Raw genomic sequence first — 1,153,433 nt, 5'->3', positions numbered from 1 at the left:
GCGGACTGCCATAGCTCCCATCATTCTGCTAAGGGGATTATGCCCCTTTGTGGATGTTCCCTTTCTGCAGAGCAGCAACAGCATCTTCTTCTAAATGGGGGTGCTTAATCCTGGTCTATTGCATGCCACATGGGCTGGTTCGAATCTGTTCATGGTGCTCCCATTGATACGCCCATTTTGCACCCCTTTCTTCCAGTGTCCTGCTCCCCAGGCTTTCTCTTCCTCTTCAGGCCTCTTCCCAGATGGTGTGATGGGTTGGCTTCTCTCTGGCCAACATGGCTAGCAAACACAAAAGTGGGGCAGTAGGTAGCCGGGCACTCAGCCTGGTTAAGGCTCCTGCCCTCTTAGGTTTGCTTCGCTGGTAGGCACAAACTATTCCTTGCAGAAACTGAGAAGAGTACGACTTATTGATGTACATATATCGCAGGCTTTGAGGTCCTGTCCAAAAGGAAGGCTTAGGTTTTACAATCGATGAGAGCTACCTCCCCTAACCCATACAGGGAGCGCTTTTTAAAGACTAAAGTAAGGTTGCAGATGACTTCAAGAGCTTGATGATGAGAACGTGACTTTTAAGGTAGTTGGCTGATGATCCAGGGCCGGCTTTAGGGTGGTGCGACACGTGCAGCCGCACCTGGCGCTGACTTGGGTGGGGGGCACTGTGTTTAAAAATAACCTTAGGTTTAAAAGCAGGTGAACTTCCTTGTACGTCCAGCAGTTTTCAGGCAGCAATAAAAATGTCAAAATAACTCTGGTGATTAATGTTCCTAATGGTGAGAGATCAGAATTTTTTCTAGTGGCAGTTTTGACTCATCATAAAGTAGCACAGAGGGTTAATGTGTCTGCTGCAAAGAACATGTACCATACACATCACAGAACTAAGTGTGAGTGAACTATGAGTAGCACTATAAAAAAAATGTATGTTAGAGAGAGGCTACGGAGAGAAGAGGTGCACAGTTGGAGAGTAATAGTGAGGGAGTTCATGGACAAGGGGGTCATTGGGTACCAAAAATAGGTTGTTGTGCTGGATGCCGCCATCTCTAAAGCCGGCCCTGTGAACATCAAATGACTCTGGAATGCTTACTGCTCTGGATAGGTCAGGGCCACGGCTGCTGCGCATACTGCAGATCTTCTGGGAGACCTCTGGATTGTATATGAATCCATGCAAATCCACGCTGTGGGTACTGGGGGGTCGAACAAGGGTGGGAGCATGGGCCTCATCCCTTCAATTGGGGATGGGGGCTGAAGTATTTTGGGGTCTTTTTGTCCAACAGTGTCCAGGGAACACAATTTGGTCCCGGTGTGGGGCCGAACCCGGGACGACCTTAAGGTGTTGTCCCATATGCCCTTAACCATATACGGTAGGTCGGCCCTCTTCAAGATAGTGGCGCTTCCCTGTCTCCTCTATCAATTACAGAATCATCCATACCAGATTTCACACCGATGGTTCAGGCAGGTGAACTCAGCGCTGGGAGGGTTCTTATAGGAGGGGGGCGCGGTGAGGGTGGTCCTAGGCACCTGTTTCTTATCTACCTACACCGGGGGTCTCGCTACTTCGGACGTCCTCTCCTATTATCAAGCCGCACACCTGCTGGTCCTCAATGAGTGGTGGTACGGGGACAGGGGCGACCCAGCCCACGCAGTTGAACGACAGCTTATGGGCAACAAATCTCTGCAAACGCTATTATACTCCGCACCGCTCCGGAGACTTCTGACCCCGGTCACACGAGTGGTGTTCCACATCTGGAGGCAGGTTCAGGGCAGGATGGGGTGGTGGAATGTCTTGACCCGCGAGACTCCTCTCTGGGGTAACCGGTGTTTGCCTCAGTTGGCAGCATTGCAGGGCTTCCAGGGATGGGACTCCATAGGAATCTCGGCTCTAGGGGACGTTATGACAGATCTGACACTTAAATCGTTTCAGGATCTGCAGGACGAATATGGGATGCCACGATCCCAGTTCTTCAGATACCTGCAGTTCTGGTCATTCACTGTTCCACGAATCTGCAGAGGCTTAAGACTGCATGGGAGGCGGACGTGGGTGAACTGGAGGAGGAGGACTGGGCAGAGGCTTTAGCGAGCCCGGGGGGGCGGCAATAGCCACGCACCTGCGGTTGGTACAAGTCAAATACCTACACAGAGTGTATTTCACTAGAGTGCGTTTGTGGAGGGCAGGAATGATCGCATCTCCCGGGTGTCTCCGCCGTCGGCGGGAGGAGGGGGCGCTCTTGCACACAGTCTGGAGTTGGCTTTCACTACATCGCTTCTGGAGGGGGGTGTTCTCCTGTTTGTCAGAGGTATTGGGTTGGGAGCTTCCCTGTACACCGCGCCTGGCCCTGCTACATGTTATGGAGGGAGTGGGGGCACTAGATATAAGCGTCACCTCATGTTATTAGGTCTCACGTTGGCAAAGAGGGATATTGCCAGGGCCTGGAAGGCGCCCCTGGCTTCGTCACTGGCTGCATGGAGAAATGGGAAGGATTTTTGTATGGGGCTCAAACAGCCAGTTTTCATTGCCAGGGGGTGCCCATGCAAACATTATAGGATTTGGAAAAGGTGGGCAGATTACTGGGGACTAGATCCGCCTCCGGAGGGAGATGTCCGCTTGCCGGACTGACGGGTATGTGGACTCCAGGATTTGCTGGGTGGCTGATGGGTATGTTGTTTTGCTCCAGATGTATTGTACTTTTCCTTTGTGACATGGGTGCAATCGGGGGGGGGGAGTTGGGGGGTATGTTTGAATGCGGTTTAATCACCCTTATAAAAGTCAACGTCATTCTTATTGTATAATTGATGTGTGCAGAAGCCTCTGGATTGCAGAGCTGTGCAGCTTATGTGAACTGTGACAAATAAAATTTGTTTAAAAAAAATGGCTCTGGAATGGCTTCTAAAGTAATCCTGTTTGACCTGGGTTAAGCTGCCTTTTTTAAACAGTCACCTACTGCAGGATTTCATTCCAGATCCTAAAATTAAGGGAAACAGATAAGAAACATGTTCCTAGCTCATGTGCCCACCACAGAGAATGGACCCTATTGTTTGATAGAGTATTTGTGTTCACCAGTGTTTAGTGGCAGTGGAAGGAGCACAGGTTCCACAGATGGCTTAGAGTCATGTTAACTTCTTGCTCTTTACTTTCCTTTACAGTTTCTGGGCACCAAAAAGGAAAGGCTAAAGGTGGGTCAAAGAGTTAACCCTGTGATGTCACCAGGTGTCAAAGGGCATGTGATGTCAGTTCCTTCAGCCCCTGCATTGTGGTGAATCACATGCCCAAGATCCAATGTGGTGGGACAAGCCTGATAGAGAGTGCCACCCCTCACCACTGATCAATGGAAGCCACCAGAAAGCACCTACCCACAGACATGGGTGCACCGCGTCAAGGTGCCTACCACAATGAGTCATGCCAGTAGGAAGCTGCTCCGTTCCTCAGCGACACTTTTCCTGACTCAGACAGCAAAGGGACGTGCTTCGAGAGCTCGAAACAACCACTCACAATGAGAACCACCAAACTCGGTGACCTGGCGAGCATCAGAGGGCCTTGAGCACCCAAGCACCGTGGCATGCATGGTGCAAACCAGTGCCAAGACTATGAAAAGAAAGGGGGCAAACTTTCTTCGCAAATCTCTAACAATACTTTTGTGTTACATTCTCCTGACCACTTCACTCATATCCCCATGGAAGTTACCACATGTGCATAATTAGGTGTCACTTACAACCACATAATACACAAAAAGTTTCTTTCAGCTTTGCATCGCGAGCCAAAATACGTAACTTAGACAATCTGCTTCTTTATGCCCAGTTTAAAGATTTTTCAGCAAAAGGTGCGACTTACCCTGCATTTAGTCCTGGCATACTCCAGAATTTCAAGTTGTAAGTCACAACTAGACATGGAAGAGGATTTTCTGTGAGTCAGGGTAATGTGTTTGCTAATTTGTCACAAGTGCGCGATTTGTGGCTCTTTAGAGGCGAAGTTCAGACTTACGCATGTAAAACATTTTGCTACTAGGATGCTATGTGTTTAATTTTGGTAAAGTTTAGTTGATTGATCATTTAATTGATGTTCTTTATTCAAGAGGGATCTTTGGCAGTGACATTTTGTGGGCTCCCACGTCTTCCACAAAATGGCTTTATTTAGGTGCCCCTGGAATTGAAAAAAAATAAAATACAAAAAATAAAATGTGTAATCATGTCCCCTTGTGCGAGTGATGATGTACAGAATGTTTGATTAACTTCACAGTGAACATTTGGCATGAAAATAGGTGAATTAATTGTCCCCTATTTTGAGAATAGCGCAGAATTTGTTCCTCCTTTTTCCATCGTTGTGTTTTTTGAACCTGGATTGAATACACCATCAAATTCCCATACCTTGGGTCTGATAAAATAAATCAGTCTTCTTCCAGATGTCTGTGAATATTTGAGTTTTTCAATATGAAATACCAAACCCAGTGTCCTGCTGAGTGCATTGAGTGCCAGAGCACCCTGACATGCACTTTGCAAACCAATGCCAACCCTGAAAACGCAGATGGCAGACTCCTTCACAAACCATCTGACATTTTCCTGCCCACGTCTCTCACACCCCCATGGAAACAGTATGTAGGCAGTTGATATTGTGGGATCAATGTAAGTGCAGATCAATATAAAATCTCACTATTTTGATAGAACACCAAGCGAAATGTTCTATCCGAATGGTGATCCTCACACCAAAGGTTCCTTACGTCGTCAATTATCGTTTTAAAATTATTCCAGGCCCGGCGGCTGAAAAGCTACTTAAAATCTCTTGGAGGCAGTTGTAGCAATGCTAGCCAATGGGATCTTACCCAAGCAAAGCCACGTCATTATTTACATTTTTGTATCCCTAAGGATTCTGAAAAATATTAAAACAGAAATCTATGCGTCAAAGGTTAAAAACACGCCGAGTAGTAAGACCACCCTATGGCGCTATGCAGAACGGTCGACATGTTTCAGCCAAAGGGGCGTTGCCCCGGCTTTCTTCAGGACCTTGAGACATGGAATAGCTACTACAGATATACGTGGTATATTAAGTAAGAAAATATCAGTAAATGTACTTAAAGAAGGTACATATCTACCAGGAACCTTGAACGCTTAGTTAGCCCACTGGAGGGAGAGAAGCATATCTTCTTCCTAATATAAAGACAAAGGGTCTTATTATTTACAACAACACTAGTTAGCACACATATAACCGCATGAATACACAAATAACCGTATAGACAGTCACACCTGCATGAATAATTTGCATTCTGCATATTAGAAAAGCATATTAGCTGAATCACCTAGAGGCATTTCTTCATAGTGATACTCACCCAGCTTTGTGTGGGTGAAGACCTCACCTCACCCGGCGACCGCTCGGGAGTATGAGGCCCCGCTCTATAGTGTAGAAAAAAGGACACAGTCAGCACACAACTGTAAAGTGCCCAACCTAATTACTCTACACTTATAACCCAACAAACGTGTGACAGACACCCACCCGTTAGACCAAGAGCCAATCTACACATGGACTCACAAGGGCCATTTCGAGATCTCACATACTGCGACATTCCTCATGTCACAGGACACAGTATAGACACATAAGTGTGCCTCTAAACATATTCTCATTAGATTGTTGGTGGAAAAAACGTAATCCAACCCACAGCGTAAAGACGGGGATAAACGCCCAGAGATAGCTCTATAGACCACCCAGAGGCAAAAAATCCTTTGAGTGCCTGGGGACTTGAAACAACTTAGTTCCAATTAGGAAATAAAGTTATTAAGGGTTAAGAGCCTACTAGTCCTCTCTCCTCAGCAAGAATTGAATGATCTCTTCCCCTCAACAGGAACTGACTGATGTGAAGAAAAACATATAGAAAGGACCTCCGGTAGCTCACCTGTCCGTCGGTGCCCCGGATTTGAAACCAAGCGGAAGTGAAAGGTGAACGTGATGCCGCCCTTCATCTCTTTATAATCGCCGGTGATTGAATAATAGGTCATACGAGGTGTGTAGAAGGAGAAATTGCGGAAGTACGCGCGGATAGCCACTGTTCCCTCGCGCATGCGCAATAGTCAGGAACCGCGAGGTTCACCACACATCGGTATTAGAGAAGAGAAAGATCCCCTCTAAAAGCTCTTATCATTAATAGCTCAAACGGGTACACAGAAACCTGTCTGTGATCGTCCAAACAGACAGTGGAGCACACTTTGTCAAACACTGTATTCTTCGTCGGTCCAGTGTTCGCCTTCGGCTCCCTATGCATGCTCCGAGGGGAGACACTATTCTCTCAGGCATGCGCGCGGAGACTATCACCAAGCAAAACCGAGCTCGGCAGGGTGACATAGGGTCATTCTTGATGTGGAAAAGCCCAGATAAAAAAATAAATAAATAAATAAATAAAAAAAGGAAGGTGCTTCCTAACTGTTCTCTAGATGATTATATTCAATGGCACATCCTTTCTAGAATCACTCCACATCAAAATGCTGAAATGAAGGAAAACAGTGGCCATGCCCCAGATTCAGAATTGTTAACTAGAAAAGAATATACACCTACAATGGGTCACTGTATGACGGAGCCTCACTAAACCCCATATAGAATCAAATGTAATTATACTGTAGTTGGCATGGAGTTCCCCCACTTGTTAATGGAAAGTGAAAAAAGGTTTTATTATCATTAAGTGTCAGAAAGGGGGTAGGTTGGACGAGGTGGGCAGGTGGGCAACATGCACAATGAGGTTGGGTGAGCTAAAGGTGCAAACTAAGGTGCGTTTGCATCCAAACATAATAGACCCGCAACCGGAAGTTGCTCAAATACTAAAAAACAAAGTGTGGAGGGTCAAGGGGAATATTTAACGACCTGTCTGCTCAATCCCCTACTTATAAGATACTAAACACACAATAGAGCAGACCAGGTCTATAGATGGTGTGTGACTATACCAGTAACTGTGATACAGTTGGATGCACGTGTGAACAAATGCTGTTGATAAATGCGATTCAAAACATAATGTTGTTGAAAACATAAGCTAGGACAATTTCCATCAGCCCACCCTTATGGTGGAGTTTACGTCATGTGGAAATTGTTGATCATTCCATACCGCGTCCGACCATATAGTGCCGGTGCGGGAATGGATATCAGTGATCTAGCCATGATGTTCATCCTAGACTAGTGTAAATACAGTGCAGTGCTCAAATAATAATAACAATTAAAATTGACTACCCAGATTGTGAAAAATATTAAAACAGAAATCTATGTGTCAAAGGTTAAAAACACGCCGAGTAGTAAGACCACCCTATGGCGCTATGCAGAACGGTCGGCATGTTTCAGCCAAAGGCGCGTTGCCCCGGCTTTCTTCAGGACCTTGAGACATGGAATAGCTACTGCAGATATACGTGGTATATTAAGTAAGAACATATCAGTAAATGTACTTAAAGAAGGTACATATCTATCAGGAACCTTGAACGCTTAGTTAGCCCACTGGAGGGAGAGAAGCATATCTTCTTCCTAATATAAAGACAAAGGGTCTTATTATTTACAACAACACTAGTTAGCACACATATAACCGCATGAATACAGAAATAACCGTATAGACAGTCACACCTGCATGAATAATTTGCATTCTGCATATTAGAAAAGCATATTAGCTGAATCACCTAGAGGCATTTCCTCATAGTGATACTCACCCAGCTTTGTGTGGGTGAAGACCTCACCTCACCCGGCGACCGCTCGGGAGTATGAGGCCCCGCTCTATAGTGTAGAAAAAAGCTGGGTGAGTATCACTATGAGGAAATGCCTCTAGGTGATTCAGCTAATATGCTTTTCTAATATGCAGAATGCAAATTATTCATGCGGTTATGTGTGTGCTAACTAGTGTTGTTGTAAATAATAAGACCCTTTGTCTTTATATTAGGAAGAAGATATGCTTCTGTCCCTCCAGTGGGCTAACTAAGCGTTCAAGGTTCCTGGTAGATATGTACCTTCTTTAAGTACATTTACTGATATTTTCTTACTTAATATACCACGTATATCTGCAGTAGCTATTCCATGTCTCAAGGTCCTGAAGAAAGCCGGGGCAACGCCCCTTTGGCTGAAACATGTCGACCGTTCTGCATAGCGCCATAGGGTGGTCTTACTACTCGGCGTGTTTTTAACCTTTGACACATTGATTTCTGTTTTAATATTTTTCAGAATCTGGGTAGTCAATTTTAATTGTTATTATTATTTGAGCACTGCACTGTATTTACACTAGTCTAGGATGAACATCATGGCTAGATCACTGATATCCATTCCCGCACCGGCACTATATGGTCGGACGCGGTATGGAATGATCAACAATTTCCACATGACGTAAACTCCACCATAAGGGTGGGCTGATGGAAATTGTCCTTGCTTATGTTTTCAACAACATTATGTTTTGAATCGCATTTATCAACAGCATTTGTTCACACGTGCATCCAACTGTATCACAGTTACTGGTATTGTCACACACCATCTATAGACCTGGTCTGCTCTATTGTGTGTTTAGTATCTTGTAAGTAGGGGATTGAGCAGACAGGTCGTTAAATATTCCCCTTGACCCTCCACACTTTGTTTTTTACTATATAGCGATGACTTCTTCTTGATCCTCATAGGCCATGTCATCAGCATATTTTGTTAGAGACCCAATGAATGATGAGTCTCCAAAATTCCAAGGCTAGAGGAAGTGACATCACACACCTTTGATCCGTATTTCCCGCACAAAGACCTCCTATTCGCTGCTGGGCATCGAATGGAAGGGCAAGGAAGGGAAACTTCAGCAAGTAATAAGGGCTCTTAGACTCCCGATAACTTGCTGTCCTTGACACTTGACGGGCACCGTGAGGCATGGTTGGTCCACCATCTCTAATGGGAATATCTGATGACTATGAGAAAATAGACCAGCAGTCCATGAAAGACAAAGCGCAAGTTTCTAAACAAGCATTGTATGTGAAGTTGAATAATTCTTCGCTGCGGTGCGAGAGCACTTGCAAACAGGGCAGAAATGTTATTTCACTACAAGCACGCTGGTTGTCATGGTCTCTTGTGTAATCCTAGTTGCTTCCTCTAGATATCGTTATCAAAACATGATGTTGGGTCATATCCTTTTTCTGGTTTTTAGCAAAAAATTGTAGACTTTAAGAAGAAAACAGATCAAACATCAAAGCCGAAAACGAGGATTAAAAGTTTGTGTTTCGCAGGTTAATGTATAAACACGCCACGGATAGGGCTAACCTCATAAAAACACAGGAACAATTAATACTGCATCCAAATATAGGATTTATAGGTACCAAGAGTGTCACTCATTTGGAGTGATCCTCACATCTTGGTGCACAGACTTACTTTTGGGCACTCTCAATGGCCCATTCACTTTAACAGAGTTTCACATGTGGGAATTACCAGTTCCTCAAAGAAATGTTTTACTCTTGTAGAAAGGTTTTCACATCTATGGACTCAATTAAATCTTAAGAACTCAGGGGTTGCCACTTACCAATCTACTGCTGATGTATCTTCTGTGTACATTCCAAGCACTGATAATTGATTTATAAACATATTAAAGACACTGTGACTGCTACAATTATTATTATCATTATAGCCTGCTGCAGATGGCTGTAATGCTGTTAACACATTCCACCCACTGAGAACAGAATATTCTATATTGAAAAGGGAGAAACAGAAAGACAACCATTAGAATTTTAAAGCAACCCCGAGCAACTCCTTTGTCTTTAATTGAGGTTCAACATTCCAATGTTTTAATTAAGCATTATAGCCCGCTTCCTAGGGCGAATACAGTTGTTAAATGCTCTCTTCCCAAATGTTGAGGGCCTATAATGGGAGAAAGGACATTTTATATCAGGTGTGGTCCAAACCAAAAGACCTTAGAACATTCCACCCACTGAGTTCTGAATGTTTTAAATTAAACTTGGAGAAATAGAAGAGAAACAATGGAATGGTATATCAAAACATTTTTACCAACACATATTCCCCAGTTAGGGTTCATAAGGTTATATGTCATGAAATGTTTGTGGGTAAAAGTAAAAGATACTGAGTTGTATAGCTTGGAACAATGGAAAAATTGCATTGTTTTCATAATATTTTAAATATGCCCAGCCGAACTTATAATTGTAAGAAAAAAGACCGTGCCGGGGGAGTACTGCAGAATATGGAATTGATATGTACAGAGAATGGCATTACTGTTATGTTGTGAATATGTAATACACCTTTAACTTTGCACATTCCACATTCTATGGAACATTGTGTACTGTGTTCCATTTATGACATATATGTGCTGCCTTGATTCAGTTGACGCTGACTGACTACTTGTTAGGTTGTGCACCTGCTCGCTTATGGAATAAACCTATTTCAACCTACATTGAAGTGTTCATCTTCAATTCTACAAGTGGCGACGATCGGGATCTACGTTTCCAGTTTTCTACAATTTGATAAAAAAAAAAAAATTGTACTCTGTGGATCTGCGAGCAGAGACGACGTTAAGGAGTGTCTGGAGGCGCTTTTAAAAAGAAAAAACTATCAAGGACTTGTTGGGCGGTGAGCACGTTCCGTTTCGTATTGGGCATCTATATATTTTTTTTAAGTGAACTTATTCCTTTTAGCAATCGCGCATTGCAATTTAGAGCCCTTTACCGTTACCGTTTGAATGATGCCAATGGGAGCCCTTACGTGTGACTGCTTCTAATGCTGTTCTTCAGAAGCTCTGAGCGCGCTCAAGTTCTCTGCCTTCTGTGTAGCGTCTCTGGTTATCGCCTACGTCAAACTTTCAATGTGAACGTGTGCGTCATACGCGGCAGCCATTTTGGATTGGGCTAGCCTACTCGTTGTCGGAAAGCTATTCGACCGACACGAGTGAATTCAGCTGATTCAGTCACACATAAAGGTGACTGATTAAAAGCGTTTTAAGGTATTTACCCTTAAATATACTACACTTTGGCATATTCTTTGTTTTTATTGAACCTGGATTTATTTTTCACTGGTGGTGAAGAAAGGACAGTGAAGGAAGGACTTTATTCAATTCTTTTGTTTTTCAAGGAAATAATTGTTCACTGAACAATTCCACCTTAATCATTACATCTTTATTTAATATTATTTCAAAATGAGTCAACAAACTTTTTCTTTAAGCAATCCGCAAGACTTTTGGTCCAAAGGTTCTACGCCAGACTTGAAATGGTTGGAATGGAAGGACTATTTTTTGAATTACATCGAGACTGTAGACTCTGATGGTAAAATGTCTGCTGAACAAAAGAAACGCATTCTTTTGCACTCTTTGGGTCCACAAGGTCTTAAATGTTATAATCAAATGAACACACCTATTGTTGGGGGTGGGGACAGTAATGTGTTTACTATTGCTTTGTCCAATTTAGACAAGTATTTTGCCCCCAAGGTTTGTATTGGTATTACGCGGTACAAATTCTGTCAGAGGAAGCAATCTAAAAACGAAAGTGTTGATGACTATGTTGGTGAATTGAAAAAGATGGGTAATGATTGTGCGTTTGGTGTGTTACTAGATAATTTGATTCGCGATCAAGTTGTCATGCATGCAAACAATCCTGCAATTCAGGAACGTTTATGAATGAATGGCGACGCTCCTCTTGATGACATCTTAGCTCTAGTTCGTAAAGCTGAAACTTCTAGCAGGTGTGCAAGTGCCTTGAAATCCGATAGCACTGGCAAAGATGTTGTTGCTAAAGTTAGTTCAAATTCTAAAAAGAATGGCAATTTCAAACAAAAGAATGAGACATGGGCAAAACCTAAAATGAGTGGTGAGACTCCTAAATGTTACAGGTGTGGGAGTTCTGAGCATTTAGCTTTTGCTAAGTCGTGTCCGGCCAAGAAGAGTAAATGTGGTGCTTGTGGTCTGTATGGCCATTATACAAAAGCATGTAGAAGGAGGTCTAGGACTGTCAAATGTATTCAAGAGGATATGGATTCTGATAATAACTCTTCCAGTGGTGATGATCAAGCCTCTGAATGTGCAGTGGTCCTAAAAAAGAAACTTCTTCTCAACATTCGGGATGGATGTTTATTGGTTGAGAATAAGCCTGAATGTTGGATGCACATTGGTGGTGTGCGTGTGAAAGTTTACGCGGACTCCGGTTTGCCTTACACTATTGTCAATGAGGACGTTTGGCGCACCATTTTTGTCGACAGAATTGGTTCAAAATTGTCTTCTCCTGATATTGACCCTGAGGGTTACAATGGTGGGAAGATTGATATTATTGGTTTTCGTTGGCTGAAATTCGAGTTTAAGAATCGCAAATCTTTTGGCAAGTTGTAGATTTCTAAAAAAGGACTATCAGTATTGGGATGGAAAGATCAAGGTGATTTACATATAATCCTCGATCCTAATTCTGTTGAAAAGGTTCTGGTATGGATGAAGGGACCAAGACCGGTGGAGAACTGCTAAGGAAATGTCCTTCTGTTTTTCAGAAGAAAATTGGCAAATTAAAGGATTTTGAGCATAAGATAATCTTAAAGGACTGCGCAGTTCCCAAAATTCATAAAGTCAGAAGTGCCCCTATTGCTTTAAGACAAGACGTTGATAGTGAGCTCGATAGATTGGTCTCCTCTGATATAATTGAGCCAATTGAGGCATCTGCTTGGGTTTCTCCCTTGGTTGTGGTGAAACGTGCAAACGGAAAATTTAGACTGTGTGGATTTGCGCCATTTTAATGATAATATAGTGGTGGATCAATTTCCCTTGCCAAAAATAAATGAGATGCTAGATTTGCTTGATGGTGCTAAGTGGTTCACCACAATTGACTTATCTGCCGCATACCCCCAGATTCCTTTGTTTAAAGACAGTAAGCAATACACAGCTTTTATAACTCCGCAAGGTTGTTTTCAATTCAAAAGAATGCCTTTCGGCTTGGCATCAGCTGCTGCTGTTTTTCAGAGCTTAAGCACAGGTTGTTCTCCTCTGTTAAAAACACCAAGTTTTTCCAGGATGATATTCTCATTTTTGGGAAACACAGGGAGGAGCATGATAAAACTCTAGAAAAAGTGTTGGGCATTTTGGAGGAAAAGGGTCTGACAATTGAGTTTTCAAAGTGTACATTTGCCAGTGATCATGTTACCTACTTAGGTCATGTTATTGACTGTGATGGGATCAGACCTAAGCCTAACCTCATTGACGCTATCAAGTGCGCTCCCTCTCCTAAAGGAAAGGATGATGTTAGATCTTTCATTGGTTTAGCTGAATTTTGTTCAAAATACATTCCTAATTTTGCAACCAAAACGTATAATATTAGACAACTTTTGAGAAACAAAACTAAGTTTGTATGGTCTGTGGAGTGTGAACAAGATTTTGAGGACATAAAAAGCTGCATCACTAATATTGCTTCGTTAAAGAGTTTTAATCCTGAAGCAGAAACCATTATCACTACTGATGCTAACATCAAGGGATTAGGTTCAGTTTTGTCTCAAGGTGGTGTGAATGGAAAAGAACAAATTGTGGCTTATGCGTCTAGGTCGTTATCGCCTACTGAGGAAAAGTATTCGACCATCGAAAAAGAAACCTTAGCATGTGTGTGGGCGGTGAATCATTTCAGGGCTTTTGTGTGGGGTACAAAATTTATTTTACGTTGTGATCACAAGCCGTTACTCAGAGTTTTAACCACTGAAGGAACCATAAATACTTCTGCAAGAGTGGCCAGACTCGCCATCAAGTTGCAAGATTTTTGTTATAAGATGGAATATGTACCTGGGAAAGAGAATTGCATAGCTGATTTTTTTGTCTAGAATGCCCAAACAGCTTTAAGAATGTGAAGTTGATTTGTGGAATTCTTTTCAAGTTGCGTATGTGCAAGACCTGGAAGGTACTGGTATTATGAAAGAGAAGTAGGACGAAGAATATCTTAATGATAATGAATTAGCATCAGTGAAATCACATCTAGCTGGGTCCTGGCCGAGGAAAGTGGATAGCAAACATCCTTTGAAGTCTTTTTGGGAGGTCAGATTTGATTTAAGTGCCAGGGAAGGTAATATCTGGTTTGGTGAAAGGGTCATTCCTCCTAAAACGTTGCATTTATCTATCATGGCTTTATGCCATCAAGGACATTTTGGCATTGTCTGCTCCAAACGCACTGTTAAAACTTCATTTTGGTGGCCTGGGATGGATGCAGATATAGATAAATTTGTGAGGAAATGTAAATCGTGTCAAGCTGCTGATAAATCCTTGGTGACGTGTAAACCCCCTATGGGCACTATGGTGGAACCTAATTCACCGTGGGAGCACACAGCTATTGACATTATGGGTCCCATTGGTAATGACCAGAAGTATATTTTGGTGTTGATGGACTTATTTTCAAGATGGCCTTTTGTAAAGATTGTAAATAGAGCAGATACTGACACTGTTTTACAATTTTTGGATAATTCGTTCACTTTGGAAGGCATTCCTTCTGTTTTATTAAGTGACAATGGCGTTCAATTTATGTCCAGTAAGGCAAAAGAGTATTTTGATAGATTAGGTATCAAACACAAAACTACTGCTTTGTACAACCCAAACAGCAACGGCATGGTTGAGCGCTTTAACCGAGTCATCAAAAACACTATTCAGATGTCTGCTAGCAACAAAGATTGGGAAACTCAGGTGTTAAAAATGGTTTGGTCCTACAGAACATCTATTTGTGAAGCCACGGGTTATCCTCCTTTTGTTCTTATGCGTGGTAGAAATCCACTAACAAAATTTACTCCTGGGTGGTTGTTCAAATCTAATGTAGTCAACTGGTCTGAAAGTTTTGTAAAAGAAAAAAGTCAGGCCTCACATCTCAAAAGTAAAGTTTGGTATGATTCAAAACATAATGTTAAAGATGTTGATATTGTTGTTGGACAGTGGGTAAGAGTTAAGAAACCTAACAAATCTCCTAAGGAGGAAAGTCGTTTTTATGAGCCTATGCAAGTTGTGGAAATTATGAATAATTCTGTTCGCCTTACTGATGGACGGATGTGGAATCTTAAAAGGATAGCTAAGTGTTCTGATCCTTTGTATTCTCTTAACAAATCTTCGGATTTGTTTGATTCTACTTCCTCGACTTCTTTTAACAAATCTACTAATTTGTTTGATTTGGAGGACTTGATGTGCTCAAGTTCTTCTGAGTCATCTAATGTGGATGTCACCAATGAAGATGTTGTTAGCTCTAATTTAACTGTTCCAAGTGTGTCTGGGTTAGCTAATCAAGATGTTTTGACTAGTTTGACGGTTCCCAGTGTTCTAGGTTCAAGTGGTGCCAGTCAGGAAGTACCCAATACCAACAGGAATTCTAGGCGTGAAAAAAGGCCTCCAGTTTGGTTGGCTGATTATATTTCTGAAAGTTTTCCACTGTAAAGAAGGATTTATATATATTTTCATTCATTTTTTTGTTTGTTTGTTTTTTGTTTTAGGAAAGGGGGTGATGCTTGTTATAAAGTATTTCATTGTTTTTTTTTTATTGTGTTCCGAAGGGGATGTGTTATGTTGTGAATATGTAATACACCTTTAACTTTGCACATTCCACATTCTATGGAAATTTGTGTACTGTGTTCCATTTATGACATATATGTGCTGCCTTGATTCAGTTGACGCTGACTGACTACTTGTCAGGTTGTGTACCTGCTCGCTTATGGAATAAACCTATTTCAACCTACATTGAAGTGTTCATCTTCAATTCTACAATTACCTACTCATATACAGAGGCTACAAATTTCTTCTTTGAACAAATACAATTTTTAGAACAGGGGACTCTACTCTAAGCACTTATTTCTCTTCTTATATGTCTGTACAGAGAACCCATTCCCTCCACACACTCTGGGGTTTTCTGTTCAGCCAGGTGTTGCGTAACCTGAGTCATCAGAATTGGAATTGCTGTCTTGTGAGGACCCTTAAAGAGGCCCTGAATCTAAGTCTTGAAATAAAATACACCAGTAATCTCTCACCCAAAGTTACTAATACTGCAGGAACTGGTAATATTGTGAAACTACTTCACCACTATGAGTTGTCGCCTATGAAACATGCCTTTTGACTTGGCCCCAAAAAATCTAAAATGAGAATATAATAGGAATTTTCAGGGACAATTCATATGCAGTTAGTACACTTAGAAAGGACTTTCCCCACCTTGCAATTTTAGTAAATGGGATTTAGGCATTTCAGGCAAAACTTAAAAAGGTGTGTAAAAATGTGTACAAGATAAATCCTGCCGGACTACTCCCGTACACATAAATGCTTTTATGAATTGACAGCAAAAGTGTTCAGTTTCCCATACATTAGTTACCATGTATGACATAAGAGAAGGGCCTCATTGTGAGCCCTTCCCCTTGCGTTCTCCTACCTGTTACACACCTCTGTGTTGTGAAAGAGTGTTACTGTACTCATTTTCCAAAAGTATGGATTATTTCATATGTGGGCTGAGGTATTGTAATGTGATGTTGAATTGTTCTGTGGTTGCTGTTTTGCAATCTCTATTGACTGTGTTGTGGTGTGCCCTGTTTTGTTTTAATTGTTTGTGTTTTAATTGTGTTGCCGTGCTGTTTTGTGTATATTATTGTGCTATGTTCTGTTGTTTACTTTAGGTACTTCAACAAATATTGCTACATTTCTAGCCAAAAGCAGCACATACCATTAGAGTTCTCATGATAAACAATCATTTATCATTAATGTAGTGAAGTAGCACTGCTACAGCTCTTCAACTATTTAAGACACCAGCCAGTGCACAACTGTGGCAAGGACTGTGGTCCAGATTACAAAACATTTTTGACTGTCGCTCTTATATGTCCTTGGTGGCAAGTAAGGAGGTGCTTGGTGCAACCACCTTTTACTACCATGTTATGGAAACAGCATTTTAGTGGGGGTAATGTGTGACAAGAATATTTGTGCCTGTTTGCGTGTGGCATGTTACTGTGTGATGTATTCTGGTGTGAATTTGCACTGCATTATTGCAATGTTTTGTTTCACTGCAGTTGTTCTTTTGTGTTCTGTTGGGCTGTGCCCTGTTAGTTTTAAATTGTGATGTTATGTTGCTTTTTGTTTGTAATTGGTCTTACATTCTTTTGTTGCCATTATATATGTCAACAAAATGCTGCTACATTCCCAAGAGCCGCACTTGCATTTTAAGTTACCACGACAAACAATCATTTAACACTGTATAAGGTGAAAAAAAAGAATTGATCCGGCTCTTTAACTATTTAATACACCAGTCACCCCAAAACCATGGCAGAGATCTGTCTTCAATTAGCACTTTCAGTGCTCACTTTATGTGAATAGGCCCCAAATCTCTGTTGTAAAATACACTCCATTCCTACATGTTCCTATTGATAATACCACAAGTCCTACAGCATTTTGTTGTAAAACAAACACACTCATTATCTGCACTTTCCCAAGTACTTTTTTATATGTAGAACAGGTCTCTGTTTTAAGTGCACTGCAATGTCTTACACATTCTTCTATAAGTAGTAACATTTTCTAATGTAAAACAGCTCTATGTACTCTTTCCTATACATTTTTTTACATTATTTGAAACTTTCAATGGTAAAAAAGTAATGCCCTTTACTGGATCACACGCAGTTTATAGGCAGCAGTTTATTCACAGTTACTTCACACTTACATAAACCCATAGGTTTATCTTTATCCATCAAAATGAAAACACTTCTTAGAAGTTCCTCAATTCTTCTGTAACAGTTCTTAGAAAAATTGCACATGTGCAAAAAAAATGTGAAGAAACAGGATTTGCCTCACTTTGCAGGGTGCTTGACACATCATAACAAGAAACCAAAATAGTAATATCGTATTATCTGCATCCTGCAGATCAGCACGTTAATTCCATGTTAAACCCTCCGACACGTATGCTCAGATAAGAAGTCTGATGTCCCCATGTTAAAGGGTATCTTATTATTACACCATTACAATCAACTGCCTTGTGAGATAGCATTGACCCAAGGTGCCAGCACATATGGCAGAAGAAAAACAGGTATAGGGTTTAAATGCTTGGATCACTGGACAGTGCTGTTTAATAACCCTCATGTGTTGCACACGAGCCTCACCTCAGCCATCCCATCTATTAGATTGGGAGGGGTACTCACTAGTGGAATTTGCTTCACCATGCTGTCCATATGCATTATTTTCCATACAGGGTTCTACTCTGTGGAAGAGCATCCAAATGTAGGTAAACCTGAAGTAAGCCTTCCTAAAGTATCAAGGTATGAAGACCTTTTTCCTCAGATTATGGTTAAGACCTCAACACTGTAAATGACTCGTGTTTAGGCTTAGCCGCTATGCAGATCACAGGATAAGACTTCACTGTGATACAGAACTCAGGCTGAGACCTCCTCTCTCTAGATGACTCAGGAGCAACCTTATCAGACTACAGAACTCCGGTTAAGATTTCAACACTCTAGATGACTCAAGTTTAGACTTCATCTGGATACAGAACTCAGGTTAAAGCTTCAACACTCTAGATGACTCAGATTTAGACTTCATTGGTATACAGAACTCAGGTTAAGACTTCAATAATCTAGATGACTCAAGTTTAGACTTCATCTGGAAACAGAACTCAGGTTAAGACTTCAACACTCTAGATGACTCAGATTTAGACTGCATCTGGATACAGAACTCAGGTTAAGACTTCAACACTCTAGATGACTCAGGTTTAGACTTCATCTGGAAACAGAACTCAGGTTAAGACTTCAACACTCTAGATGGTTCAGGTTTAGATTTCATTGGTATACAGAACTCAGGTTAAGACTTCAAAACTTTAGTTGACTCAGGTTTAGACTTCATCTGGATACATAACTCAGGTTAGGACTTCAACACTCTAGATGACTCTGGTTTAGACTTAAACAATCTAGATGACTCAGGTTTAGAATTCATCTGGAAACAGAACTCAGGTTAAGACTTCAAAACTTTAGTTGACTCAGGTTTAGACTTCATCTGGAAACAGAACTCAGTCTAAGACTTCAACACTCTAGATGACTCAAGTTTAGACTGCATCTGAAAACAGAACTCAGGTTAAGACTTCAACACTCTAGATGACTCAAGTTGAGACTTCATCTGGATACAGAACTCAGGCTAAGACTTCAACACCCTAGATGACTCAATTTTAGACTTCATATGGAAACAGAACTCAGGTTAAGACTTCAACACTCTAGATGACTCAGGTTAGGCTCCATCTAGAAACAGAAGTCAGGTTAAGACTTCAAAACTCTAGTTTAATCAGGTTTATAGTTCTTCTGGATACAGAACTCAGGTTAAGAGTTCAACACTCTAGATGAGTTAGGTTTAGGCTTCAGCTGGATACAGAACATAGTTAAGACTTCAACACTTTAGATTACTCAGGTTTAGGTTTTACCATTATCTGGATAACAGGTTATAGACTCACTGTTACAAATAAACCCAGGTTTACATTTCACCACTATACAGAACTCAGGTTGAGCTACGATTGCTACGGGAACCTCAGTTTAAGGTCTCAGTAGTATACACAACTCATATTAAAGCTATAGCAGCATACATAACTCATGTTAAGACTTCATTGTTACACAGAACTCAGGTTGAGGCTTTACTGCTATAGATAGTGCAGGTCTAGACCTCACGACCATACCAAACTCAAATTAAAACATCATCAATGTAAACCACTCTGCACAACACTTCACCAATGTACAGAACTTAGACTAAGACTTTAGTACACTATAGCAAATTGAAGCCTAAATCTCACCACTATACACAATAGGGATCTCAAGTTCAGACTTCACTGCTACACCTAACTCACTGCTGCACAGAACTCAGATTAAGACTTTACCTCTATAGCTAATTCAAGCCTAGTTCTCACCACTATACAGAACTAAAGTTAAGATGTCATCAGTATTCACAACTCAGGTTAGAACTTTTAAGTTAAGACTTCATCACAATATGGAACTCAAGTGAGTACTTTACCACAATACAGAACTCAAGTTAAGACTTCACCACTATAAAGCACTCCAGTTAGCATTGCACCCTGTTACAGAACTCAGATTAAAACGTTACCACTATGCAAACCTCAGGTTAGGATTTGACCACCATACAGAGCACACGTTAAGACTTCACTATTATACAAAGTTCAGGTTAATACTTCACCACTGTGGAGAACTCAGATTAAGACTTCACCACAAAGTATAGCTCAAGTTAAGACTTCACCAATATACATAGCTTGGGTTGAGACATCGCCACTTAACAGAACTTAGGTTAAGAAGTTGCCACTATAGATAATTCAGATCTAGCCCTTACTACTAAACTGAAATCAAGTTAGGAGTTTATCAGTATATTAAACTCAGTTTAACACCTCACTACTACACAAAACTTAGAATAAGACTTCACCACAATGTAGAACTACGGTTAAGAATTCTACCAATACACATAAACCACGTTAAGACTTAATCGCTACATGGAACTGAGGTTACGACTGCAACAATATATATAACTCAGGTGAATACTTCAACACAACACATATCTCAAGCTAAGACTTAAATACTATACGTAATTCAGGTTCAGACCTCACCACTATACAGACCTCTGGTTAAAACTTTACCATTGTACACACTTTGACCGACACTATCACTTGAACCATAATCTCTTCCATTGTGGTGTCAGACTTCTAGGGCTTTCCAAGGGTTTTCCATTGTATCTTTGTCCGCTCTTGTAAGTTGTACTATTCTGAGGCATGCTTTGGCTTCCTCTTGTACCACCACTGCAACCATAATTCCTGTGCACCGAAAGAGCTCTGAGGTGACTTCCAGCGGCCTGCCAAACCTTACCAAACAATAAATTCCATGAAATGGAAGAAATATGGCTAGTGGAATCTTAAGACTTCATATTTAGTTGGCAAAGGAGTGGGGTTGCGTGCCATAAGGCATTGTTGGAGCGGGACTGAAAAAAGGCCTACGAGGCAGTGAAGACAGTATGACCTAACTCAAGATTCAAGCTAACCCCAGTGGGGTAGCAATAGTCCCCGCAGCACCTGCGGTGCGGGGGCCCCAAGTTCCAGGAGGCTCCTCTGGCACTGTACAAGGGCGTCAGGCTCCTGGACTAAGAGCTCCTGGTGGATCCGGAGCATGGGGGCCCCGTCCATGTACTTTACAAGGGGGTCCCCACAAGTTTTGTTACGCCACTGGCTAAACTATTTCAATTACCTACACCAAACATATATGACACTGAGTAAACTGGCCTGAATCGACTCGGCCAGGCCTGTGGCGTGCGTAAGATGCGGGCTCATTGCAGGGGACTTTCTGCACTGGATCTGGGTATGCCCCGCCGCGTCAAGCTACCCTTCGTATGTCACCCTAAGCGGTACAATTATGTGTCACATTCGCTGTCACTCTACTGGGGTCACTCGATTACTAGGGACCTAACATGATCTTTTTCGTTAAATGAGAACTCCAACCAGTTCCACTTGTTCCTTCTAGGTTGACCTACTGGCTCCCCTCCAGATTCATTCCAATTCTACCAGACCCCCATGTGAGTATTACCTACTCACTCAAGTCATTTGTGATGACTATTACCTACACCTCTCTGATACCTCTTTCCCTTCCCTTCCAGGCCCTCCCCCATCCCTTGTCTTGATAAAGACCCGCCGCGACCACCAATTGGGGCGCAATAGGGTTGAAACGTCGACGCTCATAATTGGTCAAGATACCTCCAGGAACTTGCACAGTAACCATCTGTTTCATTGGAGAACTAATTCTGAACACTGGCCTCTGAAACAAAGATAACGCCCATCCCCCTCCCCGTCTCCATTGTATAAATTTGTATTTACGTGTCACTAAATGTAATGCACTAGTCACTTTTTTCACTACAGTCACTCATCACATGTTTTAGCATTTATTGAAACCTAAAACGGAATGAAATAATTCCTGTGTATTGTGATTATGTGTTTTTTATTATATAAAGACTTTGTGAATTTCAGTTGTTTTAAGAGAGGTCTACTCTTTTGTGTTATGAGCTGATACAGCCTTCTTTCAAAGCAATTTGTGCTGCCACCCAACAGAACCACTTTTGTTGTTAATCGCGTCAAGCTACCCAGCATATGAAACAGACGAGGCGAGATGATAAGGTGGATGAAGGCCAGGAGAAGTGGGGTGGGATGATTAATAGAATTAAGGAACACCCTGATGACCGTGTGCCCAGTGCCGGCACAGATGAGAGTGGGGACACCAAATAGTGACCTGCATAGACCAGGCACGAAGGAACAGAAAAAGGTAAGGACATGTGAGACCTCCTGTCAATGTATAACCGCTATGCCGCATAATTATGTGTACTACCAACATAGCTGCAAGCTCAATTTTTTTGATGACTACACTTTGTCAAAATTAAATACAAATATATTTTTTTAAGAAATGAGAGGGGTTTCCATTACCCCAACTCATAATTAGGACTATAGTAGGTCACGTGGTCCTGCTCCACTTTAGCCACATATGTCTACTTTTGCTCAAGGCTACTGGAATGATGTGATTTTGTTGCTTTGGCATTTTCTGCATAATTGTGTTTTTACCACATTTACCACAAAAGCAACCATCCGCTGAACATTTTGTAGAGTTCACCAAAAGAATTGGTACAACAATGACTAAAATAGGTGCCTCAACACGCTGCTTGTTGAGAGTCCCCTCCATTCACAACCTATGCAGTTTTTGATCCTTGTATGAATGCAAAGAAAACCTCTAGATCCAGGAAAGACGATTAATGCACCACAATCTGACATCATTGCATTCTGGGATTTGTAGTTTCTACAATGGGGAAAACAAGAGTACAAGTCTCAGGATGCAAAGACAACGCTTGGATTGGATAATCTAGTCACTCATGAACCTAAGTGACCTGGCAGGGCTGTGAGTCATCTAATAACCCGAAATAAAACTGCCAAGTGTGTCTGGATTCCCTAACAGGAAACCACAAGAAACTGAAGCAGAAGGCAGGAGGAAAGGTGTGTGCTGTGACCATAATACTTCAAAGCTGGAAGCCAACACGTGAACTACGTATGGAGATGAAGCAGAGATGATCAGTGGCCCTGGGTGTTTCAGCATAATGTGGCCCATTGCACCAACACTTTCTCTCTTGTTTGGTAGCTGAGTGGCGCAATGCACTTACTGCAGGAGGCTGTGATTGAGTGCATGGTCACTGGTTCGAATTGAGGTAGTTCCCCTAATCGATGATGACAATATATATATTACCGGTGTCACAGAACTCTTCTGGTGGTGACCAGCTATGTACAAGTGCACTATGCTGTAACCCTGAGTTGCACAAACAACAGGAGGAAGGAGGGTGTCCTTTTGTAGCAAAGAAAGGGGACATTGAGGTGTGCAGAAGTGGGAGATATGTCCTCATGTACATCAGTGGCGCCCAGGCTGACACTGCATGGTTACAGATTGATATTTGCTAGTGACACCCCCAGCAGGTGGTGCCTAGGTGACCAAGATGGCATCCCATGCATTTACTGAATGTACATCAAACATAGTGTGTTGCTCACTCCCTCACCACAGACACTGCTTGCTGTCCTGAACTTTTCACTTACATACCATTGGTTTCAGGAGTGTTTGTCTAAGGAAGCAAACCAAGACTACAGCATCCAGAATGCAACAGGGTGCCATGATGAAAAGCCGTGCCTGTAACGACATGGAGTAAGGTAGTCACCATAGGCAATATGGGGGAGGCCTGGTTGTAGCGTCCAGCTACAATAATCACAGACACTTGTGGTTCTTTTACTGGGAGCTTTATTCTATACCTCTTGCTCATACCCTGTCCCTACTCTAACTGCCCTTTCCTGTCCTGTCCCCTCCTCTTCCCCTCTGCCCATCTAACTCCGCCCACCCCAGCTACTGGACTGCTAACTTCGTTACATCTCCCCCTTTCTTAATAAAGCAACAAATGAAGAAAAATTAGAGATTAGTCCATCTCTGCAATTAGTCTCTTGGGAGGCCGCACGTGACGGCGGGGTCTCGCTGGTGTGGACACAACAACTTCAGATGAGGGTTCCTCTACAGGTGAAGGTCCGGTGTCAGGTACGACAGTCTCAGGGCTGTCCCTGCTTTCAAGTGTGGGGACCACAGGTGTACTTTCATGGATTTCAGGAGAGCACTTCTTGAAATGAGAAGCGTTGCGGGTGACTCTTTGTGTCTCTGATTCTGCTGTCACCATGGTGCCCTTCTGTTGGGTAATTGTTAGTGGCTCATCTTTGAAACGACAATCAGTCTTTTGGCGTTGTTCCTGCTTGACAACAACTCTGTCACCTTCTTTCAGGGAGGGGGACCGGGCCCTTCGCTTGCGGTCCGCATACTCCTTCATCTTGTCCTTGCGGTGTCGATCCGTTATGGCCATGTCTCGGTGTTGTTGATCCGACAAGGGTTTTCTCAAGGCTCCGTCCCATGTGGGGATCCGATTTCTCATTGTCCTCCCAAGCATGAGAGTTGCAGGGCATTGGCCCGTTGTAGAGTGGGGTGTGGTCCGGTAGGCACTAAGGACCTCGTTCAATGCTGACTGAAGATCTTTCCTTTCAGCTGTGGCTTGTTGGAATGTTCTCTTGATGGTGGACATGAATCTTTCCACGGTGCCGTTGGCCTGAGGCCAGAGTGGCGTGACTTTGCGATGTTGAAAGTCCATGTGTTTCGCGAAGTCGCTGAACTCATGACCGTTGAATGGGGGCCCATTGTCCGTCTTGATGACCCTGGGGACGCCCCAAGTCGCGAAGACTTCTTCAAGTACCTTGAGGGTGCAGGTGGCATTGGTTGATGATATGAACTGGGCCACTGGGAATCTGAAGTATTCATCCAGGATGACAACGACATACTTCCCAGATTGCAGGGGGCCATAAAAGTCCATGGCAACTTCTTGCCATACCCCATCAGGCAACGGGGTCATCTGTAGAGGAGCAGGTGGATTACTGTGGCTGGTCAGTTGACATGGGTGGCAGTCTTTCAATGTGTCCTCGACCATCTGGTCGAGAGCTGGGAACTAGACACGTTCTCTCAGTGCTCTTTTGGTGGAGACGACTCCTCGATGACCTTCGTGGGCCAAATCGATCACTCCTTGTCTCAGTGTCGCTGGTATAACTAGTCTGTGATCTCTGAGGAGGAGGTCGTCACTGGTTACAGAGAGTTCGTCGGAGACATGCCCGAAGGCTTGTAGTTCTTTCTTGACAGCAGGGATTTCCTCTTCCTCCTGTGGGTGGTATCTCCATCTGTTGGTTCGGGTGCGCTTTATCACTTCTTGTAGGATGCTGTCTTGGTTGGTCGCTTCCCGAATGGCATGCATGGGGATGGCTGGTGGACGAGCATGATTAGTCACGAAGTGAATGTATTCCTCCGCAATGGAAGGTGCAGTCTCTGATGAGTCTCGGGGGTGGCGAGACATATAATCAGCTGGATTCTCATCCTTCCCCGGTTTGTGAATAATCAAGAACGTGTACTCTTGCAGCCGCAAGCCCCATCTCTCGATCCTGGGGGGCATCTTGCACTTGGGATTCCCATAGATCGTGACAAGTGCCTGATGGTCGGTTATGAGCGTGAAGTGTTTCCCGAATATGAAGATGTGGAAGTGTTCGCACGCCCACACAACAGCCAGGCTCTCCTTCTCCGGTTGGGAATATCGTTTCTCAGGGTCCGTTAGGCTCCGACTGGCATAAGCGATGATTCTCCTTTGATCCGACTCGTGGTCATATTGGGCCAGGATGGCCCCCAAGCCCACGGGGCTTGCGTCCACGGTGATTTCCGTTTTCCTCATGGGATTGAAATAGGAGAGGCACTTGGCTGATTCCACGGCGTGTTTAATGTCTTTGAAGGCACGCTCACACTCTGGAGTCCATACAAATTGTGCGCCAGCTTTCGTGAGGAGCCGCAGAGGGTGACTTACGGTGGCGTAGTCACGAATGTAGCGGGCGCAGTAGCTTGCCATCCCAAGAAAGGAACGCAGGTCGTTGACATCAGCCTGGCTCTTGGTGTTGTTGAGCGTGGCGATTTTGTCCGGGTCTGGTTTCATGCCACTCGCTGAGAAGATGTGCCCAAAAAATTTCAGGGTCGACTGATGAAATTCACATTTGTCCTTGTTGAGGGTCAACCCAGCGTCCATCAGAGCGAGGCAGACAAATCAAGGGCGGTGTCATGCTCTTGCGTGTCCGAACCGTAGACCAGGATATCATCGCTGTAATTAAGGGCGTTAGGTATGTGGTGGATGACAAGACGTATGGCCTCCTGGAAGATCTCGGCGGCCGATGAGACGCCAAAACTGAGACGTTTGTAGCGGAAGAGGCCAAGATGGGTGGCAAACGTCGTGATGGGGCGAGAGCTGGCGTCTAGCTTGAGCTGGTGGTAGCCCTTGTTCAGGTCCAGTTTGGAGAACACAGTTGCCCCATTGAGGGCCGTGATCATGTCGCTCAGGAGTGGGCCTGGGTGTCTCTCCCTCTCGATAGCTGTATTCGGCAGACGCATGTCCACGCAGAGACGGACTTTGTTTTGGGATCCTTTCTTGGGGACGATGACCACCGGGGACACCCATGGAGTGGGGCCCGCAGTGCGCTCAATGATGTCGGCGTCCAGAAGTTCCTGCAGTTCACATTCAACTGCGGATTGCAAGTGAAATGGCACTCTTCGCGGGTGTTGAGCCACTGGTTTGATTTGCTCGTTGATATGCAGGTGAATTTGGCGACCCTTCAGCTTCCCCAGACCTCGGAAGAGGGAAGGAAATTTTCCAGCGCAGTCTGAAATGTCATGGACGTTGAAGAGGATGTGCACCAACTGAAGACGTTCAGCCGTGGGGAGGCTCAGCAGACAGTCAGCCTCAGGTCCTTTAATTACATGAATAACTGCTGGGATGGAGAGCTTGCCATGCGTGAGGGTGGTGTCAAACTTGCCCAAGCATTGGAGAGGTTTCTTCGCCATCCAGGTGTAGACTCGGACGGGCGCGAAATGCAAACGTGGTTTGGGGTCCATACGGTCATGTTCGGCAACTGATATGTAGTTGAGCGATGCTCCACTGTCCATCATGAACTTGGCGGCATGGTTGCCCACTTTGATGTTGAGGCGCGGATAACGTTTGAACTGATCATGGTCAGCAAAGTTAACATATTCAGTGGTGTAGGATGAATGCCTGGATGAGGACGATCTTGAGTCTCTTGATGGAGAACGACGGTCCCAGCGGGAGCGCCGAGAGTCGTGACTGGAGTGTGAGGACGTGGGAGATCTAGGAGGCTCTACTTGAACTGCTCTGATGTGATGGCGCTTGGCCTCCGATCGTGAGGGCCGCTGCGACCCATCCTGTCTGTCACCGTCATTGCGTTTTTCTTTGTGGTAGTCCCCACACATGGCCTCAAAGTGGTTGGACCGTCCACATTTTCTGCACCGTTGGCCCATGGCGGGGCAGGAGTCGATGTGAGGGTAGTCGTATCCACACCTGAAACATCGCCTCGTGCGTTCAGGTCGTCGATCTCTCCTTTCGGATACTTTCCTCCTGTAGTCCGGGCGTCGCCTGGGCGAGTACTTGGAGCGCCGTGATCTGTCTCGCGGGTGACGTCTTCCGCTGTCACGCCGATCCTGTCGCCCTTGCCGTCGTTCAATGACACGGTTGGCGTGTTCACGGCTGGTACTGGGTCCGGTTTCAATTTCTGCCGCGTTTTCTTCAGCCTGGTCATATAGTCGGGAGTTCTCTTCGATTTCTGCTAGTTCCTGTGGTTTTCTCAGTAACCGCCGTCTCAGCGATTCCGAGTGACACCCAGTGATTATCTGAGATTTGATGGCGGCATCCGGTGAGAAGTTTGTAAAGTCACAATGTTGGGACTGTCGTCGCAGTCGATGTATGAAGGAGCTCAGTGGTTCTTCCTTTCCTTGGCGCTGCTGGTGAAATTTGTGTCTCTCATAGTCGACGTTTCTCTTGTGCAGAAAACGGTTATTTAAAACGTCTCTTACTTTGGCATAGGTGTCGCCATCTGTGGCTGGGATCTCTCGTACGATCTTGCTTAGCTCGCGCCCTCCTAGATTGCGAAGGGCTATTATCTTGTCTTTGTCTGGTTCTATTTTGGACCCTTCAATGTAGTCCTCAAAGTCCTCTAGCCATTCTTGCCATTTCAGGCCCATGCTGCTTCCTGTTGTGATTGACAGTGGTTCCGGGGCTCGCAGGTGTGTGCCTCCCTTGACTTCTGTTTGCGCGGGAGGGTTCGACATCCTGGCGGTGGGTCTTAGGGCCGGTGTCTGCTTCTGGCGTCAGTGACTGGCGCGCGTTTTCAGAGGGTCGTCCCCTCACAACTATCAATGCTTGTTTGTTTCTTGCCAATATTTGTCCTTGCCGGCACCAATGCTTGTTACTTTTCCTGTTAACAATGTCGGTTTACTTTGTCCTTGCCAAGGCTTGTTCACTTTCTGACTGTTGCCTGACTCCAAAATGGCCGCCTATGAATCACACAGGGTATGTCCTTGAAATGTGCCTGACTCAAAGATGGCCGCCGTCACTGCAGTCATACACGAGGCTTTCTCCAGATTCATGCACTGCTATCTCACTCTGGACTCACCGGCCGGCGTCCTCGGGGGCAGCGCGCATCAGGGCCCACTTTCCTTCGACCACCACTGCTACCAGGTGAGGTTGGGGTGGGCTCCCGCCTTATTTTCTACGTTCCTGCTCTTCTTCTCCGCTGGCATGCCAAGCCTCACGCATCGGGCGTGAGGTTTACCGACCTCCGGGGCTCCGTTTTCAGCGCCTTCAGCAGCGCTCGTCACCGGGCTCCTAGGGACAGCGTCCACGGCGTCGGGGGGTCCTGGGCTCACTTTGAGGTGCTGGACAGGGTCGGAGTGGGCTCCCGACTCCTGTATGTTCGGGGTGTCAAGTTGCACGCATCCAGCGTGACGCGCGTTTTCAGCGCAAAAGTTTTCTCTTTCTTGAGCGTTTCAGCGCTCGATCCAGCGGCTCCCTCTGGGCTCCCACAGACACTAGGGGGGAGCAGGGTCATCCGCTGCCGACCTTTTCTCCGGCGGTGGCACCACCAGGCATCAGACTCTTTTCTCGATGCTGCAGGGGACAGGGCGCTCCGACTGGGTTCTGCAGGCACTGATTATGCCTGTCCCGCCCTCGTCGCCAGTTGTAGCGTCCAGCTACAATAATCACAGACACTTGTGGTTCTTTTACTGGGAGCTTTATTCTATACCTCTTGCTCATACCCTGTCCCTACTCTAACTGCCCTTTCCTGTCCTGTCCCCTCCTCTTCCCCTCTGCCCATCTAACTCCCCCCACCCCAGCTACTGGACTGCTAACTTCGTTACATCGGTGAGCTGGGAGGGCAGTAGAATCATCCCATCCCCAGAGGCTGACTTTCAGTATGGAGGCACGAGAGCAGTGACATGTGTTGAAGCCAGAGATGCTAAATCGGTGAAATATTCCTTTTAGTACTTCCCTTTCTTAATTATGTCTAGTGGTCGAAGTGGGCGGGATCTGAGGGGCACGATACGCCCACGCTTTTTTAATTTTAGTAAAACCGTTCCCCTACTGTTTTGTGAAAGGACCACCGTCCCGTTACGGTTAATTTCGAGAGATTAAATACTTCAGCTGAAGTGTAAGGCAGGGAGTCTCCTGTGCTGTGAAACCAAAGGCGGGCAGACAGCTAAATAAGCCTTCCTGCCAGGGTGCCTGCTGCCTGAAGGAAATGCAAATGTGTGCAACTGGTTCATCTGCAAATATAAAGGGCGCTTGGAAGCCGGTACTGGCTGTAATTGATGGAATCACTTGAAGCTTCCTGATGAGACAGATGTATTCGTCTTGAGAGTATTATAAGGTACTTAAAAGCTGAGCTGTGAAGTGTACGCGTTAAAAGAACAGTTATAAAAAAATGCACTTTGTACAGTTTGGGTTAAGCTAGAGGGTTATAGTTAAGGACCAGGGTTTAAGGAGTTGGGGTTAAGGGTATTGGGTTAATGGGTGGGGTTAAAGGTTAACCTCTATGATTACAATTGCTTAGTGTCATTTTTGGAAATATGTTTGAGTGTGCTGATGATTATTACAGTTCATTTTAGTCTATACGTTCAAAATGAAAAATAGAATTTTATTTTTATTTTAATTTCAAATTTGCTTTTCATAGTTGTGGTACTGTACATAAAAAAATAAGAAAAACATTTACAACAATGAAATTAAGTTTCATTTTGAGTTTTAAAGTTAATGTAAAGTTAAGAAGTTATGGTTTAAAAGGTTAGATGAGACTGGTCCATTAGGGGGGAACAGTCTGACCGGAAGGTCCATGGACATCAGGATGATATGACATAGAGCAAAGGAAGGATTAAAGGGGCCATTTGGTTTGATAGCGAAAGGGTGTGTATGTTCCTAATGGAGGGGGCTTTCAGTAAGTCATTTGTGTGAAAAATACGTGCAGCGGTCTCAGTTTTTCTTAGGAGCCCTCCGTTTGTGATGGCGAATAACAAGGTTACCTATTTGTGAGTCCATCTCATGGCTTTTTCATATTCCTCCCTACAATTACTGTTTCTTTCTTTCTTTTTTCTATAGTTTTCAGCCAAAGGTATCAGAGCGCTTTACATGAGCACCAGTTGCGTTAACTAAGGAAACATTCATTTTTGTTAGGCACGAGGAGATTACGTGATTTGCCCAGAATCACAGGATGTTGAGAGTCATTGCAGAGACTGATTGCCCAGATTTGAGATTGACCGCCCTAACCTTTAGGCTACATCTTCTCCCCATTTATGAAGGATTTTATTAATCTCTCTCAGGGCCAGATGTAGGTCGGTCGGTAACGGACGAAAATCGGTATTTACGGCCGTTACCGAGCGGTAAATTTACCGATTCTGTAAAATACAGAATCGGTATTTTTACCGATTCGGTAAATCCCAGATGTAGGTGGGACTCTTCTGAGTCCCAAAGGCCCTACAAATTCGGTATTTTACCACACACTCCAATTGGGTGTTAAAATACCGAATTCAGGTGTGCATGCACACCTAGCCATGTGACAGACAGACATGCCCTTAGGGCAGGTCTGTGTGCCACATGGCGCACATGCCTATTTTTGGGGTGCCAGAGGATGTCAAAGTGACACCCCCTGCACCCTTGCAAAATTCGGTATTTACTGATTCGGTAATTACCGAATCAGTATTTCCCATTGACTCCTATGGGCTTCACACCCCATAGGAATCAATAGGGAATACCGATTCGGTATTTACCGAATCGGTAAATACCGAATTCTAACGATTCGGTATTTCAACATCTGGAAATACCTGCATCTCCCCCCTTCATGTTTACCGACTCTTAAATACCGAATCGGTAAAATTCGGTATTTAGGAGTCGGTAAATATGAATTACCTACATCTGGCCCTCAATTCCTCCCTTTGCCAGTGTTTTCCTATCTTTTGTGTCCTCTTTCTTTGTCTCTTTTCTGACTTTCTTTCTCCTGCTCAGGACGAAAATTTTGCACATTGTGCTACCAGGGATTTCTTTCAAGTGTGTACTATTACTACAGAGTGAAAGATGAGGAGAACCAGTTTGCATAACCTTTTGAGGTGGCAATGCATGGCCAACTTCAATTTGACTATGACTCATGTTGTGTGCTGCATGGTAATAGAGGTAGAGTTTTGAGTGAACTGTTGAAGAAAGTTGAAGTGTGAGTACAGCTTGACTTGTATGTACTGTTGAGGTGACAATACTTAGCCAACCATGTGGCTTGTAGCTGGGTTGTGACCATGAAGGTGTTAAGGATTGTGATTGGTGTCTATTGTTGATGAAGTGGCAAGTTCTGGTATACTGTGGTGTGGATATGCAGTTGAGTCAGCAACACTTAGACACCGTGGGCACAGAACTAACTCAAGACAAAATGCTAAACTCACTACCATTTACTCATTTTGGCATTCACAGAAGGCACATACTCATTTTGGTATTCAGAGAAGGCACTTACTTATTGATGAGTAAGTGCCTTCTGTGCATACCAAAATGGTAGTAAGTTTAGGATTTTGTCTTAAGTTAGTTCTGTGAATCGGGCCCCGTGTCTTACAGCCATATTCTGAGTGTGATATTTGCAGCACTTTTCAATAGCTAAAAGAAATGATTGCCATCCAATCCGATTGATCAGAAAAATATTTGGGTGATCTATTCTCAAGAACATTTCCAGGACAAAATGTAATTACTGCGCAAGAGTTGGTTACTAGATCAGTTTATATACAGCAAAGCATAGTCAATGATTAGAAGCGAAGATGTATATGGGAAGCTGTTAGAGGCTTACGTATGTCCTTAGCAGATTCATACTGGAAATGCTACTGAAGTTGTCTTCTTTTTATATGTAAACAACATTAAAATTGTTTTAAAATGACCAGTCCAGAACAGAAAACAGCAGCATTTCAATGGTTAATCAGATAATGCACTCTCCTCGAAGTAAACCTGAATGTTCACCTATCAAAGTTTTTCTGTGTTTGTGCTGTCAGTCTGCATGCCTTGCACTTGAGGGTAGAAACAGAGAAAGGGCATTTTGACTGCTTAGTTTGCCCCCCTCTGTAAATGATATCATTGCCAGATGCGAGCAGTTGAAGAGCACGGATTCACTCTGCCTCCGATGCTGCACTAGTGCGGTGTTTCTCGATGGTATACACGAACGGGGCATTACCAAGTTTAAATCTACATACTGACGCCCCGGCCACAGCCAGTCCTTGGTACACAAGGTGAATGCTTAATCTTCCTACCTGTGGGCCGTACAGCATCTACACAGCATGATTCGAAGTTTAAACATCTCCTGATGTATCTTACCCTGTCTCCTATCAATCTGACGACGAGCAACAATTAATTTGGTCGCCTGCCCCCATCCCGTCCTGATGAAGACCCCGCAGCAAGGGTACAACTAAATCCTGCGAAATTTAGAGGGTCGAAACGTCGACAACTGTCTCTTGTTCTTCAGCTTCACCCCATGATTGATACACATTGTTGTTTTTGTGAAGTATGAAATTAATTAAGTGATGCACTGAACCTATGGTCTTATTTGGTTTATATCTAAATTGACATACATGTGCGGTTACGCCATTTGGTTGTATTTTACAGTCACTATTCCCTATTCACACCATCCTCACCTTATCACCTCCCTTTCCCTCCGGGGCACTGTACAGTTTATAATTGTTCATTCAATGATATGATATTGAATACGCACTTACATTGTGAATAAATACAGTGTAAGCTTATCTTTCATTTATTGTTTCTTCAATTGTTCTCATGTTTATGAATTGATTGTCTGTCTCTCTCAGTACTATTACTACCCAGGTCCCAGTGACTATGGTTGGGGGAACCCCTTTTGTTATACGCTTGATCCAAGGTAGGCTCAGTCATCCAAGATGTTGGCAAATTGTGCAATAGTAACATCTACAATGGAAGCAGCCGAAATGTAGTAAAGTACCATATATAAAAACAAATTGTGTTATTATTTGAGAGCTACTTGCTTTGCACTGATGGTCCAGGTCATGCCTTTTGCTGAAGACTACTTTTTCTCTACTATATAGTCGAATTAACTTTGTTCTAGCAAAGAGCCCCTGAGGAACTCTCAAGTGTAGGGATTCCCAAGCCGACCATGGGATTCCAACGTCATCTGCAGTGTCTTACCTCACCGTTTGCACTGTATAGTATCTTCTGAATTATGTGGGGGTGGACTTTCAGTGCACTGAATAATAAAGTACTAACCCTTTATTCGAGTGACACACAAATGTGAAAATTATATCCACTGAAATGTATTACAGGGACTTTGACTCAGGGATATTCACTGTGGATATCAAGAAAACCTACATGGATTTTACTATTTAGGGTAGTCGATGAAACCCAGACCTCATCAACAATAGTGTATTTTCAAATGACATTGCCCCAGACAATCGAGAAACTCACATGCAAAGGTCAGGAAAAGGATCTTAAGAACCTTAAGAAAAGTAGATCTAGGAGACTTTTCATTTACCATTTGTATTCCTGCAAACTTTCAATGGGGTAAGGAAGGCATTTTGTGGTTGTTCATAATCCACTACTATACAGATACCTTCCAGGTCCTTACAAGATCAAGGAAGCGCTAAATCAGCCGAACCACATAAGCAACAACTCCTAATATCAGGGAGAACCACACCCACTAGAAACCCAACAACGATGCCTCTTCCTCCAACAAAGACATAATGGCGTGATCAATGCAAACCTCTGTGATTGATTCCTCCTCAAATCTCAACAGACACAACCAAACACCTGACTATCTGACCAAACCACATAACTCAGTACCCGGTTAAAAAAAAAACAAGTGCAAAGTCAAACAATTTCAATAATGTGTATTATCTATGTAAAAAATTGGACATACTGCGTCATCACCAACGCCAAGCAGAACAAAACTAAGACACACCAACCTATCTCACCTGCCAACACCTAATCAACTTTCAACCTTTCTTTTTTCTCTTTAGCCTTTCTTAGCTTACATCCTAGCTCACCAAACAACCCTGCATGGAAATAACATGCTTTAGCCAGGGAATATCCCCTCCTGTCTCAGACACGGCTTCTGGAATGCTCCTGGCCGCTAATACTTAATTCAATAACAACTACTTCTCTGACCCGGGAACGAAAGAGCTTGGAAATTAAAAAGACTTCAACCAAGACTGCCGCTGCTGAGGACCACTATCTTCAACAGTTTGCCATTTTTAAATGTTCTTTTAACACCACTGGACAGAAATCAAACTGCTGTCCTCTTACAGGTGTCATTTTTAGGTCTTGCCTGGTTCTAGCAGTGCGTATGCGCTGCACTCGCCGTGCGAGGGCCTTTTGCAATCAATATAGTTTTGGAAGGGACTTTAAGCCCCGCCCTTGTTTTCAATTGGCACACATCATCATTTAAGTTAAACACTGGCGCGTGATTGAAAACCGGGCTTTTTGGTTACCGCCTGGACAGGCCGACGCTATCTTGGTTTGGTGTGAGGTGGCAGAGTTCGGTTTATGGCATACGCTGGCTCGTGATTGGCCCTTGAGCGCGCATACCCACTTTCACTTTTAGAGTGCAGCCGGGCAATGTGGCCGTTTGTATGTGTCTCGCATTAAATGCACACCCGCTTTATGGGGGTCACGCTATAACTTTTAGCTTGGCACTGCAAATGTGTCCCTCCCTCAGCCCCTCCGCAGGCCGTGTGTGCAGACAAAGGACAGCTTGCTTCAGGGTGCTGCTGAGCTGCGTTCGCTAGTTGCAGCATTTACATCATTCACACGAGATGGTGTCATGTGACTGCGACAATATACATTGTGTCAATATTTGCCGGTAGTGGAGACAGGGAGTAGTCACTCGTGAGGCGGGGCCGACGGCGCAAAAGAGTGGCAGTTATGCTTCTTTAGTTTGCATGCGTGCGTGCTGTGCACTGCTCACATTGCTGCCTGTGCCACCCGTTAATTGGTGCCTCATCATGCTGCAGCGACTGGACCCACCAAAGAGCCGTCGCACAGTCTTCATCACAGAGAGACTGCACAGACAATCTTCATTACAAAGAGATTGCCAGAGACTCATCATGGCCGTGGCTCACTCAGGTCTGTATTACTTTTTGAAAATAGAGGCATACAATCATTCAGTTGCCGGCGGCTTGAGTTCAATGCTGGCTGCTTAGGTTCCAACTGTGCTTGCATGCACACGTTCGACATAGCGCTTCCTGACACTACCGGAGCTAAAGAGCTTGATAGGTTTCAGTTTTCGATGCCCCGCCCACTACATATATTACGCTTATGAGTTAGCAGAATGTGTCTAACTAAGGATATATTCGCTTATGCATTTACGTTTATATTCCTTTCTTAGTTATTCCTTTATGCGTGTAACATTATTTCAGTTTCCTTAGCTTAGCTTGTGTGCCACCATTTTGGAGCGCTTCTCTCTGCGTGCGAGTCGCACTTGCTCACCCCCTCCCGTAGCAATAGGAATATTCCACATGTCAGCAGTTTTGTTTCTTGGCTTACTGTGACCGAAACTAATAGCAAAACCCCTTATCAAACTGTTCTCATGTACTGGAGATGCTGAGGCTCGGCTCTGTGGCCTTGGGGGTAGATAAGAAATGTTGCTACTGCAGGTGTGGATGCCTCTTGTGTGAGACCATTGTTCGCCCTCTCTGGGGTCCAGTATTTTTCCAGTATGAGCGTGTTTTATTCTGCTGCACCATGTTATAATGTATTGCTGTGATGAGATGGGTCAGTCCTCTCGGCGCACTCTTAGGGGTGAGGTCGGACGGGGCCCTCTCATATGGGAGTTTGTGGCCTAATAAAATTGCTTTGTTTATTCTTCTCCACTGTCCGGCTGACTTATTATTGGGTAATAGGTGAGTGCGGTAAGTCACTCGGGTGGATTTGAGCCACGCTTATCAAGCAAGACAGAAGTGCCTCCCTTTAAAAGCACTTGTAGCGCTGACTGTGCACTGCTGTGGAAGAGTGCACTTCACTGATGGCAAATTTTGTAATGCCGCCTGCTACAGCTGTTGATTGAGTTCAATCATGGCAGTGGGTCGCGGGCGGGTAACTTAGCTGTGATGGCTATGTTCATGTGGGCTGGAGCCTAAACAGCCGTCTCCGGTCAATGGTCATATTTCAGTGTTTCATCTCTGTTATTCTCTTTGACACGGCGCAAATTCTACGGCAGTGCGGCGTAATTTGACGCATGCACAAATCGGACGGCCCCTGCTGGTCCGACGCACACGCCCACCGTAACGCATGGAAGAGGTTAAAGTAACGGAAGTTGTTTATTTTAAATGACATCGCTATACCACGTCTGAAGTAGGAGTTTAAGAATTTGATTCTTTCCTTGTGTTTGGATGTAATTTTCTCTTCAACCCGTGAACTGCAAAACAGTTAATTGTTCTCTTCATTTACATTAGCTTTTTCACGACAGTATCTGCACTATGAACACGCTGAATTCTTATTCCTCCAACCCTACCTGCCTGTCCAAGAAGACCCTAATATGAGTTGGGAAGAGTGGAGGGTATATTTTGTAACTAATATTTCCACCCTTGAGGAGGAAGATTTAATACAAGAGAGGAGGAAAAATAAGTTATTGCAATGCCTTGATCCTGGAGGCAGGGGCATGGCTTCAAGGGGGATGTTTCTGCATTATCTGTACAGTTGCTGAGACTCTCTCCACCAGGTCCGGCAGCATCACGTGACATAGGGCCACGTAACAACAATTAACTCAGTATGTTCGTTTGCCAGCAAGAAGTGATGAGACTAAAGTTAGCTTCTAAGGGCCATATGTATCAATGTTGGGTTTTGCGATTCTCAAATAGCAAATTTTTGAGAATCGCTGTTTGAGAATCGCAAAACGAGATGTATGTAGGATTTGCAAAAAAAATAGCAAATCCTACCTATTCCTTAATTGCAAAACGCAAAATGTGATTCACCATTAAGGAACCCCTCCCCATTCATACCTATGGGCCAAGAGGCCCATAGGAATGAATGGGAAGACATTCTCAATTTGCGATTAGCAATTAGAGAATCGCAAATTGAGAATGCAATTTCTAGGGTGCAAGGGTGTCAAAAGGACACCCTCTTGCACCCCTGAAATAAGCATGGGTGCACATGTGGCGCACATACATGCCCTAAGGGCATGTATGGGCTCCACATTGCACTTTGAAAAATGCAAAAAAGTGCATTTTTCAAAGAAATCGCAGTTACCACCAACTTGAAGTTGGTGGTAATTAGCGATTCCTTAAGGTCAAATTGCACTTTTTTGATGCTTCTTACATAGCATTTAGGGAATCACAATTTGAGATTCCTTAAATGCAAATGCAAAATAGGGAATCGCAAATTTTGTGATTCCTTATTTTGCAAGGCAGTTTTGCTTTAATGCATACCACTAAGCCAAATTGCGTTTGCTGAAATTCTGCGAATGTCAGCGTTTGCGATCGCAATTTTGCTTGATACATATGGCCCTAAGTTCTTAGGCCACGAGGGCAGTTAAGTTTCTATGCCGCACCCGTCGCGTGCCGGGCCTCATCAGATACAGTCATTAGGAGACCCGAGAGGACGCACACAGTCATGCTGCAGAGGCAGGGATGTTTTCAAAAGATCTGACTGCCTAGCTATCGATGCTGTGCTGCAAAACTCGTCTGCTCAGGTCTGTGAGATCACTGACATGATGCCAATTTATATCAAGAACACTAGTAAACATATAATTTAATTTTAGCAGCCTGAGCCTGCAAGTAGGGATGCAGGAGATGATTGGGTTGTGGACAGGGAGGTGGAAAACATGTTTTTAGAAAATCCCCAGTGTGATTGGTACAAGGTGTGTGGTGTTAGAAATCTGGACTCGGAATCTAGTTTCAGTTTTCCATTTGCGGTAATTTATATACCTTGGCAGCGGGCTCATGCAAGCCATGTGTATCACCTCGACTCATTTACTTTTGTACACACTATTTTTGTTCAATTTGAAGTTTTGCTTTAAACTGGGCAACATCCAATCAAAATGCGCACATGCATTATTACTTACGATTTGTCCCTAGAATTATGATAACTGAATTGGGAATATGTGAGAGGGAGGCCAGAGGACTTTGCTTAGAGTTTCTTGTTGCTCAAATGTTTGTCATTTCAGATATTAATTTGTTTCCCGCATCTTCATTGCTTGAATTTTTGCTTGTGAGAAATTGTCACTCATAGTCGTTGAATGTCACTCAAAATAACACTGAAATTCTGAAAATGTCACACCTAGGCAATCTGAAACCTTGGCAGCTATGCTGCCCATACAGGCCTGGATGAGTGATCAAGCATGAACCCAGGCCCGGCGGGCTCACGACTAAGTCACCAGCCCCCTTCGGAGCACCTTTACTCTAGACCACTCTCCGTGCTTCGCCTTCCAGTCTGGCCGACTTCAACAAGCTGTGCGATACCACTGCTCGGGCGGCGAGTTGTTTGCTCAGACGTGCAGTCCTGCCGTACCTATACGGGGCAGCTCCACATCCCGACTGTGGTCCCCACCCTGTGTTCCGGCACCTCCCGGCAGGGCTCTCCGGGTCTGGATTCCCAGTCGGACCAGCCTCTGAAGACCTCACCACATGCCCAGCCAGGGTCAACGGACGCGTTCTTCGGCCAGCTGGTCGTCCGGGCCCCTGGGTGCTGTTGCCTGCTGCCTGCTGCCAAGGCTAATCTTGGCTGAACCTATTTCCGGGTGGGGGTCAGCTGCAGGCACCGCTCCCTTGAGTAGGGCAGGTCAGTGCTGATGTGCTGGCCCGGTGGCGGGTGCAGAGAGACGAGAAAAACATCCTACCCTGCCACCATCTTGCGCCCCCCCCATTTATTTTAAAGTCAGTATATTTTGCCTTGAAATGCTTGAAACAGAACTAGGCTTGAGCAAAAAGTCTCAGTAGGAGCACTTAAAGAAATGTGAACTCCGTCCTGGAGAGAGATGTTGTGCTATTCTACCATGTGGACCGAATGTTTGGTTTCTATAGTGTATTACATGATGGATTATATCCTGGATTGGGCAGTCAGTCCGACTTGAAATCTGATTACCATCAGTGAGGAAATGCATGAGCAGTTCTGGGGTGGAAAATTTACTCCTACACTTTCCAGCGTGTCATTTCAGACTCCCCATATGCGGTAAAAGCACGGTATTCCCTGTAATGCATACCTATCCACTAAGGAGTAACAAAATTTAGGGGTTAAGGCAAAAGAAAGCCTGCACCACCATTAAACATCACACGATGTATATTTATATAGAAGGTGCTGGTACCCAGGAACGCAATCCCTATACGATCCAAAGGGGGGAACAAGGAAGCCCTAGTTCCCTTAACAAAATTCTCCGGATATGGTCTGCACCCTTCAGTGATCTAGTACATATGTTGCATCTTACAAGTAAAGATCTTATTGGATATACACAGTTTCAGTATTGTCAGTTTTCCCAAGAAACAGTAACCGGAGGCTTCCTCAATTCTATTCAATTCTTTATTCAATTTTCCTAATTAAAATGCAGATAGCCAACGCGTTTCGTCCATTACCGGACTTCTTCAGGGCTATAAAGAATATATAAAAAATAAACATACATAAAACACTATTTACAAATATATACAAACATAATTTACATTTTATGTATTTACAGGAGAAAAAAACAGATTTAGCAAATTCACATATCTATGCTTACATAGTTTTTAACAGTTTTACTTCTATTCAGAATACTTGGGAAAACATACACATAACACAGTCTTAACAATGTGTCTCTGAGACAGACATAAGTTAAAAATCACAATTTTAAGTTATAAAATACAATAGGATTTATACATAGTCATATGTTAAACGCAATCTTCTGATTTATTGAAAATAACATCTGTTGATTTATACCTGATTAAGTTTCATAAACGTCATGGTAATAGTTTCTTCCATGTCGAAAAACTGTTATTCAATCTGTAGGAGCAACAATCCCCATTATTATATGTACTGGAATCCAAATGGATACAAACACCTCCATATCAACCATTACAATTATAAAAAAGCAAGTTTGTGGTACTCCAGCAATTAGTTACAGGACCATATTCGTGTAAGTTCTAATACTACATCTCCTATCAAGTCACACAGCATTTGGATATGAGAATACCTCATAGCGCAAAACATTAACATCTATACTCAACTTAACAAAGCTATACCCAAAGAACAAGTTTTACAGATACTCTAAGATTTTCACGCTCAAGTTCCTTATTTGCTGATCAATATCATCAGCGGATGCGTGATCAGCATAGAATGATGTTTTAATCTTATCATATTTTACCATGTAGGCAACATTTTTTCCTTCTATTTGATGTTATTTGTAAGCCACACATTGGCACAACATTCCACAAACAACCTAATCCCCTCTATGAAAGCCATAATTCACTGTTTATTATGACTAAACACCACAGTGTACTTACAATTTTAAGCTTTTTTGTAGGTGAGCTTCTTAAGAAAAACACAATAGATTCACCTTTAGTGTTTTCCGGCAAAGTGTCAAACACATTAATCGTTGTTTGACAATCTTTTTTCAATCTAGCAATGTGTGATTATGATAGACTTGATTACTTGTCTAAATAGCACGTCTCAAGTTCTGTGATGCTTCGCATAAGAGGATCTCTTGAGGAATAGTAAAAAAATTATTGTTTGAGGGCTCAACATTAGAATAATTGCTCTAAGATGTACATTGTTGATAGCTCGTTCCAAAGAGAGATTTACTTTGAGCTGTCAAAAATGGGATAGATATGTTCTTTCAAAAAAAATTTTGCCGCCGTTTACTGCACTATTTGTTTTGTATTGCCTATCTAAAGATGGCGATGAAATTAGAAATTAGAGAGGATGTCAGTTGCTTAGTACCGGTTGGGTTATGGACATGTAGGAGGATGGACGATCCTTTTTTTAACTATTTGCGCTATCAGATTATACTTGGTTATTTATAACGATAATCTTTTTTGATCGGAAATATTTGACACGTATATACCATTTTTTTGGTGAATGGCGTAAATCTCATTAACTGGTCTGCCTTGATGATAGAATAGACTGTCTGATAAAATTCATGTGATTTTTTTGACTCCAAGCATCAGTTTGATACCTTTAATCAGCAATAACAGTTAGTTTTTGCCATTTCAAAATGGCGCCGTAATTAGTAATGCGCAAAGACGTCATCTTATCGCGACCTGCGGTGTTTTGATCGGCGTGAATTTTGACTAATTATCTTCTCATTGGTCTACTAATTGATTGTGCCAAATGTATAAAAACTCGGACTCTGCTGAGCCGGGTAAACCAGATGACCACATGGTGACTTGGGCGCTAACATACTGCGGTAAGTAAGGGGCATGCATGGAGCTAGATTAGTACTGTGGGGGCTGTCTTGCAATTGTAATTTAAGAACGATTCAATACTACGTTTTAGTTTGCTAACCGACTGGTTGGATACTAAAGGTATTAGTGATATTACATTTGCGGGGCGCCACGGAACGTTACTGACCTCTTTCAAGATGGCCGCCAGCAATGCTCTTAATCTGCTGTGAGCCTAATACTGATTAGTGCTTATTATATCCTTATATATTTGGTTGAACATGAGCTTAAATTACATGTAGTACTGGTAAACAATAAACGCGCATATAGAAAAAATCACCCTTTCCTGATACAGGTATTTTTAAATCACGTTTTCTCATGCTACGGTAATTTAAGAACGATTAAATATTACATGTTTCAGTTTGCTAACTGACTGGTTGGATACTAAAGGTATTAGTGATATTACATCTGCGGGGTGCCACGGAACGTTACTGACTTCTCTCAAGATGGCCACGAGCAATGCTCTTAATCTGTTGTGAGCCGAACACTGATTAGTGCTTACGATATCCTTATATATTCGGTCTAACGTGAGCTGAAATGACATGTGGTACTGGTAAACAATAAACGCGCATATAGAAAAATCGCCCTTTCCTGAAATGGGTATTTCTTAAATCAAATTTTTTCATGCAGGATCCTGCTGAAATTGTTTCTGTGTTGGTCGAAATGGAAAGTTATGTGCCCTACTGCTTACAAGCTCTACTTGGCAGTTTAAAGAGGTCATTCATTTTAAATGACGATTTGAGACGTCTTGAAAGTCATATACTTGACTTTTTTGCAAGCTTTGCTTCATAGTTTAAAATGTTAGTCTTGTGTCTGGATACATCTTAACCTGACAAACCTCTTTATAAAATGGACTTGGTCTTTAAAATGACTTAATTAGGTGCCTAAACTTATGTTATGGGTTTTACTTTTGTTTAGATTTTACACTTTGCCGGAAAACACTAAAGATGAATCTATCGTGTTTTTCTTAAGAAGCTCACCTACAAAAAATCTTAAAATTTTAAGTACATTGTGGTGTTTAAGTCATAATAAACAGTGAATTATGGCTTTCATAGAGGGGATTAGGTTGTTTGTGGAATGATGTGCCAATGTGTGGCTTACAAATAACATCAAATAGAAGAAAAAAATGTTGCCTACATGGTAAAACATGATAAGATTAAAACATCATTCTATGCTGATCACGCATCCGCTGATGATATTGATCAGCAGATAAGGAATTGGGCGTGACAATCTTAGAGTATCTATAAAACTTGTTCTTTGGGTATAGCTTCGTTAAGTTGAGTATAGATGTTAATGTTTTGCGCTATGAGGTATTCTCATATCCAAATGCTGTGTGACTTGATAGGAGATGTAGTATTAGAACTTACACGAATATGGTCTTGTAACTAATTGCTGGAATACCACAAACTTGCTTTTTTATAATTGTAATGGTTGATATGGAGGTGTTTGTATCCATTTGGATTCCAGTACATATAATAATGGGGATTGTTGCTCCTACAGATTGAATAACAGTTTTTTGACATGGAAGAAACTATTACCATGACGTTTATGAAACTTAATCAGGTATAAATCAACAGATGTTATTTTCAATAAATCAGAAGATTGCGTTTAACATATGACTATGTATAAATCTTATTGTATTTTATAACTTAAAATTGTGATTTTTAACTTATGTCTGTCTGAGATACACATTGTTAAGACTGTGTTATGTGTATGTTTTCCCAAGTATTCTGAATAGAAGTAAAACTATTAAAAACTATGTAAGAATAGATATGTGAATTTGCTAAATCTGGTTTTTTCTCCTGTAAATACATAAAATGTAAATTATGTTTGTATATATTTGTAAATAGTGTTTTATGTATGTTTATTTTTTATATATTCTTTATAGCCCTGAAGAAGTCGGGTAACGGACGAAACGCGTTGGCTATCTGCATTTTAATTAAGAAAATTGAATAAAAAATTGAATAGAATTGAGGAAGCCTCCGGTTACTGTTTCTTGGGAAAACTGACAATACTGAAACTGTGTAAATCCAATAAGATTTTTACTTGTGAGATGCAACATATGTACTAGATCACTGAAGGGTGCAGACCATCTCCTGTGAATTCCTATCCACTAAGCCTCAAATGGAAAGGACTAGATCAACATAACACCACTGCCTCTCTCCTGTGTCCCGCTTAACCTGTTTACCGCGGTGGACATTCCACCGCAGTGCGAGCATTCGACATAGTGGGCAGGGCTGCGTCGGCTGTTGGCCGACGCGAGCACGCAACGGGTTAATACTCCAACCCTGCTAGGAGGATTATTTTGCCATGCATCCCTTTCATGGTACATCAAAACTTCAGTGCATGGCACTGGCACAACTTCCTTCCTGTGCCTTGATTTTTATTTTTTTCCTAGTTGGACATACCAAGAAAGAGGTCCCACGCTTTGCCTACAGTGAGCCTCTACGCATAAACTGGTTGCTCAGGGGTGAGTTAGTCTGGTTTATGTTTGTTCACTTGCCTTGAAATATCATACGCTGTGTCCACTGTTAAAGCAAAACTGTATCTGTTCCCTTCGATGATAGTTACTTTAATGACAAGGCTCGATGAATCCTACTTCAATTTTGAACGTGTGTGGGCTGAATTTTTCCCTACCAGGGCAGATGAAAAAATATTTTTTCATCCTTATAGGCTTTTTTTCTTTACATTCTGTTTGGACAGTGAAAAATGTCCTACAAATGGCTTTTGACTTTCCTTAAAATAATTTAACTGCAATATCGACTTCATCATCTGCCTTGCTCATTAGAGCCTCTGCATAGTTGCATGCTGAAAATACAGATATAAATATGAAACAACACAGGGTTGTCTTTTTGCTATACTTTCTCTGTGGTGGACAAAAATAACATTGCTTTACATTTGCCTAGGAGTGTCGGAGAGTATTGGTTAAAGCACAATTTGTCAAGCAGAACGTAAGAAAATGTCCCGGTCGTACATTTTTGTGTCTTATAGTTGTTTATGCCAACCTTTACTTGTCAATTGCACCAATAGTAAACTACCACAGTCATTTTAAGTGTGGATTACGAGCTCAGTGATGCCTTTTATATTTGCATTTCAAGTACCCCAAAAAGTTGCTTGTATGGACAACTCTTTTCTGTATTTCTGCACAGAAATACACCCGCAGAAATTCTTAGCAATACAGTATTAGCTGTGCACTCGAGTCGCAACTCTGATTACCTGATTTAGGAAAGCCTTTTGTATACTGTAAAAAAGCAAGATTTTAGTGTATATTTGTAATATGTTGTAGTTGTATGTAGTTAGAATTGTTTTGTTAGCTCTGTAGTAGTTTAAAGCATAGCGTTAGTAGGAAAATAGCAGTGTTTCAGATTTGGGAGGTGAATGAATGGAAGAATAGTATGTTAATTTCATATAGTTAGGATTACAATAGCATGAGGCAGACGAAAGGTGCAAGGGGAGAGCAAATACATGCACATATCACAAATATACACTAACTAATGCAAAGCTAAAATACAATACCATTAGCAAAGCAAATGGCTTTAACTTAATCAAAGGCGAGATCTATTGCATTTTCAATGCTTGTTATAAATTACCATCTCTTTATCTGCTTATTTGTACAGCAAAGCTCACACATCAACGATCACAATAGTCAAAATCAGATGAGGACTCTTGTTAGATTATTTTGCAACTATGTAGTTATTAATCTTTTATTTGAATTTTATAATGCCCTAGTATCCTGTCGCTTTTTAAAAAATTGAGTGGTTTTATTGTTCGCAAATAGTGATGGTTTTAATTAACTTTATACAATAAAGATTACTTACTTACCCTCCTGTCTCTCTGTTTGAATGATACTCTTCTAACACTTTGCTTGCCTTCCTGCCTCTGACTTTACTCTGATTTTTCAAATGCCTGCCATCTTGATCTCATGAAAATACTTCAGCAAGTTACCCATACCCCACCTTACAAATCACAAACACTCATTCTAAATACCCATTTCTGCAACATCCAAAACATTTCTCACCTATCTGCTCATCATGCTTCCATAAATCACAATGTCTCATTCCGTTCTACCCTTTCTATTGCTCTATATTCTCACCCATTTTGTCCACTTCTATTAACTCATTCTAATAATTATTATATCTAACACTAATACAGTAATACTTGCTTCTTGACAATGGAGGAAATTCTTCAGTTTCTTTAAACACAAGACTAACCCAAGTACCAAAAAATCTACAACAACAATTAATAAACACTACATTAACAACTAATTTTAGGTTACCCACCATAAAGCGCTTCAGTGCCTCATCATGGAAAAGTATCGCAACACAAATGCACCTATAATTACAATATTGGTGTACTGAAAGCATCATCTACTGTGGTTGCAATCTGTCAACTGGAAGGTTGGTTCTTGGCAACTCTGATGCCATCTCCAGGAAATGTTTACTGCTTTCTTGGTTTTTAGGGCTGTGAGTAGGAGGTGCCTCTGAGGTCATTTTCAGTCGAGGTTTGGTAGTCCTTTGATCATGCATTAAGGGTTGGTTTTCACACTTTGTTCAGAGGACTTGTTAATGTCCTGTTCTGTCAGTTGGTGGGTGTGAAGGTTCATTATTTTTACAGCCACCAGACAGTGGTTTTGTTACACGTCTCCAATAAAGAGGCAACTAATAACTCAAAAAGAGGTATTCGTATTTAATGATTATAGCTGTCAGACAAGATTCTATCCAGTAAGCAGTAAAGTAAATAAAACATATGTAGCTCTTTCTAAGTTCATTGTTTGTAGAAACAAAATATATCCATTGAAATATTATATAAAAAAAGCATTGTGCAATAATATTAGCAGAAACACTGGCAAAAAGTGAGAAAAAACATAGTACAGGTGGTGCAGTAACAAAGGATTATGTGTTAAAAACATATATAAATATCTATAACCTGTGTGTGTGTGTTTAAAAGCGGCACCATTAAGATATTCACAAAAAGGCTGTTTCATCTTTTAACTAGAACCATTAAAAACTTTTGCCATGGAACAATGTTTTTTCTTAGAACTTCCTAATTTTTGTAGTTTTTTCTAGCAGTTTCCTTGAAGATCAACTACAATTAATAGTTTATCAATAGATAGTTAGGCCAACTTTGACCCCCTAATGTGGCATTTGTTATTAATGCTTTTACCAGTCTAATCTGTCATTCCCTTTGATGAAAATTAACCCAAAGCTCAGGGCTGGTCACCGGCTCTCCTCCCATCAGATCATGGTGGCCTGCAGTAGCACCCATGACTTACACTGCACTTCTCTAAGTTCATATCTGGTGGTTCATAAGCTTAGAGTAAGAAGGATCCCTATCAGCTGGCAGGAACTAGAGTTGTGCAGAGGGCCTTATCGCACCCTTATCACAGAGCCGATATCCGAGCCACGCAACATGGCAGATCAGCGCGGGCTGATCTAGGCTCAGCTGCCTCTAAATCAATATAGTAATCTGCTTATCATTTCTGTGGTTTTTTTGCTGGGTGCCGTTGTCGTGTTTGCAGGGAACAAGAATTTGCTAGGGTGGCAAAGACCATACACATGTTACTTATAATGTGAACAGAATTACATAATCTGACTGGAGTGATGGAGATATTGTTTGGTACAGAAGGAGTTCCCTTGGTTAGAACTATAGAAGTATATATTTTTATTATTTGGTTAATTAAAACCTTTACAAAAATGTAGGTCATATGCATAACAAATAATGTTAAATAATCATATAGAAAGATAAAAAGCAAGGCACTAATAATATGGATAAAAAATATGTTTAGATTTCTATGTTTTTTCTTTCCAATAGCCATACTGGTGTTATTGTTCAACTAAGGTGCGGGGACCTGCTTAAAGCCATCCAAATGCTTAGTCTGAGCCAATTCATAGTGAATGTCGCTTTGCTTTATGGGCATAAGTTGTATTTCCATGAGGGTGGAGCTGTCCCGAAGGAACCTCACATCAGGGGAATCATATTGATCAGTAATCACGACACATTTGTACGGTATCCTGTAGGTCCATCCTCGCCCCGGCCAGGCTTGGCCATTGGGTATTTCTCCCCGGGGATTGGAGTCAATGGAACCTGGTTTCTGAAAGCCTAAATACATGATTGGTTCCCTTCTTTACACTCTCCAGGTACCTGGCATTTACTCCTGCAGGCACATAGAGGGCGTGCGCAATGAGGAGAGGAAGAGAAAGGAAAATAGAGTGGTTGGAAAGAGAAGGCAGCGAAAGATCAGAGAGACAGGGGGAAGAGTGAGAGGTTGGAGGGAGAGATACTGAAGTTTGTTGAATGGAAAGAAAGAGAGAGAGAGAGAGAGAGAGAAAGAGAGAGAGAGAGAGAAGGGTGAAGTGTGGAAGAGGTGGGAAAGCCAGGAACTCGAATAGAAACAATGTTATTCTCTCATTACACATTTAGTGCTATGCTGGGTTGGTTTGAACATTGTTGCTAGTGTTTGTTTTAGTTTCCAGTCTGCCCTTTTTCCACTCTTCTCACCACAATGAATGAATGAATGAATGGGTTTGTAGAGTGCACGGCTACTCAGAGAGTGTCCCTGTGCTGAGAGCAAAATGATACGCAGCCCAAGCGCAGAAGCCCTAATCACTAGAGGAGGAGAGCCAAGTTTTCAGTTGCCTTCTGAAGGCGACCTCAAGAGGAAACCTCAGAAAATCACATGGAAGCTTATTCCATGCTTCGTTTGCAAGGAACAAAATGCTTTGCCACCCTCCCTCAAGCGCCTAATGCGGGGGACAGACAGCAGCGAAGCAGATGCAGAGTGTAGCCCTCTAGAGAGGCAGTAGGACACAAATCTCCTCACAAGGTAGCCTGTGCTGGCTTGAAACACGGCCCTATGAACCAAGATTAGGGATTTAAATGAGATCCGCTTCCTGACTGGCAACCAGTGTAAGGATTTAAGAACAGGAGAGATCAAAGTATGATTGGGCAAGCACATAATGAATATAGCAGCAGCATTTTGAACCACCTGGAGGTGACCTAACAAGGCTTCCGACATTCCGAGATAAATACAGTAGTGTAATCCAGGCAAGATTTAATCAGAGCATGGATCACCGTCCTCCTGCAATATAGAAGCAGGAAGTAAAGACATTTTCTAAGGGTGTGGAGCATCACGGAGCATTGACCCACTACCGTAGAGATCTGAGGTTGCATGGAACTGATGATTGTTCAGCTTGACCCCCAGATTTTTAACCACCACGGATGAAGCGGGGGTTTGGCAAAGCAGAGGGTGAGATGTCTACCCACCAATTCGATGCGTGGGAAATGAAGAATCTCCAGTTGGGTGTCTGCTGCGTACAAGATAATTTTACAGTCAAATGACTCTACTACTGAGGCCAAAGGTGACATGAACATATTAAAAAGGGTGGCAGTGAAGAGCCTTGGGGGACACCTTGATTGACTGCTTTACCTTCAGAGGTGAAAGGAGCTATCCAGAACAACTGACCTTTGGATTCCAAGAAGGACTTGAGCCCACCATACACCATGCTGTGCGACCGCATCCAATTTTGCATGACGATGTAAGAGAATGGTGTGGGGGACAGAGTCGAAAGCAGCAGATCGATTAAGTTGTAAAAGTGATGCATATTTGCCCTGATCTATCGACCATTTAATGTGGTCAGAAATATCCGATACCTCAATCTCCGTACTATGACAGGGATGGAAACCAGACTGACTCCGATGCAATAGCTTGCTCTGCTCCAAATAATTAGAAAGCTGATCTTTAACCAGTTTTTCCACCATTTTGGTAAAGGCCTTCAGCGGAGAAATAGTTCTATAGTTGCTGAAGATGTTAGGATCAAGAAGCAGTTTTGTGAGAAGAGGAATCAGTGGAACACGGCAAAGCAGAGCTGAGCTACTACAACCAAGCATAAAAGAGAAATAAAGAGATGGAAATGCTCAATCTATTTCTTAACTACTTCCAACTGCTCTGGGTTGTATTCCATGCTATTGATTTTTTACCTTGTCCATGCTTTGAGAGCATGCACTGAGCATCCCACTGTCGTGCTCCCGCTGTGTTTTCCCCTCAATTTTGTGATCTCGATTCACAAACCTTATGAGAGGTGCCTCGTGTTTTTATTTTTGATCAATTTGTCTCCCTCCAATATAGTGTTGGACTTTGCTGGGGAGAGCTTCACCCCAATGTTTTCCTCATCAAAACAGAGGGTTGCCACATCCCCTTTTACGAGACTTTGGGGAAACTGTAGTGTACTGGCAGAGGAGTTCAGGTTTACAGGCTTTTTTACTCCACTCAAGGTGCCAGCTAGCCACTGAGTTAAAAATAAATTTCAGTGGATGGGAGTGGGATATCCCATTCACCTGCCATGGTGACATTTTGAACTTCACTCCTTCATGCGTCCTCCATGGAGAAAGCTCCTGCTGCACTGTAGCTGGCTCAGTGGACCACTGAAGGCCATCTAGGGCAAATACAGTTTTGACCAGTGAGTCCTGTAAATGTTCCCTTTCACCTTCATTACTTTGGGGATAGACCTGGAGGGCAGTCCACTTGAAACTGATGCAAAGGCAATGTTGTAATATGTAACTTATTTTTGTATAGATGTTTTACAGTTTATAGGCGTAGGCTTGGACAGTGTAGAAGTCAAACAGAAATATTGTTGACAATGTACATACCATACAGCAGGCGTTGGATCCACCTCTTTCCTAAAAAAACAGTATCCCAAAACTAAAGAGGTTTGCGAAGCATCCCTCGTCAGCAGCAAAGATGTCCATGGATGGAAATGCATAGAAATTTGCTATAAATGATTTCATTTTTAACTAGATCTCTACATTTTATCCCATGTGGATGTACCTAAAATCAGGCATGATTTGCACTCTTACTACACTGAAAATCAATGATGTACAGACATTTAAGAGCAAAACAGGACTCCATCACTGATTTTGACCTGGGGCTCATGAGCCTGTGCTCTGAATCAGATACTTGATTGTGGGAATTTGAAACAAAATGAGGCATCTGAAGTAATCATAGTTTTTTTGCACAACAACACCCATTTAGTACTACTGATACGGAAGATAAAGAACTAAGTAATCGCTTCCTACCACAGCAAATTGGTAAGACTAGAAGAAACTGTTAATTCAATGATTGGGTGAGTTAAACCCTCAACTGGATTACAGCGTGTAAGAGAGGTAAAAAGTGTACATTGGGTATACCACATTGTCTTAGCATGACACTGTGAGATATAAATCTGAAATCTTTCTTAAAAATTGAAAGATGGACCTTCTTTGGACCTCTCTTATATTGACAACACTCATAAAACTGCAATACACTAACACGTCTAAAGTGATACAATACCTTTCCATAGAACTTAGACCTCTTTACAAGTGGCCAGGCTTAGGCTTTCCACATTGAATTTTCAGCTTCTGCAAAGAAGGTCCAATTTCACATAGGAAATATGAAGGGAAAACGTGGGGATCGACACGGAATCACCAATTACAGCATTTCATTCCCCAAAAACTTGTATTCCCCATGAAATTCTTATTAATGGTAAATCCTGGATAGAGAAATAACGGGCCACTTATAATCAAGGCCTTAGGTTTTAACAAATAATAATAAGATAATGCAAATGTTCACTTTCAGAAGATGTTACCTTCACAAAATTCTCAATGTTTCTCGGTGCTATGTGGCGAGTCACTGGCCTTCCTCACCCAGCACAAAAATTGTACATAACAAAGGTCATTCAGGCTTCCAGGATGAGTAAGATGATCAGGTGTACCAAAGCGACTGATGAACGTTGATAAAGTCAACTTGCAGGAGTACTGCAAATTGCTCTATCTTACTGTAAGTGTGATCCTAAGCAGAATCAAAATGAAATACAGCCAGAAAGGCACCAAGGTGGCAATCATAAAATGATACAGTTTTATTAAATGATTTACCTTTAGAAGGACTTATTTTGTCTCTAGACAGGTCATCAGGAGGTTCACAAGGGAAACATCCGTTACAACGCGGATGTTTCCCTGCGGTGCTGTTACGACGCGTCCGTAACAACGCAAGTCGTTACCACGACTTGCGCTGGAGGGCGCTAGAAGATTAAAAATAGTAAATTTACTATTCCAACACCTTCCCTAGTGTCCACGGGGACTGGTGTTAGAATAGTAAATTATACTATTCGACATCCGCGCCCCCAACGCAAGTCGTGGTAACGACTTGCGTTGTAAGGGACGCGTTGTAACAGCACGCGTTGTGACGGTATGCGTTGTACCGTCATACATCCGGTTCACAAGGGTGAGAAACCTATATTCTATGGTTGGGTTTAAAATAGATCCCGCTCAGGATTGATTTTGTTTTAGGCATGGTTCACAGTACCCCAGTATTGATGGATATTAAAACTACATCCTTCACTTGTGCAATGATTGTACTGTAATGTAAGCATTTAATAAACAAACAAAAAAACCTACACCCTGCATGGTGTCTATTGGAAATTGACCTCTATTGCTTAAGATGCATAGGGTATGTATAGGACCCCCTAGCGCCTATCATTTATGCGTTTAAGGAAACCAACAAATCGATATCAAACTCAGGATGGGTAGAGTTATTGTAATAATTTTTTTACCCAGGTGCAAAAACTTTGCTTAATTTGAGCAGGTGTTTGCCAGAGCTCAGACCTGGGCTCATTTTAGAGCATCATAATTTAACACATGCACTTGTGTTCATGATTGCAATTTGTGTGTTCATTGTGTATTTATTAAACATAAAGTTTGATAGAAGGTTTTTGCATCTTTTTCTTTCTTTTATCTAAAATAAATGTTTCCACTACATTATCTTTAGTAACAGTTATCTTTGTATTTCCCAATGCATTTGGAAGTATCTGAAAGAAACATTTCTTCAGAAGAATTTTGTTTTAGACTTTACCAAAGTACTGGATGTCCATTCTCGCAAGGTAGCCTTAGGCCTTTTCTTGAGTGGGGCGGGTGCAGTTTGCCATTGATTACGAATTGACCAAACAGCTGTATATTTTCCATGAACGTCAGGCCACTACTGGAATGTATTTTTAACTTTGAGAAACAGATACACTTCATTTCTGGAATCACTCTGCTTCAGGCTAATCTGAGCCAAAATGAGCATTCCAGTGCTGGAATGATTAGATGGTCCAGATTTCAATATGACGTTGCTTTCTCATCGAATAAATTAAAGCATTTAGGATCAGCCATGGCAGGCAAGTAACCTAGCCAATCATTCTTTTTTTAAATTTAATTCTGGTGCTTGTAGTTGATGTTCTATTGTAAAGGCTGGACTACCAAGAAATAGAACACAAAGTTAAACAGAATTGGCTACTCACACTGTCATAGGCCTGTCTTGCAGCAACTCACTGTCAATCTATCTTCATGTAATAATGTTTATATAAAACAAGTGAAAAAATATTATTTATGTACTGTTATTTCTGTACTGCTATCCAAATCTATTTGGGGATGAAAGAACAGCTGTACACAGCAATCAGAGGTGACATGATAAATAAATGCAACATTGGTGCTTGCAGTGGGCAACGCCAGCAGTGGGAAGAAGGACTAAGAACATTAAATTAAGAAATGCTTGCTACTTTAAATATTCTATTTATGCTGTAGAGGTAAGAACCACACTCTCAGACAGTGACACCTCTTTACGTCCTCAAACTCAAGGTTAAACAGCCTTAAACTTACTGCGGGTGGTTCTCCTGGTCTTCCTGCTCATATATAAAGTCATATAGGGTACAATAGGGATATATATATATATATTTTTTTTGTTGCGGTTTTATATAGCGCGAAAGCGCCCCGAAGGTATCACAGCGCTTTACATGAGCATCAGTTGCATTACAGACGGACACATTCATTTGTCTTTTTTAAACATGGGGAGATTAAGTGATTTGCCCAGAATCACAGGATGCTTGAGCCTCCTGCCAGACTTGAACCTGGTTCTCCTGCTTCAAAGTCGGCCGCTCTAGCCGTTAAGACACCTCCTCTCCATACCAGTAAGAATGCTATCTATTACTTTAACACAGTGTCATCTTAAGAAATCTGAAGGCCTCAGGCAAGAAATATTTTGAAAGACCCTTGTTAGGAACAACTTTGAATATTATTACAAATGTTTTGCTAACTCAAGTCTTATGTTGCCTGACAATATTGATTTATATGTTAAAGGTTAAGATACAAAAATAAAACAAGTTAGCCAGAGAGAAAGTTCACTTTCCCAGGGGGTCCCTAGTCAAGTAGGGGCCCTGGGAAATTGCCCACTGTGTCCTTTCTTTAAAACATCTCTGCTTTAAAAAAAACAGCCAATGGCTGGACAGGCTATTTAAATCAGAAAAGTAAAAATGTTAGACTGGTTTTTGCATTGCATTAAATGCCCACAAGGATCAACATTGGGATGCTTCACATGCCAGCCTCGAAAGTTCTGGGAATGACCTGTACAGATAAAATACGAATGAGAACCCCTAACAGGTCTCAAATTTCAGAAAGACTATTAGATTGGCAATGTTTCTTTCACCCCACTTACACACAATGGTTCTGATTCACAAACCACATTTGTAGGATATAAAATCGTACTACAGAACGCAAATCACAAACCCATGGCCGAAGACCCCCGCCTCTCATGCCTTTTATGAGCACAGATCCCCCCATGCCCCACACTCACACAGGTATAAACGTGGGAGGTACCCAAGCAGTGGTAGACAATTGGTGGATATCTACTATTAAATGGGAGGTGTTTTAGAAAATTTAAGGAGGGGCATATGGAGGGACATGCTAAAAGAGTATTATATATGAGTTAATATATATATATATATATATATATATATATATATATATATATATATATATATATATATATATATATATATATATATATATATATATATATATATATATATATATATATATATATATATATATATATATATATATATATATATATATATATATATATATATATATATATATATATCCACTTTCAGGTAGCACACAATTTAAGAGAAGCCGCAGAAGCTGGAGTAAAGTTCATTTATTGATTTCTCACACCATGCCAGCAGTCCCGAACATCAGGTAACAGCATTTCAAACATGTGGGCCAAACGCGTTTCTCAGGATTAAGACTCCCTTCGTCAGTGGCGCATGCAGGAATGAGAACTGGGTCTGGGTCTGAAGTCAGAGCCAGATACACACGGAAGAAGCGAGCACAAGCTGCAATTCAGGACTGCAACGAGTGCACAAGTTCTTTTCACACCGGCAAAGCGGGGCAGTCACGCAGCAGAGTGTGAAGCATTCACCCACTGGGGTTTTTATTTTGCTGAACTTTGGAAAGGAAACTGCGTGCCCACTGGGGAAATATCACTTAAAACTACACGCACCAGAAGGCTGTGGGAGAGCCGCGCCCATCTGGGCAGGTGGGTGTTTAAAAAACTGTGATGCAATCAGCGCTAGTTCTCATTCCTGCATGCGCCACTGACGAAGGGAGTCTTAATCCTGAAACGCGTTTGGCCCACATGTTTGAAATGCTGTTACCTGATGTTCGGGACTGCTGGCATGGTGTGAGAAATCAATAAATGAACTTTACTCCAGCTTCTGCGGCTTCTCTTAAATTGTGTGCTACCTGAAAGTGGAATTATATATATATATATATATATGTGTGTGTGTGTGTGTGTGTGTGTGTGTGTGTGTGCGTGTGGGCATGTGTGGGCATGTGTGAATTGCAATCAACGGTCTTGCTCTTTTAGCAGTTTCACTGAAAATAGCAAAGGTTTATGTGGAGTCATACATGGGGAAGGTAGTAAGATTTTAACTAAAGTTTTTTTAAAAAGCATTAGAAATTCACAGAAAAAGCACACCAGCACAGATTTTAGATGTCATCAGTGATGTCATTTGTAAAGTAATATCAAATTCTGATACATTTGCCGCCAACTCCTTTAGCTCTACGCAGCAAGTGGGGAGGGGTTGTCCACAGGTCATGCTCCCAACCTGTCGGTTCAATACTTTTTTCCTTTTTGCAGTTAATGAATTTTGTAAGTTACCACCCTGTGATGGATCACTCACTAAATAGATTGAAGGCTGTGTCGTCACCCCAATCATCTGAGTGCCAGTTACTGAGTTTCACAAACAAGACTCCTTCTATAGAATTAGCCGGGGTCCACTACTTCAAGGACTACTACCAGTTCCAGGCTACTGGAGTCTGCCCTTCTTCATGTCACTGGGACACATAGGTGCAGTCAGATCACACAGGGGCAGGTCCATGTTTTGACCCAACCACTTAAAGCTACAATTTACAACCATGAGTGAACCCATGTAGATATGTGGACTCTGTTCAAAGAGATTGCATGCACATTGCAAAGGTATTGTCGGGTGAAGCATGTGTGGTCCACTCGATTCCCACAGTCGTCACTCATGGATGATGTCTACGATACACAACATCTGATTAATGAATGGTTATTGACTGCCCTTGTCAACTGCTATCTATTTAATGCTTTGCAATTGCAGGAAAGGTCGCAAGACATTGATACATATCTTTGTAAATTGCAATTAAAGGGGTAAGGCCCTTTTTTCACCCCCTTTGCCTTGAAACTCACAAGAATTCAGGATGTGTGTAATTATGTTTCCAGGATGTCCTGTCGCTAGATGTAATAACAGTGGAGCTCCAAAGGGGAAACTTATGTAGTGCATTGAGTTCAACTCGCAAGACACAATCTTTGTTTCTATACTAGGGTTTAAGGTTCATGCTCAGTTGCTGAAAAAAGTTGTAATAAGAACTTTGCTGTTGTTGTGACTCAACAACTGAGCATGATATATTGTTGACTACACACCAGTGCAGGAACAAATGTGTCAAACCAAGGTCTTCCTTCCTTGGCAGTTGATAAACTATTGGTTAACTACTGTTTGCCCAACAAACAAAAAAAATGCCTATAGGGGCATATACCATTCTGGAATCCTTCAGAATTTCTGTAGGTTAGTCAACACCCACCAATTTTTTTTAACATAAAGGGAAATACTTTAACTAATAACCCTTCAGCGTTGGACTCGCCTCAAAAATATTAAAACATGGCCATGATGATCGCTACCTTTGAGATGCAATTTTAATGAACATATGTTGGCGGTTGAGGCATAGAGGTGATAAAAAACAAGGACATTCTGTTTAACTTTATTTGTGAACGTCGCCATCAATTGAAACAGGCACAAATCATTGCATCTTCTTACATGGATGCAAATATTGCACACATAAGCCTTCACAACAGCCAAGGCATTTTCTTCTTTTATTGTTCCTTCACCCCCCACCCTCCCCAAAAACATTTTTCATCCTCTTTGTTCAATCTCTCCTAGATCACTGCTGGTGCTGATTTCTCTATCGTCTGTGTCTGCTATATTGTCAATTGTAGCCACTAAAGATCTGCTTTTGATTCTCAGCTTGTGTGGCAGGGCGGAAAAGCTCTTATTCTTTGGACAATCTTCAGGAGGGCATGGCGGTGAATCACAGGGCAAGAGCGGAGAAGTTGGCTTCACTTGGTCTTCCACAGGCTCATTCAAAAGGCCTTTCAGGTTTTTGTACTTATCCACATCGGCCACGATGGGCTTTGGGATGGAAACCCTGGTTTCATGCAGGGTAGGACAGCAATAGGGATTACTTTGAAGAAAATTAAAACTCAGCGGGTGGACGGTTTGAAAAGCTGACTGGTGCTCCTTTTGCTGTTGAACACCTTTGTTGTATTGGATGTTCACACTGGTTGGCTTTCTTCGGTCCACGTTAATATCATCGTATGTAAAGGCCAGTGCCATGGACGGACTGCTAACAATGGAGGACTCGGCTAAGGTGGGTCTGGGAGCAAAGCATGAGTTTGTGTAGAAGTCCATCTCAGGTGAGACTGGATCCACACTTGATGGAGAATGGGCCATGGTGCTCGATTTGTGTCTGCTATAGTAAAGCTCCAGAGCACTCCGGAAAGCATGGGCCTGCTGGCGGTAAGTGGCGGACGGAATCAGGCCACAGCGAAACTTCAAGGTCAACAGCTCCACCTTGAGATAGGCGTTCTCCTCGTTGAGCGCCATCATCTTGCTCTCCAGCGCAAAGTCATTAATTCGCCGCTTCTCCCGTGACCTCTTGGCAGCTTCGTTATTCTTGCGCCTCTTCTCCCAGTACGTGTCGTCTTTCTTTTCATCTGGCATAAATTCGCGCTTACGCCGCAGGCTGCTGCCCATCTTCCCCCGGACAACGCTGCCTTTCCCTAGTGGGATGTCAGTGTGGTTCTCATCTTCCAACATCCCCACGAAACCTTCCATTGAATTCCAATTTTCCCTCTTCAAAGAGGATTTAAACAGTTAAATTTAAGTCAGGATCTTTAGCTCTGCCTGTTGTCCTTCGTGCATGTTCAATGTGATACTGCCTTTACATACATCTTTAGAGGTTGCACCAGTATAGTGGTTTTTTAAGCTGAGGTTGAGGAAAGTATTTCATGAAAAAGAAAAAGGAAATTTCCATAGGTTTCGCAAAGCTAACTACCTTTGCGGTACCTCTAATAATACTTATAAACTCGATCACCCACGATTAATGCTGCATTGTGGAAGAGGGTACAGCTCCTTCTCTGCTTATTTTTTATTCTTCTTCTTTTGACTCTTACTTTCTTTTCTATTTTTTGAATTCTTTTCTTTCTATTTATATTTCTCTTGTCAGTCCATAGTCCATATCATTCACTTCAAGTTTTTTGGCATTTCTTTTGTGCTTTATTTCCTTGATTTAATTCCTTTCATTTCATCTTTGCTTATCCTCCGCCTTTTGTTCTTTTCTGATTCAGCTTAATTTTGGCTTTATTTAATCTTTTTTCCACAATTAATCTGTTTGTCTATTTTTTTCTGTGCCTTTTTTGCATGAGCCTCTTTCCTTTGTTTAGTTAATTTTCATGGATGCTTTTTCTTTCTTCTTTATTCCTTTGTACAAATCTGTATTTGCTGCCTGAAGAATTTATCTAAGAAAGAGATATATAATAAATTGTTATTTCCAGTTGTTCATCAATGTTAGTGGTTCTAGAGTACGAGGAAGTCAAACATTTTATTATTGTGACATTTCAAATTGCCTCTGCTTAAATTGTGCCACTGATTACATATGTTGGATACCCACAGCAATTTTGGGAAATCAGGACTTATTTTTCATCAGCCTTTGTCACAGAGCAAAAGGAGGAAAGGAATAAAGAAGAAGAAAGAGAAAAAGAAAAATGTGACAGCTGAAAGCTAGGAGGAAAAATAACCCGTAAGAGTGAGATAAAGAGGCAGCAAGTGTGGGGGTGGAAGAAAGAGGCATGAGGTGGAATCAAGACCAGGCAGCCTCAGTATTCATTAGATACAGAGACAGGAAGTGTGGGGTGGTGGATGAAAGAGGCTTGAGGTGGAATCAAGACTAGACAGCTTTGGTGTTCATGAGATAGAGACAGAAAGAGTAGGGGTGGAAGAAAGAGGTAAGGGGTGGAATCAAGACCAGACAGCCTTGGTATTCATGAGATAAAGGGATAGGAAGTGTAGTGTAGTGGAAGAAAGAGGTACAGGTGGAATCAAGACCAGGCAACGTGGTATTCATGAGATAAAGAGACAGAAAATGTAGGGCGGTGGAAGAAAGAGGCAAAAAGTGTAATCACGAGAAGGCAGCCTTGGTGTTCATGAGATAAAGAGAGAGGAAATGTATGCTGGTGGATAAAAAGAGGCATGAGGTGCAATCAAAACTAGGCAGTCTTTGTGTTCATGAGACAAAGAGACAGGAAGTGTAGTGGTGGAAGAAAGAGGCATGAGGTGGAATCAAAACTAGGCAGCCTCTGTGATCATGAGATAAAGAGACAGGAAGTGTAGGGGTGGAAGAAAGAGGCATGAGGTAGAATCAAATTTAGAAACCCTTATTGTCGTCAACCTCAGCACCTGATAGCATCAGAGGTGGGCGCATCATGAAAACAATGGTCTTGCACTTCAAATTCAAATTCAAAAACTTTATTCGATCATTGATTAATGATCATAAAAGTACATACATACATAAGTGATAAAACATGAGGATATAGCAAATTTTAAGTTAATCACATATCAAAAATGGTGCTTTTCCTCAAACAAATCGATTTTAAAATAAATACAGCAGTAAAAAAACAGATGTCCTGTGGTCTTGCACTTATTTACTTAACAAATTAAGCTTTGTAAAACTGCTTCAAACTGCATCAATCCCGGCTACATCGATTGAATGAATTATGTGATCTAGGCAATTACCTTATTTCACTGAGCCTCGTTTCCCTTGATTGGCACATTTGAGAGCACCTTGAAATACATCAGGTCATGGTGTGTGCTGTACACATCTCTTTTGTATGTGTTTTAAGACACTATATTAGACACTGCAATGTTGTCCCATCTATAATAACAACCTGGACCACACGTAGAGGTCAAATTGCAACTGACTTGCCTGTTGGTTCACTAATGGCATTTGCATCTGGGCAGTGTGGGAGGGGCATCCATGCTTGTAAGTTCATACAAACTATCACTTCTTAGAAATGCCACTGAATGAAGTGATACAATCTACTGCTCTAAAATGAAACGTTTCTGCATGTTAAAAAAATATACTTTTTGGAATTTTGAAGAGTCTTCATCATATTTTTACATGACGTTTGTTGCAAAAGTTACACATCGAGTATCTTGATGTCTCGCCCCGTGTTATGGCTCTTAGATCCAAGCCAACCCCCTGGTACCACCCTCGCTCAGCTCCTGCTATTGATGGTCTGTCATGACCACCTCTAATATTAAGTCCTGTCTCTGGAACATAAATGATCATTCACTGAGTCTATATCTGCAAGTTACTTTAGCAATGCTAGATTGGTACAGTGGGAATCTTTACTAACATAAACGCGGATATGACATTATGTGTAATTTTCACCCGACACACTGGGAACTCATCTTCTTTTAGCACTAATCCTTTTTTGTGACTCTGGAGTAGCGTGTCGAAAAGCACTTCGACGCCTCGTCATGAGTAGTAAGCGCTATATAAATACAATTACAATTACAATATAGCATAAACAAACAGCCCGACCCAACATTTTAAGAAAAGATGGCTGATCCTGCCCCAGCCCTGCTATTCTTGCACCAGTAGAGTTTGCCCTGCTTACAAACTGGGAACCAAGAAAAGAGGGTTAAGTATATAGACGCAGATTCACAAAAAGAAAATTCTGAGTTCAGGAAGTAGCACTACAGGAGTATTCTTTTACATACTCCTACACACTTTCGTGAATCACCATCTGAAACGACCAACTCTCTATTAGTAAAACTGCAAAGAGTACTTTCTATTTGTACTAATTGCACATGAATATACCCAGAATGCCCCATTTTTTCCAATTTTAGAATATTAGAAAATCCACACCGGTATCTAAGAGTGCGTAAAATAGCACCACATGGTGTACTATTTTACGTACTCCAAATCGACTTTGTGATTGGGCTCCATACAGTTTAGAGCACTAGCATTTCACTGCTAGAGATAATTTTATACCAAGTTAGGTACATCTCAAATTTGACCTAAAGCCACACACAGCTGAACTTTAATCCTTGATTATGGGTGATTTAAAGACTTTTTTAATGGCCTAGGTAACAGAATTATCCTTCAGGTAGCCACCATCTGAAGGCCCAGTGCTACCTAAACAGCAAAGCTTTTACAGCAAAAAAAGATCACTACAGACCTGAGTTGACTGTATAAAGGTAAAAAGTTAAAAAACAACTACCACAGAAACCACAGGCTGATCAGAAATGTACCCCCGAGCTGTTAGAAAAAGAAGAATTGAAACCCAGAGATGAGAGATAACCCGAAGCTGCCCAGGGACGTGGATGCATGCTAGCTTGCACCCATTCTCTCTGCATACAGATGAAAAACAGATAAAAACAATCGCCCACCTTGTTACTATGGTTGAGTTTTTAAAGCAGAGGTTCTGCCCTCCTCCCGGCTCAGCAGAGTATCCTGACCTACCCAGGCCATGAGTATTTTAGGCAACTGGACACTCTCAAATTAGATATTTTTTAAAGATCTGTGAAAAGGGTCAGACACAACTATAGCCAGACTGCTGCACTGCAGTCCAGTTATTGGAATCAGCAATGTAAGGGAGCTGTCTACGGCACATAAAATCTATTTACAACTGGAATTAGCAGGCAGCAAAATATCACTGCATTTAGAGAGTAGGTGCACTCCAAGAAAAAACAGTTGCTGGATTGATACACTGGTAGCGTAATGAACCCACTGAGTAGATCTTACATTACATTAGATTATATAATATTATATAATGTGATATGATTTATATTATATATTATTTTTGTATTATATTGTATTGTATTATGTTATATTAACTAGTTGTATATTATATTATATTATATTGTATTATATCATATTATATTACATTATATTATTTTATATTATGTTATATTATATTATATTATATTATATTATATTATATTATATTATATTATATTATATTATATTATATTTAGGGCTCCTGGTTTTATGGTATTTTTTTTAACATTTCCATCTGTATTTATCCATATTTATTTTTTGCCCATTTTATCTGTATTTATCCATATCGATTTTATGTTTTGTTTATAAATGATATTGTAAAACTACATTTCCATATTTATTTAACTGATAGGGACATGTTCATTCTTTGATGTCTGTTGTGATTTAGCTATTTAAACTGCCAAATACTATGTAACAATACGTCCACTAAATATTAGCAATATAACACAAAGGTATGTTGACATATGCCATTAATTAAAGAAATGTCATCCTTTTTTTAATATCACATGCTGTCCATCTGCTCAGCTGTTGGGCTACAATTCATGAAAGACAGCACGGAGAGTCACTTAGAAGAAGCACAATATTCTGTATTTATCCACTTTTAAAAATAAATGCAGACAGAAAACACATTATTTTCTGTTAATATTTATCTGTACAAATCCGTAAAAACGTAAAACAGGGAGCCTTCATTATATTATAATATATCATATTTTATATAATATTATATTGTATTATATCATATTATATTATATTACCTTATATTGTGTGCACAGTGTGTTTTTTTTAGAACCAGGCATATCAGTTCCAGAAAATATACCAACATTCTAAAAGACATCAACACACTCATAAAGTAGGATATTCAAACTCGTGATGTGTGAAATTGTAATACTGGCAGCATAACTGGACTAAATTTATCATTCTACAATTTGATAATTTCATACTATTTTCTACGGCACCTCTTACGAAATCTATTTTGGGGGTGAAATCCACGAATAGGTTTTCAGTTTAGAGACAGTTCAGCAAAGTGTTTATATAAATAATCAACAAAAAATACCGTAAAAATATTTTTGTTGACTTCTCAGCCACATTTAATCCAATTTTTCAAGGTTTTCCTTAAATTCCCTAAAGTGTACCAAAACGAAATGCCTAATTTTGGCCCAGATTCATTGCTGCTAAGAAACCGTCAATTTACAGAAACCAGACAGATTAACATTTGTATTTATTTATACTACTTTTTGTTTCTCTTGAAAACATAATCATTTCAGGATTCAGAGCTTTAGATACACCAAATTTAGTACGAACATTTAGAACCTGGTCAAGAATACAGGCAACAAATAAACCATCTTTATTGCATTTTCATCAGCATTGAGCAGATGTTGGAGTAGCAGAATTTTTAAGAGACCACGTAGGTAGGTCACAAATCCGGCCCCTTCCAGGACAGCATCAAAATAAGACCAATCAAGCGTATCAAAGGCCTTCTCCAAGTCAATCAGGAGCAGGGCTGCTGGGTGTTGGAAAGCTTTTGATTGAGAGAGGGCTACCTTGCGGGTGCTTCAAGCCGGTCTATAGCTCTATTGAACTGGGTGAATCAGGTAGGGGATTGTCAGTTGCAGGCAATAGGCCAAAATCTTAGCGAACACTTTGTTCTCCATATTAATGAGGAGATCAGTTGATAGGAGGTAGAGCGTTCAGGGGATCACAACAAAGGCGGCTCTGTCTAGCCCTGTAAGAAAGGCTCCAACCTCAGCCGCTTCCTTATAGAAAGCCAACAGGTGTGGTAACAGGAGGGTGTGAAATTTCTGCTAATACTCGACCGGAAAACAATCAGGGCCCGGGATTTTACAAGGGGACAAATTTGATAAATCTGCCTCAATGCTTTCAGCTGTGAGTGGCTGGTCTACGTTCCTAGCAAGGGACCTGGGGATTGAGGGTAATGGAATCTCCTTCATAATGGGGCAGGCAACCTTGCAGGGTGGCCTCGGACTACACTCGCACAATGCCCAGTAGTAATTCGCAAATACTCTCACAATCTCTGAGGTGTGGGTCCTCGTTCATCCCTCAGCGTCACCAATCCAAGGGACCACCGTGGAAGCAAATCTTCTGGTGACCAGTCAGTAGGGCAGCTGCCTGGATTTATCTCTATGTTCATAAACTTGCTGAGTTGACACTCTCCAACACTGGTGCACCTCCTCCAGTAAGAGCTGTCATACCTGGGCTCTCGCCAACATCATCCATCAGTAGAGCTCTGTGGAGGGATCCTACATCATCCGGCACTCCAGGTACAGGATTTGGGCCTCTGGGACCTTAGTCCACTCAAGTTTCTTTTACTCCCTACCATGGATGTCTCCCTTTACTAGGCCTCGGAGTGTAGGTTTACTAGCCACCCATGAAGTGCTGGCAGATTTCACTGTCCCCTTATTAATCTCGAAGTAGGAATGGATTTCCGACTCTATGTAATCCGTGCTGTCCTGTTCCAGAGATACCACACGTTAAGATGCCACATTGGCCAAAGAATAGATACAGGAAGGCCAAATCGGGAGTTCAGTGGCGCGATCACCGACAACCACAGGACGTCTGTGGCCGGGAGCCCAAGAAGATCAATACGTGACCTAGAATCCTGGGCCACCGAAGTGTGAGTATAGGCAGACTCAAGTGGGATCCATGTCTGGCATGCATCACAGAGTGGCAGTGGGTCAGCCCGGGCCCTGAGCTAGCAGGACCAGGTCTGAAGCCTCTGGCCCGGAGGGCCTGTGGAGTCCATCACAGGATTCTGGACCACATTCAAATCCCATCCAAGGGCAGTGGTGCCTTGAATGAATGAATGAATTCGGTACTTGTATAGCGCTAACTGTGACCCTACGGGTATCCTGGCGCTTCTGCCTTGCAGAAGCATCAAGAGTAGTAATGGGAGTGCCTTAAGTGTGGTGGTGAGCACCTGTTGCGGGATGTATACCGATAGGAAAGTGTAGGGCGTGGCTTCCAAGGTACCTCCACCCCAATGTATCGCCCCAAGGAAACCCTGTGTACACTGGTCACAGTCAGGGGGAAGTTTCTATTCAATAAGAAGGCCACCCCGCGAGATTCCTGGGTGAACCCTGAGTGGTAGACTCTATTCTATCCATGCCAATGTAGGAAGGGGCAGTGTTCGCCCTGAAGGAGAGTCTTCTGCAAAAGGAGAACCATTGGCTGGAAACGTATAGAATAGCAGAAGACGGCAGACTGTTTTATATGGTTCATGTTCCATGACATTACTTTAGCAACCTTGGAGGTGGAGAGTAGGTGGTGCAGGTGGGTCGCATGATGGGTATGGTGTGGGACAGGAAAGTGTTGCCCCAGCCGACAATATGCTGGACTTCGGTATAAGGGGATGGCTAGAATGGATGTGTGTGTGGTGACTATGAACAAAAAGCAGTGCATACCAACAAGTGCTAATAAACTTAACTCCCTTACTCCTCCCCTCCCCATACTTCTACATTTGAAGCATCTGTCACTCTAGAACCTGTCATAACAATGGCTGCACCCAATGCCCCAAACTAAAGTGTAAGAGAAGACCTCCTCAGTAACAGGACTGCATATCAAACAGCCACATTACCAGGGGCGTTGTGTGAATGTGGGCGAAAGGGGCGGTGCCACACAGACGAGGAGGAGAAGAATGAAACACACAAGCAGCCCAGTGAAAGGACTAGAAGGGACAGGATGTGGCCTTACGGCTAGAGCGGTCGACCCGGAAGCTGGTTCGAGTCTCGGCAGCCAGACTCAACATCCTGTGATTCTGGGCAAATCACTTAATCTCCCCGTGCCTAACAAAAAATGTATTTGTCCTCATGTAACAAAACTGGTGCTCATGTAAAGCGCTCTGATACCCGATCTCTCGGGTCTAGTTCGTGCCTTCTAAAACTCCCCCCACCCCTACAAAAAAAGGACTGGCTGCTCCATCAGGTTCCAGATGCGTGTGTAATTTTTTTGGTACATGGCATGCAACTGCGCCTGTGCCGAGCGAGATTCTTATTCGCCCCTGAGACGCAAGTGAGCATGCTGGCATCAATGAAGAGGTGTGGCTCTTGTTAGTGCCAGAGGTTTGATTGGCACTCGGACGATTTGCTTGTTGCCCTGGGCGTGGCCCAATTGGTGCCATTGGTTTCATTAGTTGGAGGCAGGACAGACAAGCACAGTCAAGGCAGTAGAGGGTGGTGCCGGCTAGAAGGAAAGTCATGGGCTCCACCATCCTTTTTCTTTCGGCTAACTGTTGTTTGGGCTTTGCGAGGGGCTGGGGAGTAGACCAGGATGGAGTTTGACTCACCGGCTCCTCCCCAGCCATTCTTATCATCTAATCAGCAGAAAGGAGGAAGCCAGAAGGAAGAATTTGTCTTCTCTTCTTGCCTCACACGTGAAGTGCACTTAGAGAGTCGCTCTCTCGTGTAGTGAGTGCTCTGGTCCTGGCTGCAAGGCCTACTGCTGTATGCTAGCTCTTCACATGAAGCTAGTAATGCCAGCAGCATGCCAGCAGGCACTGCAGGCTGTCTCTCAGCAGTGCTTGTGCAATGCCACTGCATACCTTCCTACCAGCCTCTTCACCCTCCTTCACGCAGAGTAGTGTTTAGAGATGGGAGTACTTCTTTATTTATGTTTTTGTGGTAGCAACTGTCGCCATCCCTTAAAATCAGGTTTAGAACGATAACTGCCCAGATTCAAAATCGATAAGGTAATTACGCCCTACCACTTTATAATTTCACCAGCCGCCACTGCACATTACCCTGTAATGTTCACACTTAGACCCCCCCACCCAACCAGCCGAAACAAGTGAATACCAGTCCCCCACAACTCCATAGAAAGAAAGAGGAGCATGTAAGTAAGATTAAGAATATAATTCTCTTTAACCTCATTGGAGGAGTGTCTGCATTTTTGGACCGACCACGTATAGTCAGGTAGATCAGGATGCGCGAGTTCTGGAATGGAAGATTCTGTCTTACCCTGAGTTCTTGAAAAATGGTGTCTCCATCCCGGTGGTTGAGTAGCCAGGCAATCAGTGGGCAGGCTGGAGCCCCCAGCAAAGACCTGTGGCCGCGCTCCACCATGAACAATGGTGACACTTTATCAGCTGGGATCCAGGACCTTATCCAGTTTTCCAGGAAGGATTCTGCCCCGGAAGCCTCCATGTCCTCAATCCCATGAACCAAAGCCTGTTTCTGCATGATCGGTGTCCTCTGTGCGCTCTTTCAGTGCCGCTGTGGTTGAGACCAGCTTAGAGACCTGTTTCTTAAGGATGGTCACGTCGTCCTCTACAGAGGCTACCCGGTTCTCCGTCACCCGATGAGGAACAGTTTGGAGGTCTTGCAGCCGGAGCGAAATTTCAATCCAAATCTCGCCCACTTTAGTCTTGCCTGTTTCCCCCAAGTTTTACATTGCTTGCCGAATATTAGCTAAGTCAGATTGCACTGAGGCCGGTGGTTGCACAGCGGGTCTGTCAACGCTCCCTACATTATTCACAGCCGGTGTAGTATAATGATCCATCTTGGTTCGAGCAGGGGCTGGCGGAGGGGGTCGGTGTCTCCCCATGGTGGCTGGCACCCAAGTCGACACCCTACGTTCAGAGAGTGAGGAAGGCCCATGGCCCGCTTGCCCAAAAAGGCAGGACAAGCAACCAGAGCAAGGACACCCAGCAGATGTGTCGCTCCCGACGTCTGATAGGCACTTTCACCTGGTACAGTGTGGTGGCAGAAGGATGAGAGAAAGGAACTCACAGGGAGTTCCCAAGTCCAAGGGCTCTCCCAGTAGGTGTCTGTCATTGGGCCTGCAGGAGTCACACCACTATTTAGTTGGATGCCTGAGCGCACGAGCAGCCGACGCAGCTGTGCCCGACAGCAGGGACGCTGCTAGCTGTAGCGTGACCACAATCTGATTAACTAGCAAAGCTTTTGCTCGATTTTAACTTTGTCCTCTGGAATTGTATTTGCACTTTTTTAATACAAATTACTCACCATTGTAGTTTACTCCCCTGCCCCGGTCTGACACGGCTCTCCAGGCATGGCCCATAAGCCCCCAGCTCGCTCTTGGCATGCGTTTGGCCCCAGATTCCGTGAGTGAAGATGGGCCCGGGCCTGCTTGATCCGAGGGTAGCACAATCAGCTGGGGCCAAGTCACCCAACCGGGGAGTTTCCTGTATCCCACGGCCAGGAGCACCAGTCCTCAATGCAAGTTGTACAGGTCGGCGTGGGGGAAAAGAAACAACAAGGCCCAGCTGAAGGACTGTCAAGAAGGCCCTCCACAAGTGTCCCTGCCGGGACCGGGGGAAGGAGCGCCTCACTCCAACACAGGTCACCAGGCATGACTCGTACTCCCCAGGCCACTGCACTTCTGCGTCTGGGTTCCAAGTCCAAAGCCATCCCACACATGTACCTGCCTGCCGCCTTTCTTCTGCCCCCAACCGGGAGCCCCAGCCCTCACCTCTCTCCTTGTATAGCGGGGTCCACCACACACGGTGTGGCAGAAATCACCACCACAGCCTGTACCCAGGCGCCCGAACAAGCCCCAGCCTGGGTGTGTGTGCTCGGGATCACCGAATTCCAGTCTTTGCCGCTCACTTGGTCCCCGTGGCCGCCCCAGCCACTGCAGATCCACAGCAGACCGCTACTTCCAAATTGGAACACTCCTGGAGGGAGGGGCCCGCAAACAGGCCTAGGTATACAGCACCGGCACACAGTCCACCTGCTGCCTCCGCATCCTCAGCACACACGGCCCGCCATATTGGAAAGCAGTCCGGAAGCCCACTTCCCCGCTGCACTTTGCACTGCACCTGCAGTAGCTGCACGTCTGGTTGTCCCAGGAGGTGGCAGTATCCTGGGTGGGGGTCACACCATGGCTAATTGAGACAGATGGTGGCGGATTAACGAGGTGGTCGGGAGCTGTTCTAAATTGCGTCCGCCATCTTGGCCACGTTAGCCATGACCCCAAAACAAAGGTATTTTAAAGTAAGAATAATGTCATGAGAGACATCATGCCAATCGGTATTGGGGAATTTGTTTTTTTATAAAGTATTTTTGATGCAAGGTAGATTTTCATAAAATGGACAGCCACTTTATTTTTCCTTTTTAAGTTGGTAACATTTTCATTGTAAGTGGATTTTTAAGTGTACTAAACAAAATGTGTTTTTTCTTTCTGTTATTTTTTTTTGCATTTTATAATGCTAACTTTTGTTGGTCGTTCGAAATCAAATAACAAACTTTAAATATTTTTCAATATCCAGTCTCACAAACATTTGATCTTTCTAGGCTCCTTGTGCTTTCATAGTACTTTTTGTTGGGGTGTACACCATTTCACCACTTTCTTTGTAGTTAGTCGACCCTTGTAAGTAACAGCAAGTAAGTAGTAAATTATTTCTACGGTAGTAGAAAATAAAAAAACATTCAAATCAAATTTGAAGCTGTTCTGGAAATTAGATGTAGGTCGGTCGGTAACGGCCGAAAATCGGTATTTTCGGCCGTTACTGACCGGTATTTCAGAAATGGTATGTAGGGCCCTTAATTTTACAGAATCGGTAAATTTACCGATCGGTAAATTTACCGATTCTGTAAAATACCGAATCGGTATTTTTACCGATTCGGTAAATTTGAGATGTAGGTGGGACTCTTCTGAGTCCCACAAGTCTTACAAAATCGGTATTTTACCATCAAATCCAATTTGATGGTAAAATACCGATTCCGGTGTGCATGCACATGTGTGCATGCACACCTCTGCCATATGACAGGCAGACCTGCCCTTGGGGCATGTATGCCTGCCACATGGCACCCAAGCCTGTTTTGGGGGTGCCAGAGGGTGTCAAAGTGACACCCCCTGCACCCTTGCTAAAATCGGTATTTACCGATTCTGTAAAATACCGAATCGGTATTTTTACCGATTCGGTAAATTTGAGATGTAGGTGGGACTCTTCTGAGTCCCACAAGTCTTACAAAATCGGTATTTTACCATCAAATCCAATTTGATGGTAAAATACCGATTCCGGTGTGCATGCACATGTGTGCATGCACACCTCTGCCATATGACAGGCAGACCTGCCCTTGGGGCATGTATGCCTGCCACATGGCACCCAAGCCTGTTTTGGGGGTGCCAGAGGGTGTCAAAGTGACACCCCCTGCACCCTTGCTAAAATCGGTATTTACCGATTCTGTAATTACAGAATCGGTATTGCCCATTGATTCCTATGGGCTTCACAGCCCATAGGAATCAATAGGAAATACCGATTCGGTATTTCCAGATTCGATAAATACCGAATCTTAAAGATTCGGTATTTACACATCTGGAAATACCTACATCTCCCCCCTTCATATTTACCACTTCTTAAATACCAAATCGGTAAAATTCGGTATTTAAGAAGTGGTAAATAAGAATTACCTACATCGGGCCCTAGGTGAATGCACTCTAAAAACCATTAGATTTATCAAAGTCGCAGTGGGTTTTGAAAGGTGTGAGAAGGACACAAAATGGAATTCAACAACTCGAGTGTAGTGCGAAATTTCTCTGGTAAAAAACACTTTTTTAAACGAATTTCATTGCTTTTCAAATGCTGAGATAAACCCTAATACTTAAATGAAAAATGATAGTACTTTTTCATTGAAGACTCCGTAAACCCTAATACGTTGAAATGCACCCACACATAGGGTTATAGTCTATTACTAAACAATTGTGCACCAGAATTCATTAGCAGAAGTTGATACACTTTGAAACTCACAAAGTAAACCCTATGTGCCCGATTCACAGAATGAATTTAAGACTAAATCCTAAACTTACTACTATTTGGTATTCACAGAATGCACTTACTACTTTCCGGATTCACAGATTAAACTTACTACTTTCGGGATTCACAGAATGAACTTACTACTTTCGGTATTCACAGAATAGATTTAAGACTACTAACTTTACGTCCGCAGGCGGAGCTTCCGGCTTGGGGGCAGAGCTTGCGGCCCGGAGGTGGAGCTTCCGGCCCAGAGGCGGAGCTTCTGGCCCTGAGGTAAAGATTTCAGCCATGGCTAAATCCCCACATCCGAGCCGGAAGCTCCGCCTCCTAGCCGCAAGCTCCGTCTCCTGGACGCAAGCTCCGCCCCAAGTCAGAAGCTCCGCCTCTGGGCCGGAAACTCCGCCTCCGGGCCGGAATTTCCGGCCCGAGTGCGGACGTAAAGTTAGTAGTCTTAAATCTATTCTGTGAATACCGAAAGTAGTAAGTTCATTCTGTGAATCCCGAAAGTAGTAAGTGCATTCTGTGAATACCAAATAGTAGTAAGTTTAGGATTTAGTCTTAAGTTTATTCTGTGAATCGGGCCCTATCTGTTTAGCTCAACTAGCCAGGGGAGTTTTAATCCTTTACCTGTAGCGAATTCCTAGTCAGTGGAGAGATTCTGAGTTTCTGAACCTTAAATGTATCCTATCCCTGACACAAATTTCCCATATCCATGACACACATATCTCTATCTCATTACATGACTGGGTAACAATTCGGATTTTGGCATTCAATTGGCCATTTTCTACATCTCATTGCTATTTGGTTCACTAAAAAAACTTGCAGCTAATAATTGCTCAGTAAAGAGGAGAAGCCTTTGCCTTTTCCAGGTAGAAACTGTCCCTATTTTGATATTTCAAATTCTAGGTATATTGCAGAGTTTTTTATTTTCTGGGTTGGATTAAGTGACTGGCAGATACTTCGAGGCAGGATTTCCCCATAGAAGTTCTTGGTAAACTTGCATAATATCACACCGCTGTGCTCTTAGACACGTGGGAGGATGAGAAACTTCTCTCAGTGTGCGTCCCTGTGTCTCTAGCAAACCACAAGCCAGAAGAAGCAGCAGCAGAGGAGATCAGAGGTGATAAAAAAAAAATACTCTCTCTCACGTCCCTTACACACTACTAAGGACTCCATCGACTCGATTCCTAAGGACATTTATGAGTTTGTGGAACGGTACTCCTCTGGTGCTAATGCGCCGGCTCATGAATGGTTTTGTGAAAAGGTCCTATCGTTTGGAATATAGATAACAACGAAAAGGGCTTTTCATGTTTGACAAAAATGTGTGTATAAAAAGGGAAAATATAAAAGCCAAAACATTAATTAGGGTTGGGTTAAAGATCCGGGACCAAGTCACAAAGATATTTATGAGTAATTGTAGTGGTACCACCTGAGTACTATTTTACACACTCATAAAAAGCCTTTATAAGCAGAAACCTCAACTTTTTTTAAAATAAAAAATTCTAAGGATGCCTGTGTTTTGAAATCCAGCTCTTGGTCCTTTAGCTGTTTCACTCCAGACGAATGAGATTTGAGTGACATTGGAGCAGAATCCCTGGTACGTGAGTCTATTAAATGAGTGGATTCAAGGAAAATATCTAAGAGTAAATGTTCCAAGATGTTAGTCTCAGGCGCTCAGTTTGTGAGGATGTACTTAAAGATGATGGACCATGCTAAATGAGTGTGACCACATCTAGAGTAGCCTCTGTTTCTGTGAATGAGACCATACTCTTGATGTAAAACTCACCCATTGAGTGACATTGTGCTTGAAAAACACAAAACTTATATCCATTGAGACTGTGAGTAAACAAATCAGATTCACACCCAAGACCTTGCCCATAATGGTGCCTGGCTTGTGCCCAGTGAGAGAAAACTGTAGCCCAAGGTGTGAGGCCCCCAGCAAATGAGTGAGACTTTACATCAAGGTGTGGGACTTTAATTAACTTAGTGTAACTATAGTCCAGAAATTGAAACATTTGATTAGCGAGGCTGTTGTTCATAAAGTGAGATACACACCCAGCGTATTAGACTACTGCAATGCACAAGATTCACACTCATTAGAGGTGTTGTGTTGTAAGGTGTGATACTCATGCAAAATGAGTGATATTTCACAATGGTCGCACCAGGTGGGCGGGAGAGTACTTTCAAATGCCTGGATGCCCACTACACAGGTGACCCATCCTGTTCTAACAAAGGGTGCCTCCTTACTACTGCAGTAAAGGTTCTTGATACGAATGTTATTCCACTTAATTTCTATCAATATTGCTCCCATGCAGCCACTTCAGTTGTTATTATAGAAGGTGCCTCATTGTAAACATTATTAAATTGATGGGGCATCTTTGATCTCAGACTTTGAACATATTAACTAATTTTGGCTTTCTCTTTCCAAACAAATATTTTCCCTTTTTACAAACTTAGCATAATATTCCAGGACTAGCCAAATAACTGCCATTGGTGAACCAAATGGCAGATGTCTTCGTACGCCATCCATTTTGTTATAAGGACCACATAAGTGAGATTTCTCCCGTAATTGCCTCTGATTTTCTTTTGACTGCAGACTATGATTTACAAACGGGACCTGCAGCCAGAAGGGAAGAAAGGTCACTTGGAGGGATTGATAGGGCCAGCTAATGTCAGCCCCATCACACAGGAGACAAAGTTAAAAGTGAAATGTAGGTGGCTATTAGCTAGTCAGGTAGAGCTCTATAGTGGCACGTGGGGAAGAAGACATATAATAGTGATCAATATATACATTCAGCCAGGAGCCATGACAGATTATGAAGAGCAACTGGGATTGCTAGAGGAAGACCTGGAGCTCATCTGTACAACAAAAGCATCACAGCTTAAAATATCCCTATGAGATTTTAATCACAAACTGGACCCTTGCCTAGCGACAAACTGTTTAAAGACCTATTAACCATGGCACAGATGCTCCCAGAAACCTTTGTTAGAGTAGGTAGTTCTACACGAGAGAAATCTCTAGCAAAGTTTCCTGGATCCATAGGGCTATTCTGTGCCGATGGACGGGCTGACACCGACCGCCCCGCAATAAAGACCTTTGGCATAGGGAATCAGAATTGTCCAATTAATTATGCCTTTATAAATGCTTGGCATTTTAAGTAAGTAGAAGGATTTGAGGTATTGCAGACTGAAGGCAGTGACCACTGGCCCCTACAACTATTAATTAGGATAGAACAAGAGTCCGAAAGAGAAAGAGTGATCCCTTTATAGATATAATACCTTCGACGCATAACCAGCCGTATAACCGAGGACAATCTGAAATTGGTCAATGACCTAATGATTTATTATAAGTCGTTTGGTAATCTGGAGAAAAGAGAGAAAGTCCTAACATGATACGACCAGGTAATTGAGCATGTGGTAATTTGTTTAAGGACATATAAAATCAGGGCCCGCACCCAGGACAAGAGAGAAAACAAATTGTTGGTTCAATAATGAGTATAGGAGCCTAAAATTGAGGGCACGAAAATGGGAAAGACAGCTTAGAAAAAGATAGGATAAGGAAACAATGGAGAGTGTCTGTGTGGCAAAACTTGTGAATAGAAATAAGTTGAAGGGAACGAAAATAGAATATATGTCCAAAAATTGGCAAAAAATGTTAGAAGTGATAAGCACAAATGATATAAGATTATTCTGGCGATAGGTAAGAGAGGGAAACGTACAAGGGGAAATGCGGTGTTTAGTGGGAGAAGATGATTGGGTTAACCATTTGAGTAACTTGTATAATAGTAAGAAGATGGATAAGACCTTGAAAATAAGGTCCATGATGTGGAAGAATTAAAGCTGTACTTCTCTTTTCAAAATATAAAAGAAGCCATACGATCTTTAAAACTAACTAAAGCCGCAGAGCCAGATAACCTACCAGCAATTATATTAAAAAATAACACTGACTGCTGGGGAAGCTTTTTAAATGTGACCTTCCAAAATATTTTAATTGTTAGACCAATATATAAAAAGGAGGACATCACACAGCCCCTGAATTATCGCCTTATGTTATGTTATGTTATGTTATCCAGTTTTTTAAAGCGCAAACAGCTGCCCCAGCAACGGGGCGTCCCGGCGCTAACCCAACCAGTACCTGAGGGGTGAAGGAGGATAACCAACAGAGGACTAGATAAGGGAAAAGAGATGCGTTTTTAATTCTTTCCGAAAGGCAGTTAAGTTGGTTAGGGTGCGGATGTGTAGAGGCAGGGAGTTCCACAGTCTTGCCCCCAAGACCTTGAAGGAACGTCCACCCATTCTACACAGCTTGGAACGGGGGACTGTCACAAGGTGTTGTCCTAAAGAGCGTAGAGTACGCTGAGGGGTGTAGGGAACAAGGAGCGGGCGTAGTAGTTCAGGGCAGTCCGAGTTAAGAATTTTGAATGCCGTGGTGAGGGTTTTAAAATGGATGCGGGATTCAATTGGCAGCCAGTGCAGATTGCGGATGGTAGCTCTGGCCGAGCACCTGCGTGGGAGGCCAACCACTGCTCTGGCGGCCGAGTTCTGAATACGCTGCATCCGTGCTAATTCTGCTTTATTTGCCCCTAAGAATAGCACATTGGCATAGTCCAGCCGGGCGAGAATCATGGACTGGATGATGAGTTGGCGGGTTCTAGAGTCGAAGAAACCGAGTATCGGGCTGAGACTTCTCATTAGGCCCACACACGTAGCTGCCACTTTCTTTGTGTGGGACTGGAAGTTAAGAGAGGAGTCGAGCCAAACACCTAGGTTCTTCACCACGTCTTTCGGCACGGGGGTGGGACCAAGCAAAGAGGGCCACCAATGGTCGCTCCAATGGCTAGGGTTTTTGCCAAGGAGAAGCACCTCCGTTTTCCCGGCGTTCAGCTGCAAACAGTTGTTAGTCATCCACTGTGCAACTGCCGCTAGCCCATCCTTGAAGTTAGTGGCCGAGGTGGAAGGGCCTTCAGAGAGTGTGATGACCAGCTGTGTGTCGTCGGCATACGATACAAGCGTAAGGTCCCACTCTTTTGCCACTGCTGCAAGAGGCTGGACGTATAGGTTGAAAAGTGATGGGCTGAGCGCCGATCCTTGGGGGACTCCCTGTTCGATGGAATGGGGTTGGGAGATGTAAGGTGGGGCTGAAACTTGAAAGGACCTGTCTTTGAGGAAGGACCGGAACCACTCAAGGGCGAGTTCGTTGATCCCTATGGCCTCAAGTCGAGTCAGCAATATGCTGTGTGAGACCGTGTCAAAGGCCGCGCTGAGATCCAACAGGATCAGCGCGGCACTTTGACCAGCGTCCAGGGCGTCCCGAATGTGTTCCGTGGTGGTCAGCAGGGCCGACTCGGTGCTATGTCCTGGCCTGAAGCCATTTTGGGAAGGATCAAGGACGTGGTTGGACAGCATATGATGGGATAGCACTTTATTGACATGAGCTTCGGCCAGTTTAGACGTCCAGGGGAGCAGCGAGATGGGTCTGTAGTTTTCAGGTTTTGTGGGGTCTAATGTGGGCTTTTTAATAATAGGAGAGACCCAGGCGGATTTCCAGCGGGTGGGAACCACAGCTGAGGAAAAAGAGAGATTGAGTAAGCTAGAAAGCGAGGGAAGAAAAAATTCCAATGAGTCCAGGAATTTGGATGGTCTCATGGGGTCTGTGGGGGAGCCAGACTTAACCTGTCTGCACAGTTTTGCAAGGTCGTCGGGGGATATGTCAGGTATTCTTGACAATTTCGACGTGTCCACTGCAGAGTTGGAAGTGTTAATGGGCACTGGCTCATCTTGAGGAAAAGAAGTATATATTTTCCTCACTTTCTCAATGAAGAATGTGGCAAGGTCTTCGCACTGTTTCGAGGAAGTGATATAAGAGCCAGTGTTGGAGACTTTTTGGAGGCTTTGCACCAATTTAAAGATCGTTTTGGTGGGGTTGGTGCTTTGTTTAATTTCCTTTGCGTAAAAGGAGGCTCGGGTGGTACGTATCGTTTTGTGATATATACGCAATTTTGACAGGTAGAGGGCTTTGTCGCTATCTAGGTAGTTTTTCCTCCATTCTCGTTCGGTTTTCTTGCAGTCCTTCCGTAAGGTTTTAAGCGTGTCGTTGTACCATGGGTTGGAGGGGGAGCTGCGGGTTTTAGTCCATTTTGCAGGAATAACGGCGTCCAGCCCTGTCACAATCCAGTCATGAAAAGCAGCGTAGGCTGTGTTAATATCTCTGTTATTGTCGGGGAGATGGAATTCTCCTAGGTTTTGAATGAGATTTTCTGAGGACAGTTTGTGCCATGGTCGTTTGTGGCAGGGGTTAGCCGCAGCTTTAGCGTGCGTTTTTTTTGCCGTGATAGTAAGTTTGATGAGGGAGTGGTCGGTCCAACCCATGGGTTCAGGGGGCTCAGCACTGGCTTCCAAGATGTTGGTAAAAATAGGGTCTAATAAGTGCCCGGCAATATGAGTGGGGGAGTGGACCAGGGAGTTTAGCTGCAGGGCCGTAAGGTCGGCCAGCAAGTTTTTAATGGTGGGTTCATTGACGGAGTCCAAGTGGAGATTAAGATCACCCAGTATGGTGAAGTTGGGAGAGGAGACTGCCAGAGTGTGGGATAGTTCGAGGAGTTCATCAATAAATCTGGCAGAGGGGCCTGGTGGCCGATAGATGTAAAGACCAGAGAGGGTGAATTGAGGGCAAATGGAGATCTTGAAGCGAGCACATTCGCAACCCCAGATGTCTTCTTTCGTGAAGGAGCAGTTATACGTGGTTCGGTATATAACGGCTATTCCCCCACCCCTAGAGTCTCTATTAAATAGTTTTACGGAGAAACCATTGGGCAGCGTAAGGTTCAAAATGCTAGTCTGGTCGTCATGAAGCCAGGTTTCGCATATGAACAGAATGTCGGGGTTTTCATCCGTAATGAGAGTATGGACTTCCGCATGATGCTTTGCGAGAGATCTAACATTCAGTTGAAGAATCCGAAGGGGAGAAAGCTTAGGTGTAGTCGCTATGCAGCTAGCTAGGCACGGCTTAGGAGTGGTAAATTTACAGGACTCACAGAGAAGTGCTGTTTGCCCGAGACATCCTCCCGGCTTGTCGCATCTGGTGTTGGTATTTAGTGCGAGGAGATGTTCTCTGTCATAGCAGACTCTAAGATGTGAATTTGGTGCAGGGGGTCTGGCGAGAGGCGATGTCCTGGCGATGACGGGCGCAGACGGGCTTGCCTTAGGCGCGCCTTCGGCGCGCAAACGGCGCTCCCGCTGCGCTCGTCCGCTGCGCTTCCTCCAGATGCACATTTAACCCGGAAAGAAAGGGGGCGTGGCCTCTAGGGGGCGTGGTCAGCGCGCACGCCGGCTCTGATGGCGGCCGCTTTTGAATAGAGGAGAAAGCGCGCCAGCTAGTGATCAGCTGTGCGCTGCGAGCAGAATATCAGGCGAGATGCCCTCTGCGTTTAAAAACACAGTAAGTGACACCACGCAGTGAAATAAAATTTTAAAATGCTTTGCTGAAGTAAACAAGTACCGCCAGCTCCCGGCTTCCGCCTCAGGACTGGGAAAGGATTTGACTGACAGCTGCTAGGATCGAGGGTTAAGTAGTCAGAGGAGGGGGCGTGGCCTCTAGGGGGCGTGGTCAGCGCGCACGCCGGCTCTGATGGCGGCCGCTTTTGAATAGAGGAGAAAGCGCGCCAGCTAGTGATCAGCTGTGCGCTGCGAGCAGAATATCAGGCGAGATGCCCTCTGCTGGATGTGGGTGAGAAAGTATTCTCTAAGATATTGTTAGGCGCATTGAAGACCTGGGTAGAACAGTGCAATTTGATACCGATAGAGCAAGGTGGGTTCAAAGAAGGTCATTCAACAATATACCATTGCCTTAGTTTATGGCCAATGGCAAAAAAGACAATTGAGTCTGTTTTGCTGTTTTGTCAATTTCCGAGCAGCCTTCGATTTAGTAGATCACATTCTACTGTGGAATATCCTGGTGAAGCTTGGAATCAATAAAACAGTACTCTCAGTAATTCAGGGAATGCATTCACTGAATTGGGCCAAGGTAATTTTGGATACCCTTGGAACACTATCCAAGAAAATTCAGATAAAGAATGGTTTGCGCCAAGGTTGTGTCTTCGCCCCACAGTTATTCTCTATGTCCCTTTCCGACCTACCAAACATATTAAGTAAAGCTGGTGGGTTAAGCGCTAAGATGGGGTGGGGCTCATAAATCATGTCTGCTATACGTTGACTATCTAGTGATAACAGACATAACAGAGCTGAGTTTGCAAAAAAACTGGACATTGTTTACGATTATTGTTTAAAGAAATACATCACTATCAATTTAGAAAAGTCAAAAATAATGATGCTGAGGAAAAGAAAGAGTTATTTTTACTGGCAACTGGGAGAGGTCAGAGTCGTAGTGGTGGACAAATACAAATACTTGGGTATGTGTTTCGATAGCAAGTTAATTGGGAGGGACCACATACAGTCATTAAAAGCAAAGGCTCTTTCCTAAGTTTGGGCCCTTAAACAATTTAAGCAGAAGTATGGAGGTCCTTCCCTGCGGCCAATTCGATCAGCTTGCAATGCAATGGTCTGCCCACAATTGTTATATGGAGTAGAGGTTCTATTTTGAGTTGGCAAATTGGATTGGGATTTAAAGGAGATTAAACGTGTGAAACAGCTCCTTGCTCTCCCTCCATCAACTATGATACAGGCAGTGAGAGTAGAATGTCAACTTACAGCCTGGAATTTCCAGGGAATGCAAGCCACATTGAACTTCTGGCAGAGACTGAACAGAGAAGGGATGCCCTAAAATATCAAACCTTTGTAAAAGAGAAATAGAGGAAAGTGAACTTAACTGGACATCCCAAGTTAGACATAAGTTGTGTGCTAAACTTTCTTTAGAACCAGATCAATGGAAATCAGGGCAGCAGATTCCCAAACAGGTGCTACGTGCTATTATCAACATTAATGCGAAAAAAAGAACAAGGGAGACCCTACTCACACGGAACCAGGGTAATGTGTTTATCCAGAACAACAAGGGGTTCCTGTGGCATATCACTTCATAAATATTCAATAATTGGGGACTGATTGGTATTAAGTCCCCAATTATTGGATATTTATGAAGTGATATGCCACAGGAACCCCTTGTTGTTCTGGATAAAAAAATTATCAACATTAAGGCTGGAGAAGAAGATTTATGTTACCTGGGGAGAAAATCGTCCACCCAGTTCTTGTAAACAGGTGGACTAATTATCATATGTTCGTATATATCGAGACCATGTCTAATCCTAAGGTTAGCAATGCGGTATTGAAATTTAGAGTTAGACTGAACCCATCTAATGCAGATAGTAAGATACAAACTGCAATGACTAGTAAACAGGGTCTGTGTACATGTGTGTTACGTGTAAAATGCAGTGGCCCACATATTTCGCTGGACTGTTTGTGGTTTCTAGAAGAACGGAAGGAATTTTTAAAACCTCTTTTTATTGCCTATAAAATTGATAACAGGGATCAAAATCTCAGCTTGTTGATAAATTTGAGATATTTAAATGTGGCCTGTGCAATAGGAAGATTTTAAACTGCAATATAGGAATTGTTGAATGAATTGGTATTAGAATCTGAAATGGGTTATGGGGCAGAAATTCATTCTTATCCACCCCTTGAGGACATTTTGGAGCTCTGGAAGTCCGTATGCATGCAGAAATATATATTTAATGTATATGTGACCCTTTCCCTATTTGGTTATGAATTAGGAGCTATTTTATACAGTGGCACTGCTCCTACCGTATGTTTTAATAGGATTTTATTGTCTTTCATACAGTTTTTATGGTTGCACTTTTTGTATATTTTGAATTTTTAAAGGTAAGCTTTATTGTGGCATTGTTATGGTTATATTTGCCGAATAAAAATATATTAAGCGGATGACACATGGATGTAGCGTGGATTTAGTGTAGGCTTTAAGGGGCCTGTGTATGTCAGTGTGCATAATTACATTTCTATCACTCAGGGGTTGAAATGTATTTGGAACATAGAAGGTTAAGACCCCCACTGAAATGACAACGGAGTGGCTCATGCCAATAATGGCTGCCACAGACTTTATGCTGCAATATCCTAGTGTATGTCAAGTGTAAACCACCCATCAAAAGCTCACTGCCCCTTTGCTGTCTTCAGTGGAGCTTCCAATCTATAGCCGGTTGAAGACATGAAAGTGAGTTATAGGCCGAAGTCTCAAGGGAGGCCCTCTGACGAAGGTGAGGGCCTTTAAGTACCATTGCAGTCCAGATGCAGAAAGGCTATGATGGTATACTCAGAATAAGACCATAAAAATGGATAATATGCTGACCAAACACACCTCTAATTGGAAGTCTCTACTGTTCCACCCATGAGCACCGCAAACACCACCTTCACCTCGTGCAGTCCAGGATATCCGGCACCTACGGTAAGCTCTACCCCACCGATACTGAATTTATGTTTTTGGCCAAGGACAACAAGCAAGAAATGGTACAAACCAAGCTTAATAATTTGAGCCTTTACAACTTGAAGTGCAACTTTCAATGAATACCAAGTTACTTGTATTCATCAACTTCACCCACAATGTGAACAATGTCAAGAAAACAAAGTTAGCCTACTTTTGTTACTAAAGAAAGTGAAACTGTTGCTCCCGGAAAGCAATTACGGAATTGCAGTTCAACCCCTCGTATTCTCACATCTGGATGGTGGCAAAACCTTCTCCATGGCCTTCCAGACCCCCCTCTTAAAGGCATCCTACATTCTGAGACACATTCCATCTGTGGCCGGAATAAATATTACTACATAACTCATTCTGATAGAACTCCAATGGCTTCTCTTGCCGACCAGCAACGTCATCAAAACGAACTGCATCAAATATAAAGCACTCCACCTATCTGGCTGGCAGGCTCCCCATCACCAGTGGCTGTAGTCACAAATGCAACCAGGTCACTATCCGACTGCAGCAAAGAAGAGTAAAAAAGAAGGAACAAGGCAAAAGGCCTTCTTCAACTATACACCAAGGATCTGGAATACAGTTGCTGTTTCCATCAGGACCACCCCAACACTGCCCCAATTTTTAAAAGAGCTTTTTTTTTAAAAAGAAATACTATATCATGATACAGTAATAGCCCAACTCTGCTCCCACAACTTATCTGCCTCTTCAATCATTTGATGACTGTGATCTTGTCTTTCACCCTGTACAGACATCCAGTGTCTTTGGCTGGGCTTGCGCAATACAAATACCACATATACACATACATACACACAATTATCTGTGCTTGAAAAAGTAAAACCTTTCATCAATGAGTGACTCTGCACTCTAAGAAGTGAGGCTTGTACCCAGAGAGTGAGACTGTGATTCAAGGCACAAGGCCTGCACCCAGTTACTAACATTGCAAGTGTTCTCAGCTCTCATCTTTCTGGGCTTGGCCACCATTCCTCCTACAACGGCTCCTGCACTATTTCTTCTGTGGTCCCCTGTGACCTGGCTCGTCTCCATTTTCTTCTTCTGGCTAATGAAGCATATGCCTCTGTCAGACAACTGTTTCCGAAGACAGGAATTTTGGGCACTGTTATAGAAGAAAATTAATGATAACACCTACTAATTATTAATAGTGCCGCTCAAACTATGCAATCGTGGGTCTGCGGCGTTTTTCGCATAATCATAGATTTGCTACATTTGCACATAGACTGTCATCTGCTGCATAATCTGCCTATTTCAACAACAACAAAAAAGGTTTCTAGCTAAAATGGCTCAAAAGTTACAAAAAAAGCAGAGCATGTTGCCACACAGTAGAAGGCCCTTTGCAAAGGTTGACTGTTCATCTTTCTGTTGCTTACTGCTATGTCTGGGTGGTATACTTGTACTAATTAGGTGGAACCAATGCCCAAAGAAGTGTACAAACAGTAAAATATTGAAGTAATACTATCAGAAAATGTTCGGAATTATGTCACAAAATGGGCCTTATCTTGCCACATAATTTACTGAACTCTGCCTCATAATTTTGCCTCCTCTGCCACATAATTCGGTTGTATGACTAAACAACTATCTACTAAATCACGAGTGCCTGAACCACGAAGGCTAAACAACGACCTGTGCCAAACCACTAATTATTTATCCACGACTTACTGAACCACAAACTCCACGTTTAACCACTACACCAAATGCACTGAAAATAATGCATCATTCATAATGTCAGCATCCTCGATAGAGTTCCCAGAGGCGCGCGATGCCAAGCTGCTGCAGCCTTGCCAGGTGAAAGCAAGAAGTTTCTTTAATCACCAAAACAATGTGTGTAGGCAAACTCCGCAGCCTCTCGTGCAGGTAAACTTAGAGAAGAAGAGCACGCTGCAAGCGCCGAATAGCTAACCACTTGTTCTTCCAGTTGTCAGTAATATTGAAGCACATTAAAGCAGATTATTTAATTTAAAAAATAAAAATGCAGTCACAAGTCCCTACCTTAAAGTTTTATTTTTGTAAAGTAAATGTTTGCATAGAGCTAATACATTGGCTACGGAGTGAAACTGGTCAACACGCGCTTTTACGAACCACACCAAACACTTCAAGAACGAAAAATAACCTGTGTCCTGTGATCGGTAATACTCCCTGTGAAAGTTTGCCTTAGGAGTTTATTTAATGCATTAAAGATCAAGAAGCAGATAAGGATGTGGGATGCAAAGCTTTCCTGAAATCGGTTTCTTCTTAAAAATCCGTAGAAACTAAATTAAAAAGTATGGTCGGTAAATCTGCTTAGGGTAATGGGAGAGAAAAGCAGCACCATCCGAAAAATTCTGCTTACGCAGCTTAACCTTGTGTGTTATTGAGACATCTACTGCGACGTAACTTCTTGTAAAAATATTTTAAAAGGAACGCAATACTGATTTTGTTTAAAGCGATCACTGAAATTATGTTTTAATGCAGCTGTTAGATTTTTATTTACCTTCATTTTTTATTCAGATCGGTGCCCCTCATCTGTCCATAGTCCCTCACTCACATTTATTTTATTTCTTTATACGAACACAAACCCTTAAAACGAACTAACTAACATGTCCCCCGAAACCCCTAGAAACGAAACCCTCTTACCTGTGACTGTTTTGAAGCTCCTCTGAACAATGACTTGCACGTGGTTCAGGCTAAGTCGTTGTTTGTGCAAGTCGTTGTTCAGCTTTCGGGACTCCGGAACTCGTCGTTCCAGAGTCGTTGTTGAGGATGTTTCCCACATAATTCTAATGGCCCAGTGGCCCTGACTATTATCATTATTATTATATTTATCATTTTTATTATTGCTGTTATTAGTATTATTATTAGTAGTAGTAGTTGTAGTAGTATTAGTAGCAGTCATGTTCTTATTGTTTTGTTGTTATATTATTTGTATTATTATTGTTATTATTGTTGGATTGCTGTTGTTAGTATTGTAACTGCTATTGCTAAATTTTTAATAATTATTAAGAAGAATAACATCAATAATAGTAGTATTATTGCTGTTCTTATTGTTTTGTTGTTATTATTAGTATTGTTATTGATATTATTGTTATGTTCTTGCTGTCAGTATTATATCTGCTATTGCTGATATTATCATTGTTGTTACTATTATTATTATCAGTAGTAGTAGTAGTAGCTGTATTAGTGGTAGTAGTAGTATTGTTCTATTTGTTTTGTTGTGGCTGTTGTTATTATGTGTAGTGTTATTGTTATTATTGTTGTATTGTTGCTGTTAGTATTGTAACTGTGAAATGCTGATATTATTATCATATTTTTTGCTATTAGTAGGATTGTTGTTCTTATTGTTTTGTTGTTGTTATTATTTGTATTATTATTGTTATTATTATTGCATTGTTACTTTTAGTGTTGTAACCCCTGTTGTTGATATCATTATTATTAGTAGTAGAAGTATTGTTGTTTACAAATGTGTTTTGTTCTGGTTGTTGTTATTATTTGTAGTATTATTTTCATTATTGTTTCTGCTAGTATTGTAACCGCTATTGCTGATATTATTATTATCCTTACTATGATTGTTATAATTATTATAATTATTAGTAGTAGTAGTAAGCTGTTGTTATAGTATTATTATTAGTATTATTGTAGTTCTTATTGTTTTGTTGTTAGTATTATTGTAGTTCTTATTGTTTTGTTGTTAGTATTATTTGTAATAATATTGCTGTTATTGTTGTGCTGTTTCTGTTAGTATCATACCTGTTTTTGCTGATATTATTATTATCATTACTATTATTGTTAATATTATTGTTACTGGGCATGTTTGCTGCTACCATAATGGGCAGCGGAATCAAAATATATTTTAACATAATATTTTGTACAGTTCTCACATACCTTTGGGCATACAGACTTACAAAGTAACCAATAAAAACACAGGTTAGGAGGCAGAAACTTTCAACATAATAAGAGGAAGGGGAAGGTGTAACATGGGTTTAGAAGCCAGTGATAGGAGGGCTCTGACTAATTCAAATAAATACAAAATAGGCAAAAAAATTAGGTCTGGGAGAACCGCATAATTGTGTCTTGCACAATTTCATGTAATTCCATGAAAAATTCACGAAAAGTTTTTGTTGCACAATTTGATTAGATAGTATCTCATGACCCTATTTTTTTACCCAAAAGTCCACCTCATGTAGAAAAAGTCTTGGGAGATGCGGTAGGAGATTCGTTCAAGTGGAATATGTCTCTCATTGAGAATTTTTTTGTGTGCACCAATCTCCCACTAGTACCTTGTGGGACTTTTTAAAGAAAAGGTGCCCATTCGGGTAAAAACAATTATGCAGCATCACATAATGAAAATTTAGCAGAAATTTCAGGAATTCCACATGATGCAAATTTCAGGACTTGCACTAATGTCTCTGGGAAAAAAAAATCCATTCTCAAAGGCCTAATTTTTTTAACATTTCTGAAAGACAGCAAGTTTGGTAGAGTTCTTAGAGTTCATCAGCAGAGGGTTACAGGTACAGAGGGCAACAGTGGTGAAGGACATATTCAAGGCAGCTGCTGTTTTGCTTTTTAGCGTTTGAATAGGTGTCTCTACTTCTTAGGCATTGGTGTTGCCAGGATTTGTTAAGAGTTTGGAGAGGGAAAGTGGGTTCCCCTTTATGAAGGTCCATGTATGTTAGACAGTCCATTTTAAATTTAATTCTGGCCTTAACTGGGGGCCAGTTAACGTCTTTCAGAACTAGCGACGTGTCATCGAATTTCCATCTGTCAGAAAACCAAAATTTCTATTCTCTTCCTCATGTGTTTAGAAAGAATTAACCAGTTGCATTTTCACTACTATTAAAATGTAAAAGACTAAGGTAAATATAGGTCCAATCAGTTTTTATTAAAGCAGCATTATTAGAGCAAAATCTTTTTTTTATTATTTTAACCAAGATTTTATATTTGTAAAAAACCTGTAACACCAATGACTTATAAGTGGTATATGTTCTATATATTTTTTTACTGGATTCAAAAATGTTTTTTCCTGGTGAAAAAAATCTTTATGCAAATTCTTTGCTCTGTTTCCTACCTTGCGTGCATCGAAGACATAGTAAAAAATATGCTGCATTTATTGCACGAGTGCAAACTCGTGCAATGAATGAAGCATCTTTGTTATGGGATTGTTATGTGATTGTCCCCTATTTCCAACTGGAGTCTTATTTTTATTTTTAATGGAGACTGGAGAAATGGGAAGGTTTGCAGGAGATACTGCATCAACAGGCTGTCTCACTCACTGAAAGTGTAACTGTAACAGGACCCGGAGGCTAGTGCGTTATGTAGGACAGGGATATATATATGTGCCAAAATGGGAGGGTTACATAAGTGTGGATGGAGAATTATATAAGATGGGGTTAGGAAACACACACAAACACCCTCACATATTTATAGATATGTAAGGGAGTGGGTGGTTAGGCAGTGAAGAGGAAAAGAGAGTTTTAAATAAGTATGGGCGGCAAATCCGTTACGTCCGCGGATTTTTCGGATTTTTGGTGAATACGCAATCCGTGTATTTTACGTATTTTCCAAAAAATCCGAAAAAATCCGCGGATGTAACGGGTTCAAAAGTTGAACCCCCACCCACTCATGTAATGGCGCCAGCAAGCTGCCAGTGCCGTTGTAAAATAGTTACAAAGTTAGCTTGCACAGGAACCACTAGATAAAACGAAGCAGGTGCTGCTTTATTTTATCTAAGTGCTTCCTGTGCAAGCTAACTTTGTAACTATTTTACAACGGCGCTGGCAGCTTGCTGGCGCCATTGTAAACACACACATGGTCGCTGGAACTAGTTGAAGCTCAAATGCAGTGACTCATTCATCAGCCCAGAAACAATCGAGAGCGTCGTCGAGGCTGGGCAATGTGCCTTCTTAATTACCAAATCTTAATGCTGGATAGAGGCCTTTGCATCCTTGACTTTCACGAGCACAATCCCTGTGCTGTTCCTGTGACCAGGAGTCTCTGTATCTTCATCTGCGGCTCTGATCGGCCTCTGACCTTTTATACACACAAGAGGCATGTGCAGCACAATCCCTGTGCTGTTCCTGTGACCAGGAGTCTCTGTATCTTCATCTGCTGCTCTGATCGGCATCTGACCTTTTATACACACAAGAGGCATGTGCACTCGCATGGAAGCCCCGTCCGTTTGGCCATGAGTAGGCACATTGTGTTCGCACGGGTTTCTGCACGTTCCCGAGCGTTTTGTACAATAAAACCCTCGCGAACTTGCAGAAACCCGTGCGAACACGCAAAAAAAAAATACGCTAGGATCCGCGGATTTTGCGTATTGTCGCAATCCGCAAATACGCAAATCCGCAGATCCGCGGATTGCCAATACGCAAAATCCGCCCATGCTTAGTTTTAAATTATTTCCTGAAAGTCAGGAGTGGGAGGCCATTCTCAGAAGAATTGGGGTTGAGTTGTGGAGCTGTTCCAGAGCTTAAGGGCAAAGGAGAAGAAAGATTCTCTTTCTTGTTTCTAATTTCCATGCTCTCTGGGGCTCTCATTTCAGGCCCTTCATGTCTACACTTTTCTTACAATTTTGAGTATGTTTACTACTTTTTGGTATTCGCAAACTGCACTTTTGTTGTAAGTCCCAACCGCCATAATTTTCTATGGGGTGGTGTTGCAGTACCAGTGGTTGTCCAATGCGTAGGGGTGGACTTACTACAAAAGTGTAAGTTACTATAAAAGTGAAAATTACTACAAGAGTACAGTTTGTGAATCCCTAAAAGTGGTAAACTTACTTAAATGTGTAAACTTACTCAAAAGTGTAAATCTACTTAGAAGCGTAAATTTACTCAAAAGTGTAAGTTCACTTTGTGAGCAGGCCCTTTGTGTGGATGCTCAGTAGACAAATTAATCCACAGCATGTTCCTCTGTTTGACGCCTGCCCATTGGTTCTGATGGATCCATTCAATATTTCCGTCTTCTATGATCGATAACATGAGTAACATTATCACAGGGCATTGATCACAGCACTAGTGTTTTGTGTTCAAAATAGTAACGAGGATGCATTTCACACGCAAATATAATGCTAAAAGGCAGATTTGCATTGTGTGTATTTTCATGGAATTTCATGTTATTTCTCTGAAATTTTACGTAATTACAGAAAACACCAGGGGCCCGATGTAGGACACCAAATACCGGTCGGTAACGGCTGATTTCGGCCGTTAGCGACCGGTATTTGGTTTTTGACATGTAGGGGGCCCAAATATCAAAGAATCTGGAAATTTACCGATTCTGTAAATTTACAGATTCGGTAAAATACCGAATCGGTAAATTTACCTATTCAGTAAATGTAGATGTAGGTGGCACTTAAAATAGTGCCACAGGCCCTTAACGATTCGGTATTTACCATGAAATACTATTTCATGGTAAATAACGAATTCCTGTGTACATGCCATGTGGCACACATACATGCCCTAGGGCATGTATGTGTGTCACATGGCACACAAGCCAGTATCAGGGGTGCAACAGGGTGTCAAAGTGACACCCTGTCCCCCTTGTCAATTCGGTAATTTTACCGAATCGGTATTTACCGATTCGGTAATTTACATTGATTCCTATGGGCCTCAAGGCCCATAGGAATCAATGGCAATTACCGAATCGGTAAATACCGAATCCTACAGATTCGGTATTTTTTACCGATTTTTTACCTACATTGGATTTACCGAATCATAAATACCGAATCGGTAAAATTCGGTATTTATGAATCGGTAAATCCAATTTACCTACATCTAGCCCCAAATGATGCGAATTTCAGAAACCCCTGCCTTTGACTAAAACCAACAAACCTCTTGGTTAGTGATGTGTGCTCTACAAATACGCCTGTTATGTTACACCGAATAATGTCCGGCCATATACTGTGCCCGCATACCCGATTGTGTGATTGACATATTTATTACACTGGGAACACAAATGGCCTATGGTCACTGACATTAACTCCTATCTTTAGCAGAATAATATACCATTGCCTCTTCTGTTTGCAGAAGGCCAGCTGCAAATACTCTTAGGCGGTCTTCTCCATTGGTCACCCAAACACTAAAGGAACCCCCTCTTTTGGAGATAGTCCAACACAAATATCTTTATTGTTTGATTATTTAAAATCTTACAATATACAATTACCATAATAAATACTTTTAGTATCTAAAACCAATAAAAAAAACACTTTCTTCATAAAATTCATTAAAGATCATTAAGATACTTCATTTAAGACTTAGTCTCCTAATTTCGGAGATGAGTTGTGCATTACTCCATGGCACCTTCTGTGCTGCATAACCTTATTCACTTGGTCACCCATGGAAAACGCTTTGGGCCTCTTACTCGCACTTCCACACAGCTGCGGTTCACAGTGTGCCGGGCTGCTCAAGGTGCATAAGGGATTTCCTGTCACTGCTATGAATGCATGACGACAATGGCCTTTAGAGCAGTGCAGCTAAAAGTTTTAGGGCTAGATTTGTCACTATCTGGGGGTCCCCCCAGAGCAGCAGGGCTCAGATTTCTAACCCACTGGAGCAAGGACGTAGCTCAATGCACAAACCCAGTTGGACTGCGACCCACACACGACTCACTAAACGATGTCATGCGGGTGGTGTTTTCTGGTCATAATTAGACATTCTGGATGAGTTCAGGGACACAGTGGAACTTCAAACCCTCTTCTGTAAAAGAATTACACACTCAAAATAGCACTAAGAAGCATGGGGAAAAAATGTTTAAAAAAAATATTTTCAAATAACCGAGTCTAGTGCATAAATTATGTACGGTTACTACATAGAACGCGGAAATAAATGCAGCCGAACATGACATGAGAACATGGTTCGCAACTACCTATAATCCTATCACCCTATTGCTACTTCTAAGCGCTATGTTAAAATTTTGCAGAAGCAGAAAACACAAACCCTTTAAATTGAGTTTCTGACCATGGATAGCTCTGCGTAGCTTTTTTTCAGTAAGAAATGGCTGTTTAGCTATTCTCTATCACAGCCCTTGCCCGGGGATAATAAGCAGTAACGGGCTGAGGGCCACTTCTCTGTGACACTCTCAGAACAGAGGAGCAAACTGCTGCCCTCTCCCCCCCCCCTCGCTGAGGCTGGTTTCCAGCACACCGGAGTGACCTCCGGCCTGATATACCTGTTTTTATATCCCCTAAATGCCGATTTTTAATTTATGTTTATAAGTTTGGTAAAACCAAGGTCCCAACAAGACAATATAAGCAGGGTCGGATTGGTAAGGCGGGCACTCGGGCAATGGCCGAGGGGCCGGTGTCCGAGTTCCAGCTGTGGGCTGCTTTTTTGGGCAACCTGGGGGGCCGATTTGGGCTGTACGTGTTGTTCAGATGCCGCCAACGGCCCAGTGGATGCCTGAATGGCCTTTCTGGAGGCAGGTGGGCGTCCATTCCCTCCCTTTTATCAACGGGCAGAGGTGTCACTCCCTTTCCCTCGCTGGGCCAGCCCATTAATGTATGGGGGAACATCGTTTACAACGAAACTTTTACCCCACACTACCATTACAACGCAGGAATTACAACGAAAGTCGTTACAGCTGTTGGATAGAAAATAGTTTAATTTTCTATCCAACACCTTCCCTAGTATCCACGGGGACTGGAGTTGGAATTGAAAATTAAACTATTCCACTATCCAGCGCCCCTCAACGCAAGTCGTTGTAACGACTTGCGTTGTAATCCCCGCATTGTAGAGGCATGCGTGGTAAAAGCATGCGTTGAAAAGACATACATCCAATGTATGCATATTGAGCGGGGCCAGGGGGCCTGAGCAGAAGTGGCCTCACTTGTTTTCAAGTTTGTTTCACCAGTGTCAACTAATTTGTGCTGTTTTTTTTATGTAAGTAAACTTAAGAAAACTTGCCTCTGAAAGAGACCCTCCCCCCTCCTTCCCTCCTTTTTATAAAACTTCGCCGAAGCAGTGTTTTGCGGAAAGGCAATATACAAATGTGGGCCACTTTTTTTAGCGTGCCCGGGCTGATTTTTAATCCCAATCCAACCCTGAATATAAGTATTGCGGCAAACGCGTCATCTCAATTCACATCTAGGCATTTTAGCCACCACTATTATGTGTCCACATTACCATAGCAGTGACCGTAACATAAACAAAACAAATATGTCACATAGATTGGAGTCGACATGATGCTAACACCTCTGTGTGTGTCTAAACTTCACACTTTGTAATAGAAAGAGAGAAAAGAGTCTGCAGGATAAAAACAGAAGAGATTTAAGGGAACCGTGCCACAATCTTCACAAGAGTTGTGCAGACGCTGGCGTGCTGCTGATCACCTTTGCACGGTGTCTGCAGGCTTTCATTATCAATCAATCAATCAATCAGGGAACTGTGAAGCGTGCTACTCACCCGTGAGGGTCTCAAGGCGCTGTAAATCTACGCAAACCTTTGCGTCACTTTGTGCCATGCAAGTGTCCGGGCAACATATTTGTGAAGAATCCCTGCACATGTGGTGTGGACGGCCATCTCTGATTGGCACCCGTTACTATCAGGGCCGGACTGGGAACTAAAACCAGCCCTGGCAAAGTGCTCGGCCGGCCCGGTGGGGGGGGTTGTGGGTGCCGCCGAGCTCTTTGCCAGGGCCGGTTTTCGGCCGATTTTGTTACAGGGCCGATTTTGCAGCTATGCTCCACAAACGGCCCTGTAACAAAAACGGCCCCCAGGGGCCGCAAACCGGCCCGCATCCGTGCGGCGCACCGGGGGATTGCCCGGTGTCCGCTACAGCCAGTCCGGCCCTGGTTACTATGGTACTAGCTCCCGCCGCATCCTGTCCAGGCTGCTGGGGGCATGTTGTGTCTGCCACTGCACACACCCACCGGGCTCCCTACATAGTATAGAACCTCAAGGACTGCCTGGTACCCATATTTACTCTAGCGCTATCTCAACCCTTACTGCATCAAGCAGTATTAGTTATTTTTCTGAACAGCATTCAGCCATTCATAAAAGTTCTGTTTACAATATTGTTTTTATGTTATGCACCACTTGTATGCACTCTGCGTTCTAACTCTTTTTTTGTGGATGCCACTTAAAAATGTCCCAAACCTTTAGATCAGGTACCCCTCCCCCCTCCCTTACAGTAAGAACTAACTGGGCACACCCCCAGGCCCCCTGCTGGGGGACTCCTGCAGTTTCGTGGGATGGTGCAGGGAGGCCTGGTGCAGACAGGTGGCAAGGGACACAGGGACATGGGTGAGTTTGCAGGCGGGTCGGTGCCTCTGAAAGGCTGGCAGGGCTGGGGCGGAGACAGTCCACACTGCAGATGCACTGGCATAGCTGAAACGTGCCAATATCCCCGATAAACTCAAGGTTTTTGGGCACAGGGTGAAAAAGGGTCGCCTGACTTACTTACTCCGTGCCAACACCTATTTCCCTTGCTAATCTACGAATCCAAAACCTTTCTACTCCCAGAATCCCTCAAAATGTAGAGTACAGACTTAAAGGAGACAACGCGTGAATGACATCACAACATAGCTCAAAATCCAATCTGACATCATCAAAGAAAGGACATTTCTAGAATGTCGACCCACAGTACTCTGTTTTTTATCTACACTGAATGATCTCTTTATGTGCACGGATGTGATTCAACTGGCAGCAAAAAACTCTAAATATTGGATCAATTAATGAAATACATTGTTCATTCATTTCTTCAACAGTCATTCATTCAACCCTCCATCCACCATTGGTCCCTGTGTCAACTCATTCATTCATGCACGCATCAATCTAGTCATCGTTGTACGAAGGCATTCATTCATTCTTGCATCCAGTCCATTAGGTCAGAAGTCAGACTTGCCTCTGGGTAGCAGGAATGTAGCGCCCCCTCCTCAGCGGCTCCTTCCCTCGGGCAGTGGCGCTGTGCCAGGAGCGGTGCCCGCGCTGCCACCCGCCCGCCCGCCGGCTGAGAGAGTGTGCCTCGCGCGCACGTCTCCTGGCAGATAAGTGTGCCAGTGGGTCAGGGCAGCCAGGCTGCCTTGCGTAAGCGCAGCGCGCCCTCTGACAGCGCCGGTGAGTAAGGGCGAGCGGGTGACACGGGGCGGTGGCGGCTGCACAGGGCGGAGGGTGGCTCTCTGGGGGTGGGGGGCACGGGAACCTCAGCCCCCGCGGTGCACTTCGGAGTCACTTTCATGAAGATTTCTAGGCATGATGAGAGGAGAGCTAAACACCTCTCTCTCTCTCTCTCTCTCTCCCCCTCTCTCTCTCTCTCCCTCCCTTTCTCTCTCTCTCTCTCTTTCTCCCGCTCTATTTACCTATTTCTCCCCATTCTAACTTCTATCTCTCACAAGTCCTCCTTTCACCCCCACTTCCTCCCACTTTCCCTGTCGCTGTCTCCTGGAGTCTTGGGTTCTACAGTTCTGCTACACACTCTCTCTCTAGCGCTTCGAAGGTCCCGTCTCCCAATGACCGCAAGTACTAAGCCTTTCTCCCAACCCCGTCACTCGGACTGGGCAGTAGCAGTAAAAGAAAGCCAGAGCTAGGGCGCAAGGATTCTTTCCACCGCAGGGCCCCGGTGCTACCGCTCCTGCTGCACTGTCATAGCTAAGGTATCTCCGTTTGTCGCTCTGTTGTGGGTTTTCTGTCTTTCGCTCTCTGCAATTCTCTCTCACAAGAACACCCACACACTCTCCTGTCTCTTAAGGCAATTGCTGACCTGCTATCTGCGGCTCTTATCTATGGTAATGCTTTGTTTTTATACTCACACACACAAATGCACACACATATATATGTATGTATGTATATATATATATATATATATATTAAACGCAGAAACCTGACCGCCAAAGGTAGCGGTTACACCAGGCGTAGACCTCCACTCCGGTACCAGGTGTTTAGTCGAGTAACAAACACCAATAGCCACATCACGAATTCCGGTGCCAGCAATCCATATTTATTTTCGTTAAAGTGCAAGAGCGAGTATATATATATATATGTGTGTGTGTGTGTGTGTGTGTGTGTGTGTATATATATATATATATTTTTTTATTTTTTTTTCCCCTGAAGAAACAAAGGTTAGAGGGATGTTATAGTTAGGTGAAAATGTCAATTAAAAACACAATTTTAAACCAAAAATAAACCACTTAAATTCACCTGTTATCGTTAATTTGAATAGCTACACGTTGCAGGCTTGCTGTGCATGTCATTAATGATGTCACTTCAGAGTTCATCAATGTTATTGATGAAGCAAAGCTTCGCATTTGCGACTTGCCGAATTCATGAACCTCGCTCATGTGTAATCCAGTAATAATTTGTACGTCTTACTAACGTTTATATTTCATGTTTAAACGAAGTCCATGAAGCTTGCCTATGTGTATTTCTAATACTATTAATTTGAGTCAATAAAATGGCCGCTGCTTTGAAATAAGTGTCTGCGCATGCGTCAGTTACACTCACGTGTCCTGATGTGTTTGCAGGTTTGGAGGGAAATAGTTGCGCATGCGTAATACATAGCTTTGCCAGTAACGTGGTACTGCTCGTGCCACTGCTCTTGTGCCCGTATACATGTAGCTAACATTTAGACTGCATAAGTGTATTTTTTGTGATAAGTTGAAAGTACAAACCCAATGATGTGTCTTCATATCGTTATTTCTATGTATTAATTTGTTTTCGCTTACTTTTCATGTATTCTCCATTCGGAGGGGTGCTGGGCTGGGGAGTCCATCTTGGAGGGTACTTGTGCGCAGACTCGGCAGGAGCCATCATGGCATTGAATTGCTGCCAAAGAAGGTTGATACCAGAAGCCACCCTGGGAAGCAGTACCTTCGCCCCGCAGCATCACGATATTGTTCTATTATGTTGCAAAAATGTATTCTTTCCCTGTATTCTGCGCAATTTTCTCATGGGAACCCCAATCTCACTAGGCGGTACCCAGAGATGCAAATTAGGCATCCAAATAGTGTGTTTTGATTGGTGTGTTACCCAAATCCTACCTTAGGACCAATCCAAATTGAGGGATTCTGACACTTTGCAACATTGAGGGGTGGTACACTGCCCCAAAACAGTATATCTACCCTGGGTTCACCTAGGGAAATTGTCCGACTTGTCTGGTTTAGCTGACCTGTCACTGACCCAACGCACTCAATAGGTGACTGAAGATACAGAGAGCTGCGGAGCACTCTGTCCGAAATTGACCATAGACTAAGGTTTTACTGAACCTTAAAGTGCTGGCGGAGCACTTTGCTGGGAGTTCGCTGACCCAATCGGGGTCTTGATCTAGAACTGCAGAGAGGGTGGAGCGCAGGCGTTGCTTCCGAACTGCGGGTGCTGTCCTGTCCTGAGGGTTTCCTGTCCTGATTCCTAATCTGAGGGTTTCCTGTCCTGTCCTGGGTGTCCATTCTGCACCTGCTGTCCATTGAGGGGTATCCTTCCTTGAGGGTTTCCTGTCCTTAATTGACCCTTGGCCAGGGTTTGGTTTCCACACCAGTCTAGGTAAATATAGCTCTAAATTCTTTAAACTTGCACCTTTCTATTTTTCTGTCTTTTGCTTTAATAAAGACACACCTTTGCATATGTTGATTTTTCCATGCTTTTGCCGCAACTATTGAAAACGTAAAGTCATTTGCATTTATTCTCTTAACGTGTTCCCATGTTACCCTTCCTGTTAGAAATCATATTTTGCATTGCAGTTTGTCATTTTCTGATATGGTCTAGAACCTCCTTACTTAAACTGTCTAAAGAACTTTTGCCCTAAATGCATAGCATATTTCCGTTGCATCTCTTATTAGCATTTCAATGATTACCCCGACTTTATTTCTCTATAGTTATGTACTTTTCATTATCTTGGTTATTGATTGTCTTATTCTTGTAAATGTAATGCTTACTGAGAACGAACTTTAGATAAAGAGTTTAAAACTTCCAGTTGTCCGTGGTCATTTTACAAAAGTATTGAATGTAATTTTGAGTTGTATTTTGCTGCCTTTCCTTTTACAGCTAGCTCCCTGATCCATTGTGGTCATAGGTACCCGTGTCGGTGGATGGTAAGTCGGGTACGCTGAGGAATAACAGTAGGAAATTCACACAAATTGGTAGAAGCCCGTGAAGTCACCCGGTCAATGTATATGGTGAATTGAAATATATGGGCCCGAAGCCGGAAGCGGCGAAATTATTGGTTGGGTGACCTCGCGCGCTCTATCAGTTTTTCTGGCTAGCAGAGGATGGTTAGGGACTAGTGAAAGGATAGGTAGGATTAGTTAGACTAGTTAAGTCGGTAGCTGCTAGTATATTGATGCTGCTATAAGAGTGGCCGTTCCGAGGGACCTGATCATTCTCTTGAGAATACGCTGCTTTGAAATTTATGAATTGTTTTACCATTGTTATTCTTGTTCTTATATTGTCATATGTATTAATCCATGCATTTGTGAACCGTCTCGTTTTATGTTGTCCGAACTCCCCGGGGAATTGAATGGCAAAGTGGTGAATAGAATCCATTTGCCCTGAGGTCGCAGGCTCGAGGAAAGTTAGGTGCAGGTTAAGTGGACCGGGAAGCACTAACTAGGGTTTTTCTTGAATACGTGTGTGAATAAATGTCAGTAACGAGGTTCATTGGCAAAATTCCCATAGTGGCGTAACCTAGTAAGGGTCACATCGGAAGAGTAGCAGGTTCATCGGAGCTTGGGTGAAAGCAGAGGGGTCCGCTGGGAAACCTTAGACTCAGATATATCCCAGAGAAGTGGATGAGTTTAGGGGAATAACAGGTTCACTGATGCTAGAGTGAAGGGTAGGCGGAAGAGATCTACCCGCAGCGCGTGAAAAGTAAATGGAAGTAGTTTACTTGCAGTAAAACAAATCTGTCCTGTCTAGACACTTGAGCACTGTGGCGAATGTGTATTCGTTGTTAAATAACCAAGCACTGAGCACTTTAGAAAGAAAGAAAGTTTCCGTTACCTTGTGAAGGGAGGGAGTCAGCCGCGAAGCGTCTCTGACGTCCCTCCGTGCCGCGCTGGGATTGGTAGACGCAGCAGGCGGGTAGCGGGGCGGGAATTGTGAAGGAGGGGTGAGCGCCGAAGCGTGAGAACTGTCTCGCGAAGGGGCCGCGCACCCATTGGTCGAAACTATTTGAACGCGTGCACCCCATTGGTTGCACGGAATTGCAAGGCGCATTCTGATTGAAGGTAACTTTGTAATCAAAGTTAAGCGTAGAAATCGTATGTGGCACTCGTATAGTCCAGAGACTAGACCCGATCCAAGAAACCAAGGGTTTGAAAGGGATCAGTGGAAAGCCAATAGATACGATATTATGTACGGAACTAAGAGAAAAATGTCCCTCGTAAATAAGATAAAGAATTACTTCAAAACGGACAAACCGATTAAATCCAGAGAGGGAGTTATTGTCCCACCACCGAATACTCCCGCCTCGTTCATGATGTTTGACCGAGGGTATAATACCTGTGTGTGGTTGGAGAATTGGGTAAAGTACACAAAAGATGACGGAATATTGGCTTTTCCGTTAGACGGTACTTTCAATGGTAGGATTTTATTTAATTTGAGAACCCGAATGAATGAATTGCATCCCAGACCAAGACTAACGCAGTATGAGGCATTAGAGGAATGGGAGATTGAGGCTTTCGAAAGAGAGAAACCCCGAATGGACAAAGGTCTGACCAAGTGGTACCCCAGGCTGAAACAAGAGACCAGGGATAAAAGGATGAAACAGTGGAGACAGAGTATGATTGTTGAAGGTCTGTTTCCCATGATGCCAGCATGTACCCCTTCTGTGGGAGAGAAAAAGACAGAAAAGAGTAAGCATTGGGGAGGTCTTGGGGAGTCAGACGATGAGTTGTTAGATGACATCTTTACGAGAAGTCCGCCCCCTTATAATGAGGAAGCCCGACCTTCCAGTGCAGGAGAGAATCCCCAGCGTCCATCTATTAAGGAAGAGGACAGATCACTAAGTAGACGGGGAGGTGGTCAGGTACTGCCCTATTTTGAGAAGCCCGAACCCGCGGAAATAAGGGATATATATCCTAGAGTGCCCGCGAGCCAGGAGGAAAAATATTCCCGTGAAAAGTTCTTTTTCCCCAGACCTCTTTATGAGAACGAAGAAAAACCATCAAGTTCAGGAATGCCCTTTTTACAGCCTCCATATGAGGAAGAGCGTAGGTCATTTGGCACCGGAACTTTGTTCCCAAAACCAAATTATGGTGGGGGACCAAGTGAAACGCATCCTACTGCCCCGAGCTTTACCCCTCACCTGACCCCACAGATAATACCTGACCGGACATTAGGAAGAGTACTAGATGAAAGGGAGCAAGAGGCCCTAGCTAGACAGAGAACAGAAATAATTCAGAAAATCTCCCAGTTAAATAACAGTCCTGAGGCTTTGACTATTCCGGTAACAATCGGACCAGTGGTTCCGCTGTATGGGAATAATCAGGGAAGTCCAAACCCTCCAGTTATGAACCCAATCATGGCACCGCCGAGGCAGGAACCCCTACTGATAGACGATCAGTCCAGTGAGTGCGAGTCTGAAGTTGTGTTCTTGGACCTGCCAAGCAAACAGAACGGAAAGGGAGTGCAGAAGAGGCAAAATCCTTTTAATGCGAAAGAAATTAAATTAGAATCAACGTCAGGTACTAGGAGTGTCTCTCTGGTAACTCCGGAAGAAATTGAAAACTGGAGTCGTGAATTAGAAAAGCAGACTCCGCAAACGAAACCTTTGGACCTCTACAAACTGAGGGTAGAAATAGAGGAATTAATGGCAGGAAATGTGGGATTAGACAGATTAAATACCTACTCTGAAGAAGAGTTGCTGTTTATGTGTAAAAGCCTTACCAGAAGTACAAGAGTGCTCCATGAAAAGCTGACAGACACTGCAGCTAGTATGGGGATAGATATTTCCAGATCCAAGCCCTTGCAGAAACCATACCGAGCTGAATTCTCAGACAAGGATATAGAGAACTTGAATGTGTCAGGGAAAAAGTTGCAGATTAAAGAGTTGCTAGCAATTTTGCAAAAATGGGGAGACGTGGAGAAATGGAAAAGCAGGTGGGCTCGAAAGAAAGATGAGGCTCGATCCAGACAAGCGACCCCTGAGTTCGCTTTGAGAGAGGTAGACAAGCCCGAACAGTTATACCCCATGCGTGAAGTACCAGGTGGGAGGTATGTGCACGTTCCATGGTCCAGACAGGATATTGTGTCCTTTACTAACGATTTCCCGAAACTGCGCGAGAAGCCAGTCGACTGGTACCGGCAGGTGGAAAGGTTCGTAAAGGTCCAAAAATGCCTGTGGAAAGACCTAGATGGGTTTTTCGACATTGTGGTCCCGGTAGATCTATGGACCGAGTGTAAAATAGCGATTGCCTGGCCTAGTGAGGAGTACCCGAGGGACTCTAACACAGGGGAACCGTCGATTGAAGTGATGAAAAAATATGAACAAGTAATTCTGCATTTGAAAAATAAGGTGCCCGCAAAGGAAACAGATTGGACCAGGATAGATAGAACAATGCAGGAAAGAGACGAGACAGTACACTCCTATTATGAAAGGCTGTTGCAGGTGTTTAAAACATACAGTGGTATAGATAACATCGAGATGAAGGATATGACACATTTTATTTACAGGTTTGTAAATGGTTTAAGACCCGAAATTTGTCAGTGGATAAAAGATAACAAAATCTGTTGGCATACAAAAAAGATAGATGAAGTCCTGCGGTACGCAAAGTACTGCGAGGACGAGATGGCAGAAAAGAAAAAGGCTCTCAAGGAAAAGGTTATGTGGGCTCAAGTGAAGCTCGCAGAACAGCAGGAAAAACAGTTGAGTAACATGGTCAAAAACACTCAGAACCAAGGTCCTGGGGGTGGGGGAGGAGGCAAGCCCCGGCCCAAAATGAGCAGGGAAGAGGCTATGAAGAAATTTCCCTGCCATCAGTGCGGAGAAATTGGACACTGGCGAAACGAGTGTCCTTATCTGCCAGATGATAACCCCAAAACACCTGATTTAACTCCACAGACGCAGAAAGAAAGACCAAGAAAGACTCAACCACAGGTAAAAACGATCAAGGTGCCCCGAGCACCAAAACAAGTGTACAAGGGAAAATCCACAGAGGGTGATGAGGTAGAAGTTTGGGAAAGCAATGAGAACAGAAATGCAGCAACTTCGCAGTATTTGTTAAACGATACCTTCCTTTGTGATGACCAGTACTGAAAGGGCCTGAGAGGGGAGGACGAGGAGTGCGTACTTGGCGCCTCCTTGCCGGTAGACCAGTCCGGACCATACATTGAAGGAAAGGTTGACGGAAATGATGTCACCTTTCTGTTGGACACTGGCGCTACCCGTTCTACTGTAAGAACAGTGGACGTTCCAAACCTACCCCTCTCGGGAGAAGCCATCCAAGTAGTGGGTGTATCTAATCAATTGATTAGTACTCCTGTTACCGAGCCCATGGAGATCTCAATTGGAAACTTTAAGGAAATGCATAGATTTGTCGTTTGTGACACCAGTCCGGTGAACTTACTGGGACGTGATTTGCTGTGCAAAATGAACTGTACCATCTTTTGCACACCAAAGGGTGTTGAAATTCAGACCCCAGATGAAGACCGCATTTAGAAATTAATGTTAATCAGACCTGACTCAGAAATTAAACGAATGACTATGCAGGATTTGCCCCAAGAACTTCAAGAAGCAGTGAAGCCAGAGGTATGGGACTTCACTGGGAAAGATGTGGGGTTAATGAAAAATGTGGGCCCCATACAAATAGCAATAAAGGACAATGCAGTATACCCCAATACTAAGCCCTACAGAATGAATGCAGAAGTGAGAGCTGGTGTTACCCTGGAAATACAGAAATTGCTAGAAGGAAACATCATACAGGAAGTAATGAGTAGCCCATGTAACTCACCGATTATGGGCATCAAGAAGCCTAGTGGCAAGTACAGAGTAGTGCAGGACCTACGAAAAGTCAACAAGATAGTGGTCCCCTGTTGCCCTATTGTCCCGAACCCAGCAGTGATTCTGTATCGGATTCCTTGGGATGCTGAGTGGTTCACTGTGATAGACCTGTGTCATGCATTCTTTTCCATTCCCTTGCATCCAGATAGCAAATTTCTCTTCTCATTTGCCTTCAATGGTCACGTGTATGTCTGGAACAGGGTCCCTCAAGGGTACACAGAGAGCCTCTCTATCTTTAATCAGATCTTGAAAAAATGTTTGGAAACTTTGGTCCTACCTGGAAACTCTGTCCTAGTGCAGTACATTGACGACCTCTTGGTGGCGTCTAAAAGTCATAGGGATTGTGTGATTGACACCATTGCCCTACTGAATCACCTGAGTGAGAAGGGACATAAAGTGGCCCCTGAAAAATTACAGTTCTGTGCAAAATCAGTGAAGTATCTGGGGCACCAGATAGAGAAAGGCGTTAGGAAAGTAACGTCAGAAAGAGTAAGAATAATTCAAAAGATGCAGTTACCCCGTACTCAGAAAGAGATCAGAATGTTCCTGGGAGTGATAGGATACTGCAGGCAATGGATTATGGGATTTGCAGTCCTAGCTAGGCCCTTGATAAAAATGACCAAGAGAGGAACACCGGATATTGTACAATGGGATGATGAAAGCTTAACAGCCTTCACAAAATTGCGAGATTGTCTGTGTACAGCACCTGCGTTGGGAATGCCAGACTATACCAAGGAATTTGCCCTGTTCTGCGACACTCGCGATAACTGTGCATTGTCAGTCCTGACACAAGACCATGGCATGACCAGAAGGCCTGTGGCATATTTCTCTGCCACCCTGGATCCAGTGGCTGCTGGATTACCAGGATGTCTGAAAGCAGTAGCTGCTACTTGCACAAGCTTAGAGCAGAGTGAGTCCATTGTCATGGGACATCCTGTAACTGTGTATGTCCCACATGGAGTGGTAATTTTGCTGACCAGAACGAAAACTCAGTATCTCACTCCTAGTCGGCTGACTAAATACTAGAGGATTCTGGTGGGTGCTGCAAATGTAAACATTGTCAGGTGCAGTATTCTGAACCCCGCCACTTTGCTCCCTGACCCAATGGATATGGAAGATGGGGAGGAGGATGAGCATAACTGCATTGATTTAACAGAATTTAGCACAAAACCACGCCCAGACATTAGAGAAACACCTTTGCCTGTACATGACAAGGAATTATTTGTGGATGGCTTATGCCTAAGACATGAACAAGGAGGCCTGAGTGCTGCTTATGCGGTAGTCTCCTTAACAAAAATTGAAGAAGCAGGTTATCTATGTGAAGTAAAGTCTGCACAAGTAGCCGAATTGATTGCTATGATAAAAGCTTGCAAAATTGGGAAAAACCTACGCATAACAGTGTATACTGACAGTCAGTACTGTTATGGAGTTGTGCATGACTTTGGCCAGTTGTGGCTACAGAAGGAGTTTCTGACTTCATCAGGTACCCCTATTCGAAATGGGAAAGTTGTTCAAGACCTTTTAGAGGCAATCCAGTTGCCAAAGGAACTGGCAGTGGTAAAATGTGTCGCTCATTAGAAGGGCATTGACACTGTATCACTGGGAAATGATTTTGCTGATCGAGTGGCCCAATGGTGCGCCAGAGATCGGTATATCATAAATCCAAAACGGGGAGGGCCCGGAACCAGCTGCCAACTTCAAGTGTTTGAAGAAGTGCCTACATGGGATGAAGTGAGAGAGTGGCAGCAGGCGGCACCTTGGCAAGAGAGAGAGAAATGGAAGGAGGACGGGTGTAGACCAAGACGTGTGGATGGTGTCATCTTGGGCCCAACTGGTATGCCTGTGTTACCCAGACATTTACTTGGCACAATGGCGAGATTGATACATGAAGGATCACACATTGGTAGGGACGCCATGATTCTAGTGTTCCAACAGACTTGGTACAGTAAAAAGTTCAGGAAAGTAGCAGAGTCCCTCTGCCAGAGGTGCCTGTCATGTCAAAAGATGAACCCAGGCAAGAGAACAATGGTGGAACTGGGGAAAATAGGGAGGTCAGGTGGTCCCTTTGTGAGGATACAGGTCGATTTCATCACCATGCCACGTTGTGAAGGGAAGCGATATGTCCTTGTCATGGTCTGCCTATTTTCAAAGTGGGTGGAAGCTTTCCCTACTCCCCAAAATGACGCACTGACAGTAGCTAAGTGTTTACTGAAAGAACTGATACCTAGGTTCGGGGTTCCAGTCACTATTGAATCAGATAGAGGCCGACATTTTCAGAATGAAGTAATCGACAAACTCTGTAAGGCCTTTGGAATCACACAAAAACTCCACTGTGCATATCGTCCAGAGGCTTCTGGAATAGTGGAACAAGTAAACGGAACTATCAAAAACAGATTAGCAAAACTGTGTGATGCATCTGGTATGACCTGGGTGAAGGCCCTGCCTCTGGTCCTGATGGGACTCCGAAGTATTCCAGACCGGAAGACAGGCCTAAGCCCCCATGAAATTCTGATGGGAAGAGTGATGAGACAAGCATGGGTACCAGGAAGCAAACTGTTGAGTATTACTGATGATTTGGTGCTTGAATACTGCAGGAGATTAGGTGACCAAGTGCGTTCTATCTCTCGCCAGATCGGAGAAGACGCCATCCTCAATCCAACGACTCCTCTCCACAAACTGGTCCCGGGGGACTGGGTCAAGATAAAGAAGCATACTCGGAAGAGCTGCCTGGAGCCCAGGTGGGGAGAGAAGCGTCAGGTGATCCTGGTAACAACCACAGCAGTAAAGTGTGCAGGGGTTCCACATTGGGTCCACGCCAGTCACACCCAGAAGGTATTACCAGACGAAGAGCCTGAAGAAGAAGGGCATCCAGCAGAGGACTCTGCAGGAGCCAGACCAGAAGTAGCTGACGACGTACAGCCCAGTACCAGTCAAGCTGCAGGAACAGCAGACGTTGGCCCAGGAATAGTTGATAATGAACTACCAAGAGTCCAGCCTGCTGAAGGGGTCCAAGAAGCTGAGCCAGAAGTAGCTGAAGACGAGCTGCCGAGCATCTGGCCAGAAGAGTGGATACAATTAATTGATCTCACTGAAGATCCGATCAGAACAAGTGAGCGACTTCGGGAAGGTAGAGTGTGGACTAGGGAGGAAAGGCAAGGCACAGGCGAAGAACCTCAGGATCTTGAGATTCACATCAAAACTGAGGAAGGAGAAGGTCAGACAGGGACAGAACAAGTGATTGATACTTCTCCACTGACTCCTGATGTCGAGAAGGGACAGACTAGACATAGCGTAATAGTTCGAGCAGAAGAAAACCAAGAGATCGAAGTGCTTGAACAGGATCAGATAGAATTAGAAGAACGTGTTCAGGAAACAGAAACAGAGACATTTGAAAAGCAAACACAAAACTGTCCTGAACAAGGCCAGATTAGTGACCAGGCAGAAGAAATAGATGCGAGCCCTGGAATTAGTCAGATAGAAGAGGAAGAAACTGAAACAGAATTGCCACAAGTTAATGAAAACAAAAGGGCAAGAGAAGGAAACGAAGTCCAAGTGCCAACTAAAAGACTTAAGAAAAGAAAGCACATTGAGCCTGGATTTGTCAAGAAATTGAGACTGAGGATAAAAACAGTGGAAGAAAAACGTGCTGAAGAAAGGAGAAGTGCTTGCATAGCTGAACAACAAGAAAACACCTCCAAAAGAAGGAGTGATCGAATAAGAAGACAAAACAAAAAGTACAAGTCTCCTGAATGGACGCTCGTTTTGGAAGAATTTGAAGATCTTGATATAACTGACGAAAGCGACGGGGAACCAGTCCCTGAGTACTCTGCCGAAGAAGAAGACGAGCCACCGTGAATTTGCACAAAGTAAGCTACTTGTGTAAAGACACAAAGAGGGGTCGAGAAACTTCTTCTGAGCCGAAATGTCTGATTCAAGCGTGAATGGTAGACCTAGTCGCAGTGGTTGCAAAACATGCTGCAAGGTATGTGTATGTAGTGTAGTTATACTGATATTAGTTTGGATAGGACTAACAGTTTTCATTCCCTTTGCGGTGAGCAAAAATACTAATATGTACCCTACTGAAATTGTAAATACTGACAGTGAGGAGCTGACAACACAGAGTGTAGCAAGACATGAGAGAGCACTCAGACAAACAAAACGAGACTTAGAAGCATCAGATGAGGGCGGACTACATTATCATGAAGTTAAGAATAAGACACATTTGAATGTTTTCGCCAACTTGTTAATACACTATGTAGAGACTATGGAAATTGAAGATTGCTATGTCTGCATGAAGCTACCTACCTCTGTAGCTGAAGGCGTGACATACCATCACCTGCCCCTGACATATGGAATCTCCTGTAGCATTTTAGCAAGCTTATTTTACAAAAGAGGACCGTTACAGTACTATTACTCTAACAATGACGTGATCTTTTCTGAACTTCCTATACGAGGGAACTTGAATCCTGTACATACCAAAAGTGACGTTACTCGCTATATGGGCGAATACTTTCTGACTATAGGTAATATCGACATAGGTGACGCACACAGAGATAACTTGACCTGTTCTTTGCGTGAGCAGGAAAAGATGTTCCTGAACATGGCAGAGAAAAGGAGAATAAAAATACAAAGAAAGGCAGATGACGAGAAACAGAAAAGGCCAAAATGGGCGGAAAACATGGAGGGCACCTCAAATGGTGGAGCGGGTCCTGCTCTGTTGCTGGATTTTGAAAAGAAAGGCAAGCTATGTCTTCACCGCGAGAAGACTAGCTATTATAATAACATTTCCATTGGTTCCAGTGAATGCGAACATAATTACAAGGTAATTGGAGGATGGGGTTTCAAAAATGGGTCAGAGCCTGTGTTTCCTGGAATTTATTATATTTGTGGGGACAAGGCTTATTTCAAATTGCCGGATCACTGGTATGGAAGCTGCTACTTTGGCATTGTCTTCCCGAAAATATACCATGTGAATGAAGTCGCTGGAAGCAGTGAAAATACTAATGGCTTAGTGCGTAGTAAAAGAGAAAGTGTAGGTGAAATAATGGGTAGTATTTTCAGTGCACTGATACCTGGAGTGGGAGTGGTTCTGAACACTCACAGAATTTGCAAATTGTCCACTATAGTGGATGTGCTGTCTACTGACACAGCTCATGGATTTCTCCTGGTCAATACTGAAATGGTTGCGATCAGATCAATGGTTTTGCAGAACAGACTTGCTCTTGACACCTTATTAGCAAAAGAGGGCGGAGTCTGCCGGATGTTGAAGTCGCAACATTGTTGCACTTATATTCCGGACAAAAGTGTGCAGCTCAAAAGATATGTGAAAAACATTACTAATTTGGAAAGGGAACTCAAACCACTCGAGGTTGATAGTGCCTGGAAGAGACTGGTAGATGGTCTCTCAAATGTAGGTCATTGGCTTGCTAGCTTAGGTAAAAGCTTATTGTTCAAAGTACTGATGCCAATTGGAATTATAGGTCTTATCCTATTCTTCATTTTTGTCTGTTGCAAATGCCGTAAACACACCAGAAAGCATCAAGTGAATGCCAGAGGAGTGAAACGAAGTGTGGATGAGCTTGAATTGGAGGAAATAAATAATAAGATCTACAAAAGGGTGAAGAATTCTCACCCTATAAAAGATGAGAAAGAGAAATTGAATCGCTTGTTGGAAGAGATAGAGTTGTATAAGGTGTGAAGAAGTTGGCATCTGGTTCCATTTATTTTGTGATGATAGTAAATATCATCAAAGAGGGGATTGATGAAGCAAAGCTTCGCATTTGCGACTTGCCGAATTCATGAACCTCGCTCATGTGTAATCCAGTAATAATTTGTACGTCTTACTAACGTTTATATTTCATGTTTAAACGAAGTCCATGAAGCTTGCCTCTGTGTATTTCTAATACTATTAATTTGAGTCAATAAAATGGCCGCTGCTTTGAAATAAGTGTCTGCGCATGCGTCAGTTACACTCACGTGTCCTGATGTGTTTGCAGGTTTGGAGGGAAATAGTTGCGCATGCGTAATACATAGCTTTGCCAGTAACGTGGTACTGCTCGTGCCACTGCTCTTGTGCCCGTATACATGTAGCTAACATTTAGACTGCATAAGTGTATTTTTTGTGATAAGTTGAAAGTACAAACCCAATGATGTGTCTTCATATCGTTATTTCTATGTATTAATTTGTTTTCACTTACTTTTCATGTATTCTCCATTCGGAGGGGTGCTGGGCTGGGGAGTCCATCTTGGAGGGTACTTGTGCGCAGACTCGGCAGGAGCCATCATGGCATTGAATTGCTGCCAAAGAAGGTTGATACCAGAAGCCACCCTGGGAAGCAGTACCTTCGCCCCGCAGCATCACGATATTGTTCTATTATGTTGCAAAAATGTATTCTTTCCCTGTATTCTGCGCAATTTTCTCATGGGAACCCCAATCTCACTAGGCGGTACCCAGAGATGCAAATTAGGCATCCAAATAGTGTGTTTTGATTGGTGTGTTACCCAAATCCTACCTTAGGACCAATCCAAATTGAGGGATTCTGACACTTTGCAACATTGAGGGGTGGTACACTGCCCCAAAACAGTATATCTACCCTGGGTTCACCTAGGGAAATTGTCCGACTTGTCTTGTTTAGCTGACCTGTCACTGACCCAACGCACTCAATAGGTGACTGAAGATACAGAGAGCTGCGGAGCACTCTGTCCGAAATTGACCATAGACTAAGGTTTTACTGAACCTTAAAGTGCTGGCGGAGCACTTTGCTGGGAGTTCGCTGACCCAATTGGGGTCTTGATCTAGAACTGCAGAGAGGGTGGAGCGCAGGCGTTGCTTCCGAACTGCGGGTGCTGTCCTGTCCTGAGGGTTTCCTGTCCTGATTCCTAATCTGAGGGTTTCCTGTCCTGTCCTGGGTGTCCATTCTGCACCTGCTGTCCATTGAGGGGTATCCTTCCTTGAGGGTTTCCTGTCCTTAACTGACCCTTGGCCAGGGTTTGGTTTCCACACCAGTCTAGGTAAATATAGCTCTAAATTCTTTAAACTTGCACCTTTCTATTTTTCTGTCTTTTGCTTTAATAAAGACACACCTTTGCATATGTTGATTTTTCCATGCTTTTGCCGCAACTATTGAAAACGTAAAGTCATTTGCATTTATTCTCTTAACGTGTTCCCATGTTACCCTTCCTGTTAGAAATCATATTTTGCATTGCAGTTTGTCATTTTCTGATATGGTCTAGAACCTCCTTACTTAAACTGTCTAAAGAACTTTTGCCCTAAATGCATAGCATATTTCCGTTGCATCTCTTATTAGCATTTCAATGATTACCCCGACTTTATTTCTCTATAGTTATGTACTTTTCATTGTCTTGGTTATTGATTGTCTTATTCTTGTAAATTTAATGCTTACTGAGAACGAACTTTAGATAAAGAGTTTAAAACTTCCAGTTGTCCGTGGTCATTTTACAAAAGTATTGAATGTCATTTTGAGTTGTATTTTGCTGCCTTTCCTTTTACAGCTAGCTCCCTGATCCATTGTGGTCATAGGTACCCGTGTCGGTGGATGGTAAGTCGGGTACGCTGAGGAATAACAGTAGGAAATTCACACAAATTGGTAGAAGCCCGTGAAGTCACCCGGTCAATGTATATGGTGAATTGAAATATATGGGCCCGAAGCAGCGAAATTATTGGTTGGGTGACCTCGCGCGCTCTATCAGTTTCAATGATATCATAGGACATGTCATGAGTGATGTAATACGTGAGATCATAAGCAGTGCTGCATGGCAAGTGCATAAGTCACCCTTATGCCAGGGGCCCCAGAGGGGCCGAATTAAAAAAAAAGATTCTGGTGCCGCGAGTCCTACGGTGAACTCACAGGACCCAGTGAGGCCTCTCGCGAGTTCCTGTGTGATCCTGCTGGAATACTGCTGTACTGTGATAAAGAAAAATGAATGAGGGATGGGTGTACATGAGACATTGCACAACCAGGGGCGAAGGGGGGTTTGGACAGCAATGGGAAGCTGGCTGCCTGTGGAGGATTGGCCAAACCCACCGCCCGCGCAGCCGAAGGCATCTATCCCAATCACCACTAAAGTGAGCGAAACGGGGAACATCCTTTACAACGCAACTTTTACCACGCACTACCATTACGACGCAACTTTTACAACGCAAGTTATTACAACGCATTGCGCTGGGGGGCGCTCTAGGATAGGGAATAGTTTAATTTACTATCCAACACCTTCCCTACTATCCACGGGGACTGGAGTTGGAATAGTAAATTAAACTATTCACTATCCAGCGCCCCCCAACGCAAGTCGTTGTAACGACTTCCGTTGTAAAACCTGCGTTGTAAAGGAATGCGTGGTAAAAGCATGCGTTGAAACGTCATACATCCGAGCGAAACATATGAAAAAGTGTTTACTGCCTCACACATTGAATATTACAATTATCTAATATGTGCAAACAGTTCTAATGGTCACTGCTCCAAGACCTCTTCATAGTGATTTTATTTTGCTAAACATTTTTAACACTTCCTGTCCTGGTATGGGCAAATATATTTTATTAAATAAATAAACATGACAAATGTTATAGCATAAACCACATATGGAGATGCCCAGAATGAAATATGAAAATTATTGTTACTGTTGAGGGAAGAGAGACACATCTCCCCTCCCCACACTCAACAATTGTAATAAATAGCATATTATACCTTACAGATCTGCCTATTTACTATATAGAAATGTGGTTGAAGGTAGAATTGTGATTCATAGGAAAATGATATTTCTGTTGCTAATAACTTTAATGCATTTGCACGGATCTCCACTAAACTTACCTAAAAATGGCTACTTTTTGCACAAGGAATGTTTCAGGGTGATCCGTCATGCGGGGGCCGAGAAAAAGGGAGGGGTTCCAAAATGCATTTTCCACATTAATTTCTCCATAGGTACTTTTGACACAGCTACAGCCCAAACCGCTGAACGGGTTTACACCTAATTTGGCAGAAAGCGAAATCCTGGTCCAGAAAGAGTCCTTTTGGTGTTTTGGTGGAAATCCGTTCAGTAGTTTTGGAGACATTATGGTTAAACAATTTGTATATATCACACCGTAGAGGATCTACGGAGCTGAAAGATCTCCTGCTGAAATCTGATTGGCTGACATCACATCAACCAGGAAATGGTGGCACTCATCTTTGGACTTGGGACTCAGTCCCGAGTCCTAAAAAAACAAACAAAGAAGACATGGGGACAGGGTAGAGATATCCTGACAACCTCAGCTTGAAGGTGGGGTCCGAAAGGGACCCTGCCAGGCAATTTTGTACTTTTTTACATTTTTCAGCAAATCTGCGGCAAAATTCAAGCTCCGTGCTTATTTCATTAAAACGATCTGAGGTGGCTCAGTGGACGGGCGAAGGGGGGGTGACACATTATTTTTTGGGGGAGAATTGTGCATGCCTCCTCTCCCTGAGCCTCTGAGGCTGAGGTAAAAAACACAAGGCAGGGATGTATGAGACCCCCTTCCCGGAGCCTAATTACGCTACATCTACATCTACCGCTTAAAACGCTCATCCTCCTTTTTACTTCCGGGTTTAGTGCTGGATGGACGCCGGGTTTCTTTTCCATTCATTTACTTTTATAGCAATAGTGGCATGCCATGCTTTACTTTTAAACATTTTAAGCTAAAGCACGGTGTGCCACATTTGTTACAATAGTAAATAAACAGAAAAATATACAGATGCTCATAACCTTTTTTTCTATTTATTGACTTTGGTAGCAATGGCGGCATGCTGCACTTAGCTTTGAGCATCTAACGCTAAAGTGCGGCATGCCACCATTTCTACAAAAGTCAATAAATAAAAAAACAAAGGCAGGCGGATGCCACAATTCTTTTCCATTTGCAAAGCCAATAATAGCTCTACATTTATCTAATGCGAGACCTATTGCATTGCAAATGCTTGTTGAATTTGGCTATGGGGAATGGGTTCCCTGGAGCCTAATGAGGCTCAGGGGCCCCTGGCCCCCTCTCCTTTTGAATTAAATTTGGTCCTGGCAGATGGGGTTCCAGGGGCTTTTCAAAGCTAAGGGATGAGGGTGGTGTGGCCCGCCCCCTTTTTGTTGAATTTGGTCCCCGGGATGGGCCACCTGGGCCTAATGAGGCTTGGGGAGGGAGGCTATACAACCTTCCTCCTCTTATTAATAGTATTCATCCCGGAGGATGGGGTCCCCAAGGCCTATTGAGATTTGAGGAGGGGGCTGCACACGCCCCTCCCCTTAATATATATGCTTTGGACCCAGGTGATGGGGTCCCCAGGGCCCGAAGGCCAACCCTACGCCATGCATGCCAAAGGCTGCGTACGGTGTGGGGGTGGCAGCCCTACAACACATGCCCTAAGGTAACTATGACTAGTGCCCTTGCCATGCACTGCTAATTTCCCCACACATTACCTCACTCATGACATCTTCTATGACATCATTGATAATATTATTGTTGGAATTAAATTATCGATGAGAAAAATGTGTATGCAGTGGCACGAGTTAATGTTTCCATAGTGCACGAGTTATAGTTACTTGAGATAACTATAACTATAACAGGTGAATTTCTGTGGTTTTTAGATTTACATTTTTTAATTGTTACTGAACATTTCACGTAACTATTACATTACATTAACCTTTGTTTTTTCAGTGACTATAAATATATATGTATATATACCCCTCGTGGCGGTCCACAGGAAAAGCATTTTTTGTGTTGCTAATAACTTTGGCCCCGTTTGAAGAATCTCCACAAAGCTTTCAAAAAAGATGCTATGTTTTGACTAGTTTGTGCATGGAAAATATCGGGGTGATCCGTCAAGCGGGGGATGAGATAAAGGGGTCCCAAAAAGAAAAATCCCAATGCATTTTCCATAGACTTCTTTAAGACAGGCTACAGCAAAAACTGCTGAACGGCATTACACCAAATTTGGCAGGACGCTAGAGCTTGGCCCACAGATTGTGATTTGGTGTAAATCCACTCAATAGTTTTTGAGAAATTGAGGGTGAAAAATAATTGGATACTTTGGCAGTTGGGCCAGAGAGTCTTCCGGGAGCGCCAATTTAAAAATAGAGCATTCTGATTGGCCCAGGGAGCTTTAACCCCTTCGCTGCTAGGTTTTTCTCCCCCTGTGCTAAGCCTTTTTTTTGGCTATTTAGGATACTTTGCGTTAGGCCCCTGTAACTTTTTGTCCATGCCAAATTTGCATCCTCTTTTTCCAACATCTTGAGGATTCTAAAGGTACCCAGTTTTTTTATTTCATAAAATTTGGAAAAAAGTGCTGCAGAAGAAAGCTGGGTAACATAACCTGGTGAGAGCCACCCAAGTCACCCCATTCTGGCTTCACCTGGGTGTCTAGTTTGCAAACATTTAAAGGTTTACTAGGTTTTCCTAGGTGCCGGCTGTGCTAGAACCCAAAATCCAGAGCTAACCACATTGCAATAAAAAGGTCAGTCCCTAGTGGGCTTTCTGCTGCCCTGGGGGGAGGCAGATAAGGAGCTAATGCCTACAAATGTCTCCGGGGGGAGGGAGACTGTGGCATTTTTGGGGGGTACCTCCACCCCTGAACTTAGAACAAAATAATCATTGGTGCCCAGTGTACTTTCTGCCCCCCGGGGGGAGTAGAGAAGGGGCTATTGCCCCTATCTGCCTCCTGGGGGGAGCAGACAGACTGTGGTATTTTTGGGGGGGCATTGGCATGCACATTCTGAGCAGCCCCTACCCCTGAACTTAAAAAATAAATAATCCCTGGTGCCTAGTGGACTTTCTGCCCCCCATGAGGGGCTATTGCCCCTATCTGCCTCCCAGTGGGCATAAGGACAGTAGCAATTTTTTGGGGGTGGGGCATTGACATGCCCATTCTGGACAGCCACTACCCCTCTGTATAAAAAAAAATCCCTGGTGCCTAGTGTGCTTTCTGCCCGCCCCCACCTCCGGGGGCAGATCAGGGGCTATTGCCCCCATCTGCTTCCTGGGGGAGGAGAAATTCTTTTGAATTTTCAGGGCAGAAAGGTAGGGGCATTGGCATGCCCATTCTGGGCAGACCTCACCCCTTGCCTATACAAACATAATCCCTGGTGTCTAGTGTGCTTTCTGCCCCCCTGGGGCAGATTGGGGGCTCCTGCCCCCATATGCCCCCGGGGGGCAGAAAGAATGGCTATGCCAGAATTTATTGGGGGCAGCAAAGGCCCTTGCCCAAGGAGCCGCACCTCCCTCCCTGGTGGCTAGTGGGTGGATCCCTGCTTGGGGATCACCCTCCTGGCGCAATCCCAAAGCAGTGATGCACTAGGCAAGGACCCCACTAGAAAGGGGAGATTTTTCCCTTTCCAACGATACCTCTCCCATGTGTTTCGGTGCATGGGGCTGAGATAGCCCTAGAAGCACCAAACAGTGAAACTGACAGTAAGTTTAGGTTTCAGTCTAATTTTTAATGTAACGTGTAATGACGTCAGAACGATTGTCTTTACATTGAAAATTGAACAAAGGCCTCAGCGGGTTGGTGAAGCGCCCCCCCCCACCCTCCCTGCCCCCCCCAAAAAAGGAAATCCCTCTGCTGTTTGCAGCAGAGGGATTTAGTGCGCCTGTTCACATGACGGAATGGTTCCGTCATGAGCACAAGAGCACTGGTGCTCATGACAGAACCATTCCGTCATGACCACCCACGGGGTTATTTTCCTTTGTAAAAAAACATATAGATATATGGGGGCAGGGTAGGGATATAGGGATACCATGACCCCATAGGTCCCAGGGGGACCGCCCTTGGGGCCTAAAAAGAAATAAAATGGCAAACAATGCCGCTATCCAGTGAGCCTCTCGTAGGATAGAAAATAAAAATGGCAACTGGGTTGCATTTAAATCCCTAATGCCTGGGGTAGTTTACCCCTGGTGCCGATTTCATATGGGTGATGGGGGGGGGGCTGCACGGAATCCCTCCAAAAGCCTCCAAAGGGCCAGTGGAGCCAACCCCGGGGCCGAAAACTGTTTATAAGTGGAGAGGGAATGCGCAGTCCCCAAGCCACCAGGGGCCCCCACCCCTGCGGCCCACATTACTTTTATGGGGAGGGGGACAATGTGACCCTTCAAGAGCCCCAACCCCTGGGGAACCCTACCCATGGGCCAAAATATAAGAAAATGGAGAGGTGGGCTGCGCGGCCCGTCTCCCCAAGCCTCAGATAGCCCCAGGGAGCCAACCCCCAAGGCCGACTCCTTCAAGGGAGAGGGGCCACGTGCTTCCCCTCCCGGGCCATTTTTAGCCCTGGGGACCCCATCCCCAGACCAGTTCACAGGCTTTGTCCCGGAGAGCCCACCCCAAGGACATAGCGGTTTCCCTGCCCGCAGCGGCGTGGGCAAGGAAACCTGGGTTTTCTCTTGCTTGGGGGAAGAGTTTATAAATCACCTGCCAGGTGGAAGAATTTTAATTCTCCTGACAAGCGAGAGCAAACTTGTACCCACACCAAGATGAAAAGGAGAAAAAAGTGGGTGTTCTATTGACACACTGTAAGAAGGCCTTCACCCACTAATAGTGGCATGCTTCATCATAGAGCTGCTACAACATCCGTGTGCAGACCAACGCCTGGGATGGAGAAAGGGGAGGGGGAAGGCAACGCAAACAAATTTGTTGAGATCCACACAGTAAAAAACACAGAGACAAACAATCAAAATGAAGTCATAGAACTATCTCAGGAATACTCTCAACAGTCCACAATCATGGACTCCCTGGATAGGATTAAAAATGGATTCAGAAATGGAGATGAAAGCGGGCGGGAGCTTAAAATATACTCCTTCCCGCTTGGAGTGGGCTTTAGATCAGTTTCCCTGCATGCAGTAAAAAAAAACATTGTGCCAAGAGGAGTTGGTGAATCTGGTATTTTGGGACTGGACACTCGCAGGTACATAAAACCCACTTGGGGAATACAGTTTTGAACTTTGCACGAATATCTAACAGCACCAACAATGGGTTTTTTTACGGACTACTACACCCAACAAGCATTGAGGCAAGAAGTCCCACTGGGGCGGGTCGTAATGATATTTAGTCCACACAGCTGCTGATGTTTTTGTGAATAGCCAGTGAACATGCATTTGGCATTCTTTATGTGAGAGAGATGTTACGCTGTGCCTGCTGCCTGAAATAAATGATGGAGATACTTACCAACTGTGTCGGCGTTTCCTCAAGGGCAACCTTTTTGTTTTGGATATATATATATATATATATATATATATATATATATATATATATATATATATATATATATATATATATATATATATATATATCTCTCTGCTCTGTATCAGTTTTTGGGACTTAGGTTTGTTCACCTATTTATTTGTGAGTGCTTTTAACCCCTTCCGCGCTCATGACAAGCTGAGCATGGGCGGAGGTGTTCACACCTCCCCCCATGCCAGGAAGAGCCATCTGTGGCAGGGGAGCTTCAAAGCCTTGCCCCCTTTGTAAAACTACCCCCAGCCTCTCCTGCTATTAGGATCAGGCCCCCTTCCTGTCTCCCCTCCTTTTCGGCAGGAAAAATTTGCCAGCCCAGAAGGTGTGCTCACCTCTGCCAACCCCACTGCTCCGGTCAGGGTGGCAAGGTGAAGCCCACACTTCAGTGCCCGCCATCTTGCAGATGGCAGGCACTCCCCAATCAGGATTAGGGATTTTGCCCACTCCCCCACGTGGGGTGAGCACACCAAGTGTGTAGTCACCCTAAGATCAGTAGACCACTGGCTACTGACCCCAAGACCCCTAAATCAACCCCTACATACAGTATTTAGGGGGCATCCCTGAACCAGAAAGACAGATTCCTGCAACCTATGAAGAAGAAGAATGACAGAAGATGCCCAGCAGAGGAGACTGCAGAGAAGAACTGACTTGGCCCCAGCCCTACCGGCCCATCTGCAGTATCCAGAGATCCTGCACCAAAATTCGCATGTCCTGCAGCCAGCGACCTCCAGAACCCTGGGAAGACTGACTGCCTTCAAGAAAGACCGGATCTCCTGTGAACAGCAGCTCTGTTCAAAAGAAACTCCCAATACAGACTCTGAGCCTGATGAGGACAAAGAAACCCGATGCCTGGAACCAAAACTGTACCCGTCGCCGACGGTTCGAGTAGCCCACTGGTTCCAACGAGGTCCACCAGTGCTCCAGAGTCTGAGTCCACCGTGGGTTGACCCCTCCAGGACCCCCGGGCATCGTCTGCAGCCTCTGCAAGGAGACCCCCCAAAATCCAAGTGGCCAAGTAAGGTGAAATCCGACCTCAAAAGACACCCCTGCATCTAGCTGCCCTGTGCCCTGGAGAAGAGAACCCAAGGTGCACCTATGTCCCCGCACCCTCCAAGTTACCTGCCCAGCTGTTGGTTCCTCCTGGAAGTCTTCGTTGACCGAGCCTGCAGCCAAAATGTAAAACCGGCAACTCCTATTGAAAACAACAGGGCACTGACCTGTAAACCAATAATTCAAATTCCTTCCATAGGATTGCATTTAATGTGTGACATCATTTGCTGATTGAGTGTGTACAACAAATGCTTAACACTACCCTCTGATAAAGCCTTGCTGCTCGCCCACACTACCACAAATAAAGAGTAAGGTGCTATCTACTTTTACCCCTGCCTACCTTTGGGGTTCCACTGGACTCTGTGCACACTATACCTCACTTTGGTATAGTATATCCAGAGCCAACTTCCTACACTAAAGACTTCATGGGACTCCTAGTTATGGTGCCACGATTACTACAAAAACCCTCAATGGCTCTTTTTTCAGAGTTTGGGAAGGGCTTCTAGAGGAATATAGTATTTTGCTTGAAGCTCTTATTGCTCCTGGTTCTGGTTTTCTGTTGCTGGAGAGTGTTGTGGTCTTAGGGAAGGTTCACTGGTCTGGTGCCACACCTGACCTTAAACAAACACCACCCAAGTAACAGTGGAACCCAACACAACTAGCTCATTATTGGTGTCAAGCAGGTGTGCAGTTTTTCTCCTGAAGAGATAGTGCAGGGATTTGTTTTACACGGTCAATGTCTACATTGCCACCTCTTCGGTTGGTTGCTTCAGGTTGGTTTGAGATGCGAGAAAAATTACACCCACAGCTAGGGGATGTATAGCTGAAGTCACGTGGATGGAACTGTGCCTTGGCAATGCACAATGAAAGCACCAGTTTACTCCTGAGGCTGTAGCATCAATGGATGAAGGACACTTTGAGTAGCAGCACACACAGTTACTACTTCATGTACCTTCTTGGTGGGGCTGCGCAGAGGAAGCAGCACTGTGGTCAAGACGTGAACTCTACCATTACAGGCCTAAAACCATCACATACTAAATACGGAGGAGCATCTTCAGGAGGTTGACGAAGTACCGTGTCTGCTAAACCACAGGTTTGCCTATTTAGAGTTGGGAAAACCATCATCTATCTGCCTGAAGGGCCTCAACGGGCTTTGTTAGTGGACATCTTTGTCCGACAGACCAAATGACATTGATCAAAGTATATCATACAGTCTGCTCAGTTTAGGGTGGGTGTTGTAATTTCTTACCTGGTGGTTCCGAACAAGAAAGCAAATAAATGACCACTGTGTCAGGTCGAAGTCATTTATTTTTTGTTTTTCAAAAAACAAGCTCCCACTTTTGGGTTTTCAAAAACAAAAAACTTTGCATTGTTGGCACATTGACCGTGGTGTCCACGCAGCACAGCATCAGTGCCTTCAGAGAAGCTGCCCTGGACGGTGCCACGTCTGAAGGCCCAGAGATGTCCTATCTCTAAACAGGACAGGGCGGAGTCTGCCAAGCCAGCAGAATACATTCCTCCACTGCCCTGGTGGAATGAATTACAGTCCCTCTGAAGGGAAACATGAGCTCCAGAGTGCAGAGAGGCCAGCACAGACTGCTCTGCCCACCCCAACCTAGGATTTCTCAACCTAAGACCAGCCGCGGCATGCGCAGGTAAGAGCAGTTGGGCCAGGATGTGGGGAGATTCGACAGACGACCACACGGGAAAATTAAATGAATAACTAATTTTCCTTCATCGTTGTGTATCGAAATCGCCCCTCATCTCCCCACTCCGTCCCACCACCCTTACCTGTACGGGCCGCGGCTGCCTTAGACAGAGCCTGTGGACCCGGAGGGCTCACACATGGTCACAGGAAGTTTGTCAATGATGAGACGGCCACCTGCATCATGTTTACAGGGCACTCTCTGTTGTAATGTTCCACTTCGCCTTAAAACCAGGTTGTCTCAAAGTACCACATTCTTCACATGGATCTCAGCGGTGAACTTATAATATACTTTAAGGTCCTACTATGGAACCTGTGAAAATGCTTATTTCATGGCGTGTCCTACAGAGCCACGAAACTCAAAGGAATGAGTTAGCGGGTGGTGAGCGGGGCAGGAAAAGAATACAACTGCCAACATGTCATAGCGGCCTCTGTAAAGACAGGGACAGAGTGGCATAGAGGAGGGAACAAAAAAAAACATAATCTAAGCCAGGCTAATTTGTAAAAAAAAATTGAATTAATATCTTAGCCCATAGTTTTGCTCCGAAGAGTAGGCTGGCGTTATTAAACATTGCCAGATACTAAGGCTGCATAGTCTTGACTCCATCTCAAGTCTTTTTAATCCACCACCAGACAATCCCAGCTCACTCTTGCATGTTCCCGCTTTCTCCATATGCCATGGTTATTCTGTCCTTCTCTTCCTCACTCTTTCTTTCCCCCTTGTGTTTATTTCTTCTCTTGCTCAAAGTCTGATCAGGAAAAACAAGTGCTGGTCCCCACAAATGAGTGTGCCTGGGCCCGAGTGGTGGAATGGGACAGTCAGCTGGACTGTTTATGTTGCCCTCACATATCCCCTGGAGGATGTCATGCTTCATCATAGGGCAGTGCTCCTCATTGGGCCGGCGCTGCAATGCCCAATGGGTTCCCTGAAGGGTTGATTTGGTGGAGATCTTTTACGAGGCTTCTGTAAGATGAGTGCAAGTGAGGTGGCTTGTGACGTGGGGTGTGATTTACTATCACATATGTCCTGGTTGCCGGTTTATTTGCAGCAGTTTTTTTTATGTACAAGTTGACTGTCAGGCTCTGTTTTTCAAACTCCGCCCCATTTCTTCTGCCACACCTTGACCCCTAATTTATGGATTCCCAGGGTCAATTTTTTTTCCAATTCCAGCACTATCTGGTAAAAAAAAAACAGGTAAAAATTAGATCTGTAGGGCCTCTCAGATACCTTTCCCACGGCACCACTGCACCTGCTGCACAATGTAAATGTAGTCTGTGATCAGTGCTCCTGGTCAGTTTTTAGAAAAGTCTGTTTACTGAACTGTTGCAACAATAAAGTCCCTGCAGGTGCTGCCATACACCAGAGTACCACACAGCCGCAAAAGACACCAGAATGCAAAAAATGCGCACTAAATTGCCTTACTGCTTTGGGGAAAGAGGAAGGCCAAATGGCAAAATATAATTTTGACTGGTGCTCTGAAAATCCTTGTACCGCAGAGGTATACTTAGCAGAAAAACATGCTGCTGTTTCAAAAATTAGAATGAGAGGCTGAAACATAGGCTACAAATTGTGCAGCAGGTGTAGTGGCACTGGAGCCCAGATGTACAGGAGGCCCACTGAACCTTGGTTATTGCTGTATTTTACTACCCAACCAACCATCAGAAGGCCCATTTTCCTTGCTTGCACATGTTCAGGACGTACTCCTGCTGCGTCACTGTTGCGTGGGGTGCCGGTAGGGGTGCAGTTATGGGCAACAAGCGGGCTCGGGTTAAAGAGGGTTTTATTGATGCAAGCAAGTGATCAGTACAGTTTGCTCTCCTGTGATGGGGTCGCCGCGGGGACCTGCTTCTACTGCGTCTCCGGTGGCGGGCCTTCTCCTTCTTGCGGAATCCTTCGGGACTCTGAGGGGCCGGTTCTTCTTCCTCGGAGTCCGTCGCGGCGGGACGTGTGGCTCCCCCGAAAAGGCAAAGAGAAACAAGGGGGCCGTGAGATCTCCGTTCAAATGTAACTTTCACAAGGGAAGGGAGTGAGAGGAGTCACCGGTGCTCTACAAGTGTGTCCTAAAGTGGGGGTAGGGTAAAGTGCACAGGGAAAAGGGAACCGGGATGTTAGGCTTCCCGTGGTTTTGTACCTAGAGTACCTCTACCATCCACCCAGCCCCGCAATCGGTCACGCACCTGGGTTAGCCACGCACCTCCCCTGGGTGAGTGGCTGGGCGGCTCGCGGGAACGGTGGCCTCCTGGCTTCTCTCTCTTGGCAGGTGCCGACTCTGCTCCCTGCAGGTGCCTCTTCTCCTCTTCTCCCCCGGCCTCGGATGTTCCTCGCCGCTCTCTTTCACCTCCGGTATTCTCAGCTCCTTCCTCCGATGTTCTTCTCCTCTCGATCTCTTCTCCTCTCGACTCCGTCTTCTCCTGAACCTCCGCACTCCAAACGCTCTTCTCTTCCGACCTCTGGGTGTACAAACACACCTGGGTTTCCGGGCCAACTCCTTTTGACGGAAACGCGTAGTATGCCGGGTCCTCCCACTCCGCCTCCTTCCACGAATTAAAGGGCCATTCCTCCTCCTCCGAGGTATCGGTAACACCCGCCTCAATGTCCTGTGGGGAGGGAAGAGAGAGAGGGGGGTGTGGTAAACGAGCATTGTGGTGTACCGCCACAGACTCCTGATCGCCCTGATGCATTATGGGACTTGTAGGCGGTGGGGACGAGCCACCCTCAGGCGATCTCCTGTACACCCCGTTACAGTCACTGATAGCTATTACTGTGTTGCTCCGATGGGAACCAGGCTGCAATACAGTAGGTCCTTCCAGAGAGAATGTGTGAAATACAATAGTTTGAATAATATTTAAAATAAAAAGGGAAAGAAGTGTTTTCGCAGGCGTAAAATTCTAAAATGCTGTGTCTGAGATTGACGTGCTAGTGGAGATGTTGAAATTAATTTCTATGTGCTTATCGACTTAAATGGTTATTTTTCTCCCTAATGCAACTTATACCATTACCTGTATGGAAAAAATATATCAGAAAAATATAATTAACTGATGCTAAGTTTCTCAGTGGTAGCCTTTCCTAGATCAAATTATTCTCTCATGGCATGTTCAAAATGGGCGAGCCCACTGGGCTTAACTAATAAATAAAATGGAAAGCATCTTGATAACTGCACTAGCGTCCGGCTGACAGACTATCAGCTTCCGGCAATTCTTATTTAATATGCAAATGCATTAATGAAGTAACACCAGAATATATTCCAGCAAAATTCAAAAAGTATTGTCCTCCCGAGATCTTAGAACAGTTAATCTTGGGCTTTTAATGACCTAAGAATCTCTGACCATTGAAAGGCGAATATGGAACCGGGGCAATCAACCTTAGCAATGCTCCTTTTTAGGTCTCGCCCTGGAATGAGCATCCAAAGGATGCTTCCAGGGACGGAGACGTATAGTCAGCTGTCTCGAGGGAAGGACGGACGAGAAGGTGTACGAGCTTTGCTTGGATTTCTCTGCCTGCACGCGCACCGCCATTCACGCATGCGCACATACACAGCCACACCGCCACTCACGCATGCGCACATACACATCCATACACAGGCACACACACCCCCGTCGCACCTACACGCATACACAGAAACCCCTCCACACACACCAGCCCCTCTCCTCCCGGCTCCACTCACCGGTGTCTGTCAGGCGCTCCCCGGGTCTCCAGGCTCCTTCCCTTCCTCCGCAGCTGCAGGCTCTCCCCACATCACGCGGGACTCTCTCTCCACATGGGAGCCCCGCCTCCTCAGTGCGCCCGCTTCGCCCCGCGGGTCTTCACCCGGTCCCCCATCTCGGGACCGGGACTTTAAGGGAAACAGTATCCAGGGCTCCTTCCTGGTCACGGGAGCCCCGGGGCCGCAATGCTCACGCCACTTCCTGCTGCCGGCTCCTCGTCCTAGTTGCACGTCAGGTCCCGGGCCAGCAGCCAATCAGAGCGCGGCCCGGGAAAGACGTCACAGAGGTGTCCTGCAGTACCGCCCCCGGCCTGCCTGTAACGAGGATGTTTTGCGGTATGTATTTATTTAATGCTAAATAAATGCTAAATAAATTAATATTGCCCTGTGTAACGCAATTGGTGCTAATGTAAAGCACTCACCCTGCCAGAGTCATCAGTGGATGGTCAGTTGGACTGACTTCAAGATGCTGCTGTGCCCGCCAGGGGTCCTACAAATTCCGAAGAGCCCCCTTCGAGTACATAAATAAAAGTCTTCAGTATTAAGATTCATCCTGCACCCATACATTAGGCGAAAGCTTGGAGTTGGAATGAATAGTCTTGGCACAATAATCGCTTTAAATCTTTTTATTTAATTATTGATTTGCAGACCGGCTGACGTTGCTTGAAGGAAGCTGCTTCCTTAATTGCGATACAATCATTCATTTATATTAAAAGCCACGTTTAGTAACGTTTCATGTTTTTCATCCCTTCAGCCCTGGTGAGCTCAGTTTCTCCTTCCTGTGGTCGCCTGTGCAAGAGAAAGACACATCCCTGGCCATTTCTTGTCAAGCACAGTGTTTTGTGTGCGCAGGGGCGAGCTGTTACTTCGAGTAATATTGTTTTCAGGAAAAATCAAAAATGAACATCTTGTTCTCCTGCCTAAAATGCGGTCATTGTTTAGAAAGACATGCGTCAGGCCGATGGGGCTCTGTGTTGCTTCAAACTAAAGGTACCGACACCCTGCTTTGAATTCAAATATCACAACAGAGCAGAGACAAAACAAGACGTGTCACTGGTTAGTGCCTGTTTGGGTCTGTCTCAGTTCTTCCCGGCCTGTTCTGTTCTGTATTCGCTTATCATCGATTTACAGTCCATTTGTAAAGTCCAGTCTGCAGTGGGCGCCTATATAGACGGCCCCCTTTTTTTTTCATTGCTGCGTTGCAGTTTGCTTACTTTTTGTGTGACACAGCTGCAGACTGAAAAATTTGAACCTTCCACAACCCAAGCCTGAAAGATCAACAGCAGTAGCCAGTAGAACAAAATATTTTGTTCAAAATCTTGACGTCAATAACAAGACTTTTAAAATGTAGTATAATACACATAATAGAAAAAATTAAATACATGCTCCCATGAGTATTGCTGGTAGCTGACATGTAATGTGTTTAGATAGTTTAGGGAATCTGTCTTTTAATATTTTAGTAGTGGCCACTTAGGAGCTAGTGATTTCCTCTGTTACATTTTGTAATGCACGCCTTAATTCGATTTCTGGGACATTTTGGGGGACGGGGCGGGTGATTGTGTTCCCTTCGGTCAATAACAGCATCATTTTTCATTGTGCGTTAAAGAAGTATGTATTTTGCAGTGGGAAAAAAACTGAACATGTATTCAGCATTTCGGAAAAAAGTGACCTACCTTGTATTGGGTTTATATGTCCCTTTTTATAAAAACAAAACGTAACTACTGCAAAAAAAAATAGCCAATGCCATTTACAATACTAAAAGCTCAAACTTTGCCTAATGCGAGACCTATTGCATTGCAAATGCTTGTTGATTATAAGCGTTACAGGTAGTAGCCAATGGGACTTCAGAACTTACATGAGAGAGTGTGTATGTTTTTCTTGTGTGGGCATGTGAAAATCCAAGGTGAAATCCAAAAGACACTTCATATTACCCGACTGGAATCACTTGTACCCAAATATTTAATACAGAATAAATGTTTTAGAGGGTTAGGGGTGTAACACCACAAACATCCCCCTTGAGCTACGCCCCTTAGCCTAAGCCACGACCATGAAGAGCACCCACTCAGGAGTCCCCCCCAAAGACCCCTGCCCGCCGCACATCTACCACAGAGCCACCGATGCCGCCATAGCACCCAAACTATTCGGCACCATCAATGCCTCCTTCGCATCTGACAACTGGAAGTGGCAAAGGTCAAGCCCCTCCTCAATAAACGATTGACTGACCGGACGGACCTGAAAAACTTCCGGCCCATCTCTCTCCTTCCTTTCGCAGCCAAAGTCACCAAAAGATTTGTCAACGCCCAGCTGACAGCCTTCATGTAAGAGTACGCCATCCTCGACTCTTTCCAGTCCGGATTCTGCAGCAACCACAGCACAGAGTGCTCTCCTTGCTGCCCCCGACGACATCCATGTGCTACTCGACCAGGGCCATACAGAGGCCCTCATACTGCTAGACCTCTCCGTAGCCTTCAATACCGTCCCCCACCGCACTCTTGCAGCCAGACTCCATGACGCCGGCATACGAGGTACCGCCCTCGACTGGAACCACTCCTTTCTCACCGGCAGAACCCAAAGGATTAGGCTCCCATCCTTCCTCTCCGAACCTACAGATATCAACTGCGGAGTTCCCCAAGGATCATCGCTCAGCCCCATTATCTTCAACATCTACGTGGCGCCCCTCGCCGCATTCATCAGACAGCATGGGCTCAGCATAGTATCCTACGCCGGCGAAGACACCCAGCTCATCCTCTCCCTCACGTAGAACACGGAAGACACAAAAATCAGCTTCCAGGAAGGAATGATTGATGTCACAGCCTGGATGACCAACAGATGCCTAAAGCTCAACTCGGAGAAGACAGAGGTCCTCGTCCTTGGATCCTCCTCCTCGGCTTGGGACAACACCTGGTGGCTCTCCGCCCTCGGAAACCCAACCACCCCCACGGACCACGCCTGGAACTTCAGCATCATCCTAGACTACTCCCTCACCATGACCCACTGTCGCCTCCACCTGCTTCAACTCCCTCTGCATCCTCTGCAAGACCTTCAAGTGGATTGCCCCTCTAAGCCAGAAAGACCGTCACCCACACACTCATAACCAGCAGACTGGACTACGGTAACACCCTCTACGCTGGAATCAATAAATCCTTCCTACACAAACTCCAGATCATCCAGAACACCGCAGCCCGACTCGTCCTCGGAACCGCACAACATGAGCACATGACCCAGCACCTGCGAGACCTCCACTGGCTCCCCGTCGAGAAGAGAGTAACCTCCAAGCTACTCACCCACACCTACAAATCCCTCCACAACATCAGACCCAAATACCTCAACGAAAGAGTCTCTTCCCACGTACCCGGAAGAAACCTCTGCTCCGCCGACCTCGCCCTGGCTGAGACATAGCGCATCCGCAGAACCAGAGCAGGCGGAAGAGTCTACTTCTACTTCACGGCAAAGGCCTGGAACGAGCTCCCAGTCAACATCCCCCATTCTGAACACCTTCAGGAAGAAACTCAAGACCTGGTTCTTCGGCTGATCCAGAGCTGCACCCACCCCCTCAACACCCACAGCGCCTTGAGACCCTCACGGGTGAGTGAGCGCTCTAAAAAAAACCTGATTGATTGATTGAAGGTGCTAGAAGCTAGAATGTCCTTCCACAGAAGGAAAAATGTACAAGATGCGTTGTTGACCTTTATAAAAGGAGGTACAAGCTTTCTTGTTAAAACTGTTTGTTTACTTGGTTCACCAGGCAGCTGGCTGGCTGGTATTACTGCTTTTAGTGATATACTTATGTACAGGTCCAACACTAGCGACAATCTGGGTTGTGGTCTGAGATTTATGAATATTTAAATAAAAGGGAAAATACATATAATAGTGGTGCTGCTAATAGCCGTCTCGAGTAATGAGTTGTCTTGACACGAGGTCATTTCAGGTATGTTTCACTATATTCCTCTAGGTGACGCTCCTGCTCCTTGCCTCAACATGTCTCACGCGGGTAAAGCGTTCTTGAAGGTTTCTTCTCAATGAGCTCAGCACTGCGTATTAGTCATTCTTGCATGCGGGTATTTGTAGCGCCTTATACACAACTGATCTGACATTCATCCATCAGGATGCACAGTTTTTATGAAGGGGGTGGGAGGGTGAACGAGGAGAGAACAGATGGCAAGGGCGAAAGGGCACATCTTAGGTTTGCACTTATCACTTTGCGAGTTGGAGCTAACCCCCACTATAAAAGGAGCAAACTTCAATCTGTTGCCTGGCGGTATTATCACCCCTTTAATTCAAAGTAAGAGCACACATCTGGCTTTAATGTCAACACCCATCATTATAAAGCAGCGAATGAAACTACACGTACCGACATGCAAATGGCCTCCTGAAAATTCAATTTATTTGAATTTATTCATAGAAAAAGCATTGTTCCCCTCACCCAGATTTAGCATATGTGAGTAAATGTTTCCTGCGTGCACACTCGCCTTTTGTGATTTGTGAAAGTAAATCAAGTCATTTGCATGTGCAAGTTACATTTATTCACAAATAGCTTTGTGATTTGGCCCAACGTTTATGAAACAGACACTCTCCCTGCATGCTCACCAGAACAAGGGGCTGCTGGCTCTTTCCTAAGGAGCTTAGAGGTGACACCTGTTTTATAAACTTATTAATGGAGCCTGCAGATAATGGGTTTGGGGGTGGGATGTTTAATCCCACGTCTCAGTGTATGCTGCCTTGGCGGGCAACATCACTGCCACTGTGTTCACTGAAGATCAGATGGACGTCAGTTTACAAATCTTACCCATTTTTTGATTCTAAATCGACGCATTTGTACCTCACCGCTGGTACGTCACCTTTTCCCATATTATAAGTGATGCACTGGCGGCGCAAAGGGCTTGTAAATAAGCCCCTGAGAGTTTTGCAACCTATGAGTTCTGTGCGGTCGTCATCAGCATCGAGCATCGCTGAGAGCTGCTGGGTATCGAGTCGCCGGTTGCTAGGATACAGTCTTAATACAGGATGCAGTCCTACGAAAACTTACCTAATCGAACTGATCCCCCTTAAGGCTGCAAGCAGCACGGATAAGATGTGACCTAGGGGCCCGATGTAGGTCGGTCGGTAACGGCCGAAAATCGTTATTTTCGGCCGTTACCGATCGGAATAGAGACAACGGGATGTAGGAGGGCGAAATCCGGCAAAATTGGCGATTTTACCGATTCGGAAATTCACCGAGTCGGTAGAATCCCGATTCGGAAAAAAGTAGGAATCGGAAAATTCTCCGATTCGGTAGAATACCTAATCGGAGAATTTTCCGATTCCCACTTTTTTCCGAATCGGGATTCTACCGACTCGGTGAATTTCCGAATCGGTAAAATCGCCGATTCGGTATTGATACCGAATCGGTGATAATCCGATTCGATGCGAAAAGCTGAAGAATGAGATGTAGGTAAGCACTGAAATACCGAATTTGCTTCAAATTCGGTATTTCTGAGTCGGAAATTACCATGGATTGGAATCAGGTGGTAACCAGGTGCAACCTATCAAAAAGGACCCAAAATGCAGTTCTACTTGCAACATGGCAGCTTTCTATGTCATAGCAAGACGGCTACGGCTACAGCAGGAAGGAGAGAGGGAATGGCTGAGACAGGAGCAGGTGTATAGACAGCGTATCACCCTGTGCATGCTGACAGATCCAGAGATCCTACAGAGGTACAGGCTGGAGGCAGAGACCATCAGAGACCTCATTAGGGACCTCCAACCCCTGTTGCAGCACCCCACCCCAAGGGCACACGCAATCCCTGTGCAGGTGCAGGTGCTATGCTGCCTACACCTGCTGGCGTCTGGCAGCTATCAAAGTGTAGTTGCTGTGGCAGGAGGGGTGACCCAGAGCAGCCTGTCAAGGTTCTTCCACAAGTTCCTTGATGCCATGATTCAGAGGATGGACCACTACATTTCCTTCCCTTCCACCCATGCAGAACTGGCACAGACAAAAGCTGAATTCTATCAGATGGCAAGATTCCCCCACGTCATTGGCTGCATAGATGGCACACACATTCCGATTTGCCCCCCTGCTGACACGGAATACGTATACCGCAATCGGAAGTCATGGCACACCATAAATGTGCAGGTGATATGCAATGCTAAGTGTGTCATCACTGACCTGGTTGCAAAGTTTCCGGGGAGTACCCACGACTCCTATATCTTCCAGAGTAGCGGAATTTATGCACGGCTGATGGCAGGGGATTTTGGTGAAGGATACCTCCTAGGTAAGACACAGTGTCAGACCCCCATAACCAAAATTGCAGTGTGAAGTACATGTATGCATGTGAGTAATGTTACCCCTTTTCCTTGTAGGCGACAGTGCATATGCCCTACGCTCGTTCATTCTCACCCCCTACCTCTACCCCTCAACACCCAGCCAAAGGAGGTACAACCGTGCCCACAAAAGCACGAGGAATGTAGTGGAAAGGACCTTTGGCATCTGGAAGAGCAGGTTCAGATGTCTGCACAAGAGCGGAGGTGCAAGGCAATATACCCCCATCACCTGCTGCAAGATTATTGCTGTCTGTGCAATGTTGCACAACCTTGCAGTCAGGAAAGGCACTGAGGTTGAGTTATCCGACTACGAGGACCCTGATGATGACAATGCTGTGCCACTACCACAACCTGCTGGACTCCCTGCACCAACTGACGGCAGATACAGGCGTCAGGAGATAACAGACAACTATTTCTGAGTGAGTACAGATGCACAAACAGGTCAATGTATGTTTTAAGAAATGAAATTTAATAATGTTGCATCAACGTTACTGCACTGATGTGCAACAAAAGAAAAGGTAAAGAAGAAGTGGTGAACTGTCCATTGTCCGGGTTGCCTCACCCTCACTGCCAGTCTTATTTTTTGCTGCGCTTAGCAGCCCCACTAGGATGAGCCTCACCCCCTTATGTATGCCCAGCAGCCTCAGCTGAGCGCCTGCTGCTCCGGCGCGGCTCTGACACTGTGCTGGCCGGGCTGCTGCGGCTGCTGCTGTCCCCAGCCTCGCCCAGGACGGGATTCACAACAGTGTTGGAGATCAGTAGTGTCTCCATGGCGGTGGTAATACGGCCCATGCCCCTAGTGACCTCTGACATGTTCTGTGTGAGGCTGGCCTCCATGTTTGCCCCACGTTGGCATAGCTGGGCGGTCGCAGCTGCAAGGCGGTTGAGTGACCTGTTCTGTATACGTGCATCCCTGCGACGACATTGCTCATGGTCATCCATCCTGTTGCAGAGCTGGGTGATGGCAGTGGTCATTCGGCCAATAGATGTTGCAATCTCCTTGTTGCTGTCTACAAAAGTCTTGAAGCCCTGTGCCATTTCCCCCATCTGCAGGTTGTGCAGGTGCAACTGGCGATGGCAGGCCAGGATGGATTTTGCCTGCATTCGCTGAATCTTCACCATACTGCTCTCCAGCCCTGCAAAGACGCTGCCTCCCTGTGCTTGTATTGGACTGCTGGTTGCACGTGGCCTCCGTGGAATCCTGCTGCCCTGCTGTGTGTGCTGGGGTGACGCTGGTGTCACTGGGTCTTGTGCAGGAGCCTGACCCGCCGCTCCCTCCATGATGATTAATGGAGCTACAATTCTCCTCCTGGCAGGGGATGTTGCAGGTGCAGGGTGGCTGTGTGGTGGTGTGATCTCCGGGGAGAATTGCAATGTGGGCGACTGAGACAGTGACAGTCGGGGGGAGTGTGGATGTGTGAGGGAATGTCCAGAATCCTCCTCATTGCCCAGGGCACTGGTGTTGTCCTCCTCCTGTGCTGCTACACTGGTGCTTGCCACCGCCACCGCACTGGCTGTTGGTGCTGGAGCTGGTGCTGGAGCTGGTGCTGCTCCCCCGCCTGATGGTGCCCCTAGGTATAAAGAAGCATTTGTAAACTGAGTGCTAATGTGTTCCAGTCACTACTATTAAAGCATTGCACATCTCATTACAAAAACGTCGGTGCAGTATTACAGTTATTTTTCTTAAGCTTCTGCAGTGGCATTATTGGGTACTTTTGCTGACTACATTTAGCAAGATGCATTGCTCATGTCTGTTGCTAGCAGTACTGGCCTGGGGTTTGGCTGTGCATTGGGTCTATAGGGGAGGTGTCTGGTATGGTGTGTCAAGTTGCGCATGCTTCTTACCTGTAGCTGTAGCTCGGGATGAGCTATCCAGGTCCCCAATTCCCACGACACTCGCCCTCTCAATAGTGGTCGCCACTAGTTCCTCCAGCTGAGTGAGGGGTGGCGCCCGGTTTGTGCCTCCTCCAGTAAGTCCAGCCTGCTTGTGCAGGTCAGCCAGTTTTCGCTTTGTCACGCCACGGATATCGTAAAACCTCTTCTTGAGGTCGTCTAGGCTCCTGTGGGTGACACCAACAGCGTTGACTTTTTCCCCGATGTCTATCCAGAGCTTTCTCTTGGTGCTCTCCGGAACAGTGAGGGACAGCTTTCCATAAAGCTGCCTGTGCACCCTCACCACCTCCTCCACCAAGGTTTGCAGCTCCATGGTGCTAAATTTTGTCTTCCTCTTGCGCTCTGCCTTCTGGCTCTCAGTGCTGGTTTCCATGTCTCACAGGGATCCTGCTAACACTGCTGCTCACTGTGTTTGCTCAGCTCAGGCAGCTTTCCAGAAAGTTCTGATGAGTTGCACCTGCCTGGGTTACCACTCCCTGTGGGGGAGGGTGCTTCCAGCTCATTGGCTGATGTCTTCAGTGTCAGTTAACCTGCTCGACGAATCGGCATTCTCCGATTCGGTATTTTCCGATTCGGAATATACCGGATTTGTTCGGTAAATACCGAATCGGTATGTATTATGCGTTCCTATTGGCCTTTCGGCCCATGGGGCGTATTTCTATTTCCGATTCGGCGTTTACCGAATCGGTAGGATCCGCATTTTTATTTACCGATTCGGACTTGTCCGATCCGGCCTATACCGATTCGGTACTTAGCGAATCGGTACGTATCGACTCACGATACCGATTGCTACCGATTCGGTATTTTTCCGAATAATTTTTTCTACATATCATTTTCCGATTTTGAAATACCGATTCGGTACGGATCGGTATTTTAAAATCGGTAAATGCGTTTTACCTACATCGGGGCCCTAGAGTTTAAAATGGGCGCCATGGATATCGGAAATGAGCAGGCCCGGACTGGCAACGCCGGGCACCGGGCAATCCCCCGGTAGGCTGCCAGGGGTGGGGGCCGGTTTTTTGGCCGGGGGCCGGTTTTGTTGCTGGGTGGGGCCGGTTTTTTGACACTCTGTACAGTGGTCACTTACTACTGTACTCTGCTGTGTGCCTGCGCGCATCTTACTCTCTCCTCGCTCCCTGTGGAAAAATGCACAATTTAATTATTCTAATGCATTGTTGAGCAGCAGTGCCATTTCAGGGGGTAGGTCACGTGCGCGGGTGGCGTGCAGATATCTCCACCGCGGCGTCTGCGCGGCCTGCTCTTAGTTTGAGTTCACAAACTTTAGGGGGGTGGGGCGGGGGCGGCTGTTGAAGGTGACGCATGCGCATTGGCGCTCGCGCAGGACCATGACGACGAGAGGCCCTCTCTCACCACCCCATAATTTAATAATTTCTACATTCTAGCCCCCTCCCCGCACCCCCTCCCCTCCGACCCGCCTGTGCCAGTGTCCCTGCTGCCGAATGTCTGCCAGTGCCGCCCGCCGCCAGGTGAGTATTGTTTCCATGTTTTCCAATTGCCATCTCTCCTATGTTTGTGTACTCCTCCCGTGCACTGGACTTACACTCGACTGTGAAGGAGGCAGAGCAGCCACTAGGGCCTGGGCAAGGGATCATGAGGAAGAGCTTGCGCAGGCTGCAAGCTGAAGTTTAACCCAACCCTGGATGGTGGCAAACTGAGCACGACCGAACCCGCATAATCCCACATAAGTGTGCGCAAATAGGAAGGTATGCCAGTGTGAATGAGGGTGCGGGCCAATGTAGGAAAATGCCAGCATGCCCGAAAGCCTCCGTGTGTGTGCGTGTGTGAGAGAGGGATTGTCTGCACGGGTGCAAATGTGTGAACGTTAGTGTTCATGAATGGTACTACAATTCATGAACAGCAACGTTCACACATTGCGGGTACTGAGTGCGAATGTATGTGTAAAAATATCTGCTTGTGACTGCTACAGCCTGTGAGTGGAAGTGTGAGCAAATGGGGAATGTGTGGGTGAATGGAGGTGCGATTGAAGGGAAGTGTGCTCACAGTGAAGGGTAGTCATGTATAAGACAGCTATCGAGTGGGAATGTGAGTGCGTCGTGTGAACAAATGCAGGCGTGCAAAAGTGATATATAGCGGAAAGCCAGCTCTTTGAAAGGTCTAGACTATCACCTGACCAGCGTCACCGAAGTCGGGTCCATTCTTCTTATTCCTAGCCCCAGGATGCTGATTGTCTGCTTTCCTAACCATTGGAGAAGCTGTATGCTGTTCCGACCGAGTTTGGATCAGGACCGTTCTATGGTTTGAGCGAGATTCTGTCGCTCTAATTAGCATCTCAGGATTTCATACGACCCATCCCAAATCCTGACGTGGGTGTAAAGTGATTCTTTGTAGTGATTTGTAATTATCACTGACACAGACAAACTACACGCGCTACACACACGCCTGCACACACATGTTGTCGGATTTTGCTCCACAGGTTGTTTGGCATCAGTGTCTGAGATGTTTGCTTCACATGATTAATAAAGGAGATGGATGTGTCAGTGCCAGGTCAGGTCACCACCCTGGTGACGTCCTCAGGGGCAATGGGCGTGGCTTTGGTGATGGACAGGGCCCCTGAATGTGAATAAACTCCACAAAGCTGATCCTCGTGTTGTTTTATTTAAGTTTGTATAGCGCTTGATTACTCGAGGGTACCTGGCGCTAGCTCCTCGCCTCGGCATTTCCCAGGTATCTACGGGGCTGCCTTGATGAATTGTTAGAAGCCACCCTTCAATGTAGAAGAAAAGCAAAGAGATGGTGTGATTTAAAACAAAAAAAAAACTAGACTTGAGACACATCAGTAAAGTTTATACAGGAGAAGACGTGCTGGATGCATTGTCAGCCCCGCCTTTCTCTGTCACCGGACTGGTTTAGTATGTTTTCACTATCCCTTGGGATTTTTAGCCGATCTATGCTGCCCCTTCCATTTTTCACGTTTATTCAATAGTATGCCCATAAGGAAGAGGGCTGTTAGGAATTAACATTGGCAAGTGTGCTTCATTCTGGTTCGTGCATTTTCAGTTGAACCCTTAGCGTCAAAATCCGTACTTTCCTGATGCTCCCTAAGTGGGATAAGGAGGAGCTGGGCCCTCCCATCATTGCTTGGCTTACTTGCTGTGACCACGCCCCCTTCCCACTTCCTGGTTCCTGTTCGAGTTGCTTTGCTGCCGTCTAGAGCTCTGCTGGGCTCTGTCTTCTAGTCGCCTGATACCTGATTCTCCTGACCCTCTGCTACTCGCTTTTCTGCCCTGTGAGTGTGCGTGTGGTGTCTGGTTGTGAAAGCGGTATTCTTTGCCGCTTCGTTTTCAGTGAACGCGACGCCCTGCTATTCCTCACGCATTTTGCGGGCGTAATCGGTTCACTCTCTGCTTTATACTGGTTTTGCTACCACTGTTACCTCTTTGGTTTTCCCCTTTGCTTTAGTGGTTTTTCCTCTTGAGAGTGAGCGCTCCGCCCTATCCTCCTAGGGGCCGGGTGTCTCACCTCCTGAGTGGGTGCTGCTCCGCTGTATTCGCCCCCTGTGCAGCCGGTCGGTGCCCCTCACTCCTTTTCTGTTTTGTGTGTGTTTTGTCTGGTGTTTTGGTGTTACTGCTCCGCTGGCCTGGTCCTCTTTAGTCAGCCGGCCAGTTCACCTCACCTACCCTTACCATTTGCTTTGCGTCAGAGGTATGTTGAGTCCTTCGTGAGTCCTGTTTGGACCCCTTCCTGATTGCCTGGACTCATCGTTGACGCCGGCCCGATCTACACTTGGGGTAAGATCCATGAGTGATCACACTTGTCAATGTTTTATGGTGTTTCATGTAAGCATAGGGATTGTGTTTATTCCTAACTTGATCTTTGTTTCCTAGCCTGGACCACCCCCCCCGGAGACGCCTTTTCTACTATTCTGTTACCCCACGTATGAGGAGAGTGGTGGACACTCCTTGGGTAAATTCCCTCATACTTTTAGGATACAACAGATAGGAGTGTGGTCTACCTTGTTGGCGCATTCCTGCTGCTGTGTCTTGGAGGTGTGGGGATTTGTCTTCGCTCCCGTGGAAGTTGGCCCTTCTCCTAACAAGGGCCATGGGGAGGAGGGTCTCTCTTGTGGTCGATTGTATCCCTACCCACTGCTTACTTCCCTTATTCCCATTATTTTTACAGCTCTCACTTAGTTCCAACGTGTTTCGTAGTTGGCCAGCCATCCATCGTCATTCTGTCTACTGTGATTTCCAGAGTCATACCGAGCGACGTCCTAGGCAGATTCGGTCTCCTAGTCCTTATCTCCACTTATTAAGGTAACTTTTCATCTCCTTTAGTCAGTCGCGTTAGCAGCTTTTAATATGGGCTCGCCATGCACTCCGCCCCCTTATCGTTACTCTACTTAGAAGTAGTTGTGTGTCCTGGATACCGACCTACCGGTGTTACTTCAATCTTCTGCTTATTTAGAAGGACTTCAAGTATGTATCCAGCAGTGCAATAGTCCCTCCTATGGTTCCATATTGGTATCTACTGTGACTGGACTCAAAGTAAGTTATTGGGACGATATGTTTGCTTCTAACCATCTTGGCACTCATATCTTTCTAAAGCAGTCTCTATGGCTTCCTTCTGTGTGCATGGAATTGGTTTGATATATCACTTTGGGTCTCATTTCTACTCGATTCTATTCACAGGTACCTTGGTGACTTACTCTATTGGAAGAATTAGTGATATAAATCTCACTTTCACCATCTTGCATTCTTCTATGTCCAATTAGGTGAAGACACTGGAACCTCTTATCCTTTCTATTCAAGGTTAGATTTTGGTATTTATCTCCAGGGGAGAAATGTATACATTGTTATATCCTCCTAGTCTTTCTTTTGCAGCTTGAACTCGGAGCTCCTGACCTAAGAAGTGCCTATTTGCCTCTTAGCCCACTTTGCTAATTTTTTATTTTCTCCTCCCCGTCCTAGTGCTCCTTTGCCTGATTATTTATTCACCAATGCCCCGCGGAAGGTGACGGCTATTATTTAGCCTAGCACAGAAATGCGCGTCGGCACCGTGCAAGACAGAAACCATAGAGTGGTACATGCCAGACAATATCAACTGGATGTATTCTTACCAACTTACCACCCTACTTGATTGTCCTGATTTGGTTTTTGTCTCAGTTTTATTATCTTGTACTCAATTGGTTACATTGGATATGTGAGTATGTGGAATGCATGAGTTGGTTTGACTGTTGGACTTATATGTATATGTTCTGTTTTTAATTGAGCTCTATGTCTATGGGGCGGGGGATTATGATGTTTATGCATCTGATTATTCTGTGTTATATGATCATCACACATGATTTATGACTTTTTTCCTTTGGTTCCTTTGGCTCCGTATGTAATTTTGAAAAGTAAAAAAGAATGAAAAATATTAATTAGTTTAATAATAAATATTCTATGTATATCTTGTAATCACTATCAGATTTTTCAAGTAAATTGTCATGTGTATTTTTGTGTATTCACTTTTGTCAGAACCTTATCCATTGCTTGTGTGCCCCCTTGGATTTATTTGCTTCCCTTATTATGAGTTAGAGACATAGTTTCGTCCACACCTATCCTTTTGGCAATAGACACCTTCCTTCCTTCCTCTGAGGGTTGGCTCTTGCTTGTGAGAAAGTGACCTGTAAGAACGCAGACGTAGTGCCTGCGCTTAGGCATCAGGGAAGCAGTAGGAATCAGGGGACGGGAGAACGGGGTCCTTGCACAGGAACGGACATAAGGGGGCTCATTAAGTGCTCTAACAGGTAGGATGCCCTGCTTGCCCAGGTGCATACCTCAGGAAGGCAGTATCAGTTGCAGCTGAAAGGGGCCCCTTGTCGAGGCACGTGCGTATGAAGGGCTGCAAGATTCAAAAGGTCCCTGATACTCAGGTTTGAGCACCAGAATACATGGGTGGTGGTGGTTAACGTATGGATTGGACTCTTGCCCTTCTGCAGCATCAGAATGCCTTTCTTGCCTAGGCTGATGTCCCTTTGTGGTGCGTGTTTTCCGGCGCTCAGCACGTGTCCCTTTTCGGTGCAATCTCTCAGCGCGTAGCTCCTGAGGCTGCTGCAGGCAGAGGGTCATTGCCCAGGTACACTCAGGTATGGACACCATGGAGACCTACAGCCGTTAAAGGGAATGGAGAGTTCTTGCACAGGTATGGGCAGCAGCAGCGCTGCAGCAGAATGGGGCACACAACCGTATACTGGCCGTCTATGACATACTGTGTTGCCCCCCATTCTCACGTACACCACCAGGTTGGTGCTTTCTCTGACTGCCCTCAAAAGAGACCATCCCAGTAAATGTACTACCCTCAGTGTACGCTTGCCCTGCCGGGGCTGCAGCTGACCCTGCACGGGCGGATCCGCGCTCGCAGCGCCTGCCTCCTGTGGCTGTCTAGCCGGTCTGAGGCACACTTGGCATGCACATCGCGGACGCTCGAGCTGTGAAAGGGCTGTAAGGAGGAGTCCTGCGGGCAGTGCCGTGCGCTGCAAGGAGGGTCTCGGTGCCGCTCTTAGGTCGCTCGCTCTCGGTAAATAGAACAGGGTGATTGTGAGTGTTTGCGTGTGTATGTGGCTCCTGTGTGTTGCCACATGCGTGAGTGAAAGTGCTTGTGCTAATTTCTAAACCTGTGTAAATGTGAAAGTTTTTTGTTGTTTTTGAAGTTCCAAAACATTTATTGTATTTCCAAATTATACATCATAGAATTATCATTAGGCAGTCATTAACCCCTTGGCCGCGGTGCTAATTTCGCTGTGAGGGTGGGGGGGTGAGCGCGGCGCTGCCATGCTCGTGACGGAACCACGCCGTCATGAGTCACAGACGGCCTGTGCTCATGACGGCGTGGTTCCGCCACGGCCCCGCCCGCTCAATAATTCACCCACACAGGCGGGGAATTAATGCAGCGTGGGAGGAGCGGCAGCCGCTTGACGGAACCACGCCGTCATGAGCACACGCCGCCCTTGGCTCATGACGGCCTGGTTCCGTCATGAGCAGGCAAGGGGTTAAATTTCCAAGTAGCATCAATCAGTTCCTTCTGGGTAATAAATGAGTACAGTACAATAAAGCATAAAAGAATACCCCCCTGCCTAGCCCCATACACTTGCGCAGCCTTGATAAAATAAAACAAGGAGAAAGGAGAAACCTGGGATTGCGTCACAACTCAAGTCTGAGGCCCGGGGAATATGACTTCTAGTGCTAATGAATCAGTACGCCCATTCAGAATGCAACAGGGTAAACTTTACCCCCACGTGTATAGATACGTCTCCTCCCCAGTCCCCACCTAATCTGGATCCCTCACCACTCCACCTCTATCAACCTTCAGGAGTAAATGTGAATGTTTTAGATTATGACGGTCTTTGGTCCATGGATGTGTGTGAACGTGTATGTGTGCAGTGCAGGTGTGTGTGCGTGAGGTTGTTATAGTATGTGAGAGTGTGTGTGTGAATGCCACCATCAGTGTGCGCATGGTTGTTTTCAAGGAGTGTACGTGGTGAATAAGTGTAAACGCGGGAGAGTGTGCCGCTGTCATGTAAGAGTAGTGAAGTGTGAGAGACGAGTGCCGCAGTGCCCGTGGGACACCTTCCCACCTGTCACCGCTGCTCTGTGTCTCCTTCACTCACCATACGCCTCTATGGCTCGCTACTAGCAGCAGCCACCTGCTGCTTGCCCATCTGGCCTGGCAGTGGTAGGTGAGCCTCGCCCGAGGCAGCTGGTCCCTTGATTGGGTACAGGTTACTCCGGCTGCTCCGGACTCAGGCCACTCCAGAGGAGTTGGGGCGCAGAGGCAAAGTAGTCCAAATGCGGGGGCACATGCAGGAAACTCAGCCGGGACCAGCATGGACAAGCTCGCCCCCTCACACGTCTGGGCGTCTCGATCTCGCTCTCCCGTTCCCTTGGGGGCAGGTGTTGACTTCAAAGGTATCTGAGCGGCTGCCTTGCCCTGCCCTGCCCTGCACTGCACTGGTGTCTCCCACTCTATCGGCTGCCCCTGGCGATTCAGCTGCAACGCCCGCTTGGCTACTGTACCATGCCAACTGCTATGCACATCACATCATCATGTCCACAGGGTGTTGTTACTTGGGTGAAAGGGGCCTACCAAGGGTGTCCATGGCTCCATACAGGATGATGCATGCATTCCATATTGTTGATCTTTAGGGGATAAATTCTTGCATATAGCGTTTACTGCTCCATGCGGGGCAGTAAGTGCTTCCCATAATGCACTGGTGCTTTCCCTGAGCATTCTGTGTCTCCTCTGGAATGCTGAGCCCTGTGGGGCAGTAAGTGTTTCCCACAGTGCACTGGTGCTTTCCCTGAGCATTCTGTGTCTCCTCTGGGATGCTGAGCCCTGTGGGGCAGTAAGTGTTTCCCACAGTGCGCTGGTGCTTCCCCTCAGCATTCTGTGTCTCCTCTGGGATGCTGAGCCGTGTGGGGCAGTAAGTGCTTCCCAGAGTGCACTGCCCCTGAGCATTCTGAGTCTCCTCTACCAGCAAGTTAAAGCCGAAATAGTTCGCTTCAATGTTAAAGGGGAGGAAAGAAGTAATACCTTTCCAGGAAAGGTATCTTTGTCATGATGAAACCAATTGCTATTGGTCACGTCTCCAAGTAGACGGCCGGTATCTCGAAAGTGCACCCGAAAAGAACCCAAAACGTGTCCAACCTGCGTTTAAAAGGTCGAAGAGCTCAAATCCTAAACATGTCTCCGAGTGCCACTTGCCACACACGCTATACAAATAAATGCACTGAGCTTGGCTGCCTGAGGAGTTATTTCTTAATAAGCGCAATAGAAAGCAACTGTTTATTTGTACATGGCCCTAGTTTCTGTACTTAAATACATCTTAAATGAGGCAGTTTAAGTAGTTGCCTCTTTATTAAAGATCAAATTAGCCTTAAGTTACATAACATAACCGTTACCCCATAACTGGGTCTCGATGAGCAAATAAAACCTTTAATTACAGGGCATTTCCTAAGGGGCGCGTGTACTCTGTATAGCACTCCGCTCTCTCCTGAATGAGGAAATGTAAATGTATTTACATAATAAAGCCAATGCTTATTTCATCGAATAATATGCCACATAATTTGAGATTCCATGCAGCATAAATAATTCAAACTCTCCTAGTAATTTTCGAGACGCTTCAGATAGCAACTCATTTCACTTGCTGTGCGCTCAGTAGCTAGTTACATTTTTTTTATTGTTCCTATACCTAGAATAACCACACAGAAGCAAGAGCGACTTGAATAAAATGCAATATTCAAATTGTTTGAGACTACTCGTGCTGCACAGGAGTGGGTGGAGGGACCGCATCGCGCACTTCCGTACAATGCATCTTTTTATGCAGTTGTACATGTTGAAGCAGTGCATTGATTGATTCAACAAGATAATCTGTGATCTGCCCCGAAACAGTGGCTTCTATTTCCGCACTGTTGTTTATCTCATCAGTACTGCTACCTCGCTCAGGCCGGCAGTTACATATGTAATCAAACAAATATGCGAAATCTATAGCAATTTTACACTGACTCACTCCATTTTGCCTGCCACTATAAAATGATATAAAGAGACCATCATGCTGCAGTAAGGAGAGCCTGAGGCCAGAGCACATTCATCATTTAAGAGACATTGATTGGTACAGGTACCGTACAGTAGCAGAAAACACGCAGCCTCGTAGAAATAACACCGGCCTTACGCGTTGTATTTTCTACCTAACTTTTCAAAACGTTCCCATTACAGTTTGCATTGCATTGCCTGCTCAACAATCTCGTTGCTATCTCTGAATAATTGTAATACTGATCTGTTGAGAATGAGTCCAGATTTACCGTACCACACTAAATGCCCACCACTGCGACCCCCCCCACCCACAAGATCACTCAATTGTACTGATAAAGCAGGAGCTAATTGTATGTTATGGTTACAAGGCCGGTGTCATGTCTAAAACCCTGTGACGCCATTAAAGCCAGGAAATGCTGGAGAGGAGGGTAAGGAAAGGGGTGAATAATGGAAATTTGGGGGGAGAAAGTAAGGGGAGATAACAAGAAAGACATTCTGTTCACTCATAAGCTTGATAAAGGATCCATTTTTCCCTTTAGGAGGAGGTCCATGTACACCATTGCACAGTAACCCAGGTCTGTGAGGTGCAGCACTCGTAGATATTTCAGGCAAGAGTTCTCAAAATGCATTTGTGAAAAAATTCACGCAGGGGCCCCACAGCTTCTCAAACTGTTGCGGCTTGAGGTTTACTGTAGCTGAGATCTTCTCCATGATCAAGATGTGGAACAGCTTGTGAAACCATTCAATATCTTCCGGCATGTCGCCCATACCCCAATGACTGTTCACTGTTTGCATGTGAATTACAGATGCGCACGTTGTAGGCGTTGAAACCGCTGGGCGGAAAAGGAGAAGCTACAGAAAAAGTCCCGGCGCCATTAGCACATGTAAAATATTTTTTAGATACATATTGTTCATACTGACTGCTGAGACATGGTTAGATAAGTCCCTGTCGGCCTCAGATTCCTCCAAATTAAAATCCGGTTTCATCTGCTTTATAACACCAAAAAGGCAATTTTTGTTGGCTCTTAGGGCTCAGTGCACTTTACCACCACTAACCAATGCTAAAGTGCTTGCGCTCTTTCCTTTCAAACATGGTCAAATTGGCTTACACCGAATTGGCAATTTTAATTTACTTGTAAGTCCCTAGAAATGTAGTTCTACATGTACCCAGGGACTGTACATTAAATGCTGCTAGTGGGCCTGCAACACTTATAGTGCCACCCATTTAAGTAGGCTATTTAAAGATGTGTCATGTCAAGGTCAGGGTCTTTGTGGTAATTGTTCATGCTTTCTGGCCAGAGTGCCATTTGAGACATTTCCATGCCTTCTGTCAGCCTGGGTGCTTATGTGTGACATTTCCATGCTTTCTGGCCTGGGTGCTTAATTATGTGCGCTATTTCCCTAGTTTCTGGCCTCAGTGACCTGGAGCTGGAGGCTCATGTGTGACATTTTCAAGCTTACGGCCTGGGTGCTTATGAGTGACGTTTGCCTGCTTACTGGCCTGGAGGTGTGACTAGGCCTGCGTTAGTGCCTAGGTGCTTATGTGCGACATTTCCACAGTTTCTGGCCTCAGTCAGTGGCCTGTGTGCTTAATTTGTACCAACATGAGTGGCAATTGACTATGTTTTAAAAGTTAATACGATCTAATATGTAATGAAAAATGTGTTGAGAAATGCTTTGTTTTGGCCTTTCTGTCACTCAAATTTTCTTGGGGGTGACCAGTTCAACGCCCCAAACTCCCCCTAGTAGTGGTTGCTCACTGCACTACACACCATGTGGGGGGGCTGGTCTCACTTTTACTTTGTGCTCACTGATTCACTACTTGTGTCTATTTTTGGTGCTCCCTGAAAGAATGTCTATGGGTACATTTGACTGGGTGGGTAACCTGGTGCTCTTTAAGGTCATCATCTACTATTTACTGAACTTTGAAGGTTGATACAATTGAATATGCAATGAAAACTGTGCTGTAAAATTCACCATTTTGGTCTGTCGTTTTCCAAAGTTTTCTGGGGGGGAGAACCCCCCAAACCCCCCCTAGTAGTGTTTGAGCTCGCTCGCTGCGCTCGCTCGCTACGCGCCGGACGGGGGCTGGTCTGCTAAAATTTGCCAGGGCTGCTTTCTGTTCCCAGTCCGGCCCTGGAAATGAGCCAGTGTGATACGTTTTGTAACTCAGGACAACCTCTCGGCAATGAATGATCCCGGACATTTCAAGATAGTGACAGAACTGTTCTATACCATGGCCAGGGCCACTGTGTGTATATTATATATATATCTCTATTCTGTAGGGTTAATTAAAACCTATACAATGGGATACAAAAATTCCATATTATAAAAATAGACAGATCTTAGATGGTATAAAGACAAGTTAAAAATAAATACATAAAATACAAAATTGCTTTTCATGTGCCTTCAGATCCTAGCAGTGGTATAATTAGGAGGGCTGAGTGGAATTCGCGGAGTTCTGCTAAGCGGAACTCTGCAAAGTGCAAAAAACCTCTGCCGCGCTACGCGGAGCTCCGCAAGAGGCGGAGTGCGTTGGGTAAATGCTGTTCGCAGTGATTTTCAGTGCCAGGTGCCTATCTGCACACTGCAATTATCACGAATGCACCATGCACAGCATAAGTGGGAGCTGCTTCCTTTCTGCCCCTCAATGCGAGCGGACAGTTTCTTAACGTGATTGGTTGCGAGCACACGCGACCACTCGCAATGAGAAATCTGACCACCTGCGTTGAGAAATCATGCCGGAAAGTTACATTTCCACGCTCGCCAACTTGATGTTGACAATCTGGAACATGGAAAAATCTCTGCTCCGCTACACGGAGCGGAGTTTTTTGGGAACTCTGCGAGCTCCGCGTTTATCGGAGTGCGGAAATCTGCGACTTAATAATTGCATCTAACAGCTGTAAGAAGGAGCGGGAGCTTAGGTGTAGCACCCAGTTGTTCATTGGACTGGGTTTATTGGGAGCCACCTCGGGGCCTAAACCTTTTGTATGCAAGGTGGATACATTTTGTCAGTCAGATGTTTAGGGCATGTTTTCTGGGTTAAGCGCTGCTATAATGTTCTGCCAGCAAACTCAGATTCCCAGGCTGTTCCACTCAGTCCTGAGACTTAATTTACGCAAGTCCAGCCGCGCTGGACAAATGCGTAGAACATACTCCAGGATTAATGAGATTTACCACATCCCCTGCCTTTGGTTTCTTCTGTTAAACGATGCCAGTGGGCTAGATGTTTTAAAAAAAAAAAGCCTTTCACTGTGCCTGGAAGCCATGAATCTTAGCTTCAAGTGATTGGAATATGTACCGACAAGATATGGGGGTAGAGAGGCCGGCTGTTACGAGCTAATAACTGCCCATACATGTTTGTATTTGACTAGGATAGCTTTGTCTGCGTGGAAGAACCAGAGATGGATACGTTTCTTGATACCTAATTTAAAAACCGATTGACTTAAGTTTAGGCCCCATCCAGTGGCGTAGCACGTAGAGCGCAGGGGGGGAGGGAGGGGGGGGGGGGCGTTCCGCCCCAGGGGCCTGAGTTTTGAGGGTGGCAGCCTCTCCCTGCCACTCTTTAATCGGCCGCTGAGGGGCGGCAAATGTAAAAAAATCCCACCCGCACCCCCACTCTTGGATTCGGCCACAGCGGGGCGGCAAACACGGGGACCGTCACGCGCGGCCAATGTGCTTGCTACGTCATTGGCCCCACATGTTCATTTGCGGACAATAGCTGCATGTAACTGTTTAAGAACAGGCGGTGTGACCCAGCTGGCCCACTCGAGCTGAAATCAGCCCATAACTGGCCCTCCAGAGAGCCCGCTATGGCCAACCTCAGCTTGTGGCAACCAGGGCCCCTGGAATTGTGCGGCAGGGGAGCACTAATTATGCGGCTGGGTTGACATATATGCAGCAAGAAAAAGCTAACTATGCAGCATCATGCAGACAGATTTTTTAATACTTTTGCTTCATTATTTTGTCATTTGTACACATGGTAATACTGTCTGGACAAAGATTTCACCTCATTAGTACCAGTTTAACATCCAAATGCAGGAAAAAGCAACCGACCTGACCAATTAAGCCTTGCAAAGGGCCTTCTACATACAATAAACAAACAGAATGTGAAACATCTTAGAGGCTTTTAAAGTGCAAATTTGAGTGTTTTAACTTTCTTGACATGCATGCAGATCAATCCAAGGTGCCAGCTGAATGGCCAAATGATACTTTTAAAAGTACTTAAGATGTAGACAATAAATAGAAGAGTTACATATTGTTTTATTTGAAATTACAAAACACATTTGAAGTTGACCCTTTTAATAAAGGTTGTATGTCAGAATAGTGTAGTCAGAAATATCATAAGACATAAGTGTTGTGTCTTAAACATAAGTTGTAGAAATATCATTCCGCTGCATGTAGGTTTTACATCATTTACTTCAATTCAGCAACATGAACTCCTAACGTGGGCCACGGTGTTATTCCTCGTTTTCTAGGTTAGGCCCTGGCAGCCATGCCATTTAGTGGCTATATTTAAAAGACAAGTGCTGTTAGTCCTTTGGAAATTCACTTTAAAAGAAGATTCCAGCATTCCATTAGCATTGGGTAAGGGCTTTTATTATAAACTCTGTTAGGGTGTTGGTATAGTTATGGGATAAGCCCAGAGAAAATCTTTTATATCCATTTCTGTGGTTGGTGAAATTAGCCAAACATATGGAAAAGGCTTGCCTATTAAAGTAAATTAGCTAAAAGATGTACTTAGTCTAATATTCATCTTACGATAATGGTCATTAAACATTAAAATAGATAGATATTTGTAGCCAATTCTAAGAAGGAGAATATGTTTCTTATGTTCCATAGCAACAGTGAGGTGTAAGCCAGCAATCAGTATGTCAGGACAAGCTTTGCTCTGATATTCAGAAGGCCTTAACAAAGCATATTTGTCAGGTATTTAGAAATGCAATTATTTAAGGACTTAAGTGGGCAGTGAGTGAGGGAAAGTGCCCCTTTTTGCATGGTTACCCACACTTTTTGCCTGGCATGTGATGCCCTTTGACTGAGTGTGCCCTGGGTCCCTGCCAATCATGTTCCCAGCACCTGTGTTCTTTCCCAATTCTGTACTTTGGTTTCCACAATTGGCACACCACTGGCCCACAGGTAAGTCACTTGTAAAAGGTAACACTGGTAGCAAGGACCTTGTGACCAGAGAGGGTCTCTAAAGGCTGCACCCTGTATTATGCCACCTTCAGAGGACCCTCGCCAAGCACATACCCACTGCCATTGCAGACTGTGTGTTTTGGTGCAGACAAAACCTAAAAGTCGACATGGCACACATTCCTGTGTGCCATGTCCATGAACACTGCCTGTGGCATAGGTAAGTCACCCCTCTAGCAGGCCTCATAGTTCTAATGCAGGGTGCACTATACCACAGGTTAGAGAATTGCTGCATGAGCAATATGCCCCTACAGTGTATAAGTCCATTCTTAGAATGTCTAAGTCTATGTGTAAGTGCAGTGAAGCCATATTGAGTACATGGGCTGGAAGTTTGTCATTATGAACTCCATAGCTCCATGATGGCTTTACTAAAACCAAGTAGTTTGGTACCAAACGTCTCAGCACAATAAGCCAACGCTGATGCCAGTGTTGGATTTATTGTAAAATGCACTCAGAGGGCTTATTAGAGATGCCCCCTGAAAAACAACCACCTTCCTAGTGTCCGGCTGACTGGTCTGCACCAGCCTGCCACACACAGACATGTTTCTGACCCCATGAGATGGGAGACTTGTGCTCTCTGGTCAGAAACAAAGCTTGCTCTGGGTGGTAGTGCTTCACATCTACCCCAAAGCAGGAAGAGCATTCAGGGAGGTGAGCCTCAAAGACTTTCTGCCCTTTGTTATGCTAGTCAGTGCCTCTCTAGCTAGTGGGGATGCCCGCACCCGGACCAAGCCCCACTTTTGGCGTCAAGGTCATGGGAAAATTAGTAGTCAGAAGAGGTGTGTCCCCTTTCAGCCAGGACCACCTCTGAGGTGTCCTGAGCTGAAATGACCCCCTCCTTAGAAAATCCTCCATGCTGTATAGAATAATTTTAGCCAATAGGATCAAGGGATGCCCCCTTCCAAAAGGGAGGGGACATACAAAGGGTGTATCGACCCTAAAGGCAAGTATCCCATTGGCTACTACCTGGCAGTGCTTGTAACGCTTGTAATCAAAAAAGAGCATTTGAGGGAAAGATAGGCAAAAAAGGGCGACTTCTACTCAACTATACCTTATACAAAAAAGCCCTTGTTGCACATTACACATCATGTCAATATTTTATGGGACCCACAGTTTCTATTCTAGTGGGGAAGAGTCGAATGTCTACTTATGGACCTACCCTCTCATATGTGTATATAAACACAAAAGTCAGGCCCTATGCTCAAGAGGTGTGTCTCACATGTGTTGAGAAATAAGTACAAAAAATGTGATCAGGAAGTCTCTCACGTAAGCAACCACAATGGAGCAGTTGGCAGGTTCTCTCCAACTTGCTTACCCTCTCATCATCGGCACCTTCCTATAAGGGAACAAAATAAGTCTTGACCCTGTGCCTCATGGGAACAGTCCAGCCAGAACTGCCAAGCCAGGTCCTCCCTGGACCAAAAACAAGCATCCTAGGACCGGTTTCAGGGTTTCACCCCTCATCAACCTTAATACCTTGAATCCAGTGGCACAGTGAGCCCGGGACCCATGTCTGGGCATACTCAGCACACTTACAGCAAGAAAGCAAAAGACACACACTTGATGGACGGACAGCAGAACAAATGAAAACACTCACCCCAGTTAAGATATCTGGGTTAAATCCATCATTCTTTTGCTCGATATGCCACCCTAAGTTTAGACCTGGCCATATGCTAATCAGTCTTGACCCTGTGCGTCATGGGAACAGTCCAGCCCGAAATGCCAAGCCAGCCACCGGAGTCAAGATATCCTGGCTGATGAGGGGTGAAACCCTGAAACAGGTCCTAGGTTACTTGTTTCCAGTACAGGGAGGACCTGGCCTGGCAGTTTGGGCTGGACTGTTCCAATGAGGCACAGGGCTAAGACTGATTTGCACATAGTTGGGTTCAAACTGTAATGGCATGGGGAGTAAACAAACTATGGATTTAGGCCCAGATCTCTGTACTGGGGTGAATGAATGATATTGTTCCGTATTCTGTCCATCAATTATTTTTTTTGCATTTGTCACACCGAGTTGGACGGGTATGCCCAGACATGGGTCCTGTGCTCTCCATGCCACTGGAGTCAAGCTATCCTGGCTGATGAGGGGTGAAACCCCAAAACCGGTCTTAGGATGCTTGTTTCCAGTCCAGGGAGGACCTGGCCTGGCAGTTCAGGCTGGGCTGTTCCCATGAGGAGCAGGGTCATGACTGATTTGCATATGGCTGGGTTCAAATTGGAATGGAATGGGGAGCAAAAAGACGATCTGTTTACACCCAGATTTCTGTCCTGGGGTGAATGTAAGACATTGTTCGGTATTCTGTCCATCAATTGTTCTTTTTGCTTTAACCCTGGAGCCTGTGCCTAAAACTGCGAGTATTTACCTGCAAACTGCACCTCTTATGGGTGCCCCCAGTCTTCATTTACTATTATTGGGACCAGAAGCCTCTGCACTCGGCTGCCCCAGTGTCGCGGGTAGTGTAGTACCAACCTTGATCTGACCCATCCCCACTGTTGGTCCAACCCCCGGAGACTGGATCTGTAAGTCAAGTACTTACCTGTAAATGCATATAACTGTTTTCCTCCCACAGGATTGCATTGCATTACTGCCTATTGCCCTAAATGTCTATCTCTTCCATTTGCTAAGTTTGCCACTGTTTGATTGACATTATCAAAGTATTTTTAATAATCCTGTAAAGTGCTTCTATTTCTTTACAACACAATACCTACTGAATTTGAAAAGTATTGCTATTCTTGAAACTGTTACTTACCTGCAACTGAGTTCTTCTCGGTTCTAAAATAAAATAACAAAGTAATAACTTTTTACACAAAACAATTTGCCTTGGATTCAGTCTTTGAGTGTGTGTGATCATTTCTTGTCTAAGAGTGTACACAAAAAAGCTTAACACAACCCTCTGATAAGCCTGACTGCTCAACCACACTTTCACAAAAGAGAGTATGGTATTATGTACTTTAACCTCTGCAAAGCCTCAGGGGATCCACTGGACTCTGTGCACACTATACACTACTTTGCTGTAGTATATACAGAGACAGCTTTCTACAGTGAGTAAGGCAGATTTCAATTTCTGCCTGACTGCACAATTTGCTAATCCATATTTAGGACTATATACTACAGGGACAATTTTGATTAAATGTATTTTGGTAATTTTATATGAAAGTATTTGTTATGTCCTTATAAAGGTGGGGTGATTCTAGAGTATCCACTGAAAAATTGTGTTGATAATTCTTTTAGAATATTGTACACACACGACAGCTTAATACATTAATTAAATATGTCAAATACCATTTTGATGTTTTATACAGAATAGATGCTATTTTAGTTTATATAACAATCACTATGTGTTTTTGTTAAATATTTGTATTTGTCGATGTCTTTAGAATGTTGCTATGGAATGTCTTTTTTTTTTTTTTTTTTTTTTTTTTTCCCAAAACCTTTATTGCACTTTGCACATTACACAGCGGAATGCCTACAACCCTGCGGGCCGGCCGCCATTGTAAGATCGTTACTCACAGCATACAGCAGCAGAATGCGTATTTAAGCAAAGATCATAATAGTGTTTATCGAAACATGCTGCGTAAGAAAAGTGCAGTACTAGCAAATAAAACATTCGGAAAATGCGGTTTTGATGATGTTTTTCGCTTTTTCTGTTTAAAACAACAAACTAGTAACATTAACCTGTTAGGAATGACAGTACGGTCTGCTACAAAACAATACAGTGCAAGCTATGAGCGTCGTTTCGGAGGACAGTAAGTCGAACCACATTTCCTAGTGCTTAAATTCGTCCATCATTCAATACATTATCCCTCACTGCCTGACCCAACATGGCATACCCCGCTGGAAACCCACCCACGCCTCCAGCCCTCCACTTCCTCTATTCTCAATCCTCATCACTTCCGTCGTCGGAATCGTCCTGGTCGTCCTCGGGCAAGGGCTCACAAATATCCCCCCTAAATACATTCCATTTTAACCAAATCTTGTTCCATTTCCCCGGGCAGGCTCGGCTGGAATATATTGCCCTCTCGGTTAACATTACTTTGTCCATGGTCCGGCACCACTGGGACCTAGTCGGCAGGTCTGCTGCCCCCCATCGCTGTGCTATGTCGCGTTTCGCCACCATGATCCCTGCTGTGAACCAGAGTTGTTCATACCTGGACAGGTCAGTAGGTTCCCATATATTCAGTAAGCACCTCCGCGGGTCAGGCAGTAGGGATTGATCCAGTGTTTGTGAGAGTGTGCGGTGTATTTGTCTCCAGTACTCCTGGATTTTGGGACAGTCCCATATGGTGTGGAAGAATGTGCCCTCCTCTCCGCATCCGCGCAAACAGTAAGGATGGGGCGCACGCTGTATGCGGTGCAGCACCGTCCTTGTGTAGTAAACCCTGTGGAGGATCTTAAATTGTATTAGTCTCATGCGTGCAGAGATGCCCACTACCCTAGGTGATCCAAGTGCCGCGTTCCAGTCGTGTTCATCTATATCGTGAATGTCCCCCTCCCATTTCTCCTTCAGGTGGAGTGTCGGATCTGGGGTATTATTAAGCAATTTACGATATGTGAGGGACGTCGCTTTCTCTAGCATGTAGTCAGTAAGGAGGCGGTCTTCCAGAGGAGAAGACTCCGGTAGAGGTGTGCCGGGTGGCAGGACTGTGAGCAGTGCATGGCGGATTTGGATGTATCTGTAAAGTTCCCTGTCACTGAAATCGTACAGCTCTTTTAGTCGGGCAAAGGGAAGTACCTCCTCCCTCTCCCACAGATCCCCTACCGTGGAGACGCCAATCGTGTCCCATTGTGCGAACCCCTTGGTGTTTCTGAGATTGCCCAGTGCTCGAGAGTCCCACAGCGGGGTCATCTTGGTTATCTTCCCCTTCCAACCCAGGGCCGCCGTTGCCGTGTGCCATATTTGAACTGTTAGTTTCGTGGGGCCTAGTAGCGTCCGCATCTTGCGGCTATCATACAATGGACCTAACAAACTATTTATGCCCAGTTGTGTCCTATCCGAATGAAATGCTGGGTCAGTATGTGGCGCGTGGATCCACTGATTAATTGGCTTGAGGTGTGCCGCCCAGTAGTACAATTTCAGATTCGGTAGTGCGAGACCCCCGCTATACCAGTCTCTGTGTAGCTTGGATTGTGCCACTCGTGCCGGGAGGTTACCCCATAGAAGGTTGGAGACCAGAGCCGCCACTTTCTGGAAGAACTTAGGTGGCACAGGATATGGTGAGTTCTCAAGGACATATAAAAACCGCGGTAATGCCATCATCTTGTAAAGTGCCGCCCTGCCCAAGAGCGTCAACGGTAGGCCCGACCAAAATTCTACATCTCGTTTAAGCCGGACCAGGTGTGGATTCAGGTTCTTATCCATGAATTCTGCCGGGTCCCTAGTGGCATGTATTCCTAGGTATTTAAAGGACGTACCCGCCAGCTTCAGTGGGCACGCACTGTCGAGATTCGGGGCTGGACCTTGCAGAACGTACACTTCAGACTTGGCCCAGTTCAGTGTATAGCCTGAGACACTACCGTGTGTGTCGCAGATGCGCAACAATGCTGGTATGCCTTCATCGGGGTCGGTTAGGTATACTAACATGTCATCGGCGTATAATGACAGCCGATCTTCCTAACCCCCAGGCCATGTTATGCCTTTAACTAGGGGTGAAGCTCGTATGAGGGTTGCAAGGGGTTCCAGAGAGATGGCAAACAGCAAGGGCGACAGAGGGCACCCCTGCCGCGTGCCCCTGCCCAACGGGAATGCATGCGAAATATGGCCATTAGCTACCACGTGTGCCATTGGGTCCGTGTACAGCAGCTTGACCCATGCAAGAAAACGAGGGCCAAAGCCCATATGCGTCAGCGTCTCAAACAAGTATTCCCACTCCACCAGGTCGAATGCCATTTTGGCGTCAAGCGTTAGAATCACCGCTGGCGAGTTAATGGCGTCTGTCCTGGCCAGTACCCCATGTAGTCGTCGCAGGTTCAACGCCGTGTTTCTGTGCGGCATAAACCCGGACTGATCCGGATGTATGATCGATGACAGATGGGGCAGAATCCTTTGTGCTAGGAGCTTAGCCAGGATTTTCACTTCCGCGTTTAGTAGGGAAATGGGTCGATAGGAGGAACATTCCTCCGGCGGCTTACCCGGCTTGGGAATTGTTACAATAGTCGCCACTCGTTGGTCCAGCGGAAGGGAGCCCTTTTCGAGACTGTCTCTGAACATCCCCAACAAATGTACACTGAGGGTCTCCGGCATCGCCTGGTACCATTCTATGGGTATTCCATTCGGTCCCATCGTCTTGCCTGGGTTCAGTGCCCTAATGGCCAGTTGGATTTCCTCCACAGTGATATCTGCCTCTAAGTCACTTGATGCCTCTGGTGACAGTGTTTGGACCTCAATCGGAGCCAAGAGAGCTCTTGCGGTTTCAGATGTGACTATCTGTTCCGGGGCGTACACTTGTTGGAAATGGGCCGCCAGTATCTCCGTGATGCGCCTAGGATCCGAATGTGGCACCCCATGCATGTCTGTGAGCCGTTGTATCCCCTTGTAGTTGGTCTCACGCTTATCCAGCCATGCTAGCATTTTCCCTGCTTTGTCCCCCACATCATAAATTCTATTTTGAGTATCTGTTATGTATCCTTTAACGACCACGCGTAGATGATCGTTATATAACTGCTGTTGGAGAGTGAGTGCGTGTAGGGTGGAGGGAGAGGGGTGTAGTTCATGAGCCGTGGTCCGTTCCCTCAGTGCCACCTCTAAAGCGGTCAGTGCCTGGGATTGCTGCCTCTTGTACCCGGTTATAGTGCTAATTGCTTGCCCTCTCAGGACCGTCTTATAGGCTTCCCAGATCGTCGCTGAGGAGCGTACTGAGTGTACATTTTCAAGAAAGTAATGTTTCGTGGCACGTTTAAGGGCCTTGCGGACCTGTGGAACTTTAAAGTAGGATGCATGAATGGGGTAGATGCGTTTGCGTGCTCTCGTGTGCATGGTGAGGTTCAGTGTGAGGGGTGAATGGTCTGAAACACCCCGAGGGTGCATCACTAGGTTGTCTACGTGGTGAAGGCCACTACCCATCGACAGAAAGTAGTCGATGCGGGATAGGCTTCCATGCACTGCGGAGAGAAAGGTGTATTGATTTGCGCCCGGGTGCAAGTGTCTCCAGATGTCAGTCATTCCCATGGCCGTTGCAAACCGCCGCAGGTACGTGTCCCCCCCTGCCAGGGTCGGTGTGGGGTGCTTATCTAGTTGCGTGTCCATGACTGCGTTGAAGTCTCCCCCCAGGATAACCTCACCCTCCGGGAGAGTCAGAAGGAAGTCCCCTAGTCTCGGGAGGTGTACTGAGTGCAATGCCGGTGGAATATATACTGACACAAGATTGAAAAGTGACCCCTCCCATTGCCCATGCACAGCCGCGAAGCAGCCTTGGTCATCTGTTTGGGACGATAGAGGCATGAATCGTGAGTTCTTTTTTATTAGAATGCCGGACCCCCTGGAACCGGACGTGAAGTCAGAATGAGCCCACATTTTGTAACCCCGTCTATCCAGAGCTTTTGTAGCCCCCCCTACCAGGTGAGTTTCCTGCAGCAAAGCCACGGTAGGCCGTAGTCGCTTAATAGCAGCCAATACTAACCCCCGCTTAACCTTGTCCCCCAAACCCCGTACATTCCAGGACAACAAGGACAGAGTTGGGCATTGTGTATCGGTGGATTCCGTTCCCCCTAATGGTGCTATGTTGTTAGCCATTGGGAACCATGAGGTATGAGATGGAGCACTCAGGAGGTACCAGTGGTCCAGTAGCTGCGCCACCGCACAGTGAAGAGCCTAAAGACGTCTCGGGGGCCCCTGTCTGCGTGGACTGAGTCCCATAACAGTGGAAACATCGTTCATACCTATACGGGTACAGTCTCAGCAGGAATAGTACAAAGCAATTCCTCCCCCCCGTTCTCGTGCCTAACTGGGTCAAGCGGACCGACACGTCCCCTGAGTGGTATGGTGTAGTACTTGGCCGTACATATGCGTTCCTAACAAACAATTTCGTAACCGTTAAAAAACAACCCGTCCCCCTTAAGAATAACATAACTGTAACTCTTTCCCCCCTCCCTGCTCCCCTGCTCCCCGGACAAACCCCCGCCCGGGACCCCAACTTCGCAGAGTGCTTTAGTCCCTCCCCAACCATCTTACTTTCTCGTGGGGTCGATGAGTTCCTTACAGGCACCAGCTGTGCCCACCCTACTCAGCTGCTTCGGTACCCAGGTCCATTACATTTCCGCTTGTCTTGTTCCGCTACAGGGAGTCATTAAACCGGGGCCTGCTGCCCCGAGTCGAAGAGGTTCTGCGACGCCTCAAAATCAGTTCCATCCGTGCCGTCTCGGCGCGGCGAGGGAGCCATCTGTGCATTCCGCTGGTTGCCGCTCCGGTGTTCGGGCTGTTCCCTGCTTGTGCGACGTTGTCGTCCAGTCCGTCGCCAACCGTCGAGCCAGTCCCGGGCCACTTCCGGATTGTCGAAAAACCAAGTCTTACCCTCGGCGACCACCCTCAGTTTGGCCGGGAATAACATGGAGTATGGAAGGTCCCTGTCCCTCAGCGTTTTCTTAACCTCCGTGAACGATTTGCGATGTCTGGCCACCTCCGCCGTGTAGTCTGGGAAGAAGGCCAAGGTAGCGTTTTGTATCTTGACAGGGGGGAGACTCTCGCAGCCTGCAGGATGGCGTCCCTGTCCCTGAAATTGAAGAGTCTCGCCAGCACAGGCCTTGGAGCAGCACCAGTTTTGGGCAGTCCGCCTGGGACCCTGTGTGCCCTCTCCACAGAGAAGAAGTGGGAGAGCCCCTTTGGCTGTAGTTTGGTCTTGATGAGATCCTCAACGTAGAGGTCCATGGCTCCCTTACCCTCCGTCTCTGGAAGGCCAAGGATTCGCACATTATTTCTTCGCGAGCGTCCTTCTTGGTCGTCCAGCTTGTCCTGCAGCAGCCTGGTGACCTTCTCCATCCGTTCCATGGCCGTTTGCAGCTCCGATGTATCCTCCACCAGGGACTTCGTCACCACCTCGACCTGGGACACTCTTTCTGACATTTTTTGAAAGTCCGCTCGCAGCAGTGTGACTTCAGTCGAGATAGATCCAACCGTGGTTTTGACATCCGACAGCGTTCTCATGATGTCCTCCAACGTTACCTTTGCGGTTTCTTCCACCTCCTGAGATGTCCCGGCGGAGGTCCGTCCGCCGGGTTGAGATCTGGCATGTTGGCTGTAGGCAAACTTGTCTAGCTTGGCCTGCGTTGAGCCACTCCTGTTCGTTTTCCCCGTCATGTCGGGAGGTCCTCAAGACGTGGTCTCGAACCTCCCGTGCCTGGACGACGGAGGAAGCTGCGTCCGGGGTTGGGTGCCACGGAGCAAAGTGTGGTCGCGCGGATGGAGGAGCCCCTCCGTTCGAGTCTCACTGCGAGCAGCCCCTTCGTCGCTCCGTTGCAGCTTGATGACAATGTATTTCGGGTTGCCGCCGGATGCCTGTGTACTTTTGCGCCACTACACTCCCTCCGTCTCCGGAGCGTGCAATGTCCGGCCGAACACCAAGATGCCTGCTGGCGTGACCCCCCGGCTCTAGTGTGTCGCTACGTGTTACTTACTGGACGCTTGTTGCCTGACTGTTCAAGGACTCAGCGGGGTGCCAGTAGTACCAATTCCTAGTCCCGGGCGCTACAGTGGCCTTATAATGCACGTGGCAAGAGCACCGTTGCACTTTTCATTGTTCATATAACATTAAAGTTTTTAAATTGTGTTTTCCTTTTTATTGTTGTGTATGTAGCTTTGCGGTTTAGGTCTGTTGTACTGGTTGGGAGGATCTGCAGACCCCCTTCGCTCCTGTCATTAGTGTCCTGTTTGCGGAGAAAAGTCGTGGCTCTCCAGGTCGCCTTCTGGCTCTCCGGCTCTGCCGATACACCCGACTCCGCAGCTCTGAGCAGTGCTGATCTGCCGTTCCAGCTTGCCCCCCTGAGTATGCGCTGGATAGTCCCCCAGGGGCACTCGCCGTTTCCCTCCGCAGGTTGGACCCCTGTCCTCGGTGTCCGACAATCTCAGGGGGGGGCCGGCGACTTCACTGTCCGGTTCCGAGTATTTTATTTCTCAGCCGCTCTGCGTCGCCCCAAGGTGTCCGTTGCAGTCCTCTGAGGCGCTTCCTCTCGCCCGCCTCCGAGAGGCTACACCCCCTCCTTTCAAACGGGGCACTCACCGGCAGGCTCAGTGTCCGCTGCTTCCCAGGGCCGCAGCGCCTGGTTCCGACCGTCCGGATGATGTCTGGCGTCTGGTGCGGGTGGGTCGGAGGCGCCGGCTGGGCACCGGGGGTCGTCCCCAACAGTATGCCGGCCTGGTCTCACTTCCGCCGGGGCCGGAGGCTTACTTTAGTCCGGTGCCGCCTTCCCCAGCGCAGGCCCAACCGCGTCGGACGATGCCGGTGTAGATTGCAGCCGCCGTTCGTCCCCAAAAGCGGATCAGGATCTACCGCTTCGGACCCAGTCCCCGTCGCAGCCGCTTCAGGTGGGTTGTTGACCGGATTTGTGTGTCGGATCGATGTTAGGCCACAGTGCCCTCAGGAGCTCCTACGTTATGCTGCCGCCATGCTTGGCTGCTAGCCACGCCCCCCCCTATGGAATGTCTTTTAATGCAAAAACGAGTTTTTAATTGTGATATGATTAGAATATATTTGATGCAGCACTAAAAGCTATTTATTTTTTCTATAAAATTGAGAGTTATGCTTTTGATATTGATCAGTCACTGCTAATCATGGAACAACGTTTTTAGGGGGACCTTTGATATCTGAGTAGTAGTTTTGTAAGGTAAGGGGAGTTTACCTTGGCTGGTTTAGATACCCTAACCTGTTGAGGGTGTGCTCTTTTATGTTTTCACTGGGATGTTGGGAAGTGTGCAGCATAGATTGATAGAGGTCATACAGTAAGGCGATTACATCATAATTACACCAGCGTGATGAAGGTCCCTCTCGAGTGACATTGCAGTCGAAACGTGCCAATGCCTGGTGAGTACAGTTGATAACTCACCAGACTGCTGTATTGTCACCAACTTTTCAGAATGTTTCACAGCCCACTGTCTAACTCGAATCAGTGCTCTATTTCTAAAGTACATGAACATTTGATACATGGTCCTGTATACATAGAAAAAGACCAGTGGGTGATAACAAACAGAAACATGTACATATCTTATATTGAACCCTAATGGAAGCAACAACTACCAATATGCATTGACCCCACAAAATATTGTTCACAATAAAATGTCTTTTTTTTTTAAACAAAGCATTACTATACAATGCATGTGACCTTCATTACAATAGTTTGTTTAAATCAATATTATGTGTACCAAAGCAATCTTAATACCAGACTCTCAAAGGATTAAAGCAATTCTTTAAAACTGTATTCCTCCCTCAGAATTGCACTGAGTCTTCCTTCGATTTCCAATGACCGTACAAGGTTGACCCAGGCTCCTAAGCTGCTTACTACTTAATGCTGTGATTCTAGGTGAATTGACACTTTAGGAAGTTGCCAGGGCTCCAGAAACTGTTTCCCTTCCTGTCTCTGCCATTTTGACCCCTGGGTTCAGGAACAAAAATGGTAGTACCAGTTTTATCATATGGCCAGGGATAGCAGCTACTACCCCAGGCTACCCCTAATTCATGCCCATGCAGATTTGTATCTCACAATCCATCGGTTTCACAATCAATCTATTTCACTAAACACTGAAGAAGGGCACTTACTAAAACACGTGTTAACTCTTCCCAAACATCACAAAGTGAAAGTCATATTTCTTCCAATGATGTGTACCTAATTAGACTATCATATGAGAATTTATCAGCAGCAAATCTAATTTTTGTGCATTTTTTCCATAATGTATTCTCTTGTGTACACAATCCAAACACCCATCTCACTAGTAAATATGTTCTATTTTTCACCTGGGATACTATGTATAAGAGGAATATTAATATTTGGTCTTGCATCTGTGCACTATACAAAACCACAAAAATGATCAGGTAGCCAACACAACTGTATACCAATATTTCCTACAGATCATAAATACAAGTATCAAGCTCAGAGGAGTGAGGCGTTTACTGTACCCTACAATGGTGAGGCTTGTTTGTAAACACGACGTCTCGCTCCGGACACGGTAAATGATCAAACCCACGGCTGGCGCATTAGTGCTGTATTCCACATCGCCTCTTCACAACCACATGGAGGTGGCATCAGATATTTGCTCTTGTGGTACAAGGTGTGAAAATGGTAGGACAGGAAATAGTACTTCTTGTTGTGTAAAACTAAGATTGGGGCGTGGCGTACATGCACCAGCCGAAGAATTGTGCCCCAGAAAACCCTACTCACCTTGAAATTCTTCTCTTGTGGTTACTGTGCAAGGCCATTTCCTTTGTGACTGTGTTGGCAGGTGTTCCATTGCACACAGTCCTGTCTGGTCCCCAGTGGGGAAGGGAGGCCACCAGAAGCCTCCATTGTCGATGACTCGTGGGGCGAGTCATTTAGATGTTGGTGGAGCTGAATCTTGAATCTTCAGTCTATGTTGCACGTCTCCCCACCAAACTTGAGGTTCCACCCCCACTCTATTTTAGAGCAGGGTTTCCAACAGAGAAGCTTCAAATGGCTTAAAGGTGGCAAATCCAATGGCCGTCTGCCACCTGACTGTCAGGTGACAGCGACTAGATTTCCCTCCCAGAAAACCCATTCCTTAAATTTACCTTTCCTGCTCCACCACTCACTAAATAGGTTACTCTGGGCCAGTTTAATAGTAAATTTAAATGTCTGTTTAATGCTCTAAATGGTTTTACTAAGGGGTGGCTTGATGGTATTGTGTGTTTCACTTAATCATGGCATGAATTGTGGCTGTCTTAGAATTGCTCATCTGTTCCCATAATCAAGTCCAGGTTCTCACAACAAAATCTGCCTGCTTGATGGATATGGCCTTGTGCTCCTCAAAGCATTTTTTAAATCTCAATTGGCTTATTTATTGCATGACTTTACTGCAATTTTTTCTAGAATTTCCCTGGGGCTAATAAAAACTAAAATGTGAGGAGTGGAATCATTGTATGAATCTGAACCAAGGAAAATTACTCTGGGCCGCATTCCAGTCCATCATTTTTTTGCCCACTGCACCACTACAGACAGGGATAAACCATCTACAAATCAGCCTTGATGATGCCCCAATACGTACTGTCCATCCCAAACTGTTGAGCCACATCCCTTATGAACAGGAACATGAGCAACCCCAGACCGTTTCGGCTTTGTCTGTGAATGTACTAAGACTGTAACCACCTACACCTCATTGATGGTGTAGGCTGCCATGACGGCACAAGTTGGAGGTCAACATGGATGAAGGGAGACCTCACAATAATTTGATAGGGGGGACTCCTTTAGCCGAGAGAGGCTTTATGGTGCATTTGAAGACTTGTGATGTCACTATCCTTGTGCCCAACTGACCTGCCTATTCCATATGTAAACAATGTACACGTTTGCACACACTTGCAATGTGGTCAGGAGGGTAAACAACCCTTACCACGAAACCGTGACCCCGCATGTTGTTACAACGCGGTCTCTACAACGACCCCGTTGTGACAATGCATATCATTACCCCGCAAGTCGTTACAACGACTTGTGGAGAGGGGAGAAGGTGTTGACTTAAAATCCAACACCTTCCCTACTTTCCGCACAGATTGGAGTTGGAATAGTAAATTATACTATTCCAACATCCAGCGCCCCCCTCTGCAAGTCTTTGTTATGACTTGCGGGGTAATGGTATGCGTTGTTACAACGCGGTCTTTGTAACAACTGCGTTGTAACAACATGCGGGGTCACGAGCAGCGGGAAAAAGTGGCATATTCGGTCAGGAGACATGTTTTTAGCCCCCACTCATCACCCCCTCCCCTTGAGAATGGGTGGGGAAGGCATTATCTTTAGAGCTCTTACTTGAATGGATAACTGCACAACCTTGACCATTTCACCTCCTAGAATGGTAGAATTGGACCCTGTTGTGGTTTCATGCTGGTTACAAAGTAAAGCAGGAAACAAATACATTGAAAAACAGACAATTGATTACCTTTTATAGGGGCATTGAAGACTAACATTTTTAAATCAGATGTTTTCATAAAAGAAAGTTGTCACTATGAAATGTTTCTAGTTCCAACCCCTTCTTTATATTTGTAAAACATTCAGGAGGTTCACAAAATATAAAATTCTTTATCACATTGGTATTCTTGAATATATTTATTTTTTGTTTTTGTAAAGCAGTTATGCAGCGAGGAGGCCTATTCAGCCTGCTGATAAAAAATGCTATGATCAAAAACCCTAGGCCAGATGTACAAAGAGTTTGTACTGTAACAAACTGGTTCAGAATTTGTGACCGTAAAAATACTAATGTACTTATCCCATTTTGGGAGTCAGTAAACTTTTACCAACTCCTAAAATGAGATCAAAACCCTATACCGATTCGGTTTGTGGAACAGGCGTATAGTGGGTATCCAGGGCCGCCTTAACACCATTATAGGCCCCCGGTCAAAGCAGTGCACTGGGCCCTGCCTACACAACCACTCACAAGAATACATTTTTTAATTATCGATGAAATAAATGTATATTTACAGTATGAAATTAGCAAGGAGCCCCTATGCTCGGGGGCGTCCGGGCAACTGCCGGGCATGCCCATGCGTTAAGACGGCACTGTGGGTTCCCATCTTAATACCAAATTAGTGAGTTAGGTCTCTCAATGTTTTACAACATAAAAAAGTTACTGACTCCCAAGTTGGGGTAATAAACTCCTCTTTTGTGAATATTAAAAAAAAGTTTGTTGGAGAGCAGGCCATAGTCCGGGGGCTAGCAAAAAAATGGTCAGGGGTTCTGCCCACTTAACCCTCCCATACCTGAGCAGCAGACATCCTAAGATGGGAAAATAGCAACAAAGGGTACCGAAGGGATTGATCCAAATTTAATTTTCAAACAAGAAACAATTAATTATCTTGTGAAACAGAAACTAAACATGAAAGAATTACATATAAAATTCATCAACACACATATGAGCGAACATCAAGGGAAGCACAATAACCGACAGTCTATCTACAAAATATCACATATACATATATACAAATATACATCACATTTATAATATCACGTATCTATGTACCCCAAACACAAAATATATATAAAAAATATATATATATATATCCTAATTCGGATCAGTGCCTCCACTTCATTTGTAATGAGAGCACAATACAATGGTAGTCCCAAGAGTAAAGCACCTGGGGGTTACAGAATCAACCCGGTCTATATTTGCATAGGTGCCAATCTGAAAAAAATCAAACAAATTATTTCATCAAAACAAGGGACTCCAATTGAAGCAAAAGGTGTCGACGCAGTCGCGGTCGCGTTTCAGCCAGATGATATAGGCTTCATCAGGACAATGGGTACTCTGGTAACAACAAACAATTATGTACATATATTACATCATCTTACTTGCCAAGTAGGAATACATATACTCAAATCATATCACAGCTGCATTAATAACATTATCTCCCCCATGCGTGGGAATGCACGGTCTACTGATATATCTACCGAATAAGTGAAAAAAACAAGTAAAAGGCCAAAGAAAGGCAATAGTCCGGGGGGCCACAGGCAACTCTCAAGCACACTGTAAAAAACATGTAAACTTGTTTTTTTAAGCTAAGCATTGTTTCCTTTAAGCAAAAAAATTGCCTGCGTTAAAAAATCAATGTAATTAATGCGGCCACAGAGTTTTTCGAACCCAACATTTAGTGCATAGATGAGTTTGTAAAATTCTATAATGAAACTATACAAATTGCCACCAGTTTTTTGTGACCAATATTTAGTACACATGGCCCCAAGTTTTTAATGTTTCCCAAACAGATGCCCTTGAAATTGTATGTCATCCTTGATATTAACATGTTAAGTCCACAATGATAACATTAAGAGTGCATGGGTTATTTAAACAAACGCCGTTTTCCTTCATTAAGGTTTTCTGCATCGCTATAGATATAGATCTGTGCTCATTATTTTCTAATATTCCCATTATTAAATGTTTATAAATGTGTGAATGGTTCTCTATGTGCAGGTTTCTGGATTTCACTCTACTTCCACTGCTTTAAACTCGCAGACAAGAAAAAGATCTACATATCTGTGATTTCATGACTGTATTAATTGAAAACACCTATTTAACATGCATCTATCCGCCACTGCATGCATCACATCTCAATTTGACTGTGAAATAGGCTCTTCCCCTTTAAAAGCGAGGGATACGTTAAGGCAATTAAATGACTTCCTGTAATGTGGTTGTTGACTCACTATGACAGTATGCTAACCATAATCCCTTTATGACTCCTTCCGGTGTGAGTAGTCTCCCCCACAGGGCCTGTTTGTTCGTGAAGGACGTTTCATTTGCATGGTTACTCATGACTGGGTGTGAGTGTTTGTTTGGTTCAGATGCTCCGTCCATCACCACCCCCTTTTGTACCGTGGTTACTCATAACAGCAGGGCCGGCTTTAGCGCATGTGGCGCCTGGTGTGACAATCTTTTTCGGCACCCCCTCCCCCCCATGACCTCTTCCTCAGATTCCCTCACTACCACCCAGCAAAAGTGCCCCTCATCTCTCCATAGCCCCTCTCTCACATACATTTAATTTGTTTTAAAGCACTGGTAAAGACTGGCTTTACTAATCCACTCTGCTATCCACATAAAATACAGATCTGTTCTTTGCAGCAGGCATATTAACCGTCTGCGCTACTTTATGGCGAGTCAAACTGCCAGTAGGCAAAACTCCAAAATCTCTTACGCAGGAACATTATGCACAAGAGTCATCTTGAGGTTTTTAATGCTGCCTGAAAGCTGGACGCATCTCCATTGCTAAGTACTACATTGCATTGTATAGTGTGGGTAGTGACAATAAAGTTTACTCTCGTGGTATTCGCGTGAGCCAGTACTGCTGAGGTGTTTCCTGCGTGGTTTTTGAACAAGAAAATGTGGTGGTGTTCAATCAATCAGGGTTTTATAAAGCTCGCTACTCACCCGTGAGGGTCTCAAGGCGCTTGGGGGGGGGGGAGGGGGAGGTGCAGCTCCAGTTCAGTCGAAGGGCCAGGTCTTCAGGCTCTTCCTGAAGGTGTGCAGAGTGGGGGAGCGTCTGATGTTGACTGGGTGCTCGTTCCAGGCCTTTGCTGTTTCTGTACAGCATAGAGCTGTTCCTGCTAATTTGGTTCTGATTAATCTGAACTGATGGTGTTTTATTCCAGTGAAGGAAGCTTTGATATTTACTAGTCATGCCTAGAAGGGGCAGTGTATCTGCTCATGGCTCTACTTGTCCTCTGGTCAGGGATGGGAGATGCCCTTTTGCTTATGTTGATCCCTGTTACTCTTGCTGGTAGGGTTGGTTTCATTTGGATAGCATTGAGTTTCCTCATTCGTTGCTGAGTTGGCACCCTGAAGTAATTTAACACCTTGCGTGCGGCGCCGATTTCCCCCCGGTGCTGGACATTCCATAACTGGGTGTGGTCGTGACGGAACCATTCCGTCATCCGCACAGCTCAACCGTGAGGCATTCCGTCACAAGCATCGAAGGGGTTAATACCTGCACATAGTGCTTTTTAAAACTCCACAATAATGGGGGTGGATTGGTGTGCCACACAAGAAAAAACGATGAACGAGACATGCGGGCGGCCTAAGAAATATCGTACGGTCTGGGGGAAATGGCTGGGGGGTATGGTTTAGTCCTGAAGGGAATGTCCTAATCTATGTTGTTTCAGATTTATTAATGTCTGTACACTGGGTTGCACAAAACGTTGCCTGTACTCCTGGACTTTCTTGGTGTCGTGATGATTGGCTGGTGTCCTTTGTCAAACCATTAAAAATCAATAAAAATTTAGTTATAAAAAAACAAAAAAAAAACCTCCACAATAGACAAGTGAATACATAGTTGTTGTGCATGCTTTCCCTTGTCACGCTCTCTCACTTTCTCATGTTGTCCTCAAAGAAGGAGCTGTCTTATGTTTGACTGTCCTATTGTCCTTCACTGTATCTCCATTCTCTAAGGGAGGGGAGAGTATGGTGTCCACTACGTGCACGCTACATTTGGTTTCCTTGTACATTGGTGGCTGGCTACTAAACCAGTGGTTAGTTTATTACACAAAGAAGGCTGATTTGGATGACACAGTCTTTCCGGTTTTGGCTTTATTTTCCATTACTTCTCATTTCTGTGCCTCAATGAAGACTACTTTTTATTCATCTGGTGACCCGAGCCCTCTTCGGGTACTTTACCTTTTGTTCACCTACATGCTAGGGGAAACATCCTTTACCATGCAACTTTTACCACGCAGTGCCTTTATAACGCAGGTTTTACAACGAAAACCATTACAACGCATTGCACTAGGGTGCGCTCTAGGATAGGGAATAGTTTTAATTTACTATCCAACACCTTCCCTACTATCCGCGGGGACTGGAGCTGGAATAGTAAATTAAACTATTCACTATCCAGCACCCCCCAAAGCAATGCGTTGTAATGGCTTGCGTTGTAAAACTTGCGTTGTAACAGCATGCGTGGTAAAAGCATGCGTTGTAACAACGTACATCCACATGCTAGCATGATTCCACAGCAAGGTGCTCTCTCCTTTTCCATAGTATTATATTGCTAATCCCCTTATACCTCATGCCTCTCAACCCTTATACTCCTCTATGTCTAGGACGCTTTTATTGGACTTCATTGAGAATAAACTATCTATTTCTAGAGAATAATCAATGACATTCAAGGTCATCAACCAAGGAAGGCATTTGATGCCTGCTCTCGATGAGTTGCATTTGACAGCTGGTGGTTGCACAATATTTGTCTTGCATGACCTCTGAGAGGTGTGTTGGGACAGTAGGTCACCTGCAGGTTTTGTCACACCTACAGCTCAGAGCACTTTGAGACCAGGTGTTACTGTTGCATTTCCTGAAGATCTTTATAATCCCCTTTTAGCATTTATGTTCCCCCCCTTGTTTGGAGAATCCCAGCCTTTGTATGTTCTCCCTACCTGCATGTTCATAGCTGTTGGATCCCACAAACCCTGGTGATCTAGGTGCAAACATTGCAAATTTTGAAGTTTGCTTAATGGCTATTAACTTTTGTATGCCTAACACATTAACATGTTAACACTTTAAATTGCATCAGCAAAGAAACAAAAATGATTCTGCCTTTCCATAAAACTCCTTCTTGGACCCTATACTTATGTTCAGCTGCAATGACCCAACCCAGGGCTTGATGTATCAAAGGGTTTTATCATTCTGTGTCTAAGTGGAGATTCATTGATACATAAGGGCTTCAGTCCCCAACATGAAGAAATTGGGTGTCATAATTTATATCAATCACACTATTCTCCACTGTGTTTAATTTAAAAACAAAAATAAGAACAAGGGTTCAAAGTTTTTCCTTGGTGCATGCCACCGCCATCGCCAATTGCCGCTGTTTCTGGACACTTTGGGGCAGATTTACAATAACTGGTGCATCCCTGTATATTAGCAGGGATGCGGCAGTTATTGTGCGTGACTCAAAAAAAACCTTGCCCCCACCATGGATGCGTCGAATTGTAAATACGGCGCACCATGGCGCAAGGATAAACAGATGCGTGATGCATCTGTCGGCGCAAGGGTGACGCAGTGCTGGAGTTATGTCACAAGCACAACGGAACTCCAGCACTGCTCAGGGGTGCCCTATACCTAATATGCTGCGTAACTCCTTACGCCTGCTTCAAGCAGGCCTAAGGATTTGACGCAGCGTGGATTTAAAAGTGACTCAGTGAAATCTTGTAGATTTCACTGCGTCACTTTTACGGGGCTTCCTTGCGACGGAACGCCCACCCTGCATACATTATACCTGATGCAGGTATAATGTAGCACAGGGCTGATCCTTCTCCTTCCACGCTGCCAAGACCTGGAACACCCTCCCCACCCACCTGCGGCAGACCCAGGACCCCCTCACGGGTAAGTAACGCGCTTTACAAGTTCTGTGATTAATTGATTGATTGATTACAACGTGACGCATCTAACTAGATACGTCACGTTGTAAATATGTCGCATAGTGATGCATTGTTTACGCCGCCGCTTCGTCACAAAAGTGACGCAACGGCGGCGTAAAAGTGACGCAAGGGGCTTGTAAATCTGCCCCTAGACTTCCTAGTCTTGCCTCCCTCTCTCTTTTGCTCTAAGTCAAAGTCTCTTGATAAAAAATAAGCCCAGGATGCAACCTTCGGTGTTGGTGTCCGCCACCTGCAACGACCCACACAAATTAAGCATTCGTCTTTCCAAATGAATTATTTGCATAAAATAATCTATTTCAAATGCTAGAGACTGAATTCTTGCTGTTGCTATTTCTGTTTTTATTATTTATTTGATTAAACATGGGTCAGTGCAGTGACTTACGTCTGGGGCCTGCATCGCCTCACTTCGTAAAGCACGACGGATAAAGAATGCCGCATCAAGAGACCTGCGGAAGCTTAGGCAGAAAGACCATCACTCTCCAGTATTGGCCTTTTTAAATTGTCTACTATTCAAGAATACACGAAGCACAAACAAAGCCTTTTGTTAATTCTATAAGTCAACTTACTCTAAACGGTGTTAGTCGTTCTTGAAAAGTTTCTCTACGATTGATCCAAACAGTTTACGCCATTACCATTGGCTCTTCTTTCAATCCCATAACTCAGGCCACCAGGAGCAGGAGGCAGGGGCATTTTGGTTGAGATGGTCAACCTGTGAAATTCTCTCCTAGAATCAATCCACTGTGTGTCAGGCCATCCTGGTCAAGAAAATTGGTCTACTCATATGTACACAATCAATGCTACAGTTCTTCCCAGACCTATTCATTTATGGTTCCAAGATGCCTCCATGAGATTGTTACACCTAAAAGTCCATATACCAGAGTAGAGCTTTCATTTTGATGTAGTGATTTTTATTTACTTCAATCTAAAATTAATCATCTTACTCCAACTCATGCCCATCCTTGAACTGCTCTTTAAAAAAAGAATAAAGGTATGATCCCTCCATTTTTTTAAAGAATCTTGGGACACCTTAAAAGCATAGAAAGTCATCAGACTACTCAGACAAAGCTTGAGATGCGGTCCATTGTCCAATATTTTTGTCAAGTCACTTTGCCTTCATGTTACTGATGTGGGCAATGAAAGGCCTGGAGTTGGCGTTTCCTGCAATAGTGGTGCTATGTAATGAGAATTCCTCAAGAACACCATGTAAGAAAAAAATAGCATAACAATAGTCTGCAATTCGCATCAGCAAAAAAGTATGCATTAGTTCAAACAGAATGTTGTTTCCCATTTAAATCAAGTTATAAACTTGGATGAGCCTCCCGGTAGAGGAGGGGTGGATCTATGGTAGATTTTGGGATATCCTCAATAGATCAATTTGTAAAGAAGGAATCTAAATGGAATTCATGTATGTAGGGATTGGTTATTTAAAAAATCTGGCCAAAATTCAGCCCTCTTGAGCTATATTCGATAGCTCTAACGCAAGCTGTACAGGCTGCCTCATATCGGCATTAATGAAATACCAACACAATCTCTTTAGCACTATAAATGAGTGTCAACACCACAAACAAATGCAAAAGCTAATGGTTAAATATTCACAATATGTCTCCTTGGTCCATGTGCAAACATGCTCCAAACAAACGTTGAACAGTTTCTGGCTATTTTACAGGGCTTGATCCTTTACCTAGGCTCAATATTATAGATACATATTAGGAAAATTTATGTTTTGGTAACAAGGCCACATGCATATTTTTTTGCCCATTCAATGTGAAGAAACTCAATCTGAGCTCTTAAATGGACTCATGTCTGCAGTCGATCCTGGGAGATTGCTGTTTGTAAAAGCGTTACTTCCTGGGTAACCAACATTTGGGTGAAAATGACTCGCGGGGCCAGAGTTGTGGTATCTTGTGTTGGTTACGGGATACCACAGCATGGTTTCTGGGAAAGCATTAGCTGCCAGCGAAGAGACATCGTGCCAGGTTATCCCTGGGTTCCTCGTCAGCCCATGGCCTGTATTGGTCGTTACGCTGCTGAAGGCACTGGTTTTTGATATTGGTAATGGAGTGATCTTTGTTAGATCTGAGAGGAGTTCATTCCCAGTACCTCTGATTGAGGAAACAGAGAAATCATGGCCATCAGCCACCTTTGTATCTCCACTTTTTGCTTTTTTGATCTTTAGTTTGTAGGGCAGCCTTTTTGAGAGCAGCAGCTCTGCATCTGATAAATTCAGCGGAGACTCTGTTAGACCATTTCTTTCATCCTTGCAAAGAGATTTGTTCACGATGAAGTTCTGAAGGGGCATAAAAACACCCTTCATTGGGTCATTGTTAGGTCTGATGAGGTTCTTGGGCTCAGCATTCAAGCAGTGGGCCATCAGTTCTTTGTTTGGAGACATATGGCTCAGGTAGGGATTTTGAAGAAGATTACAGGTTCTTGCGAATGATAATTCCCAGGCTGGTGTTAGACCATTGGACACCAGGTTTGGCCACATACTGTAGCCCCAGATGTTAGGCAGAACAGGGGTTATTGTGTGACAGGAATGTGCTGTAAAGGGCTGCTGGTCCTTCATCAGCATCTCACACTGTAATTTGGCTATCCTAAGCTCATCCTTCAAGCGTGCATTCTCCTCCATGATGGCCATCTGCTTCCCTTCCATTGCCTGGTCATTCATTCTTTTTTTTTCCCTGGACCGCTTGGCTGCATCATTATTCTTTTTTCTTTTGTCCCAGTAGCTGGAGTCTTTTTTGTCATCTGGGGTGAATGATTTTTTTCTTCGGGTGATGCTCAAGATCTTTTTTCGAGCAGCTCTGATACCCTTGGGGTTGCCAGCAACTAGTGTAGAATGTAGGTAGTAAGTGAGTGGCTTATGAGACAAGTCATCGTGAGTGCTTTCAGCCATTGAGGTGGGTGAGGGGTATTTCAGCCCATGATTGGCACTGGAAGTCAACATTATTCTGTTGAATACAAGCTACAATAAAAGAACAAGAAAACATGTTTAGGATGCTCAGTTAATGTCATTCTAATGAACTATACATTCTAAAGAACTACACATTCTAGAGCCCTACACATTCTAAAGAACTACACATTCTAAGGAGCTACACATTCTAATGAACAACACATTGTAAGGATCTGCACATTCTAAAGAACTATACATGTTAAAGAACAACACATTCTAATGACCTACATATTCCAAAGAACTACAGAGTCTAAATACCTATTTATTCTAAAGAACTACACATTCCAAAGAACTACACATTCTAAAGACCTGAGTATAGAGCAGAACAAAGAGCACAGTTTGTGAAATGAATGTGCGACCACTAAAGAAAGCTTAAACTTCGACAAGAGGTAAATGTTGAATCATGATGAATGAACAGGTAAGTAGTTAACATATCAGGGATCATGTGACAACTCAGTGTATTACTCATGCAGCATCAGGTGATGCTCAGCTCGCGATACAGTTCCTACTGGATTGATGTGTCCAGAGCAGAAGGCCATTACTATGAACTTCGATGGTGGTCTAAGCAGCAAAGCAAAGCACTGAATATTACTGAGGACATTTCTACCACCATTAAATGTACAAAAAGTAAAGCCAAGTATTTAAGATTTTTATTCACCTAAGTAAAGATACACCCAAAGGTCTCTTCTTAGTACTTACGTATGTATGTATATCTGTATGTATGTGGTATTTACATTGTTCAAACCTAGCTAAAAAGCAGTACATTGGTGAAAAGTGTCAAACGCTGAGATAAATCAGTGAGGAGCTGTTAGTTGCTAGAGCCAGAGTGGACAATTACTGCGTCATGATGTAGTGCTTTTTAACGTGGTATGTCAGCATCGCTTACCGAAATCCTGAAGACCATGGACGGAGCTGTTCTGATGGACTGGCCATGAGTATGCCGGGAGCAACCAGAGATGATGAGCTTGTGGTCCAGATCTGCGGAAATGGTGGTTGTTTTTGTCGTCGAAGATGACCAACAAAAGGAAGAAGGAGGAGGTCTACCAGGGTGAGGATGCAGTGGTCAAGTTTCTTCAGGCTCTTGGCCAGGTATGCAGCTGAGTAGACACTGTCCTGAAGGCTATCACTGTTGAATCTGGGAGACTGGGTGGTGCCACCATACAGATGTAATAGTAGGAGCACTTGGACAGCAGTTATGAAATCACTTTCTGAGAGGAACAATACCACTCTCTTCAGTGGAGAGCTGGTACCAGGCTTTATTGGCTCTCGTGGGGGGGTGTTGCTTGAGTGGGTGGGTGGTGTCCATGGTAGGTTTTTAGTGATTTGGCAGTGGGTGAAAGTTAAGGTTGAAATCTAGGCAGGTTTATGTTGCTAAACCAGTTTTAGACTAGTTGTGTTTTGTTGTTCTTGGCAAATAGTAGAAATTCTGTTTTCGATGTGGCTCATCTTGGTTCATCTTCAGGGTGGTGATAGACCTCGCACCTATGGTGCTTTGCAGGTGGTGTTTGAGTTGTTGGATTCTGAAGAGGAGAAGCTGTCAGGTGTGGTTGTGTAGTTCAGCATATTAGTTAATTGTAATGCGTTTATCAAAAAGCTGAGACCCAAGAGCTCCATGTGGAGTTGGAAAAGGAGCCATGACAGAATTCTGGGGTGCTTCGGAGGGAGCTTCTGGCACTAGGGGGTGCCCTTCTGAACTAACTGGTATTGACTGATAGGTAGGAGAAAGCCGGTGAAAGATGCTGCCAATAAATCCTATTCATCACTTGTGGTGTGGACAAGGATGGGATGGTCAAAGGTGTTGAGGGCGATTAAGAGGTCCAGCAACATCTGGTTGTATGACTCATGTTTATCTGTGGTCAGAAGGGCATGTCTTTGATTGTAAGGTGTCTGGCTGTCTCTATGCTGCAGTGTGATCTGAATCTGCATTGATAAACTTGCAGGACATGACCAGTGATGATGAAATATCAGTGTTATGCATAGACTGATTGTTGGGTGGTATTTCCCAAAGAGAATAGGTAACTGAAGGGCCAGTAGTTTGTAAGGTCACCAATGTCTAGTGTTTATTTCCTCAGACTGAGGGCCTGATGTAAAGTTTGACAGACGGGTTAGTCCTTCACAATGTGACACATATCTTGTCCACCTTGTTACAAGTGCCATTGCTGATTATACACTTGTTAGAAGGCAGGCAGGGTATCTGTCATGTTTGTGACAGTGTAATCCATCTGCCAAGCTCTAAATAAGGCAGAAGAATGTAATACTGGTGGAAGCATAATTTTCCCTTGAAGGCAGTATAGCTTCAGATGTAGGAAATCCCTAAAATTACATAAAGTATGTCCCATACTGTGGCATGCTAAATGTGTTAGGCTTGAACTTAAGTCTCTTGGGGTCTTCATGCACCTTCAGTTTACTCTTTGTCCATTGAGCGTACATAATTCCTTGGCTAAGACTGTGAGTCACAATATTGCATGTCAGAAGGCAGGCTTAAAGTCCCCATTCAAGAAGATGCATTTTCCTTTTCAACCTAACGTAGGAGATAGCAAAAGCCAAAAATATGCTATGGGGCTGTAGCTTAGCAAGACAGGTATGGGTCACAAGTGTCCCCTGTTTCAAACACTTCCCTTCTCCTGGTCAAACCAGGCACAGGTAAGTAGGGTCAAGTTGAGTGCTTTTATTAGCTAATTCATCTGTGAATTAGGGGTGCAGTTACAAATGCGCTTGTGTTACTTAGTATGCCCTATACTGCATGTACAGTGTCACCCGCTGCCACTGAAAGTACGCTATGTGGATTGATCTGGGTTTCCAATTCTGCATTATTTTTTGACTTGTGTTTGCCTCAAGAATATGCAAGTCAAAACATTATTGTGAATCGGCCCTTTTGTATTTACTTAAGAATGCCATTGCAGCAATCACATTTATGCATTAGGTACTCCTAATAAACTCTAGAGTGTCTATATTTGAACAATCATTTTTATGACAGACATATAGCCCGAAGCATATACATCCCATCTCATCAGTCAAAAATGTACACTTATGCATATTTCAAATGAAAACGATGAAGACAAACCAGAACCTGTTTAAGAACAGCTAAAAATATTACTACATATGATTTGGTAATTTGCTCTTCTAACACAACCAGATGTTTGCGGCATCCTGGGTGATGTTAACAAGACTCTCATCGCAACATTAACTAACCTTCTTAAATACCTCCTGCATGCCTGTCACACTACCAATCAGTAGTGTGACCTGTGAAGACTTGGTCAGCATTTCAGCAACCCCAGATGACTTTTCTCTACTCCATATTGAAGAAGGGTTAAACCTAGAAACACATGTCTAGAGATAACAGCACCACATGCACTAACTTTGGTGAAAAACTACTGCAACTTTAAAGTAAGCGTACTGCATTTACAGGATGCAATGAGGTGAACTGTGCTGGGATGAGAGGCAGTGTGCTCCCTCCCCCTTTTAACTTTCTTAAATACACTGGTGTTCTCATTGTAATGGTACTAGACTTGATGCAGTGTCACCCACTCCAACTATTAGGGCCTGATTTAGATCTTGGCGGATCTGGTCTCATCGTCACTTTTCCGACGGTTTCCCCACTTTTCTACTAGATGATCCACCCACTCTATTTAGATGTTGGCGGTTCGATCATCGAGAGTCCGTCGGAGTGCCGTTGTCTCTGCCAGAATGTTCCTCCCACGTCAACAGCATCATAGGCAAAAGCGGCCGTCAGAGGGAGTCCAGTTAATTTTACCGCCGGGCTAATTACGATGTGCCTTTCCATCAAGAAAACTGTGGCGAGTAAACCTCCAAACCTGAGTTGGTGAAATTGAGGGAAATGAGGTAGAAACTTACCTTTTTTCTATTTTTCACTTCCGTTTCCAACTTGAACCCGATTGTCTAAGTCCTACCTTTGCTGCTGCTACATGACCACAAAGCAAATCAACTCCATCGTCAACGTAGGCTTCTTTTTTACTTTTTTCCCTATGAATTGTCTGTTTACATTTACTCTGGCGCATTTTCACATTGGTCTTGCATGCAATTTTATTCTTATGTGTAATGTATAAGTGTTTATTTTGAAACGAATTAAGGTACAATTAACACACCAGTATTGACTCTTAACAAAATTCCACTTGTACAAATAAAAATAAGTCTAAATTAGTGAGAAAATTCTATCATGTAATTTTGTACAATTACCAAATAAAATATAAGAAAAAAAGGTGAAAAGGTAGAAAGGGTAGTAGAGGAGTGGCTTTTGGAGGTAGAGGGAGCTGGAGTGGGTAATGTGCTTGTGTCTGAATGTTTGACAGTTGCATGTGGGTCTAGTACATGTTATGTACATTTGGATGTGTTTTTTAGGCCGGTGTTTGATAATGTGGTGAGTGTGTGTGTTCGCTTTTGGTTGGTGTTAGTTTGTTTGTAGGTGTGCTTTTGTGTACGTGTGTTGTTTTGATGACTGTGTTTTTGTGGTGGGTGTTGTGCTTGTGGGTGTAATTTCAATAGTGTGTGAATGATGTTTGTGTATGTTTCTTTGTGTGTTTGTGTTTATGTGTGTGTGTGTTATTGTGCTGCTTGTGTCTCTTGGAGTGGGTGCCTGCATAGAAGGAAATGTGCTTGGGATTGGGGTTGGATTTAGGATTTGGGTTCAGGAAAAGCCTTAGTTGGGGCACAAGGTTGGGCTGGTTGGGAGGCCCGGGTGTGTGAGGAGGCTGCTATGGTATATGTTCAAAAAAGAGCACAGCACATTACCAACAGCTATTTTAAATGTAAACACTACATGTATGTTTAGTGACACATTAAAAAGTGTTATTTACTGGTCTCCACTCCACAGGGAATTCCTATTAGGCCTTCAGGATGTGGGATCTGCAATACCTTCTCCTCCTAGGGATGTAGTGGTAAGGGGGGCTTGGAGAACCACCACCAGTCGTCTGGGACTCCAGGTGATGCTTGAAGGTATGCAGGTGACAACAATTGGCACTAACACATCAGGTGTGTGATGCTAAAGTCACAGGAATAGTACAATGTTGAATGTGCCTTGCAATGGACTCACTCCATCAAGAATCTGCCGCTAGCACACTGCCAGCACAACTGTGAAATCTAAATAGTCTCGGCGCAAACCCACCACCCTGACCGCAACAAGTACTGTTTGCTAGCAGAGGAGTCTGCTACGTCTGAGGAGATGAGCCGCTTACGTGACCGAAAACTGTCTGTTCACGTGATCAGTCGATCTGCGAGCCCACATCTAAATACGGTGGGCAGGAATCCGTAGCTCGACGGAGTACTCGTAACCACCGCCAAGAAGAGACAATGGGAGTCCCGCCGAGATCTTAATCAGGCCCTGAGTATTTGTGATGTATTTGGATGGCAAAGCATGATTGGAAGTAGTGATGATATAGACATCACCACTGTAGTGCTCTATAGCGGTTTCAAGGGGTCTTGGTTTTGCGCAACATAAACATTACACAATAAATAATGAAAGACACAAGCAAACAGTCAGTTCCAGTTGGTATGGGAAATCTGCAGGCTCACAAAGTTACCATTGCTATGTTGTTATATTATATTCATTTTTAAAACACAAACATACTCCAAAGCGTGTTGGTGATATTAGAAGACATAAGGTTGAAAAGCCATGTTTTTAGGGAAGAGGTGAAGCAAGGAGATAAGCAGTTCAATTATGGACTCTACAAATACGGACTCTCTCCGTTTCAATCAAGGTCTTTCAAAGGAATTTTAAATAACTGGATTGATGGGGTTACCAAAATATTTTTCTAAGTGTCCAAAAAAATAAAAACATCAAATATCTGTATCATTCAAACTGAGTGTTTCTGTAAACGTATTCAAAGGTGAATATTCAAAACAGATTTTTAAAAAAAAATCTTTTTGGAGATTTCCTAATTGTTGTTGTTAAAATATGTAGTTATTCCTTATAATTATGGAGATTTGAGACGATTGGTATTCTTTGGGAAACTTCATTCAAATTTCTAAGCTCCCAATAAATACAGTTAAGCAAATCATGTTGTTAGTGATTGTCCGACCTAACAGTGATTTTTTGCTGCTGGAATGACCAGAGATAGACTATTCAGCAGCCTATCAGCTGTGATCAAATTGGGCATGGTCACCAAAAGTAGCACAATGCATCCTGGGAATTTTTGTTAGCGAATGTTTGGCAGATTTAAGGGTACAAGCGGGGAGATACAAGGTGAATTTCTTGGTTAGGAAAGCTTGTATTTCAGTATGGATGGCTCTGTAAACAATTGCCATGGCATTAAAATAATCCTATATGGAATTGGGAGTCAGTGAAAAGATATCAACAGGGGCTTCTCTAGCTGTATTTGTAACCAATTAGGCGTCCATGTACTGAAATCGTTGAAATAGTATTATTGGGGCTTCCAGGTAGATTGCATTGGCGTAGTCCAAGCTGGATTTTACTAGGGTGTTTATAGCTGTGATGTGTAGGCCTGGCTGAGTAATCAGTATGATCTTTCTAGGATTCTAAGCTTGTGAAAGCTGGTCTGGGCCACGCTGGCGACTTGTGGTTCTAGTGAGCGTGCATGGTCCAAAAGGACCACAAGTCACAGATCACTTTGTCAAGGGCAGAACAAGGACCTATAATTTTGGACCACCATGCTGGCTGTGGTTTGTGGAACCAGAATAATTTCCACTTTGGATTGACAGACATCCACCAGTGAACTGTGGATAGTAAGAACCCTGATGAGAGTAGAGACTTTGGCCTCGCTGCTGTTTCCCCAAAAGAAAGGCAGGGTAAAGATGATCTGTGTATTATTGGCATACAAGTAAAAAATAGCCCTTGCAGATGGAGTGGCGTGAGAGGTAACGGTTAAAAAGTTTACTCAGGAATCCTTTCTTTTTACCTATCCTATGGAAAACATCCATAAATTCACCACATGCTCGCCTTCTTCCCAGTGTTGCTGATTTCATTGATGAAAGTTTCTTTCTATTAGTATTTCTTAGTTCTCTTCCTTTCTCAGTCATTTAACACTCTCACTAACCCCTTTCTCATTTAATGAGAACAATTTACTTATATTGATCTGTAAATCGTGTGGCCATCTTTGAATATCAAATTTAATTCTACTGCTATTGTTAGGAACTACTGCTATTTTTAAAAAAAATTTATTACTGAACCTTAGAAAATACTTTTAAAAAAATGTAGTCAAAATTGTTGTTGCCAGGCAATGCTGTTTCTTCATGAGTACAATTTATAAATCTTTCCATCTCTTTAAAATATGGGCAATGATTGCCAGACATTGAGAATAATGCCATACTTAGGGGCCATCTTTGTGAAGGGACTCCAGCAATTTCTAAGGGCGTTTGCAGAGACGTTCAGCTGGAGGTGCTTGTAGGTGCAAACAATGTAATATGGACTAATGTTGGCGACTGTGACACGATTCTGATACCCAGATATGTTTTCAGGTGGTAGAAGATTAAAACATTTTCCCCACCTACTAAATCACGACCAAAATAACATCATAGCCCTGGAAACCTAACAGGTGATACAAAACACCTTTTCAATTTTAAAATACATTTCAAACCACACTCTCATGGAGATAATACTAATTTAGTTTTTAGTTACAAATTCTATGTAGTTGTTTTTTGCATTTATCTTTTAGGTTACTTCAAAGTATAGAGTATCTGTAATTGAATAGAAAGCATAGAGATAACACGCTCGTGAAATGGGTGAGACTGGTCAGTCAAGATCAGCCAGAAATTCTATGTTAAAGTCCATTTAAATTTCCCCAGTACAACTATTTAATATGGATGCTCAAATTATTGAACTCTTTAAAAGTTGTTGGGGATTTCTAGATCAAAAGGTGTATTCAAGAAAACCAATGTACAAAAATGTGTCAAAAAACAAGGAAAATCTGTGGTAAATATGAAAGGAAACAGAGGTGGGATCAAAACAACAAGTGGTATAGAATTATATGCTGGTAAAATGTCCCTGTGAGTTGGAGGTCTGCCCACAGACCAAGTATTTTGAACAACGGAAGGGGTGAGTCACTTTAGCCTTACTAACCTGTTAAAATAATTTGTCATCAACCTGGGTAATAGTCATTCAATTTCAGCATCAAGAGGAATTTAAGCTTGTGACGAGCTGTAGGTTCATAATTAGCATTTGGAGGATAGATACCTGTACTCCACATTCATATATATTTTTAATAAGGTAAAATATATGTTTATTTGGAAAGCATGGCCTTGATGTGGAAAAGTATGTTGTATGGTGTCCAAAAAGTATTTACTATTAGAAACAAAAGCCATAATGAAATGTTATAAATGTTTCCAAATGTCATGAAAGGGTCTCAGGTAGACATTAAAGAAGGCAACATGGACAGGGCGCTAGGATCGATACGTAGATCCCTCCCCTTCTGGCGCTTGCTGCCTATCCCCCACTGGGCCGAGTGGCGATCACTAAACTGCTTGTGCTGCCCCGCTTATTATACTTCTTTGTTGCACTCCCGCTCATACTTCCCTAACTTCTTCAGAGAAGTGCATGGTCTCCTGCTGGAATTAATATGGGGAGTGGGCCGACGAAGGGTGGCTCTTGCCACTCTGCAGCAACCTCTCCTTGAGGGAGGTCTTGGTGTGCCTAATTATGAAATGTACTACGAGGTTCCCTACACCGGTCCCCACGTGGAAGTTATGGCCCTAAATGTTAGAAGACGCATACCGTCACAAACTACTTCACAGAGAACGGGTACAGTGCGGCCTCGATCCTAGTCGAATGGGACGTGCTCAAAGCATTCATTAGAGGCATAGCGATCAGTGCCACAGTGGGTGCAAGGCAGGAAGTACATAAAAGCCCAAAAGTGGTGAAAAATAAAATGAATGTGTTAGAAAAGGGAGCAGCGAGTGACCCTTCGAAAAAGCTTCCCTGCAAGAGGTGCGCATTCAGCATGCTGAGTTGCTAGAGGCCCTCAGGGTTATCGACCACAGGTCGTACACACAGATAAAGCACACAGACACAGATAAATGACACGCCTAGCTAAGATACTGAGGGATGACCCACCGGCTACTGTAATCTGCGATATCACCACGCCGGTACATACCCAACAGGGCATAAACAAAGCCTTCTACACATACTATGCCACGCTACACAGTAAGCCACCCCAAATCAACAACACACTCATAGACACATTTCTAATGGACCTGCCCTACCCCAGCTCAATACAGACGCAAAAGAAAACCTGGCAGGCCCTATCACAAGAGCCGAAATAATAGCTGCTATCAGGGGGCTTCCATGCAACAAAGCGCAGGGGCTGGATGGTCTACCGGTTGAATTTTTTTATACATATTCTGAGACCTTAGTTCCCCAGTTGGAGGAACTGTACAACAAATCACTAGAGTTGGATCATCTTCCCCATACTACCATGCAAGCATTAGTAGTTTTGCTTCCCAAGCCAGGGAGGGATATGACAGACTTGATGGGCTATCGCCCACTGTCACTTTTGGCAACAAAATATAAAATACTAAGTAAAATACTACCAAGTAGGCTCCTTTTTTATTTAAACATGCTAATACACATGGAACAATGTGGATTCATACCAGCATGCAGCACGTCTTTAAAGATCAGAAGACTGCATCATATAATGGCAGCTACCCCCGAACATTATGCAAATGCTGGATGCGTGTCACTAGATCTGAGACAGGCATTCAATACCTTCACATAGGAATACATGTTTAAGGCCATAGAGAAGTTTGGCTTGCCTCCTGAGTACCTCCAATGGATATGTCTACTATACGAGGTCTCTACTGCGCGTGTCCATACTGATGGACACATATCGCAAGAGTATCCAGTATACAGGGGTACGAGGCAGGGGTGCCCCTTGTCCGCACTGTTATTTGTGCTCACTCTGGAGCCACTGGTGCTTAGATTGCGCCAGGAGGCAAGCCAACTTGGGATTCAGCTGGGCAGCTCAACATATCTGATATCAGTCTATGCGGATGACATCATTCTCTATGTACAGGATCTAACGGGAGAGCTGGATCCAATCCCTAGAATTTTCTCCCGGTTCGATTGCATATCGGGCCTAGCTATTAACAAGGCAAAATCGAATGCCTTCTTTTTCCGAGACAGTGCCTGCCCAGATGAGATTGGCTTTGGGCCGTACACCCTACCGGTGGCACGACATACGTTCAAGTATCTAGGCATACAGATATACAGGTCTCACACAGACATGCTTGATGGCAATCTTACTAGAGCCATCAGGGCGATTCAATCTAAGGTTGCCTTCTGGACTTTCCTGCCTCTGTTGGCAATGGGCAGTGTGGCAATGTAAAAAATGGTGGTACTCCCCCGCCTTTTATATTACTTTACCAATCTGCCAATAATAGTTCCTCCTTGTTGGAAATGGGGGTTGCCCAAGTCTCAAAGGGGGTAGCATGGCATCAAGCGGGCAGGCCAAACTTCGAGGACATGTGAAGCACTCACGCAGTACCCTCAGTCAACACACCAGGCACACCACAAAAGAGGCAGGACACCAGTTTGAGTTGGAAAAAGATACGTCGTTTAGTAGGGTTTCCAACCTGCAAGGCAAAAGAATGCAAAACAGTAGTGTCACACAGGACGCCAAATGGCGCCAGAGCCAAGTGAATAAAGGGGGGAATTATTTACATAGGAAGTAGTCCATGCTGAAAGAGAAAAATTGTGATTAAATAACAGTAGACCTGGGGCCAATCTGGCGGGGCCAACTCAGGCTCTCATCCTTAGGGGGTTGTAATTGCAAAATTCTACGTTAGCATAGAAATACATCATGCACATTAGCACCAACCCACCCCTGTTAGGGAAAAACAACAACAGAGCATTACAGCACATACTAGTCAGGAGCACCTGTAAGAAATCAGTACGGCAGGCTCATTAACCAGGGCATAAACAGGGGGCCTGGAATAACTCATCAGGCCAACCCATTGACCAACATTATGCAGAACATACCTCACCCAGCATTAATATCAGATAGGGGCCCTCCTCCTAGATCAGGAACACCTGTCAGGACTCAACTAGGCTCCCTTTACCATCACTAAGGGGTATCAACATCAGGGTGTACACAGCAGTCAACCCTCCTTACTCCGGGACTCCCTTAGACATTTCCTTCCTCAGGGTTCCTTAATAACTGGGGACCTCAGGGCAACCCGTACAGCAGGGACCTATATTTGCACTAAGGGAGAATAAAACTCTCTACCCCAAAATATGCGATAAGGACAACCGGCTTGCTCCTGAGTTGTCTAGAAGGACAGTTAGGTACAGGCGATGTAGGGCAGTTCAATACTTCTCATGCCCAAGTTGCAGGTGCCCTCTGCCAGACGGGCCGCCTGATAAAGTAACACAGTCCCCGGGGCGGGCACCGGCAATGTACCCCGTTGCCCTCTTTATCCCCCACACAGTTAAATGTAGGCCCCACTCACCGGGCTCAATAGGTTCTGCGGGGCGTCCTTTGGGGTCTCCTCTGCAGGGGGGGGACCAGGCACCGACAATGTGCCTCGAGGCCCCCCTTTCCGCGGCCTCACCCGGGGCCTAGGGGTTCCAAAACGGCCTCTGGACGGCCACACTCGCCTCACCCGGGCCTCCTAATCTCACAGGGGCCTGGAGCTTCAACACGGTGTCTGGGCACCCGTGGGGGAAGCCTGCCTGGCTTTCCTCCCGCGTTACAAGGCTCCTGCAGCCGGCTTCGTTGGAGGGGGCGGGGCTGGCACCGACAATGTGCCCCGGCCCCTCACTTAGGACCGCAGACCGGCGGGGTGGCCTCCCGCTCCGGTCGCTCCAATTCGGGGCTCCCCATTGACCACGGGGGCCCCGCACCAACACTTCACCTGGGTCCCCTTCCCTCACGGGGACCCAGGGCTTTGCGACGCTCTTCTCTCGCTGGCGGGCCGGCACCGACAGCGTGCCCCGGCCCCGCCTTCTCCACCGGCCCCTTGCGTGGGGCACAGACCGGCGGGGTGGCCTCCCGCTCCGGTCGCTTCTCTCGGGGCTCCCTCCTTGACACGGGGGCCCCGCAACGGAGCTTCACCCGGGTCCCCCTCCTACCTCACGGGGACCCGGGGCTTCGATTCCCCTTCTCCTGGCCTTCCCGGCCAATAGCCAATCCCTGCGCGGCCTTCAGGGGTCACGGCCGCGCAGGCCAATCAGTGCGTGGCGGGGGCGGGCCGATGACGCGGTCAGGCCCCCGTCACGTGACGAGGTAGACGGCGGCTTCAGGGCCTAGCGCGGCCCTCACTCCACTTCGGCGGCCCTCTCCTGGCACCGGGGGCCGCCGCAACGAGGCCCACAGCAGTGGGGGGGTCCCACACACGCCGGGCCGCGGCGGTGATTCCCAGCGGCGATAAGGGGTAGGCTCCCTTGTAATTAATTAATTATATAGCGGACAGCGCGCTGGAACGAGGGTAGGCTCCTCAGCGCTATTCCTCCTCACAGTTTCCTCATCGCCTGCACAGCGCGATTCTCCTCAGCAGATGGCGCTATTTACAGCGCACTGCTCCTCACACAGCTGGCAAAGGGGGCCACAGCTTCCTTGGGGGCACCAACCTCCCCAAAACAGCGCTTCCACAGCACAGCGTCCAGCAGGTACACCTCACAGGGGCTCAATCCTCCCCAGGCGGCTCCACCTGGCCCAGCACTTCCAAGGGGGGCCACAGCTCCTCCAGAGGGGGTAGACAGTCCCACTGCAGTTCCTCAGGGGCAACTCCTCACCTCCTGGGGGGAATCCAATTAGCTCCTTCCCTTCCCAGTGCTCTTTCAGCACGGCGCTGGCATGGTTCAAGATCCCAACTGTGACAGGGACCTAGTCAGGGGCCCTCCCTTGTCAGGGGCCCATGGGGACAGCAGAGGGGGGGGTTCTAGGGGTGCAGGGCCCAGCTCACAGGCCCATGTGGCGGTAGCACCTCACAGCAGGTCCCCTCTCTTTCTTGTCCCTGCGCTGACTGACTCTCTGGTGACACTTCTCCCTATTTATACCCTCCTCCCAGGCAGTGCCAGGACCTTCTAGAATGTTAGCACATCTAGCCTAAACTGGTTCTAGGGGAGGGGGTGAGCACCCTGGGTGCCAGGCTTTCCCTCCAAAAGCTAGGGGTAGCTGGGTAATATTATCTAGACCGCTGACCTATGTCAGTCCAGTGGCAAAACCCATGGCCATGGCATCCATTTTAAAAGCAATACATTTCAGTCAGGTGCAGTTTTAAAATGGGGGATTTTACAAGTGCTCACATTATGTCAGGTAATTACATTTTTCAAAAGGGGTCTCACACCACTCATGGCCTATACAGGTTTAATCCCATGGGGGAGACATTCAAGTTAGGGGGTCAAAATCGAAACATTTTGGGGGGAAAAGGCCAAGTCCAACACGACTCCCCCCCAGCCAAAAGCCAGGGTAGACATATCAATGCCTTGATGGGCTTCCCTGCTTGGGGCGGAAAAAGGTGGACACAGGCCTGCAACTACAGGAGCACCTGCAGTCTCTCCTCCACTCTGGAACCCAATGGTTCTCTTTCGCAACCCTCCCTTCACCAACAAAACCACCCCACTGGTGTTCCCTAGTGGGATGTTTCTCCTTCCTAGAGTGGGAGGCTCTAGCCTCAGGCTTGTAATTCTCTTGGACCACTCTTCTCTCTCCAAATTGCCACTGGTCCACCCACCTGGGGTCTACACCCTCAGACTGACCAGCCCTTAGGGGCGAGGCTCTCCTCCCCCTACTTCTCCTCCTAGGGTTCCTCCATCTCCTACGCTGGGGGACACCCTCACACAACTCTCTCCCCAACCTGGAGCCGAAACCCACAGGCTGAACCGGTGACAGGGGCGAGTCCTCCCTCTCCCTGCACCCCCTCCCAGAGTTCCGCACCCTCCTAACTGGAGTAGTACCCCTGGGAGTCACTTCCGGGGGGACTCTGGTTACAGAGGTCCCTCCCACCAGAGCAGGCAAACCCTGTCCCTGGCCACCCAACCCAGGATCTGCGCCCTGTGGCTGAGCTGGTGACAGAGAAGAGACCTTCCTCCCTCTGCACCCCCTCCCAGAGTTCCGCACCCTCCCACTGGGAGTAGTACCCCTGGGAGTCAAATTGGTAGGGACCTGAATTACAGGTACCCCACCCTCCAGGTCAGGCAACCCCTTAACCTGGAACCCCAGTCCAGGATCTAAACCCTGTGACTGGTCAGACCCCCGAACCACTAGAGCTCCAATTATTGATGCTCCGGGTCCTCCTGACATGAGGGGATCCCTTCCTCTGGATGACACATCGGGACAGCCTAGACTCCCAACCTGGGGTTCTCTTAAAGAACACTCCAGGCCCGGTGACCACAGCTGGGGCATCTCGGGACACCTCCCCGTCTCACTCCCTTCAGGATCACTCCCCTCAGCCTTCCCAGACACTCTGGCACTTACCCAGAGGTCTGCCTCCCGTGCAAGTTCCCTGGGGTCTGAGAACCCGCACCGCAACAGATGGTGACGCAGTCTTGGGAAACAACTCCTCAGCATGTGCTCCCGGATAACGGCATGGCACAGCCCTTCCCAATCCTCCACTGCTCTCCTCACCACCCAATCCTCCAGTACAGTCCAACACTCCTCCTCGAACTCTCCCCAGGACTGATGGAACAGCTTTCCCCTGCCCCTAAACACTAACCCGTCCTCCTCTTCCGGGGAATCAGGCACAGTCTCTTGGGCTTCGGGAGTGGGACTCCTTGCACTGGACCTACACTCGCTGCCACCACTGGATCCCACCCTCTTCGGTGAATCCAGACTCCTAAAACCACTCTCAGGGGACAACCTACCCACCTGAGCTGATCTCTCCCTGGCGAAGGCCCTCTCCGCCTCCGCCATCCTCTCCAGCGCTAGGACTTTTTCAGTCTCTAGTCGCTGCTCTTCTACCCTCAGCTGCGCTAAGCCCTCGGCATGCCTGAGCTTTGCCAGCGCCAGCTGATGCTCCCTTACTTCTCTCCTATCTACCCACTCTTCTGGGGACAGGGAAAGGGATGGGGCAGTGCCCCCGGGACTGGACCCAGTGCGAGACTCCCTATCTTCGGTGTCCTCCACAGCTACTGGCGTCTCTGCCCTGCTAAACTCTTCCTCCTCCTCATCGGAGCAATTACCTCCCAGGGTTCTGGATGGGGAGCCCTCTCTCTGGTCTCTAACCCACTGACCCTTCAAAACTTCGGGGGGGTAGTCAGACAAGTCCCCATTAATCTCTAAGGGCTCTCCCCTCTTGAGGGCCTCATAGAGAAACAAATTCCTCCTAATGTTCCCTACTGGGGGTATCCCTCTCTCCAGGAGGAAGTCTATCACCTCCTGTTCGGTGTACTCCATCAGTTCCACTTCCTGGTAAATCAACCCCATCGTGGCGAGATACACCCGGGACACACCCACAGTGGAACAAGGGGACAGTTCAGAACACTCTTCAGGAGGAAGCAATTTAGCAAACAATCTTCCAAACAATAATCCCCACCACAAGGCTCTACTTGTGGTGTAACCTGTGGCCGCTGTGGTACTGCGCAAACACAAGTCCTATCCCACCGCTCTGCCACCAAATGTTGGAAATGGGGGTTGCCCAAGTCTCAAAGGGGGTAGCATGGCATCAAGCGGGCAGGCCAAACTTCGAGGACATGTGAAGCACTCACGCAGTACCCTCAGTCAACACACCAGGCACACCACAAAAGAGGCAGGACACCAGTTTGAGTTGGAAAAAGATACGTCGTTTAGTAGGGTTTCCAACCTGCAAGGCAAAAGAATGCAAAACAGTAGTGTCACACAGGACGCCAAATGGCGCCAGAGCCAAGTGAATAAAGGGGGGAATTATTTACATAGGAAGTAGTCCATGCTGAAAGAGAAAAATTGTGATTAAATAACAGTAGACCTGGGGCCAATCTGGCGGGGCCAACTCAGGCTCTCATCCTTAGGGGGTTGTAATTGCAAAATTCTACGTTAGCATAGAAATACATCATGCACATTAGCACCAACCCACCCCTGTTAGGGAAAAACAACAACAGAGCATTACAGCACATACTAGTCAGGAGCACCTGTAAGAAATCAGTACGGCAGGCTCATTAACCAGGGCATAAACAGGGGGCCTGGAATAACTCATCAGGCCAACCCATTGACCAACATTATGCAGAACATACCTCACCCAGCATTAATATCAGATAGGGGCCCTCCTCCTAGATCAGGAACACCTGTCAGGACTCAACTAGGCTCCCTTTACCATCACTAAGGGGTATCAACATCAGGGTGTACACAGCAGTCAACCCTCCTTACTCCGGGACTCCCTTAGACATTTCCTTCCTCAGGGTTCCTTAATAACTGGGGACCTCAGGGCAACCCGTACAGCAGGGACCTATATTTGCACTAAGGGAGAATAAAACTCTCTACCCCAAAATATGCGATAAATACAACCGGCTTGCTCCTGAGTTGTCTAGAAGGACAGTTAGGTACAGGCGATGTAGGGCAGTTCAATACTTCTCATGCCCAAGTTGCAGGTGCCCTCTGCCAGACGGGCCGCCTGATAAAGTAACACAGTCCCCGGGGCGGGCACCGGCAATGTACCCCGTTGCCCTCTTTATCCCCCACACAGTTAAATGTAGGCCCCACTCACCGGGCTCAATAGGTTCTGCGGGGCGTCCTTTGGGGTCTCCTCTGCAGGGGGGGGACCAGGCACCGACAATGTGCCTCGAGGCCCCCCTTTCCGCGGCCTCACCCGGGGCCTAGGGGTTCCAAAACGGCCTCTGGACGGCCACACTCGCCTCACCCGGGCCTCCTAATCTCACAGGGGCCTGGGGCTTCAACACGGTGTCTGGGCACCCGTGGGGGAAGCCTGCCTGGCTTTCCTCCCGCGTTACAAGGCTCCTGCAGCCGGCTTCGTTGGAGGGGGCGGGGCTGGCACCGACAATGTGCCCCGGCCCCTCACTTAGGACCGCAGACCGGCGGGGTGGCCTCCCGCTCCGGTCGCTCCAATTCGGGGCTCCCCATTGACCACGGGGGCCCCGCACCAACACTTCACCTGGGTCCCCTTCCCTCACGGGGACCCAGGGCTTTGCGACGCTCTTCTCTCGCTGGCGGGCCGGCACCGACAGCGTGCCCCGACCCCGCCTTCTCCACCGGCCCCTCGCGTGGGGCACAGACCGGAGGGGTGGCCTCCCGCTCCGGTCGCTTCTCTCGGGGCTCCCTCCTTGACACGGGGGCCCCGCAACGGAGCTTCACCCGGGTCCCCCTCCTACCTCACGGGGACCCGGGGCTTCGATTCCCCTTCTCCTGGCCTTCCCGGCCAATAGCCAATCCCTGCGCGGCCTTCAGGGGTCACGGCCGCGCAGGCCAATCAGTGCGTGGCGGGGGCGGGCCGATGACGCGGTCAGGCCCCCGTCACGTGACGAGGTAGACGGCGGCTTCAGAGCCTAGCGCAGCCCTCACTCCACTTCGGCGGCCCTCTCCTGGCACCGGGGGCCGCCGCAACGAGGCTCACAGCAATACATTTCAGTCAGGTGCAGTTTTAAAATGGGGGATTTTACAAGTGCTCACATTATGTCAGGTAATTACATTTTTCAAAAGGGGTCTCACACCACTCATGGCCTATACAGGTTTAATCCCATGGGGGAGACATTCAAGTTAGGGGGTCAAAAGCGAAAAATGTTGGGGGGAAAAGGCCAAGTCCAACACTCCTTCTATCTTTCACATTCTGGAAACCATACTCCTGGACCTAATTTGGGGGGGGGGGGCTGGGCGATGTCAGGTGAGCCTTAAAAAATTGCAGCTAGAGACAAACAGAGGGGAACTGGGTGCGCTGGATTTCTGAGCGTACTATTATGTGAGCCAACTACAATGGCTGTCCTACTCGACTGCGGGCCGCAATTTGCAAGAGCTAGGATACACCATGCAAAATATCAGCCAAGGGGACCCTGCACACATATTACTACCAAAGAGCAAAATCACCCCAAATGCACCGCCTTTACTGCGAACAGCGCTGTTGTGCTGGAAAAAACCCTGCAGTACACGTCCCGCTGCCTTCCATATGCTGATAACATCCTGCTGTTGGGGATCCCAATACCCAGTGGAAGGCTCACGATATGCAGGATTCGGGCCTGGTCTAACGAAGGAGTTGACACAGTTGGAGCACTATTCAGTAATGGGAATCCTACTGGACCATGAGAATTTTGTACGGGAAACTGGGGTGCCAAATCATTTATACATGCTGCACGCTGTGATATCACAAAATGTGAGGAAACACTGAGCCCCTCAGAGAGATGAACCCCCGTCACACAAATGAGTTCGATCACTATACTACATGGGAGAGGGACGACATCTCATCAAATGGCTACACGTCGGATCCCAGGCGCATGCCTCGGTGCCCCTCACCGACCTACGAGCCAAATGGGCTGGGAACGTAGGACGGGAGCTGTCCGACAAGGAGTGGGCTGGTTTCTTAGAACATCCACAAAAAGTGACCCGCAATGCAAAATTTAAATGTATGCAATGCATGGTTCTCCATAGGGCCTAGCTTACACCATGCGCCTACAGATGTTCCCAAACACACAGCATTACTGTACTCGATGCAAGTCGGAAGATGCAAACGTAATCCACATGTTATGGTCGTGTCCATGCTTCAGAGGGTTCTGGGAAGAGGTCCGACATGGCATAGAGGCAGCCACACAACTTCACATTGGGGACTCTGTTGCGGAGTGCCTGCTAGGTCTCCGCAAACGCACAGCCCCCCAGAAAGTCCAAATCCGATTCCTAGATCTCGCTCTCATTATAGCCAAATGGTCCATAACCATGAGGTGGAAGTCAGTAAAACCCCCTGCAACCTACACTTGGCACAGTGAAGTAGTGTGCTGGGGCGGAGCTGAAAGCACAGCTATAAGACGGGAGGAGGCTCGGGCTGCGAAAAAAACAGATATCCATGGAGTGGGATGTTATGCTAGAAGCCTTCAAAGCCATAGACCCCGATCCCCTACCTAGCACCCGGAATGCACAGTAGAAAACACTGACTAGCCGTAGCGCCAAGAGATGCAGTCTAAAGTACGAATAGTGGAGATTCACGATCACTAGTGTTAAGACCATTGTACAAGATAGCCTACAATGCAACACCATATCTGAACATGGATAAGTTGGGCCAGAATGCAGGGGGGAGGAAGGCGGTTGTTACTAGTTAATAATAACAATTTAAATATCGAAGTTTGTGCAACTACAGAGATGTATTGCGTATATGAATGACAAAACGATAACTGTATCAATTCAACTACTGGATATGGAGTGCATGCAACCGACTACTGTAAAATACCAGATCGAAAGAGATGTAACTTTTATGTGTTCTCAATGGATGCACTGGTTATAAAAGAAAACCAATAAAGTATGTTTTAAAAAACTAAATTTACTACGAGGTGGCACAGTTGCAATGGCCGGTTCGATGGCTGAGCAAGCCAGCCAGCCCGAGGAGTTTGCCATCTGCACGATCCTTGGTGGTATGAGTATTTACACAAGCCTGACCGATCCCGCTGACCACTAACAATGGGAGGCACGTCAGATGATGGTGGCTCGGCTGTGCTGCCAGCGATTTGTGCATGACAAGTCTCCCGTATTCTGTACTCTCAGTCAATAGCGATATACCACCATCCTGGGCTCCATGGAGTGATGCGCAGCAATGACCTAGAACCATGGAGGGAGGCAGGGATTGACCAGTTAGGGGATCTCTTCCATGATGGCACCTTTATGCTTTTCCAAGACATCGTGGACACATATGGCATAGGGCGAAGATGGTTCTGATCCTCCCTAGACTTGCCTCGGCCTCTGCAGCCCGGAAGAACTTACACTGGCTCCCTATACATTCCAGGATCACTTTTAAAATTCTTTTTCTATCTCATGGAGCTCTCTACGGTACTGGCCCAGAGGGGATTAGGTCACTCGTTCATCCTTACTCCCCTAGTAGATCCCTTCGTTCCTCCAATAAAAATATTCTTGAGGTCCCCAGGTTTGTAAGAGCGAAATGGGGAGGCAGAGCGTTTTCCTCTGTGGTACCCAGATTGTGGAACTCTCTACCCCCTGAGCTCTTAGGGCAACCTTTGTTTGCTCTGTTCCGTAAGGCCCTAAAAACTTGGCTCTTTTCTGAAGCGTACCAGTAAAGCCGACGCTGGCGGATTAGGTGTTGGATGACCTGTTTTGGCGCCTTGATGCCCTTGGGCTAAGTTGCGCGATAAAAGACTCTATTCATTCATTCATTCATTCCTGACATATCACCTCATACAATGCATAGAGCGCCCCACCTGGAGTGTTGGGAAGGCAGAACCAACTCAATCACCAGGGCTATACGTTCTCCTTACACATGCCGGCATGCGTCGAGCTATCTCCCTACTATACATGACATTGAAAATTCCAGCACACCAAGGGCACAGAGGGAACCTGACTCCCACAACAAGGCTTTGGTCTGAGTGCTCCAGCACGTGAAGGTGGTGTCTCGAATCTGGCGTCTTTTCTCCTGACTTCCCTAGGGGCAGGACAATTGAAGACGGATTCTACCATATGGTCTGGGAGTGCCCAGTGTGGCTGTCGGCCTGGAGTGAAGTCACGGCTATTACCACGTAACTTGCAGCTCAGACATACCCACCCTCACACCCACTCCTGAGTCCTGCCTCCTGGGTCTCTGACCCAAAGCTAAAGAGGACAAATACCTGCACAGATTTCTGGACCTAGCGCTTGTACTATTTAAGTGGCAAATTGTGATATCATGGAAGGCGGTCGCTGCTCCAGGCATACAGAGCTGGCTATCCACATTATTGAATGGGACACCCACAGAAGCAGATGCACTCCAGGTCCAGAAGTGACAAGATGGGAGGGGGGTGTTGGGAGACCTACATTACCAACAATGAGGCTAAGAACGACACCATCCACCCTGATACACACTCTGTACCCAGCTGTGGTGGACACACCTCCGCGATCTGGCGGACGACATATCCAAAGGTGGCTCAAAGGCATGTTGGTAGGGTGACCAGATTCTCAAAACAAAAAACCGGGACAGTTCATAGACATAGAAGTAGGACTACAGTTTTCATTAACCTTAATAAAAGTGGGAACATTTGACAGCTGTCATACACATAGAAAAAGGACTACAATGACAGTCGCCTACACAGACACAGATGAAGAATTACAGACGACAAATCAGATGTGTCACACACAGACAGCAATGGATTTTTAAGCTAACAGCATGTGCATTATAGAATGTTGGTGTTTTGCTATAAAAATGATAAGAATGGGCTTCAAACTAGTAACTTGCAAAAATGGCAAAAAAACTTGCCCCATGCCAGAAGTTGAGAAGTGGAAGGGGAAGAATGAAGAGAAAGGGAGACAAAAGGCACTAAGATGCTGGAAGTGCTGAGCAGGTAGGCCTGTCTGTGTCTCTGAGATGATGGAAGGGATGAGAGAAGGCCTATCTGTGCCTCGGAGATGAGGGAGGGCTGAAAGAAGGGCTGTCTGTGCCTCTGAGATGAGGGTGGGGACGGGGATGATGGCATTTCTCAGGTACAAGGCTAACTCTAAAATAGATGCAGTGTGTTACTGGTGATATCTGCTCTGTGCACACTGCTGTCGTACATAAGTGTCTCCTGTTGAGCAGTTTTAAAAATACCTCAAGGCACTGTGTATGCATCCATTTTTTGCTGTGATAAAACCCATGACATCATAGTGCTCAAAAGCATTCCCCGAGTGCATTTTGGGGAGTGCCTTTCTTCAGGGTGCAGTTACTGTCCAATTACAAGCCAGCCTTTCTGGTTTTCTAGTAGAACCTTCCAGCACCCACCTTCCTCCCAGGTAAGTGGTCTGAGTAATGCGGAGAAGGGTACTACAGCACGGACGTGTTGTAAGTCACAGCAAGCAGAGATTGCCTCTGACCCTGTGTATCTCACCCATCATGTACCATGAGACAACTGCACCCGCAGACGTCTCATTGCTTCTACATCACACAGGGCCTTCACATGCAGTAGAAATACTACCCGAGCAGGCTTAGAGGCTGCAGTAACTTGACCACATTACCACTCGAGCACAACACCCAGCGATTTCCCCTACACTCCTGTTAACCACTCATGCACACTGTGCCCTCCCAGCACTCCCAAACAGGGCAGCGCGCTGAAGTCCCATACAGCGCTCTACAAAGACCAGGTGACATGACAGAAGTACCCAGGCATTAAGTGGGATGAAAAATCTGGGGGGGGGGGATCTCTCAAAGGGATGTAGCCGATGTAATTAAGGGTGTGGCTTAAAACACATAAGCTAAAAAGACTACGCTTACCAAAGTGTCTTGCCTGAAAAATGTGCTGCTTGTCACTGTAGTCAGATAAATAATACAACATGTAACATTACACCTACAACAAGCCAGGACGAATATATGATGTTACAACGCATACATTTACAATGCATGCCTTTACAACACAGTTTTTACATCGCAACATCCTTTACAACGCATTATTTTACATTGCATGCAATTACATCGCATTTTCAGAAACTACCTTTACATCGCATTTCATTACATTGCATTATACCTTTACAATGCACACCATTACATCACATTTAAGGTAAGTGTTGGATAGTATAGGGGTAATAATTACTATTCTAACTCCAGTGAGTGCAACAGTAGGGTAAGTGTTGGATAGTGTAAGGATACTATGCATTGTAATGGTATGCATTGTAATGACTTGCGATGTAATGCCTGCATTGTAGTGACATGCGTTGTAGTGACATGCAATGTAATGGCTGCGTTGTAATGACATGCTATGTAAAGGATGTTGCGATGGGTAAACACCCTAAATATCGATTCCAAAATATAGACTGCCCAAAATATCGAATCAAAAATATAGACTGCCCAGAATATCGAATTATCAAAATATAGTCAGTCAGAATATCGAATTTGGGGTATGAAATATCAAATTCCATAATATCTAATTTAAAATATCTATTCCCATAATATCGAATTTAAAATATCTATTCCCATAATATCGAATTTTTTTGTGTTATGTATTGTAGTATATGTATTAAAATTATGTATTAATTTTGTAATGTATGTTTATTTTTTTTTAAGTTATGAATGTTATGTAATTTAATTTTTGCGTAATTTAATTCCGTAGCGGGTTGTGGGTTTATAGGGGAATAGGGTGGGAAGTAATTTAATTATAGTAAATTAAATATCACATTTTATTTATATGTATTGATAAATAATTATTAATTGGCAAGTAATTTTTATTAATTGGTAATTATATTTTTTAATTTGTAAATAATTGGTATTAATTAGTACATCATTTTTATGCATTGATTAATTGATAATTATGTTAATTGTATTATTTACTTGGAGCGGGTTGTGGGTTTATACGGGAATAGGGTGGGAAGTAATTTAATTGTAATAAAGTTAATATTTATTTTTATTTATATGTATTGATAATTAATTGCTTGATAATTAATTATTAATTGGTAATAAATGTTTATTAATTGGTAATTAGGGGCTCATTAGGATCGCGGTTTTCCCGCATCCTCCGGGCCGGCGGAAGCCACCGCCAGCCCGGAGGATGCGGCAAAACCGCCGGGGAGGCACAAAAGACCCACCGCCAAATTAGGATGGCGGTGGGTCTCAAAATCGGTCCGCAGCTTTTCCGCCGCGGTCGCCTTCCGACCGCGGCGGAAAAGCTCTAACATGGCTGGCGGTGTCTATCAGACACCGCCAGCCATATTAGGATGGCGGAAAACTGATGCCTTTCCGCGGCGGCTTCTCCGCCGTGGAAAGTCATACGGAGATTTCTTTGGGGGCCCGTTGCGGGCCCCCAGGGTGACAGGGGGTGGGGGGTGCACATGGGGGATACCTATGGTACCCCCCTGCATTTGCGTGCACGGAGCGGCAGGCACCGCGCGGTGCCTGCCGCTTTGTGCATGCAAATGCGAAGCATGCATATTTAACCTTGCTGCGGGTGCTGCTTCAAGCAGCATCCGCCGCAATGTTAAATATTGAGGATGTGACCGCCAGGCTGGCGGTCACATCCTAATTGCACTGGAGGGACCGGCGCTGCCCCTGCGAACGGTCCCTCCTCCTCTAGGGTGGCGGACGGACGCAAGTCAGTCCGCCATCCTAATGAGCCCCTAAATTTGTATTAATTGGTAAATAATTTGTATTAATTGATTAATTGATAATTATGTTAATTGTATTATTTATTTGGAGCGAGTTGTGGGTTTATAAGGTGGGAAGTAATTTAATTGTTATAAAGTAAATATTTATTTGTATTTATATGTATTGATAATTAATTATTAATTGATAATTTTTATTATTTTGTAATTACGTTTTTAATCGGTAATTATTTTTTATTAATTGGTAATTATTTGTAATTAATTTTTTAGTGGTATTGATAATTAATGTAATTTAATTTTAATATGAAATCATTACTTTTCCTACTGTTGCACTCTCTGGAGTGGGAATAGTCATTTTTACCCCTATGCTCTCCAACGCTTTTCCTACTGTTGCACTCTTTGGTGTGGGAGTAGTAATTTTTACCCTATCGCTATCCAACGCTTTCCCTACTGTTGCACTCTCTGAAGTCGGAATAGTAATTTTTACCCGCCCGCTATCCAATGCTTTCCCTACTGTTGCACTCTCTGGAGTGGGAATACTAATTTTTACCCCACCCCCGCTATCCAACGCTTTACCTACTGTTGCACTCTCTGGAGTGGGAATAGTAATTCTGACCCCTACGCTATCCAACGCTTTCCCTACTATTGCACACTCTGGAGTGGGAATAGTAATTTTTACCCCTACGCTATCCAACTCTTTCCCTACTGTTGCACTCTTTGGAGTGGGGATAGTAATTTTTACCCTTACGCTATCCAACGCTTTCCCTACTGTTGCACTCACTGGAGTGGGAATAGTAACTTTTACCCTCTCACTATCCAACAAATTCTCTACTTTTTTTTACATTACATTTATTGTTTTGACATTTTCAGATTTTTTAAATTTTTTAAGTATTTTTTATTTAATTGTTTTTAATATTTAATTAATTTTATATTATTTTTAATACATTTACAAAATTCGATATTTTAGTTAAAACTATATTTTTAACAATCTATATTTTGGATTCGATATTTTGGTACTTACCTGTTTGTAGATAGGGATTCGATATTCTGTACTTAGATATTTTCGGTTCGATATTTTGGACATTCTATATTATGTCCCTCGATATTAAGTCACTGATCTGTTGCGATGTAATGACTGCTATGTAAAGGTAGTGCGATGTAATGACTGCGTTGTAAAGGTTGTTTCCCACCAGGACTATTAGCATTTTCAGTTGTTGTTAGTTGCATAAGATAAATAGGCAACAACTTTGACTTACTTGTACATAACATTGAAAATGCTTCAGTTCTGGAATGATGAGACTTTGAAAGAATTATAACGGGTCACTTTGAAGGCAGTGAAGGGTGGAAGGCAGTGAAGGGTGGTATTGCTGCAGCAGTAAGATTTTTTTTCATTCTGAGGGCAAAAATGGAGAGCCCAAAAGAGACCCGTCTCAGCACCTGTGCGGAATAAGCAGACAAATGTTCTGTTTTTTAAATAGTGTCTCGGTGCGAGGCGCTACTAAAAAAAGGGGACATTTCTCTGTTTAACCCGGGCACTGCACAAAAACCGTGACTTTTCTCTGTTTAACCCGGACACTGCACAAAAACCGTGACTTTTCTCTGTTCAACCCGGACACTGCACAAAAACCGGGAGATTTCTCTGCTTAACCCGGGAACTGTACAAAAACCGGGAGATTTCTCTGTTTAACCCGGGTACTGCACAAAAACCAGGACTTTTCTCTGTTTAACCCGGTCACTGCAAAAAACGGGGACATTTCTCTGTTTAACCCGGGCACTGCACAAAAACTGGGACATTTCTCTGTATAACCCGGGCACTGCACAAAAACCGGGACTGTAACTTGAAGCAAAGTGTCGGGACTAAGATTAATTCAGGCATTCCACCCATCACATTTTTCTTTTCCTCACTTACCATTAGTGTGTTCAAACTAATAATTACGAGGAGTTACTAGGAGATGACAGGTGGCAAGCAATAAACGTGCTGCGTAATCCAGGGACACATTTAAAGGTATTTTTAGTTTCAGCATTGGAAAATACTACACCTTCTATTAACTATTACATTTATCAGGATTTTAGTACATACTAAAAATGTTTGTGATTTTTTTTGCACTTTAAATTAGCGCTATTAACACCTGAAAGGGTGACTAAGCTCTTTAAATGGAAAAAGTGCCATTACATACATAAGAACTGATGGTTCATTACTTTACATTGTACTGATGGCTGGTTGTGGGTCTTTGGCAACTAATGTTTACTTTCAGTGAAAGTTTTTGAAAAATCACTGTAAGTTACATTTCACCTGAAACATATCCAGTGAAGAGAATCTTTCTGTAAATATGCTAGAGTGGGCAGTAATCCTGACCACACAGTGAATACTAAGGGCCTGATTACGAGTTTGGCGGACGGGTTACTCCATCACAAACTTGACGGATATCCTATCCGCCATATTACGAGTTTTATTATATCCAATGGAATTTAACGCCTTAACCGCGGTGACAATTCTGCCGCAGTGCGGGGCATTCTGTTGAGTGGGCTGGGCCGCATCAGCTAACAGACGTGCGCGGCACTATCGAGGTAGTGTATGCGCCGGCGGTTGGCCGAAGGGCACACTTAAAGGGATAATGGAACTCATAATACGGTGGATGGGATATCCATCACGTTTGTGATCGAGTAACTCGTCCACCAAACTCGTAATCAGGCCCTAAGTGATTTACCTACTTAAGCCACAAAAACTACCACCTTCAAAATAAAAATCTTAACAGACTGAATTCACAAAATGTTGTGCGCAAAAGTTTCACCTAGACGCACAAAAAGTATCAATTTCAAGCATAAAGTGCAGAGCCTTATTTATTCATATTATTAGCAGTAGCAATAGTTGTAGTAATAACTTTTTTTTCAACTCTTCAACCTGCACTTCTGCAATTTTCTAAGCACTTTAACAGTATTAGTTTAATGATACTCAATTTATGGAACTTTCGAACGCCGAAGAATGGAGGGCTGAATCAGTGGCCTTATTTCATCGATGAACCTCATTGATCTGGCCTGGAATCGTGAGGTGTAGACTTTGAGGCCTGAAGATGAAACTTCGAGCTGTGAAAATGGAAATAGGATTTACAACACATTTTAGGGTGAGCGATGTCCGCTCCCAGGAACAGGGACCTAGAGCCTACTGAGAAAACCGCGGCCACCCAGAAACCTTTCATTTGTCGGTATTCACAAGCATGGCAAATTTTTGTTTCATCGAATTGTTCAGATTTACATAAGGCACCCAAAATTTCTGAGTAAGTGTGCAAAATAGAAATACAGTTCCCACAATACCCTTCTATTAATTATATCGGGATATAGTGGAAGACATTCCTTCGCCTGAAAAACAGATTGTTAAAGTGGAGAAATATAAAAAATGCTAATTCTCAAAATATTCCCTCTTGCATATTGTGCTTCCTGTATCCAATATGCCACAGCATTTTAAATTTTTAAGTGCGCATGGAAATACATGATGTGTAAATTCAGTAGCACCTTCTGTGATGACTGTAAATTTTCACATACGCAGAAATATAAGCAAATGTTGTGTACGATTCTCCAAGAAATGTTAATATATACACCCACAACGGACAGGATATCACAAGATTTCACACAGGTATTGTAGTCCTCCTAGAAAGCAGCAATAAGTATCACTTTTCAGAAGCACTTAAGGAACACATTTTGAATTCCATTTTACATCAAAGTGAATCCACTTCCGAATGTGTGCAGTTGTGTGTGTGAAATATTGCTTTGCATTTGAACTATTTTTTTAGGAGGCAACTCCTTACTCCGCGCCCCTATACATTTTGCGTATTTTCTGACCATTTCCACCTTAGGTACAGATTCAGTGCCTTTGACAGGAGTAAATGACCAGCCATTTCTCTGCTGGCAACGGATCGTGGAAAACTTTGCGAATACGCACACCTTGAGGGAACGTAAACTTTCCAGGGTGACTCTGCCCCTGAGCGGCCATTTCACACCTATGAGAGCAGATTTAATCTCACATATCATATCATCATACTCAGGACATACTACGTGTGATCAAATTTGTTTCCCATTGCAAATTCACGTTTTAGAATTTTCAAAAGTGAATTTGCACTTGTAGATCAAACCATCTGTCTGTAAGTTGAAGTTAGACATGCAAATACAGTAGTGAATCGGGCCCTTTCCTCATGTCATTGGCTTGTTCTTTTATGCATATTTTACAAACCTGGCCCTACATGTTTTTAGCTAGCCTTTTACATTAAAGTGCCACAGCTTCAAAGCTCTGAAAGTAAACTCCATCACTATTACCTATTCGGTGCAACTCGTCACAGCCAACCAGCATTCCAGTGTTGCACAAATATGAATTCAGGATGCAAACAAATATCTACATTACATGCATTAACCCACTGAGCTATCTTACCACCAGTACGAAGGCTGCCTCTTATCCTGTCCTATCATTGTAGCCCACTGGGCTTTAAGACCAGTTTTAAATCTTTAAATGCCAGAAGCACAGGTTTCAAGCAGGCACACAAAACAATTATTTTAAAAAGAAAAAACATTTTCCATCTCAAAACAGTTATTTTTTTTCTATTTACCTGAGTCGACAAGACCTGCTGCTGTCCTACTTTGGAGAAGTTTCAGAAAGTATTTGCTGAATGTGTTTTTGGTTTTTTCTGCTGCTGGAGATTAAAATACCCAGCAGCTCGAAGGAGGGCTCGAAGGAAGGAGGCAACAAATGGAAGGCAGCCTGGCCGGCTGTGGCTGAAGCTGTGGCTTCACAGGAGAAGCTCATTTCTGTCACTGAAAATAGGATGACAAGAGACATCCACAGCCAAGGCTGCCGGGGGCAGCTGGCTTCTCTTGCAAGTCTAAAGGGCCCTTACTCCAAGTAGTAAAAGGGAGACCTCGAGCCTCACTCCAACAGGGCCTTATTGTAGGTGGTAATACCGCACCTGCAAAAACCGATGCCGCTGGGGGAGAATTTATAGGGTACTAAATTACCGCCCCCCAGTCGAGTTCCTCACTCAAAATAGGGGAACTTGAACGTACAGGTTTTTGGCGTGTAATTCCAGATTTGTAAATCGCGACATCACCCCTAAGGGTATCCAGGCGCTGAGGGCCATCGTGGAGATTAAGGGCCGATGTCGGCCGTTACCGACCAGTATTTAGTGATTGAGATGTAGGGGGCCTATATTTTACAGAATCGGTAAATTTACCGAATCGGTAATTCTATATGTAGGTGGCACTGGAAACAGTGCCACAGGCCCCTAAGAATTCGTTATTTACCATGTAATACTATTCCATGGTAAATAACGAATTCCTGTGTACATGCACATCTGTGCATGTACACCTGTGCCATGTGACACACAAACATGCCCTGAGGGCATGTATGTGTGTCACATGGCACACAAGCCTGAATCAGGGGCGCAACAGGGTGTCAAAGTGACACCCTGTCCCCCTTGTAAATTCGGTAATTTTACCGAATCGGTATTCACCGATCCGGTAATTGACATTGGTTCCTATGGGCCTCAATGCCCATAGGAACCAATGGCAATTACCGAATCGGTAATTACCGAATGTTACAGATTCGGTAAAAAAAACGGTAAAAATACCTACATAGCATTTACCGATTTGTAAATACCGAATCGGTAAAATTCTGTATTTACGAATCGGTAAATGCCATTTACCTACATCGGGCCCTAAGTGCGCTATTGCGCATAGTCACATGATGCTGAGCTGCCGCCTGAGATTGAACCGTGAGCCCCGCGCTCCAGAATCAGCCACTCTGGCCGCTGCGCCACACCTCTCACCTACATACTGTTTGTAATGAGAGCCTTTATCTCATTGTAGGAAATGGGGCCTTTACCAGACATAGGTCAATGGCAAAGCCTAAAGGTTGCCTTCTGCAGCACAGTTAAGGGGCCCTCGGCCACCTATATTCCTAACGCCCCATGTCTCGTGCCTCACATACCTTCTCCTCTTCACGACTCACGCATCACCTCTTCCCTAGGCCGTCAGAAGTGGGAAGCCAGTGGGGACAGAGTTCCTCAGGCCTGCTCTTTTTCAGAGCCCCTCGCTTGTGCTGCAGAATCAGTTTTATGTATTTTGAAGCAAGCCTGCACTTTACTCATGGCTGCTAACAAGGCTTCAATTAATTGAGGGTTCAAGATGCCGATATGTGGGCCCGGATTGACGGTTTTGTCCCAGGCATGTAAACTCTTATGACTTGTCTGCCTCCTTATAGGATGTAGGCCTTTATCCTACAATTTACAGTGTATAAACTTTCAAAGATGTGAATTGAAGATTACCCTAAGATCTCAACAGCAGGCACACCAACCACCAGCTCTAGCTCACCATTATTGGAATGTATGACCTGCTGGGTACCACCCAAGGGAGGAGCCAGAAAACTAAAATATCCTCCACTTTGAACCATATCACACTCCAGGATAGAGTAAAACAGGTAAGAACAGAGTGTGGCCTATTCACAAACTTACATCACTTGCACCTGCGAGGAATTCACAAATTGAATCCTTGCTACAAGTGTTTTACAAGACATGGTTAAAATTGGAAGTTTGTGATAGGCCACAAACAGTACATTTGCGGGCACTCACATTTCACTATCCAGACTAGAAAGGGTTGTATGTTTACTCCAGCCATGGGCTGGCAGAAAGCCCTTTCCATGATGGGATGAGGAATGGATCAGCCCCATATTTAGTGGGGTATGCAGAAAAGGGGTTCTACATGTGGAAAACCAGTCTGCCAAGTAAACGCCATACAAAGGAAATGGCCTCACAATTAGAAAAGTACATGGTTGCTTCCATACAGATTTCGATTGGACTTTGTGACAGCACAAAATAGTAAAGTTAATCCCGGACATAGATTTAAATATCCAAGTATAACTCTATGTACTACAAACTGCATTTTATAGTACATAAAGTAGTACTAAATTAGTACTATTTACTTACTATAAAACACAGTTCACAAACCTTTAGGTGAAAACTTTGCCTTTTCTATGTACAGATCCTGACATACGTAAGTGTACTGCTTAGTAGTAAATGTTAGAGGGACCAGGTGAGTGGCGGCAAAAAGGTGTATACTTACTACTAACTGAGAGGGGTTTCAGGAGATGTAGGAAGGGCTTTAGAAAGCCTAAGGAGCTGTCTGGGGAGAGCCGACACCCACCCACAAAAGAGTAAGACCATTGCTATTCACTAACTGCGCTTCTGAAGTTACTACAGACAAAAAGAACCCAAAACAGCAGTAAATGTACTCAAGCTCAAACCTGCAGTAAGTCCAGCACAACACACGGACAACCACCACTGGTACTGCAATACTAACCCCGTAGGGAATCATGTATTTATTTTGGGTTTGTAAAAATATGTATAACTATTATTTAATTTAAAGAAAAGATATGTGAATAAAAAATAAGTAATATTTTATGTTTTAATACTTAATAAAACTTTAATTTAAAAATAAGTGTCATTTAATGTAAAACATATTGCCATAATGTATTAATACTATTAATTAAAATCAATGTTATGCATACATTTTTGTCGCTTTTAATGTATAATAAATTAATATAATAGTTTTATTTTAGGATTTTTTTAATAAACGTTTACAATTTTTTTTTTATTTAATTCAATTTATTTAACTTTTTGCAGGCGGGGCTCATTTCCCCACTGTGCTGGGGGGAGGGGCGCGCACAGCGCCCCGGGGCTCATGACGAGCTCAGCTCGTCATGAGCCATGGTGCTCGTGTGCTCATGACGAGCTGAGCTCGTCATGACCACACCCGTTTGTGTAGAACGTTCGCACAGCAGGGGAATTAGCCCAGCGTGCGAGCGTTCCAACGGTCATGACGAGCTCAGCTCGTCATGAGCACACGAGCACCGTGGCTCATGACGAGAGCGTTCAAGGGGTTAAATTAATTAAATATTTAATTAAAAATTATGATGAAAGTGTTACAGCATTTTTTATTTTGTTCTTCATTTAAAATAAGTATTTAACATTAATTTACAATAATATTTAGCTTTTCTTTACTATTTTCCTGAATTAAGTAAATCTTTTAAATGTTCCCAATACTTTACCATGGGGATATCTCTGCCCCAATGGTGACATGTGAAAATTCACTATAAGTAACTTTACACTCATACATTTGGCTCCACCCTCCCTTCAGGGGGGTAGAGATATTCAAGTCTACACTTTGGAGTAAAATGACATTTTGAAATGGAATATAGTCAAAAGTGGTAAATTTACTGCAACGTGTAATAGTACATTTACACATGTAGATTTATTCACTGTTGTGAATAAAGTCCAACCTTAACAGATTCAATTGGCATCAACCCAGATGTACAAAGCCATTTAGCAGTCACAAACCCTACACTTGTCTAAATTACAGGTTTACGACCGCTAAACTGCTTTTTGGAATGTACCAAACCCATTTTGTGCTAGGTTACAGAATTGCAAAATGGGTTTAGAAGACCAAAGCAAACCAATTTTTAGAAGGGGGTATGTTTATGTTGTCCCTTCCAAACATCGATTTGTTATGGTATGTGTAAATGTTTGGAAACCAAATGGAACATTTAATTTGTACTCACTCTCAACAGGGGCTGGTAAGCCATTCTCAAAAGAGAACCAGGAGACCACAGTCTACTCTCCAATGAACTTTCATTTGAGGAAATTAGGCTGCATAAAAAAATAATTTTTAAACAATCACAGACATGGTAATCCACTGGCCCCGCAGGCCACCATTCCGGCGATGGCCACCAATCATAGTGAGACACAATTTGAGACCTACCTCATGAAAATTGTTGAGGTCCATCAGATTGTAACCACTGTGATTCACAATAAAATAGTCTGATATTTTTTTTACAAATTAATAAACTTGTTTATGTTTCCCTATATTTTACCATACAGAGATCGCCGCCCTGGTGGCAGAGGATTTAGCCTACATGTGAACGCAACTAGAAGTAACATTACACTCGTAAATTTTGTGTTAGACGTCTCCGTCGTTTACCTTTGTGAATAGGGCCAAATGAGTTTGAAGCCTCTGCACATAGTTTTCAAGAAGGAGGTCCACGTTTACTAAAGGGTCGCAAGAATGTTTTTGTGAAACAACATGATGCAAAAAATGGCACCAATAAATTGCCATTTTAAAGGTTACCATGCACCGCGCTATATTGCGTTGAGTAGCATAAGCTCCCTCGCAAACTTTAGCAAATGCGGACCTGAATGCCTGAAAAGAAAAATTGAGTGGTTGTATGTATGAGTTTAAATTATAGTGCTGTGGTAGGTCATAGGTTTTTACAGAAGGTGGATACTTTTTAATAAAATAACTAGAAAGTAATGAAATGGTACTTCTGTTTTGAATGAAAGCTAAGCAAGGAACCTCTGGTAGAAGCAAAAAAGGTAAGCCAGATATTAAATTGTAAACCACTGTCTGTGAGAAGTAATGCTCCTAGCTTATGATGGAGTCTTACCTTTAAGAGGGTTCCGTTTGGAAATGATTGAAGCGTTTCATAAAACCGAAGTGCAATAAAAGCACTTTAGGCCTCGCAAGAGTAGGGAAAGCGCTATATAAATACCAATAAAATAACGTAACATGAGAAGCGAATAGAACAAGAAAAGCAGAAGAGCACAGGCGGGCAGGGACTTAAGGAAAAACAAGAAAAAGAAGGCAGGTGGAAGGGGAGAATGTGGAGAAGAAAAGCAAGGGTCTAACTTTTAGATAGTAATAAAAGTGCTAAAGACATAAGCCACCGCCGACCATAACACAATTAAGGTTGAAAAAGACAATTACAAATTACTGCCATAAGATGAGCTTTCTGTTTCTCCTATATGTAACTTTTGGTTCACGTGTGAATCACACACATTTCTGCTTAGAAACGCAAACTTTGGGTGAAAATGTGTGAGTCGCATGTGATACTTTTGACACCTTGGATGTTGTAACCATATGGTTCACGCCAGTTGTGATGAAATGTGTGAGGTCTATCTTCCCAGAAATCTTTGGTAGCTTCGCATTTGCTGGTGTTTTCAGCATAGATAGCTGTTTTTGTGTGTTCATCTCGGTTTGGTGGTTGGCCGTCTAACAGTTACAGAAGTAAAACATCTTTGCACAACTAACAGGCGTGTAGCTGAAATGACTGCCAATTCACTGCTCTCGCCACCCCTAAGTGACGCCACCATGGCTTTGGGTGACCTTACTTGGATCACGCCCCAAACTTTGATGATCTTTCAATTTCTGGTTTTCATTGGTTATAAGTGTGTGATTAATGGTCCATGTTTCTCATAAACCAGTATCATCTGAACCGTGTAATATGTATGCAGCTGTGCAGAGTACAATATGCCATTTATTACCCTTGCTTAGGGTTGGAATCATGATGCCCCTTCTCTCCCTCAACAATGATAATAAATTCCTTTACTATTTATTAACAGGCATGTTTCATACATATTAGTTAAAAAAAAAGGTATTTCACTAAAACCAGGACGTAAGTGGGGACATTTGTGGAAGATGTTAAAATCACATGAAGAAGCTTCTGGACTATTCGAAGATTTTTTCCCTCTATTAAGTAATTGTTGTTCAATTTAATCTGTGAGACACTTAAAAGAGATGTTCTCAAGTCATTTTTACACACTGTTTAAATGAACATGTGTCTGTGTTTATCAAAACAGTTGCCCTGAATAACATGTATTATTTTGCCACAGTTGTTTTCACTGCTATGAAACAAAATATAAAACAAATTCTTAAGTTGGCCACTGTCAATGTGAGCAAAGCTGTTTCTTCAGCCAAAACGCGTCGTCAGTCTATTTGCTGTATGAATTTTCAGATATATTTTTTGAGATAACACTTATCACCATTGTGGTGTGCCAGTGTCTGTTTGGAGGTTTTCACAGACCTTTTGAAGGATAATGTGTGGTGAAGGAATTTCCACCAGTGGATACGTCTCAGGACTTGCTTACCCTTTAAAAGCCAGAGCCCCTATTTAAGATAAATGTGCATTCCTGGCATACAATCTTAGGAAGGCATGTACATATGTATTAATATTTCAAATGGGCAAACAAGTGCTAGGCGTACAACTTGTGAGCGCAGCAAACAATAAAACAAAAAAATTAGCAAATAACAAGATTGCCGCTATAATACAGGTGGAGGCACAAAATCATGTTCAGAAATCCATTTTTAGGGATTCAGATGCAGTGTGGACTCACTGACTGAGGTCTAAAGGCTTGTGAAGTAATTTGCTCTTAAGGCCCCTACTAAGGGCAGCTGTTTTGATTTGTGCTTGAGCGAGTGACAGCATTTACATAGCACCCACCACCCGTGGTAGGTCTCGGCACTAAATGCGGATAAAGTATTTATCGTGTCATAATATTTATCAGATTCTCCTGGTAGGACCAGGTTTAACTGCAGTGTTTCACACCATGTTCAACCAGTGAGAAAACAGAGGTGTTAAGATAAGCTACGATGACCAAACCCATGTAAGTTACTCGCAGGCTTTGGGCGCGCGTGCAGGGGTGTGGAAACCGCCACCGCCTGCCTGGTGTCGGCTAGCTCCCATGGACAGAAATAGATATAGACACGACAGAGAAAGAAAAAATTAGAAAGGATATTGAGGTACAGTAATTTCCCCTTGAACAGGGTCCCTTTCAAAGTGAAGTGGGTGGTGCTTGATGACAGAGTGTGTGCAAAGATGGAGGCAAGAGTCAGGGGTCTTATGTGAGGAACTTTGAAACAGAAGGTTTTTTTCTGCTTCTAAAGCCTTGTCAGGACCTTGACCTCTTTAAAACATATTATATAATTCTTTTTAAAGACCCTCTACCCTAGTTGTAGGTCAGAGCAAGAGTTTCTAACAACGGAAGGGGCGTTTAACTACCAACATAGCCCATGGCAGAGGGACTACCTTTGAGCAGAGAGGGCTCGAAACTGAATAGACACAGACAACTAACATTAAAATGCTAGGACTGAAGACTTATACCAACCAATATTGGCCTTCTGTCAAGGCATTGTCTTCAATAAAGCGCCTAACTTGTCAGAATCTAAATGTATTGATAATGTACTGTTTTTACTAAAGACTTTTAAGTTAGTGAATAGCTGCAAACCGCATCAAGAGCAAGCCGGGGCAAAATTTGCATTAGGCCAGCGTAATTCTTGTAATTTTTTTGAAAGTATACTTTTATTGCAGAATTACGGACAAAACATCGGGAAAAATCAACCATCAGCACCACCTCCATACAAGGTACCACACGTTCCCTGGGTTGTACACAGCCCATCAGCCCACATCCCGGAGGCCGGGCGGCGTAAGTTCAATGTCCAACAAGGTCTCCTAGTATGTTACAGAGGGGTTTCTGGTCAACAACATAATCATGCTTCTGCATTTTGTGTCCCCTCAACAACCACTTCCCCCTCCCCCTAGAAATCCCCTGGAGGGGTCGTGCCTACCGTGCAAGCAACACTTGGGCCCACTGGGTCTACAGAGCAGGGTCCCGCTGGTACATCAGCATGACGACTCACCCGGTTCCTACTCGTCGCTACCTGCGTTCCAGCCCTAACAGGGTAGTCTACGAACTCCTCTATTCCCCCCCTCCCCCCAGCGTAATTCTTGTAATTTTCGTAATTTCACATTACTCTTAATACGCAAATGTACGCTATTATCCTGCATCATGTAACTAAGTGTCGTTCACAGTAAAACATTAGAGAATGCATGGGAACAACAGAAATGACAGAATGCAAGCGACTGTGTATGCGGTGTTTTTCTTTTTTTGTTCTTTTTAGCGCAAATGCATACTTGCGTCCAAAGTGGATACAAGGACACATTTCACACTGAAATAGAGCACAGAATACCAGTTTTGGATGTCATGTAATTTCACTTAATGTTTCCGGAATTTCGTGTAATTACACCTGCAGTTTACAAAGTCTAGGTCCAGAATAATCCCTATCTCTCTATGTCAAAAAGGGTCACAGACACTGGAACGTGTGGGCCAAATACTTATCTATCTCTCAAATAAGGCATATCTGCAGCTAAACTCTAGCAAGGAGGACTTTCATATCTGTCTCCTGCTGCTAGAGAATGTCTATTAGTTATCCCACTCCTACTAGGCATGTACCGCACTGCCCCCTAGTGGCGTCTGCAGGAGCATGCACAAGTCCTCATTCACCATTTGTATATGTATCTATACTAATATAATAAAGAGAGAGCCCAGACCTTTGAGGCGGGTAATCTCGGGAACCACAGCACCAATCACAACACCCAAAACAGCTTTGGAAAGGGCAGTTGCAGCAGAAGGACATAGGCTATGCAGACGCCCACCATATACATTTAAAAGGTAAAAGAACCGTGCCAGCAAAGTAGTCCCTTGTGGACGTGTCTGCGTTGTGCTGTGAGCGTGTGCTGGGGGCGTGACAAACGCTGGGGGCGTGTGGTACGTTCCGCCCTTCATGCCATGACTCATATTGTGTGCTAATCCCACTCTGCTCCCTTTAAATACACCTGCGCCCCATAATCATAACCCACCCTTACTCCTTAAAATACCCCAACACCCTTAAACACTAACCCATCTTAACCCTATAAATATACCCTGTACCCCAAAACCCAAACCTAGCCTTGAACCCTAAAATACCCCTGTACCCCAAAACCCAAACCTAGCCCTGAACCCTAAAAATACCCCTGTACCCCAAAACCCAAACCTAGCCCTGACCCCAAAAAAATACCCCTGTACCCCAAACCTATCCCTGAACCCTTAAAATACCCCTGTACCCCAAAACTCAAACCTAGCCCTCAACCATTAAAATACCCCTGTGCCCCAAAACTCAAACCTACCCCTGAACCGTAAAAATACCCCTATACCCCAAAACCCAAACCTAGCCCTGAACCCTAAAAATACCCCTGTACCCCGAAACCCATACCTATCCCTCAACCCTAAAACTACCCCTGTATCCCATAACCCAAAACTATATCTGAACCCTTAAAATACCCAAACACCCCAAAACAGATACCTCAGTACCCCAAAACATATACCCCTATACCCATACTTACCTTATCCAAACATTAAAAAAAACATGCTTTTACCATTCATGCATTTACAACGAATTTCGTTGTAAATGTATGCGTGGTAAAAGCATATAAAATGTAATGCCATGCGTTATAATGGCATTGCGGAGTCATGGTAATTTGGTAATGAATGTATGCGGAGTGATGGTATGCGTAAAGAAAGTTGCGGAATAATGGGTGTTTAGCCTCCCCCGGTAAGTACATTGGTGGCACGGCGGCCCACATCTCCAGCAACATACTCATATTTTTTTCACCACCCATTTGAAAAATGCACAGGTCTCTCTCATTGATGGCAAGCACCGACATACACTTTTAGACACACCTCCCGCCACAAGTTCTAGAATTGTGAACTTTAGAGCTGGGGAGCTACGTTCGAATCTCGGCATCAGCTCAACATCCTGTGATTCCAGGCAAATCGCTTTGTCTCCCCGTGCCTACCACAAATGAATGTGTTCTTCTGTAATGTAAATTGTGCTCATGCCATGTTGTCGAGTTCGCGCTATATAATATTGCAAGGAAAAATAAAGTAGGGAAACTCGAGTTCACACACTACTGAACGCGCACTCTTAAGTGCATCAGCAGTGCACTGTGAATCGGAGCGTTTCACAGGCCTGTCACAGATAAGAAATGCTATCTAAACGAAGTCCTACAAAACAATATACTACTGACCGGCAGCAATTAATACCCGGACAACGTCGAGACGGGCTGCTAGTATATATATATATATCTATCTATATATATATATATATATAACAGGCATACAGAAAACACAACACTGCAGACACCCAGTGTCACTATTTAAGATCAGCCCCTGAGAGCCTATATCACAAAGGCTGATTGGTGTGCAAAATTTCCATAATTTGCCCTTGTGTAATTACGCAACATTTCTGAAACAGACAACATAACGTGTATTTGTAAAGCGCAAGTTCACCCAGAGGGGAATCTTTGCACTGAATAACAGATGTTTGTTGTTACCAAGCTCAATGGTACTCATCTTATCGATCTCAGAAGGATCAAAGGTTGAGTTGGCCTGCAAGGATTGGAAACTGACAAGGAGGTCAAAAACAGGTCCCTGTAGTGGGTGCATTAGTCCACTAAACTTACAGACCCGGCTTTGTGCCAGATTGTTCCTGCTTCTAAAGCTTTGTCATGACACCCTACATTGACCTCTGTAGCCCACAATATATTAATATAACAAAGGCAACCCACAATAAAACATAATAACAAACTGCTGAGGGCTAAATCAGTTGTTAAAGGCCTTCTATCCTAGTTGTAGGGCCGAGCCCCAGTTTCTAACCATGGGAGGGGCCTTTAACAGCCAATAAAGACCAAGATGGATGGACTATGATGCTCTCAGAAAATGTCACCCACTTAGGGTAGTATGTTTAAATTGAACAGAAACAGAGAAACTAAAATTGAAACGAGAGGATGAAAAGCCTATACCAGCCAATATCAGCCCTCTGCCCCTCCACTGTCCTCAACGTTACTCCTTGGTCCTGTGAGAGCGAGTTAAGAAAAACATGTCAATCCATGCGGATGGTTATTAGCTGCAAAAACGAAATAACAAGTTAGCTCTTTTACTAATTTCACTGAGACCACCAATACAGTGCATCTGAATGTAAAAACAATGCTATATTAGACCACGTTGCATAAAACCAGCTCAGAATGGCATGCAAAACATGACACATACATGTAGAAGTTTTACTACACACACCAGGATCAACTTTGATCTCCGAGCAAGAGAGAAAAAAGTCAGAAAATGGAGAAGGTAGGAGGAAGAGAAAGAGAAGAAAGCAATGAAAAGGGCAAAGCAGGGATGAAAAATGGTCTGCAAGAGTTAGATAAAAAGAGAATTTGTGTAGGGTAGTGGAAGGAAGAGGTGGAATCAAGCCTTGGCAGCCTTGGTATTCTGTAACCTGTGGATTAATCAGCAGCGGCAGTGGGCTCCTGGCAAAGACCTTGAGGCCGTGCAGTTATTTGTTTTTACAAATTAAGCTTTGAGTAATGCAAACTGTGATGCCCTACACAGGAAGAAGCCCTTAAATCGTGGTTGCCCAAAACTTCTGTATATCCTGTCTAATGAATGCAAGAAAATGCCTCCACCTGCAGTTTTCGTAGTCCAGGAACAGAATAATCTCTCTCACTCCTTACCAGAAAGGATCAAAGACACTGGACAATATAGGCAACATACTGATTTATTCCAGATGATTCTTTCTCTCATGTAAGGCACATCTGCAGCTAAGCTCTGACTAAGAACCCCTGAAGATCCCCGCAGACAGGTTCATCCTCCCTTTCTGATTCCAAATCTAGAACCATTTTCAAAGTGTTGTGATTGAAGTCTTTTTGAGCCATATTCGCACACTGGTTAACTGCTCAACAGAACTGGTGAACTTCTTTCACTTAGCACACATTTCTGTACAACTAACATCTCTACTTCGGTATCTTAGGAACCAAGGTTAAGGGATCACCCCCCCACCGTCCCCAAAGTGAGTTTTCTCCCCAACCACGTAAATGTTTCTCTACTACTTTGTTCCCTTACCTATTTTGTTGTAAATTGCTGAGTCATGCAAAGTCATGGAAGGCCAAGAATAGGCCAAATGACAGCAACCTCCTTCTCAACAGCAAGCGTTTCATACCATCTTGTATCCTGCTAAAGCATGGAATGGCCTGCCACTACACATAAGAGCATCCTGCTCACTTCTTGAATTCCACAAGAAGCCAAAGACCTGGCTTATCGAGTAGTCCCACCGAGCCTTAGGTGTGCCTAGACTCACAGCTGCTCAGTTTCAGGATACCCTCTCGGGTGATAGTGTGCCTTACAAATCTGCATAACATAACATAACATAACATGACATCACATACTATATATACTACTTATCCATGATTTAAAGGCTACAAACATGGCCAGTCTGAGTGCATGCTTGTTTGCCTCTGGCTGCTGTGCCTTGTAGTTCCTTATTTGCTTCCAGTCCATCCTAAGCCAAGATTTAGGAATGTCGTTTTCTTGTGATCAAGGCGTTGTTTTTGCACATATTTTCTTGTGACTTAAGGCACATATTGTTCTAACCACACGCTAATCCAAAAGCAACATGATGGAGTCTGGACATCTCAAGCTGCCATATATTTTTGCTGTTTGTGTAAATTTGCTTAGATTTCACTTAATTCTGCAAATTATGCGCATTTCGTACACCCCTAATTATATCCTCTATTTATAATCAAATTGCACTGCAAATCCCATGTAAATTTGTTCAGAAATTCTAATAAGGGCGTGATAAAGCATGATAAAATGTGCTTCCTTATGCATCACAAAATTTCCACTATCATCAAGATTCGTAAGCGCGAATGCATAAACACCAATACCAAACGCTATTCTGAGGACAATGTGCCACCACTCATACCTTCTGTAGGACAAGTTACTTACCTTTCGTAATGCTTTATCTGGTAGAGATATGATCTAGTCACAGATTCATCCCAGGCGTCAGACTGGATCCAGAAGATTTTTCTTCAAGCAATACCTCTGCGCACCAGTAGGTGGTGTCGGTCAGCTCCGTGTGACATTGTCAGCATTGTCTGCTCCGTTGTGATATCCTCGTCACATATATAGGCACCAGCTTGGCGCCCGGATGTCAAATTACTTTCCATGGCGTTCCACACAAGAAGAGCGGAGCCATGAAGTGACTGACATTGGTTTGTTTCTGAACAACTAGGGGACTGAAAGGGATCAGCCCTGACCCTAGAAACCTGTACGCAGTGCCATGAGGATGGGTGGGTTGGTATGGAATCTACGGACGCGTCTCTCCCATCTGATACTGCTTGGGAGAGGATTGCCCGGGCCTCCTCCGGGACCTGTAGCAACACTTGCGCAACCGTTTCACAAAGGGAGTGGGAGTAACGGACCAATAGGCATGCGATGTTCACCAACCACAATGCAAGAATGGCGGAAGCAAAATAAATTCTTATTCCAACTCTCCACCTCTTGGACTCCCTGTTCGGGAGTGCGGAAGGGAACGCACAATGGTAGGTAGAGGCTTGGACCACCAAGCTCTCAGGAGTAGGGTGGTTGGTAAGGACGCATGCAGGGTGGTGGTGACAGGCAGTCCTGGACCAGGTACCCAGAAGGACATCTGTTAAAGCCTCATTGAAGCTCAGCAAGGGTTCCATGGAGGAGACACCAGCCTGCAGGACCTCTGTCAAGATATTGGTCTTGACTGCCGCAGAAGGAACCTTAGCTGCCCTTCGCACCACCATAGCGTTTGATTCTCCCTCCTCTGTGGCCACGGTAGAGGGAGAGAGCAGGCCAGAATCTGGAGAGGTATCCAGTCGCTGGCCTCACACAATTCCTCCTACCAATCCATGTCCTGATAAGGCTGGTTTTGTACTGGGTCCAACGACCCCTCCTGTCGGGAATGAGAATGGGGCTGGTGCCACTGGGGGTGCCGGATGCAACGGGAGTCTCCGAGTAGTGCTGCTGAAGGCCGTAGGTGGCATGACCGGTGTCGGGCTGGATTAATCGTCAGATCCTTGGGGAGTCATCAGTGCAGGGGCAGGAGCCTCTGGTACGGAACCTAATGGAGCCCCCTCTGAGCCTCCGGGGCCCGAAGGCGAGCCAATAGGGTCAAGTCACCCAAATATGAGGAATATAGCATCATAAAATTCTTTGAGCTGGGTGGGGGTCACCCCGGCTTTCAGGAAGTGTGGAGCCATACCAGGCGCAGGTTCAGAGGAATGAGGCCTAGAACCCAGAGATTCCTCCATCGCGTCGGCCAATGGATGGGGAGAACTTCTTTTGTTTTTTCTGCTTTTTACCTGACCAACTCAACGACTTTGAGTGGGAGGACAAAGACTAAGGATTCCCGGAGTGGTGCCCGGACCTTCCTCTCGACCAGGACTGTTGCTTCATTCAGAGTGTAATTGGTCAGAAAGGAACAACATACATGTTGTGATTGACTGATGCATGCCCTCAGCAGCCGCTAAACATTGCAAGGAAAGGTTGAAAAGCAATTATGAATAATCTCTAAAGTCACATCACTATGACGCGCAAGGTTTTGCAATATGTGTATTGTCAACTTCAAGGTAAAATGACATTTGCAATGAACATTTGAGTTTTGTGAACCAGTACTTCATCTTCGCACAGTCAGCCGATGCCCTTTACAAATGCCAGCCCTAAGTATTACTTTTGGTTTTACTAATTTTGGGAGGTGGGTATTTGAATATCTTATCAGTTGTTTATTACCGACGTATAAATTGTAAAGTTTACAATGCCCAGCCATTAGGGTCAAAGGTGGTGCACTGCCCCTTCCTGGCATGCCATTGTGAAAATAAAAATGTCCACAACCTCCCTGATTTTATTAAAATGGTGCCACACAAAGTATCTGAAATTACTAAATGATCAAAAATCTATCCGTCTTCTATGCCCTCAATGAGCTGCCTCATAAAAACAACCACAGTTTTGAAAGCTTTCAACAGCTACCCGTTAAAGAGGAAGTATTTTGGAAAGTCCCCGAAGAGCTTGAAAAGTGTGAATCATAAGAGGAGCAAAAAAAAGAGGTGTATGTGGGGGCTCAAGGATGCACTTGGGCTGCTCTACTTTGTACACATACACTTATGGACTGAAAACAATACATCTATAATCATTTCGGCAGATGCTTGAACAGGGTATAGGGTTGTTTTTACCCCGGACTATTTCAACAGTAATCAATTGAGAACAGTGTCTGAGAATAGTTTTTTTTTTGGTTGTTTATTTGCACTAAGCATTACTCTACTTCATCGTTTTGCTCATGCAATTTATTTACAGTTTACATGGTAGTGATTACAGATGGAATTCGCAATGTTAAGTATTTTATCGTGGTAAGAAAATAAGTTGAGGAACTGAAATAAAAGGGTTTCCTTTCTCTGAAATTTTGGTACTAAGTTAAATGTAGCTGAAATCATGAAAAAATATGAATGCTTGCAGGCTGGCTATGAATAGTGGGAACAGAGAATGTATGGTTCATCAAGCAAGTCAAAGGAGTATCCCCTTTTCACTTATTAGGAATTTATTGGGATATCACACACTATAATAAGGCAGACCGGATATCAGATATATTTGTGATGGAGTACCTGTCGTCCAAACTCTAAATCTGGCCCTAATTATGTACAACTAGATCCAAACGTCTTCACAGTTTTTATGGAATGAAATCTCAATCTATCCAATTTTTTCAAATTGAAATTAGGGCGTAGTTTAAACATTGGCACTAATGTTTCCTGAATATAACTAAATCTTGATTTAAATGTTTGTTTAAAAATTTGAACTGCATAAGAAAATATTCACCAATCAGTACTCTGACTAAATCATTTGTGTAGTCCCATAGAAATGTAAGGCTGCATTGTGCATCATACTCAATTATAAGCAGTGTGTTATGCGCAAGATGAGCCAAACTGGATATTGTTTATTAAATATAGATGAAAACTGCGCTTACTTTTGGATTTAACCAAGCATTTCCTTTTTAAAAAGCTTTCCCAGACATAACAGCTGCCTGAGTCTTGTAATATGAAAAAATCATCTTCGTCAAATATCTATTATTGGTTCCTGATGACTTTACCTTAATTTATTTATGAGTTACAATGATCTAACCTGTGGCAATAACAATTGAAATAAAATAACATGTATGTAAAGACTTAACATTTGTAAGCATTATTACAAAAATATCCACTGGATCATTTTTCAATATTACACTTATTTAGGTTTCACCAAAGGCTGACCATCATCATGTCATGTTAGTGATCCTTTTTTTGGATCTCCAAATTCTCTTCCAATTGGAACGACAGTATATATTTCTTCAGAGTTTTCTGCCTTTAAATAATCTCATGGTCAATCTTGTGTCCTCAATCTGGTCTTCTCTATTAAGTGTGCACTGAATAAATAGTCAGCGAATTGACACAACAGGAGTATTTCAATGCTTTCTACTGTTAACTAATCGATTCTGCAGACTCCTTTACCCTAGAAGATCGACAACATTTGGTACAGTAATGATGACGAACAGGCTATAGAAAAAACAAATGCAAGAAATGTAATAGAAGTACATCAGAGCAGGCCAGTGATGATGTGAAATTCATCACGTAAATTCGAAAGCAGTAACTTGAACAGATACGTCTTTGCGTATTTCCCCAAAGGCTAGAAGGTGTCATTAAGTATAATGTTTTCAACAATCTGGTTCCACACTCTGGGGACTATGAAGGAGAATGCATGGCTTAAGGTATTGCTTTTTTGTCTTCGGCATTTCTGGTAGGAAGCCATGACAAGAGTGTTAAAAAAGGACATGGCTGAAAAGATGTCCCACCCTATAATTAGATGTACTTATATGTACTTCAATCATGTGCAATATTAATTAAACAATTGATATCAGAACTGGGGGCATACTACAGAAAATCTGCACGACTGTCAATACCAGAGAAAAATCATGTTGCATTATTACCATTTTAGTCATTCTGAATAGTACAAATGAATGGTGTCTTATTCTATACTATAGAAAGACATTGGCAGCTGGGAAACAATGTGAGTCAATTATGGAATTCCTTGTGCGGCATATTTAAAAGATAGTTAAGTTAAAAGACTTGCTCATAAATTAACATACCCGAGTCAGAGACTTTGACAAACAAACCACAATGATCTAGCAACCATTTCTATTTTTAAAAAAATGGGCGTCTTGTTTTTGTATTGTTTTTGCTACTTGGGTAACGAAAGGAGGCAATACAGAGTGTGCCGGAAGCATGTTTCATATTTGAAAAGTGGAAAATAATATTCTCTCTACATCTTGTTTTGTATAATCAGCAAAACAAATGTGAAATTAGGTTGTGCCATGGTTTTCCCCAACATTTACTCAATTACATATTACATGGACATTGAAATTGACTTTGACTCTATATTCTTTGGGTCAATGTAAAGTTTGTGTAGAGATGTTTCTGTGTTCAATATGCTCCACACTTTTAACTTTAAGGGCTACTGTACTTGACAAGACACTAACTTACAAGTTTAATATGTTAAGAAAGTTAACTGGGTTGAGAGCTGGCGGACAGCTGTAAGCTCAACCTGCATGTGTTGGATGCAAAGCCTACCAGAGTCTACTCAGCCCTTCATATTTCTGCGGTTGATATAATGAGTACCATTTTTCTGGCAAAAAATAGCAATATTACTGTAGAATGTAGTCATCTGTCCCACTTAGTACGACCTTTGAGTTCTGGGGGGAGATTTACAAGCCCCTTGCGCCACTTTTGCTTTATTTTTAACATGGGAAAAGGGACGCAAAAGTGGCGCAAGGGGCTTGTAAATCTGCCCCTGGGTTTTTATGAAGAATGTAAAAAACTGACTGGAGTGTTTATGGCACAAACAATAAAAGGTAGACATTTGGATATGAAACATTGAACAGGAGCCTTTCTGCTTGCCTCTCCAATAAACATTTGCTTTTGTATCTTTTATAAAGAAAAAACAGTAGTACTTAGCAGAAATCAATCACTATGTTTCTGTATCATTCAAGTACTCAATGAGATCAGCTTACAAACACCCCGAGTAATTTTCGTTAGACTTACGCTCGCTCACATTTCTTGTTTTTAGCTATATTACCTTTCGGTGACACTTCATGCTAATCTCTGTTCAGTACATACCTTTAACGCAATCTTCTTGGAATGTTTCTGATGGCTAATGGTGTTGCAAGCTCACTTCCCTAAGACAATGCTGAACATATTACAGAAGAAACCACGAAATTAAAATTAAAATTAAATTTGAAAATTAAAGCGCAAACCATAGTACTTTTTAAAATCCTTGCTAAGTTGACCGACATCCATATTTCAGTTAGTATGGTGGCATGCTGGTTAATAGTCTGTGAGTGGTTGTTTCAGTTAGCTTTAACTTTTAATGGGAATAACCACACTTCCTTCCATGAATGCACTGGAAATTCCTGTGTTCCCCTCTGATACATTAATTCCATCCAACTATTTGTGGCCATAATGTAATGCTCTTCAGACAACAAAATATAATTTTCTGCACTTTTGGGGTACATTTCTCAGGCACCATAGTCTTTTTACTAAGCATAGGCTAGTTACTGAAAGAATATATCGAAGTTGCACTTGTATATTGATTCATGGTTACATTTCCATTTTTGTGTTGACTCACACTCTCTTGATAACTCTCTAAAAGATACCCACGCGTCTCTTCACCATCTATGGACTTTAGTGGAAGTGACATCACACACCTATTGGCCTTCTCTGACATCATACAGATTCCTTCTTGGCCCGCCTTTATCTGTCAAATTCCCCCTACTGGATAGAGTTGGTGAATGATTAGGAGTGGAAAAGTGAGCCTTGCTTACTTTCTGTTTCAGCCACTGCTTTCACAACTGCTGAAGCCAGTGCTAACAAGGGCAGTGCAAGTTGTACCCATACACAAGCTAGGGATAGACGTTTCTATCCCTGGGTACTTCTATTGGACGTCCTTTCATGTGACTTGTCCCTAGTTGGACCAGACAGGGTTCTACCTTTTCCTATTCGCTGGTGACGGCATCAGTCTATCTTTGATGTACAAAACGGGAAGCGTAGAAGAGTATATGAAGACTGGTCGTCTTCCAAGGTCGCAATCATAACCAATAAGCAATTGGACTCACAATCTTGTATCCTCAGGTTTTCAGATGTATCATTTACATTTTTACATCATTTCAATTCCTCTCATTCTCTACTGACTACGTATCATTAGTTTGTAAAAAAAGGACTTTTGCCACCAGAGTTTATGTGGCATGCTTCATCGTAGAATCACAATCCATGGGATGAACATGCGTATTAACGGCTCTACATGCATTGAGTGATGTTGCTGCCTAGTTCTCTGAAGAGGAGTGGAAGCTTTTATATCTCTGGCAGGAGCAAATGTACAGGATTAAGATGAAGGGGATCCAAGAGGCCGTCAACCCCCTGGGTGAAGTGTCTCCTTACATAATGTTTGAATAACTATTGGTTGCTGATCCCTACTCGAGAATCATAAAAAATGATTCTATGATGTGTAAGGTCAGTTGTACCAAGGTACCGGGTCGCTTTGAGAGAGTCTGTCAGAGAGAAAGTGACACTGGGTCTTACTCTCATTTTATTGACATAGGAAGGATGAGAGGTTGGCAAGCGCCTGGATATCCTATCGGATGATTAGCTGCGCTTTATAAATCCTGATTGATTGAAATCAGAGGTGATGATATCTCCAGATGTGAGGGAGCTCTTTTGATGTAAGGGACCTTATATGAACGGAGGTTAAAATTACCTTTTGATTTGAGTAGATTAGGCTACATCTTGCCCTATCTACTGTGGGTAAGACCACTTCTCCTTCAAGGTGAAGGATCCCAAATGATGTAGGGTGGCACAGGTCAGTAACCTGATGGGAATAATTATTTTTTTACGTTATACTTTCAGTAGATATCGTGGTTGTACCCCTGGAATGCACAGAATATTTACAGATAGTTTCTTCTTGACCCATTGCTATCCTTGTTGTTGGTATTTATATTGTTTAGGGACGATAGCAGTGTTAGGTCGGTAAATATTCCCTTAGACCCCTTTGTTACTTTTTCTTCTAAGATACTACACATGCCTGCAATACTGAATCAGCCTTCACAAAGTCATATCTAAATTCAAGATACTTGTGGACAGATCCAAGACGAAGGCCCTGATTCAGATCTTTGTGGACGAGTTACTGTGTCACAACGGTATACTCCATCTGCCAAAATATCAATCCCAAAGGACATCATTGGATTTATATTTGAGCGGACCAGATATCCATCACCGTTGTAATGGAGTAACCCATCTGCTGAGATCTAAGTCAGACCCTAAGTAATGTAATCTGGTGCTAATGTAAAGCGCTCTAATGCCCGTGGGCCACGTTTGCCTATATAAAAAACGCAACAACAAGAAATGAGGGTTTCTCGTGAAGCGCGTGCTCTACCCACTTCTTTGGAACGACCAGTTTATGACAACACTCATAACCTCTCTGATATCGCCCTCATAGGACACACCATCGCCATTCTCTATAGTAACCAATCATTTAAGCCAAAGAAGAGATTTGAGAACCAGTGAGTGATTTTTTATACTCCTCACACTTTCCTCAAACTACACCATTCCAGCTTGCAGCATCAGCTTTGCAGAAGCAATTTGCTAGCACATGGTAGAACCTCCCGTACCCCACCAACACTTATCATATCGGATGAACACACCCCAACTATAGAGGCAAGCCCAAGGCAATGCAACAAATGCAAAGTCAATAGAGCAAACTGGCATTCCTAGTGGCAGTAACATGCGATCCAAATAACGATAACAGTGTACAAGTTGTTTATAGCATTATAACAAACTACAAGATTCCATTTCTTTAATTTTCATACCACTATGTCCTACCTCTAAAACTCTGATGTTGTGTTAGCTCAAGCGACAACCATAGGACAACCTGGTACAATATCACAGTATCCTGAACAGAATCCAGTTTTTGTGTCCTGACACACCTTACTCTTCCAGCATCTTACCCTGTCTCTCCCAGAAGTTGTCTTATGTAAATATAAAAGATATAAATGTTGAATGAATTTACTACATGTTCACAATTGAGGCGTTTGAAGGTCTAATCTGAATTCTCTCTCTTAAATCTAAAGCATGTAAGGCCACAAATAATCAATGCCTCGGTCAGGGTTTAGAAGGAACTGAAAATCCTTTAATGTCTGGAGGAAATTCTAAACTTAGAGTAAAGCCCGCTGGCAGAATTTCCTTGCCCATAAGGATGGTATTGTGGAGGGATTTGGGTAGGCGGGGACTACTCTGCATTTAGAGTTCCTTTGAGAAACTGGAGAATTCTCAGTTCCTTTTAAATGAAGCAATTCATGGATATGAATCTACTAAATGCCAAGACAAACCCTCTTAAAATTAGGAAACTCATTCACATTTGCATCACATTATAGTAGTACCCTCACCAGGGCAGGATTCCTCTATAGCTGTCAACCAAGACAATCCAAGGTTTCTGCATAAATGTCATTCCCACAACCAATGAAAGAAGCAGAGACGATGGGACCAATCATGGTTGAGCTCAGATGAAGACAGAACTTGGATGAAGGGAAGCGAAAGTGAAAGTAACATTCACTTTGGTTTGTATGAAATCATCTTGCCAGAATGGAAAGTCATCACATCCTTCGTGAGCATGAGGACCTTTTCAGAATTGCAATAGAATCAATCATGGGAGCTCTGTAAATCGACTCTGGTTGTGGTTCTGTTGCTATGAAGGAGAAAAGCTTAGACCTCTGCCCCTTTGGCCGCGTGCGCAGGGTCTTTTTCTGTTTTAACCGCAATGCTGTAGTAGTAGGTCCTGATTCGGTTTTCAACATCCTCAAATCCCGGGCGATTTTCAACCCTACAAGAGATAAAAAATAAAGAGAGAAGGAAAAGTAAGGAAGCCATGTTCAAGCCTTTCACGAGAAAGCATTGGAAAAGAAAACGGAGGATAGGGAAGAATAAAACTATATGTGAAACTAAGACTTTGCTTGCTAATTTGGGCGATGTTGGGAAACATGATCGTTTAAAATGATTGGCAAAGTTTCCCAATTCACCTAAGACAAAGTTTTACCCAAACACCTCGTCCTGGGACCAGGATTTAGTTTGCAAGTTGAACGAAGCCTAAGGTTGGAGGGAATTGTTTTCATCACTTCTATGCGGGATAGTCCTTGGCCCAGATTAGCAGTGGTCAAGCACGATAGCCACCACCCAGCAGCCATTACCTGCTTGCATTGGATAATTTGTGAAAAAATATGTGCCAGGGCACTCGTCAGTAGGCAGTTTGGTTTGCACCAGCCCATTCCTCCTATTAGCGCTGCCTGTAACAGAACCAACTACTAACCCATGAAACCCTACAAGTGGGGAGAAGATGTGGTGTAATGGCCACAGCTGCCAAATTTGGAGTTGGGGAACCAGATTCCAGTCTGAGCATAGGCTCAACATCCTGTGATTCTGGGCAAATCCTTTAATCTCCCCCTACCTACCAAAAATGAATGTGTCCTTAACAGGTGCTCATGAAAATAGCGCCAATACCCAAAGGTCAGGTTTGCGCCATATGCGCCTGTGTTGATGAATATGTGCCACTGCCGAGCACTGGAAACCACCAGCTCAAATTAAGCACTGCCTCCTCCTCCATCTTACTTAGATTCCTCACCCATGAGGCCTCTATGAGGAATGTAAGAGAGAGAAGGACTTGGAATACTGCAATTACCAGTAATTAATCAAAGCATTCCATTCCACCCCTTACTGTCACTTTGCACTTCTAGCAAGTATGGCCATGTGACTTTCGGCAGCAGAGAACGGGATGTGCACAGCGCCAGTAGCCAGGAGAGCACAAACGGTGCAATGCAGTGCAATGACCACTCTTCCAGGAAGCAGAAAAGTTCTTGCTGTCCTTCAGAGTGCCCTGTTCACTCCTACCAGTTAAGTTTCGCACTTTACATGAATGGTTTGTTGTTATAGAAAATGTTAAAGGCCACCATAATTGGCGGCAGAAGAACGAGATTTGCAATAGGTCGGTTTAATGATATACACTTGCAACCTCACTTAGGGCCTGATTACGATCTTGGCGGATGGAATACTCCATCACACGTGTGATGGATATCCAGTCCGGCATATTAAAAGATCCATAGCTATACCTTAGTTCTTTTTCTCATCTTTCCTCTCTTTTTCTTTTCTTTTCTTTCTCTCTTCTTGTTTTTCTTTTCTTTTTTCTCTCTATTTCTTCCCTTTTTTATACCTTATCTTTAAAACTTTTATTCTAACTTTCACCTGTTTTAAAATGTACCCTTACCCTTCTTGTTCATCCCTTAACCATGAGATGATCTCCTTTCTCTTCTCATTATTATTTTTGAATCAGATTGCTTTTTACTATAATATTTATCGATATTATACTCCATATTATTCCATTGTTTCGTCTTATGCTCCATTGTAACTCTGGTACTTTTATTACTACATCAATAAAAATGATTTAACAAAAAAAAAAAAAGTTCCATAGGAGATAATCTAATTGTAATTTGGCGGGCGGTATTTCCGTCACGTTTGGATTGGAGTAACCCATCCACCGAGATCTCAATCAGGTCCTTAATTTTCAGAGAAGGTGAGCTGTTTGGTTAGAGTTTGAGGGCAAAAATGGTCAGTGAAAAAAATACATATTCAAATACTCTGTTCCTCACTTGGTGTACACATGTATAACCAAGCCATTTCATCAAATTATGGAAAAATACAAATATGTAGTGACACAAACATTTATGAATAAAAGCGAGCGAAAGCGAAGACAATGAACAGGGGCACAGTGCTGTATAGCATTTTAGAACCATAGTGTAATTTTCCCGATTCATGCCCTTATATAGGTATAAATCACCTTGTCCTTATATAGGTATAGAAATCATAACCATATTTAGACATAGCCCATGCAGTTCAAATACAGGCATGGATACTTCCACTAGTTCCGAAAAGCCACAACAATTTCTTGGAAAACTTCAGCAGTCAGGGACATCCCCTTGCTTGAATATTGATTTGTCCAAGAACTCATGGAGTTTTCAAATAACTGCGAGTCTTTGATGACGTTATTATGTCCAACTTTACTCAAAACTCGGCACCTTCAAGGTATAAATATGCCCACACTTGCCCCAGCAAACACACGGTGGTTTGGAGCAGTTCGACTATCTACTTGCCCGACGCAGCTCGCTACAGCAAGTGCCGAAGGAAGCCGACCCTCCAGCTGACGCACTGAGAGAGACGCTGTCTTTTCTCTTGCCGAGAAATCCAGCTCCAGTGTTTCCAAGCTCCCCTTGCGGCGTGTTGGGAAATCGAGTCTCGAGACAGAGATACCAGACCTCCTTCATTCTAAACCAAGGTACGGAGCTGATTAGACCCTAAGAGAAATCTTGGATAGATTCTTGGCAAAAGAATACTAAACCTATGCTACAACATACTTACTTCTTCCCTCGTACTAGACTTAGGTTAGGTACATTGGGGTAGGCGTATTTTAGAAGCACCAGTCGAGTACTTTTAGTATTTATTATTCATGTATGTGCTTTTACAGTTTTATTTTATAATACTCTTCTTGATGTACGAATTATACTTTGCAGCCAGTATTACGATTGTAGCAGTTAATTTCTTCTGCATGAGAAAGAAGACTGTTCAATAAATACTTTTATTGAAAACGCCCGTCTCACTATTTCTCTGCACCTCTGGTGAAACGAAGCATGCACGATTGACTGAGTAAAATATCTATCTATTGCTTCCACGACTCTGAAGATACGTTTTATCTTGGGGAAACAAAGTTGTCATGTTTATGCGATTGTCAGAAACTAACCCCTTCTTGTTTATTCAAGAAAGTTTCTAGTGACCTCTGAGCTAGCTGGCACTCACAATTAAGTTTAATATATTCGATAGAGACCTAGTCGACCTAAGTCGTACGTCAATTCTATAGGATATATTATTCCAATGCGCAGAGCCTATTGGGAATATAGGAACTACACTACAACAGATTACTAGCAAAGATTATTTACAATGAAAGGTGATTTACAGTGAGCTTTGTTCACTCAAGTGCACCAGTAGGTTCTGCGGTTAGCACAGGTGTTTCGCTTTACTCTGTGCACTATGACTAACTTTGAAACAGAACCAGGGAAGGGATGTCAGTCGATCAATCATTCAGTGATCTAAGAGAGATGTCAGGGCATATTGTGCAAGTGCATTGTAAGCCTGGGCAATGCTTTCTGCCTGGTCCTTGCACTCCTCGTGTACATCTGTTCCAGAGGACAGGCCACGGATGCTTGTCAGACACCGACAAGTGTACACAGTACGCATGGCTGCAAACTGTGAAGTTTGTGTTCCCTCATTTCCGTGGAGGTAGTGCCCCCTTAAATTAAGGGAGTACCTTTGCTTATAAACCTGTGACCTTGGGATACCCTTATAGAGTGCCACCCAGGAGATGGTGCATGGACAGCGTGCACCAAGGGTGCCACTTTTAGAGCATGCACTGAGTGTATTAGGGGTGTACAGGAAGCCTCACTTTAGAGTGTATTCCCAACCTGCCAGTCTCTATGGGGTACTAGTGCACTCCGTGGTTCAGCGCTCAGACGGGGAAAGGGAGCCTGTGCATGTTCCCCACCAGGCTGTCCATTAAGGCCTGGTGGGGAACATGCAAAGTGCGCATGAATGTTTGGCCGGGCCAAGACGGCCGCTCAAACATTCATGCACCTTTGAGTGTGCTCATCATTCCTCCCCTGGTCCCTGCTCTGGCCAGCCTCGCACCTAGAAATCTATACTACTATTATAAAGGAAGAACTTTGAGGCTTTGAGGCAGGTAAACTCGGGAACCACAGCGCCAATCCACACACCCGATACATCGTTGGAATCATCAGGGTGTGCAGATGGACATAGGCTATATAAATTTTAAAAATACGTTATATTTAAAAAATTTACATTTTAAAAAAAGTAGTCTCCTCGAAGTAGCGCCGGCTGCGACCTGCGTGCTGACGTCGTCCAGGAGCGCGAGGAGGAGCGGCGTCCAGGAACGCGAGGAGGAGTGGCGGACATGGCGCGGGGGAGGAGCACTGACGAGCGGCACACAGGCGGTGAGCAGCAGCAGACCGGCGGAGCGGCGAGGAGCACTGAACTGAGGAGCGGCGGCGGACATGGCGCGGGGGAGGAGCACTGACAAGCGGCACACAGGCGGTGAGCAGCAGCGGACCGGCGGAGTGGCGAGGAGCACCAAACTGAGGAGCGGCGGCTGAGGTAAGGCTCCGGGGGACAATGTCGGGGCAGGTGGGGGTCGGGGCACGCGGGGGACGGGGAGTTACAACAAAAAGGCTCCGGGGGACAATGTCGGGGCAGGCGGGGGTCGAGACAGGCGGGGGACCCTCTGGCATAATTGTGCTCAAGCTCCCGACTCCCGCCGGCCGCTCCATACTCTGTGAACTCCTACTCTTATCCCTGCAACCTCTGCTCATCCTCGCCTCCCTGCAAACAGAGCGCCAGAGCCCCACTTACCCAGAAAGCTCCCCAGTGCCTCAGGCGCTGCTGCTGGCCACCACTGCAACATTGGGCCTCTGGCATAATTGTGTGAGGTAAGCCTCCGGAGGACAATGTCAGGGCAGGCGGGGGTTGGGGCAGCCGGGGGACGGGGTGGACGGGGGCCCGGGCTGCTCGCCAATGTCGGGGCAGGCGGGGGTCGGGGAAGCCTGATTGCTCCCGGACAAGGTCGGGACGGGCTGCTAGTGGAAAAATAAAATGATAATAATGTTTTGCTATTATCATTTTATCTTTCCTCTGAACTGCGCTTAAAGCAGTGGGGCGACGCTCCTCCGCCTTAGGTGAGAAGCCTCACCTGGATATGGAGGGTGCTTGGGCCGACTCTGCCTGCCCAATATGGATACTGTACTTCGATGTGTAAGGCGATTGTTATATGTAAAATAAACAAAAAATATTTTCAAAAGAAAAAAAAGCAAATTAGAGGCATGTTTTTACATCTGTTACAGACTCTCGTGTATTTTACCCACCGAACAGCTCACCTTTGAAGAGCACAGTATAAAGTGTATCCCAGTGAAAGCCCACATCTTTACCACAGAGATTAGCACTCTGGGTTACCATAGCAACCCCTTGGCAGCTCTACAGTCTTTACATGTGTTGGCATGACAAGGATGCCCTATTTATCTGCTCAGCCCCCAGAGAGACGTGGAGCTGGAGGAAACCACATTTGGCATCTCCATCTGTATGTGCATGCCACACTCCTGCGGCAGGAAGTGCGCATGCCAGGCAGAAAAGCAATACTGTAGTAGAACAGGAGACGTGAGATCAAGCCCAAAACAGAAATATTTGCTTGTTAAGTAGAAAAATGTAAATGTGTAAAATGTTAAAGCACTTATAAAACACTAAAGTGCAATTGGTGAAAACATTAAACGGGAAGGGTTGGGCCAACTGTAAAGCCAATGACTCGGGAATCAAATGGATTGTGAATTATTTCTACACTATGATACTTTCTGCTTAGGATCTGCAGTACAGATTAGTGGCCTAATTTACTAACATTTTCTGACCTGTTTGCATCACAAAAGTGAAGCAAACCAGCTGGAAATGTTTATTTTTCCTTTATGCTCAAGTGGGAAACATGTTTCGTGCTGGAGAGTTGCCCAACAGTAACAGAAAGCAGGTTCTGCACTTTGCATTACTTTGCTTCAAGGGGGCGTTCCATTGGTGGTTGTTCTGCTCGATTTTCCCGGCCCTCTTTTGAGGAAAGGTGATTGAAGGTGACTTCAGTCTCTTATCATTCCAGTGCAAGGGTTAGAGTAGTGAATAGAGCCTATTTACAAGGCACTTTGATATAATTCTGTATTCTCCTCCTTAGATTAGGGCTTATACACATAGGCTAGGGGATAGATTCGTTAGAATTAGGGATAATCCGTCCTTCAGTTAGGGTATTATTATACTTTCCATGGAGTTATGCTGAATTCGGGCCTGGTAGGCCTCAAACGGGAGAGACTCCATCTTTCTTTCTGCTCCGGCAGCTTGGGATGCTTCTAGGTCAAGTGTAATGTTTTAGTTATGAGGTGTTGTTCGCTTGGAGAGAACCGGTTCAGGCCGGCCCTTGTCGAAGGATTGTATTTTTCTTCATGCCGAAGACACAACATCAGGCCGGCCGGCTGGGAACGTGTCCTTGGTACGGGGAGGTACAAGAATTTGGTGGGCGGCAGGTTACTGGCCGGAATTTTCCATGAAGAAACACGCTTCTATATTAGTGAAAGCCCGAGACAGTTGTGGAGTTAGTCCGTAGGCGGCATCTAGCCGTTAGCAGCAAAGCTATTACTTATTCCAGGGAAGACAGGCGCCATTCCAAAGGCGGAGAAGAATCGGGAAACAGATACTCTCTTAGTAGAACAGCTAGGGAAGAGAGAGTAGCCGATGAGAGGAAGGTTCCAGTGACTTGGAGAAGGGTGAAGGGAACAGCGCATAGCGGTGCAGCCGTGTACCCGTGATTGCGGAGGTGTGACTTCAAGACGAGCCAAGGCACAGACGAGAAGGGAACCTAGATGACTGCTGAGTGCAGACTTCATATTAACCCCTTCAGTGCTAATGACAAGGGTAACTCGTCATGGAGTTTCCATTGATTTCAATGGAAAGTCAATGGGAAGAGGGGGATGTACCTTAGCAGCCAAGTGGTTAATAAGGTGATGTCGACCCTTTCTTATTAGAGTGCACAACCTAATCTTTCACTTCTCTTTGCAGGTTATGTGTTGTAGTGTGGTGTTATATGATTGTTTATTGTAATGAGAAATAAAGTACCCCAGTTCTTAGTGAACCGACATGTGCTGCGTGTTCTTGTATGAGAGGGTAACCTATTCTTCTAGTCAGATGCTGCTATGTGAACAGATGCTAACCCTGATCAGGTAAGTGGTAACTGAATAAGGGAGAGAGGAGCCCCTTGAATTAGAGAATAAGTTGTACATTATCCAAATTGGCAACCGTTGTGTGATCGGTAATACTGTAGTTCTATACCCCTGATGAATAGTGAGACTGATCCCTTTATGTAATGGTAATCATAGGATAAACTGCCGCTGGGTGAAGAGGTCTGGGTTCATATGGGACCGCGAGGCCGCCGATTCTGATACTGCCGTCTGGGTAGAGAGGTCTGGGTTCGTATGGGACCGCGAGGCCGCCGATTCTGATACTGCCGTCTGGGTAGAGAGGTCTGGGTTCGTATGGGACCGCGAGGCCGCCGATTCTGATACTGCCGTCTGGGTAGAGATGTCTGGGTTCGTATGGGACCGCGAGGCCGCCGATTCTGATACTGCCGTCTGGGTAGAGAGGTCTGGGTTCGTATGGGACCGCGAGGCCGCCGACTCTGATACTGCCGTCTGGGTAGAGAGGTCTGGGTTCGTATGGGACCGCGAGGCCGCCGATTCTGATACTGCCGTCTGGGTAGAGAGGTCTGGGTTCGTATGGGACCGCGAGGCCGCCGATTCTGATACTGCCGTCTGGGTTCGTATGGGACCGCGAGGCCGCCGACTCTGATATTGCCGTCTGGGTAGAGAGGTCTGGGTTCGTATGGGACCGCGAGGCCGCCGATTCTGATACTGCCATCTGGGTAGAGAGGTCTGGGTTCGTATGGGACCGCGAGGCCGCCGATTCTGATACTGCCGTCTGGGTAGAGAGGTCTGGGTTCGTATGGGACCGCGAGGCCGCCGATTCTGATACTGCCGTCTGGGTAGAGAGGTCTGGGTTCGTATGGGACCGCGAGGCCGCCGATTCTGATACTGCCGTCTGGGTAGAGAGGTCTGGGTTCGTATGGGACCGCGAGGCCGCCGACTCTGATACTGCCGTCTGGGTAGAGAGGTCTGGGTTCGTATGGGACCGCGAGGCCGCCGATTCTGATACTGCCGTCTGGGTAGAGAGGTCTGGGTTCGTATGGGACCGCGAGGCCGCCGATTCTGATACTGCCGTCTGGGTAGAGAGGTCTGGGTTCGTATGGGACCGCGAGGCCGCCGATTGCTGATATTGTAGGAGGTACATGGTATGCATCTTAGGAATTCCCTGTCCTTAGGTGGTAGATGTATGTTGTTACCTGTTGTAAATAGGTCCTAGGGAGGGGGAGATGGTAACGTTCTGGCTGAGTTAGTAATGCTCTGATGAGCTGGTCCTATCTAATCTGAGAAACCAGGCAGAACATTTGGCGTCACGAACCGTTTACGAAACCTGTGTGCGTTGTGGTTGTTTTTGAGTTTGTACTCGGCACGTACGTGGTTTCATTTGTATATTATTTGTATATAATTGTGTGTATAGTTTTTGTTTTGTCAGGATGTTTTTGAGAAAGTCGAAATCTGTTTTTAAGTTGCCTGTTGATATTCCAGGCTGGGATTCAACGCCTTATGAGGCCTTGGCCCGCGAGTGGGCTGATTCTACTGGTTTGAGTGAAAATTGGAATTCTTGTCTGGAGCTGGCGGAGCCGGCTGATGTGATTTCCTGTTTGCAGAAGGCGCCAGAAGCGAAGGGTGAGGAGCTTCCTATTTCAGGGCGCAGAGGTTGGATTGTTTTGTCTGCGTACAGGCTTGTACATGAGAGGTTGTTGAAATTGCAGAAGGAGCATGTGGAAATGGAACGGAAGTTTGTTGAAATTCAAAATGCTCATACTTTGTTGCGGTGTCAAAATAAATTGCTTGCCGACAAACTTGAAACATATCAGACTATCGCTGAAAGGGCGGCTGTTCGGATTGCACGATATAAATACAAGAATCGTCGTGGTCGCGTTTCTAAACGGAAAGTGCGTCTGGTCGTGGCGAAAGCCGGACTGGATTGGAATCCTGATGAATGGGATGGTAATATCTGGAATTCGAGTGATTCTCGTTCCTCGGATGAGGAGTCTAACAATCGCGAGTCTTCTCGCTCCGGACAGGCTTTTAAATCTGCTTCTTGTGCTACAGATGTTGAGTCCCGCGACTACGATCGCTCTTTGCATTGTGTTGATACTTCTCATACAGATTGTTCCTCTAAGTTTACTGATCGGGCTCCTTGTGATGCTTTTCCCGCGGTCTCTGTACATCCTGTTTTTCGTAGGAAGTTGCAGCAGGCTCCCGGTAATCCGAACGGTATTCCTTTGGACTCTTTGGAGGATTTTACTCAACAGGAAATTAGTGATATTTTGCAGCGGTTTCGACAGCGAGCAGGTGAGACCTTGCTTACGTGGATGGTGCGCCTTTATGAACTGGGCGCTGCTGGCATTATGTTGGATGCTGGCGATTCTTTGAAATTTTGTTCCTTGAGTTCGGATTCTACTGTTCAAGATCATTTTCGTAATTTTAATGGTGCTGGTCAAATCAGTTTGCTTCAGTTGGCGACTGAGGGTTGTAATCAAAAGTACCCTACTGAATCTGACTGGCCTGTGAATGACAAGCCGTGGTATACATTGCGCGATGCTGCACAACGTCTCAAAGAGGAGGTGATGAAAACTGCGATTTTTCTGAGTACTGCTGACAGATTGCTTGATGGTTTGTTGACGTCTTCTGTGCGGAATCGCATTATTCGTTCTTCCCCGGTTGCTTATAAGCAAGTCATGATGACTTTATTGATCAATCAGACTGGTAACGCGTTGTCTATGGTACTGGAATCTGTACGCCAGCTTGGTGAGTTGGGTGATTGGTTTAAACCTGAACGACAGTCCCGGTCTGACACTCGTACTCCTGGAGACAATAAGCTTACTAGACGTGACATGTTTCTTGCACTTTTGGCTGACGGTGTGAGGAAGGAGGATATTGATGGTGAAACTACTACTCGTTTGTGGGGCTTGTTTCGCAAACGCGGTTTAGACCGAAAGGAGGGTGCCCGGCGTGTGCGGACGAATGAGTGCGATCGTGATTATTCTGATGACAGCGGTGATGACAACCGTCGTGTGCGTTCTGATCGTCGTGATGATCGACGATATGTACGTGATGCGTACCCTCGACGTGGAAGAGAGAGAGAGCGAGAGGGGGTAAGAGAAAGGGGGAGAGATGATTATGTTAACAGCAGACGTAGAGATGAAAGGGATCAGTCCCCTGAGTTGAGGAGGAGGGAGGATCGACACAGATTTTCCGATCGAAATTCGCAGTACAATACAGAGGACAGGAATCCATTTCGTAATGGAGATGGATATGAACATGATATATTGATACCTGAGAAACGTGAGAACATTTATCCTGATTTGTCCTGGTTGACAGAACGCAGTAAAAATGACTAGGAAGTAGGTCAAGCTCCCGTACACAGATGGGCTCACCGAGATAATAGACCCTATGTAGATATTGAAATTTTTTGGGAGATATCGTAATATCCAAAGGGCCCGAGCATTGGTAGATACAGGAGCGGAGGCCACTCTTATTCATGGAAAATCAAAGAAATTTAAAGGCCAATTTTTTACAATTACTGGTTTAGGTGGAAAGGAAACTCCCGCAGTACAAACTACACTTGAGATGAGAATAGGCAGAATTCCTAGAAAAGAATATTCTGTATTAGTCGTGCCACTCTTAGAGTACATAATTGGAATTGACATTTTGAAAGGAATGACTTTGCATTTGGACGATGGATGTTATCAATTTGGAACTAAACATTATATATCATTCAGACCTGTACGGGTTGGTCGTTTAAGAATGGCCCCCATAAAGATTCCCCAGGCGACAAAAGTGGTTTGTCAGAAGCAGTATCGTATCCCAGGTGGTCATGAAGAAATTAGTACCACTATTCAGGATTTGGTGGATGCAGGAGTTATAACTCCGGTTACTTCTGCTTGGAATAATCCCGTTTGGCCCGTGCGTAAGAGTGATAATTCTTGGCGCATGACTGTTGATTATCGAGAACTGAATAGGTATACACCCCCTTTGACTGTTGCAGTACCGGATATCATTACTTTAATTGAAAGAATCCAAAAGCATCCAGGTACATGGTATGCGTCCATTGATATTGCTAATGCTTTCTTTTCAATCCCGATTGCCCCTGAATGCCAGGAACAATTCAGTTTTACATGGAACGGACGTCAAATGACGTTTAGAAGTCTTCCCCAGGGCTATGTGCATAGTCCTACGATATGTCACCGGCTGGTGGCAGAGCATTTGGCTGAGGTACCTGTACATTCGAGAATTCAGATATGTCATTATATTGATGATGTTCTGATTCAAGGTGAAACACAAGATGAAGTTCAGACCCAATTAGATAAAATCCTTGAGTGTCTGCGTGAGAAAGGTTGGGAAATCAACCCGGATAAGTTACAAGGTCCATCCCAGACTGTAAAATTTTTGGGCATTAATTGGCATGAAGGTCACCGAGAAGTGATCCCACAGGTAAAACAGAAGATTCTTGAGTTTGCAGTTCCGAGGAGTAGGAAAGAAGCCCAAAGCTTCATTGGCTTGTTTGGTTTTTGGCGCCAGCATATTCCACATTTGAGTCAAATATTGGCCCCTTTGTATCGTGTCACTCGTAAAAAGAATGCGTTTGAATGGGGTAAACCACAGCAAGATGCGTTTAGTTTGGCAAAAGAAGCGATTCAGTATGCCTTGGATTTATGGCCTGTGTGCGATGGTGATGTGGATTTGAATGTGTCTGTACAAGGCCTTTATGCAAATTGGAGTTTGTGGCAGAAACAAGGAAAAAGTAAAGTACCGTTAGGTTTTTGGACCAAAAAGTTACCTGATGCTGGTGAGCGTTATACACCTTTTGAGAAACAGTTGCTTGCATGTTACTGGGCTCTGGTGGATACCGAGCAATTAACTTTGGGACATGATGTGGTCCTGCGACCTGAAATTCCTATCATGCAGTGGGTTTTGAGTTCGCCGAAAACTCACCGAATTGGACACGCTCAGGAGGCGAGTGTGATTAAGTGGAAATGGTACATACAAGACAGGGCACGTGTGGGACCAAAAGGAGTTGCATCCTTGCATGAGCAGGTGGCGCGGGCGCCATCGGTTGAGACGGAGAGTGAATGTTCCGTACCTTTAGTACAGGAATCCCCTGTTAAGTGGGGTAAACCATTTGATGATCTGTCCGCAGAGGACAGAAACCATGTTTGGTTTACGGATGGTTCGGCAAGGTTCATAGGTACAAAACAACATTGGAAGGCAGTGTCCTATAATCCGATCACACAAAAATTGCTGAGTACAACTGGTGAGGGAAAGAGCAGCCAATTCGCTGAGCTTTATGCTGTCTATCAAGTTCTGAAACAAGAGTTACCTGGCACATGTCATATTTTTACTGATTCCTGGTCTACTGCCAATGGATTGGCAGTTTGGTTACCGACTTGGCATTCCCATAACTGGGAATTGCATACAAAAGAACTGTGGGGAAAAGAATTATGGCAAGAGATTTGGGAAATGCTCCCGCAAAGTACTGTTACAATCTTTCATGTGGATGCTCATACCCCGATAGACTCCCTTGACAAATTCTTTCATAATATTGCAGATGAAAAATCTAAAATTGCTGAGGCACTGGTGGACATGCAGGATTCTGATATGGAAGGATTGGCGAAATGGGCCCACCAGAAAGCAGGACATTATGGAGAGAAAGCCACTAGCAGGTGGGCCGCTGATCGAGGAATTTATATTCCTTTAGATTTAATCAAAGACATTATTTTGCATTGTCCCATTTGTCAGCATGCTAGACAGCGGAAAGTGCCTCAAATTGTTAAAGGTCATTAACATCGCGGAAAATTGCCCGCTCAAATTTGGCAAATTGATTATATTGGTCCACTCCCTATGAGTAAAAATTGTCAATACATTTGCACCATTGTTGATACATACAGTGGCCTGTTAGTGGCCTTCCCCTGTAAACAAGCTACCCAAGTGAATACCATTAAAACATTGGAATTGATTATGCTTTATTATGGTGCCCCATTCCAAATTCAATCTGATAATGCATCCCATTTTCGTGGAAGATTGGTGCAGGACTTTTGTGTGGAAAATAATATTGAATGGGTGTTTCATATACCATATTATCCGCAGGCCTCGGGCCTGATTGAAAGATTGAACGGTTTGCTGAAAAATCAACTGCGTAAATTGACCGATGACAGATATAAGAATTGGAGGGATTATTTGTTCCAGGCACTGTTAATTTTGAATAATCGTCCCTTTCTAAATGCTGAATCTCCATTGATGCGTTTGTTTCCTCCGAATGTTGATGCAAAGCCCAATTCTATTGGTGACACTGTGATGTACTGGGAAATTACCCCCGGAGCACTGGCTCCATGCAGAGCGACCCCGGGGTCGGCAGGTTTAGACCTGCATGCCATGAATGATGCTATTATAAAAAGTAAAGATCGAGTCATCATTGAAACCGGTGTTGGTGTCTGTATACCCACTGGAAATTTTGGATTAATCGCCCCTAGATCGGGGTTGGCTGTGAAAGGTGTTCAAGTACTCGGAGGAGTCATTGACAGTGACTATCAGGGAGAGATTAAGGTGCTCCTGCTGAATAGCAGTGAGGTTGATTTACCGATACATAAAACTGACCGAATTGCTCAATTGTTGATAATGCCTGTTTTCAGTGGTGAGATCACGAAAGGCACTGCCCCAACGTTGCTAACTGTACGAGGACAAAAAGGATTTGGTTCCACGGATAATCCTGGAGCTAGAGTTTGGGTGCAATCGCCTAAGAATCCCCCTGAACAAGCTGAGATTATTGCAACCGGTCATGATAATACTGTTCTAGTCATGAGACCAGGGAAAGATAGCTGGGAAGCTGTCCCGGCTGACAAATGTTATCTACGAGAATAAATAATGCCTGTATTTGATTTTCTTTCAGATCATTCTCTGGACTGTTGCTGCAGGATGTGTCGGCGTTGGACTCCTTTTGGACTGCTACGACGAGAGAGGAGGGAACCCATCGACCCGGGCTGATCTGAGAACCCGAGTACCGCGTTCCTTTGCTGCGTGGGATTCGTCATCGAACTTTTGGACTACTTTGGCCAAGCGAGTGACTAATGCCCCTCATTTTTGTTTAACACCGATGCGTTCGGTGACTGACATTCTAGCGACTTGTTTAGTTGCTGTCCCTGCTTCATTAGAGACTTTGGCCCATATTTTTAATATATCGAATGCCCGTCCTAACGTCCTTTTGGGAGATTTTGCTACACATGAATACTGCCCTTTATGTACTGAGTTGTCCAATCCGACACCCCTGATCCAGTCCCAGATAATCACTTATAATATCACGCAGGGTGATTTATGTTTTTTCCTTACTTGCGATCCCAATGCTATTTCTGAGTGTGTGCGTTTAAAATTGAAAGGTACTACTTCATTCACAGCTCATGAAAGGACTTTGTGCTTCCGAAGATCACCGAAATTATGTACTTCTGTTCAAAATAATATGACTTGTAAGAGTTTAGTGGTTACCCCCAGTCATTATCGTACAATGCTGCTACCCTCCGGTTGGCTCTTCTCTTGTGGTAATACATCCTGGCCATATATTCCCGCGAACATTTCCGGAGGCCCTTGTGCCATTACCAGACTGAGTTTGTTGATGTTCTCATCGCATCCTAATGCCAATTCCCGTGTGATCCGAGATACTGTAATGCTACAGGAGGACTGTGATTCATCTATGCATTTATATTCCAAATCTGAATACCTTAGTTTAGCTATCTCAATTGTTGGTGTTCCTGCCTTGGCGGTCTATAATGCCAAGTCTATTGGGAAAATGGCCTGTTGGATGGTAAAATCCATTAATCATACTTCTACAATCCTGTCTGACATACTATTAGACGCCCAGGGTGAACGTAGAGCTATCTTGCAGAACCGGGCGGCTATTGATTATCTTTTGCTTAACCCCTTCCACGCTCATGACGAGCTGGGCTCGTCATGAAGTAGCCTGCTGCTACACTGATGACGAGCCCAGCTCGTCATGAAGGTATGAGGATCCCGGAATCCCAGCACAGCAGGGGAATTCCCATAGCATTCAAGTGGTTAAACATGGACATGATTGTTCTGACTTTGAGGGTCTTTGTTGTTTTAACCTGTCTGACCATACGAAATCCATTCAGGCTCATATTGACAAACTTCATGACTTGACGGAAGAGGTTAGAAAACACATTGACCAGGGCTGGTTTGATTGGCTCTTTAATTGGTTACCTGATTTACATATGTGGCGTCAAATATTAGGGGGTATTTTGATTACTATTAGCATTCTGATTGCTATCTGTTGCTTCATTCAGTGTATTCCTTCTCTACTTCAATACTGCAAACCTGGTACTAGACATAGATCAGTTAGTTTTGTTTCATATTACTCGTCCACAGATGTTAGTTCTGTTTGATGAATGTACAATCGAATGAAGTCAAGGGTGAAATGTTCTGCTCGATTTTCCCGGCCCTCTTTTGAGGAAAGGTGATTGAAGGTGACTTCAGTCTCTTATCATTCCAGTGCAAGGGTTAGAGTAGTGAATAGAGCCTATTTACAAGGCACTTTGATATAATTCTGTATTCTCCTCCTTAGATTAGGGCTTATACACATAGGCTAGGGGATAGATTCGTTAGTATTAGGGATAATCCGTCCTTCAGTTAGGGTATTATTATACTTTCCATGGAGTTATGCTGAATTCGGGCCTGGTAGGCCTCAAACGGGAGAGACTCCATCTTTCTTTCTGCTCCGGCAGCTTGGGATGCTTCTAGGTCAAGTGTAATGTTTTAGTTATGAGGTGTTGTTCGCTTGGAGAGAACCGGTTCAGGCCGGCCCTTGTCGAAGGATTGTATTTTTCTTCATGCCGAAGACACAACATCAGGCCGGCCGGCTTGGAACGTGTCCTTGGTACGGGGAGGTACAAGAATTTGGTGGGCGGCAGGTTACTGGCCGGAATTTTCCATGAAGAAACACGCTTCTATATTAGTGAAAGCCCGAGACAGTTGTGGAGTTAGTCCGTAGGCGGCATCTAGCCGTTAGCAGCAAAGCTATTACTTATTCCAGGGAAGATAGGCGCCATTCCAAAGGCGGAGAAGAATCGGGAAACAGATACTCTCTTAGTAGAACAGCTAGGGAAGAGAGAGTAGCCGATGAGAGGAAGGTTCCAGTGACTTGGAGAAGGGTGAAGGGAACAGCGCATAGCGGTGCAGCCGTGTACCCGTGATTGCGGAGGTGTGACTTCAAGACGAGCCAAGGCACAGACGAGAAGGGAACCTAGATGACTGCTGAGTGCAGACTTTATATTAATAAGGTGATGTCGACCCTTTCTTATTAGAGTGCACAACCTAATCTTTCACTTCTCTTTGCAGGTTATGTGTTGTAGTGTGGTGTTATATGATTGTTTATTGTAATGAGAAATAAAGTACCCCAGTTCTTAGTGAACCGACATGTGCTGCGTGTTCTTGTATGAGAGGGTAACCTATTCTTCTAGTCAGATGCTGCTATGTGAACAGATGCTAACCCTGATCAGGTAAGTGGTAACTGAATAAGGGAGAGAGGAGCCCCTTGAATTAGAGAATAAGTTGTACATTATCCAAATTGGCAACCGTTGTGTGATCGGTAATACTGTAGTTCTATACCCCTGATGAATAGTGAGACTGATCCCTTTATGTAATGGTAATCATAGGATAAACTGCCGCTGGGTAGAGAGGTCTGGGTTCATATGGGACCGCGAGGCCGCCGATTCTGATACTGCCGTCTGGGTAGAGAGGTCTGGGTTCGTATGGGACCGCGAGGCCGCCGATTCTGATACTGCCGTCTGGGTAGAGAGGTCTGGGTTCGTATGGGACCGCGAGGCCGCCGATTCTGATACTGCCGTCTGGGTAGAGAGGTCTGGGTTCGTATGGGACCGCGAGGCCGCCGATTCTGATACTGCCGTCTGGGTAGAGAGGTCTGGGTTCGTATGGGACCGCGAGGCCGCCGACTCTGATACTGCCGTCTGGGTAGAGAGGTCTGGGTTCGTATGGGACCGCGAGGCCGCCGATTCTGATACTGCCGTCTGGGTAGAGAGGTCTGGGTTCGTATGGGACCGCGAGGCCGCCGATTCTGATACTGCCGTCTGGGTAGAGAGGTCTGGGTTCGTATGGGACCGCGAGGCCGCCGACTCTGATACTGCCGTCTGGGTAGAGAGGTCTGGGTTCGTATGGGACCGCGAGGCCGCCGACTCTGATACTGCCGTCTGGGTAGAGAGGTCTGGGTTCATATGGGACCGCGAGGCCGCCGATTCTGATACTGCCGTCTGGGTAGAGAGGTCTGGGTTCGTATGGGACCGCGAGGCCGCCGATTCTGATACTGCCGTCTGGGTAGAGAGGTCTGGGTTCGTATGGGACCGCGAGGCCGCCGATTCTGATACTGCCGTCTGGGTAGAGAGGTCTGGGTTCGTATGGGACCGCGAGGCCGCCGACTCTGATACTGCCGTCTGGGTAGAGAGGTCTGGGTTCGTATGGGACCGCGAGGCCGCCGATTCTGATACCGCCGTCTGGGTAGAGAGGTCTGGGTTCGTATGGGACCGCGAGGCCGCCGATTCTGATACTGCCGTCTGGGTAGAGAGGTCTGGGTTCGTATGGGACCGCGAGGCCGCCGATTGCTGATATTGTAGGAGGTACATGGTATGCATCTTAGGAATTCCCTGTCCTTAGGTGGTAGATGTATGTTGTTACCTGTTGTAAATAGGTCCTAGGGAGGGGGAGATGGTAACGTTCTGGCTGAGTTAGTAATGCTCTGATGAGCTGGTCCTATCTAATCTGAGAAACCAGGCAGAACAGTGGTACATGGGTGTTTACACGCAACCACCCAAGTGATGCAAACCCCTATCTTCTAACAATAGTAGAGAGGGTTTTGCATAAAAAAATAATGCTTTTTTGAGGCAGGTGTTCAAAGGAGAAATGCTTTTACTTCTCCAAACTTTTCATATTTTGCATGTGTGCTGAACTGTACAGCACACATCCAAAGTGGACGCAGTTGTAACATTTGTCTAGGCATAGAATAGTACAAAACCTATGCTAGACATCACACACAGACCCTTGCACTATGGTGCAAAAGTGTGTACATGCCACTAGGCAATCTGATTACAAGCCAGCACTAGGGAAGGAGGACAGTGCCAGATCTTAGTGGATACAGTGCTGTCCTGCTTTCTCCCACTCACGCGATGAAGTGCAGCAGCTCTGAGTGCGGCACAGCGTTGTATGACATATTTGTAAATCTGGCCGCAAGTGTGTGAGGCAGGTGGTTCTTCGGCAGCAGACACATGGATTGCAGAGCACAGTATTAAATAGTGCAATATCTAAATATCATCTTACTATTAGCCAGAGTTCCACCAGTTTAACTTTGGCTAAACTGTGTAGGTAAAAACCCCAGGGTTTACAATTTGCGCCTAAGTTAGAATCCCAATTCAGGCCAGTAATGTACAATGTAAATAGTAAATTGATACTTGTATAGCGCACCACTCACCCGCAAAGGTCTCAAGGTGCGTGTACGAATACCGCTGTGGAACCCATCCTGGCTTTCCCTGTGAGGTGTCCGCTCCTGGGCACCCCCAAGGTGGAGGCCAGGCATCCTTAGCGTTGTGGGGGCCGTTGTGGAGATTAAGCAAGCTATGGCCCAGAGTTGCAGAGTGGGACTCCATGATTGGAATAGGCACCGAGGTGAGAATTATCAGGTCTGTGTAATTTTTGAGCTCAAGACCCGCCGAGGCGGGGAATTGAACCCTGGTCCCGGGCTAGACCTCTGCATCAGGGTCTGCCACTCTAACCATTGAGCCACACTTCTCCACTCTGCCGCTCTAACCATTGAGGCACATTACTCCACTCTGCCGCTCTAAGCATTGAGCCACACTTCTCCACTATGTAACTATCAATGCTGCACCAGGTGCAATGGGACCGGGGCCCAAAGGCCAGAGGGGCCTGTGAAACCATCTGCTGTGCTATATTTTTCTATTCAACTAGCAGGTCAGGCGGTCCATTTTCTTTATTCGTACAACTGCCTATAGTACATTTGCTGCATCATTGATTCAGTGAATGAGCAGTTGGAGTCAAATTCCAGACCAATGACAAATTTGCAATGCACACAGAGCAGACCTTTCGGACGTTGGCTGTGGATTAATTATTCAGAGTGAAGGTAATCAGACAATTGATTGGGTCGCCAAAGCATAATGTGACCTCTCTCTTTGGTTGCTTGCCTTTAAGGGTTCGCATTTTTTACAGGTAGTTTGTGGTGTTTTTTTTTCCAGGGCAATGAGTTTCAGTTTGAGGTTCTTACTTAACTGTACTGCATTTTTTGAAAGTCTAAGTAAGGAGATGCAATAGTAGAATCAGGTTCACTTCCATGACGCTGTGCAGATTTCTTCCCTCAGTCCTGACCATGCCTCTAAATGTATCACTGAGGTACAGTACACCCCCACATACTTCGCCCACAACCTCAGCATCATATTCGACTCCTCACTCACCATGAACCGCCAGATCAATGTTGTATCCTCCACATGCTTCAACACCCTCCACATGCTCCGCAAGACCTTCAAATAGATACCCCCCGACTCCAGGAAGACCCTATCCCACACACTCCTCACCAGCAGGCTGGACTACAGAAATACGCTCTACGCCAGAATCAACAAACCACTCCTTTGCAAACTCCAGACTGTCCAGAATGCCACAGCCAGACTCGTCCTCAGCATCCCACAACATGACCACATCACCCAGCACCTCCGCGACCTCCTCTGGCTCCCAGTCAAAAACAGAGTAACCTTCAAACTACTCACACACGCCTACAAAGCCCTCCATAACACCGGACCCCAATACCTCAACTGAAGAATCTCCTTCCTCGCCCCCAAAAGAAACCTCCGCTCTGCCGACCTAGCCCTTGCTGAGGTCCCCGCATCCACAGAGCCAGAGCAGGGGACGGATCCTTATCCTACATTGTGGCCAAGACCTGGAACGAACTCCCCTTCAACATCAGACGAAGCCCTACACTCAGGGCCAGACTGGGAACCAAAAACCGGCAATGGCAAAGTGCTCGGCCATCCCCTCGGGGGGTTGGGGGTGCAGCTGAGGTGTATGCCAGGACCGGTTTCGGCTGATTTCGCTACAGCGGCCAAAATTGCAGCTATGCTGCAAAAACGGCCCTGTGACAAAATCGGCCCCCAGGGGCCCTAAACTGGCCCCCAACCGTGGCGGCCCACCGGGGAAATGGGTGCCTGCTACGGCCAGTCCGGCCCTGCCTACACTGCAAATCTTCAGAAAGGACCTAGAAACCTGGCTTTTCGGATGACCTCAGAGCTGCCTGAACCCCCCCCACCCCCAGCGCCTTGAGACCTTCACGGGTGAGTAGTGCGTTCTATAAATCCCCGATTGATTGATTGATTGATTGATTATGAGCATCAGGAAAACAAATCTTCACCCTTGTCATTGGTTGCCCACCCACTTACTTCTTCCAGTCTTAACCCCTTCCATGCTCATGACGAGCTCAGCTCGTCATGGCATATACCTCTCAGATGCTCATGACGAGCTGAGCTCGTCATGACCACACCCGTTTTTATTGCTGTCCAGCACAGCAGGGGAAACTATCTAGCAGCGATGAGGTTAAGCTTGTACCCAAAAGCTCCTAAGGAAGATAACTCCTCTCTTGTCTGGCAGGCTATAGACGAGAAGTTACAGCAACTTGCCGTCATCTCCATCTGCAAACAAGGCCAAAGATTCTCGTTCCTCCACTGTCCATTACTTTGCTACTCACAAAGATCTACCTTTCTACCAAATTTGGTGTAAACCGGTTCAGCAGTTTGGGCTGTAGCTGTGTCTAACGTTACTATGGAAAAAAGAATGTGTTAGAAGCGCTTTGGGAAACCCCTCTTTTTCTTGGCCCTCACTTGATGGATCCCCCCCCCCCCAAAAAAAATTATATATATATATATATATATATATATATATATATATAGGTTATGCGAACAAGACCTCTTGTAGGTCGAAACGCATCATGGCGGAGGTGCAGGGCATTTGATAAAATCATGTGCACTGAACGTTGGGTCAGTTTTCGTCTTTCTCCAAGAATTGGGTGATGTGTGCCGAAGTCCTAGGTGTGTGTATATATATATATGTGTATATATATATTTATATATATATATATTTATATATCTTGCTAGATGGGTGTTCTTATCATGGTGCAGGGCTTAGACAAGTGATGGCGAAAGGATGAGTGATGGATAGAGCGCGCTTAGATTCCATTCATTGACTGCCATGGGTTACTACCACTCCCTGCAATGCCTCTATGGTGTAAGAAACAGAAGCTCTGTCCACGTGCACGGGGGAACTCTCGGTGGACAGTACAGGCTCCTTACTTGTATGTCCAGCAGTCTAGCATCAGTTTGTACATCTCATCTGGGCAGCTGGCCGGGCAGTCCAATCTTTTGTTCTGGTCGATGAACGCCATTACCTCCGGGCCTTTCAGTTTCTGCCAGAACAAAAAAAAAACAGCAGTCATCTGGAGCCCATACCACATACACAGCTCAGAAGTTATTCGGTGTAATCGCTGGCTTTCTATCAGTTTGGTGAATTTAGTAGAATGTAAAACTGCTATTTTCCAAGGGTTTGGGAATAGAGCTGAATTCAGCATGACCAAGCCAACGCTTACATTATGTGAGGTAAAGCAGCGGTATTAGGTTGCCACCTAGTGGTAGTATGTAAGTACTGCAAGAGGAGTGAAATAATTGTTTCTGTCAAATAAGTTAGGAGCTCTCCATCCGGCAAAATTGTATTTAGCTTGGAGCCCTGAAATTCCTTGGTCTTTCCCTGAGGGGACAATCCAGCACTCTAGAAAGCAGGTTTCCGCCTGAGAGAGTGCTAACATTCAAGAAATGCAAAAGCTAGTAAAGAAGAGAGGTTTGCAGACCTGCAACTGGTTTTTATTTTGGCTTACAAGAAGACCAAAGTGTAGGATGAACTAAGATGTAAGACAAGATCTGATGCTGATGACAAGGAAAATACTAATAATTATCTATATTATTATTGTTTGCTAAACTTCTTTCCCGGTTGTCTTCCTGGTTGTTTGCAGCTGACAATTGAATGCCTGCCCACCATTCCTCAGTTCAGTTTTGTACACCATCTATCATTGTATTTCATGGGAAAAGAGGTCAAATTCGCGGGCACAACGCTGCACGAATTAAAGTGTTGTAAAAACTGACGTAAAATGTTGGTGGCCTGGAGATGTCAGGAACCAGGTGAGAAGCTGTTGGAAGGTAAATAGTGCAGCTGTGCCCCTGGCCTCACTACCCAATTCTTCGGACACGTGTATAGGGCCTTGTGTTCTTAAAGCAAGATATATCATTTCTTTTTGAGAAGATGTTCCCATAACATCTATACTGCTCACTCCTTTCAGCCAATCACATTGTTACTGATTACATGAAAATCAGGCAATCTATCCAATGTTTACTTCTGCCTAAAGTTTGTGTTAACTTTCTCATTTTCCACGAGTCACAGAATCTCAAGGAATATGCGTCATAAATCTACGTCATTCTTTGATTTTTAGGCGTACTACTACTCGGCTAAACTTACTCCTGATGATGGACAGTATGCAGGCATAAGTATTGCGGAAAAGTGTATTTGCATGTTTTTACTCTTCTCCCTTTTTCTTCAAATAGAAAGCATTGTCTCATGTGGAGAAACGCCCTTTTTGCACCCCTGAGAATATGAGGTGTTTAGGGTATGATCCGCCCTGCTTACATTCTCACCCCACAATTTCTTCGATAAAGGTAAGGTTTACTTCGATGATGGATAAAGGCATGAAGAGGGGATGTAAATCCTCAGGATGTGACAGCTTGGTGGGTGTTCACCACACTCTGGCAGCCACTAGTGCTCTTCCCCAAAGCAACATAAACAGTGCTGAGCCTGGGCAACAAGATACAAGTGCCCAATGCACATACAGACCACTGCTCAGCCTCTTGCTTCAAACACCTCCATCCTTTCCTCTCATTGGACACAGAAAACATGAAAAACTCCTACTGAGCTGAAGTTGTTTCAGGGTCCCTTGAAGCAGGCTACTATCACCACGTTGCAGGCAGAGAACGTCAATCGTTTAAGCCCTGGCCTAAAAGATCCGGGCATTCACCCGTGTGACCCGACAGCCCTTTGTCGGATGTGTTGCTGTATCAACAAGGAACCAAACTTGCCATTCCATCAGAGGAACCGCCATGACAGCAGTTCTTGTGGAGACACAGAGATCACCACTATGTCCAATAGAGAGTCCTTTCAGCAGGTGTGGAAGGGTGAGGAAAGAAAGTAAGCAAGGAAATGGTCTGATTGACGTGAAAGTCTGAAATGACTTCCATTGGAAATGTAACTTTTTCTCCCAGGATGTAAGAGTCATTTTTTTTCAGTCCGGTACAGGAGACGGACAGATTAAAAAAAAAACATGAGTCATTCTGCTCTAAATAGGCCATCGTAGTAGGCTTTCCAACTACAGGGACAATGTGACACTTCCATTGAAAAGATCACTGTATTCCCGACTCATAATAGATCTGACACACAGGGTGTGATGGACACCTAACGCTTGATAGGGCTCTAAAATCTTATCTTCAGTGGCATAGATGTTGATTGGTCATTCTCTGATTTGTATGTTAACACTGCAGAATAGTTACCTTTCTCAGGGACTACCATCCTGGTGTATTTTGGCAGTCTTTGGAGAGTTACTAAATATAGGAAATTCTTTACAAGATCTCCATAGTTTGGATTCATTTTGAAATAGGTGACCTGGCCTTTTTGATATTTGTGTTAAAGCACTAGACTAGTGAGATTGCTGTAAAAATCATTAAAGAGTCTTATTAGGAATATGTTGCGTCCTTCAATTCAAACCTCTCTATTTTGCCAGAGGATTTCAAGAAGTCATGGGCACTGCTTTGTGCAGACCCTACAATACACACTTGTTACACTCACCTTGTATGGCTTCCCTCCATATGTGAAAGCCTCCCACATTGTAACGCCGTAACTCCACACGTCACTCTTGCTGGAGAATTTATGGAAGTTGATACATTCAGGGGCGTACCATTTGAGAGGCCATTTTCCTCCTGTCCGAGCCTGAAGTGGAACAGAAAAAGAGACTGTGTGAAAGCGAGTAGACTACACTCTTGAGAGTCTGGCTACTGAATTATTGACACTAAGGTCCTGATTCACAAAGGTAAACGTACACTTTTGTGTATATTTACTATTTTCTGGGTATTCACAGACTGCAAGTTTAATTTTACTAATAGTAATTTTACAACTGAGGAGCGTCTACAGTCGGGGAGGAAAGGTCTGCACATAAAACCATAGGACAGGCCTAACTTTTTGTGTGTGGACTCTCCACAGCCGTAAAATTCCTGTTTTGCAGATATAATTCCCCCATGGCACAGGCTCAGATTTAGCACTATACAAATCAATAATATTGCTAATAAAATGAATAAAGATGTATTGAATTATAAGCTGAGAAGCTAGTTATATGTTTTACTTTGCTGTTGAGTAGTGATGCTCATTACAGTAGAACTCATTCACAACTCAGTTGCACAAATGCATATATCTTCTGTCATTCCTAAAATCGTTAGTGTATTTCATTGACCATGATGCGGGCTCCCATGGCTTTAAGTCAAAAGAATGAACAGCCACTAGTGAGACCTCAGATTAGTAGGCGACCAGCCCTGGAGGATTTGATGCAACCATTACAGTGGACAATACCATGACTAAAGCTTGCTATCATGAGAAAAACAGCTGGAACCAATCTCTTTTTTGGGTCATTATCTCCAACCATCCTGCCCAGGGTTCAGGATGTATCCAGATCAAGGTTAATCAAACCTGTGGATAGGAAACTTAGAGGGGGTCCAACTAAAGCTCAGATCGGGTCAACTAGAAGTCTGGTTGCGAGGAGGGAACTAGGACCCTGCAGTCAGGATACAGGACATTCACTTCCTGCCGAAGGAAATTGAACAGTAAGTGTGAGAAGAGCAGGAACACTCCAACAATGGCTTGAGAAGGAACAGCTAGGACGGATTTAATCTGCCCCAGTAGTAAAGGAACATGTTAACACAGATTGCTATTTGATAATTGATAAATCGGAACCATATCAGCGTCTCGGAGATCTGTGGCTCTCCACTCAGTGTACAACACCGGAGATGCCGGGTCAATCTATGAGAAGTTGTAGGAAATGGGGATGGTGGTTGTCTGGAGAGTGAGCCCTGGCCAAGCAGCATCCACAATCCTTGTCAGGGTGAGGCACAAGCCAACCCTAAATTAACCTGTCCTCAACGCTCTGGTAGCTTGGCACAGGGCAGTCAGGCTTAAATTAGAGGCAATATGTAAAGCATTTGTGCAACACTTCAAACAGTAATAAAATGAAAATGCTACACAAAAAAGGATCCCATATAGGATTAGAAAAATGTTGGTGACAATAGCACCAAAAAGCACAAACTGCCATCTGGTCGTGCTGGACCGTGTCAAAGTCACAAATTTGGGCCAACCTCTTGCTATCTACCCACGAGCATGTCCCATGATGTAATGCGTTTTGATCTAATTACTTGATATTCAATATAAATAATATTGAAATTAATTCATTAAGGTGTCTTGTAATTCATGATATCGGGTACAAAGTAATACATGACTTGAATAATTCCTGTTGGGACCAACTGTGTCATTGGCAGAGATGGCAGGGGCAATGGGTAGCGCAAGTTGAAATGGGCTCCTGATGAGGTCCCTAGCACGTATATGATTTTACAAACTAAGCACTGCCTGAGGGTCACCACTTGGAGGTCAAGAATTCACTTCAGCTGGGTCCAGGTGCTGGTGCAGGACTTTGGGGAGCCTTTTGTGTCCCTGAGTCTCCGATCAGGAGGCCAGAATGGATCACTGAAAGAATATCGACTACCAAAATATCGACTACCCAAAATATCGAGGAAAAAATATCTACAGCAAAAATATCGAGTTTGTATGTACAAACAGGTAAGTACAAAAATATCGAGTACAAAATATCGTTTACAAAAATATAGTTGTAAAAAATATCGTATTTACTAAAAACAGTGTTAAATTAAATTAATATTAATAATTAATTACTAAAATATACTTAAAATTACTTAAATTAACTTATAATAATTAAATAATTAATGAAAGTTAAATAAATATTTTTTTATTTCATATTTATTAAACATATATATATAGTAATAAAATATATGAAAATAATACCCAAAAACTGAAAACTGACCCTGAACCCTAAAAATACCCCTTTACCCAAAAACTGAAAACTGACCCTGAACCCTAAAACTACCCCTTTACCCCAAAACTGACCCTGAACCCTAAAAATACCCCTTTACCCAAAAACTGAAAACTGACCCTGAACCCTAAAAATACCCCTTTACCCAAAAACCCAAAACTGACCCTGAACCCTAAAAATACCCCTTTACCCAAAAACCCAAAACTGACCCTGAACCCTAAAAATCAAAATGATATTACTTCACTTACCTTAAAAACGATATTACTTCACTTACCTTAAAAACGATATTTTGGCTGTCGATATTCTGTCCAGTCGATATTTTCTCCAAACGATATTTTGGAGTCGATATTATGTCCAAATGATATTTTGGAGTCGATATTATGTCTGTGTACCGGCCAGAATACCAGCCCTTGGAGTCACTCTGGTAGCCCTAAGTTCAAGATGAAGTTGCAGGTCCAGTTCTCATCTCTAAGGCAAGAGGACAGCAGGCAGTGGGTCAGCATAGTAGGGAAGCAGTCCTTCCAAGAAGCAGTCCTTTCAGCAGCATAGCAGTACTTATTTCTGGCAGAGTATTCATAGGTCCAGAAGTGTACTGAAGAGTTGGTGTTTGAGACTCTATTTTTATACCATGGTGTTTTCCTTCAGGAAAGTGGTAGAAGCTTCTAGACAGTGGCTTTTAATTGTATGGAATTTCCTGACTCCCCTGCTTTGCCTCCAAGCTGGCTGCATTGACAATGTGGAGGTGTTAGGTCCTTTGTGGAGGCAGAACACTCCCTATTCAGTTGCACATGTGGCTGTGCTCAGATCCACCCCCTCATCCTGCCAGCAGATTGCCCATCTAGGCGCACCTAATCCCTCTATCGTGTGATTGTCTGGGAGAATTCCACAAAGCTTAACTGTCAGTTACACCCAGTCATGTGACCCAAGACAGGCAACAGGCACAAAAGGGCTAAGGGCAAAAAAAGACAACCATCTATAAGTGGCATTTTCATAATTGCTGCCAAAAACCCGACTTTACCATTAAATAGGGTTTTCATTACAAGTCTAAAGATACCAAACATGGCATAACTACATGCGCCCAAATGCAAATTACAGCTTATTGAATGCAATAAGGAATCCCCAATGTTATCCTTTGGGAGGGATAGGCCTCTCAGTGGTATAAATACAAATGTAGGAGTTTTCCCTTACCAGGACATGTAAAACTTAAAAGTACATGCCCAACCTATTTATTACACAGCACACTGCCCTATGGGCTCTCTAGGGCCTAACTTACGGGTTGCTTATATGTTATAAAAGCGGAGTTTATGGTTTGCAAGGGGGTTTTAATGCCAAGTTGACATGGCTTTTTAAACTGAATTCAGGCAGGAGTGGCACACCTGGGGCATGTTTTATGGTGCTACTTAAGTGGGTGGCACAATAAGTGCTGCAGTCCCACTGGTAGCATTTAATATACAGACCCTGGGTATAAGGTTTACCGCTCCACAAGGGACTTATAAGTAAATTAAATATGCGATTTGGGTATAAATCAATTTCAACCATGTTTTAGGGGAGTGAGTTCAAGCACTATAAAACTGGTTTGCAGAGTCGCAAGGTCAACAGAAATAAGTTCAGAAAAATGGAGGAGGAGAGGCAAAAACTTTGGGGGTAGACCACCCCAAGGCTGACAGGTCTAACAGAAGTAATAAAAAACTCATTGTTTAAAACGGTGGTAGAGGGTCCCGACAAGATGTTTTTTTTACAACTCTTCTTCATAATATACTGGCATCCGTAAAGTTTTTTGCTTGCAGCGAGCACCAATATTATATGTAGGTTAGTGGCTAAATCCACATTTGCTAAAGCTTAGATTCGCAACACAAAGAGACACAAAAGAGACTTCCAATTTACTAACCATTTTAAAGGCCCACATATCCAGTGCAAGACTGCACTGCTCCATGTGGGCGCCCAAGCAAACGTTGGTAAATATGGGACTAATTTTGATCATTTTGCTAAAAAACTTATACCTCAGATAGATAATTAATTCCTGAAGCACTGGCATAACGTTGGTGTGTGCTTATGTTTGCAAATATGCTATTATAATTTATTTTATAAAGCAATTATTTAGTATTCATGCAAGAATTACTGAACATAGCCACTAAACAATACTAGATAAGATTAAAGACATTTTGGATTGTGGATAAGATTTTGTAAGTGTGATACAAGAAGAGTAGTGAATTTGAAAAAGAAAAAACTAAACACACCAGTACATTTATATTATTTTAGCTTTTTGATATCAGAGGCAGTATTGTAGCATAGAGACCCAAACTGCCTATCAAGTGGCAGCCTAACACAGGTCATTTTTAATGAATGTGTTTAGGTAGATATGTTAGGGTTTGGCGTAGTGCTTACAAAACGCTATCTTATTATCTAAGAATAGTTAAATTAATAACGCAGTAAAATTTACGGCACACTGCATTGCAAAATACTAATATATGCCTCAAATTCTTCTATTTCGGGTTTCATTTTCAAGTGTAGGCCTTAGATCCGCCACTAAGGCCCTGATTACGAGTAAAGGTGATATTTATCACACATGACAAATAACGATACCACGGGGTACGTTATTTATCAAGTTCAATAAATACCACCTGTTATGAATTGTTGAGGAATAACATACAGATTATGGGGTTTAACGCACCAAAAGCAGCATGATAAGGCAAATACAGTATGATTTCCCCCATTACATTTTGGCAGGCTTGACCTCCTGAAATTTAACGAAGGTTGAATTATTTAACATTCGATATGTATCTGTTGCGTTAAATATCGAACAACTCATAATTCAAACCCGTACGTAAACAGGGGTTTACCCACTGTTCGGAATGAACTGCTCAACTCATAATCAGGGCGTTCTTATTGTTCTCTGAAATAAAAACACATTTTTTATGCAGGTTTTCGGATACAGAAAAAAGTTGTCTTTGGATCTCATTTTTAATCTGATGCTGCCCTCTTGTGGCACTCAGTTATTCTTGTCGGTGCAGAAACCAGTAAGCCTATACATTTGAAATTAGGATCTTATACGTGGGTTTTTTAGTATATTTTAGTCGGCTGCATCATCAAAGTAATGAAAACCGAGCACGTAGTCGTAAGATTTAGTTTCCAACACAAATCATGATTTGCTTTGGATATTTGCCTAATGTAACGCAAAGTAGCGCTATTCGCAATTTTGCATCAACGAGGGGATACCATAGTTGATACGGTTTTGATGCAAATCTCTATCTATAAACATTTGTAGAGAGGGTTTTCTGCCCAAAAATGATGGGCCTCATTTATGAGGTTTTGCCATAGGACAGCACCGCAGGCCTTCCTGCTGCGCTGCCCTATAGCAAAAGAAAAGGGCAGGAATGCGCCGTATCTATGAGATAGAATGCAGCACACATAGAAAAAGGAAAAATGAGGAGAATAAAGATATTTCTCCTCGCTGTGCCTCCCTAGTTTTTGACGCTGCCTCATATTTACGATTTCTCGTAAATCTGGGGCGTGTCAAAATGCCATGGATGTTGCTGGGAACGCCCTCAGCAACACCCATTGCACGCCCCTTCAACTCAGCAAACCGCGTTAAAGGGGACAATATTTACGAGGCCGCGTTAAGCCAAAAAAAGTGGCTTAGTGCTGCCTCGTAAATATGGAGCAGGCTCCTGCGCCAAGGCAACTCATAAATGAGGCCCTATGTTTCCTTGAAGAAGCCATACCAGTGGAGCAACTTTTAAAAGTCTCCACATGTTTCCAAGTTTGCATGCACTATACAACAAACATTTAAAGTAGGAAAAGTATTAAAGCATTATTATCCTATACCAGAACAATACCTGTGCTTGGCAGTACGAACACACTCTTGCACCAGGGGTGTAACACAGGCCCCCACAGCCCACGCGGTGCGGGGGGGGCCCTAGCTCCAAGGGGCCCCCTCGGCACTGTACTCTGGCCGGGAGAGCTCCTGATTGAGCCCGGAGTGGGCCCCCCTAAGTACCATGCATGGAGGCCCCCTCACTTTTCGTTACGCCTGTGTCTTGCACAATGGTGCAAGGGTGTGTGTGTGTTGGTACATGGCAGCCCCAAAGTGCACTAGAGCAAGGAGACAAAAACAGCACCATATCTTTGTAGATATGGGGCTGTTCAGTTCTCTCTCGTTCATGCAGTGCTGCACAGCAACTTAGGCATCTGCACTGCATTGTTTGAAAAATTAGTAAATCAATGCATAACTATTTGAAGAGCCACATTATTAGTTCACACTATTTTCAGTGTGCTTTTATGATAAATGGCTGCACACAAAAGGTGACGGATGAAATGTGGAAGTCGCTTGCAGTTGCATTTCAAACCATTGTTTCTTTGCCTACCATAATACCTCCTATTAGACCCAGCCAGATGCCAGTCAGCCAAGTGCCTGCTCTACTAGCAACAGTTCAGTTCGAACTGCCAGGTCAGGTTCTTTCTGAACCTGACCACAAGAATCTCAAGTAGGCCTTGGCAGAGCTCGTGGAGTTCTTCTACATGGAATTCTGCGGAATGGCCCAAAAAGCGAGATTCTGTGGAATTCCACGAGCAGATGGAGCTGCTCAGCACACCCTTTCGAGCTACGTTTTTAGGTCTCGCCTCTCAATGTGCATGCGCATTGAGCAGAGCGAGACTATAGCGACTTAAACAGACTTTACCCAACTGGGCGATTTGGTGCTGTGCCCGTGCGCTTTTAGGTCAATGCGCAAGCGCATTGACCTAAAATGCGCGTGCACATCATCAAATCGCCATCTGTTCCCTCAGCCGCACTCCTCCCACACCTTTGAAGTGAAGCTTAGCTTCACTTCAAAGGCCCCTGCTGCTTCACACCCTCATCGCCGCTCTCCCCGCTCCGCCCCCTCCCCTGCCCGCCGTGTCACATTTCTCCTCCCCCTCCCCTTCACTGCCTTCTGTCGTAGTTTGGTCTCCTATATTTTCTTGTTGATTTACTAAAAATAATTAAGTGTAAGCCTATTTGCTTTTCAGTAAAGGTTGTGCACCTTTTATCCATCTTACTATCGCATCGTTTATGCATTGTCTTGTGAATGCTAGTTTCATACCGTTTTAAGTTTGCTTTTGTGTAAGACTTGTCATAAAATTATGTTTTGGAACCACTGCTGGCTGCAACGTCGGTACTCCGTGTCGCATTTCTCTTCCCCCCTCCCCTTCTCTGCCTTCTGTCGTAGTTTGGTCTCCTTTATTTTCTTGTTGATTTACTAAAAATAATTAAGTGTAAGCCTATTTGCTTTTCAGTAAAGGTTGTGCACCTTTTATCCATCTTACTATCGCATCGTTTATACATTGTCTTGTGAGTGCTAGTTTCATACCGTTTTAAGTTTGCTTTTGTGTAAGACTTGTCTTAAAATTATGTTTTGCAACCACTGCTGGCCGCAACGTCGGTACTACCCCAAATAAAACAGCTTGACAGTTCACTTCGCTTTGTTTTGCTTGCGTTTAGCTGCTCCCTTGCTGAAAAATGTTCATTTTATGCGTAAAAAAGCTGTTTTTAGGCTGCACTATTCTAAACTTTCACTCCATAAAAGCATGGTTATACAAGAGTGACCAGACTCTACCAATGTATTAAACACAATTTATGTATATTAGACGCCATGTCTCGCATAAAATAATAGAATTTCGCCCTATTTTTTGCTTTCTTGCGAGTGTGTTACTGAAGCACTGTCCACCCGATTCACGCAACCACGTGCGCACCAAAATGCTACTTGGTGCACAGAGGGCGCGGTTCTCGTTTCCCTTTCATAGAGTGCCCTTTCACGCTCCTAAAACGGCATAGTGTATTACATGGGAGTATAACTACTGCCAGAGCAGGGATTTGGGTGCTGTAGGACAGGATGCTTTAAAAAACAGATGCACGCATATGAAACTGTGATTCTGGGCAAGTCACTTCCTACCCATGCACCCTTATCTTGCAAAAGCAGCACCGTTCAACAGACCCGAGTCAGACAGGTTATTCCCGAGTTTCAAAGCAAACAATGGCTTTTTTATGCTCTCTCCCGCCTAAAATTAACTGTTTTAATAGGAGTCAGTGGGGAAATATATACCCCTATTTTTATCGGCGCAACTCTTACATCATCTGGAAGGTTCCAGATGGCTGCATGTTTTGCTTCTACAGCTCCTTCACCCTCACACACCCCCTCACCCTCACACCATCTCACCCTCACTCACCCTCACACCATCTCACCCTCACTCACCCTCACACCCTCTCACACCCTCACCCCATCACCCTCACACCTCCTCACCCTCACACCTCCTCACCCTCATCCCCCTCACCCTCACACACCCTCACCCACCCTCACTCATCCTCACCCCCTCATCCTCACACACCCTCACACCCCCTCACAACCCTCTCACCCTCACTCAGCCTCACACCCTCACCCTCACACACGCTCACCCTCACACACCCTCACACCCCCTCACCCCCCTCACCCTCGCACCCTCTCACCATCACCCCCCTCACCCTCACACACCGTTACCCTCATCCCCTCACCCTCACACACCCTCAGTCACCCTCACACCCCCTAACCCTCACCCCCTCACACACCCTCACCCTCACACACCCTCACACACCCTCACCCTCACCCCCCCTCACTCACCCTCACACCCTCACACACCCACTCACCCTCACCCTCACACCCCCTCACCCTCACACCCCCTCACCCTCACACCACTCAGTGCTACAACACATATTGTGTTACAATAGGTGTCACATTTGTAAAAGATAAAACTATTGGCATTGTAAATAACAAAGCTATTAATTTCGCTATTTTCAAAACAAGCACATAAATAAAAAATGTGTCCTTTACAATACCAACAGCTCAAACTTTCCTAATGCGAGACCTATTGCATTGCTGTGCTTCTCTCCCCTGCTACACTCTCCTGCTCTCTGGAGATGTGGCCTAACGACCAGAGCTGCCATCTAAGTCACGTAAATACAAAACATGTTGCATTCCAAATGCTATAGGTGTCACACTCGCAAAAATTATAACTATTGGCGTTGTAAATGACAAAGCTATCAATTTAGCTATTTTAAAAACCAACAAATAAATAAAATATTTGTCATTTACAAGACCAATAGCTCCAACTTTTCTAATGTGAGACCTATTGCATTTGCAATGCTTGTTGCCGCTTGGCAACGCAACGTGTGTTATCACGCTCGAAATCACGCGCAAACAGCACTCAAGGAGAAAATTTGCTCGAGGATGAATGCAGTCACTGGTGCTCGCTGTTGTCACACAAAACAGGCGCCGGATGGCGCATGCACAGCCTAAAGCCATGCTAGCAGCCGGCAAGTCTTGCTGGTGCTCGGAAAATCCCGCTGACTCTCGCAGGTGGCCTTCAAATCTCGCTGGCCATCGCGAGTGCTTGCAAAAACCAGGCTCGAGTGCACCAACCAAAAATACATTCCGCTACGAGGCGAAAATCAGAATATATTGGGAACTCCACGTTTCCTGCAGAGTTCCTGAATTCAGCAAATTACGCGAGCGGAGTGGAATTTCATACCCAGGCCTAATCCCAAGACCGATTTCATTTTAATTGGGACTCATCAGGTGCAGCTCGGTTCCAGTGGCACAGTGAGCACAAGACACACTTCTGGGCATACCCATGGCAACTTGGGGTGTTATATTAAACATACAAAAGATTATGGAAGAAATGCTCACTGTGCAAACTGTGCAAGTTGAATCAAGCGGGACCTGACAGAAGAGGCCCAAATAGGCCATAAAGGGCAATAGGGGTTTGCATATTAAGAAATTGATAAGGATTACATATAGTCAGATGCTGGTTACTAGAAGGCAGGAATTATTTAAGGTAGTAACCTGAGTTATACACCTATATCCTAGTTTATCTGTTGTATTCAGATCAGAAAGTGTCAAGATTTATAGATCAGCAATGCCAGTGTGAAAGTCCTGTGTAGTTTAAACATCACATACATGAACTACAGACTTAATATTTCACAGTACTGCTGTTTTGATAAATCTGGATTTATCCGATAGGGCAGTCAATCGCTTCTCCAGCACACCAATCCCTTTCTCCCTGGTCATAAACACATACCACATGATCTTCTGCAAGACATGGCAAGTTTGGCATAATCATTACTAGTCATTGTGTAGCCAAGATTGACCCTCACCAAGTAGTAGCTGTCATCTGCCCCCAGGGCCTTTGAAAGTCCAAAATCACTGATCTTGGCATAGTGTTGGTTGACCAGAAGGACATTCCTGGCTGCAAGGTCTCTGTGCACAAAGTTCTTTTCTTCTAGGTATTTCATCCCCATGGCTACCTGGTGCATGAGCTCAACCACGTTGCAGATGGGTATCTGGTCTCTGCGTAGACGAAGAGAGAGCAGAGAAGAAGAGAAGACAAAAGTAGGAGAAAGAGGAAGATTTAAATCAACAATGGCACAGCCACTGTCCACTTGATCATATGTATTTGAAATATATGGAAAACTATTCCATTCTGGAAAGATGGCTCAGTGAGTTTACCGCTCACTGCTGACACACGTGAGAGGACAGCAGGGCAGCAAAAACCACACAGCACTCATTCTTCTGATGTTTGATAAACTGAGTACCACTAACATGATTATTAGCACCACCTGTTATTCACCCCCCCTAGTAATAGCAACAGAATCCAGGTGCTAAGGGCGATATGTATCAAGCCTTTTGTGATTCGCAAAGGCCGATATTCGCAGAATTTCGGCCTTTGCGAATCGCAAACGGCCTTTTTGCATGTTTTGGGATGTATGAAACATTCCCAAAATAAGGAATTGCAAACTTGTGCGATTCCTTATTTTGCCATAGCATTTAGGGAATCGCAATTTTGCGATTCCTTAAATGCTATGTATGTAGCATTTTTGGCTAGCGAATTTAGGTTAAGAATTCGCAAATTACCACCAACTTGTAGTTGATGGTAACTTGCGAATTCTTCCAAAAATGCACAATTTGGCATTTTTAAAAGTGGCATGTGATGCACACACATGCCCAAAGGGCATGTATGTGCGCCATATGCACACACATGTAGATTTCAGGGGTGCAGCAGGGTGTCTTTGAGACTCCCCTGCACCCTTGAAATAATTCTCAAATTGCGATTAGCAAATTGCGAAATCGCAATTTGAGAATTATTTTGCAATCATTCCTATGGGCCTCCTGGCCCATAGGAATGCATTGGAAAATATTCCTTAATTGCGAATTCACAAAATGCGAATTCGCAAATAAGGAAGACTAAGGAATCGCTAAAAAATAGCGATTTTTTTCATACATACCATTTTGCAATTCCTAAATAGCGATTCCTTAAAAATCGCTATTTAGGAAATGCAAAATACTTTCTTGATACATATCGCCCTAAGTGCTTTAGATTAAAATACGTATTATTGTTTCTATCACACATCTTCTCATAGTGGGATGTCCAGAGTAGGCCTAGAATAGCCATATTTTTGTCACACTTTGACAATCCCCACTGGATATATAAATTAGGATCACTTAGATAGATCAATTACAAGTGTTGTACAATTTGGATTTGATTACCTGTGTACAAATATAAATGTATTTTGCCTTGAAGTCCTGAAAATGTAAAACATTATCAGCCTTGCTGGATCTATGTTGGGCACCACAGATGGATTGCCCACTGCCTGGGAAAAGTTCCCCATGGTATTTGACGACATACTGATATTTTGGTTGAGAGATATTTTAACACCACATTACCATTGAAGAAGCCCTCACTCTTAAATGAACTAAAAGTGTATTGGTTTTAACCCACAATTTCTTCATCAGCGAAATCTCCAACGGTCACTTTTGTGGACCCCTCATCCCTCATTCCTGATCTCAAGGGAGCTGCACAGCCTGATAACTCCCACTATCACTTTTTAAATAGATTGAAGCACCTAGCCAGTTGAAGTCAGCTACTCATCATCTGGTTTCTGGACTTCGGCAACACCATCCTGGTGGGAGTACCTCGGTCTTATCCTGCTCTCTCAAAGTCTTTCTTCACTTTGAAGCAAGACTGACTTCTTCCTCAATGAATAATGGTCACATCTCCTCTACACTCAAGGACTACACTGGATTCCCACCAAAGCAAAATCATATTCCAGAGCCGCAGTCCTGCCTGTAAAGGGATTCATCTAACAAATGCAAAAAGTACAATTGATGGACAGAATGCTGAACAACGTCAAACATTTACCCCAGTACAGAGATCTGGGTCTAAATCCATCGTTTTTTTGCTCCCCATGCCATTTCAGTTCAGACCCAGCCATATGCAAATCAGTCTTGACCCTGTGCCTCATGGGAACAGTCCAGCCCGAACTGCCAGGCCAGGTCCTCCCTTTACTGGAAACAAGCATCCTGGGACCGGGTCTAAACTGAGGTGGCATGGTGAGCAAAATAACAATGGATTTAATCCAGATCTATTGACTGAGGGATAATGTTTGATTTGCTCTGCATTCCATCCATCATATGTGTTTTTTTTGCATTCATCTAACAAAGCCAACATTTCTCACCACCTTCGAAACACCTCAGACAAATAAAATCGCTTTGGAAGTATGTGTCCCATTGCAAGCAGCTAGATTTAAAACCTCGAAGTGATGAACCAACCATGTACATGAGACATTATGTGTATTTGTAAAGCTTACTATCATCTGCGAGGGTATCCGGGCTCTGAGCAGTTATGTGTACCTAGCCCTGACTAGGGAACTTTGGTTCATTGAATAGCCAGGACATCAGCATCTTGTGGAATTCCAGAAGAGAGGAGAAGGCTCTGACGTAGAGAGGAAGGTCATTCCACCCTCATTCCACATGTGCTACAACAAATAGTAAACAACTATCATGTGCAGTTTGTTATCCCTCCACAGCTTCCTGTCTTGCAGGAAGTCATTGAAACCCCATTTATTTTCTGGCAGCACCTCAACTGTTACAAATGTTATAATGTAAATGTTACCTAATATTTACTCTACCTTCTCTTGTTTTTAGCATTTTCTTTGCATATTATCGATCACCACAAAGCACCCTAACGCCTCCTTGGTGCTGTAGTTCTATAGAAATCTGTTAAATACATAAATAAATTAATCTCACCTCTTCGCGGGCAAGAATTTGTTGAGGGGGCCGCCAGCTGCCATCTCCATCACCAGCATGAGAGACTCCGCCTCGCAGACGCCAATCATTCTCACAATGTACGGGTTGTCCAGCTGGTGCATGATCTTGGCCTCTTTCATCATCTCGTCCTTCACTCCCTTCTCGTTCTCACTCTTCAGAACCTTGATGGCCACATCAATTTGCTTCCTGTGAGATGGGACCAAATGAAGGATTGCATATGAAGTATTTACATTGTTCTATCGACTGTATAAAAATCAAATGTATGTACACTTTTATACTAATCAGAAGATCCAAGGAACTGTAGTTTGTACGAATTCTAGTGTTGATGAGTTTGACTTCAAACGGAAAACATTGCAGGCCTCATACACTCTAATCATAAAACTAACTGGACAGAGCATTCGTCCAACACCCCAAAAGGCTGAGGGTGTTCCATTCCTTTGCATGTCTCAGCAAGGGATTTACTCCAGCTCTTGGTGGGAGCAAATCTCAGACTATTTTTTGGTTGTAAAAAGTTGGTTTGTGAAGGGCTTCTCTAGGAAGGTGGAGTATTATTATATGATGATGCTGGTTAGGCTTCACTATGTAATACTCTCACAATACCCCAAAGATGGTCCTTGGATTCACTATAATAAATCCCTAGCTCAGTCCTGGTAGTGTGGCAAAGAACAGTCAGGCTTAACTAGAGGAATGTGTGTTAAGCATTTCAAAGTACCAACATGGATGATAAGTAATTGACATGACTCGAAGAATTCCAACACTAATAAAGAAGATTTTTGTCTTAATTTAGACACCGAAATGAATGAGATCAGATACATATACCAGAGTTATGGATTATAGAAGAGAACATAGATCACAGCAATTCACTACTGCAGAACTATTGCATTGGGGTCAATAGGAAAAAGTGGTAGTGACAATTGGCCACTTGCAGGTCGAGTTTCATGGAACCCAAGGAGGGTAAAGGTGATGCGGGTCCTAGACGAAGCCACGACAGTAAATTAGATTTTACTTGGCTCGAGAAGCATGGATGCGGAGTTGTCCTGGCGGTCCTTGCTGCTGAACTGGGTGAGTCTCAGGAGAGCTGGTTTTACCACTTACACAGTGCTGGTGGGGAACAGGTTGAAGAAAGTCGACATTGGATGACGGTTTTGCTGAGTTCCCTCGAGGTGCAGCGTCGAGTAAATAAAGGGGGTGGTAGCTTGACTGGGGACCAACAAGTTCACACCTCGTAGCACGGGGTCAAATTCCTGTCTTGGAAGGGCAGTTGGCAGCCAGAGCACAGGAAAGGCTGGGGTAAGCAGGTGTGCAACATCTAAGGTAGCCACCTGGGTGCATGTTATACCGTCCTCGACACGAGATTCATATCAGGGGTGATTAGGGACGTTGTTTGATACCAAGCATGAGATACTTAGGCAGTACCATAATGGAGCTGTCAACCTCTGGTTTGCTCGGGTGCTAGTCCATGTTATCCTATGGACCATCTATCACTTATAGCGTCCTTAAATGGTAAAGGCCACTATATGGACATATAAGCTTGCACTTACTTGTTCATATATTTAATTTAATACACCCTGCCTCCTGGGCTCAGGAGGCCTTCCTTAGGGGTGACTGGCATATATTAAAAATAGTGCATTGACTTTGCCACACATGGTGAGTACAAAGTTGAGTTCAAGCACTTTTCACTGCTCTTGCAGTCCGCAATGGCAGGCCTGCTGTCAGTAGTTTACTTGGGTCACTCAGGGTGGCACAAACAGTGCTTGAGGCCCTGGTGACTCCTTTCACACCCATACCCTGGGTACCACTGGCACCATATACTAGGGACTTATAAGTGGATTAAAGTCCTTCCTTATTTGGGGTTACCAATTCACACATTTTAGTTTTAGGTAGAGAGCACTGGCACTGGTCCCTGGTTAGCAGGCTTCAGTGCACTGTCAAGAGTCGAAAACCAGCATCTAGTAGTCCCCGTTCAGGGGAGAGCAGAACCAAAAAAAATTACATCTGGGCTACAACTGAGATAGTTAGGGTTGTTTGTCCCGGGTGACTTGTGGTCTGTCCTACCGCGGCTCAGCAAAACAAGCTGCCAGAGCCTTTCTGGGAGGTGGTGTCCGGGCTGAGACTCAGGCTGCAAACAAACAACAGAAACAATAACTTTCTGAACTGCCTTGTCCATGTCTTAGGAAAAAGAGAAGTATTTTACTGTCACAGCAAAACAAAATACTAAAGAAAGAAACATGACTCTGCAAGCAGCTACAATTCTTAGTAATCTGTAGCTCAGTTTGTTCAGATCTTGATCAAAAGAGTTCCCTCTGGAAATCCCTAATTTCCTAAATTTACACTCCAAACTTTTTGAGTTCAAGATGCAGTCTCTCAGTTTTTGATTTCAGACCTCGTGTTACCTGTTTGCTGATAACAGGAGTTACAGCAATGTTGGATTCATTGGCCTACTCAAAATTAAGGCCTCAGACTACAGTAATATTGTCTATGCAACGCTGACAACTGCCTTAATAAGAAAGGTTCATATATTTTATTTTTGCCAAACTTATTTCTCCTACTCTCATTTATCCTCACTGTTAGCAAGTTAGAATATGCATCCTTTATGGATGGTAAACAGGATGAGGATAATACAAAATAAAAATAATCTACAAGAATTCTGAGCAATACATGTGGTTTCCTTAATTATATACTTACTTTGGGACGGTCGAATTTAATTCTTCACCAAAAGTTATTGATCTCAGCTCCCTAAATTTTAACCATGAAACAACTCCTACTGAGCTTCTGAACCTGAGCTTTCTCACTGCACAAAGTGTTGAGAGGTTCTGTGTACTGTCCAAGTCATGCAATAATGACCCCTCAATTGCTACTTACTTTTTCATCCTGTAAACCCCTTTCTTGACACTGCCAAAGTTGCCGGCCCCGAGCTCCACCTCATCGATCATCAAGTATTCCCTCTTCAGGAAGAGCTTTCGATCCTTCAGCTCATCAGGATCACTGTATGGGCTTTCATAGACCGTGGTATCCATGGGCAAAATGCGGGTTTTTGCACCTCCTGGCGGATGAAAGCATGGAAGCATTGAAAGTGGAAAGACAAGGTTTGACAAGAGCAGGTTTTTTACTACCTAAAGCATGAACACCAGTTAAAAATGTTTGTTAACTGCAATTCTAGAAACCTTAATAACAGTTGTGGAACAGTCAGTGTATTTTTGTGTAGAATTATTGAGGATTCGAGATTCAGACACCATGGTGAGTGACTGAAGAAATAAAAGAAATGCTTATTTGGAGATTTATGGAAGAACAGACTTGAGGGATCTAAGATCAATCAAAATGTCCCAAAATTAGATTTCAAAGAGTTGCTAATGAGATTAAAGGTTTCCAACATCATCTTCCAATCTCATTAGAGTGTTTTCTAAGAGATTGTTTAAATATCTTATGAACTGTTAATATCTATGTCTTTGCAACAATCCTCGCCAAAGTGTCCACTTGGAATCTACCACGTCCTTTCTCTTATAATACTATTAGTGCCGTACCTTGTCCTTTTTTCCTCTTGTTCAAGAGAATTCTAAACACATTGGAATACCTCATCCTCAATATTATTTAATGCCGCCCCACTTCGCTCCCGGCACAACCTGACAATTCAACCACCCACACTGCATAAAGTCCTGTGTTCAAAATCTCTTAATCTGAATAAATACTCAAACTCATAAATATTTTCAAAAAAGGGGCTAGAGAAATATATCTTTGTCACCAATTCTCAGCTGAGATCCTCTGCATGGGCCTGTATCCATGGATCACTTTATTTTTCAGAGTATTGAAATATTATCCTAAATCTGCCTGTATTTTTCTACTTTTATTTTCTTCTAACATATATTGTTCTTGAATTACAGAATACCTCCATTATTTATTATTATTGTTATCCCACTAGTATAGCTCCATTACCCCTGGGTAATATATATCCAGTCTGAATGTGTGCGTACATAACCTACAAATCTCTAAACTAGCATTAAACTACCTTTTGACTGTTCAGGTTGTTGGAAAATCTATTGTCCCTCTGTACCACCTTTTTTCGCCAAAAGAATCTCAGGCTCATGCTATAGACAACTGCTCTATGAAACTTCATAAATGAATGACTAGCCTTCAAAAACATAAATAGAGCAAAAGTCTTACCTGGAAGGGAATTTGTTTTAGCAGCTGCACCTGTAATAAGAACCAGCCAGAGTTATCTGATTATAGATATAGATGACTCCTTTAGTTTTAAGATGTGGTCTAGTTTTTGTAATCTTGGAATCACCCACAAGAAATGTGCTCTCTCTCATCCGCCCAAGTTTGATATATTGAACAATATTAAAAAGGTTAATAGTAACAACTGATGTTTACTGCTCTTTCAGATGGCAACACCGTGGCATTTAATGCATTACTTATTTGAATATGCTGGAAAATGTCCTACTCATGGTTCTATGTGCGATATTTTCTAATATTTAGATAAGAAAAAAGATTTAGCTGTGAAAATGTACCAGATTGTGAATGCAGATAGTCTTGCTAAGGTATTTAATAAAGTGTCATCTAGTCAAGTAAACAAAAAGAGGAATTGCTTCGTTTTCTAATAATAAAAGAGATTTTTCACAGAACCCTGCAGCACTTTGACGACGAACCAAGTCTTGACAATGAAGTTAGTTCCGGGTTTCACATATTTTAACACCAGGTCCCAGATTATCACATATTAGGCGACAGTATTTAAAATGGAAGAAATGTGACTGCAAGAACACTTGGTTTTGGGGTCATGGACTCAATACTGACTTTAAAGTTGATGTGTGGTCATTAACCAGAATTAGGTACAAGTTGTGGCATTGATAGCTTACCTTTGAAGGTAGGTTCTGGTGTGTAACCATCTACACCAGCTCCAAGCCGCTATATGGAAGACATAAACAGAGCACAGTATGTTTGCTGAACACTAAAATATACAAAACATGTTAACCCCTCCACATTCAACTTCAAAAGATGGATTAGAAGTCTACCACTAATAATCCAAGGGCTGTAAGCTTGACATAGCAGGGGCTGATACATCCAGTTAGGTTTGCAACTTTGTTCCCTTTCATCAGAATTTTGTGTGGGTCTGGGCTTTCATTTGACAACCCAATTTATTCTTGGAGTTTTAATTCTATTGTGCCATTTAATAAATTCCATTATAACACCCTGACAGCAAAGCACTTAAAACATGATGCCCTGCTGACCTGGAGTGATGTGTAAAACCTACATCAAGAGGATTGCTGTGCTGGATCTCTGAAATGTAACCCAGCCATTCACCTTTCGGCACTTTGTCCCAAAAACACCTTCACATATGATCACTGGGTAGTCTGGTCAAAAACCCTTTCTAAATGTCGGTGAAACTTAGTACAAAAACTGATTCCTTACCCAGGGTCATTTCCCTTTTCCACTTTCCTCTTTCAATTTCTCTGCCTACACCCACCTGTTGTGTCCATCTAATATGGATTCAGACTCCTATTTTTGTTCATTTTCAGGTACACAATCCTCTCTTAACCAGTCCCTGCTGCTCTGTTAGTCGCCGATTTGAATATCCTGACCATGGAATTTGACCCATGGTGCAAAGTTATGTTGAAGAGGTACCGCTAGAACTTCTAAGATGTCTTCTGCTGCAGGTCATCATGATACATACAGGTCTGGACTCCTCGAGCAGCAAGGTCATCTTCACAAATATCTCCTGTACCTTGCAATCGTGTACTATATGTGAAATTAGATCCAAAATCAATACCAGTGTTCTGTCCTGCGCTACTCAGTCTAAAATCTGTATTGCTGCCCTGCTCAGTGGAGAATTCAGATTAAATTACTTTGCCATCTATGAATAGAGTTACCCCTGCGTTGTTCCAATCTTGATCTACAGCTAAACATAAATTAAAATTCTATCCCGACTACTACTAAGAATTCTTTGGACTCTACCTTTCCTCCGGACTATGACTTAAGCCCTGAGTGCAACGTTAAATGCAAAGATCAATTCCTTCAGTAGCTTTTCATGCGCAATCTCTGGAAGATGGCTATAAGAGAGCTGAAACCTCTTCTGTTGGCTGTGATGGACAAAGTACATTTTCCGAATGATAACGCAAAGCTGTACCATCAATGCATGGATAAGTCAGCTTCAAAGAATTTTTATCATTAGATGTTTTTATCGGTACTCACATTCCTTGGCAGCGACGGTGGAGCGGGTGCCCCAGCACCTAAAGACAAGAAAAGTACATGATATCAGATCATGTGCATACCCTCAGATCATATTTTCTATCAAAACTGTTGTACCTAGAACTCTATTTCCAACATGCTTTATGGGGAATTTCTCCAAATGGGCCATTAAGCATCACTTGCGATGTTCCATGGGGCATCTCTCGAGATGTGCTACGGGCTGTCTCTTGAGATGTGAGTCTGAGCATCTGAGATGCCTCATGGGGTGTCTAATAAGCTGCATCATGGGCCATCATGTGAGCTGTTCCCAGGTGTGTCTCTCAAAGAGTGCTATGTGGCATCTCTTGCAATGCGCTATCAAGCATTTTTCAAGATGTCCCATAGAGAATCTCAAAAGATGTGCCATTGGGGCATATTTAAGGGATGTGCTGTGCTGAGGGGGAAATGTGCCATACAGCATCTTTCAACATGTGCCATGGATCACCGCTCCTTAAAGACAGCAAAAGTCCTTCATGGGGCCATTAGGTATGAACTAAAATAATACGTTCAATGATTGTATTGAATCCAATCTAGTGCCCAACATATGTACATATGACTTTCAGGAGACCTGAAATGTATAGAGTTTATATACAATATCAGAAATAATGAAACCAGCAGATACAAGGGGTGGCTGCGTACAAAGGGTCTACGGTAAACAACATGGATGCTCTGTAAAATAGAGAGATCACATGGGGCAAGTGAGTGAAACAATAAAACAGCCCGGTAAAGTGATCGACAACCAAGGCGGTAGCACACGGATAAAGACATTGGTAGGTACAGACTGCTTACAAAAAGAATGGCCATGTTTGAGCTCTCACAATACGTCCTGAGTTTATTAATTAAGCCTGGCTCTGATTAGTCATTTGATGTATTAGCCTATTTGACCGTTCTTGTGTATATCGCCTTGGTTATTGATCAATTTATTGATTTATTGTTTCACTCCCTTGCACCGTCTAATAACTCTTAAAGTAGACTTCATTGGATTGAGTGGGACAACATGTCAGTAAATGTGGCCTTCTGTGCCACCAAGCACTGTGGCGCTTCAGCCCACACAGCTACTCACCGAAGGGAAGATTGGGGTTCGGGCAGCTCTCCTTGAGACTGTAGATCACCCCATCTGGTTTCATTTTCAGGTACTCAACAAGCTTTGAAAGAGAGAGACAGTCAAGCAAGAGGCATAACATTTACAGAAGACATGCACAGATGTGGCAACTATCTTTCACAAATAAACATTGCTGGCTCGGGTTCCTAGCCATTTCTCATCAACCTCTGTTTGTCAAGGGCTATTATTAATGTCACCTAATGATCAAATTCTGTGTTTCCCACCCAAATTAAAAATGTAACACTCCACAAGCATCAGATGCCTTACTTTCAGAACTGGGTCCTATAACATTCAATAGGTAACACAGCACGGTTCACAATTAACAAAGTAAATATATACCCTAGGACTTTCCAAACATATATTCAAATTACATTGGATAATTTGTTGTTTTTATGGTAACAGCATTGTAAAGCCTCAGATCTCAATTGGTTGGCAGAACCAAGGTAGTCTGCCCACTTATCCCTTCTAGGAACTTACCTGCCATAGGGTGTCAAACTTAGTCCCTTCCGGGATGGCGTACCTTCCAGACTTATCGTGGTCAATGAGGTAATGGTAGGCAGTTTTCCCATAGATGATGGCGAGTGAATATGAGTTGTTTTTACCTCTTTGTCTCAGTCTAGGGAAAATAGTGAGCGAAAACAATCACTAATTTAGTTATTTATTTGATACATTTTCTAGAATAACTATATTTTGCCTTTTAGACACTTTTGAGCACTCTTCGATTATGTAAAAATTCATAGAGAAATGGATGGTGCTAATTAAAATTTTGAGTCACAGAAAGAAAAATGTACACGGTGGGTTTAGCAAGGCAGTGAGTAAAATGTGTATAAAGATGCGCTCGGAGCTCTATTTGGAATCTCGATGAGGATCTGTCAAAGACAGAAAAGCTACAACAACACTACAAACTATAGAGTCGATTAGGATGGCGGACGGACAAAGTCCGTCTGCCATCCTGTCTGGGGCAGGTTCCATCCGCCACAAGGGCGGAGGACGGTGCCCCCAATTAGGATGTACCCGCCACAGTGGCGGGTGCATCCCGCATTTTTAACATTGCGGTGGACGGTGCTTAAAGCACCGCCCGCCGCAATGCTAAAAAGGCATGCTGTGCGTTTCAAAGCACAACATGACAGGCACCGCCCGGTGCCTGCTATGTTGTACTTGGAAATGCAGGGGGGTACCATAGGTACCCCCCCTGTGCACCCCCCACCCCCCTTCACCCTGGGGGCCCGCAACGGCCCCCAAAGAAAAGACCGTATGCCTTTCCCATACCCCACAGCCCATCCTAATGTGGTAAATTAAATTTACTTATTACCTCATTTCTGAATTTCTATGCTTAATAAATCATAATTTCTTGTCAATGCAAAGCGAGGAGTCCGTGGTGCTCAAATGAAGGAGGAGGAGACCAATAACTCGAGTTAAGGGGAGCCCTTCCAGCGCCAAGCGGGCACAGGAGCAATCTCCCAAGTCCCTCTCTTGAAGTGGGTGTTTTATTTTCAACAGCAGGACATTTACACAGTCTTGGTCATGAGGCAAAATAGAGGAACAAACATGTCATGGCAGATAGAGGAACAAAAATCAGCAAGAGGGGCAGATTGTGAAGAAATGGGGGCGTGTCTTAGGCTTCGTGAGGGGACTTGCGATGTGAAATAGTCTGACAGTTGGAAGGGGGAGGCTTCCTCACTTGGGGTTTGTGCTCGTGCTTCATGTCAAAAAGAGGAACTATCTTGTGTAAAACAGAGACCATCTGCTCTCTGGCTTGCAGTAACTATTTCTTAAAACAGGAACTATCTGCTGGTTCTGGGAATTGGCTGAAACACAGGAAGGGGTGGTCAATGAACTAAGATGCCAGGTGCAGGGTGTCTTACAGTTAAGAACAGGAACTATCTGCTGCTGGTTCCCAGAATTGGCAGAACCACAGAAATGTGTGTGTTCACAGTGTACAACCTTGTGCTTCCTCTATTAGTTGGGGGTGGTCACAGGGCAGTTGGTGTGACAGGCTGAGTTACCAACAATGGACAGGATGTGGCTGAGTCTCTGGCACAACTGGGGGAAGGCACACAGGCAGGCTTCTTGGAATTGGCTCGACCACAAGGAGCAGAGGGTTGTGCAAGATTCAATGGGGATGTGAAGGACAGTTTTCAGACAAGTTTGCTGAGAGCATGTCACACACAAAATGGGTGTTTGTCTGAGAAAAATGGCTGTCACGCAGAAACAGGGAAATGGTGGGGCACAATTGTCAATTTTATTTCCACATTCCCTCCTTGCCCCAGAGTGTACCTACATTATATCTCAATTTGCATGAGATCATTTATACATTCTTGTAACATGATTCTTTCCCTTTCTCTCTGCTGGACAAGTGGTTTAGGAATGCATTTTTCAGCGCATAGACCGCACAGGGCAGGACCACATTGGATGCAAAGGCAGCATCCAGTTATTATCAGGAATATTATACCTGCTGCTGACAGCAGTTGCCATCCCCAGGACGATATTATCTTCCAGAACCAGTCAGACCACGTCCAAGTGCCAGGTTCTTGATGTAAACTTACGGCTATCTTGTGTAATTTTGTTATGGCCGTGTATACAGATGGGGAATTATCAGGAATAAATATACAGCAGCTAGAGCCTATAATTTTACAGGCTCCGCCTCTGTCAGCCAAGATGATGTCAAGGACAAGGCGATTTTGGAGAGTAACCAATCGTATGGCAGACTGCTCCTGGGTTAAGCTCCCAAGGGCAGACGCCGTCTGGTTTACAACAGCCTCTAAGGTCCTTGTCAACCTGCGTATAAGCTTGCTGTTCTGTACAGGGCCAACAAAGAAGAAGAACCCTTTGTTAAAATCTGTATACTGTTCCCCTGAGGTTTCCGTTTGGTCAACCAAGGAGGTATCGATCGTTCTTTTATGTCTGACATGGGGCACTAGGAGGTCTCGGTGGTAAGTGGATGGGGCCACAAAGACAGGGGGTAACAGGAATGCTATATAGCAGGTTCCCCCCCCAGTTCAAGGGCAGCTGCACATAGGCCGTTTGGCCACAGATGAAATAAGTATGGCGAGATGCTAGGAATGAGGACTTTCCTCTGTCTTCAAAACTTATAGTGGTATGACAGTCACTGTGTCCTAATGGAACAGAGCCATTTTTCTGGATGCACAGGTGTCCTTTTACTGGTGAGACCGAGATGGAAGGGGGACCAGCATTCTTTTTAGGTTTGGTATTTAACATCTTGTAGGACATGGTCATGTTCCCTTGCTTGTATTCTTCACTTTCTAGGACTGTACCTGTCGCCTGAGGATCTCCCTCCTTATTAGGGTAACAGGCAGTATTGAGTACCTTGTTTAAATCCCCCCAAGGCCATCCATTCTTGCATGAATTATTTCCGTCAGGGCAGGAGGTGGGGGTAGTATCGTCAGCTGTTATTAGGGCGAACCAGGCTTCACAAGTTCCATTATAAGAGAATGGGAAAGGAAAAAGAGGCATCCCTCCCTTTTTCTGATGAGGTGGGATGCGGCCACATATCCAACAATTGGTGCTATTACTGACCTGCTGAGTGTGGTGTAGCATCTGTATGAAGGTATTGTTTCGCAAGGCTAGTCTATGGGCTTGTTCATGAGGGGGTAGGTCGTGATAGGTGTGTTCCTGAGTGCTGTTGGGTGTATGAGAGGTGTGTTGTGTTGGAGGAAAAACAGTGTGGAGAATCCAACCAAGACACGTCATAACTGCCACAAGGAAAAATATTACTGTCAAACATATAATAGGACCATTATGTCTTTTTCTAGAGTTAATTTTTTCTTTCTCCCATATAGTCAAGGTGTTAAAATCCATTCCCATGCTCCAACCGCTTCACCACTGGACCGACGCCCAATGGACTTAATTAGCCAGAGTCCGAATGGCAGACCTTAACTTTGATTTGTAATCATGTTGTGGGGTTAGTTCCAAAGGCAATAAAGATTGTTCAGTCACAATGTCAGTGGGATTAGCAGGGCCATCAGCAACAGTGTCTTTTTGTCCAAATATTTTCCGGCAGTGGCTTGCGTGGAGCCAGCCCTTCCTGCCCTCGACCTTCACTGCTGTCCGTGTTGTTAGTAGTACGAGTCTTGGCTTCTTCCACCTGGGCTGGAGGGGGCTGGTCCGGTCGAAGTTCCTCACGAGGACCCAGTCCCCGGGTCGGATGGCGTGTTCTTCCGGGTTGGTTTTGTCAGGGAAGGTGGCAGCAACCTGAGAACGACAAGATTGGAGTGCAGACATCAAGGAAGCCAGGTAGTCAGTCAGCATAGTACTGTCAACATCAGTTATTCTTTTAGGCCTTGGCGTACCCCACATATTTGGTGGTCTGCCAAAGACCACTTCATATGGAGATAAGCCAGTTCTGGAATGGGCTACCATACGCATGTAAAAGAGGGCAACCGGTAAGGCTACCATCCAGTCCACGCCTTTGTCAGTGCATATCTTGGCCAATTTTGTCTTCAAAGTTTGGTTGTGTCTTTCTACTAGACCTGCTGCCTGAGGATGTCTTACACAGTGAAACTTCCAAGTGTACCCTAACAGAAGAGACACTTGCTTCATGAGTTCAGAGGAAAAAGGTTGGCCGTTATCTGAGTAGATGACACGGGGCAACCCATACCTCGGGAAAAACTCTCTAACTAATTGTTTAGCAGTTGTCGTTGCAGTGTAATCTGGGACGGGATAGGCTTCTGTCCATCTGGTCAGAGCACACACTACAACTAGTACATACTTATGACCTCTACATCTCTCCATCTGGATATAGTCCATCTGGAGAACTTCAAATGGATGGTCAGGGGGTTGGAATCCTCCCTGTTCCACCTTTGTGCCTTTTCCTGGGTTGAACTGATTACAAATCATGCACGTTTTAACTTTTTGTTTGGCTGCAGTTCTCAAATGTTTGTTGTGCCATATATTCTGTATGCTGTCTAACATTGCTTTTTCTCCCAGATGCGCTGGTCCATGTATGGTGTTTACCATAACCTGTACCATGGCATCCGGTAGAAACCATACTGCTCTTTCAGGTGTCATCCAGCCTTGATCTGTAAGGACCCCTCCTTTTTCCTTCCATTCTAGCAGTTCCTGTGGTGTGGCGTGACTTTGGACATCCTGGATGTCAGAAAAGGGGTCTCGTATTGTATATTGGCGGTGTGGTATACTTAATTCTGTGTTTGCTGCTAACTTGGCTGCACTGTCTGCAGAATCATTTCCTTTTGATATTTCATCTGTTCCTTTTGTGTGCGCTTTACATTTTAGCACTGCGATTTTCTCTGGTAACTGACTGGCCTCTAAGAGGGCAGTGATGAGTGTAGCATGCTGTATTCTGGACCCATGTGATGTGAGAAATCCTCTCTCTTTCAGTGTAACCTTGTGAGGTGTTATTTCCATACATCCTACTGTGGTGGAATCAGTGGCCCACAGGGTGTGTGGCAAATCTTTCAAACGCTCATCTAATTCTCTACTTGTGTAGTGGCCCTTGAAATCTCGCAGAAATAGTCTGACATCTGTAGGTGAGCAAACAATGAGAGCTCCTAATTCTTTCAATGTTTTTATACCAAGCAAGTTTTCTGGACATGATTTTGTCAATATAAGATCTGTAGTTGTCGTGAGGGGACCAACCTGCAAGGACAGTGGCTTTGACGTGACGTTTGTCACAGGTTGTCCCGAGAAACCCAGAGAAATACTTTTTTGAACCCGAGAGAGGAGCCTCTGGGACCTCTTGATGGCTTATTGTTGTTTTACTGGCCCCAGTGTCTAGTAGAAATTTCCTATCCTTCCCAAGAAGTCGGACCTCTATAAATGGACCTGTCTGATCTACTGGAATGGGGATTAGGGGCAGTTTGTCATCTTCTCTCTCTGGGCAACATCATGAGAAATCTGGGTAATATTCAGTGTAGGCGCTGTCTATAATATTCATTTGGGCCATTTGTGTTGTCAGTGGAACTGAAGGTGTTGAACTGTCTAGGGAACCATTCTGTTTTGGCTGATATGGGCGTGGCTGGGTCTTACCAGTAGCCAAATTGTGCTTTAAGACAGGGCAATCTTTAACGAAGTGTCCCATCTTTTTGCAATAATTACAAGTGCTTTTTATTTTTGTCTGGCTACTTGGTGTCTGTTGACGCTGGGGTGCAGTTTGGGCTACTAATGCTTTCATCTTTGTGTCTTTCATGCGTTTCTTATCATTTTCTTCTTCATCCCTAATGCGATTCTGGTGATATTGTAGCATTTGTAACACCTGTGGAGGTGTATGTGCTTGCCAGGTACTTTCTACTTTTAGTACTCTGTCCTTAATGGCTGGCAAGGCGTTATCTACTAATTTGGAAACAAACAGATGCGGGTAAGCTTCACTTGTCGGCGTAAGGCCGCTATTTACCGCAAAACACTTTTCAAGTCTGGTGTAATAATCTCCTATGTCTTCACCATGTTTCTGTTTGCAGGAGGAAATGGCATCCCAGTCCTCCTTTTTCACTGTTAGTAACTGTGGTAGCACCTTTAAAATAGTGCCAGGAAGTGCTTTTAGTCTGTCTCCTATACCTTGACCTGCTACTCTAGTATTTTCGTCATTCTGAAGTTCAGTCCATCTAATGTGTTCACCTGCTACTTCCCAATCTTTTTTCTCTTAGTTTGTCATATATACCTGATGGCAACAATAATTTCAGAATTGCTGTGATATCAGAAAGAGTATATGTTCCCATCATTAATACATCTCCTAATTCCTTAAAGAATCCAGCAGGATCCTTTGAGTGGGAGGGAACCATCTCTTTCATCCTTAGTAACTCAAGTTTTGTCAAGGGTACATAAATGAAGACGCGTTGTAGCGCTCCATTTGTGTCAGCTCTGGGGTGGACCTCTCTCATGGGGAACTGGCGTGTTTGAGGGAGTCTATTAGTTGATCCACACGTATTATTGAAAGATCTATATCCAGTAACTTTCTGGTATTTCTGTCTAAAATCTATAAATGTATTGAGAAAAACTGAACTATTGTGGAGGAACATGTTATCAGCGCAGTCAGACAGAAAATCTTCGAGTCTTGGATCATGTTTAAAATGAGTGTCATTGAGTGTGATGAGATGTTGTACCATGTAGAGACTTGCTAATCTTTGATGTGAGCGTGGTAATGCTAGAAAAAGCTGGGCTATGAGATCATTGTCATATATCTTATATTGAGAGAAGGCAGAGGGTGTTGAATTACTGGAACCTCATATGGAGGTGGAGTATCTAAGAGGAAATTGGTGAAAGTATCCTCTGATAGTGGGGCTGTAGGCTGTGCTGATGCAATGTTAAGGTTTTCAGGTGCAGATGGCAATACAGGATAAAAACCAGTAGAAATGGCTGATTGTTCCCTTTTATTCCTTTCACTAACTACTTCTTTCCCTATTTCTTGTAACTGTTCTTTCTTGGCCTGCTCTGACATTCTCTTACCCTTTTCAACTTTATGCAATTCCTTCTGTTGCCTCCTATGGGCTTCTTTTCTCCATAACTCTACTGAGTCACTCTGTGACTGGCGGACTCTCTTTTTCTTCCATAACTGTTCCTCTAATTTTATAATACATTCCATGTCAAAAGTACCATTTTCAGGCCATCTATATCTGTGTTCTAGGTCTTTGGTATAATCCACCCATAAATCACAATAAATAAGTGCACCGACACCATGTTTTGCATACATGAAGTGTCCTGGAGTATCCCGAGGAGGAAGGGGAATTTCCTTCTCAAGAATACTCCTTTTGGTTGCCATCTTACGTATTTTCGAGAAAATAGGCATGATGGCAAGACTTTCAAAGATTTTAGAAGTGAGAAATACACAAACAGAACAAATATCTTTACCGTACCCACGAAAGAGGTGAGTCCGTCTTTTATACTAGTTTAGTAGTCCTCACAAAATAAGTGAGAAACCCACAAAAACATGTATCTTTACCGTGCCCACAAGGTAGTGAGTCCGTCTTTTATACTAGTTTTAGTAGTCCTCACCAAAGATAGGTGAGAAACCAACAAAACGCGTATCTTTACCGCCCCCACAAAAGCTGTGGGTTCGTCTTTATACTTTTCAGCAGTACTCACCGAAAAATAACTGGAAGGCCTCTTGAAGATTTTGGAAAAAACGCGGCGCGCAGTTTCAAGGTGGGATTTGTAGAACCTCGGACTCGTCTGCTTCGCAGGTTGGGCTTTGGTTCAGGACGTTCCGCTATTTCCTCACCGCCTCATGTGGATGCTGGGCCGCAGTCGGTCCCCCTCTTCGCCTCCAGGGAGTTAGCGGGAATTCCCCGCGTTGTGCACTTTTGAAGTCCGTCAACGGTCAGGAGGGGACAGTACCGGGTCCAATATCGCCGGCGCGTGGGGGAAAGGGAATGTCCCTGTTCCGGGCGCCAATTAATGTGGTAAATTAAATTTACTTATTACCTCATTTCTGAATTTCTATGCTTAATAAATCATAATTTCTTGTCAATGCAAAGCGAGGAGTCCGTGGTGCTCAAATGAAGGAGGAGGAGACCAATAACTCGAGTTAAGGGGAGTGCTTCCAGTGCCAAGCGGGCACAGGAGCAATCTCTCAAGTCCCTCTCTTGAAGTGGGTGTTTTATTTTCAACAGCAGGACATTTATACAGTCTTGGTCATGAGGCAAAATAGAGGAACAAACATGTCATGGCAGATAGAGGAACAAAAATCAGCAAGAGGGGCAGATTGTGAAGAAATGGGGGTGTGTCTTAGGCTTCGTGAGGGGACTTGCGATGTGAAATAGTCTGACAGTTGGAAGGGGGAGGCTTCCTCACTTGGGGTTTGTGCTCGTGCTTCATGTCAAAAAGAGGAACTATCTTGTGTAAAACAGAGACCATCTGCTCTCTGGCTTGCAGTAACTATTTCTTAAAACAGGAACTATCTGCTGGTTCTGGGAATTGGCTGAAACACAGGAAGGGGTGGTCAATGAACTAAGATGCCAGGTGAAGGGTGTCTTACAGTTAAGAACAGGAACTATCTGCTGCTGGTTCCCAGAATTGGCAGAACCACAGAAATGTGTGTGTTCACAGTGTACAACCTTGTGCTTCCTCTATTAGTTGGGGGTGGTCACAGGGCAGTTGGTGTGACAGGCTGAGTTACCAACAATGGACAGGATGTGGCTGAGTCTCTGGCACAACTGGGGGAAGGCACACAGGCAGGCTTCTTGGAATTGGCTCGACCACAAGGAGCAGAGGGTTGTGCAAGATTCAATGGGGATGTGAAGGACAGTTTTCAGACAAGTTTGCTGAGAGCATGTCACACACAAAATGGGTGTTTGTCTGAGAAAAATGGCTGTCAGGCAGAAACAGGGAAATGATGGGGCACAATTGTCAATTTTATTTCCACACTAATATGGCTGGCGGTGTCTGATAGACACCGCCACCATATGAGAGCTTTTCCACCACGGTCGCAAGCCGACCGCGGCGGAAAAGAGGCGGACGGTGTTTCTGACCGCTGCGGTCCCCCCTGCCATTGTAATATGGCAGGGGGGTGGGAATTGAGATCGGACGGGCATGGATGGCGGACCGATGGCCACCGCCTGCATGGCGGTGGCAATCCGTCCGCCATTCTATTCGGCCCCTAAGTAGGTCATTACAATGTCAGGCAGAATCACTACCGCCCCAACATCACATTGGTCATGGGACCGACCGACACGCGGTCGGCAGTCGGCGGTCCCGACCACCTACTTAGGATGTGATCGAACACTGTTCGGTCGCATTCCTACATTTAACTATGGCAGCATGCATTCCGGCCGTAGGGCTGGCTCCTTTAGTGAAATGGGAGGTGCAGTCATCCCTGCACCCCGTGGCAGGCACCTCAAGGTACCTACCACAGGGTGCCAGGATCAACAGGGGGGCATCCTGGGTCCACGGAGGCCGTGCACCCAAGCGGGCCCTGCTGGGGGCCCCCAAAAACGCTTTCTGACATGGTTTCCATGATGGACTGACCGGCATGGAAACCTTGTCAGAAACCATATTCGCGATCTCAAGGGCGAAAAAGCCCACCCTTGAGATTACAGGCTGGCTTCCAACTGGCAGATGGGCTTACCGAGCCAGCCGGAATGACAGGCCAGTTTCCTTTCCGACTGCCTCCATCGTTATTTGGCGGTCGGAAAGGAAACTGAACAGCCCATTACGATGCGGCTGTAAAGGCTTCGACCGCAGGTCGGAGCCTTTACAAGCCGCATCGTAATCAGCTCCTAAGTCGGCAAGTAGCTGAAGTCAAAGCAAACGCTATGGGACTATGAAGAAATATGAAATTGAGTATTTGATAACCAAATAAAACTATTGAAATGTGATTACTGCTTTAGTGGATTTTTCAGTTTTTTACATGCAGGATGTTCCGATACTTATATGAAAAACTAATTTGGGTCATCACAATGACAGTGTCACTAAAACACATGTAGCCAATGTGGTAAATAGTAGTTGTTATCTAGGCACAATGTTTTATTCAGTCGAGCAAAATCAATAGTTTTAACACAAAATGGTAAGAACAGCTACAAGCTTTCATGACATAGATATTCACAACAAATTAAGTTTATAGACAGGTAGTGTAGATGAACAGAAAAAGCAACAGCAGTGATGAACCAAATTGATAAATGATTAGCAATAGGTGATGACACTATTCGTATAATTTAGTGAAGAGCAATGCAGAACTGCAATTCAAAATTCTAATGGTGGTTCGACTCTGTACGGTGATCCTGCAGAGCCTTCCTCAGGACAAAAGGGCAGCCTCTTCTAGACCATCATGTCACCATAATTCAATCTTACACCAAGAATCAAAAGAATGCTGTCAAGAATTTGAAAGCTTTACAGTTAATGAATGACTTAACAGATCTACAGATGTTGAGCAGGAACTAGAAATAAGAATTGGGTAAACGTTTGACACGTCATCAAATCACCAACACCATTCACATGGGTTGCTGCTTTGTGCAAGCAATTGCTGGTAGGAAAGAGATTAAATTAATTTGTGCAAATGCCCAAGCTTTTTTGGGGTCTGGATGGGCTGTTTGTGAACAGCTTATAGGCCTATAGTATATGTCTTCTTTCCGGAATCTGACTTTTTGATTATAGGCCAACTTAAACCTCATTATTCCTCCAGTACCATTCAGATCCCTGACTAGACAGCTTCTGTGAAGGTTACGAAAGTCATTGACATTCATGACAGCAAAACAATTATTACATTCTCACAACTCACAAGAATTTGCCATCTGGTTGTGCTCCTGAATAAAGTCTCCTCTCTGCCTCCTCTCGAGATATTGCTCCATGGAACCATGGCATCCTCTCATGGGCAGTGGTGGCAATAAGCTTCTCCACCTGAGGTGCTTGGCTTATGATCGCCTGCTCTAAGGCATCACCCTACAATCACAAATAAAAAAATAGTAGAACTGGTCAATTTGGACCACAAGTCACTGGAAAAAGTTCCAATGAGTAATAGCTAAGCAATATGTTAGTGTACGAAAGTCATCCTTTTTGCACTGATCACCTCCTTTGTTTGACTGATGCTGGTGGTTACTGACTTTGAAAGTGCCCTGGGCTCTGCTAACCAGGCCAAGGGCCAATGCTGTGTCTTCTAAAACTATATTGAAATTAGTATCATTCTAACTGGCCAAGACAACCTACCTGTAAGTCACTAGGATATGGTAGGGCATGTAGGTTTGGAGGCCCCAGAGGATGTAATGCACTTAAGTGTGCACTGCTGTTGTGTCTAGTGTCATTTTAAGGCCAGGCGTGCCTTGCTGGCTGGTTTTAAAATAAAACCATGTCCAAATTCGACTTTGGAATTAAAAATACTGCCAAAGTCCAAAACTACCTTTGTATAACTTACACGTCCCCCCTGAGGTCTGCCGTAGGTGCTGTAAGGGTAGGGTGCATTGATATGAAATGTGGGGACACTATTAAAGATATTTTATATGCCCTGTACAGAAAAACAGCCAAAGTCGTTTTTCTCTATTGTAGTGCTGCTAGCCCCATAGGATAACATGGTGAAGGCTTTATCAAACTAATAAAGTCCAGCTTTTGATTGGAGCTAGGTAGACATATCATTCAAAGTATCAAAGTAACAGTTACAATAAATCCAACCACTTTCCACTGTCAGATTTATTACAGCTATTACATGAAAGTAGTTTTAGAACGTACTATTTTGAAGGTCCCTAAGGGAGCCCTGTAGCAGCCTCTTCTGATTGGTCAGCCTTTTGACAGCCTGAGTCAAGCTTCTCCCTGAGTAAGTGTGAAGAAGCCTGGGGTTGCAACAATACAGCCATTTGGTGGGAGGAGATTTGCTTTCTGGAGAAGCTAGGGAAAGGAAGGAAGCTGGGCAGATAAGCTGGACTTCAAAGGTAGGAGGCTGTGCAGAAAACAGATGTGGCAGGATCCAGGCCCCCCTACTTACTTGAACTTGAACTATAGCCAGATGGGAGCCCCCCTAATTAGATTAGGAGAGTGGTTAGAAGGGGAGAGTAGTCAGATGTTAGCCACACCTCTGGGTTGGGTTACACAGAAACAGACACCAAGGATAGATTTCTCCATTTTGATTTTTGGAAAAACAGGGCATTCTGGGTCAATAATATGCCACACATCACAGCAAGTGGTCAGAGCAAAGGGAGGTTAGTTTGCTCCATTTGGTTGGGGTGTGCCCCTCTTGCCAGCCAGAATGGAGGATAAAAATGGAAGAGCTGCAGGAACTCCTCAGAACAATGCCTGGAACAACAGAAGAAGAAGGACCGTCCTGCAGGACTCTTGGAAGGCACCACAGAAGGCTTGCACTCAGAAGGACGCACTTGCTGCACTCACAAGTCTCCACAAAAAAGGACTGTGCCTTCTCAAAGGAAAAGGAATGGACTCCCTGATCAGCAAGGTACAACAGAGGTGGAAGAAGTCACCTGCAAAGCCAAAGAGAGGATCAGCCCAGCTGACCAGTTGCAACTGGATTTTTCATGACTGAGCGTGTGCATTGTGGGACATTGAGTTCGAGCCACCAAGTGGCAATCTTGAGTCTCTGAGCCCTTGGTTGGAGCTACTGAACCCTTATTTTCATCAAAGGAATTAAAAAACAATCAGCTCTCAAACTTTGGACAATTCTGCAAAGTTTTGCAGAAAAGCTCCAAGAGGAGACCGGCTCGATGTCGAGAGTCAAGCCGCCGTCTTTGAATCACAAATCGGCCTAACCGTGCTGGTTTGCCCCACTGTCGGCTCCAGAGCTCCTCGCCATTGACGGCGAGGACAAAGACTTCCAGGGGCTCACCGTGGCATTGCACTGTAGCAGGCAACCATCGTCGATTCGAACTTTGGATCTGATAAGCCTAAGGACCAGCCAAAGAGCCCATCGACAAGAGAAAAGCTTCAAGAAAAAGACTAAGTCCGAAGGTAAACTTTTAACAGGGACCTAGCCCTCATTCTACCTGATCCACGCTCCATTACGGTCGGCCTAAAACTTTGACTTTGTCCTGGTTCAGAACAACCAGGTAGCCGCTTTCAGCTTTTTGGTGCTAGAATGCACAATTTTTTATTTAGATTTTAAAAATTAATGTCTCCGGTTTCCTACATTGGATTTTTGTTGCTTTGGTGATATGACATACTTTACAGATATTTGTCTCCTAAGATAAGCCAACTGCCCCTTTGCCAAGCTACCAAAGGTTCAGCAAGGATTCATTTATTGAGACTTGACTGGACCTATTTGTGACTGTGGTATTATTACTAGCTGAAGGTGAACACCCCCAACTACTAATAATCCACTTTCCTGCAGTTAGGTACTCATTTTATTTACATAAGTCATGTACTTCCAATTGGAGTCAGAATAGTTAAAGAACAATTGGAGCTGTTATGTTTCATGTTATCAACTTTTCAGAGAATGGCATTTACTACAGCGGCCACTTGGCTCCTAACTTCATATTAAAATAACAATACATCCAGCCGCCTAAATCAGGCAGCTAGAAAGCCAGGAGTTGGAGGTAAACCGGCCCTTATTTACAAACACTTGCGTGGGCGCTCGAGCAATGTAATGCAATTGAACAATGCACACAATGTACTGCAATATGGTAAGTAAATATCGTTTGCATAATTAATTTTTGGGGGGAGCGTTATATAGTGCGAACTCGACCCGAAGGTTACGGAGCCCTTTACATGAGCACCAGTTGCGCTACAGACGGAAACATAAATTTTGTTAAACACTGAAGAGATTAAGGGCTAGATGTAGGGATCCAAATACCGGTCGGTAACGGCCGAAAATACCGATTTTCGGCCGTTACCGACCAAAAAGTTTGGATACTGAGATGTAGGGGATGTCAAAATACAGATTCGGTAATTTTACCAAATCAGTAATTTTACCGATTCGGTAAAATTACCAAATCTGTATTTTGACATGTAGGTAGCACTTTAAACAGTGCTACAGGGCTTTAAGGATTCGTTATTTACCACCAACTATTAGTTGGTGGTAAATAACGAATTCCTATGTAAATGCAAATATGTGCATTTACACCTGTGCCTCAAGGCCCTTAGGAATGAATGGCAATTACCGAATCGGTAAATACCGATTCGGTAATTACCGATTCGGTAATTACCGAATCTTACCGATTGGGTAAAAAATACCGAAAATTTACCTACATCAGATTTACCGATTCTAAAATACTGAATCAGTAAAATTCGGTATTTTAGAATCGGTAAAAATGATTTACCTACATCTAGCCCTAAGTGAATTCCCCAGAATCAAAGGATGTTGAGTGTCCCCGCCGAGGCTCGAAACCGGTTCCCCAGTTTCGAGGCCGCCCACTCTAGCCATTAGGCCACATCCTCTCCCCACATCATGCCAACTGAGCCCCCTCTCAAAATAGTTGTAAATGGGGGCTATAGAGTTCAATTGTGCAAATGTCAAGTGGTAGAGAATTGTGAAAGCGCTTGCTGTTTCTCTTTGGCTCATGATTTTTCATAATTCAACTCAATGTCTTATTTTTTTTCAGTATATCTATCATTTGGTACCTGGCAACGTTGATAGCATTTTGAAATATTCCTTCGGATTAATGCTGCAGTGCACAACTTAAGATTGAAATGGCAATGTGCTATGTCCGAATGTAGACCAGTTAAGTAAAATTTGAATGTCTGTTGACAAACGCACACAGAATCAACTCATTCACTGAGATGCTAAGAGTGGGCAGGGAATCAAATTCATTGCAATTTATGTATTTGTTTATTTTTGTAAAGTGAATGCAATCGAGGTAAGGCATTTTTTGTGGTAAAAAAGTGGAGGGAGGACCAAAAACTAAATATTAGAGAGAATAACCAAAAAATATGGATTTTTATAGCTTTCTGGAAAAGATGATGGTCAAAATGTGATGGTTCTGGATTCGAAGAGCATTTGAAAGGGTAAGACCAAGGACTAGAAAGGTTATAGCCACATAATTTGTCCTCTTGTGTACCTTCAGACACAGAGATCTCATACCATGACATGATGCGTCAGAATAATGGAGAAAAAGACAAGAGTTGGATCAATAATAGCTCAGTTGTAGGAAGCAAAGCACTTAGGGGCAGATCTACAAGCACCTTGTGACACTTTTGTGCCGCTGCATCACTTTTGTGATGCAGTGGTGGCGTTAAAAATGCGGCCAATTTACCACGTGACGCACTTAGGGAGATGCGCCATGATGTAAAGCCCTTTGTCCCATTATAACTGCATCAGGTATAATTCATGCAGGGTGGGTGTTCCCACGCAGGAAAGCCTCATGAATGTGACACAGTGAAATCTACAAGATTGAACTGCGTCAATTCTAGGACGCCACTGTGTCAAAACCTTACGCCTGCGTAAGGAGTGACGCAGTGTAGTGGGAATAGGCCTCATAATGCATTGCTGGAGTTGCGTCGTGCTTGCGACACGACTCCAGCACTGCATAACTTTTGCCCCAACAGATGCGTCAGAATTTCTGATGCATCTGTCAATCCTTGCGACATGGTGCACCGGTTTGTAAATACGGCGCATCCATGGCGACGCAAGGGATTCTCAGGGTGGCACTAGGAATGGGACGCATCTCTACAGATGCGTCACTTTCTTGTAAGTCTGCCCCTTGGACTTGGATGGGCTGCTTTTTGGGTAAAGTGTGAGGTGTGCTGGAGAGATACTGGCATACCTGAAGAACCCACAGGCACCTCAGACCCACATATTTATCAACCTTTGCAGCTTGGCAATCGGAGATCCTGGGAGACCGAGCTCTACAAAATTGTTCTAAACTAGATCAGAAATACATCAGTTCCCTCAATGTCCAAGGCGTCTTTTTCGAAGGGAATGAAAGAAAGGATCTTTCTTAGTAGACACAACTGCAGGAAATGAGAAAAGCACATACCAAGACAGAAAGGCATAAAAAACAAGGTTTTAAAGAGAATTCCAAGGTTTTTGACCTTGGAAACTAAGTAGGAAGCATGAGTGAAATATAGAAAAAGAGACTATTGGACTAAGGTGGGCTTTAATGGCCAATGATGACGTTGACAACCTGATGGAGCACCCAGGGTGGAGTTCTCTGGGTTTGTCTGCTGTCAGGGGCTCATCTCACATCAGGTGGCATCAGAGCTGACTGCCCTGTAGCCTTGTCTATTCATATATTGCCTTGGCGAGGCCTTCTCTGGATCTTGGTTTCTCTCAGACGATGGCATCAGGTGGTTTTCCTACTTGCCAGAGGTGTTAGTTACCCTGGTAGGCATCTGGATCCCCATTCTCAAAGGATGACAACCTAAGCTGGAGCATTGGTTGTACCCTGTTGATGTGCAGGCTGACTTACTGGATTTCCTTTTCACAAAAGAGAAATTGAGATTTTTGACGGCATCTCAGCTCCCTGTCCTCCTGCAATGCCAGGAGTCAGAGTACTAGCCGAAAACATACTGAGTTGAGATGAGAACTGTAAGAGTAGTTGGAAACTTCTCCCTTGGAAAGTGAGTGACTTGTTGGGATAAACAGGGACACTGGTAAGTGGCAGGCGCTTAAACACATAAATTCCACAACTCCCATCAGACATGAATGACACTCACACCTGCATAGTGATTTTAGCACAGTAGCTTGGAATTATACTGTTCTGTCTCCACTCAAGCGATGCACAATTAAGAATTTGTCAAAAATGCGAAAATAAATACAAACTCCTTTGGATATGTTTAATATCAGATCAGCTAAAGAAAACCAGGAATAAAAACAGTCTAAAAAGCTATAAGGTAGTAGAATTATATATTTTTTCTGGATATTGTTTCCAGAGTTTACGCCACCCACCAAGACTAATTTGGTTCTGGAAATATACTGATAATTCTTTGAAAGCCAGACAGGAAGAGTAAAGAGACAAACATACCTCTAGTTTCCAGGTTTGTCGGACATAATCCCGTATCATGTTCTCCCGTAGGCTATCGAAAATTCCAAGTTGGATCTCTACTCCACATGGTCGATTGCACGGTTTGCGTAGGATGCAGCACAATCCATCAGGGTCCTTGGAGTAGTACTCACACACCTCAGCTGGTCCACAGTGGGGCTTTGCTCCTGCGATTGCATAGGTGCCATTCAACTGACGCTCAATGGTATAGTGATAAAAGCGCAGATCATAGACCACCGAGAGGACATAACCACCTAAGTTCCGCAGACACTGTCTCAACAAGAACAGGCCGTCCATCATGCCGGCCAGCTTGAGGTATTCTTCTGCCTCCCTCCGGGAAATGCTGCCATAATAAAATGGCAAGTGAGTAGCTGCATCAGGCATATTCCAACTTGGGTTATTTCTTTGAGGCACTCATAAAATCTATATAAATACACCTGAAATATCAATACAAAATATTAGGATTCTATAGTATCAAAGTCAGTTTTTTTCTTTGCACTTGTAAAATTATGTTAGCAAGGTCTACCTTAATGTTGGAAATTTCCTGATAAATCTATATCCCTGGAGGTCAACAGGGCGGGGAAGTTTCAGTGACATGTCAGATGAGTTTTGTGTTTCTTGTATGCACTGGCTGATTGCTGTGAGGGACGGCTTTGCTACTCTTTCCAGTACTGGAGGGAAAATCTCCTTAGAGTGATCAGTAAAGTTTCCTTATGATATGGATCCACCTCATAGACCTTTGTATCAAACTTGCAGTCGGTGGGTAGGGTAGAATATACCCAGACAGCACTGGGGCCCTTCAATCAATCAATCGGGGCTTTGTGAGGTGCACTACTCACCCGTGAGAGTCTCAAGGCGCTGAGGGGGGTGGGGGAATATCGGGCAGCTCCAAGTCATCCGAAAAGTGAGGTCTTTAGGCTCTTCCGGAATGCTTGCAGTGTTGGGGTATTACCTTACATGCTGGGATGACATTTTTGTGGGTGATTTTTAGGGCACAAGATTTACTTCAGGGGATACTTTGACAACAATATTCTAGTACCAAACTTCATTGGCCCTTAGTCACCATGGTGATACCAGAGATAGATGACAGACTGGTACCAGAAGTGGAGAAGAACAAGCTCAAGATGAAGGTCCTGTTCCATTTGAAATGCAGATGGAGAAGAGGATTTGGTTAAGGTTTCTTACGGTGTAATGAGATGACGATGTGGTGGGGACCAGGCAAGAATGAATGTGGAAGAAGTAGGGAATCTCCAGTTCAATCCCTTTGCAAGCCACAGAGGGTAAAGAACAGAAATGAGTGAGGTGATGCTAGTTACAACATACCTCCAACCCTACACGTGCCACAAAAATCAGGATAGACAACGGAGTAACGGACTGGAATCTGGACATATTCTTATCCTTTTTTGTGGAAATCATCTGACATTTTGAAGGGAGTGGTAATCCTTCTTTTAGAGGATGCCCAGCCAGTGGAGAGTCATCTGGTGGAATTACCACCGCCGTAGAGACAGCGTAGCAGAGATAATACAGCGGTGGCGTCCGCAATCAGTGGAGAATCCTCACACAGAGGTGCTACAGATCCCTTCACAAATCAGAGGATTTACTATTACCAGTCTACCCTAAATTTGGCAGGTCTGTGACTTTGTAAATAGTAGGGGCAAGACAAACGTTTATTACGCTGGCGTAATCTTGCGTAATTCCCACCATTTAACATAATACATGTGTAAAATTTCAGAAACTTTGCCATAATGCCACTTTGTGTAATTTCATCTTTGTTCGATTAAAAATTCTTTCCACAGAGCATGGAAACAAAACAAATAATCTGAACACAAGCCGCAGTTGTATGGAGTACTTTAATTTTTTGCGCAGTATATTCTTGTGATATGCCAGATTGGCATTTGTTATAATCTCAGATAATTTTTCTGACATTTCATGTAATTATACAGGGGGAAATTACATAAATTTTGGACATCCCTAAAAATTGCCTGACTCAGGGCTTAATTTGTGCTGGTGGTTGCAGGTGCTGTAAACGGGCACTCATTTTTGAGGACTAGGACTTATTTTTCATCACCATTACACTTTGACCCGGAGCAAGAGAAAAAGATGGAAAGAGGAGAAATAAGATGGAAAGGAAAAATAGGAAAAAACTGTGACAAAGCAAGAAAGCAGAAAAAAAGAATTTAAAGAATGAGATCAGGAGATAAGAAGTGCAGTAAGGTGAAGGTAACTGGCATGAGGTAACATCAAGACTATGCGGCCTTAGTAAAAATTAAGAATATGACCGTGTATTCACTACAATAGCGTTTAGAGTGCATTAACCCAGCGGCAGTTCCTCTGCTAAGGCAGAGGAGCTTCGCCCCACTGCTCTCAGAGCAGTGGAAAAACAGGAAAATTAAATTATAATAACAATCATTTTATTTTTCGTATGGGCTACTGGGCCAGGTTCGGGCAGGGCTGGGGTCACATGGAGGAGGAGTGGTTGGAAACCATAAGTGCGCATGACAGTTTGGCCGGCCGTCTTACCCTGGGCGGCACGAGTTTTGGGGGTGGCAGCCTACCCCTCCCACTCTTACCTGCAACTGCGTAGGGCGGCAAACGCAGGAATCGTTCGCCAGCACACCCCCCCTCTCATGGCTGCCGCGGAGCGGCAAAGGCTGGGACCGCCATGGGCGGCAAAAGACTTAGCTACACCACTGTGTTGCACAGTCGGGTGGAGAACAGTCCCAAGGCTCCCAGGCACAGTCTGAGCAGCCAAACAGACCACTTAGACCAATCACGATGCTGCTGTCGTACTGGGGACAGTAGCGTCGTGATTGGCTTAGGGAAGCCTGTGTGATGCCAGGAAGAGAAGAGGACGGAGGAGAAGCTGCAGCCGTAATCAGGTGAGTGATCTTTCTTTTTATCCCGCCCCACTGATTCAACCCCCACCCCTGTATTACTGATACTGGGGAAACTGGTAATTCTGCATTGCAACATTAATAAGGGATTACAAGTAATTCTTTGAAGACTCCAAACAAATGCGTCCTAATATCTAGTAATCAGTGTTACCACATGGATTTCCATTTTTCCTGGGACAAATTCTGAGTTGACTTGATTACTAAACCAATGGAGTTAGTGTGGAACTCTATGAAATGCCAGTATTCTCTTCAATAAACAGGATTACAATTTTAGATATTTTATAGAAGTGGTTTGGTCTCAAAAGCTTGTTTCTGCACCCTCAGTCGTCTCATTTTAAGAAGGTATCACATTCTTTAACCTACACTGATTCTGTTACTCACTGTGCCTCGTTAGATAATATATGATTTTATACAAATTTAAGGAAATTAAGGAATTTAACACCACATGTCAAAGTCGTACTGGCCTTTAGGGCAATTAGGCAGTGCCAGAAGGGTAGGTATAACATGTAAGTGTCTGAGTCGAAAGTTTGGCTTTTTGGGTTCCTGTTTTGTGGTCTGGTGGGCTGGTTTTTACTGCTCATTCCCTAATATTACTACAAACATTGCCCACAGCAAGCACAAATGCATGCAGACTCCCATACCTTGCAAAACGCCTATACGGCGTATCTTCTAAACTGCCCCTGTTTGCAAATGTAGACCACTTTTTTTAGCTATGCGATTTGCTAATGGCGCCACTTTTAATTTGGTGTCCAGGCCTATATCTCTTAAAGCATCAAAAACCCACTGTTTGGGGAAAGGCATGAACGTCTATGAAAAGGAGATTCCAGCGCTTGTGTGAGCACTTAGCGCTATAAAATACAAGTCTGATGAGCTTTATGTATGCTGTTGGTAATTTTGGGCTAGATATGCGTACAACTGGTCACAAAATACTGGGCACAATTGTGACCAGTATTTTTGTAACCAGTGTGGTAAATTTAAAGCAACCTATGAACTAATTGGTCGTTTTGTGAATTACTGATCCGTAGTGGGTCACAGTGCTACCCACCTCATGAATATTAATGAGGTAGATCTCAATTTGTGACCCACTAAGATTCGCTGCATCACAGGGATGGTGACCTGCTAGGGTCAGCAGACCACCATGTCTGCGGTTGCTTTAAATAAAGAATCATTTTTCTAAAATGCAGCCTGTTTTCCTTAAGGGAAAACGAGCTAAATGTTTTTAAAAATAAAAAATGAAATGCTTGATTTCCTAAAAAATATTTTTTTAAACATTTGTAAAGGGGACGACGATCCAAGGGCACTTTTTCCCATTTGCGAATGAGTTACCACCAACTTTGAGTTTGTGGTAAAGTATGAATGTTTCACAACTGCATTTCCGTTTCAAAACATTAGTACATACCACTATGATTTAGTATTTGGACTGGACACCCTAAACATGCCCCAAATACCGAATCGTTATTAGGTCGCAAACCCATATTGCAATTCGGTAAAGTGTTACTCAATCACAAGTTGGGGTTGATACATTAGAAAAAGCCTTTTTGCATTCGCAAACGACCCTGCAAAAAGGCTTTGTGCATCTAGGGCCAGATGTACGATGCAATTTACCAGACCGGTAAAATGCATTTTTCTATGTTCAACTCCTATTTTACGAGTCGGTAACATATTACTGACTCGCAAAATAGGGTTTGCGAGTCGCTATTTGGAAGGGGAGTGCCAAGGGCTACAATTCCTAATAGGGAGTCGTAGGGGGATGTACGATTATTTTGTGACCGGAATGCGGTCGCAAAACAATTTGCAGTTTGCCACCTAGGCCCCTTCCCCATTGTGAATGGTAGCAAAAACGTTTTTTAAGAGCAGGCAGTGGTCCCACGGACCACTACCAACCCTTAAAAAATGAAACAGAAATGTTTTCTTTTTCTATTTTAAATGCATCCCATTTGCATTCATGGAAAAGGGCTGCATTTAAGAAAAAAAGTTGCTTTATTTAGAAGCAAACAGACATGGTGGTCTGCTGTCCCCCGCAGGCCACCATCCCTGTGTTATTGCCCATTCAGAAGGGGTGGCAAATTGCGACCTGCCTCGTGAATATTGAGGAGGCAGGTCAATTGGGACCCCATTGAGAACTGCTACTGTGCCTGAGACACATCAGTACATTTCGTTTTGCGAGTCTCTAATTTTGAGTCGCAAAAAATCACAATTAGAAACTCGCAAAATCAAATGGTTGTCCATATGGCCCCTAGTCCAGTGGCGTCACTAGGGGGGTGCGGGGGGTGCGGACCGCACCGGGTGACACCCTCACATGGGGGTGACACCATCTGGTTGCGCCCCCCCCCCCCCCCCCAGCAGGCCTCTGTACATAGCACCCCCTGCACCGCACCCGAAGGCCTCGGAGAGACTCGATCCGCTTTAAAAACAAAAGCGAACAGAGATATTTTCTCACCTATTCGAATTAAAATGTTCTCATTAGTTAAAGTTTGAAAAGTGTAGTAATGAGGGCCCCCCCCGCCATTTATATGGAAAAAGACACGGCGCTAAAGAGGGGGGGGGCGGGGAGGGGGGGTATTAAGCGCTTGGAAATTAGCTTTTACTGTAGCTGTTTCATATCGTAAAAAAATTCTCTTTGGTGCCTTGTACACAGATTTCTTTTTGCATCTTGAAAAGCTTTAAAAGAGAAACCACATGAAAGCGGCAGAGAGCCCCCCCCGTTTAATGTGCGAGAGAGAGGGAGCTAGAGGGAGTAAGAAGACAGAGAGAGAGAGAGAGTTAGAGTGAGAAAGACAGAGAGAGAGGGAGCTAGAGTGAGAAAGACAGAGAGAGAGGGAACTAGAGGGAGTAAGACAGAGAGAGGGAGACAGAGGTAGCTAGAGGAAGTAAGACAGAGAGAGAGGGAGCTAGACAGAGAGAGGGAGCTAGAGGGAGTACGATAGAGAGAGAGGGAGCTAGAGGGAGCAAGACAGAGAGAGAGGGAGCAAGACAGAGAGAGAGGGAGCTAGAGGGAATAAGAGAGAGGGAGCTAGAGGGAGCAAGACAGAGAGAGAGGGAGACAGAGGGAGCTAGAGGGAGTAAGACAGAGAGAGAGAGGGAGCTAGACAGAGACAGAGGGAGCTAGAGGGAGTAAGACAGAGAGAGAGGGAGCTCGAGGGAGCTAGACAGAGAGAGGGAGCTAGAGGGAGTAAGACAGAGAGAGAGGGAGCTAGAGGGAGCTAGACAGAGAGAGGGAGCTAGAGGGAGTAAGACAGAGAGAGAGAGGGAGCTAGACAGAGACAGAGGGAGCTAGAGGGAGTAAGACAGAGAGAGAGGGAGCTCGAGGGAGCTAGACAGAGAGAGGGAGCTAGAGGGAGTAAGACAGAGAGAGAGGGAGTCAGAGGGAGCTAGAGGGAGCAAGACAGAGAGAGAGAGGGATCTAGACAGAGAGAGCGAGCTAGAGGGAGCAAGACAGAAAGAGAGGGAGCAAGACAGAAAGAGAGGGAGCTAGAGGGAATAAGAGAGAGAGGGAGCTAGAGGGAGGAAGACAGAGAGAGGAGCTAGAGGGAGTACAACAGAGAGAGAGGGAGCTAGAGGGAGCTAGACAGAGAGAGGGAGCTAGAGGGAGTAAGACAGAGAGAGAGGGAGCTAGAGGGAGCTAGACAGAGAGAGGGAGCTAGAGGGAGTAAGACAGAGAGAGAGAGGGAGTCAGAGGGAGCTAGAGGGAGCAAGACAGAGAGAGAGGGAGCTAGACAGAGAGAGCGAGCTAGAGGGAGTAAGATAGAGAGAGAGGGAGCTAAAGGGAGTAAGACAGAGAGAGAGAGGGAGAAAGAGGGAGTAAGAGAGAGAGAGGGAGCTAGAGGGAGGAAGACAGAGAGAGGAGCTAGAGGGAGTACGACAGAGAGAGAGGGAGCTAGAGGGAGTAAGACAGAGAGAGAGGGAGCTAGAGGGAGTAAGACCGAGAGAGAGGGAGACAGAGGGAGCTAGAGGGAGCAAGAGAGAGGGAGCTAGAGGGAGCTAGATAGAGAGAGGGAGCTAGAGGGAGTAAGACAGAGAGAGAGGGAGCTAGAGAGAGTAAGACAGCGAGAGAGGGAGCTAGACAGAGAGAGGGAGCTAGAGGGAGTAAGATAGAGAGAGAGGGAGCTACAGGGAGCTAGAGCGAGCAAGACAGAGAGAGAGGGAGCTAGAGGGAGTAACAGAGAGAGAGGGAGCTAGAGGGAGCAAGACAGAGAGAGGGAGCTAGAGGGACCAAGCCGGAGAGAGAGGGACCTAGAGGGAGCTAGAGGGAGTAAGACAGAGAGAGAGGGAGCTCGGCGGAGCAAGACAGATAGAGAGGGAGCTAGAGGGAGCAAGACAGAGAGGGAGCTAGAGGGAGCTATAGAGAGTAAGACAGAGAGAGAAGGAGCTATAGGGAGTAAGACAGAGAGAAGGAGCTAGAGGGAGTAAGACAGAGAGGGAGACAGAGGGAGTAAGACAGGGAGAGAGGGAGCTAGACAGAGAGAGGGAGCTAGAGGGATTAAGATAGAGAGAGAGGGAGCAAGACAGAGGGAGAGGGAGCTAGAGGGAGTAAGAGAGAGAGAGGGAGCTAGACGGAGCTAGACAGAGAGATGGAGCTAGAGGGAGTAAGACAGAGAGAGAGGGAGCTAGAGGGAGTAAGACAGAGAGAGGGAGACAGAGGGAGCTAGAGGGAGCAAGACAGAGAGAGAGGGAGCTAGACAGAGAGAGGGAGTAAGACAGAGAGAGAGTGAGCTAGAGGGCTCTTGACAGAGAGAGGGAGCTAGAGGGAGTAAGAGAGAGAGGGAGCTAGAGGGAGCAAGACAGAGGGAGAGGGAACTAGAGGGAGTAAGACAGAGAGAGAGAGAGCTAGAGGGAGCAAGACAGCGAGAGAGGGGGCTAGAGGGAGTAAGAGAGAGAGGGAGCTAGAGGGAGTAAGAGAGAGGGGGCTAGAGGGAGTAAGACAGAGAGAGCGGAAGCTAGAGGGAGTAAGACAGAGAGAGGGAGCTAGAGGGAGCAAGACACAGAGAGAGAGAGGGAGCTAGAGGGAGTAAGAGAGAGAGAGGGAGCTAGAGGGAGTAAGACAGAGAGAGGGAGCTAGAGGGAGTAAGAGAGAGAGAGGGAGCTAGAGGGAGTAAGAGAGAGAGCGGGAGCTAGAGGGAGTAAGAGATAGAGAGTGGGAGCTAGAGAGAGTAAGACAGAGAGAGGGAGCTAGAGGGAGTAAGACACAGAGAGAGGGAGCAAGAGGGAGTAAGACAGAGAGAGAGGGAGCTAGAAGGAGTAAGAGAGGGAGAGAGGGAGCTAGAGGGAGCAAGACAGAGAGAGGGAGCTAGAGGGAGTAAGACAGAGAGAGAGGGAGCTAGAGGGAGTAAGACAGAGAGAGAGGGAGACAGAGGGAGCTAGAGGGAGCAAGACAGAGAGAGAGGGAGCTAGACAGAGAGAGCGAGCTAGAGGGAGTAAGACAGTACCTAGCACCGTACATTTCCGACAGAGGTGGTCCATGCGGTAAGTCGTGAGGGGTGACACCATGAGTTACCCGCACCGGGTGACACCAACCCCAGTGACGCCACTGCCCTAGTCCTTTAACCTTTTCGACGCTGATGACGGAACCGCTCCGTCATCAGCCGCGGTGGCGCTGTGCTGATGACGGAGCGGTTCCGTCATGGCCAGCCCGACGTGCCTGCGCGGCGCTGATTTCGCGCCTGCGCGGCGCGTTCTATTGAGCGGGCGGGGCCATGACGGTACCACTCCGTCATCAGCACAGCTCACCCGAGGCTGGTGACGGAGCGGTTCCGTCACCAGCGTGTGAGCGCCGCGCGCCCCCCCCCCGCCCCCTTAGCGCTGCGGCGGAATAGCCGCCGCAGCGAAGGTGCTAAGTGTAGGGAGGCGGTACCTTGCTGCATGACACGCTTTACAAAATGAAAAGTAAAAAATAAACAGGTGCGAAGGGTGCACTGTTACAGGCCACTGCACATACCTTAGTGTCTGCCAGTATTTCTGCCTTGAAAGCACAGGATGGGGAGAAGAAGTGAAAAAAATAGATTTATAGATCTTGGCTCGTCACCCCCTGCAGTATTTGAAACATTAGTAAACGCTGGAAACGGTTCTGCTTTATGCAAAACCATATAAAGGAAACCAATAATTTACCATAGAAAGGCCTGCTGAGGGCGGTGTAGTTGTGTTGTTTATCGACAGGAAACTGAGGCCGGAAGTGTACAGAGGTAGCAGGTACTGGAGGAAGGCACATGCTTACAAGGCTGGATGTAACAAATATGCAGATGTTGCAAAAACCTGCTGTCTTTCCAGGGCGTAAAACTAAGAACCTTCAATATATTGCGAACATTGGGTAAAAAAATCAACCCTTGAACAAAGCCTTTTTTTGAGCAGGGCCTGCAATATCAACCACTGCAGATTTCTTCTCATTAATGTAAATGGGGCAATGAATATCGCACCCCAGACGTTTGGCAGAATCTGCTGAAATTAACAGGCAAGAAAAATACGAGTAATTGCTGATCAATGTGGGATCTGGCGTTGCAGGCACAGAGTTTGGGATGCCCTGCTTCACTTCTAAGTAAAAACTTGGACTAGGAGGCATACTAGTGAACCTGGTTAAAAAACAACAGCTGGTCTGGTAAATACCTCCAGTCGACTCTGTGTACTCGTACAACACACATAGACCAGTTTCAGGCGGGGGACTCCCGATTCCTAGGCCAAAATTAGCCTCTGGTTGAATAGAAGTCAATGGGGAAAATGCTTTCTCCCGGTTATTTGTTATTTTATTTTTTTAAATCTTTCACTTTCCTCTTCTAAATTGTTGACATGTCTGAACACAAGACTCTGCCATACAGAAGCTTTGGCGTCTGTTTTATGGAATACAGTGAATGCAGAATTTTACAACACAGTGCCATGACTTGTAAACAAGAGTGTTTCTAGCACTGGGTCGGATCGTGCCTCAAGATGCATCCATTTAAAAGCATGCTCATAACTTTAATGGTATGGTTCATTTTTTCACATTGCGGTCTATATTCCTCCCTGTATGCATGGCTTTAAGTGGGATGAAAAAACTAGGGGGGGGTCTCTCGATTAATTTAAGGCTGTGGCCTAAAAAACAACTAAGTTTAAAATCTGTGCTTAGCAGAGTGTGCCACCTGACTGGTATTTTGCATCTTGCTACTTTGATTATCTGATAAAATCCTGCCTGATTCATATTAATGAATCATAATTCTGTGAATCCGAATAAAAGTCAATTTACACTGCGATGGATCTGCAGAAAACAGAGAATACTTTGCAAAGTAAATGCTAGGCAAAATCGGCAACTATATTGCAAACCAGGTCTTTGCACGTCCTCCCTGAGGGGCTGATTCACAGAACTAATCTGAGATAAAATCCTAAACTTACTACTTTTGGTATTCACAGAAGGCATTTAGTAGTAGTAAAGTTACGACTCCTAACTTTAGTACTACTATACTGAGACAAAATTCTATCTTTACGACTTTCAGTATTCACAAAAAGCATTTAGCAGTAGTAAAGTTAGGAGTCCTAACTTTACTACTACTAAATGCCTTCTGTGAATACCAAAAGTAGTAAGTTTAGGATTTTATCTCAGATTAGTTCTGTGAATCAGCCCCTGAGTGTCTGACGACATTTCATTCTTCTCAATTCTCTGCACTGTCTCACTTTATCAAAGCACATTGAATTAATGAAGAGAGAATACTATGCAGCAGTGTGGAGTGAAAAACATAGAGGCATTTCCGACCTGAGCTAGTGATGACAGCAGGCACTCCTTTCTCAAGGGTAACTTTTAGGCCTGGGTGAAATTGTATATACACTGGCATCATTGGTGTAAATTTGGTAGTTTCATGTAATGACATTTCTGCAAAATTGCATATATTATGCCATTACGCCACAGTCAATAATTTTGGGGAGAAATGTTATCTCAAAATATAGAGTTCGGGTAATTTTTTAATAAGAGCGGCATTTCAGGTTGATTTTTTACCTGAGGGTGCTGTTCAGATAATTTATGATTGCGTAACTACAAATATGAATGAGAACGGCACTCTCTTGAACTCAAGTGGCAGTTCCTCTAATGACAGCGATCATCAAACATTTTAGGTAGATTTTTACCTGAGCAGACTGTTTAGGTACGTTTTGAGAGCAAAACTACACATCCAAACACGGGCCGTAGTGTTTGGAATGCGAGTAACCGGAAATCAACTCAAAATTTAATTTCCAAGATGAATTTTCAGCCATACGGACTGCTCGGGTAATTTCTTGAGTGTCAGATTCATTTCGCGTAATAATGCACATTTTGTGTAATTTTGCGGTAATTTCACATCATTATGCTATAGCAAATTGTGGGTTTTACACTCCCAGTAAGTTGTTCCATATTCACTGTTCCTGAACTGAGAAGCTGTGTTCATTTTTAGGTCTCGCCTGAGCCAGCGCATGCGCTGCTCTGGCGAGACATTTAGTGAGTGGGATTTAAAAAACCGACCACAGCTTTTTGGGTGGCCTAGAGCGTGCGGTTACGCGCACAGTAACGCACATTCCTCACATCGCTCGTGCCATCTGGCTTTCCTCTCGCTTCAATACTCCGCCCCCACCCCCACCAAAGAGCGCATTTCACGACCGCGCGTCTTGCTTGCTTTGATGAGAAATTCCAAGCATACTCAGGTAGGTTGCCCAACTTTCTCCAGGGCAGTACTTTATTTAAGGTTTGCCTCAGAAGCCTGTATTGATTTTTAAAGAAAAGTCTTTTGTTACATTAAGACACTGCAGGATCTTTCTCCTGTACTTATAGCATTCAAAGCAGCTGATCAGATGGGGGTAAATATGTTAACCCAATACTGGATATGGGAAAGCTTTTGTGGGAATGGCTGTGGAGCACTTTTCAACTGCTCACTGGCTGTAAGGTTCGTGGCTACATTGTGGTCTTCGATTAGGTAGAGACGCTCAAGTCCGTTTTTTGTTGTTTGTTTAACATCCTTTTGGGGCCATGATGTACAATCAGCTGCTGCCCTTTCCATCATTATTGCAAATGTGCTTATTGAAAGCAACAATCTTCACCAGGGCCAACATGAGTCCCTTGTTGCACTTTTGTCTTCAAATCCCAACACCCAGTATGCTGTGTGTGTGAGACAGCAGCTGCTGGGATCTGAACGTACACTTTGCCAATAATAAGCCTCCCCACACCACATATAGGCAGAGCATAGTGAATAAGGGGCTACTTATGCACCCTGTAAAATCACTATAATTAACAAACATCGGCAAAGTCAACAGGTTTCGCCTACTGAGGGCATGTGGCTTTGCATTTTTTTTCTTTTTGAGCCACGCAGTACAACAGAAAGATTATCAAGCAGTATGGCGGAAAGTAAAAAACAAAAAAAGCCCTATGACGCAGTAGGCTCTGGCTGCATCAGAGCCTTTCTTTTTTTTCGGGCTAAAAAAACATTGACAAACTCGTTAGATCTTATGATACCAATTACCTTCGCCAATGCTTGTATAACTTTGTATGAGGAGACAGTGCTTAATTTGAGCCAGCGGCTTCCTGTGCTAGGCACCGGCACTTACTTGTCAGCATCAGCTCTCGTTACAGTCCGCCACATGTGGCACTGCCAGAGATGTGCACAAGCGTGTTTATTAAGTCAAATGACATTGACAATTAATAATACCAGCCTCTCCCACTATTAGAGCTGTGTGTGGTCTGAGCTTCCCCCTCACCACAAAATATCTGAGGCTCAAGGGTTGTGACACCAAAAATAACATCTCTCCCTCAGCACAAGAGGTGATCAGCTGACCTGCAGAACTCGCTGTTTCGAAACAGCCAGGACATTTACCTTATTTTTTCTGCATTTTCTGAAACTCCGGGCTGCAACTCCATCTACGTCTGGGTGAGTGGCCGAGCGCGGGAGGTTTGTGGCTCTTTCTGCCCCCCTGAGCATCTAAACTTACTTCCAGGGAGTGAACTTTTATGGTGTTGTGCGGTGTACACAAGGCACATTCTTTCTTTAATTTGTTTGTGCTGTGAAATCCGTGCAGCCTCCATGTTACAGTAGTGTCTGTGTTTTGCATCTTTTGACATAACTTTCTCGCATATTACCTTTTAGCACTCCATTCTAACAACCATTTTTGCTGCTTACTCCCACAGTCCGCCGCACCTCAAACTCATACATTGCACAAAACTCCATATTGTATTAAAAGTAGCGTGCCGCTCGTCAGCCGCAATTACTCAGGTTCACCACAGCATCACTCAGCACCACCACAGCATCAGTCAGCACCAACACAACAACACTTAACACCACCACAACATCACTCAGGGCCACCACAGCATCACTCACATCCACCACAGCATCACTCAGCACCACCACAACATCACTCAGTACCACCACAACATCACCATGCACTACCACAGCATCACTCAGCGCCACCACAGCATCACTGAGCACCACCACATTATCACTCAGCACCACTACAACATCACTCAGGAACACCACAGCATCACTCAGTACCACCACAACATCACTATGCGCTACCACAGCATCACTCAGCGCCACCACAGCATCACTCAGCACCACCACAACATCACTCAGGAACACCACAGTATCACTCAGTACCACCACAGCATCACTATGCGCAACCACAGCATCACTCAGCGCAACCACAGCATCACTCAGCACCACAACAGCATCACTCAGGAACACATCAGCATCACTCAGTACCACCAAAGCATCACTATGCGCTACCACAGCATCACTCAGCGCCACCACAGGATCACTCAGCACCACAACAACATTACTCAGCGCCACCACAGCATCACTTAGCACCACCACAGCATCACTCAGCACCACCACAGCATCACTCAGGGGCATCACAACATCAATCAGCGCCACAACAACATCACTCAGCGCAACTACAGCATCACTCAGCGCTACCACAGCATTGCTCTACGCCACCACAGCAACACTCAGCACCCCCACAGCATCACTCAGCACCACCACAGCATCACTCAGCGACACCACATTATCACTCAAGGTCAACACTGCATCATTCAACAACACCACAGGATCACTCAGCACCACCACAGCATCACTCAGCACCACCACAGCATCACTCAGCACCACCACAGCATCACTCAGGGACACAACAATATCACTCAGTGCCATCGCAGCATCAATCAGCAGCACCACAGCGTCACTCAGCACCACCACAGCATCACTCGGGCCAGCACAGCATCGCTCAGCACCACCACAGCATCAGTCTGCACCACCACATCATTACTCAGCACCACCACAACATCCCTCAGGGCCACCACAGCATCACTCACCTTCACCACAACAACACTCAGCACCACCACAGTATCACTCAGGAACACCACAACATCACTCAGTACCACCACAGCATCACTCTAACGCGCAACAGCATCAATCAGCATCAACACAGCATCAGTCAGCACCACCACAGCATCACTCAGGGACACCACAGCATCACTCAGGGCCAGCACAGAAACACTCAATGCCACCACAGCATCAGTCAGCACCACCACAGCGTCACTCAACACCACCACACACTCAGTGCTTCTTACACTTTTTAATTACAACTTCTCACCATGCTGCACAGCAGCCACACTTCTCTACTGCACAGCTTAGAAACACTGGCAAAATAAATAGCTCAACCTAAACACTTATAAGGCTCCCAATGCATAGCCAATAGGTCTCGCCTTTGTGACATTAGAAGTGTTTAGTTATCTAACACAATATCCTTGATTAAACAACATCAAGTGTTGCATGGCTAAACACTTATAAGGTCCCAAAAGCGAGACTTATTGGCTATGCCAATGCTTGTTACCATTGCAACATGTTTTGAAGATATGAAATCTAACTTGGCAGGACTTGCAGAGGGACCGAATAGGGGTGCAAAGTGAAGCTTCATAACAAAGTATTTCTGAACGTTTCTACCAATGCTTTTGTGAATGAAGTAGAGTGCTCTGAAGATCGCTTAGTGGTCAAATCCAAGGTATTACCTCCAACCAGTGCTTAATTTGTAAAAAACATAAGTGCCAGGGCTCTCGTCAGGAGGCCACTGCAACTTGCACCATGCATTGCCCCTGCCATGCTGCCAATAATAGTAACAACACAAGTACTAAACATCACACTTATTTAAGTGTGACAATTCAGACTATTCTAGGCCCCCAAAGCTATAGGAATGGCTTAAGTGGCAGGTAATAATAATTTTTAATGTATATTGAAATAATAATTGACAGTTGCTGTGGTCATCTCTAAATTAGCCAGGCAGTGCCACCTTGTGGCAGTCTGTCACAAGCGCCGGTGTTGACATTACCGGAAATCACTGGCTCAAAGTAAGCACTGCCTCCAACTACTGCAGTGGGTGCCCGCATTGGATTACAGTAAGATGGCACATTCTGTACTTATCAAGTGCAGTAGTACAGACAAGTCTAATATTTGTGATGGTTTTTAGTGCCAACAATCTCTTTTCTGTCGATTGAAGGGGAGCAGACCTCAAACAATAGAACCCGTAACATTTTATTTTACAGAGAAAAGGCATTGATATGCATGGAAACATTAGGTCTTTTACAGTAAAGTATTATTTACACATGTATTTGCTTCTTCTTTATATGACCATAACACGTTCCAATATTGCATTATACTAACAATTTACAATATCTACCCAAAACCTCGAATGTGATTGAGTCACATTTCCTCAATGCAACGCCGGCTCGTTACTCAGGCTTTTTTCACACTACGCTATTAGTAGCCCAGCTTTTACAATATACTAAGTTAGTAGCCCAGCTGTCAAGAGTGCTCGATTTGTAGGCAAATACGTTTTGCTCAGAAGCCCTTGGCCAGACTGGAACAGAAACCGTCCCTGGCACACTGCTCAGCCCCCCCCCCCCTCCGGGTTGAGGGAGAGTGCAGCCGGGCAGTTTGCGAGGGCCGGTTTTGGCCGATTTTGTTACAGGGGGCCGATATTGCCTACCCCAGGCAACAAAAACGGCCCCCCAGGGGCCCAAAACTGCCCCCCACCCTATTGGCCCACCGGGGAAGTGCCTGGTGCCCGCTATGGCCAGTCCGGCCCTGCCCCTATTGTATGTCGGCCGGCCAACTACCAAGGCTTTATTGTCTTGATTCCACCTCAAGCCTCTTTAATCCACCACCAGTCACACCCTGCCCCTTTATCTAATTTTTCCAGGTTTGTACTTTTTTTTATTTGTCATGTTTTTCCACCTTTTGCCTGATCATTCTTTCCCTTTTGCGTGTTTTTCACTCTTGCTCTGGGTCTGATGAGGAAACATCAGTGCAGGTCCCCAAAGGCAAGTGCTGGTGGGCCCCACCTGAAACCACTGGCTCAATTTAAGCACTGGCTACCAAGCCACCTTACCCTCTTGCACTTTAGAGTTCATTTCTCATTATTAACACCAAGAAGCAGTTTTTCAATACAAGGACCATAAAATACACCTACACCCCCACATTTACTCTCTCTCGCTCTCTCACCGCACGGACTAGAGGAAGTGGCATTATGCACTCCTTGAACACCGATGACGTCACCGGGTTAACCCATTGTACCAGTACGCCTCTAAAAAGCCACGCATTTGCTGCTGTGAGGTGCAAAGTGTGGAAACAACAAGTAATAAACAGTGCTTTGCTAGGGTGACCAGATTTCCCGGATTTGCCCGGACAGTCCCTTTTTTCAAGGACTGTCCTCACGTCACAACACCTTAAAAAAAAAGCATTTGCAATGCAATAGGTCTCACATTTGCGAGAGTTTAAGCTATTGGCATTGTAAATGACATTGCCTTTTATTTATGTTTTAAATAACAACAACTAAATAAAAGGCATTGTCATTTACAATGTCAATAGCTTAAATTCAGGAAAATTCGAAACCCTTTTGCATTGCAAATGCTTGTAATAGTGCCCGATGCCACGCTTTACTTTAACCGCATGCGTGCGGCGCATTTTCCCGCTGTGCGCTGACTTTTTAAAAAACCCGCGGTTCATGACGACATTTTCCCGCTGTGCGCTGACTTTTTAAAAAACCCGCGGTTCATGACGAGCTCAGCTCGTCATGAGCGTACGAGAGGTGTACCTCATGACGAGCTGAGCTCGTCATCAGCGTCGAAGGGGTTAATGGTGGCCACACCCCTTTTTTTAGACGCAGCTCATCTAAAGAAAGGTGCACGGCTGGCATTAAAGTGAAAAAGTGGTATGGGGTGCATTTACAAAAAAAGCATTAGTTTGTTAAGTTCGCAAACAAATGCTTTTTTTGGTAAAAGCGCCCACTGCTGCACTTTCACTTTAGTGGCAGCCACGCCCCTTTATTTAGACGTGGCTTGTGTAAAGAAAGGTGTGCAACTGCCAATAAAGTGAAAGCGCAGGGTGGGGCGCTTTTACAAAAAAAAAAGCATGTGTTTGTCAAGTTGACAAACAAATGTGCACGGCCGCCAATAAAAATGAAAGCGCGGTATGGGGTGCTTTTACAGAAAAGAACATTTGTTTGTGAAGTTGGCCCAATAAAAGTGTAAAAGATGGCGCCGTGCTGAAACCGTAGTGCGTCTCCCGGAGGCAAAGCGGGCACCCTTGCAGGAAAGCACTTTGTGCCTGCAATAAGGGAAAATCATTAAAGAAAATAGTGCTCACAGACTGTAGATAAAACAAACCGTGTAACAACACAGGTAAAAAGGGTTGTACGACGGTACAACACATGTAATTCCATGCATTGCCTTTGCCATGCATTTTTTTTTACCGCAAATAGGCATTTACAAGGCATGCCAATATTATGCATTTTTCAAATTTAAAAACAATGTATTTGAGAGGGGGACCCCCCAACTTACCTTAAATGTGTGGTATTGGCATGCGTTATAAATGCATATTCGCTGTAAAAATATGCGTTAAAAGAAATGCATGGTAAAGGCACAACGAGGTATAAACCTTGCTGTAAAGGCTGTTTCCCGTAAAAAGCCCAGTCCTTATGGGAGGTTACATATGCGGACAAGGCGGTACTAAGGAGGGACTACTAAGCCTATTTATGAACCAAAAGCAACCATTTAGAAATGACAGTAACAGGAGCCAATTGAAAAGATGGGCCGAAAATGGGCGCAGCTTCAAGTCCATAACTGATTTTAACGTGCCTCGAAGAGGAGCGCATGCGATGGCCAGGCTTGACCTAAAATATACATGTGCCGGGTTTGAGAGAGGGTGGGGTGAGCATTCACATTTACCACTGTGCTGAAAAGGCTTAGTTTACATCAGCCCTCTTCTAACACCTGGGACAAAGTTTACTTGATCAAAGTCTCCTGCAATGCTGCCTGGCCTCAGACATGCAGCACAGCAGGATGTAATGAGGGGTGAATCGCTCTCTATGGAGGTCATCACCCAAGCTGGAATTACAAACCACCTGCCCTTAGAGCAAAGCTTCAGTAGAGCCTTTTTTCTCTCTCTATATATATATATATGTGTATATATATCTATATAAATATATATCCAAGAAAGAAGTGACTCAAACAGATAGATTCACCAAAGAACAAAAATATATTTCCACTACAAATATATGTTGACAGTGGTCAGAGTAGTCACATTGTTTAGTCCTATTTCTATGTCAATGGCCATCCCGTTTTTTTGTACTGAAAATCTGGTACCCTGTGCATTGCCCTCCATTCCACCATCAGCCCAAGTGGCACTGCCTCTGATACCCTACAGGAGAGATGTGCCACAACTCTTCCCCTTCCCTGCGGCTGCTTCTGCCGCTCACTGGTGGCTCCTCCATGTTCACCATTCCCCATCCTGCCTCTTGCCGCTCCGTAGTCCTCTCAGGCTTCACCGTGCCGCAGTCACCATCCTTCCGGCAACAGTAGTCACTAAGGCACACGAGAGAGAGAGCGGTTGGGCCCTTAGCGTGCTGGTATGCGGAATGATGTCAGGGGCTTGATTTTCTTTTCCATGTGGTTTTTAGAAAGGAGGTGAACCATCTGTAGACATTCCTAACCCACTTCTTCTTGGGAACTGAAGTTATAGTTTTCTCGAAAACAGGCAATCCAAACAACCCAAAGGTCATCACACAGTAATCTCAAATTCAGAACCAAAATTTGGGGCAATGAACAGAAATCCACTATGAAGATCAGAAAGGGTTAGGTGCATGTGGGCAGTCTCACAGGTTCCAAAGCACTCATGTCTGGCATTTTCTGGGCTTACAGTAACCAGCCAGTCACAGGCGACCACAAGCAGCCTGACCTCCAACACAAGAACATTAGTTCACACCACATCCTTGGCGCCTGAGGCATTAGTACATGCTGGAGCTCCTGGCCCTGCAGGTCCCAGATGGGACCACAAGACATGGCATGCATTAGCCGTCTTGAGATTCCAAAACATGCCTCAGGCACAATGTCCAGGTGCATGGACTCGCTTCTGCAGCTGAGGATCTGTGAACTGCCAGCTTCAGACCACCAACGTCCAGCATTCTAGCTCTCCTCTACTTCTAAAAAGAAGCAAGGAAATCAGAGGGGGGTGAAGGAACTGAGGGCGTGGTGTGTAAATGTACAGCTTGACATACAAACGTAGTTGTATTTTAATTGGGAATTGTATGGCACGTGGCTTGTCAACAGCACAGCAAAGTGGGTGTGAGTGTGTGAGTGTGTGTGTGTGTGTGTGTGTCAGGGCCGGACTGGGAACCAAAACCGGCCGTGGCAAAGTGCCTGGCTGGCCCCCCTCCCCTTCCGGGAGGTTGGAGGTGCCGCCGAGCTGTTTGCCGGGGCCGGTTTTCGGACGATTTTATTACAGGGCCGATTTTGCAGCTATGCTGCAAAAACGGCCCTGTAACAAAAACGGTCCCCAGGGGCCCAAAACCGCCCCCCCACCCTTGCGGCGCACCGGGGGATTGCCCGGTGCCCGCAACGGCCAGTCCGCGCCTGGTGCGTGTATGCCTTTGTGTGAGGCAAAAGCTTGCATCCGCTGCTGCATGTGCTGGTCTTTGGTGTCTGTGCGTGTATGTGTCTGTGTGCTTTAAAGAGTGAAGGAGAGCGTCAACACTGCTGTATGTGTTTGTGTGCGTGCAATTGTGGTCTCCGTGGGACTACGGGGTGGGGGACATGGGTGAAGTGTTTCCAGATACAGCACTCTTAAAGATGTGAGGTTACATCTCTCTTCTAAAAGTAATACAGAGCAACTTCTGGCTGGTGGCCTAGACCCAGCTGGAAACATTCATTACAATGCATGCCATTGCAACGCATGTCTCTACAACGCATGCCATTACAGCACATACCATTACAACGCATGCCATTACAGCACAAGCACATACCATTACAACGCATGCCATTATAAGGTAAGTAATAGAGATTTTTTTTGTTTTGGGGTGGATATGGGTTTTGGGGTAGAGGGGAATAGTAATTTTTACCCCTACACTATCCAAGACTTTCCATACTGTTGCATTTTTACACTATCCAACACTTACCCTACTATTGCACTCACTGGAGTGGGAATAGTAATTTTTACCCCTACACTATCCAACACTTACACTACTGTTGACCTAACAGTATTATGCGTTGTAATGGTGTGCGTTGTAATGGTATGCGTTGTAATAGAATGTGTTGTAATGGTAGTTTTTAAAAATGCGTTGCAATGCATGCGTTGTAAAATCATGCGAAGTCATGGTAGTAGAATGTAAAACCGCGTTGTAAAAGCATGCGTTGTAATTGTTTGCGTTGTAACGTCATATATTCAACCCAGCACAGCCACATATCAACAACATGAAATTGAATATCCATCAAGTGTCACCCAGAACTGCATGACACCTTCAGCCAGTCTTGGCTTTTTATCACAGAGCACTTGCTTATCTGGGCATCAAAAGCTGTTAATAGAATATGCAATGTAGAACTATCTGCAAGAAACTGCAGATGGCAAAAAAAGCTTGGACTAGTCTGTTGGGCAAGCGACACAGTCACGTTGATCTGACTCTCGCCTAAGCGTAGGACGGTTCTAATTATTTTAACCTTTGTCGACACTGGCTTGCTGGGGCACAGGGACTCAATGTGCACTCAACTGATGAGGCCCAAAGATGGTCTGGGCTGGTGTGTTCCTATTGGAGCAGGAACAAGATTGGCCTGCAAAGGTTTGGTACCTTACAACAAATGCACAGACAAGCTCGAAAACAGTGGTATGGAAGGCACCCAGAGTTCAGATTAATTCAGGCATTCCCATCCGGGAAACATCCTTTACAACGCAACTTTTACCACGCAGTGCTTTTACATCGCAACTTTTGCAACGCAAACCATTACCACGCATTGCGCTGGGGGGCGCTCTAGGATAGGGAATAGATGTAATTTACTATCCAACACCTTCCCTACTATCCACGGGGACTGGAGTTGGAATAGTAAATTAAACTATTCACTATCCAGCGCCCCAAAGCGCTATGCGTTGTAATGGTATGCGTTGTAAAAACTGCGATGTAAAAGCATGTGTGGTAAAAGCATGCGTTGTAATGTCATACATCCTTCCCATCCATCAGGTTTTGGCCACCCTGGTCGCCAACTGCGTGCCTGTACATGCATGCTTGTGTGAATAGAAGCTGCAGTGAGAGCACAGCCTTTGTGACTTCCTGCGTCTAAGACATAACACCGTTTTATTGTGTCTCTCCTCACATGTGGCTAGTCAGAAGTAATAACAGAAGTTTCAATTCGCTTTTAGAAAGTTAAAAGGTGCCATGACTGTGATAGGAACAATCTTCTCATTAAGGGCAAAGTTTCCAAAAGGGAAAGAAAAAACAAGTAACAACTATTCTCCAAGGAGTAACTTAAAAACCAGCCTGAAGCTACAAAAGAAAGTTATCTGATCTGATCAATGGAAATATGAAACTCACCTGCCCATGAAACAGCCATTTCCCTGACGGCAGCACTTCACTTCCTGCCTCTGCTCTTTGATGTCTGTGTGGTTTGTAGGGTGTTTGCTGACCGCAAGCAACTTTTCCATGGTGGTGAGATAACAAGGGCTGAGAGAGGAGGCTGGGTGGAGGAGGTAGCTGGAAACAGATGACCTCAGCACCACCCACTACTATTATCAAATATTTTTTGCACTCCAAGTCATATTTTTAAGCTACTGGAAAGTGATCTGAGATCTGAATCAATGAAAAAAGCTGTTACTTTTGCAATGATCAGACACGATTCACTCACTTTATAAAACATGTTTTTTTTATTTTAATTAGTTGAGACATTCGATCTTGCCCTTGCTTCTGGTGGATTTGGCATCTCTTGCAGACAATTGCAAGTTTACTCAACAGAAGGCTTCTGAGTTGCGGGCGAGAGGAGGTTGAGTTAAAAGACCTCCCTTACGGTCTAACTTTCCATAGGGTGAAAGCAGATTTCCACCTTTCCATCCTAACACATGTGTGTGTTGACCGAGTCATGTGTTACCCCTTGTGCGTGCTCTGAGTTTCGGTCTTGCGGGCACCGCCCAACGCACGTCAGCAATGGCGGTGATGGTTCTTTTAGGAATCTCAAAGGAAGACTGTGGTAAAACACATCTTCCTATACTCTCCCACTGACCCATGTGATTGTCTGTCACCATCTCCATGGTGATGTGCTTGTGGCTCCTATGTCATGGTCTGTTCGTAAACTAGCTTCTGGACTTTTATGTGGATCAAATTAACAGTGAGCCGAAACCAGGGGACTGCAATATTTGAGGCAAGGGCTGACTATTGCACGAATAACCGTACAAATAATAATATTACACAGAAAAGGAAGCAAGACCATACTCAAAAGCTCTATATGAAAAAACAAAACAAGCAGAAGTAAGTTTAGCATTTTGGGATGAGTGGTTTAGCTTGTCCTCATAAATAAACCTGAAATATTGAGCTGAGGACCTAGGGCTAGGGAGCATGTCCAAAAAGTATATCCACTTCTCATGGGGCTACAAGGTGGCAGGGTCCCCAATAATCATGACCTCTGTCTTATCAGAGATGATATGCAGAGACAGGACTAATAATTTGAGGGACCATCTTGATATTCCGACACAAACAGCTGTAATGGGACAGCACTCCACTTGGTCTACTGAGATTAAGTTCTATGATTAAATTGTAATGTTTTATGGCTATATTTTTGTAATAAGGATATTGAATGAAGCAAAATCCGTTGCATGTGCTACATGGATGTTCTGTACCTTTGATGGTTATGTAACCGAATAAAGGATCTTTGATTGACTTGCACAACCTGCACCATGGCCTTGCATGTGTATGACAACCAAACCCCTGACCTGTGTATCTGACATACAGATCTCCACATGGCTATCTGTGCACATACAGCACAATCAAACTCCTGCCCTGTGGATACCAGCCTCAGTGACATCCCCACTCCCTAGTGCCATCAGGCGTGTGGCGAAGAACTGACAGCATGACCGGTTAGACATAAACTAGAGAGCCAGACCCCTAGCAGACACACACACACAATGCTGCACATCTAACCCACACCCTTGCACACGAGGTTCCTCAACAACAACATATTTGTACGGACCAGAACTTTGACCGGTACAGATGGTGCACTTAAGGCAGAACTGAGTACTTATTAGGGCATTTTCAGCAGGATCAACCCTTGCACGGTGAACACGAGCTGCAGCCCCCAACTGCCCTGTTCAGTGCACATGCGTCACTTGATCACACATTCTACAGGACCAAACTTTGATGTCTGGAAAAACTGTTGCCCTGGTCTGTGCATATAGGGCAGATTCAAACCCTTGCTATATCATCAGGAGAAGCCGATTAAACTGCCTGTCCTGTGCACTCATCGCAGGACCAACAACCTGACGTTACACTTGGCACACGCATTGCACAAGCAGGCTCAATTTCCACGGTCAGTGGTATTTTGAGGGGGATGCTCATCTGGGGGGCAGTCCTGATTTGTGCTGCCTCTTACTAACCTTCAAGGCCTTTGGCCCAAGTCCACTGAGGATTATAGAGTCAGAAAATTAAATCACCCCACGTCCTTTCTCTCCTCTAACTGAACCTCCTATTTCACCCAGTATATTCTCCAAAATATCTTTCAACTTTCCTTTTTGGTGTACTCCTCAATGCCCGCTAAATGGACAAGAACCATCAGAACATCTAAGAAGTGATAAAAGACTCATCACTCAACCAATGTTTGTTAGAGAAACCAGCACCTAAGACGCTGCACCTACTTTTTGTCGGTGAGTCGTGTGGCTTAGTGGACTAACGCATCCACTTCAAGGGCCTGTGTTTGACCTCATGGTCACAAGTTCAATTCCCGGCCTCTCTGAGGTTGATAGAATGAGTACTATTGAGTTGGGTAACAACAAACATCTGTTATTCAGTGCCAATATGCCCCTTTTGGGGTAAACGTTCTTCACAAATACACATGTTATGTTATGGGTCTTTTCTGCCAGGTTTAAAATAGTTTCACCTACTCGCTCCACATCAGGGCAAGTACTGCGCACTACCGCCTGTAAAGATCGCCAACCTCTATTGCAAGAACAGAAGGCCAGCAGCTCCCACTGAAACATTATCCTTTAGGTTAGAAAATAAATCCATGTGAAAGTGCATTGCACACTCTTCTGCTAAACTAAGACAAAAATAATTCAAAAATGCATTTCACTTTTCTAAACACGTTGTTGACATGTTTCACTATTGGGAAAACATATGTGTTTGTATAAAACCCTCACCTCAGTGCTTCAACTGACTAATAATGCCTTGAAAATTAGCACAAATATTTTTTTTATATTTCTTTTTTCTGTAGCCTGTGATTTATCAATATATTTCTTGTTTGCAGTGCACACTAGGAAAAATACTAAATAATGAAAGTTTGTAGTATAAATGATTTAGGATCTCAGTAGAATTCTGTGTATTTTAGCTCCGAAACTATGTCCTCTCAAGATGAGCACATCATTTTTCATGTAATACAAACAGAAACGAGTAATATTTCCTGGCATACCCTGTCAACAACTTACAGGTGGTATCTGAAGTAGATTTGTCTGTGTTGTGTTGCCATATTAATCATGCAGTTATTTTGTAACTTCAGAAATGTAAATTGAAATGTAAATTGATACTTGTATAGCGCACTACTCACCCGTAAGGCTCTCAAGGCGCTTGTACGAATACCGCTGTGGAACCCATTGTGGCTTTCCCTGTGAGGTGTCCTCTCCTGGGCACCCCCAAGGTGGAGGCCAGGCATCCTTAGCGTTGTGGGGGCCGTTGTGGAGATTAAGCAAGCTATTGCCCAGAGTTGCAGAGTGGGACTCCATGATTGGAATAGGTACCGTGCCGAGACATATCAGGTCCGTGGAATTTTTTAGCTCAAGACCCACCGAGGCAGGGAATTGAACCCTGGTCCCAGGCTAGACCTCTGCATCAGGGTCTGCCGCTCTAACCATTGAGCCATATTGTGTCACATGTTGTGTTGGCGTCCGAGTTAAAGTCACATGACATCCCTTCCTGGGAAGCTTCAGGGTCAGAGGTTATTTGATGTCACTTTCTACGCTGCCATGAAGGTCAAAGGGTGTGTGTTTTCAGCTCTGCTGCCCATGGCATTTTGGTGAATTGACATCCATGCAATTTCCTTGACAAATAAATTCAACATTAACTTATTCTATTTGTGCTCCCTCAATTATGTTCTAATACAGATGAGAGATGGTGGTAACTTACTTGTTCTTCATCCTTGTCCCTTGTACACTGTTACCACATTGACCGATAACTGGGAAGGAAAAGTTGCTTACCTGTAATCCTAGTTCTCGTCCAAGGGAATTCTCATCAAAATCATAAGCAGTAAATAGTCCTGTCCACAAGAGAACTCTGAAAAATGTTATATATGTTAAATATATATCATACCACGCCTACTTCCAGGATCTAAAGAAGGCACGGCACACTCCGGAATCTTTTGAAGGTTCTTTTTAATGGTGACAATATGCGCGGTGCTGGCAGTCCATGAAACGCAGTGGCATACGCGTTTCAGCCTTCATTGGCCTTCGTCAGTGCTGGTTCCACGGGCTAGGCGCTGCAACAGGGGTCAGACTGAATACAGCTGCTAATAGTTCAGTCCCTAGTTGAATGTCATTACGCCCCTCCTCCTAATAAAGGTGCACCGCCTTCACGCTCTCAGTCCCACGAGCAGGTGCATGCTGGTAGTTGCAGTCCGGCTGGGCGACTGTACAGTGACAGAACCGCTCCAAACATCAAAGATGTCCCCAATTAGTGGGCGCGGGCCACACCAGCTCTAGTGCCCGGGGGAATGAATTAAAAAATTCTTCGCTGATACCTTAATCAGGCAAGCCGTGTTGCCTCCTCTCTACCCATTGCAGAAAATACACCCGAAATGGCGATATAACTGCTGTGGGGTTAAAGAAATATATATATACATACTCTAATTGACAAAGGCGGGTGCCGAAACGCGTCTTGAGAGAGTTTGAATAAAAATATTTGAATTGTCCCCCGTGAGTGCTGAGTGCTTTGTGCACAGGAGCTGAGTCTTGGACTGGCGAGGTACCGTCTCCCGCCGTAACAGCACCCGGTCGCGAGTGAAGGGGAGCAGACGGGTAGTGAGCTTGATATATATATATATATATCGAACCCCAGTTTAAACTTTCCATAAAAAGAAGGCGCTGACTCCGTGAATATTTCTTAATGCAAGATTGCTTTATTCCAAATGCAACAGCTCAGACGCGTGTCGGCGGATTCCACCGCCTTGCTATATATGTGGGTGTGTGTGTTAATTCTATGTTAGCTGCATTCTGCAGCACACATTGAAGTAGCAAATCGTCATTATTTAATGACTGTTTATGTGCAGTATGGGACACCTTCCTGCACATAAACAATCATTCATGGTATTTTGCTCTTTCTATGTGTGCTGCAGAATCAAGCATACATAGAAAAAGCAACAACAAGGAGAAATAAAAGTATTTCTCCTCGTTTCACCATTCTAATGCCTGCTCTTGCCTGGCGTTAGTTTTTGGCGCTTCCTCAAATTTACACCTCCTTGTATATCTGGGGCAGGATAAAAAAGCAATGGGTGTTGCGGTGAAACGCCCAGAGCAACACCCATGCACGCCACTTTCACGCAAATATCTGCGTGAAAGGGTAATATATTTACAAAGCGCCGTTAAGCCACAGAAAGTGGCTTGACGCCACGTTGTAAATATGGTGCAGGGCATGGCGCCACCAGTGAGCCCCAAAAAGTTACGTTCCTTTGGCGCTATGGGCTTGTGCATATGTACATATGCCCCCTCCCAAGTTCATGCTGAGCACACTTGCAGCCGAACTCCTCACAGATCAGGGAAATCTGGATGTATGACGTTACAACACATGCTTTTACCACGCATGCCTTTACAACACAGGTTTTACAACGCAAGTCGTTACAACGACTTGCGTTGGGGGGCGCTGGATAGTGAATAGTTTAATTTACTATTCCAACTCCAGTCCCCGTGGATAGTAGGGAAGGTGTTGGATAGTAAATTAAACTATTCCCTATCCTAGAGCGCCTCCCAGCTCAATGCTTTGTAATAACTTGCGTTGTAAAAGTTGCGTCGTAATGGTAGTGCGTTGTAAAAGTTGCGTTGTAAAGGATGTTCCCAGGGAGACCTAAGACACACAAAGGCTGTCAATTCAAAAGTTCCCAAAAGATAACGGGATATCTACGAAGAATTCTCCGACGTTGTCATGCCCAGTATGTATGGAAAATATGTTGTCTATGAATGTTCTGTGAAAATGCCAATTATTTATCTGTCTATTTGCGTAAGTAAATGCATAATAACAATTTACATAACACACAATATCAACTGAATTTTTGGCACTTTATAATTGTTGAGTAGTACCCAATGGAAGCCATTTCCTCATCCACAGAATAGGAAAATATTGAGATTTGAACTAAAGTCTGCAAGTCTTCATACTTATGCCTTAAATTTTACAGTTGCTTGAAGCAGCTGCATTGCTCCTTCAGTGTGCTTTTATCCAGGTTGGAACGAGTGACGTGCTGTAACAAGATGCTATTTTCCGGACAAACAGAAGCCCACTGAGTTATCTAGTGTAAACCACAAATCAGTCTGAGCTGCCCTTCATATGCTATGGCCTGAGGCAGGTTCATTAAATGTAAATGTGCTGGATTTGTAAAGCGCACGGCTGCCCGTAAGCGTCCCGCCCTTGCTTAGGGAACCCGTCCTGGTATTCCCCTGTGAGAAACCCCAGCAGGGTGTCCACAAGGTGAAAGCCAGGCATCCCGCCGCGAGGGGCCGTAGCAGAGATTAAGCAAGCTATTGCCCAGAGTCGCAGAGTGTGACCCCGTGAGTTGAGTAGGCACCTGAGCGAGAATTGTCAAGTCCGTGGAATTTTTTGAGCCCGAGACCCGCCGAGGCGGGGAATCAAACCCTGGTCCACGGTCGATCTCAGCTTCCGGGTCTGCCGCCTCTAACCACTGAGCCACGCTTCTCCTTCCTCATGACACGCTTCTCCTTCCTAATGACTATTTCATAACTTTTTAACCTCATGGCTGCAGGAGCGATTCCCCTGCAGTGCTGGGCCGTAATAAAAACGGGTGTGGTCATGACGAGCTCAGCTCGTCATGAGCACCTGAGAGGTATATGCCATGACGAGCTGAGCTCGTCATGAGCACCGAAGGGGTTAAACACTTGACCAGAGATAGCACATAGATTGTTCAAGCAAGTGCAAGATTCAGCATCAGTATTTTACTACCATTATACCACAAAGCTACCTGGATGCACATAGATCTCCGCTGCAGGTGCCTTAACCCCAGTGCTTTAAGTGGGCGGGTCCTGACGGAAATCAGCACCAGCAAATCAGACAGACTCCTATAGGGGTGCCTTTTTCTGTCCTCCATGACTTCCCGCAGAAGGACTAGATTCACTGACAGGACAAGAGCCACCAGGAGGACTGGGGGTGGGCTAGAAGAACCAGGACCTCGCGGCCCTGGAGGTCAAGCATAGCCAGAGGAACAAGAGGATCGAGATACGAAGGACTAGACCCAGCAAGACCAGGGCCAGGAGGGTCATATTCAGGAAGATCAAAAGGACCAGGCCTGGAGGTCCAAGAACAAGGTACCAGGGGATAATGGACGAGGACAACCTGGATTAGAGGGTCCTAGAACTAGGAAAATCAGGTGGACCAGGAAGAGGACCGGGTCAGGAAGAAATAGGAGAACCAGGACCTGGATGACCAAGAGAAGGTCTCGGGCCATGTGAACCGGCACCAAGAGAACCCAGAAGAGCAGGAATGGAACCAGGCCTATAAGGGCAAAGAACATGACCAGGGTCAGGAAGACCCAGGCTGCTGACTGCAAGTTGTTATGTCTCCTGCATAAGACTTGTAAACATTGTTTCCTGTACAGTGATAAACAAACAAAGTCATTAAGTACTTTTAACGACAATAATTTGATGATGGATGCGAATGACTTATTTCCCTCTATACCCTTGCTCAAAAAACTAGAAATGTGTACTATTATGAAGGTCAGCACCAGATCCGGAAATGCTGCCGTGGAAGAGGTTACTTGCAGTACAATAGGGCAACAAAGGCCACATCCCAACCACAAACTATGGAAAAAAAACAGAAGGAAAAAAACTCAACCGGAATACACGTTTAGGGGTATCATTTTCCCACAAAACGACTTTTGTGAAATAGTTCAGTTACACTAAAAAAAATTGTAGCACACGTCTCCCACTGGCAAAAGTAGGTGAAGATGGATAACTTGGCAAACTTTGCAGACTTGCTGAAGTGAGCAGTTTGCCAACTTCAAAGGCAGCATTTTAAATTTGGGATAGTTTTAATTATCGTCTACTATAAATATGCAAGTTTGTGTTGCATGGATGTCAACGTGGTCTTTCTGAGACCCAGCAACCTTATTCATTGATGTATTCATTGGTTTTGCAATGGTTTAGCCTGTGATTTGGAAAAGCAGAGACTTTGCAGCCACAAAATTAACGGTCACATTCTATCAAACGAACAAGTTGCTTACCTTTGGTAACGCCTTATCTGGTAGAGCCTCTATCTATCTGCAGATTCCTTACCTGAGAATTATCTCTAGGCACAAAACTAGATCCAAAACGTTTTCATGAGCAGTACTCCCACATGCGGGTTGTTGGCGTCGTTCGAATCCGCGTGGCAGAATCTGCGTCGGAAGTGATGTGCGTGGTGCCTATATAGGTGCATCCCCAGGGCGCTGACATCAGGGTCTTCTTTTATGACTTTCCACACTAAGAGCGGTGAGCCGTGAATAACACTGACCACTGGTGTATAAAAAAAGAGCCCTGAAAGGGGAAAGCCCTGTCCATAAGTCTTTTCACACAGCATGAAAGATGGGTGGCTCGGTAGGGCATCAGTGGCTAGATAGAGTCTCTACCAGTTAAGAGAGAAGCCCACCTTGCAGCCTGCTAGATATCCAGGACCGGATCTCTGCGTTCTAATGCAGTGTTGTACCCTTAGCTTTAGTGGAATGAGCAAGCAAACCCTCAGGGCATTGCTTCTTGGCCAATGCGTAGTAGATCCTAATGCAGAGCACGATCCATTGGGAGGTGGTCCGTTTCTACAGCACCTTTCCATTCTTCGCTCTCATATACCCCATGAAGATTTGGTCGGCTACCTGGAGCTCTCTCGTGTGGTCAAGGCAGAACAACAAGGCTCTTTTGGGTCCAGTCAGTGAAGTCGCTCCTCTTCCTTAGAGGGATGTGGCAGGGTGTACAAAGTAGGCCTAGTGATGGGTTGGCCTACAGGGAAAAACTTTTGGCAGAAACGATGCTCCAATTGGAAGAACCAGCTTGTCTGGGTAGATGTTCAGGTAAGGAGGTTTGGATGACAAAGTTTGAGGCTCCCTGACCCTCCGGGAAGATGAGGAAGGCCATCTTGATGGTAATGATCATGAGAGGGCAATTGTGCAATGGCTTAAAAGGAGTTCACATCAGAAACGTCAAGACCAGATTAAGGTCCCACTGAGGCATGATGAAGAGCGAAGGTGGAAACATGGTGCAAACCTTTCAAGAACCTATGTATAAGAGGGGATTTGAAGAGGGATGTCTGATCAGGCAACCGCAGAAAGCCCGAGGTGGCAGAAAGATAACTACTTAGGGTGCCCAGAGCAGAGCCCTACTGGGCATGAGAAATGATCTATAGAAGGACCTAAGAGAGGGGAGCAGAAAGAGGGTCAACCTGTTTCTCTGCACACCATGCCACAAACTTGCAACAATGGCATAAGCAGACTTGAACAACTAAGCTCTCATAGGTAGGATGTTGCGTCGGGGACTGGGGGCACCTTGGTGTGGGACGAAGGGCTTGGACAATTGTCCTGTTTACAGGAGCCTCTGTGCTGGGCTTGGACCAAGTCCCAAGCAGGATGTCCATGAGGGCTTCATTAAATGTGAGTAGCGGTTCTGAGGGGGTCACTCCCGGCTGAAGCGCCTCTTTCATGGTGTTACTCTTGACTGCCGGTGAGGGCAGGCTAAGGTCCAGGACCTCAGCGGCCCTTCTCATCACCATAGCAAATGGTGCTTTCTCCTCTATACCCACGTAGGGGGAGAAAGCATGCCAGTATCTGTGGAAGTGTGCAGTCCACTGGCCTCTGCCAAGTCCTTTCACCAGTCTATGGTGCGATCTATGGGCTTGGATTCTTCAAGGTTCAGCGACCCCTCCCAATCCTCCCCAAGTCCTAGTCCCTAGAAATAGGGCTCCGGCTCTAGCCTGGATGGCACGGCTCCAGTTGGTTCCGGAGTCGAACAATGTCCCTCCGGCTCCGTGTCAGAGTCAGGAATAGACTGGGGATGGCACAGCCATAGGGCGCTGGTGCTGCCAGGAGCGCGGCATCTGGACCTACGCCGGGGAAGGTAGAAAGGTTACAACTGGTGCCTATCCGGATCCATCTGTGGACCCAAGAGACCCGACTGGCACCAGGGCAGTACCACTGCCACGCCTTCAAGCCCTGCAGGCTCGGGAGTGGCCCCTACTGGTACTCCGCCTGCAGGTCTGCCCCTGGCACCTGTCAGGCCCCCAAACATTAGGTACATGGCCTCATAAAACTCTCAAAGTTGGGTGGGGGTTTGCCCTGGATTCTTAGGACAGGTGCAGACCGGCCCAGGCGTAGGCTCAACCGCAGAGCCAGGCCTCGAATGAGAACACCCCCTCATCTCGTCTGAAGACAGCAACGGACAGGGTGAAGTCGAAGACCTCTTGGACTTCTTTTTGTTGTGGGACTTGGCCAAACACCCTGATGACTTCGAGTGCGACGAGATCTTAGGCTCTGTTGCCAATCCCAGGACTTTCCTCTCGACCGGGATCGAGACCGACGTGGAGTTGCACATCAAGCAATAAGGACCTTGAGGGACCACTTCCTCAAGGCTTTGGGGTGCATGGTGGGGCAATCGGCACAGGTCTTCGTGTTGTCGTCGCACTGCAGGCACCAGAGGCAAACAAGGTGCAAGTTCATCACCGATGTCTGACGATGACAGGCGCCGCTCGGCTTGAAGCCGGCCTTCCTAGTGGACATACCCGCCACACCAGGAGATCACTCCAAAAAGACCAACAAAAGTTGAAAAAAGGTCAGTCAAAAGCGTACCGGGTGTAGCTCTCGCAAGATCTGCATTGACTGACGCAGAAAGTAAAGAACTGATGTCAGCATGATGGTGGGGGGGGGGCAACTATATAGGTCCAACACCCATCATTTCCAGCGTGGATGGCGCCATTTGGAGCTGAACTATGCCACCTACTGGCATGCTGGGGTACTGCTCATGAAAAAGTTTCCAGATCCAGTCTGACGCCTGGAAATTTCTATGCTAAAGAATCAGCTGCTAGAAGTCTCTATCAGATGAATATTGTAAGTTGAAATGTGTTTCCAACTTGCAGGGATGCACTTTGCAACTCACTGAAAATCAGAAACAGGAAAAGGAGGAGCGTGTAAGGAGCCTTCATCCTTCTTCCAATATGAAATACATTGTGACAATGGCCTCAATTGTGGTCATAAACCATTGGTTGCAAATCGACACCCAAAAGTGAGTTGTATCCATTTACAAAGTGGAAGCGGTTGGTGAGGGATGCCGTTCACAAAATGGCTATTTATTTTTTTGATTACAGTCCTTTTAAGGATCATTTAATACATCAGAGTCTCAGATCTGTGGTTTCTATTGATAGCATTGGGTCTCAGATATCGCCCTGTGCCTCGAACATATTGTTAGTAAATTACTTTTAGAACACAGATTATAATAAAATCCAGTAGTGGCTGCTACCGGATGGGCGTGATGGGCGGGAGGACGGTTAAGAAAAAAAATAACTTACCGCCGCCGCCTCTCCTCCATCATCATCCTCTTCAGCTTCCTTCTTCCTGGCTCCAGTCCCGGCCCATAGCAGGAAGCACACGAGCACACAGGCTCCCCTGAGCCAATCACAATGCTGAATTGCAGCATTGTTTTTGGTCTGAGCTCTGTAGTTGGGCACTCAGCCGGGGTCTTGGAACCTGTCCATGTTCCCCACCAGGTGAGCATTACCACCTGGTGGGGAACATGGAAAGTGCCCAGGACTGTTTGACCGGCCCAAGAGGGCCGGCTAAACCATCATGCGCACTCAGGGAGTGCAAACCACTCCTCCCCTGCTCCAGCCAGCCACGTTCCGCCCCACATTGAACAAGGCCACTGACTGCATGCAACAGGAAAAATAAAATTATAATAACAATACTTTATTGTCATTTTATTTTTCCTTTTATGCAGAGGGGCGATCCGTCGCCTTAGTGGAGGAGCCACCACTGATAAAATCTCCTTGCTCACTTCACAGAAAGTGATATTTCCCTAAACTGTCCTATGAGCATAGTTTGGGGTATTGACAAACTGAACTCTTCTTGGTGAATCGAATGATTATCAGAAATAAACACTTTATTCTGATATTTAGTACTGATTTTTATAAGTTTCTCCGTTTTATCTGTAAATAGTTTTTGCTAAAGAACAGTCCTTATTGATGAATGTTCATTGTAGAGTTTATGTGTTAATAAAAATATTATGTTTTTAAATGCTTTGTTTTGAATAAAGTATTTGGTGCTGAAAGAAGCAGTCATGTGCTTTGTGAAATTCTTTCTAAAAATAAATTATTACATTTCTTGGTTATGAATTGCGGAGAGAATCTTTATACTGTAGCATCCAAAAAGTAAATTAGAATGATCAGAATACAGCTGTGGATTAAGACACATTACTTAAGGAATGAGGGCAAAAGTATTAATTGTGGCTTTCAGTTATGTCTTGTGGACTCTAAAATTGTAGCAATGTGGTAATTGTGGTTTCCTTGCAGACACTTTGATTATGATCTTTTCCGGCCTAGCAGTGGTCACTTCACTGATTTCTAAGTCATCAAGTTTGCCAGATTCTCCAACCACTGACCCCATTGCAAGTAGGTCAACAACTACCTCTAAGGCCCTGATTATGAGTTGGGTGGTTAATTCCAACCCATGCGGAAGCCCTTGTTTAAGCACGGGTTGGAATTACAAGCTGTTAGGTATTTAACGCATTATTATGGGATTCGTTAAATAACTAAACAATTGTTAAATTTCGGCAGGTCAAACCTGCTGAAATTTAACAGGAGAAAACCATGCGTTATTTATTGTATGATGTGGATTTTGGTGCATTAAACACCAAAATCCTCATGCTGTTTCCCAACAACTGGTAATAGGTGGAATGTATCGCACTAGATAAATAACGTACCCAGTGGTATCTTTGTTATCATGTATCAATACCATCTATTCTCGTAATAAGGACCTTAGAGAGATCTTCCTGACACCAAAGTGAAAACGGCCTTAGTCCTAGTGGAAAAGATATTCCTTTAATTGTTTCCAAAGAGGTTACCAAGCCCTGTAACCAATATTCATCCTCTATATAAAAACTAGCAAAGAATTGATCCACTTCTACTTCTTGAGTAGGGCTAAATATTTGTTGACCCTCTTAAACTGCTGAATATACATGAGCAGCAAGCAGGACATCTGGTAAACCAGGGCATTCCATGCATATGTACGAGGGGTGGAAAAAGGGGGGCAACGTCAGCTCGGGTCCTCCCTCCAACCTGTGCTTTCACAATGACTCCACAGACCCACCACCGATTGTCAAGCCTTGTTTCTCGTCCAATCACTCCTTGGTGGACTCTACAGGAATGAGCGTTATTTGTAAAAGTATTAAAATACAATACAATCCTATTTATAAATTGCACTGCTACCTCCAAGAGGGTGTCCCATTGCTAGCGGAAAAAACACTCAGAGAAGGGGCTGACAGTTGCCTTATCAAAAATCAAAGAGATACATTTTTAAGGGCATGAATTCCTTGATGTGTGATTTGCCACATTTGCTTGTCTATTTTGGTTTGATTCTTTGCTGGAGGCACCCACACCTGACTGTGATTTTGAGATCCTGGCTCCCTTACTCTGGATGGCATCCCCATCAGTCCTGGGTCCTTCCTCAGTAGTATTCACCATGACTGCATGAGCTTCGATTGCTCTTTCACACTCCTGAACTGACAAATGTATGACGATACAACGCAAACATTTACAACGCATGCCTTTACAAGGCAGTTTTTACATCGCAACATCCACTACAACGCATGTTTTTACATCACATGCCATCACAACGCATTTTTAGAAACTACATTTACAACGCATTCCATTACATCGCATTATACCATTACAACGCATACCATTACATTGCATTAGGGTAAGTGTTGGATAGTGTAGGGGTTAAAAACTTACTATTTCCACTCCAGTGAGTGCAACAGTAGGTTAAGTGTTGGATAGTGTAAGGGTAAAAACGATGCATTGTAATGGTATGCGTTGCAATGGTATGCGTTGTAGTGACATGCGTTGTAATAACATGCGTTGTAATGACATGCGATGTAATGGCTGCGTTATAATGGCATGCGATGTAAAGGATGTTGAGATGTAATGACTGCGTTGTAAAGGTAGTGCGATGTAAAGACCACGTTGTAAAGGTTGTTTCCCCTACAGACACTACACTTTACGCTACATAAACACCCAACTAGGCTTGCATACATATTTTATGTATGTGTAATCCATACATCATGTCTATTTGAGATGTTACTACTACAACCACAAACGTAAAAAACTCCCAGGGCCTCAACTTCCGGCACACTTACTTCACTGTAATCTCCTGGAGGTCTGTCGTGCTTAAAGCAGCCCTTCCAGCTGCGTGGCAGACCCAGGCTGGGCAAATAAACACTGGCTCCCCCAAGCCCGTAACGAGAATAGTTCACATCCCTCAAAGTCACTGAGTTTGTTTTACAAAAGTAAATCCTAGTTAATTGTGATTGCATTGGCAAGACAAATAACGAGCTGACCCGCACCGCAGAGGTTCCAGTCGCGACATGACCCCCCTAAACCAGAAGTAAAGCAGGAGTAAGTCAGGAGCAAAACAGAAACACGTCTGGAGTAAGTAACACCTACTTATCGGGCCCTGGTGACCTGGCGTGATTAGTGCTCGACGCACGCGTGATGAATGTGCCGCGCGCACCGACCCGACTGCCAGGCCGCAGGCTCGCGACTGGGTTGTTATTTTAGCCTGCAGCGATTGGCTGCGGATTTGGCACGAGCCGGCGCAGTGTGTTTTTCTAATGAGCGCGGCAGCCATCTTGTGTGGCGCACAGAGCAGGCCCCTGGTCCAAGGTAAAGAAGGCCTGTCTGCCTCCCAGACGGCGTGTCATGGCCTGGCCGTCCAGGCTGCGAGGCCGCGCCGTTACTTACCTGCGCTCCCCTCCAAAAATGTGCCAATTCAGAGCAGAGCGTGTACAGTAGCAGGTGATTTATGGGTGATGGGGAGGGCCCTGCACAATTTCCATGGATTGTCTGGTACAGGAGAAAACCCGGAGTGGGCAGCGCTCCTCCACGGAGGGTTGGGGGACCTGGGTCGTGCCAGAGCCAAATTCAAGACACATTCTCACCAGCCCTTGAATCCTGATACCGTCCTGACTGATGGTCACCGAAGGGTGACGTCTGTGGCGATCAAGGAGGGGTGGGGGGGGGGGGGGGGGGGTACAGGGTCTGGCCTGCATGTGCATGGCCTGCACGCCCCCCTGGAAGACTCATTTTTATGATCTTCGGAGAATTGGATAAGATATATATTTTTTTTAATACAAATAAAGGAATGGTCTGGCCTTACAAGCACCGGAACTGACGTCCTTTTCAGGCAGATGTGCACATGGCATGTAGTCAGGAAAAATGTTGTCACTGACAGTTCCAGACAGCCAATAGATAAAGGGAACTACATGATGTTGGAGAGACGTTGTTAACAACACTTAAACCGACCCATGGAAAATAGGGGCTGACCGAAACCTGTATGTAAGTATACGACTACGCATTTTTATTATGAATATCTTGGAAAACACGAGTCATAGAGACCTTGAACTTTTAACCGGTGCTAGTCCCTTAGCGGTACAAAAGGGGGTGGTGAAAAAGGGGGTGGTGTCCCTTAGCAGCATCCCTTTTGCTGTTGACTGTCTATGGGTAAGCCAAAGAGTGAAATTAACCGACCTTTAAAAGGGTTTGCAAGACCCGTTTAATTTCTGTCCCAAAAAGCTGCCTTAACAACACCTGGAGTAGGTGGTGGCAGGGGCAGTGCTCAGGGTACCAAAAAGCAAACCAGGGGTATCAAATGCTACCCTTGAGGCATAGGTTGCATTCATCTATATCTAAGGAAGCCCGTAAGTAAACATTTTGGCTGGCAATTCCCTACAAATGAAACCGGATGGTCGTCGCTCACGCTAGATTTCCACTGCTGAAGACAACATCTGTTTTGAGTGAGTCGTAGGTTTTATACATAGCTTTTCTGCATCTAAAATTATTTCATTCAAACCATTTTGGGAAATCTCTCTCGGATTTGCTTGTTCCTAAGTTGAGTTGAGTTGAGTTACTCATTGGAGGCAGGGCCAGACTGGCCATAGCGGGCACCGGGCGTTTCCCCGGTAGGTAGCTAGGGTGGGGGCCTGATTTGGGCCCCTGGGGGCCGTTTTTGTTACCAGGGGTCGGCAATATTGGCCCCCGGTAACAAAATCGGCTGAAACCGGCCCTCGCAAACTGCTTGGCTGCACGCCCCCTCACCCCGGGGGGGCAGCTGAGCAGTTTGCCAGGGCCGGTTTCTGTTCCCAGTCCGGCCCTGATTGGAGGCGTAACGTAAGTCGCGACAGCAGGTCCGGACTGGGATCCCAAAGCAACCCAGGCAAATTTTGTCAGAACAGCCCTCGTGTGGTGCATAGTGAGCGAGTCTGATCACTACAAGGGGGTGGGGGGGTTCTCCCTCCAAGAAAATTAGAAAAAATTGTGCAGTCTACAACCCCTTTTGTCATTATACATTCAAATGTATCAGCCTTTAATGCATATTAGTGATAACCTTACAGTGCACCAGTTCCTCTCATAGCAGTGTAGGGTGTCGGAGCACTTTACATCACACACACATACAGAGACAATGAATCATACGCGTGTAAATGAGTGAATAGGAAAAAAATGCTACATGTGACAAAAAAGAATACAAGGTGTAGAATTCACGTCACCCATACTGGTAGGCATGTTTTTAAGAGGGCTTGGCCTGGAGAAGCACACACTTTGGAGTCAAAACGTGCCACAGTGGTTGGTTTTTGGATTTTCTAATAGGAATGCATTGTTACCTAAACAAACCCATTTTAGCAACAATAGAATATTTAAACACTAGGGAAAACATAACTATCGAACCTGTGCCATGCAGTTTGCATTAAGCTCTTTGGTGGCAGTTCAAAGCTCTCTGTGCTATATTAGGATTGTAACTTACAAACTGCTATTACCAAAAGAATCTCTGTGACAAAAGCAGTAACCCGCTGAGCAATGCACGTAAAATACTGTTCTGTGATCTGCATCATACAGTTTCTTGCAGCAGGCATATTAACCCTCTGCGCTACCTTAGATGAGTCAAAACTGCCAACAGACAAAACTCTGATCTTTCACCATCAGGAAGATAACTCAACAGAGATATCTAGACAGTTTTATTGTTGCCTGAAAACTGCTGGATACACAAGGAACTCAGCAGCCAGAGTGAGAAGTGAATGATTATGCTGTCTAGAGCTGCTTATTTTGTTACTGGGAGCCGATATTGCAGCACTGCTGCAAAACCAGCTCCCAGTGACAAAACCAGCCCCCCACACCTCCAGGCTTCCTGGGAAATGCCTAATGCGGCCGGGGGAGATGGCCTTTCAGATGCTCACGCCCTCTTCAAGGGGGGCCCTATTCAGCCCAAGTCCAAAGAGTATCTGTGAGATATGGCCGACCCAGGGGCCCCTCATTACATTCTACATGGGGTCCCATCACTTCGCGTTACACCCGTGCCTCTTAGCGAATACGTCCACCTCTACGTTGCTTCTCAAGTTGTTTTTTGGCGCTATATACCTTCCTATATATACCTTCCTATATACCTTCCAATGATACACACATGTACATACATCTACGAAAGATTTGACTCCCCTTCACAGTGGACCATCCTCTCAATGTGGCGGACAGTCTTTTCTTTGTAGGTGCCTAAGCGGAATATTTATTCTAAAATATTATGTATATTTAAAAAGGATGCAAATTTTGTTTTCACAGTTTTATCCGTGCACTAAATAGGGAACAGGTGAAACCAGAGTTTCGGTACCAGAATTTAAATGTGAAAAGGAGGAAACAACATATCGACTCAGTTTCTTTATTAGAAGGGATATAGAAATGGCGCGAACTCAACCTGTGTTGCTTTTCTTCACTTCAAGAAAACTTTTAAAAAATCAAATATATCTCACTGGCTGCCACATTCTGTATGAATAAGTCAAAAATCGTACCTTTGCAAGGGCCGGCTTTTCTCCAAGGCGAGTGTGGATAGGAGATAAAGTCTCCCGCGTCACTTATGTGTGATGAAGAGATCTTTCAATAGACGAAGGAATCTCGCTTAATGTCTCCAGCAGAAATGAAAATAAAATGTGTCTTTTTATCTTCTTAAGGGCTGCAGGTGTAACCCGGCTTCGTCGAGTGAGGTTCAGTTCCCTGCGCTGAGGGTTTCTCAGAACATTGCGACCTATTTCCTTACTGCATGGGATGTGGGGGGGGAGGAGGCGACCTTGCATGTCTTGGGGAGGCGGGGGCGGAGCGAGACGTTTGAGATACACGTCTGTCAGTCACCATGTGAAAAGAGCGAACGTTCAATTAGGCAAGGAAAGGCATTAAACGAGTGGCCTTCAACGCCGTACCCCCAACAGAGCCCGTGGATCACAGGATGTTACTGAAGTGGAGGGTTTAGGCCCGAGCGAAGGTTTCATTACGCCGGCGTAATTGGTGGAAATTTAGCTTGGTGTGAACTTGCTATGTGAAAAGCCAGAAATGATGCTATTATGCTTTTTCACATAATTGCGTGCTGTTTGAGGCAAAAATGTAATGCATACACGCGAGATCACCGCAAACGAGCAGAACTTGAGCAGCTACTGTTCGAGTCGCTTGTGAATTTTGCGCAATTTTTTTTAAAGTGGGGAATGCGTCCTCATGTCCAAAATGGGTGCGAGGACCATTTCCAGCTACAATATAGTGTTATGTGCTGGCTTTCCATTTCTCATAATTATGTGCAATTTAGTGTCAGACCCCGATTTCGCGTAATTGCGCAAATAAATATTTCGCGCATGTTTGTCATTCCTCTATGCAATTAGGAATATCTTTGAGCCAATAAAGTCAGCAAACTCTTTTTGTCCGAAAGCAATAAACACGGAAAACAACTGCAGAGAAGACAAAGTGGGTTACCTCACTTTGGGGACATTTGAAGCTTTGCAGACAAAGGCACTACCAGCTTCGGGAATCACTTTAATTGCTTTTAAGAGTATGGTAAACGCACTAGTGAAACAGGTATCTGAAGCAATGGACTGTGCAGACTTCGAGTTAGAGAAGCGTTCAGATTATGTTATTGGTTTCTAATTAGCTTTGACAAAGAGCATTACATTTACGTAGCGCTCCCAAAGGCCATTAGGCACAAGATAATTTGACTCTGGTTAGTTTTGGTACCCATTGGTGTATTCAGAAGAAATTCATCAACTATTGGTAATAACATCACCAACAGGACATTTCTTCTGCCCACTACCCATCCTGGGGTATAAGCCATCTATCAGGACTGCCCGGCCATTTCCGTCTTCGGCTATTCTTTCAACTGACCCCGGGTGTAACCCATCTCCTTGCAGTCAGCCTCGAGGCCTCAGCACCAGGTGTTTTTTGGCCTTCCTCTTTTCCTTTTCACTATAGGACTGAATGAATGCAGCACCTTTTTTACTCTTATCCGAATCTAGAAGACAAGCGTTTTCTGCTGCATTCTGTATATTTGCCATTTGCCAGCATTTAAGATTGCAATCTGTTTTAATTTATGCTGTGAGACTGCACAGGCTCCCTGTCACATTGTAAAATTTATCGTATTACCTGTAATACATTGTCTGGATCCTTTGCTTTTTAGGTTTTGTAACACTCGATTTTAGAATTGCATGAATCTTGATGTAATAAAAATAAATGATTAATGGGCGTCAATGATAATTAGATCTGCAGCACCTAAAACATTTAGATTCTGTTTTAATTTGTGTAGAATTACAATGCTGTGCGGTTCCATTACACTATCACCATATAAAACTAAGGCTGCTTATAGAAACTTTCCAGAATCATCTCCAGAATATGAGATGGATGAGGACTCACTAGCAAACCTCCAACAGGTCTGTCTTGCTCACTTTTTGAGAACGGGACCTATTTTTCATTATCAGACTTTGACCCAGGGCAAGACAAAGACAGGTCGAAAATTGTGAAAATGAGAAAGACAAATATTTTTATTTTTTTTATTTTAAAAGTTTTATATAGCGCTGTCTAGACCCGGAGGTATCAGAGCGCTTTACATGAGCATCAGATCATAGTTACAAGTTACATCGTTACAAAGGTTACACAGTTCTGAGAGCAAGGCAGCATAGTTACTTGTAAGGTCGAGAAAAACAATAAGCACAAATACGTAAGGGGAAAAGAAGGCAAGGTGAGAGATTCAGGGGGGGGTTAGAGTAGGGGAAGTAGACAGATAAAGAAGGTAGGAAAGAGGAGGGGAGGGGAGCATGGGGAGAAGAGGGGAAGGGTGACGGGGACACAAACCGGTAGACGAGTCAAGGCAACGTCCAAAGTCCAGTAAGCTGTGATCCCAAGGGAAGTGGTATCCCTTCCCTATCTCTATTGCGAGAGGCTCCCTTTACGCAGTGGACTCTCTCAGAGAGGTCTCTGAGACTCCAAGGCCTACATACTGGATCCTTCCCCAAAAAGGGGAGAGGGAGTGCTTTGGCAAGGGGTGCCATACCATACCTCAAGTGTGAGTGGCTCCCTTGGCGCAGTGGACTCACTCAGCGGGTTCGCTGAGACTCCAGAGTATAAATATTGGATCTTTCCCCAACAAGGGGAGAAGGAGTGCTTAGTCAAAGGGCACAAAGGACAGGGGGTAGGCAGAGTAGCAGGCAAGGGGAGAGATTCAGGGGAGAGAGGATAGGGGCTAGGGAAGAGACAATAAGGAGAGACGAAAAGAAGTCTGCCTAAAGACCGACTGGGTAGGTGACGACCAAGGAGGGAATCCAAGGCCCATCTCCCCTATAGCTAAACCAAGTAGCTCCATCGGGCATCAGACAAAATAGTTCAGTCTCAAAACATTGAGAGAGGAGGGAGGGAGAGACATAAATAGAGTGAGGATGTGGTAGGAGACGATAGGAGAGACGACAGGAAGTGCAACAATGTGGTTCAACAATATACTAGAAGAAGATCAACAAGTAAACATTAAATCAAACAATCAGCAATACAATTAGGGGAGGAGTGAAAGGCGAGAGAAAGTAGCGGGGGTAGGGGAGGAGAGGGAGTGAGGATAAGGGAAGAGACAACCATAGAGACGAAAGGAAGTCTGTCTAAGGTTCACAGAAAAACAGGGTGGGGACAAAGGGCAAGGGCATGTGAGGGCAGAGGACAGAAGCTGGAAAGAGTAGGAGCGGAGAAGGGGGAAAGGTTGCATAAGGTGCATAAAGTTTGAACAGACAGAGGCACGTATCTCCTGCCTGGGGGCTGTATTGTCTTGTTGGAGAATGCGGGCAGTGAGACTCTGTTCATCTCCGATGAGTGAAAAAGCTGGCGTAAGCGAGTCCTTTGTTTCTAAGTTTGTGTCTTTATTGGTGGCCATTTTGGGGTCAGACGGCCCCTTCTCAGTAGTGCGAGCTGGGGCTTTACAACAGTTGCTGGTTTCCTGATATTGACATCCCTCTAGCCCAACATGGAGGTCATCTCCCTGTCAGCAATGCGCTCCTGCTATTTGACAGTCTCTGACAGGGAGAGCAACAAGTTTGCTGGGATTATTTCAGGAGGGTGGCCATTTTGGAGACAGGCGTCTCCAGTGCGGTGGTGCGCCATGGTGCTCAGCCACTACCGTCTCCTGCTCAGCCGTGTTTGGGTCGCTTCTCCAATTCAGCCCCCATCAGGGGTCGGTCCATCCCCCGCCACGTTTCGTCGCTCCTCCGCCGGTATCCGTGTGGAGGTCTCCGCCCCCGAAGCAGACCGTGCCTCTCCCGGCACCCCGCTCGCTCTCGTATTACTAGAACTGGCGTTCTGTAGTGTAGACACAAGACAATTACACGGGGAATCGAGCCCCAAGCATCAGGGTTTCTTGCTGTGTTGTGGCTCAAGATGCGGGTGGTCGCGCTAAGGAGCGCACATTCATTGCATTGGGATCCTGTGCCCTGGCTATCTGAGCAATGCTGGCACTGGGCATTGGCACTGATTTGTACTGGCACTGGTACTGGGCCTCACTGGCACTGGTCTCCAATGTTGATCACTGTGGGGCCTGGGTTACAGTCACCGAACATGGCCGAGCATGGTGGTGTGCATTACAATGTCCCAATTCCGCCATCTTAAGGTCAGGCGGCATGGGCTGGTCGTGTTCGCTCAGGCAGGCTGCAGGCAGCGTTATAGCAGACCGCATATGAGAGTCCAGTTGAGAATGGGCTCAGAGAGTGGTAAACTCGCTGCAATGGAGTGCAGAGGGCAAAATCGGAACAAGTAAGGCAACGCTTCTCAGCCGCCACGCCATTTTGGGGTCAGGCGCCTCAAGATCGCAATTGGGACACCCCTCTCGTCGCGCAAAAGTCCGGGAATCTAAGGTAGGCGCCGCTTCTCCTTGGATTGCAATGCGCTCACCTCGCTGGCTTCATGGGGTGTATCCGGATCAGTAGGGAGGGTTGTGGACCGTCTTGAAGTGGATCGGAGTCTGTGGACATAAAATGGCGGTCGGCATCGTGTCTCCCGGTCCAGCAAACAGACAGCGGGCGACCCGTTCCCTCAGGTGAAAAGTGGCGCCGAGCGGCTCATTAGCTGCACCGAGTCTTGCGGTAACCGAATTCACCAGTTTGGCATGATTTCGCGTTCTGCCCCACACTATTTTCAGAAGTGCCTTCGCCCTGCAGCTAGAGCTAGGGTAATGCAAGCACAAAAGTGACAGAACAGCGACAATGTTGACTCTGAACATTTGTTCAATCAATGTTTTTCTAGAACTGCCATTCCTTGCGTCTCGATCTTCTACCCTCAGTCATTAAGGGGTCAGTGGAACTCTTCTTCCTGGTTCCGCAGTGCAGGTTCAGTTCGGCCTAGCCCAGCTGACATCCCTGGTCTCACTTGGCCCACTTATCCCACTTGGCCCAGCTTCTTACCTGCGCTCCTCGGGTCAGCCCACGACCCGTAACCTGCCCGCGCCTAATCTGTGCAACCACGTTGTGAGTGCGGCGACATTGGTCGGACGCGGTGGCCATTATGCCCCTGGAAGACCTGTGCGAAGCAAAGCAGCCAGGGGCAGCCAAAGCAGGCAGACAAATAAAGGAAAGCAGTATTGCTGGACCTGACCCTCTCAGCTGGGTCACCCCCAAGCCTTCATACCTCCTATTTTGCTGAATGTGTTTTTGTTGGTTTTAGGACACCGCGCACTTTACCACTGCTAACCAGTGGAAAAGTGCTTGAACGCTCTCCTTTAACCCCTCCTATGCGCCCGCGATTTTGCGGAAGTGCGGCACTTCCGCAAAACGGGCGGGGCCACGTCGGCCATTGGCCGACGGCAGCACCAGCGAGGTAGTGTTGCCGCATGGAAGGGGTTAAACACGGTAAAAATGTCTTATTCCCAATTGGCACATTTAATTTACTTACAAGTACCTACTAAAGTGGTACTACATGTACCCAGGGCTTGTCAATTTTAATTAAATGTTTTTAAAATAAATTCTACTAGTGGGCATGCAACACTGATTGTGACACCCACTTAAGTAGTTTTTTAAACGTCCCAGGCCTTCCATTGCAGTTTTAAACTGCCATTTCGGCCTGGCAAAATAAACCTTTTGCTGTGTCTAAACCTTCTTTTTAATACATATAAGTCCCCCCTAGGGTAGGCCCTAAACATCCCATCGGGCGGGGTGCGTTGTATTAAAAAAGTTGGCCATGTATTTTCAGGTTTTACATGTCCTGGTAGTAAAAAAACTCTCAAATTCATTTTTCGCAAATACAAGGCCTACCTCTCCCATAGGATGACATTGGGTTAACTCATTACGTTTAATAAGTGATAGCTTATGATAGGGAGCAAGTAGGAATATCATGTTTGCTGCATGAGAAATTGTCATTCAAAACCCTCTTTAGTGGGTAAGTCGGATTTTAAGTCACAATTCTGAAAATGGCACTTTTAGGAAGTTGGCATTTTCTTGCCCTAACCATTTGGTGTCTGCAGACTGTTAAAGGGTCACATGAGTAGTTGTAGTTGGCAGTTGGTCTTTGTGTGTTCCTCCCAGACAGCCACAGAATAGAGGGTGTGGGGGTTGGCAAGATGGGCCATCCAGACTTGCTGAGGGCTGTAAAGCTGTCATCTGTCACACTTGCACTTCAGAGGCACTACCTCAGCACACACACAAAGGACTTCACACTAGCCCATTGTGTCTGCAGTCAGACTAAGACTATGGCTGAGAGACATGAAATTCCAGACACCTCTAACAGGAGAAAACCCCAGAAGTGTCTTCCACTTCAAAGTGGGCACAAGGTATAAATGGATACTACAGAAGAAGGACTGCCCTGCTGCCAGAGGACTACCCTTCTGCTAAGACCTGCCCTGCTGTCCGAGAAGGAAGACTGGACCCACACCCTTCATTCCAGGCTGAAGTGTCTCCGAGGGTTTGCTGACTGTCCTCCTGTTCTGAGCTACAGGGACACAACAAGCTCCAGATGCCTCTCGGCAACAGCCTAGATGACCTGCTGTACTGTAACTGCAATTGTATCTGCCTGAACCCTGCTGGAGAAAATTCCTGATCCCCAAAGGTGCCCCTCTGGTCCTGAATCCTGGCATCAGTTGAGCTCCACCTAAAAGAATAGCAAAATCCTTTATTTTCGGGCCCTTTGCCAATGGGCTCGTCCACGTTATGATCTTGCAGCCTGCGCTGAAAGTGAAGCTGAGATGAACCCGACTCTTTGTGCTACAGCCACCGCTAGTAATGAACTGCAGCGCTAGAGCTGCACTTTGGGTTACAGCGTTATCAGCCCACTATGACCATAAACGCAAACCTCCAGCAACAACCATCAACAACACTCTCCCTGCTCCTCACTGCCTCCTCCGCCACAACCAGAACTCTTCGTGTTGAACTTTAGAAGGTAATTTGTTTAGCAGGACTGATCTGGTCTCAGTATCCAGCCCGCATGCTTCATCACATTCAGCCTGAACTTGTGACTTTCGCGCAGTCTCACACAGCCCGATAACCCCAACACAAGCTCTGTGCTTTTAGGCACTGTGCTTACCTTAAATCTTTGAAATTGCATATCTCCAGTCCTATTGATTGGAGTTTTGTTGATTCGGTATGAAATAGTTTATTAAAAGTTACTCTATTTTTCTTAATTAGTGTGGAATTTTTCCTGTGTTTTTACTTTATTAGTGTTAGGTGCTGCATACATATTTACACATTGCCGCTAATTTAAGTCTGACTGCTTTTGTGCCTAGCTCCCAGAGGGTTAATGAGAGGTTAATTTAATTACTTTTGTGGTTCACCCATTCAAGGATTGTGGTGGTTGCTTGAGTAGGGTTTTAACCAACAGCCCAATTTCTCACAAGTGGTGAATAAAAAAAACAGGATCAAAGTGTCTTATTAAAAGTGTGCCAAAGAGACAGGGAGAGTAGAATGTTTTTTTTAGAAATTAAGAGCTAAGAGAAATGAGGCTTTGATCATTCAATTGTTGGTCACACAGGAGCCTGCCTATGATAGAGGTGTGTAGTTTGGCTGTTGAGTCTGCAGTTTGCATACTTTACAAGCTCACTGGCTGCCCTAAAGAGGTGAGACTTAGAATCAAACTTGATTCTATTGGCTGCCCACAGTTTAGAGTTTGTAATGTTTCTTGAGTGGGGCTGCCCACTGGCAGGTGACGGATGATTACGAATATGAAACTTATGCGCCCACAGGGCCGGACTGGGAACAGAATTCGGCCCTGGCAAACTGCTCAGCCTGCCCCCCCTGGGGTGAGGGGGAGTGCAGTTGAGCAGTTTGCGAGGGCCTGTTTCGGCCGATTTTGTTACAGGGGGCCGATATTGCCGACCCCAGGTAACAAAAACGGATCCCCAGGGGCCAAAAAACGGCCCCCACCCCAGCAGTCTACCGGGGAAATGCCCGGTGCCCGCTATGGCCAGTCCTGTGCGCCCACCTTGCAAACACAAATACTGCAAGCACTACACGTGACTATCCTCCCCGCTAGACCCTTTCCACTTAGCAACAGTTTCACTCTCTCTGTGTGCTTGGGTGCATCACAGTAATTGTTACAGAGAATCATGAGATTTTTCATATGAATGGTAGGTGGCTGCATGGTATTTTTTTAGAACTGCCGTTGCATTTAAAACACAGAAACAAGCATAGAAAACGTACTGGGTCCACGATTGATGTCGGACAGCTGGAGGTCGCCCTGAGTGAGTCACAGGGGTCACTAAAATAAAGACTGCTAGACTGGTGGCTCTGTTGATCCCTTCCAGGTAAATGACACTCTTTGACCTACCAACCAGCTGTAATGAACCAGCTCCTTATGGAAAGAGATAGGGTATGCTGCAGCACCATTCATTATGATAACTTTAGTAGCATTTAGTAGATGACAGTGTATCAGCTCTTCAGGTTCTTAGCAACTACTGGGCTTCTTAGAAAGTGAAGATTTGGTTTCAAGGTACACAAAAATGGGCCCCCTTAAGCAGACTGAAAAATATCTCTGCAGTACACCATCAGTACCAAAACTAGGTCGAAGCGTGTCAGATCCATGCCAGATTTTACAGATCTCTACAGACGATAAAAGTACATACAATAAATCTACATTTCCACAACCAATGGTAATCCAGAATATCTGGCATGGTTGGCGTTCTCCTTATCTTACACTGGACAACCCTGCACTCTGTTCTACATGTATCATTATATCATGGTTCTATGTCAGAACATAAATATCCTGACCTAAATATCATTTCCAAAAATATTGTTCCTACGGTGAAGATTTTCTAATATTAATTCTACTGGGGCAATGTTTTTGGAGCTATCTGTGACACAATACTTTTTTCAGGCGGTAGTCAAGCCACCATTTTCTAGCACTATACCTTCTATGTGAGAGTAATATGTTGCAGTAAATTGGGCCTTGCTTTTAATGTTGTCAGCAGGTTTTTGATATCAAGGCAGGTTGACACAGTGGACCTACCTGTAGGTCATTTAAAGCTCTTGGTCGCTGTTTGCATTGAGACAAGGATGTAGGAAGAGGAAGCTCCCGGCATTACAGTTGTGCAAGGCCAACCGAAAGTACCAAAAGCCTTCCCAGCTTATGGGTCCATGCAAGACAATGAGCATCAACAACCAGTTGGCCAGTGGAGGCTGGCATCTTTGGGGAGGGAGGGCTGGGGCACACGCGAGCAAAATATTATATTAAAAAAAAAAACTTACCTCACTCCAGACTTCTTTTTTGCAGGAACCGAACCCAGATGCTGGAACTCCCTTGCCCAGTCCTGGTGCTGCTCATGTGCAGCATGTGAGCAGCGTCCTGATTGGAGGGTGCAGCCTCTCTCGGCGCTCCACACGCACTGGAGGCCAGCACTGACTCTCAACCCAGCTCTCTTAAGACAGCTGGGTTGATAGGTTTCAAGTGCGCATGTGTGGCTGGCCGTCACAAGACAGCCGGCCAAAAAGATATGCGCACTTTAAATAGTTCATTAGACAACCCACCCTTCTCCCTGCTGCTGTCAGCCAGCAGCGTCCCCACCCCCTTCTGACGCTCGGCTCCGGGCAGTGGATGAAAAATAAAATGGTAATGAACTAGCATGTTATTTTTAAAGTCCAGGGCTTTGAGGTGGGGGGGATTTGAAGTGGGGTGACGCTCCTCCGCTCCAATGGAGGAGCCGCCCCTGCAGTTGGCCAATGTTGGCCAAGACTGATCCTACAGTATCGGTTCACGCAAGAAGGTGCAAGGCCAACAGGAGACTTCCCAGCACCGAACTGAGGTGACCCTGCACTAGCTTCCCGACCCTGGACATCCCTCACATTGGGGGGGGAGGGTGGCAAAAGTGCAATTACATACACCAACTTCTTGGTTTCTCCACACTGATGCAAAAAAAAGCAAGGCCAAGTGAGTTATTATTTGCCTATTGCACTTTCTAAAGAGTACTGTTTTTGACTTTTGTATCTACGTTAGCTTTATATTTTTGACTTGTTCTATTTGATTTTTTAAGAGCTGTGTTAAATGTGATGTATTTGTGCTTTTTAGGGTGGTTTCCTAACCTAAATAAAGTAATTTGAATGAATGAGTCTTTAATAATGATTTAAACAAGATATGCTTACGCCGCAGCTGACTTCTTCCACATGGTCTGGTCCTGCCCCCGGTTGGAGCAGTTCTAGGGGTCTATTGAGGCAGAACTTACGGAGGTACTGGGTTGGGGGTGTTCCCCATGATCCACGTCACTCACTGCTGGGGATCACAGGCGGGCTGGATGGGTCCAGAAACGAAAAGATATTTTTTACTACAGCTATGATCGTAGCCAAATGGGACATAGCGGTGACCTGGAAAAGTCCAGTTGCACCTGATATGGCGAGGTGGCGTAGAGGGGAGGACTGGTGCGCGACCCAGGAGAAAGCCCTATACATGGCCAAGGGTTGCAGTAAAAAATATCGTAAAGTGTGGGGGAAATGGTTGGGTAATGTTGAAGGTTTCGAGTAGCCTGACGCCATATCCTATCGGTGTTTGTCTTTTGGGGTCGCGCCTGGGGGATGCATTGACTACAGGATTGTGCTTGCCTTATTGAATTCCGTGTACCTGCTGATTTATTTCATGTGTTCAAAATCAATAAAATTTGAATATAAAAAAAATAATGATTTAAACCTGTGATCACACATATGTAATTAGTTACACTCGTGAGTTGTTCTGGAAACCTGTGATTAGCAGTGCTTTTCACCAGTGGCGGCTCCTCGAGGGAGTGTTGCGGGGCGGTGGGGCAGGAGAGGGGCAGGGTGGGGGGTAGTAAACTCTGGCATACGGCAGAAGGGAGTTAAGTAAAGAAATAAATAAATAAAACGAATTACATTGCGCGTGCTGCATCGCCATTTGGCATTTGGCATTTGGCATTTGGAATTTGTATTCAAATAATTCCTTTTGCTCCAGTATTTTGGACTTGCAAAATAGCTTTCGAAATCTAGCCCAATGTAATTTTCAGACCGTCATATAAATGCCAGTTGATACAAAACGACCCTTTATTCTGCTCCCAGAAACTGTCTAAATACTAACTCGGTTTGCCTCTTCAACTAAATAGAAACAAAAAGGCTACTTTTATTTATATTACTTTTAGTCTAAAACTTAACGGCCCATTTTTAGCCCAGTTGCTTTAAAATGAATTAAACAAATTGTGCAGGTCTTTTCACTTACAAGAGAGAATAGAATGATATCCCAGCGACTTGTGAAGTATTGTGTCCAGATTCATTCAGTCAGTTCATCATAAAAAGATGCACAGTGGCTTATTTTGTAGTGCAATGGATGTAATGCGTTTTTTGGTAGGATTTGCAGATTCCTGTAGAACTGATATTAACGAGGCAAGCGTCTGTTTGTGAATCCTAACAATGAGCATGAGGATGGAGGCCTACGAGGGACAACAGAGCTTCATTCCTGGGTTCAAAATCGCAAATTGCTATTTTTATTTATGGCAATCACAATCCTTTAAAAGAACAGGGGATGCAAAAAAAAAACCAATCAAATTGGCATGATGTGCAAGAGATGGCAGGAGAATGTATCAGCCACTTGGCAGTGCCCCACCAATATGTCACAGCCCTCATATACAAAGTGAAAGTCTCTTCCTCATAGACAGCTTCTGCTTCATGCACTGGTCGCATCCTCTTTCTGGTGTGTGGTATTCGATCTATAGTCTGCGGTGGAAAACGTAGGTGCAACCCCTCGGTCGTTAAGAGACGGATGCCTTTTTTGCGAAATGTGGAAAACCAACAGAGGGCGCCCGTGGACCGCACTGTCAGATGTACAGCACTCTTCAGCAACAGAATAAAGGACATCAAAGGTTCTAAGACGGTTTAAAGTTCCTGGCATAGATCACAAAGATTTATGTGGCTCCCCTGGAGGTTTAGGACAGCATTAAAGTGGTATCATTTAACACAGACCGAGGGAGGAGGTGATAGTGGGGTTCACTGCAGGGATGCACTGTGGGTGCTGGAGTGATGACTCCTGGCTGACACTCATCTCCAAAGACTTTCCTGGAACTCCAGGGAGGACATTTTGCTAACGTTTATTCCAGGGATTCTAAAGATTTTCATTCGTTGTGTTCCCATTCTCCTTTCCTCGCAGTGGCGTAACCCATAAAACGCTTTCCCAATAATACTAATTTAATAATGTCTTAACATTCAATGAGTGTGCTTTTCTTTGAGTCAAATCCTCACTTTCCATTGAGGTCATGAACCAGGGATCAGTGGTGTAGCCTGTGTGTCACGGGCCCTAGCGCAAGGGAGGAAATGGCCCCTGGTCGCCGTCTGAACTGTGAAATACTGCAATAATTTGCGTTCATTGACGCCCTTGGGCCTCTATACCCTGGTGCCACTACACCTGTTGCACCGATGGAAGTTACACACCTGCCTCAGAGCCCAGAGGCCCTGAGCATACCGAGGGCATCCTTTAGAGTCTGACTTGTAGCCTGATAGCCCGCCTCACCTCTATCCTGCTCGCGAGGGAGCATCGCGATAGATGAGTGTCGGGAAGGGCCATGGGCGTTGGGTAGCGGGGGCGTCATGCTTTGTCCCACAAGCCATTATTGTTTCTAAACAATGACCTTAACACACAGGGAGTTCTTATTTGGCAGTCTTGGGTGAGCACGTTCCATTGGACGCCACCATAAGCAGGATGGACATAGCAGGAGAGTGTTTCTCCAACCTCTAAATGAGACGAGAGTTTGGGAATTCAGGTAAAAACAATTGTTTATGGTTGCTCTCCACACCCACCAAACTCTGAATGGCTCACTAAGTCTCTGATCAGCATGAAATGAACCCTGAGGAACTTGCTACAGGGCTTTACAATAGCAAAGTTTCAGACAGAATCACAATGATGAGTTTTGCAATAGTTGTTCACGTTAGGGATTTGCATCTGACAAAGGCAAACTGGATTTCCCCAAGGAAAAGTGGCTGGAATGTGTGACTAACGTGCTGAATTCGGTGTGATTTGCTTGGTAATTCCCATGCCAGGGCCCACAACTCACAATGATGCAGACAGTAATACCACTTGTAGAAATTCCAGCATACGTCGTTGTCAGAAAGTGATGTAGTACCACATTGGCAACTTTGAGGCCCTCATCATGAGGGTCTTTCTCTTAGCTGATACATTCATTCCAGAAGTCCATAGCTTGTGACGCTCATACCTTAATCACATAGCCTTGGTATTATCGATTTACTATTCTAAATTTCACATCTACATCCCTTGAAGATTGTGCATCTTCAAAATACATATTTATGGAAAGGAAATATGTTTAGTAAATATATACTTAGTTATAAATGCTTAAATTAATGATATTCTGGTTGTTGATATTCTGGTTACAATATTCAGATAGCACAATATTTACAACTCGAAATTTGCGGTGCACCGCGTCGAAGAGATCCAATACTGAATTCTATGATTTGTACTGTGAAAGTCAAACGAGCATTCATTGGATGAACTATTTTTAGATGATTTATTTATATGTATTTAGAGCCTGATTTAGATCTTGGTGGATGGGTTACTCTGTCACAAAGGTGACGGATATCGCGTCCGCCGAAATATAAATCCCATAGGATATTATGGGATTCATATATCGGCGGACGGGATATTTGTCACCATTGAGGTAAAGGAATCTGTCCGCCGAAATCTAAATCAGAGTGTTAGTTATTTGTTATGGTGGTGGCTAGTCCAAAGATCGGTGGAGCATCAGAGCAACACCCCTTATGTAAGTCACGAAAGTTGGATTTGCACTTGACAAATAAATTAGTCCAGTGAGGATTTTAATATGAGTATTTGTATTTGTATATGGCATTTATAAAGCGCGAACTGTCGCTCCGAAAGGAGCATCCTGGCGCTGATGCGGTGTACAAAAGAAATATTAAAACCTAGATAGCAACCATTACAAAACTGTCTGACAGACTGTAAATCCAAGTTTTCAGTTGTTTCCTAAAGGCATTCTCCTGAGTCAGAAGTCTGAGATTTTTGGGCATGGCATTCCACGCCTTGGAGGCCAGTACAGTAAGTGTCTTACCTCCCTTGGTTTTATAATTACATTTTGGGATGTTAATTAGGTAGCCGCCTGCCGACCTCAGGCATCTTGAAGGGTTATAGCTCACGAAACGTTTCGCAAGATACTTTGGACCTATCTTGTTTAAAGCTCTGAAAGAGGTCAGCAAGATTTTAAAGAAGATTCTCTTGTGGAGCGGCAACCAGTGCAAGATCTTAAGTGCACTGGTAGCCGAAGTTCTTCTAGGTAGTTTGAGCACCAATCTTGCAGCTGCATGTTGGGCACTTTGAAGTTTTTTCAGCGTAGATTTTTTGACCCCAGCCAACAGGCCATTGCAGTAATCCAAGCGTGATAATATCAGAGCTACTGCCACTGTTTTTCTGGAATCAGTTGGTAGGAACTCAAAACACTTTTTTAGGGATTTAATAATGCTGAAACAGCTTCCTGCAGTGTTCCTGACATGCTGGTCAAAGGAAAGGGCGGAGTCAAACAGGACCCCTAGGTTTCTTGCGGTTTCCACTGATTGTGGTGGAAGTAAGTAGTAAATAAACTAAAGAAGGAAGGGAGTAGGTAGAGATTGTTTTAAACCAGTGCTCTAATGAATTATGACTTTTCATAAACCTACTATGCTGTACATTTGTTGGTATTCACAACTTTGTCTACGCACCTTCCAAATTTTGAAAAGGTGAAAAATCTACTCCTGACAATGGCTGGCGTAAATCTGTTTCGAGGGACGGGGAAGTGGGCACATCCAAAACTGATAAAATGGACCAAAAAGTGTATTTGCAGTACTTCCTCATCACTTGCCAGATATTGGACTACACGTCAATATAATTGCTCATGCGGAAAAGAAATTCACAAACTGTTTTCAGGGGAACATTTTACAACCTCCAGAACAGTTTGTGAATTCGTTATAGTCGTAAATCTTCACCCATTCAGAGTCGTAGACCTGTGTTTGGAGGTTTATAACTTTTCAATAAGAATTGCAACCATCCCTTGCACTACTAAGTGCCTAAAACAAGCTTCCCAACTCTAGTTCAACCCTAGTAACCAACCACAAAAGCAGGAACCTATGCTTAGAGTACATACTACTGGTTGGTTGTACCTCTGGGCACCTGACCACACCATCTCTGCCTCATTTCAGGTTGGACCTCAAGACCTGGCTTTTTGACTGAACCGCAGACCCCCCTCCCAGCACCTTGAGACCCTAATGGGTGAGTAGTCACTCTTTGCAAGAACCCTGATTGATTGATTGACCATATTTTTCTTAGCCTGCTTTATGACCTGATGCCTGGTTGCTGAAAGCCAAGGCTGCTTACGTCTGTTTCCCCTGTACCTCTTTCTACCACATCCCTGTGCTTCCTGCCTCTTTATATCCCTCTTACTGGTTCTTTTTCATCCCTGCTTTTCTAGATGTCACTGTTTTCTTATCGTTCTCTTTCACCTTTTTTCTCCCTTTTCTAACTTTCTCTCTCTTGGTCGAAATGAAAAATAAGTTCAGGTCCCAAAAGAAGAGTTCAATTGCTCATCACTGGGAAGCACCTGCTCCAATTAAAAACACACTTTTATCTAGAGCACTGTCAACATCCTGCGAACCATGATGTGTTAACTGGATTACCTCAAGTGTATTTTGAATGGTTATATGAAGCCAACTCTCAATACACCTTTGTAACTATCCCGCAACTTTCCATATAGCACCTCGAAGCTGACTCAAGATGACATCTACGTTTTACAAAAAAGCAAAAATTGCTCTGTTAATTTGCTTGTACGATTTAGTGACATCAGATGATGTGTGAATTAATCAAATATGCTTTTGTACTCTAATCTTATATGAATGATGATCATACAATAAAAAAATTAGAAAAATAAATAAATAGCCATTTATAAACAAGAACAATGGCTGTCGAAGGGAAGCCAGCCTCTCTTTCTACGTGGCAGAACCAAACACATTAATAGTGGGGTTTGTATTCAAGGACCTGCGTTCTTGACATAGCCCTCGATGAAGAGGAAAGAAGGAGAATACGGTATGCAGTATAACCATAAGCACTTTGAAGCTCCCCCGGAATGCCTCAGTGCTATAAAAATAAGCAGTTAATATCTAATGGATAAAAGTAATTCATGAAATAAAATGATATAGCTGCTCCCAGAGGCCAACAACATTTTAGAAATGTGCAACAAAGTATACAATACAGGGGGAGCGCCCTGAGTATCGAAACAAGAGAATTGATGGGACAGAACATCAATGACAAAATAATACATTTTTTAAACCTCAGTTTAGATTTTATATACCTAATGAACAAGGTACTTACCTTCGGTAACGCTTTTTTCTGGTGGATACAGTATCTGCCTGTGGATTCCTCAACTTATGAGTTACCCCAATGTGCAGCATTCCACCAAAACTTTTCTCCTTAGCTCTCCCAAGTAGACGAAGACATCCCAATGGAATGGCTCCATACGTGACTCCGCCTGATGTCATCTGAGCCATAAGAAGACCTCGTCGGCGTGCTGACGTCAGCTCCACCCATTTTTTCCGTGCCTTCGAAGCAAACGGGTGAACTGATAACATTTTCACAAGCATACATAGTATGCAAAGCACAACCAAATCTGGAAATTCTTAATCATAGATATTTCTTAGTGCCAAGTATCACATTATTCCAACAATAAATCTCATAAGATATACATAGATAATTTTGGGGTATTAGCAGACAGGCAACGGGGAGTCAGGTGGGCCAGTGAGGAATCCACAGGCAGTTACTGTATCCTCCAGAAAAAGCATTACCAAAGGTTAGTAGCTTGTGCTTCTGATGGATAAATCTCACTTGGGATTCCTCACCTTATGAACTGAATCCCCAAGCAGTTCCACTCCTGGCGGAGGGTGTCTGCCTGCGTATACCAAAAAATCCAGCAGCACAGAACGTGCAAAATGACCGTCCCTCCTCACGTCTGAATCCAAGCAATAGTGCTTCGCAAACGTGTGGAGGGAGGCCCAAGTTGCTGCCTTGCAGATGTGTCCCACAGGGACACCTCTAGCTAAAGCAGGTCAAGACGACTTAGCTCTGGTAGAACGAGCTCGAAAACCTTCAGGAGGCTCTTTCTTGGCCAAGGCGTAGCAGATCTTGATACAGAGGATGATCCACCTGGACAGCGTTCTTTTGTGGACAGCCTTGTCCTTCATCTTGCCCACCTATCCAATGTAGGGTTGGTCGTCCAACCTGAAGTACTTAGTCCTGTATAGGTAGAAGCTGACCGCCCTCTTAGGGTCCCGGCCGTGAAGTCTCTCCTCCTCCTTAGAAGGGTAAGGGGGGATAGAAAGTGGGCAGCATTATGAATTGTCCTAGGTGGAAAGGAGTGACCACCTTATGCAGGAAAGCAGCTCTGGTCCTAAGAACCATCTATGGAATGATGTGAATGGAGGTTTGTAGCTAAGAGCCTGCAACGCCCTCACCCTCCTAGCGGAAGTGATTGCAACCAAAAATATAATTTAAAACACCAGAAACCTTAAGGGACAATTATACAATTATTCAAAGGGTGAACCCAACAAGAAAGCGAGAAATACATTCAAATCCCACTGAGGCATGACAAAAGAAGTGGGAGGAAACCTATTTGTAAAACCCTTAATGAATCTCATAACTATGGGAGATTTAATCAACAAGGGTTGATCTGGTAAACAGAGAAAAGCCGACATGGCCAACAAATGGCCCTTGACAGTAGCTACTGCACAACCCTGTTGTGCCAGGGAAAGAGAGAAACTCAGAATATTAGACAAATGGGCCTGCAAAGGATCAATCGATCTCTCTCCACACCATTTAACAAGCTTGGCCCACCTACCAGAATAGACAGATTTGGTGGTGTGTCTCCTGGCCGATAATATAACAGTCACCACATCTGGCGGGAGAGAGAAAGAGCTCAGGTTGCCCCGTTCAATCTCCAGGCATGAAGGTGCAGGCTCTGGAGGTGGGGGTGCAGAACCTGCCCCTGCGACTGCGAGAGGAGGTCTGCTCTGAGAGGAAGACGGAGAGGCGGGTGTGTTGAGAGGTAAAGGATGTCTGTGTACCACACCCTACTCAGCCAATCCGGAGCAATCAATATGACTTGGGACCGGTCTTGGCAAATCTTCCTGAGAACCCGAGGAATCAAGGGTATGGGGGAATATGCGCAAAGAAGCTGTGAGCCCCAATCTAACTGAAATGCGTCCCCCAATGATCACCGCATCTGATACTGGGTACTGCAGAACGACAGGCAGTTCGTGTTCTTGTGAGTGGCAAACAGGTCCAACTGAGGAAATCCCCACATCCTGAAAATGTGATGGACCACCTCTGGATGGAGACGCCACTCGTGATCAGCTGAATACTGCCAACTGAGACTGTAGGCACGCACATTCAGTTCTCCGGCCAGATGATTCGCAATCTTGCAAATGTGATGGTCCTGAGCTGAAGAACAGAATCGCAGAGCCTCTCCGCAAAGAAGATACAACCCTACTCCTCCCTGTTTGTTGACGTACCACATCACGGTAGGGTTATCTGTCAGGACCTGAAACGTCTGACCACAACGGGAGGAAAGAAAGGCCTTGAGAGCCAAATGTGTTGCCCGCAATTCCAGAAGATTGATGTGAAACAATCTTTCCTCTGGAGTCCAAAGGCCTTTGACCTACAGATCCCCCAGATGAGCTGCCCCCTAGAGTGGAGGCATCCGTCATCACTGTGGCCACCGGAGAAGGAGGTTGAAATGGCTTCCCTTTGAACAGGGTGCCTGGAACACTCCACCACAACAGCTCCCCTGCAGTGTCTCTGGAGATTCTGACCACCTCTTTAAGATCTCCCTTGTGTTGAAACCACTGCCTGCGAAGGCACCAATGGAGGGCTCACATACGCCAGCGTGCCTTAGTTACCAACAGTATGCAGGAAGCGAACAGACCGAGCAGGCGCAAGACCTTCAGGGCTGGAACAGCCGCTCCATTCTGAAGAAGTGGAATCATAGCCTTGATGCCTTGAATCCTCTGTAGAGGCAGGTAGGCACGACTTTCAGTAGTGTCCAGTACTGCCCCTATGAACAGGTTGCGCTGAGAGGGCACCAGTTGATATTTGGGTAAATTTATCGAAAATCCCAAGTTGAACAACAGTTGCATTGTCACTTGGAAATGATGCAGCACCATCTCTGGCGACATTGCTTTGAGCAACTAGTCATTCAGATAGGGGAAAACAGGAACCCCCAATTTTCTGAGATGTGCTGCCACCACCACCATCACCTTTGTGAAGACTCGAGGTGAGGAAGTTTCACCACACGGAAGGACCACAAACTGGTAGTTTTGAGACCCCACCGCAAAACGAAGACACTTCGGATGAGACTTCAGGATGGGAATGTGAAAATACGCATCCTGTAAATCAATCAACACCAATTTTGGAAAAGGGGGGTGGTGATGGACAGAGTTTCTGAATGATGCAGAATACTCTTACCAAGTCAAGAGATCATCCACACTATGTGTGGGAGGGTATGCTCAGACGTGAGTCCCTTGCTCATTGCACCATCAGGATTCAAGCAAGCCGGGCCGAAGAAGGCTGTGATGCCAGAAACCGGTCCCCGGAAGCTTGTTTCCTTCCCAGTATAAGAATTGGCTTGGTAGTTTGGTTTGCCCTGTTCCCATCATGCACTGGGACAGGAACAGACTAATTTGCATATAGCCAGGTTCTGAGCTGGGATGGTGCATTGAGCTAAAAAACGGTGATGGATTAAAACCATGATCTCTTGACTTGGTAAGAGTATTCTGCATCATTCAGAAACTCTGTCCATCACCACCCCCTTTTCCAAAATCGGTTTTATCCACACTATGTGTGGGAGGGTATGCTCAGACGCGAGTCCCTTGCTCATTGCACCATCAGGATTCAAGCAAGCCGGGCCGAAGAAGGCTGTGATGCCAGAAACCGGTCCCCGGAAGCTTGTTTCCTTCCCAGTATAAGAATTGGCTTGGTAGTTTGCCCTGTTCCCATCATGCCCTGGGACAGGAACAGACTAATTTGCATATAGCCAGGTTCTGAGCTGGGATGGTGCATTGAGCTAAAAAACGGTGATGGATTAAAACCATGATCTCTTGACTTGGTAAGAGTATTCTGCATCATTCAGAAACTCTGTCCATCACCAACCCCCTTTTCCAAAATCGGTTTTATCCACACTATGTGTGGGAGGGTATGCTCAGACGTGAGTCCCTTGCTCATTGCACCATCAGGATTCAAGCAAGACGGGCCAAAGAAGGCTGTGATGCCAGAAACCGGTCCCCGGAAGCTTGTTTCCTTCCCAGTATAAGAATTGGCTTGGTAGTTTGGTTTGCCCTGTTCCCATCATGCACTGGGACAGGAACAGACAAATTTGCATATAGCCAGGTTCTGAGCTGGGATGGTGCATTGAGCTAAAAAACGGTGATGGATTAAAACCATGACCTCTTGACTTGGTAAGAGTATTCTGCATCATTCAGAAACTCTGTCCATCACCACCCCCCTTTTCCAAAATCGGTTTTATCCACACTATGTGTGGGAGGGTATGCTCAGACGTGAGTCCCTTGCTCATTGCACCATCAGGATTCAAGCAAGCCAGGCCGAAGAAGGCTGTGATGCCAGAAACCGGTCCCCGGAAGCTTGTTTCCTTCCCAGTATAAGAATTGGCTTGGTAGTTTGGTCTGCCCTGTTCCCATCATGCACTGGGACAGGAACAGACTAATTTGCATATAGCCAGGTTCTGAGCTGGGATGGTGCATTGAGCTAAAAAACGGTGATGGATTAAAACCATGATCTCTTGACTTGGTAAGAATATTCTGCATCATTCAGAAACTCTGTCCATCACCACCCCCCTTTTCCAAAATCAATCAATCAACACCATCCAGTCTTCCTTCTGCAGCACAAGAAGAACCTGAGCCAGGGTCAACATCTTGAATTTTTCTTGTTTAAGGTAAAAATTAAAACCCTGAAGCCTAGGATCGGCCTCAAGCGACCGTCATTTGTGGGAATCAGGAAGTACCGGGAGTAATATCCCTGACCGCTTTCCCACTCCAGAACCACCTCGATCGCACCTTTTTGCAGTAATGCCAGAACTTCCTGCTGGAGAAGCAGAAGGTGCTCTTCCGAGCACAAACCCTGATGGGGATCTCCCAGAAGAGTAGGCCGTATACATTCTCTGTGATATTCAACACCCATAGATTTGGAGTAACAGACCTCCAATGTTGCAGGAAATGGGACACCAGTCCTTCCATGGGACCAACATGCACTAGGATGGCCTATCTATAGCTGCTTCCCTGCCGCACCACTTGGATGGGCTGAAGAGGAGGAGGAGGAGACTTGTTACAGTGCTGCATCCAGCAGATGACCTCTTCCCTTTCCCCTGTAATATCTGTACAGGGGATTTGCCTGCTGTTGCAACTGCTGTCTTGCACAAAAGGATAAGGTCCTGCTGTAACCACGAAACTTGCGATACCTAAAGTCCCTGGACTGAGACTGCAGACCCAAAGATCTTGCTGTGGCTCTACTGTCTTCAAAGCACTGTAGCACTGAGTCCGCTTTGGCCCCAACTAGGCGAGATACTTAGAAAGGAAGGTCTAACAGGGTAGATTGGACATCAGGAGAGAACCCTGAACCCCGTAACCAAGTGTGCCTCCTGGTCGCCGCAGACGATCCCAGCACCCTGGCAATTGAATCAGTAGTGTCCAGACCAGACTGAATGACCTGGCGGGCCACAGCGTGGGCGTTAGTTAGAACTGCCGAAAAATTACATTGAACTTCCTCTTGTAGTTTTGGGAGCACCTCCCTGGCCGAATCCATAAGAACATGGATGTAGCACCCCAAAAAACATGTAGCATTTGTAGATTTGAGAGCCATATTGCCTGACGAGAATACCTTCTTCGCAGATTGCTCCATAAGCTTTGACTCCCTAACTACAGGTGTAGATAGGAATGAACCTGCAGACTGCTTCGAGGAGCATGAAGCCTGGACAACCAAACTTTCCGGAGACGCTTGAGTTGACAGGAAAGCAAGATCCCCTGGAGCCACCTTATACCTCCTTGCCACAGACCTGGGCACCAGCGTGCAGTCACCGGCTTCTGCCATACATCAAGGATAGGCTCAGTCAAAGACTCAATGAAAGAGAGTAAAGGCTCTGAGATAGAAGAAGGGGAAAGAAGGACCTCTCAAAATGTTAGATTTTAATTCTGCTGTGAAAAGAGGCAGGTCCAGCAGATCCGCTGCCTTCCTGATCATAGTGTGATAAGAAGTTACCTCCTGCGTTGGGACACCTTTCGGAAATGAAAGCTCCCATTCAGGAGAGGTATCCAGGCCACTAGCCTCCTACAGACTTTCGAAATCTTGATCAGGATCCACAATCCCCCCTTCCTGAGCCTCATCATGATGTTCTTGGTATTCGTCCTCTTCCATTAATCTCTGTGCCTCTCTTCTAGGTCTCATCCTTGGAACAGGCGTCGGAGGCACCAGGCACTGTGCCAGTGACTTAGGGATCAGTGTCGAAGGGAGGTCTACCGGAACAGTAGTCGATGCCAGTTGAGGTGGGGTCGGCACCGGTTCAGAACCAGATGTCACCTGGGAAGATCCATCCAGAGATTGTACCGGTCAGGTCAGTGTCAGGAGAGGCCAACTCCCTGGAGCCATCTGCATACAAGGCACAAGACGTGCCTCAGGGAAATGTGGAGGCAAATCTCCCAGGGAGTATGCCAGCTGACCCATGGGGCCAACAGGCACACCAATGAGGTTTGCCACTCTGGCGAACAAGCTGAACATCACATTCAAGAAATGCAACAGATCCATACCTGGAGTCGGAAAAGCAGGATACACCAGGTTCGGGACTGTAGGCTCTGAAGCCACTCAAGGAGGCAGTACATTCGACTCCGGCTGCAGCTTTGGAGACCCTGGAGCCAGAGGTGGAGTAGTCAGCTTCAGCAACAGAGGTGGCGTAGCTTCTCTTGGAGCTGGTGGAGTCGCCACTCGTGGAGTCAGAGACTGGGCAGAAGTCACCTCAGGAGAAGGAGATGGAAAGACTTCATCCTTCTGATGACGGCTAGGAACCGGAGACACCAATTTTGGTGTTACATCTTTCGACGAATGATGCTGAGAAACATGGCGCCGCGTCTTCTCATGTTTCTTCAACAACCTCGAAGTATGCAGAGTCGGTGACTTGAAGCGGGACCTCGATCTTCTTCAACCCCTTTTTTGTTTCTTGGCTTTGGCCTTTAACAATGTGGCCTCCCTCTCCGTCAGTGCTTTGGTGTTCATGCACCTGCATGACGAACACTCTTCGATGTCGTGGTCCGACAAGAGACACCACAAGCAGTCGTCTTGGGGGTCAATAATGGACATCTGGCCCCCACATTCCCTGCATGGCTTGAAACCAGATTTCCTCTGAGTAGCCATAGTTGCTGCTACAAAGAGACAAAGACTTGCAACAAAGAAACTCCCAGAAATGGAGAGCCCTGGGAAAAACAGTTATGCGTCAACGGCACGGAAAAAAGGGAACTGACGTCAGCACGCCGACGAGGTCCTCTTTTCTGACGTCGATATTCTTGCACCAGGATGTTTTGGGGGTCGATATTCAGTAGCACAACCAATACAGGGTAGGTGTAAACATAAGTGCTGTTCAGAGACGTATCCGGCATACTTGTTTATAGTTAGCAAATGTAACATTAATACACATTACCATCACCCATAGGGACACAGTCAGAACAACGCAGGTAGAACCACGTGTGTTCCGACAACACAAGTGCTACTAAGCTTGCCTTAACCACTCATATGCCTCAACCAGGCACAGCAGTGCATGGTCTAGCTGCTGCTGGTTGGAAGCAGGAAGGATCTGGAGAAGATGCAGTGAGGTAAGTGGGTCTGGGGCTGGGCTGGGTTTTGGGGGTTAGTTTCTAAGGGTTGGGATAGTTTTCAGGGCTGGAGGTCGGAGTAGTTTTCAGGGCAAGGGGGGTTGGGGTACTTTTCAGGACTCTGGGTTTGGGGTAGATATTAGGGATTAGGGGAGGGTGGGGTAGTTTATTGGGTCTCTAGTTTTTTTAATTAGGGGTTTGGGTTTTAGGTCTCAGGGCAGTGCAAGGGGTTGGGGTAGTTTAGGGACAGCGCAGGGGTGGGGGTGTCAGGGTAGTTTATGTTTAGGGGCAGGGTTTTAGGCCTCAGGACAGGGGGAGGGGAGGGAAGGGGAATGGGTAGTTGGGGAGTATTTAGGGCATAGGGGAGTGCGGGGTACTTTTTAGGGCTCAGCGGGGTTGGCTGTTTTTTAAATGAGGGGTTTAGGCCTCAGGGCAGTGGAAGGGGTTGGGGTAGTTTTAGGGACAGCACGGAGTGGGGGAATTGGAGTAGTGTATGTTATGGGGCAGGGTTTTCAGCCTCGGGCAGGGGGAAGAGAATGGATAGTTTTCAGGGAAGGTTTTGGGCCTCAGGGTGGGGGAGAGCAGGTCGAGTGTTTGTAATTTAGAGCTTAGGGAGGGGAGGAGGAGTCGTGGCGACCTTAGCATGCATAACCCCTTACCATCCATGTCTTCACCAGCGTGGTAAAGGAAAGCATGGTTACGACTTATTCGTGGTTCGGGCAGCGTGGTAGAGGCACATGTGGTTTGGCCATACATGCCTCTATCATACAACCTCACCCATAATATGCTTGCCTGTGCTATAGGAGAAGCTGCAGACATTTGAGCTGAGGATGCAGCTGAAATGTCACCGTAAATGCCTTGTAAATCTGGCACCCCGGGTATTTACAATGGTCTTTATTTTCAATCCTGCATCACCTGATGGGGTGAATAGAGGACAACACACATGTTAGAATGATCCATGCTGGCTGGTACATTCCCCCTATAAAATGGCAGCTGTTTCACTGTGAGGAATTAAGACAGGTCTATATTGGGCTGCACGGCTCACCGCACAAGGACGTAAAGCTACGTTCCATGGCAGCTTACGAGTGGTCTTTATTGGTCGTTACAGAGTTCAAACAAGCAGTGACAGCTCCATTCTGTGTCACTTTCCTATATGTACAACCACGACCAATTGGCATTGCCAATGCTCGTTTATAGTAGTTTTTAATACCTGTCAAGATCGAGGTTCTCTTCCACATTTCTGCTGCAGTTTACCTAGCGACCACTAGGTGGTACAGAAATGCAGTAAACAGGTGGTGTTTAAACTTGGCTTAGTTTTTTTAGATGCAATGCAGTTCAGAGCAAGACGAATGAAACTTTTTACAATGGTAAAACCAAGAGCTGCTGTGAGCAGGTCAAATACAGAAAGGGAGCAAAGCAACCGATAAGAGCAAGGCAAATTATATTGACAGAGAAGCCATCGAATCTTGAGCAAGGCTTGGTTCCGTGGAATATTCATACAATGCTGTGGAGTTGTCTGTGTCAAGATTGCAAAACAAGATGCAGTTGTAGTAAGTGGGCAAGGTGCTGAATGTGATGTGTGTTTGCTGAGCCAGGGCACAACCTGGAGGTATATGGGGCAAAAACCGGGCCTTATACACCTGCCTACAACGGGGGTACCCACTATGGGCTAAGACACCTACCTGCACATGTATATTTACAAATAAGACATCTAAATGTAATTCCTTTACATAGCCTGTGGATACCCTTAAATATGCAATGGATCGGCAATTCTGGAGCTTTGTTGGACATTCCTGGCTGACACCAGGGCCACTGGAATTATACGATTGTGCATCCGCGGCTATTTTTGCATAATTATAGATGTGCCACATGTGCCACATAATCCATTATTTGCTGCATAATTTGAAGATTTTAACAAGAACAAACTTTGCTTTTAGGTCAAACGGTTCAAAGGTTACTAAAAATACAGCCGCCAGTGTTGCCACACAGGGGAAGGCCATTCGCAAAGCTGGACTGGACATCTTACTGTTGCTTATTGCTATATTGGGGTGTTTAACCGGTACTAATGAGGTGCAATCAATACCCACATACTGTTACCAAGTTTAAAAATTAGAAAATAATGGAGTACTATTAGAAAATGTGCATCAATATGCAGCATAATTTTCCTTTCCTGCTGCATAATTTGGCCCTCTCTTGCCGCATAATTCCAATGGCCCTGACCATAGCACAAACTGTTACAGTATTTAATATTGCACAACCTGTTACAGTATTTAATATTGCACCACCTCTCATTTCTGTTATCCTGGTCAGTTTTCTAATGCCTGACTGAGATGGAAAGCTAACTAAAATTCCCCTGGAGTAAATGTTGGAAATCCAAACCACTCTTCAAGAAAGCAGAGTGTATACCTGCGATCCCTAATGTACATTAGCAGAGCCTTGTGTATAAATAGTCCAGCCTCCCGGTCTATTTCAGTATCCATCTACAGTATCCGATCATATGCATGTGCAATATAAAACCATGTGCATCAACTACTTACATATTTTACCAGCCATCCATCAAAATTCCTTGACTAGAGTTTCAGTCACTCACGAATACCCAAGTGCCTAGGTCATGGCGCTAGCTGAGGTGCGTGCACGCCCATCTGTGGTTATCTATACCATGGGCCCATATGATATGCATTTACTCCTTTTAAACTCACTAGCTAATCTCTCAGACTGCTTCATGTAATGAGGCGTGGAGGAGTTAATGATAGAATGAGCACTTTCCAGTGCTTAAGTATTCAATGCATTAGTTTCATGTTTGGCGTTAAGTATGCTGCCTATAACAAAGGCTAATGAAGGCAATGTGGACTGTGGCACTTAGTGCACTTGCTGGGTCTGTGACTGGATGATTAAGAATGATGTAGGAGGGTTATTCTTTAGAAAAGAGTGTAAGACTAGTGATATATTATTCATAAGGCCTGTGCTGTTTTATGACATTTAAATGCACTTTCCTGGCCCTGGTAACATGTCCTGTAATTTAACGCCCTCTTCCAGGCCTTGTCCCCTCCAGTATAAAGATTTTTTTGCAGGTAGTTCATTGTGTGTTTTTAATATATGTCATCACAGTCTATATGGAAAACGTTTGCACTGTAAAACGAAACAGGGTAAAAATATCAGGTACTCAAAAACACATTTATACCTTTAAATGCATCAGCACAATTTGAAGTGTGTGATATTGTCTAGTGTAGAGCATAAAACCTGGCGCAGTTATTTTATGCACATTACAGCGTGAAACCAGGCTTGTCATATCTACCCGTATGTTCTAAATGCCACCGTTATAGTTTCTAGGTTTTCGGTTAAATGATAGTTGTAGTCCTTCTCACAATTTCTTCTCAGCTATCTTGCAAACCTAACTGTAACATGCTAGTTATTGAGATATAGTGGTGCAGAATTGCAATGCAACATACATTTAATTATGGTAAGAGGCCAGGGTGGGAATGGACATGCAAAGACACTGTTTTTAGAGTCTAAGAATGACATGGGTAGGCAGTGTGCAATGGATTTTACCCATGAGTCTTCATTTCAAAGTGTCCAAGGATGGTATGGGCATGGAACTGGAGTTTTCCATTACCAAGTGGAAATTAAACTTGAATCGCCAGCACTACATTTAAACATCCACCAATCCTTGCATCTGTTCGGCTTCTATTTTTAAGTCATTTATTTCTGACATGTGCCAGACTGAAAGGCTAGTATAGTGTGTAGCTGACTCTGTCCCACACCACTGGCCTTTCAGGGGAAAATCCAACATGAACCCAACTCTCATCTATTTTATCTCCCCTCCATATTTCCTCACATGCCTGTGACTTCCCGACCTGCCTGTGTCCATAGGGCGAGAAAGAAAAAGACACACAATAATGGACGGAATGCGGCACAAATTAAACATTCACCCCCAGTCAAGGGATCTGGATTAAATCCATTGTTCTTTTGCCCTGCTCCTCATGGGAACAGTCTGGCCCGAGCTGCCAAGCCAGGTCCTCCCTGGTCCGCAGGGTGCCTGCATTCAGGGTCGGACTGGCCTATAGGGCAATCAGGCAGTGTCCAATGGGCTGGTCTTACAGATCAGTGTGTGGCCCAGTTGTTCAGCAGTTGCCTTCCCATCTACCAATTTCTTGGGAAAAAATGATGACGTCTCCTAACAATAGGCTACTTACCATCATGTTACATAATGCATCTCCTGACCTATCAGCCATGCAGGGGCGTAGTATGTGCCTAATTTGTGGCTGTGCTGGGTACCAGCAGTCATTTCCTGACACCGGGACTTGTTTTTCTTCAGACCTTGACCGAGACCCAGCGAGAGAAATGCAGGAAGGGGAACAAAAGGCAAAAAAAAGAAAGATAGCAAATCATTGGCAAACAGGGAACACACAGATGAAAAAGAACCTACATAAGTGGAATAGAGGGACAGGAAGTGCCGGTGCTGGTTGAAAGATGATGAGCTGGACTGAAGACTAGACTGTCTTAGTATTCGGCAACCCTGGTAGGCGCTCTCCAAAGAAAAACTTTGATACCCCCCACATATTTTTTTGTGTGACAAATTAAGTCCGGGTATGAGGGCTACATTGCAGTCCTATTATGAATGTCTTTCCCAATGCTTAATTTGAGCTGGTGGCTTCCAGTGCCTGGCACCGGCACTTAGTTGTCAACACCGGCACTTATCACAGCTGCCACATGGTGGCGCTCTTTGTGTAATTTAAAGATGAGCAGAACAACATTTGATAATTATAATAATTTGCATTTAAAACAACCAATATCTGCTGCCAAGTCATTCCTATTGCTTTGGGGGCCTTGAACAGTCTGAATTGTCACACTTGTAGCAATTGAATGGCTAGTAGTTGTGTAAGTACTGTCATTGGCAGCGCTGCCCGTGGCAATGGGTGGTGAAAGCTGTGTGGCCTCCTGAGGAAGATCCTGGCACTTATGTTTTTTACAAATGAAGCACTGGTTTTCTTTGTCAAACAGAAAGACAAGTGGTATTATGGCCCATGGCCCTCCGCTACGCCGCTGCTGTCCCATAAGACGCGACGCGTGCCGAATCGCCAGTAAGTGGCGTCAGGATTACAACTGCTGATCCACGCGGCACGTGTCAGACATTGCTGGCCCACTGAGACTAGCTCAACTGCAGCCTTCCAGCAAACTGAAGAAATAATAGGCCGAGGGGAATATGAATAATGAACATTTAGGAGATTTACATCTCCTACACTCTGGCTGAACCCCAGGAAACATATTTGTCATAACTAGCTCTGATATGATTAATTTCTCAAATTGTTAGCAGTGATGTTGCATGGCCAAGTCTTGAGACTGTGGTCTATCTCTGGCTCCTCCAGCAGGTGACGCGAGGTTCATTATCTCTTCATCCAGTTTAATTTATGCGCTATTCGGTACCCACAATGCACCTAAGTCATGTGCTCCCTGAAGCCCTGCTGTTTCAACCCTGAAATGTATTTAAAACTCAAAACTTCTTCCAAGCACAGGACATACCAGCCCATCCACTGTGATACTTTGAACTCCAGTTGAGGGATAGGTCTTGGCTCGGATAATATTTAATTCCCTCTACATACTTGGGTCAAAGGGGTCAAAGTAAGCAAACAGTACAAATTTCCTTTAAACTGCTGATGTTGGCATAGTTAAATAGTTAATTTTGCCATCTACACACCTGGAAGAGATATATAGATATATACAGATATATATGTGTGTTTTTTTTAAATCTACATATACTTGGGATTTGCAATATTTTTGTAGGTTAATAGAAACATTTTAATATTCAGATAATAAGTTTAAGTACATGATTGATGTATGCAGGGTTGTTCGTGTTTTATGTACCTCTTGCCTAAAAGTTATCACTTAATATGTAAAGTCCTCTGATGCCTTTGGGTCTAGCTAGCGCTATATAAAACTCAAAATAATAATAATAATAATATACCTCATAAGGGGAGCGCCGCCAAAAAAGCTGAAGAAATGGGAGCCAATCAGCAACAGTAAAATAGGGGTTACAGCCAATCAGCGGCGCTTCACATAGCATCTTCAGAAACATTAAGAGGATAGTTTGTAAAGGTGAGGGCGCTGCTCATAGAACTGAAACAAGCCGAACATCACCAAGTCAACTCTCCATCAAGGCAAGAGCAGCATGCTGGCTGGGACCTTGTTATCCGACCTCTAAAGAAGAAAAAACTTTTCTCACATGTTCAAGTTTTCTACACAAAACTTGACCTTTGGAGACTGCCCCTGTTGTTCATTTCCTTCCTGTGCTCGAGCCAGGAAAGGAAGTAGTTACATTTGACTTTATACAGTTTCTCAAGAAGGTTTCATTGTATTTGCAGTTTTTCCGCCCCATGCTTCGCGCTGCTGGATCCTTCGAGGCGGCCACCACCTTTTGCCAGAGAAATTTTCTTTCTTCTAATATACTTAACCCAAACAATATAAAAAATGTTTTATATGCCCTGCACGGAACTATATCCGTTCCAAAGCTTCCAATAGGAGCCTTGCACTCGAGCAGCACTACCAATACGTAAGCGAGACATGTCACACATCTGGCAACCTCTAGGGGTGTACTAAAGCTCTGATTGTAATTGTAATTGCATTTATATAGGGCTAACTACCCCTGATGAGGCGTTGAAGCGCTTTTGCGGCGAGTAACACGCTACTCCGGAATCCATAAAGGATTAGTGGTGAATTAGTATAGTGAAATATGAAGGTCAATTGAGTGGTGGATAGGTTAGTCACTTACACTGATCATCCCCTGTTGCATCACTTAGGGTAAGGTGCTGCATTCCGCCCCCTCTCCCTTCAGTCTAGACCAGAAGGCAGTTCCTGATTACCAAATAGGCAAAGGAGGCACCGGCCTATGAGCCCCAATGCTTTTAGGGGCCCGTGACAACGGTTCAAAATACAACCTAAAGTACATAAACCAGAGATATCAGATTCACATAAAAGTTTGGCTCTTAAAAGCTCATCTTTTGCCAGCTGGCAGTTTGTAAAAATATCTGCTGCGTTGGGTAACAGGAGATAATTTGCGAGGGGGCTCCCGAAATTTCGACGGTGTAGGGGCCTCCACAGGGTTTAATTCAGCACTGCCGGAAGGAAGCTACCTAGGGAGTGGAGTAAAGAAAGCAAGGCTAACCAGGGTAATATTATACCCTGCAGAAGGCCTTAAAGCTTTCTTTAAAGCCCGCCGACACATATTTTGATGTATGGATAGCATACCATAAAAATGCTGTCTAGGATGTGGAGGATGGAGGGGAGTTTATGAAAGAAAGGTAACCACATTGCCTTGGCAACCAGCAACGCTTCCTGTCGGGTGTGATAGGATGACATCATCGCAATGTGCCAGTGACGCGCCTGGCCTCGTTAGGGATCTGCTCCAAATCCACCTGTCTGGCGCTGGCAGTAATGCGGGAATACGCGGACCATCAGCTCAGGTGAGCAAAAGTAACAGGTGTACTCAAATAAGCATAAAAAAATGAAAAAGTGAAGGGTAGAATTCTTGAATTTATTTCAGCTGTAGGTAATTATTAGGGCCGTATTCCAGTTCGTCCTTTTTTGTAATACTAATGCCCGATTAACACTTTGGTGGATTGGTTACAAATGTGACAGATATCCCAGGGTTTTAAGTGGGCCGGGTCGCGCCGGTGCAGAGCACCGTCAGTTTTTAAAAAGGCGCCTCGAAAAGGGTCTCTATCGGGCTCTGTGTTATGCCCTGGCGGTCTGTTTGTTTTTTGGACTGCAGTGGGAGCAGGCACATCAATGTGTGCATTCTTGTTTTGCTCACTTCTCACTAGTGGAGAAGTTACGGCATGATGTCATGCCAGGTGAACATTGTAGGGGAAGGGAAATCCTTTAAAAAGAGTCATTTTCCCTTTGGATTTCCCTTCTCTTTTTGCAACGCAGGAGCAGCAACATTGTCGAGGTGTCAGCCATTGAGGTGGGGGCATGGGGAGAGGTCCTCATATCCCCTCCATGCTCTACAGGTTTGGTGCAGACAGGGAATGTGAAATGTTGCAGCTAGCGACCTTGAGCGATTAAACTTTTACATTTGCAAATAACTTTGTTCAAAATCCATTGCAGAGAAATACATGTTCTGAATCAAGTCCATTCTACTCTTGAACAAAAGTGGGCATTAAGTGATGGAATCAGGTGCAAATCGCCAATCGATTGTAGCACATTCTCTGCTGTCAGAAGTATATAGCATTTGCAGTTTTGAATGGTCTGTCATTCGCAGAGCTACTCTCATTCAGACATCAGGCAGGCCTGAAACGAGGGAGTCATTGTTGGACCTGTGATTGTCCATTACCCCTGACCGCATGGACAGTGAGCTGCTGTTCGTGAAAAGTGTGTGGGGGGGGTGAACTGTGATTAAATTATAGTACAGCGATCACTGTTCAATCTTGGTTTGGCGATTTATGCAATTGTTAAAGGCATGAAATTATTTCACCACATTAATAGTGATAAGCTATGGAGCAAAGAATGATTGTGCACATTGCCGCTTAGCCCTACTGGTTTTGTTGCATGCTCCCAGTTTCAGTAGTAGTTCACAAATTAAATTATTATAATACGACTGAGTGCAATTTTTTTTTCAATGTGCATTTGCAAGAGGTTTGTCAACCCCTTGTAGAGCACCCTCGGTTTTCTATCCCACTTAAAGCCCTGAGATATCCCGTCCACTTTATTACATGTGCATTATATCCAACTACATTTGTAATACGGCGGACAAGATAGCCTTCACCTGTCCACCAAACTCTGAATCTGGCCCTCTGCCATTCTAGACCAGTGATTCTCAAAGTACTGCCCAGGGGCCGCATGTGGCCCTTCTGACCTTGACATGCGGCCCCCTGGTTAAGAGGACAACAGCAACGCTGGGCTGCTGTTTACTCGATTCAGAACTGATATTATAGCAATACACAACAGAAAGGTGACCAGTCAACCTTTAAAAAGAGCCTTCCACTGCATAGCAACACGTTTCACTGCATTTTAGTAACTGTTGAACCTTTTGAGCTAGAAGCAAACTTTTTTTAATTAAAAGTCTGCATATTATGCAGCAGATGATGGGTGATGTTAAAAAAAAATCCATAATCACGTAGGAATTGCCACAACCACACAATCCCATAATTTATGTGGCCTTGATTATATTTTCTTAAATCAAACTCAAGACAAGGTTTTGTACAGTGCACCTTCTGAAGTCATGTATTTCGAGGTTCCCTTACAAATGATAATGAAGAAAAAGGAGACAAAGTAAAATTAAACAATTGCCTAAGATCACACAATTTAGTAAAGTGGGGGAGCAAGGATTGATCACAGGTTTTCGGGTTTCATAATGTGAAATTCAGCTTTTGGATGTAAATGCTTCACTTCTCCTATGCCCGCCTTAACCCCCCCCCCCCCCCCTTGCACCTCCAACTGCCACCCTGCTGGCATCAATGCGGCCCTCGTTCACACCACAGACCAAACTGGAAAATGTTCGTGAGTATCCATGTTCTAGACAGAGACCAGCCACATGAAAATCAGACTAGGCCTTGCTCCAAGAAGAGAAGTGCAACGCCAAATCCCTCCAAGCGGGAACATAAGCACCACAGACCGTTTTTTGGCATTTTTGGGCTCATCAGTGCTGCGCATCAGGAATCCTGTGGCACAGCAAGCATGAGACCCACATCGGGACACACCCTTTGAACTTAGGACATCTCAATTAGAAAAGAAACAAATTGATGGGTGGGATTCTTGAATTATTCACATTCACCAGTAAATACATAGTTTGCATTCTAATCCATCACTATTTTGCCTACTATGCCAACCACAACAGAAACCAGCCACTTACAAATCAGATTTGTCCTACTCTGAGAGGAAGAGTTCAACCAGGCAAGGCTCTGCCCATAAAGGAACGGAAGCAAATCCTGCTGCTTTCGGCTTCTTTTGATCTCATCAGTGAAGTGCATCTTGACCAAAACAACCCAGTTACCACAGGACTCATAGCTAGACATACTAGTCACCTGGCATTCAACTTGAATATCTCATAAACTCAGTAGGTGTTCAAAGCACAGTCTTAAATCTCCTTTACTGTCCTTGCCAAAGTGTCCCAATCTCTTTGTGTGGTCAGCATTGAAGTTTAGCAGACGCAAACTCTTCTAGGATTTGGGAGTGGATGGAAAACCTCCTACAGCAGTATCCCAAAGTGGATGCCTCAGCAAAACTAGATCCCCAGGGGGTTGGTGGGAGGACGGAAGCAATTAAGACTGCACTGGAACAGAAAAGGAGGAGGATGATGGCAATAAAGTCAGATGGACTTTTCAAAGAAGCCAGCTCAGGGCATTCCAGGCTTTCACAGAAGACTTGATTGAAAAGGGAGTTTGGAAATTATGTTTTATTACCACACAGGGCTGATTAACAAAAGCTTGCATGAGTGTAGGAAATAGTGCTACAGTAGTAATCTTTTACGTACTCGTACATGCCTTTGTAAATTGGCAATGAAATGTAAAACTCCTTCATTAATAAAAGTGTAACTGGGGAGCAGTTGTTTCTAGTTGTTCTGACCACATATGAATATTTGCTTTTTGTACCCATTTCAGACGTTTAGGGCCAACTCACACAGGCTTGTAAGAGTATGTAAAAGAATACTGCAGGAGTGCCACTTTATGAACTCTAAAATACATTTGTAAACAGGTCCCAATTCCAAACTTTTCCACTTCAAACTAGCAAACAAACCATTTGAGGTTTGGCAGGACATTCCTCTGAACAACAGATGCCACCCCTTCACTTTGTTTCGGAGACTCCACAAAGGTATGACTATTTTGGGGTTTACGGCTACCTACAGCCGATTGATGCAACAGTGCTCCACAAAACTCACATGTATGACCAGGGTGGGTGGTCAGCTCCACTCTCACCCGGAAGAGACCAAAACTAAACATGAAGCAGCCAGACCTCTGTATAGAAACCCAAGTAAAGATATAACAAAAATAATAAAGAAGTGTTTGGTCTGTAGGCAGTTGGATAAGACGGACCCTACAGGTGAGATTACCTCTACCTATCCTTTAATGAAATTGTAACACCTAGGCCCCGATTACAAGTTTGGGGGTCTGACTGCCGGACCGACATTGCAGCTGTTGGAAGAATGTAGCCAAGGGGGCTTCCCGACGGCCGTGTAATGAGAACACCGCTGGCCTAGCGGTGTTGAGTTGGCAGTGCGGTGCTGGCGGCATGCTTTGGCTCCTGGAAAGAGTCTGAAGCCTATGCCACGGCCATGGCAGCGCCATTTGCACATTGGTGCACTGTGTACCATGCACCATGTCATGCATGGCACACCAGTGCACGCACAACAGTGCAAGCAGAGAGGGGCAGAACAGGTGCCCCATGCATATCTCCCAGGGACAAATAAATACACCCTGAGGCTTCCCTGCATTTCAGCCTACTTTTTCATGGCAGGGTCCCCACCATGAAAAGGTTGGTCCCCACCATGAAAAGGTTGCCAGAAAAGCAGGTCGGAATAGGCATGGTGGTGCCGACATTGGCACTGCCTCCATTCCCTGACGCTTTCCCCACCGCCGCCCCGTTGGGATCCAGAATCCTGGCGGTGGTGTTTGTCTAGTATCGGGCTTATGGTGATCCGACCGCCTAACTCATATTCGGGCAGTCGTACCGATGAGGAAGCGGCGTTTGAGCCGCCACCGCAGGTACAGCTGTTTTGCGACTGCTGTAATCATGATCAGCCCCTTAGTGAGATTTTGCATTGTTAATCCATGCCATTATCAGATATTGTCTTTATTCTGTGTTATTTTATTTTGCAAAGATGTACCATGCCTTAATGAAACATTTATTTTTGTTATGTTTTAAAGGTCATGGACAGTACAACATGTTTCAAAATATTGTATACTTAAAGTCAATTGAGGGCCTGTGTTTCATATATCACTTCCAAGTTTTCTAAGGCTGGAAGACGGGCAGTTTTGCTCCCTTAAACCTTTCCCCAAGTCCGACCCTCCTCTATTTAAGCCTCATCCAAGATATTTTCTGTGACTAGCTATGTCTTATTCTAAGTGCTTTAAAAGTGCAAGTGCTGCCTTGTACTGAGTACCTGCACTTCTTTAATTTAAAAGGGTGACTACCTGCACTTGTCAGCACTGCTTCAAAACATTCATTGGGAAAGCACCAGCACTTCTCATGAGCAAACAAGTACTCTGTATAGTGAGTACCAGCACTTCTGTGTTTCCATTTAAGGTACTGCTTATTACTGGGTTGAGTTTGACTTTTTCCTCAATTCCAAGAAGTATGAGAAACATACTAGAGAAAGAAAACTTTGTAGATAGGTTTCGTTGTTCCCATATTTGAACTCACACCAAGCCTAGCACTCATACAGGGTCTTGTTCTATTCACAAATTTGTAACAGGAAAGGGAGGACTAAGCAATAAATGTCACTATTACCTTCTGTTTATCCTGTCTGCGAGCATACATTTTACATACAAGTGATGACTGATACATGTGGAGTGTAGCTGCCAAGTTGTTGGCTGCAAAAAGGGAACACTGGGGCAGTAGTGTGGATAGGATACTATTGGCCCATGAGCAAGTTAGGAAAAAATCCCCTGTGACTGCTGCTGCTGGGCCTCAGTGCCGATGCACCTGCTGCACCTTTGGTAGCTGTAGAGTCTTCCCCAACTTAGGAGCATGCAAATTAATACGCCACACACGGAGCTCTGGGACAGATGTTTTTATTCCTCAGCTTAAGATCACACACTGTCCTCTTGTTATGTCATAACCGTTAAGAACCACACCTTGACACCTCCCTGCAAGTTACGTAATTCCTCTGTTAAGTCCACCCAGAACTACAAGGGTCCTAACGCACAGTCTCATAACACTATAACTCCCCCTTTGTTAAATAAAAAGTAAAAACAACAGTGACATCATAGCCCTTCAATAAGTCGCACTAGTCGGCCACTTCGAGTTGTCTGAGGTAGTTGATTCTGATTGGGCACTGATGGCTCAGGTTCTGATGCTTGATCTGGACTATTAGGTGGGGTCGCCTCATTCATGATTGCAGGAGCTGGCGAACGTTCATGTAGGTGCTTAAAGTGTGATGAGTCCTGTGTTATGGACTTTCTGGGACAATGTGCCCTCACATGTGTCCTTTGCACTTCACAACCCTCAGAGGTTCCACTGCAAACAGAATGACTGTTTCCGCTTTTCGTTTCTGCTTGACCAGGACCCAGTCACCTTCATCAAAGACTCTTTCCTGAGCTTGTCGATGCTGATTGGCATATGTTTTCATTTTTGCACTTTCGAGAAGTGTCTGTAACATAAACCTTATCAGCATTCATGGATCGGTCAGCTGTCCACTGTGGCAGTTTGGTTCCGATAGCTCTCCCAAATAGCAAGGTGGTAGGACTCTCACCAGTTGTGGAGTGACGAGTGGTATGATAAGCATGGTGGGCTTGACACAGGGCCTGGTTTAACTTGATTCCCTCCATCGATGCTCGTTGAACTACCCATTTGAGGGTACCCATGAATCATTCTACAACACCATTGGCTTGTGGCCACAGAGGTGTACTCTTCTGCTGCTTGAAATTAAGCCTGGCAAGGAACTCTTTGAGCTCTTTGCTAATGAACGGAGGACCATTGTCAGATTTGAAAATAGCGAGGATACCGCACACTGCAAAGATGCCATCCAGCCTCTCGATGACCATGTCATGGGTTGTTGATAGCTCCTCAACTAAAGGAAAGCATGAATACTCATCAGTGACTATCATGAGATGACGTCCATATCCTGAGGGCCAAAAGAAATCAACTGCAACTCATTCCCAGGCATGTGCCGGAAGGTCAGACATGTCATAGTATATTGCGTCACTTTGGGGGAAAGGCAGCTGCATAGATGGCACTCTTTTACTTCACTCTAAACTGGCTCGTCTAGGCACGGGAACCACATTCGGTCTTTTTGTGCTCTTTTAGTGGCTACAATGCCGCGATGTGCTTGATGGGCTAGTTCAATTACTTGCTGTCTTTGGCTCTCAAGTATGACGATTCTCGAGCCTCTCAATACAACACCTTCCCTTTTAAACGGACAGTTCATCCTGTACAGGTTTGCATATTTGGAATTCAACATCTTTAGCAAAAGGTCAAGTACTCTTCTTCCATGACTGAGTTGGAATAATGTCTTTGAGGATAAGCATGTTGTTGTCAGCATTAGTTTTAGAAGACAAGGGTCCTAAGTATATCGTGATAAAGAATGTCAATAAGATATAGGCCATAATAGGAAACTATATTCATCCACTGTCCAGCCGGACAGGGTATTTATTTTAACCAAAGTCAAAAACGGATATGCGAATAATACAAGGCACAGTCCTGTACCTTACTCTAGAAGGACGAACAACACATGAAAAAGTTTTGCACAGGCAAAGAAGAGCAATACTGGGCACTTATACATCAATGTTAGATTAAAGCTCTCCAGTTTAGTACTAACAAACAACAAGGTTCAACACAATGGCTACGTTGCGGAAGTACTAGGTAAAGTCGACGTTTCGATCCCTTAAAGCTCTAATTATATGGGATCATCATCAGGACAACATTTAGAAAACATTTGCCTGTTAATAATTAAAATATGACCGCCTGTTGTAAAGGAAGAAAGGGAGAAAGGAAAACAAGGGAAGGACATAGCCAAAGGCTAGATTAGAAATTATCCTTTCAAAAGATCAAAAAAGATCAAAAAAGTCCAAACACTATGTACAGGTTACATTATTCGGAATCGGTTTCCCGTGTAGTAATTGGTGTGTTAAAAATTGTGCAGATGCGGGGGGTTGCCATACTCGGGTGCAACAGTGCAAGGTGTTCACTATTAATCCTAATCATGCACCATTCCACTCTTGTGTTCAAGTGTAAACATTTGACGACTTATAGGCATTGAAAGACGGCGTCCATGTGGTCTTAGATAGGATCCATCAACTTGCATAGGTGTACATTCATACCGTGTTAAGGGGTGGGGAGTTTTGGGTGACACTTACTTAGTTGTAAGTGGTTCAAGTATTCTCCACTAATCTTAATGGGAGCGAGAGTGTAGGCATTGAAGGACGGCGTCCATGTGGTCTTAGATAACATTCATCAACTTGCATACGTGTACATTCATACCGTGTTAAGGGGTGGGGAGTTTTGGGTGACACTTACTTAGTTGTAAGTGGTTCAAGTGTGCTCCACTAATCTTAATGGGAGCGAGAGTGTGGACCAAGCGAAAGGTTGCCAGCAGGGTGCAGTGGTTAGCGCTCGGCTGCAGTGTCTAAAAGGGATAAATTAATCATTAATCGTGCCGGGGGATATTATGGTGCCTGGCTGCGGTAAATTATTAATGTTTACCTGCAAGTGGGCAGTCTGCGTTAGATTGCCGATTCGAAATTGAAGCTGCATCTATAAAGTGGGGTTGGACATGGATTAGAGATACAGTCCCAATTGCCACTGGTATTTGCAGTGAGTGTATATGCCATTATTTGCAAGGACCGCTTACCGGGGTGACGAGTGTGTCAATTGTCCGATTGGATTCTGGTGCTCATATGGAACTGGAAGGGTGTCCACGTTCCATGTCGGTTGCGGTAACAAGTGGTTCCTGTTACTGCAGGCTGGGAAAGAAAGGAGAGCCAGTGAGAGGGAAACCCCATGGTTGGCCGACTAGAGTTACCGTCTACACGGTGCCGCATGGAATGGCTCTTACCTATGGGAGTCAGGTTGCTCCGTCATAATAGGGGGGTCGGGTGGGCCGGAGGATCGGTGTCCTGTCCGTCCGTTGCGATAGTAGCAATATGGGCAGGCGTTGCGGTCGTGTTACTTGAGACCGCGTTTTCGGGGAAATAAAAAACGGACCATGTCAGAGTAATTCTGAGCTACAGTGGTGGCCATTTTGGAATGGGGCATGTCAATGAAGGACATTATAGACATGGTAGACAGAAGTGGTTGCCGTTTTGGATTGGGGCGACTAGTTGGGTGTGATGGTGTCCGGTGTGAGTGAAGTGCCTAAAGGTAGCATGCGTGCTCAGTGTAGGTGCAATCTGTGACAATAATTGTGCCGAATACACAAATTAAAATTGATTCTAAATAAATATGAAACATGATATATAAAACATTTCGTGAAAACTTTAGACCTTTGCCATGTCAATTACCAGTTAGGGAGCTTGGTCACTAGTTTAGCCCCAGGTCAAAATTTTTCATTATTCAGTTCAACGTGAACAATGTCCCGGCAAGGACACGAGTCTTTAGAGTATATTTACTGGATCCGGATGGAATCCGGATGTTGAATCATAGTAGGGTGGTCCAGTCTTCTGCGCGATACAGACCATTCTTTATTGTATCGAATTGGATCATTGTCTTTAGCTCCTCGCGGTTTAGTATTTGGGCAATGTCTCCTCCTCTGGTTGGTAGTTTGATTACTTTTAGGATTGTCCATTTTATATCATTTTCGTTGTGACCTGCTTCCTCAAAATGATCCACCAAAGGGGCATTGGCTGTCTTTTCGTTTCTGCTTGACCAGGACCCAGTCACCTTCATCAAAGACTCTTTCCTGAGCTTGTCGACGCTGATTGGCATATGTTTTCATTTTTGCACTTTCGAGAAGTGTCTGTAACATAAACCTTATCAGCATTCATGGATCGGTCAGCTGTCCACTGTGGCAGTTTGGTTCCGATAGCTCTCCCAAATAGCAAGGTGGTAGGACTCTCACCAGTTGTGGAGTGAGGAGTGGTATGTTAAGCATGGTGGGCTTGACACAGGGCCTGGTTTAACTTGATTCCCTCCATCGATGCTCGTTGAACTACCCATTTGAGGGTACCCATGAATCATTCTACAACACCATTGGCTTGTGGCCACAGAGGTGTACTCTTCTGCTGCTTGAAATTAAGCCTGGCAAGGAACTCTTTGAGCTCTTTGCTAATGAACGGAGGACCATTGTCAGATTTGAAAATACCGAGGATACCGCACACTGCAAAGATGCCATCCAGCCTCTCGATGACCATGTCATGGGTTGTTGATAGCTCCTCAACTAAAGGAAAGCATGAATACTCATCAGTGACTATCATGAGATGACGTCCATATCCTGAGGGCCAAAAGAAATCAACTGCAACTCATTCCCAGGCATGTGCCGGAAGGTCAGACATGTCATAGTATGTTGCGTCACTTTGGGGGAAAGGCAGCTGCATAGATGGCACTCTTTTACTTCACTCTAAACTGGCTCATCTAGGCACGGGAACCACATTCGGTCTTTTTGTGCTCTTTTAGTGGCTACAATGCCGCGATGTGCTTGATGGGCTAGTTCAATTACTTGCTGTCTTTGGCTCTCAAGTATGACGATTCTCGAGCCTCTCAATACAACACCTTCCCTTTTAAACGGACAGTTCATCCTGTACAGGTTTGCATTTTTGGAATTCAACATCTTTAGCAAAAGGTCAAGTACTCTTCTTCCATGACTGAGTTGGAATAATGTCTTTGAGGATAAGCATGTTGTTGTCAGCATTAGTTTTAGAAGACAAGGGTCCTAAGTATATCGTGATAAAGAATGTCAATAAGATATAGGCCATAATAGGAAACTATATTCATCCACTGTCCAGCCGGACAGGGTATTTATTTTAACCAAAGTCAAAAACGGATATGCGAATAATACAAGGCACAGTCCTGTACCTTACTCTAGAAGGACGAACAACACATGCCGGCGAGTGTGAGTCGCCCGTGTATATGCGGAAGTGCTTCCCCTGTGCTCGAGTGTGGATGGACCGTTGACGTTTGTTCGGCCGCCCGTTTTTTGAACGAGTGTAATTGCCTCGACCCTGGTCTCTATTTTGATTATTGTTCCTCACTGAAGCCGGCATTACTGCGTGTGAGACTTCAACTTGGCACATTAAGTACCCTTGTCCTGATGAAGCCCTAAAGACCCCTGTGGCTGAAACGCGACCGCGACAGCGTCGACACCTTTGTGACTAGGAGTCCCTGTTTAGTTTATTTTTGTTTGTATATTCAGGCGCCTTATACAAAAGAGAGCTTTGAGAGAAATTACATCTCAGGCGCATTAGGGATCTCCAGTATAGAGTTATATCACTCGAAATTAGGAGTGTATATATCGTGTGATAGGTTATATATTCCTATCTTTGGGTACATTTTTGTAATTTTTTGTATATATATGTAATGTATAGATTGTATTTGTGATTTGTATATAATGCATTATAATGTGTGTATATAGTGAAGTTGCTTCTTTAAATTTATTAGTTTTGCGCAATCCTTTTTCCTGTACTTGTTTATACGCCCTCTGAATTTTTGTAAGTAAATTGTTATATATTTAGTTATATAGAACAGGATAATTTATTTCTCATGTTCTAAAATTATAAATTGAATTTATCCCTCAATACCAGTTTGTTCTATTTTCTCATCTCTTGATGCTCTTTGTCCAGGTATGGGAGGGTAATGTGGGCATAACCCCTGTTATTGTTCCGTTGTCAGCATTAGTAGCACCAATAATCTGTTCAACGGACAGGGCTGCTGGCGCACTGGGCCTCACAATGAAGTTGATGTACTCCTCCGCCGTTTTCAATGTCACACCGTGACGATGTAGCGGCACCAGTGAAAAGTAATCAGCAGTGTTCGGAGCATTACCTGGCTTGTGTACATTTGCATAGTTGTATTCTTGCAGTCGCAACCCTCACCCTCATTATGAGTGGTTCTCCTGGCCTTCAAGTTTCCAAAAATAGTGTGCAACGCTTGGTGGTCTGTAACAATAGTGAAATGTTTTTTATATAGAAACACATGAAAATGTTTGCAGCCCCACACAACAGCCAGACTCTCCTTCGGCTGAGAATAGGCACATTCTGTGTCAGATAGGCTCTTGTTTAACACTCAAATACAACAATAAGCCACTGAAAGATGACTGGTTCACTGTTGCTAAGCGCCTTCCATTGCGCAGAAACGTGTTTTTAGTAACTTTTTATCCGTTTGAGATAAGAGCGATATATATATATATATATTTTTTTGTAATTACTGGGTCTTTAACTTGAACTAGCATAGTAACATCGGAGTGAAAAGGCATGGAAGTGTTAATATCAGATGTGGGGTTACCACCCTGTCACTATCGTTTCACTTGTAATATGTGAAAGTGTAGCAAAGCAGGTTTTACAAAGATGTAATGTCTAGTTACTCTGACTTAGTAAGTAAGAGCTGTCTCGTAGGCCCCTATTGGCTAACTCTTTTTGAATAACTTTGCTGAATTCAATAAATGTACTATTCCCTTGAGAATTGGTTCATTTGATTTAAGGGCAGCTTCTGTTCAACATTGTAAAAATGTTAAGTTTCAGACACATCCCGGGCCACCTTCCTCAAACCAACAAAAATCAGGCCAATATCTTTTCATGTTTTCCGATTCAAGAAGGATAAGGACTGGGGTGGGCGGAATTTGCGTAGTCGCTCTAAGCAAAGCTCCACGAAACGGTCAAAAATCTCCGCGAGCACGCAAAAGTTCAGCGAACACGCCCGTTTGCAATGCTGTTTTCCTTTTCGTAAACGCTGTTTGCGTGCTCGGGGGGAAATATCTTGTGAACACGCATTTTGAAAGCGCGAATAAGCAAAATATTCAGCGAAGCCGTGGATCGCGGAATTTTTGGCAATTCAGCGTTCACCGCAGAATGCAAAATTACCCAAATTCCGCAAGCGGAACGGAATTTACCGCCCAGGCCTAATCAGGACCTGGTCGTTCTTGAATAACATATATTGTTTGAAAATCATATGAATTCTTTTTTGATAAAGCAATTTTGCTCAATTTTCCTAAATAACTTTTAGGAGTAATTCAGGCAGCAGCAAAATTAGTTTGAACTGTTATATATATATTTTTTTGTATTTGGTGTTGGAAGTTTGATATTTCAAAGTTAGACGGACACGGATTTTTGCCAACCTTCCCAATTATTTAACCGGCCTTGACTCAAAAAGACTCAGTAAAGCACTGGCCAAACCAAACACAGTGCTGATGACTTGAAGGCGATGCTAATGGCTCCTAGCAACCAAACCCATTCGGCGCGCGCCTTCGGGGTGCAGTCCCCTTTAACGCCGGCCACCTTCTGCCGCGGTGACGTCACGGGGCCTTTTTTTCTGTAACCTGCTAAATTCCTGCGAGTTTAGAGGCAGCGCTTGCCCGTGCTGTCTGTCTGTCTGGCAGATCTCGGTTATTGCTTCCCGCTTCCTGAGAGCCTTCTTGGGAGGGGGCAGGGAGGGTGAAGGGAGAGAGAGAGAGGGGAGAAAGGGAGAGGAGAGAGACTCTGGCAAATGAAAGCTGAACTTCTCTCCTCACACACGAGTTCACCCACAGGAGGCTGGGAGCGCTGCAGGAGCCGGGACGAGCTGCACACCGATGCCAGAGCCGGGGGCTGCTGCAGGGGGGAGAGGCGAGCGGGGCTGCACCAGGTAACAGCTGTCACTTTCAACCCAGTCGCTTGATTTTTCATTTTTTGTGTATTTCTAGTTTTGCTGTGCCTCACACTCTGCTGCTTTTGCAGAAGGCTTCATTGCATGAGACAATGTCCAGTTGGGTGTTTAGAACTAGTTTGAACGTCTGTGTTTTTTTTTTTTTACTTTCCAGTGGCAACTATTTAACTTTTTGTTTAACAGCATTTGAAAACACTGCGATTTAGACATTTTTGTAAGTTGCCCTACTTTTTTAAGAAGAAACAATGGAACTTAGAGGTGATGTGAGTGAGATGTCCAAGATCACACACTTCATCGAGTAGGGAAGCCGAAAGCAGAATCAACACATTTTGATTCTACAATAAGAACCTGTTCCGCGGGTCTCCGTTCCCTTTGCAAGCCACCGGGAGCCCCATATAAATGTAGCACTGTAGTGGAAGGAAAATTCTTCATTTTTGTTTAACTTCTGGGGTGTGGGAGGAGGGGTGGCAGGAGAAACCAGATACCTTTTGAGGAAACGTGTGGCATTCTTAGAGAGCAGGTTCACTTTTTCATAAAAGGGTAGCGTGTTTGATTAGGGCACTCTGCCCACTTTCACACTTTTTTAAAACTTTTACATTATTGCTACTTGTACAATTCTGAGATCGTTTTTCTGTCTCTAAGTACTTTACATATATGTACCTCTGACAATGCACGTCTTATGAATGGTTTACCACTGCCAGCCACATCCAGGGCTTGGGAGCAGCCTGCCCCCCTCCCTGCCGCCTAGTGTGGAAAAATCCCAGTTAACCAATTACAAGTGATTTCTAGTGGATTGAAGTGTGCCACAGTGGCATTTTTTTGTCCATGGACGCTAGACTGCATATATTCGGAGGAAAAAAAAGCACTAAAAAGAATGATGAAAACAGATGACATTAGACACCCGGAACCAGTTCCAACCTGCAACTGGAATTTTGTTCGATTGCGGTCCAGTAGATGTCTGAAATCAATGTAACAAGCAAATGCAATGTATCAATTAAAAAAAACATTTGTAACCGGTGCACTGGGATTTCTTCAAGGAACCTTGTCATAGAATATAATATACCGTTTTATTGACATTATGTAACATGAGGTGCCAAAGTGGCACGCACCCCTTATGAACACAACTGCCCCGCGTCAGTATTGGCTCAGAGTTGTTTGTAGAGACAGACGTGTGTGAGGCTGTTGACTTATTGTGTTATTTTCAGGGTTTCAGGGTTATTTTCAGGGCCCTTTCTTGGAAAGCTTCCCCACTTGTGGTGTATGGACACTCAAAGGGGGTCTTTCTGCTGCACGTTTCAGTGGACGCATGCTCGACCTGGCGTGTCGTGTCATGTTGCGTCAGCTCTGTAGCCCTTACGTAGCCTGAGGTCGCTTCGAAGCGCTGAGGGCCATGGCAGCCGGGATTGTAAACGGAGGCGGTGCGGCTGGCGGTGGGGTTTGCGGGGTCCATGCCCGCCCGCAGGGTAAGGACTGTAGGACCAGGCTGGCTATTAAATCCCAAGGGGGCGGGCAGGCGAGGCATGCTCTTGGAATGCCCCACCTGGTTTCCGTGCTGCAAAGGAGGATGGAGGGGAGCGGGGGTGGGTGGGGGGCATGCTGATAGAAGAGACCAGGGGAGAAGGGATAATGTGAGCTGGAGTTTTGTTGGGGTGACCATCACCTTATAGATCCTTATGGACGCTGTTTTATGCCTGATCTTTTCGTGTGATGCCCGATGCATTCTGGGAGTTGTAGTGCTATTTTGCTTCAACTGAGCTAATTAGACTAACACACCTGAAACCACGCTTTTTTAGGTGAAACCTACAGGCCTGTGGACAATGTTCCCTGTGACCTGGAGGGAGATGGTCACCCAACGTTTCCTGGGTGCCTACAATGTGCTGGTCCTGCTTTGAAATCCTTGCAGTGGGGGTGATAGAGTTAAGGGGTCTTGGATCTAAGGAGGAAACTTGAGAAAAGATAGAGAACAAGCATATGCAATGCAATCGTTCTCGCCTTTGGGACCTTGTATGTATTTAGCTATGCAGAACATCAGCCTGGGTACTGAAACTTCTACTGTTCTTTAACATGGAGGGAAAGTAAGCACCAAACTGCTTGACACGCCAGGTATGAGAACACATGGAGAGAAATATTGCCTTATAACAGGAAATGGTATAGCCCAAAGCTCTGTTTTTGATATCAAATCAGGTATTCAGTGGTCATATCACTGAAAATACAAGATTTTAAAAACATATTATTGTCTACGGGTACTCGTGGAAGATAATTTCTATGGACTGAAATCTAAAGAATGCTAAAGTGATTCTGGTATTTTACTGACCTCTGCTGGTCGTTTTCTATCAAGAAATTAAATAAAGCCAGTTGCCAGAAAAATTAAAAAAGAAGTCCCTAAGCAGAAAGCAATTCTGGTATTTTACTGACCTCTACTGGTCGTTTTCTATCAAGACAGTTACATAGAGGCAGTGGAACAGAAAAAAAGTCCCTAAGCGGAAGCAGACAGGTCCTAGGGCTGATCGCTAGAGCCCACAAAGTACATACTCATATAAGTATATACTAAAGTATATACAAGAGGTCTCGAATGCTCGACCTAAAAAGGAGGGTAAGGGAGGCATTAATCTAAGGGATCTGGCCTGTCCCTCATAAAGAACTTTACCCGGTAGTCAGTGGGGGCTAATCGCGTAAAAGAAACCAGGAGAAAATGTACTTAGCAGAGTGTAGTCTGTGTTCAGCTACAGCAGCTCTGACTATGTAGTACTGACTTCCAGCATAAATAGGTGAAACTCCCTTGCTTGTTCTGTAGGTTCTTTTTACTGGACCTTCTCTGATCAATCTCCATTTTTGTTTGTTAAACGCACAGAGGATACAGCTGCCACTTTGGCTAGGTCAGTGCCTTAGAGCCACGCTGTTTTGTTTTTATGAATACATTTGCCACCCTATTTTACTTTTTTCATCTGCGGTACATGAAGGTGGTCCACAGAGCAGGTACTTTGGAGCATTTAAAGATTGGAAAGCAGGTCAACTTATGGCTGGTGCGGTATGCCCAGCATCACAGCCATCTCTGCTGCAGCTGACCAACAAATAAAACCGGTGACTGCTAGGGGGACATTATTTCCCAAAGTGGCAGATACTTCCATGGTGGAGGCCACTGCAGTGTAAACTTTGATTGCGTGTCCGCAATGCCATGGCGGTACGGCAAACCTGCTCTCGAAGACAGATACCAAATGGTGTTCTCCAAGCACTTGGAGTTTTCTCCCAGCGTGTGGGTGACATTTCTGGACACTTTCTGTTCAGCACACATTAGTTGAGAGGGCGCCCCAAACAGAAAAGACGCTGGTAGGCATCTTATTGGAGATCCACCCTACCAAGAGCGGCTAGTACTAAGGGTGTATCTCTGGCACCATATATGCTGGTGTCGATTCTGGCAGAAGGAGTTTCCCTGATATCCGAGCAAGTAGCAGCTTGTCAGTCAGTAACACCAGTTCCCAATGTGGTCCATGAACCTGGATCAAGGGAGTGGGTATCCTCAAATTTTGGCAGATGCCCTGTTACAGTGCACATCTAATTGAGGACCTTAATGTCTAAACTCAGATATTTTTGGATTACTTGTTCAATTTCCTAATGGCCACATTTGACACTTGCAGTTTCCTTATTAACAAAGAACACTATAATAAAACAGAGGTTGTGCTAAGTTTTTTCAAGATTTTTTTTGTTGGATCCACCATAGATTGTCTAAGTCTTTGTGGCAGGAAGGTAAGGTTCCTGGGTTACGGAGCGTTGCGAGATCCTACATCGGCTCTGAGGGGCTGCGATGCGGAGTCCTGTGTTATAGACAAGGATGCCCTTTTCATGTCAACAAGGGAACCCAATAAGTACCTTTGGACCATGGGTAATCGATTTTTAAAGACAACAAAGGTCCTTAGGAAAAAGGAGGAGATAAACAAAGACAATGATTTTACAGACCACAATCGGTACTATAATCAAGCTTCCAGACCCAGCCGGGTAAGGAAATGTTTAATTTAGAAATAAAAAGGAGTTTGGTTGACCAAGAGGTGGTCAGGTATAAACTTTTTAGATAGGGCACAGTCCTGTACCTATCCGGTTGAACAGTATTGCGGAAAATTCAATTGTATGCCATTCTGTAAATACTGTATGTCGAAACTTGTTTGCATTGATCACTAACTTACAAGCGGCATTTGGCTCCAAACTTCTTGCCTGAAAAACTTTTCTCACTCTTGTTTTGCTTCCACTGCACTCTCTCCCTTGAAGGATAGGTACAGGACTGTGCCCTATCTAAAAAGTTTATACCTGACCAACTCTTGGTCAACCAAACTCCTTTTTATTTCTAAATTAAACATTTCCTTACCCGGCTGGGTCTGGAAGCTTGATTATAGTACCGATTGTGGTCTGTAAAATCATTGTCTTTGTTTATCTCCTCCTTTTTCCTATAGACAAGGATGCCGTCAATGAGGGGCTTGTGAAGCTAAGTCCTGCGTCACAGATGCGATGTGCACCAGCGTTTCTGAAGAAGCTAGGTGGCATTTTCAGAACTGTGACTTAAAATCTGACTTTACCATTAAAGAGGACTTTTAATTGCAATTCCTTAGAGACCACACTCACCATTCCTACCTCCTTCCAATTGAAAATTAGCAATTATTATGTGTAGTAAGTTAACCCAATGTTATCCCATGGGAGAGGCAGGCCTTGCAGTAGCGAAAAATTAGTTTGAGTTTTTCACTACCAGGACATGTAAAAGCTGAAAGTTCATGTCCAACTTCTTAAATACATTGCACCCTGCCCTTTGGGCTGTTTAGAGCCTACCCCAGGGGTGACTGATTTGTATTAAAAAGGAAGGTTTGGACATGGCAAATGGTTTATTTTGCCAGGTCAAAATGGCAATTTAAAACGGCACACACAGGCTGCAATAGCAGGCCTGAGACATGTTTAAAGCGCTACCCAAGTGGGTGGCACAATGAGTGCTGCAGTCCCACTAGTAGCATTTCGTTTACAGGCCATGGGTACCTGTAGTACCACTTTACAAGAGACTTACAAGTAAATTAAATGTGCCAATTGGATGTAAGTCAATTTCACCATGTTTAAAGGAGCGAACACAAGCACTTTAGCACTGGTTAACAGCGACAAAGTGGGCAGAGTCCTAAAAGCCAAGAAAAACAGGTTCAGAAACCAGGAGGGTGATGGCAACAAGTTTGAGGGTGACCCTGCAGGAAGGGCCATGTCCAACAGACCTTCATAAGACTCTTGTACATGCTCTGTATTTAATTCACTTGTTGGTCATGATGTAAAATGTGGTGTTTGCGACATCTAAAGGCATGGAGGTTGCAGAGACATTTAAATGGACTTAGTAGTTTATTTTAATGGGACGGTCATGAATGAGGGATAGTGTGGAGGATGTTATCTCTTCCTCTATGAGCTTCCCCTCTGCGGTGGCCCTATCTTCGCTATCTAATAAAAGATATAGCACTCCATACCTCACTTCTGCTGTTTCTAAGTGCTATAATTAACACACGATACTATTACAGAATTTACTGATTTTGTAAGGATGCAAGGCTGTGTTCGGCTTTGTTGGGATTTGAAGTTTTAACCTGCAGATCACTGCAGGTTTCAGTGGTGGGCAATCAGCTCACTGAGCCATGATGCAAGAAAAACTGCACACGCATCTTAGATGGCCAACATACAGGCCCAAGAATGAACTCCTGTGTCTGGTTTTCATCCAGCCCCTGTGGACCACGGACTAGCCTTTCTGTGCAAAGAAGTCCTGTGTTTAATGAAAGGAGAACTTAACTCTACCTGCATCGCTTGAGTGGAAACCAAAAAAGCCCTCTGTCAAGACTTGGTCCTGCACGAGGTGTGAAAAGTGGTAAACACCCTTTACAACGCAACTGTTACAACAAAACATTTACAACGACTTGTGCGGGGGGCGCTCTAGGATAGGGAATAGTTTCCAACACCTTCCCTTCTATCCACGGGGATTGTAGTTGGAATAGTAAATTAAACTATTCACTATCCAGCGCCCCCCAACGCAAGTCGTTGTAAAAGTTGCGTTGTAAAACTTGCGTCGTAAAGGCATGCGTTGTAATAGCATGCGTTGTAATGTCATACATCCGTGAAAAGTCAGCACAGCTTCCCAGTGAAGCTGGAATGTGGGGCCAGGATGTGGACAAAGGCACATGGTGCCCACAATGTGGCCAGGAGGAGGTATGCTGCTAAGAAAGGGCGCTTGCGTAAAGTGCTTTCTACACAAATGTAAACGCTTTTCAAACACATTGTGTCCTTTCTGTAAGATATAAAGGAGTCCTATACCAAATGTGAATGGTTAATCCAGACCTACAAGGGCAGGCGGCACCAATTGCTAAATGAAAGACATCTTGGATTCTTTTTTCAACAGAGACAAGGAAAATCTTATGCCTACTAAAACACATTATATGTAAAATAACAGCTCTATGTACGGAGGTGTTTATGTGGAATTATAACTTTCACCTAATCACCGCACAAATGTACAAGAGCAAAAACAGTGCAAACTAATTGTGTATCAGTGACACTAATCATGTTATAATGATTTGTACCTTGAGGTGTTTCCAGCAGACTCATAACTCACTGAGCTATACTTTTCAGGATAGGGACTTGTGTTCAGCAACGTAGTAGTTTGTGGCCAGCAGGTTATACAAGGCTACAAAAACTGCTGTAAAAACTGCATTCTAGTATTAGGAAAAAGCAAATACATTGCAGGGAACATACAGAACTCTTCAACAAGCACACAAACCCTCTAAAATGAGTCTGTCTTGCTGGGATGCAAATTCCTGCCTTCCACACCGCTAATTCTTAGGGGCGCAACATTTTAATAGGGATGCAAAAGTTTAAAAGAAAAGTGGAAGGATACTTGCCCTGCCCTAAGCGCTGGCAACACCCGCTACACCGCTGCACTTCTGTTCTCAATTTCAGAGTGCCTCATCAGACATACTATTAAATATGTCTTATAAGTTCTCCATAAATTACTGACAAACTTATATTCCAATTAAATCCACCACTCTGAGCCATTTTTTGTATTTTTTTTCTCTAGAGTGAACCCAGTGGCGGGCAGCACAGTTAAGCGAGGTGAGTCGGTGGTGTGGGGCGTAGCGGGGTGTGAGTGGGGGGAAGTGGGCAGACGACAGAATAGGTATAATTATATAAATAAATAAATAATACTTATTCCGTCTGTCTGCTGGCTTCCCTCATCCGGCCAAGCCCCGCCCCACCGCGCTTACCTTTACCAGCCGCGGCTGAGCGAACGCCCTTTCCCCCAGAACCGTCTTTTGGAAGGGTGTGCTACTCGCTCACGTGGCCCTCTGGCTAACAGAGCATCAACACCTGCACTTACACTTGAAAAGCTTGGCTACCTCTGTCTGTCACTTTAGCTCTCTCCCCTCTCAGCAGGGGCGTAGCTTGGTCAGTAAGATTGGGGGGGGGGGGGCTTCATATTGTCCAACAATCATGCTGGTTAAAATACATTATATGAGAAGCTGGGCAGGAGGGGGTCTCAAGGAGCAGTAGGAAGGGAGAGGAGTGCTGTCTGTGAGGGGTACTTAAAACCCAATATTTGGTAAAATAACTATTTTTGAGACCATTAAAACAGACTAGTGTGTGTGTGTGTGTTTGTCTGCATGTGTATGTAAAAACCCCAAGTTAAATCCGACAAACACCCCACCATACGCAATTATTTACTACAGAATACATTTATTAGGGGGTGTAAACCTCCCCCCCAAGCTACACCCTGGCAATGAGGCCGCTTTCTTCTCCTTTTCCTGTCACACTTTCTCTCTGTCTTGTTAGCAATCTTTCTCACATTTCCTGTTGCCTCTCTCTCTCTCTCTCTTTCACTTTATCTCTCTCTCTCTTTCACGTTATCTCTCTCTCTCTTTCACTTTATCTCTCTCTCTCTCTCTCTCTTTCACTTTATCTCTTTCTCGTTTCCTCTTCTCGTACTTGGCTATCCGTTCTGTGCCTCTCTTCCTCTTATTCCCTACCCCAATCTCCCTCTCTTTTGTCCTTCATCTCCCCCCCCCCCCACCACGTACCCATGCCTTCTGCCTCTCCCCTCTCCTTCCATCGCTGTCTGGCTCCTCCTTTTCTCCAATTGTTGATATAAGCCGAAGATAATCCCCATCACATTTCTTCTTCCCAGTTTTAAGTAAGCCCCTCGACAAAAAAGAAGTTTATTTTGTAAGTAGAAAGAAAACACCTTTCATGCCAACACTGCTCCTGTTCCCCTGGTTCCCCCGAGGCCTGTAATTACAGAGCCTCCCACCGCTGGGGGATAATTGGTGCTGCAGAATGAAGCCTTGAATGTGACCAAGTATGTAAACAAGCTCCCAGCTGTCTGAGGATCTTGTCGGGGCGCTAAGTGCCTGGAAAGTGCAGTTGGCCTGTGGCCTGCGCCTCGCGATCAGACTGCTAGGCCCTGGCAGTGCTTAATATGTGCAGGTGGCGGGCACTTATATCGGGCACCAGGACTTACTTTTCACCATCAGACTATCTCAGAGCAAGAGCGAGAGAGGCAGAAACCAAAAGGGAGGAAAACACTAGTAAGGCTAAAAGCAGGGATGAAATCGAATATATTTGAGTGAGCTAAAGAGACTGAAAGCGTAGGGTGGCAGTCTAGAATTGTGTTTCCAAAGCTGTGAGTCGGCCATCAGCTGAGCTTTGGTGGGTGGTGAAAATCCGAGCAATAATGAAGAGGTCTTTACATTCTGTTTTTGTCTTGTCACATTTGCTGCGCTTCAAAGACAGAGGTCAAATGTCAGGTTATGTCTTCTGACAAATTGCTGCATATTTTCTTGACATGGGGATTGGTGTGTACAAACCCCTCTCACTTTGCAGTCAGAGAAAGAAAAGTAAAGCGAATTATGTGACAGCCGTGCTGGGGTATAGGAAGTGTGAGAGGAAAGGCTGTAGGATCTTATTTTTGCAACACACAACAAAGTGTAAATAACTGTAAAAGTAATGCACACTTTCAGCAGTTAGGAAAGCCAGAATGAAGCACTTTTTTTTGGGAATGCTGAAGTGTGAAGGAAACCGGCGGCCCAATTCATTTAAGGTACTTCTGTGTAGTGAAGTTACGAGTGCAGAGTATCCGCACTAGTGGTGGAGTCTCTGCACTGCAGTTCTCGGTGCGGATATACTGCCCCCAAATGGAGAGACTCGGCACTCATCACTTTACTACACATAAGCACCTTTGTGAATCGGACACAAAGGGGCAGATGTATCAAGATTCAATTTTGTGATTTCTAAATAGCGATTTTTAAAGAATCGCTATTTAGAAATCGCAAAATGGAATGTATGTAGAAAATCGCTATTTTTTGCGATTTCTTATTCTTCCTTATTTGTGAATTCGCATTTTGCGAATTCGCAATTAAGGAATAATTTCCCATGCATTCCTATGGGCCAGGAGGCCCAAAGGAATGATTGTGAAATAATTCTCAATTTGCGATTCTCAATTTGCTAATCGCAAATTGAGAATAATTTCAAGGGTGCAGGGGTGTCTCAAAGACACCCTGCTGCACCCCTGAAATCTACATGTGTGTGCATATGGCGCACATACATGACCTATGGGCATGTATGTGCGTCACATGCCACCCTCACAAATGCCAAATAGGGCATTTTTTAAAGAAATCGCAAATTACCACCAACTACAAGTTGGTGGTAATTTGCGATTTCTTAACCTAAATTCGCAATTCCAAAATGCTACATACATAGCATTTAAGGAATCGCAAAATTGCGATTCCTTAAATGCTTAAGCAAAATAAGGAATCTCATTTTTTTGTGATTCCTTATTTTGCGATTTTTTTGTTACATGTCAAAACATGCAAAAAGACCGTTTGCGATTCGCAAACGCCAGAATTCTGCGAATTCCGGCCTTTGCGAATCGCAAACGGCTTGATACATCTGCCCCAAAGATTTTAATAGGATCGAACTAATCAAGGCAGTTTACTTGGTGGTGCCCAAATGATAAATATCCACTGAACCCCGATTTCCACACATTATTATTTGTGTGCAATATAGTAGGTATGTGCAAATTTTGTGGCCTTTTAAATGGAAAATGTGCTGGCTGTAAATGACACTGTGCTTCCGCACGAAAATTGGTTTGTGGATCTAAAACCTTTGGGAAGCACCGGTCTAAAAGAAAGAAGCATGAGGTGGGGTCAAGACTACCCAGCTGTGTTTTCTTTCGTATGCTGCACTTCATTGGCCTGGCGCTCACTGTTACATAGTATATTGGGAAAAAGAGTACTAGCACTGGGCAGAGGTGCTGCTTATATCTCTGTGCTGCAGTTGTGTCACAATATCTTATCAACTAATCATGAACCACACGTTTATTATGAAAAAATAAATATTTTTTTATTATATTTTGCTTTTATCAAAAAAATATTATAGCGATAGTTAATTTTCTTAAATTTTTCTTGTATCACATGATTGACAATTGATAATCATAACAATATATTAAAAAAATACAGGCAAATATCAATTTATAGAACTAGTTTCCTTCTATTCCAAAGTGAATTTATCATCTATAAGAATATGGCCACTAAAAAGAGCCGATCTTGATCACCTGCCTATTAAGTACGAACCAGAAGTGAAACAATTTCCACAATAATGCAGAAAAGGAAAAAACAGTATAAATACAAATTAGAGAAAAAAAGGGGGCTAAAACACTGGTTTCGGACATCAATTATCACCTCACTGTTATATAGGCCACTGAGGCCTAGAGGCGTGAACAGCAGGGCATAAGTGTTAGAAAACACAGGGACACTCAGACAAAGACATAGGGCAGAGAGATGGGCACTGAAGCAGCCAGGCGCTTGCTTACCTTTCTGGCAGGGCGGTGAGGCCTAGGCCTGAGATGCACAAGCTGTGGCATAGGAAGGCATGGGCATTGGGCAGGAATACACTGGCACCAGGGCAGGGAGGAACTGGCACAGGAACAGGGAAATGCTGGCACTGCGACAGGAGACACTGGCACTGTGTCAGGAGACGCTGGCACTGTAACAGGGAGGTGCTGGCACCGGGACAAAGAGACGCTGGCACTGGGACAGTGAGGCACTAGCACTGGATGATTGAAACGCACACTGGAACCAGGAGGCACAGGAAAGGAATAGGGAAATACAGATATTAACACCAACAATCACTTATACTATGTAAAAAAAACACCAACACATACACAGTGTCAGAAACATATGAACAGTAATGGGTTCAAATTCCTCAGGGTTGGGAGCAGATGGATTTAACTTATAAAAATGAATGCACAGGTGCGGACACTGGGGCAGGGAGGAACTTCCTTTTCTCTAGCAACAAGCCCTTTTTTGAGGGCATTTATTGCAATCTGCTGCCCTCTTGTTGCAATCAGCGGTGGTGCAGTGAGGCAGATTCCCACACTAGCCTTAATCTAAGACTGGCCATGGCAGGTAGGTACCAACCGCGGGATATAGAGAGATGTACACAGACTATGAAGTCGGAAGATTTAGCCCGACAGGAGCACGGCGGACACTGGGCTATAGGACCCGAGAGATCTAAGCATTAATGCGAAGACTCAGAACTCAGCATACAAATATGACATTGGAGAGCCCTCATGGGGATGCCGGTGCACAGTTATCATATTAACCTCATAGATCACTAGGCAACAATAGGAATTTGTCTGGTGCAAAAGTAGTTGGGACTACACATTACATCTGCAGGTCTGGTTATCACCCAGCCAGAACGGTGGATTATCTGGTGATCAAAAAAGGGGGTGGCAAAATGGCTGGAAGATCATAGCAGAGAGAGGGAGTGAGTGGTGATGAGTGGAACTAGGTGACATTTTCCAGCTAGGCATATATTATAATTAAGGCTCCTTGTTTTCAGTTTTTAGATTTTTACAGATAAATACAGACAGAAAACCATTTGTCTGTTTTTATTATTAAATGTGGATAAACACGGAAACTGGGTGCTTTTTGCGTGATTCTAGATACACTTTGCCATGACTGACATGCCACTAACTGTGTGGATTGATAGGTAAGGGGGTTAAAAAAGAAAGGAATGTTAGTAAAGAGGCTTAAACAGCAGTAAATCTGCCCAAGGCTGATACTGAAATGTGGATTTTTTCATATATATGTGCATTGATTTATCTTCTACGGGTGTTCATAATACTGACACCTGGCAGGCATTCAAGCATGACTGCACATTTATTGGTTAAATAAATGCGGAAATATACCAGTTTTAGCCATAACCCATAATAAATATGGATAAACCCATAGTAAATATGGATAAATACAGATAAAGTTGACAAAAATACATCTGGATAAATGCAGATGGAAATGTCCAAAAAATAAATACCATAAAACCGGGAGCCCTAAATATAATGCAAGCTTTACAGTAGTTGTGTTCAACACATGCAGCTTCGCCAACAATACTATTTTTCACAAAACCAGCATTGACACTGAAAAAATGCTTTCGCCCAATGCCAGACCGATATGCCTTGCTAAGGCTTGTTTTGTGTCTGCTGGAACCAAAGGGAGGAGGGTGTAAGCTCCAGCCAAGGTTGCTTGGATCTTTCCTGGCCGCACAGGCCTTGCATCTGGTAGACTGCACTTGGAGCTGTCTGCACCGACCTTCCCACGCGACACCACAGCAATTTACTGACACAAAAGAACAGGTTGTGGCTGTCTGATCACAGCACAGCTGTGTCTGGAGCAGGTGCACATTTTAGATCAATAGCCTTCCTTGCAAAGCTTGTTTTTCTTTTTCGAGTGCACTGCTCTTTCCTGTACCAGAAGGCCTTTTCCACAAAGATTTTCATGCTTCATATGTAAAATACACTTATTTTACCACAATCAAAAGACTTGGCACTGGTGCACTTGTTGAAACGATTAGGACTACATTGAAGCAATCCGTGCATATTAAATTCACTGGTTTGCTCAAGACACCTCCATGATGCTTTGTCAGCCTCTATACTAGCTCCAAGGGAAATCTTTTGAAAATATGGCCTAAGGAAGCTGGATTAAAACTTAGACTCTCAACGTGATTTTTTTAATTGCAAAGTTTTTCTTGCCCCAATTTACTCACTATCCTACCACATTGTCACCCCACCCGCACAAACCAAAGGTTACATTGGTAGAACTTGCTAACCCTTCAGCATATTCACAGAAATAGTCTTCTCCATGCTTGTCGCTAGCAATGTTCATCCCTTTTGGATGAACATTGCTGAACATACCTATGGAATCAACATTGCTGAGCATAGCTATCGGATGAACATTGTTGAACATCCCTATTGGATGAACATTGCTGAACATCCCTGTCGGATGAGCATTGCTGAACATCCCTATCGGATGAGCATTGCTGAACATCCCTATCGGATGAGCATTGCTGAACATCCCTATCGGATGAGCATTGCTGAACATCCCTATCGGATGAGCATTGCTGAACATCCCTATCGGATGAGCATTGCTGAACATCCCTATCGGATGAGCATTGCTGAACATCCCTATCGGATGAGCATTGCTGAACAACCCTATCGGATGAGCATTGCTGAACAACCCTATCGGATGAGCATTGCTGAACATCCCTATCGGAAGAACATTGCTGAACATCCCTATCGAATTAACATGATCATATCGTAAATGTAGTGCACTTGAAGCAATTTCTCAGCCACAGGATATCATGAACGTAAGGGGCCGGACATATTCATGCTTGGAAACAGTGCAGGTAGATGGGTCTGCCGATGGTGAAACAAACTTCAGTTGCTGGTTTCTTGGGTGCAGCCTTCTAAATTCGACGAACTTTGTGGCCAAAGAGTTTTACTTTTTGCTGGCTTCTGGTGCAAATCTGAGATCCTCTGGGCATCTCCTGTTTTGCTTGAAGGCGGGTGTTTGTGAGTTAGGCCCCATACGCTCCCACATTCCCATTTCTACAACAGCCATGCTCCAATCTTTGTGTAGAACTAGAAGTCTATCTTCTGCTGCCTCCAGGAGAATGGACAGGACTGAGACTAAGAGAGAGGGAAATAGTCAAACTCGGTGGAGAACCAACAGGGATGTTAGCTGTATGGCAAACTGCCTTAAAATACTGTCTGTGTTCCCCCTGCCTTCTTTTGCATAAGAACTAAGTATCACAGATCAGTTGACTGGGGGTGAGTGCTTGTATTGTCAACGCTCCGTCCACCATTTCCTTTGGTTTTTCTTTGTTCGCCATAAGTTGGCAGGGTATGCTCAGACGTGAGTCCCTTGCTCACTTTGCCACTGGATTCAAGCAAGCCGGGCTGAAGACGGCTGAAATGCCAGAAACCGGTCCTCGGAAGCTTGAGTCCGGTCCATGGAAGGCATGTCTTGGCAGTTCGGGCTGGACTGTTCCCATGAGGCACAGGGTCAGACTGATTTGCATATGGCCATGTCTGAACTGGGGTGGCTGAGTGGGCTAAAGAACGGTGATGGATTAAGCCCAGATCAGTTGACTGGGGGTGAGTGCTTGTATTGTCAACGCTCCGTCCATCATTTCCTTTGGTTTTTCTAAGTATCACAGGGGGCACATATCTAAGCCAAATCTCTCAAATCCGAGCAGTAGAAATAATCTTCCTCTCAAAGACCAGCTGTCCCACTTTGAGTCCAGAATTGTGATTCGAGCTGATTCCCTCCTGTTCAGACGCATGGACATCCCTGCCCCTCATGATACTTACTGCCTGGCTCTCTGCCCAGATCAACATTATGGACATTCCCCAGAACAATTTCCTAAAAAGAGGACCCGCCTCTGGAACAACCACCTCAATGTCGTGTACTTCTGGGACAGACTCAAAACCACTGGCTTCTGAACCCAATATATTGCCCCCTCTCATGCCTTCGACATCTACTATCAATTCAATTTATAAACTTTATTCGGTTCTTAAAAAGACACCATAAAAGCACAAATACAACGTTCACAAATTAAAACAATGTTTTTAAAAAATATTTAGTCTAAAAGATATAAATGTTTAAGATTTTATATACTTAATGGGAGGAACAGGATAATTTTAGTGAATTTAAATGTTCAATGCAATTTTTTAAGGGACAATGTCTCTGGTGGTCCTCAGTCTTGTTGCGATCCGAATGAAATTTATCGTGCAGAATAAAGTATAAGCGTCCTCTGCTTCCATTAGGAATCTCAACGCCCGTTTCGCTTGCTTAAATCTTTGCTCCTTCAAAATACCCACCAGGAACTTACGTCTTGGTATCGCGTAGAGTGGGCACAGTAGGACAAAATGAAGGGTATCCTGCGGAGATCTATGATCGCAGCCGCAGGTGCCCTTCTCCTCCACTGTGCGAGTAAATCCAGATGGTACTGCAAGGATGTGATGTAGCATATTGATTCTAAATCGGGTTATGAGGTAGCGATCCTGCGCATTGTGCATGACCCTTAGATAAGGTTCCATACCTTGCTTCGGGGTAAGGTTGTTGTAAGCGAGGTTGGTAGCTTTGAGCCTCTCTTTTTCTGCCCTTGTCGATTTCAGCTGTGCGAGCAAAAGTTTTTTGATCGAGGTTTTGCACTCCGGAGTTAAAGAGTCGGGGGCAAAAAAATATTCAGAGCAACCGATCTCTGTTAGCGAATCTTTAACAAATTTCAGCCAGGGGATTGCATAGCCCTTGTCTCTTTTGAGGCAATCCTCGATAATTTGTCTAGTTAGGGCCGCCTCTGGGTTGGTCCATACCTTCACCCAAGCCAGAAGGGGTTTAATTTTAATTTTATCCTCCAGGAAGAGTTCTCCCAGCTCTTCGTGTATAATGTGGGCCGCGACACTCTGTGGGACTTTTAGTATTCTTCGTAGGAATTTATTTTCTTCCGTCTGGAGTGGCTGGATTTTTTTCCCCAAAAAGCCCCACACTTCCGCTCCATAGCTTACTTTTGCACAGCAAATGGATCTGTATAAGGTCATGATTTGTTCCGGGGACCATTTCCCTAGTCTCTTCCCGAACCCCATAATTGCTCCTACTGCGGCCGCCAGTTTGGTCGAGTGTTTCTCAATCAGGGGTTTAAACGATAAGTCGTGGTCGAATAATACCCCCAGATATGTGAAGGACTTGACCTGGTCTATTTTGTGTGTCCCGATGTTATAAGAAAAAGATCCTTTTGTAGGTTTCCCTGATGTCATGATAAAGGACTTTTCCAGGTTTGTTGCCAGGTCCAGTTTGTCCATAAATTTAACGAACCCATCGATTAATCTTTGTAGACCCAGAGGTGTTCTCGAGAGCAAAACCGCGTCATCGGCATAAAGTAGTACAGGTACTGCTCGATGACCGATTTGGGGTGAGTCAACTTTAAGTTTAAGAAGGTCCTGTTCCAATGCGTTGATATAAATGGAGAAAAGAAATGGGGCGAGGATACACCCCTGTCTTACTCCGCTATTGCAACTAAAGGAATCGGTCTTTTTTCCTTCCTGACTGTATCTCACGCATGCTGAGGTGTTACGGTGTAAATTTTGTAAGGTATCAACTAGTGAGTGGTCCACGCCTAGATCCATTAGCATGGCCCAGAGTTTTTTCCTGTTTACGCGGTCGAAAGCCGCGGAGAGGTCCATGAACCCCATATGTATCGACCCCCTCCCGGCGATGGTATATTTTGCGATCAGGAGATATAGATTTAGGCATTGGTCGGTGGTGGATCTGCCTTTCCTGAAGCCGTATTGGGTTTCAGATAGGATTTGGTGCTCCTCTGCCCAATCTTGCAATCTTGATAGGATGACCCGACCCAAGACCTTTGCTGTCACATCAATGAGTGAGATGGGTCGATAGCATTGGGGGTCGTCCCGGTTGCCTTTTTTGTAAATAGGGACTATGGTCGCCGTTGACCAGGACTGGGGGAGGCCTACCTCCGCTGCCTCATTTAACACCCTCGTAAGTAACGGGGCCCATAGCTCTGGTTTGCTTAGGAATAAGTCTGGTGGTATTCCGTCCGGGCCCGGCGCCTTGTTTTTACTTAGTCCGGTTATTCCCAATTCAACCTCCTTTAAGGTGAAATTTGGTTTAGTTGGCTGATGGACCTTCAGAAACTCCTCTTGGGGTGTATGATTTGAATGGTTGTACAGGCTGTGGAAGTGTTTCTGCCATTGCTCCGGTAAGATGGTATTCAAAATTTTTGGGGCACTTTGGTCCTGAAAACATGGGGCATTGATCACTTTCCAAAAGGCAGTAGCGTCCTTTCTCTCTGCGGCGTCCCTTAAATCTACCCAGGCCTGGTTTTGTATACTCTGTTTTCGTGCCTTCACGGCTTTTTTGTATTCGGCTCTGTTCCTTATCACCTTTATTTTGTCCCTTGGTAGGGCATGTAGGCTGTCCTTAAGGTTTTTCAGCGCCTTTGTGCATTTAGAGTCGAACCAGCGGGGATTTGAAGAGATGTTATTATTCCCTCCCTTGGTTCGAAGGGAATTATTTACTACCTGCGCGATTTCTTCAAATGCTTTCACCACCGCACCTCCAATTACGCAGGGGTCGAGACATTTGTCGATCGGTACTGAGGCGTCACATAGCAGTTTTTTATAGAAACAGTTCCCATCAATTTTGGCCCATTTGATTCTTCTACCCTGGTCTACCACTCTTTCCAATGCGACCTTTCCCTTAGCCGCTGTGAAGAGGAATCCTTCCATTTTGATGATCACCGGATTGTGATCGCTGAAGCTACTAGCCTCTATGAGGTGTGTGCTGATAAATCTTTTTAGATAGACAGAGACTAGTACAAAGTCAATGTAAGAATAGCAGCCTCTGCCTTTGAATGTCGGGGTAAGTTCTCCTCTCTCATTTAAGGTGGCAAGATCCATGGTGTGGGCGAGATTGTTCCTTTTCATTAATCTCTCAAGGTCCCAGCCCTCTGATGAATGGGTGAAGTGTGGGCCTTTCATGATTGTACAATTTGACCAGACATTATTGGCAGGTAACAGATTTTCACAGAGGTGACAATTAAAATCTCCCATTAAAATTAAATTCATGGGTTCTGGTGTCTTGGATAAAAAGTTTAGGCAAGTCTCAAGTTCTTTTATAGCTGCTCCCTTCTCCGTTATGGCCGGTGTGTTATACCAATTCATTAACAAGAAGGTTAGGCTTGACGAAGTAAACCTTAGTACCTGAAGGTTACGTGTGACCCATTTGGTATTGGACCAGGTACCCTCAATGTCTAGATGGACATAAATCGCAAGCCCCCCGCTCGCTCTTCCTGAGGTAGCTTTTTTTGCGGGTACGAAAAAGCTTTTATAGCCCTCCATGCTATATTCGTGCGGTTCAGTAGCCCAGGTCTCTTGGAGGCACAAGATGTGGAATTTCCTTATGTAGCTGAACCAGTCCTGAGATATGAACTTTGTCGCAAGCCCTGCGATATTCCAGGTAGCTATAAGTAGGTTATCATATGTTGTTGCCTTGAGTATCCCTCTACCTTCGCCTTTCGGTGGTCTTAGTTGTTTATCCTTAATGGGTGCGACGGCCCTGCTTAGTTGCAGGCCGGGGGTGTTGACGATTTTGTTCTCGTAGTATGTCCCCTCCCCTGTGCCCCGGGTACTGGTTGGTGGTATACTCCTGCCTTCTGTGATGTTCGCAGGGTCCATGAGATCAGATTGACTGTGGGTTGCTCCCTCTTTATCCCCTAATGATGTGAGGTTTGGCTCGTTCCTGCTTTGATTTGCTGTTGGGAAGCAAGTCATTCTCTGTCAGTCCACCCCTTCGAGAGTACTAAACCTGTTCCAATGGTTGTACTGCATCAAAGAGGAATCATAAGTAGGAAATACTGGGAATACAGGATTTGGCCTTTGCCATTGGGGGGGGCCATATTGGAAGCCCGGATGAGATGTTCTGTTCTGAATGAAATTCTGCCTGGGCCTTTGGGATGCCAGGGGATAAAAATACGATAAGTGGACCGGGTGGATTTGTGAGCGGGTATAGCTCGGGGGGACATTGCAGATGAAGTTGACTGCTGTCATGTCTCTGAAGTTCACCGTAATGATGTCTCCAGCGATGGTCTTGGTGCCTTTGCCAATCCACTCGCCCCTTCTCACTGAGAGGATTTCCCCATAGATGTTTGGGGGTAAGGGCCTGTGAGTTTGCAGCCACTGAGCGCATTTGTTTTTTAGTTCAATTTGTGATTCTCTTTGGCCCTCCTTTAATGGGGGCACTCCAGTTAGGACAACCACAAATGGTAGTGCCTCAGGTGGGAGATTAATTGTCCGAAAGCGTGTGGCTGTTTTCTTTTCGTTGTTGGTTTCCACAGTAGGAGTGGGGAGGGTCTTGGGGTCTGCCTTCGGGGTTTGGGCCTTGTTTTCTTCAAGTGTTAATGAGGAGCTAGGTAAACGTTTACTGTTACCGCTTAATGATTGATTTTTATTTTTATTTTTACCTGCTTGTGGGGTGGAGGCGGCCTTCTGAAATTCCTTGGCTCCTTTCTGCGTGACGCTGGTGTTGTTAGCATTGTTGTTTTTGGGGGCACCATTTTGCACTAGTGGGGCCTTATCATTCGGTAAATTTGTTGTAGCGGGGGCCTTGGGGTTTGTCACGTCTCGTTCCTGCACGGGATGAGGTTTCAAGTTTATCCCCTTGTTATTGACCAATGATGTTAATCTGTCTATTTTTGCTATAAGGGGCTTTAACAGTACCGTGATGGAATGCTCTAGGTCAGATTTCAAATCCACCACCATGTTGGTTATCCAGCATGGAATTCCTGGTGTAGGTGGGGTAATGGGTGTGACCAGATTATGGTTGCTGGACTTTACATGACCTTTTTTCCTCCCTTGTTTACGGCCATCCCTGTGCAACATTTTATCCTCCGTGTGTGCGTCTGAGTCCTTTGTGGTTATTTGGTTGCTTAATTGTGCGCCAGGACTGTCCCTGCTGGTTTCAGCGACGGCCTGGGCACAGGGGAGGTCGGCGAAAGATGGTGGAGTTATAGGCCGGCTGATGTAGGTCTCCTCTACCGAGTTCTCAGTTTCTTCTGACAAGTTGAGGAGTAGTTCCTGAGTATCTTGGATAATGGTTACAGGTGGTAAAGATAATCTCCTCTCGGTGTTAGCTATGGCGTCGGAAACCGCCCCTATAGTCTGTTTAAGCATTTTATCAATGGCAGTTAAGGTCGGAAGGGATGGTGGTTGATCCGATTTAGCTTTTGTGCTCGATCTTAGAGTGGGCATCCTGGTCTTCTTTGCGGTTTTCCTCATTGCAGGGGGTGCTGTGTTAGATGGTAGTAGCCGGTTGTGAGATTTTTGGGGGGGCACTTTTTAGGGGACTGGCCCAGCCCGGCCTCTTCTGGCCCCTGAGGGCCACAGAGGGCCCGCCCTTTGCCCGGGCTTCGCTCGGCGTCCCGCTCGCGTCCCGCTGAGCGGTAGATTGTTCCAAATAAGATGGTATTGCAAGCAGGGGGCGTGTCTTCCTGGGGGCGCGCCCGTGCACACCTGTGCAGCGCAGGGACTCCTGGTCTTACGAGTCCCTGCGGCGCGCTCCCTCGCAGTTTCCTCGGTGCTCCCTCCTCCTGACAGGCTCTTCAGTGCGACTACCCCCCCAGCCTCGACCCCACGCCACTCACCGCGCAGCAGCGCCCGCGAAGCGGGTGCTGCAAGTTGTTTTAGCGGGAGGGCGGTCAATCCCACCTGGGACACGGGGAGGCCGGGTGAAAGCAGAAGCGAGGCTCTGTGTTCAAACGGGCAGCAGCGGTCAGATCAGTTCCACGGCAACGGTCCGGTCAGGTCAGTTTGAGGAATCTACTATACCACCCTCCCCCAATCTGCCTCCTGAACTCGAGTTTCCCCTCTTCTGACCAATCACACGAGGCTGCAATGCATCTTTCTATGTTTTAATTTCTTACTATGTTCCCATTCTGAGGGGCATGGCCTCTCAGCTCAAACTGGATGGTACACTTCCAGACATGGCCAAAGCTTACATACACATGGTTAATCCATGATGGTGGCACAGTGAGCAAAAATGGCAGACTGGAATGGAGCCCAGAGTAATTAGCAGTGGTATAAAACCATTCAAACAACCATCCATCACATTTTATTTTTTGCTACGACGTTCTACGTGCGACAGGGATGCCCAGTTATGGGTCTGTAGTTCACTGTACTGTAGGACCCATGTTGTACTTTGCGGAATGATGTGGGAAAATAGTTGACACACATTTTTTGAGTGGTTTGTGTTCTTCTGTAAGGGGTGGCATGCCATAGCAGTTTGGGCTAGACTGTCCATTAGGGCTAGGCTACAACTGTTATCCACATGTTTGGGTTTTTTCTGTGGTGGCACAGTGATCGACAAAATGATGAACTGGCTTGGGCCCAGAGTAATCACCAGCATCTGGTCATTGATTCAGGAATTCTACCCACCACTGACTCGTTTTTCTCTGTGTTGTGTATGACAGGGCACAGAAGTTAAATAAGACATCACAGTGCTTACTTCGGTGAGAGCTCATTTTATGGAAACTTAACTCCCTGTCCTATCACAAACATTTTGTGATTAACAGTCACCATGTGCCTGGAAATGCCCAACACACAAGCTGTGTTTGCCCATCAAGCAGGGAATAGCTGAGTGAATGTGTATGGAGTAGGAATTAAGGTTGGGAGAAGGCGCTCTTTATGCATTTCTCGAAGAAGCTAACAGTCTGTTTCACCCACAAATACAGTGCAAATCCCTGCCACTCTGTATCCTCACACCGGCAGAGCTGGCGCACTACTTTGAGGACAGTATGTTTCCATGACACAGGCAATGATGGCCCTCATGGTTTGTCTGTGGTTTTATAAAAAAAAAAAAGATGAACTATTTACTGCAATAAAGATGGATGGTCCACTAAGTTTGCCATGCTGGGGACATGAGGTCAGTCGGGTCTGCTGGTGGGAGAGGACTTCGTCAGTGAGTTTGAAGCGTGAGCTTGTTTGGGCTGCTGAGGAGTAGGAAAGTCTTTAGCAGGGGCAGCTCCTCAACTAGGGCGGACGAGCGTCGCCCCACTGCTTGCTCGCAGTACGAAAAGCAGAAATATAGAATGGTAATACAGAAGGGTTTGGTTGCGGGCGGGCGGGTGGCGAGGCTGCTCTGTGAGCAGGACTCGGCACCCTCTGGGGCCGCCCAAACCAGTCATGCACACTCTGCCCTTTCTGCATGCAGGCTGCAATGCAGCCTACATGGAGAAAAGATTTAACAACAAGGGGTGGTGATGGACAGAGTTTCTGAATTAAGCAGAATACTCTCACCCAGTCAAGAGATCAGGGCTAGATCCAACACCGTTTTTTAGCTCACTGCACCATCCTAGTTCAGAACCTGGCTATATGCAAATTAGTCTGTTCCTGTCCCAGTGCATGATGGGAACAGGGCAAACCAAACTACCAAGCCAATTCTTACACTGGGAAGGAAACAAGCTTCCGGGGACCGGTTTCTGGCATTTCAGCCGTCGTCGGCCCGGCTTGCTTGAATCCTGATGGTGCAATGAGCAAGGGACTCACATCTGAGTATACCCTTCCACGCTTAGGGTGGACAAAATATTTAACAACAAGGGGTGGTGATGGACAGAGTTTCTGAATTAAGCAGAATACTCTCACCCAGTCAAGAGATCAGGGCTAGATCCAACACCGTTTTTTAGCTCACTGCACCATCCCAGTTCAGACATGAGTCCCTTGCTCACTGCTCCATCAGGATTCAAGCAAGCCGGGCCGACGACGGCTGAAATGCCAGAAACCGGTCAACGGAAGCTTGTCTCCTTTCTGGTGAAGAATTGGCTTGGTAGTTTGGTCTGCCCTGTTCCCATGATGCACTGGGCCAGGGACAGACTAATTTGCATATAGCCAGGTTCTGAGCTGGGATGGGGCAGTGAGCTAAATAACGGTGATGGATCAAGCCCTGATCTTTGGACTGGGTAAGAGTGGTCTGCTTAATTCAGACACTCTGTTCATCACCACCCCCTTTTCTGAATCGTACATGGAGAAAAGGGCCTCCCCGTAAGTCCCTGGCTGGGCGGCGTCCCCACCAATCACAATGCTGCCATTGGCTTTTGGGAAGGAAAGGAGGCTGCCTGCTTCCTGTTCCTGGCAGGAGAACAGAAGCAGGCGTGTGCAGGACTGGCGCCGAGAAAACGCGGGACCAGGCCGCCGGACACAGATACATTTTTTTATTTATTTGTAAATTAACAACTCCCCGCCGACCCCTCACCCTCGACTAATGCCGGCAGCAACTGGTCTTTAGACCATACCCCAGGGTCATGTGCTTAATTCAGGCAATTTTTTTCACAAAATTGAAATTACAGCTTTTTGCAGTCTCAGAAATTTGACACCAAAATTCATTTAAAAATATGCCCACAAGTCAATATTTGCAGGTCACTTCATCGGTCCCAGGAGGATCCACATGCTGGTTGCCTGGCCTACACAAAGGGCAAATATATATTGTGTCTTGTTCAATAATGCTAGTTTGATAAATTAATAGATTCTTGAATTCATAAGAACTTCAGTAGTACCCTGAACCTTATTAATTAACAATCTGCTCATTTGATACATCTTTAAATCTACAAATCTCGTCACTTTGTAACAACATATAGCAAAACATTAAGCCTCATATTGTGTTGCTGCTAAGGGCTTCTCTCATCTTAGCCCTCTATTCTGGAGCTTGGAGCCCTCTTTCCTCGATGTTACTTTACTATCACAATTATTTGGCGACAATCTGAAAACATATCTTTTGAAACTGGTGTATCAATTCTGGTTGTGTGAACCCCGTTTGCTTACTTCCCGTTGGAAAGCCAGCACTTCACTTTGAAAGGAGGCTTCCTTATATTTGACACTGTACTAAAATGTGATGATAATCCCACAACAGCACCTTAGTGGGGTTCAGGAGAAAACCTTTTTGTCCAAGAAGAAGTAGGGATAATTGCAAGGCTATTTTCCAGTACTGGCACCAAGGCAGAGCAGGCATTCAGCTTTCGCTCCTAATACCTTAGTACTCGCAGTAGCGGTCGGCAGTAGGTGTTTCTGTAGGGCGGTGCCGTGGGCAGGGGGAGGGGCAGGGTGGGAGTAGTAATGTATGGATTACGGAGTTTTACAGGTAAGTAAACATTTAAATAAATAAAACGAATTTCGTTGCGTGTACTGCATCACCAAATGTGATGCAGTGCGCGCAACGAAATTCGTTGCGCGCACATGTTGTCTCTGATCTATATGTACATATCATAGTGTAGACACATAGCATGCATTTTGGGTAATTTGGGTACTGGGGGTGAAGTCTCTCCACATTGAAAAGGCTGGTAATGTTGCTGCTCAGAGATCAAGGTTACAGCTTGATACTCTTTGTGTGAATAGCACTTGTTACAATGCAAACATTTACAACGCATGCCTTTACAACACAGTTTTTACATTGCAACTTCCTTTACAACGCATGATTTTACATCGCATGCCATCACAACGCATTTTTAGAAACTACATTTACAACGCATTCCATTACATCGCAATATACCAATACAACGCATACCATTACACCGGATACCATTACATTGCATTTGAGGTGTTGGATAGTGTCGGGGTAAAAATTACTATTCCCACTCCAGTGAGTGCAACAGTGGGGTAAGTGTTGTTTAGTGTAGGGGTAAAAATTATGCGTTGTAATGGTATGCATTATAATGGTATGCGTTGTAGTGACATGCATTGTAATGACATACATTGACATGCGATGTAATGGATTCTATGCTGTTTGGAGGTTCGTTGTTTCTGGTTTGCCTTCGAGGAGAGAACAGAAAGCGTTTGAATTAAAATGGTATGCGTTGTAATGACATGCATTGTAATGACATACATTGACATGCGATGTAATGGCTGCGTTGTAATGGCATGCAATGTAATGGATGTTGCGTTGTAATGACTGTGCTGTAAATGTAGTACAATGTAGACTGCGATGTAAAGGTTGTTTCCCTGTTTGAGTATCTTGGGAGGAAATGTAAGCACTAGTCATGTGAGCGTTAAACAGAATCCACAGAGTCCGCCTCACCTAACATTGTAGTTAATGGCCCAGTCATTATGTGGGGGGTCAAAATCATTAGCAGTCCATGAAACGTTGTAGTCTTCAAACATTCCGCTTTGCACTGAAAGCCAGTTCTGTTCAGAGTGGCCCTGGCAGCACTACAGAGGCTCCCGCAATGAGCCATCCGAGGGTCCTGGATTTCAAAAGGGTTATTCTAAAATAATCAAACGTGAATCCGAGAGCTGCAGTCTTGGCGGGAGCACAGTATTCAACTCAGCTCACCATTGTCCCTGACTGTCAAATCACATTCACTGGACAGATGTCTCTTACATAAAATGGAATCATTTATTGATCTGTTCAGTCCTGCAGGGTCATATGAAGGTCGTTTTTTAGTTAGACCTTGTTATATCAGACCAACTAAAACATACCAAGAAACCCCAAAAAAAATAAAGCAAGTGTGCAGTTAAAGTCCAGTAATGTGGTATTTTTATTCACCTACCAAAAGGCAGAATCTCAGACATATGAGTATCTAAATAGTTCACTTTTGAAGCGTTCCCCAAAATGGAGTTAATACGTTTCGGAAAAGGTTCAGGGGCTTTTAAAAGTTTGCAGCTCTGCGGTCCCAATATTCAACTACTGTATTTCTGCCAATGAAAGATGCATTGGGTGAGGCGTGGTTGAATGTAGGTACCTTGTATATAAGGAAGGGTACCTTTTTAAAGGTTATCTAGGGCCTTCTGAAGGTTACACAGGGCCCGATGTAGGTAATTCCGATTTACCGACTCTTAAATACCGAATCATACCGATTCGGTATTTAAGAGTCGGTAAATCGGAAGCAGGCAGATGTAGGTAATAAATTACCGATTCGGTATTTACCGAATCGGTAAATACCGAATCGCTATTTCCCATTGATTCCTATGGGCCTTGAAGCCCATAGGAATTAATGGGAAATACCGATTCGGTATTTACCGATTCGGTAAATACCGAATCCTGCAAGGGTGAATGGGGTGTCACTTTGACACCCTGTAGCACCCCAATTCCAGGCTTGTGTGTCATGTGGCACACATACATGCCCTAAGGGCATGTCTGTGTGTCAATGGCACAGGTGTACATGCACAGATGTGCATGTACACCTGAATTCGGTATCTTACCACCCAATTGTATTGGGTGATAAAATACCGAATTCTGAAGGCCTGTAGCACTGTAAACAGTGCTACCTACATCTGGGATTTACCGAATTGGTTAAAATTACCGATTCGGTATTTTACAGAATCGGTACATTTACCGATTTGGTAAATTTACCGATACTGTAAAATAATGGCTCCTACATCTCAATCACCAAATACCGGTCGGTAACGGCCGAATTCGTCCGTTACCGACCGGTATTTGGTGACCTACATCGGGCCCACAGTGTCTTAAACCCGATTCTCCATAACACGGGAGACCATGAAGAGGTTTGACGCCTGATGTGCCATGCTCCATCTCCATAGTTCTAAGGCCATCTTAGTGATGTTGGAAGTCTGACCCAGAGATAACCACTGAATATGTAAACGAGTTCCACTTAGATTCGTTGTAAATGGTCCGCTTCCCACAAGGTGTACAACACCCTCCTTTAGAAAGAGGGATACGTTTTGACTCTGAACTTTGGAAATTTCAGGAAACCAATCGAGTAGAGTTGACAACACTTTGAAATGGAATACTTGGACTACTTAAGTATCGTCTTACACTGGTCAACCTGAGAATCGCATTACCAGACTGCAAAGGCTACCAAACAAGGTAGCCAAACTGTGACTAAATCTTTGTAAACGTGATCCCAGTAGAGGCCAAAATGAACAACCAGTTCTTCTGCACTGCAGTGTCCATAAAGCTTACTGGGACATGGGCCCACCAAAATTAGTTTGTCCGCGTAACCTATCCAGAAACTTCTGATAATCATAGTTTATAATGCAGTAGTGTTATTGGCGAATGAGCGCAAGGCCTTTTGCTTAAGACCCTAAGTTTAGGCAGAGAGGCGGTGGTGAGGAGACAGCTGCAAGAAAGCTAAGTAATATGCATTACACAATGCATCAAAATGCAGTAGCATTGATTAAAAGGATTAAAGCTGTGGAGAAGGGGAAAGGAGATAAAAAATAAAAAGACGCAGGCAACTGTTCCTCATTTCAGCCATGTGTCGGGTGGCAGGAGTAAAATCTCAAAACTCGAGCGTTTCTGGCCCAGGCACTAGCATCAGAAGGTAATAGGAAGCAGATGGGGGAAGATGTGACCAGAGAGGAACAATTCGAGGGTTCTGCTGGAGTCATCCGAAAGAGGCAAGGGTTTGAAGGCAGACTTCTTTGTATCAGTTTGTTTCAGAGGCGATCAGAGCTGCTTTGATAGCTATCTCTAGATGGGCTTTGCTCCTGGGTACTAATAGTGGCGGCTGCCTCTGAACGGGGGAGGTGAGGCAAGGGGTATGGGTGGTGGATGAAAAATACATAAATAAACGTACCTTCGCTGCCGCACACCTCCCCTCCGTCTCCTGGCAGCACCGGAGGCACCCAAGCTTCCGGATTCTCCCAGCCAATCACGACGCTGCCTGAGCTGCCAATCACGACGCTGCCTGAGCTGCGTCGTGATTGGTCTGAGCAGCCTGTTGGGCTCCTCAGGCAGTGCCTGGGGAAGCTGGGCATGTTCCACCTGGGGCTGTGCAACACAGCCCAATGTAGAACATGCCAAGTGCGCATGATGGTTTGGCCGGCCCTAGAGAGCCGTCCTGCACATGTATGGACGTAGTGCATACCACTCCTGCCCCCTCTGCGGCGATCCAGCCGCTCCGACCTGGCTGGAGCAAAGAAAAAGAAAATTATAATAACTTTTTGTTTGCTCAAGGAGCAGTGGGGCGATGCTCCTCCGCTTTAGCAAGGAGCCGCCACTGGGTCCTAACATCTTTGCACATGGTGAACTTCTTTTGCCTGTGGCGAGGCATTCTTGTGTGCACGAGTATGCACAAGTGGGGGTAATATTCCCTGGCCACTGGCAGACTTTATCGCCTTACTGTACTTTTCCAGGTAACTTATGAAACCACCACTTGAAAAATGGTTAGTAATGAAAAGTGCAGAATGCTGCTATAGCATGATGGTCTGAAATAACTCTCAGATTATTGGAATTAAAGATCTCAAACAGTGTGCCATGTTCCTGGTTCCACGAGTATTGATTGCTTATGGGAAGGAAGGATGGATTTTTTCTTCTATTTAGTACTTATTTTTTGTATTAAATTGTTCTACACTTTTCATCTATTTATAACTTTTCAATACCTTGTCCAATACTGAATATCAGTTTCTTAATTTGTCCCTTGATAAAAATAGGCCTCTGGGCTTGCTCAGTGCCCCTTTGAGCAGAGCCCTGTGCCTCTGGTGTAGGAGGCCTCGGTGTTGTAGGTCTGCTTTGTACTGCTTGAAATATTGGCCCTCTGAGGGGTCTCATAGAAGCCTCTCACTTCTCATGGGGTGGGGGGGGTCCACCACGATTCCTTTTTGGGTCACAATAGGCCTTGCTGAGACACTCGCCCGATTGTGGGTGCCCTCTTAAAGCAGCCCCTGCTTCTGATCACAGACCGCATTTGTGCCTTCCAGTTGCTGTAATCTGTCCAGGTGGCCCTAGGATGCTTAATTCCGGTCCAGGAAAGACATGCCTTGGCAGTTCGGGCTGGACTGTTCCCATGAGGCACAGGGTCAAGACTGATTTGCATATGGCCATGTCTGAACTGGGGTGGCTTGGTGAGCAAAATAACGATGGATTAAACCCAGATCTGTGACTGGGGGTGAATGTTTTGCCATTGTGCAACATTCCGTCCATCATCTTGTGTGTTTTGCAGGTGGCCCACATAGCCAGAGCGGCCAAATTTGGAACTTCGGGTTCGAGTCTCGGCGTCGGCTCAACATCCTGTGATTCTGGGCAAATCACTCAATCCCCTGTACCTACCAAAAATGCATGTGTTCTTCTGTAATGTAACTGGTGCTCATGTGAAGTGCTCCAATACCTTCGGGTCGAGTTCGCGCTGTATAAAACTGAAAACAAAAATATTCTCATCTGATTGTGTAACCTTGACACAACCCTCTTTCAAGGTCGTGCTTCATAAATTAATTCATCAGTGCATGCTGTTGCGAGTTACAGATGTATGTGCCGCAGCAGTTCACTTTAAGGGCTTGAAAAAGGCGTGTTTAATTCCCAAGATGCAATGATTAGTGAATTAAGGATGTGGCCTAACAGCTAGGGCGGTCAACTTCAAATTTGGGGAACCGGGTTTGAGTCTCGGCAACGACGCTCAACATCCTGTGATTCTGGGCATATCATTTAATACCCCCATGCCTAACTCTAAAAAAATAATGAATGTGTCCTTATGTAACGCAACTGGTGCTCATGTAAAGCGCTCTGATACTTCAGGTCAAGTTTGCGCTCTATAAAACTCCGGATGAAAATGAATTAAACAAGCCCCCACCCCCCAAGCCCCAGTCACTCAACATAGTGTCTTGTTTGCAGCCTTGTAGGTGTCAGAAGTGATAGCCGCATTTGCCTGCGCTTCTCCTCGCGAGCTGCTAAAAATACATGGAGACTTGGACATGTGTGTGATCATGACACAAGCCAAGTATGCACGGATATTGAGTAACATTTAATGCCTCTTAGAATCAGAGGGAGAACTAACTGAACGACGAATCTTTCAAAGTATGTAAAACAAACTGGTAATAATATCATAAAATGCCAAGAATAACTCTGAGGTCGCAAGCAGAACTGTGGCAGGCGCGCAAACCCACTGATTTCTCTTCCAGGATAAGAACTTGTAACATGCAGGGACATGGACTCTGCAGGTTTTCGCATAATGCTATGCAGAAGACATATAAACATTTCAACTTAAGTACAGAAGGGTGCATTACAAAAAACACACATGCGTGGACATATATGCATATACCAAATCCAAATCCAAATCCAAAAATTCTTTATTTCGGCCTATTTAGACCATAAAAGATACAATAAAAAGACATCAACATAAAAACATCCGCGTACAGTAAAAAGACACTATATGCATTTCATAAAAATCCATTTCCTGAGAGAATCTGGATGAGGGTAGGAGTTAACATTACAATTCATATCAATGTTCAGTCTTTTAGTAGTTTTCTCCTTATCTGCCACATAGCCATTATAAACTTGGCAACTGCAAAGACTATGCGGGGCAAGGTACTTGTTTTCAATATTCTGTATGAATGTAAATAGTCCCTTATGCCCAAGTTCCTACATACTGGCGCTAGCCAGTATTTCCTTGGTCTATGGTAAGCTGGGCAAAAAAACAAAGCGTGAATCTCCTCCTCATCGTGGATGCTGCACCCTGGACATATTCTGTCGTCCCTCATTGTCCATTTACAAGTAAAGCTTTTGAGGGGCAGGGTGCCTAACCTCCATTGGATGAACAATTTTCTTGCTAAAATGGGAAAAATAATGTCCATAAAACCTTCGAAATGATAAGAATTTTTGGAGTCCAAGAACTGTTCAGTTAAAATGCCGTTATTGGGTGCACACACCAGGGAAGCTAGACTTTTCTCCTTGTATACTTCGACCAGTCTTTTGCGAGGGACCCTTTGACAGCCTTGTTCGGGGAAACTCCCACAGCTCAGGAAGTCCCAGGCGGTACAGTTCTCTCTTTATAAAGGCCAACCACGGGATACTATCACACTGGTTCAGATTCATTACATGGATAGGTCTTGCCTATAGTGTGCAAGCTCGCCGGTGGTCCATAGCCTGTGCCAGAATCTTAACGGTTTTAGTTTCAAGTCCTCGCCTATCGAGGGGAGAGCCACGTCTAGCCTTAAAGGGAGCAGGGGTGTGCCACGGGGGAGGGCCAGGAGACGTCTGAGGAAGTTGTTTTCTACTCTGACTAGTTCTGTCCCAGCTTTATACCCCCATAACTCACTACCATAGGAAGCAGCCGCTTTTGCTTGGGTTTTATACATCTCTACTGCCGGGCTGATGGGTTTGAAGGTGGAGGTGTTTACGACCTTCAAAATCGCCCCCGACAGTTGGGACAACTTTAACCGGGATCTTGCTATCTGGGGGTCCCAGGATAAGTTCTCATGTAAGGTTACCCCCGGGTACTGGAACGTTTTTACCCTTTCCAGTCTTGCAGAACCCAGTGTTGGATTAGGTCTGGTTTTGGGGGGAGGGGTTGAATATCATGAATTTGGTCTTCTCTGTATTGATCTCTAGACCATGCTGTCTACAGAAAAGACCAAACCCATCTAATATCCATTGGATCCCCATCAGGGATTTGGAGAGCAGGAGGGTATCGTCGGCAAACATGATAGCCGGTACCCTCCTGCCTGCCAACAAGGGAGCGTCATTGTCCGTAACATTGTCGAGATGGAATATGACACTGTTAACGAAAAGGCAAAACAGGGTTGGCGCCAAAACGCAACCCTGTCTTACCCCTCTTGAAACCGGGAACCTGGATGACAACGCTCCATCCCACCCACACCTAACCTGAGCAAAGTTGTTGTCGTGGAGCCTAATTATAGCATGTAGTAGATGGGTAGGAAAACCCAGCTCCCTTAGGACCTCCCAAAGTTTCTTACGGGGAACCAAATCAAAGGCGGACCTCAGGTCCACGAACACCATGTACAACCTCTCCCTCTCTATCCTCACAGTTTTTCAGTAGAGGAGAACGAGACGGAAAATCTGATCCATGGTTGACGTGTTTTTCCTGAAGCCCGCCTGGAGGGGACTCAGGATCTCGTTTTCCTCCATCCAATCTAGAAGGTGGTCCAGAAGAAGGCAACAGAATAATTTTTGGGGGACATCTATAAGGCTGACCGGCCTGTAGTTGGCTGGGAGCAGAGGAGAGCCATTTTTAAAGATAGGTACTATTTCTGCCCCCAGCCAAGTACAGGGGATCTCCATACCTCCCGCAATGGCATTAAAAAGAATAAGGAGGTACGGGCCCCAAATCTCTGGATGATATCTAAAAAGGTCACCAGGCAGCCAGTCTAGTCCCGGTGCCTTCCCCAACGCCAGTCTCTCTATTGCACTAACTACCTCACCCAGAGTGAATTCTAGTCCAACTACATGATCTGGTGGGACAACAGTGGCCACGTCATTAGCAAATTCAGGGGTGTCTTGGTACAATTTGCTAAAATGGGCTTCCCAAACGGAAGCTGCTATGTTTGGCTCCACTGCAGTTTTTCGTTCTCCTGAACCAGTATTAACCAGGGACCAAAACTTTCTAGAGTCCCTCGCTTCTAGTGCCAGGGAGAGATCCTGCCACCTATTCCAGTCCCAATCGGATTTTGCTTGTGCCATGGCTTCCCTGTATTTTCGCCTGATCTCAGCTACCTTACCCTTATTAGTATCTGCTTTTATTGTGGCTATTAATTCTGTCTTTATCATTTTACAAGAGGAATTGTACCAGGTTGAGGCTCGAGTCTTTTTCTTCCTTGGCACTACAACCGGGTAGAAAACCTCTCCTAGGGTCCCCACTAAATCTACATGGATTTGGGCAAGTTTCTCGTTAAAATCTGGGGGTCTAGGCTGGTTGATTAAACCGTCCATTTCATTTAGCTTGGGAAGTGCTAGTTCATAAATCTTGCTTATACTCTCCTTTGAGTTTACCAGATTCCCCCATCTTACCCTACGTCTGTTAGAACTAAGAACCAGATTCCCTGGGTCTTTGCTGGGATCAATGGACAATGACCCAGCAGCAGGTGAAGGGTGCACCATATCTAGTAAAAGTGCGTTGTGATCACTGTCTGTTCTTTCGATGACCCTGAAATCCTGTACCTTGGACCACAGACCTGTGTCTACAAAGATGTAGTCCAGGCGCGATTCATGGTCCTTCCTATTAAAGGTGCACGATGAGGGGGTGTCAGAAGGAGTACGCCCATTACAAGCCCTTAGCGCAAAATTTAGTGTTAGCGACATAATTTGCACCGCAAGGGGAGACCAACATTTGGGATGGGGGGATTGGCACGGCGGGACCCCCAATAATCGTCTTCATCAGTTAGGGCACCCTCCTTTAAACCTTCCAAGGGTTCAAAGTGACAATTAAAATCTCCACCCATGAGTTTAGCCCCCTTGAGGCGAAGGTGTTCATGGGAGACCTTGGTACTAAGAAGATCTCTCGCATCTACCAGTCGATGGTGACCCACTGCTCTTCCACCCTGCTCCCTTTGAAAGTGGCCTGGGAGGCTGACGTTGGTCCTCTAGATGAGGATGACTGGAGGGAGGCACTAGAGTCCCCGCGCGGAACTGCGATAGCGATGCGGCTTCGCCTAATTCAATTCAAATATCCCCATCGATCTTATTATACCCGGGAGCGACTCTGGAGAGCAGGACTGATTAGCTCCTCGGAATGTCTGCGGTGCGGAGCGGCTGTGGGTACGCTGATACATACTGTGTGGTCGTGCCCCCGACTGATTGGATTCTGGAGGGGCGTGTGGAATTGCTTGTCTGAGGTTTTGGGTTGGGATCTCCCACGCACTCACCGTTTGGGTTTACTCCACGTCCTCGAAGGGGTTGGTGGAAATGTATATAAGCGCCACCTATTGCTGCTGGGACTGGTGGTGGCCAAGAGAGACCTGGCCAGAGAATGGAAGGGAGTCCGAGCCCCCCCCCTGAGTGCATGGAAGGCTGCCTTGGATTATTATATGGGACTGGAGCGGCCTGTTTTTGAAGCGAGAGGCTGCCCCCGTAAACATTTTAAAATCTGGAAGAGGTGGGCGGAATATAGGGGGTTGCCGCTTGATGCCCCTGCAGCAAATGAGGAGGAGTTATAGACAGAGGTTCTGGAGGGCCTCATTACTGTGTCACACCTCACGAATGTTAACAACGGTATTTTCTTTTGACACGTGCATGGGGTTAGGGAGGGATAAGGGGTGGGTAGTGGGGTAGTGGGTATTTGGGGATGTTGGGTGGGGTGGGGGTGCAGGGAAGGGTAGCCTATTTTGCTTTATTCTCAGTTTCCTTGGCGTCACAATGGCGAACGTACAATATGTTATACTGTTTGGTGGCACTCTCCTGATTGTGGGGAACCACAGCTATTGCTTTGCCTCCCTTCTTTACATAATAAAAAATTTTGTTGTGAAAAAAAAAAAATCTCCACCCATCACTATCCTACAATCAATGGGGAGTTGACCCAGGAATGACGAAAGGTCGTCGAGTGTGAGAGATTCCATGGACGCACTAACTGGGCGAGAATAGACATTAATAATTGCCAAATTGAAGGCATTGGGCCATTTAAGCAAAACACATTGTATGTCTTGAGAGAAAGTAGGTACGATCTCTGCATTACACCCAATGTGACTGGCTACCCAGACCGCCAAACCACCCGAAGGCCTCCCTTTACCACTCCACTTAGCTTTAATTTCAAAAATTGCGTAACCTGCTCTGCACAGGGGTTCCCTGGCCCAGGTCTCCTGGAACAGACAGATATCGCTGCTGCCTACTAAGGAGTCCCAGACATTTGTAACTAGTTTATTGGCAATACCCGCCACATTCCAGGAGAGGACCCTCAAGGTCCCGGCTGGAATCTTTGATCCCAACCCCCTGGTTACCTTGGGTGCGATGTCCATCGATGCAACTTCAGGCCCTTGCAAGGTTGTTTCCAGGGTGGATGGGACTACGGGTGCTTGATTGGGGTCAGGTGGGCTCGGAAGTAGGTTATTTGTTTGGCCCCGTGGGCTGTTAGAGATTAAGCTCTTGCGAGGAGATGCATCAGAGTCTCGAACAGAGGTGTCGGTTACGCCTCTCCCTATCCCCTGACCTACAGATTCACCAGTGATGCTTTGGGTGTGCCTGGAAGATGCACCCTTCTGGAGTCAATCCACCTGGTCGAGGCAACTGAATCTGTTGGAATGTACATAGTTGCCATGAACAGGGATATCATTCCGGGTGGGCCTGTATCTTGACCCATCAACAGCAAAACCCACCCTTGTCCAGCCATCGTCCCTCCTCATAGTCGGGTCTCGTGTATTGGGGTAAAAGTACGACAGAGGGACCAATTCAATGGATGTGTTTCCAGATCTCCCATGCCAGTTACAAATGTACGTAGCAACCTGTGGGCTCTTAAAGCTTAAAATTATACAATCCCCTACACTTTTCTTGACAGTGTACCCAACCCATGGGACCCTTCTAACCATAAGTACTTCTCCTCTTAGGTTGGGTGGTAGGGGCCTTTGGACGTTTAACCAGCTAATAACTTTGTTGCGTAGGGAATCGTAAGATTCCACCACATTGCTGGAAAGCTCCGGTACCCCCCATCAAAATCACAGTATAGGCCGCCGCTTGGGGGGGCAGGTTAACTGCCTTTCGCCTGTTGAAGGAGCTAGCTGACCAGTTAGGGCAACTAGCTGTTTCGTTAGATGGTTTTTCCTGTCCAGATGAACTGGCCGAAGCAGGTGGCTTTGACCTCCTGGCAGTTGGTACCGGTGGCAGTCGCCTTGGGAGGGGGACAGGGGCAGGTTGTGGAGGAGGGACTGTGATGGTATTCTCCCGGGGAGGGGCTATTGATAGGGTAGGAGCCGCAGTAACTATAGCAGTAGGGGTGGAAAGAATCCCAGCACTAGCCCCGTTAGCTCCATGTATACTTACTAGTGGCCCTAGCTGGTCACAACCGCTACCACTTGACCTTTCTAAAGCTAGAAGTCTAGCCTCAATAGAATCTAGTTTGCGGGAGAGAGGATCCAAAAGACTATCAGTAAGTGAGCAGATAATATGCTCTGAGTTGTTAGAAGGACCCCCTCCAAAAATAAATGGGCCGGTATGCATGGGTATGGGGTTGGAGGTGAGTAGTGGAGGACTCGCCATATCCATGACATTCCCTATAGTGGAGGTTCCGAGGGCATCCGTACTATCTTTCATAGTGTTAGTTGTGCGGTAAAATTTAGCCCTTTTAGCCCCTATGGACTTCCCAGATCTTTTCCTTTTCGGGGCAACAACTTCTCTATCACCCATATGTTCTGTTTCAGTCAAACTGTCCCCTAGAGCCCAAGATAAAACTAACTCTGCAGTAGGGAAGGATGCCACCTCGTCAATAATATGTACTGGGTCTCTATCCCTGTGTGAGTTTAAAGGTGTCCTTAGCTGTTGTAGGACAGACTATGGTTTGATCAATGCTGTCCATAAGTGATAAATGCGTGGCGTCAAGCAATAGTGATGATCTAACATTGGATGATGACCCTGGAGAAGCCAGGTGCGAGCTTTCTATCCCTTCAGCAATTTGCTTTTCTGACACTGTGAGCCCCTTATTTACCACTGTGTTTTCCCTAGCCAAAAAATTGTCCAAAGTACCTGAGACCATGGAAGCAGCCTTGCTTCTTGTTTCTCTCGTAGCCATTGTGTTAAGTCCAGGCCTCTAGGTAGCCAAGCAGGCGGGTGCAAGGAACCTTAGAAGCAAATTGTTAGGGGGGTGGCCCGGTCCGGTCTCTGCCGTTCTCTAACGGCCCGCCCTTTGCCCGGGCTTCGCCCCGTGCTCCGTCCCGCGCGCGTCCCACGATCCGCGGGGGTGGGCGTGTTTATATAGCAAGAGGGTGCAGGGGCGGGAAGAGACACCAGCTGCGCTGAGTTGTGAAAGCGCTTGGAATGCTGGATCTCGCAGTCCCGGCCCCTGATGCTGCTGTTGTTGGTTTCCCCCTCTGCAATTCCCGGCTGCCTGGATTAGCCTCCTGATGCCCAGTATCCTCGTTGTAGAATCCGAGTTTGTGGCAGTAATTCCCAGCAAAGGTAACAGGAAAGTGACAGCAAAGAAAACGGCTGCGAGCGGCACCTAGAAAACGGCTGCGAGCGGCGCATATACCATTTCCATGGGTTTTAACACACAGCCTTTTACCGCCGGCTTGCAGTTTAGTAGCAATATTTGCACGTGTTCTGCACAGCGCAGGAAGAGGGCTGGCTCATTGCCCAGTTTTGTGTAAAGTAAGACTACCTCCAGGGGCCTAACCTAGGCTGCTGCAGCACAGGTGACCCCCACCCCTGGGGAGCTGGGTAGTAAGTGGGCGCAAGGTCTTTGGCTATCTGTTTGCAGGGCCCTCCCACTCTTTGTTAGCCATGGGGATGTTTCCCTTGCTGCTGCAGTTTCCCAAATGGCTAGCTAAGCCTGCCTTGGGACTGACAGAGGGACTCTTCATGTCTGAGGACTAGTTTTGGGTTGGCTGGGGCTCAGCCTGGCATCTCCTGAGGGGTTAGGACTGTCAGATGATGGTCTGTGTGAGGACTGGCTTCAGTAATTGAGGGGCCATCTTTGATGGCAAGCTAAGGGCCCTCCTAGCATGCGGCACAAAGATCCTGTAGCGGGGCCCAGCCTACCCCAATGGGCCTTATCCTCATGCGTGGTTTCTGCTGCCGTGTATACCGGTTCAGTCTGAGGAGAACCTTGTCCTGCAGCAGCCATGGTGCACCTGTACTATGTCCCTCAGGAAGGCCTGTACTGCTCCTGGCAGGGCTGTGTCTCTTCTAGGTGTGTGAAGAAAGCTTGTACATGCACTGTTGTCTGTACTATTCGCCAACAAAGGGCATCGACACCTCGTATGGGGTAGTAAGCGCTATATAAATGCAATTACAAAACTATGTACACTGTTGGGCACAGTTTACATTCATTGTTTACAGAGCAGAAGTGAAGGCATGTCTGCTATTGTCCTGATCACAAGTTGCCTGGTACTGGGGTACCCAGTACCGAGGGCCTCAGTACCCCTTGTGCATTGGAGAGAAGGTTGTAGACCATTTTTTTGTGTGGAAGAGTGGTGAGGTGCGTGTCCTACAGCAAAGCACGCGTTTGGGCAGAAGGTCTATCCAGAGCTCAAACTGCTGATCTGATGGGGGCCACATCTTGAACCAGAAGTCTGTATTCACACATTAGCAAACTGGAGGATACCCGTAATTGTAAGGCCTAAAGTATGCAAACTGGGCTTAACTTTCCAAAAGTGATTCAACCCTAGCTGATTGTCAAAAGACAAAGCTGAGTCTTAGACCACCAATGCCTCTCCGGTAGAGTTGGATGAGGAACATTGCATTGAACGAGATGCGTCCTCCGTCTCTACCTGAGGTACTGTGAGTCCTTCTGTGGGTGATTTCATGTAGTGCGACAGGCAGTAAGAAGCCCTGAAGGCGAGATTTGTTTCAGAGCTGGACCATGGCCACAATTTATTTTCGGAACCCAACTATGCATTTTCTGGACCTACCATTAAGGAATGGTATAGTAGTCCATTAAAACTTTTGTTATATTTTGATAAACAGTTGCCTGGTATTGGCAGGAGGGCACTGGATAGGCTGATGAAGAAGCCACATGCAGTAACTACTGTTCTCCACTTCCTTGCTTATTTGGTTTTCCTCTTCAGAGGGGTAGAAAGCATGGTAGGATTACTCCTGCCTTTTGAGTTTAGATTTAATCTGCAGTATGGTACTTACTCTGTGACTGAAGTGAAGTGTAGATCAGCCATTTAATTGCATTTAGAGCGCCTAAGGAACCATTGGCGTTTACCAATAAGAGCCTGATTAATAATAGTTATTATAATTGAGGGTTCTCTGATTCCTAGTTGGAGTGCTACATAGGGAGGATAATAGTGTGGCGGGAGGGATTCCTTCTCATAGATTCACTTCTGAATTGAGTACTTTGATTGGACCTGATTTAGAGTTAATCTGCGGTGGAAAATCTCAGACCTCTTAAATCCAATTAGGTTTGTTTTTCTCAATTTCAGACAGATGGATTTGCTTATTCCTGACATTTTTCAGAATGTAGGTATAATTATGCATCACAGTCGCTGGGGTGGGATTCTCTGCCGGTGAGGATACATGAACTGTTAAACCCTCTGATACAAATGTTGAACTTTAGGCATGTTTGCCAAAGAAGAGAATTTGATTTACATGAAATCAGTTTTCAATGAAAGCTAATTTACTAATCCTAATAAACAGACTAAGGGTGCATTCTTGCTTTATTGCAAGTTTGGGATCTGCGGTTTGGCGGTGATGGAGATCTGAGTAAGGCACTTTTTAAACCTGACTAAAGCATTTCCAACCCATAAGAGGTTTGACAGAGTAAGCAACAGTCCTGCTCTGAGATGCTGACTGGGAGGGCAGGAGACTGCACCCCAAAAGGTACAAGACCGAAATCTACTCCATGTTTGCAGCTCTGAAAAACTGAGCACTGGATGCCTCACAACTTGTGAATATTATAGTAACTTCTGTTGCCTTTCTCTTTAGTGGTGCTGTGACTTCACCTGAGCATGCTTCTTGCATCGACATGTGAAAGCTGATATCTTTGGCTACTGACAATACCTGCCCTTTGCTAAAACTTCACTATTGGACCTGTCATATGGTAGCGCAAGTTTATCTTCCCAGAGTTACTCATTCAGCTACTCTCTATGGTCTTTAGAATGCTTCCAGTTAGAGGGAGTTGACATCCATACAAAATTCATCCTATAAGATTTGCATGGGAAGGAGGAATTCTTATAAGAATCTTCTACAATATTTGTATAAACATTCCCGATGGGACTAAAGTCTCAAATAATTGGACTCTGCAAGCTTTAGAGGCTTCCCACTAAATATGTAAATAATTATATTTTCATTTATATGATGCAACTCTCCGAACATCTTGCCTGGATCGTTCCCTCCAGGACCTAAGTTGGATAACACCCCTCCACCTGACCTAGGATCCCCACTGAGCCAACAGCAACTGTCCTTTAAGTTGAAAACAGTTTTTTCAAATTCTTTTTTTAGGGTTTTATAGTAATTATGACATCATCTGGGATCATTGCCGGTTTCCATGCCTGGGCAAATATGAAGCACCTATTTAAAAGCATCGGTTACAAGGAAATTGCCTCTTCCTTGTTCATTTATGTCTAAATCTACATTTGAAAACATCGTATTTTTCTATTCTATAAGTATAGCCTGCCAAGGCACCTGGCAGCACTGACAGAGAGAAGGAATTTGTTGTAATAACTGCTTTCACAGCTGAGATGGAAACATCTGCTGCAGGCATCCAGTAAGGGAAAATAAAAATCATCCTGAAGTTCTACTGGAATTTATAGGACATGAATTAATTTGAATTCCTGGCTAAATTACAAGTGCTTTATACCAGGGTATATGATACTACTATGTCCTCTAAAAGACTGCAAATTGACGGTGTTTTCAGCAAGGGGGGGATTCAATACAGAGACCAGGTGCTATTATTTGTTTTTTTGCTCCATATCTTCAATGCACCTGTCTAAAGGGGCGGATTCGATTTGCGTGTGGGAAATAGGCAATTAAATAATTGTAGAAATCTTTAGAGTTTTTATTTTGGAAGGTCCTTGCAAGTCACTCTAAAAGTTGCATTGTTCAGTTTATTGTTGGGAACATAAGTCAATGATGAATATATGTATGACAAACACCATATGATCAATACTATCCAATGATTGATGACCTTATATAGTTATATAGTTAAACTCTTGAGATACTATACCTTCTTTTATTTTTTTTACTTATGATAATTGATCTGTATTTATATTTGCTTTGTGTCTGTTAAAATTATCAGAGTCTACTTTTAGTAAAAAGGCATTTTAATACCATATAGATCATAAGGGAAATGTAGGCATGAAGGGACACACCTGCATGTTATGTGCAATAACGCACACAACAGCAAGGAACTCTTCAACATCGTGAAAGAGCTCTCCACCCCCAACGCCGGAAACAACGACATCACCCCTTCGCAAGACCTCTGCAACTCCCTCGCCTCCTACTTCCACAACAAGATCGCGGACATACACTACAGCTTCAGCACTCAACCGACGCACGCCACGACCGAACCACCGCCCCCCCACCACCACCCTCCGCGCCTGGACCCCGATCAGCACCGAAGACACCATCCGCACGATGAACTCCATCCACTCAGGGTCCCCGACAGACCCCTGCCCTCACCACGTCTTCAACAAGGCCGACGCTGTCATCGCACCCCACCTGCGGGACATCATCAACACCTCCTTCGACACCGCTACCTTCCCGGAGAGCTGGAAGCATGCCGAACTCAGCGCTCTACTCAAGAAACCATCAGCCGACCCCACCGACCACAAGAACTACCGCCCCATCTCGCTGCTCCCGTTCCCGGCTAAAGTCATCGAGAAGACCGTCAACAAGCAACTGGCCGCCTTCCTCGAGACGAACGGCTCCCTCGACCTCTCGCAGTCTGGCTTCTGGGCCAACCACAGCACCGAGACCGCCTTGATCGCAGCTACAGATGACATCCGAGCCCTGCTTGACAACGGAGAAACAGCGGCCCTCATCCTCCTGGACCTCTCCGCGGCCTTCGACACTGTCTGCCACCATACCCTAGTACAGCTCCTCAGCAACGTCAGAATCCAGGAGAAGGCACTGGAGTGGATCACCTCCTTCCTCACCGGAAGGACACAGAGAGTCCGCCTCCCTCCGTTCAGATCGGAAGCCACCGAAGTCATCTGCGGCGTCCCTCAAGGCTCCTCGCTCAGTCCAACACTCTTCAACGTCTACATGAGCCCCCTCACAGCCATCGCACGCCAGCACAACCTGAACATCATCTCCTACGCCGACGACACCCAGCTGATCCTCTCCCTCACTAACGACCCCGCCACCGCCAGAGCCAACCTGCACGAAGGGATGACAGACGTAGCCAAATGGATGTCGAACAGTCGCCTGAAACTGAACTCGGACAAGACGGAAGTCCTCATCCTGGGATCCTCACCCTCCGCCTGGGACGACTCCTGGTGGCCCCCCGCCCTGGGCAGCGCACCCAAACCAACTGACCACGCACGCAACCTGGGCTTCATCCTGGACTCCTCCCTCTCCATGACCAGACAAGTCAACGCCGTCTCCTCGTCGTGCTTCAACATCCTGCGCATGCTACGCAAGATCTTCCGATGGATCCCCACCGAGACCAGGAAGACGGTCACCCAGGCCCTCGTCACCAGCCGTCTGGACTACGGCAACTCCCTCTACGCCGGAACCACCGCCAAACTCCAGAAAAGACTCCAGCGGATCCAGAACACCTCAGCACGACTCATCCTGGACATCCCCCGCCGCAGCCACATCTCCGGACACCTGAGAGACCTGCAGTGGCTCCCGGTCAACAAGAGAATCACCTTCCGGCTCCTCACCCACGCACACAAAGCCCTACACAACCAAGGACCAGGATACCTCAACAGCCTCCTCAACTTCTACGCTCCCAAACGCCAGCTTCGATCGACCAGCCACGCCCTCGCCGCCGTCCCCCGCCTCCGAAGATCCACCACAGGAGGAAGGTCCTTCTCCTACCTGGCCGCCAAGACTTGGAACTCCCTTCCGACCCACCTCCGCCTGACCCAGGACCACCTCGCCTTCAGGAAGCAGCTCAAGACCTGGCTGTTCGAGCAGTAGCGGACCCCCTCCCCCCCAGCGCCTTGAGACCCTCCGGGTGAGTAGTGCGCTATACAAATGCTCTGATTGATTGATTGATTGATGTGTAGCATTACTTTCTAGTCTACCAACACAACATTTCTTGGAAATGAATTCTTAAGATAGAAAACACAATTGCATATACCAAAAAAAGTAAATGCTGGTCCTACTGGCTGAAGAGTCAAGTGTTTAGACTTTTACTTAATCTGTAGTGTGATTCACAACAGCATCAGCACCGGGGCATTCAACATGTTCACAGCTTGTATCCCGAAGACTCTGCAACCTGATATTGTTTATCTAAATTCATGGGTGCCGAGTTTGACATGCGTTGAAGATCTTAGTGTTCACACTGTTGCTGATGGCCATACTTGTGATGGCACGGGAACACTGGTCTGTGGGATTACGGATCATTTTCACCAAGGTATTCTATATGATGCTTTACAGGTTCAATTGTGGCCCTAATTTTAGGTGGAGGGACTGAAAAAGTATAGTCTTTTTTAAGAGTTTAAGATGGTACGCACAACTACTTGATTTTGCACTGTTTAGGGAATTTAACCTCAGTTTTCCTTCCAGGATGATGTCCAGATTACTTTAAGTAGATTCAAGATAGTCAACCACAGATGTCAGCAGGAAGGATTCAGCCTGTAACACTTCCTTTTTTTTTTTTGTTGGTTGCGACTCTAAAGAAAATATTTTGCGAGCATCCATTATCTAATCAAACTCCAGCAGTTCATATCATCACTTGGATCCTTATTCTTGTCGTCTGGATTAACAAATATTGTACAAAGATTGTAGTCAAAGGTTTCCTATAGATGTTAAATAGAACTGACAAAAGATTGAACCTTGGGGCAACTCTGTCTTGACACTTTGGAGCCTCATTGAAAAGTGAGGTGAGCAGTTTGCTAATTATCTATCAGCACTGAAAAGGAGTCATCCATTGTTTCGCCTAATGCCTGAATTATGTATATTAAGAGGTGCTTTAGCAGGAATGGATGGTAAGCCGTGTTAAATTTAACCCTAGGCAAAGCACTACGCTCGCGTAGTTTGCGAAGTTTGCGCAACTTTGCACTACGCGAACTGCACGTAGCACAGTGCAAACACGCGTAGCATAGTGCAGCGGTCATTTTTTGTTTGCTCTCGGTCCTCAATGTCAAGTTGGCGACCGCTAGCAAGCAAAATGACATCCTGGCGAGACTTTTTCCTCGTTCGCGATCAGCAACATCAAGTTGCCGATCGCGAGCGTGGAAAATAAACCTCCCGGCGAGATTCTGAACGCGGGGAGGTCAGGTTTCTCATTGTGAGTGGTCACGTATGCTCGCGACCGCTCGCAATGAGAAACTACCAGTCAGCGTTGAGAAAGCTGCCGCTCTAGTAAAAATCTACTCGGGCAGCAGAAAACTACAGCTCGCACTGTGCAAGATGCCGTTTTCAATGATTGCACAGTGCCGGATGCTTGTCCGCACTGGGCAATCATTGAAAACAGCATCTTGCACAGTGCAAACAGGGTACTAGGCAGTTCGCGTAGTGCTACGCGTAGCTTGCGAAGTGCACTTCGCGTAGCGCTACTTCACTAACTACTCCCAGAGTTAAATTGTACTGACCGACGAAGCTGAATCACCTCCTTTATCATGGAATCGCACACAGATAGTGCTAATTCTAAACCTATCTGAAATTGCTCCAGAATGTGGTGATTCCTGTCAAAGCCCTGAAAGAGGGTTGTTGACAAGCATTCAAGGACTTTAAGGGAAAAGTGGTGAGATTCGGGCCAATGAAGTCCTAACTCTTCATGGTGTAAAGCAGTGTTTTCATCACAGGTCTAATCACAGCTCATTCCTGTACCATGGGCAAGATTCTAGATGAAGAGGAACAGTGCGTAAATTTGCACAAATCAGGTGTGACTCCAGGAGGACCCAATTCTTTCACATAATTTGGGGAACTGGGTAGTGGGACATAGTCACAGGTTAATTCATTAGCTTCATTTAATACTGTACAGACTAATTTGGAATCTTTTTTCCTTTTGACTTCTTGATTTTTATATTTCCACATACTGTGCAGGCCATGTATCGTAGTCTTTCACATAGATATATCCAACTGTGATATAGTAACATGCATATAATTTAGATTAGGCTAATTTACATAGTCATGAATTGTCTTGAAAATCTGGTGTAGTTCCGCCTATCTCAAATTCCCTCTGGTTGCTCCTGTACCTGGTGAGCAAGGTTCCTTCCAATTGGAGATTGAATGGTAGTAGGCTTCACTATGCACCGTATTCAATGATTTTGATGGATTCGTTTAAATTGGATGTAATATTTGTCAAATTTTTCACTGAGAACTTTTTCTCACCTCCAGTCCAGATGGCATAGCCTTGTCACAGGATTTGATATTTTTGGAGAACTAGTTCATACAAAATTGGGGTGCAATAAAGAGTTGGTGATGAACAACGGGGACATCACTGCACGGAAGAATGGAGTGTTACTGAGGTTATGAGAACAGATGCAGTCATGCATGCAAATCCTTACTAGTTTTAGGGGTGGTTTGTTTCATAGAGTGGAGATAACCATAGAAGTTTATCTGTGCTTCAAAATAGAATTACATGTCAGATGATGTTTTTAGGAGGACCGGTTTTATCCACCAAAGTAGCAAACATGGCGTCATGAAGTGAGTCACCCTGAACGGCACACGGCATTCATTTACTTAGATCTTCAAAATTCTTCTGTTCAAGAAGGGACCTACAGGAGTTTTAACTGGGCCAGTTCTAAAGAGTAGCCAGTATGGACAGGAGTAAATGCACTTGTGTTGCAAAAGGCCAAACTTCCATCTTTCTACAGACCTTCATTTGGCGAGTCCTGCTCTCCTTTTAACCCTGTATGATTAAAAGAAACCACATGTGAACAGATTTTTCCTTACAGTAATCTATTCCAGTCTAAATGAATAAAAACTTTAAACTGGCCACAAAACACATTTACAAGGACCCATGACACTACGTGAACATGTTAAGATTTGCACAAAGCGAGGAAATTTGTAGAGGCCAATACATGTCTTCATTTCGTATCTGAGATCTTTAGCAAGTCCTGTTTTTGTCTTTTTTTTTTAACTCGGTTATGCTATGGGAATGTTGTTCCTATGCACACGTTTGTTTAAATACTGACAAAAGTGGTACAGTTTATGAATCACACTGGTATTCGTTTTTCACTGTATGGTAGTTTTATTTCAATTTCTTCAGTGGAAGGTGTTTGTTCGCCCTCCCCGGGTATCCGTACCCGAAGGACGACGAGACACAATCAGAACTAAATTCTATGCCGTGTGGGGCATCGAATATAAAATATCACTTCTCAGATTTTAACAGAGGGATCGAAAAAAAGATACGAAGTCTATGACCACTCCACAGAACGCAATTCAGGTCTGAAATATCACCGAATTAAAGAAACTATAAAGACAAGTTATTATCCCTGAAGAAGTCGCTGGATTATTCCCTGTTACGCGACGAAACACATGTTGGCTGGGACCCTCAGGAATCACGTGAGGGCGAACAAACACCTTCCACTGAAGAAATTGGAAAAAAACTACCATGCAATGAAAAACGAATACCAGTTTGATTCATAAACTGTACCACTTATGTCTGTATTCATACAAACATGTGCATAGGAATAACATTTACTGTATCAGTCGCCATTTGACCACAACTTTTGGGGACTTGGTGGTTATCCCTACCTGATTGCACCATATTAAATAGGAGCCAGAACTAAATATTAAACAACAATATCTTGGGGCGCCATATTCCTATCACTCACCACCACTCCAGTTATGCTAAGCATTCTAGGACTTGTAAGATTGCACTTAGAATGGAAACCTTATGTTGCTATTCCATAATGTAAAGTGTCATTGACACTAGTCGAGAAGCACAAGGTTATGGATCGGGCCCAACTGGCTATTGCACAACTAGTTATATTACACTCTCAAGTTCCCCAGGTCAGTGTGTGAGCCTTGTTCAGTCCTGTCCAGTTTTTTTTTCACTCTGGGACTTTTCTGTGTATCCCATTTCAACACTGGGTCTACTTGTCCAGAATTTAAAAAAAAAATCTGGACTAGACTAGCGACTCACACTCGAACCAAGGAATCTCTTGGGAAATACCTAGCACAAATTGATTTGGTGTTATTTTTAGGACCATCATGTTACAGAGATATTTTTATCCCACCTTTCACAAACACCAGAGAAGTAAAAAAACAAAGTGAGCTAATCAAAATTCCTGTAGCGGAAGTGACATCATGAACACTTTGAGTCTCAGTTACTTCATATGTTTGAAACTCCTTGTCAAGTGCATTGCTCCCAATAAGTCCCCTAGTTTTAGTAAAGAGTTAGAAAAATGGTAGGAACCGAAATGTTAGATTGAAAACAACTCTTTATGGGTCCTGCTTGCTTTCTGTTACTGCCCCCTTGAGCCTTGAGACCAGGCGCACAGCCCTCAAGCTCTAGGGTGACCAGAATTTTAAAGCCAAAAACTGGGACATTTCACAAAAATAGAAGAAGGACTACAATTTTACTTCAAGCGATGAGAGCGCTCCTCAGCAGAGAATTACAGAACAGGCAGCAAGAACATACATAAAATGCAATTTTTAAACCCAGTAGCTTGCCTGTTAATTAAATTGCTTTCTTGAAACAACTGCTAACTATCCCTGCTTTATAAAACATAAAAAACACCTCCCACTGTTTTCAGTCGACCCTCTCCAAAAACGGGGACATGAGCTAAATTTCTTGAAATTTGCTGGGACAGCTGGTTAATAACAGGGACCGTCCTGGCAAAATGGGGACGCCTGGTCACCCTATCAAGCTCCCTAAGCGTAAATATCTCATCCGGGCTAGATTCTCTCTAAGGATTCTGGGACTTGGAGTTCTAGTTTTATAATCTCACTGTCAGGATTAGGAGTCCCGGAATGCACATGAAACAACCTGCTCCTGAATAGACCTAGAGAACAGAGTGCATGGGGACCAGAAACCGTGCCAATAAAATCAAAGGCTGTGTAGTTTCCGAGCAATATTGTCCTGTAGTCCATCTTTTCTGCTTGTCACTGCTCAAAGCAAGATTGGCTTTTGCCTCATGCTCTCTCCTACTGCTCTGTGAACCACGGTTGGATGGAGTTCGCTCTTTATAAAACAACAAATAAATACATAGCAAGGAAATTGGGGCAGATATCTCACTTGCAACTTCCGGTTGGCGTCCAGGGTTCGTTCCATATGCGGGAAGGGTATGCCCAGACGTGGGTCCCGTGCTCACTATGCCACTGGAGTCAAGCTATCCTGGCTGAAGACGGCTGATAGCCAGAAACCGGTCCTTGGATGCTTGATTCCGGTCCAGGAAAGACATGGCTTGGCAGTTCGGTCTGGACTGTTCCCATGAGGCACAGGGTCAAGACTGATTTGCATATGGCCATGTCTGAACTGGGGTGGCTTGGTGAACAAAATAACGAAGGATTAAACCCAGATCTGTGACTGGGGGTGAATGTTTTGCCATTGTGCAACATTCTGTCCTTCATTTTGTGTGTTTCGTTCCATAGCTGCCTGATGCTGTGGGCTTCCTTTGTCAATTCTAAATTTGCTTTTTTACCAAACTTCACTTGGCATTTAGAATGTGAGCCATGGCTCACTGTGTGAAATGCGAAACGACAATCCCAGAATGCAATGGGGGTATTGGCTAAAAACCAGGACTTCCTCGAAGGCGCCACATCTGCCATGACAGGACTGCACGTGGCAGCTGTTCGGCTCACGTGCGCCAAGGAAGACAGATTTAGGGAGAAATATGTCAGTTCTGCCCTAACAGATTCCGAGCGGAATGTGGCTGAACTGGAACGTTTCCGCGAGGGCCAGATATAAGTGGCTGCATTTTAAATTCCTGTTCTGACCACATGAGCGGTGGTTGCTAGATATATTTTATCAGCCTGCCTGCCGCGTAGCAGATGTCAAATTGAGAATGCTTCATTTTTCCATCTGATATACGAGTCCTGCTAACAGACAACGTGGGTCACGTGTCACCCCGGCGCACTTAGGGATACAGGAGCGAGCTTGTACATAAATCCCCGTTAGTATGTCCTGGGGACGGGGGGAGGAGGGGCGGGGGTCTGTGACGTGAGGAGGCTCTATTTAAAGAGCCCTTTGCAATACTTCATGCATTCAAAGGCCTAAGCTTGCTTAGGAAGCACGTACGTTTGGCAGCCAATCAGGTTGTGAGGAATGATAACGTCTGAAAACAAAAGGCTTCATTGGTGGCCATGTTTCTTTATGGATTTACCTCAGTCAGGTGGCCTGTCTTGGGACTTTTTAAGCATCTTCATTGAACATAAACCTCCGTGTACAGATTATGACCAGCAGAATCGTCTCTAAATTAGGCCTGTAGCTGTTACAGCTAATACAGCTGGAAAGCTCTGCATTAAAATTGACTTTTTGGCCCCCTTTTTTGGGTGGGACAAAGCGATGGTTTGTGACGAATTTGAAATAAATTGAAATACCAGCATTTGTAGAGCGCACAGCTACCCCCGGAGAGGTGTCACGGCGCTGGGGGCCGTCGGGAAGATTAAGCGAGCTATTGCCCAGAGTCACATTGTGCCTGGCGCCAGGGATCGAACCATAAACCCAGTGTTACGGAGTCAGGCACCCTGGCCGCTGCGCCACACCTCTTCCACCTAATGAGTTTTCAATTCATAGCGCCATGATAGTCTAGTCGACAGTTCCGAAATAGTATTCGTCCTCCCTCTTTATTCTTTAACCAATTACATGTTCATCACCTTTTTCTTTAAAAAAAAAAGATAAATGTATTGATTGATTTTAGGAACAAGATAACATTACGGTTCAGTTACTTGTCCCCCTACCCCCTTAAACAAGGGTAGAGATGTGAGTCACACCATATACATATGAATAAAAGTCCATACATAACATTTGGATTACTTAGGCCGCACAGTTGGTATCTTCACATCATATTACTGCAGATCAACATCAGACACATCTGGAAAGTATTAGTCATCTGTTCCTTTTACATCTTTTCTCGGTTCAGCGCTCCCCATTTTCTGTTGTAGTCGGACTTCTACTAAGTCCCATTCCACCTTTCATCACTGTTCCACTCCGCTGTAAATCGACCTACGACGTACCCCGCATTCCGCCCGTACCCACTTTGCAAATTCCCATAACCGTTGCTTCTGTGTGGGCAATCTTTTGGTCATCCATCTCCGGGCTAGACAATTCTTTGCCACTGTGAGCCCTAATTCCAACACCCTTTCCACATATTTAATGTGTTTATTATGGATGACTAGTCCCAGCAAACACATCTGCATTGTTGGCTGTAGTTGTTGGTTGGTTAGTATCCCTTGGGTCTGAATACTCTCTACTCAAAAAGCTCTCACACCAGGACATTTCCACAACATGTGAATATAGGTTCCCTCTGTTATTCTGCATTTGGGGAATTTTTCTGACTTAGATGGATCTAGTCTATGTATTACTTGTGGAGTGACGTAATCCCTATGCACACATTTATAATGTCTACGTTTCAGGCGTGCATTACATTTCCTGCAGTTGCCTAATATATATATATATATATATATATATATATATATATATATATATATATATATATATATATATATATATATATATATATCCAGTCCCCTTCCCTTAACTCCATGCCGATATCCCCTTCCCAGTCTGTCTTTAATGTAGTTATACAGACAGCTGTGCACGGGATCAGCGATGAGTAAACTTATCGCCTTTCTTTAGCTTTAAACCCATTACCTTTCCCTCACACAGGTAGCAGTATTGTACCCTGCCCCCCACCCTCTGGTCCTCCTTGGGTTTGCATGCCGTGGTACAGAGCCAGCCAGTCAGCGTGGCCCTGGCTGCACTACCTGGCTCTGTGCCCAGAGGTCCACTTACTGCCTGTGTGTGGAAGGCAGCCAGGCCACCTGTTCATGGTGCAGGAATCAAAATAAGTGTTTTTAGTCAAAAGGTCCCCTTCGGGTGAGGTGGCATGAAGTAATGGTACCCCCAAACACACACCCCCACCACGCCACGTATCTGTGGGTTATAACAGGGCAGAGGTCATAAAAGAAATTAATTGTAGGGACTAATTAGCATATATGACATGTTGTAAAGACACATTACACCACCATAGTAGCCCAAATGTAAAAGGCATTGACCTACCTCACAAGAAAGCTGAGACTGTATGCATAATAATAAATATATCAAGGCAATACCCTTTCAGACTTATAGTGCCGATTACATTATTAAATAAAGGAAGCAGGGAACTCTGGGTAGTTCCTAGGTTTATGTGGAGAGCAGCTCCTTTATTTGGAGCACCCTACAGCACCACCGACACTCTTGAGTCTGCTCACCTCAAATGTCTGTTTCTCTAGCAGAGATTTTAAGCATCAGATTAGCACCATGTCTTTTCCGCTGAGCTAGAGAGTGACCATTTAGCTTTGCCAGTGCTTATTTGTAAGGCGTTAACCACTTGATGTTTCTTTCCTACAATTGCACCAGGGAACAGGGACCAGGGAACAGGTAGTAAAGAAACCTCCTGTTGGTCCAGCTAAACCGATTAAGAGGAAGGAAGCTGCCATGGTATGAACACACCCTAAGGCCGCATAAGAAGCTTGTGATGCAATACACTGAAAGGTAAATGTGAGCCATTATAGTGGCGGGCGACGAGGTGACAGCACAAACACATCTAAAGCCTTCCTTGGCCTCCGACTAAGTGGACGGAGCCTTATTTAACATGGAATCTTCCACATGGGATTAGAAGACTGATACTTCTTTTGAGAACCAGCCTGCTGCCTTTAAGAGAAGTTCCTGGTATATGGGGAAATATACCAAGAGAGGAGAGAATTTGTGAATTTATGTTATCTACGAATTCAGGATCTCAACCATGTGCTATTTGTGTGCCCGGAACTACAAAGGGCCAGGCGTATGTCTTTAACCGTTGCGTGCTCATGACGGAACGGTACCGTCACGAGCCTCGGGTGGGCTGTGCTGGTGACGGAACGGTTCCGTCACGGCCCGCTCGCCGCGCCTGCGTGGCGCAAATTCTGCGCCTGCGCTGACGTTCTAAAGAGCGGGCGGGGCCGTGACGGAACCGTTCTGTCACAAGCACAGCCCACCCGAGGGCCGTGACGGAGCGGTTCCATCATTAGTACGGGAGCGCCATGCGGCCCCGCCTCCCCCTTAGCGCTGCGGCGGAATAGCCGCCGCAGCTAAGGGGTTAAGACCATCATTTATTACATTTAACATTCATTCTGCACAGGAGGCCTGCACATTTATCTTGTCCTCACCAAATGAAATGGTTTGTCACAGGATATTTCAATGTTTTAAAACATTTCTGGCCATTTATTAGGACATTTTAAAAGTTTAGTTTGTATGCTGTATCATCTAATGGTTGACATCGAATTATTTTTCATTGTATAATAAGAATGTCTCTCCTCCTGTGCTCCTTTTAATCTATTAGTGTACTCTTTTAAAAAATGCATTTTAAAGTATGTCTTTTTTATAGTACTGGTGTATTTTTGTGGACCTCCAGTGGAGTTCCATAACAAATAAAATTATTATTGTATTGTATTGTATTATTGGACAGAGCCCCCACTCATACAATAGTTGGGAGACCCAATAACCTAGTCCTCCACTGTCTTGTGCAACGAGCTTTACTAACTGGTCTACAACTGGTTAGTTTGCCGGAAGCTGCCCATTCTGTAATGAAACATTTTCTTAAGACCTCAATTGCATGGGTAAAGCCACTGTTCACTATTACATCCTGTTATACTGACCAGTGTGAGCGCCACTCGAAGTGGTTCATATCAGGCAAACTAGTAGATTTCCACCAGTGCTCTTTGAGCTTGGAGTATTCCATCTGTCAATCAGACTAGATCAAGCCAAAATTAGATTGATGCAAAATAATCCCCTCCCCACTAAACTCTCTGCAAGTTGTGATAAGTGCAGTGATTTGTCAGTGTTCTTGAAATACTTTCCCTTACGTTCTGCCCTTATTTTCTTGTCCTGGCAGGAGGGTCACGTCCACGGATCACTTGATTCAGATTAGCAGATGCTGAAGCCATTAGATCTGTGATATTGCGTTACACGGAGCGACCGACCCGGCATTCCTGGGTGAAGGCCACAAGTGCCCAGACTGGCCGAGGATGGCTACGGGGTGGCTGCGCACTCCACTCGCGAAATGAGGCACCACGAGTCGGGCAAGAAATATGTTGGGACGAAAAAGTCAGGCTTGGTACAAGACTGCTTGCCTTGAGCCTGCGGTCCTTCACCATGGAAACTGTGCGGGGTCTCCTTCTGGCAGGGGTCTTTGCCCTGGCTGCAGCGGGCAGGTTCCGGAACCGCTCTAGTCCGCCGCACAAGTCGCAAGGTAAGGAATGCCCCTTTGCTGCCATTTGTTTCAATCTATTGGGGGTAAGAATTGTGTGCAAGTGACAGTATTCATGACAACTTCTTGTGAAGACCATTATGGTGGAAAGTGCAAGTGGTAGTGCATGTTACTGAAATAAGAGTGCTGGGAAGCTAAGAAACAGTTTCAGAAGTTTATAACTCAGCAAAAGCAGTAGGGTAAGAGTACAGGGCAGTCATGCTCACTTTGTGGTACTTGCTTCTGTTTTGCTTACCATTGACTTGTTATTGTTTCGTTTTTTGGTTTAGCCTTGTCTACCACAGTATTTGCAAACTCTTAGTGCTGCAACTATGAGGGGCTACTGTTTAACATAAGAGGACTACATTCTCCGATCATGGAAAAGTTAAAGGCAAACTTTACCAAGCTGGAACCCTACCTAGACTTTGCGGTCACAACAGATGTCAGCAATAGGTGTTTACCTCACGGAGTCACCATCTCGATTGTTTCAAAGTGCAATGAAAAAACTGACAGCATAGAATGATGGTGAAAACAAAAAGGGAAATGCGGCGCACGTCTAGAATAGTTTTATTGGTTTTTGGTCTATCCATTTTAAATCCAAGCCAGTCTGGATGTATGTGGAATTGTGATTTTCCCCCCAGACTATTGAATGAAATTCTACTTTGAGAAAATAATGTTGTTTACTGGTATCACAAAAGAACTTTTTTTAATTTGAAATTACATGATCATAAATTTCACAAAATTTGCGTAGTGCGAACTTTTAGAACTACATGATTTTCGTCTGCCTAGTGGTACGGTGGAAACATATCTTTGTAAATTAGGAGTTCACCAGAGCACACTGTGATGCATTTCCAGTACTGTCCCCCCCCCCCCCCCCAAAAAAACCTTACATCCTCATAGAATGAAGAAAACTGTAATTCATTGGTCACACACTTTTCACCAATAGACAATACTTTTCTCCCTAAGTAATTTGGGTCAGGCTTACAAAAATAAAGGAATGCATCGTATTTTACCTACTTACAATGGATATACAAATTGTAAAGCCATGCAAGCCAAAACATTTGAATGAATTTTGTCAGCATTTCTTGAAAGATATCCACACCAAAGTGTAATCCTTTGAAAATATAACTTTCTTAGAATAACTTTATGAAATTTAGAGTGCATACATCCCATGACCTAATAATTTTGAAAGCTGTTCTAAGTAGGAAGGGTGCAGGTGCCTTTCATAATTTATATGTGTTACTTTATAATTTCAAACAACTGCATATTTAACATTTAAAAAATTGTGAGAATCTTCATTGACACCTATTAAAAAGCAAATTTCGCTAGGTCAGGAGTTTAGTGGCAGTGACAGCCTGTGCAGTCTATCTTACCTTATCTTACCTGAACCTTCTAGCCCACCTTCCACCAATCATCCGTCTGCCAAACATTCTTCAAACCACTCTGGCAGCAATCATGTTTGCATTTCCATATGCCTATAGCTTCTCAAAGTGGTGAAAAGACAAATGAATGTCCTATAAAAGACTTAAATATAGAAAGTAACCAGATGACTTAATTTTATTGGTGTATCCCATTTCCAGTTCAGCGTCGTTTTCCAACAAACTGGTGAATTTTGGGACTTGTTTTGGTTTCCTTCAATTAAGTCAGTTGGACTAACAACTGATACAATATTTTGTAGAAGGAAATATCTGGACTTTAAAAGTAGTGTTTTGGTAACATCAATATTGTGTTATCCTATTATTAAAAATGTAAAGAACTTGCAATTATGAAAGAGTTTGTGAAGTTCCGAAAACCTCGGAACGGCTTATCTCACCAGTGCAGCATGCAATGCCGGCCATGAAGCCAGGAACCTGAGATTAGCAGACTGAGCAGTGTGGCTGCTGGTTATATGATTTCTTGACCATCCTATTGGGCACTGAGTTGTGTAAGGTGGGACTAGCACCTGAGGTAATAGCATTGTCTCTGCTGCCAGAGGATGCGCTCACGGCTAGGCTGACTGTGAACAGGGTTATGAGGGGATGACTCCGAGTAGCTGGAAACACGTCTTTCCATAGCTTTTTAAGCAACAGGAGGAGATTCTGGGATATGTAGTGCTTGTTTACGTTAGTTACTCTAAATGCATAAAAGTATGAGATGGAAGCAGGGCAATCACCCACAAGGAGGCCCTTTGATTTCAACCTATTTGAAGATCTGCATGGCGGTGACGTCCTAGCAATAGCAAAGGTGAGTATGGTGTTCAGCACTCGTCGGGCACCTGGTGCTCTGTCTGTGGTGGAAAAGTGTCCTCCCAAGCATCTCTTATGCAGCTGTTTACAGGAGTCATGGGCCTAAGTCAAAGGCGGTGGTGTAAGGCTTCAGACTATGTAATATAACACAATTACCTCAGTTAAAATGACAATAGAATGGCCAGAGCTGTTATATTGCGTAGAAAAGAACAAGAGTTAAATAACACATTATACATATATCCGGTGGAAGGCGTTAGCCGAAACGCGTCGGCTATGTCTGTTTGTTAAAATGATATATGTAACTTTAAAAAACAAAAAGAACTGTGTTTTAATCTTATCCTGGTGTGCTGCTGTGAGTACTATTCGGATCGTGTGATGGGAAAAGTGATATATATATATATATATATATGTATATATGGGTGTGTGTGTATATTCATGTATATGTGTATATATATATATATGTGTATATGCATATATTGTAGTACAGATAACAAATACAGGCTTTAAGTAGCACAGATGGAAAAAAGGAACAAGAAAATCACACAAGAAGCTAAAGATGTACCATTGTACATACACACAATCAATACTGTGCGTGATCATGTGTTCAATATTCACACTATGTTGCTTGTAATTATTTTTAAGGCACCTAGGAATGCAATCCTCCCACCACAAGCAGTACTTCCTAACATGCTTCATGCAATCACTAGCTGTAAATATTGCAGTATGTAGGGAATGGAAACAAGAACCAGGAAAGGCAGCAACAAGTGTCTCTCTCTGTTCCCAGTTAAAAGTTGATTGGCTGAGAAAGTTTGCATTTGGGGTTGTCTGTACTTTGATGCTTGGATATCTTGTCACCTAAAAGAACTAGCACATTGGGTCAGCTGCTAAACATTCTGAAGGGGGTGTAGGCAGGCAGGGGATTGAGGTTGTGTGGGAGGTACATCTTGGTGCTGACTGGTACAAAGATGGATGCGACTTTGTGGGCTAGGGTAACCCATGCCATAAAGAGCACGCATGAGGATGTCACATGACTTCTTCGAACCTTTGGGTCCAGATAAAACACAGACTGGCTGAGTAAAGGGCTTCTGCATGGCAAGTTGGAATTATGGCTCTGGGACAATTTTCAGGCACCCCTATAAGTAATTAGACATCATTGTAAAGTAAAATCAAAAGCTATTAGCTAAACGTTGACCTAAAAATGCAGGGGTGCAGCAAATGCACAGCTATGTGGGGGTGTCTTGGTCTTCCTAACTGAAATTTGGGGGGGAGGGGGCTCCTACCAAGTTTCGCACAGAGGGGCATCATTTGTTTTACCCCTCCAAGGGTCGGTTCTAGGTATTGGCTAGGTCATACGTCCTATTCTGTACCACCTGCAGGAGACACTAGATTACCTTAAGTTGTGAAGGCTGCCCCTGTGCCTGAGCACAAGGATTTTTTTTTTGGGGGGGGGAGGGGGGATTCACCCAGAGATTCAAACTTTGTTGCATTTAGTCCTTGTGCCTAAAGCTTCATCCTGGTGTGGGTTATAACAGGGCTGCTTAACAGTGCCTGCTCCCTCTGAAGCCCACTCAACAATGCAGGGCTTGTCCTTGCACACGAGGTGGTGGGGCCTGGGGGGGCCTGGTGGTGGGGCCTGTTGTGTGGGGCCTGTTGTGTGTGCCCCCGACCCCTGTGGCTCCCCCATGGCAGTCAAGTTTTTTGTTTTTGAAGCCACGAGCTGTTCGGAGCTGGAAATTCATTCTGGCATGTGGGCTGCTGCCATGTGGAAGGAAACAGTTCAAAAAAAGCTCAGCCACCGCCATGTCCAGATGCTCGCCGTATCAGGACCAGATCAAAGCCTCTGCGGGGACCGCCTGGTTGTGGGTCAGGCGGCTGCGGCCGGGCCTTCAGCGGGGCTCGGGGGCTTGAAAGGAGGGCTGGCAGCTCACGGGATGCGAGGCGTCCAGGGGTTTCCTGCTGGCCCAGGCACTGCCTGGACGTGTGCTGTTGCTTTCAAAGAAATCCTTCTTTCGTGGTTTTATGCAACTGTACGGGTGATCAGCGTTAGAAAAAAATAATAATAAGTGGAGGTGGCCAAAGTTTTCCATTGTGGTCGAATACCAAGGCAGCCTTGTCTTGATTTTATATAATGTGCGCTATATAAATGCAATTACAATACAATACTTCCACCACACTACACTTCCTGTCTCTTTAACTCACTCTTGTATCCGGTGCTTGATTTGAGCCGGTGGGGCCTGCCAGTACTTTTTTTAGGGACTGCCGCTTGTTTTCCCTCAAGTGATTTTGATCCAGAGCAAGAGAGAGAAAAACACAAACACTGAAGAGAAAGACGAAAAAAACAGTGACAAAGAGATACAGCAGGACTGGAAAAAAGTGGGATTAAGAGGCAGGGAGGGCCTGGTTGGGTTGGGGATGAGAGAGTCAAGAGTGAAACCAAGACTGCACAGGCTTGTGTGTGGCACACCGATGACACCTGCCTCGGGCTTCTGAGCAAAACATTTGGCACTTATTCTTTTAAAAATATATGAATTGGTGCTTCATCTCTGCTTTCTACCTTTGTTGCTGTTTTCTTATTTTTATTTCCTCTTTTTCATCTTTGCCGGCAAATTAAGCCCAGTTCTACACACACAAGCTAGGCACTGCTTGTGACGTACTTCTTTGCACGCATCACTCACGCGGCCATTGTTTCTGCGTCACTTCATGCTTCAGTGCAGTAGCGGCGTTAACATTAGCCGCCGCAATCCCTACGGTGTGGGGGGGCCCAAGCTCCAGGGGGGGCCCTCTGGCACTGTGCACAGGTTGCGCGCCTATGGCCTGAGAGCTCCCTACTGGGTCCGAGCGTGGGGGGCTCATCCGTGTACTTTGCAGGGGGTCCCCCCTCAAGTTTTGATACTCTACTGCAGCTCCGTGTGTGCCGCTATACAGTGGGCAGACTGATTTGCATATGGCCATGTCTGAACTGGGGTGGCGGAGTGAGCTAAAGAATGGTGATGGATTAAACCCAGATCAGTTGACTGGGGGTGAGTGTTTGATTTGCTCAAACGCTCCGTCCATCAACCACTTTTGTATCGCTATACAGTGGTAGGGCACCTTACACACGACACCCAATGCTTCAACAACAGGACTCAACATAACCCATGTCATGGGTACTCGCAAACATTTGCCATGCAACCACAAAGTACGATCTGTGGCGTGGCCGTGGGCCGCACTGATGCCAGCAGGGTGGCGGTAGGGAGCCTGTGTGGGTCAGGATAAGTGTAAGGAGGTCTAAAAATTTTTTAAATAAACGGGCAAGCATTTATTTGCAGGTTTATACATACTTGCCTGTTTGTTTAACATTTTTTCTGAATATTAGTTCTCAGCAACTAAACAGCAGATATTGCTGCTGTTCACCAGGGGGGCACATGTAAAGGTCAAGAGGGCCGCAAGTGGCCCCTGGGCCGTACTTTGAGTATCATTGACCCATGTGAACAAACCATGTGCAACCAAAGGGGTAGAAGTGTCATACATGGCCATCCGCAAAGCTCTTCAGAGCCTTGACAGTGATACAAAGCGCTGTATCAATTCCACAGTGTAATTTGGTTAACCAACTAACCCCTGGTTGTGACGGACACTTCTTCAGTACTGAACTTCTCAACTCCAAATGAATATGCTACTTACCAGTATGCATCTGTTCTTGGCATGTAGGGCTGCTGACATTCATATCTATTGCAAAAAACACCGTTGATGGACAGAATGTAGAACAATGTCATACATTCATCCCAGTACAAGGATCTGGGCTAAATCCATCGTTTTTTTTGCACTCCACACCACCATGGGTTAGACACTGGCTATATGCAAATCAGCTCTGACCCTGTGCCTCATGGGAACAGTCCAGTGCGAACTACCAAGCCATGTCTTTCCCAGACCGGAATCAAGCATCCAAGGACCGGTTTCAGACTATCAGCCTTCATCAGCCTGGATAACTTGACTCCAGTGGTGTGGAGAGCCTGGGACTCACGTCTGAGCATACCCAGCCCACTCGGGGTGAAAATTGCAAAAAACACCGTTGATGGACAGAATGTAGAACAATGTCATACATTCATCCCAGTACAAGGATCTGGGCCTAAATCCATCGTTTTTTTGCACTCCACACCACCATGGGTTAGACACTGGCTATATGCAAATCAGCTCTGACCCTGTGCCTCATGGGAACAGTCCAGTCCGAACTACCAAGCCATGTCTTTCCCAGACCGGAATCAAGCATCTAAGGACCGGTTTCAAACTATCAGCCTTCATCAGCCTGGATAGCTTGACTCCAGTGGTGTGGAGAGCCTGGGACTCACGCACCGTTGATGGACAGAATGTAGAATAATGTCATACATTCATCCCAGTACAAGGATCTGGGCCTAAATCCATCGTTTTTTTTGCACTCCACACCACCATGGGTTAGACACTGGCTATATGCAAATCAGCTCTGACCCTGTGCCTCATGGGAACAGTCCAGTCCGAACTACCAAGCCATGTCTTTCCCAGACCGGAATCAAGTATCCAAGGACCGGTTTCAGACTATCAGCCTTCATCAGCCTGGATAGCTTGACTCCAGTGGTGTGGAGAGCCTGGGACTCACGTCTGAGCATACCCAGCCCACTCGGGGTGAAAATTGCAAAAAACACCGTTGATGGACAGAATGTAGAACAATGTCATACATTCATCCCAGTACAAGGATCTGGGCCTAAATCCATCGTTATTTTTGCACTCCACACCACCATGGGTTAGACACTGGCTATATGCAAATCAGCTCTGACCCTGTGCCTCATGGGAACAGTCCAGTCCGAACTACCAAGCCATGTCTTTCCCAGACCGGAATCAAGCATCCAAGGACCGGTTTCAGACTATCAGCCTTCATCAGCCTGGATAGCTTGACTCCAGTGGTGTGGAGAGCCTGGGACTCACGTCTGAGCATACCCAGCCCACTTGGGGTGAAAATTTCAAAAAACACAGTTGATGGACAGAATGTAGAACAATGTCATACATTCATCCCAGTACAAGGATCTGGGCCTAAATCCATCATTTTTTTTGCACTCCACACCACCATGGGTTAGACACTGGCTATATGCACATCAGCTCTGACCCTGTGCCTCATGGGAACAGTCCAGTCCGAACTACCAAGCCATGTCTTTCCCAGACCGGAATCAAGCATCCAAGGACCGGTTTCAGACTATCAGCCTTCATCAGCCTGGATAGCTTGACTCCAGTGGTGTGGAGAGCCTGGGACTCACGTCTGAGCATACCCAGCCCACTCGGGGTGAAAATTGCAAAAAACACCGTTGATGGACAGAATGTAGAACAATGTCATACATTCATCCCAGTACAAGGATCTGGGCCTAAATCCATCGGTTTTTTTGCACTCCACACCACCATGGGTTAGACACTGGCTATATGCAAATCAGCTCTGACCCTGTGCCTCATGGGAACAGTCCAGTCCGAACTACCAAGCCATGTCTTTCCCAGACCGTAATCAAGCATCCAAGGACCGGTTTCAGACTATCAGCCTTCATCAGCCTGGATAGCTTGACTCCAGTGGTGTGGAGAGCCTGGGACTCACGTCTGAGCATACCCAGCCCACTCGGGGTGAAAATTGCAAAAAACACCGTTGATGGACAGAATGTAGAACAAGAGCCTGGGTGTGAGGTGCAGCCGTTGATGCGGTACCACGGAGAGTTCTAGAAACGTGGTGTACCATGGCTGGCGTGCCCACGTTGGAGCCATCAGGATGAGTGTCCTTGAGTGTTGTTTTAGCTTTCTTGCCACCAGCGGTATGAGAGGTGCTGGGGGAAAAGCGTACGCAAATCTGCCTGACCAGTTCATCCATATTGCATTGCCTTGCGACTGTGGGTGAGGGAACCTGGCGGCAAAGCTTTGGCATTTTGCGTTTTCCCTCGTGGCGAACAGGTCTATCTCTGGATGACCCCACTGCTGGAAGTACGGGTGGAGTACTGATGGATGTATCTCCCACTCGTGCATTTGGTGGCTGTACCTGCTGAGCAGATCCGCCATCTGATTGTCTGTGCCCGGGAGGTGTTCCGCCATGAGGAAGATGTTCCTCTGAATGGCCCACTTCCACATGCTCTGAGCCAGATGAGACAACTGTGGAGAGTGTGTACCTCCCTGCTTCTAGATGTAGTACATGGCCGTCATGTTGTCCGTCCGGATCAACACGACCTTGTTGCATAGATGTACTTTGAATGCCTTCAGTGCCATGAAGATTGCCATCAGTTCTAGGTAGTTGATGTGCATCTTCCTTTGCTGCATTGTCCATAGTCCCTGCACCGTGTAGTGGAGTACATGAGCTCCCCATCCCTGGAGAGATGCGTCCGTTGTCAGGGTAATCTGTGGCACAGGCTCTTGGAACGGTCGGCCCTTGCAAAGGTTGTGTGGATTCCACCAATGCAGAGAGTTGTATGCCGACCGGTGACCAACACTAGGTCTTTCAACTGCCCCTGAGCCTGAGTCCACTGATGCGCCAAGCATTCTTGGAGCGGACGCATATGTAACCTCGCGTGCGGGACTATGAAAATGCAGGAGGCCATCATGCCTATCAACTGCATGAACACTCTCGCAGGAAGCGAGTGTTGCGGTCTGAACTGTTGGATTAGCGACTGGATGTTGTTGATCCTCGCTGAAGTTGGCTGAGCCGCGGCCGCCAGGGTATCTATCGTCGCGCCCAGATACTGCCGCACATGGGCCGGCTGAAGGTGCGACTTTGGATAGTTCAGTGAGAAGCCCAGACCGTGAAGAAGGTGAATGGTGTGGGACATGTCGGCGGCGCATTGCTGGGCCGACTTTGCCTGAACCAGCCAGTCGTCCAGATAAGGGTAGACATGTACGTTCTGTCTCCTGAGGTGCGCCGACACTGTCGCCAGACATTTGGTGAACACTCTGGGGGCTGTGGTCACTCCGAAAGGAAGGACCTTGAATTGATAATGCCGATTCTGAATGGTGAATCTGAGGTATTTTTTGTGTGATGGATGGAGTGGAATGTGGAAGTAAGCATCCTTGAGGTCCAAGGTTGCGAGGAAGTCCCCCTGAGTGAGTAACGGAAGAACTTGCTGCAGCGTTAGCATGTGGAAGTGTTCTGAGAGAATGTACTGGTTCAGGGGCCTGAGGTCCAGAATAGGCCTGAGGGACCCGTCCTTCTTCGGGATTAAGAAGTACAGGGAGTACACCCCTGTGCATTCTTCCTCCACTGGCACTAGCTCTATAGCGCCTTTTTGCAGCATGACAAGAACCTCCTGCTGCAATAAGTGCAAATGCTCTGTGGACATAGGACGGTGTTTTGGTGGTATGTTGTGTGGAGTGGATGTGAGCTCCAAACAATAACCGAACTGGATAAGTTTCCTGACCCACCTGTCTGTGGTGATGGATTTCCAGACTGGCAGGAACTACTGGAGTCTCCCCCCGACAGGCGTGGAATGGTCGGGGGGCAGTGACAGGGCGTCACTGTTTGTTGGAGGCGGTGGAACGGGAGTTGTTGTTGCCCCTGCCTCTGCCCTTGGCGTTGTTGCCCCGATAACCTCCTCTACTCTGCTTGGGGTAAGAGGATTGCGCCCCACCTTTATTGAATTGTGTTTGCTGGGACATCTGGCCTCAGGAAACACCCCTATTGCCTGAGCGACGAAAAGTGCTCCCCCTAAACTGTTGGGACTGGAGAGCTCCCATGGACTTCGCAGTCTCGGTATCCTTCTTTATTTTTTCCACGGTGGTATCCACCTCAGGACCAAATAATCTGTCAGGGTTCACCGGCTGGTTGAGAATGGTAGTTTGAATCTCAGGCTTAAACCCGGAGATTCTGAGCCATGTCTGACGTCTCAACATCACACTGGTGTTAATTGCCCTGGCTGCAGTGTCCGCGACGTCTAGTGCACACTTAATTGAAGCGTTGGAGATGAGCTTCCCTTCCTGGATAAGCATCTCCGCTGCCTTCTTATATTGGTCTGGGAGATGTTGCAACAGGGTCTCTAGTGTGTCGTAGTGTGCCCTGTCGTACCGAGCCAAGAGTGCCTGCATGTTAGAGATACGCCAGATATTGGCCGCCTGAGCTGCTACTCTCTTTCCCGATGCCTCCAGCACTTTGGATTCTTTGTCCGGGGGAGGAGCTTCACCCGTGGTCTGCGAATTCGCCCTTTTGCGGGCATTAGAAATGACCAGGGAGTCCAATGGCAACTGGCCCTTGATGTATGTTGGATCACCAGGTGCCGGTCTGTATTTTTTTTCAATTCTAGGGTTGACCACCCTTGATCGTGTGTGTTCCTTGAAGATGTCCGCAGCATGTTTCAGGACCCCCTTTAGCATTGGGAGAGTTTTCACAGTCTTTTCAGCAGTTGAAAAAGTGTCAAAGAGGAAGTCCCCCTCTACAGGGTCAGAATGCAGTTCAAGGTCGTGGTTCTTTGCCGCCCTCTCGATCAAGGCATTGAATGCCGCAGAATCCTCAGTGGGAGAGGTCTTGACGTTGTATACCTGAGGGTCAAGGGCGGGTTGCTGATCCCCTTGGTCTCCTGCCTCCACCCATGAGTCCTGTTGTTCATCAGGATCTGTGTGGGCCGGAAAGTTGTATTCCTCGTCCTGATCCCCAGCATCCTCGGCATCTGAATAAGTTGGTGAGGGTGTGGCAACTCTTTGAGTCCGAGGAGCCATAGGTTCGACCAAGACCGGTGAATCCGAAGCAGCCCTTTTGCGCTTCAGAGGAATGGTGTATGACTCCAAAGGCGTTGTCGCAGTAATTTTCCGTTTGTAAAGCGTAAGCTTCCCGGTGTCGGCATCGATGAAACGCTCCGACTGATCCTCTACCAATGGTGGTCGATGCTTCAAGCCCCCAGCCGGGTGAGTAGGCTTCGACCCCGCAGCACCTTGCAAGTCCGCTTCGGGCACCGACCGTGGTGCGAAGGCCTTTGGTGCCACCTTCGGCGGCAACGTGAAGAGGATTGGCGTCGATGACTGTGAGGTGGGGACCGACTGCTTCAGTGCAGAAGGTGTCTTGGGGTCTTCCGCTGAAGCCTTGTCCCTGATACGTTTCAGGGAGTCCGAGACCTGCTTCGTGAAGGAAGCGGACGGCTTCGTCGACACGACAGACGATCTTGGTCCACCAACGTGTGAAGACTCGAGCGTCGATGACTTTGGCTGTTCCAGCCGAGGCTTCATTGTGTCGGCGGCCTGGGTAACCGTTTTTGGGGCCCCAGTCTTCGGCTCGACGCCCTTACTGGTCTTCGGCTCGACACCCTTCTTGGACTTCGGCTCGATGCCTTTGCCTGGCTCCGGCTCGACGCCCTTCTTGGACTTCGGCTCGACGCCCTTGCTTGACTCTGGCTCGACGCCCTTCTTGGACTTCTGCTCGACGCCCTTGGTCAACTTTAGCTGGACGCTCTTGCCCGACTTCGCCGGGTCGACAGCTTTCATCGGCCCGGGTTGTCCCGACACCTCGGAAGACGAGGGTGTCGACAGGGGAGCAGACGTCTTCGGTTTCGATGGCGTTTCAGCTACTTTCGGTAGTGTGGACACCGAAGGTTTCACTTTCGGTTTCAGTTTTGACAATGGCGGCTCCGCCGAAGTGTCCGTAGCCGGGCCTGGATGCGGGGCCGTGGATCCTGGGAGAAGGTCTTGGGTAAGGCCTATTGGCGATCCCTCGACCTGAGCCTTTGTAAGTGTTCGAACGGGGCATAGCTCTTCCTCTGAGCTATCTTCCATGGCCCCATAGGCCTCATTGTCGTCTCCTACCTCGTCGACGACTTCTTCTATGTCTAGGTCTTCGACATCCACTTGATAGTCGTAGTCGATTTCTTCCGCTGGAGGTGAAATCTGCAGCTGAACTTCGTGTTCGTCTGCTTCCTCGCTGTCGAAGATGTCCGCCGGTGCCGGGGCCGACTGCCGGGCCTCCATGCGCGCCACGCGCCGAAGCCGAATCGTCTTCTTCGAACGAAACCGTGAACAAGCCATACAGTTGGCTTCTTCGTGGTCCGGCGACAGGCACTTGTTGCACACCGGGTGGACGTCGATGTGTGGGTACTTCGACCCGCACACGGGACACTTCTTGAACGGGCTCCGTTCCATGTCGCGTTGTCGAGGGTCTTGCTGCGTCGACTGGGCCTCGATCACCGAAGAGTCACGCGACTTCCTGGATGTCCAACTCGGGAAGCGAGTCTGAACAGAACCGGGCACCGAACGCAAACAATACCGACGGTACGAAGAAGGCCTTCTGGCCTTGAAAAAGTTTATTGTCGATTCCAAACTGAAGAGAACGAAAGTACATCCGAACCCAATGGCGGAAAAAAACAATCTGGGGATGGAGTCGATGCCCATGCGCACTGTAGTCCAGGGGAGGAGCCACCTATCTCGTGATACTTCGAAGACTCTTCCAGGACAACAATGTGCAATCATCCGGACCCAACACTAGGCGGCGATCTATGCTATAGATATGAATTCAGCAGCCCACATGCCTCGAACTTACTGATTTCATATGTTTTACTGGAAGCAAAGAAAGACTACAGCACCCAGAATGCATCAGGCTATCACACAAAAATCCAGGGTGGGAAACATTGTCTGTAATGACCTAGAGGGAAGAGGTCCCACTAGGCGCAATATAATACAATACTATTGAGTGCAATGTACAGATCTCCTTACTGTTATTAGTAGTACATTAGCAATTCTAGACTCTAATTTTCCCTGGAATCACTAAACGTAGGAATATTGGGGGTGACTTAACTTACTGTATTTGTACAGTTTGGCCAGGATGTCGGGATGTGTTGTGGCCACCCTCTGCAGTTGGTTTTCCAGGCAGGCGTGCCTAGAAAGGTATAGCGCTATGATAGAATGTTCCGCCCATGAAACACATTTCATCAGAGTGTTTCTAAGGTGAACTTGGTGTATTGTGAGGGGCGGGTAGAACTTTTTGACTGGTCAGCACTTAGACTAATATAGGACCATGGTCTCCTGCATGGTTCACGTGATGAACAAACAAACACTGGCTAATCCAATCAAATGTAAGCGCTGGCACCTGAACTATCGTTTGCTTCAAATAACTTCCACCACTAAGCATATAATAAACTCATCCTCAAACAATGGCCATATAAAAACAATTATTGCACAGAACAAAGTAACTGATTGGAACCCTGAATTGAAGCCACAGCATGAAAATGCCTCCTGCATGTGTGTTTGTTTTTTTATTGAGGAACATGGCAGCTTACCAGTTGCCGAGTTTCACTTTTGCTACTTCCAAGATGAAAATATTATTTGACAGTCATCCGAGTGGAAAATAAACAGAATTAAGAGTTCGCAGAAACGAGGGCGGGAAAGTGTTCTCATTTTAATAGGTTGCAAATGTCTTGTGTTATGAAATCCTCCAGTTTGGACTCGACTGAATATGTCCTAGATAGATTCTGCCATTCCTTTGCAAGAGGTCTGGAAGTCGGACCTTTAGTGCAACACTCCCTAATTCACCCTGCGTTTGGCTTGGGAAGGGACTGGAACAGCTGTGGGGCGTCCGCTCAAATATTGCATGGCTAGGACACAACTAAGAGGACGGGAGGCTCCACACACACCAGCAAGCAAGGATAGTTAGTTATAAATATTTTCTTACTTCACAACCTGATGATGGAGGAAGATGCTCTTCTGTGGAAGCAAGACATGTGCCTAGAAGCCCTTCACCACTAGGCTGGTAATGCGTGAACTGGGCCACCATACAAGTGCACACGCAAGCAGTCCAGCTTGCTCCCAGTCGTAGGTTCTTACTGTATGGTAATTGCATTTATATAGCGCTTTCTATCTCTGAAAAGGCATCGAAAGCACAGTAGTGGTTGAGTAGAACGCGTACGCTTAGTGGTAGTGCTTGGTTGGAAGTGTGTTCATTCTACCGTGGCCAATGTCTGAAGTTTTTTCAAGTTGTACTTGACTGAACTGAAAGGCACTCTTATCCTGAAGGGTTACTGCAGCTCTGAGCCTAGCTGAGGTATCAGTCGCCGGCATATTTCTTTAATTGTTATGCCTGGGTGAAGAGATCTATTATATGTGCTTCTCTAACTTTCTAGAACTACACCCAATTTTTAGAACAATACATTTTTGGGTCTCACCTAGCTTTAATGGACATAAGGTGGGACTATTTAAAAAAAAATGTTTTTAACATTTATTATAAAAAGTCTGATTACATATACCAGGACTTTTGCATCCCACCAAAAATTGGCTTGTGACGCACAAAGGGGTCACTTTTATATTGAGTCCTTAAACAAAACAGAGTAGATGAGATAAATATAGACTAGAATCAGTGCTTTATTGAGAGTGTCCAGCCGGACAACCAATTTAATAATAAAAGGGGTCACGGCCAATAGTTTGGAAAAAGCTACATAGTGTCCTCCCAGGAGCCACAGAGGAGGGTCCCATGCACTGGAGCAGTAGGTATGTGACCCACAGTCATGCCTGGTCATCGGAGCCTGGGTAAATGCTATGCAGAGTTCCCTCTGAGTGGAAGATGAGTGACCTAGAGGCATGCACTGGACCCCGGACACCAGGCATGCATGGGACTCACACTCTTATGGAATGCTTAAGAGCGTCAGAGAAGGACCTCAGTCCGTGCCGCAGTCCATCCAGGAGTATGAAGTGGAGAGCCCAAAAGATCGATGCAGGCATGACCGTGGAGAAGCCTATACCATGTCCTGGTTACAATAAGCCAGGGTATATGATCGATGGGGCCAGTGAAACAGAAAGATGAGAAAATGGGGGAGCAGCGGGCCCTGCTCGGAGGACCAGTACCTTCAAACGAGAAGAAAAGAGGGAGGAATGAAAAAAGTGGAAAAAAGCTGAGAGCAGGGAAGGCAGGCCAAGTGTGGAGTAAGAGTGGGCTGGCTCAGGGGGGTATCTGAGAAAGAGATGAGTGGGGGTGTAAAGGAAGGGCAGAGGAGGAAGCATAGGATAATATGCGACGAGAGAGAAGCGACAAAGTAGCCCAAGAGCAGGCTCCGCTCAGAGTGCACTGAAAAAGAGATGGCGGAGAAGCAAGGGGGGGAGCGTAGGGTATGAGGGAAGAAAGGAGGCTAAAGTGGGAAAAAGGCAGGGCCCAGGAAAGAAAGCTAAAAACAAGAGAAAAGTATGGAACTGGTAATGTAAAAAAAAAATATTAGAAAAAGGTGGGGGAAAGAGACGGGAGGGGTAGGCTAGGCACTCAAGCGAAACCAGAGTTCAACACAGACTCATAACTAACCATAGATTGGTCTTATTCAAACGGCACTTGGTGCTGCACAGTTACGGCAAAGTGAACCCCTGCACAAGCATTAGGTACAAGCATAGTCTTTGTAGTGAGTTATGGTTTATGAGTGCTTCCAACACGAAGTCTGCAGGGCCAGACTGGGAACCCAAAGCAGCCCTGTCAGTTTTCTCGGACCAACCCCTAGTGAAGCACTGCCTGTCCCCCGAGGCTGGAAACGCTTGCTTGCTGCTTTTGTTATTGGGGGCCAATATTGCAGCACTGCTGCAAACCCCCCCAGTAACAAAACTGGCCCCCACAGCTGCAAAACGGGACCCCACCCTTCCAGCCTCCCGGGGAATCGCCAGATGCCCGCTACAGCCAGTCCGGCCCTGGTAGTATGTCCCTCACGTCATCTTCAAGGAACTTGTGGGTCTCCGTGCTCCAATCAGTTTGACGCTTTGCATCTGGTGAAGCGATATAAGTTAGAGTGAGCGGTAGTGGTGCATACGTGGCAACCATCCTGTATGGGGCTAAGCTGTAGTCCTTTTCGTGATCATCATCCAAATGATATCCATTTCATATTTTTCTTGTGAAAGATAAGTCTTTGTTTATTGATCAGTATGACTGTATTATTCCCCAGTTATAAGCCAGGTATTTACTTCCTTCCTGAATTTCAGTTGATCAGAGGTTTAATTTTTTTGCCGGAAGAGAGTTTTGTAATATTGCACGTCAATATTGCAAGTCGTATATACAACTAGGCTCCACTGACGCGCTTCTTGTAGGAGGGGTAATCCGCCAACGTGCTAGTCTGAAACAGAGTGTTTCCAATTTAGCTTTGATGAAGAGTGGCCTTTGCATTGGAAGACTGTAAACAATGCCCCCTTTCCTTGATTTAATCATACAGAGAACCTTGAAAATAGTGTCTTGCTATATGGAAAGAGTGAAAAGATTGTAATACCAACGTTATACATTCAAACGGAGGAAGTAGGAACTACCTTTTGGTAATCTGTACTATTTCCAGAGAATTAGGAGCAGAGCCCGTTGATGAAGACCACTTCTCTTGTCTTATAAGACATGATGAGTGTGGTAATCAAGTGTAGTTGTTGTGGCTAGCCTTGGTGGGGGAACAATGTCTTGCTGTGTGTGTACAGTGTTGAAATCTCCTGTTGTGACATGAATCGCTAGAGGAATCCGGGATATAGTTCAGTCCATGATTACTCAACAATTTCTAAATTCATTTGATGTTGATAGTGAGGTCTCTCGTTCCTTTGGCCAGGTGGCTATAAGAGTTGGCCGTTACTCAATTCTTCACAGGATTCACAAGTTAGAATCTGTTTTGGAAGAGTTTCAAGTGATTGCTCAGTATCAATTTATTGACAACACCGAGACCATGAAGTAGTCTTAACAGGTGTAACCCATTTGGGTTTTGCACTTTTCCAGTGACTTGTGAGTCGTCAGTATAGTTGTAGCAACTTAAGTTGATGGGCTCGGTGAGGTCTGGTATTGGGTAAGTTGGTTACTCAACAGACGCAGTGAGCTGGTACTGTAGTACTCCGGAGTGTGTGGCAAAGGGAGCCAAAGTGAAAGGTGGAAATGAGATGGGGATGTACCAGTGTCAAAGGCGGCGAGACATCCCTTTTAAATCCTTCATGTGGCCCCAAGTTCCACGAGTAACATCGATAGACTTTGGGGGTGGTGTACGAAGACAGCAGATTGATATAGTTGTGGTGGTGTAGCTATGCTATTTCAGTCTACTGTTGTGCCGGTGAGCGTAAATAGCGCAGTTCGGTGCCTCTACGTGGTCAGAATCCATTTTGGTGGTCAGAGCATACATGCCAACAGAGCCGATTCAAGAGGGAGACTCACGAATTTTAAGGCCAAAAAGGCTTTATTCGAGCTGTCTCCAGCCTAAAATTGCCTTGGTTTTAGTTTTAGTCAGTGGGGAAAATAAATTTCCTTGATTTTCTTTTCACTGCCCCACTCTTTCCTGTTTCGAAATGATGGCTTGAAAGTCAGAGAGGAGATTGTCCCAGCCTAGGAGGTCAAGCTTCTTTTCCCAAGTAGTTAGGGTCTAGTGAGAAGCTCACAACGGATGCTAAACCCAGAATGCACCTTGGTGCCGGCTAAAAAGCCAGAACTGGCTGAAGTTATTACTCTCACATGAAATGAGGCGGTTTAGCAGATATGACCAGGATACATTTTAAACGCATGAGTGGAGTGCATAAAATAGCTAATTATAAAAATAACCTCTGCGAAAGAGAGCGTGAATAACTGACTTGCTCAAGCAGTTCACGCTCAATCTGTGCACACATTTCATAAGCCCTTATTTTTAGATTCCGTCCCTGCTGGAGGAAGCACCAATTGTAGGGTGCCTAATTTAGAATTTCCAGCCTGTAGGAGCCGCGCGGCAGGCCGGGGTCAGTGCCGGAAATGCTCGTAGGCAGAGGTCGGGTTTCCTGTTTCCGAGGAGGAGAACGGACCGGCGACGGCGCGGCTCCCGCTGCTGAATGGCGGCCATTAACCACCTTTCCTAACAAGGGTGCGATTATGGCTGTGTGCTTGGGGTTCGCCCAGGGAACCGCGGGTGGTGCCAGGGCGTGTGTTCGGAGCTTTCCTGGGGAAGGATAGCTGCCAAGTGGGCCCTGATCATGTGTGACAGCGTCATTCATCCAAAAGCGCTTTGCATGCTGGGAATTCTTGAGCCAATATTAATAATGAAAGCGAAAGTAAAACTTATAGAATGCAGGTGAATAGTGGCAAAATCAGCAGGTTTAGCTCAAGGTGATTACGATGAGCGTAAATGCAATTTCTTTAGCAACATTTCACGAAATGTACTTGCCACTTGCCAGTGTCATGCAAGATGCTGGAGGGAGAAATCTGAAAAGGACATGACTGCTGTGACATTTTCTGCTGAAACCAGTCACCCACATGTGAAAAATTCACAACATTCCTCTAACATGGATTGCAGAAGATTTAGCCCATGTTTGCAAACACTGCATTAGGGACTAAATGTGAGACAAGACTTGGGGCTGTAGGCAGCTTCAGAATGGCAGTCCTTGCCTTCGCTCTCTCTGTTCGCGGTTTCTGGCGCATGTATGCACAAGCCTTAACATAGTTCTCTGTATTGAAACCTGCCCAAGCTGCGTGTATAGTTTACATATGTTACCATGGCGTTTCAATTACTATTGGTGTTTAAGGCAAATTGAGTCAATTTTCAACAACCAAGAAGTCCTCTTCAATGGAGCTAAAAACCAGAACACTAATTTCTCCAGAATGCAAGATGGTGTGCGAGTTTCCTCAGTCGAGCTTCTTGCGTAGTACGGTACGGTGTGATGATGGGCGGTGATGAAGCAGGTGACCGGTTGAGTTGCAGGAGAGCTGCACCCCAATGCTTCCTCCTTGATGGGGCAAGTGAGGGCCCAGCACCAGCAAAAGGAGAGGGCCAGTTTGTCATCATACCCTGAAGGCAAGGGACTCCAAGAGACAAGCTCCGACTCTCGTATGTCGGTGTTGCTCTTTTGACCAGTTTGCCAATCAAACTTCCCCTGGAGAATGGTCTGTAGCAGTGGGTCTGTAGTGATCCTAGCTAATATGGAAACCGTATTGTATATTTATCAATATTCATATGCGTATGAGGCCTATTCCATACTCGTCTTTTTGACCGCTAGCTATGCATGTGCCAACGCCAATTGGGGTAAAAGGGCTTCACCCCTATCCTCCCCATGCCCGTCGTGCGTCTTTACCTGGGCTTCCTGTGCGCACAGTATTCTTCAGCCGATGTGTGCTGGACTGCCCTGAACATGGGGCTTCAGCAGAGGTGATGTGACAATTTTCAGAGTATGGGTGCTGACCAGTGACATCCACTCTCAAAAATCATTGGGGTTTTCAAAAATGCCCATGTTGCTAAAGAAACCAGTGTAGCATATGAGTGTAGGCCTTCCAGCGACAGTTTTGCAAACATGGGTTGGCAGTGAACTTGGAGACATTTCCCAAAATATAAGGCTAGAAGGTGCTCTGGTCGTCTGGCAATTTTCAGTGAGTACATTCTCCATCGAAATGGCTCTTTTGGGTGCTGGTAAATCACAAACGCTACTACTGGAGGGCCTCCTTGGAGTCTTGTATACATCCATTGATCTTAATTTCGGATAGTGAACTTGTGAATTAATTCAGTGCTTTACACCATACATCAGTGACCGACATAGGCCTCTAAACCTCAGAAAACATTTACATGGCACTCTCCTACACGAGGCATTCCATTAGAAGCACAAATGAAATACAGCTTTAACCAGGCTATATTAATCTGAACTATCAAGCCACAACTGAGATAATGCCTACTGAGAAGAATCATGTGGCTAGACAGCATATCCGAAAAAACAAATAAGTACAGGAAAAAACCCTTTGCAGAGAGAGCTTTCAAATAGTCAGCTCCTAGGCTTCTCTCTAGCCTGACGTGGTAGCTCTGAATGCCAGGGTTGGTCTATAGACATGTAGCGGGTCCCTACCATGAGTGGAGGAGCTTAATTTAATTTTGTATGCGACACCTACCCTTGAGCTTGTTGTATTGTTTATTTATTTTTGAGAAATGGCAGTTTGTTTTGTGAACAAATTTTGCCGGGATGATGCGCTTTCACCATGTGTCCTTCGCTTATCACAACCCTCAGAGGATTGACACCAAAAGGAGTGTCTATTATTTGCTTTTGTTTCTGCTTGACCAGGACCCAGTCACCTTCATCGAAGACTGTTTCCTGACCACATCAACGCTGATTGGCATGTTTTATGTGTCACTTTCGAGAAGTTTCTGTGACATGAACCGTATCACCATTCAAGAATCGTCTACTGTCCAATGTGACAGTTTGGTTCTTATGACTCTCCCAAATAGCATGGTGGCAGGACTCTCACCAGTTGTGGAGTGAGGAATTGACCAATAAATGCAGAGGGCTTGACTCAGATCCTGGTTTAACTCGATTCCTCTCTCGATGCACTTGAATTACCCTTTTGAGGGTACCCATGAATCTTTCCACAACACCACTGGCTTGGGGCCAGAGAGGTGTACTCTTTTGATGCTTGACATTTAGTCTGATTAGAAACTCCTTGAATTCTTTGCGATTGAATGGCGGACTATTGTCAGATTTGAGAATGGCAGGGACACCCCACGCTGCAAAGATATCCTGCCATTCGATTACCTTGTCATAGGTTGTTGATGATAACTCCCCTACTAAAGGAAAGCATGAATACTCATCATTGATTACCATTAGATGATGTCCGTTTCCTAAGGGCTCAAAGAAATCAACTGCAACTCTGTTTGTTAGTATGCTGTCATGCTCCCAGTTGTCCTCTTCTGTCAACTTTGACTCTGACCACCGTGAGCTCATTTGGCAGTATTTAAACATTGACAAACTTCCTTCCATTTTTGCCAAAATCTCCTCTCAATCCACTAGCCTAGTTCCCTTCCTGAGGTCGCCCCAGGTATGTAGCCCTGCTTGTCTAAGGGGGTGCTCAATATATTCCATAAACATTCAGGCGTCCATGGTGAGTCCCATATTGCCGCTAGGGAGGTATAGTAGTGAATGTAATGACATACCTACCCCAAAAACGTGAAGGCATCTGAAGCATATGATACAAGATCTAGGGCTGGTAGATATTTGGAGAACGATGGTTGGTGTGCAGAAAACCTTTACCTTTATAGTAAAAAGTATGGCATCACGCTCATATTAATTACTTCCTCATAGATAGACAATCTTGCCATATGTCTAAGTCAGTGACCACTATTCCAGCAACATTATCAGAGCACTCAGAAGTTTTCCAGCAGTTTTGGGCAGTTCTAGATGGACCCAAGATAAAACTCTAATCCAGAATGAAGGTTTTATTGAACGTCTTAAAGAGAAGACCAAATAATTTTTTTGATATAATAAATTCACGGCCGGCAGTGGTATTGTCTGGGAAACATTCAAAGCTTTTATAAGAGGGGTAATTATGAAATTTTCACATGAGCGCATAAAAGAGAAATCGACTGTAGAAGAAAACTTGTTGAAAGAAATCGATGAGAAAAAGGAGGAGATAGAAAAACTCTCAGCTGTAATCCCACTTATGGTTTTTGGCTTGAGAACAGAGTTAAAAGATCTACAAGGCCAGTTAGCAATGGAGTTGGAAAAAAAGTTTAAGGAATGATGGTAAGCCAGCAAGCTGCAACACTCAGAGTGTGGTGAAAAAAGCGGGGGCTGCTGGCTTGGAAGACCAAACCTGACCAGTCCAGAAACCATATTAATTTATTGAGAGACCCAGAGAATGAGCGACTGACCCAGACAGATCAGGAAAACAAGCAGTTATATTAAGGCACATTTCTCATATTTATGCACAGCTTTTACGCCAAATCCACTTCATATTAGAAAATGGATGTCAGATAAGAACTTACCAGCTGTGGGGAACCAAGAATTTACAGGTTTGGAAAGAGAAATTACAGAGGAGGCATTAAGGGAATATGCGGGAAGACTCAAAAAGGACAAGGCTGCACCCTCAGATGGGATCACTAGAGAATTGTATAAGATTCTGTTACTTTTGCTGGTTCCCACCTGAAAAAAGTTCTTTAAGCAAATATCATTAGAAAGGAGAGATATCCCTCTTCTCCTGGTGCCACGCCACAATTGTTCTGATCCTGAAAAACAAGAAAGATCCGGCTAAACCCAATTCTTACAGACTCACATTACTCGTGAATAGCGACTAAAAATCTTTATGGGAATTTTAGCAGCTCAATGAGGTGACACATCTTTTAATCGGAGTCATAGATATGACAGAGACCTAGGAGAGCCCATTAAATATAGCAACTTTAGATGCTATTAAGGCCTTTGACTGGGTGAATTGGATATACTATGGAAGGCTGTAAATATTTAAAGACTTGGTAGAAACGTTATCAACGCAATCCACATTTTGTACTGATCCCTCACTGCCAGAATTTGAGTAAATGGGGAAGTATTAGTTTTCTTTCTATCACTAGAGGGACTAGGCAGGGTTGCCTTCTATCACTGCTGTTGTTCCACCGCTAAATTGTCCCCTTTGTCCAAATGATTAGACTAGACAAAACTATCCAGCCCTTTGTTCAGCAACTCCACTCCAACTTGGGCCATAAAGATTGTGCTACATGTGGACAACATTCTGTTGTATATTTCTAATCCAGCACACTTGATTCCTAGACTCCAATCGCACTTCGAAGCATTTGGGAGCTTCTCAGACTATCTGATAAATAAAAGGAAAATAGAAGTCATGACATAGCCTAATAAGGAATATTCACACGGGAGTCAGGAGGTTAAGGCGCAGATTAGATACCTTGGGGGTTCTGTACTGCAAAGCCTGGATTAGCTACCTAATCTTAACTTGGATACAGCTTGTGGAGAAATAGGACCCTTTTGAGGAAATGGGAGAACCTCCCTTCAAGCATCTACGAAAGAACCAATTTGATTAAGATGATGGTTCTCCCAAAGCGGTCTCATTTTTTTCTTCAATGCAATACCCCTGACATTTCTTAAGCACCTCATCAAAATGATTCAGGCAAGGATGATGTTGGAAATTGCCCTTTTTTCAGGGTTATCCCCAAACTTTTTGCTTCCTCCTCCTATTTTTTCCTGACTTGTTTGTATTGGTTTTAGGACTCTGGCCACTTTACCACTGCCAATGAGTGCTAAAGTGCATATGTTCTCTGTGTAAATTGTGTTATGGATTGGTGTTTTCATGATTGGGTATTTGATTTACTTGTTAGTCCCTAGTAAAGTGCACTGAGTGTGCCAGGGCCTGTAAACCAAATGCTACTAGTGGGCCTGCAGCACTGATTGTGCCAACCACGTGAGTAGCCCTAAAAAGGTAAACTCAAACCTGCCATTGCAGAGTCCACGCACAGTTTGTAACTGCCATGTCGACTTGGCCAGTGCACACACTTGTCAGTCCCTAACCTTCCCTTTTCGACATGTTAGTCACCCCTAAGGTAGGCCCAAGGTACCCCTGTGGGCAGGGTGCAGTGTACGTGAAAGGTAGGATATGCCCTGGTGTGTGTGGCATGTCCTGATAGTGAATTACAGTCCATTTAGTTTTTTCTCTATTGCAAGGCTAACTGTTCCCCATAGGACAGAATGGGAAGTTTGTTTATAACATCTTATAAACATAACTGGCCCTGGGAACAAGGTAGGAAAATAAAGTTTAGTATGCCTGAACTCAGAATCTAAAGATACATCTTTTAGTGAAGGTGATTTTTACATTCTGTGTTTGAAACCACCTCTTTGAGAAAGTAGGTATTTTCTTGCTCAGTCATCCTGTGTGCATCTGCTGGAATGTGGACTGCCTGCCTGGGTTTTGGATGACAGAAGGCTAGGGAGCAGGAGTGGCTCCAGATAGTTTAGGTAGGGTCAGGAAAGGGCTGAATAGACCAGGGCTGCAGTGGGGGAAGGGGGAGAAGATTTCCATGCACCTCAAAGGGCCTGGTCTGCCTCTGACAATGCTGTCTCCACCTCCTGCCATAACATCACACCAGAGAAGGCAGAACTGGTTCTGGCTGGGCACAGACACTCTCTGTCTATGAGATCAAAGGATTTTGGGATATAAATATTGGGGCTCAGACCCCTGAACATTAGAACTATTTTAGATTAAGAAGACTGCCAAGAAGAAGAGCTGGAGAAGCTGTGAGGAGGACCTACCACTTTGCTGTGTTGGCCTGCAGTGGCTGCTTTTGTCTTGGGCAGTGAAAGGACTGGACTGAACTTACTGCAATCTGCTTTTTGAGTTTCGCCAAGGGCTTGAGGTAGAGCTTGCCCCCTTTTCACGAAGTCTCAGGAACAACAAAGACTTCAAGCTCTTCTGCCCGCAGCACTGGGGACTGTGTGTTTTGTGCTGCAAGAAAGGAAAAGCAACTCGAGGACGTCTACGACGCTGCTGCCGTATCCTAAAGGCACCGCTGCGACGCGACCCTGGTCTCACTGACGATGCCTGCTGACGCCGCCACTGAGCCGCTGCTCGCACCATGACCTGTGGGCACTGTACTCCGCACCGCCTTGCTTCACGACAATGCCTTGGCACCGCAGAGGGCACCGCTGCGACGCGACCCTGGCCTCACCGACGACACCTGCTATTGCCGCCACCGAGCCACTGCTCGCACCTCGACCTGTGGGCACCGCACTCCGCACCGCCTCGCTTGGCATCCCAGAAGACGCCGCTCCACGCCGAAATAGACGCCGCTGCTTGCACTGTGGTTCGAGGACACTGCTCATAAATTTACACGACGCACCGCCCTCATCCCACACTGCAGCCTTGGCCTACAGATGCCGGTGCCAATGATTCCAGTCCGTCAACCGACAACAGCGCTTCAGCAACGACAACGCTGCTGCTTGCACCATGACCTGCCAGCACCGTGATGAGCACCGCCTTCATCTCGCACCGCGACCCTGGTCTCATCGACGCCATCTGACGCCCCCACTGAGCCGCTGCTCGCACCGCGACCTGAGGGCTCCGCACGCCGCACCGCTGCACTTCGCACCGCAGCACACAATGCCTGCTGACGTCAGTGCTCCTGACTCCAACAGAGAGGAGATCGACCTGCAACGCGTGTGACTTCAAGGGCCCCGACCACTCCTGCACCGACCTCCAGAACCGACGCCTGCGGACGCCGTGTTTTCAGAAGCTCAACGAGAGATCGTCGACGCCCTGCATTTCTAAAAGGTACTGTTTGCGGGTCTTCCCGACCCCGTAGCTGGCCCGTGACGCTGCGGTCAGCCAGAACTGTTTGGATTTGTTTGCTCACGCCGCCGTGATAGCCCCGGACGAAGCTATCGACATCAAAGAACTGTTTTTAAAGCGTATTTTGATAACTATGGATTTTTAAGTACCGTATTGTGGATTTTTATCGTTTTTGGTCTTGTCTCAAATATATAAAAACATTGGCTAATTTTCTAAACTGGTGTGGTGTCCTTTTGTAGTGCTTATACTGTATGACTGTTGGTTATGTGAAAATGCTTTAAACACTGCCTCTAAGATAAGCCTGACTGCTCGTGCCAAGCTACCAGGGGGTTGAGCAGGGGTTATTTTAGGAGTGTAACTCCCTTACCTTGACTAGAGTGGTGGTTTCTGCCCGGCTTTGGCACATGCCCTAGCCTGCCAAAAATCACATTTCTAACAGGTGAGCAGCTTTATAAGGCTCCAAAAGGTGTCTGGCTTTCTTGGAAGAAGCAAGAAGAGGGAGGCCTGCACTCCCAGATTTCCAGATATACTACTACGCTTTTCAATTTAAGAATTGTAGAATGTTTGCTGTAAAGCCAAATATGGACAAGTCGATACAGCCATGCTGGGGGAGTATGGACGAGAAAAATTCTTATACAAATTTGGAGTTCCAAAGTAAAAAAAAAAAACTGAGACTACATGTCCTGTTAGCAGCTCTAAGGCTCTGGTGTTTTAGGAGGAAGACCTTTGACAATAAAGTAGTCACTGCGGTAGGAGTCGTATGACAGTATCTGTTCCATGTTGGGTCTCTCTGGATGTCACAACGTTTTGTGTTTCATAGCTCTGGGTCTGCCCCATTTGTCGCAAACATGGCAGAAATGTTGGTTTGTTTTATTTTCTTAATTCTCTGAAACCATTCATAAAATCAGGCATGATTTAATGCAAAAATTATATATTGTCACCAGGTGTTATAACGATTCTAATTAATGTCCCAGCCCTACAAAGCCTGCCCTCATTTCTGATTCCATTTAACTGTTGCCTTATGCAAAGTGTATTATTGTGCAGTAGGGACTTTGTACTTTGAAGTTCATATGGCTTTTTCCTTCCACAGACGCTGTTTTGGGGTTGATTAGACACACTGTTGGACTTAGTAACAACCACCCTAATCCCCATGATTGTACCTCCCAAGGGTAGCTTCCTTCCTCTCTGTCCACTTCCTGAGCCCCGCATTCTGTGTGCTTCGAACTATATCTTACCTGACCATTCTATAGACAGAAGGTATTGAATTGTCTATACTCTCACATCTCTCCTGAGTAAGCTCAGCTACATGCTTTTTTTTATGACACCGTTTCGGCGCGTATATTTTGAAAGAAGGGGACCCCTATATAATATAGTTCTACTTGCTATACATAGGGAAAGAACAAGACATTTGGAAGAGGTCTATAGCCAAGTAGCAGAAATTCTTTTTTTGATTTCAATATCTGAATGTTTAGATATATTAACAAGTATCGTCCAACTGTAGTGAAACACTTCAAAAAGATAGTTTATTTGATATTAGATTTTATTAATGATATATGTTTTACATATGATGAATGTTTATATATCTTTTTTTTGATTTTGTGTATATTATTCTTTTTTTTGGCAGATTAGTGGTTTATAAAGAACAATACAGTGTATAAAGTGACTATTATTATACATAAAAACTTGTGTATTTACATATTCATCTAAATTCACAAAAGGTTTAAAAAAACATATGAACACATTAGATAGAAGACATGATCAGTGAATTTAAAAACTCAACAAATGAGTAGAAGGCAATACGGTAGATAACACTACGCGCGTTTCGGCTCTTGGGCCTTCTTCAGGTGACCGTCTATTGCTCTATAGGGTATGGAAAGAAAACATACATCACTTTTCTTATATAACAAATTTATATACAGTAGGACATGAAAAGCAGAACATGTGTTATTTGACTTATTTCGCTAATTTATATACAGTAGTTCTAACCTATATGAAGTGAATATGTATATACAGTGAGACAACCCTGTGAACAATTCAAGCAGCACATATATATATATATAACAGTGAAAATAGATATTATGTCTATTATATGATGAGACATCTCATGGATTTAAGACAAAGCAGAGAAAAATGATATTAGAGGGGCATTGAGTAGCTGTGTCCCTACCTAGACTACCAAAATATGGAGTCTGGGTATAACTCATCCTATAGATGGTTATTGGCTTCTCATATTATTCCTAGGCTAATTGGTGGGGTGATCGATAGAGCCACTAATAATGTGTAAAAATCATTAGGCTGAATATAGTAGAATGAAGTGTACTTACAGCAGGACAAATTGATTGACCCAGACTGGATGTATGGCAGCAGTGAGTTCTGACAGCTGCAGAGTAGAGGGGTTGCTTAGGTATAAAGATTTCCGGATATCTGAGAGTGAAAAATATATATGTGTCATATTTAAATACCACTCAAAGGTCGGGCCATTATGAAACTGGAAGGATTGAGACGACCACTGCCTAGATATTAGCGATTAGAGTGGGACAGTTTGATGAGTAGTTATACATGGCTCTTTATAGATGGAGGAGCCTCCAAGCAGTTTATATAACATTAATGAGAGTCCATTATGATATTTAAATACGATTGAATTATCTCTCAAAAGGATCTAAAGAAATGATGAAAAAGAGCGGGGGTTGTTTATCGATCTGGAGTGTATATTAATTTTATTTTATTTTATACCTCTGACCTTCTAAATGGATACAGTGACCACATATATGTACACAAATTATGTGTACCTGGATGCTTGCACCTTCTTTTCTCGTAAGCGTAGTTGGCAAAGACGCTTGGCAGAGGTTCTGTATCGTCTTTAGTTGTCTGTGGATGAACTTAAAATGGGTAGGAAAGCAATAATCAATAAAACTAACTAGTTACTTGATGTGAAAAAACACATAAATAATCTATACTAAGTTGGTTACCTTAGATATGATGTTCTGTTATATTGCAGGCATAGAATGCAGGCCGATGTTTTATAGGTGTTTGGCAGCGGAACTGTGAATAAGAAATTATTTGCAAGAAGCGTTCAATAAAGGTCTAATTACCACGCTATTGTCTGTTGTTTATATATTAGAAAACGGTGTTTAAATAGTCTCTGCATATCTACATGAAAATGAAAATTACTTAACTGGACTAGAAATGTGAGCGGATGACAAATTACCTTTTAATTGAGGATCTTTCGTTTTCCTGGAGTTCGAGTCAGGTGAAAGTATGCAGATTGCGAGAAAACGTAACTGTAATGGGAAAATAGAATAGAGTGGATGAAGTCGAGTAAGTTATCGTGAAAAACCCATTTACGTGATTTTATTTATTCTATTAGGAAACTGGACTAAATGAATGGTAAGTATCTAGTCTAGTAGAACAGGGAGAGTCCGGGCTTCGCTACGTAAACAAACATGATATGCGCCGTTGGTAGTATACGCGGTTACTATATATTTTTCCGAATTGAGCGGTCTGAGTCTGATTCGGGTTAGGGCTTCAATACTTAAGCAAGCATGGTTTTCGCCATCGGTATTATTAGCGGTAATCTTATCTATTGCCCGAATTAAGCGGACAGAGTCAGCTCTGTTAAATTGTAAGAGACAAATACAGCCTGTAAAAAAGCGTCTTACAAGATAGGCTGCTGGAGTTTATGACCGCAAACTAAGACTCCGTAGTTAGCACTTTTACCTGATGGTTGTCAGTTAGTGGCGAGGAACTCCCGGTATTCATGCACGAAGATACATCGGCTATCTAAAGGCGGGGCAGTCGGGTTCAAAGGACCTGCAGTTTAAAGCGCCGCTTTTATATAGAGATCAGGTGTGTGTGTATGACGATGTAGCGAAGTGAAAAGGGATAACAGACTCAGAAAGTTGTTTAATGGAGATAGAAGGAAGACCCTATAAGTAACCGTTTATACTTGAAGAGGATTTCTGTTCCGAATATTAAATACGGCCAGGTATTTAGTATGTTTTAACGGTATGTTTCTGTTGTACAATTATAGAATTGCCTGGTCCCAGGGAATTTCTAAATTTAACCCGTCATGCACAGTGTTGAATATAAAAATGTAATAGACCTCCCGTTTTTGCCTTATTTTGTTGCAGCAGAGCCCTGCTGTGGGGGAGATTTTTTCTAGTATGTACCAGCGCATATCGTCTGGTGAATGTTGGTTTTCCAAATAATGGCATACCAGAGGTGCAGTTGTTTTTTGAGTGCGTATTGCCGATCTGTGTTCAGTGAGCCTTGTGTGTAGAGATCGAGAAGTCTCTCCCACGTATGCTTTGTCGCAGGGGCACAGTAGTATATATACAACATTTTTACTTTTGCAGTTTGTAATGTATTTATTTTCGATCGTTATACCTTTGTGGCTAAACGATCTGTTCTCTATGGCCATAGGACATGATTTGCATGTGCCACATCTGAAGTTACCATGTACTGGCTGTAAGTCTGTTATGTTGCGTTGTATAGGTTGTTTCTTTTGTGGCATGCGGGATCTTACTATTAGGTCCTTGAGGTTTTTGTTTTTGCGATAGGCAAACATAGGTTTTGGTACAGTCTCTTTGGTTTGCTGGTTGATGTTTAATAAGTGCCACTGGGAACATATGATCTGTCTGATTTTGTCATTAAGGACAGAGTGTCTTGTGACAAATACTAGATTCTGATCTTTTGTTTTTGCATTTCCAGAGAGTAGATGTTGTCTGTCGTAAAAGCGAGCTCGCTTACACGCATGTCTGATGATTCTATGTGGATATCCTCGATTTTCAAATTTGATTTTCATTTCTTCTGCTCTGCGATCATAATCCGCAAGTCTGGTACAGTTGCGACGTAATCGCAAAAACTGACCAAAAGGAATAGCATTTCTTTGGGTTAGAGGGTGGAAACTGGTATGATGTAAGATAGTATTGCGTGCAGTTGGTTTTGTATACAGATCCACGTATAATTGTTTCTCATCATGTTTGATCATGATGTCCAAAAATTCAATCTCCACATTGCTGTAATGAGAGGTGAAATGAAGGTTCTCGTCACAAAGGTTAAGCCACTGTATAAACCCTGCCAGTACTTGTAGGTCATCGTTCCATAGAAATATGATGTCATCTATGTATCGTGACCATAATGACACTGTTTCAAAGAATGGGGCCTCTTCTTTAAAGACGAATTGCTGTTCGAAGAAAGCCACATAGATGTTCGCTATAGTGGGAGCACAGGAAGCTCCCATGCTGACTCCTTTTGTTTGTTTATAGAGAGTGCCTTGAAATTCAAAAATGTTTTCTTTAAGAACAATAGTCAGGCAGTCTATGATGAATTTGCTGTTACATTCGACTTGGTAGGCTTCAATGAACCAGGCAGTTGCACAGAGGGCCCCTTCGTATGGAATGTTAGAGTATAAACTCTCCACATCTAGTGTGACTAGCCATTGTGTGTCCGCATTGTATGGAGTATCTTCCAGGAGATTGATAATTTGGCTGGTGTCTTTTATGTATCCCGGTATTAGATGTATGTAGGGGCACAAAATAGCGTCCAGATATTTTGAGATGGGTTCAGTGACTGAGCCAATAGTATTTACAATTGGTCTTAGCGGGGGATTCGAGGCATTTTTGTGCACTTTTGGGGTGCCGTAGATGCAAGCCAGTTTGGGAATTTCCACATTCAGGTATTCATACTCTTTGCGGCAAATGATATCATCATTGTATGCTTGGGTGGTAAGGCGTTCGATTTTGTTTTTGATGTTGTTGGTTGTATTTCTTGAAATTTTGGAGTAGAATCTTGTGTCGTTTAACATGGTCTAAATTTTTGCAATATAATTATCTGTATCTAGAATGGCTATTCCACCGCCTTTATCACAGCATTTTACAGTGACAGTGGTGTTGTTTTTTATGGAATTGATTGCTTGGTATTCATCATACGTGACATTAAATGGTGTCCTGGGTACATATTTGGTCGCTTGTAGGAATTTTGTATATACTACTTTTTCAAATATGCCTACCTCGGGAGGCACTTGGTCCAGCGCTGGCGTGAATACTGATTTGGGAGCTAATCCTGTTTTGTTGTTTTCATAGGTATTAGTTTGATTGCTTTGAAAGAGGAACTTCAGTCTCACTTTACGGAAAAAAAGTCATTAGATCAATGAACAGTTCAAATTTATTTATGCCCGCATGGGAAACAAAAGACAGTCCTTTTGATAGTAGAGACATGGTAGACTCGTTTAGTGTCATCTTACTTAGATTGAAAATTGGGACGGTCTCTAAGGTCTCCAATATTTGGCATTCCTTGTCTCCAGATATTGGTTGGAGTTGTTTTGAGGTCCCTGGTATTGTTGGGGATATTGGGCTTGTGGTTGATATTGTATGGGTTGTTGAAACATGGGTTGTTGATGTTGTTGAATGGGTGGTTGGAACATTGTTTGTTGGTACTGTTGTTGATTGTATCCTTGATATCTGGGTCTCCAGTTGTTCCTGTAGTTGTTGCGCCTCCCTAAAAAAGGACGTCTATTTTGTCTGGGTATGAAGCCCTGTCCTCTAACATCAGAGGAAAAAGAAGCATCTTCACTGCCAGAGTTGGACGAGTTTGAAAATGTGGTAACTTTTCTATTGTAAGTTGAATCGGGTTGGTTAGAGAAAGTATCACTATTTTCACCTATTTGTGCATAAAAACCATCAGCAAGATATGGGTATGTTCGTTCTTTGCTGAAAAATCGTATATCTTTTTGTAGCTTATCTGCTTTACGTTTGATCAGATAATCACTATATGAACATAATTCTTTATCGATATCATCAAGAGCTTTTTTAGCATCTGCCAGAGAGGGTAAGGATTTAATTTTTGATTCTAGCTCTTCTATCTCTTTAAGTAATTCTAGTATGAGCTGTTTTGCTGTCTCTACAATCAGCATCATATGATCTCTTGAGCAGCGATTCGCGATCTGAGACCATTTTTCTAGAAACTCTTTAATGTGGGTGAATAGTCCCGGTATATTTTTTACTTGGAGTCCTTGTGGAATTACGCCTGCTTTTAAATAATGTAGCATGTATTCACCATGGAGTTCTATGCGTTTAGTTTTTTTCTTGAGGGCTAGAAGTTTGGTTAATTCAGAATTTCCCTCTCTATCATTTGTTGTTCTGTTGTCAAATGAGGCTGACGAACCTACCATGGACATAAAGTCAGCATCACTGAATCCAAATGTTTTAAGAGAAGCCATGGTTTCAGTCGTGATTAATAAGCAAGAGAGTGACTACAATGATGGTTTATCTAGATAGGTATAACTGTTCTACATATAAGTGCTGTCAGGGTTGTCTGTGCTGTATTCAAGAGGTGAAACTATAAATAAACAAGTACTAAGAATTTAGACATACAACAGATAAATAAATACATATATATATATATATACACACTTGATATGATAGACACGCTAGCACATCCCCTCATAGAACAGGCTATGAGTTTTGCAAATATTTTGAAAGAAGGGGACCCCTATATAATATAGTTCTACTTGCTATACATAGGGAAAGAACAAGACATTTGGAAGAGGTCTATAGCCAAGTAGCAGAAATTCTTTTTTTGATTTCAATATCTGAATGTTTAGATATATTAACAAGTATCGTCCAACTGGAGTGAAACACTTCAAAAAGATAGTTTATTTGATATTAGATTTTATTAATGATATATGTTTTACATATGATGAATGTTTATATATCTTTTTTTTGATTTTTTGTATATTATTCTTTTTTTTGGCAGATTAGTGGTTTATAAAGAACAATACAGTGTATAAAGTGACTATTATTATACATAAAAACTCGTGTATTTACATATTCATCTAAATTCACAAAAGGTTTAAAAAAACATATGAACACATTAGATAGAAGACATGATCAGTGAATTTAAAAACTCAACAAATGAGTAGAAGGCAATACGGTAGATAACACTACGCGCATTTCGGCTCTTGGGCCTTCTTCAGGTGACCGTCTATTGCTCTATAGGGTATGGAAAGAAAACATACATCACTTTTCTTATATAACACATTTATATACAGTAGGACATGAAAAGCAGAACATGTGTTATTTGACTTATTTCGCTAATTTATATACAGTAGTTCTAACCTATATGAAGTGAATATGTATATACAGTGAGACAACCCTGTGAACAATTCAAGCAGCACACATATATATATATATATAACAGTGAAAATAGATATTATGTCTATTATATGATGAGACATCTCATGGATTTAAGACAAAGCAGAGAAAAATGATATTAGAGGGGCATTGAGTAGCTGTGTCCCTACCTAGACTACCAAAATATGGAGTCTGGGTATAACTCATCCTATAGATGGTTATTGGCTTCTCATATTATTCCTAGGCTAATTGGTGGGGTGATCGATAGAGCCACTAATAATGTGTAAAAATCATTAGGCTGAATATAGTAGAATGAAGTGTACTTACAGCAGGACAAATTGATTGACCCAGACTGGATGTATGGCAGCAGTGAGTTCTGACAGCTGCAGAGTAGAGGGGTTGCTTAGGTATAAAGATTTCCGGATATCTGAGAGTGAAAAATATATATGTGTCATATTTAAATACCACTCAAAGGTCGGGCCATTATGAAACTGGAAGGATTGAGACGACCACTGCCTAGATATTAGCGATTAGAGTGGGACAGTTTGATGAGTAGTTATACATGGCTCTTTATAGATGGAGGAGCCTCCAAGCAGTTTATATAACATTAATGAGAGTCCATTATGATATTTAAATACGATTGATATATATATATATATATATATGTGCTGCTTGAATTGTTCACAGGGTTGTCTCACTGTATATACATATTCACTTCATATAGGTTAGAACTACTGTATATAAATTAGCAAAATAAGTCAAATAACACATGTTCTGCTTTTCATGTCCTACTGTATATAAATTTGTTATATAAGAAAAGTGATGTATGTTTTCTTTCCATACCCTATAGAGCAATAGACGGTCACCTGAAGAAGGCCCAAGAGCCGAAACGCGCGTAGTGTTATCTACCGTATTGCCTTCTACTCATTTGTTGAGTTTTTAAATTCACTGATCATGTCTTCTATCTAATGTGTTCATATGTTTTTTTAAACCTTTTGTGAATTTAGATGAATATGTAAATACACGAGTTTTTATGTATAATAATAGTCACTTTATACACTGTATTGTTCTTTATAAACCACTAATCTGCCAAAAAAAAGAATAATATACACAAAATCAAAAAAAAAGATATATAAACATTCATCATATGTAAAACATATATCATTAATAAAATCTAATATCAAATAAACTATCTTTTTGAAGTGTTTCACTACAGTTGGACGATACTTGTTAATATATCTAAACATTCAGATATTGAAATCAAAAAAAGAATTTCTGCTACTTGGCTATAGACCTCTTCCAAATGTACCGTTTCGGCGCGTATCAAGACACCAAACACTTCAGACATAGGCCAGTCTGCACTCATTCTTCTGTCCAACAATTAATTCGAATTGAATGCTTAAGCAAACTTTCTCTCACGCATATTCTCTTCAAATTCATGCAAAGGCTTAGCAACAAACTTTAGTAAAAGGATAATTCTGGTCCTCAAGCATTACATTAAAAAAAACTCCCTGTATAGGCCACACGCCAAACATGCAGTTTTGCAACTATTGCACTCACAGATTAGCATGCTGCCCCTCTACAAATGTGCTCAGGCAACTTGATAAGAGTATGAAGCACTGTATAAATACAAGTAGAACACAATACAACATACTGAAAAACTAAAGCATCACAAGGCCATAATAATGGCAATACAGAGCTATGCAAATCTTTATTGGGATAACATATATCTTGCTTCCATAAAGGTACAGACTATACTTATAGCTTGATTCAAAGATGTGTTTTAAATTCTGACCCATGTCCAAATGGATGTTTGCCCATGGATTGGAATTCTGAGTTATGCATCAGTTACCGCACTCCGCAATTTTCTCCGAGCAGGTTTCACAAGAAAAACCCTGATGAAATCTATCAGCATAACATGCTAAGACATAATTGCAAATTTTCAGTAATTAGTGTGGTGAACACTGATTTCATAAATTAGGCTTCATTTTGAGGTGTGGAGCTCAGAAGAAGTTCATTATATTCCCAATAAATACCCCACACCAAGGTAGCGGTAATTACAGTGTGCATTAATTATCTCCAACTTCTACATCACTTGGAAGCGTAACCTTGGTCCTCAAACCCATTTTTGGGCTTCTTTCACTTTTATGATGCAAATATCCATATGGGTACATAGCTTACAATATATAAGTCTCAGTTTGCTTTCACCAAGCCCGCCTGGTTTGCTTTTATTTCTACCTGCAGATCTTCAGGTCGAATTTTCAGTACTTAGCTAGGCAGCCTCAGCCTTTCACCCTTTGAAGGACAATAAATGTATATCTTAGCAGAGGATAATAAGGCCTTTAATGTATTCCTCCAGTAACTGTTTGTCAGAGTGGTAAGCAGTCAATATTATATCTTTAAAATACTGTAAATTTGCATGATCAATAAGTGCTTTGTTGCTTGTACTATTTATAGCTATCCTAGAAATAAATATCTATGAATATCTTGCATTTGTAAGTTCCTCTTGGACTCTCTGACCTTCTTTCGATGGGTGAGTAGACGTAACCTTTTGAAGCACCCGTAATTATAAGCCACAGGCTCTGCCTTGGAGACACAAATCATAGGTTGATGGGATTTCTTCCTGGAGGTCAATACTTGGCAGAAGTCATGTTATGCCTAACCTAAAATAACTAACAAATAAGGACACACAGGACCCATGAAGAAACCTATTAATGCCTTGGTGCTGTTTCTCCAAAGACGGCCCACAACTCCACGGGGATGCAGACCTTTCCAAAAGAAATGAACGTAGCCCACTGTTCCGACCAGGAGCATAACCGCTCCACTGGGGCCAGCACCGCGCGTCTGGCCAGGATGAGCGTCCGCGTCTGAGCCAAGTGACACATCGAATCCACAGACCGTGACCCTGATTTGCAAGTTTGCTTCCTGGTTAGACACTCTGGAACCCATTTTAAAAATGGACTTCAGAGCTTGGGAAATAAAAAAGAGACGCATTTCAATTCTGTGAATACAAGACTGGTACTCATGTGCCACCCGTTGGCCAGGTCGGCGTTTGGAGTACTTCCAATTTTTTGAGGCAGGATGGATCAGGGAAAGAAGGTTCCTTTTTAATTGTTTGGGAAAAATATTTTGTTTCTCACATTTCATGGTACGCATTGAGGTCACTTAGAGCTGGTTAGGTCTAGCACTTGCTATCATTAAGTAGGTTTTTCTAACCCTTCAGACTCTTCTATAGCACTTATGATATACCTAACCTGCCCCATGATGTTTCATAAGCAATAGCATCTTTAGATTATACTTCTTTCAGTGGTTCGACTTTTATGCCCCTTATCAAGCAAAGCCTTTTAACAGGTTTTCAGAAGTGTCTATTAAAATTTTTGAATTTGTACTCATCAGGGGTGGTGTTACCTCCTTTTACATTATCTCAGCCAAATGACTGTTGATGCCCTCTTTGCCATTCAGGTTTGATGAAATGATGTCATAGATAATAGCTTTCTCATCAAATATGTTTTCACTGCGTTGCTTTTATTTGCTAACTTTAGTGCTCTGGTTTTGTTGTCATGGTGTGCTATCCTTGTGCCCACTAGATGAGTCAACCTGATCAGAAGGGTTTGTTACAGTAAAGGCCAGGACTGAGAACAGGGGTTCCTGCCCATGTGGCATGAGAGTGAATCCCTAGTCATAGGCAGGTGAGTTACCTCCCCCCAGTGAAGAAGCCAAACAAGACAGGATATTCAACTTGAGAAGTTTTGTTTCCTCATGTCCCGTATTAGGTAAATTGAATCACTTTTGTGAAAAGTGTGGTCAAAATTGTGGGGAAAGATGACTTTTCCATTTGAGACATTACTCTTGTGGGAAGGTGAGTACTGATGAAAGGTGGTATTTGAATTCAGCAACAGTTGCCAAGTCTTCTCTCAAAACAAATTAGTGTAGAAATCTCATAAGAATCTATGGACATGCCCTCTGGGCTTTTGAAAAGTTGTGTCAGCTTTGCAGAAGAAGACCATTAATTTGACCCTGGGAAGGTGCCGACACATTAGCATAAGGGCTCCATCTGCAATGCTTATCTGCTTTGCATTTCAGAAGCAAGGTTACCCATGCTTGTGAACAAATATGTAGTCTGGAGAAAAATGCACTGTATTGAAGTGTAGAACAGGGAATTTAATGTAATATTGCTCTGATTGTCTCTCACCTTGCTGCTTATTCAATAAAATACGTAAACTGCCTTCTTGGCCAAGGGGACTGAATTCCCCATCCGAACATTCGTACTACTACCCCTACACACCCTTAAAAAAAAGAATAATAATCCCTTCTTAAAATATATTTCTACCCCATATACCATTAGCTATTGCATTGCTACTTCTGTCCCTGCCCGTCAGCCACCACCTGCTCTGCAAAATTGTCACTCTGCCCAATGCTATTTCTCGTCTGCTTCGGGTCTTAAGACCCTAACTCATTCTTTGCATATCCGAAATGAATTATGGACATGTTCACTGTCCGTAGAAAGGTGGACTCATGTTCGTTATGGGGGGATTATCCGTCATACATAGGTTCTAATACAGGTAGTCACTTTCTATGGTTAGATAGTTGTCTCAAAGTATCCAGACCTCTGCGGGATATAACTATGAAATGTCCACTTTTCCTGTTATCCATTGGATTTGCGTATATATGGCCTGGAATTGATATTCCGCTTCTTGACTGCCTCAAATAGAAAATACTTGTTTGTGTACATATTGTTTCGTAATTCTCATGCAAATATTTTCTCTTTGTATATATTTATCCATCATAGGTATCGGGAACATTATCTATATTTCTCCTACTGACCCCATGTGTTAGTATGTGAAGCACGAGTCTCTGGCTTTGTTTGCTCTATTTTAAAAAACTTGTAATCGGTGAGTCTTGGCCTTTTGACTTCTGTGTCCCCCATTTAATAATTACTGAAATCCATAGATCCTCACTGAATCCTTATTTGAAACAGGAGACCCCCACTGAGTCATTACTCATTCCAATGATGGGGACCCCGGCGTAAGCAATTTTGATGATTTGAACATCAAAACAATACCCATATATACTGAAGCAAACATTCATCAAGGAAATACACACATGATGAAATATTGCATTTGAATAAAAATAACAAAATGAATAAGAAAGAAATTTGAATGGAAGGGTGGGGCTTTTCTACGTTCAACTGCAGCTCCTCATCTTCCATGCTATATTGTGTTTGATGCATGTGCACTGCTCCCAAAAATCAATTTGAGGACACCAACTTAATTTTTAGCCTCCAACTTCAAAATTCCTTCAAATTTACAGAACCTTTTAAAATGTTGTTTTACATTTAGCTTCTTTCTTTATATACATTTAATTAATCTGTTAATTTTATTACGTTTCCTAAACTGTCAGGTGCCAGCAGCGTAGGTGTCGCAGACCTCCATTGGTTCTCGGAACTCAGGTTAAGATCTGTTGCTATATATAAACAAATTTCTTTAAAAACAAGGTTGGAGTCATCTTCAATTTCTTAACCACAAGTGCCGACTCTGGGGGACCAAGTACTTCTGACATCCCACAGACTGCCAGTTTAAACGATCCCAAAGGAGAAAAAGCTGCGTTAAAGCCCGATGAGATAATACCTTCCCAATCCAATATCCACGCTTTCCATGCTTATTCTGTTCTCACGCTAGATCAAGTTACTAATCTAATTAGGCAAATTAAGTCAGGTTCACCATTGGAGCCCTGCCTGCCCAGAGTTCTCCAACTGGGATCAAGTATAGTTCCTTGCCACCTTTTAGGAATTTTTAATCTCATGCTTCGATCAGGTTACTTCCCCAAAAACTGGAAAGTTGCGCCAATTCTCCCTCGTTTAAAAAAGGCTAACTTGGGCACGGACAGCCCTAACAACTATAGGCCAGTATCTCGACTCCCCTTTCCGGCCAAACTGATAGAGAAAGCCATGAACACAGAACTCTCTCTCTACACCCAGGAAGACGATCTAATGAATTCCTCTCAGTTTGGCTTTAGAGCTCAACATAGTACGGAGACTGCTCTGATTACAGCCTCAGAGTAAGTCAGAGCAACCTTAGACCTAGGGGAGAATGCTGCCTTGATTCTACTTGATTTGTCGGCAGTGTTCGACACAGTAAACCATCAACTGTTTATCAACCGGCTGCTACAGATAGGAGTAGGAGGTACTGCACTTAGCCTCCTCAGCTCTTTCCTTCAGATAGAACGCTGTTCGTGGAATGTAACAGACACAGATCCACTCCTTTCATCCTTCCCTGTGGGATTCCACAAGGGTCTTCATTGAGCCCCACTCTTTTTAATCTGTACGTTACACCTCTAGCCCTTTTAATCAAAAGGCTTGGCTTTTCGGTTATCTCCTACGCTGACGACACCCAGATCGTGGTGTCAGTCACGAAAAACATCAATAACACGGCTAGCTGTTTCCATGACTGCATGTTGCAGATCGGGAAATAGATGTCCACCAACTGTTTGAAACTGAACTCCGACAAAACGGGGGTGCTACTGTTTGGCAATAGTCCATTATTTTGGGGCCCCAGTTGGTGGCCTCAGGAAATGGGTCAAATACCCACTCCGATGTTAAAGGTGAAAAACCTGGGCATTCAGTTTGATTGAAAACTTTAGTCTGTGCTAATGTTATTACCTCATCCTGTTTTTTTCATCTTCAAATGACTCAGGAAGATCTTCCCTTGCATCCCTTTGAACCTGCGGAAAGCAGTGATTATCACCCAGTCTTTCCAAAATTGACTATTGCAATGAGCTCTTCCTGACGGCCCACAAGAAAGCTTTAGACAAACTTTAATTGGTCCAGAACGCGGCAGCCAGGCTGTTGTTAGAGATCCCAAAACATCAGTCGGTATCCAAGTTTCTTCCATCACTTCACTGGCTCCCAGTTAAGAAAAGGGTTCTGTTCAAATCCTTATGCTTAGCCGTTAAAGCTCTCCACTCCAAGGTCCAGCCTCCATTAGGCAACTCTTCCATCGTTTTAACCTGACCAGAAACTTAAGATCGGCCTTCCATGCAAAACTGGCCGTCCCCAAGTTTAGGAGGACCACCTGGGGAGGAAAGAGTTTTGCAGGCACCACTGCTAAACTCTGGAACACCATGCCACTTACCCTAAAAACCTCAGGTAATCTGTTATCTTTTTGCAAAGCAATAAAAACCTGGCTTTTCAATAATTAGATCAAACCCATCCCCCTTTACTCGGCATCTGCCACTATCCAGGGCCGTTGCCCAGTTTTCTCCCCTCATGGAGCTTCAGCGCCTTGACACCTGCGGGTAGTAGCGTACTTTAGAAATCTTATTTTAATTTCATTTCATTTCATTTTCAAATAAATGAAAAAGCCTGTAGCATTGTAACTTACTCTTCATAAAAAGAAATTGAATTGTTGTCCAGTGCACCACTTGCAAGTTCACACAAGACAACTTCTGAAACCCTTGTCTTTAAATCTAAAGAAGTCCTCGGTAGTCACAGAGTCAGTTTCTCTACCGAACAAGTTAAAGACATCAAAATCATTTTCAAGTACAACATCCTTATATTCATCACCGCGTGCTTACTACTTTGGATTCAGCTTTGTCGCTGATGAGTAAGACTTCAGCATTGATAATGCCGCCTCATTTTGTAATTGTTTGATGCTATAACTGCTTTCACCATCCATTTATTTCTCTGTCAGAACTATTATGGTGATCTGCGGGTAATACCCAGGCACCAGTTTACTGGTCCGAGCTCAACGAAGAAAATCTAGTTGAAAAGAAGATTTTTCTGAGGCTTACAAAATACAGAGATATTGGGTATAGAGTAAAAATATAATAGAAGTGAGTTCATGCCCTGGAAGTTGGGAAGGAAACACAGCACCCTCCCATCCTCTTCCTACGGATTCTGGGTACCAAAATAATTTCAGTAGTACCAGAGCAGAGAGATTTCAAAGGACTGTAGCAGTAAAAAAAGGGTTCTATCAAAGAAGGACCTTTAGGTGAAAATTGCAACTTCAAATACAGATGTTGTCGAACAGATCACAGTGTTGATCGTAAACCACTGAAGGGACTTCAGATAGTGATAAATATGAGAACCTCTGTTTAGACCAATATCTATTCGGGCAGCCAACCTTTGAATCGCCGGAAGAGGGAATAAGAGATGATCTGGGAGGCTTAAGTATAGACTATTGCTCTAGCCCAGTCATGAATGAACCAATGATTGGACCAATATTTTATGGCAGATGGAAGGCAAGAAAAACAATTATACCCTTAATTTTGGACAGTAAATCCCGGTTAGATTACTACCCAACCTCTTCAAAGAAAGAGTCTTTCGGGAATCCTGATTGTTGATTGTTGATGATAAAACCTTTTCTCTTTTCACTTGATTGCCCATTTAAAGCCAATCCAGAACTCAGCTCCCCTATAAAGTCAGTCCATTAGGATGGGGCGAGCGGCCGTATCTAAAGATGCACTGAGGTCCACGAGGAACAAGCTTGTCTGCCTACTTCAACTCAAAAGTGCCTAAAGAGGGAGAACAAGGGCCAGATAGATACCAGGTTTTTACATTAGTCACAAAGCTAGTTTGCATTGAATGACTACCTAGGAACTTTTCCACACAATGACCATCAATAGAACTCGTTTACATATGGATTGCTTTTTCTGAAAATCTAACCTGCAATAAACAAAACTTTAAACCTTAAAAATTGCAAATAATTAAACTCACAAACGTTTCAGGATGGAAGGATGAGTACCCTGAAAAAACGGGAAATGACCACCCATCTGGAATCACATTTGCTTGAAGTAATAATAACTTGTCATTTTTATAGTGCTTCGTGCCCCACGTCTGCCGTTTCAAAGTGCTGTAAACATGAAGCCTTGGAAAGGGTGGGAGGCTGGGTCTGCCTTTTCGGGATTCTACCTCGTCACCCTCCAATCACTGAAGATGGGAGCAGAGAGCATTAACTCACTGAGCCATCTCGCCAGCTGCATATGTACGCTGCCTCCTTTTATTGTGTTAGGCAGCCTTGCGCTGTTTCCTAGAGATTCTTTTTCTTGGAAGGGCACCGAGTCTCGACGTCCCTTTCCATGCAAGCCCGCATTCATTATCTTTCGGTTTTTGCCTCTTTTTTCAGTCCCCCCCCCCCCTCTCCCTCTCTCGACAGGCCACGTAATCCATCTGTGGAACATGCCCCCCTCCCCGGTGTAAGGAACATGACATCTCGGCTCCACTAGCAGGACGGGTCAGGTGGGGGGCGTATGACGGGTGGGGGGAGGGGGGTAGGTGTGCTGATGGAGTGATCCAATCAGCTGTTCACCAAATGTCAGAGCTGTGAAATGGCCCCAACTCTCCCAACAGCCAAGCAGATGGTATCCATCAAACCAGGCCTGCCTCTCCACACGAAGAATGCATGGCAGTGTCGCTTGTGTAGGGGCCACGCCCCCTACATCCACCACAAGCACCGCTTGAGCACACACAGACCCTAACCCCAGCTTGTACGAATTAGAAAACACAGTGATTGGAACAACATGAGCTCACCCCTCTGGCAAACTGGGCTGAAGGCTACTTTTAATACTGGGAAGGTTTTTTTTCCAGCATTTTGCAGAAACTCGAACACTGCTCCAAAGAGAGCCTTGGCTGCCCCTTCCCCTGCCAGGGTTACAATGAGGGGGTCTCCACGGCTGTTCATCATTCCTGGGACACAGAGCAGGGGTGGAAGTACCAGTCAGAACTGGAGATTCTGGGCATGGTAGTTCTGGCACCCTTGCTCATTGCAGCTTGTAATCTGGGCCCAAGGGTGTGTGCTTGAGGCTAGTTCTCAGAAACTAGAATGAGTTGGAGAGGGGAGAGGGAACATGTAGATAGGACATTAAAAAAAACAAAAAAACGTAACAGCTACCAATGAGTTGAGGCACAGTGAAATACAACGAATTTTGCTGAGAATCACATGAGTTTTGGTCAAGTGCCAGATTGGAACCAAGGACTCCAGGTTGAGAGGTAAGCGACTTGCTCTCTTAATCATGTCTCATGCTCTCCAGTACTACCCTTGGCCCTCAAAGCAGACTTGAGAAAGTTGTCATTCGGTGATAAGGAAGCGTCCATTACTGTTCATGCTTTACCTGGTGGTCTGTCACCTGGACGCTTAATTTCTCCATGCTTGCAAAATGGCATGCAATAAAAAGGGCTGCAGGATCATGGCATGGGGGAAAGGAGCAAAACTAGTCATCTACTAACCGTAGGGGGACACTGACGCTAGGCTGGCCTAGTATATTAGTGACACTTGAGGTACTCTGTTGGGAAGAGGTCTTCTGGTCTTCTGATGCTCCAGCAAATTATGTCAATACTTTCTTGACCACTTTGTCCTTACAGAGGAGTTCCTGTCCAGCCTGAAGCACTATGAGATCACATTCCCCATCCAAGTGGACAAGAATGGAGATTTCCTGAGTTACAACGTGAAGCACGATCCCAGCAGGTCGCGGTCCCGTCGCAGTCCCGGATCCTCCCATGAGGTGGCCCAGCGCCATGTCTTCTATAAACTCTCGGCGCACCAGACGCGCTTCCTTCTCAACCTGACTTTGCACTCCAGCCTACTCGCTGAGCACTTCACTGTGGAGTACTGGAAAAAAGGTGGACTGGACTGGAAGCATGACCTCTATGAGGACTGCCACTATGTGGGCCACTTGCAGGACCTCCAGCTGAACACCAAGGTAGCCATCAGCAACTGCAATGGACTGGTAAGTGCATGGCCGCATTCTCTGTTTGCTTCCAAACTCTTGCATAAATTTTACTTTGACCATTTAATCTCCCACCCGAAAACAAGTCTAGCTGGATAATCGGTATTGTATTGTAGCTAGATCTGTGTAATGCTTTTATCCTTTACGTGGCATCGAAGCTCATCTGTGGATGGGTAGTGTGCTCTTTCGTAGTAGAGCTTGGATAAAAGAGACTAGGTCTGTCATACTGTCGTGAAGAAAGATCAGAGATATGCTTATGCCATGTGTTTCTTCGTGTGCCTTGTCGTGAAACAAAATTGTGAGAGAGAAGATGCTTATGACAACACTAGTGCAGGGACGGAGAGAGAAATGTTTGAATGCAGTGTTGTCTGTGTGGAAACAGTTTTGGTACATAAGGTTTATGGCAGAAACTGCTCATATGGTTACAAAGATAGAAATGCAGCTAGGGACCATTATACCGCACAACCTGTGAGTCCCACTAAATAAACATACTAGTTGCTCACCTCTATATGTTGACTACCAAAGATTAGAACAATTGATATCATATCAGAGAGGTAACAATCAAAGTGTTTAATAAGTCAATCAATCAAATTCATAAAGTTGTTCCAAACAGTTTCTTTTGAACCAGTTCTTTGCTCATCATTTCTGCATACACAAACAGCTAAAAGAGCAGCCAACGCGTTTCGCTCACAATCAAGCTTCATCAGGGCATAAATATTATTATAGTAAAATTCCAAGACAAATCCTCCAGAACTAAGGTGCATTGGTAGCTAAATTATCACAAAAAAGCGAAGCAGCAACCATCCAGATGTGATGCTAGTAATGCGCAAAGGCCGTATTATACAAAATACACAATGGTCACAACACACTGTATAGTTAGTGCGGATAATGAGTTCAGTATTCAGAGTTCTCAGGCAAAAGAGTCCAATGCCTGTACAGCAAAGAGCTGTACAAGTTCATTCACAAATCTGTCAAAATGAATTCATTATCTGCATTTGTGGTTAGTTGAGAGTTTAATAAACACTTAACCGTGAGTCGAAGGCAGATTTTCCTTGAGGTGAAGTTTGTGATATGTGGGGCTACCCAGGTGCTGTGATAATGGATTCTGTGTTTAGGAGGGCTATCCTAGTGCATTGATGCCGAACCCAGGTGATGCAGGGGATAGTACATTTAGGAGGGTGATAGGTGGACCCAGGAGAAGCAGCATATAGCAATGTAGAAGAATTGATGGGCTACCCAGAGGGTTCCAGTAACGTAATTTGCACCAGACACTTCGGTACAAGGTCTCTGATGAAAAAAGAAAGATATATATATATCTATATATCTATATCTATATATATATATCTATCTCTATATATATATATATATATATATATATATACACACACACACACACACACTCCGTTGCTTTTTCTCATTTCTCTCGCACATGGAACACAGATTTGGTGCAGGTAATCTGTTTATTTGTGTACAGCCTATATATAGCATCTCCTGCTCGAAACACAATTATGTCAACCTCACAGGGCTGGTGCTCGACAGCAAGAGCAGGACGCGCTTAAAATGCATAGAAAACCTCTGATGCCGTATATCAAAGAAAGAGCTGGCACTCCAGAATGTCAGTTAACGCACTGACCTTACGGTCTTTGTCAAAGCCACAGTGTGGCTTTGACAAAGGTTGTGGCTTTGACAGAGACCGCAATGTCGAAACGCGTCAGCCGACAGATTAAATTACTGGCAGGATCATTCAGCTCACATGAAAAATTTCTGTTGTCAAGGTTCAGATTCAACATTTTTCATCATCTTTTAATCAGACCCAAGTCGGACATTTTTAGCAACTGTGCAGCTCCCTGTGGCTGCGACGGGAAGTCTCCACAGGATATGCTGCATTTTATGTTTTTATGTAGGTTTTATGAATACCCCCGCCGTCGTTATCTTGTCGCCTTACTAAGAAAACTTGGTTTTAATCAAATCAGACCAGCTCTTATTTACCTACAACTTCTGCATCAGGACAGTGTTCTCCAAATAATATCGTTTTTAAAACTAGCCGTCAGAATGAGAACCTGTCTGGATCAATGACACCATAAATTCTGTCTGTCTAAATGGCTAAACTACTGGACCTTTTCAATTATGTCTTTTGCACTTTGTTCAGCACTCTTTGCACTTTATAACCATCCTGTCTGTATATCGAAATTGGGACAAAGGAAACATGTATTGTATAATGATTTTAATATATGGCAATAATGTGTGTAATGTTTTTAAACTGTTGTGTATATGTGCACTTTTATGGTTTGAAATATACCCGAAATAAAGTCTCTTTTGATTATTTTTTTTGGATTAAATTACTGCGGTAACTGACATTCTGTAAGTGACGGATCTTTCTTTGATCTATGGCATCAGAGGTTTTCTCTCATATATATATATATATATATATATATATATATATATATATAGAGAGAGAGAGATATTCCCCCAATCCCGCTTCCAACAAAAACGGGCTGACACACGCACCAGTGCTTTCCAGGTAAGCTTTATTTTCACCATCTGGTCACATCCTGCTTTGATAAAATATCGCCATCGCTGTGACACCGGGCAGACGCGTTTCGGCTTCTTTGCCTTCGTCAATGCCAGCTATATGTGACAGAGAACGCTGTTGGGGGTCTAAAAAAAGTCTCATACTCACTCGCATTGGAGGATGCTTGCGGCCATAGAAAGAGGACTGCAGGTTCAAGTTCGTACTCTCACTGCTAGTTGTTTTTGTTGTCCCCTCCAACTCGCAACATTCCAAATCAGCAGGATGCGGTCCAAGTCATGCCGTGTGTGGGGAAAACACAGTCCAAATCCGTGGTCATAGGTCAGTGACTATGCTCCAAGCATACGATAATGCCCTGACTTCGTCAGCTGACGTGTTTCGCCATTACGGCTTGAACAAGCCGTAATGGCGAAACGCCTCGGCAGAAGGCTGTCTGTTGTACAATACACAGAATCCAGCATCTTGGAGTGTCCAGAGTTTTTTCTTCCAAAGGAGAGAAAGAGTGGTTGGTAAATTAAGGAACTCCGTATTATGCTCTGGACCGCCGCCCGCACTATCGAATAGGTCCTATTGGGTTTGTCAATGCTTGTTCTAATTTCAAACTATACCCCTTGATTAGTACCTAAACAATAAATCACGCACACTTTCTTGTTTGGTCACATAGCAGAATATACTGCTTGATTGTCAGCTGCGAGGTGTGGTGCTCGGTCTTCTCCATAGTGACAGTGACATGCACTGATGGTGCCACCTTTTCTGGATGGTGTGAGTTTTCATGCTGAAACAGGTTTCATCGCCAGCCGTTAGATCACAGATTAAGAAATAGAAGTTCCATGGCACTTTACATCTTTTGGCTTAAGTTTGTATTGAATAGCCCTGGTGTTCTATTCATCGCTCTTTGCTAACTGCTTGCAACGTAAGGTCAGACCCTTTAAACAGAGGTTTCCCTCAGCATTAGGTGGATCGTCTCGCCCTGTCAGACACACTGCCTTTCTGTTACAGTAACTGGAATGTCGCCAAGAGCAACTTAACTGCACATTTTAAGGAAACCTGTCGGCCACCCCTCCTCTTAACCTCTCTTCCCCATTCACTCGGCTCAGTTAGGCCTTGTGTTTAGAATGTCTGTATCCAGCTAAACATGCTATTGTAGCAAATGGGACATTTTAGAGATCATACTGATCTGCATTAAATTACACAGAAGGTAAATATTTGTGGAAGAAGTATCGTGGGATTTAAGGATTTACCGATCACACGTTCCAGTGTGGTTTACGGTAAAAATGCAAATGGGTGAAGTGAGGCATACACTGCCAATGCCATTTTGTATTTCCAAACTATTGCACAAGAGAACGGATGCTGCTGGTTAAAGACTGGATTGTTGGGTTTCCGGGACCTAGCAGCAAAATCACATCAGTCACTCCGGTCCGCCGGAGGATAGCTGTTGGTATTGGCCTCCAAGTTTCTTACAGCCAGAGGTTCTACAGACTTGTCTATAAAACTTGTCGCAATTTGTGGGCTGTATTTTTTGCAGCCACCATGAACTTTTCAAACTGACCAGCTATCGGCAGCAAAACATTGATATATGTCATACCGATTTGGTGTTTGGAAGGGATACCAACAACATGCCCTTTCCAAATACCAAATTGGTAAGGTAGTTGCAATCTCATTATAGGAGTCGGTAAAAGTTTACCAACTCCTAAAATGGAATTAGTACATTAAAAAAAGCATTTTCACAGTCGCAAACTCCGAATCGGAGTATTTGCGACTGTAAAATTGTCCTGTACACCTGGGTGATAGTTGTTTAATTTATCTCCTACAAAGATTTCCAGATATGCAGAAGATTCTTTTTTACTAAGTAAAATATTGAAAATATCTAGATCCAGCTGTAAACCATTAAAATTGTCTCCTCTGTCCGGAATAATGTTTAAGACATTAGACTGTCCTAAATAAGGCCTCCTAATCCCCAAAGATTTTGCAATGCAGAGTCAAAGTAGCTGAAAACGAAAACTCGTTCTCCCACACTGCTGTGGGAAGGGACAGCTGTTGTTTGTTATTTAGTTTTAGGAATTCCATAAGCACAAAATGAGCTGAGTTCTTGCTAGTGACCGGTTTCAAATTCTGCAATAAAAACCAATTCTTCCGAGTCCACTAACTGCTTTGCAAAACAACTGCACAGTAAAACTATTTTTATTCTCAAGAGAACAATAAATCAAATGTCCTCTGGGTTAGTTGCCAGAACGCTCATGTAAATATCTTGCATACAATTTCAAAAGATGAAAGTAGAAATGCATGGAGTGTGGAACCGAATAGGGGCGTGAAAATGATAATGACAGCCTGAGATCACATCCTGAGGCTAAGGATACAATAAACCAAGCATATGGTAACAACAGCACCTCCAAACTTTGTTCGGAGTTTATTTGCACAATTTAATCCGTCCTGAGAAAAAAATGATTGTAATGCAGTGTTATCTCCAAATGATTTAGATCACACGCGTTACATTTCCTAATCGCCAAAGGGAGTCTATGGCCAATCCATGAAAGCCTCCCCCATTGCCTTACTGTGTCATAGGCCTAAAGTCAGAGTATTGCTTCCGCATCCCTCAAGCAACCGGTATATGCATCTAGTCCTGCCTCTGCACCAGGTTTTTGTGTATCTTTATTATACATGGTGCTTTCTGGCGTGAGGAGGGGGCAAACTGATGCTTAGCTCTTGACTTTTTTTACAGCCAACAATACTTCTTGTTCAGAATATTGGAAGTAATTCAAAGGGGTATGAGAGGCAATATATATACAAGGTAAAGCATAAAGTATGTACATAAAGCAAAAGAATGAGGAAATCCACGTTGTTGTTTGTGATCTTAAGTTGTATTTATTCCAGATGCACTCGATTTTCATAAAAAGACAGCCAACCCGCTTCGCCCAAACATGGGCTTCTTCAGGGCAAAGCAAATCGTCGTCAGAACGCCAAGAGGTAAGGTTCTCGTCCAATTTCTGATTAAGTACGTGTCTGGAGAAAAGATATAAGAGGAATGGACCTCTCAGAAATGAAGCAGAGGTAGTCCAATTATATGGATCGCACAGGCGACGGAACGACGCTGGACACTGCCCGAACACAGAGCTACATTACCGAAATACCTGCACCTACTTTGGATCAGCTTATCAGAGGCAGATACTGTGCGCTCCATAATATTGGACTACCTCTGCTTCATTTCTGAGAGGTCCATTCCTCTTATATCGTTTGTCCTGACACAGTCTTAATTAGAAATTGGATGAGAACCTTACCTCCTGGCATTCTGACTACGATTTGCTTTGCACTGAAGAAGCCCATGTATGGGCGAAATGCGTTGGCTGTCTTCTTATGAAAACCGAGTGCATCTTGAATAAATACAACTTAAGATCACAAACAACAGAGTGGATTTCTTAATTCTTTTGCTTAATGTACATAGTTTATGTTTTACCTTGTATATATATATTGCCTCTCATACCCCTTTGAATTAGTGTTGAACTTTGTGGTCATATGGCAGCTGACTATCTGAGGTGGGCAATATCCTATTACTACTGTGACTAGTCCTGGCAGTGCAATCCTCTGCAACCCAGCTGCTTTTTTCGAATATTAAGAATATTGGAAGTACCCAATAACTTATTGCTACTTTTTCCTCCTTCATAGCAGAAAGATCTTGCGAGGTCATCTCTCCTTGTAGCCACATTAAAGCTGCCGAGGGACAGGAGTGGCCGGTAGGGAACGGTGGCGGGGGCAGGGCAGGAAGGGGGAGGTTTAGGGAAAAAAAGACTTACCTTGTCGTCGCTGGTAGCAAGTCGCCGCCTCTCCTCCAGTGCAGGAACAGGAAGCACCCAGGCTCCCTGACTCCCCTAGCCAATCACAGACCTGCCTTACAACAGCATTGTGATTGGTCTGAACGCTGTGGTTCGGCGCTCAGACGGGGAGGAGAAGACTGTGCATGTTCTCCACCCAGGCTGTACAATACAGTCGGTGGAGAACATGCAAAGTGTATCAAAAACAAGAGGGGGAGGTAGAGCTAATCGTTGGATTTATGCTCCACTGGGTATTCAAATAAACAAGAGAAATCCAACATTAAGTGGGAAAAGGAGAGTGATCAATGGATATTGAAGCACTCAGTGTTTGTGAAAATACCCCTCACACACCAAAAGGCCCCTTGGTGTCATGCTTCATCATCGGGGTCTTCGCACCCCTCTATCGGGATGCGGCGTGCTGCGACCGACGACTACGAGGGAGCACTTACAAAGTTGGCTATGTGTGGTGTACAGTGTGTGGGTTGTGTTACAAGTGAGTAGGGAGTGTTGTGAAAAGTTTTAAAAGGTACCTGGCACTAGAGCGGAAAAGAAAAAAGTTTTATTCTGTGCTCTGGCTGGTACCGTTAAAAAGAAAGTGCAGGGCGAGGTCAATCTGTTGTATTAATGAACAGGACCTCTGATGTGCTTATGTGTCGACATGTTTCGGAGACAGGCTCCTTCTTCAGGACAGGGGCACAAACTCCCTTCCCTACTCACGTCTTTTGCTACGTAAAACTGTGTATTTACAGAAAAGTGAATTTTACTTTAAATAGGCTAAGTGTGCCTACAGCGGTCTGCTACAAGCACAATGACTTGTGAAGCTTGGTTGTGGGCTTCATGAGCAAGATAGGAACGTCGGGGTGTTGCTTCAATGGCAATATAGTAAGGACGCTCAGATCGCCGCCTTACCCCGTCCGCTGCTCCGCGGAGCAGCGGACGGGGTAAGGCGGCGATCTGAGCGTCCTTACTATATTGCCATTGAAGCAACACCCCGACGTTCCTATCTTGCTCATGAAGCCCACAACCAAGCTTCACAAGTCATTGTGCTTGTAGCAGACCGCTGTAGGCACACTTAGCCTATTTAAAGTAAAATTCACTTTTCTGTAAATACACAGTTTTACGTAGCAAAAGACGTGAGTAGGGAAGGGAGTTTGTGCCCCTGTCCTGAAGAAGGAGCCTGTCTCCGAAACATGTCGACACATAAGCACATCAGAGGTCCTGTTCATTAATACAACAGATTGACCTCGCCCTGCACTTTCTTTTTAACGGTACCAGCCAGAGCACAGAATAAAACTTTTTTCTTTTCCGCTCTAGTGCCAGGTACCTTTTAAAACTTTTCACAACACTCCCTACTCACTTGTAACACAACCCACACACTGTACACCACACATAGCCAACTTTGTAAGTGCTCCCTCGTAGTCGTCGGTCGCAGCACGCCGCATCCCGATAGAGGGGTGCGAAGACCCCGATGATGAAGCATGACACCAAGGGGCCTTTTGGTGTGTGAGGGGTATTTTCACAAACACTGAGTGCTTCAATATCCATTGATCACTCTCCTTTTCCCACTTAATGTTGGATTTCTCTTGTTTATTTGAACATGCAAAGTGCGCATGACGGGCTGGCTGGCCCAAGATGGCCGGTCAAAATGTCTTGTGCTCTCAAGGTGCAGCAGCAACCACTCCTCCCTCTCCCAGGCTGTGACAAGCCCCGCCCGCTCTGCCCCCTCAGGGGCGTAACGAAAGTTGAGGGGGCCCCCTGCAAGGTACACGGAGGGCCCCCTCTCCAGATTGAATCCAGAGCTCTTAGTCCTGAATACTGTGCTGAGGGGGCCCCCTGCAGCCCGGGGCCCCCCACAATGCGGGGGCTGCGGGAGCCTGTGGTACGCCCCTGTGCCCTGGCTGACTCCTTACAGAAGAAGAAAATGATAGCGTAACATTATTAACGTTGCATTAGAATTTCTTTCTTTTTCTTTTTACACTTAGTGGGGCAACGCTCCTTTCCTTAGCGGAAGAGACGCCCCTGCTGAGGTTATTTAGGTGCATGAGAAAATGGAAACATGTTCTTCTCTAGCACATTACTGTGCAACTCTGAAAAGCATTGCAAAGCAAAAATTCTTATTAACAGCACATTTTTGTGGCATTAAGAAATATAGTATAAATGTACAAATCATTTATTAGTGAAAATAGACCCTTCCTTGGGTCGGATTTCACTGGCTTGCAGACAAACGTGTGTCTGCAGCAGGTCGCCCCAGATGTTGCCATGTGCTGAAGAGATAGAATATTGGCAGGCACCATACTTCCTGTGGTGTGGAGGGGAGTACTCGAAGATGAGCAGCTTTAACTCCTGGAGAGACCCAGGCAGGACCAGGAAGAAAGATAACACGGCGCCTGAGGTGAAGAGGTGCAAGATGCACCATCAAAGCAACACAGCAAATTAAAAGATGAGGCTTATAACGAAGAAAGGGGATAAATCAAAGATATGGGGGTAACTACAATGTAAGCTTGAGAAGTTGTCTTTTTAAATAGGTTTCAATTATTCATAAAGCTGAAGTATGAGATCTTTTTTTAAATACTTATGGTCGGCTCAGCATTAAAACCTGTTTGAGGATATTCTTTGGTTTTATGTAGAACCATGCAACAAGTAAATACTTGCAGAGCTTTAAATTCTATAGCAGTTCACCTTTAAAATAGTTAGTTAACCTAGAGATTGAATTATGCTTACACTACTTAATTTCTAACAGATTTATCCATTACCTGTAATACTTTCTGACCATTATTTTTGATGAGTACTTTAGTCTATTATGTTTATCCAGCACATTTATTTAGGAGCATGACCTGGCCTGAAGTAGCTCAGACAGAGTCTTAATCTACCTTTGCCTTAAATACCCTGACCTTTCTATTCAGCATCCATTGCCTGACTTGGCCATGTGATCCCCTTTTATAACACCTTCATATCTCAATGGTATTAAAATGTCAGAGAGTTCGACAAAGCTATTCAGTCAAAATTAAATACTAAAATTAGGCCTTAATCACAGTATTCATGTGCATTTATAGTGATGCATTGGTGGGGAAACTATGATGGCGAAGTACCAACCTGTAAAGCAATAGATGCTGGTGAACCATTCACTGTCTAGTGTGGTTATTATAGCACTGCCTCTGTAGATATAGTTGAGGTCTACAAATGTTTTGGTCCATACAGTGTTACTTGTGATCCTTGGGCCTTCTTCAGGACAAAGCTATTCACAAAGCTACAGAACCTGAAAAGATAATGACAGCTTGGTAGCCCTGTGAGCTAGTGTACATTTAGCCACAAGTACTAGATTCCACTTTATAGAGGCCCAGATACAAGAGGGTCAAATCCCACCTAATTGTCTGGGTAGAGCCATCTGGGTTTAAGCACATACATGACGTGTTCAGTGCACGAGCTGCTGAATCTGTGGCAGAAAGAAACAGCTCTTTTTTTTGTAGCCTCTGCCAATTACGGCAGCAGAGCAGCCCACATGGCTGGCATGTTTCCAAACTGCAGAGTTCTCTTTTGGCAGACTGCCTCCGTTTGATGCAGCTTTTAATGACTAATTCTCCATGTCAGATCACAGGCCCAGATGGTGTCGAACCGCAGGCTCTTGGCTCCTGTGCTACCCTTCATTTATGTGAAAGGAGAGGCCAGGTGGCTGTAACCAGATCATTTGACTGGTGTTTTCCTCCTTACTGTCTTTCACCTCGCAAAAACAGGACTCTTTGGTTGGAGTATGGATAAAGATTGCAGCTGATATATTGAAACTGTCGTGGTGTAAAATTGAAGAAGGAGGTTGGTGCAGCACCAAATAGTACAACACTTGGGGCCATATGTATCAAGCCTTTTGCGAATCGCAAACTGCCTTTTTGCATGTTTTGGTATGTATGAAATATTCGCAAAATAAGGAATAGCAAAGATTTGCGATTCCTTATTTTGCCATAGCATTTAAGGAATCGCAATTTTGCGATTCCTTAAATGCTATGTATGTAGCATTTTTGGGTTGCGAGTTATGGTTAAGAATTCGCAAATTACCACCAAGTTTTAGTTGATGGTAACTTGCGAATTCTTCAAAAAATTCACAATTTGGCATTTTTGAAGGTGGCATGTGATGCACACACATAGGGCATGTATGTGCGCCATATGCACTCACATGTACATTTCAAGGGTGCAGCAGGGTGTCTTTGAGACACTCCTGCACCCTTGAAATAATTCTCAAATTGCGATTAGCAAATTGCGAATTCGCAATTTGAGAATTATTTCGCAATCATTCCTATGGGCCTCCTAACCCATAGGAATGCATTGGAAATTATTCCTTAATTGCGAATTCGCAAATAAGGAAGATTAAGGAATCGCTAAAAAATAGCGAATTTCTTCATACATACCATTTTGCGATTCCTAAATAGCGATTCCTTAAAAATCGCTATTTAATAATCGTAAAAGGGTTTGTTGATACATATGGCCCTAGGTTCTGTAGCATTTTTTCTACAAATTCCCCTATAGTCATCATTCAAAAAGTATCCCAGTTTTAGTTCCCTTTCACCCCTACTACGTTTATCTGTTCATTGCACAACAACATTCACTGCATTGAAGATATATTTTTTATTGCAGACGTTGCCAGTAAAGAAGATGTGTATATAGAGCTTTCACCTGCTTCTTTGCCTTTTGCATTGTAGAACTATCTACAATGGCAAATGTATGCAAATTTCGATTCGTTAAATTCCGGGATAGGTTAAAACCAGTGCTTAATTTGAGCCAGTGATTTCCAGTGCTCAGCACCAGCGCTTTTCATGAGCACCAGTTAAGGACATATTCATTTTAGGTAGGCACGGGGAGAATAAGTGATGTGCCCAAAATCACAGAATGTTGAGCCGAGACTTGTACCTGGTTCCCCAGCTCCGAGGTCGGCAGTTTTGGCCATTATGCCACATCCTCTCCCTACTTTCATAGTTAGTAGTCGGGTCTGTTTTAGGCGGCGCTAACAGGAGAAATAAGCTTGTGCAAGCTGCCTCCTGACGAGAGCCCCAGCACTTAATTTTGTACAAACGAACCGCTAGTTAAAACTATCTGCGACTGAGCACAAGGTAGGTGAAATCATGCACCAGGGCAAACAGTTGTCATTTTAACCTGACTTCGTGACAGGAACCACAAGAGGTGCAGTGGCTATGAGGACATAATAAGGCACTGTGTGGTGTGGGTATGAAGTAAGTTATTGTTGAGGGGTTCACACACCAGTTGAATTCGAGATAGGACAAAAACATTTCTGTAGCCCTAAACCGGCTGTGGCATATTGCAACACTGGTGATGACGCGTTGTAGGATAATGAGTAGCGCAATGTGTTTTCTGCAGGTGGTTCCAGGCGCTTGTCTGGTGGCAGGATGATCAGATAGACGGTGTGCAGCCATGTTTTATCCAAATGATATTTGGATCAGGGTATGGAGCACTAGAGGTCCCAGTGTTATGATTTTGGATAAGAAACGACTGTAGCAAAACAGCCTGCATGTATGCCATGCTGTCTTATGATGCGTTGCGTAATTTTTCTCAGAAAAGTGGTATAACAAAAAATATGACTGTTCCACTAGTATGTCACCCCCCACCTGGAAATGGGTTTAAATGATTCCTTGTTGTGTTTGTATTAAATGCTTTTAACTATTGAAAGAGTTAGTGCACTCTAGCAGGTTCAATGTTTAGGGTGCTATTCAACAAACTGCAATCTTCCCACTGGTTGAAAAGGTCACAGTTCAACAGAATAAATGGGGGGAAATGGTGGAAGGGATAGAAGAAGTAGGCGTAGGTGGGCCTATAAAGGATGTATGATTTGTCAGTGTTTGTCAGCCCCCATTTGTAGGGCCTACAGCATCAGCCGTGGTGGACATGGTCATTTCCGTCTGGGGTCCGCCCTACTATGGCTCTGCAAACTGGGTGAAGTACACCTATACTCCACTTAACTTTCAGGGTAGTTAGAGCAAGTAGTGCAAGGCGTCTTTGGGAGGTAGTCTGTGGGAAAGAAACTTGGAACTCGGGCAGTGTAAGCAAAGAATAGGCCCAATAAGCAAATGTCTAGCTACAGTGCTTTTCGTGGTACTCTAATCACACCCTAGACTCAACACTAAACATAAAGAATATATATAGAATATGCGGCACTACGTGGAAGGTAGTTTGGGGTGGGGGTTACTACACAGACAAAGCGAAGCACTAAATTCTGCAGCAGAATGGAGGAAGACACTTTGATTAGGTGGGTCTGGCACTTGTGCCTGGAAGTCCTTCTGGGAGTGTGTCACCTTTTCCACTACTTTTTAAAACATTTTTTTACGGTAACCTTCCTTTACCACAAATCTTTCACAATGCACGAGCCTTTGAAAAGCATTCCTTTTCAGGGCATGCCTTTCCAAGACAGAAGGTAAATATCTAGTAATAATGTAAGGGATGTTTTTTAGGGTTCATTGGTGGGTTGAGGTAAACAGAGGTAACAGTTTTGTAGGGTTTAAAGGTGGGGAGAAGTAAAGAAGGGTAATGTTTTTTTAGGATTCAGGGATGTGCAGAAGTAAAGAGAGATACAGGGGTTTAGGGTTCAGGGTTGAGTAGAGGTCAAAAGTAAAAAAAAAAAAGAAAAACACATATAGGTGTATATACCAACATAACAAAATGTACATAATATAATACATAAAGGCTTTCGTTGTCACCTCTGAAATTCTCCGGGTGCAGCGAAGGCACAGACCCATCCGGGGCCCTCTGGTCTTTGTCTGTGGCGATCAGTGAAGTGTTCTCCCAGCCGGGCCGCAGGTTCATGTTGGCTTATCTTGGGTATGAAGGGAGCTGGGGGGGGGGGTCGCCCTCTGATTCTCCTGGGCTGCTCCTCTCTTTGGGCTCAGCAGCTGGGCTTCTCTTCCTTAGGACGATAGCTCTTGTGGGACAAGTCGCTCCTTCTCTCTGAGCAGGAAGGTGGTAGGCATGCTTGCAGGCTCCCAGGTCTTAGGCAGATCCAAAGTTCTCCAGTACAATGCGTAGACCTGAGGTGATGTCCCCTGAAGTATGGGAAACTGTTTAACAGCAATATCAGCCATGCATCACACCAGGTTTCCAAGTGATCTGTGCAGTTCCCCTGTCCCTGGTCAATTAAAAAGCTTTAACTGGAAACAAAATGGGGAAGTTTGGGTACTACTTTTATACATGGTTTCCAGAAAGGGGATGTTGATCCACCGTCTAAAGTCCTGCAACTGGTTTGGCCCAGTTCTTTCATATTTCAGTTTCCAGCTGCAGTGCAGACGCTGTCTTTGTGCAAGGTGATAGCTCTCCCAGGAGGTACTCATGAGTTTGACTCCAACTAGGAGTATCCATTACATGACAATATTAATTGTGAAGCTTTGCACCCACCCGTCATCAGAGTTCCAGGATGGCCAATCAAAGTAAAAACAAAAGGGCCAGGTCCTCTATAGATATTTATGCCCCTCTAACAAGGGAATCTGCGGACTCACCACCCATTCCCACAAAGTCACTTAAATGGCAGTGTTCAGGGAGGACTAATCCAGAATCCCTTGCTAAGAAAGTTACCATATAATTTCTAAAGACAGGCCTGTCTCTATTCTCCCACACTTCAGAGTCAAGGGCTAAACCATTCCTATTGCAAACTGGAGGCAATCCAAAATGGATCCCACTGGCTTTAGCTTTCACACACTCACAAACAACCTGGGGTTCTGCCACCATTCACCCTAGATGCATAGACACTTGACATGCATACAGGGATGTGAGTGCACGGTCTGGCATAACATGTAACCAATACTTTACACAAGCATGCCTATTGGCATCACACTCTCACTTTGCACTGGCATAAAGGCCTGTCCGATACCAGGGATTCAAAAAGGTATTCTACCACCACCGTTCACAGTAAATGTCTCATTTGACACCAACAGTAGTCTAGAGTTCAAGAGAGAGTACAGATTTGGCACCCATCATGACCTAAGAGCCACAGCATGGGTCTAGTAGTAAAGTTTGGGAGTTGCCTCCATGCACATGAAGGTTTCATTGTGTCCCGGGCCAAAAGAAAATCAGGAGACATGGGGCGGGGGATCACCTTTGTTTACCAAGCAGGGGGCATTTCTGTCCCAACAGTGTGTCCTAATTGGAATTGTAGTGGATTGTCTAACGAAGTGAGGCAGAATGACTCCCACCCAATCTACATCAGTGATGAAAAAATACACTCTATGGGATTGTGGGAGTACAAGAGGTAATTAACCATGTGCCATAAAACATTGTGAGTTCTCATCTGCAGAGCTATATTTGGTTGTGTTTATTTTTATTTTAGTAATCCCTGTTCGCGTAATGCATCCTGAAGAAGGACTTTAGAATTTTATTTCAGTTGAAACATTGTTGAGGTTTTTAATCCAATATTCCCTGACCATATTTGGCCCTGGCCGAAAGCGGCTGTAAATATTACAGTGGCTCACACAGACATACAGTCTACAGTTACCACAGTCCCAACTTTCCTACATATTCACAGATTTTCTATGTTACCGCTTTTACTTATAAATGTTTGCCCACCCATATTCAAGGTGAAATTTCAGCTGGTATTCTTTATCAAGACAGTATCTGTCACATTATCTGAAAGAACAAAAGTTACTTACCTGTAAACTGTGGTTCTCCAGTATTGGTGTCTTTCATAGATTCACATGCTTGAATATTCCCCGTCGTCGGAGTGGGAGTCCCACGGTACATAAAATAGTAGTAAGAAATCACATATTTAAAAAATATATATCCTAGTAATAATAATAATAATAATAATATAGAATGCTTGAAAGTACCATAGAACATTATTAACACATAAGGAAGCATTGAGGGAGAATCACTTTACTGGCATATCCATGTCGTTATGATAGTCCAAATTCCAGCCAATCAGGCTGCAGCACCCTCTAGAACCTTCTCCTCAGAAGCTCAAGCCCTCAGATTTTCGTAGCACCAAAGTGACCAAGAGTGCATGAGGAGAAGAGAGCCTCTGAGGGGAGGAAGGGTGGGTCGCATGTGAATCTATGAAAGACACCAATACTGGAGAACCACAGTTTACAGGTAAGTAACTTTTGTTCTTCTCCAGTATTGGGGTGTCTTTCATAGATTCTCATGCTTGAATAGAATAGCAAGCAGTCACCAATATATCCATAAAAGGTCACAACTGTAATGCATGAACATATCGCATATTTAAACAAACACTATTAATGGTACCCTGATGCGAAAATGCAAAACCTTTTATGGCAGGAGGAGGGAAGCAACAGAGGCTCACCTTACTTGAAAAACATTCCGAAGCACCGCTTGACCCACAGCAGTGTCTGCGCTGTCAATTACCTCCAGACAGTAGTGCCTCGTGAAACATACGTCTGCTGGGCTACGTCGCCACTCTGCAGATATGATGGAGAGGCACTCCAGCGAATAGGGCAGTGGAGTATGAAACTGCCCCTGTCGAATGTGCCCTCACCGGAGTAGGTAAGGGCTTGCCAATCTATGTATGACAAAAAGATAGCTGATGTCAAACCATGGGGCCATGGTTTGTATGGTCACTGGATGCACTAAACGCATCCGCTCATACACAAGGACGGTGGTCTGGCTTGCGAAGGCAGCTGTCCGTTGTATGTATAATTTAATACAGCGTTAGAATCTAAAGAATGTAGAGTGCGCTCAGCTGAAGACTGAGGGTTGGAAATAAAGTTTCATAGGATGACTGGTTCATAAAGGTGAAAGTCAGATAGAACCTGTGGCATAAATAGTGGATTGGTGCACAGCACCAGAGAGTCATATGGAAGTTGAAGGTAAATATGTTTGATGGTAAAAGCTTGAATAGGACTCACACGTCGAAAAGACGTGAGAGCGAGTAGGAAGGAAACTTTTCATGTTCGAACTGTCGAATCCGTGAAATAGATTGGTTCAAAGAAGCTTTGAGAAGCTGGGCCAATTCGACGTTGAGGAGCCAGCAGGCGGGGAACGCCCGATGGGCGGGCACATCCTGTAGAGGCCCTAAAGAACTGAGAAAAAATGGCTGACTTTGCCATAAGGAGAAAAAACAGGTAGGATTTGCTCTCGTGTAGCGTGCACGGAATTGATGCAGACAGAGTTGCACCAGATACCAAAGCGTTTACATTTAGTTTATATGTCTAAGTAGTGGAGGGGCTCTTGCGTTCGCGAGAATCCTCCCTTCAGTCTGAGGCAATGCACAAGTGAGCAAATTCAGAGTGCTCAGGTTGAAGCCGTAAGCTTGAGGCCTGAGGAATGTGGATGGTGAGTCCGTCCGTACTGCACTGTCTGAAAGTGCAGCAGAGGGCGAAGCATGATAGGTTCGCAGCAAGGTAGTAGGAGGAGACCCGTGCACCACGGTCGGCGAGGCCGTCTGAGCACAATGAGTGGGATGTGACATGGTAAGCACCTCATTTTCCGCTGGAGACGAGGCACAAACAGAATCGGCGGAAAAAAGAATGCAAATACTGTTGACGAGTTCTTCGAATGCAGTTCCGCACGATCTTTTGTGGGGAAGGCAGATTGCATAGTATAGGCATTTGCGGTTGAGAGGCTTTGCAAACAGATCCAGGCCTGGTTGGCCCCTCCAGGCATAAGATGTGGTCCAGGGTCTGTTAGTGGAGATCCCAGCCGTGGTTGTCCTAGGCGGATCCGCTGAGGGAGTCCGTCAAGATGTTCGAGATCCTTGGAACATGTATTGCAGAAATATCAACATGATGGTGAATGGCTTATTCGCAAATGTGTTGTGCTTGTTTGGGCGACCGTGATCGCGTACCTCCTTGCTTGTTGAGATAGTGTATAGTGATAGTATTGTCTGTACACGCTAACACGGATTCCTCTCGCACTAGGAAGCGGAAGGCTTTCAGAGCCAGGAAAACTGGATAACAGCTCCAAGCGGTTAGTGTGTGACGTGCGTTGGAGGCGTCCATCTACCTTTGATGGAAAAAACCTTGAAGGTCGCTCCCTAACCTTCCAGAGAGGCATCGTTGGTAAGGGTGAGCGGTGGAGCGTCCGAGGAGGGAGCGGCCTGCTGCTACACTGGGAGCGTGGGCCAACCAGCCCAGCGGTGTCTTCATTCGAAACGCAAATAATATGTCGTCGTTGAATGAGCCTGATAGCTGTCGCCACTGCTTGGCTAACTCCTTTATCATTTTTCTCATGAGTAATCTGCAGTTGGGAACCAACTGGATGCAGATGGAGGCCATGGCCAGGAATGACTTTGAGGATCTACTGAAACGGAAATACGTAGAAGAACCACCAAGTGGGAGATGCAGGCCTGTTGTTCGTGTGAGACAAACAACTTTACTAGGTTTTTATTGATTGATGCTCCGAGAAATGTTCATATCGGAGCTAGGACTAGTTGGGACTTGTCATGATTTATTGAAAACTAAGTTTTGAAACAGTGACTGACAAGTCTGAGTGTGCTGGACTGCTTGTTGATAAGAGCGAGCCCTTATTATACAGTTGTCTAAGTAATGATAAATTTGTAGGCCTTGCAGACGTAGACAGGCTGCCACTGGTGTCAGGATCCACATAAAACACGTGGAGCGGACTGAAGTCCAAAAGATAGGACCTTGAATTGAAAAAGTTTTGTACCTATTGTAAAGTGAAGGCACTTCCTGTGCTTTGGAAGGATTAGCACATGAAAAAAGACATCCTGGAGGTCGAGTGTAATTATAAAGTTGTTCTGGCAGTAGAACTTTAGGACCTTCTTGAGGTACAACATTTGAAAAGTTTGCAGAAGATCTAAAATCAGGTGCTACTTTCCTGACCTGCTTGTTGATGAGGAACTGAGAGTAAACCCTAACTCTGTTGTTGGAGATTCGGAACCACTCCGACGGTCCCTGTGTGTATCAATATAGACATTTGTGCAAACGACTCATGTAGATGAGGAGGTAGAGGTCCCCTTTGAAGGTGTAGTAAGAGGGAATTTGCCAAATTCTAGAGCGTGCCCTTTCGACACAACTATTAGAACCCCCAACAGACAAATGGCACCGTTGACCAAATGGAATAAAAGATAGGAATTCCACCGTCAGCCCTTTTTTGGGACGGATACGGGTGGGTTCTAAGGCAAGTCGTTGTTTCCTGGAAGAATTGCCTCCTGTATACGATTTAGAGTCGAATAATGCAGTTGGTTCTGATTGTAGGAGTGATACTAGGTGGAACTCCTTGGAAAAGAGGATGTGGAGCTGCAACCTCTGGCACCACGAAAGGGCTGCTTCCTGTACTGGACGTAAACGAAAGAGCGGGCAGTGTCTGCAGTGTCTGCTCAACATGTTGGCCAAGAGGGATTACCCATAAAAGGTACGTTCATTATTTCAGTCTGAACCTCCGGGCAAAAACCCGAGCGTCTGGCCAACCTTGTCTTTGCAATACTGCCGCTGCTGCGAGCTGTCTAAAAACTTGGAGACGCAATGTGCACCGCACGGTCTATTGTTTCTGATGCACTTAATTCATTCTTCTGCAGAATCCTTGAAGCGTCAGCCGAGGAGGATTCGGGAATAAGGGCTACCTGCGCCAACATGCCAGACTACCTCTGGCAGTGGTACGTGCTCAAAATGGCTAAAGAGTTGCCTGCTGAAACTGTGGTTGCAGCCATTGCGGAGAACTTTTTCCCTCAATAATACGAGGTCGGGAGAAAAACGTCAAAAGAGAGACAAGATAAGCAGGTGGATTGTCTGGCGTTTTAACTTTGTGTTCGAGGCGTGAAAGAACCGCCAGCGCAGATCTTGGGCTCAGGGAGAGTCAAAGACCTCTTGTCAAATAAAAGGTATCAGGAACTGAACGAACTTGTGTCCGTAGTTAATTGTAAAATCAAAGAGAAAAAACGGTCTGCTTCTTTCCTCGTGACGAGGGGAAGATGAAAGCGAGTCGCCGTTCTCTCCATGAGGAGGTTTGATCCTCCAATATCCACCGGAGGGTAATGTAATGGAGATTTAGGTGTAAGAGAGGGTATAATTTCGCCATGGAACAGGACATGGAAGCCTTGTCATCAGAAAAACATAATTCTGGTCTTGAGGAAACCGAGGCTGAGAGTCTGGCTAAGTTTTAGCTAGTCCAAGAAATGATGGCGTTGAGGAAGGAGCCATCACGCCATCACATGGATGTAGCGGAAAAGCAGTTTACGACTAATAAATAGGCTACAAGAGCACTGAATATAGCCAACTGTCAACTGGGTTAACGGCCGATGAATCCAACCGTTGACTGGGTCAACCGTCGATGAGGCCACCCGTAAATGAGGCCATCTGCATCAACATAGCTAACTGTCGACAACGCCAACTGTCGACGAAGCTTTCCGTCGTCGACAAAGTCCATTGTTAGTTAAAGTTGTTAGTCCAAGTAATTGTTGAAGTTTAACGTCTAAGGAGTTGACCGTCGACGAGGGTACCGTCGACGAGCCCACCATTGACGCAGCTCTGTCGTCAATGAAGCTAATCGTTGACGAGGCCAATGATCGACGAAAGTTACCATCGACGAGCCCACTGTCAACGAGCCATCCGTCGACGAGCCATCCTTCGACGAGCCATCCGTCGACGAGCCAGCCGTTGACGAGGCCGTCGACTAGGCTTATACTGTCCTGCTCACTGTCGTCGACAGAGCCACCGTCGACGAGGCAGTCTACGAGGCCACCGTCGACGAGGCCGTCTATGAGGCCACCGTCGACGAAGCCGTCTACGAGGCCGACAACGAGGCCGTCGACGAGGCCGCCTACAAGGTCCACCGTCGACGAGGCCGTCTATGATGCCACCGTCGACAAGGCCGTCTACGAGGCAGTCTACGAGGCCGTCGACGAGGCCGTCTACGACAACTAAAAAGTTGAAGAAGGCCTTTAGACTCGTCGACACACTCAAAGTCGTCTTTGACAAAGTGACGACAACAACGGAGTCTTTCATCGTCGACGGGCATGTCGACGAGCCCTTCGACGGACTGGCACCTTTCAAAGTGTAAAGGTGGCAGTAAGAGTCTGAAACGCCAGAGACCAGGTCCCGTAGGCGTGGTGGCCGGCAGACTCCGTGGGGGAACAATATCCAGAGGATCCTACTTCATCCTTGGAGGCCAAGGAGAAGGAATCTCAGTTCCACACCCACGCCTAGAGAGGACTTAGCATGTCCAGAACAAAAACTCCACATCAGAGACAGGGGTATCTGAAAGTCTACAACCTCTGTAGCCACAGAAGGAGACGGGCTTCTCCGTTCTCAAAGGTTCTTTGAAAAAAAGGGTTCCACAGAACCCGCGGCGACTCACCTCAAGTGCAGAAAGAAAAAACAGGACGATCGTGAGGGTCCTTGAAAAAAGGCGAAGCCTTCCACAGGTGAAGCAGTGTTGAAAAATAAAGACTTCTGTGAAGAAAAGTAAAAATACTTGCAGAAAGTAGAAATTTTGAAGAAAAAACTGAGCAGAGCTCAGGGAGACTCCCTTCACACGACGTGCGGTAGAAAATCTGAGGGCTTGAGCTTCTGAGGAGAAGGTTCTAGAGGGTGATGCAGCCTGATTGGCTGGAATTTGGACTAACATAACGACATGGATATGCCAGTAAAGTGATTCTCCCTCAATGCTTCCTTATGTGTTAATAATGTTCTATGGTACTTTCAAGCATTCTATTTTATTATTATTATTATTATTATTATTATTATTACTAGGATATATATTTTTATATATGTGATTTCTTACAACTATTTTATGTAGCGTGGGACTCCCACTCCGACGACGGGGAATATTCAAGCATGTGAATCTATGAAAGACACCCCAATACTGGAGAAGTGTAGTCTCCCCCTTTTCAATACATAAATCACAACTTATTTATCTAAAGTTTTCAGCCTAATATCTTATAAATAATTGCTCAGAACCATCTCTCACACTTGTCTTGCAGCACGGGATTATCATCGCCGATGGGGACGAGTATTTCATTGAGCCACTGGGTCTTATTCCCAACGACACCCATCTTAGCGAGGAGGGCAGCCCGCACATCGTGTACAAGCGTTCATCTCTACAGCATCAGCAATGGGATGCAGCTTGTGGCCTGATAGGTAATGGTCGTTAGTGACCTTTTAATAGATATTTAAAGTGATCTGATGATGATAATTGGGTGTTGCCATGTCAGTTGTATACTACAGTTTTGAGGTGAGTAATATTGTTCAGGTGTGTATGTGTGTGTGTGTGTGTATATGTGTATTTATATGTAAATGTGTGTGTATGTATATATATATATATATATATATATATATCTCCAACAAAGCTCAACACCTCCACACGGCGAGAGTTCCACGGCACCTCAGAGGAAAGAGCCCACGGGTAATTTAACCAAAAGAGTGTTTATTTAGTACACCATTTGTGCAAGCTTGGACAGTCAACACGTTTCGGCTCCTGCCTTCAACTGGAACAATATATATATATATTTTCATACAAGCTTTTCCAGCAAAAACTAAGTTGCACTCACGTCAAAATCGGGGGAAAAAGACAGAAGGCAGAAATTGCTGGAACCGGCATTCTTGCCGAACGCGTTTCGGATCTCCATATCCTTGATCACAGGCTGCCAGCTAAGCAAGTGCAACTCACAACCAAAACACCATATTGTTTTGCTTCCTCCTTTTATTGACCCCACATGAGTAAGTATCAGGTTGCATTATGGGACATGTGGTTTCAGTCTCAAAATGTAATGCCCTCGTGGGTATCACACTTCCAAAACATTATTAAAAATAGTTCCATTGCCCCCAGTGAGGCTACAGCTCTTGTCAAAAACAGGCAGCCTGTTATCACGGATATGGAAATCCGAAACGCATTAGGCAAGAATGCCGGGTCCGGCAATTTCTGCCTTATGTCTTTTTCCCTGATTTTGACGTGAGTGCGACTTCGTTTTTGCTGGACAAGCTTGTATGAATGTGTGTGTGTGTGTATGTGTATATATATATATATATATATATATATATATATATATATATATATATAATTTCAGTGTACATGGATTTTGCAGTAAAAACAGTAAATCCTTAGTTATCTACCTTCTCCTTATAGTGGTAGTCGATATTATGGTTTCAATATTTTGTCCGGATAATATTGAAGACTCAATGGTGTCATACAACGCGGCCAGTTCAAATGATGCCCCTTTCTGAGCGCAACTAATCCACCCCTTGGGTAAACCATCCATTTCCCTTCATTCTATCAAAGTCAGCCATTTTGACCATTGCTGCAATAGGCATCTGAATGTGTATTATTCCAGGCTTGAATGAAGTTCGGCAACATCATGCTTTGTCAGATTTTGGGAGCTGAGTAGTAAAACCCATACTACCCTGGATCTAATTCAGTTAAAGTATCACTTGTAAGCTATTCCTAGAACACCGGACTAATGAAGCTGTCTTATCTCCAATCATGCGCTTTGCTCTCGCCTAAATTCAAGGGACACAAGAGATAATCTTGCTCAAATTCAAGCGATTTGATTGCTCAAATTACAGAGATTGGGTTTGCACTGAAGTGCATTAATAACCCCCTAGAAATGGGTATAAATACATAAGTAGTTAATTTAATGTACACTGTACCAGCGGGTATGTACTTCAACGCAAACCCTAATCAACCGATGGTCAGCATCTCTTGGCCACTGTTTCCTACTATAAAGGAACAGAAGGCTCATTGGGCCTGCTTGCGATTCCATTTGAATGTTCATTTTTTCAATGCGGTGCAGATTCCAGCTCTGACCAAAACTGGGAGATAATAGAAAATGTCAGCTCTGTTATTGTCAGGTAACTGTGTTTTAAACATGATTAATAGCCTCAAGTGATGCCTTCAGGAAGTCAGATGTAGTGAATTGGTCCCCTTATTGCAAAAGAAGTGCTGCCAAATAAAGAGGAATGAAAACTGGGAGGAGGCAGGTAGGACATACAGAAGAATTGAAGTAATCTGCCATTACGCAAATTGTGATTACGTATTGTAAGTACATTGGGGATAATCCAGAGAATTGGTTTAAGATCAGCAGCAGTAGCGTGCTACCCGCCGAAAAAGCGATTCGACGCCTCGTCAGGGGTTGTAAGCGCTATATAAATGCAATTACAATACAATACAATTATCAAGGTGCTCAAAGCAAGCCCGCTTCATGTGGTCAAAATGTGATCTGCTGACGATTAACCGGGCTGCTGAATTTTAGCCAGCTGTGTGGACAGTCAGGCAAATCTTAAACCACATCGTAGTGGTATACCTGAACCGTATATGGGTGCCTTAAGATGGAGTAAGAGAAAAGCAGGTCAGAGGGTAGATAAAAAGGATGGTCCTACCACAAACATCCCTTAGTGCAAAGAAAATGTATTGATGAGGAGAAAATAGCTAGTTACTTGTTGTAACTGGATAGCATATCAATATCATGACATGCAAGATTCGTAATTAATCTTTGACAAAAAGAGCCAAATGTTAAAGTTTTGTTTAAAGATGCTCAGACACAACTGTCTTTTACTCATCCAATTCCTAACCTCATTGATAATATAAGGGATCATATACCGTTTGTTTATTGAGTAACCTAGAATCCTCTATTTCCTCCTTACTGTGATCAGAATGTACATGTAACCCTTGTTCCGAGTGCCTCGGACAAGGATTTGATGCAGATATAAAGGCGATTAGCAAAAGTAGTACTTCTATTTATTGTATTCTGAGTTTGATTGGGGATACTTGGGTAGCATGACACCCCGGGTGTCTAAGATTGTCCCACCCGGGTTTCTCCATCAGAAGATTCTTAGAAGTGTCTTTCCTTCTGTTACTGCCGCATGAAGCTGAAGCAACTACACCTCTAGTCCTCTCTAGATGGGACTTTGCAAGCCCTTTTATCTGTCACTGCCTGCCTTCCTGATACCAGAAGCTCAGCATTTATGAAATGGAGCAGTTATGACTGCCTGCCAAGTAAAGCTCTAAAAAAATAAATAATAATATTGCAACACCAACTGCAACAAAAGTCTATAAATTGTAGGCCAAAAAAATGTGTATTTATTTTTGTAGCAATGGTGGCATGCTGCGCTTTAGATGAATATGTTTAAAAGTAAAGTGTGCCATAATGCGATTGCTACAATAGTTAATTGTGGATGCGTTAACAAATGATGTGTGCACTGATGGCTGGTGGTGTGTGTGCCTGTAGAAATTGTGCACTGATGGCTGGTGGTGTGTGTGCCTGGTGGAAGTGTTCACTGCCGGCTGGTGGTGTTGTGCCTGGTGGAAGCGTGCACTGACGGCTGGTGGTGTGTGTGCCTGGTGGAAGTGTGCACTGACGGCTGGTGGTGTGTGTGCCTGGTGAAAGCGTGCACGGACTTTTGGTGGTGTGTAACTGATGGAAGCGTGCACTGACGTGTGGTGGTGTTTGTGCCCGGTGAAAGCGTGCACTGACGGCTGGTAGTATTTGTGCCCGGTGAAAGCGTGCACTGACAACTGGTGGTGTGTATGTCTGGTGAAAGCGTGCAGTGACGGATAGTGGTGTTTGCCTGGTGAAAGTGTGCACTGACGGCTGGACGAGTGTGCCTGCTGAAAACGTGCACTGCCTACAGCACCACTCAACCCCCAACGCCTACATCACCCCATAACCCCCACCGCGTACAGCACCGCTCAACTCCCAACGCCTGCAGCACCGCTCAACCCCCACCGCGTACAGCACCACTCGAACCCGCAACGCCTACATCACCACTCAACCCGCAACGCCTACATCACCACTTAACCCGCAAAGCCCACAGCACCACTCAACCGGCAACCCCAACATCACCACTCAACCGGCAACGCCTACAACATCACTCAACCGGCAACGCCTACAACATCACTCAACCGGCAACGCCTACGTCACCACTCAATCCCCACCGCCTACATCACCACTCAATCCCCTCCGCCTACAGCACCTCTCAATCCCCTCCAGCTACAGCACCACTCAACCCGCACCGCCTACAGCACCACTCAACCCGCAACGCCTACAGCACCACTCAAACCGCAATGCCTACAGCACCACGCAACCCGCAACGCCTACAGCACCACTCAATCCCACCACGTACAGCACCACTCAACCCGCAACGCCTACAGCACCCCTCAACCGGCAACGCCTACAGCACCACTCAATCCAACCACGTACAGCACCACTCAACCCGCAACGCCTACATCACCACTCAACCCGCAACGCCTACATCACCACTCAACCTGCAACGTCTACATCACCACTCAACCTGCAACGCCTACATCACCACTCAATCCCCACCGCCTACAGCACCACTCAACCCGCAATGCCTACAGCACCATTCAACCCGCTACGCCTACAGCACCACTCAACCCGCTACGCCTACAGCACCACTCAACCCGCAACGCCTACAGCACCACTCAACCCGCAACGCCTACAGCACCACTCAACCCGCAACACCTACAGCACCACTCAACCCGCAACGACTACAGAACCACTCAATCCACAACGCCTACAGAACCACTCAACCCGCAATGCCTACAGCACCACTCAACCCGCAACACCTACAGCACCACTCAACCCGCAACGCCTACAGCACCACTCAACCCGCAACGCCTACAGCACCACTCAACCCGCAAAGCCTACAGCACCACTCAACCCGCAAAGCCTACAGCACCACTCAACCCGCAAAGCCTACAGCACCACTCAACCCGCAAAGCCTACAGCACCACTCAACCCGCAACGCCTACATCACCACTCAACCCGCAACGCCTACAGCACCACTAAACCCGCAACATCTACAGCACCACTCAACCCGCAACGCCTACAGCACCACTCAACCCGCAACGCCTACAGCACCACTCAACCCGCAACGCCTACATCACCATTCAACCGGCAACGCCTACATCACCATTCAACCGGCAACGCCTACATCACCACTCAACCGGCAACGCCTACAGCACCACTCAACCGACAACGCCTACAGCACCACACAACCGGCAACGCCTACAGCACCACTCAACCAGCAACATCTACAGCACCACTCAATCAGCAAAGTCTACAGCACCACTCTATCCCCACCGCCTACATCACCACTCAACCGGCAACGCCTGGCAGCACCACTCAACCGTCAACGCCTACATCACCACTCAACTTGGAACGCCTACAGCACCACTCAATCCCACCGCCTACAGCACCAACTCAACCAACAACGCCTACAGCACCACTCAATCCCCACCGCGTTCAGCACCACTCAACCCGCAACGCCTACAGTACCACTCAACCCGCTACACCTACAGCACTACTTAAGTTGACATCTCACCTTTGTCTTCGAATGCACAGCAAATGAGACAAGATAAAAACTAAAATACACCTTTATTTCGCATTAATTTTCTGAATGAACAGAACACCTGTTCTTTGTCAACCAGACCTCTTCCACCGGCAGGCCCTAAAAACAGTACTCCTTGATAAAATCTGACTCGCCATAGCAGCGGATTAATAGATTTCTTCGCGGGTGTTACAGCAGGGTCAACTATTTGGCAAGCTTCTTTCACAAAACTAAGTAGGCCGTACCAGCATTTCGAGGCGAGCACATTCACTTTTAACACTACGTGTCGGGATTTAAAATTACTAAACAAAGGGATGCTGGCTAAAAATTCAAGATTGGGTGACAGAAATCCAATAAAGGAGAATTCTTGCTACCTATGAAAGAGTACATTTAAGTTGACTTTAAAGAACATGATCTCGATACCCTGCCTGCCATCACAGCATGGCAATTTAGCAGGAGAGGACTTGTCATCACCTTACAATATACAGTGCTGGAAGAACCAATCAATCAAAGGCAGACCCCTAGATGGGATGATGCCTTGCATCTCGTGCGGATTTAGGGGTTGGAATCTGTTATTGCTTCAGCCAAATTGCAGAACCATGGGTGCGACGTCAAGAACTGCCGATGGAGTGTGATATAGTGGATGGTAACACCAGCCTATACTCAAAGACCTTTGTGAGCGGTTTGCAGGGAGTGCAGACTTTGAGCACTGTGGTGTGGTGCTAATACAGATCCACCGAAAATAAACGCTGAACTAGTGTGCATAGTTCGGTTAGGGAAGTAAGATACGACAGCAGGTTCAGTGTGCAGTCTCTCAAAGTGCTTCTGATAGGTCCATAGTTGTGGAGACCAGGAGCTTCAGTGCTTACACACTGTCCGGGTTGCTAACGAGTATTCTGTAGCAGAGGCTGTGTGTGCTACTAGCAGATACTAGATGGAAGATATTAAGATACAGATGGACCACCAGTGTTTGGCTTAGAGCTTGCCCTACGGTCTCCAAACTGGTGGGGTTGAGGGTTGTTCACAGGGAGAACACATTCCCCATTCAGAAAAAAATAAAATAAACCATTCCCAGTATACACCAGAAAAGATACAACTTACTCAACATGGAACAGTTCAAATAATTAAATTTAAAATCTACATTCAAAACAGGAGTCTACATTTTCAGACTTACTCATTTCTTTTGAGAAGAGAGTGGGCACAATAAGAAATACGATACAAGGGGCCTAGCGTAAGTAGGAGAGCTGCTGTATTGATAAGACAAATAGGCACCTCAAGATTACAATACATGCCGCTCCCCTGGACCTTTCCTGGACTAGCGACCTGTGAGATATTCGAACCCCTGCAGCAGACAATAGACGCTACAGGCTGTATTTTTCCAAAACCTGGAGTAACATGCTTCGCACGTAGTTTGTACATTTACCTTCCTTGCTGCAGAGTAAAGGGCACCAGACTTCCTCTCAGTAGAAAACCTTGACCAAAACGTGCAGGAAGAGTATGAGACGCGCACTCCTGTCAGGCACTGCTGATAACGCGAATCACTGAAAGCGATCGCTTTCGCGATCACTATAGTAAAAAAAAAAAACGCCTGTGAGTGGTGCGCGCGCCACTGCAGGCATATGTGTTCAATTATCGCACCTGTGTCGGTATGATAATTGAAGACATATGGGCTTTGGTGTGCGTAACAGACACCAATGGGCCATGGGTAGAGCTACGCGACCGCCCATGGCCTATTGCGTGTTCTGTTTTAAAAATACACGCACACAAAGCCCAATGAAAATGGACCTAGGAAATAACACGCATGAGCTGTGTGGAATTTCCAGGTCCATTTTTAAAACCCCGAGAAAATGACTCTGGCTGCGCGAACACTGCTGCGCAGTGTACGCTAGGCCGAGACCTAAAAATGGACATTTACAATGCCAATACCTCCAACTTTTACAAATGTGAGACCCATTTCATTTCAAATGCTTGTTTTTTTAATGTATTACATTGAAATATGCCCTGTTCAGACCATCGCTGGATGCGGTTATGTATAGTGTGACTGCAGCGGAGACCTTTGAGAATGTGACACGATGATCGGTATTCACAAAACTACAACTTTAGAGAACAGCGGGCCCTAATGGGAAGCAGCAGGACCACAAGAAATCAGAGGGATGGGCTTACAAAATATTTATGGACCTCACGGTTCTAAGCACCAAGGCTGGTGGACTTTCCATACTCACCACAAACTTCTCTGCATTCTGCTCCACATGTTTGTAGGTGGGTATGGAGATGGGCACCGCTTGCTTCTCAGAGTAGTCATAGAACGACTGCCCTGAGGAATCGTCACTGGCCTCGTGGGGTGGAACGGATAACACTGTTAGAACGAGCTTCTTCTCGCCGGCACGGATCAGGTCTACCACTTGCTTATGAGTCGCGCCTTCCACGTTCACGCCGTTTCTGTAACAGAAAAATACATGGTCTGCTTCACTGAATGCATCATCAAAATAAAGTATTTCCAAAACAAGCAGTTTCAAATATATAAATGCCTCAGACTCTTCCTAATTATAAGAATTGATTCCCCAGAAAAGTATACAAGGCCATGTTAGTTGCACACCACAACGCACAACTGCAAACAATCTATACAGTGCTTTTTCCAGCCAATCCGGGGCGGGCCTCAGAACCGCATGCTATTTACTGTAAAGTAAAAATTAGGGCGTCAGCCACGGCACAAGGACGGATTGACAAGAACAGAATGGCAGAGAAGGACAGAGACCGAAGTCTGCAATTTTCCTCACTGCAGACATATTTTGTATGTTCTTGAACACTGTTTAATAAGTGTGTTGCATTTCAAAAGAGGTGGGTATTTCAGGCCAGTTGGTTCAGTCAATTCAATACTTGAGAGCCCTTCAAAAGTCCAACGTGTCGCGCTCCCTGCCCCACACATTGTCGAGGAGAAAAACCAATTCATAGTTTGATCGACATGAGCAATTATTATTTTAAGGCAGATTTAGGATAGGTCTGCAAAGCTGCTGTATCCTTATGTAACTGCACTGTAGACCTATACCCCAAAAGCTTAAAGTTTACTGCATGCAATTACGAAGTACATTTTGCTAGTAATGACATGTCTCACTGTGCAATTGGGCACTAGTTTAAATGGAGGTGGGATCAGTCAAGTGAACAGTGTCAGTAGTCTATGTCAGTAGGCTGGGCCTGATTAAGTAACATCAAAGACAGGCCAGAAAAGCAGGTTTACTTTTATCCTGAAAAGAGACAGATTATCCTTTTTCTTAACTGTGCAGTTGGAGGAATAATTTCTAAGCGAATCGAGGAGTTGTTCATGATCACACCATGGAACAAAGCACTTCACTCTTCTGAACCACCACCACCACTTGTGGTAACTTGTCTCCATGAGGCTCTTAGACCCTCTGGGCTTCTCAGTGACAGGCTCATATGGCAAGATGTCAGGAACCAGGTCAATAAATTCAGCAATACTGTTTGGATAGCTCACAATAATATATTCATCAACTAGAAAACTCACAGTTGCATGAACCATGTTGGTGTCATCCACAGTAGTAACATGTAGGAGCAGACAGCATTTTGTAACTGAGCTGCGAGTGAAAGCGAGAGGGAAAGGCAAAGGACCAACAAAGTACTGCCATTCAAAATCAAATATGAATACTTTCGCACATAGCCTGGGCATTTTTAGGTCTGGTTTGGCAGCAGGGGTGTAGCAGACCTTGTGTTCAACAGAAAATCAGTATTCAGAGACAGAGAGAGGCGCAGACCCCACCCAAATGTTTATTAACTACAGCATTCGATTGGGCAGACGTGTGTGCTTCAGCCGGAGGGAAAAAGAGTTCTTGCCTTACACTTATGCCTTGTTGGAAATCTTATGCTCATTCCAGGAGACATAACAGGGGAGTGGCTTCATATCACCCACGACATTGTTTGGGGCCAGGAACAACATGCTTTCATGCCCATTTTGTCCACTATGACGCAGGGGTTAAGCATACTTGTCCAAACACTGTCTGCTAGTTTACAGTGACGCAATATGGATCTGTTAAAGACTATATATAGCCCTAGCTTAAGCAAGCTTTTGGTATCCATATATATGGTTGCTTTACTATTAGGGCGAGCATTCATAGGAAATGCTGTGAGCTCAGTTTGCATTACTCACAGCAGGTTCAGTATAAAAACATGTTTGCAATATTTAACAATGTTATGTTATATAAGCTCTTAGAAGGCTCACCGATTATATGCCAATATACGCATAACCATGAAAGCAATTGTGGAGATTGTTTGTTCCAAAATAAAAAGTGTGCAAAAAAACTTGGAAAGAATAAAAAAGAATCTCTAAGCTATTGTTCAACTCCCAGCAAAGGATTCTCTGTAGTATCATTTAGTAACATGTGTTTGATGCATGGCAAAATGTTTTTTTTTTAAAGCAAGAAACAATGATAAATAAGAGCAAAACCTTTAGTGAGCAAAATTAAAATTAATTAGGGGTCCAATTCCTTACAGAAGTCACAAAGGCTACAGTGTGCGTCTTTGCATTGGCGCAGATTTTACATTTTCAGAAAATCACAGAAGTCCACAGATGTAGGCCTAAAAATCGTACTGCTAGCAAACGTTTGTGAATTCCATTTTCAGACTAAAATCTGCTGAGCAATTACAGATTCATTTATCCTACAATGGACACATGGAATTCTTTAAAGTAAAAGTACATTTGTGAAGCATCTAGTCTCTTGGACAAGTAGATATTTAATTTAAAAAAGCAAGCATTGGCATCACTAAAAGGTCTCACCTTTAGGACATTATACGTGTTTAGCCATGCAACAGTTGATGTTGCACCACGGATATTGTGCTGCATAATTAAATACTTATAAAGTTCCCAAAGGCGAGACCTATTGGCTATCCCAATGCTCGTTGTATACTTGAGTTGCTGGCTAAAACAAGCAATTTCTGTGAGTCGGACATGTGCAATGAGTGGTAAGAAGTGGCAGCTGGGGGCAGGATATGTAATGGCACCTTGGCAATTTAATGGGAATGTTTATTAGCCGCAGGGAAGTCCAGCAGCCCCTTAGAATGGTATCACAAAGCTCTCAGACAAAAAGTGCAGCTCAGTGCTCCTGGGTAAACATAGTACGTTTTTGACGCAGCTGGTGGATAAAGACAGAGGGCACGAGATGGTGAACGCACATTGTGTTCTAGACATGCTGTCTGGTTTGCCCTTTTATTGTGCCCTCTTCCATTCTTTCTATCCCCTAGAAAGTTACAGGATGGATTGCACACATACAAACCGATTATGTCTGCTATTGATGTACATTGCAAGATAGTTCATATATATCCAATTATATAGCTTTGTGCAGTATGAAGTCACTACGGAGGGCGAAGGTACGCAGCTGCATTACATGAACAACACAAAACTTAATAGGTAAGCGGAGCCCGATCGGATGCAAGGAGTGGACCTTTAGTATTGATTCCTCTGCCACGGTCATCACAAAGCTTAAGCTGTTCTCCAGAATCCCAACTATCAATCTCCATGGGTTACGGAACTAGAGGTAGTTGGGTTCTGTTCTCAGGTGGAGGTTCAAGCAGTTCTGTGGTCTAGCTCAGTACGCCCATCGTTCTGCATCCATGTTCCCGTCATCCAAACATTCATTGTTTGACGAGGATCAAGATGGGGGTATATAGGCTCCTAGCGGGGACGTAGTAAGTGTTAGTTTTAAAGCATGCTTGGGGAAGGGGGTAGGTATAGGGGGTAAATGGGGTCCCACCATGTAGAAGTCCTTAATGTCAAGTTATATATACTAACCGATGCTGAATTTGTCAAGTTAAAATATGTTTCTTCTATTTGAATTTATGTATTTATGTCCGATTTAAAATTCGACAGTGGTGGTTTCACCAACCAGATTTTTCACCAAGGTTTCATTTCATCAAGTGCTTTAGGCCTTCCAAAGGTATGAAAATAAATTGCCAGTACTAGATAAGTTCCCACGTGCCTGAGATCTCTGCAGTTGATGCATTAACCTACTACACTATCATCGCAGCAAGGAGGAAGTGTCAGTTTATTCAACAAGGTAGGGGGGTATGAAAGTGAAAGTGAGGATGGATTGTGAATCCTGCAGCAAGGCCGGTGCTCTCCCTGGGAGTTAGGCAGACACCGGATCCCGTGACTCGGTTTCTCTTCAACTCCCTACTTCATCCCCAGGCTGCACCAGGTATACGTAGGCCACGCCAGGCTCATGACCACCTAGAATGCCCTATTAACCCGTTTCATGCGCCCGTGATTTTGCGGAAGTGCGGCACTTCCGCAAAACGGGCGGGGCCGCGTCGGCCATTGGCCGACGGCAGCACTGGGCAGGTAGTGCTGCCGTCGGCCAATGGCCGACGGCAGCATGGAAGGGGTCAATTAAAAACTGCAATCATCTTTTCACACTTGTGACGTTACTGACAAGCAGCAGCTGCTACCTGGAGACCAGGCCGCAGCCCCTCCTCAGCTCTGTGCTGTGTCTGAACAGCTATTCTATAGCCACCCCAAGTATTGAACTGGTGTTTGTACTTTGGTGCATTTAACTGTTCTAAAAAGGACATATCAGTATTGGCAATCTCCCTTTGTTGTTGTTTTTTTTTGTTGTGTCTGAACAGGAAGCAGCGGTGGGCGCAGGCCCTCCATAGGTCACCCGGTGCAGTGTCCACAGGGGACCAGCAGGAGCAAGACTATCTAAAGATGCGGAGAAAAGGATTCACTGAAATAAGCAGCAGAGGCACACGCTTTGGTGTCAAATCATCGAAGCTGCTTGAAACTACTGCCTTTCTGGACGCGTGTCAAATGGTAAAACACGAAGTGTAGATGGAAAGATAAAATCCTGATACAATAGTTGAAATCAGTAATTCGAAAATCACAACAGGTCGCATTCCCAAATCCCGGAAAACTGTAATCTTCAGTAGTGAGAGCAATAACGCCGAAGTAAAAATCGCAAACTCAAAATGCGAATAAAGAAATTAAAACACAAGTGCTGAAACAAGCGCAGCCGCGAGAGTTAATTGTTGTGAGAGAAAGGGGGAGCAGGAGGTGAGCCTGTGAGTGGTGCGCTCTTGGGAGAGTCTTCACTTTTTAAGCACTGCACTCATGCTTGTGGCGCACCCCTGCTCTCTCCCGCAAGGTGGATGTCGCCTCAAGCACAGTGCAACAGCTAAAGGCTGCGTAGGCGAGACCTAAAAAAGCACCCTTGCGCCCAAATTGGTAACAGCAGGAGGCTAATTGCGCCATTTGTCAGATGCCTACATCTAAGCTGTTACTATGAAGAGTTAAAACAAGGAAGCATCACTAATTTATTTATTGTAAAAAGCAGATTATAAAGTCTATAGACCTGTAGGGGTGGATTGCTATTGTACTGTGGTAAAACCTGAACACCGGTATGCTGTATCACAACCTCACAGATTGTCTGAGCTCCCAGGGACTTTGCTAATAGTAGCTCTCTGAAACCTTGGTGATAGAAAATGTACACAGTTAAAATCTGTTAATCTCACTTAGGAGAGAGCGCTTATATTTAGAAAACTGTATGTAAATTGTTGTCTTGTGGGAAAGTATGTTTAATACTAGAGGACTGAATTGGTTATGGTGGCAAGTCAATGAATAAAGGCTCAAATCCGGATTGGTTCACTGGTAAAACCTTATGTCAAATGACACTTGGCCTATCTGTTTATTATAAAAAGTTTCAGAGACAATATGGCTCTGTTAAAGCCTGTAGATAGATTTCTTGTCAGAAAAATAAAATCTAACAAATTACTACAGCAGGCAAAGGTGTTATTGGTTACCCGCCCTTCTACCAGAGGGCAGAACATGGGCATTGTGAGAATCCTTGTTAGTTCTTTAGGAGGATTGCATGGTTTGGCCTTTGCAATTCTAGACTTATTAGTAATTTTACGACAGTTGCCTAGATAGAAATCTTTACCTCAATACAGTAAGCGTGTGTTGGTTATTCTGTCAAGTTAAAGGCTATTGGCCTGGCTGGTTCACAGGAAAATGCCATGTACAGTCCCACAGGAAGATCAGATTATGACAGGTTAGGACAAGGAAGAACAACTTTTTTTTTTAGAAAAACATGTGTTACAGTGACTAGGCCTTTAAGGGCAGATTCCTAATACACTGTGTTAAAGTCGGTTAGCAAGTATTTTAGTTAGGGATTACTTTAGTAACCAAAATGTGTGTGTTACTTAAGCCCCATATGACAAAGCAGATGGTAAAAGACTTCCACCGAGATAATCCTGATTAGATCTTTTAGGAGGGGTTGTATATATTTTTTGTCAATTGTCTTTTTTCACATTAATAATTTCTTGATGGTTTTTGTTTTGCGGGAAGTGTTCGGTTTAATATAATAGGTCTGATTTTTTTCATGGTAACAAGCCAATGGTAAAGGCGATGTTACAGACTGGCTCTCTGGAAAACTTGACGCCGGCTGCCATAGACCACCTGTTTATTATGAAAAACGACGAAAAACTAAGTAGGCATGGCTTACTTCATGTGAGAAGCATATGCTAAAGCCAACAGGCCAAAAAGGGTAGATTATTATTACACCATGTCAAAGCCCGTAGACAGATATTATGTTACATGGAATCACACATTACCATAGTAAGGAGGACGTTTAATGTTGGGTAGACTGACAAACCAGGGAGCAGAATACTAGCATTGTCACATTCCTTGGTAAACCCCATTATGAGGGATTGAAAACTGTTGGCCAAATATACATTTTTGTAACCACATGCCTTTTGACCACATTGTAGGAATGGTTTTGCTCAATACAGTAGACCCGAGTTGTATTTGGTGACAAGTCAGTGATAAAGTATTCAGTTCCGATTGGTGTTCTGTGACAATCACACAGATTACCATGGAAGCACAGTTTTTGGTGATGGTCACCCTCTCTGACAAACCCTCATAGAAAAAGATTTCCACTGTGAGAACCCTCGTTAGACCTGCTAAGGATTGGCTGTATATGGTTTGTCACCTGCAATTTTGCATATATTTGTAATTGTACTAAAGTATGTCTGGTAGCTGCCTTGTAGCATCCACCCAATTATTGGTTTGTTCTTCTCTGTAGAACATAACTTTGTGTTAATTATTTGTTTTTAAAAAAGTAATTGGATAGTGGTAGTGTAATAAATCACCAAAACCACCTTAGTTGTGAAAGTGGTTTGTTCATTCATTCATTGTTGATCCAATTGGCACACCCAAACTTTTTTCGTTAAAAAAAACAACAAAAAAAACAATTGCAAGTGGGCACCCTGCACCAGTCCAGACCAATGTTCCCTCTAATTATTTTCCTCTGTGTGCGGCAGAGTAGGGTCTGTGTGCGCTGCAGCCAAGGCTATGTGCGCCAAGAACCTGACCGTGTGTGTAGACTAGGGCTTTGAGAGGGATGAAAATACTCTGAGATCTTTCAAAGGGGAGTAACCGATGCAATTAAGGGTGTGGCTTAAAGGCAATTACACTAAAATTATGTACATCGCATAGTGTGCCACCCTACTGATATTTTGCTGCTTCTGTCATTGCATCCAGATATATAATACAAGTAACATTACACCTACAAGAAGCCAAGACTATTGGCTTTGTCAATGGTTGTTTTTTGCATCAAGTTGTATATAATATTGAAAATGCTTCCGCTCTTGTGGTTGGGGTTGTGGCTAATGCTCGAGCTATCGATTTAGGAGATGGGTTTTTAGTCTCGGGTCAGCCTAACATCCTGGGATTCTGTCCATTAATTTCCCATGCATACAAAAAAATATATAATAATAAAGCATGTACATTTATTTATTTTATTTAATGCGGTTTTATATAGCGCAAACTTTACCCGAAGGTGTCAGAGCACTTTACATAAGAACCAGTTGCAAAACATAAGGACTTAGGATTACATGCATTCAATAAAAGATACAAACAGAAAGAACAATTGCAAATGTACAAGTAGTAAAGTCACTCAAGGAAGAGATACAAATGGATATACTCTAAGAGTCACATAAGAATGGAAGAGACTACAAAGGTTTACTGCATATACTAGTGATTAGAGTTATCTCTATATACACATAGTAGATTTTCTCAGGTCAATAGCGTTCAATGCGTACCAACACGTATTTGTGTGTAAATAGAATCATTGAAAATGCTGCTCATCACCTCAGACTTAGTTTAAAAAAAATCAGTATCCACTTAAAATCTGAGTTTTACTCACTGAAATAGATCTATATAAATGTATTTGATGGAAACTGTGCGATACTCGGTGGGAATATATAAAATCCTACTCAGACACCAGGCAACAGCTAAGTGACAGAAACTCACGATAATATGACAGCGGAAATCTCAATACGATAAACTTGCAACATGCTTTTACTAGGCTTTGTGCTTTGGCTAATTTTGCTAAGCCTGCTTTTCATGCTTGCTTTAATAGTGTCTGTGAAAGTAGTGCAAAATCCTCGGTGTGGAATAGGTTCAAAAGACCCCCCCAAAAAAATGGACACTGGCAAAGTCGCTGTCAAGTATATTCTTAAAGAATCATGCGTAAATACAAGTGTATACTAATGCAGAAACGGAACGAAGGTCAACAGGATACTAGATCAACCTCTTGGCGAACCAAGGAGTGTAATAAGAAAATTGTGTTAAAAAAACGTTCCAACTGTTTATAAGATACACCAAACATTGAAAGCATCTATTCAGAAGTTATTTTTCTGAACATTTACAATATCCCTCGTTACAGTGTTGGGTCAGTACCCCAAGAAACCCCTCCTTCGCCTAAATGCCGTTCTTGCTTTTCTAATGCTGCCATGGATGACAACATCTGCATTAAGGATTCCAAATGGAGACGGTCCTTTGTTTCACGCTGTACGAAAAGGAATGGAACACTTAACTGCTGGGAGCATACTTTATACCGGACAAGCCATTTACAGCGTTATATTCAGGAGAAATGGTACAGGTCGCTGCTCGAGTCAACTTCTCACTCGCTTCGTGACTTATTCTAGACCACGTCTCGCCTTTCTCCAAGCACAGAAGGGCCCCACCCAAGCAAAGCGTCCTAAATCTCCTCTGAAATAATTAAGGAACGCGCATGGGGAAAGGTATAGCATAAACGAGCTGCATGATTCGGTTTCAAGAAGTAGGCATATGTAGGGTAAAAATAAGAAAGAAGCAGCAGCAGATGTAGGGGTGGGTGTGCCTTTGTTGGTGAGAGTTGAGGATGCATGGGAAGGGTCTGGAGCTGGTAGTAGAATGGAGCATTGTCTGAATGATCCTTACCAAGCCTCCCGAAGGGCAGCCGGTTCCTCTGTCCCAGCATCAGGATGAATCTGGGATTGTCCCTCTTAAACCTCTTCCACTGACCGGTGGAGAGGAGGATCTTGGACACCTCTGCATAGACGCTGCAGTTCTCATCCCGCACTACAAATGTATACATGGTTCAAGCTTCAGTTCCCTCGGCCCGCGGCCACCGCTCCAGGATCAGAGGGGAGAGCTCTGCAGCAGCCTCACAACGGAAGCAGTAGAGGCGTGCGGATCCCGAGCCACAGCCATCAGCATGGGCCCTACGCTGGCACACCGGCTGCTATTCTCTGGTGGGGCACAGCGTGGCAGCTGCACCCGCTCTGTCATACCAAGCCCAAAAGCACGAAGTGTGCTTTACAGGTTGTGCCTTCAGAGGCGCTTCATTTCTTTTCTAAATAGAGCGCAGCAGGGTGCTGATTGTGGGCCATTGTGAAAATATTCCTGTTAATTGCAGCGCATGATGGGCGCTGTGATTAACAGGAATCCTTTCACAATGGCCCACAATCAGCACCCTGCTGCGCTCTATTTAGAAAAAAAATGAAGGGCCTCTGAAAGCACAACGTGTAAAGCACACGTTGTGCTTTTGGACTTGCTACATGTCTTTTTTCAATGGCGAGAGGCTGCGGGATGATTGTGGGCATTTGTGAAAGTATTGCTGTTAATTGCAGCGCCCATCATGCGCTGCAATTAACAGGAACACTTTCACAAAGGCCTCGGGCAACCAGTAAGATGCCGTTTTTCACCGCTCGCGCTTTAAAAGCGGGCGGCAGCGAGAACGTGTGCGCGCTGCACTGGAGGCACTGCGCGCTCCGTGCCTTAAAGGTGCGCGGGAGCGCAGCCACGCAGGTTAGAGGGAACACTGGTCCAGACAACCCTTCTGGTGATTTAAGAGGTCTTAGAAAACCTTAGACAGCTCTACAACTCTCTAAGTGGTAGCTGTGGAGAGCAGCCTTCAGACTTGATCCAGGAGTGTAATGCAGCTTGTTTTACCAGAATGCAATCTTAATGTATAGATTAAGTGAAAAAGAACCACACCTAGTATTTTTAAAAATATGTATTTATTATATAATACTTTCTAACACATAAAAATATCTCCTACCCGGAGATATACACAATACACACAATACTTCAGCAAAGAAACACAGTAAATAGCACAGAATACACATTGGCCCCAAGGAGGGGGATCAAACCATATACTGAGAAAGTGGTACAGGAGCCACGACTTGGGTCAAGACGGGTTCAAGAAGACGTAGAAGTGCTGGGACACAAAGGAACCACCCAAGGTGAGTAGATAGAGACCCCACAGAGGGTAGTGTGGGGTGCAGTGGGGAAAACACGACTGTGTGCTCCGTTCAACTGTATGTGCAAGTCGCGGTTGGATTCTTAAAGTTTAAGGACTCTATCCAGTGGACCCTGAAGAAACCCTGTGGAAGACAGAAGGTTGGAGAGCAACCCCACCCATGGATACCTTAGTATCTATGTTACCTACACCAGGGAAGCCAGGTGCATACGTGTGAAGCAGTGTCCGAGACTGCCGTCAAACCCCAATGGAGGACTTCAGGAAAGTGCTGCTGCTGGAAGAGGAGAAATAGTCAGGTGGAATCCGAAGATGGATTCTTGATGAGAGGTACTTGCAAGCAGAGGGGACAGAGTCCATGTCACTCAGAAGTGACCAGGAGACTTGGAAGACGAATGCCCTCCGATGTCAGGTGTTGCATGATAGCTGAAGATGACCATGACTCTGCAGCTGCGTAGTCCGGGCGATATTTAGGAGGGCCAGGAGCTGTGCATGACCTGTCCCATGAAGGATGTCGAGTGCTGAGGGGTCGGTGTCCGGCGGGAGCACCAACAAGCCTTGGCAAAGGCAAGTCACTCAGGAATCAAAGAAGGAGCAACATTTGGACCAGCAAGATCCAGGGGACTCACCAAAGATAGGGGAGTCAGGGTAGGCCCAGAGCAAACTGGGGAGACCCAAAGAAACAAAGGTGACCCTCAAATGGACCCACAGGGCGAAGGGACTGGAGTCGCGAGAGGACCTCAAGCAGGTCACCAAAAGATGCAGGCCACGATGCGGTGTGGCTGAAGATTCTGGTCACTGAAGGTGCTCGAGATTGGGGTTACTTGGAGTTCGAATATCTTCTTGGAAAGAAGCCAACAAGCCTTTGTACCTGCAAGTTGGATGCAGTGCATAGTGGTTCGGTTATTGCAACCCCCACAAGGGTTACTGGTCTCCTACTTGGTGAGAGGGCAGGCCTCAGGAGCTGTGGAAAACCACTACCTGTGTTGCAGAACCCACAGAGTCCGGAGAAGCTCAGGATCTGCAGACCGGTGGATTTTGTTGTGGTGCCTGTACATGCAGGGGTGCGACTCATTCACTCCAAGGGAGATTTCTTCAAGTGTCTTGTATGCCTCACAGGCCTTGGAAGGTTCCTATATGATGCACAGGCACAGACGATGCAGCAGACTGGAAGGGAGACGAAATCAGGCCCAAACGAAGTCCAGTGAAGTCCAGAGTGCCAAGATGGTAGAAGTACAGTGGTGTCTGATCTGAATCTTATCCCACGACGAATCTAGGGACCTAGACCCAGGGAAGCCCTTGAGTCCCCTAGGGAAAGGGTTTGGGAAGATTCAGGGGCCCCTCCCAGGGGAGGTCTGGACAAGGGGAGGTTACTCCCATGTCCTTTGTCCAGTCTCACTCCAGAACGGAAGCCAACAGCTCCCAGGACTGCTTTGAACTAGACTATGCACAGGGACACCAAATGTGCCCCTCATGCAGACTGAGTGGCGCTGGCAAGCGTACTCACCCCATCCCAATACATTAAATGCTGTCTGGGAGGTAGCCACACCTCCCTGTGACAGGATGCCTACTGTTCTGCCTTACCATGCTCAAGCTTGACTCAGCAGAAGGGCAGAATCCTGTCTCTGGGTGACAGCAACCATTTTGTGCTGTCCAGATCAAGAAGGCTGGTACCGGGAACACTGAGAGCCTAACGGAGGACTCTTCCAGTGCTTGGAATCATACCTCCCACACCGTTTATGGTGTAGGGTATGATCCCAACATGTTTGATACCAAACATGATAGGATTCGTTGCAGCCAGTTTCAAGCTGGTAATCTCTTAATTACGAGGTGCCCCTCTATAAAGTATATGGCTGCTTCACTGACAACCCGGAATAATAGACTGTAAGCTGCAGGGGTCTCCTGCTCATGCAGGGGCGCCCTCTCACTCAGAACCAAGCACCCTGCCTTTTAGATTGCAAAGCACTGCTTAGGGGTGACTTGTAGATTTTAAGTGCAGTGACCCTAAATATAAGAAACCTATTTCTTTAGTAAGTTGTGCTAGCACCAGTTTACAGAGGCTTCACTGGCAGGCCTGTAGTTCCATTTTGAATGGTCTCTCATGGGTGGCAGAATAGGTGCTTCAGCCAATGGGAGACCTCTGGGGTACCTATGTCCTGGGTACCTTAATACCATATACTAGGGACTTTTAAGTGTACCCCAGTATCCAATTAGGGATGCACCTAAGTACTAAACAACAATTTAGGGAGAAAGCAGATTGACAGGGATCCTGCTAATCGGCACCCCAGTCTGACTAGTCAAAACACAGCTTAGAATCAGGCAAAAAGTGGGGGGTAACCATAGAAGCAGATCCTACTTTCCTACGCCAACTTGCTATGGTGAGTCAGTCAGTTTTTTGTACCAGAGCAGGCTATATTTAGGGCCTACTAGCCTTGTCTGTAGAGCTCGAAATGGCAAAGAACAGGGGTTCTGGTCATTCAGAAAGTGAATGAGCACTAAAGATGCTTTAATCTTTTATTTTTCACCTTGTCCCATTTGTTGTGCATACAAAGAGATGTCAAATATCAGCTAATATCTTCTTACTAATTGCTGCTTACTTTATTCTGGAGGTTGGTGTTTACATTTCTTTCTCTGACTGAAAAGTTAATGGATTTTGTAAAGACAACTGTCTGACAATCATATTGGGCACACAAAAGCATCTAAATGAACTGTACAAATACTTCCAAAATATAGTTCAGTAGTTAGGAAAGCACTTTATCTGCAATTCTGAAGTGAGATGCAAGCACAGATTTTAAGAGAATCAAAACAAAGCTGAATACTTTACTTAGTGGTGAGCAAATTATATTTACTGAAACCAGATTTCCATACATTGGGGTCAATTAGGATGGCGGACGGATCGCTACCGCCATGCAGGCGGTGGCGATCCGTCCGCCATCCCTGCCCATCCACCACCTTTCTTCCCCCCGCCATATTACGATGGCGGGGGGGACCGCGGCGGAGGGGAAGACCGTCCGCCGCTTTTCCGCCGCGGTCGCCTTGCGACCGCGGCGGAAAAGCTTTAATATGGTGGCGGTGTCTATCAAACATCAGTTTTGTCAGCCTAAGACGTCCGACCCAGCTGACATGCTCACTTAAAAGAGCACCTACCACTTCTCCTCCCCCATCCCATGGCTCGGCCCACCCCTCCCTGCACATGCTGGCTCAACCATCAGCTCAAAAAAGATAAAATATTGTTTTATTTTTCAGCTACTGGCTCTGAGCCAGTGTGGCGACTCTTATCTGCCATTAAGGGGCCACTGTTGCTTCTGGGGCTATTTTAGAGACTGGCGGACAGATATTATATTGCAACAGCAATAGACTACCCTGGTTGCCAAACTCAAGGTTCATCCAAACTATTTTGAGTCAGGCGGAAAACAAATTTTCAGCTAAATGAGTAAACTGTATTCTGTCCCTGTAAAACTCAGACAGCCCAACAGAGTAAGTGACGTCAGAAGTAAACAATCGGAAGGTCCACCCTCTTTAGAACCAGATGACTTTAACTGTCCGTCACCGCCAAAAATATTCAGACAGTGAGAAACAGTAAAAAATATATATATATATATATATATTTATGATAATAAAATAATAACAATAATACAACGATAAAACTAATAAAACTATAAAACCATAAAATAATAAAACAACAATAAACCAATAACAATAAAACAATAACAATAAAATAATAAATATAATAGTAATAAATATAATAGTAATGAAATAATAATAGTAATAATAATAGTAATAATAATAGTAAAAATAATAATAGTTATAATAAAATGATAAAATAAGATCAAATATGATAAAATAAAAATAATAGTAAAAATAATAGTAATAAAAATAATAATAAAAATATTCAGACAGTGAGAAACAGTAAAACAATATATATAAGAAAAATAATAAAGTAATAAAACACTAATACAATAACAATAAAACAACAGTAAAACAATCAAACAATAAAGCAATCAAACAATAAAACAATAACAATAAAACAATCAATAGTAAAAAATAATAATAATACAGTGAGAAACAGTAAAAAAAATATATTTATATATATATATATGTTTTGTCAGCCTAAGACGTCCGACCCAGCTGACATGCTCACTTAAAAGAGCACCTACCACTCCTCCTCCCACATCCCATGGCTCGGCCCACCCCTCCCTGCACATGCTGGCTCAACCAGCAGCTGAAAAAAGATAAAATATTGTTTTATTTTTCTGGTACTGGCTCTGAGCCAGTGGGGCGACTCTTATCCGCCATTAAGGGGCCACTGCTGCTTCTGAGGCCATTTTAGAGACTGGTGGACAGATATTCCATTGCAACAGCAATAGACTACCCTGGTTGCCAAACTCAAGGTCCATCCAAACTATTTTGAGTCAGGCGGAACACAAATTTTCAGCTAAATGAGTACACTGTATTCTGTCCCTGTAAAACTCAGACAGCCCAACAGAGTAAGTGACGTCAGAAGTAAACAATCGGAAGGTCCACCCTCTTTAGAGCCAGATGACTTTAACTGTGCGTCACCGCCAAGAATATTCAGACCGTGAGAAACAGTAAAAAAAAAAAATATATATATATATATATATATAAGAAAATAAAATAATAACAATAATACAATGACAAAACTAATAAAACCATAAAATAATAAAACAACAATAAACCAATAACAATAAAACAAAACAATGAAATAATAAATATAATAGTAATAAATATAATAGTAATGAAATAATAATAGTAAAAATAATAGTAATAATAGTAAAAATAATAATACTTATAATAAAATGATCAAATATGATAAAATAAAATAATAGTAATAATAGTAAAAATAATAGTAATAAAAATAATAATAAAAATATTCAGACAGTGAGAATCAGTAAAAAATATATATATAAGAAAAAGAATAAAGTAATAAAACAATAAAACAATAACACTAAAACAATAACACTAAAACAATAACACTAAAACAATAACAGTAAAACAATCCAACAATAAAGCAATCAAACAATAAAAGCAATAACAAAACAATGACAATAAAACAATGACAATAAAACAATAACAATAAAACAATAACAATATAATAGTAGTAATAACAATACTAGTAATAGCAATACTAATAATAGTAAAAATAATAATAGTAAAAATAATAAGTTATAATTAAGGCTCCCTGTTTTCCGTTTTTGCGGATTTTTACAGATAAATACAGACAGAAAACGATGTGAACAAAAAAAAAAAAACATCAATACATTTTTTTTTTTTAAATACAAAAAAAAGTAAAACCCAGACACCACAATCATTCTTAGAAGAGCTAACTGGTGTAGCTTTGAATAGAGCGTTTGTACAAAATCAGCCCATTTCTTAAATGCAGAACGGCAAAAAAATCAAAATTATTAGTGAAACTATAATTAATACACATACAATACAAGCCGGAAAGCATGTTAAAATGTAATCAAATGAAGAAAAGAAAAAAGAATTCCCGAGGATGGCACATGGCATCCAACAAGGCAGCTAGGCCCTGGGGGGGGGAGGGGTGATTACGGAAATAAAAAGATTCTGAATGTAAGCATAAGGTGCAGGCTTTAGATGTGGATGAGAGACAGTGTTTCCACCCAGAACGCGAAAGGCAGCAGGCACTTATGCGGATAAGTTCCTTGCTGAAGCGTGATGCGACTCCAGCCTGAAAAGCAGCATGCACTTTCTGTGCACTTATAATGGTTGCATATAGACTCCAAGTCAGGCAATTTGGGCAGACACTTAATAAAGGAGTTCTGATTGTGGCAGTGTGTTTGCGCCACCTCAGAATAGGAACAGACACTCAATCCACATATGTGTATTGTGGGAGCATGATGTCACTGGAGTCTGACAACCAGGAAGTACTTCTTACAGAAGTGAATATTATAGAGTTATTGTGTCATTACAACATGACAACATGAAAAAACGACAATATGGGCAGAACTTGTGGAATTTCACTTAGCGGAATTCTGCAATGGATGAAAAAAATGCAAGTCGTGCTGCTCACGCTGCGATGTAGCGCCAGTATCGCATTCAGTGCTGAAACATCTGCGGGAATGTCCACACATGGTGCGCAAAAGCACGCAGCCACTCGGGTTTGATTTTGCTGCTGTTCGAGCCCTCTTACTGCGACTGATCGGGTTATAAAATCAAGCTGGACGGCTTCCTAGCGATTGGAAAACACACTGGGGATGCCAAGCCTTCCTTGTGTTTTCCAGCTCACTTGCTAGAGCCTCATGTTGTTCCGTTTGTCATCGCATTGCTCAAATTGTGAATTGTGGAAGCATGACTTCACTGCTTCCAGGCATTGTCTACAGAAGTGTGTATTCCAGAGACATGACGTCACTGCTGCGAGCCATGGTCTGCAGATGTGTGTTTGTGGAAGCCTGACGTCACTGCTGCCAGGCATGGTCTACATATGTGTATCTGTGGAAGAGTGACGTCACTGCTGCCAGGCATGGTCTGCAGATGTGTGTTTGTGGAAGCCTGACGTCACTGCTGCCAGGCATGGTCTGCTGATGTGTGTTTGTGGAAGCCTGACATCACTGCTGCCAAGCATGGTCTGCAGATGTGTGTTTGTGGAAGCCTGACGTCACTGCTGCCAGGCATGGTCTACAGATGTGTATCTGGGGAAGACTGATGTCACTGCTGCCAGGCATGGTCTGCAGATGTGTGTTTGTGGAAGCCTGACATCACTGCTGCCAGGCATGGTCTGCAGATGTGTGTTTGTGGAAGCCTGACATCACTGCTGCCAGGCATGGTCTGCAGATGTGTGTTTCTGGAAGCCTGACGTCACTGCTGCCAGGCATGGTCTGCAGATGTGTGTTTGTGGAAGCCTGACTTCGCTGCTGCCAGGCATGGTCTGCAGATGTGTGTTTGTGGAAGCCTGATGTCACTGCTGCCAGGCATGGTCTGCAGATGTGTGTTTGTGGAAGCCTGATGTCACTGCTGCCAGGCATGGTCTGCAGATGTGTGTTTGTGGAAGCATTGTGTCGCTCTTAAAGCCAGAAAAGTACTGTCAGTTGATACCAGTGTGTTTGTTGTGATAGAAGCGTGAGGCTGCAGTGGCTTGTAAAGCAGCAAGATGTTCACAAGCGTGGTGTATTCCACCCGCACTGTGTCTCCCGAACATGGGCCGCAGCAGGTAGTTCATACAGAAATGATAGTGTGGGTCATTCATGCTCTAAAGCAGCAAGCAGGCCGCACTGATGTGCAGAAATGCAGGAGACAGTGCACAAGATACACAAGAGATGTTCACTGTGGTGGTGGTGCGCTTGTAAGCACAGGCTTCAATTCTAAAGAGTGAGTCACCTAATGCAGTTTCACAATAGCTGGCATCATCACACAATTACACAAATGAATGGCAATCCTTTTCTTACCATCTAGAGGGCGAGAGGTCTTCCCCCCCCCCTTTGACCTACAATGTACACACCTAGCTGCAGCACGCCCTTTAACCCTCGAGCAATCTCAAGCTCCTTGAAGCCATGCCTACGGCACTGGGGACTCTCACATCGCAAGCCTAGACAGCGTGTGACAGCGCCTTGACTTTCACATGTCACATGCCGTGTCTGTTTAAGAACCAGTTGAGCTGAAGGATGGCAGCGGGGGGATGCCAGGGGGTCTCCGCACTGCCTGTGTCAGCTCTTTACACAGTTGGTGATTTGTAGGCTTGAGGGGGGCACATGTTGGGTTCCCACAGAGGCAACACGGAAGACGTCTTGCTATGCTTGCACCTCACTCGAATAAAACCAGAAAGAGACACAGAACGCAAACGCACAAAGTCAATACACAGCAACACCATAATCTAAAACTAGAGGTAGAACGTTGATTCCTCTGTCCCATTGAGCTGACAACAGACGGGGTGGGGGGAGGTAGAGTGATGCACGCGATGGGGAAAGCAGAGACACAGAGAAGAGGCGCTGACAGGGAGAGCTGCGCCGTGAAATGGATAAAAAAAAAAGAAGCTCAACAGTGGTGCGCGCGCGCCACTGCCAGCATATGTCTTCAATTATCGCGGCTGTCAAGCCTCGATAATTGAAGACATATGGCCTCTGGTGCGCGTAACAGACACCAATAGGCCATAGGCGGACCTACGTGACTGCCTATGGCCTATTGCGTGTTCTGTTAAAAAACAGCACGCACGCAAAGGCCAATGAAAATGGACCTTGGAAATAACACGCACGAGCTGCGAGGAATTTCCATGTCCATTTTCAAAACGCCGGGAAAAGGACTCTCGCTGCGCGACACTGCATGCGCAGTGTACGCTAGGCCCGAGCCCTAAAAAAACTTTCTGACATATCTAGTTCTAGTTAACTTTAATCGTCTGTGCTGCCTGTTGCTAGCAGATCTGCTGATTGGCATACTGGGGCAACTTATATGTTTATAGAAAAGCACTATAAAAACACATTGGTATTTACTAGATGAACCAGTTCCCACCATCTTTACCTCGTCATTTCAATCTTCAATGTACTGCGTGTGATGTGTATTTAGTCGATTATGGTTCAAGCACTATTACTTGAGCCACCAATGGCAGTGGTCGGTGATGGTGTCCAGAGTTCGCTCGCAGTGAGTTTACTGTTGGAATGATGGCGGTTGTGTCGGTCCACCCAGTTAAGTCAGCAGAGGCAACAGGGTTAACCTTGTGTGAGAGACCTTCCTTATTGAGCTCCAATGGGGTTCCCCAGGTCTTTGGGGGAAATAAAATATAAAACATGGAAAATGCAATGCCCACACAGTAATTTCCATCAACTACAAGGGTGGTTGTGTTACCGCAGAGGAATGTCAGGGCGATGTTGAGCATCATCATTCTCCAGGCTCAAGGGACTCAAGGACCCATGTAATGCTTAGGGGTGGTTGAGCGCCACTGAAAAGGTATTCCATGCAACAGGGGGATTGTGAGAATGCCTTTGTTTAAGTCCCATCCTCGTCTCCCTTTCCCCATTCCCACAATTAAACTTCTGTTTTGTAATTTAACCCTGTTCAGAAAGGTTTAACAGGAGGATTGGGCCTCGAAGCACCGCTCAATGAAATATGGAGGAAGAACATATTCACATTTTGTGTGATTCTAGGATTGACTATTTATTAGATCGTAGTTTATTTTATGAGCCCACTTCATGGCGGCCAATTTCTTGAAATCCCACCCGAAAACACAGTGCCATTGCTTTCAGTGAGAGGAAAAGCTGCTGTGGAGATGCTTGCGGTGGCGGGAGTGGATGCAATGAGGGGGAGCAGGCCTATTGCAAGAGTTACAAGGGGCTGCGCTGTCATCGGGATGTAAGGCCTAGACCCCAAATTAGAAGGTGAAAGTAGATAGCAAGTAGAGCAAAGAGACAGGATGTAGGGCAGAGATTAACTGCACATCAAAGAGCAAAAACTGGTCAAAGTGAAGAAGGCTAAGCAGAAAAATCATTAGAGCCTTCGTTTGGGATTCACCTCCATGCAACACATGTAAAAACACTGGGTGAAGAGATTGCATAGTAAGATCATATTTGGCATGAAAGTTGACTTTCCGCCAGAACCCTTTGCGAGACTTCCTGAAGATCCATTTAGTGTCCCCTTGATAGATTTTTATTTGCAGCTAATATGATGCTCTAAGATACCACACCCAAGGTCCCAAAGTCTTGAACGTATCAAACTTGATTGCCTCTAGCATGAAGTAAAGTTTCCTAATCTGTTTAACTTATTTTGCAGATGAAAAACCCTGGAAGGGAAGGCACTGGTGGCTCAGAAACCCTAAACCCCCGCCACTGAAACCAACCATCAACCAGACACAGAGAGGGCAGCTGCCCCTGAAGAGGTCTGTCAGCACGGAACGCTATGTGGAGACCCTGGTGGTAGCCGACAAGCAGATGGTGGGCTACCATGGCCGCCGGGATATCGAGCAGTACATCCTTGCCATCATGAACATTGTAAGTTTTATAACCAAATCATGGCCGCCCTGGTAGATGCAAAGGTGACCTAGCTCACAATAAATCAGGGGACGTCCTCACAATGTGAGGCCTCCAAGTACATGAACACGTATTATTGATCTATTAATAAAATCAGTATCATGTTGAGATACTTGAATGCAAAATTCCTTTTGCACAGCTTCTCTTCTGCTAAGACCTGCATATAAGTATATTTATTCATTTATTTTGTAAATTGTACAGAAATGCCTAAGCACTTATTTACTACGGCAATTTATTTAAACCTATTTATTATGGCAAATAAATGGTACTAACAGTTTGATAAGAGTCGAAGGGCCTGATTTTGAGTTTGACGGACCACCTTACTCCGTCACAAACGTGATGGGTATCCCGTCCGCCGTATTACAAGTCCATCATATCCTATGACACTTGCAATGCGGTGGACGGGATATCCTTCACATTTGTGACAGAATAACCCATCCGCCAAACTCTAAATCTTGCCCAAAGTCAGTCACTGTGGTCGTTATGGTCATACATTTGTTATTCGGATGGAGTTCGTTTTTAAGGAGCTACAGAAAGTAGAGGAACTTTGGAAGAATAAACAAAGTAAGAAAAGGGCTTCCAGTGTTGAGTTGGAAGCAGAGTAAACGGCTTGAAATTAGAAGGGGCACAGGCAGCTGGAACTCTGGCAAACAGGTTTTTGGACGGGGAACAAAGTGGACGAAAGGAATATTTTGGCCGGTCCTTAATTTCTGCCAGCTGCAGTCCCTGGGCACCACCACTCATCTCTGGCGACCAGGCCTAATTTTCCATCATGTGACTTGGACCTAGAAGAAGAGAGAGAAAGGCAGAAAAGGGAGAAAGAAGGAAGAAGAGACAGATAGGAAAAACGTGACAAACAGAGAAAGCAGGGATTGACGAGAAGCTGCAGGAGTGAGATAAAGAGACATGAAGTGTAGGGTGGTGGAGAAAGAAGGCGTGAGATGGATAAAGACTGGGATGTGAGGGGCTCCTAAGAATAACTTTGGAGCCCGCACTTATTTATTTTATTTTTTTACAAATTAAGCTCTGCATAAAGGTGCACAAGGCCAGTAAGATAAAGTGATAGACCATTGATACTTTACACAGCTGGACACAGGAAGCGAAAATAAATATATTATGGAAAAGGGAGACAGAAGTGAAATGGTGTGATGCCATAGGGTAAAAGAAAGTGAGATTGTGAAGCGAATGGATTGAAAGTTGAAGGTAAGTTGTAGCAAATGGACCTATGTGCTAACAAGAATTCCCATTCACAGTGAATCACAATGTGACCTACTTCATGAATAATTCTGTGGTTGGTCACAAATTGCTGCTTACTCTGACTTGATGCAATCACAGGGATGGTAGGCTGCTGGGGTCAGCAGACAAACATGTCTGTGGTTGCAATGAAAAAGGTTTTTATTTTCTGATTTTGGTTTTCAAATGGAGCCCATTTTTCCGTAAAGCAAGCAGGTCTGTGTTTAAAAAACAAAACTGAAAGTTCGCTTTCAGAATGCTTACCACTCTAATTCAGAAGTAAGTACATGTTCAATGTTTTGCGACCGCATTTTGGTCGGAAAACATTGATAAATATGAAGAATTGCTTTTTGGAAGGAATGCCTACAACATGCCCATTTCAAATGCTGATTCCTTACAAAGTCGAACCCCCATTGTAGGAATCGGAAATCATTTACCAGCGCCTGAAATAAGGGTTGTACATCTGGCCAAACATTTTTACTGTCGCAAATTTGTCTTTGCAACCGTAAAAGCGTTTTGTACATCAGGCATTGTGTTTTATAACTCTCAATATTGTTCTGTCCTTCCACCCATCCCAACATGTATCTCTTTCTAACAGACGTCTTTACTTGTACTATTGATACATCCTCCCTTTCTCCACACTATTCAGCCTTTTTCAGTTCTATGATTAACAAACTTTGATTGTCCTTCCCCTCATTCTCTCCTTCGCTCTTTCCTTCTCCGATCTTCATGTTGTTTAACTTTCTTCTCTTTCCTTTCCCTTCTCAAATTATGAACTTTCTTTCAATGGGACAAATCCTCTACTTGCCTCACTGCGCCCTCGCTGTTTTTCGTCAGCTTGTCTTGAATTCTGCTCACCATCTTCTTTAGCATTACTCCTTCCTTTGGGGTATTTCTCAGCTACTTCCTACATGCCATCATTCTTCCTGTCTTGAACAAGCCTTCTATTGTACCTTATTCTCTGGCCAACTTTTGTCTTATCTCGCTTTCTACCATACTCTTCAAACTACTGAAGCATGTAGTCTCCAAAACTTCTCTTTACATCTTTACTCAAACTCACCTGTGTTCCCCACTCAATCTGATTTTCGGCCCACACACTCACCGGATGCTTCCTTTTTTTTGTCGACTGATTGCTTGTGTTCTTTTTACCTGGAACTCAAAGATTCTTCTTATGTTATTCATCTTTCCCTCACTGCCGTATCTGATATTCATTCTTTTTATTCTCCGCTTCACTCTGTTTTCACTTGAAACTTGGGGCTCCATGCTTTTTTCTTCTCTTTATGTGGCCATACCCACTCCATCATGGGCTGATGCAGCCTCATATTAATTTCCTCTCTGATATTGTGTTCTTTAAGGCTCCTTCTATGCACACTTATCTTCCCAGTCTACCTTGCTGCCAGCTGGTCCTAAAAGGTCTTCCTTTGACCTTTCCATCCATTTATATGTGAAGTATTCATAGAGGTCTGCTTCCTTCTCTTCCTAGGTACATTGTTCGGTTTCTAACCATTTATCTACTGGTCAATCTTCGATTATCTTGTACTTTCTGCAACTCAGCCCAAATCCAACCGAGTTTCTGTTCTTTTCCGCAGCATCACTTTATACCTGCCTTGCAGGCACGGCCCGTGCCGGGCGTTATACTGGGGCGGTGACGTCAGGCAGGGGAGGGTCACGCTGCATCACATTTGGCGATGCAGCGTGGGCAACTAAATTTGTTTTATTTATTTTCATCGGTACTTACCTCTAATGGTCCATATCCTGCATTTTACAACCCCCCACCCTGCCCCTCCTCTGCCTGACGTCACCGCCCCAGTACACTGCCCGGCACGGGCCGTGCCTGCTGCCTTGTCCTACTTCGCCCCTCTAAATTATTGATGATCTTCTATAGCTCACACAAGTAGCTTTCGACGTCTGGACGACATACCATTTATACCTTTCCAGGCAAATGGAACCCTTGTTCTTATCGTCGTCTTCTCTCTCCTTGACTATTGATCTGAGTTCTTCCTACATCTCGCTGCCTATTTTCCCTGGTCTTTCTTCAACTCCTCTACCTGTTTTCACTTTAGCCTCCAAAAGTACTGCTCTGCTCTCTTCTTCTTTCCCTCTGTTCTCTGGCTCCCATTTCATTCCTGTCTCCTTGATTGTTTTCTCTGCATCCTTTTAAATGCGTTCACGGTCTCCTTCTATTTGCATCTCCTCTCTGGAAATTCTGTTATTATTGGCATTTTAAATGACAATGCCTTTTATTTATCTGTTTTAAAAACAACACAAATAAAAGGCATTGTTATTTACAAAGCCAAGAGCTCAAACTCTCGTAAATGCGAGGCCTATTGCATTGCAAATGCTTGTTTTCTGTTACTAAAAGTGGTCGCGTATTGACGTGTAAGCGCAAACAAAACACGTAACTTAAAAAACAAGCAAAACAAATGCACATAAATCATGCTTTCCAAAAATACACATCTCTGCTACACAACATTTAATGACCTCCCTTTTAACTCTATTCGGATCTCTGTGGCTGTTTATCCAGGTGCGCCCCCTTGCCTTTCAACACCCCGGCCACACACCACTGCATCCCCTCCGTGGTTATTGAAGATTCTTCCCTCTGTCACGGGGTAGTTATCGATAGTGCAGCAGGTGCAGTGGCACCAGAACTCTGGAGACTTCAAGGCCCACTGCCCACCAGTTATGACTGTTTCACTCCTCAACTAGCAGACGAAGGGAGGGTCGATTTACCTTTCTTGCACCTGGGCCGATGGCTCCCATGTAACTCCACCGCCCTCTGTCGTTTCCACCTAAGCGGTGCCTGCATAAGCATAAACAAACATACATATGTTTAAGGCCTGCTTCGATAATGGTTATTTATGTACTAGTGTTACGTTATCTCCGGTCCACATGGCTCCGTTAACAAAGAGCTGGGGCATTGTCTCGCGGCCTCCAGGCTGAGTAACAGGGATTTCTTAAGACCCGAGCTCTGCACATCTTTCCACTCGGCCTGTGAACTTCAACAGCTGCTCGCGAATTGCAGCTTGGCCTGGCTATTTTTAGGACGCTATTTCTGACATTGTTTGAAGTTCGCACTTTCTTCATTATCTTATTGAACATGGCTCTGGCCGCTTCCTGGTGACCCCAAAGCATCCCGCGCACAGGGTGTGCAGCTTGAGGGGCCGGCGCCTCGTTTCTGGCTGTTGCGGAACAGGCTTAGCCGCAGCGCCTGACATGGTGATGAGGTAGCCGCCCTGGAGCTGCTCTGTTCCCTCATTCCACAAACATGTGTGTCCTCTGCATTGTGCGATTACGGTTCTCCCAACACTGTACCTGTGGGCACGAGGCATTCCAGGAATGCGGGCACCCTGTTGCACCACACTCCGCCGCTCACCCAGTTCTAACGTGCCCCTGCTGTGTGTTGTTGTGAGGTGTGTACAAAACACTGATAGCAAAAAGGCTTCAGATACACAACAAAGACCATTTACTGTAAGCACCATTTTTGATTGATATTCAAAATCTTCAGTATCAACATTCCCTAGGTGCCTTCATGTTCGGTCATGTGACTTCTAAAAGGAAACAAAATGTACACTGGGACACACATTTTATGGATGAAACACTCACACCCTTCACAGAGACAAATAGAAACAAGCCAGCGAGTGGTGTGCGCGAGCAGCTCACCTCTCTTTCCTTTTTCATTTAGTTGCTTCCCCGTGAAATGGTTCCAAAAAAGAAGAAGCCCGCGAGTTGTGCTCGTGCGCATCAGCAAGACGTGGTTTCAATTTTCGCGCCCGTGTCTGGGCACGATAATTGAAACCACACGGCAGCGGTGCGGGTAACCGACACCAATAGGCCATGGGCAGAGCAATGCGCCCGCCTATGGCCAATTGTGTGCTGTTTTTGATAAAAAGACGCACGCAAAGGCCAATAGCGGGGGCCAAAAGGAAAAGCACGCGCGATTCCTAGGTCCGTTTTGAAACCCCCTACAAGAGGTCTCTCACTGCGCGAGCAAAGCTGCACACTGCAATGCTAGGCGCGAGACCTAACTAGAAGCAATTAGAGTGCATAAACAGGTCAATTTAATCAGCATTTCGAATGAAAAGTAAAAAGAGCAGAAAGGTAGAACTTAAAGAAAACACATTGCTTTCCTTCCCCTGGAAACCAGAAATGGAAATGTAACACAGTTCCTAGAGAGCTGTCTTATCTGTGACCCAGTGTTTGTTCGTGGGGCCTAGTGCAGTGGCTGTACACGACTTTGATAAGGGAACTTTCGTTTTAACTGGAATCCCCTAAATACCCCCATTCAGAGTACCCCCCTTGCTCAGCAAATCGCACTTGCCTGGTACGAGTTTGTCTGGCCGCTGGCCATTCCAGTATATTTAGAAATGGAGGTCATCCATTGTCCGTTTTGCAGGCTTAGGTGTGTGGGAGAAAAGGCACTGCAACAGAGAAGACAGCAATAGAGGCCTTTCCTAGCACCTCTAAAGGCCTTTCCCTACCTGCTGGGCATATCCATATGGAAGAGGCATGCTTACATAAGCACGACTTTTCACCCCTAAGGGTATCCAGGCACTGAGGCCATCAGGGAGATTAAGGGCCATATGTAGGTAAGACGTGTTTTGCGATTCTCAAATTGTGATTTTTCGGGAATCGCATTTAGAGAATCGCAAAACGATATGTAGGTAGGATTAGCAGAATATTTTGCGAATCCCACCTATTCCTTATTTGCCAATCGCAAATTGAGATTCGCAAATAAGGAATACCTTCCCATTCATTCCTATGGGCTAGAAGGCCCATAGGAATGAATGGGAAGACATTCTCAATTTGCGATTCTGAATTAGAGAATCGCAAATTGAGAATGCAATTTCAAGGTTGCAAGGGTGTCAATAGGACACCCTTTTGCACCCCTGAAATAAACATGTGTGCACATGTGGCGCACATACATGCGCTAAGGGCATGTATGTGCGCCACATGGCACTTTGAAAAATGCAAAAAAGCGCATTTTTCAAAGAAATCGCAAATTACCACCAACCTGAAGTTGGTGGTAATTTGCGATTCCTTAAACCAAAATTGCACAACTTGGGTTCTTCCTACATTGCATTTAAGGAATCGCAATTTGGGATTCCTTAAATGCATTCGCAAAATAAGGAACTCGCAAATTTTGCGATTCCTTATTTTTCGTGTGGGTTTTTGTGTGCTACATAGCACACTGCCCAAATTACATATGGCCCTAAGTGAGCTGAGGCCCAGAGTCACATGGTGCTGAGCTGATCTGACGCTGGTGATCGAACCATGAGCCCTGCCCTCCGGAGTCAGCCGATCTGGCCGCTGCGCCACACCTAACTTTAAAATGCAAATGCTCCTTCTGGGACTCTGTTACGGAAGCAGTGAGTCACATGGAGGGCAGCAGGGTGATGGAAAGGATTACTTTTTCACGTTTAATGCACCCATATCTATGACTTCAATTCGTTTTTACGCACACTCTTCCAATCTAATTTTTTTAACCATTGTTAACCGCATGCGTGCGGCATGATTTCCGCTCCTGTGCTGAGATTTTTCATATCGCACTTTACATGACGAGCTGGGCTCGTCATGAGCGTGCGAGGAGGCTACCTCATGACGAGCCCAGCTCGTCATGAGCGTCGAAGGGGTTAAGCAGTGTCCCAGTTATTTTTTTCATACGCAACCGAACCATGGTTTTTGTACCCGTTATGGCACACTCGTGATCCAAGGATGGAACAAAAGTTGGAAAGCCTTGAATTAAAAGTCCACCTATTAAAAAACATCAAACAATAAAAAGGTTCATACACTAGCCAATGGTATAGTGTGCTCTAGTGATACTCAAATTATGGCCCGGGGGCTGCATGCGGCCCTCCTAACCTCTACATGTGTCCCCCTGGGCAACAGCAGCATTAGGCTGTTGTTTACTTGACTCAACACTAATGTTAAAAAGTTTTTAACTATACCGTCAAGCATTTATTAAAGTTAAAGTGAAAAGATCTTGCAACAAACCTGTGGAAATATGATAGACTTTTTAAAATTCAAGAAGGGGTATTTCATTAACATGCGTAACCATTTCTCCTAAGTATATAAGATTATATCAGTGCATAAAGAATTATTTTAAAAGTGATAGTTTTCAAAGATGAATTTAGAAAGATTCATTCTTCCACTCACCCTGGCAACAATGCCAGTAGTGAACTAAGATGAAAATCAGTTGTTACATGCACCCTCTGGGCGGCCTGTGTTCCTCATATACGTGAACAACATTATAGTTTATTAAATCAAACACAGGAGAAGGTTTTGTACAGCACACATCCTGAAGTCATGTATTTCACGGTCCTCTTAAACGTAATAATGAAGAAAAAGAAGGGAAAGTGAAATTAAACAGTTGCATAAGATCACACAATTTGGTAAAGTGGGGTAGCCGGGATTAATCCCAGGCTTTCTGGTGTCACATTGTGGAGTCCAGCCACTATATATATATATATTTAGCTTCCTCTATACCCACCATACCACCAACACCCCCTCCCCTCTATGCCGAGTGCGCTGTCCCCACCCGACCGCTATCCTGCTGGCATCAATTCGGCCCTCTGTCACTTAACAGCGCAAACGTTTTAGCCCCTGGGAAAATGCTTGTGAGTACCCATGCTCTAGCATATCCATTTACTCAGGAAGGAAAGTTTTGCTCGCACAGAACCCAACCACATCACCCCCAGCACACAGCCATTAACTTCAATAACAGAAACAACCATAGTGCCAATATCGGCCCAACCCCAGACCTTTCTTCAAGCACACACCACTCCACTAATAACCGACACAACACAAGTTTGATGGAGAAAGTTGTTGCAGTTTTATTAGCATATACATTATGCCACCATGTTGGGTTATCTTATGGGTCGATCCAGAGCAGGCCGCCTCTCGCGACCCGCCCACCTGATGAGCCATAACCCCCCGCAGTGTTAACTGCGGGGGCGTTGTCAGTTTTGGGGGAAGGTCTAACCCCTCCCCTCGGCGGACCTCTATTCCGCCCCTTGCTCAAAAACAGCAACGGGCAGCACCCGCTCGGGGTCAGGGCAGGGCAGGGCGAGGATCACGCGAGCAGCGGCCAGGGACAAAGAGGGCGCTTGACCCTCGCCCCCTGGGCTATATAGCCCTACAACCCCTCCCCCCATGACCGGAAGTGACATCACAGGGGGACCACTGGTCCCCCCCAACCACTAGACTGCTCAGGGTCTGTGCCATCCTATGGCACTAAGGGTGGCCGCCCTCGTAGGTGGCCACCTTTGGTGTCCCGGGGCAGCCAATCAGAAACATGAGATATCTAACGTAAGTGCGCATATCAGACCAATACTTTCAAACCGTTCCGCATCCTTTAATAACCACGGAAATCAGCTCACCTCCACAAAGCTAGATGGGACCACAACATTAGCCTAACACAAATAGGCCCTCCAATGACTCCTAGCAGGAGAACACCCCAGGAAGGCATGTCTCCAGTCAACGCACATTAGCAAAAATCAGACATGCGACAGAGGCAAATTCCCACTACTCCCCTTCCAATCGATTTGCTAATACCAGTAATGTTCGGGTAAATGCCCAAGAAAAGGGTACGAGTACAAACAAGCATTCATAAAACCAATATAAATCCTGATGGCTGATTGTTAATATGCGAACATTGGAATCAGCAACTAATGTGGCCCAACAACATGAAAGTAGCATTCTCTGCCCACCCCAGTCCATTTACAACTCAATGAGTGCTAACACCATATAGAGAAGGCTTGCACGAGGCAATACAACCTCACGTGCAGGAGACCAACCAGCCTGCACAACCCAAGAATCACTATCCTCAAATAGTTATCAGGAAGTCTCTCAAGGCGATAAAGACCAAGACCGAAAACAAAAGTCTAGCCTGCCCACTCCAGATCCCCCCCCTGCCACCCTTTGTTAAACTTCCCATTTCTAAAATTCTAAAAGTGGATTCATTAGACCTGGGCAAGGCTATTACGAGCACCTATTAAGTTCCTAAACATGGTCTTGGTATTCACAACCTGTTCGATGAAATATGACTTCTTGACAACACAGTCACTATACTAGACTAAATACTCCTCCTGTACTACAGAATATTCCACTGAAGCAGAGAATCCTAGAGAGGTATTAAAATAGTCGTATTACACTTAGCAGGATTAACTCTGCTAAGTTTTAGTATTATTTAACACCCTGAATAAATGTCAAGTGGGAAACACTGTCCAAGTCTTCACCATGCACCTCCAGCCTAAACCCAGCCTCTTCAGGAGGTTAAAGGATATGTGGTGGAGTTTAATATAGCTTGGCGTAGTTTGCGAAGTAGCGCTACGCGAAGCTACGCAAAGTGCACTTCGCACTACGCGAGATACGCATAGCACTACGCGAACTGCGTAGTACCCTGTTCGCACTGTGCATAATGCCGTTTTGAATGATTGCACAGTGCGGACAAGCATTCGGCACTGTGCAATCATTCAAAACGGCATCTTGCACAGTGTAAGCTGTAGTATTTTGCCGCTCGAGTAGATTTTTACTCGAGCGGCTGCTTTCTCAACGCAGACTGGTAGTTTCTCATAGCGAGCGGTCGCGATAGGGAACCTGACCTCCCCGCGTTGAGAATCTTGCCGGGAGGTTTATTTTCCACACTCGCGATCAGCAACTTAATGTTGCTGATCGTGAACGAGGAAAAAGTCTTGCCGGGATGTCATTTTGCTTGCTCGCGGTTGCCGACTTGACGTTGAGGACCGCGAGCAAGCAAAAATGACCGCTGCACTACGCTATGCTAGTTTGCACTGTGCTACGAGCAGTGCACTTAGTGCAAAGTAGCGCAAACTTTGCAAACTACACGAGCGTAGCGTAGTGCTTTACCCAAGATTAGTTTAATATTGTTTCTACATCAGTGCCAGTAAGGGTAGGATATGTCATGTACCCAGAGAAGCTGCTAGCGGGACACCCTCATCAAGTTAACCAATGTCTTTGACAGATCTGCACGCATCAAAAAGAAGTAACCAAAACCATTGATCAAAGCTCCTTATAGATACAACTCTGAGCTCTCCAAAATGAAAATGACAGACCACAGTCTGGGACAGTACAGAGTTCTTCAATACTGACATCAACAAGGAATGGCGCAGCATATACACCCACACCAGAGGATACAATTAATCTGCAAGGAGAGCAAAATCACTGAACGACTCTCACTTTGCTTAAAAAGTCAATCAATTGAATGGAATAAGCAACTTTTGTCCCTGATGGACTGGAATCCTGGAGACACTCCGCTTGCACAATTTTCACTTTGCAAGAATCCACTGTCATGCATGACTAGAAATCCTCAGCTCCAAATCTTACTGCTGCATATGTATGTAAACTGTACAGCACAAACCTATTGCAAAGCAAGGGATGCTGCGCACAATGAGATTTGGGCTGTTTAGTGCTGAAGAAGAGGGAGATGTTGTAGTGCAAGAGAGGATGCAGCTACACACAAAATGAGAAACAAACAAGAGTGGATGAGTGCTAGGAGAGGTACAAAGGGAGGGTCTGGCAGCTTAGGAAGGGGCAGAGGTGTGGGAGGCAAGCTGTTTAAATATATATAGAGGTGTATTATAGAAGGAGGCCTGTGGATATGGACTGAAATGACATAGCATTAGAATGCCTGGAATCTCTGCATTGACTTCCTGATTTCCATTCTATGGATGCTCCACTGGAGGTCCTGTTTGTTGCCAGCTAGGGCGGGTTACCAGAACATTATAATAATTAAGCTTTAACTGCTACCTAGGGCACCACCATTATCAGGCTTAAATTGCAAGGTGCTAGGGATGTTATGGATATTGCAAACCATATCTGGTCCAGCACCTTCTGTGCAGTACATGCCCAATGTCAAGTATCAAGTAACTGTTCACAAAGTTTGAATACTAAATCCGTTTTCAAGTGGGCATGCAGTGGTTCCATCCTTCTAAAAAAGCAAAGCACTGCGGACACCAATTAGTGACCCATTTCAGTTATTTCCTACTACACAAACTTTCTAGGAATTCAGATAACCGAACACTGTCTTGAATATATGGTAGCGTAACCTAATCGCTAACCACCATTCAGGATTTGGCCTACAGAGAAGACTGGACTCTGCATAAGCAGATATCAGGGAGAATTACTCATGCACCTCATGCACCTAGTTTAAGCTTGAAATCTCTTTACTCTGTGACACCCTTGACCAAGACATAATACTTGAATGACTAAGAAGGTTTGTGTGAGGTTCAGGTACTCCATGATTCCTTCAAAGCTGTAGTCCGTTTATTAAAATTGGCCATTTGAACTCTCCAGCAAATGTCATGTGCAATGCCCCACACATTCTTCTTTAACCTATGCTGCATAATATTGACCACCATACCAAGCGAGGAGGCGTGGTAGTACACATAAAGATCTCAATAATTCTTAATTCTTTGCACCGCAAAAAAACCTCGATCATGGTGCTTAATCTATAGGCAATGAATGGACAATATAAAGATCATAAAAATCAATCATGAAATGTCAGAAAAGCGTACATTGGTAAAAACTGCTGAAGATAAATGATGGCATACTCTGATCTGGCTTGTAAGATAAAAGAAGATATCTTGACTAGCAGTCTGCATTGCGCCAACCAAAAGTCAAGTGTTTAAAGTAGAGATAAAGCCCTCAGGGTATAGGGCCCCTGGCTCTAGAAGGTTCTCAGTCCATACTTGGGTGTCCAGGCAAATCACCCATTCGTTAGGAAACACTACAAAAGTATCTGTTCAAACAAGCCAAAAACACTAGGCTTGAACTATGGAACTCAGCAGCTGAGGTAAGTATCCTGGTTGGACCCTGCTGGACACATCGTGGTGGCTTTCCTTTCTTTACGAATGACCAGCCTGGGGCCCAATCTTATAATTATTAGTAGGATACATGGAATTTTTTGTTAGGGTTGGAGCCCTTTGAGGTCTCCGCACAAACCAGACATTTTAGCAGGCTAACGCGCCTACAATCACTTCATTTTTTGATATGATGCGATTAAAGCTGCATCTTACTATACATCTTCCATTTCAGGGTGGTTTGATTTTTAACACCACCTTCCTAAATAAATAAAAGCATTAATTTGATCACTAATCACCCCAAGATTCAGGTAAATAAAGTTTGCACAATTTGGCTTGACCAGGACTACCAAATAAAGCACAGCCTGTTTCAACTGTTAACCAAATTTTGACTTGACCAGGACTACCTAATCAAGCACAGCCTGTTTCAACTGTTAACCAAAATTCACACCTTCTACACCCTGGATATTCACAGATCGCTCCTTCTCCCATGAGCAACACCTCTCTGTTACTTAAGGCACACCCTCTACGGTTGTATGGCATTACAACGCGGGCTTTTACCCCGCATGCCATTACAACGCGGGGATTACAACGAAAGTCGTTACAACGACTTTCGCTGGAGGGCGCTGGATAGTGGAATAGTTTCATTTTCTATTCCAACTCCAGTAGGGAAGGTGTTGGGTAGAAATTTAAACTGTTCCCTATCCAACAGCGCCCTCCAGCGAAAGTCGTTGTAACGACTTTTCAACAGCGCCCTCCAGCGAAAGTCGTTGTAACGACTTTTGTTGTAATCCCTGCGTTGTAATGGCAGTGCGGGGTAATCCCCGCATTGTCATGGCTGTTCACCCCCTCTACTTAACATAACTTTCACACTATTTACACACTTGATGCACATTGTAAGTATTACAAATAGCCTTGCATAAGCCAAAATACAATATGTTTGGATCTGTCTAAAACAAATAAAAGAAATATTAGGAACACTGTCATATTAATGATATTCATTGGGATATGTTTGTTTTTACAAGTACAAAATGTTTAGTATTCATGTCTCAATAGAGATTGAGTCACTTGAGTTTGTCATAAGACATAATGTCCTTGCCCTAGTTTTCCTGGAACCTGGGTAGTGATGAATAACATCTTTCTATTTTTTAATCAAACAAATGTACTTATTTCCTTGGTGTTCAAACTCAAAATGCTGTTGTTTTTTTGTACTGCTGACTTCATCAAACATATGACAAGCCTTGAGTCTGGTTTTCGATTTACTTCATCACAATCTTTGAGGCGTCACAGAAGGAATAACAAGCAGAAATATAATATAGTTTGATATCTTTGAGCAGTACTCCATTCCTTTGACTTGTCTTTGACCTTCATAGCTGCCACATGAGACATTCCAACTCACTTGCTCAAAATCACTAGTCCTGATGATGACTCTGATACTTATCATTGGGCTGAAACATCAACACATTCAAATAGGCTAGAGAAAGATTATTTCTGAGATAGCGGACTGGTTGTCCTGGTTGAGCTCCTACTGTTAAATTAATCCTTGTATACAAACATTTCTTTTACATGTATGAGTGTCATCAATGAGCACTACATGTTCAGTAATTGTTTTGAAATGTATAATTAAATGATTTATCATATATCTTCAAACAGTTCATGGGCTTGCTGTTGTGAATGCGTCTGTAAATGACAATTTAATTGCTTACACTTAATGAATAGGTTCTGTATTATGGATCATGTTAAATCAACTCTGACTATTTTCAAGCAAATATGTTGATTGCCATCACAATATTTTGGAAAGACATTTAATAGTCATCTAAAGTTCAATGTGTGAGTTGCTTTGTGAAACCTTTAGGAGCCACTGATTCACATAGGTATATTGGGTAGCCACTCTTTGAAATATTCTCCATTAATACCTAGGTATGTTTTACATACACTATTCCCCTCTATCCAAGCTGTTCAGAATTATGGAGTGATGCCTTTACTAAACCTTGCAGGGTTTCCCCTGGACAGTTCTATCTCTTGATATCAAGGTGCACAAACTAAAATAAGGGATTACATCTGCTATCAGTTTCCCAAGGGCAAATATTCAAGTTTTTCCTCTGTTCAACCCGTTGTCCCCAATCAAACTCCCCCGGGTAGAACCGCACATTGGATCAAAACTAGCCCTGGCATCTAAAAGTAAGTATTGGTTTTAGAAATCTGAATGAGGTTCTTCATTATTCTTTGTAGTACTTTTGTGGGTTCAGCAACCCCGTAGGTTCTCATCACAGGACCAGATAAAGACATCTTATAGCAAAGTCCCATGCACCGAACCACCCCCTTTTCGTCGATATATTGAATTAGAGATGGGTAACAGTGAGTAATGGGGATGTTTTTCACCCAGAGGTTCTGAGTGATGTGATATATAGATAATGACAGTGGAGCTTGAGTTATCTGTGATGTCACTCAGAACCCTGAGGTGAAAAACATCCCATTATTTATTCTTATTTGTGTTTAATTTTATCATCTGCATGGCCCACCCATATCATCTGCCTATTCTTCCAACTGCTGCGCAATGGGCAGATGAGTACTTGAGGAGCTGATATAACATGGGGTCTACTTTATGTCCAAAATCTTACTTTTTTTAAACCTGCCACCACCCAATGTGCCTTCCATCTCTTCCTCGTCCTCCTAGCAGAAAGCCAGTGCCACACTCACAAGTTGTCAGCAAACCTTGTCCGGTAAGCCACGAATTTCTTTTTGACGTATCAACAGTAGGAGACACCTTTTCTCAACTATTACTACATCATTGCAGTAAATACTAGATTTAGAATCTAGAATTTTTGAGAGAGGCTTCTAGTTGAAGCCATACGTTATGTTATGTTAGTTCGACTTGTATAGCGCAACAGCTGCCTCAGCGAAGAGGCGTCCTGGTGCTTACTACAGGCAGTCAGCAAGAAAATGAGCCTAAACCCAAGGGAAGAGATGAGTTTTTATTGCCTTCATAAAAATCAAGTAGTTATCCAGACTGCAAATGTGGAGGGGGAGAGAATTCCAAAGCTTAGCCGCTAGATAGCGGAAAGATCGTCCTCCCGCACGTAGACGTTTTACCCGTGGAACCAGAGCCAAGCATGACCCCATAGAGCGCAGATGGCGCAAGGGTATGTAAGGTACCAACACGTCAGCAAAATGCAAGGGGATGAGAACTTTCAGGTTTTGAAGGCCATGGAAAGAGCTTTAAATTCTATGCGCTTGGCCACCGGCAGCCAGTGTAATCGTCGGATTACCCCCTAAATGGGGCGTCTTATCTGGTGACCCAAAAGGGCTCTGGCAGCAGCATTTTGGATCCTTTGTAGGCGCATGACCTCAGCTTTATTCACACCTAAAAAAAGTAAATTAGCATAGTCAAGCCTTGACAGTATGGCCGTCTGAACAATCAGTTGTCTGGTGGACTGGCTAAAATAGCCCAAAAGGGGTTTCAGTCCCCGAAAGAGGCGGCAACACGTGCCTGCAATTTTCTTAGTGTAGTCCTGAAAACTGAGGGTTGAATCCATCCATTCCCCTAGGTTTTTCACCATCAACTTAGGGGTGGGTGCGCTCCCTAGGGTATTAGGCCACCAGTTCTCACTCCAAAGCTTGATGTTTACATAACATTAGTAGGAAATATTAACTTGCTTTTTGTGTACTGCTTTTTATATAATGTGAGCTTGTCCATGCAAGGTTCAAGAAATTGGCTGTGCCAACTTATTCTTATGTACATTTGTCTTGTGTGGAGAGTTATAAATATAGTGTGAATCCAGCCCTCCTGGACCTAAGTACGATACCCATGGTATACTAGTTATATCCCACAGTTTAACTCTGTAGATAAAAGGTGCTACCAGTGTCAACATTATTGGTACTTAAGGGGTGATTTAGAGCTTTGCATACATTGTACTACATGAAAGTCCAGTCCACCAAACTGTCGGTACACCCTCCTTATTTAGAAGGTCATCCATTTTTTTGCTTTTCAATAACAAACCCTGCTTTTGGTAATTTGTTTTTGAAAAACAAAACGTCTGTAATGGTTGGATAGACGGACGTCAAAACAAGTGGCGGTTCCTGCCAAGAAACCGAGATCACCACTGGCCAAGCTGTGATCTCTAAATCTGGTGGGCAGTAGTCCATCGGGTTGGTGATGGACGCTGTACCATCCACCAAACTCTAGATCTGGCGCCCTTAGTTTATTGTCTTCAAAGGTTACAGTCAACTCAACCATCAATCTTGCCACAAATGACAGGCTTGTGGGGGCTCTTTAATTATGTGCTTAGTGGAATTGATTTAGGATTCATTTTTAAGACTGGTCTTTTTTTGTTTCCTGGAGGTCAGGTTGCCAAACTTTTCCAGGACTCGAGTCTCGGGAATATTGTCAACATCTTAGTCACCCGCCTGATTCTGCTGACGGAAGATCAGGTAAGAAAGTATTCAAAATGAGCTGGGATTTAATTGCTTTAGCATGATAGTGTGATAAACCACTGCATGTCTTCTGATCAACTGAGCACTGAGGTCATGAATATCTCCACATCTTTTGCTGATTGGCATCTTATGATGCATAACTTGCTTCTGACTCATGTCTGTCTGCTGTCAATGTTCAGTACTGTGTCTCCTCACAAATTTTCTGGCCAAGTGACCAAAATAGATTAGTGTTGCTCCCCCGCCCAACCCGCTCCACCAACTTTAAACAATTAGATGAACAAAGATTCATGGTCTGAGCAACTGAACTATGAAATACTTTTCCATTCAGGTTTGGCGTGGCCACAATACAAATTAATAACACGTGAGATCTGCTATTACCAATGTCTAAAGGCATTTAATAAAGCATACAAAAAACTCCTGTGTGCATAATCATTTTCTATTGTTTTTTTATCCACGCATAAACATGTTAATCACAGCTGTTAGGAAAAGTTTCCGCAAACATTTTTTAGCCTTCATATCTTATTGTTTTAAATCAGACATCATGAACGTTTATGTTCCTTGTCCTACCAATCAGGGCCGGACTGGCCATAGCGGGCACAGGGCATTCCACGCATAAACATGTTAATCACAGCTGTTAGGAAAAGTTTCCGCAAACTTTTTTTTAGCCTTCATATCTTATTGTTTTAAATCAGACATCGTGAACGTTTATGTTCCTTGTCCTACCAATCAGGGCCGGACTGGCCATAGCGGGCACAGGGCATTCCCCTGCTGGGCCGGAGGGGTGGGGGCTGGTTTTGTGCTAGTGGGGGCCGCTTTTCTTACCGGGGGCCGGTGCTGCAAATCGGCCCCCTATAAGAAAAGCAGGAGCGGTGCTTTTTGCTAGCCGCCGCCCCCTTTTCCCCCTACTCCCCCACTCCCAGGGCCGGAGGAGCAGCAACCTGCCTTGGCTGGTTGCTGTTCCCAGTCTGGCCCTGCTACCAATAAACATATTTCACCCAAGGTAAAAGTATGATTCTGCATCAACGGCAGATGACTTCAATGGGCACGGCATCCCTATATGTCAGAGCCAATATCAAGAACCCCCTCCCCCCATGGCAAAACTGCTACATCTGTGAGTGCAAAAACACTCCCTCACAGACCTCAGAGTAGGCACATTCTATCATTCCCTAATTGTAGAATTTACTAAAACATATGACTCTGCTTGTCACCCGTATGTATCCGGCGGTAAGAGTACTAATTTAAGTTACCATGGGACGTTCAATAGGAAAAGGTAAATAATCCGGACATGAAGCCAGAAATCCCTTGAACCCAGAGGTTGTTCTGCAGGTTTGAGTGATGGATGATGTATAAAGGCTTAGATCAGGAGGCAGAATGAGCAACTCTCCAGCTTGAGAGTTTTTACTTAGTAGAAAAGATAATCAATTACGGCTTCATCGGGGAGTTGGGTGATTTAGTTGAAGATGTTGCTTTAGGAGTGTCACAGTTGTTTCTTTTTTGAGCGGGTTTACTGTGGTTTTGGCAGCATTTCTAGGTTTCTCTTGACAGCACAGCTTCCTGAAGGATGTATAGTTTCCAATTCTTTGAAATATAGAGAGAATGGTCTTTGGCTCCATCCAGAGGAGTATTACTCCCTCGTCTCATGCTCTTGGCTGTTTGTTGCATCATTCCTTCTTCTAGAAAGTACTATCATTGATATGCATGAGAGACTATTTACACCTCAAATGTATACTCTGTCATCAAATTGTCATTTTTAAGACCTAATTTATATCTTGGCAATATGTATACTCATTGCAGCGGCGACAGAGTATGCTTACCGCCAAAATAAAGGTCCTCCAGCCAAATTTAAAAGTGGGCAAACCATAGGTTTAATCACAGTAGGGACTACTCTGCCTCCACCAGGATTAAACCCCTCCAACAGCCCTGTGGAGTAAGGTCTAATTCTACCCACTGAATTTAGATGTACAAAGTTAGAGGTCAGTTTTCACCGCCCGTCACAGCCAGGAAAATACTGCCAACCCCCAATACACAAGGCCAAAAGACATCCGCAGCAGGGATTGGTGACCTACGGTGGATTGGACACAGGGTATCTCCTGCTGCACACAGCAGAAGGCCAGATAGAAAGGGTTAGCTTACGATGGTGGGTTGGTTTGCAGGGAATGGCCACAGTTCACACCCTGGTGCCAACCCCAGCAGAAGGAGTTACCCACCTGCAGTGGGGTGGTGTGCAGAGATGGTCAGCTAACTCAGGCTCTGTTGCAGTGTGCAGTGGGAAATGACCCCCTGTGGCATGTTGGGTGCAGGACCTGATTACAACATTGAGACAACTTTCGACACACAAAAACATTGTGCAACCGTCAAAATCTTCAGATCTGAACCAGACGGAAATCCTTGGGTAGCTTTATATCTATATGTATCCATTGCCCACTTCTGTGTAATAAAAACATGTAGGAGCAGATGATGTAAGAACTTATTGTCTGTGAATGACATGCTACAAAACTATTTTAACCGCTTCCGTGCGGCGCGAATTCCCCGCCCATGCTGACTCCGCCTTGCGCGGGCGGAGTCATGACGGAACGGTTCCGTCATGAGCACAGCTCAACCGACGCTCATGACGGAACCGTTCCGTCATGAGCATGGAAGGGGTTAACATACAATTGTATATTTCTGGGTATCCCGAAAAAACATATGCCTGTTGTATTTAGCTCCATGGAAGTAATTACTACATAACACTTTAAGATGGAGCTCCTGAAAGAGTCTTGCAATTGTATGGTAATGAAATGTATGAAGAATGTTAATCTAGGCTGATAAATATGAGTGTTGTACATAGAATGTAAACACTAGTAGACTTGTCAAATTCCCACATGCTCAGACTATGATGAAAGCCATATTTAGTTTAATATTGGTTTCAGGGCTTGAGCCGAAATGCTGTGCTGTGATAACTGTCTTTGTTTTTTCAGCCCACTTTGGAGATTAGCCACCATGCTGGGAAGTCTCTGGACAGCTTCTGCAAGTGGCAGAAATCCATTGTTAATCGGAACGGGAATGGAAACGCCATCCCGGAGAATGGGATTGCCAACCACGACACAGCAGTACTCATTACCAGGTGGGGTTAATAGGGCACCACAGAATGGATGAATGTACAAGTACCATGTTTTAATTATATGGGGTAAACAAACAGCTTGCACACATGCTGGTGCATGCTGGTGTTTGATCTACATTGTTTATTACATCTCCCAAATATGGCTTCAGGGACATTGTTTTGGAAGAACTCCATTGTCCTTCCTAACCCATTAGCAGATTTTAGGAAGGTAGGATCCTTCTAGCATGGTTACTCCCACTTTTTGCTGGTGTCAGTATGTTTTTCTACTAGTCTGACTGGGACCCTGCTAATCAGGACCCCAGCTACTGTGCTTCCTCCCTAACTTTGACTATGGTAAATACTTCTGCACATCCACAATTGGCTACTGGTGTACCCTTGTAAGTCCCTAGTATATGGTACTAAGGTACCCAGGGCATAGGTACACCAGGAGTCTCCCATGGGCTGCAGCATATATTGTGCCACCCATGAGAGACCACTCACACTGTGACTACAGTCCTGCCATTGCAACCTGTGTGAGTATGTGCTTTCACTTCTCACTGCAGATATAAGTTTCCATATATGTGAAGTCTCTACACTTAAAACCTATAAGTCACCCTATGGCAGGCTTTTCAGTCCTGAAGACAGGGTGCTTGGTTACAAGTGTGATGGTGCCCCTGCATGAACAGGACACCCCTACAAACCCCAGAGTCGATTCTCCAGGCTTTGTAAGTGCGGTCAGCCATTTTAATACATATAGTTGACATCAGTTATTACGAGATGTCTAACTATATAGTGGCTGCACCGAACCCAGTCATGTTTGGTATCAAACATGTTGTAATCCTACCCCCAACACTGATTCCAGTGTTGGAAGTATGAACCCACGAACTGGAGGGCTCTCTTGGGGTACACTCCTGTACTCCCGGTAACAGCCTTTCAGGGTCTGACAGCAAGCTAGTGCTGCTGTAGATTACAGACACGACTCTGCTTTCCTGATGCTGAGCCAAGCTCGAGCAGGAGAAGGCAGATCAATAGGTTTCCTGTTGCAGGGAGGTGTGACCACCTCCCAGACAGGACTTAGTGTATTGAGCTGGGGTGGGGGTGCTTGCCAACTCCACCACACTGCTTTGGTGCCCTCCTTGCCTACTCCAGTAGGAACTAGTTCTGGGAGCCCTTTGCTCCCGCTCTGGTGCGACACTGGACAAAGGATATGGGAGCATCATCCCTCTGCCCAGCCCATCCTCTGGGAGGGACCCCTGAGTCATTCCAACCCTTTCCCTAGGGTACTTAAGGGCTTACCTGTGGGTGGGTCTTCAGATTCATCGTGGGACAAGACTCAAGCCTGAAACCATGTCACTCTCTGACCGTCTGGACATTTGGACTTCGCTGGACGTCGCCTGGCACTGAGACTGCACCAAGGAAGACTCCTGTTGCTCCTGGTCTCACTGTTCTGCAAGTCTTCTTCATCGTCTGTGTCTGTGCTTCTTCCAGGATCTTCACCAGAACTGTGGGCATCAAGGACACCTGAAGCAATCTCCCTTGGAGTGAAGGAGTCACTCCCCTACATCTGCAGGCAGCGCGACAAAGATGCTTGGTCTGCTGCTCCTGATGTCCCACGGACTTTGAAATGCTCAGCAACACAGGTGGTGGTTCTGCAGCTCCTTCAAGGCCTGACCTGTCCTCTCTATAATTTTGAGACAAGTATCCCTCGTCAGTACCACTGGGACAAAACTCTTGTGCACTGCGTCGACTTGCCATTGCCAAGTCTTGTTGGCACTGCACGCCAGAGATCTTCAGGCTATAAGAAGCTCTAGCCTCCAGCATCTCTTCCTGCCAAGTACAGCATCTTCGCAGCATCCTCTGCACCGTGGACCTTCCTTTTTGGTGAGCTACTTGAGGTCATCTTACAACTCGTGTGCCTTCAGCCTGTGGGTCCTCTTGAGGGTTTTCCCCTGCTTTCAGTGAGCTCCCCTGCTTGCTTGGGGCATGCTCTGACTCTCCTGCTTGTGGTGAGTCCCTTGGACCTTGCTTGTCCCAATTATGTGCCTTCTTCACCTTCCATCCCTGTTGCAGCTGCTAAGGTTTGTTGGTGCTGCCACCGGACACCGACCCTTTGGTTCTTGACTTCTAGTGTGAGACAGCTTGTGCATGGCTTCTGGTCTTCCTCAGCGCAAATTGGTCCTCAGAGCTGCATCGCCAAGGTCCCCGTTATCATTTCTGAACCGTCCATCATCCGTGGGCATTGCTCTTCCGTGCCTCCTGGACACCTCTGAGTGGCATACACACTGTCCACTCTGCTTACAGGTTATTCACATCAAGAATCTCCCCTGGATTCCACCGGACTGTTGCACTGTCTTCTCCTGCGGAATCTTTCCTGAAGTCCTCCGTTGTGGTCTACGGCAGTTTCCAACGTCACTTTGCACCTGTGCATCCGGCTTCCCTGATGGAGGGGTCCTGGTTCCTGGGGTATCCATGGATGTGGTAAACTTTCTGGCTTGCACAGAATTTCTTTAGGGTCAACTTGCAAGGGTCCTTCTTCTACAAAACTGCAACCACGACTTCCCCGTTGACTTGTATTGGACATGCGGCTGTATTTCCACTCTGCACACGGCCTCCGTGGGGTTCCTTGGTACTTAGCTTAGGAATTTCCTGTTCCTCTGAGTTTCCTGGTCCAAGTCTCGACTTCGCCCGCAGTTCACACTCCACTTTCTTAATATATGGTTTGGTCTCCCCCTGTAGACCACTGTATTTTGTGCTTACTTACCTTTGGCAATGGAAGTATTAATGTGTATTTGTGTTTATATCTCCGGGTAGGAGCTATACCAATGTGCTAGGGAGTGTTGTGTAATAAATAGACCTATTTTTATATATCCACTGTGTGGTTCATTTTCGTTTAACCTAGACTAAATGATTAGACCTGGTAAAACAAGCTGCTGAACACTCCTTCAAGATAAGCCGCAAGGCTGCTCGCCACAGCTACCACTTAGAGGGCTTTCTATGGTTGTCTAAGGCCACTGAAATCACCATAAGGATTGCCTGGATTAGTGCAAGGTGCTTCACTTAAATCGCCTGGTACGGTGAGGAGCATGGCAGGCCTCCTCTGCATCACCGCTAAATGCCAGAAGCTGGGACAGGACTCTAGTGCGACCCATCTCCACTGTACCGGTCTACCTGCCCTTCTCAAGCTAGTGCCCAAACATATTTGTTGGGCATGGATGAGGAGTGAAGCTGGTGATTACAAAAATGCACAGCCGTACCACATGCTTGAGTCTATACATTGTGAAGCAGCAATGAACATTTGAGGCTATACCCGAGAAGGTGTCACTGGACCTGCACAGTGGGATGCTGCTATGTTACCAATACTGCAATGTACCCAAAGCGGCTATGCTAGTGCATTTGGGACAGTCCATGTGGCTCTTGGGTGGCGATAGGCATACAAAGGTACTTGAGCACTTGAGGCCATTGCAGGCAGGGTGTGTTACATGCCATGAAATGCAGGTATTAGGAGATTATTATCATATAGTGCTGTGCCCGGCAATTCAGCAATTGTGGATTACTGGGCTCATATTACAAAAGGAGTGCACCCTCCTTGTGTGTGCCAGGTGCAGACTGACGATTGTGTTCCCTATCCCAATGAGTGCTACAAACACGTGCTTGACTTTGGGGGCAGTGCACTGGTGCAGTTGGACTGGCTGTTTGAAGCTTTTCACTGTTCAGGCAGGATCCCAGCCTGCTTTTGCAAGGGGAGCAGAGATCACCCTGTCGGTGGAAACAGGAAATAACCACAGTTGTCCGTAGGGAGATGTCTGGGTGTCCATAGGAACCCATGTGTTTCTCTTTATAAGGGGCACCCTCACGGGGGACACTGAGGGTGCATCGTCTCAATGTAGGGCATAGTCAGAGCCTCTCCTGTTAGCCTCTTTGCCTCTGAGGCGGTGTCCATAATACATCGGGTGCAAAGTGTTTTCTCAGCTGAGTAGGGGCACAACCCCATGCAAATGACAGACTGCTCGGTAGAGCTAGTGCGGGTGTACTTGTAGTGTCAGTGCAATCTGTATTACAGAAGGGGTCGCCAAAGCGTTTTCAGCCTTTTCAGCGATACCGAAGACCCCAATGATGCAAAAAAGCGGGTGCACACACCTGTTGTGCCTTTTGATATGACTCTGGCTCACAAACTTAATAGAATTCAGATTACCGAACCCTTAAAGCTTCAGAGGTTGACCTGGCTATACCGGGGTACAATAATGAGATCCTAACAGAAGTTATCAGTTAGAGTTTATCTCAGTAAGACATTTCTGTGGAGTCACTAAAGAATTGTAGTAGACAGCCAAGCTTTTCAAAAAGTCCTCACCTTAAAGACCCTAACTTTATTAATCTGGGTTTATTTACAGAATGGCAGTACCGCATGGATGGCGTCCCTATGCTGAACATTGTGCTTGCTACACCCTGTGGTTTGGCAAGGCCCTTTCTATTGTCGTGTTTTCAGATGGGCTGGAGCAGCCAAGGAAGCCTCCCCTGGGTGCTTCATTAGTGTTCTGACCTCCTTGCACATTCCTGTGGTTATTGCTGCCAGCGACCATCTTGGTGCATGGTACACTGTGTTCTTTCAATCCTGAACTGAGGGTGACATATAGGCTCAGTGTTTATTACACTCACAACATGGACTGGGACTTCAACTAACCAGTTTATTTTTGCTTAGCTGTCGACTGGGCCCATGGAATGAGAGTGAGTTCTGCCAGCCTTTTTTTCAGCCAACCGCGGTAATCATTCTGGGATGTCTATGCACATACTTATGATGAGAGATGTGAAAAGGCTTGTCCTCTCTTGGTTAATGAAAAACCTGGAGTGGCCGAAGGTCGCCCTCTTGATATGGAAATAGCAGACAGCTATTTTTTTTTTATGTTTCTCAATTAAAAACAAAAAGCAACATTATATGCTAGCAATATTCCTTAATTTGAACAGGTTCTTGCAAGGGCTCAACCCCAGAATTCAATTTACAGCACCTAACTTAATTAGGGTGCTTGCTTTCATGGTTGCATTGGCTATATATTTGTACTTGACAATGGGTGCTACACTGACTGGGAAGGGGTGAGTCCGAGTGGGATCATGGCCAAGATGCTGGATTGGCGGCTTCTCGCCATCACCTCGCTCTTGGTGGACCGAGGAGGAACATCGTTGTTTATAACTCATAGCTGTACATACCCTTCCCCAACATGTGACCCAACCACTCACTGTACAGGATGGAAGGGACCATGGGATTCATCGATCAACCGGCCAAATGATCTGGAACATGCCGGGCTACTTCTCGTATGTCTTCACAAAGTTCCTGTATCCCAAGTTGGGCCCTTGTGGCCCTGTTAATGGTTACATTTAACCTCTACAGGTGGCGCCTTTAAGCTTACTATAGGATGAATGCCGTCTGGATGCCAGTCAGGCCGTCAAACACCATTCCGGTTGGGCGACGAAGGGGGGACGGACCGACATCATTCTATTGATGTAATGTAGAATCAATAAAGATCCACTTGGGAAAAAAAATAAGTAGTAAATAGATTGTTGCTGCTGAACAGTATAGGAAAGCGCCCCTTTTTGCATAGCTGCCCCCCACTTTTTGCCTAATGTTGATATATTTTGACTGAGTGTGCCCTGGGTTCCGGCCAACCAGATACTCAGGGCCTATGTTCTTTCCCTAAACTGTACTGTTGCAAAACCCGATTGGCAACTCTCTGGCCACATGTAAGTCCCTTGTAAAAGGTATCATAGGTACCAAGGGCACTGTGACCAGGGCAAGCCTCTAAGGACTGCAGCACTTATGGTGCCACCCACAGATGCCTTGTACTCTAACACACACGCAGCCATTGCAGGCTGCGTGTTTTGGTGCAGAACAAAGTGAAGAGTCGACATGGCACACATCCCTGTGTGCCATTCCTACAACCGACTGCCCTGGCATAGGTAAGTCACCCCTCCAGCTGGGTGCACTATACTAGTGGTGAGGGTACAGGTGCATGAGCCCTATACCCCTACAGTGTCTAAGTCAATTCTTAGACATTGTAAGTGCAGTCCTGCCATTGAGAGTATATGGTGCTGGGAGTCATTACGAACTCCACAGCACCATGATGGCTTTACTGAAAAATGGGAAGTTTGGTATCAAACTTCTCAGCACATTAAACCCATGTGGGATTTAATGAAAAATGCGCTCAGAGGGCATCTTAGAGATGCCCCCTGAAAAGCGACCTAACTCTAGTGTCCTGGCTGAGTGGCTGGCCACCAGCTGCCACCACCATACATGTTTCTGGACCCCTGGGTCGAGAGCCTGCCACTTTTGGGGTCCTGAAACAAAGCACATCCTGAGACGAGGTGCCAAGCCTCCTCCCCCAGTATGGGAAGGGTCCACGAAGGAGAAGCTTCAAAGGCTTGCTGCCTTTGTTAGCTACCTCAGCCATTTACTTCTCCCAGCCACTGACCTCCATCGGATCTGAACCCCACTTTGGGCGGGAGAATCGATGGACAACCAAGTTAGGAGGTGAAGTGTGCCTTCCTTTGCCAACCCCACCCCTCAGGTGGGGGAGGCGAGGTGAAGCACTACTCTCAGACCCCGCCATCTTGCAGAAGGGGGGACCCAGCCAACCAGAGTGAGGCTTATGCCCCCCTCCTACTGGTAGGTGGCATAATAGGGGTGTACCCACCCCAAGGAAGGGACCCATTGGTCCCGACCTGTACCTACCTGTAACACCCCTAAATTTAGTATTTAGGGGAAACCCTGAATCTTGCCTCCTCAGACAAGAAGAAACAAGAAGAAGAAGGGCCGAAGAGCCGTGCTGAAGAAGAAGAGGATGACCCCAACTGACTTGGCCCCAGCCCCAATGGCCTGTCCCCACCTCAATCTTCTTTAGTGAAATCCTGGTATGTGGTTTCACCCAGCAGCCCCCAAGAACCAGGAGTACCTGCCCTGCCTTCCCAAACCAGACTTTATCTCCTGTGAGCACCGGATTTTCTCACCCACAGACGGATGTATGACATTACAATGCATGCTTTTACATCGCATGCCTTTACAACGCGGTTTTTACAATGCAAACCTTTACAACGCATAGCGCTTTGGGGTGCTGTATAGTGAATAGTTTAATTTACTATTTCAACTCCAGTCCCCGTGGACACTAGGGAAGGTTTTGGATAGTAAATTAAACGTATTCCCTATCCTAGAGCGCACCCCAGCGTAATGCGTTGTAATGGTTTGCGTTGTAAAAGTTGCGTCGTAAAGGCACTGCGTGGTAAAAGTTGCGTTGTAAAGGATGTTTCCCCCCACAGACTCTGGCAAAAATGTGAGTCTGCACCCGATGCCCATGGCCCAAGTTCGAGTGGCCCAACCCCACGAGGAGGTCTCCCCGGTGATCCTGACCTGGGATCTGGTGATCCCTGACCTGCCTCAAGTCTCCAATCGACACCCGCAGCCCTTTTCTGGAGGACCAACCCGACCGCGACCAGAGCAGGTAAGAGAAACCCGACGCCAAAAGAAATCCTGCACCAACGTCCCACGGACTGTGGTGGCCCAACCGATGGTGTCCCAGCATCCCAACTGACCTCTCCAACCAGCTGTCACCTCCAGAAGATCTTCGTCCCAGAGCCTGCAGTATTTGTTGCAACTGGAGAATCCCCTTTGAAACCATCAGGGCACCTGATGCCAAAACAGCACCCTGCTGCCCCTGTGCGTGCACCTTGTATGCTAAATAGGATCCCCCTGAGCCTAACACCTGGAGCTTTGCTCCCACAACCCTGTGGCTAGTTCATAAGCTGCCACCAACCAGAGGCCCTCTAGCCCCCATTGGATAACATTGGGCCTCCGCACTCTGAATCCGGCCGCCCTAGTGCCGCTGAGGGTGCTTTGAGAGTTCATCCCTGACCCTGGGGGAACCATGGTTCTAACCCCAGAATACCAACTCTTACTGATAAACCGATAACACTGTTTTCTTCCATAGGGCTGCATTTCTGTGAAAAATCTTCTAAGTGTGGAGTTGGTTTGTATGAAAGCCTAAAGAAACTGCAAATGTACCAATCCTGATTTACTTGCCTTTTGTCTAGGAAATGTCCCAGTGTGATATCTAGGCATATCACACTGAGTAGAAAAAAAGTAACTTAAAAAGTAATGTACACAGTAATCTGAAAAGTAATTTTAACAGTTGACTTACCTGTAAACCAACCAAGTGCATTCAAACTGTATTTCACATCATAAATATTACAAAGTATTATCATACTTACCTGTACCAGGCCTGGCTTGGGTCTAGAAAATAACATGCAATTAAATAATATTTCTGGACAAACAAATTGGTCTCAGTTCGGTCTCTAAGTGTGTGGCATCATTTCTTGTCTGAGTGTGCAACATAAATAAATGCTTAACACTACCCTCTGATAAAGCCTTACTGCTCGCCCACACTACCACAAATAGAGAGTAAGGTGCTATCTAAATTTACCTCTGTCTACCTTTGGGGTTCCACTTGACTTTGTTCACACTATACCTTACTTTGGTATAGTATATACAGAGCCAGCTTCTTACAAACAGTAAACTGATTGTGAGTTATGTGCACACTTTTATTTGAATAATGACATTCTAACCAGTGCAAGGAGGCAGAGATACAGAAGAAGTCTAATAGTCCCTTGCACACATCCACTAGATTGCCTAACGTTAGCTTATTTAACCATGGTGGATCTGACAAGCGCTATACTCAGTGCCTCTATCGCTGACCCATTCAGGGCTGTAGAGCCTTTTGATATGCATTGACATGTAGACTTATTATTTATTGACATTTAGAACCACAACGAACAAAAATAATCAGGTCATCTGGCTGGAACTGAGTAAGTAAATTGTACAACCAAGTCTCAGGTGTATGTGAGACGAGTCGTACACTGGTCCGGACCTGTGACCAGGTGGCCTAAACGTTTCCTGACAGTGGTCGGAAGACCACTACGGCCTACACTATTCAAATGTCAAAGGTTCTTATATAGCGCCTTATCACCGAAAGGTCTCAAGGCGCTTGCTTTGGGAACCCGTCCTGTTTTTTTCCCTGTGAGATAACCCCTACTGGGCATCCCCAAGGTGAAAGCCAGGCATCCCGCCGCGGAGGGGCCGTAGTGGAGATTAAGCAAGCTATTGCCCAGAGTTGCAGAGTGTGAACCCGTGATTCGAGTAGGCACCGAAGTGAGAATTATCGAGTCCGTGGACATTTGGGCTCAAGACCCTGCCGCGTCGGGAATTGAACCCTGGTCCCAGGTCTGACCTCTGCTTCAGGGTCTGCCTCCTCTAACCAGTGAGCCACACTTCTCCATTCGGGCAGGGTGTTGCGTGCAATTTTGACCTCTTCCCTTCAATCATATGACAAGGCAATCAGGACTTGATTACCCTGAGTTAGGGATAGTTCCGTGGAGAAAGGAGCCCAGTCCTGATGAATGCCCTGGACCAGTAAGGGCCAATAGTTATGGGGTGGAAACATGTTGCAGGTTACTTAGGAGCTGCAGTTTCCCTAGGACACTGATTTTAGCCATGTGGTAGGGAGGGACTAATAACCTTTCTAGTTGTTTCCCCTTCTCCTACACAGGGGCCTACTGTGTGTAACCTCAGAACTACAGTGAGGAGGGGGTGGGGCGACGGCGATGCAAGTCACTTTGGAAAGTGAGCACCCTCATCCTTTTTAGGAAAGAATCCCCACCCAAACTGAGTTCTTTGACTAGGATATCAATTCTCAGCAATAGACGTCCGAGTACCGCTTGTAAAGAGGATCAAGGAATGCTGTGATATATAGCTACTGAGGGACGGTGTATCTCCATCGCCGCAAAGCTTTTTCTTGTCCTCCCCTTTTTGAATGGTGATATTAAAGGACTTTTTAATCAGCCATAATTCTGAAGTACAGGTACAAAAAATAAGCAATTTCACATCACGAATCACAGAATCAAGATTTTTTAAATTATGATGTGCAGTTTGGATCCTGAAATATCTGCCACTATCGTGGATTTTCCCTCATCATAAGTTTAGCGTAGGTGGTGGGGTCAGGGGTCATGTAAAGTGTTAGCCATGCCACAGAAATAGAACACCCACAATGTTGTAAGTTTTGGGGAATCTGCACACCTCTTGCCTTCCCCCTACATTTTGAAGACCACTTTATTCAATCTGTCTGGTTGTGAAGAGATCCGTTTTAAAGAGGACCCTTAAACTGATGGGTTTTAGCTATATCAAAGTGTGTGTTTAGTGAAAATAAAAAATGTTGGGAAGAATACAGCTCCTGGAAGCCCTGTGTGCAGGACCCATCTTAAATGTGACCGTCTCCTTTTTTTTCTTTCAGATATGACATTTGCATCTACAAGAACAAGCCATGCGGAACCTTAGGTAGGACTGGTCTGCACCGAAGGGTGGATGAAAGGGTCCACGAAACTAAAAAATGTAAACTGCATTTGCTTGCTATTTTCAAATCCTCCATCCATCTCAGACTGTCATCACCATCAATTTAAAGACTAGTTTGCTGGTCCCTACGTAACAAAGGGATTGGTCAAAATGCAACAAAATAAAAAATATATATATTAAACAAGGTTTATTCAAATGTAATTCTTTGGTCAGAAGATGAGGAGGGTGCAACACAGTTTCGAGGCTCCAGGATTCCCTGGTCAATGTGGAACACGCCAGCCCAGTCATGGTATCCTTTTTTAGTTATTGGACGCATAGTTCCGCTTTTATACTTGGATATGTAAGACTACAAGGCCCAGAATACTAAGAGTAAAAAAAAAGGATAAAGTCTGGACTGGAGCAGCTAAACACGCGTGGACCTGGGAAGGCCAGTGAGCCGAACTTTAGTCCAGTTTTATGTGCAAGTGATACAAAGACTGAACAGAGATGTTTTTTGTTCCCAGCTGACCAAATGATTCCATCCTACTTAGAAATAAACCAGTGCATCTCATAAGAATGAATGTGATGGATTACCATTAGTTATCAGGTTTGGTGCACAGCCAGTCACATGCTGTTTTTTTCTGGTTTAAATGCCAGCTTGTTCAGCCATGAGCGTGGCTTCCAGCCAGTCCAGGTTTTTCAGCAAACTGCAGCGTGCATGCTGGGACTTGTAGGCCCTTGCTTAGAAGTGAACTGCAAGGGCGTGACCCAGCACACTTAGCTTGGGGCTGTTGGACTGCCTGAAGCTGCCCTCATGAGAAGAGGCCACTTGGCTGATCTGCTTTAGAGGCCACTCTGCCTCTGATCCCCTTTGCACCCCATCAGCGCCTTCCTAATCTGACCCTCTGGCCGTCCTAAACACAGGGCATGGCTCGCGGCTCCCTCTGGCCCCGGTGTCACCTGCTCCTGCCAGCCAGGGGAGTCAGCCGCAGTCCCTTCTCTCCCCCGGGCAGCATGGAGCCCAGCCGGCAGCACGGAGCCCAGGCTCCCGGCAGCACGGAGCCCAGCCTCCCGGCTGTCCTCGGCTGCCCCCGGGTCCCGTGCTCGGGCTGCAGGCGTGCCCAGATAAGACCTTCCCTGGGACAGGGTGGAGGAACCGCTCATTATCTGATTAAATCTTTGCTGTTCACTCTCCAGGGACACGTCTCACGTAGCCCCTGTCACGGCCAGGGCCCATGAGGCCTTGCACTGCTCTGGGAAAGGCCACGGCGGCTGAGTGACCCCAGGCCATCCTCAAAGCGACATAGAGAGGGAGAGAGACATGTTTTCTTTCTTTAGATTACAGGACTTTGCAATGTTAATTTCTGTTGTAATGATATTTATATATTTTGGATTTGTAGCTTCACTGTTACCATTATTTATGCACGTTTGGAGGATCCAGACCACCTGGCGCTATCTCTTTTATAAACGCTTCACTCAGTCACCCTCTCCTCTGTGAAAATCTCCCGGATGTCCTTTTTTCCACTAAGCACCAAAATGCTCCTTGGAGTGAATGTTGCGTTATACAAAAACTCATTCATTCGTTCATTTAAAGAGCGTTACCAGCCCTCGTATGAAAAGCTGATTACGGGAAATAATCTATTTGCTGATTTATTTATTCGATTCTTTATTTAGTGCTAGTAGTTGCTGATGCCACTTTTGAGCGCTAGAAATAGAAACGGTAACCTATGAGGGACAGTCTATCAATGTTGACCTTCTAGCGACGCCCAACTTTGCATGATTGTATGTGTGCCAATAATGACGAAGGGGGAAGGAACTACATGTCACAGAATGTGTGTGCTGGTGGCCCGTGGGCTCGGACTAGCCAAAGGTGCCCCCCTGACCCCTCCCCAGACTGCCTCACAATACCACTCGGGACGTATGGCAATGTAGGGAGCAGAGAAGGGCTTCGCCCAACGTCACATGGATGGTAAAATGGAAAAGCAACAGCCATGAAAAACTATTTCCAAATATATATTAAGCGGCCCAGTGTTTGTCGTAGGAGCCTGTGGCCGATCTTTGTTTGCTAAATACCGAGCCTACCCAGTTCTGAATCCACCTCATACCTCTTTCTTCCACCTCCATAAACCTGCAGAGATCTATATCTCCATCCTGTATGTTCTTCTTCGTCTGTTTGCCTTCCTCTCCTTGTGAATGTTTTCATATCTTCCTTCCCCACTTCCCCCTTCCCCCTTCCCCCTTCCGTGCCTTCCTACCTATTGGGTCTAAATCTGATGAGGAAAATAAGTCCCAGTCGCCAAAAATGAATGCTGGTGACCACCACCTACAACCACCGGCACAAATTAAGCCCAGTGTGGGTCCTTTCCTCACTAACCCCGGTTCCAATTGTACGTTTCCCTCCTCAGGTCTGGCGCCTTTGGGAGGGATGTGCGAGAGGGAGAGGAGCTGTAGCATCAACGAGGACATTGGCCTCGCCACCGCCTTCACCATCGCTCACGAGATTGGACACACGTAAGTGACTCTTCGTTTCTCGCTGCAGTATGTGGGTAGGGGCACAGCTGGCACGTGAGCCTGTGTCATTGAGAAACCTTCAGCCAGTCCTGGGTTTCTAGCCAACAGCACTCCGCGTGCTGGAAGTTTGACTCCATGCTTACAATGATAACAGAACACATCAGCCCCATAATGCAACATGCTATTGACTCCAAAGCCAGAATAGGCCAAGTATTCCAAAGGACACCAGGACACTTGTCATCTGTCGAGGTGGCACATGGTTGGTAAACTTCTATAGTTTACGGGCAGACGTTTATAATTTAATAGTTTAAACCACAGATTATAGAGTTGGAGTTCTTGGGTGGAAGCCAGTGTTCATCCTACTTACACTATTTAAACTTGATCTGCAAGCTGGGCTTAAATAATCTTTAGACTTAAAGGAGTTACGCTGTGTCCAACAGCTCTGACGTGCATCTCGGCCCCTGGTAAAACGCATTGGGTTAAACTGGAATCACCTGAATTGTGTGGCAATTAGAGGTTTGAGGAACTTGGTGGTTTGTCTTCTGTGAGCGGTTGCATGCCTCAAAATTGACAACACAAATGTCATGGGTTAGGGGAAGCAGACAGGCAGTGGAATAAATACCCCTTCGCTGATTGTGTGAATTTCTGATGTTATTACACAGTCTAACTCATTGGGTGTGATTCCCACTTCATGCATCCTAGTTCCACTCATTGTAAACTGCACTTCTTGGAGCAAATCCTCACTCATTTTGTGTGACTCTCACACTTAGGTGAACAGTCCTATTCGTAGGGGTTTGTGTCTCATGCCTAGCTGCATGTTTCACTGTGTCTTTCACTGTCTGCTAGTCGCATACCCTTGAGCACTGTCTCCTTTGCTGGCTGTGACTTTCACTTATTGGAAACCCCTTACATACTTGGTTAAAATCTGTATCAGAAGGCAAGGGCTGGTTAGTGCAAGCACCAAACTGTGGTGCACATTTTTCTCTCTCACAGGGAAGGGGTGTCACTTCTGGTCTGGACACAGCTAAGCTCATTGATTTGCAATATTACTTCTTGAATCGCAGTTTCACACATTGGAGGCGAGTCCTGGTCTTGGGCCCACTCATTTGAAGTGAGTCATGCACAGTCTCACTTAATTTGTGTGAATCACACTCCTTGGACTCCAGTCTCCCCCACTGAGTGTGATGCTCATTCTTTGGAGCATGATCTTCCTTTTGGGCATTCCCTGTGGTCCATTGACTTTAACAGGGTCTATAAAAATAAACTGCAAATTTCATTCCTGTTAGCTCTTGGCCTTGGGATCTCTGTTAAGGCCTAAGGTCCTGGGCAGTTTTTGCTTGACTTTACTTTAAAGAGCAGCCCAGAGGTTCAGGGCTGAATCAAAAATGACACTTCTTTTTCAAGAAAATAATATAAAACAAAAACAAGTGGGAGTTGTTGGTGAGAAAGTGTGCCTAACCCAAGGAACTGTGCTGAAAAGTTACTAAGAAAAACACCAGTGTTTCTGTATTGTGACATTTTGATGGCTAATGGGAGCAGCTCAGCATAGAGGGATTTGTTTGTATTACAGTATTGGTTTAGGTGCCAGAACCTGGGCTACATCACCCACAGCCTACCAGAGACTTGTGATATTTGGCTAAAATGGGGCTCACATATACAGGATGAGCCAACATTTCCCATTTCAGGTCCCAAGGTATAGATCTTGCTCCAAACTGAGAATCAGAATGCAGCAGTGCACGTGCCGTTGACATGAGATTTGGACTGTGCATGTTTGGTCCATAAACCCCAGATTCATGACAGACTTTCAAGATATTTACACAAAATACAGAATGATCGAAATCATCCATATAGTCGTTAGTTATCCTAACATCCTGGTAATTCCGGAGTGCTGGCATGGGTCTGGCACTCCGCGATCACCGTTGGATGTCCTTGGCCTATTCAATCTAGCGGACTTATGAAGCTAGCCCTTCCTGTTCTCAGCCTTATTAATAACATTTTACTGCTAGTGTGCCCAGCACACTCGGAGGGCTAGCCTACACCGCCTACTCAGTTGCAATGGCCGTGGAGACCAGCATAAGCAGACGGCATCTTTACGCACTCTGATCTATTTCAGCTTCGGCATGAACCATGATGGCGTTGGAAACAACTGCGGCTCCCGAGGGCAAGAGACGGCCAAGCTCATGGCGGCACACATCACCATGAAAACAAACCCATTCGTCTGGTCCACCTGCAGCCGGGATTACATCACCAGCTTCCTGGAGTACGTACGATGATCAATTTTGTATGGTTCATTTGTTACACAAATCTCTACTCCTAACGACGAAATGAGAAAGACTGATCACAAACTATTGCTTATACTGGAAGTAGAAGTTGAGCTAACTTTGTGATGTCCTTCCTCTTTTTGAACTTCTATTTGTGTTTTATCTATAGTGATTGGTATGACTAATTATGAATCTGTACTTACAAATTCGGTATTGATATTGAACAAAGTGCTGTTTGTTCTACACCGTATAAAAAAATTCAGAGTCCTCGTTAAATATTCGAAAATACACTAATTCTGGGATTTAATTACAAATAATTGAGTAAACATCAGTTGTGAACACGATAAGAAAGGACAGACTATTAAAAGATAAACATTATGTTCTCACCTTTTTAAGATGTTAGCATGCCTAGTGTTTATAGAGGTTGCTGGGTTCCCTGTAAAGTTTGAAGAATTCAATTCATGGAGGAAGGTCAGGCTTGGACCCTGGTCTAGTGTTGGTAAGTCTGACTTTGCATCAAAACTGATTGAGTAGTGAGCAAAATAAACAATGCTCAGTCTGCTGGTCTACCTGAATAGTGTTGGACGAAGTTCTCTGGTACGCGGAAGCGTTTCGTGGCATTAATCAGCAAAATGTTGCTGGTATGTTTCTGCCTACTTTCTTCTGTCACAGATGAAAAACAAGGCAGGAGGCGACAAATGAACTGCCCATAAACTGTACAGCTCCTGGGTGGTTTGGTCTTATCTTGCCATGGATGCTGTTCGGCTTGTTCACCCTGGACTAGGTTTTTTGCCCAGAGAAAAGCACACTAAATACACGAAACACCTGACATCGGCTGGTTTCACTTGTTCACCTGTGGATTGGATTTGGATGTTGCTTAAAACGCAATTTCACTCTGCAATTTCTCCAATTTGAATTGCACAGCTGTTTGTAATGGCAGGCAGACAAGGTCACAGTAAGTCCTCTGAGGGTTGGTGGGACACATACCATAAGGACATGAATAAACAAGCATTTACCAATATACCCGCAGAACTAATAAGCCACTAAGCTAGTTCAGCCAGTTCTGCTAAATTAAATCAGAAACCCTTGTGGTTTAGCAGTTCCAAAGTTCAAAAGTACCATGTCCTCAGAGTACCTTAGAAGGGGAATTCAAGCCTTAGGCTGATAGGAACTTGGATATGTTTTGCTATTTGAGCAGACTCCCTGGAAACTCTAGTTACTAAGCCGAGCACTTGGCGAGTGTCCGAGCCGTTGTCATTCCACCACCAACCAGAGAGATGTGATCTCCTCAGCTTGGACACATTCTTCCATAGAGCTGTCTCCGGCAGATCGCCTTTGTGTTGTAGCCCAGGCTGAGGTTAAACACTTTCCTCTTTGAAGAGGATGAACATTAAGGCCAATGTAGTACAGCACAAACTGCATGAAACTAAATGATGTATACCAAACAACCAACAAAAATGTAAATAATATTTAATTGGAATACAGCACTAGCTTGTTTGCAAATCATTGTACTGTTCCGCGTAATCTAAAAATCATGTGGAATAAGCCACAAAACAAATGCAAAAAAAACAATCATTTCTGAGCTGGCTCTTGTCATCAGAGGAGTAATTTGAGTCCTTTTGGGCGCGAGCCATTGTAGAAATTGAAACAGATTTCCTAACATTCGAATCTTCGAAAACACAAACTGGGAAATGATTTAGAGACAATATCATTGTAGTAGGTGCCCTTATAAATATCTGTAATCAAATGTTACAAGGAAACATCTTTCTGATAGTTCGTTCTGTGCAACAGTATAAACCGTGCCTAATTTGAGCCGGTGGTTCCCAGTGCTCTCGGCACTGGCGCTTAGTTCTCAACACCAGCTCTTATGACAATCTGCCACGTGGTGGCGCTGTTTGTCTAATTTTAAGACAAGCACAACAACAGCTGTTTAATCTTTTAATTTACATTAAAATGAATAATAGCTGCCACCCAGGCCATTCTTATACCTTTGGGTGGCCTGGAATTGTCTGAATGGTCAGACTTGTTGGAGTGTGGTCGTTAGTAGTTGTGTTGGTACTGTCATTGGCAGCGCTAGTGGGGGCAATGGGTGGTTCAGACTGCAGTGACCTCTTGAGAAGGGCACTGGCACTTACCTTTTTTTACAAATTAAGCTCTGTTTATAAACAACATCTCTACGCTGGCATACTCATAGCAGACTTGTGGAGAGGGTTTCAGTAGTTGCATCTACCATGAGCAAAGTGGAGGTGGCATAGTTGTAGTGTAATGGTAGTGCAAGGGATATTACACACACTTTGACCGCCAGCGACAGCAGAGGCTTGACACCTAGCCCAGCCACAGTTTCCTGTTTACTGCCGATGGGATAAGAGAATGGCAAACCTTGAATACAGAAAGTATACAGGACTCAAAGCCTGGTTACTTTCTGTTTTTGGTGCTACCTTGATGACCCTTTGGACCATGGTTAGCAAAGTCAGTACCAGTGGGACCAAAGAGCAAGGTAACCAAAGGGCCTAATGCTCCCAATGACCTTTATAACGGCGGCTGGCTTAGCATGAGGAGTCAAGCTCGCCCACGGTTACTAAAAACTGGTTCCTCTATGTCATTGGTAAGTTGAGCGTGGCTCTGGTTATGTTAATTGACTGTTTTTGACTTCTCCAAGTATACTCTAGAGATTCGCATGAATAGAGCTCTTTGATTCGTAGTGATTGCTTAGTATATTCGGGTCACTTTTTTAGCCACGCAGAGTAGATGATCTTCTTGGGAGGGCAATAGACATACCTCATCCTAAACTTTTACACATTGAGTTTGTTCCATGTGCAGTGACTCTGGGGAGCTTTCAGGGACCGGTACCTTAGATCTGTCCTGATACTAGAGACACCACAGCTATTGCTTTCTCTACCCAGCGGTGACACCATTGTTTCTTTGCAGTCCAGCGTAGATATTCCAGTTTAGGAAGTTGTGTTCTTTGGATAAATCTGTAACACGTCGATACGTGGTAAAAAGATGGATTCTGGAACTCGCCAATCATCACCTCCCAGACAAGGCTAATGACAGAATGCGTGACATAGGGTGTAAACATACCCTATGGATTGGGGAAGCTGGGGTTGTTCCACCTCTAGTCTGGTCGGCAGTGGGTGACTGGCGTCTTTGTCATTGGACAGCTGCTGTGAGGACCAGAAGTAGAGCAAGGATTGTAATTGGGTAATACAGGAAAGCCAACTTGGGGTGGCCTAGGATGTCCCAACAGACCCAAAGTATGATTTAAGCAGCACAACACACCTCTGCCCTAAACACACTGTCACACCAGGGAAAACTATCCTCCAAATTGGCCTCGAGCTTCTGCCTCACCTAATAACAACTTGGCCACTGGAGTCAATAGAAACACTGTGTAAGTGGCAGTAGAAGTTCAGGAATGCCCTTGAGCAACCCCTAAGCTGTGACAAACACTCCCACCACTACCAATTCTGCCTATTCGCAGGTTGACACAGAGCTGACAAGATGCCTCGTTGAATTAAGTGGTCCCTTTTGAAAGCTGCCTGACCGTAGGTCACAAGTCCGAATCCCAGCACGGCGACCTCTGCCTTTCATTCTAATGATGACAATAAAAAGACTACTATCAAATTGGGGAATAGCACTTGTGCTATTAACATCAAAACTCTGGTAGTGTGTCCCATAAAAAAAATAATGCATTATCCCTAATGCAGGAATCGGCAGCAGTGGAAAAGCTGCACCAGTGTGATTAGTGCAACTGCCTTCTCAAACATTAATGCTCCTAATAGTCACAAAACAGTTGTCAGCTCTGAAGTGGTTGAATAGCTTAATGCACAGACCCTTTAGGGGCGCATTAAGAGTGTCATTTAAATTGCAATGGGTGACGACTTGAGTTATCAGCTCCATTCGAAGTATAATGTTACATTCACTCACGGATCTGTTGTATTTTATCTGGAGAGTCTCTGGGTGAAATAATGATGAAAAATGAGGAATAACCTAGGCAGAATCACCATCTCCCCCGGTAATTCTTAATTTCTTAGGGGACTCTCATGGTCCCAGACATCAGAACGGGTAACTTTGACCCTGCGGAGTTACCAGTGAGCCCTCCGGGGGGCAGGGGAGGGGTGTAGGGGGGGGGCAGGATTACAGAATGCTACTCTGTGTCATTCTGGTTGAGGCCCTTAGCGCTTTCAGAGTAGTAGAGAGTAACTGTACTTAAGCCTGGGCTATAGATAGCTCCAAAGTGGAAGAATTACTAGAAGGCTCTCTACATTCAACATTTCAAATGCATGGTTGATCTGAATATTTCTGGCAGTGGCACTATCCAATTTAATATGCTTCAGACTGTTCTTTACTTAAACATGAGTGTAGAGTTTCCCTTGAAGTATGTCCCCCCCATGAGAAGCTTACTCTTCTTTAACAATTGTTAACGTACTTACATCTGCTTATAGATCCTCCTACATTTGAATATTCCTCATCCCATGCCAAGGAGTTTAGAAATAATCATAGCAATATTGTTTAGTCCTCCATTGATGTCTATCCAAGAGCTTAGTGATGTTACTGGAGCTGCAAAGTTGCTACCCATGGCTGCTATGGTATATTGCTCAAGGTAACACAATATCAAATGCATCGACATCTAGGAACATAGGCTGCTCTAGAGAGACTGCAGGTGAATTTTATTTATTTTATTTATTTGATGAGTTTTATATAGCGCTGGCTAACCCAGAGGTATCAGAGCGCTTTACATGAGGTTCTACAATGTTACAAAGTTACATCAGTTATAAATAAGGTATCAGCTTCAGAATAAGATTGAAGGTAGTAGTAATTGCAGATGGCGTACTCAAACCTCCATGTGGCAGCTTTGCAAATTTCTCTAATATGACAGACAATCCAACTGGCTATTCATTGTCTCTTAAGAGAATCACATTTATTGGAAAAGCCGATGTTTTTGTATTGTTTTGTCCTGGGATTTACAATGATTCGACAAGCCAATGATTTGTTTCGTCAATGTACAAACCTACCAATCACCAACTTATTTTTCTACTTCCTCTGGTAGTCAGATGTTCACTCTACTAGTTCACTATTTTCCCACCTTACCTCTCATCTCTACAGCTACCCAAATTGACCCCACTGTTTGAATCCACTGTCCATCCACCATATCAATTCTTCTCCTTCACGCCTCCATCAGCGACAACTGCATTTCATTTTAGCAATTACCACAATATATTTACCTTTTTGTTCTCTTCCATGTCCAGCTCAGGTCTTGGAATGTGCCTCAACAACGCACCCCCGAAGATGGACTTCACCTACCCAACAGTGGCTCCGGGACAGGCATATGATGCAGACGAGCAGTGCCGCTTCCAGTACGGAGTTAAATCTCGCCAGTGTAAATACGGGGTAGAGAGCCTTCCTGCTTTGTTTGAGCACTGAGACATTCGGGTGGGGTTAGTGATAACACTGGGGCGCCCTCATGGTTATGTGTCTTTGCCGATTTCCCACCTATCCCGGGCTATCTAGAGAAAGAAAATATGTTACTTATCTGTAACTACGGTTATCCAGTATTGGTATCTTTCATAGATTCATGCAAAAAGAACAATTGATGGACAGAATGCAGAACAATGTCATACATTCACCCCAGTACAGAGATCTGGGCCTAAATCCATTGTTGTTTTGCTCACCATGCCTTTCCAGTTTGGACCCAGCCATATGCAAATCAGTCTTGACCCTGCACCCAATTGGAACAGTCCAGCCCGAACTGCCAGGCCAAGTCCTCCCTGGACTGGAAACAAGCATCCTAGGACCAGTTTTGGGCTTTCAGCCCTCATCAGCCAGGATGGCTTGACTCCAGTTGCATGGAGAGCACGGCACCCACGTCTAGGCATACCCGTCCCACTCGGCGATGGGAAATGATTCAGGCATGAGAATCTATGAAAGATACCAATACTGGATCACAAGTTGTTTACTTATGTGTAGATCGCCTTTCTGGTGTAGACCAGTGGAGTAAATCAGACCAGAGCTGTCCGTCCTGTGGCATCTTTGAGGGTTACATATTTACAGATATAAAAATCATAGGTTGCTTGGATATCTGTCGTATTTCCAGGCAAAGGTATTAACAGTAGCAGAGTAACGGTAGTGGTACCTGTAGCAATTTGAGATGTAAGAGTCCTAATGATGATTCATAGACAGTCTAAAGTCATAGGAAAGTCATTGTTATAGTTACAGTTGGGCTTGCATTTTTAATAGTGGTAGTATTTGAAGAATAAGGACCAGTCGAAAGGTATATGTCTCTCTTTGGTTGAGACAGGACTGTGTAGTTTATGTACAGCGGGCAGAATCACAAGGTATGTAGGTTTGCGAGAAGGTAAAGTCGGATGAGCACCAGTCTGGGAGTCTAGTGTGTGGCATAGCAGAATTACCAGTCCTGCAAACATATTGTTCGGGGAAAAAAGCACCATTTTAAGCTTACCCTTGGCAGCTATAATGGATCTACAGACTGTACTTCATACTCTCCACTAATGGCGCATCCTCTTAAAACAAATAGGCACTTATCAAAACTGAGGATGTCCTACGACAGAAAAATGTGTTTTAAAAAAGTTGGAGGGACAGTTGATTAGTTAAAAATCTGAAGTTAATAAAACGATTCTGAAATAAAAAAAACAGATGAAATGCAATAAATCACAAATCCATCATTTCCAACAAACTTCAGTCAGCCCACCCAGCCCTTCAATATCCCCTTGGGATCTGGCAAGTCAAGAGATTCACAAGAATCTGTATTTTCGATAACCGTTCAGTGTTAAACCCTGACTGTTCCTCCTGGTGAGAGAGATAAGAACAATATCTTATAAGATCTTCTCATCTTAACCCCTTCCATGCTGATGACGGCCGGGAGCAACACAGTGCTCGTGTGCTGATGACGGCTCCCAGCCGTCATGACCGCACCCGCGATCGGAATGTGCCGCACAGGCGCAGAATCGCGCCCGCGCCCAAGGGGTTAAAGGCAGAACTGAATGATTACCACTGTCTGGAACCATTTTGTTACTGGGCTAGAATGTTATTCTGGGTCACCTGTTCATCATGTGGGCCATCTGTCGAAGAAATCCCCCCGTCAATCTAAACCTCATGAGAGAGGGACTATTGACCCAGTATCCTGTAGTATATTCAACTGTAGTGACTCTCGGACTTCTAGTCCAAGTCCCTTTCCTGTAATAATAACTTGTATTTTATTATAGTGCTTCGTGCCACCATGTTGCCACTTTTAAGTACTGTAAACAAGAGTTCTTAATTAAAGCCAGTTGTATGGTACTCAGTCTGCCAACCTTAAAGGAATGGTAGGTTGAATTGAACTTGCCAGAATTCGAAGTAGTCGCCTGCAGATCACAGGTAGATGTCACTGGAAAATATTAAATGCACTGAGTCATGTGTCGCCAATCGTGATGACCCTCACAACCCACTCTCCTACCCGGTTTCTGCATAATATACTTGTAAAAAGAGAGCAAATGAGCCGATCTGACGGAAGCCTGAGCAGGCATATTAAGAGGCAGCTTTGCGGCGATGACCGGATTCTGCAAGCTTTCCCAAATTGTATGGCTTTTCTGTGCAAAATGTTTTGATTTTCTCTCCTGCAAGGAGTACATTCCCTTCATGTACATGAACTGTAAGTAGAAGAGGTACGATGGTGAGTGATTTTTTTTTGGCAATGCAAACAAATCGAATATATCTTAGCGTAGGTCATATTTGGGACCTCTTTGGAGACAAGAAAACTTAAATTAATGAATTGTGGCATGTTGTGGCATGTTGTTGTTACATAATCCAGTTGTTGTTATACGTAAATATTAACCATTACTTAATCATTAGACATTATATTGTTTGTCAAGGTCTACACACAGATAAAGATCCTCCAATGACAACCAGCTCTCAAAAAAGTTCCTAATTTAAACCTTGAGTCCCATACTATAGATAAGCCTAGACTTCAGAGCGTAAGGTAGATTTTTGGTCAATATATTACTATTTAATTAACATGGTGCTTTATGCCTACGTTTATCTTGTAGAGAACTGCTCTCAGTTTTAGCAGATCTGGTACTACAATCCAGAGTAGAACCGCGGACAGACAGAAGGGAACATAGGCGTGTGTTGGGAAAAGCCCAAAATTAGCAGAATTCTTGTCCAACAAAAGCAACCTTTTTAACTCTGGTGTCAAAAACGAAGGAATCTTAGACAATCGCTTTCAGGTCTTGCAAATATCCACCAGGTCTTCCTTCATTACAACACTTGTGTTTCTTTGCTTATGTCTAGGAAGTTTGCAACGAGTTGTGGTGCTTGAGCAAAAGTAACCGCTGTATCACGAACAGCATCCCGGCCGCAGAGGGGACTATCTGCCAGACCAATTCAATTGAGAAAGGGGTAAGGACCAAGCCACACCGAAATAAGTCTGTGTGCCAGGTTTGAATTGCATGGGCAAAAGAGCTATAAGCCTCAAACAAGTCGACCAGCCCTGTTTCCACCCTTGATTTTGATGCCTATTAAAGAGGTCGCAGTTCAGCCAAGATACATTTTTCTAGTCAGGATTTTTTTTTAAAGTAGACCAAGGAGGATGAAACATTTTTAAAAATCAAAGCATATGGTACATATTCTTGCCTCTTGGCGTCATGCAATATATGGGACTTAGAGTCCACTTGTAGTAAGTTACACTTCCGTAATGAAGACTAACTCATTCATAGTCTAAAACTTTCTTTTTTGTTACGGTCTGCATTTCGCAGGTGAGCTCCTTAATTTAATGTATATTTTACGTACTAAATTTATGGGTTTATGGGTGCACCCCAAATATTTTTAGCAAATAGATGTACTTGATCTTTTCCACCAAGGAAAATTAGCCAACTATTCTGGTCTAAGACAAGGGCCTCCTCGCTATTATATTGGTTCTAATCTTAAAATAGTTACTTGTTCATTAAAAAATACTCTCAGCAAAAAATGAACAAGTAATTTCTACTTCTTTGTTTGATCTCTGTGTGAATAGCACCCGTATCATTACACCTGTGGAAACACTCACCAGCAAATCAATTTAGCAAAATGATTTACCACCTCTTCAGCATGTCGGGGATTTTTCTTTCCACCAAACTCTAAATCAAGTCCTTTGGTCTTGTCATTAAGAGTAGGCTTCGGGTGAAATTATTTCTTTCAGCCTGATTTTGACTTACAAAGAAAGCTGTCTTTACAGATCCCTAGTGCTTGTGAAATGTAATTGTAGTTGCATTTATATAGCGCTTACTACCCCTGATGAGGCATCAAATTGCTTTTTCCACGAGTAGCATGCTACTCCGGAACCCCAAGTGAATTAGTATAGGGTGATATGACATTTATTTGAACGAAGGACATGTGAGTTTGTTATTTGGATTGAAAAGGGATAGTGGAGGGATAGAAGAGGGATGGGATTGCATTTATTTAGCACTTGCTACCGCTGATGAGGTGTCGAATTGCTTTTAGGCGGGTAGCCCGCTACTTCGGAACCCAAACAGGATTAGTGGAAAATTAGTATACAGAATTATGAAATGTGTTTGAGTGGTGGACATGTGAGTCTGTTAGTTGGATTGAAAAGGATAGTGGTGGAATAGAAGTGGGAAGGGTCTTAACGTTTGTTCATTGCCTGCACTAAAAGGCAGAGAAGAGTCATAGCCAGCACTCCCCTTCTACACTCCTCTCCCCAGAAGATGTTTAGTTTTCTTGCTCTTTGAAGGTGTGTGTTTCCTCAGTGGTGCTACAAGAGGGAGTGCGTCCCATTTGGTACACGGCCGGAGGGAGTGGATGGAGCCTGGGGCCAGTGGTCTCCGTGGGGAGAGTGCAGCAGGACGTGCGGCGGCGGAGTGTCTTCGTCCATACGGCACTGCGACAGCCCAAGGTGGGTGCTCACTCTGAACTTTTTCCATCCATGGTTCAATGAGGTTTACACTTTAACTGACCGACAAGTGTACACTGAGCTCAGTAAAACTAGGAATTGTGTTAAGAAGAACGACTGCTTATTTTTCCACTGAACCGTAGATATACACCAAAGCACTCCATGAAGTGTGAACTATTTCCAGCATGCTATTACTGCCAGGCTTCAGATACTTTGTTAGTTTTGTTAACTAGCTAATTGTGCATTTGTAACCACATAATGAAGTTGAGGCTTTTTTAGCTATTCTTTTTCTCACAAAACAATTGTAAAATTCAAGTCCAATCTACTAGTTCGAAAGAAGGCTCCAGGATTTATTGTATATTCATTGACACCTTCTGTTCAGCTGTATCTTAACACTCTAGTCACAGTGTGATCTAAGTAGATTCTATAATTGCAGTATCATGACAGTATAATCTGATTTGGCACTAGAATATCAATTTAGTTTATGATTTGATCAGGTTCTAGAATATCAGCCCAATCTCAGTACGATTGGTCTTGGATCTAAAAAAAAACTCAGTCCAGTATCGTAAAATTTGTCTTGTTATAAAACAGTATATATTTTGGCCCAGATTTGCTAAACTTTCACGCAACGCAGCAAAGAAACTTGCTGCAGTGTGTTACTTGAAAGGGAGAGCATAGAAATGCATCATATTTACTAATATGTGGCACACTTCTGTTCTCTCCTTGCGATGGCGCACTTGTGGCAGCCTAGCGCCAATGCAGGCACCCTTGTGTCATGGCACAAGGGAGCTTCCCTTGTGGTCAGCATAGTTTTTGTGCAGGAAGGAAAACCTGCCCGTCTTACGTTGGTTTTGGGGTAAAATCACTTCTAGGCAACACAAATTCGGGTTTACGTGGCTTAGTAAATCCAGAAATGCTTTTTGAGATTTGCTGCGCCATAACAGCAGCGCATTCATGACGGCAAATCTTAGTAAATCCGGGCCTTTGTATGAATATGATCTGCGCTGATTGCTGAATATAAGTATAATCTATGTGGTTTGATCCAGTTCTTTTTTTTAGAGTTTTATATAGCGCGAACTAGACCCGAACCGAATCGGGTATCAGAGCGCTTTACATAGCACCAGTTACGTTACATGAGGACACGCATTCATTTTAGGCACAGGGAGATTAAGTGATTTGCCCAGAATCACAGGAGGTTTTGGCGTCGTTACCGAGACTCGAACATAGTTCCCCAGATCCGAGGTCGAGCGCCCTAGCCGTTAGGCGATCTCCTCTCCCCAGTTCTATAATATCGTTACATATTCTGAACCATCAGAGGTGACTTGATGACTTCAGTGTATTCTCTGTATCAATTGAGCTGATAAAGAAAGGTCAGTGCAATTTCTATTATGATCAAACCAATTTATGTATCATCATTATAAACTGTATGATAAAAGCTGCTTCTAAATTTCAGTATAGTCTCTGTATGGTCATAGAACTCTTGAACCCCAGTACAGCCTATTTTCTCTGCCAAACATCTTACAGCTCTCTGGTTGGTTGTCAAAATTCAGAGAAGCTCTGTGCTCACCTCCTAATCTGCTTCACTGTACCCCATACCCCACAGACTGATTTCAATTCATGTGGAGCTGGTTTTAGACGCTCTGTGAAGTTAGTTTTCAGTTTTTAGGTGGTTTTAGAACTGAAGCATTATAGAGTCTACAGAAGGGACCAATATGAGGTGGCTAGGAAAAGGCTGAAGTCATTGTCTGCGATGAAGTTTATGACTGATGATGAAAGCACAAAGGCACTTACGAACTATCTTATGGATATAACCTTTCATCCGAGAAATCAATTTTTCAATTTCTTCTTTATCCATAGGCCAACCATTGGTGGAAAATACTGCCTGGGGGAGAGGAAGCACTACAGGTCCTGTAACACTGACGTACGTATACTCTGCCAAATTTGTAACAATTCTCTTTCGGGCGCTTTCGCGAAGACGCTGCTTAGCATCGACTTCTACCCCTGTAATAATCGTATGAGGGCATTTGTTTGGATTTTAACACAAAGTTCCTGTTTCACTTTTCTCAGTGAGTGCTCTTTAACCTAGTGATCTAGACATACCATAAAGTTGATGCCTGAACCAAAACCTCTGGTGTTTTTATAAGCCTTACCAAGCAGCATGTTCTTTACTACGTGATCATTGGATAAGGTGTGCCTCAGAGTACTAGCATTCTGTCAATCGAGATTCTGTGTTGATGTCTCTCTCCGAAGGAACTTCCTGGATTCAGGTCCTTCACAAGAAGCCAGAGTAGGGACTGTCATTGGGTCATTATGTCCCATGCCCCACCATTCTAGGGCCCTGTGGTCCTCTGGTAAAGTTAATTTGTAGATTTGTATTCGTAAGCACGCCTGCCTTCTTCATTATTAATAATGATCTGCCATACAAGGCATATCACTATATGGTGCCAGACGCAATGTTTTCTCTTTATTAATACATGAAATAGGTACCTCCAAAAAATGAAAGAATCATCCAGAGTCCTGTGTTGCTTTAGCCCCAAACCTTGCAATCACTTCTGTCAATCATGCTCTGGTTGCTTCAATGATGACCTGTCAGCATAAAGTGCATTTGTTTTATTCCGATGGTGTAATGAATAAACCTGAACAGCCTCGATGGTTTTGTAAGGACTGCTCCAAAAGCCCGCATATTCCAAACAACTCATCCGTCTGAATGAGCAGGACTGTGGGAGAGTGAGGAAGGAGAAACTTCAAGTACTGCAGGATAAACAGCTGCAAAGGGAATGAGACTAACATAACTCTTATGATGCTATAACCAGGAATTCAATGGGATTGATCATTACCAGAATCATAATATGTCACAGTAAATTTAGCAAAAAACACAGTTGATGGACAGAATGTAGAACAATGTCATACATTCATCCCAGTACAAGGATCTGGGCCTAAATCCATCATTGTTTTGCACTCCACAACACCCTGGGTTAGACACTGGCTATATGCAAATCAGCTCTGACCCTGTGCCTCATGGGAACAGTCCAGTCCGAACTACAAAGCCATGTCTTTCCCAGACCGGAATCAAGCATCCAAGGACCGCTTTCTGGCTATCAGCCTTCATCAGCCTGGATAGCTTGACTCCAGTGTTGTGGAGAGCCTGGGACTCACGTCTGAGCATATCCAGCCCACTCGGGGTGAAAATTGCAAAAAACACAGTTGATGGACAGAATGTACAACAATGTCATACATTCATCCCAGTACAATTATCTGGGCCTAAATCCATCGTTTTTTGCACTCCACAACACCCTGGGTTAGACACTGGCTATATGCAAATCAGCTCTGACCCTGTGCCTCATGGGAACAGTCCAGTCCGAACTACCAAGCCATGTCTTTCCCAGACCGGAATCAAGCATCCAAGGACCGCTTTCTGGCTATCAGCCTTCATCAGCCTGGATAGCTTGACTCCAGTGTTGTGGAGAGCCTGGGACTCACGTCTGAGCATATCCAGCCCACTCGGGGTGAAAATTGCAAAAAACACAGTTGATGGACAGAATGTAGAACAATGTCATACATTCATCCCAGTACAAGGATCTGGGCCTAAATCCATCATTGTTTTGCACTCCACACCACCCTGGGTTAGACACTGGCTATATGCAAATCAGCTCTGACCCTGTGCCTCATGGGAACAGTCCAGTCCGAACTACAAAGCCATGTCTTTCCCAGACCGGAATCAAGCATCCAAGGACCGCTTTCTGGCTATCAGCCTTCATCAGCCTGGATAGCTTGACTCCAGTGTTGTGGAGAGCCTGGGACTCACGTCTGAGCATATCCAGCCCACTCGGGGTGAAAATTGCAAAAAACACAGTTGATGGACAGAATGTAGAACAATGTCATACAATCATCCCAGTACAAGGATCTGGGCCTAAATCCATCATTTTTTTTGCACTCCACAACACCCTGGGTTAGACACTGGCTATATGCAAATCAGCTCTGACCCTGTGCCTCATGGGAACAGTCCAGTCCGAACTACCAAGCCATGTCTTTCCCAGACCGGAATCAAGCATCCAAGGACCGCTTTCTGGCTATCAGCCTTCATCAGCCTGGATAGCTTGACTCCAGTGTTGTGGAGAGCATGGGACTCACATCTGAGCATACCCAGCCCACTCGGGGTGGAAATTGCAAAAAACACAGTTGATGGACAGAATGTAGAACAGTAAATGTAGGCCATATTTGTATGAGTGTATCATACCAACCCCTCTCAGATAACATGTTGCATACCATAGGGTTCTGCCTTGCACTGCTACATTTTGATTTAATGTCCCCGGTATGATCTCCTTTTACAGTCCAATGCTAACTACCAAGCATATTTTCCTTGGGTAACCAGCTGAAAAAAAGTGGATAGCAATAGGAAACAACAACACTTAATAGGTAACTAGATGGAAATAAACTGGCTTGGGCTCAGCTGCATGGCAGCCCGTAAATAAAGATGTGCAAAAGAGAGAAGCAAATTGAGGTACATAAATGTGGCATTACAGAAGACCTCATTGTTTAATGTTTTATGTTTTGAATGCCGATAATACAACTAACAAGAACATTTATTGAAATATGAAATAGGAGTTGAGACCTGTACAGCAGATGCATCCGCTGGATTAGAAATCAACACTGGACCTCAAAGTTTTGAGTGCTGCTGATGCCTCCTATTCATTTTCTTTAAGTGGCCTAAGAGAGCCTCAAGAGTGAGTGTGTGAGTGTGTGAGTGTGTGAGTGAGTGAGTGTGTGAGTGAGTGTGTGTGTGTGTGCATGCGTGATAATGATGCCTTCAGAAATCCCATCTGATAGTAAGTGTATTAAAGGCGGGTATATACCTTCATTACAGATACCCAAGAGGAATGTGTCAAAGTCTTTAAACGCCTTGATGCCACCAAAAGTCCTATTGTGTGCTAAATACATCCTATAGAAGAGAAACCGCATCTGAGAAAGGGAAATTGATCTAAGCAAACCTACAAGAGACATAAAGGCTTCTAAAGTAGCAACAGGCTGTGTTTAATCCGGATTAGTGTAAATAGGTTCGAGGCATGTGGGCTGCTGAATTCATATCTATAGCATAGATCGCCGCCTAGTGTTGGGTCCGGATTATTGCACATTGTTGTCCTGGAAGAGTCTTCGAAGTATCACGAGATAGGTGGCTCCTCCCCTGGACTACAGTGCGCATGGGCATCGACTCCATCCCCAGATTGTTTTTTTTCCGCCATTGGGTTCGGATGTATATTCGTTATCTCCAGTTCGGAATCGATCTAGACTTTTCTTAAGGCCTGAAGGCCTTTTCCTATACCGTTGGTATTGTTTTGCGCTCGGTGCCCAGCTCTGCTCCGGCTCAGTTCCGGAGTCGGACATCCCGAGGAGTCGCGTGGCTCTTCGGTGCTCCAGGCCCAGTCAACGCAACAAGACTTTCGACGACACATCATGGAACGGAGCCCGTTCAAGAAATGTCCCGTGTGTGGATCGAAGTATCCCCACATCGACGTCCACCCGGTGTGCAACAAGTGCCTGTCGCCAGACCACGATGAAGCCAACTGTATGGCTTGTTCCCGGTTTCGATCGAAGAAGACGATTCGACTTCGGCGCGTGGTGCGCCAGGAGGCCCAGCAGTCGGCCCCGGCACCGGTGGACATCTTCGAGAGAGAAGAAGCAGACGAACAGGAAGTTCATATGCAGATTTCACCTCCAGCGGAGGAGATTGACTACGACTACGACGCGGACGTCGAAGCGCTCGATGCAGAAGAAGTCGTCGACGAGGTAGGAGACGACAATAAGGCCTATGGGGCCATGGAAGATAGCTCAGGCGAAGGGCTTTGCCCCGTTCGAGCAATCACTAAGGCTCAGGTCGCGGGATCGCCACACGGCCTTACCCAAGACCTTACACCCAGATCCACGGCCTCGCCTACGGGCCCGGCTACGGACACTTCTGCGGAACCGCCGTTGGTCAAAACGAAACCGAAACTGAAACCTTCGGTGTCGACGAAAACGAAAGTGATGGAGACGCCGTCGAAACAGAAGACGTCTGTCCCGCAGGCCGCCTCCTCGTCTTCCGATATGTCGAGGCAGCCAAAGCAGAAGAAGGCTGTCGACCCGGTGAAGTCGACCAAAGGCGTCGAGCCAAAGTCGGTCAAGGGCGTCGATCCAAAATCGATCAAGGGTGTCGAGCCGAAGACTGGGGCCCCAAACCCGGGAGTCAAGGCCGCCGACCCGAAGTCGTTGGCGCCGAAGGCCGTCGACGCGGACGGAGGACACATAGCACCGAAGAAAGCTGCTCCTGTACCTCGGCCGGAAAAGACCAAGACATCGACGCTCAAGTCTTCCCACGCTGGTGGACCGAGGACGTCTGTCGGGTCGACGAAACCGTCCGCTTCCTTTACGAAGCAGGTGTCGGACTCACTGCAACGCATCAAGAACAAGGCTTCCGCGGTCGATCCGAAGGATGCCTTTAGCCCGAAGCAGGCTGCCAAAGCGCCAAAGTCTTCAACGCCACTCCTGTTTACGTTGCCGCCGAAGGTGGCACCGAAAGCCTTCGCACCAAGGTCGGTTGCCAACGCGCCCGTGCAAGGGTCTGCAGGGTCGAAGCCTTCTCAGCAGCTTGGGAGCTTGAAGCATCGACAACCCTTGATGGAGGAGCAGTCGGAACACTTTATCGATGCCGACATCGGTAAACTTACCCTCTACAAGAGAAAGATCACGGCGTCACAGCCTTTGGAGTCCTACACTATTCCTTTGAAGCGCACGAAGCCTTCTACGGATTCCCCCGTTCTGGTTGAGCCACTTGCTCCACGGACTCCAAGAGTTGCTACACCCTCACCCACTTATTCAGATGTGGAGGCTGGGGAAGGTGATGACGAGGAGTATAACTTTCCTGCCAACACTGATCCTGAGGATCACCAGGACTCTTGGGCAGATGCAGGGGACCCAGGGGATCCGCAAACTGCCCCGGACACTCAGGTGTACAATGTCAAACCCTCTCCTACTGAGGATTCTGCGGCATTTAATGCTCTAATTGAGAGGGCGGCTAAAAACCACAACGTCCAGCTGCACGCTGACCCTATTGACGTGGACTTCCTTTTTGATACCTTTTCCACGGCAGAAAAGACTGTCAAAACTCTCCCAATGTTGAAAGGCATTCTGAAACATGCTGCAGACATCTTTAAAGAACCCACACGTGCCAGGGTGATCAACCCTAGAATTGAAAAAAAATATAAGCCTGCACCTGGTGACCCTACCTACATCAAGGGCCAGTTGCCATTGGACTCTCTGGTCGTTTCTAATGCCCGGAAGAGGGCGAATTCGCAAACCACTGGTGATGCTCCTCCCCCTGACAAGAAATCTAAAGTGCTGGAGGCATCAGGGAAGAGGGTGGCGGCTCAAGCAGCCAATATCTGGCGTATCTCAAACACTCAGGCACTCTTGGCCAGATATGACAGGGCGCACTATGACACACTAGAGACCCTGTTACAACATCTGCCAGATCAGTATAAAGAGGCGGCGGAGATGCTCATTCAGGAAGGGAAGCTCATCTCCAACGCTTCTATTAAATGTGCACTGGACGTGGCGGACACCGCGGCCAGGGCCATTAACACCAGTGTGATGTTGAGACGTCAGGCATGGCTCAGAATCTCTGGTTTCAAGCCGGAGATACAAACCACCATCTTCAATCAGCCGGTGAACCCTGATCGGTTATTTGGTCCTGAGGTGGATACCACACTGGAAAAAATAAAAAAGGATACCGAGACTGCAAAGTCCATGGGAGCTCTCCAGTCCCAACAGTTTAGGGGCAGTACTTTTCGTCGCTCAGGCAATAGAGGTGTTTCCAGAGGCCAGATGTCCCAGCAAACGCAATACACTAAAGGTGGGGCGCAGTCCTCTTACACCAAGCAGAGTAGAGGCGGCTATCGGGGCAACAGTGCCAAGGGCAGAGGCCGTGGCAATAACAACTCCCGTTCCTCTGCCACCAACAAACAGTAACGCCCTGCCACTGCCCCCCGACCATACCACCACTGTTGGGGGGAGACTCCAGCAGTTCCTGCCCGTCTGGAAATCCATCACCACAGACAGGTGGGTCAGGAAACGTATCCAGTTCGGTTATTGTCTGGAGTTAACATCCACTCCACCCAACATCCCACCAAACCACCGTCCTATGTCCACAGAGCATTTGCACTTATTGCAGCAGGAGGTACTTGTCATGCTGCAAAAAGGGGCAATCGAGCTCGTGCCGATGGAGGAAGAAGGCACAGGAGTGTATTCCCTGTACTTCTTAATCCCGAAGAAGGACGGGTCCTTCAGACCCATACTGGACCTCAGACCCCTAAACCAGTATATTCTCTCAGGACACTTTCACATGCTGACGCTGCAGCAAGTTCTTCCGTTGCTCAACCAGGGAGACTTCCTCGCAACCTTGGATCTCAAGGATGCATATTTTCACATTCCACTACATCCATCACACCGAAAACACCTCAGATTCACCATTCAGGGTCGGCATTATCAGTTCAAGGTCCTACCTTTCGGAGTGACCACGGCGCCCAGGGTGTTCACAAAATGCCTGGCGACAGTGGCTGCGCACCTCAGGAGGCAGAACGTTCACGTTTACCCTTATCCGGACGACTGGCTTGTCTAAGAAAAGTCGGCCCAGCTGTGCGCCGCCAACATGTCCCACACCATTCACCTTCTTCACAGTCTGGGATTCTCACTAAATTATCCCAAATCACACCTTCAGCCAGCCCACGTGCGGCAGTATCTGGGCGCGACAATAGATACTCTGGCAGCCACGGCTCAGCCGAATTCTGTGAGGATCGACAGCATTCAGTCGCTCATCCGGAAGTTCAGACCGCAACACTCGCTTCCAGCAAGAGTGTTCATGCAGTTGATAGGCATGATGGCCTCCTGCATCTTCATAGTCCCGCACGCGAGGCTACATATGCATCCGCTTCAAGAGTGCTTGGCACGTCCGTGGAATCAGGCTCACGGACAGTTAAAAAACCTAGTGTTGGTGACCGGTCGGGCATACAACTCTCTGCATTGGTGGAATCCACACAACCTTTGCAAGGGCCGACCGTTCCAGGAGCCTGTGCCACAGATTATCCTGACAACGGACGCATCTCTCCAGGGTTGGGGAGCTCATGTACTCCACTACACGGTGCAGGGACTATGGACAACGCAGCAAAAGAAGATGCACATCAACTACCTAGAACTGTTGGCAATCTTCATGGCGCTGAAGGCATTCAAAGTACATCTGTGCATCTGTACATCCTCCTCGGGGACCTCAACTTCCACCTGGAGAACAACAAGGACCGCAACACCACCGCCCTGCTGGAAAACCTCGCCAACCTCGGACTCAAGCAACTGGTCAACACCCCCACCCACTACGCCGGCCACACGCTTGATCCCGTCTTCTCTTCCAGCAAGTACATCACCTTCAGCCACGCCACCGGACTCCACTGGACCGACCACAGCTGCGTCCACTTCAGCTTCAAAAGATCCACGACTCACCACCACCCGCAACAGGTACCTCACAGGAATTGGAGCAAGATCACCGCAGACCAGCTCACCACCTCCCTCAGCCAGAGCCCACCCGCCAACACAACGGACCCCAACGAAGCAGCCCGCAACTTCACACAGTGGCTGACCGCCTGCGCCGACGACCTCGCGCCACTAAAGAACCCTCCCAGCAGACCCAGAAGCAAGAAGGCATCCTGGTTCATCGACGACCTCAAGGACTCCAAGAAGACCCGCCGCACCTTCGAGAAAGCCTGGCTCCTCGACCGGACCACCGACAACATGACCTCCCTCAAACACGCTACCCGCAAGCACCACCAGCTCATCCGCACCACCAAGAAGAAATCCCTGAAGGAACGACTGGACAACAACGCCCACAACAGCAAAGAGCTCTTCACTATCGTCAAGGAGTTCTCTAACCCCAGCACCGGCACCAACGACATCACTCCGTCACAAGACCTCTGCGACTCCCTCGCCTCGTTCTTCCACCGCAAGATCGCCAACATCCACAACAGCTTCGGCGCCCCACCTACGCACCCAACCGTCGAACCAACGCCCCCCACCGCCACCCTTCGCACCTGGACCACGGTGACCACCGAAGACACAGCCCGCACGATGAACACCATCCACTCCGGATCACCGACCGACCCCTGCCCACACCACGTCTTCAACAAGGCCGACTCCACCATCGCACCCCAACCCCGGAACATCATCAACGCCTCCTTCAACACCGCCACCTTCCCGGAGAGCTGGAAGCACGCCGAGATCAGCGCCCTCCTGAAGAAACCTACAGCGGACCCCACCGATCTCAAAAACTTCCGCCCCATCTCGCTCCTCCCTTTTCCTGCTAAAGTCATCGAGAAGATCGTCAACAGACAGCTGACCGCCTTCCTCGAGACGAACGGATCCCTCGACCCCTTACAGTCCGGCTTCAGAGCCAACCACAGCACCGAGACCGCCCTCATCGCAGCCACCGACGACATCCGGACCCTGCTCGACAAGGGGGAAACAGTGGCCCTCATCCTCCTGGACCTCTCCGCTGCGTTCGACACAGTCTGCCACCGCACCCTAGTCCAGCGCCTCAGCAACATCGGTATCCAAGAGAAGGCACTGGAGTGGATCATCTCGTTCCTCGCCGGAAGAACACAAAGAGTCCGCCTCCCCCCGTTTCGCTCCGAGGCCACCGAAGTCATCTGCGGCATCCCGCAAGGATCTTCACTCAGCCCCACCCTCTTCAACATCTACATGAAACCTCTCGCAGCCATCGCATGCCAGCACAACCTCAACATCATCTCTTACGCCGGTGACACCCAGCTGATCCTCTCCCTCACCAGAGACCCCAACACCGCCAGAACCTGCCTACACGAAGGGATGAAAGACGTTGCCGAGTGGATGAAGGACAGCCGCCTGAAACTGAACTCGGACAAGACGGAAGTCCTCATCCTGGGATCTTCGCCCTCCGCCTGGGACGACTCCTGGTGGCCCCCAGCCCTGGGCACCGCACCCAAGCCAACCGACCACGCACGCAACCTGGGCTTCATCCTGGACCCCTCCCTCTCGATGACCAGACAAGTCAACGCCGTCTCCTCATCGTGCTTCAACACCCTGCGTATGCTTCGCAAGATCTTCCGCTGGATCCCGACCGAGACCAGGAAGACTGTCACCCAGGCACTCGTCACCAGCCGACTGGACTACGGAAACGCCCTCTACGCCGGAACCACAGCCAAGCTACAGAAAAGACTCCAGCGCATCCAGAACGCCTCCGCCCGACTCATCCTGGATGTCCCCCGACGCAGCCACATCTCCAGCCACCTGAGGAACCTGCACTGGCTCCCCGTCGACAAGAGGATCACGTTCCGGCTCCTCACCCACGCACACAAGTCTCTCCACGACCTGGGCCCCAAGTACCTCAACGACCGCCTGACCTTCTACACGCCCACCCGCCAGCTACGGTCCACCAGCCTCGCCCTCGCAGCCGTACCACGCATCCGAAGAGCCACCGCCGGAGGAAGATCCTTCTCTTACCTGGCTGCCAAGACTTGGAACTCCCTCCCCATCCACCTTCGGCTGACCCAGGACCATCTCGCCTTCAGGAAACAACTCAAGACCTGGCTGTTCGAGCAGTAGCATACCCCTCCCCCCAAGCGCCTTGAGACCCTCCCGGGTGAGTAGTGCGCTATACAAATGGCATGATTGATTGATTGCCACAAAGTCGTGTTGATAGGGACGGACAACATGACAGCCATGTACTACATTCAGAAGCAGGGAGGCACACACTCTCCACAGTTGTCTCATCTGGCTCAGAGCATGTGGAAGTGGGCCATTCAAAGGAACATCTTCCTCATGGCGGAACACCTCCCGGGCAAGGACAATCAGATGGCGGATCTGCTCAGCAGGTACAGCCACCAGATGCACGAGTGGGAGATACATCCATTAGTACTCCACCCGTACTTCCAGCAGTGGGGTCATCCAGAGATAGACCTGTTTGCCACAAGGGAAAACGCAAAATGGCAACACTTTGCCGCCAGGTTCCCTCACCCACAGTCGCAGGGCAATGCGATATGGATGAACTGGTCAGGCAGATTTGCGTACGCTGTTCCCCCCAGCGCCTCTCATACCGCTGGTGGCACGAAAGCTAAAGCAACACTCGATGACACTCATCCTGGTTGCTCCAACGTGGGCACGCCAACCATGGTACACCACGTTTCTAGAACTCTCCGTGGTACCGCATCAAAGGCTGCACCTCTCGCCCAGACTTTTGACGCAGAGCCATGGCGACATTCAGCACCCAGACCCGCAGCAGCTCAACCTGGCGATCTGGCTCCTGAAGTCTTAGAATTTGGCTACCTTAACTTGGCTCCCGACTGCATGGATATCATACAGGAGGCACGAAAGCCCACCACCAGAGCTTGCTATGCAGCAAAGTGGAAGCGGTTTGTCATTTCCTGTACAGACCACAACATCAACCCGCTAGATGCATCCACTCACAACATCATCTGTTATTTGTTACATCTTTACAAATGCAAGCTGGCATATGCTTCCATTCGGATACACTTATCCGCCATAGCAGCTTATCTCCAAAACAGGCAGCATCTCTCCGTTTTCAGAGTGCCTGCCATTAAAGCCTTCCTAGAAGGACTGAAACGGGTCATCCCTCCCAGGACCCCGCCAGCCCCTGTATGGAACCTTAATGTGGTCCTCACCAGGCTGATGGGCCCACCTTTTGAGCCTCTGCATTCATGCGAGGTTCCGTTTTTAACATGGAAAGTGGCTTTTCTAATAGCCATTACGTCTCTGCGACGTGTTAGTGAGCTCCAGGCGCTCACTGTGCAAGAGCTATTCATACAAATTCACTCGAACAGGGTGGTGCTGCGCACTAACCCTAAATTTCTTCCTAAGGTGGTTTCACAGTTCCATGTCAATCAGACCATTGAACTGCCCGCGTTCTTTCAAAACCCAGAGACAGTGGCCGAAAGAATGCTCCACACTCTTGACGTTAAACGAGCTTTGATGTACTACATCGATAGGACCAAGGATTTTAGAAACACACAACAACTCTTTGTTGCCTTTTCGGCCCAGCACAAAGGCAACCCCATTTCCAAAGCAGGTGTAGCCAGGTGGGTCGTTAAGTGTATTTAAATTTGCTATCACAAGGCTAAGCGCACTTTAACGGTCCCCCCCAGAGCCCACTCCACCCGCAAGTTGGGGGCCTCCATGGCTTTCCTTGGTAATATCCCTTTGGAAGACATTTGTAGAGCAGCCACATGGTCTACACCACACACATTTACTAAACACTACTGTGTAGATGTGCACTCCAAGCAGCAAGCAGCTGTTGGGCAGGCTGTTCTTAAGACACTTTTTCAAACGTCTGCAGCTGGCACAGGCGGCCGCCGTTAATAGAGGGACTGCTATATATTCTATGCTATAGATATGAATTCAGCAGCCCACATGCCTCAAACTGAATATGCTACTTACCAGTATGCATCTGTTCTTGGCATGTAGGGCTGCTGACATTCATATCGCCCGCCCTCCTCCCCGGCGCCTGTAGCGGCTGCAGAATTCACACTTACTCTTAGCATGGTCATCGCTCACACTGTTACACTCCATCTTCGCCACAATGGCTAAAAACAATCTGGGGATGGAGTCGATGCCCATGCGCACTGTAGTCCAGGGGAGGAGCCACCTATCTCGTGATACTTTGAAGACTCTTCCAGGACAACAATGTGCAATCATCCGGACCCAACACTAGGCGGCAATCTATGCTATAGATATGAATGTCAGCAGCCCTACATGCCAAGAACAGATGCATACTGGTAAGTAGCATATTCATTACATGACACAGTTATTGGTTAAATGGCATATGATCGGTTTTATTTGTGAGTGGAGACATACTTTGTTTTGTTGGCATTGTGTGACCCTGATTAAATCACTTTAGCTTGGTGGAAGTGCTCAAAAGCAAGATACACGCCCCCGCCAAGCCCTTTCAAAAGCAGATAAGTGACTAGACTTCCCTTGCGATATGTTTTATAAGAGTTAAGCTAAGGCCCCTCTTGTCTCTTTTTCTCCTAGGACTGCCCACCCAGCTCCCAAGACTTCAGGGAGCTTCAGTGCGCCGAGTTTGATAATGTTCCTTTTCGGGGGAAATATTACACCTGGAAGACTTATCGTGGTGGTAAGTTAACTGTATAGATAGAGGATGGTAAGATAACAGATAAACTCTTGTCGGCTGATTAGCAAGGTATGTCTGCAGCCTTGAGAGTCCACTCCGCCATTTATTTTGGCAAATGTGGTATTGTAGAAATCCAAGGAAAACACCAGTCAGAAATGGTTTTCACTAGTGTGTGTGTGAAGTAATTGACTTCAACATTGTCCTGCTAGATAAAGAGACCGTCAAATCTCATGGGCTTTCTCCTGCGTTTGGGAGAGATAGTAGAGCCTAAAAAGTCAACTAAGAAATGCAGTTGTGTGTCAGTAAAATTACGATAGTTGTATATTTTTACAGGAGTAACTTATGTAGGAGCGTGCTCATGCACGTTTAACTTGCTTGCTTTGCACTATGGAGTGATTCCTTCTTTTTCCCCTGTGAAGGCAGTTGCTTCTGCCTTTACCTCCTTTCAACAGCCGCCATTTTCCGTGTTTCACCACAGTGGAATCTACCTACCTCCGAAATGTTTGCAGTTATACACAAAGGCACTTTAGCTCACAAAACACGCGTTCTTTGAGCAGAGAAGATGTGACTATCTTTTCCCTAATAAAGGGGCCATCCAGTGGATGATGTCACGATAGATCTCAAAACTCTATTGGATGTCATCAAACGAAGCAACATTCTAGAATGCCTGTTGTTGATGGTTGATGGAGATGCTGGACCGGGCAAGGAGACATTTTTAGGTTTTGCCTAGCAAAATGCGTACGAAGTACGCATGCGCTAGCAAAATCCTTATGTTTCTCTGTGGGGTCGGGTATCCGCCCCCTCCTCGCCCCCTCCTCCCATTGGCTAGCTCCATAAATGGAGGCTAGCCATTGGGAGCCGGATCTGTCCGGCAAGGCCGGACGCGATTCGGGGGCGTTCCCGAGAATTTTTCTCTTTTGGCCACGTCATGCAGCGGTGGGCGGGGCTTTTTTTTGGGCTCGTCGAGGTTTGTTTGGGCCATTTGGCGGCCGACCGCCGGCCGAGGAAGTCCAGGTGAGTGGTTCCTTTCCTTTCCTGTCCCCCCTCCCGCTGTCGGTTCCTTTCCCGCCCCCCCCTCCCGCTGGCCGTTCCTTTCCCGCCCCTCCCGCTAGCCGTTCCTTCCCCCCCCCCTCCCGCTGGCCGTTCCTTTCCCAACCCCCCCTCCCGCTTCCGTGTCTTTCCCGCCCCCCCCCTCCCCGCTTTCACAAGTTTGATATGGCCCTGTCTTTCTGTACTTCGGGAGCATAGGAATGACCGCTCAAAGGACCTTACTGTGGAATAAGCGTCGCGTTCAGGTATGTCTGAAACAGAAGTATGCAACACTTAGATATGCAAATCTAACCTGTGGGTGGGTGCTGGTGTGGACGCATCAACAGCCCTTGATTATGCTGAAAATGTTCAAATTGTTTCAAGTTAACTAGCAAAGCATGGAAGAGAAAACCCGTAGACTAGGAAAAGAGTGCTCTGAACATCACAAGAACTTGAAATTCATTTACAGACGGGCAGAAAGTAGGGAAACCTTCAGCATTTAAGCATCTGAGGAAAGCTTGCAGAACCCTGCATGGATACAAATTAATAAAGACGTGGAACCGATATAATGATGATCAATATATCAATATATATATTGAGCGCACACCGTCACCCAACAGGGCATCCTGGCCCTTTGGGAAAAATGGTGAAAGAGGGACAGGCCTTTTCTTTGTCATGCAAACATTAGACGGCGTATTAGGTATATGTAATGTGCAAATATTATCACATACATAATAATGAAAGTATAGCCGGTTTTTGAGAGTGAGAGTGAACTACAGGGCCCACGAGACACTGAGGGCATAGCTGATTTCTGAGACTGAGAGGGTCAACGAGACACTTAAAGGGTAGCTGGTTTCTGAAAGTGAGAGAGAAATTCAGGGCCAGCTAGACACCGAAGAGCTCGCTGGTTTCTGAGAGTGAGAGTGAGAGTGAACTGCAGGGCAAACGAGACACTTTGGGGAGAGCTAGTTTCTGAGAGTGAGCGTGAACTGTTACTTCGGGGGGTGATTGAAGATGAGGCATTACGATAGAGCTATTGAGAACTGTGGAGCCAGCCAGGCTTGAGTCTCGGCACCGGCTCTACAGCCCGTGATTCTGGGCACATCATTTAATTTCCCCGTTACCTTTAAAACAAACACTGGCCTTGTGTAGGCACATGCACAGAGCGCTCTAATACCGCGGAGTTCGCGCTATATAAAACTGAAAAAATACAAATAAATGGAGAACTGAGAGGAGGGTTTTCTGGCTCCCGTGAGTGTGTACAAGTAGCACCTCAGGGGCGGGAAGGGGTCGAGAGCCAGCTGAGAGGGCCTGGGGTGGGGGTGCAGAAGGAAGGGGGAGTGAAGTTTGACAAGCTGCGGCTCCAGCTGAGATGCATACACTTCAGGGAGGGGGGCAGCAGGCGGGGAGGGGCCCCACAAACGCCCACCCCCACCCCCAGCACCACTGCAATCCGCGATCCCTCACACTGGGGAGCAGCCCTGCTCTGGGTAATGTGAGACACAGGGAAACCAATCATGAGGCGAGGGACCGCGTGTGATCTTCGGCATCCCGTCACTCACTCTTCCCTTTCACCACACTCTCCTTCTCTCACTGACTCTCTCTCTTCTGCTCATACTCTCATCCCGTCACTCACTCTTCCCTTTCACCACACTCTCCTTCTCTCACTGCCTCTCTCTCTTCTGCTCATACTCTCATCCCGTCACTCACTCTTCCCTTTCACCACACTCTCCTTCTCTCACTGACTCTCTCTCTTCTGCTCATACTCTCATCCCGTCACTCACTCTTCCCTTTCACCACACTCTCCTTCTCTCACTGCCTCTCTCTCTTCTGCTCATACTCTCATCCCGTCACTCACTCTTCCCTTTCACCACACTCTCCTTCTCTCACTGACTCTCTCTCTTCTGCTCATACTCTCATCCCGTCACTCACTCTTCCCTTTCACCACACTCTCCTTCTCTCACTGCCTCTCTCTCTTCTGCTCATACTCTCATCCCGTCACTCACTCTTCCCTTTCACCACACTCTCCTTCTCTCACTGCCTCTCTCTCTTCTGCTCATACTCTCATCCCGTCACTCACTCTTCCCTTTCACCACACTCTCCTTCTCTCACTGACTCTCTCTCTTCTGCTCATACTCTCATCCCGTCACTCACTCTTCCCTTTCACCACACTCTCCTTCTCTCACTGACTCTCTCTCTTCTGCTCATACTCTCATCCCGTCACTCACTCTTCCCTTTCACCACACTCTCCTTCTCTCACTGCCTCTCTCTCTTCTGCTCATACTCTCATCCCGTCACTCACTCTTCCCTTTCACCACACTCTCACCTTGTTTTACATGACAAGTTTAAACAGTATGCAGCATTCGGCAAAAAGGTCTGTTTTATTAAACCTGCCAATGCTCTGTTGACCTCACTGTCTATGCTACTTCCCTTGATAACTCATCCGGGCTTCCGAGCAGTGTCCCAGTAATCATTTAATAATACTTAATAGACTAACTATGGGGTACACTTGTGAGGCATGGCAACCATGAAGCACGCAGATGAACAAGATCGAGTGAGAAAGAGATTGTGAAAATGTTGGCATTATTATAGTAAAACATATATAAAAAGGCAGTTTAAGCAGATAAATGTATCTATCGATCTCTCTCCCTGCATATCCCCCCCCCCCAGCACGTCAGGCAGGGGGTTCGGCGCACAGCAGCACACAGCTTAAGCCCCGCAACCAACCCCCCTCCTTTTTTTTTCTCTCTTCAGCCTTGTGGCTCTAACTAACGCAATTCTGCAAGGGGCCACACTTCGGGTGGATCTGCAGATCACCGAAGTGGCAGAAAATCAATATAAGCAGCCTGTCCCCTCCCTGCCCTTTCCCAGCCTGTCCTCTCCCAGCCTGTCCACTTCCAGCCTGCCCTTTCCCAGCTTGTCCTCTCCCAGCCTTTCCACTTCCAGCCTGTCCACTTCCAGCCTGCCCTCTCCCAACCTGCCCTCTCCCAACCTGCCTTCTCCCAACCTGCCCTCTCCCAACCTGCCCTCTCCCAGACTGTCCCCTCCCTGCCCTCTCCCAGCCTGTCCCCTCCCTGCCCTCTCCCAGCCTGCCCTCTCCCAGCCTGTCCCCTCCCTGCCCTCTCCTAGCCTGTCCTCTCCCTGCCTGTTGTTGTGTCCCGGCGGCAGCAGGCAGCAGCGTGCACTGCGTCCCCGAAGTAACAGCCCTAAAGCAAGCAAGCAAGAAGTACGCCCCCCTCCCACCAATCCCTGTTAGGTAGTGGAAACTGTCCAAACTGGGGTGCAGACAGCCCCTCTCACCTTTCGGCCTGGTACCACTGCACCAGCCGCACTACTTCCCTACTGACCGTTCTCCACTTCAGCCCCGTCTAAATTACAATTCATGCTTGTGACCCTTTTGCCTGCTTGTGCTTGTTTTCATGACCATGTTGCCTGCTTGTGCCTCTGTGTGCCCCTGTTGCCTGCTTGTGCCTCCGTGTGCCCCTGTTGCCTGCTTGTGCCTCCGTTTTCGTGCCCCTGTTGCCTGCTTGTGCCTCCGTGTGCCCCTGTTGCCTGCTTGTGCCTCCGTGTGCCCCTGTTGCCTGCTTGTGCCTCCGTGTGCCCCTGTTGCCTGCTTGTGCCTCCGTGTGCCCCTGTTGCCTGCTTGTGCTGTGTGGATGTGTGTGGAAGGCTCTGTGTGGGTGTGTGGAGGGCTCTGTGTGGCTGTGTGTGTGGGGAGCTTTGTGTGGCTGTGTGTGTGGGGGGCTTTGTGTGGCTGTGTGTGTGGGGGGCTCTGTGTGGGTGTGTGTGTGTGGGGGGGCTCTGTGGGTGTCATTTGCGAGAGATAAAGCTAGTGGCATTGTAAATGACAATGCCATTTATTTATGTTAAAAAAAACATAAATAAAAATAATGTCAAGAGCAATGCCAATAGCTCTAACTTTAACAAAGGCAAAACCATTGCATTGTAAATGCTTGTTTCTCTTTACATTGGATGGAGCCTTTAACTCGTTGCCACGGTGCGGGTGATTTATAACTGGGTGTGGTTCGGACGGCTTCCGGACGTCCTCCGCACACGCCCGCCGTGACGTCGGCTGGCCGGCGGCCGGCCGACGCACACAAAGGGTTAATAGAGGTTGAGAAGTGGGAGATCTGTTGTAAGTAAATTGAATCAGATCCTGGGAGCTGGGTCTGGTGACTTAGCCGAATAATGCTTCCACAGTAGGGGCCTGTGTTCGACCTCATGGTCACAGGTTCAAATCCTGGTGGGTCAGTTCAGCCTTTCATCCTTCTGAGGTCGATTAAATGAGTACCATTGAGTTGGGTAACAATAAACATCTGTTATTTAGTGCCAAGATACCCTTCTGGGTGAACGTTCGCTTTACAAATACACGTTATGTTATGAGATGTGTGAGCAAAACCTAGCTCGAGCATACTACCAAAGGTTGTGTTTGGTGGTGAGGTGGTCACAGGTGTAAGGGAATGTAACAGATGCCAGGGCGAATATAGTTTAGCTCCGGTATGAAACCTAAAATCATGCTTGGAAGGCAGTGAAATTATATAGCAGATGTGATCATGTCTTTAGAAATTCGACAGATTTTTTTCCCAACAATTATTTCTGTGTATTAGTAAATTTTACACATGAAATGTGGCTCAATCTATCAAAGTCTCACATTTCTGGGCTGTTGTTGGTGAACTTAAACTCAGCCTTTTGGTTTGTTGCTGTTCTGGTTCGCCTCTCGGGGTTGGGTATCTCCCGCAGGTCCTGGGTGTGTGCGGTTCTTGGGAAAGGCGCTGATCTCAGTTAATGTTCAGCAGATCGCCTCTTGGAATGCGACTATTGTTTTGTTTGGGTTTGGGTGAATTCTATTTTGGCGGAGGGCGAAGCACAGGGTGGATCAGGATTGGTTCATGAAAGCAGTGCATGCTGGGGGAAGCAGAACAGCTGCAGTAAACAGACACTTTTAATCATTGCATATACATAATTGGAGGCCAGTGAGCGGTCAGCATGTCCTCAAAGCAAGGTAGGGCTGCTGCTTTCGAGCAACACCACTAGTGACGCCAGGCAGAATAGGGCGGTTTTCCTTTTTGAGATATGGAGCGCTCCAAAGGCAAAATGTATTTTTGCACGGAGCACCGAAAAGCTAGCAGCCTTGCTGGAGAAGTGGTTGGTAGTATTCACCCATACCCACGACAACATTTTACAAGTGTACATCTGTGTGAAGCACCTTCAAAGTAGTGTTCATCAAGTTTATTTTGTAGTTTGCCGAGACCTAACAAACAATATTAAACGGAAGATGTGAGAAAACACGTGGGAGCGGTGAGCACTTTTCTGCATAGTCTGAGCCGTGGTTCGAGACCTTGAGATGGCAAACTGTAACAGAAGACCACTGTATATTACTTCTTGTCCACAGATTCAAGGGAGACACAACATACAAATAAACTATAAAAACCAGCTCAAGTTTCAGGACTTGAACAGTTCGACTTATCCCAGTGTGGTGAGGAGGCCTACCGTAAAAGGTTTTAAAGTATGCTGGTGCAGTCCACCAGCATCCCCCACATGAATGCCGAAACGTGCTTTGCTTCACTTCTGCTGAGGAGGTTGCTTTTTTTTTTTTTTATCAAACTACCTCTTTGTGGGATTTGTATTGTGTTTTTAGTTCTGTGTTAACAGTGCAGCTGTCAAACATACCTGATGCTTACAATATACCTAGAGTGGGCTTTGGGCCCGTCCCTTTCAACCACTGGATTTCTTCCTCCAGGCTATTTTAGCTATTGGCTTAAGACTTTGTCAGGGATGTCATGACTCAGTCCAGTGCAGCAGTCATCTCTCAATGTTGTTGACTGCATCCTTCCACCTTCACTCTAGTGTTTGCACTGAACCGCATGAGGGACTACTTTACAATATAGCCCTCTGTTCTCTGTCTGCCTCCCATGTGTCTCTCTGTGGCGTTGCTTTTTAGTGCAATAAACCTAAACCTATTGCTTTAGCCAGTGCTTCTTTTAAGACAATATCAGGCCTGATTCAGAAGCGGTCCGGAACACGTATGGAGTGCAAAAACAAAACTGTAAACATAAAATGCCAGTCTTGATTGATGGAATGAAGATTGGCAGACTCTGCTATAATAGGTTATGAGGAGAAATCCAAGGATTTGTAGTGGACACCTAAAAAAGTAATTTAAAAAATGCACTAATCCGCTTGGAGCAAAACTCCAATGTTTAATAAAAGTTCTAAGTGAATCAAGTTCAATGCCAAGAGCCTGGTGTTTAGTCAGAGTGTTAATTTCTTCCCCCTTTCTTAAAACAACATTTGACCCTTGTTATGTTCTATTTTGAGTTTTTTTGCCTTCTCCACTGCGATGAGTCGTGTTATCTTCACCTCAATTACCTGTTATGGGCATTCCAAGTGGAAGAGTTTCGGAAATTCCTTGCTGGCCGGGTTTCAAAGGTCAAAATACTGCAAGGGCCAATATTTGAGCAGGCTGGAGTGGTGTCTTGTTCCATTTGTGTCTGAGACTGTTTTGGCCTTAGGTAAAAGTAGGAAAGAGCCTCCAACCTCCTAAATACAGGCATCCGGGGATAAGGATCTCACTGCCTGTGGCTTTTCATTGGTTAGCACTTCCTACCCCCAAGAGGTTGACGTTGTACAAAATCAAATTGTCCCATCACGGTTGCCATCGGCCAAAGCCAACATGGTCAGTGACTGGCTGCCGCCCCCTCCTTATGACCACACCAACCCACGGACACATGAACATGAAACATGGTTATCTTTGGAAGGCGGGGGGTCGCAAGACCCCCCGGCCGTATTTATTAAGATATAAAACAATAAATTTTAATTGCACGATAATCCGTTTATACAAAAAATCAGCAGGACATTAGATACATGATTGTCAACAGGTGTGAGAGACTATCCTTAACAAAAACTCTAATACAGATTGTTTCCTAACCGAATCTAACATCCTCATCTGAAATTTTGTATACTAACATTTCTGGCCATATGGCAAGGTCGCTAACCGGTGTCAGGTCCTACTAGCTGCGCCTCACCACAAGATGTGCGCATGCGCAGCCGGGCCCGGTAATTAACCGGTCCACGCCGTGAACTCCATTTACCCACGAAAGGAGGGCCCTTACTCTGCGCCATCTGTCGACGTCATAAGTATACGTGCGCGGGGTGGCTACCAGCCTAAGGAAAGCGTGACTCCTCCAACCCGCGCCCCTTTGAAGCACCAGTTACCATGCCCCTGAAGTTCTAGGAGGGGCCGATGGCCCCTCCCCCTGGACGGGAACCTCCATAGGATGATGCCCGCCCCCTCAGACCTTAAAATAGCTGCTCACCGGTCATGACCTTACCACATGCCCCATCCTAATAAATACGACGACCTCTGGGAAAAAATTCTAAAGGACAACTACACTGACTAAGTAAACCATCACGCATAACACTGTAAAGCTACAAAAGGGAAAAAAGGCCTAAATACCATTGCAACCCAACAACATATTACAATACCATTAACTAAACTGGGAAAAAAGGCCTAAAAGAAAGCATCACAAGCAAAGTACACAAAACAAACAGTTTTCTACGCATGGAAAAAATTGTCTAACTAACATCATAGCAAATTACAGACTGAATCAGACTAATAATGCCTACAACACCGCATTGTTCCAGGGATGGTGGGTGGGAAAACAAGAAGCCCCGAGCGCGGGGCACCACCGGTGTGGGGGAGCGTCCAGGCAACAAGGGGTCCCCTGGGTGCTCCCTGCTTCTTTATCCTCGAGGGGCCCGGGGGGGGCGGCACGCCCCCCCCTCCCAGCCCCTCCTGCAGCCCGCCCCCCTGACCCGGATGTCGCTTAATGCCATCCGGGTCAGGGAGAGCGCCAACCAATCGGTGGTAGGGCGCGCCCCAGAGGACACGCCCCACCACCGAGAGGTACCGAAGGAGAGGAGCGGTCGCCGCACCGCCATGCGGGCGGGGGGGCCAAGAGCCCCCCCTTTTCACATGGTCAGTGACTGGCTGGCGCCCCCTCCTTATGACCACACCAACCCACGGACACATGAACATGAAACATGGTTATCTTTGAAAGGCGGTATTTATTAAGATATAAAACAATAAATTACATAAATAACATTTCTGGCCATATGGCAAGGTCGCTAACCGGTGTCAGGTCCTACTAGCTGCGCCTCACCACAAGATGTGCGCATGCGCAGCCGGGCCCGGTAATTACCCGGTCCACGGCGTGAACTCCATTTACCCACTAAAGGAGGGCCCTTACTCTGCACCATCTGTCGACGTCATAAGTATACGCGCGCGGGGTGGCTACCAGCCTAAGGAAAGCGTGACTCCTCCAACCCGCACCCCTTTGAAGCACCAGTTACCTTGCCCCTGAAGTTCTAGGAGGGGCCAATGGCCCCTCCCCATGGGCGGGAACCTCCATAGGATGATGCCTGCCCCCTCAGACCTTAAAATAGCTGCTCACCGGTCATGACCTTACCGCCAGAGGCCAGCATTGTTAACCGACGATCTGGCCTCCCCCTTCCTAGCCTAAACCAGGACAGATTTACTTAGCAAATCCCTCTAGCCAGGCCCAGAGATTATTAGACCACAGGACGTTCCCTGCCTCAGTCAAGTGTACTCCGTCCCCCAGGTAAAACTGCTTGCCCCAGATACATCCGTGTGGAATCGTCTGCAACCGGGGGGCTCGGAATAGTTTGTCCAACTGTGTGTTGATCCTCTTTACCGAGTGATTCAACGCCCTGACCGAGTCCCCCCCTCGCCACTGCCACCGAGGGATAAGTTGCGACCATACTACTGTGCAGCCCGGGCAAATCCTAGCCACCCACCCTGCAGTGGAGATGATCTCCTCAATAAGGATGCGCCTCCCTAGTTTGGCCAAATCATTCTCCCCCAGGTGTATCACCACTGACGGGGGGGCGGGCTGCTGAGCTAAGAGTCCCTGGAAGAAGCTCCTAAACTGGCTGAGGCACAGACCCCCTCTTCCGAAAAATGAGATATGAAACCCCTTTTGCGCCGCCCTGTTCCTACGGTCTCCTGAAAGAAAAACATGTTCAGCACGCCTCACATAAGAGTGGCCCACAATCCAAGTCACCAATTTCTTGCGCGCTTCGTGCCGCTTGTGCTGCGATGGTGTAGATCGTTGACGCCGGCGGCGAGTTCCTCCCCTGCGTCACAGGTTTGAGAAACTGCAAAAAACAGAAACATACCAGGCGTGAGCACCATCCTGTCACGACATGTCAATTCGTACATATCGTTTGTAACATTCAGACGACCATCTCCCTATTCTCTTCACATTCTCCACTGGGAGACCCCTTGCCACTGCTTCAGTTGCTGCTCCAATCCTAAAGGAGTGCGTGCCAAATTCCTTGGGATCAAAACCTGCCTGTCTGACCGTCAGTTCTAAGACTCTCCTAAATTGGTACTTGGTCAATGGCGTACCATCGGCGTGACACAACAGTGCACCCCCCGCCGTGCCCTCACGCTGCTTGTGGAAGACTTCCACATGAGAAACCGGGCCGCAAGGATTGGCCCGGGCCCGGTGGAGCACTATGGTGTGACCCCGAGATTCCTGGTCAGTCTTGGATCTCTGAATTGTCACCCACATAGTATCCTCTCTAATCTTTACACAGGCCCCCTGTAGGCCGCCCAGCTTATCTTCCTTTGACGCTGCAACCAACTCACCGATTCTCAGAGCCCCATAGAAAGCCAGGGAAAATGCAGCCTTGAACAGAAGTATCTCCCACTCTGAGCTACAGACACTGCGAAGCGCCACCAATAAGGCTGTCAGCCGCGCTAGCCCAATGGGCCTTCTCCTATCTGCAGAGTGACCTTGTAAACGGCGCCAACCCCTCAAAGCCTTGCGCACCATAAAGGTGTTAGTGGGATCTCGCATTCCCTTAGCCTGCGCAAAGAAGGAGACCGCCGCCCTATGCCTGCTCGCAGCCGCCACTGAGCGCCCTTCCCTGTGCATCACTTCTAAGTAGGCCGCAAAGCTTTCCTCCTGTGCCCACCTAACCTCCCATTCCAGCCCCAAGAAAGCACGGTAAGACAAAAACGCCCCTTCGTAAGCTGCCTTGGTCCTGGGGGCTAAGCTAGCAACCACGAGGTCCTGTAATCTGGGGCACCAATCTGCCAAAGTACTGCCGGGAAGTGCGCCGGCGAGGGGTCTGCTGCAGGAAGATGTTCCCTGAAAACCTGCATTTTAAAGCGAGAAAGGGAGTCAGCTGCATTGTTGTGGATGCCTGGGACATGTTTGGCACTGAACACCACATTCCATTTTAAGCACTGTAACACAATCTCCTTTATCAGGCGCAGTATGAACGGACAGCGTGCCCCCTGTTGATTTATACATTCCACAACTGTCATGTTATCAGACCAGAACACCACTGATTGATTACATAGGTGTTCCGACCAGACCTTCAAAGCCACCCATATTGGGAAGAGTTCCAGGAAGCCAATATTGGTGGTCAGACCCCATGCTCTCCATTCCTCCGGCCACCGCTGGGCGACCCACTTGGTCCCCAGGATGGCGCCGAAGCCCACACTACCAGCAGCGTCTGTCCATAAACCCAACTCTGCTGATGTGGCGGGAGGACCGGACCACACTACCCTGCCATTAAAATCCTCCAGGAATGCCATCCAGATATGCATATCCTGGCGAACCTCAGATGACAACCTCGTGCGGTGATGTTTCTCCCGTAGTCCCTTCATAGCTTGGGCAATGGAGCGTGAGAATGGGCGTGCCATTGGGATGACCCGCAGAGCAAAGTTCAGCTGCCCCACCACTTCCTGCAGCTGTTGCAAGGAAACCTTGTCTTTGCGTAGGCATTGACGAAGAGCTGCTCTAAACCTAGACACTTTGTCCCTGGGCAACCTGAAACATCCCTCCACTGAGTCAATTTCGATACCAAGGAATTCCAGGCAGGTGGACGGGCCGACCGTCTTACCTGGCGCCAGCGGAACCCCAAAAGCCCGCATGAGCACTGGAAAGCTACAAAAGGGAAAAAAGGCCTAAATACCATTGCAACCCAACAACATATTACAATACCATTAACTAAACGGGGAAAAAAGGCCTAAAAGAAAGCATCACAAGCAAAGTACACAAAACAAACAGTTTTCTACGCATGGAAAAAATTGTCTAACTAACATCATAGCTAATTACAGACTGAATCAGACTAATAATGCCTACAACACCGCATTGTTCCAGGGATGGTGGGCGGGAAAACAAGAAGCCCCGAGCGCGGGGCACCACCGGTGTGGGGGAGCGTCCAGGCAACAAGGGGTCCCTTGGGCGCTCCCCGCTTCTTTATCCTCGAGGGGCCCGTGGGGGGGCGGCACGCCCCCCCCTCCCAGCCCCTCCTGCAGCCCGCCCCCCTGACCCGGATGTCGCTTAATGCCATCCGGGTCAGGGAGGGCGCCAACCAATCAGTGGTAGGGCACGCCCCAGAGGACACGCCCCACCACCGAGAGGTACCGAAGGAGAGGAGCAGTCGCCGCACCGCCATGCGGGCGGGGGGGCCAAGAGCCCCCCCTTTTCAAATGTTCAGTTTCGGAATGCAAAGGAATGGTTTCTCAACTAATCACCCTCACTAGAATCCAATTAAAGCGATGCTTCGGTATGAATTCTTGGTGTCTACTTTACGAACTTTGTTATGCACTGGCTTACCTGAGAGGCAGAGAGTTCCACAAGGTTGGCTCTGCTACAGCCGGAACAAGGACTTCCAATAAAGTATTTGGTTTCCTTGTGTCCTTCTACTCTTTGATTCAGGACTTCGTTTTTCCCTACGCATCCACTGGTCCAAAATTTTCTAATGGAAGAAGAAATGCCAGTGACGTCATGATGCCTTGAGGAGTCATCATGAGGCCAGTAAGATTATGGAGACCTTTCTGTCACCCTTCTGGTTGTTTGCTCTTTCAGCTTACTCTGGAAAGAATGATATCAGAGAGCAAGGAGCCATACTTCTGCGTGGGACAAGGCAAAATATTACCCACATCCGCCTACTTCCATTCAGTCCCTTATCTTGCAAAATGGCACAGACTTCGAGCTGATTTTTTGAATAGCTTTCCTACCCACACATTAGGATGTGAGAAGCCATTGTTTGGAATGCATACACTGCACTACTAACTAACATTTCTGCTTCCCCACATCAACCGAGCACTGTCCTCTGGGTGTCCTTCAGTAAACTGATTTGTGAAGCTGTCTTTAGGAGTTAGAAAGAACAATGGTATATAGACAAGCACTGCTACCCTATTTTCACTTGGCTAGAAATGTGTATAAGAGGAGTGTACCACGAAATAATGTAAAGTTCATGGAACCCAAGCATGTGAATTACATTTAAATGATGTGTTCCTCCATCCAAAGTGCTGGTCGCCGCATCAGTACTGTATTCGGATGTTAAAAAAATCTCATAAATCAAATATGCCATTGCTTAGTCCTGATCAACATTTAATTGTATGTCAGTGGAGGTCTGCAAATGTATATTTGGAGGCAGAGCGTTTTCCTATCTGGCCCCTGTATACAGGAATAATTTACCTCTTCATCTACGTGTCAACATGGATCATAATAATTTCAGAAAAATGATTACGATGTTTTTGTTTCAATGGTGCTCATGTTTTTGGCCTAAGACTGTACTAGCGCTGAGATACCCCTCCCAGGGTGATTCACACGCTTTATCAAATTAAATTAAAAATAATTTATAGTTGCCGAAGCCAAGTAAATGAGATAATTTGAAAGAAAGTGTGTGACATTTTTGCTCCTAGTTTGCTACTGTAGAGTTCATTAGGACTCCACATTTGAAACCACTGGGCAAGAATTCACATAACCTGAGGTCTGCACCTGGATTGACCACCAGAATCTCGGTTCATGCCTGGTTCATTTTTACTGTGTCTTAACTGATTCAATCCTTCAATCAGTTTTTAGACCCCAACACCCAGGTCCCCAACTAAACAGAGGAGAACCTTGGAGTCATCTGAATATGAGAGGAGCTCAGCTCCGCCTACTGTAGGTAAAGGCCTTATGCATGTTGGTAGATCGTTCTTTTGATGCCAAAGAAATGGGTTAGTGAACTCCAAGTAGGTAAACATGCAGATGTCCTTCTGGTCTTAGGGTCGAGAGAGGGAGGCCATGTTTCCAGAGGTCTATACTTACCCTACTAACTGCCAGTAGAGGACAGGACAAAGTTAAAATGTCTCAGGTTACTCCACAGATGCATTTCAGAATACTCATCTCAGGGGAAATTTATACATACGCCACCTTAAGATATTTATGGTCAGCCTTTTCAAGAGCCCAATGTGTTGCACAGACAACTGTCTCCGAAGCGGTCTCCTTTTGTTAGCGCCTGCCTTGGTTCATGAATGCACACCTGTGGCTACAGGTACACCATTGTCTTTCGAACCAAGGAGAGCAAATATACAACGAGACAATGCGTCAATTGGCTCTTCCCCTATAAATATCTTGCTCATTATGTATTCTTTAATTTGGACAGGCACAGTCCTAAGAACACCTCAGGCTTCCAGGCACAATTAGTTTAAATTGCAGCAATTTTCATCTCTAAAAGAACAATTGCGTCTCTGATCCAGTCCACAGAGCCACAGTATGAACCACCGACTACATCAATTCTTTCAGGTTCTTGGACGCCTACAAAGGAAAACAGTCATGTCATTGCTGCGCCTGCCAGCTTTCAGGGCACAATCTTGGCTGATGAGGTTTAAAATAAGAATCTCGGTCTTAGAAACGTAGACTTGTTTGTTTTTAAAGGAAAAGGGCGATGAGATCTTGATGCCACAAATCAATTGCATCTCCAGCAACTTCACCCCTACATTCGTGTGTCTGGGAGCCGAATCCCAAACCTCCAAAGTACTGCCCGATACAGGCTGTGCTCGAGCCCCTTGCCTGGCACGTACTGCCCGACACATAGTGCGCTCCAGCCCCATGCCTGGCATACCTTCATCGCTGCCGAAGCCAGGCTGCTATCGCAAGAGCTGCCTGCTGAGGAAAGAGACTGGAAAGAATGGAGGGGTGCCAGCCTCTTCTGCACTTCATGCATTGGGCCCTCCACCCTGGCTGCCCTATTGCATTCTGTTCACTCGTATGGGCGATAAGATGTAAAGCTTATCCTTAGCTTTCCTCACCCTCTTGACTTTCTGTCCTTCCTCTCTCATCTGGATTTGTCTCCCTTGACACTCTCTTCTACCTCTCTTCCCCTAGAACCCTAGTTTCCCTCCTGCCTTCCTCTCGAATCTTTCTTCCTTTATCTTTCCACCATGTATACTCTCCTCAGTCCCTCCTACTGTTCCTTCAGGCCGTTCTTTTCGGGTCCTTGCTTTCTCAATCCTAATTTATGTCCCTCCGCCTAACTTTCCTGATTTGTTTCCATTGTCACTGACATCTCTCCCTCCACGCTGTCCAGTCTGCTTTGCTGCCTCCTTTTCACATATCCTGCCTCTTTCCCCTTCTTCTGCTCCTGTGCCTTCTGCCGCCCTCCATTTCTCTTTCCGCAACTTAGCTCTCCCTTTCTCTAGCCCACCCGGGTTTCAGACCCTCTCTCTCTTGTTCAGTTTTTAAGACCTGTCTTGAGTCCCTCTTTCCACTCTTTGGCCCTCACTTCAGCTTGTATCTTACCACTTTCTCTTCCACTTCTTTCCTCCTTTCCACTCTGTCCCGGTCGTTCTGCCGTTTGACTCTTTTCTCATAATTTCTATTCCATGTTTTAACTTCCCTGTGTGCAATCCCAATCACATTTTTGTGTCTTGCTTCTCTTCTCTGCCCGCTGCCTTATCCCTTCTTTCTTCCTATCTTTCATGTATCTCCTTTTTCCTTTCTGTTGCATCTCTCCTCCTTTCCACTCTTTATTCCTTTGTTCCCCTTTCTTCCATATTTCTCCTCCGTCTCTTCTTGCTTTGCTTTCGTCACTCTGTCCTACATTTGTTTCTTTACTCTCTTCTACTTTGTCTCCTTTATCTCCCCCATTCTCTTTCCACTCCTCTCTATATTTCTTCCAAATATTACTCATTCCATATTCCCTAGAGCTCCTCTCTTCCCTCCTTTCTTTTCACTAATACCTATTTTTCCTCAGGTCTCTGTTTCCCCTTAAGGCATCTCCAGCTGACCGCTTTACCCCAAAGCCTTTCATTTTTTTAGCCACGTCCTGGATGATTTTCCATTCCATCCCATGACAGCTGCTTCTGCCCTCTTCCCCCTTCACAACAGCATTCTCATAACAAGTGTTAGGGAGGCACCAGTCTCTTATTCATCACCTGCCTGTGCTTTAAAGTGTATAAAGAAACAACTTAAACATGCAATTCCCTCACTGGGTGATGTGGTCATAAGAATATGGGTCAATGTTACCCAAGGTGGCATTCAGTGGGAAAAGGACATGAACCCCATTACACAGCACTTTACACACAGCCCTCGGCACTACAAATCTATACAAAGCGACTTCTGTGTCGCTTTGTATAGATTTGTATTCTAGATTGTTATTCTATCCTAGGAGGATGCCTCATTGAACACAGGGACAACTTTAAGAATTAGAAACACGGGATCTTGGGGAAAATAGCCCAATCAGCTTACGACCCTCAATACTTTGAGCTCACAACCTCTCTATTAAAGGTTATTTAAGGCAAGGTGTTTGTGGATGAGCGTACACCCGGTCATTCAGTAAAAATCATATGCGAGCGAGTACCGGCAAAGGGGGGGAAAGACTCACGACTGTGTCTACAGTGTGGTCATTGTAAGCTTCAGCTTGACGTCATCTTGAATTGTACCGACTGCGCTTACGGATGATGAGCAAACAACTTCAGCCATGTGAAGATGATGAAACCAGGAGAGCGGATGTGGCATAACAACCAGAGCTGCTGACTTTGTAACTGGGGAACCGGGTCAACATCCTGTTGACCATCCTGTGATTCTGGGCAAATCATTTAATCTTCCCGTGCCTACAAAAAAGTGTAATGTGTCCTTCTGTAATATAACTGGTGCTCATGTAAAGCGCTCCAATACCTTCGGTCGAGTACGCGATATATAAAACTGAAGAAAAAAAAAATCTATCCAGTCAATGACAGGATGATACACTGACTGTGCACCAACATCTTGTCATTAACTTGAAAAGCCTCGAACAGGTCCATAATAGTCTCAGAATAAAAAATTACTGTTCCAGGTAAGTAACGTTTTCCTTCACTTGTTGCCTGGATAAGTTCCATCCCCTGATGCCTCCATCTGTAGAAGGCCGCCTCATCATTGAGACAAGAGTGAGTCTAAAGGAGCTAGGAGTAGAAGAGATGATTTACACATGAATATTTCTACTCCATGGGTTCCTGGGGGTGTAGGGAGGCAGTTCTGGGAGCACAGAGGAAGTGTTTATCACAGGAAGCATAAGGGGACGAATTAGACCAGGAACAAAAAATTAAGGAACACATAAGTAAGGTTCTTCTATCCTCACAGGTGGAGTGAAATCCTGCTCGCTCAACTGCCTGGCTGAAGGATTTAACTTTTACACCGAGAGGGCAGCTGCCGTGATCGACGGAACTCAATGCCGGCAGGATTCGCACGATATCTGCGTCAACGGGGAATGCAAGGTATTATTTCTCTCATACGTCATCCTCAAGCAAAGTATAAAGCTGATGGTGGTCACCAGCTCTACCTTCTGTTACTTATGATATCTTCTAAAGAGGTGGATAGAGTCAAGTTAACTCCTAAATACTATGATGGCGAATTGGCTTCTCCATCCTGTAGCAACACCCTGTGGTTTGGCCATCTGTAGGGTGGCCTCTGTGCATCCTATGGCTGTTTTTATGTTTCAGTGAGACTAATTCCTTAAAAAAAAATCTTAGTAAAGATACTGCTGTAGGGGGTTCCAATGCTCAGAATTAAGGTAGGTTTTATGTACTTGCACAGAGCTAACAAAATGACATGGTTACCTGTTTCTGTACTATAGAGGTATGGGTCTCGCACAAATGGAGCAGTACCTTTGAGCGTCCCTGTAGCTCAGTAGGTAGTACTTTATTTACTATCTCTGTACCCCATCTATTTATTTATGCATTTTTATACTGTGCATACTTTACCCAGAGGTGTCAAAGCGCTTTACAATAGAGCAAAGTAAATTACATAAGGAAAGAGAGTGGCATGGTGGTAGGTATTACTACTTATATGTACAAGAGTTACTCATGGTGAGAGTTACAGATTAATGAGTTACAAATTCAGTCAAGATTACATATAAGGTGGACCGATTTGGTTGCACAAATACGTAATGCATATATACAAAATTGAGACTGAGGGTTGTAGTAGCTCTCATTAGTGTCATGACCTGGGATGAGGGGGCGTGTGCCTGGTGGGGAGCTTGGTGAGGAGAGTTTTTGATGGAAGTGTCTTTGGAAGAGAAGAGTTTTAAGATCTGCTAGCTATGAGGCTTCAGAATACTTGCTTGCTTACCAAGGTCAGGAATAAACTTGCAAGTGTCACACTCCCCTGAGAAGGGTGGTACACCATTGAACAGGCTGACCCACAGAGCACTGACACAGGCAGCCAAATGAGACTTTGTTTTAATAAAAAATATATATTACCATCCATCTTCTGCAACACATATATGGGCCATATGTATGAACACATTTTCCCATAGACCCAGAATGGGTAAAACCCTTTGATACATCTGGCCCATAGGCTCTTTTTGACCCTTGTGCAAAAATCAAGAGCAAAAATCCCCATGCGTTCTATTCCTGGTTTTGCACAGTAGTTGGGGGCGTGGATATACAAATAGAATTTGTTTGTATTTTGCACGAATGTCTGACAAAATATCGAAATCAAAAATATCGAAATACAAAAATATCGGAACAAAAATATCGAAGTCAAAAATATAGGAATCCTATCCCTAACAAGGTAAGTACAAAAATATCGAAAAAATAATATCGTAGTACAAAAATATCGAAATTAAAAATATTTTTTTTTTAAATGTATTAATAATAATGTAAAAATAATTATAAAATACATATAATGTTACAAATATTAAATAAAAATATTAAAACATAATTAAAAAATTAAAACTAATACATATACATTTAAAATAAATTAAAAACTTAATAATTTAATGTAATTTTATATTTTTTAATTTCATTTAATTGATTTAATTTAAATTTATTTTATTTTTACCCTGTACGACTGTACCCCAAAACCCCAAAACTGACCCTGAACCCTAAAAATACCCCTTTACCCAAAAACCCAAAACTGACCCTGAACCCTAAAAATACCCCTTCACCCATGAACTGAAAACTGACCCTGAACCTTAAAAATACCCCTTTACCCAAAAACTGAAAACTGACCCTGAACCCTAAATATACCCCTTTACCCATGAACTGAAAACTGACTCATAACCCTAAAAATACCCCTTTACCCAAAAACTGAAAACTGACCCTGAACCCTAAAAATACCCCTTTACCCAAAAACTGAAAACTGACCCTAAACCCTAAAAATACACCTTTACCCAAAAACTGAAAACTGACCCTGAACCCTAAAAATACCCCTTTACCCATGAACTGAAAACTGACCCAGAACCCTAAAAATACCCCTTTACCCAAAAACTGAAAACTGACCCTGAACCCTAAAAATACCCCTTTACCCAAAAACTGAAAACTGACCCTGAACCCTAAAAATACCCCTTTACCCATGAACTGAAAACTGACCCTGAACCCTAAAAATACCCCTTTACCCAAAAACTGAAAACTGACCCTGAACCCTAAAAATACCCCTTTACCCAAAAACTGAAAACTGACCCTGAACCCTAAAAATACCCCTTTACCCATGAACTGAAAACTGACCCTGAACCCTAAAAATACCCCTGTACCCATGAACTGAAAACTGACCCTGAACCCTAAAAATACCCCTGTACCCAAAATTAATTAATATTATTTAATTACCAATTAATTATTAATTAACAATAACAATAAAGTAAATATATTAGCACATTTGCTGTAATTAATTTAATTTAATAATTAATATTATTTTGCACAATTAATTAATTAAGAATAACAATAAATTATATATAAAAAAATTACTATAATTAATGTAATTAAATAATTAATAATAATTAATTACCAACTAATTAATAATTATAAATATGTAAAAAATTATAATATTTAATTAACTAATGAATAGAAATTAATTACCAATTAATTATTAATTAAAATATGTACAAACATATATCAATTAATTAATTATTATTAAATTACTTCCCACCCTATTCCCCTATAAACCCATAACCCGCTACAGAACATATTTATCTATTAATAAATTAATTAAAAATAATTAAAAATTAATTCTCAATTAATTAATTAATAATTCCTACTAAATAATAATTAATTTAACATAATTAAATTACTTCCCACCCTATTCCCCTATAAACCCACAACCCGCTACAGTAGTAAAAGACAATATTTAATAAAATAACATTAAAAATAAATAATAAAACATAATAAATACAATATAATATACACTAAATTTATTTAAAAATTGATATTAGTAACATCAAAGTTATTAATTTCGATATTATTAACATCGATATTTACAACTTCGATATTACTGATATCATGCCAATATCGATATTTAGACTGTCGATATTACTTACCTTCGATATTTTTGTATATCGATATTTAAACTTCGATATTTTTGCATATCGATATTTAAAAATCGATATTTTGTCTGTGTACCATTTTGCACTAATTATTTCTGTATTTATTTTTATTTTGTGATCTCCATTAAGCTCTGGTGAGTGTAATTTGCACCCAGCTCTAAACTGGGAGAAAGCAAAACAGACGCCTGTTTCTGTAACTCTTCCCAACTCTAAATGAGGCCATAATGTTAATTAATACAGTGAGTTTTATACGTTTATCTCTCAGGTATACTTTGGAAATATTTTGGAAGGTTGGCTATTTTTTTTACCACAATTAAAGACCAAACTAAATACAGTAGAAAACAAACAACCAGACCTAATTTATTGCAAAGCACGTGAGTGAGAGACTATACAAGTAGCAGAAATAAATAACCTGCTCGGCCTGCTTTTAGGCGCTAGATCAAATTCTATGTAGCCCTCAATGGGACTTTAGCAGTTTAGCCTGGTGCGGTCACTGGACTGCACAAGAGTACTTTAGAAGCAGAGTACTCGGTGCTGCAATACTGCAGGTAATATTATGACGACGTCCAGAAAGTTGGCCTTGAAAAGGGCTCTGCACAGCAGAGATGAGAAGAGAGGGCAAATCGTGCCAAGGGCACCTGGCTTTGGTCCCAGTACTGGTGCCTATTTTGCATCTTGCCACCCGTGCCCTGCAAGAGACCTCGATCCTGTTTTGACATAGACGATGACATGGCAGCATATCTAAACTGATGTTTGTGTTGAGATGCTGGAGCTTAGCTGGACACCGCATTAGGCCTTCAACCAGAAGTGCACCAGTGAAGTCTCTTTGGCCGCACATCTATGTGCACCAGTGAAGTCTCTTTGGCCGCAGTCGGATGTGCACCACTGAGGCCCCGTTGGGCCTTCAAACCAATGTGCACCAGTGAGGTCGCTCTTGGACTTCAGACCGATGTGCGCCAGGAAAGTCACTGAGGGCCTCCAGACCCATGTGCACCAGTGAGGTATAAACACATTTTCCCATAGACACAGAATGGGTAAAACCCTTTGATACATCTGTCCAATAGGCTCTTTTTGACCCTTGTCAACAAAAACAACAAAAAAAGAAATTTTTTTTGTGTTGTCCCTTAGACAGATGTGCACTACAGAGACCCCATTGTGCCTTCAGACCGATGTGCACCAGTAGGTCTCTCTGGGCCTTCAGACAGTTGTGCACCGGGAGGTCCCACTGGACTGATGATAAAAAATAAACGTACCTTCTTCGCCGCCGCCAGCGCATGTCTCTCCTCTGTCTTCCCTCTATGCCCAGGCTCCTGGACTCTCCCATCAATCACGATGCTGCAGGAGCAGCGTCGTGATTGGTCTGAGCGGCCTGTTTGGCTGCTCAGGCAGTACCTAGGTTGCTGGGCATGTTCTTCACTGGGCTGTGCAACACAGCCCAGTCGAGAACATGCCAATTGTGCATGACTGTTTGGCCGGCCCCGGAGGGTCAGCTAAGCCGTCACGTGTACACTTTAGGGAGGGAGTGCAAACCACTCCTGCTCCCTCTGACGGCAGCAAGACCAGCCCCGCCTGACCTGGCTGGAGTCCCGCAAAGAAAAGTAAAATGATAATAACTTCTTATAAGTATAATTTTATTTTATTTTGTACTGCTCAATGAGCAGTGGGGCGGCTCTCTTCCGCCTTAGCGAGCACTCATTTTGGGCACTCACCTTATGCTCCATTGGTGCACTCACCTTGTTCTGCATTAGTGCACTCACCTTATGCCCCATTGGTGCACTCACCTTGTGCCAGCTACAGACATTTATTCATAACAGTTGGTTTGAGCACACCCAGGCATGGCCAGTGTGGCGGTCTGTGAGAAAATGGTTATCTGTAGTTGTGTTAATATGTGTGCACTCTCGCTTTGTGCACAAGTGCCTGTCTGTTGAGTGCAGTATATAGAAGCTAAACCTATTGGGTTTGTCTGTGCTTCTTTCCATTAATCTCCCCTTGGAAGAAGCAAAGGATAGGATGTGGTGTAGCAGCCAGAGCTGTCAAATTTGGAATTGAGGAACTAGGTTCAAGTCTCAGTGTGGGCTCACCATCCTGTGAATCCGGGCAAATCACTTACCCCCAGATGCATCAAAGTTATGTTTTGCGAGTCCTTAATAGCAAATTTTAAGGATTCGCTATTAAAGACTCGCAAAACGGGATGCATGTAAGAATCGCAATGTTATTTGCGATTCGCTAATTGCTAATCGCAAATAAGGAGTCATTCCTTATTTGCGATTAGCAATTAGCGAATCGCAAATGTGCCGCAATTTCAAGGGTGCCCCCTGAAATGGTAATGTTCACTGGTGTTGCGCACACACATGTCCCAAGGACGTGTGTGTAATATACAACTTAGAAAAATGCACTAAAGTGCATATTTCTAAGTTTTTGCTATTTACCACGTAGTTTGGATTCGCGGTAAATAGCGACCCCAGATTGCGAATTCGCAATCTTGGAATGGTTCATGCATTGCATTTAAAGAATCTCAAATTGCGATTCCTTAAATGGAATTGCAATTTAAGAACTCGCAATTATTTAGGAAATTCTTAACTTGCGAGTGCATGAACCCTTGATGCATCTCAAATGCCATTTTTGCCGGCGCAAACGGCCGAATTTTGCGAATCGCACCGTTTGCGCTCATAAAAACGCTTGATGCATCTACCTTTTAGTCTCCTCGTGCCTAAAAATAAATGTGTCCTTGTGTAATGCAACTGCTGCTCATGTAAAGCGTTCTGATACTTTCGGGTAGAGTTTGTGCTTTATTAAAAAATGTAAACAATAAAAAAAAAAGTTTATGCAGATCATCGTTGTTTTAATAAAAAACGGCTCGAGTCTGGTTCCACTCTGGACAGATCGTCCAGACCCTTCCATGCCTCCCCCTCCTGGAGGAAGGAGTAATCCAACATGTGTCTGATGCCTCTTCTCACAGCTATCAAGCAGGCTCCAGGGCACGCCGAGCACCAGATAAACTCGGGCGTGTATTAAACTCATGCAGATAGGCAGATTCCACCTCTCAGCAGCTTTGAATTACAGCTCGCAGGCCCCACTCCCTGACACTAACTAGCTTGGCTCGAGGACACATCCTGCAATGAAACTCAACCCCCTGCAGGAGGGGGAGGCCGGGGGGGGGGGGTCATTTCTTTATTCCAGACTTTTTCAGATCCCCGCACATTTATTCAGCGATTTTAAATCCGCCTGTCCTCTTTAATAATGGCGAGGCAGCTAATACCGCTAGATGGCGCCTGAAACTATAGCTGTGTTGTGTCTTCTGCTTCCCTGCGGGATGTATTTTGTAAATGTTAGCGGGGTCTGGTCCAAGGGAGGCCCCTGTGAAGATAATGACACAGGCCTCAGAAAATTCTGCCATGCCTCCAGGTGGGATTGGGGTGAGGGCAGAGTGGCTGCAAGGCTTGTCTCTCTTTCCACTGAATTTGCTGCTGATTAATTCTGCTTGTCACCCGGTGCCAGCCTACCCTGTGACACTTGTGACTGGCCGTTGCGGGCACCGGGCAACCCCCCGGTGCGCCGCAAGTGTGGGGGCCGTTTTTGTTACAGGGCCGTTTATGCAGCATGGCTGCAAAATCGGCCCTGTAACAAAATTGGCTGAAAACCGCCACCGGCAAAGAGCTCGGTCGCACCCCAACCTTCCCCGGCCGAGCACTTTGCCGGGGCCGGTTTTGGTTCCCAGTCCGGCCCTGCTTGCCACTGGAAGGTGGGAATGGCTCGATCACGTGGAATGTCAGGCAATAGATACATTGATGACTTTACATTTGTACGATTAAATCTAAAGGTGAAAATCGGAACCGCCAACTTATTTTCTTATTATTTGTGCTTAACCTTGAACTTTTGCTTAATGTGAGCCGGTGGTGTCCAGTCCCCGGCACCAGAACTTAATCATCAACACCGGCGCTATTCATGAGAAGGGTGGGGCCGGTTTTGGACCGTTGGCGGATGGTGTTGCAGCAGTGCTGCTATATTGGCCCCCTGTAACAAAAGTGCAGTGTTTCTCACGAGCAAACTCCCCCGCCGATCCCAAGTAATTGTCAGGGCTGGTTTGCATTCCCAGTCCGGCACTGCTTATGTCAAGACTCAAACCTGGTTCCCGGCTCTGAAGTCTGCAGCTCTGCCCATTACGCCACACCCTCTCCCCACTTTCATGGTTAATAGTTGGTTCTGTTGCTAAGAGGAGAAATGGGCTGGTGCAAGCTGCCTCCTGACAAGAGCTCTGGCAGTTATTTTTTTTTACAAATTAACCACTGCCCTGAACAGAACACTTACGGGCGTCATTGTGTGTGTCAGAAGTGATATCTGTGCTGCATATAAACAGATGTCCCATTCCGCCACGCTCTTGGTTCTTCTGGCGAACCACAAGGTTTGTGAACAAAGTCTTAGTTGGCTCCACCCTGGGGAACCTTTAATTGAACAATGTGCTATACATTAGGGGTGGGTGTAACTGGCATAATTCTCTCTAGCGTAATTACTCTTAACTACCGTAAAATTATTCGTAATTATGTGAAAAGCATAATCCAGCTATTGTCTTAGTACAAAATGCACTCTCACGTCCAAAATGGGCCAGAGGATGAGTTTTGCGCTGGGAAAACACCATTTAGCGTTACAGGACAAGAACATCAGTCGCCAGCAGCCTCTCTTAGTTCGCTGTTCCTGTGCTCCTGAGTTAGGATTTTTGTCCCATATTACTCTTAGTTACTCAAGCTGACATAATCGCGAAATTTCACATCACAAGAGTAATGCATAATTACTAAAATTACTGTGAATACTCAGGCTTGATTAAAATGTTACCCAGCCCCACTACACATATGCCTTCAGCATAGTAATATGTTTGGAGTAGGCCAGAGTGAAATTTCAAACACACAGGCATAATATGTGTACTTTCAGACACTCACTATACACATTTTTACACAAAATTCTGTGAAATTATGCCATAAGGCAGCATAGCATAATTGGAAATTGTTCTGTTAGTAATAATAAAAAGAATAAAACCAGTATGTGTAAAGCGCAAACAATTACCCCTAAGGGTGTCAAGGCACTTGGGGCTGTCATTCGGGAAGATTAAGCGAGCTATTGCCCAGAGTCACATGATGCTGGGCTGATCTGCCGCTGGGGCCGGGTATCGAACCGTGAGCCCCCTTGTTCCGGAGTCAGCCGCCCTGGCCGCTACACCTCTTATTATGGACTTACCAGAACAATGTGAGTAGTCAAAAGTCTCTTGTTCATGATACTTGTTTTTTGCGGCAACAGTGTTTTTTGGGCAGTGCACTTTTTTTTTTGAGGATTTAATGCGTCCTCTCATCCAAAAGTGACAGAAGGACACATTTCAGGATCAAATATAGCGCAAAATGCCAACTAGGTATTTTGCATAAGTTTGAATGATTTCCTTGAAAGTTTATGGTATTACGCAAAAGGAAATTATACGAATTTCGCATTCTCATAGTCTAGGGTGAAGGCAGTCCAAGAGGGGGCAAGATTTGATGCACGTGGTGTTTGATGAAAGTTTGAGTTACTGTCTTTTTTGCATTTATTACCTTTGAAAATACAAGCACATGAGCCGAAGCATGTTTAAAAGTGTTTGGATTCTTTGAAGATCAGTGTCTTCTGGGACCCAGTCTGCAATTCACTGAATCACTGTGGCTGTCTAATTTAAATTCCCCACCCTTTTCTCCGTGGCTGGCAGCCTTGCAGGTATGCTTTTTCACGACCCAGTTTCCTCCAGTATTTATTTTGAAAACCCAAGAGTTGCTCTATTCAGAAATGTTCTCTGCACACTGATGCTTCTTCGCGGCTAAGGCCGTACCTCTGTTTCTCATCTCACCACAGGCCACTGAAAGGTGCTGCGATGCCATACTAATGGCAGGCTGCACCCAGCTATACATATCTGCACCGCCAAGAAGGACAAAGTTACCTTTATTGTTGCTATGTTATGCTAATTCAGGTTTTCTTCTATTTCACACTAATGGTTACCCTGCCACCTAGTGGATAAATTTAGCACAGCTCTTTTAGAAAATAAGACATCCTTTACCTCAAGCATATTGCCGTAATACCATTAGCATTATTTTTAGGTCTCGCCTAGCAAATGCAGCGCGTGAGCTACTTCACCTTGGCAAGCTTATTGTTGTCGGTTTGGTGCGCGAAGGGAGACAAACCATGTGTGCGCACGGACAGGCGATGTACACGCACATGGCGTCTCCTCTCTGCCTCACACGCTCCCACCACGCACTCACACACTCCCACCGCTCGCTTGTTTCAACTTGTTGAAGGCAATTACATTAGAGCTGCGGTGGTTTAGGGACCGTCAATAAATCCCAGCTCCTGAGTGGGTGAGCGCTGCAGGCGGATCTGTCGGTTTCCAGTAGTAAAAATGATCCGGGGGCCTGGGAAGCAACAATTGCTTTTGTACCTTGAAACTGATGTTGTACCAATGGATGCTGTTGCTGTACCGGTATTTGGGGAAATGTTGAGCATATGTGCGGTGCGATCAGCAAAAGTATGGGGCGAATCAGTAATCTCAGGCTTTCGTTTGTTGCCAAATAGAAGGAGAGCCAACGAGGACAATTACAGGGAGATTTTAACGAGAAATTCCTGCACAGTGGAAATGCAATGCTGTATTATCGCAGTGCCCAGCAATGGCTTGCACCATGCACAACTGCCGAGTGTCAGGGCGCCCACGAGGAATACATTTTTAATAAAGTACTGCTTTAAATTACTTGCCTCCAAAGAGTGAATTTAGCATAATATACGCACAACGCATACAATACAAGCTACTGTCCTACATTTGAAAATGTATGTGCACTTTAAGTACATTTTTAATAATAGAAACAGAGCGAAAAAATGTGTTTCTCGAGGCATAGCCTGGCAGTGAACTCAAAAGCAGTATTTTTCTAGGGCTCAGTGAGTAGAGGTAAACAAAGGGAAGCGGACCACCAGGCCTGCATACCTAAAGGGATGGATAAGTCATCTGTGCTGAAGGATACTGAGTTATAAAAGCTGTGTTTTGTGGCTTAAGAAGTGCCCGACATCTGGGAAAGACAGTACATGGAAGCGCCATGTTGCACCAAAGGAGACAAACAAAATGGTTGCAGAGAAAACAAGCATTTGCAATGCAATAGATCTCGCATTAACACGAGTTTGAGCTATTGACATTGCAAATGACAATGCCTTTTATTTTTGTTTTCGTTATTTAAACAAAAATAAAAGGCATTGTCATTTACAATGCCAATAGTTTAAACTCGCATAAATGCGAGACCTATTGCATTGCAAATGCTTGTTTATTATGCTTGTCACTTTAAATATGTTATTTAGGTTTCTATATCTTGGCTCCCTAATCTCAACAAATAGAAACTAGAAAGTGAAAATAAGTAAAAGACACATGGGAGGAGGGTGCACACCTTTGTGCTGGGAAACATCCTTTACAACGCAACTTTTACCACGCAGTGCCTTTACGACGCACCTTTTACAACGCAAACCATTACAACGCATTGCGCTGGGAGGCGCTCTAGGATAGGGAATAGGTTTAATGTACTATCCAACACCTTCCCTACTAACCACGGGGACTGGAGTTGGAATAGTAAATTAAACAATTCACTATCCAGCGCCCCAAAGCACTATGCGTTGTAAAGGCATGCATTGTAAAAACCGCGTTGTAAAGGCATGCGATGTAAGAGCATGCGTTGTAATGTCATACATCCCTTTGTGCCTGCAGACACAGGGGTTTATTCACAAAGACATTTTAAAGTATGTATAGTGTTACTCCTGTTGAGCTCTTTTACACAATATTACATATCTCTGTGAATTGGCCACAAAACATAGAAAATAGCAATAAATTGGAATGTTTAGGGAGTATTCATGTACAGAGTACAAATAGAAAAGACTGTGCCCCATCTGAACGTATCCTTAAAGGCAGTTCGACGTTTCAAGGCAGATTCACAAAGGGATACAAGTGAAAGAGTACTTCTGTAGTACTAAGTCCTGTACTCATGAATAGGCCCGACTACCTGTGTACCTAAGCGAGGTATACAATTATTTCATAAAACGCTTGAATAAACATTTTTTTACTCTTGTCATTATGAGACAGGACATTGAAGGACATTTTGAATATTTCTGTAAAATCTTGCCACCATCTTATTAACCGTCCTTAGTTTGCACATTCTATCGACACATACATCATTTTCTGTGAGACCAATAATGATTTGCCAATCGCACCTCACCATGAGCTGCATTTGAAGTCCTGAGAATAAAACACAATGCCTCATTCAATAAAAATATAGTAATTTATGAGTTGGTGATTCATGCCTGTTTTTTGTTAAGTTACTTCCTATTTTGGATTCCAAAACCGCACAAAGGAGGTGCAACAAAAACACTGATTTTTTTAGTTTTTTTGCAGTGCCAATAGAGTGCAGTTGAAGTGCAAATCCACCTTTTTATATTCTTTTCTCCAAACATTAACACACATTTATACTGTGGAGAAATCCCTCCCCTGCAATGTGTTAAGAAAATGTTGACACTTATCCCTGCGTCTTTTGCAGGTGTGTAAATTGAGTGTACAAAAAAGTCTATAAAGATATGACTTTGTGAATCTGCGCTGCATTCCTAATAACCACAACCCAACCCGCCACCTCCCTGGTAACAGGCATGTTCCCAACCCTAACCCTAAACCTATTACAGTACTTATTGGAGCACATGCCCAACTCCAGATATTCCATAAGTTCCATAGGTGAACATATATGCCCCCAGTCCCTCGTTCTTCAAATCAAGATCTGAATTCTGCACTTTAGAATGACTCTATTTTGCACAATTCACTGAAACATATGCGTGCAAACGTACTGTAATCCAGGGGCATTATTATTGACACTGGCAGAACCACGATGCAACTGCGATTTGTTTTCTTAGAATTATTTGCGTTTTGTGATACTTTACTGCAAAATGACTGAAGTATTCTATTCATCTTATTTGTTTTATCTTTTTTGAAACTCGCTTATGTGACCAAAGGATGCAGGTCACTGGAGGATCATGGGTAAAGAAAAAGAGAGCATGCAGACAGTCTGAAAGTCATTCTTGAGCAAACGCTTGGTAGAAAAGGTGGTCCCTCAGTTGTTTGCAAAAGACCTAAAGCTGGTATCATAGCAAAGGTTTGGTGGAACAGTGACTCAGAGGTAGGAGCCTTGGTGCAGAAACCTGCCCGAAGACCATTTCAGTTCTGACTGGGACTGGTAAAGGTGATCTGGAATGAAAGGTAGGGCAGGACTGTTCGGCTCATGCTTAGTGTACAAGGCTGACCGTTTAGAACTTGATCCTTCGTTTCCTTGGCAGCCAGTGGAGTGATTTTATGGGTAGTGTCGCGATTGGAAGCTTTCAAGCTAAAAATTTGTCGAGCAGCAAAGATCTGTGCTCTTTGTTGGTTACTAATGATTAAGGCTCCAAGTTTTTTGTTTTTACGGATATTTACAGATAAATACAGGCAGCAAACAATATGTTTTCTGTCTGCATTTATTTTTAAAAGTGGATAAACACAGAAAATTGTGCTCTTTTTAAGTGACTCTCCGTGCTGTCTGATGAATTATAGGCCAGCAGCTGAGCATATGGACAGCATAGGAAATAAAAAAAACAGGATGAAATGTATTTAAATAACGGCATATGTCAACATATATTTATGGTATAATGCTAGTATTTACCAGTGAATGTACTGTTTTGTAATATTTGACAGCTTAAATAGCAAAAACATAACAGACATCAAAGTATGAGTGTATCAGTTAAATAAATATGGAAATGTACAGTTTTTCAACTTTATTTATACGCAAAACACAAAATAAATATGGATAAATACAGATAAAATAGCCAAAATATAAATATGGATAAATAAAGACGGAAATGTTAAAAAAATAAATACCATAAAACCAGGAGCCCTTCTCATGATTGTAGATTAGAGATCCCTTAAACTCCCGTTCATGGCCTTCTCCATAATAAGGGCGAGTCGGTCTGGAGTTTCTTTCGATAAACAAGCAATGCAACTTTCTTTATTTCAATACCGTTCCCCTTTAAGTCGCATACACCTGTCTTTGGCTTGTTTGGTGATCACGTCTGCTTTGTTTTATTGTTTGACTTGCACAGTTATAAGCCTTTTTACATGAGCTTCCTCCAGGTTGGCTATTCGGTACAGCATGATTGCGCTCTGTAATGTTATACTTGGTAATTTAGTAACACCATCATCAGTCTGTCATCTGTTAATAATGAATCCTCAAAGCTAAGCAAAGTCTTAGTCCTCTGCAAGCTTTGTAATGTTTCCCAGTGCTTGGAACAGTACATATGCCTATCACATGTGTTTTTTATAGGTTACATGACCTAAAGAAACCGCTTTGGGGGATTTTTTTTCAGCAGCATACGATATTCACGACAGGCTTTCCCCTTGAGAGAGGAAGCAATGTGAGGGATGCTGTGAGGTGCTGACTGGACATGGATTCTCTGGCTGGTTAGGTATTCTCGGTTATTAAAACCAGGAAGGCATTTCTTTTAGTGAAAACCAACAGCATTTCAGAAAACTCGTAAGTGTTGTGGCCGAAGCACAGAGCTCTACTCCGCGCTGCTATCTGCCACGTTTTGTGGCATTTGGAATCGCAAATGAACTATACACTTCTTCTGAATCGTGGGTCTGAATATGTGATGATGTCCATCTTGGACAGTGCAAAAGTGATGTGTAATTGCTTGAATCCATCTGAACAACACGATTTACATCTCTGGTGCAAATGTTGCCAAACGCTGGGTGCTTAATGTGGACGGAATCAATATGTTTTAAGCCCCTCTGTGCAATTGCAGGTAATGACCAACCATTTGCTTATCAGCTTTGCCGCTACCTCTTAGGGTATATATGAGTCAGCAGACACTGCTCGGCCATGTCCTCTCCGACCGGGGGCGCAAGGAACTCCAATCATGCTGCTCATTGTGCCTGTTGGTTGGATGGAGGTGGCTAATACTTTGAATTCCTTTAGTATTCAGCTTTACTCAAAGCCCCAGAAGAGGCTGTTGTGATGAACGCTCGGTCGGACCACTCTGATACTGCCCCTGATGGAGAACCAAGATTCGGCCTCTTTAAAGCTAAGCTGCTGACCTTGTGAGCTCTCCTTCAGTATACAGTGAGTGCTTCTATGTCTGGTGCTTAGCTTCATCAATGACCAACAATTCCTTCCAAAACACCATCCTGCTTGGAAAGATACCTGTGCACTGTTTCATCTATTCCGTATACTGGTCAAGGACATAAGCTGCTGATCCTCCAAGGAGGTACCTCCAGAGTGTGTCGATTACATGTTAGCCACTGTGCCACTAACACTGGTACAAAAGCCTTGTTTTTGTTTTCTTTCAGAAAGTGATTAGTGACGAGGCACAATGAAAGCAGGATATAGTTCCATAAGACAGAGGCCACCTCTAGAAAGGTTCCTTGCCTATGGCAGCAAGGCATGAAGAGCGGCTTTTGCCCACTGCAACTTTAAGAGCATCTGGGGGTAATAAAGAACTAAATTGAGATTGCTAGAGTAAGCCCTGTCCACTCATAAGGGAATAACTGGCATCTGTGCACACTATACCTTGTTTTGGTATAGTATATCTAGAGCCAGCTTCCTACAGTCCCTCTGAGACTCCTACCCAATGCTTGAGTAAAGGAGGTTCCCAGGCAAAAGGGGATGGTAGGAGAGAGAGCGGACAGTTGTTCACTGTAACACTAGACAAGGGTTGGTTACCTAAGGAAACAGACATACACTGATTACTTCAGATACTGTATAGGATGACAATTTCATATACACACACAAAGATTCTTGTCACTAACCTTAATATTACCTGAACTTTCTTGGCTGCCTGCACTTTGTTGCAACACATATTTGTTCTTTCCAGTAACTCTGTTTTAAAACAAAAATACATTTGATTGAACAAAATGAAAGAATGAACCAAGTGTTGCCATTACACATTAACAACTTTCCCCTCTTGCCAACTTTTGCCTTTTTTCATGAAAGTCTGATTTATAAGACCAACAAAAATATAGTTCAGTAACTTGTGAGGCATTGAAAAATAAACATACAGGACCTCAAACTCATCCCAGGTTGCAGTCAATTTCAAACAAATAGTGGCATGCTTTAAAATAATCTCCAAAGCAAAGGATATGCTCCGGAATTGTTTCCATCTGAATCTGATTGAAGTCTTTAAACTTGGACCTTTGTGAACCCTTCAAACAAGCAGCAGAAAACTCATGAATCCAAAGGGGACCTTTGCGAACTCCATATTAATTAAGCAAAATGAAAAGGTTTAATCCAAAGGAAAAAATAAACCCTGTTCTGTTCAAAATATCTTACTTTGGCCTTTTCAAACTCTTCAAATCAAGCAGCTGAAATTAATCACTCAATCTTGGAAAATGGATTGTTTGGGTAGCGTTGTGTTCTTGCTCCCCAACAGCCTTTATACGTAACACGTCACTACGCTGGCAAAGACTAGACCACAGTTCCAAAAAGAACTTTAATATGTTACTTGAAAGTGCAGTAGTAGAGAGCTACAATTTCTTTTCATTCCAATTTGACTACTTCTCCGAAGGTAACCCTGATCTGATGTTTAAGAATTTGTTTCTTGCTGGAAAGTTTCATTAACAAAATTATCTTATCTAAAATGTTAATGTTAAGTGGTATTGTATAGCGCATAAACACCATTGGTCTCTTAGCCCTTATGAGAGAATTACAAACCCATACCCGCAGTTACTTATCACCAGACAACTCTTAGTAAAAGTTATCAAAACATAATTTCTTTAAAGGACCAATACAGAATCTTCATTTGAGACAAGTGTTCCCTATAGATTAAAAATTAACATCCCATTAAACACACACTAAGATCACCTTTACAATGTAAAGGAAGATCCTATTACACATGAATGAGTTTGGTCTGGGAAAGATCGACTCAGTGTTTGAATCCCTCACCCAAAGTTTATGCTGAGAAATGTCAAGAAATAAACTCTTACCCCGCCACATAATGTTGATAAATCAGACCGGACCATCTCCCATAACATCACGGATTCCTGATTCTCTCTAGCTTACTTTGACATTACCCTAACTTCTCCCTCGTCTAAAAGCAAAAAACTTTACTCCTGGAATTTCCTAGACCTGAAACACAAAATTGGGAAGCAGGCGTTCTCCATAAGGCTTTGGACTTTGGAACTCTCTGCTCCTTTCGATCACGAAAGCACTCGCTATCTATACAATGAAATATGCATTAAAAAATGTTCTCACAAAGAAGTACTTTCACCAGGATGTGATCAATGAAGCTGACAAACATTTTGCTATTTACAAACCTGATAATGCTGTGACCTTGCCTGTGTTTTCTTACTAATTTCTCCCCATTCATCTTTCATCACCAAGCACGTGGGCTGTGATCACATTTTGGGCTCAGACGCCAAGGAGGACAAATGTCGCGTGTGTGGGGGCGACGGAAACACGTGCGAGACCATCGAAGGCATCTTCAACCAGTCATTGCCCGAGGGAGGTAAGAGATGAGTTGGCGTTCATCCCACATTGGCAACAGCCTATGAGCATCGCAAATAGTAGCAGGCGAAGGGAACGCTATTGCGGGCGCAGTTGGGAAACTTTGCTTCAGCGAAGGTAGGCTAGGTTTAACCCCCAGCGAACCTCACCACTAGGCTGTTTTCCTGCCACAGGATAACCCGCCCATGAATATCTGTGCAGAGTTGCACAACCTTGAAACTCTGCACACCCTTTATCACTACCTAACAGGGAAGCTAATTGACAATGCATCTCTTCTTGTACTTGTGTGTTATTGTCCATGCGGCTATGTCCCACTGGAAAACCTGAGAAGTGTTCTTTTGAAATGGTTAAATTAATCTTATCCCATTGGTAGTTTTGGAGCATACATTCTATTCCATCGTTTTTATAACATTTGAATCATTACAAAGATCAACCATAAGCAAATCACTCACGAACCTGTTCTCAATTAATGCTGACTTAAAGAACGCCAAGGAGATTTTGGACTTGTTAGCCTCATCCGAGATTTGAGCATGAGTCCGGAGTATGCAATTGAAAGCTACATCTAGCCATACCTGGTCCATGAAGAGGGACTCGCTCAGGAAGACAGAAGTGATGAATGGAAATGCTTGAACGATCTCAACCGCTGGCAAGTCGGCTTCACATCTGGAGTTGATTCTGGGGACATGACCTGAACATTCGGACTTCGAAACCGGTCCCAGGATGCTTGTTTCCGGTCCAGGGAAGACATGGCTTGGCAGTTTGGGCTGGACCGTTCCCATGAGGCACAGCGTCAAGACTGATTTGCATATAGCTGTGTCTGAACTGGTGTGGAGCCAAGAATGCTAAGTCTGCCGTTGAACTTGTCCATAATGGCACAGTGAGCAAAAAACAACTTAATGGGGATACTCCTTCGGGAGTTTATTCTAGCGCTTTATAAACCCGCAAATAAATAAATAAATAAATGGAATTCGGTCGGAGCAGTTACTGTTGGTTAATAATGATTGCAGCATTTCCATCCAGCACATTCTGTCTTTCCATAAGTACTCCTTTTAAATGCTGTATGACCAGAAAGTGCCTTGTTTAGGAAAGTTGAACAGCTCAACAACCCCAGGGTTTGGATGATGCATCTTTCAGTTGAAAGTTCAATGTGGTTTATATCTACTGCACAGTGACTATTTGGTGACTTTTGTGATACCTTGGTGCTCCACAGAACCGAATGTGGTGGGGTGGAACCTGCTCTTTCTGCTTTCTGGAGTGTCCTACAGAACAGAAATATTCAACAAGAATGAATAAAAGTTTAACATTAGAAGGATCCTGTTTTCACCCCTCTCTTAATTTGCTTCTAATTTTTGTATTCTAGGCCACGAGGAGGTTGTCTGGATTCCCAAGGGGTCTGTCCACATCGACATTCGAGAGCTCAACATGTCCCTCAACTACCTGGGTGAGTTACTTCACCCTTTTAGGGGTGACTGAAGGGGGAGGGAGGCTGAAGGAACCGCAGAACAGAGGTGTTTTTAGTTTAACGTTGAAACGAGTATTGTAAAATGTATGGCATTTGTGAAAACCTTTTCCAGTTGCCCTGTTGAATGGCCATTACTTTTGGGGATGGCAAACCTTCAGAATAACGTGTTAAACTGAAATGAACTGAATGGGCATTTAAAGTTATTCAAAGGTACAATTAAAGTTTCGTAAACCAACACTGAAAAATCAGAATGATATTTTTTCTTCAGTTGCAAATCTTCAGATTGGGTTTTAGTGCTGTCACAAATAATCTGTAGATAAAAAAATATATATATTTTATCCATTTTTTTTTTTTTTTTATTGTGTAGGCCAGGGCTCTGACTCTGGTGAATGTATAGTAAGAGGAGCTGAACAATATGGTCTTGCGCTTAAATCATATTATATCACCCCTTTGTGATCGTGAAAGATAATAGATAATATGACACCAGGACAGCATAAAATTGCACTATGTAAAACTTACACTTCCATGCCACATATTTTCATTTGAGGTACAGGGAGCCCGGACTAGATCTCGCGTCTCTGGTTTCGAAGGGAAAGAATATAGGCACTAGACAGGGGCATGGCGGTGCATTATGGAAGACTAATTGAAGTGGATAAATACTGCAGGGTATAAAGGGACCAGGAAGCCAATTACATGATCGCTGAGCACTTGTTCAATGGACCCCCGACTCGCAAAAGTAATTTAATGGCTCAGTGAATATTTACAACTTTAATCCATTTGAAGCTAATCCCTACACTCTCCACCAACTTCAGAGGTTGGGGATTAATTTAGATAATTATTGTAAGTAGTGCCCTTGTGGACAGGATCATAAACTTTATTAGAACAGTCTCTGACCTACTATCAGAAAGCCTTTCATTGGTTAGCACAGTCCTGGGCAGTGGCTGCAATGCCTTTTGCTTTGGATGTTTGTGATTAAAGCCCAAAAGGTGCTGTTTTCAAGAATTTTGATAGATGGCCAAAGAAAGATAATTTAACGTTTAGGTGCTCCCACTCCACTAGCAGCAAGACAACATTTAAGGTTGCTTGTTGCAATGTGGTGCCATCCTGTGTTTATATGTGATTATAGCCTTATGGCCTGCCAGATGGGGGCTATAACAGCCATGAAAGGCCTGTTCCAGCGTTAAAGGCCCGAGCCGAAAATGTGCTGTCAATCATGTGCCTGTAGTGGCATTACTGAGGCAATGGCATTATATGAATTGGATTTCTATTGGCTTTGTTGACTAATACATCTACTTCATGAATTTGTGTTTGACTCAGTAGCTACAGATTTGAATCCCAGTGGGTCCACTCAGCAATTCATCATTCTGAGGTCGATTAAAAGTAGTACAATTGAGAAACATTAAACATCTGAAATCTTTCAATAGTGCCACTTCCTTGGGATGAACGTATAGCAATCAAGATTTGCTATTTCACTGTTCAAATCTACTTTGTTTGCTGCACATTTCTTGCTCTCGACACTGTGGTTGTTCCCCATATAGGTGCACAGTTTCTACATATTTAATCCAAGGCGATGTGAGTGAAGTAGCACGGGAAAGTGGTTTGGGGGGCAGGTACAATTGTGTTAAAGAATATGGAGGACAAAAGTGTCCCTTCCCTCAAGGAAAACACCTTTCCCATTAAAAATAAAGAAATCACTCGAAGCTTGTATGTGAGACTCCCTTTTTAGGTACCTTATAATTATGTGCATACAAAGATTTTGTTCATGTATGTAATTGTATGCAAGGTACAATTGTGTAAAAAGACATTGGTAAGAGTTCAATTGCTCCCCATGGATAAAACCTTTCCCATAATCCCCATTCATTTGGGGTTGTTTAGTGCCCCCTATCGGTTTGGAAAGGGATCTTCGTCTGGAAATGATCTGAGATATAGCCATGAACATGGCAGTGTGGGAAGGGCTGGGAATGGGTTTTGTGAATACTCACAATTACTTTTTTTGGGAATTCCAAACTTTAAGGACATTTATGCTCCAGAAGGCCCGGTTCCTGCCAAATGCTTTATTTACACACAAAAATCACTATGTAAGTACAAGTGTATAACCACCTTGTGTGAATGTCAAAAGTTATTTAAACGTTTAAAGGGCTAATTGTTTATCTTTGTGAACTGACTACGTATTCGTTCATAGGTGTTCAAATTTGCAAAAACACACACAGTCTGAACACGATTGTGTTAATTGCCTCTGTGGTTTTTTTTTGCAACTGGTAAAAGGAGGTTATAAACTGTTGTGGATTTTTATTTGGGTCGCTGACAGTGCTTAATTTGCGATGGTGCTTGCAGGTGGTGAGCTCCAGCACGTATTTTTGGGAGTGAGACTTTTTTTTCATCTTCAGATTTTTCAAGCAGACTTTCATTCAAAAGGGAAGAACAGAAAGAAATTGCAACAGTGATAAAGGGAGAAAGCGGGGATGAAAAATAACCTGCAAGAGTGAGATGGACACAGGAAGTAATACGCAGTGGAAGGAGAAGGCATAAGGTGAAATGAAGACAAGGCAGCTGTGGTCTCCAGCAACTTCGGCATTGCAATAGCAGACTGCTAGATAGACTTTGGGCCTGATTTAGATCTTTGTGGATAGGTTACTCCGGATATCCCGTCCGCCGAAATATAAATCACATAGGATATAATAGAATTTATATTTCGGCGGGCAAGATATCCTTCGTCGTTGTGACAGAGTAACCCATCTGCCAAAACCTAAATCAGACCCTTTGTCTCCGGTGGCTTAATAAAAATAAGCCAATTCTCAGCACCATGGGGTTGAGGCTGTGTTTCTCCAGTGTGTTGGTCTGTCATTCTGATCAGGGTAAAAACCCTGGTCCCAGTGTTAATAAGTCGGGCTTTAACCGCACCAGGGCCCGCTAGTCAGGTCGGGCTCTGCGTGAAGTACAGGATTTTAGTTTACATTTTAAGAAGCTTCCTTATTTTCGTAGGCCATGCCTCTTAGAGAGGATTCATAGTTACTCTTCTCTGGCCACGCCCCTTGTAAAGACTTCCAACCTTTTTCATCCCACTTAAAGCCCTATTGATAATTATTTTGGAGAGGGTGTAAAAAAGCGCAAGGATGCTCCTCCGGGAGTGGCAGTCGGGCTTTAGAAATGCAATACTCAAACTCCAAAAGCTCCTTTAGAAAGGGTGGAGACCATCAAGCTTGTTTCAGGAATCTGAAGTATTGATGTGGAACCACCCATTTCCACAGTTCACACTGTTAGACCACAATAAGGGACCCTATCTCAAGCATGCTGTCGCACTGGTATTGTCTTTGATGCTTAAACCAGATGGCTTCTGGCTGATGCAGGAACTGCTTTGATGTAGTATTTGCACAGTTGTGTGCATTGTTAGCCCACTTGCTTTAGTAGCCAAAAAGACTGTTTTGCAAGCTCTCATTAGAAGATGTTCAGAGATCAACATTGCAACAAAAAACCACAGATTATCCCCTTCGAATTTCAAATATCTACTTGAAAATCAAGAAATACATAAATGCAAAAAACTGTTACGGCTGCTGCTGCCTAGACGCAACAGTGGGGCGGATGGGGCGAAGGGGCGGGTGGGGGTAAATCGGATGAAAAAAAAAATCACTTACCTACCTACCAGCTGGCCGGTCGCCACCGCCTCTCCTGTGTCCCGTCCTCTTCCTGGCTTCTTGTTAGAAATAGGAAGCACCAGGGCTCCCATGCTCCCCGCAGTCAATCACAACACTGCAATGCAGCGTTGTGATTGGTCTGAGCGTATTTACATGGTGCTCAGCCTGGGGCTGGAGGGGTGGGCATGTTCTCCATGTAGGCTGTAATGCAGACTGCATGGGGAACAGGGAAGTGGACATGACTGTTTTGGGTGGCCCGAGAGGGCGACAAAACAGTCATTGTGCACAGGAGTGTTCTATCACTCCTCCCCTGCTCTGACGCCCCTCCCCGTCCCCTTGTGCATGCAGCCGCAGCAGGAGGACAAATTAAAATGATAATATCATTATATTATTATCATTTTATTTTTTCCTTTCTTTTGCTGCTTCCTGGTAGTGGGGCAACGCTCTTCCGCCTTAGCTGAGGAGCCGCCACTGGAGAAAAAGCAAAGGAACTATTAGCAAAACAAAGATAAGACATACATCTTGATTTTTTTTTTGGGCAAGGAAGGCTGTGATCTTTGTGTATATATCTAATAAGCTTGTGTATGTGTTTGTGTGTATGTGTGTGTGTGTTTTGGATGTGTGTGTGAGAGGCATATGTGCATATGGGTGTGTCTGTGTGTGCAGCTGTGTTCTTGGTGTAACAAGCAGGCCCTTATGTCTCTGATGAAGATCCCTCAGTATGGTTTGTATGAGTTGAGTTGAACACGAGGCTGTCCACCTCAACTTAAATGACATATTTGTTGCCTTTTCAGCTCTGAAAGGCGAAAATGGGGAGGAGTATTTCATAAATGGCAAGCTCTCCATTGACCCCCCACGGCGGTTTGATGTGGCTGGGACTACCTTCCATTATCGTAGATCCCCGGATGAACCTGAAACCCTGGAGGCCCTTGGTCCAACAAATATGACTCTGGTCGTCATGGTAATGACCATACCCAAAAATATGTGTATTTTGCAATTATGATGTAGCATATGTATGTTTTTGCTATTTATACAGCACCCACCTAGATGGGCAGCAAAGGAGCACTATACATTAATGGGAGGATCAAAAAACACAATACAAGATTTTTTACATTTACTGGGAATTTACATCTTGAAATGGAGTGAAATTCAACATGCAACTGAGTGCAGTTTTTGCGATGCGCACAACAACTTGGCATGGACTAATTTAGGGCCTGATTGAGATCACAGTGGACGGATTACTCCGTCACAGCGGTGATGGATAACCCATCCGTCGAAATATAAATCCCATAAGATATAATCTGATTTATATTTCGGTGGACGGGCTATCTATCTCCTTTGTAACAGAGTAACACGTCCACCGAGATCTAAATCGGGGCCTAAATTTTCACTTTTAGGAGAAGCTCGCAAGGGCTATAGGTAATTATTTTCAGGCCTGTGTTGGGAAAATATAGATGACCCCATTAAAATTGATAGACACAGACACTGAACTTAGTGCCTAATACTCATGCTAAACAATGATAGTTCAAGGCTATGTGGCTAGTCCATACAGGATAATCAAATGTATTTAGATGTGCTGTGCTAACAATGTTTTCTTTTTCTACCAAGGTGCTCATGAGGGAAGAGCTGCAGGGAATACGATACAAGTTTAATGCACCTATCACTCGGAAAACTCTGAGTGGATACTCTTGGCACTACGGACCCTGGACAAAGTGTTCTGCGATATGCGCCGGGGGTAACTATACCTAACATCTGTTACTTGTGTGTGTGTGTTTGTATTTATATAGCGCCTTCTACCCTGAGGTCTCGTAGCGCTGTATTCATACTGCTGTGGAACCCTTCCTGGCTTTCCTGTGAAATGTCCACTCCTGGGCACCCCCAAGGTGAAGCCAAGCATCCAAGCGCTGCTGGGGCCGTTGTGGAGATTAAGCAAGCTATTGCCCAGAGTCACAGAGTGGGACCCATGAATAGACTAGGCACAGAGGCGAGAATGATCTGGTCTGGGGAAATTGTGTCCAAGAGCTGCCGAAGCGGGAATTGAACCCTGGTCCCAGGCCAGACTTCTGCATCAGGGTTTGCCGCTCTAACCATTGAGCCACGCTTCTCCACTACTTAGCATAGCGGTTCAGTGCTTAGGAGTTTGACAGATCTCAAAAGACTTGAGTCCTATGAAAATAGTATATCATGATTTATTTCAGTACCTCTCCCTCCCCGATTAAAGTTAAATCACAAAAAAGACTAATTTATACATTCCCTTTTACTTACAGAAATTTGGCAGCTGTAAGGGGTATAGCTATCTTGAAGATAACTTGATATCTTTAACAAAAAACTGAACTTATGTGAAGTGAGACTGATTACAACAGATGGGATGGGATGTGTGGGAAGTGAATGCTATAACTAGCATAATTTCCTCTTGGGGAGTGCAGCTACATTTTTACCAGGAATAACTGTGGGAAGGTGACAATATCTCTAAGTGTGAACCCTCACCTTTGTCAACCTCAGTGCGGGTGAAATTTCCCACCCAAGATCTTTTGATGCATGTGTGTGTATATTATGGAATGACATGTGCTACAAGATAATTCAGCTTAAACACACTTAGATTATTTAAATGTTTGTTTATCAAGAAGTGTCAATGGGCAGGCAATGCAGCTAATTAACTTTTCCCACAACTGAGCAGATTTCTATGATGGAATTACCTGTTCACAAAAAAAGAAAAACCCAAGATTTACCCCTATGCTTTCTCATCATGGTAGAGTGTAGAACGTGTAATGTCGGTGTAAGTCAGGAACTTTATTGGACAATTTAAGAAATATTTGTGGGTTTTTAATTGGTTTTTGTAAAATCAAGATATATCACCTAATTGTGGATCAATACTCCCTGGCCCGTCTGACTGTCTGGCTGACGTATTGTATTGGAATGACCAACCCATTATCAAGCACCATGTTTTTAGAGTTTAAGGTATCTGGCCGAGCTCATTAAAATCACTGGCTTTTTTGCATGAAAAGCTTGGAGGGCACCAGCGTATATTGTGACTTCATATTGAAGGGGTATTTGCAGTATATAGGGAGGGTTACTTCTGATTAGCATTGTAAGGTGGCTAATTATGCTGGAGAAAGCATTGTTAGCAAACTATTTGCAAATTGGGCTTGACAGATTGAATTTTGCTAATTGAGATAACGTCTGATGCTGAGGCCTTACATTGCCTGGGCCACAAGTCGACAACCGGTATCTCCTGTATTGTGCGGCACTGAGAAACCTATTTTGTTCTTTTGTGCCTGGTTTGTGATTCCACAAGGCATACAATTAGTAAAGTGGCCATATCGTTTCGATCAGAGCAAAGCTTTGGTGTTTGCAGCTACGCCCAGCTAAAGAAGTGGAATTGTGCTTGCTAAGATACCTTCTATATACTAGTAGTAGCAGAAGGCTGATTTACTTTTTGGTTAACTTAACTAGATGGAGGAAGTGGATTTAGAGTGGATTATGCCAAAATTCCATAGTTGTAATTTTTACATATATCAATTTATGTAAATGAAATAATGTAAAGTAATGGTTTCATGGATTCGTATCCACTTTGAATGTTATTTACCAATTATGTTTGAATCCTAGGTCAAACAATAGCTTGCTATACTGAAAAAAAGAAATCTTTCTCAACTGAAAATCACAAATTGTTACGTTACAAAGAAGAATTCTTCCCTACTGAACATGTGCTTTCATATGTGCAGCGATTTTGATTTTTGCTGTGCATTTCTGTATGCAAGTCCCAGTTATGTTCCTGTAACTCTCAAACAACTGTATAAGCAGTACAACATTTAGAATTTATCAATATACTTCGAGGTAACTTGTGGATAATATTACATTTTAACTAGGAAAAATATTTTTGTAGACATTGATAATTTTGGGAGGTTTGTTTGTATACTTCGACCACATCTGTGATTGAAAACAGTACATTTGAAGTTTATAGCCAAGGACTCTTGTTTTAAAACATTGTAATCATCCAAGAAGACACCTTTAATGATAATAGTGTAATGTCGACTCTTCTGCTTAATGTTCACGTCATGTTATGTGACATGATAGGAAGAGGCTTTTTTGGAAAGGTATAATACTTTGTTACTATGTAAGGAACTATCAATATCCAAGCCATCTGCCAATGTTTTGTTGACCGCATGAGTCTCAAACACTGGGAGAGATCTGTTAGGGAGGAAATGTTTGTACTCACTGGTACACATTGAGCTATTTTATTGAGATACACACCGTACGTTGTGTGTTACCCATAGACTTACATATTTCGTGCATTAACTGGTTATGCTATCTTGATGGTCTGGAAAAATGGAACTGTTGGCTTGCTTTGCCTCCTTCCATGTCATCAACAGGCTGGCTGATTTGGGTGGTTGCCGGTCGTGGTGGGATGGTAGTGGACATAAAGTCTAGTTTCAGCAAGCAGCCGTGTGAGAGTGTCTGAAAGAGCTTGGGTGAGGGGTCCTACCATAGTGTGGCATTAGGTGTTTGGGGCATCTCAGAAATCCCCTTTGCTATCGTGTATCAATGGTATTGTTGAGGGATATCTTGAGGATTCAGCAGACCGAGGGAACATAAGTAGGAGACCAATGGGAATTGTGGAAAAGTAAATTTTGCCATGTTCTGTGTCCCTACGAGTCCTCCATCATATGTTATCTGTGCATGATTAATATGCATATGTATTCCCTATGTTCGATTAATGACGCAATTACAGCTGTGTCCACCTCTAGTATGTCAGTTTCCAGTTCTCGTGAATACTACGAATATCAGGCCTATGTAAAGCTACGTTGCCACGTTTCTCAGTGTGCACGTTATTCCATTGTAAAGTCCCCGTTTCTAGGCCTCAAAAGGGCCTGGACACCAGATTCAGCGCCTGTCTCCTGAGCCTCGCTGAGGAGCGATACAGCCCCCACCTGTATCCTCGACCCTTCACTTACTTCCTGCCTTGCAGTGCCCGGTTCAGCCTGGCTCTGCCTACGAGTCTGCCAAGAGTATGTTATGATTCTAGTTATCAGTCCAGTCCTCCTTCTCTGCATTCCTAAGCTACTGAACCGCATCAATAGTTTCCGTCATTGTCTAGCCTTTACGTCTCCATGTTGGAGAAATACTGCATTTAATGGTCATTTAATATTCTTCATCACGCACTACATGTAGAATAATGCATGCACCATTCTTAGAGTCTGTTAGCCTTTACCCCGATAACTTTTGGATTCTATCAACATGTTCTCTAAACATCAGATACTAGATACTGCTTAGGTACATGTCGCCCTGACTCTCCAGACTTCAGTCTCTGCTCCTAGCACAGAGTTCGAAGCCCCCAGCTTCTCCTAGTAACACGTCATTGCCAGTTTGCGCGCACCATTAGGTCAGAGGTCCCGGCTCCTTAGGTAGCCCCCTCCATGTTTCCGCCCCATTCATGACATATTCTGTTACGTTTGCATCACATGTCTATGTATACGCCTCTGTTACACCTACTTTCACCCTTATCTTTCGCGACTGCTATTGACCACACCCACTGCTCCGCCTATCGTATGTATTGTAATGCAACTGTTTTAGTATATATGATCGTGCACTGTTATTAAGTGTTACGCCGATCCCGATTCTGCCCCCGGCAGCGCTGCCATCCTGTTCCCGTGCAGGTCGTCCTGTTCCTGTCCTTTATGCTGTAATAAACCTGCAAAACTCCTACTACCTCGAATCTTGACTCTTATTTATTGAGCTATCTGTTATTCATTTATACATTCAAAAATAGAGGTATTATTTATTTATTTACCACATAATGGCGCCCGAACAGGGACTTGCCCTTTCCCCACGCGTCGGTGAAGCCACGCCGACCCCCTGACCCTCTGCAGTCGTGACGGAACTCTTCTGCGCACCGGCAGATATTTCTGCTTCAAGTATCCCTCAGGCCCACGGAGGAGACGGAGGAGGCGGTCCAGCATCCAGACGAGACGGTGGAGGAACGCGGCGAGTCCCGACCAGAGCCCAAGCCGAGAGTCCAAGGTCCGAGGTATCCGGAGGCCCACCCGTAACAGAAGTCCGAAGTTCGTCCGTCCGGCGTCGAAGCAGTCCAGTCCAGTCCGAGGCCTTCCGTTCTTGCTGCCCGGTGAGTACCGTTGCTGGGGTAGTATCTAGACAGGGTCGATCTAATTGACTCTAGTCCGTGGGTTGGTGGTACACAGACCCACAAACGAAGTGTCCACTTCGGTGGATGCGGGTCCTGACGTGTCTCTGTATGAGACCGGTAAGTTTCGTACTGTTTCAGCAGTGCATCTAGTTCCTGTTCTAGTCAGTTCTGTTCCCGAGAAAATTCATGTATTCTGTTTCCCGTATTCCAGGTAGTATTCTGTTCGAACTGTTATTCTGAATGTTATTCATGTATTTTAATGTCGTGGTATGAGTGTGAAGTAATTATCGTGTTTATTGTGTATTGTGTTGTGTCCAGGTTATAGTTCAGTCATGCCGCTCTTTTCAAAACTGCGTCAGTTAAAAACCAGAAAAGGTCTGCTAGAAGCAGCAGTTCCTGTCCCGCCTAGGGACAGTCCAGGTCATTTTATGTATCAAAAGCATGGCATAAGTGCCATACTATATCTAGATTTATGGGTAGAGTATACCAAACAGTTAGAAGAAAAGTATAGATGGCCCGTATCGGGTACATGGGATGCCGAGTGCATCATGAGAGTAGAAGAAGCATTATGGAAAAAGAAAGCCAGACAGTCACAGAAAGATGCCATTGAGTTATGGCGCAAAGAATCTCATAAAAGAACCGAAAAAGAAATCAGAAAGTCAGAATTAAGTAGAGAATCCTTAGAACGAGCCCAAGAAAGGGAATTAATCGAGATAGGTGAACGAGTCAAAACCGAACAGTCAGACAGACAGAGGCATGCCCTTATTAAGGGTATGTATCCTCTTCTTGCCGAGGGCTTGCCAAAAGCGACCCCGGAGGCATCCAGAAATTTCCCGCCACCATTAGTTCCGACCAAGCTACGTCACAAACCGACCGCAGCTGATATTTTCATCTCGTCCTATTTGGACGACACAGTCCCAGAATATGCAAATCCCGCTCCGCCAGTCCCTGTAAATCAGGCACTTCCCGCTCCTCCAGACACCGGAGTACCTGTTACGGTACCCCCGGTCCAGCCCGCCATACAAGTCCAGCCTACATTTCCATTTCCCACTCTGCCAGGACGAAGAGCATCAGTAGACGACTCTAGTTTAGGGGCCGCAGGGGGAGGTCCTCCTCAAACCCCGCCGCCACACAAGCGTTTAACGTTAGCCGAATTACATGCACAAGCGTCACAGCGTACGCCCAGGTATCAGTCTGTTGCAGAAATAAGAAAAGCCCTTACCGAATGTGGCTATGATCCAGTCCCAGGCGAGGATAGTATGGTTTTATATTCATTACGTGTGAGAAAGGTGACCGAGTATCTAGTCACCCTACCAGATATGAAAGAGGATCTAGACAGAATATATCGTTTCATCCGTACAGGGAATGATCCAGAAAGTATTAGTGACGTCATGTGCCAAAGAAAAGTTGAAGTCCAGCTCATGATATTAAAGTTTCTGATTAATTGTCTAATAAGGGAACAAGATTATCTGACCAAAGATCGAGCCGAAATGAAAGTCCTGACAAGGTGGAGTGATAATATAGCCGAGGGTAAGCATAAGACCATCAGTAGTATAGAGAGTATGTACAAGAAGATCCGTAAAGAAATAATAAGGGTACACGAACAACGTAAAGAAGCACAAGTAAGCGAGAAAGAAAATGACTCTTCTACAGAAGAGGTAGAGGACGAGAATCCCGACAGAATAGCGTATGTAGGAAAATCTAGATTTCCAGATCGCCATTTGCGCCTAGAACACAAGTCAATTTTTCATCATCCAGCACCAGAACAAGGTTCTCTGGAACAAGTATTTCAAGTTACCGATCATATTCTGAAATCACGAATCGGTTACAGTGAGTTAAGTACCATGCATGAACAAGAACTAGTCCGATCAGCAGTCCGATGGATTACTGATTCTACCACTTTTCCAGACGAAATAGTGGCACAAATGTTTCTGAAATTGCCCCCAGCCGAGCAACGACTGGCGGGTATGTATATGATCCAGCACCTCATTACACTGTATGAGGGTCAACATTCTGATCCAGGTCCGTTACACGATGTCCTGAACGAGTTACTCCAGTACAAATGGAAAGGTTTAGGTACCGATTTAATTAGTGTCATTCTAGAACAGCGCCACAAATACAGAACGTTTCTGAACCCGCATTTTGTTCATGTCTCACCCCCAGAAAGTAAACCCTTTTACATAGACAGACAGAATCCGTTACGAGAAGTACATCCAGTTAAGACAGACGGTGGTGAAATGCAACGAGTGTTTGTTTACACCCCTATCACAAAGATGGAACTCTTAGAGATGAAAAAGTTAATTCCCTGTCATGATAAAGATCCAGCAGGGTTCCACCGAGAATTAAAAGACATGCTCCGTATGGGAGAATACACGTATCCAGATATCATTAAAATGTTAAAAGTCCTGTTGCCCGCAGGGGTATATGAGAAACTCAAGGAAAAAGAATGGGAGGTGGGAGAGAAAAAGATCGATTGGGCAGTTCTAGAAGCCGAAGACAAGGCACGAGTACCAGGTACCGGTCTGGGAGATAAATGTAAAGAATTACCTGAATTATTAATACAAGTTTTGCCTAGGTTATTGACAACTAGAAAAGAAGACTGGGATGCAATCTCAGCATGTAAACAGAAACAAGACGAAGATATTAGTGATTATTATTCCAGATTTGAGAAATGTTTTACCATAAACAGTGGCCTCAAGACAAGTAGCGAGTCATACCCTCATCTTTTTGTTACTAAACTAGTCGAGAATTCAAGTCCACAAGTTAAGAATCGAGTTTTGAAAGTCGAAAGTACCTGGCAAGCTAATACCCCGTCCCAAATGCTCCAGATGCTTCAATATCACCAGAATAGAATCAGAGAAGAGCAAGATCACGAGAGAAAACGTATGAAAGACACGAAAATGAAAGTACTAGTTGCACAATCTGTTCCTCAAGACAGTCAGAAGAGGGGTCCGAATCAAGCCAGTCATCCTGCAGCTCCCGTTAAAGGGAACTGCAATTATTGTAAACAGCCAGGTCATTTTATAAACGAGTGTGCAGTTCTGAAACACAACATAGCTACCGGTAAGACTAAAGAAAGACCACGTCCGCCGAGACAAGAACAAGTTACACAGACTCCTCAGTCACAGAATGCACCACAGACAGTTACAGCACCGCAGCCTATCGCTGCAACACAGCATGTTACACAGCAGATGTACCAGTATGCACAGTCTGAGTATCCAGAGTATCAGCCATATTCATGAAACAGCCTAGAGAGGGAGGTAGGCTTGCCTCTCATCGAGATACCTGTAGATCAAGAAGGTCCCTATGTTCATAGTCAAGTACTAGGGAAAGATAGAAAGTTTTTGATTGATACAGGGGCAAGTAGGACCACTATAAGTCACGCCGAAGTTCCAGGGGCTCCGCTCTCAGGCTCAAGAAATGTTTCCCTTGGATTTTCAGGAAAACCTATTGTAAATGAAATATCAAAGCCAGTTACTCTAGAAGTAGGTCCATTGTCCCGCACTACTGATCTGTTACTTACTAAGTCATGTCCAGAAAATCTATTAGGCATTAAAACACTGAAAGAATTAGGTGCAGTTATATGCTGTTCCCCAGAGGGAATACGATTGTTCCTACGTGACTTCAAGGGTCACTATGTATTACGAGATTTTGATCCCCGATTGTCTAATGTTCCGCAGCATCTATGGGCGCAAGGTCCAACTGATGTTGGCTTTATGCAAATCACACCCCATCGTGTGACTCTCAAGCCAGGTGTAGTCCTGCCACGAATCAGGCAGTACAGATTGCCACCTGAGGCTGTAGCAGCCTTATCCAAAATTATTGACGAGCTCATGGCTCAAGGAGTAGTTGTAGAAACTGACTCCAATGTATGCAATTCTCCGATCATTCCTGTTATGAAACGTACTGATCCAAATGCACCTCCAGTATATCGTTTAGTGATTGATCTCCGAGAACTTAACAAATGTATTATTCCCCAGTATCCGGTTGTCCCAGATATCTCTTCCCTATTGACAGCCATTGATTCCGAAGCCTCATTTTTTTCAGTCATAGACCTCAAGAACGCATTTTTCAGTGTCCCCATTCATCCAGACAGCCAGTTTCTTTTCGGATTTTGTTTAAATGGAAGGAGCTATATGTTCACACGCGCTCCTCAAGGTTTCACAGAAAGTCCTAGTATTTACAGTCAAGCACTCAAGAGACAACTAGACAACATTCACATGCCAACTGACACTGCCCTGCTCCAGTATGTCGATGATCTCCTGATCACAGCCCGTTCTGAACGTGCTTGCGAGCGAGCATCACTTACAGTCTTGTATTTCCTAGCCGAGATGGGACACAAGGTGTCCCCTTCGAAGCTTCAATTCTGTGTCCAGCAAGTGGTCTACTTGGGACACTTACTGTCCAAGAGGGGTAGGCAGTTGACACCAGACCGTATCCAGTTAATAGCGAGTCTTCCTCAGCCCAGGACCCAGAAGGAGGTACGTGCTTTTATCGGCCTTACTTCTTATTGCAGACAATGGATTCCTCAGTATGCATTTCTGGCCAAGCCACTGATACAGTTAACGACACAGGAGGCAGCCGTATCGACTGTCCTCCCTTGGACATCTGAACATACACTCAGTTTCAATGAGTTAAAGAAAGCCCTATGTCAAGCTCCAGTTCTAGCAACACCAAACTACAGTAAGCCTTTTACACTTTTCGTCACAGAACGCGAAGGTACAGCATTATCTGTTCTCACACAAGATCAAGCAGGACAATACAAGCCCTGTGCTTATTTTTCGAGCACATTAGATCCTGTAGCCCAGGCTCTGCCTGCGTGCCTCAAGTCAGTTGCAGCCACAGCACTAGCTATCAGACAAAGTGATTCCATAGTATTAGGACATTCCTTGACAGTACAAGTCCCACACTCCGTGGAAGTTCTTTTAAACCGAACACAAACTCAGCACTTGACAATTGCACGTTTAACAGGTTATGAATTGACACTGTTCCAGCCACACATAGAAATCAGACGCTGCAATGTTTTAAATCCTGCTACATTGTTACCATCAGTTACTTCGAATTCTGCCACACACGACTGTGTGGAAGTAGTCAACATCATGACAAAGCCAAGACAAGATCTGACAGATATTCCATTACCAGATCCAGACCTGACACTTTATGTGGATGGTTCATGTATGAGAACAAGTACAGGAGAACTAGTCGCCGCGTATGCAGTGACTACCGACACCGACGTTATAGAGACACACCGTATTGATACCCTGTCTGCTCAAGCAGCAGAGCTAGTTGCTCTGACACGAGCCTGCATTCACGCCAAGAACCTGAAAGTTAATGTTTACACAGATTCACGTTACGCATTTGGAGTTGTACACGACTTTGGAGTGCTCTGGCAAGAGAGAGGTTTCATGACTTCTCATGGAACCAAGATTCAGCATGGTCTCCTTATTCAGGCTCTGTTAGATGCCATACACTTACCGACATCCATTGCTATCATGAAGTGCAAAGCACATACGAAAGTTACTGACATTATTTCCCAGGGTAATGATCTAGCAGATCGCACAGCCAAGCTTACAGCACAGACACCAGACATTCCAGTTAATAAGACACCGACATACACTCCAGATCCGACTACATGTATGACAGTTAAGGACCCTACTCAAGATGTCATAGATATCCAGTTACATGCTACTCCCGATGAAATCAAGAAATGGTCCGAACAAGGAGGGGTACAGACAGATCAAGGATGGTTAACGAAGGGTAGAGCCACATGGTTTCTCCCCGACTCTATGGTTCAAGTCATTATTAATACCGCACATAGTCCAGCACATTTAGGAGAAAAAGCTATGTTAGGCAGTATCCAGAACATTTGGTTCAACAAGCATTTACGAGCTGCAGCCAAGCAGAAAGTCCGTACCTGTATGATATGTTGCCAGTTTAATCCAGGTAAAAGTGTCCCGGTGGAACAAGGTGGATTCCAGCCCCCTGACCACCCTTTTGAAGTCCTCCAGATGGATTACATTCAGATGGAGCGATGTCGAGGTTTCAAGTATGTCCTTGTAGTTGTATGCGCTTTGTCCAGGTGGACGGAGGCATATCCAGTTCCAGATTACACAGCCGCGACCACTGCCAAGCAGTTGGTTCGTGAGTTCTTCCCCCGCTACGGACTCCCTAGAGTCGTATATTCTGACAACGGCCAGCCATTCTCATCTGAACTCATGAAGCATGTTTCCCTTTTGTTAGGGTACCAGTGGAAGTTCCATTGTGTACGCCATCCTGAAGCAGCCGGTCTCGTAGAAAGACATAATCAGACCCTGAAAATCCGAATTGCAAAAGTTTGTCAAGAGAAAGGTGTGGACTGGCTCATAGCTCTGCCGGTCGCCCTGTTCTATATGCGCATGGTCGCACATTCCAGATCAGGTCTGTCCCCGTATGAGGTCGTTTTCGGCCGCCCCCCTAACATGTGGGGTACTCCTAGACCCCGAAGTATTACCGATGTTTCAAGTAATATGCTGACAGATTACCTAGCTTCCTTGATGTCTGCCCTCAACTCTTGTCGTTCACAGGTTGCCGCCGCATTTCCAGACAATACCGAGGTGGCACCGCATGAAATCGTTCCCGGATCCATGGTCCTAGTGCGAAATTTCGATCGCTCAAGTCCACTGGAGCCTCGCTGGAAGGAGCCCCGACAGGTCCTCCTGGCCACCCGTACAGCCGTGAAGTTGGAGGGACGCAAAGGCTGGGTGCATCTTTCGCATATCAAAAGGTTTCATGGATTGAAACCAGTTTCAAAGAACATTTCCCAGGATTCAAAGGACTGCCAAAGTACTATTCTTAAGGACTGTCCCGCAAAAGACAATGATACTGCACCCTCCCTGTTAGAGAAAACTCCGCAACAGGAGTATAAACTCAAGTTAAGGTCTAGTAAAATAAGTCAGCCAGTTTGATTGTCTAAGTCCTCCCCTAGGTGAAACGGTTAGACCGGTTTCTGACATGTATAAAATAGACCCCCATAGTGAGAGAGTTAGTCAAAACTCAATCCGATGTATCGTTTTTCTAAGTTTCATATTATTTCTCAGTGTTATGATTTCCTGCACCAGTTATGCGTTTTATCTGTATTTTCCAGTTTCTCATGTAAATAAGTCCTCTAATGCTACAGTAGAGCACACGTTTAGTGATCTGCCTCCTCATGAACTCTCTTACCGCCTCGCTATGCGTAACAATTCTTTCATCCGCATGTTACATTATTCACACCAGACCAGCAATGCCACTAATTGTTGGGTGTGTGGTCGACTCCCCCCTTTTCAGACACCGAAGGGAGTTCTGCCACTCTTTCCTTATCCATTTTCACATAATGGTTCGTGTGGAGCATGGTCCACGTTAACGTCATCCTCAACAGATATGTCTTTTCTTAACAGTACATGTTTTCCAGACAAGCAAGGTCTTCCCCACAGAACAGGGTTAGATCTAGAAAACGAAGTTTACAATTTAGGTAATTATTCTTCGAATTTTATGGTCCTGAATGTTCAGTCTGATTCCACTCCAGACTTACCTGCTATTTCAGTACTACCAGTCAAAGGCGAATTATGTGTTAGAAATAATGGTTCCGTACATGTAGGCCATAGTGATTGTACTACTATTGTCAAATATAGTGACAGTGGGAAATCTATTTTCAAAGCTTCACGTCATTCTTATTTTATTTGTGGTCAGACCGCATATGTTCGTCTGCCCCTCAATTGGGAGGGAACCTGTTACATTGCCTTCCTACTGCCACCAGTTTTCCTAGCCCCATCTGATTATCATAGAAACACACATCTAGTACACATTAGACATAGAAGGGAGATCGAGTCCCCAATTGTCGATTATACTGAAACTGCTCTAGAACAGTATACAGATTTCAATAGAGGTTTCTTCTTCTTTATAGGACCTATCCAGAATAGTAAGCTAATCCGTAGGTTAACCAGAACCCCTGAAGCAGTAGTCAATGAGACTGCCTCTGCTCTAGGTAACTTAACCGAAGAGCAATCTGCTATGAGATTTGTCGTTTTACAGAATCGTCTCGTCCTTGACGTCATATTGGCCGATAGGGGCGGGGCCTGTAGAGTCATCGGATCTAGTTGCTGCATTTTCATTCCAAATAACGCACCGTCTGTTTATTCAGCTATAACCAGACTCCATAAAATTGCCCATCTGTTACACCAAGATCCAGGCACCTGGACATGGTCCGGTTGGTTCTGGAATATAATTTCCGCTTGGGGATGGAAAGTCTTGTCCTTTCTAGGTATTGCAGTAGCGATCATATTCAGCTGCTGCCTCTGTATACAATGTGGCCCTGCGATTTGCGGCATTTGTGCTACCTCTTGTATTCCTAGTCCCAAGCCCCGTTCTAAATCCCGTTCCAAGAAAATTCGAGACGAACAATTGATGCTGTATGAAATGATAGATGGTATCATGAATATTGATGTTTCCTGAAGGAAACGTAGTGACAAGGAGGGAATGTGGAAAAGTAAATTTTGCCATGTTCTGTGTCCCTACGAGTCCTCCATCATATGTTATCTGTGCATGATTAATATGCATATGTATTCCCTATGTTCGATTAATGACGCAATTACAGCTGTGTCCACCTCTAGTATGTCAGTTTCCAGTTCTCGTGAATACTACGAATATCAGGCCTATGTAAAGCTACGTTGCCACGTTTCTCAGTGTGCACGTTATTCCATTGTAAAGTCCCCGTTTCTAGGCCTCAAAAGGGCCTGGACACCAGATTCAGCGCCTGTCTCCTGAGCCTCGCTGAGGAGCGATACAGCCCCCACCTGTATCCTCGACCCTTCACTTACTTCCTGCCTTGCAGTGCCCGGTTCAGCCTGGCTCTGCCTACGAGTCTGCCAAGAGTATGTTATGATTCTAGTTATCAGTCCAGTCCTCCTTCTCTGCATTCCTAAGCTACTGAACCGCATCAATAGTTTCCGTCATTGTCTAGCCTTTACGTCTCCATGTTGGAGAAATACTGCATTTAATGGTCATTTAATATTCTTCATCACGCACTACATGTAGAATAATGCATGCACCATTCTTAGAGTCTGTTAGCCTTTACCCCGATAACTTTTGGATTCTATCAACATGTTCTCTAAACATCAGATACTAGATACTGCTTAGGTACATGTCGCCCTGACTCTCCAGACTTCAGTCTCTGCTCCTAGCACAGAGTTCGAAGCCCCCAGCTTCTCCTAGTAACACGTCATTGCCAGTTTGCGCGCACCATTAGGTCAGAGGTCCCGGCTCCTTAGGTAGCCCCCTCCATGTTTCCGCCCCATTCATGACATATTCTGTTACGTTTGCATCACATGTCTATGTATACGCCTCTGTTACACCTACTTTCACCCTTATCTTTCGCGACTGCTATTGACCACACCCACTGCTCCGCCTATCGTATGTATTGTAATGCAACTGTTTTAGTATATATGATCGTGCACTGTTATTAAGTGTTACGCCGATCCCGATTCTGCCCCCGGCAGCGCTGCCATCCTGTTCCCGTGCAGGTCGTCCTGTTCCTGTCCTTTATGCTGTAATAAACCTGCAAAACTCCTACTACCTCGAATCTTGACTCTTATTTATTGAGCTATCTGTTATTCATTTATACATTCAAAAATAGAGGTATTATTTATTTATTTACCACAGAATCCCCAACATTACCCCTATACCTGGAGAGTTATGTGTACTGAATTGAGGATAATCCTCATGGATTACCATTGACTGGTGGCTCCTTCCCTAGCTCTCAGCCTTGCGGGATAAGCCTCCCCCGTTAGACTCTAAATATGGGCTCCCTGATCCCTGTAGTGGTAATTGTAACTGGCTGAGATATCCAGAGAGGACTGTCCTAGTTGGGATACTCTGAGGCTTCAGGGCTCTGTAGATTCAACTCACATATGCAGTCATTCACCCCGAAGTATATGACAAAATTGTGACTTACTTTGTCTCGGCACTCCCTAGGTACATTCATACCACAGTCTACAAAAAAGCAAATTTCCCTCAATGCAGCAGTGTAATAAGTGCCAGTAAATAAATGGAGGTTGCATTAGCTGGCAATATTGAGACAGGCAAGTCGACCCATTATAATGTCAGCACAGTCAAAAGATTTTACCCTTGCTTTTCTGATGTCTGAGAACTAGAAAATGCAATTTCACGTGTTGGAATTCCTTTGAAAATTCTTATATGTCACACTCCTGAGTGAGGTCTCCTTTGCAACACTTTTCAAAAATGCTAGTTTTCCCTAATTACAATTTTTGATTTACAAATAGCAAACATGGAAGTAAGTATACCCAAATAGGTCAGAAGTCAGTTTAGCTGCTTTCTCTCTACCTCATTCTCTAAGCCTTCCAAATCTTCTGAGTATTTTAAATACATCCCGCAATTCATTTATGATAGGATGACATATAAAGTTTAAGTCCTTCATTAGGCAACAATCAAAACACAATGCGCTGATGTGAACAGTGCTAAACCATTTTTACATTTTATGGCACACTTCATTTGTTGTCACTCAACAAATATTACACAAACAGTAGACACAGGGACACGGCCTTCACTTTCACCCTTTCAATCTGAATCATTAAAAAGTGTTTTGAAACCTACACTGGACCAAATGTAAGGGATACCTGCAATTCTACTGGTTTTGCTGTAGTGAATGAGCACCATCAAAATTAGAACCCTTAGCCCTAAATATTAAAATGATTAAAGTATATGGAAACTGTGGAAATGTTCTTAACTATCTCCTGCCGGTAGGTGTTTCTGAAATAAGCCATATACAATATTTAAGCTTTTTGGTTATTTTGGTTTTACAATCATATGTGTTGGCCCCGGAGGCCATCCCACCTTAGGAAGACCCCAGAGCCATTTTGGGATCTCTTCTCAACGGGATACCCGTCACCTCTTCTAGTGCTTGAAGCACTCTATTCCAATAGCTGGTGATGACTGAGCAGTCCCAGATTGTATGAAACCAGGTGCCTCATGATCCATTGTACCCAAGACCTCTTACACCTCTGGGCTCGCAGCCCTCCCTATATTCCAAAGCCTGTCTGGCGTATTATAGACCCGGTGGCAATATTCAAATTGGATGTGCCGCATTCTAGCTGGGATCACCAATAGTCTAACCACCTTTTTTGCCTCAACCCAGTACTCTTCATTTAATTCTCCGACATCAGGGTCCACATTTCATACGGTGCAACACCGAATAGAGGCAGGACCAGACGACCGAGTCAAAGGTTTTCTCAAAATCGAGTTGAGTTATATACATGGATTCGGAGTCTTCAAGTACTCACGCCAATTCTGCAGCCGTCGTATACAGTGCCTGGTCACCCTGGCTAGCATGAAACTGTTCGGGTCTCTGGATGTGAGAGAAGGTATCACACGTTTGTCAGTCAAGTGGCCAACACCTTATCCTCTATATTAATCAAGGAAATCGGCCTATCGGAGGTGCATTTGTAGGCGTTTTGTTCGGTTTGGGAAGAACAACTAGGGTAGCTCCGTTAATATCTGTCGAGAGTGACCCCATAGCTCCACTAATATCCATCGAGAGTGACCCTGTATAGAGGGCCTCCCAATCCAATCAAGCATCAATGAGGCCGTTGCTCACTACACCACTAGATTCAAGCTAGCCTGGCTGATGAAGGATGATGCCCTGAAACCGGTCCCAGGATGCTTGTTTCCGGTCCAGGGAAGACCTGGCTTGGCAGTTCGGGCTGGACTGTTCCCACAAGGAACAGGGTCAAGACTGATTTGCATATGGCTGGGCCCAAACTGGGGTGGTGTGGTGAGCAAAAGAATGATGGATTTAACCCAGATCCTTGTGACTAGGGGTTAATGTTTGCATTGCCCAGCATTCCGTCCATCAATTGTTTCTTTTGAATATGTCGCACCAGCATATTGCCTAAAGAATTCCATGGGGTAGCCATTAGGACTGGATGACTACCCGTTGGCATACCCTGCAGGACCTATTGCAGCGGTATCCTGATTTTTAAAAATAAAAAAGAATTGTGAATCAGACGCAGGAAAACTCACAACATGAGAACATTCTAACTATTAGCCAATTAACAAAACCCCAGGTGAGTGCTAATAAAAACTTTAATTTTAGCAATTTTCCCTACTTTTTTTCTCGTGGAAAACTGTAACCCACACTTTTTAGAATAATGTTTTGCATGGAATCTCGCACTCTACCTGCAGATAAGTGAAGATAACTGTGTAGAAGGTATTGTAAATCTTTGTGTATGCCTACAAACTTATAAAATACTAGATGTTTACGAAATTTGTGTTAACCACTCCAATGACTTTCTTTCCCCTGTAAAGACTGGGGATTTGGACGTGATTTACTGAAGGCAATAACAGGTTGAAAACGTTTAAGGGATCTTGCTCTAGATTTTTACCTGCTTCTGTAGGCATCAAATGAAAGTCACATAGTCAAGAAGAAACACTAGCTTTGTGCTTAAAAAAGCTTGTTTTAGCTTAAACTGTTGGAAAGTAGCAATGAATTCTTGTCTTTTTGCCATTTCTGCCTCCGTTGAAAACAATTGCATTAACGAAATGTGCCTCTTTTTCATTTGGCTTCCTCTAGGCCTTCAGGAGCAGCCTGTGGTGTGCAAGAAACTAGCAGATGGTTCTATTGTCCTTAACCATTACTGCAACGCAGACACAAAGTTATCGGACAAGCAGCGGTCATGTAATACAGAGCCCTGCCCTCCAGAGTACGTATAGAGCAGAACACTTAAATCAGGCTAGACCAGTGCTTAATTTAAGACTGTGGTTTCCAGTGCTCAGCACCAGCACTTAATTGTCAGCACCAGGGCCTGTGACAGTCTTCCACAAGGTGGCACTGTCTGGCTAATTTAGAGATGACCACAACAACAGTTAATTATTAACTCAATATGCATTGTAAATGAATTTTACTTGCCACCCAAGCTATTCTTATAGCTTTGGGGGCCTGAAATAGTCTGAATTGTTACGCTTGTAGGAGTGTGAATGTTAGTACTTGTGTTGTTACTATCATTGGCGGCACTGAAAGGGGCAATGTGTAGTGCAAGCTGCAGTGGCTTCCTCACGAGAGCCCTGGCACTTATTTCTTTGCAACTTAAGCACTGGGCTAGACATTTCATTTTTTCATCCAAAAGGGTAAGTGGCAAACCCAGAAGAAGGAATGGTTAGTTGAACATATAACTTAAATTAAGGAAATCCTGTACCTAATGGGTTAAAAAGTGTACCATGACTTTAACATATCAGTCAGCAGTGCTATCACCGTTTTTGCAGAGTAAATATTTGTAGATCGTATGCAAACCAGAATATTCCGGGCAGTGGTTCAACATTTTTGTAATGTAATGCCAAATACCTCTGTAGTAATGCATATTTTCCATAGCTAAAAGTACGTACTTGCAATCTAATCATTCTGTAAACTCGTTGTCTTTCCATTTTCTAATTGTTTTCCTTCTTGTTATCCCAGTGGAACAAAAGTCATTTTAGGTAATTGTATCAAAATCCCTTTATCTTAGATATGTAAAAGGGCCAAAAGGTGTCAAACCCCAAACAGGCATCCTCTATCACAATAACAATCTGGAATGTCTACTGCTGAAACAAATGAGACTTTTTTCCTCCACACAGGATGGCCACTTTAACCCCTTCCATGCGGCCGCGATTCCCCTGCTGTGCTGTACACAAACGAACAGGGCGGGGCCGTGACGAACCCCAGCCGTCACCAGCACACGAGCACCGTAGTGCATGACGGCTGGGGTTCGTCATCAGCATGGAAGGGGTTAAAATCCAGTGAATTCTATGTTTTTTAATGAGGACTTCCATTGTAAGGTATTTTCAAATACAGTCCACTAGTTGGACCAGCTTCTCAGCACAGTCAATACATTCGAGGATAGTCAAGATCCCTCTAGCTAATACAACTGGGGGGGGGGGGGGGGGGGGGGCAGGGCTAAACTTATAGAACATCCTAAAAGAGAGATATGTGTGCATGTGCTTATTCAGGCTAGTTGGCTTAATTCACAATGAGTTAATCAGTCCTCTTCTTAAATGGAATTAATCTCTTTTAGAGTCCAGGGATCATGTGTTTTCAGTATAAAAATGAACTGTAACACCATCAATGCTTATTTTTTGGCCTTCCATAGATCCGAGTGAACTGGTGTTACCTCATCAGAGATGCAGTATTACAACATCACATGACAGAAAAAGTAACATTATTCACAAAGTTTATTCTCCCTTGTGCAGTTCTCCATTTGTACTGGCGGTGGGCACTGCCATTTATCTTGGGGGACCAGGGCTTACCTTCCATCATCAGACTTTGACCCAGAGCAAGTGAGAGTAAGGGAAAAAGAAGAAGGCAGACAAAGATGATAAAACAGGAACAAAGGGAGAAAGCATGTAGAAAAGCAGTCTGTAAGAGTGAAATAGGAAACCGGGTAAGGTGAGTAAAGATTTTAGGTGGAATCATGACGAGGCTCCCTCAGTATTCCCAACCATAACTTTCGCCAGCACTGGGGCGGACCCTGAGAAAAAAAAGGCCACTTATAAAAAAATAAAATAGATAAGAACTGCCTTTGCACAAAAGCCAAAATCTTGCAGTGATATTATTACTACTATATGGTTTTACCTTTAGATATTGTCCTGGGCTCTTGATGAACAACAGGACAATGACCTGAAAGATTGAGCGTAGACCTGCAAGTGTCCAGGTCGTTGCCCTGCTCATGAAGCTTCCAGTAAATGCTGGAGCAATGTTAGAATTGCTTGCACCTATGCAAACTCATTAACCTATAACGTTTTTAATACTGCATGGACAACTGCCTCTTATTGTGGTCTGTCATGCCGATTAACCTGCAGCTATTTTCTATGTCCATGTTGTACCTATCTAACTGATCAGGCCTTCTAGCTTTCAATGAGAACCAGCATTGTTTTCATAATTGGCACTCAGTGCTATAACTTAGACTGCAGATAGCTCAGCGAGAATTCAACAAAAAATCGCATATATGATGCACAAGGCCATACATCACAATATTCCAAGTTATCTAGCTCGGAAACTGGTGCTTTCTTGTGGTAACAGATCCTCCAGGTGCACCAGTAATCTTCTACTGAAACCACAATGATTTGCCAAGAAGAAAACATACAACTGGACCTTCTCAGGGATGGCTCTCAGGATTTGGAATTCTCTGCCCCCAAAAACCAGACAGAATCCTTCTACTGCATCTTTCAAAAAAGAAGTGAAATCTATTCTCTTGGCTAAATTTACATGATCTATGTATATAACTTGTAATAGGATTGCCAGTTTGTATTGGATGCTAATTTGTTTTAGACACACCTATATTTTTCTATGCTTGTTATTGTACCTTACAGCTGCCCTGCAAAGCGCTCTGATACCTGCAAGGGTCTTGTTTGCGCTATACAAAACCTTCAAAATAAAATTAAATAAAAAATATGTATCATAGATTCAAAGTCTTTTCGCACCATTCTCATGAGAAGAATATGCACCTTCTTACTCCCACTCTTTAAGCTTCTGTTTCTGCCATGTGAAACTTCCTTCTGTGGCTTTCGCGAAGAAAATGTATAAATGTAAGGCAATTGGGAGAGGAGCTAGCATTATATGCTAAATCACTTTGGAGAGGTGACGCAGTGTCTCCCTGTGTTACCATATGACTATTTTGTTTATTTTCGCATGCTAAGCATTATCTAGACTTCACGTAGGCTTGGATCTACTATTTTCGACAACCATTCCATTTAGTAGCAACCTATTTTTGGTGGGAATTACCTAATAACATTACTACTGTGTGTTATTTCTGCATCCTCAGTTCCACAACAAAAGGATGCTGGAAACCCTTTTAGAGATTCTGGAAGGTGATCTTTATTACCAGCCAACCCAGAGTGCTATTCTTAGCTGGGTTACAAGAAACTTTTATCCTCTCCCCCGCATAAGAACTAACAGATCTTTTTACACCTCCTCTATTACTGGTGTTCTTGACAACCTCTCACATGCCATATTGATGCCTTAAGCAACCTCTTACGAAAAATTCATACCAAAACTTGAGGTTTTCTTATATTTAAAATTAGTGCAATGCTCACATATGTTCTCTGTTTAAGCAAACATTTTGTAGCACAAATGCTTCCAAAAGCTAACTATTACCTCTACCCTTCCGACTGTTCTGTAGGTGGTCTATAGGGAACTGGTCAGAGTGCAGCCGTAGCTGCAGCAATGGGGTCCAGACGCGTACCGTGTTCTGCCAGCGCAAGATCTCCACCACCGAGGTGGCAGTTTTGGATGATATCGCCTGCGTCAAGCCGCGGCCAAAAATGGTGGAGACCTGCAACAACCAGACGTGCCCGCCTGAGTGGGCTGCTTTGGATTGGTCAGAGGTAAGTCAGCATTTTTCTCATGGCAGCATGTAGGAAGATGGATGAATGGTACCTGGGGAAAAGTTTAGTCCTTCAATCAGAGCAGCTTTCATCTCTCTACGGTTTGATACATCTCCAGATTACATGCTGAATAAAGAGATTTATGGTGTACCTTGTACCCCCACGTTCATATTCTTTGTGCTCCATTAAATGTTCTACTATTCTGTACATAGTACTCTGTGTTGTCTAACTGCTCGGCTGGCCTTGTAGGCAAAATCCATGAAATAAAATGACCCCAAATAAAATGAATGAAAACACTAACATAATAATTTTGGTTTCACTGTCATAGCTGAGGAAGGAAAGCCATACATAGGGTTCGCAGGTAAAAAGTTGAAAGAAAGTCCAGCACATAATGCTGACACTTCTGAGCGGATGCATGTGTTGTTTAAATGTTTGGGTCTGGTGGCACAGATTAAATCCTCTCCTATCTGTAATTAATCATACAAGACCCTGTGCACGGGTGGAGCAGGCAAGATACAGTTGTGTGCTTGGTGTATAGTTTTTTGACAATCACAATACTTTGTAAGAGATACTTGGGTATACATACATATATGAATAATGTTGGTGAGGGCCGAGAGTATTGAGAACTTGCATTAAAATGAAGCGACAGGTTTGTGAACCTGGGGTGCACCATCTATTGATTCATAACAGCAGCAGTAAAGGCTAGAATGATGTACACTTTTGTAAGTGCCTAGAAACCCTTGGATTTAGACATACTGTATGATTACAGGAAGGCCTCCTTCCAACATGCCAGAGATGTCCACTCTAGAAAAAGCAGGTCTTTAGGGTACCCACTCACTTTAGAAACATAACATCATGAAAATCTGGGTCATGTGACTTTTTGCATATTTATCAAATGCTCCAATCGTGCTTTCCATGGCCCTACATAAGTATCATTTGGGAGTTAGCTGTGCAAGGATGGATTTCAGTGCGTGAGCAAACTGTGGTGTCACTCTTATCCACCGAATAGAGCAACAGGGCATTTGCAGGAAGACCCGTCACTATTTATAAACCATTTTCACTGTTTCATAAATTTGCCAACGCTACATTATGTGTTTGTCACTCTTTTACAATATCTTTAATCAAGCTTTTGTGGTGTCTGGGTGAAGGGGACATGGTGATATGACGCTTAATCGCATCAGTGATGTAGCATACACTCTTGCAGAGCGATGGTTGTGAGTTTTATCTCCAGTAACTCCTTGTAAGTACTCGGTGACACAAAGTGAGCTTAGCAACGTGGCCTCCACAGCCAAGATGTGAGGCGAGGTTTGTTGAGGAGTTGAAGGTTATTTTTAGTGTTCTTGTTGAGTCTGAAACTCTGAATGCATCCACAGTTAGGTAGTCTCAGAATGTGTCCCATTGGGGAAACCTTTTTTTAGCTGTGTACTGACCCCCTCTGCAGAGTTATCATAAGTGTCAGGGGCAAATGCGTTTTTGGGAATTTTAGGTCTCCACATGATCATAATCTATGTCATGCAACTTCCTCTGTGTGTTTGGCTTGGTTTGGGGTGTAAGCAATCATTAGTTTGTAAAAGAAGAAATGGGTCCTAAAGTTTTGTTTAGAAGCCGCAGGCCAACGCTATCGAAGTTCGCTTTGCAAAGGCTATGTAGTCTTGATTCCACCTCATGCTTCTTTCTTCTACCACCTGACACTCCCTGCCTCTTTTGCTCACTCCTGTAGGTCCTTTTCATCCCTGCTTTCTCTCTTAGTCACTGTTTTTCTGTCTTTCTGTAGGGTGTTCTTTCCCCTTTTTGTGCCTTTCTTTCTCATGCCCTTGATCAAAACCTTTCAAATATAAGTGAGTGTCAGTCCCCTAAAATGAGTGCCGGTGGACCCCACTGGAGACCACCGGCTCTAATTAAGCACAGAGTTCAAGGTTGCTGGTATTCCCTGCGCTTTTTGTAGACTTTTCAGATGAGTGGCTGTAGTAGTAGTAGTAAAATCTTTATTCGGGATTCATTTTCCATGAATTACCATAAAAGGATTTTTACATTTCATTGAAAAACATTTTAAAAAGAAAGTGTTTTCTAATCATTACAGTTTATCATAAAATTACTTAAGTAGGACAATTTAGCTATTGTAGTTCTGGAAATTGACCCTTGACTTAAAAATACATTTTAGGAAGGTGCTGACGACTTTACAAGTATATTCTGAGCTTAAAAATTGTAACCTCAACATTGCAGGACGACATTTACGAAGTCCAAAACTTTTCAACAATGGGGTTAAAAAAAGTCTTCGGTGGACAGAATAATATTTACAAAACAAAACCGTATGTATTGTTGATTGTTCAGATATTCCATCACAAGGACAGGGGATTAAACTCTCATCCCAACTGTTTCTAATTGGGAATGCTACTATCCTGTGGAAAATGTTCAATCTGAATCTCGTTAGTAAGAATCGTTCGAACTGCGAGACAACATAGGTTAAGTATGGTTCCATTTCAATGGTCGTCATAACTGCCAAGGAGTGCTGTACTGATGGTTTTTTGATCTCCTCAGTAATACGTAGTTCTTCAAAGTGGCTCAGCGCCTTTGCCTTGAGCTCTTTCTTGGGAATTCCGGCTATAGTTTCAGGATTGTAGTAAAAGTCGGCCATTCCTAGATCAATGAGGAGCTTTTTAACGTATGTTATCCAGTCTATATTTTCTACGTGGTCAAGTTTCATACAGTCTGCAACAATAGCTTTAGTTAAAGAATTCTTTGTTGAGACCCATATTCTACGCCATAGGAGTACAGGTTCAATTTTGGCCAGGTCCTCAATATGTGGTAGTCCCAGTTCTGTGTGAGAGACAAAAGTAGATACTCTTTTGGGCACTGACAGTAAGAATCTTATGAAGGTGTTCTCTGCAACCTGCAGGGGTTTAGTGTGTTTGTGGCCCCATAAGCCCGCCCCATAAAGTGCAATTGAGTGGCACTTGGCTCTGTAGATTTGAAGAAGTCCAACCGGAGGTTTCTTCCCTAGTTTCTGGGCAAATTTCATGAGGGCGGCGATAGAGCGCAGGAGTTGGTGTTTACGCGCTTCTATGGCCGCTCTCCAGTTGATCTTCCTATCTATCATAATTCCCAAATAGGGATATTGGGAAGTAGTTTCTAGTTTTACGTTGTTTAAGAAAATGGATTTTTCGTTTTTCTTAACGCGCCCTGCTGTCATAACAAAAGTTTTCTTAATGTTTATGAGGAGATCTAAATCACTCATAAATTTCGCATAGCTGTTCAAAGATTTTTGTAGCTCGCGAGGTGTACGTGCTATGATTACCGCGTCATCTGCATATAAGAGCGCAGGCACCAGTCGATCTTTGACACGGGGCAGGTCCTGGCCCCCCCGTAACATCTCTACCTCAAGGCCGTTGGTATAGAGGGAGAAAAGAAAGGGGGCCAGGACGCATCCTTGCCTGACGCCGCGCTCTACTGAAAAGGAATCTGTCAGTTCGCCCCGAACTCCATATCGAACTCTCGCAGAAGCGTTGGAGTAGAGCTCTCTGAGAAAGGTCACAAGGGCCTCGTCGATTCCCATTTTTGCCAAGACTGACCAGAGTTTTGCATGGCTGACGCAATCAAAGGCAGCAGAGAGGTCCACATATACCATGTAGAACCTCTCGCGCTTTGCTAGAACATACTTTCCCATCAATAAGGCCAGGTTAAGGGCTTGTTCTGTTGTTCCGTGGCCCTCTCGGAAGCCATACTGGATATCCGAGAGGGACCCGGTCTCGTCCACCCACTCCTGCAGACGCTGGAGAACCACTCTGCCCAGTACCTTCCCCAGTGAGTCCAGGAGGGAGATTGGACGGTAACATGTTGTTTCCTCTCTGTTTCCCTTCTTAAAAATTGGGACCAAGATTGATTGGGTCCAGGATATGGGCAATCCACAAGCCATTGCTGCATCAAACACCCTTTTTATTATTGGTGCCAAAAGATCTAATCTGAATTTAAAAAAATCAACTGGAACCCCGTCCGGGCCTGGGGCTTTTCTACTCTTACTGGCGTTTAGAGCATTTATTACTTCAGATAGATCGACTGTCACTGGAATTGGGAAGGGGTTATCCACATTTGCATTATCGTTTTTCCCACCATCGTCTGCTACTGGTGGTTTGCGGAAAATCCTGGAAAAATGGTTTATCCAAGATTGTTCCTCAATAGCTACATCGAGGGTTGGATGGTCTGTTGAGTCCATCAGGAAAGGTGCTTTAACTACTTTCCAGAATAGGTCACTGTTTTTATTTAGCGAGCTTTCATGGAGCTGATCCCATAACGCCTTTTTCAGCTCTTCTTTTCTCATTTTACAGGCCAATTTGTAAACTATTCTCAAGTTCCTAACCCTCTCTTTATCTCTTTTTGGTTGTGATAATGCTCTTTTTAATTTTTTATGGGCTGCCGAACAATCATGGTTAAACCATCTGTTTCTTTTTTCTGTAATCCCTTTCTGTTTTACAGTAAGGTGTTCGTTTGCTTTACCCAGGATTATATTAAAATGGGATAGGACTTCGTCATTGGGTACCTCCATGTATAAGCACTTCATAATGTCTGTTTGTGCTGCCTTTACAACCTTACTTGTCAGGAGAGTTGGGTCAATCTTCCCCCACCCTAGAGTATAGCCATTTGTTCTTGTAAGCTGGATATTATTCTGGGAGAGGGTAGACATTAAGATTTGGGCTGATAGCTGAGGTTGATCCAAAATTAGATCAAAGATTAAGGCTGAGTGGTCACTTAATGTGTTGGTTTTTACTCCGAAATTCACGATCTTATTTTCAAGGGTCGCTGTAGTGAGAATGTAGTCAATTGTAGTTGCACTACCCCTACCAAGATATGTAGGGTCGAGCTTCCCAAGTAGAGGGTTTATTTTGTTCAATATTGTTAGATCCAAACTGGACATGGACTCATTTAAAAAATCTCCCACCGCTGAGTGAGAGAAGTGGATTGTTTGCTCCTCCGATCCATGTCCCAAACCACAGATGTTACTATTGTGTTTTTCGCATGGGTGGAGGTTAAAATCGCCTCCCCAAATAATACTCAATGGTTCTACCCCTGGCATAAGTTTCATATCACTACTTAACTTCTTGCGTAGGACCCCCAGTGTTTTTAGTCTATCATTTCCCGCCAAATTGTCATAAAGATTGACAAAAAGAATGGTCCTATTTGTTTTAAATGTCAGTCTCAGGATCTGATAGTGGGTCTCTAAGCTAATTGGGGTAACAACCAAACCAACTATTGTGTTCGATATATAAGTTGTCAACCCACCTTTAGGTCTCCCATGGATTCCTGCAATCCCTGGTGAAAAATATGTTTTATATCCTATCAGGTGCATTTCTTTTGTGAGCCAGGTCTCCTGTAAGGCTAAAATTTGAGGATCATTACCAAACTCTACGATGCTTCCAGACAGGATTTTTTCACGAAGGCCAGCACAGTTCCAGAACATAATTTGAATTTTTTCTCCTCTCGTGGATCTATTTATCCTGTTTGCAGTCCTATCTGTAGTATTTTGCGCACATCCCAGTACCTCCCCGTTGTGCACCTCACTGGATAGAATAGGTGGGACAGTATTGTTATTTCCTCTGATTGAGTTGACCCTAACTCTCTCTGGTGGTTGATTAATTTTTGCCAACTGGGTTTGATCATCTATGGTATGGGTTCGACCTAAATTTTCTGGGAGAATATCGGCACGTAGGGTGTCTTCTTTTAACCTAGGGCAGACTTTGGGTTTACTATTAAGTCAATACAGTCCATCTAGATCACTAAATGCCGAAAAGTGGTTAAGAGTTGGGATATTGAACTCTAGAAATGGTGATTGATGATTGTTATTCAAATTACCCCAGTATGACTGAGGGTGAAATTGTTGTGATGGTAGATTAAAAAAGTGATTCTTGGTAGGTTGGTGACGTACTTCTCTCAACTCCGGACAGTATCTTCTCGTTTGACATTGTCTGGGGTTGTTTAACAATTCTCGTGGGTAGAAGTAATTAACATAGTGTGTGGAGATAATGTCTCCACCCCTGGGCTCATACCAATCTCCTAATGTTCTGACCACCCTATGGTCCTTGAAGTTAATAATTATAACATCTCCCTTTTTATCTTTTGGCCTTGAGCCCACCCACACCGCTCGCCTTACTGACAGGATTTCTCCGTTTATGTGTGCGGGAAGGGGTCTATTCTGCCTCAACCAGTAAATGGTTTTGTTTTTTAGGGGCTGTAGATGTACATCATCCTGTGATCTGCTGTGAATTAATGTTTTGCGGCACATGGATAAAATTGTGGGTCTTGCTCATTTCTGTTTGAGTCCTGCCATATTTTGTTAGAAATTACAACACGTTTACGTTTTCTGCATTGTCGTTATTGTGATTAAGGTAAATTGTTTTGTGGCAAAATCGTTTGTTAGTGTTTTTTTCTGGGAAGCATATTGTGGGTACTTGTAGATTGGAGGTTGAGTTTCTTGAACAAGCTTTTTGAGCATTTTAGATTTTGCAAGTGTCCATGTTTATCGGTGCTTATGGGATGCAGGTACATTTTGGGGCAGTATTCTAATGGCTTAATTGCAGTGTTTGCTCTAGAGAGTGGACTTGGCCTTGCAACTGTGATGGTTAATATGGTACTTTCGGACAGATGTAGAATTTGGCAGACAGGGCACTACATCACAAATGTGACTGAATACTCTATCCTCCCAACTAATCGTTTACCCTCCCTATTTAAGGTCAGGAAGACCACCAGCTGTCTGTCAACTGCGCCTCTGTTTACTCTGTTGACAAAGCTTCCTGCAACCGCCCATTGGAGTAAGACCATTGCACTACCCACCCTATTCAAGGTGGATGGAGTGACGTCCTTTCCTTTTACAGAGAAAATGAAATAACTCCCTGTGCATGGGGGTCCTTATTTATTTACATATCAGTAACAAGGTCACACTTTGGGAGTTTGTTTTTGAAAAATAATACTTTGGTAAAGTGTTCTCTTTCTCTTTGCTGGATGTGTGTTTGCAAAAAGAAATTTTGCTACAGTGCTCAACATGTCACATTTACTTACCTTCACTATTTAGCTTTGTCCAACCTGCCATCTATTGTTTTCTTCTTGTCAACAGTGCACTCCAAGTTGTGGGCCTGGCTTTCGGCACCGTATCGTCTTATGCAAAAGTGGCGACCACCTCGCGACTCTGCCGACATCTCAGTGCCCAGAAAATGCAAAGCCACTAACCAGCATGAGGTGTAACCTTCGACGATGCCCGCCTGCACGATGGATCACCGGAGAATGGGGCGAGGTAAATTCAATAAAATCTACTAGTGGTCGGTAGGGTACTATATCCGGAGCCTAAAACACGCTTGAAAACTAAACCCCCCATCTCCCATAACATATCACGCAATCTTTTTATCCATATATTCGAGCCCTTCCAAACACTCAGTTTGATGTGGTTGTAATTATGTTAATTTTTAGAAGGAGGTTGTTGTGGGGGAAGTGTGTGAACTTTTTCCACTTGCACAGTGTTGGTGGTTAAACGTTCGCTTGACTATTACACTTTCGAGCTGTAGGTTGTTAAAATGTCATCTAAATCTTGTACGAAAAACACACTGTTTAGTGAACAGACATAGGAATTGGTGACAAGACTGTCCATGAAGAACAACATCCACCAATAATTGGTTCTCCAGGATAATATTAGAATTAGATGGGGTGTTTCTTGGTGTTCTGCACGGAGAATGCTTGTTAGTTAGTACACATATTATTCTTGTTAATTAAATTGGATTTTACGAAAAAAAGCCATTCTCTGTCTATGAAAATAAATAGTTGCTATTGGATGTCTTAGGTGACTTCTTATTTTGTGTGGCAAATAAAAAAAGAGAAATATGCATTTTCTGATATAGTTCGGCGTTGTGACAAATTAAATTAGCTCATGTATAATAAGGGGTTCTGAACTATGGTGAATGACTATTAAAAGCATAAAGCAATACATTGTACGGGGATGAATTCTCCATAAGTGGATTGAGCAAACTGACCGGTAGATCAAATACTAGGGGACCAGATGTTCCCAATCTGTTTGCAGACATAAGCACTTCGATTGAGAGTTTGAAGCTGCAAAAAGGTGGCAACTGGGCTTTTGACTGGATACTGATTCGAAAGGGATGTACTTTGGGCATCCCTTCAAAACCAGAATCTGTACTAATTCCTGACGCACACCATTGAACAGTTACCGACTCCCAAGCTGGGGTGGTAACTCATTCGCAAAAGGAAAGTGGTCTCTTTTGACCAGCTGGTCCCTTGTAAATTGGGGTGAAAGTTTCTGCAGGAGCAAGCAGTGGTCCAGGGGACTGCTGCCAACTCTCACTGAACTTTTAAAAAAGAAAATGTATTACAAAAAAGCAACGCATTTCTCTTTATGTAAATTGGGTTGTTTTAAAAAAAGGTTTCTTTTTTAAAAATCAATCGCAGAGATGGTGGTTTGCCTACCATTTAAGGCCACCAACCCTGTGATTGTTACTAATCATAACGATTCGGTTTTTGGAACTTACTGTGTGCATATTAATCGGATAGGTCAAACTTGATCCTCTGTACTTTGAAATTTTACAAACTGACCAATTAGTACATGGTTCGGTTTGCAAAGTTAGATACTGGTCGCAAAGAAATTAGTCTTAAATTGCACTCATTGCTTGTGGCCAGTAACTTCCTATATCCGGCCCTAAATGTCTTACAATTCACGAGAATGATTCTCACAAGCAAGGGGGTGTTGCCATCCCTGATGGGGAAAATAATTCCAGACAGAGCTGTCACCACTTTCTCAGTACAACTCCTCTTTGCCAACCTCCATACTGGCACATTCTGACTTACTGGCAATTCCAGTAGTTTAGGTGTAAAGTGTACAATCTTCTGGTTATCCACCTCTCTATTTCGCCTGCCTTAAATGGCAAGAAACCATGATAATGCCCTGCCTATCCCATGATAAATTCATTCGCCCAATCAGAGAGGACCAATATGTCTCAAGTTAACTTGTGAAGGAACTGGATGTGAGAGTAAAGTGTTGAATTGAATATCCACAGCGTGAAGATGGTTCGCATATCCGGATAGCCTAGTGGCAGTCAAGTCCCTTAGTACAGTGAACAAACAGGACAGAAATTCTCTGACAGTATACGATTTCTGGTAGACCAAGAAGACTCACTGAGGTAGCGGTTAGCTATGCCCCTTTATGTTAAATTTGATGTGAAGATGTGCCTTGGAATTCGGCATGTTGCTTCCGTAGCACCATGCAGAAAATTTGGAATCACTAAGGAATTGTAGTGGGTAAACAAAGTCACACACACATTGGAAAAATGTATACAAAAAAAGAAAATGGTAATACCATATTCCATTCCATTAGCCCCACATCTGAAAAGTCTACATAGATATATTGGGCCTGATATACAAACTGCAGTTGTACTACAGTAAAACAACCCATGTGCTACATAATGCAGGTTACAAACCTGTGGTGGAAGGTCTCTTCTTATTTTATCTTTTCAGTGCTGTTGACTCTTCAACACACTTGGGTAAACTCTTTTCTGGTTAATGTGGGAGAGACAAGGGTGAGTGGGTGGAAAATGGTGTACACTTACTAAAAAAAAAAATATATATATATATATATATATACACATACATGTGTGTGATAAACATTTAATTATTACATTTTTTACAATAAGCTTCATTTTAAATAAAATTCAACCTTTTAAAAGTGATAAAATGTTAAGTTAATTCCATATATAACTTTTACCCAAGATTGCAAAATATTAAATAGAAAAACAATGTTTGCTGTACTTTTAGATTCAGATTCAAAATCTTTATTCGGATACAAGAATATATCCATAAAAGTAGTCAAATAACGACATATTGCAATAAGAATGATCCAATAACAGAGGGAAGATAAATAAATAAAAAACAGCTTTAAAAAAAAAAGTTTCCAGTTAGAACAGGTCTTCCAATAATACAATGCACATTATAAAGGTACAGATGCAAGAAAAAAATTCATTAAGAAGTTTGTTTATCAAAGTAAATTTACAATAAAAAAGCAAAAGTAAAAGTAAACAGGCTTCAAGGAGGTGTACTTTTAATTATTGTTTAAAAATTAAGATTTATAAATTACATTAATATATTTAAATTATGTTCTTATTTTATACACAAATAATTTTAAGAGTTAAAGCGCTGTAAAATTGTATTTCATTATTTCCAGGTTAATATATATTTTAAATTAATTCACATTGACATTTTACATAAAAATATATGTATTTATGTTTTTAAAAAAATTAAACTTAATTAAATGTTCCTATACTTTCCCATACGGATTTGTATTTATATAAATACAATCATAGGAGGCTTCCCCATTCATTTCAGGTGGTAGATAAAGTTCGTCGAAAATGGCAAAAAGCAAAAAAACGGAGTTACACCTCAGTGTTGTAGTGTAAATGTACATTTATATATATCAATTGAACCAAATATGTTAAAGTTAAACTCTAATGCCATTTTTTTCATAATTAGAGTAATAAAGCATGTTGCTAATCATGCTCTTTGGCCGCCTCCCATAATGACTTCTGAGGAAGTGACATCACACAACAATTGGCCGCCTCCCATAAAGACTTCTGAGGAAGTGACATCACACAACCAGTGACTGGCCAGTTTATTGAACACTCACGGCTGCAGAATGTTACTAAACCAGCTTATTCTGTCTCTTCAATTTACTTGGCCTTTCCATTCTCATACTCTCACACAATGCAAAAAACACACACAAACACACACAGAGAACCCCTAATTTCGCAGCTTTTATTTGTCAAGAAAAGAACTTCAGAGAATAATACAAAGAAAATTCTTTGAGAGTCTCGTGCAAGCAGCAGAGGAGTCTTACAACCTAACTTTAGAATACCTATTAGAACATTGGAATGTTGGGAGCTCCATTGCAGACAATGGAGTGCTCCCTGCTTCTACGGGCCGGTAAAGGCCCGCAGAGCAACATTCCAATGTTCTACAAAGGCTTCTCGAAGTTCGAGGGGATTTATATCCCCTCGAGCTTCGAGAACCCTTTGTTTAATTTGTTAGACCATTCTGCCCTCTAGTGGCAGAATGTTATAATAGCCTTATAGCCCTTCGTAGCAGGGCTATACCGGCTATTAAAGTCCCGCTGTTTCGTTAAAGTCCCTCGGCTTCGGCTCGGGCCTTTAACGATTCAGCGGGCCTTTAATAGCCGGTATAGCCCGCTATGGCGGGCTATAAGGCTATATTAAATAAACTGATGGCATTTTTTACTTTCAATCTTTTCTGCTGAACTAATTACCGCTGCACTTCCTGACATCTTCTGATGTCAATTCCTATTGAGAGACCGGAAGTTAGCCTAAAATAATGGATATGTGAGATCGTATATCCTTATATAGTCCGCTGCTGAGTAATAAATATTCCGAGCCGCAGACAAGAACCTCTAACAAGGATGATTGCCTTTAGGAGACTTCACAGCACAAGTCAGAACAGCTGTAAGGCTATTAGAATATTCCATCCACTGGTGGTAGAATGTGATAAATTACTCAGGAAGAAACAAAGTCCGACATTGGAATGTTGGAGCAGGAGGCCGATATCAGCCATTACAGGCCCTGAGATACTTCATCCGCTTCAATGGAGCTCTCAACATTCCAATGTTCTAATAGATTTATTAAAGATTGGGAAAGTAAGCTCAAATGAAAACATTAGTACCAAGGGACAAATTATTCAATTTCAGCCTCTCACTCGTCTATTCCACAACCACTCTTTGGCTTGATCCTTTACCAGTCTTTTTTCCCCATTATCCCAGAAGAGGTGTTTCCAAAAGTTACTGGACTTTCTGAGTAATCAAGGTGCTGGAAGTGTCCCTTCCAATGTCGGATCACATAATTATTCTAACACCACTAATTATGACTCCATATGCAACTTCACCCTCTTCTTAAACATCACCCCTAGTTGGCCTTCATGTGATTTTCTTGATTTGCCTTTTAATAATCCACAGTGTTCTGCCCAGTGTGGCTTTGGACAACAGATGCGCTCCGTCCAGTGCTTGGCGCATACAGGCCAACCCTCCGTCGAATGCGTGGACGCCGTCAAGCCAGCAGCCATGCAACAGTGCGAAAGCAAGTGTGAACCAGGACCCACGGAAAACCCAGAAGGTACAAGGCGTAAAGGTTGCCCCCGGGGAAAGGGGTTTAAACTGAATAAAGGGGATCCCTCCTCATATAGTGAAACTAAATCAAATTAATACTATCTACCAAAGCTGCTGCAGCATAGCCAGCAGACACAAAGTCGATGTTTGCATCTTGTTTGTTTTGGCTGATAATGTTGAAGGTAAACAACTGCGAGACAGTAAATGACTAGAAGTAAATTGAATACTACGTGAGCTTCATCATGCTGGTGTGTGTGGTTTGTTTGGATCTGTCTGGTGAGCTGTTGGTGTGATCTTGTTTTAAAGGATTATTTATAGGAAGTACAGGAGGTAACCCATAAACCACGTTGGGGAGGGTGCGTTATGTAAACAAGAACAGGTCCCAACAGGTATTATTTAAAAGACTGTTTCAATAGGGGTATGCTACAGGCATTACTAAGAACAGAACACAAGGAGTCAGAGGAATTGAAAAAAGGGTGGTATTATTCACCAAGGACAAGGGGTAATGCATTTACAGTTTAAGACAGCACTGTAAAGATTAGATCTTGTGACAACCCAGTGGCACTTGGTGCAAGGTGCTATATACAGTTTGAAGTGAAATGAGAAGTGCAAGTGCTTTTAAAAACAGCATAAGTGGCGCATACATGAAATTATGTACATCATTTAAAGCTTCAATTACAGAACAAGTTACAATCACTTGGACAATAGTTTTCGCATAAAAGCTTTAAGTGTGATATGCGTCGTATGGTTCAAGCTGTGTGGTCGACGGCGTTTCGATCCCCTTGATTTAGGATCGTCATGTAATCATGTACAGCACAGAAGGCAGGCGCTCATCTGGCGTGGCTGGTCGGCAGTGAATGCGGGAACAGACCAGGTCATGATTTCTGACGCTGCCCTACCTTGCGAGCAGCACTAGGACGGAACGCGATCAGTAAATTGACGCTATCAACAACCGTGTGTGCCGCCAGCCGCGCCTCCATTACAGGCACCTTCACTGTACCTATCGACAACCCCGTCCTGATGACGATCCTAAATCAAGGGGATCGAAACGCCGTCGACCACACAGCTTGAACCATACGACGCATATCACACTTAAAGCTTTTATGCGAAAACTATTGTCCAAGTGATTGTAACTTGTTCTGTAATTGAAGCTTTAAATGATGTACATAATTTCATGTATGCGCCACTTATGTTGTTTTTAAAAGCACTTGCACTTCTTATTTCACTTCAAACTGTATATAGCACCTTGCACCAAGTGCCACTGGGTTGTCACAAGATCTAATCTTTACAGTGCTGTCTTAAACTGTAAATGCATTACCCCTTGTCCTTGGTGAATAATACCACCCTTTTTTCAATTCCTCTGACTCCTTGTGTTCTGTTCTTAGTAATGCCTGTAGCATACCCCTATTGAAACAGTCTTTTAAATAATACCTGTTGGGACCTGTTCTTGTTTACACTTGTTTTAAAGGAAGCATGTGTGTATGCTTGTGAGCTGGAGGTATGTGTGCCTGTCTGTCAGGAGTCCCAGCTCATCCTCATCATCTGGCTCCTTCGACCCATTTTAGTATGGAATAATGAATAAAAATCCAGATGAAGTAAACAAAAGTGGAGTTTAAATTTATTCCATGAACAGGACCCACGACCGCCAGACACAGCAGCAGAGCAAACAATGAATCAAAGTTCCATACCTCCAGGACACTTATACAACTACATTCTAAATATGACATATACAGATTTAAAGATACAATACTTACATTTTAAGTTTAACCCACATTACACCCAGTTATCCCCATTGGAAATATGCACCAAACAGAGTAGGAAGGGAAAAGGAGAGGGCACATTTTACTTCACTTTAGTGCTGCCTTGTAAGACGCTAATATAATGTTTTTTCCTTTTTCAGAATGCAAGGATGTGAATAAGGTGGCATACTGCCCCCTGGTGCTAAAGTTCAAGTTCTGCAGCCGGCCTTACTTTCGACAGATGTGCTGTAAGACATGCCAAGGACATTGACAAAGAAGGAAATGCCCCAGCCATCATCTTGTGAGCGAGACAACTGAGAATGAAATCATCCAAGACATTTTTTGACACGAGAATCAGAAAGGCAGCCCTGGGGATTGGAGGTAGTGAATGAAACCTGTTAAACCTGGATCTTTCAGACATGGCTCCACTCAGACATTGGCTAGGAAATCCGGACTGGAATTACTTTTGCTGCCCTGATCCCACAACCCCTAGCCTCCAGAACTTTTCAGGAGCAACTGTGTATCTGGCTTGCTTTTGTACACTGGACCCTCTTCTGTTAGAGTGCATCTAATTTTAATATGGATGTTTTTCATCCACCAAAATTCCTGAAGCTATAACAACATAATCTGTCTCAGGCCAGCCACAGCTGGCGTTAATAGCTTGGCATTTGTCACAAGTAGTGTATACCTAATATTCGCCACCACCTATCCTTAGCTAGCACTGTGGCATGAGAAGGGCTGATGGGCAGCGGTGGGAGACATTAGCTTTGACTGCGCAAACACAGCCATTCTGTCGTTGCCCCATCTCGAGCTACCTGGCAGCCCTGCAGGGACACCAGGCAGAATCCATATCCGGTGGAAAGTTCCAGGATACCATGCCCACCGCCTTGCAATCATGGGTGTGTGGGAATAATATTGGAGATTCCTTGCGGTCACATGGTACTATGGCCATCCTTAGTGTTACTTTCCTTGGTGTGGAGGGCAGAGTCCCAGCACAGGGAACCCCAAGAGAGTTTGTGAGCTTCAGCAGTGCTTAGTTTGTAACAAAATACCTGCCAGGGCCCTTGTCAGGAGTCCACCTCAGCTTGCACCACCGTTTGCCACTGCCAGCGCTGAAAATAATTGTAGCTACACAACTACTAACCATGCCAATGCCACAAGTATGACAATTCAGACTATTTTAGGCCCCCAACGTTATAAGAATGGCTTGTGGGGCAGGTATTAGTTGTTTTTAATGTTTACTGAATTAGTAAACAACTGTTGTTCAGCTCATCTCTATATTACACAAACAGCGCCACCATGTGGCAGCAGCCATAAGTGCTGGTGTTGACAATTAAGTGCCGGTGCTGGTTCAAATTAAGCACCGAGCTTCAGGGAGGGAAAGGTGTCACGTCAGAATCCGTGAGCCCTACCACCACCCCATCTTTTTTTCTCTCTTTGGACCATGTAAAAATCGGGCAGTAAGCATTACCCCTACATACTCCAAGGGAATGGTTGGTAGGCAGTTGGTGGGCTTAGAGCATTTCTGGTGCTGGTTTACTTGCCTCTGCCGTCCGCCACCCGCTGGTGGCACCTTGCAGGCCGGCGCTCACTGCCGCCTTACACCAAGAGTTACACAGTGGCCTCACTGACCTTGACATGAGGATACAAGCACTTTTAAGAAGTCTGGATAAAGATTTCTTTTAAGATGGATTAGTCGCCCTATTAGAACTTGCACATGGTGTGCATGATGGTAAGCTCGATCTGTTCTTTTGATAGTTTTTAGTTTTCCAATTTGCTCAGTTTTGCAAAAGTTGAATTTTGCAAACCGATTGCCTAAAAGCCCACCACACAGCCACGGCATATAATCCAGCAGTGGGAGGGGCGTCCTCACTTTGGTGGACCACTGTTTAAACTATGCCGGACTACAAGGTAGATGGGGTACAGTGGTGTGGTATAATGTGACGTGTAATCTTTACAACAGGGTATGTAATGTGTAACACAATGGCAGTCCCTCTGCAGCGAACCTTAACCTGTTCCTAGAAATTAAAGGAACACTAATTCAATGTAATGCATATCTTCTTTATTTACTTGGCCATACTTGACTAAACTCAGTTTCGAACTTGGCCAAGTCAATCCTGGAATGAAAGTCAGTGGATTTCCCATTGTTGTCATTTGAGATTAGATCTGTAATAGGGCTTTGGTCCCTGCGTGCTCTTGTATTTTGTAAAGTTAAGGTCAGGTTGCATAACTAAGCTGGGCGGTATCACTAAACCGTTCAGTTCCAAATGATCCATCAACACGCGATGGACCAGTAATAAGATGTGTCCAGACATTAGGACAGTGCATGCTAATTCCAGCTGTTTCCATAGATGGTCCACATAGCAGGGTTCATTTGCAGCATTTCCAACATGCCCCTACTTATGAAAGGCAGGTAGGCTTGGGAAATGGTGTGGAATATAGCGAAATTGCTAGCTGGAGTCTCTAAAGAACTGGTCTGGCCTAGAAGGAATTCAGGAGAAATGCAATGTTTTGAATCTCACATGCAATATTTCCAATTTCACATTAATTGCAAAAGCTACATTAAGGTTACGTCTGTAACTGACCTAAAGCAAAGCTGAGAAGGGCATGGGTGATCTTTAAGCTAGAATTAACCGAACTTAGGGGCCCATTAGGATCGCGGACGGACTCAAGGAGGAGGGAACGTCCACATGGGCTGCGGCGTTCCCTCCGAGCAGATTAGGATGTGACCGCCAGGGTGGCGGTCACATCCTCTATCTTTAACATTGCGGCGGGTGCAGCTTCAAGCTGCACCCGCCGCAAGGTTAAAAATGCATGCATCGCATTTGCATGCACAAAGCGGCAGGCACCGCGCAGTGCCTGCTGCTTTGTGTACGCAAATGCAGGGGGGTACCATAGGTACCCCCCATGTGCACCCCCCACCCCCTCTTCACCCAGGGGGCCCGCAACTGGCCCCCGAAGTGAAAGTCCGTATGCCTTTCCACGGCGGAAATGCTGCCGTGGAAAGGCATAGGACCACCAACATCATAATATGCCTGGCGGTGTCTGATAGACACCGCCAGACATGACCCCCCCAGCCATCCTAATCTGGCGGGGCGTCTTTGAAGGCTCCGCTGCGATTTTTCCGCATCCTCCGATTTTTTTCGCAGGATGCGGAAAAAACACAATCCTAATCGGCCCCATATTGCTGTATTTGAAGAACCAGACCTCCAGTTCCCATGCAGTCTGTAACTGTCTACCCAAGAATCTCCATCTTGTTCAGATGTCATGGACTGGGGCTTAGGTCTTACAAGACCAGGTGATAGGTCTAATATTTGGTGATGTTGTAGACGGCTACAATGGGTGAACGCCTGGGTTGAAAGTGAGACGACGGGTGTAAAACTTAAAAGAAAGTTGGCTGTGTTGAGAAAGTGATGTGAAGCAACAGAATAGGCATCTCTGGGTTTGATGAAGGGTTAATGTAATAGTTTATGGATTTCAGTCTGGCACATTTTTCCAAATACATCTAGTTAAAAAAAGAAAAAACGAGACACTTGTATGGGACTGCTTAGCAAAATAGATCACCCCTAGACTCTATCTGATACAGGAGTAAGTGAACTGACACATTTTGGGACTTTCCTTTGGGAGGGCAGGTGTTTAGGCTGCCAGAGCATTTAGCTAGGGTATACAATACTTGAGGTATGAAGCATCACCTGCATTTGAGCTGCCATATATTCAAGATATGTTGTGTAGATTTTGGTTTCATGAAGGGAGAGGAGCAACAAGGAGCCTAGTGTTTCATTAGATCTCATAAATATTATGGGGCTTCCCTGTGATTGCAGGTGTGCTGTTTTCCATATTGGTACCTAACAGTACCTCAAACAAATATCTGAACTTAAACTGTGGGCATAGTATGGAATATTTATACAAAAACACTGTATTACTGACACAACAGGACACATGCTTGTAGTCATTGTCAATGAATGGAACAATGGTGCTGTTCAATTTTCCGCAACTAAACATCTGGCACGACTTGGAAAATGAGTTGCTTCTACTGTGGATTTCAGATGTACTATTGCCTCAAATGGTGCTAAATCAATTTTTAAAATGTCTGTATGAACATAATTTTATTTAACCTTTTGTAGAATATGTCTTGTATCGCACAGTTTTACACTCGTAAATCCCTGTTAAAACCATTGTTGTTGTCTGTTCTGGTTAATTATTATCAAGCAAATCTGATGAATAGGTTGATCTTTCTGATGCACAGCAATTGATGACCAGCATTTAGCTATGGTCAGGATAAACATGGTCTGCTGTTGGGTAAACAACTATGTTTTTTCTTGATGATGCTTAACCCATTGATTCATCGAAATGTGGCTCAAATTTGATCACATCTCTTAGGTTAATAATTCAGCAGTCTATATTTTGCTGTACATATTTGAAGAGTATACTGTCAGATTGAACATTAAAATCCCAATGCGTGCCCCTTTTAGCAGTTTTCTGTCAAGGTCCATGCATTGTCCAAGAACATAAGCCTCAGTATGGGCATAAAATTGAAGCTAAAGAAGGCATTTCTGGTCTCAGGACAGCATCTCAGTTAGACGGTCTGACTGCTAGAGGGAGTTTAATCCAGAGTAGCGGGGTTAGACTGCAGCACAGGTGATTGGGGGAGTCGCACATACGAAAAGGCAAGGTGGTAACCAGAGCCCACCACTTTTGACAAAGAAATCTAATTCTCCTGCTGAACACTTTACCTATGGGTTGACAATGTACTCCTGCACCCTTTTATGTAATATAGAATTAATTATATTGATCCATTACACTGCATAAACCGCTCTCTGTACAGTACCTCCCAGAACCCATGCACACATTCTGTGTAATGATTTACCTTCTCTGGCTCTTTTCTTTGACCTGTTATGTACTCTACAAGTGTTCCGTTTCTTTGAGGTTTAACGTATAGATTAGGGTATGGCCAACCAATTCTACAGGTTTGCATTGGATGCACAAGCTCAGATGCCGACTGCACGAATGCTTGTGCTTTCACTGCATGGTTTGGGCTACAGCTGCAAACAGGCTGCTTCGTATCTGATGCAGATGGCATTATAAATGCTTTGTCATGGCTTTGTTCAAGATTGCACTACATGCAGGTTACACCTGCTAGCAAATTACTTGGGGAATTTGAGCCAAGACTGTGATTAATGTTGACATTCATAATTTGCATTTTTTGGTGCAATAGAGTGGATGGGCTGAGAGGATGGATTTCACAGTAGTAATGTACCCTGCATTTAATCCACGAGCACTGCTCTTGGTTGTTTGAGTGTGTACTTTGTATTTAAATTTGTAAGATGCATTCCTAGTATACCGTACATTGCTTGCACCCTTCTTCTGGCATTTTCAGAACCTCTGGGCCATTTTATCATCCTTTAGTGTATGGGAGACATTTTCCACATAACAAAGAGGGACTGATACTAACAGCAGGCATCCATCCCTGCTGTTGACCCAGCCACAGGCTAATAATAATGCAGGAACCAGGGTATTCTCTTAGCCTGCATATCAGTGCTGTCTGCTGCTGTACAACTAAAGTTTCTAGTTTTTCACTTCATTGGATCTCAGGAAATTTACAAAAACTGAAATGTTGTCCAAGTCCTGCATCTTCATAATTTTGTGAGTAAAAGTGTCCAGTCCTGTTGATAAGCAAAACCTCCCTGGATGTCCCCTACCCTGCTAGCCGCAGAACGGTTTGTTGAACTAAGTTATTAGGCACCTGTTTGCAGTCAACCATGGCATCGCTACCTATATGGCTCAGTTCACTTGTATTGTCTTAGGGCTGTTTATTTCATGTGAGCAAACAGATAGTCCTCTAAGTGTCCTGAAAAACACTCCAAGAGCAATTTCTTGGATTTCTTGTATGTAAGAGATCAGAGGCCTCCAAATCAGGAAGTTTTCCAAGAGAATCTGCACTCCTGCTTGGTCCAGAAATTTCTGATCGTGATGTTTCATTCCACAGAAGAGCTTAAAATCTCTTCATTTCTGTGAAACTCTCGGTTAGGATGAGCACCTCAAATTGTAGACCTGGTACACCCCCCTGGACAAGGCATCCTGACATATGAAATGTCTTTTTGAAGATTTGATTTCTTTTTTCTGAAATCATAATCAATTAAACACTTTAAATGTGGGTTCAGCTTCCAAAACTGAAACCATCTCTTGGCAACATTACTTGAGCATCAGGAATCGCAGAATGTTTCCCTCCAACTCTAAAGGGAAATGAATAACTTATTATAAATTATTGTAGACTTTGAGAAATAACCTGTTTTCTGAGTACACATGTTAAGATATTTGTGAAAATTGACCTGAAAGGAAGAAATCGAAATGTAATGAACTGAAGGAAATATGAACTCTGAATGTAATTTCTGGGAGAAGCGTCCACAATTACTGATGATGCAATGTTTTCTCAAAGTCTGTAAACAAATCCACATGTTGCTTGACAATTATAGGCCTTTTCTCTGGATTTTTGGTATTTACTTGCAGTTAGTTATCGTTTGTCACTAAAATTCGCTGTGATTTGCAGAGTATGAATTTGAATCATGGCATGGCCAACTTTCCAACCTTTAACATCAATCAAGAGTATCTTTACATTGGGTAGGAGTAACGGCTGTTTTTACATTGCTTCAGAGAAGCAGACATGTGGCAAGATGCACTATATAAAGGATCAGGCCAGTATTATTAATTATATTATCTAGAGGGTTATCTCATTCCCCTCTGGTGTCCCATTACCTCAGTGACATATGCACTCTAATTGGCTACCAGTTTTCTACCTTTCCCCAATCAACTCCTGTGGTAGCTAGGAAGAGCACTTGAAGCTTACCTCAGAAGGTGATAGAGGGGTTGGACCTCAGAAATAGGATGGTACTAGTGATACCCCACAAAAACCGAGGAAAATAAAAGATCAGGCGTTCGCTTATCAATTGCATCCCCTGATATTAAACTAACAATGGTTCCTCATCTATAGTGAACAAGTCAAAACTGAGCAAAATCCTGCAGTTGAATGCATGCCTTTACACTTTTATTTGACTTGGTGATTTGATCAAGTCACTCAATTGTAGGACTCCTTGAATTCTCATTTCTGTCATCTGTTCAGCTACACTTAACAGGCTTTTGGTGAACATGTTTAACACTTTCATTGTCCTGTAGCCACACGTGCATATAAAGGTTTCACACCAATCGCGTCCTGAAGAAGATATAAATGTATGAGCTCTGATTAAGGAAAGTGGCTAATCATTCCCTCCTTTGTTTGCCTGCAAAATAGAAAAACAGCACGAAAGTATGCAAGTGCGTTTGTCAGAGAGGTTTTCCTAACTTTTCTGTCCTCCAAATAACAAGACATATGCCCTCCCTATTCTGCTTTTTGATTACCTCTACCTTCACTTCTTCCTTGCCACCTCTCCCATCTGGGCCACTGCGTTCCTTCATCTCTCCCTTCCATTGTGCAACTAACTTTTGCTGTAAACTATGAAAATTATACTTCTATGTCCCTGTAGGCATTAGTTGTTTTTAAGTTTAAATTCTCATTGAAGTATTTTTGAGAAATTGTCGATGTTTGTAGTGTGTTTGTGTTTAAACTGTATTTTGCCTACAAACTCAATGATTTGTTACTACGTTCCTATATAAATTTCCTCAACTTAACGATTTTTCCCTATTATTGGAGTTTATGAGGTTTAATAACCGTCACAAGAACATTAATTTTATTTTTCTTCAGGTTTATAGAAATCAATTTCTTTACTACAGACATTGGGTATTTCTTGAAATCAATTGAAAGTATCCATTCTCACCCCCTACAAGTGGAATGATCTTAGCAAATTATTATAATTTGAATACTTATTGTTGACTACTTCCTTTGAAAGGCCTACATTTGTATACAGGTGGGAACATCATTGAAGCATAATGCTACCAAGAGAGGTTTCAACCTATTTTTAATATGTGAATACCATCTTCTACCTTGTTGTCACACCTCATTTGAATGACTCTTTTTGTAACTTAGTCAGAATGTCAGGTATAAAGAAAGACAAAATCTGGGTTTCTGTCCCAGCGAGATAACCTTCTGGGTAAAGTAAAAATCTGTTTTGCACATTTGAATTTGACATCCAGAGCAGAAAGTTCCTACTTTCACTGCAATAATTACGTTATGAAATTCTGTGGGTAATTACCTCAAATACAATACCCTTGATAGCAAAGACAAAATGAGCTTTTGGCAAAGCAAACACAAGGTTTGGTGTCATTATTAATTTTGAATTTTGAATTGTGAAACAGAATGTAAATGTTGCAGCTTTACCTCCAATAGAATGGTCTTCAACAGCACAATGTAAAAATGTACAATGTGCTCTGGCCCTGGTACTATAGAACTCATTAGCTGCTGCTAGCAGACAGCAATAGCTGTCTATAGCCAGAGGCTCAATAGACAAAAGGTGAATCAATGACTGACAACTCAACGATATGTGAAATATTTAGATATAAAAGACTGGCTCAAATTGAAATTCCACCATTAGAACCGGCTCATTTAGATTCAGGCCTCGCCATAGGTCAGAGATAAAATGGTAATAACTCCTATTTTTGTTTCTCATGGCCTTCTCTACACATGAAATTTGATCATTGTTCTTAGTTATTTGTAAGGACCTTTACTACCACCAGGCCATTCTTCATTTACACATTATATTTAATTGTTCAAGATGCAAAACTGGAGATTTCTAAATTATTTAAATGTACACAATGTTGCTAATTGTTATTAATTTATAATATAGTCTTACTCATGGTACAGCAAACTGGGTTCCAAGATTTCAGCGGTGTGTATGTACTGAAGGGCAAGGACAATCAAAGCTTGCCGTCTAGTCTGCGGTGGGGGTTAAATCCTCCTGTCCATGAAAGGTGTCTGGTTACTATATCTGTATTACTTCTCCATACTTGGATTTCTCTTGGATGATTATGTTGTTTCTTTCCTGTGAGAATGTTGTGAATTGAAGCAGGAGAAATGCACTGCTGTGATATCCTGGTTCTGCAATAATAAGACACCTTCTGGCACTTAACCCTGTGTGTGTGTGAGCGTATCAAAGAAGTTTCTTACAACAGGCAAGGCCATATTAGTTACAAAAAGGAACACAATAAATGTTTTGGAGATAGCTGGCACTGACGTTTTGATGCAGAGTAGAGTCTGTGCTACAAGGATTTGGACTGGTGGCCATGAGTTATATAGTTACAAAAAAGACGACCTTCCCAGTCGTTCAAACAAGGGGTGCGAGTTCACCCATCCATTAGCCTCCAAGTCACGCTATGTACTGTGTGACACCTTCAAGAAGGTAATGCTTTTTAACGTTTCATAGAGAGAGAAAGTTGCACAGTTGTCTAAAATAGTTGTATCAAATGTGGACAGAATAATACTTTCACTCAATTTGCTAGCGGGCACCCCACTATCACTACTACTACAGCTTTTTAACCAGCAATGTTTCTTTTCATAATGGACTAGAGTTGCATCGTTCTAATGCAAGGACCAAAAATAAGGTATTTCAGTACGCATACTACTGTTGGTCGACAACCTCTGATTAGCTCAGGATGCCACAAATAACCTGTGGCTATTTAAAAGTTATGAGATTATGGACTATTGTCCTGGCCTTCCACAAGTTGTGGATGCTGTAGATTGCTCAACATTTTCGTGGCATACTTAGAAGAACATGGAGAATTGTGGATCTGTTCTGATGCTACAAAAGGGCACCAGGTAGAAGCAGCAAAACGTATATTGTGCTGGAATCCAAAAATGAGATGGCGGAATAACATAGACAATATTCTCATCATTGTCATCTTTGCATGACTATGTCGGCCTAACAACATCAGCACACTATTCTTAGGAGAAGCACATGTTGGGATGTCTAGAGTGCAGTGTTGCTTTTCTTTTGTGGGACTGAGGTGGAATTACACTTATAAATCAAAAACAAGGGGAACTGCGAATAAGAACAAAAAAAGACACCTTGATGGTTTAGAAGCCCTCTCCTTGCCCCAGAGCGTTTGAGTTGATATCTATTTCAGTGCAGGTGGAAGGACCTGCAGAAGACCATTGGAAAGGTGAAAGGTAGAAACTACAAGCAGTCTCCTGCTACAATTCTCCCAAAAAAGGGCTTGCAAAACAAGACGTCGCTTATTAATATGGCTTGGGGCCTTAGAACCACTGCTGCAACTGTATGCAACACTTCTGGTTATTATTCTTGCCTGTATGCTGTAGAACCTCCTTGAGTGCAGCAAAAACTGCGATAGACATTAATGGTGCTATTTAAATTGGTGCAGCTGTGTGTCTGGAGCAGATCTAATGCGGAAGGACCCAGTGCTAACTTTCCGCTTACATTCTGTAATGAAGTTCCAGACTCCTAGCTATTGTGTGGACTGCCATACATGATGTATACAGCCCAAGCCGTGTACTTCTCACAACATTTGTAATGTATGAAGGAATGTTAAAACTTAAATATGATTTATTTTGTCCTGTTTTCAACCATTTTGTGTATTTGTGTCTGTGTTACAAAAGTACTCTTTAAATAAATACTTTGGTAAACATACAACAGAGTTACACTAATAACTACTGGCAAATTGTGGTGTGGCAGTTGCTTCAAAACCAACGCTAACACTGGGCTGTCCCTTCATTATTTAAGTGTTTGATTTTTGTTGTCAGAAAAGCGGCCATCTATGGCAGAATATATAGTTATACAAAAAGTCCTCTAATTCAAAATTTGCAAATTTCGTATCTTCGTAGTACCGGTCAATATGGTTGGTGGGAAGAGGAAGGAGGGGTATGAACACAAACTTATAATTTCTGATCTAATTTTTTTTTTGTCTCATTGTATTGAGTTTTCTTTTTTTCTAGAACTCTTGTAATATATACAGAAAATTGGCAGTGCTGAGTAAGGAATTAGGGATGCAGTTGTTTAATCTTTGTATTTGTTCCTATAGGAAGTGTGGAAGGTTCATTCTTAACTTGGGGTGTCCAGCATTCCTCATGCCTTAGTGCAAGGTGTTTGAGTCCATGGCCTCACAGTGGCCTTATTAGGATCTTTCACTTTAATTGTGCATCTACTGAAAAACTGCTCTCTCTGTGTCAAGCTTAAACAATTGGAAATTGAGGCCATGTTTGTAGCTGTTTAATAGTTTTTATTTCCCTTTCCACAGCCAGCAGTATTTTGAAATGGTTCCCATGAGGGGTATCTCACGGTACATTAATATATTTCCCCCAAATGTATAATGTTTTTTTCTACACTAGGCTGTGTGAACCTTCCACAACTTGTCAATATCAAGAAGAAACGAGTGGAAGTGTGCTAAGTAAAAACCTTACATCATTCACAAACTGGAATTTATGGGAAAATTGTATTTCAAATGAGAAATGTATTTAAAGGAAAAGATACTTTTTGAAGTTTCTCATGATCTCAGAAAGTAATTAAGAAATAGCAGAGAATGAGTTGATCGCCGATGTTATCCTGCAGTGAACCAGGAAGTGTTCATTTCAAAGAATCAATGGGTGTGGATATTGACTTGCTGTGTTGACTGACAAAACTTATGCTAAGTGACATCATGGTTGCATTTAAAAACTAAAACCACAGAAAAGGGTTTCTTATGACAAGCAAAAAAAAAGAGTATAAAATATTCATATTTTAATCAGCAAATGTCGCTGATCAGATACAATTATTAAATAATCAATATGAGGAGTGAGAACAAACTATTTTTATTTCTTGGACACATGCCTCACTTTTCATTGCAAATAAAAAAAATTCAGTCTAAACAATCATTTGAAAGAAAGCACTCAATTACTTCCATCAACAAGGCACTATTGATATAGGCCCCAAATAAATCCAGCATTGAAACTTGTATCCTTTTTAATGAATGTCCTTCATTCGAAATGCGGTTCCATCAATACCTACACTTCCTAGTGTTGATCTTGTTAGTCAGAAGCTTCACAAGCATTACAGTATCCAGATCAAAAGGGATTAATCACAAGTCCACAATGTAAATTAATCTTCTTTATTACATCCCCAAAATTCCTTCAAGAACGCAAAAATCAGCCCAGCCACTGTGTTTCGTCCTACACAAGGACTTCCTCGGGCTCATTTATTCTCAAATTGTGAGGAGTAAACAACACCATTGTTCGTATTTTTAATTTTCCATTCCATCCATATATAAATATGTGGATAAGTAGTCTCTTTGTTTCCAAAGAGGATCAATCTTTGTCAACAAATTGCTCAGAAGGTCATCAGCAAATCATATTACATTATTATATCATCGATGACCGGAGTGAGAACAAACTATACTTCACATGCCTTACGTTTCATTGGAAATACACATTTTCAATATATCGCTTGTGCATATACATCCTCATTCGCTAGAGCACTCCAACTGCCTTTTTCCTCTCTCAAAAATCCATTATTTTGTAATGCAAATCTTCTAGTAATTTGTATTGTCTCTAATGTATCAACTGTTACATTATGCTTGTGTTGCTTAACATTACTGCCTAATTTTACAGGTCAAGTGCATTACAGTTAGGTCGAGTAGATTATTCAAGTCACTAGACCTGCAGGTCCAGCAAAATTATGATTTTTGAAGGCCTGCCCCTTCTTGCGAAGAGAGCGCACCCTAAGAGGTGCATCCTGGACTCTCTTCACCTTGAGATAGCAGTTCTGAATGCATTTGGCAATCCACCTCTCTGTACCAGCCTTAGAGATATGCTGTCTTTTGTGAGGTTTAGAAAAAGATATAAAGTGCTGGTTTCACTTATGGAATGATTTGGTCCAATCAAAGTAGTACACAAGGAACCTCTAAATATCTAGCGTATGTAGTTCTCTTTCTGCCAAAGAGTCTGGCGGTGGAAAGAAGTCTGGAAGTTCTATGGTGTGGTTTAGATGGAAGGGTGACACTACCTTATGGAAGAACTTAGGGTTGGTTCTAAGAAAAACCCTATCCCCAAGGACCTGTATGGAAGGCTCCTGCATGGTTAGTGCCTGCCTCACTGATGCACCTTAGCAAGGTGGTGGCCACATGGAAGGCCACCTTCAAGGAAAGGAACTGCAGAGGGCATGAATCATAGGTCTGGTAAGAATTATGTTGAGGTTTCAGACTGGTTTAGGCGATGCTCTGGGCAGTATGACCATTTTCAGTCCCTCTATGAATGTTTTAACCACTGGTATCCTGAGCAAAGATGTGTGTTGTCTGTTCTGCATGTAAGCAGTAACTTATGTTAAGCGGAGACAAGCAGGTGTGTAGCCCAGGCACGCGTTTTGCAGGTGCAAAATGTAGGCGACAATATCCTGCACTGTAGGGTTTAAAGGATCAAAATTGAAGGAAATGCAGTCATGGACTAAACCTTTTCTACTTCATAGCGGGCATGTGTTGTGGGCCGCCGGGCCTTCTTCCGGACGGACATGCATTATTGGGAAAGGTACCTGAATTCTAAAACTTCAGGTGCTGGTTCACCACATTGAACTGCCCAGGATCCGGATGCTTGACCTGGCCTTGTCTCTGTGTGAGAAGGTCTGGCTTGAGGTGAAGCCTTTAATGGGAGTCGAGTGATAGCTCAAGTAGAGTAGAAAAATAAGGCTCTCTGGCCATGTTGGAGCCACCAAAATGAGAGTTGGCGCTGCTTGCTTGACCTCACCTGACCAAAGATGAAAGCAGTGGGAGAGGTGGAAAAGTGCAGTCAAATACCCTGACCAGTTCATCCATAGTGTATTGCCGATGGAGTGCGGGTGTCTGGCAGCAACATTTTGCATTTTCTGGGGTAGCGAATAGGTTCCCCGCCATTAAAACCATCTGCGAAATGTTCCGACTCATGGACTTGATGCATCCTATTGAGCAGGTCCACAAAGTTGTTGCCTGCCCCGGACATATGCTCCACTAGAAGAAGAATCTTGTAGCGTGATGTCCAGTGCCAGATGCTCTGTGCTGAGTGAGAAACATGAGGGGCTGTGTGCAGCCCTATTTCTATATATAATATGTGGCTGTCGTATTGAATGTTCTGATTAGGACCACATTACCGAGAATGAGTTGCAGAAAGGGTTTGAGGGCTAGCTGAATAGCTAGTAGTTCCAAGTAATTGCTCTGGTGGTCTTGGTGCTGAAAAAGACATTGTCCTTGGACTGTGTACTATGAGATGCATGCCCCAACCCATGAGAGGCATCCGTGGTAATGGTCACATGTGGAACTGGGTCTGCGAAAGGTCTGCCTTGCAGTAGGTTGGTGGATGACCACCACTGCAGAGAGCTGTGCACCTTGGCCTAAATCAGATCTTAACATTGACTCATTCTTTGTGGGCAGGGGACTGTTAGACACTTTTTAAGTAACCCTGGCTGTAGTGGGCGAAGTGGGGCTATGTGGAGCGCCACGGAGTTGAAATCAAACTTCATGAAATTCTGTGTAGCTCCGCTACGCCACCCGCCTCCACCCCCCATTCCCTATTACTTTAAACATTTACAATAGTTAATAAAAAATTAAATACACTTACCTTAAGAGCGCCATCCCTGAGCTGCCCTCCTCGTCTGTTTCCTCCGCGTCTGATACAGATTAAGGTAACTGCGCATGCGCGCGCCCGCACATGTGCATGTCTCACAAAGAAATGTGCATGCGCGGTCATGAGCACATGCGCAGTTTCCTTAATCTGTATGGACGCGGAGGAAACAGACGAGGAGAGCAGCCCAGGGACTGCGCGCTTAAGGTAAGTGTATTTAATTTTTTATTAACTACTGTAAATGATTAAAGTAATAGGGGGTGGAGGCGGGTGGCGGGCCAATTCCGCTCCGCTGCGGAGTGTGCTGAGTTGTGCCTACTCTGCATTCTCTGCGGAGTAGGCACAACTCCGCACACTCCGCAGGCGGAGCAGAGTTCTCCGCCCACCCTTATTTTGAAGAAGGCGATGTGCAACCTTGGATGATTGGAATGCAAGATGCCCTCATTCCCAAAAGGCGCACAACTGTGCAAATTGAAATCTGACGGTTGTACTAAAACAGAGGCAACAGGTCAGCCCTGTTGCACAATTCTCTCGGACCTCCTCCCTGATGATACAGCTGAGTAACAGGAGGTGATTCAGCGGGCAGCCACAAACAACAAAGTGGGCATGCTCGTAACACAGTAGGAAGATGGTTTCCTCATGGAGATGTTCTCCAAATCAGAGCAATTGGTCCATTTCCTGCTTATGCTGAATGGGATACTGAAGTATGGCCCTGAGAACTTCAGAGAGCCTGTCAAAGCCAGAGTAGTCACCCCTAGGGTGGCATAGAAATTGAAACCCTGTATTAGGGGACAGGTCCACCAGACTCCCTAGTGGTCCACCCTGCCACCATGTGAGCCTCCGCCCAAGCCACTGGCAATGCTCCTCCTCCAGACAAGGAGAGTAAAAAGATAGACGCTGCTGTCAAGAGGGTGGTGGTTGGAGCAGCTGCCCATTGGCACATAGATAATTTGGTAGACTCCTATCAAGATACGAAATGGGAGAATGTAAGGAGGTGGAGGGCCTCAACAAACACCTCTCGGATCAGTTCGAGAAAAGAGGTGAAGAGATTGTATCAAGATGGCAAAATGATCTCTAGCATATAACATCCATTGGGCGTTGGACACCGCCGATACAGTCTCTGGGGAGTCAACACCAGTGTCCAATTACGACGCCTGTCTCCGTATTTCTGGGTTTAATCTGAGGTGTAGCAGGATTTCATCAACCTCTTGTTTGAGGGGATCACCTTTTACAGAGGACAAGTTGATGAGATGCTTGAAAAGATCGAAAAAGATATGGAGGCAACCTATTCTCTACCACAGGCTTCTCAACCACTGCAACAAATCAGAACACTTTCAAATGACAACCCTGCAGGAGGTCATCCCTCCACTTGGCAAGGTGATGGTTTCATGATGGCAACTATATACCCATCTGTCCCGCCTACCGGAAGTACCTTCACTTTGTTTTTAGTGGAGATCAATACCAATTCAAATAACTTTGGCACCACAACCCCAAGGGTATTCATGAAGTGTGTGACAGTGGTTGTGGCACACCTTCACAGGAAGGGAAGCCACGTCTTTCCCTACTTCAATGATTGGCTGATCAAGGGCAGCAGCAGTTTGCAAAGTTTCACACACACGCAGGTTGCAGTGTCTTTGCTTCACGAACTGGGCTATAAGGCACCGGGTCTTGCAACCCTTCAGATAAAGCCCTTCCTAAATGCGGTCACAGGCAAATCATACCAACCAGTAAAAGGTTTCAGCTTTTCAATACCTGTTGCAGTACTTAATTTGAGCCGGTGGTTTCCAGTGCTCAGCATCTGCACTTAATTGTCAACACTGCAGTTAGGACTGTCTGCCACATGGTGGCGCTACTCATGTAATTTAAGAGATAAGCAGAACAACGGTTGTTTATTAATACAATATACATTAAAAAAAATAGCTAATACCTGCCTCCCCAGCAATTCCTTTAGCTTTGGGGACCTGAAATAAGCCGAACTTAGTAGACGTTAGTAGTTATTTTGGCAGTGATCACAGGGTCGATGGGTGGTGGAAGCTGCAGTGACCTCTATACAAGGGCTTGGCACTTATTTGACAAATTAAGCACTGCACAACCCTCAACTGAGCGATCCGCCATTTTCTATGTGGTGGCTATTTTCGCCTGCATATTTTGTGGTGCTGGCAGTCAAGAACAGGAAAGTCGGCATTATCTCACACTGAATGGGATTTATTGTTTACGAGAGTTCCCTGGTAATGTGCTGCTAAACCTAACGAGGAAGATGCGCTCAAGGCACACCCATCTCTGTTCATAGTCTCCGTGAGCTACAAATGTGACTTTTCCGGGTGACGAAAAGGGAACTGCAGATTGTGACACTTGGTACGGTTTGTGCCTGCTGGGAGAGGGTGTGGTGGGAAGTGTGCAAATACTTGCTCGCAGTTTATAAGGGCTGGACGTTTTCTGCAGATTGAGAGGCACTGTTGCAGGAAATAAGTTTAACACAAACGAGCTATTAAGGGTAGTTTTACTAGTCTAGTCAAATACAGTATTATGTATGCAAGACACCAGAGCATAGCCAGGGCTACCTGAATTATGCTGCAGAGAAGAACAGCATTGTGTGGCTTGTATGACTAAATTATGTGGCAAATGGAGAGGCAATTTTCGTGGCAAATAAAAACCATACCATGCAAACTTTACTTCACGTACTGTGGCATTATTTTCGGCTATTCTAATATTTTTAACACACATAAAATCAAAAGTAAACCAGTGGCCTGAGGTGCTAACATTCCATTAGCAAACAGTGATCGCAAATTGTGCACTGACTTTTTGCGAATGCAAATTGATTTTGAGGCAGGCTTATATACCATCAGGTCAGTTGCCAATAATTAGCATTCATTGCATTTCCTGCCTAATTAAGATTAATTTGGTAGGTCGCAGTTTGCAACCCCCTGTGATTGGCTGCATGATGTTCTGAAAAGGACAGCAGACCACCATCCCTGTGTTTCCATTCCCAAACGGGAAGCTTTTCTTTTTAAGGCATCCAGAGTTCCTTAAAAGAACAGGAGCAGCTTTTAAAAAATAAAAGTTACTTCTCTGGTAATTCTGTACTGGCTGAACGTCGTCAATTTGTGTCTGGGTTTACACGAACTGTGTGTTTATTACATAAAAATTACCGTTATCATTACTTAATTGCTTCACCGAGATAACTTTTTTGCAGAGATTACCACTATATGGAACTATATTATCCTTTACCGCCGGTGCTATGAGAATCTGGTCAATATCAGCCTCAAGATAATACATTCAGCAGATCACATATGTCCAAGCATTTAGCAGGTAAACAAATTCTATGGGAGGGTTACAGTGTGTGGGTAAGGGGTAACACTTTAATATGAAGGAGTAAAATACAATCATCCCAAAAACATACTTTTTAAAAAACTTTTTTACTGGGATGGTGCTTCTTGCAGTCCATATCTCTACACATTTTCCGACTGGTTTAGCAGATTTTGCTGGTGTGGTGGTATGTCCCCATTTTTTAACAGGCACCATTTACTACTGGTGGGATAATTCAAGTACAGCTAACAGTATTTCTTACCACTCTCCTATAATGTTGTTCTAGAGTCTAGACTTTATCTGCTGTGTTTATGTTTCCTTCATTATCAACAGGTTTCGGCCTGTCTGTTTCTCTACAGCGCCCGATGCCCGTTGGAGGCTGTGGTACACCATGAAACTATACACATAAAGAAAGAGAAGAAACAAAGAAACAAAGGAAGGACTCGTAGGTTGTTGCTCCTATTACCAGACACTGGCTGTCTTTGCGACAGCCTCTCCGGTGGTTGACGGCTCTGGCTATCCTGTCAGCATCTTCTGCTGTAACCAGAACGGAAAGGTGTGCTCTTCTTCAGGACTTCCTCTTCTCATGAAGTGCAGTCTTTTCAGCTGAGCTTTCGCTCTAGCATCCACGCCAGAGGGGGGAGGGAAGCTAGTGGCGAGCCTCCCCGCTCGCTGAGCCTCTTGTCCACAATGAGGAAGTCAGATGTATTACTGGCTTTTGCAAGAGGAACTTGCAGATGATGTTTGCAGTGGCAGTTGCCAGACACCAAGCAAGGCGGTAATGCCTGAGCCCGGGTGCCTTGAAGTCACTCAAGAGGAGCTAGGATCTGAGATGATCTCCTTTTAAGGCGGCTCACGAGGGGGGCGTAGGGCCTCCACGACTCAGGGACTCGACACCTGATCTGAAGACCACTCCAAGCCAACCAGCCGAACAAGATCCACTCGGGGACCATGGTAAGGTTGCTGCTGCTTTCTGTCCTTTGTAGCTCCACCTCACACTTGAATGACTAAATGAATGAATGAATTAGGGTATTTTCTATAGTGCACAGCTACTCGTAAGAGTGTCCCGGCGCTTTTAGGCCTGCCAAGGAGGATCAGACAGAGGTTCACCTGCTCCTGTTCACCACTAAAGTCTAAATAAAAATGTTTTCAGATCCTTTTTGAATTTGACATCCTCAGGTGTTAGTCTCAGATATTCGGGTAGTTTGTTCCAGCAGCTTGCTGCTTCTTGGGCCAGAATGGCTTGAGATCTAGCCATTCAAAGGCAATCCTCTGAGCATCTCGACCACATGCCCATTGTAATTTGTGTAAGCAAGGACTAATAGGGGGGGCTACAGGGCTACAGAGCTGCAGAGCTTGCTTGTCCATATCTGACGTACTGTTCTTCAGTTTTGTCCGCATTGCTCTTCACACCAATGAGAAGGCCCCGAAGCGCGTTGTGGTGGATATGATCCTCCTGCGGTTGTGCTTCTTGGGATTGTAGTGTGACAATCAACAAAGCCCCGCCCTCCCTTTGTTGCTAAGAGGCCTCTATCGATTTCTGTCATACCTGGGAGGATCTGATGCGCGTGGTAATGTGAGCTCTTCCTGGAAAAAAGGCCCTTTTCTTAAAGGAAGTCCACATCTAGGTGTAACCTTCCTTACAAACCACCAAGCTTGTCAACCCGCTGCTCTTGCCCCATTCCCACCTCTCATCTCCCTCCTTTGAACTACACCTCACTCTCTCAGAGAGGGTGCTTCGTAGCTAGGTTTCCACTGTATAAATCTCAATAGGTACATAGGATCTCTTTATGTAATTGCCTGCTAAAAAGTAGTGACACTGCTGAAACAGGGCGGTTTTACCAAACCATTACCAGGCATTTTCACATTTTGGGCCAAGTATGGGAAATTACAAGCAGGCACCCAGAATTCCTGAGGCTTTTACCCCATGCTTTCCAGATGCTTTCCCGCGGTCTCAGGCGCAGAATTCTTGGGGTGAGGAAACACAACATTTATGATCATTTGGATACAATGGTAAATTTGTTTGTGCCATGACATCACATTGACTTTATGCCTGAACGGTTTGTAAACTTCTAAATATCTGGCTTTTTGAAAGTCACCAGTAAATGTGATGTTTACCATTAATTGTTGTTTGAGAAGAATAGTGTAGGTGCGATTTTGAAGGCTTTGCAATTCACTCCTTACCTGAAATGAATTTTATTGAATATAAATGGATCTAACCTTCCAAGTGTAGTTGTTTGGACACCCTGATGTATTTTGAACTTTTTGCCTTTTTACACCCTGGTGACTTCTCACTTCACTGTGCTTTTTGCAAAATGCTGACAATTAAAATTTGCCTTATATTCGTGTTCAGGATTTTCATTAGAAGTGGGCGAGCCAACAAATAAACAGGGGGATCCAAGCCAGAGCCAAGCCAATCAATCAATCAATCAATCATGAAATTTGTATAGCGCGCTACTCACCCGGAGGGTCTCAAGGCGCTTGGGGGAGGGGGGGTCCGCTACTGCTCGAACAGCTACTGCTCGAACAGCTACTGCTCGAACAGCCAGCCAATGGTCGACTGTGGCTCTCAAAGAGCCTATGCACCTGCCGAGCTTTGAAAATATTTGGCCTGTAAACCAGGGATATTGTAAGGATTTCGGGGGTCCTGGGCCAAAAGTAATTTGGTGGCCCCTGTTTGTAACAGCTTTGAATTTATGATCCAATTTCAGCTCTTTCATGCCCTCTCTGGTCAGGTCACTGACAGTGCCACCAGACACTGGTACAAATTCTAACTATGTTCACATCTAATAACTAAGGACAGTGACATGTGCTTTCAATATTATTATTCATCAGCAGCTCACTAATGTTACAAATAATCTTTTTGACCCTGCCCATTTTCATTATGTGAGGTCATCTTTTTATCTAAAAGAAACTTTGGTTATGGATGTTGCATGGTGCTGAAAAACCTAAACATTTCTCTGCAAAATGTCTCTTATAGGCTCCCATATATCATCCACATTGCAAATAAACTAAAGGCAAACGGTATTTAAAACAATCTTTTAAAGAATTATTCAAGGTCAACAGGGCAAGACTCTCCAGAACCGATATGGATCTCTCAGGAGGCCCCCCGAAAGGCTGAGGCCCGGGGCAGAGCCCACTTTACCCATACCTTAAAACGCATCTGATGTGAACCATGCAACCACCACCATGTTAGAATATGATACGGTGTCTTCGAAATTCAAGCCAGCATCGGTAAAGCCAATAGGTATTGCCTATGTGAGATTTATTGGCTTGGCTAAAGTTTTTTTTAGCTATGTTCCAAATGGCTGAAAGTAATGTAAACAAAAGCTGTATGACACAGCCAGCGTTGTCCGCGTTATGGCGTTTGTAATTTTTTTAGTTATGCTGCACTGAAGGTAGTGCTGCTGTATAACTAAAAAAACATTAACAAAGCCAATTGATCTCGCATAGGCGAGACCGATTGGCTTGGCCAAATGCTTGATATGGAATGCCCCATGGTAAATTATAAGTATTTATATAGTGTTTACAGTGGCTGAAGTGCTAATGTTAGAGAATGGAGAATGCCCTTGCCAAGGTATAGTGTGTCCAGATTCAGAAGCATTTTAGGACCATACAAAAACTGTGAAAATGTGCCATATAAATGAGCTGAATGTAACGTAAACTGTAGGTAGGCAGAAAAGTCCAATAGGTTACAGCTTTTATTACAGTGATGCCTTAGACTATGTGTTACTTTGGGTGAAATGTTTACAAACAAATCAAAAAAGCACTCCTGACTGCTTGCTTGGTAGTAAACTATGTGGTACAGAGAAGGGGATATACCCAAAGTAGTCACTGGGACCTGGGTTGCAAATGGTACAATAATAAATGGTCCCAGCGTGGAACCATTGAGAGACGAAAAGAAACTTGCAACTTAAGAAAAGGAGTTAGAAGAAAATAATTGAGACTCAGTGTTAACCAATCACATAGAATCAATAGACAATATATGATTCACAATTTATTCAGTAACAAAGTGGTTCAATAATTTACAAATGACCAAAAAGCAACAGTGCCCCGGGGAGGGAAGGGGATAGTGCAAGGAAATGTGTGGGTTTAGGGGATAAATAGTGAAATAATACTGGTCAGTGGGACCCAATTTTAAACAATAATCACAATGCGTGTTGGCTTATAAATTCAGCCACACTGAGGACATGAATGTTATACAACATTGAGACATAAGCCTCCAAAAATAACCATTTGAGTTAATACAGCAATATGGTTTGTTCGTAGGCAATGAGAAAGATCGTCGACGTTTCGACCCCTGTAATTGTAGGTAGCAGTGTGACATTAGGCTGGGGTCTTCAACAGGACAAACAAGGAAGGGGCAGGGAACCGTGATTAAAAAGTCATCACGGTTCTACGATTTCATGGTGGACATGGGCCAAAGGCTCCAAGCGAGACGGCGATGTAAAAACTGTTTTTAATCTAGTAGAATAATCTGAGGATACCATCAATTGAATAACGCCGCCAGGGACTGGTCGGCACAAACCAAAACAGAGTGCATCCCAACGGGATGCAATCTCTTAGAAAAGAACAGGGTTGCCGCCTGTGAAGGTCGGGACTCGCGTTCAGAGCCCCGGAAAATGCCGCACCGAAGTCGGTCACATCGGATCGGAGATGTGACCGACTTCATTGCGTTTGGATGCACTCTGTTTTGGTTTGTGCCGACCAGTCCCTGGTCTTTGTAGCTCCACCTCGCTCTTGAATGAATGAATGAATTAGGGTATTTTCTATAGCACACAGCTACTCGTCACAGTGTCCCCGCCCTTTTAGGCCTGCCAAGGAGGATCAGACAGAGGTTCACCTGCTCCTGTTCACCACTAAAGTCTAAATAGAAATGTTTTCAGTTCTTTTTTTAATTTGACTTCCTCAGGTGTAATTCTCAGATATCCAGGTAGCTTGTTCCAGAAGCTTACTGCTACTTGGGCTGGAATGGCTTGAGATGAAATTCTATCCATTCAAAGACATTGCTCTGAGCATCTTGACCACATGCCCATTGTAATTTGTGTAAGCAAGGACTAATGGGGGGCTAAAGAGCTGCAGAGCTTGCTTGCTCGTATCTGACATACTGTGCTTCAGTTTTGTCCGCATTGCTCTTCACACCAACGAGGAGGCCTCGAAGCGCGTTGTGGTGGATATGATCCTCCTGGGGTTGTGCTTCTTGGGATTGTAGTGTGACCTCTGTATAAAGTGTTTTGGTGTCTTCCTCCAATTCTAGTTTGGATTGAGACAAAGAGCAGCAGGAGTCAGGGCTCCTTACACTTATACAAACTATTGTTGTGTATGTTGAAGAGTGTGGCCAGCGAGGACAAGTTTTAGTACCATGCATGATGAGCAATGGGGGGGGGGGGCTTAGCCTAATGTACAAAGCCGCTAGTGAGTGTGGGTTGGAGCAACGAGGTGAGTGCGATGGAATCCCTTACCATTGCCGAGTACGGATTAAAGAGTGCTGTCAATGTGGGAAGCAATCAATCACAAAGAACTTTGTTCGGCCTAATTAAAGACCATATAAGCACAAAATAAATACAAATGTGGGAAGCATTTTGACATCATATGTGACGACCATAAAGGTGTCGCTGACATTTTGTGCCTGTGTTTCCTGATTGAGTGGGCCCACAAAAGCTTCTTTTTTGTGTTGAAAGCAAGTGAGCCTGGCCAAAGCCATATTTTAGCGCACTAAAGAGTTTTTTATGATCACTGCGTTATGTTTCTGTCAACAAAGTTTTGAACTTCAGTTTTCAGACAGGTGAAACTCCTCCAGGGCAGTCTATATAACGAGGAACACTTTGTGAACCCATTCCTGGATTTTCTTGAAACCGCACAAGAGTTTAATAGACGGGGGGAGGAGCCAAGCTCGCGTCCGAGATGGCCGCGTTTTAGCTCGGCTCCGTTCGCCTGCCTGTTTTTATCATCTATCCTGCCGTTATCCTGCCCCGGGAAGCCCTCTTTGCTGTGCTATAGTGCTAAGACGCCTTGCAGGCACTCACCTTTTGCTCCGGTGGTCCTGGGTGCCGTGGATCCTGTGCTGCGCTCCTGCTCGCTTCGGGGCCTCCGGGGCGGGCTGGCCTGGACCTTCTCGGCGGCGCCCGGACGGGACGGAGCACGATGATCGGCCCTTGATGGCGCAGCGGACGTGGTCGTGGAGGCCGTTGTGCGTGTAGGCCGGCTGTGCTTGCTGGCCGGCTCCGGTGGGACGGAGGCCTTGGGCGGAGGCGCTGCTTTCCATTGACGGGGCTACTCGTATATCCGGCTTGCTCCCCCTTTGTTATCCGGTCCGGCCATTTTGATTTCCTCCGCCCGGACTCGTAGAGCGGGACCGGCGGCACTGGGGAGCCGGTGAGTCCCCATCTTCTGGTGGCCCCCCTTCCTGCACTGGGGTGCCCTGCCGCCGGTCGGCTGGTCTTCATTTGCCTCGCTGCTGCCCTGACGGAGGTCGACGGCCGCCGTGGCCTCGCCGGGCTTCCAAGATGGCGGCCGACCCTGAATGTCTCGGCCGGGCCTGGACGAGCGCTGGAGGCCCGCCGCATGGCCCGGGTGCCGGATACTGTAAAGGTTTTCCTACACTTAAGGATATCCTGGACGCCCTGCACTCCTGGCGAGCTTCTGTGGCTGCACCCGTCTTCATCCTGGAGGTGGATCCTCTCTTCGGGCCGTTCGGGCCCCCAAAACCGGGTGTGGCTTCACCGTTGCAGGGTGCGGCTGGAACTATCCTAGGAAAAGTGGCCCCGGCGACAGCTGCGTCTGTGGGTGTGCGGTGTTCCGTTGCCCTTCATCGTCCTGTGCTGTCTCCTTTGCCGCTGGTCCGGGGGCCGGATTCCGTCTGGCCTGGACTCGATGACTTTTCCTGCCTCCTTTCGCCTCGACAGACCGGCCATGGTTCCTGTGCCAACCCAGCTGGGTCGGCCTCTCTAGAACTGTCTCTGAAACTGTGCCTGCATTGTGTGCGATGTTCCATGACTTTCCTGGATCTTCCGTGTTTTACTCCACGTGTCTTATCTGGACTGCCGTCTGATCTCCCTGTTCTGTGCCTTCGGTTTTTCGCGGTCTGGTTCTTAGTGGTTCGGACCGCTACAACTTTGGACAAACAAGGACAGGGCTGATACAAATTTGCCTCTGTGTGCGGTAGTCTTGTACTGGTTGGATGATCGGCATGTAACGGTATGCTTATATGTGACTTTATGGTACTCCTGGAGTGTATCCTGTTACTTTTTGACTTCCCGAGGGCTCTGCCCTTTGTCTCAGGCGGGTGGGTGGGTGCAGATAATACTGTGGCCCTCCCCCGTGTGTGTTCTTTTCCCTTTTTCCCTCCCCCTCCCCTCCCCCGTTTTTGTCTTTCGTTTCCGTCTTTTCTTTGTTCTTCTATATTTCGGGTTCTAATTAGGGCGACAGGCACGCTGCTGGGGGGTAGGCCATAGCCTTCTGCAGGGGTGCAGGGTGGGCTTGAGGGGTGGGTGGGGGGGTCTGTCACTTTGGGGGGTCTTTTCCCCCCCCTTTTTTTTCTCTCCCCTTTTTTTGTTCTATGGCTCTTGAGTATTCGCTTTTTCGGGACCCTGTCTCGTCATGTGTCCCCCTGGGGTGTTTCTGATGCATTGCCCTTCCGGTCGTATTGTGATTATGGTGCGCTATGTGCTCTGTCATCGACCTTTAATGTATGCCGTGTACCGGTTTCTGTTTTCCTGCTTTGTCGCCGGGGGGCGCGTGGTTGGGTAGGAGTCCCTTCTTTTTCTCTTTTTCTTCCTTCCCCTCCCTCTTTCATGGGGGGCTTCCTTCCTTTTGTTGGGGTGCGTATCGTACTGTCTTTTATGATGGGGTCTTTTTGCTTATGTTTGTTTAAGTTGGGTTGTTGCTGTGGTGGGTGGGCGCTGGACGGCGAACGCTATTGCCTCTTCTTGTGGTACTCCGATTGTGCTTGTATTTATTGATATGTTTACTTCGTGTTGGCTTTATCCTGTATTCTATGATCGCCGGATCGCGGCTCACCACGGCCCCTCCCTTGTTGTTTGACTCACTGCCCATCATGATCCTGTACTCCCCGTTCCCGTAAAAGAAAATCAACCTTCCAATATCCTGTCCCTGCTGATTGCTCTATGGCTTTTGGTTTATATCCTGTGTTTTTGCTGTCATATCCTGTGGACAACCTCGTATTGCAAATTTTGCTTCTACTATGTGGTGGCCAGCCCGTTGGGTTGTAGGCCCGTATTTGTGAGCACTCTTTGTACAATAAAGGTTTAAAAAAAAAAAAAAAAAAAAAAGAGTCTAATAGACATTGAAAAGCTCTGACATCCTTTGAAAGTCTCATTTGAACCCCCTGCAATGTTTTAAAACACTAATCTTGAAAGGTGATACAAACAGTCCAGCTTCAATGGATTTGCTAATAGATTACTATAGAAACAGCTCCATTGGTTCTGAGGGTTAAATGTCAGGATTTCAATTGACCACCCCATCAGTGTCAATTTATCAATGTAATATTTCTAGCACCACATGTTATCATAGCAAACAGCACCATAACGTACCATATAGTGCGATAGCATAAAATAAGAAATAATTCGAAATGGAGCATAGCATAACAAGTACTCCACTGATGGTAAATGAGCAAGTCTCCCCAGATAGCCTGCTATTGCAGAATGGATTTCCATCATAAAGCACACTCCAGTAATGCCTCTCTTCCTGTGTGAGCTTATGTTTAAATAAAGCCCCGCCCTCTCTTTGTTGCTAAGAGGCCTCTATCAATTTCTTTCATACCTGGGAGGATGTGATGCGCGGGGTAATGTGAGCTCTTTCTGGAAAGAAGGCCCCTTTCTTAAAGGAAGTCCACATCCAGGTGTAACCCTCCTCATGAACGACCCGGCTTGTCACCCGGTTGCTCCTGCCCCAATCCCACCTCTCATATCCCTCCTTTGAACTACACCTCACTCTCTCAGAGAGGGTGCTTCGTAGCTAGGTTTCCACTGTATAAATCTCAATAGGTACATAGGGTCTCTTTATGTAATGCCTGCTAAAAACTGGTGACACTGCCGAAACAGGGCGGTTTTACCAAACCATTACCAGGTATTTACACATTTTGGGCCAAGTATGGGAAATTACAAGCAGGCACCCAGAATTTCTGAGACTTTTACCCAATGCTTTCCAGATGCTTTCCCGCGGTCTCAGGCGCAGAATTCTTAGGGTGAGGAAACACAACATTTATGATAATTTGGATACAATGGTAAATTTGTTTGTGCCATGACATCACATTGACTTTATGCCTGAACGGTTTGTAAACTTCTAAATATCTGGCTTTTTGAAAGTCACCAGTAAATGTGATGTTTACCATTAATTGTTGTTTGAGAAGAATAGTGTAGGTGCGATTTTGAAGGCTTTGCAATTCACTCCTTACCTGAAATGAATTTTATTGAATATAAATGGATCTAGTCTTGCAAGTGTAGTTGTATGGACACCCTGATGTATTCTGAATTTTTTGCCCTTTTACACCCTGGTGATTTCTCACTTTACTGTGCTATTTGCAAAATGCGGACAATTAAAATTTGCCTTATATTCTTGTTCAGGATTTTCATTAGAAGTGGGCGAGCCAACAAATTAACAGGGGGATCCAAGCCAGAGCCAAGCCACCTGCCGACCCTTGAAAATATTTGGGCTGTAAACCAGGGATATTGTAAGGATTTCGGGGGACCTGGGCCAAAAGTAATTTGGGGGGCCCTGTTTGTAACAGCTTTGAATTTATGATCCAATTTCAGCTCTTTCATGCCCTCTCTGGTCAGGTCACTGACAGTGCCACCAGACACTGGTACAGATTCTACCTATGTTCACATCTAATAACTAAGGACAGTGACATGTGCTTTCAATATTATTATTCATCAGCAGCTCACTAATGTTACAAATAATCTTTGTGGCCCTGCCCATTTTCGTTATGTGAGGTCATCTTTTGATCTAAAAGAAACTTTGGTTATGGATGTTGCATGGTGCTGAAAAACCTAAACATTTCTCTGCAAAATGTCGCTTATAGGCTCCCATATATCACCCACATTACAAATAAACTAAAGGCAAACGGTATTTAAAACAATCTTTTTAAGAATTATTCAAGGTCAACAGGGCAAGACTCTCCAGAACCGACATGGCTCTCTCAGGGGGCCCCCTGTAAGGCTGAGGCCCGGGGCAGAGCCCACTTTACCCATACCTTAAAACGCATCTGATGTGAACCATGCAACCACCACCATGTTAGAATATGATAAGGTGTTCAAGCCAGCATTGGTAAATCCAATAGGTATTGCCTATGTGAGATTTATTGGCTTGGCTAAAGTTTTTTTTAGCTATGTTCCAAATGGCTGAAAGTAATGTAAAAAAAAGCTGTATGACACAGCCAGCGTTGTCCGCGTTATGGCGTTTGTAATTTTTTTAGTTATGCTGCACTGAAGGTAGTGCTGCTGTATAACTAAAAAAACATTAACAAAGCCAATTGATCTCGCATAAGCGAGACCGATTGGCTTGGCCACATGCTTGGTATGGAATGCCCCATGGTAAATTATAAGTATTTATATAGTGTTTACAGTGGCTGAAGTGCTAATGTTAGAGAATGGAGAATGCCCTTGCCAAGGTATAGTGTGTCCAGATTCAGAAGCATGTTAGTGAAAATGTGCAATATAAATGAGCTGAAAGTAACGTAAACTGTAGGTAGGCAGAAAAGTCCAATAGGTTACAGCTTTTATTACAGTGATGCTTTACACTATGGTGTCGATTCCGATCCGGTAAAATGCGCTCCGAATGGTCGTACGGAGAGTTTTTTCCCCGTACGAATCGTATCCGTAGACGTCCCGTACGTACGATGAAGTACGATCCGTACTAGGTGCCGAACTCCGTACGAGTCGTACAGGACTCCGTACGACTCAAATCTCCGTACGAATCTCACTCGGAACCCGCTGTACGCGACATCGCGGCACGTTTTTACGACCCAGCAAGTACGATTCGTGTCGGGTACGCGCCGTACGACCCTTTTCCTACGGGAGCCGAAAACAGTCGTAGACGCAGAGTTCGCGCCGAAACAGGTACGGAACGCCCCCCCCGGGTACGGCACGTACCCCCCATGATCGCAGGGGTACGCGGCGTACCCCTGTGGTCATGCGGGGTACGTGCCGTACACCCAGCGTACATGGGGTACGCACCGTACCCCATGTACAGTGGGTGTACGGCACGCACCCCATGTACGCCGGGTGTACGGCACGTACCCCGCATGACCACAGGGGTACGCCGCGTACCCCTGCAATCATGGGGGGTACGCGCCATACAGTGTGTAGGTGATCGTGCGCTTTTCCGTACGAATCGACGTGTACCGTACGAATCGCGTACGGGTCGGCCGATCGGGATCGGAATCGTCCGGTCGTACGGCGTCTGTACGAGTCGTACGGAAACGGCTCCGGATACGATTCGTACGGACGGGGATTTTACCGGATCGGAATCGACCCCTGTGTGTTACTTTGGGTGAAATGCTTACAAACAAACCAAAAAAGCACTCCTGACTGCTTGCTTGGTAGTAAACTATAGCAACAATCGGTGTTCAGTGGGTTTCCTAGAGCTTTCGGTCACTGTGCCGCTGCACCTGCTGCACCATTTAAATCGTGGCCCTAGTGCCTGCAATGTAAATGCGCTTGTGACTGCTTGTTTAGTCGTAAAATATAGCAACAATCTATGATCAGTGGGTTCCTAGAGCTTTTAGCCCATGTGCCACTCCACTTGCTGCAACATTCAAATAATGACCATAGTGCCTGCAAGGTAACTGCGCTTGTGACTGCCTGTTTAGTCATAAAATATAGAAATAATCGCTGTGCTTGTTTAGTAGTAAAATGTCACAATAATCAGTGTTCAATGAGTTTCCTAAACCTTTTGGCCCCTTTGCCACTGTACCTGCTGCACCATTGAAATCATGGCCCTTGTAGCTGCAAGGACAAATGAGGAAATCGTTCATATCCAGTAATGCATGTTTTTTTTAAAAAAAGGCACAGTTGTACATAATCATTGTGTTAGTAAACATAAACACAAAAGCTTTCATAAAAAGTGCCTTTAAAGTGATCCAACTCTCCAAAACGAGTTGCCAAAGAAGTCGTTAAAAAAGCATATGCTTTGCACATCAAAGGGAAAAGCAAGCATTTTTAAATTGTCTTACAATGTGGCTGGCTCTTACCTGTGAAAAGATCTTATCCTGTGCTTGACAGTGAATGGGCAATAAACAGTGTAAATTGCCCAAGATCACCATATGTTAGGTTGATGCTGAGACTGAAATGCGGTTTTGTGCTTTGTTGCTAAAAAGGCAGTTTCACAAATTAATTGGACTCACCAAAGAGGAGGAATTTTGCAAAAAACGTGCAAATGTTTTTTGCAGGTGAAGATCGAGATTTATCAGATGGCTATGTTTAAAATAAAATGTAATAAAAGTGCTCAAGCAGGCTGAAGAAAGTACGCTGCATTGCTCTTTCATATAAATGCTCTCACTTTGAAGTAATTGGAAAGCAAAATACCCAGGCTCCCACAAAAACACAGCTTGGCATTTGACCTTGGTCTTTCAATGCCCAGGAAATGCAACAAGATAAGAACAAGATTTAAAGGCCTATTGAATACAGGAAAGTTCATAGAAGAATACTGTAAACACAGCTTTCGCATGGTGAGATACAAATTCAAGCTGCACATCCTAAAAGCAAATAAAGCGAGCAAATCGAAAGCCAGAAAATGTAAGTTACAAACTACAAAGCCAATAGCAAGCCACAGGTGGAATGCATTTGCCAGGTGAGCTTTCTGAAAGTCCCCAAGATGTCTTTCACATACTAGACATAGGCGGCAACCTAAAAAGTGTATTTCTTTGTATGTAGAAGTGTTTCACCCTAGAAAATGAGATCATATCTCAGTATTCAGAGTATTTATATAAAATAATTAAAGCCTGCACTGATAAACATTACTGCTCCCCACCCACCCTGATGACAATGTGATTCGCGAACTAAGAGCCAAATCATTTGTCACTTGTACCCTATATATGTCCTGGATTCTTATTATACTCATTGTAACATTATAGGCTATTATATCAAACACAAGAGATGTTTTTGTACAGAGCACATTCAGTACACATGTATTTGAAGGTGCTGCCATATGTTATAATGAATACAAGAAATGTTCGGCGAAATAAAGTATTTGCCTAGAATCACATAATTTGGTCAAACAGGGAAGTCAGGATTGATCCCACATTTACTGGTTCACACTGTGCAATTCAGGTATTATATGGGAATCTCTTCATTAAGAGTTAATGCTTTTATCTTCATTTTTGGGTGTGAGATTATAACATGGGTGTCTGGTAGAACCCACATTTTATTTTTGGTAGTTTTACATGGAACGAACCTTGCCCAGGGATATGAGAATGCTGGACTACAGACGGACAGACATATAATTTTTTACGGCACATGGATATTTGCCAGGATGGGAGCTGTGGCCACTGGTCCACATCGCCTCCCTTGTAAGCTCAGTTAGTTTTTGGGTCGTAGTTCCAAGAGGACTTCGAGTTGAGCCAAAGCCAGGCTTCCAACAAGAACCTGGCTGGAGCTATCAATAGCTCACTCACATTTAACTTTCATACTGTCACACTTGTGTCAGTTTTACTGCACTTTATTATACTCCATTTTTCACTTACTGTGAGGATTCTGAGTCAATTAACTCTATCCCGTAAGGATTGCAAAAAAACAATAAACCTAATCTATACAGTGGGTACCTAAGGGGTGGCTGGCTTTAGATGGGTAAATTGCTTTTTAAAATAACCTGAAACCGAGCACATCCACCCTTAGTGAAAAGTACAGAGTGGAAGCATTAACACCACACACTCGTGAGAAATGTGACTAAGAGAGTGGGCAACAAGTGTTGACGTCACACAGGAAGTGCTGGTTAGAAAGGATGATCTCGACCACAACGGACTTGTTAGCATATTAGAAAGACATTTTCAGCTCTCAGAGCCCTCATAATTAATATGTTAATAAAAAGTATCGTAAAAGTCGCACAGTGGTCTGGACCAGCACACGTTGACAGAGCCACCGGGTGAAGAAAGAACTGTGATGCAATCACAGATGTTTGAAAGGTTGTACAAGTGTCAATAATAAAAAATACATGATACAGCGAAGGTGACTGAGGGATGACCAGTTATCGTTAAGTTAAAATGGTCAATTGTTATATAACATGCCTACATTAGTAAAATAGTTCAGTAATACAAGTTTAATAGCTTGAGCAGTGATAGAGAAAGCTGTGAGAGGAACAGTGATCTCTCCATTACTTGGATGTAGGTTATTTGATGTCCCTTTTCGAATGGCGGTTGGATGGAGGTATGAATATCATGTTAAGTGACACTTTTAAAAAAAGTGAAAAAACTGTCATTTACTACGGAGAGCCGACCCAGCCGAACAGGTTCTGAGAGGGTTGTGACCACCAATACCGGTCCATACCACTGCCGGGCATCTCTATGGGGGCATTCGCTACAAAACGATAGCTTATGCTTGGAGAGGGAATCCCCCCTCCCACATGTATGGCACCTTAGCGCGTGCAAAACATTTTAAAACCATATACTCACTATTAGTGTAGTATTCACCTTCACAGTTTTTTGGTCCTGAGGAAAGCCAGTTTAATAAAAGGCCTGGCTGAAACATGTAGACCTACCACTGGATGCAGGAGTTCATACTCACCACTCCACCTACATCCACAGCCTTGTTTTTAACGCTATCAGGGGCCCGGATATTAAAGACAGCCCCCGTGGGCACTGGGACCACTGGATAGCTTTTAACTTGTTCACATATCACTCCACCATCACTGCACTCTCAGCAATATACCAGCTCCGCTGTAATACAGGCGTTGAAGCACACCCGGGACACACTCAGTGTCATTGGGTGGGCCCGATGATGAAGCATGCCACCAACTAGGTTGGTGGGTGAGGGCTTCATGAAGGAACACACTCTGTCCCCCGATACATACAATTTTGAGTCATATATTAATTCTTAAAAGACCAGTCTATTTTTGATTACATATAATCTTCTTGGGGATACAGACTGGCTATCCAGTCCTCTCTCTCTCCCATTTACTTTAAGGTGTTAGTCACATGGTTGTAATGAAAAAAAGTGAAATGCATTTAAAACACTGTCAAGGCCGATAGGGCGTCATGTGATCAAGTCCCCTGTGAGGGACGAAACGCATCATGGCGGCTGCACCTCTTTGAGAGTTTGAATAAACTGCAGTTGCCGAACCACGGTGGTCCGCACTCTTTCATATCGCCGTGGGAAGATTGGCCAAGTGAGAAGGAGTCTATTTGGATATATATATATATATATATATATATATATATATATATATATATACATATATATATATATATATATATATATATATATATACACACACATATATATATATATATATATATACATATATATATATATATATATATATATATATATATCAATTCAAAAAGGAGAGCCCAACATGGAAGAGCCACACAGCAGGTATTGTAGCTTGGTTTCTTTAATGGAGGTTTGCTGTATACAGGAAAACAAATCTCGCTGCATTCAAATAAAGTATCCGTTCCATCCGACGCGTTTCATGCTTGGAGCAGAATTTCTTCAGGGACTCGGGATTTTGCGTGCTGCCGATGGCATTCTATTTTAAGCACCTGTTAAAGTTTATAGGTTCGCCTCAGTGGGCGTCGCCACACCCGTGGCATCTTGGTCCTTGTAGTGCTCATTATTTCCCCAGTGGGCCAGGTGCTATCTGCAGTTCGTTTTGGCAAAGTATTACCCAGGTGGGTTGCGGCCAGAGTCACTTCACTGTATCAGCATCTCATAACCTCCAAATTCGCTCCTGCTCCCAACGCGGTTCTGCAGACTTACGTCGCCGCGGGTCCGTGTTTAAACAGCAGAGCTCTTCCGCGACCTAGGCACGGCCGCTAACATCAATTCAAAAAGGAGAGCCCAACATGGAAGAGCCACACAGCAGGTATTGTAGCTTGGTTTCTTTAATGGAGGTTTGCTGTATACAGGAAAACAAATCTCGCTGCATTCAAATAAAGTATCCGTTCCATCCGACGCGTTTCATGCTTGGAGCAGCATTTCTTCAGGGACTCGGGATTTTGCGTGCTGCCGATGGCATTCTATTTTGAGCACCTGTTAAAGTTTATAGGTTCGCCTCAGTGGGCGTCGCCACACCCGTGGCATCTTGGTCCTTGTAGTGCTCATTATTTCCCCAGTGGGCCAGGTGCCATCTGCAGTTCGTTTTGGCAAAGTATTACCCAGGTGGGTTGCGGCCAGAGTCACTTCACTGTATCAGCATCCCGCGCTTCGTTTTGTTTTTTTTGATTGGCAGGGTCCGCGCATCTTGCACGGATTTTGCCGATTTTTAAACAAAATAATAGGCCTGGGGGTCAGGGTGTTTCTACCCTGCCCCCTTTTCGCGTTTTGCATTTTTTTTATATGTAGAACTGAGGCACAAGAAGGCTGCTAACACTTCCGGATTTAGAGTGTTGACAGTCCGGGGGGGACAAATCACGGGGGCATGATGTAAAAAGTGTGGTGGGGCCCAATCCCCCCCACACTGCCCCGGGGACCGCCACTCCCCGGCGCTTTAACTTAATGTATGCGTGGGGGGCACATGCCCCCCGCAGCCCTGTGGACCACCATCCCCGGGGCTTGATAGGATAATTTTTGGGGGGCCTCTAAGGCCTCCCGAGCCCCGGGGACCGCCACCCCCGGGGCTCTATGTAATTAACATTGCTGGGGGCACAATGCCCCCCGCAGCCCCGGGGACCGCTACCCCCCGGGGCTTTATTTTGTATTAAATTAAAAAAAACCTGTGTGGGGGGGCTTGAACCCCCCCACACACCCCAGGGACCGCCACCTCCCCGGGGCTCTATATATGTAAATTGGGGGGTCCGTGACGGACCCCCTAGCCCCGGGGACCACCACCACCCGGGGCTTTGAAGAAGGTGGGAGGGGGGCCGCGCGGCCCCCTCCTGGAGCCCTCGAGGGCCCTGGTGACCGCCAACCCTCAGGGCCGGCTCCTACAGTGTCCCGGGGTGCCCACCCCGGGACACTGTAGTTTGCTATGGCAGGGTGGGAGCCTGGCAGCTCCCACTCTGCCATAGAAAACTGCTTTGCTATTTGGAAGAGAGAGCAGGGAAACCTAGCTCACCAGGAACCTCCAGGGAGCTGCGTTGCGGAGAGGTGTTCTGAGGCCACGCTCCTTTTTACACCTCTCTGCAACGCAGCTCTGTGGCGCTTACTGGAGGTAGCTGGTGGGCTAGATGCACCCCAGGGACCCTCAGTATTCAAGGGGAGTTAATCCCCCAACTTAAAACGCGCCACAGAGCGCATTTGACAGCGGTGAAGGGAGGGGGCAGGGCCTGAGTTCACATGTGTGCAAACACACCCTGTGGCGCGGTTTACGTTGGGGAATTAATTCCTTGTCAATCCTGAGAGTCCCTGGGGGCCAACTAGCCCACCAGGTACCTCCAGTAAGTGCCACGGAACTGCGTTGCAGAGTGTTGTAAAAAGGGGCGTGGCCTTTGAACACCTCTCTGCAACGCAGCATCCTGGTGCATACTGGAGGTACCTGGTGGGCTAGTGGGCCCCCAGGGACCCACAGGATTGAGGAGGAATTAATTCTCTAACTTAAAACACGCCACAGGGCGTGTTTGCAGACATATCACCTCAGGCCACGCCCCCTTGCTTTACCACTGTGCAAACACGCCCTGTGACACGTTTTAAGATAGGGAATCAATTCACTTTCAATACTGAAGATCCCTGAAGGCCAAATAGCCCAACAGGTATCTCCAGTATGCCCCAGGGAGTTGCATTGCAGACAGGTGTTCAGAGGCCACGCTCCTTTTTACACCTCTCTGCAACGCAGCTCTGTGGCGCTTACTGGAGGTACCTAGTGGGCTAGTTTGACTCTAGGGACCCTTAGGATTGAAGGGGACTTAATCTCTCAACTTAGAACGGTGACAGGGCGTGTTTACACAGAGGTGAAGGGTGGGGACGGGGCCTGACATGTGCAAACACGCCCTGTGGCGCATTTTAAGTTGGGGAAAAAATTCCACTTCAAACCTGAGGGACCATGGGGGCCAAGTAGCCCATCAGGTGCTTCCAGGAAGTGCCACTGCACTGCGTTACAGAGAGGTGGTGCAGGCCGTGCCCCTTTTTACATCTCTCTGCGACGCAGCTCTGTGGCGCTTACTGGATGTACTACGAATTCCGATTTACTCACCTGGGATCAGGAGAGACCTCAGTGCTGCATCTTTGAGCCCAGTCCTGATCCTGAAAAGTAATTCTAACCATACTTACAAGTAACTTGAATTTCCTTCCATAGGCTAACATTGACTGGTTTCACTTAGAAATTCTTTTAAGTGTGGAGTTTTGGAACTTTAAAATATTCACCTAAAATCATCTGAACAACCAATTCCGATTTACTCACCTGTTATCAGGAAAGAACCCAGTTCTGAATCTTTTACCACAGAACTGACCCTGAAAAGTAATTCTAACCGTACTTACCAGTAACTTGTATTTTCTTCCATAGGAATCCATTGTCTGGTTTTCACTAGAAAAGTTTCTGTCTATTTTCACAAACTAAAAATATTCCTTAAAAATCGCTTGTATGACTTAAACACATTCTTTCAACTGTTTACAGGACATGCATCCGTGCTTTATCCAGGATCCACCACTGAGTAAGAAAAAGTAACGATAACACTACTTACCTGCTTAGTGAATTTCTTCCTATAGGATAACATTGGTGACTCTATGTGAAAAAAGTTGTCAACTTTTAAAATACAATAATATTCCTTAAAAATCACTACTGTAACCAAAACGCTTTTACTCAACTGTTTACAGGCGATGTCCCAGAACTGAATCTAGGATCCAGCTTTGTGGTTAGAAAAGTAATCCATAAAGTAATTAATTGCATTTAACTAGAAATTCACATTGAGCTTAATGTTACATTGTGTTTGAAATTGTGTTGGCCATTGCAACAACTATAACTACTGTACTTAAAAGTCTATTGCCTATTTGCAAAGTATTTAAACTAAAGTAATTCATTCTGAGAAAGTATATTTTGTAATGTAATGTATAATGTAATTATAGTGTAATTTAAAAAATAAAATATCTAAAAATAAATAGTTTAAAAAAATGTAGTAAATCAGTATCAAGAAAATAAATATAACAATTTATACATTTAAAAATTGTCATTTACAAAACCTTTGAAATTCACTGACAAAAAACATAGGTTTCAGACATGTTACAGTTAGGAATTAGCATTTAAAAAACCTTTGAAATTCAGTGAAAAAACCTTAGGTTTCAGACATGTTATAGTTAGGAATTAGCATTTAAAAAACCTTAGAAATTCACTGTAAAAACCATAGGTTTCAGGGGTGTTATAGTTAGCTGGACATTTCACATGTACAAAACCATTGAAATTCCTCCGTTATAGTTAGTTGTACTAACTATAACTTGCGTGTCCGCAATCCACTGCTGATGTCACATATTACATCATTCATGACATGGTCAGTGACATCACTGATGACATCACTGATGACATCATCCACATGACAATCAGATACACCTCATCATACACTAGTATAAACTTTCATCACTCACTGTAAAATAGAGTACCACATTTGAATCCATTGACACACCAATACAAGTTTCTAAAAACCCACTCAGTGATTCCTAGATCTGCACACACATCTAGTCACTCACCTACAGATTCACTCATACGTGCTGTCAATGATCAATAGAACACTATCAAATATACTTGTACACCTATATCGACATTACACACCAGCACACATCCTATTCACTTATGCAGTCATCCTTCTCACTTATGCAAACAATGGATCATACTTACATTTACTCTTCTACACACTTATACAAACACCACTTCATGTATTCATATAGATAGTAACTCATACTTAGTGTATTATAAAATCACTATTACAAGTATATAGTTATCCATACAGTCACTCATACAATCACTGACTCTTATGTATACTTATTTATATACAACTGTCACATAAACTGCAAATTATTTTTCTAGTTTGTTGGACATATACCATTGAGAGATATATTTGCTCATCAACACACCCATAAAGATATTCACTCACCCAAACAACTGTTATAACATGTAGTCTTAACGTCTAATACCTACTAAATCAACTATTCACACATCTTTGGGCAGTCACACCCCCCCCCCCCACCGAACCACACACACATTCACTCTCCCATACAAATACTCAGTTAACTAATCAATAACTAATATAGACTTTTACATAGCTAGTACCCAACTGGTGCAACTGTTTACAACTGACAAAGTGATACAGATATTCACACAGTTTAGTCACTATCCAATATATTTATCGAGACACTATAAATTAGTCAAGTAAACAGTCAATCACACTGCTACTACATTCTTCATCCAGATATTTATACATCCACTCATCTTCAATGCAGATTGCTATATATATAATACATATTTAAATGAGGAACCAAACCACATTCACTGGATGATGTCATCAGTGATGGCATCAGTGATGTCATTTGAGATGTCGTCAGTGATGTCACTGACCATGTCATGAATGATGTAATATGTGACATCATCAGTAGTGGATTGCGGGCGCGCAATTTATAGTTAGTACAACTAACTATAGCGGAGGAATTTCAATGGTTTTGTACGAGTGAAATGGCCAGCTAACTATAACACCTCTGAAACCTATGTTTTTTTCAGTGAAATTCTAAGGTTTTTTAAATGCTAATTCCTAACTATAACATGTCTGAAACCTAAGGTTTTTTTCAGTGAATATATATATATATATATATATATATATATATATATATGAAACAAAACACCTCATTAAATTACATGAGATGAAATCGGCACTCCTTTGGTTCTTCACTTCAGTTTTCTTTTCTTTCGAGTGACACAATCATCTACGCGGTTCGGCTGCCAGACGCAGCCTTGTTCACGACGATGAGCACCAGATACTTTTTTTATTTAAATACAATCTACATTTTCACAAACATGGAAAAGGGACAACTTCTGTTGTTTTCACACATTGCTGTATATCCATGGGCACCATCTTGGAACATGTTTATAATTACTCACATTGAGCTTTCTTATAAATAAAATAACTTTACAATAATCTGATTAAAAATATTAAGCAAAAATGTTCAATCCAATTTATAAGTTGAGTTTGTTAACTATAATTAGGCAAGTGCCTATCATTCCCTGGCTGCCAATTTCTACTAAAATATTCCTAAAGGAGAAACCTCTCAGCAGTTTATTAGTTTGCAAAACATGCTAAAGTGTTAAAATTATTCTAAAGTGCTAAGTGCTTAAAAAGCGCTTAAAATCTCTTAAAGTGCAAATCTACCCCTTGATTCTATCCATTCATGACCTAAGTACTGGTGTTGATCTTCTTCTATTCGGGGCCTATGCTAATAACTCATCATTATGGTCCATCAACTTTTTCAGCCCCTCAAAACAATTAATATTTGTTTATGCTTTCCTATTTGCCCAGGACCTGACAATAAATAGGTAAAATATTTTTTTCATGTGACTAAATTGTTTTCCTTAATAAATATTATGGGCAACTTTTGTGTTTGTGCTGTCCTTTTTCCTATACAAGTTTTTCTGCTCCGTGATGGATGCGCTTAACAAGATGCATGTATCATTAGAGGCAGGTAAACAATTCTTCATCCACGTTAAAAACATTCGGTTCTTTGCTATCTAACTCGAGGATGAAGTATGTTTCTAGTTTTCTTAACTCCCTCTCTCTGTCTCCACCTCTCCTTCTCCTGGGCACTTGCGCTATCCAGCTATATCTCATCGATGTCGGGTTGCTATGGTGTTCCTTCTCAAAATGTCTAGCTACTGGGTAGCTACGGTCTTTATGAATTATAGCTCTCCTATGTTGTAAAATCCTTTTATGCTCTGTTAAGGTGGTACTCCCAACATACACCTTACTACACAGACATATCAAAATATACACAACATAGCTTGTTTTGCATGTTAAAAATCCTCTTACATTCACAGCTTTATTAAAAACTGTTTTAAAAGCTGTAATAGTTTCCCCATGCTGACAAGCCTTGCACTTCAAACATTTTCTAAAACTTTCTTTCTGTTGAAGCCAAATATGTTGTTGTGTATCACCAAGGCAATCACTTCTCACTACATAATCCCTCAGTGACTTGGATTTTCTATATGTAATATGGTACGTAGATGTGATGTTAAGAAGAGTAAATCTACATTTACCAATATACTAGCAGGATACCTTGTTCTCTAGATGGTCACATGCGAGGTGCGCACTGAAGATGTTAAAGTACAGGTGGAGATCATTGCAGGTACCCAACAGGGAACCATGATATTAAAAGCCTCACCTTTCCAGGACTCACATTCGTCATGTCCCAAGGCTGAACCAGGAGTAATGTCAAGGGGTATTTGCATCTGCTGCTTGCACCCCAAGACATCTTTGCCAAAGTGGCTGGATGCTTGCATTGTCTATTCTCCAATACTCATTACAAGGGTATTTATTTTGCACGAGACACACTAGACCAGGACCTCATGTCAGAATAATGTAAGATGTCCAAGGAACTCTGCCAACGCAGATTCAAATACATTAGCAAAATGCAACTCCTCGAGATCATGGCAAAGTTCTGAAGATCGGCCGTCTTTCAATTATAGTCAATTGAATTCAATTCAGTCAACTTAATTTCGGCTCAATGATCCATACAAGTGTACAGTGCAAAACAAAATATATGCTTCAAAACATTATCAATTCAAATCTCAGCTCATGACAACATGTTAAACAGTCATACAACATCAGTTGTCAGAAAAGCTACCACAGTGCTCAGACAAAATCCAGAGGAAAAAACCTTGAATAAAATCCTTAGGAGTGGGCTCGTAAGGAGACCAGCATGTCACTCCGGTTTTCTGAGTTAAATATCAAATATATAGAAAACAATCAATAAATGGATAAAAACACAACAATCAATGTGTAAGAATCCATTAAATATCCACCTAAAATTCATAAAACATCACATGAAAACAGTAGCCCTCTGCTTAATGGCGCGTTCAATATATATGGCAGCAGAAAAGCAGATCTTGATTGTGGGCAAGACTAACAGGAAGATAAAAGCAGCTCTGCAATAACGAATAGTGGCCTCCCTGAGGATGGGTAGCAACATCATCCATAACCTGAGTCTAGTCAATCAGATTTTATGATGCCTATTTCCCACCCATACTAAATATGGCGCAGGACTAACAATCGGACAAATCCTCATATAGGTCTGGACCGTTGGTTTATCTACAGCATTCCGCTCCAAGCATCCCTCTAAGAACGCATTCTTCAGAGTCCCATTAGAGCTGGCTAGTGCATTGTTAGGAGAGGTAAACAAGTCCTCCCGTCCCATATTATGACAAGTATTCCGAATATACTTAAGCCAGGGGATACTCAAACAGTGGTTGAGTTTTACGCAGTCCACAAGCACAGCCCTATTAAAGGAAGTTGGGCTTTTGGTCCAGATTCTGAACCACAAAAGGAGGGGTTGAATTTTGATGAGATCGCTTATGTAGCCAATCCCTGCCTCAGAGTGGAAGATGAAGGAGCTAGTGCTTTGGGGGACAGCTAACAATCTCTTAATAAAGCCATACTCAATTTTTTCAAGGCCCTCCTGAATGCCCAACATCCCTGCCCCGTACGAGGCAATAGCACAGTATTTGGCTTTGTAGACCGTCCCTTTATGGGTTTCTGACCAAGTTTGTGGACCAAATTGAGAACGACCTTCACTGATTTTGAGAAAGCAACAGCTCTACTGGTCTTCAAGGGTCGCCATTAGAGACATGTATCAAAGGGAATGCCACAATAGGAGAAAGTATGAACAGAGACAACTTTCTTGCAGGTCACTACAAAACAAAAGAAACATTATCCTTCTTCCTTCCCCTAAAAATCATCATGTAAATATTGTTTAGGTTTACCATAAGATCTAGAGTGGCCATAAACTCACAGAAACAGTCCAGCAGTCGTTGTAAGCCATTTGCAGTCTTGGCAATTAGGAGAGTGTTGTCTGCATAAATTAATGCGGGAATACTACGGACACCTACACGAGGACAATCTGCTCTGAGGTTTACTATCCTAAAAGCTGTTCCTATAAATGGAAAAGAGAAAAGAGAAAAGGAGCCAAGACACAGCCCTGGCGTACGCCCCTTGCCAGGTGGAAAGCTGGTGTAGTCCCCCATGCGCCATATCTTACACTAGCAGTAACATCACTACGCACATCTCTAAGGAAATTAACAATATAAAGATCAACCCCCATATAAGTCAAGATACTCCAAAATTCTGACCTATTGACAGAGTCGAAGGCAGAACTCAAATCCATAACAGCCAGATGCAGCTTGCCACACTTGGCCACAATATATTTGGCAATTAACAAATATAGATTTAAGGACTGCTCGACTGTACCTAGGTCAGAACGTAAACCGAATTGGAGATCCTAAGAGAATGTTGCGCTCCTCGGCCCGAAGCTGCAAATGTTCCAACAGAATTCATCCCATAATTTTTACAGTGGAATTAATCAGTGAGATGGCGCGATAACAGTGGGGGTAATTTTTTAAACCCTTTTTTGAAAATAGGAACAATAGTCGCATGGGACAAGTTCTTGGGGGGTCAGAAACTAAGATGGCATTGAGAACATTTGCCAGTAAAGGGGCCCACAGTGGGTTGTTAGTTTTAAACATATCAGCGGGAAGCCCGTCTGGAACAGGAGCACACCCAACCGGACAACTAGCCGCAGTCTGCAAAATTTCGTCCAGTTCAATAACTGGGCCACAGAAGACTTAGCGGGACGCTGGGACACAGTTGGAATGCCAGTCGGTGGCTGGAGAGAAACAAAGCGATGTGTTCAGGGATATATGGGTTCCCTAAGGAAGGGTCAGCATAGAGCTTGGTAAAATGGGCGACCCAGATGTCAGAGGGAATAACAGTGCCAATACCAGGATCTTTTTTGGCAAACAAAAACTGCAGTTTATTGTCGCCCAAAAAACCTTGAAGTCCCTAAGTTCACTTGCCTGAACCAGTGATGAAAAAGCTACTAGTTGGTCATTTTTAGAGGAGTGAGGTGCAAACTGAGGAACTCCCAAGGGGCATTTATGTAAAACCCAGTTTTGCTTTAAAAACACAATATTTATAAAGTTAGTAAAGACAGTGATATAGCTCAAGGGAAAGGAATAAAACAGTGCAAGGAGTTTTTTTTATATTACAGTTCCTGTGTGACTTCCCTTGGTTTACCTGAAAAAGGAGAAGCCTGCTAAAGGCAGAAGTCTGCTTTCAGCTGTATTCTGGAGGTCATGGAGCTAAGTTAAACGTTTATCAAGCACAGAGAAAATAAGCATTGGTATAGCCAATAGGCTTAGCTTTAATGTACAAACAGTTACAAACGTTATTTGTTCAAGCATTTATTTACAGCTGTTATCGCTTACAAGTCAGACTTATTGGCTTTGGCAAAGCTTGTCTGGTGAAACCAAAGAAGGAACAACAATTAAGGAGAAACCGTGGGATACAAATAATGGGAAAATACATACAGGTAAAAAATACCAGGAAGTGAGCATAAATGTAAAGTCAATAGGAAAGCCACAGATGGAACAGAACAGATGGGGAAGATAGACAAGAGTCTTGACTAAAACATGTGAAAAAGGCTGCTGCCGAATAAAAACAAAACAAAAAGAGTTGATTTCCATACACAATGCATGTATGAGACAAAGAATGTAATGTGTGATGATTCACTGTAATTCTGAGATGTAAAATATCTCGTCAATCATAGCAGTGGAAGCACGCCATACGAGGCAGAATGATACACCAAACTCCCATGAGCATGAGGTGAAAGGGATATACTCCTCTGGACAGAACCTACTTACCTATATTTTAAAGAATTGTTAACAGTATGTATTGCAGACAGCTGTGGGTGCTAGAGGCTGGAAGACAGCCGAGATGGAGCTTAGAGCTAAAGGGCAAATGAGTACAGAAAAAAACCAACATGCACCAAATGAGAGCAGGCGGGATAGGGCCAGAATGCACCTAGGCTGACCTAGAGCTCAAAGTAACAGGTATAGTTCAATAATGTATTTATTCATTTGAGAGTTTTATATATTGCTAGCCAGACCCGAAGGTATAAGAGCGGTTTAAAACAGTAAATGTTCACATCAAAGATTGCAAGTCTTGGGTGAGTGTCTCTTCTCTTGACACTCTCTCACTCGTTATGCCCAAATCTAATGTCCTATAGCACTCTCTCACTCGTTGCTTGCAAGTTTCACTTTTTGGAGTACAAACTCACCTGACTGGTGGAAGTCCCACTTCTTACTGTACAGTCTCTCTCATCGGGTGTGGGATTCTCAACACGGTTTGTGAGACTAGTTAAAAGTCTAGCGTCTTGGAGCACATTCTCACTCACTGAGTGCGAGTGCCACTACACTTCCACACTAGTTGAGTCTGACTTTCACTTCTTGGTGCACAGCCTCACTCATTTGGTGCGAATCCCACACCTTGAAAATAGTCCAACTCTTTGGGGATGAGTCTCATTACCTGAAAAAATCTCATTGAGCAGTCTCAATGATCCCTTTGGATTTCACAATCTTCCATCACATCTTTGCTCCTGAACTCCTCAAATTGAGTCCTTGTGGACTCTTGGCCTTGAGATCGCTTCTGAGGACTTGCGCTGTGCCCATGAGTTTAACTTTGGCAGGGTTTCTGCTGAGAGTACACAGGTATCCTCGCTTTTTCTCTGCCTTACAGTTAAGAACTCATGAGAACAGGCAAGGTGCAAGAAGGTGAAAGGGCAGCATCTGCCGCAGGGTGCAATTTGGAAGGGAACAGATATGGAGGAACATGGTGGGGGGGGGGGGGGGCAGGAACACAGATAAGACCAGCCCTAGCTTCAGTATCAGGAATGGGAAGGTAATGTCTGGGGAGAAGCGGGTGTGCTGGTAGAGGACAGATGAGGAGAGGCAGAAGGATTAAGGTACATAAAGTTAATGATCTCTGATGAATGATACTGTGTGGTCTCTGCAGCAATACAAGTTTTTTTGAGGAGTGGGTTTAATCACACTACTGCCACCAATGTACTAAAGCCACTTTGTGGGGGTCCCAGGGCAATCAGAATTACTGGGCCTCAAGTGTATCAATGGAGCAGCATTATCTCTGTTGTCGCAGCACCTTCATACTGCAGGCCTTCAAACTGGATACCAAGTACACCACGCCATACGATGTAGACTGGGGAAATACCTAGGAAATATGTCATATTATCCGAAAAGTATCATAGGTATCGCGTCAGAGTAATGAACTGAAAAAAGCCATGTGTCACTTGTAATAGGTATTGCAAGTTAACCATGTCAAATAGCTGTCCAGCTTCCAGAAAGTAGTTTGCAAGAGGACGTAGCTCTACCTCTGCAAAGCTACCGCGTACCATAAATAGTGAACATTGGCAATTATAAAATCTGTTCGATTTGAAGAAATATGATGAGTATTCATTCCCGCCAGTCTGCCTCTATAGCCTTTCATTAGTATTTTAGAATCAGTGTTTAATAAAGTAATTGGGCGATATTGCCCGCATTTCTCTAGAATCTTAAAAGGCTTGAGAAAGATTATTATTTTTACTGTTATCAAATGAAAAAGAATCCCACAATGTTGCCTAATTACCTCAAAAACCCTTTTTAGATGAGGGAGAAATACCACCAAAGAGATTTCGTAGAATTTGTGTGGTAGCCTGTCCTCGCCTGGAGTTTTTATGCGAGGGAGAGATGCTATGGCTATGTGAATATCAATTTCAAATGGCTAGTGTAAGAAACTGGATTAATATTTGGGTTGGGTGACTGCCCACTTTAGTGAATACTCACTACCCTTGATAGGGTGAATGCTCCAAGACACTAAATTAATCTGACCTCAACTGCCTTTATTGTTATGGAACAAAGCAGACAGGCCAAACTTAGGGGGTCATTAGGATGGCGGGCGGATTTTGCCCGCCCGCTATCCTCACGGGGATTGGGACCGCCCGCCATAAGGGCGGGGGTCCCGTGGGGGGTATTAGGATGTGCCCACCACAATGCTAAAAATGCACTTATGCATTTGCATAAACAAAGTGGTAGGCACCGCCCGGTGCCTGATGCTTTGTTTATGCAAATTCAGGGGGTTACCACAGGTACCCCCCGTGTGCACCCCCCACCTCTCCTTCACTTTGGGGGCCCGCAGGGGGCCCCCAAAGTGAAGACTGCATGCCTTCATCTGTTTTGGCATCTGTTTTGGCCCATGTTAATATGTCTGGCGGTGTCTAATAGACACCGCCACCATATTAAACCTTTTCCGCCCCAGCCGCAAGGCGACCGGGGCGGAAAAGCGGCGGACGGTCTTTCCGTCCGCCGCGGTCCCCCCGCAATAGTAATATGGCCGGGGTAAATGGGTGGCAGGAGGGTATGGATGTCTGGCGGATCGCCACCGCCCGCATGGCGGTGGCGATCCGCCAGACATCCTAATGGGCCCCTTAGTGTTATATGTCAAGTATTTAAACTGTACTCTGGTTTTCTACATAGGACAGCCAGGCCCGCCACATTGAACATAGCTTTTAGGGCCTTGTCGCTGTAGAGATATGGTAACATTACGTTTTTACATGTTCCACATTTAAATACCATGCACTCTACCTTGTCTGCTACAAGGCATATATAAGGGTGACTCACTAATGTTTAAAAGGGAGGGGGTATTTCAACCAGTCACATTGCAGGCTTTGCACCACAGCAGTGAGGCATGTCACATTGCACGTTTTACACTGCAGCAGTTAGGCTACACAGGGCAGTCCTGTAGCCATTTTTGCACTGCCACTGAAGTGAATGGCAAAATAGGTGCTGCAGTCCACAAGTTGCATTTAACTTCCAGGCTGTGTGTGCACTTTCTACCCCATATAACAGGGACATACAGGCAAGTTAAATGTACCAATTAGGAATCATCAATGTAACCATATTTGAAGGGGAGTACTGGCACCTTACTCCTGATTAGCAGGAATAAAGTATACAGAGTTCTAAACTCAGCAATAAAATAGGATTCAGCAAAAGGCGAAAAATTGGTAGTGACAATGCAGAAGAAAACAAGTTACTTACCTGTAACTTTGGTTCCCCAGTATTGGTAACTTTCATAGATTCCCATGCTTTTGTATCATTCCCCGTCGTCGGAATGGGAGTCTCGGTAACAAAATAACATAGCAGTAGGTATAAAAGAGAAAGAAAAAGACCTAGGCCTCATTCCCTTTTGGAGCATATCCGCCTCTTTTTGTAAAAGAGACCAAACTTAGGCATCAGCCAATCAGAAGAGCCTCACCCCATAGAACCCTCCTGAAGGAACCTCAGAGCCTCAGATTTTCGTAGCCGTTGTGTAGCAGTCACCATATCTGCTGAAGGCTGAGCTTTCCTCGGGGAGGTGGATGGGCTCATGGGAATCTATGAAAGTTACCAATACTGGGGAACCAAAGTTACAAGAAAGGAACTTGTTTTCTTGCCCCAGTATTGGAACTTTCATAGATTCCCATGCTTTTGTATCAGAGTAGCAAGCAGTTAGCAATAAGAAACACATTTTGTGGCATAAATATACATTGAAATAGCCATCAATACATGAAGATACAAAATGTGCAGAATAAAGGAAGGTGGGATAGAAAGGAAAGCTCACCAATTAGTGGAAGAGGTTCCTCAGGACCGCCTGGCCCACGGTCGTGTCCTCCTGTTGCAAGGATTCTAAGCAGTAATGTTTTGTAAAGGTGTGCACGCTGCTCCAAGTCGCAGCTCTGCAAATGTCTTTGATGTGCACTCCCGCGAAGAGAGCTGTTGAACAAGCCATTGATCTTGTGGAATGCGCTCTAACTCTGCTGGTCAGTGGCTTATCGGCTGCAGTATGGCAATTTAGAATGGTACTTGTAATCTACCTCGCAATACCCTGTTTTGATAGGGGAATGCCTTGGCAAGGACCACCAAAAGCAATGAACAATTGGTAGATTTACGGAATCCCTTGGTGCGATCTAAATAGAATTTTAAGCACCGTTGTACATACAGAGAATGCAATGACCTCTCCGCTGGTGTAGTAGGGTGAGGAAAGAAAGCTTTAAGAATAACTGGCTCATTTAAGCGGAAGTCCGAGTGCACCTTGGGTATGAACTTTGGGTTAGTTCTCAAGATTACTGTATTCCTTTTGAATTGGAGAAACGGCTCTTGGATTGTGAGAGCCTGCAACTCCCCAATGCGTCTTGCTAATGTGAGGGCAAGAAGGAGAGCCAATTTCCATGAAAGAAATTTCATGTCTGAACGATGTATTGGTTCAAATGGGCCCTTCATGAGCTGTGTGAGGACCAAATTCAATTGCCAAGTTGGAGGCGGAGGCCTCACCGGGGGATAGACACAGAACAATGCTTTGAGAAACTGTTTAACTATCCTGGAAGACCAAAGGGAAGGTCCAGACTCAGATCGTCTGTACCTAGAAATCGCTGCCAAATACATTTTTATGAATGAATGGACCAGCCCCGTCTTAGGCAAGGACAAAAGATAAGGTAGAAGTTGATGAGATTTTGAAGAGAAAGGGTCAACACCCTCTTTTCTGCACCAAATACAAAACCTCTTCCATTTGAGACGGTAAGTCTGGTTTGTGGAAGGGGCTCTAGCCTGGAAGAGAACTTCTTTTATTTTATTAGAGATGGGAAGATTCATAAATTCTCGCTGTTCAGGAGCCATGCTGTCAGGTGCAATGACTCTGGATCCAGATGCCAAATTTGCCCTTCGGACATTGTGAGAAGGTCTGGAATGGTTCGCAAGGGAAGAGGAGGAGCCAGCGACAACAGATGGAGTTCCGTGAACCAGAACTGTCTCGGCCAAGCAGGGGCTATCAAGATCATCTTGCATGGTTCTATCTTGATCTTCCTGATAAGCCTCGGGATCAGTGAAATGGGGGGAAAGCCGTAAACAAATGTCCTTGACCAGGCTATCGAAAGTGCATTCCCCAATGATCCACGGTGGTGAAGCTTGCTTGCATAAGACCGGCATTTCTTGTTGGTCGGTGTGGCAAATAGATCTATTGCAGGTTTGCCCCACTGTTGAAAGACCTCGTCCAGAACCCGCTGGTTCAGTTCCCACTCGTGACTGATCGAGGATAATCTGCTTAGTCGGTCGGCATTCTCGTTTAAAATCCCTGGCAGGTGTTCTGCCTGTAGTGACATCCCATGAAGGATCACCCATTCCCAGATTCTTTGAGCTTCCTGGGACAATGGGAGAGACCTGATTCCCCCTTCTTTGTTTACGTAATGCATGGCCGTGGTGTTGTCCATCCGGATGAGAACCTTTGAACCTCTCAGGCGAGGGAGAAAAGCTTGAAGAGCCAGTTTGATTGCTCTGAGCTCCAAGAGATTGATGTGGAGCCGACGGTTCTGATCGGACCAATGTCCACTGACATGCAGGTCCTGCAGTACTGCTCCCAACCATCCAACGACGCATCCTTCGTCACCACCTGAGGAGACGGATCGCTTACGAAGGATAGACCTTGGGACAAGTTTTCCTGCTTTGTCCACCACAAGGCTGCTTTTTTCATTGCCGAGGTGACGGTCACCCTGTCGTCGAAAGACCTGTGAATCTGTTTCCATTGGATGTCCAGTTGCTCCTGAAGAGGACGCATCCTCAATCTGCTGTGTGGAATTAGAGGAATGCATGAAGAAATTACCCCAGAAGAGATTTGTAGCGGCATACTGAAAGACACCTTCTTCTTTGTAAGTCTAGCGCCATGGTCTGCAGTTTTTCCTGCCTCTCCAAGGTTGGGAAAGCTTTCTTGAGATTCGTGTCCAAGATGGCTCCCAGGAAGCGTACTGTCCTGGACGGGACCAGAGATGACTTCTCTTCGTTTAAAGTGACACCTAAGTTCAGAAACAGGTTTGTACATGCTTCGACCGCTTTCCTCGCTGCCTCCCTGGACGGAGCCTTCAGCAACCAATCGTCCAGGTAAGGGAAGACCTGAAAGTGATTCCTCCTTAGAAACGCTGCTACTGGTGCCAGCACCTTTGTGAAGATCCTCAGGGCTGAGCGAAGACCAAAGGGTAAAACCCTGAATTGAAAATGGCTCTTGGCTACTGTAAATCGTAGAAACCTTCTGCGTGCTGGGTGAATCGGCACATGAAAGTACGCATCTTCGCGATCGAGCGTGGCCATGAAATCCCCTGGATTGATGAGACGTAGAATGTCTTGAAGAGAGGCCATCCGGAAAGACAGGGAGATGAGATAGGTGTTGAGCTCCCTGAGATCTAAAATGGGGCGTCATTTCTCTAGCGTCTTCCTTACCAGGAAGAACCTGGAATAGAATCCTTCTCCCCTTTGGGCGCAGGGGACCGGTTCTATAGCACCCTTCAGGAGCATTTGATGAACTTCGAGCCGCGGAAGACGCAGATGTTTTGATGGAATGGCAGCAGGGGGCTTGGATGGTGGGATTTGCGTGAATTTCAAAGTATGGCCTTTTCGAATGATGTTTAGCACCCATCGGTCTGATGTTATCTTGGACCAATTCTGAAGGTATTGTGACACCCTGCCTCCTACTGATGATCTTGTGGAGGTGGGTACAGTAGGAAGAGCCAGGAGGCTGCTATTGTCTTTTGGACGTATCACGTCCTTGGCGAGCCTGCTTCCCTCTGTTATTAGGTCTTGAGAAATTCGAGGACTGGCCTTGCCTTTGCTGATAAGTTTGGCGGTACTGTTGCGAACCTGAGCCATATGATGAGTACCTTTGCTGCTTATAAGAGCCTCTGTAGGTGGTGCGTTTGCCTCTGGAACCTCTAAAAGGAGCCTTACGGTACTGAAGCGTACCCAGAGACTTAGCAGTCTCAGTATCCTTTTTAATATCTTGGAGAGTGTCATCTATCAATTTTCCAAATAATGCCTCTCCATCAAAAGGTAGATCCAGGATCTTATTCTGGATTTCGGGTCTAAATCAAGTCGCCTTAAGCTATCCCTGGCGACGAAGGACTGCAGCCCCAGCCAAAGAACGAAAAGCCGTTGTGGCAATGTCCATGGCACAGTCTATGACTTCCATTGATGTTGCGTCCCCTTCTTGCAAAACCTTTTTAGCTTCTGTCTTTGACTCTGGAGGAAGTTGATCCAAGTATGGCGAAACATCACACCATAGTTGGCGATCGTATCTGCCCAATATCGCCAAGGCATTTGCTGCCCGCACTAGAAGACTCTCCATTGAAGAGAACCTCTTCCCGGTGTTGTCTAATCTCCTGCCCTCTTTATCTGGAGGAGTTGTCAAAGGAGCTGAGGGGTTACGTGACTTCCTTTGTGCCGCTTGGGAAATTACCGAGTCCAGTCTCGGGTGTCCCGTCAAAGACGCCGGACCATCCTCAGGCGCTTTGTATTTTTTGTCGAGGCGCGGTAGTACAGGGACCACCGTCGCTGGATTCTTCATTGCCTTAAGGCCTTCATCCCAAAGATGCTGGACAATATGGATAGATCTTGTTGTCTTCTTATAAGGTTCTTTAAAATCATATAAGAAACATTTGGTGGCAACCGAAGGCATTGATAGTTTGAATCTGCCAGCCGCTTTCTCCATTAGTTTATGAAACCCCCCTATATCCGCTGGTGGGGAGTCCACCGGATCCGGACATGGAGATGCTGGGTTTGGGATGACATATTCATCTCATTCTGTACCTTGATCCGTCCTGTCGTCAAAATTTTGATCCTCATCCGAGGAATCATCATGGGTGTACAATGGTATCGAAGGCTCCTGTATAACCGGTGTCTGTGGCTGAGATGACACCAGGGCCGGCAATTCGGGAGCAGCCATTGCTGGAGCCGCAGGGACAGGCATGGATTGCGCAATTGGAACAGCAGCAGGTTGTGAACATCTAGAATTGTAATCCCGCAGCATGTTGTGAAGGTCTTGCAAGAAAGATGATGGTACAGACACCATGTCTTGTCTCGAGTACTATTGTGACTGGGCAGAATGATGATGATAACCACATTCCTGGTTGTACTCTCCGTCAGAATCCGTTTCTTGGCATTTAACCAGAAGCTGGGATAGACTGTTTTCATAGCCATATGAGTCCTGATCGTCATCCTCTGATTCATCGTCATCCTCCTCCAAAAGTAGAGCTGGAGGCAAGGGGGTAACTCTCCTAGGAGATGTCATGTCCGGTGTAATCCTGGTCATAGAAATCGTAATCCTTTTTTCCGATGATAAAATCATCGACAATCCCGTCGACACTGGTGCGGATAATACTGCTGTTGGCGGCTTCGCCGACGGAATAGGTGTCGTCGCCGAAAGAACACTCGACGACGAGATGGGCGTCGTTGATGCCGTCGACGACGAGACCGTCGACGCTCCTGCCGTCGTCGTCGTCAATGTTGTCGTCGTCGAAGCCCTCGACGACGACACCGTTGTCATCACCACCGTCGACGAACACTTCGTCGTCGCTGTCGTCGTCGATATCTTTGTCGCTGTCGTCGTCGACATATTCGTCGACGTCGTCGTCGAAATCTTCGCCGTGGACGCTATTACTGCCGTCGATTGTCCCGTGGACGAGCCCGTCGACTGTACCATTTTAAGCTTAGGCTTCAATTCCTTTGTCGACGGAACCTTTGTCGACGATGTCTTCATCGTCGACGACATGGAACTTCTGTCAGACTTTCCAGAAGACTGAGAAGAGGGTTTTTTGAAGGCTGGATCAGTCTTCATACCCAAAGAAGGCGTAGATGGTCCTACCCTCTCCTTTTCACCATGGTGAGAAGATTCGACTGGACCTTGGCTCTCAGACTCTCTGGGAGTCTTTTTTGAGGCCTTAGAAGGATGCTCCACAGAAGGAGAAGGGGAACCCCTCCCCTTTTGACTGATCTTCTAGTCGATGAAGCTGATGAAGAGTCCTCACTGTCACTGGAGACTGTGTCTTTTCTGGCCTTCAACTTCTGGAGCCATGTAAGAAGCCTACCCTCTCGATCCCGGAGGGTCTTGGTTGAAAAGGTGCGGCAGATCTTGCAGTCTGCAGCCTTATGATCAGGATAGAGGCAGTAGATGCAATCTTTATGCTTATCCTCAAAAAATAATCTTTTCTTGCCACAGGTGGAACATGGCTTGAAAAGGGCCTTCTTCTTTTCCTTATCTGACATCTTGGAAGGGACAGCTAACAATTTTGAAGAGAAATCCTGAAGAAAAACTTCTGAAAGAGTAGAGATTGAGCAGAGCTCAAAGGAGACTCCCTAAGCACAACGTGCGGTAGAAAATCTGAGGCTCTGAAGTTCCTTCAGGAGGGTTCTATGGGGTGAGACTCTTCTGATTGGCTGATGCCTAAGTTTGGTCTCTTTTACAAAAAGAGGCGGATATGCTACAAAAGGGACTGAGGCTTAGGCCTTTTTCTTTCTCTTTTGTACCTACAGCTATGTTATTTTGTTACAGAGACTCCCATTCCGACGACGGGGAATGAAACAAAAGCATGGGAATCTATGAAAGTTCCAATACTGGGGCAAAAGGTGGATTTCCTATGGGCAGGTTTAAATATTCTTTATCTTTGGTAGTCAGCCCATCCAATCCTGCATGATTAAGAAAATCCGTTATTTTCTGTGGTGGGGGCGGCTATCCTCTGCTTATATAAATCTTGATAATATTTTCAGAATATTTTGGATATTCTTTCTGGCTCTGTCTGCAAGTTACCAGTCTCAATTTTTTTAAGCCTGTAGACATTGTTGGTAATAAGTCTAGTCTTCATTTTCCAGAGTAGAAACCTTCCTTTCTTGTTATCTTCTTTAAATTATTTACTAAATAATAGTGTGTGTTTTTTAAACTTATATCTTAATCTGAGTTGTATGGAATTGTCTTATTATGCTTAATGGTGGGGCTTCTGGCCAACTATGAATTTACTTATTTTATGTAGGTTTACTTTTGCAGCAGTTTCATTTCCGTTTTCCTTTTATTACTGATGTTACCTGCTATAACAAATACCCCTAATATATTCCTTAAAGAAACTAACACACTATTATTATGCTAGCGGTATCTATATTCAAGTACACATTTTTTTATTTTTCCTTATATCTCTGTTGATGCTGGCGACAAGAGACATATCAACTCGCACTAAATAAAGGGGTCGAGGTTGATGTCTCATTTCATGAAAAAATAATATGGTTATTATTGAGCGATACAACAGCACCTGAAAACTGTTTCTATCTTGATACACTCCAGAAGTGGCAAAACTAAAAAGTAATCTATTCTAGCCTTGCAAATTAAGCAAAGCCCAGTTGATAAGGATCTAGTTCCCAGCAGCTATCCCCTAACCTATGCCTATCTTTTAATGCACAGAGCTCTTCTCTCATTCAGGGGTTTCGGCCAATTATCCAATTTTATTTCCTGATGATGTTCTATTTACTTTTACATAAGGTATTGAAGTCAACCCCAATGATGAAAGAGACATGAAAAATTACACGTTTTAATGCCATCTCATCGAATATTTCTTGATAGTCTGTTACTAGCCCGTAACAGGTTCCAACAGTGATTTTGATCATTTCCTTCTTTAAAGGTAAATAATAACCCCCTCTAGTTTAGATTCATTTATATTCAATGATCCACCCTGTATTTTTTCGTGTTATAATTGCCATTTGCCTTATTGCAGCTTGGGCATTTGACTGCCCTGACTCAGAGACCCAAGAGCATTTCATCAGTGACTCTGCTGTTATGGTGGGAACATTTTCTATTACATTCATATTGTCCTGTATATTCGATGAATTGTTTAAACATTTTTAGGAGTGTTTAAACTATTAACACTGGCAGATATTATTTTCAGTAACACAATTGTATTTCCCTCTTTTCTTTTATGCAAGCATACGTTCCCTGTCAACCCTTTTGTTTTCTGTCCCTTCCTGTTCGCCCATTCAGCAGTCTGTGGCTAGTGAAAAGATCTGTATTCCTGACTACACCCTCCCTTCCAGAAACCATTTTGTTGTGCAATGTGTTACTGACCATCCCTAAGAAATGTAGGTCCTTACTATTTTCCATCCTATTAGTTGGTTCATCTCAGTACCACTGCATTCCCCTGCCAACACCACTCTTATCAACTAAAAGTTCCTATCCGGTCCATGCGTTCTATTTAAGGACTCGTATTCCATACCTTTTTCAGCAAAGCTTTTTTTCAGCTTAGATAATATATGAAAACATCTATTCTAATTGAAATTAAAAACATACACCAATTTTTTTATCAGTAGTGATATTCTTTCAGCCTTTTAGTGGATTTGAATGATCAGTGGAGACAGACTAGGAAAGCTTAACCAGGTGCTTGCTGAGACTATACATCTTTTTCCATTGCTTTTTCTATAATCATGAAGTCTTGGAAATAAACAATTGTTGCCCTGGATGTGCAGTGGGTGCTTGATATGTTTGGAGCTACCCGGTGCATTTGAGCAATAAGATGATGGACATTCCATGGGAAGTATGGCAACATGGTGTTGCAAACTGAGGGACAGATTTAGAAGAAACTGACACATCTGTAGAGATGCGTCAGTTTCCCTGCGCCTCAATGCAAAACCCTTGTGCCACCATGGATGCGCAGTATTTACAATATGGCACACCATGGAGAAAGGACGTCAGAAACTCTGACGCATCTGTTGGGGCAAACGTCACGCATTGCTGAAGTTGTGTCGCAAGCACAACGCAACTCCAGCAATGCACGGAAAGGCCTATTCTCAATACAATGCATCATTCCTTACGCGCCTGCTCCAAGCAGGTGTAGGGTTTTGACGCAGTGGCGTCCTAGAAGTGGCGCAGTGAAATCTTTTAGATTTCACTGCGTCACTTCTACGAGGCTTTCCTGCGTGGAAACTCCCACCCTGCATACATTTTACCTCACGCAGGTATAATTTGACACAGGGCATTCCAAGTTCGTGCATCTCCCTAGATGCGTCACGTTTTAAATTAGCTGCATTGTTTACGTCATCACTGCATCACAAAAGTGATGAAAAGGCAGCGCAAGTGTGTCGCAAGGGACTTGTAAATCTGCCCCTAAGTGCTCTGTTATAAATCCAGCATAAAATCCCTCAAAACCCTTCTGGGATCTCTAATAGCCAAAGGTTGGAGCATCTGAAACCTCCCATTACTTTTCTATAGCACGTAGAGTGACCTAGTGTTGTGACACCAAGACCCTAGCAGTTGTTCTCTAGTCTGGTTACCCTTTCTTTTACATTTCCACCAGCTTCTGGCAATTTGTCTATCTGAGTTAATAGATTGTCTAAGTTTTAATTTAAATAATCAAAGTTATCTTTATGGATTGCGTGCATGGAGTTGCTTTCTGTTGCGTTCTTCAGTATTGTTCTCAGCAATACTTTGCTGAGTTGTTGGAATGGAGTGTTCGGGCTTCTTCTTTTTTTGTAGCTAGAGTACTATTCTTCGCTTTCCTCCTGAGCTTTTCTTGTTGTTGGGTGTGGAGGGCTCCAAAATAGATTGTTGGATGTTTTTGAGATTTTATTTTTCCCACTCACTAGTCTCCAGTAATGCAGTAAAAAGTGATCTTAAATCTAGATTCTTTGTCTCTGATACCTGTACAGTATATCAATCACAGGTTACACTTATAAGATATTTTAGACCTAAAGTGCACATTACAACAGTTCATACACTTAACTAAAATGAGTTAACAGTGTTTTTAGATTCCAAATTAATTATAAAGCCCCAGCTACACTATGTATAAGCCCACTTATAATTTACACTGTGTGCGGACTACCAACATCCCTAACTGTAAGCAGAAAACAGGCTGATTTAGACAGCAGACTCCCTCGTTAAGCTTTCACCTGTGCATGTGTGTTATGTGTAATGCACATGGCACGTGGAACCTAGGCAGGAAATTCCAAGTAACTCTGGGGGAGGAAACCTCCTCCACAACCTTCTCCTACTTCAAAGTTGGCATCAGGTATACATATTGGACTCTGCGACCCAATTCTTCAGTATTGTATTTGTGTTTTTGGTATATATACAGCGCATTATACCCAAAGGTGTCAAAGCGCTAGCACTGGTGAGAGACAAATGCAATGGGGAAAAAAAGCTTAAAACACAGACCTCACAGGATGGAGAAAAGCAGGGTTTTAAGATACTTACAAAAGGCTGCAGGGGCAATCAAACTCACAATGCGGGCGGGTAGGGTATTCCACAGGTTAGCAGCTGCAACAGAAAAAGAGCAATCACACCACCCCACCTCGTCTTCCAAAATCTGGGTATTATTGCCATCTAAGCGAAGATGACCTCTACTGTCCCTTAGGGATGTACCAGTGAAAAGTAGTTCTCGGAGGCCTTAGCCCCTGTAGATTGAGAGCCAAATGAATCAGACACAGGGTCTTAAAGATCACTTGCTTCCTTACTGGCAGCCAGTGTAGGGGACGGATACCGTCCCTGACCAACATGCGTTTAGGTAAATCCAAAACCAGTCAAGCAGCCACATTCTGGATAACCTGAAGTTTATTCAAGTGAGGACTTGTTAATGTTTAAGTACAGCGCACCAGCCTGGCCAAAGGGGCGGGATTTAGATTAAACAGTGTGGGGCTAAGGAAGGATCCCTGCGGAACACCACAGGGAAGCTGGATTGATTCTGCCCTAAAATTCCCGCAGCTGACGGTATGAGCCCTATCCGTCAGGAAGGAATCTAAAAGAGCCAGTGTGGCTCAATCAGGCCGGGTGCAGTCTAAGTACCAGGCGGGAAGGAAACACAGTATCGAATGCAGCTGCCCAGTCCTGCATAACCAAAATGGCAGAACCACCTTGAACCACCTGGCAACGAATGGAATCTGCCGCAGCCAGCAAAGCTGAGTCGGTACTATGACCCCTCTGGACCTGTGGAAGACTCAGAAGGACTGCTCTGCAAGAGGGACTGCTACTCCGCTGCCCTGCTGCTTGAGTGAAAAGGACTTACCTGCATCTTGAATTCAGGACAACCAGAGTGGTTCCAAGTGCTAGTTGTCTGACCTCCTGATTAGAGCTTCAGGAATTGAAAAGGCTCCAACCTCCGTGAATTCAGCACCTGGACTCTGTCTGCTGTAAGTCCTACCCCCCAAGTGGTGCCACCCCAGTCCTGGACATTTGGAAGTAGGCCTGAAGGTGCTCTGACAGCCCAGCTGTGGTCCTGTGAGCAGACCCAATGCTGCGGGTCGCAACTTTTTGCATCTGCTTTGGAATCGCTGCAGCATGATGCATCCCGATGCCGAACTTTCCATCGCAGTCCCCTCAGAACCGCCGCTGCTCGACGCAAGACTTGGCATCACAAACCCGCAGTCAAAATCATCCTTGATGAGGATGCAGAACTCCGTATCGCAGCCCCACAGCTTCTTCAGAACTGCCATCTTCGACAAAGGACTTTGCATCACCAGCCCCTCGTCAACAGCTTCTTCGGGACTGCTGATGCGCAACACATCTTCAACGCAGGACTTCACATTGCGAACCCCTTGTCGACGGCATCCACGATGATGTAGGACTCCGCATCACAGCAACGAGGCTTCTTCTGAACTACTGTTACATGACACATCCTTGACGCTGTATTTTGCAACACTTTGCAAACCAGGATTTCAGGTACTTTGTTCAGCAGGTCTAACTTTGTCCCTGCATCCGACATGCGTTCCATCGTGGTCGGTTCGGACTTGCGACTTCATCCTGGTCCAGCAGGACCATATAGTCACAGTTGGTGCTTTGTGGTTTTAAGCACTGTTATCACAAAAGTCTTTAAAATTGCATAACACCCAGAGGTACTGTCTGAAATTTCAAGTGCAGGCGGGGTAGAAATACAGCTTGACCCGCGGTGTTGCATATTAAATATTTGGCTGCACTCGGATCTAAATCGAGGGCTACAGACCTGGGCAACACTGGGCATGGCACTTGCAAAGCGTAACATAGCTAGAAAATGGGGATCCGGCATAGTACCCTCAAGATCACAATGGGGGAAAGACATGGATGCGGCGATGGTGGCAGAAAAGGGGGTATTTATACATAGGGGGTGTCCCAAAAAATGGTCCAAAATTTGGGGGAAATGGAATGAGTACCGGGAAACCTATGTGAACCCCCGCACGAGGTGTCTGAACTGACAGCAAACCCTTAGGGCGGGAGCCGTGGCATAGTACAGACGTAAAGGCCATATGTGCATGAGTGGTGAAAACAAAGAGGATAGAATGTTATTTCTTGACATAAAGGTTGGTTTCCGAAATGTATTTCGAACATGTACCAAACAACCATACCCAGGTAGAGGTGCATCCAGAGGCCCACATATCTACTATCAGCACATATATTGTATTACATGATTGTCGACGCTCACCGATCATCAAATGTTGTATTGCTTGTGTAAAATGAAGACGCTAATGTATGTTTTTGCATGTAGGAAAACGAATTTTACGTGTACTGCTACACTGATGAAAAAGCCAATAAAAATTGTTTATAAAAAAAACAAATTGCATAACTCCGTTTCTACTGATTGGATTTTTGTCGTTTTGATCTCAAATTGTTTATTTGTTGTGTTTTGACTTTATTACTGTGTGAAGTGCTGCATAAATACTTTTCACATTGTCTTTAGGTTAAGGCTGACAGCTTTTGTGCCATACCACCAGAAGATTAAGCACAGGTTAATTTGATGTTTGTTTGTGTTTCATACTGTCAGAGATCAGGGATGCTCCCTCAAACAGTAACCCAATTTCCAGCACTCTGGAATTAACTTGATCTGATCAGGAAGCCAATTGAACTATCCGCAATTTAAGAAAGATCTCAAAAGTTACCTTTTCAGAGTCTCTTTAAAGACACACTACTTCATTCACTACAGTAATCATCCATCGCAAGGAGTGGCCATCAACTCCATAAGGTTTTCCAAAATTACCTTATACTTTTCAAATAGACCCATCTCTCGCACTGTGATATCCACCTGGACCGCACACTTGAATTGTGTCATCCAGATCCATTATTCTACCTGGATCTTGCACTGATATGAACGAAATTGTTTCCATCACTACCGAGTAGTCTATAGAGGCCGCAAAACGATTATCAGCACTATAGAAAACTCCACAAATATGGAAGTAAAAATCAATATTCAAATATGAAGTTATTTTACCTTCAAAGGGTCTAAATCTGGGAAGACATTCAATCTCTTAAATCTTCCTAAGAGAATTGACCGGTCTGACAAACCTTAAGAAATATTTGTCCCTGGAAAATTTTCAGCAACAGAACATTCTGTACACCTCAGAAAACATACTGTTGCACTCTTTTGTGGAAACAGACAAACCTACAACGTGGTGTAGACTGACCTACTGCTTCTTGCCTGGTTGCCTTTCATGGCATTGACCAGTCTGGCAATCCACATGGACGCCAGTTCACCCCTGTACTTTCTAGTAGAACTGGCATCAGCTAGGGTGCAGAGTACTTTGATACGTATTCCATTCTCCACTTGTGAGCAAACAACAATAGATACACTTTCAGGAAACTGAGCTATAGATTGTAAATTACAGCATTGTGCAATGAAGACGTTGATGTTCTACAAAACCCACAACCGGAAGTCCTGGAAAAGGAACTGTGTAGCGGGTTGTGAAAATGAAAGACACGTATTCCGTTTTTTAAGGTTGCTTCTCTTTCTCCTTATTACCTGCATCGAAGAAGTGACTCTGATTCAGAGAAGGGATGCCAGGGATGATCGGAAGTGCCTAGTCTCCATCTTCAACTTTTATATGGATTTACAGTACTGAAAAGACTAAAATTGCCCACAGCAAATTGTAATGAATATTAGAACATTGGAATGTTGGGAGCTGCATTGCAGACAATGGAGTGCTCCCTGCTTCTACAGGCCGGTAAAGGCCCGCAGAGCAACATTCCAATGTTCTACAAAGGCTTCTCGAAGTTCGAGGGGATTTATATCCCCTCGAGCCTCGAGAACCCTTTGTTTAATTTGTTAGAACATTCTGCCCTCTAGTGGCAGAATGTTCTAATAGCCTTATAGCCCTTCGTAGCAGGGCTATACCGGCTATTAAAGTCCCGCTGTCTCGTTAAAGTCCCTCGCCTTCGGCTGGGCCTTTAACGATTCAGCGGGCCTTTAATAGCCGGTATAGCCTGCTATGGCGGGCTATAAGGCTATAATAGAACATTGGAATGTTGGGAGCTCCATTGAAAACAATGGAGTGCTCTGGGCTTATAATGGCTGGTATAAGCCTGGAGCTCCAACATTCCAATGTTTCTTTGTTCACAGCTCTGGCTGTGAACAAAGGTTTCAAGGAGCCTGAGGGGATTCCAATCCCCTCACGCTTCCAAAAGGCTTTGTTTTTTTTGTTAGAACATTCTGTCCTCTAGTGACAGAATGTTCTAATAGCATTATAGCCCTTCGTAGATGGGCTATACCGCTATTAAAGTCCCTCTCCCTTGTTAAAGGCCCTCGCCTTCGGCTCGGGATGAAGGGTAAGAAGAGCCCTGACAGAAGTAGTCCGAGTGCAAGTGAGAAGTGGGACTTTTTAAGGAATCAAGAAGCGCAGCGGTAGAATGGGTAGAGAGCCCTCTGAAATAAAGCAGTACAGATAAGTGTGGGAACAGGAAAAGGAAATTATGGGGATAAATGTGTGAAGAAGATGGCTAAGGGTAGAGGGAGGCATGCATCTAGCCACTTTCTGACAAACTCAGACAGAATCACTCACCTGGCAGCGGCACAGGTAGGTGGAGCACCAGTCCCTCAGAGCAGCAGTGTTCATGAGCAGCAGCTGAAACACAAGCATCAGGAGTTGAATGATGCTTCCACTGTGTTCTTCGAGGCTGGGTTGTCCCGTACCCTCTTCCCTTGCAAGGATATTGTTGCTGGAGCCTCATGTTGCCATTCTTTCACCCTCCTTGGGTTTCTTGGGTTCAGCTTGTGATGGCCGTTGTGCACCTCTCCTGATTTCTCGGTTTCCATCGGGCATGTATTCTCTGCTGATGAGGCCTCCACTGCTCCCTTGTTTGGCTTAGGTTCTGCTAAAGTGGTGGGTGCTTTAATTGGATCAAGAGCATTTCTGGTGAACTAGTCAGTTTCCAAATGCTGCGGTGGGAGTGGTTGAGCGGTATGCTCCCCAGGGATGCGGGAGCTATGATAAGCCTATCAACATGGTTGATAGACATGTATATTGTCCAGAATCAAAAGGCCCATGGGCGCTCCAGGTGAGGTGACAAAGAGTGCATGTCTGGTGGCCATATTGGAATGGCCATCAATACTGTGGTCCTGAAGCAGGTGCTCGCATTGGTGCTGCACGTCACAGCTGTTGTCAATTCTCAGTGAAAGCATTTTTTTCCCTTTGATATGACAGCTGTGATGGTTCATGCAACATGGCTTGTAGGCTGCATGGTGCAATTTCTTTTTTGATATTAGATGCACCATCTGGGCATGATGAAGGCTTGTCTGAGTGGGGCCCAACGGTTGCCATAAGAGATAGCTCGATGGAGCCTATGCTGCAGCTGCTTCTGCAATTGATGAGCGGATCAGAGCAATGGATATTATGTAGCAGCAACAGCAAAGAACAGGATTTATAGGCAAGGGATGCCCCAAGAACCATGGGAAGATTTGGTGGAGAAGTGTGGCTCAATGGTTAGAGCGGCAGACCCTGATGCAGAGGTCTAGCCTGGGACCAGGGTTCAATTCCCGCCTCGGCGGGTCTTGGGCTCAATTTCCTCGGACCTGACAATTCTCGCCTCGGTGCCTATTCTAATCATGGGCCCTACTCTGCAATTTTGGGCAATAGCTTGCTTAATCTCCACAACGGCCCCCACAACGCTAGGATTCCTGGCTTCATCTTGGGGGTGCCCAGGAGTGGGCACTTCACAGGGAAAAGCCAGGAAGGGTTCCACAGCGGTATTCGTACAAGCGCCGAGATACCCCAGCTGGGGCCGATTCATGCGCTATACTACACTACATTTTCATTTGGGGCGCAGAGCAGGGAAATGCTCCAAGGAACTGATTTTTAGAAATGTTATTTATTCTACTACATAAAAATGCTTTTTCTTAGTTACTTTAAATTTGTCTCCAACGCACATGTTAATGTACATTTCTGCGAAATGCTGTGCATGGATCTATAACATGACCAACAGTCTATGAAGCCAGTGTCTGAAATTGGCTCACACAAACAAGCCAATGGCTGATTAGGGCTGACTCAAGTCCACTTTCTGTATTGTGTTAACATGAGGTATGTAAGTCATCCAAAGCGGTCTTTAAAGAAGACCTAAAAAAGGACGTGAGCTACCTCTTTTCTAATTATCAATCATTTTGTGTTGATTTGCCATTGAATAAGCATTAATCAGGGCCTAAAGTGTTGGGTAGACCGACCAGAAACCCATTTGGTCAGCTCTTCAAAAAACAATCATCAGAGTATTGTCCATTATTAAAAATTGACCGATGTTTTGTTAGCTTTGCTTCCAAGCAATTGAAATTCACCTTTTTGCAAGGAACTGTGGTCAGAAATAAAAATACATGCCTGACGCAGTCCCAACGCATGCAGAAAACGTTCCCATGAAAAAGGTCAGCTGGCAGTCGGATGCTCAGATTCATGGACGCCATTTTAACCTAGCAGAGGAAGCTGACAGTATTGGCTGGTGATCTTTAAAGTGATGAAGCGTAGCACGTTTCTGCGAATTTCAGTGATCGTGTACGCGAAGCAGCCGAGCCAGCTGAGCATTAAGGAGGGCACTCCCCCCCAACCTTGGAGATAAATTTGAAAAAAAATGGGATCAAATAGTACAGCTTTCAGCACGTTTTTCACATAAATTTACTAAAAAGCACAGCCAACTGTGGTTGGTGTGCCCCTAATGCCCTTTCCGACACAATCCCGTGTTGCTGAACCCTCTTCCCCATACTCTTCAGCCTCCTCAGGCTCATGTGTGTCCTTTACGTTGATTAAAACTCCTCAGTACCACTGCCTACCAGCTCTTGTTCCATTTATTTACTTGAGTGCTGCAAATGCAGATTCTTGAGACTCACAATTCTCTTGTCCTTACCAATCCCTATTAGCCGGTCCTATACAACCTCTTATCTCATGGACTCCTCATGCCCGTACACCCTTTGTATTTCTGGATTACCCTGTGCTCTCCAAGCATTAGACTGCCCTCCACTCCTTCACCAAGTTCATCAGCATCCTAACACCTTCTACTCTCAAACCCATCAGTCCTTGAGTTTCGTTGGTGCTCTCAACCCCTTCCTGCTCCTAGTATACCTTGGAGCCCCCAATTCCCTCTGGCACTCACCACATGAGTAGGTTAGGAATAGTGTCCATTGACTAGGAGATAGCCTCCCTGTGTCCCAGCTGCATTGCTTGCCCCTCTCAGGACAAGCCTCGACACTTGCACGTCATAACCTTGCTCACTGTTTGTCACTCTATCGCTCTCTTCCAGTCAATACTTAAGTCACTTTGGTAGTGAGACAAAATATCGAAATTAAAATATCGATATACAATAATATCGATGTTTTAATTTCGATAGTATAGAATATCGATGTCCAAAATATCGACAGACAGAATATCGTTTTTTAAGGTATGTATGTTACTAATATCGAAATTTACTAATATCGAAATTTGGTTTAGTGTTATGTATTTTATTATGTTGTTTATATGTTTGTTAAATATGTTTTGTAATGTATGTTTGAAAATTAGTAAATTTGTTTACATTTTGCGTTTTAGTATCAGAGCGGGTTGTGGGTTTATAGGGGAATAGGGTGGGAAGTAATTTAATAATAATTAATTAATTAATATATTTTTGTAAATATGTTTAATTAATAATTAATTAATATCAATTAGTTAATGAATTAATATATTTTTGTAGATGTTTTTTATTAATAATTATTTGGTAATTAATTAATATTAATTAGTTAATTACATTAATTAGAGTTAATGTTTTAATATATATAATTTTGTGTTATTGTTAATTAATTAATTGGTAATTAAATAATATTAATTTGTAAATTAAATTAATTAGAGTTAGTGTGCTAATATATTTACTTTTTTGTTATTGTTAATTAATAATTAATTGGTAATTAAATAATATTAATTATTTAAATAAATTAATTAGAGTTAATGTGCTAATATATTTAATTTTCTGGTATTGTTAATGAATAATTAATTGGTAATTAATAATTATTAAGTGATTAAATGATGTGATTTATTTATGTGTAGTGGGTTGTGTGTTTATAGGGGGATAGGGTGTGATATAATTAAATGTAATTAATTAAAGAGATTGTATTTATTTATTGGTATTTATTGTTAATTAATTAGTAATTAATATGTGTTAATTAGTTCATTTATAATTACATCAATTTAGTAATATTAATTGTTATTAATTGATTAATTGAAATTTATATTAATTGTGTTTTTTTGTATGTGTAGTGTGTTGTGTGTTAAAGGGGGAGTAGTGTGGGAAGTCATTTTTACCCCCATGCTATCCAACGCTTTCCTTACTGTTGCACCCTCTGGAGTGGGAATAGTAATTTAAACCCCTACGCTATCCAACGCTTTCCCTACTGTTGCACTCTCTGGAGTGGGTATAGTAATTTAAACCCCTACGCTATCCAACGCTTTCCCTACTGTTGCACTCTCTGGAGTGGAAATAGCAATTTAAACCCCTACGCTATCCAACGCTTTCCCTACTGTTGCACCCTCTGGAGTGGGAATAGTAATTTAAACCCCTACGCTATCCAACGGTGTCCCTACTGTTGCACTCTATGGAGTGGGAATAGTATTTTTACCCCTACGCTATCCTACGCTTTCCCTACTGTTGCACCCTTTGGAGTGGGAATAGTAATTTTTACCCCTACGCTATCCAACGCTTTCCCTACTGTTGCACCCTCTGGAGTGGGAATAGTAATTTTTACCCCTACGCTATCCAACGATTTTCCTACTGTTGCAATATGTGTAGTATGTATATATATTAATTTATATGTAGAGTTTTTAATTTATTTTAAATGTATATGTATTAGTTTTAATTTTTTTAATATGTTTTAATGTTTTTATTTAATATTTGTAAAATTATATGTATTTTTAAATTATTTTTACATTATTATTAATACATTTAAAAAAACGATATTTTTAATTTCGATATTTTTGTACTACGATATTAATTTTTCGATATTTTTGTACTTACCTTTATGAAGATATAACTCCGATATTTTTGATTTTTATATTTTTGTGTCGATATTTTTGTATGTAGATATTCTGTCTGTCGATATTATGTCATAGATACAGTCACTTTATCTCTATGTCTTCCAGCCAATCATCTACCACTCTGTGTAACACACTGGTTCTCTAACTCAGTCTGTTACTCACCCTGGGGTTTATTTACAAGCCCCTTGCGCCGCCGGTATGTCACTTTTCCCCATGTTAACAGTGACGCACTAGCGACACAAGGGGCTTGTAAATAAGCCCCCTTGTCTCTATCTCTGAGACTAAAGGCTCTGCCATATACTGCTGAAAGTCACATACATCCTGCTCAGAGGATAGAAGAAGATAGTACTACAGCATTCGAGAAAAACAAAGAAGAAACAGACAGTTTAGTTACTAAGAACGAATGGAGCACAACACTGTGGTCGAGAGATGATAGACAGACAATAACACTCAGACACAGGAAGTCAGAAACCCCATCAAAGAACAAGCAGTATGAGCCGTGGGGAGGATAGCAATTCAGAAACATAGGGTCTAAAGACAGTGGGACTTAGAAACACTTGGCTGAACCTCTGGCAATGGTGAACACAGAAAATGTGCCTAAAACTGTTAGTACAGCACTGAAAAGGTAGGCCTTTATAGGAGCAGTTCCAAATTGATCAAAGTAAAAAGTAGCCAACTTCAGAGAGGGGTGCATGAAGGAGGAGAAAAAAGACTTGTGGGAGCTGGAGATATGGTCCTGCCAAGTTAAGTAATAAAACAAGCATTGACAAAGACAACAAGTTTTGGCTTGCAGTCTGAGTCCTGTCTAAAATATAAAAAATTCTTGCTACGGTGAAAACCAAAATGATAAACAAAATGAAACACATTGCGTTCAGTATTCAATGCACCTATGAGAGAAAGAAATTAATATGTCATGATTCAGCAAATGTTTGAGATGTAAAATAGTCCCTTAGGCAATGCAATGCCAGCAACCATAGGACGCAGAATGATGCATTAAACCGCATGAAGGGGCTCATTATGATGGCGTAACGATCGCCACCGTCAAGCTGGCGGTTGCGACCGTTGCGCCATCATAACGAGAAATACCCCCGCCATATTATGATAGCGGTGGGTTTCGCGATGGACGCAAAGTCCGTCCGTTGTTTTTCCGTTACGATTGCCGGCCGGGCGGAGCTGGGTCAGTAATATGGTGGCAGGGCTTGGCGCATCCTAATTGGGCTGGTGGGACCGCCGCACGTCTGGGGGTCGGTCCCATCCCCGTTATAATGGCGGGCAGACTGATGTCCGCCCGCAATCATAATGAGCCCCGAAGTGAGGAAAACTTGCATCTAGGTGGAGCCAAAGCATCTCTCCGTATATTTCAAAGAGTTGGTAACATCAGGTCAGCATACAACTGCACAGTCAAGCCAGACCTAAAAAGTGAGCCTCGCTATTTAGGTAAAAATGAAAGAGGTATCAAAAGAGGAGTATAGGAAAGAGGGGGGAAATGAGTTAATCCCCATCTTCACACCCAAAACATTCCTCACAAAGTAATCCTGTTTCATTTCAGCCTTTCCTCCTTCAATAAAACCCGGAAATTAAATCGAGTAATATTAACAGACATGTAATTTACACGGTTTAGAAATGATTTAAAACACTATAAAAAACAAATTGTTATTATAATATTATTTTATATATTATATTATTATTACACTGCCTAGAAAACCTGGACAGGTGATAAGCTGCGTTATACAAATCTACGTAACATAACATTATCAGGGAGTGTGAATGGACAATTATAAAAATCCTAAACATGAACTTGCAGTCCAAAATAATGGTATTTGTGGCACCGAAGTATCAATTTCCTGTTTAATAAAAGACCACCAACATTTCCATGCCAATCTTTTTATGAGATAATTGTTCTGTAAAAGGTGTTGGATCAGATCTCCATATTGGTATGACTTTACAGTGTTTGCAGTACACTGGGAAGTTGGTGTAGTAATCAAATGCGAAGGAAATTTTTCAGTAAAACCTTGATGGGGATTTTTCTGGGGTAATCAAAGGTGTGGGTTGTCTGTTCCCATGTGTCTATAGGCATGGAATTTTATAATAAAATCTATTACTCCGCCTTGTTTCTATTTTAGAAGCCAGGCATAATGAGGAACCTGAATGCACATAACCATAACTACGGTAGTTCTACTTCAGTTCCTCTTGAAAAGGCAGTGCTTGTCCTTAGACTTTGGGCCCTGCATGGATCCCACCCCAATATGAGTGCAAAGAAATGATCCTGGGCTTCCTCTGGAATGTTTAGTGTTGCCTTTGAGTATCTTTTTAATCCATTAGGATTCAGAGCCTCACAGAATCAAAATGGAAACAAAGTGCAGAGCCAAGCAAGGCCAGGGGCCTTGGCATGGCAGGCCAGGGGTGATCATGGGTAAAAAACTGCAAGGAATGTATTTCATGTGGAAGAAAGAGCTTCTCAAAGGAGTTTTAGGGGATTGTAAAAAAACAAATAAGGAGGCAATGAAATAGAAAGAACCTCCTGCATTTGAAGGGGAGGTCACAACATGAAATGTTAAAATTCTTAATTCTTCTGAATAAAGTATTTCTTTGGCGACCCTGCTGGATTCGATGAGCAGTGTGTGTGTTTTGAGATTTTGGTTAATCCAAATGCTTACTCTGGCAATAATTGGCTCATAGCTGAACATGACAACACATAAGTGTAGCTACAGGTTATGTAAACAATAAATGAAAAGCCCTGGAGTATTTTCAGTGTATATGCCCTATGCTCAGGTTTTCCAGGCGTTACTATTTGCAGAAGGTTAGTCCCATTTCCATATTGAATGAAAATGGCTTCATAAATACGCTGATTAGTGAACGGGTCATGAGTATATTAAGTATGTTTTTTTAAATGTCATAATATATTAGAGAGTCAGTATTTGTGTCGATGTAATCAAAGCGGAATATCACTCCATAGGAAAACCCATTTTTGCATCCTTAATACCTTTAAGCCAATTCACCAATTTACACCAAACATTAGAAAATCAGTGGCGTAATATTCTGGCATTCATTCCAACTATCAATTATTGTGCAGGTTAATCTACAAGAATAACGTTATAAGAGGTATCCCCAAGCAAAGGGATTTATTTAGATTACCTTGGATATCGCCATTGACAATTTGAGCCATGAAAAATTAAATGGCAGAATGAAAGTACACAAAATTTGGAAGGCACGTGGTTATTGGCTCCAATCATTTTATTCAGATTTTTTTTAATTATAAGCAAAAAACAAAAGGCCACTGAGCATGTAGAACTTATGTATGAATCCCTCAATATTCAAGAGCACCTACAAAAATATGAAATGCAAAAGAAGCTTTAAAGAGCAATCATATTCATTGACGTTTTAAGGCATTGGAAAAGAGAACAGATGCCCAAGGCCCCATCATCCAAGGGGCTTTGGGAAAGTGATTAGGCGTTCTTTCTTCTCTATTTCTATATATCTATATATCATCCTCTTCCCTCCATCTGGGTAACTCTTCCTCAGAATCTGTCTTACTCTACTCAGTGTAATCTAAAGCATTTTAGGGCCACAGCCAAGACATATTTTAGCTGTTCTTGCTTGAAACAATTTAAATATAACCTATAATTCAATATTGGTTGGCATCTTGCATAGTTGAAGTAATATAGAATCGGTAATAAACTTAAAAGGTTTTCCGAAGAGGGGCCCCCAATATATGTCATACCCGGGGCCCCAAACATCCTTAAGATGGCACTAATCATATTTCACTGGCATTCACAAATCAAAATACAGAAAAGGCAATTTTTTAGTTTCAACATCAAAAAGCACGTTCCAACAGTGTAAAATGGTGCACATAGCTGAGCATATTCTTTTGAAGAGGGTAAAACAACCCACTTAGACACACAACTCCATAAATTAAAAATGATGGGAAGAAAACAAAAACTGAAATCTACTCAAGTGCTTGGTCCCAAACCACATCGACTTATGTCTAATACGGCATCTTCTTATACTGCATGCGGTTTGTGATTTTCTACACCCAATGGGACAATATTTCTGTACTAATATTGACTCCAATAAGGCAATGTTTTTGTGAAGCCTATTTAGGACATCATATTTTTGTCAGATAATATTTAGGCCACGATATTATTAACATAACACAGCAGTGTCCTCCGACTCCACAGGAAGGAAGTTTTAAAATGTTTGCTATTCACAAAGCAGGGTGTAATAGTACACCAGGGGAAAACCATGTCAGTAGGAGGTTTCCAGGAGCACTATTTCACCCGTCATATAACTATTTTAGAGCTGCATATTTTCCCTGTGCGGAACAGTACATAATATACAATTCCGCAAAATTGAAAGGGAAGTCTAATGTGCAGAAGCGCTTTTTTCTCAGCAGGGAAAAAGAATTGCCTAGGAGAAAGCTCTCCTCTACACAGCGATGAGGGGATGATCGGTGCCTAATTTGTGCTGGAAGTTGCCAGTGGGCACCACCAGCACTTATTTCTCTAGACAAGGACTCTTTGCCCCTTGGGATCGCCCTACAGCTGCATCGCTTTGTCAAGCACTGGGAGACAGCAGAGTCAGTTCTTTCCACTCCATTCAGTGTATTGGACACCACTCTTCGATTTTTCTCAATTACAATGGAACTAAATGAAGGACTCATACTCTTCCTCCAGGACGTGTGCATGCTGTTACTTTGCTCAACTGGCTGTACACGACTGGCCACACAATTGTCGATGGCTGGGCACGCAACTGTCAATGAAATTGGATGCTGTTATTGGTAGTGGTCCCGCAGCTACTGTCGCGGCCTGATCTATAAGTCAGAAAGATAAGGCCTGCTTCTACTGCCCACATCCCAGTCTCGCTCAGAAGCAGGCTGCTCTTCCTGTGATATCACAAAAAAGGAGCTCAGAGGGAAAAGAAAGACCAGGGTTGCCCTCCACTCAAAGAACATCAATACCAATGAAACCCTGTCTTATGAAATGCAAATTATGTCAGTGTGCCATACAGCAAAACAACAGTATTAGTGTTTACCTTGGCAGTATCCTCTTAACCTTCACATTTTAGTGGATACCTACTGCGATGCATTCAACAATTTTTAAACCACAGTTATATATTTCATAAGACAGGGTTTCATTGGTATTCATGCTCTTCCTGGGAACCAAAAGCAGCCCTGGTAAAAATGTTGGAAACAGAACCACTCCCTTGTCTCTCTCCTTTTCACTCTTCTCTCCCTCTCTTTTACTTCTCTTCCTCAGTCTCGCAGGTACCCAATTAATGTGGTGTAGTGGTTTAATTCCACTCCTCAACACACTAAGGCCCTGATTACGAATTTGGTGGTCCAACCACCGGACCGTCATTGCAGCAGCCGGGATGCCACCAGACAAGCCGGCGGCATCCAGACTGCCGTATTACAACACTGCCAGGCTGGCGGTGTTGTGTCTGTGGTGCAACGGCGGCATGCTTCGGCTCATAGAGAGCCTGAAGCATGCTCTGCTGTTGTGGCAGCGCTGCTTGTACATTGCTGCACTGTGTGCCGTGCCCCATGTCATGCATGGCACACAGTGCACGCACAACAGTGCAAGCAGAGGGGGACACAACATGTGCCTCATGCACACATCCAATGGGTTCAAACTTAATTGGGCACTGTTTGGGGCCCCTTTCCCTGCCCCTCCGCCGACATGTTCATGGCAATGAAAAGCTTGTTGAAAAGGCAGGCCATCATCTGCACGGCGGTGCCGGCATTGGCACCGCTGCCGCAGACCACCGCTTTCCCCGGCACTGTTCCATAGAGATCCAGGATCCTGGTGGTGGCAGTAGTCTTGCGTCAGACTGGTGACAGCCAGACCACTAAACTCGTAATCGGGCGGTCGGACCGCCGAGGTTGCGGTGGTCGGACTGTCACCGCAGGTTCAGCGGTCTAGGGACTGCCATACTCGTAATCAGGCCCTAACTCATTTCTTTCTAAAACAATCAGAAAGACTACAATTCAACTTAACCTCAAACAACACAACCAAGCATTCTACATCTAGCTTCAAAGGCTGAGGCATGAGTGCACATATGGGACTAAGCTACACCTAAAAACAATGCATGCACACATTTTCCTTCAAACATGAAGTGCCTCAAGTAGTATTTTTAACTCACCAAGAATGAGATTTCAACTGCGGACCATTTTTTTAAATTAGGGACTAATGTCAATCAGGCACTGGTAGAATAAACAACAAACAAATGTAAAAAGAAGATGCAAATTAGGGCATGAATAGTTCACAGGGAACCTTTGCTAATAGCCTTCCAGGAAAGAATCTAACCTCATGCAGTCCCCAAATTAGAATATTTGGAAGGGAGACGGAGAGAGAGAGAGAAACTGTGATATGTGTTGTTGGAAAGGGAAAACAGGAGAAAGAGGAAGCCAAAGAGCAAGACAAGGAATAAGGAGACACAATGAGAAGAGGTAGGAGAAGATAGAGCTAGGGTAGAAGATATGGGAGCATAGAAGGATGATAGAAGCAGAAACATAAAAAGTAAAAAAGGAGATTACTAAAAAAGAGAAATCAAGACAGAGAAATCAGTGTGGAGGCCCGGAGTTGCTAAAGATTTCATTTGTGTGGTACAAAGTGATGCTAAATTGTCCAAACAGCAGTAATGACCAACATTGGCATAAGGAAATGCTTTCCACCAGCCCCTGCTAAGTTATACAAGGGGGACAGATCTGGAGTGGAAGAGCACAAAACCACAGGTTTTGTCACAAAGCCTGATCTACTAACACCAAGTGAATCGGGTGCAACTAAGTGGTCAACCAATATATCATCTGATATAAGTGCATGTAAGGAGTGCGCTTTAAACTAAAGAACACATGCATGGTTGCTTAGACACACAAAATTTGTGCTGGAGGTTGTCCATTAAGTACAAATACTAAGCTAGACACTGCTGGCTTGCCTTTGCTTTATAGTGCAAGGCTGAGCATGAAGCAGAACTGCCATTTTTAGCACAAGCACAACCGATGGTGTTGTCAGTTTGTGGGTTTTGCTAAAGCTGGTGATGCTATATTCTTTGACCTTCGGGTGAAGGAGAGCTTAAATTTTTCATGCAGTGCTTCATTGTGTGAAGGATAGTATATCTGTTACTGGGAGATAGGTGGGCAAGTAGAATTAGCTGTTTGAAAGATAGGACACCCAACTGGACAATGCAATATCACCATTGCTTAGTGGACAGTCTCATGGACCATGTCCCAATTCAAGAATTTTCAGAGAACCCAGCTAAATTATATATATATTTTTTAAACAGATTTTATTGATAGATTGCATACATGGCGCAACACTCCGCATCCCGGAGAAAAACTGCAGATCAAGTACACAGCATCAGATGATTGGCAATCTTAAACATCATTTTGAATCAACTAATAACATCAAAACCTACCAGTTCTACACCCCCCCACCCCTTATCCCGCCCCGTCCCCCCCACTCTCTCCACCCGGATCCCACCCTCCCCAGCCGCACAATAGCATCTCATACTTCTCGTAAGCCATGCTCTAGACTGACAGTGTACAAACACCTTCCCTCCTGGTCCCTTTACGCCGTCACAGGGCACTCTTCCTGTTCCACCGGTGGTTCCAACCACAGGCCCCGATAATCCGCCCAGCGCCACCATATCCTGTAATGTTTCCTTGGGCAGCCTCGGGCCTCAAAGATTGGCCGCTCCAACCCGATACAGAAGTCCAGCCCTTTCTTCCACACCAGCACTGAGGGAGCCCGGGGGTCCTTCCATGCTTTAGCTATATCTCTCTTGGCTATGGTTAAGCCTAGCAACAGTAGGTGCCTTTTATATGCGTTGCCCCCTACCCCTTCCAACACATGCAATAGACCCAGTCGTGGAGTACGGGGGAACTCCCATCCCAAGACCTCAGACATACAGTCCCAGACCCCTTTCCAGAATCTAACCAAGGAACTACAACCACATATTGTGTGAATCAACGTCCCCACCTCCCGGCCACAGCGGAGACAATCTAAGGACGTATTCAGGCCTGCCCTCCACAGTCTCTCCCTTGTAAAGTAGACCCTATGTAAATATTTGAATTGAATGAGTCTCAGGCGCATTGCTATAGCCGCACCTCTGGGGGCCCCCGAGTGCCTCCCGCCAATCTTCTTCCTCCAGCGTCCCCACATCCCCCTCCCAGGACTCCCTAAGTTTCTGCAATGATGTGGAGCAGTGTGTAACTAAGGTCTGATATATGCGAGAAATCTTTTTCTCTCCTAGGTCCCCCATAAATACCTTGGCCTCTAGCGGGCTAAATTCGGGCATGGAATCAAGACCTTCCAGGCTCGGGGCAATGGCGTGGCGGAACTGCAAGTACTGAAAGAACTGGGACCGGGGCATGCCATACTCCTCACGTATATCCTGGAAGGACCTAAGGGCCGTCCCTGACATCACGTCTCCCAGCTTGGAGATTCCTATATTGTCCCAGCCTCGAAAGCCCTGAAGGGATGCCAGTGCAGGCAGACGTCCATTGTGCCACAAGGGAGTCTCTTCAGTTAACGTGCCCCACCATCCCATATGACGTAGGGCTTGCCTCCAGAGTTGGAACACTACCTGGGTGACCAGCGACAGCCTCTTCCACAGTCGTGCCGAGAACAGGACTGTGTGTAGAGTATTGGACCCCATAAGACATCTCTCCAAGGCATATGCCAGGTCCCCCCTGTCCCCATACCACCATTCGTTCAGGACTAGGAGATGGGAGGCTTGATAATACGATTGGATGTCGGAGGTCGCCAAGCCTCCACAGTATGTGGACAGAAAACATGTGCGCAGCACCACCCGCACCGTACCTCCCGCCCAAAGGAATTGCCCCAACGCCGAGTCAACCTGTCGGAACCAGTGAAGCAGAATCGGGTAAGGGTGGTTCTGTAGTTGGTATAACAGTCTCGGGAGGGCCACCATCTTAAAGATGGCCGACCGACCGTAGATAGTGAGGGGCATGCGGGACCACGTCTTCATGTCTGTCCGAACCCTGTCCCAGACTGGCACTAGGTTCCGTTCCCAAGAGACCACAGGGATGTCGGTTATGAACACTCCCAAGTACTGGAGTCCCCCCACCACCACCTGCAGCGTGGATGCCCAGGTCCCAACCCCAGAGCGCTCTCCCAGCACCCAAAGGCTTGATTTGCGCGGGTTCATGTAGAGCCCGGAAACTTCACCAAATATTTGCATAATCTCTAAGAGAAGCGGTCCCGACCTATTTAGATTTGTAAGGAAGAACAGGACATCATCTGCGTAGAGCGCAAGTCTGTCCGACAGCCCGGTCTCCCATTCAAAGTGTGCAGTGGCGCATCTATGCACACCCACGCCGCTAGCGGCTCCATGGCAAGGGCAAATAGGTACGGCGAGAGGGGGCAGCCCTGTCTCGTACCAAGGCCAACAGAAAATGCAGAGGACATGGCCCCCGCCACCCTGACCGAGGCCGTTAAGTCCGTGTAGAGAAGTTTCAGATATGACAGGAAGTGAGGCCCAAGATTGAGTCGAGGCAGAAGCGCGAACAGGTAAACCTAACTCAGGGAGTCAAAGGCCCTGTCTATATCCGCTAAGAGGAGTGCTGCTTGCTTCCCGGTATCTCTAACCGCCGCCACCGCCACATGGGCCCGTCTGATATTATGTCTAGTCGCCCTGTGGGGCATAAATCCGGCCTGATCCGGGTGGACAAGCTCCGCTATATAGGGCAGGATACGGTTGGCCAGCGCCTTGGCCAATATCTTAGCCTCCACGTTCAGGAGAGATATTGGTCGATATGATGCATGCTGAGCTGGGGGCCTGCCTGGCTTGTGGAACACCACCACCTCCGCGTGTCTCCAGTCCGCGGGAAGGCTACCTCGCTCCCGGGCCTCTTCCAACGCCGCCCTATAGTGCGTTACCAGCTGTAGGTGGTATTTCTTAAAAAATTCACTTGGGAACCCATTAGGTGTGGGGCCTTCCCGGTGTTGAGCTCCCTTAGGGCCCGACCCAACTCCTCCTCCGTCAGCGGAAGCTCTAGGCGCTCGCGCACCTCATCTGATACAGCGCGTGGAGGCAGGTCTGCAATAAATTTGTCCACTGCGTCCGCCGGGAGGCACTCCTGCGGGGCATATTGAGTGGCATAGTATGTTGCAAAGCTTTCGGCCAGCTCCTTTGGGTCTGTGATCGGAGCCCCGGCAGCATCTCGGATCCCCGGTAGGGTCCGTGCCTGGAACGTACTCTGGCACAGCCGGTGCAGGATAGTCCCGGATTTGTCCCCCCATTGATATATCCTGCTACGTGTCGCCAGCCACACCTGTCGCGCCTCGTCTAGTAGCAGGGACGCATATGACTGCTGTGCCAAGAGGAGTTGCCCCACAACCTAACTCTCTCTGTCTACGCTACAGCGTCTCTCCAGAGCCTCTATGTCAGCCGCAGCCCTCACTAAATCTGCTCTGCGCTTCCTACGGGCAGCCGCACACCAAGCGATGTCCACACCACGAAGCGTGGGTTTCAGATCCTCCCACACCATCCCAGCATCCGTGACCAACCCAACATTTTCAACCAGAAAATGCGCTATAGCTTCCCCCATATGTTTCCTATAATCCTCATGCTTAAGGTGCCATGTGGAGAGGCGCCATCGGAAGGGCTGCCGCCCCCTATCCAAAAGCAGTTCTATCGTAACCGGGGAGTGATCCAAAAGCCCAAGCGACAGTATGGCCGCCGACTCCACCCTGCCAATGACTGCTCGAGGGACAAATATATAATCCAGTCTGGAGAAAGATTTGTGGACCGCTGATCGGAATGTATATTCCCGACTATGTGCATGTAGGTAACGCCACGTGTCCACCCAGTCCAACCCCTGGATCATGTCTCCTAATTTGGTAGACGTTCCAGCTACCTGGCCACCGCCAGGTCGACATCTATCCAAACGGCTGTCAATAACATCATTCCAGCCCCCCCCCCCCCACCACCGCCAGTGCCTCAGGAATGTCCTCCCATACTGCAAACAATTTCTCCACCAATGACCACCGCAGTGGGGGTGGGGCATACACACTTCCCAGCACTAGGGGTTCCTCTCCAACCGTCCCCTTAATAAATGCATATTTTCCCTGTGGATCCACCCATTGAGTGGAGTGAGTATAGGACAATCTGCGATGTACCAATATGGCCACCCCCCTGGAACCCCTAACAAAACCCGCATGATAAACCTGCTGGTAGCCATAACGCTGTAAACATGGTGTCTTATTACCTAACAGGTGAGTTTCTTGTAGTAGCAGGACATCAACTCCCTCCCTTTTCGCCTGCCGCCGAACCGCCCCCCTCTTTACCTTGTCAAGCACTCCCCGCACATTCCAACACATGACACGCATTGACGCTCTGGGGCTCGGTGGCCTAATCCCTGTAGCCGCCATCTGGGAACATGTGCCCTAGATACCCAAACATTGGGCCCGGTAGGTGTGTACACAAGAACCATTGAGACTCCCTAGCTGCCGTGCGACTCAACCCGAACAGAACACCCCCCAAAACCGACCCCACCCCCCTTCCCCACCCCCAACTACCACCCCCATACCTCAAACACACTGAAGTACCTGTCGCGGTACGAACAGCCCCAGGCCCCAATCCCAGGACCCAAGACCGTACACACCAATGGAGCCCCCCAAACAGCCCATACACCCAACTCCCCCCCTACAAGCCCTAAGCAAGGGGAAAAGTCCACCCCTCATACATCTCCCCCCACCCCACTGCCCCAAACAGTCGGAAGCGCTATAGACCAAGTAACCCCTTCTCAGCACCATGACTACTCAACCAAGGCGCCCACATCCCACTATGTACTATAATGGCACATTAACATCAGAGTTCAGCTGCCTGCAGGTCGATAGTTCAAGGATCTGTTAACGGAGTTTCAGGGGAGTCCCCCTTCCCCTCCACAGCCCCACCCGAGGTGGAGCGCCTCCTGGATCTGGATCTCCAATTCCCTCTGCTCCGCGATGATGAATCCGAATCCAGGCCCGGCGGGGTATGCACCCTCACTTTCACTGTCTCATCAGTGCAACGAAAGACTTCCTGTGGGGTGTCAAAGAAGTGGGTGCGAGACTGAAAGACCACCCACAGACGGGCCGGATAGAGTAGGGCACAGGGGAGCTTGAGGTCGCGAAGATGCGCCTTGGCCACTGTAAATGACTGCCTCTGTTGTTGCACCAGTCTTATATACTCCGGGAAAATCATAATCTTCTGATTTTCATATAGGAGGGGGTCCTTCGCCCGTGCCTGCTGTAGGATAGTATCACGGTTGTGGTAGTTCAATAGCTTGGCTATCACTGGCCGGGGATAGGCCCCCACCGGCGCCTTTTGCACGAGAGCCCTATGCGCTCGCTCTATCACGAAGCATCGTGAGAGGGAGTCCGGAGGGAGACAGCTCTCTAGCCACTGGGCCAGGAAACTCTCCATGTTGCCTTTCTCGCAGCCCTCCGGGAGCCCAACGAAACCCAGGTTATTTCGCCGGGCCCGCCCTTCCGCACCCTCTGCTCGGAGCGCTAGGCCTTTCTGTACACTCTCCATGCTGGCAACCTTGCGCTTCAGGGCCGCCACATCGTCCTCCACTCCCGAGATTCTGGCTTCTGCCTCAGTGATGCGGGCCACGGCATTGCGTAGATACTGGCGCAGCAAGGCAACATCCGCACCTACCGCCCCTATTTTTGCGTCCAGCATGTCCCTTGATTGGGTTATAGCTGCCATCAGCGCCGCATTGTCCGGCCCAGGGTCCAGATGACCACCCGCGGCTCCCGCGCCTCCACTCGGCCCCATGAACTTGTCGATGGGCCCACGTTTCGCCGTCCCTCCACCACTCCCGCCTCTTGTCATTGCCAAAGGTAGTCGGGGACACTCACCGGGGGCCAGCAACCGTGTCCACCAGTGCACCGTCTCTGGGACCGCCGGTCAATGAAGTACGCCGAAGCCCCTGTGCCACCTGAGGTCGGGCGGCAGTTCGTCTGGCTAGGCGTCAGGATCTGTGCCCCGCACCCACTCCGCCAGATGTCCAGTTGGGAGGGCAACCCCAACCCCTTCCAAGCCACCTACAACTTGCACCAGCCAAATGTCACCTCGCCACCAGTCACGGCTCACAGCCTCTCACTCCTTTGCTGATGCTCCCATCTATCTCGTGGCCCCGGGCCCAGGAAGGCGACACGTGTCCTGCCAGTCTCGGCGTACTCCCAGGCGACGTTCCTCCACTGCTGCGCGCCAGACTATGCTGGACCCCACTCCAGGCCGGGCACCCCCCCGCAACTCTTCAGCCGCTTCCACCGAGGGCTGACCTGCCCCCCGAACACCAGACGAGCATCCCCACTGCGGTAGCAGCCACCTCGGGCGGTGCTAAAATCCAGCTCCCGGCTCTGCCACAGGTCTCCAGGCCTCACCCCTCGAGGGCCCCAGTTCTACCACGAAGGGAGAGTCGGGCCCCAACAGCGGCAGCCCGCCCCCAGCAGGAGTCTCTCAGGGGCCGCAAATGCAGTACGGAGAATTTAGGGAGCATCCATACCTCCGGGCCTCACTCCGCTCTTCACAGCCGCCACCAGCGCGACTGGCCCCGGGGAGTCACGAAACTCAAGGCCCCGGCTTCTCCACTCTAGACCAGGCCGCAGACCGCCACGCCTCTCCCACCGACTCCAGGCACCGCAGCGCTCCGCACAATTTCCCTCTTCCGGGCAGCAGGGCAAGCCGGGGGAACAGGATATTAGACGGATAAGTCACGGGCGGGACGGAGCTCTACTAGGCTGTGTCCGCCATGATGGCCAGCTAAATTATATTTTGATATTTAATTCTAATTTCCCCATGCAACAAAGCATTTTTTGAGGCCTTTTATGATTATACTAGCAGCCCGTCCCAACCTTGTCCGGGAGCAATCAGGCTTCCCCGACCCCCGCCCGCCCCGACATTGTCCAGCAGCCCGGGCCCCCGCCGCGATCATTAGTGCCCTTTGTTATTTAGGGTTCTTGGTATTGATTGATTACTAATTTTGTCGCGCAAGCGGGTGTATTGCAGACGCATTTGCTGCAAGGTGGTTTATACTTGTGAAACTTTTAACTTGTGAAACTTTTTTAAATTGTACAAATCAAAATTGTTATTACCTTGATCTGGCGCGCTACTCCCCGGTCCACCGCAGTAATTTCATGCTGTTTGCGTGGAGGGAGGAACAGCGCTCGTACTTCCGGTTTGTTCCGAGTTGGGCAGCCATGTTACCGAGGATGACGGTCTAGTCTCCCCCCACCTCCCTGACTACAAAAGGGCTGGACACTAAGGCGCTCGACAGATTGATTACTAATTTCGTCACGCAAGCGGGTGTATTGCAGACGCATTTGCTGCAAGGTGGTTTATACTTGTGAAACTTTTAACTTGTGAAACTTTTTAAAATTGTACAAATCAAAATTGTTATTACCTTGATCTGGCGCGCTACTCCCCGGTCCACCGCAGCAATTTCATGCTGTTTGCGTGGAGGGAGGAACAGCGCTCGTACTTCCGGTTTGTTCCGAGTTGGGCAGCCATGTTACCGAGGATGACGGTCTAGTCTCCCCCCACCTCCTAATCTATTTCAGTCTCGTTTTTCCGTGCAGCGGTGACGCGCAGCGGTAGCGCCTTAGACGCGCCGAAGAGGCGCCAAAGAGAAGCCAGTCCGTGACCAGAGGCCTCGGGGCCTCGGTTTCGGGCAGGATGGCAGGTCGGCTTATTACATACAGCGCCCCTACGCTGCTTGCTTTACGATCTTTGGGTAATCCCTTCTGCTCCCACTCACTACCTCCCCACTCAGCTAATACCGGCTGCAAAACCTGTGGCTGGTATCCTACCACTCTCACGCTATGCAAACATTTGTCTACACATACAACGAAAATGTTTCTTCTTAATTGTCGGTCCCTCCCAAAGCATCACACTGAATTGGCGTTATTGATTGAGGAATATAATCCGGCAGCCCTCTTTCTAACTGAGACATGGCTTCAGTCTCAAGCCGATCCCACAGTAGTATGGGCCATTCCACAAGGTTACACCCTTAAGCACCTAGACCGCCAATCAGGTAGGGGTGGTGGACTGGCAATTATTTATAAAGATATCTATAGATGTCGTGTTACTTCTGAAAAAGCCGAATTTGGACCAGAACAATCTGTCCAACTTCCGCCCTATCTCACTGCTTCCATGGATGAGCAAACTGTTGGAGAGGCACGTCAATAAAATTCTAGGGGACTATTTAGAGTCCAACAATCTTCTACAGGTCTCCCAGACGGGGTTTCGTCCCCAGCATGGTACGGAAACTGCCCTTCTGGCAGTGACTGAGGCAGCTAGAGCTACAATGGACCAGGGAGGAAAAACAGCCATTATACTTCTTGACCTCAGTGCCGCGTTCGACACTGTTAACCATGCCACACTATTACATCGTTTGAATGGCATGGGGGTGTCGGGCGCGGCCTTGACTTGGCTAACTTCCTTCATGGAGGAACGTTTTTTTCAGGTGTTTGAGGGCGAGGTTGCATCATCAAAGCATCCACTCAGCTGTGGGGTTCCGCAGGGTTCTTCCCTGAGCCCCACACTTTTTAATGTCTATATGCAGCCTCTAGAGAAGGTAGTCCTCCCTTTTGGTGTGCGGATTATCACCTACGCAGACGATACCCAAATTGTGGTCTCTTTGGACCACGATGAGGGTTCGTCTAACACCTTGGGCCCTTGTCTGGAGGCTGTTGCTAGATGGATGCGACTCTCCCACCTCAAACTCAATGGAGAGAAGACCGAGATCATGGTGCTAGGTAACCCCTCCCCCTACTTCCTTAGCCTCTAGCTGGCCTTCATGCCTCGGTGTCCCCCCTCCTCCTAAAGACCAGATAAAGAGCCTGGGAATCTGGCTTGATAGAGCGCTGGATTTCTCAGTCCAAGCTACCAAAACTGCTTCCACCTGTATGGGGCTAATGAAAATGCTCCGTAAATTGCTCCCCCTACTTCCTTTCCAGGCGAGAAGGATCATGGTCCAGGCCCTGATACTCTCTCGCCTGGATTACGGAAATGTCTTATATCTAGGAGCCCTGGTAGCAGTAACTAAAAAACTTCAAGTCACCCAAAACTGTGCCGTCCGACTATTGTTCAACATTCCCCGCTGGCAATCAGCGAGGAATGCTTTAAAAGAACTCCACTGGCTTCCAGTGGCTGCCAGGACACAGTTTAAGGCCATGTGCATCTTGCACAAATCTTTCCATCAAACTGGCCCGGCGGTTCTGCGCCCTCTAGCGCAACCCTACTCACCATCCAGAGCCCTTCGCTCGGCCTCATTGCATCTGGCAACTATGACAAAAGTCAAGAAAGCTCGTTGGGGTGGCCGCTCCTTCACTCACACGGCGGCAAAACTATTGAATTCCCTGCCCCTAACTCTCAGACAAAACAGCAACCTAATGTCATTTAGGAGAGATTTAAAAACCTACTTGTTTTCAAAAGCGGACTAATTTCCACCCAGGAGCCCCGACAAACTAATTCAGTCTAAAGCGCTGCGAGGCCTCCGGGTGGTTATGCGCTATATAAGTGGAATTTTCCATTTCATTTCATTGAGCACAGTGTACTTTTCTTTTGGAGCGATGTTTGGCTCTATCCATGACGTGACCCCCCGCCCGCCCTGTCATTGTCCAGCAGCCCCCGCCTGCCCCGTCCCCGCCTGCCCCATCCCCCGCCTGCCCCAACCCCCGCCTGCCCCGACATTGTCCGTGGTCCGTGGTCCCCCGGAGCCTTACCTCAGCCGCCGCTCCTCCCCCGCGCTCCTCAATTCACCACTCAGCCGCTCCTCGGCGCTCGTCCTCCCGCCTGTCCGCCGCTCCTCACCGCCTGTCCGCCGCTCCTCACCGCTCCTCCCCCACGCCATGTCCGCCGCTCCTCCTCGCGCTCCTGGACGCCGGTCCTCCCCGCGCTCCTGATGTCAGCACGCAGGCCGCGGCCGGCGCTACTTCGAAAGGACCACTTTTTTTTTTAATGTAACTATTTTAAATAACGCATATATTTATAGTTTATATAGCCTATGTCCATCTGCACACCCTGACGATTACAATGATGTATCGGGTGTGTGGATTGGCGCTGTGGTTCCCGAGTTTACCCGCCTCAAAGGTTCAAAGTTCTTACTTTATAATAGTAGTATAGATATGTATAATCTATCATAGGATCAATCCAGCTGACATCTCACTAGAGTAATTTCCCTTATTCACTCATGAACTCATTCCCTTATAGTTAATATTCGTGAGCTACAGATTCGGACTGGAAACCAAAATCAGCCCTTGCTACAAGGTTCAAAGGTCCTACACTGCAGGGGTCTGGTGTCCCCAGAGCCATGGGGGCTAGCATGGTCAGTTCATGGCCGACCATCCAGATCTGAAAGCACATCCCTGGCTTGTTGCCTTCCTGGAAACGCCACAGTGGAAGACAACAACAAAAAATGTATTTAGCTAAGTTTAAGTGAAAGTGACGGTTAAGAACTATATCCCTCCTTCATGAAATCATGCCTGAGGCAGGTTGGAACATCTGTAGAATTGGTACCTGAACTAATATCTTAGCTAACGTCACAGATATTAAAGTTATAATCCACAACCACTCTTTTCTAAATTCTGCTAAGCCAGGAGTAGGGCACACTTACACAAAGCAAAATCTTTCTATTTTTGAAGCCTAACTTGATAACTTTTAAAGAACAGGCAGAATTATACCTCGTTTCTGAATATGAAGTGCCCAATTCACAAAAGCACTTATGAGTCCAGGAAGTAGTACTAGAGAAAAACTCATTTACATGCGGAGGAGTGGAGGAGTGTGGCTCACTGATTAGAGCGGCAGACCCTGATGCAGAGGTCCAGCCTGGGACCAGGGTTCAATTCCCGATGCGGCAGGGTCCTGAGCCCAAAATGTCCACGGACTCGATAATTCTCTCGCCTCGGTGCCTATTCTAATCATGGGGTCCCACGCTGCAACTCCGGGCAATAGTTGCTTAATCTCCACTACAGCGGCCCACCCGCTGCGGGATGCCTGGCTTTCACCCTGGGGACACCCAGTAGGGGTTATCTCACAGGGAAAAAGCCAGGACGGGTTCCCAAGGCAAGCGCTTTGATGCCTTCGGGTGATACGTGCGCTATATAAGTCACAATACATTTACATTTACATGCCCTTAAATGCCTTCATAAATCGGCCCTGAAATGTCCAACTCCCTTACAGTAAAAGTGCAAAGAGGCGACTTGTACCTCTTTATGTTCTATAAAAAATAAAACATGATATAGTTAAATAAAGCTGCAAAGAGGGCACACTCATTTCTATTTATACTAATTGTATGTGGCTATGCCTGTCACATTCCTTTTTAGTTCCATTTTAGATTTTTTGAGGACAAAATCACAAAGGCATGTAACAGTACGTAAACTAGTAGTACAGTAGTATTACTTTATGTACTCCAAACTGCATTTGTAAATTGCCCCTATGTCTGAACTAGATGAATTTGCAAAAAAGCATGCTGTAGTCTTATCCAAGATGGCCCTATCAATGCCAAATTTTCTGAGTGACCTCTGACTCTGTAAATAAGTTCCAATACGATCCATTGTGTGTAAATGTATCTTATGTGGTGTGTAAATTTATCTTAAGTGGATATCCTAAAACTCTGGCATGTAGGGAGTCTGCCTACATCGATCACCTATGTTATAGACCTTACACCATCAGCAACAAAATGGAAATCTGCTGTGGTGCAGCAGCCTTGCCCAAGCTACAGGAGGAAATTATAACTTTTTGGGGCAATCTGTAGCAACGTCTTCCCATGCTAAGTTTACGCTGTCCTATCACGCTAAGCTCTGAATTCTTCTCCCTACAGGGCAGCAAGGAGCGGTACCACTGGCAGAGCCACAATGTCAAGCAGAGCGGAGTGGACGACATGGTCCTTCTGTCCAAGATAACAGAGGACGCCATTGTGGAAAATCTGAAGAAGCGTTACATGGACGACTACATCTTCGTATCCTTTGTAGAGACAGATGCAGAGTCAAGGAGTGGTAGGGAAGAGACAAGGAACATTCAAATGGCTTTGCTGCCATTCTGTTGTATTCATGGTGGAAGTTGTTAATTCAGCTCAGACATTACTTTTTGATCAAACAACTAACAGCATAAGAGGCAGTGCCTCTGCACATTAGTCATAGTCATCTGGTTGTCTGTGGAAGGGGGCGAACCTTCATGGTTGACCTACTTGTGCTACTTTTAGAACACATTCATTCCGGTTTTATGCAACGTGTGATCTTCTAAGATGACTTCATCTTCCTGTGCTTTAGACAGTTACACACTCCGAATATGTTTTTCTCTTGAAAAAACTGCTCTAAATGTAACAATGATGATCATTATTGTAAAATGGGGTGCCGGTGACAGTCTGCTACGAAAATTGCGTAATAGGGTTCATTTGAGGAAATTCACAGCTATATAAAAGCACCAACATTCATTCTTTTTTCATTTACCGGTGTAATTACCAAGAAACTTTACAAATAGTCAACATTCTAAAGTACATCAGTCAATGAAACACACGTTTACCCAATCCCAGTTTGCAATTGCTAAATGATCCCAAAATGTAGTTTTAAGATGTCTACAACCATATGCAGTATTTTTTTTAGAGGCACCATAGTGTGAATATCACATCTTACTATTGTCAGTGTTACCTATTATGTGTTTTAAAAGCTTCTCAACCATTTAAATCATTACAGGTTAAGCAGCCATCAAGATAATCTAATATGCAGCAAAGCAAAGTACCTGCACTACGGGTGAAGGAGCCATAAGCGGCTTGTGTTTGAACTCTGCCAGATATGAGTTTTCTTGCTATGCTTTAAATTAGGCAAACCCCTCATAACCCTTGATGCAGCCATCTGTAAACTAAAGGACCAGTGGTCACAGTGTCATTCTATCATACTGAGGGCGGGACTACTGTTACTTATTTAACCTCCATAAGTCTGTCATATGAGGTGTGGCAGAACCGGTCAGGGAAAATGTTAAATGATCCCCACGCTCAGGGAACATTTTTTCTTTTTCAGAAAAACAAACAATTTACTTACCTTCGGTAATGCTCTTTCTGGTGAATACTCTACGGCCAGTGTGTAACAGAGTTCAATACACATGCGTAGCCAGTTTGCAAGGGTCCTCTTATGGACAGCCTTTCCTTTCTTCATTCTGGTAAAGATCACAAGCCTATTCATCAACTCAATAGTCTTTTGTGTGGTCAATGTAAAAGAACAGAGATCATTTAGGGTTAAGTAGATGGGGCCTCTCCTCCTCTTTCAAAGGGTGAGGTGGGACATAAAATGCCAGCAGAGTAATTCATTAACCCACAAGGTAGGCCGTCATGAGCTGCGGCAAGAAGGCTGCCCTGGGTGTCAGTGCCAGTTTATCTAAAACAACAGGCGGTGAAAGAAGTTGTATGAAGAGCGTAGGCAGCTTACTCAAGCCACATGCTGGCTTAATCGCACTAAGTAAGATGGTTTTAAGCATCATGAGTTGTAAAGAATTGCTGTACATTGGCTCAAAAGGCATGCACATTAGAAATATTAGGACCATGTTCCTGTCCAATTGAGGCATAACAAATGGTGGTAATGGGTGGAAACATGTGTGAAACCTTTTTTAAAATGCATCAAGTCCATTGACTTAAAGGCAGTTGGTCAGACAAACATGGAAAGGCCATGAGAATTGATAAATAACCTTTCACTTTGGCCACTGCAAGGCCTTGCTGGGTTAACAAAAGACTATCAGAATGTCTGGACTGCAAGGGGTCGTGTTTCATTCACCATACCAAGCGACACATTTTTCACAGGGCCCAGCGTCATAGGGCACATAGCGGCAAGGGGGACATCGACCACATTGGCTGGCAAACCAACAGCATTCATTTGCTACTACTTAATTTCCATACATGGAGGAGTAGGTTGTGGAAACTTGGATGTAGGACCCTTTCTTGCTTCTGAGACAGTAGAACCTCCCTAAGTGGAAGCCTGATCACAGGTCAAAGACTCAGGCTCATGACCACTGGTTATCCCACCCCCCTGTTCCTGTCTGTGGTGATAAGCATTACTTGGGCCCTGTCTTTATTAATATTTCTCAGTGCATGAGGCACAAAATGGAGTCTGTTCTTCCATTCCAGCTGGGATGAGTCTACTAATAAGCACCTTGGAGGAAATTCACAGTGTAAAAACTGGTGACACTGTGTGGCGCGTTCTTGATGGTGGTGAATCGATATATCCAAAGGCATGCCACAGGCCAGGTCTTTCCCAACTGTTATTTTTCACTATGGGTGGTCTGAGTACAAACAACTTGGTCAAAGTTCAGATAAACAATGATCTAACTGTACTGCTAAACTTATCAGGTCCTCACCCTTTGTACGAGGTATAACAACTTGTGCCAGTACGTTCTTTAATTTGTTTCGTAAGCCTTAATAATAGAGGGTTGATGTTTTCTTTTTCAGGCCAACTGTCTCCACTACCAAACGATTAAAGATGGCAATGTAACTGATTAGATCCTGATGACCATGTTTAAAGTTCAACAATTCACTATGTAGATAAAATAAATGTGATTTCCTACGACACAATTTTATATTTATTCAGCAATTGATTATTTAATTGTGCTAATGGTGCATTCCGTTTGGCCCCATTCTCAATTAAGTAAAATATAGCAAAGGCTATATTGGTTTAATCACCATGAAATACTTCAATTTTACTTAGTACATTCAAGTGACACTGATCCAATGAACAACTTGGGGATTTTGGGATCACCTAAAATTCTCTTTGGTGATACTAAAATTATTACAGGTTGTATTTGTGGATGTGAATGTACATAACATTTTGGGCCCGATTCCGATGTCGTTCGGAAGGTCTCTGAATCGGATATGGCTTTGCCGGATCTGATTCTTAGACCTTATTCCCGAACAAATCGTACTCAGATCCAAACAACCAAGTACGATGCAAAGATGGCATAAACGCCGACCAAATGGTTTCCAGACCCAAACCACTCCGTACGACTCGTTCGTAGCCGAATCGTGCCGCGCAATGGAGCTGGTTTCCGACCGATCGAGTACGATGCACGATTCGGACAGCTGCTTGGCCTCGGTCTCATCGAGACTAAACAACTGTCAGAAGCGTACTTTGGGGACCCGTTGCAGGTCCGCCTTCACCTGCGACCCTCAAAATCTGTCATGGCGGTGTGCCCATGGGTCCCCCCGATACAGGCATGCACAGTGTACGCTTTTCCCCACTTGTCCCTTTTCTGCTATAGGAGCCTGTGTAGGCGTCTGTACACAGGCTCCCATAGAGTTCAATGGGAGTCCGAGCGAACCGAGTCTGTAAGCCTACGGCAGCATCGTACTCGCTCGTGCGGCTACCGGAGCACGTTTCGCTTGGAAAGCCCTCCGGATCCGAGTCGTACGGAGGGCTTTCTTAGCGAGATCAGAATCGGGCCCTTAAGAGTCTCCGACTAGGGTGGTAAGGCACAAGGGTTATTGATTTTGGGTTAGAGAGGTAATGAAATCGAACTTGTATCTTTGCTGTCGGATTTCAATTAAAAGAAAATGTTTTTACTTGAATTAATTCAGATAGTAAGATTCTGTTTTCTGATCCCATCGATTAGACAAACCCATTGTTCTAACTTAGCTATTCTCTATGGTTTGCGACAGGGTGATTTTCAAATCCGTAGGTCAGGTTGCAGTTATACCACGGGCTATGCAAGATGTCAGTTTACACGAACCTGGTAATCCAGACCCAACAGGAGCGATGTAAATATCCACACTTCCTGGTACACACTTACAACCATACAAGGGTGCATGTTGTTTAGCGGTAGACCTAGAGAATGGGACAGGAGAGAGAGGAAGAGAGACAGAGACGCTGAGTTACTTCACTCTACCTGTTCTTGCTGCTCCCTCAGTTTGCACTGCAGAATCATTGACAAGAAAAAGTTATTGAGAATGTAATCATTCTGATTCCAGCTCACTATTCCTAATAAGGCAAGTGACAATAACTGAATCTCTGTCTCTCTATATTTAGATGAAACGTTGACTTCCTAGAAGTGCGACACAAATAGAACCTAACTAATATCCACAAGAACAAGAGCTATATATAACTACCATCAGTGTTTATGAATACAGTCTACGATATGAAAGATTATCAATATAAAATGTTTGCAAGCTGCAACATTAGCATATACGTTTTCATCCAACAATAAGCAATCACTCCCCACCTACAGAAATATCTTAATATCATATGTGACTCTTAAAAAAAGGGAAACAAAGTCTACCCATGATTAAGGTCCTTTCTCTTTCCGCTTGTGGAATAACAAGCGCTAATTTAGGATTCATAATTCTTGGAAGGATGACTCTAGAAATAGCAAGCAACATATCAAAGTCTGAATCCCAGTGTTCAAGAATCCTCCTAGAATACTTCTCTGGATCCGGAAAATCTTCTCTACCTCCAGGTGATGATTCTTTGAGTTCTAGTCGCAGATAACAAGGGTATAACTCAGCAACTAGTTATCGCAATTGCTTAGCAAAGATCGCTCTGAAACATGGGGAACTTATACTCCATGAATCTCGTGTGAGAGTCCTGTGGTATTTTTGGACGTGTGGTCTCTGTTAACTTCACTTCTGCTTCCTGTAGTGCTAGCATGATAGATATGAAACCTCAGACCAAGCGGCTCCCACACTCTGTGCACCCGACTAACCTCTTCTGCTGTGGCAGACTTGCTCACCCTACAAGTTTGAAGGAGCACATCTCCTATATTACAAATGAATTAACTTTTTTCCTGGTGGTAGAAATACACAAAAATATTCTCATTGGGCATACAAGGTGGGATTTATCTGCCACGATTGAGGTAAAATCACACTTATAAATACCGATCGAGGGGTGGGAAGGGGATGTTCCAAGGCATGGTTTGCCATGGAAGATTGGGAACATCCACAAACAAGTATGTGTGTGAACAATTCTATTTCCTGTAATCCCAGCCTTTTTGATCCTTTAAATAATCTGAGATTTACTCCAGCAAGGGGTTGGAGTACCCCCACTTACAGGGTGAGAAGGAGAATGGATCACCCCACATTTTATGTGATGTACGGGATGGACAATTACCATCCCGAAGTGTGGCTCAGTGGAGAAGTGTGGCTCAATGGTTAGAGCGGCAGACCCTGATGCGGAGGTCTAGCCCGGGACCAGGGTTCAATTCCCTGCCTTGGCGAGTCTTGGGCTCAAAAATTCCACGGACCTGATATTTCTCGCCTCGTGCCTATTCCAATCATGGAGTCCCATTCTGCAACTCTGGGCAATAGCTTGCTTGATCTCCACAACGGCCCCCACAACGCTAAGGATGCCTGGCCTCCACCTTGGGGGTGCCCAGGAGTGGACACCTCACAGGGAAAGCCAGGATGGGTTCCACAGTGGTATTCGTACAAACGCCTTGAGACCCTTGCGGGTGAGTAGTGCGCTCTACAAGTGCCAAATTTACATTTATTTAATTTACCATGAGTAAAAATATTTTCCACTTGGAAAGAAAAGTGTGCATGTGCATATGGAGGTCTGTGACTTCACTACGGAGAACTATGGAACTTGATTCCTTTGCAATAGTCACGCGATATTCCCAGAAGTATACCTTGAAACATGCGTCGGGCAGAGCACTTCCTTTATTATTCATAGATTGTAGCAGGGGCGGCCACTAGCAGTGAAAAATGGTGAGGCAGCACGGGGGCAAAAAAATAAAAAATACAACTTACCTGCTGCCTCGTCACACTCTTCAGCTCCCGAATCCTTATGCACACAGGCTCCCAGAGTCCCCAGTGCCAATCCAGTAGCTGCTCTCATGCTGGTAGGGGAAAATCCTTTAAAACGCAACTTTTACAACGCACTACCATTACGATGCAACTTTTACAACGCAAGTTATTACAACGCATTGCGCTGGGGGGCGCTCTAGGATAGGGAATAGTTTAATTACTATCCAACACCTTCCCTACTATCCACGGGGACTGGAGTTAGAATAGTAAATTAAACTATTCACTATCCAGCGCCCCCCAACGCAAGTCGTTGTAACGACTTGCGTTGTAAAACCTGCGTCGTAATGGCATGCGTTGTAAAAGCATGCGTTGAAACGTCATACAGCCATGCTGGTATTACCCAGCATGACAGCAGTACCGGAACTGGGCAGAGCGGGCTAATTTCACGCTCCAACAGGGACTGGGAGCCTGTGCTTCTGCGCCCTGCTAATATCTCCAAACAACTGCCTGGAAATATCCACGTGCGTATGTCAGTTTGGCCATCCTGAGACGGCAGTCAAACCCATATGCGCACTATGTGCCCTGTGCCCACCACTCCTCCTGCTGCTGATGGCCCCTCCCTCAAGACTCGGCTGCGGCTTCGGCTCCTACTAGTAAAATAAAAGGATCATAAAGCAGTTTTACTAATTGGTTTATTGTCATTTTATTTAACATATTTTGATCTGCTGGTTCCATCAGAGGGTTGGAGCTCCTCCGCCATATGGAGGAGCCCCCCCTGGGTTGAAGGCTACCTGATGTTGCCTTGCAATGGTACAGAAGAGTCAAAGTCACTTCCCCATGCCTTGTGATTTGACTAAGAAGCAGAGAACTACCGCTTCTCACATCTGCATTTTCAAACTTAAGTTGAGAGGTAGAAGGTGGTTGTCAGTCCAAGTCAACCAGACTGAGAATTTGCTTCTGCGAAGACTAAAGATTAACACACTCCCCTTTATCGGGCTGGTAGAAGTACAAACAAAAAATCCAGTTGTAATACTATCATCCGATTAATCAACGCCAGGGAGAGACGCTATTGATGGTACAATGATGTATGCAAGACATGGTGAGGAAGAGTCAGTCACACATTCCGTTGGATCACCTGCATCACACCGCCCACGCGACCCCCGCTCTTTTGCCTCTGAGTATTTGCAGACCGTGGTGGGGACAGACACCCAAGCAGAGCTGAGCCTATTTCACAAGCCAAAATGTTTGTGGTCTAGAGTCTTTTCTCACTTCCTGTTTTTTTGTTGCTCGGAGGAAGCCTGGTTTGTTAATACTTGAGTCAGAAAAGATGATGTTAGAATGAAATGTCAACGCCCACAAACGCCACTCCTCGATGCTGCTACATCCACGCTTGTTCAGCCTTATAAGGAGGACAGAGATGACAGACTGGATCAGCACAGCTGGTCTAAATGCATGTCTTTACCTCATAATCTGCCTGGTTATCTTCAAGTTATAAAATGCTGACAATATCAACCCCCAAAAAAAAGTAACCTTGAAAAGCTGCAAAGCAACTCCAATCACAGTCGTGCTGTTGCTGGAAAGCACTTCGACACATGGGAAAGGCAACAGTGCAAACACCTTGATTTTACAGAACCTTTTGTCCAACATATTTTTCCCTCACTTTACCCTCACAAGAAGCCATTTTGGTTTATTTCAAGCACTCAGGCCACCGAGGAAAGCAGAAGAAATCATACAAAGCAGTAAGAACAATAAGAAAAGCCTTCAAGAACAAAACCCTTCAGCCACAACATCGAGGCCAATTGAATGTAACACTTATTTAAAGAGCGTAGACATTCTCCTGAAGGCTCCATGGCGCTATAGTAGATATCAATAGTGGAACTGGCCGAAAGACTATGTAGAGTAACAAAGACTAATAAAGCAAGAGAGCCTTCAACTGTTTCCTAAAGGATGTCAAACTTTTAATTTGAAGCACACACAAAGTACGTCTGGTACATAAATGGGATAGGGGGAAGTTACAGTTGTCTGGTGGAGAATGTTTTCTTTAGGACAAGAACCCTCACTCACCCCAAGGTGACATGCTTCATCACTGGGTTCCCTCCTCACACCTGCGCCAAATGGTGCCTGGTGTGGTCTACGATTCTCAAACTGAGAGGAGCTGAGGTGTTTATAGTTAGATGATCTCAATCATGGAGGAAGGAATTTTGTGAAGGGGATTCTTCTGTGTGTTAAATAACACAATATTGTGCAAAATATAGTGTCCTGACCCTTTTTTCACTTCAAGATGAAGATGTGGCCAGTGCAGTCTATGTATTAAGGCTGCATTATTGTTTCTCTATCTCATAAGTGTTTTTACAGGCCTTCCTGGATAAAGGTAAACAATATCCACTTAGGAAGATATATCTAAAAGAAGTGGTCCGTGGTCCCCGCATGTGGGTGGGACTATTTAAGTGCTTATGACTATACATGGAAATCCACTACGAGAGAAGCAAGGTTATTAGGTTTTGTCAATCACAACGTGTTCAGCGTGTTTCGAAGAGGTAGTGCAGCACTTAAGTTCATGTCAATAATGATGATTAACAAGGTAAATGTGATGGCTGGAGTGAGGGTATGAATTAGCTGATGAATCGAAACTTGGTTATGGAGATCTGTAAAATGTTATTTGCTACACCTTTCCTTTAGTGTATTAGGCACTTAGAGATTCACCTAAGACTTTAATCACCATATTGAGTATTGCTGTTGGATGAGCCATGCAACTCCCCATAACAATAACGAAAGTGATGCAAGGAATGCTGATGGAATCAGAATTTTATAGCCAAGGGTGGTTGTGCTACTTTGTTTGAGGAAGAAGATAATAAAGAAGAAAAGGTTTTAGGTCAAATGAGACATTGGAATTGGGATGAGAAGCAATGTTCATTCATATAGTTCATCAGCACCCGATTACTCAATTGACAGAAAGTATACTTTCTGTTATATAGGTTTCAAGTATTTTCTGAAAGTTATTAAAGGCGTGCTGGAGGATAGGCTGAGCGGTGACAGTTTCCAGGCTTTAGCAATTAGTTAGCTCAATGAGCGACCACCTTTTTCCTTTTTTGATGTAAGAAAAGTGTAGAAAATGTCATGATGCTGAATGCAGATGCTGTGGAGAGAGGCACCAGGTAAACACTATTTGAATGTAACTTGGGAAGGACGAATAAAAATGGTCAGTGACGAATTCAAATAATGTAGAAAAGACAGGACTTTTTGATGGTACACGATTTAAGAGACTGTGTGTGCAACAATATGAAACTTGGAGTATGAGAGTTGCGTAAAATGGCAATTCGCTACTCTGCTTTTTCTCAGCTTGTTAATATGCTACAAGTGTCCTATAGTGCTTAGGAACAAAGTCCAATCTCTCTTGAGGAACGTTCATTTGTTTTTGTTTCTGCTGCAGATGCATGCATACTTACAGTAATAGCTGGATACAGGTTCCTCAAACTATAAAAACATGCTCTTTCAGTTTCGCTTGTGAGGATCAACCAATTACACTTTGCACTGGACAGTTAGAGATGAAGACAAACTACCAAAAACAGGAATTCAGGCTCATAGCAAAACTAAAGGGCAGATGATGCAGTTTGAAACAGGAACCTGAATATAGGATCAGCAGTCAGAGACAAAACAGCAACAACATTACAGTCAGGATGGATGGATGGATGTATTAGTGTCACGTCAAGTTTATTCAACGTGGACTTAATGTATCTTCCTTTGATCTTATATGAAGTTAGTTGCCATTCCCCGCCAACCGTGACACTACCAGCAGTTAAGATTACAATTGATCTTAAAAAGGGAACACTTAGTTTACAATTTGAGAACATAAACCATAACTAAAAAAAAGAGTACCCTCTTTTAAGTTTTTTTGTGCTCCTTTTCAGCTGTTAGTTGACATTTTGTTCCAGCTGGCAGCACTAATAGGACCAGGACCATCCCACCCTCAAATGCACCCTTGAGTCTTAAATGGAACTCACCAGCAATGTCCTTCACTGGTTGTCCTCCTACCTTTCCAACTGACCCCAGTTTGTTCACATAGGCATCTCCAAGTCACAGAAGATCCCTATTACGTATGCACTCCCGCCCTCCCACAGTATTTAGGCGCGCCCTACCCAGTGCTCTCTGCCCTACAGTAGCTCTCCCTAGAGAGGTTATTGGGGCTGCGAGCTGCAGTAGGAGCAAGAGATCGTGCTAACCTTTGCGCACTGTTTACAGGCTGTGTAAAAAAATTATTTAGAGCGTTTTTAGCGTTTTTAGCATCATACCGCTTTTTATTCGGGGGGCTGTTTTCTAGAAGGGGGAATTGATATAGCAGGCACACTGACACTCTACACACCCTTGCCTCTTAATATTGTACTCAAATCCGCTTTCTTCGAGATTTTACTCGGCGGTGGGCGCCATCTTGGGTGAGGAAGGCGAGGTCAGCGCTCAAGTCGGGCCGGCCTCCCGCCCTCCCACAGTATTTAGGCGCGCCCTACCCAGTGCTCTCTGCCCTACAGTAGCTCTCCCTAGAGAGGTTATTGGGGCTGCGAGCTGCAGTAGGAACAAGAGATCGTGCTAACCTTTGCGCACTGTTTACAGGCTGTGTAAAAAAATTATTTAGAGCGTTTTTAGCGTTTTTAGCATCATACCGCTTTTTATTCGGGGGGCTGTTTTCTAGAAGGGGGAATTGATATAGCAGGCACACTGACACTCTACACACCCTTGCCTCTTAATATTGTACTCAAATCCGCTTTCTTCGAGATTTTACTCGGCGGTGGGCGCCATCTTGGGTGAGGAAGGCGAGGTCAGCGCTCAAGTCGGGCCGGCCTCCCACCCTCCTCCTCCCCATATTATGTGTCACCCAACCAGACGGCGCAGCGGGCTGGCGCAGCGGGCGCGCCGGAAGCGCGCCGAAGTCGAGCCAAAGTCCAGCCCGTCTGCGCCCGTCCGCGGCAGTCCGTGGCTCGGGGCCACATCCCCTGGCAGTTCTACTCAAAATACCATAAGGTATGGCAGACACGCACTACTTGCGCTACAACCAGTTACACCTATCGATTGCATACACGCAATGTCTGCCCTGTCACTTACAGAATGCACAAGGTGCCGCTTTGTACCCCTTCCTCAAATCCCTCACACTTCCTCGGGCCCTATCATCAAAGCTGCACTATTGAATTGTAGATCCCTACGGAAGCATGCTTTAGAAATCTATCATCTACTAGAAGACCTAAATCTTCAGATCCTCTTTTTAACTGAAACCTGGCTAGATGATCACTCGGATCCGGACATCATCCAGGCCATGCCCGACGGCTATTCCCTAGCCAGATTGGACAGACAGAACGGCAGAGGAGGCGGCATCGCCATAGCCACGAAAGCTCCGCTAGTCTGTTCCCTAGTACACACTCAGGTTGATCACAGTGAAGCCGGCACCTTCACAATTAACACTGGCCCCAATCACTCGATCTCTGGCATTTTGATATACCGACCGCCAGGTACACTACATGAGTTTACATCAACCCTAATGGAAGCGGTCACTCATCTAGCACTGAGGAAATCCAGACTGTTAGTGCTGGGGGATCTCAATGCTCATTTCGAGGATCATCTAGATAAAAACGCTGATGATATCCGGATGGAATTGCAATCTATTCAGCTTGATCAAATAAATAATGAGCCTTCTCATCAACTAGGACACCTTCTAGACCCCGTTTTTAGCAATTGGCAGGGAGTGCATACCTCTGATCCTATACCCATACCCTGGTCGGACCACTACATTATTCCCTTCACATTGCAGCTTGACAGAACGGAAAATGTTAGGCATCAATCCCTACGATACAAACGCAGGAAATGGAAGAACTTCTCCCTTGATTCATTTAAACAAATCGTACAGGACGAAGGCCCTCCCAAAGGGATCGACTGTGAGGCAGCTAATGACAATTTAAACAACATTGTCATCAAGGCCCTAGACATCACAGCCCCAAGTCGTACCCTGTCCAATGCCAGGAGATCTAAAAAAACTGCTCCTTGGTTCAGCCAAGAACTGCAAGCCATGAAGACGGCTTGTAAGAAACTCGAGAGAGCTTGGCGACAGAATCTCTGTGCTGATATTAAAATACAATATAAAACAACACAGAGAGAATATTACAAATCAGTTCGGGTGGCCAAAGCAGAGCATTATCACACCCGCATAATGGAAGCAGGCAATTCCTCCAAGGAACTATTTCTTATATATAAAGAGATATCCATAGTGGACGTGACCTCCCCCGCGCACAATGACTCGGTGGAAGTGTGCAACAATATTGCTCAATATTTTGCAGGCAAAATACATAAAATCTACTCTAGCTTCTCTAACCAGACAGATCCGGCCACGAATTTCATCGAAAATGACAAACTTGTAAATACATCTGTTTGTTTAAACTCTTTTACAGTCCCTTCCTATGAAATCCTATACAAAATGTGCAAAAAAATTAAATCAGGATCCCCTAGGGATCCAGCACCCCCGAAAATTTTAGCCGAAGCCTTTCCTGTGCTAGAGCCTCATTTCAGGCACCTATTGCATGCTTCCTTTACTACCTCCTGCCTTCCGGAGGAGTGGAAACAGGCAATAGTATTACCCATTAAGAAAAAATCAAACATCAGCCTGGACATAATGGACAACCTGCGACCCATATCCCTGCTACCCTACGTGGCCAAGTTAGCAGAGAAAATCGCTAACAGTCAACTTATGGAACACCTTGAGAACCATAATGTTTTCCACAATTCGCAGTCGGGTTTCAGAACTGGCTTCTCTACGGAGACAGCTCTCCTGAGGGCCACTGAAACCCTACGTGAAGGTGCAGATAAGGGAAAGACAATGGCCCTCATCATGCTGGATCTCAGTGCCGCTTTTGACACTGTAGCACACACCATCTTGCTACAGTGTCTAAATAAAGCGGGCGTCACCAACAAGGCACTGGGTTGGCTGAAATCTTTCCTGATTAACAGGACCTTCCAGGTTCAAAGAGGGACTTTCCTCTCCGACGGGGTGATGCTGGAACAGGGGGTTCCTCAGGGCTCTGCCCTGAGCCCTACCCTGTTCAATCTCTACATGGCCCCGTTGGCGGAAGTGGTGCAATCGTTCGGCGTAGAGCTTGTCTCTTACGCCGACGACACTCAACTTCTCATATCCCTGACCCATGCCCCTTCTAAGGAAGCTGATAACTTCAACGCCTGCATGTCCAAACTAGCTATGTGGATGAATGAACACTGTTTGAAATTAAATGGGACAAAAACAGAGGTCCTCATTATGGGAGGAAATGAGGTCAAATGGACGAAAGAATGGTGGCCCAGTTGTCTGGGTCCCCTGCCCACGCCCGCACAAGAGGCGAAGAACTTAGGTGTATGGGTGGACAATAAACTGTCCTTTGACAGCCACGTAAAGAGGACTGTTGGCAAATGTTTCGGGGTGATGAAAACCCTCAACCGCACCCTCGACCTGTTACCCACCAACTCCAGGCGCACCATGACACAGGCATTAATAACGTCCCGCATTGATTACGGGAATGTACTACTCATGGGTACTTCAGAAAAAAATATAAACAAACTACAGGTTCTACAAAACTCGGCAGCTCGCCTGGTGCTAAGGCTTCCCCGCCGTGCCCCCTCACGTCCTTCTCTAGCAGCCCTCCACTGGTTACCAATCAGTAAGAGGATTGCTTTTAAAGCAATGCTATGGTGCCATAAAATAATTCATCACAGAGCGCCGGCATATATGTCTGATCTGGTGTCTGTGTACGAACCCAACAGATCTCTCAGATCCAAAGGAATGGGTCTACTTAAAACTACCTGCCCCAAAAAAGCGAAAATGGGTGGCAGATCATTCCGCACCTTAGCCGCCAGGCAATGGAACCTCCTGCCTCTAGAGATTAGGTTGGAGAGTAATGAATTAGTATTTAGGAAGAAGCTGAAAACTTGCCTCTTTGCTGTGTGAAATGGCTCTCTCTTTCCTTCTTCTGCTGCTGCTGTCTTTCTCTATAGCGCGGGGACACGCCGGGAGGTGTTACCATGCGCTCTACAAACTCCTTTAAACTAAACTAAACTAAAACGTATGGAGTCCCTAGCGTTCCATACTGACTACTGTCATCTTCAGTCTTTACATGGAGCCGCTTAATGTGCTACTCACGGATAACAGCATAAAGATTCACCAGTATGCCAAGTATTCACAAATCTACTTGAAAGTCTCCTCTGCTTCAGACATCCAACTCCTCAAACACTGCTTTCACATTATCCAGATCTAGATGTCCAGCGCCTAACTAGGCTCAGCCCGTCCAAGAGAGTTCCTGCTATTTGCGAAGAACAACAAAATACAGTACAAACCGGTCTCAATTACTTGAATCGTAAAGGCTATGAACCCTAATTGTCATTGAGCGCCAAGCCAATTGGATTCACCCAGGACACCTACCTCACCCTCAAAGAACACATTGCCAAAAAATAACAAAGAGGGCCTTGTATAACCTTTCTCGTTTAAAGAAAGTCAAACCGTTTCTTCCAGAAAGTGACTGCAGAGCTGCTGTTCAAAGGCTCGTTTTCTGGCTGCTGGTAATGCCCTAATCCATGGCCTCTCAGTCTCGACACATGCACCCCTTAGGGGCATTCTACATGCCACAGGAAATCTAATCCAGGGGCTGAGGAAATATGATCACATTACCCCCATCTTGATGGAACTCCATTGCCTCCACTTGCTGGGCTGTTCCACCTTCAAATCAACTGCATCATTTACAAAGCTATCATGGCCAGCACCCCGCTTATCTTATAGATAAGCAGATCATCTCTGCTGGTTCTCAGCACATACACAGCCAGGACACCATCAGGCAGCAGACTAATGAGCACCAAAAAGAAAACAAAAGACAACTTGCCTTTTCCGTCCATGCACTCCGGATCTGAAACATCACCGTGCCATCAGAATCGCCCCAATGATGCTCCAATTTAGGAAAGAGTTGAAGACTCACCTCCTTTATGAAACAGTACATCACAATGCATGACTCGTCAACAGACCAGCTTCCATTCATATCACTCAATGACTTTAAGCTTGCCTTTGACCATATACAGTGCTCCGCTGCCTTTTGGTTAGGCTTTCACTATGGAAATACCATATGCAAACATACATACATCAGGTGTTTTTCTTTCCAATCATGCACGCCCTGTGCGAGGTCGACTATAAGGCAAATAATTTCACCAATGGTCACTTGACCTCGTCAAATAGTTTCATACTTATGTGTTAAAAAAGGGGACTATTATTAATCAGTTGTAACCCCAAGGAATCCTTCTGTCAAGATCAGCTAAGGAAATGTGACTAGAGACATAGTGAGAGTTCTAGAGCCTGATAAAGATTTACATATTATCTCATCCTCTTTTTCGCTGAGAGTACTCTATTCCTGAGCTTGATGAACTGTATCTTTTTTGCGGAATCTTTTAAAACTTTTTTTCCGCCAGAACAAAGCTCTAATTTCCAAAACGTACAAGTTTACTTATTGACACCCCACTGCAAATGAAGACACCAGAACAACAAAGGTGGGAGAAAAAACTGACAGACTACTTTTCATTTAAAGACTGGGACGAGCTTTATGAGAAAGCACACTCATTCAGTATCAATGTCCACCTACGAGAAACCCAATGTAAGGTACTGACATACTGGTATAGAACACCGGAGCATGTAGGTAGGTGGAATACCGCAAAGAGCATGCTCTGCTGGAGTGAATGTGGAGCAGCGGAGACACCCATCTCCCTATTGTGGATGTGGATGTGGCCCAAACTTGGGTGTGGGATGAGGTGATTAAGGATTTTAATAGGGCTTCGAAACACAGATCCCAGTGGACCCTGGAGTGGTCTTCTCAGGCAAACAGTTTCTGTCATGCACGTAAGTGAAATCCATGAGAGGCAAACAGTTGACAGTGGCACGGGTAGCAACAATACAATACAAATGGTCTTGCTGCTTTGGTTCAAAGATATGACCTGTACACATTTAGCCTGGCTACTACAGATCTTGGACATCATCGCCATGGTGAAAATAACTCTCAGTGGAAAACATTGTTAAGGTCTTTGGAGTTACCTGGCACCCCTTCAGACAAATATTGGCAAACAATTTTATTTTAAAGAACTGGCATGCCCAAAATACCCCAAAGGACTGAGACTTACACAAGAGGACATGACTCAAATATTGGTCTGCCATTGGTCCTCTGTCATTTACCTGAGACCAACTAACGGCGGGGAAGCAAGCAGAGAGAATGGGCAATGGAATGCAAGAGACTTGCACCACTTGGGATGAGAGAAACATGCAAGCTTTGCAGGGCGAGGGCTGAAGATGTTTAAAGGTGAGGGGGACATGTTAAAAGTTATGTTTCTCTTAAAATATTCAACAACGCCCTGCTGGCAAGACGAAATAATAAAAATACAGTTGAACCAAAACATCTTTTTCAGTCAAGCAGGAAGCATGTTTAACTTCCTCTGTTCACCAAAACCATTAGCTTGAACACACACATGACATGATTAGATTCTTCCCAGCAGCAAGTTGTTAGTTTTTGAGCCACAAGACGGATGCACATCTGCCACTGACAGACAAGTAATTACATTCTTTCAAAAGTAATCGCTCACTTAGGAAGACCCTCCCCTCTGTGGTTCATCTCAATGGAATATTATTTTAAAGTCTTGTATTTTAGCATTCCCTTAACTAGACTCTTAACCCAGGCACCCATCCCACTTTATCCAACAAGCCACAATCATATTTTCGAATCTGACCAAGATGTCATGCCAGAAGTTAACGAAGTGATCAATAGACTTAAGTTTCAACTCTCTCTCCCCATTCCTCAAAACTACCCATGCTGTAGTCATAGCCTGTATAGACTACCGTGACAAACTATCTATGCTGCCCTCTTAAACATCTCTTGAGACCGCAAAGAGTATAAAAATCAGCTGATAGAATGTGCCTGCATCTTGTAACAAGCATTTACAATGCAATGGTCTCGGCATTGTTAAAGTTAGAGCTATTGGCATTGCTCATGACATTATTTTTATTTATGTTTTTGTTTTTAAAACATAAATAAATGGCATTGTCATTTACAATGCCAATAGCTTAATCGCTCGCAAATGCGAGACCTATTGAATTTGCACCCACACAGAGCCACCCACACCCACACAGAGCCACCCACACAGAGCCACCCACACACACACACACACAGCCACAAACACACACAGAGCCACACACACACACAGAGCCACACACACACATACAGAGCCACACACACACAGAGCCACACACACATACAGAGCCACACACACACACACAGAGCCACACACACACACACACACACACACATACACAGCCACACACACACACACAGAGCCACACACACACACACAGAGCCACACACACACACACACAGAGCTCACAACGAGGGAACAGGGGGTAGGAGAACAAGCACAGCGAGGGGGTAGAGGAGCAAGCGAGGGGGCAGGAGAGCAAGCACAGCCAGGGGGCACGAGAGCAAGCAGAGCCAGGGGGCAGGAGAGCAAGCACAGCCAGGGGGCAGGAGAGCAAGCACAGCCAGGGGGCAGGAGAGCAAGCACAGCCAGGGGGCAGGAGAGCAAGCACAGCCAGGGGGCAGGAGAGCAAGCTAATAGGCGCTTGCCTGAATATCTGGAATAGATCCGACCCTCCTGAACTCGTCAAGACACCCCTGATATAAATGAACATGAAGCATCAAGGAACGGAGTATTGGCATGTGAGAGGGTCCGGTCCATAGCAGGTGTTAATTCCTCCTGGAAACAGTTTTCAACTGACATTTCACTTTCCATCTGCATCTAGTGGCAGCTCGTCCACAGGACCTAGGAAGGGCCCTCAGAGCCACGCTTCCTTAATCTCCATTGGAGGCGCTGCTGTGGGTTTCCTGTTCTTGGTCTTTGCATTCCAATGCTGTCCGCTTCCTACGACAACCACGGCCTCGAAACGACTGAACGAACCACCCTCATAAAGCGTTATCACTGCCAGACTCCCTATCGTGGTAGTTCTGTCCACACAAAACATAATGTCTCTTTGCTGGGCTTTGCTTGTTCCCATCTGGACAAAGCGTTCAAGCTGAAGCCTGGCTCGCTCCTGCACTCAGCCTTTCACAGCACCGGAAGGTGTGTGCCCTGCATGCAGAGACACCAAGAGGCGCGCGCAGAGAGCACGGCGCGGCTGTCCTCGAGCACAGATTGTTTGCTCTTCCCCCCTGCAGCCCCCGCGCCCCCCCCCCAGCAGCCGTTTTCCCGCCATGCCGCCTCCAGGGCGCGGGCTGGCTTCACTTGTGATTAATCGCCTCTTTTCACATTACATGGGTGTGTTCTTGGCGCACTTGTGGGCCGAGGATGGCGGAAGCGGGGCAGGGAAAGGGGGCTTCTTAAGGTAGACATGATGGAAGGTCGAACTGTCCGAGCAGCCACAGAGGAGCACGCGGCATCCATGAAAACAAGACATGAACGCACTAAATGAGACGGAAAAACAAGACATGAACGCACAAGATGAGAAGGAAAAAAAATAAGCACTCATCTGAGGACGACTTCTTCCGGTGGCGGTTGGCCTGAAATGGCTGCCGCAAAGCTCCGACATTTTCGCGATTCGGGGCGTGTTTTTAGCAGTTGAGTGACGGATGACGTCACGGCTTAAAAACTGCAAAAAACACGCCCTCGAATCGCAAAAAGACGGGGCTTGAACAGAGTGATGCCCCTCTCCTCCAATGGCTGGCCTCCGTTTAGAAAGCCAGCCAATGGAGAAGAGGGGCGGGTTCAAGCCCCACTGTAGCCAAAACATAAAATCTCGGACTCCGCCCACTGCTTACGCAGTGCGACACAGGCCTCGACCTAAAAATGGGACTACATCATGCTATCCCTGAAAGTCATCCATCGACACACTGCTAAATTCACATTCAAGTTAAGAACTCATGGCTTCATTCACAAAGCATATGTGGCAAAGTCCCTTGCAGCCATGAAAATCTGTCATCTCACTATTTTCCAGTCAAAACACATGTTTCTTGTAGGAGGCTGGCTGAGTTCGTGGTGTACACTCTCAGGAGTGATGCACCTTGCACTAATCCAGGCAACCCTTCTGGTGATTTTAGTTGATAACCATATAAAATACTCAATGTGGTAGCTGTAGAGAGCAGCCTTCAGGCTTGTCTCGAAGGAGTGTAAAGCAGCTTGCTTTACCACATTTAATCGACATTGTAGATTAGATGAAAAAGAACCACACGGCGTTTATAAAAATATATGTATTTATTATGAAACACAATCACTAACACCTTGGTTTATTTCCAAACCGGAGATATCAACAATACACACAAGAATACTTCAAAACCATCAGTTAAGTAGCACAAATATACACTGGTCTCCAGGGGGAGACAAAACCATTAACTAAGAAAGTAGAATACGAACTGCAAGGAAGAATGGAACTTCCACCAGAAGTATCAGAGGAGCTTGGGGACCAAGGAACCACCCAAGGTAAGTACCCAGGAACCCCACGGAGGCTGTATCCAGAGTGGAAACCCAGTCGTGTGCCAATGGAATTCAATGGAGAAGTCACAGTTGCAGTTTTAAGAAAAAGCACTCTTACCAGGGGACCCCGAAGAAACCCTTTGGAAGATGGAAAGTTGGAGAACCAGCCAACCAGTGAATGCCCCAGGAACCAGGTTACTTGCACCAGGGAAGCCGGGTGCATAGGGGTGAATTGATGTCGGAACCTCCCGTAGATGACAATGGAAGACTTCAGAGTAAAGGCGGTTGCAGGAGTTCATGAAGATGTCCGGTGGAATCCAAGGGTGGATTATTGAAGAGGAGATCCTGCACGCAGAGGGGACACAGTCTATGCCACTGGGAGGTGACCAGGAGGCACGGAAGCACAATGCCCCCCAATGTTGAGAGGTTTAGGAGTGAAGACGATGACCTTGTCACTGCAGCTGTGAGCACCAGACTACGCTGAGGAAGACCAGGAGCCGTGCATGAGCTGTTCCGTGTTGGATGTTAGTATATAGGTGGTCGGCGTCCGGCGGGAGGACCAACAAGCCTTGGTAGCCGCTAATGGTGTGGAAAGCGGAAATATGCAAACGTTGGGACCAGCAAGGTTCAAGCAACTCACCAAGTGCAGGAAAGTCAGAGCAGGCCCCATGCAAGCAGGGAAGTCCATTGAAGCAAAGGAGGACCCTCAAGAGGACCACAGGCCGAAGGCACCTAAGTCGCAAGAGGACATCCGGCAACGAACCAAATATGGAAGCCCACGGTGCAAGGGATAAAGTGAGGATGCTGATCTTCAAGGGATGAGGTGCTGGAGGCTAGAGCTTCTTATAGCCAGAAGATCTCTGCAGTGCAGAGCCAACAAGCCTTGGCAAAGGCAAGTCAATGTGGTGCATAAGGGTTTCTTCACAGTGGCTCCATTGAGGGCCCTGTCCTTAAAATTGCAGAGAAGACAGGCCAGGTCTCTATAGAGCTGCAGAACCACCACCTGTGGTGCTGGGCCTCTGGAAGTCCATAGGATGACAGGAGCAGCAGATTGATCTGCTTTGTTGGGGTGCCTTCAGATGCAGGGGAGTGACTCCTTCATTCCAAGGGAGATTTCTTTTGATGTCCTTGATGCCCACAAGTCTTCTGGAAAACCTGAGTGAAGCGCAGACACAGACTAGGCAGAAGACTTGAAGAACAGCGGGACCAGGAGCAGCAGGCGTCTTCCTTGATGAAGTCTAGGTTCGAGTCAAAGTTCAATGAAATTCAACTGTCCAGACAGTTAAAGAGTGTCTTGGTTTCACAGGTGAGTCCTGTTCCACAATGATTCTGAGGACCCACCCACAGGGAAACCCTTAAGTAACCCATGAAAAGGGTGGAACGACTTGGGGTCTCTCCCAGAGAAGGGGCTGGACAGAGGGGAAGATACTCCCCTGTCCTTTGTCCAGTTTCACACCACAGCGGGAATCAATGCAGTCTAGTGGCGATGGAAAGCGCCCCACCCCAGCCCAATACACTAAGTCCGGTCTGGGAGGTGGTCACACCTCCTTGTGACAGAAAACCTATTGTTCTACCTTCCCCTGCTCAAGCTCAGCTCAGGAGCGCAGACTCGTGTCTGTGGTCGGCGCCAGCATTAGCGTGCTGGCAGACACTGAGAGACTGTTACTGGGAGTAAAGGGGTCTCCTAAGGAGCACCCCCAGTACATGGGATCATACTTCCAGCACCAGAGTCGGTGCTGGGGAAGGATTCCAACATGTTTGTTACCAAACACGTCCAGGCTTGGTGCAGCCATTATATAGTTAGACATCTCGTAATAACTGATGTCCACTATATACCTTAAAATGGCTGACCATACTTACAAAGCCTGGAGAATTAACTCCAGGGTTTTGTAGGGGTGTCCTGCACATGCTGGGGCACCCTCACACTTGTAACCAAGCACCCTACCCCCAGCCCTGAATGGTCTACCATAGGGATGACTTATAGGTTTTAAGTGTAGTGACCTCAGATATAAGGATACTGAGATCTGTAGTGAGGGGTGTAAGCACCATCTCACACAGGCTGCAATGGCAGGCCTGTGGTCAGTGTGTACGTGGACTCACATGGGTGGCACAATACATGCTGCAGCCCATGGGAGTCTCCTGGTGTACCTATGCCCTGGGTACCTCAGTACCCTATGTTAAGGACTTATAAGGGTACACCAGTAGCCAATTGCGGATGTACCAAAGTACTTATCAAAGCCAATTTAGGGGAGAAACTATAGTTGCTGGGCTCCTGATTAGAACGATCCCTGCAGACTACAGCCAAAAACACACTCACACCAGGCAAAAAGTGGGGGTAACCATGAAAGCAGATCCTACCTTCCCTACACTCCTCATGCGCAAACCTGGTCAGAAACACCCTTTACAAGACTAAGATATGGCCTTTGCTCCCATTTCCAAATTTCAGAGTGAAAAGTGATTATCATTTAATCAGGAAAGCTCTAAAAACAAATGTTTAAACATCCTCTTAACTATTTCACATTCGAAATGGAAGTGAGTGAAAAATGCCATGTCGTGGTTCACCCTAGATATACGGGTAATCTCTAACATTTAACTCCTTTGTATTTCTAAGTACTATGTTTGATAAGGAAAAGTTGTTTCCTGTAATCCTAGTTCTCTTCTATGCAAATCCTCATCGAAGTAATAAGCACTGAGTAGTTCTGCCCATGTGTGGGGATCCCTGAACACTTTGAAAATGTTTTATATATGTAGCATACACTTTGCATGAAGTACCTTACATATATGTCTGCATCCTAAAGAAAGGCTCAAAAGGGGCAGATTACATTGAGTTTTCAATTTAAGAGAATCCAATTACAAGAAATATGTCATTATTAAAAACTGAGTGTAGAAAATCTTTCAGAAACATTTTTTTAAAGGAAAGGGAATCTGAGAGATTGTTAGACCATACGCTGCCATTCAAAGAATAGTAGAGCAATCTGGCACTGTGCCTTTAGGAACCTCACAGTACACCCATGCCTCACAGGTGACAATTAGGTCAGTAAATTGTTGTGGCTCATGAAAACAGGATCCTGGAGTATTGTGCTCTGCCTTTTTAGCCAAAAAAAACCTGGAACGCCTTTCCAAACCATTTCTTTTGACATTCATTTCACATTTTTCAGCACCTAAAGTGCAGATAGACATTTTTCTGACCGAAAATAGTTTATTTTCCTGTTAAAACTTCCTACCACTTTTTGTGAAGTGTCCTTCCTGTGGGAAGGAAAAGGCTCAGATAGACCCTCAGTCTGTCTGTATTGTCTGCCTTACAGAGCCTCATCATCCTGAGACTTGTGGTCTCTTCCAGAATTTCTCTAAGCTTACTTTAAAGAACAGAGAAAAGGTCAGACTACATGGTCTCTACGAAAGAAGGCAAGTCACTACAACTGATTCATCATGAGGCCAAGGGAAAAGTCAGTCTTCTCCCAAAGAGCCCTCTTCTCAGTCCAAGGACTCTAGCAGAGGAAGATTCAGAGAGAGGGATAGAGAGAGACCATCATCGCAAGAGAAGACGTTCCTGGTCAACCATGAGAAGTATGATGTTGAGGACAGTGGCGTAACGAACCTTGAGGGGGCCCCCAGGCTTGGTACGTGAAGGGGCCCACTCCGGACTCAATCTAGTGCAGGTGTGCTTGCCGTCGAGAGGTATAGGAAACAGAAAAATTATAACCCGTGGGAATAAATGGTTACAAAACTATGCCAGTAAACCTATTAATTGATCACTGATCGGGTATACAAGATTACACAGCGTCATTTATTTGACTTTTTTTTTAAACAAAAACCAAAAAGTGATATAGCTAAAAGGGCTACTCAAAATATAATGTTCGATATTATTGCTTGACAGAGAAAGCTTCATGAAAACTCCTAGTAGGAGGTGAGTATAAGAGTGTGCCTACGTGTAACAATGACATAACAAATATATACTGACATCGCAACTAACAAAATGTCATCTTATACATAAACTGAAACGTTTTTAGTTTCATAGCACAAAAAACACATATAATCACTGTTCCTCAAATCAATGAGTATCATCTCTCTTCCAATGTTTTCATACAGGGATAAGGCTGCGATTGCAATTTATCATATGCTGTCCATATTAGCGGTAGTCCATTGTGGTAACACACATGAGGGAACATCTGGCCCTCCGGAGTTCTGCTGTGTGTCCCACGTAGTATCTATAAGTTTTAATTTTTTAATCAGACTTCTCCAGTCATAGAAGTCGACGCGTTCCGGCCCTTGTAGTTATTATTATTATTATTATTCTTATGCGTTCTTATATAGCGCTCGATTACCCGTAGGCATTTTGGCGCTTGCCTTGGGAACCCGTCCTGGCTTCCCCAAGGTGAAAGCCAGGCATCCCACCGCGGGGGGGGCCGTAGTGGAGAATAAGCAGGCTAATGCCCAGAGCTGCAGAGTGTGAACCCGTGATTCAAGTAGGCACCGAAACTAGAATTATCAAGTCCGTGGATATTTGGGCTCAAGACCCTGCCGCGTCGGGAATTGAACCCTGGTCCCGGGTCTGACCTCTGCTTCAGGGTCTGCCTCCTCTAACCAGTGAGCCACACTTCTCCACTTCTGGGCCTCTTCAGGACATAGGAAGATGAGAAACACTAAATCATGGAAAGAGTACTAGATGGATAGCACTCAATGCGCCCAACCAAAATCCATCCAGTGCCAAACGATACTGTTGTGGTTGTGGATGACCGCTGAAGTCAGCCATCCGGATGGAATGCACCCTGCATATCGCGGAGGGAGAAACTCTTCCCTTCAGGCATCTTTTCTTGGACGCGGTACCGTCCTTACCTGGAAAGATGTTCCAATCGTGTTGCGGGGTGTGTGAAGACTAATCCTCGCTGTAGGCCATCAGGGTCCAGATGCTCTACACGAAATGGGTCCTGCACTAGCCATCGAGTGGTAGGCCATGGAAAACACTATCATTCGATGTCAAAGCATCCTCGGAATTTGCCATTGAATGGTGCTCATTTCAATGTGATCTGTTGAGTAATACCAGTCCTGAAGTATGGAAGGCCAAGTTTTTATACATCACCAGCATTAGCCTACAAGGGCAGATACCCTTGCCCTGTTTTTATAGGTATATGTAAATGATCCAAAGCACCTTGTAAGTGCTCCAGAGTTTGAGTGACTACTTGGTGGCCTTCTTTATTTCAGTTTTGGGTCCACTTAAATCGGCATGCTAGTAAGCCACTATGATCCATCATAAGTGTCATTAATGAGCATGCCACGCTGAAATACTGCTGCCAAGCACTTTCTTTATTCAGCTGCCTACACAATTGGGGGACCATAATGATAAACACTCTAAGTACACTCAACTGTGTGCCCAATCTATGTCCGAACTTCTCAATGTTCCTGTAGCATCTTCTTACCTTGACCTCATACTGTAACATCGTGCCTGACTCTGTCCGTGTGTCCGTGTGCCTGTTCCCAGCGATATCTCATTATGTTCAAGCAGTGACATCCATATCTGTTGTATATATATATGTATATATAACATAGGTCACTGAGCAACACACCTAGTAAACCAATTTCATAGGGTTCAGGAGGCCATACTGAGACGCTTTCAATCAAAGTCAATAGGTTAACTATGAATATATATATATATACCCGGTTTGTCCTAATTTCTGAAAAAGTCCAGAAAGTAATCTGTAATTCAAAGAAAACACAATTGTAAAGAGCACCCTGGTTACTGTTACTCTGGATGCAGTCTTATGACATTATTGCATCAACAATCAAGGCCCAGAAACAGTAAGGTACGTATACTGCTAACCATATGAGGAATGTGGAGATGATCTACAAATTGGCCAAGTTTACCCAAACACAAAACAACCTCATGATTGGTGGGGGTTTTACCTGCGAAAACAATGTATGGCCATGAGTACTCCATTTGCCCCACTGAATGCTTATTTACAGTTGGGTGGGAAGGAGCGCACGGTGGCATGGTAACACGAAATGAAGAACTCCCATAACCTTGAATGTTGTGGTTTGGGTTAATTCATGATCTCTTCTTGATAAGGGGTGGGACGTGGGGTGAATTTGTCTAGTAAAGGGATGTATCTAATTAAACACCACAGTTTTTTATTCTGTTGATCCTGTTAGTGGTGGACAAAAGGCAGACGGTGCTACACAAACCCCTTTGACAACAGCAACAATATATCAGGTTTAATTAATCTCAGATACAACTAATCCAATTTTCTGTTGGCGTACAACTGGACAAGAAAGGTAGCTAATGAACACCTAAAATTATGTAGCTCAAATATATAGATTTTGTTTTCTCTTGAAAGAAATCTGCACTACTACAATAAGTGCCTTCTCTCATGTCACAGTGTGAGTACTATGTGGAAATGTAAGCCCCTGGTGCAACTGTGAGCCAAGCAGGTTACAAAGAATTTGGGCACATTACTTCTGGTTATGTCTTTGAGAGTACATGGGATGTGTGATGTATTACTCTGCCCAATGTATACATTCATATGTTAACCCTCCCTTAACTAACAGCTCAGACCTACATTGGCTCCGTGCTCATCTCAGTGAACCCTTTCAAACAGATGCCTTACTTCACCGACCGGGAGATTGAACTCTACCAAGGAGCCGTGAGTACCCATTCTGAAATTTCACAGAAAGCAGACCTGAGTACTGTAGATGAAGATTAATAGGAGGGATCATCACATACTATTTTCTTGGAGAATACGGCAGTACAATATTGAAAGATGGGCTGGAAAAGCATTTAACATCATGCAAAGCATCTTTGATTCACCGAACCAAAGAAATTACTTATTTTATCATATCAAGGTTATTCAAAGCACCCTGTCTCAATGGCAAACTTATTCAAACGGATTAGGGAGAGGTGCATATCCACGTTATTTAAAAAAAATAAACATCTGGCTTGTTTGTTGAGCGCCATAACTAATGTTATACCAAATGGACTATAAATGAAACCCACAAGAAATGACAACCAGTCACACAAGTTACTACTTGTGTAACAATATATCTGTAAGAGACATAAGTTAGTGATAGATTCCTTACCTTAGAATATCCCCAGGCGTCAGACTGGTTCCGGAAAATTTTGCGTAGCAATACCCCTGCGCGCCGGCAGGCGTCGTCTGCGGCTCCGCGTCCGTCGTCGGCGTCGTTAGCGCCGGAATGACGTCGTCGGAGTACTTAGACGCCGCCCTCGCGTGCTGACGTCAGTTCTGATACACAGATTTTCCACGCCAGTTACGCAGAGCCATGATAGAACCAACACTGGTGCCTTGAAACTAGGGCCCTGTAAGGGGGTGACCTTAACCCTAGATATCGGTTCGCAGAACGGGGAGGATGGGTGGGTCGGTAAGGAATCTATCACTAACTAATGTCTCTTACAGATATATCATTACACAAGTAGTAACTTGTGCATCTGAAAGAGACACGTTAGTGATAGATTCCTTACCTTAGAATAGATACCCCAGCAATACCAACCTCGGTGGTGGGTCTGCGAACCAATAATCACACCAGAAAGTCCTGGAGGACGGAACGGCCAAAGAAGCCATCCCTCCGGACTTGACTGTCCAGGCAGTAGTGTCTCGCAAACGTGTGCAGCGAGGCCCACGTAGCTGCCTGACAAATGTCCTGCAAGGGCACTCCTCGGCCTAAGGCAGTCGTAGTCGCCGTGGCCCGAGTGGAATGAGCCCTCAGCCCAACAGGGGGTTCCTTCTTAGCCAAAGAGTAACACGCCTGGATGCACAAGATGATCCACCGAGAGATGGTCCACTTGTGCACTGCCCGTCCCTTCTTAGCACCCACGTAACCAACAAAGAGTTGGTCATCCACCCGGAACTGGCGTGTGCGGTCTAGATAGAATGACAGCACATGTTTTGGGTCCAGACGATGGAGCCGCTCTTCCTCTTTAGAGGGATGCAGAGGCGGAAAGAAGGTGGACAAGGTGATGGACTGCCCAATGTGGAAGGCTGTGACTACCTTAGGCAGGAAAGAGGGTCTCGTCCGCAACACAACCTTGTCCGGATGAACAGAAAGGAAATAAGGTTTGGAAGAAAGAGCCCAGAGCTCACTCACTCTTCTGGCAGAGGTGATGGCAACCAGGAAAGCAATCTTTAGAGTAAGAAGACGGAGAGGACAGTTATGAAGTGGCTCGAAGGGAGCACACATCAGAAAGGTAAGTACAAGGTTCAAGTCCCACTGAGGCATCACGAATGGAACAGGAGGGAACATGTGTGTGATGCCCTTCAAAAACCTATTTACAATTGGGGACTTGAACAAAGATGGCTGATCAGGTAGCCTTAAGAAGGCGGAAAGGGCAGAAAGGTAGCCCTTGATAGTGCCCAGAGCAGAGCCCTGCTGGGCAAGAGAAAGAAGGAAGAGGAGAACCTCAGAAAGGGGTGCAGAGAGAGGATCCAGAGCCTTTGCTGTGCACCATGCCACAAATCTGTTCCACCTGCAGGCGTATACCGACTTTGTGGAGGGACGCCTGGCTGCCAGAATGACATTACAGACTTCAGGAGGCAAGTCAAATGGCCTCAACTGTCGCAGCTCAATCTCCAAGCTTGTAGGTGGAGACTGGACAGGTTCGGGTGGAGGACCGTCCCCTGCTGCTGCGACAGAAGGTCCTCCTGAAGAGGCAGACAAATCGGGGGATCGACAGACATGCTGAGTAGCTCTGGATACCAATACCTTCGTGCCCAACCCGGAGCCACAAGTATAACCTGGGCCCGGTCGCGCCTGATCTTCTTCAGCACTCTGGGCAGAAGTGGTATAGGCGGAAAGGCGTACAATAGACCGCAACTCCACTCGCGACGAAAAGCGTCTCCGAGCGAGTGCCGCCTTGGAAATTCCAATGCGCAGAACTGATGACATTGCGCGTTCTCTTCTGTGGCGAATAGATCTAACCAAGGTTCTCCCCACGGCTGAAAGAGGCCTTGCGCCACGTCTGAGTTCAGACGCCATTCGTGATCCATCATGCACCGACGGCTGAGTTCGTCCGCCCTGGCGTTCAGGGAACCTGCCAGGTGTTGAACCACCAGGGTCACGCCCTGATGTTCCAGCCACTGCCAGAGGTGCAGAGCCTCCTGGCATAGGGTCCACGACCCCACCCCGCCCTGTTTGTTGCAGTACCACATGGCGGTGGTGTTGTCCGTGAACACCTGCACTACACTCCCCCGGACAGAGGGGAGGAATGCCTGCCTTCAGTGCAAGCCGGATCACCCGCAGCTCCAGAAGGTTGATGTGGAGCTGGGACTCCGCCGGAGACCAGAGGCCTCTGATCTCCGCCTCTCCCATGTGGTCCACCAAGCCCTGGAGAGACGCCTCCGTCATAACTACGTGCTCCGGTTGGGGTAGGGAGAGGGATCTGCCGCTGACCCAATCGCGGTCCGTGAGCCACCACTGCAACTATCTTACAGTGCCCTCCGAGATCAAGACATGGTCGGACAAGTTGCCCTAATGCTGGGCCCACTGAAACTTCAGGTCCCACTGCAGAGCCCGCATCCGCCACCGGGTGTGATGCACCAGAAGGATGCAGGAGGCCATCAGCACCAGGGATAAAGGCTGAAAGATTGGAATCAGAACCTGAATATCCTGAACCTGCTGTTCGGGAGGATAAACCCGAAACTGCGCCGAGTCTAGAACTGCTCCGATGAAGAGGAGTTGCTGAGAGGGACACAGGTGTGACTTCGGCACATTGATGGAGAACCCCAGCAGCTGCAGGAGGTCGGCCGTAGTCTGGAGGTGGCTGACGACTGTCTGGGGCGAGCCCGCCTTCAACAACCAGTCGTCGAGGTAGGGGAAGACTGAAACCCCCAACCTGCGCAGATGAGCTGTGACCACCGCCATCACCTTTGTGAACACCCGTGGAGCGCTGGTAAGGCCGAAGGGGAGCACGGTAAACTAAAAGTGCTCGTGGCCTACCGTGAACCGTGGGTAACGCCGGTGGGCCGGCAGGACGGGGATGTGAAAATAAGCATCCTGCAAGTCCAACGCTACCATCCAGTCTCCAGGGTCTAGGGCAGCTAAGACCTGAGCTAATGTCAGCAACTTGAACATCTCCTTCCGGACGAAGCCGTTGACGTTCCATAGGTCCAAGATAGGGCGTAGTCCCCCTTTGCCGTTCTTGGGTACCAGAAAGTAGTGGGAGTAACAACCACACCCTACTTCTGGCCCAGGAACGCGCTTGATGGCCCCCTTGGCCAAGAGGGCCGTAACTTCCTCTTGCAGAAGTGTCAAGTGATCCCCCGACACGCGGTAGTATTGCGGTGGCATGGGGTCGCCTCGTAGGGGAGGGAGTAGCCCCTTCGGATGATTTGCAGCACCCACCTGTCCGACGTGACAGTGCGCCAGTGGAAGAGGTGATGGCGGACCCTGCCTCCCACTGGCGTCACATGGGCCTGAAAGCACGGACCAGGAGGGTTTTGAGGCAGGTGCCGTAGAGGAAGGTGTGGACTGTCCTCGCTGGTGTCCCCGACCGCCGCCACGGCGGTTTCCACGGCCGCCACCGCGCTGTGTAGTAGTCTGCGGTGCGTGGCTGGCAGCACGTGTGGGAGTGCCCCTTCCTTGGCCACGAAAGGAGCTAAAGGCACCCGTTTGCTGGCGTGGGGCCGAGAGGCTCAAGGACTTGGCCGTAGCCCTGGAGTCCTTCAAACGCTCAAGCGCATGGTCTGCCTTGTCGCCAAATAGGCGACGGCCATCAAACGGCATGTCCAGAAGGGTAGCCTGGACATCGGCCGAAAAGATGGCGGACCTCAACCAGGCGTGGCGTCGAACCGCCACCGTCGTTGCCATCGCTCTGCCCAGTGAGTCCATGGTATCCAGCCCACACCGGATGGAGTAGCGCGCTGCATCTCGACCCTCCGCAAGGGCTTGGGCGAGTTTAGCCCGGACCTCCTCCGGGCATTGTGGCAGCACGTCCGCGACCGTGTCCCACAGGGTGTGGGTGTAGCGGCCCAAGAGGCATGCGGTATTGACAGACCGCAGTCCCAAACTCAGGGACGAGAACACTTTCTTCCCGAATTGCTCGTACCTCTTGGATTACCGATCGGGTGGAGCCATCGGGAATGCGGTCTGGGAAGTGGAGGCCTGGATGACTGGATGACCAGGCTCTCGGGGGTGGGATGGGTGGACAAAAAGCAAGGGTCGCCCAGGGCCGGGCGGTAGCGTCTGGCCACGTTCCTATCCACAGGCTGACCTGTAGCGGGCTTGGACCAAGTGCCCACAATAACGTCACACAGGGCCTCCTTAAACGGCAGCAGAGGCTCAGTGGAGCATGCCTGCGGTTTAAGGACCTCGGTGAGGAGGTTAGTCCTCACGGCCACGACGGGGAGCATCAGGCCCAAGGCCTTGGCCGCCCGCGTCAACACTACACTGTAGGCAGCCCCCTCCTCCGTAGCCACGGTGGGAGGGGAGACAAATCCAGTGTCTGGCGAAGTGTCAATGCCACTGGCCTCCCCAAGCTCATATGTCCAGTCCTGCTGAGACTGGCACTCCTGCGCCAGAGGGTCCATAGACTCCTCCCAATCACCCTCTTCACCCATCTCATGAAGTTCAGGGTCAACGGATGGGGCCGTGGAAATAGAAATCTCCAAACGACGTCGAGAGCGGCGCCGGAACTGAATCGAGGGGAAGATTGGGGACGGTGCCGAAAGGCGGCGCCGGGGGTGACACCCGCTGGGCCGGCGCTGGCGAGGTCGACTGGCGACGACCCGGATCCGGAAGTGGATCCAGTGAGGGACCGAAGTCGCCGGCGGCGCCAGGGCCGAGGCACCCGACGGCGTCGGAGTCGAAGCACCCGACCCGCCAGGCCTTCCAGCCGGGACCGTTGGGCCTGAAGGCCATGAGGTACCGCTCGATCTCCTCCGGCGTTGCATCGTGCCCAGGGACCTGCAGGTGTGGGGCAGGATGCGGCGCCTGCGACTCGGTCGGAACCACGTGGGTGGTGTTACCCGAACCCCCGGCCGCGTCGTGCGAGCGTCGGGGTGGGTTGGAGGAACGATGACGTCGCTCCGACCTCTCATGCCTCTTACCTGAGGAAGATCCCGACGACCGATGCCGACTCCGGGAGCTACGAGGACTCCGACCCCGCGACCGGTCCTTCGACCTCCTGTGGAAACGGGACCTGGAACAGCGCGGGCCGACTGCCGGAGCTCCAGTCACTTGCTCCCGCCTAGCCTTCGACGTCAGGGCCCGGCAGTCGGGGCAGGTGCGGTCGTCGTGGTCGAGGCCTAGACACTGAAGGCACTGGCGATGGGGGTCGGTAACGGACATCAGTCGGTCGCACCTGGAGCAAGGTTTGAAACCGGGCATCCCTACCGGCACCGTAGGAGTCGAGAGACTCGAGAAAGAGACGATCAAAAAGATCAAAAAGTTTAGTCAAAAAGTGACTAAGGAGTAGAGCTTCTCTGGATCTGCGCTAGCTAAGGCGGAAAAAAGAAGAACTGACGTCAGCACGCGAGGAAGGCGTCTAAGTACTCCGACAACGTCATTCCGGCGCTAACGACGCCGACGACGGACGCTGAGCCGCGGACGACACCTGCCGGCGCGCAGGGGTATTGCTACGCAAAATTTTCCGGATCCAGTCTGACGCCTGGGGATATTCTAAGGTAAGGAATCTATCACTAACGTGTCTCTTTCAGATTTGAGTCTACTAGATGTAGGAACAAAAATGCTACAGCATCAGTGGCATGTAGAAACAGATGAAATGAGCTAGGATGAAATTAAGAGTTAACCACAAACTGTATTATACTCGATTTAAAACCTGGAGCACCGATATATAGATATTTGGGATGTTGATACAGTGTGGGTAGTCTGTAATCAAGTATTTCCACCTTCCACTACAAATCACTCAACACACCACTGGTGTCTCTCGCAACAGAGATGGTTCTACATGTTAATATAATTCTAAATTACATCTTTTTTTTACTATTTGTTCTGTCTATGGTATTAGAAGTGACCGCTAACCCAGATCTTACTCCACCTTACCCTTTGCTTTAGACTGCCCTACCATTCACCATGGTAGTGTTTTGATCTGTGCCTTCAGTGTAATGCTCCCCTCTTCAGCTCCTGCTATGTATCTGCAGAAAGAACAAGTTGCAATCAAAAACATTGCACTGAGTATTTTGGGTGTTTTTAGTTTTTATATTAGTAAAGTTATTTCATCAAAATTCTACATTAAGCCACCCAATAGTGTATAATGTCGGAGCCTCTTCAGCTATGAATAACGTGCTCCAACAGCAATTTGAAAGGTGAGGTTGATGGACAGGAGGGAATTTAATATCTATTCACTAGTTTTATTGTGTGATTTGTTAAAATAATTATACAAATACCACAAAATACATAGTTATTTTAGAGAAAGATGTGATCACCAAATACTAAAACTAAAAACAGCAGTTAGACACAGATTCGCCATAAAAGTAAGTTAACATGGCACTATCCATATTAAAAGTATAGAAGTTATAAAATGTTATTTCTTCATTAAAAAATGTAAAAAGCACTAAATGGAATAAAATTCTAACATAAAAATAAACTGGACTGCTTCATTAATCAATCTCTTATTTTTTGGGTTTAAAACTAAATTTAAAAATGTTTTTCAAGGTAACGTAAATTTGGGACATAATGAATAAATGTTGTGTTCACTCTTGGTAGGTGTCTTGCTCAATTCTTTCCAGCTTTTTCATTCAGTTTTCTGCACTAGAGTTCAGGTATTTACATAACAGCAAAATCAGTTATCCTTAGATATGTTTTTAAATGAAACTGTCCGCATGCTTTAAAATAAAATGAATATTTTGTATTACCTTGCGGTAAGTAATAAAAATTATTTCGGCTGGTGAGATACTCTCCTCAAATCCCTTTTTTAATCAATTGACGCACACAGTGATTCGGCCGCAAGTCTATCTTTTAAAAGTACAGGCTGTGCAAATGTGAGGATAAAGATGGACTATGAATGATCTATGAATGAGCTGGACCATTTGTTTAGTAAATTTTTTCTAACTATTTTCTGCTATCACTCTTCAAGGCCCAGTATGAAAATCCACCTCATATTTATGCGCTGACTGATAACATGTACCGAAATATGTTGATTGACGGGGAAAACCAATGTGTCATCATCAGGTAAGGCCAGATCTTTTATTATCAAACATGTATATCAACTGGTGCTGCACACCTATGTGTATTGTCCATGCAAGCAGTTAATCTGCTACACCAGTAGGTTTATGCAACTTCTGAAAAGAACTGTGCACCAAATAGGTCATTAATTTAAATCCTTGAGGGCCTACTTAGAGATTCATCTCTCTAAGGTCTTTAAAATTTTCACCACAGAGTTGGTTGGTGGGAATGCATGTGAGATTCAGTGTTGTCAGTGGCGTAGCTAGCCCTTATGCCGCCCGTGGTGGTCACTGTTTTTGCCGCTTGGCGGCCACTTGAAACCTCAGGAGGGTGGAGGCCGCCGCCCCCTAAAAACTCTGCGCCACTGAGTGTTGTAAAGTCCAATGATATAGCTAAAAGGGCTACTCAAAATATAATGTTAGATATTATTGCTTGACAGAGAAAGCTTCATGAATATACACCAATATAGTACCAATATGAATATCAGCAAGAATACCTCTTAGAATACCTCTTAAGGGGAAAGTAAAATTTGACTAATAACTCAGAAGGTCTATCTGTCACCTCCTAACAATCAAGTCACTGAGCTTGCCCTACACTCTTTCGCCGTTTAGGAGACTGCAAAATATTAGTTTTTATTGAGTATGGTGAGGTGTATTGTGTTTGTTGTAGAACTTCATTTTATATTAGACACACGTGTCCCAAGCTCTGGAGAAAACCAATGAATGAATTCCTGAACATCAGTTATGGATAGGCAATGAAGTAGCTGCTCGGCATGGCTGCCTCTTGCTGCTCCTGCTCTGCTGTGGCAGGAACAGGGAGTAAGCAGAGCTCTGATACCCTGTTTACTATCTGAGGTTTCTTTGCTTTGCCTGTCCCCTGATTCTTGAGTAGCAAACATAGGAACAAAGGTACAGAAAAAATGGAATAATGGCACTGCACAAAAACACACAGAACTGTGGCACACATGAACGGTATCATGATGATTCCATAACAGAAAGTCACTCTTATGCAAATGGTCAACTAAAGCACGGGTAAGCAAAAGAGCTCACAATTTACCTGTTCTACATTAGTTTACATGAGCGGTGACTATTCCATGTAAATTGCTGGTAGCAAATGTCATGACAACAGCCAGGAAGCACAACACATACATTGTTCAGCAAATAGTGCCCACACCGCCAGCGCTCGCTCCACAACACAATATGCACCTTACCACTTACATACCAAGGAAACTCATGAGACATGTTTATGGGAAAGCAGTGGTGAAGGTTTTATTTTGTACAACAAGTAGCTATTAAGGTGGGTCATCTTACAGGCGATCCAATACGGCAGCCCCTCGCTGACCCGCATGCCTAACGAGCCATCTTGCACGGCGAGTCGATGCTCTGACGGTGCAGTAACTTATCACATTATTTCGTTCACTCCCGCCCCCCCTGTCAGGGCGGAGCGATGAGGCACACCCCCGGTCGGTTCAGGCCCCCCGACCGCCCGAAGGACTAACGGGGCGCCGACGCTGTTTCCTGGAACCCCCTCGGCTCCAGGTTCTTGGCTCATGCACCCCTACTGTGCCAGGCAGAGGTATTTGACTGTATCCTTCTGCCGCAGAGGTACCCCTACTGTCCATCTGCTTCCAGATCGCCCTGTGACTCCGCCTGCAACACAAAACAGACCGTTAACAGTTCAACACCTCGCCCTCCGCTCTGCCGCTGGGTCAGGGATAGGGTGGGAACAGCGCAGAGCAGCCCAGGAAACAGACGCGGCAGGAAAGGCCGAGCAGCATGGCTGGGCCTACTATAAACCCCCCCGGGAACGCCCCCCCAACCCGCGCTCTCTACCCATAGGCTGATAGCGGGGGGGGTGGCTCTTGTAGGTTGGCGCGCAACAGTTCCACTCCCGCGCCGTGTGGGACTAGGACGCTGGCTCGCCCATGCTCCCCTCTGTGTCGCGCGGCCAGCGACATAGTGCCCACACCGCCAGCGCTCGCTCCACAACACAATATGCACCTTACCACTTACATACCAAGGAAACTCATGAGACATGTTTATGGGAAAGCAGTGGTGCAGGTTTTATTTCGTACAACAAGTAGCTATTAAGGTGGGTCATCTTACAGGCGATCCAATACGGCAGCCCCTCGCTGACCCGCATGCCTAACGAGCCATCTTGCACGGCGAGTCGATGCTCTGACGGTGCAGTAACTTATCACATTATTTAGTTCACTCCCGCCCCCCCTGTCAGGGCGGAGCGATGAGGCACACCCCCGGTCGGTTCAGGCCCCCCGACCGCCCGAAGGACTAACGGGGCGCCGACGCTGTTTCCTGGAACCCCCTCGGCTCCAGGTTCTTGGCTCATGCACCCCTACTGTGCCAGGCAGAGGTATTTGACTGTATCCTTCTGCCGCAGAGGTACCCCTACTGTCCATCTGCTTCCAGATCGTCCTGTACTCCGCCACAGCTCTCGAGGAGGCCCCCGTCGATGAAAGAGCCCCCCCACCCTCTGCTCACTGGCACCCTGCCGCTGCCAGGGTTTCCTGCAAGTCTAGGAGAAAGACATCCATACCAAGCCCAGCCAAGTGAACCCCGTCGCTTTCATAATATCCCTCAGTCCTTTCCTGTATCAGCGCATGCCTAATGAACCCCAGGCCCCTCTTCTCCATGAATTTTTGCATGGCCCTGTTGACCCTCTTCCTGCCTTGCTCGATGGCAACTGCTGATCGCGCTCCCTTCCAGGCCCTACGGGGGACAATCTCCGACCATATTAGTTCAGTGGCACCCAATTTGTTCGTTATAGCGGTTATATCCCTCTGCATGGCATCTACTAAAGCTCTCCTCCCCATTGTCACCAGGTCATTCCCTCCCAGGTGGATGATGAGGATGTTGGGAGGCCCACCCTGCGCTGCTAAACATTGGTCAAGCCTGCGCCTCAGCTGGCCCCAACTCATTCCCGGGAAACCCAACCACAAAATTCGTGTCCTTGCTAAGGCCAAATCCCATTTCTTGTATGACGCCCACTGTAAAACAGCGCAGAGCAGCCCAGGAAACAGACGCGGCAGGAAAGGCCGAGCAGCGTGGCTGGGCCTACTATAAACCCCCCCGGGAACGCCCCCCCAACCCGCGCTCTCTACCCATAGGCTGATAGCGGGGGGGATGGCTCTTGTAGGTTGGCGCGCAACAGTTCCACTCCCGTGCCGTGTGGGACTAGGACGCTGGCTCGCCCATGCTCCCCTCTGTGTCGCGCGGCCAGCGACATAACTGACATAAAACAGGATTTACATTGCCAGACAGTAACTTGCAACCGAGGGAAGGGTGTATTCGCTCTGAATGGACTATTGCACAGGAAGGCTTGACACCAAAGATGATTGATTTCCCACAAAGTGAAAGGGGCCTATCAAGTTCGGTGGTGTCCTCCTGTTTCTCTCCTTGAAACAGATTTACTCCTGCCAATGACAGGAGTGAATCTGTAACAGTTTTCATGTTCATTTACTCTATACAAAAGGTTTCTGAATACCCAAATACTTGTGAGTTTGTGTAAAGGTGAAGGCCTCCCAAAGGACTAAATCCATAAATCAGTAAATCTGTTTCCAGGAGAGAAAAGGGTGGAATACGGTCAAATTGATTGGCCAGTTTCTAGGAACAATATTCATCAATCAGCAATATACAGCAATAAGCAAAGATCAATAATCAATAATTATGAGCAAAAGGGAAAAATTGTATACTAAAGCACAGAACTATAAACTTAATCTTGTAGTCAGGCATGGAATCTGGATGCCCTCAATGTAACCCTAAATTCCTGTAGTGATAATGGGAAGGACATAGGACCTGATTACGACTTCTGGCGCTGCAGGAACGGGCGGCACACCACCGCCGCGCCCCCGCACCGCCAAGAGTCGCTGCCACCCACCTGCCAGATTACAAGTCATTTTTTAGTCTGGTAGGTGGGTGGAGTGGTGGTCCTGTGGCAATACTGTTTAAAGGCTCATTGTGAGCCTTAAACAGCACCACTGCTGGACCGCAAGTGCACGTTCCTGCACGGGAAGGATTGTACCTTGCCGTGTATTCCTTCCCATGCAGAAACTGGGGGTGCAAAACTACAGGGGGCACAACGTGTGCCCTCCTGCATGCACTCCCATGCACAGGGGTAAGAGGGGGCCCTGTAGGTCCCCTTTTCTTTTCCTCACCGCTAGCAGTAACATGGAGAAAGAACCTCCATGACATTACTTGCGGTGACGAAAGTCATAATATGCTTGGTGGTGCAAGATATTGCGGACCTCAGACCGCCGCAGGACCATGAGGGAATGCGTTCCCTGGCAGTTGCAGCGGTGCAATGGGGGTTCGACTGCGAAAGTCCTAATAGGGCGGTCGGACCGCCGGTGTGGGGGTGGCTGGGCTGCCACTGCCGTGCCCTGGTGAGTATGGCAGGATTTGAACCGCTAGACTCGTAATCAGGCCCACAGTGGTTAAATATATGCTTTTTCTTAAGAATACATTCCAAAGAACTGATGTTTCAGATGGAGACAGAGAGTTACTCCTCTGGTGAATGGTTTGTCCAAATGTTACAAAAATGTCATAATGTTAGGACAGCTGGAATGGCAACAGCCATATGGATCCCGCTTTCTAAATATCTTTTTAAAATAGGAACACTTGTAGCTATTCCAAGTTTTAGTAGTTAGCTACTTCCACCTCACAGTAAACACTGTCACAAAAACAGATCTGAGGGTCAAATATATGACAAAGATTGTATAACATAAAATATTCAACTGTTCGTCATCAGGGTGAAAGGTTGTGCTTTTTAACCTAATAAAGACATGCATTTGCAAAACGTACATTCGCACCAAAGGACCTTCTGTACTATTTACAATATGTTTTTCGTTACACAACTCAATGATATTGGCTTAACTGCCAACGGGTGGATGAAAGCTATGTGAACCTGTTGAGATTCGATCCAGTGACTGCAGAAGATGCTTTAATCCACTGAGCAATCAATCAGGGCTAATTGAAACACCGCGGTACAAAAGGGGGTGGTGATGGACGGACCATCTGAACCAATCAAACACTCTGAGCCAGTCAACAGATCTGGGTTTAATCCATCACCGTTCTTTAGCCCACTCTGCCACCCCAGTTCAAACATGCAAATCAGTCTGACCCTGTGCCTCATGGGAACAGTCCAGCCCGAACTGCCAAGCCATGCCTTCCCTGGACCGGAAACAAGCTTCCTAGGACCGGTTTCTGGCATTACAGCTGCCTTCAGCCACGCTTGCTTGATTCCAGTGGCAAAGTGAGCAAGGGACTCACGTCTGAGCATACCCTGCCAACTTATGGCGAACAAAGCGGTACAAAAGGGGGTGGTGATGGACGGAACATCTGAACCAATCAAACACTCCGACCCAGTCAACAGATCTGGGTTTAATCCATCACCGTTCTTTAGCTCACTCTGCCACCCCAGTTCAAACATGGCCATATGCAAATCAGTCTGACCCTGTGCCTCATGGGAACAGTCTAGCCCGAACTGCCAAGCCATGCCTTCCCTGGACCGAAACAAGCTTCCTAGGACCAGTTTCTGGCATTACAGCCATCTTCAGCCAGGCTTGCTTGAATCCAGTGGCAAAGTGAGCAAGGGACTCACGTCTGAGCATACCCTGCCAATTTATGGCGAACAAAGCGGTACAAAAGGGGGTGGTGATGGACGGAGCATCTGAACCAATTAAACACTCCGACCCAGTCAACAGATCTGGGTTTAATCCATCACCGTTCTTTAACCCATTCTGCCACCCCAGTTCAAACATGGCCATATGCAAATCAGTCTGATCCTGTGCCTCATGGGAACAGTCCAGCCCGAACTGCCAAGCCATGCCTTCCCTGGACCGGAAACAAGCTTCCTAGGACCGGTTTCTCGCATTACAGCCAGAGTCACCGGTTGTGAATGAGTATGTGATATCAACCCAGCTTCGTCTATTACACTGGTGAAAGTATGTCAAGTCCTTGTCAATTTTCCAGTGACCCAACCTTTATAATGAACTATTGTCAAATTTGATTTTTGCTATAATCCATAGTACTTCAAACCTACCTGATAATTAGAACAGAAACTAACAAATAAAAGTAATATGTGAATTACGTAAACAAGTGTAAACTACATTTTTGTGGAATAACTCTGCAACCACACAATTAAGATTTTTCTTGCCCAGGGAAATATGTTTCCAGTCCGAGAAAACCCCGCTTCCATGCACTTCATGAAATATGGGGCTGATCAAAGGCACTTTTCCAGCCAATTTGAGAATTTCCTTCACACTTTTTGGATTATATGTCCATCTACACATGTAGTGTGAAAACCATTGGTAAGGTTTGTGAATGCCTCTTACCTGGATATATCCACGTTCCTACGCACACCCTAAATTTAGTACTGCATACTAAATACATACAGATTTTCTGTAGGATTATTTTTCATTTGTGGGAATATAAACCTGCAGGTGGTGAGCCTGTGAGGGCTGCTGGTCAGAATATCGAGGCCAAAATATTTTTAAAACGCTTTATCGTAAAAGGTAAGTATATATAGGCAAGTATAAATTTACGACTGTTAACTCCCCATCTACATACTGTGAAGACATGTATATAGCAATGGTACACATATGTGGAGTTAAGAATTGTAAATCTTTACTTAGCTATATAAACATATGAAATATATATATTGTGATAGTAAATGTTTGGCAGGGCAGAATTAGAATATTGATAATCTCTTAGAATAGCCCTATGAGTTTGGATCTGCCCTTGCCAATGCAGGTGGGTTTTTGAACACCTGGGTAACTTTAAGTACACAAAAGAAGATGTGGATCTTTTTGTGAGTTGCTACCTGGTGTCCCTCTTGTTCATAGAGCAGCGGAAGGAAGTCTGAATTGGGATAGCGTCAAATTGTTTTGTTTATTGGCCTCAATCACATGTGATTTTTCTGTAATCTTGTGTGCCCCTAGTGGAGAAAGTGGAGCTGGAAAAACAGTGGCAGCAAAATATATCATGGGCTATATTTCCAAAGTCTCAGGAGGTGGTGAAAAAGTACAGGTAAGCCATTTATGTTTTTATTCTAATAAATGTATCATCAATCTCCTGCTCCTTCCCCTCTCTGCCTCAAGATATTTTCCATTCTCAGCAGATTTATAATAATTTCTTATTGTTATACAATTAAAAATATTTGGCAATTTGATCTCAATCTCTGCAGTACTATTTTGGTATAGCTCTACTCCAACATCCTTCTCACGTGAACCAACTTTATATAGAAAGACTACAATCCCGTATTAAATGGGGCATCTAGGGAATGATGACACAATAGGTTTCAAAACCCAAGCAGGCATCTTAAAACAAAAGAACATTCTGGAATGCACATTGCTGCTGACTGTCAGCGATGTAGGAATGGGTGAAGAGAACCATGTTTTTCCTCTACACTGGATGGCCACTTTAAGAGTGAGAGTCCTTCTAGATCTTATTAATGTTATGCCATAGTCTTCAAATTTGTATCTATCATGTATTAAGAAATCATTTTATCTCAATCACACTTTGCCTCCATTAATTGTGATTGGGAAGAATGAAATAACTAACCAATACATAGCAGAGAAACTATTTCCAATAAGGGCTGGACAGTTAAGACTAGCCATGCCCAACAGATATACTGAAACACAATTAAGATGCATATGGATTGAGATTCAGTGTTCCTGTGATGTTCTGTCATTAAAATTTAGTGTGCTCACATTCTTACTAACATTTCTTCAGCCACCGACCAATCCAATCCAATTTTTTGCTTTTCCTCCAACCCATCAACTCAACTGCTATGCTTTTCCTCTCAGCTACTAATAGCTACTCCTTAAACTTTTCACCTGATCAGAAGCCTTACGGATCCCCACCTTGGACTTACAAAGAGCAGAAGCCAAATGACATAATGAGCAGCCATGGTTAAATGAAGTTGCCAATTACGAAGGAAAGGATAGTATCACAGTCTTTGTTAAGAAAATGAAAACAAATTGTAATATGCAGTACAGAATGAAAGGGAAAATGGGACTAGTACAATACATTTTAACTGCCCAACCCCAGAATACAGTAGGACACATACTCGTTACAAACACAAACCATTGATCTTTCCATATATCAGCAAGAACTTAATAATTGTGTAAGGAATTGGTTGATATTTGAAAATCTGGTGCCCAGTTCCACGACACCAATGAAAACAACAAATTATACAATGCATAAAAAATTCACAAGATGGCTTCAGCTGCTGTCACCACGAAACTATGTAAAAACATTACTAATGAGGTACTCATACAAATGCACAATATCAGCCAGAGAAATTAATCATAAAATAGTCAGTGTGCCATGTGACAGGAAATATAACGGATCAGTGACACAATATTGTCCAAAAATGTAAAAAAATATATAGATTTTCTAAATATAGAGTTTAAAGTAATGTGTTAAATATTTTAATATATACATTAAATATAGTGTACAAGCAATACATTCCACTAATATTTATTACTATATATAAATATATATTTATATAAACACACAAACTCATATAGATATATATATATGTGTGTGTTTATTTAAGAAATATATAGTGAAACATAATTAATACAAATATTAATTGTACATTATATTTATTTTTAAAACACTTTAATGTATTACTATGAAAACATAAACACACATATACATATATACATATATATGTATTTATATATCTATATATACATATACAATTACAACCATGGAAAATATAAACAATTCAACAACAAAAAAGATATTAATTTAGACAATGAATAAAATATAAACCTTTAATACCACAAAAACACATTTACCCCAACAATTAAAGCTACAAAATCTATTTAACCATTATTATGAAAATTAACGAGTCTAAGAATATTACATTTACCATTTTCATTCTAGTTTAGGCAACATTAGGGAAACTCTTGGACTTTGAAGGGGTTAGATTTACTATGCCTACTCCAATCACCGCAATAGTAGGGAAAGTGTTGGACTTCGTAGGGGTTAGATTTACTATTCCTACTTCATTCAGAGTAACAGTAGGGAAAGCGTTGGGCTTCGGAGGTGTGACATTTACTATTCTTACTCTCTTCTAAACAACAGTAGGGAAACTGTTAGACTTCTGAGGAGTTAAATGTACTATTCCCACTACAAACAAAGTAACAGAGAAAACATTGGATTTCGGGAGAGGTAAAATTTACTATTCCCTCTCCAAATACACTTCGAATGGGTTGAATATATTACTCCCACTCCAAACAGCGCACAGTAAAAAAAGTGTTAGACTTTGGAGGAGTAAAAATTACTATTTCCACAATCTATGCAACAGTAGGTAAAGCGTATGGCTTTTGAGGGGCAAACTTTACTAATCCTACTCCAGTCTGTGCAACAGTAGGGAAAGCATAGGTTTTCAGAGGGATGAAATTTACTATTCTCAGTTCAGTACAGTAGGCGCAACAGTAGAGAAAGTGTTGGACTTTGGAGGAGCAAAAGTTACTATTCTCACTCCAGTCTCTGGAACAGTAGGGAAAACGTTGGATTTCGGAGAGGTGAAATATACTATTCCCACTCAAGTCAGCACACCAGTGGAGAAATTGTTGGACTTTGGAAGGGTAAAACTTTCTATTCCCGCTAAAGTCTCTGCAATAGTAGGGAAAGTGTTGGATTTTGGATGGGTGAAATTTACTTTTCCAACTCCAGTCAGTGCAACAGTGGAGAAATTGTTAGACTTTGGAGGGGTAAAATGTTCTATTCCCGCTAAAGTTTCTGCAACAGTAGGGAAAGTGTTGGATTTCAGAGGGGTGAAATTTACTAATCCGACTCCAATCAGTGCAACAGTAGAGAAAGTGTTGGACTTTAGAGGGGTATCATTTACTATTTCCACTCTAGTCTATGCAAAAGTAGGAAAAGTGTTGTATTTTGTAGGGGTGAAATTTACTATTCTGACTGCAGTCAGCAAAACAGTACAGAAAATATTGGACCTGAGAGGTGTAAAATTTACTATGATGGCGGTCGGATGAGGCCGTAGCTCGCGCCGTACCGAGTGCCCGACGGCAGATTAAGTTTACGTTTATGCTGTGGTGGATACTTTGATCCCCGGATCTGACTATATTGGACTAATGGAATGCTAACCGGGCAGTAAAAGCAGAGGCGGCACTGGGAGAGAACTATGCGATCAGACCTTACCTGCAGTGTCCTGACTCTGCAGACTTCGCAGGGGTGGTATCTCCAGCTGGTGGCCGCTTGCATTGGTCTGACAGTGCTTAGTTCCCGTAATCTTCTGAAAATATTCCTGGCGCTCACGCGTCGTTTGGTGACCTCAGCTTCAGCTCCCCCGGATCAGTATACCGGCAGCGTTAGCAGTGAGACGGCTTCCTGCTCTGCAACAAATTCCGCAGATCCAGCACCAGTGCGGGCGGAGCCAGTAGCGGAGGGAGAGGCAGTTACCTGTTCGGTAGCGGGCTCGGGCTGATTGTGGTGAGCACAGAGCACACAGTGAACAATGTGAGTGCAGAAATGGCCCCTAAAGCAGCGGCAGTATCGGCGAACGCGAAAGCAAAACTCGCCCTGAAGACCCCTGCTGTGGCAAGATCACCGGTAGCAGAAAGAAACCATTTGGCAGCTATACCAACACAGGCGCAAAAAGAAGGTACAGGTGCCGGCGCAGGAACCAAATCGCTTTCAGAGAAGAAGAAGGGAGCAGCAACGACAAGACCAACCGGTCCCACAGTAGTGGATCTCCTGAGAGGCAATGGCAGCAAAGCCCCAGAGGCAGCAGCAGCTGAGACCAGAGGGGGAAAGAATACAAAACAGGTACTGGACACACAGGTATGCAGAAGAGCCTCTGAGTCAGACGTACAAAGTGAACATGTATCCCTCGTTAAAAAAGGTGGGGGGGGGGCCTGAAATAAGACTAAGCGATGATGACACTAGGGCTCACCCAATGGATGCTAGTATTATTGAAAATAACACCAATGAGAGAGCGGACAATGTTGAGAAAGCAGATAATGTTGTCAACACAGTTACTGAAGCTCCACTTCAAGCATCTTAATTTCAGAGGGGTGCAATTTACTATCCCCACTTCAAATAGCACAACAGTAGGGAAAGTGTTGAACTGCGGAGAGGTTAAAACAATACAAATAATATTTAACCTCTCACAGCACACCTTGCCAGCACAATTAAGGCTAGAGTTTGGCCTCCAAAAACAGCAAGTAGCACGCAAGGGAGCCTACACCAAATGCTGGCATGAAATAAAGGAAGCAGAGCCAGGTTCTCTGAACTCATATCTATGGAAAGAGCTGGAAAGGTGCAAGGACAGCCCTGCAATAGTGTACCTCCAAACGGCAATAAGCTCTCTTGACCTCTCTTGCCCTACGAGACCTTTGGGAAATTAATGTACCTCACAAAAATTTTAAGAAGCTTGTCAATAAATCAGTAAAGCTACTATCTCTGGAAGAAGACAAGGCTACATTGACTAAGAGGACTCATGGGTGGTTCATAATCCAGAGTTATACAAGGTCTTTGCCACAGCTTACCTGGGAACAGGATTCTCAAGGAAAGTGAAGGAATCCTATGTCTTGCATATTCTGTGAAGCTGCAAGGGTCTAGACAAAGAGCATAGGCTATTACTAAAACCACTCTGGAACCAAAGACAGATTAGAACATGCAGGCAAGCATTAAAAGCCAGTCTTGATGGAAGTGAGGTTCAGACAGCATGCAGACTGGTCCGATTTATGAGTATAGCAAAAATCATTTTAAATCTAACCGCTAATTGACAAATAGATTGCAGAAGGCCACAACCAAAATGTAGAACTAGCCTAACTATTAAGTACTCTTCCAAATTTTTCATACGAGGACAACCCTCGCCACTATTGTAGATCTGTTATGAGTTTCAGGGTATAGAGAGCAGGGAATCCATCTTGTTTAACAACCACTAATTCTGAAGTTTTTTGGCTAGTTTACCGTATCTTAAACCTTGCACAGTAATGATATTTCATATGTTTTCCTTTTTCTCACAATAGTATGAATACTTGCAATTTTTTATGATTTTTAAATTAATCTTACTATAATTCATGTGTATTTTGCACAGGCCGATTCTGAATGTAGTTTTCTACTGCAAAGATTTTAACTAATCAAGCAATAGAGATAAGTGAATTGAATTGAGAGGTTCATTTTACTATTCCTACTGCAGTCTAAGCAAGAGTTGGGAAAGTACTTCACTTTAACTACATTACATATATAAGTATACCCATGAAATTAGAAACAATTTTAAACTCTTAATAAGAAAAAGAAACATTACATATATGTATAAAAAAACTTACACAATTAATCAATTTAGATATTTACTATTAAATAAAAAAATATATAATAATTAATAAATAATTGTTATTCAATTATTAATGCACTTTCCACCCTGACCCCCTAAAATCAAGTAGTCCATACCTAAAACATAACTAAAAAAATAAATATTCTATAATTTACATATTTAAAATGAGTTCATTAATAATTAACATTTGTTAATGTATTTATATTTAATTCGCTTCCCACCCTAGTCCCCTACAAAACCAGCATCCTGCAACTAAAATATTATGAAAAAAATAAGTATTCCACAATTTATATATTTAAAATTCAAATACTTACGTAACAAAAAATGAATAGTTATGTACCCCTACAAAGCTAGCCTCCCACAACTTAACTATAAGTAAAATAAATCAGTATTCAATATTTTACAAAATAAAAAATTAACAAAATAATTAATTAATACTAAATTGTTGTTTTTTTTAGTGAGTTTTATGTAGCGCGAACTTGACCCTTTATCAGAGCGCTTTACATAGCACTAGTTGTGTAACATGACACACATTCATTTTTGTTAGGCACAGGGAGATTAAGTGATTTGCCCAGAATCACAGGATGTTCAGAGTCATTGCTGAGACTCGAACCCGGTTCCCCAGATTTGAGGTCGACCCCTTAGACGTTAGGCCAACTTCTCTCCCTAATACTTAATTAACTTCCTACCCCACACCCCTACAAACCTAGCAACCCACAACTAAAATATTAGTAAAATAAATATTTTATAAATTGCATAATTAACACTCAATTAAATAATTAATTAACAATGAATAGTTAAATCATTATTACTTAATTAACTTCTCGCCCTATAACCCACAACCCTAACAGAGCGCAAATAACTTCTGAAAAAATAAATCAGTTCTATATAAAGTACATGGTAATTACCAATCATACAATTTTAAAATAATTCTTAATTATTACCTAATTAGCTTCCCATCCTATCCGTCTACAAACTCAACAACCCGCTATAACACTATAAATTACTATTAGAAATTGATTCCAAAAATCGAAATCACTTAAAATTACAAGCTATATTTTAAAAACATTTGATAACATTTATATAAACAGTAAACTACATTAAAATCATTTTACAAACAATAGTCTTTACCACTATATTACTGAAAACGATATTAAAACCATCAGTATTATTTTAAACAGTATTACTTACCTCACAACAACGATAATATTGTCAATAATATTTCTGCATCACGATGTTTGTGTATCACAATATTTAATTTCTAATATCTGTCTCCCGTGATTATAAATTGATATTTTGTCCAAACACCAATATAACATCACACTAGAGCAGCAACACGGCTTGGGGGAGGGGCTGGAAGGTGTGCATGACCCGGTAGTGGGGAACAACCACATCAACATCTTTCCAGATTGGGTGGCGAGGTGACGAGCCTATATCGCTGAGAGCTGGTACTTGAAGCGAATTGTTTTGAGGCCTTTTCTGAAGTAGAGAAGGGAGGGTGCTTGGCTGAATTCATTTGGCATTGTGTTCTACACCTTTATAACATAGCAGGACTGGAATTTAGTTTTCTCCTACCTGCGCTTCCTTGTCTCGTCTGATAATGCAGGCTGCTGCAGGTCTTGTATAGGCGCCCAAAGTAAAGAGCTTTAAAGCCAAGCACTGTTAGTGTTGTTGTGGATTGCTTTGTGATGCTGCCAGAAGTATTGCTGATGATTCTATCCCCTGAGAAAGATATTGGGGATCTTTAGTACTGAGTGATCCTGTCTCACTTTCTGAGGTCCTTGATGCAACATACAACCACATGGAGAAAACTATTAAATGGGGTAAGGTGTGCCATGGGATTCCCAGGAATGGCGCATTTCGTCTGTCTGGATGGCCTTTCTGAATATTTGTCTGGAAGGAATTGCTTTAATTTACAAAGCTAGATCTCTAAGTAACAGATCTTCTTGGTTTTTGTGTGATGTATGTCTTGAAGATGAAATTGGTGTTGATGTAGTCCAATGACTTGCCCTCTCACCAAGCTGTTTTGCACAGTTAGCCAGTTTATTCCCAAATATTCATTGCTGTACCTGAAGTTACCTGCTGGCATTGGATGTGAGAATGAACTCCGTTGGTTGTGTCCAGTGTGAGAAACGCCTTGGACATCCAAGTTTGCATGGTGGTGAGGCGGGTCTTTCGATTGGCTTAAAAAGGTGTGTGAACAGACTTGAACTGCACATCAAAAGTATGAAATGAGTCTATGGCTTATTTGATGGAAAGCCTCTCAGTAGATCTTCCTGAGGACAGTGTCTGAGATAAACCTTTGCTTTGATTGCAGCACGTGAAAGACATTATCCTGCAGTCTAATCCTCTTCTGGAAGCCTTTGGGAATGCAAAGACCGTGAGGAATAATAACTCCAGTCGCTTTGTAAGTGAAATTTTAAACTGCATATTACGCATAATGGCATTTCAAAATATTACCATAAATCTAGAAAACATGTAGGTGGTACAAAGTAGACCCAGGCGAGGTTTAAATGACTCAAGCCTTATTCAAGGATTTTCTGGATTTTGGCGTTGTTATATGAAATTCCTGATATTACGCAATTTTACACAAGCTAACAGGAATAATATAAATGGGCGTGATGCAAATGGCTGTTGCTCGCATCTTGCGTGTTTTTCGCACTATTTTTAACCACAACATATTTCCTCATGTCAAATGCAACAACACATTGCATACTAAATATATTGCTAAATGGTGGATTTGGATTTTGCATAATTACACTTAGGGCCTAATTATGAGGTTGGCGGTCCACGGACCGCCAGACTCGTCGGGGCATGGCGGTGGCGGCTTTCCGATCGCCCTATTACAATTTGGGCGGTTGGACCAACATTTCCCCGCCGCAGATGTCCAGGGAACCGCTGTTCCCTGGCGGTGTTGCGGCGGTGATGAGGCCGCAATATTTTTGGCAGGACCACCGCAGGCCCACCAAGCATATTACGAATTTCCACTCCGCCAAGGTTTTCCTTGCAGTTTCTTCTCCATGAAACCCGTGGCAGAGAGGAAACAAAGGGGGCCCTACAGGGCCCAACTTGTGCCTCTGGCCATCGGATGCATGCAGGGGGGCACAACTGTGTGCATGCACCCCAAGTGCGTTCCCATTGTGGTGCCCGTTTTCAGGGCATCACCATGAGAACGTCTAATAAAAGCCCGCCAGACACGAGAAATACTCAGAATCTGGCAGACGGTCCGACCACGGGTTTGGCGGTATGGACCCAGCACCGCACCACCAAACTCATAATCAGGCCCTTAATTTCTAGTCATACTGCCAACATTTCACATAATTACGCGAAAGCATATTACACTAATTCCCACATCCCAAATAGAAAGGTAAGGTCTGTTCATAAACATGAATCTGACGTGTCTCTCTAAAGAATGTTTAGAACCGATGAAAGAAACATTTTTTACGTCAATCAATATTTGTGAGTTTTGTCTTAACACTAGCATAGGTGTGAGTTTCAGCTTAACACTAGTATAGGTGTGAGTTTACTCAATTTCCAAGACTAAGATTTACTGACTGAAAATTGGATTTATGAATTGATCCCTTTAACATTAAGTTTGCCTGTGATCCTTGATTTGCCCTTCAATGAGGGTTCTTTTTTAAATCAGGCAGTTCCTACTTGCACAAAGTAGCCCTCAGCAGCATTGGCAGTACAAAATTGCTATGTTGTAAATTTCAAATAAGAATGTTCACTTTGCAAAAGCACACTTATGTTTGTGTCCACATTGTAAACTCACATTGCTATAAAGAAATTTAAAAAAGTACTAGTTCAATGTTTTACTCTAGAGTTTCCCCTGGCAGTGTCTCTTACTTGAAATAGCCTCTACCCATGGCTATATTGTAACTAATCTATTTGCACCCTCATTCTTTTTACAGAACTACCCGCTACGAATGCATAAAGGAAGAAATAGCTACAATATTTACATTCATAAATCCGATCACCATTTCTTTGCATTAAGTGCAGAAACATCTACAGCTTGCATGATGTGCTTTTCAGTAGTCCTCATGCAGGTTTTTGTTATATGCCCAACCACTACATTTATGCCAATGGCTGTTTTCTATTTTCTCTGAGTGGTAACTTTGGTCCTGATTACGAGAATGGCGGTCCACATTAGGAGTTTGGCGGTCGGACTGCCACAGGATCCTGCGACGTGGCAGTGTGAGGCAGTAATATGCTGGTGGGCCGCTGCTGCACCGCATAGCATATTACTAGTTGCCAAACCAACACCCTTTCTGTGGCATGCACCCCAAGTGTGCCTGCCATGAAAAGGGTGGCGGTGAAGCAACTAAGTGGGCCCTAAAAGGCTCACCTGCTGCCTCTGGGCCTGCTGGTGCATGTTGTGCCCACCTGGAATTGCACCCCAGTTCCTGCACTGTATGGAATTCTCGACATTGTGCATTCCTTAGCATGAAGGAACGTGGTGCGGCGGTCCGTCTTAAGGCTCTCCTAACCTTAGACAGCCTCTGCTGGGACACCCCCACAGCACTGCCCGCCTGCCATAAATTACAGTTGTAATTCGGCAGGTGGACTCAATACGGGGTTGGCGGCCCTCCTGTTGGTGCAGCAGTGGCGGATCAACAGGAGGACCACCAAACTTGTACTAAGGCTCTTTGTCTATTCAAATCAAAATCTGGATAAAGGAAAGTAATCTGAAAATCTCTTTGATATGTACAGTATAGGCTGGCTTTAAAGCTGATAAATTAAATGCACTATTATAATGTTTGTTGTTTCTCTCCATAGGGAAAATACTTCGAAATACAATTCAGCCGTGGTGGAGAGCCAGACGGGGGGAAAATATCCAATTTCCTACTCGAGAAATCCAGGGTGGTGAACCAAAATGAGGGCGAAAGGAACTTCCATATATACTATCAGGTAAGCAAAATATGTAAACACCTTAGAGAAAACACATACAACTTGGCAAGGCTCTTTTAAAGGGATAAATGCAGACTGAAGCCGCAGGCTTGCATTAACCGCATTTGTGAGCCTTCAATTAGTCGCAGACAGTCAAGGCATTGTTGCTGGGTAAAGCAAGGTCATTCAGCCTCTCAGGTTTTCACTGAATATAGATCACATGTACTGTTTGTAGGCCAATGTGGTGCTCCAGTGCTGGGGATATCATAGGTAACTGCCTATTTAATTTATTTATTTTATTTAAGGAGTTTTATGTAGCGCTACGATGACCCGTCTGGGTATAAGTGCGCTGTACAAATAGCAAAACAAGTTAAAACACAGAAAAAACAGGCACTAAACACATACGTTAGTTAGCAATATGTTATACAAATAGCAGCTAAATAGGAGCTCTAAAAGCAAAAAAGAAACGGTCAAGAAACAAAATATATACAAAGGGAACAAATGACTTCAAATACACAGGATATAGAAATCAATATACGAAGGATAGTTTGACTTAGTGAAACCAGTACTCATGGAACTAATCAGTAACTAATGCTGATGGTATCTCTTCAGCAACAGTTTTTAAAATTCTTTTTTGAAGGAGGTATTTGAAGGATTAGATCTAGCCTCAGGTGGAAATGCGTTCCATATAGTGGGGGCATGACCGGGAATAGGGCAATTATACATTTTCCTTTTCTTGAACTTCTGTGGGTTTAACAAATGACAGTTAGAGCATCTGACCTGATAGTTCTCGTTTTTTAGCCAGGTTGACGGAAGTGTTGTAATGAAGAGCCTTGTGGGTCATGCAGACTATCTTAAATTGAATTCGAGCTTCAAACAGGAGCCATTTGAAATGTTTCAGGTCGGGTGTGATGTGTTCCTATATCACTGACCAGGGGCATCCATTGCTGGCCCATGTCATATTTTCAAGATATCCACTTAAGATATGCTACATAAAGTGAATCTAAATTGAATTCATTTATAGAGTCAGTGATTAGCCTGAAAACTTGGATTTGATCTGACTTTCTTGGACCTACATTGGTCATCCATCCCCCTGACCCAGGTCTTAAATTATTCTGAGGAGAAGATGAGATTTAAGAACACCAGTCTCACATAATGTTCATGCCATTATGAATGCAAAATCATACTCTTTTATCAGTTGTAATGAACAAATAAAAAAAAAGTACAACTACTAGTTTGTAACAATCTCTTTATTGCTACGTTCTTCCTGGCTATGTTCTCTTCTTTTACCACTTCATATCTTATGTTTTTCTTCATCTGACAGTTTGACTTGTTAATCCTCGCTTCTGATTTATCATTTCCCTTTCAACCCATTCTCTTTTTTTTCTCTACTTGTTACCCTCTAACTGCATCTCTGTTGCTCATCTCCTTCCCTCAGCTATTAGATGGTGCTAGTCAAGAACAACGTTCGAGCCTTGGTCTCATGCCTGCCGACTACTACTATTACCTGAACCAATCAGAAACGTACAAGGTGGATGGCACCGATGACCAACGAGACTTCCATGAAACAATGGTAATGATCAGCAAACAAGCATAATAGGGTGATTCTAATGGCTCTACCAAAGACTCAACACAGTCACATTGGGACAAGAGCTGTGAACAAAGAGGGATGATCTACATTCTACACAGAAAGACAGGAACTTCCAGCCTACCGCAAAGATGAAATGTTGGCCATTGGTTATATTAGGATCTCTAGAAACAAACGTAGGGACTATGTGGTCGACTCACTTCATCTCTCCTGAGATATCTTTTCCTCATTTTGTGGTATGTTTTAAGATCATAATCAACCAGGATTACTATGTTTCATACAAACTTCCTTCTCTCACTTCCTTCTCTCACTCAAAATACAAGATGTCACACAAAACATTAGCATAAACGTCGCAAAACTAGGTAAAGTTGTCTGAAATGAAAATTAGGATACATTGCCCAAGGCATAAAATGACCAGACTAATCATCAAGGTTCAAATTCCAATTAGTGTATTTTTCAGACAGATTCATCACTTGTTTCCACTTTGCTGATTTGACCAAAACTTGGGCCAATCATGCTTTATTTTAATGGGAAACTTTAGGTTACTGGAGTATGCCAGCTGAACTAAAATTAGCTTTTTCCTCACTTTTTCGTTAAATAAATCACGACTTTCAGCAAGAAATTTCAGTCTTTTGGCCCGAATCATGAAAATTAGAAATTGTTAGTAAAATGCCTGATAGGTTGGTGGAAAATCTACCATACTGGCTGAAATTCCGTGGTTTACTCCAAAATAGGGTAATATTTCAGCAAAGCATATATTAACAGTCCTGGATAGTCCTACTAACTAACAGTAATATCGCTCGGGGTGAATTTTGTTGCAACACAGGTGATAATTTCTGACCATTGGCTGAGTAGATATCATCTGCACTAACTCAGTAGCCTCTGTCTAAAGGTGTTCGCACTCACGTCTGAGAACATAGTTACCATAACTCCGCATCTTACACACTTCTAGCGAGAAAATAATCCATGATTGAAGCATTAAAAATTGAATATGGCTCAGTCTTAGGGCACCAAAATTGTATATAACCCAGTCTTAAGCCACTAAAAGGTGACTATAACCCAGACTTGGGGAACTAAAGCAGAGATACAATGAGCTGCAACTGGACGGAATTTGATGCAAAACGGAGGAAATAAGTTGACTGTGCTAGGCAGAGGTGGGACTCATAGGTGGTATGGTGTAAGTAGAAAGCAGACTGGGGAGAGTGAAAGGGCCAAGGATTGTTCTGCAGTTGGGGGTTTTAGTGGGGAGTTACAGACAAAGGAAGAAATCCTGGAATGGATACAAGCAAGATGTTTTATCAAAATTTGATAGTATCTTTATGTGCACTGTCCATGAACTCGCTCAAAATCAATCTTTTTTAAATTATGTTTTGCGCTTAAGAGGGAAGTAGTTGACAAAATCACTGTAAATGCCTTTCTCGGTGGTCATATAAAGAAATCAAGACAAAATTCCTTATCTAAACATTGCCGAAACCTCTAGGTAAAGTGTGAGTAATCAAGACCAGGTGATATACTGGACCTCATCCAAACGGCAAACATATAGAGAGAATTTGTTAGACGGCAAGCCATTACTTGTAAATCACCATTATCTGATATGGCACGCCTGTTACCCGTGATGCATACCCATAAGGACTTTTCTTTTTGTACCAAAACAGAACTCGTACATACGGGTCAGATGGTTCTGTGGGAAGTCAGAGGAACGTGGACGTAAAGTGTAACAGCTGGGGTCTTCTGCCTAATGCACACCCCTCCTTAGAGCACGGGTGTGTCCAACATATGTGGGGGCTCGCCAAATGCATGCCCCATGTTTTAGGATTACCACTGACTTTGTCAATTCAATAAATCCCACCTAGATTACGCGAACACAAATTTATCTCGTTTTGAAATACTGTAATTTTGCCTTGAATAGAGCCCTTTGGCCCTACATTTGACATTTGTAACACCGAGGATGGAGTTGTATCTGGGTGATGGCATTAAATCATAAAGCAGTGTTCAGACTTCAGTTTATACAACTATAATGATATAGAACGACTAAAATGCCAACCGAATAATCATTTTCAAGTGTATTGATTCATCTCAGTTTGATTAGAAAATGTTTTCCCCTATCCTCATCACTCCAGTGTGCACATGTTACACACTCATGTCACTCACCTTTCAGACCCATGGACGCACAGATTCTGGTCTGTGTTTTAGAAAGGCCATGAAGTGAAGGCACACAAAGAGGAGTATAAGGACTCAGTGGTAGCCACGTGTTCACGTGGAACGTAACTTGCGGGTTGGAATTCCAGTTAACCCTGAAGGCTAAAACAGTGGCATGACCCTCAGTGGAACCTTGGAGAGTAGAGAATTTGTGTGTTTACATCTTGTTAAAGATTCATACTTTAATGATCATGTCACTCCGTCCTTGAGTGTAGAATTTGGTACCCTTGCACTCAGGCCAAAGAGTATTTTTAAATTCTAAAGTCTGGGGCTTTTTTCGCTTCTGTAGATAGAATGCTCAAATCTGGGTTTCTTGGAGAGCATCATACGCAAGGACTCACAGCTATAGAGACAAAGACCCTCATTAGACCTTCAGGGCAAAATTCTTATCCCTCTGCAAACAGCAGTTTCCACAGGGATTGTGATGACAATAGTCACACCCACTAAGCTTGCCCTGGAAGATTCAGGCAAGTCACATCTGATGAAATTTATCAGGGGAAATACCCAGAAAAAAAGCGGAAACATTTAGAATTTAGAGGCTGATTAGGATGGTGGGCGGACTTTAGTCCGCCCGCCATCCCAGTGGAAACGGATCTGGCCGCCAGACATGGGGCGGTCCCGCTGCCCTGATTATCTTGCATATTAGACATTGCGGCGGGTGCTGCGTACAGCAGCACATGCCGCAACGCCAAAATGGTATGTTGTGCATTTGCATGCACAACGTGGCAGGCACCGTGCGGTGCCTGCCATCTTGTGCATGCAAATGGAGTGGGGTACCATGGGTACTCCCCAAGTGCACCCTCGACCCCTGGGACCCGCATAGGGCCCCTATAGGACATCCCCACCATCATTTCCATGGTAGCAAAGCCGCCATGGAAAGGCCTTCACAACACACCATCCTAATATGGATGGCGGGGCCTGATAGGCACCGCCACCATACTAGGAGCCAATTCCGCCCGGCCGGCAATCGGAATGATTGCCGACTGGTGAAAAAGCGGCGGGCGCACTTTGCGTCCGCCGCGTAACCCCCCCGCCATTGGGGGGTTTCACTTGTTATGATGTCGTGGCGGCGAATGTCACAACATAATGAGCCCCTTAGTGTGGCAAAAACCGAATCTGCATGTTATGCCTCTTTTTCATGTTTATAATTCAGAATAGGGGGTATTTAACTCATCTCGCAAATATCTCACTGTGGAGTAATACTAATTTTAGTGGGTGAGGTTAACACCCCACCCTAGTCCGCCAAATGTGTAATGCAGCCCATAACATTTTAATTATAGAAGCTGTATTTTATAATAACTAAGTGAAAAGCAACTTTTAAAAACTATTGAAGAACAGAGAAATATTAGAAAAAGATGCAGTGTCCCCCTGCTTCTTCATTTCAAATGTAATGGTTCTTCCCCCTCATAGGACGCCATGCAAGTCATTGGGATTGCTGGTGAGAACCAGCAGCAGGTAGTGCAAATCACAGCCGGAATCCTCCACATTGGCAACATCAGCTTCCTTGAGAAGGACAACTATGCCAGAGTTGAAAACTTGGATCGTAAGTGAGCTTCAAATCACTTCTAAAAAGGATCCTCTAAATGCCTGCCAATATGTGTTTCTTATATGTTGTGAATGTATTTACCGAATGAAATGCTAACCGTGCAAAACTAAAAACATAAGTCCTCTGCCTAATACAGAAACTCAGGACTACTACTAGTTTCACTCAAACATTCTACATCATGTTTTAGCAGTTTTAAAACCACATTTGAGGATGAGCCATCACTATCAGTTTAGCAATTGACCATATATTGAATATATATCATATTCTCATTTCCCATTTAACATTATTCAGACATCTCAATGTAAGCGCTTTCATTAGAGGCAGAGAGATTGGATTTTTATCAGCCTCTTATAAACCCCCATTCCAACACGAAAAAGTTAAGTCTTCAAAATGTTTGGTGTAGCAGAAGCAATGTAATTTGCTCTGTGCTCTGACTCACTTCCACATGGACAGACCACACCCGCAGCCTCTACAACATCCTGGACAGCAAGCTCACCATGGAGCAACAGATCAACGCTGTCTCCTTCACCTGCTTCCACACCCTCAGCATGCTCTGAAGAATCTTTAAATGACTCTACATTGGCACGAGAAAAAACCTCACTCAAGCCCTAGTCGCCAGCAGGCTGGACTATGGCAATACAATGTACTCATGAACTACCACTGAACTAATGAAGAGACTACAGACGATACAGAACTGAGTGGCCATATTCATCATCAACCTGCACAAATGGACACACATCACCTCACACTTTAGGAACCACCACTGACTCCCCAACCAGGAAAGATTCCAATTCAAGATATTAACATATGCCTACAAAGCCCTCCATGACTTAGGACCAGCATATATCAACCACCGCTTGAACTTCCACCAACCAGCCAGAGCCCTTTGCTCTGCCACCCTCGATCTCGCACAGACCCAGCGCATCCGCCATAGCCACAGCAGAGGCCATTTCTTCTCCTACCTCGCCGCCAAGTCCTGGAATGGCCTTCCCCTCCACCTCTGGACATCACCCTCGCTGGATGGATTCAGAAAGAGACTTAAGACCAGGCTGTGCGACTGAGCCCTTCTACATAGTGCCTGGACACTCTTGTGGGTGATTAGCTGCGCTATACAAATCCCGAATGATTGATTGATTGATTGACTCCTTAACATCCTCCAACATCACAGATGTGACCCCTTTTTATTTGCTTAAATAATCTGCAGCCTCCTAGGTGCTTTTAAGGGACTAAGAGCATGATTTAGAGTTTGGCAGAGAGGGTACTCTGTCGCTAAGGTGAAGAAACACACTCTATACCAAACTGAAGGTCCGCCCGCTTCATTTAGAGTTTGATGGACCTTCAGTATGTTGACGGTGGAGACTACTCTGTCTCCATCACAGACATACACTTCCAACAGTGTAAGAGCCATAGAGTGAGCGAACAAATGTCAAGTTTTTACTGTCCATCACCGCCAGGTAAAATCTGGTGGTAAGGGGCCATAAAAACTCCAAGATGACCCCCCAAGCCTTGGGAGAAAACTCCCATGGCGAGAAGGTCATTGTTTTTTTAATTGTCGAAGAAAATCCTGTTTTGGGATTTTGTGTATAAAAATAAAAACAAATAAAAAATTGAAAGTTTGCAGTTCAGCTCCTTCGCGTTGATATGGCAGTCCATCAAACTTTCAGTGGATTGACAAGAACCGCCATAATGCCGATTTATGCCAATGCAAGAGATGTGGCGGACATCTTTAAATTCAGTGCACAGGTACCGCCTCAGGGTGATGGAGTACTGTACTCCTCTACTTTCCTTTAGGACATCTGCAAACATAGATAGAAAGGGAAGTTTCTAGGGCTACCAAATTGCAAGTAGATGGGTAGCAACTGAAACTGTGGCAACTCTTAATTGGCTTTCGTGTTCCAATCAAATCTCAATCATGTACTCAAGATAAGAACTGAACAGTAGGACATGCATTAGTTGAGGTTTCAGACCCTCATATTGGTCATAGAGGCCAAGGCCTTTATAGCACTCATATAGAATCATCCATTTCTAAAGATGAGAACATTTATGGCACTGTTACCATGGAGTAGATGCACCAAATCCTGAAGGATGGATGTGTACATCTTTATCTAGCAAAACCTACCAGTCTCCAACATTCAATGGTAATTGCTATGCATTTATGTAGTCAAATATCTAGGAGCTGTGCATCCCTGAGTAAATCTAGTGGTTGATTCAGGTCTAAGGCTAAGATTCTGTGAATATACCCTTCTCCATATTTTTATATCCATTTTCTGTGATATGTTAGCCAGGCCTTAAGGTAAATGATCACTTTCTATTAACTAATCCCACAAGAACTGTAGTCACAGTGGTGTAATGTCAAATCCACCAGCATGTAACTCTATGGATGTGATTGGATTCAAGCCTCTCTAAGAAGCCCTTGAATGGACATCACACCTCTGATGTTAATTGGAGACACTTCTCATCTGCTTCAAGGCTGAACAGAGGTGCAAGCCAGTGTGAATAAAACAGCACAGGAGGTCTGCTTCTCTCCACAGCTCTCATTTTGGTGCTGCCAAAGCTAGTCATACTTGAGCAAGAAGGCTGCCTCCACTTCTGCCTAGGTCCTTCTTCCACTATGTTTGGTGCTCCTGTGGCTCTGGGGCCTGCTAGCCTCTGCCTGCTGCTTTGGTACCCGTCCATCCTCCACCAGTTTCTGCAGATTGGGCAGCTCCTGCACCTCATGCAGCTGAAGTACTCAAGACAATCGTTGAAGATACGTCTCAAGATATTTCTTTATGTATTCCTCTAAATTAACACCCTAGGCACCCATCATCTGAAACTAACTCCTAGAAGTTCAGGGAGTGGATGTGGAGCATGAAAGTTAGCCAAATGCAAGAGATTATAAATCAAGAGGGAGGTCTTAAAACAGATGATGGTTGACCTCAGAATTAACTTGGCATTTCAGCATGATGACCTTCTTTGTAACTCCATTGATAACCTATATCATGAGTTCCCCTCAGATTTGCTCCCTGTATTTTTGCTTCTGTTATTACCCAGTAAAGTAACTGTCTCTGCTGGTGCAATGGTGCAGCCGAAGAGCCGCTTCACTCATAGTAATAAAGCCTACTTGCCCCTTTGAAGGCCATCAACAATCTGGCAGTAGGTGGCATCTGAACTTCATTTTGGGAAAGCTGCTTAAAGTCCTTCCTTTGGTAAATCAGCCCAGTTCTTCAAATTGGAGACACTCAAATTCCCTGATTTGTGCAAATGAGAGGATATGGACCCACCGTATCTGTTCAAAAGTAAGGCAAACAAACTTAAAAACACCAAACACCTAAGTACTTGGGATAAGCTTATAATTTAATTTGGTGTTCTAAAATATGCATTGTGTGGTTGGTATTCTTACTTTTCCACTCCTTGAAAAATGATCAGTAATCTATTTGCCAACCAAACGGTTAGTCACTGTGCACTTAACAACTTGTCATTTGACCATTCTTTGCACAGTTCTAGCCTTTCCCGCCTACCTGCTGGGGATCGACAAGGATCGGCTGAATGACAAGCTGACAAGCCGAAAGATGGACAGCAAATGGGGAGGACGCTCAGAGTCTATCAACGTCACCCTCAATGTGGAGCAGGCAACCTATACCCGAGATGCCCTGACTAAAGGACTGTATTCGCGTGTCTTTGATTACTTAGTAGAGGTACGTAAGAGTCTGTAGCCTGGGTTAGGAAAAACATAGCCATGCAGGAGCAATAAGCATGATTTCAGCCTGTGTTGGTAACATGCTGTTGCTTTTCATATCAGGTATTGTTTCCTAATCAATCCTTAGACTTTTTACAAAATCCTCATTAAAGTGCATTGTTTTGTGATGTTATAGCTAGGCATGATACTGATAAATTTTTTAATAAAATCAAGTTACACAAACATAGTGATCATGGTACACAAACATAAGCTCAGGTTACATTGTAACTCGCAACTCCTGTCCCCAGGTCCACCACCCTGCCAACCAGAAAGGATAGTCGGTGCCAAGAGACCTTTAGCTGCTAGTGTTTGTGTTATAAGCAAACTCACTGAATCATTCAGTGGTTTTGAGGACACCTGACCTGATGGCCCAGTTCACTTAACAAAACTCTTTGCAAAGTTACAAAAGTTATGCTGATAGGTCATCAGATATTTAATGCTAATTTCTTAGAAAATGTGCATTGAAAATGGTATTTCCAAGACACTGCATTGTCACAGAAACCAATTTATAGCAAGCTTGAGCCTGACCATACCTCCACATCAAGTATATTTAGTCAAGTAAAAGTCTCATATTATTCATTCCACCAGGTGGAGGTTAATACTTGAAACACAACAATAAATATATTCTGGACTTAGCAAACCCTGACAATGCAACATCTGCATATAGTTAGCAAATTAGCCCACACTTAGGGGTCTATTAGTATGTCTGGAGGCGATCCGCCCAACATTTTCCTACGCCCGCATCCCATTTCCCCGCCATATTACGATTGTGGGGGGGGACCCTGGCGGACGGAAAGACGGTCCGCCAGTTTTACGCCGGTCAACGAGTCGACTGGGCGGAAAAGGGGCTGTATATGGTGGCGGTGTCTGCAAGACACCGCCATCCATATTACAAAGCAGGCGGAGATGTGCCTTTCCATGGCGGCGTTGCTGCAATGGAAAGGCATGCAGTCTCTGCCACGTTGTGCATGCAAATGGTGCAGCCACAGCAATATTGTGGATGGGGGATGCCACCGCCACCGTGGCGGTGCCATCCTAATTGCCTGTGCGGGACCTCCGCACCACTGGCGGACGGTCCCAGCACCGCTAGGGTGGCGGGCGGACGTAAGTCCACCCTCCATCCTAATAGGTCCCTTGATGTTTAGTTGCAAACATTACAGTCTTCCTTCCTGTCTCACACATAAATGAGTTATCAGCTTCTATATCTGATTAAATTCAACAAATGCAATGTAGAGATGAAAAATGACATGACAACAAAACCTAGCACATTTGGAATGGCTTCAAGGTGTATATTATACCCGCCCCTGTTCCTTGGTGGGTAAATACATTTTATAGTCAGATATTTCTTCATCCAGGTTCCACTAGGCTTCTCAACTTGCTGAGACTAATCACACCATCCTGTGAAATTAATAATGGCATTTAGAGAAAAACTCTACAAAATCAATAAGGGCATTTCTCATTGTTTGAAGTATCGTCTATACTCCAAGACATTAAAAACACATCATATTCACAAAAGGCTGCATTTTAAAAAAATCCTTTGATTTGGATCCGTGGCCAAAAAACAACTTTGGAGCTGATTCGTATTTATTCTGGTTGATATTTACAACTTCCTTATCATGTTTCTAGTCTTCTTATACATTGTTGGTTTTCAGCACAGTAACTATTTACTATTATTATTAATATTTATTTATTCTTTTTCTGTATCCATTGGTTATAGTGCTGGCTGAGCTCCAAGGAACACCTGAGTGCTATTGCACAAAACAATTTTATTGTAGCAGAAGAATCTCATATAAATATGTATAACTATTCTTTAACAACACTACTTATATCCAATAACACAATGAACTAGGACAGCCACACGATAGAATATTACACAATCCCCCATTCCGCTTTAATCACAGAGACACAATTAGGAAAGCAAATCGAAACATAAATAAAGCATCTGCATCAATAACAATAAAGAAATAACTTCCTCTAATCAGTATACCAACTCTAATAATGTTGCATAACATATGACTAACTGCAACACGTACAACTAACACTACACGTTCAATCTGGGGTTCACGGAGTAACGTGCTACCTAGCCACACAGCGCTTCAATGCCTGGTCAAGTGTAGTAAGTGTTATACAAATATACACCACAATACAAGAGGAGCTAAAGTGCAAGCACTGTGTGTGGGTAGTTCCCCCATTTAAGCCAGAGTGTATGTCTCTGGTTTAAGCATGTGTGTGTGTGTGTGTGTGTGAGCGCGTGCACGTGCGTATGTATAGCTGAAGCCATATTACAGAAAGTTTAAACCAGATTAAAAAAAATACAGAATGTGATGGGGAGGGTGCGGCAACATAGAATTGAGACAGCACACCGTTTCTCATACATATATATTTGTACAATTTTCACATTACACACGCACAGAATTATATATTACACTAAACATATTTGCAATGTCAGATATATGGAATTTAAGTAATTTGTCCACAATCATGATTTTTTTAGGGTCAAGTATCAAAGCTATAATTAGTACCAGGATCTTCTGGACTAGATCACGCCTTCTCCTCTATGAATCATACTAACGAGCTTACTTCTAACTTAAATCAGATGCACAATCCATGAAATTCATTTGTTCTGGGCACTACCCAATGTAATGGGTTGTCATGTAGTTGTGTCTTCAGATTCTGAACGTGTCTTCTACTTCAGTCCATAAACAGGGCCATACAGAAGCCAAATGAAGAGTACAGCATCGGTGTGCTGGACATATACGGATTCGAAATTTTCCAGGTATTTTTACTCATGGATTGAATATAGGTGCATATGAAGCAACTGTTTCACTCAGAAAATTTCTCAGCCCTTGGAAAGAAGAAAATCAAAACTATTCATTATTGATCTAAAATTCAAAATATTCATCACATATTAGTGATTAGAATATTTATTGTATGTGCCTTAGTCTTTGTGGTTGAGTGTGGCTAGTATTGCATTAGTGACTTCAGTGTATTTTCGTTCCAGAAACCTATTTAAGTTTTGCTTCTTCTCTCTATTACTGTTGGGTAAGAGTCTCTTGGGCACACCATATAGGTTAGCCATACCGTGTCATTGTATTGAAGGTGCCCCTCTTAGAGGATATTTTTCTAAAGGATTTTCTTTTTATATTTGTTTCATTGATGGGTTTGATTTCCTACTGCACAGCACTCTTTATTTAATATCTAAAAAAAAAGGACAATAAGAGAACTAGACCAAACAGATGAGGAGAATGGGGAGGCTTGAGTGTCAGAAAAAGATTTTGAACGTATGGTATAATTCAGCTCTTGCAGAAGGGATTTCTTTTGTATTGTAGAAGGCTTGATGACCAAACCAAACTTTAAGAAGTGATATTTTCTTTAGTCCACTTCCATTGTAGTATGAAGGGGACACGATAACTTATTTCATGGCAATGTGAATCTCGACTAAGCCTACTTTATAAATATGGATGAGGGATCAGAAAAAATTAAAAGAGTCTGTGTAAAATACAGGAACACACAGGTCTCCAATAAGTCAGCTACATCTGTCGGTAGCCGAGACCTATAACGTGGATTATTAAAAACATAGGCCTGGAAAAGTTATCACGTATGTGACACGTGCGGATATAGTCTTGCAAATCTTATTTTCTTTTGTTGCCTTTCTAGAGAAACGGATTTGAGCAATTCTGCATCAACTTTGTGAATGAGAAGCTGCAGCAGATTTTTATAGAACTGACCCTGAAAGCAGAGCAAGTATGAAAACTACGCCTCATGCAAACAGTCTGTCTCATGCAAACAGTCTGTCGGTTGAAGCATCTTTACTTGTCCACCATACGGATAAAATGGCAATCCATGCTAAAGGCAGAACAATTTATAATGGTCATTTTATTTATCACAACATTGTTACAAAAGCAATGTTTCACAGATCCTGAGTCCTCTTTCAAACTCCGGCAAAGGCAGGTAGGTGTAGAGTTGTGGGCCCTACGCCCACATGCTACTGAAATGATGGACACAGACACAGGGAGTATGCTTAGTTAACTGGGCATGAACACGTGCACTCGGGACCTTTTATTAACAACCTCACGTCACTCGTGACGCCTGTGTTGGATGGGAGTGGAGTGTGAGTATGGCCAGCCCTCGAGGGAGTGACAGGTAAAACTAGTGCCTGCTGAGACACTAGAACGTGTCCACCAGGACATTACAGTAGGGAAAGATTTTGCTGGGAATGTAAACGTAACCTTTAGAGGGACAGAATTGCATATAACACTATAAACAAAAGCAAATGAGAAGGATGGGACATGGACAAACGCCACACAGGGTTATGGTGCATCTGTCCACGCAAGATAATGGTATCAACCAAATTATAGAGACCGTGGCAATATGTTTGCAAAGAAATTAGATGTCTTATCCCAAGAGCTTCCACTAATACAGTCAAAGTGTCTTGGACTTACTAATGATACATGTCACCTCTCTTGGTTGCTTCCAGGAGGAGTATGTTCAAGAAGGAATTAAATGGACGCCCATTCAATACTTCAACAACAAAGTAGTCTGTGAACTCATCGAGAACAAGCTGGTGAGGCGAGGACAAATTCTCTTTTATACAGAATGTTTTAGAGCTAAATAATGTAATCCAACCTGTGAAGGTTCCAGACTTTCGAGGTGTAATAATTAATGTATAGGATGTGAACCGTTAGTTCACGGGCCACTTGCCCAAATGCTTGGGTTGTTAAGTACGCTTTGGTCCTCATTACAAGTTAGGCAGGCCGGTCACCCTATGGTAGATGTGATAGCGGCAGAACTCCACCACCACAGCCATGACCACCTCACCTAAGATAGATTTGGTCCTCTTTTCAGCTGAAATGGGAAACATAGTAGGAGGCACAGACGTGTTGTGGCAGGTCTGCCAGGTCATGCCAAGATGGTGGGCCTGCTCGCATGTATAATATTTCTGAAGAAAGCCCACCAAGGTTGTAGTCTTTCTTCGGGAATACCATAAATAAAGGCCCCCATGTGCTGGGGACAACTGTGGAGTTTTTCTGTCAGTACCGCAATGGTTTATATGGTAGCCCCAGGCAGAATCAATACAGTCAGCAATGGTATCAGACGGTTATCCTAAATTGTCCATCTCTCCCACATCATTTTCACCAGCATTGCCTCCGTCACTGTATTACTCACACTCTAAAAGAGACGGGGAATAGAAAGGATTTTGGTAGATGGTGCATCCTCTAGATGAGTTTATAAGTAAATATGGCGATGGTTGGAGTATATTAACTCCAGGCATCTCCCAATTTGCTCTATGTGACTTGGGCCCTAGTTTACTGTCGGGATCTGCAATTGCTAATACGTTCTCTAATCACAAAACTCTATGATTTAGATGATCAGCGTCAGAATGGGATGTGGCTTGTGTACTTTACTATCTGATGTCCAACAAATTTGTACGGTCGCACACCACAACTTTTTAAGATGTCAAACAATTCAAGACCAAAAGCTTTATTTGATCGCAACGCCTACACCACTGGTCGATTCTAATTGAAAGACATAAGCCATTCAATGCCACCTCATTTAAGTTTCTGTTTCTTGTCCTCTCCACAACCAGAACCCTCCTGGAATCATGAGCGTTCTTGACGATGTTTGTGCCACAATGCACGCAACAGGCGAAGGAGCCGACCAGACACTGCTGCAGAAGCTCCAGGCGGCGGTAGGGACCCATGAGCACTTCAACAGCTGGAGTTCGGGCTTTGTTCTCCACCACTATGCAGGCAAGGTACACCCAGACATAGCTGGACAAGTGCTGTTTTGTGGAAGCTTGTGTTAGAAGGCTTGTTTCAGTGCTAAAGCAGGGATGTAGACACAAATGTATTACATTCATTACCTTTCTTGGTGTGAAGAATGGCACTGTACTCAAGAGGCAACTAGTTCACAACTCTCTGATTAACTTAGACAATGGAACTATTCTTATGCAGTTAATAATTCATAAACAAATACGTGCAAGTCCCAGAATGCTTTTAAGGTGTGCATCCCCTGTGCTGCATAACACTAGGTTTGCTAAAGCTAGTCTTGATTCTACCTCATGACTCTTATTTACACCACCCTACGCTTCTCATCTCTGTATCTTACTCTTCTTTCTCATTCCTGCATTTTCCGTTTGCTATAGTTTTCTCATTTTTTTCACCTTTGTTCTCAGTCAAAAGTTTGATCATAAAATAATAGGTCTCACTCCCCAAAATGAGTGCCAGTGTCCACCACCAGCCAGTACCTGCAGAAGGTAAGATCTGTCCTTAGCCTATATACTCCTTCTGAGGGTGATGTTTCTATTCCTTCAGGTATCTTATGACATCAATGGGTTTTGCGAACGGAATCGGGACGTCCTCTTCAATGATCTGATCGAACTCATGCAGAGCAGTGAATAGTGAGTACCCATAATGGGAAAGTTCAAAAGAGTAAACTGTGCTATATAGTATATCACAGAACAGTGCTACATGCCTGGAAGTGTTTTACGCTCATACACACATACAGAGAATATTGTATGGTATGAGGCCAGCTTTCCTCACACGTAAGCCATTCGAGTCACGTTGCATTTTCACTAATCATTCAAACAGCATTAGAATTTATTTAGCACAATTTTATCAAATTACATCTATTCTACAGAGAGTAAAAACAAAATGGCCTTGTAAGGTACAGTGTGGCTTGGCCATGCAGTTGCTTCTTTGTTTCTGTATGTAGCTGCTGATCTCAGAGAAACTATCAGTACTCCTAGTATGACTACACCTTCCTCTTTAGGCTAACAATATGCCTAAAAAGAATAAGTTACTTAGCGCTTGTAACAGTGTTTCTTGTGGACCTTGCTCTTCCGACACATTCCTCACATTATGAATATTCTTCAGACACCAGACTTGATCCAGAACCTTTTTCTTCAGCAACCTCTCTCCAATGCCACTAGGTGGCGCCATGCAGTTTCAGTGACAGCTTTGCTCCCCCAGGAGGTGATGACAGTGGTATATAAGACATCTGTAGGAGCCAGTTCATGGAACTTTTTTGTGCCGATAACTAAAAAAGGTCAAGCAACACAGCCATGCTAAGGTATCAGCCACTGTGAGACTGAGCTGTGAGGCAATGGTGCTTAGTAGAAGTATGTAAGAACCACATTGCCACACTGCAAATATCAGCCACCAGGAAGCCACTAGTAAGAGAGGGTAAATAGCCTTAATAGCACCATGGACTGCGCAAGACTGGTAGTGTGAGGGTTTTTCTTGGCCACCCTGAGTAGATCCTAGTGCAAAGGGTTACTCAATGCCAGATTGTGCACTTGTTTACCACTTTGCCCTTGTTTGCTCCAGCAAAGCCCACAAACAGCTGATCCCCCCACTGTATCCTATTGTTTGCCGGCAATATAATAAGAAACTACATAACTGGGACAGGCTATGCAATCACTTCCATTCTTTGCGGGGTGAGGAGGAGGGAATAAGGACATAAGAGTGATAGATTAGTCCATGTGAAAGGATGGCATCTTCTGGCAGAGAAGCACAGTAAGGGCAGACGACAAATTTATTGGGACCGACATCATGAAAGGTGGCCAGACTGAAATGTCCAGCAGTTCACCAACATTATTCTGAAAATATTGCTACTAAGAACAGTTTTCAAAATAAGTAGATAAAATGGTCAATTGTGTGTTGGCTTGGAGAGAAACACCATGAAGAACATTAACACCAAATCTCACTGAGGAAATACCTGCAGTAAGAGGAAACAAGTAAAGCAAACGTTTCAGAATCATGCCATAATGGCTGACTTATAAAGTTCGCTGGTGAGGGAGGCAAATGAAAGGTGATAGGGCAACAGAATAATCTTTACCAATAGTGATTGCCAAGACCTGTTGGGAAAGACATAGCTAAAAGTACCTATTGACTCAAATGATGCTTGATGTGGCAGTCCAAGAAGGCTCTCAGGCCTCCATCCATAAAGGGTGTAAATCCTGTGCTCCTTTCCTCCAACAGCACCACCTCTATGGCTCCCATTTTCTGCCTCTAAGATCTAGATCTAGGCATATGCGGAGAGATCATCCTGGTAGAAGAAGAGCAGTTCAGAGTGGAAAGTAAGAATGGTAGTGCCTAGTCCTTGCGCATAAGCTGAATCTCCCAGGGATCCATTGGGAAGGCAAGTATAGTAGGGTGTAGCTCTTGAGGAAAATCTGGATCCCCATGGATTGGTGGTGATCATCTCCCAATTGATGGTGAGACAGGAGACTCTCTCTCCCAAGGGAAGCTGGTGGAATAAGGGTGGCCGGTCATCAAAGACGTTTTGAGGGAGCTGAGCAAACCTAAGAAGGAAGAGAGCGGAGCAGCAGTTGTTGCAGATTATGTCATTCCCTAGACCATCCCTTACCTTGAAAGAAGCTAGAAATCAATTGAAGTGTTTAGATCCACAGGGACAGCTGTCACTGATGGGACATTAATGCCCTGGATAAAGCGTGGAAACTTCTTGAACTGTTGGTGAAATTGTTTCGAGAGGGGAAGCCAAGCCCAGTCAGCTTTATTACTGAAGGGTTGGATACTGTCAAAAGGCCATGTCAATCAAAGTTGCTTTGACCTCTCAGAGAGGTTGAGTGAGGCATCATCGCAAGGCAGTGGATAGTAACAACTGGGGCTGTAAACCGAAACCACAGTGTCAGCAGAATACAAATTGTACTTCAAGGATTAGTTGTAGGCATCTAGGTCATCTTTGACCAGATCAGAAAATTACTTTTTCATGTGGAGTGGAAGGATGATCTCTAGGGAGATTCTACCCTGTTGGGAGACCTATCTGAAAGGACAAGGACAACACTGGGGAGCTCGTATAGGCCTAGGCCCAATATATTTTGGCACTCCATGCTGCCACGACTTTAATGCATCATGGTACAGGAGTCACAGACCAAGAGATTGTGGTTGGATGCAATATAGCTCTTGCAGATTTAAGAAAAAATAACATCATTTTATAGCATCTAAGACTGAACCACAAAACCCTATGAGGAACCATTTGACATAGTCACCGTTGAAAGAAGAGGAATTTTGCAAGTGAAGCACTGCAAGAGCTCCAGACCCATGTTGATGAGGTGCAGAAAAACAGGAACTGATACCATGCACCAATCGGTGCTTTATATAGCCAGGGTATCACGTCCGGAACAAGCGAAGCTGCAAAATAAGTTGCATGGCTATATCTAGCAGAACTCGAAATGCCATTGCTTGGGGAAAACATTTCCAGATCCAGTCTGCCGCCTCGAGAACATTCATGAGAAGAAGGATCCATCAGAAAAAAAAAATATTTGAAAAATAATCTAAAAAATAAAGTTGGTAATAAATGTATAAAAACATAACCACTAAGATGACGTATTTCCAGCAACACAAAGATTGCAAGGAGAGAGAATGGAACAGGGAGAGGTAGTGCTTGGAAATGTAAGTTTGGTCAGAGCTACTTGTTTGTGCCACATGGATTAGGAACATGATGTGTTTCTTATTTCTTTTCTTTTTTCTCAACCTGCTTATCATTAGTTATTTCATTAGAGCCCTTTTCCCCGAGAAGCTGGATGCCGACAAGAAAGGGCGGCCAACGACAGTCAGTACCAAGATAAAGGTATGGTTCTTTCCCGCTGCTTTGAGTCACTTGCTGGAGTTTGAAGCCCACAAAAATATGGTTCCACGTGAATATGAGCTTCCCCCACACACAGGACAAATATATAAGGAGAAGCATCAGTGCAACTTCACCCCGCATACTCAAAACAGGTACCACATGGGCATGAATGATGCCAGCTACCTCAGCACATAAGGGTGTTAACACAGATACAAAGTTGTACAGAAGAGGATTCACCAAGTCATTTACAAGTACAGTTGCCACTTTATAAACAGAAATTTCTTGTGATTGTGAATTGCATCTAAAATATTTGCTTTGCATTTATATGAGGCGTAACGGTTTAAATATGAACTTAAATATATTTACACACACAGGCACACACATATATATATATATATATATATATATATATACATATACATAGATATGTATATATATTAATATATATATATATATATATATATATATATATATATATATATATATATATATATATATATATATATATATATATATATATTGTGTGGTGTGAACACACGCATGCACACAAAGTATGGTCTCTGGCCAATAGATGGGCACCTCCCCGCAACAGGACAAGAAGATAATACAAATCATTAACTACTTCCAAAAGTCAAAGTTGAAATCTTCCAAGAGAAAATATCAGTAACAACAAAAATAGCTACTGCATTAGACTCTCCTGGGTGTCTGGGGTTTGATGGCCTTCTGGAGAACAAACTCTGTCGTCCTTTGGAAGATGTGCTGCACGACTCAGTGCATGGAGTCCCAAGCCTGTGCTGCACCAAGGGGTTGAACCATTCTCCTCTTCTTAGCATGGAGCAGCAGGCCCATTGCAATTGGCAAATGTCAAGTAAGCCTCCATGTCGAATATCAGGAGATTGATCCTAACTACACTCTGATGACTCTGGAGACTTGCGATGGGAAGTAGAGCATAGCTCTTCCACTAGGTGATTCCTGCCAAGGTCCCAACCTAACCAGAGAGGTCCTAATCAGGCTGGATCTGGATTTAACAAAATCTTCCCAGCTCCCTTTGGATCCAAGTGCCAGCTTTGCCTTAATATTGTCCTTCATTTCTCAACTTGAACTCCTGAAGCTAAAGGTGAGGGAGGCCACTCCACTCCTCAGTCCTCAGCATCCTGTGCTTGAGGCACAGCGCCACGAACTATGGTGTGGTTGCCAGAGACCAACCTCAACCCCCACTCTCTCGAAAGGCGTCACTGGTACCAGCCCAGCTGCTCATCCAGGAATGACTTCCGGTCATTCAGGGGTAACTGTGCTCCTGTGCCGTGACCAGCTCCCTTCATAGGCTCTGCTTGGAGGATCTAGACACTGGTGTTGAGCTGAGGCCTAGACTCTAGACCTGGACTGTGGCAAAGAAGACCACAAAGACTTGCGTCCAACCAGTCACTACCATTCAGTCACAACCAAGAGTTTAGAGACGCTCTTCATCCAAGTCTTATCAGAGATTAAAGGCCTCTATCATCTACAGGTAGGCATAGCTAAAACACCGTCACAGCCCAAACAGTCAAGTCCATATTATTAAGTAGACTCAAGACATCAGGAGGAAGATGGCCTCAAAGTTGACGGACCAAAGCCTCTCGACATCAATCTGGTCTTTGTCTCCTTGATCGGTCCAGCTCAGTCTGTGATGGTGACAGCCACTTCCCGAAGGCCACTCTTCCTGCACATTCACAAAGAGGCCAGATGTATTGAAACAGATGGGAAAAAGATTAATTGGAAAGGGGAACTTTCACTCGGGCAAGCGAGCACCAAAATCCTCAGCGATTTGTCTAGACAATGTATTTTTTGTCTGGAGCATACGCCCAACATCCCTCTTCCAAATCGCCCTCTGACCCGACCCCTTATCTTTTTGTCGGGTGTTCCAACCAGTGAAGCAGCGAACAAACTTGAGGGAAAGGTATATATTTTTTCTCAACATTAATCACCACAAGCACAAGTATTTTATAAGTTACTGTGCCTAACCCAGCACCTGGTAGACTTCTTCTCATTCCAAACATGTGGCACACTCAATCATATGAAAGTCCTCAGCAGAGATCTTACATCTAAGTATGGACTGGAATATTGTTTGAGGAGTATTTGAACAAATACCCTCATGCACGGCTCATTAAAGTAAATGGAATTGTTACGAATGTCCCACAAAAAAATGTGAAACTCAGTTCCAGTGAGAGAGTGCCTGTATTCTCCTAAGTGCAGGATTTACCTCAAGTGACTGAGACTATGCCAAAATGAGTTAGACCAATGCATGGCACTCACAACAAATGAGTAAAACTGTGCTGCAGGATGTAAAACTAACATTATGCGACCGTGGGTGTATACCAAGAAGTGATACACACACGCCCAATGAATGAGGCTGTTGTTCAAGGTGAGATATTTGCAACCATTGAAAGAGACTGTGCACTAAGATGAGAAACTTCCTTCTAGAGAGAGAAGCTGTGCAGCAACATGTGGGACTCACATCTATGCCACCATGGTCTGGAACAAGGTCATTGTATGCATCAGGAGCAACCAAACACTGCTCAAGTTTAGAAAAGAGTTGGGGAGGCACCTCTTTCAAGAACACAACATCACAATGCATTAACAGTCCACAACGCAGCACATCTCTTCTGTCACTGGTTGACTTCATGCTTGCATTTGAACCTGTATAGCGTTGTGCCGACTTTCGGCTAGGCTTGTGCTATAGAAATGCCACATGCATACAAATACCACAAACATACATCTTGTGAGTGAAATAGAGTTATAGTTGAGATGCTGCATGAAGTTGTGAGGCTATGCTACAGTTTACATGAAAACAAAGACTAAGAAAGTTTCCCAAGAAGTTAGACTTTAGAACTGTGAGGGGGACTGGACCTCCAAGATTTGAGACTTGTTAATAATGAGTTAGACTGAGCTCTAAGAGCTGAGGCTCACGCTCACTGGCTATGCTTCAGGATTTTAAGCCACACAAAAATGAATGAAAGTAAACACCAAAGCTAGAGTCACACCTAACAGGAGAGACTGTGCTGTAATGAGTGTGACTTTGACCTGAGGATTAAGGATGGTCTCCTAGAATTGAATCTAACAGAGTGAGACTGTGCTCCAAAAAGTGATACTCACAGACGAGTGAAACTGTCCAGCAAAGTGTGATAGTTACACCCCATTAGTTAAGATGTACTCGTTCCACTCTATTTCTGTCTCGGACACGCCGGCCCTGCATACTCCACTCTACTGCCTTGTTTTTCTCTCTGCTTGTTTACCATGCTCTTGCCTCATTTGTAGTACTTAATGCAAGAGAGACAGACCACTGATACAGTTTTACCGATGTGCATAATAATGTTGCTAAAGCCACAGCACACAAACTATTCACTACTGCAAAAACAAGTCAAATCCATTTGCCACACTGCTGTTCTTTGTGTGGTAGGTTATGGAGCAGAGATTTTGCTACTATCCAAATCACATAAAATGTTTGAACCAGAAGTAAGTAGAATCCGTTTCAACCCAGGTTACTGTAGTCATTACTTCTATTCGCTGGCAACAACGCAGAGGTAAGCTTTGCAGTAAGTCAGGAGTAAAGGACGAAAATTGTAGCCTATTTTATAAACGTCTGAACATAAATGGAGATCTGGGCAAGTGGAGGATTGGGAGGGGGGGTGGAGGGGGCGTTGGGGAGGCTAGTCATTTGCCAGATTCCAAAGATGTCCAAAAAAGGTCCTGTGACATACATTGAATATAAATAAGCACTCATTTACCTAGTCAGTGGTCACACTGAAAACCTAGAATGGATCTGCCCACTTTTTAGCTATGGTGGACATCCACGTCTCTCCAGATGCACTAACTTTCATTAGGATACAAGACTACACACTAGTCTAGATCAGGCAAGTAAACCTGGATAGACTAGCCAAGGACAGAAATGCTCCTTTTTATTCCTTCCATACTTGTCTTTTGTCACAGAAACAGGCCAACGACTTGGTAAACACGCTCATGAAGTGCACGCCACACTACATCCGCTGCATCAAGCCCAACGAGACAAAACGACCCAAAGACTGGGAGGAGAGCAGGTAAGCAAGGAGATGATCACTATCCTAACCCTCCAACGGGAAGAAAAGAAACTAGAAAGACCACTGTTTCTGTAATACAAATCTGCCAAAAGCCCAAGTGTCCTCGCCATAAACAAAAGCCACACCTGTGTTTGTATCATGACACCCGACACCTCCGGGCATCCCTCCCTTAGACTCTTGGATCTCTCGCTCTTCTAAAATGTATATATTTGTTTTCTTTTCCCAAATGTTCCACCCCCTTACTAAGTTCTTTTGTATACAAGTTTGAATCCTGTAAAGCACTCTGATACCATAACGGGTCAAGTTTGCGCGCTATAAAACACACAAATAAAATAAATAAATAAATGACTCTAACCGTTCCTGCAATGTGTACCAGTGCTCCTGTGGAATAAACTTAGGAGACAGTTCAGGGCACAGAGGAGTCTGGGTTAGTGGTGCTCAGAGAGAAACTCTGCCTCGAAAGTGACACAAGTACAGCTATAGCAGAGTCGCACCTGGATCTGATAACAGCTGTCCAGTTTAGGGACTCGATTAGAGGTGAGCGTTAATGGGCATCCAGGGGCGTAGCTTCCAGGTGAGGGGTGTTTGGGGTGTGTCACCTCCCAGAAAATAGATTTATGGCTTTTTAGTTTGGTCTAGGGCCCTCAATTGAGCCTGCTATTTCTGTGCTAGTGTTTCTCATCGTGCCTACCTGAATGGGAAGAAATGCTCGAATGTCCACCAGGTACTGGGAGAACCCTTGAAGCATGTCAGCTACATTGAGGTTTTTTATATCCCAAAGAAGGATTTTTTGCTTTGAAGGTCTGTTTTTGAAAAGCAATGTAGGTGGATTTGTCTGAATATGGCACACAGGCTAGGAAGTCACTGCTCATGTGGGCTGCCACCCACCACATCAAACTCTACGAATGTGAGCGGAGGTGGTAGATGCAAGTTCTTACCTATGAAACAATCTACCTTGTGATAATGCTACAACCATAAGCTTGCAAACTGTGCCTTGAAAGTCCACATGAGTACAGCATGATTTGCAAATGCTTAGGAATTCTGACCCAGGTGAAAGGAAGTCTGTGAACTAGACAAGAACCTGCTACTTGCGACTAGGTGGCCTCACAATAGTGAGATATGTCGCAGTCAGTGAAGTACACATGAAGGCCATGCCTCCTTGGTGAATACGGCTTGATGAATAAATAACTTGTAGAGTGAAGCATTATACAGAGAACACTTTTATGCATGCACTAAAGTTTTCTATAGCATGTGAGGATAATATTAATTGTTTCTGTTCTACAGAGCCAAACATCAAGTAGAGTACTTAGGCCTGAAGGAGAACATCCGTGTCCGCAGAGCCGGCTTTGCCTATAGGAGGGTCTTTCACAAGTTTTTACAAAGGTAAGTGGATGGGTAAAGCTTTTGAAAAAGAGAATGATCAAAAGGTTGTTGCTAGACACAATACAAAGTATTAGACAGTGATTGGCCCTTCAATGGAGGGTGGTCCCACCGCCGACAACTAAGAACTGGATCATCAATGTAACACACTGTAAGACACAACTGGAGACATACTGGGAATTGCTGCCAGTGAGGCCATACGAATGCCACTGTAACAATAATGTACTGTACTGCTGATGATCATAACTGCTATGTTTCGAAATAAGGATTTTGATGTTGTCATACCACCGTCTTGGTGGTACTGAGTAATGTACTGGTGACTATTTTGTCTGATTGTAATGTATGTTTTTACAAATGCCAATAAAAAAATATATATGACAGTGATGCCATGTATTGGATTCAAGCTCAAATAATTCAGTCTGTTGGATAGGGAGCAAGCTGATATTGACATAAAATTGACAAGTTCCAGTGGAGACTGATTGAGGTCAAGGGGAAGACCAAGATTCTGCCGCTTTGGTCTCATTCTTAGGATAAACAAATCAGAGAAGAATAGACCAGAGAATTTATTCTTGCAAGTAGACCAATGACTGAACCATTAGATTTTGTAAGACAGCCAACCTATGTCCAAGAACACTGGTATCAATAGACACGTTTTCAATAAACAACCTGGTAATTTTACCAGAAGGCTGTGAAGGTTGGAGAATGGCGTAAAGAATTGCAAAATCTGGCGATTGTTGGTGATGCCGCAAATATTTTTCCTGTGTCCAAACAATGACTATTTCAGCCTAAACAATGGCAAATGTGGTAGATGATGTATACAGTATTGGCCACCCTATTAAAATGCACATTTTGCCCATATATATTCAGATCCCTAGTTGGAATGAAAATCAAAAAATCACTTAATGATATACAAATGGTTATTATTAAAACCATTCATGACTTAGAATTGTGCCTGCTGCTTTTAATTTGTAGATTTCACTATTGCAAGGCAAAATTTTACCTTTTAGCTCCCAGAGAGGATAATTGTACAGTCACCAATGCATCCCACTATTTATTCAGTATATTCATGCATTTTGGCACTTTCTAAAAGGTACTTGACTATGGAGTTAGCGTCTATAGGATAGATTTGCTTTACAGGTAAGCCATGAATGTAAGTTTCTTGAGGACATCTATTTCTGCATAGGAAAAAACATTTGATCTAGTAAGGCATTTAAACTTGAAGACAAATAAGCTTATGCCCAAGCTCCTACATTTACATCAGAGAGCCTTTCTAAATTTGAGACATACTCTCAAAGAAATTAAACTCTGGAGGCCTTTATTTTAACCATTAGGATGGTACCTTCCAAAGATGTGCATCACAATGCCACATCACCCACTAAAAGATGGGGCCCAGAGGCGGAGATACTGCCAATCACATGTCTGTGGCAATATTATGTAGGCAGCCTCCAGCTATTTTACAATTCGGGGATAGTACCTTTTACTCGATTCAACATGGCCTGGCTGGGAAGATGGATGGAGGTGGGGTGGCAAGAGAGACTTATCCTGGCCCAGCTAGACATTGCCCTGAAGCAGCTTGAGGTAAGTGCAAGTGTGCCCACTGCCCACATTTTTGAAAGGTTCCATCTTCAGCTATAAACTGTTTAAGCCTTTAGGTTCCTGGTGGTAAGCAGGAACTTCAGACTGTGCTGTCGCAAAGCATCAAACATGCAGGCACACGCCTGTGAGTGCATGGCTAACAGGCAAGGCGGGCAGGCAGTGGATCATCAAGTGATGTATGGCGTGGTCTTGATCACTCCCTGTCAGCTCATGACTGACGCTGCATCAGTGCTGTGCGAACATATTAAATGTCAGACCCTGCCCTGCATTACGATTTTCTTGCAAATTAAGGCAAATGCTCTGATATATATTTATGACACCCCCAAAACCACGTAAATGTCAGTAGGCAACCTGGAAGGGACAGATATTGCTTGTTCTCACAGAGGTGGTGTCATAATGTTGTGGAATATAATATATTATGGAACTATTGCTTGGCCACAGAGTCAGCCTAATTCCCCCATTCTCACCCAGGTACGCAATCTTGACCCCAGAAACCTGGCCCAAATGGCGCGGTGAGGAACGTCAGGGCGTGCAGCACTTGCTGAGGTCTGTAAACATGGATACAGACCAGTTCCAGATGGGAAGAAGCAAGGTGTTTGTGAAAAACCCAGAATCGGTATGTTTCCTGGACCATTCAGATTGGAGCAAAATGTTTATCATTCATGTAAGAACAGGTTGTGTGTGTTGCTGCTATTGCTGTTGTCATGGTGGGTTTGTAATACTCTCATGAAACGGTGCAGTGGTGAGAAGTAGTTTGCCTGAATTCATGGAAATTTTGAAAGCACCTTCATCAGGTTCCATCCCTGAGAACGAGAAGCAGGAAACCCTTGCAGGTGATAGAGCGCTTTACAAATATACGTATAATAACAGCCTTTTCTTTGAGGGAAGTGTCATTTGAGATGTTCACAGTCTTTGGAGACTTGTTTGATAAGTTGGAATGGATCTTTCCAATAATGGGATGCAGAGGAAACAAACATAACTAGAAATAGAAATAGTCATGGATTTCAGTCCTGACGGCAGGGGATTATTTGAACTGTGCTAATAAAATGGGATGGCTGATTGATCTCCCTGCAAAGTTGGTATTACGTACTGTTCTCTCCCATTTGGAGGTCAATAGATATGCAAAGGCTCGTCTATGTTTAGGCCTCATTGTGGCTAAGAGAGACATCAATAGGAAATGGAAGATGCTGCACTACCAGACCCGGTGACCCGGAGAGAGAAATGGATCATTAAAATCCTAATCGATAAAGCCAGTGGTTGGCCATAGAACCACCACAAAATTCAGGAAGGTTGGAAACACTACATAGGATGTATTACTTGATATGGGTGTGGAGTCTAGGGCTGCTTAACTGAGCTATTGGGAAATTACCATTCTTCCCTCTCTTTGAATTGGGGTACAGGTTATGTATAGCTTGTACAGCTTACTAACAGCACATAATTATTCAATGCCCCTCTTTGAATGTATATTCACCCACCCCATAGTGTGGACTCAACTCAGTGAATTGTTGTGTTGTAAAATGCCTATTAAAATGTTTATTTAAAAAGAGGAAAATTTCCTAGCTTTCGTGATGCAAAGTTTCAATTCTATTAAGGACTCTGAGGTGAGGATTATGCTTTCTTTCTTCACTTTATTTTTTTCAGAAGCCATTAACATTTAACACTAACAGACTACCTTTCCATCAACCATGAGGAAAGAAGAAGAAAACATCAACCAATCAGGACAAAGAGTATCCCATTATAGTCCTTTCTCAATAGCCACGCCCCCTCTTTCTTTACACGACAAAGTCCATGTTCTCCAGCCTGTCATTCCTGCTTAGACGTTTCATTTCCTGTAAGAAAGAAACCAACATACCAGATCAAATGCTATCTATCCAAGTCAAGTCAAGTCAAGTCAGATAATTTATATAGCGCACTACATACCCAGAGGGTCTCAAGGCGCTTAAGGAGGGGTGGGGGATTACTTGTCAAATATCCACGTTTTAAGTTGCTTTCTGAATGCTAGGTGGTTCTGGGTAAGGCGAAGGTGAGTGGGAAGTGAGTTCCAGGTTTTAGCTGCCAGGTAGGAGAAGGATCTACCTCCCATGGTGGTTTTGTTGATGCGAGGTACAATGGCAAGGGCTTGGTTGGAAGATCGTAGCTGGCGGGAGGGGGTGTAGAAGGACAGTCGTGTGTTGAGGCATTCTGGTCCGATTTCGTAGAGTGCTTTGTGTGTGTGGGTTAGGAGCCGGAAAGTGATCCTCTTATTGACGGGGAGCCAGTGGAGGTTTTTCAGGTGACCAGAGATGTGTTCTTTACGCGGGATGTCCAATATGAGCCTGGCTGAGGCGTTTTGGATTCGTTGGAGTTTTTTCTGGAGTTTAGCGGTAGTACCGGCGTAGAGGGTGTTTCCATAGTCCAGTCGGCTCGTGACCAGAGCGTGGGTGACCGTTTTCCTAGTTTCGGTAGGGATCCAACGAAATGTTTTTTTGAGCATGCGAAGAATGTTGAAGCAGGATGAGGAGACGGCGTTGACTTGTCTGTTCATTGAAAGTGAGGAATCCAGGATGACGCCTAGGTTCCGTGCGTGGTCTGTCGGGATGGGTGCTTTTCCAAGGGCTTCTGGCCACCAAGAGTCGTCCCATGCGGAGGGGGAGGTACCTAAGATGAGGACTTCTGTTTTATCTGAGTTCAGTTTCAGACGACTGTGTTTCATCCATTCGGCTACTTCTTTCATTCCTTCGTGTAGGTTAGTTTTGGCGGTGCTAGGCTCATTGGTGAGTGATAGGATCAGTTGAGTGTCATCCGCGTAGGAGATGATGTTGAGGTTGTGTTGGCGGGCGATGGGCGCGAGGGGGCTCATGTATACGTTGAAAAGGGTGGGGCTGAGTGAAGATCCTTGTGGTACGCCGCAGATGACTTCAGTGGCCTCTGACTTGAATGGTGGAAGGCGGACTCTCTGGGTTCTTCCGGTGAGGAACAAGGTGATCCATTCTAGTGCTTTTCCTTGGATTCCGATGTTTCTGAGGCGCTGTAGAAGGGTGCTAAGGCAGACGGTGTCGAAGGCTGCGGAGAGGTCGAGGAGGATGAGTGCGACTGTTTCTCCATTGTCCAGTAGAGTTCGAATGTCGTCTGTTGCTGCGATGAGGGCGGTCTCAGTGCTGTGTTTTGCTCGGAAGCCGGACTGTGAGGAGTCGAGGGATTTGTTGGCTTCGAGGAAGGCGGCGAGCTGGTTGTTGACAGCTTTCTCTATGACTTTGGCCGGGAATGGAAGGAGCGAGATGGGGCGGTAATTTTTGAGTTCGGTGGGGTCCGCTGTGGGTTTTTTCAGAAGGGCGCTGAGTTCAGCGTGTTTCCAGCTTTCCGGGAAGGTGGCGGAGTTGAAGGAGCAGTTGATGACGTCTCGGAGGTGCGGTGCTATGATGGAGTCTGCTTTGTTGAAGATGTGGTGAGGGCATGGGTCTGTGGGGGATCCTGAGTGGATGGAGTTCATCAGGCGGATGGTGTCCTCAGTGGAGATTGGGTTCCAGTCGTTGAGGATGTTCAAGGGGGGTGAAGGTTCAGCAGATGGTTGGGTGGGTTGGACTCCGGGTTGGTTGTCGAAGCTGTTGTGGATGTCTGCAATTTTGTTGTGGAAGAATGAAGCTAGGGAGTCGCAGAGGGCTTGAGAGGGGGTGATGTCGTTGGAGTTGGCCGAGGGATTGGTAAATTCCTTGACGATGTTGAAAAGTTCCTTGCTGTTGTGGGCGTTGTTATCTAGTCGGTCCTTGAAGGCGGTTTTCTTGGCCTTTCGGATCAGTTGGTGGTGTATGCGGGTGGCGTTTTTGAAGGCGTCCTTGGTGCTGGTGGTTGGGTCTTTTTTCCAGGCCTTCTCAAGGGAGCAGCAGAGTTTCTTGGATTTCTTAAGATCATCGTTGAACCATGAGGCCTTCTTGCTGCCAAGTTTGCTTTGTCGTTTTTTCAGTGGTGCTAGGATGTCGGCGCTGTTGGATAACCATAGGGTGAGGTTGGTGGCGGCTTGGTCGGGGTTTGAGGAGTGGGCTGGGGGGTTTAGAAGAAGCGATGAGGAGATCTGGTCGATGGTGATTTTGTTCCAGTTTCTTTGCAGAGTTGGTTGGGGGTGGTTGTTGGGTTTGGGCTTGTTGTAGGTAAAGTGAACGCAGCTGTGGTCAGTCCAAAGGAGAGCCGTAGTGTGGCTGAAGGAGACATGATTGCTGGAGGTGAAGATAGGGTCGAGAGTGTGACCTGCGATGTGGGTGGGGGAAGTGACCAGTTGTTTAAGTCCGAGGTTGGCGAGGTTGTCCAAAAGGGTGGTGGAGTTGCGGTCGTTGTTCTTTTCAAGGTGAAAATTGAGGTCTCCCAGAAGGATGTAATCTTTGGAGGGGAGCGCGTGTGGAGTGATGAAGTCCGTGATGTCCTCACAAAATTGTGCGCGGGGTCCTGGTGGCCTGTAAAGGAGGGTGCCTCTGAGTGTGGTCTTGGGGTCGATGTGGATCTGGAAGTGAAGGTGTTCAGAGTTGGCGAGATTGACGTCAGAGCTGGTTGAGATGTGGATGGATTTTTTATGGACGATAGCGATTCCTCCTCCTGTGTGGCCGGTACGGTCCTTGCGTATGATCTTATAATCTTCTGGGATGGCAATGGTGATGTCTGGGGCGGAGGAGGCGTTCATCCATGTTTCCGTTAGGAAGGCGACGTCCGGAGAGATGGTGTCTAGTAGATTCCATAGGTCAATGGCGTGCCTGTGGACCGATCGGGTGTTGAGCAAGATGCATTGTAGGTGGTTGGGGTCGGGAATATGAGGTGTGATCGTATCGGAGTTGGTGACGGTGCCGATGAATTTGCAGGAGTGGCATGAGAAAGGTCCATGGGTGTGTCCAGGAGCGGCTTGGACGCAGTTGGGGGATCGGCCGGGGTTAAGGGCTAGGAGGGTGGTGGCATCGTAAGTAATGCGGGAGGGCTGGGCAATGCGAGGGCCAGGGGGTCTGGCGCTGGGCGCGGGCTCGGCGCGGACGGGCGTAGACGGGCTTACCTTTGGCGCACCTTCGGCGCGGCCGTAGCGCGTGGACGCTGCGCGTGGAACCATCTGACTAACATAGGTGGTGGAGGGGGCGGAGCGTGGGAGGGTCAGCTGGGAGGCGGGGACGTGGAGGCGGGCCAGGGGAAAAGCACAACAACAAGATGGTGGGGTGGCTGGAAAGTGAAACCGGGAGGGCGCAATGCGAAGCCTGGTAATGTCGAATGCACAGAAGTACCAGCGTGCTCACACAGAGAATCCCGGTGAGAGCGCTTACAATTTTAAAACAAGCTATCTAAAATGAATGCACTTACAGGTTAAAAAGCGCTGCCAAAACTAAATGCACATACAAGTTATAAAAGCGCTGCCTCAAAATAATGCACAGATCGAATTGATCAGGTCAGAGCAACGATACCAGACTCTGCAGGCGAGTCACAGGCAAAACGAGATTCAGCTGTGTGCTGTGGGCGCTGCACTGGGCTGGGAGCAGGAAGCGAGGGGAGCGGCCGTTCAGGACGATGTCCAGGCGGATCCAGAGTATATGTATGCATTTTATTTATGCTGTCACAATACCAGTGTGTAACTGAAATACCATTACGAAACATTTACCTACGTTCGACACAATTATCTCCATATTTCTTATCAGCCCCCCGTAATTAAATGGGGATCACGATCTACAAACCCTTGGGTGGGATAACCCTTGCCTCCGTGTCCTTAATGTAATTGAAATTTTCCGTCACGAAAGCTAAGAAATGTTGCATTCTATGTCACGTCCAGAGGCAAGGATTAGGCTTGTGCAAAGCTTATTGATTACAATGGAAGCCATATCCAGCACAGGCTTGAAATAAAATAGTTTGAAGGTGGAGTCTGAGGACCAATCTGCCGCATTCAGAATGTCCACCAGAAAGGCCCAGAGGGCAATGGCTTTCGAAACCAAGGCACCCCTAGTCGAATGGGTTTCGGTTTTAGAAGTGTCAATGCCAGCCTCCTGCATATCGCATCTAACCTATCGTGCAGTGGTAGGGGAAGAGACAACATGAAATGGTTTTTGAAAGGAGATAAGGAGCTGTTGTTCCCTCTGGGGTTGAAGTTATAGCCTCATAGGCCTTAATGCATCTCAACACACATAGATTAGGATGATCGTCAAACGCTGGATATGAAATAAATCTAGAGTTACATTTCGTATGCCTAGATACATGAGAAGTAACCCCTTCTGGGGTAAAAACCCCACCTGTAATATCCAGAGCTCGTACATCCAAAACTCTTCTGCAGATGAGGCAAAGTAACATGGCCAACTTACTAGGAATATATTCTCAAGAAAGTTAGTTATCAATTTTTCACGACAGTAAAAGGTTAAGGGCCATGTTCACATCCCAAAGGGATGAGTCCCTAGGTTTGTAAGGAAGGAATAATCGGATACACCTCATCAGTGTCCATACCAAGGTATGTCCCCTACCAGATACACTTGTATCGACAGGTGTCCAGTTAAAATGGCGAACCGGACCGCATTTACCGATCTATATGCCAAGCCTTCTGATGCCAGGGAAGACAAAAAGTTCAATATGAGGACAACATTGGACCCCACAAAATCCACGTCCCTCTGGACAATCAATCAATCAATCAAGAAATGTGTATAGCGTGCTACTCACCCGGAGGGTCTCAAGGCGCTTGGGGGGGTCCGCTACTGCTCGAACAGCCAGGTCTTGAGTTGCTTCCTGAAGGAGAGGTGGTCTTGGGTAAGACGGAGGTGGATGGGGAGTGAATTCCAGGTCTTGGCTGACAGGTAGGAGAAGGATCTTCCTCCCATGGTGGCTCTTCGGATGCGTGGAACGGCGGCGAGTGCGTGGCTGGTCGATCGTAGTTGGCAGGTGGGAGTGTAGAAGATCAGGCGGTCGTTGAGGTACCTGGGGCCTTGATTGTGGAGGGCTTTGTGTGCGTAGGTGAGGAGGCGCAAAGTGATTCTTTTGCTGACGGGGAGCCAGTGCAGGTCTTTCAGGTGTCCGGAGATGTGGCTGTGGCGTGGGATGTCCAGGATGAGTCGTGCGGAGGCGTTCTGGATGCGTTTGAGTCTTTTCTGCAGTTTGGCTGTGGTTCCGGTGTAGAGGGTGTTTCCGTAATCTAGTCGGCTGGTGACAAGTGCCTGGGTGACCGTCTTCCTGGTTTCGGTGGGGATCCATCGGAAGATCTTTCGGAGCATGCGTAGGATGTTGAAGCATGAAGCCGAGACAGCGTTGACTTGTCTGGTCATCGACAGGGAGGAGTCCAGGATGAAGCCCAGGTTGCGTGCGTGATCCGTTGGTTTGGGTGCGCTGCCTAGGGCCGGGGGCCACCAGGAGTCGTCCCAGGCCGAAGGTGATGGTCCAAGGATGAGGACTTCCGTCTTGTCTGAGTTCAGTTTCAAGCGGCTGATCTTCATCCATTCGGCTACCTCTTTCATCCCTTCGTGTAGGTTGGATCTGGCGGTGGCGGGGTCGTTGGTGAGGGAGAGGATCAGCTGGGTGTCGTCGGCGTAGGAGATGATGTTGAGGCTGTGTTGGCGTGCGATGGCTGCGAGGGGGCTCATGTACACGTTGAAGAGGGTGGGGCTGAGTGATGATCCTTGTGGCACGCCGCAGATGACTTCGGAGGCCTCGGATCTGAACGGGGGGAGGCGGACTCTCTGGGTTCTTCCGGCGAGGAACGAGATGATCCACTCCAGGGCCTTCCCTTGGATTCCGACGTTGCTGAGGCGTTGTACTAGGGTGCGGTGGCAAACAGTATCGAACGCTGCGGAGAGGTCCAGGAGGATGAGGGCCACTGTTTCCCCCTTGTCGAGCAGGGATCGGATGTCGTCAGTGGCTGCGATGAGGGCGGTCTCGGTGCTGTGATTGGCTCGGAAGCCAGACTGTGAGTGGTCGAGGGATCCGTTCGTCTCGAGGAAGGCGGCCAGCTGTCTGTTGACGGTCTTCTCGATGACTTTGACAGGAAACAGGAGGAGCGAGATGGGGCGGTAGTTCTTGAGGTCGGTGGGGTCTGCCGATGGTTTTATCAGGAGGGCGCTGAGTTCAGCGTGCTTCCAGCTCTCCGGGAAGATGGCGGTGTTGAAGGAGCAGTTGATGATGTCCGGGATTTGGTGTGCGATGACGGAGTCGGCCTTGTTGAAGACGTGGTGAGGGCATGGGTCGATTGGTGAGCCGGAGTGGATGGTGTTCATTGTCCGGATGGTGTCTTCTTTGTTGACTGGGGTCCAGTCGCGGAGGGTGGTGGTGTGGGGTGTCGGTTCTGTGGTTGGGTGCGTGGAATGTTCGCCGAAGCTGTTGTGTATGTGTGCAATCTTGCTGTGGAAGAACGTGGCGAGTGAGTCGCACAGGTCCTGTGAGGGAGTGATGTCGTTGTTACCGGCGCTGGGGTTGGAGAGCTCTTTGACGATGCTGAAGAGCTCCTTGCTGTTGTGTGCGTTGTTATCTAATCTTTCCTTGAATGCTGTCTTCTTGGTGGTGTGGATCAGCTGGTGGTGTTTGCGGGTGGCTTGCTTGAGGGCGGTCATCTTGTCTGTGGTCGGGTTCTTTCGCCAGGCTTTCTCGAGGGTGCAGCAGTTCTTCTTGGAGTTCTTGAGGTCGTCGTTGAACCACAGGGCTTTCTTGCTTCTGGGCCTGTTGGGATGGGTTTTCAGGGGTGCGTTGACCTGGCGGGAGGGTTCTGGTTCAGTGATGCGGTGAGCTGGTCGGTCGTGACCTTGTTCCAGTTCCTGCGGGGAACTTGTTGCAGGAGGTGGTGGCTTGTGGTCTTTCTGAAGCTGAAGTGGGCGCAGCTGTGGTCTGTCCAGTGGAGTCCGGTGGAGTGGCTGAAGGAGATGTACTTGCTGGAGGAGAAGATTGGGTCAAGCGTGTGTCCGGCGTAGTGGGTGGGAGTGTTCACCAGTTGCTTGAGTCCGAGGTTAGCGAGGTTGTCCAGGAGGGTGGTGGTGTTGTTGTCGTTGTTGTTCTCCAGGTGGAAGTTGAGGTCTCCTAGGAGGATGTAGTCGGCGGAGGGAAGGGCGTGTGGGCTGATGAAGTCTGCGATGTCTTAACTGAATTGAGTGCGGGGTCCTGGGGGTCTGTAGATGAGGGTGCCTCTTTGCAGGGGGCAAAGCAAACTTGAGCAGGGATACAACAGTTAACGGACTAAAATACAATAACAGGCACAATTCAGGGGGCAGGATACCAACTTGGCAGCGGCAGCGGTGGCGGCAGGCGGAAACCGGGCACACTTGGGGTGGGCCACGAGGCAGGAGGAGCGACCGGCTCTGACCTGTGAAGCCATCTTGACCAGGCGGGACTAAACCTCGTTGTGGTTCCTGAGGCCCATGGCTTTGATAGGAGGCATTGAGCCTCTTGCCAAGTCCTCCATTCCCTGTGGTCCTCCACACCATGATGAGTGACATTTGACCGTTCAACACTAAATGATGTTGATTGTCCTGGGGATCCAGGAGGAGATCTGGAAATAGGAGGAGAAGGATTGGAGAATCCCAAGAAAGTTCCATCAGAACTGGAAACCAGACTTCAGATCACCATGTCAGAGTCACTACAACCAGGTCCACCACCTGTTGTCATATTTGTGCTGAGAGTTGAGTAATCATTGGAAAAAGTGAAAATACATAGCCCTTCTCTAGGCTCCAATCTTAACAAAAAGCATCCGGCACTGCCGCTTGTGGGTCCGGTCTCCAAATGAAGAACCGCTGCTATCGATGATCCAGGTTCGATGCAAACAGATCCACTGAAAAAGGACCCCATCTGACCTCTATCTGTTTGAAGATCCACAGATTCAGTTTCCACAATCTCATGTCTTGGAGGTGCATGGAATTCCAGTCCTCTACCACATTGGCTTTCCGTGGAAGGTGTTCTGCGATAACTGAGATGCTGTTGTCCAGGCAGAAGTGCCAGAAATTCTTATCCAGGTCTAATAGGGTCTTTGATTGTGTCCCGCTGAGGTGATTGATATGCCGCACCACAGAGATGTTGTCCATCTTCAATAGCACACAGGATTGAACTTTGTCTTTGGTCCAGGGACGTACTGCGAAGTCACCCGCCAACAGTTCTAAGCAGTTAATATGTCATTGTTGTCCTTGAGAAGACCATTTCATTCTGGTGGAAAGTTCCCCGCAATGGGCACCTCAGCCACTTCTGCTGACCGACTCTATAACTATGTCCGGGTTGGAGCCAAAGATTGATCTCCCATTTCACACTTCCATGTGCGTGAACTACCATGTCAATTCTTCCTTTGCACCCTTCATCAAAAGAACCTTTTCTGAGTATGTTACTCCCTTGCACAAGTGGTGGGCTTTGAGTCATTGGAGGGCCCTGTAATGGAGCGGGATCGGGAATATTGCCTGAATGGATGACGAAAGGAGTCCTACTAGGCATGCAATTTGTCTCAGAGGTCTGTTCTTTTGACAGTGTCCTGCGTCATTCCTTTCGGATCTTTGTGACTTTCTTTGATAGGAGGCTCAGCGTGATGTTGCAGGAAACGATGACAAACCCCAGCATAATCGTTCTCTGCACTGGGAGAAGGAAGGATTTCTTTGCATTGAAGATGAATCCTAAATCTTCCGAAAGGTGCACCACCAACTGATAATGTTCCCAGAGTTTCCTTTGGCATTGTTCCCGAAGTAGAATATCGTCTATGTAGACAATTAAGCAGATCTCTTTATCCCTGAGAATTTCTATGACTGGACACAGAATTCTGTTGAAGTACCGTGGCGCGGGGGTGACAGTCCAAAAGGCAGGCACATGAATTCCGATGGCCTGCCCTGCCCATACTAATTGAAGAAATCATCAATATGGAGGGAATAGGGTAATTGTAAGATCGGCATCCTTCAGATCCAGGTGTACCATGCAATCCCATAATCTGAGGATGTCTTTCAGTAGATGGATACCTCCGAGCTTGAAATGGTGGTACACGAGCTATTTATTGGCCGCCATCCCCCTTTCCACCAAGGAAAGATTGCTAACGAAACCTCTTGGATGAACAGAAGAAGGGAATATAGCCCCTTTGTCTAGAAGGTCTTGCACCTCCTGAGATATTAGGAGGGGGTACTGTGATGAGAGGGACAGGGGACAAGGGGTCCTGTTCTGTCTGGGGTTAGACCAATTCTATGTGGAATCGCCGGACCGTCTGAAGAACCCATGCTTCTGACATAATACATTCCCAATTGTGAATGAAGAGAGGGCCAGGTGCCCTCACTTTAGTTGGGAAGTAGGGAGAACACTTACCGGAACCCATGTTGAGGAAGTTCCCTTTGGCTCCTCCCCTTCCACGTCGGTTGAGTTGGCCTCTGGAAGGGTAAAAGTTCCCAAATATTGAATGTTCGTGCGATTGGCAGCATCGAGATCCTTGGTCTCAGATGGAGGCATTTGCCACTGCGCGGCCGGTCGAGTGCCCTCTACCACGATCAGCCCCGGTGAAAACATTAGGGGGAAATATCCTCTTTATTGACGACTGAGCTATCTCTAGGGAAGTAAAGGTGGCAACACACTTGCCCAATTCTTTGATGAAAGGGTCCCCAAACAGACTCCCTTGGGTAATTGGCCCTGCCTCAGAAGGAGCCAGGTCTCCAAGTTTTGGATCCACCTTGATGAGGAGTGATCGTCTATGTTCTAAAGACAACACACAATTAGCTTTCCCAGAAAAATAACAGCATATTGTGCCCAACCTAACAAGATGTCTGGGGAGATTAAGGAACCCAGCTGCTTGGCCTCCTCAGCAATGTCTAATATTTCTGTGATATTCAATATTGTATCCTGGCATGACCGCCAGGAGTGATGATTGCCTTTCCTTGGATTCCTGGCAAATTCCCCTAGAAAAGTGGCCATTTGTGGGTCTAACTCTGGGCCAATAGTGACTTTCCCCTCAAGGGAGGAGAGATGGCACTCCTCCGTGAGGCGAGCCCAGGTTTCTCTTTCAACTGGTTTCCTCAACCTGCCCACAACATAAGTCGCTACCTTCTCTGTGGGGGACCATTCCACAGAACGGGGGTTTACCAGGTTGTCTGAATCCAACATGTCAGACTGGGGGACTCTGAGACGGAGTTAGGACGCTGTGGTCGAGAATGGCCAGGATCCACATCCAAATCACTGTGGGAGTCATCTGCATGGGAGTCATCCATGTCTAGATGGTCAGTTATGCCTTCCACCTCTAATTGAGAGTAGGAATCCTCTCTACCTCTGCCCAGTGGGATGGACAGCTGAGTATCTGGAAACTTAGGAGGCTGGAATAAAATTGCTTGCTTTAAGCAGTCAAAAACGTCTAGACGACGCCTTGCACATGCTTGCTTTTTGTCTCTACCTTCTGAGAGTTGCTGTCTGAGATACCAGTTGGTTGTCTGTGCCCCAGAGGTGAATCCAACAGAACTGGGGGTTCCAGATAACCGCAGGCCAAATGCAATAGTTTGTGTGTCAATTGACAATTGCTGAAGCGACCGCTTGATGTATGGAGGCATCTACAGTGTCGCAGAAATAATCATCGAAGGTAAGGTAGAGGGGCACAACCTCCTTCTCCCCACAATTTGCCTTAGGTTGATGTACAACATGCTCAATTATGTCTATTACCACCGAAGGCTGCGATATGGAGATGTGGAACAGCACTGAGAAGGCCAAAAGCACTTACGTGGGTACATGCCCTGGGACAATGTGCCCTTTACAATACATCACGAGGGCAAAGAAGCACACCTGGGCAGTCCCAACAAAGGATTTACAGCACCTGTGGTCTAACCGGTATGATGCTGGCTGGAGGCATCCACTTAACTGGCATCAGAAAAAGAATGAATGCAGTCCGTTGCAAGGGCGTCATCACCACAAATCGGGCACTGTAGCCTGTACAGATCCTGAAAGGGTGTTCTGCTCCAGGTGATGTTCGTAAGGCCAAGGCTCGGGAAACGGTCACACTGCTGAGAATTTGAGATGCGCGCCATAGCCCGCGTTGAAGCGTATTTCTATGGTATGCACGTGCAAGTTGAGCGTCCTCTAGCCGGTGGAGGCCATAACAGTGTTCCACTGCCCGCAAACAAACATTTGCGAGTTAGAGACTCGTGAGGAACACTGACATGTGCTCCTGCGGCGCCAACCGGTAAGAAAAGAGGTAACCTAACTAAACATTTTGAATAAACACGCACAATTGCAGAAATATGCCTTCAAAACATACCACAAGGCTGGGAAAGAAAGAGATACTTATTTATTTATTTATTTTTTCCTTATACTTTTATTCGACACAAGTATCATAAAAAGTACAAACATACAATACATACATGAATAATAAAACCATTTCATCATTACAAAAAAGATACATTTAAAAATCATGTAGAAATATTGACTGTAGACGTGTGAGGTAACAGCCTTAACCTAATGATCCAGGCACATGATACAAACTTTGCAACCCCACAGACAGTGACCATACAAGTGGTATTGGAGATAATAATACGTAGGGCTGTTTTATAATCCCTAACTCCAAGATTCTTAAGTGCAGGTTTTAACCATTTGTTCCTAGCTTGGGTATAAGCTTTACAGGCAAAAAAAAAATGACCTAAAGATTCTTCTGGGCAGGAACAACCCGGACACTTCCTATCCTCTTCCCACCTTCTACCCCATCTGGACGTGAAATTTTTGAGAGGGAGAGTACCATGTCTAAATTTCAAATAAAGGGTCCTATCCCGGAGAATCTGGATAAAATCCAAGAACAATTCTAACTTTGTAGTGATCTTGTGGGATAAAAAATTCTCAGTTAGTTGCCCCCAGTTTGGGTTATGCAAAGCCTTAGCCTCTACCTAGTCCCAATAAAGTTTTTTTACCGTTTGTTTCGATGGGGGAGATTGGGAAGCCCAAGCATCGCTTAATCCCACGCTAGCTGTAAATTGCTTTAAAACATTTAGCCACTTAATCTTGCCCGATGTGTTTAGTTTTAATATTTCATCAAACACTAAAGCATAATTAGCTAATTCGGGGGTCCTCCTAAGGCGCACCCAAAATAATAGAGGACGTAGCTGAACAATGTCCCGAATGGACCTCCTACCCAGATCGGCAAATAATGGTTTCAATGGGGTTGAGACTGGAAGCGAAACCAAATCTCTCATAAACTTATTCTCAGTTAACACAAGAGTGTTGGTATTCTCAATACCCCATATTTCTGAACCATAAACCGCTGACGCTAATGCCTTTCCCTCGTAGACTGACAGGGCGGGGGCTATTGGTCTGCTTACTGAGAGGCGCTGGTTCTTTAAAATGGTGCCGGAAACTCTTTTAAGATTTAAAATCATTTTACTCATATGGGGTTACCCATTTCATGTTATTATTAATTCTAACCCCGAGGTAGTCGAACTCTTCCACTACCTCAAGAGGTGATCCATTCAAGGAAAGATGAATCTTCCTATGATTTATTTTAACAGTCATAAACATTAGTTTCGTTTTTGTAGTATTTATTGTTAGTCCCCGCTCCTGACAAAAAACACTAAAACGGTCAAGAAGGATTTGCAGGCCTTTGGGGGTTTTAGATAACAGAAGGGTGTCGTCGGCAAAGAGGAGCGATGGCGTTTTCTCCCCGGCAATGATAGGAGCATCTGCCGGTACCTCTCTTATCTTATGGCTGCTGAGCAGCGAAGAGGGGACAAGACCATAGAGAAACGACTATAAAGGGATACTCTTTGTCCTAATTGGTTAAAGTTTTCTTCTTACTCCTTTCCTCATGGTTGATGTGAAAGGTATCTGTTAATGTTAAATATTAATAAAACAAACATGGCTGCTGAAAAAATACTGCGAAGAATGAAAGCATAATCCTCAACTCCGGTCCTGACGTAGAATTCGACCTTAATGGTATTTTTCTGATGTCCTAATCCGTTCTGGAAATTGTGGCATTTGGTACGCACAATTAACACACAGATCTTCATTAGTTCCAGTTTCTTTGTAGTGTGCATGCTTTTTCTTTCTTTACTGTTTCTCATTTGTTATTCAATTTTAGCTAACTTACAGTATCTTCAGTACTGTGAACATCCAGTAGGGCCATACCTTGACACTATAGAACACATGGAGTAAAACTGGCGCGGAGAGTACCGTGGCAAGACTTTGCTTTGGACCAAGTTGATCTTGTTAGACATATGTTATGCAGTCACTGACAGGTAGCATCACAGCTAAAGTACAACCTTTGTAGGAAATCGATTTTTCATTTATCTGTAACTGCAAAAGGTAACAATCTCACCAACTTTTTAATAATACAAATCAGATCTTTTGGTTTTAACAAATGAGACAAACATTAATTGAGTCATTCAAGGGTTAATGTAGAAGTGAAATAATATATCTGCACTGATTAGCTACATAAACTGTATGGATGCTGGTAACAGTCTTTGGTTTGTGGGTCAATGGTTCACCATGAAAACAGCCATTACAACACAGGCATTACCACGCAATAACTTTACCACACACCATTTACCACACACTGCCCTTACAACGCACTGCCTTTATCACGCATATACCTTTACCACACACGCCTTTACAATGCAAGGTAAGCATGTGTATGTGTGTGTGTGTATATATATATGCACACACAGACATATTGAAGAAACTCAAATCTTCATTCTCAGGGGTCTCACTAATACAAAAGAAGAATCTGACACAAAAGCTGGAATATAAAGAGAACATTTTTTATTAAACTCAAATGAGTGAGACTACGTCACACAGAAGCCTTAGCAACTGAATGAGGCAGTCTGCTAGAATGGTCTTACTTCACATATTATATACTCTTTATCCTGCCCCAGGCATGTAAGGGAGTTGTACCAATTACATTCCTAAACAAATGGAAACTCTGGAGGGTCAGCAGGTGAGTGGCCTTTGGGATTTTAGCAGGATATGGGCAAAACATTATAATTACATAGTTCACAAAGGTTAATCTGATTTAGAATGCACTGCAGGGCATGGCATGATTACATGTATAGTATCCTAACCCAAAAGTTAATCATTAGGAATGTCCCAAATTCAATCTCCAAAAGCCGGACAAACCTATAATTGAAAGCATAACCCATGTAATGTCAGAACATAAAGGAAACAGTAATAGATGCTGAACAAGATAAAACATGTGCAAGGAAACTAAAAGTTAACGATGTCCTTAACATTGATTGGCAATCTCAGACAAAGATCGATCAGGGAAATTGGCTTTGCGAGGTCAGTTTCAGGTGAACAGGTCAGTTTCTTACAGTTCATTCCTGAGTCAGAAAGAAACCTTAGTTAATATATACATGAACTAAGAAGGCCAGGCCACTTTATTCGTCAGGCTACCTTCACAGGTCTATGTGAAGGCAACACAAAATGGTGGCACAAAACAAAATGGAGTCAGACTAGAGAATTACAGAACCTCAGACCCTCCTTTTACCATTACGTAGGCAATAACCTTAGACTCATGTGAATCTGAATCTAGGTCTATATCGATATTTATTAGGTCGTCAAGGTGTTGCTGTAACATCATCTTATTATTCTCTACTTCTCTCGGGACAGGTCTCCGAACACACATAGTAGCACAAAGACTCACTTCTGGTGGACCGTTGTTGGATGCTAGAGGCGGAGCCACTTCCTCTTCCATGGCAATTCAATCAAATGAGAAATTAATTAACTTTTACTTTATACAATTGCACTGGAACCGCTTGTGCAACTGTGCCCAAAGTCCGTTCAAAGCCTCTCTGGCAGGCTTCTATTGTCCATCAAATCTGCTTCCATTGTCTTCTTCCGCATTGGGCCTCTCAATTCAGGCCTCTTCATGAAAATAGTACTGCTTAGTTGGAGTGCCCTCCTGGCAAACACCCACAGCTCACTCGAATGTCTCAAGGCAGTGCACCAATATCTTTCCTCTGCGGCAGGCACTACAGATACCATGCTCTTCGGTGGTCATGGGTGCAGATCACATCGTGCAGACCCAAGTACTATTAATCGAGAAAGAGCAACAGACTTTCACGCTCAGCAACACTTTCAGGCTCCAACACTCACTATTCAGTGTCAGAGGACGCTCGGGCCGCTGTTTCATGGGTACCACAAATGTAGTGCCTTTTGCCAACCTTAGATCCTCCGGTGCACTGCCATTCCGTTGGAGCAAAGGAAAAGGGGGGGTGGCCAAAACTCAGGCCAAGGGGCTCAAGGGACTGCCCACTGTCAGAGGTTACCAGCACATGACAGGTAGAAAACTGAAGCCTCAAAACAACAGGGATCCTTCTCTTTCGCTCTTTTTCACTGAAACTCATGTTCTGCGTTGAACAGGCCTCCTTCTTTTCTGGAGTCCACCGCCGTCTAATGAAGCAAGCACGATGCTCTGGAGATGCAGTTGATGAAGCACCGGCAATCGCCGTCCAGCTTTGTTACTTTCTGGGTGTTGAGACTGTAGGGCCAAGACGTCCGCCTCTCATCTGTAGCTATCATTTATGGGAGTTAGGATTCGTCTTGATCACCGTTCTGCAGGGTATCATTCTTCCTTTGACTCTGGAAGATCCCGCAGAACCTAGTGATGTAGGAAATGTGACACAGTTGTTAGTTTTCTTCCAAGTAAAGAAACATAATTCCTAGTATTTAACAAGGTGACTGCAAGCAGGTGGCCTGCAATCTTTGAGGGAGTAGCCATACGCCATGGGATTACTCTAGAATGCACTGTTATTCTCATAGGATACAAAGGCCAAGACAGTGCTTCTGGCTTTTTCAATTGGGTACTTTCTATTATCTTCTGTCATCTAAGGGTAGATAGCTACAGGGGAAATCTATCTGCATGTATGTCTTCACACACAATAGCATTGTATAATGGGGTAAACATTTCTTGAAATACTACATCTATGTGCTCCTACAATTCTTATCTAGAACATATCAAAAAGGGAAACGTATGAAACAACTTATCAGAGGCATACAGATACCTCCCTTTAACAATGGTGTATCAAGTGGACTATGCAATACAAAGGCTAATGATCAAAATGTGGGAACAAAAGACAAGGACTAGAGAGTCCTAGTATTTCCATGATTAGAACACATCTGATCCCACCAAAAATTAAAGCAGCAGGAACAAAAGGGAACTGAAATCCAAATTAAAATAGGCATTGAATTTATCATGTTCAAAAAAATAAACGTAAGGTATCTCCTATTGAGGTGGAAAACTTGTCTTACTATAGTATCAAGTCAGTTAACCAGTCCATCTCTACCCTGACAGTCAGACTGGAAAACATCAAAGTAGGCCTGAAGAAAATTCTTGAAAACCAGTCTGGTCATACAAAAGGGAATTATACATAATATGGGGGTCCCTGGTACATCACTGCAATCTGGAAGTGTGAACCTGATCAATACACCAATAATAAATGGGCTAACTGGATGAAAGGAATATGGAAAAAAGGGAAATGGGACTAGAACACAGCTAAAATCCCCAATACCTAGGCACAATGCGAAATCGATCAAGGGGAGAAGCGGCAAAAGAATAATCTATAGGAAGAACAAGAAATTACTCAGGTGATAGTCAAGTTTGTGACACAACACCAAGAGTATGGGTGATACATAAAAGTCAAAATAGTACACAAATTTTAACTCTACCGCTGGCCGCTACACCATATACGGTAATCTCAGCTAATGTTCCAGTTCCTTCTTCAGGGAAAAATGAAACCTGGTTTCCTTTGAGGAACAAAGCCATACACTACTTAGGATGCAGACTAATGCAATATAGAAATTAGGTCACCTTGTACAAGAGTCACAGATCTATAATTTATCCTTACGTCCAATCAGGATACATAAATCTAGGGCTGCCTGTTCCTTAAGGGAAGGGGGCAGTAACGTGACTAACAGCAGGTGACACACTTTGATCCTGTATATCTCTTTTTATTTTTCTTCAATACCATTATAGCCGAATAGACTTACACTGGTGAAGTGTTGTCTGTCTTGTTCACAGCATGAAAATATCATATCTGTGAAATTTAGTGTCAGAGCAAATCTACCCAACTGTTGTGCAGCGATATGCATCGTCATGTATATCCCTTCACAACACAGGTAAACTTGTAATAGTATCAAAAGCAGCAACATAAAACAAAAAACGCACATGTCAAGCCATCAGATATACTTGCTGTATATCAAGCACAAAAAGCATAGACAAAACAATAGCATATATAAATGAGCGGTGACGCACAACACCATGTCATGTACTTTTATGCACTGTGAACCTGCAGCCCAAAACCCAATATTCGTGCCTGCTTAATCTGTCAGGTTTAAAATCCTCATCCTCCGTTTGACAGCAAATCACCAGTTAGTGGAGATTGGCTGTCAAATACAACTTACTGTGTCTCTTCTGACACACAGAACCAGCAGGAACAATTCATAAAAGGATAAAATGCAAAAATATGTAAAACGCACGAACATTTCTTTTCAAAAGAAGTCATAATAAAAAAAAACATCTTTTTTCAAAATACTCCTGACACTGCACATAACACACAAAATATCAACTGTAACCAACAATCTTTTGTAAACATGCTAAACCACCTTAATTTTGACTGTCCAAAAATAAAACTCTTTCACAGACACTCTGCGTGTCCCGTGCGCCAACCCCCTTTAAGGCCCTGCTATTTTTGCAAGGCTAGTCAGGAATGCACTTCTCAGAGACATAGCCCTAATTTAATAGGCTGTAGATGTCAACATACATGAAAGCCTAGCACAGTCCTCCAAGAGCTAAGAATAACACCTCAGCAGAACATCTGTTTTCACTTACTCCTAACCCCCACCTGACAGACCTCAAGGTCAAAATCTGCCTCGCACTCTGCGCTCCTCAGCCCTGTTTCCTCACCCTGAGGCTGTCAAAGACAAAAAGCCTTTCCAACTCTTTCTAACCTGCAATAACCAACCCTATCCAAAACCACATACCATATATATTACTCCCTTTAGGGGCCACAATCCACTCTTATTCCCAGACTCAAAAACATCTACTGTGAATAATTCACAGAACACAACAACACAACATACCAGCTTTAGAACAAATGCTTGTTACCACCCTATGCAATGGTACTCATTTTATCAACCTTAAATGGATGAACGTCTCAGTAGGCCCAGCTAGAGTTAAAACCTTCAACCCTGATATTAAACACAAACCTCTGCACCGGGCACATTGGCTCACTGAGCTATGAAAAGCAACCTCAAATGGTAACAACCTGCAAGTTTGTATTATACACAAATGTATGCATTTACTGAAGCCTGAGACACTTTAAAAGCTACTCTAAATGAAAAAAAATGCTGCCTAAATAGTGCCCTCACCCAATTTCGACGTTGCCAGCTGGGGCACTTAAAAATAAATATCCTATATTTGTGCTACATATTAATCATCCTCAGAATGTTCTTTACAGATTGCAGAGATTGGACCTTGGACATATCTCATGTAAATCCTTAGAAAAATGAGTTTTTTACGCCTGCGCCAAGTGAAATTCACATGCAAATGTCCTCATTATGCAGTAAAACACAACTTAAATAAAATTTTAATGCTAGGAGGTCATAGTATGAGTATTAAGCTTTATAAATATTAAAAAACAAATTTAGAAGCACTTATTTTTAATCATTATTTTTCATAATTAATAATTATTTTTAATAAACCCAATCATTTTTGATAATTCCACATATAAAAGCAAGCTGCATCCCTTGCCTATTATTTTAGACGCATTCATTCACAAGCCTAAGCACATAAGCCTAACTTGAAACATGACACATTTTTGCGCCACTTTTTTTTAAAGGACAGTTATTTTAATATTAGAACCAAAAATGTGCTTACAAAAAAATGCTTAAAGGAAGGAAACCCTTAATTAAAATGTTTTCCCGTGATACAAAATAATTAACCTTATTGTTGTAACCCTTTTTTAAAACACTATTCTGAATGCAAAGTTCCAATCGTGATTAACTAACGCCGAAGTCCTGGCTAAATAAACATTCCTATGTTATTCGTGGCCTTCAAAAAAACAACATCTACTTCCTTAACGGCAGTAAGAGCCCTTCACAGTGTTGAAACCTGAGCACAGTGGCAGTCTTACTTAAAACAGACATTTCAAGTTTTAAAATGCGTGTGCACTAATATGCATTTGAATTTAGCAAAAATTCACTTTAGCTGAAGTGTTTGCCTGTTTACATGTAATACAATGTATGTAAGTAAAAAAATGCTATAAGTTCGTTTTTCTACTAAACACACAAGTTCGATTTTTGAGGCCTTTTATATTCCTAATGAATGTGAATTTTAATTTTATCTTTAAAGCATTGTACATGTGCTTAATTGCTTACTCTATAAATTAAATAGCAACATATAGCTATTGTAGTATATCACATTGTTCATTTCTGGATTTTTATTTAATTTCTTATTAATATTAATTAACTAACATTTTGCATAACAGACTGAAAACATCAAGAAAAAAACACAAACACACATTGAGCTAATTTCAGACACAAACAGAAAGGTGTCAAACACTCAGGACACACAACACAGCGCTTTAGCCATTTGTTTCATGAATAGCGCCATCGCTATTTACTTACAGAAGTTATACTAATGGGAAAACCACATAGACATTTAAACACACATTTAACCCACAAATCAATACTCAGGACAGAAACAAAGGACAGCCCACAGACTCTACTTAAATCAAACCATTTGTAAATACTAGTTATAAGTCATAGTTACAAGAAACGCTTCTCAATAGTGTTCCAAAAAACTGCAAAAACAGACCTTTATTTCCAAGAAGCCAAGATACACTCAATTCACTAGCTTTGGCTGGCAGAACACCAAAAATCGCTCTGCATATCTCCATTCATAAAATTGCACAGAACAGAGGATCTTTGTTTTGTATTATGTCATATTTTAATTCCCTGGGAATACAAAATCACCAAGGAAGAAATATGTTTTTAAATCTAAACCTATTTTGATATTCCCACTAATGGAGCCGGCTAATTTACTTCACATCACACTATGGTACCTTCCAAAAAAGCAACACATTCTTAGATGTGTGCTTGCAACAGGCATGCCAAAAATACTGCACAATATGCAAGTATTATAATCAAAGTAGTGCTTAATGTACTTTTCGTATGTGCACCGTTCAACAAAACCAGATAGAGAAAAATCTCCTCATTACCTGCCTACACAAATTGCAATTTGCATATAAAAACCTATACAAATCCAAAGTTGGCCAACACAAATTCCAAAATTCCAAAGCTATACCAAACAAATAGTTGTCCAAATTCTAACTGCCAAATTGTACATGACCTAACGGTCTTTTTTCTTTTAGAATACTCACGCCAAAAAAAGGTTCTCAGTCAGGAGTGACATCATGTGGAGGATCAAAATCAGGAAGATCAGAAATATACTGGGCTGCAGAGACAAAGAATCCCCAGAACCTCCGTGCACAGAGTACCTCCTTAGTAGAGTCCTGTCCTGTCCTCCTCGGTAGATTTCTGTCTTCTGACAAGATCACTCCCTCAGATAGCCACTTCTCTGATGAGGCCCGCGTTGGCCGCGCCATTTGAAGAAACTCAAATCTTCATTCTCAGGGGTCTCACTAATACAAAAGAAGAATTTGACACAGAAGCTGGAATATAAAGAGAACATTTTTTATTAAACTCAAATGAGTGAGACTACGTCACACAGAAGCCTTAGCAACTGAATGAGGCAGTCTGCTAAAATGGTCTTACTTCACATATTATATACTCTTTATCCTGCCCCAGGCATGTAAGGGAGTTGTACCAATTACATTCCTAAACAAATGGAAAATCTGGAGGGTCAGCAGGTGAGTAGCCTTTGGGATTTTAGCAGGATATGGGCAAAACATTATAATTACATAGTTCACAAAGGTTAATCTGATTTAGATGGTACTGCAGGGCATGGCATGATTACATGTACAGTATCCTAACCCAAAAGTTAATCATTAGGAATGTCCCAAATTCAATCTCCAAAAGCCGGACAAACCTATAATTGAAAGCATAACCCATGTAATGTCAGAACATAAAGGAAACAGTAATAGATGCTGAACAAGATAAAACATGTACAAGGAAACTAAAAGTTAACAATGTCCTTAACATTGATTGGCAATCTCAGACAAAGCTCGATCAGGGAAATTGGCTTTGCGAGGTCAGTTTCAGGTGAAGAGGTCAGTTTCTTACAGTTCATTCCAGAGTCAGAAAGAAACCTTAGTTAATATATACATGAACTAAGAAGGCCAGGCCACTTTATTCGTCAGGCTACCTTCACAGGCCTACATGAGGGCAACACAAAATGGTGGCACAAAAGAAAATGGAGTCAGACTAGAGAATTACAAACCTCAATATATCTATATATATATCATATCATATATTATATATCAGCGTTGCGGTGCCACCGTTCCAGTCCAAGTTCCATCCTCTGAAACAGGGAGTACCGCAGGGATCCTCGCTGAGTCCCACGTTGTTCAATCTATACGTGAGACCGCTGGCTGAGGTTGTCAGGCAATGGGGTATGACCATGGTGTCATATGCCGATGACACTCAGCTAGCGGTTACGATCAGCGGGGATGTAGATCAGGACGCTCCCAGGTTTCAGAGTGGACTCAGGGCGGTGGCAAGCTGGATGGAGACCAACTGCCTCCAGCTCAACGCGAAGAAAACCGAGGTTATGATCGTCGGCAGACGGGCGGATCTCTGGGGGGATAGGTGGTGGCCTCCGGAGCTTGGGCCGGCCCCTCTTCCGGTGACGGAACTGAAAAACCTGGGAGTGTGGATGGATCCCACTCTCAGTTTTGAGGGGCATACAAAGAAAACGGCTGCCTGCTGTTTTGGAATTCTCTGGACCCTGCGCCCAGTCCTGAAGTTTTTTGATTCTCGCACCCGGCAGCTGGTTATACAGGCGACTGTTATATCACGCCTGGATTATGCCAGCTCTCTTCTGGTGGGTGCCAACCAGGCCGAAATCACCCGCCTTCAGCGGGTGCAGAATGCCGCTGCTAGGGCAATTGTTGGTCTCCCCCGATTCTGCCCTGTTTCCAGTACTCTGAAATCTCTGCATTGGTTGCCAGTTAGGGCTAGAATTCAATTTAAGGTACTCTGTCTAGCCTTTAAGATTTTAAATGGCACGGCTCCTCAAACTCTCATGGACCTCCTGACCTGGTACGTCCCCACTCGGCACCTGAGATCTCTGGGTCAAGCGCTCACTACTACTCCCAGATACAAGTTGTGCCGTGTTGGTGGCCGGTCTTTCCGGGTCAAAGCAGCCGAATTGTGGAACTCCCTTCCGGTGGGGATTCGGCTGCTGGAGGATCTCTTGTCCTTTCGCAGGGCTATTAAAACTTTTCTATTTTAACTTGATTCTTTTTTAGCTGTTGTGTTTCTTGTGGTTGTTGCGTGGTACCTTGCCGTGCGCCGGGACGCCCCTTAGCAGGGGCAGCTGTGCACAGTACAAATTCACGTAACATAACATAACATAACATATTATATATAGTTTAGGGGTGGGCAGGAGTATAGGGTGGTAAGGGTGGTATTAGGGTTTATGGGGTGGATAGGGGTATAGGGTGGGAAGGTTATTTTTAGGCTTTAGTGGTGGGTAGCGGTATAGGGTGGTAAGGGATTTTTAGAGTTATGGGATGGGTAGAGATATAGGGTTGTAAGGGTATTTTTAGGGTTTAGTGGTGGGTAGAGATATTGAGTAGTAAGGGTGTTTTTAGGGTTTGGGGGGGGTAGGGGTATTGGGTGGTAAAGGTGTTTTTAGGGTTTAGGGTGGGTAAGAGTTTAGAGTTGTAAGGGCATTTTTAGGGTTAAGAGGGGTCTTGGGATATAGGGTGCTGAGGGTCTTTTTTTAGGGTTTAGGGATGGGTAGAGATATAGGGTGGTAAGGGTATTTGTTGGAATTTTAGGGTTTAGGGTTGGTAAAGAAAGAAAACATGAAAATATAAAATAATTTTTAAAATGTCGGTTAGAACTACTAACTATATACATGTATATACACACTTACCTTAACATATGCTTACCTTGCATTGTAAGGGCATGCATGGTAAAGGTTTATGAGTGGTAAAGGCATGCGTAGTAAAGGCATTGCGTGGTAAATGATGAGTGGTAAAGGCATACATTCTTCCATCATACATCCAGTTCACCATGTTCAGATATTTTTCTGGGTTACATTTGTTTATTTATTTATGTATTTATGGTTGGTCTCGGTCAGCTATGGGCATTGTTTACTTAGTAGTCATAGGATGGGTACTGTCCACCATATGCTGTTATTTTTGAAAGGCTTGAATCTCTGGAATCCTTGGATTTTTGTCCTTGTGACCACACATTCATTCATTTTACTCTATTCTGTAAAGGTTTTCTTTTTTTTTTAGATTTGCACGACCTAAGTATATTTTGCTGAGAAACTAAAATTGTATTAGCTACATTTTTAATTAATACAGAGTCTACAGAGTCATATGATCTGAAATGCTTAGGGCCGTTGTTTCACACTGCTACTAAGGTTAGGGATTATTTTGTTGCTAAATAGATTTTTGTGAATTTGTTGACATTGGTCTGCCACTCATCGGTGGGATGAATAGCACCTTCATTCCAACAAACTCGGAATCAAAACCTAAGCATAATATTTTTGAAACTTCAATCTACATTACAGACCATGGTTTATAACAACTACATTCCAAAAGTCTCTAATATAATATATATGAATTGTATTATTTTGATCCCTATACTATATGAAGAAATAAAAGCAGTATGAAGAAAGACAGGAAATATTCCTTTAAGAATATTATGTATCTGAAAGAGTATATCTCTAAGAATTTCCAGAGGTGTTATTAACTTTGTATGAGTTATAGACTGAACAGATTGTAAAAAGTTGCTAGTTCAATCATTACTTTACATCTAACAGGGAACATTCTGTGTTATCTTAACCTTTCTATTGAGTTAAATTAGTCTATTGCCTTTTATTAAGGCTTCAAGATTCATCTTTATGCAATCTTGTTTGTAAATCATAATTTTAGGAACGTCCTTGAATATCGGTTACTTTTTGTCGGAAAATCTCCAAATCCACAAACAACCCTCACACTAGTAAGGGTATCTTTTCATAGGGGTTTTATAAGTGAACATGTATTAAAGACAACGGGCATCATTATAACTTGTGTGTCAAACCCGCAGCGGAATTACTGATACCATGGGATAATAGGGGAATCAGTAATTTTGTGGTATCAAATTACATCCCAGTTACAGCTGTGACCCAGTGGTATGTGGAATAACCAGAGTAATTGGTTTTATCATATGAATTTCCATGAATTATCCTCTTGTTGGGCACGCTACCCATCTGAAAATTTCTACCACTTTTACTACACCTTGCACCTTGTGGTTTTACCTCTCTTGATTTTACAGTTCTGTTTCGAGATTCTAGGGTTCTGTGGTCACTTTAAAGAAGTAAACTGGTGGCCCAGGAAGTAGCAGAGAATGTAGAAGAGTCTTCCGAAGTGAGAGGGTACAGTCTTGTAAGGGGTCTTGCAGGGGTACCAATGAAGGGAACCCTGGGGATGGGAAAGGATATTTCAGTGTTGGTCTAACAGAAGGAAAAATGAGATTCATTCATACTTGGCAAAGAGGGATGGAAATTGTGAGCCATTTAGGAAGTGTATCTGAACTTACCATTACTTCATCAGACAAGACAACTTGGACATAGAGCTCTGTTTAGACCCCTTTAACAATGGTTCTTAACCTGTGGTCTGCAGACTCCCAGCGGGTTGAAGAGTCAGGGGGTCTATGACTCTATACAATGAAATAATATTAGCAGACTACTAAGTACATATACGTAAAAAAGCTATTTGAAAACTGAAAATGTTAAAAACACTCTGTAAATGTGAAGACATGTGAAATTGGAAGATACAAATGTAGTTGATATCCTTATCTTTATTCATGAGAGAATAGAATATGGATGGTTCAATGCCTCAACTGAAGCAGTAGTATGCACCATCAAAAAGAGAGCATGCGCTATAAGCAAAAAAGTCAAATTGATATGCTAGAGACTAGCATTTCGCTTCATCTTTTAAAAATAAAACTTTTACATTTTATATGTAAATAAAGACTGAAAACCCTCAACTGTCCCATTGGGATTTTGATTTTTGCATTTTTTGTGAATTAAAAATAAAATCATAATTTGTTTATTTGTTTGTTCTATATGTATTCATATATTTTGTGTATTGTTTTGAGAAACAAATCATATGGATTGTTTGGGCGTAGGATCATGGCTCCAACCTGTGTTTCAGTTGCTGCCCTTAAAAGTCAAAAGGGTAAGAACCGTTGCCCTAGAAGACCCTGAAAATTGATGTTTTGATATGGTTTCCTGTATAGCACCTCGCCATCCAGTGTTTGGGCTCACTCACTCATTCTTGTCATGTCCACTAATCTAGAAAGGTTCTAATCAAATGCGGAAGATTTGTTCTTTATTGAGGTCTCACTGCTCAGGGTGGAACAAGGTATAAGCAAGATGGTAAAGCTCTAGACTTCCCTCATGTCATGGCTGTATCACTTTGCTTACATTTTGTTCCACCCTCTCATTATGATATCAGAGAAGGTTGAACCTAATGCTCTTCACATGCTGATTTATCTAACATTGGTTGTTCTCATTGTGACACTAACAGTCTCTCAACCCATAAGTTCTCTTCTTCTTCACTTTATCTGTGTTCAGCTCTTTCTGCTGGAAGAGGTCAGAGAAAGAAAGTTTGACGCTTTTGCTAGAACTATCCAAAAAGCGTGGAGGAAACACATCGCCAGGAGGAAATATGAGCAGATGAGAGAAGAAGGTAAGCAAAGGGCAAAAACATGTGCCATAGAAAGTGGGATTCACAAAGAAAGTGAATACGTATAGCTCGGTGGAACCTCCAAGTCACAGATTCACATTCCCTCAGGAGTGAGCTTGCCATTCATCCCTGTAAAGTCGATACAAAGTGTACATTTCACATGAGAAATATTAAAACACCCTGGGGCCTATCCACAGAGGCATTTTGGAGTATGTAAAGTAGAGCTCCTGTGGCATTCTTTAATGTACTGTTACATGCATTTCTTAATTGGCTCCAAAACAGATACAATGGAAATAAAATGACAATAGTCAGGACATATTTGCATTTAATTTGTACAATAGAAACACCTGAGCTCTCTTTGCACTTTTACTGATGGAGTTGGATATTTCTATACGATTCACAAAGGCATGTAAAAGAACGCAAACGAGTACTCCTTTTGCACTACTTCCTTACTCATGAATGCTTTTGTGAATAGGCCCTTAAATGTTTGGGAGTCAACAACTCAGTTTGTTGTATGTGCTAATTAAGCAGTATGTAACACTGTGTAGAAAAAGTGTTCTTAGCTCTATATTGGTAACCATCTTGAAGCAGAACATTTACCAGTTTGTGCAATTATGTGTTCCACTCTGCTGAAGCAATATCTGTTCTAGGGCTGTTTCCAGTGCTTAATTTGAGCAGGTGATTTCCGGTGCGAGCCACCCGCACTTAATTGGTTTCCAGTGCTTGGCACCGGCACCTAATTGTCAACACCGCACTGCTGACTTTCTGCCATGTGGTGGTGCTGCTTATCTAATTTAGAGATGAGCAGAATAATAGTTGTTAATGAATATAATATCCATTAAAAAGAAATGATATCTGCCTCCGCAGCCATTCCTTTAGCTTTGGGTCCTGGAATAATCTGAACTGTCGCCCTTGAAGGCGGGAGAGATGGTTAGCAGTTGTTTTGGTAACGTCATTGGCAGCTCTGTCAGGGGCAATGGGTGGTGCATGCTGCAGTGGCCTCCTTGTCAGGGCCCTGGCACTTATTATATTACAAAATAAGCACTGGCTGTTTCATTTGAGTACTGCAGATTTAACTGAAAGGATAAGGAACAAATCAGTTCAACAATGGAAAAGAGTAAATAATGGGTATTTTTACGGGCTGCTCATAAAATCTTAGTATAAAAAAAGGTTTTTAGTAGGCAATTACCAGAATTTAGCACCAGCAAAAGTTGGTTCTACTGCCCAAACTGGTTAACGATGGACTAACAATAGTAGATTTCCAGCTGAGATAATGGCAAGGCCAAGTTTAACCCAGGTCAAGTAAATACATTTTTTTTTAAATCACAATATTAAATTACTTTTTCAAACTCAGGGGCTTATTACGATCTGGGTCAGAAAACCTCTGACCTGAGGTCGGCGGTTTCAATTCCGACCGCCTGATAACAATGTAGGTGCTCCGAATTGAAACCAGCCGGCCATTCCGGCTGGATTCTGACGTGCTCAAGGAGTCCGTCGGCCAGTGAGACAGCGTCCCGTAATCCCAATGGATTGCATTTCCGCCGTTGGGATTATGATGCTCGGTTTCCGACAGGCTTTCCATGCCGGGCTTTCCGACATGGAAAGCCCGTCGGAAAGTGAGTTTGGGGGCCTCTAGCAGGGCCCCCTTGTCCTTGCGGCCTCCAGTTGGGGGCCTAGGGGGCACCTAGGGTGCCCCCATGTTGATCCCTGCACGGTGTGGCAGGCACACTGAGATGCCTGCAACACCTAGCAGGGATGAACACAACCTCCCATTTTCCTATGGGAGCTTGTGCTACGGCCGATTTATGGCCGTAGCACAAGCTCCCATAGGGAAATGTCAGTATGCGACCGCACCATGGGCGGTTGCAGAGTAATTAGGCAGTCGGCGATAGTGTCGGTCAGAGGCAACTCCGACCGGCATCATAATTGACCCCTTAATGTTTTTGAACTAAATGCAAAATACCTAGATAGTTAACATTTCTGATTGAAACATTTGCTACCAAAGTCATCAAACTAAATGCATTTTAAACTAAAACCTACAGAATTTGAACTTTTAACCTAGATTCACAGAAAAGGTATGGAAAAAAGGTTTTAACCCTACATTAATGCTGTTTAATATAGGGCTAAGATGGACATAACCATGCCAGATTTTAAGTACACCCACAGAACATAAATGTACATATAATGAATCTTAGTCGAAATTCTTTACAAAGTTAGTGAATATGTTGGAAATCTGGATAGGAAATCGTCATTTTGGACCCTCATGATCTACATTCACCAGAATAGTCTTGCACCCATCTCTGGCAAGTATCAGTCAGAAAACCGCAGCAAATGATAAAATACCTTTAAAACAATGGGGAGTGGGAGTGGGTAGCGGGAGGGGTGTCCACCGCAACCAATAGAGGCAGGACACACATAGATGGGTAACTTATTTTCTTGTGCACTCAGCTTCCAACATCCTCTACAACTTCAAGGAGCGACGAAGGAACAGCATCAATAGAAACTTTGTAGGCGACTACCTCGGCATGGAGGACCGTCCCGAGCTGCGGCAGTTTATGACAAAGAGGGAACGGATAGACTTTGCCGACTCCATCAACAAGTATGACCGGCGGTTTAAGGTACAGGAGGTGACCTGTGAAGATATTAGAAGGAACTGCCAAACTACACCAATATTTTGGAGAATATATAAACCTTCTTTTACTTCGCAGCTATGCAAGGCAGCATTAGCGAATACTTAGAGCATCTGTAATCTGGGATTTCAGAGTATATGACTAAAGTTGTATGAAATGAATTTGCAGTAGCAAACCCTATCACATTTCCCAATGTACTAAACCCCTCTTGCAATTCAGAAAACCTCTGTCAAATTTCAAGAGGGGTTTACTAACTCTATTGAAATAATAAGTAGGAAAGGGTGTGAAAGGGGTGTTCCCTCCTAGTTGCAATTTGCAATGACCTGTATCAATGCTTTTTTAGATAATTGCGATTTCTAATCACTGCAAGATTACCACCACCTCAAAGGAGTTGGTAACTCATTATTAAAAGGAAAGCAACCCCTAATGGACAGCTTACCTTTTGGAAAATGTGTTTGGTGGGCTCTGGGGCAGCAGTCAGTGGACCTTGGGACCGAAGTGTTCAGGAAAACAATTTCTTGTTAAAGCAATGCCAATTTGAAGGCACATGGGCTGCTTTCAAGAATTGATTCCTATCTGGGAATGCAAGCCCAGTGATGGTGGTCTGCTGCTTCTAGAATGCCACTATCTATGTATCTGTAGCCAAACTGGGTTGCAAATAGCAACTTACCTAATTAATATTTTAACAGTATATCGTTCTTCGCCTCCCTGCCGCTAGAGAATTTACAATGTGACTTGTTATTTATTTATTTATTTATTTTTAGATTTCTAAAGCGCGTAGCTACCCTGGGGCGTCCCAGCGCTGACATACAACCTATTATTCCAGAGGGGGAGGGGGAGAGCTAGATTTATGGAAAGAGCCAAGTTTTTAGTTGCCTGCGGAAAGTGAGTAAGTTGTGTTCTCTTCGAATGGACAGCGGAAGAGAGTTCCACAGTTTAGGGGCATTGTAGGAAAACAATCTTCCCCCTGATCGTGCTCTGTTTATTCTTGGAATGCAGGCAAGGGAGAGAGAGTCAGACCTGAGTTGTCTGTTAGGGTGGTAGGGTTTGATGAGGGATTTCAGGATTGGCGGGCCTTTGCCTTGCATTAGCTTATGTGTAATGCATAAGGCCTTGAAAGTGACCCTTTCTTTGATCGGGAGCCAGTGGAGACTTCTGAGAGCCGGTTTGGCCGAGCATCTGGACTTGGTACCTGTAAGGATTCTGGCGGCTGCATTTTGGGCATATTGCAGTTTTTTTAAGGTTGCGGCCGGAGCTCCTAGGTACAGGACATTTCCGTAGTCCAATCTAGAGTTCACCAGACCCTGGATAAGCATTTTCCTAGATTGGAAGGGGAGAAGATGGAGGATCTTTCGTGCTTGTTGGATGAGACCGAAGCAGATGCCAGAGGTTTTCCTGGCCTGGGTCTTAAAACTAAGCTCCTGGTCTAGCCAGATCCCCAGGCTCTTGACTTCAGCCTTCGGGTTAGGAGGTGAGCCCATGCATAGAGGCCAAGAGAGGGACGTTGGGAGTTTGCGTGGGTTGCCTAGCAGTAGAATCTCGGATTTCTCTCCGTTTAACTTGAGGCGAGATTCGCACATCCAGCAATGGATGTTATTTAGGCAGTCCGCCAAGTTGTCCAGACTTTGACTTGAGTGGTTTAAAAATACCACCAATTGGGTGTCATCAGCATACATGACAGTTTTTATACCAAATGGGGTAATGACGTCCTCTAGGGGGGACATGTAGACATTAAAAAGCGTGGGGCTCAGGGAGGATCCCTGAGGAACCCCACACTGAAGGGGGAACGTCTCGGACAGCACAGGTCCGTCAGACACCTGAAAGGTTCTCCCCTCCAGGAAGGATTTGATCCAGGACAGGGCGGTATCAGAAACTCCTGCCGAGCTGAGTCGGTGGAGAAGAATGGAGTGGTCCACCGTGTCGAAGGCGGCACTTAAGTCGAGGAGGATCACTGCCACTGATCCTCATGCGTCTATGATGGTTCGTGCCTCTTCGACTACGGCAAGAAGTGCGGTATCGGTACCCTGCCCCGGTCTAACCCCTGTCTGGGAATGGCGCAGGAGATTGTTGGTCTCTAAAAAGAGAGACAGTTGGGAATTAACAATTCGTTCTGCGATTTTTCCCATGGCCGGGAGGAGAGAGATGGGTCTAAAGCTGGATAAGTCTTTAGGGTCCAGGTGAGGTTTTTTCAGCAGCGCCCTAACTGTCGCTTTTTTCCAGTTCTCTGGAACAGTGCCGGAGGCCAGAGAGTTATTAATCAATTGGGTGAAGGGTGGCGTGATAGTATCGGCGACCAATTTTAATTTGCTCAGCGGAGCAGGATCTGAAGGGGCCCCACTTTTCACTGATTGTAAGGTAGATAAAAACAGATCAGTAGTGACCACGGGGAAAGCTAGGAGGCGTGGGGTTTCTGCACTCGGAGAAGAGATGCTGGGAGGTTGGGAGGGGGTGGGGGGTGGGAGGGATTCCAAGATATTACTGATTTTTGTAGTGAGAAATTCTGCTATTTGATTGCATCTAGTACCAGATGGGTCTGGTGCAATGACAGGAACCGGGGTTTTTGTAAGGAGGCGCACAATGCGGTAGGTTTCTTTGGAGGAATTAGAAGCTGTCTGTATTGCTTTCTCGAAAAAAATTGTCTGTGCATTTTTTATACAGGATTTATAATGTTTTATCGCTGATCTGTATGCGTTTTTGCTTTCGTGTGCCCAGTCCCGTCTCCAGAGGCGCTCAAGTTTTTTACACTGTTTCCTAAGCAGGTGCAACTCTTGGGTAAACCATGGGGATTTAAGACTTCTTCTCTTACTGGGAAGGGGTTTGACGGGAAGGGTTGTATCCAGGGATTGAGCTATCCAGTCACGTAGTTGCGCGTCTGCCTGGGATGGGTCGTCGTCTAAAGCTGGCAGGGTCTGAGCAAGTGTTTGAGCCCATACATTTGTGTCCAGTTTCTGCCAGGGACGGGATGGAGGTTTCTCCGGGGGAGTCTCCGGTATTTCTGCCGATAACTTAAGGTTAAAGGGGATAAGGAAATGATCTGACCAGGGGATAGGGGTAGGGGTGTTCACTATTAGCCTCGGAAGGTTTGAGAATATAGGGTATAACATATGGCCCAAGGTGTGGGTTGCATGGCTGTTTTTTGAGTTAAGACCAAGAGAGGCTAGATCGTTTTTGAGATCGGCGGCTATTTTGTTGTTTAAATCGTCGAAGTGAAGGTTTAGGTCTCCCAGGACCGTAAAGTTGGGAGTTAGGCAGGCCAGAGAGGTGATGGTTTCTACTAGGGAATCGCAGAAGAGTCGTTGATATCCTGGGGGGCGATAGACTAAAATCCCTGAGAGGGTTGTATCTGGTGGTAGGTGAATGGAGAAGTGGACGTTTTCACAGTCCTGGATTGGGCTGTCCTTGAAAGTGCAGGACAGGTGGTCACGGTAGATAATAGCTATCTCTCCCCCGGTACCAGAGGGTCTGTCCAGATGTTTTATAAGGTAACCTGGGGGGAGTGCTTGGGTGATGTCTGGGTCCGAGTTGACATTGAGCCACGTTTCAGTGAGGAAGAGAACCTCAATCTCTAAGGGCTGTAGAAGCATGTTGATTTCTACTTGATGTTTTGGGAGGGATCTACAGTTCAATAAGGCCAGGTTGATCCGGCGGGGTTTCAGAGCGAGACGTGGTGAGTGTTTGTATGGGCACAGTGCACAGCGGGATTGTCCTTCATTTAACGGTGATGAGCTCTGACACGGAGTCATTGCACCTCTTAAATTAAGGAGTGTTTCCCGGGTGTATCTTCGAGGGGATGGAGCACGAGCAGGGGTCCTGGGCTCTGGGCTCGGTCTGGCGCGGACGGGCGCAGACGAGCTTGCCTTAGGCGCGCCTTTGGCACGCAAACGGCGCTCCCGCTGCGCTCGTCCGCTGCGCTTCCTGTGGATGCACATATTTTATGCCAGAGATAGGGAGGAGGGGGGGCGTGGCCTAAAAGGGGCGTGGTCTCCCTCATGGCCGGTAATGGCGTCAGGGGGAGTGTTTGTGGGGGGCTGTGCAGCAGCGCTGAGATCCGCTGTGCTTTTGCCTATCCCAAATAAGCAGTGCTCTCCAAGTGATCTTCCTAGCTGGTGAGTTTAAAAAGCAAGTAATTTGTGACAATCAATTTTTAAAACAGTTCAATCAGGTTTTAAAAAGACAGAGTAGAAGGGATAGAAAGGCTCCCGGCTTCCGCCTCAGGAGATAGGGGTATCTAACAGTCGCTAGTAGTCAGCGGTGTTATATGCTCGGCGACGGGGGGCGTGGCCTAATAAGGGGGCATGGCCTCCCTCGCGACGGGGGCGTGGCCTAAAAGGGGGCGTGGCCTCCCTCGTGGCCGGTAATGGCGTCAGGGGGAGTGTTTGTGGGGGGCTGTGCAGCAGCGCTGAGATCCGCTGTGCTTTTGCCTATCCCAAATAAGCAGTGCTCTCCAAGTGATCTTCCTAGCTGGTGAGTTTAAAAAGCAAGTAATTTGTGACAATCAATTTTTAAAACAGTTCAATCAGGTTTTAAAAAGACAGAGTAGAAGGGATAGAAAGGCTCCCGGCTTCCGCCTCAGGAGATAGGGGTATCTAACAGTCGCTAGTAGTCAGCGGTGTTATATGCTCGGCGATGGGGGGGGGCGTGGCCTACAAAGGGGGCGTGGCCTCCCTCGCGATGGGGGTGTGGCCTTAAAAGGGGCGTGGCCTCCCTCGTGGCCGGTAATGGCGTCAGGGGGAGTGTTTGTGGGGGGCTGTGCAGCAGCGCTGAGATCCGCTGTGCTTTTGCCAATCCCAAATAAGCAGTGCTCTCCAAGTGATCTTCCTAGCTGGTGAGTTTAAAAAGCAAGTAATTTGTGACAATCAATTTTTAAAACAGTTCAATCAGGTTTTAAAAAGACAGAGTAGAAGGGATAGAAAGGCTCCCGGTTTCCGCCTCAGGAGATAGGGGTATCTAACAGTCGCTAGTAGTCAGCGGTGTTATATGCTCGGTATATGTTAGTACACCGCATTGCAAAAATACAGACTGGTCTCAGAAATTTGGTGCACAATTTGTGCCTACTATTTGTGATTTATATATTCGCCCATCGAGACACAGATTCCCTGCCATGTGTGCCTGGCTTACACTACAGACAGTACTTTGCTCAGCACTCTCATTGTAGCGGCGAAGTATCAGGAAAAGACTGACGCTGTTGTGTATGATGCGAGGATTTACATCAATCCTTCAGAACACAATAGATTTGTGCTTATATAATTATGTGCTGGGAAAACAAAGGATACAGAGAGGAACATAGCTGAAAGGCAGAAAGAAATATTCAATGGATTATAGACCTGTGGTTAATATAGAGTTTAATATACAATGCAATATTTACATAAACACACAAGAAGGCGGATTTTCTATATGTGATCTGCACATCAAACTTCGTCTCTTTTTATGTATCCAAATAATGTATCATATCATCCAACTATTGAGTGCAAACTTGGTGTGGAATGCTTATCCACCTAAAGCATTGACAATTAGACAATCTGCTCACCAACGGTGTTACAGAATATCATATCCATAAAATACAAAAAACACCCGTGCACATCAAATCAAATCACTTTTATCCCAGTGCCTTGTGCACAAAGCTTTAATGCAAATTCTTTTTCCAGACACTCCTTCTTAATCCAAAGGAATCACGTAGTGTAGACAAAATACTTTATTTCTTTTTAAAATCAAGTGCTTCGCAGCCACTTGATTTTAAAAAGAAATAAAGAAAAAGAATTTGGAAAAAGAATTTGCATAGAAGCTTTGTGCACAAGGCACTGGGATAAAAGTGATTTGATTTGATGTGCACGGGTGTTTTTTGTATTTTATACAATGCAATATGGTAGCACCGTTAAAAGTTCTCCCTCTGTTCTAAAACTTTAACATCGCTCTGCTTCCAAAAACATAGCGTTAAGGACATTTTCTGATGCTCTGAAAATTATATGTCTTCCATTCTATGGGCGGAAGTTGAGATGTGACAAGAAGGCAGGTTTGGCAGTTTTCCTTTTTTGAGTGAAAGTTTTCATCAACTGAAAGTCCTCTGTGATGCCATTTACATAGCTCACAGTTGTTCTCAGCCCAGCAATTCTGCTAGCCGTTTGTCTATCAACCCGGGAAACTATAATTCTTGGGGTGGGGAAATATCGGCTGAAGTTGTCCAGTACACACACAATGAGGGCCTAATTTACACTGAGGAACCTTACAAATAGAGCAATGGACAAAGAAATTAGCTTCAACCCCTATTTTAAAAAGTGAAATATACAAACAGTAACAATGTAATTATTATCACTTATACATTTATATACGCATGGCTGTTTCAGGTAAGGGGAAAGCCATAATGCCCCTGAAGCACTGAGCAAAAATTTCAAGGACATTGTTGAAGGGTGGTCTTGGCTGCTGGAAGGGTCCAGTGCTTGGAAACAGAGTGGTCTTCACTGCTTTCCAGAAGGACGAGTGTTTGCAGGTTGCGTATTCAAGCAGGAAGTTTCAGCAGTGGTTGTGCTTAGTGCAAAGGATGTCTTCCCTGAGCAGAACTTACAGAGCCTGTGACTGGATTAGGTGTGAGTCGATCTAGATGTGAAGTTCCTTCTTGAGTGGCAGGTGCAAAGGTTCTGTTGTGTGACGATGGGCCCAGTGCCATGGACAGCTCGGTGAGTGATAGTTGGCGCCTTGAAGGAGGTAGGTCAGCAATTGGAAATAGAGCTAGCCGAGAGCTTGAAGGGAGGGCAAGGGTAATGTCCTCACGGATGCTGAGGAGTAGAAGCTCCTGTCTTGCTAAAGGTATAACTTGAGCTGGGACACTTAGTAAAGCAAGAGAGGGGAAATTGAGGAAAAAAGTGACGACTCTTTTTAAATCACTTTTCCAAAGTGGGAACAAAGTTGTCTTTTGTAAAAGTTTGGTTTTTGGGAAACCTCATTATTCAAACTAGAAAAGAAAAGAATTGTATTTTGAAAAAAACGTAAACACCCACTAAAGCTGGGCAACGTTTACGTGTAAGAGAGAAATAAAAGGTGCTATGTTATTTACTATTGCTTTTAATGGTGTGCTCAGAACTTTTTTTAACTTCTTAAAAATAGTTTCTGCTTGCTTTGGTGAGAATATACTGGCTTTAATGGGTCAGGGCTTTTAGTTTATAGTGTAAATAATCTCTTCCGAGTCTCTTACAGAATGATTGTTGTGAGAAGTTGGCCTGATGTGCAGTGCTCACTATTCTAGTGATCACTATATATCAGTCCAAACAACCCTTATTGATGATTGGTTGTAAGTCAACCTTATAGACCAGCTATCCTAGTAGCATGGATACGAGCAGTCTAAGGCTAAGACTCTAGAGGGCGTGTTAAGCCCGCTGTTTTACCATCACATTACCCCTTGAACACCCAGTGAAAGGACACCACACAAGTGTTATGAAAATAAACCATGTATTTATTAGAATCACAACAACCCTGTACTCTTTATGAGGACAGGGTGCTAAGCACACAACAAAACTCTTATGAAAATACTTAAGTTAGCACGTTATACACAAATGCCCGAGGGGCACGAAAAACCATATATTCTAAAAGTGGAATGCGAAATTACTAGCAGGTAAGTACAGTACTAATAGGCTTTGGAATCGCTAGGACTTGACTAGGGAATCGTTAGATTACTTCTAGGAGACCTAGGGGACTCGGGTGCAGAGTGTGCACTCTCACGCGGGATGCGGGACAAAGTCTATGGAAGCTAGTAAAGGCAAAGTTAGTGTTCACGGGCGAACCCGACCTGGTAGGGAGAAAACGACAGTGGATCCTGACCCTAGGATAGTGAGGCTATGCTGGGACACCGAAGTGCCGAAGTTACCTAGCCCAGGGGCTGCAGCTGCATAGGTCTGAAAAGACGTCGGGAATTTCGTTGCCGGACCAGGAGCCTGGAAGGAAGGAGTTGCTGGCAGGCGACCAGTGAAGGAAAGTTCGATGGATCCAAGCCTGGATCAAGGAAGAAGGAAACCTGAAAGCAGAGGGGACCGAGTTCTTGAATCACTAGCCAGTGATTAAGTGGGCACCAGGATGGCACCGGGCGAAGTCACCGCAGTCAGGTGAGTGGGCACGGCTGGGCTCTGCAGTCTCTCGGACCAGGAGGCGTTGTCGGCGACCAGGATGGAGGTGCGAGCTGTCCCACGAAGGTTCTTGCTGTCGACGTCGCTGGACCCAGGATTGGGCAACAAGTCTTGGCAAATGCAAGGCCCACGCGGTGGACCTAAAATGGCGTCTTGGGCGGACCAGGAGGGTCCAGGGTACTTCTCCGATGGAGGGAAGCAAGGGCCAGTCTGGAGCAACCAGACCAGCAGCAGAAATGTCGTCGGGCGTCGTCAGGAAGGCCACAAGCCAGCGGGCTAGTAGCCAAACAACGCGGTGAGCAGCAAAAAGCAGAAGGGCCCCACGCAGATCGTGGAGATGCTGGGGGGCTGCACTTCGGTGCTGGAGCTGCTCAGGGTCGGGGCTTCTCGGACCCCAAAGCACTCACCAGGAATTCACTCGGCGGGCTTGCTGGAAAGAAGTCGTGCAGTCTTGCAGATGGCCGGTCCCTTGAGGTCTCGTCGCACCCACGGTTCTCAGCTGGGCTGTAGAGGTGGGTAGAGGTCAGAGGTGCCAGGGAAGCCGGTTCTCGTCGAGCTGGGCAGTCGGATTCCGGAGGAAGGACGTGCAGCAGACCGCAGTGTTCTTAGATAGTGCCTGCGGATGCAGGGTGACTACTCCTTAGTCACAAGGGAGAAATCTTAGGAAGAAGTCTTGAGTTCCTTTCGTGGAAAGTAGTTTCAGGATTCAAAGATGATCTGATTTGGAAGGGGGCCAGTCTCTACCTTTATCTGGGAAAAGGGGGCTGGCACGCGACAAAGTCCTGCCCTATGGGTGGGACCAGGAGGGGGGTGGTTACACCCACTTCCTTGGCGGGCTTTTCCCCAGCACAGGGTCTGGAGTGACCCTGGAACTGGTTCCAGCCAGCCTATGCACAGTGAGCACCGGGGTGCCACGTGCAGTCACCTTCCTCTAAAGCCCTGCCTACCTACAATACACAAAACCCTGTCTGGGACGGTGCTGGCACCGCCCCTGGCAGGAAACCCTTTGTCCTTATCTCCTGCTCTGGGAGGACTCCCAGCAGCAGGAGGGCAGACTTGTGTCTCGGTGGCAGCATCCATTTTGTGGATGCTAAGGCTCTGTCTGACTTTTAACCGGGTTATAGGTTACATGCATGTCGTGTCCCTCTAGAAGGGTGGAATGCTAACCCCGTCGCCAGAATTGGCGAGGGGTTAGTATTCCAATTCGTATGACACCTTACTCGACATGTTTTGATAAAGCGATACCAGAGTTGGCATTTAACCGCGAGGATTATAATGCACTTAAGAGTATATGGTATGCGATATCATGGAAACGGCTAAGGGATAGATCCCGAAAGCCGCAGACAGGCTCAGCTCATGCCAGAGCACCATCTCACACGATTCCAAGCACTCTGCCTTCAGGATTGTTAAGGCCTGCCATAGGAGTGACTGATAGGAGATCTGTGTGTCCATTTTAGGGTTAGATATAGGTATACTATATCTAAAGCAAAGGGTGATTACACCACCTTGCCCCAGCTGTCAAGCAGCCAGTTGTGTCAGATTTGGATGGCCAGCCAGGGGTGGCATAATACATGCTGCAGCCCCTGGTAGGCCCTGGGTACCTATGCCCTGGGTACCTAAGGTACACTGTACAGGGACTGATAAGGTGGCTCAGTATCCAATTTAGATATGTACCTAAGGTACATGGAATCCATTTTTCAGAGAGAGCAGTGGGCCTGAGGTCCTGAACAGCAGGGCCTCAGGTCAACTAAGTCAGAAAACCAGCAAAACACCAGGCAAAAAGTTGGGGGCAACCATAGTCAGGGATCAACCTTCCTACAATTGTCAAATCTGATCAATTTAAATTTCTCTTAGATTTCTCTCTGATTGTAGAAAAGGTGGCTGGTTGGATGGATGTTTGTAGTCCGGAATATGGAATAGACATTATTGAGATACAGTAATATTATAGCCAACACATCAAGAACAAATCAAGGACGTGAGTGCATGTAGATAAGCATGGATTTACTATTCTTAGTCCAACATCTACATACCTTGAAGATTAAATAAGAACAAGACCGAGTGGTCGAAATTTGTAGGCTGGTGTTTTGTTACCTATTTGTTATGCTGAATAAATATGAAAACTAGAACCTCTTGAGTGCCACTCACATTTGTATTATAGTATTTGGAAGGAGGTCGGACCTTTTAACAGCGAGCACCAGCAACTTGAGTGTGATGCACTACAGACCACATTTGTGAAGTGTATGTATATATATATATATATATATATATATATATATATATATATATATATATATATAATATATAAAACATTTTTATTATGTTGTTCAAGTCCACAAAGTAGGTGCACACTCAGGAGATGGTTTATCACAGCCCAAGATTTAATACCAGTGACGCGTTTCGACTGTCACACACACACACACACATAGACAAGGTATATTACATATGGAGTTAATTACAGAAAATGTATACATACTTACCTATCACTATTTGGCTAAGATTACACTATTGAGGTATCTGAATTGTGTCTACTCGATATTCTGTACTTGCACCTGTGTGGATGTATGGCTACATAAACTATACACATTGTCATTTTTAAACCCAACTTCCAATCAGGGTCTATCTCTTCCTATATTCCATATGACACTTTTGTTAGTTCTGGATCTGTAGCATTAAGTAAAATATATTTTAGTAAAAGGGCCAACCTACTAGAAGAGAATGAATGAAACAGCAACCTTAATATTTGATGACTTAAGGGTTATAAAGGGTATCGGAAACAAATGGATACTGTTATGGATTTTAGAGTGTTTAAGAGGTAGATGGATGTCTGAGCAAGTAGGTTGCATAATATATGGTAAGTATGAAATGAAGTTTACACAAACCATTTTAGGTAAAATAAAACTTCAAAAAACTGTCCATATACACATCCATTTTGTTCCTGAAGTTTGCATTAAACACAGTATTAATTTTCTTCACTTCCAAATCTCCCTACATTTTCCAGTCTATTAAGCGGGACTTCATACTGACCCCGAAGTACATCTACATGATTGGCCGCGAAAAGGTGAAGAAGGGACCTGAGAAGGGTCTGATAAAGGAAGTCCTGAAGAAGAAGGTGGATATCCAAGCCATCAGGAGTGTTTCTTTGAGGTGAACGTCAGCTCTTTATGTCCTGCTTATGGCAATGTCATTATACATTAAAAACTCGTTTTCGGGCAGTACTTACTATCAAAGCAGTTTGCACCATAAAGAAAGGCCAAAGATCATGAAGTTAAAATGTGCAAAATTTAAATGTAGCTCAAAGAATTTAGCATTTTTAAAAATACTTCACACTTTGGGAAGTTTGCTAAGTTTGCCTATTTTGCAAAACTTCATCCATGGTTAATAATTCCTAATCCTTATGGAAGAACGTTTTCAAAAAAGCAATTTTTAGAGAGGATTATTCTCCTACAAGTGGCTTCCTTGGGCGAATTTCACCCAAAGCCTGCTTTTTCCCCATTACTTTTTTTTCAAACTTAACAGAGCTCATGAGCTTTACGTAGCTTGCCAAGTTTTGAGAGAAGAAACATGTCATAATGGTTTATGAAGAACTTCTGCAACTTCTCAAATAGCTAACTTACAGCCTATAGCACTCCGTTGCGAAGTAGTTCACTTCCCCAGCCTAGAAAGCCCATGTTATGTTCCCCATCACATTAAGACAGATAGCATTCAGAGTCTGCTCAAGGGATACATACACAGGAACCTTTAATGATAGCATTAAAGTAAGGCAACATTAAAGGATATATGTCAATACAGCAGTTTCCTGAGGGCACACATTGGAAACACCTTCCAAGTGTCCTTTCCATGGCAGGATCGGCTGGGTATATACGGAAACTGAAAAATGTGGTAAATATCTTAACCAAACGAAGCATTCAATGGAATATAACATGCACGGTTCCCCTGTTAAATTTCTACAGGTTTGATTCGACGAAATTCACCAGGATAAATCTGAAGGGAGTGCAGTCAAAAGGTACAACACATTATTCTGAGCCATTACAAAATGGTTTTGTGCAGGGTCAGAATTTAACGGGCCGCCAATTTTCATGGTAGAACTATAATATATCATTTACATGCCACCGTTTTTTGGTGGGTAACCCCCAACAAAACAAATACATTTACACAGTCAAGTAAACAATTTCATACTCAAGGGTTCATTTTCGTCATGTGATATAGATCCATCCCTTATGAACTAACAAAGTTCACCTTGAAACTTTTTTCATTATTTATTACAGTTATGAAGCCTCCGCCGAGAAGACTGCCTATATAGATTTTACAGTTTTGCAGATGAAATTATTTCTTTGAAGAAGAAAGTTGCATAAAAAATTGTTACCATCATTTAACAAAAATCATGTTATTAGTTTACAAAGACAATGAAGAATTGAAAGTCCTGATAAAGAAGCACTGTGTTTATTAATGTGATATGTGGAGGTACTAATAAGATGTGTAACTTATTGTTTATTTGAGGGTAATTCACAAACGTTTTTGCACTGCTTTTTTTTTTTAACTTAGATGCACAATAACAGCACTTTTCCAAAAATAAATTCACATCCTGATTCACTGAGACTATAAGGTGCATATCATGAAATTATGAATGCGACAATTCTGCTAGTATAGCTAAGGGCCTGATTTAGATCTCGGCAGATGGGTTACTCCGTCATAAGAGTGATAGATATCCTGTCTGCCGAAATATAAATCCCATTGTATCCTATTGAATTTATATTTCGGCAGACGGGTATCCGTCGCCGTTGTGATAGAGAAACCCATCCGCCGAGATCTAAACCAGGCTCTAAGTGCCGAATTGGCAATGTTGTAGGTTTATGTGTTTTTCACTACTTCTTACTGGTAGTTTCTAACAGAAAAAAAGCAAAATCTTGTGCATGCGTGGGAAAGGGAAAGGACATGTCCCATAGGTGTATAGAGAAGTGAGAGTCTCCACAAGGTAAAAAATTCTCAATGGGTAAGAAAAGGCTGAATGTGCTAAGGCACATTTGTACATCATATATACATTCAGATTGTCCAGGTCTTCATGAAGGAAAATCTGTATGAGTAGAGCTGGCACATGGAAGTACTCTTGGAAATCTATCTTTGGGGAGTTCCATGAGTGTTCTTGGTACTCATTATGAAACACTAAGAATTCAGAAATTTGGTTGGATTGCATGTGTAACAATCTGGAAGCACAGGCTTGTATTTACTACTTGTGCCCTTTGTGCGGATCTGATGCTCTACGGCTGACTTATGAACTTCTACGTTGGGTTTATGGTGAAAACAAGTTGGCCACTAGAATGCTCCAACATATCTTTGTCTAGGTTTGATGTCCTTTTAGAGTTAACAAGTTTAACTGCTTTGGGTATTTTTCATGGGGTTCTAATGGTGCTGCACAAACTATGAACCAATGCTAGATTTTTAGAATGTGCCATGAGATATATTTACATAGACAAAATGCTAGTGAAGATCATTCACATAGCCTGTAGATATTCCGAACATCTCATCTAGCATGAATCTAGCCTTAGTGAACCTAGTCAAGTCAAGTCAAGTCAAACGATTTATATAGCGCGCTACATACCCAGAGGGTCTCAAGGCGCTTGTAGAAGGGTGGGGAGTTACTTGTCGAATATCCACGTTTTGAGTAGCTTTCTGAATGCTAGGTGGTTCTGAGTAAGGCGAAGGTGAGTGGGAAGTGAGTTCCAAGTTTTAGCTGCTACTTTAAACACTCCTGCCATATTTTTTTATAAGGCTGCTCTTGGCAAATAAAATAATGCTTCTTTGTCAAAGGACTCTTTGTTTTCCCAAAATATTCTTATTTGTCAGGCCAAAGATGCTTGACCTTCTGTTTCCCCACAGTAATGGGACGTACAGAAACTTGGTAACTTTATGTAAAACTGGCATCTTCCAATGCAAGAGGTAAAATATGGGAAGTGAAATATTTCCTATTGCCAAATGAGATTTTCAAATTTTACTTCTGAGCTCTGATAGGAGTCCCAATATTGCATATCTACTGAAGCAGAAATACCCAGCAAGGCCTGGTTGGTGGTAGGAAATAATCTTATCCACCAGTAACAATATCTTGCGTGTGAAAGATAAGACACCACATTGATATCTCTTCTCTCTGGTTTGCTTTTAGCACAAGGCAGGACGACTTCATCATTCTGCATGAGGCGGAGTCTGACAGCCTGCTGGAATCCATATTCAAAACGGAGCTGGTTAGTCTTCTTAGCAAACGCTACGAGGAGATCTGCAAGACCAAATTACAGCTCAACTTTGCCGACACGTAAGAGCACACAAATTGACCATGGGCAATAACACGTCATTCTAAGCCAATCCTTAAAATGATGCATGATTAGCATCCTTTAAGTGCTATTAAGGGATAGGTTTGCACACATCTTAATTAAACTGCACTCAAATGCTGTATGATATATTGATCTAATATTCTCTGGGTAAGTCCTGAGGTGCTTTGTTGATGACTTCGATGGGTGAGAGCTCATTCGTTAAGGATGTGCCAATACGTTTTAGATATTTTTTTCAAGGGATAATTGTGTCACATACATTTTTCATCATTCATAAAATTTTGGTCTAGCCTAGACAAGGAAGATAAAAGTCCGGACTGCTAGTCTTAATCAGATCAAATTGTTTCTAAATTGTCTACGCTCAGTTCCTGTTATATGCATTCTTGTGTTGTTGAAGGGGAACAAGGGAGAGCAGAGGTTATACAGGTCAGTTTATGAATGCATCGGAAGAGCCTGTTGGACGCATGGCAGTGATCGAAAAGGTGTTAAGGTTGTGTGGGATATGTTAGCAATTATGTGCAACATCTATGTACTTAGGTAGCAGTGAATTATTCCTATAAATGTCTGAAATGTATGACTGAAATGCGATGGCAGCAAAAAGGGATCAACAGCAATTCTTAAATTAATCTGAAGCTCTAATAATTACTCTAGGCTCAAAACATGAATGAAGAGTGCCAGGTCACAGTGGGTTTCGGTCACTCCTTTGTAGATAGCTCTGGCACGTTTTAGCTTGTAATGGTCAGTCCTCCCTATCCCCTAATGGCTGCATTTTGGTCTTAGACTTCAGTTTAAGGTGAAGAAAGAAGGATGGGGCGGTGGAGGCACGCGAAGCATCAACTTTATGAGAGGCCAGGGAGATGTGGCCACCGTCAAAACTAGCAGCAAAAGCCTCATTGTCAGCATCGGAGATGGGCTGCCAAAGACCTCAAGTAAGTAGCTAACTTGGCATTCTTCTTGATGATAGCTTTTGAGGTTGAACCATATGTGACCATAATTTGGTGGCCAATTTTCAAGACCTATAAAAAAAAGTCCATGGCGTGCTGCTAGTATTCTTAAAGTTTGTGAGAGACAATGAAAACATTTTCAATAGTAGACTGCCTTGATTTCAATTTCAGTCCGTCAAAAAGGGCCATCACTAGACATTATGGGGCCCATTAGGATGTCGGGCGGATTGCTCCCGCCAGGCTGACGGTGGATACCGCCAGCCTGGCGGGGGCAATCCGCCTGACATCCGCATTCGAATTCCCCCCGCCATATTAGTATGGCGGGGGGGTTGTTTCCAAATGAGGGCAGATTGCAAAAATATGAAATATATCAGCATCTGAGCTACCGCATCTAAAACAACTGGTGCCCGACAACGCTCCCCATTGGGCAATTTTCGCAGGCGTATAGTATAAATGATACAAAACTTTATAATGTTGGGATTGTAGTGAAGCAGAGCACAATAATTTCTTTCCCATATCTAATGATTGATAAAAATAATTTCGGTCTATATCTAAACCATTCGCCCATTTATCCGCCCACTTTTCCAAATCATCTTTCTGTAAATTTGATAATTCTGAATAGAATCTCTTAATCGTGCAATCTATGCCTACTTGTATAACCTCCAGTATTGAGTTTTTTACAAATCCCACTGGTCCACCTTTCTTTTTATTAATAAAACTTCTTACTTGAAGATATTTGAAAAATTGTCTCGTATCTATACCATAACGTATCTGTAGTTCTGAAAATTGCATCATACCATGTAGATCTATAATATCCCCCACTTTCCGAATTCCTTTCCTACCCCACTCACTAAAAACTATGTCAGAGAATACCTCTCTAGGAAGGGTGGGATTGCCTTCTAGCCTAGTATAGACATTGTATTTCCCAATTCCAAACCGTTTAGTAAACGATTTCCATATTTTATAGGCTGCTAGGATAGTCTTAAATCTTGTCCTTTTGTAATAACTTGCATCTGTGAATTTCAAAAATAAATTTTCTGCCTCTGCTCCCATTACTAATCCATATATGGCTAGTGTACCAAATTCATCCCGGGCTTCTACTTCTGCTCCTCCCAGTAAACCCACCATATATTGGAGTGCCGCTGCCCAATAATATAACTTCATATCTGGGAGCGCCCACCCTCCCCGTTCACGAGTTAATGTCATAAATCTGTATGCTCTCCTTGTTTTCCCCTTTGCCCAGATGAACCTGTTAATGAAATGCTCGCAGGTCTTGAACCACTTATTCTCGAAAAACAGAGGAATAGCTCTAAATATGTATAAAAATTTAGGCAATACCATCATTTTAACAATATTTGTTCGCCCAACAATTGTGAGATGTAGTTTATCTAATCTGTCGAATTGCTTCCCTACTTTAACAATTATTGGGACTATATTTATTTCCACTAAGATATCCAACTCAGCCGTAATATTTACACCAAGATACACCCCTGTTGTAACCACCCGAGCATCATCACATTGTGTGTAAGCATTTTTAATTATTTGTGTCTTTAAGGTATTTAAGGAGTACCCCGAAATTTGGCCAAATCTCCTTGCCTCAATCTCTATCTGCCCAATCGCCTCCGTGGGGTTTGATGTAATCACTGCCACATCATCAGCATATGCAAGAACCTTGCATTGTCCCAAGTGTGTATATAAGGGAGTAATCCTCTCGCAAAGCTCTATCCTGCGGATTAAGGGATCCATATACATTGCGAATAAAAGCAGGGAGCATGGGCATTCCTGCCTCGTGCCCCGTTTAATCCTGAATTGTCGGGTGGTGCCTGCATTTACTCTAATAGAAGCCACCGGATCTGTGTATAGTGTCTGTAGTGCTCTAATATACCCCCTTTTAACCCCTGCCCTCGTTAAAACATGCCACAGGTAATCCCAGGAGACCCGATCAAAAGCCTTTTGCGGCATCCAATAGCATAACCGCCATCGGATCTCCTGCGACCCCTGCGGCATCAAACAAGGTGATAACCTTACGCGTGTGATGCGTAGTGCCCCTTCCAGGAATAAACCCGTGTTGGTTATTACTTACAAGGTTTCCTATTTTTGTAGCAAATCTGGTAGCCAATGCCTTAGAGTAGATTTTAGTGTCAGTGTTCATTAATGTGATCGGTCTATAAGACCCCGGCTCAGTGGCAGGTTTCCCCTTTTTTTAAATTAACACAAAATCTGCTCCTCCCCATGAGCCTGGAATAGATTCCCCTACTTGTGCTGTCTGTAGTGTCTTTACTAGATCATTACCAAGTATTTCCCAAAACATTTTGTAAAATTCTATAGGGAGTTGATCAGGGCCAGCAGCTTTTCCTGAGGGGAGGTCTGCTATTGCTGTTTTAATCTCCTCTATTTCCAGTGGTTCTTCTAATAATTCCGCCTCTACCTCTGTAAGCTTTTCAAGTGGCATTCCCTGTAGATACTCGGCTATTTCCGTAGGATTAGTAATCTGTTTATCATCATATAATGACTCATAAAAATTCCTAAATACTTCTCGAATTTTCTGCGGATCAGTATGTAACCCGCCTGAAGAAGGATATTCAAAGTTTTTTTAATAATGCATTGGGGATTGAAATTGAATTAACTCCATCAATAATATTACTAGGAGTGGAGGTGGAGGCTCAGACGCAGAGTGGAAGCTTTATTTTTGTAGCGATGGCAATTCTGAGATTATGCATAGCCACGGCATGGCTGGACCCCATGCCGCCAACGCATCATCAATGGTTAGCTAAGTTACTTTCAGTCTATCAGTTAGAAACTGCTATTTACGCTAAGAAGGGGAAGAAGGGAAGGAAGCTGGGTATAAAAATCTGGGAACCGATTATTCGGTGGAAAGAAGGAAGTGTTAGTTAATAGACATTGTGCTGATCTGTTTGTTTATTATAAGTTTGATGACTATGTTTACTAGCAATTTGGTTCTGCTTCAAAAATGTAACAGCATTAAGACTGATGTAATTATGTATTGAATGGACTCATATATGTATACGTACTCTGTATGTTTGTATAGTTTTTACTTTTTGTTTTTTTGTGAACTGTACATCTCATAAAAAAAAGGGGGGGGAAAATTCAATAAAAATATTTATTAAAAAAAAAAGTATGGCGGGGGGGACCTCAGCGGACGGAAAGACCGTCCGCCGCTTTTCCACCCCGGTCGCCTTGCGGCGGGAGCGGAAAAGGATTAATATGGTGGCGGTGCCTATTAGACACCGCCAGCCATATTACAATGGGCTTAGGGAGATGCCTTTCCTTCCATGCTCAAGTGCCTTTGCACCGGAGTTCATGGAAAGTCACGAAGGTGTTTCAGGAATACCCCTGGGGACTGCTTAGAAGTCAAGAAATTCAAACACCTACACAGAAACCAAGGGGTTGACCAACAATCCTACAGTTCGCAATATAGTTGTGAATCAACCCTTTTGTCTGGTAGTTGATTGAAACCCTCCCAGTGCCACTGTGTGCACTATACTTAGTAGACTGGTTGTTTCTTTGTTTGGCAACAGAGTGCTTGAACTCACTGGCTGTAGAAGCCATCCATAATGACTTTAGCTGGGTTGTCGCTTTCCCTCTCCAAAGTGCGCGGCTTCAAAGTTTTGTGCTCTGTCTTCATCTTTTGGATTTCTTTAGCTGCATGAGAACTGAGAAGTATGTTATCAGATAAAGGGGGATAAAAAATGCTCCTGCTGCATGTTTCGGTGTAAGGCAAGGTAAGGTGCGGCCATGACAAGCATCACAGGGATGCTCCAAGGCATGAACAGTACACTGAAAGCTCCAATAAATGCTAGTGAGACCTGCACATGCACTTAAAAATCTCCTTATGATTCACGGAAAAATGGACTACCACCCGCCATCTTTAGAGAGCACCACTGGCTCAGCAGTTACTTCTGTGCCTTCAGAAGAACTGTTATCATGGACACTACAAGAATGGTGGACACGAACAATTGTTACTTACCTGTAAACAGATGGTTCTCCAGTATTGGTGTCTTTCATGGATTCACATGCTTGAATATTCCCCGTCGTCGAAGTGGGAGTCCCACGGTAAATAAAATAGCAATAATGCTAAAAATATATATATATATATGTAAATATAATACAAGAAAAAGAAAGGAAATACAACTGAAATCCTCTAAAAACGATTCCTACATAGGAATGCAAGGTAAAGAGAAAAAAACATTTGTAACACATTAGTGTCATTATGTTAGTCCAAACTGCAGCCAATCAGGCGCCAGCACCCTCTAGAACCTTCTCCTCAGAAGCTCAAGCCCTCAGATTTTCGTAGCACAAAGTAACTAAGAGTGCATGAGGAGAAGAGAGCCTCTGAGGGGAGGAGGGTGGGTCGCATGTGAATCTATGAAAGACACCAATACTGGAGAACCACCTGTTTACAGGTAAGTAACAATTGTTCTTCTTCAGTATTAGGGGTGTCTTTCATAGATTCACATGCTTGAATAGAATAGAAAGCAGTAACCTCCTAGAACTGAGATTGCTAAGTATATGAAGAAGAAATCAAGACAGTACTATAATAATAATAATAATACAGTCATATAACATCAAAGCAATCACAGGAAATAATAAGGAGGAGGGAACAGAGGCTCACCTTACTGAAAAAGATGGCGAAGCACTACCTGTCCCACTGCGGTATCTGCTTCATTGATGGCATCCAAACAGTAATGTTTGGTGAAGGTGTGCCTGCTGGACCATGTCGCTGCACGGGAAATCTGATGAAGAGGCACACCAGCAAACAAGGCGGTGGAGAATACATCGCCCTCGTAGAATGAGCCCTCACTGAAGACTGTAATGGTATGCCCGCTTGTTGGTGGCAGAAGGCAATGGCTGAGGAAAGCCACCGGGCAACAGTCGGCTTGGAAACTGGATGTCCCCTGCGCAGTTGTCCGTATTCAATGAATAGTTGGTCGGACTTGCGGAAAGGGGCAGTTCTTGCGATGTAAAATTTAAGACAACGCTTGATGTCCAAAGAATGGAGGCGCTGCTCCGCCGGAGATTTTGGGTCCGGAAAGAAAGTCTTAAGGAACACAGGCTCATTCAAATGAAAATCCGTAGGTACTTTAGGTAGGAAAGAGGGGTTGGTACAAAGTGCCACTCCGGTAGGTTTGAACTGTAGATAAGGTGGTTTGACAGTGAAAGCGTGAAGGTCGCTCACGCGACAAGATGAGGTCAAGGCCAGAAGAAGTGCAACCTTCCAGGTGATGAATTTGATATTGGCCTTATGGATAGGCTCAAATGGTGACTTCATAAGTTGAGATGATACCACATTGAGGTGCCAAGCTGGCGGAGGGCGACGCACAGGTGGAAACTTGCAGAAAAGCCCTTTGAAAAATTGACGTATAACTCGTGATGAACAGAGGGATGAAGAACCATCATGCCGGAAACGAGATATTGCAGCTAAGAAAACTCTCAGAGTAGAATGAGAGAGTCCTGACTGAGCGAGGCTTAAAAAGAATGTAAGGAGCTTCTCAGGAGTGGAATGGATGGGATGGATATTGGCTGAAGCGCACCAAAGACAGAAACGCTTCCATTTAAGTTTGTAAGTCTTGATGGTAGACGGAGCTCTGGCATGAGCTAGGATGTCTCTGCACTCCTGGGATATGTTCAAGTCCGCGAACTCAAGGTGCTCAGGTTCCATGCCCACAATTGAAGCGTCGAGGGATCTGGATGACACACTAGACCCTTGTCCATAGTCAGTAGGTCTGGATGAGGACGTAGAGGAATGGGCTCGCACTGGGACATTAGAAGCAGTTCCGTAAACCATGCCTGTCTGGGCCAACGAGGTGCGATCAACAGGATGTGGCAGGGCTGCCTCCGCATCTTCCACAGTACCCGCTGTATTAATGGGAGCGGCGGAAAAGCGTAAGCGAATAGATCGCACAAGTTGATCAAAAGGCCATTCCCGCAGGACCCTGGGTGGGGATGCCAACTTGCATAAGACGGGCATTTCCGATTCTCTGGCGTAGCAAAGAGATCCAGATCTGGGTGACCCCATTGGTGGAACACATGATCCAGAGTCGGTTGGTGCAGTTCCCATTCGTGTGTTGAGGAAGTGGACCTGCTCAACGAGTCCGCCAGGAGGTTCGACACGCCCGGAAGGTGGACTGCTGTCAAGGTGATGTGATGGCGCAGAGCCCAATCCCAGATTGACTGGGCCAAGCGGGACAGAGGTGGAGACCTGGTCCCTCCTTGTTTGTTCACGTAGTGCATACTGGTGGTGTTGTCCGTTTGGATTAGCACTGACTCCCCGTGAACAACTGGGAGGAAGGACTTGAGCGCTAGAAAGATCGCCATCAGTTCTAGCCTGTTGATATGCCACGTGCGCTGCGTCGGCGACCACTTGCCCTTGATGGAGAGGCCCTGGAGGTGAGCGCCCCACCCCTCCAAGGAGGCGTCCGTCGTCAGCGTAAGGTCTGGAGCAGGATCGAGGAAGGACACACCCATTTCCAGATTCGCAGGCTGCGCCCACCAAAACAGGCTCCTTTTCATGCGAGCTGTGACGGCAACTAGGTCATTGAAGGACCCGGAGACCTGACGCCACTGTAAGTCCAGTTCTTCCTGAATAGGACTGGTGCGCAACCTGCAATTTGGGATCAGTGCGATACAAGACGAAGCCATTCCCAAGAATGACTTTAACGTCCGAACAGAAACGGACTGTTTTCGTCGAATGAGGGAGACCAGATGAAGTATCTTCAGACACCGCTCGTTTGAGACGAACGCTTTTGAGAGCTGCGTGTCTAGGATCGCCCCCAGGAAGGATCTGGTCTGCAGAGGTGCAAACTGTGACTTTTCGACGTTGATGGTCAACCCCAGAGATTGAAACACCTGCTGGCAAAGGTGCGTGTCCCGACCCAGCTGATGGTGGCATTGAGACTTGAGAAGGCAATCGTCTAAATAGGGAAAGATCTGAACTCCTTGTAGACGCAGGTGAGCCACCACCGGGGCCAGTACCTTCGTGAATACACGAGGAGCTGAACGCAGTCCGAAGGGTAGAACTTTGAACTGAAAATGTATTGGTCCCACTTTGAAACGTAGGTACTGGCGATGTTGTTCGATTATTGGAACGTGAAAGTACGCGTACTGAAGATCTATGGTAGTCAGAAAATCCTCGATGGATAGAAGACGCAGGACTTCCAGAGAGCGTCAGCATACGGAATGTTTGAGACTTTAGGAACTGGTTGAGAGCCCTCAAATCCAGAATAGGACGCCAATCCCGTTCTTCTTGAGTATGAGGAAAAAACGAGAGTAAAAATCCTTTCCTCTTAGATGTTTCGGGACCACTTCGACTGCCCCTTTTAACACAAGAAGACGGACCTGATGGTAAAGCTCCTCGAGACGTGGAGGAGGTGGGCCTCGAGGTGGGGTGCAAGGAGGAATCTCTGTGAACTCCAGGGAATGACCCCGTTTGACAATGTCCAAAACCCAGCGGTCCGAGGTGATCGAGGACCACTGGGAATAAAACAGAGAGATTCGTCCTCCAACAGTTTGAGAGTGGCAAGAGTCATTAACGTTTTTGATTTGCGCCACGATAGGACGATTTTCCTCTGTATGTTTTGGAGGGTTGTTGTCGAGACTGCTGATTGGGCGTGTAACGTTGGCCGCTCTGATTGTAGGAACGGTATTGCTGCCCACCTCGAAAGTTGGAAGAAGTGCCGCGTCCGCGCGCACCTCGAAAGGACTGCTTACGAAATTGTAGCGTGCCCAAGGACTTCGCTGTATTGGTGTCCTTCTTGATGGACTCAAGGGCATCATCGATATGGGATCCGAATAATGATTCTCCATCATATGGCATATCCAGTATTCTGGCTTGGACTTCCTGCCGGAAGGAGGTGGACTTCAGCCAGCCTTGCCGTCGGAGTGCCGCCGCACTTGCCAGGAGGCGGAAACCCGTGTTAGCTATATCGACTGCACAATCGATGATTTCTTCCGATGCCCTTTGGCCATCGCGGAGAATCTGTAGTGCGTCAGCTTTGGAAGCATCAGGTATGAGTGCTATGTAATCTGCAATGTCTGACCACATCTGCCGGTCAAAACGTCCCAAAATGGCTAAGGCATTGGCTGCTCGGACAGACGTGGAGGCCATGGTTGAGAACTTGCGGCCAATTGCATCCAAGCGTCGACCCTCTCTGTCCGGAGGGGCTGTGATTTGGGACGCCGGATTCCGTGCTCTACGCTGTGCGGCCTGAGTCACGACAGAGTCCGGCTTGGGATGAGAAACCAGGCAAGCTGGAGAACCAGTTGGGGCCTTGTACTTCTTCTCAAGGCGCAGAATTTGAGCAGGTAAGGAGTTTGGAGCACTCATCAGTTTAATGCCCTCTTTCCAAACAAAATCAATAATAGGGATTGTGTGTACCTGCTTAAATGGTTTGTCCTTAAAGTCATAAAGAAAACAATCCTCCTCGCGTTGTGATCGTGGGAGTTTGAAACCCTGAGCCGCTTTATCCATTAAAAGATGGAAACTGGCGATATCTACTGGTGGAGACTCACTCGAGGAACCAGGTTGAGGAGAGGGCGTCTGTGCCCGATAATCATCCCATTCGGCCATATCTTGGTCACCTGCCTCCTCATCCGTGTTGTCTGGGACTTCACCGTCCTCACGTTCTGTGTTCGCCTCCTCATCATCCGCATCCCGGGGGTATATAGTGGTATGGATGCTTATAGATCTATGAACCTGTGATGGTGCAGGTGGTACGATAGGCGGCAATGCAGGTGGAGGTAGTGCTACAGGTGCGGGAGATTGCGCAGGTGTAGTCTGCGGTGTCGCAGGAAAACGGCGATTATAATCGTCCAGCATATGTTGGAGATTAGAAATTAAGGACAAAGGAATGGTGGCCACAGGAGCTTGAGTAAATTGCTCCTCTTGTTGAAAGACTGGTTCATTGTCATCATTAGAGTCTGTGTCTTGACATTTGATTATTAACTCAGAGGGGCTACGTGCTGCCCCAAAGGCGTCATCTTCATGCTCCGAATCTGTATCATGCTCCGATGTAGTTGCGAACATCGGAGAAGGTGGTTGAGGCTCTGGATCAGAGATCCGTTGGCCGGGTACTGTAGTGCGAGGATGTGAAGATCTTGCGGTCTTCAATGGCACTAACGGCAAAGATGCAAATGAAATCAGTGCCGCCGCCGACGGAGCCGTCGCCGTCATCGTCGACGAGGCTGATTTTGGTATCGTCAACCGTAATTTTGAAGAAACCTTCGTCGACGGAATGGTCGTCGACGGGGTTGTCGACGGTATCACCGTCGACGGGCGATCCACTGAAGATATAGTCGTCGACGGGGCCGTCGTCGACGGGGCCGTCGTCGATGCTGGTACTGACTCCGTAGACGGAGTCTTCGTCAATGGGCCTGTCTTCGTTGACGAGATCCTCTTCGTCGACGAGATCTTGGTCGACGGCGTCTTCGCCGACGAGACCTTAGTCGACGGCGTCGTCGTCGACGACGATGTCTTCGGGTCTTTCGTGGACGATGATTCTCTCTTCTTCGTCGACGAGATGGGAATTGTCGACGGGACAGGTTTTGACGGCAACGAAACCCTCGTCGACGTCGAGGCTGTAGACGAAACCGTCGTCGACGATGAGAAAGCTGAAGTGGTAGTCAGCGTCGTCGCCGAAAAGGCAGGCAAAGCTGTTCTCGTAGTCGGAGTGCTCGTCGACGCTCCCGTCGACGGCGGAACTTTGAGAGGTGTGGAAACACCTCGAGAGGTAGCCAAAGATGCCTGAGAGCCAGGTCTTGTGGGCGTAGAGGTGGTAGGAGTGGCAGAAGACACCCCAAGAGCCACAGACAAGGCTAACTTAGGTTTCTTGAGGAAAGGAGAAGGAACCTCCTGAACACTACCACGCTTAGAGGCTGCTGAAGAGAAACCAGAATGTAAACTTTCTGCGTCGGACAGCACAGAGTCCTTGTCCTTAAGACGTTGCAGCCAAAGGAGAAGACGGCCTTCCCTGTCCTTCAGAGTTTTGGTAGAAAAGGTTCTACAAAACTTGCAGCTGCCAGCCTCATGATCCGGGTACAAACAATAAATACACTTCTGGTGGGGGTCCTTTTCAAAAAGGCGCAGCTTCCCACAAGAAGAGCAGGGTCTAAATAAAGACTTCTTACTTGACATGTTGAAGAATTTTCTGGAACTAGAGGAATAGAGAAGAAAACTGAGCAGAGCTCAGGGAGACTCCCTTCACACGACGTGCTGTAGAAAATCTGAGGGCTTGAGCTTCTGAGGAGAAGGTTCTAGAGGGTGCTGGCGCCTGATTGGCTGCAGTTTGGACTAACATAATGACACTAATGTGTTACAAATGGTTTTTTCTCTTTACCTTGCATTCCTATGTAGGAATCGTTTTTAGAGGATTTCAGTTGTATTTCCTTTCTTTTTCTTGTATTATATTTACATATATATATATATATATATATATATATATATATATATATATATATTTAGCATTATTGCTATTTTATTTACCGTGGGACTCCCACTTCGACGACGGGGAATATTCAAGCATGTGAATCTATGAAAGACACCCCTAATACTGGAGAATCTCTGTTAGAAGTCAATTAAAACTTTTGGTTTTTAGACATAATCTCCAAAAGCAGAGTTTGCTTCTGAAAAACAACAAATAGAATGACCACCCGCACCCAGGGAGTTTCCTCCCAGGATGTGGTGGGGTCATTATTTTTCTTCTGTCTGTACAGAGATGCATCCGACGCTTCACCCTAAACGAGCGGGGCAGTCTGATGTCATTATTCCGACAGCCCCTTCTACGCGTGGCAGTCAGAGCACATTTCCCAGTGGGAACCACTGTCGGAGAAAGGGTACACCCAACCCAGAACAGGGTGGGCGGAGAGGGTACTCCGACATGCTTCTGACAGAGTGCCTGGTCCACCAAACTCTAAATCAGGCCCATTGTTATTACAAAGGGGGTGCTTATTTCTATTTTTGGTATTTTAGTGTGCTTTTAAGCAAAATGAGTTAGAATCAAAAAAGGCAATTAAGTGGTATTTTTGCCTACGTATTATTTGTAAACTTTGTCTAGTGCTCAGGTGCGTTAATGGCCTCAAAATGCAATATATACTGGATCTATGATTCTGAAGTAGAAATAGTAGATTCACATCAAGCTTTTAAACAACCCAAGACTCTTGTAATGATTCTTTACAGGACTTTGTAAAATGTTACACTCTGCGCTCTTTCAATCTGTTCACAGAAATCTTTAGAAAAATGTGCAGTGTTTTTTCTAATGTACACAAAAACATTTTAAAGTAATTTAGCGTCTATGCATTTAGAAGAGAAAGATCAAAAGCAGCATTTTTAACTGCAGCCTAAGGCTGACTGCTGACTGGTGCTGAAATGTGGATGATGTCACTGAACCATGTACAATGTTTATCTGACAGAGCCAACAAGAAAAGGAATTCCCCAGAGCAGAGGGGTCCGAAGAGACCCGCCTTCCAGAACCGCGCCCCCACCTCCGGGAGGTAAGGAAAATAGCACCAGGTATTTCTAACTTCAGAGATCCTTCTTGGGCGGGTATGTAGGGAAGGGAATTAACAAATGCATGCTCTCCCTGCCAGATTTCTTCAGCCAAGTAATGGCACGGTAACTCAGTTCCGAAAAAAAACATCCGTTGTTTAGCTAAAAAAAAAAATAGAAAAAAAAATTGCAAACATACTACACAAAACAATCGATTCATTCCTAAACAAAAAATAGTACTGTTAAAAATTACTGGTCTAAGTCATGATATGCGAAGCACTCTAGGTACAACTATACCCCCAATTTAAAGTCACACCTTGACTGTATTTAGTTATCTGTTGAACAAGTGTGTCTGGCATTAAATACCAGCTGACATATATGTATCATGGTCACCCATAATATTCTTTCGGAACACAAGTATAACATTTTGCTGGCCATCGTTAATTTTGGAAGAAATATTTCCTTCTGGATTTGTCCTGAAAAATGCATTTGTACTTTTTTTTTTATTCATTCATCAACAAGGAGTCATTTTGAAAACTTTTCTTCAGTATTTTGATATTGTTGCAGTAGCTACGTTTTAGCCTTCGATACTTATTAGGAGCAACTCTAGATTGCATGATGTTTCGGAAAGAAATCATACTTCCCAACCGGAAGTCCTGCCTTAATTAATATGGTGATGATGTTATCCATGTTTAGAAGAATTGTTTTAAAGGGGAGTACCTATCTGCTAGGACTTTCAACAACTAAGATTGCTCCAGGAAATTACAACGAGCAGACTGGGCAGCTTACCAGTTAAAAATCCCCTTTAAAGTCTGCTGGCCACACAGTAGCGGCTGCTACTGAATGGGGGTGGTGAGGTGGTAATAAAAAATAAAATAAAAAGGCTTACCTGGATGCCCCCGGACGCCGTCTCTCCTCTGTCAACAAAGCCTACCAGAGTCCCCTGGCCAATCATAATGCTGCCTTACAGGAGCGTTGTGATTGGTCGGGGTCACATTTAAGTGTGCAGGACTGTTAGGCCGGCCCAAGATGGGCGACCAAACCGTCTTCCGTTTTAGGGTGTGCTTAACACTCCTCCCCCTGGCCCCTGCCCCACCCACCCCACCTGCACCTAAACAGGTAGGAAAACTAGAATGATAATAACATTAGTTATCATTTTAGTTTTTCTTTTTAAACTGTTGGCAGGGCACTGGGGTGACGATCCTCCGCCTTAGCGGAGGAGCTGCCATCATGGCCACATCTGCTGTAGTTGGAGATTGACCTCTGAGAACTCTAATGTGGGTTTACCTATTGTTACCAGGAAAAATAGTCATAAACACTTGCTCTAGTGGGCTCTATAAGCAGAAATGGGGAACATGTATTGAGCCATGTTTTCCTTTTAGTAGTAATCCATTTCTAAGAGTCATAAAACAAATCTGCTTCTAGAAAACTTTAGAAATAAACAAGCTTGAAATCTGACCATAAAATATGGGGTTACACCGAAATAAGACCGTGGGGGTTAGGCTGTTGAAGGAAACTTTTAGAACATGATGTAAAAGTAGATGCCAACTGAAAATCTTCCATTCGGCTGGGAATATTGTGTGCATGGTAAAGAGGCATGTATCTCTGCCATGAGTGCCCCACCGTGTGTGAAAATGGCATCCAGACATTTTGTTTGGCCATGTTATCACACTAATCCTGCGTTTTGTGCAGTGGTCTGGCCGTCCTTGATAATATGCGGTCCAGAACCTTATCTGTGACCTGTAGGAGTGTAACAAGCGGGCCCTCATAGTGGGCATTGGATTACTGTCCCAGCGCTGGTGGCAGTGTTCCTTGACATTTTTCTCTGTGTCGGAGAGAGTGCTGTCTCTACCCCTCTCGTGTAAAGTTCTGCTGTAATGTGAACGCCCAGAACCTTATCCAGTATGCATGATGCGAGAGAGAGTGTGTGTGTGTGTATGTGCAGAGAATGTGCAAGACATATATGATATAAAAGTCTGTGTGTGGTATGAATCTGGGTACTGGAGACAAAAGGATCCATTTCAGAAGTCCCTGGTTTAGCATGGCACAGGATGGAGGGTGAGGACACCTTTCCCAGACAGTGGAAGTGTACTGCCTGCATTCCTGTGGCTAAAGGGTGTAGACCCGCCCACTTAAATGATGAATGATGGAGACAAGGCTTCTATCATTAACACCATCCAGATAAATGTGGGACTTAGCGTGCAACCAGAATAAGAGAATGGAAAGTGTAGAAGAATCTGCCACATGGATTTAGGTTTTGTTTTTGCTCGAATGAACGCAAGGAGTAAAGACATTGAACTGAGTTGTGCATCTAATCAGTGGGGTAACTTTAAGTAATCTGTGCCCCTGACTAATTAATGCTTTAGCCCACAGTACGCCTGGGAACTGACTGTAGCCATTACAGCCTTACAAATCAAAACTAGGATTAATATTTTGCAATTACAATTCCTCCTCCACTCCGTAGAATTTCATTTTGTTGAAAGCTTGTAGCTCTTTCTTTTGACTAAAAGACAAACACTTGGCTGGACAATACGTTATTGTGTCTATTGGTTGACTGATCAGTTCTGAGCTATTGTCCCCCACACCATCTACCCGAGAAACTTGACTGCTCGCCCTCGCTGCCCTGGGTTAATTGAGTGTAGGAGAGTAGGGTCTGCAATCCTATGATCACCCAGATTTTTGCTTTTTGCTGCACTGGTTTACGACTTTCCCTGGCTGTGGGCCTGCTAATCAGACCCACAGCCTAGCTGTTCTCTCTATCCAAATTGTACTCAGGTACTGAATTGGCACTGGGCCCTCTCCAAGTCCCTGTACTCAGGGCTGAGGTGTACCCAGAAGTCTCCCAGGGGCTGAAGCATGTATTATGCCACCCCTGGGCTGACTAACTAAACTGACACAACTGGCTGCTTGACAGCTGGGGCAAGGTGGTGTAATCACCCTTTGCTTTAGATATAGTATACCTATATCTAACCCTAAAATGGACACACAGATCTCCTATCAGTCACTCCTATAGCAGGCCTTAACAATCCTGAAGGCAGAGTGCTTGGAATCGTGTGAGATGGTGCTCTGGCATGAGCTGAGCCTGTCTGCGGCTTTCGGGATCCATCCCTTAGCCGTTTCCATGATATCGCATACCATATACTCTTAAGTGCATTATAATCCTCGCGGTTATATGCCAACTCTGGTATCGCTTTATCAAAACATGTCGAGTAAGGTGTCATACGAATTGGAATACTAACCCCTCGCCAATTCTGGCGACGGGGTTAGCATTCCACCCTTCTAGAGGGACACGACATGTATGTAACCCCTAACCCCGGTTAAAGTCAAACAGAGCCTCAGCTCCACAAAATGGATGCTGCCACCGAGACACAAGTCTGCCCTCCTGCTGCTGGGAGTCCTCCCAGAGCAGGAGATAAGGACAAAGGGTTTCCTGCCAGGGGCGGTGCCAGCACCGTCCCAGACAGGGTTTTGTGTATTGTAGGTAGGCAGGGCTTTAGAGGAAGGTGACTGCACGTGGCACCCCGGTGCTCACTGTGCATAGGCTAGCTGGAACCAGTTCCAGGGTCACTCCAGACCCTGTGCTGGGGAAAAGCCCGCCAAGGAAGTGGGTGTAACCACCCCCCTCCTAGTCCCACCCCTAGGGCAGGACTTAGTCGCGTGCCAGCCCCTTTTTACAGGATAAAGGTAGGAACTGGCCCCCTTCCAAATCAGATCATCTTTGAATCCTGAAACTACTTTCCACGAAAGGAACTCAAGACTTCTTCCTAAGATTTCTCCCTTGTGACTAAGGAGTAGTCACCCTGCATCCGCAGGCACCATCTAAAGAACACTGCGGTCTGCTGCAAGTCCTTCCTCCGGAATCCGACTGCCCAGCTCGACGAGAACCGGCTTCCCTGGCACCTCTGACCTCTACCCACCTCTACAGCCCAGCTGAGAACCGTGGGTGCGACGAGACCTCGAGGGACCGGCCATCTTCAAGACTGCACGACTTCTGCACAGCAAGCCCGCCGAGTAATTTCCTGGTGAGTGCTTTGGGGTCCGAGAAGCCCCGACCCTGAGCAGCTCCAGCACCGAAGTGCAGCCTCCCAGCATCTCCACGATCTGCGTGGGGCCCTTCTGCTTTTTGCTGCTCACCGCGTTGTTTGGCTACTAGCCCGCTGGCTTGTGGCCTTCTGAACGACGCCCGACGACATCACTGCTGCTGGTCTGGTTGCTCCAGACTGGCCATTGCTCCCTTTCCGAAGAGGAGCACCCCGGACCCTCCTGGTCCACTCAAGACGCCATTTTGAGTCCACCGCGTGGGCTTGAATTAGCCAAGGCTTGTTGCCCAATCCTGGGTAACTTCGACGCCGACAGCTTCATCCATCGTGGGACAGATCGCCTCTCCATCCTGGTCGCCGACAACGCCTCCTGGTCCGTGAGATCTGCAGAGCCAGCGTCGCCCACTCACCTAGTCGAGGTGACTACCATCCGGTGCCCTCCTGGTGCCCACTGACTACTGGCTAGTAGTCACGAACTTGGTCCCCTCTGCTTTCAGGTGTCATCCATCTTCCAGATCCAGGCTTGGATCAACTCGAACTATCTTCACTGGTCGCCTGCCAGCATCTTTCTTCCAGGCTCCTGGTCCGGCAACGAGGATTCCCGACGTCTTTTGAGACCCATGCAGCTGCATCCCCTGGGCTAGGTAACTTCGGCACTTCGGTGTCCCAGCATAGCCTCACTATCCTAGGGTCAGGATCCACTGTCGTTTTCTTCCTACCAGGTCGGGTTCACCCGTGAACACTAACCTTAGCGTTACTAGCTTCCATAGACTTTGTCCCGCATCCCGCGTGAGAGTGCACACTCTGCACCCGAGTCCCCTAGGCCTCCTAGAAGTAATCTAACGATTCCCTAGTCAAGTCCTAGCGATTCCAAAGCCTATTAGTACTGTACTTACCTGCTAGTAATTTCGCATTCCACTTTTAAAGTATATGGTTTTTTGTGCCCCTCGGGCATTTGTGTATAACGTGCTAACTTAAGTATTTTCGTAAGAGTTTTGTTGTGTGCCTAGCACCCTGTCCTCATAAAGAGTACAGGGTTGTTGTGATTCTAATAAATACACTGTTTATTTTCATAACACTTGTGTGGTGTCCTTTCACTGGGTGTTCAAGGGGTAATGTGATGGTAAAACAGCTGGCTTAACACGCCCTCTAGAGTCTTAGCCTTAGACTGCTCGTATCCATGCTACTAGGATAGCTGGTCTATAAGGTTGACTTACAACCAATCATCAATAAGGGTTGTTTGGACTGATATATAGTGATCACTAGAATAGTGAGCACTGCACATCAGGCCAACTTCTCACATTGGTGAGCAGTGGTTGGGATTTGAGCTTGCTGTTGTTTTACCACACATGCCCTAAGAATATCTTGTGAAAGATCACATAAGTACTAAAGGTACATATAACTTAGCTTAGAATACTCTGAGTTCTACTGAACCAGCTGTTGTAGCTCCTAGGGCCTAGCACACCCTAAACTACAACTCTAGCAAGGGATCAGTAGGCAAACATATAGTGTAGGTAAGTGCACCACTTACACCTCACTAGAAAAGCATGTCTACCCAGGGAGAATCTACTGAGACTCCCCTGGTCAGTGTTGACCCTCCACAGGTCACTTCAAGATATGCAGCTCTCAGTTTCCAGGAGATGAGACAAATCTGTGTCTCCAGAAAACTGAAGCAGGGGTCTAACCCCACCATTCCCTTTCTGATAGGTCTCTTAGAGACATATGATGCCAGAAAGCTTTCTCAGTTACATGAGAACATGCCAGCCTTAGAGGGAACCTCTGGGGATCCAGATCTCCCCAACATTGCTACTGCAGTTGAGGAGGAGGATCAAGAGGAACTCTCTGGGGATGAGGTAGACAAAGGTCTTGAGGTAGTCAGAAGGCTAACCAGGGCCAACTTAGACTTACTTGGGCTAGGATCTGGGGGACCCCCAGTACTAACCCGAAGTGGGCCTAACCTTGGAGTTAGGAGAGATAGATCTCTTTCTAGGGACTCCAATAGATCTCTGCACTCTAATGCCTCTTCTCAGGGGAGAAGGAATCCTCCACAGAGGAGATTTACTTCCCCTCAGAGAAGGGAGCATGAAGCTAGGATGAGACAAGCTGAACTAAGGATTGAAAGGGAAGAAATTGCCCTGGCCAAAGAGAAGCTTGCCCTGGCAAGAGAGCAGCAGATGAGTGGGTTAGCTCCCACTGGTGGCAGCAATCTCCCAAGAGATAGAGAGAAGGGTTTAGATACTAAACACCTGACTAAAATAGTGCCCCCCTTTAAGCAAGGGGATGATATCCAGAAATGGATGGCTGCTCTGGAGAGGGCCTGCACTGTGCAGTGCATTCCCCAGAGTCAGTGGGCAGCTATACTGTGGCTCTCCTTTGATGGTAAAGGTAGAGATAAGCTCCTCACTACAAGAGTAGAGGATGCTAACAATTACCAGGTCCTGAAGAATACACTGGTTGATGGGTTTGGTTTAACCACTGAGCAGTACAGGTTGCTGTTCAGAGATACCCAGAAAACTCAGTCTCAGGACTGGTCTGACTTTGTGGATTGTGCCACTAAGGCTTTGGAGGGCTGGTTGCTGGGTAGCAAGGTTACAGATTACACAGGATTGTATAATCTAATGATGAGAGAACAAATTTTAAACAATTGTCAGAACCAGTTGCTGCACCAGCACCTTGTTGATTCAGATCTGACCTCTCCCCAAGAATTGGGAAAGAAGGCAGACAAATGGGTCAGGACAAGGATCAAGCAGAACCAGAACCAGAACCAGGGTGGTCAGAAGAAAGCAGACCAGAAGGGTAATGCAAAGAGTGAACAAAATGACCAGAAGTCTTCACCAGGTCCCCAACAAACCAAAGAGGGTGGGGGTCAGGCTTCCCAGAAGAAGAAGACTCAAGAAGGCCAGTCAAAAAGGTGGTGCCAGTACTGTAAAAGTAAATCTCACTGGTTTAGTGAGTGCACCAAAAGAGGAGGACAAACTCCTGCCACTACAGCCCCTAAGGCAACTGCACCCCCTAGTACAGTCAGTAGTGGTAGTGTACCTCCCAAGGCATTAGTTGGGTTAACCTTGGGTACTGAGGGGTCTGACAACTTAGTTGGCACACTCACTCAGGCTGTCCTTGTCTGTACAGGGGATATGGATATGCCCCCTGAAATAAGTCCCAATACTTTGGGCAAATACAGGCAGACACCTTTGATAAATGGCAAAATGGCTCAGGCCTATAGGGACACTTGTGCCAGTGTCACCATGGTGACACCTAACTTTGTGGACCCTGGACAGATCATGCCAGGTACTGATTTCCTGGTGACCAATGCCAGCAATGTCACTACTAGTCATAGTGTGGCAATTGTGGCTTTCTCCTGGGGTGGAGTGAAGGGACAAAAGAAAGTTGTAGTCAGTTCAGACCTCCCAGTTGATTGTTTGTTGGGCAATGATTTGGAGTCATCACAATGGTCAGAAGTGGAGCAGAGGACTCACATGGAAATGTTAGGCTTGCCAGCACATGTGCTTGCTGTGACTAGGTCACAGGCCAGAAAATGCCCCACTGAACAGGTGCTGGATCCTGAAATTAAGGACCAGACACCTTCCAAGAAGAAGAGCAGTAAGGGTAAGGCTTTGCCTTCCCCCTTGCCCCAGGTTGAGGATCAAGTCTCTGAGGAGGCTGATCTGGAAGAGCTGAGGGAAACTGAGCCTAAAGAGCTTGAACTTGATCAAGTTGAGTTTCTGGGCTCAGGGGGACCCTCCAGAGCAGACCTGGGGAAGGAACAGTTGAGCTGCCCTTCCCTTGAACCCCTCAGACAGCAGGCTGCTGCTGAGGCTGCAGGGAATGCCACAGGTGCCCACAGGGTATACTGGGAAGATGGACTCCTGTACTCTGAGTCAAGAGACCCCAAGCCTGGTGCAACCAGGAGGCTGGTCATCCCCTTGTCTCTGAGAGGTTTCCTTCTCACCTTGGCCCATGAGATTCCCCTTGCAGGTCACTTAGGTCAGACAAAGACTTGGGACAGGCTTGTCTCACACTTTCACTGGCCCCATATGAATGAGAATACCAAGGAGTTTTGTCGCTCCTGTGTCACTTGCCAAGCCAGTGGTAAGTCAGGTGGCACAACAAAGGCCCCCCTCATACCACTACCTGTGGTGGGGGTTCCCTTTGAAAGAGTGGGGATTGACATTGTTGGTCCAATGGAACCCCAGACAGCATCAGGGCACAAGTTTATACTGGTGGTGGTGGATCATGCCACCAGGTATCCTGAAGCTATTCCCCTTAGGACCACTACAGCACCTGTAGTGGCAAGAGCCCTAGTTGGAGTGTTCTCCAGAGTGGGTTTCCCTAAGGAGGTCGTTTCTGACAGAGGTACAAACTTCATGTCAGGATATCTGACTGCAATGTGGAAGGAGTGTGGTGTGAACTACAAGTTCACCACACCCTACCACCCACAATGCAATGGGCTTGTTGAGAGATTCAACAGGACCCTGAAAGGGATGATTCATGGACTACCTGAAACTCTTAGGAGAAGATGGGATGTCCTGATCCCCTGCCTCTTGTTTGCTTACAGAGAGGTCCCACAGAAGGGGGTTGGCTACAGCCCTTTTGAGCTTCTGTATGGACATCCTGTAAGAGGACCCCTGTGTTTGGTGAAGGAAGGATGGGAGAGACCTCTCAAAAAGCCTGCAACCAACATAGTGGACTATGTACTTGGTCTCCGCTCCAGGATGGCTGAGTACATGGAAAAGGCATCTAAAAACCTTGAGGCCAGCCAAGAACTTCAAAAAGCTTGGCATGACCAAAAGGCTGTTCTGACTGTGTACCAGCCAGGACAGAAGGTGTGGGTGCTGGAGCCAGTGGCCCCAGCAGCTCTGAAAGACAAATGGTCTGGGCCCCACACCATCATTGAGCAAAAGGGAGAGGTTACCTACTTGGTGGACCTTGGAACTCCCAGGAGCCCTCTCAGAGTGCTCCATGTTAACAGGCTCAAGGCATATGTTGACAGGAAGGACATGAGCTTGCTCATGGCCACAGATGAGGGACAGGAGGAAGAGAGTGACCCTCTCCCAGACCTGCTCACTCAGAATCCTGATGATGGATCAGTTGATGGTGTTGTCTTTTGTGGCAGCCTCACTGAACATCAGCAACAGGACTGCAGGCAAGTTCTGCAATCCTACAGACATATGTTCTCTCTGACACCCAGCCAAACTGATTGGTGTACCCAAAATGTTGACACTGGAGACAGTCTGCCTGTCAAGAGTAAAATCTACAGACAGCCTGATCATGTTAGAGACTGCATCAAAACTGAAGTGCAGAAAATGTTGGAGCTGGGAGTCATTGAGCCCTCAGATAGCCCTTGGGCTAGCCCAGTAGTTCTAGTGCCAAAGCCTCACACCCAGGGTGGTAAGAAAGAGATGAGGTTTTGCGTAGACTACAGAGGCCTCAATGCAGTCACTAAGACTGATGCCCACCCAATACCAAGAGCAGATGAACTTATAGATAAATTGGCTTCTGCCAACTTCTTAAGTACATTTGATTTGACAGCTGGGTATTGGCAAATCAGGTTAGCTGAGGAGGCCAAACCCAAGACAGCATTTTCTACCCCTGGAGGGCATTATCAATTTGTGGTAATGCCCTTTGGACTGAAAAATGCACCTGCCACCTTCCAAAGGTTGGTGAATCAAGTCCTCACTGGGCTGGATGATTTCTGTGCAGCATATCTAGACGATATTGCTGTCTTTAGCTCCACCTGGGAGGATCACCTGGTCCACCTGAGGAAAGTGTTAGAGGCCCTGCAAAAGGCAGGCCTCACTATCAAGGCCACAAAGTGCCAGATAGGGCAGACACAGGTTGTGTACCTGGGCCACCTTGTGGGTGGAGGCCAGGTTCAGCCACTGGAGAGTAAGATACAGGCCATCAAGGACTGGACTCCTCCAATCACCCAGACTCAGGTTCGAGCTTTCTTGGGCCTGACTGGGTACTATAGGAAGTTTGTCAGAAATTATGGGTCCATAGTGACCCCTCTTAATGACCTGACAAGCAAAAAGATGCCAAAGAAAGTTCAGTGGACAGCAAGCTGTCAGAAAGCATTCAATGACCTAAAGCAGGCCATGTGCACAGCACCTATCCTAAAGAGTCCAGATTACTCCAAGCCATTCATTGTCCAAACAGATGCTTCTGAGTTGGGTGTGGGGGCTGTTCTGTCTCAACTGAATTTTGATGGTAATGATCAGCCTATTGCTTTCATTAGTAGAAGGTTGACACCCAGAGAGAAAAATTGGTCAGCTATTGAGAGGGAGGCCTTTGCTGTGGTCTGGGCCCTGAAGAAGCTGAGGGCCTACTTGTTTGGCACTCACTTCACCATTCAGACAGACCATAAGCCCCTCTTGTGGCTAAATCAGATGAAGGGTGAAAACCCCAAACTGCTTAGGTGGTCCATTTCCCTACAGGGGATGGATTTTACAGTGGAGCATAGACCTGGTACTGATCACAGCAATGCTGATGGGCTCTCCAGGTATTTCCACTTAGAGCAAGAAGACTCACCTGGTCAAGGTTAGTTTATTGTCCCAAAGTTTGGGGGGGGGGGTCATGTAGGAGAGTAGGGTCTGCAATACTATGATCACCCAGATTTTTGCTTTTCGCTGCACTGGTTTACGACTTTCCCTGGCTGTGGGCCTGCTAATCAGACCCACAGCCTAGCTGTTCTCTCTATCCAAATTGTACTCAGGTACTGAATTGGCACTGGGCCCTCTCCAAGTCCCTGTACTCAGGGCTGAGGTGTACCCAGAAGTCTCCCAGGGGCTGAAGCATGTATTATGCCACCCCTGGGCTGACTAACTAAACTGACACAACTGGCTGCTTGACAGCTGGGGCAAGGTGGTGTAATCACCCTTTGCTTTAGATATAGTATACCTATATCTAACCCTAAAATGGACACACAGATCTCCTATCAGTCACTCCTATAGCAGGCCTTAACAATCCTGAAGGCAGAGTGCTTGGAATCGTGTGAGATGGTGCTCTGGCATGAGCTGAGCCTGTCTGCGGCTTTCGGGATCCATCCCTTAGCCGTTTCCATGATATCGCATACCATATACTCTTAAGTGCATTATAATCCTCGCGGTTATATGCCAACTCTGGTATCGCTTTATCAAAACATGTCGAGTAAGGTGTCATACGAATTGGAATACTAACCCCTCGCCAATTCTGGCGACGGGGTTAGCATTCCACCCTTCTAGAGGGACACGACATGTATGTAACCCCTAACCCCGGTTAAAGTCAAACAGAGCCTCAGCTCCACAAAATGGATGCTGCCACCGAGACACAAGTCTGCCCTCCTGCTGCTGGGAGTCCTCCCAGAGCAGGAGATAAGGACAAAGGGTTTCCTGCCAGGGGCGGTGCCAGCACCGTCCCAGACAGGGTTTTGTGTATTGTAGGTAGGCAGGGCTTTAGAGGAAGGTGACTGCACGTGGCACCCCGGTGCTCACTGTGCATAGGCTGGCTGGAACCAGTTCCAGGGTCACTCCAGACCCTGTGCTGGGGAAAAGCCCGCCAAGGAAGTGGGTGTAACCACCCCCCTCCTAGTCCCACCCCTAGGGCAGGACTTAGTCGCGTGCCAGCCCCTTTTTACAGGATAAAGGTAGGAACTGGCCCCCTTCCAAATCAGATCATCTTTGAATCCTGAAACTACTTTCCACGAAAGGAACTCAAGACTTCTTCCTAAGATTTCTCCCTTGTGACTAAGGAGTAGTCACCCTGCATCCGCAGGCACCATCTAAAGAACACTGCGGTCTGCTGCAAGTCCTTCCTCCGGAATCCGACTGCCCAGCTCGACGAGAACCGGCTTCCCTGGCACCTCTGACCTCTACCCACCTCTACAGCCCAGCTGAGAACCGTGGGTGCGACGAGACCTCGAGGGACCGGCCATCTTCAAGACTGCACGACTTCTGCACAGCAAGCCCGCCGAGTAATTTCCTGGTGAGTGCTTTGGGGTCCGAGAAGCCCCGACCCTGAGCAGCTCCAGCACCGAAGTGCAGCCTCCCAGCATCTCCACGATCTGCGTTGGGCCCTTCTGCTTTTTGCTGCTCACCGCGTTGTTTGGCTACTAGCCCGCTGGCTTGTGGCCTTCTGAACGACGCCCGACGACATCACTGCTGCTGGTCTGGTTGCTCCAGACTGGCCCTTGCTCCCTTTCCGAAGAGGAGCACCCCGGACCCTCCTGGTCCACTCAAGACGCCATTTTGAGTCCACCGCGTGGGCTTGAATTAGCCAAGGCTTGTTGCCCAATCCTGGGTAACTTCGACGCCGACAGCTTCATCCATCGTGGGACAGCTCGCCTCTCCATCCTGGTCGCCGACAACGCCTCCTGGTCCGTGAGATCTGCAGAGCCAGCGTCGCCCACTCACCTAGTCGAGGTGACTACCATCCGGTGCCCTCCTGGTGCCCACTGACTACTGGCTAGTAGTCACGAACTTGGTCCCCTCTGCTTTCAGGTGTCATCCATCTTCCAGATCCAGGCTTGGATCAACTCAAACTATCTTCACTGGTCGCCTGCCAGCATCTTTCTTCCAGGCTCCTGGTCCGGCAACGAGGATTCCCGACGTCTTTTGAGACCCATGCAGCTGCAGCCCCTGGGCTAGGTAACTTCGGCACTTCGGTGTCCCAGCATAGCCTCACTATCCTAGGGTCAGGATCCACTGTCGTTTTCTTCCTACCAGGTCGGGTTCGCCCGTGAACACTAACCTTAGCGTTACTAGCTTCCATAGACTTTGTCCCGCATCCCGCGTGAGAGTGCACACTCTGCACCCGAGTCCCCTAGGCCTCCTAGAAGTAATCTAACGATTCCCTAGTCAAGTCCTAGCGATTCCAAAGCCTATTAGTACTGTACTTACCTGCTAGTAATTTCGCATTCCACTTTTAAAGTATATGGTTTTTCGTGCCCCTCGGGCATTTGTGTATAACGTGCTAACTTAAGTATTTTCGTAAGAGTTTTGTTGTGTGCCTAGCACCCTGTCCTCATAAAGAGTACAGGGTTGTTGTGATTCTAATAAATACACTGTTTATTTTCATAACACTTGTGTGGTGTCCTTTCACTGGGTGTTCAAGGGGTAATGTGATGGTAAAACAGCTGGCTTAACACGCCCTCTAGAGTCTTAGCCTTAGACTGCTCGTATCCATGCTACTAGGATAGCTGGTCTATAAGGTTGACTTACAACCAATCATCAATAAGGGTTGTTTGGACTGATATATAGTGATCACTAGAATAGTGAGCACTGCACATCAGGCCAACTTCTCACATTGAGGAAGGTGCTACTTTGACCAGTTTGCAGAGCCATAGTAGGAGGAGCCCCAGAGCACCAGTGGCAACTGGCCATAGTTGGGGCCGAGTAGACCCTGTATGCACTTTGGCCTCTGACATTCCTGGCAGATTCATGCCTGGAGACATACGTTTGCGTTTAAATAACTGGAAATGTGGATGAATCTGTTAGTTTGAATCTTCCCCGCTGTCAGGAGAACATGTAGGAATAAAGGGAATAGATTTTGGCACCAGTTATTTAAACACCTTGGTCTTGCTATCACCTCATCTTTTGAGTAAACTATCTCAATTGAGAATAGAAACAAATTATTGTCACTGCCAATGGAGACATTTTTACTTTATTCTCATGTAGGTGCTCACAGAAATGGGACTCCCCATATTCCCGGTAACAGCAACAAACAACGAGTGCCAACATACTCTACAGCCCAGAAGGTGAACCGTATGCCGCCTGCTGCTACTGCTCTGCCAAGGCAAGGGTCTGCACGGAAAAGCAGGGCACGGCCGCCCTCTGAAAATAACATGGAATTTCTCAATGTCCCTGACCAGGGTGTTGCTGGGTAAGCATGACAATGGTTTTGAACATGAGTGGCACTATGTGTGACTGCAAGAACATGTGCTTCCTAATACTGCAGCGCAGGGCTTCTCTAAGTACTGTATGGTAGCATATCAGTAGTTTCCTCTAACAGACACACCTATCACGGAAGTCAATTTTCCATGTACTTCTGGCTTTTGAAGGTACTTAGCATATTTATTGATCTTCCAAGACGCACAGGGTAAGGTGTAGAAGCATAAACATACAGATATTGCCATCAGTACATGCTAGTATCATCAGATGTCACTCAAGACACTGCATAGAAGTCTACTCAAGTGCCAAATATAGAGAATTGTGGTCTACGCTCACTGAATCATTTTAACTAAAGTGCCACGTTACCAAATTAAAATAGTTTGTAAAAGCATAGCCTACGATTTTAAGATTGCTTGCTTGGAGGACAAGGAGTAATCTGGCAAGTAGCCCTAACATATGTAAACCCTTCATTTCACAAAAGTATTTCAGGAAATCTACATATTTATATTCTGCAGTACAAACCAAACCACTAACACCATGCATCAGGCTTATTGTTACAACGACTCAAAAATATAAATTCACACAAAATAATATTATGCTAGATATCTGCACTTAGTCCATGTAAACAAACAGTGCAAATTCCTTATTAAAGGCATCTCCTTCAGGAAACAACATTGCTGCTCAATCAATTTTACTTGTTGGTATGGTTTGTGGACTACAACCTTCTGTTAGGGTTATACTTTCTTTTAACCTGTGCAAATACTATCTGCCAGCATGATTATTAATTTGTACATCTAAAGACACATGATTTCTCCAAGACCTAATTCCACAAGCTGCTGTATTCCAATAGTCTTTCCTCAATTGTTTATGTGAAGAAGGTGCACTCCCGTGTGTAAAGCAGATGTTACAATGAGTTAAAATCCCTTTGCTAGAATTGAGCAGGTCTTGTTCCCAAGCCTGTTATGTGTGTTGTCTACTTCAGCAGTGCACACACTCTCTCAACACTGTTTCATTGCCTAACTGAAATGAGTCTGTTTACATCAGTTTGTATAAACAAGACAAACATTACCAAACTGAGGGCTTCTGTGCCAGGTACTCAGTGCCATCTGAGTTAACTCCAAGTCACCCCTCTCACCAAGTTATTGATATTGGGAGAGTACTGTCCAATCCTAGAGGCAGACCTAAAGAGGATTACAGATGGAACTCTGAGCTTTCTCTTGAGAAATGAGAAATAACATGAATAATTGGTCATTTGTGGTCCATTGGATGGTAATTCCTCAGTTTCCCTCATAGTTTCAAATGGAGATTTGTGACTCCTTTAAGCAGGTGTTAGTCCCAACGTGAAACATACTGATTCCGCCGATTTAACACACACCTTTTAAATCCCACTGGGACCTGTATCTCGGTCATCTGAAATCCTAACATATCAAAGCACTAATTAAAGTGTTCATGTGTCCTGCTACACTAAGTGCAAATTTTTACATGGCCTTCTTGCCTGGGAATATGTTATTTAATACAAAACGGATGAGAAGGATAGTTACGTACCTGTAACTCCAGTTCTCTCTTAGGGAAATTTCCATTATAGTCATAAGCAGTGATTAGTCCCGCCCACATGAGGGAACACCTGAGCACTTTTTCAGAATATATTTTATTAAGTGTGGATGTTTGTCTTTCTTCAGGAAGGCCTGCAGAGTCACTTAAGAAAAAAAAAGATTATGCAGCCTATAGGAATAGGCTACAATGGCCAAATCCTAATCTCGTACTTGAAAAAAGGGGCCAGGAGAAATGTATATGTGTAAAATGTCATGATGTTTTTTATAAACCAGCATAAATCTCTTTCACAAAGCCCTTTTTCATAGAATATAGAGATGAAGGAGAGCAGGACAGTGTAGCCCCTTAGGTTATCATTATACGAGCTACAAATAAAGGCTGTGAATTTAAGAACCCAGGGACCAACAGTATGTCATCATGCTCAGTAGGTGGCAGTTCCTTCAATTAATTTTGAGGTGATGCATGATAATATTTAGGTCCCATTGTTACCTCTGTCCACTGCAACGGGGAGGAGGGAGGGTTGCTTATGACTATAATGGAAAGTCCCCTACAAGAGAACTTGATTTACAGATAAGAAACTATTCCTTTTCTCGTAGGGGATTTCCATTGATAGTGATAAGCACTGAAGAGAGTAGCAAGCCCATTCATACTAGGAGCGGTGGAGAGGACAGAGGGTGAACTAAAGAAGCCATTTCTGAGGGAGACCTATCCTACTTGAGCTTCTGCTCTAGCATCAAAGTCCAGGCAGTAATGGTAAATGTTATAAAATTGGTAAATGTGTGAACCGATTTCCACGTGGCTGCTTTGCAAATATCTGGTATAGCGATATTCCTGAAAAAAGTAGCACTGGCCATTTTATCTCTAGTGGAGTGCGCTTTTGGTTTAGCTGATAGTGTCTTGTGCGCATTTTGATGGAACAATAAGCTATAGGAAACTATCCATTGGGAAATGGATTTAGGTGGCTAATCCTGCACAGACGGGATCAGTTGATAAACAATTGGTTTAATCTGCGCATGTCAATGTGTCTTATCATGACTCTTCTCACATCTAGAGAATGAAGAGATCTTTCAGCTGGAATAGAGGGAGTCAGAAAGAATGTTGGTAATGAGATTGTCTGATTAGCATGGAAATCCGAAATAACCTTAGGGAGGAGCTTCGAGTGAGTTCTCATAACCACTTTGCTAGAGTGAAAATCTGTTTATGGTTCATGAGAGCATAATGCTTGGATCTTGCTAACCCTGCGAGCTGATGTGATCGCCACAAGGAAGGCGATTTTCCATGGCAGATGTTGTACAAATGCCTTGCAAATGGGCTTGAAAGGGTCCTGCGTAAGCCATGAAAAGATTACATTGAGTTCCCAGGGAGGAAGGATGCCTCAACCCTTCTAGAAAATCCTTGATCACAGGCATTTTGAAAAGAGGTTTGAGAAGGACATTTTCTGTAGACAGTAAGAGCTGCCAAGTGAACCTTTGTAGAAGAGAATTGCCAAACAATTTTTGCCAAATGTAGTAAATATGGAAGAATTACATCTTCCTGTAAAGTTGTAGGGTCCGCATTCTTAGAGGAACACCAAATGCAAAATCTTTTCCATTTGAAGGCATATGTGGAACATTTGAAGGCCATTTAGTCTCTTTGAGGATGTCCATGCAGTCTTGTGGCAGATTCAAGTATCCTTACTGCACTAGCTCAGGAGCCATGCAGCTAAATTCAAGGAGGAGAGATTTGGGGTGGACCTTCTGGCCTCCGAACTTCGTTAGCAGGTATGATCTGCATGGCAGTTTGAGATGTAGACCCTCTGACCAGTGAAGAAGGTCCAGGAACGCCCATTGACGTGGCCACTCTGGAGCTATTAGGATCATCTGGGCTCTTGAGTGGGACAGCTTGATGAGGACTGATCAGGGGAATTGGAGGAAAGGCATAAAGAAATTTGCCAGACCAGTCGATCGATAGGGCATTCCCAAATGTCCCTTGCTGGAAGTACCTGAAGGCGAAGCTACGACATTTTTTGTTTTCTGCAGTGGCGAACAAGTCGATGGCTGGAGTACCCCATAGTTGAAAAGATGTTTTGTACAATGTCGTAGTGTAAAACCCACTTGTGGTATTCTTACAGAAATCTGCTGAGTCAGTCGGAGCATTCTGGACACCTGGAAGGTGGGCTGCCGTGATCATCAGGCCCCTGGCTATAAGCAGTTTTCAGATTGTTTGGGCCTCGTGTGACAAGGGTCTGGAACTCGTCCTCCCTGCTTATTGAGGTAGTGCATGGTGGTTGTATTGTCCGTCTGAACGAGCAGAGACTGAGATCTGAATGATGGGAAATACCTCTTTAGTGCCAGATGGACTGCACGTAGTTCGAGGAGAGATATATGATATGTAATCTCTCACTCTGACCACTTCCCCTGAATTTGGAGGAGCTCCATGTGGGCTCCCCATCTCAGTAGTGATGTATCCGTCCCTATTGTGTGAGGAGGAACCTCCTGATGAAATGGCATACTTCGAATCAGGTTGGCTAAGGAGCACCACTATTTCAGGGACAGCTTTGCATGAAGGGATCGTTTATCCTGTCTTTCCAACTGCCTGCCAGTTAGTTCCACTAGTCTTTGAGATATTCCTTAGAGAGGTTGCATGTGGAGATCAGCATTCAGTGTGAGCAAGATGCAGGAGGGCACTGAGCCAAGAAGAGATGATACTGTTCTCACCGTTGGATGAAAAGCTTTCATTAGAGAGTAAAACTTCTGAAGGATCGATAAAAGTCTCTCCCCTGAAAGACAAATTCTTGCCTGTATTGTGTCGATGGAGGCTCCTAGGTAATGTAAGGTTTGGGCTGGGATAGGCCTTGACTTGCTAAGGTTGACATGAAGCCCTAACCATTGGAGGAGATTGCAAGTCCATTTGTAATTAAGCTGTACTTCCTGAGACGTTAACACCTTGATTAGCCAATCATCTAGGTATGGGTAGACTAATATGCTGTGCTTCCTGAGATGGGCAGCAACTGACAAATATTCTGTGCTTCCTTAGATGGGCAATAACTACTGCCATGCACTTGGGGAATGTTATGGGTGCTGACTTCAGGCCAAATGGAAGTCCTTGGTACTGGTAATGGTCCTGCCCCACTACAAACCTCCGCCGCCTGCTTTTGTAAGAGGATGTTGACTACTGATCATAGCAACGGGAATTGGATATTGGACGGCTTCGGAGGTATAAACGGTGTATGAATGATGAATCCCAGACAATATCCATTTTGCTCCCCACACCTGAATGGGTAACAGAAGAGACAGAAGTAGTAATTCAGTGTTTTGATTCTGATTGTTCTTTGCCTCCTTGTGCAGGCTGCTGGTTGGATCTTTCCCTTGTCTGCTTTCCTTGGTATGGCCCATAAGGTTCTTGGTGCTGTCGCTGTTGTTGATGCCCCTGATACCACTGAGAGCTTTGAACCCTCTGAGAATAGAAATGGCACTGGTAGGACCTAAAAGATTTCCTCTGCTCTCTGGGTCCTTCTAAGCCGACTGCCTTCAGAGTCTCTATTTCTGCTTTCATTCATGCCATCTCATCATCCGTGTGGCTTCCAAAGAGGGTAATACCAGAGAATTGGAGATTCAATATCCTCTGTTGTGACTCTGGCTTGAGAGATGTGAGGCGGATCCAAAAATGTCTTCTCAGGGCAAAGCCGTGGCAGTACTCATGTGCCGGTAATAGGGAAGAGTCTGCTGTAGCACTTACTAATGATTTGGCTGGAAACCATTAATCGTTCTTTTAGGATTTGCATGAAGTCTTCCCTTTTATCTCTGGGGAGATGTTCAGCGAACTGCTGCATGCATTCCCATAATGCCCTGTCATGCCTGCCGAGAAGTGCTGTTGCACTAGCCGCTTTAATTGTGATTGCTGCAGTGCTGCAAACGTTAGGTGCTGTAGAAGTGTGAGTAGTGGCATAGTACTTTTTGCGGCTACCACAATAACTGAGTCAAGAGATGGGCCCGTACGGAGGAAAGGAGGAACTTGTTCCAGAGGGCGATATTTCTTTTGAAGCCTCGATGGGTCTAATTTAACTGAGGCTGGAGTTAGGAAGAGATCCATAGTTGTTCTAGGAGACCTGGCTCTATTGGCAGCAATGGTCTTGATGCTGACCTGTGTTGAAGTGTCTCAAAAACTACTGATGTTGCAGGAGTTGGAGTCGACATAGCAAAAATTAGTTTTGCAGCTCCCCTCACCAAGACCTCTTAGAATTTGGTGATATCATCCACTGGTGATTTCGTTGAGGAGGGGAATCTTAAAGTGTTGGAAAGTATTGCCCTGTAGAAGTGGACGATGTATCTGTGGTATTATGTCAAGACGAAGACCGTTGGAATAGTGGCATTGTCGGTAGTGCCTGGAAGATGGAGATGAGCACCTTGGGCTATGGCGGTGGCAGCTTGAATGATGGCGTGATCTGGAACGAGATCTGGGCCTCGGAGTGGCAGTGACTGGTGCCAGTGTAGGAGGCACTGGAGGTGTTGGAGGAGGTGGTGGCGGAGCAGTCGGGAGTAGGGGAGGAGGAGGTGAGGAGAAGGAAGAGATGGCACTGGTGGAGGAGAACGTAGTTCGACCCTTGAAGAAGGGGAGTATGTTCTGGAATACTCCAAATTTGGAGATGAAAAATATGTCTCCAATTTTTCCTTGCCTCCTGTAGCCTTGATGAGGTTGAAAGAGTTCTCCATGTCAATCTTTCTAGACGCCTCAACGTTGACCTGCTTGTCCGTCGACGGCGCCTCCACGTTGGTATGGACCTCTCCTCAACATCATTCTTTCGACGTCGACAGAGACCAATGTCGTTTTTCTGCAGTCTTCTTCCTGAAACGCCCTCCAGAGACAGATGACAGAGCCCTGGTTGAGGACTGGCCCTCTCCTCGCCCTTAGGTCCTACTGTCAGACTGCATTGGTTGTCTTCTTTGCTACTAAGTGCCATGGAGGCTAACTTTCTCCCTGTCTTTCATGGTGCGTCTTGAGAAGTTCCTGCATTGGTTACAAGACTTGGAACCATGAATCTCCGGGTGGAAGATAATACAAGCCTCATGAGGGTCTGTTTTAGCCTTTCGTCTCCTACAGGCTGTGCATTTGTCAAACAGAGAATGTATTTTTTCTGTCAAAAGTGATGTCGTTGTCAGCAAGATTCATTTGAAAATATTTTGGAAAAAAAGCCAAAATTGGCAGAGCTCAATCCTCCAGGGTGCTGTCAGCAGGAGCCTCTATTTTTAACTCATAATGACAGCCTATGGAGCTAAACTGTCCTGCTCTCCTTCATCTCTATACTCTATCAAAAAAGAGGTTTGTAAAAGAGATCTATACTGTTATATAAAAACGTCACGCAATTATACAAATATACCTTTCTCCTGGCCCCTTTTTTAAGTACAAGATAAAGGCTTGGGCCATTGTAGCCTATTCCTATAGGCTGGATAATCTTCTCTTTCTTAAGTGACTCTGCAGGCCTTACTGAAGAAAGGCGAAGATATATTGTGAAAAAGTGCTCCGGAGTCCCTGCACTTGGGTGGGACTATTCAGTGCTTATGACTATCAATGGAAATCCCATTCCAGAGAAAATAAGTTACTTACCTGTAACTGCAGTTCTCCAGTATTGGTATCTTTCATGTATTCACATGCTTGAATCATTCCCTGTCATCAAAGTGGGAGGCCCACGGTACCATAGTAAAGCAGTATGTATCAGTATCATGGGCTGGAACGGCAATGAAAAGTACGTTTAATAGTATATCTATGTTCCTTTTAAAAAAGGACCAAACTTGTACTATAACTAATCAGGCTAAAGCACCCTCTAAAACACTCCCAAGAGAGGCTGAGTCCCTCAGATTTTCAAGCACAAGTGGGGATAAATAATCCTGAGTTATAAGGGGAGCCTCTCAGTGGAGGAGGGTGAGTCTCATGTGAATATAGGAAAGATAACAATAACAGAGAACTGCAGTTACAGGTATGTAACTTATTTTCTTCTCCAGTATTGGATCTTGCATAGATTCACATTATAGGAAAGTATGAACTTTCTGGCATAGATACCCCAACTTTCTGCCTGGTGTCAGTGTGTTTGGACTGTAGTTCACTGGGATCCTGGTACCCAGGACCCCAGTGGCAGTGCTCACTCCTCTAAATTTGATGGTAAGTACTTTTTACACCCCAGTTGGTATACTGGGGTACCATTGTAAATCCCTAGTATAAGGTACTGAGGTACCCAGGGCATTGGTACACCAGGAGTCTCCCATGGGCAGCAGCATGTATTGTGCCACCAAACAGTGCAAACAGTGCCTGCGGAACTGCTATCTCAGTCTACATGAAATGGTACCTGCACCTTTCACACTAGATATAATGTTTCCCTTATATCCCGGTCACTGCACTTTAAACCTATAAGTCACCCCTAAGGTAGGCCCTTCAGTCCAAGGGCAGGGTGCACGGTTCTAAGTATGTGGGTACCCTTGCACGAGCAGAGGTACCCCTACAAACCCTGGACTTTATTCTCTGGGCTTTACATGTGCGCCAGCCATTTTAAGGTATGAAATGGACAGTGGCAAGTCGAGATGTCCAGCTATATAAGGGCTACCCCGAAACTGGTCATGTTTGGTACCAAACATGTTGGAATCATGCAACTACATGGATTTCAGTGTTAATTGCCTGATACCATGTACTGGGGACTCCTTAGAGGAGCTCCCACTATCTACCTGTGTTGCCTTACAGGGTCTGCCGGTCTGCTGCAGGCTTCAGACAGTGTTGTGCCCACCTACTAATGAGCTTAGTTCTGGCAGAGGGACTCTGAACAAAGATTCTCCAGCAAAGGAGAGGTGTGACCACCTCTCCTTTAGAATTAGGTAGGGTGGGGGCACTTCTAAGCGCTACCAGACTGCATTGAGGGGCACATTTGGTGCCCTCCTTGCATAAACCAGTTTGGCCCAGTTCAGGGGGTCTTGGCTCCCGCACTGGTGTGAAACTACACAAAGGACAGGGTAGTGCCCACCCCCTGTCCAGCTCCTCCCTATGGAGGTGCCCAGAGCTCTTCAAGGTGGCACTTGATTCTGCCATCTTAAATCTTGGTCCCTGGGAGCATCTGCCTGGGTGTGCCAGCTGAGTAGCTTACCTGACATCCCCTGATAGGCGAGTCACTGCAGAAGACATCTTACCCCTTTTAGGGTTACTTAAGGGCTCCCCTGAAGGTAGGTTCTTAGATTAGTCCAGACTCCATCTTCAAGAACCGATTGCCTGTTTTCTAAAGACCGTATAAAGACTCTTCTGCTGATGGACACTGGAACTCTGCTGCTGGATCGAGCCAGTACCAAAGAAAAAACTGCTCAGGTGGGAAGATTCCTGCTGCAACGTCACCTCCGTGCTCCTCTAAATTTCGGCAACTCCGTGGCTGTGCATCCTCTGAGTCAGGAAGGACTCTGAATGCATCCAAGCAAGAAGGAATCTCCCTTGGGGTGAAGTAATCACTTCCCTGCATCTGCAGGCACCTCAACGTAGACGACCGGTTTGCTGATCCTGCTGTCCCATGGACACCTCCCGGCTCTGCAACACAGGTGGTGGTTTGTTGGCTCTCCAGAGGCCTGACCAGTCTTCCCAACAACTTAGAAGACTGCACTCCCTCTCCAGCTCACTTGATCTGTATCCTTGTAACCACGTCTGGTTGTCGCTGCCAAGACTTGTTGACTCTCCTCACCAAAGATCTTTGAGCTCCAAGAAGCCACAACCTCCAGCAATACACAGCACTAAGGACAACGTCCTGCCTGCATCCTGTGTACTGTGGGCCTCCATCTTCTGTGTGCTACTGAGGCCTCCCTGCGCCTGCTGCCAGAGTCCTCAGTAGCTTTATACTTTTTGTCCATGTAGGGTGGTACTGCGGCCACTGTAGCCAGGTTTCTCATTATCTTAATTCCCCCCCTCCCAGATATAGTCCTTGCTACTTCTTTGAAGTCACAGAGAAAACAGTCTGACTGTTTAACAAAGGTTGGGAGATGAAATCGTGTTGTAGCCCAATCCATTAGGTTATGAAAACCCCCAATGCCCTCTGGGGGAGAATCTGAAGGATGTGACAGTGGAGGAGACAAAGTGGGAGACAAGGTAGTTGTCCCATTCAATCTGTGATGGTTGTGGTTCAGAGAGCTCACCTTCCTCCATTTCATCCTCAGAAGATGTTGGATCTTCTCTTGATGGCGCTGCTATATAGGACGCAGGTGTCATCCTAGGCTTTATAGGTGGAGGAATGTGCCTTGGCGTAGTTGGAGAAGTAGGTTGAGGTGGTACTATTGGCTGCTCCTGTGGAGGGTCAGGCAACCTCTTCCTGCAATCTTGCCTCATGGCCGGCAGATTGTGAACCAGAAACATGGACATCTGCACTTCATACCTGGGTTGCCGATGAGGATGGTAGTGATTATGTTCATAATGCCTCTTGGGAGGGGCATAATATTGATGGTAATAATAATGTTCGTTCTCTTCGTCTTCATCGTCCTCCTGGTATTTGACCTGGAGCTCTGATGGGCTGTGATATGCCCCAAAAGGTTGTCATCCAATTCCTCTGTGTCTAAGAGGTGACTTAGGAAAAGAGGTGAGACCCTACTAGGAGATGTCAACTCAGGTCTTCAAGCTGTTTTGGTGATCTTTGTTATTTTCGTCGCCGACAGTCCTATCGATGATGCCGCTGATGATGTCGTCGTCAAGGCAAATTTCAGGGTGAACTGTAGGAATTCTGATGCCGCCGTCGTCGTCATCATCGATGACGGTGTCGCCGTTGACAGTGTCATCGTCTACGGTGTCTTCGATATTAAAGCTGACGTCGATGGTGCCTTCGATGACAGCACTGTCGTCGATTAAATGGGTGCCTCAACGGCTGTTGTTGTCGTCCTCACCAACGATGTTCTGGTGGACAGCACGCTGGTGGCCATCATCGATACTGGCGTCGCCGATGAAGTCGTGGGGGCTGGGAGAGGATTTTTACGCCTCAATGTCGACGGTTCTGAGGAGGAAGAATGCGCCCTTTTCCCTGTTTTTATAGATGGAGTACCGGACTGTGAGGAGGCCTCCTCTGTGGAGATGAATTTGTTTTCCTTCTTTCTCAGAGGGTCTATATGGTGAGTTTTTTAAGACCTTCCGGCCCTCCTCAGATGTCCCTTGGTCATATGATCTTCACCTTTTGATGGCTCTCACAGATGTATCACTGTCTTCCTCAGAAGTGGTGGATTTCTGTAGCCACAGAAGTAGCCTCCCCTCTCTGTCCTTTAAGGTCTTCAAGGAAACATTTTGCACTCCTTTACATGATGTTGAGGGTAGAGGCAGTAAAGAGGAAAACATTTGCACTCCTTTACCTGATGTGGAGGTAAGAGGCAGTAAAGACAGTCCTAATGTGGATCGTCCACATGTAGCCTTTTCTTTCCACAGGTTTTGCAGGATCTGAAGAGGCCTTTCCTAGAAGTATCAGACATAGTAGCTGTAGATAAATCTGCTATTCTAAAGAAAAAAACACTGAGCAGAGCTCAAGGATACTCCCTTCACACAACGTGAGGTACAAAATCTGAGGGACTCAGCGTCTGCAGGGAGTGTTCTGGAGGGTGCTGTCACCTGATTGGTAATAGTTCAAGTTTGGCCCTTTTTTAAAAAAGAACATCAATTGACTATTAAACTGACTTTTCATTGCCATTCTAGCCTATGATACTGATACATACTGCTTTACTATGGTATTGTGTGACTCCCACTTTGACGACAGGGAATGATTAAAGCATGTGAATCTATGAAAGATCCAATACTGGAGAAACTCACTTTACAGTTTAAGGTGTGTCCAAAGTAGCTTCTTACTGTGCTCATACAACACTGGATATGAACCTCTTTCATGAGAAGTTAGCTTAATGTATTACTATACTTCAAAATCATCCTTAAAGTACACTTATGATACACAAAGTTCCTTTCAGAATTGTGTGTCACTCCACTTTTATTGACATCATCCCTAGGTGTCTTTTAAAATTTCTATTTATGAACCGTTGGCTAAATACAACAGAAACTATTTTAGAGAGGAATTCCAGCCATTTTCCTTTCAAGTAAACATAGACCCAAGTAGCAGGACTCCACCTATGAAGTTTTGACCCTAGTTTTACATGCAATTTGAAAACAAACTCCTCTGGCCTATTCTCCATCACACCTCATGTAGGAGGCTGGCTCAGCATATGGTGTACACTTACTGATGATACACCCTGCACTGAGCCCAGGCAACCCTTAGTGATAGTGTACGGGGTCCATGATAACCTAATCTCTCAAGGGGTAGCTATGGAGAGATGCTACGGCTTATCCAGGACGGTGTAAAGCGGGTACATTTACCACACAAGTCAATGAGAGTCACACCGAAAAGAACCACAATAGTGTTAGAAAAGTAAGTACTATATTTATTACAACAGAAATCACAAACCACTTTGGTACATCTCCTACCCGGAGATATGCATACACAATAAAAACATCAGGAAAACAGGTAAGTAAACACATAAAAACACATGGGCCGAGGGGGGGGGGGGGAGATATATATTAAGTAAGTGGAATGTGAAAAGGGTACCTAACCAAGACTACCACCGAAGGATCTGTAGGCCAGGGGAAGTAAGGAACCATCAAAGGTAATTAACAAGAGTTCCTAGGCGTCTGGGTGCAGAGGCGATACCCCAGTCAGTGTCCATAGAATAACATGGGGAAGTCGCAGTTAGGATTTTCCGGATTCAGGACCCTTCCCAGAGGACCTCGTGGAACCCTTTTGGAACCAAGGAGGTTGGAGAGCACCACCATCCATGGATACCCAAAGAAGCATGTTAGCTACACCAGGGAGCCCAGCTGCATAGGTGTGATGTGGTGTCGGAACTGCCCCTTGAAGTCAATGGGGATCTTTGCATGTCCAGCTGCTACTGTGGCCCGTGGACCAGGTTTGTGGAACCCAGATATGAATTCCGGATGCGGAGCGCCTGAGGAGAGAGGAGACAGAGTACAAACCACCCGGAGTCGTCCAGGAGGAGCAGGAGCACAATGTCCACCCTTCTCTGAGGTACTTCAAGGTAGGATGGAGGTCTTGGAGTTGTGGTTGTGGCGACCAAGCATGGATGTAGGAGCATAGGAGTCATCCACGAGCTGTCCCAAAATGGTCAACGATTTGCAGGAGGGTCAGTGGCCTGCAGGACCACCAACAAGCCTTGACATACGCAGAAGACGCATTGCAGGAAGCGTTTCAGAAAGGAGGACCAGCAAGGTCCAGGGAACTCACCCACCACAGGTAAGTTAGGGCCAGCCTTCAGCAAGAAGGAGAGCCAGCAGGTATTGATGGAAGCGACCCTCTGGCAGCATGCACAGTTAGTCACCGGCCTCAGCAGCACAACAAAGATGGAGTCCCACATCACAGGAGATGCAGTGAGGACGTTGCTTTTGCAACAGAGTGATGCTTGAGGGTGGGGCTTCTTGGAGCTCTGAGACTTCTGGAATGAAAAGCCAACAAGCCTTGGTAACAACAAACAGACACGGTGCACAGGGGTTTGGTTCCAGCGGTTCCACAAAAGATTGCATTCTTCCAAATTGCACAGAAGACAGGTCATGCCTCGGGAGAGTCCCAAACCACCACCTGTGTGGTAGAGCGTTGAAGAGTCCATGGGACAGAAAAATCCACAAGCCGGTAGTCATCTTAAAGATGCCTGCAGCTGCAGGGGAGTGACTCCTTCACTCCAAGGGAGATTCCTTCTTGCTGTCCTTGATGCACACAGATTCCTTGTAACTTTGGAGGGTGCACAGACAAAGATATTGCAGGATGGGTGCAAAGCACGGAGAAGAAGTTGCAATAGCAGCCTTCCTACCAGAAGCAGTCTAGTCTTGGGTCCGGCCCAACCCAACAGTCCAGTGTCCAGAAGCAGAAGAGTCTTGTGGAGGATTCTGTAGAGGAGTCTTGCAGCAGACTCCTTGTCCAGATGAATCTAGAGTCCCACCCTCAGGGAAGCCCATAAGTAACCAAGGAAGGGGTTTGGACATATTCTAGTGTGACCCTCCCATTAGGGGGGTAAAGGAAACTACTCTAATGGAATGACGAGCCAGATGCTTCCAGGGGCCTCTGCTTATCTCGCTTTCAATATGGCAGAATCTAGCGGCCACCTGTTAGACCTCTGGGCATCTCCCCTGGGGAGGGGATGGACAGGAGAGTGGTCACTCCCCTGTCCTTTGTGGGGTTTCGCACCAGAGCGGGAGCTAAGGGCTCCTGCACTGGATTGAACCTGTTTATGCAAGGAGGGCACCAAATGTGCCTTCAAAGCTGTCTGGTGGCGCTTGGAAGCACCCCCACCCTAGCCCAGAGACACCTAATTCAGGCTACACCTCTCCTCTATAAGAATTCCTTTTTTCTGTCTTTCCCTGCCCGAGTTAGGCTCACCAGCAGGACTGCAGAACAGTGTCTGGGGTCGGCGGCAGCACTGGCTTGCATGCAGACCCTGCAAGGCTACACAGGTCCCCTGATGAGCCCCCTCCAGTACATGGTATCATGCAACTAACATTGGAATCAGGGTAAGTGCATGATTCCAACATGTTTGATACCAAACATGACCAGGTTTGGTGAAGTCATTATATTGTTGGACATTTCGAGTTTGCCCATGTCCCCTACATACCTTAAAATGGTTTTCCCGCACTTTACAAAGCCCAGAGAATGGAGTCCGGGGTTTGTAGGGGTGCCTCTGTTCATGCAGGGGCACCCTCACACTTAGAACCATGCACCCTGCCCGTGGGCTGAAGGGCCTACCTTAGGGGTGACTCATAGGTTTTAAGTGCAGTGACCAGGATATAAGGTAAACCGTATATCTGGAGTGAAAGGTGCATGTACCATTTCATGCAGGTTGCAATGGCAGACCTACAGACTCAGTTTGCATGGGCTCCAATGGCTGTGCAGCAGTGAAGATCAGATTATATCTTTTTATCCATCCCCCTGCCCCACCCCCATTCCGAGGCAGCCACCACTGCCTGGTTAGCAGGATCCAAGTATACTACAGTCTAAACACACTGACACCAGGCAATAAGTGGGGGCAACCATGCCATAAAGATCCTAATTTCCTACACTGCAGACACTGCTGTTGCCATGAGACCCATAACAGTAAAAGATGTCATGTCAAATCAGCCACAGCACGCAAACCCAAACAGTTTCAAATTGCTCCCTAAATCTAACATGGCCAAAAATAAACAGTACAGAACCTTGGAGAAGTTTCAGCAGAAGGGACATCCATTACTTGGATGGGATATCTATCAAGTCCATGGCAATTTATGAATGGTTACATTGTCAATTTGTTTTACCCATTAGGTTGAATGTTAAGGCTCAAGTAGTCCTTTGGTTGGATTGCATATGCGATCTGACACGTAGTTTGAGGTATAGCCTGTAACTGAGAGGAAGTCTTTATTTTTATGCATTTAATTTGCTGGCACAATATTTTAATGGCTGATTATAGTAATTTTGTGTAGGAAATGAGTGTTGTTTTGATGCCTTAACCTTTTCATGAAGACACAGTATTATTAGTTAACAACAGATTAATTAGCTTTACATTACTGTCATAATCAAATTTGTTTTGACAGTATATTTTTTTCAGAAAGTAAAGACATCGCTGTATATAGGCTTTATTATAGATGCAACAAAAATGGAGGCTTTTCTTCAATATGCACCATTTTCACCATTTCACATAGTTAACAAGTCTGTGCATATAGGCTTTCTTAAAAATGCAAGAGTCTTTTGAAGCTGTAGTTCTGTCTTGCATTTCATTTGTAACACAATTCTCCTGCTATTTTCAAAGTTGTTTTAAATATATTGTTGACTCTTTTCTAATTTCTGCAGAAGGCAGAGGAAGATAAGCTTAAGTCAGCGTCCACTACCACCTGTAGGACGTCCCAAGCCAGTACCCAAGCCATCGGGTCCAAAGTGTAAAGCCCTGTACCAGTACGTTGGACAAGATGTGGACGAACTCAGCTTCAATGTCAATGACATTATTGACATCTTAATTGAAGGTACAATATTTTCCCACAGATACCGAAGTATTTGATTATTTTTGACAGGAGTATTTGTGGTGTTCTGTTTTGGCCTAAGCAAATGATGTTATCTTGCTTTTAATGACGGAGAAATTGTGGGCGGAGGAAGGCAAGTGGGATCAATGTGATACAAGCAATACTATGCAAGCTTTGACACAGCAAATAGGTCTGACATTGGAAGCTAGCCTTTTGGCTTATTAATGCTTAATTGTTGATAATATGCTTGTTTTGTAATAGTTTTTGCATAACTTTATTAGTGGGAAATCTGCTGGGTATCAATTTAAACAAAAGGCTGAAATCAAATATATTATTAGTATCAAAAAGCACACACTGCCATATATGCCCTGGCACTTAAAGGAATACTTAGGGGCCGATTAGGATCTCGTTAGGAAAGCCTTCGGACGCATCGGTTACAGAAAGCTTTCTGTACAAATCACACTCCGGGAGTCCCACCGACTGACTACGACGTGTCTGTATGTTTACGGACTCGGTTCGGTAGGACTCCCATTGAATTCAATGGGAGCCTGTATACCCAGCGTCATACAGGCTCCCATTGAAAAAAGGGGTAGGTGGGGAAAAGCGTGCACCCTGTGGCAGGCACCCCGTGGTGCCCCCACACTGTGCATGCATGGAAAGGGCTGACCCGTGGGTACCCCCCCCCCGTCAAGACCGAGTCGGTACAGCTGTCCGAACCGGTCATCGTACTCACTCATTCGGAAACCGTCCCCATTGAGCTGCACGATTCGGCTCCAAGCGAGTCAGACTGCCGAATTGCATTCTGAACCGATTCGCTCATTCCCGATGGCTTTCTCGCATTGTACTTGGTCGTCCGGAAAGGTGGACGATTCGTTCTGAAACATAGGCTCCGAATCAGATTCGCTTAATCCGGATCCCTTATGGAGCCTTTCCTAACGAGATCGTAATCAGCCCCTTAATGTGTGGATGTGCTCCTTGTAAAAAGGGAGGAATGCTGTTACTCACAGTCAAGTTAACTAATGGCCGAAGTGAGCTGACCCATTGCTCCATGTTATATACTGTCAAGAGTGGAAGACAGAATACAAAAGAAACAATAACTGCCCCATGAAGGAAGAAGAATGGCTGAAAACCTCCCTAAGAAGGTATATTATGCAAATAATTTTAGTAAAATCAAAAGATCTTGAATAACAACTACTATTATAAGGTGATTCCACATTCCTTTCAGTAAAGCAATTGTGCTTGTCATTTCATTATTTATTTGAAGGTGGTTCCACATTCCTTTCAGTAAAGCAATTGTGCTTGTCATTTCGTTATTTATTTGGGGATTCATTTCTTAAATAGATTGCAGGAAGAACTCACTATCCAAGCACTTTGTGTAACTTGCATTTTATAAGCTATTGCTCCGCTGCTATTTTTCAGACCTCTGCATCCCTTCATATTAGCTGGTGATGCACAATAAGCGCAGCTGGAGATCCATTTAGGCAGTTACATAAGGGGGCTACATTTTACATATAATGACACTGTGCAATTCACATCTTCCTTCTTCAAAAGCACTTAAATTGTGTCCAGTGTTTCCCAACTCTTTCCTCGTTTATGACAAAAACACTTATGTGTCTTATACAGATCGAAAATATTTGACTGGAGATCAGAGCCACAATGTTCATCTAATTTTCCCATTTTGAAAGCTGCTGTAACATCACTTTAGTAAGGGCCTCATTCAGACCGCTACAGTGTGGGGGAATATTATTCAGCTAGACTACGAGCTGCCCAGCGTCCACAATATTGTGATACAGAAATATTGCGCCAAAAATATTGATTACAAAAATATTGTTTACCTATACAAAAATTTAAAAACAAAATATTGTTTAAAAAACATGCAAAAATATTGTTTTTTACTATAAATATATATATATTATTTAAAATAGTAAATCTTACATATTTTAACAAATTAAAATAATATAATTTAAATTAAATACATTTAACACTTAATATTATATATAAATATATAGTTACATAAACATACACACAAATATATATATTTGTTTGATTAAATATACTTATGTATAATATAACTATTACATTTTTGGGTTTTTTGCATTTATAAAAAGCATATATATAAAAATATATATATAAATATACAAGTACATAAAGCATAAAAGTATTAACAAATCAAATGCAAAATATTAAAGAAATTACCAAATGAAATAACTTTTTGGAAAAATAAAAAAAATATTCCTAAAAAATATATATATACTTATAATATACAGTTAAACAAATACACAAATAATAATATTACATACATTTAAACAATATTAAAAAAAAATAAAGTCTGGGAATAATAGATATATTACTACTCCCAAGCCAGCCAATGCAACAGTAGGGAAAGAGTTGTACTCCGAAGAGGTAAAATGTACTATTCCCACTCCAGTGTGAGCAACAGTAGGGATTACATTTACTATTCCCACTCCAGCTCTGCAGCAGTAAAGAAAAGGTTGGACTTCAGAGGGGTTATATTTACTATTCCAACTCTAGTCTGTGCAACTGTAGGGAAAGTGTTGGACTTCGGAGGGGTTACATTTATTATTCCCAATCTAGTCTTTGCAACAGAAGGCAAAGAGTTGGACTCCAGAGGGGAAACATGTACTATTCCCACTCCAGTCTGTGCAAAAGTAGGGAAAGCATGGGACTTCTGAGGGGTTAAATTTAGTATTCACTTTCCAATCAGAGCAACAATAGGGAAAGTGTTGGACTCCGGATGGGTAACATTTACTATTCCCATTGCAGTCTTTTCAACAGTAGGGAAAGTATTGGACTCCGGAGGGGGAAAATTCACTATTTCCACCCCAGTCTGTGCAACAGTAGGGAAATCGTTGGACTTCGGAGGGGTTAAATGTACTATTCTCACTCCTGTCTGTTCAACAGTAGAGAAAGTGTTGGACTCTGGATGGGTAACATTTACTATTCCCACTCTAGTCTGTGCAACTGTAGGCAAAGCATTGAACTCTGAAGACGTAACTTTGATTATTACCACTCCAGTCTGTGCAACCGTAGGGAAAGTGTTGTACTGTGGAGGGATAAAATTTACAATTCCCACTCAGTCTGTGCAACTGAAGGGAAAGTGTTGCACTTCAGAGGGGTTACATATAGTATTCCCACTCCAGTCGTTATAACATTAGGGAAAGCGATGGACCCCAGAAGGGTACAATTTACTATTCCCACTCCAGTCTCTGCAACAGTAGGGAAAGCGTTGGACTCCAGAGTGGTAAAATGTACTACTGCCACTCCAGTCTGTGCAACAGTAGGGAAAGCATTTGACTCTGGAGCACTGTTCCCAACAAGCTGCGCGGGTGAGCCCGCGCTCAGAGAAGTCACCCTAAGCGCGCAGGTTGCGGAATTTAGCGCGCACTCCAGCAACACCGTTCGCGCCGCCCTTTTAAAATGCGAGCGGCGCGAAAAAGTGCCATTTCCTTGTTGCGGGAGATTGAGAAAAAAAAGCAGTCTCAAACACAGCGTGTGCTTTAGCACACGCTGTGTCTGACACTCTGCATTCCAAAAGGGCATTCCTTTTCTTACACCTCACAGCTGCGGGGCTGATTGTGAACCTTTAGTATTCATGTTAATTGTAGCGCCCAGGTGCGCTGCAATTAACACGAATACTAATTCAAAGGACCTACAATCAGCCCCGCAGCTGTGCCCTGTAAGAATCGTCATTGTGCACTACTGAGGGGCTGTTTGTGGCTGAGTGTTGCGTTGCCTTCCTCCAGCTCTCCTGTCCTGTAAGGGAGAGACGAACGATCATCAAGACCATTAGTATAGAAATAACACAGACGACTAAACGAATGTAGCTAACACGGACAGAAAAAATTAACAAGATTTTTCAAAAAGTTATTGCTGAAGAAGCACCTGGGCCGTCAAAAATATTTTTGAAAGGGTAAAACGGGCTGACCCACATTGATCCATGTTTTATACTATGGTGTGCGTAATAAAATGCGAATGACAAACATAACAGGCCATCGTGAAGAGAGCAGGTTGAAAGGCCTTATAAAAATAGTATATATATATATATATATATAATTTTTGTAAAAATGGAAAGGCCTCGGTTAACAACCGAACTAAAACCAGGGACAGACACCGTGGAGCAGGGACAGACACCGTGGAGCAGGGACAGACACCGTGGAGCAGGGACAGACACCGGGGAGCAGGGACAGACACCAGGGAGGAGGAACAGACACAGTGGAGCAGGGACAGACACAGTGGAGCAGGGACAGACACAGTGGAGCAGGGACAGACACCAGGGAGCAGGGACAGACACAGTGGAGCAGGGACAGACACAGTGGAGCAGGGACAGACACCAGGGAGCAGGGACAGACACCAGGGAGCAGGGACAGACATCAGGGAGCAGGGACAGACATCAGGGAGCAGGGACAGACACCGGGGAGCAGGGACAGACATCAGGGAGCAGGGACAGACACCGGGGAGCAGGGACAGACACCGGGGAGCAGGGACAGACATCAGGGAGCAGGGACAGACACCAGGGAGCAGGGACAGACATCAGAGAGCAGGGACAGACATCAGGGAGCAGGGACAGACACCGGAGAGCAGGGACAGACACCAGGGACAGAAATCAGGCAGCAGAAACAGACATCGGGGAGCAGGGACAGACACCGGGGAGCAGGGACAGACATCAGGGAGCAGGGACAGACACCGTGGAGCAGGGACAGACATCGGGGAGCAGGGACAGACATCGGGGAGCAGGGACAGACATCAGGGAGCAGGGACAGACACCGTGGAGCAGGGACAGACATCGGGGAGCAGGGACAGACATCGGGGAGCAGGGACAGACATCGGGGAGCAGGGACAGACATCAGGGAGCAGGGACAGACACCGGGGAGCAGGGACAGACACCGGGGAGCAGGGACAGACACCAGGGAGCTGGGACAGACACCAGGGAGCAGGGACAGACACCAGGGAGCAGGGACAGACACTGTGGAGCAGGGACAGACATCAGGAAGCAGGGACAGACACCATGGAGCAGGGACAGACACTGTGGAGCAGGGACAGACACCGTGGAGCAGGGACAGACACCAGGGAGCAGGGACAGACACCGGGGAGCAGGGACAGACATCAGGGAGCAGGGACAGACACCGTGGAGCAGGGACAGACATCGGGGAGCAGGGACAGACACCGGGGAGCAGGGACAGACACCGGGGAGCAGGGACAGACATCAGGGAGCAGGGACAGACATCAGGGAGCAGGGACAGACACCGGGGAGCAGGGACAGACATCAGGGAGCAGGGACAGACACCGGGGAGCAGGGACGGACACCGTGGAGCAGGGACAGACACCATGGAGCAGGGACAGACACCATGGAGCAGGGACAGACATCAGGGAGCAGGGACAGACACCGTGGAGCAGGGACAGACACAGTGGAGCAGGGACGGACACCAGGGAGGAGGGACGGACACCAGGGAGCAGGGAGCAGAAAGGCACCAAAAACGAGTGGGGCAGAGGGCAGAATGGCACCAAAAACGAGTGGGGCAGAGGGCAGAAGGGCACCAGAAATGATGGGACAGAGGGCAAGAGGGCATAAAGGCACAACAACGAGTGGGACAGAGGTCAGAAGGGCACCAAAAACGATGGGACAAAGGGCAGAAGGGCACAAAAAACGAGTGGGACAGAGGGCAGAAGGGTACCAAAAACGAGTGGGACAGAGGGCAGGAGGGCACCAAAAAAATTAGTGGGACAGAGGGCAGAAGGGCACCAAAAACGAGTGGGACAGAGGGCAGGAGGGCACCAAAAAGGAGTGGGACAGAGGGCAGGAGGGCACCAAAAACGAGTGGCATTTGGCGCCGCAGACACGCGAGGTTCGGTTCCTGGCGCACATAGCCATGGTTGCAGCGCACAGAGACCCTCCACTGCCGCACACAGAGGAAAAAAATTAGAGGGAACATTGCTCTGGAGGTGTAAAAATTACGATTCCTACTCTAGTCTGTGCAACTGTAGGTAAAGCATTGAACTTCGGAGGCTCAACATTTATTATTCCCACTCCCGTCTGTGCACCAGTAGGGAAAGCATTGGACTTCAGAGAGGTAAAATCTACTATTCCCACTTCAGTCTATGCAACAGTAAGGAAAACCTCAGACTCTGGAGGGGTAAAATGTACTATTCCCACTCCGGTCTGTGCAACAGTACAGAAAGCGTTGGACTTCGGAGAGATAACAATTACTATTCCCATTCCAGTCTGTGCTACAGTAGGGAAAGTACTTCACTTTCATATATAAGCATTACCCTATTAATTTATACCAAATATACAACTTTTAATATGAACGTTATTAATTAACCAAAAACAGAGATAAATATATAGAAATGAAAAACAATTATCATGTTTAGTAAAATAATTCCTAATTAGTCATTAATTAAAAAATTGTCATATATTTATCACTTAATTAACTTACCACACTGAATCCTGGCAAATCTACCAGACCACACTAACAATATAACGAAATTGAAATAAATGCAACACAATTAACATAATTAATAATCAGTTAAATATTAATTAATAATCTAATAATTAATTAATAAGTAACTTCCCACCCTATATACCTACAAACCCATCAGCCCGCACTTAATATATAACTTTAACAAACAATTATTACACAATTTACATAATTGATAAACAATTTGTTAATTAATTACATTGTTAATTGTACATTCATTTTTATTTAAATAACTTCCCACCCTACATGCCTACAAGCTCAACAGCCCGCATCTAATATATAACGTAAAAATATGTTTATTACACAATTTACATATTTATTAATCAGTTAAATAATTAGTAATAACGGTCATTCATTAATATTACCTAACTAACTTCCCACTCTATACCCCTACAAGCTCAACAGCCTGCGCCTAATATATATGAAAGAAATATGACCATTGTATTTATTTATAAATGTACTATTAATTAGTTTACTTACCACCCTATACCCCAACAAACCCAGCAGCCCACACCTAATATATAAATTAAAAAATATAATTATTACACAATGTCCATCTTTATTAAGCAATTAAATGAGTAATAAATTATTAATAAATTACTAATTAACTTCCCACCCTACACCCCTAGCAACCCTCTAAGACAATAAAAATTACTATTAGCAATTAAATTAAAAACATAAATCACTTACACTTACAAACCATAGTTCGAAATATTATTAACAATTATACAGTTAATAATTTAATATACAAACTAACACACATGAAGCTAATTAAAAAACGATATTTTTACTACCATATTATTGAAAACGATATTAATAACGATATTATTGAAAACAATATTACTTACATGAAAAATCGATATTCTTGACAATAATATTTCTGCGTCATGATATTTTTGTATAACAATTTTTTTTCTGATACTTTCGGAACTCTATATTTCTAATTATTATTTTGTCCAAATACCATCCCCACCCAACAGGTTATGGAGTAACCGATTTTACTAGGTGTGGATCTGCGCCAGCTAAAACTGAAGGCAGTACTGGCAGAGTCTGCGGTCTGAGGCAAATTCATGGGGATGCTCCCCGCAGCTCTGCAGAAACCTGCTCTGATTTTTTTTAATTTTTTAATTTTATAAAAGTTTTATATAGCGCGAACATGTACCCGACGGATATCAGAGCGCTTTACACAAGGATGAAAGGGAGTATAAAACTCCAGTAACGATATCAAGTAAAAATACCAAACAGTTGCAGTCACAATACTCGCAGACAAATGGAACACAACGAGTAATACAATTAACAGGTAAAGGACAAGCTGCTGTGGGGGGCACACCTTACATCCGAGAGGAGCAGAGAGCAGAAACACAAGTTGGTAAAAAAGTTGTAGGGTAAATGCAACACATGTTGGTGCACTAGTTGTAGGATCAGTGATTCCGAGCAAATGCACATAGACCAAATTAAGGTAAGAATTTGTTTATTTGATTCACTCCAGTGCCTACACCCTTGCCCCACTTTACCACGAGCTTAGCAGGTGGCAGGTGGAAGAGGGAAAGCGCCCATGATTGGACCCAGAATAAGTATCCACATGCTGAAAATGTCCCAGTAATACTGAGTCCATGTGTTATTCCAAATTCCATACCGAAAAAGTTGAGATTGCCGGAGTTTACCAATGTTATTCACATATATGTGACAAAGCCTTTTTCATATGTCTGCCACTGAAGGGATGCCAGCTGAAAAGTGGTTCTGTGCGTCAAACACCATTTTTGAGGAAACATATATGTGTAGCTTTTTAATGTAAGAAACTGAGTAGTCTCCTTGAAGTCATAAACAGCAGTGTGTGTGTGGGATCCAGACCCACAGCCTAAAATACAAATTTTTTCATTTAATTTTTAAAAAAGTAGCAAACGAACGATGAAAATAGCATATAATATTTTCAGTTTTGTGTTTTAAAACTAGGCAGTTAACTAAAACACAATCCTAAAACATTTTAAAACTAACAAACAAAGAAGTTACGGTCAGATGTATTAAGCATTTTAACAGTCACAAACACCTCATAAGACTTGGTAACCCATTCACAAAAGATGGGCCCTCTTTCCCTTTGTGAATATATAAAGAAACATATATAAGAGAGACCCATACCTCCTCCTAAACAAACAAAAACATTAAACATTTCTTTTTAAACGCAGGTCAGTTTCCATAAGGTATACGGGCTGCATTAGAAACAACGTTTGCCTTATTAAAAAGCAATCAGACATGGTGGTCTGTTGACTCCAGCAGGCCACTGTTTCTATGATGGCTGCAAATCGTAGTGAGTTGAAATTTGCAACCTATCTCATTAACAAGCATGAGATGGGTCATATTCGGACCTACTATGATTATGAAATTTAAGAAATTACCTATTAATACATAGGTTAGTTCTTAAAATTCTTTACTAGTCGTAAAAATACTGGCTGCAAATTACGACCAGTATTTTGACACAAGTAACTAGTTCATATGACTCTAAATGTGCTGTCAAGCTGAAACCTTTAAGAGTGAAATCAACATAACTTTGTGGATTCTTGATGTTACCCTGCTCCATCATTTGTGGAAGAGTCAGACAGTTCATTTTGTAGCACACGAAGATGGGGCACTGTTATACATTGATTCTTCATTTCATCTGAGTGTTTCGTTTCATTCTGTGTCTCTGAATACTCTTTTGTCTTTGTGGTTGTCGTTGCAGTCTTTTGTATAGTAATCTTTGTTTCCTTTATTTCTTTTCTTTTCTATAAAGGAGGGAGATGTGTTATACATTGATTCTTCATGTAATATGGTTGTCTTTTGTCTTAGTCCTTTCTTTGTGTTTTCTTGTTCTCTCTCTACCACAATGCCTATGTATGTTCTGACTTCTACCTGGAGAATTCCACTAGTGTCAGTTAGTGGTCTGGTCAGCTAGCGAGACTTGTGCTCGGGTGTGTCCTGCATTAAACCTATTTGTAACCAACACGAAGTATCCTGTCATCTGTTCGCATCATCATTACAACAGGCACCTAAAAACAAATCTTAGTCAGACTAGGCTTCTGGTTGCTAGGGACTAGGGAGATGGGTGGGATGTTTATAAATTCACAGCAAACCCGCAAAATGTTGAACTGGGGTTTCAAGTAAATATACACTATATAACAAAAAGTATGAATTCTGAAATGAAATGAAAATTGTTTAGATTGTTTGTAGGGCATAGATCAGTTCTACACCGGGGATGTTCCAATGTTTAGGGGCATCCCTTACCTAGGATACAGGGACCCTCACCCACCAAGGTTGCATGCTTTATCATTGGGTCCTGCTCCTCGTTGGGTAATGGCTGCAATACTCAACTGGCATCCTTTCAGAGCTCTCTGTGGAGTACTTTTATGTTAAGTTTAACAAGCCACAAGATAGGTATCTCCTCAGTAGGAAGAAGTTTAACATATCTCAAAGGGGTCCGTTTTTTACAGGTTGGGTCAAAAGTGAGAGAGAAAAAGTATAATTACCTATGAGAATCCAGAATCAAATAGATTAATCAATGACAATATCTTCTAGCTAAATATACAATCATGGACATCAACCGAAGTTCAGATTTCTCCAAACGAAAAAGGAGAAAGCTTTTCTTCGATCAGTTCTCAGAGCCACATGATCTTACAAACAATAGATGTAGAGAAAGGTCTATTAATTTCCTTAAAAACGTGCACACTTGCAAATGTGTTTAACGGCAATTTTGTGAAGGTTAATCCCCTGCCAGGGCCACAAAGCTGGCATTTCCATCACGGAAACAAGTACCAAGAGGGAAGAGCAGGGTAGACTAGGAGGAGAAGCTGTCACCTGGGAGATGCAGAGACAGTAAGTGCAGGAGAGGATGGCAGGTGCTATTGCAGCACCTTGCCTTCCAAACACCAGGCATCAGTCCGGGCATGGGAAAGTTGCGGATATCCCCAGATGTTACGATAAATAAACAGGACTATCAACATTATACTCCAGCCAGGGACAAAATAAAAATTGTGAGCATGATCATGGTAGGAATACTGACAAGACTGCCATAGACCCAGAGGTGATGCACAAGCTAGCACAACCAAGATGTTATTACTCAACAGTTTTACAAAGTGTGCCTTTACCAACAGTAATATTAGGTCACTGTACAAGTTCAATTTGAAGTACATCATACCAGTTAATAACTGTGGTTGAAAAGTAAACAAGAAATGGAAGAACTTAGAGTATGTTGGAAAACAGTCTATAAACACAAGATTGGGGTGTGAAGTGTAGGATTGATCAAAAAAAGAAAGGCTCACAGAGGTGCAACCCCATTCAAAAAAGTGAATAATAAAAAAAGTCTAATAAGACTACAGTGGTGAAATATCACCATACAGCAGGTGAAACTGTGGATCGTGCACTAAATTTGCTCAGCAAGAGCACCACGGGTGTGATCGTACTATTTTGTTTTTACTCCAAGTTGAATCAGTCGTAAAAGGATGCCAATGCAAGTTTTTGTTTTTTAAGATGGTTACACTATTTGATGAAATAATTAACATCACCTTTTACCACAATAAAATAATGCTTGGAGGATCTGTAAGTATTTGACAGAATTTTGTTTTTGCTGATATTAGCTTAAAATCGTTTTCTGTGTTTTGTTCTAAGATGCCTCAGGATGGTGGAAGGGCCGGCTACATGGAAAGGAGGGTCTATTCCCAGGAAACTATGTGCAGAAGATATAACCTTCATGGGAGGAAGTGTCAAAGACTCTGAAGTTATAGGCAGCTTTAAATAACCGCTCCAACCAATCTCCGGCATAAAGACTGCATCTGCTCTTCCAAGCTCCATCTTCTAAAGCCTGACCACTTAAATGCAACTCACAAGTGTTGGAACCAGCATGTATCCAAGCAAACGTAGACTTATTTTGAGAGACCAGCGAGTGGGAAACAGGGGGAGAGAAAGTCACTAGTGTCTAGGCCTCCAGGATGAGAAAAATCATTTCAGTGCAACTTTTTGGGGCTCAAAGGAGCTATACAGTGGACGCCTTTTGAGAGGTGGTTTAATTTGTTGCAAGAACTGCACATTTTGTTGATTTTTAATATTTAAATTAATGGTTATTTTTTTTAAAGGTGCTTATATACTTTTCTACAACTCCCGGCTCCCATCTGTTACAAACTGCTAATGTCAACTAATCGCATGGTTCTCATCTAACTACCTCGGGTGGATGACGTGCTGTGTCAGTCTTGGTGGGTTATGACAACGAGCTCTCCAAGTTGGTGAGATCTTACAGTTATGGCCAGCCATTTTTGGGTCTCCTTACTAAAATATTATTGCATCATTTTTCACCCTTGGAAAAAACCTATTTAACTCAGTCACGATTATATGTAGTTGATTGTGTCCTTAATCCTCAAGATATAAGAAACACAAGCATCTATGTTAAACAGCTGATTTTTTTTATTAATAAAATAAAGTATTTTAAAAAAACATGTTCGAGGCACGCTGGAACAGCAGCCTGTAATTTGATAGTATTATTCATTAACTGTTCTATGCAATAGAAGAAAATCAAGCATTGGCAAAACCAACAAGTCTAAAGTTTTTGACCAATTGGCTTTGTCAAGCTAGTTGCCGATTCTGTGCATCATCGGCATAAAAACGAAGAAAGGAAAAACAAAAAGAAAAAAGTTTGATTATGCAAACGTGTCATGACTCTTGAATTAGAATTCAATTAGTAGAACTAATTCTATGCTGCTCTATAGATTGCTGCTAAATAATTGTTGAACTGCTTGTGAATTCTATTTTTGTCTGTGTTTAGTTGATTACTTTTATTAGGGGATTTTTAAAAATACTTTATGTTGTTTCGTTGTGTCATGACGTTCTGCACACCAACCTTTTGCAGACACTGGGATGATCAGGTGGACTTACTGTTTTTTAGGTGTCTGCAGTGTGAGACAGTGGACCAGTGGTGCGTTAGCCCACTGTGCTCCACTGCTAGCCCCCGCTAAGGCGGTTTTTGATACTCCCCATTTTGGGAGTGGGCAGAAGGTAGAAGTGTTATCAGTCTAGTTGTTAGACCGATAATATGGATTTAAACGCAAGTGCTGCACATCCACGCAGGGGGCATGCCACTGGCACGCCAAAGGAAAGCCCGTCTGCACCAGTCGGCACCCGAGCATCAGCAAACGCCAGGACCCCTGCACGTTTCATCAGAGGTGAGAGACCTCGGGTTAGATTTTCACATGAGACTTTGCTTGCTATGGACCTAAATGGCATGAACATGGCGAGTTGTAGTTAAGTGGCTCATGGGGTGGCTTTCAGTCCTTTTTCTTGTGCGAGTTGTAAGTGGGGCTGTTCACCCCAAAGGGAGCTAGAGACGGTACCAAAAAACCCTATGTATAAGAGGAAGGGGGCAGATAGATCGCATTTTAGATGCTCGAGGTAAGTGAATGGGCTTTCAGGGGCCGAGGCTGCTACATGTGATTCACAAATCAGCTGTATATATGCCAATGCCAGATCTCTCCCCAAAAAATGAATGGAAATCTGGGATACTATTAACACCTCTAAACCTGATCTAGTTTTTATTACAGAAACATGGCTTGATAGCTACTCTATGCCTGAGCTAGCATTGGTGGTGCCGGTTGGGTATACTAATGAGCAACTGCGATGGCAGACCGGGAGGTGGCGCGTCAATCATTTTTAGAGCTATTTACGAGCGCAGGGAGGTGAGCATGACCACAGTGGGGGATTGTGAGATAATGTTGTATCAGCTCTCTCTTAATTCTACGATTATCTTGGGAGGAGCAATTCTTTACAGACCCTCGGGCTATAAGTCACAGCTAGCAGCCCAGCTATCTGCACTGCTGTCTCGATTGAGTATGACATTTTGAGGATGAAACAGATTCCTTGAGTAGCACTCTAGAGATCGAAATGTAAATATTACAATTAAACCAATGGATTATGGGTGTGACCAGAAGAAAATCAAGATATGACAGTAGCCATAATCTTACGAGATCTGTCCACAGCTTTCTGTATGGTGTTGCATTCCCGATTAAAAGATAGGCTGCATGAGGCCGGTCTGCATTCTGATACCTTGCAGTGGTTTGGATCTTTTTTGAGCAATAGATCCCACTCCATACAACTGACCCCTTTCAATTCCACCCCTCATGCTTTTCCAACTGCGACCTCCCTCATTGGTCGTTTTTTAGCTCTACCTTGTTTCACATTTATGCCTCTTCTCTGGTGGGCATTGTTCAGACCTGGGGCTTTGAGATCCTCGCATATGCTGATGACACCCAGCTTATTATTTCTATAGACGAGAGACACATAGAGACACAAGAGAACCTATTTGGCTGCCTATCCGATATAGCCAGATAGATGCAAACACATTGTCTGAAACGCAATGCAGACAAAACCAAAATACTGCTCTTTGGAGGGGCAAAATAGTGGGAAATGGCGAGTGGTGGCCTTCGCTTTTCGTCCTGCCCCCAAGTCAAAAAGAGTAGCTAAGCACGTGGAATTTGATAGGCGATTTTCTCTCTATGCAGGATCAGGCGAATGCAGACTGTGGGAGATGTTTTGGACTTTTATGGATAGTGAGGAAACGTTTTCGATGGATCCCTGTAGTTGGCAAAGGAATCCAGGCACTAATTATGAGCAGGTTAGACTATGGCACTGCGTTATATCTAGGAATAGCCGAATAATTGTTTAATTGCCTTCAACCCATTCAAAATGAGGCAGCCACACTGATTTGTAACAGTACTAGACATAGCTTGGCCTCAACTTGTCTCACCTGGCTTCTGGTGCGCAAGAAAGTCAAGTTCAAGCTATTATATTATGTAGACAAGGCACTTCGTGAGACCATGCCAGCAATTCTGCTATTGTTTGACAACCAGTACAAGTGTTTCGATTTACGACTCAAGCTTTGGTGTGTAGCAGACGAATTAGAAAGGCCAGAAGGGTGGCCGCTCTTTTAGGCATCTAGCAGCACACCACTGGAATTCTCGACCTCTGGAAATTCGTCTAACTGAAGGTCTCCTAACTTTTTGGACGAGGTTGAAGACCTAGTTATTGCCATTGTAGTGTTGGATAATATATGGAGTCTGGTATTACTGGTTCAGCGCCAGAATATCCCTTAGGGGATGATGGAGCACTTTATAAATGCTTTTAATAATAAATAATAATAGTCACTTTAAAGTGAATCAAACAAGCATGTGTTTAATAAAACTTCTTTGTAGTCAAAGCCCAAATCAGAATCAGTAAATTTCCATAAACACCAGAGTGCAATTAGACCTACAAAGGATTAAGTGAAAGCTAATCAACAAGAAAGACTCTGGACCATGTAATGAAGTAACAATAGACTTACTTTTAAGATTATGCTGATGCCCACAGTGTAGTGCTAAAGAAGTGAGCACATTCTAAAATACTTTGCTATTAGTGGTCTTGAATCACAGAGCCTGACAGCGGATCAAGTACCAGAACAACTACCACACAGTCACCAGAGGAGCACAAACTACTTGCAAGTTCAAAAACCCTACAGCTCAGTCTTTATCTCGATGAGATCTCCATTTTGCTGTAAATCTTGGCAACTCTCTCGTGTTTCTACATCATGACTCATTTCAAATCATTTCTTTTTTTCTAATCAGACATACTTACCAGACAGCATCTCCTTCAATCCTGTATCCTCATCTCTTATTCCCACTATCTATTCCTTCCTTCTTCCCCACCTCTCTATCATACTTATTTATTTCCCTCTCCTCAGGTTTCTTTCCTGGCCCCATTAACTTAGTTGTTACCCTGCCTATAACTAAAAAGCATTCTCTTGATTGCTCTGTGACTTCTAAATTGCATCTCATCTCCCTTCCCCGTTCCAAGGTTCTGTAACACACTGTGCACCATAATTTTTTTCTCAGGTCTGTGTTCTGCCAACTCTATTGCGATTAATCCACCTGCAATATGAAGCCATCTCCATTCTACTTATTATGCCACGCTCTAATGTAGATTTTTCTTCTTTATTTTGTCCGATGCTTTTGATATGATTATCACAAGAGCCTCACTGCTACTCTTTCGTCTGTTGGTCTTTACGGCACTGTTCCTTCATCGTTTTCTTCTTATCACTTTAATCATACTAACTCAGTGTCCAGGGCTAACACTTCTTTTATCCTTGTCAATGGGTTTCCCATGAGCTCTTTTCTTTGCCCCCTTCCTTTTCCCACCAATACATCCCTACTCAGATATTATTCTCCCTTTTAATATTTCTTATCACTCCTATGCCAAGGACTCACAACTCTTTAGTGTACTTTTATTGTTCACTCCTGCCTTCCACAACTTTATCTGTACCTATTTTTTATAATTTGTTTCCTTGATGTCCTCTTAGACACTAGGTCCCAAACTACTAGGACATAGGTGGGAAAAAAGAGCAAGATACTGACTTCTGTAGTACTCTTTCTGGCGGATACACTATCTAACCAAAGATTCCTCATGTTTAGAATATTCCCCAGGTGTCAGACTGAATCCAGAAATTCTCACAGCAGGAGTCCTGAGCTCGCACTCTAGCTGAAATGCATCTCCTCAAAAGAACTTCTCTGGGAACGCCAACACACAGACGTTTTGAAAAGGCTCATTGTCAACAGTTTATATATGAGTGGGTTACCCAAATGTAGTCACTGGGACCTGGGTTGAATAGTTACAAAGAGGAGGGGGTCCCAGTGTGGACAGAGAACAATTTGCACAATTTACAAAATTCAATGAATTAATCCAAAAAAAACAACCGTTAGATCCACAGAGTTTTATTCACTGAGGGATCAAATGTAATGAATACACCAAGCAAATAATCAACTGTATTCAAGGTTATACAGTGCCCCGGGAGGGAGGAAGGAAGTGATAAAAGTGAGGATAAGGTAGTGGCGGGATTGTGTGACAGTAAAATCAAACATTTGAAAATACGTTTGGCTGTAATTCATATAGCAGCAACGGCCAAAATATTAATAGAGAACATGATTTAAAGAGACATATTCCACATGGTATAATAAATCTACACAGTTCTGGCGTGGAATTGCCACAGAAAGAAAAACAGTCGACGTTTCGACCCTCTTGTCAGTGCAGGAAGGGTTGAAATCCTTGCTGGCGGGTCTTCATCAGGACCAAAGGATTGGGGCAGGTAACCTAATATACATGAGTAGAATAAACTAGAGTTAGAGGGGTGCAATTCCTGCCTCTTGAATTATCACAATGGTAATATTGAAAATGCTGTTAGTCAGCAACCTAGTTAGGACTAATAATAAATTAAAGTCTCTAAACATGGGGGTATTAGCTAGTAATTAAATAACTTCTCTAAACATAGGGGTATAGATTCCGAAAGTTACAGTAGTATAGACGGCATCTATGGAGAGAAGGACATTATTCCTAAGTATGTACAACTGTTTAAAGGAAGGACTCAAGCATCGAGATCCAAAACAGGGCACAGATCATGGAGGCAAAGCATTGCACACAGCTGACGTGGTGAAGTTTCTGAGATAACTTGGCGTTGGGCATATGGACGTTACTGAGGCTCAGTCCCGAAAGTCCTGAGAAGTCTAAGGCATGGTAAGGTACATACTGTTCGAAAAAGCACGTCTAGATGGTAAATCACATAGGAGGAAACATACCACAGGGTTAGAAGTCCTCCATGGGGTCAGTGATTAATTGTGGCGTCGTCAAGGTCGGGCGGCACCTGAACAATAATCATGGACTTAATGAAAAACGGGAAGGCTATGAAAGTACGGTGTGGTAATGTTAATTTTAAAACACAGATAACAAGGCTTACCGATCGCTGGACAAAGCACTCGCTCGGTGCTGGTCACGTGTGGGACGTCATGGGAGTTAAATCCACTGTTAGTCTGGTGGGTCAAAAAAGGAAAGGATTGAACCGTGGTTCAAGGATAGGACATTAGATAAATACTGGCTGATTTCAGACCGGGAGGGAGTGAAACTCACTAGGGTTGATTTAATCGGAGCGCTCAGTGTTGAAGGGTGTAACGCGAGCTCAGTTTCCTGGATACTAAAGTAACCATGGTGACGATGTCACGTGGTAAACCGGCGAGCAATGGAGCCCGAAAACAGACTATGTTCGAGAACAGTCTCCTAACGCAATGGTAACAATTAATAACAAAATTATAAATTAGTCACTACAGAGAGCATAGTTAGTATAATAATGCTCTAAGGTCGCAGAATCAAAGGAACAATCAATCACATATCAAGGGGGATTTGATTTGCATGGCGTACCTCTCTGACATGAGGGTAAAGCACATTGCGCGTACCAATAACATGTCATTCAGTAATCAATAGTACACTGCTACATAAGGTCATACATGTGATTCTTGAGCATTGATAATGAGATACGTTTAGTAATGGTGATACTTGTTAACAAATTACAAAAGCAATTAAATGGTCGATTAAAAGAGAATAGTTATTATAATGATGCTCTAGAGTCACAAAGTCAGATGAACAGCCCATCAAACAACAAGGGGGGAGTTGGTTGGCATGGCGTACCTCTCTGACATGAGGGTAAAGCACATTATAAAGTCATTATTGGCTGTATGTCATTCATTCATCAATGGTATTTCGTAACCAGGAGTGTAAGGTTATACGGCTGATGTGAGAGCATTGACAATGGGATACAGTTTAGAATGAATTGTGATATTCTGGTAATCATGCCAACCACCCAGGGTCATATTGAAAGTTAAACATAATGTAATGGAGATACACTCCTTCATGGAAGGTTAGCTAATTGGGAAAATGAACTGTCATGTTCATTAAGGCCAGTAGCAATCGAGTCAAAAAAGTAGATCCATTTAAGTTCACGGGTGTTGAGAATGTCAGAAATATTTCCACCTCGTGGTCCCAATGTTGCCTTTTCAATGACAACCCATCGTAGACTTTCAGGGAGATGGGAATTCAACTTGAAATGGTCCACTAGTGGTGCACCGAGGGCCTCACAGCGGATCCGGCTCATATGTTGTAAAATACGAGCTTTAACTTTTTGTTGAGTCTGGCCAATGTAGATTTTTTGACATGGGCAAACGATGGCATAAATAATGTTGTTCGAATTACAGTTGCTGAGAGATTTAAGCTTGACTGTGAGATGGTGATGGTGGAATTCCTTGGTTTGGATTACAGAGTCACAGGCTTTGCAGTTGCCACATTTGAAATGGCCAGTGACGGGTGGCAGATTCCACAGGGAAGTGATAGTGGGTTGGGTATCAGAAGATAGAAAGGAGCATACCACATGGTCCTTAATGCTCTTCGCTTTCTTAAACGCATGTAGTGGTGTCTCAGGTTGTTGGATATCATCAGATACCAAATGCCAATGCTGATTAATGATCCGTTTGATCCTGTTACTTTTGGTATTGAAAGTGGTGACACAAACAATACGATTGTCTTGCTGGTTGGTTTTGTCTTGGGGTGATAGTAAGTCTTCACGAGGATAGAACCAAGCATTAAGTCCATGATTATTGTTCAGGTGCCGCCCGACCTTGACGACGCCACAATTAATCACTGACCCCATGGAGGACTTCTAACCCTGTGGTATGTTTCCTCCTATGTGATTTACCATCTAGACGTGCTTTTTCGAACAGTATGTACCTTACCATGCCTTAGACTTCTCAGGACTTTCGGGACTGAGCCTCAGTAATGTACATATGCCCAACGCCAAGTTATCTCAGAAACTTCACCACGTCAGCTGTGTGCAATGCTTTGCCTCCATGATCTGTGCCCTGTTTTGGATCTCGATGCTTGAGTCCTTCCTTTAAACAGTTGTACATACTTAGGAATAATGTCCTTCTCTCCATAGATGCCGTCTATACTACTGTAACTTTCGGAATCTATACCCCTATGTTTAGAGAAGTTATTTAATTACTAGCTAATACCCCCATGTTTAGAGACTTTAATTTATTATTAGTCCTAACTAGGTTGCTGACTAACAGCATTTTCAATACTACCATTGTGATAATTCAAGAGGCAGGAATTGCACCCCTCTAACTCTAGTTTATTCTACTCATGTATATTAGGTTACCTGCCCCAATCCTTTGGTCCTGATGAAGACCCGCCAGCAAGGATTTCAACCCTTCCTGCACTGACAAGAGGGTCGAAACGTCGACTGTTTTTCTTTCTGTGGCAATTCCACGCCAGAACTGTGTAGATTTATTATACCATGTGGAATATGTCTCTTTAAATCATGTTCTCTATTAATATTTTGGCCGTTGCTGCTATATGAATTACAGCCAAACGTATTTTCAAATGTTTGATTTTACTGTCACACAATCCCGCCACTACCTTATCCTCACTTTTATCACTTCCTTCCTCCCTCCCGGGGCACTGTATAACCTTGAATACAGTTGATTATTTGCTTGGTGTATTCATTACATTTGATCCCTCAGTGAATAAAACTCTGTGGATCTAACGGTTGTTTTTTTTGGATTAATTCATTGAATTTTGTAAATTGTGCAAATTGTTCTCTGTCCTCATTGTCAACAGTGGCAAAACATCCATCCGTACAGGGATCTCCACCCCTGCCTAAAGATGTCCTACACCACCTAGGGGTGCAACTGCCATTCATAATTCTGCCAGATGCTGCTGGGCAGAGGTTGGGCGCCATGGCATTCAAAGATCCTGTCAGGTGATTTACGATCTGAGAGATGGCTTCAGGTTATGCAGGGAATGAAGATGCTCCCACGACAAGTCCTCTTCGCAATTGAAGCCATCCAGTAGTTTACGGTCCAAGTTGAAGGAGAAATATAAAAAGTCGAAGCAGTAGTCAAACCCATCCCCACCACTCTCTTTTCAAAGAGAAGTTGCGAGGCTTACAAAAGGCCAATAAATCATGCTCTCGATTTCAGATTGAGGTGCTGATACCATAACTGCTCCCAGTGCGCCCTAATTTCCTGGCCATCAACTCCAAAGGTGCAGTGCCTCTTGACTTAGCACCCAGGACCCCAATATGCCATGCATGTTGCAGTACAACATGACATTGGGGGTTGTCAGTGAAAACCTGCACTAGCCACCCTATGATGGCAGGAAGGCCTTAAACACCAAGGTAATGGCCCACAATTCCAAAAGATTGATAATGAGCCGGGTTTCAGCCTGAGACCTAGCAGTGTTACATACATCACCACCACCAGCTCTGGGTGGGGAAGGAGAGGTGTCTGCTGTTCAGGTTGCTGTTGAGCAGCCACCACTGCAGATCTTGTGCAGTTTCCTCCAAAACCTGAATGAGATCAGACAGGCTTCCCTGGTGCTGAGTTTACTGAAGTGAACAAGCTGCAGGCATGAGGCCAAGAAGCCTCAGAGCCGCTTTCACCAAGATCCAGAACCAAGGCTGAAACATCAAGATCATAGCCTGACTATCCTAGGCTTGTTGCAACAAGATCCAGGACCCAAATATCCTGGACTTAACGTGGCAGAGGAACTAAACCGTTTCCAATACTGCTTCTTTTAAAAAGAAGTCTTTGCAAAGGAGTCAGGTATAACTTTGGCTCGTTGATCAAACGCCCCAAAAATGTCAGGAGGTTCACCGTTGTCTTGAGGTGGCGCACGTGGGCTGTGGTGAGCCCACCTTGAACAGCTAGTCATTGAGGTAGGGGAAAAATGTTATCCCCGCCTTACGAAGATGTGTAGCAACCACTGCCAGATTAACACTGGGGGATGCTGATAAGGCCAAAGGGAAGCTTGGCAAACTTAGAATACTCCTGAGCAACATTGAACTTTTGCTGGACTGCAAAGCGGGCACTTAAAAACATGTGTTCTGCAAACCCGAGGCTACTATTGATTCACCCGGATGCAAGGGAGACAGAACCAGAGCCAGAGTCAGCATTTTGAATTTGTCTTTCCTCATAAAGGAATTTAGAGGGTGAAGATTTGGAATAAGCTGTAGGCCTCCATTCTTCTTTGGTATGCAGAAATAGTGGGAGTAACATCCCGTCCCTATTTCCAAGTATGGAACCCTCTCAATGATCTCTTTAAACAGAAGAGCTTGCACCTCTTGAAATTAGATGGAGAAGTGCTCCTGAAAGCCGCTCTGATGTGGGCAGATGTTGTAGCTGGTCAGAAACAAACAACAGAATTGCATAGTACTGTAGGAAGGTGCGGAGTATCCATCTGTAGGGAATGATGAATTTAGCCAATGTTTGATCCTGCCTCTCAAGGCACTGCTAAAGGAAACTAAAGCACCATGGGGGCTGATGCCGCATGGGGGGAACAGAGTAGAATGGTGTCCTGTGCGATATCTGCTTGATCGCTGTCACTGAAAGGTGCTTGGATGATTGTTGTGGGGTGGGTGGGCTTGGTGTTTTCTTCAGAACAACACTCTGGAGTAGCCTATGAAGGGTCGAAACTAACCAGGAAACTGTCTGGCAGGGGTGGAAAGGCCAAATAAAAGCTCAGTGGCACTACTTACCTTAAATCATTCCAGGGAGGAATCACACTGTTCACCAGAAAGGCCAGATTGATCATAAGGCATATCCATAATGAATGCCTGCACATCTCCAGAGAAGCCTGCTGATCACATTCACTGGTGGTGATGAACCATCACACATGGGCAACCGGTCGCCCAAGCAATACATACATAAAAATCGAGACCAGCTCGAATCTCTCATGTGGCTACATCCTAGCTGTCACGAATAGTTTTAGCCAAAGAGGCTTTAAACTTCTCCAGGACCGCTGCCATGTTCTCATAGCCATGTCCCAAAGTGCATGCACATAACTGTCAAATAGGCAGGCTGCATTCACAGACCTCTAGGCTGGGCTGGTCGAAGAGAACACTTGTTTCCCGAGCACGTCAATCCTTTTCAACTCCTATCTGGAGGGACTGTAGGGAATGAATCAGGATTCATTTTGCTATTGGAAGCCTAGACCACCAAACTCTCTGGGGTAGGGTGCTGTGCAGGAAAATCAGATTTACCAGGTGCCGGTCTGAGGCATCTGGCCACCTGGCTGTTGACCAGTGGGCAAGAGCAAGGCTTAAACCAAGTGAAGCATAAGCATGTCAGCTAGAGCTTCACTGAATTGTAGTAAGGGCTCAGATGAGGCCTGTCCAAGGTGCAAAACCTCAGTATGGACATTAGTCTTGATTCAACAGAAGACGGTTGGAACTCAGCTGCACTTCTCATTAAAACAGTAAGGGAAGCACTTTCTTCCACTGGTCGTCTTAGGGGCAAAATCAACCCTGCATCAGGGAAAGTATCAAGCCCACTGACCTCCTGTAAGTCAATGAATGAACTGTCATCATCATAATGTGGGGGTAAATCATCCTCATCATCACCATTGTCATAGCCAGGTGGTGTCAAACTCTGCTCAGAATCTAAACCAAAAATATGATGGAGCTAATGAGGACAGTTCCGCAGTAGTGGGAGTGTATTGCATGAGATAGACTCTACGGTGACCTGGTGTGCTGAAGTGAAGTCGGACCGTGACCTCGGTCGGAGTCGAGATATATTTGGCTCGGGTCAGACATTGGAGTCGGTACCTGATCAGGACATCTCCGAGTGATAGGCGGAGGAGAAGGAAGTTCCTAAAGACAGATCTTTCAGAGTAGAAAAAATTGATATAATGTTTAAACTTGAATAAAACTTAAGAAGAAAAAAATGATGATACTTTTAGTAGTAGGGTTGCCAGTAATGCACCCACTCTTGAAATGGTAATTTATATTTGTTCAAAAGGTTTCATAGAACAGAACTGCAGCAGTCACTGACTCTACCCTCTAACTACTACATATTCTGCAACAAAATATCACTCACATAGACCTCACTCCATCTCTGACATCAATCAATCAATCAATCAGGCAATTGTAAGTGCGCTACTCACCGTGAGGGTCTCAAGGTGCGGGGGTGGATAAGCAGTTCCATTCAGCCATTGAAGTTGTCGTAGAGGTTTTTGATCTTCAGGTGGAAGTAGGTTCCAAGCTTGTCGCAGAGGTTCTGGGAGGGGGTGATGTCCGTGGCTTCGCTGCGCGGCCTTACATTGAATTGCATTCAAATCTAACATACCACAGTAGGCTCAATTGTACTATAAAATTCATCAAAAGTAATTTGCTAAGCGAAGGAAGCTAATAGGAAAATGAAATTACTGGGTGAAGTGATTCGTTTTCTGATTTTCAACAAAAGGACACCAGTCTAGTTCTGAATTCACTGAAAGTCTTTTATGAAATGGGCTGGATTTCTAAAAGAACAGCGTCACTTCGTAAGGTGTAACCACTGATTCCCTAATATTCAGTGGAAAGAGAAAAATATAGTTTAGGGCAAATTACTGATGGGAAAAAGCAAGAAAATGGAACTTAACTACAAGGTTAATGTGAGATAAACATCAACCTCACAGCTCTCGTTTTTGACCACGAATTCAGGGCAGGGATTGTCACAGAAAGTGATCACTATACAACTCACCACTGCTGCCAACAACTACCCATATTCAGTCTTTTTGTCATCTTAAAAACTTTGAGGAGCAAAAATATAATCCTGTGACAACCACCAATGTCAGTGTTGTGCGAACCACAAATATATGTATTTTGGAAGTTCGTCATGATTCTCCCGAATAATTATGCTGCAAAGTTCTTGCACATTGAGCCAAAAGACAGGCCTCATGGTGGAGAATTTTAAAAATACGCAGTGATAAGGAGGAGGAAATGAGAATAGAGGAGAAATCTAGCTGATCATCACTCCCTAACGTGAAAATGTATGTGTGACCGCACACAGACTAAAACACCCATTTAAAGAATGCAATCCTTCTGTACTTTCCTTCATAGTTTTGCAGCATCTCTTTTTAGTTTATCTTTTGTTCTAATTCGTCTTTAACCACTTCAATGTAGTCACTCTCAAATGCGCTACAAGCATTGCTAAACTCTTGCAAAGCAAAAGGTGCCTTTCCTAGGCAGTATCCTTAGCCACCTTTAGCAGCAGGATCTGATGTCACTAAGGCATTTGTAAAAGAGAAACCAAAAAGGTCTTCTCAGAGGGGTTGGATGAGGAGATTGTCTCTGCCGCTGGGAGAGGAGAATGTGAAAGTAAGGATAGAAAAATGCTTGAAATAAGAAAATACCGAATTGATGAAAGCATTTCTTCGTGGCTAATATTTTACAATACGATTGTCTGCGTTCATGTGAAACTGAACTAGAAATGTGCAAAATATCTGGAAATCGAGTCAGCATTTTGTGTACTTCTCTTAATTTTTAATTTTTTTTTTTACAATAATTTAGGAAATCTTTTTGTGTTGCAGTAGAATACAGCCACACAGCTAGGCTTTGTCGGTGAAAAACCTTCAAGTTTACTATTTGCGTATACAAGTTTAGCAAATATTTTTTGGGGAAAAAATCCGCTCTGCTAGATTTTGCATTCTCTTCTGAGCACCAGTAAACGGATGTGTAGGCAGTGAACAAGAAGGGCGAGTATTCCTTATTTAGTCCAGCAGATGGCGCTGCACTCCATAATGTAAAAGGGGCCCTGGGGGTCCTTGTCAGCAGACAGACCAGTCCAACAAGATTCCTGCACAGAGTAAACGTGTTTTGGAAAGGAGTGGTGGTGTTTGTTTTTAAGTGAAGCTGCAAAGAAATATTCACAATTTCTTGAATCAACAATCAAAAACACATTCATTTTAATGAGGTGGTAGCAATTTAGATGTAAAAAACATTTGAAAGATGTATTATAGTAAAACATTTGAAAGAGTCGTCAGAGCTTAGAAGCGGTATCGTGTGATTAAGCACTGTGCAAAAGACACGAAGCTATCACCATTAGACCAATCCTAAGAAATCTACAGGAAATAGCCAATCTAGAAAAGAGGGTGGTAAAGGGAGGACAACATGATGTGATATAAAACTGCAAGAAACACAAATTGAGAGATTAATAGAGGCAGAGCATAGAGAACAGAGTGGCTACTGCTGGAAAAAAGCCAGAAAGTGAGAAGAGCGCAAATTAAAAGCAAACCGTGTCAATAAGGAACGAAGAGGAGGAGAAACAAATACAAATATGTAAACTGTATAACCTGTCTTGCAGGTCAAAATGTGAACAAGATACCAAATAAAATGAATGCACCTACTGTGGATTTCTATGTGTTATCAACACACCACTGGTTAGAGACCTTGAGAGAAAATTCAGTGGGCTAGTTTAACTGCAGGGCTCTGTATAGCTTTAAGATTAAAGGTTCTACTCCCAGTCAAACTCTTCATATATGCCAAGTCAAAACGAGCATTATTCGATTTTTGGCATATAAAATCATAAAAGCAGGCAATGCAATCATCTCATTACAATTCTAAAAAACATAAAAAATATATATACAAATTCATAAAAGCATTTGATTCGCTACAGTTTTTCCTACTATGTAAACAGTTTTGGCAGATGGCCTTAGTGCCGAGACAGTGCCTCACATTTTCCTCACTCTCAAAACACTTTTGAGGAAACCCATCAGCGTTGCAATGCAATAGTAACTATCCAACATCTGTAGATACAGTAGAGCTGGACGACATTGTCTCCAGCCCCCCTCTTTTAATAAGGGTTTAATCCATCAACGTCTTTGGTTTGCATAGAATTTGCAGCATAGGATTACAGGGATCGTAGTTTGCGAAGAAACATTGTCACATGGGAGTTCAGCGATGGGTTTTGAGTGTTCAGAAATGAATGGCGCACTACAGGTAGTGGTTGCGTAAGCGAGATATAGTGATAGTGGTTGGTGCTTCTTGTTCAGAGGAAACCCAATACTCTGAGAACAAAGGGTGGAGAAAATTCACCCTTCTGGTAAATAGAAGCAAAGTCAAGAGCACACCATAGGTGTAATGATATGAGTGATCACAGTATGTTGATAAGGATGAAATCGCACACAAGTGTTCTTTCTATTTGTTTTAATGGATATGTGGATGGTCCTCTTACCAAAGGAGACCAAAGGAGCAAGAAACCAGCCGACACGTGTTTCGTCAGATCGGGTGTTAACCCGTGACTCTTCAGGGCTGAAAACGCATGGGATAACGTGGTATCGGGGGACCGGTGATAATTCCAACCCGGTCCTGGTCGGGTGTTTCAACCACAAATAGGCACCCAAAGGTGCGGTGTGTAGCGGAGGCTGAAGGGTAAACAGCGCGTGGAGAGATAGAGGCGGGTAATGCCTTCTATTGTAGAAACAACGGCTGAATGCCGAGGAACGAATGGGTAGCGATTTCGGTTCTCCGGATGCGGGAAACCTAAAGCCCTGAAGAGTCACGGGTTAACACCCGATCTGACGAAACACGTGTCGGCTAGCAATTAAAACAAACAGAAAGAACACTTGTGTGCGATTTCATCTTATCAACATACTGTGATCACTCATATCATTACACCTATTGTGTGCTCTTGACTTTGCTTCAGCAAACATTGTCACATGGACACAGGCCTAGATCCCTTGACCAGTTATTCATGTCAGGATAACTGACCAGCCGATGAAAAGACCCAAATCTAAAGCGTGCATTTATTAAAGATGGAGGGTGTCGTGTTGGGTGAATAACGGGAATGACACGGTGGTACAGCCACACCTCTTTATTTTCCTTTTCTATCGGCCCTCACGTATCTCCTTGCTCCTCCCTTCCAGTTCCTTTCATCCCATCTCCTCCTTCCTACTTCTCGTCCTGCCTGGTCCTAGAGCCGCGCACAGGAGCCAGGCATGACAATACTATAGTTCTTCAATAAGTCGGGTGGGTCTCCGGATGGTTCTGGGCTGCTGACATTGAAGGTGCAGTTCTCTTGATTATCTTGAGTTTGCTACGGCTTCGGGTCTTTCTCAGGTCTCTATTTCTCAACCCGAGTCACCTATAGTCACCTGTGTCATGTTTTGACTCTTCTGCTTGGGTGTAAGCTGCAGGATTGCACTTTTTGAAGTGTAACACATTTAAAAAGTCCTGAATATTGTTATGAGAGCTTGATGGTTAGTGATTAGTGTGAAGTGCTTCCCGTAGATGAAGATGTGGAAGTGCTTGCATGCCCAAACAGCCGCCAGGCTCTCTTTCTCCGGCTGTGAATACTCTTTCTGAGTGTCCGTAAGACTATGTGTCGCTGGTCGCCTTCTTCTTCGTACTGGGCGAAGATGGCTCCGTATCCTACTGGGCTCGCGTTAACACTGATTTCTTGTGAGGGTTGAAATATGCCAGGTTGATGTCAGAGCTTACTGCTGTCTTGATTTTGTTGAATGCTTGCTCACATTTGGCTGACCATCGGAAGATTTTACCTTGTTTTGTGAGTTCCCGCAGAGGATAGTTGAGGGTGGCGTAATCCTTAATGTATTGGGCGCAGTAGCTGGCCATGCCCAGAATGGATCGTACATCACTAACATCTTGGGGGCAAGGTGCTGCTAGCTGTCTCTCTAGCTTCGTTGAAACCACTGGATATCTAGAACTCAATCAAGCTGGGTTTCGACCGGGGCATTCGACCGAGATGGTGACATTGGAGGTACAGAATGTACTTAGATGCAACGCGGACAAGGACATTCATCAAGCACTAGTACTTCTTGACCTATCGGCCGCGTTCGACACGGTCGACCACACCATCTTGGTCGACCGTGTCGAACAGGCGGGCCTTAGAGGCTCGGCCTTGAGATGGCTGAAGTCATTTATCTCGGATCGCACCCAGGCAGTGAGATTAGGAACCTTTACAGCCCCTAAAATTAAAAATGAATGCGGAGTCCCTCAGGGATCGTCCCTGTCCCCTCTTTTATTTAATTTGTATTTACGACCTCTGCTGTTTTCATTAAGAAAGTTTAGAGCTTTAATTTTTAACTATGCAGATGATTTGCAACTGATCTTCCGTCTGGACTCCCCTGGTGCTGCCACCGAATTTCGGGAGGCCATGGTCCACATCCAGAGATGGATGAGCCTAAATCACCTGAAACTCAACCCAGGCAAAACTGAATTGATTTTGCCTGGGAAGAGTGAACTGTACTGGGGGCCACATTTTTGGCCTCCAGAAATGGGAAATCCTCCAACCAAGTCCCAAACAGTAAAAAGCCTAGGGGTTACTTTTGACGAAGATCTTTCGCTTAAAAGTCAGGTAGGGACTGTGGTATCTTCAAGTTTCTTTCAACTTCGTAAGATCAAGAAGATTGCCCACCTACTAACTCACCCTGCTCTGATCCAGGTTATCATCGCTCTTGTGCTGTCCCGTCTGGACTATTCCAACAGTTTGTATTTGGGTCTTCCAGTTGGGCAGCTCAAGAGACTTCAACTGGTTCAGAACCAAGCAGCCAGGCTGATTTGTAAGATTCCCAAATGGCAGTCCATCAGGCCGGGTCTGGCCAGTCTCCACTGGTTGCCAGTAGCGCAGAGAGCAACTTTTAAAGCTGGATGCATTATCTTTAGGGCTCTACAAGGTAAGGGCCCTGGATTTATTAGTAGCCTGATTGTTAGTTACACCCCCTCTCGTGCTCTTCGCTCAGGTCAAAAGAACTTGTTAGTGGTGCCTCGTATTAGGAAACAACGCCAGGGAGGCGGTTCTTTTCACTTCTTGGCCTCCTCCCTGTGGAACTCTCTGCCTCTGACACTGAGACTTCATGAAGACTTGTTGGCTTTCAGACAGGCTTTCAAAACTTGGCTTTTTAGGCAAGCCTACCCATAGTTAATTTCGGGCCCTCTCTGTTATATGTTATGTCTTTGCAAATCCTACAACAGCGCCATGAAGCCTGTGGGCGTACGTGCGCTTAATAAATTTAATTTAACATAACATAACATAAGGGGTGTCAGCTAGTGTCATCACTTTTTCGGGATCAGGTCGCATTCCGTCGCTGGAGAAGATATGGCCAAAGAATTTCAGTGTAGATTTGTGAAACTCGCACTTGTCTCAATTGAGTGTAAGGTTGGCATTTAGAAGAGCATGGCACACTCGATCTAGAGCTTTGCTTTGTTCCTTGAGGGTGTCACCGAACACCAGGATGTCGTTGCCGTAGTTGAACGAATTAGGAATATGATGAATGACTCGCCTCACTGCCTCTTGGAATACTTCTGCAGCTGATGAATTTTAAAGTTGAGACTTTTGTATCTGAAGAGTCCTTGATGAGTTGAGAAGGTGGTGATATAGCGGCATTTCTCGTGAAGCTCAAGCTGGTGGTATCCTTTTTTTAAGTCCAATTTTGAAAAGACCTTTGCCCTATTTAAGCGAGTGATCATGTCGCTGATGTGGGGTCCCGGGTGTCGTTCTGATTCTATGGCTGTATTTGGGGCCCTCATGTCCACGCAAAGGCGCACTTTGTTCTCGGATCCCTGTTTAGGTACTACTACTACTGGGGATACCCACAGGGTCCAATTGATCTCTCGATATCAGCTCTCAATAGATCTTGTAGCTCTTCATTTACAGCTTGTTGGAGGTGAAAAGGCACTTTTTGGTGATGCTGAGCTACAGGTGTTACTTGTTCATTTATGTGCAGTCGAACTTTGAGGTGAGCTAGTTTTGCGAGTCCGGTGAACAACTTTGTAAATTTGATGATGATGTCTGGTGTGTCATCGGCTGTGGGCATGCTATGTAGACAGTCAGCTGCTTCAGATCCTTCTATGACATGAATTTGTGCATGAACCATTCTGTCTTTGTATGTTAGAGATGTGTAAAATTGTCCCAAACACGGTAGGGGTTCTTTGGATATCCATGCGTAGACACACACAGCAGCCTTCTGTAGATTGGGATTCTTTTTCTTGTATTTTTGTTGCGCATATGTAGTTGAGTGACTCTCTAGTGTCTAAGACGAATTTTGCTGGGTGATTTCACATTTGAATATGCAGCCTTGGGTATTTCTTTAACCTGTCGGGGTCTGCTACCATGCATACGTATGTGCCGCGTTCTTGAGAGATAGGAGTGAGGGCTGAGGATTCCCTTGATGACGAGTGTCGAGACCGTTGTGTGAGGTGTGACTGTGTACTGGATCTTGATGAGCTGGTTGACCTGTCTCACCTGTCATGTACTGTTCTTGCATGATGATGAAGTCCAGGGTTTTGTTTTGTTGGCGCTGATTCCCTGCGGGATGCTTGGCACACCAGTTTGAAGTGATTTTCTTTCCCACAGCGGTTGCAGTGTTGTCCCATGGCAAGGGTAATCTTGACCGCAGCGATAACAATATAATTGTTGTTTCTGGTTACTGTTGTTCTGGTTTACGCAGCAAGTTTGGCTTGCAGGTTTCGGAGGTCTTTTGTGATCTGACTGGCAATGTCAATCTACTTGAGAGTGAAGTCGGAAGGCTTGTTCATGTTTTTCTGTTTTGCCAGCTTCCATCTTCTAGGCATATTCTTCAGCTTGGTCATTTATTCGCGTCAGCTCTTCAATGTCATCAAGTGAGTAGTGTTTCTTCAGCAAGCGACAATGTAGTGATAACTGATTGGCACCCCTGTATGATTTGTAGACACAGGGCACCTTCTGCAGTAGTAAAGTTGTCAAATTTGCAGTATCTAGCTAGGCTTTTGAGGCGTGTGATGTAGTCACCCATCGGCTTGTCCTTTTCCTGTGACGCCAAGTTGAAGGTGTATTGTCCGTAATCTAGGTTCCGTTTATGGAGGAATTTCCTGTTTAGTGCCTCTCTCACGTCGTGATATGAAGTGGTTGTGGCAGGCGGCAGTTCTTTGATAACTTGTCCAACGTCTTTGCCAATCAGGTTGCACAGGGCGATGAGTTGTTGGTTGGGGTCGGTAACCCGCGACCCCTTCATGGGGTCTTCGAAGTCTTCTAGCCAGCCTTGCCATCTAGGACCCATGCCGCTGCCAGATGTAGGAATCAGAGGTTCTGGGGGCGTAAGAAGAATACCCCTAGCATTACTGGACCTGGCTGCACATTTTGTATGGTGTCTGGGGACGCCGACATGATGATGTGCAAATAGGACTTATTAACTCTCCCCAAGGGTCATCAGGGCACTCTGGGGCAAGCGTCTGGGGGTATGGGGTCATAGGATGCGATAATGGTGCTCAGGAGCCGTGTATGACCAGTCTGAAGAAAATGCCTGGTTTCAAGATGGCCGCCAAAGTAGTGGCAGGGTTTCTCGCTCTGTGGCCTGACTTCAATATGGCCACCGAGGAGGACAAGCGTGCACGAGGCTGCAAGCAGGCAACGAGCAGGGAGGCTTACCCTGGGAGTGATGAGGCAGCCGTGTCAGGCACTGAAGTCCAGGGTCTGATGCAGGCTCATTGGTAAATGCGGGCACTGATTCGTGACAGGCAGGCAGTCACGAGTCTGTGATAGTATGCAGTTCGACGTGCAAGGGGCGTTCACACACTTGAGTGCACGATTGAAGAGGTGGTGCTTGTGGTGTTTGGCATCACTCGCTGTATGCCCTGCTCAGGCTACTGACTCGACACTGAAACGTGGGCGGTGGAGGATGTTGTCAGACTGGAAGTAGGTCGACAGGTCCCAGGATCCCACCTTCGTCACCAGTTTGTCATGTTAGGTGAATAACGGGACTGATACAGTAGTAAGTGCTCACCTCTTTATTTTCCTTTTCTATCTGCCCTCACGTATCCCTTCGCTCTTCCCTTCCGGTTCCTTTCCTCCCACCTCCTCCTTTCTACTTCTCATCCTGCCTGTTCCTAGCGCCGCGCACAGGAGCCAGGCATGACAATACTACAGAGGCGTAGGTGAATGCTGTTCTGGTCATCAGACGTTGCATATAGGGGCATTGCAGAAAACGGCCTGTGGAAGGGCCACTGTTAATGCTTTACAAAGTGTGACATTGAGGACACTCCATACTGAATGTGCAGTATTTTTAACAAATGGGACATTATGAATAGGTATCTGGTTCTGGTGCTTTATATTTGGGGCTTTTCAAATACTTGCCTGGTTCTGCTGATTTACATGATGGAGCATTATGATTACTTTCCTGGGGCCAGTACATTACATACTATTTTTGTGTACACCACTTTGGGGAGAGTGCTTTACATTAGAGATCATTATGGCATGAGTGGGAATTTCCACTTACAAAGTTGAGAGATGGCTAAGAGAGGAGACAGGTGGTTTACAAACTGAGGGCCTGATTACGAATTTGGTGGTGCACGAGTGGGGCGGCACGCCACTGCCCAACGCCTGCACCCTCAAACTCGACCGCTGGCCACCTGCCAGGTTAAAAGTTACCTCAATGTCTGGAGGGTTGTTCTTTGGCATACCCATGCCAGTGCCTTCGAAAAAGGCACCCCAATGGGAATGCTAAAGCAAGTTCCTGCAGAGCATTCACAGTTAAGTCCATGCCTTACAGGAACTGGGCGTGCATGCAGACAGACAGGCACACCATGTGCCCTCCCACATGATAACTCATGGCCAGAGGCAACAGGGGGCACTGTAGGGCCAGTTTCCTCACCACCAGCAGTTTCACAGCGTGAACACCACTATGGGACCGCTGGCAGTGAGGAAACTTGTAATATGCTTGGCAGGACCACAGTGGCCCCACCAATCACATTGCGGCCTCACACTGCCAGGGATTGCGGATCCCTGGCGGTTGTGAGTCCAAAACAGTCCAACTGCCGTACTTGTAATATGGTGGTCGGACCACTGGTGCGGCAGTCCCCGGCCACCACCGCGGGTTCAGCGGTCCAATGGACCGCCGAACTCGTAATAAGGCCTTAAGATAGCCAATTACTGTTTCATAACAACCTTCACCTCCAGTGATAAGGACTCACACCCAGGGCTTGGGCTAAGAGGGAATAACTGAACAGAGCTCCCAAGGTGCAATCGTTGCAATTCCCCCACTTTTCCTATTTGTCTCATCATGTCGTTAGATTTTAAAACTATCTGGCACTAAAACATCAATGATGGTAACACTATCCTGAGATAACCAAGCCACTGCAAGATACAGTAACTGACTCTGGAAGACCGGAAAAAGGTGTGCAATCATAAAGCAATGTTTGAAAGCATAGACCCCATTACAGAGCATAGTTTTCAGCATGTTGGTAAAAGGATGTTTTCTACTTGAAGCTGAGAAGACTTCCCGTAAAGGTAATGGCAAAGATTTTTTTTCTCTTAGGCAGTTTATGGTATCTATTAAAAGCGCAACCTTATTGGGATGAGGGAAAGCAAATATTCAGGATTTTTTTTGTATATGAATGTTTCTCACACAGGTGTGAATCTGAGGTGTACCTGGCAGCACGGCTAGTGGGTGCCGAGCACTTGCCTTTGGAGTGCCTTCGGCACGGACACAGTGATGCTGTATTTAAAGAGACTGTAGCTGCTCTGCATATGGCTATACAAAAAAAAATTGCAAGGCGTCCTGACCCAAATCTACACCCAATACAGTGGTCGAACAGTAAAAATAAGTGAGTAATGGTGAGGGATGAATGAGAATAAAAAAATTCTGGATGAAAGATTTGTGTTGAAGTTAATTTAATTTAAGCCTTGAAGATGCTCTTCCTTTATTTTACTTTTATTCATTTTCCAACAAACTTGTCATTTTTTCCCATGTTTATAAATACATCCATTTTTATTTGATGCTACTTTGGTTCAAAATTGTCTTGTGCTGCTAGGAAGCGGTGTGCTATAATGTATTCTCGTAGGTCTATTCAAAGGAGTTATAAACTGATCATTATGCTGCCAGGTACACTGTTACAATGTTATGCATTAGTCCTAGAGAAATGAAGTCATGGATGTGGAGTTTCAATGTAGAACATAATATATTCAATGCAGGCATGCTGGAAATCGGTGTCTCTAAGAGTGTGCCCATATTATATTGCGCTGTTTATAGCATTAAAAAAATCCGACTTTTGTGCCGCTGCTTGTGGTCCATAATGTATTTATACTAGAGGTCATCATGCTCTTGTAAAAGTACTCAGGATTTTCTAGCAGTTAGGTGTATTTAGGCATCAATTCTCTTTAAAGTAGAACATGTCCTGCAGTGGCCTCAGTGACACATTGGTAGGTGGCTCTGCGGCATGTGAGAGCAGCCCAGGCATAACACACTTACATTTCCCATGCTTAGTATATCAAGAAAGAACAATAGTTACTTACCTGTAATCTGTGGTTCTCCAGTATTGGTGTCTTTCATAGATTCACATGCCTGAATCATTCCCCGTCGTCGGAGTGGGAGTCCCACGGTACATAAAAAAGCAATAATATGCAATAAATATGTAGTAAATGCCAATACAAACAAACCAGGAAGTAAAGTAGCCCAGCTACAGTAAGAAAAAATTCCACATGTATGACAATCCTAGTCATTTTGTATAGTCCAAACTACAGCCAATCAGGCGCCAGCACCCACCAGAATGTTCTCCCCAGAGGCTCAGGCTCTCAGATTTTGTCGCAAGGAGTGTAGGTAAACCCAAAATAGCCTAAAAGCCTCTGAGGGGAGGTGGGCGGGTTGCATGTGAATCTATGAAAGACACCAATACTGGAGAACCACAGATTACAGGTAAGTAACTATTGTTCTTCTCCAGTATTAGGGGTGTCTTTTATAGATTCACATGCCTGAATCAGAGTAGCTAGCAGAACAAATCCGTGCTAGGCAGACGCCAGTGGCTGTAAAGATTGTCAGCATAAGTCATAAAACAGTGTAAACTGAAAATACACATATCATAAGCACAGGATAATGCAATCATGTAAACATGTGTAAAACATACATATGAAGCGTCTGACAGCAGTAATGGAGGTGGGAAACAGAGGCTCACCTTATTTGAAAAGATTTCGTAGAACTGCACGACCCACAGAAGTATCAGCTTCGCTGGTTGCGTCCAGACAGTAATGCTTGGTAAATGTATGGCGACTGGCCCAAGTAGCCGCTCTGCAGATCTGCTGAATAGGAACTCCAGCAAATAAAGCCGTAGACGATGACATTGCTCTTGTGGAATGAGCTCTAGGAGCTGCTTGCAACGGTCGTCCTGCTTGCATATGGCAAAAGGCAATGGCAGAAGATATCCATCTTGCAATAGTCTGTTTTGAAACTGCTTGCCCCTTTTGAATAGCACCGTAGGTGATAAACAGTTGGTCAGAAGAGCGTAAAGCGGATGTCCTCTGCAGATAGAATTTAAGACATGTCTTAACATCCAGCGTATGCAATGCCCTTTCCGCCGGTGCTTGCGGGTTAGGAAAAAATGACTTCAGAATTATAGGTTCGTTAAGGTGAAAATCCGAAGGTACTTTGGGAATGTACTTCGGATTAGTGCGGACTATTACAGAGTCACTTGTAAACTGCAGGAAAGGATGGTGAACTGTAAAAGCCTGAAGATCACTGACTCTTCTGGAGGATGTTAAAGCCAGCAACAGTGCTACCTTCCACGAGAGATATTTGAGATCGGCCTTGTGGATGGGTTCGAAAGGATGACACATGGGTTGTGCCAGGACAACGTTAAGATGCCACACCGGAGGCGGTCGTCGTACTGGAGGGAACATCCTAAAGAGTCCTTTAAAGAATTGCTGTATAATCTTCGCAGAGTATAAGGAATTAGTACCATCCTGCCGATATCTCGAGATCGCCGCCAGGAAAACTTTCAGGGTTGCGTGAGACAGGCCTGATTTTGCTAAATGTAGGAAGAAAGGTAGAATCTCTTCCGGCGTTGCTGAAAAAGGATGAACACCATGTGCGTGACACCAGATGCAGAAACGCTTCCACTTTAGACTGTATGTCTTTATGGTAGCAGGTGCCCTTGCCCTGGCCAGAACCTCCTTGCATTCCTCTGGGATGTTTAGGTGGGCGAACTCACGGTACTCAGGTGCCAAGCCGCTAATCTCAGTGATTTTGGATCTGGATGGTAGACCTGACCGTTCTGCATGCTGTGTAAGTTCGGGATTGGATTCAACTCAATCGGTTCGCACTCTGACAGAAGAAGAAGTTCTGTAAACCAATACTGGCGCGGCCATCTGGGGGCAATCAGGATCAATCTGCACGGTTCCTTTTTTCATTTTCCGCAGAACCCTAGGGACTAGTGGAATCGGCGGAAAAGCGTACGCATAAGTCCGAGACCAATCTATCGAAAACGCATTCCCCTGAGAGTCCTTGTGGGGATGCCAGCTTCAAAGAATTGGCATTTGCTGTTGGTCTTTGTTGCAAATAGATCTAGGTCTGGACGACCCCACAGGCGAAAGATGCGTTCCACTGTCTGGTGATGTAACTCCCACTCGTGAGTGGAGACTGTCGTCCTGCTGAGTGTGTCTGCCAAGACATTCTCTATTCCTGGAACATGCACTGCTTGAAGATTTACATTGTGCTGTAAGGCCCATGCCCATAATTCTTGGGCTTCCTGGGAGAGGAGAAGATGCTTGTTGACGTAATGCATGCTTGTTGTGTTGTCTGTTCTTATCAACACATTGGAATCCTGAATGATTGCATGAAACGCCTTGAGTGCTAGAAATATGTCTCTCAGCTCCAGACGGTTGATGTGCCATCGCTTTTGTGGAGCAGTCCACTTGCCGCTGATTGTGAGACCTTGAAGATGCGCTCCCCAGCCCTCGAGAGACGCATCCGTCGTGATGGTGAGGCTTGGTGACTCTTGAAGAAATGCACACCCCTGCTGGAGATGTCGTTTTTGTGTCCACCAGCGTAGAGTTTTGCATTAGCGGTGTGATCTTGATAAGATCTTCGAACGTCCCGGAGACTTGTAACCACTGCAGGGTTAGCTCTTCCTGGAGAGGTCTCATTGTGAGACGACAGTTTGGTAGTAATGGGATGCAAGAAGATACCATCCTCAGAAAGGACTTGTATAGCCGAACAGACACTGACTTTTTTGATAACAGATTCTGCGCGATGTTTTTATCTTCATTTGTCTCTCCTCCGAGACAAAGGCTTGTAGTTTCTGAGTGTCCAATGTTGCTCCCAAGAAAGCTTGTCTTTGAGAAGGTCTCAATTGGGATTTTTCGAGATTGATGGAAAGGCCCAGAGATTGGAACAGGTGTAGACACTGTTGTAGATGAGATTGCACGACTGCTCGAGAATTGGCATTTATAAGGCAGTCGTCTAAGTATGGGAAAATTTGGATTCCCTCCAGCCGGAGGTGCGCCGCTACCGGAGCTAGAACCTTGGTAAAAACTATTGGCGCTGACCGTAGTCCGAAAGGAAGAACTTTGAATTGGTAATCCCTGCCAGCCACCCTGAAGCGCAGGAATTTTCTGTGGCGAGGTAGAATGGGAATATGGAAATATGCATTTTGGAGATCTAAGGTGACCATGTAATCTCCCGCTGCCAAAAGATGCAATATTTCCTGGAGCGATAACATCCTGAAAGTTAATTTTCTTAAGTACTTGTTTAGAGCACGGAGATCTAGAATCGGGCGCCACTCTCCGTTTTTCTTCCTTATTAGAAAAAATTTGGAGTAAAACCCCATTCCCCTCATCTTCTGAGGTACGCTCTCGATCTCTCCTTTTTGCATCATCAATCTGATTTGGGCAAATAGCTCCTTCAGGTGAGCTGGGGGTGGTCCTTTCGGGGAAACATTTAGAGGAAATTTCTCGAATTCTAGGGCATGACCCCTGGCCACAATATCCAGGACCCATTTGTCTGATGTTATTGACTGCCAATTTGAGTAAAATTTGGATATTGCTCCTCCAATTCGTTCTTGAGAGCAGGGCAGTGGTGGTGGCAGGTGAAAAGTCTCATTGGCGCTTATCTTTTCCACGATAATTCGCCTTTCCCCTGTTCTGGGCATAAGTGGGCTTTCTCTGGCCGTAAGATTGATAGCGTTGAGTATGGTATCGTTGATTGTTTTGTCTGTAAGAGGATTGTTGGTTATATCCACCTCTGGTAGAGGACGATCCTCGTCCTCTCGCTCCTCGAAAGGGCGGCTTGCGGAATTGGAGGGTACCTAAGGATTTTGCTGTTTCAGTATCCTTCTTTATTGTCTGTAAGGCGTCCTCCACCTGAGGGCCAAACAGATATTCGCCATCATATGGCAAGTCCAGCACCTTATTCTGTACTTCTTGTCTAAAAGAAGTAGACCGTAGCCAACCCTGTCTGCGAAGAACCGCAGCTCCCGCTAGCTGCCGAAAGCCCGTTGAGGCTACATCCACTGCTGAATCAATAATCTCTTCTGAGATTCTTTGGCCTTCCTGTAGTATCTTGAGCGCTTCAGCCTTAGAAGGTTCAGGTAGGAGATCAATAAATGGTGCAATGTCCGACCACATCTGTCGGTCATACCTTCCTAAGATGGCCAATGAATTTGCCGCTCGAACTGTCGTAGCCGCCATAGTGGAGACACGTTTCCCTATCGAATCTAGGCGTTTGCCATCTCTGTCTGGCGGGGCTGTAAGTGGAAAAGAAGGGTTCCGAGCCCTCTTTTGAGCTGCCTGGACAATCACAGAGTCAAGTTTCGGCTGTCCGATAAGGCACGCAGGAGATTTGTCCGGTGCTCTGTATTTCTTTTCCAAATGTGGCAGGACTGGAGGAATGGATGCCGGGGTTGCCATGACTTTTATACCCTCCTGCCAAATAAAGTCAATGATAGGTATAGACTTAATCTGTTTCCTGGGCTGATCTTTAAAATCATATAGGAAACAGTCTTGTTCCTTATGCTCCATATTGATATGAAAACGTTTAGTTGCACGTTCCATTAAAAGGTGGAAGCTAACCACGTCCACTGGAGGTGAAATTGAGACTGCTTGATGCGAAGGGGAAGGTGTTTGAACCTGGTATTCATCCCACTCCGACTCATCCTGTACCTCTCCTTCTTCTCTTTGCTCCTCCTCATCTGAAGACTGAGGATCTACTTCCTCCACCTGAGACTGCGAAGTAGGTGAAACAGGAGTTGTTGGTTGTAAAACTGGCACCGGTACTTCAGTGGCCGGAGTAGCAGGCACTGAGCCCGTAGTTTCAGAAGGTGGAAACCTTCTATAATAATCGTCCAACATGTATTGAAGGTTGGTCAGTAAGGCAACTGGTACCTGCGCGACAGGTAAACTGTCCATCTGGGGCTCCATCTGTACAGGTGGTTGTTCATCCTCCAGTTCGTCCTCTTGCAACTTGATATTCAGCTCAGAAGGACTAGTTGCCGCTCCGAATGTATGAACCACATCATCCTCACTGTCTGAGTCTAAAAATCGGTCAGGCACCTGTGATGATGGCTTTGGTGTAAAGAACACCGTCGACGGTGACCATACCTGTAACGCAGTGCAAGATGACAATTGCGGCGTCGACGGTGCGTTTTCCGCTGCTTCAGTAGCAGATATCAAAGGCTCCGTCGACGGTGTCGTCGACGGGACGGACTTTGTCGACGGGACAGACTTCGTCAACGGTGCCGTCGACGGAACGGACTTCGTCGACGGAACGGGCTTCGTCGACGGAACGGGCTTCGTCGACGGAACGGGCTTCGTCGGCGGAACGGGCTTCGTCGACGGAACGGGCTTCGTTGACGGAACGGGCTTTGTCGACGGAATGGGCTTCGTCGACGGAATGGGCTTTGTCGACGGGACGGACTTTGTCGACGGGACAGACTTCGTCGACGGTGCCGTCGACGGAACGGACTTCGTCGACGGTGCCGTCGACGGAACGGACTTCGTCGACGGGATGGACTTCGTCGACGGGATGGACTTCGTCGACGTGATGGACTTCGTCAACGGAATGGGCTTCGTCGACGGATCGGGCTTCGTCGACGGGATGCTCGTCGTCGACGGTGCAACCTTCGTTGACGTCTTCGTCGACGGTGGCAACTTCGTCGACGGAATGAAGATCGCCGACGAAGCCGTCGATGGCATCTTCTTCGTCGACGGCAGAGCCTTAAGAGGAGCCGACGACGAGGTGTCGACGACGGCCGTCGTCGACGAGATTGGTCTTACCGTAACATAGACCATGGTAGGGGAAGAAGCTGTCGTCGTCATAATCATCGATGGTTTAGGAGATGAGAAGGTCATCGGCGACGTGGATGATGCGTCGACGGAGGTCTTCGTCGACGAGAAAACAGAAGAAGGCGTCGTCGACGAGAAAGAAGTTTCCTGAGGTGAAATCTTGTCAGATGTCTGAGGCAAGCTCTTGGTGGACCGTTTTTGAGGTATAGAAGGAACCTCCAAACCCTTGCCTGAGGGTGCAACCTTAGAAGTAGAAGGCCTGTCAAAACCTTTAGAAGGTTGATGCTTCTTAACAACCTTAGCCCCAGGGGATGGCAATACCTCAGCCGCAGGCCTCTTCTTAGACGCTGAAGTGGAACCAGAGGCAATACTGCCAACCTCAGAAACAGGATTATCAGAATCCTTAAGCCTTTGTAGCCACAAAAGCAACCGACCCTCTCTGTCTCTGAGAGTCTTTTGAGGAAAGGTTCTGCAGATCTTACTGTCCTTGACCTGATGATCTGGATAGAGGCAGTAAATACATTTCTTGTGGGGGTCCTCTTTAAAAAGCCTGTGCTTACCACAAGAATCACAGGCTCTAAACAGAGACTTCTTTGAAGACATTCTAGAAGAAATGATCCAAAAGGAAGATAAGTTGAAAGAACTGAGCAGAGCTCAGGGAGACTCCCTTCACACGACGTGCGGTAGAAAATCTGAGAGCCTGAGCCTCTGGGGAGAACATTCTGGTGGGTGCTGGCGCCTGATTGGCTGTAGTTTGGACTATACAAAATGACTAGGATTGTCATACATGCGGACGTTTTTCTTACTGTAGCTGGGCTACTTTACTTCCTGGTTTGTTTTTATTGGTATTTACTACATATTTATTGCATATTATTGCTTTTTTATGTACCGTGGGACTCCCACTCCGACGACGGGGAATGATTCAGGCATGTGAATCTATGAAAGACACCCCTAATACTGGAGAAGCAAAACTCTTCCCTCCACCACCAGCGCTGATGCTCCAATATCTGCAGCCATCAGCGCGGACCACTCTCACTCTCAAAAGGTGATGTCAGCTGTAGAAGTCGCTACCAAACGTGCATCCCCATGGCTTGACTCTCTTTCTGCACACAGAACGAGTCACAGCCTGACTAAATACCTACAAAAAAAGCTATTTTAGACAACTGAATAAGTATTAGAATTTTGGAAAATTCTAATTTATAAACAAGCGAATCCGTTAAAATTGGCACAGCAGGCTTATAAGTGTGGACTGACAACCTTATATGTCTAAGCACACTTCTCTAGACAAAGGGTTTTGTACAGACTGGAGTGTTCCACTTCTTTTAAGAAATTAGCTTATACCATATGATAAACCAAGGTATGGCAACACAACGTGAATGGCAACAAGAGATGAACCTGAACCAATGAAAATTTGACTTTCTTGTGGAACCTTCCTTAATCCAATGGAGAACATCACAAGACTATGAATATATAAAACAGATGTGCCACTAATCATTATTTTATTTTCACTCAACACTGTCCTAGAAAAAAAACAGCATTATATGAGACACTGCACGTGGAGAATAGTATTTACTTTAGCAGCAAACTGGCCAAAAAGAATATAAAACAAATCTAATTAGTTATGTTATTGTCTGAAAATGGGATCTGTAAACAATCGGAGGACAGAAAAAGCAAACAGAAGGTAGGAAGGCAGTCAATTCAGCATATTAAGACAGAAAATGTAAATGCAAATCTTTCAAAGTACCATATGGCAGTTGAAACCAAATATTAGCTACAACAAACAAGGGAAAAAACAACAGACTTGTACTATGCAAATAATGGCATAAGAAAGATAAACTCTTCTGCTGCGGTCATTATCATACCGCCAGCAGAACCACCAGAATCGTGTGTTCATTCTACAGTGTGAAGCCAGCTGCAAATAGTAAAACATAATACAGCAAGAAAACAAAGACCATTTGATGCCAAAAAGCAGACGATGGAAGACTTATTTCGAGAACAACTAAGGAAATATAATAAATAAAGAAAAAATATTAGATAAAAATCACATCTTACCCATGTATTTGAGCAACACAAGAAGGATGGACAAAATGAGCAGATAAACCCAGATTGCCACAAACAATTGCCGATTTCACCGTACCTCTCACAAACCTGGGATTTTATGGAGGTAAAGAGAGGAGGATTTAAACAGCAGCAATGCACTCCCAGTTCTGAGGTGACAAGTTTGCCTGGTGTGCCTCGGTGAACATGGATACTGTCATGATCCGCATGCTCTGTTCGAGTAAGGTCAGGATACTGCTTGTTAGGTCGAAGCCTACCAGACAGTGCTGCTGTCTGGTTTGCAGACGATATCTTGGAGACTTTCAGAAAGTTGACCTAGGAATGTATTCTGCCCGTTGATTACCAATGGCTTTGTGGTTTGTAACAAACATGTTCTGGCTTTCTTTTTGCTGGCTTTATTTGCTTTAGTCTCTCCAGGTTCAGTTTGTCCCTCCCATTGCCTAAAATCGTGTTTACAGTATTTTCCCACAAACTCTCTTTCTGTAAAAAGGCCTTTAAATCTTGTTATATTGGTACATTTGCTGTGTACTCAAAGACTGAAGTTAATCAATCAATCATAACTTTATTTTGTCCACTTCAAATGACATGAAAAGTATTCTACAATAGATAATCAATTACGTTAAAATACATATTAAATATGAAGTCACATGATAACGTATAAAACCGTATTGTAAAATACAGATACAAAGATAGATTAAATGCCATCCTTAAAACAGTAATTCACAAACATCATTACCCCTTTTATATGTACATTTAGTCATATAAGATTGATTTTCTCCTCCTTATAGCAGAGAGCAAAAATAAGGCTACACAGTAACAAACAAAAGGGTTTGGCAATGATTGGAGATAGTATAAGGCTGTATGACATTGCCTAAAAGAAAGTTTGCACAAAAGTGGCAACATTAATCTTTTCCTTTCCTCCACATAAAACTTACAGAAGAATAGAAAGTGCAAGTTGTTCTGTTCAGAATGTGCGTCACATGGACAAAGTGGCAGTGAATCAACTGTGAATGTTTTAGCAGGGTAGCCTAACAGTAATGGAATGTATTTCAGCAGGAATTGTAGTAAGACAAACAGATGCTGAGGGATGTTAACATATGTCAGGTAAAAATATGTGATATTATCTATGCGTGGTGTTAAGGAATATATCTTAACCATGCTCTTGTTGCGGTTCCTTACCCATCTGCCTCTACTCAATCTGTCCAATAACCGGCCTTTTAGATCTTTTCATGATATTGTCAGGCATAAGGTAGGATCTTTTAACAATATTCCAAGAGCAATCAATTCCAGATTTGACTCAATGTATCTTACCCATTGTATTCTTGAAATACCTTCTAGGTTCAGTCAATCTTTTACAATGTCTCGGGATAGACTCCGTTTTTCCTTCCTCCGCAGTGCCGCATTAAAATGGGAGCAATTTGATCAGTAATATATGGGAGACTAAATTCAGAGTGACAATTAATTGATGAGCAAGATTGCGGAAGGCAGCCCAGTCTCTTTAAAAAACGTCTGACTGAAGTCAATTGTCTAGCTCTGTCGTCTAGGGAGCCTGGTGATTACTTCACTTACTCTGACTTCAAAGTGAGAGGATTTATGTGACACTCTTGCTGGATATTGGGGGTAGGATAGAATTTTTTTCTAGCACACAAGAACATTTAAATGAACTATGTAAGTATTTCAGAATATATCAGAATTAGAAACCCAAATGAAGCACATTTTTTTGTTATTTTTGTTATTTCTGAAGTGTGTTGGAAACAAATATTTTAATATGATCAAAACTAATTACACTATGTGATGAAATTTCAACACATTTTCGTTTGTGCACTGTATAGTTTTATTAGTAAAACGATATGTCTGTGCAAATGTAATGGTAATTTCAAATGAAAATGTGTTGTCTGTAATGACAGTCCTCTACCAGACTATACATACTTCTCTACGCCACTCCACTCTACTCTGCACCACTCACACCACTGCACGCCACTCTGCACCACTCCACGCCTCTGCACTCTATGCCACTTCACGCTACGCCTTTTACTCTACCTTGTGCCACTCTACTCCATGTCTATGCACTCCTAATCACTCTTCTCTAAACCACTGCGCTCTACACCACTCCAGTCTAGGCCACACCAATCTACTCTGCACAACTCCACTCTACACCAACGTACTCTATGCCACTTTGCAACACTGTACTCTATGCCAATACACTCTACGCCAAGGAACTTTACTCTGTAACACTCAACGCCCCTGCACTCTACTCCAACCCACAGTACACCACTCTAATCTACTCTGCGCCACTGCACTTTACGCTATGCCATTACACTCTATGGCCCTCTACGCAACTGTTCTCTACCCTGCAACACTCCAGTCTAACCCACTTCACTCTACTCTGAAACAATCTACTCTGCGCAACTCCACTCTATGCCACTACATTTTACGTCACTCTACTCTTAAACACTGCATTCTACATACGTGCACTCTATGTCACTGTACTTTACGGTGCTGCTCTCTACCAATCTACTCCACTCTACACCAATGCACTCTGACACTCTACTCTGCAACACTGCACTCTGTGCCACTCTACTCTTCATTACTCCACTCTATGATACTGCACTTTATGCCACTTCCCTCTACAACACTGCACTCTATGCCACTCAACTCTACTGTGCACTTTATGCCACTTGACTATACTCTGTACCACTGCCCTCTGCATCACTCAACTTTATGCCACTTCGCTCTGCACGACTGCACTCTATGCCACTGCACTCTACAGCACTATACTCTACTCGACACCACCACTCAATGCTGCTCTGCGCCACTCTTCTCTGAACCACTCCACTTTGCGCTACTCTACTATGCACCACTCTAATCTATGCCACTGCATTCTATGACGCTGCATTGTATGCCACTGAATTCAATGCCACTCTATGTCACTATGCTCTACAACACTCTACACCATTGCACTCTATACCAGTCCACTCTACGCCACTCCAGTGTATGCCACTCTACACAACTCCACATTATGCCACGCCAATACACAACACTCTCTGCCACTCCACTCTACAACACTCTTCCCCATTCCACTCTACGACACTCAACTCCACTCTTTGCCATTCCACTCTACGACACTTCACGCAACTCTCCTCTACTCCACTAACTTTGAGCTTTTAGCTATGCTGAACAGCAGCCATGCTGGTGTACAACATGACTAAAACACATTGGCAAACCAAATAGCTCTTGCATAGGCAAGACCTATTGGCGTTGCCAATGCGTGTTCATAGCTACAACCAAACCTGGAATTTCCTTGAATTTCAGCTATGATCCCAGCCATTGCAGTTTACGTTTAGTAAAACACGGCTTGTCAGACTATAGTGAACCGGTATGGTCTTAGGGCTGTGATGGTTTCTTTCACGCTACTTGGTTTCACACTGAAGTATGAACCCCTTCAAGCATGAACAAATCTTATTTGTGGAATGCTCTTAAGATGCAGCAAAACCGTACCCTAGAGCTTTTAAGATGCAGCACAATTTGAGTGTCACATTTGCAATGGTCTTATAGGTAGAATTAAAAAAAGATGAGCGGCATTGGCAATAGGCATATGTAGGCTTTGTAAAGATGTGAGAAAATGGAAAAACCTGACGGAAAGTCATGTTAATGGACATGATTTTCAAGTGATCGGAGTAAACGGAAATGATAAACATGCTCTAAAATTATGGGCCATATGTATCAAGCTAATTAGCATTCGCAAAGGCCGAAATTCTGCGAATTTCGGCCTTTGCGAATGCTAATTAGATAAATGGTATGTATCAAACATGTTTGATGCAAAATAAGGAATTGCAAAATTTGCTATTCCTTATTTTGCGATTCCTTAAATGCAATGTATCAAACAAAAAATATTCAAAAATTGCCATTAAGGATTCGCAAATTACCACCAACTTCTAGTTGGTGGTAAGTTGTGAATTCTTTTCAAAAAGCTTTTTTACAAAAAAACAAAGGTGCCATATGACGCCCATACATGCCCTTAGGGCATATATGTGCGCCATATGCCCCCAAATGTCTTTTTCAGGGGTGCAGCAGGGTGTTCTTGAGACACCCCTGCACCCTTGAAAAAATTCCTAATTTGCGATTAGCATATTGCTAATCGCAAATTGCACTTTCATTCCTATGGGCCTCCTGGCCCATGGAAATGAATGGGTAATTTGCGATTAGCAATTTGCTAATCGCAAATTAGGAATGCTAAGGAATCGCTATTGAAAAGCGATTTTGTACATACATACCGTTTTGCATTTCCTAAATAGCGATTCCTTAAAATTCGCTATTTAGGAAATGCAAAATAGTTTGATGATACATATGGCCCTAAGTCTTGTGCCAAAAGTGCATCGATAACGGAGTGATAGCCGTTTTTGATAGTTAATGACATTAAACCATTGACTATCAACAGGCAGATAACGAAAAAAGTAACTGGAGAAGCATGCTTCTTTGTGGGAGTTATTCTACATCATAAAAAACTACATTGAGAGCAGCCATGTGCTCTACTGAACTGAATACAATATTATCCGTCTGAAGTCACAAATATAAAAAACTTTGTCTACACTATATCATTGAACAGTTTGGTTAATACCTAGTATTAAACAGTTGTTTTAAATCCACTCAATGAGAATTGAACAAGAAAAGCTTGTAGCTGCTAACAATCTAACACACAATTATAGTGGAGCCAAATGATATGTCTAACCTAGTTGGGTGGGACGGATACACAGTAACATCGAAGTCTGTTAGGGGTATGGGTGTCATGCAGAATAGAACATGTGCTTGGGTTTCATGCAGAACATCATCTTCACATGGGAAACAGGAATGGGATCAGATCAGTCATACCAAAACAATTATATGCTGTTAGACATGCCAGGGAGAAGTGATATAGGAGAATGTATAGGAAATAGACCTACTCCCCGCGATATTTCACCTTTTGCTTGACCCCATTTCACTGCTGGTATATGGACTCTGCACACTAACACACTGCTGTCTAGTTCACAGTGTATGTGCTCTGACCTCAACAATATGCAGAAAGAAATAAGTTACTTACCTGTAACTATAGTTCTCCAGTATTGGAAGCTTTCATAGATTCACATGCTTGAATCATTCCCCGTCGTCATGATGGGAGTCACTGGTACTTAAAATAGTAGTAGTAGTATTAGTAGAAGTTGTACACTGGTAGGTAGAGTATAGCTTGTTACATCGCATGCTATTGCATCGCGTTCCTTTACAACGCGGTCGTTGTAACGACTGCGTTATAAAGGAACACGATGTTAGAACGTGATACCTGTCATTAGATCGACTTGCTGTAGGGGGCGCGCTGGACTTAGGAATAGTATAATTTATTAATTCCAACTCCAGCCTGCGCAACAGTAGGGAAGGTGTTGGAATAGTAAATTATACTATTCCTTGGTTAGAGCGCCCCCTACAGCAAGTCGATCTAATGGCTTCCGCTGTAAAGGCATCCCGTTCTAACAACGCGGTCGTTGTACCGACCGTGTTGAAAAGGAACTGCGATGTAATGACTGCGTTGCAAACGCTGTCTCCTGATAGGTATAGTTTAAACAGAGGCCTAGGCCTCCTAGTTTATTAACCTATCATAGTCATTATTAACCCCTTCCATGCTCATGACGAGCTCAGCTCGTCATGCAGTACACTGCTCGTATGCTCATGACGAGCTGAGCTCGTCATGAACAATGGGATTTAAGGGAGTTCAGCACCAAGAGTGAATTGCTGTAGCTTTCAAGGTGTTAAAAAGAGACCAAAGTTTTTCCTTAACCAATCAGCATGAATCACCCTCTAGAACACTCTCGAGAGAGAAGATCAGTACCTCACATTTTCGAGCACTAGTACTTGAATAATGCACTGGGATAGACAAAGGTGAGCTTCCCCCGGGGAGGAGGGTGGGTCACATGTGAATCTATGAAAGCTTACAATACTGAAGAACTATAGTTACAGGTAAGTAACGTATTTCTTACTCCAGTATTGGAACTTTCATAGATTCACATGCTTGAATCAGAATAGCAAGCAGTTGAGTATCACATTTAACATAACCGTGAACAGCTTAACAGGAATATACATCACCAAAACCTGCAAATAACCACTAAAAATACAACAACCATAATCATATTAATAACAATTAAGGAATAAACTCCTTTAAGCAATAAGCAGAGTAAATGGTTTACACTCCGGAAATATGATACAGTAATAGAGGTAGGGGGCTAGACAGGGGTGGCTCCCCTTAGTGAAACAGATGAAGGAGTACTGCTTGGCCCACCGCTGTGTCGTTTAGGACTGCTGAATCCAAGCAGTAGTGTCTAGTAAATATGTGTCAATTCTTCCACATACGTGCACGGCAAATAAAGCTTTAGATGTGAACACAGCTCTCGTGGAATGGGCTCGAACTCTAGAAGACAGTGACATGCCTGCTTTGTGGTGGCACTATTTTATCGCACTTGATCCATCTAGAGATACTCTGCTTGGAGAGCGTGAAACCTTTCCTTGAGCGCTGTATGCGACAAATAGTTGATAAGTCTTTTACAGATAAAATGTTAGGCAACGCCTGACATAGAACAAATAAAGAGCCTTTTCAGCAGTTGTTGATGAATTCAGGAAGTAAGTTCTTAGTACCAGAGGCTCATTAAGGTAGAAGTTCAATGGAACGTTAGACTTGTGTGGTGTAGAACTCCATCAGCTTTGAATTGCAAAAAAGGTTCGTCTATAACAAAAGCCTGAATCTCACTGACCCATCTGGCTGAGGTCAGGGCAAGAAGTAAAGCCAATTTCCATGACAGGAACTTGATCTCCGGCTTGTGAATTGGTTTGAAAGGAGATTTAATCAAATGTAAAAGAACAGTGTGAACTGCCAGGCCGGAGGTGGAGGCCTTATAGGAGGAAAAACACGAAACAGTCCTTTGAGGAACTCTTTTATTATTCTAGAAGACCACAAAGGTGGAAAAGAAAGTGAACTTCTACTACGGGAAATGGCTGCTAAGTGAACCTTTATCGAGCGATGCGCCAGGCCTCATTTAGCTAGCTGTAAAAGGCAAGGTAAGACCTGTTCTGAAGAGGCCAGCGGATGTATACCCGTTTGATGGCACCAGATACAGGACGTTTCCATTTGAGACGGTACATTTTGTTAGTACTGTCCGCTCAGGCTGGGATATCTCAACATTCCCTGGAAATGTTCAAGTGCTGGAACTCATTGAACTCAGGAACCATGCCGATAAGTGGAGGTGCCTTGGATCCGGGTGTAGGATCTGCCCCTGGTTTATCATCAGAAAATTGGGAAACACTGGAAGCCGGAAGTGCGGGACCTGGGATAGAAGAAGCAGTTCGGTGTACCTGCGTTGACGTGGCAATGCTGAAGAAATGAGGATAAGTTTGCATGGTTCGAACTTCATCTTCCTCAAGACTTTCGGGAGAAGAGGAATGGGAGGAAAAGCATAAGCAAATATGCCAGACCATGCAATTGTTGAAGATGTCAACTTGCATAGTACCAGCGTTTGCAGGTCTTGGGAGTTGTGAATAGGTCCAATTGTGGTGCGCCCCAGCATAGGAAAATGTTGTGCAGGGTTTGCAGGTGCAGCTACCACTCGTGGCACGAAGTTGTGAGCCTACTGAGTGTGTTCGCAATCGTATTTTGTCTACCCGGAATATGTTCTTCTAGGAAGCAGATTCTGTGAATTATAGCCCATTCCACAACTTCTGTGCTTCCCTGGAAAGCTGGCAAGATCTGGTGCTGCCCTGTTTGTTTATATAGTGTATCGTTGTGGTATTGTCCGTACGGACAAGCACTGACAAATCCTGTATCCTGGGAAGAAAAGCTTGGAGGGCTAGATGTACTGCTCTTAGATCCAATACATTTCTGTGGGATCGACTTTGAGTCCCATGCCACTTGCCACTCACTTGAAGCTCTTGGAGATAAGCTCCCCATCCCTCCAGGGACGCATCTGTGGTAATCACGAAGGGTGCCGCCATTTGTTGGATAGACAGCCCTGCTGATAGATGGGTTTTGTCTGCCCACCACTTCAAGGATTTTAGCATGCATGGACGTATCTTGATGACGTCTTCGAAAGAGCCTTTGGATTGTGCTCACTGCTTGGTCAGTTCCTCCAGCATGGGTTGCATTTTGAGGCGACAGAATGGGATCAGTGGTATGCACAATTACATAATTCCCAAGAGAGACATGTACAGTTGTAGCAAAAGAGACTTTTTTCTTCTGATGTATTTTGTGAGCATTAGAAGCCGGTGTTGGCTTTCCTCTGCAGGATAAGCCTTTAAGCACACCTTGGCCACCAGAAAGACAATCATTTGCGATGGGCTCTGTCTGGATTTTTGCACATTGAGAGTGAGACCCAACTGCCGGAAAAGAAGTGTGCAGGTCTTTCTGGATGCTCACGCTACTGATTTGAAAGGTGCCTTTATCAGCCAGTCGTCCAGATTTGTGAAGACTTGATGTTGATGTTGTCTAAGAAATGCTGCGACCAGAGCAAGGCACTTTGTAAAAATCCTGGGAGCATATTTGAGATTGAAGAGGAGCACTTTGACCTGGAAGTGGCGTCCGGCAACCAAAAATCCTCTATTTCCTGTGCCTTGGGTGAATGGGTATGCAGAAATAAGCGTCTTGGAGGTCTAATGAGGTCCTGAACTTGCGCTGGTTTAGGAACTTCAGAACCTCCTGCAACGTGATCATCCGAAATGATTGTTTTTTCAGATAGACCTTGAGCCTTCTGAGGTCTAAAATTGGTCGCCACTGCTTTAGCTTCTTTCTGATTAGGAAGAAACGGGTGTGAAAAACTTTGCCCCTGTGCGAGACTGGGGCCTTCTCGATCGCCCCCTTTTTGGAGCATGGCTTTGACCACTTGTTGAAGAGTTTTAAGATGCTTTTGGTGGAAGGCTTGTCATGGGGTTGCCGGTGGTTTGTGGATGAACTACAGTCTATGTCCAAATTGCACAAGGCGAAGAACCCACCGGCCTGTGGTAATCGTTTTCTATTGGTGAAGGTGGTTGGAAATCTTGCCTGCAAGATACAAGGGTTTTTATTGGGAGAAATTGAGGAGAACGTGGTGGAGGAGTTGGAGCCGGAGCCTGTACCATATCATTGTCGACGGCCAACATCCTTGCCTCCCTGTGCTGATATTCCCCTATTTGACCTGACATAGGATGTCTGAGGAGGTTGTCTTTGTTGGGATTGGGAATGGTATGACTGATTATTCAAGGGATATGCAGGGTATCGGTATTGCTGATACCCTCCACCCCCCATAGGAAGGCTGCCCTTTTTCTCCGCAGCCGCGAAAAGGAGTTTTCCTGAACTGCAGCGTTTTAAGTGCTTCCTCCTTACTCTGCCTGACTTCCAACGAGATCTTCTCCGTCATATGGTTGGTCTAAGATCTAATCTGAACCTCTGGGCGGAGTGAAGTAGCTTTGAGCCATCCCTGCCTTCTAAAAACTGACGACCCTGCCAACTGCCTGAAACTTGTGATGGCGACATCCATGGCAGAACCTATAATTTTGTTGCTCTTTCTCCCTCATGCAGGATCTTCTTTGCCTCCTCCTTAGCGTCCTCTGGTAGTTGGTCAACGTATGGGGCGGGAAACAGAGTTTACAACACTGTCATTACATCGCGCTACTATTACAACGTGGTCGTTACAACGACCTCGTTGTTAGTACGCAATGCATTTACATTGCAAGTCATTACAACGACTTGCAAAAGGGGGTTGCTGAGGTATTGGAAATGAATTCCAACACCTTCCCTACTGTTGCGCAAACTGGAGTAGGAATAGTAATTAATACTATTCCTAAGTCCAGCGTGCCCCCTAGTGCAAGTCGTTGTAATGACTTGCAATGTAAATGTATTGCATACTAAAACGCATTTGTTGTAACGACCGCGTTGTAAAAGCACGCAATGTAATACATCACGATGTAATGAGCAATATTTGTATGGGCCATGTCTGACCACAGCTGGCGATCATAATGCCCTAAGATCACCAGAGAATTTGACGCTCCCACTGTCAATGCGGACATTGCAGAAAACCGCTTGCCGATGGTATCTAGGCACCTGCCATCCTTATCAGGAGGAGAAGGAAGAGGTGCTGCAGGATTTTTCGAGCGGCACTGAGCAGCTTGCATGACCCCGGAATCCGGTTTTGTGTGTCCTGTGAGACACGCTGGTGCATTATCCGAAGCCTAGTATTTCTTGTTAAGACGTGGAAGCACCGCCTATACAGAAGCTGGGGTCTTCATAATTCGAACACCCTCTTCCCAGATGTAATCAATAATTGGTATAGCCCTAACAGACTTACGAAAAAGTTCTTTAAAGTCATAAAGGAAACAGTCAAACTGTTTTGAGGGCATTGGTAAAGAAAATATTTTTGCTGCGCGTTCTAGAAGATTATGAAACCCTCCAATGTCTTCTAGCGCAGATTCTTCAAGCGGGGTTTTTTTTAGCAGGCAAGAAAATCTAATATTTATCCCACTCCATGCCCATGTTGGGAACTTCTCCCTCTTCCAGCTCTTCGTCTGAAGAGATTACTTCCTGGAGAAAAATGGACTGTGGTGTACTTGGGATTGACAGCCTCGTAGGAGTGGAGCGTTGCACTGGTGACCCCATTGGATGTGGAGATTCGGCAAAAGGTCCTGCAGGTGGGAATCACTGGTGGTAATCTTTCAACACAAACTGAAGATATGAGAGCAAGGCAGGCGGCATTGTGACCATCTCCTGCTGATACTGTTGATGCCCCGTACAGGTTGGGTATAATAGGTCTGACCGTGATAATCTTGTTCCTCCTCTTCGTCATTGTCCTGGCACTTATTATGTAAATCAGACAGACAATACACACATCCCCAGATGGGCCTTCATCTTCGGAATCTCCCTCCTCCAGAAGATGCATGGGCAGCAGACGTGTAATCTTACTAGTGGAAGTATGTTCCGGGGTAATATCTGTGTCCATAGGTACAGCAGTAGCCTTTGGCGATGACGATTTGGCCACCAACAGTGATTTTGGTGATGAAAGAGTCTTTGTTGACGAAATGGCTGCCGTCGACAGCTGTATCGTCGATAGAGGTGGGCTTGATGATGACGGTTTCATCTCCAGTGAAATTTTACTCTTCGTCGATTACGTTTGTGTCTTCAACAACGACGGTGTCTTTGTCGATGACGGTGTCTTCGTCAACGACGATGTCTTCGTCGACGACAGTGTCTCAGTCGACGATGGTGTCTTGGTCGACGACATTCTCGTCTACAGTGGCATCTTCATAATCTTTGATTTCTCTGCCGACGACGGCTTCGTCAACCGTAACTTCTCCATCAGCGGTCTCATTTTCAAAGACGACGACGTAATCTTCGTCGATGAAGCCAGAGGGATGGTCAATGAAATCGGGGCCTGAGTGGACGACGATAGAGATGACGATGAGAGGGCAATAGAATAAGATGTTAATGTCGACGTCCCTGGGGTGCAACGCCTCGTCATTTAGGGAGTTGAAGAACCCTTCCTAAATGGCAAATAACTCGACAACAGCTCACAAGAAGGCTTTTTGAATGTTAATTTTAGCTCTGGAGGTGGAGTTTTGGGCTCTGATACAGTCTCTGAAGCTGTTCTCTCCTGAGAGACCCTTTCTTGTTTTCTGTGGAAGTATCCTGAGAGGACTTCTTAGCACATTTAGCATGGGGTTCCTGATCTGAGTGCGAGGAATCCCTTTCCTTTTGAGGGAAATTTTGGAGGAGGTGTACTGCTCACTCTCCAAGTCTGGCACAGGATCAGACCTGGTTTTCATCTTCTGGAGCCAAATGAGAAGCAGTCCTTCACTGTCTCCGAGAGTCTTGTTTGAAAAAGTGTGACATATTTTGCAGGCTGGCACCTTATGGGATGGATATAAGCAGTAAATGCACTCTTTATAAGGATCTTCCACATATAGCCTCTTCCTTAAACAGGTGACACACTCTCTGAAGAGAGCCTTTTTTGCCTTGTCTGAGATAACTCAGTCAGAGTTAGGGGCAAAATAACAGATATAAAGAGTAGAATATATATCTTCTTGAGAATATAAATCAAATAAAGTCACTCCCCTGAAGGATGAAGTCCAGGACTCTTCTTTAGATGGGAAAAGCTGAGCTGAGCTCAGAGGAGACTCCCTGGCACAACATGTGGTAGAAAATATTGGGTACTGAGCTTCTCTTCATGCTGATTGGTTAAGGCAAAACTTTGGTCTCTTTTAGTAATGACTATGATAGGTTAATAAACTAAGAGGCCTAGGCCTCTGTTTAGTCTAGATGTATTAGTGTACTACTTCTACTAATACTACTACTGCTATTCAAAGTACCGGGGACTCCCATCATGGCGACGGGGAATGATTCAAGCATGTGAATCTATGAAAGTTCCAATACTGGAGTAATTGGCTAATCCGTCATTCGTGTACTTACATTTTCCACAAGGCCATAGTATCTGAGCGGAAACACACTATGGCATGCAAAGTTAACAGCCACTTTTGGACTCCAGCACTTTTTGTACCATCCACTAGAGTGACAAAAGATAACAAGGCTTTAGGCCTACAATTGTGGACTGACTGCTGCAGTATAAAAATCGACAATGTGTTCTGTCCTGCGAGATTTCTGTCTCTGGGTTTGTTGTGAGTACACTGCTTAACTCAAAATGGATTTTTGTTAGATGTGGGAGGACATTAGGATTACCATGGTAAACTCCCCTTCACCCCCAACCCAACCTTAGTGTGGCTGAAGTCTTTTGCCATCTTGAAAATGCCCGGACATATTTTGGGCCTGTTTAAAGTAAGTCAAACATGAACTGGTGCACAAGTGGATAGGGTATCCAGCTAACTAGTGGCAAATGGACATTGACTGGACCCTGCTCTTCACCTCCAGAAACAAGCATCCTCGGACCAGTTTAAGGGTATCAGTCAGGATAACTTGAATCCAGTGGCATTGCAAGCACAGGACCCACGTATGGGCATGCTTGTCCCATTTGGGGTCACAAATGCAAAAAGAACAATTGATGGACAGAATGTTGAAAAATGTCAAACTCTCAAGCCAGTCAGAAATCTAGGCCTAAATTCATCATTTTTATGCTCACCACGCCATTCCAGTTTGGACCCAGCCATATGCAAATCAGCCTTGAACTTGCGCCCCATGGGAACAATCCAGTCCGAAGTGCTAGGCCAGGTCCTCCCTGGACCAGAAACAAGCATCCTAGAATCGGCCACCCCACATACCTCTGCCATGCAGAACTGGGAATAGTGCCGTTAGAGGACCATGTTAAAGCAGCACCTCTTATGCTTTGGGAAGCAATCTGTGTCAAACAGGAAACCTTGCTTAACCAGGTTTTAATTAATGACTGTAAGTCATTAGCTAAAGTACAGTACCTCACCTGGTTGAGGTATGTGAAGGGGCACCTCACCTTGTTGAGGAGAGAGGATTGCTAACACAACCCACTCTTAATGACTACTATTCCTAAAAAGAAACTAAAAACATGACTTTTTAGTTGTATGTTCCCAAGAACGGCAAGGGAAAGAGATAACAAAGAAGCAGGTACATGAATACCCCAGTCTCTTCGCCACCAAAACTATGGAACCATATCTTAGGTTTCCATTCTCCCACACACAAAGATTTTATACAAGAAGATTAAGATTTGATAAGGCTCATTACTTTGTCTCATTTCCCAGTATCACACTATGAATCCAATAGCGACTCAATAACAAGCCAGACTCTACTACACTTCCTCTTCTCTTGTAAGCTATATAAGGCAGAAGAAGCAGTTTCAAATTCCACTACTGAAGTATATGAACATTGGAAGTTAAAGCCCACCCATATATTATTTGTAGCTCCTTCAAACAGAATATATATGTCTGATGGTCTAAAATATACATCTACTGCTGTTTGGCTGAGAAGGTTAGTGGGTAAATAAACATCCCCCATCTTATCCGAATGGTAAGGACAGCAAATCTGTGCATGGACTATCTTGTATTACACGCAAGGAACTTATTTCTGTATTTTCTATATTTGCACAAAAAAAAAGTTTCTGGGGAGACAGGGGCCCTCGCAAATCTTATTTGTGTTTTATACGTGCAATCATGAAGCAATAGATCTTGCCATTTGGCTATCCCTCTAATATTTCTATGTTCATGACAATATAGAGCATTTTGGTTCACAAAACGTCCATGTACTATCCCCATGTTAAATTGTTTTGTGTATATTTGCTCTTTTGCACTCTTGACAAATCTGGTATATGAGCTCAGATTGTGCAACCACTGGAAACAGTTAAAACTTGTAATTCTAGTCATGATTGTGTGGTTGAAGTGTATGAACCCATGTGTCTCTGGCAGGTTTTAGTGGATTTTATGATAATGGCCCATGAAATGTTCTGATGCTAAATGATAAGGAGTAGTTTCTGTCCTGTAACTCCAGTTCTGTAGTAGGGGTATCTCTGTTATAGTCATAATCTAGTGAATAGTCCCGCCCATAAGCGTGGACCCCGGAGCAATCAAAAATAATCTCTTAAGTTGTCAAAACATGCAGAAATGCACAGACACTTAAGAGAGAATTTAAAGACAGATAATGCAGCCTATATCCACAGGCTACACTGTCCAGTACTTCAACTAGAAATTCCACCAACAACCACAAACAGCACAGCCTGTCCAGGTTTCTCCACAGAGAAAAACCTTGCCTTTAACAGCAAAACCCTCTTGAATGATAGAGAGGAAGAAGTGGACAGACAAGCCCCATAGGCTGCCATTATGTGGCTCAGAACAGGATACTGTGCCTTTAAGAGAACTTTCCAGAAGTCTCACAGTATCCCAGAATGCACTGCAGGTCCCTTTTACTTTCAGTTCTTTTTGAAGGCGTAACACCCCAGACCTGTAGCATTCCTTACATGAATATCTTTCTCCACCGGGGAGGAGGGCGGGCGCATATGACTATAACAGAGATACCCCTACTACAGAACTGGAGTTACAGGACAGAAACTACTCCTTCTGCAGTAGGGGATCTCTGTGTATAGTCATAATCTAGTGAATAGAATGGCAAGCCCATCCCCACACCAAAGCGGCGGTGGAGAAAAGAGAAATAACACCACTACTGTGCGAACAGATTTCGCAGCAAAGCCTTCCCAACCTGAGCATCTGCCTTGGCATCAGTGTCCAGACAGTAATGCTTAGCAAAGGTATGGACCGAATTCCAAGTGGCCGCCTTGCAGATTTCTGCAACTGGAACATTACGTAGCAAAGCAGTCGTGGCAGCTTTGCCCCTGGTGGAATGAGCCTTAGGTTTACCCACTAAGGTCTTATTAGCCTTTTGGTAACACAATTGTATACAGGACACAATCCACCTCGAGATGGACTGTTTTGAGGTAGCAAGACCGGTCCTGACTGATCCATAATTGATAAACAATTGGTCTGACCTACGAATATCCTTGGTTTTATCCAGATAAAATTTCAACACCCTCCTAACATCCAGGGAATGCAGAGACCTTTCCGCTGGAGATGAAGGATTCTGAAAAAACGTAGGTAAAGTTATGGTCTGGTTAACATGGAAATCAGATATAACCTTCGGAAGAAATTTAGGGTGAGTACGCATAACAACCTTAGCAGCATGAAATACAGTATAAGGTTCTTGGCAACACAACGCCTGATTTTCACTCACCCTGCGGGCCGATGTAATGGCCATGAGGAACGCCGCCTTCCAGGATAGGTGCTGCAACGAAGCCTTATGAATAGGTTCAAAAGGCTCCTTCATCAATCTGGACAGCACCACGTTCAATTCCGATGAAGGCGAAGGAAGCTGGACAGGAGGGAACACTTTCTTCAAGCCTTCCAAAAAATCTTTGATCGCAGGGATCTGGAAGAAGGAAGTCTGTGTAGCGCATTTCCTGTAGGCAGTCAGCGCAGCGAGATGAACCTTAATGGAATGGACATTAAGGCCAGACTGCGCCAAATGTAGAAGATACGGAAGGATAACATCTTCCTTACACGTCGTTGGGTCATAGTTCTTGGACTTGCACCAAATGCAAAATCTCTTCCACTTGTAAGCATACGAAGTCCTAGTGGAAGGTCGCTTAGCCTCCTTCAGTATGTCCATACAATCTTCTGGTAGATTCAAATGGCCATATTGCACTATCTCAGGAGCCATGCCGCCAAACTCAAAGACGGGAGGTTGGGGTGCACCATCTGCCCCCCGAACTTTGTGAGAAGGTCCGGCCGGCACGGCAGCCGTATGTGAGGAAAGAGAGACCGGTGAAGCAGGTCCGTGAATCACCACATCAACTCTGCCTGCAATCCCCTTTCTATCGCCATGACCGTGCAGGCCCGGGTTTGGCTCCCAGGTGTCAGTAATTCCCACCGGGCGTGCGCTTTGGGTATTTAAACTACTCTCTATACGGGTGGTCCCCGGAAGGTCCCGGCTTCACCGTTGGACGTCTTGCCACGACTTTACATTCGAGGGACGCGCTACATATTGCCGCCCACACGATCGTGTTAGAATTCAGGCTGTTTGGATCCATTACTGCCCCTGTGCGAAGAAGCCTGCCCGGGACACGGTGCCCCGCCGGATTGTGAGGGATTTCTACCTGAAGTATCGGTTGAGAGGGGAAGAGTGGCTGTTTTATATCGGGAGGGAACACCTCCATCTGTTAAAACCGGACCCACGCTGTGGTTTTTTCCACCACTCGTATTGCGATTCTCTCTCATTTCGTTGTGAAGTATTCTGACCTCTTGTTTAATCCTCCACGCTATCCCTTATTTGTGGATAGGGATATTGTCTAATGACTGAATATTGTGATATGAAGCGACAGCCCTGAGCCTAGCTCTCTACATACAACTGTTTATATCTATTGATGTATACTTCAAACCTATGGAACTGTTTTTGAAAACATACAGAAGAGAATACACGTAATTGTTTGCGCCCTGACGAAGGATTGGTGAATATCGGTCCTGCTCCGAAACGCGCGTCGGCGCTTTTTCCCCCATTTTTCGTTTTGCTTTGTTTCATTCGTGTATGTTTGTTTCTAATGGTGTACATTTTCTGTTAAGTGGTTGTATTTCTTGTATATATCGCTGATTGGTATGACTGATGATGGTTTGTATGGGTGTGATTGGTGGTTACTTTAAAGGTGTGAGAGGGTATGTGCCGCATACATTTTGATATGTAAATAGATTTTGTATATATTTTGTGCCTTTATTATTGTATGACCTACAAATGAAAACCTCAGAAAATAATAATAAATAGATATATATATTTTTCAAATAAATACTCTCTGTGTGGGACTACAATTATGTCTGTTATGGATTAGTGTTTGCCATTTAATAGATTTAGTCTTAGGGGGTGTCCTCTTGTGTTTGATTACAGTTTTTTTCCCTGCCTCCTCCCCCTAATACTTATTTTCAGGGACCCTCGTGTGTTTTTGACCGTGAATCACCACTGCCTGGGCCATTCCGGGGTAATCAGGATCATCCACGCCCTGGACTGGGACAGCTTGATGAGCACCGCCGGAATCAGGGGAATGGGTGGAAAAGCGTACAGAAAGCTGTTCGACCAGTTGATCCATAACGCATTCCCCAGCGTCTCCTGCTGGTAGTACATGGAGGCGAACTCTCGGCATTTGCTGTTTTCGGCGGTGGCGAACATATCTACGTCTGGAGTCCACCACCTTGCGAAGACTTCTCCTAGTACTTCGTCGTTTATGACCCACTCGTGGTTTTCCTGAATCAGTCTGCTCAGTGCGTCGGCCTGAACATTCTGCACACCTGGCAGATGGGTAGCCGTTATCGTCAGTCCTCTGGCTAGAAGCCAGTGCCAGATCGCCTGCGCCTCCTGCGAAGAGTGCGCGATCTCAAACCCCCCTGCTTGTTGAGGTAATACATCGTGGTCGTATTGTCCGTCTGTATAAGCAGAGAGTTGGTCCGGAAGGACGGATGAAAGGCCTTCAGTGCCAGGTGAACAGCTCTGAGTTCCAGGAAATTGATGTGATACGTGGACTCCGTCGGGGAACACGTTCCTTGTATCTGTAAGTCTCCGGAGTGCGCCCCCCAGCCGCGGAGAGACGCATCCGTCACGATAGCCTGTGTGGGACTGTCCTTGTGGAAGGGAACCCCTCTGAGGAGATTCTCCGCTGAACACCACCACTTCAGAGACTGAAGAGCATGCAGAGACAGTCGTATCCTGTCGTCCCAAGATCCTTTCCTCTGATCCTACTGATCCTCCAAGCACTCCTGCAATGGTCTCATGTACAGCCGTTCATGTGGTGTGAGGAAGATACAAGAGGCCATCAACCCCAGTAGAGAAGACACCGTCCTCACTGTTGTAGATGGAGCGGTCATAAGAGCCTGAGCCTTCCGAAGGAGTGATAATCGTCTCTCCTCCGAAGGAGACACGCTTGCTGACAGCGTATTGATGGAGGCTCCCAAGTACTGTATGCACTGGACCGGAGTCGGGACAGACTTGGACATCTTGATGTGCAACCCCAGCTTGTTCAAGAGAACGCACGTCTACTGGAAGTGCGCTTGCGCTTCCGAAAAGGAGGAGGCCTTGATCAACCAATCGTCCAGGTACGGGTAGACAAACACCTTGTTCTTCCTCAGGTGTGCAGCTACCACTGCCATGCACTTCGAGAATGTTCTGGGTGCAGACTTCAGCCTGAATGGCAGTACTGTGTACTGATAATGATTGGCGCCGACTTGGAATCGCAGGAACTTCGTGTGTTTGTGTGCAATGGGCACATGGAAGTACGCATCCTGTAGGTCTATAGCGCAGAGCCAGTCTCCCTGTTGCAGCTGAGGATAAATCTGATGCAACGACAGCATGCAAAATTTCTCTCTGCAAATCCACTTGTTTGCTTGTCGCAAATCCAGAATGGGCCTGAACTCATTTTTGTCCTTCTTGCGAACCAGAAAGAACCGGGAGAACAGACCTCTTGCCCTTTGAGACAGAGGTACGACTTCTATCGCCCTTTTCCTTAAGAGGATATCGGCCTCCGCCTGGAGCTCGCGCATCTGAAACCGCGAGCTGACCGGAGGAATTGCTGGAGGCGGGCTGGTGAACCAAAGACTGTATCCATTGCAAACAATATTCAGCACCCACTTGTCCTGAGTAATTTTTCTCCACTCTGCCAGAAAAAATTTAACGCTTCCCCCCACCGGTGCGGGTAACGGATGTAGGGGAAGTAACCGCTCAGGGTCGAGACCCCGCCGGGCCTTTGTTCGCTGCTGCGGACTGCTGGCCGCCTCTGCCCTTCTGGCGCTTCTGGAAAGACCTTCGGAACTGCTGCTGCTGTTGTTGCTGCTGTCCTGAAGACTGCCCACGCCCTCTCCCCTGCGCCCCAAACCGTCTCTGGAATGGGCGGTAGGTCTTCTTCTCCTTGGGCTTCTCCAACCCGACAGCCGTCAGGGTCTCGGCCTCCGCCTTCATGCGGGCCATCTCGTCATCTGCATGCTTGCCAAACAGGGTTTCCCCCGAGAAAGGCAGATTGGCCACCCGCTGCTGAGCCTCTGGCTTGAGCGATGTAAGGCGAAGTCAAGCGTGGAGTCTTTGGTTGACACCAGGACAATATCCATGCGCCGCCAGTAGAGACACATCAGCCGCTGCGCTGACGAGTTGGTTCGACACCAGCATCCCCTCCTTCAGAATCTCCTGAAAGCCCTCTTTCTTCTCTCAAGGAAGGAGCTCAGCGAATTGCTGGAGGGACTCCCATAGGGCTCGATCGTATCGCCATAGCAAAGCCGTGGCACTAGCCGCCTTCATCGCAGTAGAAGCCGTCCCACAGACCTTTCTGCTTGCCGTCCATCCAGCGGCTCTCCTTATCAGGAGGTACCGTAGATGACGGAGTGGTGGCATGCTGCTTCCTAGCCGCCGTCACTATGACAGAGTCCGGTGTCGGATCCATCCGAAGGAAAGCCGGGTCAGAATCCGGGGCCCGGTACTTCTTAAGGAGCCTGGAGGGAGCAGCCTTCGTCACCGCGGGAGTGAGAAACAGCTCCTCGGCGGGCTCTACCAATCCTGGTACTAGAGGCAGCAATGGCCGAGACAGGTGCTTTTTGTGGAGCGTCTCGAAGATCACGGACGTCGTGGGCGTAGGTACCGTCACCGTGATGCCCAACTTAGCTGCACCCCTCAGCAGAACATCTTGGAATGTGACGATGTCATCTACGGGCGACACCCTTGTCCCAGGGGATTCCGACAAAGTCAGTGAGTAGTCCCTGGTCCCAGAAGAGTCCGTGTGGGACCGTGATCTGCGCCTCCTGTGGCGTCGTCTTGATATCGTTGACGACCTGTGACGACTCCGCGATCTCCCCCTCCGACCGGAGCGAGAGCGCGATCTCCTTGGCTTCGGACGCTCCACAGGCCTCACAGGAGTAGTCGACCTTGGCCTGACTGGGGGCCTCGGCTGAGGGGTCCCCTTAGGTGGAGTCGGGTACCGTGGCAGTGAAGCTGTCCTCGGAGGAACCAGAGGTGGTCTGCCAGGTGGAAGCCGAGGAAGAGGCTGAGGCTGAGGTTGAGGCTGAGGATGAGGTGGAAGCGGAGGCGGGGGGGGGGGGGAGTCTGCGGCGGAGGTTCCTTGGGCAGGGGAGGAGGAGGTGGGGTCGACCTCGGCTTAGGAGGCGTATACACCTCAGAGTACACCGAGCCCGGTGACTTTCCCTTCTTCCTAGGCTGAGGCGATGGAGAGTCCCCTATCGGCACATGCCGCTGGCTAGAATGACTTCTGGTGCCAAAACTTCTTCTGCGCCTCTTTGGTGTCGAAGAACGTCGCCCCGACGACGACCGTCGGTCCCTTGATGGCGAGCGCCTCCTTTTCGACAGCGAGTGCCTCCTTTTCGACGGCGAACGCCTCCTTCTCGACGGCGAACGCCTCCTCCTCGACGGCGAGCGCCTTCTCCTCGACGGCGACCGTCTTCGCCTCAACGACGAGCACCTCCTCGACGCCGAATGCCTGCGAGGCTTTGACGTCATCCTCGACGTCAAGGATCCCCTTGACGACGACCTCCTCCTCTTCCCCGGCGGCGAACGGCGGTGTCGCCTCGACGCCGGGCCACCTCTCGACGTCGATCACTCGACGACGACGACGATGAAATCGTCACCGGAGATCTCGATGGCGGTCTATTCAGTTCCCTCGACGCCGACGCCGCTTCGACCCAGAGCCCTGGGGAGACGGGGAACAGACTGCAGTCATCCCTCTCGACGCCGTCGTCGCTGCAATCGACGCCGACGGAGAATAGGGACGTTTGCTGGTCTTCCTGCCCCTGGGGAGCCCCCCAGAGGCCTCAGCATGGACAGAGGAAGTCTGCTCAGACCCACCTTGTGCCTTCAGTCTTCTGTCTTCCAGGCCTTGGAGCCTGATCTTCATCCTATCTCTCAGGGTCCTGCTGGAGAAGCCCTGGCAAATGTCACACTCCTCTGGGACATGAGATGAGGGAAGGCAGATGATGCACACCTCGTGTGGGCCCGACTTGGCCTTCTTCCTCGAACACTCTGGGCATTTGTCAAACAAAGCAGGCATTTTGACAAATAAAAGGGTGTTCAAAACACACACAAGGAAGAGAGCACCAAGTACTTCAAATGAAAACACTCAAACACTTGAAAAAGTGAAAAATCACCAAATAAACCCTTAGAAAGGGAGAGCTCAATGCTCCAGGGTCCTAGTAGCAGGAGCCAGAAAAAAGAACTGAAAGTAAAATGGACCTGCAGTGCATTCTGGGATACTGTGAGACTTCTGGAAAGTTCTCTTAAAGGCACAGTATCCTGCTCTGAGCCACACAATGGCAGCCTATGGGGCTTGTCTGTCCACTTCTTCCTCTCTATCATTCCAGAGGGTTTTGCTGTTAAAGGCAAGGTTTTTCTCTGTGGAGAAACCTGGACAGGCTGTGCTGTTTGTGGTTGTTGGTGGAATTTCTAGTTGAAGTACTGGACAGTGTAGCCTGTGGATATAGGCTGCATTATCTGTCTTTAAATTCTCTCTTCAGTGTATGTGCATTTCTGCATGTTTTGACAACTTAAGAGATTATTTTTGATTGCTCTGGGGTCCACGCACATGGGCGGGACTATTCACTAGATTATGACTATACACAGAGATCCCCTACTACAGAATTTATATTGTGCTGTTTTGATTGGCATTGTCTTTATCTGATTCTGTTTTTATCTTTTATGGTTATACTTTTGTACACCGAATAAAGATTTACCTGATCTGTCTCCCATGTGTAGCTGCCTTTATACTAATTTGTTCTCAAAGTGGAAGTGCTTCATTGAACAATCCAGTACTAAACCACAGGAATACCTCAAAAACTCATGTTCAATTCAACAGTCTCCTTTGTGAGATTAGAACAATCAAATCATTTAGTCGGGTTTTTTGTAAAGCACCTATTGCAATCTAGAGATAACTTCGGACATATCTGTTTCCAATACAATGTTGATTTTTTTGTCCTACTATAAATTGTTTCTATAATAGCGGATCTGAAACTGGGCGAAACTTGCTGCCAACTGACCCCTCCACGGCCCCCCAGCTGCTATTTTTAGTTTATCATCCTATTCCCAGAGTCTAATGTATATGTATGTTTTAAAGCCAAGATAGTACCGCGTAACAAGAGGCATCCATGGATCTGGTACATTCATGATATTTGGCATATAATTTGAGTGGTGAAATAAAAGTACAACATTTTTAGCCGTCCGCTTAATAAGTAATTGCAAGTTCAGTCACAATCTTTAAATGTAGCGTGTTATACGGTAAAATTCATTTATTCAGTTGCAAAATATACTATCATCTACACTCCCCAATATCTTTATCATGAGCTTGAATGTTAGTTGGGTTACTGCAGCTCCTGCATAACTCCAGTGTGGTTTCACAAGTCTATTCCGCTGGCTAGAAAGTACATCCATTGAAAATGTAAACAGGGACACACCCTTACCTATTTGTACACCTTCAGCATTCTATTCTGTTTAGTGAGTGCAGTGCATTCACTGCAAGATGTGCATACATTTTTAATTCTGCAACTGCCCATTTGAAAGAAAGGCCAGGCTGCTATTGTACCACAGAGTGCATCAAGTGTATTATGCTTCAGAAATGATTTGGGTTGGCTCTCTTTCAAATATCTTCCGAACACAGCCTTTAAATAAACGCTCAGTTGTCACAACAAGTAGCACTGAGTCGTTCTCCAAACTGAAGAACCCACATGAGCACAATTAAGTGTAAGATCTCTGCACATTCTGTCATCATCCTTCCAGAAGAACGATGATGGATTTAACCCAGATCTAATAGTGACAGGGGGTGAGTGTCTGAAACGTTTCAGCGCACTGTCCATCATCTTAATGTGTTTGCTCTGTTCGCCCTTATTTGACAGGGTATGCCCAGAAATGGGTACCTTGCTTACTTTGCCACTAGATTCCAGATAGCCTGGCAGATGAGGTGTGTTACCCAGAAACCGGTTCCAGGATGCTTGTTTCCGGTCCAGGGAGGATCTGGCCTGGCAGTTCGGGTGGACAGTTCCCATGAGAAGACTGATTTGCATATGGCTGGGTCTGAACTGAGGTGGTTAAGTGAGCAGAAGAAAGATGATGGGTATAACCCAGATCTAATAGTGACTTGGGGTGAAACTCTAAAGTTTCAGCCACCGTCCATCATCTTATTGTGTTTGCATCATCCTTCCCAAACCAGAAGGCAGGGACAGAAAAGAAGTTCAGCCCTAAGTTCATAAATTCCTCACCTTGAACAACAGAAACTGCAATCTCACCTCAGCAACCTTAACATCTACCAAATGACAGTGATCAGGAATATGTAAATAAAAGCCCCTTACAAAGTCTTTATAGAATTCCAAATGGTATCCTTGTCTCCAACCCCTCACTTCAGTGTATGAGTCTCTGCCCTCCAGCCACAGTAATGCAGGCAATACACTGCCACTGTGTTGGGAGGCTCTTCTCAATCTCATCTTGCGCCATGCTAAACAAGGGGCATCTAATTTGTCCCACTTTGCTTTTCTGATTAATACTTTTAGTCAAAGTTTAAAGGTAACATCAGAAGCCATCAGCTCCAACGTTTGCAGAATCCCTCCTTTCGGTGTTTGCATTATGTACCCCATATATTCTCTCATGTTGCTATGATCAAGAGGTTACTGTTTCCTTTGAGTGCATCCTGAAGCTCTCAATAGGTCCCCGAGTATGTGTCCAGCCAGTACTTTATGCTACCAACCGATTAGTTGTTCAGTTGTCCTTCCTGAAACAGTGTTCTTACCTAGAAGTGGACAGACAAATCACCTGTTTCTAGTGCCCACCAAAACAACCTAACATAACTCTATCTTACGTTTTTTCCTATGGTTTTGCATCTTTAATTTACATGCCCTCTCAAAAAGCTTTGTCTGTATTCCTAAAATCCTGAATGAAAATCGGACCTAGACCTGAATCTTGTAATTGACACCTTTTCTTTTATTTATTTCGAATTACCTTTTCACTTTCCATCCTCTGTGTGCCCCCTCCTCCTTGCTCAGTCTGTTTTAAATCATATGCATGTTAATCTTCCCTGAAGAATGTGGAATTAATTTATGGAACTGCATTCTTGAGAGCTAGACGTGGGCGAGGCAATAAATTTGCAGGGAAAGCCAAGCCAGAGCCGAGCGAAGGGTCTAGCTCGGATTTTAGAGTCCATTCACGAGCCGAGCCCTGAAAATGTTTTTGGGGTAATTCACACAACAAACATACCGTAAAATAGTATAGCCGCTTCAAAATTCAAAAATGTGTATTTCTGGAACACACGAATCTTTGGCATTAATACATCACATTGTAGCACTGCGCTGAAAAGTACTTACTAAAAGTAAGAATTTTTAAACGTCAACAAATAGTGCACTAACAGGCAAGACATTTGTCATGTAAACCCTGTACGTGGGCAAGATTGTTATAGCGCAACATTATAGTCTATTAAATCAAGCACTAAAGGCTTTTAGACAACTGGTATTCTGAACTCACATAATTGAACGTGCTTTCATACACGAATAATGCCCGGTTACTCACCGGTAATATTCATTACTCTGAGTCCTGGTTTCCCGTTTCATTCCTTACGCATGAACAGTTTGCCTGCTCCACAGAAACTATTACCTAACTGAGGTCAAAAAACTTCCCCCAATATCAAACTGCCCCTAACCAGCATGCATAAATGGGAAGCACGTCACTAGCACATCCTGAGAATAGCAAAGAAACTCATAAGAAAGGGAAATAAAACAATCACCATAAACAGAAACCTGGGAGGGAGGGACGGGACTCGGAGTAATGAAGATTACCAGGGAGTAAACAGGCATTTCCTCCTCGACCGTCTTCCTGTCCCATTCCCTACGCATAAGCCCATACCCAAATGCGTGATTGATTCACACACAAACCAAGGATTGTATTGTATTGTATTGTAATTGCATTTATATAGCGCTTACTACCCCTGACGAGGCGTCGAAGCGCTTTTTCGGCGGGTAGCACGCTACTCCGGGACCCACAGAGGATTAGTTTTGAATTAGTATAGTGAAACATGCAAGTACATTTTAAGTGGTGGATAGGTTAATCAGTTATTTGGATTTGGAATGATAGCAGAAGGATAGAGTAAGACAAAGGTTTGTATTTATTTATCGCTCGCTTGTTGACGCATGCTATTCAGGGAGCCTATAGACGATTAGTGGTGAATTAATATGGTGAAATATGAGGTAATTTCAGCGGTAGATATTAGTCTGTTACTTGGAGTGAGAAGGATAGCGGATGGATAAAAGGGGAAGAAAGATTTGCATTCATATAGCACTTGTTACCCCTGATGGGTGTTGAAGCGCTTTTCTGGCGAGCAGCATGCCACTCCGGAACCCATAAAGGATTAGTGTTGAAAATTAGTATAGTATAAATATGAAGTAATTTGAGTAGTAGATATGTTATTCAGTTATTTGGGCAGTATATTACTATAGTTGAATATGGAATATGGAATTTGAGAATTGAAACATGTTAGTCTGTTAATTTTGATTGAAAAAGGATAGTGGAGGATAAAAGAATGAAGGATTTTTTTTTTTAAGTAATAGCAGTAGGAAGAGGCTTTTGGGCAGCATTTCTGGCCCTAGTCCCGACCAGGCTCGAACAGGCCCAAACAGGCAACTACCCTTGTCCTCTACACCCTTAGCCTCGACGCCCGGGCTGAGACACCCTAAGCCTGGCCTTTTGTGTAGCCCTAATAATCAGGTGACCCCTTCAGCCAATGGGAACCCTTGCCCGAACACTATCCAATCACAACAATAGCCCTAACATCTAGAACCAATAGGACACCAGGACCTTGCAGCCAATCTTAACCCTAGTCCAAGCACCCACTCAGTTAAAAAACCCTGATCTCTACGTCCAATAAAGGCCTTAGCCCTACCACTAGTCCCAACCCAAGTCCAAGCAGCCAATGGTACAGGTAGCCCTAGTCCCTACTTCCAATAGAAAGCCTAACCCTACTCTTAGTCCCACAACTGGTCCAACAACCAATCACACCAGAAGCCCTAATCACTACTTCCAATTAAAGGTCTAACCCTAGCCCAAGTCCAACCCTACTCCCAACAACCAATAACATAGGAAGCCCTAGTCCCTACTTCCAATAGAAATCCTAACCCTAGCCCTAGTCCCAACCCTGCAATGATTGATTCACGGACCGAGAAATCAATCAGAAACCTCAAATACCCAACCAATGAGGACATTAACCCTAACCCAATAGAAACACCAGATACAACCACCAATCAGTGTACACATGTGCCAACCATTAGCACACCATATAAGGTCCCAGCAACCTCAGACAAGGTTTGCTGGTCAGGGAGTTGGAAGCTGCTTGCTCCTGTTCAGAATCTCCTAGTAGGCAGACAGGCTCAATCCACAACTTTGGACTTCAGCAGGTAAAGGCTTCACTAACTCGAAATCTAACAATACTGTTTGAATAAAGCTTTACTCCCCCTGCTGGCCAATAAACGAAGTGCACAGGCCCCAGTAAATACCGTTTAAACAGCTCACAGAGGCACCCTCTGATGTAGAAAATCCCTAAGCACAGAGCAAAGGAGAAATTAGGAGGGAAAACAGATTTGTCACCAAGGAATGAGGACAAACTACAGAGGTTGGACTGCAAATCCCACAATTCAACACACTAAATGAAGGCAATCATGGGCAGGGAAAACCACACATTTAAAACACAACACAGAGGAAGGAACACTCCTTGGGACAATGTAGGTAGCCAAACTGAACACACACAACCAATGATTAATTACAGAGACATTGTGATGGCACACAGATACCATGGTCCACCTCATGACCATCAACAAAAAACATCTTTCAGAACCCCAAAACATTACCAGGACACCAACTCCAGGCCCCTCGTCACCAACATCAAGTACCCTCAGTGCCACTGGATGATGCAACATACTTGATAGTGAATGCAAAAATAGCACAAATCACAGATCATGTACTGCCGACACAATATGGGCGCCAAACTCTGTGCACGCATCGATCCCCAACTGAAGACGGTAGTGGGTAACAAAGGTGTGGGGAGAAGCCCACATAACATCATTACAAATGTCACGCAGTGACGCACCATGAAACATTGCCAAGGATGAGGAAACAGCCAGAGTCGACCACCCCTGGACTGAAAGAGGGAAGAGAACGGTGAGCAACCATGAGAGACAAGACAACAAAGCACAACCGCCATCGAGTCAGAATGGACAAGGAAATCTTGAGACCCCTCCCAGAGAAACCGTAGGCGACACACAAGGAAGCCACCTGCCAAAATGCACTGGAATGGCACCGGGAGATGCGAAGGGCACGTAACACAGCCATAGAACAGAGAACCTCCACCTCCGGAGAAGACATGTCAGGAGAAAATACCGGAAAGAAAAAAACATAAGACCAACAGAAACCAGGGGCGAAAAGTATGACCAGTTAGAAACACCAATGGAAGACATTGGGTGGTGACCAGAAAGCAAGAGACAGGACTCTGAAGCAAAAAACTCTGCAAAAGGCGAGCCACCAATGGAGAGAAAGACATTACTGAGACCCTGAAGGCCGGAATTGAAGCCAATTGGACACCGAGAGTGGAAATCACTAGACCCAAAATAAAACCATCCTCAAAACGATAAAACAACACCCATACCAAATCACAGGAGACAGACCCATATTTCTACACCAAGAGTCAAAGTTCCACCAATGAAGACTGTAAGACATCAGGGGCAAAGAGCCAACAAACTGAGGGAAAAGGGCCAACTCTGCTGAGGCAAACAGACCCAGCCAGGGAAGGCTGAACCTGGAGAGAAACGGCCGAAAGAGAAGAAGCACAGACAGCTCAAAGAAACCGCAGGCCCCTTCACCACCCCGGAAGATAGACTGCAGAGAGGAGACTCCCCAAGGCCCACAGGACAATCCTCTGGGAAAAAGAGAAAACAGAGACCGCCCCCCCCCCCTACCCCCTGTTGCCGGTCAACTAAGGTACAAACGACCTGGTCGGCTTTCCGAACACAGGCAGCACAGTGCCGAAGGAGAGGAGTGAATCAAAGACACTGCCTGCCACACCGCCATCAATTCCCACCAGTACAAGGACTTGGAGAGACAAGAAATGGGATCATCTGCCCAGGGCCTAGGAATCCCCCAGCAGCACCCTCTCCCTCTGAAGCTCGCATAGGTCCTCTAGACCACTGAGGGAGAAGGATCAAGACCGAAACCCTTGGAGGGAGAGACCAAGCCTCCGGGGGCCCAGGAATGAAAGCCACAAATTCATGAGAAGCCAGATACTAGTGAATAAATGGAGACGGACCCAGGGTAGAATGGGCAGTGCAGAGGCCATCTCCTCCAGACTCCGCAGTCGGAGACGGGCAGATACCGAAGATTGGGAAAGAACCCAGGATGGATGGTGGAACAGACAGAAGAGGGCCCCATTGAAAATCAGAGACTGAGAAGGGCGCACGGAGGACTACCTGTGGGTGAATAGAATCCAGAAGATGACAGTCTTAACACACCTCTTTTGCCTAGAGAAAGGAGAGACAATCAGCCAGTCATCAAGGTGCGGGCAAACTCGATACCCTGAGCCAGTGGGGCCAAGAGGGTCAGAAAAGCCTTTGGCGCCGATGAAAAGCTGAATAAGTAGTACCTGGAAACTGTAATAACATCAGCCCGCAGTAAAACGAAGAAACTGCTGACAAGCCAGATGGATGGGAATATACAAGCAGGCGGCCATCAGGTCGAGGGCTGTGAGGAAGCACTTCTTAGGAGCTGCGAGATCCGCAGACCCATGCTTCTTACCTGCGATCAAACAAAAAGGAAGCGAACCATCATCCTCCCTTGATGACACACATACGACCTGGGCGTCAGTCTGAATACACACCCCTTGATCCCCGACTGATGGGAGGAAATGAAACAGAGCAGCTCGAACCGTTACCAAGGCCTTCCAGACGGATAAATGGAGGGACTCTCCCCTGTACTATACCCTTCGCAGGAGAGGGCAAACCCAACTGAGGACAATTGGTGAGGGCGTCTGGTTACAACCACCGGTGCATGTCATGCCAAACTTGGCGAGTGATTGGAACCCATGTCTCGAAACCAGAGCAACTGGACCCCAATGTCAGAGAATGCCACAGATGGAAAAGGATCTGCAAATATGTCTATAGGTTAACCTTGAAAGAAATCAAGGGAAAGAGGATTTGTCCACCAGCTTCCATACATGCGACAGTACCAGTATAACATAACATGTTAGAGCACATTCACCCAGAAGGGTATCTTGGCGCTGAATAAAAGATGTTTATAGTTGAAAAACTCAATGGTACTCATTTTATTAACAGACGAATGAAAGGCTGAGGGGTCCCGCCGAGATTAGAACCTGTGACCATGAACAATTTACTTGACCTCGCTAGGCAACATGTCTGCAGCACAGAAAGAAAAGAACAGGATGTCCTAGTGAGATGCTTCCCCTTTATGCATGCTAGGTAGGCAATGCCATATTGGGGAAGTATTTGACCACAGCTAGGTAATAGTTTCTGTGGAGCAGGAGAACTGCTCATGCACAAGGGATGGGGCGGGATGACGAAGTAATGAAGAAAAAGAGTTCTGGCGAAAAAGTACATGTAGCCACAATTTACTTAGGCTTTTTTTTGGTTTCACTTTGTACAAATTAGCCAGGAAATAGTTCTCTGTTTTTGTCTTTCATTAAGTTAAGGATTCAACTTTGACTTTGTGCATTATTTTATTTTACCTAGCGTGAACTCGACCGGAAGGCCACATTGGAGCACTAGTTAAATTTCACTAGGTCACATTCATTGCTTACAGGCATGGGGAAACTAACGTTAGTGTCTCATAGGAGCTTCAGGTCATATAGTAGTCTGGTGAGAACTTGGGCTTACATGGCGGCTGGTACCGAATTTGGTTCTAGCAGCAGGCTGGGACTAAGTTCAGTGTACTCTAACGATCTCTGGGTGGTCATTTTTATTCTGTTCTACTTTGTCTGTATCTGCTCTGTGATGCGTCCCTACTATCTGCAATTATGTCCCCTGTAACTTTTATCTAGTGCCAGGTGGCACCTCATACTCCTAGATGAAGGGCCCAACAATTTCCCACCTCACTTCCCTGACTGTACATTAATTCGGTTTTCTCACCATAAACGCCTGGATTATGCGCCCCCGTTTTGCCCTTTTATTTCTCCTCACCACCGCTTTCCCAATAACACCCCTCTCATCCCTCCCCCACCCTTCCTCGCCTCATCCACACAACATGGCCACCTCTCGAGTTAAGTCTGGAGCCAATTGCTACAAAATCATTTTTCCTCCCAATCAATCTAAAGCTACAATAAAACGACTGAAGCATAACACTATTGAACGTTTCCCGGACTCCCTTTTTGTTGATCAATTTTACAATGGTTGTCTTGGGAGGCTCAAAAACGATCTCATTTTCTTCACTCGCGACACCCTCTCTTGGTCCAACAGTTTTTACAATTCCCTCAACGTCACCTCCTCCTCCTCCTCTATCCCCTATGGGAAACAACTAAAAATCTCCCCCTCTGAGTGCTTCAATGGCTACCTCACTATCTCACTCTATAACAACGGTACTGTCATGATCCAAGGCAAAGACACCTGCCTCTCGCTCTTTGACCACCTCTTCCCCTCCTTACTCCCCTCCTCTGCAATCGGGTTTCCCCCCGTCTCTCCTTCCAGCTCCACCCATTTCTCCCTTTCTCCCCCGCCGACCCCACCCCACTCCAACTGGCTGCACTCTCGAGTAGCACAGGTCGGTCCTCTTCCCTCCCCGCCCCAACTTACCTCATCTCCTATTCCTCCCCCCTCACAGCATGTCCCCTCCCACATTACTTCAGCCTTACCATTAGCTAATACGCTCCTCGTCCCATCCGCACTATCGCAATACTCAAATCTCTTCTCCTCCCCCATACTTCTCCCTATCACCCCCCTTCTTAGTTCACCTCTCCTCCAACCCTCTCCCCCGATTCATTTTCCCTATGCTTCCCTTATCCCTCCTTCCATCCCTCCTCTCCACCCCTTCATCCCCTCGCCTTTCATCCCGTTTTCGCCACATTCCCACTGCTTCTCTCCCCTCCCTCCTACTCCTCCAGTACTGCTGCACTACCCCCTTTCCTCTCCCAGTAACCCCTCCCATCTCCCTCCCTCGGGCCCAGCAGGACTATTTCCCTTCCACAACTTCCCTCTCTTTCAATCCCCCTCACTCTGCCAGATGACCGTTCCCTCACCGCCACCTCTCCTAACTGTCAGGACCTCCACAACTACTGCACCTCGCTTCCTCCCTAACCGCCTACATACCCATAACGCTACTCAGGCCTCCCCCCTCCTACTCCCCTACCGCCGTGTTCCGCACCTTTCTCCCTCTAAACTTGTCCTTAACTCCTCTCCCTCTTGCGACTCCAACAAGGACAACTCTCCTTTAACGCCCAATGCACTTACTCCACCTGTGAACCCCACACCCCAACTTACCTCCTGTCCCCCCACCTCTCCCCAACTTACCTCCTGTCCCCCCACCTCTTCCCAACTTACCTCCTGTCCCCCCACCTCTTCCTGCCTTCCACCACCAATACCACCAATACCACCACCCCATGTCTCAATCGAGCCACCCAACCTTCCGTGCTCTGCCTCATTCTCACTGGAAAATACGCTAGGCTCTCTGATCACCTCCATCTCCCAGCTTACAGCTGCCATTTCACTGTTATGCTCTAAGATCTCCACCCATCCATGCACCTCTACTCCCTCTCAACCTCCCATGAGATGCACCTCGCCCCTTCACCCCTATACAGCCAAGCCCAACCTCTCGTCCGCAAACGTCTTGAATTCACACAAGCCCTTGAACGCCACCCTCCTCCAACAGACATACCCTAGCAACCCCACTATCTACACTATTCTGACCATCACCTCTGTCAGAACAAAGCATCCACCTAAACCTTCCCGAGCACCCCCACATAAGTACAATATCCCAATCACCCTTCAGAGCCCAAGTGCCCCGTCACCAAAACAGTCTTGACAGAGCTGCGCTGTATGCTCCACAACTGCAGATCTGCAGTAAAACACAAACTTGAAATCTCCGATACCATCACCCTTCACAAACTTGACATGCTCTTCCTCACTGAGGCCTGGTTCAAAGATACCTCTCACTCTATTTTTGATCTCCTATTACTCACAGGTTACTCCTTATTTAGGAATGACAGAACTGACAACAAGGGGGGAGGTGTTGCAGTCATCTTTAGAAACGCCCTCCAACTTAAGGCTTCTCCAAGCAGTTCCTCCCTCACCTTTGAATGCCTTTCTCTTGAGCTTCAATTGAAACACCGTCCATCACTCAGATTCCATATCATTTACCGCCCGCCTCGTAGTGGCCCTTCGTTTATAGAGGATCTCACTGACTTCATCAGCGACCAATATACACAAAGTGACAATCAGACCTTCGTGGGTGACTTTAATCTCCACTGGGGCGTATCGCAAGACTCCTCTGCGAACTCTCTGGCCACCTTCCTCTCTACAAACGATCTTATCCAACACTGCATTGAACCAACCCACTCTGTCAAGTCAAGTCAAGTCAAATAATTTATATAGCGCGCTACATACCCAGAGGGTCTCAAGGCGCTTGAGGAAGGGTGGGGAATTACTTGTCGAATATCCAAGTTTTAAGTTGCTTTCTGAATGCTAGGTGGTTCTGAGTGAGGCGAAGGTGAATGGGAAGTGAGTTCCAGGTTTTAGCTGCCAGGTAGGAGAAGGATCTTCCTCCCATGGTGGTTTTGTTGATGCGTGGTACAGCAGCAAGGGCTTGGTTGGAGGAGCGTAGCTGGCGGGAGAGGTGTAGAAGGAAAGTCGTGTGTTGAGGCATTCGGGTCCAAGTTCGTAAAGTGCTTTGTGTGCGTGGGTTAGGAGGCGGAATGTTATCCTCTTATTGACGGGGAGCCAGTGGAAGTTTTTTCAGGTGACTAGACATTTGGTCTTTACGCGGGATGTCTAGTATGAGTCTGGCTGATGCGTTCTGGATGCGTTGGAGTTTTTTCTGAAGTTTTGCGGTGGTACCGGCGTATAGGGTGTTACCGTAGTCCAGGCGGCTCGTGACCAGTGCGTGGGTGACCGTTTTTCTAGTTTCAGTGGGGATCCAGCGAAATGTTTTTTTGAGCATGCGAAGAATGTTGAAGCAAGATGATGAAACGGCGTTGACTTGTCTGTTCATCGAGAGTGAGGAGTCCAGGATGACGCCCAGGTTCCGTGCGTGGTCCGTCGGGATGGGTGCTTTTCCAAGGGCCTCTGGCCACCAACAGTCATCCCAGGCGGAGGGGGAGGTACCTAAGATAAGGACTTCTGTTTTGTCTGAGTTCAGTTTCAGACGGCTGTGCTTCATCCACTCGGCTACTTCTTTCATTCCTTCATGTAGGTTGGTTTTGGGCCTGTTCGGGTCTTTGGTGAGTGAGAGGATCAGTTGAGTGTCATCAGCGTAGGAGATGATGTTGAGGTTGTGTTGGCGTGCGATGGTCGCGAGGGGGCTCATGTATACGTTGAAGAGGGTGGGGCTGAGTGAAGATCCTTGTGGCACGCCGCAGATGACTTCAGTGTGTTATCAAAAACAAGGGAACCCACTAAGTAAGCAAGGACCTGGGGTATCAATTAAGTAAAGGACAACGGCCCTTGACAAGGGGGATTAGCAATTGCAATAATTATAGGCCACAATATGCACTATAATAAACAGATAGTCCAGCCGGACTAAAGAATTTATTCAATAATGGAATAATTTAGATTCAACAACCAACAATAAAGCAGTGGGACACAGTCCTGCATCCACAGTGCTACACAAACAGTACACAAACAAATAAACTCAGGTTTTTCAGGCATTTACATAGACAGGAGCAAAAAGAGACTTATAGTGTAATTGCTTCACACATGCGAAAAACACATGAATTTTGGCACATTATAGTGAACTTAGTGTTTAACCACATATTTAGTCGACGGCGTTTCGATCCAATCCTCAATAATGGATCATCATCAGGACTTTGGGTGATTGCCTGAATTAAAAGGCCTTGTGATTAGGGTAGGTGCGAATTATGTGGTAATTGCGCACTGGTATCGGTCGGAAAACAGAGGGGCAGGAATTAACCTCAATTAACGGTTAATCCACACTTGATGGTAACCCGAGGGATCAGGGAGTTAGGCACATCGTGCTGCCGCTGAGTGGGCGGTCATCAGTTGGCCGTGTAGTACAATTAACAATCCAAAACGTAACCTCGGAACTTCACGGTACCAAGCCCCTGTTATCGAAGCGTGGTAGCTAATGTAGCTATCGTTCAGGCTCCTGAGGTTCACGATGGAACTCGAGGTAACATCCCGGTGCACGATCCACGGCGCGATCGTGCACCGGGATGTTACCTCGAGTTCCATCGTGAACCTCAGGAGCCTGAACGATAGCTACATTAGCTACCACGCTTCGATAACAGGGGCTTGGTACCGTGAAGTTCCGAGGTTACGTTATGGATTGTTAATTGTACTACACGGCCAACTGATGACCGCCCACTCAGCGGCAGCACGATGTGCCTAACTCCCTGATCCCTCGGGTTACCATCAAGTGTGGATTAACCGTTAATTGAGGTTAATTCCTGCCCCTCTGTTTTCCGACCGATACCAGTGCGCAATTACCACATAATTCGCACCTACCCTAATCACAAGGCCTTTTAATTCAGGCAATCACCCAAAGTCATGATGATGATCCATTATTGAGGATTGGATCGAAACGCCGCCGACTAAATATGTGGTTAAACACTAAGTTCACTATAATGTGCCAAAATTCATGTGTTTTTCGCATGTGTGAAGCAATTACACTATAAGTCTCTTTTTGCTCCTGTCTATGTAAATGCCTGAAAAACCTGAGTTTATTTGTTTGTGTACTGTTTGTGTAGCACTGTGGATGCAGGACTGTGTCCCACTGCTTTATTGTTGGTTGTTGAATCTAAATTATTCCATTATTGAATAAATTCTATAGTCCGGCTGGACTATCTGTTTATTATAGTGCATATTGTGGCCTATAATTATTGCAATTGCTAATCCCCCTTGTCAAGGGCAGTTGTCCTTTACTTAGCAGATGACTTCAGTGGCCTCTGACTTGAATGGTGGAAGGCGGACTCTCTGGGTTCTTCCGGTGAGGAACGAGGTGATCCATTGCAGTGCTTTTCCTTGGATTCCGATGTTTCTGAGGCGTTGTAGGAGGGTGCAATGACAGACTGTGTCGAAGGCTGCGGAGAGGTCAAGGAGGATGAGGGCGACTGTGTCTCCATTGTCCAGTAGAGTTCGAATGTCGTCTGTTGCTGCGATGAGTGCGGTCTCAGTGCTGTGTTTTGCTCGGAAGCCGGACTGTGAGGAGTAGAGGGATTTGTTGGTTTCGAGGAAGGCGGCGGGCTGGTTGTTGACAGCTTTCTCGATGACTTTGGCCGGGAATGGTAGGAGCGAGATGGGACGGTAGTTTTTGAGTTCGGTGGGGTCAGCTGTGGGTTTTTTCAGAAGGGCGCTGAGTTCGGCGTGTTTCCAGCTTTCCGGGAAGGTGGCGGAGTTGAGGGAGCAGTTGATGACGTCTCGGAGGTGTGGTGCTATGATGGAGTCTGCTTTGTTGAAGATATGGTGAGGGCATGGGTCTGTGGGGGATCCTGAGTGAATGGAATTCATCAGGCGGATGGTGTCCTCAGTGGAGATAGGGTTCCAGTCATTAACGATGTTCAAGGGGGGTGAGGGTACGGCAGAAGGTTGGAAGGGTTGGTCTCCGGGTTGGTTGTCGAAGCTGTTGTGGATGTCTGCGATTTTGGTGTGGAAGAACGAGGCTAGGGAGTCGCAAAGGGTTTGAGAGGGAGTGATGTCGTTGGAGTTGGCTGAGGGGTTGGTAAATTCTTTGACTATGTTGAATAATTCCTTGCTGTTGTGGGCGTTGTTGTCTAGTCGGTCTTTAAGTGCAGCTTTCTTGGCAGTCCGGATCAGTTGGTGGTGTGTGCGGGTGGCGTTTTTGAAGGCGTCCTTGGTGCTGGTGTTTGGGTCTTTTTTCCAGGCCTTCTCAAGGGAGCGACAGAGTTTCTTGGATTTCTTAAGATCATCGTTGAACCAGGGAGCGTTTTTGCTGCCTAGTTTGATTTGACGTTTTTTCAAAGGTGCTAGGTTGTCGGCGCTGTTGGTTAGCCATTGAGTGAGGTTAATGGCTGCTTGGTTGGGGTTCGAAGAGTGGGCAGGGGGGTTTTGAAGAAGCGATGAGGAGATCTGGTCGATGGTGATTTTGTTCCAGTTTCTTCGCAGAGTAGGTTGAGGATGGTTGTGGGTTGTGGTCTTTTTGTAGACAAAGTGAACGCAGCTGTGGTCCGTCCAATGGAGAACTGTGGTGTGACTGAAGGAGATATGTTTGCTGGAGGTGAAGATGGGGTCGAGTGTGTGACCTGCGTAGTGAGTGGGGGTGTTAACAAGTTGTCTGAGTCCAAGGTTGGCGAGATTGTCCAGAAGGGTGGTGGCGTTGCTGTCGTTGCTCTTTTCCAGGTGAAAATTGAGGTCTCCCAGTAGAATGTAGTCCTCGGAGGGGAGGGCGTGTGGGGTGATAAAGTCAGTGATGTCTTCACTGAATTGTGCACGGGGTCCAGGTGGCCTGTAGAGGAGGGTGCCTCTAAGTGTGGTTTTGGGGTCGGTGTGGATCTGGAAGTGAAGGTGTTCGGCGCTAGCGAGGTTGACGTCTGAGCTAGTTGAGATGCGGATGGAATTCTTATGGACGATGGCGATGCCTCCTCCTGGTTGCTTGGTGCGGTCCTTACGGATGATCTTGTAGCCTTCCGGGATGGCAATGGTGATGTCTGGGGCTGAGGAGGCGTTCATCCATGTTTCTGTTAGGAAGGCGACGTCCGGAGAGATGGTGTCTAGTAGATTCCAAAGGTCGGTGGCGTGTCTGTGGACCGAGCGGGTGTTGAGTAGGATACATTTTAGGTGATTGGTGTCAGATCTCTGTTTGGTGTTCGTGGATGTGGAGTTGGTCTTGGTGCCGTCATACTTGCAGGAGTTGCATGTGAAGGGTCCATGGGTGTGTCCAGGAGCGGCTTGGGCGCAGTTGGGGAGACGGCCGGGATTTAGGGCTAAGAGGGTGGAGGCGTCGTATGTAATGTGGGTGGGGTGGGTGGTACGGGGGCCAGGGGGTCTGGCGCTGGGCGCGGGCTTGGCGCGGACGGGCGTAGACGGGCTTACCTTTGGTGCACCTTCGGCGCGAATGGGGCGCGACCGCTGCGCGTGACCGCTGCGCGTAAAAGCATCTGTCATATATGGATAGTGGAGGGGGGAGGGGCGAGGGAGCAGCCGGGAGGCGGGTGCGGGGCTGATAGGCGAGGCTAAACAACAACAACAAGTAAACACACAAAATGGCAGTGATCCAAAGAGCGCAGGACGAGATGGGGTACGGCGCTACAGTTATCAAACAAATAGCAGTGTTAACCAAGTCTGCTAATAGGCGCTACAGAGAACAGAGCGTGCACGGCGAGGTTTTAACGATACCAGCAGAAGCAGGCTGATGTGCAGGGAGCAGCGAGGGGAGCGACCGCTTCGCCGAGGCTCAGGACGGTCACAGCGCTATTTCCGGCAGTGTGGGGCATTAATCTCTGTGGGAGGGAGGAGCAGCCGGGAGGCGGGTGCCGGGCTGATAGGCTAGGCTAAACAACAACAACAAGTAAACACACAAAATGGCAGTGATCCAAAGAGCGCAGGACGAGATAGGGTACGGCGCTACAGTTATCAAACAAATAGCAGTGTTAACCAAGTCTGCTAATAGGCGCTACAGAGAGCAGAGCGTGCACGGCGAGGTTTTAACGATACCAGCAGAAGCAGGCTGATGTGCAGGGAGCAGCGAGGGGAGCGACCGCTTCGCCGAGGCTCAGGACGGTCACAGCGCTATTTCCGGCAGTGTGGGGCTTTAATCTCTGTGGGAGGGAGGAGCAGCCGGGAGGCGGGTGCGGGGCTGATAGGCGAGGCTAAACAACAACAACAAGTAAACACACAAAATGGCAGTGATCCAAAGAGCGCAGGACGAGATGGGGTACGGCGCTACAGTTATCAAACAAATAGCAGTATTAACCAAGTCTGCTAATAGGCGCTACAGAGAGCAGAGCGTGCACGGCGAGGTTTTAACGATACCAGCAGAAGCAGGCTGATGTGCAGGGAGCAGCGAGGGGAGCGACCGCTTCGGCGAGGCTCAGTCCTGGACCTTGTTATTTCTAAAGCAGGCCTGCTTTCTACCTCTTCCCCATTCCATGTAGATTGGTCTGACCACCACCTCATCCCATTCTCTCTTCAACTTTCACACTCTATAACTCTTGGCCAACCCAAGAGGGCCATCTCCTGGTTCCATGATGCCAAAAATATTGATGTCGGTCCCCTCTGTGAATCAGCCTTGCTATCACTTCCAAGGCTAGACCCGAACATAGCTGTTGACGATCTCACCTCCCAATGCCTCACAGTTCTTGCAGCTGAAATTAATAACGTCGCTCCACTCAAAAGCAAAAGGATAAGGCCCACTCCCTCAGCACCTTGGTTCAACAAATCCCTTTATGAGGAAAGGAAGCAGCTAAGATTCCTGGAGAAGCAATGGAGGCAAGTGCCCTCCACAGACAATTTAGCCATGCTTCGCACAGCAAGATCCAGGTACCACAAGCATATCTTCCTTGAGAAAGCGGCGCACTTCAAAACCCTCCTTGACTCCGCCAAAAATAGACCTAAAAAACTATTCGAGCTCGTCAAGTCTCCGAGCTGCTCTCCCCCTTCTTCCGAGGTGGAGAATCCTACTAAGAGAGCAGCGGATTTCGCTATTTTCTTCGATTAAAAAGTGAAATCACTTGTGGATCAGGTCGCTCATCCTACACCTCCAGAGGAGCGCAAATCCTTAGCCATCTGGCAGAGCTTTGACCCCATATCTAAAGATGCCCTTCTCAAGTGCATACGCGAAACAAAGCCCTCCAACCATTCTCTTGACCCTATCCCCAGTGCCATTGCCTTGGACTTCTATACCCATTCCCTTTCCTATTGGGCCACTCTGATCAACCTCTCTCTCTGGCAAGGCTCCCTTCCTGTCCCCTTCAAAACTGGGCAGGTCACCCCTCTGCTTAAAAAGCCCACTGCTGATGCGAAGGACCTCAAAAACTTCCGCCCCATCACCAACATTCCCTTCCTTGCGAAGATCACAGAAAGATGTGTAGCAAAACAACTCTCTCGTCATATCAAGGACAATGATCTTCTTGACAATTGTCAGTCTGGCTTCATGCAAAACTGCAGCACTGAAACAGCCCTACTGCAAGTGGTTGATGACGCGCTGAGGATACTTGATTCGGGGGGGTCCTGTCTTCTAATTCTCCTGGACCTTTCTGCAGCCTTTGACACTGTCAATCACAACACCCTCCTCAATATCCTTCAACAGAGAATGGGCATGGAGGGCACTGTGCTTAAATGGTTTGCATCCTTCCTCTCTGACAGATCCCAAATGATCAAAATTGCGAACAGTCTTTCTTCTCCTGTGGCGGTAGGTCAGGGTGTTCCTCAAGGCTCTATACTTGCACCCACATTGTTCAATCTCTACTTAGAACCACTGGGAAACCTCCTAAGCAAATCTGGGATTCACTACCATCTCTATGCAGACGACACTCAACTCTACCTCAAGGTTGCCTCCACCCATGATCTCTCCTTCCTAAGCTCTACTCTGGACTCCATCCAAAACTGGATGTCAACTCATCAACTGATTCTGAATCCTTCCAAAACTGAATTCCTCCTCTTCTCCTCCTCACTCTCTACCCCCCCGGTTCAATCATGGATGGATCAGCTGAATCTACTCAACACTAAACCCATCATTGTCGACAGCGCAAAATCCCTTGGAGTTATTCTAGACAAAAAACTCAATCTAACCCCCCACATCAATTCTATTGCAAAATCTGCTCGTTACCAACTGCGCCTTCTTTGGGGAATCAGACGCTTCTTCCCGGAACAGGACCTTATAACCCTGGTGCAATCGCTGGTCCTCTCCAGATTAGACTACTGCAATTCTCTTCTTACTGGCCTCCCCAAATCCCACCTGTCCCCACTTAAGTCTGTTTTCCATTCAGCAGCTCGCTTCATTTATGGGGCCAAAAGAAGCGATCATATCACACCGATGTTATCCACCCTTCGCTGGCTCCCTTCGAGGCTAGAGCTATCTACAAGACCGCTTGTATCACCCACAAAGCCTTGCACTCCTCCTCTCCTCGCTACCTGGCGAATAAACTGAAACTCTCTGGAGGCTCTAGACCCTCACGCAATGCGGAGAATCTTCTACTTGAACCTCCCACTTTCAAGAAGGAGAGAACAATGGCCCAATCCTTTTCAGGCAACGCAGTGAGAATCTGGAACTCACTCCCGCCTCAGCTCCGGACCACTGCCTCCTCCCAGGCTTTCAAAAGGGACCTCAAAGTTCTCCTCCTCCAGAGACACCTCCAAAAGTAATTCACGTCCTCTTGTTATTTGGAGGAAGACTTCCCACTACTGATATTTTCCATGCCCATGGAAGTGCCTTCCCAGGGTATTCCTGGGGTTGGAGTGTCGCCTCTTTGGAGTATTTTCCATGTACTTGTGTTTGGTGCCCTTGTGTAACATGCACACACCACTTTGCCCTTGTAACACACGGTTTGCTACCTCTCACTTGTTTTTATCTTTGATACTTGCACAAGTGCCACCTTGCCTACATAACGCTTGTTCGTGTGCCTGAGTGTCTAGCACCTTTTGCAGTATTATACCTCAAATGATACTTTGTTCTCCCTTGTAACTGCACACTTGTCACTTTTTCCTCCTGTGCACTTTTTACTAGCTCGTGTATTTTTGGCTGCTCACAATTTTCACTACCTCATGTATTCTGTTTGCTCACAATTGTCACTATTACCTTTACTACCTCATGTATTTTTGGTTGCTCACAATTTTTACTACCTCATGTATTCTGTTTGCTCACAATTGTCATTATTACCTTTACTACCTCATGTATTTTTGGTTGCGCACAATTTTTAATACCTCATGTATATTGTTTGATCACAAATGTCACTATTACTTTATGTAACGTAACGTATGCTTTTGTAATGTTTCTCATTATGTTCCATTTCTGTTCCTTTTGTGAAGCGCTCTGGCACCTTCGGGTAAAGTCCGTGCTATATAAAAATGCATAAATAAATAAATAATAATAAGAGCTTGTCCAGTCGCCGAAGCTCGAACCTGGTTCCCTAGTTCTAAAGTCGACAGCACTGACCCTAACGCCACATCTTGAGCAGAGAGAGGAAGGGAAAGCTCGGCTCGTTTTGGGCTCGAGGTTTTAACAGGATCCTCGAGCTGAGCCAGACTTTAGGCTCGAGTTTCAGTGGCCCTCCTACCTACCCCTACTGAGACAAATAAACACCACCAGCGGGTTCTAACAGTGTGCAGCCTCCCTTGAAAGAAGGCTTCATGGCCAATAAGCATTGCGTCTGCTTGCATTACCTGGAATCCTACTGCGCGCAGCCCCCCTCTCTTCGCACCACCCTCCCCTATATACAACAGCAGCATCCTAAACCAGCCAGAGCCATGGCATAACTAACCCACTGCTTTAATCTAGGGAAGACTCACTGCGCCCGCCGATTTGTAAAAAGGCGGATCTGTCCACGTGCGAACCACACGGCAAATCATCGGCGCCCTACGCCTGGCTGAGTGGTCCAGCGCTCCAATCTCAGGGCGCCTTACATATTATCAGCAGTACACAATCCCAGAAGATTCTGACAATATGTTCTGCTGCGGGATTGAGTTATGCGCGACCCGGAAGCCCTAACATTATAAACAAAAGACATCCGTTAGAAGCTCAGCCTGGGGGAGACGCATGAAACTGAATTCACAGGCGACCCATACAAGCAGCGGACAGCTGGGCTCAGTAGCATCGCACCTTATGGTAAATATATACAAAATGGCAGCATCGGAGTTTGCGGCTCTTTGTACCAGCGTGGGCAACGTAATCTGAATGATTTCGCATTCCATAGTGCAATTCCAATACCGTTAAGTACTGCTGGCATTTTGTTTGGTTTAAAATCTTTAACTCGAACCTACATGTTAATATTACTTCATATTTAGTCCTGATTCTTAACCGTCTCCTCGCCAGTGGCCTCTATATTCACTCTGGGATGAAGCGAGTTTGCTATAAACTGGGCCAGTAGACCACTACTTTTCATTTAACACGCAGTTGTTGTTAATTTCGTTCAGCAGAGCAGGCGTTTCTTCATGTTTGCGATTTGCCCCTTGCATTGTTTTAAATGTAAAAGCACCAATCAGAAAATAAAGCGCACACGCAGTAAACATTCACGTGATTAGTTGTTTAAGTACATCTGTAATACATTTCACATGACTTGGTGACAGCACTAGGGTCTCTAAAAGCATACATGCCCACATTTGTGGACAGGGGAGTGGGGGATAGTGAAACAGAAAATAGGAGAATGCAACTTCCCCATTGACTTATCTTGAAGAAAATCATTCATTGTTGAGAAATGGATCAGTGTTTGGTCCAGTGCTTATAATGAAAATATAAAAGTGCAGGTACTTTCTATTTAGAGTACCGGTTTTCTCCTCAGAAGTGCTGGCACTCTCCAATTTAATGTATTGCTGCAACCCTGAGATACTTTCAAATGAAAGAAGTGCAGGTACTCAATACCGGCGAGTACCTGCCCATTAAAAGCACTGATTTGGTCCAGTCATGTTAAGGACAATGATGTTGGGCCAGATAGGGACCTATTTAATTTTCAGTTTTTAATTACTACCTGGTCTGAAACCCAGAGGGACCCCCCTCACTTAAAGCCCTGTACAGCACATATTGGGAGCTATAGGTGCCAACTGGCCTTGCTTATTCTTCAGCTTGCAGTTTAAAATGGCTTTTGGATTTCTAAAAAGTGCCTACATATAAGAACATGTACATTTAATGTTGAAAAGCTGTATTTTTTATGCTCTTGACACCTACAATTTTTATAGTTCTTAAATCGTTATATTCTCAGCTTTATAAAACTGAGTTGAAAATATTTTTTCGGTGTCTTTTGTAACTTAACAAGTTTCTATTTGTTTTTACAGAGCACAGCACAACTCTACCAAACCGATGCAAAATACAAACATTTGACCATGATTTTTAAAGTAATATACAACTCCGCTCGAATCTCAACATTTCTTAAAACTTCTTGATCAATCATACCCCTGCCCACACCCGATTTAGACTTAACCTCCTCTCGATTTTTAAACTGGCATGCTCGGTTATAGGGGGTGAGCGGAGGCCATTCTACTTGCACGAATATCGAACTAACCGAGGGCAGTTCCGAGGACCTGCAACGAAGCGACAGGTCCCTGGTAACCCAGATTCTTCTACGGGGGCTATGGTAGGCGTGAGTACAGAAGCCACCTGGTACAATAAACGGAGAATCTAAACGTGCAGAGATTACGCAGACCCAAAACCCTGATGAAGTTGCCGGTAAATACAACTAGGCAATGAAACATGTTGGTTTTAGCAGAGTGGGCATACAGCACGGAATAAAAGTAGTGAAGCAAGTGTAGCCTACCTCTTTTTAATGGTGGTGCGACCAGATTTCAATAACAGAGTTTGGCAATCCACATTGGGTCAGTCACATAGAGCACTTTTTTGGTTTCTTTCGTCTGCACTGTTTGTCATCCCCTTTTTGTTGTAACTTGGCAGATGCTGATGATGAGAACGTGAGGACACAAGTGAGTACCAGCCTGTTATATCCTTCCCAGGTGTTTCTCCCGTGAGGCTCTGCCAACTCCCCTCCCTACTTTTTTTCGAAGGCATCTTCTTCTTAGAAAGGTATAGTGAGGGTCAGTTGGTTACCACAAGATTGTCACACACACGTTTTTAGCTTTTGAACCAGTGACTATATTGAGCTCATCGAGACAGGAAGGTCTAGATATATCTACCGTTGAATGTTATCCTAACTCAGGCTATAACAAAATTACATGGGAAATTATTGTTTCCACAGTATTTAGGGGCAGGTCCTTTGGTTTTTAAAATGCTTGGTTACAGATCAAAATATAATGGACAGAAATGTGCATCTCCATGTATATTGTATGAGCTAGATGGTCAAAAGAATCATGCATAGAGAAGTGAATATTTGCTATACTGACTCCATACCTACTTTCCTTGACAGTATTGTAAAGACTGATACTGAGAATCATTATGCGTGTAGTTCTGTACTAAAAACTCAACATTATGATAGGCAGCATGCCACAACTGAGCGTTCATATCAACAGAGGTAAAAGGGAGCCGAAACATTGACCTATTAGGAGGTAAAGAAGGGCTCTACTGCTTTCAGATAAAAGAAAATATATATATATCCACCAAGCAGACTTTAAATCTCGTAGAGTAGAGTATACATGGGTGCAACCTATTTATGGAAGCTGCTGTAGACCTCCTATTCATGAAAGCTCCATTTTACTTAGCAAGATAGCCAAATTTAGAATAATTAATTGAAAACAAAAAAAGGTGGTGGTTACCTTTAAACATTGAATCCTCGGATATTAAAGGGGCATACGTTTGTAATTTCTTTACTACTACCCTAAATTAGTATTTAGATAAATATACCAGAGGGATCGAAACATTCTTTAAACTATAAATGAAAAGCACAAGAATAAGCAGATATCTAGAGAGTTGCTAGTCTGAGTTAACAGCTAACATTTTTACTCTGACAGACTGGTATTATTGTCATGTAGTTTTATTTTGTTATCCCTAGGTTGTGGTGAATAGAGATTGAACTTGTTGCAGGTCATTGATCTGTGACTGCAGAAATTAAATATCAAATGTAATGGTATGAATGCTGCGGAGCGCGGCACCGCCATGGGGAATAGTCTTGGAGATGGCATACATGCGGTCTCGCTGTATGCGGATGACATCTTGCTGTATGTTAAAGATCTATGAGCGAGCCCACAGGTCATCCCTGATATGCTGAGATCTTTTGCGATTCTATCTGGGCTGGGTGTGCACTGTGTAAGTCTTGCTTATAACCCGTTAACCCCGGTACGGAAGATCCGACTTGGGAGGTGGATGGGACAGTAGTGCATTGGCAACCGGTGGCGTTTAGGTAGCTAGGTATACGCATCTATCATAATGACCAAGGCCTTATGGATGGCAATATCACTAGGGCGGTCACAGCTCTCAAATCTCAGATCGAGTTTTGGAAGACGCTTAATCTCTCGGTTATAGGGAGGGTATAATTAATCAAAATGGTTATGTTGCTGCGTCTCCTTTATTATTTTGCTAATCTACAGCTTTACCTACCTGTGTCCTTCTTTCGCTCCATGGAGGGGATTGTTGGGAATTTCATTTGGAGTAACTCGCGATGCAGGGTGGCTCTGGTAAAGCTATATTTACCAAGATCTAGAGGTGGACTGGCTTTACCCAATTTAGAGCATTATTGGCTTCTCAAATACAGTGGGTGGCAAAGTGGGTGGAGGAACTTCATTTGTTGGACTCTGCTGAACGGAGTCCTCCATACTCTCTGGACAGGATTCTCTCTTTATTCCACCCTTGTGATGGATCGAATGAACCTCTTACCTTACTGGTTCAGATTGCACGGAAATGTTTCTGCAGGACCCTGCGCCTTACTAAATGAGTTACATCATACACACCTGCTATGCCATTATTGAGTATGCCGACACCGAGGGGGCGAGTTCTGAGTGCAGATCTTACTGATTGGGTAGGAGCAGGTATTACTACCTTAGGGGACTTGTATAGGGAGGGGCTCGGAGGGCATATTGCGGCCGTTCCATACCATCGCAGAGGAGGATGGGGTTTCCCCCGGGTCAGTTCCTGAATTATGCCTCCAGGATAGCTACGATGAGGCGCTGGTGGGGCGACATTACGCAGGAGCCTCCAACACATCTCCTCATGCAATATGTGCACGTCATGGGCGCCACCTGGTGAAGTGGTTTGCTGAGTCGACCCGGCAACACACTATGGCAGATTTAATGCCTTTACAAGACAAATGGAAGACGGATCGGGAGGGCCCAGTTCTGAGAAGGAGTGGTCTGCTGTCTTAGAAAGTCCTAAACAGATCCCCATAAACGCCAGTTTTATTCTAATCCAATTCTATATTATCCATAGGGCATACATATCTTTCTCCGGACAAGATAAATTGGTATTTCCATAGACCGGATACCTGCTGTCTGCGTTGCCAGTTGGTGGATGCAAACCATAAACATATGCTCTGGTCATGCCCCAGTCTGCACTCCTACTAGGATGGGGTAATTGGGATGTTAGCTAATAGCACAAATTGGGAAATACAGAGGACATGAGAGGCATGTATTGCAGGCGTCTTTCCTAGGAGCAGGACACAAAGCATCCTCTAGGTGTTTAGATTTGGGGTTCATTGTGGCAAAACGATTAATAACATGCCAGTAGAAATCAGGGGAGCCCCTATTGAAGAAGGCTTGGTCTCTCAATGCTGAACTGGGTGAAGGCGGAGGCAGTCTATCTGGTGCATAAGGATGCTCTGGGTCTCCGTAAAATCCCTATTTCCACTGCATGGAATGCAATGCTGTCTTCGCTTCAGGGGCTGCTGGCACTGGATGGTTCTTCGGACACCTCCACTCTTGATTGATGGTGTGCTATACATGTATTGCATTTCGACCCAAACTATACTCTAGTTTGCAGAGAACGTCCATTCTACCTTAAAGTGCGATGTCTGTTACCTCAATAGTCATGAAGTGCACCTATGTGAACGTTGGTGAGGTTTTCCTCACAGCATTTGAGATGTTTCCTCACCCATTTTTACAAGGCTCTTGTTTCCCTTCCTATCCTCCCACCCTGATTGTGGTTTCTGATTGCTGTTATTCTTAAAAATGTTTGACTGCATACTCCGCCTGATGTGTTATGGCGGAGTGAAGCCATACATGCCGTACAAATGTAATTGATTTATACATTCATAGTGGAGTCATACTGTACTGCGACAGGATTAAACGGTCATGCTGTAAGTGGGAGAAGGCTCAGCGACTGGTGGAGTATGCTAATTGCTGTTATTAGTTGTAAATAATATTGACGATGTAATTGCGCCATTGATATACTGGCTTATAAATTGGATTTAGTCATGTGCCTACTGGTCTCTTGTGATCATTCCTATGTATGCATAGTGTTTTTCTACTCACAAATTTTCAATAAACCGATCAAACCAAAAAAAAAATCAAATGTAATGGTATGGACAACGGATGTTGGATCCGGCACTTATTTACATTTCATTAATTGTAAACGGGAGAAAATTGGTAAATATGAAATGATTCCACTGAAGCATTGAAGATCCGACACAGATTAAATGGTGCAGAATCAATGGCAGAATCATCCAATTAACTGTAATAATGATGATTATATGTGCACCAAACGGGAGAAGTGTGTTTAAAAAAAGCATCCTGTTTTTGGACGGGTAGATATTTTCCAAAATTTCACAACCTTTAGCCAAATCTAGGGAAATGTCCTGGATTTGATAAATTGCTGTCGTTACTACCCCTTACGTGTCTGGGAGTATTTCATACTTTTGAAAAGGGACGATGTGTCTGAAAAATTAGCCCTTTTTTCAAATAAGTTAAAATGTAACTAGTCTCTGGTATGCTAATGGGTTCTCCATTACAGTGATAGCCAACCTGGTCAATATTTTCCGTACCATTTTTATCTGATAAGTTTGCTGCCATAGGCCTGATACGAGTGACTCTGAAGGATGATGCAATATTTATTGCACCTGATAAATCTGAGACCATAGGGATTAGAATTAATTAGCAGCTGTTATGAGCTTTGCCTAAAAATGCGGCATAACATGGACATTTTGGTGCTTTCTGCGCCAAAAAGGAAAAGTTACATACCTTTTAGTTCTAGTTCTGCATCATAGGTATCTTCATTGAAGTCATAAACATTGAATAATTTCCCCACAGCTTGCGTGGATCCTGAAACGCCATATTTAATATATTTAAACTTTACAGAAATTGTAATTGAAGAATGTTAATCACTGAATTTTCCTTAATGTCTGTGTTGACTGTCAGCGATGTATTTTCCTTATGAATGCTGTAGAAGAATAGTTGAAGGTATAACATGGCCTTTTAATGCTCATCACATTGTCATGGAAAAAAGGCTGCCTGCATACCAACAGCATGAGGAGAAAATGCAGCGGTTAACACTCATAGAGGTTAAAAAAGAAGCCCATACTTTAAGAACCTCAGAAGCACCCCATCCCACAATGCACTATAGTAGCAGTTTGCTTGTGAGTCATGTTTTTTTCCAGCTCCTTCAGGCAGGATCTCTGAACACCTTAAGTGTTTTTTCACACATCTAAAATATTTTTCCTGATAAGTGATATTCACCACTTCTAAAACTGTTGTACTCAACAAGTTACTTAAGTAATCAATAGGATAGGGATGAGGAATGGGCGTCCATTTGCTTCCCCTGGATAAGTATTGAGGTTATCAAATGCAAAAAAATTGCAAAAAATGGACACTAGTAACAGATCTAAACCATTGGGTAGATTGGTTATGGTATTCTCAAAAACACAATGTTTATGTTGGTATTGCGGTATATATCTTTCATCCGCCCCTACATTGTTGTTGTGGCAGTTATCATTGAATACCATAAAGTGCAAGGTGCCTGCCTCATCCAGAGGCTCCTCTGGTCTAGATTCGCAGTGTCCAGAGATCAAAAGGTGAGGTAAAAAAATAATGAAGAAATAGTAACCCCAAGAAAAAATTCAATTAAAAATTAGGTCAACACCCAAATTTTTTTATTAATGGTGAGGATCTAAAAGGTAAAATAATTGGTACTTATACTAGATCAATTAACTGGATCTAGAAGTATAGTGTTAAAAATGGTGTCGACATGTTTCAGCCCCCTATGGCTCAACGGAGTCTGCAGGGCTTTCGTCAGGACTAAACAAACATACAAACATTGAATAGTTACTCACACCATTTGTGTAGTTACTGCGATGGCTTACTGGTTAACAGTCAGTGGCCAATCAAGCTCTTTCTACCTAGTGTTAAGTAACAAGAGGCTTCGTCAGGGGATACCGGCTAATTTATTGCCACAGAGCCGCGTGGGAGGAATGGCCACTGACTAGTTAACCAGTAAGCCATCGCAGTAACTACACAAATGGTGTGAGTAACTATTCAATGTTTGTATGTTTGTTTAGTCCTGACGAAAGCCCTGCTATAAGTACCAATTATTTTACCTTTTAGATCCTCACCATTAATAAAATTTTTTGGGTGTTGACCTAAATTTTTCTTGGGGTTACTATTTCTTCATTATTTTTTTACCTCACCTTTTGATCTCTGGACACTGCGAATCTAGACCAGAGGAGCCTCTGGAAGAGGCAGGCACATTGCACTTTATGGTATTCAATGATAACTGCCACAACAACAATGTAGGGGCGGATGAAAGATATATACCGCAATACCAACATAAACATTGTGTTTTTGAGAATACCATAACCAATCTACCCAATGGTTTAGATCTGTTACTAGTGTCCATTTTTTGCAATTTGTTTGCAATTTTTTTTTTTTTTTGCATTTGATAACCTCAGTACTCAACAAGTTGACCTCTTTTGTCAAGTTTTTTTGTCTTAATGCCCTCTCACTGTACCAAATGCCCATTGTGTAGAAGTAAGAAGGCGAGCACTGATGCTAATAAAGTTTGTGTGGTGTCTTTCACCTTTACACCTCACAAAAGGATGTAACATTTGTCAAAGAGGATGCTTATGGACAGAGAGGGCATCAGACAGCATGGTTTGATGCAAGACTTTAAGGCACAACAAGAAAGAAAGAAGAGCAAGAGAATTGAAAGGTCATTCCTTCACCATTCTGTGAAAAGCGTAAAAAATCTGTTATGGACTCCCCACAAAAGGAGATCCAAAGACCGAAAATCTCCATCTCAAAATAGCCGCCTTTCACCGATGTCAATAGCATCGATGTCAAGAGGTTTGGCCTCGTATTGTTCACCATCGAAGAAGGGTCAACGTCGACTCCTCATCATCATCACCGTTCGGAGTTTAAATCGGCGGTGAAAGTTTCACCATCGCCGTCAACGATGAAGGCTATGGTGGCACCACCTCCACCAGTATTGCACGCTTGATTAGTATCTAAAAGTCACTGATCGACATACGGATCCTACCGGTCTGCGTCATAGTCGCAGCACTCCACGTCCAAGACGCAGACTCATTCAACATCAAAATGACATCTTTTCTCATTGAAGACACAGATTCAGGCAAATAAGTTTTGCATGCGGTTGATCATTCCTCTCTCAACATCGATGGTACCTCAAGTCAACCTATCCTCTTCTTAATGGCTCAGATCTCCCTCTAAACATTCATCTGTCTCTCAACAGTCAGAGGTTCAGTTGGAGACTACGCTTTCTCCTATATGCCAATAATTCATACAGACAAATGTTTACAGATTCCTTTATGCCCTTTGAATCTGTCTCCAGTGGAAAGGTTTCCAAAAGCCACGTCCAATTATTAAACGTTTTTGACTATCAATGACGATCCTACAATGCAGAAGAACAAGTTACTTACCTTCAGGAGCACCTTATCTGATAGAGACTCAATCTAGCCGCAGATTCTTTACCTTGGAATTATCCCCTGGCGTAAGACTGGATTTGGAAATTTTTCGTGAGCAGTACCCCTGCGTACCGGTAGGTGATGTTTGGCTCCGAGTGGTGTTTGCACCGGAAGTGACGTCTGCAGTGCCTATATAGGCACCGCCCCAGCACGCAGACGTCCGTTTCTTTTCACGACTTTACACGTCAGGAGTGTGGAGCCATGAACGACACTAACCACTGGTGTGGAAAACTGGGGCTCTGAAAGGGGTCAAAACCCTGTCCCTAGAAATCGCTTTGCAGGGCAGGATGGGTGGGAAGGTAAGTAACTTATTCATCTGATAGAGACTTCTAGCTGCATAATCCTTACCTAAAAAGAGATACCGAAGCAATACTTCCCCCCCCAGGGCTGGATCTGTAAAACCGTTTCACACCAAAAAGACCTACAGGACTGAACAAGCAAAGTGCCCGTCCCGAGGAACCCGACTGTCGAGGCAGTAGTGCTTTGTGAACGTGTGCAGAGAAGCCCACACTGCTGTCTGGCAGATATCCAGGACCGGAACTCTGCATGCTAACTAAGTGGTTGCAGCCTTAGCTCTGCTGGAATGGGCCCCCCACCCTCCAGGGGTTGCTTCTAGGCAAGTGCATAGCAGATTTTAATGCACAGCACGATCAATCAGGAGATGGTCTGTTTCTGTACAGCCTTCTCCTTCTTCACTCCGTCATACCCCATGAAGAGTTGGTCGTCCACTTGGAACTCTTTTGTACATTCAAGGTAGAACAACCATGCTGTTCTTGGGTCCAGTTGGTGGAGTCGCTTCTCTTCCTTAGAGGGATGTGGTAGAGCATAAACAGTAGGCAGGGTGACGGACTGGCCTACATGAGAGGAAGTGTCAACTTTCGGCAGGAAGGAAGCTCTAGTGCGAAGAACTAGCTTGTCTGGGGAGATGGTTAGGTACGGAGGCTTAGATTACAAAGCCTGGAGCTCACTGGCTCTCCGGGCAGATGTTATTGCCACAAGGAATACCGTCTTGATGGTATGGAGTCTGAGAGGACAGTTGTGCAAAGGCTCAAACGGAGCACACGTCACAAAGGTGAGTACTAGATTGAGGTCCCACTGAGGCATGATGAAGAGTTAAGGTAGAAACGTGTTGAAGACCTTTCAAAAACCTATTCACACCAGGGTATTTGAACAGGGATGGCTGATCTGGCAACCACAGAACGGCTGAGATGGCAGAAGGGTAGCCCTTTAAGGTGCTTAAAGCAGAGCTCTGCAGGCAAGAGAGAGTATAAATAGAAGGACCTGAGAAAGAGGAGCAGAAAGGGGGTCAACTTGTATTTCTGCACACCATGCCACAATCTTTCCCCCAGCAGTAGGCATATACTGACTTGGTGGAGGGGCATCTGGGTGCCAAGATAACAGTGCAGACTTGAGGCACAAGGTAGAAATCTGTTGTCTGTCCCCACTCTATCTCCATGCATGCAGATGTAGCATTGCCAGGTTCGGGTGAAGAACCTTCCCCTGCTGTTGCGACAGGAGATCCTCCCGAAGGGGCATCCTGATTGGAGGACCAATAATCATGCTCAAAAGCTCCGGATACCAAACTCTCTAAGCCTAGCCTGGAGTCACAAGAATGACTCTGGCCCAGTCGTTCCTGATCTTCTACAGCAGGCCTGAGCTCCACTTGAAACAAAAATCATCTCAAGGCGAAAGACACTTTGGAATCCCCAGCCCACAAAACTGTTGACATTGCTTGTTCTCGGCGGTGGCAAACAGATCTAACTAAGGCTCTCCCCACTGCTGAAAGAGGCTTGCACCACCACCAGATGCAGACTCCATTTCTGATTTCCCTGGGCTTCTTCGGCTGAGTTTGTCCGCTCTGGCATTCAGAGAGCCCGTCAAGTGTTGAACCACAAGGGATATGCCCTGATGTTCCAGCCATGTCCAGAGGCGCAGCGCCCCTTGACAAAGGGTCCATGACCACCACCTTGCCCTGTTTGTTGTAGTACCACATGGCGGTGGTGTTGTCCGTGAACACTGCACTAGCCTTCCCTTGATGAAGGGTAGAAAGGCTTTCAATGCCAGCCGAATCGCCCAGAACTCCAGAAGGTTGATGTGGAATCCAGCGGCCTCTATTCTTCACGTCCCCAGATAGCCACCCCATCCCAAGAGTGACGCATCTGTAATTCCAGTCAGATCTGGTTGGGAAACGGACAGGGGTCTGCAGCTGACCCCATTGTGGTTCGTTACCCAACACTGCAGATCTTTTGCAGTTCTGAGGTCTGGACCATGTCTGAGAGATTACCCCGATGCTGCGCCCACTGGAACCTCCGGTCCCACTGCAGAGCCTTGCATGCCAGCTTGCATGCATCACAAGCAGCATGCTAGAGGCCAAGAGGCCCAGCAGCCTCAGAGTCCCTCTCGCCAAAACCCAGGATAAAGGCTGAAACATCAGGATCATATTCTGAAAATCCTGACTTCGCTGTTCATGAGGATAAGCCCCAAACTGTGCTATGTCAAGATCAGCTCCAATGAGTGTCTGAGAGGGAGTCAGGTGTGACTTTGGCTGGTTGATAGTAAACCCCAGCGAGTACAGGAGGTCCGCCATGGTCTGGTGGTGGGAGATGACTGCCTGGGGTGATCCCGCTTTCAACAACCAGTCATCTAGCTAGGGGAAAACTGGAGCCCCTGATCTCCACAGATGAGTTGCAACCACCGCCATCAACTTGCTGATCACCCACTAGGCTGTGGTAAGGCTAAACTGGCGCATGGCAAATTGAAAGTGCTCCTGGCCCACTGTGAACTGCAGGTAAAGCCTGTGGGCAGTCAAGACGGGAGTGTAGAAGCATGCATCCTGCATGTCCAACGCTACAACCAGTCTCCGGTATTGAAGATTAGCGGAACTTGAGCGAGCGTGAGCATTTTAAATTGCTCCTTTTTCAGGAAGGGCACAGTTCTAGGATAGAACAAAGGCCTCCATCCTTTTTGGGCACTAGAAAGTAGCAGGAATAACAACCACAAACTACTTCTGGCATCTGCCCCCTCTTAATGGCTCCCATGACTATCCGGCAGAGTAAAGAAACCTGGTCCCCCATTAGCATGTTGCATGAGGGAGGCATGGGTGGAGGGGTAGTCACATTGGGGCAAACGTCACTGGAGATCAACGTTGTATGACTGGCACTGGGGGCAGACCCAGCGGCGGGAAACCAGCAGGGGCCCCTCCCAAAACCGCAGCACCCAAAGGCATTCCATCGGAAACAGGCCATCCAAATATAAGGTGCATGGCCTCATAAAATTCTCAGTGCAGGTTGAGGGTCGCTCGGCTCCAGGAACGTAGGGCGGCGACAGCCCAGGCGCTGGCTCAACAGCAGAGCCAGGCCCCAACTTATGATGATCCCTCATCTTGTCGGATGACTTTGACAGACTAGGTGAAGTCAAATACCTCTTCGACTTCTTACTCTTCTTCTGAGACTTACTGAAGTGGAGCGACTTTGACAAAGATAGATGGCTCCGTGACCAGTCCTTGGACCTTCCTCTAGACTGGGATGGAGACCATTGTGGCTTTGCAAGTCGAGCGGCAAGGTACTTGAGGGAATCACCCTCTCAAGGCCATGCGCTGCATTGTGGGACAATCATCGCATGTCTTGGCGTCATGTTTGAGATTAACACAAAAAATGTGCAGGTCCATCATCGACATTTGCCAGTGACCTCTGTCGCAGGGCCTGAATCCAGCCTTCCTCGTGTACATCCCTGCCACACCAGGAGATAAGTCTAAAAAGGGACTTGGTTAGCTTTCTCATGATATGTGCTGACTTGTGTATAAAGAAAAGAACTAATGTCGGTACGCTAGGGTGGCGCCTATATAGGCACCGTGCACATTCCTTCTGTCGATGGCGCCACACGGAAACTAACAATGCCATCTATCGACGCGCAGGGATACTTCTCATGAAATACTTCAGGATCCAAAACTGATGCCTGGGAATAATTTGAAGGTAAATAATATGTGGCCAGAAGTCTCTATCATATTTAACAATATTCATGATATTTACTGGCCATTATTCCCGTAGTAAATCGAAGTAAATTTAAGCAGGTTGGTGAAAAGTACCTACAAATTGCTAGGGTACTGTATTCGCTGCAAAACTCATAATTCCAATACGTGGGGTAGCGGGAGTTACAGCACATATTGAAACTAAACGTAACACTCCTAACCATCCCTTAGTGTCCCCAGATGAATATATTAATGTATATGGCTGCTAAAGGGGCCATAGACATAAGGAAGTGGAAGAGGGACAGAAATTAAAGCATGTAGATTGGAGTAGAAGCAAGTCCTAAGAGAACGTAGGATGGGCATGAGAGAGGATGCATGGAGGGCTCTGCAATAAGCAACTTTGGTTAGAGAACACATTCTGGTGGGCAGTAAATGCCCCCTTCCTGAGTCCCCAAGATATCCCAACTATAGAGATTGTAATCAGCAAAGAGGAATGGGTGCGCCACTTCTCTAATATGTATAAACATCCAATAGAGAAAACAGGAACCGGCAGTGCCCCAATAACTACAAATGCTTTCTCCCCCCCCCCCCAAACTGCCAATAAACCTTCAGTTCACCCTAGAAGAGCTTACTTTAGCTCTACAAGCAAGTAAAGGAGGGAAAACCTCTGTTCCCAATGGTATACCAGTAGACCTTTTTTAAAGCTAATAGTGTTCTCTGGGGCCCATTACTGACACAATGAAATGGCAGCATGTTGCAACATAGGTTTTATTGATACCTGGTTGAAATCACTCCTAATAATGATCTATTATTAAAAAAAAGGTGACTGTCAGAATCCCACCTGTTACCGGCCAATCTCATTACTTGATTCATTGGTCAAGGTAGCAGTATGCATTGTACTAAATAAGCTTCAGGACTAGGCCGAAGCCAATGAAACCTTATCTGCGCTGCAATTTGGCTTTCAACCAGGTCTTGGTTCAGTGGAGCAGGGACTTAATTTGAACGTATTAATCAAGAAACACACGCTGGCCAAACTGGGTAGACTGTTTTTGGCATTTGTAGACTTCTCATCGGCCTTTGATTGTGTGGAGCACGATAAATTATGGATTATAATGGCCGATCTAGGCATTGAGCCACCGCTATTAGATTTCCTGAGGCAATTATATACTGGCATCAAAGCAAGGGTTCAATATGGGGCTAAGAGTGAGTGCACCACATCGTTCAGCATAGAGAGAGGGGCTAGACAGGGATGCGTTTTGGCATTGTTTCTTTTTACATTATATATTAACAGTTTGGGCCAGACATTGTCTGATCAGTGCCGGGATCTACCACAAATTGGACATCACCCAATACCTGCCCTCCTCTATGTTGATGATGCAGTGTTGATGTGCTACCTTCTCTATCAGATATAATTAAGACACAGCCAATTCTTCTATGGTATATGATCTGGTCCTTGGAGAAAACCACTATTAATAAGGATATTATAAGGGACTGTCTTTAATTACAGTGGGTACTTCGTATACCTTGGATGAAGTATATCAAAGATTTCATGAGAAACATAGGTCATCTGGAATATTATGAACAGCCGGAATCCCTAGATCACATCAGCAGAAAAGACTTTAAAAGAGAATGCATGATGTTACTGGAGAGTGTCCGATAATCCTCAGAACTATTAAAGCCAAGTGTTTATAACAATCAAATGATCTGGACTACTTCTGACCTACATAATGTTTACAACTACTGGAGGGGACACTTTGTAAATGTCCCTGTGACGGTATGTCACAGCAGACAACAATTCCTGTTGTTTTTTGTAAATATTATAAAAAATTGAGAAAGATTTGGGTCTTACCGATCTTAAGGATCTTGTTATCCAACGAGTACATTATGTTGTTTATGGCAAGGTTTTTAAAGAATGGAATCAGACCATTAGATTGTGTATTTCTGGTGATGTAAAAGCGTCTGCGTTTTATGATAAATTATTTTACCGATAGAGATGGTTGCTGAAAGAGATTCATTCCTAATCAAGATTGCTGTATATTTAACTAGTTTGTATACGACTTTTAGTCTTGTAAATATCAACAGTTTTGTAATATGTATTCTGCTTTTATCTGGTTTCCTCTGGAGAAAGCGAATAACGCTTATTTGATTGATTGAAAGGGGAACTGTTAAAGGAGAAAATTGGAAACTAAAGGCCAACCACCCCGGACACTAAAGCACATTAATTTTCAGGTGGATGTACAAGTGATCAGAAAATGGTATCTTTTACAGGGCAAGAGAGCCAATGACTTATAGGGACTGGACCAGTACCCCTTGCAGTATTCTGTCATGGATAGAAGCAGAGTGTAAATGGCACTTGGACCAGTGTCAGAACAGAGATGACTCAAATGCCCTCTATGTATCTCTAGGGAAGTTATATTATTTAATTTATTTATTATAAGATCCTAGCAGACCCCTAAGAAGATGTCCTAGCAAGAATTATTACACTGCAAATCTTCGACACCCTAGAGTTAGTCAGGGGTGGTAACGAAGACCAAAATGCTTCATTATAAAGGTAATCAGTGACATTTCATTTAACAAAAAATTTCATGTAGGCTTTAATACAGAACAATAACAATCCACCTTTAAATGCCTACTGACTTTATCATATACTTTTTACAATCTGTATGCGAGGTCTTCTACCTCAATTGTAACTTTTCTAAATAAACAGTCAGACCTAAAGCTTGTATCGTTTGCTACTTTACTGAGCGTAAGCATTCCTCAAGCAACCATCCAGCATACAGTCATAAAAGTACACATGTATGCAAACCGGCATGGTCATAAAATTACATATTATACAAAATTAAAGTTGGCAAAGTAAAATACTATCTCACCTGAGTGAGCCTAATAAGGATTACTGCAGTGTATATCTTCTATCCCACAGTTTGGATGGCTCACCCAAAACCCTTGCCTACTATGGTAATCCATGAAAATGTAATGTAGTAAAATACCTACCTGCTTAAATGTTTTGCACAGTGTAATAACACTCCATCCTTAAAAGCCTATTGTCTTTAACATATCCTTCCCACAATAAGAAGGTCCGGCTTGGCATACGCTGCATGTCAACTATTTTTTTTAAAATTTAAAGCAGAATCTGCTTAAAAGGTTAGGAGCTGCTTTAAAAAATAAATGTTAATGCCAGCCTCTTAATAAATAAGCACAGGCAAAACATATAGTTGTGAGGTTGGCTGCCAGCCTTTGTCTCTAAACCACTCAATTTCTGCCCAATCAAAACATGTACTCCTGGCTACCAACGTAGTAAAGCACAAGTGAGCAATGCCTAGTTTCTGCTACTTCAATTGATTCCCTCCCAACCTACTCCTTCGTTCAAGCATTTGCTGATTGTAGGGACACACAACTGATAATTGAGGCATAATGCAGATTTAATATGCATGCAGTTTCTAGTCTAAATCGAATCCAAATTCCAGTAATCCTGGAGAGCAATTTGTGTGATATACGATGCCAACCCTGCAGTTGGAACCACACCATTAAATGAATACCTTTAAAAGCCACTTACAAGTTTTTTTTGTTTTGAAGAAGCACTTACTCCGCCTTACTCCATCTTGCATTGGGCACCAAAACAAATAAGACTATCCTAAACCACAATAATTTATTTTGTTTTATAAACCGCAAACATAACCAACATGGTATCAGAGTGCTGTACAACAAGAGAGCTGATGAGGGTTGTAATGCAGTCAAAATACCCGATGCTTAAGTTACACTGTACGTAGTGAGCAAGGTATAACATAATAGAGTACAATATCAAATCGGGAGAATGACAATTTCAAAATAGTTCTCTTAGAACACTGATTTTTTTCTTTCTAGAAGTATGTCTTGTACTTCCTTTTTAAAAAGCCTGAGTGAGGTAATTGCTCTTCTTGATGGTGAAAGGGAGTTGCATATTTTTGGGGCAAATCTGGCAAAAGTGCAGAAGTGAGTTTTCCTTCTTTTGAGTCTAGGAGATTCTAGTATGAGGGATTTAGCACTTCTAGAATCCCTACCGCCTCATGATAGCTTAATCCTATTCGCCAAGTATGTTGGACCAAAATTGTGTAGGGCATTGTGCGTTATGCATGCAACCTTCAGTAGGATTCTACCTTCAACTGGGAGCAAGTAGAGAGCTCCGAGTGATGGAAAAATGCAGTCATAAGGTCACAAGCCTGTTAAAAGTCTTGCCTTGCATTTAATGTAGTTTTCAATGGGGCAAGGCTGGCTTTAGGCAAGAGTGGCATTCCCATAGTCCATTCTTGAGAGAACTAGAGAATGTGCTGCTGTTTTGTGGTCTCCTAGCTGTATGAAGGGTTTAAAATGTCTTAGACAATGCAGATGTAGGTTAGCACTTCTGGTTGCAACTTGTATGTGCGCTTGCATGTTTTGATTAGAGTCTAGGGTGATGCCTAGTGATTTAACGGAGTCTGAGATGGTTAGGGTGCAGTTTAGTGATTTGAGAGAGTAGGGTTGAGGTCGTTGTGATCTAGGGGGAGGGGCGAAAGGAATGAATCATGTTTTCAGTGGATTTAGTTTTAGATGGTTATGTGCCAGCCAGTCCTGCGCTTTCATCAGGGTGTCATCCAGTATTCAGATATCCCCTGAAGAGAATAGTTTGATGTAGAGTTGAGTATTATCAGCGTACATGTAGTATGACATTTGTGATCGATAAAAGATTTCAGTGAGTGGTTCCATGTATAGATTGAAGAGTGTTGGTGAAAGAGTAGAACCTTGTGGAACATCCCTGTTGAAGTCTGTGACATCATATAGGGTAGTGCCAATTTTGACTCTTTTTGTTGTGTGCTTTGCAAGAAGGAGGTGAAGTTAAGGATGGCATCTAATGGGCACATTCTGAGCTCAAGAGCTTCTCTGAGGCATTTGTCACTGACCGTGTCGAATGCCCCAGATATATTTAGAAGTATTAGGAGACAGGATTCTTTTTAGTCTAGTGATGATTGTATATCATCAAGGTTGCTTAGCATGGCGACCTCAGTATTGTGTCCAGTCCTGAAACGGGATTGGTGTGTCTCTCATGGGTCAACATTCTTGATGTGTTCACTCTGCAGCTGATTGTGGGTTAATTTTTCTATCAATTTGGCCAGTAAAGGCAGACTGGATACTGGTCGGAAGTTGTTTAAATCTTTCTGATCAGTGCCCGTTTTTAGTCAGGGAGATAGTTGCACTTCTTCAGACATTCTTTGAGGGATCCTTGTTGGAGAGATGCGTTTATGATTCTCGTCCATGAAGGAGTGATGGATTGGGGGATCTCTTTCAGTAGGTGGGAGGTAATGGGATCGTCGAAATATGAGGTAGGTTTCATTGCCTGAATGGTTTTCTGAATTTCCCCCACAGACGGGGACCTGAAGCTGTTACAAAAGGTTCTGTTTTTCTTGGGACAATTGGTGTGTGTTGGTCAGTATTCTTGATGTGTGAGGGGGGTTGATAGATTCCCTATGTCGATTGGTAGCTTGGCAGAGAATAGTTTCTAATGGTTCCGATTTTATCTTTAGAGAAAGTGGAGATGGTGTTACATGGGTCAGTCAAGTTCTGTAGGTTTTATCTTTTCCCTTATTTAGACTTAATGAGGCAGCCTTCTGCACTATGTTGGTCATACTGCTGTTGTAGCGGTGCGTCGGATCATGAACAGATGTTTTATAAGCAAATTAGTCTACAGCTACAGACCTTTATCTGCACCAAAACATTCCATCCTCAGATCCTGTCATATGAGATCACCCAAACATAGTACAGGACTGAATCTTCGCATTTATTTTTAAAGACGCACCTTGTTTAGCCATAACGTATACACCGCAAATCCTAGTTCATCATTGTTTAAACAAGTCTTTGGCATTTCACTTAATTCACTTTAATTATGGTAACATAAGTTGACAATAAGCCAAACCGGCTTGCAGTGGCTCTCAAATGACAAATGGGCATGTTTTATAAAGCTTTATGTAAACCACAAAGTTAATTCTTTTATTGGACTTCCTACTGCATCCCAAAATTGATCAATCATTGCAACTTATTTTTCTAAAGACCCTCCACTAACACAAAATCACTTATGCCTCTTACAAACATACTTCCAGAGGTTCAGCTAGGAATCTCGAAAGGGACAGTGAGTGTATGAGGAGAAAATGTGTGGGTATTAGGATAAGAGGTCACAAACTTACAACATTTTGTGCATGTCTGAGTATTGTATTGTAGTTGTGTAGGTATTGGTAGCTTGTTGGTATCTTCTTTCAGTGAATTAGTGTTTTGAACTGACATCCACCTTGAGTGAATGTTTGAGAAGAGTGTCATTTTGCAAGATGTCTTTGTCAGAAACAACAACTTATGCTACTCTTTCCATTCTTAAATAGCATCGTCCAGAGAAAACAGTCTCCTTTGTATGTGGAATAGAGAACCAGTCAACCGTCAATCTGACTGTCAATGAGTTCAGTGCCTCTTCCCGGACCAACGAATTCCAAAGCAGTAAGGTTGAAAAAGGAGGCCTGCTGCCCTGCAAACTTCCTATGGGGAGTAAGTATGCTGCATGACTACTGTTTCCAGGAGCAAGATAGATTCTCTTAGCCAATCTGAAATTGCAAAAGTTCCTTTCTATTGTAGTTCTGAAGCGTTTAGTCTGTCGAGTTGTCTGGCTTCTAACCTATGGGTACTCCATGGAAATCGTTTTTAGGTAGCTTTTTGTGTCCAATACACTTACACACACAGTCCTCCCCCTTGACAGTTCAGTGATTTAAGTGGGAGGGTGCTAGGAATAAGAGAGCTCTTTCAGACCTTGAATAATACCACTTTAGAGGGAACTTTAACGTAGTCCTTCATTTCTACACTCTCAATTCCCATGCTGCGGGTATATTCAACTGCAAGAGAATAGGACATATGGAGTTGGGAGCTCCGATGTATGTTAGCCTCCGTGTCTTTAATAAAATCCAGATTCTCTAGTCATATTATTAGGAGAATCGCAATTACACATCCTCTCATGAAGAAGTATCAGTTAACAACTTTAGGATTGAAAAGGGAATACGTCCTGAAACACATGGGGGCATGTAGTTCACTAAGGCACCTGCTGATGTAAATGGCAATTAAAACACTGTTTTTCATGAGAACCAGTAGATGTGGCAGCATAACTCTATGAAGGCCATTCATTGAAAGGGCATGTGTATACGTTGTACCAGCACTTGGCAGAGGTCTTGCTTGTCAGTATGCCTTCCTGGGGAGGATTCAAATACAACAGGCCATTCAGGTTGTGATCAAGGGCCTCGGGTGAAGCAAAAAGTCATGCTTATTCCATTTCTGGAGTCCCCATGGCTAGTTTTTAGGAATTGTACACGTCAATTTGCACACCTGCAAGGTATTCGTAGAATGAAAAAGATTCATTTACCCAGAAAGTTAGGTAGAATAATGCTCTTGGGTTGCATCAAGTAATAAAAACTCACAAGGTTTTAAAAATCACTGTATTGCCCCAGTACCTACATTTTGAGTAACATAAGGTTATTAAACCCAAAGTCTCTATTGTACCTTTCTTTTTTTATAATTCGGAGTAACAAGTATATTTTATGTAGAGGTGTTTACATTTGTTACACAGGTTTAAACCTGTGTAGATGGCTCACTAGACTAATGCATTCAATGCTTTGGTTTGTATTTGACCCCTTAGTCACACATTTTCATCCCAGCGGCTGAACATAATAGCACCGTTGAATTGGGAAGTAATAAAACTGTTATCTGTCAACAGCGTCCAGAGATGTTTCTTAGCTAAGGTGCGCCCTACTAACAAACCTGTTTGTTTATTTTATTTTTGCACGTTCTATTTTTAGCTTGTAATGCAGTAGTGTGGGGTTAATCCAAAGTATGAGAGAGTTTGGGATGGTAATAGCTCTGCCTCTATTGCCCTTTCAGATGCAAGACTAACATGGCTGATTCTGCCCCATACCAATCAGCTTTTTAGATTTGATCCTCAATCTAACTGAGTGTGCCAGCACTACCAATTCAGTAACTGTTGTGGCCAGTGACTGAATCTGAACCTGCTGTACCAGGTTCTCACATGCAAATCTCATATGATTGACTTTAGATAGCCTTTCTGATGTTTTACTGGTGATCCTTGCATGTTACTATTGTTCTCACTTGCAGACTACAGTGGTAATTCCGACATGTGATAGACACTGCTCCAAGCCTGTCAGTATTTCAGAGATGATCATGACGGGTGACTCAGTGCTGCATTGACAAAGCGTCTCCCTGGTACAAGGGGCTACTTGACTTAGTTTGTAAGTGGCTCAGTAAGTATCACTCCGTTGTGCATCCGGTGTACCCTAAAACTATAAATATACTGCAACAAACCAGGTGCTGAAGCAAAGGGTGCAAGACTGTGTGTGCTTACACGTTGGGAAGGACCACATCTTCTGTTTTAAGGTTCACCTCGGGCATCACTAGAGTGCACTAGAAAGCAGTTTAGGACCCTTCTGGTAAAAGGGGGACCCTAAAACTGAGGCACAAAGGAAAGCTACAAGTAAACTTCAGGGAGAAAAGAATACATGGTTGGGGATGGGACAGCAAATACAGGCAGTGGAAATATTTCATCTCTGCACATAGACTTCACTCCTGACTACGCACTCCGTTGTCCTGTAAGACAATCTCAGATCAACCATTCTATTCCAGGTTCACTTGTGTGACTTGTTACGAAGATGAAACACTTTCTGTTGTGTTTATTTCCCTAAGATACATGATAGAGATGTCCCCAAAAAATGAAAGAGGACTCAATGGAGCAGTTTCTACAACTTTGTACTCGGCCAGTATGTCTCAAAAGCATATTTAGAACTAGACCACTTTGCTAACACTTCTACAACCATGGTGTAATTGTCCACCTTCTTTTTGAGAATATTTAAAGTGAAGGAACTACCCTGGTGCTGGGACTTGACCTGCGTGGCCTACAGTTTAAGCTATACATTTCAGAGCATTAAAGTCTCTCCTCAAATACCCAGCCTATTTCTTCTGCTGCGTCCTTCTTTAGCATTCACGTAAAGATTGGTGTCTTAAGGTGATCAACTGCTTTATTTTTTGTGTGTACACCTCCTTGGCACACACTGCACCTACCCTACTTGAGAAGTGTGGCTCAATGGTTAGAGCGGCAGACCCTGATGCAGATCCTGCAGATCCTGCAGATCCTGATCAGGGTTCAATTCCCCGCCTCGGCGAGTCTTGGGCTCAAAATTCCACGGACCTGATAATTCTCGCCTCGGTGCCTATTCCAATCATGGAGTCCCACTCTGCAACTCTGGGCAATAGCTTGCTTAATCTCCACAACAGCCCCCACAACGCTGAGGATGCCTGGCCTCCACCTTGGGGGTGCCCAGGAGTGGACACCTCACAGGGAAAGCCAGGATGGGTTCCACAGCGGTATTCGTACAAGCGCCTTGAGACCCTTGCGGGTGAGTAGTGCGCTATACAAGTATCAATTTACATTTACATTTACATTTACTGAAGTCAAAGATCCCATCTGGAGACTTTATAGATTTTACACTGGGAGGGCGGGTAGATTGCCACCTCACTAAGTTATGTGAAAAAAACAGTCTTTACCCTTGTATCCGCTTTGACTATGACTTGGTGTTCACTCTGGGTGCACCAAAAACCAGTAGAGTAGAGCCACACTCGAGCAGGATAAAAAGCACCTAAAATTTGAACTGGACGGTTTTTGTATTGCCACTGGAGAAAAATATTTAGCGGAGCAGAAAATGGTAGACCAGTCACCTAAACTAAAATGCAGTAGGCGGAAGTTTTTGATATTGTAATTTTCTTTATTGGTTGCGAGTACTGTGATTTCAATGTGGATGTTATGAGGTCAGGCTCCTTTTTGTAGTTTGACTGTTGCTTTGAAGGTGAATTTACATAGATTCCATTACTACAGTTTACATAGGACAACATTGTCATGAAGACTAATGAGATCCAATGTGATGAGCAAGCTTGGGAGGACCCACTAAAGGTGGTAAAAAGCACTTTTTTGTTGGAGAGAGACCACCTTAGGAAAGAGCAATAGAATAGTACTGTATAGGATGCCTATATTTCATATCCCCTGCTGCATATTGACTTTTATTGAAAACGGTTCAATGGCGTCTTCGAGTGATTGATCAATATTTAATTTTAGTAAGCCTTGCAGTTACTTCACAGTTTACTCTGCGAATTACAGTTCTTGATTTGAAGGCTTTTGATGTAAAGCAAACGCTGTGAACTTCAGTTCTTCGTTTGAAGGCTATTGATGTAAAGCAACAGAGTTAAGATAATAATATTACACTAATTCATTTCCATCCTTTGTTTTTCTAGTTGTTTTTCTTTATATGTCCTACAGAGATTGTTACTCAATGTCTTATTCCCTATCTTAATGGAAACTGTCTGCTCTGTCTGCACTATGACAGAACTAAAATCTGCATTAAACAGATTATTATAAAAATCAATTATTGCAAAATGTAAAACTCCAAGCCTTTCTTATAGTTGTCTGTTTGAAGTAATGAACCCACAGGACACGTTTAGAATTCTTTATAATTAATAATATTCTTTTTAGGTAAGCAATTTAGGTGCTCAACCCATGGATGTCAGTTGGCCTTCAACAACATGCAGCAACTGCTCCAGCATTCAAGAGTCCATAGCAAACCTATCCAGTCTCTGGCAGGTAAGCTTTTCAGTTTTATTATTTTTGAAGGGTTCTTGGAAGGTGAGGGTGCTGTGGTGCACTGAGGAATCTGAATATTGCATGTACATTCTTCATCACTACCATCCAATCATCCGGGTAACCTAGAAGTCGAATTTCTATTTTGCCTGAAATGGATTATGGTTATAAAAAATTATATATAGAGAGAGATATAGTTAGATATATAGATATATGAAAACAAGTTATTACTTGTAACTTTGGTTCCCCAGTATTGGTAACTTTCATAGATTCCCATGCTTTGTATCATTCCCCGTCGTCAGCCTAGGAGCCTCGGTAAATAGAAAATACCATAGCGGTATGTACAAAAGAGAAAGTAAGGCCTAGGCCTCATCTCATTTTGTAGCCTATCTACCTCTTTACGAAAAAGATACCAACATTTGCAACAGCCAATCCGATTAGCCTCACCCCATAGAACGCTCCTGAGAGAGCCTCAGATTTTCGTAGCCGTTGTGTAACAGTAACCAGTTTTGCTGAAGGCTGAGCTTTCCAAGGGGAGGAGGGTGGGCGCATGGGAATCTATGAAAGTTACCAATACTGGGGAACCAAAGTTACAGTTAAGTAACTTGTTTTCTTGCCCCAGTATTGGAACTTTCATAGATTCCCATGCTTTGTATCAGAGTAGCTAGCAGTAAGCCACCAGTGCACATTTTGCTACAAGTATATTTCAACGTCACCGCAGAACTGTATCCATATGACCATATATATATATATATATATATACCTTGTAACAAAACATTATATGATACAAAATGTGCCATCATAGGAAGGAGGGATATAAGGGAAAGCTCACCTATCATTGAAAAAGATTCCTCAGTCCTGCTTGTCCTACTGCCGCTTCGCTCCTCAAAGAGTCCAGGCAGTAATGCTTTGTGAAAGTATGGACACTGCTCCATGTGGCTGCCCTACAAATGTCTCTTATAGGGACTCCAGCGAAGAGAGCTGCTGAAGATGAAACTCATCTTGTGGAGTGAGCTCTTACATGTCCCTCCAGCGTCTTTCCTGATGCTGTGTGACAAAAATGAATTGCACTTGAAATCCAGCGTGAGATTCCTTGTTTCGAGAGAGGAAGTCCTTTCCTGGGTGCACTAAAAGCCACAAAAAGTTGAGATGATTTTCTGAAATCCTTTGTGCGGTCAAGGTAAAATTTGAGACATCTCTGGACATCCAAGGAATGCAGAGACCGTTCTGCAGGGGATGTAGGCAGAGGAAAGAATGATTTTAAAACCACTGGCCGTTCAAGTGGAAATCCGAAGGACCTTTGGAATACATTTCGGATTGGTCCTTAAAATCAGTGTATTTTTTTAACTGAAGAAAGGGTTCTAGAATGGATAGAGCTTGTAATCCTCCTACTCTCCTAGCTGAAGGGAGGGCTAAAAGGAGAGCTAATTTCCAAAACAAAAATTTTAAGTCCACCCTATGGATTGGCTCGAATGGAGATCTCATGAGAAGAGCCAGAACCAGTTTGAGATTCCAAGTCTGGGGTGGTGGACGCACTGGAGGAAAAACCCTGAAAAGACCTTTCAGGAATTGTTTGATAATTCTGGCTGACCAGAGAGAAGGACCCAAAGCTGATCTTCTGTATCTTGAAATAGCGGCCAGATGGACCTTAACAGAAGAATGAGAAAGACCCGATTTAGCCAGCGATAGACTGTAAGGCAGTATCTGATATGGGGCTGAAGAGAATGGATGGATGCATTCCCGATGACACCACCGGCAGAAGCGCTTTCATTAAGCACGATAAGTTTTATTTGTACTTGGTGCGCGTGCTTGACTTAATATCTCCCTACAATCCTGAGGGATATCTAGGCTGTGGAATTCTCTGTGCTCAGGAGCCAGGCCTTCAAATGAAGAGAGCCCGGATCTGGATGTACTACCTGTCCATGGGACATTGTCAATAGAGATGGAATGGTGCACAGGCGAAATGGATGGTCCTGAGATGGAAGAAGAAGCTCTGTGAACCACAATTGGCGAGGCCACGCTGGTGGTATTAAGATCATCCGGCAAGGTTCCATCTTTGTTTTCCTGAGAAGTCGTGGGATTAGGGGAATTGTAGGAAAGGCGTAAACAAATGCGCCTAACCAAGACATCGAAAGAGCATTCCCAAGTGATCCTCGATGGTGATCCCTGCTTGCATAGAGACAGCATTTCCTGTTCTCTGGAGTCGCAAACAGGTCTATTGTTGGAGTTCCCCAGCGTTGAAACACTTCCTCCAGAATGACTTGATCCAATTCCCACTCGTGAGAAGACCATTTTAGACGACTTAAGGTGTCTGCTTTCGTGTTGAGAGTGCCTGGTAGATGCTCTGCTGAAAGAATTACCTTGTGGAGAAACGCCCATTCCCATATTCCCTGGGCTTCTTTCGAGAGCAGACGTGATCTCGTACCTCTCTGTTTGTTTATGTAATGCATGGCGGTTGTGTTGTCCGTCCTGACCAGCACTGTTGCGTGTTGAACTTTCTGCCTGAAAGCTTGCAAGGCTAGGCAAACCGCTCTGAGTTCTAAGAGATTGATATGAAGAAGACGCTCTCCTGCATTCCAGTGATTGCTGACTTGGAGGTCCTGTAAAACAGCGCCCCAACCTTCCATTGAGGCATCTGTGGTTAGAATCAGAGGGGATGGAGCCATTCTGAAAGAGAGACCTTTTGATATGTTCTCCTTGATAGCCCACCAACCAGCCGCTTTTCTCATGAGAGGAGTGATTCTTATCTTGTCCTCGAAAGAACCTTCCACCTGGCGCCATTGTATGTCTAGCTGTTCTTGCAAGGGACGCATTCTCAGTCTGCAATGCGGAACTAATGGTATGCAAGATGAGATCGTTCCTTGGAAAAACTTGTATTGACGAACTGTCAGGAATCGTCTTCTTCGTAAATGGTTGGCAGAGCAGATTAGCTTCTTTTGTCTTTCTTCCGTAGGAAAAGCCTTGCAGCTTCTTGTATCCAGAATGGCACCCAGGAACCTGACCCTTCTGGATAGAACAAAGACTGATTTTTCCTTGTTGAGATTTAGACCCAGGTGATTGAAAAGTTGGATGCAACTTTTGACTGCCCTTGTCGTTGCTTGAGACGATGGAGCCTTTATTAACCAGTCGTTTAGGTAAGGCAAAACCTCTAGCGATTGTTATCTTAGGAATGCAGCTACCGGGGCCAACACCTTTGTGAATATCCGCGGCGCGGAACGGAGCCCGAACTGTAGTACTTTGAACTGAAAGTGGCTCTTGGCTACTGTGAAGCGTAAATATTTTCTGTGAGCTGGGTGGATCGGGATGTGGAAATATGCGTCCTGGAGATCCAGGGTCGCCATGTAATCCCCCTGGATTTAGAAGACGCAAGAAGTCTTGAAGAGAGACCATTCGAAAAGCGAGTTTTATGAGATAGGTGTTGAGCTCCCTCAGATCTAAGATTGGGCGCCACTTTTCCTCCGTCTTGTGAATGAGGAAAAATCTGGAATAGAACCCTTCTCCTCTTTGAGAGAGTGACACTGGTTCTATCGCTCCTTTGTTGAGCAGAAGACAAACTTCGAGATGGAGAAGATGCAGATGTTTTGACTCTGTGGCGCGAGGGGCTCTGGGAGGTGGGAGGTTTTGGAATTCTAATGTGTGGCCAAATTGAACGATATTCAGGACCCACCGATCTGTTGATATGATCTTCCTGCAATTGAGAAAATGTGTAATCCTGCCCCCTAACGATGTTACAAGGAGTGGAGGACCAGTAGGCAGAGCCAGGAAGCCGCTATTGGCGTTTTGAGGTGTCTCTCCCCTGCCGTCCTTGTCTACCTCTGGAAGATTGGCGAGAGAAAGACGCTGATTGATTTTGCCGCTGAGAATATTGAGGTTTAAATGATTGAGAAGACTGTGAATAGGAAGAGTAGCGTTTTGATAACCTCCCCTAAATATGTAGAGAATCATTTACCTCTCGCACCCCTGAAAGGTACTTTTCGATATTGAAGTGTGCCCAAAGATTTCACCGTTTCTGTATCTTTTTTAATGTCTTGTAAAGCATCATCTATATGCTTGCCAAACAGCATATCCCCATCGAAGGGCGGATCCAGAATTTTATTCTGCACCCCTGGGCAAAACCAGGTACATCTCAGCTAACCTTAACACCTCCGGACCGCTGAACCTGCTAAGGCGCGAAAAGCCGTTGTAGCAATGTCCATTGCACAATCTGTAATCTCAGATGAAGAGCGTTCACCTTCTTCTAGGATCTTCCTTGCGTCCGTCTTGGCGCTATCAGGAAGCTGATCAATGAAAGGGGAAAGATTGCACCACTTTTGGCGATCGTATCGTCCCAAAGTCGCTAGTGCTTTCGAGGCCCTAACCAGGAGGCTAGACATAGAGTAGAACCTCTTGCCTACATTGTCCATGCGCCTGCCCTCCTTGTCTGGCGGTACAGTCAAGGGTGCCGTCGGGTTCCTTGACTTTCTTTGGGCTGCCTGAGAAATAACAGAGTCTGGTTTAGGTTTTCCAATAAAACAGGCAGGACTGTCCTCCCGAGCTTTATATTTTTTCTCCAGGCGCGGTAGAACCGGAGTTACAGTTGCTGGAGACTGCATTACCTTCTCGCCTTCATTCCAAACATGTTCTTCAATGGGTATGGAACAAATTGATTTTTTGTAGTGCTCTTTAAAATCATAGAGGAAACAGTCTGATTGTAACACAGGAACAGGAAGGCCAAATCTTTTTGATGCCCTTTCCATCAATTTATGGAAACCTCCTATATCCACAAGAGGCAAATCCGCCGGGTCCGGAGATGGTGAAGCCGGATCCGGGATAACCTAGTCATCCCATTCTGTGTTAGGATCTTGGGTCTGTTCCACATTCTGGTCCTCATCTGATGATTCATCGACAGGTACTGTCACTATATCATGCCCTTCTATCAAAGGTTATTCTCCCTGCCTTTGAGAGGTTGATGCCACAGAAACAGGAGGTTACTGATGTGGTGGCGGAGGAGGTTGCTGAGGTTGTGGTGGAGGAGACTGTATGGTTCCGGAGATGTCTGATGGGAACCTCCTCTTGTAATCCAACAACATTAGTTGAAGTGAAGATGGCATGGCAACCATACCTTATCCTGATGGTTCCTGATATGTGTCACGTGGAGTGAAATGAGTTTCTGGATGATGCTGATCCAGATAATAGTCCTCTGAGTCAGAGTCCTAGTACTTCACCTGAATTTGTGAAGTAAGCATCTCCATATGGACTCTCATCCTCATCAGAATATTCCTCGTCCAGAAGAAGAGGTGGAGGCAATGGTGTTACCCTACGGGGTGATGTCATTACCGGTGTTGTTAGTCTTTTCCTGATGGAAATTTTCACTTTTTGGATCGTCGACGGTTTAATGAAACAGTTTCTGCATCATGAGGAAAAAATGATCTTCCTTATATAATGACTCTTTGGTGATCCATGATCGTAATAAACCTTAAAACAGGGCAATTAAGCATTTGCACTGTTGTTCATTAAAACAGAAGTACTCTAAGGAGAAAACATACTTTGTGTGCCAAAATGGTGGATATTAATTGGTTGTTAAATCGGTGACCTAAATTAGAGAGATGCAAGATGCCAACATAATTTTCAAATGCATAAACCACATCCATTCTGTTCTACCTGATAAAGTTTAAACCCCAAATCTTCCACCTATTTATAATTTCAGTTTATTAAATGTATTGTTTATTGATTAAAATCACACTATTTTTCAGAGTGAGTAAAACGAATTAATTAGTTAAAGAATCAAAGTTCATTAAAATCCATTTGAATAAAAAAGGTCCAAAGCCATATTCACCTTTCTGGGAAAAGGATTGAACAAACGCAAAAACTAAGCATTAGAGTTCTTTTTCGTAGTCGCATAAGCTGCAACAAATTGAACAGTGTTTATATGCTGACCAGCTGACCATGCTATTGGAAATCCATCAATGTAATGCATAAAAAGCATATATGAATAAAATGATGTCTTGCTGCTTTATGCAGAGGGGCTAAAAGAAACTGTGGAAGAGATTTTTCGAGGGGAAATAATTTAAGAGTTTTTCATGCTTCCCGTTCTTAAAAATGACACCACTTTTTACATATTTCTTGGCCACAATTTAAAAGTTCCCCACAGTTGTGAAAGAGTTCCAAAGGGCTTGCAAATGTAAAGTGCTGAACGTATTAAAATAATTTGACCACGGATCTTATTTGGATTGACACAATAAAAGAGCGTGCCAGGTGATAGCTTTAAAGGAGTTTACCACTGCGTACTGCCTCGTGTAGCAGCTAGCTAAACAATAAAACTCGAGTATTAATGATGGTTGCTGCAAATTAAATTCTAATCTGATGTGATGTTGCCTGATTGAATAGGGTAAAGAACAAGTTACTTACCTTCGGTAATAGATATAGGTTAGTTGTAGATTCCTTACCTTAGAATTTCCCCCAGGCTTCTGACTGGATCCAGAGATTTTTCTTAGAGGTACCTCTGCGTGTCGGTACCTCTGCGCCTATCATCTGCGCCGCGTTTGCCGGGATGATGTTGCAGAGCCTACTTAGGCGCCGCCTTTGCACGCTGACGTCCGTTCTGACACGACTTACCACGCCAGAAGCGCAGAGCCATGAAAGACACTGACCACTGGTGCACCACAACTAGAGCCCTGAAAGGGAGTCCCTGTCCCTAGAAGTCAGGTCGCAGAGCGAGGAGGATAGGTGGGGTGGTAAGGAATCTATAACTAACTTGTGTCTCTTACAGATCCATCGTTACTGAATGTAAGTAACTTGTTCATCTGAAAGAGGCAGTTATAGATTCCTTACCTTAGAATAGATAACCCAGCAATACTAACCCCAGAGGATGGTCTGCGAACTAAGTTCACACCAGAAAATCCTGGAGGACAGAACTGGCAAAAGAGCAGTACCTCCAGACTTGGCTGTCCAGGCAGTAATTTCTAGTGAGCGCGTGCAGAGATGCCCACTTTGCTGCCTGGCAGATATCCAGGAGTGGGACTCCACGAACCAATGCAATGGTTGCTGCCGTAGCCCTAGTGGAATGAGCATGCAGGCCCACCGGATGATCCTTCACTAAAGCATAGCACATTTTTATGCAAAGGACAACCCATCGAGAGATGGTACGTTTTTGACCAGCCTGGTCTTTCTTGGCACCTACATAGCCAACAAAGAGTTGCTCACCTGGAAATCTTTAGTGAGGTCAAGGTAGAAGGACGCCTGTTTAGGGTCGAGACGGTGGAGTCTCTCTTCCTCCTTGGAAGGGCGCGGAGGTGAGAAAAAGGTGGGCAAAGTGATTGATTGTCCTACATGAAGTGGTGTGACCACTTTCGGAAGGAACAAAGGCCTCGTTCTAAGCAAGACTATGTCCGGTAAGAAAGGGGGCTTGTAGGATAGAGCCTGAAATTCACTCACCCTACAAGCAGAGGTGATGGCAAGTTAGAAGCTTGAAAGGACAGTTGTGAAGAGGCTCACTGGGAGCACACATAAGATATGTTTAAACAAGATTCAATTCCCACTGGGGCATTATGAAAGATGGAGGAAAGAGATGAGTAATGCCCTTAAAGAAAAATATTTACAATAGGGTCTTGAATAAGGAGGGCTGATCTGGCAGCCAAAGAAAAGCCGAGCTAGCAGCAAGATAGCCTTTGAGGGTGCCCGGGGCAGAGCACTGTTGCGCCAAAGAAAGTATGTACCAGGGGACCTCTGAAAGAGGGGCAGAAAGGGGATCCACAGCCTTTGCTGTGCACCATACCACAAACGTATTCCATTTACAGGCGTATACCGATTTAGTGGAGGGATGCCTGGCTTCCAAGATGACATCGCAGATTTCAGGTGGAAGGTCAAAAGCTGTCAACTGTCACTGCTCAATCTCCACGCAACAAGTTGGAGGCTGGACAGGTTTGGGTGAAGAACCGTCCCCTGCTGCTGCGACAGAAGTTCCTCCAGAAGGGGCATTCTGATCGGAGGATCGATGGCCATGCTCAGGAGCTCGGGGTACCAGACTCTTCGTGCCCAGTCCGGAGCCACCAGAATAACTTGGGCTCGGTCGCGCTTGAGCGCTCGGGGAAGAAGTGGTACAGACGGAAAGGTGTATAGGAGGCCGCAGTTCCACTCGCGACGAAAAAGCGTCGCCGAGCGAGTGCCGCCTTGGAAACTCCAACGCGCAGTATTGCTGCCATGGCGCGTTCTCTTCGGTGGCAAACAGATCTAACCAAGGCTCTCCCCACCGCTGTAAGATACCGTGCACCATCTCAGAGTGAAGACGCCATTCGTGATCGACCAAGCACCAACGGCTGAGTTTGTCCGCCCTAGTGATCAGAGAACCTGCCAGGTGTTGAATCACCAGGGTCATGCCCTGGTGTTTCGGCCAAGTCCATAGGCAAAGAGCCTCTTGGCCTAGGGTTCATGACCCCTCCCTGCCTTGTTTGTTGCAGTACCACATGGCGGTGGTGTTGTCTGTAAACACCTGCACCACTTTCGATTTGAGCGAGGGAAGGAATGCTTTCAGTGCCAGTCGAATCGCCCGGACCTCCAACAGCTTGATATGGAGTTCGGACTCCGCTGGAAACCAGACGCCTCTCCCAGATGGCCGCCCCATCCCAGGAGTGACCCATATATCACCACTGTTAGATCTGGTTGGGAAAGGGAGAGGGATCTGCCTCTGACCCAAGCTTGTTTTTTTTATCCACCAATGCAGTTGTTGTGCAGTTCCCTCCGAGATCTGGGCGTAGTCTGAAAGATTCCCCTGATGCTGCGCCCACTGGAACTTCAGTTCCCTTTGCAGAGCCCGCATATACCACCTGGCATGATCACCAGCAGGAGGCCATGAGGCTTAGCAGCCTCAGGGTCATCTTAACCGAAATCCGGGATAGACGCTGAAACATGTGTATCATAGCCCGAATATGCTCGGGAGGATTGGCACAAAACTGCACTTTGTCCAGAACATCTCTGATAAAAGGGAGTGTCCGAGAGGGTGTCCGGTGTGACTTCGGCACGTTGATAGTGCACCCCAGAGAGTGCAAGAGGTCCACCATAGTCTCGAGGTGGGAGATGACAGCCTGGGGCGAAACTCCCTTCAACAACCAGTCGTCAAGATAAGGGAATACTGGAATCCCTGATCTGCGCAAATGAGCTGCGACCACCGCCATCACTTTCGTGAACACCCGTGGGGCACTGGTAAGGCCAAAGGGGAGCACAGTGAATTGAAAGTGCTCTTGGCCCACCGTGAACCGTAGATGAAATAAGTGTCCTGCAAGTCCAACGCCACCATCCAGTCTCCGGGGTCGATGGCGGACCTGAGCTAACGTGGGCATTTTCAACTTTTCCTTCTGGAGGAAGCGGTTGAGGGCCCGGAGGTCTAGAATAGGAAGCAGGCCTTTGTCCTTCTTGGGCACCATGAAGTAGCAGGAATAGCAACCACGGCCTGCTTCTGACGCGGGGACCCTCTCTCTATAGCCCCCTTGGCCAAAAGAGCGGAGAATTCCTTGCGGAGAAGCGCCAAATGATCCTACGATATTCGATCGACTGACTGTGGCATGGAGGGAGGGATAGTCTTGAAGGGGAGGGAGTAGCCCCTTAGGACAATCTGCAAAACCCACCTGTCCGACGTGATGGATTGCCACTGGGGAGGTGATGGCGAATCCTGCCTCCCATTGGCGGGCCTGAAACATCGGACTAGGAAGGTTGGAGGATGCGGCAGGGGTGGGGAATGGTGGACTGGCCTGCCCGCTGGCTCCCAGACCTGCGAGATCGCTGTGTCCCGCGTCCCCGGCCACACAGAGGCTGAGCAACTTGCGTGAACTGGTGGCTAAGCTGGGCCGGATGTGGCTGGGCGCCCCTTCCGTATCCACAAAAGGGATGAAAAGCAGACTGGAGTGGGCGAGAATGCGCAGTGAGGCACATAGATCTGGCCGTAGCCCTAGAATCTTTAAAGCGCTCCAGCGCCAAGTCTGCTTTGTTGCCAAAAAGACGACTGCCATCAAAAGGCATATCCATCAAAGTTGACTGGGCATCCCCTGCAATGCTGTTTAAACAAAAAATAACACTATTAACAAGGAACCACAAAATCTGGAAAATATTTCAGTGTGCTGTGAAATACTGGTTTCATCACCATAATACCCCCAAAACGACTCTTTCTCTTTGTCGGGCCACTAGGATTATGCGGCAAGGTTATCTAAAGTATGTGTTTAAAAAAGGTAAATGATGTGGCACATTTTTAGGTTTCGTAACCTGGCGAGGGGCGAAGCCACTCCCAGATCGAAATCTGTTGTTTCTAATAGTGAGGTTAGGACAGCCTCTGTTTCCAATTGGCTAGCTCCATAAATGGAGGCTAGCCATTGGGAGGCAGAGGCTGTCAATCGCGTTTTCTCTCGAAAACGCGATTCGGGGGCGTTTCTGGTGCTTTTTTTAAGCCCCGCCCCTTTGTCCCGGGCAGCGCTGCGATTGGCTGCCGGCCCGGGACACCCCCGTGACGTCATTCCCGGGCCGCGCTGTGATTGGCTGCCGGCCGGGAAACCCCCGTGACGTCAGCCAATCACAGCGCGGCCCGGGCCTGACTTGTTTTGAAAGCATGCAGAAATCAAATGCTCGTGTTTTTCGTAGCGGCCCTCGGCGTCATTAGACTAATTAATAATGTACAAAACCCGGTTCAAACAAGAAGTCGTCTTTGTGTACTAATAAACATTTTCAAATTGTTTTTAGAGGCAAGCATGACACGCTTGGGAGTGATAAAAAAAGGTACATATAAACACTTGTCAAGATCAGAGTGGGAGCAATTGCTTCAATAGAACGCACTCCCATGACAAATTAAACCTTGTTTTAAGGTTGGTTGCGCTTCTTTCCATATCCAGGCGCACACGGGCATATGTCGCTTACTAACCAGTTTTTGATAGGACAGTCGCTGAAGCTGCTCGTCATTGGATGACAAACTTGGCAGGCTCACGGGATTGGTTAGTACTTCCGACCCGAAGTTTCGATTTACGGAAGTGTTTCCTAGGAATGCTGCTCTTCCCAAGAGTGGCAACATTTTTGCACACTTAGAAGAAATATAACCCTGACTCGTCTGTTATAGTTTCAGGTCGCAGGTATGGCTCTTGCCTTCCCCAGGGCGCCCCTAATACCGGCGCTGAATGGCCCCCTGCAGCGCTCCGTGCACATACTGCTAGGCAGTGCCACGGTCTACCGGCCGTCGCCCACCTACCCTCGCCCGCTCTGGGCTGTGCCCTGCAGGCTGCATGCCAGCTCCCCCAAGAACCTGCCCCTGAAACAGTGGACACTGGTGGTCAGTCCCGTCGGCCGCCTGCTGGTGGAGCTGCCTTGCCACGTGCGGGTGCGGGCTCTGGACCCTGTCACCTACCCAGACGGGGACAGGGTATTCGTCACGGTCAGCGGGGCGCCCCGGCCTCTGCCGCAGGGGCTGGACATCAAGGACCTCGAGGTTAAGTACAACGAGTTGGCCAAACGGATGAGCATCCTCTCTGAGCACATCGACAGCCAGAGCCAGGTGGAGGTGTGCACGCCTGCCAGGTTTGGTACGTGAGAAGCAGCAGAGCAGAGCTCGAACTTTAAGAGCATGTTTAGACCTTCACGCCTTTTAAGAGAGCTATATTTCCAATGTGCTACTGTACACGTTTACATTAATATATCTATGTCTGTGACATTTGGATCCCTCATAGGACACCACTAGTGACACTTAATAAAACGCTAAGAAAACTGGGGTATCTACCTCAGTTAATCTTTGAATAAAGTAGTGTTCTGTCCATAATGACAATAACAAGGCTGCAATAAGAGAATGCAGCAAAAACATATGGCTAGGTAAACTAAGCACATCTGATACGGGACAAGCGAATACCTCTGGGATTATCCCATGTCAGATCCCACTCTTTAGTATTTGTGGCTTGATATTTTTATGTGTATAATGTAGTGATATGAACTTGCTCCTTCGTATGAGCAGCACTTCCAGTTTTGAGTTTTCCATGCGTTTTAACTTTTAATTCTTAGGATATTTGCATTTCCTTTTAGAAAATACTGCAAGTTTTAAAAAAAAAACCACACACACGAGACTCCATGATATACTTAAACCCAATCTGGAATTAGTCATGTTTTTAGTTTTATTATGGGCTTGTTTCTGTTTACGTTTGTATGTCTTTATTTCTCGTAACACTGCAAACATGACAGGTGTGCTACTACTGAAGTATAGTTACTCTTTCAAAAACAAATTCATCTACCAACATATTCTGGAGCTTTATTAACATTTTTAATACTCTTATTAAGGAAACTGTGCTCTGGTGCAAGGGCACTTAACCTAGCCTAGAAGCCGAATATGCAAATATGTATCTTTGTTATTTGCTACCGATGATTGGTGAGTGTTTATTTGACACCATTATCTGTAGCTTGATCTTTGAGGCTTTTCCTTTACATATACCCTCATTAAAGTGAAATGATGAGGCTTTGGCTATACACGAGAAACTTGAGAATAAAAATAAGCATTGGTAAAGCCGATATGTATCACCTTTGAGACTTACTGGCTACCATTTTTTTGTCATGTTGCACAGTATCCCTGATGCTATGCAGCATGTTTAAACAATTTTTTAAAAGCCACATCATTTTGTAGGCGTGGTTAGTGAAAAGAAAAAATGCGGAAAATCCTATTTTTATTTATTATTTTCGGAAACAACACGAGGTAAAAAGTGTTGGAAGCAACACAGAGAGCTGGTGGGGAGTGGAAGAAACATGGGTGTGCAGAAGCAACATCATGGGGGTGGGCGGTGGTGAAAGCAACACAGGATGTGTGTGGAGGGAAGCAACACTGAGGGTGTGAAGGAAGCAACATGTGAGAGTGGGTAGTGGGAAGCAAAAGATAAACATTTGGCGCTGGTGGAGGAGGCGCACATGGGTGGTGAAAGAGCAACAGAAGCCAGCATGACAGAGGAGGAGAAGTAGACAAGAATGCACTGGGTAATACATGTACTCTAGAAGAGTGCTTAAAAAGAACAAGCACTGGCGTTGCCAATAGGTCTCGCAGTAGGAAAGTTGGAGCTATTGGTTTTGTAAATGACATTTTATATTTATATATCGTTATTGGCATTGTCAATAACAATATATAAATATTAAATGTCATTTACAAAACCAATAGCTCCAACTTTCCAAATGCGAAACCTATTGGCAACGCCAGTGCTTGTTCTATAGTATTTCATCCATTTGAACGATAAACATGTTATGTAAAATCCACAAATTGTACCAAATATTGTATGTATAGTAGATCCACTATTATGTCTAAATGCTGCAACCACTAAATTGCATAAATCCACTCGCCTTTGTCCACTCATGGAACGTAAACCGAAGCATTCTAATTCAGAAGAAAGATTTTTCATGGTATGCACCCAAAATCAAACCTATTATTGAAAAATATATATAATGGACATTGTGTAATATGGTCCAGTATTGTCACTTCAGGGTTCTGTGGCATTTACAAAACCACACAGCAAAAGCCAAAGTGGTTTGTATATGTCACCAGAACAACTTATTGGCATTATTGGACCATATTACACTACTAGCCGATATACATAAGTGTAGTGTTTTTTTATGATTAACCTACATTTTTTAAACATTAGGGGCTAGATGTAGGTAATCTCATTTTACAGATTCCTAAATACCGAATGTTACCAATTCGGGATTTAGGAATCGGTAAATATGATGTAGGTAATAAATCGGTAAAATTTATCGATTCGGTTATATTTCCTATTACTGATTCGGTAATAAGAAATACCTTTCCATTCATTCCCATGGGCCTGGAGGCCCATAGGAATGTATGGGAAGCCATTCACTATTACCGATTTGCTATTTACCGAATCGGTAATAGCAGGAGCATATTCAAGGGTGGCAGGGTGTCACATTAACACTCTGTTGCTTCCCTGAATCGTGCATGTGTGCACAACTTGTAGTTGGTGGTAAATAATGAATCTTTAAAGCAAAAATGCACTCATTTGAGTGCTACCTACATAGGTTTTAAGGATTCGGTATTTTACTGATTCCTTAAAATAAGTAATCGGTAAATTACTGAATCCTTAAAACAAGCCTCCTACATTAGAAACGGCTAAGTACTGGTCGGTAACGGGAAAATCACCGATTTTCGGACGTTACCGACCGGTATTTAGCTACCTACATCTGGCCCTAGGACTCTGCCAAATTTTACTTGGTTCCATCAGACTGTGCCAAAGCTATTAGTAAATCAAAAATGTTTTCACTTCCACTTTAACCCATCACTCTCCCAAACCTGAAATACATAACTTATGTGTAACTTGCTAACTGCCTGCCACTCTTGTTACAGATTAATCAAAGAATGCATTTAACGTTGCACTAACGTGATACATTAACCCAAATATGATATGCTTCTGCCAAATTTTGTGCAGCTTCATCATACAGTGCCGCTGTTATTTTCTCCATGACCCTTTTTTAACTCCGACCCACCTTGGAGGATCTAGAGGAGCTTAAAAATACTAAAAGAGGGTTAAACATGTGGAGTCAAGGCAAAATTCCATCCAAATTCATCAAACTGATTGTATGTCGTTACAACGCATTCCGTTGCAACGCATGCCTTTACCAGGCATGCGTTACAACATAATGCTATTTCCACGCATAACCTTTACCACAAATATTCCTTTACCACGCATACCTTTACAACGATTTTCGTTGTAAATTTATGCATGGTAAGAAAACAAGTTACTTACCTGTAACTACAGTTATCCAGTATTGGTATCTTTCATATTAAGAAACATTATCTGACCACCAGAAACATTACAGTGCATATGATTATACTCCTTCATCATAAATGCAATAAGAGGAACATTAAAAGTCTAACCTTAATGAAGGAGATGTTGAAGAATAGCTTGTCCCACTGCTGCATCGTCCTGTGATGCAGATTGTAAGCAGTAGTGCTTCGTGAATGTGTGGACATTTTTCCATGTCGCAGCACGACAAATGTTCTCCAGTGAGACTCCAGCAAATAAGACTGTAGAAGCCGACATAGTTCTGGTGGAATGTGCTTTCACCTTTCTGAGCAAAGGTTTGTTGGCTTTATCATGGCAAAATTGTATGACAGAAGATAACCATCTGGCTACCGTTGCTTTTGTCACGGCTTGTCCCATTGTGGCTTGACCATAAGCGATCAACAGCTGATTAGATTTTCTTATATCTTTAGTTCTTTGAAGGTAGAACTTCAAGCAACGTTTCACATCAAGTGAGTGCAAAGCCTTTTCTGCCGGTGTAACTGGATCCGGGAAAAAGGTCTTTAGCTTTACTGGTTGGTTCAGGTGGAATTGAGATGGTACTTTAGGAATAAATTGTGGATTTGTTCGCAAAGTAACGTAATCCTTAGAAAAATGTAGAAAAGGTTCTGAAATTGTGAAAGCCTGGATTTCACTAACCCTTTGGGCTGAAGTGAGTGCTAACAAAAGAGCCACCTTCCAGGTTAAAATTTTTAGGTCAGCCTTGTGAATTGGTTCAAAAGGTCTCCTCATCAATTGAGATAAAACTGTATTGAGATCACATTCTGGAGGTGGAGGTCGAACTGGAGGAAAAGCTCAAAATAGCCCTCTTAGAAATTGTTTGATAAGTGACAAAGAACAGAGTGATGGCTTGTTGGAACTCTTTCTGAATCTAGAAATTGCAGCGAGATGGACTTTGATAGATGAGAATACTAGACCTGCTTTAGCAAGTAATAGTAAATAGGGAAGCATATCCTCTGGTGGGGCCTGGAGTGGATGTACATTATTTGTTTCGCACCAATGACAGAAGCGCTTCCATTTAAAGCGGTATGTTCTGATAGTCTATCTAAAGCCCGCGCTCAAAGTACTATCTCTACAGTCCTGAGACATTCTGAGATCTTTGAATTCTAAGAAGTCAGGAGCCATGCGTGCAAGTGAAGCGATTGTGGATCCGGATGCAGAATCTGACCTCTCTCCCTTGTCAGCATGGAGAGAGTTGGATTGAGACAAATCGGACGTTGTTGTGACCACAGAAGCAACTCTTGGAACCAATACTGCCTCGGCCAGCGAGGAGCAATTAGGATAAGACTGCAATGTTCCCTCTTCATCTTTTGCAGAACCCTTTGGATTAATGGTATCGGGTGAAAAGCGTATGCATAAATCCCTGACCATCGCATGGACAGGGCATTCCCTCTTGATCCCCGTTGAGGAAATCTGCTGGCTTAATAAAGGCATTTGCTGTTCTGTATCATTCGTGTGGTCACCTTTATGGAATCGTCGAATGACCCTCCGGCCTGCTGCCATTGTTTGTGCAGCTCTTCTTGAAGCGGTCTCATCCTGAGTCTTGCAAGTGGGACTAAACTGATCGCTGAAGAGCACATCCCCCGAAGAGAAGCGAATGTTCGGACAGAAACTGACTTTGTTCTTGAAATTACCTTGCCAGGCTTTGTAATTTGTTCTGGCGATCCTGAGACAAGAACGCTTTGGATTGTTGGGTGTCTAGTGTTGCTCCCAGAAAAGTGAGAACTTGGAGGGGTTGCAACTGTGACTTTTTGGCATTGAGAGTAAGTCCCAGATTTGAGAATAGATGAAGGCAACTTTTTACAGCTTGTCTCGTAGCCTGCTTTGATGGACCCTTGAGCAGCCAATCGTCGAGGTATGGAAAGACTTGTATTACCTGAGACCTCAGTGTGGCAGAGACTGGAGCTAGGCATTTTGTGAATATTCTTGGTGCTGATTTCAGCCCGAATGGGAGCACCTTGCAGTGAAAGTGGACGCCAGCCACCGTGAATCGTAGGTATTTGCGATGTTTGGGGTTTATAGGGATATGGAAGCAGGCGTCTTCCAAGTCCAGAGAAGCCATAAAGTCCCCTTCGTTGAGGCAGTTCAACACATCTGTTAACGTCACCATCCGAAAACTCTGTTTCTTCAGAAACCTGTTGAGTCTGCGCAAGTCGAGAATCGGGTGCCACTCCCCTGATTTTTTTTTTCCTTATGAGGAAGAATCGAGAGTAGAATTCTTTCCCTTTTTTCAAGACTGGAACTCTTTCTATTGCATTCTTGCGGAACATGTTTAAAGCTTCTTTGAACAGTAAGTGAAGACGAGGGGAAGGGGGACCCTTGGGCGGGGTCGTAGGTGGTTTCCTTAAGAACTCGAGTGTGCCCTCTTTGAACAAGGTCGAGGACCCACTGATCTGATCTGATCTGATGTGATGTGATGTTCTGCCGTTGTTGGAAAAAGGCTGAGATCTTCGCGCCCACAGAGAAGGGGAGAAGGTTCGACTGGCGTCCGGCAAAGCTCATTGTTGTTTATTTGAGTCGCGGCCTTGATTGATCGATCGCCGGCGTCCGCCTTGACGAGAGAAATTGCTTGAAGATGATTGCCTGTACGAAGGCTGTTTGTATTGAGACTGGTATTGTCTGTTTTGCTGATTGTGGTAATTTCCTCTCGAGGAAAATCCACGGCCCCTTGATCCTCTGAAAGATCCTCTCTTATACTGCAGGGTACCTAGCGACTTAGCCGTGTCTGTCTTGATGGTCAATAAAGCGTCATCTATATGCTTACCAAAGAGTGATTCACCATTGTAAGCCATATCAAGTATTTTAGTCTGCACCTCCGGTCTAAAAGAAGTTGCTCTGATCCATCCCTGGCGTCTGAGAACAGCAGCTCCTGCTAGCTGTCTAAAGTTTGTGTTTGCAATATCTAAGGCGCAGTCAATTATTTCTGATGCAGCCCGTTCTCCTTTGAGCACTATCCTATGTGATTCTTGCTGGCGATTTTCAGGTATCAGCTCCAAGAATTCCGATAACTCTGACCACATCTGGCGGTCATAATGTGGCAAAATTGCCAGAGAATTAGCTGCCTTGATGGATGATGCAGCATTGGTGGATAACTTTTTTCCTATCGGGTCCAATCGTCTGCCCTCTTTATCTGGTGGAGTTGAGATTGGGGTAGACGGATTTTTTGACCTCTGTTGTGCGGCCTGCGAAATTACAGAATCAGGACGCAGGTGACCCAGCAGACAAGATGGAGTATCTGGTGGAGCCCGATATTTCTTTTTGATTCGAGAAAGGACTGCAGGAATAGAGGCAGGCGTCTTCATAATCTTAAGGTCTTCCTTCCAAATAAAATCTATAATTGGTATAGACCTGGTAATTTTCCTATACCCTTTTTTTTGTAAAGTCGTAAAGAAAACAATCCGACTGCTCAATAGTGACCGGAAGTTCAAACCGCGTAGCAGCCCTCTGCATGATATTATGAAAGCCGCCAATATCCTCAGGTGGTGAGTCAGATGGTTGCGGAATAGGAGGCGAAGGCATGGGGATTACATATTCATCCCAAGGATCTCCAGGCACATTATCATTAGGCAATTCGCCTTCTTCTCTTTCATCTTCATCCGATGATGAAGTATCCTGATTTCCGTGTGGTATTGGCTCTACAAGGTGTCTTGGTGAGGCAGGCTCTTGTGTCGGTGGTGGTGGCGTAGGTGTAACCGCCGGTACAGTAGGTACAGTCAGAGTAGAGGTTGTAGGTGGAAACCTCTGCTGATAGTCAGCCAACATGGCTTGTTAAATCCTGAATTAATGAAGGAGGAAGATGACCTGTGTCCTCCGAACGTGGATCCCTATGTGACTGGCTATGATAAGGCGTAGACAAGTCTTCATGATAAAAATGCTCATTGAAGTCGTCCTCTTCATCCTCTTCCTGACTTTTTATCTGTAACTCTGATGGATGGCGTGCAATCCCATAAGGGCCTTCCTCCTCATCGTCCTCTTCATCAGAATCTTCTTCCTCTACATATGTCTCCAAGATATGTGAAGGTAACACAGGAGAAATATTGGTATATTCCTGTCTATGGTACGTTTTCAATTAAAGATGGGTGTAGGTAACAGGTGATGCTTGAGACCCTTGAGGTAACACAGACCAAGATTTCAAAGGTGGACTTTTGGTCATAAAAGGGCTCTTCCTCGACATGGGCGTCTTGACCAAAGGTGCAACAGCCGACTGTGTCATAGTTGGGCTCGTCGTCGACGGAATCGTCTTCGACGGTGCTGCCGTCAATGGGCTCTTCGTTGACGAGACCGTAGTTGATGGGGCTGTCGTCGATGCACTCTTCGTCGACGGGGCCGCCTTCGAAGGACTCTTAGTTGACGGGGTTGCCGTCGACGAGGCCGTCGTCGACTGGGCAGCCGTCGACGGGCTCTTCTTCGCTGGACCTGCCATCTACAGGCTCTTCGTCGACGAGATGTTTGACGTCGACGGGCTCTTCGTCGACGATGCCTTCGACGTCGACAGGGTTTTCGTCGACGATGACTTAATTGATGACGATTTTGAAGGAGTGACAGAAGTAGATTCTTTAACCCCAGAAGTTTTCTTAGAGGCCGAAACTTTAGATGACACAATAGGAGAGGTTATAGCTCTTGTAGAGACCGTAGATGAAGAGCTTGAAGTAGAAGAAGTCACAGAGACTGTGTGAGAAGACACCAGTTAAAGAGTCTTGACCTGGGCTTTACTCACTGTTTTAGTTGCAGAAGATTTGGTAGACTCTGAAGGCGGAGGTAAAGGTGATCCAGAAGGAGGTGAAGACAACCTCCTTGTGTGCGCTGAAGCTCTATGAGAGGATTTATGGTGTTTTCTCCCCTCAGGAGAAGAGCTGTCTCTGGATCTGGCTCTTTTGCTGGAAGTAGAGGCCCTGTCCTCATCATCCGTAGAAGAAGATTTGAGCCATAAAAGAACTCTTGCCTCCCTGTCCCTGATGGTCTTGGCAGAGAAGGTTCGACAAATCCTCCAATCCTTTACAATGTGATTAGGATGTAGGCAGTAAATGTAGTCTTTATGCTGATCATCTACATGGACCCTCTTTTTATCACAGGTCCTGCAAGCCTTGAAGAGAGCTTTCTTTTCAGACATCCTGAAAGAACAAAGAAGAAAAACTGAGTAGGCACTCGGGGAGACTCCTTTCCACACGACGTGCGGTGAAAATCTGAGGAGAACTGCCTCTGCTAGGAAGGTTCTAGAGGGTGCTGGCATCTGATTGGTTGGAGCTATTTTCAGCACTTTTCATATAATGAGGTAGATAGGCTACTAAGCTTTGGGCCTTTTGGGCCTACTGTCTTGTCAGCCTACTACAATCTTATTCTAAGGCACTGCTTTTATATGTATTTTTACCGTGGGACTCCCGCCTCTGCGACGGGGAATGATTCGGGCATGTGAATCTATGAAAGATACCCCAATACTGGATAAGGGCATACTCTTGGTAAAGGTTATACCCCTCCCCTGTACCCTTAGGTGACCTCCCAGCCCCCAATCCTTCTTATAATTACCCCTGTCCTGAACCCTCAATCCTTATATATTTTTTTTAAAACTAAAATTCCCCTTCTTCCCTTCGTCTCCTCTCCTTCATCTTCCTTGTTGACTTTGTACGTCGTAAAGAGGAAGCGGAAGTTTCTTTCCGTTTCCTCTCAAATGACACCGATTGCCTCCACTTCGCGACGTGACATCAGGTGCGTTTTTTTGGAGGGGGGAGGCCCCTTTTTCTCACGCTTTATTTTTTATTTTTGGGGGGAGACCTTTACTACGTATCTTGGAGTAAAGGTATGCATGGTAAAGGCTTTCGTGGTAACCATGCATGCGTTGTAATGCATGCATGGTTAAGGTTTGCGTGGAAACTGCCACGTTGTAGTGGCCGTTTCCCCATCAAACTATGACAGATCCCAAAAATTTCGAATCACAACTAACTTGAAGTTACTCGCACCAGATGTTCACGAATCTTGGTATCACTTGCTAACTACTTGACACAGATTGATCAAACCGAGCCAAAGTTATAAGCAAATGAAAATTTGATTGACTCCTTCCCCCTTTATGAATATGAAAAAATTCTAAAATAGAAATAGTCATCTGAACGTACTCTCTGTCAAATTTCAATAATTGTCAATTCAAAGCAATTAAACAAAAACTGGCTTTTCATCTGACAAAATATGAAAAAGGGTTAACTCCTTCAAGCCCACAAGGTACCATTTTTATTAAATACTTATATCAAAAACTACTGAACAAATGTACTCAAAAAGTGTTTTTTTTTATAGATTTGGTGTAAAGTTCTAGGTTTATGCCAACTTTGATGTGAATCTGTGCAGTGTTTTCTTTGTTCTATCTTTTGACAAATTTCTTATAGGAGCTAAAATGGGAAAGATCTATTTTTTCACCTGAGAAACTTAGTTGACTGTTTGAGTACATTGCTAAGTTGAATGCAGATTTGTACAAGGGGTTAAATGCTATAGGCAAATCTCTTTAGTATCGGATACTATGCTCGATTTTGCTACTAGCACCATTTTGTATACGAGAGCCATCCATTTTTCTTCCTTTTAGAGAGTACATTGTGTTACTTTTGATTGGGTGACCTTTACAACATCACCATGTTGATGGAGGCCAAGTGATTTCTAACAGAATTATCTTCTAACTTTTTCTGTTCCTTCGAACATTTAGGTAAGCAATTTCACTGCTCCACCTTGGGGTGTAAAGAGGTGCTACCGAGCATGCAAGAACTTCTGACCCACCAAAAAACTCACTACAAGCCAAATCGGTACTTTAAGTAAGTGCTCTGAACTATGATTTTACCTTATCTTGTTTTTGTGTGTGTGTGTGCGTGTGTGTGTATATGTGTATATGTGTATGTATGTATGTATGTATATATATATATATATATATATATATATTAAACACACAACAGGTAAGCCACACGAAGAGAAGCCTCAAGAAGTTCGTAAATATTCGCATTTATTGTTTCCACAGCTTGCCAGCAGACAGTCAAAACCCTTGCAGTCTTTAGTAAAATAAATCAGCCTGACGCGTTTCAGGAACTCTGTCCTTTCATCAGAGGCATGTTCAGAAAGATTACGGAGCAGTTTGTGGGCGTGCACATTCATTAATTATTAGTACCTGCCTCAGTGGGCGTGGTTTTCCGCTAGGCCATCTGGTCCTAGTAGTGCGTGTACCATCTTCCCCAGGTGGGGCACTTGTAATCCCTCAAACCTTAGAACAGTTTTCATCCAAGTGGGAAAGAACTGTGCACTGGATGCCGTCTGCCCTGCTTTGTAGCTGTGAAATTATGCCCAAGACAGCACCACCTGAATTGGCGCCGCACTTGTCGTCTTTTCAATTTAACAGCTACAAAGCAGGGCAGACGGCATCCAGTGCACAGTTCTTTCCCACTTGGATGAAAACTGTTCTAAAGTTTGAGGGATTACAAGTGCCCCACCTGGGGAAGATGGTACACGCACTACTAGGACCAGAAGGCCTAGCGGAAAACCACGCCCACTGAGGCAGGTACTAATAATTAATGAATGTGCGCGCCCACAAACTGCTCCGTAATCTTTCTGAACATGCCTCTGATGAAAGGACAGAGTTCCTGAAACGCGTCAGGCTGATTTATTTTACTAAAGACTGCAAGGGTTTTGACTGTCTGCTGGCAAGCTGTGGAAACAATAAATGCGAATATTTACGAACTTCTTGAGGCTTCTCTTCGTGTGGCTTACCTGTTGTGTGTTTAATTGAAATACGGCCGTTGCCAGGCCGTGAAGAGAAGCTCACCGCTTGGAGGCGGGTTCATGCAGGCTGTGAATCTCGGCATGTAACATTGAAAAGAAGACAAGTGCGGCGCCAATTCAGGTGGTGCTGTCTTGGGCATGATTTCACAGCTACAAAGCAGGGCAGACGGCATCCAGTGCACAGTTCTTTCCCACTTGGATGAAAACTGTTCTAAAGTTTGAGGGATTACAAGTGCCGCACCTGGGGAAGATGGTACACTCACTACTAGGACCAGAAGGCCTAGCGGAAAACCACGCCCACTGAGGCAGGTAGTAATAATTAATGAATGTGCGCGCCCACAAACTGCTCCGTAATCTTTCTGAACATGCCTCTGATGAAAGGACAGAGTTCCGGAAACGCGTCAGGCTGATTTATTTTACTAAAGACTGCAAGGGTTTTGACTGTCTGCTGGCAAGCTGTGGAAACAATAAATGTGAATATTTACGAACTTCTTGAGGCTTCTCTTCGTGTGGCTTACCTGTTGTGTGTTTAATATATATAAATATATAATATATATATATATATATATATATATATATATATATATATATATATATATATATATATATATATATATATATATAGATCCGTTGGTATGATGAACCCCTTAGTGAATAATATATATATATATATATATATATATAGAGAGAGAGATCCGTTGGTATGATGAACCCCTTAGTGAATAATTATATATATATATATATATATATATATATATATATATATATATATATATTATTCACTAAGGGGTTCATCATACCAACCGATATATGTATATATATATATATATATATATATTATTCACAAAGGGGTTCATGCATACCAACAAATCTATTTTAAGTTAATTACTAATTCTGGGGAAAAATGTGATTTGCTCTATTTTAACTGTATGCTTGCTCTCACACATTCACCTGTTATCTTGATGATGTGCAGTGGCATGTTGGTGTTCAGAATTTTGAATGGTACAGTATGTTATTTGGGGGCTGGAGGAAGAGAATCTTTACAGGAAGCTGTATAATTGAGCATATTTTAGTGTTAGCTGAAGTAGACATTGGCCTTGCAGTGATCACTAAATTTCTTGCCCATGATATGAAACCTAGACGCCTTGGCTAGCCATGTATAAAATTTGGTTTGTGCTTGGTCTTCCTTTCTGTTAAAAAACCAGATTCCCCATCTTCTTCTAATGAGGCCTATTTGTGGTTCGGTGGAGCTCTGCTCTTTTGAAATTGAGTCCTTCAAAAAAAATTCACATTACAGGCTCAAATCACCCTTTATCACCGGTCTATACACAATTGCTGCACTCCATTACCTGGGGTAAAGAACCTCATTGTCAAATAGGAAAGAAAGATATTTACTTATAATTTTTCTGAGTGGCAATCTTAATTTAAGGACAAGTTACTTACCTTAGGAATGCCTTATCTGGTAGGGACATGATTTAGCTGCAGATTCCTACCCTTTGAATTTTTCTAGTTTTCGGCAGGTTCGCTTGGAGGTCTTCGGTGAACCAGCTGGCTCTCTTGCTGATGTGGGTGTTGGGGGGCTTCTTGAGCGGGGCGAGGGTGTTGGCGCAGTCGTTGATCCATCGAATGGGGCTGCGTGCTGCTGCGTCAGGTTGGTCGGGTCCGCGGGTGGGCTCTGGGTGAGGGCGGCGGTTAGCTGGTCCTCCTGATCTTGCCCCAGCTGAGGCGCGGCATCTGTTGGGTGCGGTGGTGTGTGGTGGGTTTCTGGAAGGTGAAGTGGATGCAGTGGTGGTCGGTCCAGTGGAGTTCGGTGGTGCGGTCGAAGAAGACGTGGGTGCTTGCTGAGAAGATGGGATCAAGCGTGTGGCCGGCGGAGTGAGTGAGTGAGTGTTGTGACGAGTTGTCTGAGTCCGAGGTTGTCGGTCAGGGTGGAGGAGTTGGCGTCCTTGTTCTTGAGGTGGAAGTTCAGGTCCCCGAGGAGGATGTAGTCCGTGAAGGCGAAGGCGTGTGTGCTGATGAAGTCGGTGATGGAGTCACTGACCTGCGGTCGGGGTCCTGGGGGTCTGTAGAGGAGGGTGCCTCTGAGGGTGGTGTTTGGGTCGGTGTGGATCTGGAAGTGCAGGTGTTCGGCAGTGCTGAGGGTATCGTCGGTGTGTGTCGAGATTTTGAGTGTTTCTGTGGACGATGGCAATTCCTTCTCATATTCCGTTGGGGCGGTCCTTGCGGGTGATCTTGTAGCCTTCCCGGATGGCTATGGCGATGTCAGGTGCAGAGGAGGGGGGCAGCCAGGTCTGTCAGGAAGGCGACTACTGGGGCGTTGGTGTCGAGTAGGTCCCAGAGTTCGACGGCATGTTTACAGGCGGAGCGGGTGTTGAGCAGGATGCATCTGAGGAAGTTGGGTTCCTTGTTGGCCGGGTTGGCGGGCCAGATGCTGGTGAAGCTGCAGTTCCGGCAGGAGAAGGGTCCTTTGGTGCGCTTCGGGCGGCCAGGCAGCAGATGTGTGATCGTTGAGTGCGTGGAGGGTGCTGGAGTCGTAGCAGAGGCGGGTGTCGTGGCGTTTGAAGGGGCCAGGGGTCCTGGCGCTGGGCGCGGTCCAGGCGCAGACGTGCTTGCCTTAGGCACGCGTCTGCTGCGCGGCCTCCATAAGCGGGGAAGTGGGGGTAGGAGCAGCTTGGAGGCGGGAGCGGGGTGGCGAATGGGAATGCAGGGGGGCGGGGACGCAGCGGGGGGGAACCACGAAGGGGGGAGCGGGAGGGGGTCACAAAAAGCAAGGGGACACAGGCAAAAAACGGGGGCACAGGGAGATGCAAAGCAAAAAGGGGCCAGACAGCAAATATAAAAAAAGCACAGTGAGCAGTGGAACAGAATGCAAGGCAGTAGAAGCGGGCACAAACCAATCACAAGTGGCTGCAGCAGCGGGCACAGCGCACACAGGGGGCTGTGTGGCGGTGAGGGGAGCAACCTGCCTGGTGACAGGCTGTTTTAATAGTAAGCAGCCGGAGGGGGACTTTGTGCAGCGGCTCAAAGGGAGCGCACACTAGAAAGGTAAGAACCAAATTGAGGTCCCACTGAAGCATAATGAAAGGGGAAGGAGGGAACATATGTACGAGGCCTTTGAGGAATCTATTTACAATGGGAGATTTAAATAAGATGGGTTGGTCTGGAAGCCTCAGGAAGGTAGACGGTGCTGAAAGGTACCCCTTGAGAGTGCCCAATGCAGAGCCCTGCTGGGCAAGGGTCAAACTAAAAAGTAAAACTTGAGTGAGGGGAGCAGAAAGGGGATCAATAGACCTTTCTGTACAATATTTTACAAATTTGTTCCACCGGCAGGCCTACACAGTCTTGGTGGAGGGCTGCCTGGCAGCCAAAATAACATTGCAAACTTCGGCAGGAAAGTAGAATGCAATCAACTACCGCTGCACAATCTCCACGCAAGAAGGAGTAGAGTTGACAGGTTTCAGCAAGAGAACCCTCCCCTGCTGCTGCGACAAAAGATCCTACCGAAGGGCCAGCCTGATTGGAGGATCAATGTTCAATTGTAGAAGCTCTGGATACCAGACTCTCAATGCCCCGTTTGGTGCCACAAGAATGACTTTGGGCTGGATGCTCCTTATCTTCTTGAGCACTCTGGACAGGAGTGGTATGGGCGGAATGGCGTATAGGTGCCTGAGCTCCACTCAAAGCGTAAAGCGTCTCCGAGCGAGAGCTGCCTTGGAAATTCCAATGCGCAAAACTGCTGACATTGCGCGTTCTTGGTGGAGGCGAACCGATATAACCTTCCCACTGCTGAAAGACCACTTGCGCCACCTCGGGATGGAGATTCCATTCGTGATCCGCTCGGTATCGACTGCTGAGTTTGTCTGCTCTGGCGTTCAGAGAACATGCCAGGTGTTGAACCACAAGGGAAATGCCCTGCTGTTCCAGCCATGTCCACAGATGCAGGGCCTCTTGACAAAGGGCCCATGACCACATCCCACCCTGCCCTGTTGCAGTACCACATGGCGGTAGTGTTGTGCATGAACACTTGAACCAGCTTTCCCTTGATTGATGGAAAAAAGGCTTTTAAAGCCAAGCAAATCGTTCTGAGCTCCAGCAAGTTGATGTGGATTATGCCAGAGACCAAAGTCTTCTGATCTCCACCTCTCCCAGTTGGCCACCCCATCACAGTAGTGGCACATCTGTCACTACTCTGTGATCTGGTTGGGGAAGGGAGAGGGATCTGCCACCGACATAATCGTGGTTGGTCAGCCACCACTGCAAGTCTTGTGCATTTCCCTCCTAGATCTGGACCATGTCAGAAAGATACCCCTAATGCTGTGCCCACTGGAACTTCAGGCCCAACTCCAGAGCCTGCATATGCCACCTGGCATGTGTCACTAGCAAGATGCTGGAGGCCATTAGGCCGAGCAGCCTCAGAGTCACTCGCCCAAATCCAGGATAGAGGCTGAAACATCGTATCATAGCCTGAATATCCTGGACTCGCCGCTAGGGAGGATAGGCCCTAAACTGCACTGTGTCAAGAACAGCTCCGATGAAAGGGAGCGTCTGAGAGGGAGTCAGGTGTGACTTAGTCACATTGATTGTGAACCCCAATGAGTGCAGGAAGTTTGCTGTAGTCTGAAGGTGGGAGATGACAGCCTGGGGCGAGCCCACCTTAAACAGCCAGTTGTTGAGAACAGCTACCATTGATGAAATCGCTCCACCCAGCGAGTCGGTTGTTTCGAGAACACAACAGATAGCAAACTTTGCTTCATCTCTCCCGTCTGCTCCTGCTTGGGAAAGGACGGTCCGGGCTTCCTCCAGAACCTGTGGCAGCACTTGTGCAACCATTGCCCACAGGGCCAATAAGCATGCAGTGTTGACTGACCACAATGCAAGTCTGGTGGAAAAAAACTTTTCTTATCCCAACTGTCCAACCTCTTGGCTTTGAGTGCAGAAGGGAACGCACTGTGGGAGATAGAGGCTTGGCACACCAAGCTCTCTGGGTAGGGTGGTTGGTGAGAAAATTTGGGTGGCCCGGTGGAGGGCGATGGCGCTGGGCAATTGACCTATACACTGGAGACCTGGTTCCAAGTAGGACATCGGTTAAGGCCTCGTTGACAGACTGCAAGGGTTCAGAGGAGGATCTCTGTCAAGAAATTCGTCTTGACTGCCACGGAAGGGACCTGAAAGTTCAAGACTTCTGCTGCCCTTCATACCACCATAGTTAATTACGCTCCCTCCTCCATAGCCACGATAGAGGAGAAAGCAGGCCAGAATCTGGAGAGGTATCCAGTTCACTGGCCTCACCCAGTTCTCATACCAGTCCATGTCTTGATAAGGCTGGTCTTGTGAAGTGTCCAGCAACCCCTCCCAATCTTCCTCCATTCCTAGCCCTTCAGAATAGGGCTGAGAAAGAGACCTAGAACCAAAGGGTTCAGGAGACACCGATCCGGGAAGTCTGGGATACGAAAGGAGCTGGCGCTGCTGGGGGACGCCGACTGCTTTGGGAGTCTGTGTCTGGACCGGGAAAGGTTGAGGTTGCACGACCAGCGTCGGTCTGGATCCATGGGGGGGTCCTCTTCACCGGGGCCAGAGCCGCCGGCGATAGACCCGATGGAGCCCCCTCTGAGCCTCCTGGGCCCGAACGTGGGTGCCGTTTGGGTCAAGCCGCCCAAATATGAGGTACATGGTGTCCTAGAATTCTTTAAGCTGGGCAGAGGCTCCTCCGGCATCCCGGAGAGGCAGCGTAGTGCGGAGCCGACCCAGGCGCAGGTTCAGCGGAACTCCTCCGTTACATCATTTGACAGAGAGGGTGAAGTTGAAGCATGCTTCAACTACTTGTGTTTTTTTTGTGCCTCTCACCTGACCGACTCGACAACTTTAAGTGGGAGGACAAACACTTGGGACTCCTAGAGCAGTGCCCGGACCACTCTAAACCGGGGCCATGAACAAGACCTCCAATGAGAACAATGAGGTGCAGAGCGCCAGGCCGCAACCAGCTTTAGGAACTGCTCCCTCAAAGTTTTTGGAGCCATGGTCCGGCAGTCGGAGCACAACTTCTAATCATGGTTGCACTCCAGGCACCAGAAACAAACCACGTGTGGGTCCATGACCAACATGGTGTGCTGACAGGCGCCGCACGGTTTGAAGCCAGGAGTCTTCTTAGACATGGTGTGGGAAAAAAAGCAGCCTACACACCTAAAAGTGGTCGAAAAAACATTTTTTTAAAAAGCCAGTCAAAATGTAACGGAGGGTAGCTCTCTTCACAGATCTGCACTGACTGGCGCGAAAAGAAAAGAACTGTTGTCGGTGCGCTGAGGTGGTGCCTATATAGTCTGACGCTTGGGAAATTCAAAGGTCAGGAATCTGCAGCTAGATGTCTCTATCGGATGTCCTAAACACAGAATGTTTCTGCCCATAGCTGAGATCACGGAGCAGTGTTGTTCTTCTAAAGAGATGGATTGTTTAAGAAGGGGGAGAAAAGGCACCTGGCTGTTCTCAAGAAGTTAACCTAGTAAATTGTTCCGGTTAAATAATCTGAACCCATCCCTTAGAATAGGTCATTCTTGCTATGGAACTATTGCATAAATGGTGCTTGGGTAGAGTGGTGTTACCATACCAACAATGGCAGTAGGCGGGTTTGTCTGCTGGCTTAAATCCATTTGTCCTGCTAGAAATGTTTAACCTGGAAATAGGAGGGGGCATCATCATATCCACTATCACTGGAATCTGTCTTCTTTAAATTGCTCATGCATGCATATGACACTGATGTAATTGAAACTTATCCCGTAATGGCTGTAGGTCTCTTTAGCAAAGTTGACTGACCGTCTCTCGGAAATATAAATAATCCACTACTAGAACGTTATGTATGATCCAGGCAAGAGTTGGCTTATACAATGTGTAGGAAGGTTGACCCCTGACTATGGTTGCCCCCAACTTTTTGCCTGGTGTTTTGCTGGTTTTCTGACTTAGTTGACCTGAGGCCCTGCTGTTCAGGACCTCAGGCCCACTGCTCTCTCTGTAAAATGGATTCCATGTACCTTAGGTACATATCTAAATTGGATACTGAGTCACCTTATCAGTCCCTGTACTGTGTACCTTAGGTACCCAGGGCCTAGGTGTACCCAGGGCCTACCAGGGGCTGCAGCATGTATTATGCCACCCCTGGATGGCCATCCAAATCTGACACAACTGGCTGCACGACAGCTGGGGCAAGGTGGTGTACTCACCCTTTGCTTTAGATATAGTATACCTATATCTAACCCTAAAATGGACACACAGATCTCCTATCAGTCACTCCTATGGCAGGCCTTAACAATCCTGAAGGCAGAGTGCTTGGAATCGTGTGAGATGGTGCTCTGGCATGAGCTGAGCCTGTCTGCGGCTTTCGGGATCCATCCCTTAGCCGTTTCCATGATATCGCATACCATATACTCTTAAGTGCATTATAATCCTCGCGGTTATGTGCCAACTCTGGTATCGCTTTATCAAAACATGTCGAGTAAGGTGTCATACGAATTGGAATACTAACCCCTCGCCAATTCTGGCGACGGGGTTAGCATTCCACCCTTCTAGAGGGACACGACATGCCTGTAACCTATAACCCGGTTAAAAGTCAGACAGAGCCTTAGCATCCACAAAATGGATGCTGCCACCGAGACACAAGTCTGCCCTCCTGCTGCTGGGAGTCCTCCCAGAGCAGGAGACAAGGACAAAGGGTTTCCTGCCAGGGGCGGTGCCAGCACCGTCCCAGACAGGGTTTTGTGTATTGTAGGTAGGCAGGGCTTTAGAGGAAGGTGACTGCACGTGGCACCCCGGTGCTCACTGTGCATAGGCTGGCTGGAACCAGTTCCAGGGTCACTCCAGACCCTGTGCTGGGGAAAAGCCCGCCAAGGAAGTGGGTGTAACCACCCCCCTCCTAGTCCCACCCATAGGGCAGGACCTAGTCGCGTGCCAGCCCCTTTTTACAGGATAAAGGTAGAGACTGGCCCCCTTCCAAATCAGATCATCTTTGAATCCTGAAACTACTTTCTGCGAAAGGAACTCAAGACTTCTTCCTAAGATTTCTCCCTTGTGACTAAGGAGTAGTCACCCTGCACCCGCAGGCACCATCTACAGAACACTGCGGTCTGCTGCACGTCCTTCCTCCGGAATCCGACTGCCCAGCTCGACGAGACCCGGCTTCCCTGGCACCTCTGACCTCTACCCACCTCTACAGCACAGCTGAGAACCGTGGGTGCGACGAGACCTCGAGGGACCGGCCATCGCCAAGACTGCACGACTTCTGCACAGCAAGCCCGCCGAGTATTCCACTGGTGAGTGCTTTGGGGTCCGAGAAGCCCCGACTCTGAGCAGCTCCAGCTCCGAAGTGCAGCCCCCCAGCATCTCCACGATCTGCGTGGGGCCCTTCTGCTTTCCGCTGCTCACCGCGTTGTTTGGCTACTAGCCCGTTGGCTTGTGGCCTTCCTGACGACGCCCGACGACATTTCTGCTGCTGGTCTGGTTGCTCCAGACTGGCCCTTGCTCCCTCCCAGAAGAGGAGCACCCCGGACCCTCCTGGTCCACTCAAGACGCCATTTTGAGTCCACCGCGTGGGCTTGAATTAGCCAAGGCTTGTTGCCCAATCCTGGGTAACTTCGACGCCAACGACTTCATCCTTCGTGGGACAGCTCGCACCTCCATCCTGGTCGCCGACAACGCCTCCTGGTCCGAGAGACTGCAGAGCCCAGCAGCGCCCACTCACCTGACTGCGGTGACTTCGCCCGGTGCCATCCTGGTGCCCACTTAATCACTGGCTAGTGATTCAAGAACTTGGTCCCCTCTGCTTTCAGGTTTTCTTCTTCCTTGATCCAGGCTTGGATCCATCGAACTTTCCTTCACTGGTCGCCTGCCAGCAACTTCTTCCTTCCAGGCTCCCGGTCCGGCAACGAGATCCCCGACGTCTTTTCAGGCCTATGCAGCTGCAGCCCCTGGGCTAGGTAACTTCGGCACTCCGGTGTCCCAGCATAGCCTCACTATCCAAGGGTCAGGATCCACTGTCGTTTTCTTCCTACCAGGTCGGGTTCGCCCGTGAACACTAACTTTGCCTTTACTAGCCTCCATAGACTTTGTCCCGCATCCCGCGTGAGAGTGCACACTCTGCACCCGAATCCCCTGGGCCTCCTAGTAGTAATCTAACGATTCCCTAGTCCAGTCCTAGCGATTCCAAAGCCTATTAGAACTGTTACTTACCTGCTAGTAATTCGCATTCCACTTTTAGCGTATATGGTTTTTCGTGCCCCTCGGGCATTTGTGTAACGTGCTAACTTAAAAGTATTTTCGTAAGAGTTTTGTTGTGTGCTTAGCACCCTGTCCTCATAAAGAGTACAGGGTTGTTGTGATTCTAATAAATACATTGTTTATTTTCATAACACTTGTGTGGTGTCCTTTCACTGGGTGTTCAAGGGGTAATGTGATGGTAAAACAGCTGGCTTAACACGCCCTCTAGAGTCTTAGCCTTAGACTGCTCGTATCCATGCTACTAGGATAGCTGGTCTATAAGGTTGACTTACAACCAATCATCAATAAGGGTTGTTTGGACTGATATATAGTGATCACTAGAATAGTGAGCACTGCACATCAGGCCAACTTCTCACATTGGTGAGCAGCGGTTGGGATTTGAGCTTGCTGTTGTTTTACCACACATGCCCTAAGAATATCTTGTGAAAGATCACATAAGTACTAAAGGTACATATAACTTAGCTTAGAATACTCTGAGTTCTACTGAACCAGCTGTTGTAGCTCCTAGGGCCTAGCACACCCTAAACTACAACTCTAGCAAGGGATCAGTAGGCAAACATATAGTGTAGGTAAGTGCACCACTTACACCTCACTAGAAAAGCATGTCGACTCAGGGGGACTCTACTGAGACTCCCCTGGTCAGTGTTGACCCTCCACAGGTCACTTCAAGATATGCAGCTCTCAATTTTCAGGAGATGAGGCAACTCTGTGTCTCCAGGAAACTGAAGCAGGGGTCTAACCCCACCACTCCCTTTCTGATAGGTCTCTTAGAGACGTATGATGCCAGAAAGCTCTCTCAGTTACATGAGAGCATGCCAGCCTTAGAGGGAACCTCTGGGGATCCAGACCTCCCCAACACTGATTCAGCAGTTGAGGAGGAGGATGAGGAGGTACTCTCTGGGGATGAGGTAGACAAGGGTCTTGAGGTAGTCAGAAGGCTAACTAGGACCAACTTAGACCTACTTAGGGAAGGATCTGGGGGACCCCCAGTACTGACCCTAATAAGGCCTAACCTTGGAGTTAGGAGAGATAGATCTCTTTCTAGGGACTCCATTAGATCTCTGCACTCTAATGCCTCTTCTCAGGGGAGAAGGAACTCTCCCCAGAGGAGATTGACTTCCCCTCAGAGAAGAGAGCATGAAGCAAGGATGAGACAAGCTAGACTGAGGATTGAAAGGGAAGAAATTGCCCTGGCCAAAGAAAAGCTTGCATTTGCTAGAGAGCAGAAGATGTGTGGGTTAACTCCCACTGGTGGCAGCAATCTCCCAAGAGATAGAGAGAAGGGTTTAGACACTAAACACCTGACTAAAATAGTGCCCCCCTTTAAGCAAGGGGATGACATCCAGAAATGGATGGCTGCTCTGGAGAGGGCCTGCACTGTGCAGTGCATTCCCCAGAGTCAGTGGGCAGCTATACTGTGGCTCTCCTTTGATGGCAAAGGTAGAGATAAGCTCCTCACTACTAGAGTTGAGGATGCTAACAATTACCAGGTCCTGAAAAATGCACTGGTTGATGGGTTTGGTTTAACCACTGAGCAGTACAGGTTGCTGTTCAGAGACACCCAGAAAACTCAGTCTCAGGACTGGTCAGACTTTGTTGATTGTGCCACTAAGGCTTTGGAAGGCTGGCTACTGGGTAGTAAGGTTACTGATTTCAAGGGATTGTATAATCTAATTATGAGAGAGCAAGTCTTAAATAATTGTCAGAACCAGTTATTACACCAGCACCTGGTAGACTCTGATCTGACCTCTCCACAAGAATTGGGTAAGAGGGCAGACAAATGGGTCAGAACCAGGATTAGGCCCAAGAACCAAGGTGGTGACCAGAAAAAGGAATCAACCAAGCCTCAAGAGAAGGGTGGGAATAAATCTACAGATCAAACCACATCAGGGCCCCAAAAATCCTCTGAGGGGGGTGGGTCCCAGAATCCTTCCAATAACCAGAAGAAACCTTATTGTTATCCCTGTAAACAGGTGGGTCATTTAAAAACTGACAGCAGTTGCCCAAAGAATAACAATAAGGAAAACATACCCCCAAGTAACATTCCCAAACCTCCTGTTACTACTAGTAGTAATCCCCCAGGTGGTGGGAGTGCCCCCAAGAATTTGGGTGCATTTACCTTGGGAGTTCCTGGGGACCCTGGCCTAACCAGGTCCCCAAACTTAGATACTCTTGTCTGTGAGACTGGCATGGGGTTTGCCAACTTCACAACTTGTCCCAACACTTTGGGCAAGTACAGACAGGAGCCCCTCATCAATGGTATAAAAGTTGAGGCCTATAGAGATACAGGGGCTAGCATCACTATGGTGACTGAGAGTCTAGTCCCCTCAAGGCAACTTTTACCTGGTGCCACATACCAGGTGACCAATATTGATGGAGTACAGAGAGATCATCCCATGGCAGTGGTCAATCTCAGCTGGGGAGGTGTCACTGGCCACAAGAGAGTGGCAGTGTCACCAAACTTGCCTGTAGATTGCCTACTGGGGAATGATTTAGAGCTCTCAGCCTGGGCTGAAGTAGAGCAAGAGACCCATTCTAGAATGGTGAACATCCATGGTAAGGTTAGTGGGGCAGTGGTAGCCACAGCCCCAGTCCAAGATATCCTCCCTGAACAGGTCAGGAGGGTTGTGCCAGTCACAACCCAATCTCAGACAACTTCCTTCCCAGAACAGGTTGTCAAGGCTGTGATGGTCACAGCCCACACCCAAACTGAGCCCCCTCCTGAAAAGGTTGGGAGAGTTGTGATGGCCACAGCTCAAACTCAGACAGATGACAGTGTTGTGAAGCCTGAAACTATGGATCACTCCACTCAGACAGAGAGTATTGAGGAGGAAGAGAAATCTCCCTCCCACCAGACTTTAGGAAAGGATCAGCCTCCTCAGGGAACTGATCTGACCCCTTGTGAAGAAACTGCCACAGAGGTAGTCAGGCCTAGCCTGGCAGAACCCCTGATGTCAGTGGACCCTTCCAAGGTGGGACCCAGTCTGGAGCAGGTAACCTGCCCCTCTCTACCCTGCCTCAGTCAGCCCAGGGCTGTAGAGGTCAGGGAGGCCAGTGTTGGACCCCAAAGGGCCCCCTGTCCAAAAGAATTTCCCAATCAGCAGATTAAGGGCACTGAAGCTAGTAGTCCTAGCCAAGTGAAAATAAAACATACTCCTGAGGGATCCCCCTTAAAATTAGTTAGGGACCTCCCACAGATGGACACTGTTGGGCACAGCCAAACTTGGGACCTGAGGGCCCCAGACCGGACCTGTCCCTCCAGTAAGCCAAACAGAGGGACCCAACCTCCAGCTGTAGGTAGCCAGAGGTTGACCCTGAGAGCCCAAAACAACTCAGTCTTGGAAAGAAAGGCCTATATGGTGGAAAATGATTGGAGGAAGCTGAGCCCAAAATTAGTGGAGCCTCACTTCAGTACTCCATTTCAGCACCAGCCTTTTTCTTTGACAAAACACACCACAGGTAGAGATTCCCTATGGTGGAGACCCTCAGACACCCTTAGGGTGAGGGATTGCTTAGTGGACCATGACATAGGGGGTAACCATGCCAGTGCTGGTACTTCCTTAAATGGCCACTTAGGCAATATAGGCTTACCTGGACAAGGATAGCCTTATCTCCTTTCGTTTGGGGGGGGGTTATGTAGGAAGGTTGACCCCTGACTATGGTTGCCCCCAACTTTTTGCCTGGTGTTTTGCTGGTTTTCTGACTTAGTTGACCTGAGGCCCTGCTGTTCAGGACCTCAGGCCCACTGCTCTCTCTGTAAAATGGATTCCATGTACCTTAGGTACATATCTAAATTGGATACTGAGTCACCTTATCAGTCCCTGTACTGTGTACCTTAGGTACCCAGGGCCTAGGTGTACCCAGGGCCTACCAGGGGCTGCAGCATGTATTATGCCACCCCTGGATGGCCATCCAAATCTGACACAACTGGCTGCACGACAGCTGGGGCAAGGTGGTGTACTCACCCTTTGCTTTAGATATAGTATACCTATATCTAACCCTAAAATGGACACACAGATCTCCTATCAGTCACTCCTATGGCAGGCCTTAACAATCCTGAAGGCAGAGTGCTTGGAATCGTGTGAGATGGTGCTCTGGCATGAGCTGAGCCTGTCTGCGGCTTTCGGGATCCATCCCTTAGCCGTTTCCATGATATCGCATACCATATACTCTTAAGTGCATTATAATCCTCGCGGTTATGTGCCAACTCTGGTATCGCTTTATCAAAACATGTCGAGTAAGGTGTCATACGAATTGGAATACTAACCCCTCGCCAATTCTGGCGACGGGGTTAGCATTCCACCCTTCTAGAGGGACACGACATGCCTGTAACCTATAACCCGGTTAAAAGTCAGACAGAGCCTTAGCATCCACAAAATGGATGCTGCCACCGAGACACAAGTCTGCCCTCCTGCTGCTGGGAGTCCTCCCAGAGCAGGAGACAAGGACAAAGGGTTTCCTGCCAGGGGCGGTGCCAGCACCGTCCCAGACAGGGTTTTGTGTATTGTAGGTAGGCAGGGCTTTAGAGGAAGGTGACTGCACGTGGCACCCCGGTGCTCACTGTGCATAGGCTGGCTGGAACCAGTTCCAGGGTCACTCCAGACCCTGTGCTGGGGAAAAGCCCGCCAAGGAAGTGGGTGTAACCACCCCCCTCCTAGTCCCACCCATAGGGCAGGACCTAGTCGCGTGCCAGCCCCTTTTTACAGGATAAAGGTAGAGACTGGCCCCCTTCCAAATCAGATCATCTTTGAATCCTGAAACTACTTTCTGCGAAAGGAACTCAAGACTTCTTCCTAAGATTTCTCCCTTGTGACTAAGGAGTAGTCACCCTGCACCCGCAGGCACCATCTACAGAACACTGCGGTCTGCTGCACGTCCTTCCTCCGGAATCCGACTGCCCAGCTCGACGAGACCCGGCTTCCCTGGCACCTCTGACCTCTACCCACCTCTACAGCACAGCTGAGAACCGTGGGTGCGACGAGACCTCGAGGGACCGGCCATCGCCAAGACTGCACGACTTCTGCACAGCAAGCCCGCCGAGTATTCCACTGGTGAGTGCTTTGGGGTCCGAGAAGCCCCGACTCTGAGCAGCTCCAGCTCCGAAGTGCAGCCCCCCAGCATCTCCACGATCTGCGTGGGGCCCTTCTGCTTTCCGCTGCTCACCGCGTTGTTTGGCTACTAGCCCGTTGGCTTGTGGCCTTCCTGACGACGCCCGACGACATTTCTGCTGCTGGTCTGGTTGCTCCAGACTGGCCCTTGCTCCCTCCCAGAAGAGGAGCACCCCGGACCCTCCTGGTCCACTCAAGACGCCATTTTGAGTCCACCGCGTGGGCTTGAATTAGCCAAGGCTTGTTGCCCAATCCTGGGTAACTTCGACGCCAACGACTTCATCCTTCGTGGGACAGCTCGCACCTCCATCCTGGTCGCCGACAACGCCTCCTGGTCCGAGAGACTGCAGAGCCCAGCAGCGCCCACTCACCTGACTGCGGTGACTTCGCCCGGTGCCATCCTGGTGCCCACTTAATCACTGGCTAGTGATTCAAGAACTTGGTCCCCTCTGCTTTCAGGTTTTCTTCTTCCTTGATCCAGGCTTGGATCCATCGAACTTTCCTTCACTGGTCGCCTGCCAGCAACTTCTTCCTTCCAGGCTCCCGGTCCGGCAACGAGATCCCCGACGTCTTTTCAGGCCTATGCAGCTGCAGCCCCTGGGCTAGGTAACTTCGGCACTCCGGTGTCCCAGCATAGCCTCACTATCCAAGGGTCAGGATCCACTGTCGTTTTCTTCCTACCAGGTCGGGTTCGCCCGTGAACACTAACTTTGCCTTTACTAGCCTCCATAGACTTTGTCCCGCATCCCGCGTGAGAGTGCACACTCTGCACCCGAATCCCCTGGGCCTCCTAGTAGTAATCTAACGATTCCCTAGTCCAGTCCTAGCGATTCCAAAGCCTATTAGAACTGTTACTTACCTGCTAGTAATTCGCATTCCACTTTTAGCGTATATGGTTTTTCGTGCCCCTCGGGCATTTGTGTAACGTGCTAACTTAAAAGTATTTTCGTAAGAGTTTTGTTGTGTGCTTAGCACCCTGTCCTCATAAAGAGTACAGGGTTGTTGTGATTCTAATAAATACATTGTTTATTTTCATAACACTTGTGTGGTGTCCTTTCACTGGGTGTTCAAGGGGTAATGTGATGGTAAAACAGCTGGCTTAACACGCCCTCTAGAGTCTTAGCCTTAGACTGCTCGTATCCATGCTACTAGGATAGCTGGTCTATAAGGTTGACTTACAACCAATCATCAATAAGGGTTGTTTGGACTGATATATAGTGATCACTAGAATAGTGAGCACTGCACATCAGGCCAACTTCTCACACAATGTTATGAATACTTGGGATTATCTTTCAGTAAAAGTGGCAGAAAGCTTCCAGTTTATAAAATGAAAGAGAAGGCAATACAGAATATGAGTAAATCAATTTTGCTTCTTCCACGGGATCAGAGGCCAAGCTTGGGAACATATAGTTAAAGATATTAAATCCGCATAGCTTAACATCCGCATATTGGAGGAGTGCCATCTTGGTATATAAACAGATTTACCATGTCTAGAAACACACTAGAATCTTTTTTAAAATCCTGTTTTGAGATTGTCCCTAAGCACTGAGGGCCGCACAGTAAGCCTGTGGGCAAGCCTTTCTTTCACTCTCTCTATCACAGTTTAGCACTTATTATATTTGTTAAAATATAGTTCTAGTAATCTATTTTCCTGACGGATGCACATGTAGTTTATACAAACGTCCACCAACCTAAAAGGAGAACATTAGTTATCCAGTTGGCAGAGTGATTGGTTCTCAATATACTTTGATGGATGATAACTTTATACCTTCACATGTCAAGTGGAAGAGATTGGCAGATTTTTAGGATTAATGGATTTCTGCTGGCATCAGATGCAGAATCCATTTACCTTGAGATATAGGATGCCCTGTTTTTTTTAAAAGAATTTTTATTGCAGACTTACAATACACACAATTCTTCCATGCAGAAATGTCATTTCTGGTAGCGGCTATGCGCCATCCTCTGTTCAGTTCCGTACACAACCATTAAGCCCACATCCCTGGGGTCGGGCGGCATTAATTAGGAAAATGCCAGGAGCAAAAGTGCCATGCAGAGCTGTTACTGGTTTGCAAAAAGTACTCACGTCCGCTTTTCTTTGTTTTCTCCCCCCCTCAACGCCCCCCCCATCCCGGAACTACCCCAACTGCTCCCCCCCCCCCCAAACCCCACCACCTACGCATGCGAGCTCATCTAGTCTACAGCTATGGAAGTTATCAGGAACTAATAAATGTCTTAAGTGTGTGATGTGTAGTTAGCCTGATGTACCTTGGGGAGTTTCCATGTTAGTGTCAAGCTCTTCCTCGTTGTCTTGCAACGCATAGTCGCGATGTTGGTGTCAAGCTCTTCCTCGTTGTCTTGCCACGCATAGTCGCGCAAGGCCTGCACTAGTGCCTCCCACGCAGCTGCTGCGTCCAGTGCCTTTTCATCTTGTCTCCGGCATGCCATTTGGTACCGAAGCGTACTTTCGCTAGCGGCCCATTTCAACAACTTGCTGATCCATCTCTTGAATGTGGGACCTGATCTCGCTTTCCATAGTCTCGTAATTTCCCTTTAGGCCAGGAGGAGGCCCATATCAATAAATTTACTGGTAACCTTATTTTTGGGAGTGTGTGGAACCAATGTAAAACACTGACAGCCATATCGAAGTGTAAGTGTCTCTCCGTCACCTCATTCAGCGTATCACCAATCGCCCGCCAGTAGTCCCCCAGTGCAGGGCAGAACCACATCATATGGGCCAGTTCCGCCCCCTCCGTAGTACATCTGGGACAAGCTGCTTTGAAATATTTCTTGATTTTACCAGGTGTTAAAAAGGCCCTGTGGAGGATAAAGAAGTGTATCTGCTGGAAGCGTGCGTTCCTCGTGCTCTTCCGTGCTCGTCTCACTATCCGTGCCCAAGCTGTCTCAGGAATCTCCATACCCAGGTCAGATTCCCATTTGGCCTTCAATGCCGTTAGGGGCGGCAAGTGCTCTCGGAGCATTCTAGAGTACAGACACGTGACTGCTTTGTACGTCCCTGCGGCCATCATGGTCTTCGTGGGTTCTAGTAGCCCCACCTTCCAATGCGACCGCAGCATGTAGTAAGTACCCCCCTCTCGGGAGGTCAAACCTCTCTTGAAGTGTCTGATACGGTAGGAGTACCCCGTCTTCGTACAGATCCCCAAGGACCTGCAGCCCCGCGTCTTCCCAGACCTGCAAGCGCGACCAATCCCCTCCGTGAGGGAGCGCCGTTATCATCCCGAGAGGAATCTCAGGTGCGTATGGGTGTCGTAGGCCGTCCGGCGTTGGGTGCGGTTCCAGCATAGCCGAAACGTCTTCTCCTCAAGGGTTAAGTCGCCAATGGCTAGCCGCTGTTGCAGGGTTATATAGGCACGGATATGTCGCGGAGTGCCTCCCTCCCAGTTTCCGGCCCTCGGAAGACTCTCGCCACTTCCTGCGTGAAAATCTGCAGCTGGGCCGCCAAATAGTAAAGCTCAGTCTGGGACCGCCAAGCCTCCCTCGTCTTTCGGTCGGATAAGTGTTTTCAGTGCCACTCTGCTCCTACCCGATCTCCAAAGAAACAAGGTCAACTGCGATTTCAGTTGGTGAAAGGTGGAGCTGGGTATCCATATAGGCAGTATGCGGAAATAATACAGAAGGCGCGGCAGGGCTATCATTTTCAATAGGGAAATTTGGCCCGTCACCGAGAGCGGGAGGGTGGCCCAAAAGGCCATACTACCTTTCAACGCTCGCAGGCAGCGGCCCACATTGCCTTTCAGCATATCCGCTGCCGTGTGGTAGACGTAGACCCCCAGATACTTCAGGCAGGTGGGCTACCAGTTAAGTAGGGGACGAAAGGCAGGCCGTGCCTCCCCCTGTCGCACAGGAAATAAGCATGTCTTGGGCCAGTTAACTTTCAGGCCTGAGAGTTCTCCAAAGAGTGAGAGCAATCTCTCCGCTCCCGCCAGCGCCACCTCTGCGTCCTCAAGGAACAATAACAAGTCGTCCGCATATAAAGAAATAAACTGTTGTCCTTCTCTACTGCTTAGACCCTTATAATATGTCCTCGTCCGGATCTCTGCTGCGAGGGGTTCGATCGCCAGAGCGAATAAGAGGAGGGACAGAGAGCACCCCTGCCTCGTTCCGCGCTCCACCAGATACTGCTGGGAGATGAGCGAACCCACCCATACTCTTGCTACAGCTGATGCATAGAGCACTCTCGTCCATTGAATATAGCCTTCCCCGAGTCCAAATCGTCCCATGACCTTATACAAGTACTCCCATTCCAAGCTATCAAACGCTTTCTCAATGTCTACCGAAAGGATCATTGGCGACTGCGCCTCTGGATGAGCGTCATCTAACAGTCGTATAAGGCGTCTAATATTTACAGTCGTATTGCGCGTAGGAATAAATCCAGATTGGTCTTTATGGACCAAGCCGGTCATATGCTGCAGTAGTCTGGCCGCTAGTATGTTACTTACTATTTTATAGTCCGTGGTTAGCATGGATAGTGGTCTATACAAAGCCGTTCTGCTGCCCCCTCTCCCTGGCTTCAGCAAGGGGATCACCAGCGCCTCACGCATTGATTGGGGCAAAAGGCCAATCGACTTAGCTTCCTTGTACACCTCCTGGAGATGTGGTGCCAGCAGGTCTATATATTTACTGTAAAATTCTATGGGTAGGCCATCTAGTCCCGGTGTTTTGTTGCGGGCCATTACAAATCTCCCCCAGGTCTATGTCTCTACCTAGGTCCTCCGCTTGGTCCTGGTCTAGCTGCGGGAGGGGCAGCCCTTCCAGAAAAGCGTCGATGACGCATTCATCTCTCTCTAATGTGCTCTTATATAGCGTTTCATAATAGCGATGAAACCTCTGGAGTATTTCAGTTTGAGTGTAGATCGTGCGCCCCTCCTCGTCCTCTAACGCCAGGATAAGAGAGCTTCTTTTAGTGGGGTTGGCCAGCCATGCCAGCAACGTCCCAGCTTTATCCCCCTCGGCATGTGCCCTCAACGTATAGTTTTTGTAGTCAAAGCTACGTAGTCGTTCCACTTCGACCGCCACTGCTTCTCTAGCCGCACCAACCGCCTCTTGGAGTTCAGGATGGCCCGGCCGCGCCACTTCCGCCTCTCTCAACTTGCTCTCAGCCTTGTCAAGGTCGCTCAACAAAACTATCCGTACTCCTGTGTATTTCTCGATACAGCGCCCCCTGACAACTACCTTAAAGGCATTCCATTCCGTCGCCCTGGATGCGGTTGTGCCAGCGTTTTCGGCGAAATACTGAGTTATCCCCTCCTCTATCGCCGCGTGAAATATAGGATCGTCCAACGTCTCTGGTCGCAACTTCCAGGTTGAGACGCATGAGATCACAGTCATCCAGTCCACTGTAACCAGCATGGGGTTATGATCCGAGATCGTTCTAGCAAGGTATTCAGTCCGTGTAACAGTTGGCATCACCGATGGGGAGCACAGCTGTGTCAAGTCGAACATGTAAGTCATGCAGGCTAGAGAAATACGAGTAGTCCCTGTCGTGGGGGTGCTGTGTGCGCCAAGCGTCTAGTAGGTCCCATCTCCCCTGCCAGTCCAGGCTGCCTCTGGTGAGTCGGTGTACCGGGGAGTCCCTCAAGGGCGGGTGAGATCTGTCAAGAGTAACGTCCGTCACCGAGTTGAAATCCCCTCCTATCATTACAGAGCCTGCCAGATAGTGTGCAAGCGCTCCAGAAAGCTTAGTCAGGAAGGATAACTGGTCAGTGTTTGGTGCATAGATGCTGTATAAAGCTATATCCCTGCCCTTAAGCTTGCCCTCGATGGCCACATACCGGCCCTCAGGGTCTATCGTTTGTCTAGTTAACTGGAATGGAGTACCCGCCCTGATCCAAATCAGCGTGCCCCTAGCGAATGCAGAATAAGTAGTGTTAAACAGTTGCCCTCTCCACCTGCGCTGTAGAGCTATTCCCTCTTGTTTTGTCAGGTGTGTTTCTTGGAGGAATGCAATATGCACTCTCCTACGGATCAAATAAGCGTGAACCTTGTACCTCCTCGCCATTGTGTGTAGTCCCCGCACATTCCAGGTCATACATCTCAGAGCTCCTGTGTTAGCCAGTGTCCCTCAACGCTAGATGTGGTGTAAACCCGGTTCCTGCTCCTGCGTAAGTGGTGAAACCCCCCAACATGTCTCCATAGTTCCACATGGCCATCCTCCCTCCTGAACAAAAGCAATTGGTACCCAGTGGAGAACACCCCCAACAGTCCTCTCCTCCCACCCCCTTCAGAACAGGACCCAATAACAGTCTATCAGTTCCCATCCAAACTCAGGTGAACAACCCACCCTCCCGTCTATTCCACAGTCGTCACTGTGGGTGCCTTAAGGGCTAGTGGAGTGTGGCTCTATACCAGAAGGTAGCAACGCCAGCCCCCCGTCCCCGCCCACATGATCCCCCCCATAAATAGCAGCGGTGATCCATCCTGCTCCGCCGCACACAACCACAGTACATAGCATAGAACCCCCCAGTTACCAATAGCGGCCACCTCCAGCTGCTCTTTTATCCGACGTTCAGGATTTCCTCCGCTGTCTGCGGTGTTACAATCGGGCCCCTGGTGCTGTTCACTTCCGATAGGTCTGTTTCTGAACCCGTGACGTGACCCTCCGAGTCCGTGCCCCGCTTTGAAGGGGAAGCATTCGTCCCTGAAAGTGCCACTACTGCTTCCAACGCCGCTTTCCTCTCCTCCTCCTCCGTTTGGGACACCGAGGGTTTCCGTGATCCCTGCAGTCGTCTGCGGAGTCGTTGTGATTTCCGTATCTGCGTTGTTCGCCTCTCCTTTTCCTCGTGGCATTTGTCTCTGTCCGTGCCCGCCTTGTACGTTTCCCACCACGCCCAAGCATCCGCTGAGGAAAAAGAGTGTCTTGCCATCCAGCACCATCCGCAGCTTGGCCGGGAAGAGCAGGGAGTACTGTATGCCTTCAGTTCTGAGTTCACGTTTAAGGGACAAGAAGGAGGCTCGCAGCCGCTGGGTCCCGTAGGTGTAATCAGGGAACAGTGTCAGCTTGCTATTTGCTACCTGGAATGGCCCGCATCACGGGCCCTCTGGAGCAGTAAGTCCCTGTCCTTGTAATGCAGTAACTTGACCACTATCGGTCTAGGCGGCTGACCTGGTCTGGGAGGTCTAACCGGGACTCTGTGGGCGCGCTCAAGTGTGAAAAAGGGAGAGAGGCCTTCTGGTGCTATCGTCGTCTTAAACCTTAGAAGGTTAATGTTAAAATGTAGCCTCGAAAATCCCACAAAACATGTCTGTAGAGAGCGTGACACTTATAGGCATGACTACATGGAATCCCTGAAATAGGCAGCCTGTTTATTGAGGTGTGTCTCTGGCAGATCAAAGCAAGATAGATGTACCATTTTCTTCTATACTTGTTGAAGTGTGAGAACTAATTTAAATATTCTTTAAGCTCTTTCTGGCTTTAGTAGGTTACACTTACTTCACTGTCTTGATGGTAGCTAGTCTGCCTGCCTCATTTGTTTTTCCTTCCTCTGTCCTCCGCAGCACTTCCTGTGCCAATTGAGTGGAGGGACCTGAGTTAGTCCGCGTCCCTACCTGTCGGAGGCTGCCATATTAGGTCTACAGCGGTCTAGTTGTTTGGAGATCCCCACATAAAATCAGACCATGGCGCCAATGCGCAGCGGATGCGCGCAGCAAACATGGCAAAGGCAAGCCAGTCTACGCCCGACTGTCACCAGGAACTCTGCATCTTTGCCCCTAGAGCTAAACCCTCAATCCTTGATAGGTTAGGACCGCTATGAACTAAAGAAGCTCCGGTACAGCGGGCATATTGCTCTTCTAAGCTGCCCTCTAACTTAGAGGGCCTTTTTTCGGGACGAAATTGCTCTGTTTATAATGCATCTTCTCTGCCTTTTAACTGTGATGATCTCTCCTCCTCTGGTATATGGCCCTCTACTCCCACTATCTAAACCACTTGCACTAGGGACAGATCTAAGAGGCATCAGCTAAACCCTTTTCTTTTCTGACATTAAAGAGCCTCTATTTTAATGCAAGATCCATTCCAAAACATTGTATAGAAATATGGGACCTGATAACTCGCCAGACTTCTGTTTCATCACTGAAACCTGGCTCAACTTTCAACTCCTAAGCACTTCCCTGCGTTCCCATAGCGTTTCCAGAAAACTATAAATGTATCTAGTTGGACAGGTAACAAAGACCAGGTGGGGGAGTAGCCATCGTCTTTCAAGACTCACTTAAAGTAACATTACTTAACTCCGTGCTCACCAACTGGGCAGAGATTGCGATATTTAAAATCTAACTTCCCCACAGAGCTATATGGAAATGAGCTATAGTCTATCGCCCCCAAGCTCTAAGAAAGACTTAAGTCTCATATTAGTGGAACTGGCCCGTATATGCTATCTACGCACAATTTCTTCCTTATTAGAGATTTAAATAAACACTTGGAAAGAGCATCAGATTTTGAGGTTTCCAACCTACTGTCTTATCTACAAATGCTAGATCTCCACTTGATGGAAACAGGTCCCAGCCGCGTAGCGGGTCACACATTGGATCTTCTATTTACCAACTCTCAGTTCATGCAAATGGATGTGCCTGAACCTTTGACATGGACAGTTTAAAAAAAAAAAAAAAATTAAAATTCCTGTCAACTCCCATCTCCACCAAAGTCACTCCGGGGAGATGTGCGAGAGCAAGACATTGGAAGCAGGTGACTACAGAAAACTTTCAGTCTTTTTTCATGGTCCCTGAAATGGATAATACTACAGATATCAACTCTGCTTGTGTCTCGTTCGCAGACTCCCTTGCAGATGCACTTGATATAGTTGCTCCCTTATCGTTTGCACACCAGTAAACCAACCCGACCTAATGCCCTTTGGTATATGGCAGACCTGAAAACCGCTAAAACTGTAAGACTGGTACATAAATAGAGGCTTACCAAAGATGCTCTTGAACATCACTATAAACTAATGATAGTATGGTATGCACCTATCATTAAAATGACACGTAGAACATACACCATCAATAGAATTGTACAAGCAGAAAATTCTGCCAAAGAACTACTTAAGGTCGTAAAGGAGCACACCAAACCTCGTGCATGCACCATAGCCACGGTGGCCTCCCAGACTCTCTGCGACACCCTAGCCTCCCATTTTGTGAAGAAAATAGACATCTATAGTAAGTTTCAGAACAATGTATTAGCTTCATCCTCCATGTTCCCGGCTAACTTTTGTTGCAGTAAAACTCAGGCTTCACTGGAGAAATTTGAACCCATTATACATATCCAACTGTCAGACCTACTAGCTAAACCAAATCTAACTCCCCAGCTGATTTGTGTCCGCCTCACATTATAACCATATTAGATTCTTCACTTGTTGCATCATTATGTAACCTTTAGTTTTCAGCCAACATCCCCCGGAAATGGAAAGCTGCTTATGTTACACCTATTCTTCAAAAAAAAAATACACCTTGATCCCAAGGATCCCGTCAATTACCGTCCCATATCTCTTCTCCCATTATCTGGCAAATTGCTGGAATCTCACTTAAATAAACAGCTGTCATCTTACCTGGATGCTCACTCCTGGCATGGTGCCTCCGTCAGGCTTCCGTCCTCTACACAGCACAGAAACCACCCTTGTAGCGGTAACAAACTCTCAGTCTTTCTTTGGATGCCACAAAGCCAGCTACGATGGTTCATCACGTCTTGTCGGCAGCATTTAAAACTGTGTCACACCCTATTCTAATTCAATGCTTTCAGGAGATGGGTATAGACGGCACTGACTTACCAACTTTTTGAAAGACAGAACTCAAACTTTCACTCTGGGCCCTTTCCAGTCTAAGACTGTGTTCCTGAACAAGGGAGCTCCTCAGGGCTCTGCCTTAAGTCTGACTCTCCAACATTTATGTCACTCCCCTTGCTCGATTAGTCAAGTCTTATGGCTTTGATATACTTTATTATGCAGATGATACACAGCTGGTCATCTTTCTCTCTAGCAAGATAGGGAGGATGTTAAACAGCAATTTATCTCCTGCATGAGATACCTTGCCTGCTGGTTGTCCTCAAACTGTTTACAACTGAATGGGGACAAGACTGAGAAACTACTCCTTGGCAAAGCTCATCTTCACTGGCCTGAGGACTGGTGACCGATGGAACTTGGTCTGCCCCTGCTCCTAGAAGCATGGTGAGGAACCTGGGTATCCTCTTTGAAAATAAGCTATCGATGAAGGACCATGTGTCATCTACATGTGGCATGTGTTTTGGTTTGGAACAATACGCCTTTTTAAGAGGATTTTTCCAGTGGCTACCACTGGACTCTCGCAAGACCCTCGTCCAGGCCCTGATTATCAGCCGCCTAGACTATGGAAAAGCTCTCGTTGTAGCATCAAATGCATCTCTCCATGCTAAGGTGCAGGTAGTTCAAAATACTGCAGCCCGACTGGTTAATAAACAGCCACTGGGCACCCCTTCAGTCCTTCTGCTCAAAGCCTTGCATTGGCTTCCCATAAAGAAGAGAGCAATTTTCAAACTTCTCTGCCTGACTCCTAAAGCTCTGGCACTTAAGGGGCCCAAATATCTACAGGACAAATTGACACCTTATCGCCCGGATAGAAACCTCAGATCAAAAAAATCAGCACCTTCTCTGCCTCAACGCTTCTGCACATCTAAATATGGTGGACGGGCCTTCACATATCTGGCTCCGTACCACTGGAACAAACTCCCCTAGTTCATTAGGGCGTGTACTGACGTCGCAGGCTGTTGATTATTCAGGTTGTCTGCCAATGATCGTAGGTTTTCTAGAAGGGTATAATGTGGTTGTTCGTAGGAGTTGACTTTATCCCTTTAGAATGTGTAACATTGTTATTCTGCGTCTCTGGCAGAATGTGATAAGACCTGTTGTGTTTTATTATTTAAACCATGCCTGTGTTTAAGTCAGTTAGAGGCACTTTATTGCTCCTTCACTTTCTGAGTGAACAGAACACCTGTTCTTTGTCAGCTTGGAGGGTAGGCCCTAAATATAGCTTGCCCTGATAAATCAGACTCTCCATGAGTAGGCAAGTAGATTTCTCAAGGCCAGTAACCAGTATTTAAACATACCATTAACTTACCAGGAAAAACATTATTGGCTCCTAGGCACTCTCCCACATACACTTCAAAAGTACGACTGGGCCCTCTCACTAATAAAGGGGCAGCCTGGCCAGTCTTGGCAGGCTATACACCATGTGGGTTTCTGGGTAGTACCTTGTCACTGCTACCTACCCTGCAAGAGATCCCTCTACAAGTAGCACTAATCACTGGCTGGGTCTTCTGATGCAGAACTTCCTATTCCTATTGAGGATGGAACCACAGTGTGTGTTTCTGACATGTTTGCCGTTTTCTACTGCTGCTCCTTGCACTGAAGTTGTTTATTATCAACCACCTTTGGAGGAGTCTACCGTGACTGCCTCTGTTTATTTTGTCAACATAGATTTTTCTTCAGTCTCTTCACATGCCTCCTTGCGTGGAGTGCATAGACTGTTTCTTTGGTTGAAGCAGACATACCTGATTCCTCCTTGGTCCTATTGGACTTTACTTATCCTATTTTTTTCTTCTCATTTAGATTGGATTGATCACTGTTTTCTTTCTACTATTGCATGGATACTGTTTCCTGGATTGTACTTCTCCCGAACTGGTAGCTGAAGTCCTTATTTACCAATCTTCAACAAATACGGTCAGAAGAGACTTGCCCCTTGTGAACATTACTGCTTTCCTGTCCAGGATGGTATTGTATGGGATAAGGTTCCATATTACATTTTTGGTCCTACAGAGACTTTCCAAATTCCATATATGTTTAAAATTACTATGGATATCATTACTACCCCAGGTTCCATTTCTGAAGAGCGAGTTAGTACTCCACGTGCTGTTTTTAATTATACGCAGTGTGAACACTGTATGACACCACATGTAGAGAGTTTGAATGCATATTTGCAAAAGTTCACTTATTTTTACAGTCCTGTTCCTACAGACCCAGTTTCATATTGCCTTACACCTTCCCCATCAAAGGAAAACCTGCTCATGCAAACAAAATTGATTTATTCGCATTAGTTTATTTTACAACTTTCCCTACAGGGTTATGAGTATTGGAAAGATAATATTGAGCTAAAATCTGTTTGGGACACACTAAGTTAGCTGATCCAGGGCACTGGCACTTTATTTAGGGCACGTGTAATCCCTGTACAAATTATCTTTTTAAAGGAACCAGTACAACAGACCATATGCGGTGTTAAAAATGTTAATACACCAAGCATTCCCTCTGTTGCACAGCTTTATAATTGGCAACAGTTTTGTATATTTAACGAAAGACCAGTGTGGAGCGGGGTGACGGGCGGACCGGAATAACAGGCGGGGAGGCCGGATATAGTGAGCTATGACAGGTGTTTTTATTCAGCAGAAGGACAAAGTCACAATGAGGGAGGGAGGCAGTGTAGAATCCAAGGGGTGGTGGGCTGATAGAAACGGCTGTGAACCAGGCTCGGCGAGGTTGTTGGGGATCAGGTCCTGCTTCTCCTTGTTCCGCCAGTAGTCTCCTCGGTGTGGTACTGGGGCTCCTTGGAGGCTTGAAAAAAGGAGAGAAGCGTAGGGCTTTAATCTGAGTACTCAATCAGAATACCCCCACCTACACCGGGGAGTGAAAGGGTACTGAGAAAGGCCAGTGAGGAGGGGACGGTAAGGGGGGAATGGAACAGGCAAGGAAGAGGTGGGAGGGATGAAGGCGGTCAGGTGCTGGGCAGTGCTCGGTCTTTGTACAGTGCGCGTGAGAAAACGGTAGATATACTCTATCCCTGTGCTCGTGCAGTCTAAGGAATATATACAAGGATATTTACAATTACAGCTATATACAGGAGGGGACACGGAGAAAGGGTAACGGGTACTCACGTGCCCCGCCGCAACTCTCGTCCGAGTTGCGGCCGCTCTCCAGCTTCCTCCTGAGGACGCCACCAGTCCTCCGTCCAGACGTCCTCTTCCTCGGTCTCGCAGTGCTGCTCCTCTCTCTCTCTGGGGTCCGTCGCTGTCCGCTGCCTCCTGCCACGAGTCGGTTGCTCCGAACGCCTCTCCTTCGTCCTCGGGGCTTTTTCTACCTTCCGGGTGCTGGTCTGGCTGTCCACTTCCGGGGTCAAGGTCGATCGCTTCCGGGTCGCTAGGGGTCGTCCCACTGTCACTTCCGGGGTTACTGGCGAGTGTTTCCGGTCCTTCGAGCTCCGGTGTCGGTACCTGCAGGGGACGAGAAAGAGAAGGTGTCCTGGGTGTCCGGGACGTTAAGTGACCGGGCGCGGGGGACAGGACCCCCGCGCTCGGACTTTGTTGCGTCGAGGTAGGTGCCGCTGCCGCTCCACAACCAGCTTAATGAAATAGTGCAGAATGGAATGTACAATGCTTCACTTTCTGGTTCAGATGGGTGGTTAATATGGTCAGTTGATACCAATGGCTGTAATGCTAGTTTTTTAAACTCTTCAACAGGGTTTAAAGCATACATGCCAGACCTCTGGTATATTCCATCATTACATTCGGGGGTAGTCATGACATACAGTGTTGGTAAACTGTGCCAGCAATGGTTAGAACACCCAGCATTGTCAGCATTTAAACACCACTTAACCCTCCTTTCAGGTAATATGGACTTACATTTTTTATTGAGATCTTTCTTAGTATTTCTATGTATATGCCAGTTACAACGAAATTTGGAAAATTCCTTAAGAGATGCAGCTGAGTGTTTGAGGCAAATTGATAAAGAAAATTTGGGAAAGCCTTTGGCTGTCATAGATAATGGCAGGACTACCTTCTCTACTCTTATTTATTCACTTAATAATATTTTTTCATCTGCATTTGATATCATATAAAATGAAGTCTATGCTTCAACATGGCTAGAGTCCATTGGGACCGATTTTGCAATTGAGTTGAACTCTGCAGTTTTTAAAATCAAATGGAGTGCCTTTGAATTACTTAAATGCAACAGAGTTGTTTTTGCCTTTTAATTTGACACATATGGAAAATATAATGGCTACAAAAGAGCCTACCTATACTATGCTTAATCTAGAACGTTTAGAAAAAGTTCCCCTTTTAGTTGCTGAAACTTCCTTTGCCATTTGGTTGATCTGTGGTTTTCTTTCTCTTCCAATCTCTGCATTTCATTTCACATCCTGTCTTGGGAATTTTCAATTAGGCAGGTATGAAAGGATATTGTGTTGTTTTTCTTTTCTTTTTTTCTTCTTTTTTTACACAAAGCATGGTTTCTACCTTTTTAGTACAGGTGTATGCACGAGAACAAAGTGGCATTTATTACTCTGTGATTGTGGGACTTCTCCACTTCCCTCCTTGGTCTGTAAGGCGATTACACTACATGGTGTGTAATGCTTTTCTGTCTAACTTAGTGTGTTTTTTGTAGGGTGTCCCCGTGCAATTGATCAAGATTTTTTTGTTTGTTATGGGAGCTATCTACTTTTAAATGATCAAGGTTGTTCCGGAATGCAGCCAGGTGTCCTCTATGTGGACCGTTTCCAAGTTAGTCACTTGCTGTGTGTCTGTTCTGTATTCTCCCTTACATTCTATCGTAGAAGTTCCTATGTGGCCCTAGGTCCCTGTCCTTAAAATACAGTTTGATCGGTTAAGCAAACTCAAAGCCTTATCGTTTCAAACTCATGTGGTTCTCACATCTGCGTGAGAAACTTTTGACCTCCAAGTTGCACGTTCCTTATCGGAGATGCAATCCCTGTTGTGCACTCAATTGCCACAGCATTTCGGTCAGCTTGTACACTGTAGTTTTAATGCTCGTAATACCTCTGGAGTAGCACACTTTTTAAATGTGATTGGGTCTGGACTGATTTCCTTGTTCCAGTCTGTACTTTGAGTTATTCAGTCCTTTATACATTCCTAATTTCCAAGCGTTTCTGGAGGCATTCAGATTGTGCTGTTGCGTATTGCTGCTATTTTCGTTCTCCTTTTGTTATTCAGCAATTGATGTCCACAACGAGGCCAAATGGTAATGGAACTACCACTCGTCCTTCTGTGTCATGAACACGTGCTACAGTATTCTGGAGAGTCAGTGTTGCTAGCACTGAACGAGAACTGGTCTCTGTCCTTCCAGCCTGTTTGCTTTCCGAGAGTGCAGCTTGTGTTTTGCTGTCTGTGTTGCTCATTCGAGTGTGAACGTGACTTATGCCTTGCCACGCTATTGTCGCAGTTTCCTGATCTAAATCTGCTTTTGCTTCCCTTGCGATCCCATCAGCTGTGTTGTCAAATTATGCTGTTCCCTTTGCTCAGTGATGCCTATTATGAGCAACCTTCGCCAATTCCAGACGCTCATTCGACTTCTGTTTTTCTGGCATCTGTGCACTTGTCTGATGCTGCACTCCTGGCACTGTTTCCTTCAGCACCCGCTGAATGGGCTGGTACTGACTCTCTTCGTGACTTGGATCTTGCTCTTTAGTCCTCTTTTGATGTAATGTCTGCGGAAGCAGGTTCCTTATAGGCCCTATTGATGCTCTGAACTTTAACTTTTTGTACATTTTGGAAATGCCATCCTCTTCTTCATATGCCTCAAAAATGTCTATATGGGCTTTTTGGAAAGATTGCCTTTTTTCAGTACACAATAAGTTTTTAAGTGACAGGTTTATGGGCTTTGATTTTTGACTTTCCAATGAAAGTGTTTTTATGTAACGCAAAGCTTTATATAGACTTAATGCTATTGCTATTTTTTTTTTGTTTCTAGTCGTCCCTCGACCATAGGGAGGGTGTTGTTGGGATAATATGTGGTCTCCATTTTAGTTTTCATTTTCAACTTCGCATCTTTGAGATGGCGGTTTGGACTTTTTTACTAACATGATAATGTGCCATGCACTGATTTTTTTTTTTTTATATATATATTTTTTTTAATTAGCAGACACTGTTGTGTTAGTCTGTTCCGTTAGTTCTAGGAACACACATATCCGAATGCAATGTCCTTGTTATATGTTCATAGGAAACTACTTTATCCTTTCAGCTTTATATGCCAAGAACAGATGCATACTGGGTAAGTAGCATTTTCCGTTCGAGGCATATAAGCTGTAGATCATATGCTATGCATAGACTATATAGCAGTTATCTTCCAAAGCGGTGCCTAACCAAACCAGTATCTGTTGCAGTGGTCTGAAATAGTGTACGTAAAACTGCCTGGCCCACTCTAGCTTGTTGTCTTGCTAACACATCTACACAATAGTGTTTTGTGAATGTGTGAGGTGTAGACCATGTTGCAGCTTTCCATATGTCATCTATGGGTATATATCCTAAGAATGCCATAGAAGCCCCCAGTTTGCATGTAGAGTGTGCTCCAGGGGGAACTGTTAACGTTTGTTTTGCTTTTGCATGGCATATTTGAATGCACTTGGCTATCCACCTTGCAATACCTGATTTTAATATGGGATTGACTTTATATGGTGGAGCAAAAGCAGCAAAAAGTTGATTTGTGTTACGCAAAGGTTTTGTCCTTTCTATGTAATAAAGCAATGCTCTCTTCACATCTAATGTGTATAGGGCATGTTCTGCTACTGAAACTGGTTGAGGGAAGAACACAGGTAAGTCAACAAATTGATTGATATGAAAAGCAGAAATGACTTTAGGATGGAATTTAGTATTAGTCCGGAGAACCACTTTATTTTGGTACATTTGTAAAAAGGGTTCTTCTATAGATAATGCCTGAAGCTCACCCACTCTTCTGAGTGATGTGATAGCAACAAGGAAAGCGACTTTCCATGTGAGAAATTGCAGTTCACATTTGTGCAGTGGCTCAAAGGGTGGACCCATTAGTCTTGTGAGAACAATGTTGAGATTCCACACTGGAGCAGGTGGACGTCTCGGGGGAATGACTCTTTTGAGTCCCTCCATAAAGGCTTTGATAACAGGTACTCTAAAAAGAGATAGATGTTGTCTATCCTGGAGGTATGCAGCTATTGCAGCCAGATGTAAGCGTATGGATGTGTACGCTAAATTGGAGCGTTGTAGATTTAACAAATAACATATAATGTTTTGTACAGAAGCATCAAGTGAGTTTTTTTTTTAAACTTTATTCACAGCTGTGTTATAGGAGTTATGACATTACATTTGGTATCCACATTACATCATCCGGTGTTTTGTATTTTCACCCCTTTACATAACTCCCCATCTTTACAGGATCATTTCCAACATATATCCGACAGTGGTACCGATACCCTGTGCATTCTGCATGTTCCTGCAAGCATCTATTTTGTGGGGGTAAACATTCAGATTGTGCTGTTGCGTATTGCTGCTATTTTCGTTCTACTTTTGTTATTCAGCAATGGATGTCCACAACGAGGCCAAATGGTAATGGAACTACCACTCGCCCTTCTGTGTCATGAACACATGCTACAGTATTCTGGAGCGTCAGTGTTGCTAGCACTGAACGAGAACTGGTCTCTGTCTTTCCAGCCTGTTTGCTTTCCGAGAGTGCAGCTTGTGTTTTGCTGTCTGTGTTGCTCATTCGAGTGTGAACATGACTTATGCCTTGCCACGCTATTGTCGCAGTTTCCTGATATAAATCTGCTTTTGCTTCCCTTGCGATCCCATCAGCTGTGTTGTCAAATTATGCTGTTCCCTTTGCTCAGTGATGCCAATTATGAGCAACCTTCGCCAATTCCAGATGCTCATTCGACTTCTGCTTTTCTGGCATCTGTGCACTTGTCTGATGCTGCACTCCTGGCACTGTTTCCTTCAGCACCCGCTGAATGGGCTGGTACTGACTCTCTTCGTGACTTGGATCTTGCTCCTTAGGCCTCTTTTGATGTAATGTCTGCGGAAGCAGGTTCCTTATAGGCCCTATTATGGCTCTGAACTGTAACTTTTTGTACATTTTGGAAATGCCATCCTCTTCTTCATATGCCTCAAAAATGTCTATATGGGCTTTTTGGAAAGATTGCCTTTTTTCAGTACACAATAAGTTTTTAAGTGACAGGTTTATGGGCTTTGATTTTTGACTTTCCAATGATAGTGTTTTTATGTAACGCAAAGCTTTATATAGACTTAATGCTTTTGCTATTTTTTTTTTGTTTCTAGTCGTCCCTCGACCATAGGGAGGGTGTTGTTGGGATAATATGTGGTCTCCATTTTAGTTTTTATTTTTAACTTCGCATCTTTGAGATGGCGGTTTGGACTTTTTTACTAACATGATAATGTGCCATGCACTGATTTTTTTTTTTGTTGATATATTTTTTTTTTAATTAGCAGACACTGTTGTTATAGAGTCTCTTCCGTTAGTTCTAGGAACACACATATCCGAATGCAATGTCCTTGTCATATGTTCATAGGAAACTACTTTATCCTTTCAGCTTTATATGCCAAGAACAGATGCATACTGGGTAAGTAGCATTTTCCGTTCGAGGCATATAAGCTGTAGATCATATGCTATGCATAGACTATATAGCAGTTATCTTCCAAAGCGGTGCCTAACCAAACCGGTATCTGTTGCAGTGGTCTGAAATAGTGTACGTAAAACTGCCTGGCCCACTCTAGCTTGTTGTCTTGCTAACACATCTACACAATAGTGTTTTGTGAATGTGTGAGGTGTAGACCATGTTGCAGCTTTCCATATGTCATCTATGGGTATATATCCTAAGTATGCCATAGAAGCCCCCAGTTTGCATGTAGAGTGTGCTCCAGGGGGAACTGTTAACGTTTGTTTTGCTTTTGCATGGCATATTTGAATGCACTTGGCTATCCACCTTGCAATACCTGATTTTAATATGGGATTGACTTTATATGGTGGAGCAAAAGCAGCAAAAAGTTGTGTTACGCAAAGGTTTTGTCCTTTCTATGTAATAAAGCAATGCTCTCTTCACATCTAATGTGTATAGGGCATGTTCTGCTACTGAAACTGGTTGAGGGAAGAACACAGGTAAGTCAACAAATTGATTGATATGAAAAGCAGAAATGACTTTAGGATGGAATTCAGTATTAGTCCGAAGAACCACTTTATTTTGGTACATTTGTAAAAAGGGTTCTTCTATAGATAATGCCTGAAGCTCACCCACTCTTCTGAGTGATGTGATAGCAACAAGGAAAGCGACTTTCCATGTGAGAAATTGCAGTTCACATTTGTGCAATGGCTCAAAGGGTGGACCCATTAGCCTTGTGAGAACAATGTTGAGATTCCACACTGGAGCAGGTGGACGTCTCGGGGGAATGACTCTTTTGAGTCCCTCCATAAAGGCTTTGATAACAGGTACTCTAAAAAGAGATAGATGTTGTCTATCCTGGAGGTATGCAGCTATTGCAGCCAGATGTAAGCGTATGGATGTGTACGCTAAATTGGAGCGTTGTGGATTTAACAAATAACATATGTTTTGTACAGAAGCATCAAGCGAGTTTAAAAAAAAAAACTTTATTCACAGCTGTGTTATAGGAGTTATGACATTACATTGGGTATCCACATTACATCATCCGGTGTTTTGTATTTTCACCCCTTTACATAACTCCCCATCTTTACAGGATCATTTCCAACATATATCCGACAGTGGTACCGATACCCTGTGCATTCTGCATGTTCCTGCAAGCATCTATTTTGTGGGGGTAAACAATAAGACTGTCCAGTCTTCTCCCCTCCCACCCACCCCCCCCCTTCTTGGCAGCCCCACCTACCCGTCTCCTGGCTGTTTAGCAACCTCATACATCTAAATTCGGACTCTGAAGCATCAAGCGGGTTGATGTGGTTTTTATTGCAGTATATCACAAACTGCTTCCACTTTGCTGCTTAGCAGGCTCTTGTGGTAGGACGTCTAGCCTCTTTGATAATATTCATGCAGTCTGGCGTTAGATTAAGATAGCCAAACTCATAAGACTTTAGGAGTCAGATCGCTAGATTGAGTTGACTGGGGTCTGGATGTCTTGTGTCTCCATGGCTCTGTGTGAGGAGATTGGGTGTAAGACGTAGTTTTTGGTGAGGAACTACTGAGCGTTCCAATAGGGTTGTGAACCAAGGTTGACGTGCTCAAGTGGGAGCAACTAGGATTAGTGTCAGGGACGCTTGTTTGAGTTTCCGAACCACTAATGGAATGAGTGGGAGAGGCGGAAAAGCGTAAGCAAATATCCCTGACCAATTCATCCATAGTGCATTGCCTTTGGACAATGGATGTGGATACCTGGACGCAAAGTTTGGGAATTTTGCGTTTAGATGTGTGGCGAACGGGTCTATGTGTGGGAATCGCCACATTTGGAAGAATGGGAGGAGAACTTGAGGGTGTCTTTTCTATTTGTGGATTTTCTGTGTCTCACTGAGCAAATCTGCCATCTGATTGTTTACTCCTGTAAGGTGTTCTGCTAGGAGATATATTTGGTGATGTATGGCCCATTTCCTGATGGTCTGTGCTAGCTGTGACAGCTGGAAAGAGTGTCCCTCCCTGTTTATGTATGTAGTACATGGCTGTCATGTTGTCTGTACGAATTAGGAAAGTCTTGCTTACTAACTGAACTTGAAATGCTGTCAGCGCCAGAAAAATCGCTAGCAGCTCTAGATTTATATGAAGCTGTTTCTGCTGCAAGCTCCAAATGCCCTGAATTGTGTGGGTTTAGAGATGCGCTCCCCAACCTGTCAGTGATGCGTCTGCTGTCAGTACTCTCTGTTGAACCGGGTCGCTGAAGGGCCGCCCTTTTAAAAGGTTTTGTGTGTTCCACCACTGCAGAGAGCGATGTGTGCGGCCGTCTACCAACACTAGTTATGATAACTGACTGTGAGCTTGGTTCCACTGACGTGCTAAGCATTCCTGTAGGGGACGCATTTAAGTCTTCCATAGGGGACTATACAAATGCAAGACGCCATCAGTCCCAGTAACTGCCTGTACACTTGAGCTGGTAAGGAGTGTTGAGGCTGAAACAGACATTAAGGTTTGTATATTCCGAATTCTGGCTGGAGTTTAGTGTGCTGGAGCTTTTTGTGCGTCTATAGTAGCTCTTGGATATACTTGAGACGTGGATGGTTGGAGATGGGATTTGGACAGATTTACTGTGAAACCTAGCTAGTGGAGCAGTTGCACAGTTTTTTTGTGTGTGGTGTAGACAGCTGTTGTGCGAGCTGGCCTTCATGAGCCAGTCGTATAAGTATGGGAAGAGAAGAATATGTTGCCTTCTTAGATGGGCTGCGACTGTAGGAAGGTGGATACCTGACTATGGTTATCCCATATTTTTTGCCTAGTGTTTAGCTGGTTTTCGACTTAGTTGGCCTGGGATCCTGCTAATCAGGGCCCCAGGCTATCTGCTCTCACTGTAAAATGGACTCCATGTACTTTAGGTACATCTCCAATTGGATGTTGGGTCACCTTGTGACCCCCTGTATAGTGTACCATAGGTACCTAGGGCATAGGTGCATCCAAGGCCTACCAGGGGCTGCAGCATCCAAATATTGACACAACTGGCTTATCACTCAGCTGGGGCAAGGTCGTGTAATCACCCCTTGCTTAGGTATAGTATTCCTATACCTGCCATTATATATAGACACATACATACCTATAAGTCACTCCTATGGCAGGCCTTAACAATCCTGGAGGCAGAGTGCTTGGTTTTATGTGAGATGGTGCTCTAGCATGAGCTGAGCCTGTCTGCAGCTTTCGGAACCATGTCCTTATAGCTGTTCTATGATATAGCCATACCATATACTCTTAAATGCATTATAATCCTCGCGGTTAAATGCTAACTCTGGTTTGGCTTTATCAAAAAATGTCGTGTAAGGTGTCATACGCTTTGGAATACTACCCCCTGGCGACGGGGGTAGCATTCTACCCTTCTAGAGGGAGAAGACCTGTTGTTCCTGTTAATTCCAGTTAAAGTTAACCAGAGCCTCAGCATCACAAGATGGATGCTGCTGTCACAGACACAAGTCTGACCTCCTGCTGCTGGGAGTCCTTCCAGCGAGGGAGGCTTGGACAATAGGTTTCCTGACTTGGGACGTGCTAGCACCACCACAGACAGGCCATAGTGTATTGGGGCAGGGAGGTCTGAATGAAATGAGACACTGCCTGGGGCACACAAGGTGTCCCATGCATAGCCCAGTTCAAACCAGTTGCTGGGGCACTCCAGCCCCAGCTCTGGCGCGAAACTGGACAAAAGGAAAGGGGTGTAACCACCCCATTCCCTGGTTCCACCCATAGGAGGGACCTAGTAGGTAATCCAGCCCCCCAGATTAGTATATAGGTAAGAGCTGAGTCAAGAGACTTTAGATTTATCCTGAACTGAAACTTGAAACAAAACTCTGGACCTTCGCCATTCTATTGCAACTAGAAGACTGAAGAATCTCCCTTGTGGTCAAGGAGTGACCACCCTGTGCAAACAAAGTGGTCCCAGTTACATACACAATTGACTCAACTAAAACATTAATAAATTTCATACAAAAATATTCATAACATTGTTTTTAATCACAACGTGTATCGTAAATTCATTCATGAGAAGATGCACAAAATATATAAAATATATAAAATATGTAATGCCCCGGAAGATTGGAATAGGGAAGGGTGGTGATGGGATGGTGAAAGTAAAGAATGAGTCACAAAGAACTGAATACAACAAAAATAATACTAGATTAACATAATGGAACAGATAATTCGTCAATTAATTAGACGATCATGCCTCAAACAATCACAAATGATAAATCAGGGAGGAGGCTCGCGGTATTCCTGCCCTCACCAGATTCGGTATTACCTACGGACCATGAATACCCCGATATAATATCCAGCGGTGACTAACATACGCCAATTAAAATCACTGCATTATGATACAACCCTAAGAATCATTGCCCCATTTTCAACAACTCCTGTCCTGATGAAGACCCTCTAGCAAGGCCCACACTACGCCTGCATCAATTCGGGTCGAAACGTCGACACTCCCTCCTGTGTTCAGCCTCCTCCCTGATTTATCATTTGTGATTGTTTGAGGCATGATCGTCTAATTAATTGACGAATTATCTGTTCCATTATGTTAATCTAGTATTATTTTTGTTGTATTCAGTTCTTTGTGACTCATTCTTTACTTTCACCATCCCATCACCACCCTTCCCTATTCCAATCTTCCGGGGCATTACATATTTTATATATTTTGTGTATCTTCTCATGAATGAATTTACGATACACGTTGTGATTAAAAACAATGTTGTTATGAATATTTTTGTATGAAATTTATTAATGTTTTAGTTGAGTCAATTGTGTATGTAACTGGGACCACTTTGTTTATATTAACCTTTCGCCCAGGTCCCAGTGACTCCTTGGGTTAACCCGTGTTTTACAGCACCCTGTGCAAACAGGCACCCTCCAGCGATCTGCGGTTTACTTTGTCGACGCTCCCGCCGGAGCCCGAGCACAGAGTCCGACAAGAGCCAGACTTCCAGACTTCTTTGACCCCGATCCACAGCCACAGCAAAGCTGAGACCAGTGGAGGCGACGAGAGACGTGGGACCGGCCATCTTGAATAACCTGCACTTTGCTACTTGTGCAGCTTCTGAGGCACCCTCGAAGTTGTGCATTGGGGATTGAGAAGCCCCAGCCCCGAGCACCTTTTGCACCGACGCACAGCCCTCCACACTCCACGAGTGCCGCATGGGGCCTGCCAGTGTTTTTGTGCTCGACGCTTCGGTCCGGTTACTTGCCCGTTGGCTAGTGGCCTCTGTGACGACGAACCTTTGAATCTGAACCGCTGCCTGGTTGCTCCAGGTGGGCCCCTGCTTCCCTGCAAAGGAGAATCCCCATAGATCTTGCTGGTCTAACCAGAAGCGAATATTCGATTCCTGCGTGGGTTGCGTTTGCCACGGCCTGTTGACTCCAATCCGGAAGCCGACGCCGCCAACAGCAAGATCCTTCGTGGGACAGTCCGTATCCAGCTCCTGGCTGTCGTCGACGCCTCCTGGTCCACGTGGCTGCAGAGTCAAGCTTTACGACATCACCTGATTGCTTTGCGACATCGCCTGGTTCCTTCCTGGTCACTGGCTAGTGACCCAGACTCTGTCCCCTCTGCTTTCAGGTACTCTTCATCCTCGATCCGCCCTTGGATCCAACCGGACACTTCTCTCCTGGTCGCCTGCAGCATCTTTTCACAAGTCTCCATAGGATTCAGCAATGAAACCCGACACACTTTGACACCTATGCACCCAGCTCCTGTGGGTGAGGTAAAGCGAGTACTTCGGTGCTCCTGTGGGTATTGACTATCCTAGTGTCCTAGTTTTCAGTAGCTTTCTCCTAGTCCATCCGGAAGTGTCCTAAAAGAACTAGTTTCCAATTCTTACGTTCCCATTATATCTCTATGGTTACTCGTGTGTGTGTGTGTAGACACTGCACCCGCTTCCCGTGGGCCTCCTGCTTCCTAACTCTTGGTAGTACAGGGTAGCCCCAGCGATGCCCTAGGCCCTAGGCCTACTCCCTGTTTGTGACGTGGTTCTTATACCACTATTTTAGTATATGGTTTTACGTGCCCCTAGGGCTCTACTGTATATTGTGCAACGTATTGTATGATAATTAAGTATCTTGTTATGTGCTTGTGCCTCTGACCTCATAAAGAGTTCAGAGGGGGGGTGTTAGTAATAAATACATATATATTTTATATATAACCTGTGTGGTGTCCTTTCATTTGGTATTCAAGGGGTTACATATGGTAAAACAGCTTGCTTCACATGCTCTCTGAAGTTTTAGCCTAAGACTGCTTTGTCCATGCTACCTCTAGGATAGCTGGTCTATAAGGTTGACTTTACAACCATCACCATAAGGGTTGTTTGGACTGGTGCAAGGTGCTCACTAGAATAGTGAACATCATATACCAGGCCAACTTCTCACAGCGACTACGGCCAAGCATTTTGTGAAAACCCTGGGTGCGGTTGTTACTCCGATTTGGAGTACTTTGGATTGATGATGCTGACCTGCTACCACAAACCTGAGGTATTTACGGTGCGCAGGGTGTATTGGAATATGAAAGTAAGCGTCCTTTAAATCCAGAGTGGAGAGAAAGTCGCCTTCCTGAAGAAAGGGCAGCACTTGTGGAGTGTTGCCATATGAAAATGGTCCGACTGAATGTATAGATTTAGTTCTCTGAGGTCTAATATAGGGCTGAGAGAGCCGTTCTTTTTAGGATTTAGAAAGTAGAGGGGAGTACACCCCTGCTACCTCGTATGGTAAAGGGACTGGTTCTATTGCACCTTTCTGCAACAAAGCAAGAACCTCTATCTTTAGAAGGGTGAGATGTTCTTGTGACTTGAGGTGTGACCTTGGAGGAATGTTAGATGGAGTGCTTGTAAGCTCCAGGCAATAACCAGATTGGCTAATTTGGAGAACCCATTTGTCTGATGTAATCGTATTGCAAATGGGTAGAAATTGGGAAAAACGTCACCCTACTGGAGTGGAATAGTCTGGGGGCGGGGGGAGAGGTGTGTAAAGGAAGTCACTATTTGGTGTTTGCAGGGGAAGTGCGTGTTGAATTACCTCTGCCTCTTCCCTTGCCGTTGTTTCCTCTATATCCACCTTTAAAATAACCTATTGAAGAGGGCAACTGATTGTTGCCCTTGTAAGAGGAGGAGGGATTGTCTGTAGACACATTTTTGGAGCCGCCCCTGTAATAATACCAGTATTTGTAAAGCGCACAGCTACCTCCGAAGGGGTGTCCCGGCGCTGGGGGCCCTCCGGAAGATTAAGCAAGCTATTTCCCAAAGTCACATGGTGCTGGGCTAACCTGCTGCCGGCACTGGGGATCGAACCGTGAACCCCGTAGTCCAGAGTCAGGAACCCTGGCCGCTGCGCCACACCTCTTCCCTGTAAAATGAGCGACAAAAGGACCCTCTGTTGGAAGGTGATTGTAAGGCCCCCATGGACTGATCAACGTCGGTATCCTTTTTAGGTCTTGCCTGAGCCAACGCGGAAGCGCTGCTCTGCGAGGCTTCTAGTAAGGACTTCCAACTCCCACAGCTTTTCCTTGTGTTGTTTTTTTGCACGGCCACGCATTTGATTGACCATTGCAAAAGGCTTTGACAGAAAGAAAGCACGCAAATGGCCAACGGCTATGGTATGTCCAGCCTTATCTTTTAATGTCCCCTCCCATAGCCTATGTGTCTCGGGAGCAAGCAGCGGTGCCATCCGTTTCCAATTATCGCGCCTGCGCTTGTTTACATGTGCCTGTCTCGTGGTCGCGTTAATTGGAAACAGATGGCCTTCACTGTTGTGGCCGCACGTTTCTTTTTTGTTTTAAGTTAGATGCCTATTCCCCCTCCTCCCACCCGCTCCTCAGCAAAGTACTTGTTTATGCCATGCCAGCCGCCATGCTTATAACTTTTATGTGCTCGGGCACCATACTTTTGAGCATGATGCCCGCTTTTATATTTATAAAAGTGTGGTGTTCCAAGTGACTTGATTGCTCAGTTTAGGCGGGGGTTACAGCTCGCAGCTATGGGTAGGTGGGAGGTCTCAGCCCACTGTCATCACACAGTTAAGGCTTCATGGGATCGCCGCGCAGCTCTCTCTATGGACACCGGATGTCAGGTTTAGAGAATGTAGCTTTCGGTGCGCTGCTTCTTCAAAGGGCGGTTTCACGCCACAAGAAGGTGCATCAAAGGGCATGCTCTGAAATCAGTGCGCTGTGAAGGGCAAAAATATGGAAAGCCTCGGATTCTTCACATACTTGGGAAGTTCTGTCTCCCCTCTCTTGTCTCTGTCCATTGCACTCCCTGTGAGTTCACTGCTGCAAGTCGTCCTTCACCTTACGTCTGCAGCACCTCAGTCACGTTCTTTTTAATCTGGTGTCTCTCTAATTTCCTCATCCCCTCCGGTATTATTTCTCCTCCCTCGGTGGTCTTTTCTGTCGCTTGCCTCTGCTGAGTTTCTCGCTCCTTTTCTCTCAATTTATGTTTTGCGGCAGTGCAATACAACCAAGAGCCTTTTCCTCGCACCTCTGTAGTTCAACAACAGTATGCTAATAATATTGCCACCGTCATCTCTCTAGTCATTTTGCATCTGCATGTGGTGCCAACCTCCAGCTAACTTTGGACCAAGGGTTTTTTGTACATAATTGTGACTTATTAAAAAATGCTGCTGCTCCGACATTTGATACCACAACACTGCTTACTTTTGATTAATGAGTGTTTGCATGTATACATGATGTACAAGTTATTTACCTTCGGTAACGATGTATCTGGTAGAGCCGATGCTAGCCGCAGATTCCTTAACGTAGAATTATCCCCAGGCGTGAGACTGGATCCGGGTTTTTTTTTTTGCCACAGCATCTCTGCGCGCTGGGGGCGGCACCACATGATTCCGTCCTGACGTTGTCCGCTGATGTGACGTCAGCGAGGTCACATAAGTCCCACCCCGGCGCGCTGACGTTAGTTTTCTTCTGAGAACTTTTCAGCGCCACAACGCAGAACCATCACAAACAAAACTGAGAATATGGGAACAGTGTGCAAAAAAATCAGGTAAACCGAAAGGGAAGAAGTGAATGGTGAGGAACAGCACCATTTGGGAAAGTGTCAGGCACCGAGTTACTGAAAGTCATGGAAGGAAAGAGCAGAGCACCGCTCTGAGAAGCAACTTTGCAAAGTGAAGGCGATATCCTCCCTGGAGGCAGAAAAACATGTGAAAAATGTCATAGCAGACGACAGAGTCTGCAACCACAATCTAAAACAGTGAAGGGCAACAAGTCCGGAACAGATAAGTAACGACAAATTTCCCCAAGACAACACCATCAAGGAATGTTGTATCCCCTGTAAAGAGCTAAGGGCTGAGGCACAGCCAAGAGACCCCAATCCAGAGAACTGCAGAGGAGTCCGAAACCCAAAGCAATGAAAAAGGGAGAAGATTATGAGTAGGCCCCACACTAGAATAACCAGGGTGTAGGGATGCAGATGTACACATGAACCTACTGTCCAATTACCAGAAAGGAAGGAGTGGAACAAATAAACAGAACAAAGCATCATGCCAGGGAGGAAGTGAAAGAGGGCACTCTCCGAAGACAAAGCCACCCGGAGGGAGGCGAGTGTAGAAGACCAAGCTGAAGGTCCTCGCAGAACAGGGAGGAAGGGCTGGTCGTGAAGGAATCTGCAGATAGAATCGTCTCTACCAGATACATTTTTTCCGATGGTAAGTAACTTGTACATCTGATAGACTATTAGCTGCAGATTCCTCAACATAGAATACATACGCTAGCCATACCCAGAGGGGAGGAGGGTCCGCGAGAGAACCTGACCAGCTTGGAAGAACACAGGGCCCCAACAGGAGATGTTTCATGGGGACAGGAAGGACGGCCCAACCCCGACCAAGCAGAAATAAGCAAGAACAAGGAGAAGGGAAGGCCAAGATACCACAAGCCTACCCGAGGGGCAAAGGGCATCCGCCAGAAAAACCCGGAGGGACAGACGGCACCAAGAGAGTACCAAAGGAAGAAAAGAACCACCTGCAAAATCCATAGAGATGAGGTGGAAAAGGAGGCAGAGCCTGCCTCAGGAGAACACACCCAGCGAAGGGGACAGCTGAACGGGCATCAGCCCCTAGGCAGGGGACAAGGCAGGAACGGCCACACGGCAGAGAAGCGCATACATGAGAAGAAGGACGCCGTCGCGCAAAGCTCCAGCAAAACAAGGGATAGGAACACACAGGTACACGCCCTGGCCCATGGAGGCGGACCATAACGACCAGGCAGGCGCAGCAGGCAGCTGGTACATACTATGAAGTAGTGTGCCCAGAACAGCGACCCCCGGGAAGCGAGACATATGTACTACAGACCTAAAGCCGTCCACCAGAACACAGGAGAACACCAGAATATCCTAGCCCCCCTGGAACACAAGGCAGAGGACCAGGACGAAACGTCAGATAATAAGGTAGAAACACCACATCACAACGCCGTAGACGGCAGAACAAATGTCGGTCTGGCGATCCAGAGGCCGAAGAAGGAAGGCAAAACGCACAGAAGCCGATATCCCGCACCAACAAAGGGCAAAAGGCACGACAGGCAAGCCCTGTAGAAGGATACTGAGCAGGACAGCACCAAGCGGTATACAGTGATGCCAGGAAACGCGAGAAACCCAACAAGGTATCCACACCCGCCCGGCTTAGGACAGGGCTATACAATAGCTAACAAGTACCCCACCTAGGGTATGACACGTTCCAAAACAAAACAGGGGAACACCTCTTAGGGAAACCAGCAGCAGAAGTCAAGAACATAAAAGAAATGTGGGTATCACAACAGGCAGCTTACCAATCAGCCAAAAAATACACAGATGGTCCAACCTGAGGACCTATAAGGCTTCACTAACAGCCAAAAACACACACACCACAAAAGCCGAAGGGCTTTACCAGCAGCCAAAAGTACAGAGGGGCCAATTGAAGGACCCTGAAGGCATTCTAAGCCACACACAGCACACAGACGGGCCAACCGAAACACTAGGCCCAGAGAGAAAGGTGGGATAAACGCCTCCCATAAGACACCTGAGGACCGACAAGCCGAAGCTTACAGAGGGGGAGGAGGACGGGGAGGAGGACAAAGCACCGCAAGGAGTCGTTGAATAGCGGAGTCTGCGTGGGTGTTAAATAAAAGAATCCCGTCAAAAGGCAGGTCAACAAGACGCTCCCGAATATTCTCCGGAAAGAGGCTATCCTGCAACCAAGCATGGCGGCGAGGGCCACAGAACTCGCCATAGCACGGGCGAGAGAATCGGAGACATCTAAAGCCGAACGGAGAATAAATGCAGCCAACTCCCAACCATCCAGCACATGGTGCCGCAGATCAGCACGGACACCTTTGTGGGAGGTGCGAGACAGAAGGGACTCCACGGAATCCCATAGGCCTGAGGTAGCCCTGGCCAGCACACAAAGTGTGTTGCGCGCACGCGCCCAGAGCCGCACTAGTGGAAGCGAAAATGTTACGCCCCCAGGAGTCCAACCACCAGGCCTCCCGTGAGGGAGGGAGCAACACTGAAGGTAAGTAAGGAAAAGCAGTCTGCAGGACAGGGTCCTGGGCAGGTGGGTGGGAAAACCGGTAGACTGGATCGTGCAGGGCAGGACAGTGGCAGTGGAGGAGTGGTTGGGGCACCGGACTCCCCCCAGTCCCCCCAGAAGAGCGTTGTGGAGCAAAGCTTCGAATGGAAGAAGCGGCTCCCCTCCACCTGAGCCCTAGTGGAGAATCTCCAACAAGTGGTCCGTCGGGAGTGGAGCGACCGGATTGCCCATTTGCAAAATGCCGGTGGCCGTTGAAATGGCCCGGGCAAAGGCTACACTCTCCTCCCTAGGGCGTCGTGGGGAAGAGAGCAACTCTTCCGTGGGCGAAGGCTGCAAACTAAGCCCCCCGTCCCCGTGCCCTGCTAGAGGAAGAAACGGCCAGCCCCTGTAGGATGGAAGACCCATGGACGAGTGAGGGGCTTGAGGGGACTCCGGAGAAGCCTGCGGGGCAACCAACTGCGAGGCGCGGAAGAGCGGGTCTGGGGCTGTGGACGCGGAGACAGCGTGGAACCCGCCCTGGAAGTTGCTGGGCAAAATATAATGATGCGGTGTCCAGTCTCCGGTGAAGAGGAGACAAGGAGATGACAATTCTCCGGAGAGGAAGGAACATCTGGAGAAGAGTCGACGATCCGACGTCGGAACGGCACCTGGGAGTCCACCATGGGCGCCGAGTCGACCTCCACCACCACTTGCCTTACAGGAGAAAGGGGCGGGGTCTGAGCCGAAGCGGCCAATAAACGATGCCGAAAAGGCGCCGGCTCGACCTCAGACAAGGCAGCCGCCTGCGCAGAGGACCGAGAGGAACGCGGGGAGGCGCCCCAGGTCCCGGCCTCCACCCGTGGCGCTGCCAGGGCCGGGGAGAAAAGCTGTCATGCTGGCTCGGCCTCTGGTAAGACAGCCATCTGCCCAGACCACCGAGGGGGACTCTGGGACGAGCCATGAGTCCTGGCGACCTCATGTGACACCACAGTGAACCCTGGGGGGCTTTGCGGCTAGGCAGGGACGCCATAGGTCGAAGATGGGAACCCCGTAGGGCCGCACCCCGATGACACCACGCCTCCAAAACCTGAAGCCGGGGGCGTGTCCGCGGAAGGCCCCGCGCATGGCAAGGGATCCGCAGACGTCTCAGGAAGAGGAGGGGGGCCCAAAGAAGCCTCCAGAGCGGTAGCATAGGCCTTCATTTGGGCCCTTGTCGCCCCAGGGCCAGGAAACGGCAGAAAGGGTGGCGACGGGCAAGGGCGTACGTCCCGAGAGGAACCCGCTCCCTCTGTAGAACGAGGACAAGGCCTCGGTGGCAAGCTGTAGGACTTACCAGCGGGCGAGCGACGCCCATGGGTCCTCTGTGCAGGACGATGCCGCACCCGAAATCGGCGGCTTCTGGACCCTTCCGAGGTAGGTGACGGACGCTGTGACAAGACCGATCTAGACAAGCGGGCCGAAAGCAACTTCATCCGGTGCTCCCGCTGGTACATCGGCTTGAGATGCTCGCCCTAACACCACATTTAAATAGGGTGAGGGTCCGTGAGCCGACATCTGACTCGTACAAGAAGCACACGCCTTGAACCCCGAAGGCATTGCACACTGTTCCCAAAGCAAAAGCATTAAAAGAGGCCTGAAAACAGGTCAAGGGAACTCTCTCCGGATCCACGTTGCACGCGGAAAAGAAGGAAACTGGCGTCAGCGCGCCGGGCAGGGACTTATGTGACCTCGCTGACGTCACGTCTGCGGACAACGTCAGGGCAGAGTCATGTGGTGCACCCAGCGCGCAGAGATGCTGTGGCAAAAAAAAAATCGGGATCCAGTCTCACGCCTGGGGATAATTCTACGTAAAGGAATCTGCGGTTAGTAGTCTCTTTCAGATGTGGGCTCTTAAAAATTGTCAACAGTCATAGTGATTTTTGCACGTTGATATGCTTCCAATCAAATGGGGCGGAGGGTGGGGGGGGTCTTACTGAGGCAACCTTTTATACATAATGAACATTAACTCACTACTCCGTCCTGAGTGATACACCATGACTGCATATTTTGGCTGTACCCTATAGAATCTGCTCTCAAGACCAACAGTAATCAATTTTTTTTATATGATATGATTTTTGACAACTAATTTAAAACGAAAAGAGCTTCACACAAGATCAGCCTCTGACTCCTGTATGTATGTTAAAATGCAAAGCCCTGCTGGTAACCTAGAAACCTCAGTCTGTGACAAATACCATCATCTCAAACTGGGCTCCTCATATGTTTTAAATTTTTATTGAGGACATATGCTCCTGGACACACGTTTTTTCCTTCCTAGATTCAAAGAACACTAAAGAAAATCACTATCCAAGTTTACGACAATCCTAAATGTGAACTCCACTTCACCCTAGATGGAAATGAAGATCATGATTCAAATCTGGATCACCCTCCATACCTTCACCTTCACCACATTCTTTGCAGACCGCAGTAAATGTTTGTACAATGGCTAGAAACATTAAAACTGGTAGTATAGACGCTATTCCTATTAACAACACAATCAGTAGTAGGGGTGGGTGAAATATTCCGTTCTGCTGATGGAATTGTTGGAGTTTTGTCTTCTCCCCTCTCCTCTTCCCCCTCCCCTTTCTTCTGGCACACCTCTCCTCTCCTCTTCCCCCTCTCTCTTTGTGCACACCTCTCCTCTTCCTCCTCCTTCCCTTTGACCTCTAGTAACAACATGTGGTAGTGCAACATAGTGCACCCAGCGCTGTATATTCCTATCCAGGAACCTCTAGTAACTACCTGTTGTAGTGTACCTTAGCTCACCCTGCGCTGACACTAGCTGATCATGTGATGCATGGCTATACCCTTATAAGGTCCCAAAGGCGAGACCTATTGGCTATGCCAATGCTTGTTCATCTGTTCCAGGGATGTATCGACAGCCGGACCAAAGAGGTGTTCTTTGTCATAGGGTTGGTTAAGAATAGAGGCTTGTACCTCAGGCTTGAATCCTGACATTCTTACCAAGCATGTCTACGAAGCAGTACGCTAGTGTTTATTGCCCGAGCTGCTGTGTCTGCCTGATCTAGAGCACACCTGATAGAGGTATTAGTTATTAATTTACCCTCTTGAATCGGGGCACTAGCTCTAGACTTATGCTCATCAGGAAGAAATTCAATGAGCTTTTTGAGCTCATCATAATGAGCTCTATCATACCTTGCAAATAGTCCTTGGGCATTGGCAATGCGCCAATGAGTAGTAGCTTGCAACGCTATTCTTTTGCTAGAAGTGTCCGTTAATTTGGAGTCTTTATCTTGAGGAGGGGCGTCCCCTGTTGTTTGCGAATTAGCTCTTTTACAAGTGTTGGAAACTATTAAAGAGTCCATGTGTAACAGGCCCTTGATATACACAGGGTCATTAGGTGCAGATTTGTACTACTTCTCTACTCGTGGAAGTGATGATTCTAGCTCTTACAGGGTCTTTAAAGATGTCATCAGTATGTTTAAGCATACTTTTTAGGTTTCGTCCTGGCGTTGCAACTGCGTAGCAGTTGCAACCCCAGGACGAAATCTAATGTTATCTCAATAGTAGGGACTTGAAACCGCCCCTTTTTCCATTGGCTAGCTCCATAAATGGAGGCTAGCCATTGGAAGACACGGTTGTCCATCACTCTTTCCCGGTCAGAACGCGAATCGCGGGCGTTTCTGACTCTTTTTTTAAGTCCCGCCCTCTCCTCTTCCCATTGGCTGGAATTTTACCTTCCAGCCAATTGGAAGGGGAGAGCCCGAAAAACACGCCCCCCAGCTCTTCGACCGCCGCCTCGGGTGAGTGCTTGTTTAATCGGCTCATCACCTGGGTGGGTTAGCAAAACTCTCCAGGTTTATAATTATCCCGATTTTCTGAGTTAGGATGATGGATGTGCCTTCCTTGCCTCGAGGCTGTGGTAATAGAGTGGCTCTAACTCAGATGAGTGATCGAGCTGCCCTGTTTCTTTCATTTTCAAAATATCGATCCCACGACTGTTTCTTAACTCGAGACTGTCACATTCTTCACTGTCTGTGATCAAAAGTTAAATGAAAATGCCAGGGCGGGAGCCGGGTTCCAGCTGGCGGGAGGCTGAAGCAAATTGTCATTTTGGGAAAATCAATTCGTTTCCACTGAGCATTGAAGTCGCTTTATCGCGAGATTAGGTTAGGGCACGGCTACAATTTCCCCCTCCGCCCCCTCACATCAGCGACGATGATCCCGCTGATGAAAGGGCCGCACCCCCTCTCCACTAGGCCCTCATCCCCCAGCTTCCACAATAAGTGGAGAGCCCACGGGCCTCGTTCTGAGATACCATTTTTTTTTGGGTGGCCCACTAAGAGGCAAAAAGTTGACAACAGGGTACCAGAGACGCCAGAGATCAGAGCGAGGGTTATGCCCAATACACGGCGCTGTAACTAGGCTTCAGGTCGTTGTGTGGAGTGTGAGGCGCTCTTCGACCTCTGCTTGGGGTGACATCCCCCATACACAGTGTTTTAAGATAATGCAGGTTACTCTGTTAGCAATGGGATGGCATATAGATACTCTAGTATTACGTTTTCAAATTGTTAAAATTTAACAAGTGCGTTTAAGTGATAGTGTAAATGAACAGCAGATAGGGGTTTCTATCTTGCCTCAGTATGCAGATAACCTGTCCAAAGTCGGTGAGCCGATTATAATTGTTAACGTTAATGAGAGAAATCAGTCTGTATTGATTGTCTTGGAAAGGTAAGGTTTAATTATAAAGCTGACTGTACAGTGTGAAGACAGGAATCATGGACGGATCTCTTGCATGAATGTTAGTAGACAACCACCGACTCGCACCATGATAAGTGTTTTGGCTATCGTAGTTGGAGTGAAACACGTGTCAGGTTTCCAACAGATACGCTTATAATAGCATCACCATGCAATGCTTAATTTGGGGTAGGGGAGGCCAAGGCTTAGGGCCGCAGGCTGCAGCTGCTCCCCGTCCTGACAGTCATTGAGCCTGCAATATTAGGCATCCATGCCGCAGCTTTTTCTCGTGGGTAAGGCGCCACCCGCCTACACCCCCCCGCCCCCCGCCCCCCCCACCCCCCGCCTTCCCGGCGGGTCAATTATCCAGGTGTCTTTGAAGGCCACTGCCTCGCTTTTAAAGATAGGGACTCCTTGCGCCTACCCCGCGCTGTCCTTGCAGCGACTGTCTCGGGGGGCTAGGCCTCCTCCCCCATGTTAGCCTCGGAATATTTCAGGCCGTTGCACCCTTCAGGGAGCAAGCAGGTCACGAGGGGACGATAATTTTCGGCGAGCTGGTGTTAGCCTGGCGACGTCATTTAGGCTGCACAACAGAGAGGACTCATGAATAAGAACAGGATTAGCAGGATAAGAATGTATGTTGTACATCACAGAGACAGTGAATTAGCTTTTGACCAAAAACACCGAATTTCTCTGGCAGAGCGGTCATTTGCTGGCCCCCGTTCATTCACACGAGAATTTAGGGGGTATTAATTGTCAGTCGGCTTAATATCAGCCTCTGCGGTGCTACCTGCAACGTGTCGGCTATCAACCCATGGGTTGGTGGTTCGCGCCCAGCCACCGCCAGTTGGTAAATTCATGCTCAAATGTTTGTGCACGGCGTAAATAAAATCTCAGCTCTGCTGATTTTCCCTGACTCTATAGGAAAGGAAGATATATAGTCCAGTGAGGTTAACGACGCGGGAATCCGGCTGGTGTGGCCATTCATGTTGACGAGGGAGACGTTTTTTAACGACCCCTGCATAACAATTACTTGTAATGTGAGGCCCGTCAGAGTAAGAATACACACAGGAGTTTACTAGCTATAAAAATTGTACGTAACTATACTCGCACATCCTGCCTATAAAGAAGCTGGAATCTCATCACAGATTAGAATGAACTCATATTTTGTCTACAGTAGATTAGACGTTCCGCAGATGACCTCATGGCGATGTGAACTTCCATTTTGAATAAGGAGTTAGGATAAACTGATACGAAATGGAAGTGGAAAGGATACGGAAGTTACATTACTTTTTTGTGAAATTACACAATTGTTCCAAACACAATGGGCTCTCCCTCTATGGCCAGGCTCGTTGCCCACGATACAACCGTACAATTGTTGCAAGGACCTTCAGAGGTTATCCATGTATATCGGAATTTCTCTAACTTATTGCATCTCTTGCTCATAACAGCGGAAACACCGAGCTATGACTGATTCTCTCGGTGCACGAAGTCGGCGGCCTGATTCACAGGCATCAATTCAGTGAACGCCCCGAGTTAGATTCGTGCTTTAAAAAGTGCAATCACCCAGAAACAGTGGCACAGCATCGCCCGGCGCAGATTACAGACCGGTGTTTCGGCATAACGGCTTCATCGAGAGGGCCACAGCAAACAGATGAAATGCGGTAATCTAATATCGGAAATTAAAACGGGCTGGGAAATGTACCGATTGATATCCTGGGTGCCTTATGGGTTTTACTGCACAATTGCTATTTATAGGAATATTGGCAAGTCACAAATGTCGTTCCCACACTGCATATCATAGCAGGCAGTACTGGCAGTGTCCTTACTGCTCGGTGCAGGCAGAACTAGTAGTGTGCTTACTGCAGGCAGTACTAGCAGTGTGCTTACTGCTCGATGCAGGCAGTACTAGCAGTGTGCTTACTGCTCGATGCAGGCAGTACTGGCAGTGTGCTTACTGCTCGATGCAGGCAGTACTGGCAGTGTGCTTACTGCTCGGTGCAGGCAGTACTGGCAGTGTCCTTACTGCTCGGTGCAGGCAGTACTAGCAGTGTGCTTACTCCTCGGTGTAGGCAGTACTAGCAGTGTGCTTGCTGCTCGGTGCAGGCAGTACTAGCAGTGTGCTTGCTGCTCGGTGCAGGCAGTACTAGCAGTGTGCTTACTGCTCGGTGCAGGCAGTACTAGCAGTGTGCTTACTGCTCGATGCAGGCAGTACTAGCAGTGTGCTTACTGCTCGTGCAGGCAGTACTAGCAGTGTGCTTACTGCTCGATGCAGGCAGTACTAGCAGTGTCATTACTGCTCGGAGCAGGCAGTACTGGCAGTGTCATTACTGCTCGGTGCAGGCAGAACTAGCAGTGTGCTTACTGCAGGCAGTACTAGCAGTGTGCTTACTGCTCGGAGCAGGCAGTACTGGCAGTGTCCTTACTGCTCGGTGCAGGCAGTACTAGCAGTGTGCTTACTGCTCGGTGCAGGCAGTACTGGCAGTGTCCTTACTGCTCGGTGCAGGCAGTACTAGCAGTGTGCTTACTCCTCGGTGTAGGCAGTACTAGCAGTGTGCTTACTGCTCGGTGCAGGCAGTACTAGCAGTGTGCTTGCTGCTCAGTGCAGGCAGTAGTAGCACTGTGCTTGCTGCTCGGTGCAGGCAGTAGTAGCAGTGTGCTTACTGCTCAGTGCAGGCAGTACTAGCCGTGTGCTTACTGGTCGATGCAGGCAGTACTAGCAGTGTGTTTTGCTGCTTGGTGTTGTATCAGCAATAAGTTCACTGCCCAGTGCTGGTCGTTTGTCACAGTGCGTGTGTTTTGTGCTCGTTGGTGTGGTTACTGAACAGACCTAGCATTCAAGAGTTATGCTTGCCTGTTGGCGCTGACCGCGTTAGGAGTCTGTTTTCCTCCTGTATTGGCAGTATATTTACTGCTTAGAGCTAGTCGTATTAGTAGTGTGCTTACTTCTCGGCACTTTACATTAGTCTGCACTTTCCTCACAGTGTTAACAGTGTATTTACTGCTAGGGCTAGAAGTATTAGCATTGTTTTTTATTCGCTAGGGCATGCTGTAATAGTAGTGTGTTTACCGTTCAGAGCTAGTAGTATTAGTAGTATTAACTACTCAGGGCTAACAGCATTATTCAGCGTGTTTATTGCTGAGTACTAGCAGTATTTACATTATAGTTAGTGTTCATAGGTTGCCATGTTAGCAGGTTGTTTACTACTCACTTCCGGCGGTATTTCCAGTGTCACAGTATTTATTTCCTGCTCAGTGAAGCCAGTATTATCATCGTTTACTGCTGAAGGCTATACTAGTATTAGTAGTGTGTTTATTGCTAGGTACTAGCAGTATTTGCATTGTGATTCATGTTCATTAAATCAATATTTGGACAGGGGGCTTATTTCACGAATTCCCTAATTTTAATAGAAAACGATTTTATATTATTTGGGCTGGCTGAAAAATTGCTTTATTAAATTAATTATTTTAATAATACGTCGTGAGCATGTTGAGCTAGCTTCTTACATCCTTTGTCTGAAATATTTTAGCAAAAAAATATTAGACCGTTTTCTTAGATTTATTTATCAGAATTGCTGACCTTTGACCTAGAGACCTACACCAACTTAACAAAAGTTGTGTAATAGTGCAAAGAATCACTGAAATTGCAAAACGTTTCATGTAGTTGTGCAGAGTAAAAAATTAACTTTGATGGACATATTGCAGCACTCTTGCCTAATGTACACAGTTGTATCTGCCCCTTGTTCAACAAGGGGGGCATGCTTAACACCTTGACTGCTACAGAAATTCCCGCTGGGTGCTGATCTTTTTTAAAATCCCAATGATCATGACGAGCACAGCTCGTCATAAGCACACGAGCAGTGTACTGCATGACGAGCTGAGCTCGTCATGAGCATGGAAGGGGTTAATGAATATGAATACAATATTTATTAGCGGCAGATGAAGAAATGGTGTTCAGTCAACTCATTGAGTACATCTAAGTTCAAGTCTGTTTCATAGAGTGATGTATTCATTGGTTTGTTTCTCTGGGTGTATGTGTGGCTCTGGGTGTGTGTGGCTGGCTGTGTGTGTGTGGCTTTGGGTGTCTGGCTTTGGGTGTCTGTGGCTCTGTGTGTCTGTGGCTCTGTGTGTGTGTGTGTGTGTGTGTGGTAATTGCTGTCTGCTGAGCTCGTCCAGTAGGGTACAATAGGTCTCACATTTGCGAGAGATTAAGCTATTGTAAATGTAAATGACAATGCCATTTATTTATCTGTTTTCAAAACCAACACATAAATAAAAATGTTGTCATTTACAATGCCAATAGCTCTAACTTTTGCAAAGGCGAAACCGTTGCATTGTAAATGCTTGTTAACATTGGGAATGTTTGTGTATATAACAACAAAAGGTAACTGTGGGTCTATAGGAATCTACTGGTGTTTTCTGTGCTCGTTAGGAACCTATAGCATGTGTAGCCTATGTGTAACCAAAGTACAACAAGATATTTTCATGATGTGAATGTTTGTGTAGCCCTTTGAGATGAACTTAGTGTGTCAAACAAAAAATTCTCCTCTAAAGTCTGAAGCTCTACTCCATGATATTGTGCATCTCTTTTAACGAGCTCAATATATCCAATTTTATCTGTAGGAGAAGGTCTGGATGGATATAGCTCGGGATCGTTATCTGGTTACGGGTCAGCATTATATTTATACCATGGGTCTGTATCCTGTGGTGTGTAGTCATCTATATCCCCATCCCCTGTATCCTGTGGGTCAGGTGATGGTGGTGGAGGAGAATATGTAGGTGTAATTAGTAAATTTGGATCAGTGGTTGAAGAATATGGAGTAGGGTCAGTAACCACATTTTTCCTTTTTAGAGGAATGTGGTAGTCTTCTTGTAAGTGAAAACACAAGGGAAGCGGGTTCCGTTCCCCATATAGCTGCGACAGCCTATTATAATGAATTTAATGAATTAAATTCTGAATCAACCTTTTCATTCCACTTTTTGACAAAAATGTTCATCCTTATATGTCTCTGCTTGTCTTCAATCCATTATACCCATTTTCATTGTTCCTGCTTTTCAAAAAAACACAGGGGAATCACTGTTTCCTCATGCCACGTTTTTATTGCAAATCACCCAATGCATTTCGGAAATAATCCCTTCTTCGGGGGTTTCTAAAGTGCAAAAATAATTAATCTTGTTCAGTTCAATGATAATCATTGTTAAAATAAACAAATTATTATCTACCATATTTTTCTCTTGTTCAATCTGTACACAAACGATTACTTTCATTATTATTGTGCATTAATAGCTTCGAGCACTCCCCATGCTTAATGTTTAAACTCCCAATCATCTCTCGTTCTAACATCGCTGCAAACTAACCAGCTTCCCAGCCACTCTGTTCTCCCCTGGAGCCCCATGCTGAACTCCGTTCAAACAATATTCTGCGGCGCGCTTACCGTGGCATTTATTATTGCAACCTTTAATACGTCAGTTGTTAGCAAAGTCCTGTCATAATTATCTTTGTTACTCCGTCCCACGGACAAACTGCATGGGTGATTTGCAATAAAAACGTGGCATGCGGAAACAGTGATTCCCCTGTGTTTTTTTAAAAAGCAGGAACAATGAAAATGGGTATAATGGATTGAAGACGAGAACAGTGCGGCCCCCAATGCAACACAATTTGTTGAAAGATGGCTCAGCGAATCAGTGGCCCCCGAGGGCCTTATGGATGTGTTCTGTGTCAAGAGAGTGCATAGGGTCCCAATGAGGAGACCGGTCCCAAGCACACCGTTGTGCCATATGATTGCGCGCATTCTTAACTATAAAGATCGCAACACTCTTCTCCGCAGCACCAGGGTGATTGCTCCCCTACTATATGATAATATGTGAATCTTCCTTTTCTGTTGTAGGGGAACTCTGTGTATAGTCATAATCTTGTGAATAGTCCCGCCCATGTGCGTGGACCCCGGAGCAATCGAAATAGTCTCTTAAGTTATCTTCTTCTGCAGTCCCGCGTAGACACTTAAGAGAAAATCAAAGACAAATAATGCAGCCTAAAACTACAAGGCTACATTGGCCAGCACTTCATCTCGAAGTGAAAAAGAGCCAAAATAATATTACATTATACACACTTTGTAAAGTTTCACACCTAGAGAAACTCCCCTTCACAAAAATCCTTTGTCATGATAGAGAGGAAGGGTTGGACAGACAAGCCCCATAGGCTGCCATTATGTGTCTGGAAAAGGGATACCGTGCCTTTAAGGAACTCTCCCGAGACCCTCGGTATCCCAGGATGCACAGCCAAAGGCCTTTTGCTTTGAGTTCTTTTTTCCGGCTCCTGCTAGCAGAACCCTGGAGCATTGAGCTCTACCTTTTTGGGTATATCCTCAATTTTTGGAGCTTTTCCAGTGTTTTGAGTGTTTCACTCGACATCTGGGGTCTCCCTCTTCCAGTTGCTGTCTTTTTTTACCAGTTTTGCCACCTCCTTTTGTCTAAATACCAGATTTAATCGACAAGTGCCCTGAGTGTGGTAGGAAGAAGGCAAAATCTGACCTCCACAGAGTATGCATACTCTGTCTCCCTTCTACCCATGTCCCTGACTCCTGTGATATCTGTCACTCTTTCTCCAGGAGGAGCCTGCGTGACAGGGAGAAGATTCGTCTCCAAGGCCTGGAGCAGAGGACACATCAAGAACCAGGTGGAACTTCTGGGCATGGAGGGACTCTGTCATCATCCTCTGCCCGTGCATCGGCCTCTGGGGGGCTCCCCAGTCAAGAAAAGGCCCAGAAAAGGCACCGGTCCCGGTCGATGGCTTCGGCGTAGAGAGGTATGACCACCATCTGCTCCCAGTCGAGTCAGGGCTCTGGGTCGAAGAGGCTCCGATGTTCGGCGTCGAGGGGTAGGACGTCGAGACCTCGGACGAGGTGGACGTCGAGGACTTTACCGGCGTCGACACACCATCGACGTTGTGCTGAGTCCCAAAGAGGCAGGCGCTTGCCGTCGAGGCGACACCGCCGTTCGCCTTCTACACGAAGATCGACATCGAGGAGAGAAAGATCGACATCGAGGAGAGAAAGATCGACGTTGAGGCGAAGACGCTCGACATCTGGGAGTTCGTTGACGTCAGGAAGAACGACATCGAGAAGAGAGACGTCAAAGAGGTCGACGTCGATGAGGGAAAAGTCTATGTCGAAGAGTAAGTCGAGGCCCAGAACGGTGTCTAGTGCCTTTGTGGTTAGCGTCTCATCGTCCTCATCATCGGCGAGTGCCCGGTCGCGGCGGCACCGGCGCTCGCACTCAGAGAGTTCAGCCTCCAGAGTGTCCTCCCCGAGGCCTGCTCGTAAGAAGAGGAGAGTTCTTAGGTCACCGGACTCTGATTATTCGCGGACCTACTCGCCCTTAAGACCCTGGATGCCTACACCTCTTCCGCAACTTCCTCCTCCTCCACCACCTCCGCCTCCGCCTCCTCCTCCACCACCTCCTCCTCCTCCACCACCTCCTCCTCCACCACCTCCTCCTCCACCACCACCTCCTCCTCCACCACCTCCGCCTCCACCACCTCCGCCTCCTCCTCCTCCTCCTCCACCACCTCCTCCTCCACCAGCGCCTCGGCCTCCACAACCGAACCCTTTGGTTCGGGCTCAGCCTCTTCCGTTTCCGCAGCCTCCGGGGCCGGTGGTTCCAGCAAGCCAAGATCAAAATCCAGAGGGAGGCATCGCTCTCGCAGTGAGCGTAGATTCTTCGACGAGGTCACGTCATCATCGGTCAAGGGAAAGGTCACGGTCCAGGTACATGGATTCGTCCAGTCACAGGAGATATTCTCCCACTTTGTCGGACTCTCCTCCGACGAGAGTGTCATCGGTGGATGACATTGTGACATTCCAGGATGTGCTGCTGAGAGGGGCAGCGAACTTGGGGATCACACTGACTGTGCTCACCCCTTCCACCTCTGTGATTTTTAAACGTTGCAGCGCAGGCACCTCTCTCGTCCGTTGTTACCTTTGGTGCCAGGACTGGAAGAACCGGCCATGGAGCTGTTTCTGATGCCGGCCTCGGTGAAGTCGGCGCCATCTAGGCTTCAAAAGAAGTACAGGCCCCCGGATTCTGATCCTGGGTTCTTAAGAGCAGATCCTGTGCCGGATTCTGTCATTGTGACAGCGGCAAAGAAGTAGCATTCCACTGCCCCTTCGTCTACGGTCCCTCCAGAAAAGGAGAGCCTTCACATGTAGTCGACAGGAATAAAAGTCTGCAGTACAGCTGCCACTTCAATGAAAGCGGCTAGTGCATCAGCGCTTTTGGGTCGTTAGGACTGCTCCTTGTGGGAGTCCCTGCAGCAATTCATTGAGCTCCTCCCGAGGGACAGGAGAGAAGACTTCCAGGAGATCTTGAATGAGGGCATGATGGTCTTAAATCAGGTCATCAGTTCGGCGGCGGATGCCTCTCTCCTGGCTGCGCATGGGTACTGCCATGGCATAAACTTGAGACGACATTCCTGGTTGCGCCTTAACTCTCTTATGCCTGAGGCGCAACAGCGGATTGCTAACTTGCCTTTTTCGGGATCTACCCTCTTTGGGGCTCATGCGGACGAAGGCAGAAGTGGAAACGCTGAAGGCTGTCGGTTTTGAAAAACCAAAGGACCAGCGAGTCATTCCGTCCCTTCCAGAGGCGTTACTCTTCCCAGAGATATCAGCGGGGACAAGGTCACCAAGCTGGCCAACAGCAGCAGCAACAACAGCAATACCAGCGACAACCCTTCCAGAAACGTCAGAGGGGCAGAGGCGGACAGCAGGCCTCCTCGGAAAATAAGGGCCCGGCCGGGTCTAAACCCTGAGGAGTTACTTCCCCCTCGTCCGTTACCCGCTCCGGTGGGGGGGAGCATACAGAATTACTTGGCAGAGTGGAGAAAAATTACTCAGGACAAGTGGGTGCTGAATATTGTTTGCAATGGATGCAGTCTTCGTTTTGTCAGCCCTCCTCCAGCTATTCCACTGGTTCGTTCGCAATGCCAGCTGCGCGAACTTCAAGCGGAGGCCGATACTCTGATAAGAAAAAGGGCGATAGAAGACATCCATCTGTCTCAAAGGGGAAAGGGTCTTTACTCAAGGTTCTTTCTGGTACGCAAAAAGGACAAAAACGAGTTCAGGCCCATTCTGTATTTGCGACAAGCAAACAAATGGATTCGCAGGGAGAAATTTTGCATGCTGTCCTTGCACCAGATTTATCCTCAGCTGCAACGAGGAGACTGGCTTTGCGCAATAGACCTGCAGGATGCGTACTTCCATGTGCCCATTGCTCGAAAACACAGGAAGTTCCTGCGCTTCCTGGTCGGCACCAATCACTATCAGTACACCGTACTACCGTTTGGTCTGAAGTCTGCACCCAGGACTTTTTCAAAATGCATGGCAGTGGTGGCAGCGCACCTGAGAAAGAACAAGGTGTTTGTCTACCCGTACATAGACGACTGGTTGATCAAAGCCTCCGCCTTCCAGGAAGCACAATTGCATTTCAACAGGACAGTCGCTCTGTTGAATCAGCTGGGTTTGCATATCAACATGTCCAAGTCCGTCTCGACTCCGGTTCAGTACCTGCAGTACTTGGGCGTCTCCATCAATACTCTCAGAGCAAGCGTGTCTCCTTCGGAGGAGCGACGCTTATCGATCCTTCGGAAGGCTCAGGCTCTCATGTTCGTTCCATCAACAACAGTGAGGACGGTGTTGTCTCTTCTGGGGTCGATGGCCTCTTGCATCTTCCTCACACCACATGCACGCCTCCACATGAGACCGCTGCAGTAATGTCTGGAGGATCAATGGGACCAGAAACGAGGAAGCTGGGACGACAGGATCCACCTGTCTCTACACGCTCAACAGTCCCTGAGTTGGTGGTGTTCAGCAGAGAATCTTCTCAAGGGGGTTCCGTTTCACAAGGACATTCCCATACAGACTATTGTGACGGATGCCTCTCTCCACGGCTGGGGAGCGCATTCAGACCATCTACAAATCCAAGGAACGTGGTCCCAGACGGAATCCACGTACCACATCAACTTTCTGGAACTCGGAGCTGTTCATTTGGTGCTGAAAGCCTTTCATCCGTCCTTCCAGACCAACTCCTTGCTTGTACAGACGGACAATACGACCACAATGTATTACCTTAACAAGCAGGGGGGCTCGATCGCGCACACTGTCTCAAGCGCAGGCGATCTGGCACTGGCTGCTAACCAGAGGACTGACGATAACGGCTACCCATCTACCAGGTATGCAGAATGCTCAGGCGGACGCACTCAGCAGGCTGGTCCAGGAAAACCACGAGTGGGTCCTAAAAGACGAGGTACTGGGAAACATCTTCGGAAGATGGGGCACTCCAGACATAAATCTGTTCGCCACCGCCTAAAATATAAAATGCCGAGACTTTGCCTCCAGGTTTTACCAACCGGGGACTCTGGGGAATGTGCTATGGATCAGCTGGTCTAACCGCTTTCTGTACGCTTTTCCGCCCATTCCCCTGATTTCGGCAGTACTCCTCAAGCTGTCTCAATCCAGAGCGCGAATGATCCTCATTGCTCCGGAGTGGCCTCGACAGTGGTGGTTCACGGACCTGCTCCACCGGTTTCTCCAACTCCACCTGCAGCTTCCATGTCGGCCGGACCTTCTAACGAAGTTCAGGGGGCAGGTGGTGCACCACAACCTCTCATCATTGAGTTTGGCGGCATGGCTCCTGAGATAGTACAGTATGAACACTTGAACTTGCCTGACAATAGCATGGAAATACTCAAGGAGGCTAAGAGACCTTCCACCAGGACTTCCTATGCCTAAAAGTGGAAAAGGTTCTGCATCTGGTGTACGTCCAAGGACGCTGATCCTACCTCCTGCAAGGAAGATGTCATCTTTCCATATCTCTTGCATTTGGCTCAATCTGGCCTTAATTTTCATTCTATTAAGGGTTACCTCGCAGAATTAACTGCGTATAGGAAATGCCCTGTACAAACATCCTTCTTCCAGATTCCTGTAATTAAAGATTTTTTGGAGGGATTGAGAAAGTATTCCCCCCTGTTAGGTGTCTGTCGCCTTCATGGGAACTGAATGTGGTGCTGCCTAGATTGATGAAGGAACCTTTTGAACCTATTCATAAGGCTTCTCTGCAGCATCTATCCTGGAAGGCGGCCTTCCTTGTGGCTATAACATCGGCCCGCAGGGTGAGTGAGATCCAGGCCTTGTGTTGCCAAGAGCCTTATATGGTGTTTCATGCTTCTAAGGTTGTCATGAGGACTCACGCTAAGTTCCTGCCTAAAGTGATTTCTGATTTTCATGTCAATCAGACGATAACTTTACCTACGTTTTTTCAACATCCTTCCTCTCCAGCGGAGAGGTCTCTTCATTCCCTGGATGTAAGAAGGGTGTTGAAGTTCTACTTAGATAAGACCAGGGACATTCGTAGGTCAGACCAATTGTTTGTCAATTATGGTTCGGTCAGGACTGGTCTTGCCACATCTAAACAGTCCATCTCTAGATGGATCGTGTCCTGTATCCAGTTATGTTACCAAAAGGCTAACAAGACCTTAGGGGGTAAGCATAAGGCTCATTCCACCAGGGGCAAAGCAGCTACAACGGCTTTGCTACGTAATGTTCCCATTGCAGGTATCTGTAGGGCTGCCACCTGGAGGTCAGTCCATACCTTTGCTAAGCATTACTGCCTGGACTCTGATGCCAGAGCAGACGCTCAGGTTGGGCAGGCTTCGTTGAGAAATCTGTTTGCACAGTAGTGTTTTTTGTCTGTTTCCTCCACCGCTGGTTTGGTTGTTGGGATGGGATTGCCATTCTATTCACAAGATTATGACTATACACAGAGATCCCCTACTACAGGAGTAGTTTCTTACCTGTAACTCCAGTTCTGTAGTAGGGGTACCTCTGTTATAGTCATAAGTGCCCTCCCTCCTCCCCGGTGGATGAAATGATAATGTACTGAATGCTACAGGCCTGGCTTTATACACCTTCAAAAAGAACTGAAAGTAAATGGCCTTTGGCTGTGCATCCTGGGATACCGAGGGTCTCTGGAGAGTTCCTTAAAGGCACGGTATCCCTTTTCCAGACACATAATGGCAGCCTATGGGGCTTGTCTGTCCAACCCTTCCTCTCTATCATGACAAAGGATTTTGTGAAGGGGAGTTTCTCTAGGTGTGAAACTTTACAAAGTGTGTAAAATTTAATATTATTTGGCTTTCTTTTTCACTTCGAGATGAAGTGCTGGCCAAAGTAGCCTTGTAGTTTTAGGCTGCATTATTTGTCTTTGATTTTCTCTTAAGTGTCTATGCAGGACTGCAGAAGAAGACAACTTAAGAGACTATTTCGATTGCTCCGGGGTCCACGCACATGGGTGGGACTATTCACAAGATTATGACTATAACAGAGATACCCCTACTACAGAACTGGAGTTACAGGTAAGAAACTACTCCTTCCCAGACTACACATTACTGGTACGACACCAAAGGGCCTCCTACCAAGAAGTGAAAGCATTGTTGATATTACTAAACCTCAAATATTCTGTCTCTGCCCAGCCTGAATCAAAATAATACATGAGCAAAAATGTCACTTCTTGGAAAGCCCAGAAGCAGTGCAGTCTTGGATGGAAGAAGTCTTCCTGGAACAGATAACTGAAGGGACGCAACGGAGCACTCTTACCCCCCCGATTCGCAAAAGACACTAAAAGGCAAAAAGCGACCAAACAAAGCACCCTGAAAGCGAGTAGACAAAGCTCCATCTCAAGAGCAAGTACTGGAGGGCCAACGAGTGGCAATACAAACGGCTGGGGCACTCCGAGATATGGAACCACTCTCAGCAGAAGAGTCCTCCGAAGACACTACGGTGCATTCAGACTCTGAGAACAGTTTAATTCTATTTCCCTTATTCACACCACCTCTGGTGAATGATTTATTCGGATGATGGACTAAGCACCGTACTCCTTGACAAACCAGGCATAGGGTGGTAAAGTATAATGTGTTTGATTTTATCTCCCTCTAGTAAGAGAATCAAATGCTAAGATGAGCTGAAGGGTGCACATTTACAAAATGTAATGAACCTGAGCTTGGTGTGCAGATAAAATATGTGCGACTCGCTCCCATGTAAATATTGGTGTCCATTTTCGTATGAAAGAAATCGTTTTAGCCACATTCTAATAATGTACAAGAAAACTGCTCTTCCCATGGCCCTAGGAAACACTCCACACTATTGAAATAGCCCTACCACTCTATTGTTTGGGCTAATTGACGCAATGCTTAGCACAACCCCATTTGCAAATGCAAGTTATTGTTCACAGCTATTACGGTTAGTTTTCTTAGTTTGGTCAGACAAGGTTCCAATGTCGGACCTAGTATTGGGAATTCACGGGGTAGTTAGTTTACTTAGTTCACCTGGCAGACCATTACTATAATGAAAGACACGTGTCCTCCTTTAATCCTTTTTACTCAAGATGATATTACAAAAATGTGTAAACAAACGTGGACACTTCGGGACTATACAACATAACCACCTGGAATGTCCGAAGACTGGGGTCTACATAAGCGACACAGGGTGTATGCACAATTATGCAGGCATACAACACACATAGTTCTCCTCCAAGACATGCACTTAACCAACACCAAAGCTTTCAAATTACAGAACAAATGGTGGGGGGCAGGTTTTTAAAACTTCTTACACAGCATTCACGCGAGGTGCTGCAATATGGAAAAAACAGGAATCCCCTTCGATGTTTTGGAGAAACAAATTGATGATAACGGTAGGTATGTCTTACTACGGGGTAACTTTGATGGGGTACCAGTGGTGCTAGGCAGCATATACGCCTAAAATACTGATCAAGATCAATTCCTTGAACATCTAAACTCAACACTTGCAGACTGGACTGTGTATCCTTGGGTACTAGGGGGAGAATTCAATGCAGTGTTAGATATCGAATTAGATCGCTCTCACCCCCCATTACAGGGCATGGGTGCTACTCGACAGGCCAAAGCCCTCCGTGTATGGGCTCAGGGTTGGGCACTCTCCGATGCATGACGTAGCAAAACCATGAGGTCTACAGGAAAATTCGTACTGCTAACCACCACACACTAAATACTAGATTAGACCGAGTATTCTGCTCCAGTACACTCCTACCCCAGGTCACACAGACTACTTATTTTGGAAAGACATTATCAGATCATAATCCATTGGAGCTCACCTTATCCTGGGGACAGATTCCTACACCAGTCCCCACATGGAGATTAAATCCTTGTTTCTTGGAAGATGGGGTCTTCCAGGATACTATAGCTAATGCCATAAGTAATTATTTTACTGAAAATACCAATACAGCCTCTTCCCAACTTAATTGAGTGGGAAGCATTTAAAACTGTCGTTAGGGGCACTTCCATCAGCGCAGCAGTAGGAGCACGCCAAACGGTCAATAATAAGCTGAAATGAGTAAAATAGGGGTGGGAGTCCTAGAACAAGCAGCCGTACAGACCCCGAAAAGGTGGCGGAATTACAAAAGGCGCATATTGACTACGTGGTATTACTAGAGCACCTGCCTACCATAGGCTATCAATCTTACACCCAGAGACCACATACAGAAGCTGACAAGGTGGGCACCCTACTTGCATTGATACTTTGAAACGCCCCAACACTGGACCCCATCCTAGAAATTAATAACGCAACTATGATCAAAGTTACCTCACAGAAAGGGAGTAACTCTGCTTTTTTTATATAGCTACTACGAGGCCCTACATGATGCCCCTCCAGCGGTAGAGCCTCACATGTTAGAGGATTTCCTGAACAGTCCAAGCTACCTGCAGCTCTTGGTGGAAGAAAAAAAGAAACTTAGTGGCCCCAGTGACTAAAACGGAGATTAGAGTGGCTATTGGAGAACTCGCACACAATAAAATGCCTAGCCTGGATGGACTACCAGCGGAGTTTTGTGCCACCTTTTCAGCCCAACTAGTCCCCCCAACTGGAACGATTGTTTCAAACAGCTCTACATATAGGCAACTTTCCTCCACCACGATGTAGGCATTGGTGACTTCGCTCCCAAAACCGGGTAGAGGCCACTGTCATTATTAAATACTGAATATAAAATACTCTGTGCTTGCCCACCGATTGCTCCCATTATTGCCACAACTATTATATACAGATTAATGGGGATTCGTACCAGGTTGCAACAAGTCTTTAAATATACGACGACTCTACCATGTAATGGAAGCACCTACAACCCACGCATTCCCTCTATGCGGATGGTATAATCCTCTGTTAGGAACCTCAACAATAATTTGCATCCAATAGCTAATACCTTTGCACACTGAGCGCATTTCGGGACTTACTGCAAGTGCAGCTAAATCTCATGCATTCTTTTTTAAAAGTGACCCCCAAGACCTCGTTGACTGCATTCGGAGATCTGATGCTCCAAAGCAGCCGACCACCTTCAAATACTTAGGGATCCAAATATATAGATTTCCTCAGGATCTATTAGAGGGTAATCTCCAAAAAGCGATATCTTCACTGGTTCACAGGTGTCTTTTTTGACCTCTCTTCCCCTCTCTGTGTTTGTGTGTCTTGCAATATCAACGAGTTATAGAGCATGAGAATAAGTGTTAATGGAGAGTGAGGGGCAGAGGTATTGGCACGGAGAGTGTGGCGGAAGCAAAGGTAAAGCGTGCGCATATGTGTACGTGGCAGGAGAGAGTGCGTGGCAGAGTAAAAGGCAGAGCAGGGAATAACAATAGGATAGGTGGCAGGATAGAGTACAGGGTATAGGAAGAGGCAGGGGGAGGCTAACATATAATAATAGGTGTCAGAATAGAGTGCATGACAAAGGGAACAAAATACTGACTGTTGTGTGTTATGGCAAGAAAAGCGAAAATAAAACGACGCCACTGGAGGCGTATAGCATTGCAAATTCTTGTTACATGAGGGGGCGCTGCGGTGCATTAGCCAGCTCGTTGGCATTGCCTCCATAAAAATGTATAGAAAGCTCAACCATATGCAAATAAAAGTGAGCCAATGGAGTGACTAACCTGTGCATGCAGTGCATATACACCCCCCAAAAAATGACTGGTAAACAGACAGAAAAACCGAGGATGGGGGTGATAGTTTAGGATTAAATGAGTTTACGCTGGTTGCGATTTTTTAAAACAGCAGTCCTGGCACCGAGGCCAAAAATTGTATGGGTAGGGGCTTTAAATAACTGATTTAGTCTTGGCAGAAAGGGTACTGTGGTGCACTGGTATTCAGATGGTTTGTGATTCATGCTGGGCACGGAGGGAGACCGGATTGCAGGAGATGTGTGGGGAGGTGCGCTTCCTGGGGATGGAGGATGGGTGTTGTGGTGCTTTGTGACGGGCTTGGAGCGTGGTTGGGCATGCAATGCTGGTTCTAGAGGGTAGGTGCCGGCGGGTAGCGGTGATGTGGTGGGGGCTGCTGCGGGAGCATCGGCTTGGTAGTAATGCATTTGGTGGTTGGATGCAGGAGCGTTGGAGCGGGGGAATAATGTATAGATCTTGGCGTGGCTCAACAACATCCGGTGATCCTGGGCAGAGTATTAATGACCCACAGTTTTGAAAAAGAAGAATTCGGTGTGGTGTGGTGTAGGGTGAGGCAACGGGGTGGCATAAAGGTGCATGGCACAGTGTTTAAAGTCCCACGGGGAGTATGGGTGTCACTTGACTGGGTTGCATGGCAGGGCAGGAGGCGCAAGGGGGATGGGTACAGGGGGAGGCCTTTGAAGTAGATTTTTTCATGGACTTGCACTCAATGGAGGTGAAGGAATGCTGGGGGGGGGCGGGGGACTCAGGGGTTGGGAGCACGATGTTATGGAAGCAAGGAAGGATGGTCGGGGTTTTAGGGCGAAGGGAGGGCGAAGTTAAAGCATGAGTATAGGTAACAGGACAGAGTGCGGGGGAAAGTTGCAGGCACGTAGATGCAATACCATGTGGCATATAATAAAACACGAGACAGAGGCACTGGGAGTTAAAAAAACATATTGATATGTAGCAAGATCAGGTGTGGGGCAGAGTGAAACGCCGAGCGACGCTAGAACATGAGTATAGGTGGGAGGATAAAGTGCGTAGGGGAATGTAAGCATTGCGAGTTATAGAGCATGAGAATAAGTGTTAATGGAGAGTGAGGGGCATAGGTATTAGCACGGAGAGTGTTGCGGAGTACAGGGTATAGTAAGAGGCATGGGGAGGCTAAAATATAAGGATAGGTGGCAGATCCCGGCATTGCTGTGGCGGGGCGGGAGCGCATTCCTTTGAAGTCTGATGGGGTGGGAGCGGGGGGAGCGGCAGCCTTTGAAGTCTGTTGCAAGGCACAGACAAATGGTGGTGTGTCACGTGGCTGGTTTGTGCATGCGCATACATCACATGAACTGTGGCTAATCCGCCGTATTGGCAGACTTTTTGGATCGCTGCCGCGGGATCAAAGGAAACGAGTACTCAGGGGGTGCGTGTAAAGCAGGCTTTATTGTTTTTAACAATCGCTTGCGTTGCGGGAGGTTTCTGTAGTAGGGCAGTGGAGATTCTGTGACTCGACGAACTGGTGAGCTCTTCTCCTTCCTGAATTCACCTCCTGGTTTTCCTCCCTCCCGTGGACTTCTGGATGCTGTAGTCGCGTCCGTCTTGATAGTCGGTCTCAGGGTGCATGAAAAAGAAAAGAGAACACAGTCTCAGGCAGAGGCTCTGGGAAGCTGAGAGTGTTCAGGGAACGGGTGTGAGGGGAAGCACTCGTGCACATAGGAAATAACGAAGTGTCGGCGTGAAGCAGGGAAGGGGCTCAGTGCGAGGAGAACGGAAGCGGGTGCACTACGGAGGTTTAAAACCTCTTCTACCCGCCCAGCCCACGATACGGTCCCGTACCTGGGTTAGCCACACTTCCCTCGAAGTGTGGCTGGGCGAAGCGCCTTGTCGGTGGCCTCCTGGCTCTGCAACAGCTGGGCTCGCTCCCTCCTCCGCTCTTTCTTCTGCCTCGCTCTCGTCACCGGTTCTGCTTCCTCGGCTCAATAAGTCTCCGTCCTCTCTCCTCGACTCCACGACACCTCCAGGTGATGAACACACCTCCTCCTCCGGCGGCTCGGCTTTTAGTTCTGGGGTCCCAGCTGACCAGGGGGCGTGGTCTGGAACGTCCTCGGTCCAGTTAAAGAAACAGCGTCCCTCCTCGTCCTGAGAGCTGGACGTGTCCCAAGGCGCTGCCCCATTCCAGGCCACGGGCTGCTGCATGGATGAAAAAGAGGGGAACATGCATGGAGGGGTTGTCGGAGAAGAGGTGAGTCGCCCCATGGAGAGTAGCCCCGCCCCCTGGTCACAACCGCTTACTAGAATCTCGACAAACGAGCATTGCTAAAGCAATGCTTTAGGTAGAGACCTAAAAATGGTCATGCTCCCACAAGTATTATACTATTTCACCAATTTACCTACAGTGATTCCAGCTCAGTTTTACAGCCCTAAATACACTCCTAACGTTATTGATCTGGGGGACAAGCCATAGACGGGTGGAACTAACAAAGCTGCAGTTATGGCATCAGTCAGTGGAGGCCTGGGTGCGCCAGACTTCCGAGCATATTGTTTAGCGAGCCAGCTGCAATGGCTAGCGTATTGGCTGGCTGGACATAACCCACATGAAATAGGCTATACAGCAAGTATGCCGGCCCTGGGTACCCTACACCCATTATTGCTCCCTCGGACAGGGATCCCATCTACAGCACCACTGCTATTAAAAATCGATCTTACATACTGGAGATCGGCACTGAAGTACACAAAGCAAACCAGTCCTTATGCCCCGACTATTCTACTCCTAGGTCTCCCCACTCCAACTGGAATACAGATGAGTCACCAAATACGCCTATGGGAAAGAGCGGGAATGACAACAGTGGTATCATTATATGGGAACGGGATGCTACTCAACCACACAGACTTTGTTCATGAGCATTGTCTCCCAGATTCCTTATACACGCAAATATTGCATGATACGTTCGAATACATTGGTCTCCGAACGGCACAGAGCCCCCTGCTCACATATTTGTCGACTCAATGTATATGATGGGAAATGGAACACATCTGATTGGATGGCTATACCGAGGCTTATGAACACACTCAGAGGTAACCCTTGCACAATTAAGAGAGAAGTGGGGACAGGTCCGGGGTAAGGTGCTAAAAAATAAGGAATGGAAAGCCCTACCAGCTTTCCCTAGGAAAGTATCATGCAACACTAGATTTAAATTCATCCAATACATGATACTACATAGGGCATATCTGACGCCCCATAGACTACACAACATGTTCCCGAAGGGTCTGCAGCATGCCCAGGGGGGCAGCGCAAGATGCGAACCTGATTGATATGTTATGGGCATGCCCTGCTCTCTCATCCTTTTGGACAGACATTGGGGAAACAATAAGAAAAGTGGCAGGAGAAACACACTGGGTTACAACTGAAAGCTGTATACTAGGCTTATACCACAGATCGAAGAATCACAAAGTGCAAGCAAAATTTGCAGATTTAGCGCTACTTACCGCAAAGCGTTTAATAACTAAAAGATGGAAATTGGTATCTCCACCAAGTGTGTTGGGTTGGCGTGACGATGTAATCTAATGGAGAAGGGCAGAAAGTGATGCATGCACTCAGCAGAGAGGAGTAAAGGGGTTTGTTGAAGACGCCAACGTCAATGGAATGGGACATGTTGCTGGGATCCTTTAAGACTCTAGATCTAACGATATGCACCCCTCCCCTAAACCAATGATGCAGCCTGTAAACATCCAGACAGCATTTTCGGATAACACTGTAAATAAGCGATGCTGAAGAAGTAATGAAACCATGTTTTATGTATCTTTTCTAAAAACCGTTCCCCGGACATTCCTCACAGTTACTCAAAATAAGGTCATAGACCTTGGAAGACCCATTGAGGAGCCATTACACTTGTAATAAAAACTATCTACATCTCGTGTATAGCAAACAGGTCGCCGAGTAAGGTTGGGCTGGGGGTAAAGTTCAAGACTTCATAATTAGCCTGCCACATAAGTTAACATTCACGGACTACGTTTGACATAACTAATACATTTGAAAGTGATAAACGTACAGTGATGTACCCCTAGTTATGAGATACTGAATGTATATAATCCATGAATATACGACCAAAAATGTTATACAATACAACTGACGTCAAATGTACTGTGCACATTATAAAAGCAATAAAGTTGGTGGGGGGAACTAAGGCTACACCTCCCCTTTTATACTTTCTAAGTTGTTTAAGATGGTTTTCTGTTAGGGAGAGAAGGTCATCAGGAGAGGCAGTTGAGTTTTCTCTAAAATATGCCTTCAAGTCAAATATACAGCAGTTTTTTTCAGATAAGAGGTCCTGGGTGTGTGTTACATTAATAAACACAAATGGGCTGGGAGCGTCAGGCTAGTATGATTTATTTTAAGTTTGCAAGGTGAGGGTTGTGTATTGGATGGTTGGGGATTACAGGGTTGTCTGAATGGCAGCTAGCACAGTTGAAAAAACTGAATTGGGGTTGTTGATTTTTCTGGTTGCAGTTGATTTTGGATGTTTTTAAGGGCAGGCAGATCTCAAATACTAGGAGATTTGGGTTGATAGTTGACACCTCTTTGTACACATTCCCCAGTAAGTACCACAAACCATAGTAGTTACATGCAAGCTACAACCTTTAGTGGCTGTGTAACACTGCCTCTAATTTGTTAGACTCTCTTATCTAGTGTGGTGGATGCAGAGTGCCGCTGGTTTGCAGGTTGTGAGTTTGTCCTACTTTGAACATCTTCACTACATAAGGTGATGCTTTCTTGGTAGGAGAATTTCCATTACAGATTTGATGTGGTCTTGATGGAGCGCATGTCTGCAACACCAAAAATCGCTGATTGCCTAGTTTGGGACTGGACAACACTACATTTGAACTTTGATGACTCTGCTACCTTCCAGGATGTCTAGGTGCAAGGCAAGACCAGTATGCTTGGCCATTCCAAGACCATATGGAAGAAGGTGCCCGATGGGAGTTTGCACCTCCAACACCACAGTGATATAGTGCTTTCCATAACATGCATCCTTAAGGGGCTATTGTATACATGGCAGAGATATTTCAATTGGATGAGGTGAAGCTTCGCTGAAATTACCAAGGATCTAGGGGCCATTGTTGTTTTCCCCCAATCATCATCGTCCAAGGGGCCTAGATCTCCCGCCCATCACACACTGAGGGTAATCATAGGGCTGGGTGTAATCGTTACCGAGCGGTAGAGGCAGCATACGCCCTTCCTGGTCAGTTGGGATTCCAACGGGGTTACCTCCAGGGGAGTGAACTGGGAGAGGGGGTTCTAAGGATTCTAGAGAGGCCTCTGGCCTGAATACCTCTAAGGGGTAGTCTGGGAGAGCGAGAACCTAGCACACAGCAAGGTCATTGCTGCCGGCACCCCCGTACCATCTGCCCCATTTCAACTACTGGTGCCAAGCATGCAGGGTCATATAGGTGTCCGGGGCAGGTTCATGGTGACGGTACGTTCATAGGGGAAGTTAAGGGTGCTATTGCTTTCCAGTTTGGTGAGTTCTGCCGCTATGGCGGGGTCCACGCAGTCTGCGAAGACCTAATCGGCGATGGGGCGAAGGTGGCTGGTCCAATAATTTAAGTGAAAGTCTGAGAACCTCAACCGACCATCATACGGGTGTAGCACACATTTGCGGAAGGAGATTCGTGGCAGGCCACCGGCCCAAATAAAGTGTAACTACAGATTGTAGTGTACGGAAGGGGGGGGGAACGGGGTAAGGGTAGTTTTGAAAGATGTAAAGGAATCTCAGTAGCGAGATCATTTTAATAATGCTCCTCTGCCAGCAACTTTTAGACGGAGAGTGGCCCAGTGGGTCATGTCCCTTCTGGCACGAGCAATGAGAGGCGTAATGTTAATGTCCCATGCCAGCAACCAGGAGAAAGCGATCTGTAGACCACTAAAACAGGGTTATAGCCTTGATGTCTTTGTGAGAGCTCTAGAAGGGGATGTAGGTAGACTTAGACCAGTTCATAGTGAGGCCGGAAGCATTGGCATAGACCTGCAGCATGTGTGGGAGGAGGAGGAGGAGGAGGAGGAAGATCGAGGCATCTGGGTCACCCACAAAAACAAGCAAGCAAGTCATCTTCGTAGAGCGAAACCCGGTCCTTGTGTCCGTCAGGCCAACAGAAGCCACAGAGCTGTGCAACCTGCTCGATCCATTCTGCCAGTGGTTCACTGGCGAGTGCACATATAAAGGGCGAGAGAGGGCAGCCTTGTATTGTGCCCTGCTCAAAGAGGAATAACTGGGTGGTTTCTGTGTTGGGTTCTTTATGCTTAATTACTCTTCCGTTCGCCCCCCCCCCCCCCCCACCCCCTAGTTGTACAAATAGTGAGCATGCGTCTCACTATGGTGTAGGGGAGAAGATCTTTATGGGAAGTTTGTTTGAGCAGGAGAGCAAACAAGCTAAATATTTCAGTTGGTCAGACCTTAAATGGAAGTGTGCATCAATTTTGTTTAAAAGGTGTCTAATGTTTGTATTTTATATATTAATGGCCACCACTGTTAAAGGAAAAGGGCAAGCCCTTAATATAAAAAATGTTTCGCCTTACACTGGGGAGACTTACAGTTTGAAGTAGACATAATTCAAGGAATAAGCAACTCGGTGGTATCTTAGAGGCTATCAATGTAGCAGGGAAGGGGCAAAACGTAAGAATAAGAGTTCAGCTTATCCAGTGTATTCCAAGCAGTCGACACTGGCTGGGTAAGCAATTGGCAGAACTTGCATTCGATCAGATACTTATTACAGCCTCCTATAGTACTTAAAGAATCTTTTATTTGACAACTATTTTCTAAATTGTTTTTATTTAACTTTCCTAGATGTGAAAATTGTATGCTGCGTTTCAGATCACATCGATCCCTCTTCAAACACCTCCATGTCTGCTATAATGTATCCACCAGACCATCTACGCCGAGAATTGAAAGAATTAAGCCAGACTCTGGTGGTGGGCTAGAGGCTTCTGTTAAGCCCCTACTGTTGGAGGGGCTCCCTAAAATCCAGAGCGTCATCATACATCCTGAAAAGAAAGCTGTGCTGCCCAGTTCATATGCTGTCACTACAACACCCTCCACCATTGTTACTTCATTGCACCCAGCGAACTCACTTGATGATGAGCTCCCAGGTATCCAAAATGACAACCCAGAGCTTGAAAGCAAATTGAGCCTGTCCCCAGTGACTTCTCCAGTGCCCCAAACTTTTTCTCCATTGGAGACATCCTTGTATGGGTCATCAACTTTGCCTCAATTGTCTGGGGAGGCACACAGTCCTACATCGGAGCATTTTATCCCTTATGGGCAACCTTCCCCTCATAACTCATTTCAAACAGATTTGCAACATAACCTGAAGCAGTACTTGCCTAGCCAAAGCCTTCCAGTCTCCAACGCAGTGTGGAAAAAAAATCAAGGTAAAAGTAACTTCATTTTTGTTGTATGTGTTTCGTGTTTGTTTAAATGTTGCTTGAAGGGATGAAAGAATTAGTAAATTGTCAGGTGTGATGCTTCAAAACAAATTTTTGCTTGATTAAGGTCTGCTGACACTATCTTAGACAAATGGTGTTCTGTTCACTTGATTGATCTTTGTATTTCCGCCCTATTTTAATTTTTCCTTTTCATGTTGTGCCCCAAACAAATTTTTATATCTATATATCACTTGATATTTAGCTACGCCTGCACAAAAGATTTGCTAATTTAAGGTCAGGTGTAGGACCCTATTTTGCATGCGCAAACGGGTTTGCGACCTGTTTGTGCATGCGAAATACATATGGGCCATGTACTAATCCTATTTAGCGACTCGCAATTGTTTTGTGACTCGCTAAATGGGATTAGCGATTTGCTATTAGGAAGGGGTGTTCCAAGGGCGTTCAAAGAGCGTCCCTTCCTAATAGCGAGTCAGAGGCCTATGTATGACTGTTTTGCGACCGCAATTGCGGTCTCAAAATAGTCACACTTTACCACCCTTCTCAGAAGGGTGGTAAAGCACTCGCAAATGAGAAGGGAACCCATGGACCCCTTCCCCTTTGTGAATGCAGGAGAAAATATTTTTTAGGGGCAAGCAGACGCCCCAGGGACCACTACCTGGCCTTAAATAATAAAACTAAAACGTTTCATTATTTTTCTTTTTAAATGCATCCGGTTTTCCTTTAAGGAAAATGAGCTGCATTAAAAAACAAGCATTTGCAATGCAATAGGTCTCGCATTAGGAAAGTTTGAGCTATTGGTATTGTAAATGGCAAAGTTTTTATTTATGTGTTGTTTTAGAAAATAGCGAAATTAATAGCTTTGTCATTTACAATGCCAATAGTTATAACTTTCGCAAATGTGATACCTATAGCATTTGTAATGCAATATGTAATATGTTTTGTATTTACATGACTTAGATGTATCGCTATTACAAATAATAATGGCGTTTAATTTTTTTAAATAACTAATACTTAAATAAAAGTTATTGTAATTTATAATGGCAATAGCTTAAACTTTTCTAGAGAACTTTTGTGAACCAAGACCCACATTCACGCTTACTAAAACAATGACAACCCCCCCCCCCCCCCCCCAAAAAAATTAAGAGAGCAACCGGGCACAAGATCGGGCAGTGGTTAGAGAGGTGCCAACACAAGCAAGAGACAATAGTCTGTCAGAAGCTTAAATATGGTCACTTTATTTTAAAACATTGCTTGACGTTTATTTATACTTTTAAGTGTGTTTTGAGAACCAAATAAGGAGGAGAAAGGTTGAGGGGACAAGGGGGACCACAGTCAGGTGGGCAATTATAGTTAATGACCCAGAACCGAGGAGGAGGGTTTGTGAGGTGGGTAGACAAGAAGGTGGGGCAGCGATAATCAGCAGCTTTTACCATGCCATTTATTAAAGAGTATTTAAAGAGGCGGGAGGGGCAAAATGGGGGGAAAAAAAATCTCCCGTTGCCCAGACAGGTTAATGGCTTTGATCATTACTGTAAACGGTTGCCCCCATATCAGGATACGACTTAAAGGTGCCATTAGCTGCTCTCAAAATAAAATATAAAAAAACCTACAGATGCATGTATGAATATTTCCATGTAGAACTTAGTACATGTTTGAGCCGTTAAACCACATTTCTACAAATGGAGAAATATTGCATAAGCAGGGTGTCAAATATCGCATCGGCAGGGTGTCAATAACAGTTTATGCTGCGTTCCTTGTAAATAAGTGAGGAATTCAACTTGAGACTGTAGGCTGCTCAATACTATTTGTTCAAAATCTGCATTAAACCCCTCCCAACTCCTCCACCCTCCCCAGCCAATGGGCTTGTACCATACGCCTTTACATAAATACTGAAACGGGCCCCCACCTTGCAGCAATTGCGAGACCCATCAAAATTCTTTTCCATTTAAAAAATATACCTAAATTCGAGGATTCAAACAGTTACAATAAGAAAATGTTACAGTGCCTTTGACTAAGGAAATATTGCTGTCTTAAAAAAGCCAATATTCCCTTTTTTGCATATTGAAATGATTCTCAGCATTTGTTTTACAACTTACCTACATACAATAATTTAGTAAAATGAGAATGACAAAGGTAGATACTTACTAAACTGAATGATTGGGTTCGGGTCTTTGCACGCCCGGTCCGCCGCGGCCCTGTCCACCATGGTCACAAAGCCGTAGCCCCGGGACTTAACCGGTCTGCCGGTCGGTGATTACCACGGCCTCCTCGATGTCCCCGAACACCTCGAAGTACTTCCTGAGCGAGGCATCGGTCGTGTGGTAGGGGAGGCCGCCAACAAAGATCTTGGTCATGGTGGTGTCCTTCTGCAGCGTGTGCATGGTGGCCGGTGGACTGTGCAATGGCAGGCGCTGGAGCAGCATGTGACAGGGGCTGTGGGCACCCGTGGGCGGTGGCGATGTGCGGGGGAAGAAGAGCTCCGAACGGGCAGGGCTGAAAACGGGAGCGGGAAGCAGTCCTCAGGCAGCGCGGGTCCCCATACGCCTGATGCACCGGCCTGCGGCCAGGAAGTCAGGCAGGCCGGCGCGACAACCGGAAACAGGAAGTAGGAGGGCGGGAGCCTACCCCGCCTCCCAGGGAAGAGCCGTGATTGTTTGGAGCACCGGAGCAGGCAGGAGCCTACCCTGCGCCCCGGTGCCGAAGGAGGGAGGAAGAGTCCTGCTGCCGGGCCCTGCAGCTGAGGAGAGCAGCTGAGGAGAGCCGCCGCACCAAGGAAGCCGGTGAGTGGGTTGCTGAGCTGCGAGGGCGGGGGGCATGTGTGTGTGTGCGCGCGTGCGGCGGGGGGTGGGGGGTGGGGGGGCTGTGTATGTGTGTGCGTGCGTGTGTGTGTCTTGGAGTGCGTGTGTGTGTGACTGTGGAGGAGGGGGGGTGTGTGAGCGAGTGTCTATCTGTATGCGCGCGCGTGTGCACGGCGCGAGACAGAACGTGCGCGTTCGCGCACACAAATCCAGGGAAAAAGCTCGTAACACCCTCTTGTCCTCCTTCCCCCGTAACAGACAACATTAGGTCTCCAGCTGGACACCTGCATCCTTTGGATGCAGTTTACCAGCTCGACCTAAAAACTGCTTTGTTTAAAAGCAGTCCCAGACATGGAGATCTGTTGAGCCCAGCAGGCCACCATACCTGGTAGGGCCAGCCAAACTCTATGGTGCCTCATGAATATTGATGAGGCATGCAATTTGCGACCCCATTGAGAATCGCAAACAGTGTCTCAGACACTGTTGTACATATCCTTTTGCGAGTCGCAAATTGCAATTTGCAAAATGACATGGTCGAACATCTGGCCCTTTATCTCCTTCATGCTTTTTACGGAATGTCTACGTTTAGAGCTCAACTTCTTCAAGCCTGCCTGCAATAAGTCCAGCTGCTATGCGTAGAGCCAGATACAGTCATATAATTAGTCTTATCTCGATCAAATGGAAAGAATGTTGCTTGGGATAAACAGTGGGTCTCCCAAAAAGACAGTTGTTTATTTTCTTTGAAGGATTTTGTCTTTTAAACTTCATCTGAAATGCATGGCATTCATCCCAACTGTTTCTTTATGCTGTACTGGTCACAAGGTAAATGGTACAATCGACATTTGTTAATTATTTCTTTACGATCAGAGACTCCTTTAAGTCTGCTTGGGGAGCGTCTAGGTGATCAAAGGACGCACTACTAGGTCAGCAGGCCTTGGAGAGGGATCTAACCTGATTGAAAATCAAGCAACTATCTTGGACAGAAAACTAGAATGCCATCTATGAAGTACTGCACCTCATGTTGAGCAGTGTCCATATAACCCACCAACAGTAAAAAAAATGTCACCAGCCCCTCTACCAAACGAAATGCTTATTGGAATAGTAGTTCCCCAACATCTCTATCTTATGTGAAGTCTTAAACAGAATGTAATTGCATTATGAAGCAAATAGACATTTTTCTCGCTTTATTCTATGAGAGATATGATAGCACAGAGTTTACGGCCATTAGTCCGTTAGTTTTATTAGATTGTAAGAAGGCTTCATTTCACTTCATGTTTAGGTTCCTTTTTTGGCAGGATTAGACCTTTACTTTATCTATGAAAGTTCAGCTTACACTACCTGGGCTACACCCCCTCCCTCTTCTTTCCAAATAATTTTTAGATTTTCAAATGTAGATGTGTCCCATACCTTCGATTCTATCAGAATGACTGATCTTTCTTTTGTAGATAAATAATTACAGGCCAAGGAAAAACCCACAGCTTACATCCTCTGTCTTTTCAAGTTATCTGGATGGGCAATATGGTTCTATACTAGAAAAGAAGATTAGAGAGTCAAAAAAATCTGAGCCGGCGTCTTAGACAACCACCAAGGTAGTTAGCATTCATGTACTAGGCTTTGTGATCCTTAGTGGGAATCTGTACAAAGATGTGTCCACTATCAACCGGAATTTCCTAGTATTTGAGCTTTGCGAGCAGTTAAAAACTTCCACAGCAACATAATCGGAAAATCAACATCCCAAACCGGTTGAGCCACTTCACATGGGCTGACTCTCACTTTGCACCCATTCAGTAGTTTTTTGTAATTTGTAGTGGTATTTATAGAGCGCAACGGTCGCTCCGAAAGGAGCATCTTGGCGCTGACATTTCTCTGTGTAGGATCATATCAAGTAGTAGGGGGAAAAGAAATTATATGGCGGATTTGATGTAATCATCGTTGAGGCTGAAGATCCAGGTTTTGAGCAGTTTTCTGAAGGGTTTTTCGTGGGTTACGAATCTCAGGTTTTTGGGCAAAAGGTTCCAGGCTTTAGAGGCCAAGTGGTATAAGGTTTTGCCGCCTTTTGTCTTCAGATTGAACTTGGCAGGGAGGATGAGTTTGTCGTGGGAGGAACGTAGAGATCTAGACGGGTTGTAATGAGGGAAACGTTTGGTAAGGTATCGAGGGCCGGAGCTTTTGAAGGCCCGGAAGGCGACAAGCAGCATTTTGAAAAATATTCTCTTATGAATGGGGAGCCAGTGCAGAGATTTTAAGGCAGCGGAGATGGACGATTTTCTAGGCAGCTTTAGGACGAGTCTGGCTGCGGTATGGAGGACACTTTGGAGTTTAAGTATGGACTTTTTCGCTCCTGCGAGGAGACCATTACAGTAATCCAAGCGCGAGATTATAGGGCTACCGTTACCGTTTTTCTGGAGTCAAGAGGTAGGAAGTCGAAGAATTTTTTCAAGGACTTGATGATACCGAAACAGCGGCCCGCCACGGTTCTGACGTGGTGGTCGAAAGAGATCTCTGTCAAACAAGATGCCGAGGTTCCTAGCAGTGGTTACGGTCTTGGGAGGGGCAACGGATTTTTCTGGCCACCAGAGGGCTGGGCAGAAGGTGGTATTTTTTCCCATGGGGAGGATCTCAGTTTTGCTGGAGTTACATTTGAGGTGGTTTAAGTCCATCCATTGGAAGACAGCTGTCAAGCAGTTTTTGAGGTTTAGCTCTGCCCTCGTGGAGTTCTTCTCCAAAGGTACAATGAGTTGGGTGTCATCGGCATACGATGTTACAGGTATGCCGAAGGACTCGATGAGGGATATGAGAGGGACGAGGTAAACATTGAAGAGGAGAGGGCTTAAGATGGAGCCCTGGGGGACCCCTGAGGAGACTCTCTTCTCGTTGGAGTGAAAAGGACCGAGAGCGATGGTTTGGGATCTGTCGGTAAGAAAGGATTGTATCCAAGCTAGGGCCACATCAGAAATCCCTATGTCTACCAATCTGTTGAGCAGGATGGTATTAGAGATGGTGTCGAACGCCGCAGTAAGGTCTAAAAGGATGAGGACGACGTTCGTCTTCTGGTCTTGGAGCGTTTTAATGGAGTCAGTGAGCTCGATCAAAGCCGTTTCGGTGGAGTGATTGGGGCGAAAGCCAGACTGTTGCGGATGTAGTATATTGTGTGCTTCAAGATATTGTTTGAGTTCCCTGTATACCATATGCTCTGTAATTTTACCTAAGGCTGGAAGAAGTGAGATTGGCCGAAGGTTGGTTAAATCTGCTGGGGGTTTGTTAGCTTTCTTCGTCAGGGGTTTCACTGTTCCCTGTTTCCACAAGCGAGGGACACAGCCTGTCCTTAGGGAGGAATTGACAATTTTATTGATTATTGGGTTTACCATATCAATGAGTTGGTGCAAAATTTTTGGGGGACAGGGGTCGGAGGGCGACCCGGATTTGCAAGCCAAGATAACCTCTCTGGTTAGGTCTAGGGAAACCGGCGAGAATTTTTTTAGGGTAAACCCAGGGGGTGCAATTGGAGGGTGACCCCGTGAGATTTGGCTGGCTTGGGTGGGAGAAAAATCCTTTTGAATAGCGTCAATTTTTTCCTCCAAGTAATCAGCTATTTTGTTGCACAGCTCTTGGGATGGCGGTATTTCAGTTTGTAGGGTTTTGGGCTGGGTAAACGATTTCACTATGGAGAAAAGTGTTTTTTGTTTTTGGTTGGAGTCATTGATAGCTTTGATGTAGAAAGATTTTTTAGCTGATTTTATGTTGGAGTGGTAATCTTTCCTTAGTTGAATGTATGATCGACGGTCAGCGTTATCATACGTTCTGCGCCACTTTCGTTCGGCCTTTCTGCAGGAAAGACGTAACGTGGCTACATCAGGAGTAAACCAAGGGGCATTAGATTTGAGTTTCTTTTCTGATCTATGGAAGCGATTGGGGGGGGGTCTCGAGTGATCCATCCGTGGAAGAGGTTAGCGTCGGATTCGATGTCTCCGGTGAGGATGGGGACATGAGATTGAGGGATAGGGTCGAGTTCGAAAGCTTCTTGTATTTTTTTCCAGTTTACGGAGTTGTCCGGGTGAGAGTTGAGTTTGCTGGACGAAAGTGGACGGGAGGTTATAATGTGGAAAGGGATCAGGCAGTGATCCGTCCAAATTTGAGGTACCGGGGGAAGGGTTGTGAGGGAGGGAAGGTTGGAGCACACACCGTCGAGTGTATGTCCAAGGGCATGGGTGGGCAGAGACACTTTTTGCTGGAGATTAAAAATATCTAGAGTCTGTAAGAAAGTTAAGGCCTGTTGATCAGAGTTGGATTCCAGGTGAAGGTTAAAATCACCAAGCAGCGTGAAATGGGGGTATCTAAGCAGAAGATGACCCAAAGTGTCGGGAAGTGTATCTAGAAAATTGGAGGGATTACCTGGTGGGCGGTAGATAAGTCCACCTGAGAAGGACAAGGAGTCGTTAAGTTTGATTGAAAAACCGAGTCCTTCAGTGTCTTTTAGGGGGTCTAGGTTAAAGGTATGACGGGAAAAACTGTTTTTCAGTATTAATGCTGCTACTCCGCCTCTCCCTTTCGGTCTGTCCTGTCTAAAGATGGAGAAGCCTTGGGGGAGGGCGATAGCTAAGTCCGGATTGCTATTGTCAGAGAGCCAAGTTTCCGTTATCAGGAGGCAGTCGAGATCTAGGTCGAGGATAAGGTCTCTTGTGTCTTGGCTGTGTTTGCACATAGAGCGTGCGTTAATCAGTCCACCTTTGAAGTGCGGCAGGTTATCCCTGTGGGGGGGAGTGGGGGAGGGTGAAAAGACTGGGGTAACAATGGGGGACCATTGGCAGATATTACAGTGGAATGGGTCCGCGAGGTCCGTCAGGATAAGTTGGCAGGAGCAGCAGTTCTTACCGCGTAGTCGATGGAGGTCGCTGGATGGATAACTGATACGGGTTGCAATTTGGGCAGGGTTTCCAGCGCTAGTCGCGGTTTTGGCGCGGACGGGCGCAGACGGGCTTGCCTTAGGCGCACCTTCGGCGCGCAAACGGCGCTCCCGCTGCGCTCGTCGGCTGCGCTTCCTGTGCATGCACATATCCGGCAGAGAGGGGGGTGTGGCCTAAAGGGGGCGTGGTCAGCGCGCACGCCTGGGCTGATGGCGGCCGCTGAAATGGAAGGAAAACGCGACAGCGTTCAGGTCGGCTGTGCGCTCAGAAGGGATCAGTTCCTGTCTGTGGCGCTTGGATTTAAAAGCGTCAAAGTAAGTTTACACCACACAATTATTAAAATCGTTTTTCAGCTTCAATTTCAGTTAAAAATACTCTCGTACCTCCAGCCCCGGCTTTCCGCCTCAGGGCTGGGTAAAGAAATGTAGAGAGGCGCTAGTATTCAGTGCTTATGTAGAGCGATCGGGGTGTGTGGCCTAAAGGGGGCGTGGTCAGCGCGCACGCCTGGGCTGATGGCGGCCGCTGAAATGGAAGGAAAACGCGACAGCGTTCAGGTCGGCTGTGCGCTCAGAAGGGATCAGTGCCATTGGACAACCAATCCTGCAATCCCCAACCACCCAATCCACAAACCTACCCTCACCAACTTTAGAAGGAATTATACAACACTGATGCTCTCAGCCTATTTGTAAAGATCAGTCTCATTGATACTAGCTCTGCCCCTAAGCATGACTAAGACACCCAGGACCTCATATCTGAAAACAACTTGCCATTTATTTGACTTCTCAAGACAGTTTGGAGAAACCTCAACTGCCTGTCTTGATGATCTTCTGTCTCCACTGTTGTGAGACTGTCTCTGACTTGCAGACTTTTCTGACATCACTATAATCAGAAAATGTTTGTTCTATTGTCTTAATCTGTTTAGGCTGCAGCTCTGTCCCCCGGTCTGGTTGCTCATGTTCAGATCCTGGATGGCTACACTTATGCAAACAAAGTATGGCATAAACAGTAAAAATAGGCACCTCCTTGCTTTGCAAGTCAAAAAGAGACACAAAATTACAGGATTCATAGCTTTGTAACTCCAGACATCTAAGTGGCCGGGTATACGGGAAGACGACATTGGCGGTTCTCGTCAGCCACTAGAGAGCAGCAGAGAGCTAGTGGAGAACGGAGCAGTCGAGCAGCAACGAGTTAGACGAGCAGGTCGAGCAGGACGCCGCACGCCACAGGTCACCGCCGTCACCATCGGTACCGAGGACCGAGCGCAGAGGTCCGAGCGCTGAGGTCCCCAAAGCCTTTAAGTCCAAGCGGCCGCCGATTGCCCTGATTGCCGTCCACCCTGTTTTCCGACAGAGAGACATCACGGACAGTAGCGAGACAACAGCGGGGGCTCGGCGCATTGCACCAGCACTTCAGGACGCTCAGCCTCTTTCCTTCAGCCAGCCCCTCCAGCCAGCCCCTCCCGGGATGCAACTCACCTGCCTGCGAGCGAAGCGGGTGGTTAGAGAGAGCATCTTGGCGGTCTTGGCTCAGCTGGCATAGAACCTGGATCTGACCTTGACGGAGGCGAGCATGAGTACAGAGACAGAGAAAACTTTCACCCACACTCACCCCACATTGCTTGAGTTAATTAAGTTACCGACCCTACAGAGACAGAGAAAACTTGCACCCACACTCACCCCACACTGCTTGAGTTAATCAATTAACCGATCCCTACTGGTGCTTGACGGCTGGCGGGCGAACCATTGAAGGAAAGACTTGTTCGCTGCCCACGCCGATATCCATCCGCCAGTGAGAGAAGTGTGGTGTGCGGAGTGTGGGGCGGGGTGACGGCAGGAAGGAGGTTGAGGCTCCCGGTGGCAGGTTCCCGGTAGTAGCCCCCCCGAAGCTGAGCAAACGCAGCAGCGCGGGGATTGTAGGAGAGTGAGAAAGTCTACAGCCTACTGCGCACAGCCCGCTTGCAGCACGCGAGTCACTGCCCGGGAGCGGGCCACCGTGAGCAGTTGCGGAGCAGCAAGCAGGGAGAACTCGAGCCCCTGCAATCCATCATAGCACAAAAGAGCTCCCAAACAGCGGCCCACAGCACTGAGCAGCACTGTCCCGGTGAGAGACATAGACACGGAGGAACCTGAGAGACATCAAGAGCCCTTTAAAGGGATTCAGTGAACCACCATGAGGTCAGGAAGAGAAAGAAGACTTCCAACAAAGCAACCAGCTAAACGAAAAAGAAATAATACAACCACGAGCTCAGCATCACCAGAAAAATTTAAGCGAACACCTAATAACACCAACGAAAAAGATAAAACAATTAGCAACACCACCTTGCCGGAAAGTAGTCCCAATGAAATCAATACCAGTACAATCGACGGTCAGCCACCCGACAAAGACATCAATCACAGCCCAACTCTACTTCCAGAACAACCCAGAAGTAGCAAAAGGAAAAATATCCACCACCTAATTAATTTAGCGGGACATCAAACGGAAACAAAACACAGCTTCCAGCCGAAAATTTATACAAAATGTACCTTTTTAAAAAAAAACCTGGAAACGCCATCTACTCCTCAAATGACTCCATCACAGGCCTCCAATCTCCACTACAACCTGCAAGCACAAACAAAGTCTTGCCCCCAAACCAAATGCTATACAGCAGCTGAAATACATAAGGCACCGACACCAGGGGAGTGAACGGTCGACGCCGGAGGCGAAGCAGGCGCAGGGGATCACTGGGCAAAAGAAACCAGAAGGCAAATGCCATCAGAAGGTGCCATCAGCAAAGTCCCCCTAATAGAGGGACCCCTCGAGGGAAGCTCCGAGGGAGGCATCGAGGAAACAAACCAATCAAGTCCCTTACCAAAGGAGGACACACCAACAAAGGACGCCCTAAAGCTGGAAGGGTCCCTGGGGCTCTACAGCATCAAAAAACATTGCCATCTATCTCCAACCAAAATCTTCTCACATACTCAGCAGGCGGAGGTAGAAGCAACAACAACAAATTATGAAACAGAATTCTCTCAAGCACCCAACGCCCATTCAAACTTAGAACAAAAAACTCAAGGCCACACAGAGGCTCCCGATATACCAGGATCAAAATCCGATCCCGCAAATTCCTCACCAACCATTGCAAGAGGGGACCAAAGTTCCCCAGACAGGGACATGACCTTCCTGGTATCCCAAGAATGGAGCGAACTAGTGGCAGCATATAACTTTACGGAACCTATCACCAGTAATAGCGAAGATAGCTCCCATTTGCTCAGAGAGGGGACCAGAGACTCCGGTAACTCCTTTTGGGTAACCTTACTTAGCACAATACAGCTATCATCAACGGCACTTCAATATCAATCAGACAAGCTCGACCTACAACTGACAGTCCTACAATGGCTAGCAGAGGCCACAATGTGGATTGATAGAAAACTTGCAGACCTTAACGGCCTCATAAAAAGAGGACAAGAGTCGGCTAAACTAATCCAAATTGAAAGAACTAACTGCATCTGCTTGCCAATTATCGACAAACTGTCATCTCTACCTACGATGTTGGGTAACCTCTTGGAGGACATAAAAACAAACATCGTAAAGCCCCGCCCCAACAAACGACAGGCTCGATAAGACCGACACAGAACCAACTACAATAAAACTTCCATTAACAGAGGCTAGGTTCAACACCCCTCTCAACACAAGGGCATCAGGAAACAGGAAAGACCCACAAAAAACAATCACGCAGTGGTGCCAGCCTTCAACCACAACAACCTTACCTGAAGAATCTCCTCAGAACATCCCCACAAGAGGACGAATCGAGCCACTGGAGAGACCACCTAATTCCCGGGCCCGACGAAAGCAAAAAAGAAAGGGCCGGAACAAGAAAACAGCAGAAGCAGACAGCAGAGAAGAGAACAGCCATCTTATCACACCGAGGGATAAGGAATTGTCAGGCGTCCGTAAGTACCAAAGGGAACTCATAAATCTCCCACCACCATCTACAAATTCACCGCAAACAAAGACGCCAACAGTAGCAGGAACAGGATCCCTTACACTCTCAAAAGAGGTCTCTAGCCTCAACTTAGAGCTGAACCCCGCCGGTCAAATATACAATCCAGCAACCAGAAAACCATCAGAACTGGAAGAAAAAGGGAAATGGGTCTGCCAAGCAGCAACAACGCAACCAATTCTGGAAGCCAGTAAGCAGGCCCGAGTGGAGGCTGAATCGATCAGAATAGAAGTCATTTCAAAAAATCTCTCAAAAAAATGCACCTGCGACAAAACTGAGACCACTATTAGTGAAACAACAAAGAATTGCTGATCAACAAATATCGTCAACACAGAAAGCAGCCAGATGACAGAGAAATCGGAGGGGGTGATTTCCAATTGTGGAACAACAACTTGGTATACCCACCAGCCACACGGGAAGACACATATTGAGCAACAAACGCACCAGCAAATACCGCCCCCTGTGGAAAAGGACTCGGATACAGTCTTATTTATTCCCAAATTTATATCCAGAGGGAGAGTGGACATCTTAAACAGGGGCAACATTTTAAAGTTAATCAACTCAATAGACAAACTAAAAAACATAAAAACTTCTGATCTGATAACTCTTGCATTCCAACCAGCCCCCCACCCACATGGAAACGAAACAACAAAGACCATATGGTCAACAAGGGAGGTAGCAAACTTAATCATGAACTAATCATTCAGATTCTCACAGTGGGGAATTAAGCTCGAAGTAGAAAAAAGGCCAGCTTACCCTACTCTGCTCCTTGAAGAAAGGAAACAAGAACGCCCCCAACTGGCTAAGTCAATACTGAAAGGAGCACTTAGTTACTCCCCAGGGTTGGAAAAATATTCACCGCAGTCTTATAACCCCATCTTTCAGCAACAACCATCAAGCTCAATAATAACACGTACCATACCTGGCGGTGATACCAACTGACAAAAAGCGCCAGTCTTAAGTCTTGACTTGGAGGCCCCCCACACTAAAATTAAAATATGCAATTGGAATATCAACGGCCTGTCAGACAAACTGGAGGACCCAGAAACATTAAATGACCTAAAAAGTTTTGACCTGATTCTCCTCCAGGAAACTTGGGAATCAAACGATATCCCTTTACAAGGCTACACAACTTTGACCCATCCGGCAACCAGAGGCTCTCAATATGGCCGCAGCTCAGGCAGTCTGGCAATACTTACCTCAATAACAACCATTGGCAAAACGGAAGTAAAAAGAGTAAACATTACCCCACCAAATGAAATACAGTCTATATCATTTACAGTCAAAAACAACCAGGACATCCAACAGCTACATGTCATAAACACATACATACATCCGAAGCACAGGAAATCTGGGTCAAGGGAACTTGTCAAAGAATTGACAAGGCTCATGGTTGATGGGGACATGGAGAACATACTTGTGGCAGGAGACTTTAACCTCAACCTCTTTGGAGACAAAACTATGGACGAAATGACAAAGGAAATGGACACCATCTGGACAATCCCAAGCCAATCCATCCCCTCCCGTAACAAACATACCAAAACCTCAACCCAGCTAGTAAAAGAACTTGAGCAACTAAACCTAAGAGTGCTCAACGGTCGACTTACAGAGGATATCCCTCCAGCACCCACACCTTTCTTATCAAGCACTTCTTCACACCTAGACTTCATGCTTGTGTCACTTCCACTGTACGAGAAAATAAGCTCGTTTAAGATAGGAGAAAGTGCCCAAAGCGACCATCTGCCGCTAGAAGCCAATCTTGGACTGACCGGCGTGAACGAAGCAGTTGAAAAAAGATACATCGCCACAGAACATACTATCAACTACAGAAAAATAAGATGCAAGCCCACCGAGCCCGAGCAACTATTAACCAGTGCAAAATCAATCATACACCAGACATCCAGTTCAAACAATAACTCCCTTGACGCCTGGGTAGACTTTGTAACGGAACTAGGAGCCAGACACGCTACAGAGATAAAAAATTCAAAAAGGCAATGTCACCACCAGGTTTACACATGGCAAAATAACAACTGCGGAGATAAAAAATATAAAGCGAGAAATAAAAAACACTCTCAAACAAACTCGAAAATATCCTAACTCCGAGAACACCCAAAAGAAACTCCGCACGTTAAAAGCACTGCTAAAAAAGAAGACCTGGGAAAGGAAAAGGCAACTGAACGAGGATTACAATTCCAAACAGAAGAACAGCTCCGGCTTTTGGAAGATCATTCACAGCCTCCAACAGCCAGGTCATAAAGGCATCAACTCCAACATATCCGAACCCGATTGGGCTTCCTATTTATCAGCTCACTTCAACATATCAGACCCTGCAACGGTTGCATCAATAGGGGGAGACATGTCAGACGGAGCGCGCCAGAGCTCTGACAATTTCGGCATAGTCAACCACAAAGAGAACCAAGCCCGCAGGTGGAGTCCAATGCAGGATCAAACCTCAATTGAGGCCAAAGGCCTACCACTAACACTTGACCCACCCACATTTGAAGAAGAAAATTCATTCCTGGACACACCAGACCGGTTAAGAAAACTAATCTTAAGGGGCAAACTCGAGAGGGCCCCTGGTCCCAACGGGATCCCGTCGATACTATACAAGCAAGACCCTGCCTTCTGGAGTAACATCTTGACACCAGTATTTCACGCAATAAGGGAAACAGCAAAAACACCAACATCCTGAAGTGGCTTGATAATAAGCCCGATCTACAAAAAGGGCGCCAGGAATGACCCAAGTAGCTATCGTCTTATAGCCTTAATAGACACAGAGGCAAAATATTATGTGGGCCTTATTTTGGAGGAATTAACATCCTGGGCAACAGCAAACAACATCACCCCAGCAACCCAAACCGGATTCCGCAGCGGCCAGGGAACCTGGACAAACATCATGGCGCTAACCCTTTTGTCTGATGCCGCAAAAGCTTCCAAGAGTTCCCTCTTTATGTGCTTCATTGCCTACAGCGCTGCGTTCGACCACGTAGTTCGACACAAACTCTGGCGGAAGCTGGACAGATGGGGAATTCCAGGCCCACTCTTACAGCAGCTGATAATGCTACACACCGACACTTGGGTCAGGATTAAACTAGGACCAGGTACGCACCTTTCGAGACAAATTAAGACCAGCAAAGGTCTGAAACAGGGCTGCGTCCTAGCCCCCATGCTGTTCAATCTCTTTCTTGCAGACCTCCCTGGCGAATTGGAGACAGTAAAATCCCATGCCCCAAGACTAGGCAACATCACGCTCTCAAACCTCCTCTACGCAGACGACCTAGTCCTCATCAGCCGGTCCCCCATCGGTCTCCAACACCTCCTGGATAAAACCAATGCATTTTCAAAAACTAATTCACTAACAATCAACTTAAATAAAACAAAAGTTATGACAACGAACTACCACAAAAAACGAAAACCCGCATGGTTCCTGGACGGACAGAAGCTAGACCAGGTAGCCTCTTACAAATATCTAGGCGTCATAATAGAAGGTAACAGCTCCTTCAAACATCAACTAGAGGCCATACGTCGGAAGGGCACGACATTCCACCTATCGATAAAGCCTTTGCAGAAAGCACTTCCCGACCAGTCACTGGGCCCTCTCCTTCAGGTAATAAGAGCTCGCTTACAGCCCATGCTCACCTACGGCAGCGAGTCCATGCGAGGCAAAGACTCAATAACACTAGACAAAACCATCAGCCGAGCATACAGGGCAATATTTCATCTCCCCATGAACTCATCACCCACACACATCTGCCTTGAATTCGGCCTGCAGAAACAAGCGGTGGAGAGAAGAGGCGCATATATAAAAACCTGGTGGAAAATCAGAGATGCCGACCATGGATCCCTAAACGCCCATCTCTGGACCGAATTGACCATCAGAGACAACTCACCTGCAAGGACCTATTTAATGGAATCACTGAAGATCCTAGGACTAGTAGACCTATGGGAGTCGGCAACTGACCCTGGCACCTTCAAAGAAGTGGTGTCGAAAGTAACGAAGATGGTCTCATCAATTGAGGACAAAGCTACCTTAGCCAAGAGAGCACACGGATGGGTCGTGTTGAAAGGTTACAGCTCTCTAAAACCACAAGAGTACCTAAAAACGGGCCTCACGCAGAAGACAAAAAAGAAGTTCCTTAACATGCGCCTGGGCAAAATCCCTATAGCTCCGCACCTGGCACCATGGACAAGGGAAAACCCTGCAAATCAATGCCGCCTCTGTCTTTTTGGGAAAGAGGACCTTATACACATTATCTGCATCTGCACAAATCTTCGGGACATAAGGCGCTCTCTGCTTCGGGCTCTATGGAACCAGAAGGGCATAACGAGTTGTAGGCAGGCGGTGATGCTCTGCTTTAATCCCGAAGAAACTCAGCTAAATTGCAGAACAACAAAATATTTCGACATAGTGGCCACAAGACTAAACGAAAAATCCAGAGGGTATACTCAAAGCATTAGCCAAATAATATCAAAGTAAACACCCCATGCTATCTTTGTTCTTGATAATTGGAAGCATCAAGGCCACGTAAAGTCCACTGGTTTTTACGCAACTCAAGCTGAGACTTTTACATTCAAAAATACTCGAGCCATGGCTCCTTTTTTGTTTTAAAGAAATTACTGACTTTTAACATTTGTACGTTTTAAAATTGTGAGTTTTTATTAACTGTACAATAAACAAACCTTAAACCAGACATCTAAGACACATTTCTAAATGTCTTTGAGACATTATATTTGTAGAAGACATCTTGATTGCTGCAAGTCTGTCCAATGAAGAGGAAAATGCTATTAACATCTTACGCAAGCCTAGTCGAAGGATAGGAGGTGGAGCAAGCACAAAAGTGCAACAAAACTGAAAGGAACCACGGGTAAATGGTTTCGGTCTAGATCTGAAAAGAACATAAGTTACTTACCTGCAACTGTATTTCTCTAGTTTAAGCATCTTTCAAAGATTCATATACTAGAATCATGCCCTATAGTCAAAGTGGGAGTCCCAAGGTATGCTTATAAAGCGGTACAATATAATACACATAGTCTATAATGGCTAGAAAACATTAACTTTGGTAACTTATCCACATTCATTTATTAAGAACCAAATTTCACCCAATCAGGTGACAGCACTCTCTAGAACACAGCCCGCTAACACTTCATTCCCTCAGATTTTCTACTGCACGTCGTATGATGGGAGTTTCTCTGAGCTCTGCTCAGTTTGACCATTTTTTTCCCTCAATATAGAGGCTAAATAATCAGGAAAGAGCGCCCTAACCTGCAACTGGCATGATCTAACTACTCCGTGTCGCAATAAACAAAGAAAGGACTTTTCAGACCTTGTGAGAAGAAAAGACTTCACTCTGAAGAGCAACATAAGGAGTGTACTTATTGTCTCTAACCTTCACGCAAGGTAAAGGATTCTAAAATTGGCTTTTTTTTCTAAGAGTGGGAATTATTCAAGAATGTGAATCTATTAAAGATCCAATACTGGAGAAATGTCACTTACCGGAAACACGAGGCGAGCTTCATAAACAAAAGAACCTCTCAATCCATATGCATTATCCTACGATTCTTTGACAACTGGGAAAACATGTCTCCAAATATGAAGAATGTCTGTTTTCCCCCCCTCCATATGAAACAAAATCTCACCAGAATATCATGCTGGACATAAAATACACAGAGAAGCCTTGCTGTTACAATCATTTTTATTTTCTCTCTTGTAAAAATGAAGTCAAACTGGTCTGTAAGCACATCGTTCATGTAAAAAATGCACTTCCCTGTACGGTAGCACAGAGCCATCACAATCCATGTGTGCATCACAGTGCCAGTTGATTCCTTAATTTTTAATGTCAATCCAGTGAAGAAAGTAGGAAGGCCATTCCGATAGTTCCATGCTGCGGGATGGGGTCAGCTATGAATATAATGAAAATCTTCAAGACGAGGAATTTGTGTTCTATCCAAATTTACTTTTTTTCCAATCATGGGTTGTTTCTTAGTTTTCATGAACATAATAATTGACTAGGAGACTCATCTCCTTCATGTAGTTGGAATTGTGTAAGGGGTGCAACTAGTATAGTGTGAACACCAAATATCTTTTTTTTTAACTATGCATGTTAGCATGAAGAACAAGAACTTAATTCTCATACAATCACAATCTGGCCTTCATAAATATAAAGGGGATCCCTCTTCCCACACTGCCATACTCAACTGGGAGCTTTATTTGGAGGTTAAGCTAAGTCAAAACAAAAATGTATGGAAATTGTACACAGAAGTTTATTGTCTCTTTAAACATATGTACAAGTGGCCCTGTATCTAGCTGTAGCTAGACGCCGAGTTGCGAGTGGCTGCTGTTATCGACCGGGAGGAATATAATCTTGGAATGGAATAAGAAGATATTTGAACTACATTTAAATAGAAAGTGCCCGTTTTTCTCTTTGGAGGTTTTCAAATATAGAAAAGGTCCTGAAACTTTATATTTAGAAGCCACAAGCGACTTGTTAAGAGGGAACTTAACATTATTAAAAATGTATTTAGTATCCTCTGATTGATTTGCGGAAGCAGTGCAAGTGCATTAAACAGACTATTAACCGGGCAATGAGTGGTCTTGACTGAAATTAGAAACAACTACATGGTTTATATAAAAATTTTGATTGTTTTATATTAAATAAAATATTTCATCATTTGTGTATTTGTTTGAATGCTTTGTTGTATATTTTGTATATTGTTTTGCAGTTTAAATTATTTTTACTGCTTAGACTGGGGTTCCCGGCTTCCAGCAATGACTCTGTGGGGTCCCTGGATTCCAATAATAAATCATTGGGGGTCACTGGGTTCCAGTAATGTTATATCACATGGATTTTTTTAAGCGCACAAATACCCTGAGGTGTCTTAGATCTAGAGCTGAGAGCGGATAGACCATGAGTCCAGCGGCTTAGTTCTGAACAATCCAGGTTTTAGGGCCCCTCCTAAAGGAGGACACGAACTGCGAGGATATGAAATGCGGTGGAAGAGAGTTCCAAAGTTTTGCTGTTCCATAAATCAAACTGCGCCTCCCCCCTCCCTCCCCCATTAGGTTTTTTGAAATCTATGAACTTTCAGATAATTCGCCTTGGAGGTCCGAAGCAGTCTGTTAGGATGGTTCCATTTGAAGAGAATTTTTAGAAAATCAGGTCCTGTATTGTTTACAGCTTTATTGGCCAGACACAAGGCCTTGAACTTGATACGGCTTGCCACTGCATGCCAGGGCAGTTTCAAAAGTTCTTTGGAAAACAACTGATATTTAGGCAGATCCAGTAAGACCCTTGCGGCTGCATTTTGTATCATCTGCAGCTTTTATAGATGTTGACCTTGCATATATAGGTACAAGCCATTGCAGTAATCTAATTTCGATAACACCAGTGCCGTAACCACTGTTCTTCTGGAGCTGTCTGGTAAGTAGGGGAGAATTTTCTTTATTATCCTCATTATGATAAATGATCTTGACCAAGAACAACCTACGTTAGACTATCAACAGATGCAGGAGCAGGCATGGCTTCAATTTTTCGTGGTAGTGGTTTAGCTGCTCCGAAGAAGGATAAGGCCCCAAGAAAGATCACAGAGAAAGGAGATATTTGTACCTTCCTATCTTGGAACGTAGCGGGACTATCTAATAAGATTAAGGATCCAGCATTCCTACCATTTATAGAAAGCTTTTCAATCATTTGCCTACAGGAGTGTTGGGAGCGGGAAGAGGTTCACATCAATGGTTTTCGCACCTTTCACTCACCAGCCAAACTCTCATTGAGGGGCAGAAACTCGGGGGGGGGGGGGTCTTTGCACCTACATATCAAATACTGCAAATGTTAGGATCATAAAACATCACACAGGATCGGACTACTACCAGTTATTGTTACTTACAATGGGAGGAAATCTAGCTGTTAAGTTGATCAACTTCTATAATAATATTCCAAAGGCAGAATTAAACAACGTCTTTGAAGAGCTTTCGCAAAGCCTGCAAAATTCAGATGAAAACAGCTTGTTAGGAAATTGTGTTGTTTGGATGGGGGATTTTAATTGCCACTTATGCCCTTATGGCCACTCAGATATCTGTGGGCTGGAAAATCACATAGGTGACCCTTGTACTCACTTTACACATTCCACCAGTGGGAATCTTTTTAATCCCTTAATATTTCAGATGGACATGGGGTTCATAAACGAATCATGTAGCCCACAGGTAGCTTTTGAACCTACCTTTAACGGGAGGGGGTGTAATTCGGTAATAGATTTTGCTTTGGCTTCAAATAGCCATTCTCACAATGTTCTTAGCTTTAAAACTGGAGAAATCGCATTAAGCGATCATTTTCCCATTCGTTTTTCTTTAAAATTTACTTCAGGAAACAGCAAGAACAATGATGTAATTGATAATTTATACAATTACTAGATATTTTTAGCAAAAAGGAATGGCTACTCTATAAAATGCCTTCTTTGAAAGCTTACTAAAAAATAAGTATAAAGATTTCATGATGTGCCTAGTAGAACCCATTGATAGTGTTTCAGTAATCTCGGCCTTCCGTAACATTTCAGAAGAAATCTGCAAAGTCCTCTCAGGAACCTTGAGGAAAAGTTCAAGAATCAAGCCGAAGGGCTGGTTCGATTCAGCGTGTAGTAAAGCACACGCAGTGTTAAAGATGACACTTAAAAGAAAACCAAAAAACGTTTCTGAGATAAGAGAGGCCAGAGCTAATTATTATATTAAAATTAAAAATCGTAAAAAGGAACTGAAATAGGAAGCATGGCGAGTTTTACGCCAGGCCTGCATCCAGAAAGATAATATTGGATTCTGGAAGGCGGTGAACGCCCCTTTTTTTGCGGATAGAAAAACCGACTCCATAGAGATGGCTATAGATAAAGACACTTGGATAAACCACTTTACTGAATTATACAAAAAAGATGATCTAGTACGAAGCAGCTATTCTGATATACCTGAGACAGAGGAATGCAACCCACAGGGATTCTTCCCTATAGATATTATGTTCGCACTATCTGAATTTGAAGTAGCAATCGCAGAAAGCGCAGCAGGTAAAGCCCCAGGGCCAGATGGGTTCCCTGTAGATGTTTTTAAGTTTAACACTGAACTATGGGCACCCCTCTTGACCAACGTCTTAAATAGTAGCAATAAAACAGGGTTTCTTCATACGTGGCAAGAGGCTATTGTGGTCCCACTGCACTTAATCTCATCAGATCTGTATCATTTGGTCCTAAAGTGATTGTGGGCTCCAATCCCATCTCTAATAAGGGTACGATCTTTGTCTCAATGATCTAGAGACATCTGACCCTTGAAGGATGACCAAATGATAATATTGATCATACAATCTTTTGATGGGAATCCTGAATGTGTTTCCTCCACAATCACTGTTGGTTTACTTTTGTGATTTCTCCGGCCCTGAGTCAGAACTAGTCAGTCTAGACAAGCCCTGGTTGTACTAATTTAGACATCCAGTTTTTGACGTAGAGGTTCTCAAATATCCTCTTTTTCAGACCCCTAGGTTTTTTGTGTTGTTAGTAAGGGTGAATGTACATCTAACTTCCCCATAAAAAAGGGAGTCCGCCAGGGCTGCATACTTGCGCCTTTTTTATTCAATCTCCATATAAACAGCGTGGCTACCCATCTCGCGTAAAACCAACAGGATTACCCCCAAATTAGAGGATGCCCAGCCCCAATTTCACTTTACGCAGATGATGCGGTAATCATGGCCAGGACACAAGTAGGCCTCCAGAGATCGCTTACCACTTTTTCAGATTATATGGGCGCCAGAGGTTTAAAAATGAACATTGCCAAATCTTTTAGTATGTGTTGTACAACAAAGACTAATGTCCAGTGCAATACTTTTTTTAGCAAAATCAAAGATGGAACTAACAAACACTTTTTCTTATTTAGGAATCATTTTTAACAAGAAGGGAACTTGGTCGTCTGCTGCCAATACGAGGAAACTAGCTTTTTCTCGCGCTATTGGAGCAGTACGAAATTTTGCAAATAAATTGGGGGGCTGTCCAGTACATATATTGGTGAACATTTATAAATCGAAATGTATTTCCACAGTCACCTATGGAGCCGGACTATGGGGGATTGCAGACATCCGTGATATTCAATCATGTGAAAATGCTTTCCTCCGGTTCTTATTAGCTGTCCCTAAATCAACCTCTACTTATGCATGCCATAAGGAGTTAGGTCTGGATTACATCTCGGACCTTATTAAAGTGAGCCCCGTATTGCTTTGGCACAAGGTATGGACCACTGAAGAAACTGGGCTCAATAGGGAAATAATCCAGGACTGTTTAACGCACCAGAGAGCCCATAATATTGACTGGTTCATTTACGTCAAGGACTTCCTAAAAGAGATTGGACACCCTGAATACTTTGATTCCCCTAATTCTCTAACATTAATCTCAAGGAAAGAGCTGAAAGAAATTTGCATTGTCTTGTTAGAGAATAAACGTTGGCAGTTAGAGGGAAAGAAGGAGACTGTTATGAAGAATCAATTAATGTTGCAGGGACAGGGAATTCAGCAATATTTAATTTTTACCCAGAGTAGTTACACCAGGATGTTATTAACGCGCTTTAGGGGGGAAGCTTTTTTAGACTAATTACATTCCCCGAAACTAATACCTGGTCAAAAAATCTGGCTCTGTGCCCTTGCGATGAAACATCACAACAGTCTACGATACATTGTACTCTATTTTGTAAATTCTATTCGCTTCCTAGGAGAAAATATTTAATCCTGTTGCTGAAAAAATGGGGCCTGAGACAATGTAGACCTGCATTACTGAAACTCCAAATGTTAGAGGATGAATTGTCAATGTACTTGGTTTCAATGTTTTTAAAAAGTGCGATAAGATACAGACTTACAATGAATTGAACTTTTAAAAGAACTGTATCTTTAGTTGGTACCGCTTGTTCTTAATTGAATTTTATTGTTGATCAAATTGCACTGTATTTTATTGTATACTTACTTGTGCTTTTATGATTTTTTATAACTGAAATCGAATAAAGCTATCTTTGACTTGACTTGATAAATGAGGAAGACACCGTGGTGTTTATTTGGTTCACATAGGTTAGTTTATTGTCTAATATAATTCCCAATTTTTTTACCTTGATCACTGGTTTGGGAATTTCCCTAGTTCAAATGGCCATCAAGTTGGCATCCCAAGTTGGCGAAAGACTACCAAAAAATAATTATCTCCGTTTTCTCTGAGTTGAGCTTTAAACAATGTTAACTCATCCAAGAACTTATTTCCTGCATGCACTATTGAAAGCAGGATCAGATAGAACGTTCCTTTTTTAAGGCCCCGGCCTCAATTTGTGTGTCGTTTGCATAAGATGTCAAGCTTAATCGTTGAATCAAAGGTGCCAATTCCGACACATAGATATTAAATAATGTCAGGCTAAGGGAGGTACCCTGTGGAACACCACACAGCAGCACATAAGGCGTTGATTGAGAATGATCCAATGCAGAGAGAGTGCCGTATCCTTGATGCCCAAGGTCTTAAGACGCCGCTTCAAGAAGCTATAGTCTACTGTAATGAATGCTGCTGACAAATCGGAGTATTAGGGCAGCCGACCCGCCTCTATCCATCACTGCCCTAATCTCCTCAGTGGCTTTGATTAATGCGGTCTCAGTACTGTGTTCTGAACAGAACCCAAATTGAGAAGGGTCCAGTAAATTGTTGTCCTGAATGAATTGGGCAAGTTGTTAATTCATCAGTTTTTCGCCTAGTTTAGCAGGCAAAGGCAGACGAGAAATGGGGCGATAGTTGCTGGGGTTAGAGGCATCCAGATGTTTTTTTTAATAATGGTAGAATGAAGACATCTTTCCATAATGTAGGAACAATTCCAACCTTAAACATGGCCTTAAAGATGCCCGTAAGTGTAGTAACTACTACCCTGGCTATGTTTTTTAGAGCAGCAGGGTGACAAGAATCCAATGGAGATCTTGATTTTGCTGCTAGCATTAGTTTATCTACCTGTTCAAGGGTAAAAATATGAGAACACATTATGTCCCATGCTGTAAGCGAGCCTTTCCTCACTCTGGTCATTGGAGGTTTAATTGTATGGGTGACTGAGTCTGTGTATGGATGTGTTGGTGAGTGAATGGATGTGTCATTGGTATATGGGTGAGTAAATGCATATGTGAAAGGTAGTATAGGTGAGTGCTGGTGTATAAGAGTGAGTGTATGGGTGACTGTGAGAGTGGGCGTATGAGTAAGTGTGCTTGTGTCAGTGACTGTATAGGTGAGTATGTGTTAGTATCTTTATGAATAAATGAGTGGGTCTGTGTATAACTGCATAGGTCAGTACACAGCTGTGTGATTGACTCTATAGATGTGTGAGTAGCTCAGAGTTACTGACTGGGTGGCTGTATGAGTGGCTATATTAGTGAGTGTGTTGATGTATGAGTGGCTGTATAGGTAACTGAGCGGATGTGGGAATCAGTGAGTGGCTGTGTAAGAACTGGTATGAGTATGTCAATGGTTTAGAGAATTTTAGTGTGGAAGTTGGAGTGAGTGTATGAAAGGTTATATTGGGGTGTGAGTGGGTGCGTCGGAGATTCTGTGGATGATGGCTTTACTGATGTTATCAGTGATGTCAGTTGAGATGTCATCAATGATGTCACAGACCATGTCATGAGTGAAGTAATATGTGAGGTCATAAGCAGTGCATTGCGGGGGCGCAAGTAAAAGTTAGCTCTGCTAACTATAACTGCTGAATTTCTCTGGTTTTGTACGAGAAATGTCAGCCTAACTATAACGTCCCTGTAACCTTTGGTTCGAGGCATGTGGGCTGCTGAATTCATATCTTGTGCATAGATCGCCGCCTAGTGTTGGGTCCGGATGATTGCACATTGTTGTCCTGGAAGAGTCTTTGAAGAATCACGAGATAGATGGCTCCTCCCCCGGACTACAGTGCGCATGGGCATCCTCTCCATCCTCAGATTGTTTTTTTCCACCATTGGGTTCGGATGTACTTTTCTTTACTCAAGTTCGGAAACTTTTCTACAAGGCCAAAAGGCCTTCGGGGTCGTCCTACTAATGTTAGACATGCTTGTTAGAAACTATCACCCATTGTGTTGCTCTTTGAGACAGGAGAAACACAGTATAACATTTAAAAACTGATTAGCTTCTTCTGAAAGCAAATGAAATCAGGGTGCCACAGATCACTTTGAAGAATATCATTTACTTCGAGGGAAAGGAATGATTGAACGTTATGGAAGAATAACCCCATTTGTGATCAAGCTGGTAAACTGAAGTGTGTTCTTTTGATTGAACTTTGATAGCCAGTGTCTATAGTGGACACACATTCCTAGTTTTCTAATGTGAACTACAACTGATAGAGACAGTTTGGAAAATATCAGCAGGTGCAAAGAGGACAGGGAGCATTTTCAAGTTCTTACGCTAACTAAAGCGACTTTGTTGACACTGGTCGTTTCCTGTAGCTCTTTAGAACATACATTGTAGAAGGATGGACCTTTGTGGTTTTGGTACTGCAACCTTTCCTTTGGAGAGCTGGAAGCAGCAGCATGTGGATGCAGGATGCATTCAGGTTCACTATGACACAACACCCTCATGTAACAGGAAAGTGGTACACTCTCATTCCTCTTGTACAAATTCGGTCACCGTAATAGAGTTTCAGTTGTTACTGGGGTTGTGGCTTGTACAGAGGTTGAAAAATGCAGCGGGACACCCTCCGCAATGGGGTATTACTGTGGTCATGGCTAAACCCAAGTTGACGTTGCTAAGGAACCTTTTAGCATCGGTTTGCTTTCTTTCAAGGCACTATCACTGATTTTCCAAAAGGTATTATTTTTACAGGCCAGATCTCATGCTGTACTTTAGGCTTAAAGCTATGTATAGGCCTAAATAAACAAAAACAGGAGTGGTTAAGTGCTTTGACATACAGTTGCGATATAGTGAGGGCACACTGATTCTCCAGTATATGTCTTTCATAGATTCACATGCTTGAATATTCCCCGTCGTCGAAGTGGGAGTCCCACGGTAAATAAAATAGCAATAAATGCTAAATATATATATATATATACATAAACATAATACCAGAAAAGAAAGGAAATACACTGAAATCCTCTAAAAACCATTCCTACATAGGAATGCAAGGCAAAGAGAAACAACCATTTGTAACACATTAGTGTCATTATGTTAGTCCAAACTGCAGCCAATCAGGCGCCAGCACCCTCTAGAACCTTCTCCTCAGAAGCTCAAGCCCTCAGATTTTCTACCGCACGTCGTGTGAAGGGAGTCTCCCTGAGCTCTGCTCAGTTTTCTTCTCTAAATCTCTACTTCCAGCAATTTCTTCAGCATGTCAAGTAAGAAGTCTTTATTTAGACCCTGCTCTTCTTGTGGGAAGCTGCGCCTTTTTCAGAAGGACCCCCACCAGAAGTGTATTTATTGTTTATATCCTGATCATGTGGCTGCCAACTGCAAGTACTGTAGAACTTTTTCTACTAAAACTTTGAAGGACAGGGAAGGCCGTCTTCTCCTTTGGCTGCAGCGTCTTAAGGACAAGGACTCTGTGGTGTCCGACGCAGAAAGTTTACATTCTGGTTTCTCTTCAGCAGCCTCAAAACGTGGTAGTGTTCATGAGGTTCCTTCACCTTTCCTCAAGAAACCTAAATTGGCTTTGCCTGTGGCTCCTGTGATGTCTTCTGCCACTCCTACCACCTCTACGCCCACGAGACCTGGCTCTCAGGCGTCTGTGGCTACCTCTCGAGATGTTTTCACACATCTTCAAGTTCCACCGTCGACGGAAGCGTCGACGAGCACTCCGACGACGAGAGCGGCATTGCCTGCATTTTCGACGACTACGCTGACTACCACATTAGCATTTTCATCGTCGACGGCGGTTTCGTCGACAGCCTCGACGTCGACGAGGGTTTCATCGTCGTCTACACCTGTCCCGTCGACGATTCCCATCTCGTCGACGAAGAAAAGTGAGTCCTCGTCGACGAAAGGCCCGAAGACATCGTCGCCGTCGACTAAAGCCTCGTCGACGAAGCCACCGTCGACCAAGGTTCCGTCGACGAAGAAGATCTCGTCGACGAAGACAGGCCCGTCGACGAAGACTCCGTCTACGGAGTCGATACCAGCATCGACGGTCGCCCCGTCGACGACGTCCCCGTCGACGACTACAGCTCCAGTGGATCGCCCGTCGACGGTGTTACCGTCGACGACCCCGTCGACGACCACTCCGTCGACGAAGATTTCTTCAAAATTGCTATTGCCAAAATCGGCCTCGTCGACGCTACCGACGACGGCTCCGTCGACGGCGGAACCAAATTCGTTTGCGTCATTACCGTTAGTGCCATTGAAGACTGCCAAATCTTCACAACCTCGCACTACGGTACCCTGCCAACAGATCTCTCATCCGGAGCCTCAACCACCATCTCCAATGTTTGCAACTAGTACGGAGCATGACACTGATTCGGAGCAGGAAGAGGACACGTTTGGGGCAGCACGTAGTCCCTCTGAATTGATAATTAAATGTCAAGACACAGATTCTGATGATGGCGATGGCCCAGAATTTCAACAAGAAGAACAGTTCACTCAAGCTCCTGTGGCTACCATTCCTTTGGCCTTGATATCTAATCTCCAACATATGCTGGACGATTATAATCGCCGTTTTCCTGCAACACGGCAGACTACACCTGCGCTATCTCCTGCTCCTGTGGCACCACCTCCACCTGCATTGCCGTCTATCGTACCACCTACACCTTCTCAGGTTCATCGGTCTATAAGCATCCATACCACTATATTTCCACGGGATGCGGATGAGGAGGAGGCGGATGCGGAACGTGAGGAAGGTGAAGTCCCTGACAACACGGATGATGAGGCAGGCGACCAGGATATGGCCGAATGGGATGATTATCGGGCGCAGACGCCCTCTCCTCAACCTGGTACCTCGAGTGAGTCTCCACCAGTAGATATCGCCAGCTTCCATCTTTTAATGGATAAAGCGGCTCAACGTTTCAAACTCCCCCGTTCCCAACGCGAGGAGGATTGTTTTCTATACGATTTTAAGGACAAACCTTTCAAGCAGGTGCACACAATCCCTATAATTGAATTTGTATGGAAAGAGGGTATTAAACTGATGAATGCTCCGAACTCCTTACCTGCTCAAATTCCGCGCCTTGAGAAGAAGTACAAGGCCCCTACAGGTTCTCCAGCTTGCCTGATTTCTCATCCCAAACCGGATTCTGTCGTGACTCAGGCAGCACAACGTAGAGCACGTAATCCGGCGTCCCAAATCACAGCCCCTCCGGATAGAGAGGGTCGACGCTTGGATGCAATTGGCCGCAAGTTCTCGACCATGGCCTCCACATCTGTCCGAGCAGCTAATGCTTTGGCCATTTTGGGTCGTTATGACCGGCAGATGTGGTCAGACATTGCAGATTACATGGCACTCATCCCTGATGCTTCCAAGGCTGATGCACAGCAGATTCTCCGCGATGGACAAAGAGCAGCGGAAGAAATCATCGATTGTGCAGTGGATATTGCAAATACAGGTTTCCGCCTCCTGGCAAGTGCGGCTGCACTTCGACGTCAAGGTTGGCTAAAGTCCACCTCCTTCCGGCAGGAAGTCCAAGCCAGAATACTGGATATGCCATACGATGGAGAATCGTTATTCGGATCCCATATTGATGATGCCCTTGAATCCATCAAGAAGGACACCGATACGGCGAAGTCCTTAGGCACGCTACAATTTCGTAAGCAGTCCTTTCGAGGTGCGCGCGGACGCGGCACTTCTTCCAACTTTCGAGGTGGTCAGCAATACCGTTCATACAATCAGAGCGGCCAACGTTGCACGCCCAATCAACAGTCTCGCCAACAACCCGCCAAAACATTCAGAGGAAAGTCGTCCTATCGTGGCGCAAATCAGAAACGCCAATGACTTTTGCCGCTCTCAACGTGTTGGAGGACGAATCTCTCTGTTTTATTCCCAGTGGTCTTCGATCACCTCGGACCGCTGGGTTTTGGACATTGTCAAACGGGGACATACCCTGGAGTTCACAGAGATTCCTCCTTGCACCCCACCTCGTGGCCCACCTCCTCCACATCTCGAGGACCTTTACCATCAGGTCCGTCTTCTTGTGTTAAAAGGGGCAGTCGAAGTGGTCCCAAAACATCTAAGAGGGAAGGGTTTTTACTCTCGTTTTTTCCTCATACTCAAGAAGAACGGAGATTGGCGACCCATTCTGGATCTGAGGGCTCTCAACCAGTTCCTAAAGTCTCAATCATTCCGTATGCTGACGCTACTGGAGGTCCTGCGTCTTCTGTCCAGCGAGGATTTTATGACCACCATAGATCTTCAAGACGCTTACTTTCACGTCCCCATCCTCGCACAACATCGCCAGTACCTACGTTTCACAGTGGGAACCATGCATTTTCAGTTCAAAGTTCTACCCTTCGGACTGCGTTCAGCTCCTCGTGTGTTCACGAAGGTACTGGCCCCGGTGGTGGCTCACATGCGTCTACAAGGAGTTCAGATCTTTCCTTATTTAGACGATTGCCTTCTCAAGTCTCAATGCCACCATCAACTGAGTCGGGACACGCACCTTTGCCAGCAGGTGTTTCAGTCTCTGGGGTTGACCATCAATGTCGAGAAGTCACAGTTTGCACCCCTGCAGACCAGGTCCTTCCTGGGAGCGATCCTAGACACGCAGCTCTCAAAAGCATTTGTCTCTCACGAGCGGCGTCTAAAGATACTTCGTCTGGTCGCACTCATTCGGCGAAAACAGTTCATTTCTGTTCGGACGTTAAAGTCATTCTTGGGAATGGCTTCGTCATGTATCGCACTGATCCCAAATTGCAGGTTGCGCACCCGTCCTATTCAGGAAGAACTGGACTTACAGTGGCGTCAGGTCTCCGGGTCCTTCAACGACCTAGTTGCCGTCACAGCCCGCATGAAGATGAGCCTGTGTTGGTGGGCGCAGCCCGCGAATCTGAAACTAGGTGTGTCCTTCCTCGATCACGTTCCGGACCTGACGCTGACGACGGACGCGTCCCTAGAGGGGTGGGGCGCTCATCTCCAGGGCCTCTCCATCAAGGGCAAGTGGTCGCCGACGCAGCGCACATGGCATATCAACAGGCTAGAATTGATGGCGATCTTTCTAGCTCTCAAGTCCTTCCTCCCAGTTGTTCACGGGGAATCAGTGCTAATCCAAACGGACAACACCACCAGTATGCACTACGTGAACAAACAGGGCGGAACCAGGTCTCCTCTTCTGTCCCGCTTGGCCCAGTCAATCTGGGATTGGGCTCTTCGCCATCGCATCACCTTGACGGCTGTCCACCTTCCGGGGGTGTCGCACCTTCTGGCAGACTCTTTAAGCAGATCCACGTCCTCAACACACGAATGGGAACTGCACCAACCGACTCTGGATCATGTGTTCCGCCAATGGGGTCACCCAGATCTGGATCTCTTTGCAACACCGGAGAATAGGAAATGCCAGTCTTATGCAAGTTTGCATCCCCACCCAGGGTCCTGCGGGAATGCCCTTTTGATCAACTGGTGCGATCTATTCGCTTACGCTTTTCCACCGCTCCCATTAATACAGCGAGTACTGTGCAAGATGCGGAGGCAGCCGTGCCACATTCTGTTGATCGCACCTCGTTGGCCCAGACGGGCATGGTTTACGGAACTTCTTCTGATGTCCCAGTGCAAGCTCATTCCTCTACGTCCTCGTCCAGACCTCCTAACTATGGACAAGGGCCTAGTGTGTCATCCAGATCCCTCAACGCTTCAATTGTGGGCATGGAACCTGAGTACCTTGAGTTCGCGGACTTGAACATATCCCAGGAGTGCAGAGACATTCTAGCTCAAGCCAGAGCTCCGTCTACCATTAAGACTTACAAACTTAAATGGAAGCGGTTCTGTCATTGGTGCGTTTCAGCCAATATACATCCCATCCATTCCACTCCTGAACAGCTCCTTCCATTCTTTTTGAGCCTCGCTCAGTCAGGACTCTCTCATGCTACACTGAGAGTTTTCTTAGCTGCAATATCTTGTTTCCGACATGATGGCTCTTCATCCCTCTGTTCCTCACGAGTTATACGTCAATTTTTCAAAGGGCTTTTCCGCAAGTTTCCACCTGTGCGTCGCCCTCCGCCAGCTTGGCTGCTCAATGTGGTACTAGCTCAACTTATGAAGTCACCATTTGAGCCTATCCATAAGGCCGATATGAAATTCATCACCTGGAAGGTTGCACTTCTTCTGGCTTTGACCTCATCTCGTCGCGTGAGCGACCTTCACGCTTTTACTGTCAAGCCTCCTTATCTACAGTTCAAACCTAACGGAGTGGCACTGCGTACCAACCCTTCTTTCTTACCTAAAGTACCTACGGATTTTCATTTGAATGAGCCTGTGTTCCTAAAGACTTTCTTTCCGGACCCTAAATCTCCGGCGGAGCAGCGCCTACATTCGTTAGACATCATGCGATGTCTTAAATTTTATATTGCAAGAACTGCTTTTTTCCGCAAGTCCGACCAATTATTCATTGCATACGGACGACTGCGCAGAGGACATCCAGTTTCCAAGCCGACAATTGCCAGGTGGCTTTCCTCAGCCATTGCCTTCTGCCACCAACAAGCGGGCAGACCATTGCAATCTTCAGTGAGGGCTCATTCTACGAGGGCGATGTCTTCATCCACCGCCTTGTTTGCTGGTGTGCCACTTCATCAGATTTGCCGTGCAGCGACATGGTCCAGCAGGCACACCTTCACCAAACATTACTGTTTGGATGCCATCAATGAGGCGGATACCGCAGTGGGGCAGGCAGTGCTTCGCCATCTTTTTCAGTAAGGTGAGCCTCTGTTCCCTCCTCCTTATTATTTCCTGTGATTGCTCTGATGTTATATGACTGTATTATTTTTATTATAGTACTGTCTTGATATATGCTTCTTATGCTTAGCAATCTCAGTTCTAGGAGGTTACTGCTTTCTATTCTATTCAAGCATGTGAATCTATGAAAGACACCCCTAATACTGGAGAAGAACAATTGTTACTTACCTGTAAACAGGTGGTTCTCCAGTATTGGTGTCTTTCATAGATTCACATGCGACCCACCCTCCTCCCCTCAGAGGCTCTTTTCTCCTCATGCGCTCTTAGTTACTTTGTGCTACGAAAATCTGAGGGCTTGAGCTTCTGAGGAGAAGGTTCTAGAGGGTGCTGGCGCCTGATTGGCTGCAGTTTGGACTAACATAATGACACTAATGTGTTACAAATGGTTTTTTCTCTTTGCCTTGCATTCCTATGTAGGAATGGTTTTTAGAGGATTTCAGTGTATTTCCTTTCTTTTCTGGTATTATGTTTATGTATATATATATATATATATATATTTAGCATTTATTGCTATTTTATTTACCGTGGGACTCCCACTTCGACGACGGGGAATATTCAAGCATGTGAATCTATGAAAAACACCAATACTGGAGAACCACCTGTTTACAGGTAAGTAACAATTGTTCTTTTTGATCCTTTGGCATGTCCAGTTTGGCTGCTTGAGTGAGTTAATTAACGTTGGTGTGATATGGGTGTGGGAGAGGAACAATAAGTCTTGGTTCAGTTAGAATGGCAACATCACAAGGTTGAAGTTTAACCAAATTCTTCACTGTAAAGTTCAGTATCTTGCTGAAAAAAAGATAATCCTTCCGCCTAGAGCCTTCTTCAGTTTGGGGCTTTGCTACACAAGGTTCTGCCACTAGATTTTTGCCTTCTGAACCTTAGTTTGCAGAATGTTTGGGTTAATCGAGCAAAGTGACTTAGTTGGGCAGTTTTGAGGAGCTAGCCTCTGTTGGGAAGCCAGGGGGGTTTGCCAGTACGCATGGTACATAGATCCTACATTTACAGATATGGGGAGTACTTTCAGTGTGGGCCTCATGCCATCCCTATTTTTATTTTACAGAGCGAGGCTAATATTGATGCATGGTCTTTTACTCTCTCTTGAGTCGTACTGCTAGATGTTTTTTGGGAGGCCTATGTATACCAGACTTCATCTGTTCTTTTAATTTCGCTTTGTGTCCTGCATATCACAATTGATAGCACACTGTCTTATTCTTCAAGGCACTTGGTGAAATAGAAGAAAACAAGTTACTTACCTGTAACTTTGGTTCTCCAGTATTGGAAACTTTCATAGATTCCCATGCTTGTATCATTCCCCGTTGTCGGAATGGGAGTCCCCAGTATACATAAAAAAAAAGCAATAGAAACCATCACTAAAACAGAACCCAGGCCTAGGCCCATTCCTGTTTTGCATCCTATCTACCTCTTTTTGTAAAAGAGACCAAAAAAAAAATGAACCACCAATCAGAATGTACTCACCCCTTAGAACCCTCCTGAGAAAAGCTCCGAACCTCAGATTTTTCGTAGCCGTTGTGTAACCAAACCACTGAATATGGTAGAGGCTGAGCTTTCCCAGGGGAGGTGGGTGTGTCGCATGGGAATCTATGAAAATTTCCAATACTGGAGAACCAAGGTTACAGGTAAGTAACTTGTTTTCTTACTCCAGTATTGGAACTTTCATAGATTGCCATGCTTGTATCAGAGTAGCAAGCAGTTACCAGCACATTTTTTGGAACCATGACCATTATAAAACCAAGTACAAATCAATAACATATTCACTGATAACACAGTAAGATGGAAGGAAGGATGAAAGGGAAAGCTCACCATTACTGAAAAAGATTCCTCAGGACTGCTTGGCCGACCTCTGCGTCGCCGCATCCAGGCAGTAATGTCTTGTAAACGTGTGTGTACTGCTCCAGGTTCTTGCACGGCAGATCTCTTGGAGAGGAACACCCGCAAAGAGGGCTGTAGAGAAGGATATCGCCCTAGTGGAATGAGCTCGGACTCCACCTTCCAGGGGCTTGCCCGCTGCCTTATCACAATATTGGATTGCATTGGTAATCCAACGTGCGATCCCCTATTTAGATAGGGGAAAACCCTTACGAGGGTCACCGAAAGACACAAATATCTGAGAAGACTTTCTGAAGTCTTTAGTCATTTGAAGATAGAATTTTAAGCACCTCTGAACGTCCAGAGAGTGAAGTGCTTTCTCTGCAGGAGTAGCCGGTTGAGGGAAAAAAGTCTGGAGAATTACCGGTTCATTCAAATGAAAGTCCGAAGGAACCTTCGGTATGAATTTTGGGTTAGTCCTTAAAATCACTGTTCCTTTCTTGAACTGGAGAAAAGGTTCCTGAATGGTGAGAGCCTGCAATTCACCCACACGCCTAGCTGAAATCAAAGCCAAAAGCAGCGCTACCTTCCAGGAGAGAAATTTCAGCTCTGCCTTGTGAATAGGTTCAAAAGGAGGCTTCATAAGCTGGACCAGAACCAAGTTCAGATGCCACAGGGGAGGAGGCGGCTTGACCGGAGGGAAGACTCTGAAAAGTTCTTTGAGAAACTGTTTAATAATCCTTGCTGACCAGAGTGAGGGGACTGTAGATGTGCGTCTGAAGCGAGAAATCTCCGCCATGTGAATCTTGATAGAAGAGTGAGCCAGACCCCGCCTTTGCTAATGACAGAATGTACAGAAGAACTTCAAGTGGCTCCGAATTATAACGATGGAGTCCATTGCGCTGGCACCCAATGCAGAAACGCTTCCATTTTAATTTACTTGGGGCTCTTGCTTGAGAGAGTACTTCCCTACATTCTGCTGAGAGCTTCAGCCCAGGAAATTCTCGCTGCTCAGGAGCCATCCAGAGAGCTGAAGAGACTGAGGATCCGGATGCAAGACTTGGCCCTGGGACATCGTCAGCAGCAAAGGAATTGGCTGCACATGAAGAGGAAGGTCCAGAGAGAGAAGGTGAAGTTCTGTGAACCAAAACTGTCTGGGTCCCGCTGGAGCTATCCAAATCATCCTGCACGGTTCTGCTTTGAGATTTCTGAGAATCCTGGGGATCAGAGGAATGGGGGAAAAAGCGTAAACAAATGCGCCTGACCAGGTCATCGAAAGCGATCCCGGATGGTGAACCCTGCTTGCATAGAACCGGCATTTCTTGTTCTGTGAAGTGGCGAAGAGATCTATTTTGGGTGTGCCCCACCTGTGAAACCCTTCCTTTAGAGTAAAGTTGTCCAGTTCCCACTCGTGGCTGACAGACTTCAGTCTGCTGAGCTTGTCCGCTGCTTTTTTTAGGACACCTGGAAGATGTTCCGCTCGGAGCGATACCTCCTTGTTGAATTGCCCATTCCCAGATTGATTGGGCTTCTTGCGACAACAGACGAGATCTGGTGCCTCCCTCCTTGTTTATGTAATGCATGGTCGTCGTGTTGTCCGTACGTATAAGGAATGTAGACTGTTGTATTCTTAGAAGAAAGGCTTGTAACGCTAGGCGAATTGCCCTGAGTTCTAGCAGATCGATATGCAATAGCTGATGCCTCCATCTGCCGCTTACATGAAGGGTCTGTAACACCGCTCCCCAGTCTTCGAGAGAGGTGTCTGTAGTTATATTGTGAGGAACTGGGGATAGTCTGAAATACAGCCCTTGAGAAATGTTTTCTTGGGTCATCCACCAAGATGCAGCGTCTCTCATGGTATCTGTAACTGAGATCTTGTCGTCGAAGGATCCGTCAACTTGGCGCAAATTCAACTCTTCCTGAAGTGGGCGCATTCTTAGTCTGCAATGCGGAATCAGGCGTATGCATGAGGAGATGGAACCCAGCAGGGACTTGTAGAGGCGAACTGAAAGTGATCTTCTTTTTAACAATAGGGAAGCCATTGACATTAGCTTCCCGTCTCTCTATGGACGGGAATGCCTTGTTTACCGAAGTGTCCAGAATGGCCCCTAGAAATCTGGCTGTCCTTGACAGAAGAAGAGAAGACTTCTGCTCCTTGAGCGTTAGGCTGAGACTGGCAAACAGACGTGTACATATTATGACTTATTCTTCTGCTGCCTGCTTGGTAGGAGCTTTTATCAACCAGTCGTCCAGGTAAGGGAAGACCTGAAGCTTCTGTCTTCGTAGAAAGGCTGCTACCGGAGCTAACACCTTCGTGAAGATCCGTGGAGCTGAATGCAGACCAAAGGGTTGAGCCTTAAATTGAAAATGGCTCTTGGCTACTGTAAAGCTAAGATGCCTCCTGTGAGCTGGGTACGTGAAAATAAGCCAGAATGGCCATGAAATCCCTTGAGATGAGAAGACGAAGGATGTCCTGTAGAGAAACCATCCAAAAAGATTGTTTGAGATAGGTGTTGAGCTCCCTCAGATCTAGTATAGGGCGCGACTTTTCGAACGTCTTCCGGATTAGGAAGAACGGGGAGTAAAATCCCTTTCCCCTTTGAGAGATAGGGACCGGTTCTGTAGCTCCCTTGACGAGCATTTGATGGACCTCTAATCGTAGCAGACGGAGATGTTTCGATACCATGGCGTGAGGGGGCTTGGATGGTGGTGGATGGACAAACTCCAGGGTATGGCCATAAAGAATTATGTTCAATACCTACCGGTACGATGTTATTTGTTGCCAGTTCTGGAGGAAATGTGAAACTCTGCTTCCCACTGATGACCCAGGAGGAGAGGGGGCAGTAGTCCGAGCCAGCAAGCCGATATTGGCGCTTAGTGTTGTCTCTGCCCTTGCGACCTTGTCTTCCTCTGTTGTTCGACCGAGAGAAAGACGAAGAAGATTGGTTCCGCCGTTGACTGTAGGTAGGCCAGTATGATTGCGATTGGGAACCATATGAGGAGTAACACTGTTGTTGATCACTTCCTCTATATGTCGAGTTACCTCTTCCTCGGAATGGGAACTTGCGGTACTGCAGAGTCCCTAAGGATTTTGCTGTTTCCGTATCATTTTTGATATCTTGAAGCACATCGTCAATATGTTTTCCAAACAGCGCTTCTCCATCAAAAGCCATATCCAAGATCTTGTTCTGGACTTCTTGTCGGAACCAAGTAGCCTGTAACCAGTCCTGTTGCCGCAGAGCTGCTGCTCCAGCTAAGGATCAAAAAGCCGTTGTTGCAATATCCATTGCACAATCAATGATTTCTGCTGTTATTTCTCCCTCCTGAAGAATCCTTTTAGCCTTCTTTTTTCCTTCCTCTGGCAGCTGATCTAGAAAGGGGGAAAGGTCACCACACATCTGGCAATCATATCGTCCAAGAATAGCCAAAGAATTAGCAGCTCTGACTAGCAGACTGGACATGGACGAAAATCTCTTGCCTACATTATCCAGACGCCTGCCCTCCTTATCTGGAGGAGTGGTAACAGGAGCCGAAGGATTCCTAGATTTCCTTTGTGCAGCTTGCGAGATTAAGGAGTCCGGCTTAGGTTGGCTGGGTAAACAGACCGGGCTTCCCTCCGGGGCCTTATATTTTTTCTCCAGACGAGGTAGAACTGGAATAACTGTGGCTGGATTCTGCATAACATTTAAGCCTTTGTCCCAAACATGGTCCACAATCTGAATTGACCTGACCTACTTCTTATAAGGCTCTTTAAAGTCATAAAGGAAGCACTCCGATTCCACCTTAGTCATGGGCAGTGCAAACCGTTTGGCTGCTCTTTCCATTAAATTATGGAAACCCCCTATATCTACAGGGGGTGAATCAATTGGTGCCAGAGCAGGGGAAGCTGGATCTGGAATAACATAGTCATCCCACTCTGCATCTGGAATTGTGACATTTCCTTGGTCGTCATCAGAGGTGTTATCTTGGACGGCAGGCGCAACAGGTGGAACATCCTGCGCCTCCACCATTGGTTGAGGTTGTGGTACTTGTGTGGTCACAGGACGAGCCGGAGGAATAGTATTACTTGGTACAACTACTGATACAGGAGGCTGTGTCGCAAATCTTCTTCTGTAATCCACTAGCATGGCTTGTAAGTCCGATAGTAACGACGATGTTGTTGGCGTCGCCACACTCGTCGTCATCGTAGTCGACACCATCGTAGACTATACATATCCCGCCGGCGTTGACATTGTTGACACTGAGCCCTGTGCCAGAACCGGCAACGAGGAATCCACCGTCGACGGGGTGAGAAATGAAGGTGACTTTACCCTTTGGAGTTTTCGTCGACAGAATCGTAGACGGCGTCGTCGACGAGAGTCTTCTTTGATGACTTTACCTCAGAAGTCAAAGATGATGGCTTTCTGAAGGTTTTTGTAGATGCAGGAGGTGATGTTAGAGGAACAGAACTGGAGTTCCTCTGAAGACTCATTTCTTTTGGTAGTCCTTCCCTCTCCTTTACACCTTGGTGAGGAGATTCGATAGGACTAAGCCCTTTAGATCTATCAGAGTTCTTTATTCAAGGCCTTACCAGGGCGATTCTCAGAAGGTGAAGGAGAAGTCCTTCCCCTTTTCACAGACCTTCTGGAAGAGGTCGCAGAAGATGATTCATCACTGTCACTAAACACGGTCTCCTTCCTTGATTTCAGCTTCTGGAGCCAGGTCAAAAAACGCCCTTCACAATCCAGTAAAGCAGGGTTCCCCAAACCGGTCCTGGAGGGCCGGATCCATGCCAGATTTTTGGGATATCCCCATTTAGATATATGTAGTTATTTTTAAAATCTGGCATGGATCCGGCCCTCCAGGACCGGTTTGAAGAACCCTGCCGTAAAGTCTTGGTTGAAAAAGTGCGTCAAATCTTAGTCTGCAGCCTTGTGGTCTGGGTACAGACCGTAAATGCAGTCCTTGTGCTTATCTTCAATATACAACCTCTTCTTAGAACAGGTAGCACAAGCTTTAAAGAGGGCCTTCTTCTCTTTAACTGACACCCTGAAGGAATTGAAGAATAAACTGTAGAAATAGCTGTAGAACCAAGTTTTAGGAAAAAAACCGAGCAGAGCTCAATGGAGACTTCCCTAGCACAACATGAGGTAGAAAGATTTGAGGTTCTGAGCTTCTCTCAGGAGGGTTCTAAGGGGTGAGTCCATTCTGATTGGTTGTTCATTTTTGTTGGGTCTCTTTTACAAAAAGAGGTAGATAGGATGCAAAACAGGAATGGGCCAAGGCCTGGGTTCTGTTTTAGTGATGGTTTCTACTGCTTTTTTTTATGTATACCGGGGACTCCCATTCTGAGGACGGGGAATGATACAAGCATGGGAATCTATGAAAGTTCCAATACTGGAATAACCCAATTTAATACATTTATATTGTAATAAATGAAATACACTATATACCTCAATAGATTTATTTGTTAGAAAGCAAGATCTTGAGCTGGCAAAGCATTGCTTTTTCGCAGCTAGCAAGAACAATGGAACGTATTTTGGTGATGCATCCTTCTACGCAGTAACATGAGTAGAATAACACAGTACTATTTGTGATTGGAAACTATGCATCCCTCGCACAGTGGAGTTAATTGAGTCCATTAACTTAACAAACCACCCACCCTTGTCAGTCAATAGGAATGCAGGCACCAGTTTCTTGTCACAGCTTCTCATTCCACTTTCATATGAAGGAGGAAGCATGGAATCCATTACACTGATCCGACCATGCATTTCCAGTTAGTATGATTATTAGAATCTATTGTCCTGATAAGTGAATGACTGTTGGTTTTTCAAAACCCCTGTGCAGGCTACACCATGAACAGCCGCATAGTGTGGGAACATACAAGAGGCCGATACAGCTGCACGCAGTGCCCATTTTCCACAGCCATGAGAGACGAGATGACCAGGCACGTGAAAGACCACAAGAACCAACCAAGCAGACTGCAGAGTGAGCTGGGTGCGTTCCATTGAATTCTCTAAGGGTGGAAAAAATGTGTTCCCTCCTCAAAATCTACCTCGTCATCCACTACTCAATGCATATTTGACCTGATAATCTAAACTAGTTGAAGCAGCACTGGATACAAATAAGGTTTTCTAAAAAGTAATAGTTATCCATCCTAGAGACAGAATGCCATGAAAGTGATGAAAAAACAGTATTTTGCTTGACCTTGTAATCGCCAGAAAATAAAAATGCTAAATATGTAATTCTCTCCAATTAAAATGTACAGGCAATCCATTAAAGTCTTATAAAAGATAAAACGGGCAAAGTAAAGCCACCTGATAGACAATAGCCTGAAAGGACACAACCTAGTGTATTCACAGGCAAGTGGGAAGAAAGTAGGGCAGTTTCGTACACTGCTGATCACCAGGCAGCACCATGTAACCTATCCATGTTGATACCACTTAGGATTGAAGCCACATGGCAGCAAAAACAAATACAGGAGGGGCCTTTTGCCACTGGAAGGTTTCTCTTCTCTGTGACCGTGTTATGGAAGGGGAAAGACCTCTGGTTGGGAGAGCTGGGGCCTGGTTTTCGACTACATATATATGTGTGTGTATGTTACTATTTGGATGGACCAGTGTCTTCTGGTATAAAAATGAACGGCATATAGATAATCTCTTATTAGATCCTGAAGCTTCTGCCTCAGGTGTTTTAGTCACAGTATTTGCATCGCGTGAACCTTGCTGAAGTAACGGAGCGCTATATCTATATATATTACACTGGATTTGAGAGATTTATTTACAAGATCAAGCACATCAAGTCGATATTACACAAATACATGTACAATATTATTCATTTTCAGAAAGTTCACTCGTCAAAAACAAATTGAAAGTACACTACAAACCTCCACTAGATATCCTGGGGTTAAACTGATAGAGGCACATGTACATATTAAGCCATTCAACCTAGAAATACAGGACACTAGTAAGCTAATGAGCTAGTAATACTAAAACAAATATCAAGAACTTATAAAATAGTCACCTTGGCATGTAGCATGGTGGGGTCAAGGGTACTAAATGGATTCTTTCTCCAGTAATCAACCATGCTTTCATTAGGTTACAAATTGTATGACTAGATCCGTTTCAAAGTAACAGACAGATTACATTATTAATCCATATTAAATGGAAAAAGTATTCTCTTATGAAAACTAAAATCCAAACGAGGCATCTATTTACTCGGCACACAGAACTATCGACTGTCATTTATAGCACATAATTCAAGATGGTATCTTGGTTTTGTGGACAAAAGCAATGATTCTACTTGCTTACAGAGTAAAAGACCACTGCAGACACATGGAGTTCGAAAATCACTCCATCTATTCTTTCACTTTCACATTTTTTTAAAATAAGCATTTTACTTGCCTGCTGCTACAGCTCTCCAGTGTTGATTTCTTTTATATTCACGTTTGCATTATTCTTCATCTGCTGGCTGAGCTTCCCATGTAAAATGCTGAGCGCTATTCTGAACCTCCCCCCAAAAGGTGTGCATACCCTGAGAGCTTCCATAGCAAATGTTTGACAGGAATGTGATCTAGACTCCGAGTGGGAGAAGAGTGGGTCATCTATAAACCGTAGCAATGTATAGATTAAGGTGCTTGAATTGGGACTTGTAAGAAGTGCCACTAAAACTTGAGAACAGAATGCTGACCCACACTGGTTCCCAAGTACATCCATCAGAACCACTCAAGCAGAGGGATGCTCTGACTACCATATCCCAGATGGAAAGTGCAGAGACTCACAAAGTTAGCTTTGGTGTGAGGAATCCTAATGTAGGCTGCAAACCTATAAACCACCCCCTGCTTGGGGATTCCTTGACCGTTGCTCCAATAATGATGGACGTTTGTGCAATTACAGCTTGATACATTTCCTGACATCAGATTGGATTTCTGCCTAAATGTATTGGTTCAAACTGATAGGGTAACTTCAGCATAGTAATTGCATGCTTTTTAAAATCACACAGTTATTGTTGGGGTCCTCATAGGTCAGCACTCACAATATTTGTAGGTGCATATGGATTAGTTACTTACCTGTAATCCTAGTTCTCTTCCAGGGGTATCCTCATCAAAGTCATAAGCATTAGAATATTCCCGCCCATGCGCGGGACCCCGGAAACACTATATTATATGTGCCCCACATATATATATATATATATATATATATATATATATATATATATATATATATATATATAAAATATGCAATAGCAGCCAAATCACATCAGAGCTGAAATATGCTGTGAAGAATTTCCACCATACATGAATAATATGCATTAGAAACATGAGAAACAACGCCAAAGATTGTTTAGAAACTGTTTTAATGCTAGACAGCAGTAGAAATTCTTATAACTCACTGAAAGCATAGAAAGCTCCCAGGCTGCATTGCAAACACACAGTCTAAAAAGACTGAAAAGCTAACCTGTAGCTGTATGTAATACAAAAAACTGACACCTTGCCTTTAAGGCACCCATGACCCCCGGTATCCCATCATGCCTCAGGGGTGACAGTTAGGTCAGTTGTTCTTTTCGGAGACTGAAAAAACCAAATAACAAATAGGTTAACAATATCTCCTTATGAAAGAATATCCTTTGCCCGGGGAGGCGGGAGGGTTGCTTATGACTTTGATGAGGATACCCCTGGAAGAGAACTAGGATTACAGGTAAGTAACTAATCCTTCTCTTCCAGGGGATCCTCATCAATAGTCATAAGCATTAGAATAGAATAGCGAGCCTCTCCTCTTCCCTGCGGGCAAAGGAATGATAAGACAGTAATCTCATCAACAAGCTTGAGTAGGCTATAGGCTACCCAAACAGATTTCTCAAGGAGGCTTGACCTACTTGAGTGTCGGCCCTGGAATGAGATTCTAGACAATAATGCCTCGTAAAGGTATGAACTGATTTCCAGGTTGCAGCCTTGCATATTTCTGACATTGGAATGTCATGCAAGAACGCCACTGTGGCCGCTTTTCCTCTGGTAGAATGCGCTTTGGGTGATACCAATAAAGGCTTGCCTGCAAGCTGATAGGCCAATTTAATGCAAGAGACAATCCATCTGGAGATGGACCTCTTGGCCGCTGGAAAGCCCGTTCTCATTGAACCATAGTTCACAAACAGTTGATCCGTCTTCCTGATCCCTTTAGTCTTTTCCAAATAGAACTTGAGCACTCTCTTAAGCAGGGCTCGACAAATCCACTCGCCCGCTCGAATTTGCGAGGAAGAATTGATGAGGACGAGCTATTTTTAGGTCCTACTCGCCCCCTTTCTGGCGAGTGGGAAGACAAACTAACTTTTGTCCTCTGTCTTTGAAAACAGAGCAAAAGTGACAAGATAACAAGATTTAAAGGCATTTTTATTGCTCACAAAGGGAATGAGCAATAAAGATGCCTTTAAATTGTGTTATCTTGTCACTTTTGCTCCGTTTTCAGACACGGAGGTCAAGTGGGTTGCAGTTAGGTCGAGGGGATTTTCCAAGGTACTAGACCTGCAGGACTAGTACCATTTTTCGGGCCCGGTCTTAAGATCCAAGGAGTGCAGTGACCGCTCGGCTGGGTCGTAGGATTTGGGAAAAACGAAGGGAGGGAAATGGACTGATTTATATGAAAATCAGAAACCACCTTAGGCAAGAAAGATGGATGAGCCCTCGGGACTACTCTATTGTGGTGAAAAACAGTATATGGTTCCTTCGCACAGAGCGCTTGTATCTCCCTTACTCTGCGCGCTGAGGTAATCGCCACTAAAAAAGCCGCTTTCCAAGAGAGATGTTGCAAAGAGGCCTTGTGGATGGGTTTGAAAGGAGGTGACATTAACCTGGATAGAACCAGGTTCAATTTCCAAGGAGGAGAAGGATTTCGCACAGGGGATACACTTTTTTCAACCCCTGGAGGAAGTCCTTTACCAACGGAACCTGAAAGAAAGAAATCTGATTAGGTGATTTCCTGTACGCTACTATGGCTGACAGATGCACTCTAATGGAAGCATATTTCAAACCAGAAGTTGCCAAGGAAAGGAGGTATGGCAGGATTACCTCCTCCTGCCCTTTAGTCGGATCTAGGTGATGATCCCTACACCATATGTAGAACCTTTTCCACTTGAACGCATAAGACGCTCTCGTGGAAGGCCTCTTAGCCTCCTTTAAAATGTGCATACATTCGGGAGGCAGGTTCAGATGCCCATATTGAAGGACCTCAGGTGCCATGCTGTCAGGTTCAGTGATGAGAGGTTGGGATGCAGTATCCTCCCGTTCATCTTGCTCAACAGGTCCGGTCTGCAAGGAAGTAGTCTGTGTGGACACACAGACAGATGCAGAAGGTCCGGGTACCACCACTGCCGTGGCCAATCCGGGGCTATTAAGATCATCTCCATGTCCGACCTGAGGAGCTTGGAAACTACCTTCGGAATCAGAGCTAGGGGAGGAAACGCGTAAGCAAATGTTCCCGACAAATCCATCAGGAGAGCATTCCCCTGCGTCCCTGGCCGATGGAATCTGGACGCGAAGGCGTGGCATTTTGCGTTTTCTTCGTCCGCAAACAAGTCTATGGCTGGATGACCCCAACAACGAAAAAGCTCTTCTACCACTTTGTCGTTTAGCACCCAGTCTGGCTGATCTTCGAAGTGCCTGCTGAGTGCGTCTGCTTTGATGTTTTTTTTTTTTAAGTTCTTTTTATTGTTGCATCAGAAGGATCATATACAGAAATAAGGTCACACGGTAGAGCGTCAACATTCCGCTCCCGCCGCCTGTCATGCAACTTTTCTGTTGTTATTGAATATTGTACCCTTATAATGAACTTATTGACTCTTGTACCAGCAACAGAAATAAAACACACAAACCGAAAAACCAGAAGAACCCCCCCCCCAAGCAGCAGTTCACCAACCCCGGCTTTCCCTCCTCCCTCGCTCCCGTCCCCCCCATCCATCTGCTGTGTTGCACCCGGAGAATCCAGAGTCTTGAGCAGGGCATCTACAGTATAAATACATTGTTCAGTAAGTTCCACCTTACACGGTACCCCGTCCAGGGTCCCATTGACCTCATACTTTCTGTTCGTATTGACTCATTCTAGACCATGGTAGTGTCTCCATTTAGCCCATATTTTCCGGAATTTTTTGGGGCAACCTCTGGCTTTATAAGTCACTCTCTCCGCCGCCATGTACAAATCTAGCCCTCTCCTCCATTCCTCCAGGTCTGGCTTTCCGGGCGCCCCCCAGAGTCGTGCTATGTCCCTTTTGGCCACCACCAAAGCCAGCAACAAAAAGATTAGCAGGGGGCGGGTGAGATCTACTTCTGTGGTCATGCCCAGGAGCGCCAATCTAGGATCCCGCGGGATGTCCACCCCCAGTACCTCGCCTAGTTCCATGAACACAGCTTCCCAGTATTCTTGAATAACTGCACATCCCCAGATTGTATGGAAGAAATCGCCCGTGTGTTGGTGGCATCTAAGGCATGCTGTGTCGGCAATCCTACCTATTTTAAAGAGCCTCACCCTGTCGAAGTAAACTCGGTGGAGCACCTTAAATTGTATGAGACAGAGTCTCGACTTTATCACCACCTCACGAGGATGCATGAGAGCAAGTTCCCAGTCCAGATCCTCCATGGTTCCCACGTCAGTCTCCCACTTGTCCCGTAGGGCGTGTAGGTCACCTAGCATATTATTCGTCAGGGTCCTGTACGTCAGTGATACCGCGCCCCCCCCCCCGCATCTGCTCCTGTAGCAATCTGCCCTCCAGTGGTGCATATTCTGGGATGTCTGTAAGTGGAATGTGTTGTGCCCTCCATGCATGTTGCAGTTGAACGTATTTGTAGTATTGTGTGTTGCGTAGGCCAAATTCATCTTTGAGCGCCTGAAAAGTTTTCAATTCCCCCCTTGCTATCACGTCTCCCACAGTGAAGATGCCAATGTCATCCCATCTGCTGAAGCCTTTCAGCTTGTTGAGCTCCCCCAGCCACTGACAGCACCATAGCGGCGTCTGGCGGGTGGGCCTCTTGTCCCACCCCATTCTTGCTGTCGCTCTACGCCACGCCGACAACGTAATTCTGGTGGCAGGGAGGAGCTGTTGACCCCCCTTCCCTCCATAGAGGAAGTGTAGTATAGTTGTGTTCGACTACTTAGATCTCTCCAGTGCATACGTAGGGTGGTCGGCTGCTGCGTGCAGCCACTCATTGATGGGAGCGAGGTGTTCCGCCCAGTAGTAGGCCTCTAGGTTAGGAAGCGAAATCCCCCCACTATACTGGTGTCGTTGCAATGTGGCGAGAGCCACTCTTGGCTGTTTCCCCAGCCACAGGAAGGTGCGGAGATCTGCATGTATTTTGTTCATGATCGTACTCGGCAGGGGATAGTACTCGTTTTGGAGCGCATAGAGAAACTTGGCAATAGGACAATTTTATATAGGGCGGCGCGACCCAGTATAGTGAGCGGGAGCTGTCTCCATCTGTCCATCTCTGCCTTCGCACCCACCATTATTCGGTGTATATTGTCAGTGAAGGAGCGGTCCCTATCTAGGGTTATGAAAATCCCCAAGTACTGGAAGCCTTCTTTAGTATGTATAAGTAACTCTGGCAGACACTCCCTCCTCTCATTGCCTTGTGGATCATAGAGGACCGATTTGTGCCAATTTATCGCGTGTCCTGCCATCGCCCCAAAGTCGCCCAGCTCTCTGAACAGTGCCGGGATTGTCCTATCTGGGTCAGTCACGAACAATAATACGTCATCAGCTTAGAGGGATATTTTTTCCTGTGTCGCGTCTGATCCTCCCCAAGTAAAGCCTTTAATGTCTTGATTATGCCGGATTCGTAACGCTAGAATTTCAATTGTAAGTGTAAATAAAAGAGGGGACAGTGGGCATCCCTGACGGGTCCCCCTCCCAATCGGAAACTCGCGGGACAGTCGCCCATTGATCCGTACTCGTGCCCTCGGGTCTGAGTATAGGAGCCGAACCCATTGCAAGTATTTGGGTCCAAATCCAAACCGTCGGAGCGTCTCCATTAGGCAAGGCCAGTGGACTGCGTCAAACGCTTTCTCCGCATCCAGGGAGAGGAACCAGTGGGGTTCACTCCTCCCACGGACCTCCTGAAGCCAATTGTGAGTGCGGCGGAGATTGAGTTTGGTTGCCCTGTCCGGCAGAAAGCCGGACTGGTCCATATGTACCAGTTCTGTGATGACCTGTCTCAGTCGCCTCGCTAGGATGGTGGCCAGAATTTTTGTTTCTATGTTCAGGAGGGAGATTGGGCGGTAAGAGGAACAGTCATCCCTCGGCTTACCCTCTTTGTATATCTGGACAATAGTGGCTAAGGCTAAATCTGGGGGGAGGCTCCCTGCCTGGTACGAGTCTGTGAAGAGGGCCTTCAAATGTCGTTGCAACAGATCCGTTGTCCGTTTGAAAAATTCCGCCGGGAAACCGTTGGGTCCCGGAGTTTTCCCCGGTTTCAGCGCTGTTACGGCTTCCGCTATTTTCTCTAGCGTCAAGTCTGCCTCAAGGGCAGCGTTGGCTTCTGTGGACAAGGTCGGCATCTCCATATCGCATAAGTATCGCTGTGCGTCCTCACAGTCCCCTAAATCTCTGGCCCTATAGAAGTCCTCATAGTAGGTCGCAAAAGCGTCCGCTATGGCCACATCCGAGGACACCCGCCTGTTCCCAGTTAACTTGATCTGATCCACCCACCGGGTCGCTCGTTCCCTCCTGCTCAACCAGGCTAAAAGTTTCCCGGATTTGTCACCTACATCATATAGTCGGTGGAGTGTTGCCAGTGCCCGAGTGCGAGCCTCGTCCGTGACTAGCTCCCTGTAGTGTCTCTGAGTGTCTAGCAGCTTCCTAAGGCGTGTCCCCCCCTTCTGTTGGTGGTATACTGCTTCTAGAGTCAGGATGGTCACCTCCTCGTTCGCTATCGTCTCATGACGTTTCCGCCTGACCTCCCCCAACCTGCTCTGAATGCGGTCCCTTAACACTGGTTTCATAGCTTCCCATAGGGTAGCCCCTGATTGAACCGATCCCTCATTTTCGGCTATGTAGACCCGTATGTCCGCTCGTAAGCCCCACAGAATTTCTGGCGTTTGAATGTCCCACGGCGCTAGTCGCCATTGCGCCTGACTTCCCCCTCTCTCGCGCCCTAGGTGTATAAATAGCGGGGAGTGATCGGAAATCCCTCTTGCCTTATATTCCGCTAAATCTCCCGCCGAGATCTCCTGCCTGGATGTAAAGATATAATCTAATCTGGAAAAGACTTTGTGGGCCCCTGAGTAGAATGAATATGTTTCTTGTGTTGGATGGAGCCATCTCCATACATCGGTGAGGCCGATAGTGGTCATTTGTCGCGCTAGGGCGGTTGTAGTTCCTATAGTGTGGGGTGACCCCGATCTATCCTGGGATGTGCACATTACATCGTTAAAGTCTCCCCCTACAATCTGTGTCGTGTCGGCCGTGTCCAGCAGGATATTCATGACTGGCTTCAGTGTGCGTGGCTGTAGCTTAGGTGGGGCGTATACAGATATTATCGTGAATTTACGTCTCCGCCACAGCCCCTGGACTCCCGCATATGTCCCCTGCGGGTCTAACCAAATGTGTGTAACCGTGAATGGTGCTGCTTTTTTGATGAGAACTGCGGCTCCCCTGGAGCCCATCGTGTAACCTGCGTGTGCTAAGACCACATATCGTCCACGCGCTGTCTGCTTTGATGTTTAACTCGCCTGGAAGGTGCACTGCCACCACTCAGAGGTTTCGAGAGAGAAGCCAGTGCCAGATGGTTTGAGCCTCCCGGGAGAGAGGGCGTGACCGCGTGCCTCCTTGTTTGTTCAGATAGAACATGGTGGTTGTATTGTCCGTCTGAACTAAGACTGAGTTGGACTCGATCGCTGGAAGAAAAGCTTTGAGAGCTAGAAACACCGCTCTGAGTTCCAGCATGTTGATGTGGTACGTCCGCTCCTGCGTAGACCACTGGCACTGAATCTGAAGGGGACCCATGTGTGCTCCCCAGCCTTGCAGAGAGGCATCTGTCACTATAGACTGGGTTGGAAGAGGTTGGTGAAAAGGCACTCCGACCAGCACATTCCTCGTCCGAGTCCACCATTTGATGGCATCCTTCGCTGTTTGGAAAAGAGTGATACGATCTTCCCAAAGCCCTGTCGCCTGGTCTTTGAGAGCCTGTTGTAGAGGCCGCATTCTCAGCCTGGCGTTCGGAATGAGAAAAATGCAGGACGCCATGGAACCCAGCAGGGAGGCTACCTGCCGGACTGTTGGAAGCCGAGACTCTAATAGAATCCCACACTTCTGTCTCATGGAAAAAAGTCTCTCCTCCGAAGGAAACGCTTTTCCCAATTTTGTGTCCAGAACGGAGCCTAGGTAGTGGATGGACTGTGTCGGCCGTTGGACTGACTTCTCCAGATTTACATGGAGACCGAGCCTGTGCAACTGGTGTAGGCAAAGTTGCAGATCATGTGTTACCTGTACCGGAGAAGGGCCCTTTAGGAGCCAGTCGTCCAGGTATGGGTAGCTGAAGAGTCCCTTTTTGTGAAGAAAAGCCGCCACCACTGCCATGCATTTGGTGAAGACTCGTGGTGCAGACTTGAGTCCGAAGGGTAGCACCTTGTACTGGTAATGTTTGCTTCCTACGACAAACCTCAAGTACTTGCGATGCCTCAGTGCAATCAGAATATGAAAGTATGCATCTTGCAGATCCACCGAACACATCCAATCTCCGGCTTGAAGATGTGGGCATATTTGGTGAAGAGCTAACATGCGGAACTTTTCTCTGAAAATGACTTTGTTTAGGAGACGCAGATCGAGTATGGGTCTGAACTTGTCCTCCTGATCTTTTTTGAGAACAAGAAAGTATCTGGAGTAGACTCCCTTTCCCCTTTGAGAGGGAGGAACTTCCTCTATAGCTCTGTTTTGTAGCAGAACTTTCACCTCTCTTCGGAGCAAGCTTAGCTGGTGAGGGCAAGAGTTCTTTGGAGGAATGTTCTTTGGAAGCGCACGGAAACGTAGCATGTATCCATTGCGCAGTATATTCAGCACCCACCGATCCTTTGTGATGCTGACCCACTCTGCCAGGTGTTGTGAAGCACTTCCTCCCACTGGAGTGGGCAACGGCGCCAGAGGAAGCCACTGCTCAAGCCTTTCCTCCTCTCGTGGTGGTAGAGGACTGCTGGTGACCTCCTCTACCCCTGTTGGATTTGCCTCGAAACTGGGATTTTCCCTGGTTCTTATTTTGGGACCACTGAGGGGTTTGAACCCTCTGTTGAGCCCCTCTCCCCCTGCTGGTCTTAAAACGGCGTTTGAATTCTTTTTTCTTCTCCAAACCCACCGCTTTTATCGTATCCAGCTCTGTCTTCATACGAGTCATCTCTTCGTCAGCATGTTCTCCAAAGAGAGAGGAACCCGAAAAAGGAAGATTAAGGATGCGATGCTGAGCATCCGGCTTCAGCCCTGTGAGACGCAACCAAGCTGACCTCCTTGCACAAACCCCATGAGAGTAGGAATGTGCCGCAAGCACTGCACCGTCCGCTGCTGTGCTGATCAACTGGTTCGCCACAAGACATCCTTCCGTCATTGTTTCTTCGAAGTCCTTCTGGTCCTCCTTTGGCATCTTGGACTTGAACCTTTCCATGGAGTCCCATAAGGCTCTATCGTATCTACCCAACAGCGCGGCTGCAGTGGAGACCTTCAGCGTGGAGGCAGCTGAATTGCAAACTTTGCGACCCCACGAGTCCTGTGATTTGCTGTCCTTATCTGGTGGGACTGAAGAGGAAGCCGCAACTGCATGCGTCTTCCTTGCCGCTGCCACTATCACAGAGTCTGCTGGAGGGTCAGATTTTACAAAAACTGGGTCCGAAGAAGCTGGTTTGTATTTCTTCTGTATGCGGGCTGGCACCGCTCTGATGGCTGCTGTAGTTAAGAAAACGTCTTTGACAGGATCCATAATCCCCGGGACTAAAGGCAGCAGTGGACGAGAGACAGATTTTTTGTGCAAAGTTTCAAAAATTACTGTTGTAGTAACCTAGGGGACAGACCGTTCAATGCTCAGCTTCTGAGCTCCTCTTTGCAGGACATCTAGATAAGTGCCGATGTCATCCACTGGAGAGGATCTAGAAGTAGGACTATCCGTCAGCGTGGGAGAGTAATTCCTCTTGGAAGACCTGGTAGAAGAGGTAGGTGAAGTAGACGGAGTTCTTCGACGTCTACGGTGAGCACCGTGCCTCCTCTCACGTGATCTTCTTGGGTGCTCTTCCCTTCTAGGAGAGCGAGATCTGACCGGATCTTCTCTTCTGGGTGAACGAGATCTGACCGGATCTTCTCTTCTGGGAGATCGAGATCTAACCAGATCTTCCTTTCTGGGAGAGCGAGATCCGGTTGGTCTTCTCACAGGTGATTTGTCTGCTTGGCGCCTGGGAGGACTACGCCTGTCCACTTCATCTACCAGTCTCTGGAGAGGAGATCTGTGCTGCGGATTGACGTACTCGCGCATACGTTTGGTAGCCCCTGAATCTCGCCAATGGTCCAATGACTTGTACCATCTGGGTGACAGTCTGACCTCCGCATCCGAAGGATCTGGCTGACGCACAGGAGATCTGAGGACAGGACTTCTGGATCTTGAGGATGTTGTTGAGGAGCCAGAAGACTGTGAAGTGGAATGACGAGAAGCTGACTCCGTAACCATGATCACAGAGTTCCTTGACGACGATCAAGCTCTTTCTGAATGTCTCGACGTCGAGCGTTCTGGCGTCGTATGTCTTTTTCTCGACGCCGAATGCCTCCGGGGAGTCGGCCGGTCCATCAATCTCGACTTCGAATGCCTCGACGGCGATCGATGCGAGGATCTACGGTCTCTCGAACGGCGATGACCAGCCGTCGACGGAGCCCTCTCTCTCAACGTCGAACGGCGATGACCAGCCGTCGACGGAGCCCTCTCTCTCGACATCGAATGTCTGTGCGACGACGGCCGAGGGGTATTGGTCACAGTTGACGAAACGTCGACGGAGACTGCGTCCTCGACGCCGATCGATGTTTTGTTGTCGACGGCGGAGGGGTCTTGGTCCTCGACGCCGAACGTCGTTTCTTAGACGACGGCGGAGGGGGTCACACTTCTCGACGCCGGTCGTCGCCTGGATGACTACGGCGGAGGAATGACCTCCCTCGACGCCGATCGTTGCCGGGTTGACGACGGCGGAGGGGCCTTGGATCTCAACGCCGACCGTCGCCCGGTTGACGGCGGCGGAGTCATATTTCTCGACGCCGATCGTCGCCCGGTTGACGACGGCGGAGGGGATTTCAACGACGGAGCTGGATCCTTCGACGTCGTCGACGTACCTGTTCTTCTTTTTGACGGCGAGCCCGCCGTCGGCGGTAGTTTTGAAGATAAATGACCCACCGGTGGCTCTTTCCTCAGCGCCAAGCCTGACGCTGAAGGGTGTGAAGACTTCTCTTTTGAAGATGTTCTAGCCTTCTTGGAACCCTTCTTCACCGGAGACCTTCCTCTGGATGACCTGTGAGCCAGGCCATAAATGCGAATTCTCTCCCTGTCTTTGAGAGTTCTTCCTGACAGGTGCTCGCAGTAAGGACAGGTGCCTGGATCATGTTCTTCAGGCAGACACACTAACGTCGTGGTTGTCTGGTTTTGCTTTCTTGTTGCCACAAGAAGGACATTTGTCAAAAAGTGAAGGCATTCTCAGCTGAAAATGCTCACTAAACTGACTTAAAAAGACAGTTTCTTACTTGACTAGTTGTAAAATGTCAAAGTAAGTAGAAAAAGTTGTTAAAAATGAAGTACTTTTCTGTCAGAAAACAGAAATTAGTGGAGCTGTGTTACCAGGATCCTTCCTGAAGGAGCCGGAAAGAACAACTGACCTAACTGTCACCCCTGAGGCATGATGGGATACCGGGGGTCATGGGTGCCTTAAAGGCACGGTGTCAGTTTTTTGTATTACATACAGCTACAGGTTAGCTTTTCAGTCTCTTTAGACTATGTGTTTGCAATGCAGCCTGGGAGCTTTCTATGCTTTCAGTGAGTTATAAGAATTTCTACTGCTGTCTAGCATTAAAACAGTTTCTAAACAATCTTTGGTGTTGTTTCTCATGTTTCTAATGCATATTATTCATGTATGGTGGAAATTCTTCACAGAATACTTCAGCTCTGATGTGATTTGGCTGCTATTGCATATTTGTATATATGTATGTATATATATGAGTATATATATGTGGGGCACATATAATATAGTGTTTCCGGGGTCCCGCGCATGGGCGGGAATATTCTAATGCTTATGACTTTGATGAGGATCCCCTGGAAGAGAATCAACAGTACAGTGACTTTCTTCTCCAACACCAGATCTTGTGCAAGTGGCACAACTGATGAATGACTATCCAATTACCGTGCTTATTCAAAGTAAAGTGTTTACATACTTGCAATGTGGGCATCTTTCATTAGAAAAATAGAGAAGTGGAAACCTTTTTTACTATGATATGGCAGAAATACATACCTTAATAGAAGAGTGCTTGCGAACTCACCATGACAGATCCAACAAGTATGGAAATAATCGAGAGGCCACTATGAAAGTAAATTTGCTTCTCCTTAATCTTGCATTAGTGACCTATACTTTTAGGAGCGCCTGCTCCTCCCTCTTTCGTGGTTGGCAGTCTGCTGCCAAACTATTGCCTTTATCAAGTAGATTCAATTCGCCCACTCTTTGAGGGAGTGAACTGTTTAAATGTTATCTAGCATCATTCCACTGCTGCAGCCTAAGGGGAGGCTTTATCACAAACTTCAAAGTATTCTGCTCGTGCACCTGCCTTCATGTTTGTGCAATCATCAGTTTCTTATTCAGTCTGCTGTCTCAGAGGTTCAGGTCAAACTTCTGCAGTGGCACTGATGGTTGGCATGTAATTGCTGCTCTAACCGGAGTGCAGGTATCATTAACAAGGAGAAAGTCTTTGGTGGGCCTTCTTGTTGCCATGGAAGATGTCAACGAGGATGAGCTTGTGGGCAGCAAAGATATTCCTTGATCTGGCAGAAAGACTTTCTACAGAGGCGGGCACATTTTCCTCTTATTCAACATTAAAACTGTCATTACGAGATGGGTGATTTGGTTGTAGGAATATCCGGGGCCTGAATATCTGATTCTGGCCAGTATGCCCACACCCAGGAATTGTACGTGCAGGGCTCTCAAACACTTGTAATGTGGCAGTGTGGTGTGCTATGGTATCTCAAGCAAAAGCCTCTAAATGGGAGGTTTTCTTTTCATAACCTTTTCATCTGCAGTGGTGGGTGAGGTTTTAGTTGGCTTCCTTCCATCAGAAGCAACTCGTGTCTTCTCTTCTGCCTTTGAAAAGAAAGATTGGAAAATAACAGAATCTTTAGGGATGTGATTTAGATGCATACAATATATTTAATTAATGATCTGAGTAATCTGCACATATTTAATGTGAACCACACATCTTGCATGGTTTGAAGGGATTTTGATATCATTACAGAGGTGCGATAAATGGAAATGTATCATTTCTCAGGAACTAAGCCATGGGATACCAAAAGGGCTGAAACAGAGTGGAATAATCCAGGATAAAGAAAGGAGTTGTCTATTGTGTTCGCTAGATGTCACTGCATAAGTCCTAGGGCTCCATGACAGGCAAGTGTGTAAATTATGATCCATGCCAAACAAGAGTTTGCGCAGATTAGAATTGGGAGTTGTGCAAAAATTATCACATCCACTATTTTTTCCTGACATTTCACTGGAAAATCAGGGGGAAATATATTGTGGGGTTGGTTGGTCACAAATGTAGAGGTTATGCTGCATTCCCATGGCAGAACCTAGTAATGGAAGCCTTTAATGCACCTGGTAAATACCTCACCATGGAGTAATGATTTGTAGTGGTTGGAGTATGTACCCCAAAGTTTTCCACAACTTGGAATGAAGCCCACAGTCCCTAAATGATGCCTAATCCTTGGAAAAAGAAATGCTAAAGAGCAGAAACTTGATCATTCGTTTCTCTTCATACAAAAGTGTATGGAAGCTGCTGAGGCGATAGTCCAGAGCTCATCCACATTGTCTCTTCACATCTGACCTTCCAATGATGTGGATCGGCTACACTCTATTTTATTTAATGTGTATTTTAATGCTCTTCCGTTTACCAATTTATAGGGAATATCAAGCATGACTAATGCTAAAGTGCATTTATGAACACACCAATACCCGCAAATATAATTTTATTGAGTTTTTGGAAGGCTCTCGAACAGTTCACAAGTACTGGTGAACCAATATGGATCAACACAACCATACTTATTGACACTTTTAATGAAGAAGAAAAATCAATTGAGGGAATGCAAAGATCTCCATTGCATACCCCAAATAAATATAAATCCAAAGGTCAAAAATCTCCTAGAAATGCAATAAAAGTAAAAATCTCAGTGGGTTAAGACTACCATTATGTAAATATTGAGTGCACATACATAATAGTTCAAGTCCCTTCTCCTCTTCTTTGCATACTAGAAATTTATAATATAACTGCATAGTTGCTGAAATTTGGAAAAGACAAAAGTTTAAAAATAAACCACCAATGACATTTATCAAGACCCGCTAAAACTGATTGGTCTAAATTACAGGAGAGTAGCCCATCTGGCTGTTAATAAAAGTATGCAAAATATTGCAGACAATTGCTTCCAAGCTAGTCAACCATGGCAATGTCACCACATTACACAACATTGTCCATGATGAAATAGACTTGGTATTTTATGTGTTGGAGCACAGACAGATAGAAATGCACATACTGCACAACATACTAAAAATAGTAGGCAACAGTATGTTCAGTGCCAAGATGCAAAGAGATTCCGCTTAAATTTAACAACATAAGAACACTAACCACAAGTAGGACCTTGTCAAGGAATAACTAACAAATGTGGGTATACAGGGTTATAGTTACCTTATAACAAAGTGCATACTGCTGTGATCACATACAGATTTACTGAGTGTGCTAGACATTATAAAATTATAATTTCCAGATACCGCTTAAGACCACTTTCACATACTACTTACAGGATACAGAAAATAGGATTCTAGGCTAGGCATAGAGACCAGGAATGCTCTGGATTATAAAGGGGGCATTGTTAATACAATATAGGGTGTTGATGGTCAATTGGACTAATTGGGTGAAAGACAGCTCAAGTATTTATCAGGGTAGACAATCACTTCATCATGAACTTCTAGTTTTTTTCTAACTTGTAGCTTTCTAATGCAGCCCTCATGCACATCTACAAGCCACTGTTCTCAGATCCAACAGCAACTTGTTTGGTGCATTTCATGTGTCCCTCTGCTGCACTATGCCAGGACACCTTCAGTTGTATGTGTGCTTGGTGCTTTTCAAAGAACATGGTGTGGATCATTGCTAGACCGCACTCCTAGAATACTCAATGATTTATGATGTTATCGTTAGCGGTAAAGTCTGTGGTATGTTTACAACACACTATTATTTTCATTATTGTAAATCCTACCCTTATGGTTCACCATTATTCACTGTCTGAAGATAACACCAGACCATTGATTAAAAAAAAAATTGCTTTACATATTCTACATTATTATATAATACAATGCTAGCGTGTATTGTGGTCAGTGGCCCTTAGCATTTAGGGAAAGCGTTATTTTAGTTGACGGTACATTTTTGTAGTTTGAAGCTGTATGAAATTGGGCAGATTTCCAACTAGTCTTCCTCTGGTATGTCCTGAAATATTTGGTGCTGATTAGTCAAGGTGGCACACTTTATAGTCTACGTGGAAGTCCCATTTTATTTTGAAAACATCTATAAGTGTTTGCCCTTAGCCAAGACCAAACATTACTGTGAGAGTTTGCACAGTCATAAACTGGTGGAAAAGGATTACATCCAACTAGACATGAATATAGAGCTTGGATATAACTACATCTATATTGCAGTTTGGGGCTAAATAGTTCAGGGTTTTTTTAGAACACATTTTATTGGTTTTAAATGTACAATATCATTACAACCAAAATAAATAAGTTGCCCTGTGCCAGCCACAATGCCTCACAGCAACAATCCACAGTGAACACAGGGTAGTTCATTTCTATACAAAGAGCCTTCAACTCTAAGCATAGGCTCTAAAACTTTGTATCCACATACTTAATTATCTAGTGTCACATTCAATGAGCCAATAGGGTCTACATTAATTGCACAGTATCGATTCCAGGCCGCCTATATTTCGTGCAACATTTTGGGTAGTTCAGGGATCTACACTATTAATTTAGTGAATCTGCCCGAGTATCAGAAATTAAATCTTACACTAAAACTAGACTGGCTATTGAAACTGAAATTGCACTGGTAAAGTAATGTGATTTCCTTAGGCAGCCATCATTACTAAGTTTTCAATCATTTGGCACACCAAGCAGTGTAAACATTTGGACAAGGCAGCTAAGTCCAAAACAAAATGAAAGCACAGCCTCAGTGCTTGAGTGAAAGTATGCATTTATTCCCCAGAAATACCATTGTAACATATACTAGGTTTGTAAACTCAAAACGTAGAATTTGCAAAACGTTGAGGTAAAGCGCTATTGATTGAAAATATACAGACTTCCCGAACCACTTTTTGTAGTTTGTGAGCCACTGCAGGAGAAAAACTGAATTTAATAATACTAGTTTACAAATTTCATAAAAAACAACCCAACAATTGTGCCATAAATTTAAATTAACAGTTGAAAATGTGTTAAATAGTGTTGGAAAATATGTTATATTTGATGATAAAACTATTTGTTTCTGCTTCCTTGCAGATTGCAGCGAACACCTGAACTCTTTTCACTCAAAATTAACACCAGATCTCGAGAACCCAGTTTACTCTCAAACCTGATGGCACCTGGGCTGTACCTGAAAGGTACCTTGCAGGCCAGGGCACTTCGGAAAGCAATAATGTGACAGTGTTTTGAATATTTTTTAGTGGCATTGATGACTCAGGTGCGAGGTAAAGTAAGGCTTTGTTTTTGAAATTGTAACTGTTTATCTTGCCTAAAGTGGTTTCAGTTTCTAGAACTCAGTAGAAAATCCCAACGTTCTTTAGAACTTTCCTATAAACTGACTATTCTCGATCTTCATCTAAAAAGTTGATTTACATGTGACTTTTCCACCCGCAGAAAATAATAAAATTCTTGCTTAAACATTTACCGATAAAGTGTCATTTGCACATGTTTTTTTCTTTCTTACGTGTTTTCTTGCTATTTAATTATATATGAAATAAAAATAGTTGGAATACATTCGTTTGGAGATTTCTCTTTCTTGTGGAATATGTCCACAATACTTTCCAGGTGAATATAGAAACACACTTACCCCCATGGATTTTTCCTCATTAGGTACCAACTAAACATCAACCAACACATGATTTATCATTATAACTTGAGGTAAGAAACCTTTAAAAAGTAACTACAGTTCAACAATGTGTTTCAGTTGGTTCGTATCTAGTATAAATGCATAAAATTGGATACAATTTAAACTAACAAGAAAATTAATAACACAAAATGAAAATCTTTGGAGCAGAGTCTTTCGAGTGGATGTCTCCTTGCAAAGGTTCGGCATGGCTCACT

At 45.0% G+C, this 1,153,433-nt stretch overlaps 5 protein-coding genes and 1 pseudogene across 6 annotated transcripts; 3 read left to right on the top strand and 3 right to left on the bottom strand.

Moving 5' to 3' along the window:
- Window positions 1-56,856: 56,856 nt before the first annotated feature.
- Window positions 56,857-93,100, bottom strand: NFILZ (NFIL3 like basic leucine zipper). Its single transcript, XM_078671160.1, has 2 exons — window positions 93,013-93,100; window positions 56,857-58,694 (listed from the first exon to the last, which is right to left on the bottom strand). Exon 2 carries the CDS (start codon window positions 58,009-58,011, stop codon window positions 57,031-57,033), a length of 981 nt encoding a protein of 326 aa, XP_078527286.1. The 5' UTR covers window positions 58,012-58,694; window positions 93,013-93,100; the 3' UTR covers window positions 56,857-57,030.
- Window positions 93,101-216,442: 123,342 nt separating this feature from the next.
- On the bottom strand, window positions 216,443-320,104 carry ZAP70 (zeta chain of T cell receptor associated protein kinase 70). The gene is made up of 14 exons (XM_078670938.1): window positions 319,916-320,104; window positions 280,249-280,703; window positions 274,131-274,291; window positions 263,423-263,561; window positions 262,907-262,988; window positions 261,808-261,845; window positions 260,475-260,523; window positions 259,783-259,812; window positions 258,487-258,667; window positions 255,604-255,810; window positions 252,675-252,867; window positions 242,212-242,352; window positions 239,622-239,734; window positions 216,443-218,252 (listed from the first exon to the last, which is right to left on the bottom strand). Exons 2-14 carry the CDS (start codon window positions 280,648-280,650, stop codon window positions 218,135-218,137), a joined length of 1,854 nt encoding a protein of 617 aa, XP_078527064.1. The 5' UTR covers window positions 280,651-280,703; window positions 319,916-320,104; the 3' UTR covers window positions 216,443-218,134.
- Window positions 320,105-364,000: 43,896 nt separating this feature from the next.
- Window positions 364,001-647,135, top strand: ADAMTS10 (ADAM metallopeptidase with thrombospondin type 1 motif 10). Its single transcript, XM_078668321.1, has 25 exons — window positions 364,001-364,147; window positions 416,526-416,882; window positions 460,518-460,882; window positions 482,097-482,253; window positions 509,778-509,995; window positions 526,432-526,515; window positions 529,476-529,621; window positions 539,920-539,963; window positions 542,363-542,468; window positions 544,582-544,728; window positions 549,976-550,117; window positions 553,013-553,120; window positions 554,467-554,612; window positions 556,467-556,530; window positions 568,707-568,809; window positions 586,263-586,396; window positions 602,868-602,991; window positions 604,351-604,431; window positions 608,879-609,045; window positions 609,693-609,819; window positions 626,828-626,957; window positions 630,405-630,609; window positions 637,712-637,888; window positions 642,611-642,767; window positions 644,661-647,135. Exons 2-25 carry the CDS (start codon window positions 416,786-416,788, stop codon window positions 644,768-644,770), a joined length of 3,339 nt encoding a protein of 1,112 aa, XP_078524447.1. The 5' UTR covers window positions 364,001-364,147; window positions 416,526-416,785; the 3' UTR covers window positions 644,771-647,135.
- Window positions 647,136-662,900: 15,765 nt separating this feature from the next.
- Window positions 662,901-904,458, top strand: MYO1F (myosin IF). Its single transcript, XM_078670110.1, has 28 exons — window positions 662,901-663,259; window positions 729,363-729,500; window positions 755,309-755,398; window positions 762,802-762,896; window positions 769,846-769,933; window positions 777,541-777,630; window positions 780,003-780,134; window positions 781,552-781,686; window positions 785,311-785,443; window positions 788,927-789,123; window positions 791,860-791,940; window positions 792,822-792,908; window positions 793,642-793,728; window positions 794,752-794,919; window positions 795,479-795,564; window positions 798,677-798,758; window positions 802,722-802,828; window positions 804,113-804,211; window positions 806,276-806,420; window positions 833,433-833,547; window positions 835,993-836,162; window positions 847,284-847,429; window positions 850,440-850,586; window positions 851,383-851,531; window positions 862,971-863,051; window positions 876,737-876,941; window positions 892,338-892,507; window positions 903,640-904,458. Exons 1-28 carry the CDS (start codon window positions 663,257-663,259, stop codon window positions 903,714-903,716), a joined length of 3,303 nt encoding a protein of 1,100 aa, XP_078526236.1. The 5' UTR covers window positions 662,901-663,256; the 3' UTR covers window positions 903,717-904,458.
- Window positions 904,459-976,964: 72,506 nt separating this feature from the next.
- On the top strand, window positions 976,965-1,153,016 carry ZNF414 (zinc finger protein 414). 2 transcript variants are annotated; one of them, XM_078670108.1, is made up of 7 exons: window positions 976,965-977,157; window positions 996,182-996,341; window positions 1,000,372-1,000,479; window positions 1,021,945-1,022,050; window positions 1,094,885-1,095,468; window positions 1,134,694-1,134,843; window positions 1,152,630-1,153,016. In XM_078670108.1, the coding sequence occupies exons 1-7, from the start codon at window positions 977,089-977,091 to the stop codon at window positions 1,152,704-1,152,706; spliced, it is 1,254 nt and encodes a 417-aa protein (XP_078526234.1). In that variant the 5' UTR covers window positions 976,965-977,088; the 3' UTR covers window positions 1,152,707-1,153,016. The 2 variants fall into 2 exon arrangements, with proteins under 2 accessions (XP_078526234.1, XP_078526235.1); XM_078670109.1 differs by lacking the exon at window positions 1,134,694-1,134,843 and having other exon boundaries at window positions 976,966-977,157.
- On the bottom strand, window positions 1,097,594-1,097,864 carry LOC144799284 (RNA-binding protein 38 pseudogene; annotated as a pseudogene).
- Window positions 1,153,017-1,153,433: the final 417 nt, after the last annotated feature.

The sequence above is a fragment of the Lissotriton helveticus genome, chromosome 12 (genome assembly GCF_964261635.1).
Source record: "Lissotriton helveticus chromosome 12, aLisHel1.1, whole genome shotgun sequence".
Taxonomy (NCBI): domain Eukaryota; kingdom Metazoa; phylum Chordata; class Amphibia; order Caudata; family Salamandridae; genus Lissotriton; species Lissotriton helveticus.
This window is presented reverse-complemented; position numbering and strand designations above follow the sequence as displayed.

Excerpts from the sequence above, each read along its gene's own strand:
- NFILZ (XM_078671160.1), bottom strand. The coding sequence starts at position 58,011 with ATGGAAGGTTTCGTGGGGATGTTGGAAGATGAGAACCACACTGACATC.
- ZAP70 (XM_078670938.1), bottom strand. The coding sequence starts at position 280,650 with ATGCCTGATGCAGCTACTCACTTGCCATTTTATTATGGCAGCATTTCC. Across the intron at positions 261,846-262,906 it reads GAACCCCAATCTTCCCTTCG|GTGCTGGGGCACCCGCTCCA; the intron begins GTGAGTAGCTGT and ends TCTTGTCTTTAG. Across the intron at positions 239,735-242,211 it reads ATGGAGGGAAGCCATACAAG|AAACTGAAAGGCCCGGAGGT; the intron begins GTGAGTGTAACA and ends TTGTTCTGGCAG.
- ADAMTS10 (XM_078668321.1), top strand. The coding sequence starts at position 416,786 with ATGGAAACTGTGCGGGGTCTCCTTCTGGCAGGGGTCTTTGCCCTGGCT. Across the intron at positions 416,883-460,517 it reads TCCGCCGCACAAGTCGCAAG|AGGAGTTCCTGTCCAGCCTG; the intron begins GTAAGGAATGCC and ends TTGTCCTTACAG. Across the intron at positions 556,531-568,706 it reads ACAGGTCCTGTAACACTGAC|GACTGCCCACCCAGCTCCCA; the intron begins GTACGTATACTC and ends TTTTTCTCCTAG.
- MYO1F (XM_078670110.1), top strand. Across the intron at positions 729,501-755,308 it reads ACATGGACGACTACATCTTC|ACCTACATTGGCTCCGTGCT; the intron begins GTATCCTTTGTA and ends CTAACAGCTCAG. Across the intron at positions 785,444-788,926 it reads CAGAGTTGAAAACTTGGATC|TTCTAGCCTTTCCCGCCTAC; the intron begins GTAAGTGAGCTT and ends TTCTTTGCACAG.
- ZNF414 (XM_078670108.1), top strand. The coding sequence starts at position 977,089 with ATGAAACTGAATTCACAGGCGACCCATACAAGCAGCGGACAGCTGGGC. Across the intron at positions 996,342-1,000,371 it reads CTGCAAACTTCCTATGGGGA|GTAAGCAATTTAGGTGCTCA; the intron begins GTAAGTATGCTG and ends TATTCTTTTTAG. Across the intron at positions 1,022,051-1,094,884 it reads AAGCCAAATCGGTACTTTAA|ATGTGAAAATTGTATGCTGC; the intron begins GTAAGTGCTCTG and ends TAACTTTCCTAG.